This window comes from Cynocephalus volans, chromosome 12 (assembly GCF_027409185.1).
Source record: "Cynocephalus volans isolate mCynVol1 chromosome 12, mCynVol1.pri, whole genome shotgun sequence".
In the NCBI taxonomy this organism is placed as follows: Eukaryota; Metazoa; Chordata; class Mammalia; order Dermoptera; family Cynocephalidae; genus Cynocephalus; species Cynocephalus volans.
Genome location: NC_084471.1, coordinates 86806586 through 87960018, shown reverse-complemented (window position 1 = coordinate 87960018; position 1153433 = coordinate 86806586). Strand labels below are relative to the sequence as shown.

Genomic DNA, 1153433 nt, shown 5'->3' with positions numbered 1-1153433 from the left:
AAAGGCACCCAGAGAGACCGGTCGTCTGTGCCTAGCAGAAACCTGGTAGACTTCCTGGGCGAGGCGGTGCTGAGCAGGGTCTTGAAGGCCCAGCTGATAGACGAGGGGTGCAGAAGACACGCCCCAGCCCAGCACAGTGTGCACAGAGGGGGGAGACGTGCGGCCAGGGAGGCGGAGTCTCGACAGAAACCACACACCCGGTGGGGTCGCCACTGCATGATCTAACAGCCTGGGCCAGAGCACACGGAACGGGGAGAAGTCCTGTACAGAAAGTGAAAGCTCAACAGAGATCACACACCCTGTGGTACGTGATCCACCAGCCCAGCAGAGTACAAGCTGACCAAAAAGGTGGATCCCCGGAGAAGCCCAAGACCCGAGGCAACCACACACACAAGACACTAGAGGCCAACTGAGCAGTCACGGTGGGAGCCATACCAAATTGGCAACCACAGCAACATCCTAGTTAGTCATTAGTCTTAAACCGGTGGACTGTGAAACCCCCTGCAACAATGAATAAACACCAAAAAAAAGACACCAGAAATACAAAAAATCAAGAAAGTACACCACCAAAAGTTAATAAATCTCATACTCTAGATCCTATAGAACAAGAAGCCCTTGAAATAACTGACAAGGAATTTCGAGTGATAATTCTAAGGAAACTGAATGAGATACAAGAAAACTCAGCTAGACATCATGATGAAATGAGGAAAAGTATACAGGATCTGAAAGAGGAAATATACAAGGAAATCAATGTCCTGAAAAAAAATGTAGCAGAACTTGCTGAACTGAAGAAGTTATTCAGCGAAATAAAAAACACAACGGAGAGTTTAACCAGCAGGCTTGTCGAAGTTGAAGAGAGAACCTCTGAACTTGAAGATGGGCTGTTTGAAATAACACAAGCAGACAAAAAGAAAGAAAAAAGAATCAAGGACATGGAAGAAAATCTGAGAGAGATATCAGACAACCTCAAGCGCTCAAATATCCGAGTCATGGGTATTCCAGAAGGGGAGGAAAATGGAGATTCCATTGAAAACATATTCAACAAAATAGTGGCAGAAAACTTCCCAGGTATAGGAAAAATCACAGATCTTCAGATCCAGGAAGCTCAACGATCTCCAAACGTATTCAACCGAAAAAGGCCTTCTCCAAGACATGTCATAGTCAAATTGGCAAAACTCAGAGACAAAGAGAGAATCTTAAAAGCTGCAAGAGAGAAGCGTCAAATCACCTATAAGGGAGCCCCAATCAGGTTAACATCAGACTTTTCATCACAAACCCTAAAAGCTAGAAAGGAATGGGATGATATTTTCAAAATACTAAAAGACAAAGATTGCCAGCCAAGAATACTCTACCCTGCAAGGCTATCCTTCCGAAATGAGGGGCAAATAGTATATTTCTCAGACAAACAAAAACTGCGGGAGTTCACTACCACAAGACCACCCTTACAAGAAATCCTCAAGGGAGTACTGGGTTTGGTTCCTGAAAAATAACTACCACAGCCATAAAAACCTAAGAAAAATCTAAACCCGCTAGTACAATAAAAATGGCATTCATGAAGAGAAAACAAGCTAACAAAAACACTATCTACAACCTAAGGAACCAACAAACAAAGAAACCAAACAGTAAATCAGAAAGCAAGGAACAAAAGACACCTAAGACAACCAAACAACCAATAAAATGCTAGGAATAAATCAACACCTTTCAATAACAACTCTTAATGTTAAAGGCTGAAATTCCCCAATTAAAAGACACAGACTGGCTGACTGGATCAAAAAGCAGGACCCAACTATATGCTGCCTACAAGAGACCCACCTCACCCATAAAGATTCACACAGACTAAGAGTGAAAGGATGGAAAAAGATTTACCATGCAAACAGAAAAGAAAAACGAGCTGGAGTGGCTATTCTTATATCTGACAAAATAGACTTTAAACTAAAAACCATAAAAAGAGACAATGAGGGACACTACTTAATGATAAAAGGACTGATCCATCAAGAAGACATAACAATCATAAATATGTACGCACCCAATGTTGGAGTAGCCAGATTTATAAAACAAACTCTATTAGACCTAAAGAAGGAAATAGACACTAATACCATAATAGCAGGGGACCTGAACACTCCACTGTCAATATTAGACAGATCATCTAGGCAAAGAATCAGTAGAGAAACACAAGATCTAAACAAGACTCTAGACCAATTGGAATTGGCAGATATCTACAGAACATTCTACCCAACAACCTCAGAATATTCATTCTTCTCAGCAGCACATGGATCATTCTCCAGGATAGATCACATATTAGGTCACAAATCAAGTCTCAGTAAATTCAAAAAAATTGGAATTATCCCATGTATCTTCTCAGACCACAATGGATTAAAACTAGAAATTAATAACAAACAAAACTCTGGAAACTATACAAACACATGGAAATTAAACAGCATTCTACTTAATGACATATGGGTCCAAGAAGAAATCAAGCAGGAAATCAAAAAGTTTATTGAAACTAATGAAAACAATGATACATCATACCAAAACCTGTGGGATACTGCAAAAGCAGTATTGAGGGGAAAATTTATTGCATTAAATGCTCACTTCAGAAGAATGGAAAGATGGCAAGTGAACAACCTAACACTTCACCTTAAAGAACTAGAAAAACAAGAACAATCCAATCCTAAAGTTAGCAGACGGAAAGAAATCATTAAGATCAGAGCAGAACTGAATGAAATTGAAAACCAAAAAACAATTCAAAAGATCAACGAATCAAAAAGTTGGTTTTTTGAAAAGATAAATAAAATTGACAAACCATTAGCATGGCTAACAAAAAAAAGAAGAGAGAAGACTCAAATAACAAAAATTAGAAATGAAAAAGGCGATATTACAACTGATTCATCTGAAATACAAGGAATCATTCGAGACTACTATAAACAACTGTACGCCAACAAATTTGAAAATCTGGAGGAAATGGATAAATTTCTGGACACACACAAGCTCCCAAAACTGAACCGTGAAGATGTAGAAAATCTGAACAGACCAATAACAATAAAGGAGATTGAAGCTGTTATTAGAAGGCTCCCAACAAAGAAAAGCCCAGGACCAGATGGATTCACAGCAGAATTTTACCAAACATTCAAAGAGGAATTGACACCGATTCTTTACAAACTATTCCAAAAGATTGAAACGGACGCAAATCTCCCAAACTCATTCTATGAAGCAAACATCATCCTGATACCAAAACCAGGTAAAGATATAACCAAAAAAGAAAACTACAGGCCGATATCCTTGATGAATATAGATGCAAAAATCCTCACTAAAATACTAGCAAACAGAATACAGCAACACATACGAAAAATTATTCATCACGATCAAGTGGGATTCATCCCAGGGATGCAAGGTTGGTTCAACATACGCAAATCAATAAATGTGATACACCATATTAATAAACTCAAACACAAGGACCATATGATCATTTCTATAGATGCTGAAAAAGCATTTGATAAAGTTCAGCACTCATTCATGACAAAGACCCTCTATAAGTTAGGTATAGAGGGAAAGTATCTCAACATAATTAAAGCCATATATGACAAACCCACTGCCAGTATCATCCTGAATGGGGAAAAGCTGAAAGCTTTTCCTTTAAGAACAGGCACTAGACAAGGATGCCCACTCTCACCACTCCTATTCAACATAGTGTTGGAAGTACTAGCCAGAGCAATAAGAGAAGAGAAGGAAATAAAGGGCATCCAGATTGGAAAAGATGAAGTCAAACTGTCCCTGTTTGCAGATGACATGATCCTATATATCGAACAGCCTAAAACCTCTACAAAAAAACTGTTGGAATTGATAAATGATTTCAGCACAGTAGCAGGATACAAAATCAACACACAAAAATCAGTAGCATTTATTTTCTCCAATAGTGAACATGCAGAAGGAGAAATCAAGAAAGCCTGCCCATTTACAATAGCCACCAAAAAAATAAAATACTTAGGAATTGAGTTAACCAAGGAGGTGAAAAATCTCTATAATGAGAACTACAAACCACTGCTGAGAGAAATGAGAGAGGATAGAAGAAGATGGAAAGATATTCCATGCTCTTGGATTGGAAGAATCAACATAGTGAAAATGTCCATACTACCCAAAGTGATATACAAATTCAATGCAATCCCCATCAAAATTCCAAAGACATTTTTCTCAGAAATGGAAAAAACTATTCAGACATTTATATGGAACAATAAAAGACCACGAATAGCCAAAGCAATGCTCAGCCAAAAAAATAAAGCTGGAGGCATAACACTACCTGACTTTAAGCTATACTACAAAGCTATAATAACCAAAACAGTATGGTACTGGCATAAAAACAGACACACTGACCAATGGAATAGAATAGAGAATCCAGAAATCAACCCACACACTTACTGCCATCTGATCTTTGACAAAGGCACCAAACCTATTCACTGGGGAAGGGACTGCCTCTTCAGCAAGTGGTGCTGGGATAACTGGATATCGATATGCAGGAGAATGAAACTAGATCCATACCTCTCACCGTATACTAAAATCAACTCAAAATGGATTAAGGATTTAAATATACACCCTGAGACAATAAAACTTCTTAAAGAAAACATAGGGGAAACACTTCAGGAAATAGGACTGGGCACAGACTTCATGAATACGACCCCAAAAGCACGGGCAACCAAAGGAAAAATAAACAAATGGGATTATATCAAACTAAAAAGCTTCTGCACAGCAAAAGAAACAATTAAAAGAGTTAAAAGACAACCAACAGAGTGGGAGAAAATATTTGCAAAATATACATCTGACAAAGGATTAATATCCAGAATATATAAGGAACTCAAACAACTTTACAAGAAGAAAACAAGCAACCCAATTAAAAAATGGGCAAAAGAGCTAAGTAGGCATTTCTCTAAGGAAGATATCCAAATGGCCAACAGACATATGAAAAAATGCTCAACATCACTCAGCATCCGGGAAATGCAAATCAAAACCACATTGAGATACCATCTAACCCCACTTAGGATGGCTAAAATCCAAAAGACTATGAACGATAAATGCTGGCGAGGCTGCGGAGAAAAAGGAACTCTCATACATTGTTGGTGGGACTGCAAAATGGTGCAGCCTCTATGGAAAATGGTATGGAGGTTCCTTAAACAATTGCAAATAGATCTACCATACGACCCAGCCATCCCACTGTTGGGAATATACCCAGAGGAATGGAAATCATCAAGTCGAAGGTATACCTGTTCCCCAATGTTCATCGCAGCACTCTTTACAATAGCCAAGAGCTGGAACCAGCCCAAATGCCCATCATCAGATGAGTGGATACGGAAAATGTGGTACATCTACACAATGGAATACTACTCAGCTATAAAAACGAATGAAATACTGCCATTTGCAACAACATGGATGGACCTTGAGAGAATTATATTTAGTGAAACAAGTCAGGCACAGAAAGAGAAATACCACATGTTCTCACTTATTGGAGGGAGCTAAAAATTAATATATAAATTCACACACACACATACACACATACACACACAAACCGGGGGGCGGGGAGGAAGAAGATATAACAACCACAATTATTTGAAGTTGATACAACAAACAAACAGAAAGGACATTGTTGGGGGGGAGTGGGGGGAGGGAGAAGGGAGGGAGGTTTTGGTGATGGGGAGCATTAATCAGCTACAATGTATATCGACAAAATAAAATTAAAAAAAAAATAAATAAATAAAGGACAGAACCTGTAAAAAAAAAAAAAAAAAAAAAGTGCTTTAACCCAGAGGGGAGCAGAAACCCAAATGCTAGGTTAAGCCAAATAAACAGGTTTCTTTTTTTCCTAGTCAGCAGGACTTCTGAGAGTCTTAATTTGCTAAACAGACTCTGAGAATCTCCATGGGAGCCAAATACATTTAGTGTTTCCAAAACTTATTTGATCATGAATGCCTTTGGAGGGATAACATTATAAATGCCTTGTGGAGTTCGTGTCTGGCTGTAAAAAGTTTGGAAAGTGCTAGTAAACAGAAAAGCACAGACTTTGGTGCCAGAGAGCTCTGAACTCAAATCTTAGCTCCAATGCTGTTTAGTTGGGTGTCTTGGATAATTTACTTAACCTATCTGCAAATCTTTAATTAAGTTCTTATGTTTCTATACAATTTTTTTAAAAATAAAATTAAAAAGAGGAGGTAGAGTAGAGGAAAGATTTAAAGGCAATTTCTGTTTTCTCATTCGTATAGCAGGTTGTTATAGGCATGTTGTAAGGATTTATCAGCTCGTGTATGAAATGCACCTGCCATACTATCTCAAAAGTTCATGGTGAAGATCTCACTCCAGTGGCTAGAGCTTCAGGAGAGATTAATGGAATGGAACAAGGCTAAAACTAGAAGCTAAAGCGTGCTATGATTTAAGGAGTGCATATATAAAATCATTGACCCCCTTCCCTATCCTTTCACAGTTCCTTTCCTTTGAAACAACATTTTTGTCCTCTTAAATGTCATTAAATGACCCCGTAGCAGACTTGATTCAAAGATAATGGGAGAAAAAATTGGTAGATAGAAAGAGAAGAGGAGTAAAGTCTACTGTGTTTCCCTACTCAGAGACCCACAAAGCATCTTAGCACAGTAAAGTCTCCCCTTGGGGGATAGGTGGGTAATAAGGTCATAAAGAGAGAGAAAAAAATAGACCAGAGGCATTAAAGATGCCATTCACTCACTCAACAAATGAGAAGAGGTGAGAGGATTAGAGACCCAGTGGTTAAATTTCTAAGCCAAGTGTTCCATTTGGATAAAAACTTCCAAATGTGTACCCAGTCTTATTTCACAGACTAGATGTGCTCCAGAAAAGTGAACTTTTATACATGTTTATTAGGCACATTTCCCCCCAGGTTTTCATTATGAGAGCAGAGGCACATATCCTAGAAGAAGGAGTAGGCCTACATACAGTATATTATTATGTTATAGTAAAAAGAACCCACATTTTTGTCTGCTGTGCAATACAAAGAATCTCATTTCTCAACACGTGACGTCAGTTGTCTCTTGAAGATACAGCTAACAATAATAATAATACCTTTTCCCAGGGTAATTATGAGGATCAAATTAAATAGGTTATGGGAAGAGTCCTGCTAGGCTGTCACCCCTCTGGGACAGGAACCCTGTTTGTTCTTGCTCATCATGGCCTTCTCAGTGTCATCTTAGGGGCTGGCATATGACAGGCATCCAGTGTACTTTTACTGAATGAGTAAATTAATACTTTATAAACTCAGAAGCCCAGAGCAAATTTTTGTTTGGCTTTAGTTCATTTCTTTAAATAGTTTAGAATGGTTTCATAGCAGTGTTCTAAGATCTTTAGGTTTCATTGCATCTACTGTCACTACCATTTCATCCAAGAAAGCATTTTCAAATAGAAAAAAGTAGGAATGATATTATCTTTGAACACAGATTGGTCCTGTCCATGAAAGAACCATTAGCATCCTTAAACTGTCCAAAAATAATATTATCTAGCGTTTATTGAGTGCTTACTATTCTATGTGTTTACTAATAACTAATTGAATCCTCATAATTTCCTATGGAATAACTATTATTATTACAACTAGTTTGTAGATGAGAAAATTGAGGAACTGAGAGGTTAACTAACTTTCCGAAGGTCACAGAGCCAGAATTCAAACCAGGCCAACTGACTCCACAGCCCTCATCCTCAACCATGATACCTCGTTGCCTCTCACAGTTCTTGACATTACCTTTATTTTTTACTAGAGAAAACTTTATCTTTTACCAGCATTGGCCTAAAGTCTGGGGAACCAATGATGTGTTTTATTTGGGGATTCTTTTTGCTATAAACTGTCCCAACTTCTGAAGCCCCAGCTCCCAGGAATTCCATTTACAAATTGCGATAAAAATGTTGAGTAGTTCTGATCAGAAGACAATACTATGGAGAAAGAAAAAACAAACAGAGATGGGTTTCTCTTTGTAAAGAGAGATAAAAATCAGAAAGATGTACTAAGTGCAGATATAATCTATTCTATTAGAGGGGGGAAATGTATCCAGAGCAACTAGTAAAGTTAAAAAGGGTTAAGTTAGTGGATTCTTGTACTAATCACTAAGTCCTGTGCAAAACCTGACAAATGTCCGCCTGCCAGGTGGCCAACCTAGCAAATGCTACCTTCTTGAGTCCACAAGAGTGAAATGAGCAAAGACCGTGGGTGGAGTTGCACCAAATGGAGCAGAGGATATAAGTGAGATTGATCTCCGCCCGCATGGGGCCTCTCCTCAAGTTCATGAACCAATCAGTGCAGAGGTGGGTAACACCTGGTCTATCCCTCCCTTTAGGGGTGGACTTAGCCAGGAGCAATGATGGTGTCAGGAGCAGACATTTCTGCTTTGCCAACTGGATCCATGCCGGGCTCTGCCAATAGGGGGCGCGAGAGGCAGACGGGAAGGCAGAAGGAGGAGGGGGTTGTTCCGGGGTCTGCTTCCTCCTGGCACCCTGGCTACTTGCTATTCCTCTGGGCGTTTCACCAGCAGGTCTTTTTACCTGCAGCAGTCGTTCCGGAGGCAATTGGTTGCAGTTTTCAAATTTTTCCCCTCACCTTCCTAGGACAAGCTTCAACACATCATCTCAGAACTGCCAGCACCAGCCGGCCATCGCCCCCTCCTCCGAAGACAGGCTCCCCACCCGGCAGGCCCCTCCTTATAGCTCCAATAACTCCGACCCCTTGTCTTTGTTCCCACAGTCTAGGAGTGGTTGTCGCTTCCTGCCCTTACCTCTGGGTTTCCTTTTGCCTTTTCAGTCCTCTGATGGCCACCAGACCAGTCTCTCGGTTAGAATACCTGGTGTGGTTTCCGTTCTTGCTGGTGGCACTTTGGTAGAAGAGCCCACCGCTGTCTCTGTTTCTTTAACGCCTACTCTTCATACCTCTTCCCTGTCACTTGGTACTTGCAGGTTTGCATTATTATTGAGGTTTTTAAAGGAATGTGTTCTGACTTCCCACTTAGAGAAAAAATGGAAGCACAGAGAAAAGGTGCATGGATTCAGAAAGAGAGAGATTTAAAATCTGGTTCTTCTGTTTCACAAAATAAATAATTTTGAGCAAATTATTTCACATCTGTCTATCACTTTCTCATCAATTAAACGGTGACGATAATGCCTGCCTCATAGTGATGTTGAGAGGATGTAATGAATAAGGTATATACAAAGTGCCTTAATAAATGCCTTCAGTATAGACAGGCACTCAATAGATGGCTATTCACTTTTTTGTGAACGTGTGCCTAGGGCACTGGCTTGTATACACTAGGCACTCAATATATACTTGGTGGTGATTTGATTATTTAAGGTTTCCGTGTGTGTGTGTCTGTGTACTATGCCATCAGACACTGGGTTGTACATAGTAGCACTAAATGAATATTTGTGGGTGATAATAAATTTACGTTTGGACTATTTGATTAATAGCCCATACCATACTATAATCCATCTGTTGTGTGGATTTACTAAAAAGTAGACTGCTGCTCTGCCTGCAAAGAATCAGAGCATGCTGTTTGACTGGAGATCTGTCTCACCTCTAAGGGTACACCATTCATGGACCAAGTACTGATACAGTGCGTTTGGAACAAAAGGTCTGTTGTCTGTTCAAGTGCCCCTACTGATAAGAAAGAAATGAAATTCTTTCTGGATGATCTTCCTTGAGGGGGAAAAAAATAAGTCTGTGACTTTCATTACTGATCTTATTTTCAATGAAAATAGCAAAATGCACCACCAACAGTTTACGGGAATTGTGATCAGCCCCGAGGATAGTGTGTTTTCACAGTGGAACAGCAGAAGGTGAATTCCTGTGGCCCCTCTGAGTGTCCTTGAGGAGTCCGAAAGCAGCCCTGCATGTTTAATAGTGGGAATGAGTAATAGAGATCAGGCACCTTGGGAGAGCACCGTAGAAATCTGGCAGACCCTACTCAACACGGTGACGTGGGGAATGTTTTATTGTTCCTGCAGCTTGCTTTCTAGATAAGGTCTACCCTTACCCTAGATAAGGTCCTACGCTAAAAGTAAAGTGATTAGAGTCCTTGAAGAATTTGAGGAGAGCTTTCCTACCTGTTTCAGTTAGTCTTTAGAATATACTTATATTGAGCAGCAACAACAAATACCCAGCATATTTACATTTATATTTGTATAAACTAAGCTGATTAAAAGATTGAACCACTAGGGCCTCCTAGTTACTGCAAGAAAGGTATGCTGTCAAATGGGCTAGTCCAGGAAATGACATTCATTTGTGATATCTGAAAATAAGTCATGACTCAGGAATTTAACCCTGCTGATGTTAAGATGCTGTCTCCTCACTAGTGAGGTCAATCAAGAATGTCTTTCTTCAGTACTATGTTGGTTCTCAAGCTTTAGTCAGCATCAGAATCACCTGGAGGGCTTGTTAAAACACCCATTGCTGGGGGCTATTCTTAGGGTGGAGCCCGAAATGAGTTCCCAAGTATATTAATCTGGGTTCTTCACAGAAGCAAAATCAATAGGAGAGAGAGATATATATAGTGTTAAAGAAATTAGTCATAAAGAATTGGCTCAGCCAGTTATGGAAGCTGAGAAGTCCCAAGATCCGCAGTCAGCAAACTGTAGACCCAGGAAAGCCAATGGTAAGAAGAGCCAATTTTTCAGTTCAAGTTTGAAGGCTTGGAAAGACTGGTGTTCTAGCTTATGCAGTCAGGCAGGAGGCGTTCCCTCTTAGCCTTTTTGTTCTATTCAGGTCTTCTATTGATTTGATGAGGTCCACCCACACTAGGGATAACAATCTGCTTTACTCAGTCTACTGATTCAAACATTAATCTCATCCAGAAACACCTTCACACACATATTTGGAATAATGTTTGGTCAATGTCTGTACATGCCGTGGTCCAATCAAGTTGATATTTTAAGTGAACCATCACACTAAGGGATGCAAAAGCTGCTGGTCCAGGATCCACACTCCGAGAATTATTATAGCAGAAATTGAGTCAGGAGTGGAAACCCATTTGCTTTTTCTTTATCACAGAACCAGGGACATAGTAGATACTTAATAAAAAGTTTATTGAATGAGTGAATAAAGTAATAGAAGGAGAGAAAGGATGGAAGAAGGGAGAATCTCCTATATAAAGAGATCTGAGTGAATTTTAGATAGTCAAAGTTCTGGAGTGACTGGATCTTACTTTCCTCAGCTCTAGGGTTTGGCCTAGACTCTCAATTCCTTTATGGCTTCATATTTCTAAGTTCCTTTCTGGTTTAAAGAAGACATAGTGTTTAACAATTGTTTAAAACAAATAATTCAATCAAACAATAACTCAGCATATTTTGCAAGCCTGTTATATGCCAGGTACTTTGCTAAAAGCTTTATAGCATCTCATTTGATCCAACTACTGCATTATTCCCATTTTGCAGATGAAGAAACTGAGTTTGTGCCTCAAGGAAGTAGTTGAACTGAATTTCCAGTTCTGCTTTCTTGGGACCCAAACCCTTGCTCTTACACTGCATGACACCACAAACATCTGTGGGGCATTGAATAATGGCAAGTCACCACACTATGGGGAAAACTTCAAGTGTTTATAATCTATTGAGAGGAAGTCTTTTATTAATAATAATAATAATAAATGTTGAAATAGAGAATGGTTCAAAATGTCACTAGAATGTGGAATTAAGGAGCTATGTAAATGGTTTTAAGAGTGAAACTATTGGCACCATGCAGGTGAGCACACCAGTGATGGCTGGCAGCAACACCAGCCAGCAGAACCATGAGGCTGGATGTGGCCCCTCACCCTGCCTCAGATCCAAGAGGGAGCACCAGCCTACGGATCTGACCCACTTAGTTTGGCCCAGTAGAACTCCATGGCACTAGGGGCTCACTCTACGACGACAGAATCTTGAACAGGAACCAAGGTAGATTAACATAACCACCACCACACACCTACTGTCAAGCAAAGACAATTCACCCCCCACAGTAGCAACCAGGACAACTCCACAGCCAACCTCAGTGTAATAGAAGAAGCAACCCCCCTATCAAATGACCAAGCTTCAGGGAAAAAATACTAGAAGTACAAACAATCAAGAAGAAATAACACCACTGAAAGGATATAGTAATGCCTCAAAGACAGACTCCATGGAACAGGGAATCAGTGAAATGTATGAAAAAGAATTTCAAGCAATGATCTTAAGAAAGCTTGAAGAAATAAAGACTCAATTAGAGAGCACAATGAAACAAGAAAAAAACATCCAGAATATGAAGGAGGAAATCTACAAAGAGATTAATACCATACAAAAGATTGTAGCAGAACTTCTAGAAATGAAAGACTCACTCAATGAAATAAAAAACACAACTGAGAGCTTGAGCAGCAGGGTAGGGCAAGCAGAAGAAAGAATTTCAGAGCTTGAAGATGGTCTTTTTGAAATAACTCAGGCAGACAAAAAAAAAAAAAAGGGAAAAAAGAATTAAAAATAATGAGGAAAACCTAAGAGAGATAGCAGACAACCTAAAGCACTCTAACATCTGAATTGTGGGTATTCCTGAAGGGCAGGACAAAGGAAAAGGGATTGAAAACTTACTCAAGGAAATAGTAACAGAAAACTTCCCAGGTGTAGGGCGAGATACAGACCTTCAGATGCAGGAAGCTCAAAGTCCCCCAAACAGATTCAACCCAAAAAGATCCCTCCAAGATATATTATAGTTAAATTCACAAAGCTCAAGGACAAAGAGAGAATTCTACAAGCAGCAAGAGAAAAGTATCAGGTCACTTATAGGGGAACCCCCATCAAACTAACAGGAGACTTCTCAACTGAAACCCTACAGGCCAGAAGAAAGTGGAACGATATATTCAAAATACTAAACAAACAAACAAACAAACAAAAATCCCTGCCAGCCAAGAATGCTTTACCCAGCAAGGCTCTCCTTCAGAAACGAGGGAGAAATAGTATATTTCCCAGACAAACAAAAGTTGTGGGAGTTCACCACCATACGACCAGCCCTGCAAGAAATTCTCAAGGGAGTCATTCATCTGGAATATGAATAATGGTGACCACCATCACAAATACACAAGAAAGAGCAAAACCCACAGTTAAAACAAAAATGCCAGCAAGAAAGAGAAAGAAGCTAAATCATTCCACCTTAAATTCCCAACTCACATTGAAGAAGAGAAATAAAAGGGGAAATAATGATCAAAAGATATTTATACCACCTAAACAAGTAGCAATTAAATGACAGGAATTAAATAACATTTCTCAATAACTACTCTAAATGTGAATGGACTAAACTCCCTATTCAAAAGACACAGACTGACTAGATTAAAAAGCTAGACCCAAGTATATGCTGTCTTCAAGAGACCCACCTCACCTGTAAAGATACTCGTAGACTAAAAGTGAAGGGATGGAAAAAGATATACCATGCAAATGGGAACACAGAACAAGCAGGAGTAGCTATTCTTATATCAGACAAAATAGACTTTAAACCAAAAAACATTAAAAAAGACAAAGAAGGCGATTATATAATATAAAGGGAACTATCCAGCTAGAAGACATAACAATCATAAACATGTATGCACCCAATACTGGAGCACCCAGATATATCAAGCAAACACTCATAGACCTAAAGAAAGAGATAGGATCTAATACATTAATAGTGGGTGATCTGAACACCCCTCTCTCAGTATGGGACAGGACTTCCAGGCAACAAGTCAACAAAGAGACACAGGATTTAATCTGCACCCTAGACCAACTGGATTTGGCAGATATATACAGAACATTTCACCCAACAGCTAAAGAATACACTTTCTTCTCATCAGTTCATGGTACATTCTCCAGGACAGACCATGTATCAGGTCACAAATCTAGTCTCAGCAAATTTTAAAAAATTGAAATCATTCCAACAATCTTTTCAGACTACAATGGACTAAAACTGGCGATAAACAATAAGCAAAATGCTAGAAGATATACAAATACATGTAAAATAAATAATAGGCTCCTGAATGACCTATGGGTCCAAGAAGAAATTAAATCGGGAATCAAAAAATTTTTAGAAACTAATGAAAATAAAGATACATCATACCAAAACTTGTAGGATATGGCAAAAGCAGTATTAAGAAGCAAGTTTATTGAAGTAAATGGAAAGACTTCAAATAAATGACCTAACACTACACCTCAAAGAACGAGAATAACAACAACAATCCAAACCTAAAGGCAGTAGACAGAAAGAAATAATTAAGATCAGGGCAGAACTAAATGAAATACAGACCCGCAAAACAACAAAAAAGATCAACAAAACTAAAAGTTGGTTTTTCAAGAAGATAAACAAAATAGACACACCATTAGCTAGATTAACAAAAAAAAAAAAAAAAAAAAAAAGGAGTGAGAAGATCCAAATAACAAAAATCAGAAATGAAAAGGGAGACATTACCACTGATACCACAGAAACACAAAGAATCATTAGAGACTATTACAAACAACTGTATGACAACAAATTGGAAAATCTGGAAGATGTGGATAAGTTTCTAGACACATATAAATTACCAAGACTAAACCAAGAAGAGATAGAAAACCTGAACAGACCTATAATAAGCAAGGAGACTGAAGTGGTAATTAGCAATCTTTCAACAAAAAAAAAGTCCACGTCCGGATGGCTTTACAGCTGAATTCTATCAAACATTTAAAGAGGGGCCAAGCCCGTGGTGCACTCGGGAGAGTGCGGCGCTGGGAGCGCAGCAACGCTCCCACCACGGGTTCGTATCCTACATATGAATGGCCAGTGTACTCACTGGCAGAGTGCCGGTCACGAAAAAGACAAAAAAAAAAAAAAAAAAAAAAAAAAAAAAAAAATTTAAAGAGGAGTTAATATCAATTCTCTTGAAACTGTTCCAAACAATTGAAACAGACGCTACTCTCCCAAACTCATTCTATGAGGCCAACATAACTCTGATACCAAAACCAGATAAAGACACAACAAAAAAAGAAAATTATAGGCCAATATCCTTGATGAACCTAGATTATAAAATCCTCAACAAAATATTAGCAGTTAGAATACAACAACATATTAAAAAAATTATACACTATGATCAAGTGGGATTCATCCCAGGGATGCAAGGATGGTTGAACATTCAAAAGTCAATAAATGTGATACATCACATCATCAAACTCAAGGACAAAGACCATATGATTATCTCAATAGATGCTGAAAAAGCATTTGACAAAATACAACATTCCTTCATGACAAAGGCTCTCAACAAATTAGGTATACAAGGAAAGTATCTTAACACAATAAAAGTCATTTATGACAAGCCCACTGCCAGTATTACTCTGAATGGGGAAAAATTGAAGGCCTTCCCCTTAAGGACAGGAACAAGACAAGGATGTCCACTCTCACCATTTCTATTCAACATAGTACTGGAGTTACTAGCTAGAGCAATCAGGCAAGAGAAAGAAATAAAGGGAATCCAGATTGGAAAAGATGAAGTCAAACTTTCCCTATTTGCAGATGACATGACACTATATGTAGAAAAACCTAAAGACTCTATCGAAAAACTCCTAGAGGTGGTTAATAACTTCAGTAACATTGCAGGATATAAAATAAATGCCCCCAAATCAGTAGCATTTATATACTCAAATAATGAATTAACAGAAAGAGAAATAAAGAAAGTAAACCCATTTACAATTGTAACCAAAAAAATATGATACCTAGGGATCAATTTAAACAAGGAGGTGAAAGACCTCTACAATGAGAATTACAAATCACTTCTGAAAGAAATTAAAGAAGACACAAAAAGATGGAAAGATATTCCATGCTCTTGGATTGGAAGAATTAACATTGTGAAAATGTCTATACTACCCAAAGTGATCTACAGATTCAATGCAATCCCCATCAAAATACCGATGACATTCTTCACAGAAATGGAAAAAACCATCTTACCCTTCATATGGAAAAACAAAATCCCCAAATAGCCAAAGCAATCCTGAGCAAAAAAAACAAAGCCAGAGGCATAACTCTGCCTGACTTCAAATAATACTACAAAGCTGTTGTAACAAAAACAGCATGGTACTGGTATAAAAATAGACATTCAGACCAGCGGAGTAGAATTGAGAAACCAGAAATCACTCCTCAGGCTTATAGCCACTGATATTAGACAAAGGCAACAAAAATCTACATTGGGGAAAAGATTGCCTCCTCAACAAGTAGTGCTGGGAAAACTGGATATCCATATGCTGAAGAATGAAACTAGATATGCATCTCTCACCATACACTAAAATCAACTGAAAATGGGTTAAAGACCTAGGTATAAGACCCGAAACTGTAAAATTACTAAGGAAATATATAGGTGAAACACTTTAGCAGTTAGGTCAGGGCACAGGCTTTATGAACATGAGCCCAAAAGCACAAGGAGCAAAGAAAAAAATCAACAAATGGGACTATATCAAACTAAAAACTTTCTGCACAGCAAAAGAAACAATGAACAGAATGAAAAGACAAGCTACAGAGTGGGAGAAAATTTTTGCTAACTATGCATTCGATAAGGGACTAATATCCAGAATATACATATTACTCAAGCAATTATACAGTAAAAAAAAAAAAAAAAAAAAGACCGAATTAAAAAATGGGCAAAGGAACTGAATAGACATTTTTCAAAGGAAGACATATAAATGGCCAACAGATACGTGAAAAAATGCTCACCATCACTAGTCATCAGGGAAATGCAAATTAAAACCACATTAAGATACCACCTCACTCTAGTTAGACTGGCTATAATCAAAAAGATGGTGAATAACAAATGCTGGCAAGGGTGTGGAGAGAAGGAAACACTACTGCACTGTTGGTGGGACTGTAAATTAGTATATTCACTTTGAAAAGCAATTTGGAGGTTTCTCAAACAACTACAGATAGATCTTCCATATGATCCAGCAATCCCACTTCTGGGTATATATCCAGAGGAATGGAAATCATCATGTCGAAGAGATACCTACACTCCCATGTTTATTGCAGCTCTGTTTACAATAGCCAAGATATGGAACCAACCTAAATGTCCATCAATAGATGATTGGATAAGAAAACTGTGGTATATATACACTATGGAATACCACCCTGCCATAAAAAAGAATGAAATACTCCCATTTGCAACAACATGGATGAACCTGGAGAAACTTATGTTAAGTGAAACAAGCAAAGCACAGAGGGATAAATACTGCATGTGCTCACTTATATGTGGGAGCTAAGAGAGAAAGGGAAGGCAGGAAAGAAAGACCACAGTAGTCCCATGGGAACATTCCTAGGGCTACAAATTGGAATGGAGGGGAGAGGGGGGAGGGGGGAGGCTGGGGTATCATTGGGAGGGGACAAAGGGTACAAAAGTAATTTCTGGTAATGGGTATGCCCCCAGTATGAACCTGGCCCTCATGTCATGGGCAGGAGGGGGGACAATCAGCTTTGTGTCTCATGAATATTTGTAATAAAAAAAAAAGAGTGAAACTATTGGCATCTGACTCTTCTAAGTCTGAATCCCATTTTCACTGCTTATGAGCTGCACTACCTTTGTTGAATTACAGAATCTCTGCACCTCAGTTTCCCCATCTATAAATACTTACCTCATAAAGATGTTTACAATCTTCAGGACTATATCCTTACAGGATTAAATGAATTAATATTCAGAAAAGATTTACACAGTGCTAACCATAGTGTGTATTAGTTCATTTCTGTTGCTTATAACAGAATTCCCTAAATTGGATAATTTATAAGGAAATATAATTTATTTATCACAGTTTTGGAGGCTGGGAGCTCCAAAATTCAGGGAACACATCCAATGAAGGCCTTCTTATTGGTGGTGACTCTGTACAGTGACACATGGTGAGGTTGGGCTGAGCAAGAGAGCTAAGCCTCCTCATTTGCTCTCCTTTTAAAGCCATCAGAACTATGCCTATTACTGCATAAAAGGATCAATCCACTCACAAGGACATAGTCTTCACAATCTAATCACCTCTTAAATGCCCTCACCTTTCAATTACCGTAATAGGATTCCCCATCCTCTTAACACTGTTACAATGGAGATCAAGTTTCCATTACATGAACTTTTGGGGGACACACTTGACCCATAGAACAGGGCAATCAGTGTAGTCATATGAGCGTTCACTGTTACTATTTTTATTATTATTACATCCCCAGCACCTAGCTTAATGCTGAACACATGGAAGATAATCTTTATGCATGTGTTGAACGAATACCAAGAACCTCTTTCTGGAGATTATAGCAGTTAGCCATATAGCAATTAAAGTTTCCTATATAACTGACCTTCTGGAAACTCACTCTCAGCCTTTGGATAGCTTCTTCCTTTTCTCAAGGCAGCAATTGCAATAACAGTTGTTATTACCTCAACGTGCCTGCTTATCGCTGGCCCAGTGATGTTATATTAATATGGCTTTGATGTACTACATAAATACAGGACAAGAAAATAAGGCAAAATCTTGAAATTTCCCTTAAATGCCTGACAATTTTTAGTTCTCACAACTGAATATGATTGAGACTTAAGAGAAAGTAACAAGAACTTTTGAATTTGCCTTTTAATAAGTAAACTAGGTATGAATTGCATATGATGACCTCTTGTTTTGCCTGTCAGATGAACTTAATAAAAAATAACGTGGAAATTCAAAACTTCACTCATCTTTTCTTTAAAGAGTGGCATGTTGCCAAAGAATTCATAACAGAGCATATGGAAGTGAGAGCTGTGGTCTGTTCTCTGACATTTAAAAGTCTACCTGAGCTCTTCAGCACATGAATACTGAATATTCAACAACGTTCTGAAATTTCCAGCGCTGCTGCTTGCTTCAGCACTTTAACTCCTAGGATATGCCAGGATTGCACATTAGCATTTAAATGGACAGCCAAGTCCTCCAGAAACCTCATGATCTATGTCACACTGTAACTGGCTTCAACTGCTTCAGGGGCTGTGGAGTTTCTTTGCCTTTTCTGATGTTCCAACTTCTCTTTCAACTTTTGCCTTTGTGGATTTGAGATGATCAGTTATCTGCAAGATTTATAACCAACGGCTTTGATGTTGGACAGATGTATGGTGTCAACATTCTGCAATTCAAGAAAATTCTCTTTCTCCTTTAGGATGCTGTGTTTTTCTCTCTGCTGACTGCTCTCTTTGATATAAAGCAAACTTCAGTTCCCTGGGTTTCTCTTAAAGGGGAACATTTTAAATCAGTCCTCATTACAAGTTGGAACTTAATTTGGTTTGGCATTTCTAACTTCACTAAGCTACAATGCAAGGTCAAAAAGGGCTCACTCTTCACACATCTGAAATCCACAGCGGCTTGTCTCTCAGTAGCAAAACCACCAAGTACTACCTACCAGAGGATTTTCATTTTGATGTGGTTAGCTGCCTACTAACTCAGACTTAAAACACAGCCTAAATCACATGTTTCTCCAAGTGTCATTACTGATTCTATCTTTGACCTCCTGGCTATGATAAAGATGGGTCTTATCAATATTCCTGGTAACCTCATTACACTGCCTCGTCAGTATAACAAATGGATACAGGACATAAAGCTGGAGGATTGTGTTGTACAAGCATGCAGTCACACCACTTTCAAAACAGTGTGCTTCCCTTAGGGCTGCTGCACACAACAATTCACTAATGATCATTTTCATGGCATCGTCTAGAGCTGTGCTGTCCCATATGGTAATCACTTGTCAAATGTGTCTACTTAAACTTCAGTTAGTTAAATTCCTCAATTGCACTATCCACATTTCAAGTGCTCAGTACCCATATGGGGCTGTTGTACTGGACAGTGTAGATACAGAATATTTCCATCACTGCAGAAAGTTGTACTGGATATCACTGATCTAGAATCTTAGGTTTCAGAGAGACCTTAGAAAGGGCAACCAACCATCCTGGTTTTCCCAGGACTGAGGGGTTTCTGGGTTATAGAACTTTTAGTGCTAAAGTTGGGAGAGTCCCTGGAAAATTGGGACAGCTGGTCACCCTAAGAGGTTATCTAGTCCAACCATATGCCTAATGCTGACATTCTTTCTGCATCATTCTTGACTTTGGACATTTCTGAGCCTGCCAGCTAAATGCAGCTATACATTAACCGATGTAGCCAAAGCAGGCAGCTTTTGGAGAGCTGTAGTGGAAGGTTAAGCTAAAACAATAAATGGGAACTTCATTTCTGACTTTTATCAAGAGGTACACAGTTCACAGCAGCAAGATTGACTGTTCAAGCAACCATAGTGAAATAATCCCACCCACTGAAAGGGAGCTCATTTAAGAAGTAGCCTACAAGATTAGTAATAAAATGACCTCTTTGCCTTACCCTGAAGTCTAACATCAAAAGCACATGTTTGGTAGAGATGGCTGGGACAATTAGTGATAAATCAGGGTCCCATGTCATATTAACAGGCAGGGTTCTGTTGAATTATTTTTCACCCAAAGAAACAAATACATATTTTGGAGTCACTAAATTTAAGAACTGAAAGAGACTCTTCCAATCCAAATCCAATTTTGCAGAAGAAGGACCTACAGCTCAAAGTGCTTTTTCCAAGATCCCGCAGTGAGGGAGAAAGCCTATATATCATGTTTCCAAAAAGCAAGGGCAAAAAGCAAAAGCACAGATTAGTGTAAATTTCTGCAAAGAATTAGTAACATTTTAACCAAGTGTTATATTTTTATCACTTCTTCATGACTGTTGTTTAGTATTGTTGAAAATTATTTTTTACTTGATATTGCTGTATTTCAGATTTGAAGTAGCTTCCTACCGAGAAAATTGCTAGCAAACATGGAATTAGTAAATGTAGTTTGAAGAGCATTCAGAATTAACAGTGTGTTGGATAGAAAGATGGATTAATGTTATCAGATGGCACAGGGAAGACATAACCATTCCAATCTTATTTTACATCAGCTTCTGCAGCCAGGGAAGTGAAGAAAATATAATAATAAAAAGAGTATAAAAAAAATTGTTAACAGGGAACTGAAGCCCAAGTTAGGTGAGGTAATGGGAAGAGAACATCTAGAACTCCTTAAATATGGAACAACACAGGCACCAAACACAGACAGATCTACAGGTTCAACCAAGGCTGGCACCACCATTGTGAGATCTTAGGTAAGTTGTTTCACTTCTCCATTCTTCACCAAGGTCATCTGTAAAATGAAGATTACAGCACAATCTATCTTATTCAGGTTAGATAATATATATGAAGTTTTTAGAACAATGCTTGACCTGTTTAATGCTCAATAAATGCTATTAATTTTTATAATTATTATCATTAAATTCCATAAATGATTTCAAGTCTCCAGATCCAGGTGAAATTATATTCTGGGGTAATAAACAATTTGCAGAAATTTGTTGAGTGATGAATTCACTGGCTGGTTAGCTCAGTTGGTTAGAGCATAGCCTTGTAACACTGAGGTCATGGGTTCAAATCCCTGTATCACCTGCCACTAAAAACCAAAAAAATAAAATAAAAATAAAATTCTTGACCAATAACATAAAATACCCACACTCAGACAACTGCTAAAACAAGTTTTCACAAACATCTGTCATTTGATTACCACCTGCTTAGTTTTCTATTTTTACTGTAACAACTTACCATAAATTTAGTGGCTTAGGGCAAATTTATTCTAGTTTTGGAAGCCAGAAGTCTGAAATGAATTTTATGGGGCTAAAATCAGGGTGTTGGCAGGGCTACTTTCTTCTGGGGGCTTCCGGGGAGAATCTGTTCCTTGTCTTTTTCAGCCTCTAGAGGATACCTGCATTCCTTGGCTTGTGGCCCCTTCCCTGCATCACTCTGACCTCTTGCTTCCCTTTTCACGTCTACTACTCTTCTTATAAGGAGGACCCTCCTGCCTCCCTCTTACAAGGACCCTTGGCTATCATCACTGGCCCTACCCAGATAATCCAAGATAATCTTCCCATCTCGAGATCCTTAACAATCACATCTGCAATGTCACTAACATCATATAAGATGACACTCGTAGGTTCCAGGATTTGTACGTGTACATCTAGGGGGCCATTCTCTAATCTACCACCTCATCCTTACCATTTTATTTTTGCTGTGTTTACTTACACTATTATTTATTTAATATTTGTCTTAAGATATTCTTAAATTCTTGTCTTAAAAAATTCTTTTGTTTACTTAATCTTATCTGTGAATTTATGGTTTTGATTATATTTTTCCCAAAACATACTAAAGTAACTTTTTAATTATTAAAATAAAGAAGTTTTATTTATCTTCTAACATCTCCTGGGCTATGAGTGATAGGCATACCACCGTTTAGGAAGCACCGATGACAAATTCTACTATGAACTGACCACTATCGAGGATTGACCAAAGATTTCCCTACAGTATTAGATAATTTAAAAAGTTTAGCTTAGTCTAATGAGCAAGTTTATTATACTCTTTTATGAATTCTTTGATTTCTATCCCAGTGTTATTTTACAGTATTTGAAGGTATGTTTTTTGAGTCATATTATTAAAGCCAAACAGAAATTCCTTGACTGAGTTATTTTAATAAGTCCCCTACCATTAGCAAGGATCAATGAAAGAATCATCTTCTTGAGTTGCTAATTTCTAATAATAATTACAAATTATTTTGTAAAATTTGTAGTTGGAGGTATGACCCATTTTGGTACTGAGTATTCTTTGTACAGGGAAGTAGGTAATAAATTCCCTCTTGAGTTTAGTTCCAGCAAAAATGATCACCTCAGATGCAAATTTGTTAGCTTCCTTTTGTCATAAAGAGAAAACAAGTGTAGCCTAATGTGTTCCTCTTTTTGCCTAAACTGCTAAACATACTGTAATCTGATTCAAGGTGTAAATGAAATCAGATCATTGGGGGGACCCTGCCAACAAAATTCCTCTCCTCCGGACACGAGAAGTATGTTGTTTTGAGACCTAGTTGTTTTACTTTATATTGTGTCAAATGTTGTTTCAAGTAATAATATAAAAGTCCTATTATGATAAACTTGTAATTAGCTGGATTTGGATATTTTATATGAAACTGATTTGTGAATCCTGAACTATATTTGATATTTAAGAAAATAATTGTGGTGGACATAAGACTCTGACTCTCAGAGCAGAGGGGATGATAGGGCCCCAGCTGACATACTCTGGAATTCATCCCTGTGTTTGCATTGAGGCCAGGCCGTGCTTCCCATGGGCTGCTCCCAGGGAGGACTGAATAGACCAGAGACTCAAAGACCATTCCTTGGAGACTTGGGACTCCTCTGACAGCCAACTTTGGCTTGAGGACTTCCTGTCAACCTCACTGAAGCTTCCTTAGATTGCATGGTAGTCTAGGATACTTCCATCCAACCTTCCTTCCCTCTTCTCACTCACTGTCCTCTCATTGTGGTCAGAAGGCTCAGCCTTCTCTGGCTTCCTTCCCCTTTTTTCTCTCAGGCATTTCCCTAATTAAATCCTTATCCATTTAAACCCGTCTGGCTTCTACATCTGGGAGGACCCATGTTAACAAATACTGTAACTTTCTGACCCTTAAAATAGTCAGAATGCCTTTTTTTTTCTTTCTTATTTGAAGGTGGATATGCACCTGATTTATACAGTGGTTGTACCAAGTTGTTTGGCTGTGTATTTAAAAGGAAAAGGCATAATACACAACTTTGTTCTGGCACCATTTAAACTTGGGGTTGTATCTCCTCCTGGAATATTTTGATTCAGGTTCCACAGTGGAACCAACAGCTTAGGATCTACATCGATGTAGTAGACTCAGACCCACAGGCCATCAAAAGACTGCTATAGAATGAGGAATGATGAAAGTAGACTTCAGTAGCTACTACAGGTTTTTATGGTGAGATGGAGTAGAGAAAGAGTTACAACAATGCTCAGGTGGGAAGTAATTGAGACTGGATCTTGCTGACGATTTATTTAAGAAAGTACATGGGAAAACCAAAACCACAAATATATTGAAAGGAAAAAAACCTGGCAAAGAAGTTACAGAATAGAATAGACCTGAAATTTCTTTTTGAGAAGATGGGATGCTTATACATAATGCCCAACTTTAAGAAGATATAATGCAAGTCTGGTTTAGTCTTCCTCACTTTTTCACATCCTTAGATCAGGGTCACAGCCTTCTTTTATTCCATTTTGAGTGACAGAAATTTAATCTCCATGCCTCAAGCTCTGGCAGTATTTTAGGTTGTGAGAAAGGGACAGTCTCCAATACTATGACTTAATTCCATGCAGCTTTTTAAAAAAATTCCACTGTTATATGTCTACTTGCAATTCTGATTAAAATTTAATATATACACATGCTTAGGCAGACTACAAAATTCATATTCATACTACATAGCAATTCTTAGGACTAAAATATTTATCACACATATGAGTACGTGTTATTATACACCATTGTATATCTTTCAGGCACCCTAGAGAGTACTCTGTGTTACAGTATAATCTCTAGATTTGACATCACGTAGTATAGACAGTTGGGAACGTTATAAGCCTTCTTTTACCAACTTCATCTTTTGGTCTAAAAGAGATGCTGTTTAGCTGATAAGAGGTGAATCACTGGTGCTGAACAAGATTAACTGTACATAGTGTTCAAGACACAGTCTTATTCTCAAGAAAACACGTAAATCCAGATATTGTTGGATACAAATTATGTTTGAAATTTTTATGTTCAAAATAACTGTTCATATAAAATATAACAATGGGTTAATATACAGTTTAATTGAATTTTCTTTAAAGTCCCTCAATTAATTGAAGGAGATATTTTAAAAGCGGCGGGGGGCTGAAAAAATAGGAAAAGCCATTGAAGTGTGGAATTATCCCCCCATTAGTTTCAACTTTTGTTCTTTTTTTTTTTAATGATACCATGATAACAACTAAAACATGTGCATACTGGAAAGAAGGCAGGGATGGGGGAAGAATCATAAAACCTGCTAGAATTCTTTGTGATCATCTTAAACTATTCCGTATATATATCTTTAATGATGAAAAACACATGCTGCTACTAAAGTCTTTCACCACGGCTTTGATGTATCACTCAGTTGGAAGTGAGATTGCAATAGAAACTCATTTTGCACTGAGGTGTTTTCTATGGTAGAAGCAAGAGCATGGCTTTCCCAAGTCTAAGCCCCCTTTCAGTAATAGCATTCGACGAGAGCCTTAAGTTTTAAGTTCCCACTTTAATGGACTGCTTTGAAACCTTCAAAAATGTTGGTATTAAAGAGAATACCAACTGGTGAGAGACAGGGTAATGAGCAGTGAGGACAGGAAATAAAGGGATTCTAGATTCAGGTCCATTTTAAGCCCAACTGAAGTTGCTTTCAAGAAGAGAGCAGGCAGATAAGCATCGGCAAAATATCACCAGGGTCTCCATAAAAGGAAAAAATAGCAAGAACACAGTTGGAGCCTGGAGTCATCCAATTACTTAGACAGTTCCTGGAAAGGAAAAGGAGTCCTACAGTTCAAACATTAGATAAAAATGGAAACTAGCAGCCAACAGAATAAAATTGCAATTTTTTTAAATCATTAAATCCCTTAGGGGAATCATTTTGTTATATAGATAATTGCTAGCACCTCCCATAGACAATTTAACTGGTTTAAATTTAAGTTTAATGCTCAGAACAGTATTACTCTACCTTAATGCCACCATCGATCAATTCAATTTTAACAACTGTGGTATGACTGTTGTTTTTTACACAGCTAGAGTAAAATGTTTTCCTGTGTGGCATAAAGTCATATTTTTGTTCATTCATGAGGATCACTTACCAGATATCTATAATGACTTGGTTAGTCCTCTGACCCTCTAAAATTCTTGGAGTCTGTGAGATGCAAAAGACATGGTGTTTTTTCATAGAAAACAAACAACTGGGGACTTTAGCTTCTGGCCAAAATGAAATAACAGGAAAGTGATTTCCTACATTTTAAACAAATATAAAATATAGACAAAAACGGTTTTCAGACATTGAACAACAGACAGCATAGGATTGTCATCCCTAGGAGATGAGACACAAAAAGATGAGCCCTAGGATCACACTAGTTTACTGCCTAGGGAGATGTCCAGGACACAGAGCAGGGAGAGGCCAAACGTAGCATGGTAGTCTTGATTTGTCAAGGATACAGAGATCAGAGTTCAAGGTGACCAAGGTGACAAGAATTTCTGAAGCAGAGTACCAGAAGAAGGAAGCTGCAGAGAAAGAGAGAGAACGCTTCAGAAATCTGCAGAGGTTTCCCTTTGAGCCTTTCTGCTCTGTACTAATCAGTGCATGCCTGTGAAAAACCTACCCAAGGCCAGATGAAGAAGCACTAGAAAGGAATAGGCATAAGAATGTCTAGAGATCACACAAGCCTGTGGATAGTTTGTGCCCCCACCAGCCTAGGTAAAAAGATCTTGCAATACACCAGGCATTGGGAAGAATTCTCAGGCTTTAGCAGTGGGGCTAAATTAACAATAGACCAGAGGCTGCTCTGAATTCATTCTAGCTAAGCTTAAAACTGAGTCTCTAAAGGAACTAACTGATTTCAAGTAAGTTAATGGCATGTAAAAGAAAATCGAATGTTATCTAAATGAACACAGCAAGCTATGGCAGCCCTAGAAAACTAATAAAACCACATTGAAATTTATGTTGAAATAGCCTATGTTAATTTAATTCCACTTTTGTGGTTATAATAAATTATTCATGTCTCTTAAAAGGATAATAAAGGACCACAACAAAATCCAGCAATTTACCAATATTGTAAAATTCATCATGTCTAGCAACCAATTAAAATTTACTAGGTATGCAAAGCAGCAGAAAAAATATGATGATTAACCAGGAGAAAAATCAATCAAGAGAAGAGACTCAGAAATGACAAAGGTAATGGATCTATCAGACAAGAATGTTAATATGTCTAGTATAAATATGATTCATATGCTTAAAATGCTAGAATAAAACATAGTCATGAGGAGGACAGAAGTGGAAGATATAAAAAGGACCCAAATAGGACTTTTACAGATAAAAAAATGCATGCTCTGAAATGAAAAACTGTACAGTGTTAGCAGCAGATTAGACAAAAAAAAAAAAAAAAAAAAAAGTAAACGTCTAGACATCACAACAGAAACTATCCATATTAAGCATAAAGATTAAAAAAAATACTGAAAATGACCTCTGGGACAGTATAAAGTAATCTAACATATGTGTAACTGGAGTCCTCAGGAGCTGAGAGAAAGGAACAGAAAAAATATTTGAAGAAAAAAATGGCTAAACATTTTTCAAATTTGCTGAAAACTATTAAACTACAAGAAACTCAACAAAGCCAGAGCAGAATAAATATTTTTAAAAATCACAGCCAGTCACATCACAATAAAATTTTTGATGACCAGCAATAAAGAGACAATCTTAAAAGCAGCTAAAGAAAAAGACACATTACAACATTACATACCGAGGAACACGGATAAGAAAAACAAAAGACAATTGACAGTATCTTTCAAATACTGTCAAACCGGAATTCTATACCTAGTGAAAATATCTCTAAGAAATCAAGGCCGAATAAAGACTTTTTCAGACAAACAAGCTGAGAAATAACAGACATCGGCAATCAACTTTACTCCTTTGATATAATTTGAATTATTTGAAAAATAAAGACTTGCATTACTAGGATACAAAGGGTGACCCAGGTTTCTTTGAAATATAAAGGCTTATCCTCTCCCACTTTCCCTCACACAGAGAGTTCCAGAGTGAATTCATATTAAATAATAACCACAGTATGTGCTAAACCTGTGCATTCCTCATAGGATGGCAGAAAGATCATCTCATCTCACATGTCACACTTAACAATTAGTCTAAATGTTGCTAACTAAAAGAAAATTTAAATCTCATAAAAGAAAATTTCCCCTTTTTCTGGTGAAAATAAAACTGTTTCTGTTTCCTCATATCATAAACGAGGAGATTTGTCCAGGTGGCATCTAATCTTCCTTCTGGTTCTGAAATTACAGGAGCCCAATAAAAATGCTAACATGGGCATGGACTGAACAGTCTTTCTCATGGATATGTGCTTCCACTTGTGCGGTCCTTATCAAACTAATAAATACATGATTTAAAACTGTGGTAAGTGTTACACAGAACAAAACATATTGTTATAAGATAAAATAATGTGGGGTCTAATAATGATAAGGGAGTCAAAGGATGCCTCTGTTGTGCTGTTACATGTCAGTTGAGACCTAAAGGATGGGCAGGAAGCGGACATGGGAAGAGTGACAGAAGCATTTTAGGTGAGAGAGAACATGTGAAAAGGAAATATAGCTAAGAAGAGAAGGGTGTCTTGGAGCAATTGCAGGGAGGACAAAGTGACCAGAGGTGAGGTGCGTGAGACGGGCCTAGAGAGGCAGGAAGGAGCCAGATTAGATGGGGACTTCAAGGCGACATTACAAATTTGGGTCTCCATCCCAAGTGCACAGGTTAATAATACTAACTATTGTTTGTTTTAAAAGATCACTAATTGTTGTCTAAAGCAATGCTGTCCAATAGAAACATACTCAAAGTCACATCGAAAATTTAAATTTTCTTAGTCACATTTTAAAAAGTAAAAAGAAACATATCAAATTAATTTTAATACTATATTTTCTTCGACCCAACATATCCAAGGTATTGTCAAATCATTAATGTAATCGATGTGAAACTTTGTTGAGACATCTTCCATTCTTTTTTCATACTCCGTTGTTGAAATTCAGTGTGTATTTTAAATTCAGCGCATCTCAGCTCAGCCTAGCAGCATTTCCAGCACTCAGTGGCCACGTGTGCTCAGTGGCTACTGCCCTGGACAGCGCAGCTCTGAAGAGTGAAGTGGGGGAGGCTGGAGTGGAGGCAGAGAGAAGTCCAGAGGCTGCTTCAGAAAGTCCTGTAAAAGATAAGGGATGCTTGGATTAGGATAGTAACAACAGAGATGGCAAAAGCTGGATGGATTTGAGGTTAGTTTGGTGGGAGTTAACAGCAATAGAAATGATGTGAGGGAAAGCGTTAAAAGGTAAAACACAACTAGAAATAAACCAAAGGATAATTCTAAGAGTGTTCCTAATTAAGGCTTTGGTCCTAAATTTTCTCTTTGTGGAAGGACATTAGCAGGATGTATATATTTTTACTGTCATTTCTGATTTTTCCTTTTGTATGTCTATTTTTATTTTTGATCATCTGCTTTCTGCCGTGGTCTGCTTCAAAATTCCTGTTTGTTTCTCTGTTCGCCTGTTTATTTAATTTAACTTGATTTTACAAACATTACTGAGTGACTAATTTGTGCTGGGTTTTGTGCTAAATATTGTGAAGATAAAGAAAAATAAGAAATGATACTGATACAAAAGCTAAGTCTAATATGTCAGAGCTAAGATATTTACTCTTTTTTTCCCTCAATTGTCCTGGATGTCACCATAGAGCAAATTCTATCTTCATCCAGAACAGTCTCAAACAATAGGCATACCCCTGTGTTTTGCAGCATGGCTGATCATTCAGTCAGGGTTTAGACAAAAAAACAGAAACCACTCTAGGTACTTTAAACAAAACAGGGTTTGGCACTGGGAATTAAAGACGTATCAAACAACTTGAAAGGCTATAAGAGCAAAGGTCAGGGAAGCCCCTGCAAACTTTCTGGAAATGCAAGAATATCAGGAAACCTGCCTCTGTTCACTTCAACTTCTTGAAGCACCAAACTGAGGGAATCTCAGAAGGACGCTTGAAGCCCACTGGCGAGAGCTCGCTGCAACCATCTGCCAGTTTCCACATGTCTGCCCATGACTGCCCCTGTAGAATAATGGATTTCTGTATGTCAAGGAAGAACCACTCATCTGAGAATCCAGCCTACAACTGGCTGGCTAGGGATTCTGAAAAGTGTAGTTCTCAGGTTTCTCCTGTGCAAGGCAAGGGAGAGAAAAGAGTGGACACAAGGCTGAGTTGAAATATACACCCAGGCACGTGTGTGTTAGGCATGCAGTGGTTTTGACTCTGGACTGCAATATAGTGTGGCTGTAAACCTCAAATACTCATTTTCAATTTTGCATTTTCATATAAATTTTCAATTATATTTCTAACATTTATATCTGAATAATGATATTGTTTTTTTCACCAGAATCAGAAAGTACCTGAATGAGTTTGCAGGCAATTGAGCCCTAAACAAGTACTGAGAGACTGAATATACAGACAGACAATGGCCAGACCATATGCAAAAATAGAACTGTGACCCATAACCTTCAGCAACCCATCCAGGAAGCTAATCCCCCTACATACAATAAACAATCCAGGAAGCCAGTCTGCCGGGAATCAGACTTGCAGGAAGCCACATTGCTACCTCTAGTGACAATCCAAGAAGCTAACCAATAACTTCTGTAACAATCAGCCCCAAATGGCTGGAACTTGAGTAATTGACAGCTTCCCTGATTTTTGTCCCCATTTCCAACTAATAAACAACTAGAGAAAGTCAAATATGCACCCCTAACCAGTCACACAGGGTGACCCACTTGTAGCTAGCCTGCTTATAGTTTCCCCATGCCAAAAGCCTCAAATCAGGGCACACCTGAAGACTTCCCTTTTTGCCACTATAAAGCTTTCCCACTTGTCTTGAGTCCCTGCCAACATGCAGGTGACAGTGGCTGATTCCTTTACTATAGCAAACTTAGAATAAATAGTCTTGGCTTTTCTCATTTATTGGTCTTTATTTACTTCCACAGTACTGATCAAGCTAATATTTGAACTGAAAAGAAACTAATTTGTAAGAGAAACAATGCACGCATATTTGAAATGAGTTACACCTCCTTTCTCAATATCTGAAGAATCCTACATTTAATTAACGGTCCACTCAAATCCTCTCTCCCTCTTAAAGACTTTTTAGACTATTGCATTTCACAGCAGCTTCTTCCTCCCTGGAGTCTAAAGCTTTTACTTCCACCACCTGAACCTTTGACCTTGGTGTTATCAACATCATGCTCTACTGAGTGAGCAACCAGGCAGCCTGATCTTCAGATATTACTGAAATGATATAAATAACAACTATTCTTCTATTTGGCTGGGACCTGAGGCAAGAAGCTGAAAACCCAACAATGAAGAGTGGTACCCAAGCCCTACTCAGAATAGGAATGAATAGAAAATACAAAGACATCACCACACAGCCTCGTGTGATTTATTCTGCTATGCCTCAATTCTAAGCAGCCCATGTGACCAAGTAAATGTACTTTTTGATGCTTTTCTGATTATTTCAAATCTCTGTCACAAACTAGAGAAAAATGTCTGACAAAATAGATTCTATTGTAGAAATACATGGTTTCTAAAATGAATCTGTAATTTGGGTTTCCCCAGGAGCCTTTGGCAATAGAGAAAGGAAATGTCTATGTGTGTCCAGTAAGATCTCATAAAGCAATGCATTTAATTAATTCATGAAATGTTAATTAATAGAATAAGTTGTAGAATCAAGTATACCTACGTGGTTCAAATCCACCTTACTAACTTCTCTAATTCAACTCCTCTGCGCTTAAATTTTCTCGCCTGACAAGTGGCAAATTATAGTCCCTCCCTAAAGAGTTCTGGGGAGAATTAAATAAGATAAAGTGTTTGGCACAGTACCTGAAGCATTGTATCATGGAAAACAAGTATTGTTATTATGCTTGATTATATGGCAATCCACACAGAAAATAAACCACGTATTGGCCCTGCCTTCAGGAATGTTATTCTCTCACTGAGGTTTTGACATACACACATGAAAAGTTAAATATACTGCAAATCAGAACATAGTTCAATGAGTCCAGTAAAAATTCAAATATTGAATATTCCAAGAAGTTTTAGTGTGAAATAGGGTTGTTTTGCTTTTTCACTTGTTCTCAATAAACTCAGTGCATTCATTTTTAAAAAGGTATTGGATGGTAGGAGTAGGATTAGAATGAACCCTGTCCCAAGTATCTCAAGTTTTAAATTCTTTAATCAGAGAAGTGCATGAACTCTTTCGAGCCTTACCAAATTAAAAAACACCACCTTAATTTAAAAACTTGACCTTTCAAGGATGTTAAACTGACCTTGCCTTTTCTGTAGTCTGTAGTGAGGAAAGTTGGGAAAATTCAATCCTGATAAGGGAACTCTAACCCAGAGAAGGTAATGACCAACAGAGGTCTTCCCCCAAATATACTTAAAATGTATAGAGGTCATATCTTTATTTTATTCTTGTTTGTTCTGTAAAACTACAAATTTATAGGAAGGAAATGATCAGTTCAATTAACATTCAGGGATAATTAAAAGCAATTGTAGTCCTCAGGCTGTTTCTTTCAAATATGACCCAGTGATCAGAAGGAATTGGAAGTGATTACATTTTAACTGGAAACACATTTCTGTCCAGAACGAAGCTTTGAAGCAGGAGAAAGGCACAGCGGTGGCCCCTGTTTGTGTTTCCATCTGGGGCTCTAATTTGAACTTCAGTGATTATCTGCCAGACTTCTGGCTGTGCAGAGATCCAGAAAGTCAAACCCAGCATGTTCTTGGATGCTGTTTCACACAAAAAAATAAAATTGCACCAATTACCATATTTGCATTCTGCTGAATGTTCTGTTTAAATCAATTATACGTTAAATAAGAGCATTTGTAAAATTCACAGCTCAGGGTTAATGTGGCTTTATCCCAGGGCACCCAATCTGAAAAGTAAGAGATTGTAAGCACTCGTGGAAAGGAAGTTAGCAAAGGCCTATAATGGAAAACAGTCTTGAACAATTCAATTTAGCTTGATTTTCAAATTAAGAAATACATCTCGTGGTTGGTCTTCCGTTCAAAAGATTTCTCTTAATCCCATTAAAAATGCCCATCTTTTTCTGATATTTAATTAGTGCTTCAGAAAGACATCGTCATCAGTGATAAGGATAAAAGCAAAGAAAAAATGTGATACCTCCTGCCAGGAATGACTTAGTCACAGAAAGCACCTGAAGGCTGTTTCGTTGCTCTGACTTCACAGCTTCCTGGTACCAGGAATTTCTGTTTTCGACGGCTGGGAGAGAACAGTGAAATCATAAACGTCTTGATGGGAAAGAAAAGAGAATGGCTTTGTGGGTCCTAAAGAGCTTGGCAACTTACTATATTTAATGCAAAATGCACAGTGCTTTTATTTTCTTAGGCTAAACAAATGCCCATTAATCTTTTTGACCTACGAATCTCTACTCTTGATTCTTACTGTTTTAGTCCATTTTTGTTGCTTATAACAAAGTACACTGAACTGGGTGATTTATAAAGAAAACGAAATGTATTGCTTATAGTTTCTGAGGCTGGGAAGTCCAAAGTCCATCTGGTGATGGTGACAGTGACCCAGGGGTCTCACATCACAAGATGGTGGGAGCAGAGAGAGCAGAAAAAGAGCAGAGAGAGACAGTCTCTTTTCTTTTAAAGCCCTCAGAACCACACCCCTGAGCACCATTTTTAATCCATTTACTACTGCACAGTCCTACAATCCAATCACCTCTTCAAGGCCCCACCTTTCAGTCACCATAATAGTATTTCCCACCCTCTTCACAGTCACAGTGGGGGCTAAGTTTCTAATACATAAAATAGGGGGGACATAATTCAAGCTTCAATGAGTTTTGGGGGGGACATACTTCAATCTACTACACTTACACTGAGAATTTAATACTTATTTAAAATATTTAATATAAAGTTCTTAAATATTCTAAGTAGCTATTAAGATCATACATAAGATCATAAAATAACAGAATAAGATACTATCACCTCTATCATAATCATTCAGTGACTTTTTATTACCAAAAGATTTCCTCAGGAAGATAAAGGGAAGAAATGCTCTAAAGGAAAGAGCAGCCTATGATTCACAGGAACAAGTCAATGTTCCCAGATGGCATGTTCTTTTCATTTCATTTCATTAAATTTCACAAACACTTCTATAATGCTTCCTATATGCCAGGCCCTCTTGTAAGTACTTTACAACACTAATTCATTTAAATCCTCATGTCAATGCCATGAAGTAGGTACTATTTTTAACCCCACTGTACAGATAAAGAGACTGAAACACAGAAAGGCTAAGTGACTGTCCCAAGATTCCACAGTTGTGAAGCCAAGATTTTGAAGCCCTGTGATCTCTGCTCATTATTCTTAGAAACCCTCATGATGCAAACAAGCAGGTAGTGCACAGAGACCCTCAATGAGACGATATGATGACACAAGCTTTGTGAACAAATGGTAATTTTAGATTCAGTGGTGCACATTTTATAGCTTAGAGATGATTTTTCATGTTAAAAGGTAAAATTTTTAAATGCTTCTATCATGCCTCTAGCTGCATATGTATGATGAGAAAAATGTACAAAAGTCAGATGATCCATCTGTATGGTTTTTTTATTAGCACGAGGTAACAAAAATCAATCTTTAAAGCACAGTACTAAGATAAAAAAACAGGGGAAAATGATATATATATCACAGCACCATTTATGTAAATTAAAAATATATGCAACATAAAACCATAATATGTGTTTTACAAGTACATGTACCAGAAAAAAAAAAAAAGAATAAACAGAAAACACATTAGAAGAGTCACTTATGGCAAGGGAGGGATGAGAAAGAATAGAGGTAGAAGGGAATCCATAAAACAGGAGCAGGGCCTTACAGGGATCTTTGATCATGAGCTGAGGCTTGTGATTAACCCAGCCTTCTAATCCCAAGGTCTGAAGCAAGGAAAAAGCATCTCTCTATCTAACCATTTATCCATGTATTTAATCCTCTTACCTATGTACTCATTCACGTGAACAAGGGAAGTAAAATCATCTTCTGTATTACTGATTATGATGGTTAATTTTATGTGTCAACTTGACTGGGACACGGGGTGCCCAGACATTTGGCCACACATTATTCTGGAATATCGGTGAGGGTATTTCTGGGTGAAACTGACATTTGAATTAGTAGACTGAATAAAGCAGATTATTCTCCCTAATGCGGATGGGCCTCATCCAATCCACTGAAGACCTCAATAGAACAAAAGGCTAAATAAGACAGAATTCTCTCTGACTGTCTTCTGGCTTTCTCTTGCCATTGGCCTTGCACTCAAAATGAAACTTACACCACGAGCTCTCCTGGTCTGGTTCTTGGGTCTCTAGACTCAGCCCAGAACTGTATCCTCAGCTCCCTTGGATTTCCACCTTCCTGACTGAGGTGGAAAGTGTGTGAGCCAATTCCTTATTTTACATATATATAAATCTTTATATATAATATAAGTATATTTCATATTCATATATTTATCAGGCATTAGGTAATATGTTATATTTACTTGTATATATTATAATTTTTATTTTTTAATATATGTGTGTGTGTGTATATAAATAAAATATATAACCTATTGGTTCTGTTTCTCTGGAGAACCCAGACTAATACCCTGATATTCACTGGATTGTTTCATTATATAACAATTATTAACTCTTTATAGCAGCCGTTCTCATACATTTTGGGGCTCAGGGCACCTTATACTCCAGAAATTATTAAGGACACTAAAAAGTTTTTGTTTATGTTAACTTAAAGAGTTTGCACTCTAAAAAGATATGTTTATATTAATTTACGTCTATTGATATTTATCATATTAGAAATTAAGACTGAGAATATTCAAATATTTATTGAATTAATTTTAAAATAATAGTGACAAAGCCATTACATGTTAATATAAATAACCTATTTCTAATTTTAAATAGCCATATTTTCTAAAACAGAAATTTTAGAAAAAAATCTTTTTTTACATTTTTGCAAATCTCTTTAATGTTTGGATTAATCGAAGACAGTTTGATTTACGTTTCTGTTTCTACATTCCATCTGCTACTGTATGTTGCTTTGGTTGAAGTATATGAAGACAATCTGTCCTCCCACAGATATGTAGTTGTAAAAAGAAGGAATATTTTAATGGCGTTTCAAAAATCATGAATATTCTGCTTTGATACTATACCAAAACTTGACAAGGGCTGGTTTTTTAGTGGTTATTGTAACGTGGAATGTGAAACCATATCAGCAAACTTTTCACATTGTTACATTAAAATCCGGTGGCCTATGATATACCCTGAATGGATCTTTTGCCCATTTATGATATTGTAACATGATATATTCATCATCTGAAAAATATTGGTTCATTGAGTTATGCGGATTTTCCGAATATTGACACATTTCATTAAACATTATCAACATATCACATTTGTGAATATCCAAATCATAAACCCCGATCACATAATAAAAGTTCTTTTAACTTCTGGGAAGTTTTAGGTCACAATGGTAGATATGAATTTTCTAAAATTGGAATTTTCATTTGAAAACTTGAATTTTATCACTGGCAACAAATGTCAGTTATTTTCCTTGAAGTGACAGACTCACTGTTTTTTGTAAAATGATAGTTCATAGCTATTCCTTTAAGTAAAAATGTTGTTCAGCTTGCAGCTCTAATGATGGCTTTTCCTTTAGACAAGTATTGTACTTTGATATTCAGAAGAAGTGCTTAATGTGTACAGAATATTAAAAAGATGTATATCCAATGGTTGAAGTTTAATAAATTTTTACTGTTTCATCAAGGACATCATTAAGTAAGACTTGCATCTTTTTTAACAGAGTCATTGGTAATGAAGAACTAGTGTCACCTCCTTGATTCCTGCAAAAACACCAACAGAGTTACCTACCATGTTTTGTACCATTAGTGCAGATGTCAACACAGTAAACAGAGAAAAAAATCTTATCAGCATGATGAAAACAGTTTTGATGTCACAGGATCACCAGGGGTCCACAGACCACATTGCTTCTCTACCGGGTGATATCTATTCAAACTTGGCACCTGAAGAATTTATATGTTAAACTTATCCTAAAAAATAGCTAATGAAATCTGATTCAGACACTTCCTGAGCCTCAAATCAGAGTAAATCCAGCACTTTCAGAGCCATCTATTCACTCATTAATATCTTATTTGTCTTAGTGATATTTGGAGTGTCAATCTTTAAAAGGTTAAGCATTTATAGGAATTTTCAAACTTTCTAACCGTCTTATTCCTAAGGATTTCACAGCATCCCAGTGAGATTGCCAGTTAAATCAGGGAGCAATTCTTTTGCTTTATGGCTTTATTCACACAGTAGTTCTCAGGCTGTTTCAGACCCAGGTTGGGTCGTTGATCAATACTTAATCAACTCGCAGACTACAGTTCACTAAATCACTTAGAGTCGTCCATACAATCCTGTTCTCAGCCTGCTCCTCCTACGTTAAAACCTGCAGCAACACCGCCAGAACTGTGTCAGATCTTGTCCCAGAAGGAGACTCCCAGGTTCCTGAAATTAGTACTTTGAGGGTATTTCCTGTGTTTCTGCACCCTCCCTCCTTTTGGTGGTTATGGAGGTTTCTCTTCTAATATCAGGCAGGTAAGGAATGTACTAGTGTTTTATAGCCTATGCAATTCATCAAGCGCATAAATATATACTGCTGCACGTTTAATCAGCGAATACCTTTAGATAGCCTCATAAAGATGTTGGACTTAGTGCAGGGTATCTGGGGTGCTAAAAATAGTAACAACATTATAAAAAGGCTGAGGTTACAGTTCTTGGCCTCAGTAAGCCGAAAACCTATTTGGGAGGAACAGCTCCGATTCCTGTGAAAGGTCAGTAATGAATCAAGGCAACTCCAGTGAAAACTCAAGTGAGTGACTGAATCATCTCTATTCCTGTAACTCCAAACACACTCCTGGTCTCATGACCTTTTCCCTCGATGTACCCTCAGCCTGGAACCTTCTTCCCTCAATTCTTCACACTTTATGCATCTCTCTGTTCTAATGTCATCTTGGCAGAGGAGACTTCCCCCTAACTAAAAATACCCCACTCTATTTCATACCCTGTTTTATTTTTCTTCACGGGAGCTACCACCACCTGATGCAGCATTTTATATATTTTTTGTTTGTTTGATATTGTCTGCCTCATTTCATTTAAGAGATTCAGGGACTTAATTATTCACTGCTACATCTCAGGGCCTACACAGCTCCTGATTCATAATAGGACATAATAAATCCTTGTTGAATGAATGAATGAATGCTATAGCAGCTCAGAGTGGGGACAGGAGACCAGTGGGTATGAACTAGGTGGTAAGGAAGCATTTCCCAGGCTGAGGTTTGAGCTGGGCCTTTCTCAAATGTAGGGCCACTGAGCAAAGCAGTCTCCTTGCCTTACAGGGCGGAAGTGAGATGTCATCTTCTCAAGGAAGTGTTCCTGGGGACTCCAGGACCAGGTGAGTTGCCTCTGCTTCAGGATCCCATAACTCTCCATGTTCTCCCCTCTGGTACAGCTCACCCCAGTGCATCTTATCTGTTTACTTGTCTGTCTGTGCCAGTAGAATATTCACTCTATGGTGACGGGTGTGGTGTCTTACTCACATTGCAGATCCAGCCACTGCACTGATCCTGGTACAGGTACCTACCCCATGAATACTCGCTGACTGTATGATCTGATGAGCTAAGCAGAAAGCTCATGGAGAGGAGTGAAAGGCAGATATGGACCAAATCATGGAGGTTCATGGAGCTGAGATGTGGGGTTTTGGTTTTGATCAGGAAGATGCTGTGATAACCTATTATCTCAGCACAGCTGATAGGAGCATGTTGTACATGATGAAACAAGTAGAAAAAAAAATAGTCAGAGTCAAATTATAACATTTTGCAGTACTCAAGGTGCAAAATAATAAGGGCCTGGACAGACTGGTGATGATGGGAATGGTCATGAAGGAACAGATATAGCTAAAGGTCTTGATGATTGGTTCCATGTTAAGAGCAGTCACAGATGACTGCATATTTTAAGCCTAGGTGACTAGTAAAAAGTGACTTGGTCACTCTAGCCTATGTTTTAAATCCTAAGGGTCTTAAGGAAATAATTTTTTAATATTTGGCAAACTATTCACCGTAATGGCATCATTTCCTTATTTTAGTAATACTTAGTGCTAGAATCTATTAGAATTTATTTTTACCACCTATACCCTGATATTAAGCTTATAGACAAAACTTAAAAGTCTTAATATTATTCTTTTCTGATTGCTGCCAGTTATCTATGAGAAGTTGATTTCTAGGATATAAAGGTAAAGATATTTAAATGTTAAATTTTATCAAGTATCACAGGATTCAGGGCTTGGAGAAATCTCAAAGCAGGTAAGGCAGGACTTATCTCTCATGAGAATTATCTAAGACTACCTACAGGCGTAGTGATTCATAGGCCAGGCTGGGGCAGGTGGGTAGGGGAGCTGGGAACCCAAGTACCAGGTGTTTTCTCTTCCTGCCCTGGAGGTCGGCTCTGGTAACTTCTCTTTTGCAAACAGGAAAATTGCAGTAAGTGAATAAGAAAGATGAGCTCCCCAAGGTCACAAGGCTGGTCAGAGGTGCAATCAGACCTGGAACTCAGATTTCCTGGTGCTCAGGTGAGTAGACAGAGCGGAAACCACTTTTATAAGGGTTGGGTAAACTCTGGGAATCAAGAAACAATTTTAGTCCTCTGTATCTCCTCTTCAACATAGAGGAAAGCAAGGGACTCAGGAGCAAAGAATAATCAGGAGTATTTTGGAGGCGATTAGAGAGTACAGAAAGTCTGAAATGCTAGAAAATTCAGGGGATGAAGAGGTTCAAAGATAAGGTCCCAATTGGTTTTAAATCAATTTCCTCCTCTGGATCTCGATCATTGTTGACAGAGATCGAATTGTGTCCCCCAAGTTTTGTGTATTGGAAGTTTGATCCCCACTGTGACTGTTGACAGCGTGGGAAATCCTATTACGGTAATGGAAAGGTAGAGCCCTGAAGAGGTGATTGATTGAGGGAATGGACTGATCCATTCTTGGAATAATGGCAGTGGTTCTGGTGGCTTTAAAAGGAAACTGAATGAGGAGATTAGTCTTCCTCTCTGCTTCCGTCATCTCATAATGTGATATCCTGTGTCACTCAAGCCACCACCAAGGAAGACCCTCACCAGATGTGTTCCCTGGAATGTGGAGTTCCCAGCCTCTGAAACGGTAAGCAACAAATTTTGTTTTCTTACAAATTATGGAGTTCCAGGTATTTTGTTATAAGCAACAGAAACGGACTAATATAATTGTCATTTATGTATTATTTTTCTAACCAAAAGCATTTTTGTGGCCTAGGAGTATTATATGGGACCTACGCTTTGCATACTTCTAGTTGTTCTCTTAGCATCTTGGTTTGGTCTTGTTTTCTCCTTCTCTTGCCTCTTTTTTGGCTCAATTCTTAGATCGCTTCATGTGGTAGCAAAATAGCCACTATGTTTTCTGATTTGAAACATATTAAATATGTCAAAAATCATTCATTTAAAATAAGGATTTAAAACGCTCATTGATGAACTTTGCCAGGTGTTAAGAAATAAGCTCATTATTCTGATAATTGATAAGGGAAAGAGTCAAGCATCTATATGCCTTTCCTGTACACAGAGTTCTTCACGATTACCAAATAGGTGATGTAGGAAAGCCTTCCTTTACAGAAGAATTCTAACTAATAGATGAAGATGAAAATATAGAATTGGACTATCCCTGTTTTGCAATCTCTAATGAAATAATTAATTTAGGTAGTGGTTATAAATGGCTACTAAAATTGTTAGGTGAAATCTGATGAGAAACTTTGCAAAGAAAAGACTTGGCTAACATTACCTAATAAAAATTGATCAATTTTAACACCACAGAAAGAAAGACAACTTAGCATTATGTTCCTTTAGATGTGTTATAAAAAGAAGTATGTTCCTCCTGATGTGACACAAGATTGTGATACAACAGGAATAGGAAGTGGACGATGCCATCTATGAAATATTTTTTGCAAAGAGAAAAAAATTAAAACTGAATCTGATCAATTTACAGAAATACAAGAGACTGAGAACATAATAAATGACTCCACAAGAATACAAATCAGCAAAATCCACAACGTGAGATACTCCATAAGAATTTTTTTTCAATAAATAAATCGCAAGAAAAATAAACAGAAGAAAGATGAACCTGTACATTAAAAGAACACTGGAGAGGGCCGGCCCCGTGGCTCACTCAGAGAGTGCGGCGCTGTTAGCGCCGAGGCCGCGGGTTCGGATCCTATGTAGGGATGGCCGGTGCGCTCGATGGCTGAGCGTGGTGCAGACCACACCGTGCCGTGCCGAGGGCTGCCATCCCCTTACCGGTCAGAAAAAAGAAAAAAAAAAAAAAAAAGAACACTGGAGACATAAAAACCAAATGTAATATGTGAACATGCTGGTATCCTGATTTAAGCATACCAACTTGTAAAACAGAAGACAAAAGAGAGAGAGAGAGAATAAACATGTATTCTCAATACCATTATTACTTTTTTTCAAGAGTGCTATGTTCGGGAATATGTTCTTTTAAAAAAATGAAGAATCTGTAGGCTGCACCGGTTCACAATGAAGTATTACAGGTAAGTGAGATGGTGTTTAAGATCTGCTCCCAAACAACCCAGTGTGGATGGCAAAAGGGGAGGAGGAAGGAAGGGGAGATGACATCAGACTGGCCATGTGTTGGTAACTGCTGACACTGGGTGATGGTTTTGTGGAAGGTGATAACAGCATTATCTCTACTCTTTTAATGTGTTTGACAATTTCTATGTTAAACTTTTAAATAAACTGTATCTTTATCCTATTTTATTTCAGTTCTTTCTGGAAAACCATAAAGAGACTTATGGAAACAAAGAAATATGAAAATCCCTCTTCGGAACAATCTGCAATAAGAATGAATTCCATAAGCATTAAATCTTCTCTCTCCATCATCAGTTATTTTAAAAGAAGACTTTCTCACGTCAACTGACATGAAGTATTTACATAATGGACCCTTGAATAGAAGGCTTTGATTTCACATGAAGGAAATAGTACAATATTTGAGTTGGAAAAAAATATGGATTTTTTTTTCAAAAAAAAACACAGATTGTTTGAAATTAGTTTCCCGTTAAGGTAACATTCCATTCATTTGACAGTCACTATGACTAAGGCATATTTTCCAATTTGCCAAACATCTGTCACTGTACAATAACTAAAATTTTGATTTTTGGTGTGTGTACAATCAAAACAATGGAACGTCTTTCTCTAAACTGAAATCAGTCCTCCAAATCCTTTTAATTTCATTTTCTTCAATGAAACTGTGACCAGTCCTGTGCCTGAGCTGACAAGGCTTCACCATGGCACAGCCATTTCCCCAACCAAATGCACTGACAGCACCGTCCTGGATCATGGATATATCTAAACTGTCCTAGGTAGTGATAAGAATAAAGAACTTCAACAGAATGGACTCACTGCAGCAACTGAACTTAAAACAAACTTGACACAGTTACACATTCCTATTAAGCAGAAAAATAAAGACAACATTCAACAAATGAAAGATGAGGTAGAAGTAGGATGTCGCCATCAACTAATTAAAGGGTTCATAGCAACTCCTGGTAATTGCCTATTATGTCCAAATGAAGGCAAAGATATTAACTTTTTTCACATACAGGAACTCTGTGTGTGTGTGTGTGTGTGTGTGTGTGTGTGTGTGTGTGTGTGTGTGTGTGTGTGTGTGTGTGTGTGTGTGATCATAATAAAGGCAACATGACAGATTCCCTGAGAATTCTGCCATAATTTATACTCAGAAATTCTTAGAATGGCAATGCCTCTATGCTACTTTACTGGCAACACAGCAATATGGTTAACAGTACACATCCAGAGATCTGACTGCCTGGGTTCCACTACCAGCTTTGCTATGAACTAATTCTGTGGCTTGAGTATATTATTTATCTTCTATGTACTTGTCCCTATAAAATGGAACTATTTAGTCTTGAGATGTAATAGTAGCACCTTCTTCCCAGGTTTTCATGAGGATTTATGGTGAACCACTTAAAACAGTTCCTGGTACATACAGATGGTTACCTACCTAGGATGGCTTGCCAACAGTTTTTTGACTTGACGTTGGTTTATAGAGGTATTAAGTGCATTTTTGGCTTACTATATTTTCAACTTACAATGTAGTTACTGGCACATAACCCCATTGTAAGCTGAGGAGCATCTATAGTTGTCAAAGGGAAATGTCCACCTCATACTAACATTTTAAATCTCTGAACCTGGGTTGAACCTCTTCTTACCAAAGCAGTATTTGGCCTCTGCAGTAGGGACTGCCCATTGTTCAGTCCATCATCTATTGATTCCTTTCTATAGATAACAGGTCACACTGTTACCTGGAGTAAAAGACTACACTTCCCAACCTCCCTTGCTGTTGGGAGCGGCCAGGTACCTATATTCTAGCCAATGACAATCAACTAGAAATGTTGTATGGGACTTCTAGGAAATTTTCTTGAAGCAGATAAATCTGCCCTCTTCCTTCTCCTCCACGCTGCTTCCTCGAATGTGGATGTGATGGCTGAAGCTAGGACAACCCACCAGACCACAAGGCCACGTGCTAAGGAGGACAGAGTAGCTGGACAGAAGGTGTCCAGGACCTGTATGACTCCGGAGCTGCCTTACCAGCCCTGAACTTTCTGCTTCCAGACCTCTTTCATGTGGGAGAAAAATTAAGTTCCAGCTTATTTTAATCACAAGGTTTTTGTTTTGATTAATCTTATTATTGTTGTTGTTTTGTTTTGTTCATGTAGTCAACCACTCCCTTTAGATCTAATCAGAGACAATAAACATGGACTGAAAAATACATATTTCACTTACTGATGTTGGTGCCAGTCATGTGTGGGTGAGAAGAGAAATATGAACCTGCAGAAGATGGATATCTAAGGTTGTGGACAGATTACGAAAACATAGAAACCAAGTTAAGGGACAAAGATGCACAGTTGTGGGAGGACCACAAGAATAAATATATGGCTATGAGCCATCATTAATATATTGCAGTATAAACAGTATACAGAAATTCTTAGGGGACTTAAAACAAAAGTAGTAGATAAAATGAGAAAAGAAGACATTTAGAGACAGTGTTAATGGCTCTGGAGCATGAGGAGAGGAAAAATGTATGCAATTGCTGGGGCTTGAGAATGAGCCAAAGTATTTTGGCAGCCAAGCACTGAAAGTTGGTAATCTTTAATAGGTTAGAGCCTCTACAACACAATTGTACCTACAATGAATCCACTCTGAATTTAATAAGGGGAACACTCCCATCCATACTAGGAATGGTTAATTTAATGGCAACTTTAAAAAATTTTTGTTTGTTTCCCCAGTCATGGGTCAAGGCATGCCCACTGATTTATGTTCTAAGAAAATGTTGGTTGTCTTCTTTTGTAACAGCAAATGCAAATCCGATGCAATCAGCACTAAAAATCCCGTCAGTCTGGCTGACCTGGAATTGTCAGTTAGAGGCTGATTGATGGGTCTCATGTGCTCTGTGTAACAGCAGGAGCATGCCAAAATGCTCATCTCTGCATTGTGGCTGACCCATCTCTTCAATAATTGTTCAACAGATTTTTAATTATGCAACATATCTTCCATATGCAGCCTCTTACTTTTCTAATTATATTTCAAAGCTAGAAAGAACCTTCAGCATTCATCTAATACAGCCCCCTGGTTTAGGTAGATGCCAAATTGAAAACAGAGCTGATGATTATCTACAAAACTTTAAGGCAAAACTTTCCTGTTTCAGACTCAATAACTTAGTTCAGCTGTCCAGTCTGCTATTTACTACCAAGTTTTCTAGAATGTCTTCTTTACACAAAATAAAAATATACACAGTTTTAATGCAATCCTTTCTCTTTGTTTGGTGCTCTGTAGACGTAGAATGGCTGATCAAAATCTTTATGGAAATCTATTCTTCTTCATGAAAACAAACTAAGTCATCCTGGACCTTCTTAAAGCTAACCAGTTTTAATTTTTTTTTACTTTTTTTCATATAACATTTGCGTGTTTGTGATTCTCTTTTCCGAATCTGTTTGTTTCTCCACATTCTTTTAAAGGTCTGATGACCCAAACTGAATATTGAGCTGATAAGCACCTGACTAATATGAATTATAAAGGAAAGATCACTTACCATATATGACATATAAACTTTTATATATTTTAGTATCATTTCTCATCCCTAACATTGTGCACACGCACGAGTACACACACACACACACACACACACACACACACACACACACACACACACACACACACACACACACACACACACACACACCCTATATGGCCATTGATGGAGCCAAATTTGTTTTCTGCTATACTTCTATCTATCTGGTAGTCCCTGAGCCATATCTGTGTGGAAGGGGTCTAAGGACACAACTGAGACCTCATCCCTCTTAACCTCCATTCTGCATTAGTATATATATGACTATTTGGGTATGTTGTAATAAGACGATTGTGAGCAGTAACTATGTCTTAGAACTCTTCAAATCATTGTGGAAATTATTTCCAGGGAACGACAGGGAACAAATATAAAATTGGCTTTGATGAAAGTCTGATAAATTACAGTGCAGAGTAACATGGTAATTGCTAGTTTATTATGTTCCAAGCACAGGGCTCCCCTAAGCCTTGCAACAAATGCATGAGGTAGATATTTACTCAGTTTTACAGATGAGAAAAATGAGTCACTGGAAGTTAGATAACTACCATGAACTAGCCATACTGACAGGAAATGGGATTTTAATCCACGACTATCTGACTCTTGGACTTGTGCTCTTAACTACAACTTATACTACTACCTACAAATATGGGCATGTCTATATAAAGGAGAATTTTCTCATACTAAGGAAACAGAAAAGCTAGAAAATCTACAAAAACCAAGCAATGGTAGGTGCTTAGTCAATACAAGTGTTTTCATAGAATGTTCACCCTTAGCTTGAAAGGCTTTTAGTATCAATTCTAGAAGGTTGGTGCTCAGAGGTCACTTGATTATTGTTTCATTGGTGACAGCATCTGGTTTTTTGACATGAGAGTTGAAGTGTTTTTGTAATTACATTATGGATGTGCGCTAGCCTAGTGTCCAGGCAGGAGTAGGGAATCAATGCTAGATAATAACCAATGGAAAATGTAGTTTCAAACACTAGTAAAAAAGGAGCCAAGGCAGATGATTCTGCTTCATATACACACATAAAACCTACTTGTGATTGTATTTTTTAAATGTTTCCAGATGGTTTGGCAAAGGAAAAGTATATGTAGGGAAAAGATTGCAACAAGGGAGACCAGATGTTAATGGTTAAGTTAGGGCTGTCAGATTTACCAAATAAAAATACAAGATGCTCAGTCGAATTTGAATTTCAGATAGACAACAAATAGTTTTTCAATATAAGTATGTCCCAAATATTGCATACATACTCACACTTAAAACTTATTTGTTATTTATCTGAAATTCAAATTTAACTAGGAGTCATATATTTTATCTGGCAACTCTACAGTAGGTGAATCCAGACAGGAATTCAACTTTTCCATGAGTTAGAAAATTTTTAAAATAAAAATATTAAACTGCTTCCCATATGTTTATTTAATGTAACTGTCAGAGTCCTAAATATTAATTATAAATTTTATTGTGTAGAAATATCGAACATAATTTACATTTTAAAACTGTATTTACAGCCCAGAGGGTGGGAGTTAGAGGGTTGAAACTGGCCAGAGGGACCCAGCTACCACAAGTGGCCTGACCTGGGAAAGCTCTTCGTCCCTACAGGCTCAAGATTCTCCTTCCCTGTCCAGAGGTACTGGAGCATCTTGGAGGCACCACTACGGGAAATCTCCCCATGCCCTTCCCAGACCAAGAGACACCCAGCAGCCTGGCCCAGGGAAATCTCTTCATTTCCTCAGGTGGCACCAGTAGGGACCATTGAGAACCCCATTAGCACCAGACAAAACAAACAAACCAAAAATAAAAAAATGCTGCTAAAGCTCTGAAAATTAAACTGCCATTGGAAGCACAATACATAAATGTAGGCCAAGATCCATGTGCTAAACATAAATAGGGTGACTGCCTGCTAAAATGAAAGATTGAAATAGGATCCAGACTCTCCTAACATAATAGACAAAATGTCCAGCATACAATCGAAGATCACCTGTCATACCAAGATCCAAGAAAATCACAACTTGAATGAGAAAAGACAATCAACTGACACCAACTCTACATGAATCAGATGTTGAAATTATGTGACAGAGACATGAAGCAAGGCTGGCCAGTTAAACTCAGTTGGTTAGTGCACAGCCTTGTAACACGGAGGTTAAGGGTTCTGATTCCCATACCGGCCCACGGCCAAAAAAAGCCCAGCAACAGCATTTAAAGCAACCATAATAAAAATGTTTTAACAATTGAGTACAATTTCTCTAGAAACAAATGGAAAAAGAAAAACTCAGCAGAGATAATGTCAATTCTCTTCAGGAATGAACAAGTGGATAATTTAGATTTCTTCAAAGTAAAGTCTTTGAAGCCAAAGTAACATGATACAGACCACTTAATCAAGTATAATCAATGTCCAGAATAAAAAATAAAACAACATTGCTTGAAAGGTAGAGCAATGCATACAAGCTATCTGTGCTTGCATGGAATTTCTATTTTTAGAGTATTGTTTTTAAAAAAGGAATAACTTCAAAGTTATACCAATCTAAGCAACTCAATCCTTACTTGCCTTAAGGCAATTGTCAGGCGTTTAGCAAAATGATCAAATGTCAGAAGTCTCTCAAAAAACTAAAGAGGCCGGGCTTTCCAAATGTTGTTCTACAGTGGAACTGAAGCATTGCAGAGATACACAGATGATTCTCCCAGCTATTTTTTGCAGGTGTGTGCCCAGTAGAAGTGAAGCGATGTGAGTCAAAGGCAACGCAGATGGAGTCTCTAGGTCCACACCTGCTGTGAAGGCATGTGCTTAGACATGTGCTAAGTTCAACCGAACTGCAATTAGCCAATAGAAGCATTTGGTAACCATAAACACGACTGAAACAAATATTTGCACTTTGAAAATTTTTATAACCCAAACACATGTTCCAGTAACAACAGTTCTAGCAGAAGTTTATTGTGTGCTTACTATGTACCAGGCACTGTGGTGAGCATTTATTTGTGTTGTTTAATGCATATAGCAATCCTCATGGTATTATTCTCATTTTACAAATGAAGAAAGTGAAATTCAGAGAGGTTCGCTTTTCCAAGGCAAGACACTTTTCTCACATGTGCTTAGTAAAACCTCAACTCCTCTTCGAATCCACCTGCCTGCTCACTTCATAACTGCGTCTTTCCAGCTGAACATGGTACCACCTTAAATTCATCATGGTGAACTCCACGTGATCTCTCGATGCTGCCAGCATTCAGACCACATTTCCCTATGTCTCTAACGCTCTCCCTTGCAGGTGACCATTCACAACTTCTCCTTAAACTTCCAACCCTTCTCTTTGCACCCTCACTCTCAGCTGATACTTGGATTCCTACAATACTGAAAAAATACAATTGGAAGAGAAATTCTAAATCTTCATGCTCTGCCTTCCTGCTTGTTACTGTAGCTGGACCATCTGCACTCTGCTCCTATCTCAGACAACCCTCTCCTTGTGTCCTAGACCCCACCCTGTCCTATTCAAGGGCATCCTCCAGCAATTCTCCCATTTCTCGCCTGCATTATTATTTTTTCCTTTCTACTGAGTCATGTTTATCAGCCTACAAACATGCAATTATTTCTCCCATCTTAACAAAATGAAATAAACACAAAAGCAAAATTTCTCTTTTCTCTCCAGCCACTGTCCATATTCTTTTTCCTTTATAGCAAAATTCAAGACTTGTTTATACTTGCTCTCTCCAGTTCTTCTCATTCTCTTTAATACTCCCTCTAATCCGGCTTTAGTTACTCCTCTTGCCACGGTCACAAGGCCCTTTCCTTCACTAAACTCAATGGTCAATTCGCAGCCCTGTCTGTGCTGTCACTCGGCTGCACTGGGCATGGTGGTCACTCCGCCTCCTGGATATACTTTCCGCAGCTGGCTCCCAGACACAATGCCCTGGTCTTCCTCTTCCCTCTCTTGCTGCTTTTCCTCAGTCTCCTTTGTGGTTCCCTCATCTATTCAGCCTCTCAAGGTCTCAGTCCTTCTTTGCTCTCTCTACCTTCTCTCATTCCCTCAGTGATCTCATCAAATCTTCAGGCTCTAACTATCTTCTTTCTGCTAATGACTCCTGAATTTCTATCTCTGGTACTTTCTTCTGAATTCCAGATTCAAATATACAACTGCCTATTTTCATCTCCCCTTTGATATCTCAGACTTAGTATATCCAAAATCGAATTTTTATCTTCCTTTCATACCAGTCACAGGTCTGGCCAGAAACAGATGGTACACTTTAATTGGGTAATTTGAGGACAGCTCAATAAAGAGGCTATTTACAGGGTGCAGAGAAACCACAAGGATGGTTCAGTACCCCGGTGCTAATAAAGGCAGCTATTGTACCACCAACCCTGAAGGGGAAAGGAGGAAGGGAGGAGGCAGTTGTTAGAGGAGAGAGAGCGGGGGGCACTGAGTTAATTGACAGGAGCTGTGAGTCTCAGGGGAGGACCGTAACCAGCGTAAAGCAGCTCCTTCGTCCTTCTTGGAATCTCGTACCAGTGCTTCTCATTAGCCAAACACACACTGGAAGGCCAGAAAGCAAGAGATCAGCTGATGCACCCATTGAGGTCAGCCTCCTGGAGCACAGAAGAGAATGCAGAAGGGTAGAGAGTGCATCCACAGGGGCAAATAAAGATATTCACTCTCCAAACAACTCCACCGAGAGTCTTTCCTTGATCAGTTGATGGAAAAGCCATCCTCTTTGTTACTCCAGGCAAAATAAGGAGTCACCTTTGACTCCCTCTCACATCTAATCTATCAGATCTCATTGGCCTTTCCAAATATATCTAGACTCTGACCATTTCTCACCACCTCCACTGCCACCCCTTCATTGAGCCACCAACGTCTCTTGCCATTCACAGCTGACAAGTCTCCTCACTTCCATCTTTACTCCTGGACATGCAATTTTGATCATGGTAACCAGAATAAGCTTTCATGTCTTTTTAGGAATTTATACATTTTATCTAAGCAGTTTAGTTTATTGGCATACAATTGTTCACAGCATTCCCTTTTTATTAGGCTGGCTGGTTGGTTTAGCTGGTTAGAGAGTGGTGTAGTAACACCAGGGTCAAGGGTTCAGATTCCCCTACCTGCCACCCGCCAAATATATACATACTTTTTATTTCTTTAAGGTTGGTATCATATATATATACTTTTTATTTCTTTAAGGTTGGTATCATATATATATACTTTTTATTTCTTTAAGGTTGGTATCATATATTTCTTTAAGGTTGGTAGTAATGTGTTCACTGTCATTTCTGATTCTATTAATTTCAGTCTTCTCTCTTTTTTCCTTGGTCAATTTAGCTAAAGTTCTGTCAATTTTGTTAATCTTTTCAAAGAACCAGCTTTTGTTTTCATTGATTTTCTTCATTGTTTTTCTATTCTTTATCGCATCAATTCCCTCTTTAATCTTTATTATTTCCCTTCTTCTGCTTGCCTTAAGCTTAGTTTGATCTTCTTTTTCCAGTGTCTTAAGGTAAAGGTTAGATTTTTTATTTGAGATTTCTTCTTTTTTAATATATGTGTTCATAGCTGTAAATTTTCTAAGCACTGCTTTAAGGGGCATCCTATAAGTTTGGGTATGTTGTGTCTTAATTTTCATTCATCTCAAAGTATTTTCTAATTTTCCTTTTGATCTTCTTTGACCTACTAGTTATTTAGAAGTGTGTTACTTAATTTCTACATATTTGTGGGTTTCCCAAATTTTTTTCTGTTATTGATTTCTAATTTCATTCCATTGTGGTCTGGAGAATATATTTTGTATTCTTTTATTATTTCTATCCTTTTAAATTTATTGATGTTTGTTTTGTGGCCTAGTGTATGGTCTATCCTGGAAAATGTTCCATGTACCCTTGAGAAGAATGCATATTTTGCTCTTGTTTGATGAAGCATTCTATTGATGTCTGTTAAGTGCAATTGGTTTATGGCTTTGCTCAAGTCTTTTATTTCCTTTTTAATCTTCTGCTTAGTCACTCTATTCATTATTAAAAGTCGGCTATTGAAATTGAAGTTTCCAACTATAATTGTTGAATTTTCTATTCCAGTTGTTACTTCATGAATTTTGTTTGCTTCTGTTGTTAAGTGTATGTATGTTTATAACTGCTTTATCTTCCTAATAGACTGACTCTTTTATCATTACAAAAGTCCTTCTTTATCTCCAGTAACACTTTCTGTTTCGAAGTCTATTTTGTCTGACACTCCAGATTTCTTGTGGTTGCAGTTTGCATGATATGTTTTTCTCTATTCTTTTACCTTCAATCTGTTTGTGCCTTCAAATCCAAAGTGTGTCTCCTGTAAACAGCATGTAGTTGGATCTTGTTTGTTTTTATCCAATCTGACAGTCTCTCCCTTTTGATAGGATTGTTTTATCCATTTCTTCCTAATGCAATTATTGATATAGTTTGATTTACATTTGCCATTTTACTTTTTGTTTTCTGTCTCATGTCTTTTTGATATTCTGTTCCTCCTTGACAGCTTTCTTTTGCATTAAGTAAATATTTTCTAATGTAGCATTTTAATTCCATTAATAATTTTTCACCATACTAAAAAAAGTATTTCTTTAGTGGTTGCTCAAGGGCTTACCTTAACTTATCAGAAACAGCTTCAAATTTATATTAACTTAATTCCAATGAGTTATACAAATGTTACTTCTATGTAGCTCTATTCCCTTTTCTGCTTTTTGTGATATTACTATTATATATATTACATCTATAAATGTCACAAATCCAAAGTTATGTTGTTATAATTGCTATTTTATATAATCTTTTTTGTCTCTAAAAAGCTGAAAGGGAAAAGGATAGCAAGCATATTCTTGCATGTAGCTTTTGTTTATTAACCTTCTTACTTATCATCATTGGTTCTCTTCATTTATTCCAATAAGTTCGAGCTACCATATGGAGTCGTTTCCTTAGCCCAATACAGCTTTGCTCCTACTCACCTCCTTTGTGCTATTATTGACAAATATATTACATTTGTATACGTTATAGTCCCCCAAATACATTACATACATATTGTTTTAAACAATCGCTTTTTAAATCAGTTAAGAGAAGAAAGGAGAAGAAATATGCATTTATACTATCCTTTATAATTACATGATTACCTTTACCAGTGCTCTTTGTTTTTTTTTTGGTGTGGATTCGAAGTGCCTGATGCACTTCCTTTAGTATTTCTTCTGGTAAGGCAGTTCTGCTAGCAGCAAATTCGCTTGGATTTTGTTTATTTGGGAATGTCTTTATTTCCACCTTCATTTTTAAAAAATAATTTCACTAGAAACAGGATTCTTGAATGAGAGTTCTTTCAATTGAGCCCTTCAAAGATGTTGCTGCACTGCCTTCTAGCTCCCATTGTTTCTGATAAGTCAGCTGTTAATCTTATTGGGGTTCCCTTCTAAGTGACAAGTTATTTTTCTCCTGCTGCTTTCAAGATTTTCTTCTTGGCTTTGGCTTTTTTTTTTTTCTAAACATTCTTAGGCTTGAACTTCTCTACACTCTGCACATCAAGTCAGTTCCCTCAGAAAGGAATTTGGCATTCTCTGTTCTATGGCCTGCTTTTCCCTCTAGGCAAAATCTCCATGCCTTGGCACTGATGCTAGCAGCAGGAACAATGGCACACTTCTCTCTGAGTGACTCCTCTACTGTAAGAGCTGAATATTCAGTGGTTGCATGTACAGCAACCCCAGTTCTTCTCAACATGGAATTCTCACCCTACAAGCCAAGTTGGAGGCCCGATATTCTCGGTGGTGCCATGCTGATGGAGTTTGGATGTGTTGTCCCCTCCAAAACTCATGTGGAAATTTGATCTCCAATGTGGCAGTGTTGGAAACTGATTGAGTCATGGGGGCGGATCCCTCATGAATGGATTAATGCTCTCCCTGGGGGAGGGGGGATTAATGACTGAGTTCTCGCTTGACTAGTTCCCGTGAGAGCTGGTTGTTTTAAAGACCCTGGCACCTCCTCTCTCTCTTGCTGCCCCTCATCATGTGATCTGCTTGTACCTGCCGGCTGCCTGCTGCTTTCCACCATGAGTAGAAGCAGCCTGAGGCCCATAAAAGATGCAGCTGTCCCAGAATCACAAACCAAATAAACCTCTTTCCTTTATAAATTACCCAGTCTTGGGTATTTCTCTTATAGCAACACAAAACGGACTAAAACACATGCCAATGTATGGCCCCCATCCCATAAGAGGGAGCTGGGCAGAAAAAAGAGCTCCCCCTTGTCAGCCACACTCACCTGAAACTTAGCCTCAGCAACAGGTAACTGCGGCAGGATGAGAAATGCTTACATCTTCCCCCCCCAAGACAATAGCCCTCCAACTGGGATCCGGGCAGAGAGGGAGCCCTGTGCTCTTGACTGTACTATTCTGGAGTTTCCATCTTGCTGAGCTGGGAGGGAACCGAGAGGGCGTGGGTCTTGGCTCAAATACCACAGACTCTTGCAGTTTGTACCAAGCTTTAGTGAATTTTCTTGAATAAATATTTTTTCATTTGCTATATGTTCTTTGGGCCATTTCCAGAGACCTTAAATGATTGGATTTTTTTAAAAAATTCACCACTGTCCCTGGGGAGTGAGTCCATGGAGCTCCTCACTGTGTCACACTAAAAGTGGGACTCTCCTCCAGAGTAAGCATTTAAAACACAAGTCAGATCATGCCACTCCTCTGTTCCCAATTATCCAAAGACAGCTACTCTAACTTAGAAAAAAAGCCCAAGTCCCTACAATGGCCTATAAGACCTCATGACCTGCCTTCTCCACCCTCTCTGACTTATTTCCTGCTTCTCTCCTCCTTGCTCACCTTCTCCAGACACTCTGTCCTCCATGCTGTCCTCATACACATCAGCAAACTCCTGCTACCGGGCTTTGCCCTTGCTGTCCCCGCTGCCAACAACACTTCCTCTAGATGTCCACAAGGTTAACTCCTTTGTCTCCTTCAAGCAATTACTCAAATATCATCTTCTCAACAAAATCTACCCTGACTACTCTATTTAAGATTGTAATCCACCCCTACCCCACCCAGCATTCCCAATTCCCTTATTCAAAAATATATGTAGCATGTATCATTTTTTAACATGTTGTACAAGTTAGTAGGAAATTAAGTTTTGTGCATCGTTTTTATTGTCAGTCTCCCCCTCCCCACCCCCCTATAGCATGTAAATTTCATGGGCAAGGGTTTTTGTTTCTTTTGTTCATTGATAAATTCCAATCATTCAAAACAGTGTCTGTCACTAGTAAGTGCTGAATAAGTATTTGTTGAATGAGTATTGATTGGATGACATGGCGGAGTCAGGATTTGATCCAGAGAGCATGCTTTTTTAATCATCAACCTATGTTGAGACCACTTCCAGATATTAGGTCCTGTTTAAATAAAACTCATGGGCTTGAATGATATTTTAAAAATATTCATCAGCATAATGAGTTCTTTCTTTATTTTAAACTGTTTAGAGAGCTTCAGGTGACTGAAGTCATTGGCAGGCATCTTTGCAGAAATATAAATCATAATATTTAGGAGAAATAAAGGAAAGAACTTGAGGGCAGATTTTATATTCCTCTAACAGAATGATAGTCCATACATCCATGGAAGATCAGGCTTTAATCTATTCTGACTTATTAATTGGTGTTTGAATATGTTCACACAGAAATTCATCAGTGACAAACTTGAACATCATATCACTAATGAGGCTTCTGGTTGATAAGAATTCCAATTTAGACAGCTGTTATGAACCATAACCATTGGTTAGCTTAAAACTTCATTGCAGGTATTATTACAAGAAAGTGTGAATTGAGGTCTAGTTCCTTCTTTCGAAATGTAAGACTTTGGACAGAGAATGAAAGGAAATGTGGGCATTTGCTGTATGCAGCTGGGTGTCTGGATGTCTGTTTAAATAAAATATGTGGGCTGATACACATTTTATTTACAATGTTTGACAAATATTTGTCAGCATAATGAGTTCTTACAGCAAAATGAGGTATAATTTTCCAAGTCATCTTTTTTGAAAGATTAATTCAAAATTTGCCCTCAAGTTCTCTCCTTATTGTTTCTCAAACATTATGGCTTATATCTCTGCAAAGTGCCTGCCAATGACTTCAGCCCATTTGAAGCTCTCTAAGAATTTTAAAAATGAGTACCAAGGATCTCATTATGCTGACAGTGGCACCCTGCATTCTTCTGTTTTGGTCACACACATCTCAAGTCTCTGTCTAAAGTCTCTCTGCCCAAACTTCTCCACATGATTGTCACTGAGGCCTAGACCACGACGAACTTCTTCTTAGAGAATTCTGCCTTCTAGTGTTCCCTGCAAATTCCGGTAGCTGCTCTTCACATTGCCCTGAGACACGGACCAGGTACATTAATCACAACAGTTTGCAGCCTTTTAGTCCAGATCTATGTTCCTCAGTCCTGGCTGCATATTAGAATAACCTAAAGAAATATTTTTAAAAATTACTGATACCCACATCCCACTCAGATTCTGACTCAATTGATCTGGAATATGGATTGGTACTGATATATTTCAAAATCTCTTTGGTTGATTTTAATGGGTAAACAAAAATGAGAACCATAGGTCTAAACATTTAAGCCTTACTGGGTTCTGGTGGAACACAATGTTCGAAATTATTTTTATCTGTCGTATTTATATTTTATCTTTGTATGACTTGACAATAATTTTCATTTTGAACCTATTAATAGAACACCTGCAGTCTGCCGAACACTGCATGATGCTGGTAACACGTAGCTAGACATATCTTCCACCCTCATGTAGCTTGGGTAAATTTATAAAAGACAAGACAGACATTGAACAAGAAATCACATTGTGAGGAGTGATCACAACAGTCATTTATGCCTAGAGAAACAATCATTCTTCCTCACCCCACCCCCTAAAACCCGGTTGCAATTAGAGATGTATTTGATAAGTGTGTGTTGGGTATCTGAATGATGCCAAGATATGAAAAATATTGAGTTGACTGATAAAGAAATTTGTCTCTGTTAACAAGCTCCTCCTTCCAATGAAAATGCATTAGGCAGTGATTCGTTCATACCTGTGTGAATTGTTTTAATGAGCCTTTCCATTCTTTTTACCGCTGATCCACTTGTACACGGGTTGACTTGCATAAAAAAAAAATAGTGGGGCACCTGACTTCTAGAGAAATATTTGCCTTTGGGAGTCTGTGGAGTATCAGAGGTCAGTGATTGTCTGGAAGGTGAAGGAAAAGAAGTAGGAGGTGACAGGGGTGTTGGATTGCATCAAGCTTAGGGTCTCTGCGTTGTCACTTAGAATGTCTCACCTTGACATTCATGTGGCTGATCCATCTTGTCATTCAGATCTTAGCCTAAGTATCTCCTCCTCAAGAGGCTTTCTCTGATCACTCAAACTGAAATAATTAGCAGTCACTTTCTGTCACAGCATTTATGTTAATTCTCCAAAAATATTTTCTCTGATATTTTTCTAAATATAGTAGTTTGTTTATTCTCTTCTCCCACTTTAAGAAGAACCTTTTTCATCTTGTTTACTTCTTTATCTTCAGTACCTAGAACATGGATACATGTAAAATATTCATTAAATATTTGCCGAATGAAATGCATTATTCCTTCTCTTCCTGCACTTCCCATCTCCTTCTACTTCCTCTTCATTCTAAGTGTTATAGGAATCAGCACAAATTTAACACAGTGATCAGGAGCTTCTTCTATTTCCAGAGCATTCAGAACACTGTTCCTAGAGAACCACAAAGATCGATGGTACAAGAGCACAAGGAGAGAAATGGGACATAAAGGTTCCCAGCTTTCAGAGAAGTTGACGGTTCTGTCGATAGCAAAAGGAAAGAAGAGAGATGGTACAAAAAGAGAAAGTAGGCATCCTGTGCAGTATCATTTGAAAATTTTTATTTTGTTTTAATTTAACTGCATTTATTCACTCTTGTTCAAAAAATCCTTATTGATCACCTGCTATGTGACAGAAAATGCATATTTCTCCAATTTCTCCAAAAAGAAACATTATTAAGCCCCTGTTCTATGCACTCTGGACTGGGCATAGAATAATATTGTTTGCATTTCATATTTAAAGAAAGAAGTAAGAGAGTAAAGTTTGTCTCAAAAGGCACAGAATAGGCTTCTGGTCAAGATGGTGGAATAGACGGTCCCCAGTGTCACCCTCTTCCATAAGCAACCAATTTACAACTATTAAAAAGAAAAGACTGCCAAACTGGAGCCACTGGAGCTCAGAGGATGAGGAGGAGAGACCTACGGAGTGCATGAAGGCAGGAGAAGCCATGATGAGAGAAAGAAAGCACCGCTTTGGCCGTTTTGAATCCCAGCTGCTTCCAGGCGGGAGCTGCTGGATGTGCGGAGCAGGAGCTGGGAAAAGGTGTAGCTGTGCCCTTTGGATGGAGTTGCTTGGAGGCAGCAGGGGAGAAGAGGGCCTTGGTGGCCCCCAGGCAAGCAAGCCCACTAACTTGGTGCCCATGGACCCACATAGGAACAAGGAGCCACAGACAACTGAAAAAAGGAGCTGCTCAGAGGCTAGTGAGTCACTGTAAGGGACTGGCACATGGCCCATCCCATGAGAAGTGTTTGGAGTGCAGGTGGTGGGGGAGACAGGCCCACTGGGGGAACATTGGGGCACAGCATGGATAGCTGATTTGCTCCCCAATCAGCACAGGACCACTCAGTGGAGTGGGGACTGGTCAGGAATACAGATCTGCAGGGGCTGCAGGTTGCTGAAAGAACTCAAGCCCAGACCAGAGTTTCCACACAGCCCAGGTGTACCAGACTTCACAAGACCTACAAGTGCTTACAAGGTCAACAATGAAAACCTGAGCTGCACAAAAAGCCTTCCCCAGAGAATTAGCAGCAAAGCAGCAATTTAGCTCAACCACAGGGCCCAAGTGCTAGTCCCCACAGTAAGTTCCCCCATTTCAGAAGTAACCAAAGGACAAAAAATTAGTTCCAGGGTAGAGTTTAAGTGGTGCGAATAGTGAATAATCCAACATAGAACTGAAAGAAAAAACCAAAACACCCACAGATCAGAGACAAAGTTCTATAATTAACCAGTAAAGGTCTAACAGCACCAAAGAACACCTAGAAAACCTACAAGATCCAGAAGCTCTCCAGGCTCCCAAGCCAGAGAGGGGAAAGCCAAGGGCCTCAGCCACATCCCCTTGACATCCACATCCAGCCCAGCAATGACCACCGAGCTGTTGCTGGAAGCCCCCTGGGGTCCTCTGCTGGAATGAAGGGGGTGCCATGGGCCTCGACCATGCCCCGTGCCCCCTTCTTCATCCTCCCACCCTATCTCCCTCCACCCTGCCACCTCCACCCTAGCTGCTCCACACAATATCTTAGAATGTTAAAAAAACTAATAATAATAAATAAATTTGAAAATAAAATATTATGTAAAAATTTTAAAAAGAAGAATAATTTCTGGTGCTGTAGGATAACAGTAACTAATAATATCGTATCAAATATTTCAAGATATCCAGAAAAGAGGACCTTGAATGTTATGACCACAAAGAATGATAAATGTTTAGATGATAGACATGCTCACTATTCTGATTAGATCATTATACAATATATGCATGTATTGAAACAACAAACTGTACCCCATAAACATGTACAATGAAAATAACTTAAAACTAAAAATTAAAAATTAAGTACTTAGAAAACAAACAAACAAAGTCACAGAATATATTCAAGGACATTTAGACAACTACACATGGTGATAGACATATTGAACAAATGGAGTCAATATTCAAAAAACAAAGCTTCTTCTTTTTACTCCCTGACATACAGGACACTTTATATATTTGTTGAATGAATGAATTTGCAAAGAAGGAACAAAGACGTGATGACTTAAAAGCGAATGGAACTAAATGACTCTTACTTTATTAGTGACTATTGGAATTAATGTTGTAAAGAACATGGTGGTTCTGTTTCTCTTGTTTGTTTTTAATAGTAAATGAGTTGATGATAAAGAAAATCATAGAACCTATTCAGAGCTCCCAACACACTGACAGTTGATTTTAGAATAATACAAATGATATAAATCATAGTGTTTTCTGTAAAAACAGATCTGAATTCGGGGGGGGGGTCTTGTTGTTATGTTTAGTTTTGTTTTCCTTTTATGATTGCCTGCATAACAGATATCCAGAAAAAGAGAATTGAACAATGGTTACACAAACATCAGTGGTGCAAAGCAGGAGAGAAAAGAGAAGCCCCAGATCACAAACACGGCCAGCCCAGATAAATAGATGGCCTCAAAGGGACTCATCTAATCAAGATGCACAAATTCGCCTCTAATAGGCCCCCTGGATGCCAGGGCAGGACTCTGATGTATGAGCTGGTGCACCTGTATTTGCATATTAAATATATAAATAACCAGCAATCCAGGGAAGAGATAGGGAGAAAATAGGAACACAATACTGAAAGGGCATATTTATCTAGTTAAAAACTAGTTGGAACAAAACCTGACTCTGGTGAATATAGACAAAGAAACAGCTTTTTGTAGAAGGGCCCAATTCCAAAATAAAATCAATGCACAGCCCTCACCTGACCGATACAGTACATATTGCTGGAAGACAACGTGTAGATCGTCTAGTGTAACTCTCTCCTTCACTCTCAGAGAATTAACTAAGGCAGATCACACTGACTCTGCTCACATTTATCAAACATATGTTATGAACCATGCTATGATACGTAAGTGATGAAAGAGAAGTGGTATTGTTAAAGGACTTACCATGCAGAGGAGAAAGGAGACAGGTAATTAGTGAAACTGTAGGGCGTGATGAGTGAAGAAACTGTATGGGATGCAGTGGGAGCCAAGTGGAGGTGCAGCAGAGAAGCAGACCGTGGGGAAAGGAGGGTCCCTGGTGCTCGGCTGCAAGTATAGAAATGTAATCCAAGACAGCGTAATGTTCTGCGGCCACCCCCGCTGGTGAGGGAGGTGTGAGGGACGTGTTAGTTCACTCCATGCTTTTGTTCTAATCTGCGTGGTGCTCCCTTTAAAGTTGGCAAACAGGTGCGAGATGGCCTATTTTATGACTCAGAAACCCCACAGAAAGCCACCCCAAGAAGTTTTCTCAAGACTCCATGGGGCTACATGACACTTTTCCCCATCTAGATTTCTGGGGCAGCTCTGGCTGGGTCCCTGCCTCCAGTGACTCTTGAAACAAGAGATTGGGCTCTGTCATTCCTATTATGTGGGTAAGTGAGAAGTTTTCTTCTCTGTTTACAGAAAATAAAACAGGGTTGTGGTTATATAACAACACTTATTCACTCAACCATCATTAACTGAGCCAAGTCCGGTGTGAGGTGCTGGAGGTGGATACAGTGGCACCTAGGACAGGCCAGTTGTCTCCTCTTGCACGGACCTGATGCAAGGTGGCTTTGCACGATGGCTAAAGATGTGCTGGAGCCAGACCACCTAGTCTTGAACCCCGGCACCACCTCTGTACCCTAAGGCAGGTTACTTTATTTCTCCAAACCTCAGTTTCTTTATCTGTTAAGTGGGAATAATAAAAGTATTTATCTCATAAGATGATTATAAAAGTTAAACAACTTAGTCTACACACAGCATTTAGAAGAATGTTGGGCTCATAGTAAGTCTAGCAGCTATTACTCTTATGAAGTTGGAAAGAAAGAAAATGAGGAATTAAATCAATAAGATAATTTTAAAAAGTGATAACTATTGTGAAGAAAATGAAACAGAGTATGAGAGAGTGTGACTGGGAAAGTTATTTTCCGTAGACAGGGAACATCTAAGATAACATCTCACAGAGGTAACACCCAAGCTGAGTCAGGTAGGCTAGGAGGCAGCATCCCGGGCAGAGGGAACTGCAAACTCAAAGGTCCAAGGGTAGGATCATGGCCGGGGTATTCTGGAAAGAATAGGGAGGCAATGTGTCTAGTCAAAGAAGGAGTGAAAGGTAACAAAGTCAAACAGAGGCCAGATCTTAAAATCTGGTTAAGGACTAGAATGGGTACGTGTTTCTCTCAGTGCATGCACCTTACAGAGAGAAGGAAGCCTCACAAGGCATGGGGTGGCGCTACACAAGCAAGGTCAAGACCACCTTCTGTTTCCTCATCTCCAGTGGAGGAAAGAAAGGATATTCCCCAGCCAGAAAAGGAGAGTCACAGAGTCTAACCTCTCACCACTCCAGGTAGGGTATGAGTCAGGAGGGAGGAAGGATTGCTAGGGCAGCTGAAATTTCTCGAGGACACTGGATCTTTCCTGTCGGTTGGAAGGAGGGTCCTCAGTCTCCCGTGGGATCACATGTAACAGTGGCGGTGTACGGAGAGTAACCTGCTGACTCAGGCTGTGCTGGAGAGATGGCCGAGACCCTCCGTGAGGAAGGCAGGACTTAGGGACAGGGTTGCCCACATAAAAGTAGCCCACCTGTTATTCTTAAACACAGCTAGGTATTTAGTAACTGTTGTACTTGTTAGGTAAAATAAAAGTATTATTGAGCCTACAAAAAAAATAAATACATGCATACACACATACATACAAACATAAACACAGCTAGAAGTCAATCAAACTAAGTCCAGATGTCTGCATTATAATCAAATTGCTTCAAGCTTTGCATTTATGGTTTCTGGACCTTAATTAACTAGGAGGTTACTCACATCCCGCCCCCGCCCTAACAAATTTAAACAGTTTTATTACCAAATAGAATTTGTAATTATTTACTGAGGGTGAGGATGGTCCAGGTCACTTACTCAGGGTGATCAGGTAAGTTATTATCTGTCAGGACACTTTGAGAGTGAAAGGGGGTGCTATTGATAATAATTCTAGAGCAATAGTATAAACCAAGATTGTCCCGGACAAACTAGGACCTATTAAGGAATTATCTATCCCTTCTTAAGGGAAGGACTTGACATTTTACTTAAATGATGTTGGAAGCTGTTAGTGGGTTTAATCAGGGGAATTACATGATCGGATTTATATTTTCAAAAGAATGTACACTAGTACAGCCATTATGGAAAACAGTAAGGAGGTTCCTCAAAAAATTAAACGTAGAACTACCATATAATCCAGCAATCCCAAAGGAAATGAAGTCAGTATCTAGAAGAGGAATCTGCACTTCCATGTTCGTTACAGTATTATACACAATAGCCAGGTTATGGAAACAACCTACATGTCCTTCAGTGGATGAACGGATAAAGAAAATGTGGTATATATACACAATGGAATATCATTCAGCCACAAAAGTGAAGGAAAACTTGCCATTTACAACAGCATGGATGAACCTGGAGGACATTATGCTAAGTGAAATAAGCCAGACACAGAAAGACAAGTACTGTATGATCTCAGTTATATGCAGAATCTAAAAAAGTCAAACTTATAGAAGCAGAGAATAGAACAGAAGTTGCTAGGAACTGGGGGATATAAAGTGAACAAGTTCTGAGGTTCTAAGGTGCATAGTATGGTGACTATAGTTAGCAATACTGTATTTACTTGAAATTTGCTGAGATTAAATTTTAAGTATTCTCATCACACAGACACATACACACATACACACATATACACAGACACACAACGTTAACTATGTGTGGTGATGAATGTGCTAGTTAATTTGATTGTAGTAAACATTTTACAATATATGTGTATATCAAATCATCACAATGTACACCTTGAAAATATACTTTTTTGTTGTTGTCAATTATGCCTCAGTAAGGTTGGAAAAGGAAAAGATTACTTTGGCTTCTGTGTGGAGGTTGGGTTGTTAGAGGCCATAAGAAGAAACAAGAAACCTTTTTAAAGATTTTGCAATGGTCTAAACAAGAGTCAAGAGAGGCCTGAACTAGGGAGGAGCAGGGAAGATGGAAAGAAATAGATATGATAAATACATTGGAAGTAGAGCTGTCAGGACTTACTGATGGACTGGAGTGTGGGGATGAGTGAGGCTAGAGTCCAACAGCATGAGCTGTCCAGCAAATGAAATTGCTATTTACTGAAACGACAATTTTCTTTATGAGTCAGCAAAAATATTGCCATACCTTTAGCTTGATCAGGTGCAAGTAAATAATGATAATAATAGCAAAAACTAACCTATCTTGATTACTTATAATGTGTCAGATACTATTCTAAGTCTCTTACATGTATTGATTGAATCCTCATAACAGCCCGATGAGGTAAGTTTTATCGTTACCCACAATTCACACACAAGTAAGCCATAGTGCAGAGAGATTAAGTAACCTAAGTCACACAGCCAACAGGCAGCACAGCCAGGGTTGGATTTTACTGATTGAGGAGTTCTGATTCCAGAGACTGCCTCTTAACCACATGCCACGCTGCCTGTCTGTTAGTTTGACTCCAATTCTAACATTTGCCTCCATTGGATCAGGCCTTGAACACAGGGGTCTCAGGTAAGAGTGTGGGGTGGCTCAACCTGGAACACTCATCAAGACTGGAACACATGCCTCCCTTCCCAAAGATGTGCAGGAAGAGAGCTGCTGAGCTCAGAGGGTCACCCGTTCATCCTGAATGCTGTTGCAATTCCTGGAGTAAGCAAACATTAATAATCCTATATCTGCTGGATTTTATGCACCAGGAGGAGGAATTTTCTTCTGCCTCATGTTACTCATTTGAAGTAATGAGAAGTACCATGAGAATTTATCTGGGAGAAAGCTGTGGACCATGGTTAAAAATGCTGTTCTGGAGTCAGATTCCTGGGTTCAAATTCTAGCTCACCACCTGTTCACTGGGAGATTTGGTAAATTACTTAATCTCATAAAGTGGGATTAAAAACATGATGCCAGAAACTGGCTGGTTTTTCACCAAAGCCAATTTCTTTTCATTCTGGCCACAAAGCTACGTTGTATTTCTCAGCTTCTCTTGCCGTTTAGTGTGGCCAGATGGCCCTGGCCAGTAGGATAAGGACAGAAGTCATGGGTGCTGCCTTCAGATCTGGTCCATGCAAATCTTTCAAGTAACGCTCAACACTCCCTCTTCCCTGCCTGCTAGATAAATACAGAAGATCTAGCAGAGGAATGCAATGCCCCAGGGAACAGAAGAGCCACAGAATGGAAGGAGTCTGAATCTCTGAATGACCGTGTGAAGGGCCCCCTGCCAAGTAGGATCACCCAGTTTGGACTGCATAAACCAGAAGTAAATGTTCATTGTGTTAAATCAGGGAGAGCTGGGGATTTGTGCATTAGAGCAGCTTGAATGACTTATCCTGACTTATATAAATACCTACCTCACTGGGTTACTTTGCACTAAAGTATCTATACAGTATCTGTGTAAATATGCTCACTCTTAGAACACAGAAGAAAAAGTATCTCCATGATTCTCCTTTTCCAAATTCCTTGTTACAACTCGAGAACTATGTAGGCCTCATCTCAAATCATGGTTCTCCATGGAAGGCATGTCATTGTGATTGCCAGCACAGCTTATTTGTACACAAAAGTGGGTATAAACATCATATAAAATAAGCAGAACAGCAGGAGGTGAACAAACATGACCTTGGGGAGTCCAAAAGGCTGTTATCTTAGTCCATTTGTGCTGGTATACTAAAATACCTGAGAATGGGTAGTTTATAAACAACAGAAAAGTATTTCTCATAGTTCTGGAGGATGGAAAGCCCGAGATCAAGACACCTGCAAGTTCAGTATCTGGTGGGGTCCCTGTCTCTGCCTCCATGATGGCGTCTTGGACTCTGCCTCCTCCTGAGCGGACAAACACTGTGTCCCCACTTGGAAGAAGGGATGGAAAGGCAAAAGGGCCTAGCTGCTTCCCTCCAGACCTTTTATAAGATGGCTAATCCTATTCATGAGGCCTCTGCCCCCATGACTTAGTCACCTCGAAAAGGCCCCACCTCTTAATACTATCATATTGGTGATTGTTTCAATATAAAAATTTGAGGGGCCACACTCAGCTGTGCTCTGAAGGCTTCTCTCATCTTTCCCAGGGTTCCCATCACCTTAGTCTGCAGCCAGGACTATAAGAGCTGTGTGGTTGGGTCTTCCCAATGTGATTGCACAGCCTTATTGAAGATTTAAATCAACAGGCTTATTACAACCCAGTATATTTCTTTTGTATAGATTCAAGCTCATCAGTCGTACCCTGTGCCTCCCACAACAAGTGGGCAGGAGAAAAGACTTTAAAAGTTAGAAAACTGATTGCATCATGTAAAATCAGAGATGTATGTTTTACAATGAAAATCATTTGTGAGATGCTTAATTTTCTTTTGAAAATCTCTTACTGTTGCTGTAATGTCAAAGTCCCAGAAAAACTCCAGAGATTCAAGAAAGCAAGTGATCAGAGTTCTACCCAATAGAAATATTTTGAACAAAAGGAAGTCTTAAACTACGTGATAGCTCACTCGTATACTTACACATCCTGCCAAGTTTTCTCTAGACTTATGTTGGCCTATTAATCTCTGCAAAGTTGATTTTAATTTTTTCCAGTTCATCTTTAGGCTCTTAAGATTTTGTATTCTGTCATAATCACTCACCGTCTTGTATCTGTAACAGTATCACAAATAATATATGTTATAGTATTGTCAGCAAATGTATTGCTTGAGTGACAGAGAGAAGTACTTCATGGATGTCTAAAATGGCCTTGTAGATAATTAAGTATATTGGTTCAAAGATAATGTATTCACAGAAACCTCTCCTTACGGGAAATTTTCCAACGTACCAAAACATCTGAAGTAGGAAGCACCAACAGAAAATGCCCATTATAAAAGCTCATAAATATCATGAGGATATCTTTCCAAGGAAGTCCTGGTCACATGGCTCAATCCCAGAAGGCTGTTAACATTCAGAGAAGTACAATCCACAGGACATATGAGGTTTATGTACATATTTCAACATCCATGCAGAGGATGCAAGTATACAAACAACAAAACATTCACTTCCTCTCTCCTTCCCTATTTTACAACAACCCAGGCCCCTGGAAGCCTCTCCTACCCCAGAAGAACTGCTTCTGCTGTCATATTATTCCATCCTCCAAATTTCTCTTCATAAAGTTCATCATTTCCTCTCAGAAGCCCCCAGCAAAGGGTATGCTTTGCCTACAGAGCCTTGGACACTGTAGTTATCTTCTGTGCTCTTTACTTTTCTGTCAAAAATCCATCTGCTTTGCTTTTAACCTTTCCATCGTGCCCTCATTCCACCAATTTTGCATCATGAAAGCCCAAAGAATTGCCTGGAAATGGTGGCGTCATCCTCTGTGTGCAGGGAAAAGTAGAGACTGAGCTGGCCAAGCCAAAACCTTCCTCATATGCTAATTACTTTTATCCCATCACACCTAGTAAGTATAATGCCAGTCAAACAACGCCCTCAAATACGTACATGGTGCCTGTACAGGCTCATTTCCAAAAAGCATTCCAATTCAAAAGCAATGCTCTGTGGAAAAAGGAGACAGCCATTTGCCTCTGGGAAATGATACGAGAGAGTTCAGAATGATGGCACCAACTCTCAAAGGCTTTGCACAGCTGAGCTTTAGGTAACATAAAAAGTCCCCTTCTGTCGCCTAGTAAAAGAAGAATAGCTTATTCTCCTACTGGGACTAAATTAAAAGATGCAGCTGATCTGTCGTATTTAGCAGCACTCTCATGATGCACAAAAGCTTCTGTGACACTGATTAAAAGGAGAAAATATCATCTGGCTGGTAGAAAAAATCTGCAACTAAAACAAAAGTATTCTCACTCTTGACTAAACATTTACTGTCAACAATCTGTCTTCTGTATGTGCCTGGAAAAACAGCACTCCCCAACACACACACGCACACAAATGTTCTATTCACCATAAATCTGCTGTTAAGGAACAAGTATCCAGGAATAATTTTCTTTTCCTTTTAAGCTAAATGCTTTACAAATGAACATCAGGATTAAATATGCCTCCTCCTGTAACAGAGGTCCACAGTCTACTCGTGCTGATTTTCAGAAGGAAAAAAAGAGGGATTCTTTTCTTAGCCCTTAGTATGATCATTACATTGCTAATTATTTCCACAAGTAGGTTTCATTAATCCAAAATTAACCATCTAGAATCTCTACCCTAGGCTTTAGTTTAGTAAAGAGCGCAAGCTGGTTTTCCTTGTGCGTGTGTAATATCCTTCCTGCGGACAAAGAATCTCTCTGTACCTCGGTCTTCAAAAAACAGGAATGAGTTCATCCCAACAAAGTCATCATTTACAATAACGCAGCTTTTCTTTCTTGGATTTTAAGTCACGTGTAAGTGAGATTCAAATGTTGAGTGACCTTGAGTTAAAGATGACTTCTTTGTGACAGTATAAATAAAATATTTCTTTGAATAATAGTTAAAACATTTTGTTTTACTTTTTAAGCAGTTAACATCTTCAAAAGGGAGAAATTTCCATCTAAAATATGTTAATGTTTTTCCTACTTAGAAAATTGTCATTAAAATTTATCATTATTTCACTTTAAATCTTTCTTATATATTGATGAAGTGTTTTCCTTGTGAAATATATTAAGAAAGAAACAGAAGAGACTGTGATAAACCAATTTCACGAATATTGCTCTACTTATTTTCCAGTGGCTTACGACAGTATTCCAAATTCTATTCATTCCTCTTAATATAACCTATCTCTATATAAAGTGAGAAAGTTATTTGTTACAGATAAAGAGAAAAATCTAATTACATGTTATGCTTAATATAAGTAATTTTTGATTTGGGGGTTTAGTACTCTGTAAACTTCTATTTTATATACTATTTAAATCTCTCATTTTTTGTGGGTCTTATAAATCATACCATCTGACTTATTTTTGCTTCTTAGCAAAAATCCATTTATTATATATTGCCCCAGCATGGTAGAATTGCATCCACAGATGCTGAATAGAATTATCTGAAGATAAATCACAAACCATATACACTGCTCACATTGTAATGAGATGTATACAGGAATAAAATGCAACCACCCCTCCAAGCCCTATATTTGGAATCAAACAAGGCTCCCATTAGAATAGTGGAGACAGTTTGGAGCCTCACATTCAAAGAAGAGGGAGGTTTGAAAGCAATCCCAAAGGAACATTACAAACATTTTCAATTACTGGGCAATGGATCAGATGGGGAAAGCAACTGTTCTTGTTTAGCTTAGAAAAGAAAGGATCTGTACACACATGGTTCCCAAGCACATGAAGTGTAGTTCTAAAGAGAAGATAATTCACTATTCTCTCTCTCTCTCTCTCTCTCTCTCTCTGTCTCTCTCTCTCCCCCTGTACTGAGATGCAAGAAGATATCTCTGTGTTGAGATGCAAAAACAATTTTTAAAGAAAATAATTGTATATAAATTGTTTTAAAATGTTTTGATGAGAGGATAAGTCACGTTAGATATGTCATGAAGAAAGGTAGGGGGCAAAGCTAGCCCTGCAGAAAATTGTCAAATGATAGTTTTGTTTCTAGTCCTTAGTGTTTTGTGCTTCTTTATCAGTTCAGTAACCCCATTTTCCCATTCTGTAAAGCACTAAAGACACTTGTCTTTTCCCCTTCCCGCTCAAATCCATCTCAATAAATGATCTGATAAGGTCATCCACGTTATGGCATGTAACTTAGCTTATAAACATTTTAAACACACAATGAATATTTAACACAATTTAACACAATTCAATACAATAAATATTTTTGGAGCTCCCACTTGGTATCAGGCTTTGCTTGTCACTGCTATCTGAAATCTTTGGGAACAAATGAGCACAACTTTTAGAGGTCAGCATTCTTACATTTGAAAGGGGGAAAGAAAGCTTTGAGTCACAGGAATATAACTTTGGTTGTTACAGAACATACGTACATTGGTTGGAAAATGACTGAATATTACACATTTGTTTCCCCGTCTATGAAAGGAGTATTCTTAACCTCATGGATAAAATGATCAAATGAAATGATGCATATGACATGTTGATTTAGTTGTTGTTACTATTATTTTTATTTTTGCACCACCTTCTGGGTTCAGAAATACTTAGAAAGTATCTGTGAATCTTTTCTGCCTAGAAAGTCAAAACTGGGGAAGAAAAGAGAACAATGCAAACATAGGTAACTTTTCTTAACAAAGTGGGAATATAAAAAATAAATACAACAATAATATTAATAGCAAACACCATTTTAAAGCACTAGGCATTATCCTAATTGCTTAACATTATCTTCTTTCATCCTCATACAATTTTGGGAAATGGACATTATTATGCCTTTTTTACAGATGAGGCAACTGAAGCTCAGAGAGATTAACTCCTCAGGGTCACATAGCTAGTAAATGATGGGGTTGGAGTTGAACCCAAACTGTCTGGCTGCATAGTCTATACTTAAATACTCACATGTAGTTTCCTTCGTGGGATCTGTTGCTCAGTAAGCACATGTCTCTCTCTCTTCTCTCTGTTTCTGCTAATCTCTGACATGATTTGATTAATTCTGTTAAAATACATGTACCTGCACACTGGGCTTTGAATATTGTGTACAAGTTTAGTTAAAATAATTTATGTTGGTTTTATTCGTGTTGTCTCTTTGGGTAGATAGCCTTTTTTACTAAACATTTTTTTGAAATAACCCAAAACTCAGAGAAAAATGCAAAAACAATACAAAAACTTTTTTCTTCCTAAACAATTTGCTGTTATGATGTCTGATATGTTGTAGCTGCTGAAAAAATGTCTGTTCACCTCCAAACACTTTATTTATTTCCCTATGTAAGAATATTCTATATATCACCACAGTAAATCATCAAAATGAGGAAATTCGCATTGACACTGGAAAATAAGTAGAGCAATATTCATGAAATTGTTTTATCACAGTCTCTCCTGTTTCAACTAATCCTCAGACCCCATTGGAGTTTTGCAAATTGTCCCAATAATATCTTTTGTAGAAGGATCCAGTCCAGAATCACATTGTGCATTGAGCTGTCGTGTCATCTGGAACCATTCCTCAGTCCTTCCTGGACTTTCATTATTTTGACACTTTTGAAGATTATATGTGGTCAGTCATTCTGTACAGTACTCTTCAGTCTGGGTTTGTCCCATGTTTCCTCATGACTAGATTCAGATTCTGCGACAGGAACATCATAGAAGGGATGTTGTGTTCTTTTCTTCGCATCCTATCAATTTCTATGTGTCCCATTACTGGTGGTGGTAAATCCTTTGATTAAGGTGGCGGCCAGGCTTCACCGCTGTCAATTTCCCCTTTGAAATAAATAACTATTTTGTGAGAAGATACTTTGAAACTATGTAAATATCCCATTCTTCATCAAACTATCGATTTCATTTATTTATTTATATCAGTATGGACTCGCGGATTTGTATATTATTCATTGACTTTAATCCATTACTATAATTATTTGTTTTGATGCTCAAATTGTCACAGATTTGGCATGTGGAAGCCCCTTCAATCTGGTCTCTGGGTCCTTTTGACACGTCTCCATCATTCTTTAAACACATCCTTGTTTCTGGCACAAAAATGTGTTCCAGAACCACTTTAAACTTTTCCTGCCTTAAACTTGGGATTGGACATTTTTCTGAGGAGCCCTGGTTCCTTTCAGGGGAGAATAGTGTTTAGAAACAATGATCTTTGTGCAAGGTGTGCTCCTTATAAATACATATGCACATATTTATTTCTATATGTAAAACCATGAGTTCAAACAGATATTTCAAATTCTAATCCAATGCCATAGATTTCTTCTAGTTTTCTCTCTTTTCCCCTTTGCACCCCCCCTCCTTTCACAATAAAGAACCCAGCTTCAGTTATCTTCAATGTATTTACTTATTTGATCAATACCCCATATGGAACTGATCTCTCAATATTGTCACCGCTGCTCCTCGCTGCTGGCACCCATGTTCTCCTCACTTGAGACCCCAAATCAGGCTGCCATCATACAGATTCCCTCCTCATCCTATTTGGACTGCAGCACCACACTTGAGCCATGTCAGTACCCCTTGCCTACTCTAGTCCCCAAAGCCAACCTTGCTCAGCTCAATTTATGGAATTTGGACTGAATTGCTCAGGAACAGAGAGAAAGCAGATGTAGAGCCCTTGAACATTTGCATCAAACCATACAATTCTTTTTCACTTGGTTTACTGAAAAATAATTAGTAGTTCTAACATAATTCCTCCTAAACTAGAATAACTAACGTTGGGTCTAGAATGAGAGAAACTGATTTTATTCTCTTTTCTAATTGCTACAGTAAAAATTTCCAATGCATCTTTTCACTTCTTCTGTGAGGAGAATGCATAAAACCCGTCAGGAAGCAAATTGTCATCTACAATGTCAGTGGTTCTTAAAATTTTTGGAGTCATGAGCACATTTGGGATTTTGATGAAAAAATATAAATATTTTCTTTCCAGGAAAGTTTGCATACATGTTTGCATCCAAGAACTGTGACCTGACTGATAACTTGTTATATATTTAGTACGTACTAAGACTGCTCTGGAAATGCTAGATGCTGAGTATATGATATTTTGAAAGTAATGTCAGAGGGTTCACAGGCGACATGTTACAAACTTTTCTTCATGAAAGAACTACTGGCATACTTTAAGATGACTTCATCTCATCAGGATTTCAACCAGATTCAGGGTGAATAACTTGCACACTGAGTCAGTCACGCTATTTATGTACAAAGGCAAGTCTTAAAATAACAACAGCTGAATCATGGATGGGCAAAAAACATATGAAAATACGTGCAACCTCATGAGTGGTCAGGAAAATGAGATATTATTACTCACCCAACAGATGAGCAAAATCACGAGTCTGACAATGCCAATGTTAGCAAGATTATGGACCAATAGAAATTCCTTATATATGGCTTGTGAGAGTACAAATTGGTACTACTTTTGAAGACAATTTGACATTTTTTGTAATGGTGGAGATTTATAAACTAAACTAGAAATTCCACTCCTGGGTATATACCCTAAAAAAAAATTATGAGGTTGTATATGACTGTATATAGCATCATTGTTTGCATTATCAAAAGAACAGAAACAAACCTAATGTCCATCAGTGGGAGAACAGATGAACAAACAGTGATATGGTCACATGAGGAGATAACATACAGTGGTAGAAATGAATAATTCACAGCTCAATGGCATGGATGAATCTCACAAATATAATGTTGAGTCAAAAAAGTCAGAGAAGTATTCATGCAGTAAAAATCCATTAATATAAAAGTTTTTAAAACTAAAATATATTGTTGGAGAATACTTGCATACGTAGTGTGATATTGTGAAAATATATATTTGATGTTTGTCCCCTGACAGACAACTCCTAAAATCCTTAGAATCTCCAAAGTGATGTAAGTCTTTTTGCATGCTATTGATGGCTGGCAGCCCCTAGATAGCTTCAGGATGGGGGCTAGTCACAGGAAAGACCAAAGTGGGACTTTGAGTCCCACCCCCCAACCTCCAGGGAGGGGAGAGGGGCTGAAGGTTAAGCTGATCACCAGTAGCCAATGATTTAATCAATCATGCCTATGTAATGAAACCTCTATAAAAACCCAAGAGCACAGGTTTTGGGGAGCTTCTGGATAACTGAACATGTGGAGGTTCCTGGAGGGTGGTACGTCCAGGGAGGACATGGAAGCTCTGCACCCCTCCCCCTGCCCCCCTGTGCATCTCTTCATCTGTATCCTTTGTAGTGTCCTTTGTAATATCCTTTATACTAAGCCAGTAAATGTGAGTACATGTTCCCCTGAGTTCTGTGAGCTGCTCTAGCAAACTAACTGAACCTAAGGAAGAGGTTATAAGAACCCTGATTTATAGCTGGTTGATCAGAAGTTTCAGAGGCTGGACTTGCAACTGGTATCTGAAGTGGGGGGTGGTCTTGGGGATTGAGTCCTCACCCTGTGGGATCTGATGCTATCTCCAGGTAGATAGCATCAGGATTAAATTGGAGGACATTCAGCTGCTGTCCCCTGGAGAACTGCTTGCTTGCCTGCTAATGGGAAGAAATCCCCACACATTGGGACACGAGAAGTCTGTCTTCTGTGATGACTGTGGTGTGGGAGCAGAGGAAAGACAGTGTGTTTTTCCCACTTACTCACTCACTCATGTAGTAAAAAGAGAAACCCTAAATTCAAAATTATAGTTACCTTGGGGAAAGGGGATTAGATGGGATTGGGTAGAGATCCATAGGATGCCTCAAAGATATTTGCAATGTAACTTGTATTTCTTAAATTCATGGTCAGTACACAGATGTCAATTTTATTGTTATTCTTAATATTTTACAAAAATGTGAAATATTATTTTCTAGCTATTAAATGTGTAATTTAAAGTTACAAAAAAAGAGCTGTCTTTTCGAGGTACCTTGTACCATCATAGGTGATCATTTATTTTTAGGAGGAGTGAATTTTTTAAGGCCGAATATATACCAGGAGTTTTTAGATGTTATTCTTCTTATCCTACTTTAAAGGTAGATACTTTATCCCCTTTCCCAGGTGAAGATACTCTATCCCAGTGTGGAAATTAGGGCCCCAGCATCTTCTGGCAGAGTAGAGGTGGGGTGAGAATTTGAAACAATGTCTCTCTGCTTCCAGAGTGTGGGCTCTGCCTGTCCCACCGAATGCTACCAAATGTTCCTACACAATTACCTCATTTAATCCTCTCCATAATCCTCTAGGGAAGGCACTGATATCTTCTTTTTTAAGATGAGGAAACTCAGAAAGTTAAATGGCTTTCTCATGGTCTTGGCATACAAGAACTTCAACTCGAGTTTTTTGACTCCTAAATTCAGTGACTTACCAATGAAGAGCATCACCTTTCCAGTGATAAATCCTAGACTAATCGGGGGGCGGGGTAAGATTTCAGATTTAAATTCACTTTCAATATGTATTAGAACCACCAGAGTTATCTGATTAAAATCTTCTTCATCTCTGTAGTTTTCTTTCCTTTAATATAAATAACCAAAGTAACATCTACCAAGAATTATTTTATATCCTGATAGCTTTGTAAGTGCTGACTAATTGTCCCAATCTCTGTATTCCTAGCTCACATTGCCCTGTTTCGTAGAACAGGAAGCTCAGGCAGGAAGGTTAAATGAATTGGTCAAGGTCATGGAGAGACTCTGCTGTAGAGACCACCTTCCCACAGCCAGGCCCATAGCCTTATAATCTAAATTAACTTTGCTTAGCATAGAAAAGAATTCCTACTTTTTTTTTTTCCTGACCAGTAAGGGGATTGCAACCCTTGGCACAGTGTGGTCTGCACCACGCTCAGCCAATGAGTGCACCGGCCATCCCTATATAGGATCCGAACCTGCAACCTCTGCGCTACCAGCGCCGCACTCTTCCGAGTGAGCCACGGGGCCGACCCCCTACTTATTTCTTTATGTCCACTTCATCTCCTAGTTTATTTACTTTATCCCATGTGGCTTTCAGTACTTTGTTCTGTCACCCTAAGGAACTCTAGATCTCCAATGGCCAGAGTCAGGACACAGGATGCACTCTTTCCACTCTCCACCCTGGGATGCTATTTTGGTTCCACTTAAACAGTGAGATGTTGCAAAGGTTGTGACTTTTGTGACTCTTTTTGATAATTTATTTTTTAACACAAAATAATTCATGTAAAAAAGTAAAATAAACTCTATCCTGGAGTCGAGGTACAGTAATGGCAATTCTATTTTCTTCTCTCTGGAAAACTGGTCATTTCAAGTCGGTAAATGATGAAGGTTAAAATAGAGGACATTTGAATCAGTGGTTCTCTTTTATTTTGACTTAATTTGTATAAATGTGGAGGAACTCAAGGTCCCTGTCTCCATAGCTCTAGGACGCAGGAAGGACATCCCGTGGGGTCTGAGGTGTGGAGATGTGTGAGACGAGAGTTATAGAAAGCTCAAGGGGATATTTTACTTGGTTGGGGGTGTCAGAATATAAGCCTCTGTTGGTCAACTGATCAGTTCATTGACATATATGCAGATACACAAATGTGCAAATACTTACATACAAAGAGTAACTACACACATGTACTGACACACAGCAGTGGAAAATGCAACATACATCCCTCATTTTTAACGCTGCAATCTCAGTCTAAGTAAAGATGCTGCTTGAGTTAGTCTGGCATCTAATATCTGAGTTATACTTTACTTTAAATGTCTAATAAAGAAGCCTGGGCTGTTATTTAATGCGAATGATTGCAAAAGTTTTGAATGAGACTAAGGACCACGTACTAAGTGCACTTAGTTAACACGACTCTCATGGGAGGTGAGTACTGCTATTACTCTCAGCATTTATTCAGAAAAGGAATCTGAAGCTTGGAAAGATTCAATGCCTGAGGTCAGAGAGCTGGTGAGTGGTGGAACCAGATTCAAACACTCGTCTTCTGGCCTCTCTGTTGAGGTCCTCCCCACTGTGCTATGCTGCCCCACACAGCACCGACCTCTGCACTCAGCAGTCTGATTCTATTCTGGTCAGACTAACATTTTCCTGTTTCCAAGTGGAATAACTTGTACTCTTTTTTATTTTCTAGGAAAGGAAAAGTAATGTTGAAGAAGAGAAGGCATTTAGGTGAGCCAGGATAGAGTGCTCTGGGAGAGAAAGGGCCAAGCAGATGATCTGTTCCTTAGTTACAGTCATTCTCCTCTATACGTTCCCTGACCTGAGAGGACACAGAACAGTAAGGACAGCCAAGCAGCTGTGGGGACAAAGCTTACCATGTGCCAGCTTTCTCCAGACACTAAGATGCACATCAAAGACAGCTCTGAAGTTCAAAAAAAGAAGTCATAAAGTCAGACTGAGGGTGAACCTGTAAAGGGCACTGTTTCCTTGACAGTAATGCTAGGTTTTGAAAGGGGTGACTAAAGGGAGAGGTTATGGAGAAAACTGAGCATGTGAGACCTCATCGTCTGAAACCCACACACTGGATCATCCTACGAGACAACAATCTCCAGGGAAACAGCCAGAACCTACCATTTCTGTTTTTTTACTGTCTACCTTATGCTTATGTCAGAGTAGGTGCTATATCAATAATAATCCATTCACACTTTCAATTACATTGATTAAAGTTGATTGATTGCGCACCTACTATGTGCTCTCTTCTAACTGCCGGAGATATGGAAATAGATGAACCCAAGTCCCTGCTCTTATGGAATGAACAAATTAATATAAATACATTTTATATTTGGTGATAGAAGTGCTCATAAGAAAAATAAAACAGAGTAAGGAGAAAGAGAATGAAGAACAGAGTCAGGAGCCAGATAGAGGTAGAGATGGAGATGGAGATAGAGAGCGATCAAGAAAGACACCTCTACCGAGGGGACAGTTAAACAGAGAAGTCTGAAGAACTTGAAGGAGTGACAGTGCAGAAAGAGAATAACAATATACATAATTAATCAACAATTTTAATTTCCTAATCCCAACGCCTCCAACCCCCACTTGCTCAAGTGCAGGAAGGCAAAAGTCTCCCTCCCAGGAATGTCCACGAATCACCAGGTGCATGTCATCTGTGCATGAATTAGGCTTGATCACTGGCTTAATAGCCATCTGCTTACATGTAACCACGTTTCATCATTTTTGACATTGACTAGTGAGTACATTTCCTCCTCTGTTTATTGGTCATTTTTCTAAAAGGTGAATGGCGAGAAACTATTTCCCATTCCTTACATCTAAGGGAGCTTCTATGTTCTTGGACATAATTAAAAAGTTAGAAGTTTCTACTACAATGTGATGAACTGTTTTAAGCTGTGCTATGGGGTACTAGAAAAGTTTTAAGTCATATATTTAATTATGTGGATAATTCAAGTATTGGAGACACTGACTGGCTGCCACTGACCAGGCATTTAACTTTTGAGCTGATTTTTGACACAATTTTGCTCTAAGGTCAGAAGCTCACTGTCCTGAGGCATGAGAGTGACAGCTGTTAGTGGGACCATCACAGGAGCAGCCAACCTGGGCAGTCAGTAGGGAAGCCGTCAAGTTCTCCCTAACTTTTCCAAGCGCAGTGTATTCATGGGTAAGATCAAGCTGTACTTGACTCAAATCTAGCAAACATTCATTTAGACTTTCTCTATGCAAGGCTCTATGCTCGGTGCTTTCACAGAAATGTTCCCACCATCCTGCACAAGGGCATGCAAATCTACTAAGATGTCTTAAGGACACAGAGGCTTAATATTTTAACAGAACAGAGTAACTCTCTATTTTAAAATTTTCTTCATCCATTCTTCATTCCATTTCATACTTTTCTTTAAACCAACAGTATTTATGTGATCAAACTTTTATTTCTGCCTCAGTGATTCTCATAATATATTGTTCTTAAGAATTAATATATAAGGTTGTATGTATAAAACAATTTATACTGTATTTTGAGGGTGATTTAAAAAATTCCTTTGGGGCAATTTTGATTATAATTTATTATTGCCTTGCTGGTCGACTTTAGATTTTTATCCTCTTAGGTAAGATGTGACTCTGCTCTGCAGTTAGAGTTGGAAACAGATCCAATTAAAGATCTCTGGTCAGAATAAGTAGAAACATTCCCTTTGGACCCCCTCACAGATGTTTGAAAGGTTTATAATTTTAATGAATGAAACTTTGGATATCACTGCACCTCTGGCTGCTGCTACTGTCCTTTCATAGAGCTCACTCATGCCATGAATTTTATAGCACAAATGTAATGCACACATAGTGCCTGAATGATATGAACAATTCCATTTATAAACCTGGAATGTTGCTGAGAGACAATTGGTCCTCAACAGAATAATTCCCAACTCTCTTCTTTAAAGCTGTAACATTTCCACATGATACTTGACCTAAATTCCATGTTCAGCAGCTTGCCCTGCCCCCCACGCAGGTGGCATGTTTTTAAGTGCCAGATGTAGATGCATTCAGATGTGAGAGAACGTGTAAAAGTCAGTGTATAATTGACTAGCACACAAGATATCTTTGCTCACTTATTTAAATATTCAAGACAGACTTTGTTCATCCAGGAAAAACTTACTAGAACTTAGCTGATGGGTATACAAGTTATCAACAACTCATCTCAATGTTTCTAACCTTCAGATGGTAAGCAGATAAGGGCAACATTTAAGTTAAAGGAATCTCTCATTCTAACAGACGCTGAGAGGAAATAATTTCCAGGGTTTGCCTCATTTATGGAAGGGTGTATGAGAGGACAAAGGGGACATAAGTAATGTTTTCCCAGCATGGTGTTATAGAAGAATCACTTCCTCGTGAAGAAAAGATACCACAAGAGAGACTAAAATGAAGCAGAGAGAACTCTGATATTCCATGGTTACTTAGTGGCTCAGCCTCACTCATTGGTCTTTCCAGAAGGTCAAAGGCTGTGTCTGCCCTGTGAGAGTACGATACTACCACAATAAGGGAGATTCATTTATAAAATGCATTCTTAGGTGATCATAAATCCAGAAATTTTTTTGGAGCAGTTGTAATTCTGGTATCTTCCCTTAAATTATACCCAAAGTATTTATCATGCCACTTTTTGAATTCTAACATAAAATATGCACATTGGCTATGGAGTAAAATTCTCTAGCATACCAATATGAGAGTCTTAGCTGCAAATTCCATATAAAAATGATATATGCAAGTATTTACTAGCATCATCTGTATATTTCAAATATTTCATATATACAGATGATGCTAGCAAACCACCATCAGTAGGAAATGGGATTTGACCTATTTTTACTTGATCGGGTTGAGATGCATTATCATCTTTTGCTCTTCCTTTCTATGGGACCAATGAGAGATATTGGACTTAATTAGGAAAATCAGATATTATACATGCTCCTATAAGCCAAGCTCCTCTCACAGGCTCCAATAGAACATTTTGGTGGTAGGCTACTAACACGCTCTTCTAAGCAGGCAAATTTATTAGCATAAGTCTATATGGAATGTCTAGTATGAGGTTGTCTTTAAAAAGAAAACAGATTAGACTTTATCAACAGACTGAGATTTAAATCTCAGCTCTTGTATTTACTAGCTATATGATGTTGTATAAACTATCCTAGGCTCTATTTTAAGCACAAATTAAGTTTATGGTATTAATCTCACATGGTGGTTGAGCTAATGGTAACTGAACACAGTGCCCAAAACATAGAAACCCTCAGTAAGTATTAGTTTCCACTTTCCTTTGAAGGTCTATTATTTCTAAATATAGTTAATTTTGACTTCTGTGGCCAGCTAAGGTGTACTAAAAAGGGTATGGATTTACCATCCCACATAAAACATCTTTGGTTTTATTTTTATTTTTATTTTTTAGCTTTCAAGAATATTTTATTTTATTTTATTTTTTATTTTACTTCTCAGTATACATTGTAGTTGATTTTCATGCCCCTTTACCTGTTCCTCTCCACTCCCTCCCCTCCTCACCCACATCATATCTGTTCACTTGACTTAAATAGTTTGAGGAATTTTTGTGGTTATTCCGTCTTCATCCCGCCCCACTATTGATTTGTTTGTGTGTTTATACATTTATTTATTCTTAGCTCCCACAAATAAGTGAGAACATGTGATATTTCTCTTTCTGTGCTTGACTTATTTCAATTAATATAATTTTCTCTAAGTCCATCCATGTTGTTGTGAATGGCAGTATTTCATTCTTTTTTATAGCTGAGTAGTATTCCATTGTGTAGATATATCACAGTTTCCTTATCCAGTCATCACATGATGGACATTTGGGCTGGTTCCAACTCTTGGCTATTGTAAATAGAGCTGCAATAAACATTGGAGTACAGGTATCCCTTTGGCATGATGATTTCCATTCCTCTGGGTATATTCCCAGCAGTGGAATAGCTGGGTCATATGGTAGATCCATCTGTAATTGTTTGTGGAACCTGCATACCATTTTCCATAAAGTCTGCACCATTTTGCAGCCCCACCAACAGTATATGAGAGTTCCTTTTTCTCTGCAACCTCTCCAGCACTTATTATTCTCAGTCTTTTGGATATTAGCCATCCTAACTGGAGTGAGATGGTATCTCAAAGTGGTCTTGATTTGCATTTCCCATATGCTGAGTGATGTTGAGCATTTTTTCATGTGTCTGTTGGCCATTCATATATCTTCCTTTGAGAAATGGCTATTCAGCTCCTTTGCCCATTTTTTAATTGGGTTATTTGTTTTTTTGCTATAAAGTTGTTTGAGTTCCTTATATATTCTGGATATTAATCCTTTGTCAGATGTATATTTTGCAAATATTTTCTCCCACTCTGTTAGTTGTCTTTATACTTTGTTGATTGTTTCTTTTGCTGTGCAGAAGCTTTTTAGTTTGATATAATCCCATTTGTTTATTTTACTTTAGTTGCCTGTGCTTTTGGGGTTCTATTCATGAAGTCTGTACCCATTCCTACTTCCTGGAGTGTCTCCCCTATGTTTTCTTCAAGGAGTTTTATTGTTTCAGGATGTATATTTAATTCTTTAATCCATTTTCAGTTGATTTTGGTATATGATGAAAGGTACAGGTCTAGTTTCATTCTCCTACATAGGAGTATCTAGTTTTCCCAGCACCACTTGTTGAAAAGGCAGTCTCTTCCCCGTATGTATATTTGCTGCCTTTGTCAAAGATCAGATGGCTGTAGGTGTATGGATTGATTTCTGGGTTCTCTATTCTATTCCATTGATCTGTGTGTCTGTTTTTATGCCAGTACCATGCTGTTTTGGTTTTTATAGCTTTGTGATATAGTTCAAAGTCAGGTAGTGTTATGGCTCCAGCTTTATTTTTTTTGCTCAGGATTGCTTTGGCTATGCGTGGTCTTTTGTTGTTGCATATAACAGCTTTTTCCATCTCATAGAAAAATGTCATTGGAATTTTGATGGGGATTGCACTGAATCTGTAGATCACTTTGGGTAATATATCTTTGAAAATGGAAAAAAAATATATACAAAACAACATCAGGCATCAAGGGACAATGACCCTTAAGAGAAGGGAAACAAGCAAGGTGAGGCCTATAATTGTCACAGCCTACTGCTTGAAGTATATGTCTTGACCACAGCACAGGCAAGGGAAACCCAGGCAGAGTCTGGCAATCTCCCAGAGCTACAAAGACCACAGACCTGGGAGTGTAGGGAAATCAAAGTGTCCATGGTCCTCAGGGAATAGTACAGGAGAAGAGAGAGCTGCACAGAGACAAAACTCTGGGGAACTGTAGAAGGTCCTCCTCAACTATTCAACTAAATACTGATTAGCTATGTGTATGAGGAAATTAACCAAGGCTATGTAAAGATACAGTAGAAATTACTAGCAGAACGATATTCAAAGCTCACAAAGAGGTAAGAGCAACAACCAAGATGGAAAAATTTATAATTCATAGGCATTAGTTAGAATACTAATAAGGGTTTTGCATCAACAGTAGGGAAAATAATTACCACTAGATTAAACATTGCTCTGGTCTCTCTTAACAAAGTTTAAAGGCATGATACAAAAGAGTCAACTTTTCCCAAGTAACTTAACCCTGTTCAAGAACAAAGCTCAGGAATAATTACAGCAATACAAAAATACCCAGCTCCTAACAAAGCAAATTACATAATGTCTAGCATCCAATAAAAAATTACAAGGCATACAATGGAGGAGTAAAATAAAATGCATAATGAGAAGAAAAATCAATCAAAACTGACCTGTAAATGACACAGGTGATAGAAATAGTAGGTAAGGGCATTAAATCAGCCATAATTGCATTCCATATGTTTAAAAAGGTAGCAGAAAGACTGAACATATTAAATAGAAATATGGAAGATATAAAAAAGAGAAAAATTGAACTTTAAGAGATGAAACCTATAATTTTGAGGTAAAAAAAAAGTACACTGGATGAAATTAACAGCAGATATGACCTTCTAGAAGAAAAGGTTACTGAACTTGAAAACATAGCTATTGAAAATACGTCAAATGAAACACATAGAGAGAAAGAAAACCATCAGTGAACTATGGGATAATTTCAAGTAGCCAAATATATGTGTAATTGGAGTTTCCAACAGAGTGGGAAAATTTTCTGAAAAAAAAAAATGTCCAAACGTTTTCTAAATTTGATGACAATTATAAACACACAGATTTAAGAAAGCCATACCAAGATCCATCACAATAAAATTCCTTAAAACCAAAGATAAAGACAAAAATCTTAAAAGCCACTTGTGGGAGGGGGGTGGAATATTACATACAGAAGAATAAAGGCAAAAATGGGAGGAGATTTCATATCGAAATGATGCAAGCTAGAAGGTGGTGGAGCAACACATTTAAAGTACTGGAAGAAAAAAATTTGCCAGCCTAGGATTTGTTACCCAGTAAAATATCTTTCAGAAACAAAGATGAAATAAACACTTTTTCAGATTTTCAAAGGAGAAAGAATAACTGGAGAACATAGTTACGAAATATGTTAAAGGAAATCCTTCGAGCAGAATGAAATAGCTGATTAAAACCTGGGCCTCCAAAAAAAGAATAAAGACACCAGAAATGATTAACTACTTTGATAAATATAAGAATTTTTAAAATTTTAAAAATCTATTTGAAAGTTAATCAACAGTTTGAAGCAAAATACTAATAACACATTGTGGAGCTTATAACCTATATAGAGGTAAAGTGTACATACGGCAACAATAGCACAAAACTGCAAGAGGAGAAATAAAATATATTCTGTAAGGGTCTTATAACAGACTTGAAGTACAGTCATGTGCAACATAATGATATTTCGGTCAGCAACGGACTGCATATATGGTGGTGGTCCTGTAAGATCATAAGATCATAACAGAGCTGAAAAATTCCTATCACCTACTGACATTGTAGCCATCATAACATCATAGCATAATGCATTATTCACATGTTTATGATAATGCTGGTGTAAGCAAACCTACTGTGTACTGCCAGATGTATAAAAGAATAGCACACACAGTTATGTATGGTATGTAATACTTGATAATGACAATAAATGAATATGTACTGGTTTACATATCTACTATACTGTATGTTTTGTTATTTTAGAGTGTATTCCTTCTACTTATAAAAAATAAGTTAGCAGTTAAACAGTCTCAGGCAGGTCAATCAGGAGGCATTCCAGAAGAAGGCGTTGTTATCATTGCAGGTGACAACTCCATGCGTGTTTTTGCCCATGAAGACCTTTCAGTGGGACAAGATGTGAAGGTGGAAGACAGTGATATTGATGATCCTGACCCTGTGTAGTCTTGGGCTAATGTGTGTGTTTGTGTCTTATTTTGTACCAAAAAATTTTTTAAAGTTTTAAAAAAGTTTTTAATAGAAAAAAGCTTATAGAATAAGGATACAAAGAAAGAAAATAGTTTTAGACAGCTGTACAATGCTTATGTTTTAAGCTAAGTGTTAGTGTTATTACAAGAGTCAAAAAGTTTTTAAAAATTTAAAAGTTTGTAAATTTAAGAAGTTACAGTAAGCTAAGGTTAATTTATTATTAAAGAAAGAAAAATTTTTAAATAAATTTAGTGTAGCCTAAGTTTACAGTGTGTGTAAAGTCTACAGCAGTGCACAGTAGTGTCCTAGGCCTTCACATTCACTCACCACCCACTTACTGACTTAACCTAGAGCAACTTCTAGTCCTGCAACCTCCATTCATGGTAAGTGTCCTATGCAGGTGTACCATTTTCTTACCTTTTTCTATCGTATTTTTTAATATATCCTTTCTACATTTTATGTATCTTCAGATACACAAATACTTACCATTGTGTTACAATTGGCTACAGTATTCAGTACAGTAACATGCTGTACAGGTTTGTAGCAGAGGAGCCATAGCCTATACCATATACCTAGGTGTTTAGTAGGCTATACCATATAGGTCTGTATAAATATGCTCTATGGTATTCCCACAATGGCAGAAACGCCTAACAACGCATTTCTAAAAATGTATCTCTGTCGCTAAGCAGCGCATGACTGTAATATAATAGTGCTAGAAGTTAGACTGTGATAAGTTAACAATATATACCATAATCCCTAAAACAACAACTAAACTAATACAAAAAATTAGTTATAGTTAAAATGCTAGCAAAGGAGATGAAATGGAATCAAAAAAATATTCAACCCAAAAATATTGGAGAGAAAGAAAGAAAATGGAATAAAGAACACATGTGACCAATAGAAAATAAATAGCAAGATGGTAGATTCAAATAATCATATTGAATGTAAAGGCCTGAGCACACCAACTAAAGACAGAGCTTCACAGATTAGGTGAAATAGACCCAACTGTATGCTTTATTACAAAGCTACAAATAAGTTCGAAGTAAAGAACACAAAAATATATAGTGTGCTAACCTGAATAAAAAGAAAGCTGGAGTGCCTACATTAATATCAGAGTAAACAATATTACCAGGGATAAAGAGAGGCATTTCATAATGATAAAGGGGGTCAATTCATTAAAAGGACATAACAATCCTAAACACTGACACCTAACAACAGACTTTCAAAACATGTGAAGCAGGTCTGGTTGGTTAGCTCAGTTGGTTAGAGCGTGGTGTTGTTAAGACCAAGGTCAAGGGTTTGGATCCCTGTACTGGACAGCTGCCAAAAAAACCTAAAAATCAAACAAACAAAAAATGTGACGCGAAAACAGAACTGCAAAGAGGAATAGGTAAATCAACAATTATGATTTATTAACTCTAATAGTTTTGGGGGGAGTTACATACGTAGTCAACTGATGTTTGGCAAATGTGCAAAGGCAATCCAGTGGAGAAAGGAGAGCTTTTTCAACAAGTGCTGCTGGAACAATGGAATGTTCACATGCAATCAAAACAAAAACTCCAATCTAATCCTTGCACAATGTATATAAAACCAAAAGCACAACCCATAAGAAAGAAAAATTGATAAATGGACTTCATCAAAATTAAGAACTTTTGCTCTTTGAAAGACACTGTTAAGAGTACGAAAAGATTAAGTCACAGACTGGGTGATAATATCTCCTCAATACATATCTGATAAAGAATTTGTATTCCAAATATATAAGGACCCTTCTAATCTCTATAATAAAAAAAGAAACCAATGTTTTAAAAATGGGCAAAAGATTTGAACAGACATTCATCAAAGAAGATATTCAATGGCAAGTAAGCACAGGCAAAGATGTTCAACATCACTAGCCATTAAGGAATGCAAATTTCAAAAATAATGAGATACCACTACACAACTAGTAAAAATGGCTAAAATTAACAAGCCTGAGCATACCAAGTATTGACAAAAATGTAGAAGAACTGGAACTCTTTTACCCTACTCGTGAAACTGTAACATGGTTCAATGACATTGGAAAATAGTGCACAGTGTCTTCAAAAGTTAAACACACCTGCCGTATAATTAAGCTATTTTACTTCTATGTATTTACCTAAGAGAAAGGGAAGCAGATGTGTATAAAAGACTTGCATACGAATGTGCATAGCAGATTTATTGTAAGAGCAAACACTAGAGATAATCCAAATGCTTATTAATATTTAATGGAGAAGCAAATAGTAGCATACCCATAAAATGGAATTTGCTGGGCAGTGAAAAAGAATGAAATATGCAATGGCATAGATGAATCTCAAAAAATTATGCTAGGTAAAAGAAGCCAAAACAGAAAGAGTGCATACTGTATGTTAGTCAGTTTGGGTTACTATATCAAATTACCATAGACTGTGTGGCTTAAACAACATGTGTTTATTTCTTACATCTCTGGAAGCTGTGAAGTCCAAGACCAAGGTGCCACCAGATCTGGTATCTAGTGAGGGCCCACTTACAGTTCACAGATGGCCATCATCATGTTGTACCTTCACATGGCAGAGAGCAGAGCAGAGAGAGCAAGCTTTCATATCTCTTCTTATTAGGGCATTAATCCCATTACCTAATTACTTCTCAAATGCACCACCTTCCCAATTCTATCACATTGAAGGTTAGGATTCCAACATATGAATTTGAGGGGGGACCCAAAACATTTAGTCCCTAGCATACTGTGTAATTCTATTTATATAAAATTCTAGCAAATGCAAACAAATCTATAGTGTCAGAAAGCAAACCAGGAGTTGCTCAGGAATGAGGTTGGGGAAGGATGGAACAGTGGGATTACAAAGGAATATAAGAAAATTTGGGGGGTTGATGGATGAGTTCATAATCTTGATGGGGACGATGGTTTCACAGATGTATAAATAGTTGTCTTATTATATTGTATACTTTAAACAAGTGTGATTTATTGTATATTAATTTTACTTCAACAAAGCTGTAAAAAAGTTGGATCTGATTTATTTGAAATAAAATATTTCATAACTGTCTTATGCAATACTTCTCTAAGTATGTTCCTCAGAACTAATGTCCCACAGATTTTAACAGGTTTTAGTTAAAAAGGGGATTCCATGATTAAATAATTGAAATAGACTGAGATAAACATAGTTGATCAATTTCTTTTAGGCAGAACTTCTGGGAGATTTTAATATGCCAACATGCATTGTGAATTTCCAATAGGGAAATATTATTCAGTATTTCCCTAACTAATTTGACTATATAAACTTTCTTCCAAGATGGTTTTGTAGGATTAACATTCCTTGAACTTTTAATTTGGAAAATGCTGGCATAAAGATATTGTGATAATTTAACAGTAAATACAGTTGCTGTAGTGAGAACTTTGGACTCTGTTCTCATGAACTATTAAAATTTATGATTAGACAATATGACCTTCATCTAAATTTAAACACTCAAGCAAGTCAGGGAGGAAGGTGCACAATAGAAGAGGACTTTCCAGCACTGTGAAAAGGTGCCAACCTTTTAGCAGGCACATATATTTTGTTAAAAACAAAAATGCCATCTTAAAATTGTATAGTGCTATCTATTTTCTAAGGCGCTTTCACAGACGTAATCTCTCTTACTAGTTGCTAGAAACCTGTGAAGGAGAAATCAAGTGATCTGCCTAATATCACAGAGTACGTGGCCAGTGCTATCTCAAACCCAGTTCCCTCTGTTCTTTTCATGAATTCAGAGCCTTCAAGTTATTTATTCATCACAAAATTATGTATCTAGGAGATAAGAACTATATATTAAGAGCCTAGATGAGAATGTTAATTTTGGAACTTTCTCATGTTATTTCATCTCCTCTGCCAAAAAAAAGTTATGCTTTTGTTTTCTCAGTTTGGTTGGCAACCAGATTTCTTACAACTGCAAAGTAGTAAAAGAAGAATTGACCATTCTGTGCAGTGAAATAGATCGGGACTTGCATTTCCAATTTTTTAAGAAAAATAAGATGTATCTAAACAAGAAATTTTGAGATCTGGAAGAAAACATGTATTTTTCCCGTAAATACATGTTCATGCTCCCATGATCCTCAACTCTGTACTGAGCTTCAAGGCTAGAATGGGTCATAGCTCAAAATTATGGGAAGTCCCAAGTACAAGAAATGAAATGAGCTACTTCTCGATACGTATGTATGTATATGTGTTTGTACATGTGTGTGACCATACAGTACTCAAGTTTTAATACAGAGAAGGCTGTGCTTTACCACAGAGCAGAAAGAGTCTGGACAGTTTCATATTGTGTTTAAGGTCAAATGAATATAAACTATAAAATAAAAATGTTTGAGTAATTTTAAAAAATAAAGCCAGATGTAAATTTTAATGCTTTGAGATTGACTTGAATTATACTTTTTTCAAGTTCTGGAACTAGAAAAATTGATATCTTTGGGCAAAGTATTATAATGACACATTAGTTTTTAGAGAACTAGGTGCTAGTGCTGGATCCCCTACTAATAAGCACTTACCAAGCAGACATAATATCTGATATTTCTTGGTCTTAGCATCCTCACTTGCAAAATGGCAGGTTGGGACGAAGATAATTTTCATCTATGATTTTTTTACCATTCTAAATTCCTTTCCAAGGCTTTCTAGCTAGTGTTAGAAGCATTCTGTGCTCAAGGAACTTCATTAAAATAGAGTATGGTGCTCCCTCCTTCATGCTATGCTGGAATTGTGAATTGCATATAAAATAACATTCTGTGAAACAGAAAATACTTGATTTAGAAAGGTTAAATGTCGGTAGCAAAAATCTTCATTTTACACATAAGCAAACGAAGACTCAGAAAGAGTAAGTGACTTTTCCTTATTAAGAACTTGTGTTTCCTTCTTTTCATGATTATTTAAAATGTTTATACATCTTTTCTACACGTGTGTGAATGGGAAAACACGCTGTCTAGAGATTTATATTATAAATCCTTTTATTATAAAGAAATTTCACTTAGGTTTTTTCACTGACCTTAATGTTACATATTTTACTGAGAAATATTTTGAAATGAGGAAACACATCACATCAGAAAGTTTACAATGCACTTTCTATGTACACCATCTCATTTAATCTAATTGTAGCAAAGCTGCATTAAGAGGATCATAAGGAGGGTGATACAGAGCATCATGACTACCTCCTGCTTTTGCTAAGACTGAGCAATACTGTTCATGTCCTTTTGATACTGCTGGTAAATGGAAGCTGTAAAATTCATGTTCTTTGACCTCAGGGAGCTATGTCTCAGATACATATAGAGAAGAGAGTTACTCATTCATGGTACGTGAAAGGAAATAGACCTTCAAAATGTTCTGGATGGTTTCAGTGTATGGGAAAAAGTTCATTAAGCTTGAATCATATATGTGCAATATCAATTAATCATAATCTGACCAATTTGCATATTAATTTAGGTAGCCTTATTTAGACATCATCTGTTCAATATCTAACTTTGACACCTAGAGCACTTCTTAAGCTTTTTGTTGAAGTATAACATACACACAAAGAAGTGCACTAATCATAAGAGTGCAGCTGGACAGGTTGTCACACAGGGAACAGTTCATGTACCCATCACCCAAATCAAAAAACAGAACTGCCCTCTCTATCCCCAAGTAAGTAGAATCTCAGAAGCAGTCACTATCCTGGCTTCATGTTTGCCTGTCTTTGAATTTTATATGAACAGAATCCTTCTTTTGCTCAACATTATATGTTTCTGCGCTTCATCTATATTGTGTGCTTCATAGTCTGTGTAGTCGCATTGCTGTGGAGTATTCAATTACGTAAATGTGTTGCAATCTACTTGTCTTCTAATGTTGATAGGCATTTGGATTGTTTCCAATTTCTGGCTATCATGAATAGTGGTCTTATAAACACTCTTACATATGTTTTTTAGTGAACATGTATACTCTCCTTTTATTTTTGTTGTGTCATGGGTATGTATAAATTCAGCTTTAGTAGATAATAAAAGATGGTTTTCTGAAATGCTTGTACAAGTTTGCATTCCCACAGTAGTCTACGACACTAATAGTTGTTCCACGTCCTCATCAGCACCTGGTATTACTAAAGCACTTATTAGCATTATTTTTATTTTTATTGTAACCTATACTTTAACAAGCAAGTGATTTTGAAACAGTGAGCCTTTATACAACAACAACAACAAAATGAAATAGTCTAATTAATCTTTGCAGTAAAGCTAGATATGCTATATCTGTCTGTCCTGATTTAGAAAATTTTGAGAAAAATACAAAACTTATGGGATCATTCTAAGTATGTTGTTTGTATGAGACAGCACTGAGTGACATAATTGTTTTAATATGAGTCAGAATAAATCTATGATTTTTATCTGATGAGTTGTGATGCTAGTTTGGAAGATATGTGAGTTCACTAACATGAGGAAAGTGTGGATATTTTGAAAAGGGTGGAAAGTAAAGTAGTTTCCCTGCACTAGGTATATGAAACCCAAGAAGAATTCATTTTTAAGATGCTTAAAGTTAGATTTCTACAGTTTATAATGTGAAAATAAGTGGACAATATTAGCCTAATGAGCTATCATCTGTTGACCGTTTGTGACCCCAAATGCCATAATTCTTCCCTACTTTTCTAACAAAGTTCCAAACAATGCAATTTACAAGGGAAATCAGCAAAACCAAAGGTGCATTCACAGTTCAAGTTATGTTTTGGTTTTATCTTTATTGTTTAAATTTAGAAATGATGAAAAGCTTTAGTTGACATAAGAAATATTTCTCCTTCAAATGAAGTGGAAAGCCTAGAGCTCTGAAAATCCAAAGAATTATTTGGCAGTGACAGCGGCAGGAAAACTCATCCCTGTAAATCCCTTCTAACAAACTGCCATCACCAGTTTTCTGCTTTTCCTCACTGTCAGCTGATCTGTTATCATCTTATATTTGGAATTGTTACTAAATCTTTTCTCTCTCCTAGCTAATTGTCAAGTTTTTCTTTTGTGCAAAGATATGCCCATATATTTTGCCATTTAAAAATCACCAATCTTCATTCAGTCATGAATCCCTTTCTTCAAAAAATATTCTTTGATCCCTGTCCAAATGGAGTTCAAGGGTAATAATATTTTATAATCACTAATGAAATCTGGTTAACAAAATATTTTAAAATCCTAGTACAAAATAACATGAAATTTATAAAACAGCCCTTCCTACATATCTCTAATTATAGATTTTTATCTCTACCTGATGGAAAAAATTGTGGGATATACAACTTCTGAAATTCTTGATATTAAGAAGATTCAGTGAGCATATTAAGAAAATTATTCTCCTCCCCCCTCATGTTTAGGTGAAATGACTCATGTCTGCATTACATTTAAAGCATCTATTAATCATTTATTAATCATCTCATAATAGCCAATAAAATGACACATATATAAAGTTACATAACGATAATCATCTGATTATTTGTTAAGAAATAAACTTAAAACAATAATGATGATAGCTAATTTTATTGAGCACTTTCTATATATCAAGCACTATGTGTATGCTTTTATTTTCACATTTACTTTTAACAATAGCCCTAGACTCATTCTCTCCTATTATATATGAGGGTTCTGAGGGTCAGATAAGGCAGCTGGCCCAAGGCCACTTGAACCCAGGTCTGTCTGTGCCCTTAATCACCATGCTTTCCCAGAAGAAAGTGCTCTTAGGACACAAAGAAAGGAAGAATGCTATCTGTCACAAGGGCTGACTGGTCATCAACAAAAGGCATTTTTCAATTTGTACGTCATCCACTGACCACTGAAAGTCCCTCAGTAAATGAGCCATCTACTTTGAGACATTCTGCTGACTACATTACCATGATAGTGGGTTTTTTCTTTTGAGTCTTTTATTATTTCAGGAAGAAGTCATGTTCTACAAAGAAAATCATTGTTGGAAAGATATATAATACTAGGCTTTCTCAATTAGAAATTTGTTCCTATAGGGACTAAAGCCAAAAAAGGCAATGTCAGTCTAAATTTCAAGGCTGAATCTGTGAACTCAGATCACAGATTGGCAGGAAGGAGCACCTTTGCTTTGAGGATAATGAATATTTAAAATACAAAATATAGACAATAAATTCCATGGATGTAGTGGGGGGGAGGCATTATGTACACAATCACAATCCTAAAATGTTAGTCCCATAATAGGGATTTAAATAAAATTTTACAGAAGTTCAAACAAGAAAAATACTGTTTGAGTGGGTGTTCTTCAACCTTCAAGCACCTGCTTAGGACTCCTTTATAATACTGTGCCCTTCACCTCCAGGTCTATCTAGGAAGAGATTAAGACAAGTTCCTCCATGAAATTGGGGGCTGGGAATCACAGTAGCTGAGGCCTCCTCTTCCATGAGCAAAGACTGGGTGATGGAGCCTCAGTTGCTTCACCAAATCACACAATCAGGATTATGCTATTTTACTGATTAATGACACTGTTTTCTATCTCCATCAAAGGCAGACATAAGGAAGTGGATTTAAACTGCAAGAGGAATGATTAGGTGCCCAAGTGAAAAAGAGAATTCCTAATATTAGTAACTAGTAGAAATAGTCATCATTGGCCAGGCACTGTGTTACACACTTCACAAGAATTATTTTAATACTCCTAAGACTCTGCATGGGTAAGTAGTTCCCCTTTTTAGCTGAGAACATGAAACTTGCAACAGTAAGAATCTTGTTCAAGCTCAAGCAGCTAATCAGTGGCTTAGCCAGACTTGCCACACAAGTTGATCAAAAAGTTGTGTTCTTTTTACCATAGAACATTTCTCAAGCTCTTGCCTTTGGAACATTTGTTTTATACAGCAATACAAGATATTATGTTTTGGATAAATACGTTTGAGAAATACTGGGTTTTTAAAAAGTTTAAACAAATTTCTTTACTGTCAACTTTGTCAAAATGCACTGGCAAAATGCATTATGAATCCCCAAGGGAGGACACCTGTGCCTAAAGTCTAGCATTTTCCAAACCTGTTTTGTCACAGAACTTCTTTATTTCTGCTGTAACGAGAATCTGCAAGAACTCATATTGCATGGGACAGAATTTAGGACAACCTGGATTACACTAATCTGCTTTGAAGTCTCCTTCAGTAAAGACCTTTGAAAAAGTAAGAGAGTCAGTTCACAGAACTGCAGAAACAGGACAGCTTAAATCTTCTGCGGCTACTTGATTTCTCACATCCTCAACATACGGTAACACAGTCCTGGTTTGTCTGTGCTGGTGAATACCTGATGGGTGGCCAATTCCATCACCGCACAACTGCTAATTGTTAGGAAATCCTCCACTTTCTAACGTATTTTCATCCCCCTCCAAATTACTCCCTGAAGTCAATTCCTGCCACCGAAGGACTATAAGCTCCTCACAACTAAGTGTGGTCACCATGTATTACATTTGTTTACTGTGTAGATTGTTGACAATCTTCACTAACAGGTTGCAGGTTGTAGTTACTTAATTTCTGATGCAGTTAGGCATGAAAAATATGGGGGTGGGGAAATCCTAGATTAGGGATTCCACCTCCACATCCCAAAGGCACAGCAAAATGACTCCTGTCCAGCATCACAGTGTCTCAGACCCTCTGTCCTGCGATATTTCTCACGGCCCCAGTCTTTTGTGCACATGAAAAGAAGACTTCCAGAGCAGTCACTGGAGAGGTAGGCAAGAGCGCTCCCCACCCTATGCAAGTGTTATACTTTAAGCTGCTTTGTGATGCTGATTAGCAGCCTTCAAAAGCAGAGCTGACATGAATGATGCAGGTTGGCTTGTACTGTATCCATCATAGCATCACCAGATGAAAAATGACTATAGCCTCCCCTCTGCACCACAAAAACCTTCTCTCTAGTGGTAAAGCATTTTCCTATAAAAATACTCTAACAGAGATAGTATCTATTTCTTCTCCGCTCTTTGACATAAAGTAATTGAAGGAAGAAAAAAAAAAAGAAACAAAATATGGAAATTACTGATATAGTATAGTTAGTTCTTTGAACATCTGAATTCTGTATGCCTGAAAGTATAATCCTGCACCTATCAATCGCAAGTTCCCAGAGGTCAGAGACTGTTTTATTTCTTTCCCTAATCCCACAGTTCCCAACTCAGTGATCTGCACTTAATAGGCACTCAGAAAAGTAAAATAAATAGATGAAATGGATTATTAGAATTGCTTGATTCGAAAGAAAAAAAAGTAGAAATAGACTCTCACCAATTATAAATGAGACCTCTTCTTGAAGAAAATTCAGAAATATTTTATAAAATCCTGCATGACTATTAGTTCCTTGAAAATATAATATTCCATTTAGGATTTTTAAGAAGGAATTTAATAAAAGTGACTTCGTGCCTTAAATACAGAACCTGCCCAAACTATCCTACTCCTATGTTCTCCTCCTTAGAACTAAAAATGTATGGACTCTTTAATTCATTATTACTTAGAAATAAACAGAAAAAAGAACACAGGTGTGCACACATGGTATAGTCTCAAATATACTAACATGAGGACGTCAGATGTATTTCTGATTAATATTAAACAATACTTTTGACTCAGGCATTTATTGTATTTCAAGTGCAATGTGAGACCATGGGATTTTAGGCTGGCAGTTACCCTGAAGAGCTGCTAAATAAGTTCTCTCCCTCCTCATTTAATAAAGAAGGAAATTGAAACCCTGAGAGGTGCAGTAATGTGCCTAAGATGACACAAGCTACTGAATTCAGGACTAGAAACCAAGTTTCCTAATTGCCACCTCCTATGGATCAAATGTGTCCCCCAAAAGTTCAAGTGTGGGAAACTTGATCCCCACTGTGCCCTAGTGAATGGACTTATCCATTCATGGGTAATGAGTTATCACGGGTGTGGACTGGAGGCTTTATAAGGAGCACAGGACAGAGCTCTTCCCATTACTCTTGCCGTGTGATATGTGATATCCCGAGTTGCTGTTGACAGTCACCACCCAGAAGGCCCTCACCTGATGCGTTCCCTGGACTGTGGACTTCCCAACTTCCACAACTGCAAGAAATAAATGCAACTTTCTTATAAATTACCCAGTTTCAGGTATTCTGCAATAAGCAACAGAAAACAGACTAAAACATCAGTTCAATACCCCAAGTTGCCTCCCTCCAGAGTTGACCTTCCAACTTTTCCAGACCAAATCAACTCCATCCTTGTTGACCCGGGGAGCCCCTCCCAGTGGATCAAAGAATTAACCTCATTCATTAGAAACGGGGGGCTGGGGGGGGGTTGTTTTTTGTTTTTCCTGAAAACACATTGTTTCACACCATTCCTTCCTAGGGCTTGGCTGTAAGAGTTTCCCCCTAGCAAACAGAGATCTTTTTTGTGTCAACAACTAAACAAAATTACAAGGTTACAGTGAGCTTTGAAAGGAAAATCTCCCTGATAACCACATGTGGATAATGAATAGAGTAGTAGCTTTAATCCTTCAAGCATCTCACTTGAACTTGAAACTTACTAGCCTTTTCTTCTGTTATTTAAAGAACTTTTAGAGGGTTAGCTAAATCATGTATAGGGCATACCCCTTAATGTTTTACCATCCTGAAATTTCTCAAACAGGCAATGTAACAGAGTCAACAAAATCAGACTTTCTTGAAATACAGACCAATGAAGTAATAAGGAGAAGGAAAAAACCAAAACACATGGTCTGGGACCCAGACTCCAGCTATAACTGCATCCTTAATAACAGTTCACTCAGCGGCAGCTTTAATAGGGCAGTAACTTACAGAGAATGGCAAATTGGTGCATAATGGGAATATTGGATTTAATCTATCCCTTAGACAGGTTTACTTATTTTATTTATATATTTATTTGTTTTATTTATTTTTATCACATAACATAGCAAGTATTCCATTGGAATTGTTTTTGCCAGAATAAAGACAGCCCTAAAATAACCTAAGTAATGTCCACTCCGTAGTGAAGAAAAAAACAATTTTTCTTGAAATATAGTATCTCCTGGCATGAAAGAAATTAGGTCTATTTCTCTAGAAATGTTTTACAGTTCTCTGGGCTTAAAGAAACTGCAGCTGGAGAGAAAAGAGAAGTGCATGCCAGAAGGGTCTGCATTTACAGCCCTGGAGTCCCTTCCCAGAGGGTGAGCCTGGCTGATGCAGGGGGACAGGTCAGCTCTGTGTCCAGCCACTTAATATCAGCAGCCGGGGCAGGACTCCAGGAGTGAGCACTTTATCAGGCATGGGGATCTTGGGAAAGCTCATCACTGAAGAATGGGCCCCGAGGGAGCAGACCACTATCAACTCTACCATCTGACTGTTGCTTCCTCGTAGGATAACTTTTAGCAGGAGAAATGATTTCCTAGTGGTTGGGCATGTTCAAATTTATTTGGACTATGCTGGCTATTGAATTAAGTGAAAAAAATCCACCATAAGAACTCCTTAGCAACAGTGAAGGTCATTTGTCTCATCAAATTATATCCTTTTATAGTACTTTCTATCTAGAATTTCTCTAGTAGTTAATTAGTAATTCTAGCATTTGGTCTCAGCAGCCTTCGCTGCATGAAGCACCTGTTTTGGCAAAGTTCAAAAGGCCTCTGTAGTCGCTAAAAATGATCCATTTGGGGAGTACACTTCTAATAATTCCAAAGGTTTATTTCTATTGTGAGCATACCCACATTCAAGCAATTGTGAAACATATGTGTACGTTTTTAGTATCCAGATCCTCACAGGTCATTTTGAGGTTCTTCAGCAGATCTCTGTCATTGGCACTGAAGAAGAATAGCTTTTCAGTAATATTGTATATGAACCTTATTCGTATTATATTTTTTCCAAAGGATAGTGTTTTATTTTCATGAATACTCATGATTATGGACAGTATTATGAGTACTATCCATATGAAGCTTTCTGGTTCTAAACAATAGTCAAAATTTTATTTGCTTAATAGATTATATGTCTTCAGACGCATTTCTTAATGTTCATTTAATTCCTAGAACCTCCAGTATTTACATTATATCCTTCTTCTTCTAATTATTGTATTTCTAGTTTGACATTTTCTCTTTGATCTACCACCTATATTTATAGTTATTTGTATATTTTAACTCATTTTCAGATAGCAAGATCATTTCTGTATGGTACAGGATATAGGCCCCATGAGGGGTCACGAGGGCACAGTTAACAGATTCAAGCTTGCAGCTGGACAGGCCTGCATGGACATTTAGGCAGGGATCCTCCTCTGGCCCCTGCCACAGCAATGGCACCCTTTGAGGACCCTTGACCAGATGCCCACAGCCCAATAAACTGCAAGTGCCAGTGTGTGGCACAGATGTTTGGCAGCATCTCAGATGGAAGGTAGCAAAGCACTGTGGAAAGTGAAGTCAAGTTTAAATCCCGATCTGACACTTCATCTGCGAAATAACCTGGGGCAGGCTATTTTACAGTTCTTGGACTTCCTGAGATAAAATTAATCATTTAGAGTTATCGTTGGGTTTAATACACTTGGCTGTACAGGGTAGTGGTTAAAGGCATGGCTTCCTAAGTTCCAGTCCTGCTCTACCATTTCCTAGTTGCTCAGTGTTGGGCAGGTTAATGTGAACCACGCCAAGTCTTGGTTTCTTCATCTGCAATATGAGAATAATAAGTAAAACTTCCCATGGGGTTTTGGAAGGATTACATTTTTTAAATGAATGAAAACCATGTTTTATAATATTTGGCACATAGCAAGCACTCAATATTAGCTATTTTTTAAAATAAAATTCATTTTAAGTTCCTAGCATTAGTAGGTATGCAATATCCTAGTATCCAGTGTCTCTTCCATGTCCCTATGGGGTCTCCGTTCTCTATCTGTGTTCTTACTAATATCATGAGGCCACAATTATGAGAAAGAGAGAATGCAGAGCTAGTTAAAAATTATATTTATAAAATGTTCTGGAAAATAACTCTATTGTTCAGCTTTGTAGGTCTTATTTTTAAGCCTGTAAAACCATTTCCGTCTTTGAAATATCTAATCCTTGAGTTATGTATTCTAAAAAGCAAAAAAGCATACTTCAGTTACCTTCTCTACATAAATACCTATGTTTATTTTTTAGTGAAACAGTTGTAGCTGATGTAAACACTCAGCAATCAAGGTACTTTGAAAATGTTTTCTATTTTCATTAAATAGTGTTTATCCTAAAGAGAAATGCTTAATGCCTTCAGTGTTACTTTTAGAATGATACATATTTATGATATAATAACATGCCACTTTTAAAACTTTTCCACATTTGAGTGCCTAAAAAATGATATTTATGTATTTTTTCCTCAAGCATTTGTGTAAGTCTCTAAAGTGCACGCTGATGATTTCACATATACATACTCCTTTCATCTTCTAATAGTAGATTTGTTTATCTCCTCATTCAATCAGAATATTTTAGATGAATATTGAAATAATTACTGGCTTTTAAAAAATCATGTAATCAACAGCTGGATATGGCTGTAAACGATATACATATTTCATCAGTTTTAAAGTGTACTCATTTTTTATAACAAATTTTGTGTAGATGGCTTTTTAAATTAATTTTGATACAGAGTTTATAAATAAAGGTGGCTTAAATCTGCTACCATAGAAAGAAAACTTATCGTCAATTTCTAAACTTTGAAAATCTGGAGGACATTCGTTTACTGTTGGTTCACAATTTATGTATATATACATATATGTATTATCTGTGCATATATATCAATATATTATATATAAATACATAGTATTATATATTAAATTAGCAGCAGGATATGATATTGATACATTGAAGGAATCATTTTCTCTAACCCATCTTCTAGTTATGATCTCTTTCCATCCTCTCCCTCTGCTATCATCACTCCTAGTCATGAGTACTGTACCATCCATACTCATTCAATAATTATGCTAGCAGACACTATGCAATTCTGTGTTTCAGTGCCCCACCTTCCTTCTAATAGTCTCTCCATCCTCTCCTAGCCACCACCCTTATCCCAACACACACAAACCACTAACTATACTTCCTCAAGTCCATGGCTACAGTAGGGGTTACCTTAACCATATTTAAAAATGCATATGTTACTTTCTATTGTGTTTGTACATAGGTAAATCATATACACATAATAAGACCCATATGTTAATTTACATATACATATGACTTTAAGTATGCCCATATAAAATAACGTAATTACACAATATACACACAATTTTGTTTCATTCTTTTTGGTCAAAGACGGTGCTCCTTCCAGATGTTAACATAGTACTACCAGAAGGTAAATGCTCTTTGCTCAATGACCCTGCAGCATGAAAGCAAAATGATGTTCACAGACACTCCCTTTTTGTGTACAGTATTTTCCAGAATGTAACTTAGAGCAGGGCAGGAGACAGATATAAGGAATGGCACTCTTGGGTATTTATTTGTGCAGCTGTAGCCTCCAAAGATGTTAAGTTTGAATGTATTTCTCCACTGCATATTGATTATGTCAAAAGGAGTCAGGGTTAATAAACCCAGGTTGTGAGAAAGTTGATCTCTTTTCAAACATAAGAGCAGGGACCATTTCATCCCTAGTTCCTGGCACAGTACCTAGCATGCAGTAGGCACTCAGAAAATATAGATGAAGTGACTGAATGAATGAATGAATGAATGAACATAGTGCAATCTTGGTTGAGGTCAAAATGAAAAGTGGAAAAGAAGAAATTTCTCTTTATGTTCAGGGATGCATTGCTGTGTATTCTGAAAACAGAGAAGAGAATCTGGTATCCTAGAACTTGACAATCATGAAAAAATAACTTGAGAGGTTTTCCATTAGGAAATTGGAGTCATAATCTGGTTACAGAAGCTTAGATATAGGCTAAGATCAAACAAAGAAGTTCGGGAGAGGTCACTGACTCTAAACACACTCATATTCGTTAATCAATAAGTTTGAAAACTGATGAAAACCTTGTGCTCACCATGTGGCCTCAGTCCATCAGAAAGCTGCAGGCTCAACAGAAAATGTATGAAGAACAGGCCCTTTAATGACAGTCTGGTATTATCAATAGTCTATCAATCACAGGGAGCTTACCTTGTATGGGGCTACTTCAAAAACTTCATGGAAAAATGGAATTAAAAGGTTATACAAATCTTTCCATGAACTTTTTGAAGACCCCTCATATTAATGATTGCTTAGGGTAAACAGCATACTAAGCCCAATAAAAGCATCTTCATGTACAGAGTAAACACCATTGGGAGCTACTGCCACCTTTAAAGAAAGTGCCATCCAGCAACCCAACCTTCTTCATAGTCTTTTTGGAAGCCGGTGACCACTCAGGACTATCTGGACAGAAGATGCTTAGGATACAATTGACCAGGCTTCTCTTTAGAAAACGGAAATCCAGCTGACCTTCCTGACCTCCCCTGACTCAGCATTGGCTCAGACTGATGAGCTTGCCTCTAATTCTTTCTAACTTGGTAATAAAAACACGGCAAGACGGGATACACATCACGTTTCGTGCATTTTAATATCCTAATATTTGCTAACTTGGAATGAAATATAAAGTATCTCTGGCTTTAGCACCCTAGCAAGCTGAATGTTTTGGCCATCTGTTTATTTCTTGCCTTTATATGTTTTAGTCGTTTCACTTCTCCTTTTGATTGTAACTGCCACATTTATGCTGAAGGCACAAATCCTGAGACCTTTTTTTTTTGACCAGTAAAGGGATCGTGACTCTCAGCACGGTGTTGTCAGCACCACGCTCAGCCAGTGAGCGCACCGGCCATCCCTATATGGGATCCGAACCCGCGGCCTTGGTGCTACCAGAGCCACACTCTCCCGAGTGAGCCACGAGGCCGGCCCTGAGACCTTTTTTAATGCCACTTTCAGTCCTTCTTCTGACCCATGGCTCATCTAAAATGATAGCTTAATCTCAATTGCTTTTAAATTTATGTTTAAATTCGAGCGGTTGATCTACAATTCCATTTTCTTTATCTTGTTTCTTTTTCCATGTTTCCCATTGACTAACCAAGTCCATAGCCTAATCCCCAGGATGGTGTAACTTTTCTTCCATGTCTTTCTCTCTGCATTCCATCACAGCTGAAGCTTTCAATGCATATTATGCTACTGCACATATTATAATTTTGCTTTCATATTGCCACCTACTCTGTTTAATTAAATAATTTGTTGACACAGTCAGATTTCTGTTTACCCTAGCCCAGGAGTTCCAGCCAAGATAATTACATCCAGGACTTCAGGACCTGCCTATAGTAAAAAAGGTGCCTTTGAGCTTCCTCCCACAGCCTTTATCAACTCGGTTTCTTCTCTCCTCTCCTCCTTCCCCTCCTCCCCTCCTTCCTCCTTCTTCCCAATAGACAAAGTGATCATCCATTTTGGGCTCTTCTTGTTGGCTCCTGATTTAAAATAATTTTCCCCATTGTCCTTCAAACTAATTGCAAGTCTGTTGTCTCTATATTGTTTAAAAATATAGAAAAATTAGCAAAATCCCAATCCTACTATTCCCACTAAAATATTAATTATTATGAAAATTGTCAGTTCTTAAGCACTTGAGTTAAACTCTTCAGGGGAAAAAAAATGCTTATTGAGTGCTAACTGTGCCCAGGGGAGGTGCTAGGGGTAAGAGGAGGAATAAGACACCTGTCCCTGAATTCCCAAAGTGTGGCATCTGGTAGAAAAAAACAGACACAGATACCAAAAATTGCAATATCATATGAGTTTCATGACAACATGTATACAGATTTTGGAAGCACAGATAATGGGCAACTAAGTACTCTCAGCCACCCTCCCTTCATCTACATATCCTGTGTGCATTTTTTGAAGTATTGTTTTATCAGGATTTTGATGAATAATAATTGCTAACAATTATTGAGAAAATACTATATGCCAGGAATTGCATATATTAACTCTTCTAATTCTCAACAATGATCCCAGTAAAAGTTGATAATTATATCCTTATTTTACAGATGATAAAACCAAGGCACAGAAAGATTAAATTATTCCTCAAATTCAGACAGTGTTGAAGATGTAACTTGAATCCACTCCGTTTGACTCCAGAGCAGCACTGTCCAAAAGAACTTTCTGTGATGATCCCAGTGTTCTATATCTATATCCACATGTGGCTACCGAGCATCTGAAATGTGGCTATTTGCAACTGAGGAACTGAATGTTTAATTTTGTTTAATTGTCACTGATACTAACAGCCATCGCCCCTGGACAGCAGGTCTTCTCCTGGCCACTAGGTTCTACTCCTCTCCATGGTATGGCAATAGTGTGATGATCATTCTGAGCAAAGACATCAGTGTGACTTTCAATTGGACACATTGACAGTTGAATAGCTGCTCTAGAAAATACCTCAAGACCCGGAATGAAACTCCCAAGGTGGAATAATTAGAATGGACTTGAAATGTAAAGGGTGGTGCCTCCTACAAGTGGCCTCTCATCAAAGCACGTCCATCTACCAACAAAAGGTACTAGTTAACTTCAGCCTTGATCTTTCCAACACTCTGAAGAGAAAGGAGGGTAAAGTCCTACACTTAGACCTTAAGAGTGGAATTTAATTTCCTGACAACCAGAGATAAATCCAAAATACAAGTTTGAGGAGGACAGGGAGAGGAAAATCTTCTGACATGGACATAGTAATAATATTGAAAATAATATCATTTATTGAACATCTAGAAGTCTAGCAAGCAATGTCAATACATAATGTATTAAATTATCATTTTGTCCTTACAGTCCTGTAAGGTGGGAATTATAGATTTCATTTTGTTTTTTTTTTTTTTTTTTTTTTCTAGTTTATAATGCTTTTATTTTGCTTTAATCCTGTTTTTCATGTCAGAAGTTATATATCATTCTCTTTCTCTTCATCACTCTTTATTTTTTTTTTTTTAATTTTTTTATTTTTTTTTTTATTTTATTTTATTTTTTAAATTTTATTTTGTCGATATACATTGTAGCAGATTAATGCTCCCCATCACCAAAACCTCCCTCCCTTCTCCCTACCCCCCTCCCCCCAACAATGTCCTTTCTGTTTGTTTGTTGTATCAACTTCAAATAATTGTGGTTGTTATATCTTCTTCCCCCCCCCCCCCGGTTTGTGTGTGTGTGTGTATGTGTGTGTGTGAATTTATATATTAATTTTTAGCTCCCTCCAATAAGTGAGAACATGTGGTATTTCTCTTTCTGTGCCTGACTTGTTTCACTTAATATAATTCTCTCAAGGTCCATCCATGTTGTTGCAAATGGCAGTATTTCATTCGTTTTTATAGCTGAGTAGTATTCCATTGTGTAGATGTACCACATTTTCCGTATCCACTCATCTGATGATGGGCATTTGGGCTGGTTCCAACTCTTGGCTATTGTAAAGAGTGCTGCGATGAACATTGGGGAACAGGTATACCTTCGACTTGATGATTTCCATTCCTCTGGGTATATTCCCAACAGTGGGATGGCTGGGTCGTATGGTAGATCTATTTGCAATTGTTTAAGGAACCTCCATACCATTTTCCATAGAGGCTGCACCATTTTGCAGTCCCACCAACAATGTATGAGAGTTCCTCTTTCTCCGCAGCCTCGCCAGCATTTATCGTTCATAGTCTTTTGGATTTTAGCCATCCTAACTGGGGTTAGATGGTATCTCAATGTGGTTTTGATTTGCATTTCCCGGATGCTGAGTGATGTTGAGCATTTTTTCATATGTCTGTTGGCCATTTGGATATCTTCCTTAGAGAAATGCCTACTTAGCTCTTTTGCCCATTTTTTAATTGGGTTGCTTGTTTTCTTCTTGTAAAGTTGTTTGAGTTCCTTATATATTCTGGATATTAATCCTTTGTCAGATGTATATTTTGCAAATATTTTCTCCCACTCTGTTGGTTGTCTTTTAACTCTTTTAATTGTTTCTTTTGCTGTGCAGAAGCTTTTTAGTTTGATATAATCCCATTTGTTTATTTTTCCTTTGGTTGCCCGTGCTTTTGGGGTCGTATTCATGAAGTCTGTGCCCAGTCCTATTTCCTGAAGTGTTTCCCCTATGTTTTCTTTAAGAAGTTTTATTGTCTCAGGGTGTATATTTAAATCCTTAATCCATTTTGAGCTGATTTTAGTATACGGTGAGAGGTATGGATCTAGTTTCATTCTCCTGCATATCGATATCCAGTTATCCCAGCACCACTTGCTGAAGAGGCAGTCCCTTCCCCAGTGAATAGGCTTGGTGCCTTTGTCAAAGATCAGATGGCAGTAAGTGTGTGGGTTGATTTCTGGATTCTCTATTCTATTCCATTGGTCAGTGTGTCTGTTTTTATGCCAGTACCATACTGTTTTGGTTATTATAGCTTTGTAGTATAGCTTAAAGTCAGGTAGTGTTATGCCTCCAGCTTTATTGTTTTTGCTGAGCATTGCTTTGGCTATTCGTGGTCTTTTATTGTTCCATATAAATGTCTGAATAGTTTTTTCCATTTCTGAGAAAAATGTCTTTGGAATTTTGATGGGGATTGCATTGAATTTGTATATCACTTTGGGTAGTATGGACATTTTCACTATGTTGATTCTTCCAATCCAAGAGCATGGAATATCTTTCCATCTTCTTGTATCCTCTCTAATTTCTCTCAGCAGTGGTTTGTAGTTCTCATTATAGAGATTTTTCACCTCCTTGGTTAACTCAATTCCTAAGTATTTTATTTTTTTGGTGGCTATTGTAAATGGGCAGGCTTTCTTGATTTCTCGTTCTGCATGTTCACTATTGGAGAAAAGAAATGCTACTGATTTTTGTGTGTTGATTTTGTATCCTGCTACTGTGCTGAAATCATTTATCAATTCCAACAGTTTTTTTGTAGAGGTTTTAGGCTGTTCGATATATAGGATCATGTCATCTGCAAACAGGGACAGTTTGACTTCATCTTTTCCAATCTGGATGCCCTTTATTTCCTTCTCTTCTCTGATTGCTCTGGCTAGTACTTCCAACACTATGTTGAATAGGAGTGGTGAGAGTGGGCATCCTTGTCTAGTGCCTGTTCTTAAAGGAAAAGCATTCAGCTTTTCCCCATTCAGGATGATATTGGCAGTGGGTTTGTCATATATGGCTTTAATTATGTTGAGATACTTTCCCTCTATACCTAACTTATAGAGGGTCTTTGTCATGAATGAGTGCTGAACTTTATCAAATGCTTTTTCAGCATCTATAGAGATGATCATATGGTCCTTGTGTTTGAGTTTATTAATATGGTGTATCACATTTATTGATTTGCGTATGTTGAACCAACCTTGCATCCCTGGGATGAATCCCACTTGATCGTGATGAATAATTTTTCGTATGTGTTGCTGTATTCTGTTTGCTAGTATTTTAGTGAGGATTTTTGCATCTATATTCATCAAGGATATCGGCCTATAGTTTTCTTTTTTGGTTATATCTTTACCTGGTTTTGGTATCAGGATGATGTTTGCTTCATAGAATGAGTTTGGGAGATTTGGGTCCGTTTCAATCTTTTGGAATAGTTTGTAAAGAATCGGTGTCAATTCCTCTTTGAATGTTTGGTAAAATTCTGCTGTGAATCCATCTGGTCCTGGGCTTTTCTTTGTTGGGAGCCTTCTGATAACAGCTTCAATCTCCTTTATTGTTATTGGTCTGTTGAAATTTTCTACGTCTTCACGGTTCAGTTTTGGGAGCTTGTGTGTGTCCAGAAATTTATCCATTTCCTCCAGATTTTCAAATTTGTTGGCGTATAGTTGTTTATAGTAGTCTCGAATGATTCCTTGTATTTCAGATGAATCAGTTGTAATATCGCCTTTTTCATTTCTAATTTTTGTTATTTGAGTCTTCTCTCTTCTTTTTTTTGTTAGCCATGCTAATGGTTTGTCAATTGTATTTATCTTTTCAAAAAACCAACTTTTTGATTCGTTGATCTTTTGAATTGTTTTTTGGTTTTCAATTTCATTCAGTTCTGCTCTGATCTTAATGATTTCTTTCCGTCTGCTAACTTTAGGATTGGATTGTTCTTGTTTTTCTAGTTCTTTAAGGTGAAGTGTTAGGTTGTTCACTTGCCATCTTTCCATTCTTCTGAAGTGAGCATTTAATGCAATAAATTTTCCCCTCAATACTGCTTTTGCAGTATCCCACAGGTTTTGGTATGATGTATCATTGTTTTCATTAGTTTCAATAAACTTTTTGATTTCCTGCTTGATTTCTTCTTGGACCCATATGTCATTAAGTAGAATGCTGTTTAATTTCCACGTGTTTGTATAGTTTCCAGAGTTTTGTTTGTTATTAATTTCTAGTTTTAATCCATTGTGGTCTGAGAAGATACATGGGATAATTCCAATTTTTTTGAATTTATTGAGACTTGATTTGTGACCTAATATGTGATCTATCCTGGAGAATGATCCATGTGCTGATGAGAAGAATGAATATTCTGAGGTTGTTGGGTGGAATGTTCTGTAGATATCTGCCAATTCCAATTGGTCTAGAGTCTTGTTTAGATCTTGGGTTTCTCTACTGATTCTTTGCCTAGATGATCTGTCTAATATTGACAGTGGAGTGTTCAGGTCCCCTGCTATTATGGTATTAGTGTCTATTTCCTTCTTTAGGTCTAATAGAGTTTGTTTTATAAATCTGGCTGCTCCAACATTGGGTGCGTACATATTTATGATTGTTATGTCTTCTTGATGGATCAGTCCTTTTATCATTAAGTAGTGTCCCTCATTGTCTCTTTTTATGGTTTTTAGTTTAAAGTCTATTTTGTCAGATATAAGAATAGCCACTCCAGCTCGTTTTTCTTTTCTGTTTGCATGGTAAATCTTTTTCCATCCTTTCACTCTTAGTCTGTGTGAATCTTTATGGGTGAGGTGGGTCTCTTGTAGGCAGCATATAGTTGGGTCCTGCTTTTTGATCCAGTCAGCCAGTCTGTGTCTTTTAATTGGGGAATTTAAGCCTTTAACATTAAGAGTTGTTATTGAAAGGTGTTGATTTATTCCTAGCATTTTATTGGTTGTTTGGTTGTCTTAGGTGTCTTTTGTTCCTTGCTTTCTGATTTACTGTTTGGTTTCTTTGTTTGTTGGTTCCTTAGGTTGTAGATAGTGTTTTTGTTAGCTTGTTTTCTCTTCATGAATGCCATTTTTATTGAACTAGCGGGTTTAGATTTTTCTTAGGTTTTTATGGCAGTGGTAGTTATTTTTCAGGAACCAAACCCAGTACTCCCTTGAGGATTTCTTGTAAGGGTGGTCTTGTGGTAGTGAACTCCCGCAGTTTTTGTTTGTCTGAGAAATATACTATTTGCCCCTCATTTCGGAAGGATAGCCTTGCAGGGTAGAGTATTCTTGGCTGGCAATCTTTGTCTTTTAGTATTTTGAAAATATCATCCCATTCCTTTCTAGCTTTTAGGGTTTGTGATGAAAAGTCTGATGTTAGCCTGATTGGGGCTCCCTTATAGGTGATTTGACGCTTCTCTCTTGCAGCTTTTAAGATTCTCTCTTTGTCTCTGAGTTTTGCCAATTTGACTATGACATGTCTTGGAGAAGGCCTTTTTGGGTTGAATACGTTTGGAGATCGTTGAGCTTCCTGGATCTGAAGATCTGTGACTTTTCCTATACCTGGGAAGTTTTCTGCCACTATTTTGTTGAATATGTTTTCAATGCAATCTCCATTTTCCTCCCCTTCTGGAATACCCATGACTCGGATATTTGAGCGCTTGAGGTTGTCTGATATCTCTCTCAGATTTTCTTCCATGTCCTTGATTCTTTTTTCTTTCTTTTTGTCTGCTTGTGTTATTTCAAACAGCCCATCTTCAAGTTCCGAGGTTCTCTCTTCAACTTCGACAAGCCTGCTGGTTAAACTCTCCGTTGTGTTTTTTATTTCGCTGAATAACTTCTTCAGTTCAGCAAGTTCTGCTACATTTTTTTTCAGGACATTGATTTCCTTGTATATTTCCTCTTTCAGATCCTGTATACTTTTCCTCATTTCATCATGATGTCTAGCTGAGTTTTCTTGTATCTCATTCAGTTTCCTTAGAATTATCACTCGAAATTCCTTGTCAGTTATTTCAAGGGCTTCTTGTTCTATAGGATCTAGAGTATGAGATTTATTAACTTTTGGTGGTGTACTTTCTTGATTTTTTGTATTTCTGGTGTCTTTTTTTTGGTGTTTATTCATTGTGGCAGGGGGTTTCACAGTCCACCGGTTTAAGACTAATGACTAACTAGGATGTTGCTGTGGTTGCCAATTTGGTATGGCTCCCGCCGTGACTGCTCAGTTGGCCTCTAGTGTCTTGTGTGTGTGGTTGCCTCCGGTCTTGGGCTTCTCCGGGGATCCACCTTTCTGGTCAGCTTGTACTCTGCTGGGCTGGTGGATCACGTACCACAGGGTGTGTGATCTCTGTTGAGCTTTCCCTTTCTGTACAGGACTTCTCCCCGTTCAGTGTGCTCTGGCCCAGGCTGTTAGATCGTGCAGTGGCGACCCCACCGGGTGTGTGGTTTCTGTCGAGTCTCCGCCTACCTGGCCGCACGTCTCCCCCCTCTGTGCACACTGTGCTTGGCTGGGGCGTGTCTTCTGCACCCCTCGTCTATCAGCTGGGCCTTCAAGACCCTGCTCCGCACTGCCTCGCCCAGGAAGTCTACCAGGTTTCTGCTAGGCACAGACGACCGGTCTCTCTGGGTGCCTTTGTAGCACTGCGTAGATCTTTCTCGGGTCTTGTTCACCTTTGTATCCCCCCGGTATAAACCGAGTCTAGTGCCCGTCTGCAGCCTGCTCTCCGGCAGGTTCAAGCGGACCTGGGAACTCTCCTACCACACTATTCCCAACCAGAAATTCGTTAGGCTTTTTTCCAAACTGGTGGTCGCAGAGATGGTATCTGCCTCCCAGTAACAGGAAGTTTACCGGGCCAGAGTCCAGGGTGTGGTGGAGTGACAGTCGGCCCGGCTGTACTTCCTAGCCCTCCCAAAACTGGTCGGGACGCCCCACACCCCCAGCCCTGCCAGAGAACCGCGGAGGGAGTGGGAGAGGAGGCCGGCCCGCAGGGTCCAGAAAGCCCCGCACTAGGCCAAGCAAATGGGCTCAGTGATGGCCGAGCAGGGCGGAGCTGCCCGCACCTGGGAAAATGGAGGCAGCACTGGGGCAGTGAGTGGCCTGGTGGTGCAGGCGGGAGCCGCGTGGGCATCCACCCCCCGAACAGAGCTGTGCCAGGGATCACTCACAGTGCTGTGCCAGGTCGGGCGCTCGCTCTGTCTCTGGTTTGTTGCCTTCCGTGTTCTCGGCGCTGCCGCCTCGGGCTGTTCAGTCGCGGCGCCGCTCGGGCGCTCCCAGGAATCTTCTTTAATGCCGGCCTGAAACCTCGAATCCTGAATAGGGCAGCTGGCCGCCTTCAGTGCGGCCCCAGCCTCCGGGATCCTGGCTGCATCCACAGCAGCCCTGGCGCCGTGTTCCCTGTTTCGAGACTCGCTTTTGCAGCTAAGAATCAGTTCTTTTCCTGCTCCACACTTCAAAGCTGTTGCCTGTAAATGAGGCAGCCTCTCCTGCCGGGGGCAAAGTGGCGTTGAGCCCCCACGACTGGCCAGCAGCAGCAGTCCTCCCTTAAGAGATGGCCAGGGGAAGGTCCACAAGTTTCCGGGCTGCCTGAGGCCCAGTGGCCACCTTTTCCACCTCAGCTACTCCGCGCCAGCCGCCGCAGCCGCCGCCATCTTGAAACTCCATAGATTTCATTTTGCAGATAGAAACATAAAGGCATAAAGAAGTTATGAAGCTTGTTCAAGGTCACATGTCATATAAGTAGTAGGATCCTGATTTGAGTTCCTACCTTATCAGTCTGGATCCAAGGTCTGTGCTTTTTCCTCTGTGCAAATCATCTTTCTGCTAAAACTGCCTCACAAAGCATCTGATCTCTGGGCATCCAATCCCAGCCTCTAGTCTCAGCTTCAATATCTGTCACCTGAGTTACTTACTAAAACAAATAGAAGACATGGAGACGATTACTTGGGAGATGCTCTGCAAATGCTGGTTTTCCTTGATAGCTCATCTTCTTAAATACCACGAGGCCTATCTCCCTGTAACAGGCTTTCATTTATGTCACTAAAAAACCCTAAAGAGTGCTGGGAGGATCAGGCATAAATGCCCCAGTCTGCCACAGAAATAATCGGATTCCACTGACTAGTAGAGGTCTGTTTAGTAGAGCCTGTCCATGTAAAATGGATTGCTGTGCAGCTGGCTACCTCCCCACCCACAGGCATGGGCAGACCTTTCGCTCGTGCTAGTCTGCAGACGAGTTCCCTCACTTCCCTCCACCTACCCAAATGTGATAATGTCCAGGTCAAATCTGTGTTCCTCTACAAAGCCCTCCTGACTACTCCAGCAAACCTCACCTCTCAGGTTAGATCCCCATCACCAGTTAGGATCCCTGTCACACATTTTAATACTTAATCATATGCTATGCTGTTATCAGATTCCTTTGTGCATCTATTTCTTGACTCTCCAAAGAGACCATAAGATGCTTCAGGGAAGAACACTTTTTAAAAATCACTTCCAAAGCAGCAGAGAATATTTGGTATGCATTTGGTAAGCAGAGAATATTAAAAAGGATGTATGCAATGACCAGGAAGATTAGACCATCATTCCCCATTCAGCTCTCCATGATGTGCTGCCTCTAGTTTCCTTCTTCCCCATTCAGCTGTGATAATGCACCACTGGGAGCCTCCGTCACCTTTTGTACCCTCCTTTGAGATCACTATGACTCCACACATCTCTGAAACACCTTTTGAAAGTCCAAGATTATTCAACTACAGAAAAGCAGGTTGAAGTGAGAGTACTGAAAGGAAACAACTAATTCACTATTGCGGATCTGTCTTCTGTTTAACCCAACTGAACAGAGGAAATGATTGTACACGCACTCACGCAGTATCTAGGCCAAGCATGAGAAACAACTTCCTGATGATGAAGAAAGACTGTGAACGATTTTTAAGCACAGGTCTTATTGTGGAATCTTTTTCTCTGAAGGAAAATAATCATCATCACAGAAGCCAATAAGATACGTGTGGGATAACATAAAATATGGGGAACGTACACTAAGTCCTAGTAACTCCATGTGTGCAAAAGCTCCTCTAGCTCCCTTAAAGATGCACAACACCTGTATGCAGAGGACTTGGAGGAGTGTCCAGATTGATGTCTTGGGTGGTTTTGGAAAGTAAGGAATGGATCCATACTCTGCCAAGATAATTGTGTCTTAAAGAACTAGCTTCTGCCATTATTTCTATTGGGAAAAAAAATAGGGTGCAATAACAGGTCTTTCTTTTCTATGTCTTTATTTTTTAATTTCTCCTGAGACTCTCTGTTAGTGCTTATGGGTAGGAAGATAACATTTGATTTAATTTAAGAAATATTTACGTCTTATAAATCTAATAATAGATTTATTTATTAAAAAAGGATGTGACCTTGAAAAATAGGAATGGTTAAAAGCAAATTTTGTAGGCCAACTATTTTTCTGAGCTTGTGTGTATGTGTGACGGTGTGTGTATGTGTGAGTGTGTGTATGTGTGAGAGAGTGAGCAAAAGACAGAGAGTTTTCTTAAATCTTTTTTCTAGCTTAATATTTTAATTTGAGATATATTCCACCACGATTCTGCAGTACTTAAGAAAATATACATACGTGACATACATGAAAGATGGTAGAAGGCCCTCTTGGTTAAGCACCTCCTAAGAGGCAAGATTCAGCTGACTGAAGCTCAGAGAGAGCAATGCTCACACCCTCTAATAATTGTGCCCATCTTCAATATGTGAATTTCTTTAATACCATGTCTTAATTTATCTTCTGTTTCTTAAGACACTTCATAACATCAGATAATTTCTTTTTAGATTTCAGCCCGCATATTCATTCAACAAGTATTTGTTATCTCTTCTTGCATGCCAAGCACTGTCCTAAAAGGGGAGGAAACCTTCACTCTAGTTTAATGGCCTAAAAGTATAAACCCTGGGGAAGCCACGTAAGCTCTTTTGATCTCTGAGTTCATTTCTCCAAAATAAGACTAGATCATCGATCTTAAATGCTTACAGATTCAAGCAAATAACATAAATGGATTTGAAGGTGCAACCCCACAAAGAAACTTGCTCTCTGCTTTTTAAAAAAACACGAAGCCCTCTCAGATTATATTTTTATTTCCCATTTCTGACAGTTAGAAATGTTTTTCTTCTTTTTTAACTCTACCACAAGAAAACAATAACACCAACCCAATGAATAATGCCAACAGACCGTTCGCCACAACATTGCTGACCCCTGAGGAAACCAGGATGGTGTCCCACCGGAGATCTCAGCCCAGCTACAAGGAGTACCTGCTGTTCACTGTAGCTGGTGGTTTGCATGCAGGAATGCAGGCCTACTGCTGCCTAATGGTCCACATTTTTAAGAGAATCCCAACACGTAGATTTGTTATTTGAAATGCCCCTACTTAAAAAATTTGGCAGCCAATTCAAAAAATTATAAAAACTCAACTTGGGTCATTATTATGGAAAACAAACAATATATAACTGGGGCCAGGTTCAGCCTGGGAGCTATCAGTTTGAGACTTTGGGACTTGTTGGTCTCTAAGGTCTCTTTCTGCTTAAACAGTTCTATGACTTTCATTAGGAGACCCTGAGGTTTGGATCCCAGTAGGATGAATCCAATTAAAACCACTGCTGCAACTTGCCAATAGAGAGTCTCAGGGTTACATACATCCTGAAAAAAGAATTGTTCTAAGAGAAGCCATTCATTGCATTTAGCAAAGTAGTTGGTAACAAGAAGCTAGAAGAAAGATCATTAAATTTAAATCAGGAAACATATATGTTTCAGTGCTGGTTATAATTCTCTTGAGAGCCACGGAATAATAGACCTTTGATATTTGATGTCGTTACTATTGATTAAAAGTTGTATGTGTTTTCTGAAATAGAAAGATCACTTCAGTGTATTATTGATCAAATTTTTACATCATTAGCATCCACAGAATTCCATGTCAGAGTGAAATGCAAAAGAGGTCCTTGAGAGTACTCACTGGGCCATATTATATTTCTGGTCCCACTGGTTCAGTAGACACAGGGCCTCCATTTTGATATGCATCTTATTGTGTCAGCTTAAGGTATCACAAAGTGATCACTGCTACCTAGCTACAGAGGTCCAGAGAACATGAATTCACATCTTGACAAGTTGTTGATTATTGTGTGATCTCAGACAAGTTATGTAAACTTTGTGGGTTCATTTTTTCAACTGCAAAATAGGAATTGTTGTAAGGACTAATCAAACATTATATGTAAAAGGCTGTCACAAGGTAGTTATACTCAGTGAAGGTTGATTAAAAGAAAGAGTGAGTGACCAGTTGGTTTTGTTTAGAAGATTCCAGAAAATCTAGGACACGGTTTCTCACAAGAATATCCTAACACAATAGGGGGTTGCACCAGTGGTGGGAAAAGGCTAGAGCTAGAGATTGTGCATAGGAAATTACACATAACCCAAACCTTATCTTGTCTCTGCAGCAGCCAGCCTGTCAAAACCTGAACTAACCCTTGGAGGTGTCAGACATATGAACATATAACCTAATAACAAAAGAGGCTGAGAAAATCCAAAGATACTTTTCACATTTTCAGAAATGAAATTCTTTATTATTTGTGCAGTTTGCTGTACCTCAGATGGTTACTAAAACCTAACTAAAAAATGGCCCACTTTATTCTATCACATTATCAGAGCAGAAATTAAAGCAGAATTGATACAGCAAAGGGTAGCAAGTCTGGAAACTCTTGCTGTGTAAGCTCAGATTGTGCCAAAAATTTGATTTCGCCTATGAAAATGTCAGAGACTGTCTCTGTCACGGCCACTCTGACCTTGTGAGACTTTTACTTTGGGAAGATGCCCTTCCAGTACTCTATTTGATTCTTCTAAGACTTGCATCTAGTCTTCGGCCCATTTTGCAATCACCCCAGCCTAGAAGATGGTGTACAGATTGCCTGATATATAGACTACCAGCTGTGTTTTTTCTGGCAATCCAAACACTCTGAATATAGGTCTTGGCAGTTGAAATGCTAGCCTGCAAACTCTGCACTGAAGTTCTTTGAGAATTTATCAATTTGTGTTTAGGGACTTTTCAAATGGAAAAAATGAAGTTATTCATGTTTTCACAGGCAGTTCCAAATTCCAAACTGTGTCAAGGGTAAAATATTTCTGTGTTTAAAAGAACAAGACAGAATTACATAACCCAGAAGAGGACAGTATAATGCTACTCAAGGCACAAATTATACGGTTTTAAAAATTGGCTATTATAATTCTATAACTTTACACAACAGGAAGTGGTTCTTTGTCACCCCTTAGGAGAATTGAATTTGGTTTTCATAATAAACCTGCAAGGCCCAGAGAATTAGAAATTCAACTAGTTACCATCAAGAAAGAATGTTTTGTTTTATGTGTTTACACATTTGGGAAGCTGTCTCTCTGATGAGTTTTGCCAGTGGCATGTTCTATCGGTTTTTCCATGTTGCCATGGGTAATTGCGATTTGAGTACTTTTTTCTTTTCCTTTTTTAAACAATTGGGACTTCACAGTCTGTGGAGCCCAACTGCCACGTAGGTTCACAGAATTTATTACCCAGACAGTTTTCCAGGCTCTGTACTTCCAACCAGTCATTTTTTCACTCATGTTTTAAGCTGTAGCATGGGATGTGGACTGCATAGTATTAAAACTCAGACAAGTATTGGTGCATTGCAATTTTTGGGAAATTGAGAAGTATGTCTATTGGAATACTTTTTCCAGTTGGAAAAATGCTTTCCAATTGGAAGGATTTCTATTGGCAGTAAGAATTTTTATATATTTAAGTTTGTACAAAAGTAAGAATTTCTACAAAACAAAAAGCTGGTTAAACTAGCAACAGCAGAGAAACCAGTACCAAGTTCTTGATCAGTTTGGAACCGAGGGTTTCAAGAGAGAAATCTAAATAAGGAATTGAAGAGAGATAAAACGATGGGTAAAGAAGAGGATGCGTGATACCACTGAGGGAAATATCCTGGTCTAGTGGCTGTTAACTCCAAAGCTCAAGGTTTTTCTATAACACTGTGCTACGTTCTGTCTGCAACTATTTCCATTTAGGAACCAAGCAATTGATTTTGAACTATAGGTATGCATCTTGGAATATATGCAAGCAATGGACTTGGTGAGGAATGGTGGTTAATAAAAAACAAAACAAACACACTATTCATCTTTAAGAGAAATTAAGACAGCTTATTCTTGTATATTCTGTGTGCTAAGATTTTTTTGAAAGCTAATGTTTCTTACAGAAACTCTGATACACACCCTCAACAACCGCAGTAAAGGCATAAGATTTTGTAAGAATTTAAGAAGAAAATAATAAAAGACTTGGAACTCAGAGGCTCCCCAGAAGTTTCTTTCATCCATAACAGGACAAAATAGTCAAAATTATGTAACCAAATACTTTGTTTTAAGGGAGGGACAAACTATTTGTTAAAAAAGCATAGAAAAGCCAATCTAAACTTTACTCAAGCTGATCCATCTGTTGTGATTTGCTTGACCGTAGGGTGAGCACAGGTGGACAAAATGTTCTCTGCAGAGCCCAAAGATGGAAGATAATGTCACTGTCCCCTTCCCCTTAAGAAGAGCCTACCATCATTCCATCAGTCTTGGCAAGGACCTAACATTTGATATAACAGATTAATAGATGTAAATCTTGTGAAGGTAAATGTATTAAACAAACAGAAGGAGTAAACGTAATATTGCCTAAAATGATTATGCCTGTTTCACCCACTTTTTTATTTCTTCGGCTAAAATGACACAAAAGCCATTTGTTTTTTCTTGCAGTGTTTTAATTTCAGAGCATATTTTTTCATCTCATAGTATTCCAAACAAAGTTCCTTCTCAATTTGGTTTTCTTAGCAAATGAAAATAAAAACTAAGAAATTGGTAATATATAGAATTGCACAATCTGTAAGAATCTGGTGATTTGGAGTAAATAAATTTAATCAAATTGTGTGTTTGAACATTCAATATAATGCATATAAATCTGCAAGTATCTGAAGAGTTGTAAATTTCAGAGGGCCTATACTTTTTATTTTCAACCAATTTTTAAATTTCATCATATATATTTATTTTCACCCAATCAGGTAAAAAGTCTATCAATTAATTCATACTTAGGATGAAACATTCACTTCAGAAATATTTATTAAGCATCTGACATATGCTAGGCAGTAACTAGGCATTAGTATATGATGGTGATACCTAGAAAGAATCATTGTCCTCATCAAATCTATAGTGATCCAACACAGAAGACAAACAATTAAACAAGAAATGACATGAAGATGATAATGTGTAATTACAGAAGTGCTTATAGGAGAACATATGTCTGAAGCATCTAACTTAGTTTAAGTGGGATAAGGAAAACATTATAGGAGGCACCTTGTACAAATATCTCCCTTCTGGGCATTTGTTAGCACCTAAAATTATGTGTTTGTTTCCATGTTTATTGTCTGTCTGCCCCCACTAGCATGTAAGCTTCTTAAGGGCAGTGACTGTTTTGTTTAGTGCTGTATCTCTATGAGCCCATAGCAAGGTCTGGCACACAGTAGGCACTCAATAAATATTTGCTGACTGAATGACTTGGAAGACCTGGTGCTGCAGAGGGAGATAACATCCTTCTAAGCCATACTGAGAAGTTTAGACTTCATCCACAGCCAGTGGAAAGCACCGGATGGTTTTCAGCAGGGGAATGGCATGGTCTGATGTAAAGTACCATGACAGCTCCAGAAGGAAAACGGACTGGGCAGAGAAGGGAGAGGCTGATGATCTTCAGGCAGAAATCTACGCCCAAGGATGGGTCAAAACTGATGGTGGCACAAAGATCGCAAGGGCGATGGGGATGGAGAGAAGTGGACAGATCCAGGTGACATGTAGGAAGTGGAATCAGTGTGGTGGGAGGAGAATCGTCAAGAAGGACCCCAGGTTTGGGTCGCTGGCTGATTGCATGATGTGAATATTCACTGAAACAGAAGGGGTTTGGGGAGGGATGACCGAGAATCCCATCCTGAGCATGTGCACTCTGAGGTGCCTGCATGATATCCAAGTACAAATGGGCAACAGCGAATCAGATAAATAGAGCCAAAGTAAGGTGGAGATATAAGTTGAACTTCTAGCTCAACACAGAAATTCATTTGCATCCCAAACTTGTTAGGGAGTTCGAATAATCGGAACAGAACATTTTCTTCTTTCCATTGTTATGACACTTGATGTGCCACACTTGCTAAGCATTAGCTGCTGCTGATGACAACTTCTTGGTGTCAGACTCGTCTTCAAGTTGAAGTGCTGAACTGCACTGACAGGGGCCTGGCCTAGTGCAATTTCCAAATTGCTTGGCAGCCAAAAGAGGTGAAAAACTCATTACTAAGCCATCTGTCCTGAGATTCTGTCCTATTTCTAAGCCAGAGAGATTTGAATAATTTTAAGAAAATCTAAATAGCACACACAAATTGGTAAGTTCATTCACTATCCGCCCTGTAGCCTATTTTCTTATGATTTACAAAACCCTCAGAAAACTGTGCAAAGGGGCAGTGTTAGCAAGTAGATGCCCTTGCTGTAGCCTTCGTTTCCATAGAAAACATACTTAAACAGAAGATCAGAGGTCTTTCCATTAAGTATAAGATTTTTGGAATATAAGTAACTTTTGTTATTAGTATTATTTTTTTCCTATATCTGTGTTTCACTTTTAGTCCTGAATTTAGGTATTGCTGTACAATAAAACTGAAAGATAACAGTAGCAATGAAATTAATCTAATGGTCAATTTGAATCTCTTGCTTGTTGTAGAGAAACTTTCCTGAATTTAAATCTCTCTTCCCTTACCTCTCTCCAGTTTCTTCTTCCTCTTTTTCTTTCCATTCTGTCCACCCGCCCCTCTCCTCATTTCCTCTATTTTGTTTTCCCCTTGGGTAATGAAAGAGCATGGGGTTTGAGTTAGACAGAACTAGTTTTGAATGAGGTCTCTACCTTATTTTAATTGAGTACCTTGAACCTGTTTCCTGAGTTTTAAATAATGATAATATTGATGATTTAACACAGGGTTGGGGTTGCTATGAGGATTAGATGAGACAACCCAAAGATCACGGCAGAAAGGTGACTCACAGTGGGTGTTCCGTGTCACCTACATTCCCTTTCCATTTCCATTATCTGCCATTATGAAGGCTATTGGATCTCAGCATCGTGAAACTTGTTGAGAATAGTAAATTAGACCAGGGAATGGAGGAAGAGAAAACCAGATAGCAACAGGTTCAGAAGTGAATGAAAAATAGTAATCGGTAGGCGCTAAGTGAGGCAGCCACTCTTGCAAGAGGTAGAAGAAGGCGAAGGATATGGAGCAATGGAGCAACAGTGGGAAGGAGGCTCAGAGGCCAGGAAAGATCTTTGTTGCAGGTGGTCGATTGTTTTCTTCGGGTGGGGAGACTTGAGTATGCACATGGAGAAGGAGACCAATGGAATGGAAGAACGTAAAAACAGAGGGACCAATAATAGAGAAAAGTCCTGAAGAAAATGGAATATAAGACCAGCATTGACAAAGGTGAGCGTAGCTATCTGTAAAAACAAATTGCCAAATGAACACAAACTCCTACGGGCAATGGGAGCAGGGCCTTTGGAGACCTGGGATCACTACTATCAGGGACGTCAATCAGACTTTCATAATTAACCGGCAGTGCCAGGTGAGTGGATCTACAGTTGTCCAGGGCTCAGGAGGACTCTAGGAGTCCCCACATACAGCTGCCTTGCCCTAGTGCCTTAACTAGCAATTTATCATTATATGTCAAGTGGTCAGGAGCTATATAGCTTAGCTAAGAGCCTCTCTGTGGGAAGTAAAGACTTCAGTTTGAACATGATATGAGCTCCAGCATTTATTATTTGCATATAATGTTTTTTAATTTCCTGAGCCTTAGTTTCTTTAACTCTAAATAAGAATAATGGCTTCTATATAATAAAATTAGAAATAATGTATGCCAAGTAATTAATAGTGATTAGCATACAGGAACCTTTTTGTTGTTGTTTATTTTTGCATAGTACTTTTAAAAATTGGTTATGAATATTCATGAGATACCAAGCTGCTTGTCACCACTTTTTTATTGTGGGGTGTTAGAGTACTGAAATGTGCCTGTTTGCTTCTTATTGAATAGTTTTTCATGTCTTTTTTCTTTCGCAAAACTTTAAGCACATATAATGTAATGTGCTTGCAGAGCTCTGAGCTGATTTCATTACCACTGCTGTTATCCTAGGGTAGTCAAATGAAGAGATTGTCTCAAGATTCTGAAAGTGGCTTGAGCCAATAGCACTGTGACATTCCCTAAAAGAATCCAGGCCTTTTGTGTTACAGACATAGGCGATGCAAAAATTACCTGTGATACCAAGCTTCAAGGAGAGAAAGGAAGAAATATGTTTATTAAAAGTTTCCCATGCTGAGTGCACTGCTTCAAGAATCTTCTCTAAGACTTTTGGCATTTATTCATCAGGTTTAAATCAATATGATTCTTTCCCCATGTGGTAGTGATTATGACACCAACAAAAGCACGAACTACAGAAATTCAGAGGTAAAAAGAATGTCTAATTCTGCTTTTTCACTTAAGAATATTATTATTGTTACTATTATTATTTAACAAGTATTGTATTTAGCCAGTAATTTCAGCTGGGCCAATCCCTATTAAGAATACATTTTTAATATAAGGAAATCTGTATGTCTGAGTCTCAATTCGTGAATAGTCCCATTTTCATCCTGCCTTTCCTCAATTATGACTTCATATTCCACGAGAAAAGGCAGAATCTGACATGCAAGTCCTGGCTCTTATGTAATTAAATTGAACAGTGAAGAGTGTTTGGAAGGGCGCAGAGTGGTAGGGCAAAAGCAGGGGCGAGGAAGGGCCAAATGAACCCATTGCTCAATGTAGCAGAAGAGCACTTCTCCAACTTTAGTGGGCAGGTAAACCGGCTGGAGATCTTGCTAAAGTGCAGATCCTGATTCAGTGGGCCTAGGGCGGGGCCTGTACTTCTGCATTTCTAGCAAGCTTTCCTGTTTCTGGGGATGCTAGTGGTCCCCCACCATACCCCGAATGTCCAGGAAGAACCTAGAATCAGTAGCGAGTGAGAGGGACATGGGCTTGCCCTCTAGCTCAGCATCTTAGGAAGTCTTTCAAAACTCAGCCCCAGACACCTGCCAGTTGGAGTCTCTCCTCTTTTAACACAACAGCTCTCTGACATTTCGGTGTCAATAACTCACTTACACCCATCCACCAACAGAAGACATGACCTATGGAAACATTTCTTTATATAGAAACCTGATGGACAGTGGTGAAAAAGCCAGAGGAGTAACGATGACAAGGTGACATCATCTGCTGAGGTGAAAGAACAAAAGCAGGACCAGGAACCTAATCAAGTGCCTTCATCCCAATTGGACCCCTCTGGCACATCCCCCAGTGATGATTCTCGATGCAGATCCTTTGGGGAAATCGACAAATATTTACACTGATTTTTTTTTTCTGGTGGGTCTTACGACATGGTTCCTCTCCACTTTCTCTTGTATAAAACAAATTCAGATTCATAAATTACTTCTCTATTAAGCAATTATTTTAGAAGGAAACAAATGAGAAAAATATTGAATGTGCAAAACACTTAGAGGTGTACTAATTTCTTTTAGAATTATTTACTTGAACAATACAACCCAAGAATTACAGTGGAAATCGATTCTCTGGTTTATCTCATTTTAAGAGTGTCTATTTTTATTAGAATATTTATTTTTCTAAAAGCAGTCACCCTCTTTAGGCAGAGGAGACAAGTGAGCTGTATCCAATTGCTTTTAATTGTGGCCAGAGGTAGTACACTTCCCATAATAACCCCAGGAAATGCTGTTGAAGGAGTAGTGTGCATGACGATGTTTACCCAGCAGTGAGCTATCACACACATTTAATTTTATCTTTAACAGCCAAACAGAATTTCAGAAGCCTCGTTTTCTGGCTAGGCAATAAGTATCCTGCCCTAAGCTTGGGCAAGCACTCAGCACATCTTTTCAATTGTTGAGTGATTGATGGCTGTAACTATGACAGCTGACACTTTCACTGAACCATTACTCTTGGAAACAAGGCCATCTATAAGCTCAGAGAGGAAGATTTTGCTGGCTGGGTGTTATCTACATTTGCCACCTGGGGAGCATAATAGCTTTATTTCAGAACAAGTTGTATAAATAGAGATACATCCTGATTTCTACAATGGAGTAGCAGGTGCTTTTATTTTTATTTTTTTCCAGTTATTTCAGTCTTGTTTTCTGGGTATCTTAATGTAAAATGATTCTTGGAGGGGTCTTGCAGATTTATCTTCTTAAACTGTACTCATCCTCTGGGCTAAAGAGTTGTTGCGATTGCTCCAGAAATGGAAAGCCTGATTTATATTTCACAGGTATTTTCAAAGGTGCTGAAGCACAGTGGGGCAGTGTCCCCTTGTCTCCATTCCCTTGATAAGTTGGAAAGCATTCTGGAGGAGAGGCAGGCACAGGCTGTCACTAAGAAGCCAGAGTTCTTGTGCCCTGGGAGAGCCATTCATCCCGTCACTAACATCATGCCTTACTTAAACTACCCAGACAAAAATAGAAGTCCACTTGAGCTGGAAGGGCAGTGAGATGAAGTGCAGAACTATAGTCTAAATACTCCAGCTCTGTCTGTGAAAACGACTCCCTGGTGGTAGGTCACCTCCGTCGGGTCGGTTCACTTAAAGCTGCAAAGAATAGACCCACCTTTCCTGTCAACCAAGTGAGCAACCACTTTTAAAAACAGCGATGAACATAGATAAAGAAAATGCAGCACATTAACCTGATGCTGATATGCTATCAGGTTGGACCACCGAACATGGATCTTGATGACATCTGAACAGGAAACAAAATACTGGGTGAAAAAGCACATTTTTAAAAAAATAAATGGCAAATGTTGAAAAATTACCAGTTTCAGTTAATAATGATTTTTTTATACCAAGAACTTTTTATAGGATATAGCTGTTAAAACCCACGGTTTGACAATTACCATTTCTTCTTTACTCTCCAGCTGTTTTATAGGGATTGCTATCTTCCCAACTAGATTTTAAACTCTTCTAGGGCAGCAATAGTGTCTTTTTCATTCACAATTTAGGGCTAAATAACAAGAGAGGACCTCTGTGCGATCCATGATCTCAATGTGGGCAGAGAGGTGAGAAGGATTCTAGTCTGGCCTCTAAAGAAATCCTTCATGTGTAATAAGAGAATAAAATGTGCTTTTGTGCCACCAACTGTTCAGTTACTCTGTTCCTTACAGTGGCACCACTGGATTAAACTAGAAGTACACTGGGGATTAGGAGGGCAGATGGAGAAGGTGAGGACATTCTGTACCCTCGCCCCACCTTATGAGAGCTGGCCCTGGGGCTATGGCAATGACTCATTTATCCTTGTGCTCCTAGGTCTGAGATCTGACAGGGGTAAGTTTTACCTTCCTTTGAGTTTGAATTTCTACTTCTTTGTCTTAAGAAAATTGAAGTATATATGTGCGATGATTCTCGGTATAGACATTTACTTTGCAATTATAGTACCACTAATATCATTTACTGAACATATATTAAATAGTGAGTACTCTAAGTAGATTATCTAATTAAACCTACTCAAAAACCCTCTCAGGGAGCTATTATTACTCCTAATACAGAGTTAAGGAAATTGAAGCCTAGAGATTTTACCTAACCTCATACATACATCTGGAAAATTAAGGAGGAGGATATGTACAGTGGGATAGGGAAATTGACAGAGTAATCATTTGCTACAGGCACAGCTAAAATACTCCATAAATGTTGCTTAATGGTAACTGAGATGCAATTGAATGCTAGGATGTGGTCCCTACCTTCCATTAACAGAAACACGAACTCAGCCTTCCAGGATGATAGACCTTGCACGATTTATGAGACAACAAGAGTAGACGATATTCTTAAAACTAAATCTTTTGTTCCTTCCATCATGATTTCATCCATAATAGAAATTAAAAGAATTGTCAATACAGACACCAAAAAGAGTGAATAGAGTAGTCACAGATTGGGAGAAGAGACTTTCAAAACACATCACTCACAAAAAGAACTCCTGCAAATTAATTAGAAGAAAACAAGGAACCTAATAAAAAAATTGAAGAAAAGGTTTGAATAGGCTCCTCACAGAAAGGAAGACACAAATGGCCAATAAGAGGGAGAAGATACACAGCCTCATTAGAAATCAGGGAGATGAAAATTAAAACCACAGTGAGCTACCATGTTGTATACACCAGACTGGCAAAATGTTATAAACCTAGTGAGAATATGTAGTGACCCCAGCACTTACACAAGGTGGGTAGGTAAATTTGGAAAATACTTCAGCAACTTGGCATTATCTAGAATAGATGTTTTACTCCTAGGTATATGCCATAGGGACAATTTTGTCCATGTATACAAGGAGACAAATGGTTCATAGCAATACTACATTTAATAACAAAAAAGTGGGGGATGGGGGTAAAAAGAGAAGCCACCCCAGGTAACCCAAATATCAATCAATGGATCAACAGTAAATGAATAAACAGATTGTGGTATATCCATGTGATGGAATATTATACATCAGTGAAAATAAAGCACAGCTGTGTGTGACAATATGAATGGATCTGAAACTAAAGACTAAACAAAAAAAGCTGTTGCAGAAGAACACATAGAGTAAGATTCCATTTACAAAACTCTTTGACGTGCAACTCTGAACAATATAGCAAGGGAATGATAACTAAAAATTCAGGTCAGAACAGGGATGGGCTGTGAAGGGTCAAAGGGAGGGATGGGATCCTGGAAGTGCTCTCAGAAGACATCAAAATTAAATACAGTATAGAGTTATTTTTCTTCAACTTGGTGGTGGGTACCCAGGTGATCACAGCATAATTATCCTTTTTATATGTTTTTTTTTTTATTGTGGTAAAATATACACTACATACATTTTACCATTTTAGCCATTCTTAAGTGTATAGTTCAGTGGCATTGAGTACATTTACACTGTTGTACAGCCATCACAGTAATATTTGATTAAAAGAGTTTATAGTACTGTTTGGTGATAATTATATCATCTTTATATCTCTGGTGAATTTTAGCCAGCTCAGGGTCATAAAAAAAAGTCTCTCATTCTGATAAATTTTTGTAGTGAGAAACTTGTTTTTTGTGGCTGAAAAAAAGCACGTTGAGTTAGTTGGAGGAGAATTAGTATAATATTTGGAGGAAGATTAAGTTGTTTGATCCCCTGAACTAATTAAAAAGCAGCAACATATTTTCAGTCTCATCTGAAGGTTCAATGCCTTAGAGTTAAGGAGTCCTGTCAATAATTTAGTCAGTTGTAAAATGCATTTTAAGTCAGATAGTTGTTTTATTACATTAATTAGATTTCATTTCTCTTTCTAATTGTTTAACAGCCCAATAGTAAACAAAGAAAAGTATTATTCATTTGCATCTGGACACTTGCCAAATATTACATAACTAGAAATGGCAATTAATTGTTTCATAATGCTTTCCATAACACCAACTGTTCGTGTGTTCTGTGAAAAGCAAGGATAAAATAGCAAGTGTGAAACCCACAATAAAGTTATTTCAGATTTTTTATCAGCTCACACTTTTCAGCATTACTGATCTTGCCTTTTTCTCCAACGCTGGGATTTCAGACCCAAGTTTAGCAGGTTCTTGCAGCAGTTGTTCATTTGTTCCCTGTGCCTGTTGCAGCATGACTTGATCATTGTTTAAATGCATTTGTAACTCCAGAAACTGAAGTCAGAAAAAAAAGGTGGGGGGGGGGGGAGTCTGTGTTAGTCAAGAATTTTGTTTTATAATAAAAGAAGCCATTGAATGCCAAAGCTGATTATGTAACAAACTCCATCAAGGTCTGAAAAATTCCACCAGAGATGACGCATAATGGGAACTTTCAAGTCAGTTCTAATTTCTTTTCTGCCTTCAGGAGTTCTTTGTTAAAAGTAATATATTAACAAATTAAAAAAAAAAAAAAAAAGCCTGGCAAGACTTCAAAAGAGTAGTTTAATCTCCTACATTTTATGACATTTTATAGCCAATTCATTTTTTTTGACAAATTCATTCACTTAATAATTACAACAGATTATCTGATATAATTCTATTTTATAAATTAGATTTTTCATCATGAAGTACTATGTGTTTTTGGATTTTTTAAATCTCAGTTCATTTATAGGATAGTTCCATAAATATTCACAATGCAAATTTTGTGTTACACGTTTATTATAAAAGCCTTAGCCATGAATAATGGCGGTAGTATACTTTGGCAGTTGAGCTTCTTTAGGATTTTAATTAAAAGTAAACACATAACACTAAGAAGAAGGCATATAGATTATTTATGATTAACATCATGGCAAAGTAAATTAAAATGATTGTTTTATCATCTACCTGAATATTCTCCAAACACTGAGAGGCAGCAGGGTCCAGTGAAATTTCTTGGACAATGAATCCAGATTTCAAATTTCTCAGCTGGAAATCAGAAATAACACCATCAACTAACCTTACTACTGAAAGAAGTAAAACACTAAGTGTACTTTCTAAACCTAATTATAATTTGTTGTGGACATTCACATAAACATTTTCTGGAAATTCATATCCAGTATCATACATGCAGACCCAATTTGATAATATTGCACATAGCACTGACAACAAATTTCCATAAGCCTCTGAAATATTTTCCTTAAAAACAAACATATATGTGTGTACATATGTGTGTGCGTGTGCATATCTATGTAATATACATATACACATACATGTACATTAAGCTATGTATGTCTCCCCCCACCTATCCTGTGTTGTAGGTGATACCTTCTCAGCCAATGGGATCTAACCAATACACTCCCCTGTATATGTGTTCCTGGCCAAAGAGTACTAGTGCACCATATTGCCAAGGACCTCTGCCAAAGAGTGCTCCACCCCGTTTTCCTGAGTTGAGTGGGCTCTAAAACACGTATTGTTTACTCTTTTGTGGCTGTTCTTTCTACTATTTATTTTGTGTTACAGCAAGCAGTTTGACAGACGACAAAAAGTCAAAAAGTATCCACATGATACTTATACCCCAAAAAAGGTAGTGAAGGACTTAAGCAGATCAGAAGGTGTCTTTGTGTCTTTGAGGAAATGCAAAGGAATCAAAGAGTAAAGAATATGAAAGACTTAGTGAATTTTGAAGGCTCTTTAACCTTCATAAGCATCATGAACCTCACTGCCAGCTGGAGAACTGACCAGCAAAGTGGGATTGTCAATGTTCATGGTCTGGAGAGCGTCTCCTGGGATCTGTCCTCTAACGAACCCATATGGAAATGATCCTGTCATTTCCAGGAATACATCCCCTGAGTAAGTCAGGTGTGCTGTATCCAAAAGTTTTCTGGAGATACGGTCCCTTTTGGAAAGTAATTTTTTTAAAAAAAATGTTCTAATGGGACAAGAAGTGTTTAAGAAACTAGCTAAATCACATGAGACACATTACAGTGTGAAGAGATGTACCACATCCGGTGAAAAGAGGAAAAGGGTGTAAAGATTGAAATTATATCAAGAGAGAAAAATACATATAAATCTAATTTAAGTTCAAATCACATGCCTATCCTGGCACACTTAACATTATGTGGAAGCCACTCTTCCTAGAGAGTAGAGAGGTATAAAATGGCAGAAGACAGTGGGTAAATCAGGTCATAATCATTCACCTTACTCCACCAACAGTGTCTGACATATTTATATAGTAAGTGGTTAGTGAATGAATCCACAAATGGATTCATATTACATTCATATTCATATTACACTGGTGTATTAGTCCGTTTTGTGTTGCTATAATGGAATACACAGAACTGGGTGATTTATAAAGAAAAACGAAATTTATTGCTTACAGTTTCTGAGACTGGGAAGTCCAAAGTCCATCTGGTGGTGGCAAGAGTGACTTAGGGGTATCACATTGCAAGATGGGGGAAGCAGAGAGAGCAGAGAGAGGGAGAGACAGATTCTTCTTTTAAAGCCCTCAGAACCACGCCCCTGACCACCATTTTTAATCCATTCACTACTGCAGGGTCCTGCAATCCAATCACCTCTTCAAGGCTCCACCTTTCAATTACCATAATAGGATTTCCCACCCTCTTAATAGTCACAGGGGGGGCTAAGTTTCTAATACATAAAACTTGGGGGACACAATTCAAGCTTCAATGAGTTTTGGGGGGACATAATTCAATCCACTACACCCAGTAAAATTAGCCTCTGACTAGAAAAGTAAAGGCCAACCTTGTTTTCCAGATGGCAGGAAAAATGTTACAAAAATCACACCAGCAGGAAGATACCATACTATATGTATATCTTATTGCTTTTGATATTAAAAATAATGAGAATTCTAAGATTTTACAAAAGATCATAAAGGGTCTTTATGTATGTCTTTTTTTTCCAAATCCTTAATACTGATGTGTCTTTTTTTCTAGGCTCACTTTAATGAAATGAGTCCATGGCAATCAACCAAATTAATTTTGGAAAAGGTATTTTGTTTTCAAAAGCTGGATCTGCCTCCAAAACTTTTTAATTTCTATGTTTTCTACAAATATTTCCTCCTCCTTATTTCTACATGTCACAAACTGGGATAGAAAAATATGTGAATTCTTCCTGACTCTTCTTTCCCACCCCCACCTTTCCTACACACATATATATTTAGGGGGAAACAAAAGTCAAAGAAATGTAAGAAAATACTCTTTGCAGCAAATACAACAAAGAGTGTTTAACCTCTGTCTATCATTTTACCTGCTCCTACTGAGTCATCAGAGATTTTGGAGCTGGGGCAGTGGGAGAAGAGACAGAAGAAGTGGGAAGGACCCAGAAGTGAAAAATTCATTCTCTAAGCAGTGATCGGGCTCACTGACAGAGCTGGAGACACCATGGTCCATGAGGCGCAGTCCCTGTCATCCTGGATTTTTCATTGTAAAGATAGAAAAGCTAACAAATAAACAGATAATAATAAAATACATATGAAATTGGGAATGCTGTGAAGGAAACAAATCATTGCTGAGGAATAACTGAGGCTGTTGTCTGTACTGGGGGTGGGAACCTACTTTAGACAGAATACTCAAGGTGAAGTGAGAAAGATCCAGCCACAGGAAAAGTAGGGAAGCTTTTCCTGGAGGAAAAGAACCAGCACAAAGGGTTCTGAGGTGGAAAAAATGTGAAGGGCAACAAAGAATTTTGAGCAGAGACCTACAGTGCCTAGTTTCCCTTCTGCAAAGATTGTACAGGTTGACTTACAAAGAATGGACAGGAAGAGCCCAAGAGCAAAAGCGGAGGGGCCCTTGCAGGAGTCTTGATAAGAGAAGTGGGCAGCCAGGACCGAGATGGGGCAGAGAATGTGGAGAGAAGTGGCAAGACGTGGCTTGCTGATGGAGCGGGGGCAAGGACGCAAGAAAAGGGAAGAATCAATGATGACTCCCAGGTTCCAACCTTGATCACTTGGGTGGCCAGTAGTGATATGTGCTCAGATGAATAAGACCAGATGAATAAGATAGATTTGGAGGGAAGGATAGGATGATTGAAATCAAGAATTCTATTTAATGCTCTTTATGGATTGACTCTGTACACTTACTCTGTCAGAAAGGTCAATAAGCAGAAATTCTACAAATAACCTTATCACTGATCCTGTTTGAGCCATGAAGTATCTACTTTATAAAATAAGGAGATTACAAAACTAAATACAGTAATTATTCCTCTAAACCTGGTATAACAGTAATCATGTGAGAACTATAATGAGTTTCATTAATGCACAGCACATTGTGAGGTTCTCAAAGGAAAGTACTGAATATGTGTGGAAGGCTCATTAATTTAGTACCCAGGACTGTGTTGTTGAATGCAGTCATGCTAAAATTAGAGTAGAACAGCTTCCTCCCCATAAAACACTTTCTCAACAGATTAACAGTGGCTATTGCTCCTATTCATGAATCCTGGCCTAGTTTAAGAGTCTGGGAGCATTAAAACAAATAATTTGACAAAGCTAACAATCTGGAAACTTATTATTGCTTTGTTTGGAGAAAAGTCCATCATATTTAGGAATGAGATTTTCCCCATTTTTCCTTGGATTTCTGTGCTGTTGGGGTTGGGGAGATTCCTAGATGTTACACATGAATTTACTTAGTTTAAGTTCTTGTCCACAGCACAAATTATTAATCTTACTACTGTCTTGGGGTATATAGAATTACTCCGAAAGCTAAACCTGGCTGTTCAGTCATATCAGCTGTTACACTGCATTGATATTTTAATGTTTTACATGATATAATGTATGGAGTGGTATTGCCCAAACTTAGTTGTCCCCTGATGCATCCATCAACAAATCTCCAGAGATTTAAAGTGATGTGATATACATCACTTTGTTCTTGAATATCTCTACAGAATGAGATTTCCCAGTCAGATCAATTCAATAAACATTACAAGAATGTGTATCATGTGCCAGAAACTGTGCTAGTTAATATCACATGGTGTTTTATAATCTGACTCATACTCCCACTTCTATTTTTTTTACTAGTAGCTAATATTTATTGGTCAGTTAATTTGTTCCAGTAAGTGTTTTAAAGGTGTTCACAAGGAATAACTCAAAGCCAGTTATTTTGCACACAAATTTTCTCACATGCAAGGAATAGGATGACCAACTTGTCACAGTTGGCCTGAGACTGCTTCACTATCTTTTAATTCAGATGAAATTCATATAATGTAAATTTAACTATTTTAAAGTGGGTGATTCAGTGGCATTTAACACATGCACAATGTTGTGTAATCACAACCTCTATCTAGTTCCAAAACATTTTCATCACCCCAAAAGAAATCCCCTAACCCATTAAGCCGTGACTCTCTATTCCCACCTCCCCCAAGTCCCTGGCAATCACCAACCTGCCTTCTGTCTCTATGGATTTACCCATTCTGGATATTTCACAAAACTGGAACCATACAGACCTTTTGTGTTTGGCATCTTTCACTAAGCATAATGTATTTAGGGTTCATCAACACTGTAGCATATATCAATACTCCCTTCATTTTTATGGCTGACCAATATTCCATTGTGTGTATATATCACATTTGTTCATTCATTATCTGTGGATGGACTTTGTGTTATTTCCACCTTTTGGCTATCATGAACAGTGCTTCCGTGAACATTCATGTACGAGTATTTGAGAATCTGTTTTTTATTTCTTTGGGGTAAACTCTTAGGAGTGAAATTGTTGGGTAACATGGTAATTCCATGTTGAACTTTTTGAGGAACCATCAAACTCTTTTCCACAACTACTGCGCCTAACATTGCCACCAGTAGTGTACAAGGGTCCCATTTTTTCCACATCCTTGTCAACACTTGATATCCCAAGATTTTTCTTTTAATTATAGCCAACCTAGGGGTGTGAAGTGATATCTCTTTGTGGTTTTGAGTTTCATTTCCCTAATATCTCATGATGTTTAATACCTTTTCAGTCACTTTTTAACCATTTGTCTATCTTCTTTGGGGAAATGTCTATTCAAGTACTTTGCCCATGTTTCAGTTGGGTTGTTTGTCTTTCTGTTGTTGAGTTGTAAGAATTTTTTGTATATTCTAAATACCCTTATCAAACATATTTTATTTGCAAATGTTTTTTCCCATTATGTAGGTTGTCTCATCACTTTATTGATTTTTTTTTTTTTTTTTTTTTGTCATTTCTTCGTGACCAGCCAGTGAGTGCACCGGTCAGTCCTATATAGGATCCGAACCTGCGGCAGGAGCGTCGCCGCGCTGCCAGTGCAGCACTCTACCAAGTGCGCCACGGGCTCGGCCCTCATCACTTTATTGATAATGTCCTTTGATGAACCAAAGTTCTAAATTTTGATGAAGCCCCGTTTATCTGTTTTTCCTTTTGTTGCTTTTGGTGTCATAGCTAAGAATCCATTGCCAACTCCGGGATCATGAAGATTTAGGCCCATGTTTTCTTCTAAGGATTTTATGGTTCTAGCTCTTATATAGTAGGTTCTATCTTGCATTAATTTTTGTACATGGTGTGAGGTAAAAGGACAACATCATTCTTTTGCATGTGGATATCCAGTTATCCCAGCAGAATATATATATATAGGTTTGGGTTTAAGTTTATCTCAGTCTTTATATTATAAAAAAAATCCCAATTATTATTTGTTAAATATTAGGGGAAAAGAGAAAAGTTACTGTAAAATTCTGGATTTGTCATTTATCATAATACGTTGTAACTGTCTATATAATATGTAATAAGCTATATTATAATAACGATAATGATGACTCTCTCTTTAGATCAGGGTCCTCAACACTGGGTACACATCAGAATCCCCTGGAAGCTTTTTTAAAAAGCTAATACCTGAGCCCCACTCCCCTCCAATTGAATCAGAAAACTCTGGATATGAGTCTCAAAAAGCAATAGTTTTTAAAAACTCCCCAGGGGGTTCTAATATGCAGCTAGGGTTGAGAACACCTGTGCTCTTTGTTAATTCCTATCCTTTGTTTGTGTTTGTATTAGTCTGCCAGGGTTGCCATAACAAACACCATAGACTGAGCAGTTTAAACAACAGAAGTGTATTTCTCACTTAGGAAGCTTCCAAGTCCAAGGTCAAGGTTTCGCCCAATTCAGTTTCAGATTCTGGTGAAGGCTCTCTTCTTGACCTGCAGGTGGTCGCCTTCTCACGGTGTCCTCACATGGTAGAGAGAAAGATAGCCCACGCTGCTGTCTCCTCTTATAAGGACATTAAACTTAATAGATCAGGACCCCACCTTCATGAATTCATTTAACCTTATTTACTTCATTAGAGGTCCTATATCCAAATACAGTTACAGTGGGGATTAGAACTTCAACATATGGATTTGGTGAGGGGGCAAACAATCCTGTCCATAGCAGTGTTATCAACACTTCTATGACTCTAAAGAAACCTATGGATCCCTCTCCCTAGATAAATGTGATCTGTACTTTCATGAAAATATTTTGTACAATTGCAAAATATTTCAAAATGGTTGTGCATCCCTGATTTAGACTGTAAGCTCCTCAATAGCAGGAACTTCGCTTTTTTTTTTTTCTTTTTCGTGACTGGTAAGGGGATGGCACCCGCAGCGGGAGCGCCGCTGTGCTCCCAGCGCCACACTCTCCCGAGTGAGCCATGGGGTCGGCCCAGGAACTTTGCTTTTTATCTTCATATATTTTTGGCATGAGCCTCTCTCTGCACCTACTCATCTCCCCTTTAAGAAGTGAGCGTTTGAGTCCTAGCATAAGGACAGACATATAGACCAATGGAATAGGTTTGAGAGTCCAGAAATAAACCCATACATCTATGGTCAATTGATTTTTGACAAGGGTGCCAAGAAAATTCAAAGGAGAAAGAATAGTCTCTTCAGCAAATGGTGCTGGGACAAATGGATATTTGCATGGAAAAGAATGCAGTTACACCTCTGAAAACACTCTGCATTTCTCATATAAGATTTAGGCTTGAAGATTTAGCCATCTCTACTTTAACCACATCTGGCCACAGTAGAAATGAACCATGATACAAATGTGATGTTGTGTACTATAAGAAATTAATAGCATCTAAAATGTATTCCAATCAGTCAAAAGGAAAAATATTTTCAGAAACTAAAAAGTTGTCTGCTTTGGACTTCTAAGAGTAATTTGGAGGCTTAACTGGAATTCTTTTGATTCCTATTCAATGAGTAATGTCACACCAACAGCAAATGATTTCCTTATGCCAAGAAAGAGTGACAAATAAAAAATAAAAATGGAGTCATAAAATTTTACTTTCTTCAGCAAATGAACAAATAGTGAAACAGCAGAGCAAAGGTTTCTGCAGATAGAACTACAAACAAATTATAGGGGAATTTTACCATGCACTTAAAATCTTCAATTTCTGTAGATTCCCAAGTTTACTGAATAAGTACCTGGGACCCATATTTTTCAAATAGTATTTTTTCTGTACCACAGATAATTTTATATCAATATTTTTTTCCAAAGCAAGCAACAAGTCACTAGATTTCATTGTCCTTGTATATGCCCTGCATTATATAACATGGGTAAAGAAAACAAAAATAACAACCCTTTGTGGGATTTATATATAGTAGATCCAGAGATCATCTAGATATTATTATTCTACAACTTCTCTTAGGTATTTGATTACTCCCCACCGCAATGTATATGGAAGCAAGAGTTTCTTTTAATCCTTTATGGTAGCTTCTTCCCTAGATTCTGCTTTGGATATTCAAATTAGTGTTCAACCTTCGAGTCGTGTAAAACATGGAGCGGGGCGTTGCGGGGAACACAATTAGAGTAGGTGAGACTCTTGCAAGTATCAAAGTATCACAGAGCTGAATTCTGGAAGATTTCAATTCTAAGTTCTAAATACATTTTCTGGCCAGGCAGAACTTCAACAACGTACTTGGGTCAGTTTCAAGTAATCCCTTTATTAAAACACTACCAGGTTTCTATTATACAATATGCCCTGATTTTTTCTCTCTCTCTATATGGATATAAACATATAGACATTTTACTTTATTTTATTTTTAGCTGTGAGACTACTTGAGTTAGAATTCTAGATCTACCACTCACTTGCTACATAACCTCAGTTCCCTGCCTAAGCACACGTGTTTGACCTCTGTCTGTATAAGGGGCTATTAATAATAGCATCTATCTGGTATTTGAGGTTGCTGTGGGGATTAAATGAGTTAAGATATATATATCACTAAGAACTGGTGCTGGGCACAAATATTAACCATATTTCGAAGAAAAAAGTAAAAGAGTACACATTATTTCCTCAACACTTTTTTGCACAAAAGTTATTGCTTTTTAAAGCATTGGATGCTACGATTTCTAATCTAAGTATGGGCAGATAGATATTTACCTGGACGTGGAAAGTTCATGGATTTAGAAGGTTCTAGTCTGTTCATACTCAAGCCACTGCTTTACACTCTAATTTATTAAGACGATGACTCAGAATCACTGTCCCCCGACTTCCCTGGGTGCTTCTATGAAATGTCTAGCTCATAGGGAACAGATGTTAGAGTGAAAAAATAACACTGTAACCATTTCCTCTAATTAGTACCCTTGTGAGTAGACTGAACAAGAAGATTGAGCAGCCCTAGAAACTAAATTACCGTCTTGTCTGTGGGCGACCCTCCCAGCAGGGTGAGAAACTAGCGAGCAGAGATAACGCCCGTGTGGCTCTTCTGTGAAGAAATAAATGGGCCTTTCAGTCTTTAAGGCTAGAAATATGACCACTTTTAAGAGCATTTTAATCATTCTGCATTTTTAAAAAAGCTGATGGCTTCATACCGGTGTTTCTCCTTTCTTTTTTTCTTCCCCCTCTGTCTTGGATTGAATATCCCCACAAAACTTAGCCCCCACTGTGACTGTTAGGAGGCTGGGAAATCCTATTATGGTAATTGAAAGATGGGGCCTTGAAGCGGTGACTGGATTGTAGGACCGTGCAGTAGTGAATGGATTAAAAATGGTCAGGGGCATGGTTCGGAGGGTTTTAAAAGGACAGTGATTGAGGTTAGTCTCTCTCTGCTCCACCATTTTCTGCCATGTGAGACCCCTGGGTCACTGTCACCACCACCAAGGCCTTCACCAAATGTGTTCCCTGGATTTTGGACTTCCCAGCCTATGAAACTGTAAGTAATAAATTTCATTTTCTTAACAATTACCCAGTTTCAAGTATTTTGTTATAAGCAACAGAAACAGACTAAAACACCTGACCCCAGCCATAAAGTGAGATAACTATACTTTTTACACTATGACAGACTCAGCAATTCCTCAATTTTTTATGAGCACCTATGAGGGGCAGCATAAAAAATATTACTAAATTAATAGCTAACAAGGTAACCTGTAGGGCAAAAAGAAAGGTGGAGGGAAGGAAAGAGAAAACCTTGTTTGATCAGAAGTTGTTCTCAGTCAAAATCAAATGATACCAAATGGTGGTTTTTGTTGTTCTAATACGAAGTCCAACAGTCATTTATATTCATTTGGTAATATTTTTTTTTTTTCCGGCTTACCATTCAGCATCTCCTGATAGGACTAATTTTAATATCATGAGAACAAGCTCCAACATCTTGACTATTTCATTTGTATACTGTAATTTCCATGTAATTAAGTTCCATGTCCGTTTGAAACCCAGGAGCCCAAAATAAACATATCACAGCACAGAACTGCAACACTTTTTTTCTGTCATAAAGATGAGTTAATTTTGGAAATAAATTTATTCTAATCCAACTTGAAATATACAGCCATTATCTCAGAGTCCTAGGACTAAAAGAAAACTTACGAGGTCTTCAGTCTAAGCCAGGCCACTTTTAGAAAACTTTAGGTAGGGGTTTCAAACCTAGTCTTAGGACTCTCTCAGAAAGGAAATTTTATAACATCTCCCAGTAACTTCTTCTGCAGCTTTGACTCTATAGCATATGACCGTAGAGTAACAAGACACAGTTCCATAAACCACTATTGGAAATCTCATTTCATAGCCATCTTTCACAAAGATGAATCTCTCAGGTTGTCAGACTAACCTCTTGCTTTTCACATAATTTTGTACAAGTTAAGATAAAATTTTTGATGAGCTCACTGTCTCTGTTTTTAACCTCTTTTTAATTTTCTTGTTTCCTTGCCTTTAGTTTCCTTTCCTTTCCTTGTCTAGATTATAAATATCATCATCTTTACAAAAATGAGTTAAGGAATTTATTATCAAACTGCCTTTTTGCTAATCTTTGATCATCATAGATAACATTACTGTCTATGATGTCCCATAAAAGGCCTATATTTGTTCTCAAATGTAGTGCAAAAAAAAAAGCTCACACACACACACACACAAGTACTTGCTCCAAGGTCATGGGTAGCTGGAGCACTTTTGCCACAGGAACATGAACTGAACCAATCCTTTCTAGGATTAAGTGCAAATGCAGATTTATGAAAGTCTATCAGTTTTATAGCTTGTCAGATGAACACCACCTTCTTAAAGGACTCATAAGTGGTTTGGCTTCACAAAAAAATGGTTATCTTCCTGAGTTCCCTTCCTACTAGGCACTGTGTTCAAGGATAGGGACATGGAGATGAATAAAACCACGGTCCCACCTGGTGGGGGTGCCGTCATTTGGGGACCACTAACACATAGCACATCATTTCTGAACGATTGGCAGGTGCCACGAGGAAGGTCTCTGCAGGGCTGGGGGAGGCCAGAGCCGTGGAAAGTCAGGGAAGACTTTGGGAAGAGTTGCTACAGTTGACAAAAGTTTTCAAGGCAATAGTCTGAATAAGAGAAATTTTTTTAAAGAGTGTTTATAGCAGAGATCGAGGAGGACATGTTGGAGGACAGGAGTGGGTGGAGGCAAAGTATTAGTCAACTGTGTTGCTGAAAAAGGGGAAAAGAGTCCTCTTGAAGATGGTTAGGCAGATTTGGTGAATGTCACAGCCTGCTTCCAGCTCTACTTACTGTTTGTACCCAAACCAAATCGTACATGACTGTCACTTGGACCACTAGGAACAGACAAACATGCCTGAAGCCACGCCTGGAGAAAAGGCAGGTCTGAGACCTATTTTTTTAAATTAATTAATTAGTTCATTTAAATTATTGAAGCATAATTGATTATACATATTTTGGGGTACAACGTTGACTGCCATCACCTGTGCACACATATGTTGATTTAATCAATATTAGTAGCATGTTCATTATTACGAATCGTAATTATTCTTTATGCCCCTTACCCAATCTCTTCCGACCCCCCCTCACCTCTAATAATCACAGATTTGTTCTCACCTTCTGAAAACCAACATCAATTTTTAACACAAAAATCCCGGGTGATTGTTTCCTAATGAACTGCCCCCCTTACTCCTGGGTGAACCAGTATTTGGGAATCACCACTAAAGCAATGACTTAAATTTTGATGCATTTAGGAGTAAGTGGAGTCTCTGACTTCTGTTTGGAGCCATCTTCCTGTGAGATTCTGACACTCACCTATTGTAAGAACTCTGGTCAAGGATAGGATGTGAGTAATTTGAGTTTGGGCTCTTTAGGTGCCATCTATCTGTGGCATCAGGAACTGGAGTTTCTAGACAAAACAATGCTACTAATAAAGCACTCCCATATTTGTTGCAAGTTTTAAAACACAGCAAACGTCATCGGTGCCCCACCCTCACCCCTTGGCTTTTCAGTATGCTCGGGCCTCTTCTAACTGCCAATATTTGCATCTCTGGCCTGAGGACGTTTCCCAGAACTGAGGGCCAATCTGGCTATGTACCTAGCAAAATGGAAATGCCAGGGTATGAGCAACCTTCAGAAGCAGCCCTCAACCAATGACTCTGAGGGCTTCCAGCTCCCTTGCCTCTCAGGCAGGGTAATTCTGAGGCAAGTGTTGACAGCGTTTCCTAGAGTTATAATAATATCCTGGCTTAATAATGCACGTTTTATTGGCTGCCTTCCCTCCCCTGTGTCATTTCCCTGCTCCCCATCAGGGTTTGCTTCACCTCCCAAATAAACTCCTCTTTACACTCAAATCCTTACATCAGGGTCTTCGTATCTAGGGGAGCCAATTCAAGAAGATATGACCTACCTGATAGAATAATATCTTCAAGTTTAAATAGTACTTTATAAATACCTCCCCTGAAAAATAAAAACAAAATGCAAAGATAATAAGTAAAAGAAGCCAGTTTTACAGCAACCATATCTTATAAGACATGTTATAAAAAGTAGATATTTTTTCAGTTGCGTGATTTATGGTTTGCACACACTTGGAGGAAAACCACAGTTAGGACTGTCACCAAGGAAGGACAAGTCAGTCATCATTCCAGGTATAAAGCCAGAGAATGGTACTGATGGACTGAGGGAGGTGTCAGCTAGAAATATGGAGAGATGCTGAATTTTTATAAGTATGTAAATATACGCATGCATACTAAAAAATCTGGTGGACCTGCAAACCCATTGCTTTTCCAGCTGACTCTGATCAGAGCCATGTAATTAACAAATCATGACTCAGTGATGTGCTGGAACTTGCAAATACCATCTTGTGAGAGCCTGAGAGCCGATCGTCAATTTCAGGAATTTTGCAAGCCAGATTACTTCACATTGTACTTTGAAATAGGCCATGGTGGGAGTATTTACACCACAGAAATGGGAAAACACTGTAAATCAGAGGAGTTTCCTCCTCCTCCTAAGATCCATTTGGTAACCAGCCCACCACAGAATCATAAAGTTGTCATTATTCACCTGTTCTATTAATTATTCAACTTCACTGCAACAAGAAAACCAAGGACTAGGAGTAGGTCAAGATTCACTGTCCTGGTGCCTTGTAAAATTGTACCAGGATCGTAAGAGATTGAGGAAGATACTGCTTAGATAGGTGGTCTTTCATTTGACTTTGCGAATACAAATGAATACACAAACCGAATACAAATGAATACACAAACCATTTTAAGAAAATTTTCTTATCTTCAAATTCCATATGTGCGCTTTCCAAAAACTGAGTTGCCTGAGAATGAGGCTACCTCTCCACACTCCTTTGCTCACTTCACAGAAGAAAGGCACATCTTCACAGACACATCAAATCTTGCTACTGGGCATTTCACCGGGGTGTACCAAGTTTCCAAGGCCCCAAACAAAGACATGCAAGGAAAGACTGATTTGGAAGAAGACTCCTTTCATGATTAATCAAGTCATCTTAAACACACAGGACCTCCTATCTTATACCTGTATCCATTAAGGTGAAGCTTGAAATTGAAAAGGAAGGTATTTTAGCCTGTTTTACAATTTTTCTGAATTCAGAACAACTAAGGAAATAAGATCAGGGACAGTGATTCTTTTCATTGTAACCGAGTGCTTTACAAGATTAATAAAAATCTTAAGACACTTTAGAAAACCCCACAACTATCAGTTTTACACGACTACTTTGTTATCACTACCTTAGTGTGCTTTATTTCATAAGGTAGTTCAAATGTACTTAATCAAATTTTATCATGAAATATTTATCCAATTACAGTCCATCTTCATCTTATTTTATTTTACAAGGTGTTCAATATTTTCTACCTCCTAGTAACAAAAAAAGATTTATTTAAACTTGCAATTAAAACAAATTTAAATATCAATTTTAAAATGACAAGAAAGGTACATAGTTTTTTTAAAAAATTCCTTTAATGGGCACATGAGCAAAGAAGTTTAGCCCTGCCTGCTTAGGTTACTCTCACAGCCTCTCCAGGGGAGGACTAGATAGAGGCAAACAAAGACTTTCAGAAGACCCAAAAGCAGAGAAAAGGAATCCCTTTGAAGAATGTAATCGCTCATTGCAAACATTGCATTATAGTTGTTATTCGGCAGAAAAAGTGCTGTCACTGTTGGGGGTGGGGGGGAGTTTGTGAAAAGGGAATCTAAAGACAATAGTTTTAAAGCATTGTGATATTCAAATATATATATATTTATATATATACTGAATTTCATTTAAGATTTGCACTTCATTTAAGATCATCAGAAAAAAAGAAAAACCTCTGAGTTCTATAGTCACTAATCTACAGCCAAGAATATATCTCATTGCTTTGTTTTTCCAAGTGTACCCAAAAGTTAACTCTTCTTAGATCCTCTGATCTAGGTGTACATTATGTAAGCTCTATTATGAAGTCACACCAGATAGTAAATGTCTATATTATTAATAGCATCAAAGCAATAAATGTGTTCCTGACATAGGCTAAACCTGGGTATTTACGAGACACCTGCACAATCTTTTATGAGTTCATGTTGACAGAATATGTTGAATTGTTTCTTCTAAAAGAATCTATTAAAAACAGCCCTCTTTTTCTTCTTTATTAGGAATTCCAGAAGTTATGGTCTCCTATAAAGTCAAAGTCATGTGGGAGTAAAATTTATCTTTTTCCAGAAAGTTCCTCTCAGCATTAAAAGATGATGTATTTGTGGAACTTCAAACTGTGGGGGCAGCAGTCATCCATGATAATTGTTCCAATAAAATTCAAAAGTTAAAGGTCTCTTGTTTTGGCAACTTGATGATTACACTTAGCCAGGTTGGAAGTGATGGAGACAGATAAAATTTCCTTGATCAAGAAAAGAGAAAATGTATGCTTTTAAAATCAAATTGCAGGCAATCTCAGTGGCAGCACTTTGTCCAAATAACTGCAGACATTGCCTTAACTTTTTTTGGCATAAGCAGTATAAAGAATGGCAAGAAATAAACGCTTTCTATTTTGGTGAAAAGAATCTATTCCTATTCTGTTTTCTAGAAACCAGAGGAATAATCTATCTTCACAGTTCATCTACAAGGGTACTTCAAAAAGTTCATGGAAAGATGTGTACTATTTTTAATTGTATTTTATTGAAACACAATTAATTGTACATATCTGTGACGTACAGCATTGAATATCAATACCTGTGTGCAATATGTGATGTTCAAATCGGGATAATTACCATATCTATCATTACACAGTGTAATCATTTTTTGTGGCCCTTTACTAATTTCTCACTAACTGCCTCCCCCCACCCGCCCCACCTCTGGTGGCCTCAGTTCTGTTCTCTCTTTCTGAAAGTTCAATGAATTACTGTGATTATTATGTCTTTATTTCTTTTTTTATTTGTTTAATTTTTTAGCACTCACTTATGAGTGAGGACATGTGGTATTTCTCTTTCCATGCCCGGCTTATTTCACGGAACATAATTTTCTCGAAGTTCATCCATGTTGCTGTGAACGGCAGAGCAGTATCTCACTTTGTATATATACACCATATTTTCCTTATCCTGTCATCAGTCGGACATTTAGGTTGGTTTCAACTCTTGGCTGTCATAAATAGAGCTGCTATCTTTTAATTCTATTTTTCCACGAACTCTCTGAAGTACCCTCATATTTGTGTGCCCAGAAAAACTGGGTTTTTTTTGGTGGTTGCCAGTATGGAGATCTGAACCCTTCACCTTGGTGTTATACCAACTGAGCGAACTGGCCTGCTGAAAAACTCATTAAAAAAAATTCTTTTCTCTTGCAAATGTGTTAGGCAGTATCAATTTAGCTTATGCTTCCTACATTCAAGGCATGAGATCAAACGATTACTTACATGCATGAAGAGAAACAAAAGACTTAGAAAATGATTTCTGTTAAACTACTGAAAAAAAGCCAAAGGGAACACATTTTAGAGAGCAAGGGAAGGGGAACAAAAATGAAGCAGCTATCAGGTTTGTTTATTGCTCAAGGATTAGATGTAGCACAGCAGACTTAAGAACACCCCCTGACCCGGCACCATCAAGGGCAGTTCCCATTACAAAAGCTTCAACACTCTGGCCTGGTGGAAGCAGATGAAGGGCGGTCACCTCCTTCCTCGCCCCGTCGTTTCCTGGCCGTGCACACTTTGCATGATGTATGGTATTCCATACACCCGAGTCCGCCCATGTAGATCTGCCGCAGCGTATTGAGGAGCCTCAATTTGTTACGTGTATAAACAGAAAGTATCTCACTTCTTCCAACAGATAACCGCCTCCTAGCATTTCTGATGGTGCTGTCCTTTCCCTCCTGCTGATCAGCTCCTTAAGAACATTTTCAGCCGCTTAAAGTTATTAAAGCAGTCTACTAAATGTTAAAGATATGGTGCTCTTTGGTTGAAAAACTTCAATGCTGCTGGATTCAAGTATCTTTCCTTTTCTCTCCTTAGCTCAGGAAAGCTCATCGTATGTGACAATATGTGGTGGCAACAGGGGAGGGGTCCTAGGGAGAGGGGTTTTGATCAGCCCTAGCAGGTCTCCTCCTTTCCTTTTCTTGTGCTGGCTCCTCCAGAGGTAGGACAGAGAGGTGAAAACAAAAAAGCAGGCCAATGCCTCCTTCCTTGCTGGGTGGGTTGTGCTTCTCTCTGATCTAGTTCCTGTTTCTCTGACCTGGAGCACTGGCTGAGCTGCTGTTTGTGTGTCAGGTGGTCACACACTGGTCTCCCAGAGAACACATGGGATTCTTTGCAGGGCCAGCCTTCCTGCTGCAAGGTTTCTGGATTTGGGTGGTGGGCTCTGGCCAGACCACTCACTGCCTCTGAGCTCCCACCACCGGTCATCAGCCCCACAGCCCCTTGGTGCAGGGAACTCTTCTTCCAGGAAATAGCCTCGCCCATCCCAGGGTGTCCATTCAACTCTCACATCCCTGCTGCCCTCAGTGGCAGAGGCAACACTGTGTCAGTGCCACCTGCTCCCTCAGCCTGCCTGTCTCTGCTGACTTAGCTGCACGTCCCAGCAGCATTAGCACTCAGCAGGTCTCGACTTCCAGAGGAGTCAAGAGGCAGAAGAGTTCAGGCACCCCTCCCCTAGCCACCCCCTGCAAACTTTCTTGGCAGTTGTCTTGGGATTTCCCTTCCTTGTCTTGGGAGGTGATATGTTTGTATGTGGAAAGAATAATTTCTGTCCACAGGTATTGCACTTCCTTACAGGCAGCTTTTTGATCTCCCAGTACTTCCCACCCTGCCCATATTAACGTGGGGGCCCTGGCCTGGGAAGGGAAGTGGGAAGGGTGGTTGGTGATAGGGCTGGTTCTCAGCACAGGGTACCTCTCACTACAGCCTGGGAGGAGTTGGCTAGCCCCCCTGCTGTGTCATTCTAAAAGTAGAATGAGAGATACTCAGTGCCTTTAAACCCTCATTAGATCAGCAGGGGGAATCCCATTTGACATTCTGTTATGCATAGACTGATCTGCATAAGTCACTGACTGAGGCAGTTCCCTGACATTCAATCCACTTGGAGTGATCTGGCCTCGTGCTCCTGCCCTCTGAGTGCTCAGTCCTCCTGATGGATGCCTGGCTCTCATCAAGCAGCTCATTGTTCCTCATCAGTCCCAGAGTAGTACCTGGTGCATGGTACATTTCTTCTCGTAGTCACAAGATAAGGACCAAAACCTCTTATTAACTCAGGTGCTCTAATAATAAGAACATGCTCGTACAACAAACTAAGTGAAGAGGAAAGACCAAGGAACCAATGACTATTGACAGCTTAGTTCCTCTTTCCATTTTCCTGAAGAATTTTGCATGTGTTCTGGCTCTTCTCCCCCAACAGTTGCCTCCATGAGCTGTACTACTCATCAGAATGTTCTAGGCTCTCTCTCTCTGCTCTCCCTGATTCCACGATCTTATAATGTGAGACCCCTGGTTCACTGTCACCACCACCAGATGAACTTCGGACTTCCCAGCCTCAGAAACTGGAGTGCAGAACTTGCTATGTGCCTGCAAAGACAAAACTAGGACCAATAAAGGAGGTTACAAAGAGATAGAGGTAGAAGCGGAAGATCCGTGGAGACCACACACCCTGCACTGCCAGCGCACAACCCAGCAGGTGGGCCTCGCCGCCGCCACCCGACTCCATCCCCAGCCTGGCAGAGTGCAGGCTGACCAGAGAGGCCCCTCCCCAGAGAGGCCCAAGACCCAAGGCGACCACACACCCAAGACATTAGTGGGCAACCGAGCAGACACTGAGGCAGCCATACCAAATTGGCAGCTCCAGCAGCATCCTAGCCAGACAATAGTGTCAAACCAGTGGACCATGAAATCCCCTGCCACAATGACTAAACATCAAAGTAAAGATACCAGATATATGAAAAATCAAGAAAGTACACCACCAAAGTGTAATAACTCTCAAGCTATAGATCCTATAGAACAAGAAGGCCTTGAAATGTCTGACAAGGAATTTCGAGTGATAATTCTAAGGAAACTAAATGAGATACAAGAAAACTCAGCTAGACAACATGATGAAATGAGGAAAAGTATACAGGACCTGAAAGAGGAAATGTACAAGGAAATCAAGGCCCTGAAAAAGAATGTAGCAGAGCTTCCTGAACTGAAGAATTCATTCAATGAAATAAAAAACACAACAGAGTTTAACCAGCAGGCTTGCAGAAGCAGAAGAGAGAACTTCTGACCTTGAAGATGGGCTGTTTTAAATAACACAGGCAGACAAAAAAAGAAAGAAAAAAGAATTAAAAACATTGAAGAAAATCTAAGAGAGATATCAGACAACCTTAAGAGCTCAAATATCCAAGTCATGGGTATTCCAGAAGGGGAGGAAAAAGGAGATTGCACTGAAAACATATTCAACAAAATAGTGGCAGAAAACTTCCCAGGTATAGGAAAAGACACATATCTTCAGATTTAGGAAGCTCAAAGATCCCCAAACCCAAAAAGATCTTCTGTTATAGTCAAATCGACAAAACTCAAAGACAAAGAGAGAATCTTAAAAGCTGCAAGAGAGAAGCATCAAATCACATATAAGGGAGCCCCAATCAGACTAACATCAGACTTTTCATCACAAACCCTAAAAACCAGAAAGGAATGGGATGATATATTCAAAATACTAAAAGACAGAGATTGCCAGCCAAAAATACTCTACCCCACAAGGCTATCCTTCCAAAATGAAGGGCAAATAGTATATTTCTCAAACAAAATCTGCAAGAGTTCACTACCACACAACCACTCTTACAGGAAATTCTCAAGGGAGTACTGGGTTTGGTACCTGAAAAATCACTACTACTAACATAAAAACTCAAGGAAAATCAAAACCCACTAGTAAAATAAAAATGACATTCATGAAGAGAAAAAAAAAAGTTTATCTACAACCCAAGAAACCAACAAATACAGAAAACAAACCATAAATCAGAAAGAAAGGAACAAAAGACACTTAAGACATCCAAACAAAAATCAATAAGATGCTAGGAGTCAATCAACACTTTTCGGTAACAACTTTTAATGTAAAAGGATTAAATTTCCCAATCAAAAGACACAGACTGGCTGACTGGATTAAAAAGGAGGATCCAACTATATGCTGCCTTCAAGAGACCCACCTCATCTATAAAGACTCACATAGACTAAGAGTGAAAGGATGGAAAAAGATTTTCCATGCAAACGGAAATGAAAAATGAGCTGGAGTAGCTATTCTTATATCTGATAAAATAGACTTTAAACTAAAAACCATAAAAAGAGATAATGAGGGCCACTACATAATGATAAAAGGATTGATCCATCAAGAAGACATAACAGTCATAAATATATATGCACCCAATGTTGGAACAACCAGATTTATAAAGCAAACTCTATTAGACCTAACGAAGGAAATAGACATTATACAATAATAGCAGGGGACCTGAAAACCCCACTGTCAATATTGGACAGACCATCTAAGCAAAGAATCAGCAGAGAAACACAAGATCTAAATAATACTTTAGGCCAATTAGACTTGGCAGATATCTACAGAACATTCCATCCAACAACCTCAGAATATTCATTCTTCTCATCAGCACATGGATCATTCTCCAGGATAGATCACATGTTAGGTCACAAATCAAGTCTCAACAAATTCAAAAAAATTGGAATTATCCCATGTATTTTTTCAGACCACAATGGATAAAAATTAGAAATCAATAACAAATGAAATTCTGGTAAGTATACAAACACATGGAAATTAAACAGCATTCTACTTAATGACATATGGGGTCCAAGAAGAAATCAAGCAGGAAATCAAAAAATTTATTGAAACTAATGAAAATAATGATGCATCATACCAAAACCTGTGGGATACTACAAGAGCAGTACTAAGAGGGAAATTTATTGCATTAAATACTTACTTCAGAAGAATGAAAAGATGGCAAGTGAAAAACCTAAAACTTCACCTTAAAGAACTAGAAAAACAAGAACAATCCTAACCAAAAGTCAGCAGACAGAAAGAAATCATTAAGATCAGAGCAGAACTTAATGAAATTGAAACCCAAAAACAATACAGAAGATCAATGAATCAAAAAGTTGGTTTTATGAAAGGACAAATAAAATTGACAAACCATTAGCATGGCTAACTAAAAAAAGAAGAGAGAAGATCCAAATAACAAAAATTAGAAATGAAAAAGGTGATATTACAACTGATACCTCAGAAATACAAGGAATCATTTGAGACTACTATAAACAACTATATGCCAACAAATTTGAATATCTGGAGGAAATGGATAAATTTCTGGACACACACAAGCTACCAAAACTGAGCCAAGAAGATGTAGAAAATCTGAACAGAACAATAACAATAAAAGAGATTGAAGCTGTTACCAGAAGGCTCCCAACAAAGAAAAGCCCAGGACCAGATGGATTCACAGAAGAATTTTACCAAACATTCAAAGAGGAATTGACACCAATTCTCTACAAACTATTCCAAAAGATTGATACAGAGGCAATTCTCCCAAACTCATTCTATGAACCAAACATCAGCCTGATACCAACACCAGGTAAAGATACAACCAAAAAAGAAAACTACAGGCCAATATCCTTGATGAATATAGAAACAAAAATCCTCAATAAAATACTAGCTAACAGAATACAGCAACACATATGCAAAATTATACACCATGATCAAGTGGGACTCATCCCAGGGATGCAAGGTTGGTTCAAGATACACAAATCAATAAATGTGATATACCATATCAATAAAATCAAGCACAAGGATCAGATGATCATCTCTATAGATGCTGAAAAAGCATTTGATAAATTCAACACTCATTCATGACAAAGACTCTCTATAAGTTAGGTATAGATGGAAAGTATCTCAACATAATTAAAGCCATATATGATAAACGCACTGCTGATATCATCTTGAATGGGGAAAAGCTGAAAGCAGTTAAGAACAGGAACTAGACAAGGATGCCCACTCTCACCACTCCTATTCAACAGTGTTGGAAGTACTAGCCAGAGCAGTCAGAGAAGACAAGGAAATAAAGGGCATCCAGATTGGAAAAGATGAAGTCAAACTGTCCTGTTTGCAGATGACATGATCCTACATATTGAACAGCCTAAAGCCTCTACAAAAAACTCTTAGAATTGATAAATGATTTCAGCACAGTAGCAGGATACAAAATCAACACACAAAAATCAGTAGCATTTCTATTCTCCAATAGTGAACATGCAGAACGAGAAATCAAGAAAGCCTGCCCATTTACAATAGCCACCAAAAAAATAAAATACTTAGGAATTGAGTTAACCAAGGATGTGAAAAATCTCTATAATGAGAACTACAAACCACTGCTGAGAGAAATTAGAGAGGACACAAGAAGATGGAAAGATATCCCATGCTCATAGATTGGAAGAACCAACATTGTGAAAATGTCCATACTACCCAAAATGATATACAAATTCAATGCAATCCCCACCAAAATCCCAATGACATTTTTCTCAGAAATGGAAAAAACTATCTAGACATTTATATGGAATAACAAAAGACCACACATAGCCGAAGCAATTCTGAGCAAAAAAAATAAAGCCGGAGACATAACACTACCCGACTTTAAACTATACTACAAAGCTATAATAACCAAAAGAGCATGGTACTGGCATAAAAGCAGACACACTGATCAATGGAATAGAATAGAAAATCCAGAAATCAACCCACGCACCTATAGCAATTGGATCTTTGACAAAGGCACCAAGCCTATACACTGGGAAAGAGACTGCCTCTTCAGCAAATGGTGCTGGGAGAACTGGATATCCATATGCAGGAGAATGAACTAGACCCATACCTCTCACCATATACTAAAATCAACTCAAAATGGATTAAAGAATTAAATATACACCCTGAAACAATAAAACTTCTTAAAGAAAACATAGGAGAAACACTTCAGGAAGTAGGACTGGACACAGACTTCATGAATATGACCCCAAAAGCATGGGCAACCAAAGGAAAAATAAACAAATGGGATTATATCAAACTAAAAAGCTTCTGCACAGCAAAAGAAATAATTAACAGAGTTAAAAGACCACCAACAGAGTGGGAGAAAATATTTACAAAATATACATCTGACAAAGTATTAATATCTAGAATATACAAGGAACTGAAACAACTTTACAACAAAAAAACAAGTAACCCAATTAAAAACTGGGCAAAAGAGCTAAATAGGCATTTCTCAAAAGAAGACATACGAATGGCCAACAGACACATTAAAAAATGCTCAACATCACTCAGCATTCAGGAAATGCAAATCAAAACCACACTGAGATACCATCTAACCCCAGTTAGGATGGCTAATATCCAAAAGGCAGTGAATAATAAATGGTGATGAAGTTGCGGAGAAAAAGGAACTCTCCTACATTATTGGTGGGACTGCAAAATGGTGCAGCCTCTATGAAAAATGGTATGGAGTTTCCTCAAACAATTGCAGATAGATCTACCATATGACCCAGCTATCCCACTGCTGGGAATATACCCAGAGGAATGGAAATCATCAAGTCGAAGGTATACCTGTTCCCCAATGTTCATCGCAGCACTCTTTACAATAGCCAAGAGTTGGAACCAGCCCAAATGTCCATCATCAGATGAGTGGATATGGAAACTGTGGTATATCTACACAATGGAATACTACTCAGCTATAAAAAAGAATGAAATCTGCCATTTCCAGTCACATGGATGGACCAAGAGAGAATTATATTAATTGAAACAAGTCAGGCACAGTAAGAGAAATATCACATGTTCTCACTTATTTGTGGGAGCTAAAAATAAGTAAATAAATACACAAACAACCGGGTGGGGTTGGGGGGTTAGAAGACACAACAATAATAATTCCTTGAAGTTGATACGACAAGCGAAAAGAAAGGAGATTGTTGGGAGGGAGGGGGAGAGGAAGGAGGGAAGGAGGTTTCGGTAATGGGCCACAATAATCAACCACATTGTATATTGACAAAATAAAATTAAATTAAAAAAATAATAATTAAAAAAAAGAATGTTCTAGGCTTATTTCTCACCCCTCCCCAACCTTGCCTAAAGGAAGTTGTTGGATTCCCCTTGTTTATGGTTACTTCCACGCTCATCTAAAAGACCTATGCTTTTCCTCAGCTGACAGATTCTTTTTCAATTTCATCGACTGTGTCATATTTCCAGTTCTCAATGTCTCAAGGCAGAAAGTCTGCTGGCAAAATTTTGGTCACATCATTCTAAGTTGCACCACAGTTAAATGTATAGAACTAGCATTATCACAGAAATCTAAATGCATGTAATTAATACAAGGCCAACCAGGGTGAATCACAGGCAACTGGCCAAGGCCCTGTGCTTCAGGAACCACAGAAAACACTGATACCTGGGTAGCAACTTAGATATCTATTGGAGGAAAAGCAATAGCTCAGCAGCTGGTGGAAGGAAAAAAGGCACGAGAATCTTGAACACATAAGCAATCTGTAATTTCTAATAGTATCACCAAGGAAAAGGCGGAGGGCTGTCACTTCCCTAAGACATACTCACGAGGGGGTCATTTATGACTTCTTCCAGCCCTCTCACCCCCTGCAGTGATTATAATATTGCCTTTAGTCATTTTACTACCAAGATTCCATCTGTTTCAAATGTGGACAGAGGAAGGAAAATGGACAAAAATATATATTGGTTTGCATTAACCTTAAAATTCTGAAATTATGGAGATGTTATAAATGGGCCTCTCAGTGTGTATGACTCCAGAATTTTTTCAACTCCTTAATTTTATAGGCAAGAGGTTTTTCTGTGTCCATAGATATACAATGAGAAATGAAAGTAAACTTCAAAATGTGTTTCTCTTTTTTCTAAAGATCCGTATCTTGAATGAGCAAGAGAGAAATAGAGCTGCCTAGGAAACCCATTGCATGGTTCTACCTTCCTTTTAAATATCACAGATACGATATTACTGCATTCCTCAATTATAGTCTGACCTACAAAACACACTGAGGGTTTATGGTGTTGATATTTTAGTTTACCCATTTTGATAATAAATTTAGATTGCTATAAATCATTGTGTGATCCACAGTGATAATTTCTAATTCAGTCTCCTAGTGGCATAAAAGAACTAATCTGCCTTTTCCCAATTGAGTGTATCAATAATTCCCTGGAAGTAAGTTGCCCTTCCTAAGAATATTTAGAAATAAAATATAAATCTTATTCCCTAGGAAAGAAAGGACAACTTTGAGCAAGTCACTTTGCCTTTCTGAATCTTAATGCCATTATCCATATAATGGAGATAATAATAATGATGCTATAAAATGACTGTTATATAATCACTGTGGAAGCATTTATAAACTATACAATCTGATATAAATATTAGTTATCTACAAAATCCTGCTGTAGGGCTCTGTGCCTCTCCACATCACTCTGCATTGCAATTGATTTAATGTCCTGGGTGTAGAAGGAGACATAGAGGGTAAAATAAACTTGAGGATGACTATCAAGTAGATAAGTATTTCCAAATACATGCTTATATACATGGATCGTCACAAATTTATCAGGATCATTTCTTAACACCACCCTTAAAGTGCTGCTGTATTTGAAAATGCTTGGCATGTTTTAACTACGTTAAGAACCTTCCAGCTCTAGAGGGTTCTGTAACTCTGGTGCTGCTCAGCCATTGCTAACTGGAAGCGAAAAAAATTGAACCTTAAAATGCAAGAGCCAGTCAGCATTAACCAGTGTACTCCAGACACGCTACTCTGCACCTTCTCCATAGAAGTGGGAAGTAACGATGTCAATAGCAGCTTTATGGAGCCTTTACAACTGCCAGGCATGGTGCTAAAGGCTTTTTATACATTTCCCGTTTAATTTTCATAATGGCCTTGCGAGATGAGTATTGTTTTCCTCATTGTAGAGATAAGAAAATTCTTATTTTCTAATAAGAAAGGACCAGGGACAGGAATTCATGATTTCTTCACCTTGGTTCTACCCAGTAGATGGGCTCTGTGCCCTTCCCAGCACATTTAAGAGTAACACCAACCTGTGGGTTTATCAGGCCTGCAGACAGAGCTCTTGCTGGGACTTTTGCCTCTTTTCACTCCTCTGGCCAGGAGAGAGAGAGAAAACGAAGAGCAGGTAATTTTTCTGTTCTAGGTCAAGTTTTTAAAAGGCTTGACCAGGATGAAGGGTTTTACAGTCCCAGTTCTAACGGGAGGATGGACAACTTTGCAGATTTCGTCCACTCGGCCTCTCCTTGACGCTGGGACTTTGGCAAATGGCAGCTCCCTCCTGAACACGTGAGCCACGCATGCTCTTCCTAACATTTATTTAAGTGCATTAGCAGCTAATACTGCGTTCCCCAGTAACCTTTTGAAAATTTCCCTGATGTTAGAGCAAAGGGTTTTTTCCCATCTGTAAAACCCCATTCTTAACAGTCTGTAATACACTTTCAGTTATACGTTTTATCCCAGTAAATGAAAAGAATTCTGAGGACTGAGTGACAGTTGAGGTAAATCTTCACTTGTCTGGAGTGACTTCCCCACTCAGGACAGGAGGTGAATGTCACTTCAGCATTCAGGAAGCTAAATTCTTCACCCGCAGCTACACAATTAAGTGCAGCATCATTCCAGGCTGTCAGAGAGAAACACACCAAGGCCACACCATGATCCCATGCCCAACAAACTGAATGCAAACCAACAAATGGGGAAAAAAACAGGAAGCCACAGGATCATGGAAATTTAGAATGAAAGCTTAGATGAGGTGTGTTTATTCCATAACCCAGCCAGAAATTCCATTTGCCTAGACATAATAGATAACAGATTTATCTATTGTTGTGTGGCAAATTACTCAAACTTAGCAGACTATAACAAACACCCATTTATTATCCCACAGTTCTGTAGGTCAGAAGTCGGGTGGTCTTGGCTGGGCTCTCTGCTCAGGGTCTCTCAAAGCCAAAGTCAAAGTGTCAGCTGGGCTGAGCTCTCATCTGGAGAATCTAGGAAGAATCTGCTCCCAAGTGCATTTGGATTGTTGGCAGAATCCAATTCCTTTTTACTACAGGACTGAGGTCTCCATTTCTTCTCTGGCTGTCAACCAAAGACCATTCTCAGTTTCTAGAGACCACCCAAATTCCAAATTCCTCATCATGTGGTCTCCTTTATCTCCAAGCCAACAACAGCACATGAAATCCTCCTCATGCTTTGAATCTCTTTACCTTCTTCTGCCACCAACATGAGAAAGCTCTCTGTTCTTAAGGCCTACCTAGATAATCTCCCTTTTAAAAAGTTAATATTGGCTTCTGGTCAATATGGCAGAATAGACGGTCCCCAGCATCACTCTCTCCCACAAATCAATGAATTTACAACTATCAAAATGTAACATCAGCCAAGCTGGGGCCACTGGAGCTCAGGGGAAGGGGAGGAGAGATCTGTGGAACTCATGAAGGCACAAGAAACCACGATGAGAGAAAGAAAAAACTGCTCTCAGCGTTTTGGGCTGCAACCACTTTATTGCTGGAGTGCATGGAGCAGGAGCCAGCAGAAGCCACAGCTGTGCCCTTTAGATGGAGTTGCTTGGAGGTGGAAAGGGAGAAGAGGACTTTGGTGGGCCCCAGGACAACAAGACCACTAATAGGGTTCTCGTGGACCCATGCAGGAGCAAGGAGCCAGAACAGCTGAAAAAAGGGAGCCATTCAGAAGCCAGTGAGTCAGCGCAAGGCCCATCTCATGGGTAGTGTTTGGAGCATGGGCAGTGGGGGGAGACAGGCCCACCAGGGGATCACTGGGGCACAGCAAGGACAGCTGATCTGCCCCCCAGTCAGTGCAAGACCACTCAGAGGAGACTGGTTGGCAATGCAGAATTCTGTGGGATGCAGTTTAATGAAAAAACTCAGGCCCAGATCAGAGTTTCTACACAACCCAGGTGCACCGAGTACCTGGAGAGCCAGAAGTACCTATAAGGTCAACCATTAAACCCTGAGCTGCACAAAAAGCCTTCCCGAGGGAAACAGTAACAAAGCAGCAATTTACTCAACCACACAGCTCAAGTACTGGTTCCCACAGGAAGTTCCTCCATGTTAGAAGTAAGCATAGGACAAAAAGTTGGTTCCAGCCCCGGCATGCCAGCAATGCCTTGGGGCCCACCATGGAACATGAGGTATGGAGCCAGGGGCAGGACCCCCACACATAACCACTCACATGACCAGCACCTCAGGGCCCTGCTCAGGAACCCAAGGATTAGAACCGGGACCAGACCCCACTCCCACATCCAGGCACACCACCAACGCCTTGTGTCCCGCCTGGGGACCCAGAGCTAGCAGCTGGGGACCAGACCCCCTTCCTAGACCCAGGCACACTGTGACAGCACCATCAGGGCCCCACCCAGGGGACCCAGAGCATGGAGAAGGGGACCGGACACCCCTACTACAACCAGGCACACTGCGCCAGCACCTTGGGGCCTGCCCAGGGACCCGGGGCTTGGAGGAGAGGACCAGACCCCCCTCCCATAACCAGGCACAACGTGCCAGTGCCCCAGAGCCCACCCAGGGACCCTGGGCAGGGAGAAGGGGACTGGACCCCCCTCCCGCAACAAGGCCCAATGCAAGAGTGCCCCAGGGCCCACCCAGGGACCCGGGACATGGAGAAGAGGACCAGACCCCCCTCCCACAACCAGGCACACCATGCCAGCACCTTGGGACTGGCCCCAGGGACTTGGGGTATGGAGCCAGGGATCAGACACTCTCCACAACCAGGCACATTCCCAGCACCAAGGAGCATGCTAAAATCATCTCCTCCATGTGGGTGGCCCACCTCAGCCACCATGATATCCATGGCTGCCATGAAGATGGCTAGATGCCACAACCACCACACAGATGGTCCACCAGCCACTGGAGGAGTGCATTGACACAAGAAGAGTCACCAGCAGAGATAAAGAGAGGAGGAGGATGTCTCTCCCCACAGAGCACATTTCAGAGTGACTGAAGAGGCATCTGCTCTATGATTGTATTGGGGGACCTGATCATGCCTCTCAGATTGGACAGATCATTTGGGCAGCAAATCAACAGAGTAACCATTATTCTTTCAGAGGGAGAGAAGAAATCTAGGGTGATTAGAGGTGGGAGGGGGAGAGAAAAGGGGATGGGGAGGGATTGGACAAGGGGCATAAAGAATAATTACGATTTGTAACAATATATATGCTAGTAATATTGATTTGATCAACATATCTCAATGTCGAACCCCAAAAATATGTATAATCAATTTTGATTCAATAAAAATTAAATTTAAAAAAAAGATAATTCAAGCAAAAAATAAAAAGTTAATATTAAGCCTACCTGGATATCTCTCCCTTTTAAAAGGTTAGTTGTTCCATATAACACAACACATTCACAGGTTATGGGGTTTAGGGGACATGGAATCTCGTGGGGTTATTTAGAATTCTGCCTATCACATCTAACAAGTGGAATTAATAAAAATACTATTAGGCTTTCCATATCCTCAAAAGATAAAGCTGTTGTAAGTACAAGCAGAAGCAGTTAGAAATAATACTGAGAATCATGTCTAAATTTCTGTGCACAGAAATTGCAAAGTTCAAAAGTTAGACTGAGATGGCATACCATTCACACTCCAAAGAAGTATCTTAAAGAAACAAATCAGTGTCCCTTGAAGAAAGCAGCAACAATACCTTAGCAACCAGCTTTCCTTAATATATAATTTCAGGAAATATGCTAAAATATCCCATGTTGTTCTACAAAATATAAGAGGTCATACTTGTCCTGCACACCTTTCATTTGACAGCCTCTTGATATCTTTGCCTTCGTTCACAGCCAACGTCTTGAGATTAGCCTTGACCCATCTTGTATTCCACCTCCTGATCTGTTCACCCAGTGACTGAGCCCTGAACACAGCTCCGTCTTCTAACACCCATTAGGCTCCTCTGTGACCAGCTGCAGTGGCTCATCCCTAACCAGGTCTGCACTGCCTCTGGCCACTCCGTAAGCCACCTATCAGGACCTCACTCTCCACCAAGCTGGGATGACTGACTCCTCTCTCAGCATCATGCCACCTGCCAAGGAAACCTGCCATATGCTCAAGGGATAACTGGTTCTTCTCTGGCTAAACTCGTAACTGTTATAAATTCCCTGTTTGCTCTCCCATTTTTGTGCACTTTGTTCTTCCATTTATATAGTCGTGCATCGCTCATGATAGGGATACATTCTGAGTAATGCATCTTTAGGCGATGTCGTCATTGTGCGAACATCATAGACTGTACTTACACAAACCCAGAAGGTATAACCTACTACATGCCTAGGCTGTACGGTACGGCCTAAGGCTCCTAGACTACAAACATGTACAGCATGTTACTGTACCGAAAACTGTAAACAAGTGTAACACAAAGATAACGATTTGTGTATATAAACATATCTAAATATAAAAAAGGTACAGTAAAAATATGGTATTATAATCTTATGGGACCACGATCATATGGCCCATTATTGAGTGAAATGTTGTTATGTGGCACATGACTGTCCATGATGAAAACATACTACCTATTATTTTTTTTACTCAATGGCTTATTTAAAATCACTTGCATATCCTTTATGTTTGGGTCAATATTATCTCTCTTAGATTATGCACCTTCACAGATGGTTATCAGGGTCCTAGCAAATGTTAATATGCTTTATGAAGTATTTGCCCACAGATGATTATGATCATGGTGTTGAGGTATTCTGGGTAGATATCCCCCACTTAATGCCTATATATCTCCCACATGCCAAAACCTATGAGGTTAAGATGAGCCCAGGTATATACATGGTAAATTGCCAGCCATATTGTTGAAAGCTGAGAGGTTGGAAATAAGAATTTTGAAGTGCCTTTTTCTGCATGACTGGAGTAAAAGTTGTTCCTAGGTAGTTCTTTGGTAAGTACAGCCCCTGGGTCCTATAAACTCAAGCCCATTTCAGAGGCCAATATCAGAAAGTTATTTTATCTGTTTATTAAATATGTATTTTTGATTTTGACTAATAATTGATATATTTGTGCAAGTAAAATAAAGTCTTTGTCCTTACTCATCACATTCAATTAAAATGAAAAAAGTGTTGACTTAGCTCCCTAAACTGAAATGCAAGCCTGGTGAATTTCTACTTTTTTTTTTTTTTTTTTTTAACAAAATGGAGAACTTTAATCAAAGTAGAAAACTCTGCTTCCAACATAAATTTTGAGAATGTAAACATAAATGTAGTTTTATCAATTTTCAAAAATAAAGAAAATTTCCAAGTAGGCTTGGCCACAGACTGAAAATTGTCTTGACACACATCATTTAAAATGTCTCATTTCTTTTCCTCTATGTCATTAGGTAAGTTATCTTCCATTCCAGATAACAAAAATGAAGCTGTATGAACAGTGAGGGAATTACTGCCTGATAATATTTTCAGGACCACCACTATAACCTTGGGAAATAGGCGTGAGGAAGCCCCTGTGGGTGGGAATGAGGGGCTTTCATCCATCAGTGGTGTCAGTCAGACCTTTGCCCCACCTTCGCCCTGCAAAATCCCTGTCAGGTCCTTTTTCCTCTTTCTGGATTCAAAATAAAGCTTCATAGCCAAAATATTCAGTGACAGATGGCTCATTTCATCGCTGTAATGTCAGTCTTTGGGTCTCTGAGGGGACAAGTCCAGGAATAGAAAGTGGAGCAAATACAGGAGTGGATGCATTAACAGAATCCAACGCAAGCAGGACTTGGAGCCAACAGTAGGATGAAGAACTTCCCGTCTACATTTCCTGATCACTTGGTGATTCTGAAGCTGCTTCTTAATTTTCTCACAAGTAAAATGGGCATCATAATGGTACTTACCTTCTAGGATTTTTGTGGGGTCCAAATAACATAAGAAAAGGATGTATCTAAGTGCCCGGTCCTAGCTATGCACTCAGTAAATGGGAACTGTTATTTCCTGCCCACTTATGACTTGGTTTTGTACGAAAGAACAATGCATAATATAACATAAAACAAGATGCACAACGTAGAAAGCCTACTAGTGGGAGTGCTATTTTGTTATAATTCCTAATTCACATGCGACTTAGACTAAATCAGACTAAAGCCAGCATTTTATTGTGCTATTATAGAATAAGAGGATTTTCCAACTGAAGCAGGCCTTAAGAGACATTTAGTTGTTCTTTCCACAGCTGGGGCCTCTAAAGCTAAAAGAGGTTGTGACTTGCCCCTGGTCACATCTAAGAAATTCCCCTGATAAAATGTCCCATGTTGCTCATTAGAATAGACTTCATATTTCATTTCTTGTTTGCTTCCCTTTTTGAGAAAATGTATGAATTTTTCCATTACATGCATTTACAAAGGTATAATTGATGACGATCCTGTTTTCTTCAAAAATTGGCATATCCGAATCTTTTCTCTAGAGGTCTGTATTTGAGCTGCTGTTTTCCAGGTTGTCTGCTTGTCTTGGCATCTCTGTTTCATCACTGGCACTGGACTGAACACAGTTGTACCACCGTCATCTAAACAGTACCAGCCATCTGAATGTATCTCACAACCGCCTGTCTCTGCTCCATGCCTTCACCTGGGTCCACTTCCCCACTGCATTGCCCACCCATCTGCTGCAGAAGAACAGCATGAGGGAATGACTGTGCTCATACAGACTGTTAAAAGAGTGACATTTATTTGGGTTTAGTCACTGTGTGTCATTGGATTCCTAACGGAAAGCCACACGAAGTTAATCAGATTCATGTTTTCTGAAATATCCTCATAAGCCTCCTCTCTTATGATTAATTCGGGCTTAATACCATTTATAGTTCATCACTGGGTGCCAGAATCCTTACATATTTTATTTCTTATAGTAGTCCTATATATATATTCATAAATGCTATTGTCCCCATTTTATAGGTGTAGAAACTGAGAACCGGGGAATTTTTGTAACTTCTCCAAGAACCCACAGTAAGTGGCTGCCTTTCCCACTAAGCTAAAAGGGTGCTTCAAAGGACATAACAGTCATTCTTGAGTGTTAGTATGCATAAAAGTTATCTGGTATGCTTATTAAAAGTATACCCCATAGAGTGCATCCCCCAAATTCCAGGCCCCATCCCCCAGATTCTGAGTCAGTGGGTGGAGCCAGGCTCTGCCTTTTCAGCAGGTTCTGCTGGAGATTGTGATGCAGGCCATCTGCACAGCGCACCCAGCTCCAGGGAGCTACAGCTTGGCCTGTGTTCCCAGCTCTGCACTAGCTCCAAACGAAGCACCACATTTCCTCCTTTTCTTCTCCCATAAATTAACCAAGTGCTGAGATTTATTTTTATAACAGAAGTTCGATGGGGTTTTCCAGATTTCAGGTTTTGTTGGAAGGCAGAATTCTAGCCTGGGGATTGATAAAACTGGTTTGTCTGTCTCTTGCCTTTACTGATTTATTTTATGTCCCTTGATAAAACGACCTCATTGTGTTTAATTCTTTTTGTAAATGGAATGTGAAAATTCATGTCCACTACACAGCATAGACCACTCTAAAGAGAAAACGTGATCATGAAAGAAACATGCAAAGCTCCAGGCAGAGACCAGAGCGTCAAGGCTCAGGATTGAATTACCTTCTTACACTCGTACATGTTGGACATGTTGATTTGATCATGGCTGCCATTAACTTTACAAAACAAAAGGGATAAAACATTTGGCTGGAATCTGTGACACGGGGGTGCAGTATCTTGCAGTGCAAATGTTTTGTGCTCTTAGGAAAATTATTTAAAGTCCATGCCCTCATTTTCTTTGTGTGTGCAATGGGAATAATGATAATACTACTGTCAACCTCACGGGCTCCTGCCACTTAGTGCTTCCCCTAAATGAACTGTGACACATTGCTCAGCCCAAACATTTTCATTCTCAATAGCCTGGCTTCAAATTACTGATAATATCAGCATGTTCATTCTAAGCGTCTGCTGTGTGTGGTGCAGTATTAAGTGCTACAGAAAACAAATATGCCACTGTCCCTGCTCTTAGGAAAGTCACACTCAAGTGGATGAGATACTCTTCCACGATACCTAAAGCAACTGACTTAGGGGGACTTTTGCGATGTATTGTTAAGGACAGAAAGCCAGATACAGAATAGTGTATATAATATGACCCTAGTTTTTAAAAATAATTTTAAAACACTGAATCCTCCATATTTTTATATGTATACATTATACATACACATATGGAATATGTATATATGAGTATTTACATAATATATAATATACTAAATATAAATGTACATATATACATATATATCTTTAATATAGGTTGTTTTGGAGAGGAATAAAGTAATAAAGTAGAGAAGCAAGGAAAAACCGTAAGTAACAGTTTAAAAATTTAAAAAAGCAAACGTGATATGACCCCATTTGAATAAATTTGTATCTGTATATGTGTGTGTGTGCATGTATATAAAGCAGTGCGTGAAAGCATAGTCAAAACGCTAACGTTAGCTATCTCAATGTAGTAATATTTAAGCAATATTAATGTTTTTTCTATATTGTTAGATTATTTTTATAACAACAAATGTTATAATAATGAAAACCATTTTAAGAAGGCTCCAAGTGTATTTATTATCATATATGACGTATTATTTTATTTCATCTTTTTCAAATTGTCTCTAACAGGTCTAAATTATTTTTAAAGGGGGAAAATGATATTCTTTAAACAGATGTTCTTAGTAATCACAAAATCCAGTGGAACAGCGTTATTTTAAACAGAAGGTCAAAGCTTCTTCAGTTACCCAGGTAAAGGGCACAAAGAGCTTGTTTGGCCAGAAGAAATTCAGTTACTGAACTCTTTCTTTCTCCTTGCTTTCTTTTCCCTCTGTAGATATTTTCAATTTTGTAAATCCTGGATTTGTTTCAAGAATCTAGTTTTTAAAAAACTTAACAATATGGATTTACATATGTTTTTCCAACTTATTATTTTCCACAACCCAAACTGTGCTCATTGTATCTTCTCTTCCTGTCTCTCCTTCAAAAGGAGTGTCACAACCGTCCTCCAAGTCACCCAAACTGGATATCTGAGAGCCAGCCTGGAATTCCTCCTCCAGTTTATAGGCCCTCTGCATACAATGGGTTAATCATTTCATGCTACCTCCGACTATCAGATCTCTGCTTATCACATCTCCTTTTCTCCATAGCTATTGTCCTCCTTGGTCCTACCTAAACTGCACCAATGACCTTTAAATCAGCACCCCCCATCTCCACTTTGAAATTTTGATCAAACAACTCAGCAGAAGAATGTTCAAACTTCTTTACATACTACGCAAACAATTCTGAGTCGTCTTCCTGCCTTCACTTCCTTCAAAGAACCAACCTCCCCCAAAACAACTTGTCTTGAGCACTGTCACTCACGGTACCCTCATTCCTCATGATTTTGCAAGCCAGCCATTTTTGTATTGCAAGCCACATCCCCACAGGCTCAATGACTGGTTCTGAGATGAGCATATAAAAGAAGCATCAAGCATATCATTTCAGAACTTTTATGCTAGAGGTAGAGGGAAAACTCTCTCTTGCTTTAGGTAGGTTAGGGATTATCTCAGCAAATCCATCTGCAAGACTTATTTCCTTGAAACTTTCTAGGAGGCCACATTCAAGTAATGCAGTCCATGCTCAAATAGTATAGAGACTCAGAGCAAGTAAATTATTTTAATTTTCCTATCCTACAAATAGGCGTGGGTTTTCACCTAGTTTAGGAACCAATTTTAATTCTAGAAAGGTAACCAGGTTAAGTCGTGCTTTGTAATGATTTCTACTTTATTATCGACGTGGTGGTTCCAAAAAAGGGAAGCTATTAGTTCTAACTACTATTTTCAGCTATGCTTTAAATAAATGTCTTTATGTTTTTCATACCCCACATTATAGGATTTTCATAGCAACTGTCTATTTTTTGTTCTAACTTTTTTTTGATTAATAATATACATAAAAAGTACACATATCTTAAGTGTATAGCTCAATAAATTTTCACTGAACACAACTTTGCTGATGTATATTTTTTATGTACATAACTAAATTTTAAGAAGTCTAAGATCAGGACCATGTTTTCAGTCTTCAGATCACCTACCTCAATCCTAGACACAACAGCAATGCCCGATGTTGATGTCATTAATTGTCCTTTACCTACAGATGTAGGCATTTTGTACCAAAAAGTCATTAGGTAGAAAGGCTACTGTGGCATATTCATTTAAAGCAATAATCATATTAATCTCTGACATTCATAAAGTACTTATAGATACTATTATTTCAGTTTTATAATTAGAAAACTGTGGTGGAGAGAGATTAAAAAATGGACTAAGATCAAATAGCCAGTAAATTGAGGAGCAAGATCTCAAACTAAAACTTAATTTCCAAAAAATAATTTAAGCCATCTAATCCCTACTCTATGATAATTATCTTCTTCTTTGAGACTGAGAAAAAAGTTAATGATCTTTCTTAAGACCAAGACCAAGGGATAGAACACTCTTCTTTAGTAAGCATTAGTTATGATTCAGCCTTGGAGGAGAAAAGTAATTGAGCGAACTCGAATGGCATTTAAATTTCTGCAAAGAAAACGAGAAAGAACACATGTTATAGATCACAGACTCACTCTTCGAGCGTAGGCTTCTTCCAGTTCTTCCTAAATCCAGATCACCTCTGCAGCACTGGCTTCTTTTCCATGTTGTTGCTTGTATGGAGTCTCTAGGATCCTTGATTTGGGATCTTCCTGATGGGTGGAATGGTGCTTCTGAGGGGCAGCACCCAGCTTCTTGTCTCTTGAAATGCTGTCATTTTATTACAAGAAGATGAATGAGAAAGTGAGATTGTCCCTGAGGCCACTGAGAGGATCCCAACAACAACAACAGCAACAGAAAAAAAATAAAAGAACACAAAATCACATGTATTCAAATTGCTCAAGGTAAAGAAATTCTTCATATTTTTAGTTTATATGTATCAAATGATTCAAGACTTTTTACTTGGCTATGGAAAGTACAGTTTGAAAAGCTGTAGATAATACTGAGAGGTTTTGGGGAGATGTATATACATTCTGACTCAGATTTTACTGTGAATATTTCTGCTAAAAAATAAACAAATAGTAGGTATTAGAGATTTGGTAACCACCTTTCTTTGGATATGTTTCTACTTAATATAACTAAAATGAAGAAAAACTTTTAGTAAGACTTTAAATATAATCAAAGTGAAGAAAATAGTATATACATAATTTGAGGTCTCTGCCATGTAGTGCTCCAAAGAATACAGTGGGATTGGCATATCCCAATTCTGCATTAGTGAAGACTACACATGAATAATATGTAAATTATGAATCTGTAGACAAGAAAGATAAAGATAGAATTAAAGAATAATTTTGAAATTCCCTTATAAGTAAAGTTAATGCATCCCTTTAGCTTTAAAACAAAAAAAATCTAGGGGGAGGCTGGGCAAAATGACAGTCTAGAGGTACCCAGGACACATTCTCCTATAGAAAAGGACCAGAACAACTAACACACGCTAAAAATTGATGGAGCACTAGCGGGAGAGTGTGGGAGTGAAGCAGGAGACTGGTGAGATTGCTGTGGAGCACAAAAGCCCAAGATGGTAGAATAAAGAGGAGAGGGAGGCACACGGCCTTAGGTGCCACATCTCCAACACCCAGATCAGTGTGGGAAGAATTTTCCCTTGCAATTTGCAAATGTAGGCAGAGGACCCACACCAACCCCCATCCTCACCACAAAGGCCTGAAGATGCTTTGGCAGGACAAGCCTAGAGCCAAATGTAGGGAGCACTCTAGAAAACACACACTGCATCGCTCTAGAACACTAGCACAAATGGTGCCCTCTATACCCCCTACCCACAGGACCCAAGCCTATGCAGGATGACACCATCTTGAAACCAGAGCTGATATGGGGATGCAGCCTATCCTGGGGCTAGGAGCCATGGAGTTTTCCCAGCTTTAAGGCTCTGCCCTCCACCCAGCATACTCACAGGAGAGGCTATAATGCCCTGATCCCAAAAGCTTGAAGCCTGGGCTCATAGTGCTTATGACTCTGTTTTGCAGTCTGGGAAGCCAGCCCTAGTCCTGCTGAACTAATGCACACCCCTGTCCCTGGCCAGATCAGACAGGCAGACCCTCCTCAGGTGGACCACACCTCATTTCTCCCCATACCCCAAGCCCCACCAGCTGACTAAGTTGTGTGCTTCTGAGCACCCCCAGCTAGAAAAACAGCTCATGGGTCTCTACCCTAGCAAGGATGTCCTTGGGCCAAATCGTGGTTAAACAAAACGAATCGAAAAAAATCTGGCTCAGTATAGATCAAATATTCTCCAGGTAGGTAAAGATACCCAGTCACAATTTAGAGCACATTTTCCATTCTGCACACATCATGATCAAACTACGTAATGATATTTTTTTTTAAGTTTAAAATTAACAAATATCACATAACCTTCTTCACATAACTTTCTTCCTTAAGAACTATCAAAGAAGTGGTTACTATAGAAGTCAGGGTATTATTTAACTCTAGGGCAGAGGAGGGAACCAGTGATTGAAGAGGACTAATTAGCAGCTTCTGGGGTGCTGGCACAACCTATTTCTTTATCCAAATGGTGGTTCCATGAGTCTTGATGTTATAATAATTAATTAAGCTGTAATATACTCTTAATATTTTATATATATTTAATATTCCATATAACAATATTCATTTATATTAACATGTAAATATTAAATGTCACTATCTGTTTTTAAAAAAACACAGGACCCATGTTTTTATTGTGCTGTTCTTATTTCCAAATATTAGAGCAAGACCAAGGTAGGCTGAGCAGAGTCCCAGAGGCATATTCACCACACCTGCCTGCCCTGCCTCGCTGAATAATCCTTCATCCTTATGACCATGTGATACTCCCAACCTCCTCTTGCTAAAGTAACAAGGTCACATTGATTGGTTTCTATGAAATTCTAAACAATAGGTACCTTTTAATATGGAGTTTTCCCTGATTCATGGTAATTTTTACATTATCATAAATATGCATTAAAATTATTTACTCTCTCAACCAGGAAAACCAGGTAAATGCCTCCATCATGCCCAGAATAAAGTTAACATTTGGTTAGGCAGAGCATGCTTTCCATCAATATGTTAAGCAAAGCCACAGGTAGGTAAAGACTAAGATGATGGTTATAAAATGGTTCAGATTAAAGAAATAATATCAGCTGTTGATGAACATTCACTACATTCCATGTACGAGCTTGCCTCATGTCTCACAACAAACTTTGCATTAAGTACAATTGTTTTCCCAATTTTACAGATAAAGAAATTGAACCTGATGGAACTTACAAGTGACACTGTGGGTAACATGCAGAAGCCAGATTTGAACCTAGGCCTTCTCACTCAGGAGTTAATTTATGACTCCTCACACAGGAAGTTGTGCATGACGGTGGTCCACCATGAGGCTATGCCATAGAGAAGGGGAAATACTGTTTTTTTTTCCCCAAATCTTGCATCTATGAGGGTGATACATAGGCAATTTATCTGAATTAAAAGTAAAATAAAATTTATTTAATTTTTACTGAAGAGCATTGCTGTGGATCAATGTCCCCCCAAAACTTAGTCCCCACTGTGACAGTGTAAATAGGGTAGGAAATCCTATTATGGTAATTGAAAAGTGGGGCCTTGAAGAAGTGATTAGATTCTGAGGACCGTGCGCTAATGAGTGGATTAATAATAGTGGTCATGGTCGTGATTTTGAGGGCTTTAAAAGGAGAGTATGTGAGAGTCTCTCTCTCTCCTCTTCTGCAGTCTTGCAATGTGATACCCTATGTTGCTGAAGCCCCCACCAAGGAAGACCCAGTGTGTTCCCTGGACTTTGGACTTTCAGCCTCCCAAACTGTAAGCAATAAATTTTGTTTTCTTACAGATTACCCAGTTCCATGTGTTTTGTTATAAGCAACAGAAACAGACTAATACAAGTGTGGAAGTGGTACCTTTCAGGAAAAATAGTAATGAGATAACACCCTTAGAGCCCCCCCAATAAAGGCTCTGCCTTTTTTTCCTCTTTTTGGTTTCCCATCTGTGCTCCTGCAAGCATGAAACTGAAAGGAAAGGAGATGTATGTGCATTTCCAAACACCCCCATTTCCAACAAACCCAAATTCCTTATCTAAGTTCTCTTGAATATCTCCTTTCCAAACTATTCATTTTTATTTTGTTCTTTATGTGGTTCCACTGCATTCTCAGTCAAAGCAATAGTTCTCAGCCTCCCTTTCAAGTCTCTCAATCTCATTGCCTTTATTCTTTTCACTCTGTTCTGATGTTTTCATTTTTATGGTCCTTTCTACTCTCTGTATTTTCTTCTGCAGCTATGAACATTATAAATACGCCTGCTTCCACCCTTGTGATTGTTATAAATCCTTCTGCATACATCATCTTTATTTTTCTGTCCTTCTGTCTGGCATAGCTAAAATAAACCCCATATTTACATGATAATAACATCTATACTATCTCTCCTATGTATATTTTCTAAAGACATGCAAAACCATATTTGCTAATTCATGGATTTATTTGAGATTAAGATTATAGCGTCTATTACAAAATACAGATTATTATATTCATATAGATTCACTGACGTTTAATTACACAAAAACAATGATTTTTAGAATAAGAATCACTAGAAAATTAATTGTAATAAGTGGCAAATATACAAAATCCTCACATAATAATTATGATTATGATAATTTGTTATATTATTTGGTAATGACGATATAGATAATGATGTTGGTAGTTATGACAAATCTATGAACTAAATATAACTATACCTGTATACAAAAAAAAAATATATATATATATATATCTTCCCTAGGTGGTGGTAAATACAGCAAGACTATGATTATGGTTATAATGTAGTCATGCCACTAATGTATTTTTCAAAACCTCCTTAGTGACTTTGAGTTCATTGTATTTCTGAAGGCATTGCTAGATGCCAATCAATAGATAAAGAGTACAAAGAGAAAAAAAAAGAATAAGTGCCTTGAAAGATTATCAAGCATAAACATGGTTTTCTATTGCCAACTTCTGGAAAGATGAAAAGTAATTCTCCTTACACCCTGAATCTACATTTACTTATATAACTGCTTTTGCCAGGATGCCTCATTATTACCATTTATTATTTACAGAGTGCCAAGAGGATTTTAAGATATTGTCCATATATGTGAGTCATGCATAATCTGGATAGAACAAACAAGATGGGACATAAAAACCCAGGAATAGGTGGGAATATTAAGTGCTTGTTTCCTCTTTTGTTTCTTTCTATGCTACTATCTTGGATGACAGAAAACAAAAGCATCACTGTCCTTGATCAAAGAAGGAGGGGAGGAAAAAGTGGAAAATGTGGTCCAAGTCAGGACATGTCCAAGAAAAGAGAAAAATTGCCTTAACTCACCTATTGCAATTCTATATTTAGTAAGAATAAAAAAGGGATATTGTTCCCTTGAGACCCAGAAAGAAAAAAGTCTAAGAAATGAACTCGTGAAGTCGAACTTAAGTTAAGAAAATATATTAAATAAGAATAGCTAAGATTTGCTTTGAAGCTAAATCAACTGAATTCAACTGGTGCTCTCTTTTTACAGTGAAAAATAATTAATTCACATTCACTTGCCAGTAATTTGGTCAATGAACCCTGTTGGCCACCCTTATGATAAAGACAACTAATAATAAAATTATGATAGAATTGAGAAAGACATATTGTGGTCCATGCATCGTTTTGAATGTAGAGGAAATTCTAGAGATACAATAAGATCCAGGATTCCGGAGCCAAACTGTGTGGGTTCAAATCATGAGTCTGTCACTTATTAACTGCACAACCTTAGGCAATTTGCCTCTCTGTGTCTCAGTTTCCTCATCTGTAAAACCATAGGGTTGCTGTAAAAATTACATTAGTTAATCAATGTAAAATATTTAGAGCAGTGCCTTCCATACATTAGGCACTATTTAATTGTTTACTGTTGTTACTTGAAAGTCATTTTCAAAAAGATATTTGATTAATAAAACACTAATTTTTGGTTTTAAAAATACTCATAAAGCTAAGAATAGAAAAAAGTGTTCTTAACTTGTACTGGTTAAAAATGCTTCTGGTGGAAAGTGATAGAAAACCCTTTGAATGGTGGTTTAAGCTATACAAACATTTTGTGTTTATTTTACAAGAATTTTAGAAGCAGAGAGTTGCAGAACTGGGTCATTGAGCCAAAAATATAACCCAGGACTCAGGCTCATTGTAACCTGGTGTTCTGCCCATTCCCAGCTGTTGGCTCTTCATTCTCACACTGGTTGCTTATGGTCAGGAGAGTTGCTACAGCTCTAGGTGTCAAGTCTGCGTGTAGGAAAGGAGAATGCAAATGAGGTCTCCACTCACATATACACTGACACCTATCCCTAAAGAGGATTCCAATGACCTCTCTCTTAAGATGTTGGCAGACCTTCCCTTAACAGAGAAAGTAAGCAGCTAGCTTTCCAGCATCTATGTTGGGTTAGCCCTCTATCAGTGTCTGTTACTTTGACAAACAGAAGCTATCAGAAACCAACAAGAAATGTTATACAAAGAGACTTCAAAAAGTTCATGGAAAAATGAAATTAGAACATAAAATAAAAAATATAAACTTTATTTCTCAACATAAGTTCCATCAGGTTTAAGACACTTTTATAAGCAGTGATACCAGCCATTTAGTCCATTCCTAAAGAGCCTCAGGTCCTGGGAATTTAACCCTGTCAATGCAGTCCTTTTTACATTATTCACTGAAGAAAAGTGGGTGCCCTTTAAAGATTTATTAAGATTAGGGAACAAAAATAAGTTACAAGAAGCCAAATTGGGACTGTAAGGTGGATGCCTAATGATTTCCCATTGGAAATCTCACAAAATTGTCCTTGTTTGATGAGAGGAACAAGCAGGAGCATTGTCATGGTGGAGAAGTACTGTCTTGTGAAGCTTTCCCGGGCATTTTTCTGCTAAAACTTTGGTTAGCTTTCTCAAAACATTGCATAATAAGCAGATATTATTGTTTTTTTGGCCTTCCAGAAAGTCAAACAAGCAAAATGCCTGAGCATCCCAAAAAACTGTTGCCATGACCTTTGCTCTTGACTTGGTAACTATGGCTCTGATTGTGCTTTGTTTTTAGGATCATAGTGGTAAAGCCATGTTTCATCTCCTGTTACAGTTGTTTGAAGAAATGCTTCAGGATCTGGATCCCACTTGTTTACAATTTCCATTGAAAGCTCTGCTCGTCTGCAGCTAATTGGGGCACAACAGTTTTGGCACCCACTGAGCAGAAAGTTTGCTCAACTGTAATTTTTAGTCAGAATTGTATAAGCTGAACGGTTTGAAATGTCTATGGTGTTGGCTATTGTTTCTGCTGTTAATCGTTGGCCCACTTCAATTAGGGAATGGAAAAGATTAATTAATTAATCTCGCAAATTAATGTGGATGGTCTGCTACTGCAGGCTTCGTCTTCAAGGTCGTCTTGCCCCTTCTTGAAATAAGCTATCCTTGTGTAAACTGCTGATTTATTTGGACCCATAAACTTTTCCTAAAGCATCAATGATTTCATCGTTTTTCCACCCAAGTGTCACCATAAATTTGCTGTTTGTTCTTGCTTCAGTTTTAGCAGAATTCACGCTGCTCTTATAGGGGCTATTTTCAAACTGATGTCTTATCATTCTTAGTGCCTGTAATGGATTGAATTATGTCCCCCCAAAACTCACTGAAGCTTGAATTGTATCCCTCAAGTTTTGTGTGTTAGAAACCTAGCCCCCACTGTGACTGTTCAGAGGGTGGGGAATCCTGTTATGGTAAATGAAAGGTGGGCCTTGAAGAGGTGATTGGATTATAGGACCACGCAGTAGTGAATGGATTAAAAATGGTCAGAGGTGTTGTTCTGAGGGCTTTAAAAGAAGAGTCTATCTCTCTCTCTTTGCTCTCTCTGCTCCACCATTTTTTGCAATGTGATACCCTGTGTCACTGTTACCACCACTAAGACCCTCACCAAATGGACTTTGGACTTCCCAACCCCAGAAACTGTAAGCAATAATATTTTTTTCTTTCTAAATTACTCAGATCTAGGTATTTTGTTACGAGCAACAGAAACAGACTAATATAGTGCCTCGAGCTAGATCCTGTTTGGGCATGTTATAAAAGTTAGTGTGAGCTTATTTTGGTGCAAAAACAATTTTGAAATTAATGCATAGTTTTTTCATAATAAGCATTTTTCTTAAACTCTTTGAAGACCCCTCATATGTATGGTGAGATGCTCAAAGTAGTCAGATCAAGAAAAGTCTGCTTATTAAAAACTATTATTCAACCTTTTTATGGAGGCCATGACCAACGGCCATAAGCTAAGAAAATAAACTGAAAATTTTGGATTTAAAGTTAAATAAAATTAAAATTCAATCCCTCAGTCTCACTAGCAACATTTGATATGCTCAACAGCCACACGTGGCTAGTGGCTACCATATTGGACAATATTTCCACCATCTCATAAAGTTTGATTTGGCAGTTTGGCAGTTTAGAGGGAAAGTTGTCAGTATCTCTCAACCTTTAAAATGTGAATATTTGATGAATGGGCAATAATATTTCCTACCGAAATACACAAGTGCACAAAAATGTATGTACAAAATTGCAGCATTGTTAGCAGTACTCAAAAACTGGAAGGGATATAAATGCCCATCTACAGAAGGAAAACAATAAGTTGTAGTACATTCTCATTGTAACATCATGCAACTGTCTGAAAACATGACGTACATCTATATATATTCATGATGAAAGATGCTTGCCATATATATTGTTGAGTGACTCAAGCAAGTTATGGTTCACATGCATAGAATAATCTTATTTTGATTTTAAATATATTTTATATAATTTGTGTATATGTATATAGATAGATGTAGATATATTTGCATATGTTTCAGAACCAGGATGAGGGGAAAGTGAGTGAGGTGCTTAGGGGGTAAAAGGTAAGGCACTCTCTCTCAGCCCCTCCGTAAATTTTGTATCCTAGATGCCTCATGTTTGAGATGAGTGAAGGAGTATTTTTATTCTGACCCTATTCACCTCTGTATTATTTAATTTTTTAAGGAAAGATGTGACCTGAAGCAAGTCAATTTTAAAAAGGCCAGGACCCAAAGGACCGATGGAGACCATAGCAGCAGTGAAAGACTTTAGCCCAGGGGACTCTTCTACTGAGCAAAATGTTAATATTTGAGCTGGCTTTGATATATTCAGCTCCACATCATTTCTGAGGATTTTCATTCATTTTATTTTTTCTCTGACTCTTAGAACAGAGAAAATACTACCAGCACTCTTATTCTTTAAATAATCATACTTGCTCCTGCTTGTATTTTTTCATGTTATATTCTTAATGAGTATTAGTAATAGCTCTTTTAGGTCATGGTTTCTGTATAAATACCATGCAATCAGCTGAGTAAAATTTGATGACTCTTTAAAAACACAAAAAGTGGTCAATTATTTGCCAAATATTGACAGCAGCTCATGTCTATGTATCGACACTAGTGCTAATCGCAAAATTTCCCAACATGAATAGGAGTGACTTCAGTCTTTATTGCTCAGAGTCTCTCTGTATTTTCTTCTGATCAGTGTTCATGCCTTTTGTTGTGTTTTATCAATTTTTGACCTTTACATGATTATTTCAAATTTGACTTAATCACGTTATTTCAGTATCCCATGTTTGCTGTATCCTGTTAACCTTTAGCAATTAAAGCCAACAGTGAGCTTAGCTTTACTTTAAAGTGTACACTTTCTATAAAAGTAGTCTGTACCTTGAGACAAGGAGTAGGAAGTGCGCCCTATGTTTTATACTGATAATAAGTTAAGGCAATCCTCTTACTATTTGTGTATTATCTCTATAATGTGAAATATTTCCATTGTGTTTTGTGGTTTTCCGAAGACAGGGATAATAGTTGCCTTCTCTGTTTTAAAACTTTTCAGTTTCTCATAAATTCAACCCATAATTCCACTGTCCAGATTCATGATTATAAATTAATAAATGGCTGATATAAAATTTAAAATGTTTTAAAATGTGAATTGTCTAGTTTTAATTTTTCCTAAGTGTAATTTTTAATTACAAACACAGTATCCCCAAATCCTCTGCTGTGACTCCAGCATATGACAATGGTCAGTTTATAGGGAGTGACCCTTTATCTAAAACAACCAGCTGTTTGGTCTCCACGATGTCCAGCAATGGATCTGATCATTTTTCCTAATGATTTAATTAACTTTGGTAATGTGAAAATACTGATAGTTGCTTAGAAATTAAAGTTAAAATAGTATCAATCTATAATTTTAGCCAAAGTTCCATTTCAATCAAGTGTTTATTTCTTTGGAGAGTAAACAAACTAAATTAATATTTAAATATTAAATAAAGTGGCTCTTTGTTTATCTACATTTCTTGGTTGAAGAGTGAGGTCACTTTTAAAGAAAAGGATTTAACTATTTTTAAATTAGTAGACTCGTTCTATTTTACTCCTGCGGTTCTTTTTGGCTGGATTAAATTGCATGAAAAATAACACTGACTGGTTTCTAATATTAACAGTTGGCCTTGAGAAATTTAAATTCTTCAACATCCTTCAGCAGCTCATTGCTCATTTCCAGTATTATAAGCACATGGAAGCATTTATCAATATAATCTTTATTAATATATTTCAAATGTTTCCTCCTGGACCTCAGTTTACTTCCCTATAAATTTAAAAATAAGAGGTTGAAAGAAATAACCTCTAGGCCTAAAATTCTATAATTTTGTTTAACTTTTGAAATTGTCTAAGAACAATATATTCTTTTTCTGCTATTCGATGTGCACAAATTATTTTCTTTTAAAATTTCTACCTAACTATCACATTTCATTGCCACTACTACAAATTAGCTATTTATTGCTACCACTATCTGAATTAGGAGTATTAAAGAGATACCTTATTTGCGAGGGACAGAAACACAATATCACATTAGTTTAAGCTAAAACAAAAATTACAGCTTATATAAGTGGAGATTAGCTTTGGGTACAGTGGAATCCAAGTGTTCAAACATATCAGGTATTTTTCTCTCATCACCTCTACGTGCAACCATTATAGTCACCATAGTCACCCTAACTGGAATGATGTGGACTCAGAGTGGAGGGGTGTTCCCAAGAAGGAACAGATGCAGTATGTTTAAGGTGAAGGAACACTAAGTTGGCAAAGCCACCAGATACCCCCTGTGCTAACTCCTAATAGCTTTCTATCAAACTGAGTCCCTAAATGTGTTCCTTTCTAGTATTCAATCTATTTGTGCAGCTGTTGTTAATGCAGTTGAGTCTAAAATGTGTATTTTATGGTATTGACTTGATATTTTCCATAGTATAATACTTTACAAGTAGCAAAGAAACACTTTTAAAAACAAGTATAGAATACATTCTATTATACGAATTTCTTTTATTAAAATTTTATACATTTTCAACTTTTTCACATCTGTATTATATAATTTATATAGTATTAATATTAACTTAATATGGTAACGAACAGATCAGTAAACATTACTCCCTTCTTCACTTTCGGAGCTTATAAGATTTGAGGCCCAGCTAATTTTCCACTGATCCTCAGATTCTTTTATTACTAAACTCTTCTTAGGAAAAAAAACCCAGTATTCATTGCACTTGCTATCATATTCTCTTCAAGGATCTTCTTTATTGAATCCACTTATAGCATTTATCTACTTATAATAAAATCCTTATATTGCTATCAACTAAAGAGCCTTGTATAAGGTCCAAGATAGATATACATAAGTCAGCAGCTAGATTCTAAGGGGATTATCACTTTTTTAAAAATTAATATTGGGCAACTGGACCTTTTAAATAAGTTTCTTCAAATAATATTTGAAATTGTCAATAACAAAACTAATTTAGTACCCCGATTCAGAGCCATATTATACTTTCCTCAGCATCTTAATTGCATATAATTGATCATCTTCATGATGTATCCAAAATATTTTTACTATAAGGTAATAAATTCTTTTTTTTTTTTTTTTTTTTTTTTTTTTTGTCGTTTTTTCGTGACCGGCACTCAGCCAGTGAGTGCACTGGTCATTCCTATATAGGATCCGAACCCGCGGCGGGAGCGTCGCCGCGCTCCCAGCGCAGCACTCTACCGAGTGCGCCACGGGCTCGGCCCAAGGTAATAAATTCTTTAGAGAACCTTCACCTAAGTGAGCCTCTTCAGATGAGATTTACTGCACTTGAAGTAAATACTGTTATTGCAGATGCAAATGGGAATAGATTGGAGTCCAATGTGACTCACAGAGCCAGATATTCTGGGCCTCTGCATATTCATATGTTGTAACTATGCACCATTGGACACCTTTAGGCCATTAGGGGACCAATTTACCTGGTTAGTCATCATAAAGAACAAGTAACATAATCTTTTTTTTTCCTACTTCTTTTTTTAAGGAGCACGGCACTTACTTCTCCTTGCAGTCAACCATGTTCTGAGTAGTTGACTTTTTGCTTCCTATGGTAAATTATGCAAATGCATGCAATAAATCAATGGTTCTCATTTGAAATAGTTGTAATGCTGGATAGAAGCCAGCCACATCCTTTTCATGGAACTGTAACACTTTAAATGAAGCAATGGTAACAATCATCACTTTCCTTTAAATATGTGTGCATGTGTGTGTATATATGCACTCATATATATATATATAATTTATATAGAGAGAGATAAAGTAGTTGATTGTAAAGAATGTATGTACCTGATCTTCTGAATATGGAGAAGGCTCTCGGGGCCTTCTAATGGGAGAAATCTTAGCAGAAGTGTTCAGGTTTTTTGCACGAGGAAAAGTCTAATGGAAATAACCAGAAGGTGCCTCTAAATCTAACTTCTTCTCCAGGGGGAATAAGAAGCGGTTGTTGCTGAGAGAGACAAAGGTACCATTGGGTTGGCCCTGAGAGCAAAACTAAAGGCTGTAGTCTGCAGGACAGGCTTGAATTTTCTAGACTACCCTACGTTCTCCCCTCTAGAGCAATTTCGCTAAATGTCACCTATCCTGGGTGTGGTACCCATGGTCAGGGGGATTGATACACATAGTGTGGAGGAAGAAAGGGCAGAAATGTTCCATATTACAGGTTGGGCAGACAGGATCTGACTCTAGCAGGCAGCAGCCCAGAGTGTGACCTGGAAATCCATACAAAGTGTAAGGATGAAAGAGCACATAACAGGGCTTAAAGGCTTGGACTCTGGGTCAGATCCAAGATCCAAGGGTGGCTTTACCACTCACTAGCTGAGTGCGTGGGGAAAGTTGTCTTTCATTTCCACACCCCCTCCCCTTTCCAATATATAAAGTTCAGGTGATAAGATAGATAGTATCTATCTCACAGGGATATTGTGAGTTCCTGGCACATAATTAAGTATCCAACACAGAGTAAGGAAAAAACAGTGGCCAAGAGGAGCAAGGATGGTGTTAGGAAAGCTGATACAAGGGACAGGAGGAGAAGAATAAAAAAACCGAGTGTCCCTACATTGAAGTCGGCCACACTGTCACAGCAGTTAGGGGACAAGCATGTGCTCATACCCACCTAGACGGCCCATTACTCAGCCATCTTTCTAAAAATGGAGCATGCGGCTGGGTGCAAGACACCACCAAACTGACTTCAAGAGTCCTCTAACAAAGTTTAATCATAGATTAAAAAATAAAATAAATGATTTCCCTAAATTATCTGGTCAGTCTCCCTTTCACTAGGCAGAATTCAATTTAAACATCTCAAAAGATAGAACATGACTTTAAGTTCAACTATCAGTAGAGAAATAATTTTCTCAACCTCACTGGACAAATTACTTCAGCAGCTTACAATCTTTACCTCAAAAAGATAAAAAATCTGCTTGGGTACATAGTGCATAGTGATATTCTGTCTCTAATGGCCAGTTCTTATTCTTTCTGAAGGGATTATATCCTTAACTAACTCTGGATCAATAAATTAAATCCTTAATGACAAAAATGTATAATATTATAAGAAGTTAGAGTTCCATATAAAACATATTTAGAACATTCAGATTTGAGACCAAGGATGCAAATTTAAGCTCCAGTCTTCTTACTACAGTTCAGATTGACTCACATTAAAAAAAAAAAAAAAAGTTGGTAGTAAAGACTGTTTCCTATTGTCCCTTCCACAGCATCATTTGGTTTCATGTCCTTAGGCAAGCTGCACATTAGAATCACCCAGGGAGCATTTAAAAAATTCTAATGCTAGGGCCCCACCCCTAGAGATTCTGAATTAATTGGCCTGGGGTGTGGCTTGTCATTGGTTTGTTCTTTAAAATTCCCAGATGACTCTAACAGAGTTGAGAGCTGCTGCTGTCTGCAGAATTATATATGCAAAGGCTTGAAATATTCTTTTCTCTTTCTTTCATCTTTCAGTTTTGCAATTTAGTCATTTTAAGAAAGATTATGATATGACCATGATCTCTTTAGTTAATACTAAATACTAAATGATTGCATAATGATTCTCTGCCTTTTTTTGAGTGATTTAGAGAGGAATGAGATAGTAACTCCTGCATTTACTATGAAATGGTCTCATAATTGTATTTGAAAAATATTGAAACAGTGTTCACCAGCTAATGAAACTTTTTTATTTTTGCTATAAACCAAGAAGACAATTTCTAGAAAAGTATTTAATGAGCGTTTTTCTCCTTCCATAGAGAAATGCCTTCTCTGCTTCTAATAAAACCACCAATCTCCCAGACATCCATGTCTGAATCTGGCCTTCTCTACCGCAGTGCCTAGCAGTGGGCAATAAATGGGCTCATTTTATTTTCAATTTATAAATAAAAATACCCCATTTGGTGGGGGTGGGGGTGTGTCATTGATGCCTCCTCTCTGCTTCAAAGTGACTTTCATCTGTGATCTTCTCTGTGAACCTTTGTCCCTGATGTTTTTAGAGCTGTCCAGGTTTCTGCCTCTCCATGTATTCACTGAAACTTCATTTAATTCATTTAATTCATGAGGCACTTAACATGTGCCAGGCACTATTTCAGACTGTGGACCTGTGGCAGTGAGCAAGGCAGGCAAGAAGAGTCATATCTCTCATGGAGATTACACCTCAGAAGGGGTGACGGAGAAAATGACAAATAAATAAACAAGAAAATAAACATGAGCGCACAGAGAATGTAACATATTGCAATCTCACATTCCATGAAATATACTTTGGGAAATATTCTGGTCTATTATATGCATCTAAGCAAAGTTTCTCCCTCCCTGGTTATCACAATATCTAAAATGACTTAGTTATTTTCTCCCAAGAAATCTTTCCTTTCCCCCTTACCAACAAACTCCTATAGAATTAGGTCTAATTTAACAGTTTCCAGAATTTCGTCGTTGAAACCTCACTCAGAATATTACCTCTTCAATTTCAGTAGAGAAATGTCGAACGGGGTATGGCCATAAAAGTTTAAATGAACTTATTCTTGCTTGGAACTCCTAATATGTTAATTTTGTCCTCTTGCTTCTTTGTCACTTTCTATTGGCTTTGACTCTACATTTTCTTCATAGTCTCGTTCTTACACTGACCCAAAAGGAGATTTTCCAGCTTCTTCCATTAGCTTAGATATTCTTTCTCTTAACTCAGCTCCTGAATTCCATTTGCTCTGTGCCATTTTCACTGTACCTTTCTCAAGTTTTTGGTGACAGGTCTGGTGATTCCCCAGTATCAGGACTCAGCAAAAACATTAAAAAAAAAAAAAAAAAAAAAAAAGCTACGTTTAACTCTGTTGACTTAATCATTATTCAGCAAACATTTCCTGAACATCTACTGTGTTCTAAGAACTACATGATGCACAGGGTCACAAAGATGGACTAAGCTTACAGTCTCAGGTCTGTGGTCAGTGGGTTAAACAAAAAACTCTATTGAAAGTGGAAAGTCATAATACATAAATAGCTGGAATGTTTATTTTTAACTTTAAACCTTTAAAGATACATTCACTCACCAAGCTTTTAGATGTAGGGTCAAGGCCTTTTCTCTGATTGCTGATTGAACTTCGCATGGTCTTTCTTGTAGAGCCATAACCAACCACCTATAATTTCTAGCTTTAGTTTATTTAAAATAGGATAAGAATATAAGAACACTGTAGAAGTAGCTGAGTAACGAAACCATTAGATGTTTGTGATTTTTTTACCCCAGTCTTTTACGGTTGTCTTGTTCATATCTTTTCTGACAGCACTTATTTTAGCAACTAATTTTTATAGTCTTTCCAAAGTATCCAAGTAAGTTTTCAAGAAACAGCAACTCTTTCACTCCACACTTAATACTTTATCAGGTTAATATTATTTAGTTCAATTAAGTGTTTTAAAAGTCAAGTACACCAACACAATCAGGTTTGAGTATAAACAGAACTGACTCCTGGTAAGCACACATGGCACATGGGGGGAGCCATGGGCAGGAGCACATGAAAGGAAGCCCCCTCAGCAGGAGCATTCAGTGTGCCTTGAGTATCTATCAGAGCATTTCACAGACAGCATGAAATGCTCTGGTTAACCTGACAGGTTGCTTAACAGATCTACTCATATTATGTTATTGCAATACAATATACATGATTTAATGAAGACTTGTGCCAGGTGTTATGGTATATCTCAAAAGGATCCTCCCCTGTTGCCCAGCATGAGTATTGTTTTGGATTTTTTTTTTTTTTCTCACTCCCTTTTCCTTGTCTTTGATTATCTTCATTTATTTTCTAGAATAGGCAATATAATTGCATAGTTCACAATTACTAAGTAAAATAAACAGTGAAAAGTATCTCTCATACCCCTGTCCCCCAACCATCCAGTTCCCTTCCCCAGAGGCAACCTATGTTACCAGGTCCCTCCATGTCCTTATGAAGATTTTTCAAATAAATATAAAAACATGTCAAACACATAATTATATACATTCTTTTGTATTTTTTATAAAAATACAAAATGTTATCATACTAGTTTCTGCCACTTCTAGAATGAGTTTTGACATCACCCTCTGAGATAGAATTCTCATCAAGCAGGTCAAAACTTGTCAGATGCTCTGTGTTTAGCTGACTAAGGCTCCAGCAGAGTCAGGTTATGTCTCCACTACTACTATATCTTGATTCTGTGCCAGTTTTGTAATATATATTAAGAACACATCATCTGTTTCCTTTCTGAGGGCAGTTCAACATCAGTTCTGTGTGTTTTATCCATTTGTAGCCAGGCTAGTATGTATTTTGCGGATTTCCTTAAAGATACATCTTGACATACAATACTGTTATGCCTTTCTTCCTATCAAATTTGTAATTGTTATTTATATGGTGCATGGGACAAACTATTTCATGATAATATGTCCTCCAAGTCTTGGTATTTCCCCTTAGATTATGCATGTGTATACATGTTGCAATATATATTCATCTTATTTACAACTCATGTGCTTTACATTTGAATTGGTATTTGAATTTCTAAGTAACATTTTCGATATCTTTTAATTATTTTCTCATGTGAATCACTGAGAAACTTCTTCAGTGTTATTTTTCTTTCCATGTCCTTTCTCCTCCAAAGAAATCAACATCATAGCTGACAAAGGTCTGGGAGTTCATTTTACTTTCTCCATATTTTCAGTTTACAGCCCTCTTGAACAAGTAGGCTAACCTCTGGAAAAACACGTTTGTTCTTCCCAGTCTTTGTAATGTGCATCACGCCAGCCCAGAGCCTATCATTCCAGGATATTAAGTCATGGTCTAGGTATCTAAGCCCATTTTATCAACATTAGCTGCACTGTCAGTAGTTCTCTTCCCAGAAGTTCTATCATTCAAATTTCCTACCCCACTGAAAAAGAAACAGTAAAAACATGACCTATATCCCACTAGTTTCCTGCCTGAGAATTTACAGTCCCTAAAGATATTTCCCTAAACTTTTGTCAAAGTCTTTTTTCTGTTCAAGAATGAACAGTTTGCTAATTTGCCAGCTTTGTTAATCATTTCATTAATTTATCCAACAAACATTTATTTAGTACTCAGAAGCTGGGTTGTTAAAATTAATTTATTAGTTTATTAAACTTTACAGTCATTTGTTAGCCTATGGTATCATGTCTATAATTTAAATTGATAAGGATTACATAAAAGTATGTGTATTATTCATTTCTGTTGCTTATAATAAAACACTTGGAAGGGTGATTTGTAAGAAAACAAAATTTACTGCTTATGGTTTCGCAGGCTAAGAAATCCAAAGTCCAGGGAACACATCTGGTGAGAGTCTTGGTGGAGGCAACAGTGACTCAGGGATCTCACATGGCAGAAAATGGTGGAACAGAGAGAGACTAACCTCTCATGCCCTGTCCTTTTAAAGCCCTCAGAACCATGCCTCTGACCTTCATTATTAATCTAATCACTATTGCTTAGTCCTACAATCTAATCACCTCTTCAAGGCCTCAACTTTCAATTACCATAATAGGATTTCCCCCCTCCCAACAGTCACGGGGGGGGGGTCAAGTTTCTAATACAGAAACCTTGAGGGACACAATTCAAGCTTCAATGAGTTTGGGGGGGAAATTCAATCCACTACAGTATGTTACAAAAGATATGGAAGCAATGAGGACGAAGCAAATAACTCTGGTGTGTAGCAGAGTAGTGGGAGAAAGCAAGAAGTCTCTATGGAAGAGAAAACCTGGGACGTTAGAAATACGTAGGAGTCTGCCAGGTAGGCAAGGGAGAAAAGCACGTACAGACAGAGGGTTTTGTACAAAAGCATGGAGGTGAGAACACATATGTAAATCCTAAACTAAGGCAACATCAACAGCAACTAAGAGGTGCATACAGAGTTGAGAGACAGGTTAGAGTTAGAATTAATAGAGTTCATTGACCATTAAAATATGGGAAATGAGAGAAAGGTAGGATTTAAGAATGAGTGAGTTTTGGTGATGGGTAAATAGATCGATGGTAAAGCCTGAGATAAGGAATTCAGGAGGTGGAACAGTTTGGGGTGTTGAATGGACAATAATGAAGTAAATTTTGCACATACAGATTTTGAGGTAGCTTTAGGCTATCCAAATGAAGTGTCCTATAAGCTGTGAGAAGTATCTGTGTGATCCCAATGGAGAAGACTGAACAAAACATAAGTTTAAGCCATTGTTAAGGTCATGAGAATGAATTTTGCTGAAGACTGAGAAATTTATGAGAGGTAAATAAGTGGGGCATCTTGTATTAAACATTCTTTCAAAGCAGAGGTATAAATGCAAACAATTTTTTTGAATCAATTGGGTGGTCTTAATAGGCTGAAAATGGGAACAAACATGCTAATGGTAATAGAAAACATTAGCAATAGAAATAGCATAATAAAAGAAAACATAATAGAAAGACTAACAGAAAATAAGAATAGAAAAACTATTGTATACTGCAATGCAGTATAAGGTTGTCCTTCAGGTCAATAACACCAGCTCCACCGCACTTGCTATTCATAACCCTAGTTCTGAATCTTTCTTTTAACCATTTTTTGGCAATATCCCACCAACCAGATCCTTCATGGAAATCAGACAGTGGTTAAAATCAGTAAGACACTTCAGCCACTTACAACCGAATTGACTAAATCGTTATACCCATTCACTAATTTAACACATGGTCTGAAACTTCCAGTTACTGCTATGGTAGTGAGCTAGCAACGGGCTACTTCAGTTGGACATTTACCCTGTATATTTATGAATGCCAAAGGAATAACAGACAAACTGTGACAAGCGATTCTTTATTACTGTTAACAAACTATTCAATTTACCTTACAAGTTGGTTGCAAAAGTTGTTACCTAGCATTTTGAGTTTCTCACTGAATCCAATATTAACTAAGCAAGTACAGTATGTACTCAATCTGTCACTCTATTAGTTGAAAGTAATATGACTCTTTTCAAAAGTTTTAGCATAAAGTGGCCTAATTCAGGACAATGAATAAATAAATAAATAAATAAATAAATAAACAAACAAACAAACAGGAGTTTCCAGAAATTCCTATGAGACAACAAAACTCAGTTATGGGAGAAGAAATTCAGGCAAAGCAGAATTGCAAAATGTTGGGCTGGAGGCAAGTAGGTCTCTGTTTTAAGAAGGAAGCACATCCTCAGGGGAGAAACTGAATGAATGAAGTTTCTTTTGGCTCAATTCAGGCTCTACAGGAAAATTGCTAGGGGTGTGACAGAAAGCTAAGCTTTCAGGGTGCTATACTTTTCTCCATTTTCGAGAGCAAATCAGAACTGTTGAATCTTTTGTCCACACTATTTCTACTTCCATACTCATGTATAGAATGGAAATTGAAAACAATCTAATACAAGCTACCCGAAGGCAGTAAGTTTGCTTAATTTAAAATTGTATTGCTAGTACATGGGTCAGCACTTGGTCCATTGTAGCTGATCAAATATTTATTAAATTAAATGCATGCATTTTGTTATCTATGGCCACCCATTTAACTGTTTTGGACTTTGTCACAAGAGGAAGCACTTTCCCACATCTCCCTTGCGAGCCTATGCTGGAATCCCAGAGCAACTGGGAGACCTTCAATCAACACAGCAACAGTTATTAGTTAGATGAGCAATTCTTCCTCTAGTCTAAGCTAACGAGAGGTCACTGTGATAAATTCATATGCTTTGGAATTTTAAGCGGAAAAAGTCACATAAAAATGCAGATCTAACAGATGTGCATGCTGTAAAACCCTCATTTGAAACACTAGTGACAATGAGGGTAAAAGCAGCCATAGCTTGAAAGTTCTGCTTCAATATATTGAGTTTTTTAAAAAGCAGCTGGTAAATTCTAGGCAAGGGAGGGTGCTAACCCAGTTTCTTTTGCTTCACACAACTTCGGTCCATTGTGGGCATTTCTATCCCATTTCTCCTTACAATCCAGGACAGAGGTCATGTTTATATTATATCCCAATCTCCCGCCTTACTTTCTTCTTCATGCTGCTTTTCTTATCTCCTTCAGAGATCATCTATTTATTACCTACCATATGTTAGGACTTGGAAATATAAAGGAGAATACTATTCAGACTCTCTCTTCAAATAGCTTAGAAACCAGTGGAGTTAATCAACAGTTATAATAATTGCAAAATGTGCCATGGTTGCCCATAGGGAAGGCAGGTAGCCCTGACTTCCCCAAAGAGGCAGCATATGGACTGACTCTTGAATGACAAGTAGAAGCAAACCAAGGAAGTAGCATGTGCAAAGGCATAAAATGAAGGGAATTCCATAGCACATTCAGGAAGCTGTAAGTAGCTCTTTAAAGATGGACAAAGATGTTATGAGATGACATCAACAGACTAGATAGAAGTAGGCAGGTCTAGGGAAGATCATCAAGGTTCTGTACCGTTCTAAGGACTTTGACTTCAACTTGAACCTTCTACGTAGCCATTGAAACATTTTAGTTGAGAATGGCATTTCCATAAAAGAAAAAAAGTTCTGTGATAACTCAATCGAAAATGGCAGAAAGACAGGTTAGGGGAAGCTGTCATAGCATTTTAGAAAAGAAACAACACCTGAACTATGGTATTGAAGGAAGAGAAGTATAGTTGAAAGCATCGAGTTAGGAAGAGATTACTGCAATCCTCCAGGGAAGTAGTAATGCTGTTCTGAACCAAGGCTGTGGCAGTGGAGACGGGGAAAAAAGGGAGAGGAATTTAGGAGACTTAATCTTTCTCAATTCATATACAACAAGCCCATTGTTTTGAATTTCTCCTTAGAATCTAAGATACATGAGTTAGCTTTCGGGTTCCATGGACTGGGTAAATATTGTCTAATGTTATTCTCATTTATGGTTATCTGATATTAAGATCTAAATGTAAATGCATGTTTGAGCAACACTTTTATCAACTTCTATCAACCATTACCTGAAAGTACATGCTTGAAAAGAATGTAATGATCAATCTGAACCCTAATGACTTGGCTTCTTCAATGGTCAGTAGAGGAAAGAGCTCAAAGAGTGATCCCGTTAACATATAAGTTAAATCACCTCACTCCTACTCAAAATCTTTCCATGTTTTCCCATTTGCTCCCAAAAAGTCAGTTTTTACAATGGCCTGCAAGGCCCAGAGCAGACTCTCAACTCTCAGACCTTAATTCTTTTCCTATTACTCTTTCTCCTCATCACTGTGGGGCAGCCTTGCTGGTCTCCTGTTCCTCAGTGTCTCCAGGCATGCTCAGGCTCTGAGCACCTGAGATTCTTGTTTTCTTCAGTCATCCTCCTGACTTTCTCTCTTACCTCCTTCAGGTGCTTTCCCTCCCTTACCATTTTGTTTAAAAATAAAATACCCCTCCCACTCAGTACTCTCTTCTCCAGTTACGTTTTTCTGTAACACTCATCACAATCTAACCAACTCTGTATTTTACTTATCTGGTTTATTATCTGTCTCCCACAGCTAGAAAGTAAGTTCCACAAAGGCAGGGATTTTTCATGTTTTGCTATGTCTCTAGTGCTTAGAATGGAGCCAGGAACATGGTAGAAATTCAGTGACTATTTGCTGAATGAATAAACTGCTGGTTCAGTGTGACTGTCCATCATGTAATCACGGTGTTCCAAAGACCTAACCGATTGACCGGCAAAATCATTGCCATGGAAAAGAGCCTGCAGCTAGTTATTGTTTTTTTCCCACCAGGAAGCCTCTGGCAAAGTCAGATACAGTCTCAACTGTTTCCATCAACACAGAAGTTTGTTTAAGGCACTATAATTAGGACTTGGTTTATAAAAATAACTTACTTATAGCCAGTCTTCGCCTGACACTTAATGACTATCAAGCCATGTTAAATTCTTTAGTGCAATATAGAATGTGCACTTAATTCAAAACTACAATTTTCTAGTCTGTCTGATAGCAACATAATGCTCGTTATTCATTACTACTGAGAAAGGTTCTTGTTGAAAGTGAGTCCATTTTCTTCAGTTTTCTAGTTAGACATCTTACAGTCTTCACTTGAAGGTGACCATATCAGCCAAAGCAATTACCACAATTAAAAAAACTAAATTATTAGATGATACATCCAAAGACATTTTTAATGGTCTTAATTTTTGGAAGATTCTGATTGCATTTGTAATACATAAATAATTGCTCACTGTAAAAAAAGTCAATTAGTACAGATGTAGATAAAGTCTTAAAAGATCAAGCTTAACTTCCCCCTTCTCCCCAATTCCACTTTCTATGTTCTTCCCTAGAAGTAGCAAAAGTTAGCAGTTTGGCATGTATTTTCCCATACCTCTTTCTATGGATTTACATAAATATGCACACCCCATGTTTTAGTATTGGACGATTAAAAATGTATATAAATATACATGTATATATATTTTGGTAAAGTGCTCTCTTCACCTAACAATGTATTTGGGACAATTTTCTGCATCATTGCATAGTAAGTTTAGTAATCATATATTTATTTAGATTTATCCTATTTTCCTGAATTAATTATTAATAGTGTCCTTTTTCACTATTAAAAGTAGCCTAGTTTGGACAATAAATTAGTCCAAACTAATAATAAATAACAAAAAACAGTCCCCTAATATAAAGCTGTATAAATATAAAGAATTCGTATCAGTCTACAAAACCATAATTTTTGTAATCATGACCTTAGAAATGAACATTTAGATATAACCATTTTTGGTATCATGAACAAGAATGAACATCCATGTGCATATATCTTTGTACACGTGTATGAATATATTTATAAGATAAATTCTATAAGTCCAATTGTGAGGTTAAGGGTTAATTTGATAAAGGGTTATATTTAATATTTAAAGGTTATATTTAAATTTTTTATATACTGCAAAATTGTTCTCTAAAAAGCTATACCATTTTATCCTTCCACCAATAACACCTATGTCCCCATACCCTTGCAACCAGCTCTGGCTAATACTCTTTTTTTGGCCATTTCAATGGGAAAAGTATCATATTTTATTTTTGTTTGAATTTATATTTCACTGATTGCAATTGAGGTTGAAGGGCTTTTTCACATAACTTCATACCTTTGGTCTATTTTTCAATGTTTTTATCTTAATAATTTGTAGGTATTCTTTTATATTAAGTGTAATATGTCATATATACTTTCCCCTAGTATCTCACTCTGTAGCATGGAAAACAGATGTACCAATTTCACAGCTACACCCACCAATTTTGATATACTTCAAAAGTGGTTAAAATACATATAATTTGAAGCACAGTGTTAAACTTTCTCATCTTCCAAAGTTGAACATGTGTAGATATATATATATATAATCTCAACCATGCACAAGTATTATGATCAATGGAGGTGGGCCACTGAAAATGCTATGAGTCACATACTATTTCTCCAAAATTTTATATTAAGTTTTTATTTTTTTCAAAAATAAATGTTTTATGTATAATTTTGAGTGCAACAAACACATATTTATTGAATGTGAATCATTCTAGCTCCTACACATAAAATCTCATCTCTTTAGAGGAAGCAAAACTTAATCAGATTCTTTTGCATTTTTCATACTTTGACTACATCTTCTAATTTTATCTCCAACAAATTTCGTCAGGGCTGAGTTAACCTTCACCTCGAGATCACATGGATCGCATGTGTGTCATCCTAGCATGGAACTGACACCTGTGGTGTTACTCATCTCATTGTCTCAATAATTCATGAAGAAATGGAGATAACAAGTTTCCTCACCTTGAAAAAAATGTTTACTGATTTCCAGAGGGACAGACCACAAGCAATTAAAAATAGCAAACAAACTTCATTTAATATTCTGTAGGCAAAAAGATTTCCCCCAAACACTTACTCATATAAATACATGGTCCTGCTATTTGCCACAGTTGATTGTCAAATAATTTTTCTTTTTTGGTTATGTGGAAAAGCTATTTAATGAGGTGTATTCTTTTCACTGAACAAACATACTGTTTATTAATTAACAAAAATTTTTTAAAATAGAAATTAACAGCAGTAGGAACTCATTAAGAAAATGGCATTCATCTTTTCGATAGAATAGGTTTTATGTTTTATCAAAATCCTATTGCAACTAAGAGCAGGCATTAAAGTTCTATTTCTGTATTTTCATTATAATCTGATTTATGTCTAACAAGGCCATATCCTTTCCACACACCACCCTTTTAAACTGATGACACAAAGACCAAATCTGGGCTGTTCACATGATAGCATAGAAGAGAAACAAGACATAATTGACCTCTCCCTAGTTAGAGTCAATTTAATACGCTGTAGTAAGTTAGCTGAATTGAAACTTTGGTCCTGTCTGAATTATCTTTATAAATATACAGACATATTCTCAAACCAGACTTAAAAACTATTAGATGAATATTCTTTTTACCACACTATTCCACACTTATTCCACACCTCGACCACTTTGCTTAAAGATCACCTGCACTAATTCATGACATTCTTCCCATTCCTAAGCCTCTCCCCAGGGGTTTTCTAATGTCAATCTAGGTGTGTGGAATAAAACTTGGTTTTCCTGCCTTTGACTCTGCTATTGTTATAATTCCCTCAGTCAGATTCAAGTTGTAATTATTGTATTAGATGGGATTGGAAAGGCAACATCTTCCTGGCTCATTTCTCTGAGTATTTCACAGCATTGTCATCATAGCAAGAGCTCTGAATGGTCATCATTGTCCATCTTTAAATCACTGGAGTGAAAACTTTTGAAAATCGAAAGATCTTTTTTATCCCTGAGAGTAATAATGCATTAGTCACATCCAACCCCACCAAACTCCAATTTGATAGAACTCGGCTTGTTTTCTGCCAGATTTGATCTTTATTTCTAGAATGCAGTTCTTGCAAAGAAAAAAAAAAAAAGTATTCAGGAATTTTAAAACTAGATATTCATCTGAGAATTTTTAATAGTCTGTAATTCGGGTGAAAATTTGCCATCCTTAATTGGTTTTCTCCATCACCATTTATTAATAGCTGAATATTGAAATTGGAACAAGTAGATGAAATGGTTTCTCCTATATGCCATCTGCTGATATTGAGAAAGGAAATGTTCTAATTCTGCCCTTCATTTATGACAATAGATGAGCCTGTTAATCATCTAGGCAAATCAGCTTACCATCGCTGCCCACAGTGAATCCTTGTAAGGGCTTTGGAACTGTAGAAAATTGGATTAAATTAAATTTCAGTTCTAACACTTATTAATTATGTGACCTAGGCAAATTGCCTCCACTCTCCAAGACTCATAGAAATGGAGATAGTAATACTTACCTCATAAATTATTATGGGAATAAAACATTAAATGTTCAGCAGAGTGTCTGTTACTGTGTAAGCATTAAAAAAAAATGATGTTATTCTTGTTATGTCTTTTCTTTGGTGGATTATTTTACAGCAATGATGGTAGTGCTTCATTTCTTTCAAAACCACTGTGTGAAGTTAACTCTCATACCAATTTGCATCTGTAAAATTAAGGAAACATTTAAAATCCAATTGGCTAGGGTATCTTTCATAATGGGTACTTTCACACTTTGTCGGAGAAAGTACATGTGGGTTTGTCACTTTTGAAAAGCAATTTGGCAACATGTGTCAAAAGTTTTAAATATGTTTACACATGTCATGTCAGCATTTCCTTTCCTAATAATCTAACCTGAGAGTTTAGTCATAAAGGTGTTCATTGAAGAATTACATATAATAATATCAAAAACTCAGAACAAACTTATAAATTCAACCAGCTTATTTGTGAACTGTGGCTCAAAAATAGACATAAAAGAAGTACAGTGAAAATTCTAGACATTATATATAAAATAAACAGAAGAAGATTTTGAAAAGTAGAGAGAAGAAGGCACCCTGGCTGGGGCCTGAGGGAAGGCATGTCAGTGAGTCCTGGGTTTTCTTTTTGCTGGAGAAGCAGTAAACTTTAAGTGTTGTGCGGACAGAACAATAAAAAAAGCCCCAAGAAGAGCCAGTTCTCACTAACCAAAGGGCTAAGAAAAGGGAAGCCTAACAAGACAGAAAACCACCCCCACCCCAGCCAAACTCCACAGAGAACTGTACAGCCCCACTGCCAACCCTGTCAGCAAAGGCTGCATGGGGATGGGTGAGGATTACAGACCTCATCCAGCTGTGACAAGCACACTCTTCTCCACCAGTGGAGCCAGAACTTTCATCCCCACCTGGCAATAATGAAGCACCCCTATTGACTTCACCATCAGGTGTCAGTGGGTGCCATGTGAATTTCCACTCCCGCTTAGTGGTAACAAAGTGGTCCCGCCCCCCAGCAGTGTTGGTATGAAATGAAAAAATACAAATGAAAAAAAATACAAACAAAAAAATAGAAAGTCTCAGCAAAAGAATTGATGTAATAATAAGAACCATATGGAAATTTTAGAACTGAAAAATGCAATAACCAAAGAAGAAATGAAAAGAAAAATTCAATAGATTAGCTCCACAGAAGAATATAGAGGACAGAGAAAAGATTCAGTAAACTTGAAAATAGAACAATAGAAATAATGCAATTGAACAACAGAGAGAATAATAGACTCTCTGTCTATAAAAATGAACAGAGCCTCAGGGACCTGTGGGACTATAACAAAGTTCTAAATTTATGTCACTGGAGTCCCAGAAGAAGACTGAAAGAAGTAAGGGCTGATAAATCATTTTTAGAAAATGGCTGAAAATTCCATGAATTTGCCAAAATATATACATATTCAAGAAGCAGAGCAATCTCTAAACAGAACTCTAACAATATCATAGTCAAACAGACATATCATAGTCAAACCTCTGAAAATTAAAGACGAAGAAAAAATATTTGTCTCTTGCTCTTGAAAACAGTAAGAGACAAATGATACCTTACCTTTAAGGGAAAAACAATGCAAATAATAGGGAGTTTCTCATCAGAAACTATGAAGGCTGGAAGGAAGTGACATGACAATTTTTAAGTGTTGAAAGTAAAGAACAGTCAACCTAGAATTCTATATCCAGCAAATATATCCTTTGGTAATGAAGAAGAAATCAAGACATTATCAGATGAAGGAAAACAAAGTATTTGTTACCAGCAGTCTTACCCTAAAAGAATGTCTAAAGGAATTTCCTGAATCAGAAAATATACAATAAAAGAAAAAATCATGTAACATCAGGAATTAAGGAAGAACAACAGAAATAGTAAAAATATGGGTAAATGCAATAGACTTTTCTTCTTCATTGTCTAAATTACATTTGCCTGTTGAACAAAACATAGTAATATTGTTTGATTTGTAAAAAATGCATGTAAAATGTATGTATGTAAAAGAATAGGCAATACTCATTCTATGAAACCAGTATTATCCTGATACCAAAATTCAACCAAGATTACAAGAAAAGAAAACTAGAAACCAACATTTCTTATGAATATGTAAACAAAAATCCTCAGCAAAAACTAGCATCCCAAATTTAGAAATGTGTAAAAAGGATTATATACTATGACCAGCCAGGAAAGTGAGGTTGGTCTAACATATGAAAAACAATTGATGTGACATACCATATTAGCAGAATAAAGGATAAAATACATGTTATTATTGCAATAGGTGCAATAAAAGCATTTGACAAAATCTAACATCCTTTCATGATAAAAATATTCAACAAACTACAAACTGAATGGAACTTCTTCAAACTGGTCCAAGAAAAATCCACAGCCAATATCTTACTTAATGGTGAAACACAATGCTTTCCCCCTAGGGTTGGGAACTAGACAAGCATGTCCACTTTCACCACTTCTGTTCAATATTGTACTAGAAATTCTAGACAGGGAAGTTAGTCAAGAAAAGGAAATTCAAAAATGCATACTGAAGAGGAAGAAGTATAACTATTCACAGACCTACAACCTTAATGCAATTCCCATTAAAATCTCACCTGGATTTTTTTTTTATTGGCATAAATTAACAAACTGATCCTAAAATTCATATGGAAATGCAAGGGACCCAAAATTGCCAACACAATATTGAAAAAGAAGAAGAAAGTTGGAGGACTCAAACTTCCTGATTTTGAAACTTCCAACAAAGCTACATTAATCAAGACTGAGTGGTAATGACATAATGATAGACATCTAGGTCAGTGGAAAAGATTGAGTCAGGAATAAATATATAGTCAACTGCTTTTTGGATGGGAGCCAAGACAATTCAATGGGGAAACAAATAGTTCTTTCCATAAATAGTGCTGAACAACCAGACGTCTACATGCAAAAGAAGGAAACGCACCCCTTTCTTACACCATACACAGAAATTAACTCAAAAATGAATCTTAAACTTGAATGTAAGAGCTAAAACTATAAAACTCTTAGAAGAAAACACAGGAGTAAATATTCATGACCTTCGGTTAGGCAAAGGCTTTTTAGATATGACACCAACATGCGATAAGTAATAAATAAGTAAATTGGAATTCATCAAAATTAAAAAATTTTTGTGACACAAATGATACCATTGAAAGTGAAAAGACAATCCACAGAATTAGAGAAAATATTAGCAAATCGTTTTTGAACAGGATTTGTATCCAGAATACACACACACACACACACACACACACCCCTTACAACTCAATGATAAAAGATAAAGATAAAAAGACTTTAAAAAATAAATAGCCCAATTTTAAAAAGTCCAAAGACCTAAATAGACATTTTCCCAAAGAAGATAAATGGCCAACAAGCACATGAAAAGATGCTCAACACTATTACTCATTAGGGAAATGCAAATTAAACTACTACAGTAGGATGCTGTATAAAATCATAGCATCCAAATAAGATGCTATTTGGTTAATAGCAAATTAATTCTTTAAAAAATGGAAAATAATAAGTCTTGACAAGGATGTAGAGAATCTCCTCATAACTTTGCTGAGGAGAATGTAAAATGGTGCAGCCAAGTAGGAAAACTTGGGCAGTTCCTCAAAATGTTAAACAGAGTTACCACGTGACCCAGCAATTCCACTCTTAGGTTTGTATCCAAGAGAAATGAAAACATACATTCGCACAAAAACTTGTACACAAATGCTCATAGCAACAATAGTCATAATAACCAAAAAAGTGGAAACAAGCCAAATGTCCATCAACTGATGAATGGATAAATAAAGTGTAGTATATTCATACAATGGAATATTATTTGACAATAAAAAGAAATGAAGTGCCGATACGTGCTACACATGGATTAGCCTTGAAAATGTGGTAAGTGAAAGAAGCCAGTCACAAAAAAAACACACATTGAAGGACTCCATTTATACGAAGTGTAAGAAGAGACAAATCCAAACAGACAGAAAGCAGATTAACGGTGGCTTAGGGTGGGGCAGGGAGAATGTTGAGGGGAGACAGGAGGAATGCGGAGTGATTATTAGTGGGTATGGGGTTTTGGGGGAGATGATGAAAATGTTCTAAAGTTGATTGTGGTGATGTTTGCATAACCATGAATATATTAAAAGCCATATTACTGTCTGTTTTCAATGGGTGAACTATATGGCATGTGAATCATGTCTCAACAAAGCTGTTTAAAATGTCAATGTGAAATAAGGACAAAAATTTGTAATGACATAGGTAAATTATTGTGTAGTAACGTTACACACAAAAAAGCTAAGAGCAAAATTATTTATATGTATCTGTTCAAATGCATGTACAGTATATACGTGGAGGTAATTCGGAAAGCAAATATGCCAAACTGATTATAATGGTTGTTTCTCTTTATACTTTTGTGTTCTGTCTAAAATTTCCATAATGAGTATGAATATTTTAACCAAAAATAAAAATTTTCAAACAAAAATAACAACCACAGCACTTTTTACTATTTTGGTTAATAGCACATAAGTTTGTGTATTAAGATATTAATTTGCAAGTTTTTTTCTACTTTTCTGTGTATTTATATTCTACCTCCTTAACCTGGCAAGAGGAGTCCCATGACCAATACTAAAATTTGCATTTCATTCTCATTTCTTGTACGGCATCTGCAAAGGTCATTTGTACCTAGTAAGTAATCAAAAATGTCGCTAACTTATTGGAAAGCAGACTCCAGTATATCGAGATTTTGGAGATAAGACTCAATACATGCATTTCTGTCTTCCTGAAGTGGAACTGGGAATAGACAGATTCAGTAATAGACCACTTAGAAAATATATTTTGTTCTGTTATATTAAATTCCAAGGGTTTTCATTTGTACAATTTACACAAAATGTTAAACTGGAAGGTGTTTTAGTCCGTTTTGTGTTGCTGTAACAGAAATACCTGAGACTGGGTAATTTATAAGGAAAAGAGGTTTATTTGGCTTATGATTCTGGGACAGCTGCATCTGGCATGGGCCTCAGGCTGCGTCTACTCATGGTGGAAAGTGGCAGGCAGCCAATGGGTACAAGCAGATCACGTGGCGAGAGGACGTGAGATCTCACAGAAACTAACAGAGCGAGATCACTCATTAATCCCCCCTCCCCCAGGGAGAGCATTAATCAATTCATGAGGGATCCACCCCCATGACTCAATCAGTTTCCAACACTGCCACACTGGGGATCAAATTTCCACATGAGTTTTGGAGGGGACAACACATCCAAACTCCATCAGGAAGAAAAAAAGTTATTTGGGAACATAGACAATCTCTAAGCCAACTACTCTCCTTTTGTTAAAGATATAGTTGAGACAATTAGATATCAAGTAGTCTGGGAGAGAGACAAATTAGATTAAAATAATTGTAATGGTAACAATTGTGAATATTATTGAGCATTTACTCTATGTCAGGCATGGTTTCAGTCAGTTTATTTTCATTTCTTCATTAAATTATCCCTAAAATCCTAAGAGATAATTACTATTGTTATCCCCTTCTGATAGGCAATGAAACAGGGGCTTATAAAGTTTATGTTCCTTTAATTTAAGTTCACCAAGCTAATTAATATCAGACAAAGTTTCAAACTGAGGTTTGTCTGATTCCAGAGATTGAACTTTACATCATAAAGCTATATATCCTCATTTTGCCAAGAACATGTTGTCTTTGAAAATCATACAGTTTAATCAATTCTCTCCTTCCAAGAATACAGCTGATTAAAGATTCGGAGAGGTTGATGGGTGAAAATGAGTTATAAAATGAGGAGTGTTTTCCCTTCCTTGTTTGCAAATGAAAAATGAGGTATTTTGGAAAGATGCTTTTCCTATGCTTCATTACTTTGGTGATATGGGACTAGAAAAGGTAATGCCACCCCATTCCAACCCCTTAAGTAAATTTAGCCACCTTGCTGAGCCACACTGGTCCCTCCAGAAGACTGACCCCAGTTTATGCATTGCAGTTCCAGAAGTCCTCCATACCAGCATCCACTATGCTCAGAGCTCTGTTCTGCTGATGACAACCTCCCCACCTTCCTTCTGGTTCTTATCAAACCCTTTCTCTTTATGAAGCCCTTTGCTTGGTGACTCAATTTAGACTACAGCACCTAACAGAATCTGTCCTCTGGCCCAATTTGCTAGTACTTTTGATAAATGACCCCTCAGTTGCTTCCCACCTCTGGGATCTGTGGACCCCAACTTCATCAAACCACCTGCCCCCTCCAGCCCCATCGCCCTCATGTATGCACAAACACACACAGGGCAGGGAAGGAGGGTCTGCCAAGAGTAAGCATGCGTGCTCGTGAAAGCAGGCAACACACGTTTCTCTCTGGCAATACCTGGCCATGTCACATTTCTAGAAAGAAGAACCTGAGAGAATTGTGGACCTCTGGAGAGGGAGCACAGGGAAATCATGGAACAAACAAGAGTCTTCAAAAATCCAGCCAAACTCTGTATGTTTATCTGAGATAAACAATCTCTGGGGAATAAATTCTTAAACTTCTCTGTGTTATTCATTTCAAGGTCTGATCATGCATTTTCCAGGAGGAATAGTCAAAAGTGAGGCAGTTTCAAATTAACAAAATCAAATGAAGACATGGCGGGGGGGAATGTGAAGTGGAATGTAACTAGAGGAAATAAAATTTGGGATTTGGTGGCAGTGTTTGCTGAAGAAGAAGAGGAGGAGAGGAGAGAAGGAGAGAAGTGAGGGATGGAGAGAGGAAGGAAGAAAGGAAAGAACAATTAAGCCTGGTGAGGAAGAAATGAATTCTTTGTCAAAAATATTTCAGAAGTTGAAATCCCATTAATCTCATTAAAGTTTCTAGCCAACTAGAATATTCTCCTTTTGTCTTTTTGCTCAATTATTTTGTCCCCGTTCTTCAAATCTCACCTCCTCCTTTGGACTTTGTTGACTAGCGCTTTCCTTCGTTGTGATATTTTAGTCTGTCTTCATGGCCTTTGATTCTTCTTGCTTCCCACCTAGTCCATCCCCCAACCCCTGTTGCTGGCTATCCACCTTCCAAGTGCCTGTCCTTCTATTGGGCTTCCTCCAGGACAGCTCCTATTGCACCAGTCACCCTGCTCACAAAAACTCCTAATGTCCAAACCAGCCTGACAGGGAAGGTCTTCCATTATTTGTTTCCAACCAACCTTATTTTTCCACTCTTTACTTCTTATTAATAACATATGGCAGTAAACCTTAAAGTTCTGATGGCAGTAATGTGCATCAAGTCCCAGTCACAAACACGTGTCCTGCTGTAAGGAGAGTTGTACAGGAGACAGCAGACACAGCCCTTCCGCAGAGAAACTTGTCAGTAAACTTAGAGTTCTGCTGAAGATGCACTTGCACTAATTCAGACATTTTTTACAGAGAACCTAAAGAGGGACAGGAGCCATAATGCATAAAGCACTTAGGGGGTGACATTAGAGGCTGCGTATAGGTAATATTGTTTATTAAGCTTTGTACCAAAACTGATCAGGGAAATACGATCTTCCAAATATATGTCTATTCATTTACAATCCTCTTTTATTCTGATCCACCTGAGGCTAGACAAATTCACCCTCTCCTTTAAGGAGCAGATTTAGATTGACAGATAATAGGAGATTCTGATCATACTGAACCAGGTTACTGCTGTTATGAAGTTGGCCTACAGTAGGCTTTCTAAAGGCTTTCAGTAGATTTTCCAAATAGCTTTCAAAATTATGGAGGGTGCTGAGTGGCCCATGAAGCCAGCATATGCTTGAGCTATGAGAGGACTTGTTCACTCTGTTATCCAACTAGTCACTCAAGGAAATTCACTTTGATGAACACAAATAGGCATTTTTCACAATCACAATTATTTACAGATGCAAATGCTGTGTAAAATATAGTACTTAAACTCAGCTGTGATTTAATACTATCTATTTCCATAATGAGTGTTCAAAAGGATGAATCGATAGACCCCCCCCAATAGAACGTGTAATAGCTTTTAATAATCTAGGGGCTTCTTTAATTATTTGAATTAAAATCAAAATTGAAGAGTAAAAATTAAAGCTTTTTTCTCCTAGAGTTAACAGTAAACCACCAAAAAATGTACTCAATTTTCATTAGGTTGTAAAAACAAGACATTATATCTGATCTGAAAAGTAATAACTCAAGAAAGAAAATATATAGACTTGGTTTTCATCCAAATGTAGATATATGTTCATAACATGAAAAAATTGACTATTGGTCTGGCTTTTTTTGTACCGATAATAAAATAAGAAACTCCTGTGCCAATATAACTCATCCTACCCCCTAAATATTAGGTTCTTCCATCTTGGAACTAAAACAAGCAAGAACAAACACTTGCTTGCTTGTTTTTTACAAAACTATAAACCAGTTCAAAATGCTTTTATTTAAAAATTTTTTTAAAGATTTTATAGTATTGTTGTCATACAGATTAAAAAAATAGTTGTTTGAATTAAAATCAAACTCGTTTGTGTTTGCACAATTATTATCTTTGCCATATGATTTTATATTTCTCTTTTAAAAGCAGGCATTTTCTACTCTAGCAATATGAGTGTTTTTAGCAAGCTACCTGCTATGGGTTAAACATGTCTCCCAAAAGTTCATGAATCGGAAACTTGACCCTTAATGTAACAGTGTTAAGAGGGTAGACAATCCAATTACGGTATTTGAAAGGTGGGGCCTTTAAGAGGTGATTAGTTTGTGAGGATTGTGTCCTGGTGAATGGATTGATCCAGTCATGGAGTAATGGGTGTGGCTCTGATAGCCCTATAAGGAGGGTGAGTGAGAAGGTTAACTCATTCTTGCTCACCCCGTTTTTGCCATGTGATACTTAGCATAGTTGTAGAAGACGGCCCTCACCAGATATGTTCCCTCAACTTTGGACTTCCCAGCCGGTAAGAAAAAATTCAATTTCTTTATAAATTACCCAGTTTCAAATATTCTGTTATAAGCAACAGAAATAGACTAATACACTACCAAAGAGAGGTGTCCCAACAGATGGCAACATTGTTGACTGAACTTCGTCCATTCTACTCCAGATTCTTCTGACAGAGCATGTGAAACGATGTGGTTTGATTTACTGTTTCCCCTTCCTGGACCCATAGATTGACATGACTTAAAAGTACGGATTCATGTTTTTTCTAAAAGTTTCTAAGCATAGTTACAAAAGGTAGCAGAGAACAGACCAATAACATTGCTATGGATTTAGTGACCACTCTTGAGACATTCTGCTTGGTGTTATTATTATTTTGTTTAAAAACATGTAAGCTGTGCCTTTTTCAGTTTTTATCTTTCACAATGCCTAGCTGTACACATTAAAGATGCTCTCTGCATATTTGTTGAGTGACTTACCAAATAAGCGAATAACTAGTGATTGCAGCTGTATTTGCATTCAGAAGAAGAGTGGAACAAACCCAATTGTATGCCTTTCCCTGATTAAGTCAAAAACTAGGTTCTAAAGGAAGTAGTTTAGATTTCAACATGATTAACCAAAGACCTTCTGAATTAACTTTACAAATCACAAATTGAAAAAAGAAACAATATGTGTGCCTCTGAAATTTCTTAGAAATTTTTTATTAAACTGGTGAAGAATGAATGACTTACAGAGATTGGAGGGTTTTCAGAGTTGAAGGTTTGGGGGAAGGTTGTTTTGTTTTAATGCTAAAGTGCATTCTCTGATCCCTTTTTTATGTATACACACATGTCAGATTTCACATCTGAAGAAGTTTTCGGGTACCTCCTAAGTTAAAACTGGCCCAGAAATGTTGATACTTCCCTGGGATTTTGTCTCCCGCCTACCTCTCTCCCTACTCTTCATATTCTTACTGAGTGATGACATACATTTCCATGGTTTTACTTTCCATCTGTATGCCTAGAACTTCTAAATCATTATCTCTAACACCAACCTTGCCTTGAACTTCAAATTTGTATATTCTGCTGTCTAGTGAACATTTATACCTGGATATCCCTTACTTTCCTAAATTCAAAACTTTGAAAAACTCATCTCCCCACTTTCTCATACCAAAAAAATAAAAAAATATAAATAAGTAAAAACCTGGCTAACTCTCCTTTCTCAATTATCCGCATTGCCATCTGTCTATATGCAAGGCAAAGACCTGAGATTTGTTCTAGGCTTGGGGCTGGAAAACTACAGCCCACAGGTCTGTCTTTGGAAATGAAGTTATACTGGAGCACAGCAACACCCATGCGCTTTGTCTGTGGCTACCCTCAGACTACAATGGAAGAATCAAGCGCAACAGTGGCCAGATGGCCCACAAGTCCTAAAATATTTGCTATCTGGCAAAAAAGGCTAACTGACTGCTATTTTAGACAATTCCCTCTCTCTCAGATGGCAGAAGCTGCCTATTTTTCCCTCATAGATATTTCTCAAATTCATCTCTGCTACCTCTTAAATTTGGGCTATCAACATCTCTCACCTGGAATATTGCAACAATCCCTTAACCTCATCCCTCACCTGCCACCACAGTGATACGCCTAAAACACACATTTGATTGTAAACTGCTGAGAGACAATTCTTCTTGTGTCTGACATTTCTGCACACCTTGTGAGCAGAGGTACTGACAGCTTTTGTTCCGGACTATCTTTTCAAGAATATTTGTATATCAAACAGCCTCAGAAGATACAGCATCTCCCTTCAGGACAAAGAGAAGATTTGTTAGCTGTCCAGTATAATAAACATAATATGTCCCTCCAGAACAAAAGGTGGGCAGATTGGCATGCATCACTCTTATAAAATATTGGCAAATCCTAAGCTCAGGACCTGGGCCCACCTTCCTGTTGCCTCCCGTGGAACTCAGAGAGCAAGGTGAACCAATGTGCACTCAGGCTGCCTGTTATGTCATGAATAAGTCTTTTGTCTCTGACCCAGCAATCTTCTGTCTTCTATAAGTCTATGAAACTGTAGTAGCCTTACTTGTTAGCACAAGCAGACTAAAATCTCAAACACTTCACAGTTCTTGACATTCACCTCTTTCCTATTTCTTCCATCACCTATAGACTGAGGTGCATGCTCTTTAGCCTAGGATATAAGGCCTTCCGTGACCGGAGTGCACCTGTCCATCTAGCCACATTCTCTGCCATTCCCCTCTCACAGTGTTCACTCAGGGTTCAGCGCTGTTCATAGCTCTCCAATTAGCACATCCTATTCTGTGTCTTCCCAGCTTTGCTCATGCCTGGATTGCTTTCTAATCTCCCCACCTACATGTCTCCTTTTCCTCTTCCCAATCTAGTCCCCTTTGGTTACAACCTCCTTTTCATACCTCAAATACAGTCCAAGCATTATCTCCATCCAAGAGCATCTATCCACGGCTAAACTCGGAGCCCTTCCTCTAGGTTCCTAGAGCACCCTGAGAACAACTCAATCATAGTCCTTGCTATGTTCTTGAAAGTGTTCTTTGTGCACCTGTCTCACCTATCAGACACTGAGTTCCTTGAATAAAGAAACAGTGTCTTCTTCACCTTGATGCCCCCAGTGCCTCATTTGATGCCAGCACCTGTGGATGCTCAGTAAGTGTTTGCTTAACTGATCTGGACTGAAAGAAACTAAACTGATGATTAGCCCTAATGCTTTTAATTCCCACTTTAGAGAAATGAAAAAACAAAAAAACCCTTTTGCTTATATTCTTAAACTGGGGAAATTGCTTTCCTGCTTCCCTTTTAACCACTATTTTCCTTTTAAAATTCTATTCATTAAGACTCAAGGCCTTCCAGTGGAGGTAAGAATTTAATAAAATGTTTTGTAGAGGTTTTATATTTTTCCAAATCTAGCTATATTCTTTACACCATATTGGGTTTGTCAAATGATTCTTGATATCAGTAACTGAAAAGAAAACAGTCCAATTCTTTAACACTAAGCACTTGAGAAAGGGACTGAATAATGCCAGAGAATATGGGCCATGAGGACACACTCAATGTGGCCTGAGTACTCTGGCTCCTGGAACAGCCCCCAGTCAGGGCAGAAAGAATAATTTCTAGTCTTTTGGTTAATTGGGTGGGACAAGGTGTCACATAGATGCAGGAGGTGGGGGAGAATGGCATCATCAGATTTTCCAGGATCATCTTATGTGAGGTATATGGTGGGAAATGATCGCTGGAGAGCAGAGAGAGAACTCCGCCACTAGGCCTTTTAGAACATCCTCAGATTCCACTGTTGGCAGCACCTATGGAGTTAATGAATATGGAGACTGTTTGCATTCTCCTAATTGCTTTAGTGAAGAATTTATACTTTAAAAAAAAAATGCAGAAGAAAAGAAAAGAAAAAGAAAAAGTGTGGGAGGAGCAGGGACAATTCCTTGACATCCTAGGCTCCTAAAAGCTCATATATAGTCATGCAAATAAAATAATTCCAGGCAATGCAGTCTCCTATTCAGAGGTTAGCATTGGTATGCTGAGATGCTTAGATTATCCCTGCAAGCTCAAATGAACCCATTGGCAATGCGGTAGGTAGAACGAGCACTGTGCCAGGCATTCCAAGCAAAGAATGTAATGTCTGAATAAACTTGGCCAAAATATCCCCATATTGAATATTTCATTGGGGTTAATATGTACACACTGGAGAAAAATCTTGTCTTACAGTTTTCCATTGACTTTTCCAGATAACAGTCTCTGGTCCCTGTGAACTTGGATTAAGAAATTTAATTTGACAATTCAACCAATTCTAGAACTGCTGTCATTAAAGATGCTGATGTTTTTGTTTTTTTAACACATAGTGGCAGAAAAGGAACATGTTCTGCCTTTACTTCAAGCTACTTTACAAAACCAAAAATATTCCCCTTCCCTATTTCAAACATGAGCCCTAGATGAAATGCAAATCCACATTGAACCAGGACAACAGGTTCACAAAAACTACTTCGTCCTTTTCTGAAATTTTTTGCTTACTACCAATGGCAAATGTAATGCGTCAAACTACATAAATATAATCCATCAATGTACAAATAAATTAGTGAATCAAGAAATATGTATTTAGACTTCATATGAGTGGGAGTGGTTCCAGAGTTTGAAATATCTTATTGAAACATTAGGTTATAAAAAATAACACAGACAATATTTACTATGAAAACATTTCCCATTGTCTTGTGAATACGTTAATATTAGATAGAAAACCTAAAACTTTCTAATCTGTTTTGCTTTTATAAAAAATCTTATAGTTAGCATATCTTTTTAAAGCAGCAGGAAAAACTTCAATAGCTTATAGCAAAAATAAAAGAGTTTACAGTCTATTTTAAGGGGTGTTGGTGATGATACACACATATACACAGCACATCTTTGCTATTTCCTAAGATTAAAATTTTATGAAAGAAATAGTTCAAGATCTTGAAAACTTATCAATGCGCTCATCATCAAAATTCTAAGCACACAGATGCTTAGTCGGGGAATATGTTCAAGATAGCTGGAAAATAGCTTTCCAATAATGTTGACAATGCAAGATTATCACCATATTTGTAAAAGAGAATTACAACAAAAGAGGACTTGCATATTTAATTCTTTAGCTTTAATTTCTTTCTGATATCAAGGGGATTAAATTCACTTGCATCAGACTTTGGTATTAATCTTGAAGAATTTATTAGCCCCTTTCCAGCATTGTTTTAGAAGGACTTACTTTCTTTCTAGATGTTCTTAGATTTTTAACCTCTCAGATTCCAGAAAGTTGCAGCAGAATATCAATCACCCATCACGCAGGCTTGGATCCCTGGGACAGCTGCAGCCGGATTTGTTGTGGGTTGTCCCAGGCACCGGCTGAGCTGATAGTTACAGGAGGAATGTTCTCCCAACAGGGTGAGGTTTCCTTGCAGGCTGGTATTTCACTGGGCCTGGTCAACTCTGTTAAGTATGAGTAAATAACAGGCACGGCGTAATAGTTACTGCATCCAAACATTCATTATATGAAAGTTTGTGCTTTGCTGGCTCAAGTATGCTTATTGTAATAGACTAAGAAAAAAATTCAGGTCTGGTTACAAAAGTGTGGTGGCAATTAAAAAATACTTTTATTTTGCAGATCACTACCCACCTCCCCAATTGCCACCTTCTTTGTTCTAAAAATAATGACCCTTTTAATATTAAAATTCTGGGCCTGTAGAATGTCTGATATACAAGATTATTTTAATGGCTGTTTAGCAGTTCTAATATCTGAGAAACATGATTTTATCACTAATTTTCTGACTCATCAGAGTTTTTATTTTTCTCTCTACAAGAATTCTACCATATTATACATTGTTTTCAGCATGTTGATGTTTTTCAGTTTTATTTTACAGATTCATTTTACTTCTATTTTATTATTATTATTATTATTATTATTATTATTTTGACTGCTGGCCAGAACAGGGATAGAAATCTTCATTTTATTTTTAAATTCATATTGTAGTTGCATCCTTCAGTTGCTGGTTGACATAGAGTTTTGTCCATGCAGATAAAAGCACATGTGTTTTGTCACTCCTTCTAATGCTTTTCTTTGAAGTGGGTCCCACTCATTCTAAAGGAGGGGTTTTAATGACAAGACTAATTCCAAAGAAAGGATTTAAAGACTTGCAAATGACCTATAAGAAACTAGGAAAAAAAAAAATCCTATTTATAGTCATTGCTGCAGATATAACAATGTGGTGTTTATTTCTATCTACATTTTATGACAAAGGAAATATGAATATAAATTAGCCCTTTGTTTCTTATTTAAAAAACAGTGGCTGTCTATAATTAAAGACCATATGTTTTGATTTAAACCTAAAAAAATCTCAATTTATAATTCCTAAATAACAAATTCCAGTTACCGTTAACCCTTTAAAAAATTTTTCTTCACATAGCTGACATGATTTCATATTGGCTAGTCTCTGTCCAATTTGCTGAAAATGTTCAAAAGCAGCAATATCATTTGCTTTCTTAATGCAATGGACTCAGACCAGGTTTCATCATCAAATCATTGAATGTATTTGTTACTGAATTTAGGTTCTTGGGTCCCAACGTCATAGAAATGAGAAATGTACCCAGCAGTAAAACAAGCAACGCTTTATTAAAAGAGATAGACTTATGCACAAGGGGGTAGCTACAGGAAAGCTAGCCCCCCGAGGGGAGCTGTTCAGGGTCTTTTATAGGGAAAGGGGTTAAGGGGTACAGGCCAGCGTCATCATTCTGAGCCTCTGGAGGTGATCCATTCTCTTCTTCTTGGTTGTGCCATGGGTGCATGCTCAGTTAGGGCTTTGGTCCTTGCACTTGCTGAGCAGATCCAAGATGGTGGTGTCGCTCATTACCGCTGCCCCAGGAGGGTCATAGTAGCAGTCACTTTGAAGCTTCCGCACATGGAATTCCCCCACTTAATTTTTACAATTACAGTAAACAAGCCTTGTGAAGGAGTTTTGCAAATCAGTGAATATCTGTTCCTCTCTTATCTCAGAGCAGGCTATGGGATAATCATATGCCCTGGGGGAGTCTCATGACTGAGGAGTAGAAAAGTAACAAAGTGTCTTCTATAGGGAAAATGGAGTCAGTTTGGTTCACAGGCCTAGCCCTATTCTGTCTCATATTTATCCAAATTTATCCATCCAGATTCTTGTCTCTAAATGCATTGAATCTCATAGTTCTGACATATTTTATGTCTGCATATTAGATTATTCTGCTGTGCTTTTAAAAATTCAGCTTCAGTAAAATGGGATTGGATGATTTCTAATCTTTTATGCTCAGACTTTCTATGCTCTAGAATTCTCCAAGGAAACAGATATCATTTTCACTGCAAGCTTATTTCATGGTTTTACAAGCCCCCAAATCTGGTGCTCTTGCTTAAATCTATTCTTAATCGCTTCTGCAGTAATAACTGAGGTCTTTTACTGTCATATATACAGGAAACACGTTCAGTATTTAAATGTCACAAGTTGTGACAGGTACAGACAAATTGAAAGAGAAATACTAGCAATGTTCTAGGAAGCAGAAACTTTCTAATTCTCTGTTGTTATTAAATTGAAAGTAATATGAGCTGATGAAAGTGGCAAATCTAGGTGTGACACGAATACGGAGACTCAAGATATAAAAAAAGGAAAATACGAATATGGGGGCTCAAAATATAAAAAAAAGGAAAATAAGAAAGCCTTCCATCTAGGCTGCAATATGATGAGATATCACTACTTTCAAAAGAAGGGGAACTTCCAAAGAAATGCATGTTCCCACTGGTGTTCTCATAGGAAGTTGTTCTGGGAATGAAGAAAATAGAAAGCTGCCAATAGTCTAGCAATAACTTAGACTCCTCACTGTTATATACACAGGAGACTCAACTGAACAGAAAGGTGAGTGAGAAGTAGGGGTTTTCATAGCTGTCTATATTAGCTTAAGAAATTTCACAGTGAGATTCACTATCCATATTTATGTATTATTTCACAGTTTTATTGTAAATATAAACATATATCTTATACATTCTCTCAGATATACACCAAACTCTTAATGGTGAGTATTTCTGAGGCATAGCATTGTGGGGAGTCAGATGATGAAAGACTTTCACTTTTTAATTTGTATAATTCTGATTTGCTTATTTTTTTATGTACAAGTATAATTTTTAAATATATCAGTGATAATTCATAAACAGAAACTCTGATATACCCTATAGTTTAAAAACAAACAAACGAACACACAAACAAACAAGCCTGTCCAGGCCATCCGTGCTGGAAGTCAATTTATTAGTTACAGCCTTGCGGTAGGTTAAATTACTAAAATCTTTCACTTTTAGTTATTTAATCGTTTTTTTCTAGAGCAATCATTTTAGAATGAAATTCCAGTGTAATATGGACAGGTAATGTATTGTTTCTAATGTTACGGCCCCTTTTTTATTAATAAAAATGCAGCCCGATACTTAACGTAATCACTGCCTGCCAGGGGATATATGATCATAATACAGGATTTACTAATTTCGCCAAGAGTGTGCCATAGGCAGGAGCCTCAGGAACTTATTTCATTTTCAGTGTTTACATTTCCCAGTAGGACATAATTGATGGAAAATACATGTAGTCGGCACAGAGTTTAAAAAACTCACAATTTGTAATATTCAAGGTACAAGTTCAGCCAGGGATTAAAGTTACTGTAAGCAGCCACATCTGTCTTGGCCTCCCCTTCCAAATACTATCACCCCTCAAAAAATAATTATCATCATATCTTCTATTTTGGTGCCAGGTATGCTACTAGTCATTTCATCTACATCTCATATACACTGTGTCTCAAACATAATTCACCAGATTCTCATCCTTCACAAAATGTTGCAGATTGAATTCTCCAGGAAACAGATCCCAATCTGAGACAGAAACTTGCACACAGGATGTTACAGAGAATGCTCATGGGGTCAACTCCTGCAGAGCTGTGAAGGAAACAGGATTGGGCAGAAAGAGAAACTGGACTGCAATGGACTCTCAACAGAGCCTCATCCAGTCCTACAGGGAGCCTGGAGCTAGGATGGCCCTGAAAAGTTGTCCTTGGTTGGGGCAAGGAAATCAGATGTTAGTAACCCTCACCCCCCAGTCTTTAGGCACAAGCAGGGGCAACACCTTGGGCAAGGTGCACTCTTCAGCCCCGTGCAGTCACCAGGAGCGACACACAGCTGCAAGCGTCAGCCATCCTACTCCCAGCATCTGGGGGAGTGAGTGCTTCCATCCTGAAGGCTGTACCTGAGCAGGGCTCCACAGTGTCCAGAACACTAAATGCACCAATCTCTTTCTACAATGTAATGTTGGCACCTATCAGAATAAATTATCTGAGACCCTTATTCTATTAGGTTTATTTGTACACTCTTAATATGCCACCATGCGTAATTATTCTCTAGTTCATTCATAACTTTATTTGGTTGAATTCAATAACTATGTGTTGATTACCTACAATGTGGAAAGCTCTGGTGATAAAAGAATAAGTAAGACATAGTACAGAAGAACAAAAATCATGTAATAAAGTATTTGTTGAGATTTTACCATCTGCCAGGTTCTGTACATCTCATCTAATCCTCTAACAGCCTCATCAATCAAATTCTATTTTTATCTCCATCTTGCAGTTGGAGAAACTCAAGATTGTGGGGGGTTTACATAAGAAATTCAGAAGGAGCCTTCAGTGGGGGAAGAGAGGGGCAGATTGTAGTGAGAAAAGGCCGAGGGGTAGATGTTTAATTCAGTTTTGCATTTGTTAAGTTTGAGGAAACTATGGAACATATAAATATATACAATGGTGTATTAGTCTGTTTTCTGTTGCTTATAACAGAATACCTGAAATTGGGTAATGAATAAAGAAATGATATTTATTTCTCACAGATTTAGAGGCTGGGAATTTCAAGGTCCAGGGAATACACCTGGTAAGGGCCTCCTTCCTGGTGGGTACTCTACAGAGTCCTATGGTTAGCAGGGTATCTCATGGCGAGAATGGCAAGAGCAAGAGAGTTAACATGCTCACTTGCTCTCCTTATAAAGCCACTTCTTGATAACCCATTAAGCCATCAACCCATTACTTCATGAATGAGTTAATCCATTCAAAAGGGCCCACCTCTATTTTTTTTCAAGTCTCACCAATTTCACTTTATTTTATTTGTTTTTTTTATTTTAATTTATTTTTTTCATTGTACATGTTTATGGGATACAGTTTGTTATTTCAATACATGCATATATTGTATAATGATCTAATCATAATAGTTAGTATATCCATCACCTAGACATTTATCATTTCTTTGTGGTTTTAACATTCAAGATCCTCTTTTCTGGCTGTCTTGAAATATAAAATACAATATCCTTATCTGTTGTCATCCTAGAGCACCAGAACTTATTCTTCCTATCTAATTGCAATTTCGTACTGGTCTACCAACCTTTCCCTGGCCCCCTTTTCTCCCTCCAATTCCCTGTAAAGGCCCCACTTTTCAAACACCATAATCAGATTTTTCACCCTCTTAACACTGTTACAGTGTGGGTCAAGCTTCAATGAATTTAGAGGGACATTTGATCCTTTTAATTCTATTTTTCCACAGACTTTTAAAAGTACCCTTGTATGTCCACTGGGCAGTTGGAGATATTCAAATCTGAAATGTGGATACAAGGTGAGGGCTGAATGTAGTTTGGAGATTTATGAGAATGTAAGAGGTAATTAGAGCCATTGGGATGATCAGTTTGTGACATTGTGATAAATGCGTCATTGTATGTTGAGTTTAGAAAATAAGAACAGTGGGCTGAGGACCAAACCTTAGGGAAGGGCAAATAGAGAAGGAGTTTATCAAGGTGCACAAAGAGTCAAAGATGGAGAAGAAATATGTGGTGTCACGAAAGGAGAGCTTTTATGGGTTTAGAATGAACAGAGTACTCTCCAATGTCAAAGGCATAAGATCAACCAGGCAGGTCAAGTGCTGGGAAGTGTTTGTGGAGTGTGGCAACATGGGAGTCATTGCTGAACTGTCCCAAAGCTGCCTCTTGGAAGTGGAGAAGGTGAGAATCCAATTACCCTGAGTAGGAAAGGTAGATGGGAAGTAAAGGAGTGGAGCTACATGGTGTTGAGAATTCGTTCCAGAAGGCTGAAGGGAAACTATTCTAGAATGGGAGCTACAGGGAACCCAGTGTCAGACGGATGTTGCTCTTTTTTCATTTGTTTGTTAACATTTCCTAGACAATCAATATATATCAGACACTAGAGAGACAAACATAATAGAGAAATGGTCCTTGTCTTTAAGGGACTCATAATCTAGTGCAGGAGTCAGAAACACAAACGGTCACAGTAAAATGGATTAGCGACCAACAGATGATCGGTAGGGAGCATGACAGCTGTGGAACAGCACCGAGGTGTGTACAAGTTGGGCACGCTTGTTAAAATGAGTGCTCCGTGTGTCTGACTGCAGGAAACTGGGGAAGACAAGAGAGGACCCTAGAAAGGTACGATTGAGGTCAAATCACAAAGGACTTTGTCTGCCACTTAGAGGAATTTGAACTTTTTCTGCTAAGTGACAGGGGGGCTTACTGACGAACTTTAAACAGGCCAAGCAAAATGAACAATTGTGCTTTATAAGCTGGTAAAAAAGGCTGGCCAGTGAGCTCAGTTGGTTAGAGCGCAGCCTTACAACACCAAGTTCAGAGGTACAGCTCCCCATACCAGTCAGCTGCCAAAAATAAATAAACATCAGCTGGTAAGAGAGAAGAGGATGGCTTGGAGGAAGCAAGAAGATCTATTATGAGACCAGTGTACTAACTCAGGTCATTTATGATGGGAAATGACTAAAAGAGCAAGGATGGGCATGACGAAGAGGGATAGATTTAAAAGAAAACCAAAAGAAAGAATTCATAGAGTATGATTATATTGGTTCGGGGAGGAGTGGAGCAGTAAAACAATGTTCCAGATTTCTGCATTGGTGGCTGGATAGATGCTGTTAGCATTAACTGAAATGAAGAATCTATAACAAGAAAGCTTTTGGTTATTATGCAATGAGTTTAGTCCTGAGATGCCTGTGTGACATCCAAGTGCAAAAATAAATATCCACGTACCTAGTGCAATATGCATGTGAGGGGTCAGGGATGGGTGAGATGTGGAGGTAGATATTCACCTGATGATAGTTAAGGCAAGAGAATGAATACACAGGAGAAGGGACTGAGGACAGAACCCTGGAGAAAACACATTTAAGGTGTAGAATAAATAGAAAGTGTTTAGACCAGCCATTGTGGGAAATGACAGGGAGAAATGGCCAGAGAGAAGTGTTAAGATTATTAAGTGGCATTGAGCCTGGCCTACACTTGAAAACTTACTTTTTAGGGCTTCTATCTATAGGGCTATATGAGTTTATATAGCGATATTAGGTGACCCAGAAGGATAGGTGAATTGAACCATGGTGGGGAATTTGCTGCACACGTAAGTCAGAAGGAACAATGTCAAGAGATATGAGGGCACTGGTGAGAAAGCAGTTGAGTTTTGCATAAAGAAGGACATCAAGGTGGAAGAAATTGGGTATTTAGGAATAAAGTGAGACTGTGAAGGAACTGAAACTCTCGATGGTGTTATAAGCAGGTATTGTAAAGGCATAGAAGAGCGAGAAGGAGAGACAGCTATGGTCTGAGGATGGAATATGGGATTTAGATTCCAGAAGCTTAGCTGTTCCAGACAGTGACAAGGTTTAGAGCCTGAATTATAAAGTGGAGCAGAGCTGAAGGTCATTAGGGTGGAAAACATTTATAAGCACCCATAGTACAGAATCATATCTATTGAATGTTCTTTACATATTTCCTAGCAGTGCCAAGCACAGATGGATTGTCTTTTTATTGTAAAAACAATATAACTACATTTTGGAAAACATAGGGGGAGAGTTACTCATATTCCCACCACTGCACAACTCGTGCTCCCAGTTGGTGTACTGACTTTCACATGATATACATAGTGGCAACCATAGCTTACATATGATTTTCATCCTCTTATTTAATTTAACATAACAATGTTAGCATTTTCCATAAGCATTCAACTTAGACTTTACAATTAATTGACGGGCTTTTAGTAAGTGTTTCAAATAACGATTTTGGGATACTCCAGATTACAGGCAAATTTTTGGTTTTTTGTGAAACCAAAAAAGAGGATTGTGAAACTTCAATCAAATTATCAGGAATAAACAAGGATATGACCCTTTTTTTTTCTTACTGTTAGGGGCTCACCGTCTACTGATTTATCTTGATGTTGCAAATTTTACTTTTCTCTTTTGACCAACTGCATTCTGCAACCACTCAAAGTTAGAGATGTCATAAAGTTGTTCAAACTATGAATCAAGGTCGGTAGCCAGTAAGTTCAAGGATGACACTGGATCGGTCTTCTCCTCAACCCCACTCCCACCCTCCACCTTCATTCCCTCTGCCTCTCCAAGACCTATGACTTCCTTTTAGAAAAGTGCTAAGAAGACACTCTGTGTATCAATACCCCAGACACAAGATAAGAAAGTTATGGATTTTTACTGGCTTCTCATTTCTCTACCTGGGACCAAACAACATCTCTTTTTTTTTTCCTGGATTGGAAAAGATTTGTTTCCTAAAAGACAGGCTAATTTAGTGGAGTAATTATATATTTTAACACACTGCTGGACCCCTTCAGTCTTCTCTGGCAAGAATGAATTCAAATACAAATAAACAAACAAACAAACAAACCTCTCATTGTTCAAGTTAGAATTAAAGCTGCAATAAAATTTCAAAAACCAAAACATACATTTAGGACTCTTGAACCTGTGTTTCTTGATCTGTGATCTGGAGTATTCCAAAATTGTCATTTGAAATACTTATTAAGAACCCATTAATTAATCATAAAAGCTACATTGAATGCTTAGGGGAAATGCTTGGATTGTAATATTGAATTAAAATAACAATCATATATAAGCTATGATTGCAACTATGTTAAAGGCAACACAACCGATCAAGAGCATGAGTTGTGTAGGTGGTGGGAACATGAGTAATTCTCCCCCTGTTTTCAAAAATACAGTTATAATGTTTTTACAACAAAAAGATAATCCATCTGTGCTTGGCACGTCTAGGAAATATGTAAACCGCATTCAATAGATACGATTCTGTATAAGAACTTATAAGTCTTTTCCACTCAAACGACCTTCAGCTCTGCTCCGCTTTGAAAGTCAGGCCATGAAGCTTATCGTTCTCTAGAACAGCTAAGCCTCTGGAATCTTGAATCCCATTTCCCGTCCTCAGACCATAACTGTTTATCTGTCTCATTCTTTTATGGCTTTACCACAGCACTTGCCTTTCAACACCACCAAAAGCTCCAATTCTTGCACAGTCTCACTTATTGCTAGGATACACGATTTCCCCTGCCTTGACGTCTTCAGATCCTTGACTCATCAGTCCTGTTTAGGATGACCAATATAACTTCTTTTCATATTTCCTTGTTTAAATTTCAAATCATTGATTTATTTTCGCCCTCAGATGCATTATATTGGGAGGACATCTCATCTTGTAGGTATATCATGAGAACCCCATTAAGAAGCAACTTTGACCACTACTATGGAAGCGGTTGGTAAATGCCTATGCCGTCTCCGTCATTGTCATCGCCATCATCTTCTTCTTCTCCTTCATTGTCTTCTTCTCAAATCAAATTCAATGTTCTTTAGTGTGGCAATGTGCACAGCTGATGATTACATTTCTCAGACTTTCTTACAATTAGAGCTGACCCATGAAATAGACTCAGTGATCACGTGGGTAGTTTTCCAAGAAAGCTCTTTAAAGGGAGCTGACACATCTGTACCTTTTTGCCCTTCCCCTTTTTTCCCTGTTCATGTCTTTAGCAGAGGTATGATGGCTGGAGCTTCAGCAGCAATTTTACAACCACGAGGAAACCTTAAGGGAGTCTCTGCATGGTAAGAATAGTGGAGCAGACACACAGAAGGAGCCTGGGGACATTGACAATATTGCATAATTACAAATAGCCCTGGACTTTCTACTTGCAGACTTTTTATATATATATATGAAAGAAAATAAACCTCTATCTTTTTAAAGTCACTATCATTGTTACTAACAATTTGGTGATTCCTTATAGACACACTAATTCACCCATTCATTCACTACCAAGTATTTGTTGACTGCCTGGACTGAGTTCAATGTATGTTAAGAGGTTGGGTAAAAACAAAAGAAGTATAAGAATAGTTTTAGTGTACAAGTAAATCCCCATTTCTTCTATTTAAGAAAAAATACCTTATTTCACTCAACATAAGTTTCTCCAGCTCATCTATGTTGTTGCAAATGGGAAAATTTCATTCTTTTTTATGGCAGTGTAGTAGTCCATGGTGTATATATACCACAGTTTCCTTATGCATTCATCCATTGATGGACATTTAGGTTGGTTGTATGTCTTGTCTATTGTAAACAGAGCTGCAATGAACATGGGAGTGCATGTATCCCTTTGATATGATGATTTCCATTCCTCTGGGTATATACCCAGAAGAGGGATTGCTGGATCACATGGAAGATCTATCTGTAGTTGTTTGAGAAACCTCCATACTGTTTTCCATAGTGGTTGTACTAATTTACAGTCTCACCAACAGTGTAGGAGTGTTCCCTTCTCTCCACACCCTAGCCAGCATTTGTTATTCACTGTCTTTTTTATTACAGCCAGTCTAACTGGAGTAAGGTGGTATCTCAATGTGGTTTTAATTTGTATTTCCCTGATGCTAGTGATGTTGAGCATTTTTTCATGTACCTATTGGCCATTTGTATGTCTTTGAAAAAAGTCTATTCAGCTTCCTTAGCCCATGTTTTAATTGGGTTATTTGTTTTCTTACTGTGTAATTGCTTGAGTTCCTTGTATATTATGGATATTAATCCCTTGTCATAGGCATAATTAGCAAAAATTTTCTCCCACTCTGTAAGTTGTCATTTCACTCTGTTGTTTCCTTTGCTGTGCAGAAGCTTTTTAGTTTGATATAGTCCCATTTGTTTATTTTTCCTTTTGTGCTTGTGCTTTTGGGCTCATGTTCATAAAGTCTGTGCCCAGATCTAGTTGCTGAACTGTTTCACCTATTTTCCCATAGTAATTTTACAGTTTCAGGTCTTATACTTAAGTCTTTAATCCATTTTGAGTTGATTTTAGTGTGTGGTGAGAGATGCATATCTAGTTTCATTCTTCTGCATATGAACATCCAGTTTTCCCAGCACCACCTGTTGAAGAGGCAGTCTTTTTTCCCCAGTGTAGATTTTTGTTGCCTTTGTTCAATATCAGGTGGCTGTAAGCCTGAGGCGTGATTTCTGGGTTCTCAGTTCTACTCCACTGATCTGAGTGTCTATTTTTATACCAGTACCATGCTGTTTTGATTACAATAGCTTTGTAGTATAATTTGAAGTCAGGTAAAGCCTACAGCTTTATTTTTTTTACTCAGGATTGCGTCAACTATTCAGAGTCTTTTGTTGTGGTAAATACCGCATGTACTTAATGATGTGTAGGAGCTAAGGCAGAGGGAAGGAAGTAAAGAAAGACCACAGTAGTGCATTGGACTTGCAGAGGGAGAGAACATTCCTTGGGCTACAAAGTGGAGTGGGGGGGAAGGAGAGGAGTTGGGGATAATTGGGTGGGGTACACAGGGTACAAATGCAATTTGTGGTAATGAATATGCTGCCAGTATGAATCTGGCCCTCACATCACAGGCACGAGGGGTGACAATCAGCTTTGTATCTCACAAATAGTCATAACCAATAAAAAAAGATCCAAATCAGAAAAGTTATATCGTTTTAAGAATAAGTATTTTTCTATCTAAAAAATAAAATTGCTTTTCTTACTGAAAACAAATAATCTCTATCCTGCTAGTTCTTTTATGATACTAACCAGACTGTCTGCTTTTTGATTTTCTGCCACTGAAATCACAATATAAAAATGCTATATATACTGTCAATGTCTATAATAGCTTCAGAACTCAGTATTGAAAAATGAAAATCTTATTATCATTACTTGAAAATGTATCCTAAACTTGCATGGAATAAGATAGATTGTTTCCGAAAAGGAAAAAGAAAAAAAGAAAAAAATACCTAAAAATCATAACAGATGTCATGGCTATCTCTGATTTAAATGCATAAAAAGTATAGGCAGTAAGCACTATGGGTTAGCAAAAATGGCAGGCATGCAAGGTGGGATGTAGTAAGTGAGAAAGAAGGTGACGAGGCTTGAGTTGAACCTGAAAGAAAGGAGAGGAGTATGGAGAGAGCTAAACCATTTCTTCTTGTGCTGGGAGGAACATCATGAACAATGGATCAGAGAGGAAAGTAAACCTTGAATTCAGGATGTACTGCGGACCACAGGCTGGCTGGACTCTCTCTGTTGTGCATCCTCAGGTAAGACAGCCAGTCTCCCTGTTTTGGAGATTTTTCCTTTCAAAAACACCACGTGTTTATAGCAGGCGTGGAGATGGTTGGCTGGACTCTGTACAACACTGTCAATGACACTGGAGTTTTATCTCTATACAGCATCAACCTTTCTTCATAGGGTGTCATAAGAATAACAACTTTATATGGGATTAATGTTTCACAGCCCTTGTCTTCACATCCCAAGTTATTTGCTAATGTTTATAGCACTTGTGCTGAATGAAATGGCTCTTCATGATGTACTTTGGTGGGTTCCCCTTGACATGGTAAGAAGTGCCTGTGGCTTCCTTTGCTCAATGAGTATGCTATGTTTTTGTCCTGCTGTACTGTGTTGGCTAATCTGTGATATTGTGTACAACATGTGGTGGTTAGATCAGTATAGTCAGCTTATTCATCATTACCATACACAATCATTCTTTGTGTCCGTTGACCAATTCCTAAAGTTGACTTTCAACAGTTGTGTACAATGTGTGATGGTCAGGTCAGAATAGTTAGCTTATTCATCTTTAAAGTACGTAACCACTCTTTGTGTCCATTAACAAATTTCTCTTTAATTCCTCTCCCTCTCCCCCTCTCCCCTTTTCCACCTCTAGTAACCATACTTCTTTTCTCTCCTTCTAAAAGTTCAACATATTCTTGTGATTGTTTTTTCTTTCTTTCTCTCTCTCTCTCTCTCAAACAAATTGTTTATTTGTTTATTATGGATTCAGCTCCCACTTATGAGGACATGAGGTATTTCTCTTTCTGTGTCTGGCTTATTTCACTTAACATAATTTGCTCCAGACTCATCCATGTTGCTGCAAATAGCAGAATTTCATTCCTTCTTGTGGCTGAGTAGTCGCTAAAGGTTTTGTTGTAATATTTTACTGAACAATGTCATAACCAGAATATATTCATCTTCCTATGGTCAGTTCAGAAAGCTACACTGGCTGTTCAGTCACTTCAGTTACCCATAAGCAATACTTAAGCATCTGTGTACCACCGATGTAAGAAAGAAGAAAAAAATACTGACTATGGTAAAGTTGAATACATTTTAATTTCCCCCTTTTCTCTCTTGTACAGATCCTAACATGGCTCTTAGTCTTCAGTATCTGACCCTTCTCGGTATTTCCTTCTCCCGTGACTCAGTTCCTGCTTCTTTAAGTCTTTTCTTCTGCAGCCATTTAGTATTTCAGTGAAAGGCTAATCTGTCATTAACTCAGTGCCTTGAGTAAAGGTCTTAACCTGCACCAACACTCTTAGCCTGTTTTGATTTTGACAATCTGACTTCATTTTCTAAAACCTTATACAGTTTTAGAAAAAAATATCACAGGCTGTATGCTGGGCATGTCAGAAACCAAACTTATGCAACCTGCGGAAGAAAGTTTTTTGGGGAGACTCTTGGGAGATGGGAGAGGACAGACTTTTATCCATTCCTGCTCCAAGATAAGAACTTAATGCCCTGACACCTACTTTGTTTTTGCTCTCAACCTGGGGAAGGGTAGCAAAGATTAGGATCTTTCTCTAATTTGAAGGCACCAAAGCCAAAGGCTTTCAACATATGGAGGAAACATTTAGGTAATGCATTCTCTCCTGAGGATCCACAATAAAACAGCAATAGGAAAGGGTCTTAAGTCTTTGAGTTAGTTTACCAGTTTAAATTTTAAGTGTGATGGAAAAATTCTGTAAAGAACGTTTAAAGGCAAACATATTTGAATTTTGACTAAGACATTATGCAAGCATACACTGCGTATTCTTATTCAAGATCTTACAACAGATGAAAAGTTAACTATTCTATTATAATTGAAGCCCATCCCAGCTGTGAGAGGAAAATGCACCACTTTCTAACAGGAAGATTAGAGGCTGTTTCGAGCAAGGCAAAAACCAGTTATTAAAGTTTTCTAGTTAAAGACTTCGTATGTTACTGTGGATGTGTAAGCAATTAGCGCCTGCCATCCACATAGGGTACAAAAAAGTGGATGCAGGAGGAGTGTGGGCAGAGGCAGAGGGAAGCCCTGCTTATCCACATCTCCACTCATTTTCCTGCCTTTCAGCACTAACATCTGCCAAGAGACCCCAAATGAGACTCAAGGAACTTCAAACTCCTTTTCAAATATTTTCACAGAAAATCTATGTGGATTTGGGGTATGGACAATGTGTTTCAAATCCTTGTTCTAATCAGTTACTGGCTGTGGGTCATGGGCATCTCACATAAACTCTTCAACAACAATTTCCTTATCTGTAAAACAGGGTGAATAATACCTACTTATGCAGTGTTATCAAGGTATCTAGCAATAACATACACAAAGTATCTGGCATATAGGAGGTTTTCAATATACGGTCAATATTGCTATAAACATAGTAAGTCTCCATATTTCTCCGCCCTACTCCCTCCCCCACCACCCACATACACACATACCTGGGATGGGGGGTACAAGGGTGGGGTCAGAGAGAGAGACACAGAGAATGGTGCAGTAAGTCTATGCTGTTGTTTAAGAGGAGGCCAATGGGAACATGTTTTCTTTACTTTATTACTTTAATTTCCTAGCAAGAAATTTTCTTCAAAGGAGGGAGAGAGGAAGCAATTGCCTATCAGTCATATCCTCCCTGAGAAGTTGGCCAGTCTACGTCCACCTGCCTGAGCCACTCCTGCAAACTTTTGCAAGAGCTTTGGCAATCCAGCCACAGAATGGAAAGAAGTGGGGTACGTGAAGGGGAAAGAGAAGATGAACGTTCTCTCCCTCATTCCTGCTTACATGTCATTCTCTCCAGAACGTGATCTGCCTTTCCAAGGTGGAGAAACATTGCAAGAAGAAACAAAGCAGGGACCCACTTTCTTAAAATACTCTCTTGTGTGCTGCCATTTCACCATGCCTCTGAGAAGCTGTAGTGGGTGTATGGTGCACAGTCCAGACGCCCCTCTAGGGCTGAGCTCTCATTCCCTCTGAAGATTTACAGCTGGCTACTCCCCGCAATGGCCCTCAGTCAAAGGGAGCTGCCTTGCGGTCTTAGGGCAGCCTGCATCAGTGACTATTTGAGATGGGGGTACGAAGGCCCTGCATCCTTGCCTCAATTCAGGAAGGGCTATTCCAGCTCTAGAGCCTCCCAAGGGATCTGCTGAGGCCCCTGTTGCAATTACATCACAGTTCAGGTCTTCTTCTGTATCCTCTGAATGGATGCTTCCTATATTTCCCTGCTGCCTACACCCCCTAACAGGCGTTACCGAGAGCCCTCCCCAGTTAACTTCCTGCACGCAAGTCTCCACCTCAGAGCCTATGTCAAGGAAACAGCCTACAACAGTGGCCTGGGACAATAATGGGCAGAATCTCTTAGGACTATGCTGCTGGTGAAGATCATGACAGTCCACTAATCATGTCCACAGCTGCTCAGGATGAACATGGAAGGGACAGGGAGGGGGCCCCCGTGCTGGGAGTCCTGCTCACCAAAGGTTGACAGGAAACCTGCATTTATCACAGAGGCAGTGTAGTAAAGAGGTTAAAGCACTTGGGCTCCGGAGTCTACTGGCTGGGTGGAATTCTGACTCTGCCACTTGCTGGTTTTATGACCTTGGGCAAGTCCCTTAATCTCTGTGTGACTGAAGATAATAATAGTACCTACCTGATAAGCTTGTTGGGAGGATTAATTGAGGCAACATGGATAAAACACTTAGATTGGTTTTGGCACATGGTATACACTCAGAAAATTGTAGCTATCATAAAACATTTGGATAATACATGTGTGTACCTATATTTAGGAACACCCAGGTTATTAGAGCAGTTATGTCGGTTGTACATTTTTATCTCAATTGTTCAAGATAGCAAATTCCTTGAGGGCAAAGATAATATATTTGATGATTAAATAAACACCAATCCATACATTCATACATTTATACACATCTATGTAAATGTACATATGTGTATTTAGGACATGTGTATGTGTCAAGCTGTCTGTCTAAAACTATATTTATGTAAGGATACTATAGAGAGAGAAGGAGAGACTGGCTCTGGTCCTTAACTTTGAGAAGGACTCTCGCTAGCAAATAAAAACAGATTAGAAGACAGGACCCTCAGCCTTGGCCTGAATAGCTTCAGCTCACATCTAAAGCTACATTATAGAGAAAAAATTTTATTCTGCTTATTTGGTGCCTAAAATTGTAAGGGTTAATAGCCCTTTTTATTTGCAGGGTAGTCACTGCGACATGTTATATTCATGAAAGGATTGAAACAGAGACGATAATGCCACCAGGTATCAAAATTTAATCTCTTTTATTAATATCAAATTTTCTCAAAACATACTAAAGTCAACAAGTTGGTGGATAAGCATGAGTTAATAGTTCTAGAACATGTTCACTCATCTTAAAAATATGATTTTTCTATTACATATATCATTTCTAGTTGCTGATTTTTTAAAAAACCATCTAGAGAGACATTGTAGTAACATCATAAAAATTTAAAGTTGGAGAAGAACTTAGAAGACTTGCAGTTTAACCTTTCTCACTTATAAATGAGAAAATCAAGACTTGGAAAGATTAAGTGACTTGCCCAAAGTCAAACAGATTTTTTTAACATTTTATTAAATTCTGAAGATCAAGCAAAAACCAGATAAAAAAATACTCAAATACTTAACCGCTTTTATATATCTTAAGTGATTCCATGTAAGGTAGGACTGTAGTGAATCCAAGAAGAATCTGAGCTTACGTTGGTCTGTAGGATGCAAAAGAGAAACTCAGATCCCGCTCTTGAAACAATGATTGGACAGTTCCCAAGGGCTTTGCATTGTGTATTTCTGGACTACATGGTACACAGAAAGCAGAGAGGGATAAAATGCCAATCACTGTCCACTTCAAATAACTCAAAATTCATCCACAGGAAAGTTGAAAAACTGGCTTGGGAGATAATAATGGCATGAGCATTGTTATCCAATCGAAGGAACCATAACAATAATGAACATTAGTAGGGTGCTTTACAGATTCCAAAGTATTTTCAAATACAACTCTTCCATCCTTACAATGGAAAAGCACTGGATGAGTAGACTTCTTGTTATTATTACTGCCACTATCTCCAAATGAAGAGACTTAGGTGGGTTAAGAGAACTCCAGGTCACACACCTGAGCCAGGAAATAACGTGTAATTCTTCTCACTCCGAGCTCTGGGCACATCTCCCTATTGGAAGAGGCTTATCCCCAACACTGCATCAGCTTGATGCTGTCTGCTGAGCTTGTCCATCACAGACAGGCTCATGTAGGGTAGGTAAGAAATGAAGTCAGAAATATGAACCACTTTCCTCATACAGATAGATTATTTCTTTGCCCAGACAAGGTCACTCACTCAGTATTAAACATTTTTTATAAGTGTGTGTGAAGGATCAAATCTGAGATTCTTCAGGGACTACTTGTCCTAAGACATTGGGCTAGAAAGCATTGGGTGTGTGTCTACAGAACTTACGTGCTCTTATACTTAATAAATTCAGTTTTTGTTTCCCATGAGATAAAAATCACTCAGATTCTTTCCTCAAGAACTTTCTTGAATCAAGAGGCACACAGATGTCTCCTTCAGTACACGAGGGTGAAGGGATTTGGAGTAAGGAGTAGAGCTTCAAAATAGTGATCCCCTTAGAATTCTGATTGGGAAAATAGAAGAATTTCATCAGTAATTTCTTTCATGATTCAATCTCCTTGTGCCCATCCTACCCCGTGAGCATTCACTATTTTTACTGCCTAACCTAAGCATGAACCTATTGGAAGAGGCAGCCATAACAACTACCTTCAATTATGGTTTTCCACAACCTCATAAGTGTACGGGCTGCTGAAAAAGAAAAAGAGCTCAAAGACAATCTAGGATGTATTGTTATGCTTACCTAAATGTGCACTGAGGAGTATGACTCCTAACCCAAAGAAAAATTATGACTTTCATATTCCATGAGGGAGGTGTGAATTTAATATTCTTTAATATACTTTTTGGTTTTCTTGAACCGGTAAGGGCCATTTGTATTTTTTGAACTCTGCATCACTAGGACCCACCAAGAGGATCAAACCTGAATTTGTTAATAGGACACACCCAGAGCTGAAGCATGTTATATGATTTGGGGAAGTATATATTTGGTTTCTATTATGTGGATCTCACATTTTTTCCAGCTCAACTTGTGAGAAGATGTTCTACTTATTAACTATTTTGATCTCCAGTGTGTCCATTTATGGCATGCCGAGGGGAGCATACCATTAGGAGCCCATATTTCTTAGAGCCATGTGGAAAATTTGTATGAAGTTTTTAAACAGAACTTTGAACACACTCCAATCTGGAACACATAATTACTTCATGCTGACTGAAATCAAGAAGAAGTAAATATGTGACTTTACTCACAGATGTAATTACAAATTACAACCTGTGCCTCATCCTTGCCATCCACTCAAAGCTACTTTTTGCTGAGTTTCTTAAAATGATGACTCTTTACTCGTGCAATTTAATGGAACTGTGAGTAAAATGCAATTTATGGTGGCATTGGTTGGGACATGAGGAAAACTTCTAATGACATTTTTATAGGCATACCCCCAAAATTTCTTTTCCCCCCTTTTCTCTCCTTTTCTACTCATTTCATTTCCCTTTTAAAAATACGAAAACAGAAATACTCTACAATAATTTCAGGATTTTTTTTTTTCAGAAATGTGACGGAATGTTGAAACCCATCATTTTATAAATATAGCTTGAATTATTTGTACCTAAGTGCATGATAACTGATGTTTGTCAGAAAGAAGTTCATCTGCCACTTTCCTGTCCTTTAGCCCAGCCTCTGAGATACTGCCTTGGATTTTCCCTGTGTACCTGGCATCTTTTCACCTAGATGAATATCAAATACTCACATGTGAATTTAAAGTTTTCACTCATTTTTATAAAAATTTTAAATTAACCCAATTCTAGTTCTGATCCCCAGGTAGTCCACTATTTACACTTCGATATTATTTGGAAAAAAAACTTATTCTTCTTTTGTTTTAGGTCTTCAATCTAGTCTTTTATCCATGAAAAAACTTGCTCTCCAATCCCCTGATACTGATAAAATTTTTTAAATCAGCCTCAAAGGATTTGTTCTGAGAAAATGTTTGTCTATTAAAGGAAAATAAATATTTCTCCCAATAAATTATATTTCTCAGGCATTCAGTGGGTCTCTACCTAATCTTGATTTCATCAGCTTTCCAGGTATAGAAATGAAGCACTTCAGGCTGTGGTTTTCATCGTCTCCTTTGTAACTCTGCCAACAAATGGAGGCCATTCTGGATAACTGTCACGAATGCTTTACCATAGCAGTGTGACTGGGAAGACTTCTCCTCCCTTTACTCCATGGTACACTCATCCTTAACCTTCAATATCCAGATCAAATGTTATCTCCTTTGTGAAGTTTTCTAGGATTTATCCTAAAAATTCAGTAAACCTGTTTGCATGAGCAAAACCAAGTATATTTGGGAATAAGTGACCAGAAACACTTTATTCTCAAAGTAAAGCAGGATAAAAAAACTGGATGGATGGGCTTATACAGGCATTTTAAGGTGAATAGGTAGGGTAGTAGGAGTGTTTTATTGAATAATCTTCACTTCATCGCATGTGGCTTAGGAGTCAGACAAACCTAGTGTAGACCCAATTAGACGAATACAAATGTAATTACTTAGATATAGGGAAATTCATGTACCTATTTCTTCTTGAGGGAGCTTTGGTAGTTTGATCTCTTTAGAAATTTTTGAATTTCCTATAAATTTTTCAGAATATACTATTATTATCCTTTAAATGTTGGTGCTGATGGAAACCAAGATTAAGGATAGACTCATTAGATGCCTTAAAAACATATTATAATTGGTTGGGTCTGTAGTGATGCTCCCTTTTTCATTTATAACATTGGTCACCAGTATTGTCTCTCTTTTTTCCTGTTCAGTCTGGTTAAAGTTTTATCCATTTTATTGATCTTTAAAAAAAATCAAAGGGCTTCCAGTCAAGATGGTGGAATAAACTATCCCCAGTGTCACTTTCTCCCACAAATCAACTAATTTACAACTATAAAAAAGCAATGACAGCCAAGCTGGGGCCGCTAGAGCTCAGGGGAAGAGGAGAGACCTACAGAGTTCATGAAGGCAGGAGAAGCCACGATGGGAGAAAGAAAAAACCGCTCCAAATGTTTCAAGCCCTGGCTGCATCCAGGTCAGAGCTGCTGAGCACATGGAGCAGGAGCTGGCAAAAGCCACAGCTGTGCCCTTTGGATGAAGTTGCTTGAAGGAGAAGAGGGGCATTGTGGCCCCCAGACCAGAAAGACCACTAATAGGGTTCCCGTGGACCCACATAGGAGCAAGGAGCCACGACAACTGAAAAAAAGGAGCCACTCGAGGCCAGTGAATCATTGTAAGGGACTGGCACATGGCCTATCCCATGGGAAGTGTTTGCAGCATGAATGGTGCGGGAGATGGGCCCACCAGGGAAACACAGGGGCACAGCAAGGACAGCTGATCTGCACCCCAGTCAGTGAAGGACACTCAGAGGAGACTGGTCAGGAATATAGAATTGCATGGGGTGCAGTTTGCTGAAAAGACTCAGGCACAGACTAGAGTTTCTACACAACCCAGGTGCACCACCTCTCTCAGGAGCCAGAAGTACCTGTAAAGTCAACCATTAAAACCTGAGCTGCACAAAAAGCCTTCCCTAGGGACTCAGCAGCAAAGCAGCAATTTAGCTCAACCACAGAGCTCAAGTACTGATCCCTACAGGAACTTCCCCATTTTAGAGGTAAGCAAAGGACAACAAATTAGTTCCAGCACAGTTTAAGTGGTGGGAACAGAAAATAATCCAACACAGAAATGAAAGAAAAAACAAAGTACCCGCAACCAGAGACAAAGTTTCATATTAACTAGTAAAGGTCTCACTTCACCAAAGAACACCTATAACACGTAGAAGGACCAGAAGTCCCCTGGGCTACCAAGCCAGAAATGGGGGAGGCCTGAGGGTCTTGGCAATGCCCCCCCCAACCAATCCCAAGGGTGGGGGATGAGGGCCTTGGCCATGCTCCCCCCAACATGCACAGCCAGCCCAGTAGTGATCACTAAGCTGCCACAGGAAGCACCCCTGGCCTCCCAAGCTGGGGAAGTGGGGGGCCAAGGGCCTCAGCCATATCCCCCAACACATGCAACCAGCCCAGCAATGACCACCAAGCCACAGCAAGAAGAGCCCCAGGTTCCCAAGCTGGGATGGTGGGGAGCAAGGGCTTTTGCATAGCCTCCTGACAGCTGCCCCCAGCCTGGCAATGACCAAGCCACTGCTGGAAGCCCCCCAGTCTCCCCGTGGGAATGAGGGGGTACCACAGGCCTCAATCCCACCCCTCCTCCTTCTCCTTTTTCTATCCCATTTCCTTCCCCTTTCCCTTCTCCCACTCCCTCCCAACTGCTCCACAACAATATCCTAGAATGTAAAAATATTAATAAAATTACATTTTCTTTTAAAAAGATTTTTAAAAATTAATTAATAATCAGTTTTTAGTTTCATTAATTTTCTCTATTGTTTTTCTGTTTACTCTTTCATTGATTTCTGCTCTTGTCTTCATTACTTCTTTCTTTCTACATATTTTTGGTTAAATTTGCTCTTATTTTTCTAGTTTTTTAAGATCATTGATTTAAGACCTTTCTTCTTTTCTAATACAAGTGTTTCATATTATAAATTTCTCTTTAAACATTGCTTTGGCTTTGTCCCACAAATTTTATGTTGTACGTTTACTTTTATTCAGTTCAAAATCTTTTCCAATTTTCTCATGAGTTCCTCTTTGACCCATAGATTATTTAGAATGTATTGCTTAAATTCTGGATATTAGAGGATTTTCCAGATAATTTTATTATTTATTGTTCAATTCCTGCTCTCCACCTGGTCCTGAGTTTGAAGTTGTCTTTGATCTTGTTTTCTAGGCTGTAATGATGAGTCCTTACTAGTATTTGATCACTGAAAGGTGCCCTCCACCTTTGTTCCCCACCCTTTTGTCTTTCAACAATCCTCATGAGACTCATCTAGATGTGTCTGACTCCCTATCTTTTACCTGATCTTATAGATCAGATCACAAACAGTGATAAATTTAATAGAAAATCAAGTAGAAATCAATTAAAAGGCTGCCAAAGTGCATTAAGATTTTGGCAGAGTTTTGATAAGTAATGCACATTGTTTAGAGTGAATTTCTCCAGAAATACTATGTAACTGAGGAATAGAGCACTGAAAATGTATAATGGGGTTTTACTCACATTCAATAATTAAAAGAGTTGATAGGATCACAGTGTAAAGAACTCTCAGTTGTTAGTAAAACTCTCCTTTGATATAATCCAATTCTTCTTTCAAAATTATCTTCCCATTTTTCCATTGGCTTCTTGGTGCAGGTATCAAATGATTCATATCGGGCCGAGCCCATGGCGCACTTGGTAGAGTGCTGCGCTGGGAGCGTGGCGACGCTCCCGCGGCGGGTTCGGATCCTATATAGGACTGACCAGTGCACTCACTGGCTGAGTGCCGGTCACGAAAAAACGACAAAAAAAAAAAAAAAAATGATTCATATGAATTAGATACTCTATTTGATACCAGAGACATGACAGGGAATATTATTATGTTCAATAACTGCCATTCTTCATCAATGATTGCAATCAGACTGGTCATTGGCAAGTCTTCTAGCATCCAGATAACAGCAGTTTATTTACAATCATAATCGATACAGCCTAATTTATTTCCCAACTTTTCAAAACTTAAATTCCTGCAATTAATGAGATATGAGAATCATCACAAGAAAAAGGATTTTTTTAGTCCTTTTTTAGAAGTACATACTGAAGTATATGTAGAAGAAATGATATTTTTTAAAAACCTAAATTTAATTTCTTCATTCAAAGAGAATATACTGGAAAATTTTCCTATTAATCTGAAATGGAATGCACATAATAGTATTTGTTAATATGTCCATTAATGTAGAAAAATAACTCAAACATGTCCATATTCCATACAACAGTACTTCAAAAAGTTCATGGAAAAATAGAATGAAAATATAAATTTTTCCATGAACTTTTTGAAGTACCCTGGTTCATATAGTCTTTAGACACACAAGTCATATAATGATCTACAAACAAACCAATTCACAACCACTTATAATTTGAGGAAAGTCATGATTGATCTTCATGGAAACCACGTCCTATAAAATATCCTCTTTAAAAGACCACAGTGGTGCACTGGACTTGCAGAGGGAGAAAACACACCTAGGGATACAAAGTGAAGTGGGGGAAAGGGGGGTGGGAGGGAGGTTGGGGAGGTGGGGGACAAAGCATATAATCACAGCTTGTGGTAATGGGAATGCTGCCAGTATAGATCTGGCCATCGCATCTTGAGCATGAGTGGTAACAATCAGCTTTGTATCTCATGAATATTCATAACCAATGGAAAAAAACGTCTGCATTAAAAAAAAATCCTCTTTCAGGTTTCTGGAGCAAATCACCAACAATCAAGAGAAATGCTTAAACAGGTGCTTAAAACTTGAGGATGTCACTTAATCTGATTACAGGCCAAGCTAGGTTCTACTTGAGGTTGGCCTCTCTGTGTTTCTGCACTAACCCATGGGTCATAACACCCCTTCCCAGAGGGCCTTAAGAAGGGAAAATAGACCAGACCTAACTAATAAATCAAGAGTTGTGTAAATGTACAAATGAAAAGGGTAATTTCTGAGCTGAGTTTTGTCACTCTCTAGCTCAGAAAGCATAGAATCTTTACTCATTTATAAAATTAGTGTCTACTTTTTAAATACTATGCATTTATTAATATAGATATAGCACTAACTGTATTCATAGGGGTTAAACTACCATACTTCATGTCTGCAAAATTTGATGAAAGATACTACAAAGATGCCAGGTATTTCCATCAATACTTTTATGGTAATACATTTTTAAAATCAGTAAACTAACTTATGATGCTGGAGAAGGTGACCAATCAACCTTACTATCATTGTAAATTATTTGTCCTTAACAGTAGATTAAAAATACTTTTCTTTTCAAAAATTTAAAAATTTAATTTGCTTTTTTGGATTAATTCTGTAAAATATCTGGTATCACTAATTGGAAGAAGATTGATTACATTATGTTAAAAGTTTTTGGACGTCTAATTTAAAAATGTTTTATAATCACAACATATATTCTTGAGATAAAATCAGATTCCATTTTACAGTCAGCATGACTTTGAAAACTTGGCTGAACCAGAAAAAGGAAAAGGCAAAGCAAAAGGGAAAAAGAAAACAAACAGAAGGCTGTAGGTGGAGGTTTTAACTCTTAGGAAGCATAAAAGCTAGTCCTAACATCAAAACTTGCAGTTGTTTGTTATTAACATGGCAGAAAGATCAAATTAAAAAAAAAAAATCTTGCCTTGTTGGCCATCTGTTCACACTCTGTGCTTCTGCCTCTCTGAGGAAAAATAAATACATCCTGAATTAAATCCAAGAATATTGGGTTTACTATTGGTGACGTTTTCACATAACGTGCCTTAGTCAACCCTTCTGCCGTCTGAGCACGATATGATAGATCAAAGTGGCATGTAACGCATGATGAGGGAGTGTGAGCCGATCAGGAGCTTCGATGTCATGTTCAGCATTTCAGTCTTTTTGGTGTTTTGGTTTAATTTTTGGTCCCATTCTGCAACTTACCGGCTAGAATTCCATTTCAATCTTAACAGGAGCTAGAGAGTACTGAACACTATAGTGCTCCGGCTTTTAAAGTGGAGCCTGAAATATCGCTTAGAACAATGGTTGGGAAGAAAAACAACAATGAAGCTTGTTTTGTTTGACAAAGACGACAATGATATTATTGTCCACATACGTATGTCTGTAACACTGTTGTATGTCTGGCAGCTCTTTCCCCTTGAGTATAACCCAGGCATGGAAATAGATCAAGCCATCACCATGGATACTGAAAAATCTGGCCAAATGACCTTAAATGTAGATTGTGGATAAAATTGTGTTGGTATCTGCTGTTGTGACTGATACCAGTGCTCAGGGCTTCTCACTAGGAAAAGAAGCACCAGGTCCCCAGGAATCCCCATCTCCATGGGTCCTGCTCTCAATCTTTACCTGCCCCAGCTCCACAGGTCCTCTTGGGGTTCTGGACCCATAGGTTCTGCTGTCCACCTACACAGGAATCCAATCACACTACCACTAGGATAATCCTTGTTACCTCTGGGGATTTACTAATTTTTCTCTTTATCCAAAACAAGTGTGAAAATGACTTTTCACAGTTTCAGTTTTTGTTTTAGCTTAAGCAAAATGCTTACACCAGGAAATTAAGAGCAAACAATGAATTTAAAAACAAAACTTAATTCAAATTCTTGTTCTACTTTTAACTCTATGGATCTTAAGTGAGCTACCTTACTTGTCATTATTCATTTAACCAACATTTGCAAAGGGCCTCCTGTGCCAAAGGTGCTTAGGCAACAGGTATGCAAAGAAAAGGGAGAAACACTTCATTCTCCAGGTGCTCGCCATGGAAAAGAGAAGATGGACACGTACACCAATGTTCACAATGCTAGGTGACACAGATCACAATGGAAGGAAATGAAGGAGCACATGAGGGTCATCTAGCCCAGACTGAGAGGGTCAGGGTGGGCTTCCAGGGGAAACGAGGTTAAAGGTGAAGTGTGATGGATGAGTAGAAGACAGCCAATCCAAGAGGAAAGAGGGGAGAGAGAGGATGCAGAAGGAGGAAAACATGAAATGATAACGGGCTTGGAAGGAAGAAAAAGTTATCCTAGCACACTACTTGACCCAGCATGAAAAATGACATAGTAATATAAATGCCATCAATCAGCTTTTAAAATCAAACTGTAGATATAAGTATTGTTGTTGGCTTCAGCACAGAATAGTTAATAACATTTAACCATATAAATGAAAATTATTAACTCTAACCTGTGACCTAGTAATTTCACTCCCAGGTATTTATCCAAGAGGAATGAAAATATATGTCTACACAGAGTCTACAATAAAGATGTGCTTACCTGTATTCATAGTAGCTCAAACTGGAAACAACTCAAATGTCTATTAACAGGGAAATGGATAGATGAAGTGTATACTTATACAATGTAAAACTTCTCAGTGATAAAAAGGAATAATTATTGATGTACACAATAACATGGATGAATCTCAAGACATTATACTGAGAGAAAGAAGCCAGACATACACACTGTGACTACACTTATGTGATGTCCTAGAAGAGGAAAATCTACTACTACATGATGAAAAAGGTCACATAAGTTGTTGTCTCTGATGGGGCAAGAGGACTGACTAGCAAGGAGCACAGGGGAAGTTTCTGGGGTGATGAAATTGATAGAGATGGGTTATACAGGTGTATGCATTGGTTAAAACTTATTGAATTGTACACTCAAGATTTGTGGCTTTTAATGTATGTTTATGATTTATAAAAAATTTTTTAAAAATTAAACTTTAATTATTAAGTTTGCTTTTATCAGTGGTGTAAGTTAGCCATTCTGAAGCTACCTTTTATGTATTCTAGGCTTGAGTGAATGAGTAAATATTTTGACTATAATGGGAGCGAGGTTTCTCACTTTGGGGGATGGAGTAACATACAGAAAGGAGGAAGACACAAAATGTGCTGTCCAATATAGCAGCCATTAGCCCCATGTGGTTATTGAACACTTGAAATGTGGCCAGACCAAACTGAGAATATGCGAAGTGTCAAATAACACTGGATCAGGAAGGCTTAGAACAACAAAAAAAAGTAAAATATCTCATTAATAATTTTTTTGTATTGATTATATGTTGAAATGATAAAATTTTGGATATATTAGATTAAATAAATATCTTATTACAATTGACTTCAACTCTTTCTTTTTACTTTTTTAAACATGGCAACTCAAAAGTTTATAATTATACACGTGGCTCATATTTGTGTCCGTTCGACTATATTGCACTATAGTGGGGCTTGTAGTACAGGTCTAGGATTGGATATACCATATCCCAATATATGAACTCATAGTTCTATCTATCTACCTACCTACCTATCTTTCTTCTCGGAAAGGGCCTGGAAACAATGACATACCAGTAGCAATGAGCACAACAAGCACCCAGATCTCGGTACTATTCTTCATTAAAAAGGAAATATAGCTGCTAGGACAAATGTTTCAGGGCTGAAGCAGGGAAAGTACAGGATGAGCCTGGAGCATCTTATTTTACAAAGAAAGTAAAGAATTGTTCCAAAAACCAATGAGGTACACAAAATGAAACAAAAGAACCATCTTAAGATTGGTTAAATTGGCCAACTAGGATATTTAAGCATAGAGATAAATGATGGTAGAAATGATTATAACCTATTATAGGGAATAAAAGAAGAATCTGCGGGGCTGGTCAGTTAACTCACCTGGGAGAGTGTGGTGCTGATAACACCAGTGTCAAGGGTTAGAATCCCTGGACTAGTGCCAAAAAAAAAAAAAAGAATGTATGAATCAATAATCATATAAATAAATAAATAAACAAATAAATAAGAAGGGAAAGTGCTTCCTTACAGCAGAGTGCCAACTTATTAATATACAAAAAATTATGAAAGTAGAAAACCATCAACGGACACTAAAACTAGTGAGTAAAAGTTTGACGAGAAACAGGATTATTTACATAGTCTCAAAGTATCTCCTCATATAGTAATTACAAAGGGAAAAATTAGTTTAGAAGTATAATTTTAAAAGTTTGTGATTGGAAAAATTATCTAAATAAACCTAGCACTAATTAGGCAATCTTGCCACCTTTGTGTTTTTAAATATCGCTGAGAGCATTCGAACATTTTCCGCACCAATTGATGAAGGCAAATTAACCCAACCTAAGTTTGGTTCATGAATCTCCGTTACAGTCACCTGAATTCTTTTCACAAAATCTATATAAGAGATAGAGGCAGAAAGCCTTGATATCCTAAGAAACCTGGCAGCTGTGGGTGCAATTAAAAATATTATTTACAAAACTAATTAACGAATTTGATCAGGTAGCAAGCAAGAAAGAGGACTACAGGAAGTTACAGTGTCATTTTTCACAGTTATAGTTGTTATAGTCATACTTTAAAATGCTTTACTTTTCAGTGGTGCCAAAAAATCTTTTGTAAATCTTGCACTGACACTTCTTAAAATACTTCACTTAATTTTTAAAACCAGAATACATCATAAAGGTAAAAAATATCATGGAGATAGGGAAAAAATAGGAAATTACCTATAAAACTAGACATTCTATTCTTAGATACACTCAAATAACAGAAAAGCCGAGTTTATTGCCCAACTAAATATCTTCCACATTAAAAAAGCAATATGCCAGTACTTTCCCACACATTTTGAGGCAGAACAATTTAAATCAAGTAACAAATGGTCAATAATTGTTTGATATTTAGCCCCGACTTTAAAATTCAATCATATGCTAATAGCTGTGTAAATACAAGTGAAGACAAGAGAATCAGTGAATTTATTCTTTAATTTGTCTACTTGTTTATAATACAACCTCTTTTCAAAAGATTTGAGTTGCTTAAAACTGAGGACATACAGAAAAGGTTATTCAAAATGGAATATAAAAACCTTCCACGTTAGATCCAGATAGGTTTGGATGTGAGGAGGGAGGTGTCTGCTTTCCAGAGTTTTCTGAAAAAGAGAAGAATGTTCGTGGAATTGAAAACCAAACAACTGGTGTCTAACTTGTAGGGAGCTTAAAAAGTCAGAAGGAAGCTTCTTTAAGAAAGAGTTGAATAGTGTCATAAGGAATGCGGTAGAAGTGCAGTAATAAAATTCTAATAAATAAAACGGCAAGAAAAACTGGCAGAGACTATGGTTCTTTGAACCTCAAATTAACATTTGTTCATCAGCACCGAGTCCCAAATCCTTCACCGTCCGAAACCTCTTGGCCTTTGCTAAAGCATTTTATGAGGACTGTGAAGTTATGTATTTCACAGGTTCCCTCATCCTCAGAAGACCAAGAAACAGCAAATTTTCCTGATTTTTTGGTAAACATAGCAACATCTCTAAAGAGACCATAATCATCAGATTTATTTGATTATCAAAACCTTCAGAGCTTCAAATAATTTACTGTGGGCTTTTTATTTATCTTCTGCAGATATTTAATAGATAAAAATACTGTACTTTGGTGGGGGGGATGGGGTAGAAAGTAGCAAATTTGGTTAATGAAAGAATGGCCTGAAAGCGTTTTTAGCAAAATCAACTATAGATGTCTACAGTGACTATTTTGAAATGTGACCATCTTTTTTTTTAAGCAGTTTAAGACATTATATACAAAAAGAAAATTAAATCTTGACCAAGAGAAAAAGAAGTCAGCTCTAAGCATTGTCAAAGTTGTCAGGATTGTATCAAATCTGCATTGAGTTTCCTGGCAGCCAAGACAATGGGCACACACAATTATAAAGATTTGTCACTGAAATATGAAAATGTTCTAGTTCCTCAGAAAAGGAGAAGCTTTACTTGATTTTAAATTTGAAAGGATATTTCTCATATGGAGAACAGAATAATGTATACTATAATAGTATATATTATCCTTAACTGGATTTTTATTGCTATTGTCAATGTGATTGCCTATGACCAAGCACATAGCACTACAGTACTGTTCAGTGAAGGCAGTTTTAGGAGGGTTAAGGAATGTTCATTGACCATACAGCCTTCCTGTGCTCTAGAAACACCACTGTTCTCAGAAAAACACATTATGCTCTCCAAGTTATATCTAAGTGAATACATTTTCCCACTTGATTATATCATGTCACATAAACATGGTCAATGGAATTAATTGCCACAAAATTCATTGATTAGTTTGTTGGATGAACATAGAAACAGACTCTGAAAGTTGGAGTGATGTTTGAGATCTCCTGGTCCAATAATAAATTATAGCAGCTAATATCATAAAGGGCATCATTGACCATTGGTGTGGGAACTCGGTGTGCATACCATGACAGTTGGATCACTCTCTCACAAGGCCATCTGCTCTAGTGTTAGAGGCAGTTGTTTCTTATGTTATGCTGAAAATTACTGGACTGTAATTTCCCCCAGCTTTTAAAATCTGTCCTGCAGATGAACCAAGCAACCCTTCAAACAACAGAAGATGCTTTCGATTCCCCACTTCTGCCTTACCGTCTCTAAGCTTAACATCTTCAGTGTATGCTATTAATCCATTTAAAATGATGACAATAGTAATATTACTTAAAAGTTACGTGACACTTTAAACTTTTTTCAGTGCTTTATACACAATTTCATTTTACCCTTATATTAAATTTCTGAAGGCTATACAGAAGGTATTTTACACATGAGAAAACTAACTTGTCCAAGATCATACCACAGGTTTATGGCAGAATGTAGACTAGAAGCTTTATTTTACTTTGTTCCTATCTTTGCTTTTAAATGAGCATTTGTAAACTAGACTAAACATTAGCTAAATGCAGTGAATGTTTAAGAGAGGAAAGTTTTTAAGGCATTCTACTAATATCAAGAAAATATCAGGAAGACACATTTACAGTAATACTTATAAATTTACGAATTTTTCCATGTGTCAAGAATTTCATGTAGGTATTTGGAACTTCAAAAAGAGATACTTAAAAAGTTAGTTTCTCTTTTCTTTTCAGATAAAAGTTTTGACCAAACTATATGTTTGGGTTGAGGTTCAATTGTAAATTCAGGTTCAAATTTTCTGATCATCCCAACTGTGAGATAATATACTAATATAAACCCTTATGGTTTGTCAAGTTAAGCTAGAATTCTTAGAGTAATTTAAAGAAAAGCGTAAAGGGTCTAGGACTTTTTGTACTTCAGTCAGTTCAGAAACCATTTTCCTGCTGTTTTTCCTGTATCAATCTTTATCCACTCACATATATTGAGTTCCTGAGTATCTTCTGGTTCTTAATCTGTGTTCCTGGCAAGGAATGTCAGAATTCAAACATTTTTCTTTAGACTATAACAACAACAAAAACTCACCAAAAATATAAAACATCACATGTTGGGATAAAATCCTTAGGGCTTAGAACTAAATATAAAGCACTCAATTTATATACACAGAAGCGGCAGTAGTCAATGGTATATAGTTAAAATATTGACTTTAAAATGGGCCTCCAGGGGCATTTTAACAGAGTCCAATTTAACAAACTTCCACTGCGCCAAGGAGGTGCTCTATTGAGCTGAGTAGATTGAAAAATCTAGTGATTACAGCTTTACAGAGGTACAGCCTGTCCTCCATCCCATCAGAACTGTGCCACTGATGGAACTCTCAGGGCACAACCTGGCACTGTTATGGCAGACCAGAAGGAGAGCCGAAGAGGATCTCAACCTCTATGGGAGCTGGAGCCCAAACTTTTGAGGATATGATGAGTTGGGAGGTTGGACTACTGGAAATATTAGCCAGACCACATGTTCTGTTTGAGTAGAACAATCCTGCTCTTCAGTTTCCTTTTTCCTTCTGTGAATGTGCCCAGATGTCAATTTGAGCCATTTTCCTAAGGAACAAACTAATGGACATGAGTATATAGAAAATGAAAATAGTCATTATGGCCTCTGGCTATGAAATGTTCACAATTAGAGAGGAGCAGGTTGGGATGCCATGTACGAAATGTAGATCAATCGGCTACTTTGGGGGATATCGACCCACTACCAGCCAGACCCAGTTCCAGTATTCGATCTACTGGGCAATGAACTCTTGTAGAGCACCAGCTATTCAAGTTACCACACCGTGCTGAAACACAGTATGTTTTATGCTCCTTCCTTGTAAACAATTCTAGCCTTTTAAGTACCATTCCCTACTCCTCAATCTCTGGTGTGTTTTCTTTCTAGAAGCAACAGAATCATTGAAAGGGTGCAGGTTTAAGAGCGAAGCAGCGTGCTTTTAACCTAGTTTTTCCCACCTGTAAGGAGAGAATATTTATTCCTGGCTCCTGGATGTTTCCTTATATCTAGACCTCAGTTAGTATAACATGCCTGGCCTCTCTGTTCTTCTACCATGCTGTCTGCGGGAATGAGGAAGGAATTATTTGATCGGTAACTTTGGGAAGAGTATGTAAGGCTTGCAGAGCTCAACTCCTGCCATACTCTCCTTGGTTGAGGAATGGCCAAGGCAAAGCACGTATTCATGTCTGCTCTTCTATGCTGGAGTTTTCTCCCACAGGAGGAAGAAGTGTCCATCTGGCTGGCACTGATGGATAAGTGGGCCTGTTTCTGAGATGCAGTATTAGGAAGCTCACACTTGTTGCATTCCTAAACCACATTATCCCTCCCAGCCTTAATCAGTACAGTGTTTTGATCTCCATCTGTCCTACTCCTTGTCTGTTAAGTGGCTTACAACTCAGGACCACTTTTAACTGTGTTGACCTTGGAAAGTTATTTTACTATAGTCATCATTCCTACTCATAATTGTCAAGTTTTTGCGCATCTTCTACTTCCTGTTCTAGATATTATCATTATTTTTTCAACCTGGCAGGATTGTGAATGTAAAGTGTCTAGCACAGGGGTTGGCATTCAATTAAAGTTTACTTTCTCTGTTATTTTAATTTATTAATCACCCCATTGTCTTGATTCCTTTCTCCCATAATTCCTTCCAATAAGGTATCTTCTTCTCTCTCTCCTCACTGTTTTCAACATTTTCTTATTAAACTCTCTGTCTCTAGATATTGTCCTGAATCAATGGTTCTTACAGTGTGGTCCGAGAACCCAGCAGCAACCAGCATCTTCCAGGAACGTGTTAGAAATGGAAACTCTCAAGCCCCACCCCAGATTTACTGAATCAGAAACTCTGGGGGTGGAGCCCAGCAATTTGTGGTTTAATCAGGTAATTGTGATGCATATTCAAGTACGAGAACCAGAGATCTAAATCACTCAGTTTCTGTTCAGTTCCATGACTTGTCTTTGCCCAGATATTATTTCCGTGTCTTAGTCTCTTCTATGATACCAACCACTTTGTTTGGTATCAATATCAATTGTTTCATACCTCAAAGCCCTACCAACTCCATCTCCACACAAAAAAGGTAACTTTTTGGCCCTTAAAGGATTTAAAATTAATGTCTATGGGTCTCTTTAGTACAGATTTTTGTCGCATTCTAATTATGATATATGACTTATTGAAAATTTGGGCAACTTGGTTTCTTTTAATTTAGTTTACCAGGTGTTCATTTTCAATCACTGCATGGCACAAACCACTCACAAATCTGCAGATCTCTGCTTCATGTTTTGTTTTTAATGGGTAAATAGAAAAGCTCCTATCACAAGACCCTACAGGTAGCACTGAAAAACTTGGTTTTCACAGCACTGATTTCCTAACAACTTGAAAAGCATCAAGCAATTCAATTATCCTAAAATCGTCATCCAATTTCTCTCTCTGTGGGAGAGCTAGTATTCTTGTCATGAAGACCAGAAAATCAGCTGCTTTTGAAATAGGTGGGGTTTTTTCCTTCCAATTTTTGCTGAATCTCTGAAAGAAATATTTAGAGGGCAGAAAGGATGGGGGTGCCGGGGTGAGGGTCAGGGGGAGGAGAGGTGAAATGGGATCTGAGAAAACAAAGCTGTTTTTCATTTCAAATGACCCCAAAATATCACATTTAATTGGCTCAGTTTACTCTTAAATTATCCTTCAGTAAATGTCAGCTAACACTTAGGTACTTCAAATAATTGAATACTGCAGGTATTTATTAACTTCCCTCCCACCATTCCCCAAATGTTTATGCAAAGCAATTTTCAATCAATAAAATTTGTAGACATTCTTGATTCCATTATAAATTAATATTAATGTGTAATGTTCGGGGGAAATGTCATTCTTTCTTATGTCATTCACTATGGGGCATTTTCTGAGGAAGCAAGTCATTCACTTCAATTGTAATGAAAAGCATTTAGGTTTTATTAGTGTGTAGGAGTCTTGTTCTCAGGGGAGTATTTCACAGCTATTATTCATTCAATCTCAGTTTCCCTGGAAGGGAGGGAAAGGGAGCCCAGGGAGCCAATGTCAATGAGCTGAGTCATTGTTCCTTTCCATTCCAAAGGACTACTCAGTTTCAACTAAACCCCTCAGTTTTAATTTAAGGTTCCCTGGCAAAGGCTTTTCTTTGTGAAGTATTGCCATCGACAACAGGTCAGACATCGCTTCTCTGCTCTCTGATCACCTTCCACCTGGAGGACCCTGAGAGGCTTCCATGGAACTGGGAGGCTTCCTGGGAAACAAGGGTCTTCCAGAGTCTCACGGACGCTCCTAGAGCTGTATCTTCAGATTGCTTCTGAGATCCTGGCAGTACCCACCAGAATGGCCAGGCTTTGTACCTTATTATCAATACCTCCAGATTTAAAAGTTGGTGCAGTGGTGATAGAGTCCTCCTTCCTGAGTTTATCTTCACTGATTTCTAGTTTTGCACTCCCTTCATCTTATGGAAGTGGCACTTTGGCCTCATTTGTCTCTTCAGCCATTTTTCTGATCCTAGCCAATCGCGTTCTTTTAGTTTCCCTTGCTCCACCACCGAGTCTGTACTCGAGGACAAATTATCTCAAGTCCTCTTGAACCCTCATTCCACCCTTCAGCTTTTCTTGAGTCTTCCATATCAGTTCCAGCCCCTTATATCTCAACTTTCTTTGCCATCTCCATGCCTCAGCTAACCAAATGTTGGGGGGTGGTTACAAAACCATTTTGAATGCTTCTCCTCAGTAGTCCTTTCAGAACTTCCAGTGGCCTTTGTATGGCTTCATGCGGGACGGTCACTGGCTAATCCTCCCGGCATGCCCCACCATAACCCTAGTTCCCTTATTCTGTGCAGGTGACCTTGACACTTACTGTCATTACACCCTTTTCTATATCCTCCTTCAAATTTTCTTTGTACTTTCACCCTTTTCCTTCTTCCTTATTGCTTCAGAGGGAGTGACGAAGTCCCTTCTGTATTCAGTTTGCTCATCGCATCCACCTTTTCTCCATTCCTTTCCCTGGCACTTGCTCTGTTCTGCCTCCTTTCATCTCCATCATCTCCATCTCTCGAATGCCTTCAGTAGCACTCTCCTATGGAAAACAACAGAGCAAGCAAAGAGAAGTCAACTTCCCTTGCTCTTGCAATCCCTTCAGATTGTTGTCTTAGTTTTCTTTCCAGGGTAAGCCTGTTTGCTCCTGGATCTCTTGAAAACTGGCTACTGCTCCACTGTTTCACAGAAATTGGTTTCTCAGAGGACACCAATGACCTCTAACCACCAAATCCAATGAACTTTTTTATTATTCAATTTGCCTGATCTCTCTGAGATGTCTGCTTTTACTTGCCATGCTGACTGTACCCTGTCTCCTTCAGGGGGTTCCCTCCTCTCCTGCTTGTCAGAAGTGATCTTCCACCAGGTGCTTTCTCCGGACCTCTTTTCTCTAATCTCTTCCTTGACCTTGCCAACTCCCACATTTTTAAACTATTGCTTCTTCTGGATAATTCCAAAATCTGAATTCTAATGGCCTACTGGACATCTCTACTTTGCATATTCTAGAGGAAGGGCTGGCCAACTTTTTCTATAAAGGACGGATAGCAAATATTTTAGGCTCTGTGGGCCATAGGGTCTCTGTCAGGACTGCTAAACTGCTGTTGTAGTATAAGAGCAGCCACAAACAATACATAAATGAAAGTGGCTGTGTCCCCAAAAAACTCTATTTATGGACACTGATATTTGAATTTCATAAAATTTTCATGTATCACAAAATATTATTCTTCTCTGGATTTAAAAAACTCCATTTAAAAATGTGAAGTTATTCTTAGCTCTTGAAAAAATAGGTGGCAGGCTGGATTTGGCCCTCAGGTGGTTTGCTGACTTGTTTTAGAAGCATTCCCATAGTACACATGCTACTCAGCCATTTATTCCTCCCTCCCCCTGGGATTTTGTTTCCTCTTTAGGACTGCCTTTATTTTTATTCTAAAATAAAGAGTTGTGTTTTGTGCAATTTCCAACAGGTACGAATTTTGTCTACAGTGGGCTTGGGAAAACAAGAGCAGGTTGAGTATACCTTACCCAAAATGCTTGAGACCAGAAGTGTTTTAGATTTCAATTTTTTTTTTTTTTTTTTGATTTTGGTATAGTATATTTGCATATACATGATAAAATGTCCTGGGGATGGGACCCAAGTCTATTGCAGCTGAAGGGGGCTGGGAGGGTCTTTTCTCCCTCGGGTACAACGAATAAACTGTGTTGTGTGTCTGCAGTTTGATTGTGACCCGTCACATGAGGTCAGGTGTGGAATTTTCCACTTGTGGTGTCATGCCACTGCTCAAAAAGTTTTGGATTTTGGATTTTCAGATTAGGGATATTCAACTTGTGTAAATACAGAATTCTCATTTTCGGATAAGGAAGTTGAGTCCTGGCTTAGGATGTGTCAAGGAGTTAAGTGGTACTAAAGCTAGCATAAGGACTCAATTGTCCAGATTTTCAGACCAGTACTCTAGGTGGATTGCCACACAGCAGTAAACTGCCTATGATGTATGGCTTACAGCTTTCAGCACAGAAAGAGAGAAATAGAGAATTTATCAAGGTTCTTTTCAGATCTACAATCTATATTACATCGTATCCCACTTGCTATAAGCACGTTCTCTTGTCAGTCTGATGCCTGGTTGTCATGCTGCATCTCTGCTTAGTCAGGCAACCAAAAATGGGTGTAAAAGGGAAAACAGAATTTACTGAGGCACAAGCAAAGTTCCAGGGATGTCGGTTTGAAGTTGAAGTAGAAATCTTCATATGTGTAAAGAAGATCTAGTTAACAATTATCACAATAATTTTGGTACAGGAAGAGAGAGTTAAAGCCCATTATTGCGTTAAAGAATGAGAGAGAGAGAGAGAGAGAGAGATGCATTTGCTATTAGTTTCAAATACGTCAAAAGAGAATTATTTTCCTGTAGCTAATGCCTATTTTATCCTTTTAAATGTATTTTCTTAGAGCTCATTCAGAATTCTGATTTCCACTGAGAATATTGTAGTATTCACTTAGTTTTTATGAGGTTATTAAGGTCACAGATTCTTTTGTAACCCCTTTTCCTACCTCTTAAATTTCAGGACTATGAGAAATGAATTAATTCTTACTTTATACAGCACCTACATGGCAATTTGGCACTGTGTATTTTAACTTTCATATTTTATATGACAGATGCTCCTCACCTTACGATAGGGTTACATCCTGATAAATCCATTGTAAGTTGAAAATATTAAGTCAAAAATGCATTTAACACACCTTACCTACTGAATGTCATAGCTAAGCCTAGTCTACCTAAAATGTGCTCAGAACACTTACATTAGCCTACAGTTGGGCAAATCATCTAACACAAAGCCTATTTTTTAAATAAAGTGTTGAATATCTCATGTAATTTACTGAATACTGTACTGAATGTGGATCACTTTTGCACCATCATAAAATTTAAAAAAATCTTAAGTTGAACCATCACAAGTCAGAGACCATGTGTATTTTGTTAATATCTATTTTGATTAAAGAACTTTAAAAAATCCCAACTTATAAATGTTATTTTGCTTTGTGAGAAAAACAATGGAAATCAACAAATACATAAACAAAAATATTGAGCAATTTGTAATAAGTACTACACAGTATGACACAAATCGTGGATATAAAAAACAAATTATGAACAGATATGATTCCACCCTCATTCCAGTTTACATTTCTTTTTTTTAATCCAATGATATTAACCTTACTGTATGCTTCTTTTGCTATTGTGTTCCTAAATGACTCTTGAAGAGGTTTGTTTCCTGAGGGTGCATTTCATCATAAGAAGAATTTGGTCCTAATTAAAATGGGATTATCATGGGATACTAAATCCAAGAAATGTTCTGCTGAGGTGGATATTCTTTTACTTATTTTCCTTTAATAGACATAATGTAGGCCAGAATGAATTATCCCTTTCAAATGATGACTCTTTGGAAAATATGTCACAAATTAGCTTTGATAAACAGATTTTTATGTTTGAGTGACAGATTAAATTATCCTTACAAATTTCTTAATGTTTAGAGAAATTCACTATCAGAACCAAAGTAAAATACTTAAAAACATCTAGTTTTATTTTCTGAAGAAAATCACTTTTTTGCTTGAACAGTTTGATTATTGGGCATATTGAGATAAAACCCTTTATAACAGGACACCTTGTAAGCTATTTTTTGTAGTATTATAGAATAGGCTAAGGTACCGGAAGAAAGAGAGACCAAGGGTGGTGGTGGTTAGCGAGAAATTGGTAAAGGGCCACAAAAAATGATTACAGAACGGCAGAAACATTTGCAAACTATGCATCCAATGAGGGATTAATATCCAGAATATACAAAGAACTCAAAGAACTATAGAGTAAAAAAACAAATAATCCAATTAAAAAGTTGACAAAGGAGATGAATAGACATTTTTCAAAGGAAGACACACAAATGGCCAACACACATATGAAAAAATGCTCAGCATCACTAGTCATCAGAGAAATGCAAATCAAAACCACTCTGAGGTATCATCTCACCTCAGTTACACTGGCTATTATCAAAAAGACTGAGAATAACAAACGCCGGCGTGGATGTGGGGGAAGGGGAACTCTTCTACACTGTTGGTGGGACTGTAAATTAGCACAGCCATTATGGAAAGCAGTATGGAGGTTTCTCAAACAGCTACAGATAAAGCTACCACATGATCCAACAATCCCACTACTAGGTATATACACCCAAAGGAACAGAAATCATCATGCCAAAGGGATACCTGCACTCCCATGTTCATCGCAGCTCTATTTACAACAGCCAAAATATGGAACCAACCTAAGTGTCTATCAACGGATGACTGGATAAGGAAAGTGCGCTATATATACTCAGTGGACTACTACTCTGCCATGAAAAAGAATGAAATTCTGCCATTTGCAGCAACACGGATGAGTCTGGAGAAAATTATGAAATAAGCCAGACAAGGAAAGAAAAATTCTGCATGTTCTCACTCATAACTGGATGCTAAGAAAGAAGGAAGGAAGAAGGAAGGAAGGAAAGCAAGAAAGAAAACAAAAATGAAAGAAAGGAAAGACCACAATAATATGTTGAACTTTCAGAAGGAGAGAACAAATCTAAGGTTGCTAGAGATGGGGGGGGAGGGAGAGAGTTTGGGGAATGTGAGGTTGGGTAAAGGCCATAAAGAAAAATCACAATTTGTAATAATGAATATGTTAATAATAAATAATATATACATGAAAAAAAGAACCTTCTCTGTAGAATAATCAGGGGTGGGGGGGAGGAGGAGGCAGAACGGTGGACTAATAGGTACAAAGCTACGCTGTCTACCCTAAGTGAATCATTGTGCAGTATACGCATGTATTGAAACAACACACTGTACAACACAAATATGTACAAATAAATGTTAAAGTATTTTGAATTAAAAAATGAAAAAAAAATTTGCCTGTTCTTATAAAATAAATCATTTGTGTTCTAAAAAAAAAAGATTACATTGTGTAATGACAAATATACTAATTTAAAAAATAAAAATAAATAGGACCGGGTGCGGGGAAGAGAGTAAACAAAAACTCAGTGGCTCAGAGAACAACGAAGTTTATTTGTCTCGCAGGTAACAGTACCAGCTTCAGGGGCACCTCTGCTCCAGTCAGTCACTGGGGACCCAGGTTAGCAACAGCTCTGCCATCAGCAGTTGGCTTCCAGGGTTGGTCGGGCCATCACTATTCCAGCTGGCTGAGTGGGGAAAGAGAGGGAGTCCCTGGCCAGGGATTTCCTCTTATGCAGATGAGGCAGAAGTTCCTCAGATCACCTGTACTCATGTTCCATTGGCAAATGCTAGTCAGATGACCACACCTAGCTACAAGAGAGACTGGAAAATACAGCCTCTCCAGGTGCCCAAGAAGAGGGAAGGAACAGAAGTAGTAGAAAACTGCTGTCTCCATATTCTCTTCGGTTGTTAAAAATTATAAATAACCAGCAATATGCACTGCAAGGTCTCTAGAATGTTATACAAAACAATAAAATATAAAAAATAACTAGGTTAATTTTTCCTATTATGAAAATATTCAATAAGGTACAAACTAAGGCAAGCCTCTCTGATTTTATGTCAACACATCAAAAAGATTTTTCTTACCAACACACAGAGGAAATAGCCAACTTAAAATAAATCATGTTCTAAAAGCTGGAAATTCATTTTCTCATGGAAACAATGTTATAAAAATGGCCAGATTCCAAAACTATTTCAAATGGTGGTACATCTGCAATAAAAAGTAGTGGAAGACAATACCATTCCGTAGTACTCAAAGTAAAAAATCCCTGTTAACTAGAAATAATTTAAAAGCATATTTTAAAAAAAGAAATTAACTTTAGTTAGAGAAGGGTATGGTAGGGGACAGGGAGTGGGACATGAATAGTTTAATGTAAAGTCAAAGTGAACTTTCAAAAGCACTGTGGCAGAAGTTCCTTAGTTTGAACACACACCGAAAGATGTGACTTTGCTTTTTCCTCCTTCAAGGTTCATCACAAGCAAAATGCAACTGCTTAGTCATCCGTTAAGGCAGACTTTGGGAACAAAATGGGAGAGAGAAAATACTGAATAGAAGTGTAGGAGGAGAGGATTCTAAAAAGTACCCAGGAAAGAGTTGGGAGGCAGGAGGAAAGGGAGGAAAAGCTTCATGTGTACATGTCTCTATGTCTACATGTCCATGTCCATGTACAGAAAAAGATAAGCAGAGGGAATGACAAAGTCAAGGGTGAGGAAATGGAAAAAGACTGATATATGCATGATCTCTCAGTGGGAGAGGATGAGAACTTGGAATTGAGTCTTTCCTTGTCTGACCACCTGGAATTTGATTACTGCCAGCAATGAGGGTCTCAGATTGGGAGAGGCAGCATGCAAATGACCACGTGTACAGAAAGAATGTCCACCAGCTGAGAGAAATTCAGGGGGAGACTGATCTCTATTTCATTTTTTTTAAAATTGGCACAAGGAAAGTTCATGGTTTAAAACAAAGAAAAGGAATACACCTCAAAATGCAAACTGGAAGAATCTTCATGGCAGGAGATTCTTAAACTAGTCTAGGGGAAAGAGGTCCCCAATGAATGTACCAGCCTCTTTTGTATCTTTCAAGTACACATTTGTTTTCTTTTTCTAGCTGTTCTATTTCAGTTCAACTTGACAGTTCTCCTACTGCATACAACAACTTCTGAAGATGCTTGATCTTGGGTAAAAAGGCAGTTTTAAGCAGCTTGATCTGGGGGTGAGTCCTGTGTCTTAAATATAGTAGAGGGCTGTTCTCTGGGAGCCTAACTGCTCACAGCTCATTGATTGCAGAATTCACCAAGGGATGCTGGTTTCTCTCACTTGACAACTGCACGTACTATAATCAGAAAGACATGACATTTGGGCTCCTCTAAAATCGCCTTGGATTGCTTTCAAAGCAGTACTTGGTCTAACGATGACATGGGCAACAATAAACCTTCGCCATGGGTACTGGGAGCCCAGCCTTTAAAGCCTGAACGTGGAAAAAAGATTTCCTTAACTTCTGAAAATGAGAGCCCTCTTGGAAAATAAACATAAATTCTCACATTGGCTGCAAGCTTTTTAATCCAATGCTTTTTGTGGTTTCAGAGAACACTAAGACAACCCCAAACATGTCACAGAATTTGTCTCACCGATTTCTCTCATTTCAGCTTATTGTGACATTATTTTGAAAGAGATAAAAGTAGACAAGAGATAAAAATGGTGTAAAGTTTATTGAAAACAAATACCAGGACAGGAAGTTTTTTAAAAAATTGTTTGTTTATATTCCATCTCAGGTCTTAACTCTGACCCTAATTAGCTGCATTATCTTGAGCAGGTCACTAGACATTTGTAGATTTGATTCCACAATTGGAAAATGAAGGGATTAGACGGCATGAGAGCTAAGTCCTCTTCCAGCTCAGCAGGCTCTGATTCTAATTTTTTCAGCTTCATTTGAGCCGTAACAGGGAACTTTATGGGCAGTCTTTGATTACTAGGGGATGGAGCATACTGCTTCACGCCTATGCAATATACCCTTAACAGGTATCTCACAGCTATTCTGGCTCCTCTGTTAGAGGTTGCTTAGATGGGGGCGAGTCCAATATAATTCTGTACCCAGCTCTTAAGAGTTTTTGAAAAGCTGCATGTGACTCTTAAGAAGGTTTTCCTATACAATCTGGCTACGCGAAACCAACTTTACAAAATGATGAACAGGCATTCATAGTCAACACCAAGAAACCCTTCAAATGTTACTCTCTGTGTGGCAGCTCCTACCCTGCCACAAAGAACTCTCATTCAGAAAAAGAATGCCAAGTCTGGGCGTGGATTCTGAATGAAACACTGATTCTTTTTTTATAATGACACATCAGAGGCCTGGGTTACCAGTACTTTCATTTGCAGTAATACCCTCTGAGTAAGGATATTTATCAGCGTAATGGACAAAAAACAAAAACAAGTGCACAAATGAAACATTTCTAACATTCACCCACCTGGGGACTAATAGCCTCATCTGGTGCTGAGATTCATGTCTGAATCATCTCCAAGGCATGGAGTCCCCTCTTTTCCTGCTCCTAATGGAGAGGATGGGTTTCTGCTCTCCCAAGACTCTGTGTCCTACCACAAGATACCATAGTAGGGTAACTTGGAAAAAATAGAATTGAAAGATAATACAAATCTTTCCATGAACTTTCCACAAACTTTTTGAAGACCCGTTGTATAAGGGAAAGAACCTCACTAAAAGATCAGGCCTCCAACTTGAAACTTCTGGCTTCAGTAGACAGGCTAAGGATAATAGCTAACATGACCTACAACCTATTCCATGTCAGACACAGTAAATCCCTATTTAATAAACCACCTTATTTAATAAATACTCATTATCATCATTCCTTTTGACACATGCAGAAACTGGGCCCAAATAGCTTAAATAAATTGCCCAAAGTCAGCACCAGCATGACCTCCATAGACAGATGCTGAAGCCACGCACTTCACAGTTTCCCTGGAGCCATCTACACTGCTGTTCTCTTGCCTTCAAGGGTAGGGTTATGGTGGCCAGGAGGATGAAGATGGGATGTAAAGTGACAAAAAGCATCTTCCAACTTCAGTATTTTTAATTCTCAAATATTCTGTCCTTCTGATCACTGTCTTGCTTGGGCTCAGGCCACCTACAAGGACTCCCATCGTGTGATCACTATTGCTCTTTCATTACAAGAGTGGAGAAGGGAGGCTGACATACTAAAGTATCCTTGATTAATTTCTGACACTTGGATTCTAATAAATAGAGTTTCTGTTTTAACCAACACTTCCCTAGGGAATATCAAGTGCTAAAATTAAAAAAACAAAAAACAAAAAAACCCAAAAAATCTCTGCCCTGAGGAGAATAGAAAGCTTTCCTTTTTGTGGTTTACTCTCTGAAACTACCCAGGGCTGAATTATCTCCTTCCATCTAGAATCACTGGAGTATTGTTGTTTTTCTTCAGTTTGATATGCTGTCATGACCCCTATTAGGATGTGGAGTTCCCAGTTTTGAGTACAAAGGGACAACAAGTGACATAAGGCTATTTTTTCTTAGGGCATCAACTCTTTATTCATTTATTTGTTATAAAGCTTTAGTGACTAATAGAACTCACTGGGATAATGACTGTTTTGGAAACCAATGCTCAGAAACTGATACATAAATTGAATGCTAGGAGTGAAGTCACAGAATGAAGTATAAAATATAATCATCTAATTTTTTTTCTGGATTTTTTAACTTGTGTTTTGAACTGCAGTTCAGGTCATTATTAGAAGCTGGAGCAAGCCTGTCCTGCCATGTCTCTTCCTCTTCTGATTCACAGATTCAGAATGTTAGCGCTACATGTGACATTTGAGGTCATTCTGTAAGCCCTTGCTATAAGAACAATGCACCCCATTTGGAAACGTGGCCCTCTTGGAACATACACACCATCTGGAGAGGGATACACAGAACACAGAGGAAAAGGAAAGGGTCCCACTGGCCAGCCAGATCTGCCAGACAATGCTGGGTTTCAAGGGGGACACTATTGCCAGATCACCCTTCCACTTTAGTGAGGTGCAGGAAGCCAAAAGGACTCACCCAGGTCACAAAGACAATTTGTGAACTTGCAATAACCAGGTCATTTCCTAGGATGGTTCCTTACCTGGTAAAAGAGACTAGTAGTGTCCTTTAAAATGCATATATTGCTCGCTTCGGCGGCACATGTAATAAAACGCATATAGTTAACTTAGCCATAGTCATTTATGGGTTATTTTCCCAATTTCCTTGGAAATTGACTTGAAAACTTATCAACCATTCTAAAGCAAAATAGAAAGTTAGCTTATTTTGCTAGGTGAACAGTCCATGATGAGGCTTTGATGCTGCTGGACCTGCCCAATCCTTGCTTTCTGCCCCTCACCAGCACACTCTGGGCACCAGGTGAAAGGAACCCGCCTAACCCAAACTCTTAATTTGCGATTCCATCTGATCTTTTCACTTTGAGCTGGTGCCAATTCTATGCTTCATTCCCTCAGCTACCTTTGATTCTTGCCTCAGTCTTTAACTACATATTGCTGTGGTAAGTGAAGATTTTGAAGCTGGACTTCCTGGGTTTGAATCTCAGCTCTGCCACTATCTAATGATGGAAACTTGGGCAAATTACTTATCTCTCTACACCTTGACTTCCTAATCTGTAACATAGGTATATAATACAAGTACCTACCTCATAGTGTTCTTGTGAGGATTGGAAAAGTTGATTGATTAGCACTTAGAACAATGTCTGGCACAGAGTATATTGAAATAGAAGATTATAATTATCTGCTCTCACCAACAGCCCCCAGATAATAATTGTAATAATTATTATTATATTAAAATTATTATAACAATATTTATGTACTAGGCACTGTGCTTTACACACATTATTGCAGTAAATCTTCATAATAACTCTTTGCATGCCACTAATATTATCCTTCCCTTCGTCTCACCCCCTTATTTTTTTGCAGATAAGAAAATTAAGGTCAGAAACTTAAACAACTGGCCCACGTCACCCAGGTAGTAAGAAGCAGAGCCAGAATTTGAACCAAGATCTGTCTTGGTTTCTTTCCAATCTCTCTTAGGAAAGGGCCTTAGAGTTCTTTTAAAGTTCTTTTTAAATTAGTTGGCTCACTTCTCACTTGGTCAGGAAGGCTGGATCTCCACAGAGACTGAGGGGCATCAGGAGGGGGAGGTCTCTCCCAGAAGGTGGCAGGGATGGGATACTGACATCATCGACGTTCTGACAGCTCACCCCCTGCAGTCTGCTGTCCCACATGGTGCCATGCAGACTGTGCTGCTGCAGGCCACCAACTCCTTGCTGAGGTGAGTACAGTACTAGGGGATGTTGTTGTGATTTCAGCCAAAGTAATGGTTTTTACAATTTCCATGTCAGTAGTCGTTTATTTTTACCCCAGCCTGACGCTAAAGGAAATTTCTCTCTTTCCTAGAGTTAAAATACACACACACACATAGAATATACGATTTTCCTCTCTTCCTTCAGAGCCTACAGTCGCTAGTGTGTTGCCACTCTTGCCCCCTACCCACCCGTGTTCAATTGCTAGCATGTGTTCCATGAGTCTAAATCAGTGTCTTTGGCAGAAGCTCTGGGGCTGGTGTAGGAAGAGAAGGAAGCACCGAGTTGCTGGAGGCACTGTACCACTTCTGGAGCTCTCTGACTGCCTCTTTCACCCCCACATCGCATGCCAGAGCTTTACCCCCCACCCCCTCGCACCTCCTAGGACAGCCTCCGGGCACTCCCCTGAAATGTAGATGTATGAACTACATGGCCTTTGTTTTTCCCAAAGACCCACCAATAGCACCCAGGATGTGTGTGGCTCCTTGGGCTAAATTTAGCAAGAGAACAGCATGGGAAAGACTTTCACTCTATGCCCTCCTCCCTGTGCTCCCATTATATTTTCCTGTTAAACTCCCATTATATTTTCCTGTTAAAGCATCAAAAAATGTCAGACAGGTTGAGATTGAACATTTGTTATGTGAAGAGTTGTGGGAAGACTATCTGAAGAGTGAGAAGTAGATTGCAGAGGCTGCCAGGGGAGACAGAAATCCTGGTGGGCAGCAAAGAGTATTGGCAGAGGAAAGGTAAGCAGGCAAGTACATTTCTAGGGTCAGTGGGAGACAAGAAAGGGGGAGACTGGCAAGTGGGCCTCCTACGTTAACCTTAACCCAAGGTCCTCTTGTTCCATCCTAGACACTCCAGATCTATCCTAAATTTTCCAAACATCCTTAGTTCCTCTCCTCTCCTCTCCTGCACCTTGTCTCAGTCCCAGAAGCCACCACCAGTTGCCACTGCTTGGTCCAAAGGGCAGGTGAAGGGAGACAGAGTTCCCAACCCCCCGCTAGAAGAGGAGACGTGCCCCTTGCATCCCCAGCTGTACTCTGACCATATTTTCCTTTAGAAACAAGGCCATGCATATTATGTTGCCTCTACAGTACTTTCAATAGTATGTTTCAGATGCTACAGGATTCTTAGGGTTTAGTCTGGGGCTCTAACCCATATGACAGTGTTTCCACGTGTAGTGGATACAGTTGGTACCCTGCCCAGATCTCCTTCTTGAGGTGGTGCACATATCCTTAGTTTCTGGAGTGTTGGTTCCTCTCGGAGAATTACTCTTGTCCTTGCAAGAACACTCATAGATAGATGCTGCCTTGCTTGGGGGGTTACCACCAACCCACTGCCAAAGAGTGACCAACAATGGGGTACAAAAGGCCAATCTCCTTGCCTCAAGAGGAGCAACTCTGTGGTGCCAATTCCTGCTCTAGAGTTCCCCACAGGATCAGGCCAAAGCTGTCTCTAGCTGAGAGCCTGCCCTTGCTTAGCTCTATCCCCTACTCCATGCTACCTCCCTCTCTCCCTTCTCCTGAGAGCACGCCCTCAATATATCACTCGCACAGGAATATCTAAGGCTCTGCTTGCAGGCAATCTGACCTAAGACACATGCATATCCTATATGTTTATTAAAGGTCCTTTACTGTCACCAGAGCCATCATATACATCTCTGGGGAAATGATGGGTAAGATGAGAAGTGGCTTGACAGGACCCCAAAACCAAACCTGGATATACAACCCAACTCAATTTATAATACACCTGGGCGTATGCCTAGTATCTGCTCTCTTGCTGACATTAACAGACCACATTCTATCAAATCTGAAATGAAGATTTACTTATTCATACTCTAAGTAATTTTTTCTCACTACAGTATATGAACTATTATACTTATTGAAAGAATTAGCTACATAGTGTTTATTATTAACCAACATATCTGTTAGAATTCTTAACAATGCGGCTGTGGCTAGATGATCATAAATTATTTCATAACAGTGGTTCTTGCTATGATGGTATAAATCTCACAATTTAAAATCAATTGCTGTTTTGTTTTTGTTTGTTTGTTTCTCTCCCTGAACTGTAAACTCTACTATTGAGGATGGTTGGGTCCCTGATAGGGAGGCTCTGGTTAATCTAACAGTGTTATAAAACAGATCAGATTTTCTGTTTTCAACTAATAAAAATATAATTAAATACATGAAGGCGAAGCAGAACATAATTTAATTTTTTTGCTATGATTCAGAAGTCATATCAGGATCATCATTATAAACCTCAATTATTGTACTGCAGAAGCATAAGGAGATTGGTGAGTGGCATTTGGGTTAAAGGAATGGTGTACAGATTTTACTGCATGTATTTACAAAGATGCAACTCCATAACATCTGGTACCTCATCTACTGTTTTCCCCCAATATTCTTATCCTAATACAGGTTCTGTGCAGTCCCCCATATTTAATCTTGGCTGACTAAATCCATTCTTGTAACCTACAACAAAAAAATCAAGACTTTTTAATTTTCATAGGATTATCCTCTCAAAAAGCTTCCACCTAAAGAAGGACTAATCATATTTTAAATCCTATTTCTGAATATACGTGGAGTATTCCTTTTGGCTTAAGCTGTCATAGTTTTCATTTATAGCTTATGCTTTATTTTCTTTCCATGCTGTATTTTATTGTTTAACAAAATATACTGATCATCACTTTCCTGCCCCATCAGATTAGTGGAAGGTCTTTGAAGGGGTTATTTAAGACTTGGCATCTAAACATTTTTTTTTTAAGAAAAAATTATCATTAAATTGAAAATTCCCACAGATCTGAGAACTGTCAGTTGTTTCTAAAAAGACCTTTTACGTTGGTCAAATAAATCACATTATAGATTACTGTAGTTATTCAGTATGTGAATAAGATTTTCTTTAGAAATGGGAAAGAATACCATATTTACTTGCTTAATACACACATATATTGAACAGGATATAATTTTTTCCTTTTTCCTTCCAAACTTATCAGTAAGAGTGACTAAATGAAGGCTTGGTACACTAGGCTGAAGAAGTCTAAATGATGCCATTTGTATAGACTGAAAAAGTGATTAAACATCAGGATGAGCAGAATTAAACGGGAGAAGATATACATACAACGGTACTTCAGAAAGTTCTCTGAAAAAGAGAATTAAAAGATAACACAAATCCTTGCAGGAACTTTGTGAAGTACCTTCTTACTATTTTCTTCTCAAAAACAGGAAGAAAATTACACGAAGGCAAATATATAAAAATTAGTATTATAATAGTTCCCTTGATCAGAACTTCTTCGAATTCTTCCTGCCATAGACCGTAAGGGCTTCCGTGACTTCCTATGCTTAATATCACATCGTCCCCTAATAAATTTTTTTTTTAAGACCATCATCTATCTTTCAAGATGCATCAACTTTGCCATAAACAAAAATGTTCTGGAACATTGATTTTATACTATTGCATTTGAAAGCCCTTCTTTCTCAGCTAGTGAATAGTTAGTCATCTTTTAAGTCATCTCCTCTGTGAAGCCTTTTCCAATCTCCTTTTCTCCAGGCAAAATTTATCCTTTCCTTCAATGCACACTCATAGAACTTTCTATATACCTCTTTTTGACCCCTTATGTCACTATATTGTAGTTATTTGTTGTATCAGTTAGCAACTGTGTTTGGCTATCATTAGGAGACCTGCTATTTCTATCTCACATAAAAGAAATTCAGAAGTAGGGAGCTCAGGTTCTTAGGTGACTCTTTTCACACTTCTGATGTCTTCCTTAGCATAGGACTTCAGGCTTTAAGGTAGTTTTGATACCACAGGATTGTTGCTGTAGCTCCAGCTATCACATCCATGTTCAGGCAGTCAAGCCTGCCAGTACCTCACCACCAGCACATAAAGAAGGAGTTTTTCCAGGAGTTCCACAGAACAACTTCCATCCACATACCATTGACCTGTACTTAGTTGTCCCCATCTGCAAGGAAGATTATAAAATGAAAATTTTCAGCTGTACACAAAATCAGTTTCCTGTTACTAAGAAAGAAGGGGAGAAAGGGAGTGGGATAAACAGCCAGCATTATCTGCTTCATTTTCTTTTTTTGGCATATGTTTCCTTAGATGGACTGTGAGCTCCCAGAAGGTCGAGATTATGTCATGTTCATTTTGTAATCCCACAACCTAGCATAGTACCAGAGTTTATCATTACTTTTTAAAATTGTTATTAATTGAAAGAAGAATAAAAATCTCAGTTGGTTATATGTTAAAGAAGGAAGATCAAAGAAAGGTGTAACAGGGCAGTGGGTGGAATTAGTTTATTCAGTGCATACATTCATCTCTTACTTCAACTAATATTAATCAAGCTCCTAATCTGAGGTAGGACCTGTGTCAGGCAGGGGGGATACAGCGATGAGTCCAACATAGTCCCTGGCATTAAGGAAGAGATAGGGCTGTGGTTGGGGCAAGATAGTAAAGGCTCCACAAGTAAACAAGCAATTTCAGGGTAATGTGCTAAGAGGACAGACTCAGTATTCCTTACCTGAAATGCTTGGGACCAGAAGTGGTTTAGATTTCAGGTTTTTTAGACTTTGGAATATTTGCATCATATACTCGTATTCTTACCAGTTCAGCATCTCTAATGTGAAAGTCCAAACCCTGAAATGCTCCAATGAACAATTCTCCTTTGACAACCATGTTGGTGTTCAAAATGTTTCAGATTTTAGAGCATTTTGGATTTCGGATTTTCACATTAGGGGTACTCAACCTAACTTGGAAGTGGTCAGAGACAAGAGCTTCCATTTGAGAAGTTAAGATTATCTGTAAATAGTTTATTATGGGTGAAACAGAGTAGGGGAAGATGTCGGAGAGAAGAGGAAAGACCGGTGGGGCTGGATAATAATCTCGTAAGTTATACTCAGAAGTTCATAATTTATTTCGCAAGCACCACATGCCTATCTGTCATAAAATTTCCATTTCTGTGGCCCCTCCTGGACTTCCTCATCAAAGGATTTACCAACACTTTGCGCTTGATGAATTCAGAACCACTGACAATTCCTTTCTGGGTTAGCAGCATCTTGGCTGGTCTAGAATGTAGTCACAGCTGTGTTCCACAGAACTTACCATGGAACAACGATCTTCCCAGCAACCCATCTTACAAAGTGGTATTCCCTGGTGGACCGATTTAGGAAATGCAAGTCGAGACACATATTTCTCAAACTTGGCAATATGACTCTACTGGACATCGTAAAAGAGTTGCCAGGGATTTTGAGAGAAGGGGATTTATCCCTACGAACTGCAGATGTAAACTAGATTTTCTTAGCTTAACACCCTGGGTTTCAGTTACATGTGTCACTGTATGGATACAGATTTCGTTGAGGTAACGAGTTGCCACTTCAGCAACTTTACAGTCAAATCAGTTATCCCAAAGATGATTTGACAAGTAATGTAGACACTTGTCATCTCTCCCCACAAGTAATTCAGTTCAATTCATCTCATAACATACATGGCTAGAAATGTATATTAATCAATTCCTATTCTCAGAGAAAGAGACGTCCCCTTCACCATAAAGCAGAGGTCAGAGAACGAGAAGATGCTATGATTTGAAGATGCTATGCTGTTGGCCTTGAAAGCAGAGGAAGGGGCCACAAGCCAAGGAATGCAGATAGGCATCTAGAAACCCAGAAAGGTAAGGAAATGGATGCTCCCCTGGAGCCTCCAGAAGGAGTAGAGCCCACAACTTGATCTCAGATTTCTGATCTCCAGGGCTGCAAGATAATACATTCTCGTTTTAAGCCACTAAACCTTGTGGTAATTTGCTACAGTAGTGATAGAAAACCAATGCATGCTTGGGAACACATCTCCAGGTGCAGCCCCTCCTTTCTTTTCTACTCCACATTAGTCTCTTTCCCTTTGGATTTACCTCTTTTCTGAATCCATCCTTTCAAATTGTTTTCTAAAAAAAATTAAATCTGATTATGTCACAGGATTTGAAGTCCATGAGTACTCACCAATTCCAGTTACATTCCTTTCCAGGACTATAATTAGAAACTGTAACTAAGGGTTGTTTACAAATTCCATCAAGGACATTTGGTGTGATCTCAGGAAGGCTGAACAGGGATGTGATTATAGCTAAAAAGAGCTTAACATAAATCACACTATACTCTGAAGAAAGAATGCATTTACCAAATGGGGCTGAGATAGGGAAGAATTTTTTGTGGGTTTATACAGCATTGGATGGAGGCAAATTCACTGACTTTGGTAGCTACCAGTAAGCACACTCTGGGTTGGAGGCCAGGATACTTCACCAGGTACTTGGACCTTAGGAAGCTTCCCCTAAACAGTAGATGTGGTTATTCAATCATAGTAAATTTAATCCTAATTTAAGTGCTAGGCACATGAGAATTGGTTGTTGTAAGTTAGTCAACTTTTTCACCTCAGAACACATGATAAAATTGAGGTCTGGATCCTCCTGGTGACAAACAGAAACTAGATTAAAGGTCAGCTACCCTATAAGATCCTGAATCCTGGTTTAACCTGGTTTAACAGCCACACTCCCACCTGCTGTCACTCATCCCTGTTTCAAGACATCCACAAAAGAGGGATGACTACCACAGCTAAAGGAGGAGTAAAGTTCTAAGAGGGAAGGAGAAGTTAACATAGGCAAATGCCACAAAAGGCATGACAAGAAGGGGATTAAATTTTTCCATTAGATTTGGCAATTAGCTGTGACTGATGTTCAGTGGAGTGAAAGGCTGACAAGGCAACGATAGCTAGAACACATTCACGTTAAAGCTAGACAACTCCTTTGAGAAAAGTATAGCAGCGTTAAGGGAGGATCCATGCCCTAGAGTTTCACCTTTAAATAATATCCCCTTAGGTTTTGCATTTGGATCATGGAGAGCTCTTCTCCCTAAATCCTCCAAATGTTGTTTTGTCAAATTTTAGTCTTACCATCTCTTTCTCCTCAGTCCACCTGCGAAGTCGAGGAACTAATGAGCTGTGAAATAACTAAAGGTCAAAAAACAAGAGGAAGAAAGGGCTAAAAAACCAAAACTCAGAACCAAACAAATCAAGGCCCGAGTTAGATGAGCTGTAACGAGTTGTGCTTCAAATTTAATGTCCTTGTTTATTATTTTAAAAAGCCAGTGTCTGGAGAATTAAAAATGGGGGCATTTTACAGTTGGAATGCTTTCTCGGCTCGCATCCATTATGTGCACCCCATCTCTCTCTCCATAGCAATAGCTGTTGTTAAGTTGCAGGCATGTGTCAGCACGAGCCTGTACCAAAGACTGAATTTGGTCCAGTGGCTTGAGGGTGCATGCCACAAAAACCAAAGAGTGGAGCGTGAAAACAACATACATATCTGCAATTCCAGATGAAAGCACTGGTTTCCTTCCTTGATTACCTGCTATTTTTAAAGGGGGGTGGGGGGGAGAGCGGTCTTTTGAATTTGAGCCCAGCTCTTCCTAAACTTTTGTTACTCACGTCTGATTCATTCGCTGTTTTCGGTGGGTTTTTTTTTTTTTTTTTTTTCCGTCTCCTGCCTCTGTCATTGCCTGCTGCTGAGGGGGACGCTGAATCACCGCCACTCTGGATGAAAAGCAATTGAAACCCAGTCCTTGGGGGATGGAACGGATCTGGTTATTTCCCCCTGTGTGCGGATAAAGCCTCCTACTTTCCGGGGCAGCGCAGAGGGCAGGTTTACAAGTCTCAGCCCGGTCTATGGAAGATTTTGCACGCGTGAGTGTCCGCGAGGCCCTGGTCATCTCACCACGTCTGGTCCACAGGCCTCGGCGGTGGGGGAGCGTGTGGCGGGCCGAGCAGCCTCTGGGGCGTGCTGGGGCCCGCGGGCTGGGCGCCGGTGGGCCCGATGGCCGCGCCGCGCTCCCCCGCCGCTTTAAAAGCTCCCACAATGCAGCGCTGGCGTCCCAGTTCCGTTACACTGTCTCTGCCGGCGCCGGCCAGTGGCCGAGGCGCGGGCGGGGGAGCCGGGAGCCGCGGCTGTAACCCGAGCGCCGGCCGAGGGGGGCGCCCCCGCGCCGCTCCTCTCGCGCGCTCGGCCCGCGGCCCGGCGAAGGGGCGGAGCTGCCCGGCCCGGCCCCCAGCCCGGCCCCCAGCCCAGAGGCACCGGCCGCGGGAGCGAGGCGGCCGCCGACTTCGCCGCCCGCGTTCGTCTGCCGCCCCGCGCAGCGCCCCGTACGGCGCCCGCTGCCCGCCGCCCCGCTCCTCGCCGAGCCTCGCCCACCCGTCCGCGGCGGCTCTGGGGGCGGCTCTCGCGGCGGCCCCGTCGCTGCCCGCGCGGTCGCGTAGCCCGGCACCCCCGCCAGGGGCGTCCGCGCTCACCTCGCGCCGGCCGGAGAGGTGTGCGGAGAGGGCGCGCCCGCGAGCCGGAGCCTCCCGCCGGTGCGGAGCGCGCGGCCCCGGGGGGAGGCCGGGGAGGGCGGCGCGGGGACAGGCGTTAGGCGGCCGCAGCGCTCCGGGCGCCGCCGCCCCCAGCGCCCCGGCCGGCCCTGCCGGGCTGCCTGCGGGGGCGGCGCAGTTGCGAAACTGAGTGAGTATTAACTTTACTTGGCGGCCGCGGTTTCTGGGCAGCGCCGGGACCCCGCCCTCCCCTCCCGGAGCCGCGGGGCTGGCCCTTCCCCGCCCCCTCTCCCCGCACCCTGGGTGCCTGCGCCCCTGCTGCCCGCAGCCTGCGCCCGCCGCGGGCTCCCACCTCCTCGGCGGTCACTTTTCCCCTGTGTGTCACCCTTTGCGCCTTCTCCCCGCGGCACACGCGCCGCCGACTGAAAAGTACCAGCTCGTTCGTGGCTTGTCTGCTTCCTCTCAGTGTCCTTGGCAGGGGAGTTTAGAGGCCACTTTTGTTGGGAAGGGAAATGTTCTTTAGTATTTTTTCTCCAGATGGAAATCGGATGCTCGTTGGCCGGGCGGCGGTTTGGTGAACGCTTATTTTCTTCCTCTGAAAAAGATTATTGGTTTGTAGGTTTTAAAATTTTGTTTGAACGATTAATCATCCTGCGTCCCAATTCCGCCTTGCCGCCAACCCCTTTGGGGAGGAGTGTCCAGAAGAGAGGACTTTGAGAGTAATTCCTTTTTGCGAACTAGAAACTTTGAGGGAATAAATCGCCGAAAACCTGATACAACGCAACTTTAAGGGACGTGAACCTTCAGTGTGGGTCCTTGTGCGGCACTGGGTTTTACAAGCCGAGTACCTGGGTTCGTAATCGAGTGTTGCGTTGTTATTTTAGCATCATAGAGCCGCCTGGTGTTTGTTGCTAAACCACTACTTTCCCGGCATCAAGTGGCATCTTGAGCAGTGCAATCGTAGGTTAAAATTGCAGGTCAATATCGCCCATTATCTTTAGGGACTTAGAAGGAAAATAGATGCAGGGCACGTTCCGTAGCTGACTTTAACCTATCAGACTAGCTCTGTCAATACATCAAAGCATTGCATTTAAAAAAATTTTCTCCAGCCTGGTGACAGCAGGGACGAACATTTATGGATTTTCCAATAGATTGTGGCTCAGCAATTCTTAGTGAGATCTATTTTGACCCCAGGAAGCATCTTTAAATATGTATAGATCTCTGCTTTTCTGTCCGTTGGATTAACCACTCATTCTGGTAGAGGTGGTTTTCTTTTTTCCTTTTTTAAAAGTCTTTCATCTTGGGGGTTGTCAGGAGTTGCGATCATATTATGAAGGAACAGAAAACGAGAAGGTTTTTAAATCTGTTTTCAACATCCTGTCCTTTGTCTGGGTGAGGCGATACTGAATGCCAGCCAGACCTCTGCAGGGAGAGGTGCAGGGTAGACCCAAGAATCAGGACACAGGACCCACCACTATCATTTTGGGAAGTGGTTTGTGTGAGTTTTACCTTTTAGCGAGCATATTAATGGTATTCTTAATTTTATTTATCTCCATGGGGAACTCTCCCCAAACCATCAGAATTACACATGACCTTACCCCACTGTAAGAGGACTGAACGTAATTTGATGATTATTCTGTTGAAGGATCTGACACAACAAAATATCATTTGTAATGTAGATGATAAAACCTTTTAAAAATCTTCCCCTTCCTCATTTTTTCCCACCTTTTAAGAGTCTCAAGGTGGTACTGTCCATAATAGACACAATTGGCAGTAATGCACTGAAGTCTTTCTAGGTTCATTGATCAAGCCTCCTTTCTGATCCTCAGTAGCTCATGGGGATATTAGAGGGAGCAAATCATGGGATTTGCAGATAGGAAAGGCATTTCAGTTTGTGGAAGTGTCAGTGTGCTACAGGGAAAAGCAGTTACAAAGAAGAGAGTGTTTAAGTAGTCTCTAGGGTGGGTGCTTACTGACTTTGGCATTTGGTTGAGATATTTGGGAGTTGCAGATTTAAAATTCTACATGATATGGTATCATTTCTTTTTGCCTTTTATTTTCTTAAAGATTTCGACTTTTTAATCTGAATCTTCAGTGCTTGGCTTTTATAGTCTTCTGTACTTGGTGGCTTGTATCAATTTTTGACTTGAATACTTTGCATTTTGAAAAATAATTAATTCTTCAAGGTTTCTTATTAATTGATCTGTTCTGTGTTGATGTACATAATGACTTGGGAGTAAAAGTATTGTTTGCTGCAGGAGATTGTTGCTCTTTTCATTATAGTTAATTCCTGGAATAATGGCTTTGCTCATTTATTGTAAAATATTAAGGTGCTGGATGTTTTGCTAGTGTTCAGAACATTGCAAAACTCTTTGCAGGTATAAGTGGAGTGGGGATGGGAGTTGGATGGGAAAACATTATGCATCATAAATCTGAGTATTTGGAGTTAAGAAATAATGTATCACCTGTTTACTCTCCTTGGAAGCTAGCTTGTTCCAGCCCTAAAAAGATTTCAAAATTCAAAGTGTAGAAATAGTTTTCAAGTACACTGGGTGTGAAAAGAATGTTTACCCCACAGCCAGCCAGCCAGACTTGGGTGGTAAGTGTGACTTTGTCAATTCTGAGGTGAGTGTGCGTGGCCATGCTACTTCAATCTCTGTGATCTACAGTTTGCTTTCTGTAAATGGGGATACTACTACTAACAGAGATGTTATGATGGAGTAGAACACCCCATACAGTGCCTGGCATGTCTTAGCTGGTGAAAGTCAGCTTCTCTAACTTCTCCAGAACTGAGCTCTTGATCACCCAAACTTGCAAACTGTTCCTCCTTTTTTTTTTCATCTCATCCATCTCACTCCACTCTCTTCTGTTCTATCAGCTCCAGCACAGCAGTTTGTCACAAAATCCTGTCCATTTTTCCTGAAAAATCTCTTTTAGACCTGTCTTGATTTTCAGTTTCCACTATGCCACCATCTTAGTTCAAGCCGGTGTTCTCTATCTTCCCCTGGTGTAGTGGCTTCCTGCACACACTCTGCACCCCTTCCAGTCTGTTTTCCCACCAGCAGCCTGAAAAGAAGGGGGAAAAAAAAATCATTGGCTGTTTTGAAGTCTTCACAGCTTTCAGGAAACACATTAATTCTTGGGATAAGTTGTAAAGTCCACAGCCTGCCTTCAAGGTCCTGCATGATTTGGCCCTTGCCCCACTCCCTACATCTCTTGCCTGCATAGTTGGCCAGTTCTCCAGCAGACTTTTGCTGGGTGCTAACTCAATATTCTTTCTTATAAAGGTCTCTGAGAAGACCTTATCATCATGTAAATTGGGGTTCCTTTATTTTCTCCCCTATAGCATAATCATTTTTTTTTCTTAATATTTACCATAATTTAAAATTATATATTATCTAATTATTTAATGTTTCTCTCTTGCCCTTGAGGTCAATATAAGGTTAATAATGCCTGGTTTATTCACTGGTGCCTTGTATATATAGTAGGTGCTCAATAAATATTTGTTGATATAGTGAACAAGATAGTAATAACAGTTTTGTATTCGTATCTTTATTGCCTTCTTTATCACTGTTAAATTTGCTTTTCATGACGGAAAAGCCAGATCAGCACTCTCCTATGTTCCTTCTTTGCTGGTTATGTATATAATATGAAACAACCTTTGCAGGTATTAGGTAAAATTAATGCATTTAGGCTCTCGGGAAGATTCATAGTTAGTAATAAGTTGACCTTTTAGTTAGTGTTACCCTTGTGATTTTCTGTTGTAGATAATCCTTTTCTAAGTACATCATTAAAATAATTATGCTTTTTCTCATCAGTGCAGGATTACTGGGAGAAAATTTCTTACCATGCCATACCGTTTTACACAATGTCACATGCTAGCATGTTAGTGAGCTGCTGTTGATTGCTCAGTGCCAGACTTCAAAGGAAGGTTGGGAAAACTCTGCCAGAAAAATGCGAGTTACACTTCTAAGGATGTTCAGTACTGTCTAGCTGTTGATGTGACTTGCATAACTAGACATCGTTTGACAGTACAGTTAAGGGAGAGGAATAGTCGTTTAAAAATGGGAATCACCTAGAGGTCTGGAAGTTCTTTCTTTCTCTCACTAAAGCATTCCTTGTTTTAGCCAGAGAAGTCTCATGACCTTCCAAGGCCAGAAGACGCTTAAAGCTTTGTTTGAATATTTTCGTCATGTGGTTGCTCTTTTCAAAAATAAAAAAATTAGTTTGATATCCTATAACTCTGAAGTACCTATGTCCTATGATTGATGTTTGTAGTCTCTACTTCCATAATCATCTGCATTTCCTTTTGACTTGTTTTTTAGGACTATAGTTTTCCTTCAGAGTTATCTCCTCATAGTCTTAGAGTATAATTCCAGTTCTATTCTAGTTTTTTGTCTTGCAGATCACTAAGTTTACAGAGGACTTTAGAGTTTATTCTAATGCCCTCACAATTTATGCCTTTGGACTCAACCACTGGGTTTCTCCAAACTGTGCTACCTCTGTGTGACCTGGACCCCAAGCTTTCACCAGCCTGGATGCCCTTGTGCTGGGAGAGCAGGGAGGATTAAAGCAGTGTTTCTGATCTCCTGTTGTGCCAAGCTCTGCGCTAGGTGCTCTCACAGAGGAGTAGTTTCCCCAATCAAAATCATAAAAAAGGAGCTTAAGCTTTTCATACTTGTGCTTCACTCAAGGAAATTGTTTTTCCTGTTCCCTCATTTCCCACCTCTCATTTTCTGGTCAGGAAGACACCACCAGATAGAGATGCCCTTTTTAGCCAGACCCTTTACCTTACCTTGGTGCTTATTTAGACCTGATTTTACCTGTATAAAAATATTGGGAGTGAGGTGGGAGGGGGAATACCATGTGATTTGCTTTGTGTGGGGCCTCTGTGCCCCCAGGACATTTGCATCATGGTGGCCACCACTGTGGAAGAGGGGAAGGTTATGGTTGGGAGCCCTTGTTATTTTTTTTCCCTCATGTACATGTGCCTACTGGTTACTTGAGTGACCTTGAACAAGTTGCCTGGAGCTTTTTAGCACTAATAATATTTATTACCTATTTATTTCAGAGCCTTGGTATGGAATTCAGAAGACTTATCTTTGGCAGTTTTTTTAAAAAAATCACATTCAGAAATATCACACAAGTCATTACTATGAACTCCAGCACTGTCCAAGTTTTATGCATTAACAAAAATATTTTCTTAGTCACTAGCATATGTTTTACTCTTTGTTTTGAAAAGAAATCAGATATTAATGTAGGTTGTAACAAGAAGAGATTTGTAATAATTTTCCACCGGGTTTTATTCATGTAGGTGATATATTTTGTCACTCTTGTTAGCTGTCATAGGCATCTGAGTGCTAAATCACATTTATCCTTAATTATAGTAATTTTATTATTGGAAAATCACTTAAGATTAAATTATTCTTCCAGGTATAATTCAAGTATATATGTTGAAAAACAGTAAGGTTCACTTAATGGATAGACAGTGGACAGAAGAATATTTTACTTTTATTTTTGCTTAGATTATTTGAATAGATTTGTAATCTGTGAAATCCTGCTGTAGAAATACCATTGAGAAATAGGTTGGGGATATTTTGTCATGTTTAAGGTAAAATTTGGCCATTTCTATAGGAGGTTCTAATACCTGATGCATTAGATGTCAGAAAACCCTAAAGTAGTTTGTGCTGTATTTTTCTTATTTTTTTAATTGTGTAATGACTTCCCTCCCTTATATTTGTTTTTTTAAAACAGCTTTTTAAAGATGTAATTGACGTGTAAGAAACTGCACATATTTAACTGTACAATTTTACAAGCTTTGACTTATAGGTACATGTGAAATCATCACTGCAGTGAAGATAATGAACATCACAGTTCAAGATAATGAACAATCCCCCAAATTTCTTCATCCTGCTTTGTAATTTTTCCCCCTTCCCCAAACCTCTGCTTTGCTTTCTGTCACGATAGATGTTTGCATTTTCTAGAATTTTAGAGTAATGGAATCATGCAGTATTGTCCTAGCTTTGTTTTCTGATGCTATAACAATAGCTGAGACTGGGTAATCTTGGTGGAGGCTCTGTACAGAGTCCCATGGCAATGCAGGGTATCACATGGCGAGAATGGCGCGAGCAAAAGCCCTTTAACATGCTTACTTGCTTCTCCTTATAAAGCCACGAGTGCCGCTCCCCTGATAACCCACTAAACCATTAACCCATTACTCCAGGAATGGATTAATCCATTCACAAGGACATAGTCGTCACGATCCTCTCACCTCTTAAAGTCCCCACCTTTCAACACTGTCACAGTCTGATTTCCCATCCTCTAAACACTGTTAAAATGGGGATCAAGCTTCTAGGAGTTTGGGGGGGTACATTCAACCCACAGCAGCCAGTGATGCTGAGCATCTTTTTATTTGTTTTTTGTTATCTTTATATCTTTGGTGAAGTATCTGTTCACGTCTTTTGCCCATGTTTTTATTGGGTCGAGTGTTTTCTTATTGTTGAGTTTTGAGAGTTTTTATGTATTTTGGATACAAATTCTTCGTCAGATATATGCTTTGCAAAGATTTTCTCCTATTTTGTGGTTTGTCTTTTCATTCTCTTAACAGTGACTTTTGAAGAGCAGAAGGTTTTGATTTTAATCAATTCCAACTTATGAATCTGTTCTTTTACAGATTGTGCTTTTACTGTTGTATTTAAGAAATCTTTGCCTAACCCAAGGTCACAAAGATTTTCTCCTATGTTTTCTTTTACAAGTTTTATAGTATTAGGTTTTAGATTTAGGTCTATGATTCATTTCTCTTAACTTTTTAATATGGTATGCTATGGATTGAAGTTCATTTTCTGCATGTGAATATCTAGTTGTTCCAACATTGTTAAAAAGCCTATTCTTTCTCCACTGAAATTGTCTTTTACCTTTGTCAAAAACAAGTTATCTATTATAATAGCTCCTTTTCATTGTATCAACATATTGTCTATTATGTTCCTATTAATTGACATTCATAGCTGGCTAACACAAACTAAATGAAAAACAACTAAATTCAACACTTGATAATGTGTGTTTGTCATGTTTACTTTAATAAAAAATTCTAGTTTCCTTCCTATATAGCCTTTCCTACTCAAACATTTCTTCTCACTCTCTTCCTTTCTCTTTTTGTTTGTTCTCATTTTAATAATAAAGTCTGATGGCAGGGGTACATAGACACCTTGCCCCTTTTAACCAATCTCAAATACACTTTTTGTTATCTTTCCTGTTAATGACAATTATTTCTCTCTTTGAAAATCTCCCAACCTAGATTAGCTCCTTTATTTTAATTTTTCTAGTCTTGATTATTTGTCTCTACCCCTGTTCTATTCTGTTGAGTAATGGCATGTGGTATGTGTTGGAAAGAGTGCCCACTTAAGTTAAAAGCCTGGCTGTACCTGCATAGCCTTGGAAAAGTTACGAGGTTTACTGAGCCTCAATTCCAAATCATTAAATGGGGCTACTAATTTATCACTCAGCGTTGTTTTAAAGTAAAAGAGATGTTGATATGTGTTCATATATGAATGTATATGAAGTGTCTCAGTGGAGAATTGGTGACTTTCCCCCTTGTCTGACTCCTGTGAGTTCTGTATAGTTGTTATGTCCAAACTGGGAGTCTGGATAGACCTCAGTGCTCTTTGTGGAGGTCAGGCACTGACCCCTCTGAAGTCTGTCCAGGCTGATGGTTCTTGGGAGCTCTGGAGTTAGAGAGAACATTGGCAGTATAGGTCATCCAAGGGTGGGAGAGAATGTTTGTTAACTCCCACACTCCGGAGTCTGCTGTCTCCAAAGGCTTTCTCCATCAGTAGTCCTTTCTCTTTACTGACTTTTTCTCACCTTCCCATGCCTCCTCACCCTCACCTGCAAACAGTATGCTCAAGTCTCTCTTGACAGTGCTGCTCCTTCTAGCTGTCTCCTTTCTCAGCCAGCTTCTTACAGGAGTTGTCTGTGCTTATTGCTGCTATTGCCTCACCTGCCAACTCACTCTCCAGCCAGGTATCATTTCTTAGATACACTTTGCGCCACAGGCACCAATATATTAATTGCCAAATCAGTGGAAACTTTTCAGTCCTGATACAATCAAAGTTTTTGCAGCATGTTTACACTGTTGTGCTCTGTCCCTTTGTGTTGAAAGTTTTTTTCCTTGGCACCACCCTTTTCTTTGTTCATTTGTTCATTTATTTATTCATTCAGAACTGAAGTGCATTCCTTTCCATGCATGGGGATGTAGCAGAGAACAAAACACACAAAGCTTGGGCTTGCCTGGAGCTCGCACTCTACCAGGGTGAGTTAGATAATGGGCGAGCAAGTAATTTCACATTATTTATATGGTGATAAATGCTTTGGAGGAAAAAAAATAGTAAGATGAGGGAATTGGGCATGCTAGAGGTGGGAGTGTAGTGTTATTTCATATTGAATGGGCAGGAAGTCCTCACTGGGGCTGAGCCCATGGCGCCGCCGCGGGTTCGGATCCTTGCACTCCCTGGCTGAGCGCCGGTCACGGAAAAAAAAAAAAAAAAAAAAAAGGAAGTCCTCACTGATGTGAGCACATGTGAGTGGGGACCATAATGGAGTGAGAGAGTCTGGAGGAGGAACACTTTAGATAGAGGACACAGTGAGCACAGAGGCCCTGGAGCAGGTGCTTACAGCTGTGCCCACTTCCTAGCAGCCAGACAAGTGAGGCTGGAGGGGAGCACGGGGCAGTGGCTGGAGATGAGGCAGAGGAGATACTGGGGGTCCTTACACTAGGGTTTTATTGGCTGTGGCAGGATCTTGATTTTTATGGAGTTGGCTGCTTGGGTTAAAATCCCAGCCTGACGCTTATGGGTTGTGTGACCATGGATTAGTTCCATAACTTCTCTGTGGTTAATGAATACAATAGGGATAGTAATGATAACTATATCATGGTGGTGTTGTGAGGGTTAAATTAGTTAATATTTGTAAAGAACAGAGCATGGCAGATAATAAGAATTGTAAAAGTGTGTTAAATACAATTAGTAAAATTGAAGTTTCACTCTGCTGCCATATGGAGAGTAGTTTGCCATAGATAAGTAAGGATAGAAGCAGAAAGACCAGTTAAGAGGTGATTGCTATAATCCATGCAAGAGATGATTTAGACAAGGTGCTTGTGGTGGAGGTGGGGAGATGAGAAGGGTTACATCGTGGATATGTTCTGGAAGAGAGGCTGACCTGTTGGCTGTAGGACTGGAACTGCTTTTCTTCCCATCTCTGATCTTTCTAAGTCGTTTTTGCTGCCTCCTCTCACCCTCTTGATCAAGGGTTCTTTTTTTTTTTTAAAATAATTGTAAATATTTATGGAGTACAGTATGATATTTGGGTACATTCATTCTGTGTGCACTGATCATATCAGGTCACTTAGTATATCCATCACCTCATACATTTGTCACTTCTTTGTGTTAGGAACATCATCTTCAAAGATACACAGTACTTTGTTGTTAACTGTAGTCTCCCTTTATTACTGTAGAACACTAGATCCCATTCTTTTTATTACTCTGATATTTTGTATTCTCTAATTACCCTCTCCCCATTTTCCCTTCCCCTTCTGCCAGCCAGTCTCTAGTAACCACTATTCTATTCTCTACTTCTATGAGATCAATGTTTTTTTAGCTTCCACATATGAGTGAGAACATGTGGTATTTCTCTCTCTCTGCCTGGCTTATTTCACTTAACATAATTTTCTCCAAGCTCATCCATGTTGCTGCAAATGGCAGAATTTCATTGTTTTTTATGGCTGAGTAGCATTTCATTTTGTATAAATACCGAATTTTTTTTATCCAGTCATCCATGGAAGGACATTTAGGTTGGTTCCAACTCTCGGCTATTGCGAATAGAGCTGAGATAAACATGGGAGTGCAGGTATCCCTTTGACATGATGATTTCCATTCCTTTGGGTATATATTCTGTAGTGACATTGCTGGATCATACGGTAGTTCTATCTGTAGTTGTTTGAGAAACCTCCATAGTGTTTTCCATAGTGGCTGTACTAATTTACATTCCCATCAACTATGTATAAGGGTTCCTTGACCAGGGTTTCTTAAGTGGGGGTGGTGCATTTTGGAAACGTGGCAGCCAAGACTGAGGTCACAGAGACTGAAGTGTGACTGTTTCTGGTATATAGTGGTCAGGGGCTCAGCAAGGGTTGCTCACCATCCTACATGGTGAAGACTTGTCCCTCACAATTTGCCAGTAGCATCCCAGGTGAGAAATGCTGGTTTAGACTTCCTTCCTACCCCACCCCTAACTGCAGGCCCATGATTTCTTAACCGTGATCCCTGTATGGGCATCTGGGGGCCTACAAACTTCTAGATATTTTTCCTCGAAATGTCTCTTTATGTGCTTTTTCTTTTTCCTTTTTTTTTTTTTTTTTTGGTGAGAGGTTGCAGAATTTTCACGAAGTTCTGAAAGGGGTCCATATCCTAAGAGTGTTATGAGTGTTTTTCATCCACTCTCACTGTACTCCAGCCTAGGTGGTGATGGTTTTCCGAATGTGCATTCCTGCAGTGCTCTATACTGAGTTGCAGACCCCTGTTGCCTGAACTGTGTGTCAGTTCCTCAGGATCAACATGTTTCCTGACTTCTTACTTTATTTAGTACCTGGGTTTGTGGCAGCATCATCCATCTTATTCCTAATCTTGCCTTTCCTGTGCAACCTCACCTTGAACTAGTTCACCTAGTCCTTTTGATTTTACCTCCTGGACAGGTGAGGAAATTTTCTACATCTCCCATAAACTACCTTAGTTTATCATCTCATTTAGGCTGATGCCTCTTAACTGGTCTCTCTGGCTGAGACCCATCCTCCATATGTTGCCAGACAAGCTGTTAGCTATACAAATCTCACTGTGTTACTCACTGACTTGCTAAAAGTTCAACTCTGTCAGTGCCTGCAGGGTTGAGTTCAGACTCTGGCATGTCACACAGGACCTCTAACATCTTGCTTTAGTTTCCCTCCAGGGCTGGCCACATGGTTGTCTTGCCTCTGTTTGTCTGTCCTTTTGCCCCATGACCATCTTCACATACCAGACTTTAGAAGGATTAAATTAATAAGCTGTCTCATGTGTTGATGTGGAAACATCTGAACATGCTATTTGATCACACAAAAAAATGGTTCAACCTCTCCCTTTCATGTCAGAATACTCAATAGCCCTAAAACCAAGCCTGGCTATCCTTTCCTCCGGAAGGAGGAGCTCACTCCCTTAAGAGCTGGTCTTGCCTTCTTTCTATACCATATGCATGCATATTTTTCTTATTCCTTTGCACTGTAATTTTAGAAGTTCTCTATTACAAACAGGTGAGCTTCTGAGAGGCTCTTCTTAAGCTCATATGTTCACATGTTCAAAGTGATTAAGAGTTCTTTAAGCTTGCAGTCTCTGGTACAGTTCAAGGAGTATAAGTTGGTTCTTTGAAGCTTTGAAACCAGTTATGCCCTTGCTGCTAGGTGTTCTGTGGGGCATCTTTTTCTAAAGTGGAGCCACTTTGTCTACATTAAAAATCTCTTGAGGCAGGTGGCTCCTTCATGATTTCTTTGGGGCCTTGGGGAGCCCATCAGTAGCCCTTGGTGTTTGAGTTCACTCCTCACTTCTTGAATTACAAAAGCCTTGGTGGGCTCACCCTGGCTGTACTTATCCTTTCTATTCTAGAACAATTTCCTGGCCTCCTGAACTAACATTGGGCCAAGTTTTCACCTTTGGCACTGATCATCCTATTGCATGTTCAAAATTGAAAAATTTCTGAAAATCTCCTTTGTCTGGCTGATCACAACTGCTTATATTTCATCCTTTGCCTTTCAGTTGTCTTTCCAATCTTTGTTCTATATGCAGAAAAGAAAAGAAAAAAAAAAAGAATATTTCTCACTACATTAGCCATTTTTATGAGCTCTCCTTTTATGTCTGTGATAATTGTGTATTTTTTTTTTATTAGCACTTTAAAAATGTACCATGCTTTTGCATTGTCAGGTATGATTGTGTTAATCATGTTTGTAAAATGCTTCAAAACATATTGTAAATACAGCAAACACATTCATCCACAGTCTAACCAACATGACTACCCAGGTCAAGTTTTCACAGTTTGGCTCTGGGGCTGGTATTTATACCTATCTGTGCAGTTGTGATTTGAAAGCTCAGAAGTGAGGAGTCCAGGTCTGTTTCATGTTGCCTTCCTTGCTAGACTGTGGATCTTCTGGAAAGCAGGATCCATATTTAATTATCCACGACTGTCAACTTTTTAATGGTAGACACTTGTCTGATTGTCATTGGATTCTTGAGGCTCAGCACAGCTGGTTGTTGAGTGAATTTATACCCTGAAGCAGGACCATGCTAAACTGCCTGTAAACATTTAGCTGTGCAGACTAAATGAAGAGTTTGGAGTATAACTGACTAAAACATTCATATTACATGGACTGCTAAAACATTCATATTACATGATCCTGAAATCTAGATTGGTAGAAGTTGGATGTTTTACTTGGCTTCTGAAAACACTTCAACAAATAGTAAGTACCTGATGGCATTCAGGAGACTAACATAAGGTTCTGTGGGGGATACGAGGAGGAGTGATGTAATCTGTGATTTTGGGAAACTTATTATTGGGCAATGAGGATGTGTTAAGTACATAAATAATTACATAAGGCTGTAACATATAAGTATATAAAACAATAAGGGGAGAGAGTGGCTAAAAACTTAAAGGGTAAGGGTATTCACTGCAGAGTATTTATTATAATTAACATTGTGATGGAGTTTGGATGTGTTGTCCCCTCCAAAACTCATGTAGAAAGTTGATCCGCAATGTGGCAGTGTTGGAAACTGATTGAATCATGGGGGCAGATCCCTCATGAATGAATTAATGCTCTCCCTGGGGGAGAGGGGATTAATGAGTGAGCTCTTGTTCGATTAGTTCCCGCGAGAACTCGTTTCTTAAAAAGACCCTGGCACCTCCTCTCTCGCTCTCTTGCTTCCTCTCGCCATGTGATCTGCTTGTACCCGCCAGCTGCCTGCCACTTTCCCGCCATGAGTAGAAGCAGCCTGAGGCCCATGCCAGATGCAGCTGTCCCAGAATCGTAAGCCAAATAAACCTCTTTTCCTTATAAATTACCCAGTCTCAGGTATTTCTGTTATAGCAACACAAAATGGACTAAAACACATTGGAAACACTTAAATGGTTGATATTAGGCCACTGGTTAAGTAAATTATGGTACAGGCACCAGATGGGCTATTAAACATTTATGGGCTATTAAACATAATAGAAAGTATTTATGAAGAATTTACAGTAATTTGAATAAAATCTTATTCTTTTTTGTTAGGTGAAATGTAGGAATGCAAAATTACATGTACAATGGGATAGTTCTTTTCTTTTTAATTTTCAAAAAAGTATTAAAAGGAAAAAAGAAAAGTATCAGAATGAAAACACACCAAAAAATAATTGTTATTGACTTCAAGTATGTTATATATGTGTATGTGTATATATGTATATAGGTATGTATGTTTGTGTGTATATATATATACACACATGCATAAATATACAGTTCATTGAATTTTTACCTGTTCAGCATACCCACACAGCAAGTACCCAGCTCAAGAAACAGAACATTATCAGCATCCTCGTAGGCCCCCTGTGCTCCTAACTTCTAATGGAGTTACAGAGTTTTGACTGTTTTTTTTGTTCCTTATATAAGTGAAATCACACAACATGTACTCATTTGTGTGTGATTTCTCACATGAAAGGTCGTGTGATTTATCTATTTTGTGCATACTTGTAGATTTTTCATTCTTATTCTTTGTTATAGATGACTTTTAATCTTAGCCTTTCATCTTTTTATGTTTTCCAAAATTTTCTGTAATAAGCATGTATTTAATAATCATAGAAACAGCATTTTTCTTTTTAAAGAGGCAAAGGTAAGTTTATTTGTTAAAATGCTGGGGTAGTTTCAGTTGGCTGAGTTGGACAGACCATGGGACCTGAAGGAGAATTGAAAAAACAAGTTGGTACTTTACTGAAACAGATGTGGTGTACCACAGTGTGACGTCAGGATCAAGAGAGCCAGGCTCTGTGTTGTCATTTAGTCGTCACGGGACCATGGACACATCTTTTCATCCCCGTGCTCCTCAGTTTGCTCATCTGTCTGTCAACTGGGTGCAATGATATCTTCCTTATAAACTGAGCATGAGGATTAACTTGAGATGATAGGTCTGTGAGACATCTGCCAGACACTGAGGTCCTTCATTTAAAAATTAGAGTAAGGATGGCTGCTCAGGGAGGGAACCTGCTATGGTCTGAATATTTGTGTCCCCCTCCCCCAAATTCATATGTTGATGATGGTGTTAGGAGACAGCCTTTGGGAGGTGATTAGGTCATAAGGGCAGAGCCTTCACGTATGGGATTAGTGCCCTTATAAAAGAGAACTAATTTGCCCCTTCCACCATGTGAAGACACAGCAGGAAGTTACCATCTGTGAACCAGAAAGTGGGCCCTCACCAGGCACCAAATCTTGATTGTCTCCAGAACTGTGAGAAATACAACTTTCTGTTGTTTATGAGCTATCCAGTTTATAGTATTTTGTTATAGCAGCCTGAATGGACTAAGAACACAGTTGCCATAAATTTCTCTATGAAGGGAGGGATGAGGGAAGGGTGTTATCTGGAAGTGAAAGCAGATGGCTTTGAGGTTGAAGTTTGAGCAGAGAGAGGAGTTTTGGGACAAGTTAATTCTCAAGCAGTCTCAACATTTCTTAATGTAAAATCTGAATAAGTAGAAATCTTAATTTCTCTCAGTACAGTTTTAATTATTTTAGATCCTTCGAATTGAATAGGGCTTGATGGGCCAGTGTGGAAACTTATTCATTGATGTTAGTGCTGTTCCAATAATTGTTCCAATGATACTTGGGTGTGGTGAAAACTGCTGGTGATGCACTCAGAGCTTGTCTGCCTCTTCCAAACACAGTGACAGGTGAGCACTCAACCCTGAACCCAGTGTGGGTAGGTTAGCTATTTGGAGATAATTAATGTTGTTAGATTGGGTGGTGTCTTTACTCATCATTGATTCGTTCAGACAGTATCTATTGAGAGCTTGTGAGCTGGATATGCAAAAACGAAAAGAACCAATCTTATCTTCCAGATACTCATTAGAATGAGGGGCCAGGCATTTAAACAATTGATTTTTGGAATGTGATAATGGATAAAATAGAGATGTGGGTTTTCTGGGGTGGACTGGAAGTGAGTGCTTCTGGAAAGATCTTCCTAAGTCAACCTGAGGAAATCAGGGAACATTAAGAGGAAAGTTCACTCTTGAGCTAAGACGAGTAGGAAAATGCATTTTTCTGGGAAGACAGTCCATACCCAAAAAAACAGGCACAAAGTCATAGGGTATGAGGTCTGCTGGAGAATTACAAATAGTCTTGGTGTCTGTGAAGTTAGATGTGCACAGTGGGCTGGGGCAGTGGCAGGAGCTGAGGTTAGAAATAACATAGCTCCCACCCCCCCACCCCATAAAGAATATCTCGCTGTCCTAAAGTTTTTTAGCTTTTAGTTAACAGCAAGCTTGTTTATGAGCACAGTGTTTTTCTTTGTTCTGAGTTAAGATTTCTACTTACTCAGATTTTACCTTAGGAAATGTTGGGATTGCTTTACAATTAACTTGGGCTTAGAGTACTGCTCAGCCTCTTCCGCTATAGTATGAGATCACTTTGTTTCTATTCACTCCACAAACATTTATGGAGCACATGTTGTGTCAAAAGAACTCTACTTGTAGTGCTTGGTGTTAGAAGGATAAGAAATGGCCTCTGCCTTCTAAGAAGCTTACAGTCTAGCAAAGCTAAATTTGAACTTTAAAAAGCCCTATTATAGAAATAAAGATAAATGCAATAGGAAACAGGAAGGACTTGTTACTTATAACTGTAGGAAGCAGAGAAAGCTATTTAGAAGACAGTAGACACTGATAAAGGACCAAAGGACGAGAGAAGTATGACTGGTGGACAGTGGTATAGAGCTGGCTGAGAGGTGCTGGGGGAGATGAGAAGAGGCCACCCATTCCAGAGGACTATGGTGGAGGCTGGCGCAGGAGCATGGGTGTGTAGACTACCTTTGGGAGGTCGCACAGTGTCTGGAGTCACTCACTGTGGCCTGTACTGCTGGGACTAGAGAGAAATGGGATGATAAAAGTCTTACATGCAGCCCTGAGGAATTTGGACTTCATTCCAAGGCAATAGGCTTTTATGAACAAGTCTTATACTGGCCTCTCCTTGTCAGCCCAGGCTGCCACTGTCTCCTGTCTCTCCTCTACCTGGTGTGTTCAGAACAAGCCCAGTGTGTTATACCCAATTCTGACACCTTCTGACTGGGACTCTCCTGGTTTTGCACAGATTACCAAGAAAGTTGTGATTTTGGTCTAGAATTTTAGGATGTTTCCCTAGTTAGCAGCTTATTCCCTCAGTGTTGGTTCTCCTGACCTTAGATTTTTCAGAGCACTATGTAGTTTTTCAGCAAACTTTGCATCCATTATCTAATTTAGTTCTCAACAGTCTTTGGAAATAGTCAGGTCTGGCAACTCATAGTTAGGAAAATTAGCTCAGAAAGCCTAAGTGAATAGCCTGAGATCATTGAGCAGTGAGAGTTTGAGAGATTAGAAACAGTGTCTTTATGACCCTGTTTGGTCCAGCGTTCCTTCCATTAAGTCATTACACCCCAGCCTTCCACTTGAGTGATTCTGACTTATTACCAGTAAATGCATGCCAGCCGTGTTGTTATGGCATCAGCGAGATTTGTGCATGGATTCATCCCTCTTCGGCTGTGACTTAAGTATTTTGAAATGGCTGAGATTATGGGCTACATCCGTGACCATTACACAGAGAGAAACTAACTGGCTTATGTATGGGAGTTTGCCCACAACCGTCTTGTTATTTATTTTTCCTCTATTTGAGGAACAGCCTAACTCTTAGTAAGTCTCTTTCATTCATCTGATCATTTTGATTTTTTTCCCCTGGAAATAATCAAATCATGGCAGTTTTTATTCTTGACTTCAAATATTTATCTTTTAGATATTCAGCAAACTAACAAAGTTAAATGTGTACAGATTTAGTGAATTTAGTTGGCAGTATGCCTTGCCAACTTAACTGCACAAATTAAAATATTTGCAAAACAAAAAAGTCGAGACTCTTGCTTTACAAATATACTCTGATTTTGCCAAAAGTAACAAAGTTGGGCTTTTAAAAATCATCCTTGAGACAAAGTTGTGAGGCAGCTGCAGTAAGGGCATAGATTCTAGTTTTTATAATTAAGCGCCACTGACATCAAATAGCCTGTGGAATTCCTATGGAGACATTGTGGTGTTGGAAGGTCCTTGCACCATATTCTCTTTCAGAAGAGCAATCACTGAAGAAGTGGAAAGTCACATACTTAGTGGTAGAATGGGACACTAGGACTTGTGACACTCCTCTGTTCAAATCCTTGGCGGCTCCCTGTTGCCAGGAGGGTCAGGCCCAAAGTCCTCACCCTGGCCCTTCTGTCTACTTGCTTTTCTATGCTGAGGGAGTGCAATTCAGTGGCATTACATTAATGACAGTAAGTTTCAGGCCTGTCATGGAAACAAAGAGCTCTTCAAATACTATTTTTTAAAAAAACATACAAGAGACTCTAGTTTTTTTTTTTTTTATTGAAACATGTTGATTATACATATTTGTGGGGTACAGAGTTGAATATCAATGCATGTGTACAATGTGTGATGACCAAATCGGCAATTACCATATTCATCATTACAAAACTTAATTATTTCTTTGAGATGAGGATATTTGATCTCTTCTCTTCTAGCCATTTGATAACATGCAGTAAATTATTGCTAATTATAGATGCCTAGCTCTACTATAGACCAATAGAACTTACTTTCCCTGTCTGGCTGTTATGTGTCCATTAACCAACCTTTCACTATTCCCCCCACCTTTTCCCCCCTCTAGTACTCTAGTAGTCACTATAGCTCTGCTCTCCTGAAAGTTTAATTTATTATTATCGTTTGTTTGTTTCTTTCTCTCTTTTTTTCGGCTCTCACTTATAAGTGAGAACGTGTGATGTTTCTCTCTGTGTGTCTGGCTTATTTCAGTTAGCATAATTTTTTTCAAGCTCATCCATGTTGCTGCAAATGGCAGAATTTCATTCTTTTTATGGCTGAGTAGTCCATTGTGTATATTTAACACATTTTCTTTATTCATTTGTCTATGGATGGACATTAAGTTGGTTCCAAATCTTGGCTGTTGTGATTAGAGCTGCAACCATGGGAGTGTAGGTATCCCTTCGACATGATGATTTCCATTCCTTTGGGTATATACCCAGTAGTGGAATTTCTGGATCATATGGTAGTTCTTTCTGAAGTTGTTTGAGAAACCATCATACTGTTTTCCATAATGGCTGCACTAATTTATAGTCCCACCAACAGTGTAGGAGGGTTCCCCTTTCTCCATATCCTTCAGCATTTGTTATTTTCTCTTTTTTATAATAGCCAGTATAAGTGGAGTGAGATGATACCTCAGTGTAGTTTTTTTTTTTTTTTTTTTTTGGTCTTTTTCATGACCGGCACTCAGCCAGTGAGTGCACTGGCCATACCTATATAGGATCCGAACCCGCGGCGGGAGCGTTGCCGCGCTCCCAGCGCCGCACTCTCCCGAGTGCGCCACGGGCTCGGCCCCTCATTGTAGTTTTGATATGCATTTCTTTGATGATTAGTGATGTTGAGCATTTTTTCATATATCTGTTGGCTAGTTGTCTGTCTTTTTTTGAGAAATGTTGTTCAGCTCCTATGCCTGTTTATTAATTGGATTGTTAGGTTTTTTGTTCTTAAGTTGTTTGAGTTGCTTATATATTTTGGATGTTAATCCCTGGTCAGATGCATAGTTTGCAAATATTTTCTCCCATTCTGTAGGTTGTCTTTCCACTCTGTTGATAGTTCCCTTTGCTATGCAGAAGCATTTTAGTTTGATATAATCCCATTTATTTATTTTTTCTTTTGTTGCCTATTCTGTTGAGATCTTATTCCTTAAGTCTTTGCCCAGCCCTGCATTCTGATGCCTTTCCCCTGTGTGTCTTCAAGGAGTTTTATAGTTTCAAGTCTTATATTTAGGTCTTTAATCCATTTTGAGTTGATTTTGGTATATGGCAAGAGATAGGGGTCTAGTTTCATTTCTCTACACATGGATATCCAGTTTTTTGTGGGTTTTTTTTGTCTTTTTCGTGACCGGCACTCAGCCAGTGAGTGCACCGGCCATTCCTATATAGGATCTGAACCCGCGGCGGGAGTGTCGCCGCGCTCCCAGCGCCTCACTCTCCCGAGTGCGCCACGGGCTCGGCCCTGGATATCCTGTTTTACCAGCACCATTTATTGAAGAGGCAGTCTTTTCCCCAGTGTATGTTCTTTGGCACCTTTGTTGACGATGAGTTGGCTGTAAATACATGGGTTAATTTTGGGGTTCTCATTTCTGTTCCATTGGTCCATGTGTCTGTTTTTATGTCAGTATTATGCTGTTTTGGTTGCTATAGTGTTATAGTATATTTTGAAGTCAGCACATGTAGCAGTTTCTGATAGAGAGAGCTGATCTGGAACACTTTGTTTAATTCTGAGGTCAAATCAAGTTATTTATAAGTCCTAAATGACCAGGACTGGGCCTGAATATAGTACTGTTATATATTCTGGAAGTCAGTCTGGCCAGCTTCACCTAAGAAGAGCACCTGTGGTGGCAGTCACAAAATCCCCACATTCCCTCATTCCTATCTTTATTGATTCTTTCTTAATGTTATGTTAATTGTGTATGTGCTACATATAATTATGTTAATAATGGTATTATATTCATTGATAATAAGTATTGCTTATCTCATTTTCAGTCTAGAGTGTTTTAGATTTTAGACAGATGCATGTATGTGCATGCATATGCTTGGGCACCTGTGTGTGGGGAGGGGTTTCTGTAGCAACAATGTAAAGGCCTTAAAAAACGGGAACATAGACCAATAAAACTTAACATCCAGGAAAGAAGCAGAACAACAAGGCTAATACCCTTCTATTTGACAGTATAAGCCAGAAAGTTTGTAACATTTTCTATGATGCCTTAGTTTTCAGATCATGCTTATGATATATTCAATCACTTGATTGTCACAGCAAACCTGTGGGAATGGTAGCCTAAACATCATTCACATTCTCCATGCAGAGGTAAGTCACAAAGAAGTTGTCTGTTGTGTAATGTAACAGGTATCCAGACCATTCTTCTACAGTCAGTTTGGTCATACGCTACTCCTAGCTGTCTTTTGGGAGAGCAGGTAGATAATGGTATCATCAAAAAAGCCTGAAGCACATGGGACTTACCTCCTCTCTTACAACCTTACTACCATGTTATAACATAAGCAAGTTTTAGACTAAACTACTGCACGTACAGATATTTTTTAGATTAACATTCACTAACAAGTAGCGCAAAATGGTTATTACAACTGGGTAATAAGCTTGACAGAGGTTCAGATCTTTGTGTTTTCAGGTGTTCTGACACACTTTTCAAGTACTCATTTCCTGTGTAACCTCCTGAACTTGTAAATGGTTGCATTAGTAGGACAAAAACTGGACATTTCTGATTCTAAAACTTTGTTCTTTTCACTAGCTTATTCTACCTCTATATGTCAGAATTTCCTACACCTTGCGTTTTCAGTATTTTGAAAGGAGAAATGCTCTTAATTGGTCATTAGAAAGCACCAACTCGTCGACATGCACTGAATTACCTTTTACTCAAAGGAGAAACAGTAGCATGGCAGAAGAAAGATCCTTGGTCTTCTAGTTGCCATCGGGGTGCAAGCATCACCAGGTTATTATACTCCGTTCAAGAGTAGGAGTATCTCTAAAACATTTTAGTAAGCCCACATATTGAATCTTTTAATTTCATCAACGTTATCCCATTTCTAACATTCATCATGCTAATTAGCAAGCTGCCCATTTCACTGAAGAAAAGTCCATCTACTAGGCTAATGAGCAAAGTGTCGTCAAAGCATTTGTAATAACCACCTCTGGTGTATGGGCTTCCTGACTGGAGCCCACCATGTTCACACTGGACAGTGCATTCCTAATACCATCAGAGTTATGGCTTAATCTAAATAACTTCACAGAATATCACAGGCTGTTTATGCTGAAATAGTTCAAAAAGTAAATTAATTTAAATTTACAAAATGTAAATATTGAAACAAATCTCCTAGCCTGTTGCATTATCTGGGAAGATTACATTATTATTTGTGTATTCTCTTTAATAAAATAGAGAACTATGCTTGTTAACAAGCACATTAATTTGGTTATGGGATGGTCTTAAGAAAATGTGGAAAAAGAAAATGTGGTGATGTTATTTATGTCCATGTTAATGCAGCATACATAGGGCATGTGCATATTATGTCTACTTAGTGCATATTTGTGTGTCAGTTTCATAAAGCCCAAAGCTTGAGTGAATTTCAGGTGTAGTCCAACTGTTCTAAAAATGATTACATTGTATAATGTTGAATATACCAATTATCCTGATTTGAGCATCACATATTGCACACAGGTATTGATTAACATTCAGTGCTGTAACCCACAAATATGTACAATAAATTATGTTTCAATAAAAAAATAAATAAAGATTTCTGTTACTGAGGTAAGGCTAAGGTTTTGACAACCTCCATCCATCCATCCATCCATCCATCTGAACACTTTAAACAAGCAACAGCCTGGTGAATGCTGTGAGCAAATATTTACACACTCACTCGTGTAGATGCAGTTTGATAGTTTAAATATAGATGATTTTTTTAATAGGGTGGACTATATGAATCTATAGAAAAAATGTGAGGCAGTGTCATGCATATATATACACACATACACACACATCCTAATTCTAAGTTTTAATTTAAATTTAACCTATACATAGCTATTATCTATAGCCATCCTCAAAGAAAAAATATATTGAATTTTCCACTCTGTTTTTGGTTTCATTCCCTACCTTGGGTGCTTTGAATTAACTCATAACTTTCATGAGCTAAGATACTTTTTTATAGACTTGATTACTTTGTGTTATTTCTCTTGTGAGTATCTGGTTGGCATTCCTTTTTTCTTCTTCTTCTTCCTTCTTTTTCTTTTTTTAGTGGAGAATATTATCCATTGGTGTCTAGTGTCTTCATATACAGAATTTTAAATCACAAAAGTAAAGGAATTGCATTTCTAGCATGCTTTTAGGTTATTTTACTGACCTGTTTCTTCCTCGCTTCTTGGAATTCTTTACCAAAATGTAGAGGGGGGGGAAAGTGTATTAGGAGTATCTAAATCGTGGCTTAACTAAATTTACTATATTTTTTTCAGTTAATAAATTTTTTGATAAATTCAGCCTGATTTTCAAAGAAGCTAGACTGGATTATGATTGCAGTGTTTCAAAGAAGCTAGACTGAATTATGATTGCAGTGTTTATAAAAAAGTTATTGAACTGTTTTATAATGGAACACAATACCAGATATTTAAGAAAATATTTCTCAATTGCTCATTTAAAAATATTCAATATACTTATGAATTATATTTGTGTATCTGTTAATGTAGTTCATGGTGATCTCTCTCACTTCTTTTGATTTAGTATCCACTTTACTGTTTATCTGGCACATAATCATAGTTTAACCTTGAATTACCAACTTTTCATATGTGCTACAGATATACTGATTGATTATCATAGATTATCACATGACAAAAATCAACGTTTAAAGTCTAAAAAAATGCATTTAAAAAAGTGATTTTTTTCCAATTAAATATCTAAGTGATGAGAAAACATATTATTGTTTAATTAGCAGTTTTTCCTTGTTGGTAAACAGAATTATTGCATCTGAGAATTGACGGTGCCTTGTAAGCAACAAAATACAGTTTTTGCCAAAAAAGCAGGAATTGTTTCTTATCAGAACTCTAGGGACTCAGGCTTTTTTTCACCATGGGAGGACCTCATTAAATATATGCTCATAGATTGGTTGTATTCAAATGTGTACATGTAGATTAATAAAAAGCTTTAAACAGGGGCATGATGGGATCGGATTAGCGTAGGCTGGTCTTTCTGGTAGCATTTTTTATGAGGCCCCTGGTCTCCCTCCCTCCAGCCTGGGAACATTGGAAGCAGGGAGACCAGAAGGTAGTGTGCACAGTAATAAAAGTGAGAGCACGATAGCTCTGATGAAAGGATTTTTGTTATGGTGATAGAGAAGAGAGGATGTTTCTGCCAGCTAGTTGGGAGTTAGAATCGGTAGGATTTGATAGCTAACAGGATACCAGGTCTGGAGAGAGAAAGAAATCACAGTACCTCATGCTATTTAACCCTATCACATTTGAGGGAGTAGAAAAGGGAAAGGGAGTATGTTCAGTTCTAGATGAGATTACCTAGAAGCCAGTTAGAAATAAAGATTGGAAGCTCAAAAGGGACCTTGGGCTGGAAATATTGATACAGCCCAGTCATTCTTCCAATCACTCACTGGGCATGATCACAGGTAGTGGTAGTTGGAGACTGCTTAGTAAGTAAGCCTGTCCTGTAGTAAATAGAGTAAGAAGATAATTGAACGGGAAGCTCTAGCAGCTGGCTCAAGGCAAGAAGAGGAGCCAAGAGAGAGAAATGAGATCAATGCCTTCCCTGCAAACAAAGGGGGAAAGACCACAAGGACAAAGAGGTGGCTAACACTATTGAAGCCCAGGATGGAAATCGTGTAGGATAAGGACTTGACTCTTGGCAGTGAGGAAAATATTGATGATCTTCTCAAGAACAGTGAAATAACCATTGAGTTGAGTGTGAGGAATTGGAGACTTATTTTTAAAATGATAGTAGTATAAGTATATAAGTAGTGTTATTTATAGTAATATCTGAGTGCTTGTGATATGCCAGGTCCTAAGCTCTTTACATATATTAACTCATTTAAATCTCACAACAACCTCATAGAGTCTGTGTTTTTAATCTCCTGTTTCATCTCAGCAAAAACTGAGGCACAGAATAATTTGCCAAAACTCGCATAGGTATGAAGTGGTAGGACAGAGCTAGGATTCTGACCCAAGGGCAGCTCCCCTTACTATTGGTTTTAACCACCATTCCATGCCAAAGCTTCACTGTAGAGGACAGAGCTTGAGTACTTCTGTGTTCTTTGTACTGTGTTGGGTTGTTTGCTACCCTGGAGGAGTGTTTACAAGTCTAGTAGGGGAGATGGATCAACAGCACGTGGAATGTTTCATTTGCTATGGTGGAAGTATGTAGTGGGTAGGAAGGCGGTGGCCAGCTTTTATTGTTGGGAGAGGGAGGCAGGAGGCAGGAAATGTCTCTCAGAAAAGGTGACCCTGAAACTGAGGTTCACAGTGGTAAAATTCAGAGTGATGGATTAAAAAACTTATGTCAGTCTGGATTCCATCCTTAGGTCTTCTTTATGTTTTTATCAAGTTTTCTAAGTACCCTCCCCCATGATTAAAAGCCAACTTGATATACTGTGTCTTTAAAAGTCTTCAGTGGATTTGTCTTAACAAGATACTTAACCCACAAAGGAGAACTTTTTGTTGTTATTTGTTTGGCTACATGGGCCATTATTCTGTAATACTCATATTTTTTTCTTTAGAGAAGGAAAACCAAAGATCCCTTACATAGTCTTTATTATTATTTTTTTGGTGGCTGGTCATGGCCTTGCTGTTGTAACACTGCACTCTAACCAACTGAACTAACCAGTCAGCCTATACATAGTCTATTTGAAGAAAAAAGCACATACATATACACAACAAAATGCTCATTATCTTAGTTTTAAAAAAGTGTTTAATTTAAAAAGTAAATGCAGTAACTATTAGGCTTTCTGCATGGGATAGGAAGGGCCCTTTCTCCATAACCATTTTTGTGCCTTCGTCAAAAGCACTTTATGAAATTGTTGCCTGAATGAGAACAGGGAGATTAGCAAAGAAGTACTCCTGGAATATTGCAGGTCTCTTCTGAGTTAGTCCTTTCTGTGCCGCAGGTGTCCTCTCTTCGTTAAGTGGTCATTCGGTGTAGCTGAGTTTATTATTTCTTGTCTATTTAATAAAATTTTGTTATCTATTTTTTAGAAACAACTGAATTATAACTTTTTTGACTCAATATAAATTCCATAAAACAGAGTTGTTTTATCTCAGTGGCTCACTGTGGTTTTTATTCAGAGTTTGTTGACCTAAATAGTAGTAAGAGCCATGAATTGAGTGGATGTGAGAAATTGCAGGGCTGTGCTGGGTCTTTCATGCACATTTTCATTTAGTCTTCACTACTCTGCAAGGAACATTTTACTTATTTTTCAGGTGAGAAAAGAGGCTTGGAGAGATTTTTAAAACTACAAAAACTTAACTGAGCACTTAGTGGGAAAAGCTGATGTGAGAGAATAAGGCCAGCAAATGGAGAGAAAGCACAGATGAAGGAGAGCATGCCAGTACGCCAAAGCATGATAGAAGATGTGACGGGTGACAAACCGACTCGCCTAGTCTGGTGTCGCAGGCTCTGGTTCTAGTAACACTGAGGCCCTGGGTATACTCCTGAGAGTACTTCAGGAAGTTTGTGGAAAAATGGAATTAAAGGATAATAATCTTTGCATGAACTTTTCAAGACCCCTGGTAAAATGCTTTTGGATATTACCTTCTGTATAAGGGGGGGGGGCGCTATTATTTATTTACAACTGCTTTATGGCAGGGTTTGCAAACTTGTTATAGTAGTTGGGTGGATGACATGAAGGGGTGAAGTGGTTTGGTTGTAAGGGATGAGTGGTTAGGACTGTGGCAAGTTAGAGTGCACATGCCCTACCTAAAGGGGGCAGCCCCCACTCAACTCCAGCAGATTATGGCCCTTAGGAAATGTATGTGGACCAATGTTTGGAAGAACTTCAGATTTTTTCAGAGAAGCCATGTATTTGGACTTTTGGGGTGGTTTGCATCCTTTAAAAACACCAAAACACTGTGTTGGCCAAACAAATACTTAATGGAAACTGGATTTGTGCTTTACAGTTGTATCAGTGTCTTCCTGTTGGCTGGTGGGAGTGGGGTGGGGTTAGTCCTAAGTTCCAAGGCCCATGAGAGAGGATTTCTTGCTTACGCATTACCTGAATGACCTTCGCCAGTGACTGAGCAGGTCAAGCCAAGGCAAGGGCAGTAGTTATAAATGCCCTCTTTTAAATTTGTGCATCACAATGGATGTAGATATCAGAAAGGCTGTCAAGATGGTCTTGTTGCAAGAATATTTTAAATTCATCCTAATTTTAAAAAAAAATTATGGATGAGATATTTCAATTTAGTGAATTTTTTTAGATAACTTAAGTTCCTTGAAAACATATTTTAAGAATGAAGTACTTCAAACTATCTGCTTTAACAAACAGTATATTAAACATAGTATTTTGGGCAGTTGGGCATTATTAGCATATTATCCTAAAAATATAGATGTCCAAAGAAAATAAGCAACAGATAGGTACTTTTTATGGGCAGTATAAGAAGGTATTGAGGCAGTTCCTTTATCAAAAGGGAGAAAAGGTATATATTGTTAGGGTGAAATATGTCCTGGTTGAGTTGATCCATCCCGGTTTACTCCTGTTGCTCTGGTGTAATAATAGGACCTTTTGTCCTGGATGATAAATTGTATGGTCACCTTACATAATGTTAACATGTTTTTAGGCGCTGATCACTTTCTTATGGAGGTGGAACGAGGCAGGTATGTTGAATGACCTTCTGCCTCTTGTAAATTAATCACTGAAGCAAAGCCAACTCTCTGAATGACTCTCTCAGCCTTCCCTGATCACTGTGTTGCAGTCAGGGTTTTAACTTGTCAGCACCATTTAAAGCATGATTGATTATTCCTGTATCATAGTTTTCAAAGCCATTCTCCTTTTTGACTTTAACTTACTCTTACGTCTGTGTCAAATTTAGTTTGTGGTATGTGAGGCAAGCATGGCAATCCCCATTTGAAGGATATATACTAAAAATTCTTCTTAATCATTCTTAAATAACATGTAGGTAAAGATAACATACCATGTATTTTTAAAAAGTGTGTTTCCAGGTAGATATCTTTTATTACAGGAAATTGGAAATACTGGGTGGTACTTTCCAGATGTATGCCTCTTTTTTCAGAAACCGTCTTTTAAAATGACTTATATGCTGGATAATATGATGTTCTACATCATTTTTAACCTGGAATGAAAATATAGAAGGCATGTTAATCAAGTTTGTGAGTGAAAAAGTTTGAAGGTGTAGATAATATTTTTAAAATAGACTGAGAATTCTTTAATGTCTTAAAACAATAGCCGAAACAAAAAGGACTAAACTTAATAGGTTGGAATATGAATTTCTGCATTTAGATTAAAATGGCAGTTATGAAGTACAGGAATGAGGAAACTCATCTCAACCTAGTTTATATGAAAAAGATTTACTGATTTTACACACAAACTGAGTAAAGCTAACAGGAAATAACGACTATTTCAAAAGCTAATGTGCTTTCATTTATAGTGATATGTGAGAGTAGATACTGCAAAGTACTCTTCCACCAAAAATGAATACAAATAAAAATGCTGGGTAGATTATATAACATGTATCTTTAAATGGCAAGCAAACTAAGAAAATAAAAGACCAAACATTGGCCTGAGTGAAAGCAAGTACTCAGAGATAAGGGAAATGCTAATTTGAGAGCATGTGCTGAATCTAGCTAATTTGAGCTTTGATTTTCTGGGTCTCCTCCTACTTTGGAGACAGGAGACAAAGCCTAGAACCTGCCTTAGGAAAAAACGTTTAACAGACGATGTCTCCACATAAAGCTGGGTCCTCTAAAGGCTACTTTCAGAGTGTAGTGTTGAACTAGAAATATGGCTTTTCCCCTGACCTCCTACCGATCTCCAGCGACTCTCAGGAAGACTGCCTGATAGTTTATAACCAGTAATCAGCATTTATGCAGGTTTTCAGTTCTAATTCACAACTACCTGCATGGTCTAAAACAGGACAAATATATAGTTGTAAAGTGGTTCCAGTATAGTAGTACAAGGCAGAAGCAGGTGTGAATTCTTTCTGGAGGAATTTTTCTTCAGTTCTGGCCTCAAAAAGTTCAAAAATAAAGTTCCAACACATTTTAATCACAGGAAAAAATCACAAAACAGACAAATAAATAAGACATCATGAATAGAACTAGCTGAAATAGTAGATGACAAAATTAGACTTGGAATAATCTCAGACCTTATCATTGTCAGAAAATGTTAAATAACTTTGTTTTAAGTGAGAATGTTAAAAATGTGAGTAAACAGCAAGTGAATATAAAAATGACAGAAGAGGCCTGAAAAAACCTAAACAGAGCTTTGAGAAATTCAACATAATTGGAATTCAAAAATCAGTGAACAGGTTTAATGGCAAACTAGACATTTCCATAAACAAAATTAATTAACTGGAAGACAGTTCTGAGCTTTTCAACTGGGACCCACAGTAAGAAATTCATTTACTGACATGTGTATGCATCTGATACCTGTGTATTGTTTAAGCCAAAGTTTCCAGAAAGTGATCTTATCCTGCTAAGGGTAATGTTCTCTCATGTTTTCCTACCATTTCTCCTGTACCTGGGGGCAGGATTGGACTTTTGACTTTTAGAGCCATTGCTAGACAGTGAGCATTGATGATATGAACTGACCAAAATCCACAGTACATCTTGTGAACTATGCAGTCTTGCATGTTAGCTTTCGTTTGACTAGCCTGGGGCCAAATTGAATGTTATTGACACAGCATCACAGTCAATATCATATGCTTTCAACAGGGGGAAGTGTGCACCAAAATTGAACCAAAAACTGTGGGATACTGTAATTCCAGAAATGATCTAAGGACTTCCCTTCATTAAGGTACTAAGGAAGGAAATGATAAAAATTTTAGAAATAGGTAAAGTATAATCCGCACAAGTGCCTGGCTTAAATGGTGTTTAAATCTAAAGATACTCTTTTCTTCAACTTGAGGTAGCTTTATTGCTTATACTTTTCACTGAACTGAAATGAGAGCATTTATTCCAGATTAACATACATTACTGCAAAGTCTCAATTTAGGAAATTAGATAACTGTTTAAAACATACTTGAATATGCCAACATACTGTAGTAATTTTCTATTCAAAAGTAGAATATTCTTTGCTTCTATATTTTTTTGTCTTTTTAAATGTATGCTAAGGATTTTCTATCAGCTCGTTTTAAATGGAGAATGAAAGTCGTCATTTGTCACTTGAAATTAATTATGGTTATTTTAAAAAATGAGTTCCTTCCTAACATTTGAATTTACTCTTCTTTGTTGTAGGCTCTTTTTAAAATTAGTATTCTGAGATTATTAGAAAAAAGGGGGGAGAGAGTCTAAAACATCCATGAAGACAACCTTTAAGTCAGAATTGCCAGGTCTTTAAAAGCAATCTTAGGATTTCTCTTGTTGTCTGGTAGCAGTATTATTGAACAGATGGTTTTTTCACACAGTAAAGACAGATAATCAAGTCTGATGCGCTAAGAAGAAGTTAACTAGAGCAATCTGTAGTGTTTAGAAAAATTTCCAGGGTGATTGGGGAGTGGTGACTGCAATCAATATTTGGGATTTCATTTGTATTAATACAAAAGTACAACCTAAAGCCAGAAATTCTTTTTGTTTTAATTAGAATTTTTTTCTTTCATTTAAAAAATAGTACCCCCACCCCGCAAACCATCCTTTCTTGTAAGGGGAGAAGGAAAAGAGCCTGCACTACCACTTCAGGAAATAGTATGCCACGTTTCTTCATCAGGATCCTCCTCTTGGCACACTCATCCATTGAGTGCGCCAGACTCTGTGCTAGGTTCTGGGACCATGCAGTAGGATGCCAGACAGGATTCCATCGTCAAAAGGGGAGTGGTCTAAACAAATAACTCAGAACGGTAGGGAAACCTTCAAAGAATCCTTTTAGTATGCTCAGAAAAATTTTATTTCCTGTAAGGAAGTTCACAACTTTATCTATTTAATTACCTTTGTTGTTTGTTTCATTTAAATTAAAAACCAGTTAATTTTTCCCCCCCTCTGGTCTTAGAAAGCAGCCCTTTGATGGGTATATCTATCCCACCTAAATTCCTCTGCAAACTCCCTGTGCCTCCAACAGAGCCCTGTACTTTGAGTGATAAAAGACATCACATATCTGTGTCTACTTTGAAGGAGGATTCTACTTCCTTATCTGTTCTTCAGGTTTCTTTTCCTCCTAACATTTCCATTGGTTTGAATGTTTTCTCTTAAAACCCAGCCATGAGTTTTCTTATGTTCACTGGACCACACCCAGGCCCATACTGTTTTCTCAGTGCTTGCTTGATGTAAGCCTTTAACATGTCCTAGTGTCACATTTGTCTGATGTGTGTTCTGTAGTGAAGCACAGTTTCTACTAATGTGGTTATGTTTGTCTTTAAATCTATATGCACTAAACAGTGTGTTTTTCTTATTCCTTTTTCTTTTCTGGCTGATTCAAATTGGAGTAATAAATCTTCAGTAAACAGGTAATTTGATGAATACTTATCAAAACTCTGAAGTTGATCTTCTGAAAACAGCTCTCTGGCATGTGGAATATTGAAGTATTAGCCAGGGGAAGGAAACCCTACCCAAATAATCATCGTATAGTTTGTCTAGTAAAGTTTATGAAATGCATCTTTCAAATTGGTTTAGACAAAAATGATTACTCAGCTGTTTAAAAAAAAAATTATCCCTTGTTTTATCCTTCTCCTCTGCTGCTCTTCTGATATCTTGCATGACATTTAATAACAAATCATAAGACTAACAAGGATGTGTTTCAATTCCTGGTAGTTTGTGGGTCAATTTATTAGGCTAGAGGGGGAATATGCAGTGAAAAGTGTGAACATTTTCTAAGAGCAGCATAGGTTAGGTGAATTAACCTGGGTGGGAGTCTGGCAGGTGTTTAAAGTCAAGTACACCTGAGCTCAAATCAGGGCTCCACCATTTACTAGACCTGTAAACCTGGAATCGTACTAAATCTTGCTGAAATCTTTGTTTCCTCATCTGCAAAATGGAGTCTGTAGGATTTACCTTCACAGAGTTGTGGACAATGTCTGAACCAGGCATAGAGCGGTGCCTGGCACTTATCTGCTGAGTGCCTGTTGCTACTTTCTAAAGCCAGGAACTGCATTTCAATCAAGTCACCTAATCTTTCTGAACCTTAACTTTGTCATCTATATAATGGGACTATTAATATATTAATATGAAAAAGCTAAAAAAATGTTACAGCTATATGCAAGTATAAGGAGCTTATTTCAAGAAGGCTTCCTGGATATGCATCAGCCATAAGTGATTTCTCTCTTGTATGAACTCTACTGTAGCTTTTTCTCAAGTGTCTTTGGTGCTTACTAAACATTTATTTGGTATTATTTGTTACTAGACATTTAGTTATATTTCACAAACATTGCACAGTTAGTGGAAAGAAACACATATCTTCATTTATAACTTCTATCCTATTTTAAATTTGTTAAGGGTTTGACAAATGTTTATTATATAAATAATTAATTTTTATTACCATTGTTGCCCTCTGCTTTGCAAACTCATATAGCTGACAGCATCATAATGGATTTATTTCCATAGAAAGTCTACCTTATTGTTTCTATAATCATTTTATTGATTCCATATGGAATATGTAAAACCTAAGATACTTTTCTTACTAATATTGCAATTGCTTTTAGCAAAATGGAATTATATTTGAGATGTATGTCTATGATTTGGGGGGTTAGAAAAAGAAAAACACACCTTAAATTTTCCCACTCTTTGTTAGAAAAACAAAAATTTAGGAGTATTTCAGATTTATATAATATTTATGGTTTTAATTTATTTTGTGGATACAAATATTTAAATTTCAGTTGGGTTTTCTCTTTTCAATAAAAAGAAATATGCTTTTTTTTCTTTTTCTTTTTTCCTTTTTTTTTTTTTTTTTTTTTTCTTTTTGGGCATTTGGAGTCACAGAGTAGAGTAGCCAGTTTCCTCTAAAACTTTGACTTTTTCTTATCTGATCTGACCTATAAGACTTGAATAATCAGAGCATTAAACTCTTTCTCATTTCTGCAGTTGTTCATTGATTGGTGGGCCTAGTTTGAAGGAAGGAAACATACCAACAATTAATCAGCAGTCATTAAGAGACATCTACAAGGAAATGAAGGGCCTGCATATTTTGTAGGAAAAGAAAGAAAAAAAGAGGCAGAACTTTATGGAAACTGGAATTTCTTTTGCTTTTGAGTTGTTCTTGAGCATTCTATTTTGCTTGTGTCCAGTGTTTAGGAATTGCAATAACCTGATATTATGTTAATTAATATCAATAACTTCTATTTGCATTCTTATAAATTATTTAATTTAAATACAAAATGTGGGGGTGAGAATAGATGTATTAGTTATCTATTGCTGGGTAAGTTGCCCCAAACCTAGGGACTTAAAACAATTTTGTTTTTGTTTTTATTTTTTAATCTTGTCCAGTTTCTTTGGATCAGAAATCCAGCAGCGGCCTAGGTGTAGGGGTCTGGCTCAAGATCTTTTATCAGGTTTGTGCAAGAAGGAAGTTAAAATATAATGCTTTCCAAACTGAGAAGATGCTTTGAAACCAGAGAAGGAGGCAGGCAGGTCCATACAGGTTACAAAGATATTTATTACAGGGGTGACTTACATACAGGAAAGTTGCATGCAGCAAAAAATTAGACATCTACAGTGGATGAGATCTTTGGCTCTCTGGGTTTAGGCAAAGCTTATATAGCAAAAGCTCTGTTACTAAAAATAACTTCAAAGAAACATCTTAAGAAAATAAATTGATAACATCATTTACCAGGTGTCTTGTGATCTATGATGTGGGGGTCTTATGATAGTGTGTAGACTGCCGATGCCACATGCTGTAATAAGTCATTCACTACCTGAAACCCATGTTCCCTTTACAGGCTGTCTTAAGGTTAATCTATAATTGGTCAGTGAAACAAAGGAATGAGGTTAAACAGGAGTCATCATGGTGGGTGGGGCATAACATGGCATTATTTTTGTTCACCATCTAATAAGGTTGCAGTCCAGATGTCAGCTCATGTTGTATGTAATCTGTATGAAGGTTTGACTGGGATTGGAAGATCCACTTCCAAGGTTTCACCCACATACTTGGCAAATTTCTGCTGGCTGTTGATAGGAGCACTCAGTTCCTCACCATGTAGACCTCTGCATAGGGCTGCTTGAATGTCTGTATGATGTGGTGACTAGCTTATCTCAGGGTGAATGACCAAAGAAAGAGAGCAAGATGGAAGCACCATATCTTTTATGACATCATTTCCACAACATCCTATTGGCTGTACAAATTAACTCTGATCACTGAGGGAGGAGAATACACAAGGGTATGAATACCAGTGGGTGAGTGCCTCTGAGGGCTATATTGGAGGCTGGCTACTAAAATAGGAGGAGATATAATTTTTGACACATTTTTTGTGTGTCCAATTAATGTTTGAATAACCTTAATTTAAGTTTTACCAAAAAAAAAAATACTATTAGTTTTCAAATATTACCTAATATTACTATAAAGATTTCTAATTTTTATCTTCTTTTCTCAAAAATTGCACATATTGGTATACATTGATTATTGGTCCATTTCAACTATTTGTATAATAGATAACATGGTTATGGGAGAATTATATCTAGGTAAAAGGAATTATTTAGTGAGGCAGGGCTTTCACTGAGAATAAGCTCAGCACACTGAACTGCCCACTGCTGTTCTGTAGAACCCCCCCAAATTCATCAAGGCTTCAGCAGACATTTATTGAATGCCTTTATGTGCTAGGCATTGTGAATGCAGGTGTCAGTGCAAACATTTAATCATCATATATGCTAAGTATTATAATCGAGCTACAGTTGTTGAAGATCACGGCTCTGAAGTCAGTTTGCTTGAGTTCACTTCCTGGCTCCTCTATTTGTTAGCCGTATGACCTCCACCAGTTACTTCACCTTTCTATTCATTTGTTTTCTTTTCTGATTATTTGCTTGTGATAGCTTGCCTACCTCATAAGGTTGTTGTAAGGATTCAGGGAATAGTGCCAGTGAGTACTAGGTGTTAGCTGTTTGGAAATTCCTGGAGTGACTAATTTGGATGAGGGAAGGTTTCTAGGGGCAGTGAGATAACATTTGAGCTGTCTCTTGGAAAGCAAGTTGGAGTTTGGCCAGCACAGAAAGTTGGTGGGGCCTGGGATGCCAACCCAAGGTGGAACTAGAGGCAGGGAAGTTGGGCAGTGGGGTGAGGCTGGGCACGCCACGTGAACGGGGCTGCAGGTGAGCTTCCATGGTGGCTGGGAAGTACACGAGGGTCTCGTGCAGAGCACTCCTGCATTGTAAATTTTCTGAGATCATCCCTGCTCAAATCTCTTATTTCTTGTTGTCTTCATAGGTACTCTCACAACTGTCAGCTCTTATGTTTGTATTTATAGTTAGAAAAATTTGTCACTAGTTACGGGACAAACAAAAGGAGGTTGAACTTTTTTGTGGAGTCCATCAAAAGCAGTAGAATGATAGGATTTTATCTTTTCGGCTTGTTTGCATTTGTAACATGTCCTGTTTGAAAGGTGAGCCATGGATTGAGTAGTTAGGATGGTTGTCGTAGTCAAGGGGGAGACATAGGAGCCATCAAAGGACTGGGAAGGGGCACAGGTGCACGAGAGACCATGTCCTTCACGTGTTCCCAACAGGTGTGGCATTTCCCACAGGCATCCTAAAGCACACTCCCAGGCCCCAAACAGAACTGGGACATCCCCATCCTACCTCAAAGAACCTTGACTCATTCAGAGTTTTGTAATCATAAAATTCTAAAAAGGAGAGATTTTAATATCAGCATATATGTAAGTTCATATTGTTTTGAATTATGTAGGAGGGGGTAAGCACCATAATCTTCTTGGCCTTTAAATATCTGGTTCTAGCGATAACCTTATGTTATAGACAAGAGGAGATAATGATGATGTCAGTTCTAGAAACTCCTTCTCAACTGCCCACTTCACACTTCCAAAAGTTTTCTTGAAAACACAGCTAAAAAGAGAGATAAGGCTTTAAAGAAGAAAACATGGGTAGGAAGAGATTTTTATTTAGGCAAATAAGAATACTTTCACCAACCAGGCTGGATTCGGGATAGCTTCCAGACGCAAGGATGGGAGTTGGGGTGGTTGTTAGTCTATTTAGATTCTTCTCACTTGGTTCTGAGTTTGCCACCCAGTCCTCTTTCCCAGCAGGGTTGACCCTTTATTGCTTTTTTGATGATACCCTCCATTGAGAGGCTCTTTTACCAAATTGCGTCAGCCTCAGATGTGTGTATTTTTCCAGCTTCTTTAAGAGGTAGCTGGGGCTAGTTGAAGCCAAAAGGCTCTAACTCAACATCTGGTATAAGACGATGAAGCAGGAATTTTGTGATAACTAGTTGGCCTAAAGCCTATTAATTTTCATTGTAATAAAAGCTTAATGTGACTGCTACTCTTTTTCTTTTAAAACTTGGAATCATGCAATACCAGGCCTTTGTGTTACAACTGTAGCACTATGCAAAAAATAATCAGAAAGCTATTGGCATTTTTATAACAACTATTAAGTTATATGAAGTGTTAGTCTAATAGCCAGATTTGGAGACAATGTCTCCATTCAGGGGTATAGCAGGTGTGCAGGGAGAGCCTAACTATGGAAGGGGAAACTTTGTACTAACTTCTCCCTTCCTCAATTGTGTTTGAAATGTGTATGTTTTCTTACATTTTTGCATCATCTTTGGGGTCCACCAGTTCTTTTCCTTGCACTATTTGTAATTTATTTCAGATTATCTCATGACTAAGAATTTAAGGATTGTAACATTTTTTGGTGATGTTTTCTATTCATAATAAAAGCAGTTCAATGTTTGGATATATTTAAAAAATGGTTGAAGGAAGCTGGTCTTGTTACTAAAGTAAACCTTCCTATAAATAAATGCAGAAACATCTGTGAAGGGCATAGTCTGAATGTGGCAGACGTACGAATTGCGTCAATTCCCGTCTTGCGGCCAAGATTTCTTCCTTAGGCTTTCTTTATAACTAATGTCGTGGCAGAGTTTCACATTCTCACAGCATTAAGCAAGAAAATAGTCAAAAGAAATGGTGCCAAGCGACCCTCTTTCTTAGGTTAGCCAGAGTTAGTGATTTGTACTCACCAAGGAAAAGTGCGGAATGTTTTTGTTTTTACTTTTGGGGGATTGAAAACCTGAGATCTCTTCTTCAAATTCATTTTTAGCCCTCGCTTTAGGCAATTTTTCAAATATCTAACTGCTAACTGCTTTCAAGAAATTATTGTGGTATTGCACGGAGCCATGGTCAGTAGAAAAAGAAGGCACAAATTCTTTCCTAGAACACTATAGGCCCATCAAATGACTTTTTTTAGAAACAACTGAAATTTCTTTTATAAAGGCACAAAAATGCTAATTGAAACCAAACAGGAAACAAACCCACCCCACAAGTACTGAGGGGCTAGGGGGAGAGTGGAGGAAACATTCTTCTCATGGAAAACTGTCTGAAGCTACAAGCTTGTGTATTTTGCTCTGATGATTGTAAGTTAAGATGGGGTGATTTAGCATTTTTAAGATAAAAATTAGCCAGGACTGTAAGAACACTGTGTACCTTTTCAGGTGCCTGTGCAAATCCTCCTAGAATACATGTCTGGTGCTCTGCCTTTCCTCAAGACTACCTCATACTTGCTCTGGCTTGGACACTTGTAAGGTGAGTCAGAAAATTTGCATTCCTTACATACATTCTAGAACAGCATCACTTTCAGTGACTTTTTTTAAAAAGTTTTCAAAATTTTGAGAGACTTTTATAGGTTGTGTTCACTGGTGAACTCTTAAGAGTCATTAATTTGTAAGCCCCTTAATAGAGAAGTACAAAGCATAGTTAGTGTTAGTATCTGTTGCCACTGTCATATAATTCCCAGGTCCAATCTTGAGTTGACACTAAAAGTACCATAAAACTTGCTTTAGGTTTCAAATTTGGAGTCTGAAGCAAAAGTTTTCAAAGTGGTATACACTCTTAGGCTTTCTGAGCACTGTTCAACTAATGCTTTAAATTGGCAGCTTAAGAAGCAGAGAAATATTTCTAACGGTAATAGGTTAGAAAGCCCTGGTGACTAACTGGTTTTTCTGACTTCTTCATAACCACGGTTAGTCTGGAATATCCTATTTGAGCTTCCATCTCTTCCATAATGTCCAAAATTGGTTTTGTTAAGTAAAAAGGGGGCACACAGTCTCTTTAGGAGAGGATATACAACTAAATTTTGTTTTGCTTGCTTTTAATATGCTTGCTGTGTGTCATCTCTTGTTTCTTGAACATTTAAGTGACTTACTGTTCCCAGAAGGGAAAATCATTTGACCTTGTTTGTAGTAAGTGAATCACTTACTAATAAACTGTTCACATTTTACAGGTGAATAAACTCTTTAAGGGCACCAACCAGCGTGCTGTCTCATAAATTCCTTAGTCCCTCATTTGCAAGTTACGGGCTTGATTTTTGACTAGATGATGGATCTTGAAGGTCTCACATAAATTAATTTCCCCTTGAAATAAAAAAGTATAACTTGGAGCCTTCTAATAATTGCTAGATTATGTGGAGGGCCTGGACTCCTAAAACCACAAGTTCTTATCTGCACTGGTTTTCCCATAGATCCTCCTATGTTGCTTGTGGCATTAGCAAAAACTGTGACTAGGCCACAAGTGCTGAGAGTGAAAGATAATCTGATTATAGTAAGGCTATTTTGTTATATCTGAGTGAGAGCTGAAATGTCCTATTCATTCTTTATTTGTAATGCCCTTCTATTTGTAATACAGTCTAAAAAAACAAAAGCATAAGAAAAAGAGTATTGTGTAGTTCAACTGAAGTTCACTCTGTGGATTTGATAGTCACTTAAATTTTACTTTTAGCTTCCATTACTGATGAAGCTGTACAGTAAAGCTTTCTTTTATACATTAATTATTCTCTATTTAGGAGGATTTATGTGTAAATTACACCAAGAGGAACTGTGTGGTTCAGGCTTAGTCTTTAGGGATTGTATGTATTTGGGTTTGAACATTTCAATTATTTTGTTTCTCTGCACTGCTAGTGGTTATCCACTAATACAGGTGGGGATTCTATGGGTTGCTTGGTGTTTGCTGCTGAAGAGTTTTCATATTTTGCTACTTCTTCTCAAATGCTCATCACGCTCAAAATTAGCAGCCTTTGATTCTTTACCTACCAGTGCAGAGAGACACTTTAAAATTACTGCTGTTTCTCTTTTTTTAAATGAAGTTTTGTTTGTTGTTTTATAATAAATGAAGGGTCTGCCCAGGGCTTCAGTGTGAAAACTTTTTTGGCTACTGCAGTAACCCAGCTTACTCACAGTAGAGGTGACTTCCCTAAGCCTTTCTGAATGAAGCATCTAATTTTAGTCATGTGAACTTTGATGAGCAACAAAACCAGCTTTGAAGTCTCACTATTGCTACACTGTAAAACTGTGTTGTTGTTTTTTTATGGAGCCACTTTAAATTTTTGATATCTTCCAGTCAAAATATCTTTCTACTAAATCACATTTTCTTCATAATGATGCAGGTTCTCTTGAGCCATTTTTCTTTTTAGAGAATGTGCTGATAGAGAAAAATTCACACTTTATTTATCATAAGCCACCTTTGTTAAGTTTATAAATTCGAAGCTGTGTGAAAACAAACATTAAAGCTCATATTTTGTGTAAAAAGGCAGATAAGATAAAATTGAATACATTTTGCAGATTATTTATTTTCTGCTGCTTCTGTTTGAAATACAATCTTCCCTCATCCCTCTTTTCTGGTACCTTACCACAAAAAGCATTAGTGAGGGGGGAAATGATGATAAACAGATTTAGCTCTATAATCTTCTTTCAAAACCGCCTTGCAAGTAATTTCCCATAGTTTCTGAAATGAAGCATATGGTGGCAATATACTGTGTCTCTGGTAATGGGAAATAGTTTCAACATACTCTCAATATTTTATATTTTAAATTGTGTGTGTGTGTTTTCAGGTTAGGTTTTCTCTCCCAGGTAGATTTAATGGATTTTATTTTTTATATGTTTACATTTGGTTTTAAGGGTGTAGATGGGGTCATTTCTGAATAAACTTTATTGTTACAGATAATTTGTACACAGACTTTAGAAGGCTTGAAATGATCTTGCAGAGAAAACAACTTGGTAGAAGAAGTGGGGGGGGCATGTTTTCTGTAATTTAAGTTGCCATGGTAACCTGCATCAAGAAATGTACTTGGAATCCAGGCCTGAAGAATTTTAGTAACAATAAACATTCCGATTGCATTCATCGTCTCTTTTTTGGCCAAGAAAGGAGCTATCCATCGTGACCTAATTATTTTATTTCTGTTTTAGAAGCTGGGTAGCAGTTTGCACTTTTAAACTTCCCTGGCAGAGTAAAAAATGAAAAGCTCAAGTGTTTATATTTGAGATTGACATTTTTTCATAATATGCTATAAACAATTATTTCGAATTTTGAGATAGGTTCAGTATGATGGTTACTTAATGAAATATGAAAGAAACAGGATTTGATGAGGATTGAGATGAAAATCTATTAAGAATATTGGAATCTGGTTTTTGTGGAGCTCTGATTTGGGAATGTTATGACTTTTCTAATATGAGCCTGTTTATATTTTTATTTTATGGCATCTTGTATTGTAGTCTTAATTAGGCACAAATGTGTTTTAGTAAAAAGGATGAGGTATCATTTTTATTAGCAGAGTAAGTTTCCTTTGAGAAATTTATGTCCAGACATTATTTTTAGATATCCTGTCTTTCACAAAGGACAGTAGGATGTTGTTTTTAAAGAAAAAGCTGTTTGTAGGTTTTGCTTCTCTCTTGCCTTCTGCAAGATATTGATTGCTAACTGAGATTATTTGAAGTTCGAAACATTTTCCTTATGCAAGGAACATTGGGACAAATAAGGAGATAAGGACATGTGTGTGTGGGTACATATGTGTTCAATCATTTTAGGAAACTTGGAAAATGGAAGAATTCATGGCTAGTCTAATTAATAAAAAATACATAAAAAATCATTTACGGGAAAATGTAAAGGAAAATAAAATCACCCATTATCTCACTGCTTAGAGATATCCACTATTAATACTTTGTGGGAAGTATTTATAATTTTATAAATGAAATTGGAATAAAGCTGTCAAAAGCCAAAATACTAATAGTGGTAAAACAGTAGGATTTTATCTTTTATTAGAATTAGCACCATACCTGCTATCATCACTACTATCTAAAATAGCACTGAAATATCGAGCCAGTATATTAAGAGAAAAAGGGATGAAAGAGAGAACTGTTGGAAAGGAAGATATAATTATTTGCAGATAATAAAAAATTCCCAAGACAATTAAAACTAACAGAGTTTAATAGAGTTCCGTTACAAATAATGTAAACATCTTTTTTGTATGTAGTAATAATAATCAGTTCAAAATTTTGAGAAAAGAGTCCATTCATAGTAGTAACGAAAAGTATGTTGAGGATTAAACTTTGTAAGAAATGCAAATGGCCTTTAGGAAGGAAACTATTAAACTTTACTCCGAGGATGAGGAGACTGAATGTTTCTGGATAAGAAGACAGTTCTTTACTTATTTTTAATCTCTTGAATATCTGATCTTGGATTTGGGGAAGGATGTGCTAAAATACAGAAGCAAAATTGAAAACAAGGGAACAATTTGTACATGTAGTTATATTAGAAATAAAATAATTAAATTTTGCATATATCAAATCACAAAAAGGCAAACAATCACCTGGGAAAAGTATTCAATTCATGTATTCATTTTCTCTCTCTCTACTTAATTCTCTCTCTGTGTGTTATATATAATTGCATTCTAATGTATAACAAAGAGTTAATACCTGTATTTATAAATAGTAAGAAGTAATCAGTACCCCATTTAAAAATTTGTTTGTGGCTCTTAGTGGACACTTTAAAAAATACAAACTGCTATAGACTTAAAGGTTTGTTCACTCTTTATAATTAATGAAGAAATATATTTGGCATATTATGTTATTGAAGATTCAAAAATATGTGCATGACACACATATGACTAACCCATACATAAAACATAATATGCAGACCTATGTAATTTCTAATGCTGACAGTGAGAGAAGTAAGATCAGAAGGTTCGTGCAGTGTAACTAAAAGGTAGGCTACTGTGCAGCCAATAAAAGAATTTTTCTATCTACCCACCTGTAGATTTTTAAAATCACTATTTAATGAAATGGAAAAAACAATAGTAACCTGAAAAGTGACAATATAAGGAAATAATATAAATTATAGCCTTGATTTTTTTGGTAGGTATTTATATAAGAAAAGAAATATACCAAAGTTTTAATGATGATTATCTCCAAGTGGTAGAACCATAGGAAAATCATTACTCTTTTCATTTATAACATCCAGATTCTGTAAAACAAATATGTATTATATTTATAATGATAAATTTGAAAGTAGATTCTGTTTTTAAAAAAATCTAAGGTTGACCAAATGTCTTAGATTTCATTATATACCTTTTTCAAAAGAAATATATTTACTATAAATATATATGTATTGAGACGGACTATACACAGAATTGAATAGCAAGGGGGCTATCATCAGAGTCTCTGGGCAGGCTGAACAGACTGAACTCCTGGGCCACTATTCGTATTAGACTGTTATATATATGAGGGTACCTCAAAATGTTTATGGAAAAATAGAATTAAAGATAATGCAAATATTTCCATGAACATTTTGAAGACTCCCTGTACCTGTGTATCTGTTACTGTCCTTTATGTATATCTACACATATATGTAGTATATTATGTATATATTTATATAAGCATCTATATAAAGCATTCCAACTTGGGGAACATATGCTACTTCCCATATGCTAGAGGGTCTTCTTTTAACTTCCTAAAGACCTACTTACCTTTCAATACTTGGCTCAAATGACATCCACAGGAAGCTTTCTTTTTCCTCTGTACAAAGTACCACCCCATGTGCACACAATGGCCCACCCTACTTTCCTAGTGAAAAACTCACAACTGAACATAACTTTTACATGTATACACAAAGCATTTTTGCATGGTCTTAATAACAGTGTAGTTTCCAGGAATGTAACTATTATATAAATTAAGGAAAAATTACATTTGATTGAGAACTTGAACAAGAGTTGTTCTCCAACTTGGAAAACCATGTTCAGACAGCAGTGCCCCTTGCAGTTTTGAGTCACCTGTCACCATTCCTGTTAGCAATCTGCACTTAAAATCTGCACTTGCATTTGTGATATGGGTGCAAGTATCTGACTACTTCATGATGTCTTGTCATTTAAATACTTAAATCCATGTTGCTGTGTTACAAAGGATTTTTCTTTTATTTCTCTTCTTTCTGGCTTCTGTGTTGAGAGTAGACTGTTTGGGGTGGAGGGGCAGCCCAAGGGTAGAAGCAAGAAGGCTTGTTGGGAGACTGTTGCAGTAATTCAGGTGAGAGATGATGGTAGAGTGGTAGAGCCCACAGAATTTCCAGACAGGTTATAGGTTGTGAGAGAGAGGAGTCAAGAATAACTGTAGGCACTTTTGCCTGAGTGTGTGTGTGTGTGTGTGTGTGTGTGTGTGTGTGTGTGTGTGTGTGTGTGTGTGTGTGTATCAAGTATATGGTATTTCACATTGAGACTGGATGAGATCATCAAGGGAGTAAATATAAATAGAGAGAAGTGGAGAGCACCAGTGACTGAGACCTGGGCTACTCAAACATTAAGAAGTTATAAAGCAGAGAGTGCTGAGAAAGAGCACCAGTGAAGTAGGAGGGAAACCAAGAAGGTGCAGTGTTCTGGAAGACAGGTGAAGCAAGCGTATCAGGAGGAAGGAAGGAGAAATTGTCTCTTAGATTTAGCAGTGTGAGGGAATTGGCATCACTCTCGGAGTTGTGTGCTGGCACCTGAGAGTGAGGCCTCCTTATGTTTTGCACTCTTTACGTGCCTAATGTGCCACACCCTAATTCCCCCAGCCCTGGGAATGGCACAGTGGTTTGTTTAAGGGACAATAGGAAAGTTCTCTTTCCCCGATTCTCTCTTCTCATATTACCAATTGGAGATGAATTTAATGTGCTTTAGCTTCATCCCTTCCCCCTTAATATCTCAACTTATTAAGGAAGACTCAGTGAAGAGGAAAAGGAATGCTCGTGGTCTGAAAATTCCTATTGCTGCTGATGAGAGGGAGTGGAGAATGATTGGTGGGGGGCCTTTGCACAACCAAGGGGCACTACAAGGGACTTCTAGATACTTAAGATGTAGGAGAGAGAGGACTGGGGGATAGAAGGGGGAGACTAGTTAGGATCAATCCTTGTCACAAAGACTGGAATAGAGTACATTTGTCATTTTTAAGTGTTGTAAGTACCATTTTGTCTTTCCTTCCTTGGAATCCAATGATGATAGGTATCACTTACCTAATTAATCCTGGGATTCTTCCCAGGGTAGATCTAAGAAAGACCTCCTGAGGCATCTGAGGAACTGTCCACCTCTGGATATTAGAAACCAAAGGAAGCCTTACAGTAACATCTACAGAACCCAGAAACGAATTCCCAAGACAGAAGTTTTTATTGCAGTTTCATTGGGATGAGTCCTGATGCTATTTTGGTTTGTGTTAGTCTCAGTTATATCTAAGAACTGAGTCAGCCTTGTGTCCATGGAAAGAAATCCCTATTGAAAGTAGTAGGTACTGACTCTGGAGTCAGTATGGCATCATCTGTTCCCTTTGAAAATGTCTTTAAAACTTATTTTCCAAAGAGATTAGTCAAACGTTTCCTAGAAAAGCGTTCCTCTTTCTGATGAGCAGTGTTCTTTTCGATAGTGCTGGATTACTCTTTTAGGCCTTGCTTCCTCTCTGCCTCCAGTCCCACAAAAACCTGAGTCAAGTATATGATGACCTTATTAATTAATTGAGACTGACTGCTAAGGTCTGAATGTTTGTGTCCCCCCTCACCCCCCCCCCCAGATTCCTATGTTGAAACCTAATCACCAGTGTGATGGTGTTAGGAAGTGGGACCTTTGGGAGGTGATTAAGTCATGAGGGGTCATGAAGGTGGATCCCTCATGAGAGGGACTAGTGCCTTATAAGAGAGGCCCCAGAGAGCCACCTTGCCCTTCCACCATGTGAGGACACAGTGAGGAGGTGCCATCTATGGACCAGAAAGCAGGCTCTCACCAGACACCGAATCTGATGGTGCCTTGACCTTGGACTTACCAGCCCCCAGAACTGTGAGAAATAAATTTCTGTTGTTTATATGCTACAAATTTTATGGTAGTTTGTTACACTAGCTGAAACAGACACTGACCCATGAACTTCAGTATAAATCTAGTACCTTTAAAGATTTTTTTATTTTACCCATAGCACATAGTAGGCCTTTGGTAACTACTTTTTGAAATAATTAGGTACAATGTGCATTCTGCTTATTTTTTTATTTTCTTAGATAGTAGGGAGGTACAGTATATTAGTTAAAGCTGTGGTTTCAGAATGTCTGGATTGAAGGCTTGGCTTTTCCTCTAACAAGATGTGTGATCTTGGGCAAGTTTGTAACCATTCTTTGCTGTGGTTTTCTCTTCTGAAAAGCGGGGATGATAATAATACCTACCTCATAAGATTATTATGAGAATTAAATAAATTGATACATTCAAAACACTTAGAACAGTGCCTGGAATATGGTAAGCCCTTAACAAATGACTATAACAGAAGCCGTCAGGCATTTAATATTTAAAAAGTGAGGAAAGCAAATCTCTACTTCTTCCTTAAATAGCGTTGTAACTGGTAGTGAATATTTGACTGTTGGTGTGTGAGATGTAGTTATTTAGCCCTATTTCAGTGGTTGTAAACAGCTTCCTTTGTTTCTGAAGATGGAAGAATAGATGTCATCTTTCCATCCAGCCTCATATTGATATATTACTCTTGACACAGACACATAGCTCTGCTCATGTATTATTTATATTATTGCTAACCATGCGAGTTGAATTTTTAAAAATATGTGGGAACTATGATTAGTATCCATATTTGTTTTTTCTTGGGCATTCTGTATCCATGATGTTTTCTTCCATGTGAGTTTTAAGAGCTGTGCAGTTTGTTCCATCTTCTTGTTGTGTTCCTACATCCACATTTACAGAAACAAAATAAAGAAGAGTGTATTCCCACAATTCTCATGTAGTCAGCTCTTGTTTTCCACAGCGTTCTTTGTCGTCATGGCTCTGTCCTCAGGGAGCTGGGCAGTGCTGTTTAATTAAAAGGGCAGAGTTCTTGTGTGATGTACCCCCAGGACTGCCCTGCCAGCTTCTCTCTCGTTTCTGGCAATCCAAGTCTATTTTATAAACCTTTGGCAAAATGGGGCTTCTCTACTGACAGCCATCTGGTGGGACAGCACTTTAGAGTTTATCAAACACTTTTAAATAGGTGAGTCTAATTTGATGCTCACAGCAAACTAGCAAGAAAAAAATTTTTTTCTTTGGCAGCTGGCCGGTATGGGGATCTGAATAACACTACGCGCTAACCAACTGAGCTAACCAGCGAGTCCAAGAAAAGTATTATCAACATCCATAGATGAAGAAATGAGCCTCCATGAATTAAAGGAAGTTTGGGGTTGCACAGTTAAAGTAAGCAGTGAACCCAAGTCTGCTGACTTTTTAAAATCCCACGTCCTTCCAGTTTTACTGCTTTTTCATCAAATTCACTCAGGCTCAGTAAAATCTTAGTAATAGGACCTGTTACTTAGAAATCATATCCCATGGAATTGAAATTTCAAAACTATCATAAGATTTGATGCTTGTTAACTGTCAGAAACTTTACTTTTTATAATAAAAGGACCTGGTTTCATTTTAGTTGTATTGTTCATTCTTGGTGGTTATATATTGTGTAAGCATTTTATGACTAGCTTTAAGTTTTTAAAGGTGTTTTTCCAATATATGTATACTTTGTCATTCAAGTAAATTTCATGTTGATAGAAGCCTTTTTTTTTGCTTTTAATGTGGCTAGTGTTGAATAGGCCTACATTAAGACTCTTTCTGAAATTCTTAGAAGAGTGTAATTACCGGTTTTTATCCTGTACTTGGTAGGTAGGTGAGTAGTCCCACAAAGAATAAAAAGGGTTCTATTTTTGTAGCCATTATTTTTCTAACCCTCATCTGAGTACGTGGCACATTTCTATATTGTGTGGATAGAACTCAAACCTGTTGCATTGGTTTGAGGAGTATGAGAATGTGGACCTTTGTTTCTCTGTGAAGTTTTGTTCTTGTGCCCTGCTTGAGCTGCCTCTGCTCAGCATGTGTAGCCACAGCTGGCTGGTGCCATATGTCCAGTGACTTGCTGAGTGAGTGTTCACTCACTACAGCAGCAAACTTCTGCTCACTACAGAAGCAGGGACCTTCTGTTTCAGGATCAGATTCAGTGATCAGTCAGTAATAAGCTCTGAGAAATTCAAACTGCTATAATACTAATAGGTATTATTTATTTAAGTAATTTCTACATGCCAGGCTCTGTTTTAAGTCTTTGTGCTCATTATTTAGCCCTAACCAATTTAAGGATTATTATTCCCATTTTAGAGCCAGGGAAACTAGTAATTTATCTAAAGTCATATAGCTAATATGTGGTAGGGCTAGGATTGGAACTCTAAAGTCATATAGCTAATATGTGGTAGGGCTAGGATTGGAACTCAGGGCTGTCTGGCAACTAAAATTTGTTCTTAACTGACAGTTTCCGTACTAGGGACAGTACAATACATCATGTGTATGCTACTTGTACCCATGGCAGACATAATTAATTGATCATGGTATGTGTCATGCTGAGTGTTTTAGTCCATTTTGTGTCGCCATAACGATACCTGAGACTGGGTGGTCTACAAAGAAAAAAGGTTTATTTGGCTCACAATTCTGGAGGCAGGGAAGTTCAAGAAGCATGGCACTCACATCTCCTCTGTGTCTGGTGAGGGCCTCAAGTTGCTGCATCACAACAAGGTGGAAAGTCAAAGGGGAAGCAGATACACACACAGAGGCAAACACCAGGAGGAGGAAGCTCACTGTGTAACAGCCAGCTCTCGCGGGAACTAATCCATTCCTGTGGAAACTAATCCAGTCTCACAAGAGCAAGAATTTACTCATTATTGCAAAATCTGCCACCATGCTGCCCACAGTGCTGGAGTCTCCATGACCCAAATGCCTCTCATTAGGCCCCACCTCTTAAAGGTTCCATTTCCCAGAACCACCACATTGGAGACAATGCCTGAACAAACCATTTTTAAACCATAGCACTGGGTCTGATAATCCTTGCCAACATCACTTTCTTGGCATCAATAGTGAAACAATCAGGCCTAGTAGGCAAAATAGGATGTATCCTTGGCTTGAAATGTGTCTATATTGATTTTCTCCTAAATTCCAGTGGTGTGTTGAAATTGGGCCAATGTGTTTTGGGGAAATAATAAGTAAATTGTTGTTTTGTTTTATAGGAAGAATGAACATGCAGCATTTTTCTATATAGGTATTGATTGGTGTGGACGATTAAATTTAATACAGGTCATTTCTATTTTTATTAGCATTTAAAGTCATTTCCATGTAAAAAAAATTTTCAAGGCAAGTTGATTACTTATTCATAATATATATTTATTTGAAAAGTATTTCTCAAATGGATATTTGAAATAAGAAATATTGACAGCACCCTAGAGATTATTGTCATTAGATTAGATCTTTTTTATACCATCAGGAACTGGTCGTGAAATCTTCCTTAAATTCTAATCATAGGTCAAAATATTAACCTTTTAGAATTGAATTAAAATCTCCGTGTTATGGCTGTAATTGTTGAAATAAAAACTTGTTTAGGATTAGGATTATAGTGGGGTTTTTTTTTTTTTCTTGTCCTTTTTCCTTTGAGACCTTACTACTACTTCAGTTGAAGACAGCATATTTTTTAAATTTCCATATATGGTCAAATAGATGTTTTAGTCTCTTTCCCAATATTTTGATATAAGGGCTGCACCCACTACAGGATATTGAAGAACAGCTTGGCACAGGGTGCAGGGTTGGAAGGTTTGAGCCAAAGACCAGTACTAATACCTACAATAATAAAGTGTCATTCCTGTCTTCTGCTTAGTGTTTGCATTTCTAGAAAATGCTCTTTTCTGTTTCCTGCTCTGAAATCTGTGACACAAAACTGAGGAATAGAAAATAATTTATGTCAAAGTATATTTCTATTGATAGGTCACTGCCCAGCAAAAAGATTGAGGTAAGATTTAATCCAAATTAGTATGTTAGACCATGAAAACTGCTTATCTTTTGTGTGTATCTTTAAAGTTAAGTAAGAGAATACTATAAGTTACTTATCTCAGTTTGCAAAGAAGTGGAAGTTTTCCCTGCTTTTTTTTGGTAGTGATGTTATAAGAAAATATAAAATATCTAAAGTTAGACAATCTACAATTTTGTTTTAAGAAATTCTGAATTGAATGTGCTTTTGAAAAATAAACGAAATTAAGGAAGATAACTTATTAGTAGTGTTTCTGCAGGTTTACTCTGCCTGGCCTCAGTAAAACCATTTTCTTTTTATCTTTATTGATAAGATCCTAGCTATACATACTTTAAAAACAGAAGACAGTACTTCTCTATAACTCTGTAACCACAGACCCCACTAACTCTGACTAATGGTTACTTTCAAGTGCTCGTGGCCAGTTGGAGTTTATAATTTGTTGCCAAATCACTAATTATCTTTATTTTTATCCTGTATTTTGCCTGTCAAGCAGTCATATTCTCCAAAATTGGAGAGTCAGAACTTTCAACTAAAGAGTTTGTTTAACTAGAGGTAGTAAGAACCTATTTTCCCTTGAAACGCACGGGAAATTCATTTATTTTTGTTTCTTTTAAGCATTTAAAAACCTGGAAGTTATTAAAGACGGTTTATTCTTTTCTGTTTTTTAAAAAATTTGTTTGGTTGGTTTTTTCTTTTGTGTTTGGGTTATCTAATGAATCTCCCTGCTACCAAAGTCTAACCAGTGCTTTGTTCTGCTTTTTCTGCTTTGGTGATAAGTGGTCCTTCAGATTAAGAATTAGCTTTTCCCTGGCCTGAGATTTTAAGTTCTCCCAATAATCTTGGACGGTAGCCCACATGTCCAGATTTTTTCTTGCAGTGCTGCCTTAATTAATCTACATATTTTTGCAATCTATTCTAGAAATTCACAATTTGGGATCTGGGGCATGGGACGGGGAGAGATTCTTTTTGTTGGTACTGTTATTTACGTGTAAGGATCCACGAGAAAGAGCTTTATAAATTGCAAAGTTCTGTGCAGGTTTTATATTGAAAGGGCAAACTGTTTTTAGGTAATTATGAAAATAAATATAAAGTTTCAAAAATTAACAAAGACTTATTTCAGAGTTTAAGTTGCTTAGAAAGTTGTTTGTTTGCAGTTGTCCATGTCAGTCCATTTAACAGGTATGAAAATATTTTCTTCTTCTCCTTCTTGCATCCTGCTGTATAGATGTTCCTTTACATAACTTCTTACTCACATTAATAAGACAGTATAGGTGATGAAATATTATCTGAAACTCTCATTCATTAGTTGAAACCTTTCCTTTTTTCTTTTCATTTCTATTGCTTTATAAAATTGACCCAATTCTTTTAATTCTTTGCTACATGCACAAACTAGGCAAGTATTTTTTTAATGAATGTATTTGCTTCATGTTTTTAGTATTTTCAACTTACAAGCGAACATTTTTCCATATAGACAAATAATACTAAATGAGTAAACATTCTTACTCATTTTTCTTTGGTTTTTCCATGTGGAAGTAAAAATCTATATAGCCATACACAGGAAAATAAAATATTTTTTAAAACATTTTTAAAAATTTTTGTCTTTATAATTACATCAGTACTGTTAATTGTTAATAGGGATATTTATCCTAAGGTGTACAAAGTAGAGTTAGAAAACAGTGCTTTCTATTACACATTCATTTGCAAGACTTGTGTATCTGAATTCTGTCAGGAGAGAGAAACTGCATGTTAATTTGAACAGGAAAAGTTTAATATCAAGGACTACAAATATAACAGGATAACAAGATAGATTTATTTCATTTCTACTGAAATGTCTGTAATAAGTATATGAATTGTTAGACATACTGGTTTATTCAACTTCTTTTTTTTTATTTTTTTATTTTTTAGGTTTATTCAACTTCTAATGAAATTTATTAATACTTTTTAATTGAAGCATATCCGTAGTCTTGAGATGAATCTTTGAGAATCTCTGTAACACTATAAAAGCCGATTTTTCCTTATTTTTTTTAAAGAGTTGCTTCATTTCATCATGTTTCTTAGCCATACTCAATAGAATACCATGCTTCACAAGCAATTGGGCATTCACTGGTGAAGACTTTCTTTATCTTAGAATATTTTTGGAAATGGATCTAGAATCTCGTTACTTTTTTTTTTTAACAAATCCATTTTTTTAATTTAAAAATTCTTGACATTACATAATTAGACTTGAAATTTCATAACATTTTACTTGAACATTTCTTGTTGACAAACAGAAATAAAATGTATGTGCTAAAAAAGAAAACTGAACTAATAACAGGAACATTTTATGAAACCAAATATGGATTCCAGCATTAGTAGCCAAACAGAGAATGCAATTTTAACTTTTTAGAGGATGACAAAGTTGTGTGGAAACTGAACACTTAAGACTTGGAATCACTGAGCAGAAATTGCGTAGCTGGGGCTACGTAGAAACCTGTAGAAAGGGGCTGAAGGTGAACCCATGTTCTTGTATCCCGTGCCACTCTCAGGAAAGAGGGCATTGAATGGATACTGGGCTAACCCAGCAATAGCGACCTTCCTAACTAGAAGAGTCTCCCAGTACATTGACAGATTTGACCAGACCTCATATCTGGTGTCCTCTTCGCAGTCAGTTAAGTTGTTTAGAATAATTACTTCATAAGTGGCTTAATAATTACTTCAAACTTGCCTTTCGGTTCTCAAGAGCTGGACTAAATTCTGGTGAATTCAGTCCTTCCATACATCATGGCAGTGAGACTGTTGACTTCTACCTGGTTTGGCTTGGCCATAGTGGTGAAGTGTTATGCTATATTTTAATGAGGGTAGGCTTTTAGAGAAGGTCCTTTGGGTCATAAATGCATGGGGATGGATTGCACAAAGTTGACTAGAGAGTTGATTGGCTCCAGTTATTATGGTATGGTCATAACTGTCCCTTGGATAGTGTCTCCAGTAGGACCAGCAAATCTGCTTGGCATAATTGGTTACAGATTACAGGGCACCAGCATTGGTGGTGACCTGCTCTCTGGATTTGAGCAGCATGTACTCAGTTGTAGTATGTTCTTTCAAAATAACCTTTGTAATGGCAAAAACATGTCACATGGGGTAATCTTGATTTTTAAAAATAAGAGGTAACTATCTTGAATTCAGCTATTTTGAGGGAGTTTAGAAATGCTGTTTTTAAAGAAGGTATGACCATTAAAAATAAGACTTTTTAATGGGTGTGATAAACTAATACAGAAGAAATTTCTAAAAGAGAAGTTCAAATATAGTTTGAAAAGTAGCAAAATACAAATAAGTCTATATTTCCCAAGTTGCCTGCCTTAGTGGGTATAGCACCCATCTGCGTGCAAAAAGTATGAGATTATATGTTAAAGAAAAATGTAGTCTAATTGCATTATAGCCATAACTCTTAGAAATAGCTTTGGTGCGACGTAATCTAAACTTTCTTATGCCTTCCAGAACAGACTAGATAACATAAGTGTTTTTCATGCATAGGCTTGTGTGGAAGTGTGGGGCACATATATTTATATTACTAAACTGAATTTAAAAGAAATCTTGAATTTTATTTAGAAGGATTCTTGGTTGTAGAAAAAGATTGATCATTTTGCAAAAGGATACTGAGTTATTTTTCTTTTAAAAGAATGTTTGGATTAGGTAAAAATGTACTATTTAAATTTCAATACCACTTTTTTAACTGTGATTTTTAGATAATTCTCTTATAAGGGAGAATTTTTCTGGATATCCATTGATAGTGGTTTTTAAAACCATATATCTCTGGAGGTGGTCTAAGATGTAGCAGGAAGAAAATGAATATAAGGTTCACATTTGGTATATATCTGGAGTATATTTTTGTCACCTTACATGGCAAAATAATGAATATTACCTTACATGGAAAAATAAATAAATGGATCTTGAGAGGAGAAGCTTGTCCTGCATTGTCTGGGTGGGTCCTAATGCAGTCAGTTATGTCTCCTTATAAGAAAGAGGCAGAGAGAGTTTTTGAGATAGAAGGTGATAAAGAAATTGGACCATAGAGACAAAGATTGGAGTGATGCAGTGGTCACAAGCTAAGGAACTCCTGGAGCCACCAGAAGCTTGAAGCAACAAGGACGATTGGAAGGAGCCTGGCCCTACTATCACTTTGACTTTGGCTCAGTGAAACTGATCTTGGACTTCTTGCCCTCAAAACTGTGACAGGAAAATTGTTGTTGTTTTATGCTCCTCGGGTTGTAGTAATTTTTACAGCAGCTGTGGAAAACTAATTCACTTAGTAATGAAACAAATATAAAAACAGGATGTAAATAAAAATAAACCAACCATAAAATAAAATACTTTACAAAGAGATTGGCAACTATTTTTTATAAGGGAATATTATTTTCAGTGATGATAAATCTATCTGCTATGGAAGTGAAGTACATTTGGCAATGTGGAACAAAATTATGCAGCCATCAGAAACTTTTTTACAAATAATATATGAGGTAAAAAAAATAATTTTCATATAATGCAAAGTAAAAACAGTATTAAAAATTTACTTACATTATGAGCCAAATTTTAAGTATCTATTTCTAGGGAAAAAAGTTAAGTAAACTTAAATACAGTCTGTGGTGTCAATTTGCCTTTGTTTAAACCTTGCTTTTCCACTTAGCTGTGTGATCTGGGCAAATTTCTGGGCTTCTGTTCTCATCTATAAAATGAGAATAATAAAATACCTACATACCTTATGAAGGACTGAATTTGTCAATATTTTCTAAGCACTCAAAACAGTGCCTAGCACATTCTAAATGCCCAGTATATACTATTTGTTTTTTGTTTGTTTATAATATTAGGATCAAAATTTAAAATTTAGGAAAATCCTTCACTACAATTACTTCAATAAGCCTTTCCTTCTTTCTGCACTTGAAATAGAGAAACTCGAGCCCTGCTTTGATGGTGGCAATGTGAGAGGCTCCACAGCCCTACTCCACAGCAAAACAATTATGATTGGTGAAAACTATTTTTTTTTAAAAATTAAAGTCACTGGAAATTGTCCTACAGGCATATAACAAATGAGGAAACATATATTTAAGAAAATCTAAGACTTGGTAAGGACAGCAAGTCTGGCACTTGAGCCATGACCCACTCTGCTTGCTTGAGGGCAAGATTTCCAGAAAAAAGGCCAGGGCACCCCTGGCACCTCAGCATCTGCTGCCCTGCACTGCCTCAGGCATCTGCTTCCACATTGTGGTGCAGTGCTCCTTGGTCACCCCAGCTCAAGCAGGCGTGGATGCAGCTCTAGCCAGCACTCCAGCCACTACTTCAAAAGGTACTGGCCATAAACCTTGGTGGCATCCACTTGGTGCTAATTCTGCAGGTGCACAGAGTGCACGAGCTGTAGAGGCATGGCTGCTTCCATCTCGATTTCAGAGGATGCTGTAGAGCTGCCACAGGAGCAGAGCCACTGCAGAGAATCCCCACTGTGTCTGGTGGAACCATGGGAGTGGGGCTACCCCTGAGACCCAAGACTTGTGGAGCTGCCAGTATGTAACACCAGCTGGGGAGAGCTGCAAGCACAAGACTCCAACCTGTGAGAGTTGTGGTGTGGGCTATGCCCCGCAAAGCTATGGGGACAGGGATGCCCTTGGCCTTCAGAGCCAATCCACACCCCATTTTGTGCAGGAGGGTGGGACATGAGTCAAGGAAGATCGTTCTCAGCCTTAAAATTTAATGTTGTCGGCCCCCTTGGGGTTTGGACTTGTTTGGGACCTGTTACTCTTTTTTTCTTGCCTATTTGTCCCTTTGGGAATGGGAATGTCAATCCTATGCCTGTTCCACTATTATAATTTGGAAGCATATATCATGTTTTGATTTCACTAACTCACAGCTGGAGAGGGATTTGCCTCAGGAAGAATCATGTCGTGAGTTTTACCCATATCTGATTTAGATGAGTCTCTGGGACTTTGGACTTTGGAGTTGTTGCTGGAACAAGTTAAGACTTTGTGGGCTATTGGGATGGAATAATGAATGTATTTTGTATGTGAGAGGGACGTGAGTTTTGGGGGGCCAGGGGCATAATGCTACGGTTTGAATATTTGTTCCCTCCAAAACTCATGTTGAAATTTAATTGCCATTATAACTGTATTATAAGAGGTGGGACCTTTAAGAAATGATATTAGCCCATGAGGGCTATGCCCTCATGGATGGCACTAATGGTGTTATGAAAAGGCAAGTTTGTCTGCCTTTTTCCTCCCTTGCCCTTCTGTCTTCCCCATGTGATGACACAACAATAGAGCCCTTGCCAGAGGCCAGCACCTTGATCTTGGACTTCTCAGCCTCCAGAACTAAGCCAATAAGTTTCTGTTCATTATAAATTATCCAGCCTCAGATATTCTGTAGTAGCAGCACAGAATGGACTAAGACATGCTCCCTCCCCTCACCAGTCCCCCCAACTCAGCATGACAGAAGCTCCACTCCCAACAAGTGTGGCTGAGAATATGGGCATCCTCTTCTTTTAGATCCCAATGAAGAGACACTGTATCTCACTGGGAAGGCAGACTGCTAGCATTTCTCATCCCCTCCAGTTTCAAGTTACAGAAGCAAAAAGCCTACTGAGTGCGGCAAAGAAGTTGGGGATTTCTTTCTTCTACCCAGCTCCCACTCTTAGGGCAGAGGCTATACCCCGGGGATGGCAAGCCTGGAATACTGGGTACCCAATTACCATCACCCCATCTTGCTTGTAAGGCAGAAGTTTGACACTGGGAGAGGCAAGCCAAAAATATCAGAGGCTGCTGCTCCTATTCAGTCCCCAGAGCAGTGGCTCAGAGATTTTGCCCAGTGGAAGAAGCAGTCCCTGAGAACAGAGAGCTCCATGCACTCCCCCAAGGAACTGATTGTACTTACAACACCGTGTGGGGAAATTCAAGCTTAAGGATGCTTTCAAAGCAATGGAGATTTTGATTGTAAGGAAATAAGATGCAGCTGTTAGCCCATTTAAAGAACAAGCTAAACTGTAGGCCAGCTAGTTCACAAAGGAGAATCAGAGAAGGGACTAAGAAGAGCTTTCCTGAGGTCAGAACAACTGTTAAAGACCAGCCAAAGAAAACTACACCTGCCCAAATTTAATTGGATAGGACTGTGGAGCAAGTTATGCCCCAGAACATTGTTAAGAACAGTAGAGCAATCAGCTGGCAATTAGTTGAGCCATATGTCTGGGTATGATACCAGAAGAGGCAGACAGCTTAGCAGAGAGATAAGGGAAAGAGACAAAGAGAGTCCTGCTATCCCCTTGTGGTTGTTTGCATGCCCAAAGCTTCACCCTCTGAGGAGCAACAGCAAAAGTTTCATATTGCAAGGGAGTACACTTCCTAAGATAGTATATAGCCAAGTCACATAACAAATCAACCAACAGAAACAAGCACAGAAAGGGAGGAGGGTTATCAGTATCTAGAGTTGATACAATATAGTACCTAAAACTTCCAAGTTATGATACATGCAAAGAAACAGGAAAGTGTGTTCCGTACATCAGAAAAAGTAAACAGAAACTGCAAGAAGACCCAGGTGTCAAATTTAACAGAAAAAGACTTCAAGGCACCATTATAAATTTCAAATAACTAAAGGGAACTGTGCTTATAGAAGTAAAAGAAGCTATAATGACAGTGTCTCATCAAATTGAGAATTTCAATAAAGAGGTATAAATCATATTTTTAAAAAGCACCAAATGGAAACTCTAGAATTAAAAAGTATAATAACTGAAATGAAAAACTCACTAGAGGGATTCAACACTTGATGAATCCCTCCTGGCAGAAGAAATAGTGAACCTGAAGATAGATAGATAGAGATTATGCAATCTGAAAAACAGAAAAAGGAATAAAGGAAAATGAACACAGCCACAGAGAAATGGGGGACACCACTAAGGGCACAGATGTGTAATGGGAATACTAGAAGGAGAGAAGAAAATAAAGAACAAAAAAATTTGAAAAAACAGCTGAAAGCTTCCCAAATTATGAAAAACATTACTATACACATCCATGAAGCTCAGTGAATTCCAGTTAAGAGAAACCCCAAAAGATCTACATCCAGACACAATGTAGTAAAAGCTGAAAGACAGGGAAAATCTTAAAACTAGTATTAAGGAAAGACTTGTTGCTTAAAAGGGAACCCCAGCAAGATTAATAGCTGACTTCTCTTCAGAAACAATGATGGTCATAAGTCAGTGGGATGACATGTTCAAAAAGCTAAAAAGGAATTTGTCAATCATTTTATGCAGAGTAGAAAAATTTCAAGACCAACTAACCTTGAGAGAATTTGTTGCTAAAAGATTTGCCTCACAAGGAATACTAAGAGAAGTTATTCACACTAAAAGGGAGTGACCCCAGACAGTACCTTGAGCCCAAATGAAAGACAAAAAGAGCACACCAGTAAAGGTAATTATATAATTGTAAAAGATAGTATAAATGCACATTTGTTCTTTTTTTCTTCTATTAACTGATTTTTTAAGAATTGTATAGAATGGGCCGGTCCCGTGGTAGCGCCAAGGCCACGGGTTCGGATCCTATATATGGATGGCCTGTGCACTCACTGGCTGAGAGTGGTGCAGACCACACTGTGCAGAGGCTTGCGATCCCCTTACCAGTTGAAAGAAAAAAAAAAAAAGTATAAAATGGCGTGGATATAATTGCTGAGTTTCCAAAAGATAATACTAACCCAAAGGAGATGGATGGATGCAAAGTTATGTTGGAATAAGGAAATATGACACCAGGTGATAAGTCCACAGGAAGAAATGATGAGAACCACAAATGGTAAATAAGAATATTAATATAGCAATTCTCTATATATACTTGCTATTCTTTTTTACCTCAGCAGATTTAATAGTCATAAAATTCTATAAAGTAATAATTATAACAATGCATTATTGGCTTTGTAACATTTAGATATTATTTTATGTAATATATATGAAAATAAAGGCACAAAATTGAGAAGGGGAAATAGCCCTATATTGGAGTAACATTTTTATATCTCATTGGGGAAAAACCCACAAAGAAAAGCCCATGTCCAGATAGTTTCACTGGTAAATCGTACCAAACATTTAAGGAAAATTAATACCAATTCATTATGAACTCTTCCAAAAAACACAAGAGGAGAGAGTAATTCGCAGCTCATTCTTTGAGGCCAGAGTTATCCTGATACCAAAACCAGACAAAGACATCACAAGAAACACAAGTAGTTTTTATGAATATAAATGCAAAAATCCTCAACAAAACACTTGCATACCAAATCCAACATCATATAAGAATGTACACCACGATCAAGTGGAGTTTATCGTTGGAATGTGAGGTTGGTTCAAAAATAATAAAAATACAAAAATAAGTTTGTATTTTTAATGCAAACTTTCTAATGCATCATGTCAGTAGAATAAAGGACCAAAACTACAGGATCATTTCAATAGATGCAGAAAAGGCATTTGACAAAATTCAACACACCTTCATGATAGAAACACCCAAAAAACTAGGGATAGAAACGGAACTTCATCAACCTAATAAATGGCATTTAAGAAAAACTCACAGCTGATATCATACTTAATGGGGAAAAAACTGAATGTTTTCTCCTTAAGATCAGAAACAGAACAAGGATTTCCACCCTTGCTACTTCTCTTCAACACTGTGCTGGAGGGTCTAGCCAGAACTATTAGGCAAGAAAATGAGATAAGAGGCATCCAGATTAGAAAGGAATAAGTAGAACTACTTCTGCTAACAGTTAATATGGTCTTGTATATAGAAAATCCTAAGGAATCCACTAAAAACTACTAGAACTATTCAACATCGTTGCTGGATAAAAGATCAATATACAAAAATCAATTGTATTTCTATACATTAACAATGAACAATTAAAAGATGAAATGAATAAAACATTTTCATTTATAATAGTATCAAAAAAGAGTAAAATGCTTAGGAATAAATTTCATGGAAGAATTGTAAAAGTTGTACACAGAAAACTACAGAACATTGTTGAAAGAAATTAAAGAAGACCTAAAGGAAAAAATATTCCATGTTCATTGAGCCACTGGAGATGCACCTGCAAAAAAATGAAGTTGGCTCCCTATCTCACAGTATATATAAAAATTAACTCTAAATAGATTAAAGACTTAAATATAAAAAGCAAAACTATAAAACTCATAGAAGTAAACTTAGGTGTAAATCCTCTTGGCCCCGAATTAGACAGTAGTTCCTTAGTTATGACAACAAAAGTACAAGCAACAAAAGAAAATAGATAAATTGGACATCATCAAAATTAAAAACTTGTGTTTCAAATGGCACCATCAAAAAAGTGATAAAACAACTTTTCTGTAATGGGAAAAGATACTTGCATATAATTTATTTGATAAGGGGCTTGTTTCTAGAACTCTTACAACTTTGGTAGTAAAAAAGACAAATAGCCCAATTAGAAAATAGAGAAAGGATCTGAATAGACGTTTCTTCAAAGAAGATAACAAATGGCCAGTAAGCTAATGAAAATATGCATAAGTTATTAGCCCTCGGGGAAATGCAAATCAAAACCAAATTGATATATCACTTCACATCCTGTAAGTGTATTGACTATAATGAAAAGGCAGATAATAACAGGTGTTGGCGAGATTGTAAAGAAATGGGAACCCTGCTAGTGATAATGTAAAATGGTGCAGCAACTTTGAAAAACAGTCAGCAGTTCCTCAAAATGTTAAACAATTTTTAAAAATTTTTACCATCTAACCCAACAATTTTTCTCCTGAGTATATACCCAAGTGAATCTAAAACATATGTCCATGTGGAAAGTTGTACACAAATGTTCATAGCATTATTCATAATAGCCAAAGAGTGAAAACATTCCAAATGTCCTGAATGGGTACATAAAATTTGGTGCATCCATACAGTGAAATATTATTTAACAATGAAAAGGAAAAAGTAGTAATATTTGCTATAATGTAGATGAACCTGGAAAACATTATGCTAAGTAAAAAATCAGTCACAAAAAGCCACATTGTATGATTTTATTGTGTGAAGTGTCCAGAGTAGGCAAATCCATAAAGATAGGAGATTAATGATTGCCTGGGGCTGGGGCTTTGATGAGAAATGGGGAGCGAGTGCTAATGGGTATGAGGTTTATTTTTTGGATAATGAGAACGTTCCAAAAGTGACTATGGTGATGGTTGTACAATTTTGTGAATATATTAAAAACTATCAAGTTGTACACTTTAAATGGGTGAATTTTTGGTATATGAGTGATATCTCAATAAAGGTGTTAATCAAAAAGACAGAAACCAGATAGCACAGATAATTCAACATGGGTGTGATTAAGGCAAGAAGGACACTGAAGGAACGGCAGGACTTTACTTAAAGAGAAGGCTTAGAATAAATGAACAGGCATTGATTTAGTTAAAGTTCAACATATAAAATATTAATTTGGCATGTTTTTATGACTCACTGCTTTATTCTGCTTTTATAACTAACTACCCAATTACCAGTCTCAACTGTGGTGGGTAAGAGGCTTCTGCTGTGTGGTTCTGGCCTTGGAGTTGAGAACTTCCTGGAGATTAGCTTTGGAAGACAGTCATCATTAAGTCATTAATAAATTTGAACATTAATTAAGTATACCTAGTATGTGTAGGCACATCAACGTGTAGCTGGTAGTCAGTACCATTAGTGCAAGTTTGGTCACCCGAGGAGAGGGGGTGGAATGAAGCCTGGAGAATGGAGTCAGAAATTCAGTAGTTTTTGAAAATCATCTAGGCAACAAATCAACAGAGTAACCATTATTCTTTCAGGAGAGAAGAAATGGAGGGTAATTAGAGAGGGGGAGGGCGAGGGGGGAGGGAGAGGGGTATGGGGAGAGAGTGGACAAGGGGCATAAAGAATAATTATGATTTGTAATAATATATAAGTAATATTGATTTGATCAACACATTTCAATGTTGAACCCCAAAAATATGTATAATCAATTTTGATTCAATAAAAAAATTTTTTAAAAAGAAATTCAGTAGTTAATGGTAACTTGAAAAAGAATAGGCCAAAATGATGACAGGGGGAAGTAGGATGTGAGAAGTCAGGAAGACTGTTTGGAAAGGAGTGGACAGCTGCACAAGTGCTGCAGAGACATCAGGAAGGTACCAGGAAAGAGGAAATGGCCCACCCAACAGCAGGCTCTTGCTGAACTTGTCAGAACTATTTCATTGGTGAAGAGGGGACAGATTATAGTTGATTTGGGGATGAAAGTAGATTAATTATAATGAAAAAAATTTGAAACTGTGTATAAATTTAATTTTGTATATGTGTGTTTAAATTAAAATATATTTCACTCAGAACTTCTTTCTCTTTCCTTGTATTCTGTAGTGATTTTATTTTCTCAAAACTTGTCTGTTCTCTGAATATTCTGTTATGTTTTTGTAATTGGGAAAGAAAGTTGTTAGATACATGAAAGATGTCATGATGTGGGATAACCGTATTTGACAATATGTTAGAATACAAAACAATGTATTCTAAACAACTAGTTCACAAAGGAAATTAAAAACTTCTGCGGGGCTACAAAAAACTTTCTTTGGAATTTCCTTTGGTGCAACATAGAATAAGAAATAATTTGTTTTAGAAGGTTTTAATCCCTTGATAATCATAAGGGTCTATTCTGAATTGTCCCTTGGCCACATGAATGAAATTTTTAAAAACAGCTTCTTGAATTTAGTTCTACCTGTGGCTATAGTAAGTGGCAGTAAGGAGAGATTTAGGCCCTCCCTTAACTAATGGAATTGAAACAAAGGAGATTGAAACTTTGGGTTGTCGGCTCCTTGTGTTACATGTAAGGTGGATGAGTGGGGAAGAGCGTTGACTGAGTGTAATTTGTGGAAGGTTCTGTGATGGATTCAGGTCTCTTTCTCTCCAATTTGATTGTAAATATATATGTTGCACCCCAAAGGAGCCCTGGCTAATTTTCCTTTTCTATAAAGCCCAGTTTGGTACACAAAACTTTGACATGCAAAACTAATAGAAAAAAGCAATATAAAATTTTACTGCAGTCTTTGGCTGAAGAATGTCTAGGAGTGGCTATGTTTATAATATAGTAAAAATTCTGGAAACCTCTTCATTTCTCTTCACTATTTCTCATTAGCATGGCAGCTGTTTCACAAATCTCTCTTTTTCCAGGGTACTGCATCCCCTCCATAACCCCTCAGTGGTTTAACTCAACTCTATTATGTAGTTCATTTTCAGCCTCTCAGGCTGTTTTCAGTTCTGTTCCCCATTACCAGTATGTCTGCATTGGGGGGAGGGGTCCATCCTCAGATATGTTTAGGGTGGGGAGAGAATATTGCCAACACATGTATTTTTTATTGTATCCCTTTAACAAATACACAAGTGACAAGTGCTTCTGAAGACCTACTTTTCATCTCTCTGGGGAAGCGTGACCCCTGGTGGCTAAAACCATAAGCCCCAATTTCAAGAGACAATCTTTATTTCCTCTCTGATAAAATTGTGTTCATATGTTCACGTTTTGTCACTTTTTAGAATGTACCATGTACTCACTTCAAGTAAATCAATGCCTGTTGCCTCCATATTTAAATGCTACAGCTTTTGTTGCTCATCAGCTGTGCTCTGTATTCATGATTGGCCTTAATTCAAGATCCAAACTATTTTCTTAACAGATTATTTCTTAACAAGACCACCTCCTTGGCACTCTTTTATGTTATTAAAACTTAAAACTTCTCTATTTGTTTAAATTTTGACCTTTCTAATTAGAAAAACAATTTGATCTACTGCTTAAAGGAAAAATCAGTCTCAAACTATGCTGTCTGATTTATACTCCTGGCTATGATTTATCTTTGAATCAGACATCTGACCAATATTTAACTGGGTTTTTTCCTCAGAGATATTTATCCTTAACTTATTTAGTCTGTCAGTAGTAAATAGCAGCCCAATTATCAATTTTTTTTTTTTTTTTTTTATGTAAGTCTTTCCTGGTTTGATTATTTGTGCCTCATTTTGTCTAAAAAGGATTTAGGGCAACTTACAAAGAAGCATACTATTAAAAAAAAGATAAAAATGAAATTTAAAATAAAAATGAGACAGAAAGGATAAAGTATCTTTTGCTTGGGATATAGATTATATTATATCTAAATTGTCTCAAAGTTGATTCTAATTCATTTGTTTTCTAATATGTAATTGATAATCGTTGAAGTGATTCATTATTACAGTTGTACTTGATAATAAAATAGTTCTTAGTAGTTTTTCCCCAATGTCAAAGGAATGTGTTTTTTTAGGAGAAAAGAAACACCTGTTTTGTTCAAGAGCGGTGGTTTTCAAATTTTTTCTGTGGCCCTAAATGTAGTAGGAAAGCATGTTATTCAAGTGAATAATATTTAACTTATTTTATAAACCAAATAGACATCTCTGAATTTATCTTTTTTTCTAAATTTTTTTTTCTTGGTGGCTGGCCAGTACAAGGATCGAACCTTGGTGGTATGGGTACAACGTTCTAACCAACTGAGCTAACTGCCATAAAATTAGATTTTAATAGCTGAGCAGCCCCAGATTAATGTCTGGAACAAACATAGGACTCAAAAAGTATTTTCTCACATGTACAATACAAACAAGTAGTTGGTTTTCAAGGTTGATTACATATTACAAAATATATCCAAACTATGGCACAAGGAAAGCAATACAGTTAAAGGCCAGACTGTGCTTAATTATTACATTCTTGGGCTGTTAACCACTATTCTATTAATAATCTGAGACACTTAATTTCATAAATACTCATTCACTATTTTAATATATTATTTTCTGTAGAAATAAGAGAGCACTTCAAAATGTTCATGGAAAAATGGAACTAAAAGGTACTATGAATCTTTCCATGAACTTTTTGAAGATCCCTCACATAGTATTTCAGTGTCCTATAGTAATACAACAATACAAATATTCTACATTTGATTATAGAAAAAAATGTGCTGATTACTCAGTATTCACAAATGTGTTTTTTGCAAAGTACAGGTACCGTAGAGATGGTCTATAAAGTGCGAATCTTCTCGATAGTACTAACACTACAGAGCATACAGAAAGCACGCGGCACCCAAGTACTGTGTTTCCAGAAATTTTAAAATAAAAAATAACTGTAGTATTTTAATCACTACTGTTTTCTGTCCTTATCAAATGTATTCACTATTAAAAGATACTATATTGGGAAAGTCTTGTGGGCTCATCAATATGAAGGAGGAAAAATGACTTATTTGCTACCCTATCACTTAAGGCTGCACTTGTGGTTGGGTGTGCATCCAGGGCAACATCAGCTCTAGGACCAAGACCATTAGGGTTTTATTCTTCCCTGCAAACTTTTTGTGTAAAGGGCTAGATAGTGAACATTTTAGACTTTGAGAGCAGCACAGTCTCTGTTGTAACTGCTTACTTCCTACATTGTAGTGCACATAAGCAGCCATAAGCAGTATGTAAATCAGTGACCCTGACTGTTTTGCATAAAACTTTACTTATGGAAACAGGCAATGGACCATAACTTGCAGATTCCTTCAAGATGGTCATAGAAATAACAAGGTGAAACAGTAGGAGATTCTGGAGTGCCTCTTAAATATGTCTGATTTCTGGCCAGCTTGATTGCTGGTGCTTTCAGTAAGAATAGATTCTTTACAGTGATATGATGCCTGAGTCAACAATCCAATAAGCTTTATTTTACAGCTAGTAGTTTTGTGCAAAATTAATTTGCTTGTAGACTTTTTCCCCATTTTTTGAGGTATGTGAGAGTTTATGACACTCCAGCAGTCCATTAATAAAGAATTTTCATTTAAAAATGCCAGGCTGTTTTCTATATTATTTGAGTTTGGCAACATTATCCTTTTTATACCTTGGATCTCAAATTTGAGGAGTTGCATTGTCCTAGATTTCTGGATTATTTACTTTGATTTTGCCAACTGCCAAGCTTTAAAATTTGAACACCTCAATATGCTAGATGGTTTAGTTTTTTGATTGTTGTCGTCATTGTTTTTAAACTATATCACTTACTTGGATTCTCAAAGTATATTTTGGCTCTGTGTTACACATGGGAAACTTCCTTCCTCATCATGATGGTGTGAAATCAGTAACCCTTTTAAAGCTCTGTTGTATGCATGGTAGAGATACAAACAGGATTTGATCCTGGCTGAAGGAAGGGTAGGATTTGGTTACAGTGTGCCAGGTGGATTACACAGAGGTGTAAGCAGCTATACAATTATGAGGACCTAAGATAATAAAGGTTTAGACCTATTGCTATTGGCAATAAGAATGGTAAGCCATTGATGGTGTTATGGATTTTAAAGTAAATGACTAGAAAATGCCTGCCTGCTTCTAAAGGAGCTTGTTAAGTGGGGTCTGGAGGATCAGAGTGCAACAGCCACAAATGTAAAACTATAAATATTTCCATCGTTATTGAAAATATTTCTTGTTCAGAAAAATCTAAAAAATCTGAGATGTTTCAATGGCTTGATTTAACCTGTATGTTTTACTAATAAATGTGTTCCAAATTAATTTACCAAAATATCTTAAGTTTCTTATCATCATATGCTAGTTATTTTAATGAAATGTATGTTTCTGCCTGTTTAAATTTATGTGCATGATGTCAGCAGCCTACAATACATGAAGGAAACTTCCCACATCCTAGGAAAGGTAGTGACTAACATGTGGTCTTGGGATGCTTGGAAATTTCGTATCTGGAAAATTTCTGGATTAGGAATTTCTCCATCGAGCTTGCTTTACTGAAAAGGTCCTTCTTCCAAGATTGTTTGTAACACTTTTTAGCTCAGTTCATTCTTTCTTGTGATGATTTACTTATTTTCATTTTTACGTGTAAAACTTTTAAATGTCTTTTAGAAAGTTTGTGGGAACATTGTGTATGTTACTACTTCATTTTTCCTAAAAGGAAATGGGAGAAACTTGAATCATTAATATAAGTTAAAATTCTGTGTCTGTATGTTTTTATATTCATAGCAGATTGTTCACAGTCATCTAGGTAAGGGACTTTAGAATGTTTATACAAAACAAACTTCTATCACTATTTGTCTAGAGACGTATATCCCAAAGTCAAGTCCTAGGACTCTTGGGAACCTTTCATGCTTAATTAAAGGTTCCTTTCGGACATAGGAATTTTTAGAAAGGAGAACAGTAACAAAAAGAATTTAGAATTGCTACACTGGCATGCAGCAAAGAATTCTGAGGAAAAATTTTCCTGGCTGCTATTTATAGCCTAAGAGATTTTTAATTCATAAAACCTCCAAATCTATTAAAAGTAAAAAAACGGCTAAATAGATTTCATTAGCACATACAACACCCAATTTCTTTACCCCTCTGTAATTATTTAAAGCAGGATTTGTACTGGGAATATAAGCTAAGAAATTCTGTTGGTGTTTGAAATGCCTCGAGTGCCAACATAATTAAACAGCAATATGTACACACTTTGGCCCTGTTCCAAAACCAGTGATTACATGTCTAACATTAATCCCACGTGTCTACAAAAGCTGTTAGAGAAAACATCTGGAATCTTTTACTACCAAAGCTAAAATATTACATAATCAGTTAAAAGAAAGAGCTTCTTACCCACAGATGCACTGTAGAGAGCAATGTGTGATTTGTTTTAAAGTGGACCAGTCTGCTTTAAAGTAGCAACTAGATATGTTAGATACTTTAGCCATCCTTGAAATGTGACTTTTCGGCTAAGGTAAATATTAAGGATATATGAAATGTTACAAAAGAGTTTGGTTGAACCATGAAGCCCTTATAATGAGACTGAATGGGATCAGCTGGAGACCATATTCATTCAAAACTGTGTGGCTCAGCTCTCAGGCCATTACAGAGTATGGTGGAGCTCCTTCGATCAAAAGAATTTGATATCTGTTCATGTAACTATTGAAGAACTAAGTAAAAATCGTGATTTTTCAGGTCATAACAGAAAAACGACAAATTGTTTATAGCATTTTTTGTTTTCACAATATAAAATGACAAGTGTAATGAGATCTTCCATATCTTTTTATATTTTTCCATTATAGATTTCTTGTTCAAGCTTAGTAAGGTATTATTCTCACTCTTTCATCCTGAAGCATGTTAAAATTTCTAAAATGTAATTGATTTCTCTAGAAAAATGACATTAATATAATTACCCAGATTGTTATTTTAGAGGGAAAAAGAAAATGAATTCCATAAAGGTCTGTTTTTTTTTTTTTTAATGATAGACATAAGATGAATGCGAATATTACCCATCTTCAAAGAAAGAAATTAACTTAAAGGGCTATGTATTAAATTTTTTTAAAAGAATATTTCTTGTGGAGGTGAAAACTATTTCTTTGCATTTAATATGCAAACCTGCCTGGTGCCTGCCAGATTTGCCGCCCTCCAGTAATGGTTGAGAGCAAGGACTCTCAAGTCAGACTCAGTCCAGGTCTCAGATCCATCTTGTACTCACTGTGTTATACCAAGTTAGTTAAGCTTTCAAAGCCTCTAGGTCATTTGTAAAATGGCGATGATAATAATATCATGAGCTCAATGGATTGTTTTAAGTCAGTATATGTGCCTGGCATAGAGGAAGCACTTGGCATCTGCTGGTGCCTTCTCCCCACTACCACAGCCCATCAAGATACCTGGGCACTAGCTGGTGGAGTGGGTAAGGAGGAGGAAAATGTTCCAAGCAGAGGGGACAGTACAGTGGGCCAGGGAGATGTGGCTACCACACACATGGGGAGAGTAGTTGAAGAAGGGGCTGGAGTGAGTGTGCAGCAGTAGAAACGTGAACTTTACCTAAGTTAGCGAAGAACATCAGTGGATTTGAACAAGAGACGTCCAGATATATTTTAATATTAAATGAATGAATTAATCAATGGGAATGCACTAGGTTGTTCTTAAATGAATTAGTGCTGAGGAAAAATCTGTAATGAAGAGTTTGTTGTGGTATCTGCTATTTAGACTTAGTTTGAGCCCTTGTGGTAAGAGGGGTAAAGCTGTGGATGCCTTTATAATTTCATCTTTTCAGTATTTTCTGGGTATTTTTCCCTACAATGAACATTTTTTTTTTAAAGAAATGTTAACTGTATGGATAATTTCTTCTGTTTCTAGCTCAAGTGGCATTTTTCTCAGCAAACTGTGCAGATAGGGACTATCTACCATTAGACCGTATGGCTTACTATGCAAGAATAAAACTGGCAGGAAAGCCATATCCACAGAATAGGGGTGAGTGCCTTAGTACGGCCTAAAGAAAAAGCTCGTTAACTAACCTTACCTCTAGATGTTAATAATTTGTATCAGTAGTCTTGGACTATTGAAAAAATGCCTCTTAAACTTTATAGGGAGACACCAGAGTAATCATCATAAATCACATCATAGCGACTAATGCATATAGAAATTAAAGTCAAAATGTGATAAATAAAAAGCTGTTGTAGACTTTTACCTGAAAAGGTAAAACTCTAAAACAAACCAGTTTGTATGAATCTATAGCTTAGTGGTAAGTCTGTTGTATGATATTTTTGAGTTAGATGGTCTTTACAAAATTCTTAATCTAATATGAGTTTTAATGTGCACATTATGTGGAAGAGATGTAATAAGTAATTATGCTGTGTTGGGATCTTGTTCCAGACTTTGATTTTCCTCCCTTTCCCCCTTACATTTTAGTAAGGATGTGGAAAACAGGAGGAGGTTCTGAAAGACTCCCGCAGTGGGTAGTCAGTCAGTTCAGGGAGACCCTCCCAAGGAACAGCGAGACCACGGCTTCGGATGCAAAAACAAGAGGTTTATTGAACACACAGGTACCCGGGCGACTCAGTCTTTCGAAAGACTGGCGCGCCGAGTAGAGCTCCTGGGTCCTTTTTATAGCAAAAAGCGCGGGTACAGAAGCGAGAAGCAAGGTAATTGGTTAGTTTAAATCAAGCCAGGGGTGAACTTCGGTCAAGTGGGAGTCCTTGAAACAGCTGAGGGGCACTCTTGAAACTTTAACTGACTTGTCTATTTCTGGGAACTATCCGCCCTTTGCCTCGGGCCGGGGCCCAGGTGCATAACCACAGATATCCTGTTTGACTCTGTTCCCCTTGTTTCTTAACTTGACTTTTTGGCTGTATTTTCCCTATACCCTTGTAAAAAGCACTTCCTTCATTCCCCCATTTCTCTTGTGGATCGCTCTAATCTTAGAGCGGAATTAAAAGTTATCTTCGCCATTTAAGGTTTGGTATTTTTGCCTAAGGACCAGAATCTTAACTGCACTTACCCTATCATTGATGAATTGGACTAGTCTATTGATGACGTAGGGCCCAAGGGTGAACAACAGAAGGAGGAGTAATAGGGGCCCGGCGATGGTTGACAGTAGGGTGGTCAACCAAGGGGAGTTATTTGATCTGGTTATAAGCATTTTCATAGTTTGAGTCAGGAGGCCTGACTCTTTTAGAGGCCGGTGCATCAATTTCTGGAATATCCCAAGCCTCGAGACCCGCCGCCAGGGCACATATATCAGGGGTAAGGGAGGGCCACCAAGTCCAAAGGGGGTGGACTTCTGTCTTGAACCAGACAACCTTTCCAGTTTGGGACAGTACCTGCCAGGTGAGGGTGTTGGGCTGGTTAGGGTTATTACTTGGTAGGCTTGCTCCGCCGCCGCCGAATGCGCAACTTAAGAGGATTATCAGTCCTCTCCAGCTCCCAGGATTCATCTGGTACGGAGGGTGGCGCAGGCTTGAGGTGAGAAGCATGTACCCAGGCTGCAATGCCATCAACTTTTACTGCGGTCGGGGTGGTCAGCAATACCAGATACGGGCCTTTCCACCGAGGCTCAAGGTTGCTGGGTCGATGGCGTCTGACCAGCACTTGGTCTCCGACCTGGAACGGATGAGGGATGGCCACGGCACCTGGCTCGTATACCTCCTTGATCTGGTCCCAAATCTGGGTCTTCACAACTTCTAGAGCCTTTAAATGGGTAAATAAGACAGGGAGAAAATTATCATCGGGACCCAGTGTTTCTCCCAACTCAAGTATGGGGGGGGGTCCCCCGTAGAGGATTTCATAGGGAGTTAGACCGTACTGGCCAGGGGTATTCCTGGCTCTGAACAGCGCTAAGGGAAGGAGGGCCACCCAGTCTTTTCCACCGGTCTCTAAGGCCAATTTAGTTAAGGTCTCTTTGATGGTTCTATTCATTCTCTCTACTTGACCTGAGCTCTGGGGCCTATACGCACAATGTAACTTCCAATTTATCCCCAGTTGTGTGGCCAGTCCCTGGCTTACCTGAGCAACAAAGGCTGGGCCATTATCTGACCCGATCACCTTAGGGATCCCGAAACGGGGCAGGATTTCTTCTAGTATCTTTTTACATACAGTCAGGGCCGTTTCAGTTTTGGTAGGGAAAGCTTCTACCCATCCAGAGAAAGTATCTACAAATACTAGCAGATACCTGTTCCCATACCGGCCAGGCTTTACCTCTGTAAAGTCTACTTCCCAGTATACGCCGGGTCGATCTCCCCGTTGTCTTTTTCCGGTCTCTCGGTAGGTGGTAGTCGCATTAGTCATGGCGCAAGCTGGACACCGATTGGCGACTTCTTGAACAGTGGACCGGAGGTTCGGGATGGAGAGGCTGGTGCGGCTTGCCAGTTGAAGGAGCTTTTCTGGTCCTAAGTGTGTTAGCTGATGTAACCGCTAAATGAATTCCTTTCCCTGGTCAGGAGTGAGCTCTCTTGGCTTGGTCCTAGCTTGAGCAGGCTCGATTGGCTCTTGAAGCTTTATAGTTTCTGCTAGCACCCTGACCGACAGGGCGGCTTGTTTTGCAGCCTCGTCGGCCCTCCGGTTCCCGGCCGCCACAGGGTTATTTCCTCTCTGGTGGCCCGGGCAGTGGATAATGGCGACCTGCTTAGGGAGGTGAATGGCCTCTAGCAGAGCCAGAATTTCTTGTTTATTTTTAATGTCTTTTCCAGCAGAAGTGAGCAGTCCCCTCTGTTTATATATTGCCCCATGAATGTGAGCAGTGGCAAAAGCATACCTGCTGTCCGTGTAGATGTTGATGTTTTTTCCTTCGGCTAGGCGTAATGCCTGCGTCAAGGCGATTAGCTCGGCCTTCTGGGCTGATGTCCCTTCTGGCAGGCTGCTTGCCCATACCGTCCGTTTGCCATCTACGATGGCGGCCCCTGCTCTCCGCTTACCTTCCACAATGAAGCTGCTACCGTCTGTATACCAGGCAGGCACTCCGGGCAATGGCTGGTCCTTCAGGTCCCGTCGAGTCCCAGCTTCTTCAGCAAGGATTTCTGAGCATTGGTGTACTGGGGTGGATTCTGACTCGACTGGTAGTAGGGTAGCTGGGTTCAGGACAGCAGGGGGCGCGAAAGATATCCTTTCGTTTAGCAGCAAACTCTGGTAATGAGTCATTCTGGCATTGGTCATCCACCGATTGGGGGGCTGCCGCACAATACTTTCGAGGCTGTGGGAAGCAATCACAGTCACATTTTGCCCCAAGGTTAACTTATCAGCGTCTTTGAGGAGGAGTGCCACTGCAGCAACCGCTTTTAGGCAGGTTGGCCACCCACTGGCCACTGGATCCAGTTTTTTTGATAGATAAGCTACTGGCCGTCGCCATGGTCCTAGGGTCTGAGTAAGCACTCCTCGGGCTACACCGGCTCTTTCATCTACGTATAGAGTAAATGGTTTGGTGAGGTCTGGGAGAGCCAAGGCGGGGGCAGACAGCAAGGCTTTTTTTATGTGGTCAAAAGCCTTTTGATGCTCCTCAGTCCAGGTAAAAGGAATGTTTTCCCTTGTCAGGGGGTACAAGGGTGCAGCCAGGGAAGCAAACCCAGGAATCCAGAGCCTGCAGAATCCGGCAGTACCCAGAAATTCGCGGACCTGCCTGGGGGTTGTGGGAGTAGGGATCTTCATAACTGTAGCTTTCCGGGCCGGGGTCAGCCATCTTTTTCCCTCCTTGAGCAGGTACCCCAAATAGGTGACCTCTTTCTGGCATAACTGGGCCTTTTTAGCTGATACCCGGTACCCCAACTTACTCAGTTCCTGCAAGAGCTTTTGTGTCCCTCTTTTGCAGCCTTCATATGTGGGAGCTGCCACTAGGAGGTCGTCCACATATTGGAGTAATATGACCTGGGGGTTGAGAGCCCTAAAAGGAGTTAAATCCCGGTGGAGGGCCTCGTCGAAGAGAGTGGGTGAGTTCTTGAACCCCTGTGGCAGCCGTGTCCAGGTCAGCTGACCAGCGTTACCTTTTTCTGGGTCTCTCCACTCGAACGCGAACAGTGGCTGGCTGTTGGGGTGTAGTTTGAGGCAAAAAAAGGCATCCTTGAGATCCAAGACTGAGTACCAAGTGTGACTAGGCGGAAGGGAACTCAGGAGGCTGTATGGGTTTGGGACTGAGGGATGAATGTCTTGCACCCTTTTGTTAATTTCTCTCAAGTCTTGGACTGGCCGATAGTCATTGGTCCCTGGCTTTTTTACTGGTAGCAGAGGGGTGTTCCAGGGCGACTGGCAGGGCACTAAGACCCCTAGGTCTAAGAACCTTTGGATGTGGGGTCTGATGCCTTCCCGGGCTTCTTTAGTCATTGGATACTGTCGGACGGCCACCGGTGAGGCACCCGATTTCAGCTCTACTACTACTGGTGGGACGTTATTGGCCAGTCCCATACCTGTCTTTTCTGCCCATACGGTGGGAAAAAGTTGGAGCCAGGATGGGTCGATGGAGGGAGAGGCCGGCTTTTCATACAGCCGGTATTCTTCTTCTAGGTTTAGGACCAAGCACATGGTAGAGTGATCTCCCCATGTTACTTGTGGGCCCTCTGTAGAAAACTGGATTTGGGCCTTTAGTTTGGTCAGAATGTCCCGGCCCAACAGAGGAGCAGGGCACTCAGGTATGACCAAAAAGGAATGGGTCACTTGTTTATGTCCAACCTTTAAAAGTCTTTGTGTGGTCCAGGGGTAGACTTTGCTGCCGGTTGCTCCCACTACGACTGTCCGCCTGGACCCTACCTTCCCCATGGGTTGGGTCAACACCGAATGTTCAGCCCCGGTATCGACCAGAAATTCGATGGGGGTCCCCTCCACTGTCAATGTTACCCTAGGTTCGGGGAGGGGGTCCGAACCTTGACTCCCCTAGTCGTCTAGGGATAGAACCCTAGCTTTTTTGTCGTTTTTCTTTTTTCGGGGGCATTCCCTTGCCCAGTGGCCTTTCTCTTTGCAGTAGGCGCACTGGTCCCTGTCGAGAGGAGGCCTTTTGTCCCTAGGTGTCGGTCTTGCCCGGTTGCTCAGGGTCCCTTTCTGCTTATCTGTAAACCTTTTATCACTTACTACTGTGGCCAAAATCCTAGTTAAATTTTTTTCTTGGCGTTTATCACGCCGCCTCTCTCTCTCTTCTGTCTCTTTTTTTTCTCTTTCCTGTCTTTCTTCTTCTGTTTCTCTCTTGTGGTACACCTTTTCTGCCTCCTTTACTAAGTCTTGTAAGGAAAAGTCTTGGAGCCCCTCTAGTCTTTGTAACTTTTTCTTGATATCTGGGGCTGACTGGCCGATAAAGGCCATGGCAACTGCCGCCTGCTGTCCCTCAGAAGAGGGGTCAAACGGAGTGTATCTCCTATATGCCTCCATCAGGCGTTCCAAGAAAACCGAGGGGGGTTCTACCGGTCCCTGCAAGACCTCTCTTACCTTAGCCAAATTGGTGGGGCGCCGGGCTGCCCCTTTGAGACCTGCCACTAGAGTCCGGCGGTAGACCAGAAGACGCTCCCTACCTTCGGCCGTGTTGTAATCCCATTGAGGTCGATTGAGGGGGAAGGCCTCATTAATGAGGTTCTCGAGTTGTGTAGGGGCCCCGTTGTCCCCGAGAACGTTCTTGCGGGCCTCCAGAAGAATCCTTTCTCGCTCTTCAGTGGTGAAGAGGATCTGGAGTAGCTGTTGGCAATCGTCCCAAGTGGGCTGGTGAGAGAACATAAGGGACTCAAGAAGTCCCGTGAGTCCTGCTGGTTTTTCAGAAAAAGACGGATGGTTAGACTTCCAATTGTAAAGATCTGCTGAGGAAAAAGGCCAATACTGTAGAGGGACCAAGCCATTAGGCTCAGCTGGGGGCCCTATGGCTCGGAGGGGCAAAGCTACGGTGGAGTCAGGACCGGAGCCGTCTCTCGGACTGCGAGGTTGGCGGCTCCTAGTCCCCGCAGCCGGTCCCTCAGGGCTAGGATCACCGGGCGCTCGGCCTGGTGCCGATCTGTTTCCCTGAGGGGCCAGAGGGGGCAGCGGAGCCGCCGGGTAAGGTGGGGTTTCAGAGAGAGAAAATAGGTCATCTGGTGTCGGGAGGACGGGGGGTTGGGGAGGGGCGGAAGGCTTCCTTGTAGGTGGCCTTTGAGTATTTTCTGATCCCGAAACAACAGCGACTTTGCTGGAGGGTGGCACCCAGGGAGGGGGATTCTGGGCGAGGTCTTGCCATACCACGACATAGGCAACCTGGTCCGGGTGTCCTCCGGTCTCCTGAAAAACAATCTTTTTAACTGCAAAAATGACAGTAAGATCAAAGGTTCCCTCTGGCGGCCAACCTACGCCGAATGTGGGCCACTCAGACGAACAGAAAGTCTGCCATTTTCCTTTTTTGATCTCCATGGACAGATTGTGAGCCCTGGCTTTGACATCTTTCCAATGATCTAGAGTAAGGGAGAGGGGCGTAAGGGCACCTTGCCCCATCTCGAAAATTTCCAATAGGGGAACGACGACGCAAAGACCTATCACAACTAAGACAAAAAGAAACCAGAAACGGCGACGAGACCGAGTGCCGTAGAAATAGAAGAAAGAGTCCGATGGCAGAGCGCGCCTCCCGAGACGCGGTGAGACCAAAACACAATAATCCTCTGCCAAGGGGTCCACCAGGCGTCCCTGGTCCTCCCCTGATCCTGGGACGTCTCCCAGGATTGCCGGGTGGCGAGCCCCCGAACACGTCTGTTCGCTACCCGCACTTCGCTCCCAGAGCGACTAACCCGGAACAAACTGAAACCAAAATGCGCGCGCTCAGAAAAGACAGTCGAAATCACTGAGTCAGACACAGAGACGAGACACAGAAACGAGACACAGAACGACTGCTGGCCAGCTTACCTCCCGTTGGTGGGTCGGTGGTCCCTGGGTGGGGGTCTCCGATCCCGGACGAGCCCCCAAATGAAAGACTCCCGCAGTGGGTAGTCAGTCAGTTCAGGGAGACCCTCCCAAGGAACAGCGAGACCACGGCTTCGGATGCAAAAACAAGAGGTTTATTGAACACACAGGTACCCGGGCGACTCAGTCTTTCGAAAGACTGGCGCGCCGAGTAGAGCTCCTGGGTCCTTTTTATAGCAAAAAGCGCGGGTACAGAAGCGAGAAGCAAGGTAATTGGTTAGTTTAAATCAAGCCAGGGGTGAACTTCGGTCAAGTGGGAGTCCTTGAAACAGCTGAGGGGCACTCTTGAAACTTTAACTGACTTGTCTATTTCTGGGAACTATCCGCCCTTTGCCTCGGGCCGGGGCCCAGGTGCATAACCACAGATATCCTGTTTGACTCTGTTCCCCTTGTTTCTTAACTTGACTTTTTGGCTGTATTTTCCCTATACCCTTGTAAAAAGCACTTCCTTCAGTTCCTTAGTTTTGAAATATGAGAAGTAAATGCTAGAGGAAAAGGAATAGGAGTTACTTAGCCTGTAAGAAAAGAATAATGAATTTTTTTTTAAAGATTATTTACTTGATCATTCTCACTGAAAAAAAAAAAGAGTTCCAATTTTGGAAGTCATTAAATGATAGAAATCCTAGGTAAGAGCCTGGGGCTATCTCATCCTGTCCCTATGCAGTCAGTGGTGTTGCCATCTCTCCTCATTTCTACCTCCTCACCCCCAATCCCAGCCATTGCCATGATTATCCTTGTTGGTCACTGTGCTCATAACAGCTTTATGTCCTTTCCTTCTGGTGTTGGGGTTGGAAAGCAAAGAATCCCTGGCCTAGATGATTTCTAGACCCATTCAAGCATTACAAGTCCATATCCTTTCAAATGCATGTATCTGCTGATTAAGAATTACTAAGGTAAAGCTGTTGAGAGAATATCTTAAAACAGAAGGGGGATGAGCAGTTAGCCTGGTGACATACCGTGTTTCAATGAGTTATGACTACAGCTCTGAAGTATAGCAAACTAAAACAGACTAGTTGTGAGATAGGGAATTCAACGTGGCCTAGCACTGTTTTCTTCAGTTCGTTAAATTAACTTCTTTTAATAGGCAGCAGGGGGAAATGGGAAGGAAACAAAGGTGAGAAACCACTTCAGCCTCTCAAATTGATTTAATATGGAGAAGATAAGTGGAATGTGCAGAAAGTTGGTACTGATTTGTATGTCTTCATTTAACTTGAGTAATGTCTGATATCGTCATTAAGTGGCGCCTGAGTTGCCGTGGTGTTTCTTCTTGCTTCTATACCCACATTCTATCAGGAGTTCGAAACAACTGACTGAACAAATTTTTAGATCAGCAGTGGTAGAAATAGTCTGAATATTCTTTGTTAATATCATATCAATAATTGCAGGGCAAGTCAGGGGGAAATCTGTGACTCAACTTATAAACTTGTCTTAAACCCTTTGGCAAAATGGCTTCTGTTTATTGAATTGGAAAAATGATTCTGAGGAGTTAAATAGAAAATTATTTAACAAAAATTTAAGTTCAGCTATTATTAGAAATTTGATACTTATTCCAGTGTTTACTGAACTGAGTGCCTGTGCCGTGTGCGTGCTTACGGTGTCCCCTTCTCTTCTGTGTATTGTCTTTCTACCCTGTACATGCCGTCGCGGTTTATTGAGTTGTGGTATGTGTGCCTTGCAAGAACTAATGCCATGGTAATAAAGTAGTTTGCTCTCAGAATAGTGTCTTCCCTGCTATTTTGTACCTTTATTCTTAGAGTGAAGCATTGTTTCAAGATCAGAATCTCAAAGAACATCCTCAGTCCCTTTGGGAATAGAATTGACTAGAAATAAAACAATGCAGTGAGGATCACAAAAATAAAGAAGCTAAAAGAAGTCATTTTGACCGTGTTGTAAAAGTATTTTACATTCTCAGTTATGAACAACCAGATCTTGCAAAGTTACTTATGTGTATTTTCACTTAGCATTTAGAGCCCCAGTTTCTGAGGCGTGTTGTAAAGCCCAAAACTATAGAACTAGATATTTGGCTTTATTTTGTTTTATTTTATTGAAACATAATTGATTATGCATATTTATGCAGTACAGAGTTAACTATTAGTACTTGTACCATATGTGATGATCAAACCATAATCAGCATATTCATCATTACAAAACATAATCATTCCTTGTGTCCATTAACCAGTTTCTCGCTTTTAAATGTATCTTCAACATACACCTTCATCACTGTTACCTAGGACACATTTGGAAAAAAAAAAAAAAACACTTGTATAACCTACTCTTTAATTCCCAAGATTAATTTGGAAAACTAATTCAAAACTCTTTGTTCTTTAAAATGTTCTTGCTTAAAAAAACATACACATACATTTAAAAAGGAGCATATTTAATTTGCTTGGTTTCCAACCAGGTATAAATAGTGCTCAGTGAAGCCTCAGTTCCCAGTGCACAGAACTAGGACATAGCTTTGTTTCTTGCTGGTTTATTTCATTTGACTTTTAGTGTCTTCACAAATGAATTTTATTTATTGCCCTAGTAAATTACTCCTTTGTTTTCAAAGATAAATCCTTCCTATCACTCAGGTCTATGTCAGTCTTTTCTACTTAGAGCTTTGTGGAACATTCATAGGCATTTATTCTTCCTACATTGTAGGACTTTTTTCCTTGTTTAATCCTAGAAAATATTTATTTCTTAAAGTTTCTTTTTGAATTGTCTTCTTTTTTTCTTCAACTATTTTAGTGGCATTTACAATGAGAGGCATTAGAATCACAGAAGTGGAAGAGACAACATGGATGTTACTTGTGATTGGGTAGGGAATGTGGTTCACAGCTGTGAGTTCAAGGGTATCCTATTCCCATGAAATTTGGCATACTGCTCGGGTCAGCCTCAGAAGGTGAATTTTTAAGGTGGCTTTCACGACATCTGTGGAAGGATTAGCTTTGCTAAGTAGATAAGGCCAGTAGAATTTGGCTGCTCTGTTCATCTGCTGCTTATAGTTCCCTTGTGGTGAATCTGAGTTATGATAGGGAATGCAAGTGTGCCGAGTTCTGATTTCAGTGGTAGACTCCTGTTGAGGCTGGGTTTAAGAGGACTGAGGGTTAGAGACCTGAGTTCTTTGTGTGGTTTTTGTACCGTAACTCTTGAGTAGATCAGTTAACCTCAGCTGTTCGATGTTTGAGGGAAAGAGATAGGCGTTACAAAATAATAGTGATAACTGCTTTGCCTAACTTTATAATTATCTTATACTTGTTAACACTATTTGAATATTGCAGGGGGAAAAAAAGAAGGCATTATCTCAGAGTTGTAATTATTCTCACATTATATAACTTATTACCCATTGCATAAAATTTCATGGTATGCTAACAGTGCTAGTAGTAGTTGATGATTTCCATGTCATCTGCTTTTGATTTTTCTATTACTTTTGAAGGAATCGCCCTGTGACCTGGGAGTTGAGGGGACGATTTTTGCTTTTACTTGTTATTTATTTCTTGAGTGGATTTATTTAAGTGAAAGTTATAGCTAATGGCTTGATCTAGATTTGCCTAGATTTAATAAACTATAGAAAGAAAAAGATGTTTGTCATTGGTGTTTTTTCTAAATAATCTCATGTTGCTGAAACACAACTGTAAATATAGTAGTATTCTTGATTTTAAAAAAAGAAATTAGGAAATTGTTATTTCTTTAACATAAGGTTTTTGTTTCAATAGCTAAGCTCAAATAATTGGTTCCTTGGATTTGAACCAGAAAGTTAATGATAATAATAATAATAATAGTAACTTCATTCTGTTAGTCATTGTGTCATTGTTAGGTAAATTTTGAGCAGTGTAAAATGGGTTAATGTCAGTGAGGTGGGACATGTAGTACAGGTGGAGCATGCCTAATCTGAAAATGCAAAATTCAAAACTTTTCAAGCACCAACATGATGCTCAAAGGAAATGTTCACTGGAGCATTTTAGATTTCGTATTTTTGGATGAGGGATGCTCAACCAGTATGTATTCTGCAAATATTACAAAATCCGAACAATTCTGAAATCCAAAGCACTCAGGTCCTAAGCAATTTAGATGAGTGATGCTCAACCTGTAGGAGGTTATTGGGGGATACTGGGGGTGGTGGTGGGAGGGGAAGTAGTGAAGTAACATCTTACCTGGAGGAGGGAAAGAATGTTAGTCTGAAGTTTGAAAGGGTCAGGAAAGGGTAGGAGATGTTTTTTTTCTGATGGACTTGTGCCACAAGGTTTTGGAACCATATCAGCAGAACCTGAAGCTTCTACTAGTGCTTGGGTTGATCAGCTATAGACATATACCTCTTGACTGTGAGAATATCTGTTCGGTGTTACATTGTTGAAACCTTTCCTGACACCCCTCTTCTCCCCTCAACCTTCCTGTCACCTCCTCAGCAGTAACTTACTTAGGCCTTGAATCCTTCATTTCCACTTTATTAGTAAGGTAATTGCTAACTCTTTATTGGACGGTGAGTTTTTATTGTTTTCTGAGCACTGAATGTACTTATATAGAACTAATATGACTGAGTTCAATTTGTGTTGATTTGCATAGTTTTATTCTGGGATTTTTTTTCATAGCCTAAAATTGAATAATTTCTTTAATCTATCTTTCCCCTGAATATTTTATCTTCTATGTTGAGACACAAGTCATGAGTTTTTAGGGTTTTTACATTAGTTTTCTCATATACAGTTTTTAAAATTTTTTATTATTTAGTTTGTTTCTTAGAGATCTATACTATTTTGCTTCTTTGGGAGCTCAGATTAATATTATTGTGAATTTGTGGAAATTTAGGTAAGCAGAAATACATAGATCTCTTGGCTTTGACATGGAATAACTGTATAATTTGAACAGGTAATACAGTTAATTAAATTTCATGAGTATGCACAATATTCACAAGAAGGAGTTAAGAAGCGGGGAAACCCTGATTCTAGTTTAAATGATAGTTAAAGAAGTACAGAGTCTGTGTGTGTGTGCATATATATATATATATACACATATGCACACATATATATATATATACACACACACACATTAAAATACTAAATCCCAAACCTAGATCAGTCTTAAAATGGAAGCATAGGACAATGTGATATGAATTTGTATAACAGTGCTAAGGAGAAGCTATTCAAGGCATAGAGTATACTTAAGTTTTATAGCTTTATGTCGCCTCTCTGATACTTTGATGCATTATATCTGCCTTCTCAGTTCAAGATGCAAATTTCTAATTTTGCTGGATAGCTCTACAAAATATGTATTGCCCTTACAAATTCAAAATATTCAAAACTTAATTAACAACTTTTTATTTATGGCAGAATCATACTGAGAGAATGAATCGAATTGCTAGCTATTGTAAATGTTTGGAATTTTTAGAGACTGATTTTAAAAATGAAATGAAGTATATGTTAATGTAATTTCTTTTATGAAATAACACAAATCAAAAAAGGTTGGTTTAAGAGCAAAACATAGCAATTGAATTTGTTAACCGAGAAAACATATTTGGAAGAAGAGTTGGAATAAGAGCACATGTTGTGTTATATTTACTCTGTATATTCCCAAGCTAAAGAATTAGAGAGACTATTAACCACAGTGTTTGTCTTCATAATCTTAGACAAGTTATTCAGATAGGTAATTTATAAACCAGAATCTGAAAATGGCTTGGAAAGTGTATGATGTTTACTTTATCAATTCCTTTGTTTTGATTTAGTTAGATTCCTTACATTCTCTTTATTAAAACCCTCTTAGTTTGTAGGGTGGAGCATGTCTTTCTTTTTGACTGATGGCATTTGGTCTATTTTGATTAATTTATTTTTAGGGAGGAAAAAACTTTCTTAAGTGATAAGGTGTTAAAAAAACATGTGTCAGAAGAATTTTATACTATACTATTTCTTTCTCATTTCTAACCTATATTAGACATTATTTTTTATAATTATTTTTCTATCTACTCTGTTATAAGTATGATTTACTTGAGTATTTCCTTTCACTAAGTATTTAAAAAAAATATTATCTATAAAATTATTTCAATTAACTGTTTTTTTAAGATCATATGGAAACCACAAATTATAGATTAGAACAATAGTATTCCTTCTTTAGATATTGCCCCGGAATATATTTAAGAATTTTTACAGCGTGGGATAATATTTACAGTTGCAATTAATGGTCAGATTTAATGTTTATTACAGCAGTTTAAATCAATACTGCAGGGTTTTACTGGGCTTAAAATATTTCAATGCCAATTTTCTCACCTCTGATTTCATACTGACACTTTGTCATTAGTACTGTGTTTTTTTCTCTAGTTAAGCATAAACTCCATCAATTTCTGTCCTGTATGGTTAGTTCTTGTGTTGTGTGACAGACATATATGGTGCCCTACTCTGTGCCAGCCACTGTGCTGAGGACTTCAAGAGGTAGTATGGGAATCAGCAGAGTTAGGCAGATGAGCACTTTGATAGTCGCCACAATAAGACAAAACCACCTAGCACATTGGAAATACAGGAAGAGTGGCCACCTCCAGATCGGAAGAGGAACCAAAAAATTGGGGAAAACAACCTACTTAAAAGATGTGCAGGAATTAGCAGGCAAAGAATCAAAAGCTTTTGTCAAGGAAGGAGAGCAGTATCGGTAGCTCAGATGCTAGAGAGAGTGATATGTTGAAAAAGCCAAAATATCTTGGCATAAGTGTAGAGGGATCTGGGAGAGTTACAAGGTGATCAAGGGATAGTACATCAATGATGAGTTTGCATTTTATCCTGAAGGCAGTGGAGAGCCATTGGAGGATTCTGAGCAGGAGCATGGAATCAAATTTGTATTTGAAAAGGATTTTTCCCTATCAATAATGTGCAAAGTGGATGTAAAAGGAGAGAAGCAGGATGGGAAGGCAGGGAGATCAGTTAGCAGGTAATTGCAAAATGCATCAGTTCCACTCCCAGATACAGGTGTTCAAAGCAGCAGTATTTGTAATAGCCAAAAACTGGAAACCTGTATTCGTCTGTTTCAAAACACATAGAACTGGGTATTTTATAAAGAAACTGAGATTTACTGCTTACAGTTTCGGAGGCTGGGAAGTCCAAAGTCCAGGGAACACATCTGGTGAGGGTCTTGGTGGTAATGACAGTGACCCAGGGGTCTCATATGGCAAAAAGTGGTGGAGCAGAGAGAGCCCAACCTCCTCATTCACTGTCCTTTTAAAACCCTCAACCACGCCCTTGACTGCCATTATTAATCCATTCACTACAGGATGGTCCTAGAATCTAGTCACCTCTTCAAGGTTCCACCTTTTAATCAGCATAATAGGATTTCCCTCCCTCAACAGTTACAGTGGGAATTAAGCCTCAGTGAGGTTGAGGGAGTGTCCAACCTACAGCAAAACCCAAATGTCCATCAACAGAAGAATAGATGAATAAATTGTGGTACATTTATACAATGGAACTCTGTACTGCAGTGAGAAATGAACTATTGCTATGCACAGCAACGTGGGTGAAGTTCAGCAGATGTAATGTTAGGCTGAAGAAAAGAGATAGTATTACATATGATATAATCCATTTATAGAGTTCAAAAACAGGCCAAACTAGTCTGTGATGATAGACATCATAATAGTAGTTGCCTTTGCAAGAAGGTCAGGACTAGGAGAGGGTTCTTGATCTTGGAAATAGTTAGAGAGGTGGATTTACTTTGTGAAAATTTATCACACTTAGGATTTCTGAATTTTTCTGTAGTATATTTTACTTTAATTTAAATGTTTCTTTAAAAATTGAGTTTTCTCCACTGCTAGGCACATACACTATTCCAGTACCATTCCCAGACCCCTCCTATCTAAATAGTCGCTTCTTACCATGCTGCTACTCCCTGCCCCCCGCCCCCCCCCCCCCCACTTTGCAATTCACTGAGGTAGGGTAGAGATTTTAGTGATCGCTGCAGTAATCCTGGGCCATGTCTCTTAACCCATTCCATTTCATAGGGTGATACTTCTGCAGGCTACCTTTGCCAAGATAACTGCTGTAGCAATGCTCAAACCTTGCTCTCTACTCTGAAGATGTAGGATTTGATGAAATATAAGTACGTTGTAGAAATCAGATATACTGATGAAATGCAAATATATTTATTTAAACATAGCAAAACTAGGGGTTTTTCCCCTCTTTAGCAAGCAGTTTAATTTGGAGAGTGTATTGGGATTTTAAACCATTAATTGATTTAGTAGATATACTCTACAGTTGTGCCGTTTATATTACTTATGTACTCTAGGTTAGGTTATAGCTTTCCTCATTCAGTATGAGTGCCGATTGACAGGTCTCATCCATATTCATCTGGTGATGTAGTTTCAGTAAAGAGCATGGGCTAGTTCTAAGCCCAATTCTATAAATACAGTATTGTCAAATGGAGTGCTACTTTAGTCAGCATCACTGATAAGTACAATAAATATCAGGTCTTTTGCCCTGAAATTTCACAGTGTAGAGCCCAATCTATCATCTTATCTTCTCCAATAATATTTTTTCCCAATAATTTAATGCCCATAAAACAGTGTACAACACTTCCTTCATTATTTGAAGTCCCAAACCTTTCCCAATTGCAGAACAGCACGCAGTACCTCTTTTAAGAGAAGGGCAACTAAAGGTAGTGTGAGGAATACAGTGTGGCTTTCTGCAACAGTAGCATTATTGGTTACCCTCAATAATTAGTCTCTACTCAAGTTCTGCTGCAATGGAAAATATCTGTTATTTTAAAATATGGCCACAGGATTCCCCTATTTTTGCATATCATCTAGATATTTAATTATTTAATTGACTTAAATTTTTTTTCAGAAAACAAGTCAGATAAGCAAAATTATTCTTGACTCTTAAAGGTTAAGAGAAAACTTAAATGCCTTTTCAAATTGTTCGAATGGACACTTTTTATTCTCTATGAACTGAAATAGTTCAATTTAACAAAGATTTTTAGGGCTCATACATAGTTTTGCCAAATATAACTTCTGGTTTCCATTCTCTCTCTAAAGCATTTAGCACTTTATCAGCTGAATAAATACAGTAATGAGATTTATAAGAAACTTAAACTGTTGTGCTTTGTATACTGTGTTAATTAAATCTTCAAATTGAAGTCTAGTAGAAATGTTATAGTCTGGCAACCACTTGGAGTCAGGATTTAGGGGCTCAAATTTTCCTTAATCTTGTATATTTGTATTATTGCTATTTCCTCACAAAATTATTTTATCTTTAAAATGTTTATATACTAATTTAGCTTAGAAATATATATATACCTGCAAAGGAACATGTTTTAACATATGAAATTTGGCTATTTGAAGTCAACACTCTAGTCTTAAGTATAAACAATGCTTTGTTGAAAAGCTTTCACATTTACTTTTTTGTAATTACAAAAATAAGTTTGTCAGAATTAATTGGCTCAATGTTTATGATAACATGAATGAGAAGTTTTTACTCATCTTGGCTTCATGGATGAAAAATAAATGTCTTTTTATCCCTTATTGAGTAAAATGGTGGGTTTCATTACAGAATGTTAAATATTAAATATTTAAATTGTTTAAATTTAATATTTAAATTATTTAAATTTAATATTTAAACAATTTAAATATTAAACTCAGAAATTAGATTCATTATATGGTGACTGTAAGGTAATGAACATAATTTGCCATCACGTGAATGGATAAAAGTCACTAATGAAGTGGCCCCATATCTATTGCAGTGTGGAGAAGAAAAATGATTCTGCCTTAGGCAGACAGCTTATAGAGGAGAGGACATAGACTTTGGGGATCAGATAACATTTGGATTCAGACCATAACTCTATTCCTACTTTACTGAGATGAGCCCCTGACTGACAGGACCCTCAGGGGTCATATATTCCTTACTAAGTCTGATTTGATTGTTTAACATTAGCTCTTCTCCTCCGTTCTTTGGCAATAATTGGACTAAATATATCTATCATTCGGCTTAGTAGTATAGGAATTTATAGCTCCCATGGTCACATCTACTTGATTACTTTCTCTCCTGAGAAAGGATTAGTGATTACAAATGTTCTTTCAAACTTTACTAATAACCTTATTTCATAAAAATAAGTAACATTTTAGTGTTTATGAACATTGTCAGTTTTGGATCTACCGCTTACTGGCGGGTGACTGGGTGACTCTGGGTGAGTTACTAGTTTCTCTATGCTTCATTTTCCTCATTTGTTTAATAATAATTCTGTCACATAGAGCTGCAGATGAGTATTGAAACGATTAAACAAAATAGTATTTATAAAAAGTAGTTAACATTACATCTATCACATAGTGAGATTTCCGTAAGTGTTGGCTACTTATTCTTGTCGTTGTTGCTAGATTCAATTAAAAAAAAAAGGATTTGTTACCATTTGATGGATTGGTTTATAGTGAAAATACCAAAGTGTACCTGCCCAAGGAGAAATATCACAAATCTATTCGTGCTTAAATCTACCTGTTAAAACATCAGTAAGTTTTCGGCAATTTTTTTCAGTAGAAGTGTATTATAACATTATTGCTCACTTACCAGTTTTCTAATGATTAGTGAAAGAGAGCCATGAAATAGCACATGTCATATAAAGCATGATTTAATTGATGTCAGAGTTCAGGGTTTTTCATGTTAAGTCTTTGAGATGTGGTCTCTGATCCCAGTTCTGAGCGCACTGACAGAAATTAAACCATCACAGAACTTGGCACTTGGCACTAGACATATGCCTCAAATTATCTCTGGAGGGCCACAAAGTAGACTGGGACCCTAACAGAGGATATAACTGCAAAACAGATGGCTTTTTATGTTTCTTTTTTATAATACTGTGGCAAGAAATAGAACCCAGTGGTATATTATTTTTATATTTCTTATTTAAGAGATTTTATACCAGTAAAGTCAAATTGTAAGGTCCCATATTGTTCCACTCTCCATAAACATTTAAGAAAATTAGCAAGACCACACATAGTTTTTTCTTATACTAATAATAACTCATTTTATGGTATGACTGACTGTTTTAACTAGGGTTCTTTACGAGAGCAGCTCCCTCTACATCTTCTGTACTGGGCACTTAATTTATTTCAATATATGTAAATTTTAATCATTTAATTTTAGTTTTCTGTATAATCTAAGTAAATATTATTCCAAACATTGGCTCTGCTAACACCTGTGTATGTGACCTTAATCCAGTGATATAGTCTGGCTATGCCTTGGTCTTCTACGAGTATGTTCAATGAAGCGAGTGGACTGGTTGATGGCCAGTGGGTTGCTAGCTATGAAAGGTGAGATTACCTTAGCCGCTTGGTTGCAGTGAGCTGGAGAAAGCACCATCCTGTGCCCGTCCCTCTCTGACATCGCTAGGCATGAGGAGTCCACAGCTTCCTTAGCCCCTTCACCAGGTACAGCCAGATGTATTCTGTGGTGGGGCTGGCTTGCGATTTGGGAAGAATATGGTAAGGCCAGAATGGTAGAGAAGAAAGACTTATGTGCTGAGAAGAGTGGCAGTTGTGTGGAATGGTGGCATCCCAGTTAGAGTTGACTCAGGGCTATTACCACTAGAGAATTGTCAGTTTCGATATGCCACTTACTGATGGGCATAAGGAACTGGCTTCCAGTGAGGGCTACAAGGGCCACAGGAGGCCTTGACCTCAGCTGAATTGTATGTTTCTCTTTGTTGGTCGTTGTTCATTTCCATCACTTTCGTGGCATTCCTTCGTAGCTACCAAGTGACCATTATCTCATGCCACCCATGGCTCTCTGGCCTCTCTCTGTGCCCTCTTCTCTTGTCATCTCTTTCAAGGTCTGATGTTTCAACCTTAAAATCCCAAGCAAAAACCTGCCTTATTTTTTCTTCTGTCAGCTAGAAGTCAAAGAAGAACTCAGTCTAACAAGCATGCTCTGTGTTTCCATGGGGTATTACAATATTTTTACAAAAAGTAACTTGGGAGGAATAGGGAAGAAATGACTTTTTCATAATGTAAGTTAGTATATTTGACTGGAAAGAAGAGTTATTTTGAAGCAAAGCTGATCTGAGACTAGCCTGGGTTATTGAAAACATGTTTTCTAAAATGGGTAATTGTAAAGATTTTGATTTTTCTTGAATTATAATTATTACATGGAAATTCTATATTTCTACTCAGAGCTTTAATTGACAGGCCAAAATTTACCCACATTGTTGATTCCGGAATAAGTGCCATCCTTTAGTTACACTGCAGAGTACTGTGCTCCCAAAAGGTTTTTGATACTGTTTTATGAACTGTTTGGATAATGCCTGTGGATATGGGAGAAAAGTCTTTTCCAAAGTCATAGATGAGTTTAACATCATATATAGTTTAGAAAAATGTAATTGTCAATTAGCTGTCTGGAGATGGGCTTTGAATAAGAAAATCAACTGAAGGTAATAACACTAAATAAAAAGTAATACTAAATAAAAAGTAAAGTTACTAGTTTTATTCATTTTAAGAGTTTATTTTAAGGGAAAAGGCATTTCTTAATAGAAGAATCAGTATTATCAGTAACTTTTACTTGATTCATAGCATGTTTTATATTAGATGTGATTGAAATTTTTTAATATGAATTATCATTTCTACTTTTCGTTTAAAATTTTCAAGTGTGTTGGCTGTTCTTAAATTCTTGGTATAACTAATAAAATGTCTTTATTTTCATTTGTTCTTGCTAATATAAGTGTTTCCCAAATTTGTTTTCCTGTTGATTTTATTTTTTCAAAACAATGAAGACATTTATTATTTTCACATAAGGGAAGACCTGGGATGGGACAGCTTCAGGGTTCTCAGTTTAAGGGGTCCAGGACATCAGTGAAGATCCAGGTTCTTTCCATGACTCCCGCTTCAGTGTTTTCTGCATTGCAAGATGTCTGCCGTGAATCCAGGCATCTCATCAAACAGGATAACATCCAACAGAAGTACAGGAAATATCTTTTTTGTCCCCTCCCTTTTTTTCCTCCCAATTTTATTTATATTTATTCTTATGGGGTACAGTTTGAATACATGCACATACCACACAATGGTTCACTTAGGATAGGTAACATAGTTCTGTACCATTAGTCCACCATTTTTCCTCCCCACTCCCCACCCCCTCATGGCTTCTAGTAACTATTATTCTACTCTACTTCTATGAGAACTATTTATTTTTTATTTTTTTATAATCCACGTATTAGTGAGATCATGCGGTATTTGTCTTTCTGTACGTGATTTACTTCACTTCACATGATGGTTTCCGGTTCCATCCATGTTGCTGCAAATGGTAGGATATCATTTCTTTTTGTTGCTGAATAGTATTCTATTGTGTATATATACTACGGTTTTTTTAATACTTGATCTGTTGATGGGCGTTTAGGTTGATTCTGTCTCTTGGCCATTGTGCATAGCATTGCAATGAACATGGGAGCGCAGGTGTCTTTTTGATGTATTGATTTCATTTCCTTTGGGTATGTACCCAGTTGTGGGATAGCTTGGTCATAAGGTAGATCTACTTTTAGTTCTCTGAGGAAACTCCATACTGTTTTCTACAGTGACTGTACCAATTTACATTCCCACCAACAAAATAGGAGAGTTCTCCTTTCTCAACATCCTTACGAGCATTTGTTATTTTCTGTTTTGTTGATAATAGCCATTCTCACTGGGGTGAGATGATATCTCATTGGGGTTTTAATTTGCATTTCCCTGGTGGCTAGTGATTTTGAGCATTTTTTCATGTGCTTTTTGGCCATTTATATGTCTTTTGAGAAATGAACTGTCTTTGCAGGTCCTTTGCCCATTTTTTAATTGGGTAATTTTTTTTGCAGTTAAGTTGTTTGAGTTCCTTATTAAGATTCTGGTATTAGTCCCTTATCTGATGTGTAGTTTCAAAACACTTCTTCCTATTTTGTAGGTTGTCTTTTCACTTTGTTGATAGTGTCCCTTGCTGTGCAGAAGCTTTTAGTTTGATGTAGTCCCATTTGAATTTATCCATTTCTTCTAGGTTTTCTAGTTGCTTCCATAAAGTTGATTGAAATAGTCTTTTATCCTTTGTATGGCTGTGGTATCAGTTGTAATGGCTCCTTTTCCATTTCTGATTTTATTTATTTAAGTCTTCTCTCTTTTTTCTTTGTTAGCCTAACAGCTAAAGGTTTCTTGATTTTTATCTATTCCAAAAACCAGCTCTTTGTTTCATCGGTCTTTTGTATTGTTTTATTAATCTCTAATTCATTTATTTCTGCTTTGACCTTTGTTATTTCTCTCCTTCTACTGATTTTGGATTTCGTTTGTTCTTACTTTTCTAGTTCCTTGAGATGTAATGTTAGGCTTTTTGTTTGAAGTCTTCTTTTTTGATGTAGTCATTTATTGCAATAAACTTCCCTCTTAGCACTGCTTTTGCTATATCTCATAGGTTCTGATAAGTTGTATTTTCACTTTCATTTGTCTCCATGAATTTTTAAATTTCCTTTTTGATTTCTTCTTTGACTCATTTGTTGTTTAGAAGCATATTGTTTAATTTCTATGGATTTGTACAGTTTCTAGTGTCCTTTTTGTTGTTGATTTCTAGTTTTATCCCATCGTGGTCAGACAAGGTAGTTGATATGATTTCAGTTTTTTAAAATTTTTTGATACTTGTTGTGACCTAATACATGGTCTGTTCTAGAGAATGTTTCATTTGCTGCTGAGAAAAATGTGTGTATTCTGCAGCTGTTGGATGAAATGTTCTATAAGTATCCATTAGGTCAAGTCATGCTATAGTAGAGATTAATTCTGATATCTCCTGGTTAATTTTATGTCTAGATAATCTGTCCTCTTCTGAAAGTGAGGTATTAAATTCTCCAATTATTGTTGCATTGGAGTCTATTTTCCCCCTAGGTTTAATAGTAATTGCTTTATATATAACTGGGCTCTTTCAAGTTGTGTGTATACATTTAGAATTGTTATATCTTCATGTTGAATTGATCTCTTCATCATTATATAATGACCTTCCTTATCTTTTTTTACTTTCCTTGGCTTGAAGTCTATTTTATATGATATAAGTATATCTACTCCTGCTCTTTTCTGGTTTCCATTTGCATGAAATATCTTTTTGTATTCCTTCACTTTCAGATGGTATGTGTCTTTATAGGTAAAGTAAGTTTCTTATAAGCAGCATATTGATGGTTCTTTCATAATCCATTGAGCCATTCTGTCTTTTAATTGGGGCATTTAATCCATTTACATTTAGAGTTATTATTGTTATACAGGGACTTGTTACTGCCGTTTTGTTACTTTTTTCCTGGCTGTTTTGTTAATTCATTTTTCTTTTTTTCCAATCGTATTGTCTTCCTTTGTGATTGAGTGGTTTTCTCTAGTGTATTTTGATTACTCGCTATTTTAGTCTGTCTCTTCTAAGTTTTTGTGTTATGGTTACTATGAGGCTTACAAAACACATGTTGTAGTTATAACAAATTATTTTAGACTAATAACAATTTAACTTTAATATCTAAGAAAAAAGAAAAAAACAAAGCCAACACTATGCTTTGGCATCATTCCCCTGAACTTTTTGACATTTTGTTTTTTTGAGTTACATCTTTTAATGATGCTTATCTCTTATATGGTTGTTGTATTTGTTGTTGTCTTGTTAGGTTTGTCCTTTAATCTTCATACTAAGGATGTAAATTTATTCACTACCTTTACAACACTGGAATTTTTTGAGGTTGTCTGAGAATTTACTTTACTGATGAGTTATATACCTTCAGATGTTTTCTTGCTGCTCCTTAGTGTCATTTTCTTTCAGACTGAAGAACTCACTTTAGCATTTCTTGTAAGGAAAGTCTAGTGCTGATGTCCCTTAGCTTTTGTTTGTCTGGGAATGACTTTATTTCTCCTTCATATTCAGTTAGTTTTGCCAGATACAGAATTCTTGGCTGATAGTCTTTTTCCTTCAGCACCCTGAATATATTATCCCATTCTCTTCTGGCCTGTAGGGTTTCTACTGAGAAATCTGCTGAGAGATGTATTGGGGCTCCGTTGAATGTTGTGTGTTTCTTTTCTCTTGCTGCTTTCTGTATTCTTCCTTTGTCTTTAGTTTTTCATCATTTGATTTTGATGTATCTTGGGGTATTCCCCTTTAGATTGAATTTGATCAGCAACCTCTGAGCATCGCGTATCTGGATGTTGTCTTCTTTCTCCATGCTTGGGAAGTTTTCAGCCATTATTTCCATGAATCTGCTTTCTACATCTCTTCCTTTTTTCTATCCTTTGGGTTTGCCAATTATGTGAAGGTTATTTTGTTAGAAAAATTTAAAATTAATTCTTTCAGTAGCCTATTTTGCCTTTGAAATAGTACCTGCTTATTGCACCAGCCTCACTATTAATCAAATGCTCACTCTCTTGCTTCTATAACTGTGCTTGCTTATCATATTAGCTACTGCACTAGACACATAAATGCCGAGAAAATGAAACTTAAAAAACCCGAAAGAGTACACCTATAGAAACTCTGTAAAACCTAAGCTCAGGGCTCAGGTCTTGGAGCTCTAGTTCATCTGGGCCCATTGGTGTAATAAAATACCTGACTCTCCAACCCTCTGAGTGCCAACCACTTCTCTGTTGAGTCCGTTCCATAACAATTTAACTTGAGGGAGTCCTGTATTTGCTGTATTTCTGTTTCTTTCTTTCTTTTTTTTTTTTTTAATTCTTTTTTTCTTTTTGCTCCTCTGATTGGATAATTTCATATGTTGCATCATCAAGCTCACTGATTCCTTCCTCAATTTGATTAAGTCTGCTGTTGGATCTTTCTATTAAGTTTTTCAGTTCAGATCATGTATTTTTTATTTCTAGAATTTTTTTTTAATTGATTCAATTTATTTGTCAAGTTTCTCATTCTGCTCCTTGCTTGTTTTCCGGATACCATTCAATTTTCTATCTGTATTTTCTTCTGACTCCCTGAACGTCCTTGAGAGGGTTATTCTGAATTTTATGCCAGACATTTCATAGATCTGATGTTTCTATGTGTCCATTGCTAGTGCTTTGTTTGTTTCCTTTGGAAGCAACATATTTTTTTATTTTTTCTCAATCTTTGTGTCTTTACGCTGGTGCCTAGGCATTTGAGGAGACTGCTACCTCTTCTAGGTTTCTTAGGTATTCTTTGGTGGTGTTGGACTTTTACTTATTAATATCAGAGTTTTGTCTCTATTTTTGTTGTTTTTGTTTTTGTTTTGTTTTTTCAGTTCTGTGTTGGATTATTACTACCACCACCAAATTCTGCAGTGGAACTAATTTGTGGTCCTTTGGTTAATTCCAAAATTGGCGGAAACTTCCTGTGGGGACCAGCACTTGAGCCCTGTGGTTGAGCTGAATTGCCTCTTTGCTGCTGCTTATGTAGGGAAGGATTTTTGTGTGGATCAGATTTTAATTGTTGGCCTTTTAATCACTTCTGGGTCTTGTGAGGTCGGATACACCTGTGCTCTGTGGAAATTCTGGCCCCCTGCAGTTCTTTTGCCCTGATCAGTCTTCACAGAATGGGCCTGTGCCCATCAGAGAGCAGATCAGCTGCCCACACTGTGCCCTAATATTCCCCAGTGGGAGAGCCACCCTGCGCCCACACCACAAATGCTTCCATCCCTTGTGATGAATCACCAGCCCCTGGGTGGCTCCTTTCTTAGGTCATCTGTGGCCCCTTCCTTCTATGTGGGTCCACAGGAACCCTGTCAGTGGTCTCACTGGCCTGGAGGCTGGCACTCCAAGGCCTTCTTCTCACCTGCAATCTCTAAACAACTTCATGCAAAGGGCTCAGCTGCAGCTTTTGACCAATGCTCAAAATGGTTAGAATGGTTCCTTCTCCTTCTCTGTGCGGCTTTGCTCACCTTCACGAACTCTGTGGTCTCTCCTCCTCTTCTCTCAGCTCCAGCTGTCCTAGGTTTGCAGTCTTTGCTTTTCGACAGTTGTAAATTGATCAGTTGTGAGGGAGAGCAATGCTGAGGACTGTCTATTCTGCCATCTTGATCTCCTGTTCTTTTTTTCTTCCATATGAAAGAAGTTTATAATTTGTAAAGTTAGAATTTTTATTTCCATATGCCAAACTAACTTTGTGTGCCAAGCCCCATACTAATTAATTTTTAAAAGACATTATTATATTTCTCAAAAATGCCACTTGGGAAGTTATGCACTTAAATCATACAGTAAGTAGTAGTACTCAGAATTTGAACCTTGGTGCATGCTGTTTCCATTAATTAACATTGCCTTGAAAAAAAATGGCTTATTCCAGAAAGTAGTTTTTAATAGTGTGAACTTAAAGAAATGCAGGAAGAAGCTTTATTTTGTATTTGAGACAGGAGTTCAAATTAACATCCGTGTTCTAACATATTTTGTTTCTGACTCTATAGAAATAAAGCTGAATGTAATTTTCTAGAAAGTAGAAGTAATAATTTGTTGATGCCGAAAAACAAATCTGTCCATCAGACATTCATTTGCTGGCATGTGTTCTTATCATTAATTCTTTGAATTAAAACTGTAATTTCTTAGCATGATTTAGTTGGGTTTTCTTTTCTTTCTGCTGGAATGGCAAGTTTGTACATATTGTCTGATTATTTATTGATAGAAATTTCCAGGAGATTATAGATGAGATTTCTTTGAGTAATTTAGGCCATTTAAAAAGCATTTGGGCATAGTGAATCCTTTTGGAGAAATCTGGCATTACTTATTCTTTAGTTTCTTTATTCGTCCAATTTTTGAATGTATTTCCCTAAATTACTAGATTTGTAGCTTTGGGAAAGTTATTTAAGCTCTCTGAACTCAGTTTTCTCATGTTTAAAATGAGGCTAATGATATCTAACTCGATGAATTGTGTTGTGAGGAATAAAGGAAACAATTCATGGTGCCATTTGTTGGCATAGTTGCAGAATAGTAACTTGAGCATGTAATATTTGGAAATGTTAAATCATTGGATGAATTTGAATGCTGTCACCTGAGGATGATGAATAGTGGAGGAAAGGAGCATGGGTTTATTCAATTTAACAAATAATATGCACAGATTGCTTAGAATTGTGAACTTTTAAAAACATGCAATCTAAGAAGAAATCCTTTGATTTAGGCAAATCTCTAAAAGGAAAAATATAAAACCCATCTTTTGGAGAGATGAATTAATGGTGGCAATGAAGACTTTTCACATAAGGGAAAAGCTAGGCTCTTTTAAATTTTCTCACTGATTCTATATTGTCCTTACAAGTAAAACTTTAAATAGCGTATCCATCACCACTTCTAGGTACTTCAATATGCATTAACAGTCTGGCAGATGTTTCTCATTTTATGTATTGGCATATTTTTCAAAAATTGGTAATTTTTATCCTATAGTTCAATGGAATATTTGATAAGCATTATATCCCTTTCCACATACCACTTCCCCATGCCAAATCACTGAGTAAGTTTAACAAAGTTTAACAAGTTTAACCAGTTTCTGTGCTATGGAGTATCAGAACCTTTATCTTGCTGTGCACTGTTTATCTCACAGAGACCATATGTAATAAAATGTTTCCCAAAATTGTTATACTATGGAACAGTATTTTCCCCATGGTGCATCTCACAGGACTGCTGTTCTTAAGAACTCATTCTGGGAAGTGCATTATAATTTATATCGCTAAGGTCCTCTTCCTTAGCACTGGTTTTAATACTGTACCTTTTTATAACAATCCACTGTCTGACGTACCATTTGCAGAGCTGCATTAAAACAAAATAATGAGTTTACTAAAAAATTTATGTGCAACTGGGTTTTCAAAATACAGAACCTGGAGTGTCATGAACTTGTATCACCTGCATACTGCAGTTCAGGGGTAGGTAACCTATGACTGGTGTTTGACGAAGTTTTTTGAAAACAGCTACCTGTATTTAACATATTCTGTTTTCTTACCCCCTGCTTTCCTTCCTAATATTTTTTGCCCTTAGTATTTCACTCTCTCTTCTCATTTTGTCACATTGTACATAATCCTATTGTATCCTTCAGGTTGTTTTTTTCATTTTTCATTCCTCTCCCATCTCCACAGGAAACAGGCACCCATAGATACTTTTTTCTTTACCTTAGTAATTCTTTGAACACTAAAAAATTAATACTTTTTTTGGTTGGTAACAATTGTTCTGTGTAACTTCATTTAATTCCCACCTCAGATTAGTTTTAGGATGCGGTAAACTAAACTCCCTTTAGTTTTTGACCACTTTTTTACACAAAGGAGAATTTGTACCTGATTATTAATATTTCTAATGACTACCATTCAGTATATACTGTGTTCATCATGCTGAATCTCTTTCTCTGTGATGCTGAAAGAGCTAGTGGCTTGTATCAGTACTTGATTTAATTAAAGTAACCAGGCTGATTGCGAAGATTTTATTATAGTCCAACATATCTGTATACTGTTTTAAAAAGAATGCTCGGATATGCAATAACCTCAGATCTTGAGCAAAACTAGCAATGAAAGAAGTGTAAAAATCGGCCACAACACCCATATGCTTGCCTCTGGTGTCCAGGGAGTAATGGAATTTACTCAACAGCTTGATGGTTGCCATTGCAAGGAAGTTATACTCTTTAAAAATATACAGTCGCTTCTTATGTTAGTTATGTTCCATAAGGTCAACATGAACACTGAATTAGCAAATACAGAACCATTGTTCCTAGGGGACATACAGGGTTAGTTTCCTGTGAGCCTCTGGTCGCAATTTGGTTAACTGAGCAATACATGACCTTGTTTTATGTGTTTTTCTATTTAAAGAAAATATATATTTAATTATTACCTTACTTAATATGTATTGTTGATTCATTAACATTCAACTCATGGTCAATAGCACTATACCTCATGCCTGAACAAAGCTTACCTGACATATATTTTTCTCCATAAGTCACATCACAGTTGTCTTACATCAGAAATACTAGACAGCACTTCAAGACTATGCTTACAGGCCATTTTAAACAGTGAAATTACTAGTAAAAAGTGCAAAAAAACATGGCACCAAATAGACTGGGGGAAAGGCACTTGTTGACAGTATGAGAGCTAAAGCAAGATGACAGAGTGTCACCTTGTTCAATCTCAGCTAGGAACATGTATGTCAGCAGCTCAGAATTTTCACTACTCTGTACGTGTCCATGAATAAACATGGAATTAGTACGAGTATTGATTTTGGGGGTTGCAAATGAATTTTAGCAAGTAGGCAAATTCACAAATACGGAATCTGCAAATAATGAGGATTGACTGTAATTGCTTTATTAAAGCACTGGTCTTGAGGGAATATGTCTCCACAAATGCAGATGCTTATTAATTCCACTAGGCTTTTACAGCAATAAATGGTTCTTAGCTAAAGAACATTTGCTCCCTGGTAGTATGTTAACGAAAAAACCTAGTTCTTTGTTACAGAAAGTATTAAAATAATAGTGACTTGAATATAGAAACCTCATAATGAAAACAATATCTGAACTATATTAATACCCTTGCAGCAGAACTTTATCTTGTCACTGTGTCCATGGAAAAATTTATTCCAAATTCCAGCTGGAATGCCTGAGTCCTTTTGCTTCCAGGGCTCATAGTTCCAGTGATGACTGATCCACCATACACACCTGCAGTGTAGGACTTCCATTTTCCCCTAAAGTTCTGGGTGTGATAATAGAGCTATAGGAGCTGGACTCTGGAGGGTATGAAGGAAAGAACAAGGTTACAGCTCTCAGAGGTGAGTGGTAGGGGCTTCTTCTGTGAAGATGGAGAGACAGGTTATTCAAATCACTCTCATGCATAATGCCAGGATTTTTAGGGAAGCCAGGGATGATTGTCAGTATAGCCTGACTGAAGGAAGCCACGTTCTCCTAGAAACAGTGGCCCTGCTGGATATAAAATTGGGGGCAGGATATTCCATTGATCTGATCCATTTCCTACCCTCTTTAAGGTTTCAGGTTTGAAAGATATTATCAGTGGTGTTCAAACAAAAATGCACATGCTGGTTATCTCTGTGTGATGAGCTGTGGAAGGAAGTCTCTGATCAAGAAGATGAATATCTTGCAAGTTTATATGAACTAAGCAGTATTATTTATGTTAAATGTTTTCCTACAAGATTACCATATTCTGTAATATTTAACAAATATACATGTGTTTTATGTTCATTTGTATTCGTTTAATGATTAAAAGTTTAAGTGAAACAATAATAATTCAGAAAGGAAAATATGTGGCAATATGAAACCTAAAAAGGAGTATAGAACTTATATGAGGTATGTAAAATAGATGTATAGAAACAGAGAATAGAATAGTGGTTGCCAGCAGCTGGGGCAGGAAGAAATGGGCGATTACTGTTCAGGGCTGTAAAGTTTCAGTTCTACCCAATGAGTAGGTCATAGAGATCTGCTGTACTTGTGCTTGTAGTTAACAGTACTGTATTGTGCACTGAAAAATTTGTTAGTATGGATAGATCTCATGTTAAACATTATTCCACAATTTAAAAAAAAAGCCTCATAGGTTTCTTTTAAAAGACAGTTTTCTTTGGGAGGAGGGGAGCTTTTAATGAGATCTACAGCCTTTCTTGGTAGATTTCCCAAGTTTAAGATCTTTTAGTGAAAAATAAGAGACTGAATATTAAGTAGACTGAAATCAGCTTTTTTAACTTGATAAGGCAGTTATTAATGTTTGACCATTTTTTGACACCTTAGTTTTATCCCAAGAAAGAATAATACATGGTCTGTTTTTAGTAAATAGTGTGCCTAGCAGAGAAGGAAGCAAGTCTTTTAAGTAAGAACTCTTGTGTTTCCTTAAATGTTCCCTAGATTGACTGGGGGACAGCAGCATATAAAATTCTTATTTGAATTTAGAGTGCAGACCAGCCTGTTAAAGGTTGGAGAAGTCTAGCTGTAAAAGAGCTTGTTTAACTTCATTTCCTAGATTTTTTACATTTCTTCAACTTTGGAATCCTTCTTTTTCAGGAACTTTCCATCTCACAGGACCTCAGAACTGAGGAACACAGTTATGAGAATCAGCTAGTCACTGGCAAGGTGGCCCTTTCTCTGTTCATGTATGGATTTTGTGCAGTTTCCTTGGCCCTGCATCATAGTCAGAGAGCTAAAGCAGCACACTGGAAAATTAACATTCAGTCCTTTCTTGTCTGCAGCAGGATGAAAATGTTTGTACCTTCTCTGGAGAAAGTAATTAAGTTTTTTCTCCTTCATCTTGCATGTGTTCTGACTCATCTACTCAGGTGACCAGGTGGCCCAGAATAGTCTTAGGTTCTTTAAGAGAATGTACAAGGGACTAAGCTACTGTTGTAGTAAATACGATTTTATAAGAAACATGATGAGTATTTTTAAATAAGCTTTTTAATGTCATTAATCCTGTATAGTAAACCTGTAAACCATTAAAATGTTCTTTTAATTAAATCAATGTTTGTTACATCTCATAAATTTTAACATTTTTTTGAAAACAACAAAGAAATAGGAAGACTGCAAAATAATGGACAAACAAAATAAATCGTAGATTGATTAAAAATATAACATAGGAAGAGTTGAGATTTTAAAAACCCACAAGAAAAAGAATTGTGTGTAATTGATTTTTAGCAGGCTAACAACATTCTAATCAGTAGAAGAAATCGAGGCATTTGGATTGACTATATGAGAATGTAAAAATTTCCGGTTGGCATGTAATGCAGACAAATAAAAAGTCAGACAGTAGGCAAACACAGCAGGTATAACACAGGGTTGAGGTTTATATTACTTGAATAACTCTTACAATTAAAGAAAATTATCAAACCCAGTTAAATGAGAAAAGGACAAGCAGTTCTTACAAGGGGAAATTGTCAGCCATCAAAGAAATTCGTTTTTTAATCTAAGATTTTTGCACGCCTGTCTTCCTGCTGTGCTTGGTGAAGATTTCAGTGGTGAAGATGACACTCAGTCCTGTAGGGGAAGAGAGGGAGACAAGGAACGCAGTAAACAAAAAAATGAAATTGAGTTTTATACCTTGAAAACTGTTATTTTAAATTGCTAATATTCAGTGCTGGCAAGGCTATGGAAATTGGTTAAATTACTTTTGATCCTTTCAATGACAGAAACTTATTTTTCTTTTGTTTTTTTAACCTCAAAAATTATCCTAATGAAATAATTTTTTTAAAAAGAGACAGCAGAATATACTGAGCAATAGGGTTTGGTAAAGTAATCAGGAATTTTTAATCCAATGGAGCGTGACTTAATGATTGAAATTATTTTGAAAGTAATAGTAACATGCAACTATGTCAGGATAGGTGGCTACAGTTGCATTTGGGCTTCTGGATTCAGTTCTGTAAAATAAATAAACGTGGATTTTAATGATAGTAGGATTATGATATATTAAAATTTGTTTTGTTTTATTTAATAATATTTGTTACTAGAAGAAACAATATTTATTACTAGAAGAAACATTAAGATTCATTTTATTAAAAATAATGTTTTTTCACTTTTCAGCTGACTACACAGACTCTGCCTTCTCCGTGTTCCCGTAGCCAGAGACATGACCTGACACCCTGATGACCGCTCTCAGGGCCCTTGGGTGACTGGCTGGTGCAACATGGAACTTAAAGTATGGGTGGACGGAGTTCAGAGGATTGTTTGTGGGGTCACTGAAGTCACAACATGCCAAGAGGTTGTAATAGCCTTAGCTCAAGCCATAGGTAAGTGAACTCTATAAGAGTCTGAGAAAAAAGTACTTTATGCTTCCTTTGGGTGGGTGGGGGGGGAGTGTTTTAAATATAGGTCTCTAGTGGATTTTGTTTATTTGGTTCCATAATAAATTTCATAGGCAAACTCTTATTTTTCCCATTTGCCTGTGTTTAGGTAAATTCATAATGGTGCTTGATCTCTACCTACCAGATTTTACTAATCTTGAGTCTAGAGTCTGCACTGCCTTCTCCTCTCCTGTTGTTTATCCTAAACAATGATTTCTGGAACTAAAGATATTTTTTTGAGCCAAAACATAGATTTTCTAATTCCTAGAATCCCTCAATAGGAAAAATCCTATTTATTATTTATTTCTGAATACTTTTAGAAAAAAGATGCAGCAAATTAAATAACATGGTTCTTCATTAGGAAGCTAACCTGTACTTTTAAAATATTTTTATACAGTGGAGATGAAGTTGTCAAGTACCTGTTTTACTAGCCACATCTCCTGGCTCCACCTTACTCTCCTGCCATGTTTTAACTTTTCTTCTAATTTAAGTTTATCTTTATCATAGTTTGTACATGTTTACTAGTTTGCCTTATATCCTTTTTAAACATGTTGAGAGCATAAACACCTGCATCAATAAAACCAGTAATGTGGGTTAAAGTTTATATTTGCATCTTAAATCTGTTTAGCAAGCATGTGTTAAGAGGAGACTGTGTGTCCAGCACCGTGCTAGGTGCGCAGTGCCTTTTTGTCTTCGAGTTCCTTATCACAGGTTTATGTAGTGCTAGTTGGCATTGGAAGCATGTCAAGTTAGCTCAGGATTGAAACAAGTCACACTGTTGCCAAGGCACCTCAGCTTGGTGGGTGATTGTGCCACCTGCACTGTGTCAGGTGCACTGTTAGAAGTTGATGATACGAAGATAGAGGCTTTCTTCTAAAACTGGTTTCTTTTGATTTTTCCTTAAATACTATATAACACACTAATATAGTAAAGCAATGCTGAAAAGATTTCCTTGCATTTGGGACTATCATATTTGGAGACTTGTTTAATTATTAAAGAGGGGGAAATTAAGGCATTTAATTATATTTTATATTCTTTTGTACAAACTTAGTCATTGCTCTCTTAAGAGCCTCACATAATTTATTTGAATTAAACTATACAGCTTTTTTTTTTCTTAATGAAGACTAGGGTTATTCATTGTCAAACCTAACTTTCCTTGTTATATTTGGGAATCAAGCCATAGGCAGTGCTAAAAAAAAAGGGGGGGGGTAGTTTTTGTGAAAGCCAAAGTGGTTGAGTAGTGCTCTAAGCTCTATCTGTCCATATGGTAACCACATTTTCTACACAGAATTTCAAAGGGGAAAATGCCCAGATGTACCCCTATGAGTTTATCCGTTTGGACTAAAGAGTGTACTTATTTGTGAACAAGCTAAAAAGAAGTTTTAACTGAATTTGCTCTCCCATTTTTGCTTTCTCAATAACTCAACCCAAAACCTGTTTTGAAAGTTGACGACTTGGATACAGATATTTTATGATATTCCTCCAAACTTGGCTAAATAATTCTTTTTCTGTATCATAAATATTTTATTGAATGCAAAATTCATCTGAGAGATAACTCAACTGACAACTAGCTGAGAGCTGTTGATTCATTGTGCTGTGCCATAAGATTTTCTCAGTATCAAATTCAACATGCTTTCAATATATACTGAATATTTATCTATGTTGTAATAAGAGTTATTGAAATGAAATACTTATGCAATTTTTATAGTATTTTAACCTTATTTCTATTATAAGAAATAATACAGGGTTTATTAACTAGAGAAAATTGCTGCAGTAACTAACAACCCCAGAATTTCCATGGCTTAACAAAGTAAACATTTAGCTGTACTATTAGTAGAATATGGACTGACTGAGCAAAACCACAGATGTTTGTAAATAATTTATAATAAATCAACTTATAGACAGATTTCTTGCGTTTAAGTGTACATTTTTGCCTCATGGGGCCAAAATACACACACACACACACACACACACACACACACACACACACGTATGTGTGTGTATGTGTGTGTGTGTGTATATATATCATAGAGTAGAGGTTATTAAGTTTTTCTGGATAGTTAAAAGTATTTTTAGGAAACCACAGAAACTATCAAAATGGTTTACTATGAAAATATGTATACGAGTTGTCAATCTGAAAAACCATATGACAGCTAATATTTTCTGTCTTAGTGCTACTGATCAATCAAATCAAATTAGAAAAGAGTTACAAACAGAATGTTGAAAGTATCTAATATATATAGAGAGAAATTCTATACTGATCTTTGACTATCTCGAGAGATTATATTTAGGTGATAGATGTAGGACACGTTCTCAGATTATAACAGATAGAATAAATAAAAGTGATGAAACCATGATTAAAACACTTTATTGGCATGAAGTGGTTAAACTACCCAGCAAGAGTGCACTTTGTGTTTGGTTACTATATATGCTGGGCTTTCTGAAACATTCCCAATTTAAATATTGTACCTTGTTTCCCCTGTATACTCTCCCAGAAATGTCATTATTTCAGAGTTCACACTGCTTCTCAAATGTGTAAGTGAAATAGCCTCTGACAGATCATCTGTTTGAAGTTATAAGTAGAGAAAATGCATTTGCTTTTACAATATCCCAAACCAAAAATATTAAAAGGATGAATTTCTGCCCTCAAGCAGCTTAGAGCTTAACACAGAAATAAAGTCCAGCAAATAAAAGATTAGAGAGGAAACAAGGAGGAAAAAATCAAGGAGATTGAAGGAAAGGGTTTCCGATCCACAGTACTTTGATACCTGGTGCCATTTAAAGTACCAACGGTTCAGAATTTTTCTCTATTCCCACTTATGATCCTTTTCCCATATCTCCTTCAACTGGGGCCAGAGCAAGTATTCAGTATACACAAAGTGATTGGGGCTAGGGCCCAAAGTGGAGTGGACTGTTCCTACAGAGCTATGTATTCTTTTTTTAAATAACAGTTTTATTGTAATATGTTACATATTATAAAATTTTCCTTTTTTCAATGTGCAATTCAATGATTTGTAGTATATTCATGAGCTGTGTAACAATTACCACTATCTGATTACAGAATGGTTTTTATCACTTCAAAAAGAAACCAATTCTTTTTGGTATGGGGTGGTTTTGATTTGCATTTCCCTGATAGCTAATGATGTTAAGGATCTTTTTATGTGCCTATGGGCCATTTGAATATCTTCTTCGGACAAATGTCTATTTTAATCTTTTGCCCATTTTAAAATAAGGTTATTTATTTTTTTGTTGTTAAGTTCTAAGAGTTCTTTGTGTATTCTGGATACAAGTCCCCTATTAGATATATAATGTGCAAATATTTTCTCCTAATCTGTGTCTTTTCACTTTTTTGATAGTTTCCTTTGAAGCACAGAAGTTTTAAATTTTTATAAAGTCCAATTTACCTACTTTTTCTTTTGTCACTGGGCTTTTGGTGTCATATCATGACCAAGGTCATGAAGATTTACTCCTATATTTTCTTCTAAGAGTTTTATAGTTTTAATTCTTACATTTAGATTTATAAGCTATTTTGAGTTGATTTTTGTGTATGATGTGAGGTAGGAATGCAACTTCACTCTTTTGCATGTGGAAATCCAGTTGTTCCAGCACCATTTTTTGAAATGAATGGTTTTAGCAACTTTGTGGAAAATCAGTTGACCATAAATGTTAAGATTTATTTCTGGACTCTCAGTTTTATTACACTGACTTATATGTCTATTCTTATGCTAGCACCACACTTTCTTAATTATTGTAGCTCTGTAGTTGGTTTTGAAATCAGGAAGTATAAGTTCTCCAATTTTGTTCTTTTTATTTTTTTTTTCATTTTTATATTTCTTTTATTTAATCTCCTTAAAATTAGCCATAGTTTATTTTTTTAATTTTATTTATTTATTTATTCATTCATTCATTCATTCATTTATTGGTTGTGAATATTCATGGGGTACAAAGTAAATTGTCACAACTTGTGCCTAAGATGTGATGGCCAGATCCATTTTGGCAGCATGTCCATTACCCCAAATTGTGATTATACCCCATGTCCCCCAACAGTTATCCTCTCAATTATCCTTGACCTCCCTCCCCATCCCCCCTTTCCTTACTCCACTTTGTATCCCTAGTTAAGTTCTCTCCTTCTGCAAGTCCAATGCACCACCATGGTCTGTCTTTCCTTCCTTCTTTCTCTTAGCTCCACTTATGAGTGAGTACATATGGTATTTATCCCTCTGTGCTTTGCTTATTTCACTCAACATAAGTTTCTCCAAGCTCATCCATGTTGTTGCAAATGGAGGAATGTCATTCTTTTTTATGGCAGAGTAGTATTCCATGGTGTATATATACCACAGTTTCCTTATCCAGTCATCCATCAATGGACATTTAGTTGGTTCCATATCTTGGCTATTGTGAACAGAGCTGCGATGAACATAGGAGTGCAGGTATCCCTTCGACGTGATGATTTCCATTCCTTTGGGTATATACCCAGAAGTGGGATTGCTAGATTATATGGTAGCTCTATCTGTAGTTGTTTCAGAAACCTACATACTGTTTTCCATAGTGGTTGTACTAATTTACAGTCCCACCTGCAGTGTGGTAGAGTTCCCTTCTCTCCACATCCTCACCAGCATTTGTTATTCTGTCTTTTTGATTATAGCCAGTCTAACTGGGATAAGATAATATCTCAGTGTAGTTTTAATTTGCATTTCCCTGATGACTAGTGATGTTGACCATTTTTTCATGTACCTGTTGGCCATTTGTATGTCTTCCTTTGAAAAATGTCTGTTCAGTTTCTTTGCCCATTTTTTAATTGGGTTATTTGTTTTTTTTACTGTGTAATTGCTTAAGTTCCTTGTATATTATGGATATTAATCCCTTGTTGGATACATAGTTAGCATAAATTTTCTCTCACTCTGTAGGTTGTTGTTTCACTCTATTGATTGTTTCTTTTGCTATGCAGAAGCTTTTTAGTTTGATATGGTCCCATTTGTTTATGTTTTCTTTTGTTGCTTGTGCTTTTCAGCTCATGTTCATAAAGTCTGTGCCCAGACCTAGCTCGTGAAGTGTTTCACCTATATTTTTCCTCAGTAATTTTCCACTTTCAGGTCTTAAACTTAAGTCTTTAATCCATTTTGAGTTGATTTTAGTATATGGTGAGAGGCACATGTCTAGTTTCATTTTCCTGCATATATGGATATCCAATGGTCCCAGCACCATTTATTGAAGAGGCAGTCTTTTCCCCAATGTATGTTTTTGTTGCCTTTGCCAAATGTCAAATGGTTGTAAACCTGAGAGGTGATTTCTATGTTCTCTATTCTGCTGCACTGGTCCAGTGCCTATTTTCATGCCAGTACCATGCTGTTTTGGTTACTATAGCTTTATAGTATAGTTTGAAGTCAGGTAGTGTTATGCCTCTGGCTTTATTTGTTTTTTTGCTCAGGATTGCTTTGCTACTCAGGGTCTTTTGTTGTTCCATATGAAGATTTTTTCCATTTCTGTAAAGAATCTCATTGGTATTTTGATGGGAATTGTATTGAATATGTAGATCGCTTTGCATAGTATAGACAGTTTCATGATGTTAATTCTTCCAATCCAAGAGCATGCAATGTCTTTCCATCTTTTTGTGTCTTCTTTAATTTCTTTCAATAGTGGTTTGTAGTTCTCATTATAGAGATCTTTCAACTCCTTGGTTAAATTGAATCCTACATATTTTTTTGTGACTGTTATAAATGGGCTTATTTTCTTGATTTCTCTTTCTGTTAGCTCATTATTGGAGAATATAAATGCAACTGATTTGGGGGCATTTATTTTCTATCCTGCATTGTTACTGAAATTATTAACCAGCTCTAGGAGTTTTTTGAGAAGCTGCATTTTGTATACTTTGTTCCAACAAAACCAGTTTTCAGACACACACATTTTATACTGAACTCTAGCTTTAGTGTTTGTTAACACATTTCTCTCCTCTGGAAGTTCCTCCAAAGTAGGGATCTTGCTTGCTTATCTTTCTTATACCATTGCTTTGCCTAAAGTAAGTACTCAATAAACTTAGTTTCTAGGACAGTACTGCCCAGTAGAATTTTCTACAAAGATAGGAACATTCTGTATCTGTGCTGTCCAATATGATAGCCACTAGCCACATGCAGCTATTGAGTAATTGAAATGTGGCTATGCCTTTGTTTGTTTTCCGTTGCTTATATCAGAGTACCTGAAACTGTGTAATTTATAAAGATAAGGTTTATTTCTTACAATTCAGGAGACTGGCAGATCCAAGGTCCAGGAGACACATCTGGTGAGGGCCTTCTTGCTGGTGGGGACTCTGCAGAGTCCCTAGGCAGCACAGGGCATCTACATGGCAAGGGGGCTGAGCCTGCTAGTTTGGGTCTCTCTTTTCTGTTTTTATAAAGCCACCAGTCCCACTTCCATGATATCCCATTAATCCATTCACCCATTAATCCACAAATGTATTAATCCTTACATGAAGATTATTACCTCTTAAAGGCCCCAGCTCTCACTACTGCCACACAGGGGATTAAGTTCCAACATGAGTTTTAGTGGGGATAAACCATATTCAAGTCATTGAAGGCTAGTATAACTGAGGAAGTAGATTTTTAATTTTAATTGAAATTTAAATGAGGCTAGTGGCTAATGGCTATTACAGTAGGTAACACATTTCCAGAAGATGACTGATCAGTATCTCAGACTTAACATGCCAAAACCCAGATTCTGTGTCCCAACTACCGCTTACCCCCAAATTTCCTCTTTCCCCTCTCAGCAGATAAGTTTTTTCTTTTAATTGATTAGATCCAAAATGTTTGTGTGATCTTTGATTCCTTTCTTGCTCTACTACCTTACAACCAATTTATCAACAAAACCTATCTGTACTGTCTTCAAAAACATGTCCAGAATCTTGTTTCTTCTCTCCACAGCCACTGTTACCATGAGCATTTCTTACTTAGACTTTTGCAGCAGCTTTCCAGCTCATCTCCCCACTTCAACCTTGTGCCCCTCTGGCTACTCTCAACAGATTTTTTAAAAAGTAATCCTTTAAAAATATGTTGCATCACATCACTCCTCTGATGAACCCCCCTCCCCCACCCATTCGCGGTTTCCTGACTCACTCAGAAAATTCCAAAGTCCATATAATGTGCTGTGCAGGGCCTTACATGAACCCCACTTACCCTAACCTCACCAATCTGACCTCATTTCATACCACTCTCTTTTCATTGTCCCGTTAAACCTACCAAGCACATATCCACCCTGGTCTTTGCATCTGATCTCTCTGCTGTGAATACCCTGCAACCAGGTATCTTTGTGGATATCTTCTCAGATGTGTCTTCTCTCAGAGGCCCCTCCCCGGCCACCATGCCATGCACACGTGCACATGCACTCGCATATGCTCACACACACATTCCCTGTCTCACATACTCTATTTTTCACTTACTTCACCTGACCTATTACATATAGGTCACAGTTCCTTATCCACATTATGAACTCTAAAAAAGTTCTGAAATCCTAAAGCTTATTACGCTTCATTTGTTAGCAGTAGCTGGCTTGGCTTGACTTCATCTGGCAATAAGATCTGATCTGATTTGATGTGAGGCTGTTTTTCGTCTATATTTATCCCATTCAGTGTGAACACTGATGCATTTTACTTTAGAAATGTTTTAATGTTTGATTACAAAATCTCAGGAACTATACCACCTTTCTAAAATCCAAAAGATTCTGGTTTTTCAGCACATGTGACCTTAAAGTTGTTGGGTAATGGACAGTAGATGTACATTCATCTATTTGTGTATTGTCTATCGCCAGCCACTGTTTTGTCACTTCCGTAGCTTAAAACCATGTCTAGCATGTACTAAGCACTTGAGCTGTTTTTATTCACAACACTTCTGACACCAGTTGAGAGTCCGAAAGTTCAATTCAATTCTAAAACTATCTACCTGGAGTTAGCATCAGATTCTATGAGTTAAAGGGCTCAGTCTCACAAGACTGCCCCCACCTCAGATACCAGTTGCAAGTCCAAGGCCACCCATACTTCTGACTGACCAGTTATAAACTGAAAGTTCCAACAACCTTTCTTAAGTTTAGTAATTCGCTAAAATGACTCAAAGAACTCAGGAAAGGGCTGTGCTTACTATTACCAGTCTATTATTATAAACCAGTAATAGTAAACGATACAACTCAGGAACAGCCAATGGAAGAGATGCATAAGGCAAGGAATGGTGGCAGGAGGGGGCAGGGGGTTTGTGCGGAGCTTCCAGGCCTTTTCTGGGCTGCCACTCACTCAGCACCTCCAGGTGTTCTCCAACCCAGAAGCTCTCTGAACCCCATTTTTCAGCAAGGCATGATTGATTAAATCCTTGACCCTTGATGATTAGCTCCATCTCCACCCCTCTCCTTTCCCTCCTGGAGGTTGGGGGAGGGGCAGAAAGGTCCAAAGGCTAATTAATCTGCTGCTTCCTCTGACATCCAGCCCCCATTCTGAAGCTATCTAGGTGTCTACCAAGATCCACCTCATTAGCATAAATTCAGGTATGCTTGAAAGGTATTTGTTATAAATAACAAAAGATGCTCCTATCACCCCATCACTAAAGAAATTTCAAGGGTTTTAGAAGCTCTGTGCCAGGAACTGGGGCCAAAGACCAAATATATTTCTTATTGTATCACAGTACTTAAAACATATTTATGAATAAATGAATGAATTTTTACAAGTTTTGTCTATAAATCAGGCTGAGGTGATCACCCAGTGTTTCATTCTTCTCTGAGATTATATGATCCTTTAAAAGATAAGGAAAGGAATATATTTTATATTGTCACATTTAAGTCCCAATTTCACATGCAAATTATCAGTTTTAGAAATATACAAGTTGATCAATTTTGTAACTGTTTAGAAAGTAATATTATTTATTGTAAACTATATAGAAATTTAGAATAACACAAAGAAGGTGACAGAATCACTCACATTGTACCTCCTAGAGGTAAACACTATAAGCAATCGTTTTTATGTACCTATAGATGAGCTTTAAAAAGTAAGCTTATTATATAATCCTAAGTAGACAGCAATTCTGTGATTACATGATAGTCTCATCAACACACTGGAAAAATATAATGTGAATGACTTAACGATGGGTTGAATGCACAACTGGCTGACAGGTATACTCAGAGATAATCTTTGATGATGACACTGTCATCATAAGATAAATACTGTAAGGTAATATTTATCTTAATAGTTTCACTCAGGACTTGAATAATATAGTAGAAAATTCATTGACAAACTTGAAGAACAGCTGTATGTCATCAAGAAATTGTTTAAAATTCTTTAAGCTGTGATTTCTTCATAGATGAGATGAGGATCACATCTATACTGCTTAACTCAAAACCAGTTATGATGTAGTATATATAAAAGCATCAAAAGCATTTTACAGACTATAAAATAATACAGTGTGTAAGTTCTGCTATAGAGATCAATGCTCATTTTAAGAATTCTAAGTCATTATGGAAAAGGATTTGTTATGTTCACTAGAGTCTACTTAAGAATCTTGGAATGTAGAATATATTTTATAAAATTTTCATCAAAATGTGTATAGCTCAAGGAGTAAAGCATCTGTTATTGGAAAAATTTATTCACCATAGATAAAGAATAAGTCAGGTGTTACTGACATTATTTTTTACATGTCCAGAAACATAAGTATATGTTAGCATTAAATTCATGAGAGATTAATGCCAGCTCTCTGTCATGTTCTTTTGAATAATGTTTAATATTCATCTTTGGAGCGGGGAGGATTTGATAGTGAAGAAAAAATCAAATGTCAATTAAAACTGAAATTTACAAAGAGGATTGGCGATCAAGGTATTTGATAGCATCTATATCCCCAGGGCCTGGCATTATTTCTGACAAATATTTGGTGTTCAGTACATATTTGTTGACTAAATAATAAGATGTAACCTTTAAATCATGATTTTGTTTTATGACTCTAAGGAGAAATTTCCTAAAATTATAAAATGGTTGTGATTTTTAAAAAATGGTTGAAATAAGGCCATAAGTTTTCTGGGTGACCAAAGTTTGAATATTTGAGTTTTGGTGTGTATTTTCAAAACTTTTGTATTACTTCATAGTCATATGTTCAACTTTAAAATTAGGTAAAATAATCTGTTATCGTATTTCTTTTTAATTTATATTATTCAGTAATATTCCATTGACGCATTAAAATCTCTTTATGTGATTTTCCTCAGTATATAAATTTAATGATTCTTGGGATTAGTCTCAATTGCTTCAACTATTTAAAAGTATGATCAGTATTTATTTACCATTACTTGATTGGATCACAATTATTTGATAGAGGCACGCAGTCCTAGATAGCTGAAACAGCTTAAACTCCAAATGCCATAGATAAATAGATATTTCTTTGTACTAGTTTTAAGTCTACATCAAGGCAATATGCACGGTAGAACAAAATGTATTCATTTCACAAAGTGAAATAAAAGGAGTTTCTAGGAGGAATCTGCATCTATCTAAGTGAAATAGGATTTATAAGGCCTTGTCAAGTATGGGTATTAAAACCATGATTATGGGATTTAATTCCTATGTAAAATATTTAAAATCCAATTTATATAATAAAATCAAATCTATTAATTCATTTACCTTTTTTAAAAAAGCCTTTTTAAATTGCTGGATGGAATCTTTCTTTTTGCCTAATAGCATTAAATATGTATTCTTTGACAAAAAGCAAACACTGGCAGTAAAAGAATTCAAAATGATCTACTACCAAGACATTCTCAGAGGAGGGTAGTATCATTAAGCATTGGAAAAAATCAGCTTTATATTTAATTATAACTAAATTAGGGTCTTAAAGTTTTTAAATTTTGCTTGTATAATGTAATGGTTTGGTTTTCTTTTTAAAAATACTTTATTGACCTGATAGAATTGGAGGGGGCTCTCTGATCTAGTCTAACCCCCCTATTACTGTCAAGGACACAGAGGTCCAGAGAGGAGGAGAGAGATGCCTGAAAGTAGTTGATAGGCAGCAGAGCCAAGATCACAAGGTGCCATGATCTTTGAAGCAGTTTGCACCCATGGGACAGTTTTAACCTTGCAGATGTGTCACGTGGTTTTTCTTGGGGCAATTATTGTAATTTTTAACCTGAAAACATTAGAAACAGTTTTGATTTCAAGAAGCCAATCCAATGTGTTAAGGCTTTTCCATTCCCCTTGTTTGCCTGGGTATTTTGATAATAGTAACTAATATTTGTATAGCACTTTTCGATTTTATAAAACATTTTTATATTTGACATTTTCATTTGAGTCTCAGAACAGCCTTCTCAGGTAAGGAAATACTACTCTCACCCTACAAATGAGGAGACTGAGGCCAAAAGAAATTTAATAATTTGTTCAAATTGTATAAGTAGATGGCAGAGCCAGATTTGAACACAAGCCTTCCCACTCCAGAGCCCTTGCCTTTCTGCTCTCTCCAGCTTTACATGGTTGGAGGAATTTTTTAAAAAGTCAGATTATTGTCATGACACATCACTAGTCTCTGGTCATCCCTTTTGTTATGCAAATAATAATGTCTTAAATTAATGATGGGTATGTTTTGAATGCCTATGATGGGCCAGGCAATGTGTGGGTGCTTATTACATCTGACTCTCAGCATCTGCGAGGCATTTTAGAAGTGAAGTTATGCCACTTATCCAGTAAGAAATTCACCCAGGATTAACACCGCCACCCGCTGTCTGTTTGCCTCCAAAGCCCCAAATTTCAGCTGCTCCCAGAATTCAGGTTTCCTTCAAGGAGGACATACCCATATGCTTAGAGCAAAATCAATCTTTATGTGCTACTTCTGAATCGCATACATGGGTGTTTATATTTAAACATCCAGATTTCCGCTTATTGACACAGGAATTGAGAAAGTCATGAAATTTAAAAAAGAGAGCAGGAAAGGTAAATCAGCTGCTGTATATGCCAGTATAATTGCTAGATGGCAGGGTCAGGTTTTTTTTTATCTTTGTGATGATATTAACTACTAACATATACTTTTAACTAAATTAAAATGATGCATCTGACCCACCCACCTTAAATGAAAATATTTAGGAAGTTTGTTCAAGTTTATGACATTACTTTGTCTTCTGAAATTTTCTCTTTCATAATTATTAGTTAAGCTACGTATACTTAAAAATTTAAACATGATTTTATTTATGTATTTATTTTTTGAAATAATTTTGCTTTTTGGGGTATTTTTATTTTTTGTAAGATTCTTTGAAGCTGTTACCATCAAAACTGAACAAAGCTGCTCCTCTTCAGGCCCCTCTTTTGATAAGAAATTATTTTGAAGGGTTGTTTTCATTGAGGTGATTTTTTTTTATTTGCCATGGGTGTACAGGAGAATGCCAGCTTTGTGAGCTGTGGGTTGGCCAGGCATTCATGGGGAGGGAGAGGAGACCTGCGCAGCTGTTTTTGGCTAAGTAGCAGGTTCCCCATTTGCTCTGAATCTAACTATAGGAGAAGTGGGGCCTCCAATGTTCCCAAGTCCTGATGTGCAAAGAAAGTAGAGGGATTTGCACGGTGGAAATTAAAGTTTTGAAGTTTTACCTAGTTCCTGAGACCAGACTCTCATTGCATCAGTTGGGAAATTCTAGTGTCCTTTGTTTCAGCTAGAAAACAAACTTTGTTCAGTCTTGCCCCAAATAAGAAGTTCTAGGCAATTCAGGCATTTGACAGAAGTGTAAGAGTCTCATTCAGGTTTAAAGTATAAGGTTGAATTTCTAAGCAAGTTTGAAGAGTATATGCAATTCACAGCCTATAATTTTATGCTCTTACACATCTTGAGGGGTTTGGTATCTTCAAGTGAAGGTTTTAAAGGCAACATGGACTGGATTCTAAAACTTGATCCTCTGATGCTAATCAGGAATACACAGTTATCAAATGGTGTCTTCTGTTGCATTATTTAGCTACTGCATATCCCATTTTGACAATTTATTCTTATCTTTTTTACTTAGGTCGAACTGGAAGGTACACCCTTATAGAAAAATGGAGAGATACTGAAAGACACTTAGCACCTCATGAAAATCCTATCATATCCTTAAACAAATGGGGGCAATATGCGAGTGATGTACAGCTAATTCTACGTCGAACGGGGCCGTCTCTCAGTGAGCGACCCACTTCGGATAGCGTGGCTCGAATTCCTGAAAGAACTTTATACAGACAGAGTTTGCCTCCCTTAGCTAAACTGAGGCCTCAGATTGACAAATCCATCAAAAGGAGAGAACCTAAAAGGAAATCATTAACATTTACAGGAGGTGCCAAAGGATTAATGGACATTTTTGGAAAAGGTAAAGAAACTGAATTTAAGCAAAAGGTGCTGAGTAACTGCAAAACAACAGCAGATGAGTTGAAGAAGCTGATCCGTTTGCAGACAGAGAAGCTTCAATCCCTTGAGAAACAGCTGGAATCTAATGACATAGAAATACGATTTTGGGAACAAAAATATAATTCTAACCTTGAGGAGGAAATTGTTCGCCTAGAGCAAAAGATCAAAAGAAATGATGTAGAAATTGAGGAGGAAGAATTTTGGGAAAATGAATTACAGATTGAACAGGAAAATGAAAAACAGCTGAAGGATCAACTTCAAGAAATAAGACAGAAAATAACAGAATGTGAAAGCAAATTAAAGGACTATTTGGCGCAGATCCAGACTATGGAAAGCGGTCTTGAAGCAGAAAAATTACAACGGGAAGTTCAGGAGGCACAGGTCAATGAGGAAGAGGTTAAAGGAAAGATCGGTAAGGTTAAAGGGGAAATCGACATTCAAGGCCAGCAGAGTTTGAGACTGGAAAATGGCATCAAAGCTGTGGAAAGATCTCTTGGACAAGCCACCAAACGATTACAGGTCAGAATGTTTTCTTAAATAGAGTGTTTTATCTATTTCAAAGAGTTAATATTTCTTGTAATCTTTTATGGTCATCCATATTCCCTTATATTTGTAGAATTAGAAACCTAGCTTTGTTTAAAAGTTTCATAGAATTCTAGAATTCTTATGACTTTACTAAGCTTAGATGTGAGACCAGAACAGAAATGAGAGCTAAAGCCACACTGACTCTTGCTCCATGGAAGAGGCTTTTTTGCCTTGGCAGTCGTAGCGTTAGATAATTGGATACAGGAGAACAGAATCTCAGAGCTGGAATAGACACTAATGACAAGATGGTGAATCTGACGTTCTCCTCTTAGAGATGGGGAAGCTGAAGCCAAGAGCCATTACCAAGGATTGGTTGACCAAGGGTTGTATGCCTGGTCGACAGCTTCTCTGTCACTTCTCCACTGTTGCCAACCCCAGCTGTTTTTCTGAGATGTAAATAGTCCCCTTCCCTCCTCTCCTGTCCGCAGTGCTCTCCTTTGCTGTCCTGGGAGAGGGGCACAAAGGTACCTCTCCAATTTTTCCCCTTTCTGGCGTTCATATACAAGCACATTTCTGTTTTGCCATTTAGACCCTGATCACTCAACCTATATTTCTTGGATATAGAAAATACATTCTTGAAAAGAAACTGTGATTGTGTGGTGGGAGTTGCAAAGATGTATCAAACAGTCTGTAACAGATGAGATGAGAAAGAGACACAGTTGATTATAATATGACTTTAGATTAATTAAAATTAAATAATACTCAATAAAACAGTTTAAAATATTAAGTAATTTTAAAATTCTGGTTTTAGTCACCCTTGGCCACATTTCAAGTGCTCAGTAGCACTTGTGGCTACTGTATTGGACAGCACAGATACGGAACATTTCCGTTACTGGAGTAAGTTCTATTGGACTGCGGTGCTGGTTTAGAAGCTTGCCATTCAAAGTGTCATCCGTGCCCGCAGCTTCAAGGTGCACTTGTTAGAATCCACATTGTAACAAGATCCCAAAGTAGTACCTGTGCACATTGAAGTTTGAGAAGAGCTGCTTTCAAATATGAACAGTCCCACAATCAGAGAAAGCTGAGGTTTCAGGAAGAACTCATGCGATTTCCTTTCCCCACCACTAGCTATAGTGGAAGGCATCACTACCACCAAAACTTTGGAAACTAGGAATTTCTCATGTCGTAGAAGACTGTTAGCCTCTGATATGTTATTATTTTACTGTGGATTCATTTTGACACTTCAAAAGTGTACAATTGGAAGTTTTGTTGCCTTTGATATTACTTACAGGAAACACCAATTTGTGAGTCATTCCTAAAACTCACTGCCCATTGAAAGTGTCTAATCAAATTGCTAACATATTACCAGGTACCCCCTACACTCAAAGTAAGTGGAGAAAACAACCATTCACTTCTCATATCTCTTCCCTACTCCTACCAAATCCTTCAGACACACCCAGCTTGGGTGGGCAGTGCCACCTTTTCTTATAGCTCAGTAGAGGAGAGAAGGAGACGAAAAGCAAGAATAAGTAATAGAAGGCCTCTTCTTGCTTTTGGAACTTTCCAGCTGTCCAAACTTGATTTCCTTCTTTAAGGTTCCATTGTTCTCAGACCTGTCTTTGTCAAGGATTTAAAAACCCCCATAGTGAGAATCTTGAGGGAGAATATTGCTTTTCTCTTGCTGTAAGATAAATCTTAATAATGGATTCCATGAAAATTTAAATAACTTACAAAAAATAAGAACTCTAAATCTCATGGACCAGATTACTATTAATTTTGCAGTCAGTTATGAAGTGGTTAAATAGGGAAATTTGTGACCAGCTTAGCAAGATTCCTGTAACACTGGGATGGATGGAAATCAGTTCTTTTTTAATGAAAGTTTACAGACATAAATTTTATTTTGTAAGGGTGCATAGGGATGTTCCAGAGGAAAGCATCATATTTCAGAGGACAGACCGAAGAAGCCATTGTGTTTCATTTGCTTGTTTTTTGGCCCATGCAACAGAGTGAAAGGGACTTATTTAGCCAGTTGTATTGATGTAGACCAGGTTTGTTAAATATGCTTTTGTGAAAGCAGGTATCCCACATTTAACACCTGTTGCAGATGGACTGTCACTAGGATGTCCTGAACTGGCCGATAGTGAATCCTCAAATTGAAATTTTTAAAAAAATCTCCATCTAGGACAAAGAACAAGAACTGGAGCAGTTGACTAAAGAGCTGCGGCAAGTCAATCTCCAGCAATTTATCCAGCAGACAGGGACAAAAGTTACCGTCTTGCCAGCCGAGCCCATTGAAATAGAGGCCTCACATGCAGACATAGAAAAGGGTAAGATGCTGATAAATATGCCTTTTTTCCTTTATTCTCACTGGTTCACTGTGAATAAATTGCTTGCGTTCAGTTAAAGTATTATCCTACCATTTCAGAGCTAATTTTTAAGTGGACCACTTAAAAAAATTTGACATATTTCCTGTTTCTGGGGAAAATCAGTAACATTTAGGTTATATATTTACTTAGGTGAGCATGTAATCACCAAACCTCATATCATTAGTTCAAAAGTACTTCCTTATAAAACTTTTTGCTGAAGTATGTATGAGTCATAATCCATTAATTTGGATTTTAGCTTTTCTCTGTTCTTTTTTTTTTTTTTTTGGCAGCTGTCTAGTACTGGGTTCCAAACCCATGACCTTGGTGTTGTAAGGCTGCTCTCTAACCAATTGAGCTAACCGGCCAGCCTGTCTCTCTGTTCTTACTGCCCCTTCTTCTTCTCCTAAAAGTCTTTATTATTAATTTGTGGTAATATTTAAAAGACAATTCTAAATCTGTGTATGCAAATAGACTGAACAACCAGGAAAGAGAAGCAAAATGCTCACCTTTTAAAAAGATCATTGACTATTCAGATCACTGAAAACTGGCCAAGCAGCCTTCTTCTCCCACCCTAGGGCCCACAGGGGATTGCAACTGTTGCTTTATGTACTTCTTTCAAGTTTGTTAGGCTGATTACTCCAAGTTGATGAGTACATCAAATGACTTTCTTTGTTTCCTCTTCAGAGGCACCATTCCAGTCTGGGTCTCTGAAGCGACCTGGTTCATCTCGGCAGCTCCCCAGTAATCTTCGTATTCTACAGAATCCTATCTCATCTGGTTTTAATCCTGAAGGCATATACGTATAACATTATCTGTCTTTAGGGGAGAGACCCAATAAAGGTACCAAGGACAGTAAAATTCCTTCTGTGATTTGTGCCAATGATGAGCAGAGGATATATGTTTCATAAACCACCGTATCTTTTTTCCTCTCCTAAATTTCATACCACTTGGAGCCATACCCTGTGCACTGATGCTAAAGAACAAAGAAGCTGTGTTTTCACACATCCACAGTGTTGACATTTTTGTCCAGCAGCTGTAATGCAAAGCCTTCGTTTTTATTTGTAGCATTTTGAGAGCATTAGGGAAGTATTATACTGTGTGTATACATAAATAGACCGTGACTTACAGTGAAGAGATACTGTGACTGGCTTAGTTTAATTTATTCCATGTAACTGATTAATGTGTGAATGTTGATGTTTTTATATTCTTTATTACTACTTGTCCTGTGACTTAATTACGTTACATATTATGTGACTATGACTTTGTGTGCATAGTGCCAGACTCTATCCATGCATTGCTTAGTGACAACTCCTCAAGTGTCATAGGGTGCTCCACCATTGAAACTCACTCCAGAAGAACCCACTTGCATTTATTTTGTGAACCTGTCCTAGCCATTGCTTAAAGTAGGTGAAATAATTCAGGGGGTTTTTAAATCCAGAATTTAATCTTCCCTTTATAATTTTTCCAAATATATGAACAACCACATAACATAGCAGATATTTTTCATGAGGTCAATTATACATGTAAAAGGTTTGCAGTGTTCAGATACTATTGAAGAAAAATGTAGTTGTTGAATATCTATCCAAACAGGCATGGGGTTTCCTGATACATTGTTTTGTTTCTGCTCTGCCTTATTTACTATCATGGATCCTCAGAATTGACATAATATGTAAGTTTTAGATACCTGAGGACTGTGTTGGTCTACTTCAGGAATGTTGCTGTAAGTGATATATTTTTTACAAAGCCACTTCATTATGTATGGTCTATTGATGTACACACCCATGGGTAAGTTATTGCTTGCACATAATTTCCTCTGTATATTATGGGCTATTGTGATTTCTCCAGTCACTGAGCGGAAAAGTAGATTGGAGTTAGGTACTTTTTACCAAGGAAATAAAATCAAATTCAGTATATTTTTTCGTTTTTAAGCTTGACTTTTCAGGACATTAATCTCCATTTGTACATATATAGTTTTATTTATAAACCAAAAATGAGCCAACACCTCTCAAATGAGTAGTGACTTAATTAAGATTCACAATTAATATTTAGACAGATGTGGTCAGACACCTCTTAGCCATTTTTACATTCCCTCTGATCAAATGTGGTACAATATAATTAAGACTTTAATCTGATATTTAAAGTAGTTTTTACTTCTGAGGAAAATACACTCTGTATTATTTACATGCAACAAAATAAGTGGATTAATATAGTAATGACATGGCAACGATAAAAAGATGTCTTATGCATGAAGGCAACTTTGGATGTTTTAGCGCATTTAAATTATTTTTGGTTTAATGAATGCTGAGAATGCTGCTTTATTTAGGTTTTCTATGAAAAATTTTACAAATGGCCATGAAAATATATAGAAGCTTCTAGAAAATTGAAAGTAATAATGTAGAGTTGCCTTTTCTAGTCCAGCTAAATGGCAGACCTCATCTGAAGATACTGTTTTCTTTGGGTTCTTGGAGTTGTTGGGTTGATCTTGCCATTATAACTACTTTGCAAATAACTTGAGAAGTAAATGATTCTTACCTAAATAACTACGACCTATATACATATGCTCTCAACTTATAGTACTTGTTTCATATCTATATATACTTAAAAATTAGGGTAATTAAAAATCAGAATAATTTTTAAGTTTTGTGACAATAATGATTTATGTATGCCCAATATCTGCCTTACTTTTAAAGAGTCCCATCCTATTCTAAGAGTCATTTTGTTGTTGTTCAGAGAAATTGAGACCTTATTCACAAAGAAAAACCTTTTATACATCGATTGCATTCTATTTAAATCAAAACGTTAAACAATAGATATATTAAATTTTGCAATTAGAAATTGTGAAGATATGTTGGTGTACTGCAAGAAATGCACAGTCAATATTCAACTTAATTATTGTAAATTATTACCATAATTAATCTAGTAACTTTAAAGAAAGACAATGTCCTTCCAACCTGTAGTAGTCCTGGGTTCCCCAGCATAGTATCATAGTTAACCTCTCTGACAACTTCATTAGAATTTTTAAGCTGCGAAATAATCTTCATGGACCTAATTACAGATAGAAATGCTATTTCCAAGATGAGGAGAGTATATAAACATGCATTTGATGAATACATTGAGCAGCTGCTATACTTTTTAATCAGTTATATTACTTCTGGAAGCACATATCTAAGGAATATTTTATATGTCTTTTTAAAAAAATATTAAAGGGGAAAAACTCATTTCTATAGGAACATCTTAAAATATTTTAGTCTGTTCATGATCATTTTTATCTATTGCAAATACAGATGAGTTGGATTAAGTGCCAAATCTTTGGATACATTTTGGAGGGGGGAGAGGGCAATGGTATAAAAAATACTGAATATAAAATTTTGCACCTGGGGGAATATTCAGGTTCTAAATACTAAATTAGATTACAAGTTTGTATGTTTTTTTAAAATCATACTGCAAGTTGTTTTGTGATTTTTCTACAAGTGTTAAATACATTAAAAGATTTTTTTTTGTAACCAAGAAATAATTTGAAATAGCATTGGTATATTTGACCTTTTGAGTATCTCTCATCCTCAGAGAATGATCCGTAGTGGGTTGCCTCGGTCCTTTTGTTGTCTTTATGAAATATTTTGGTTTGTTAGCATTTGTTTTTTGTCTTGATGCACAGGGAATTTTTTTAATGTGAGACTTCAGTTGGTATTAACAGGAGTTACCTGTTTAATTCCCTCAGTCATCAATGACCTAGTCATCAATTCCTGTTGAGTTGAAATTAGTCATAAACAAGAGCTAAAACAAGACTGACAGAGTAAATATATATATATAAAACAGTAAAAGAATATAATAGCATTTGTAGTATGAGATGTGAAGTATAGCCTTGTGTAAAAAGAACACATAAACCACTTGCTTCCACAGCATAAATAAAATGTACACCTGCATTAAAAGACAATTTTCTTTGTGAATAAGAGCAAAACAGTCTTTTGAGAAAAGAACTCTTCATTTAAAGCCATTTCTGTGAACTTCTTTCCAAATCAGAACTGTAATGGATTGAAGAAATAATATGGAAAAATAATACGGAAAAGGCAAAAGCTCTTGATTTCAGGTGTGCAAAGGGCATGGGCAAATGGGCAGTTCCTTTGTGCATTGCCTTTGAAAAATTGGGCCTTAATTTATATGTAGATAACAACGTGCTCACGTCCCTCTTCTACCTACAGTTGTCTTTATTAGTCTGTATTGAATGAAAATTTAGCTCATAAGTATTACTTTTATATTATGTTCATTTTTTTAAGTTGCATGTTTATACTATTTGCTACAGTATTTTTAAATTTTGGTTGAAGGCCATCAGCTGTATCAAAGAGACAAAACAATCACTATTTATTCAGTGTTGCTGCTTTGCATTTCCAGAATAAGCTTTCGATGCCAGGACAGTGACTGCCTGAAAGCTGCAGGAGTTCTTTCCAATGCATTTTATATATTTTTAGAAACCAAATAAATGCAGAAAACTATTTAGTATACTAATTATAATAAACCAGCAGAAATATAAAGGCAATAAAGTATATACATATATATATGGGGGGAGGGGAAAGGTTAAAAAATAGGTTTACAGCCAGACGCGGTAATAGCCCTAAATGTATTTCTCAATGTCTTTATTGAACCTAGGATTTGAGTTGTTGCAGCTTAAACAGAAAATTGCCATGTTCACCAATTGTGGACATATAAATATGCTTTTAGTACTGCTTTGCTTATGTATAAATTTAAAAATCTGTAATATGTATTATATGTAATTATTCTTTTCTTTTGGCTTTCATTTTGAAATGTATATTTTCTATTATTATCATAAGCTGTAAAACAAAGGATCAATATCAAATATTCTCCCAGATAATAAATTTTCAGGATTCATTGGGGCATTACAGTTGTTGGTTTGTTTCTTATGTAGTTAATATTTTAAAGTATAATTTTATTTCCTTTAAAAGGTGCCAAAGAGAATAGGTGTACATATCAGTAACACAAAATTACATTTTTCTAAATGTAATGTTAATTATACCTAAAGAATTATCTGTTGCTCAAAAGGTAGCTACTTCATCCAAGTAAAATGAATTAAGAAACTAATATGTCTCCCTTTTATTTGAAAAGTGAAAGAAAAAGTCATTTCTCAGTCAACTTCTGAATTCCTAGATCTCCTTAAAACCATAAGTGTGAGGAAGAGAACTAACACTTCAGTACGTGCCACATGCCAGGCGCAACACAGGGTACTTGTCACACTTTAACATTCCCAGCCATCCAGATAACTCCTCCCAAATCACACTGCGAGTAAGTAGCTGACACAGCATTTGAATTTAGACCTTTCAGACCCCAAAGTACTTTCCTGTATTCCATGGCAAAGCTGCCTACTCTTTATAGTGCCTTTTTCTTCAGTGTAACCACTTTTTAATGTGGAAGTATAAAAATTATTTTTATAGGAATATTTGTATAAATAGAAGTTAAATCTTAAGCAGTTATACATATGAATAACTATGTTATAAAAGCAAAGATAAAATGAGAAACTTAAAATTTGGGAGACTTCTAGAATGTTAGAAGTCTATCCTGTCTTCCTCTAAAGTCATATGTTTTGTTAATGGCAGAGCAAGAAATATGAACTCCCATTCACTTGACTCTTCACCTGCCACCCACTCTGTGTGTTTGTGCTGTGTCCCTTAGGAAAGACAAGTTGAGTCCTATAGAATGGGCATAAATATGCTGGACACGTTCTTGCTTTCTACAGACCTTGGGTGAGCCCCTGTTGTTGGCCAGACACTGGGCTGAAATTAATATGATTTGCGGTTTACTTCATGGAAGTTAGGGTCTAACAAGACAGCGACCTCAGTACAACGTGGTCAGCACCATTAACGAGGCAAAGATAGCGTGGCGTGGAAACACATGTAAACCAGGAAGGGCTGTCTGCACAGGCTATGAGATGGAAGGTGAAGAGCCCGAGGAGCTGTGGCCAGACACTGAAGGGACCAGAGGCCTAAGAGAAGTGTGGGCAGGCTTCAGATCATGGAGGGCCTTGGTTGCCATGGTAAAGTATTTGGACTTTATCCTGAGAGCCACAGAGGGGGTTTTAAGCTTGGAAATGAAATGATCAGGTTAGCGTATTAGGAAGAGCCTTCTGGCTGGCAGGGTGGAGAACTGCCTGGAGAAGGTCCAAGCCTAGAGGCCAGAAAGATCACTGAAGAGGCCTGTGGGAGTCCAGGCCAGAAGTGATGGTAACCTGAACTAGAAAAGTGCTGTTGGGGTTTATTCATATAACAACTTTGTGCTGAGCTCTTTGTGCCAGGTCATGAAGAGAGAACAAAGCAGGTTATAGACATCCTAAGTAGACAGTAGCAAAAAGGATGTGATTTTTCAAATACGGGTACAGAATAAAAGAACCGAAGAAACTCCAGGTGTTTAACAGCTATCTGTAACCTTAAGCGGCTGGTGGAACTCATGCTGTGGGCTCTTCGTGATGAGCATTCACAGATACTCTTTTCTGTGTGCTGGCACAAGAGGAAGGGAGGAGAGATAATAAAGACATGGAATGTAGAGTATGTATTCAGGAGGCAGGCCTTCAAGTGGACTTCCTTGTACAGTGCCCCTGCAGAGTTCTCTGCGAGAATGGCAGCGATTGGGGAAATGCTCTTTGCAGCAGATTTAACCATCGAAATCTCTTTGTCCAATATTTTGGAATAATGTCTGCCCAGCATACACTTGACTCTGTGTTCCCACTTTCAACCACCTGCCATGTGTATGTGTCCAAGGTGATAGAAGGATCCAACACGGGCCAGAAAGTTCACTAAAATCCTGGGTTTTTGTTTTTGTTTTTTTTGTTTTTTTACATTTCCTGCTGTCAGTGAAACCTCGCCTAACTTGTATGTATATAATCAAGCTTCAGAATGCGTGTGCAGAATCTTACTTTATGAAAATACTTATCTCTAAAAAGTTTGAAAGTAATAAAAACAGAAGAGATGTGGGCTTTACTGTCAGGTCCAAAATGAGGTCCGTTTTGTTGCTCAGCATCACTCATCATAGGGGAAATGCAAATCATAACCACAATGCAACACCACCTCACATCTGGCAGGTGCACCTACTATTACAAAAAGACGAGGTAACAAGTGCTGGTGAAGGTGTGAAGAAAAGGGAACCCTTGTGTACTGTTGGTGGGAATGTAAATTGGTACAGCTATTATGGAAAACACTATGGAGGTTCCTCAAAAATTAAAAATAAAACTACCATACGACCCAGCAATCCCTCTCCTCAGTACATACTCAAAGGAAATGAAATCAGCATCTCAAAGAGATAACTACACTCCCATGTTATTGCAGCATTATTCACAATAACCAAAAATAGGGAAACAACCAAAGTGTCCATAGACATATACACATAATGAAATATTAGCCTTAAAAAAGGAGATCCTGCCATTTTGTGACAAATGGATGAAAGTAGAGGACATTATGCTAAGTGAAATAAGCCAGAGAGTAACATTTAAGTCGGTAGACTGAGTAAAGCAGATAGTCCTCCCTAATGTGGGTATGCCTCATTCAGTCGGCTGAAGGCCTGGATACAACAAAAGGATGACAATCCCCTGAACAAAAGAGAAACCTCTTGCCCGACAGCCTTCAGACTGGAACATCAGCTCTTGGTTCTCTGGTAGCTCCGGCCTTCAGAGAACTGAACTGAGACATTGGCTCTGCAGATTTTGGATTTGCCAGTCTCCATAATCACATGAGCTAATTCCCTATAATCTCTCTCTCTCTCTCTACACACACACACACACACAAATATATACATATTAAAAATACATTAAAAATGTGTGTGTGCATGGCTACAGCAACAGACAAGACATGTTTAGGGAAGAGGCACAAGAGTCTGATTGCCTTAGAGAATCCAGACAGGGAACGGAACTGGATGAAGTTAGGGGATAGCAGGCAGAGAAGGTTTTGTCCATTTCTGTAGCTGAGTTGCTACTTCCAATAAACCCAGAAGAAAATTAAGTATCTTATGCACCATATCACTGCTTTTTCATGCCCTTTGCTATTTGCAATTTAAAATTCTTAAAAATGTTTCACTGTATCGATAATATTCTCAGGAAGTTTTATTGTCCAGGTCAGGGATTTATTTACCCAATTTATTTCAGCAAATGTTTTCAGGGAACCTATCAAGTACAAGAACTCTGTTAAGACAAAGGAATACCAGGATGCACACACCTGTAATTTAAGGAACTCAAAAACAAAATGTGGAAAAACTGTTCACTAATGACTAATGGCAAGTTATAACTGCCAAAAGTAAAGCATAAAGCCCTAAAGATCTTCAAGGAGAAGTGATTAATTTTTACTAGAAAATAAGAAAATGCTTCAGGCAGGAGGTGGCCTTTGAGCTAGGTTATAAAAATGGAGAAGATTTTATCAGTCTTGGAGACTGCAAAAAGAAGCAGCAAACAATGAGATGGACAAATGTAAACTTTTAGTAATCTGGTGTGCCAGAAATTTTAGGACGAATGGGTGGATGTGATAGGAGAGGAAGTTGGAGGAAATCAGGAAAAAGAAGCCATACCTGTTTTATTTATTTATTTTTTTTATTTTTTATTTTTTTTTATTGAATCAAAATTGATTATACGTATTTTGGGGGTGCAACATTGAGATATGTTGATCAAATCAATCTTGCTACCATATATATTGTTACTAATCATAATTATCCTTTATGCCCCTTATCCAATCTCTCCCCATCCCCCTCTCCCTCTCCCCTACCCCCTCTAATTACCCTAGATTTCCTCTCTCCCTCTGAAAGAATAATGGTTACTCTGCTGATTTGTTGCTTAGATGATCTGTCCAATGCTGAGAGGTGTGATCAAGTCCCCAAATATTAGCATAGAGCAGATGCTTTTGTCTCTCTGAAATGGGCTTTGTGGAGAGAGACAACCTCTTCTTTATCTCTGTTGGTGACTCTCCTTGTGTCAATGCACTCCGGTGGTTGGTGGACCATCCTGCATAGTGGTTGTGGCATCTAGCCACTTTTGTGGCAGCCATGGTTATTGTGGTGGTGGGCCACCCACATGGAGGTGATGTCTTTGGCATGCTCGTTGGTGCTGGCAGTGTGCCTGGTTGTGGAGTGTGTCTGGTCCCTGGCTCTATGACTCGGGTCCCTAGGTGGGCCCCGAGGTGCTGGTGCAGTATGCCTGGATGTGGGAGTGGGGTCCAGTCCCTGGATCCAAGCCTCTGGTTCCCAGGCAGGCCCCAAGGCACTGGTGGTGTGCCTGGGCCAGAACTAATTTGTTGTCCTTTGCTTATTTCTAAAATGGGGGAACTTCCTGTGGGAACCAGTACTTGAGCTGTGTGGTTGAGCTAAATTGCTGCTTTGCTGCTGTTTCCCAAAGGAAGGCTTTTTGTGCAGCTCAGGGTTTAATGGTTGACCTTATAGGCACTTCCAGCTCTTCAGAGACCCGGTGGATCTGGGTTGTGTAGAAACTCTGATCTGGGCCTGAGTTTTTTCATCAAACTGCACCCCATGCAATTCTGCATTCCTGACCAGTCTCCTCTGAGTGGTCCTGCCCTGACTGGGGGGTGGGTTGGCTGTCCTTGCTGTGTCCCAGTGTTCTCCCAGTGGGCCCATCTCTCCCAACACCCTTGCTCCAAACACTTCCCATGGGACGGGCCCTGCACTGGTCCCTTGCGCTGACTCACCAGCCTCTGAGTGGCTCCTTTTTTTCAGTTGTTCTGGCTCCTCGCTCCTGCCTGTGTCCGCAGGAACCCTATTAGTGGTCTTGCTGTCCTGGGGGCCACCAAGGCCCTCTTCTCCCCTGTTGCCTCCAAGCAACTCCATCTGAAGGGCCCAGCTGCGGCTCCTGCCAGCTCCTGCTCCATGCGCTCAGCAGCTCCAGCCTTAAAGCAGCTGCAGCCCAAAATGTTCAGAGCAGTTTTTTCTTTCTCTCATCGTGGTTTCTCCTGCCTTCATGAACTCCATACATCTCTCCTCCTCTTCCCCTGAGTTCCAGCAGCCCCAGCTTGGCTGATGTTACATTTTTATAGTTGTAAATTGGTTGATTTGTGGGAGAGAGTGACACTGGGAACTATCTATTCTGCCATCTTGACCAGAACTCAATACCTGTTTCAGATGAGAAACACTGAGAGTTCTGTATAGGATGATGGAAGGACTGGATATGAGGAGACTGGCTCAAAGAATATTCTAATAGTAATTCAGGATTGGATATGGATGGATTAAGAGGAGCAGAGAAATGGAAATTGCCGAATGCATTCAAGAGATACTTTTCAGGGGTAATGTTGATAAGAGTTTTATGCCCAACTGTCTATGGGGGTGAAGGAAGTCTATGGGGGTCAAAGTTTATTACATGATTTTCAATCAAGGTAATTAGAAAGACTAGATCTGCTCTAGTGGGAAACTCTCTGGCAAAACCTGGTTCCAATCCTAGCTCTGCCACCTACTCACTATATAATTAGGGAAAGCCACTTACTGCCCTCATTCACAGCTTCCCTGCCTATCAGTGGAGTATCCACCTGCACTAGACGATCTCTTCTGTCCTCACCAACTCTGAGATTCTCCCACTTTGTGATATCTTTCACAGACATTCAACCCACCATAAAAGGATATATTTAGAAGGCAGCGAAGTTTTGCATTTATCCTATTGAGACGCTGGGAGAATCTGCATTGAGATACCCAGAAAGCATTTGATTATATGCAGGTCTGAAGCTTGAAGAGCAAACACAGTTGAAGATGGACAGAAACTATTTTCACAGAGACAATGGTGTAAAATGTAGGAGAACCCCACCACCACCACCAAAAAAATAAATAAATAACCTACAAATGTATTTTTTAATGAAGAAGAGGTAAACTTTCTCAGGGAGAAGTGTACTCTTTTGTTAGCATGGTCAGAGGACCAGCAGCCTTGGGGGCACCTGGGGACTGATTAGAAACGCAGCATCTCAGCCACCATTTGTTGAGTTAGCATTTGTATTTTAGTGAGAGCCCTATGTTTTTCATGTGCACGTTCAAGTTGGAGAAGTGCTGGTGTAGTCCAAGAAGAGGGCAAGGACAGGAGCTAGAGGAACATCAACAATTATGAGGCCCACAGACAGAAGAGGCCAGAGGGAGACCCTGAGGAATTAAAAGCTAAAGAACTGGGAGAAAGGTCAGTATCTTAGTCCATTAGGGCTGCTGTAACAGAAATACAATAAACGGGGTGGCTTCTAAACAATCTATATCTCACAGTTCTGGAGGCTGGGAAGTCCAAGATCAAGGCGCTGGCAGATTTGATTTCTGGCGAGGAGCCCTTTCCTCATATGGTACCTTCTCACTGTGTCCTCACAGGGTGAAAGGCACAAACAAGCTCCCATGGACTGGCCCTGAGACCTAATCACCTTCCAAAGACCCTGTGATGGAGTTTGGATGTGTTGTCCCCTCCAAAACTCATGTGGAAATTTGATCTCCAATGTGGCAGTGTTGGAAACTGATTGAGTCATAGGGGCGGATCCCTCATGAATGGATTAATGCTCTCCCTGGGGGAGGAGGGGTAGTGAGTGAGTTTTCGCTCTATTAGTTCCCATGAGAGCTGGTTGTTTACAAGACCCTGGCACCTCTTCTCTCTCTCTTGCTTCCTCTCGCCATGTGATCTGCTTGTACCTGCTGGCTGCCTGCCACTTTCTGCCATGAGCAGAAGCAGCCTGAGGCCCATACCAGATGCAGCTGCCCCAATAAACCTCTGTTCTTTATAAATTACCCAGTCTCAGGTATTTCTGTTACAGCAACACAAAATGGACTAATACACCCCACCTCTTACCGTCAACTTGGGTGTTTGGATTCCAACATGTGAATTTGGGGATGACACAAACATTCTCATCATAGCAGTTACTGTCTAACAACAGATGGATATACAATTCTATATTAGACACTTGTCTAATATAGAATTGTACTTAGGTAACAGGGTGACACACAGAGTTAACCAATGTCTTTTTTAGCTTTTAGTTTATTTTGTTTTTAGCAAATGTAGATTTTCTAGAGAATTGTGACATCGCCTTTCTCTGCTCTCCAACCCCCCATACCCAGAAGAAAGAGAAGATCTCTAAGGAGCCAAACATCTGGGCTCTTCTTACCTCTTAGGGTAGTAAATTGCTTTTTGTGTGGGGCAATTTAAGTGAAGAGAATTTTGAGGTAGGAGTAGACTAACCTGCAGACAATCTTTATGTTTTAAAAGTAATAAGCCAACGAAATGAATAAGCCAGATTGCACCTGAGGAGTGAGGACTGAGTAGGAAAGTAAGACAACATCTGAAGGTGGGGTTGTCCAAGCCTGGGAGAGGGGACAAGGGCACAGGGCCTCTGAGGCATCAGGGTAGGGTGGGAGCACTTTCCCTTGCTGAGCGTGGCTGGAGTGTCTGTGTGCACATGTGCGTGTGTGTGCGTGTGTGTGCGTGTGTGCACATGTTTGTGTGTGTGGGTGTATATTGTGGGGGGAGTAGTCTGCTAACTTTGAATGCTTCTCTCTCAGCAGGGGCTGAGAACCAGGACCCTATTCTTTTTCCTTGAATTAAAGATGCCCGGGGGTTCTTGTGCAATCCAAAATGGGGAGATGGGGAGGGGAGCGAAAGTGCCATCAATTAATTGATATTGTATTTAATTGAGAAGAAGAACAAATGTGATATTTAACTTTTAGTGTTGTGGAGAAATTCATGCCTGTTTCATTTAGCTATCAGCTTACCTTCTATTGCCAGATTTCTTTTGTTTCTGGTAGGTTTTTATTGGAAATGGTTTCTAATAGATTAACTTTACAAACTCCCCATTTCATGACTCTGTCAGATACTTTAACAGAAAAGAACAGTAGAGTAGAAGGTATAAAGGAGTCTGGAGACCCATGTTCTAACCTCATCTCCATATCATAATAGCCAGACAAGGGGTCCTCGAAAGGTTCATGGAAGGATTTGTATTATCATTTAATTCAGTTTTTTCCACGAACTTTTGAAGTAACTTTGTAATACATTGGGTAAGACATTGACTCTGTCTGGGCCTCAGTTTCTACTTTTGTAAAATGAAGAGCTTAGAAGTCTTTTTTAGCTCTAGCACCCCATAATTATATGATGTGTAACAAAGACAATAAATGTAGAAACATTTGAAAATCATGAAGATGGAGAACAGAAATCACAAATTTGTCAGTCAATTCAGTCTCTTTAAAGTTGTTCACTGAACATTGTGTGCAATACAGGCAGCCAGGGAAAACAGGATACAATTAAGAGGTCATCAGACTAAGGGAAGGTCAGTAACTCCTAACACCTCGGATGGGGGCCTGGGATGGACCCAGCCTCCCTGCTCAGTGTGGCTGGGCAGAGCCTCTCTGAGTGCTCTCACGTGGCATGGCAGGGTCCTTGCACATCAGCTGCTACTGCTCTTAAAGATGGACCCTGTGTGGAGAGGCCACCCTGTCTCCAATCCTCACACCTGCCCTTCTTGTTGTAACTAAAAACTTTGCCTAACATCCTCTCTCTCCTCCCCCCCAGATTAGGGTCACCGATTATATGCTCCTAGCATCCTTTGCTTTCTATCACACAGTTATCAGAATTATACAGTGGTTTGTCTGATTATTTAATATCTATCTTCACTATTGTAAGCATCACGAGGGCAGGGATCGTGTCGGTTTTGTTCTCTATTTTTGGTACCGATCACAGGCCCTGGTACATAATATGCCTTCAATAAGTATGAATTGAACAAAGAAATGAGTGAATGAATCTCATCCTGCATATGAGAGGACAAAGGGTCCTTGCCCAGGTCAAATCACTAACAAGTGACAGAAGAGAAAGGTGAATCTGTTCCTACTGGCTCCATACCCTAACTGTCCTCCACTCCAGGTGGCCCCTTCTTCTCTCTCCTAGATTTCAATCCCCTGGCAATAGCACTGGTGCCAGAGGAGGTGGTAAGGGAGAAGCAGGCACAGAGACAATGACATATTGCCGTGCTCTGGTCCCCTCTAATTTGCCCTTACTCAGCTTGTGTGCCAATGCTCAGGACATACTTGATGAATATGCACTGGGCACCTACTTGGAAGATGTCTGCCTGTTGACGGGAGATCTTAGCATATGGCCCCATGTCTTAGCCCCATGTAGAGGACCAGGTGCCAAAGCATTCAGAACAATGACCTCTCACCTCTCATCCACCTTCTTCTAGGTCATGGACCCCAGTTCATGAGCACTCAAGTTGTATTTCTCCAGTGGACTCAGTTATAAGATCACCTCTCATCACTAATGCAGCAATTCCATCTCTGTTCTGGATACTTGAGTTATACGCGAGGTCAGCCCCTGATCCACCCAGGCCAAGCTCCAAGTTCATTGCCAGTACCAGGTGTCCTTGCCTCGATTTCCTTTCTCTTGCCCGAGCTACATTCTAAACCACATCCACTCCATCTGCTGTATCTGCTTACTTCCCTCTCTCCATGCCCACAGCTCCCTCTTATTTAATTATTTCTTCAAAAAGCCACTAGGCTTAATATCTCTAACTTAAGATAAGCAGAATAAACACATCCTTGCCCAAATGGAAATTAGTTTAGCCATCATTCTTCACCTTACAATGTCATCAAAGCAAATTCTCAAAGGTTAAATGGCCCAAAGTACTTTTTAATGAGTCTTTTACTTGTTCTATTTATCACAACTCAAGGAAAATGCACTCCCAATAGACTTTCCTCGACCTCTGTTGACTGCTTATGTGATTTGGAAAAAGGCTAATGTTTTCCAAACCGGCCTGCAGCCCAGAGAATGTGTGTGTAGAAGGCGCTGGAAGATTTGCCTGTGTGGAGCACACAGCTAAAGCCTGACACCGCATCTTTCTTTTTCTCTAACTTCTACCAACACCCTCCAGTTTCTCCACCAGAGGAAGATTACAAAGAGGCTCCCTCCCAGCCTTACACTCTGCACCTTAGCAGCTCTTCGCTGCCTGGTCAGCTTGTGCCCTCTGCAGGAAAACTCTGCTCTGACTTTATTGCATTGAGAGCTCCCTGAAGTCATGCTCCTTGTCTTTGCAAAATCAGAGCTTGATCTTGTGTCATTGTGAATATCACCTGTAATTAGCCCAGAAACTTCCATCTGTTTAAAGTTAGGATTTGTTTTCATGCTACTAAATTTTACCCAGAATTTCTGTCTATATTGAGACTTTCAAATGTGGGGGAAGTTCTGATATGCATATTATATTCTGATTTTAATTTACCTATTTAAAAAACCCTTAGCATATACAACTAATTACCTTGTTGTTTTCCCTTTATTATGGATCTTTACCCCAAGTTTATATTTTTATTTGCTCTTCCAATTGAAGTGAAAATATTTGGAGCAGGATAAAATGTAGAAAGAGTTGTAGTTAAAAACAAACCAGTTTCTAGGCCTAATTTTCTGCTACTTACTGTGCAGCCTTGAAAAGCCATTTCACTCCTCTGGGCTTTAGCATAATCTTCTATAAAATAAAGGGTCTGGCCATGACGATATCTAAAATTTCTTCCAGTTCTAAAAATTAGTCACCTCATGCTTACCCTTAGGTAACACTTCTCTGTTAATATTTACTGCTTTTCTTAGTTTTATACATTAGCTTTATTTCGTACCTTCTTGTTTGTGCTTTTTGATGGTCATATTTATGGCTCTGTTTTATTGCTATATTCTCTTAAACAGAGAACAATGATGTTACCTATAGATCTTTCATGAAAGATAATGACATAGTCATTATGGTCATGTTTTTAAATTTCAAAAAGTTAGTTTTCCTTCACTGTCCCCTTTCCAAATTATTTATAACTTAAATGTATTTTCACTCTGAAGATTTTTTAGTATTCAGCATTAGACTCTTAACGAGGGATAATGGTTAATGATTTTTATCACCTGTCAATAAAAACATTTATTGAGCACCTACTGTATGTCAGGCACTCTGCTGGTTGCTATGAATACAAAGGCAGACAGACCCTGGACCTTGTAAACTAAGACTAAGGGAAAATGTTACTGTGTGTTTAGAAGTTAATGTGCTGCTATCTACTCCTCTTTATCACTGATCTATCCCAAAACTTACTGAACCTACACTCCCTGATATGGACAGATAACCTAAGGGAAAGGAACATGATATTCATATATAAAATATGGCTTCTGTTACGTACATATGTGGGAAATAAACTTAATTCTTACATGACGACTTCAACATCCTCATCTGTAAAATAAGAAAGATGTATGTGTGGAGGCAGGGCAGGGATTGGACTACACAATTCTGGGATTCTTTCTGCTCTTACAGATCTGTGATTTGGACTTAGAGTTCAGTTATGTAATGCCTTCAATAATTGTCAAGAGGAAGGACTTTATTTCTTCATAAATACCAACAGGAATGAAGCAAAATTCTTGAAAGCTTCCGTTGAAGGAAAACCAAGTATACATCCAGCCATGTCTGTTTTGGATCTATGTAGTAAACCAACTAACGAACTGCTCAAAGTTACAAGATCAGTGGAATAAAAACCCACTTCACTAAAACAGGGGCACATGCATTCGAAAGGTGGATCTCACATCTGGTTGATTGTGAAGATCATTATTATCTTTCAAAAACTGTGGTGAAATAAAGTGAAAGGAATTTATCACCAGAGAGCTACACTACGAGAAATGTTAAAGGATGTTTTCCAGGCAGAAAGAAAATGATACCACTTGGAAATATGGATCTAGACAAAGAAATAAAGAGGTCCAGAAATGTTAACTGGACAGACACAAATTTCATTTGCAGATGTCAAGAGCAGATCCTAGGCAACAAACGAAGAAATGGGGAATAGAGGTCAGGGAGAAACATACACTGGTCATTCAGAAAAGGAATAGCTGACAATCCTACACTCAGGCAAGAGAAAATTTATGGCAGGATGTATTAGTGAGGGTTCTCCAGTATGGATGGATGGATAGATAATTGCTGGAAAGACATCTATCACAAGGAATTGGCTCATGTTATTATGGATGTAGAGAATTCTACATCTGCCATCTGCAAGCTGGAGACCAGGAAAGCTAGTGGCATAGATTCCAGTGTGAGTCTGAAGGTCTGAGAAGCAGGAGTAGTGATGGCATAAGTCCCAGTCTGAGGACAGGAGAAGACTAATGTCACAGCTTCAGCAGTCAGGCAGAGAACACAAACTCTCCCTTCTTCCACCTTTTCGTTCTAGATGCATACCTTGTTTTATTGTCTTTTGCTTTACTGAGCTTCACAGATGCCACTTTTTTTATTTTACAAATTTGAAGGTTTGTTGCAATCCTGCATTGAGAAAGTCTATGGGCACCATTTTTCCAGCAGCATGTGGTCACTTTAGGTCTGTGTCAAATTTTGGTAATTCTAGCAATATTTCAAACTTTATTATTATTATTATATCTGTTATGGTGATCTGTGATCAGTCATCTTTGATGTTACTATTGTAATTGTTTGGGGGTGCCACGAACTGCACCCATTTAGACAGCAAACTTAAGCAGTAAAGGTTGTGTGTGTTCTGACTCCTCCACTGACTGGCCTTTCCCCTCTCTCTCTTCCTCTCCTTGGGCCTCCCTTTTCCTGAGACACAACAATATTGAAATTAGGCCAATTAAAAACCTTACAATGGCCTCTCAGTGTTCAAGTGAAAGAAAGAGTCACAAGACCCTCCACCAGCAAAAGGATGACAACTTTCTGAAGACTCAGATGATCATTAACATTTTTTAGCAATAAAGTATTTTTAAATTGAGGTTTGTACGTTGTTTTTGTAGATGTAATGTTTTGCACACTTAATAGACTACAGTATAGTGTAAACATAACTTTTATATGCACTGAGAAACTAAAAACTTAATGTAACTTGCTTAAATGCGATACCCACTTTATTGCAGTGGTCTGGAACTGAACCCACAGTATCTCCGAGGTATGCCTGTGTTCAGGCCATTGACAGGTTGAATGATGCCCACCCACATTGGAGGAGCAGTCCTCTTGACTCAGTCTACCAATTCAAATGCTAATCTCATCCAGAAACACCCTCACAGACACACCTAGAAATACTGGTTAGCCTAGAGAATCTAGGTACCCATGATTCGGTCAAGCTGACACACAAAATTAACCATTACAAAGGAGGAGACGAAGAGGGGTGGAGAGAAAAAAATAATTTTAAAATTCTAACAGACTAATGTCAGTTAGTGTTGGTCATCAAGAAAGTATCAAATGAGGTTCAGGACGTCCTTTTGGAAGGAACATGGAACTGAAATATGTCTAAAATATTTTTGTATAAATTGAGTGAAATAGAATTTTATTACTAAACTTGTAAAAAATTGAAATTGGATCTTACATTGTTTTCTTATCATTTCATGGATATTTCTCTGCTCTTCCAAAGCACGTGGGTCCTGGAAGGCTGGATTTGACCTTCTACCTTTAAACTTTCTCCCTCGTGTTCACTAGGCACGTCCTCCAAAGCTGGGTTTTGCAGAATAAATGCATTTTCATTAAATCTTTGATAAATTCATTTATAAATTTTCAGCTGAAGATCAGTCCTCCTTGCAGGCATATTTTAGTCACCCCTTTTGAAAAGTTAAGCTGAAGAAACTTGACTATTCTTAAGTACAGTGCCACCGAGTTTTAAAAGTAAACTTGAGAGGTTCCAGTCAAGATGGTAGAATAGACGGTCCCCAGCGTCACTCGTTTCCACAAATCAACCAATTTACAACTATAAAAATGTAACATCAGCCAAACTGGGGCCACTGGAGCTCAGGGGAAGAGGAGGAGAGAGCCATGGAGTTCATGAAGGGGGAGAAGCCATGATGAGAGAAAGAAAAAACTGCTCTGAGTGTTTTGGGCTGTGGCTGCTTTAAGGCTGGAGCTGCTGAGCACACAGAGCAGGAGCCAGCAGAAGCCGCAGCTGTGCCCTTCAGATGGAGTTACTTGGAGGTGGCAGGGGAGAAGAGGACCTTGGAGGCCTCCAGGACAACAAGATCACTAACAGGGTTCCCATGGACCCATGCAGGAACGAGGAGCCAGAACAGCTGAAAAAGGGAGCCGTTCAGAAGCTGGTGAGTCATTGCAAGGTACCATCGCAGGGCCTGTCCCATGGGGAGTGTCTGGAGCACAGGCAGTGGTGGAGACAGGCCCACTGGGAGAACACTAGGACACAGCAAGGACAGCTGATCTGCCCCCCTATCAGCACAGGACCACTCAGAGGAGACTGGTTGGGAATGCAGAATTGCATGGGGTACAGTTTGATGAAAAAACTCAGGCCCAGATCAGAGTTTCTACACAACCCAGGTGCACCAAGTCTCGGGAGAGCCAGAAGTACCTGTAAGGTCAACCATTAAACCCTGAGCTGCACAAAAAGCCTTCCCTAGGGAATCAGCAGCAAAGCAGCAATTTAGCTCAACCACACAGCTCAAGTACTGGTTCCCACAGGAAGTTCCCCTGTGTTAGAAGTAAGCAAAGTACAAAAAGTTAGTTCTAGCCCACGCACACCACCAGCACCTCAGGGCCTGCCCAGGAACATGAGACATGGAGAAGTGGACCAGACCCTCCTCCCACAACCAGGCAGACTGTGCCAGTGCCATGGGGCCTGCTCAGGGACCCAAGGCATGGAGAAGGGGACTAGACCCCATCTCTCACAACCAGGCACACCACACCAGTGTCTTGGGGCCCGCAATCCCCTCCCACAACCAGGCACACTGCACCAGTGCCATGGGGCCTGCCTGGGGATCCAAGGCATGGAGAAGGGGACCATACCCCCCTCCCACAACTAGGTACACCATGCCAGGGCCTCCGAGCCCACCCGGGGACCCAAGGTAGGGAGCCAGGGACCAGACCTCCCTCCCTCCCACAACCAGGCACTGTGCCAGCACCTCAGAGCCTGCCCAAGGACCTGAGTCATGGAGCCAGGGACTGGGCCCCCCTCCCACAACCAGGCACACTGCACCAGCAACTCAGAGCCCCACAGGGACCGAAGGCATGGAGAAGAGTACCAAACCCTGCTCCCACAACCAGGCACACTGCTCCAGTGCCTGGGGCCCACCTGCGGACTTGAGGCTTGGAGCCAGGTACCAAATACTCCCCACAACCAGGCACACCACCAGTGCCAAGCAAGGAGCATGCCAAAAACATCACCGCCATGTGGGTGGCCCACCACAGCCACCACAATAACTATGGCTGCTGTGAAAATGGCTCAACGCCACAACAACCACTCAGATGGTCCACCAACCACTGGAGTGCATTGACACAAGGAGAGTCACTAGTAGACATAAAGAAAAGAAGAGGATGTCTCTCTCCACAAAGCCCATTTCAGAGTGACAGAAGAAGCATCTTCTCTATGCTAATACTGGGGGACCTGATCACACCTCTCAGCATTGGACAGATCATCTAGGCAACAAATAACAGAGTAACCATTACTCTTTCAGAAGGAGAGAAGATATGTAGGGTAATTAGAGAGGGGAGGGGGAGGGAGAGGGGGATGGGGAGAGATTGGACCAGGGGCATAAAGAATAATTACAGTTTGTAACAATATATATGCTAGTAATATTGATTTGATCAACATATCTCAATGTTGAACCCCCAAAATATGTATAAATAATTTTGTTTCCATCAAAACTAAAATAAATAAATAAAAGTGAACTTGATTTTGCCTCTTGTCCCATGGCTATGCTGACGAGTCAGAAAACCTTTTCTAGTGTCTATATAACAAATATCCTTCAGTCTTCTAGTTCTTTAAAACATACCTCATTAGATGCAATGAACATTTTCTCGATTCCTACATCGAGAGTCTTTATCCCCACCTAAAACAATGGCTGTGAACTCAAACCGGAGTGCTAGTCAGGGTGCTCCAGAGGCCAGGAACAGGCACACAGCTCCAGCAACAGAATCCCATTTCAGCTCTCCCTGCCTGAGAGTAACTGTTGGCCAGTAGCTGCACACTAAGAAAAGGCCCTGCACATTTTTCCAAGGTGCCTGAATTATACATTTTTGTTTGGAATTGATGGAAGCCCAAACAAACAAAGACATTTTGGTTGTGCTTTTGTGGAATTGATTAAAGTTTACAAAGGGCCACCTTCATGGGCATCCAACCTATGCAATTGTACAGGGCCCTGAACTTAGGAGAGTCCTCTGCTGTCACCGTCACGAAATTCTTAATAATTTTAGTTTTGAACTTACGTTTTGTAAGTGCAGTCTGGTGGACAGTGGAGCCTGCCAGTGAGCAGAAGAGATACAATATGCATATCCACCATTCCTGACCTCCACATCCACATATAGCATCACAATGTCCCGTGAACACAGAATTCCAGCGGGCCCACAGTGCGAGGCAGTTCAGAGACTCAACGCCAGCACGAGTAAGTGAGTTACATCTACAGCAGAGTAAGTGGGAGCACTGAGAGCCCCAAGAGGCCACGCTTTCCTTTTGACTAAAACTTGCTTCAAAAACGGACAGAAGACAATGGTGTTCTAAGAAACACAAAGGACCAAGAAATCCTATCATATCCTTTCTTACTCCTGTTACTTAGCCCACCCACTTATGCTGAAAATTTTGACATAGAAGGAAAGGGAAAGATAGGGCAACCCATAGTCCCTTTTCCTCTCAGCCCTTCCTTACTCACCACTAAGTGAAATGTAGAGAGCGCTGGTTGAATGCACACAAATCAAGAAGTGAAATAAAAACAGTTGCAGTAGTTTTGTGCAGCATTTCCTGTGTTCTGGTAACAAAGAAATATATATGCATGTGTGAGCTACAAAATACTAATTGCATAAGTTTGGTAATTCCAAAACACAAGTTATATTCTCACTTAATCCAAGTTACATTTACTGTTATGTTTGTAATAACTGTTATATTTGGCATAACGCAACATAAGGATAAATGCTAAAATTCACGCTAATAATTAAAAATTTTGATTTTTCTTTAGAATGACATTAAATAGCAAATTTAAAAACACTATAACAAGCCAAGAGATTGTGAAGGAAAGGAAAAGGTACTTTAGTACCTTTAATGACACTTTTTTCCTGTTTGTTGAACAAAAGATACCACATTTTTATTTAGCACTGGGTCCTGCCAACTATATAGCCAGCCCAGAAGAGGAAAAAGTAGAAAATAATGATGGGAAAGTCAAACCTGCATGACAGAAAAACATTAAACGACTATTTGTGCGGGAAGTTACAAAAAATGAATGTGTTGTAACTTTATTCTGAAAGAAGACTATACTACAACTTTCTCAGTTATCTGTATCATTTAAACAAAGCACCTTCATTTCTTTCCCATTCATTTGGCAGTGGAGGTCTCTGGTTATTTCAAGAACGAGATGTCTGCAGTAACAAGGAGTCTTACACTAGGGGGCAGCAGCTACCGCCCGTCAACTGCCGGGCTCCAAAGCAGCAGAATTAGGCTGAACCCTCACTTGGCAGAGACTCAGAAAACGAAGAGATACCATTACCTAAGAGGTGTGCTTTTAATCTTTATTTTAATTTACTTTGCTGTATTGTTTTTGAAAGAGGATAGGCCACTTACTCAAAGGACTTAAAGTGTTTCTTTGCCAAAAAAGATATTTCAATGAACATTTTATCTGCTCACGCTCCATGGCTCATTTCTAAAGTGGCAAAGTCAGAGTCTGAAAGATCCTTTTAATCTCACCTTCTCTATACAGCCTAGTAGTAATTGGTCATTTTTATCTACTACAGATTTGATCAAAAAAAACAACTCGTTTCACTGGGGCCACTAACCAGCTATTAAGTGATAAGTTTTGTAATTCATGTAGAGTGCAGATTTTAGAGCTAAACTGCTGAGTCAGAGTATTAGTAAACCAGTTCAAAATCCACATTCAGTCACTCCACTTGCCTTGAATGACTGAAGAGTCAGAATGTCCTAAATATGAACAAGACCCAGAAGCCTAGACTTTACAAGAAATAGTTTGCAAACATGGTATATTAGCAAAGTTATGGAAAGTTATTCAGTTAGTACAAAGATAAGAATAGCATTGCCCTACAGATAAGTTGGCTAGACATGGTTTGCAATGTGGTATTCATTTGTCATAACAAGATTTTCCAAATAAAAATTTTATAAAAAGTAGATTGAAAGTTCCATGAAACAATATGCCAAGAAACCACTGTTGTGAATTCTAGACTCTCTGGCAAGATTTAATAAAGAAGTTCCTTTTATCCCAACTTAGCACAAACAAGCAGAGCAGAGGTTCTCAACTGAGGCAGTCCCACACACCAGGGGGTATTTGGACGTTTGCAGCGGTGTTTCTGGTAGTCCTGGTGATTAGAGGCACTACTTCTATACTTCTGTGTAATGCTGGGAAAACAACTTAATATCGAGAAAACAAATAAACCAATTAAAAAATGGGCAAAGAGCCTAAACAGACATTTCTCAAAAAAAGACACACAAATGGCCGACAGACTCATGAAAAAATTCCCAGTATCACTAATCATTAGGGAAATGCAAATTAAAACCACAATGAGATATCAACTCACTCCTGTTAGAATGGCTATTATGAAAAAAGATGAAAGAAAAATGCCGGTGAGGATGTGAAGAAAAGGGATTCCTTGTACACTGTTGGTAAGAATGTAAATTAGTACAGCCACTATGGAAAACAGTATGGAGGTTCCTCAGAGAGCTGTAACTAGAACTACCATATAATCCAGCCATCCCACTTCTGGGTATAGATCCAAAATAATTGAAATCAATGTGTCAAAAAGATATCGTCACCCGCATATTCACTGCAGCATTATTCACAGTAGCCATGACATGGAATCAACCTGAAGTGTTCATCAGCAGATGAATGGATAAAGAAAATGTGGTATATACACACAATGGAATACTTCAGCCTTTAAAAAGAAGGAAATTCTGTCATTTGCAACAACATACCTGAACATGGAGAACATTATGCTAAGTGAAATAAGCCAGGCACAGAAAGACAAATACAGCACGATCTCGCTTATATTTGGAATCTAAAAAAGTAGAACTCATAGAAATAGAGAATGAAATGGTGGTTTCCAGAGGCTGGGGGCACAGGGGAGAGAGGGAGGAAACGGGGAGATGGTGTCAAAGGATATGAAGTTTCAGTCAGACAGAAGGAATACGTTTCTGAGATCCATTGCCTAGCAGGGTGAGTATAGTTAATAATAATATATCATGTATTTCAAAATAGCTAAGAGAGTGAATTTCAAATGTCTCACTACAAAACATGACAAGTAAGTAGGGCGATGGATATCTTTATTAGCTTGATTTAATCATTCTACATCATATGCATATATCAAAACATCACACTCTACCCCATAAATGTGTACAATTATGATTTGTCAATTAAAAATAATATTAATTTAAAAACATGGTAGGGAGTCAGGGATGTTAGACATCTTTACAGTGCATAGGTCTTCCCCAAACAATGAAAAGTTACTGTCCAATGTCTTTCACAATTATTAATGCCCATCTATTTTACATATAAGCACAAATTATGTTTAGCGTGGTTTTAATAAAATGGAGTGTTCCAGGAATACAACTACCAGGTGGGTTGAGGGAGATTATGCCTTATTTCATTCAGAACTTCACTGCGTTGCTAACCATGTCACCAGGGGCATCTCCAGTTGTGGAACTGAGTCATTAATAGAAGACACTGGCAACAACAGTCTGCATTAGCAGCTCTTGATTCATAGTGGGTCTGAGTGCACATTTAAACATACCTTTCTAGTCTTTATCAAAATATCAAATATAAAAAAATAGAATCAACTTGAAGATTTTCCTGCATCTATTAAATTCAAACATATTATCTACCCTAAGCATCGGACTACTTCATTATGTCTTATAGTGTAGCTATACCTGTGCATTTCCATACTTAATGTACATTTCTTTCCTTTTATTTCTCCTTTATATTAAAATTAACATTAAGCTGTGTTTTAAAAATATGTGTATTATAGACTATGTTTTCTATGAGTTTTGCTTCAGGCTAGAAAAGGTGCATAACAAAATATTTGTTACAAAAAGGAGGCTGTAGGTCTCACAGGTCTGAGAGCCAAGGCTCCAAGAATTCCTCTCCCGTGTGTGGACTCCTCACCTCTCCTTCCTCCCTTCCTACCTGCCCCGTCACTTGAGAAGAAATGGTCAGTAACGAGAAATCGTTAGTAGCTAGGCCCATGAAGTGAATTTTATTCTGATTAATTCTTATTAATTCTAACAACTTTTTAAAAAGACTGTTGTAAGCTGAGCATTCTTAGGTGATGTGGATGTACATATAAAACTGTCAAAAGTACATATGAATTTATAAGTTATTTCATTCATTATTACTAAATACCTACTAGATGTAAGGCATTTTGCTGTTAAATACTGTTTAATTAGCCCAAGTCATTGCTACAATAAAGAAAATCTCTTTCTGAGGGGAATAAAAATGAAGATTACAATAGGCAACAAAACAATTGGCTGAGTGAAATTTTCAACTGGATATTTTGGAAGCATTTACTTTGTATTCCATTTATCTTGGGCAGGTTAGGTCCCAATAAGCCAAATCAGAATAGATACGCAAGAAAGAAAAATACCAAAACTTTAAAAAAAATAAAAAACCAAACTTTCACACTACGGGGGATAAAACAATTTTTAAAAAACTCAAAATATAATACGTAAAATGATGAGACTCTCATTATTTCTGACCCTAATATACTTTTTTTGGAACAGAATTACAAGACCATCAAGTTAGTCCAATCTTAAAAGGTCTTTTGCATAACTGTTTGCAATCAAATTCTTCATAGCAAATTTAGTACTAGAAAAAAATGGTCCTCTGTAATTATTAGGAACAAACTAAATGTTACTGTGGAGATTCTCCCATCCCCCACTATTAGTAATAGCAAAAGGCAAGACAGCCTAGTGAAGGGTGGCTGCGTGACTAGGAGCATGTTGCATAACCTCTCAGTGCCTAGGTTTCCTTATATGGTAGCCCTTATCTAATAAATAAAATCAATTAGTAAGTTATGGGCTTAGAACAATAACCAGCATATATGAGGGGTCTTCAAAATGTTCGTGGAAGGATTTGTATCATCTTTTAACTCCATTTTCCACAAACTTTTTGAAGTACCCTTGTACTTGTATTTGCACAAGGCAAATAACAGCAGCTGTCATATCTCTTTTCCATATCAGAAACATAAAAAATGATCATGGGAACAATTGCCTAACTTTGGAAGGAGAGTCTTGACCTGACCAGACAGTCGAGTGACTTGGGTAGTGCCTCAGCGCTCCAAAAGTATAAGAGACACCAACCAGTCCCCATGTAATTAAGAGTGTTGGACATCCTGGCAATCCTAGGATGTTCCTAACTAAGCTATAATTCGATTGCTCTAGTTAGAAAAATTAAAGATCTGTGTAGTTTTTAAATATTGGAATTTGTTACCCAGCAACAGATGCAATTTCCTGAAGAAATTTCGAATTGTCTCATTAACAAAGCAACTTCCTGATAGACAGCTATTGACTCTGACCACAGTGAACCCAGGAATTCATGATCTTCTGACCCAGAAAAAAATGCAAGTGAGAACTGATGAGGTGGCAAGATACCAAGAAAACCAGTTTTACAACCTATCAGGTCAGTGAGTAGTAGCTAAAGGTTGGTCACATTGCCTGGGAAGAGCAGGAAGATTAGGGTCACTATTTCCCTGGGGGCGATCAGCAGGGAATGAATCTGCAGCTCTGCAGCCCTAGAAAGAGCCTGATGCAGTTGGGGGTAGTTGAGCCCGTGGACCCATCACACCAAATGGAAGCTACACTTGTCTTCTTTCCTTCCAGCCTTCCCACGGTACTGCATGACCACTGAACTCACCCAGAAAGACATGCAAATACAAGGAGGTTTTGGAGTATGTCATTTAATCCTTGTAACTATCCCACAAGGATGTTACTCTCATTAAAATAATCCTCTATACAGATGAAGAAACATAAATTTAGAGAAATAACTGGCGTAAGGTCACAAAGCTGATGAGTGAGACTCAGACCAGGCTTTGTCGCTTTAGATTCCATGCTCTCGACCTCTAGGCTAGATTGCCTCCTAGGAACTAATGACAACTAATATTTGTTTAGGGTTTTAACATTCACAATGGACTAAGGTGGACCTTATCTCATCAACATCCCTATTATATAGAGAAGGAAATAGAAAAAGAGATTTGTAGAAGTGATTTTCCCAAGTTTATGCAATGAGGTGGTGGAGCCAGTATTTGTATCCCGGGTCTTTTGAATGCAAGTAGAATTTACAGTAGGAATACTCAAACTGAGCACACGCTGAAGGGGGCAGAATTTGTGATCAGGACCTTCGCCTATTTTTGCCTTTGTTTTGTCTGCCCAGACAATGCTTTTACATGAATCCAATTATCTGATAATAACTGGCATCACGATGACTGCATTTGTACATTCTACATCATTACCTTTCTCTAGATGACAGGTAGGATTTGTGTAATCTGGATGTGTTTTCTCTGCTGAAAATGAATATCAGAGCGAGCATATTTGGATGTAAGCAAAATCCTTAAAGTAACATGTCAAGATTACTCAGACCCCCATGGAAATCCCCCCGGATTTAATAAGCAAATACTATCTGTCCAAGATACCAAGGCTCAGAAGGAGATCAAAAGCTGAGAACCTTCTATCCTTCTTGTTATGGACTGAATATTTGTGTCTCCCAAAATTTCACGTCTTGAAATCTCATCCCCAATGCAGGTAGGGCATTTGAGAGATAATTAGGTTAAGAGGGTGGAGCCTCCATGAATGGGTATCACCCCTATAAGAAGAGGCCAGAGAGCTGGCTCACCCTCTTTCCACCATGTGAGGATACAATGCAAAGTCAGCAGTCTGCAACCCAGGAGAGGGCCCTCACCAAGAATTCGACCATGCTGCACCCTGATCTTGCACTTCCATCCTTTAGAACTGTGAGAAATAACTGCTTGCTGTTTAAGCTACCCATGTATGCTATTAATGGTATTTATGTTATTTTGTTACAGCAGCCCAAGCTGACAAATATACTCCCAAAGGTCAAATGCCTCTGCATTTGGGGGAAAATGTCATTTGCAGACTTATTCCACCACCTTTATCTAATAACTTGTGGCTTATTATGGATTTCAGAAGGTCTGGGAATGGGAGGGTAGCTGAATCTATAGGAGACTATGCAGTGGAAGAAAGGAAATAATGCAGATAGATCTCTCGTCAAAGTTTATTTCATTGAATTGGTCTTGCTTGAGACACTGTGTTGCCTGGTCTCATAACACTGGCAGGAATCACAAGGAAGTTTTGAGAGCTCAGTTGATGTCTGTAATCACACAGAGGCCCCAGCTACTAAAGGAAGAAGAGAGTAACTGGGATCAGTTACTTATACCCATTTTACCATATTTAACCCCCTACAGTGGACTGAATTATTCATCTAGGAGAATTTTTTTTTCCAGTTACAAAACATGATAAAATGTTTCATTAGTTTATCCCTTTAGGCTCACTTTCAAATTTATTTAATTTTCTCTAGTTAACTTACTATCAATTTTTGATAAACGTAGAGTATATTATTCCCATGAGATAAAACTTCCTCAAAAATATTTTTAACCCATGAAGTACAAGGCAATGCAGTGCTTTTCTCAAGTACGTAATAATTGTCAGCACCACCAAATTTCACTTATTTCCAATGTTGAAGACAAAAACTGTAAAAGGACCATTCATTTTATGAGTGGTTAGTTGAATGAATGAATTTTTAAAATATTTATTGAGAGACAGGCATGGTGCTAGGCACTGAGGATATTTGGAATAATTAATAATTAACCAGGATCCAATAACTCACCCTTGACATCAATGTCAAGAACAGAAACAGTAAATGTAAGTACATCGGAAGTATTCCAAGTGGGAACTTTGGGAATAATTCAAAAATAGAAATTGGGAGACATTCCTTTCGTCCTATTCTGCTTCAATTACTCTGTTCTCTGTGCAAGCTGGTGAGCACATATTCTCCTACCACGAGGGGAAAGAGGGGTCATTCACTCCAAACCAACCACACGTACCTTGGGCAGAAACTGTCAACGTTGAGATAAATCACATCCAGTTATTGTAGACTCAGAATTGAAAGGAAAAATTTACTGAAATGTGGCCTCTGAAGCTTGGTAACAGTGCTTTGGAACTTGACAGATGTAAAGACGGCCAGTTCATCTCTATGTCTGCCAAAATATATAATCTCCAACAGCCAGAAAGATAAAATGATGACAGCCAGAAAGGCGGGGAGTGGAGTATCAAAAATTCCTCATGTCTTGCGGGCTGATGCTAAATCCTACAAGGAAAGCCAGCACATCAGGGTTCTTGCCACAACCAACTTTTCAGGAATCCTAATCTTTGAAAGGTAGGTGTCAGAAAGATTACTGGTTATAAAGGAATATAGCCATGCTGACTTTCAAAGTGGCCAGAGCCATGGCAAGCCAGCTTATCAGGTCTGAAAACCAGCTTCTGGAAACAGGGCGACCTGGGGACGTCTAGTCAGGCCAACTATATGACAGTGGACCTTATTTGTGAAGTAGCCAAACAATGAAGATGCTCCAAAACTATTGCTTGCATGAACGGAGTTAAGTAGTGGGGGATAGTAGGCTGAGTGCCTAATTTCTCAGCCGGGAAAGGTGACAGTGGCTACCTAGGAAATGAAGCCAGTCTGAAGGTAACCTGTTTGTTCTGACGTCCTGGTCTATGAATCTCTTCCTTGCTCACTGTATCTTAGGCACTCTGGCCTCCTTACCGGTCCTCGGACATGCCACACATGCTCATAACTCAGGGCCTTTGCACTTGCTGATCTCTGTGCTGGAGATCAGGTCTTTCCCCAGGTCTCCTCATGGCACCCTCTCTCACCTCCTTCAAGTCTTTGCTGAAATTTCACCTTCTCAGTGTATTAGTTTTCTATTGCAGCCATAACAAATTGTCACAAACTTGGTGGCTTAGTGTATATAGGATGAATTCCCATATATACTTCATGTGGCATAAAACAAAACCCTTATCTTATAATTCATTATCTTATAATTCTATAGGTCAGAGAATCAGAATGGGTCACATCAAACTAAAATCAAGGTGGCAGTCTGTGTTCCATTCTGAAGGCTTGAGGGTAGGACCCGTTGTAGGACTGAGGTACCTGTTTCCTTGCTGTCTGTCAGCGCAAAGCTGATCCCAAGTTCTAGAGGCTTCCCACGTTCCTCAGCAATGGCTCCCTTCCTCCATCTTCAAAACCAGACAGGTCGAGTCCCTCTCACACTTTATGGCTTTCCTCCTTCTTCCTTCTTCAAATCCTGTGCCTGGCATCCATTCAGTAACATTGGCATTTGTGTTAAAACAGGACAATACATAAAAATAAAAAGCACTGTATTATAAAAATGTCATCAATTTCTCTGGACTATAAAATTAGAATAAAATCTACTTTCTCTAGAGACAGTTGCTACTTATCTAGGCAGAAATAAGATGAAATGGTTAATATTTACCCAATTTAAAATGATATTTAAGGAAAGGCATATTGGTGACACCCACTAGTTCTAAATTTGGGGTGAGAAGACCACAGAGATGAAATGCCCTTTCATGTGGGTGCGTGATATCACACGACCTATCGCTGTTGATATTAACCTTGATCCCTTGGTTAAGGTGGTGTCTGCCAGCTTTCTCCACTGTAAAGTTAATATTTTTTTCTCTCCATACACTAAGCTTTGGAAGTGAGTCACCAAGTTCTGTCCACACTCAAGGGGATGCTTTGTTTATTTGTTATTTTGAAAAAAATTCAAACTTACAGAAAAGTTACAAAAATGTACAATGAATTCCCATATACACCTCAGTAGATTCACCACTGATAATATTTTCCATATATGCTTTATCAATATCTTTCTTGCTGCCTCTACAAATATACATATACAAACTATTGCTATGCATATTATTTTAACTGAACCATTTGAGAGAAAATTGCAAACATCATAACCCTTTATCCCAAATACTTCATCATGTATATCCTAAGAACGAGGTGTTCTTTCATAACCATATGAAATGATCAATTTCAGAAAATTTAAAACTAATATGATACTATTATCAAATATATAGCCCAGCACTTCCACTTCGGTCTTTGACGGAATATCTGGTAGTAGCCCTCTTGCCTTAACCATAGAACTTGACAAAATATATAGGGCAGGTTTTTCAGACACGGGTGCATAAGCAACACCATGCAGACAGAGTAGGTGACACAAGACTGCAATCAATCCCTCAAGGCAAGGAAACTTAAGAGGTGAGCCTCATGATAATCCTGGCTCTCTTCCTGGGGAAATTTTCCCAACTGCAGTGTGGCAATCCGGAACCCAGCTGAGGAGGAAGAGATCAGAGGTTGGGGCAGCTGAAGTGTTGGAATCTGCAAGGCAGGGCCCCAGAGAGCTGGGAACTGTGCAGATTGTACAAATATAATCATGAGTTCATACCGATACCTCTAATTCCAATTCAATAGCACAAGGCTTTCCCTAGCTTTCCCCTACTCTATAGTACTGGCTCCCTTTTAGAAACCCAGTTTGAGAGCAGACTGGCAAGGTAAGTCACCACCATTTCCATTAAGTCTCCTAGCTGAGGGAAAGCCTGCCAGTGGCAAGGTGGACCAAAAGAAGGACATGGAACAAGAATCTGTAGTTTGAAAACCAGAGAACTGACGATGTAAACAAACAAACAAACAAACAAAACCCAGAAAATAACAGATTTAGTGATAGAGTTCACCAAACATAAATAGAAGTTTAGGGAGTACACAACAGCATATTTGCCTTCTAAAGCCCCAATTATTATATTCTTTAACCAAAATTCCCAGTTTAGTTGTGGTTTGTTTCTAAACGGATTCATTTATTTCCTCTTGCTACAGCTTCTTCATTCCTGAGTTTTTCATTTTGATTCATTTCTATGTTGTCTGGTGTCTATCTTTCAGCTATTTTTTCAAGAAAAGTTCATGGACTTAGTTTTCCTTGGTTCCATGATTCTCAACCTTGGCTGCATATTGTAATGACCTTGGGAGCTTCTGAAAAACTACTGACTTCTGAGCATCATACCAGACTGATTCAATTAGGTTCTGAGGGTAAGATCCATGCAACAGAATTCTAAAAAAAAATTCCTTGAGTGATTCTGGTGTGCAAATGAACATCTCCAATCTCAAAGAAATTACATAAACAGGCTCTTTTAAGCAAAAAAAGACCAAAGAAAGTTGCAAGCAAAGGTCAAAGAAACAGCCGGGGTCGAGAAGCACTCCTTTAGTTTTTTCAGATTTGAGAATGTTAATTTGTTACCTTTATACTAGAGGAACTCCTTGAATGGATTTTAAAAATTGCATCCCATTATCCTTTCCCACAGAACTGTATAGACTGGTGCTTTTCAAACTTTAATATGCATAGGAATCATCTGTACATCTGGTCAAAATGCAAATTCTGCTTTAATAGATCTGGAGCGGTGACTGAGATTCTGCATTTCTAATAAGCTCCCAAGTGATGCCAATACTGCTGGTTCATGGGCCAAACTTTTGAGTAGCAACAGTTAGAAGGGTAATTCAAAAAGTTTATGGAAAAATAGAATTAAAAGATAATACAAATCTTTCCATGAACTTTTGAAGACCCTTCATATAAACTTGCTCCTCTGTCTTCTGTAATGAATATTGCTTTGGAGGAATCTGGGGCTATCTGAACATGACAGTTGTTTCCCTTCTGGGTGGCACGCTTCTTATTCCTGGATGTCCATATGATTCTCTTCTTATCTTTGAAATTAGGATTTAGTTAGGTTTCATGTATTAACAAGGTATGCAATAAAGATTCCCACATTGATATTGCATTTGCTTCTGAACTTTAAAAAAATTTTTTGGTTCTAGTGCCTGTGAGTCCTGACTCCACAAGAGTTCCAGCTCTTCCTGAAGACTTCCCATAGGACTGGCAGGGTACCTGGCCCACATAGTGGCTGAGATTCCAGTTTCCTTATTTTTATATTCATTACAGTAAAACGTCTATCACTCAAGGTCATTGGAATGGATTTGTTCTTTTCAACCAGAAGAAATTAATTAAAACAACTAGAGACTATGGATTTTAAACCATACAATATGAAAATAAGGATTGCATAGAACGCTGTGTCAAAAAACAACATTAATGAAAAAAAAGTGTAGTTATAGTGGCAGCTGGCAGGAAGGGGTCTGGGGCAAAGAAGCTCTCTTAATTTCAATGTGCTTCTTAGAAGTCATCATTTGAACTAGATTGATTGACAGATACATAAATAAGAGAAAAGGTAGGAAAGTGAGGGCATGAAAAAGGAAGGGAAGAGAGAATAAAAGATTAAAATGTGATGCTAAATGATTCTAAAAGACTTAAAACCAAGTAAAAGCTGTAAATTAAGAAATAAGAATAAAAAAATCTTAAAGAAACAAAAAGCCAAAATTTTAAGCCAGGAGAATTATAAAAAACTCATAAAATAGAAGTAAAACACGAGCTGTAGAATAAGATGGATAAAGATTAGAGTGATAAGATAAATTTTAAAAGAAAACTGGAGGGTTAAAATAACTAATGTTAAAATTAAAATCAAAATGAAGTCAGTTATGAAATAATTTCAAACAGGATGAAATGCTAAATAAGTTAAGGGTGATAGCCAACAGGGTAATAGGGTAAGATATAAAATAGGATATGAGATACTTATTTAAAACAGAGTAGTATTAAAGATAAATAAAATAAAATGGTTTATATGGACTTAAAAATACCATCAAAATATAAAAAAATAAAAAGTTTTAAAGTTAAAAGAAAAGAGAAGAGAAAACATGTCTTGAAACATTCAAAAAGAAAGAGGGCTTGGCACTTATCCGTCTTTCCCCCGAAAACAATCTTCTAATGGAGTAGTTGTGTCTTCATGGTGGAAACAAACCGAAGAGGACAGAGAGCAATGTGACACCTCGGTCATGGAGGCTTCCCCTTGCTCCGCTCAGCAAGTCCAGAAGGCCAGCCTCACCAGCAGTAATAGGAGCAGACAGACAGGAGGTGTTCATACAGCGAACCCACAGCTGGATGGCACCAAGCTGACCCGGGAGAAACTCCCTGGCCTGCCAGCTACATTCCCTCCCGGATTATCTCTTCCAAATTTAGCCCACACTCAGAGTCAGGGGAAACTACTCTCTCTAGATCAATATCTTAGGAAGCATCAGGTTTCAGCAGTTGTCTGTCTCTACAAAATTTTTTAGGGATCGGCACAGCCCCCAGATTTAAAAACAGGTATTTATTCAATAAATGCTCATAGGCCTCTTGCCTATCACAGGAAGTGTACTAGACCCCAGGAATGCAATAATGAATGAGCAGATCTCCCGTAGAGATCCAGACTCACTGCGTGGAGAGGACAGCAAAGTTTTAAATGACAGTTGTAACACATTATCAATGGCACAAATGGAAGGGTTGGCTTTGAACGGGAGGAGGGCCTCTCTTCCTCTGCAGCTGTAGGAAGGGAGGAAGGTTTGAGAGTTAGGGAGATTATGCCTGATGGGCTAAATTCTCCTGAGGAAGGGGTTTTCCTGAAAGTGAGGAGTCTTGAGATGAGCAGAGGTCTCAAGGTAAGTGGGGGAGAGCGAGGTCTGGGAGGGTCATAAAATAAACTTGAGAAGGAGTAAGAACAAGTCAACAATCTGACCAACAGCCACGAGAGCCAAGCAAAGGCAGGAAGTGGTACCAGTCTGTGTGACAGCAGTGTTTGGTGCCGATCTGCGTGACAGCAGAGCTTGGACGTCCAGGGGCCAGACACAATTACAACGCAATGTGAAGAGTCCCAGTGTGGCAGGATAATTTGTTGAGACATTGATCTGTGTCTGTTCCCATGCACTTTTCCCTCCACTCATTTTTAAGAATGGCTTTGGGCCTGCTTGTACCAGGGGAGTTTTGGGTTAAATGCTTGAAGATAACCTCCTGCCTGGCCCCCCCCACATACACCTTTTTTTTTTCCTTTAAAGCAGAGGTCTCAAAGTGGCCTTCTCCACACTGAATAATAAATACTTTTACAGATATGCTTGCTTTGTAATGAATAGTGTTTTGAAGTTTTGAAAAATAGTTGCTAATATTTTGAAAGTAGATTTCACATAAAATCTAGATTTCAGCTTCTCCTGGAAAAAATTAGATGATTTCACAATACCGGGCCTACATTTTCACCAGGCTACAGTTGGTAGGACCTGATTAATGTCTGCTGCTTTTAAAGGGGGCACAACCTCCAGCTCACTCTGGTCTCCACCAATCTCTATGCCAACACCACTTATTTGGGTTAACGGCTTGGTCCCTGTAACCCTCTCTAAAGTTGGAGATCATGTTACGGGGAATGAAGACACAGGAGCAATAAGGCAGTGAGGCGCCAGGTGTGCAGCAACTTGGGAGTGGCAAAGCCCCAGAAGGGAATGTGGACACGATGCCCCTCAGGCCTGGAGCCCCGAGCATCAGCAAAGTATCCTATTCAGAAAGTAACAGAGATGGCAGGGATACCAAGCAGCAGGCTTGACACTGATAAATATCTACAACAGTCTGAAAATAAAGGGGTCTTTTCCCTAATATCCTGAAATCCCAGTTCCTTGCAAAAATCCTAAAAGGGGGAGGGGAGGGAGAGCCCACAATGACTGAGATTATTTTCCATCAGTCTTTGGGGAGGTGGCTTGAAGTTAGACTTAATGAGAGAAAATAAGACTATGCATCACTTCTTGCACGTGTGCATGTGTGGAATAAGGTGTTAAATACCAAAATCAAGATTTAAAGATAGGGCTAAGAGCAAAGGAGTAGGTGAGGTTAGGTTTTGACTAAAATAGCTATGGAAGTTTTTACGGAGGAGGTGCAATGTGAGCTGAGTTTCGAAGGATGAGTAGGAGGCTCCAAATGGAGGTTCTTCTTCCCAAAGACAAACACTTGAGCGTGCAAAGCACATTTGGGAACTTGAGGTAGAACCTAGTGTGACTAGGACATTAGATGCCCATCTTCTGGTTGGTGGAAATAGGAAAAGGGAGGAAACAGAGGAGGGTGGGACCAGAAGGGAGGGTTTAAGCCTTCGGGTAATAGGGAGTCCCTGAGTATTTTTTAGTATCCTTTTTGTGTTTAAAAAGTTAATCGTGCTGGCTGTGTGACCAGCAGTTGGGGAAAGAAAGATTGGACAGAGGCCACTGAGTTTGGAAGTCCCCCTCATCTGTGGTTTTGCTTTCCGGGGTTTCAGTTACCCAAGGTCAACCAAGGTCCAAAAATATGAAATGGAAAATTCCAAAAATAAACAATTCGTAAGTTTTAAATCACATGCTGTTCTGAGCAGTGTGGTAAAATCTCGCTCCTTCCCGCTCTGTCCCACGCAGGACGTGAATCATCTTTGTCCGGCACATCCATGCAGTAGACGATACCTGCTGGTTAGTCACTTAGTAGTCTTTTCAGTCATCAGATTCACTGTCACAGTGTTGCAGTGCTTGTGTTCAAGTAACCCTTATTTTACTTAATAATGGCCCAAAGCGCAAGAGTAGTGATGCTGGCAATTCACATATGCCAAAGAGAAACCACAAGGTGAAAGTTCTCAACTTGAAAAGGAAAGTAAAAAAAATCATATGCGGAGATTGCTTAGATCTATGGTAAGAACAAACCTTCTATCCATGAAAATGTGAAGAAGGAAAAAGATATTCATGCTAGTTTTGCTGTCACACCTCAAAGTGCAAACATTACAGCCACAGTGCGTGATAAATGCTTGGTTAAGATGAAAAAGGCATTAAGTTTGTGGGTGGAAGACATGAACAGAAACATGTTCTGGTTGACATCAGTCAAGTTGGGACTGTCTGAAGTTTCAGTCATCCACTGGGGTTCTTGGAACATATTCACAAAGGACAAAGGGGGACAATGTAGGTTCTTGCAACAGTCTGAGAGATGATAAAAGTTTGAACTAAGACAATGATTGTGGGAATGCAGAGGAAGGTTGGATTTCAACAGTCACGTATTGAGAGCTGACTGTGTGCCAGGTATTGTGCTAGGTGCTTAGGATACACTAATAAATAGATACTGGTCCTTGCTTTGAAGGAACTCATTGACTAAGGGACAAAATTTACCACATCTGGCAGAGCCAGCCAAGAGCTGAAGCAGCTGGGATCTTCCAGCCTTAGTTACATGTGTTGAGCATTCTATCAGGGGTCACATGCAGAGAGTCCCACTCAGCTCCACTCGGGTCAGGGGCCATCTGAGAGGTGAGGTATTTGTTTTGAAAGTTGGGCTGGTCAGCAATATTCTTGCTGATAAGGGGACAGAGAAATGATCAGAATCTTTCATTTTAAATTTCACAAAAGGAACCTCCTTAAATGAACAATTTTTAAACATAATAAGCTGTAATTCTTTGCACTAAGCTGAAACTGGTATTAACTCTGTTGTTAAAGGAACTCTCTTAATGCTTCAATATTGTATCCAAAATTTTATGAAACAATAAAATTCAATCAGCTTTTAAATCATGCTGTATCTTTTCCTATTTACAGGTATGGGATATTAACTGCTCTTACTTCCTTACCACTTGCTGAGTTCTCTATGTAATTTATTCTTTGAGCCACCCAGCACCTGGAACATGGTAGGTACTCAGTAAGGTTTGAGGAAATGGATTCTCAACATGGAACGTTGACAGTTTGAGAAGCTGTGTGCTGTGGTCTTTGGAGGCAATCAATTGAAGTAGTTGCTAGAGATATTCATTCATCCAGGAAATATTTATTGAGGATCAATACACATCTATTTATAAAAGTCAAATATTTATTGCCAGGTATAATTCTTGCACTGGACAAAGCACTGAACGAAAAAGTCCTTGCTCATCCTAATGAGGGAAATAAGCAATAAATACATTATTTATGTGCGTATATTTATGTGTATACATATACTCCAGTATACACACACAATGTCAGGTGTGATAACTGCTATGAAGAAAAACAAAACGGAATAAAATATAGTGGTGGTGAGGGGCGTAGGGTATTTTGTATTACCTAAGGGCTGCTCAGGGAAGGCCACTCTGAAGGACTCTCATTTGAATAGGGACTTTAAAAATGAGGGAGGGGGTGTTAGAATTAGCTATCCAGATATCTAGGAATCGAGTTTTACAGGCTGAAGAATGGCTTCCGATGACCCTGTCTTGTCAGAAGACCGACAGAGAAGCTAGCATCCAAAGGGGTCAGGGAGGGAAGAAGGGAGAGGAGACAGGGAGTGGGAATTGTTGGGACTGGAGATACAGTCCTTTCACCCGGCACTCTTCAAAAGAACCAACTGAAAAAAAATCCCGTGCAGAGGGATTACTAATCGACAAAAATAATTGGTTGGAAAATACCTGGGAACTTGTGAGACTGTTACAAATCGTGAGCATCACGAGGTGTGATGAATTTGTATGGGTCACTGCTGTATCCCCTCCCTAAATGCCTGGCACATAATAGGAGCTCAATATATTTTAGTGAACGACCGAAGTTTATTTTTCCTTTTTCAACTTTCAGAGTATTATTAATAACTAAGCTGTCTCATGCAAACAGCCTAATTAATGTCTGGGGAAGGGGGGAGTGCTATTCAGACTCAACCTATAGGACTCTATGCCTACATATCATTAAAAGGCAAAGAACAAACAATGGAAGCCTTGTGCTCTGTTGATGTCTGTTAGCCTACAACAGTCTGTCTCCAGGGTGGCACGCACCGTGCCCTTTAGACTGGAGAGTTTATAACCATACTATGATGTCTTAGCAAATACTGGCACCTGCCAAATATTACTGGCAACGACTGAGATCCCTTTCCGTCACATGACCAAAGCCATATTTGCAGGGCACAGTGATGCTTCCTTACTTTTGCAACACCCCTGGGTATACTCGGCTATCTAAAGTGCATTTTGAACTCCAAATTCCTCCGAACTAATTATTCATTTTGGTCTGTTTATAAATATGCATGTTTCAGGAAGTGTTACAAAATCAAATAACACGGTGGCTTCAAAAAGGAAAAGTGTGGGACGATCTTGAAGAAAAGGGGTTTGTAAATTTTTTTTACGTAACTTAAAAGAAAAAACCCATCCTCAGCCCCTGACTACATTAAGTGTCTTTCATTCCAGGACATCGCGCAAAAACCATTAGTGTCAGAAAATCACTTCTTACACTTGACACCTTGAACGGAGAGTCCCGATATATTTTATCACAAACAAATCTACTAGTGCTTAATTAGTGGAAACTCCATTTCCACAACTCCACGGGAGACCAGTGAAAAGACGCAACGCCTGCAAGCAGCCGGTAGCGCCACACCTCGCTGGCCCGGAGCTCCGCTGCAGCGCTTCCTCCCCACTGCCACCCCCCGGGACACCCACAGCAAGGCCCAGTCGGGACAGGACCGGCCAGGGTCCCGCTCGGCCGCGGCCAGCCCGGGCTTGGAGTTCCCGCCCCAGGGCCCTCCCGAGGCGGCCGTCGACCTTCCTCTAACCCGCGCTGGGGAGGGCCGCTCGGAAACTGCTGTGTCAGAACGGTTCGAGGAGTCCCGAGTCAACGAGCCAGGTTTAATTCGGGAGGAATGACTACCCCAGGGCCGGCCCGCCAAGACGCGGCGGAGAAGGGTGTGGCGCAGCTGTCCCGGGAGCGCGTCCCGGCCGCCCCGCCCCCGCTCGCTCCCCCGCCCCCCGCGTCTGCAGCGCCGCGGCGCAGAGGGGCAGCGCGCAGGCGCGGAGGGCCACGAGCGAGCGAGCGCCTCCCCGCCCCCGCCCTCGCCCCGCCGCCTCTCACGTGCCGCTCAGCGTGCGTCCCGACATGTGCGGGCGCACGTGACGCCGCCGCGTCCGGCTCCCGGCTCCCTCACCCCTCGCGGCTGTACTTTGAACCCGGGCGTGGGAGACGCGAGGGGGGAGGGGGCGAGGCCGGCCTCCCCGAGCGTGATATCATCGGCAGCTTTATCGCTAGGCAACCTAAGTATGCTGCTCTCTTTCCAATCCCCGAGCTCCTTGAAGATCTCAGGGCCGATGACATTATTCCCCACTCTTAGCGTTCCCCCGCCACGCCGCGCTCGAAGCGCGAGTTACGGAGCTAGGGCTGGTTTGCCAGTGGGAAAATGAGAACGTTACAAACACAGGACTCAGAAATCCATCCACTGTCGCAGCCACTTGGGTCCGCAGAGTCCTTCCTTCAGGGGTGCGGGCATGTAGTCAGCTTTCTTTGCCTGCTCAGTCATATGCGGCTTACGTGATCGCTGTGCAGATCGGCCTTGCTCAAGATGAGGTAGACGTGCAAACCAAGTCCTGCTTAAGGTAGCACAGAAAGAGCATCTGGCGTCTTTATAATGTCATGTTATAGAGGTTTCTCTGGCTGCTCCAGGTAACCGAGGTCTTCAGGAGTTGAGATCCAGGCTGAAGTCTCCTTGTTAAAGCGAATTTTCAAAGCACTCTGAGGAAGCCGCAAATCCACACACGGAAGCAACATTTCTTACAGAACTATCTGGCGGATACGCAATGCCTCTATTGTGCACACAGACTGTGTGCACACCCATATGAAAAAGACTCCTAAACTGAAACTTTAGCTAATGTTCATAACGCCCTAAAAATACTCTATATGAAAATGAGCATATGGCTCTCTTTCTACTTGCTCAGTTCTAGAGGTTTCCTCTGTCTAGCGTCATAGGTTTTGGTCCTAGATCCCTTCTTTCTTGGAAAATCTCTAGAGCTCAACCAGGACCACACAGGTACAGAGGGGTCTAGAGGCAAGAATGGAAAGCTCCCCGATAACGTGGGGACTTCCACACCAGGAAGGGCACATTTCTGGATCCCTCCAAAGTGAGTAGACAGCAGAATAGTATGGTTCCTTGTAGAGGACTTGACAATTTTCCTGCAGAATTTCATCCTTCTTAATTATTTCATGTTCTTTGTCGTAATTTAGAAAGGTTATTACGTAGTAATCTTTCCTCTCACACCAACGACTATATACTCTGTTTCTTAGGATCCCACAAGGACTAGCTCAGCTCATTCCATGAGAAAACCTCAGCCTGTCCCCTTCTCATTACCCTAACTATGGTGCAATGACATAAGGAATAGGTACACTCAGAACCAAAAAATCTGGTTTAAGTCCTGGTTCTGTCACTTACCGAGCTATGTGACACTGGACTAGTTCTTTGCCTCAGCTTTCTCCCAGAGTTATTTGAAAACAGGTCTTAGGATGCGATGTTTCCCTCTTGGTCTGCTCTGTCTTTATCTGTACCCCTCGGGTATTGAGTGCAGAACATGGATCCTCACTCCCTTACTTGAAGGGAAAGAAGTCACCATATGTTCCTTTTGTAAAACAGATGGGTGAGATGAGACAGAGGTGCTTGTGAGGTACTGCTGTATTGCCCCCCATTTATCATGCTATGAACACTGTCATATCTCCTTCTGCAGTAAGAAATATCATGACTCCCTAGTCCTAGCTGCTGGGCCAGGGCTCGCAGACCCTTCAAAGCCGTTGTACAGACTGGGTCACAGACCCCTCAGGTGCCAGGCTGGGTCACTGGACCCCTCTCATACAGGTCACGAGACAGGTAATTGGAAAAGATCCCAGGAGCCATTAGCAGACTTGACAAGTTCATTCTAACATGAGCTCAGTCCTCAGCTTCCTCAGCAGCAGCAGCAGTAGCAGTGGCTGGGGTCCCTGGCAGTAACAGCTTGCAGCCACAGCCTCCAGCAGCAGTAGTAGTGGCCTCCCTGGGGCCCCCTCCCTCCCCACCTCAGCTGGGCAGGGGAGCGGGGGTCCTGTAGATCAGAGCTGTTCCTGCTTTATACTTAAGTCCCATAACCCAGGAACACCTGCGTGCAAGTCAGACAACCAAAGAACACCGGGGCACACATGCACAATTACATCAGACAATAACAAATGAACACCTGGGTGCATGTGCAGTTATGATTACATCAAATGTTCGGCAATTTTCCAAACCTCCCTCAGGGAGCTTGACCATTTACTTTCAATTTCCCTACACCAGCCCATGGATCAAATCCTCAGGAGGGAGATGATGGTGAGAGTTCTAAAGGAACTGAGAAGTTAGGCAATGCTTGCTCAGACCTCAAGTCAAGTATAACCAATTAAACTGTCCTGCAGCTTAGCACAGGACCAGGGTCTGTCAGAGCCTTATCCTGGGTGATGACTTCTGCACTCACTAGTGTTCATTCTGTAAAACCTAGCCACTTCTTGAGGCCTTTTCTGACTCACCTAGATGAAGTTAGCAACCCCCACCCCCACCCCAACATTGGATCCACCCTTGCATAGCACTTACTATGTGGCAACATGATTTATTTTGGTATGGGTCTGTCACCCCACTAGACTTTGAGATCTTGGGAGATTAACCTTTGGTTCTCTAGCATCTCCAGCATTTACTACAGCATCTCACATACAGTAGGAGCAGAACAAATGCCTGTATTTCCATACTCACTACTTACTGAATCCATAGGCTCAAGAAGAAAAGGGGCGTGTGGCAATTAATGAGGAGCCTCAGAACTCTCACTAGAGGCTCTCCAATGGGCATGTCTAAATTCAGAGGAAGCACACCCACCCAGCCAGTTCCCCAAAATGCTTTTGCTTGACCTGCCACCCAAGATGTCCAAAACTCCCCTGGGGGTGGGGGGTGGGGTTACATACTGGAAGCAGTGGCCAGGGTCAACCATGAATCAGAATGCTGAATCGGTTTTCACTAGTGGCCCTTGGTCCCCTATTTCTATCAACCTAAGAGACAGAGCTGTTCATCCCATCAAAAAATATATTTCTGCATGGAAATTTGCTTATTTTGTGGTTAGCTGTGGACCATTAGCAAGTTGCTTTTATTTTTAGGTAATAAAATGATGGAGAAATATATGAAGTATTTGGAGGCTTTTGCATAAGTTGTCTGGTAAGGAACATTGCTGAAAATCTGGAAGTTAAAGGAAACAGAAAAACAGCTTGGGGGGAGAAACGAGTCACACATTCTGCCAGTTCACACATTCACTTATACAAGAGGCCCTCGGGTCCTCTGCTAGAGCCCATTTACTCTAATTTTAGACACATTTAGAATGGGTGTGGTTTTGTTTAAATAATTTCTCTGCCCACAGTAAGTCAGAGGTAGCAAATTAGATAAGAGTTGGAAGAAGCACTCTGAGGCATCAGGAAGTGACAGCTGACAGCCTGGCTGTGAGTAAAAAGACGGAAAACCCTATAAAAAGCAGATAGAAGAATGCACAAAGAATTTGGTGCAGGTGCAGATACCCCTGGATGACATGCATAATGCAAAAGGGATAATTCTAATGATGACCCTGAATTATTGAGAAGGATAAATATGTACAGGATATTTTTTTCCTAAGACACGTGTAAGACATTTTAGAAGATACGTGGAATACATTCTAGTATGCTTTACACTATTAAAAAAAAAAAAGAAAGAAAAAAGCATTGGTATTTGAACATAAAACTTCAGTTTTCTGAACCATTGTTTCAGGGGGAACAAATCATCCCAATGCCAGCCAAATTAGGCATTATTGAATTTAGAATTTTAAAATATTAACTTTCAAACAGGTATAGTTTTATATTTGTTTGGAGTTTTCAATATGGAATTGCTGAACAAGTACAAGAAACCCAATTTTAAGATGAATGTACAACCTAGAATAGCATGTTTTTAAAGTACATGCTACACACGTTTTTAGTATAAATCCCATCTTAATCACATAAAATATGTGATAATTTTTTTATGTCAATCTCCTACTTAAATTCTCCTATGAAAAACTGGAGCTTACATTGGACTTTAGCATGCTCTGCAAATCCACTTTGAATGTATTTAAAATAACAACGTGAGAACAATGGGTGGGCCTAAATAAATTGATCTGAGGGTCCAATAGATTAAGAATTTTTAACAAAAAACATCAGGTTGGTATCTGAAGTAAAAATTACATCATTGTCACAGTAATACAGCTGGTTTTTGGCATTTTATGGTCTTCATTCATTCCTGAGAGCTCGGTTCATTTCTAAGGTAAAGCGCTTTAGTCTGTTTGCACAGCCATGTCTTCTCAGGTCTCCACTGGCAATCACTTCCCATGGAGAGGTTAAGAATTGACCTGAGACACAGGAACAGGCGGAGGCTCCTTTACATAACTTTTGAACAAATGTCAGGTGATGGGCAATAACCAAAGTTATGGCCTGTATGGCTAATAATAGAACAAAATGAAAAATAGTTTCACAATGATAGGAACTAAAACTCTAGTCATATTTTACATAGTTATTTAAATGTACTTTCTAGTGCCTTGAAATGTGCTTAAATTTAGGTCTTTGGGGGGAAAAGGACATTTATCAATTCAATGTAAAGTTGGCTGAGAAAAATATGTATGTAAAATTAATTGGTATAATAATATATTCATTAATGCATTATTGAATCAAGATTTATATTAGTCTTAGCTTGGGAAATCACATATACTACAAAGCATTTTAGCTGAAATTTCACCATTGTAGGTACAGAAGCCTCCTTAGTAAATTATGACTCCGGTCTGATTCATGAAAATAAACCAGTGACCAAAATAACATTTTTCTGGTGCATTATAGACAAAAATTACTTTACATCTCTCATTATCATGTTACTATACAGGCAACTGGACTATATAACTGATCTATACCATTTGGCCCAACCCTGAAGTTTTTTTTTTTTGTTATATCAAAATTATACAAATGCTAAAACATTTTATTATCCTCTGATTTACTTTGAATCTTTTTTGGCTATGAAACTAATATTACTACAATAATGGCATTAAAATGTAACTCAAAATATTTAAAAAGATGTTTTTCCCATTATTCTGGTTTAGATGGATAGGCTATTTTTCTAAAATTCAATAAATCAACAATGCTCAAAAATCCTACATTGTTTTCCAGTGCAAATTTTTATGTCCCTTATTCCTATGGTTTATTGATGAAGCTTCATGAATGCTGCCCAATCAAATTCAGCTTACTTTGTCCAACATGCTGCAGTGGGAAGTAGTTCACTGACTGAAGCATGCAATAGACCTGGCCGATAGTGTTGGCTCTAGGTAGCTATGCAACCTTAGGAAGATACTTAAGGTTTCTGGGCTTCATTTTCCTTCCATTACAAATGCAGGGGAGTGGACAAGCTGATCTCTGAGGTTCCTTCTGCTTCCACATTCTATGACTTGCAGTTCAGTTGCCATAAAGTCAGCAGAGGGAGCCCTTTTTGTACATTTTATCAATTCTGACTATCATTAAAACACCTTTCAAAAATCAAGGGGTTTGTAAAGAACACTACTGAAACTAAAAATTGACAACCCTTTACTCAATTTGTATCAAATCACAGACTTGATAATAAATTTGAGAACTGTCTAGAAATTATCTGTTCCTTGAATTCCATGATAAATTCCCATGATAGTTATTTCATAAAAGTTAAGAAGCCAAAATACTCTCAGAAATTAAGCACCCCTATATGGTAGTGTATTTATACAGGATACGGTGAGAGACACCAGACCATAAGAGAGAGTCTATGTCATGCACAAAAAGTGTAAAATTCATCCATCATAAAAACATTACCAAATTGGGTCTAACACAAACAAACCACACAAGTGATTGGTAGATTTTTCTTTTGCACTTTTCATTAAGGTACATTGGGAACAAGCAGGTAGACACAGCCAGAGCCTGGAGGCTTGCAAGGGATTGGAAACGTGTGATATCAAGCCAGTGACAAAGAACGTTGTATATCTGAGATCTTAATGACTTTCATCCCTACAGTTATAGATATCTTAAAACTAATTGAGCATCCATTATGTCTTTTTAATTATTAGACAATCTCATATTGTATATTAAAGTTTTTATTCCTTAGTTAAGAATTTTTAAATCACAAAATAGTGTGGCAATATTTAGGTAATAGGATTTATGGAGTGCTGAAAATACTAGAATATAAAGATAATTTCTAGTTTATCTTCACATACTAAATTTTCTAAACCAGCTGGTTTCTTGCAGACAGTATTTATTTATTTTTTTAATAATTTAAGACAGCATAAGCTTGTACCAAGCATAAGCATTGTAACAAAAGTGCAACTTTTCAGCAAATCCTCCCCCAAAGATATTTTAACTCAAAATATCATCAGCACATATTTTCTCCCTACAAAAATAGCATGTCAGACATTAATTGATGTATTAACAACTATGTACATAAAAGCCACCTTGTAGGCTAAGAGTTGAACGTTGTTTAAACACAGCGTTTGAGGCAAACAGTAGCAACAGCAGCAGCAAATGCACCAAACTGACTAAAAGACCCAGATATTTTCTTCACTCATAGTCAGACTGTTGTGTCTCACCCCTTACATAACATTCAAGTGAGATTTCTCACAGTGCTACCTTGGCAACAAACTAAAAATACCCAGACAAGGTCTTGGTTTAAGCCTTATTTAAAAAGCTTTCTTTGTGATTATCTGGTATCTGGTTTGGTCTCCAGAAAATACATAGACTTGGAGATAGGAAGGCCTCACAGGGCTTCATTTCACATCTTTACAGCATTTCCAGTCAAAGCTGACGGTGTCGTGCTTCCTCCACTTTTGTGATTTAAAGGATATAGGACAAATCAGTTTGGACTTGTTTTCTTTTTTGCGTTTAAGTTCAGTGCACTTTGTTTTTTTTTTTTACAGTAAGATTACAAAACTTTAGGAACACGATGGATCGATGGATTAAATAGTGAGAGTACGAATAGATGCACTTGGTATATATATATACACACACACACAGATATGCATGTATATATACACACACATATACGGGCTAAGAAGAAATTAAGATGAGTCAATTGATTCATGGTCAACTTCTCAATAAAGTGCTAGCAAATGTCCTAAGAATGATGGTGGCCTTCCTCCTCCATCTCTTTCCCTGACAGTTCTGACGGCGGCCCTACTCCGTGTCTCTTTCAACAAGTGCAATTTACTAAGAGATACCATTTAAACCACTTCAGAATAGTTTGCAACGTGAGCAACTGCATCCTCACTGCTTTTTCTTTGAAAAATATATGCCTTTCAAAAAACTGAACATTATACAATACTGAAGAGTAAATTTAATTCTAAAAGATCCTCAGTCTGTTTGTGGAAAGCCTCCTACAACAGGCAGTGCAACTTCGAGACGCAGCTCTATATAACAACTATCTGCGGTTCCACGTCAACCCCAGTCAAAGACGTCCACGGTATTAGCATCTTTCCCCCTACCCGGGTTCAATTAGCTCACCCAGAGCAGACCCTTCTTACTTCTTCTAGCAGTAGGCTCCACATTTTAAAAGATAATGGAACACGGCCTAAAAGGGGGCAAAACTTATCCGGGGGGATTCTTTAAAGCAAGAGGAACCACTAGCTATCTCAGGAGACCTTTCACAGCTGGTGGGGGAAGAGAAGGATGTTAGCGTGTGGAGGGTGGGGTGCTGAGGGATGAGCAAAACAGGAACTCCAAATGCACACAGAACACCTGTGTTTCTGTTTTAAGCCTGCCGTGCATCTATTACACTTCCTCTCTTAAAAACGTTAGGGATGTTTTAACTTGTTCACTCCGCTTGAACCTCCGTCCTTTCTAGGGGTTCAGGCGGCTTCCTTTCCTGGCTGCGAGGGGTCTTCCTGAGCAGAGCACTCCGGGTTCCCGGGCTCGCGGGGGCCGGCGAAGGGCAGGTGGGTGCGGCCGTGCGGGTGCGGGGGGTGCAGCGCCCCAGGGGGCGCCACGTCGTGCGGCAGGAGGGTCGCGGCGGCAGCGGCGCCCGCCTTCTCGGGAGGGGGCGACAACACCGAGGACAGGCAGGGGAAGGCGGCGGCGGCGGCGGCGGCAGCGGCGGCGGCGGCCGGGGCGGGGATGCCGGGGTACAGCAGCGGGAACGGGGTGGCGGCCGCCGCCGGGTACAGATACTTCTCCAGGCCGCTCTTGTCCAGGAAGGGCTGCACGTAGGCGGCGGCCGCCGAAGGCGAGAGGAAGTAGAAGGGCAGGCAGAAGGGGGCCGCGGCGGCCGCGGGCTGCGCGAAGGGCGCGCCCCCGCCTCCGCCGAACGCCACCAGCGAGCTGAGCAGGGCGGCGTCGGGTCTCAGCAGTGCGGCCGCGGCGGCCGGGTCGGGCCCCAGGAGCGCGGCCGCCGCCGCCGCCGCGCCACCTCCCGGGCCGCCGCCGCCGCCGCCGCGGGAATCCAGCTTCATCCTCTTGGGCGCCGGCGAGTCGTCCCCGGGAGGCTCCTGCTTGATGGTGACGCGGCTCGCCCCCGCGCCTTTGCTCTTCTCGCGGTCCGGCCGGGCCTCGGCCTCGCCGCCGTAGCCGCTGTCGGTGTCCGTGTCGTTCTCGGCGGCGAGCTCGGCGCTGGGCTGAGTCCGCTGGATGACGGGCACGCAGTGGGCGAGGGGCTCCAGCTTCTGCCCTGCGCGCTCCAGGCAGGGGGCGGCCGCGGAGCCGGCGGGGGCGGCGGCCGAGGCAGCGCCGGCGCCTTTGCTCACCGGGACCTGTTGAGTCAACAGCTGGGGGGTGGGCAGGAACTGGGTGGCCACGGCGTGCAAGTGGTTGATCAGCTGCACACACCGCGGCTCCCTGGGTGTCCAGCTCTCAAACCGGGAGAGGTATTGCAAGACTTCTTTGGCGCATGTTTGAAATCCCGAGTGGAACGCATCCAAGTCGGACTGAATGGGCGACTTCAGAGCTCGCTCCCCTAGGATGAGGAAGGGGGTGGGGGACAAAGGCATGGAGGCAAGAAAAATACCGACGTTAAAACATCTGCTCATCACGTGGGCCCCGCACTGACTACAGTGATCTCGGTTTTTCCTCAGCATTCGAGTGATATAATCCACCGGTTGCCGAGAGAAGGGGGTGGCGCGAGGGGTGGGGAGCGGGGGGAAGGGCGCTCTCCTCCCAGCTGAAAAACCAAAGCGGACAGGGTGCGACCGCCAGTTTAAATAAAAAGCTTATTCCTCCGAGTTAGAAAGCTTCAGGATGCTTCGGGAAATGGGCACTTTCCAATGAAGGGAAAGTATAAGCAATTTAACAAATGAGTGAGCCCGTGGGCCCAGAGAGGAGGTGGGGGTGGGGAGCCCTAACACTGCTCCTCTGTGGGCTGCCCCGCTTCATCAGGGTAGGGTGGCCTCCCCGAACTGACTTACCATTCTGTAAAGCAATTATCTTCTGATGCTGCTGCTCGGTTAAGGCTGTTAAAGCTTTTAAGTGTTTCAATGTTAATTCCAAGACTACGGCTTTCTCCAGATGCCCCAGAGTCTGCAGTGGTGCAAAAGAGAAGGGGCACTTGGTTACAACACACATTTTGCCTGATTGGCTTTCTATTCAGCATAGCAACTTAAACTAACACTTTGAAAGAAGTACTATTCTTATACTTCTTGAGCTTTCCACAAGACAGGCTATAAATGATTTCTTGCCTTCATCTGGGAGCGAGCACCTACTCTGAGTTTGTGGGAAACTCCGTACACTACAGCACAAGTTGTAAGTCAGGCATCTAATATTTAGATTTATTCTTATATCTCTGGGAGTCCTAGCAGGCTATTAACACGCCCTTGGAGAGCAGCAAAGAATGAAAATGTGCATCTTACTGTCAATTTCAGATGTTCAGGCAGTAAATCTTTCAGCTGAGCAATGCATTCATTAATTCGGTCTCTTCTCTTCTTTTCTATTAATCTGTGCGGTAATTTGTAGGTATCCTTAATATATGAGAGTCGTGGAAGAGAGAAAACAATAAGCTAAACATGCACTTACTGAATATAACGCCCTTCTCCCCATAAAACATACTATGTGATAAACTATGCCCAAGAAACCTCTTTCCTCTAGACTGTTCTTAAATCCAATTTAAATTCAGGTATGATGTTTAATATGCCCCTGAGAGTATCCCGCAAGCCACTTAAAATTCACAGCTGGGGAAGCTCAGGGGCTGGAATATATTTGCGGGCAGAGCTTCACTGTGAAATCAATGGCCCTAATTAACTATCCAGGCAGGTTAGGGGGAACATTGGAAACTTACACTTACCTTGCTGTCATCTCGCTTCATGCTCCTTTTGGGTTTACACATATACAAAGAGGAATAGTCCAGTCTGCAAAACAGAAATCAGCATCAGGCACCCATTCGGGGAGGGGCTCTGCCCTTGCCCGCTCCATACCACTTTCTGGAGAAGAAAAAAATCAAACCGAAGCCTAGACAGATATTCGCAAGGGTGCGTGCACCTTACCCTATAAAATCTCTATGTTCCAGTAACTGTCTCTCTTGCAAATGAGGAATTCCTTCGTCCATGTTCAATCGCTGTCCGTTTCCTCTGTTTCGATTTTTGGGGCTCTGTTCTATAATCTGTGGGACGGTAGCCTGGGAAGATCTCGGGGGGATCTGTGCGTCTCCAGTCTTTCAGTGCAGTGTTGAAAGTGTGAAGCAGTTGGTCCCCCCTCCACCTCGCTCGCTCTCTCGCACACACACACACACACACACACTCACAAGCACACGCACACGCACACTCGCGCCGGCCCCACTGCACTGGTAGTTTGCTCTCACTCCGGGCAGTGTTTGGCCACAGGGCACGCGCGTCGCCGGCCAGACCAGCACCCAGCTCACGTGCGGAACGTACCATCCGCGGTCCAGCCCGGAGGGGGGCGGGGAGAGGAGGGGCCGGGCCGGGAAGGGGCGTCGGGAGAAGGCGGCGAGAGGGGGCGGGGACACCTGATCAGGGCCACCGGAAAGGAAAAACAACTTCGGCCAAGCTATTCATCTTCCCAAAGGCGATGCAGGCAGCCTGGGGAGCGAGGGAGGGGTGGCGGGGTGCGGGGGAGGGAGGGCGCAGGGGTGCGGGGCAGCCAGGGCTTCCTTGGCTCGGAAATGCGACTCCCTCCGTCCGTCAGTCATTACGGTGCAGGAACGTGAACGTGGCTTTTTCCTTTTCCACCGATTGGGTTGTTGGTTTGGACCGGAGAAAGAACAGAGAAAGAGAATTCGCGGTGGGTAAACTTCAGTCCCGAAGGAAATTTCGGAGACTTGTTTGCTCACCGCTCAGTGACCTGGGGGGACCCCTTGGCGCTGGTGGGAGGTTGCTCCGAAAAGGGGCAACTTGAAATCCGCTCCCTGAAGGATTTAAGATCCATGAAAATATAGTCATTGGGCCATAATGTCGCAATCCAAATGTCTTTCGGCGACACCGTGTCCCTGGGCCACCTAAACTTCCCGCATCAGCCGGAATTGCGGTGCCACTAATCACAGCAGCAGATGACGATGTTTAGGGCCTGGCGTGTTCCGGGAGGGAGGCTGCGGGGAGCGAGGGAGGAGGTGGTGGCAGGAGAGGGGCTACCGCGGAGAAGCAATGCAGCATTTATCAGTCGCCCACTGAACTCCGCCGCCCCTCTGCGCCTCCGGTGACGCTACGTGCGTTCCCCTATCTTCCCCCATCCCCCGTGCGACCAGAGACGCCGGGAGTGTGCAGAACCCACGTTTACTACCGCTGGCACCTCCAAAGCCTTCCTCCTTAATCCTGTCTCAAACGGGTACCAGCACAGGGCCAGCAACGTGATCCGACCTGCCGCTGCTGCCACATCACTGCGCGGGGAACCCGTGCGCGCGCGCGCTCGTCCTGCAGCCGCGGCGCTCGGCGCGGGGAAGCTCAGGCTAGCACGAGCCGGGCCACCTTTCCCCAGAGCCACCCCGGCGCATGACTCACTGCTAGTGAGAGTGACCGGGAGGTGCCGGAGATGCGCGCTGCACACGCCGCCCCGCGCGGCGGGAGGCGAGGGGCTTTGGGGCAAGGGAAAGCGTGTCCTGCGGGACTCCCAGGTCTCCGACTCCGCTGCTGCCGCTACTCGGATTTGCCGGGGCCGAGATGGAGGAAATATATATTAATTTTTTTTTTTTTTTTTTTTTTTTTTTTTTTTTTTTTTTTTTTTTTTTTTTTTTTATTTATTTATTTATTTTTTAAATTTTATTTTGTCGATATACATTGTAGCTGATTAATGCTCCCCATCACCAAAACCTCCCTCCCTTCTCCCTCCCCCCCCTCCCCCCAACAATGTCCTTTCTGTTTGTTTGTTGTATCAACTTCAAATAATTGTGGTTGTTATATCTTCTTCCTCCCCGCCCCCGGTTTGTGTGTGTATGTGTGTGTGTGAATTTATATATTAATTTTTAGCTCCCACCAATAAGTGAGAACATGTGGTATTTCTCTTTCTGTGCCTGACTTGTTTCACTTAATATAATTCTCTCAAGGTCCATCCATGTTGTTGCAAATGGCAGTATTTCATTCGTTTTTATAGCTGAGTAGTATTCCATTGTGTAGATGTACCACATTTTCCGTATCCACTCATCTGATGATGGGCATTTGGGCTGGTTCCAACTCTTGGCTATTGTAAAGAGTGCTGCGATGAACATTGGGGAACAGGTATACCTTCGACTTGATGATTTCCATTCCTCTGGGTATATTCCCAACAGTGGGATGGCTGGGTCGTATGGTAGATCTATTTGCAATTGTTTAAGGAACCTCCATACCATTTTCCATAGAGGCTGCACCATTTTGCAGTCCCACCAACAATGTATGAGAGTTCCTTTTTCTCCGCAGCCTCGCCAGCATTTATCGTTCATAGTCTTTTGGATTTTAGCCATCCTAACTGGGGTTAGATGGTATCTCAATGTGGTTTTGATTTGCATTTCCCGGATGCTGAGTGATGTTGAGCATTTTTTCATATGTCTGTTGGCCATTTGGATATCTTCCTTAGAGAAATGCCTACTTAGCTCTTTTGCCCATTTTTTAATTGGGTTGCTTGTTTTCTTCTTGTAAAGTTGTTTGAGTTCCTTATATATTCTGGATATTAATCCTTTGTCAGATGTATATTTTGCAAATATTTTCTCCCACTCTGTTGGTTGTCTTTTAACTCTTTTAATTGTTTCTTTTGCTGTGCAGAAGCTTTTTAGTTTGATATAATCCCATTTGTTTATTTTTCCTTTGGTTGCCCGTGCTTTTGGGGTCGTATTCATGAAGTCTGTGCCCAGTCCTATTTCCTGAAGTGTTTCCCCTATGTTTTCTTTAAGAAGTTTTATTGTCTCAGGGTGTATATTTAAATCCTTAATCCATTTTGAGTTGATTTTAGTATACGGTGAGAGGTATGGATCTAGTTTCATTCTCCTGCATATCGATATCCAGTTATCCCAGCACCACTTGCTGAAGAGGCAGTCCCTTCCCCAGTGAATAGGTTTGGTGCCTTTGTCAAAGATCAGATGGCAGTAAGTGTGTGGGTTGATTTCTGGATTCTCTATTCTATTCCATTGGTCAGTGTGTCTGTTTTTATGCCAGTACCATACTGTTTTGGTTATTATAGCTTTGTAGTATAGCTTAAAGTCAGGTAGTGTTATGCCTCCAGCTTTATTTTTTTTGCTGAGCATTGCTTTGGCTATTCGTGGTCTTTTATTGTTCCATATAAATGTCTGAATAGTTTTTTCCATTTCTGAGAAAAATGTCTTTGGAATTTTGATGGGGATTGCATTGAATTTGTATATCACTTTGGGTAGTATGGACATTTTCACTATGTTGATTCTTCCAATCCAAGAGCATGGAATATCTTTCCATCTTCTTGTATCCTCTCTAATTTCTCTCAGCAGTGGTTTGTAGTTCTCATTATAGAGATTTTTCACCTCCTTGGTTAACTCAATTCCTAAGTATTTTATTTTTTTGGTGGCTATTGTAAATGGGCAGGCTTTCTTGATTTCTCCTTCTGCATGTTCACTATTGGAGAAAAGAAATGCTACTGATTTTTGTGTGTTGATTTTGTATCCTGCTACTGTGCTGAAATCATTTATCAATTCCAACAGTTTTTTTGTAGAGGTTTTAGGCTGTTCGATATATAGGATCATGTCATCTGCAAACAGGGACAGTTTGACTTCATCTTTTCCAATCTGGATGCCCTTTATTTCCTTCTCTTCTCTGATTGCTCTGGCTAGTACTTCCAACACTATGTTGAATAGGAGTGGTGAGAGTGGGCATCCTTGTCTAGTTCCTGTTCTTAAAGGAAAAGCTTTCAGCTTTTCCCCATTCAGGATGATATTGGCAGTGGGTTTGTCATATATGGCTTTAATTATGTTGAGATACTTTCCCTCTATACCTAACTTATAGAGGGTCTTTGTCATGAATGAGTGCTGAACTTTATCAAATGCTTTTTCAGCATCTATAGAGATGATCATATGGTCCTTGTGTTTGAGTTTATTAATATGGTGTATCACATTTATTGATTTGCGTATGTTGAACCAACCTTGCATCCCTGGGATGAATCCCACTTGATCGTGATGAATAATTTTTCGTATGTGTTGCTGTATTCTGTTTGCTAGTATTTTAGTGAGGATTTTTGCATCTATATTCATCAAGGATATCGGCCTGTAGTTTTCTTTTTTGGTTATATCTTTACCTGGTTTTGGTATCAGGATGATGTTTGCTTCATAGAATGAGTTTGGGAGATTTGCATCCGTTTCAATCTTTTGGAATAGTTTGTAAAGAATCGGTGTCAATTCCTCTTTGAATGTTTGGTAAAATTCTGCTGTGAATCCATCTGGTCCTGGGCTTTTCTTTGTTGGGAGCCTTCTGATAACAGCTTCAATCTCCTTTATTGTTATTGGTCTGTTCAGATTTTCTACGTCTTCACGGTTCAGTTTTGGGAGCTTGTGTGTGTCCAGAAATTTATCCATTTCCTCCAGATTTTCAAATTTGTTGGCGTACAGTTGTTTATAGTAGTCTCGAATGATTCCTTGTATTTCAGATGAATCAGTTGTAATATCGCCTTTTTCATTTCTAATTTTTGTTATTTGAGTCTTCTCTCTTCTTTTTTTTGTTAGCCATGCTAATGGTTTGTCAATTTTATTTATCTTTTCAAAAAACCAACTTTTTGATTCGTTGATCTTTTGAATTGTTTTTTGGTTTTCAATTTCATTCAGTTCTGCTCTGATCTTAATGATTTCTTTCCGTCTGCTAACTTTAGGATTGGATTGTTCTTGTTTTTCTAGTTCTTTAAGGTGAAGTGTTAGGTTGTTCACTTGCCATCTTTCCATTCTTCTGAAGTGAGCATTTAATGCAATAAATTTTCCCCTCAATACTGCTTTTGCAGTATCCCACAGGTTTTGGTATGATGTATCATTGTTTTCATTAGTTTCAATAAACTTTTTGATTTCCTGCTTGATTTCTTCTTGGACCCATATGTCATTAAGTAGAATGCTGTTTAATTTCCATGTGTTTGTATAGTTTCCAGAGTTTTGTTTGTTATTAATTTCTAGTTTTAATCCATTGTGGTCTGAGAAGATACATGGGATAATTCCAATTTTTTTGAATTTACTGAGACTTGATTTGTGACCTAGTATGTGATCTATCCTGGAGAATGATCCATGTGCTGATGAGAAGAATGAATATTCTGAGGTTGTTGGGTGGAATGTTCTGTAGATATCTGCCAATTCCAATTGGTCTAGAGTCTTGTTTAGATCTTGTGTTTCTCTACTGATTCTTTGCCTAGATGATCTGTCTAATATTGACAGTGGAGTGTTCAGGTCCCCTGCTATTATGGTATTAGTGTCTATTTCCTTCTTTAGGTCTAATAGAGTTTGTTTTATAAATCTGGCTGCTCCAACATTGGGTGCGTACATATTTATGATTGTTATGTCTTCTTGATGGATCAGTCCTTTTATCATTAAGTAGTGTCCCTCATTGTCTCTTTTTATGGTTTTTAGTTTAAAGTCTATTTTGTCAGATACAAGAATAGCCACTCCAGCTCGTTTTTCTTTTCTGTTTGCATGGTAAATCTTTTTCCATCCTTTCACTCTTAGTCTGTGTGAATCTTTATGGGTGAGGTGGGTCTCTTGTAGGCAGCATATAGTTGGGTCCTGTTTTTTGATCCAGTCAGCCAGTCTGTGTCTTTTAATTGGGGAATTTAAGCCTTTAACATTAAGAGTTGTTATTGAAAGGTGTTGATTTATTCCTAGCATTTTATTGGTTGTTTGGTTGTCTTAGGTGTCTTTTGTTCCTTGCTTTCTGATTTACTGTTTGGTTTCTTTGTTTGTTGGTTCCTTAGGTTGTAGATAGTGTTTTTGTTAGCTTGTTTTCTCTTCATGAATGCCATTTTTATTGTACTAGCGGGATTAGATTTTTCTTAGGTTTTTATGGCAGTGGTAGTTATTTTTCAGGAACCAAACCCAGTACTCCCTTGAGGATTTCTTGTAAGGGTGGTCTTGTGGTAGTGAACTCCCGCAGTTTTTGTTTGTCTGAGAAATATACTATTTGCCCCTCATTTCGGAAGGATAGCCTTGCAGGGTAGAGTATTCTTGGCTGGCAATCTTTGTCTTTTAGTATTTTGAAAATATCATCCCATTCCTTTCTAGCTTTTAGGGTTTGTGATGAAAAGTCTGATGTTAACCTGATTGGGGCTCCCTTATAGGTGATTTGACGCTTCTCTCTTGCAGCTTTTAAGATTCTCTCTTTGTCTCTGAGTTTTGCCAATTTGACTATGACATGTCTTGGAGAAGGCCTTTTTGGGTTGAATACGTTTGGAGATCGTTGAGCTTCCTGGATCTGAAGATCTGTGATTTTTCCTATACCTGGGAAGTTTTCTGCCACTATTTTGTTGAATATGTTTTCAATGGAATCTCCATTTTCCTCCCCTTCTGGAATACCCATGACTCGGATATTTGAGCGCTTGAGGTTGTCTGATATCTCTCTCAGATTTTCTTCCATGTCCTTGATTCTTTTTTCTTTCTTTTTGTCTGCTTGTGTTGTTTCAAACAGCCCATCTTCAAGTTCAGAGGTTCTCTCTTCAACTTCGACAAGCCTGCTGGTTAAACTCTCCGTTGTGTTTTTTATTTCACTGAATAACTTCTTCAGTTCAGCAAGTTCTGCTACATTTTTTTTCAGGAAATTGATTTCCTTGTATATTTCCTCTTTCAGATCCTGTATACTTTTCCTCATTTCATCATGATGTCTAGCTGAGTTTTCTTGTATCTCATTCAGTTTCCTTAGAATTATCACTCGAAATTCCTTGTCAGTTATTTCAAGGGCTTCTTGTTCTATAGGATCTAGAGTATGAGATTTATTAACTTTTGGTGGTGTACTTTCTTGATTTTTTGTATTTCTGGTGTCTTTTTTTTGGTGTTTATTCATTGTTGCAGGGGGTTTCACAGTCCACCGGTTTAAGACTAATGACTAACTAGGATGTTGCTGTGGTTGCCAATTTGGTATGGCTCCCGCCGTGACTGCTCAGTTGGCCTCTAGTGTCTTGTGTGTGTGGTTGCCTCGGGTCTTGGGCTTCTCCGGGGATCCACCTTTCTGGTCAGTTTGTACTCTGCTGGGCTGGTGGATCACGTACCACAGGGTGTGTGATCTCTGTTGAGCTTTCACTTTCTGTACAGGACTTCTCTCCGTTCCGTGTGCTCTGGCCCCGGCTGTTAGATCGTGCAGTGGCGACCCCACCGGGTGTGTGGTTTCTGTCGAGACTCCGCCTCCCTGGCCGCACGTCTCCCCCCTCTGTGCACACTGTGCTGGGCTGGCGCGTGTCTTCTGCACCCCTCGTCTATCAGCTGGGCCTTCAAGACCCTGCTCAGCACCGCCTCGCCCAGGAAGTCTACCAGGTTTCTGCTAGGCACAGACGACCGGTCTCTCTGGGTGCCTTTGTAGCACTGTGTAGATCTTTCTCGGGTCTTGTTCACCTTTGTATCCCCCCGGTATAAACCGAGTCTAGTGCCCGCCTGCAGCCTGCTCTCCGGCAGGTTCAAGCGGACCTGGGAACTCTCCTACCGCACTATTCCCAACCAGAAATTCGTTAGGCTTTTTTCCAAACTGGTGGTCGCAGAGATGGTATCTGCCTCCCAGTAACAGGAAGTTTACCGGGGCCGGAGTCCAGGGTGTGGTGGAGTGACAGGCGGCCCGCCCGTACTTCCTAGCCCTCCCAAAACTGGTCGGGACGCCCCACACCCCCAGTCCTGCCAGAGAACCGCGGAGGGAGTGGGAGAGGAGGTCGGCCCGCAGGGTCCGGAAAGCCCCGCGCCAGGCCAAGCAAATGGGCTCAGTGATGGCCGAGCAGGGCGGAGCTGCCCGCACCTGGGAAAATGGAGGCAGCACCGGGGCAGTGAGTGGCCTGGTGGTGCAGGCGGAAGCCGCATGGGCATTCACCCCCCGAACAGAGCTGTGCCAGGGATCACTCACAGTGCTGTGCCAGGTCGGGCGCTCGCTCTGTCTCTGGTTTGTTGCCTTCCGTGTTCTCGGCGCTGCCGCCTCGGGCTGTTCAGTCGCGGCGCCGCTCGGGCGCTCCCAGGAATCTTCTTTAATGCCGGCCTGAAACCTCGAATCCTGAATAGGGCAGCTGGCCGCCTTCAGTGCGGCCCCAGCCTCCGGGATCCTGGCTGCATCCACAGCAGCCCTGGCGCCGTGTTCCCTGTTTCAAGACTCACTTTTGCAGCTAAGAATCAGTTCTTTTCCTGCTCCACACTTCAAAGCTGTTGCCTGTAAATGAGGCAGCCTCTCCTGCCGGGGGCAAAGTGGCGTTGAGCCCCCACGACCGGCCAGCAGCAGCAGTCCTCCCTTAAGAGATGGCCAGAGGAAGGTCCACAAGTTTTCCGGCTGCCTGAGGCCCAGTGGCCACCTTTTCCACCTCAGCTACTCCGCGCCAGCCGCCGCAGCCGCCGCCATCTTGAAACCGCCTATATATTAATTTTGATATACGTAGAGATCTAAAGCCAAGATTTTTCCTGCACTGGAAGGAATATTTATTTTCTCCCCGGGTGATCTCCGAAACAGTAATTATTGCCAAGTGGCATGTGAACCAAGGGGAGAACTCCGATTGTACACGCACAGGGGCGCAGCAGGGACTGGGGCTGTCGCTACGTGTCTCCCGGCCCGCCCCGCCAGGCGCGGATTCCGGGGACGGATCTGGGTCGCGGGAAGCGGCAGCTGGGAGGAGGTCACGTGTCTGCGGGAGTCGCGTCTCCTCCCCGCCTCCAGGAGCCTCCCGGGCCGCAGCCGCCGCTGATCGCGCCGCTGCAGTCTCCCGAGTCCTGGGCGGAGACGCGCACCGCGTCTGGCTTCGTGACTCCGGCGACGGAGGCGACCCAGGCTCACCCTGGCACGGGGAGACGCTAGCGGTCCGTTCAGTTCCTCTGTTTAGAGGGCTCTTGAAGGTCTCTCGACTTCCTCAAACAGGGGGACCTATTTTGTACCAAACAGGCAATTTAATCATGATAAAACTTTAAAGGTATTTTTTAAATGCTGCTTTTATCTTAAACCACGGCCCGACCTCTCCCCTGCTTCCAAGTGGTTGGGTGGTTAATTCGCTTTGCAGGAGAGGACAAGCTGGAACCCTAAAAGCGGCATATCCCTGCAGTACTGTATCATTTATTCCTCTTGTTCTTAATTGACCAAAAAAAAAAAAAAAAAAAAAAAAAAAGGTGGTGGGCGGGGAAGAAAGCCGTTAGGTAAATAATTTAAAAAAATTAAATACCAGCTCCCCTTATAGGTTTCTGAATGTTTGGAGTACGAAGTATATGTAAATATATGTTCCAGAGCTAAATTTCACTCGAGAACGATGGCTGGCTGGTGAAAATCAAATAAAGACTGGATCACTGCATATTGGTCTTGTCACTAGAGCACACAAGACACAAGGCAGACATCTGACCAGGGCAAATCTTAGGGGCCAAGGCTGGGGCAGACACTAAAGCAAATTGAAACAGGAGGAACAGGGACAGAAGCCTTAAGGATCCAGGGTGGGTTAAGTGAACATGTAAACTTCCCACAATTTAGAGAGGTGGAGGAGATGGCTGCAAAGGAAGCCTTCTCTGTTCCCACTTTTGTCTCCTCCTCTCTACCCATCCCTTCTGCCCCAAGTGTCCCTGTTTCTATAGCAACATTTTTGTTTTCTTTTCCACTCCTTTCCTTTCCCGATACCCAGTTCAAGCTGTAAATGGGGTCTTTTCCAATTTTCTATCTCCTTTGTTATTCTCAGTCCTCCTTTCCCTCTCTGTTTTTCTTTTTCATGTCCACCTTTTTGCTCGTTTCCCTTTTTCTTTCCTTTTTTCTCTTCTTTCTTTTCTTTTCCCTTATGTTCTTCTCTGTCTATCCTCTGTTAAATGTCTGCTTTTGCCCTTTCTCTATGCTTTTTGTTCTTTAGTCTTTCACCCTGGTGTCTCTTCTTACTCATCCATTTCCCTTAAACTTGTCTGCTACTCCTTTTGTTTCTTAAACTCTTGCCTTCTTGAATATCGGGCACCATTTGATGCCTCTGAATAACTCTTTGCTGCAAGAACTGTATAACAATAGCTAACAGCTATATACTTTTTAGGATTAGAGTATCAGACACCATTGTAAGGACTTTTCACGTACGAACTCATTAATCCTTTCCACAATCCTATAAGGTTTCTTTTATTGCCTTCATCCTATAGTTGAGAAAATGCTTACATAGTGAGATTACAACCTTTGTTCAAGGTCCCAGAGCCAGGATTGAAACCCAAACAGTGGGCTTCAAAGTCTACTACCCCTTGATGTGAGTAGTGAAGGGTAAGGCCTAAATGTTAACTCGCTGCTTCAGGGATGTTTTTTCTATTTACCAGTGTGAGTGTACACATTTGTGGTAGTGTGTGTGTGCAGGCAAACGTGTTTTGTGGGGGAATTTTCTAAGAGAGATGGGGAAGAGGGAGTTGTTAGCATTGGCTGACGGCAGAGAATGGAAAAGATATGACAAAAAGAAGGGAGGCAGTCTTTTGCCATGTCCGTGAGTCATTCTGTTGGCATCTAGTTCCACATTTCTTGATTTAAATCCAAATATCCTAATTAATTGTAATAATTTCATACAGATGGACAGATGGGAGTTCAGTTTAGAAAAGGCTGTTGATGGCCAACTGTTCACCATCTCTACTGAGCAAACCAAGCCCAACTCTAATGTGAAGCCTTCAGGTTAGTAAAAGGAAAAGTTCACCTGTGGTGAGGTTAGAAAGGGGAAAAAAAAAAAAATCCCCTTTCTAACAAAGGAACAGAAACTGGAATGCCCTCTTTGGATATGTTTAAAAATAGGTTGAGTCTTATCTTTTCAGGAAGGCTTAATGCCATCCTGCTGAAAGCCAAGAAGATACAAGATGAGCTCAAAGCTCCTTTGAGCTTATAATTAAAGAATTTTGTGATACCTTGCTTTCAGATAAAGATACCCATCTTTCTCCTTTTAATAGGTGAGAGGGAAGCCCTTCCACTGATTTTTTTTTTTTTTTTTTTTTGGTTAAGTAGGAAAATCACTACCTGTAGAGACTTCTAATGAAAGAGAATCCTTAGCCCAGGTTTTCCCCCCCTGCTTAAGAATTGTAAGCTCTACACTCATTATGTTCACCCTGTGACTTTGCAAGGTCTTATCCTATTTGTGTGCAAAGTCTTGGATTTCCAACAGAAATAGAACTCTCCTGAGAGGATTAAAGTTTCTACAGGGAATAGAGGTTTTCTGTCTCTTTAGGCTTCTGCAAGCCCTACTGCTCCTCTGGGAGGTGACTCTAGAGTGTTTTGGGACCCCAGGTCTGACCCAAACTTTGCATCTCTGATGGCATTAAAGGCCCTGAATCTGCCCCGGGGATGAAGCCTCACACCTGTGGTGCTGTGAAAATGGCCCATCAGATGGGCATTCTTACTCACCTCCATTTTGGACAATGGACAAGAATTTACAGCTATTCTACATTATTTTACATCCCAAAAGGGGAAGGTAGCTCATTAAGCAGTGTCAATAAAAATCTAAAAAAGTTTTTGGTTGATGCTAAAATCAAGGCCTGGGGAGGGGGGCAGGGTGGGATCAGATTGCACAAAAGCCTCCCACATACCTGCTCTCAGGGGAGAAAGGTTAATGTGTCATGCACACCACAGAAAGAAGGGGACATAAGAGAAGGATCTTAGGAGGGAGGGAAACCCCAGTGCTACTCACCAGAAGAGAAATATGACTTTAAAATATTGATGATGTTATTTGCTGAAGGTACCAGTTTTAAAATCCCTGAATAGCAGGTTAGGTTTTCCAGTTGCATGCTCAGCAAATTAGTGGAAGCAGCACAAGTGTACTCTTTTAATTTGTAAAAGGACATAACTCTTTCCATAGACTACCAATTAATGTGTCTTTGTGGTTGTAAACATCCCCACATGAATCACATACATGCACATTATATTTATGTAACACTACTCAAGAAGTTTATACACTTTTAGTCTTTGCATAGCACCAAGGAGCAGATAATATTAAGTAAATGAAATAAACTTTATTCATGATAAAATCACTTGTATTTTTATGTTTACATGATTATCACAAGCAGTCATGCAGGCTATTGGGATTTAATGTGTGCTCAACGTTCCTGGATTTCCTAACATACAAAAGACAGCTAGGAGAGAGCCAAGCCTTAGATCACTGTAGGAGGTCCCCCTGGCTATTATCTGTCTGGGTATCTGCTGGTCCCTTCTGGTGCCCCTGTGCTTGTCATATGGTTCAAGGCTGATCCATAATGAGACCAGAAAAATAGAGTGAGAAGAAGATAACAAACCCATAAGGAGTTCCACAAAGTGATTCCTACACTTTCTCTGGATTCTCTGGACTAGCTGGATAGTGGAACCCAGAGTGTCTGCATGAAGAGTGGGTCATTTCACCTCTGTGTTTCCGTTGTTACTGCTGATGAAAATTCTAGGAAAATCTTCAAAGAGAAATATGTTTATGTAATGTGAAGCACACTCAAACAGGAATAAGATGAACTAAACAAGCACTTCTCTCCCCCACCCATTATGGGTTTCAAAAGATCGTTGAATCAATTGTTAGATGGTGCCCAACCCAGTGCAGAGAGCTGTCTATAACAGAATCTGCTACTGTATGAAGGCAACAAAAGAAGAGTTAAGGAAGATTTAACTTACACTTACAACTATTGGTGTAAATTTTATTCAACAGTTAAAGCAAGAATTCATATATAATAATTACCCCCCAAAAGTAGTATGGTTCTAATATTAGTTTATAATCCTCATTCATAAGGAAAGTGGTGGAAATCTGGGCTACGTGGGAGTATCAGTTAGGAACTGCATTTGAACCAAAATAACAGCAGCTCAAACAAATTAGGAATTTCTTTTTTGGTCACATAAAAAGTCTGAAGGGGAGGAGTACAGAAGTAACTTGAAAATAGTAGTAGTGCCCTCAGTGTCCCAGACTTCTGCTTTTCTGCTCCAGTCTTCTGGTTTCCTCCTCAAGATTGCCTCATCATCAAAAGACTCCTGCTGGGGCTCCTACAATGAAGGAGGAAAGGGTATCTATCAGCTGAGCAGGTCCCCTCAGAGGTCATTTCTTATAAGCTCCATCCAATGACTTCTGCTTATGTGTTAGTATCCAATCCTATTACAAGGGGGCTAGAAATATAGTTTCCTAGCTGAGGGCTCCCCAACGATATAGGGGTCCTATTAGTAAAGACGGAGTATGGAAAGGGTTGGCACTAGCCATTTCTGCAGTGGGGTGACTAAAGGGAGTGGCTTGTTTAGGTTTGCTTTTTTTCATTAGTGGCTCTTTTTTTCTCTACTATGCCATACGAGTTGGCAGTGTCCCTTTGTTGTATTAGGTTATTGAATTCCAATTTCAGAAAATTTTCAGTCTTTCCATCTGCAATTGCACAAACTTAACTAACTCCTTATGAACGTGGTTTTTAACATCCGTGTTTTTACATTCTAATAATTGCATAAATCTGCTTAGGAAGGAAGTTTAACAGGGTTTGCTCTTCTTCCTGTAGAATGCAAATTGCAGCTGCATGTTTTCTGGGAAGTGATTGTCTTTCTTTTTATGTAGTGACACCTGTTCTCTGGTGGTTCTGTCTTTGTAGGTGTGGCTTCTGCCCCTGGCATTTGGCTTGAAGAGAGCAACTTCCAGTAGAAAGGCAGTCCCTCATAGTCTCTATCTGAATGCAGCTAAGATTTTGCTCTTCATCCACGTCTAGCCACATTTATGTAGGATATAATTGCTTTAGGGTCAGAAGATTGGGAGAGAGCTATGAAACTGGGTTCTGGAGCAGATGACGAGAAAGAAGAGGTAGGTGAGTGCAGTAGAATGGAGCAAAGGAGCCGATCTCTAGGGTTGGGATTGAGAGGCGAACACCGGAAGAGAATGCGTCTTTGGGGCACTTTACTGTGGACAGGTGCTAAGGCCAGTGTCCTACAAATGTTTGTTTAGTTCTCTCCATTCTTTGAACGAGGCACCATTAACTTCACTTTATAGATGGACAAACTCAGGTTCAGAGACTTTAGGCAATTTACTTTTGTTGTGTAGGCAACAGCAAAGCCAGGCAATAGGGAATGTAAGGCCTGAGATGTGCGCCTGAGTTTTGTCACTAGCAGGAATCTAGAGTTTTAACAGTTACCTTCTCCCCTGAGCCCCGGAGTGGATCCCCTATCTCCACCTTTCACCTTCCTCGGTGAAGCCCCCCACTCCATTCTTGGGAGTCACCGCTAGAGGCTTGATGTTTAGAGGAGCTGTTGGGAGATTTGGAAGACAGTGGGAGGGACATTCCTGATCCCATTCTAGGTGTGGAGTGGCGTCCCTGATATCTGAGTTGAAATTCCGCGTGTATTTCCCCACAGAGAGACATGGATAAAGGTTAGCCCGTGGATAAAGCTGCCCCATGTCTTGGAATCTGCTCTGCAGTTCTCACCCATTAAGCACATATTTGCTATGCTTATATGTGCTGTGCCTGGTGATGGGCATAGGGATTCAATATGGAACCTTGTCTTCAAGGAGCTTACAATCTAATAGATCAAATTTCTCAAAGAGGAGAGATTACTAAGAAAGCTGAGTAGTTATCCTAAACCATTTTATTTATTTACCCGCTATTTTATGTTCCAAAAAAAGCTCCCCTTCTGGTGCATTTGAGATACATTTATACCTATGCTTCTCTAGAGATGCACTTTAGAAATCATTCCAGCAAATGTAGTCGGTGGCCTCAGTCCGATGAGTAAGCCTTGTTTTCCCATAATAAAAAGGCCACTAGACAGAAAGGCTTGCAAGGAAAATGCCATCTGCCCTGCTCCCCTGAGCTATCTAGACCTTCATTACCACCAGTACCCCTCCCCCCCCAATTTGCCCTCTCTGATGTTGGTGGGAAAGCCCCTTCAACATTTATCCCCTCCAAGAATACACAACAATTTATATGTTCCTGACCTCCTATGTCTCTCTGATTCTGCCACCCCCATGACAAGTATTATGGTTTTCTCTTCTCATGGCTATGTGTTTGAACGTTCTCTCTTTGGTGTTTGAACCTCCCTTTGCTCTGTGGAGTATAACTTGGTCTGCCTCCCTGGTGCTCCACACCCTTTGAGAAGCTCTGCTCACCTCCAGCCCCTCAGTCCTCACCCTGACCCTGGTTGCTTGGTCATTGCCCTAGCAGGTTCCCTTCAGGGGGAGATTTGGACAGGTTGGGCTTAGCTAATTTCCTCTGCCCAGGGTGGGCTGGAATGGTTTCCAAAAAGAAGATAACTCATTACAATGGCCCATAACCTCCAGAGTATAGATTTTTACATCATGCAAGGGGCACAACTTCCTTGCCATCATACACTTGACTCCCTTAGTTTTTCTTTGGCTTCAGCAGTTCAGCCTGGAAAGGGGCCTGGCAGGGCTGGCAACTTGGGGTAGCCTGGTGTCCACATCCCTTCTAGCTGCATGGACTGGATGGCAAATTTAGCAAGACTGCCTGACCTTTAAACAAAGTGTTTAGTGGTCATTCTTAAACCCTCATCTCCTTCACTCACTTCATCCAATTAATAGCAATGTCCTGTAGATCCCACCTCTTAAATATGTATTAGATCCATCCTCTCCTCTTCATTCTCACTGCCTATACTCCAGACCAAGCCCCCATAATCTCTCACCCTAAATACTGCAAGAGTTTTTTCACTGCTTTTAACAGTCAGGGTTTAGTAAGGAAAACAGAAATCCCTCCAGATATTACAAGTAGGAGGACTTTAACAGAGGGAATTAAACATACATAATCTTTGGAAAAGCTGGGGTAATCAAGGCTGGGAAAAACTGCTGCCAACTTTCAGGAAATCTTGTCAGTCGGGATTTTCAGGGAAACCTGAGTGCTGTTGAGCTCAGCTGCCTGCTGTGCTGAAGAGGCAGACCTGCAGGAGCTGCTCAGAAGCCTCTGTCAGCCTTGCATCTGCACACAGCAGCCTTTGGAGAAATACAGTGTGGCTCTTCCATTTTCCACGTCCTGCACAAGGGCCTCTCGTTGGCAGAATCTAAGCTGCAACCCTGTGTGGGCAAGGAATTCTGGAATATGTGGTTCCAAACTTCTCCCCTGGGACGAGGACAGAGTCTAGAAGGCAGTGGAGCTGGGGCCGAGTTGACAACAGACATCTCAAATGCACTGTGTACACCTACTTTCAATCTCCATCACGTTTAATTCAATCATTGTGTTATAGCCAGAGCAATTTTTCTGTTCATGTTATTCTCTTGCTCAAAACTCTTTAATAGCTTCCTGTTTCCATTAAGTTAAAATGAGAATGAAAACTCTTTAGTGGCTTGGAAGATGCTGTATATGATTTAGCTCCTACTAAATCTTCAGTCTCATCTCATTCCTTTCCTCTCTTTCTGTACTCCAGCACACAGCTTTCTCTCGAAATTGTTTTAATGTAGGGCCGGCCCGTGGCTCACTCGGTAGAGTGTGGTGCTGATGACACCAAGGCCACGGGTTCGGATCCTATATAGGGATGGCTGGTTTGCTCACTGGTTGAGCGTGGTGCTGACAACACCAAGCCAAGGATTGAGATCCCCTTACCGGTCATCTTTAAAAAAAAAAAAAAAGAAAGAAAGAAATTGTTTTAATGTAGCCTTCCTATCTCAGGTCCTTCACTCCTGCTGTTCCAACTGCTGAGAATGCTTTCCCCCCACTTCCCAACTCCTTTCAACTCTCTTCCTCCTACTCCTCCTTCAGGTGTCATCTGAAACATCACTTTCTCCAAGAAGACTTCTCTGAGTTCCTAAACCAGGTTTGTCTCCTTCTAGAAGCTCCCTTAGAACCTTTGATTCTCTTTCATAACACTTCTACTGTTTGAACACCTCTTAAGACTTTTTAACATCTGTCTTCCCTATTAGGTTGTAAGCTCCATAAAGACAGACACCCAGATCGTTTACTGCTATGTCCCCAATGCCTAGGACAGTGTTGAGCTCAGAACACAACTTTTTTTTTAATGACTCCTGGAGGTCTTCCACCAAATCGTTTATGAACCGAGGGTGATTTTGTTCTGGGAGAATGCTTGAATGAAAAGTCGTAACCAGGCCAAATAACATTTGAAGGGTCCTAGAACCTTTGGAGATGGGGAATATAATATTGGCTTCCACCCTCCCATTCCTCTACAAGGGCTTTCATATACTGGTATGGCGCTCATGGGCAGGGATACCCTCACTGGTACTGCAAATTTATTTCTTGGCCTCACCAGGTATGCGAAGATCAGGAAGTAGAAGAAGAGCATGAAGGATCATAAAGTGCTCCTGGTGTAACAGGGAACCCAGTAGCCTGGCAGAGTCTTTGGTGAATTGGTGGGAAGTTCTGCGGAGGGGTACGGCCTGTGCCTCTGGAATTGCTGTTGGTCACGGCACCAGGATGGACATGTTCTGTTCCCAGAAGGCAGTAAGCTCTACCAGTATGCTCCCTAACAGCCTTGGTAAGTTGGCATTTCTCACTCACACAACTTTTACTTCCTTTCACAGTGTGCATTAGCAAGGCAGAGAGACTTTAGGGGCTGGAGCTAGTCCAGGGGAATTCCACAGGTGCTCCCGAGACCGTGGGTTGATAAGGTGACATCCTGGCTCTCGGTGGGGAGGGGGCGCAGAGTTTGGTATGGCAAGCTGTGTTTACAGGTCTGCTGGGCTGAGTGGATCACAGGAGGGAGTCCTGGGGCAGAGCCAAAGAGCTTGGTTACCAGGAGCACAGAAAGAAACAAGCACCGTGCCAGGATGTGGGAGTCAAGCCTCCGACTCAGGAACAATGTGGGAGGGTTGAGAGCCAGTGAAGCCAATCCATCAGAATGCCAAGCAGGTGGGCACAGAGGAGACAGGAGGTGAGAGGTCAGTACAGACAAAAGAGAGCTGGGGCAGGAAGTGGGAGGAGGGGACCAGGTCTGGATGAATCGCTACCGATGTGGAGGAATTCTCCTTGGGGTGGTTGGCGATGCTCCTGGCAGGCTGGAAATAGGGTCCTGACCACTTGGACCCTCATCGCCAAACCAACTTTGCATTTACTTCTGGCACTTATGCTCGCAAAAACACGGAATTCCCATTTCCCTAATTATGTATTTAGAAAGATTACCTTGATTTTCCTGGTCAAGGGGTTACAAAATCATACTGTGCATAAAGAACACAGCCCCAGTGATAGCCAGCCATTGGCAGGCCTGGGTCTGAGTTCCCATCTGCTCAACAGCCCTGCATTGTCAGTGGTGATCCAGTGGGTACAATTCTGAGTCTATTTTCTTATTGAATAATGACGCCAATAATTTTTCTGGAACCTATGTTTTTTTATTCTGTTTAAGAAATTCTGCCTCAGATATACTAAAGATAATGAAATAGTCACATCACATATTTCTGTCCTTGTATTATTTCACATTGCTGCTTATGGTGGCAGAAGTGTATGAGCTTGGGCTTTAAGATCAAAAGGACCTGGGTTCAGATGCTGTTTTCCTCTGAAGAGCTGTGTGACCTTGGGCAAATTATTAAAGAGTCTATTTTCTGAAACGTAATAGTAGCAGTGCCTTCCTCTCACTGGTTGTTGTGGGGTCTGTGACAATGCCTGGAGACCACCTGCTGCATAGTAGGTGAGCAGTAAATGGTAGCTATTATTTTACCCATCGGAGCTGCCTGGTTAAAATTACACATGTCACAGAAAATTACAGGTGTCATTGAAAATAATTGATGAATTAAGTAACATATTTTAAGTTCAAGAGGTAAACGTATTACTTTCAATTATCCTTTCCTTTCCTTAATAGATGAATAATAATAAAACAGAAGGCCAGACCTGTCAACGTGATTTTCCATTAGTGAGATGTAGTTAAGAGTCCACTTTATTTCATGTGCTAGTTGAAAATAGGCAATACTGGTAACAATCTTATGCTTTTAAATCATACTATTCAGGTAGCTCTTCTGAGAGGTCACGCAGTTCCACATTTTTGCACAAATGGAAAATCCTGTTAGTCCACACTTTGTCATAAGTTAAAGCCTTATTCGGGTCTTAAATGAGTGACATGGCTGAATTAAGTTTCAAACTTTGTTAGCTGGCCATGGAAGATATTTTGACTTATTTCTTCTTTATGTCAGCTATTGTAATAATAACAGCAAGCACTTTTTTGCATTTATTCTGTGCCATGCTCTCTTAGTATTTTACCAATGTTAACTCATTTCATTACTCAACAGCCCCTTCATATAAGTACTCTGATAATGCCATTCCAAAAAGGAGAAACCGAGACACAAGGATAAGCAATTTGTCCATGTTGCACAGCTGGCAGGTGGCAGAGTCAGGACTGAAGCAGGCACTGTGACTACAGGGTCAGTGCCCATAATCTTTTCTGCTTCTATGCACAATGGACTCCCAAATATCTAGACAAAAATCAATGTTTCTATTCACCATCCATGATTTCTGTTTACAGAAGAGACATGGGCTTTGGAATCTGAAACTCTGAGCACAAAGTTAAGCTTTGCGACCACCTGTTTGCCTGGCTGTGAAAGGCAAGGTATTGAACTTCTCCAAACTTCAGTACTTTATAAGTGAGGATATTATATGCCTGTTGTGAGGTGGTTGTTGTTTTTGTTGTTGTTATTATTATTATTATTTCTGACACATATGAGATGCCCAATGTATGTTAGTCACTACCTTGAATACCAAATATCTAAACATATCTAAATATGCAATTATTTTGGTGGTTTATTTTCTCTCTCCCCAAAATTCTTGATTTCATTGAACTGTTCAGCTTAAAGCATCTTCTGTGTGTAAGGTATTCTCTAGACCAGTGCTATCCGATAGAACTTTTTGCGATGACAATGAAAATGTTCTGTGATCTGTCCTGTCCAATATGGTAGCTACTAGCTGCATGTAGTTATTGAGCAGTTGAAATGTGCTTAGTTTAACTAAAGTACTGAATTTTAAATTTTATTTAATTTTAATAAATTTAAATTTAAGTAGCCACATGTGGTTAGTGGCTATTATATCGCACAGTGAGAGTCTGGATGCTTTAATCAGGTCCAAATACTGGTTGATCAGTAGATAATTCTTTTAAGAAAGCCAAGACAGTTTCTTAGCCTGTTCTCTTTCTAAGGTGCCTATGGTGCTCAGTATCTGTGTAGGAGGAAGAAATATCCATTACCAAACATTTATTTAGGCAAATAAAGAGAAACTATAGCCATCAACCTCTCTAGGTTTTATAATATCTGACAGATCCATTTTATTTTTACTAGAACCCAAATGGCATAACTTATCAACATTTTAAAATACTGATCATTAATTTGCTATGAATATTTTAGTTACCTCCCATAAACAGTAATATAATAAATTTCATACTGTGTATAATACCATATGTACATTAGTTAGGTTTAGATGTAAGCAGTGGTGTGCTGGTATATGTTTAACTGGTCCTTTGGGGAAAATGTGTGTGTGTGTGTGTGTGTGTGTGTGTGTGTGGTTTATCATTCATTTTGCTATTATAAAGGATGTGCAGCAAAGCACACATTTATATACAATAATAAAATATACATTACTCCTATAAATCCTGTAAATTCCATATAGCTGATTGATTCTCACTGAAGGCTTTTGCTAAACGTTTTTAATCCCTTGCCAACCTATGATTACAATTAATTCACAAGTGTAATTCTGACATAAATGTTGGTTGATATTTTCCTCTGTGTTAGTGATTAAGGTAAAAGTCAAACAACGAAGACATTTGTTAGCACCTCCCTCATTCATCAATGATAGGAGCAACTTCTTCACTACACAGATAATAATTTTCACATACTTGAAAAATATTTCCTCAATGTTTTGTGCTATTCACAATGGGATGAGTACAGATATGACACACCTTTAAGTCTAAGCATGATTAACATTTTCTCTATCATTTTCTTGGTCTAGCAATTGGCAAAGTAATAAATCAATCACTAATTTGTAGCATTTGCCAGTTTCCATGGTGTAAATACTCCCACCATGACCAATTTCAAGCTACCAATGCGACATCACTAAAAGTGGGGTTAGGAAAAGACTTATATAACTAACCTCAAAAGCATAGATAATAGTAAAATTCAGTAAAATAACTAGGAAGTGATGGACTTTGAGTATCCATTGCCTATGTTTTTAATAATTTACTTAGTTGTAAGTTTATAAGATAATTTCTAATAATGGGTAGTCCCAGAACTCATCTACAATTTACAAAGGGGCCACTCTTTGCCAAGATTAGGTGCTAGGGCTGTAAATATGAAGAAGGCCTGTCAATATTTGAGCCTTCCAGGATATGCTCTTGCCCTCTTCTGTATCTCTTTTTTTCTTTCTGGTTGATCTCACGTAAGCTCATGGTTTTAATATCATCTTTGTGCTGATGACTTCCAAATTTATGTTTCCACCTCTGTTTTCCTACCGCATGCTCCAAACTCACAAATCCAACTGCCTACTTGATAATTCTCCTTGAATATCATATAGTTATCTTCAACTTGACATGGCCATTCCAGCCTGATACATCTTAATGTCCACCTTCTGCCCCAAACCCATCCACTCACCATTCTTAGTCAACGACATAATCATGCGCCAGTTGATTGAGCTCCGGTTACAGGAATTATCCTTGGTCCTTCTCTTTCATTAATTTTCTTTACCTAATTCATCAGTGAGTTCTGTTTCTTCTATTCCAAACTACTTCCCAAATCTGGACATTCCTCACCATCTTCAGTGTTATCTTCCTAGTGAAAACCACAGTCTCTCATTGGGACTCCTAGAAGACTCCTGTTTGGTCTCCCAGCCTCTACTTTTTCCTCATTTATACCTTGCAAGGTCTGAAGAAGGAAGTCTCAAAAATATAAAGCAGCACGTGTCACTCTTGCTTAAAATCTCTGTAGTAGTTACTTATTACAATTAGAATAAAGTTTAAAATTTCTTTTTATATCTATAGAAGGCAGAATAATGAGTCCTCAAAGATGTCCATGTCCTAATCTCTGGAACCTGTCAATATAAATATATTAGATGCCAAAAGGAACTTTGCAAATGTGACTAAATTAAGGACCTTGGAATAGACAGATTGTCCAGATCTGTGCAGATGGGCCCAACATAATCACAAGGTTCCTAAAAGTGGAAGGAGGAGGTGGAAGAGAGTTAACGGGCGGTGGAATGGTCAGGGAGATGCAGCAGTGCTGTGTTTGAAGATGGAGGGAGGCAGGCACAGGCCAAGGACCGTGGGTGCCTCTGGAAGCTGGGGGAGACAAGGAAATTGATTCTTCCCTAAAGCCTCTAAAAAAGGAACAATGCCCTGCCCACACCTTGATGTAAGCCCTGTGAGACCCACTGTAAGACTGCTAACTTGCAGAACTGTAAGATAATACATCACAGTTGGTTAAGCTGCTAAGTTTGTTGTGATTTGTTCGGGCAGGCAGAGAAAATGAACAAAATAACCTGCAAGATCTGCTTCTTGTCAGTCTCTATAATTTCTTCTCCTATAGTACTCTCTCTCCTTGTTCACTATGTTCTATCCGTCTAAGCTTTGGTTTGGTTTGGTTAACAAGTCAGAGCTTTTGCACCAGCTATGTCTTTGCCTACAACTCCAGGTCTTCGCATAATTGGCTACCCATCATTTGGATTTCCAAAATCTCCTCAAAAAGGCACCTCCACCTAGTCATTTTTGCTCTGTGTTTTATTTTCAATAGCTTCTGTCAGGCCCTGAAATTGTCTTAATAATTTATTTGTTGTCTTTATACCCTCCTACTAGACACACACCATTAAAATATGAACTGCATGAAGTCAGGGAGCTAGTCTATCATGTTCACCCAGTAAGCGCTCAGTGAATATTTGTTGAGAAAAATGAATGAAAACATGATGCCTTGCCTTAGAATATACATTGACTATGAGAAAAACATTGAGTCAAGCAATGATTATGTTACAAAAGGGACTCATTTGGGGTGTTCTGGGCAGTCATAGGAAAAGCCATAGGAAAAGCAGGCTTTCCAGAAGAGTGACTAGTGGGAACTGTCTTGAAGAGAAAATGGGAAAATAAAAGACAGGTAAAAAGGAGCTGGTGGATTCTCAGCCAGAGTATGTTGAACGGGCAAGGACACAAAGGTATGAAACTAGGATACAAAGGTATTAGGGGACCTGCAGGTGGTTTGGTTACCCTGGAGCCTGAAATGAAAGGGAAGTAGTGCCTCATCACAGGGACATTGTATGACTTACCAAGAGAGTTTTAATTTGTCTAGATGGCAATGAGGGGCCATTGAAGGATTTTAAGCAGTGTCATTTACACATTGTAGAAAATTTATTCTGGTGACACTATTGAGAATAGATTGAAGGGAGTGATGCTGGAGGCAGGACACCAATTGGGAGGACATGGCTGTTGTCAAGATAAAACACCCGGAACAGTGACAAGGAAGATGGAGAAAGACGGGGAGATCTGAGAAATATTTTACAAGTAGATTCTGTAGGATTGGTGACCAATTTTTTGTGTGGGATGAGGGAGAAGAAGTACTAGGAGTAATCCCCAGGGTTTGGCCTGGGTGACTGGACAGAGAGTGGTACCACCAATAGGAATAGTGAATATAGGAGGACGACATGAGACATTTCACTCTGACAAGTTTGGGGTGCCATGGGTGGAGGAGACATGTCAGAGGCACTTGGATATTGAGACTGAAGCTTGGGGAAAGAAACAAGCCTAGAAATTTAGATTTGGGAGTCAGTGCCTATGCAATTGAGTGGTTGAGCTAGTTCAAGACATGGCGATTAGAAGAAAAGTGGGTTGAGGGTGGAATCTTAGGGAACACTAGTTTTTACCCACTGGATGGAAGAAACATGTCCAAGAATGGGACCAAAAAGGAATAGCCAGAGAATAAAGAAAAGAATCAGGACTGTGCTCTCATCCACAGAAATTCGTGGCTTTTTCATCTGCCCCTATGATTTAGCAGGCATTTCAAATGTTACCTCTTCCAGGTCCTCTCAGATAGATTTGATTGCTTTTCATTGAATCACTACCACACCTTATTTGTACCTATTTTATGGTGATTATCCCTTTGTGCATGTGTGTGTGTGTGTGTGTGTGTGTGTGTGTGTGTGTGTGTGTGTGTGTGTATTAATCTGGTCTAATATCCCACTCCTATATTGTAAACTTCTTGAAAGTAGGGACTATGACTTACTCAATTTTCATTCTCTCATTGTTTAGTTCTCAGTCGAACGTCATGCATGTATCACATTTGTGACAAATGAATATGACCACTGAGTGAAGCAGAGATTTGGAAGGTATCATTTACTCACATTTTAAAGAAAACAGTACTCACTTGAGTAAGTTTAGATGGTAGGAAACAGCAAAGCAAAGTGTTTCTTCAGAATAACAATAGGGTATAATCTTGATACACTTGATTATTATGAGTTCCTGTGTAATCGTAGTAGGGAAATATTTATTGAATACTTATGATGTCCCAGACACCCTGTCAAGTACTTTATACACATGACTTCATTTAATCTTCACAATAACCTGTGGGGTTTGCGTTATTATTCCCATGTCACAGATGGGGGACAGGAACCTCAGAGAGGTTAATGTGCCCAAGACCACATAGGGAGGACAGGGCCAAGGTTTAAAGCCAGGCAGCCTGCCTCCAGAGCTGGCGTTCTAATTGCCTGAGGCCTCTCAGGTAACATTACTGTAGATCCTGAGCCAAGGCAAGTATGGTACCGAAGAGGCACTTCAGGGGCCTGCAAAAGGATTTTGCTAAATTATTGGCCTGTAATCAGTATGCATTTTGAAAATTAGAAAGAAATGCTTGACATATTGGCAGGTGAAGCAAACAGTTGTATTTTTGTGATGTACCTTAAAACAAAAACTTGCTAATTTAAACAAATACTAGAGTCAGATCAATTCACTCAGCAACCAATATAGAATGCAGAACTTTGCCATGGTTTACTATAGCACAAAGGTCAAATACTGGCCGCTGTGCTCTAAGGCAGGAACAAGTGAATCTAATGATGTAAAGATGCCAAAGAGCTTTTGGTGCCCAACAAAGAGAGCTTTAAGAGAGACTGTTGCTGCTGCAACCCTAGCAGAAATAGCTTTCCCTTCTGGTTCTTTACTGTTAAGCCAGGAGATGGGGAATGGTCTTCATTCCCAATAGCCTGTCAAAATTGTAACTTGTAACATGTAAATTGTGTCTCTCTGTTAGATGCTGAGCCCCTCAAGAACAGAGCTTAGTTTTTCCATTATTTTGTATCAAATGTGAAACAAGAACAGACGATAAAAAGATACAACCTGTAGCAGTTATTGCAATATAAGGCAGAGATAGAAGATACAGGGTAGAAGGACTTTGCCTTTTTTTTTATTTACCACCGATTCTTCAAGACAGATCCAGAGCTCAGTAAATATCTGTTGAAAGAATACATGGTTTTATAGTATGGAGCAATGGTCCAACAAGTGGAATGGATAATCTACTAAATCTTTCCATTTCTAAGGTCTGTGATTATATAATTTATAGCCTAAATTCCATTAAAAATTATCAGTTGGTCACTTTCCTTCTCTGCCAATGCAGTACAAACTCTATTTGTTTTTAAGTTCACCCCTCCAGATTATTCATCATAATGACACATTTCTTAATATATAACCATTTCTATAGCACAATATAGGTAATGTTTTCAACTGTTATTTCAAGTAAGTTAATATAAATGTAAATGATTGGCTACCTCACTATATTAATTGAGAATAGAGAATTTTAATGAGAGACACAGCCCACTCATATCCACACTCCATAAATTGCATGCAGTCTGTTTCTTCATTTTTTAGGAAAAACTAGAATTGATGCTCTTCAACACATCTGTCAAACTCTGGTCACCTCAACATTTGTGTAACTGGAATATCTCAGACTTCATTGGCCAGATAGTGCCATTGTATTACTGAGGGCTCACCCCACTGCAAGTGGCAGAAACCAAATTCAAATTAGCTGAAGCAGTGGAGGAGATCATTGGTCTGTGTAACCAATTGAGGGGAGGGCAAGGTGACAGGAACTGCAGGTGTGAACATTGTTTGATCTCCTCTCCAGCTCTCATCTAGGGTTCTCTCTGCAAATGAGCTTTACTCTCTCAAGACAATTTCTTCCTCAAGGCTAAACCTGAGAGAGGGGCAGGGTCTGTGGCTTTAAGGCACATCTTTACTGCTTTGCATCCAGACAGAAGAAGGGTTGACACTTCCAGGTTCAGTTTGAGAAAGGCTGGAAAGGACTCTGGTAGCCCCTCTTGGGGCACTTGATCAATCACTGTGTCCTAGCGGGGTGGTGAGGGGCTCTGATTTGTCCAGCCTCAGTAACAGGTTTGCCTTTATGGTTGGGGGTGGGGTGGGATCTATAGCAAAGGAGCTAGAAGGAGTGCATGGCAGACAAACCCAGGGTGTCCACTACACCAAGGATTAGCATTCATACCCTGCTGGCTCCGAGCTCCCTCATAGTAGATGGCAGGGAATCCTGACTTATTCAGAGCCTCTATTCACTAATACTTCTGGGAATCCAAGACTCAGTCCTGGTTTCCACTCTTTATTGTGGCTCTCACGGTCTTGGGCATGTTCATGCAACTCCTCTTATGAGGCAGGAAAGGTGCCAGCACATAGCCGCAGACTGGGCACTGGTGGAGATGAACACCCACTCCATGAAGACAAAGCTGGAAAGCTGCCCCCGTGCCCCCTGCCAGGAGTCTGCCGTTCTTGCTGTCACCACGAGTTAGTTCCTCTCACTATTGCTTCCTTAAGAGTTGGGAGAGGGAATGCCCAACAAGATTCCTTGGGCCCCATTACCTTATGGTGCAGTTCACTAGCCTGGTGCTGAAGATGGCTGAGTCAGGACTTTGCAGGTTCACGTGTGCGTGTTTTAACCATTTGCCACTTGAAGGATGACACTCTGTTCCTGTCACTGTGTCTGCGGCTGCCTTCTCACCTTTGCTGACATTGGCATTTTGCTGCCTAAGGGGCTGGAAGTCAGTGCCTCCTGATGTTGACTAGATTAGAACGGTGGTGCTGTGACCTAAATCCTGAGAGGCACTCGCCACCCCCAAGTGAGAAGAATGAGCAGTGTTTTTCCATGTGTGGAACCAAATGCTGCATGTATCAGTGGCTCCACTTGTCCAGGTCATGCCCATAATACTCCTGAAAAGTGCACAACCTATCAAGCTGGGTGAACTGGGAGAGGATGGATTCCATGCCACTTTCCCAGTTATATGCAGAGCTATACTGTGTACACTGTACTAGTTACCTTCTTACTTAGGGTGAGTTCTTGGAATACCCTCAGACATCCTCTCGTTCTTATGTCTTTTGGGATCATTTCAGTTTAAGAAGTGTAAGGGACATTCATGCTATTAAATTTTACCACCCAGAAGTGATTCTTTGCTATCAGCTGATTTATTCATCTGCATAATACCTCAAAATGCAGATTCACCTGAACATTAGTACTAACAGGAACCACACCCTCTCCACACACAATTATTGATGTTTTAAATTATGCAGAGTGAATTAAAGAATACTTACTATTTGTAAGGTTTTTAAATAACATTCTTATTGAGACATCCTTCACATATGATAAAATTCACCTGTTCAAAGTATATAATTATTTTTAGTATATTATAGAGTTTTGCACCATCACCACAATCAATTTTACAACACTTTCATCACACAAAAAGGAAAGCCTGTGGCCATTAGCAGCCACTCCCCATCCCCCCATCATCCTTTCTCCCCAGCCCTTGGCTACCACTCATCTACTTTCTGTCTATATGGAGTTGCCTATTCTGGACATGTCACATAAACGGAATCATACAATATGTTGTCCTTTGTGACCGGCTTCTTTCATTTCACATAATGTTTTCAAGGTTCATCCCTGCTGTAGCATACTTCGTTTCTTCTTATTCCTAAATAATATTCCACTGTACACATAGACCACATTTTATTTATCCATTCATCAGCTGATGGACATTGGGGTTATTTTCCCTTTTGGCTATTATGAATAATGCTTCTGTGAACATTCTCATACAAGTTCTTGTGTAGACATAAGTTTTCAGTTCTTGTGGGTATACACTTAAGAGTTGAATTGCTGGGCCATATGGTAAATGAGCTGCCAGTATGATTTCCAAAGTGGCTGTGCCATTTTGCACTCCCACCAGAAGTGTGTGAGGGCTCCCTTTATTCACATGGTAAGGAATGCTTTAACAGATGGCATGATAAATGTCAAAGTGAGGCACTGGAGTCAGGATTTCTCTTAAATTTACTGACAGTAAGTTCAATAAGCTTTACATTTTTAAGACTTGATTGATTGGACCTGAAAAGTAGTATTTAAAATACATATTTTTATTCACAAACATACAGATCTAAGTAATGTATAAGAACAAAACTTCTATGTGCACTTCATGTTTACCCTACAGGTTTTACAGCATGACGGACAGCCAGGATTCAGTCCCTGAGCAAAGATCTTAGATTGGTAGGGTTCAACACACACGCAAATTTGTCAGTACAAATGGACAGGCGGAGGTAGGAGTCTTGCTTAGTTCTACTTTCTAGGAATATCCAGGTCTGAGCCTTAGCTCGGTCATGATATCTTGTAACATGTATAATAAAACAATATACAATGTAGCTAGGATCTGAAAAAATAAAAGCACAATAATACACATGACAAAGAGACATGGAGGTCCTATTTGAATACTTCTTCATACAGCACCATAAATTTCTGTATGAGTAGAAACATCTATAAAAGATGCAGTACTTTTTCTCCCTACTATTCCTCTGCAAGCCCCAAAAGGGATGGCCTTTAAGGGAGCAAGTGCTTGCTTTTCAATGACACATCACTATTGTCAAGTGAATATTTGTGTGGGTAGGCCATTAGGTTGGTGTAGTTTGAGGGCTACTGCAAGGCTCTCAAAAACCCATCTGGGGGCAGGGTGGCAGTGCAAGTTTCTACCTCTGTCTTTGCACTAATAGAATCTTCATTTTAAACATGTTATTATCTAAGGCAACTCTGGAGTTTTAGAATATATCTTAATATTTATTTAATGAAGTGAATGCTTCATTTCATAAAATAGACATGGCCAGGGGATTATAAGGCAATTATAATTTATTCTGGAGTTTGAGATTCTATTATGTGAACTTCTCTCAAGGGAGGGACTCCGAGGTCTTATCTTTGGACAACAACCCATAAATTAGCACAGCGAGCTTCTCCCAGATCTATACGATCAGGCCCTGGCTGCTTCTCCATGCTCCCACCACTTTTCCTGCTGCTGGTGAGTGCCGGGTTACCTCCATGGCTGTGTGGCCCCCAGCCTTACCTGGAGGCTATTTTGGAGTGACCCAGCTTCTTCCTCAGATTCTAATTAGGCAGATTGGCCTAGGGTGATGCTACTGTGGAGGAGTAAAGTAAGATGCTGCAGAGTTTGTATTTTTGTTCTGGGCACTCATGGAGAGGAGATCCTACATCGACCTGAATAAGATCCAGGCAGTGACTAATCCTGTTGAATTCTTTAGAACTGGCTTTTTGAGATAATGATGCTCAGTGCAAGCTTGAGTGATGATGAAGAACGAACCAACATGATGTGCTGCTTGACAGAGTGGATGTCAGTGAAAATTTCAGGGGTTGGAGCAGGTTTTAGTTCCTCTTCTTACAGTTTTATGATTTTGACACTTTATATTCTACAATATTTTAACTCAATTTCACCTTGTTTCAAGCATGGTTTTCTAAAACTGTGTCTATAGCAGGTGAAAACATGAACTTGAAAGACTGTAGCATGGTACATTTTTCTTTTTAAAAGAGCTTACTTCATCATTATGAGATTCTGTCAGTGCGCTTCTATGTGACATTTTCATTCAGAAATGTCTTAAAATAAATGAAGACTTCACAGGAATCACAGTGGACAAAATGCTAGAGCTGCCTGATCATTACTGGCTAATCTACTAGAATTACTGTTCTATCTGTATTGTCACACGCTCAGACTTGCTGGGTGCCACACACAAATGAATGAATTTTTTTTTTTTAAATCAGAAATTCTCTTTTTTTCTCCATCAAGTGTCACTCCTGCTTAAGGTTTGCAATTTGAAAACTTCAGGCCATCTTAGATTTTAAAGTAATGGTAGATTTTTCTTCTGGAACGTTTGTCTTATGTGGAGAAGCACTTACTATAAATTGAGAAATACAGGGTTTACTCCGTGTAGTTGATGTGGAAAAACTATTTTTCAACTGGCTATAGATGTGATGCCATTTATACATTATGCCTCAAAAGTACCATGTCTATTTGCTTGTTTTGCTGCATTTGTAAACATTCAGTAAAAGCTTACTTTTCCATAATTCTTGTGATTAGAAATCTTAGTACTTTGTATTTTCATACGTCTACCATGTGGTTACTGGTGACCATAATGGTGATTCAGGGGCACTGAGAAAACAAGAATTATTTGTAAAATCATCGAAGAAAGGTCAAATTCTGTTCCTGATGGTTTTAATATTTCACTTATTTTATATTTGTATGAAAAATAGGCTTCAGAGCAGCCAAACACCAGGCTTGAAGTCTAGCTTCACCTTTTCCTAGCTCTGATCTTGGGCTAGTTAATTAACCTCTATTAGTCTCATTTTCCTCATCTCTCTCTTATTAATAATCATATCTAGCCTCATAAGTTTCTCATGAAAATTGAATAAGCCAATAAATATTTGTACATTTCAGGCACATAATTTATACTCAATACATGTTTCCTATTGTTATTGTCAACAGCAATCACAATAAATAATAATACTTTGGGAAATAATATTTTCCGTGGAGCATATGTTGTAATCTTTGTTAGCCAAATAATAGGATATCCCATTATTCAATTATTAAACCTTTTATTATATTTTATTATAATATATGTAGATGAGCAACACACACACACACACACACACACACACACACACATGCTGCACCTCGAGTTTTTAAGGAGAGGTTCTAGAATATAAATCCTTCTATGTTTGTATACCTACATGCTCAAGGTCAATACTTCCTCGCATCTTCTGACATGTAGGAAGAAACATGGGCACATAACTATGCTATATGGTTCTCTGTCTCAAACTTGAAGATAATTCTGGCTGACTGAACACCATCCTAACCTAGGGCACCCGTGGTTTATAGCTCCCTCTTGATGGTGTCACGAAGGGCTCAAGGCCAAGTTCACATTAGCCATAAGAAAGGGAACACTTAGGAGAAAGCAGAAATGGGTTTGACTTTAAGTCAGCACGGGGGTGCTTTGTTTTGCCAACCCAATTCACACACGACACACTTCCCACAAAGCCTGGTAGCAACATCACACAGCTCAATAGTTTGACACTGAGCAGCAAATTTAAGTAAAAAAAAGTTAAGGAAAAAATTAATGGTAGAAGCTTTTGATAATGACACTCTCCTAAAATGATACCCTCACATTTTAGTCTTTTAGCAGTCATGGATTTACAGACTGATGCTATAAACTGCTTTAGTTATTTTTTTTCATTGAAGCTAATGATTTTATTTTCCTAGGAATGACTACATTGTTTCTTTGTCCCATGCATACAGTTTAAAAATCTTACAAAAGGAGCTTATTGACAAGTGTCCTTTTAAAAAGGAAGTCAAATGAAAAACATATTTTTTATTTTTGTGCAAATTCTTACACATTTTTAATTTGGGGAGTTACCTTCGTTATTAAGTCAACCTCTCCTTAATCTATTTGCCTACCAAAAAATGTGTTGAGAGAGCCTTGAACCCCCACAGCTGAGACTACTTTGTAATAAATGAACATAAAGCCCAATGCTGTGAGTTCTAGTAGATTTTGGAAGGAGGCATAAGGCTTTTGATTTTTTTAGAGCCTTCTTAAAACCTGGAAATGGATGGTCATCATTGAGATTTGTGATGTATTCTGCATGAGCATAATTCTGCCTCTGGGAAAGTCAGAGCCCAGCCACTCCTGGGATTTTAAAGTCTGAAGTCACTTGTTTGGCTCTGCTCACTAGAGAACTTAAGAATGCTATTCATCGGCCAAGGTGAACAGTGGTTGAGAAATGACTTGCGGTAACAGTCATTTCCAGAATTTTTTAAGATACAGAAATTCCTCTGCATTGCATTTCAGACACTGGAATGGCATGTCTTGGTGGGGTTTTCAGGTGAGACTTAGAAAAAAAGGGGCAAGTATTTTTCAAATCTCCATGACTGTTCTTTCTCTCAGAAAACTTTTAAAGGCCCTGTTAGTCTTGAACAGTTTTGTTTTGTTTTGGAAAAACAATCGTGCCATAATGCCAGCATGAGATCAGCTTTTGTTAAAATACCCAAGCAAAACCATCAAACACTACTAAATCCTTTTGGAGATGCTAGAGAAAGCAAGGAGAAAAAGTGAAGGGAGATATAATTCATTACAGTATATTTAGATTAGTGCTGGCATTATTTCCCTATTTAGATCTCTCCTCAACTGTGAAAAAAAAAATAGTCACATACATTGTGTGTTTATTTTTTTCTTGCTATTACCCAGCACAACTGCTTCTTAAAATCCTGTTTGGTTTCTAAGATTCTGTTCAGAGGCACTGTTTCATATAATTTTCACTATCACAATGAAAAACAACCCATTTATCCATTCAACACATATTTATTAAATATGTAGTGTGTGTCAGGCACTGTTCAGAGTTCTTGGGTTACATCAGTGAATGAACAGACAAAGCTTCCTGCCTTCAAGGAGCTTGCATTTGCATCTCCACAGAGGACCTAAGCTACCAATGCATGACAAGACCCAGCCTTCAGCTTAAAGGGTCCCTATGGTCCAAGGAGTCTGTTACAAATTTCTTATAACATGGCTGCAAAATTCATTAACGTGCTACACTGAGATGTGCAGAAAATCCACTTTTTAAAAAATTTTGTCTGTACCTGATCTAATCTTCCTCATGTCCAATAACTTAACCACTGCTTTTGGGTAATGCTTAGTATTTAGATTAAAAGAGAGGGAAGAAGTGTTGCATCAGGTAATGCCTTTAAATACTGGAAGGAATTTTCTCAATATTTTGTGCAATTCCTAATTCAGTGACTACAGACACAATACACTTTGAAGTCTAATCTTTATTATTAGCATTTTCCCCATCATTTTTTTTTTTTTTAACTCTAGGCTATCAACAAAACCATAACTCAAGCTCTAATTTGTAGCATCTACCTAGTCCATGGTATAATGAACATTTATACCATGGACATAGGTACTCCCACCATGGCTGATTTCAAGTGACCAATATGACATCTCTGAACATAAAAAAGATGAGCAACAGCTCACCATTATGAGCATTTCCACCACACACGGAGCCATAAATAACCTCAAGATCATAGATAACAGAAAAACTGCAGTGAAAGTAAAATAATTAGGAACTGATACATTTTGAGGATTTATTAGCTTTGCTTTTAATGTAATTTATTTAATTGTATGTTTATATAATTCAGTTTTTAATAATGGCTGAGTTTAACAACCAGCTTTAAAAAGTTCCTGAAAATTAAAAAAATTGGCTCTCACAAGTCACTCTGTCAGGCTAAAACCGTAGTAATCCTAAGTGATCTATTTCCTTTCTCACTGTCCTTCAATCCAACAGCAAATCATGCTGACCCTACCTCGAAACCTCTCCTGAGTCAATCACTCCCGACTGCTGTGACAGATCTCATCCCCGCACGCCCACCTGCATCCCTCAGTAGCCCGCTAACTGCTGTCCCTGCCTCCGCTCCTAATGTGTCTATGGTCCATTCTCCACACAGTAGCCAGAGTCAGAGTTTTCAAGTGTGTAGCATATCGTGTCACTTCCCATCCTAAACCCTCACCACCTTCCTTTTGGGCAAACTCTTCCCATGCCCACTAAGATCCCGTATCATCTGGTGGCAGCCGCCTTTCTACCTCATCTTGCCCATTGTCCTACTCAAGCATGACGTCCCAGCCACACTGGCCTTCTTTCTTTTCCTTACACAGACCTGTTTTGTAGCTACCTCAGGGCCTTTGCACTTCTTCCCTCTGCCAGGAATGCTCTTTCCCCACGACATTCCAGGGCTGGCTCCACTCTCACCATTCAGCTTCCAGCTGAAATATCATCTCCCAAGAGAATTCCTCTCTGCTATTTCATCTAAAGCAGCCCTCCCTCCCCAGCACTCCACTCCCTGTAACATGCCCTTATTCCCACGAACTCAGGCAAATTACTCAGCCTCTGCATGCCTCAATTTTCTCATTTGTTAAATGGTGGTAACTATAGTGTCTCTCCTTCATAGGGTTGTAAGGATCAAATGAGCTTAATATATATAAAGCTCTTTGAACACTACCTAAATCATATTAATTACTATATAAGTTTATCTGCTATTAGATTGAAGTATTCAAGCTACTTACCATCAAAAAGTATCCTATTTATTTGTTGCTTATTTTCTGTCTCCACTGGAATTTGAGTTCCATGAGGGCAGTGACCTTGAATGACTTATACATTAATGTGTTCTAGCACCTAGAATCGTGTCTGCCATACACTAAATACTTACATATTTTTCGAATGAATGTGCATATAAGTGAACAAACACAAGAACTGGTGGTGACACCTTTCTGAGCCTTGGTTTATTTTTACAAAAGGCTTATAATCAGCATGATTGTAAAGGCACCGTGGAAGTCCTGGCCTCCTGCTGCAATTCAGCAAGGGCTTCTATGAATTCTGGATGCTGGTCCTTCTTGAGTACTAAGCAGCTGATGCCCCCAGTGGTCTCCATCATCAGGACTATTGCAGCAAACCTCCTCCAACAGTGAAGTCTAAGCTGAGAGAACTAGTAGCTTATGTCCTGAGTGATGAATGAGCCCAGACACAGGAGAACTATGAGCTTGGGATTCCTGGCATGGCGCAGCCTGATGCGAGGGAGTCCAATGCCTCAAAACACCTTTGTCCTCCTTAATGAAGAGACTCAGCCCAGGAGGGTTTTTGGCCTTTGCTTTTTCAGTGGTTATGTTTAGAGCAGATACATGGCAAAAACCCTATCCTGAGTGATAGAGTTTGGGTATGTTGTCCCCCCAAAGCTCGTGTTGAAATCTCATCCTCAGTGTGGCAGTGTTGGGAGCTGTTTGGGTCATAGGAGGCAGATCCCTCATGAATAAATTAATCCTCTCCCTGGGGGTGGGGGTAGTGAGTTCTCACTTGTATTAGTTCCTGTGACAGCTGATTGTTTAAAAGATGCTGGCACCTCCCCTCTCTGTCTTGCTTCCTCTTGTCATGTGATCTGCTTGTACCCACCGGCTGCCTGCTGCTTTCCACCATGAGTAGAAGCAGTCTGAGGCCCATGCCAGATGCAGCTGTCCCAGAATTGTGAGCCAAATAAGACTCTGTTCTTTATAAGTTACCCAGTCTCAGGTATTCTGTTGTAGCAACACAAAAAATAGACTAATGCATTGAATTCACCTATCTTGAATCTGAGCAGTTACTCGAGAAGGTGATATGAAAAGGCCCATTTCCGCATTTGTCACTTAGATCTCTAATATGCCAAGAGATGGTAGGATTCATGAAGACTTTCTGCAACTCACACTCAGTTGATCTTGGAAGCCAAGCTTTTCACTGTGGTGAGCTTTTTGAGAACAGACTGTGTTATTCACCGCAGCATATTGAGTACCACACACAGGGCCTACCTAGTGCTGGATAATAACCTACAAATGAAAGACAGGACTTCCATGTTCAGAACAATATCAAAGTAGAGTATAGCACCTGAAATCTTAGAGAGCAGGTCTTTGGCGAAGCTCTGCTCAGTTCCAGGGGATCCTCCCTGTATCTTTCACCAATTCTTCTTGAGGAGGTACCGGGCAGAAAGAAGTCACGCTTTGGAATCAGACAAACATGGTTTCTGGTCCTGGTGCTAGTTAAATGACCTTGAGGAATGATGAGTTAAATGACCTTGAGAATGTTTTTAATCTCTCTGAGTTTTCTAATTTGTAAAATGGATATAAAAACGGTACCTATGAGGATTAACTGAGATAGAGAATGTAAACATTTTAGCTCAGAACCCGGTACCTAATATGTGTTCAATTACTGGCAGCTGTTGATATGAATCTTGTGGAGTGTTTTATGTTTGCATATGATCAGAGCAGATTAAGGGCAGAGGGATGTCTAGAGCAGAGTAGAATTGGGTCCAATAACATAGGGCTACAGCAGATCCTGGGCCAGAATTGTGTTAGGAAGGACAGGGATTTGGGCCCAGAGGTTGGGGCATAGTGATGGGAGAGTGTGGTGAGGAAGGTTGGCATGATAGTACAACAGAGAAACAACCTATGGAACCAAGGAGTAGATTAAGTTTTATAGATGTGAAACTGTATTGGGAGTGATATCTGGATCTCTACCAAACTACTGGAGAATCTATTCTTCACTGAATATCTCCATTTTAGAGAGAAAAAATCAAAACCATGTTCTGTGAACATCAGATTAGAAGGACTTGGCAGCTGGCTGATTTTATCTTATGACTAGTGCATTCATGGTATACAGCAAGTCCTTGGCCAACATGTTTCTTCTTATATTGGGTAGATCAAATAATAGCAAATTGTGAGTTAAAGTTACTGGTACTGATTGATTAGGGAAAGGTGAATTTGTAGGGATGGAAAATAAAAGAAAAAACAGTTATAAACAGGGAAGGGAGCGCCCCAGATGAAAGGGATGGGAACACATGTCTGAAAGAAGAAGGCAGTGGTATTGTGTTGTGGGCAGAGGGAAAAATGAGAGATCATCAAATCTTCCACAGTATGTGAGGAAAATTGACCTAGCTTTGTCCTTAAGTGGCTGTAACACACAACCTTAAAACCTCATAAGGAATAAAAATATTCACATTTAAGAAAGTATCCTCTGGCACATCAGTAATAAACTGATGACCCTCAAGTGGTTTTGTAGTATGTGTGTAGGCAAGAGAGTAATTTGGCAGTAAAGGGAAGAGTTCAACTGAAAGAGGAAACTTGAAGTTATAAGAACATGAAGGCAAATCATTCATGAAGAACGTGAAGGAAAGAGCAAGATTTAGCAGTGAGTCTGGGGGACAAAGAACAGAGCTAGCATTGATGACCATTTTCTACACATGAAGCCCACTGTGCTAAGCTTTGTACATGTGCCATCATGTTGATCGTCACGACCTATGAAGGGAACCCTATCATTAGCACCATTTAGCAGAGCAAGTCAATGGCTTACTTATAGTGACAGAGCTGGGAGGTAGAGGATCTGAGTTTTGAACCTAGGATCTCTGAGGCCAGTGCTCTTGTGCTTAGCCAGTCAGCTCCAGTGCCTAAGGACTGAGAGAAAATGCTGAAGATAAAGAGAGGATTGGGAAGAAAAGGTGCAAAGAACTTGGATGTTAAAGAATCTTAGAATGAAAGACATAGCACAGAATAAAAAGAAGGAAGCATCTATAAAGGAGTAAGGAAATTAATATTTATTGATCACCTTGTATGATTCAGATGCACATATATAATCTCCTGTAATCACACAAGAACCCGTGAAGAGATATGATTTCCATTTACGCAGATGAGGAGGTACAAGTTCAGAAAGTCGCCGTTAATCACATAGTTCATAAAAACCAGAGCCAGGATTAGAACTGTTGTCTGCAGCGTTAGAAAGCCCACAGTATTTCCATGCGAACAGCTGCCTTGCGAAAGGAAGTGCTAAGACTGGGTGTAGGAGAGCAGAAATGGCATCTCCTTCGAATGGTGGGGTAAAAAATGCAAATAAATCATGACTAGAAAGACAAAAAAGAGAAATGAGAAAGGGAGGACCACAGAGTGATAATTAGGCTCACACCACCTGTTTTTCCTCTGGTCAAAGAGGTCCCTCATCAAGTCTCTGAGTAAAAAACAAAGCAACTGAGAGGCTGAGAAAAGCCAACCGAGACGCTTCCACTGGCCATCACATGGAATGTTCAGTGACGAAGAAACACGTGATTTGGAGAAATTCCAAACTGAGATCAGAAAGATTCCAGACAATTGACGCACTGTTGACTGCAGCAGAAGTTTCATAGAAAACAGTAATTTTAAAAAAGGACAAATATGTAGAGGAGCTCAGGAAGACACACTCTTGTAAAGGTGGTTGGCAGGAAGTATGGTTACTATACAGGACACACAGAGGCTTAGCTGGCTATGAAAAACAACCCCGTGAAGCTTGCAGAGTAGGTTTTATTATCCCCACTTTGCATATGAGGAAACTGTGGCCCATAGAGTTTGAGGACTTGCCCAGGGTCCCTGCGTTTTAGAATACAGGTGTCTGACTCTAAATCTCGTGTGCTTCATAGTGTAGCATTTTCATTTTTAAAAATATGTTTCTAATGATGAATTTGGGGTATCAGATAATGGGGGAAATATTTTTGAGCAGTGCTGTTTATCTTGTTCTATACAGGTAGCTCTTTTAAAAAATATATATATTTTAAAAAACAACAACAAAAAAATGATAACTTTACCCTCCAGATGAAAACGCCATTCAGCTCGGTTTTGTTAGTCCTGTTTTTGGTCTTGGTAGTGTTTTCCAGGTGCGGATTTATATAGAACCTTAACCTGGTATTGGCTAATAATTAACATAGGTGGCCGCTGGCTTCACAAAGTGATTGCAGATTTTTCTGCAAGTCCCTTTGTTTGCAGCTGTCCAGCATACAATGATCAGGGGAAAGCAATTCTTTGATGGCCAACTCAATATTATTCATAATGTTAATTGACTGCTGGGAAATACATTCTCACTCCCCAGACCCTGGAGTCTTTGTTTCGTGCTTAAGCATTTCCGAGTAAAGTGGAGTGAATTAACTTTGGCCCATTCAGAATAGGGTCAATTCATCTTTAGGATCACAAAAATTCACCTTGGACGTGCTCACAATTATCAATGCCACACCGACACTCTCAAACTGTTCATGTTACTAATTTGCTTCTTGTTTTAAGGAAATATGGGAGAATGCCCACACGTATCCAGACTTCTGTACTGGGATGAACAGAAGACACTAGAAATCATGGTCAAGGTGATTTTGAAGTCACTATCGAAAATGTCTCTAGACACTTCATGGCTATATTCTATACCCTTTCTTCCTTTCAGTGGGGTAAAATAAATATTTCCCAATTATTGGTAAGATTTAAGTGGATCGGTGGCAGCATGGCAACCCTAAACCATGGGACAAAAATCAATGCTTTGCCCACTATCTGGGCTCTTCATGAAGAAATTAGCTATTTCCTGATCCCAGATGGGCAATGTGCTCATTTCTCCTTTTAACATATTTTGTTCAGGATTCAAAGTATTTTTATAAGAAAAATCCCACGAATCTCATTATCTTCTTTCTGATCTGTGTTAAAGTCATTAAAAAGAGTCAGTTACTTTGTCTTTTTTTCTTTGCTGAAACTCTGAAATCCAACGCAATTAGAAATGGAGAATAGGTTTTATCTTAGGAGGCAGAAAACATTTTCATTTTATATCACAAAAGACACAAGTAAGATATTAATTAGTGCAGCTTGATGTGAGAGAAGATCTCTAGAATCTTAAGTGCTAACCACTGTGCCTCACTCATCTCTTCCCCACCTCACTTTCCTTTCCTTCCTTCCCTCCTTCCCCTCCTTTCTTTTTTAATTCTTCTGTTTTTCTAAATCTTTACGTTCTTCCCACTCTGGGCCTTCTCCCCATAGCATGCCTGTGTAGGAATCTAACCTGCCCAAGTTCTGTAAGCAGATACATAAACTTCCTGGCCACATCCAACATCTCCACAGACAACAGCCTGGTCAGGACAGAGAAGGTTCAACAGCTTAGTCATGCCATCTTCAGGCTCTGAGTGACAGGGACTTCCTATCACCTGCATCACAGGATCTACAGAAAGTCCCCCTGATTATGCAGGTTGACTCTGAACAGTCTGCAGCAATTCTTTTTATAACCAGAAAAGGCAGATACGGTCCTGGTGGAGGGAGGCTGGTTGGAGGGTTGCTGCGTAAACAAAACTTAAGAGCCCCAGCTTGCAGGGGCTACAGCAGACCACTAGGACTCCCTTTAGTTTTTACATCTAAGATTCTCTACCTTACTCTCTGCACACGGTGGCCTTTAAAGCCAGGTGCTGTGAGTCTCAGTTGAACACTGGTGTTAGATTGGCTTCATACAATGGGCATGACACTGACCAGGCCTCCTTGCCAGTAGAGTCCATCATGTGGTCAAGCTCAGAGGCACAGGGGAAGGTATCTGGGGTCAGGATAGCTTCCATTTCAACTGACAGGAGCAAGGACAACCTGCCAAGAACTACTGCCACACTCATCTTTTCTCCAGTGCCTTTACTTAAGGCTTCTCATGGGCACAGAAGCCATGTGACTAGCTCTAGTGTCAGGAAAGGCAGCTCTGTGTCATGGCTGGAGCCTGGTTGCACTGATTCCTGACAATACTGGATGGGGAAGGGAAGGGGGGCTGGTTGGAGTACAGAAGCAGGTCACAAGGTGTGAGAGCCAGATTGAAAAAGGATGATGGGACTGAGAGGTCTGACTCTGCTCAGACATGCCCTGGGTTGGGGAAGGGATCTTCTAAGGCAATAGAGAGACCCCAAGGCTAACTCTCCCCAAAGAATTAATTTAGTCATTCAAGCAGGAGTTTTTCCAATACCCTAGGAAGAATGGGTGGTAAAGATGAGTCAACGTGAGATAGGTGGGGCAGAAGACTAGGCAACATGACCAGGCTAAAGATCGGCCACTAGAGGAATATCAGGAGAGCCTCTAGTGTCCCAGGGGTGTGGAAAGATGGGTTGTGTGCATTCAGGCAGGGACCCCACAGGCAGGTAGAGTGCCGCTGGGGGTCATGTCCTTCTGAGCCATCACTGGATCTGTCTTCTGGATGATTACAGAAGCTGTTCCAGGGTGGCTCATATTCCAAGAAGTAGGTTCCATTCTAGACCCATTCACGAGGATGGTCATGTTTACAAACACAGAAAAGGCTGATATATGGATGCGGGAATAGACATACTCCTTGAGTGTCCTCTCCAAAGGACAGAATCCCAAATGGAGACAGAACTTACAAAGAGACAAATGGTGGCTGAATGGAAAAAAAAAAAAAAAAAAAAGACAAAACATCATTTCATTTCTAGCCTTCCAGCAGCAACAAGTCCCCCCCCCGCCCCGCGAGTGGTATCCTCAGTACCTTGCCCACTGCCTGGCACACAGTAGCCATTCATTGAGTGGATAAATGAATGGATGGCCCTTGCTCAGATCCCTTGTTATAGAAAGGTCTGGGCCATGCTGTGATATCTGTCCCCTAATACGCATTTGTAGACGATTCTGCAGATCTGGGTGAACCCCTTGACAGCAGCACAATAGTCCACTGACAGCAAGAAGGGGCAATCTCCGCACAGAGGCATGGGGGCGCAGAAGTGGGGGGCCAAGCTGGAGTTGGATCTGCTCTGGGATGGAGCAGGCACTGCACTGGGTGGTCCAGGTTGCAGGGGATAGATGGAATTCCATTTTGAAAGAAGGAACCCAACAGCATACTATATGTCTCAGTTAGTCCATGATATGCAATATTTCATCAAGATAAAGAAAACAAAAATGCCCTGTATACAAATGGATACATTTTATATTCCTCATTTACCCCCCTTTTTTTGGAGGCCCAAGTAATCACTGCAATCTAAATACACAAATAACATCAGTGTGGTAGGTTGCAAGAGAAATTTCTCTGCTATTCTACAGTAACAGCCAGAGCAAACTCATCTTTACATCAAATGCTGTCAATCATTTCAAAAAATTATGCAAGCAGGAACACTCCATATAAACAATATAAACATACTGTGATTGACTTGGTTTCCTTGAGGAGAAAGAATGTGTGAGTTTTTCCTTTTATGGGTACAACTTGTCTATGGTAGTTCTTAAACCATTTTTCTTCCTTATTCGTAACCTGCTATCTCCCTAGTCCACCTTATTTATTACCTCTATTGCTACCCCCCTGGTCAGAACCACTATCATCTCTCATCTCACTGCAGGAACCTCATAAAGATCTCTTCCCCTCTTCAGCCTACTCCTAATGCAGCAGTCTGAGTATTTTAAAATCAAAGTCAAATCCTGTCATTCCTCTGCTTAAAACCATGCATGCCTCTTACCCAACCTGTCCCTTCCGAAATCCCCTTCTTCCCTCTCCCCATCTCCAGTAACCTTAGGTTTGTCATGATTTGTAATAATGAATATGCTAATAATAATTTTAAAAAAGAAAAAAATAAAACAAAACCTTGCATGATTCCCATTTTATTGACAGTAAAATTCAAAGTATTGACTGAAGTCTGCACAGACCTTCATGATCTTTTTCCATCCCTCTTTCCTCCAACCTCTTCCTCCATTAATCTACCTTCACTCTACTCCAGCCACATGCCTCCTTGCTGTTCCTTGAACCCACCAGGTGCCTTGTGCCTTGGGGCCTTAGCTTTAGTGCTTCTCTCTGCCTGGAGCAGTCTTCCCAGTGGCATCCTCTGGTCTCACTCCATCTCCCCTTCAAGTCTTTGCTCAAATCTTTGTCCTCAGTGAGGCCTGCCTTGACCATTCTAATTCTACAACCTAGCGTCCATCCCCACTCTTCTGATCCCCTGTACTCTGCTTTACTTTTTTCTCTTTCTCATCACATTTCATTTCTTAATGTATTTTATGATTTACTTACTCATTACATTTATTGTATTGTTAGCATCCCTCTAATTAAATCTAAACTACATGAGGACAGTGGTCTCTGTTTTGTTCACGTGCCTAGAAAAGTATCTGGCATGTAGTAAGCACCCTGTCCATATTGTTGAATGAATGAGTGAACAAATGAATGTTTTCACTGCATATTCTGTTATCCAAACCTTCATCATTCATCTGTGTAACATATCCCTGGCCAGTCCTTTTGATCACCTCCTCATTTGTTCTTTTGGTACCTGTCACTATCTCATTTGACTATTTTGTATGCAAATAATATCAGAACCTCCTTTTTAACTTGAGAAAAATCGTTACCATATTCACCCATGAAGTTATGCTTTTTCTTTTTATAATTCATCCAGCTCAGCAGGGCTTCAGGAGTGCCTTTCAGACAGGTCTTGCTTTTAAACCAGCAAAGGCTCAAACTTTCTAATGTTTGCTTTTCTCATCCCTTAGTGGACTGTTGCAGCAGAAGTTCCTCCTCATGTTAAACTTGTGGTTCTTTTGCTTTATCATAAGCCCTGAATTTCCCATTTATTCTCTCTACACTTGGATTATTTGTAAGCAGATATCTCTTCCCCAGAAACCTGCCATGTAGCTGAAAAAAGTAAAACTAACCCTCACTATTATCTATAGATAAAACTGCCCCAATATCTTTCATTTCCTCCAGGGGACATAATTTTTATTTCGAAACATGTTACCTCAGCAAATAAATTTCAAAAAGTGCACATAAATGTGTACCACAGTTTAGTGAATGCAATAATTGATTAAAGTTCAAATTTAAAGTGGCAAGCAAGGATTGCCTTTATGAGGAAACCACAGTACAACTTGGTTTAAAGAGTCTTGCTTTGCCAAAACAGTGAAATGTTCATGACAGAAGAAGAAATCCCATTAAGATACAACTTCAAAATGATCTGAAATCTTAGGAAGATAAGTTAATATGTTGCCTGAAAAAAAGTACACACACACACAGAGTATCACTGAAATGACGCTGATAAATTGGTAGGAGGATGTTTAACTAGAGTTGACAAGTGAGGTTAGAGGAAGAGGACTAGGAAGAATCAAACATTGTATGCTTCAAAGGGTGTGTGTGTGTGTGTGTGTGTGTGAAGTGAGGTTAGAGGAAGAGGACTAGGAAGAATCAAACATTGTATGCTTCAAAGGGTGTGTGTGTGTGTGTGTGTGTGTGTGTGTGAAGTGAGGTTAGAGGAAGAGGACTAGGAAGAATCAAACATTGTATGCTTCAAAGGGTGTGTGTGTGTGTGTGTGTGTGTGTGTGTGTGTGTGTGTGTGTGTGTGTGTGTGTGTGTGTGTGTGTGTGTGTGTGTGTGTGTGTGTGTGGTGCCTCTAACCAAGACAGCAAGCAAGCATGAGGCTTGGGACCTCGACTCTTGCACAGCATCACAGCATGAAGAAATTGAGAGCAGTACTTTCTTGAGAGACAGCAGGTTTAGGCCTGAATGGACTAAGTTAAATGTGGGGTATGGAGTATGACACAGTGTTGTTCTTAAGAAGGCAATTAATATCTTCTCTATGATAAAGTGTAATCAACTGTGAAGGTAATCTCAAATGTCTCTGAAGCCCTCAGAACTAGAGCAGGTAGAACTGGGTAAATGCCTAGCATAAGAATAAGTGAGAAAAAGTTTCCCATTCATTTTTGTTGGTGCTGCTATAACAGAATACCTGAGATTGGGTAGTTTATAAAGAACAGAAACTTATTTCTGACAGTTCTAGAGGCTGGGAAGTCCAAGATCAAGGTGCTGGCATCTGGTGAGGGCCTTCTTGCTGCATCCTTACATGGCAGAAGGCAAAAGGGCAAATGGGAGTGGAAGAGCAAGCTACCAGGCTGGCCAAATGCTGCAAGCTAGCAGAATGCTGTATGCTGTATGAAGCCTCTTTTAAAAGGGCCTTAATCCCATTAATGAGGGAGCAGCCCTCATGGCTTAATCACTTGTTAAAGGCTCCACCTCTTAATACTATCACATTGGTAACACCTGAATTTTGGAGGGGATGAAAACATTCAAACCATGGCACCATTCATAGTGATGAAGCTTGAATATAAGCGGGAACCTCTGTTACTCAGAGCTTTATATTTCTTTAAATACCAATATATTATTTTTTATATATTTTACATTAATAAATTAATAACATTGTGCCTCACATCCAGCAATAAAAAAAATTATTGAACTTCACTGTGCTCAGCAGTAAGGCCAGCAGGGTAAACAAAACAGTCCTTGCTCTCAAGAAGCTTAGAGGACAGAGAAATGTTCAAATCATAGCATATATCATTTGAATGGTTGTTTTAATAAACAGTTATATTTTTAAAGAAATGAAACACAGCAGTGGATGACCTGCACATGAATTTAATCTCAATTCTCGGGTCTGTGCAAAGCCCAGTGAGTAGATTGCTCTATTGGAAGTCACAGCAGCATCATGTACCTACCAATAGTAGTTACCTGAAATGCACACAGAGTGACGAGAAAGAATTGATCACTCTCAAGAGCTGTGTTTTTCAGGGTGTGGTTCAGAGACCAACCTGCATATGAATCACAGTGCAGCCTTGTTTAAAATGTAGATTCTTGGGATCCTTCCCAAGAACTTAACATTCACATTTGCCGTGTTGGGTGCTAGAGTCTTCCTTTTAAAAAACCTCACCAGGTGATTCTTAGGAATTGTTACAGAATCATGCTGTTTGAGTCTAACACAAAGATTTTTACACATCTGAATCTAAGACATGATGGCAAACATGAAAATATCCTAAATTTATATGGCTTATATTCCTGTGACACTCTATTGCTGATTTATTTAGTTCATTCTCAAATATGAGCCCAAATTCTTTTCTATTGTATTGAGGCCTAGGCAGTCTTTGACTATATTGCATTTGTATTCTTGGTTGACTCTTTTTGTTTTTCTAGTTGTATCGTTTTATACGTGTCCCTGTTCGATTTCATCCTGGTTTTGCAACACTGTTTAAAAAAGTAGTCAAAGCTATTTTGAATTTACCTCTTTTCTCTGCAGTATTAACAGAGATGATTTAGATTTAGATCACATGATTCAGAAACAGTCACATATTTACTAAGCCCATGTTGGATTTCTTCTCTCCTTTCATTTGTAAAGATAAAGACAAGCAAACCTCCTCCCAACCCTTCTCTCTGGACTTATTTCTGTGGAATACCACTCTCCCCATTAATGAATCTCAGCCATGAATGACATTGGCCTTAGCTTCTGTGACATTCCCACAAAGAGAAATGACTGTATTCTTTGTATGTTGTTTATTACTGGGTTTATACAAACATCCCATTTAAAAATGCCAAGGACCTGAGGGTGAAGGAATATAAAGAATAATTCTTGAACTAGTATTTTTATTTGAAACTTCTGAACTTCTAGTTGGAATAAGGACAGGCAGCATACTTTCCTCATGCCTTAAATTGACAAATAATTTAGAAAACTCTGGCAGATGATATAAGCCACCTGCAAATCTTGAGTCTCAAATTCCATGTATAGGGAGCTGGGGAGAGGGTTTTCCTCCTTGTAAGGACTTCACCGCCCTTCTTGGTCTGACCAAGTCTTCTGGCCTTCAGAACATCTGGTAAATCTGCCTCTTCTAGCTTTTGAGAAATAGAAACTGTAAAGCTGATATTTTAATGTACCATGTTTTAACTGCTGCTGCTTTATGTGTCCTAATTGAATATTTTCAATTTTGTGCTTATGGCCTGAAGCAATTTAGTCATTCAGGATTCAATTTAATAAATTGAAAAAATATTTTAATATTTTACAGTAATGAGTGGGACTAATTTCCATCGTGCCTCACACAGCGATATGCAACCAGTAGGTGCTTAATAAATATTAATTTATAGTCATGACAGCACTAGAGGCGGGAAACATGGAATTTTGAGTTCATTTTCCTTTTCTAGGAGCCACCATCCAATCAGAGAAAAGGTGCTTTTATACTTCAGTTTCACAATCCACAAAAGGAAATAGTTCTTCTTCATTATCAACCTAGGATGGAGAAAAAAATGCAGAGGGACTAACTTAATAATTGTCTTTGTGTTTGAAGTTGGCAGCTGGCCAGGTTTTCTCGGGCTCAAATGAAGAATTAGAATGAAATGTGTTTCGGGAAAATTAAGGTTAGGTGATGAAATCCTGGATAGCTCCTTCTGGACAGCTTTTAACTAGGGCTTTTCTAGTTTCAGATGGCCACGGCAGACGGTTGGACTGGATGACCAGCCTTGTCAATCTAAGTCGATTTTAAGAATATGGTTACTGGCCAGAGGTAATGAACTACAAGTGTAGATCTTTTGCATAGTCAATTAATAATTATGGGTTTAGTGATCAAAGCACTATTTAAATGCATGAACTCAGAAATTTAACAACCAAGAAATATGGTTGAAGGTAACCTTCAAAATTACCAGCAAGGAACTGGATGATTGTGTATTGAGAGCCATAGACTGCTTATCACCTCTGACCCAATAATCCTGAATCTCTAGAGCAGGAGTGTCAGCAGACTACAGGCCTGTAGCCTGCTGCCTGTTTTTGTACAGCTTGTGAGCTAAAAATGGTTTCTACGTTTTTAAATGGTTGAAAAATATATATAAAAAGGATAGCATTTTATGACACGTGGAAAGATAAATTCAAATTTCATTGCACGTATATAAAGTTTTATTTGAGCACTGACATGCCCATTCATTTATGTATTGTTTATGGCTGCTTTCATAATACATCAGTAGAGCTGAGTAACTAAGACAGAGTCCATATGGCCTGCAACGTCCAAAATATTTACTATCTGATCCCTTACAGGAATTGTTTGTTGACCCCTGATCTAGAGAATCTCTCCAAAAGAGATGACCCACACAATGTAAAATAAGCTATATGGAGAAAGCTTGTTATCTCAGTGTCATCTATAGTAGAAAAATTGGAAAAAAATATAAATATTTCCTAAGTATAAGGGTATTCTTAAGTAAATTATGGCATATTCACTCTACAGAACTTTTCAAAACCATTGAAACCGAAGTCTGTGACTATCTACAAACACTGAAAAATGAAATGGTTATGTTAATTCAAGTGGAAAAAAAATCAGAGCACAAACTTGTTTAACTGTGTGATTGTAGCCTTTAATTACTGAATTATTTCAGTTATCCAACAAATATTTATTTATTGTAGAATGGAGTATTACTGAGGCATATATCATACACATGAGAGAAAAAAGAAACCTTAAAAGTGTTTGTAGTGATTGGGTAAAAGTATAGGTTTTATTGATATTTTTTCCCATCCCTATTTCTATTTTTTTCCCTGTGTATGTTTATGTTACTTATATATTAAAAACCTTATTGAAAAAGATTGGAAAAAGCATGACAGTGTATAAAAGGACAATAAACCACTCTCTACAAGACTGAAACTGCCTGGTGGGTCTTGCAGAGTGTCTCTGACTCTGGGGGTGGTGGCTTGTTCTGCTCCAGCAATTTCTTAACCTTTATCTCTCCTTTTACCACATTTATCTTTATGAAAGAGAAGAGCGGTCTTCCCTTTAAAATCTTTCCTGCTTTCTTCCTCCACCAACCCAGGGAGCCAGCAGGCATGAAAGACTGTCCCTCTATTCAATAAATATAAACAAGCTTATTGACCAACAGTCGTACTATCTGGGAAAACTGCAACTGTCTCTTGGAAGAGATTTAAATGGTATTCTGTGTCCTTCATGATAACTTAGGAACTTACACTTGAGCAAGGTTTACGTGGGAATTTTTCTGAAGTAGAGTTTGTTCTAGAGCCTAGATACTGAACATCCTGCTACTCCCTGCTCCCCAGTCAGGAATATGCCATCTATTACAGTACATTGCAGTGTTTAAAATAAAAGTTCCACCATTTTTTAACATTGCTTTTTGAATATTTCAAGACATACATGGATGAAATCAAAAACAAGGGCAACATATTTGTAAGATTAAATATGTGACTGGCAGGGGACACTAAAGGGAAGGGCACTAAGAAATGACTATGCACATGAGACATCCATAGAAAGATGAAGAAAAGACGTTTAAAAATTGCCTGAACCATCCAGTGGGTGACCCACACAGCCCAGCCTTCTGAGGCTGTCAAGGCAGTGATGGCCCTGTGGGGGTAGTGGGCATGCATTAATGTTCCATGTGACTGGAATAATGTTGACTTCATAGACAGTCCTCTCTCTTCTGGATTCAGTTCTTAGGCTATTCAGAGACATCTACATGGGGACTGGAGAACTTAATTCAATCTAATAAGTAGTTATTGAATACCAACAATATTGAGGTAGAGAAATAACTAAAGGCCGTGTTGTGTTCCGGGTGGCAGGCAGAGGGTTGCATGGACGGGGTAGGACATGGTGCTTCCATGGCTGGGATTCAAATATGAGGAGATGGTGACAGGTCAAAAGAGGAGCAAGAGGAAAACATGAGACACATGTCAAAGGAAAAATCTATATGACTTAGCGATTAGTTAGATAGAGGGCAGTATTTAGAAATGCCCCTGGTGACACAGTTTGTGCCCTAGACATGCCACAATGGCTAACACAGTACCTACTATGTGTGTAGCAAATGTGGTTTGAATGAAATTGACTTGAAGATGATGGTCATGCTGAGAAAGAATATGGTGCTGATAACAGAATTAAAAGGTAAAGAAAGAAACCTTGCTCTTTTTGTTTGTTTGATTTTTAAAGAAAGACTATAGGCCCAGTTTCGAAAAACATAGGTAATGGTGGGTCATCCAACATGAAATATCCTGTTAGCTGACTGGAATTATGGAATTCTGGGGGGACACTTGAAAAGCATTCCCATATTCAGCAAGCATTTTTTTTAGTTTTGAAACTTCCAAAGGATTCTGCTTTCTATTAACAATTTTTTTTGCTCTGTCTTTGCTTCACTCTTTCAAAAGCAGTTGGAAGGCTCCTAGTTAATATGCAAATTAATATTGACCATTAAAATTGCCTGAGTTTGGAGTAATGGCAGTCACTCATAATGGGGAATATTATTGAAATATATTAACAAGATTTTCTGTTGTATTTTCCTTATTCTTCCAGAAGCACCCACTTGCCTTGAAAAGATTTAAGGTTACAGAAGGAATACAAAGGGCTAGGAAGCCTTAGTATTTAGCCTCTGATATCAAAATAGGATTTAAAAAAAATAGTCATTTAAGCCAAGCTTTGCCCAGAAAAAAAGAGTTTTCCAAATTTCTTTACCATTAACATATCAATACCAAGCTAGGAGAATTCAAATCATAGATTTTCTTTCATAGTGCAGGGAAGATAGCCCTTCCTCTTAAGACAGCTAAGCTGTGGATGGCTGATGAAGGGGAGAAGAGGATTTGGCATAGAGGAAGGAGAAAGGGTGAGGCCTGCCCCTTCTGGCCCCAAGGAAAGGAAGGCAAAGAGCTCGAGGAGGTCAGGTATCAAGTTTTCACCCCTCTCCCATGTGAGATAAAAAAGCTCTCTGTAAGGATTTAGAAATATCCAGGTAGGTGTGTAGAAGCTGAAGGACATTTGGACTAATGCTTTAGTTTTCTAAGGGTGGTGTCGAAGAGGCTGTGGCCTCTAGACAAAGCTCCTGCCTTTGGCTTGAAGCACCTCCACGATGGCATGAGGGAGACAGTATGGGGGTAGCAGTAGCAGCACCGTGTGGGTGGAGACATAAGCAACTGGTTCCTCCTACCACATATTTGACCTTAAAGGGGCCCAGAAGTCCCCAAATAGCCCATCGAGGGGTCCCAGGTGTGCAGAGAGAGCTTGTGAAGAGAGGCGGCTTCTGACCACCTGAGCATCCAAGCAAAAGCTGAGTCATCTGAAGAGACAGTGCAAATGATCGCGCAGGACTACCATCTGCAGATTAAGCAAAACATGCACCCGCTGCCCGCCCCACACTCCCCAGTTCTCAGCAATGTGGGGACTCATGAGAAAACCTCAAAACGTATAGTGAAATAAAGAAGCTGCATTTCTTGGTACATCCGAGTGTGTACAATGTGAGTGAATATTCACCACTACTACACATAGTTAAAATTAGGAGTTAAATGAGGATTGACTACAAAAAATTATTCTCAGTTTCTCAGTGTGATTCTACAGATCTAGGATAAAACTAAACTGAGAAACGTGTCTTCAAAAGTGTGACAGTAATTCCAATTGCCCTCCAATGACATTAAAGCAGACATCAGAATATAGTGCTATTTTAAGAGTCTTTGTGTATTTACCGAGATCCAAACAACTGGATTGATTACCACTATTGAAATCCTTTCTAAGTAACAAAGCACTATTAAAAATCTATACAAACATCCTTAAATTTTATGCTTCACCTCTTGTTCTTTAATCATCTATTGTCATTACTCTAATGTTTCCCTGTAGTCTATGATTTGCTAATTCCAAGTAAGCCACAGGAAATTTGCTTCAATTCAGGATTTGATATTTTGTGTTTCGGAACTCATTGAATAAACACTTATTGAGCAAGTTCCTTTTCGGAGTCAGGTTTTTTTTTTTTTTTTCCCCATCCTTAGTTCTATTTATTAGTTAAATGGGGGAGATGAAGAGAGCAACAGCTTTGACTTTTCAATAAACAGTAGAAGTAATAATAAATGTACGTGCTCATCATTTGTCAAGCATTGTATGCAATTGTAATTACTTTATATAAATTATCTCATTTCATCATCACAGTAACCCTACCAGTTTGTATTCTTTGCATCCTTATTTTATAGATGAGGACACTGAGATTTAGAGAGATTAAGTAACTTGGTCATACAGCTAGTAAATGACAAAGATGAGATTCAAACCCATTCAGCCTAATTTACTAGCTCCTTCTCTTGACAATGTCACTGTATTCGAGTTTTGGTTTCCCTCCTTCTCTCTCAGAGCACTGTAGATCATACAATCATTCCTTAGCAGCTGTGGCCCACTTCAGGGCTTCATTTATCTATTTATTCCACATTCATTGAGTGTTTCCTAGGCATACACCATTGTATAAGGCACTAGGTAGGGACAAAAACACAGATAAGTTTACAGTTTAGGAGGAGAGATGGATTTGTCAACGGCTATTATATGAACAATAAAATCAGGACTAAGTTGAAGTTCAAGGAATGAACTGTAGAAAAGACATTGAAGATGATTGAATTCTTCCTGCAGAGACCATGACAAGTTTCTACTGAAGGAGTAGAATCTAAGTTGGGCTTTGGATGATAAAAATAGTTTCCATAACGAGAGAAGGAAAGATAGGAGGGGTGGGAAGAAAACGAAGAAATACATGCAGGCCTGGAAGTAACGCGATATTGTCAAGTGAGTGGTCAGTCCAGTGGATATGAAGGGAGGCAGGAAAAGTCATTTATGGGCGTGTCATAAAAGTCTTTGCACTATAAAGTTCAGATAGTATTGTGTAGGCTAAGGGAAGTCATTGAAAGTCCGAGGAGGTGAGTGACTGAAGCCAGTCTGTTTTACTGGTAGCGCTGGCCACGATGGGAAGGATGGACTGATAGGCCAAGTGGGATGACCTGCCTCAGTCCAGTGAGTGAGATGAAGGCTGTGACTGGGGAAGCTGCGGTGACAATGGCAGTACGGATGATGCCTGAAATCTCCGTGGTTGATGGTTAAAACACCGATCATCAGGTTTGTGTGTTGTTTCCTGGAGCAAATGCCCTGGTGGGGTGTTTCTTCCCTTTAATATGGTTCTCTGCCTCCTTCTGCTATTTTGGAATAATGTTGTAGGCTCTTCCCTATTTCCTCTAGAATACAGAGGTCAGTTTTAGCCCAAGTTTAGGCTTAGGAAGTATAGTCAAATCAGCAGCAGAGGTGGTGGGTCATTCAAGAAATGAATGAATATATATGTAAATATGTATGTTTGTATATACCTTTTTAAATTTGCAATTGTAATAGCCTTGAAGTTCCTGATATTTAAAAAATACTTTTGGTCTATTACATTTTTAGTTACATCAAACTTCATTAGGCTGCTGTGCTATAGAGCAGTTGTTCTCAAAGTATGATCTAGAGACCCCTGGAGTTCCCTGAGACCCTTCCAGTGAGTTTACAGGGTCAAAAATATATTAATAATATGAAAATATTATTTGCCCTTTTTATGTGTACAGTGGAATTTTTCCAGATGCTATTTAATGTGTTGCATTCAAACACAATGAATGCTAAAGCGGTTATGAGGATCCGGCTATCTTCTGTCAATCCAGAGATTTACAAATATTTAAAACAATGCCCCTGATTTGACTGTTTTGTTAGAATGAGTTAATTTTTCATTAGAAATTTATGTTATCATAATAGCTTTAAAATTTTGTTTTAAAAGAAATTGATAAGTGTCAATAGACACAATCCACATAAACAAAATGTCTTTGGACTCCTTAATAATTTTTAAGAGTATAAAGAAGTCCTGAAGCCAAACTTTTGAGGACCGCTGGTATAGAGGAAAAAATACTGTAGCTGGCATCAGAAGATTCCAGCTGAGACCTCCTTCCACCACCCACCACCTGCATGACGTGAGGGAAGCCACCAGAACACACTAAGCCTTGGCTTTCTCACTGACACAAGAGGATAGCAGCACCTGCCTGCCTCCTAGGTGAAAATCAAATGCAGTAATGTATGTGCAATTGCCCCATTCATGACGGTCTCTCAGAATATTTGACAGGTAATAGATCCCACTTATTTCAGTGTAGGTATATATATTCACCTTAGAATTTTAAACACGTGTATGAAAATAATTCAAGTACACGATGAAAAATTCAAATATTCCAGAAGGACGTTTTGTGGGAAGACAGTCTCCTGGCCTTACCCAAAGGTAAATATCCACTCTTGCCCCTTGCTCTTTTCAGTTCCACACATAGTTCCCATCACAATGCTAACTAATAGGCTTACTCCTCTATTCTTGACTAGCACCTTTAGACAGTGTCTAGCAGGTCCCTGCTGTGAGAGATGAGTATAAAGCTCATTTATATTATCCCCAACGAGATGCTCATATATAATTTTTAATATAAATAAAATAATTAGGCCTCTACTTGCTGGTCCTCTGCCTCCCCACCCCTTTTTTCCCCCTATTTCTTTTTTTTTTATCTCTCTGTGAGAGAAGATACCACTTTCTTAGTCTTCTCTGGTCTTTCCTCCTTTCTCTTTTGCTTCCTTTATTTCTGACAGTGTACCTTTTGTATTGTCAAGATTGATAGCATTTATTGTTTAGCCTGTATTCAATTATATTTCCTATCTTGTATCAGTACATTGAACTATTCAATAAATGACATTTGCATGGTTATGACTTTGTAAATACTGTTCACTGTATGTTCTTCTCTATAGGTGCGGTCTTTGTGCCACTCAAAGGAGATTTCCAGCCTAAAGACAAATGGGTTTTTAGCATATCCTCAAAAAATCCTGCTTTTAAATCATTCTATTCCGTGGAATCTACTTTCTTTACAGACTTCTCTCTCTCTCTCTCTCTAAATCATCTGATCTTTTGTTCCAGACTTCTATTTTGACAGCTTCTAATTTTTATTTTATGGCTACAGTATCTTTTGTCGATAGCCCTGAGGATACTGATTAAACTTTTTAAATAGTTATATCTTCTATTTCCCAATTTCTCTCTATTCCCTTTGAGGGCTGTTCATTTTGATCCTTCTGTTTTATGCCATTGATTTTGCTTATACATTCTGTGATCCTTGGTTGCCTGTTCATACTTAGATGAAGGGACAGTATATAAAGATTGGCAGGCTTTTAGGTGACTTTAACTTCCAGAATTGAGGAAACTTTGGTCCGGGGCATGAACTGCCATTCCAAGAGGCTCAGTTTGCTACTTTTCTTTAGTAAAGAACATGGGGTAAAGGTCAGTGTGGCATGTAGGGATGTCCTGCATTTAAGAGTGGAGGGAGGGGTAATGGGTGCACCTGTTTTCTTAAATAAATCTTTAATGAAGCCCCCAGTTTGCAGGTCCATCTCTGCACTCTGCCCTCCATTACTGCAGATTTGGAGCCCAGAGCTTTCCTAGGGCTCTACTTGGAATTCTGGCTCAGACTTACTCTGGAACCCTTTCTTTGGGGGATATTCAGGGCCATTTCTCCTGCCAGCATGCCCCCTTTCTTTTTCCAGTGTCCAGATATTTGTTGATCTCTTTCATATACTAATGATTTCTTTCCTTTATCTTTATTCTTGTTCTTTTTTTCTTCCTTTATTACTTCTTAAAACCATTTCCATAAGGTCTTAGGAAGATAGGCAGGCAAATACATGTGCTCAATCATTATCTTACATCAGAAGTCTGTGGTATTTCTCTTAAAAATCTCTTTTAAGCATTGATGGACAAGTCATTATATTTTCGTATTATATACTTCAAGGAATTTGGACACTAAGTCTCAGTAGTGTCCAAATACATTAAAATATATTGCCCTTGTCATTTTTCTTATTTCTTTTTGTTGTTATGTTGACTGTGGCTCATGTATGTAGATGATTAGCTTAAGTGGTGTTTTCAAGGATGAATAAAGAAATGCAGGTTTATTTAAATAATAACATAAAACTGGTAGACAAGGAAAAATATCATTCGTAGTCATCTCAAGAACTCAAATGAAATATGATACTTGTGATTTCTGTATTAAGTTCACAATTTTTTTAGTGAAACATTCTAAGACATGGGAGGCACAGCTCCCATGGTTAAAAGCATCCTAGGGTGGAAATGGCCAGGGTTTCACTGGTCATCAAGAAAATAAATGCTCCTTGTTTACAACCTCATAAAGATGAAATGAAAATAAATCAGGAAACTTCCTTGTGGTAGCTATGAAAAATGTTAGATATTATTTGAAGGTCGAACTCACACTTTCAGGTCATCATTACTAACTTATTATACACACCCAATCTCTAAATACTATCTTGGTTAAATATTGTTTGTTCTTCAGGCTCCACTTAAACTACAAATACTGGCAACATCTACCTTTTATTTTTATTAACAGCTGTATTGAGGTATGATTGACATAAAATAAACTGCACCTAGTTAAAGTGTACAATTTGATAAGTTTTGATATCTATCACCCTCCAAAATTTTCATGTATCCCTTATTAATCCATCCCTCTGCCCCTCTGCATCTCTAGGAAACCACTGATGTATTCTCTGACTCTTTAGACTAGTTTGTATTTTCTAGGATTTTATGGAAATGGAATCACTGGATGTATTTTTTTTTTTTTTATGGTCTGGCTTTTTTCTCTCAGAATAATTATTTTGCAATTCAGCCCTGTCTTTTTTTTCATGCTAGGTCTATTAAAAATAAGGCAGCTATGAACATTTACATACAAAAGTCTTTGTGTGTCGACATTGGCTTTCATTTCCTTTGGAGTGGGTCATATGATAGGTGTCCATTTAACTTTTTGGGAAACTACCAAATTCTTTTCCAAAGTGGTTGTACTATTTTGCATACCTACCAGCAGCGTGTGAGAATTCCAGTCTCTCTACATTCTCAGTAACACTTGGAATGCCTTAGTCTTTTTAATTTTAGCTATTCCGATACATGTAGTGATATCTCATTGTGGTTTTAATTTGCATTTTTCTAATGACTCATAATAGTGCACATATTCTTAGGTGCTTATTTGCCATATATCTTCTTTTGTGAAGTGTCTGTTCCAATCTTCTGCCCACTTTTAATTAGGTTATTTGTTTTCTTATCGCTGAATTGGAGAGTTCTTTATATATTCTCTGTTCATGTCCTTTATAAATATGTGATTTGCAAATATTTTCTCCCAGTCTATGACTTGTCTTTTCATTCTCTTACCATCTAGCTCATTTTATTTTTTATCATTTTGATGGAATTAAAAATTTTTTGAACAGTGATGACAATCATATTTATAAGCAGCATATCCAGGAATTCAGTTGTCTTAGCTATACAGAAAAGCAGAGGTGAGGCCCAAGTTTTAGCTCAGTAAACCTATACCTCAAAGAGGAAGTTGACTTGAACTTTTAGAAATGAGTCTATAAATGGGAAATACAATGCTACATCATTTTCAGAGCTTATTTCTTAAAATTAAAAAATCACAAAAACTAATTTTATGAGTTTGTTAAAGTGAATTATATTCTAAGCATAAAAAGTTTATTTTGAGTTTCTTAAATTTTAAAAGATATTTAAGATGTAGAAATTCTTTTAAGGTCTCCCTGTCTCTCTTCATTTAGATATTTTAACCCAAATTATTCTAATGAAATAATTTGTTCACTCTCTCTTTCAACCTGTTGTAGATAGAAGGCTCATAATCATTAGATTGCCGTAGAATATTTGATTATGTGAGTCACATTCAGTAATAATGAAAGGAGAGACCATACATGATGGCCCTAAAACTTTTACAAGACTCTCTAAATTCTTATCGTGGTATCAAAGTTCTGCTAAATTTAATCCTAGGATTAAGACAGACTCTAGATAAGGATGTGCAAGCAGTGCATGTTAAAGTCAGCACCCTAGAGCCGGTTATGCCCTTTCTGCATGCACTGAGAAGCTTAGCATCACTCCACGCCTCTACTCCATAACTTCATTACCAAACATCTTCCTCCTTATTCTCTTATTCTTGTATTCTCAAGTGCTTGTGTCAATTAAAAGTACTTGAGGTTTCATGATTTAGATATTCTTTATAAGTAGCTACTTTATCATGGACCCCCCTCCAATTGCTTAAGTCTGATAGACACTTGGGCACTACTTAACTTCTTGTCTCATTCCCAGCTCTACTGCCCTGTTCAAGCCACCACTGTGGCAGTCCAGCCTTCCTGCTGCCCCTGCCTCCATTCCTTCCCTCCATCAACCCATTTTCCACCCTGTAGCCAGGTGACATTTTCAAAATATAAATGCAAACACGTACTTTCCTGCTCAAATATTTGCCACAGCTTTTTATTACCTATAGAATAAAGTCCAAATCTCTGAGTGGGACTTTGCAAGGCTCTTCATTTGGACTTAATTCTGAAAGTAATGTGAATACGAGGGAGATAGGGGGAAAGAAAAACATTCAAGAATATGAAACTAGCAAAGCTCAGTGACTGAATGGATATAGGGTTCTGTTGAGGATCCGATGAGATGATTTAAATAAAAGGGCTTTGTGAGACATACAACATTATTTTAATGTTATTATCATGTTATTACCATTCTTGTCTCTCAGTGAATCTCTGAGAATTACTGAATACCAGAATTTTGCTGTTAAGTGGCTTTCCATTCCAGCCTAGGCTCATGAAACTCTGGGATGGGGTTGCTTGCTTCAAGGCTCTAGACACTCAGATAAATACAGGGCCATCGGGCACCTTTGTCTGCATCCCAACCCTTCGAGGTGTAACCCTGAACAGTCAAGATGCTCAGTGGCCGGTCAGTCAGGATCGCCCTGTGGGAGTGACTGTGAAGGTGACGGAAGCCACAAACACGTCTCTCGTAAGAGCTCAGAGACCGACAGGTGTACAGCCCAGGAGGGAACACAGCATTGCATGAAGAACTGACAGTGACGTGAAGACTTTCAAAGGAGAAGCTCCAGGGAACGGCTGGAGGAACGGAGCCGACCTAGGCTGTAGGGTCACGGCAAGCTTCCCAGAGGAACTAACCAAGGCTGAGTGGGGGTTAGCGGGGTGGGGGAGAAGAGTGTCCCAGGCATGGAGAAGGGGGTGTTCAAAGGCCCAGCAGCAAGAAGGAGAGCAGTGCTTGAGGAGTGAAAGGACCCTTGCGAGGCTGGAGGGGAAAAGGTGGGGGCGCAGGGGCTAGCTGCGGAGTCATACTAAGAGGTCTGCATACTCAGGGCAGTAGAAAGGGGTGGAAGACATTAAGCTTGGTGTGTGGACTGGATCTCACTTACACTGATGGATTGTCCTCTCCTGTTTTGCTGGAGACAGGAGCCAGGTACTCTGAACGGGGAGTAGGTGGCCATGGTACCACTAGGGCAGAGGAGAATTCCAAAGCAAGGTGGGTCTGTGTCAAAGAGAAACCTCATCTACTTCATGATTTTGCTTAGGGGCCCTGTGTTCCTTAAACTGTCACCAATAAACAAAACTTCTGCATGGGTTTGTTTTCAGCTTCTCACAACTGTACCCTACACAGCATCAGAAATACTAGTTTACTCTTCAGCCTTGGTTCCAAATGCCTCCTAAGAGGCCCTACAAAATGGTGCCCATGGACTACATGAAAGTCATTAAAACAAACTCAATTTCATGCCTCTTAGTTTCAGGCTACCTGTTAAAAGAGACAACAGACCCAATTCAGTTATGTATCACACTCAGTAATTTCTCTACAACCCTCAAACATATATGAGGGCATTTCAAAATTTCCTGGAAAAGTAGAATTAAAAGATAATACGAATCATTCCATGATCTTTCTGAAGTGCCCTTGGACATACCGTGTTGCAGTATCTCAGGTGATGATTGTCACTTACATTAGTGAAACCCTCAGGTGATTGGAGTCTTATTTTAGCCAGGCTGGTTTTTTTGGCAGCACCACAGTAAAATATTTACTTAAGCCGCTGTCTTCTTGTATGAGAAGGGCACAGCTGGTCCTGATTTGAGGATGGGTCATGTACTGTGCATTCGGATAGCTCTGCAGGGCCCTGCTCTCCAGAGCCCTTCCTGCTTTCCCTCAACCTGTCTTAGGACCGGAGAACCAGCAGGACTACAGATGGAGGTGAATAAGGTTGATGAATTTATGCTTCATCTTCCTTCGCCACTTCTCCTGGAGGGGTGAATAAATAAGGAAACTGCTAAAAAGTAAGGTGGTAAACAAGAAGGAGGCCACACAATTGGCCCTTGAAAATTCAAAATCTAGATCATTTGCTGTGAATCTGAGCTGGAGGTGCTGAATATTCATTCACGCGATCATGCATACAACGGCGAGATTTCTTTTATCGATACAAAAAACAGTGTCCTGACACCTCTAGACAGTAAGGTGCTTGCAGAACCTGGTCAGAGGCAACAACAAGGGAAGGGACTTTCACTTCACCTCCCACATCACCCCAAAATGCCCCAGCATGGTACACAATTACATATACAACCTCAAGCTACAAAATATGAACTAACCACTACATTTAAGAAATTCAATTTCTCCCCCTGAACTGTCCTCTTCTTTCTGAGTACACAGCATATTTTTTTCTTTTCAATCTGCAATTTAGCCATAAAGTTCATTGTTTAGTAACTAAACAATTTAAGTCAAGAGATAAGAGTACATTCTGGAGTACAAGAAACATTATTTTAAGATACACAAAAACATTGAGAGGTACTTGAGATCTTTTGAGAGGAATGGGGAAGAAATCAGATATTTGTCTTTTCATCTTCTCCAGAATCACACAGCATCTCCTACAGAGTTAGGAAGTCAACAAATGTTGAAGACGTTGCCCAGCTAAAGCATCCGTCAAACGTCATTTACATGAATAGAACATACTGAGGGTAAGCGAGAAAGTGGAGGGATATTCAGCAGAGTTTGCAGCTCTGGAAGGAAGAATTAAAAATCTCCAAGGGGGAAACAAGTACTACTGTGTGTCAGTCCGTTCAGAAGAGTGTGCCGTTCTATGCACCATAATCCCCCTTGGTTCTCCTGTACTCCAGGAAAGACATTGTTAGAAGACAAGCAGGCTTAAAGCAGAATGATTCTCTTTACACAGAATCTCAAATAAGTTTTACTTTTGTGCTGTGTGTTTAAGGGAGGTCTATTTTCTTTCTCACTTGGGTCATATTAGTAAAGAAACTGTGATCTCTGTGAAAATCTTTTTCCTTTTTTAAAGTTTAGTATTCATTTTTTTCCCTCTATACAAAGAAACTGTTCTGAATAAAGTTAATATAGTTGGAAAAACTTTCATTGGATCCATTTCTTTATCAGAATTCTGTGTTATCTTCTATTTGAACAGCAAAAATACTCTTGCAAAACAAAATTATTATTTAGGACCATAGTTGATTAACTTTCTGATTGTTGAAGGGAGATTGGTCAACATGGCAGCCCTCTTATGTGGTCTTATTTTTAAGATCATGTAATAGTATAGTTGTTTTCTTAGTGGTGGCTTGAAAAGGGGGTGTAGTGAGAACGCATTCTAAAAACACTCTCAGTGCTACAGGTCAGTTTACAAAAGGCAATTAGGTAGGCAATGTTATCTAAAAAACGTATGATTGTTAAAACAGACACTATAGATCAAAGTTTACTTTTTTTTTTTTTTTTTGCTTTGTAGGATAATTTGAGTCAAACTTGTCCAGTGAGATAATTGCCTGACAGAAACCAGTGAACTAAACCTAGCATTATGTCTTTCATTGGAACACCTACGCGTGGAGGATTACACTATGCAACTTAGAAAAAGAACATCAAAGGCTGACTTTTAAGAAACCAGAACTTACATGTAGAAATAACTATTGTCCCTTTCAAAGTCGCTGCTTTGGGAGGCATTCCACACAGGCAGTGCTGCTATTGCTCTGAGTGCTTTTATTGATTATTTTTTGAGAATGTCCCTGCATGACATATTATTTTTAATACTTTATATGGAAGCCAATAGTATTCTCAAAGGATAGATTTAACTTTCGAAATGTTGACAATTGTTAGGAGGCAAGTAAGGCATGTGTCAGGATGAGAGGAGTTGAGTGTGCGAGTGCTCCTTGCATCCAGCACTGCCAACTACTTATGGCCAAGTCCAACAACTGGTCTGAGCCTTATCTGATGCAGGATCACTCATTCGTTCATTCATTCAGTCAGTCATTCAATAGAGGCTTACTGAGCATTCACTATGGGAAGTGGATAACAGAAAAAGAGGGATGAAGTGATTACCTCTGACTGTAAATTTCTGTCCTAGGTTGGTGACCAATCTTTAAAAAAACAAGCAAAAATAACAGGTTAGGCTTACACTAGCATTAAGTAATAAGGACGTATCTTGGATGGCTAGTAAATCATCTTTGATGAAACTTGCCAAAGAAAAGTTCCAAATGTTTTGAGCAACTATACTTTTACTAAGTAAAAGTTTAACATTGTTTAATTGATAAAGGTGAAGGACCAGGCTCCTCATTTCAGGTGCGTTAGTTTGGTACCTGGATCTATTTATTTACATCTCTCTCTCTCTTTCTTTCTTTCTTTCTCTCTCTGTCTTGCAATCCTAACCATGTATCAAAATCATCTACAGAGCCTTTGAAAAGTACAGATGATGCTATACACCAATCACCTTCTTGAATTAGAGTTTCTAGAGGAAGGTCTAGCTCAAGGCATTTAAAAAGAGCATCATGCGTGATTCTGACACACAGCCAAAGGTAAGAACCACTGGCTTATAATAACCCCTTGTACTTTCAGAAATTTCTACGTTTACCTTAGTATATTATACCTATCTCTTCTCATAGAACTTTCTTTTAAAATATATTATCTTAGCATCTTATTACAACCAAAACTAAATTCAATTAGTGTATGAAAATCCAATCCAGAAAGAATTTCTCCATCTACCAAGTTGTAATATATTTTTAATTGAGCATCCATTATATACCTAATTCTGTGTTTGTTGTTTAGGTAACTATTAAATTTAAGATCCAATTCCTATCCAGAAGGGCCAGTATTAGAAACTGGGGTAGATGTTGATAGTATCATAAAACAGGCAATCAGAATACTCAGATCTGCTGCAAACCACAGCCACCCTTGCTCATGAGTTTCCTGAAGGATATAAACGGGTAGGGAAGGCTGCAAGTGGCTAGCTGGACTTTGCACCCAGACACCATTGCAGATTGCAGTGTGATTCTGAGCTGGATCATAAATTCTAGGCTAGACATCCATAATGAGCCTCATCACAAGTCCAGGTCATCATCCCGAATCATACTGCACTTTAGATGGCCACATGAAAGGAAGAAACTGGAGAAAAGGAACCTGTCAGCAAATGAGAGAGAGCACGAGGGGCCATAGCCTCCTAAGGAAGCAGCCCCTGACCCAGCCTGCTGCCAGTGCTTATGGCGAAGACTCGAGGCGAGAAGGAGCGAGCATGCTTGCCCCGCTCCCAACCACCGTGCCAGCGGATACGCTGGGATTCAGCGAGCCCTCGGAAACTTCTGAGGGGTGGCAGTCAAGGTGCAGGGTGGGAAATGGGAAATGGCTACTCCAAAGCCTGCAGATGACAATCTGGATGGGCAAAGAGTAAGGTACTCCCTCTCTGGACTTGTAAAGCACTACGCTGTATTTGTATGAGTTGCACTTATTTATAACATTATGTTTTAGGGGTCTGTTTTCTGCAGTCCACTGTACTCATTTTCCTCAGTGCTAACACAATTCCTAGCACATAGTAGGTAACCAGTAATGCTTTATAAATGAATGAAATCTGTCATATAAAACAATTACAGAATACAAGGCCATATAAATAATAGTTTGTGTGTTACACACAGTGCTCTACAAGTTCAAGATATAGTCTAATGGCTGAATAGTTAGGAAATCTTCACGGAGAAGGTGGGCTTGGGACACACCCTTGTACAGAGTGAACTTTGTATTTACACGAGGGTGTCTGACCTGTGACCAGGGCTATGGACTGTCTTTGGACATTGGAGTAGAGTGACAAATCAACTGTCACTCGAAAGTTAGTATAAACCCGAAATACGTCCTTAGACCATAGTCAATGTATAGACAATTTAGTGCCGTCATTAATTTCTTCTCTAGGTGAACATCTGCAAAAGAAAGGCTATAATGGAAAATTGTCAATAAAATGGGAACTTATTATCTCATAGAGAGGAAGAGAGTAAAAAATACAACCTGTAGAACACCTGAAGTGAGTTTCTTTTGAAAACGAATGGTCTTTCTTTTACATCATATTGTAATGTGCTCATTAGTGGACAACAGAAAAACAGGAAGAAGAGGAAAATATCATCCATGTTCCACTGCCCCCAAACAACCACTTTTGACATCTTGATGAGTTTTTTTTCTAGGTCTAGTTTCATTCTTATTAAACCTCGAGCAACTTGCTTCAATAAACATTTCATACATCCTCTGTTTTCTTCTTCTTGTGTTGCTTTCTCTGCTCTCTCTAAACAAAATAGACAAGAATTCATTATTTCCATTTAAAATATGAATTGTTTAGGCTTTTAAGAACAGAACTTAAAGTAATGCATGCACTTTTAATAATATTGAAAAAAATTCCCCTTCCTAAAATTTGCATGATGTAGTAAAGGTTTATTGTGGACTGCTTATTGGCAAAAATGTTATCAAGTAAAAAGAGATATTGAAGAGGTCGCTGGGGTTCATGAACTCCGGCCAGAACCTTGAGTCTTCAGTATTCAGGGTGGCTGAGAGAGGGCTGTCATCTCAGGGACCCCAGTACAATTGAGTGTTTAGAGTCACTGGGCCCCACATCCTCCTCCACACAGTACCTTGCCCTGATCTGGTTTTACCCTACTGCCCTGGAGCATAGGAGAAGAGAGGAGACACTAGCAAGAATAGCCTCCAAGAACTAGAACTAGGAAAGGAGTTGATGGTGTGGTGAAAAGGTGAGCTTGGTCTGAGATAATGTCCTGACTGAACCAGTAGGTCTGACCTGATACATTCCAGAGTCACCTGAGAGATCAGTACCCACAAGGTGTGAATGACCACTCTGCTATGCCAAGCCCATGAGTAATCAGGTACCCGCACATCTCCCAACTCCAGTCTGTGTGCCTGAGATTGTGACACGCAGTGGCAGAGTAACTTTGCCCTTTGTGCCCTCTGTACCTTACACACAGTTCTGTCCTAGCATGTGTCACACTTTATTACACTTCTCTGATTATGTGTCTGTCTCCCTCCAGGTGAAGTGAGCTCCTCGAGGGCAGAAACACACGCTTTTATCACCAGTGCCGACCGGATTTCTTGGCAAGATTAGGCATTCAATAAATGTTTATTGACTGAACTAAAGGAAGAATGCTGTACAGGTAGCCCACGACGGAGAGGAAATACATTCTTCAGAAAAGGACAGCTTCCTACTACCTTAAGGGAAGGCAAGAGTGTTGAGCTCTGCTTGGGCTGTGTCCTTTGCAGGTTTTCAGAGTAGGACGTACTCATGAAGGTATATCCCAAACATACAAACGCCTAGACTGCACCCCACACATAACTAAATCAGGCATGTGAGAAAAATATGCCTTAAATGCTCTACAGGTGCTTCTGCATTCTTGGCTAAAAACCAGTGCTTACAAGTATCTGTTAACACATCACTTAATTTTATGATTTAGGCTAATAAAAGAGCAACAAAATTTCCAGATATAATTGACTAGTTGAGCATGGTGCTTTATTGGTACAAATACACCTAAGCTAAAAGTGGTATAGATTACTAAATAGCACTTGGCATTTCTCCATATGCCAAACTGCAAAAGCATTGTAAATAGACACATTATAAAACATCTATCCTGCCCTAAGAGGGCTTTGTACCGTCCCACACAATTTGATATAAACATTCTGGTTATTTTAATATTTCTTTCTTTTTGGAAGTAAACTCATTGTTCACTTGTCACTTCAGCATGTTTTCTTTTGCTCCTGCAGGTCTGTTATTACAGAGATGAGGATGCACCTGGGCAAGGCTGAGACTCACCTGGGTAGGTGTATTAGTCAGGGAACCTTCCCTTTCAAGAGATAGAAGTAACTCACTTAAATCCACTGGCTTGTTTATTTATTTAAGCATTCAACAAGTATTGACTGAGTGCCTAGGTGTATGATAACTATGGTGACACATGATAAACAAGAAAATCTCTTGCCTCGGGATGTTCAAGGATGAGCTTGCTTCAGGTATTGTTGTTTGTTGAGGCTCAGGTAATGTCAGCAAATCTTTCTCCCACCCCCTTTTTTTCTTTCTTTTTTTCCTCTTTGCACGTTGGTCTTATTCTCTCCTTTCATAAAAAAAAACTCCATTCAAGTTGTGGGAAAGAAAGCTTACCACTGGCAGCCCCCCCTTGCAAAAGGAAGACTGCACCCCACCCTGGCAATCTTATCACATGCCTAATGGAAGGATTTTTGATTCCCCCTGCTTTGGCTTAGTCCTCCATGTGCCTAACCCTTGAGCCCAGGTAGGACTGGGATACCATGATTGCCCAGGCCGGTCTCAAGGGCCCACTGTTGTGGTCATGTGTGGACAGCAGTCTCACACACCACGTTGGGGTGAGAGAGGGGTCATTCCCCAGCGTAAATAGAGATTTTAGGCCTCGAAAACAATGATGTCTGACATACTGTGTGCAATATTTTAGAGAGTAAAACGTTTGAGAAATGTGAACATTTTCTTGAGAAAATTTGACTAAATCTACCTTAATGTTAGATTATTAAAACATTGTTTTTGAAGTGTCAGTAATTCAGTAATTTCCGTGAGATAATTTGAAATCAACTGGAGAAATCAAGTGTGAATTTTCTACCTATTTTGATGTAACCTTCACAAGGCACACAGCAGATTAGAAATGAAATGGCAGACCTTCCATGAGTGTTTGGGGTGGTGACAGCATTTGAGTGTCAGCACTTCCCTGCACCAGTGGGTAGGGTCAGAGATGGGTTGGGGAATGCTATAAAGAAATAGAAAACACTATAGAAGAAGGAGCGATGTAGGGAAAATATAGACAAATGGTCAGGGTTCCCTCAGATGTTCGGAATCTTGCTGAGCATTTGATGTAAATATGCACATGCACCCAGGTGTTCCTTGTTTATTGTCTAATGTAATTGTGCATGTGTACCCAGGTGTTCCTGGGTTGTCTGTCTCACACCCAGGTGTCCTGGGTTATCGGACTTAAGTATAAAGGACTAGTGGCTCTGATCCACCAGGCCCCTGCCCCTGAGATGCCACTGGGGGGGGGGCATGGGGAGGCCACTACTGCTGCTGGAGGCTATTGCTGCAAGCTGTTGCTGCCAGTGCCTCTGGGACCCTCCAGAAGGACACCTCTACTGCCTCTACTGCTGCTGCTGAGGAAGCTGAGGACTGAGCTCATGTTGTCTGCCAATGGCTCCCGGGATCTTTCCCAATTACCTAGTGTGGACCTTCATGTGAGGGGTCTGGTAACCCAGCCAGGCATGTGAGGGGTCTGATGACCCAGCCAGGCATGTGAGGGGTCTGGTGACCCAGTCTGGCACATGAGGGGTCTGTGACCCAGTCTGTACAATGGATTTGAAGGGTGTGAGCCCTAACCTGACAATACAATTGGCTATGTCAGCAGGGTTCAGACAATTGCCCTAGCAATACAGGGGGGTGAATCATCTTCCTCTAGGGATCATTCTGGAAAAGTCCTGATGATAGAGTTGGGTGAGAGTGCAGAGGGTGGTAATGAGGAAAACTAAAATTATATTGTGAAGCAAAGCACTAATGCAGTAGTTGAAACTTGACAGATACCGGGCAGTGAGTACATGAGAACAGGGAGTTTATACTTCTTGTGGATAGTGTAGGAGGAGAAATGATGAGGACAATATTGCCAAAGAGAAACTGCAGGGAAAGATAACACAGAGGAAGGGAAAAGCCAACAAGGAAAGAAGGTGGGGCAAGGATACTGGCTAACAAATGTATTACTTATAATTGATCAATTATTGATACCAGGAAAAGTTCTCTGTGTTTCCATCTAATATTGTACTCATATTCATACTTCATAGCATCCTTCTGAGATATGTACTTTCAATAGTCACATTTTGCAGAGAGGAAACCGAGGCTTAGAGAGGTTAAGGAACATGTCCGCAGTCACGCAGCTGGTAAGCATTAGAGTCAAGATTGGGACTCAGGCAGTCTGGGTCCAGCGTTTGTACTCATAACCGCATAAAAATGAGAGAATTCATGGAAGAATTGTAAGAAGGGAAAAAACATGGCCCACAAGGGTTTGTCTTAGAGCCAAAGATGTCTTTGAAGCTGGTTATGGAACCAAATACAGGGGGGTAAGTCCATGGAAACATGCATATTGTAAAAATGATCATAGATGTCAATCTGGCTTAGAGTCAGATAATGACTCAGCTCTTCTAGGGAGGGGGAATTAGTGGTCAAAAGGAAAATCTTGTAGATTGAGTATAACACAGAGGATATTTAAAATGACCTTGCGGTGTTTTTCTCCTTCCTTCCTTTCTTTGTTTTTTCCCTCTGGCCAGTACAGGGATTGAACCCTGGACCATGGTGTTATCAACATCACGCTCCAACTGGTGTTTTTAATATTACTATTTAGAAAGCACGATTTTAATTCATCCAAAGTGTTTCTGTTGAGTTATTGCTAAGTACGACTCTTAAAACAAAAATAAAAACGGACAAACAAAATACGCAATTCAAGGATTTTAAAGAAATGTTGTTTATATTAGAAATATCTGAATCCAGATGACTCCTATGACTCTTTAGGATTTATAAATAATTATTAAAGTCATACAACATCCTTTGTACCATGCTGGGTATTGTGGGACCTGTGGCAAGTAGAAAGCATAGTTTCTGCCCTTCTGGAGCATGTGTTCCCATCACCCTAGTACATGGCAGGGCTATCTGTGACACAGCACTGTGTTCCCTTCACAAATGTGACTGCTTCTATGTGCAATGTACTGATGCCATTTATCTGTGCAATAACAAATCCAAGTCATTCAGCTAAAATATAAGTGGAAAGAGCACTAAATTTAGAGCAAGAAGACCTAGGTTTAAAAAAAACATAGCCTGGAGCAAGTCATGTAAACACTTTGAAGAAATTCTGACTTGGGGTTTTGGTCAGATTTAAAGAGATAATATGTAAGAGTTCTTTATAGCCTATAAAAACATATAAAGATACCAGGCATTATTGTGATTGCAATTTACAGAAAATTATTTTTGCCTATTTCAGAGAAATTTTTCAGAAAATAATGTTGTTTCATTAAAACGTATCTATGCTTATGAGATGTAGCAATGAAATTGTTCTGTGGGATAGGATATGGAGATAGGATGGCTCTATATCTAAAACCTGCATCATTTAAAAGAAAACGATTGATACTACATCCCTTGCGTACATAACCTAGAAGAGGCCGAAAGGTAAGAACCCTCTCAAGCGCCTTCCCTCCACCGCTACGCACGTGAGCACATTCCGTCCGCTCTTAACTCTTTCCTCCCACTGCAGTCTTTGAAGGCCCTTTTCTCCAATTCTCCCACCTCAGGAACTTGTCTGATCGATTATCCTCGCCCCCAGCATCTTTACCCTCAGTACCCAACATAAAGTGTCTTCCACTAAAAAAATTTTTATTTTATTTATTATTTATTTATTTTAAATGTTTTATTTTTTATTAGTTATGAATATTCATGGGGTACAAAGCAAATTGTCACCACTTGTGCCTCAGATGTGATGGCCAGATCCATTCTAGCAGCATGCCCGTTACCATAAATTGTGATTATGCACCCAATTATCCTTTCAATTATCCCCGACCTCTCTCCTCAACCCCCTTCCCCCACTCCACTTCATATCCCTAGGTATGTTCTCTCCCTGTGCAAGTCCAACGCACCACTATGGTCTTTGTTTTCTTCTTTATCTCTTAGCTCCCACATATGAGTGAGTACATGTGGTATTTATCCCTCTGTGCTTTGCTTATTTCACTCAACATAAGTTTCTCCAAGCTCATCCATGTTGTTGCAAATGGGAAGATTTCATTCTTTTTATGGCAAAGTAGTATTCCACAGTGTGTGTGTGTGTGTGTGTGTGTGTGTGTGTGTGTGTGTGTGTGTGTGTGTGTGTGTGTGTGTGTGTGTGTGTACACCACAGTATCCCTATCCATATATCCACTGATTGACATTTAGGTTAGTTCCATATCTTGGCTATTGTGAACAGAGTTGTGAAGAACATGGGAGTGCAGGTGTCCCTTCAACATGATTTCCATTCCTTTGGGTATATACCCAGAAGTGGGATTGCTGGATCATATGGTAGATCTACCTGTAGTTGTTTGAGAAAACTCCATACTGTTTTCCATAGTGGTTGTACTAATTTACAGTCCCACCAACAGTGCAGGAGCGTTCCTTTCTCTCTGCATCCTCGCCAGCATTTGTTATTCTCATTCTTTTTGATCATAGCCAGTCTAACTGGGGTGAGGTGGTATCTCAATGTGGTTTTAATTTGCATTTCCCTGATAACTAGTGATGGTGAGCATTTTTTCATGTACCTCTTGGCCATTTGTATGTCTTCCTTTGAAAAATGTCTGTTCGGTTCCTTTGCCCATTTTTAATTGGGTTATTTGTTTTTTTACTGTGTAATTGCTTAAGTTCCTTGTATGTTATGGATACTAATCCCTTGTCAGATGTATAGTTGGCAAAAATTTTCTTCCACTCTGTAGGTTGTCATTTCACTCTGTTGATTGTTTCCTTTGCTCTGCAGAAGCTTTTTAGTTTGATATAGTCCCATTTGTTTATTTTTTCTTTCGTTGCTTGTGCTTTCAGGCTCATGTTCATAAAATCTGTCCCCAGACCTAGTTCTTGAAGTGTTTCACCAATAGTTTCTCTTAGTAATTTTACAGTTTCAGGTCTTATACGTAAGTCTTTAATCCATTTTGAGTTGATTTTAGTGTATGGTGAGAGGTGCATGTCTAGTTTCATTCTTCTACATATGGATATCCAAGTTTCCCAGCACCATTTATTGAAGAGGCAGTCTTTTCCCCAATGCATGTTTTTGTTCCCTTTATCAAGTATCAGATGGCTGTAACCCTGAGGGGTGATTTTTGGGTTCTCTGTTCTGCTCCACTGGTCCGAGTGTCTATTTTTATACCAGTACCATGCTGTTTTAGTTACTATAGCTTTGTATCAGTATAATTTGAAGTTGGGTAGTGTTATGCCTCTGCCTTTATGTTTTTTGTTCAGGATTGCTTTGGCTATTCAGGGTCTTTTGTTGTTCCATATGAATGTTGAGATTGTTTTTTCCATTTCTGTGAAGAATGTCATTGGTATTTTAATGGGGGATTGCACTGAATCTGTAGATGTCTTTGGGTAGCACAGACATTTTTACAATGTTGATTCTTCCAATCCAAGAGCATGGAATGTCTTTCCATCATTTTGTGTCTTCTTTAATTTCTTTCAGTAGTGGTTTGTAGTTCATTGTACAGATCTTTCACCTCCTTTGTTAAATTGATTCCTAGGTATTTTATTTTTTTTGTGACTGTTATAAATGGGCTTACTTTCTTGATTTCTCTTTCTGTTAGCTCATTATTGGAGAATATAAATGCAACTGATTTGAGGCATTTATTTTGTATCCTGCAACATTACTGAAATTATTAACCAGCTCTAGGAGTTTTTTGATAGAGTCATTAGGTTTTTCTGTATATAGTATCATGTCATCAGCAAATAGGGACAGTTTGACTTAATCTTTTCCAATCTGGATGCCCTTTATTTCTTTCTCTTGCCTGATTGCTCTGGCTAGTACCTCCAGTACTATGTTAAATAGATGTGATGAGAGTGGGCATCCGTGTCTGGTTCCTGTTCTTAAGGGAAAAGCCTTCAGTTTTTCCCCATTCAGAATGATACTGGTGGTGGGCTTGTCATAGATGGATTTTATTATGTGGAGATACTTTCCTTCTATACCTAATCTGTTGAGAGTCTTTATCATGAAGAGATGTTGAATTTTGTCAAATGCTTTTCAGCATCTATTGAGATAATCATATGGTTTTTGTCCTTGAGTTTACTGATATGATGAATCACAGTAATTGACTTTCATATGATGAACCATTTTTAAAAAGAGGCAAACTTTGACTTTTTATTACCCCCTTAGCTAGAGCTTATTCTCTTTTCTTTCCTTCACAGCTAAGCACCTTGACAGATTCCTTTACACATATTCCATCCCCCTTTTTCACCTCCGACTCATCCTTAAACTCACCCACATCTTGAAACTGCTATGTGAGATTGTTCTGAGAAAGGTAGCCAATGACCATCTTGTCACTAAAGTGTGTGGACATTTTATATTTATCTTACATGATTTCTCTGTGGAGTTCAAGGACAGAATGCATTTGAAGTACATTTGGGCATTTTAAATAGATGTGAAAAGGTATTTGCATTTGCAGTTCTAGAACTAAGTAGAGAAGTCTGTATTCTTAAAATAGATTTGGGAGTCTTCAAGCAAAGCCATGGAATATAAGAAGAAAGAGGACAAAAAAATCAACATTTCAGAGAGGAATTCCTGAGAAATATCAACATTTCAGAGATCTGCAAAGGAAGCAAAATTCATGAAAAAACCTAAGGTGAGTATGGTGATTTTAAAATTGTCTTTGATACTCTTTGATTCTTTGATATGCTTCCTTTCAACAGACATCTTAATTCTTCTCTTTAACGTGGGCTGAACTTAGTGACTTGATTTTAAAGAATAGAAAGTGTCTTGAATGTTGCTAAATGACTTCTGAGGTTGTGTCATGAAAAAAAATAGTTCCTACCTTGCTTTCTCAGTCTCTGAATCTCTCATTCCGGTGAAAACAAGCTACCATGATGTGAGGATACTCAGGCAGCTGTGCAGAGAGGCCACGTGGAAAGGAAACAACTTGCCAGCAAGATGTGTTAGCCACCTTGAAAGCAGATCCTCCTGCCTCCATTAAGATTTTAGATGTTTACAGGCCTCCAGTCTTCAGCAGTCCCTGCTGGACCCTGTTTGAATATTTGTCCCACGGAAACCATGAAATAAATATTATTGTTTCAAACCACTAATTTGGGGGGTAATTTATTATGCCACAATAGATAATTAATACAGAGGAGCCAAAAAGGTGGGAGAGAAATTATTAGAGTTTGGTAAGATAATTTAATTTTACCAGAAAACCTTACTTGACCTATTGTTAATGACTGATGGATACCCAGTGATTCCCTGTATTTCTCTTTTTATTACATTTTTTTATAATTGAGATGTCATTACATACAATAACATGAACAGATGTTAAGTGTGGTTCAATAACTTTTGACAACTGTTTACACCTATATGACCACCACCCAATATATCCATCATCTATTACTTCCATTACCCAGAAAGTCCCCTCCTGCTCCTTTCTAGTCAATTCTCTCATCCCAACTCCACAGTTTTTAAATTCTACTACTGTAGATCAGTTTTGCCTTTTCTTTTTAGATTTTTATATAAGCATAATGATGCAGTATGTATTATTTTGTGTCTGATTTCTTTCATTCAGCACACTGTTAGTGAGCTTCATCCAACTTACTGCCTGTATTAATAGTTCACTTTTTCTTATTGACAAGTAGTATTCTACTGTATGAATATACTGTAATTTGTTTATCCATTCTTCTCCCTGTATTTCTTAATTAAAATAAATTTAGATATTTCTGCTTCATTATATGCAGCAGAAACATCAAAATTACATGTACAAAATTACTTGTTGAAAAACTTGATATTATAAATAGCATCTTGTAAATAGAAGAACCGCATGATGAAATGATTGATAGTGATTACCTCTAGGAGTCTCTATACAATGAGAAAGTTATAAGCTCTCTGTTGGCTATAAAATGTTCACTGCCTTCGTGACATTTAACTTGAAAATCAAACTGCCATGCAAAAATTATAAATGGGTCAATTCTTTAGAGAAAAAAAATTGAGCCAAAAGATACATTTAGAATTAGTGACATAGAAATAGAGAAAATAGAAAAAAATATAGGAGACTTATTTGTTCTACACACACAAACACACACACACACGGATCAGCAATTTCCCTAGAATCATTTTAGGTATGGAGGCAAGTAAGACACATGGGGACAATGGTGCCACATACTAGTTATTCTCTGCACAGTATTTGGTACTTCTTTAAATCACATATAATTGAATATTTAATTATATATTAAAGAGACTTAATACAGACCTTGGAATTGTAAAAATATTTCTATGAAATTTTTTTTTGTTCTTGGCAAACCGAAGATCATGTGTTCAGAAATACATTGGTTTAGAGACTATTTCTAGTTGGATTCCCTAAAGCCATTTTGTTAATGATACTAGTTTTAAAGAGTTATCTTCTTCCCCATTCTGAACTTGCAAAGCATAAATACTTCAAAATAATGTTAAATTTGAGATAGACTGCAAAAATAGAGATACTAAGCTTGATTTTGTTCCACCCATCCCCACCCAGAGGATCAAAATAATCTCAAACCATCTAGTAACTACTCTCCTGCAATTTCTAATTCACAATCTCTGTCAGTTTTGAGTTATGGGAGCAGCCAAGAGTATCTGAAAACACTGTTTCTACTTTGCCTTTTTTCCGGGTAATATAAATATCTGAAGAGATTATTGCTTAACCTATAAAACAGTGACATCATAAATTATGAATGCTAAAAAAGCCCAGTTCATTTTTGTTAAACTATACGATGAGCTGGAAATGGTGATTTTTCTCAGTGGAAAGACAAGGTGAAGAGAGAGTTTTCCTTGTATCGTTAACACCCATATCTTGTCCTATTTTAGCCTTGATTAACACTAACCATTTGACAACAACTTTTCTCACCCTCTTCATTGCTTCTACTTTCCCGAATCAATTAAGTGAAAACACCATCGTTATTGCTATTATTTCATGGGATTGCCAAAGACCAGGCCCCCAAAACCCAGATTCAACCATATCACTGGAAATCTGAGCAGGTGTGAGGTTCCCTGTACCACCACCTTCTTCCCTGGAAGCTGAAAATTGAAATAGGCAGTTGCAATCAGACTAGGATTACAATTTATCTGGGATGTTGTTCACTGTTACTGGTTTCATTTGTAACTTGTCTAAGCTAGGCAATTAAAGGTAAGCCACCATTATAAGATACATGTACAAGTGTTTTACAACCATAAGCCATACTAGTTCTGAAACATAGAAGACAGACCTACGGGAATAGCTTACTATTTTGTTCGACTATTCTAACTTGCGTCTAATTAAAGATTTAAAGGAAAAGGCTAGGAATATTTCATTGCTAACTAAATGACACAGCACAGCAGTTTGGTCAGCAAATAGAGACTGTATCTAGTTATAAATTAGTTAAAATAGGAATAATGGTCTCCATCAACTATCGTATACAGTATATTATGGTGATGAATCAAGATTTTCTTTCTTTATTTTTATAGCAGTTTTAGTTTTGCAGAGAAACTGAGCAGAAAGTACAGAGAGTTCCTAAATTCCCACCCCCCACACATAGTTTCTCCTATTATTGACAGGTGACATTAGTGTGGGACATTTGTTACAATTGTGAATCAATATTAATATGTTATTATTAACTTAATATTACATTAGAGTTCCCTCTTTGCATCGTACAGTTGTATGGATTTTGCCAAATGCATAGTGTTATGTATTCACCATCATAGTATCACACAGACTAGTTCTGCTGCCTTAAAAATCCTCTGTGCTCCACCTATTCATTCCTCCCAAAAAAACACTGGCAACCACTGATTTTTTTTTCATTACCTCAAACATCACACAATTTTCAACTGGCTAAAAGAGAGCATTTGGAATCTCTCCAACACAAAGAAATGATAAATGACCAAGATTTTGTGGGGGGAAATACTCAGATAGCCTTAGGTTCAAGGCAATAGTAATTCTGTAATAGACACAATACTACCCATGATAATTAAATTGTTTAAAATCACAAACAATTTAAACGGTCTACCCACTTGTTTGCCCATAGGCAATATACATACAGGAAGTAATTAATAAAACAGATAATCCACAAGAACATTGACTTTGGAGTTCACATCTGGTTCCCCTTAAAGCCATTTCCTAACTAAGCGAGTGACTTCATAATCTGATTTCTTAATATTTCTGATAATGTATTTCATCTTTAAAAATGGAAACTATTATGAGGTGGTTGTAAGAAGTAACAGTAAAATATGTAAAGCATTGAGCATGGTTTATTACAGGATACTCAATAATTAGAGACTATATTATTAATAACAAGAGATAGTTGATTCCAGGTAGTCAGTTGGCTTCCTACAGATGTTTACTATATTTACATAGGAAAACCATGCATTGTTCTGTTTTGTCATTTGGGTTATTCTCAGTCAGGCCCAAATCAGGTGGGTACCTTGGTGTAACACCAGCTTTTATTAGTCTGTTCAAGCTAGAAATCCTAATGGTGGAATGCTCAGAGCTATTAATGACCTTGCCACAACCACTCTGTTCCTCTGTTGAGAACGAGCACAGCTTCTACTATCTCTGGGTGGAACCGGGATGTGTGGTTTGATCTACTTTCTATGCCACTGCATTTGTCCCATGGGCCACATTTTTCTCACTGGTCCTGGAGTAAAGTATAAAGAAAACATTGAAGTTCATAAAATAAGCAAGGGTGCAAAATATATGTCTTTAAAGGTTGCTTTGCTGGGACTTGGCAGTTTACAAAGAAAAGCTGATGACAATTCGTGTATAATTCTAAGCAAACAGAGCAGGATGTTAGACTTTCTTTAAATTAGCTGATAGCAAACAACCAAAGAGCTTTATATATCCTAACATCTCGGCAACGTCATCATTTATTTTTGAATACAGCTTTCTGGATGTTACAATGACCATACCAAAGGAGATATAAATACCCCAAAGTGATAGGATCATTTTTTTAGCGGTTTCACTGAAATCTGCTCTGAGTGCCCCTGAGTAGAGGTATGTGGGAACAAGAAGAATCAGTTTTATCGATTTCTTCTGTGACTTTGGGCCAGGACAGGTCTATCTTGAATACAATATGCTTATATTCCAGCACATTGTAGATGCTTTAAAAATAATTCAAATGTTTACTGAGTAAGGTTGTTCATTTCTAAGATGGACAATCCCCTGGGCACTGGTGTGGAGATTAGCGAAGACTGGCTGGGGACTCCACACAAACTATTAACAGAGCTTTTTAAAACAAACACACGAGAGCGTTCCCAATTAGCCCAGCATCTCTATACAGTCATTTCGAAAGCAAATACCTCAATGGGAAAAATGTCTTTGTTAGCTGGATTACAGAAGTTTAAAAAAGAGAGAGAGAGAAGAACCTATGTCTTTGTTGGAAAGTAAGAACAATTTAACTTCTGGAAGTGACTTCACAGCTTGGAGTCCAGCAATGCCTATTTTGGATTAAACGGCCTATTAATGAAACTCAAACGATTTGAACATTCATCACCTTGCACCGCGCCTCACAGAAAACAAGAACAAAGCCCCCAAATCCAGGGTTTTGAGTGAGGAAAACAGAACCTCCCCACCCCCAACCCACGCACGCGCGCGCGCGCCCCCGCCGCGGCCCACACAGCGCAGGACTTGGGGGGCGCGGGGGGGAGGGGGGGGAGCCCGCGCCGGCGCCGCGGGCGATGGGCAAACCCTGCCCCGGCCCGGCAGGCGCTGCGTCCCGGCGCGTCGGCAGTGGGCCACCCCCCTCGAGTCCCCCCTCCGCCGCGAGCTCCCTGTGGCCTTTGGCGGCTCGGCCGGTCGGCTCCAAATGTTTTCCATATTTGTTCAGCCTCCGTAATTCGAATAGCAGGGCAGGCTCGGCCCGCCCCGCGCCGCGCTCCAGGGCCCCGGGCGCCGCCCGCGCACCCACCTGCCCACCCGCGCACCCACCCTCGCAGCCGCCATGGGGAAGGACAAGAAGCCCCGTGGGCCGCAAAGGCAGGGGGGGCCGCCGGCCGCCGACGCCGCCGGGCCCGACGACATGGGGCCGAAGAAGGGCAAGGGGGCCCCCAAGGAGCGCGGGGAGGAGGAGGCCCGGACGTGCTGCGGCTGCCGGTTCCCGCTGCTGCTCGCCCTGCTGCAGCTGGCCCTGGGCATCGCCGTGACCGTGGTGGGCTTCCTCATGGCGAGCATCAGCTCCTCCCTGCTAGTCAGAGACACTCCATTTTGGGCTGGGATCATTGTAAGCATCAAGCCTGTTTTGCCTAAGCGCGGTTGCCAAACAGGAATACAAAACCGCATGGTCGACTTGAGACTAACCCAACTGCATGCGCCCTTCCCAGCTCCACTCCCCTAACTTGCGCTCTGCTTGGTGCCTGCTGCCTGGCACACTCGGTCTTCCCCGGGGGCGAGGCTGAACGCGGTAGGACGCGTACTCCTCTCCTGCTCGTTGCTCCGAACACCTCCAAGGGCCCTGACTCGGACGCTGGGAGCTGGGGAGGCGATCTCAAAGGCTGCTTATTTTGGTGACATTGAACAGCCTTGGTAACAACAGCAAATTCACATTGGCTTTTTCTTATCCTGCAACCCAGATGCCACCCCTGTCCCTAAATCAATAGCAAAAAGTGAAGGAAGTTCATCTAGTGCAGCTTAGAAAAAAGCCTGTACTTGGAGTTGCCACACTGGGTAGTATTAATTTTATTGTTTAAAATGAGGTTCCATTAGTAAGTTTTATGAAATAATGGGCTAAGGCAGAAAATGCCAATGCAGCAAGCACAGCCTTAATCCACTGGAGTCTAAAGTGGGATAAACCCAGGGCTCTGGCCATGGCAGAAGTATATTTGGGACTCTGCTAATGGATGTACTGTTCTAAGCAGAACACTGCTCAGCTGTTGTGAGTGAGTGTTGAAATATGTAGCATACTTGGCTTAATTGAATGAATTCTTCTATGTAAAATGGATGCTGTTTATTGAGCACCTACTGTGTGCCTGCCCTGCTAGAGGCCTTACATCATCCTTATGGGATAGCTCTTAACGTTCTCATTTCTCAAATGAGAGAACTTAGGCCAGACTCCCCAGGATCATGAGCTGGCAAAGCATTCAGTCAGGTTGATTCCTTTTTATGTCAGACTATGTCTACATTTTGTTCACTGAGCCACGGTGCCACTACTTTTGGCTTGTAATATTAATATTATGTTAAGTATTACAGTGCCTTGTGGCTTACCAAACTCTTTCACGTGCATCATTTCGTTGGACTCAGGAAACAACACTTTGAAGTAGGAATTGTTATTTCTCTTTAGACATGAGGAAACATAGCGAAGAGAAGTTAAATGACATTCTCAAGCCCACAGATTGAATGTGGCAGAGTCCAAAAGACTAGAAGCCACACTTCCAACTACTAGTCTCATGTTGCATCATTTCTGCTATTGCTGAGGACAAGAATTATAACTCATAAAACAGCCCTCAGAGTAACGTTGTATCAGGGACAGATGTTAAAGACACCTGATAAATATGCATCGATGCAGGTATTTTCTAATTAAGATTATTTGAATTCACAGATCCTCACAGAGTAATTTAAAACTTTTAATTTGTGTACTAAGAATTCCCGTGAAATTATCATGATTGAAGTTTTCTAAATCAAGTGATTTTAAAAATAGCTTTTCACTAAGATATACTGGGTATTTTAGTCACCTTAGTGACTGTCAACATATTCAAAGGAAAAAAATGTCCTTTTAGGCAAGGCAAATGAAGAAAAAAAGGAATGAAACTCATTCAGTGCATCTGAATATCACTTGCATACGTGTTTCCTATCTATTCTTTATTTTAACTTTGAAGAGCCCGGTACCAAAGAATCAAATTAGATGGGGAAAAAACTTGTTTCCATGTTTAAGGCATGAACATACAAATCCCGCAACTCTGAAATTTCCTGAACTACCACTCCTATGGGACATGATATCCCTAATTGCCCCGGGAATTCCCTGGGTGCGGCACAAAGAGCATTGTATACAGCCAGGTCTCTGTTCTTTCTGGTTTGCCTTATGATCATCTAGGATTTATTTGAAGTTGGCTCGTAGTGTGTAGCCCTAATGATATCTGTGATTTTAAATTTCTTCTCAAGAGAGGATCTCTGTAGAGCAGAGCAGCTAGGTAGAGATGTCCAGAGACTAGTGAGGAGGATCTCTGAGAAGCCAGGCCAGGAATGACTCCCATCCCAGCTGGGCCAGAGCTGCAGGCAACATGTCACTGGCTCACACAGACACCAAGCTTGTCCTCACCATGCTGTCTGTGGTTGGTCACAGGGCACTCTTCCAAGCTTTCAGGGAAGGGGAAAGACAGGAAAGCAGATGTGTAAACACTGCCCATGATGTGGAGCCCCAGCTCAGCCATTATTTGCTGAATAACTTTGTACAACTTACTTAACCTCTCTAGGTTTCCATTTCTTTATTGATGAAATCAGAATGATAATAATAATTCCTACCTCTCAGGGTTGTCCTGAGGACTAAATAAATTAATACATGTTGAGCACTTAGAATAGAGCTGGCTAATGGTAGGCGTTCAGTGAGTTAGTTAGCTCTTTTTATTAGCTATTAGAGAAGCAATTGCTGGGATTGACAGTCTTCAGAGCAGAAATGGCTCTGTTTCACCTCTTGTCTTGCAGAACAGTCATATTTGACTGGTTACATTTCCCAGACCAGTTTTGAACACTGAAGGAGATATCAATTTGGCCATCTCACCTTTCTCTGGTCTCAGCCAAGTTACTATTTAGCAATCTCAGTGGTATTAGATTAGTCCAGCACTTTCTGAATCTCTCTGGAGGTTTATAAAAATGAACTTGGAGGAGAGGGGCCTCCTTAGGATCATTTTCCCTAAGGAGTGGAGTGACTCTGGTCTGGTATATCCTGCAGGGAATACTGAAAAGCTTGCCCTGTTCAGGAGATCCAGCAGGCCAAAGCAATACAGCTTAACCCATGGGGCTGAGGCAGAGCCAAACCCCTTTCTGGAATGTGAGTTGAATCCAAGCTGACTGAGGCACCTCCCCCCCACCCCAGGTTAACCTGCTTTACTTTCCCTTCTGGTTGCCTCTTAACATATGGTAATCGCTTCCTTTTATAAGGGCTACTATCTCATTAATTTAGGATTTGGGGATTGTCATTTCTATAATAGAACCTAAGTATATGGGTAGATCCTCTTAGGTGACTCTTGTTGACCAATGCCTGGGTGACTTGAATATTCAATAAACTTCTGGTTTTATTTATTTAAAAAAAAAATTTATCGAAACATATTGATTGTACATATTTATGGGGTACAGAGTTATATTTCAAAACATGCATGTAATGTATGATGATCTATTCAGGGTAATTAGTATATTCGTCATTGCAAAACTTAATCAGACTGAAGAGGTCCTTGGTGACCTATGATCAGAGATTTAAGCGAGTGGAATTCTAGGAAGACAAATAGATTATTTGCTACCTGTCCGTAAATGTGACTCTTCTCACCCCACACTCGTCAGATGCATGACTGAAGTCTTTTTACTTCAGTTACAAAAGATTCCCGTAAAGGAAAAAAAAGAATGGAGCTGCTGTAGAGGCTATGTAACCTGTAGAAGTGCTGTTCTTCTCTCAAAATTCTTTATAGATGGCTTGAGGGTTGTAAATCACACCATGATGATAATACAAAGTGAAACAGTGTCTTTGAGGATGAAATTGGCTAGGGGCAGGCGATGTTAGGAAAACTGCGTTTTATTCTACTAATGGCTTGAGTAGCATGTCAGATAGGCATTCAAGTTTGCTTATCATTCCAGAATTCTTATTGATGAAAAATGTGTACACACTGAAGGAATCTAAGGACTTTGGAGACTTTACTTCTTACTCAAACGAAAGATTTGGTGTAGGTGAAGCATTACATGTTTAAAGTTTGGCTGATTTTTCTTCATTCAGTGATTTTTGTTGAGGGTGTCTACCGTGCTAGGCCTTGGTCTAAATATAATGAATCATATACCTGGAGGAGATTTCCAGATCCTGATGGACATGTGCCCTTATAGTATATGGCAGTAATGAATACCTCCGATTAGAAAATTAAACTTACACAATTATTTTTAAGACCCATTTATCTTTCAAAGTATTTTACTTGCAGTGATTTATTTCCTTTGGCATCTCTACTCTGAAGTCAATTTAAGAGCAAACTCTTGCTTCTCATATCCAGTGGGGATGTTTAGTATTTCTTAGCCTCTTTAACCTTGTAGGAAATATTTCCACGGAAAGTGGGAATTTCTTTGCTTTATTATGCTTTTTAGCTTTCCCCACTCTCCCTCCATTGCTCCCTTACTCCAGCCATTGGAATAAACACCCTGAGATATATACCACATTAATCACATTAGAAAGTTTAAGACAAGGGCTTAAAGGAAAGGAAAGAATATTTCCTTTATTTAATGTCATTCATAAAATGCATCGTATGTGTCTGTAGTGATTAAAAGTCCTGTCAAGAATTTCAATAACAGCTTTTATGTTAACTTACTCTAAGAAATTCAAAATGCAGGTATATTCAGATTTGAAAAATCTATTTTAAATCTTGACTTAATGGAAGGGAAAATTGGATGGATATTTATTTTATAACAGAATATACCATGAGATTCACAAGGAGATATATGACATATAGCAAGTAAGCAACAGATATAGTCATTATCTATAATTTAAAAGTAGAGAAAGTAGGACATAATGAGTTAGCTAAATGATTTAATAATGGTTATGAAGAGAAATTGGAATAGAGCATGGTTTGGCATTGGAGTTTGGATAGACCCTTCAACAAGTCAGGAAGCTAAAAGTGTTGTCAATTTTCTATATAGGTATACTGACATTTGAGAAATTTAATCTGGAATTATATTTTAGGAATACACTGCATAGTAATGCATTATTTTTCATATTGTGACTTTAATATGCTTCCAAAACCTAATGTAACATCTCTGGTACCACTGGGAAATAATTTTTATTATGGCAACTGTCACAGGATTGTTAGGAACTGAAGAATGATAATTACATGTCCTGACTCGATCTCCATTGAGTATGTATAAAAAATAATGGCAGGAAAATTATCTTAAAGGCACATGAAGGTCTCATAGTAAGTATAAAATGGCATGTAATTCAATGAATTTGGCAAAAGAAATTAATTTTAATAAGTTTATGAAAATAAAATGGCATATTCAAGAATTTGGTGAAATGTTTCCTGAAAGAATTTTAGGAATAGAATAAAGAATGAGGAAGGTTAAAATTGAACAAAATCATTAGATGCTCAGAATCATGGGGAGAAATTGTTTTCACCTCTACATATAGCCTCATGCTAAGCCAGATGTGCAAAGGCCAAGGGAGTGCTTCTGTGATACAGAAGTAGTCCCTTCATCTTCTTTCTTTTCTTAAAATAAGGAGGAGAAAGGGTGGGTTCTGATATTTTTCAATCCCATACTGTGGTTGTAGTCAACTCAGAGTTGACTACAACTGGAAACCTTTAAAATGTCAATCATCATTTAATTTTTTATGATAGGAATACTAGTACATAGAATTTTGGGATAATCAAAGGAAAAATAAAATAGCTTATTCTCTTATTTTAAGTATATTACATATCTGCAGGGCCACTATGTATCGCCTGACACATAATGTATGCCCAATAAGTGCTGAACTGAAATCTATTTATTCCATTCTTGCCGTTATCAGAGCTTCTATTTGAACTTGTATATACCTATTTTAAAATTATATTGTCGTATATTCAAATAAAGACAAATTTAAGTTTATTTATAACATTTAAGAGAAATAGTACGTAATAGTAGGAATGTGTTATCACTCTATTTTGGTTTCTGGGTTCCAGAAGTATTCAGAACACATTAACTTAGCAGGATTGAGATGTTTTATTTCATGTTACAAAATGATTACAGGACTAAAACAGAGGAAGAAGAGCTCATTTGACATATTTTGCATTGTCCTAGTTAGAATAAATTAGGATATATTGGGATTGATGTGGCTGAATGCTGGATGTCAATATTACCAACTTACCTTCTACAAAAAAAGCAATGGTATAGGTTTCTCTAATATTTGATTTATCAGTTTCTTAGATTTTCAATATGGTGTCCACTTGCAATTTGATCTGAGGAAATGGATGTTTTCTAGACCTTTTCTTGTCTTTAGCCTTGTCCGTGACATTTCAGTTAAGGGCGTTCTTTAACTGGATCCAGTTATGTCATACTCTGAAGGGTTAGTATCCACATTAAAAGGATACACACAAGGGTTATGTGCAAGAGTTGAGCACGCTTGTTTCTATGTCACTGTAGGACAGGAGTGGAGTCTAGTTGTTAAACTTTCATTTGGTGTCATTTCACTGCAAAATGAAATGGCATAGGCCTAGATCCTGGCAAACTGGAGGAGTGCTAGTCAAAAAAGCCCATCAAAATCCAGAGCTGGATGGGACCTCATGATGTCATGTTTTAACCTTCTAGTTATTACATGCTGTGAATGTTCAAGTGCAGGTTTATTACCATGAGTTCATAAGCTGACAGTGAACTATTTTTTTTTTTTAAAGTAGATGTTGGGAACAGGATTTAGAGCATAAACTATATAAAAACCTATTTCAGAGGCACACCCTCTTTCAGATGGTTTGCATGCAGCCTCAGATCTTGTGTATTGAGATAAAAGTTGGCAGGAGTAACTGTCAGATGCCTGAGCAAGGCAGATCAGTGGATCATCCTGGTTAATTTTAAAATTCATATGCATACACCTACACATATGGCATTAACTAAAGTACATTTTTCTTTCTGTCTTAGTCTGCTTGGGCTGCCATAACAAAATACCATAGACTGGGTGGCTCATATTCTCACACTCATATTCTCACAGTTCTGGAGGCTGGAAGCCCGAGACAGGGTTTCAGCAGGATCAGGGGCCGGTGAGGATTCTGTTCCTGGCTTGCAGAGATAGTTGCCTTTTCGCTGTTGTGTGCTCACGAGGTCTTTTCTAGGTTTACGTGTGCGGAGAGAGGGAGAGATGGCTCGCTTTTTCTATTATAAGGCCACCAATTCTATCAGATTAGGACCCCACCCTTAAGTTCTCATTTAACCTTAATTATCTCCAAGTACATTCACAGTGGAGGTTATGGCTTCAACTTGTGAATTTGCGGAGGACACAGTTCAGTCCACAGCAGTTTCACTGAGGGCTATACATGTGTACAACCGCCTCTTAAGCTCATTTCCCAGCTTATTAATGAAAACCCCACGGCTTTCTTGGAACAGCTAGAAGTCTGAATGTTTCCCATGAAGATTCTGAGCCAGTAAACTAACACGTGGCAGTACAAGAGAGTGGCGTGGTTCTGTGCTCATGCCAGCAGTGAAACATATGGAGGAGGTCATTTTCATTGCATTCACAGATTTCTTCTTTTGTCAAATTTTGTAAAAATAAAATCAAATAGATCCAGCTATGGAATACAATTCTAAGGGTAGCTTAGGCATTTCATTTGCTGCATTAGATTTTTTTTTTTTTTTTTAATTTTAACAGGCAGACTTACTTATTTACTTACCTCTTTTTTAAACATTAAAACATAATTGATTGTACATGTTTGTGGGGTTCAGAGTTGAATATCGATACCTGTGTGCAATGTGTGATGATTAGTCAAATCGGGATAATTAAGCTGTTTAAAGCTTAGAAACCCTGCCTTCTTTTATCGCTCCAGGACGTAACCAGTGTCAAGTTGCAGCTAGATGACACTTAGCTTCTGAGACAAGGGTGGTTGGCTGAGAGGTGGATGCTCATATTTTCAGCAATTGAATCAGCCCACTGCCTTGTGAGGGGCAGTGATTTCACCTTTGGTGTTTCTAGACCTCAAAGGAAGCTACCTCTCAGCCCTTCTTTATAATGTGTAACCATCATTTTCATTTTTTATGATGAGACTCAATTAGATGAACACTCTTTGTTCTGTGGAATATGTCAGAATAAAACCCAGGGGCAGCCCACCTTGGACCTTATTGTGTAGCAGCCTTTAGTATGAGCCTGCACCTTGGTAGATCTCCACTTGGACACATGTTCAAGAGCTTCTCATAGGATTCTGTTCATTCAGTTTAGAAATCCCAAACTGGGCTCTGCTTTTCCTCTGCTAAGTACAGAACTGCACAAACCCAAGCCAAGTCTTACCCACAAGGGAAGACTAAAGCTGTCAAACAGGCAGCCTTTCAGAGCAATTGATCCAATCTCAGTGCCCAAACAAGCAGCCAGCAAAAGGCACAGCCACGGTCAAAGTTCCAGAGGGATGCTGTCCCAGCTCCAGTTTGACTTTTGAGCATATTTAAAGTCTATGCTCTCTAATGTTGCTAGCCACAGCCCCTTCCTAACACATCATGAATGTGGATGTTTTAGCACTGTGTTTCCTGAGGGCGGACAAAAGGCCAGCATGCGACTGGACATTAGAAAGCAAAGCATTTGTTCACCAATCAGCATTCTCAGATTCTGCAGAAGATCTGTTGGGCCTGCTTCTGTCCTTGCAGAAATGAGCTACTCTCCCAGGCTGGGGTGGCGCAGGAGAGGCGGTGAGAAAGCTCGAGATGCTCTTTTAGCAGCATCCCACTCGATTGTTGTCTTTAAAGTGTTTGATTCAGCATTCATTGTAATGAGCCATTAAAAAACCTTTAAGATAAGTTATGATCAAGGCCTCTCCTATGGAGGATAATGACAGGAGACAAGAAAGAGGGGGAATTGCTAATGTGTTAACTAGACCCTGACTAGAGAGAGAATTTTAGCTTTATTATTTATTTATTATTAGGGGAAAAAACAACTTAATTCTAGCTTCCTTCTAGAATATCAGGTGTGGCATGCATATCAGGCCATTAGGCACAGGCTGAGCCTTATCGCACATTTAGCTGTGCCAGGAAAGCTATGAAGGAGGTGTTGTCCAAGATAAGGACAGCAGCATTTCAGTCTTCCTTTGTGCTGGGGGGTGAAGGGGCTCTTCGGTGAGGGGGAAGAGACTTGCAGGGTGCCTGTGCCTATCTCAGTGAGAGAGTGGGGCACCCAGGGCACTGAAAAGGGCAAACGAGGACTCCATAAGGTGAATAAATTATAATAAATGAAAAAGAATTTCTTCACAACTGCATACAGATGAAATCCAGAATCTGAATGTTTTTGTTTACAAGTTACATGCTCCATAAGCCTGCACTTCTCTCAAGCTCTCCACTAGTCAGATTCTGGAACAGAAGGACCAAATCCAGGCAGGTCGGCTTCGTCTCGTGATCCTCTTGTGAACAAGTAATCCGGGTTGTCTTTTAAATGGTTTCAGTGTATGTTAAGGGCTCTGAGACCGACTATAATTTAAAAAATAAACATAGGGTGACCGTAACTATTGTGTTACAGAACCCTCAATAAATAATTCTCATTCAGTCACCAAATCTAGTGCGTCACACATTTTTCCACCTTGAGACCTCCCTGAAACCTCACTCCCCTTCTCCCTGTCCGCACACACACATCACAAAAAGCTCAGTGTCTAGCTAACCCGTGTTGCCATGGGAGGCTGGGGGGAAACGCAGGAAGGCTGCAGGCTGCTTGGGGACACTGACCTCCTCACGCTGAAAAGAACAAAACACTTTCAGATGAGAAGCACTATTACTATATATTGCTGAACGTTCCCTTATATCCTGTTCACTTTTTTAAAAAACACCCTGTCAGAAAAGCCACTTGATCATTTTTTTTAAGGTTGAAGAAAGTGATTCTCTTATTTATGCTCCTATTACAATGTTATGTAATTGAATTTATATTGATTTACTGTACAATTTCTATGTACTGTACTATTTCACATAATTGAACCCAGAAGTATCAGTGAATTATCTCTGCAATCATTTCTAAAGTAGAACCTAATTTGAAAACCTACTTAATTATGCCTGAATAATAAAATCCAGCCTATGAGTATACCACTGGGTAGACTAAATCCACATTAATAAGATTCCTTTCCCTCCTCTGAGGGCTTGAAAAATCCCAAAGTGAAAGAGACTATATAGATCATTTATTTTTTCCCCACAAATACATAACAATTCTACCCATCCTGTTGATTCACTAGAAATGCTGGAATACAGTCTTTGATTCTCTTCCATTCTTTGAAAATGGATTATTCTGCAAAAATGGATATTTATAGAACTTGTTGATTAATTTCTGGTAAGTCACCACAAGAGTCAGTTGGGTGATTGATAAGCCTATAAAAGAAAGAGAATACTTACTGTAAAATAGAAACTTCTCACATCTTAGCCACCCTCCCTCTGTATTTCTATACACCAGGTGTGGTGACTCCCAGGAGCTTAGTCCCTGGGAGAGGAGATACAGGTACAACTAACCACAGTATACTGCAGTTTAACAAACCAAGTGCCCAGGGGCTGCCCTGAACAAGGTGCAGCAGTGACACAGAGGAGGGCATCAGAACAGGCAAGGAGAGGGGACCTGAAATTGTCACAGGGCTCCAGCTTTAGCGTAAGATGAGTGTGAGTAGAATCCTGGCTGTACTAAATTATAACCATTTTCAAAAAAATATTTAGTAATGATTTTTTATTTTCATTTTTGTGTGAATTTGAACAAATATGGGCAATTCTATACGATTCTATGATTTTTTTAATTATAAAAAAGTTAATTCCATAATAACATGGAAAAAATAATAAAGCAACCACTTATCCATCCCTAGCTTTGGCCAGTTTTAATATTTTCTTATAATTGATTCAGCTGTTCTTTTTTTTAAAGAAAGAAAACATTACAGGAGATTGAAGTGCCCTGTGCTTCATTTCTTAATCATGTTCTCCTACCCTTCCCTCCTTCCCCAGAGGTATCTACTACCTTGAATTTGGTATTTATCATGCCTATGCCTGCTTGCATACATTTTATATATGTATATATCTGTAACTAATAATTATTTTATGTTTTAAATTTTATATAACTGGCATCATAATATCATTTTTGCTCAACACCATTTTTTAGATTTATTCATAATAGTACATGGATACCATTCGTTCATTTTTGCTATACTGTGTTTCATTGTGGTAACATACAACAATTAATTTATGCATTTTTCTATCGAAGAAAATTTAGGTTGTTTTCAAAAATGATTTTTTTTTTTTTCAATTACAGTGTTGCTATGGACATTCCTGTCCATGGCTCCTTGTGTACATATTTCAATGTTTCTTTGAAGCAAATTCCTAGAAGTTGACTTGTTGAGTCAAAAGATCTTCAATTTACTACATATTGCCAAATCACTATCACAAATCTAAAATTGTACTAATTTACTCTCCCACCAATGATAGATCAGAGTTTTTTACCTATCTTATTTGTGTGCAATGGTATCTTGTTTTAATTTGCAGTTTTCTGATTACTACTGGAGTTGGACATATATTATGTTGGTTGGCCATTTTATTTTGTCTCCTGTCATTTGCTTATTCAAAACTATTTTCTATGGGTTGTTTATTATTGATTGGTTTTGTTACTTATTTATTGGATTTGTTATTTTTGTTACGTAACCTTTGTGGTTTTAGGTACTGCAAATATCTTTTCCTAGTTGGTATTATTTCTTTTGTTTATAGTGCTTTTGCTATGAAAAATATATAGTTTAAATTATTTATGTTTATTTATCCTTTCTATGGTATGTGCTTTCATATATTTTAAAGAAACTTCTCCCTACCCAAAGTAGTAAAGAAATTTTTCTATATCGTTTTCTAAAAATGTTAAAGGTTTGATTTTTCTATTTTTATCTTTAATCTAAGTGGTCTAACTTGTTACATATGATGTGAAGTAGCATCCATATTTTATTTTTTCTCACATGGATTGCTGTTTTTGCACCATTTACTAAATAACCAATCCTTTCCATGCTGATCTGATATCTTTATTTATCATCTATCAAGTTTCCATGTTAGATTAGACTTGTGATTGCCCTCAGTTCCATTGTTTTGTCTATCATTGTGCCAATACCACACTGTCTAAATTAAGATAGCTCTATAGTGCAGCTTGTTATAAAGTCGTAGAATAAGCAGCCCCACTACTCCCCCATCTTAGTGTTCTTCAAAATTGTCTTGAGACTTAGCCATTTCCTCTTCCATGTATACTTTACAATCAATTTTTCAAATTCCGAGAAAAATACTTTTGGTATTTTCATGGGATTTGTATTTTCTATACATGAGCAAAGAAGATCTCTCCATTTATTTGAGTCTTCTCTAATGTCTTTTTGTCTATTGATTATTGATTTCAACTTAATTGCTTCGTGCTTAGTTCATGTGTTTTTCATACTATCAGTTCTTTGATATTTGATGAGACTTACTTTGTGGCTAATTTTTATAAACATTCCATGTATGCTTGAATAAAAGGCGGACTCTCTCATTGGGGGGTGTGGGGTTCTATATTGTTTTAAAATCAAGCTTGTTCATCAGGTTTAATCTTCTCCATCATTACTGATTTTTGTCAGCTTCATCTAAAGGTTTCTGGGAGATGTGTGTTAAATTTCCCAAAATTATATGGATTTATTTCTCCGTATAATTCTGCCTATTTTCATTTAATATTTTTAGTCTAATTAATACAAGTTCATGATTATAAAACATTCCTCTCATCCTAGATTGACCCCTATTTTCTCTCAGTTTTTTGAAAATACTATTCCATTATATTTGAACTTCAGTTATTGCTGTTAAGAAATCTGCTAAATGTCTAATTGTTCCTTTATAGGTAACATGCCCCTTCTCTCTGATCGCTTTTCAGATTTTCTCTGGTTTTGGTGTTCTGCAGTTTAGCTGCAATGTGTCTAAAAGTAGATTCTGTTCTGTTTATTCTCTAGGGACTGGTTATGCTTCCTGAATCTAAAATTTTTGTGTTTTTCATCAATTATGAAACAATTTTAGCCATTTTTTTTTTTTCAAATATCGTCTCTGTCTTTTCTTTAGTCTCTTTGTCTGGAACTGCTATCAGATGTGTATTTAGAGCTTTCTTATTCTGTCTTTTCTATTTCTTAACTTATTATGTTTCATCTCTCTTTATTTCTCTGTGCTGTATTTTGGGTTACTTCCTCAAATATGTCTCTAGTTCACTATTCCCCTCTTCAGTTGGGTTTAATCTGCCTGTTACTTATTCACTGAGTTTTTAATTTCAATGATTTTTATTTCCTGAACTTCGGTTTTGTTGTTATTGATTTTTTTTTCTTATGCATTCCTGGTGTTTTTTAAAGTGCCCTATTCTTTGTTCATGTTTTGAATTCCTTCTGTCATGTCTTTATTTTGAATGTACAGTAGTCCCTCTTATCCGTGGTTTTGCTTTTCATGGTTTCAGTTACCTGTGGCCAATCATGGTCCAAATATACTAAATGCAAAATTTCAGAAATAAACAATTTATAAGTTTTAAATTGTGTCCCTTCTGAGTTGTGTGATGACATCTCTCACGTCCCGCTCCCTCCTGCTCCATCCTGCCTGAGACCTGAATCCCCTCTTTGTCCAGTGTATCCAGGCTGTACGCGTTCCTGGCTCATTAGTCACTTAGCAGATGTCTCAGTTATCAGATCGGCTGTCATGGTCTCACAGTGCGTGTGTTCAGGTAACCTTTACTTGACTTAATAACAGCCCTAACGCACAAGAGTAGTGATGCTGGCAAGTTGGATATGCCAAAGAGAAGCTGTAAACGGCTTCATGAAACAGTGAAAGGCTCAATAAGGAAAGAAAAAAAAATCGTATGCTTAGGTTGTTAAGATCTAAGACTGAATCGTCTATCCATGAAATTGTAAAGAAAGAAAAAGAAGTTCGTGCCAGCTTTGCTGCCGCACCTCAAACTGCAAAAGTTACAGCCACAGTCATTCCCCTGACTTCATCTCATCGTGTAGGCAATCAGCTCACATCACCACAAGAAGGGACAGTACAGCACAATAAGACATTGTGAGAGAGAGACCATAGTCACACAACTTGTATTACAGTGCATTGTTATAATTATTTTATATTATTAGTTGTTGTTAATCTCTTACTGTGCCTAATTTATAAATTAAACTTTATCATAGGTATGTATATATAGGAAAAAACATAGTGTGTATAGGGTTAGTGCTGTCCACAGTTTCAGGCATCCACTGAGGGTCTGGAGCATTTCTCCTGTGGGTAAGGGGGGACAACTACTCTTTAATAGGTTCTATCAATTAGTTCTATTATTGGAATTCTTATGGCTCTAATTCTTAGAGAGAGTGTGCGTGTGTGTGTGTGTGTGTGTGTGTGTGTGTGTGTGTGTGTGTGTGTGTGTACAAGTACATGCAAGCCTGGTCTTCACTAAGAAATTAATTCTTCATGTGTTTGCTAATTTTGGTTTGTGAGTTCATTTTCCAAGAGGCTTTTCATGTGCTAATTTGGTGTGGCCTATTTGAGGGCATAACCCTTCCCCATGGTGTGTCTTGCCATGTGTCCCAGTGGTATCATAAGTCTAGAGCCACATTTTTTTCTTAACTTATTTATTATGGAAAATTTCAAGCATACACAAAAGTAGATAAAATTGTATAATGAACCTCTATGATCCCATCACCCACCTCAGTAATGATCAACTCACGATCAATCTTGCTTTGTCTATCTGTTCCTATACTTCCACCACACCCACACAATACACTGGATTATTTTGAATTAAATCCCAGACTTTATATTACTTCACCCATAAATATTTTGCTATATAAGTCAAAAGCTGAAGACTAAAAAATAATGTAAATACCAATATCACACCTAACAAGTTAATTTCTTAATAGGATCAAATCAGTGTTCAAATATTCATGATTAACTCATGAATATTTCTTAGGTTTGTCAAAATCAAGATCTCAATAAAATCTATACACTGCAATTGGTTCATATATTTTCTTATGTCTCCTTTACTCAAAGATTTGCTCTTTCTCTCTTCTTTAAATTCTCTCTCTTCCTATCCCCCATACAATTTGTTTGTTGAAATAACAATGTTTTTTTTTTTTCAGGATCACTTTCAAGTTACGTCTCATCTTAATAGGTTCCAGGGCCATCGAAATAGTTAGAAAACCTCCAAACCACTACCTTACTCCCACCCCTCCCCCCACCCCCATCTGCTGAGACAGCAGTTCTCTTGATGACTTCTAGTGCTAGTGGGTTAATTACTTTCTAGTCCTGTAGGGGTGTGGCTATTTAAGGGGGCCTACCTACATGCCATAGTCTTAGTTCTATCTCTCTACCTACGACGCTCAGGGCATACGCTGTTGGCCTATGTGGCCATTAAAATCAAGCACTTTCTGTTGCAGAGATGGGCCAGCATCCTCCCTGAACTGAACTCTCTCCTCTCTTACCCTTGTCAATTTATTTTCTTGCTAGTTCTGATACTAATATAAAAGACATTTGCTACATTTTACCCAGCATTTAAAAATGTTATACAGGGAGAGAGTTTTCATAAAGTTTAGTCCTTAATATTATACAGAAATAAAACCCCTTGATGCTTTTAAAAATCTTTTTTGGATCAACTTGCAAGTTTCTTAACCTCTCTATAAACTAGGGTAATATTTTTAACTTGTTCCATTATTTTGGGGACTAAATGAGCTAATGTATAGAAAGTGAGTTATACATAAAAGGTACCCTTTCTGAGTAGAGGAGATACTTGAGCAGAGTTTGAAGAACGAATATGATTGGATTCTAGAGGCTGAAGGAAAAGTACTACACCAGGTAGATAAGGAAGGAAAAGGACATTTTAGGGCAAGGGCACAACTCGTGTCCTATGACTATTTAACCCGGTTTTCATTGGTAACCAACTTTACTACTTAATGATTCTGTCGTTTGTGCTTATTCAGTCTCTCAAGGATGTAATTGCAAAAATTCCCAGCAGTTCCTATAAAATATGAATCTTAACCTGGAACCACAAATCTGTGTTATAATATTAAAATGAGACCCAAATAGAAGGGATTCCACTTGAAGGTGTCTGTGATAAATCACACACTGGGATAGCTGTCACATTTCTGTGAATCAATGAAACCCTCAGCCATGGGATTCATTGGTTTAAAATGATGAGCTATTTGCGATCGTTTTCAAGCAGGGTTTTAGGAAATTATGAATTTTAGCAACTTTGTGTGGGCACACCTCTCGCGGATTTTCCTAGCTTTCCAGCCTTACTTTGGGAGAAACATCAAAGGAAGTACACTATATCCATCAGATTTGGGGGATTCACACTCCCCTCATCCAGCTGCTGATCACAAGTTCCAACTTATTTTTATCGGTTCCATCTGGGTAGTTTTGTAATATCTTATAAACCAACATATGAGATACAAGTGAACATCTGCAAGTACGGTGTGTGCTGAGAAACAGGACAGCTACTTAACAAGCACATTTTTCTCCCCACTCTTTCTGTGGATCTGGATAAATACACAACAATGCAAATTACAATGTAACATTGGTAGAAAAAAAATTAGAGAAAAAATACGTAAAATTCTAGTTATTGGATAATTTCAAATCATGATAAGATCTACCACTTTGATTTAGAAAGAATGTATCTAACCCTGCAAAGAACTTCAGCCTGGTATGTAAGTGCTCCTTAATGGTCCATACTTCTTTAGCCAATCAGAGCATTTATCACAACAGAGCAGTTGAATCCAATTTCGTTGCTGACAATCGCATGAGCAATGATTTTCCTAAGAATCACCTCATAAACTTGTAGAATTTTTTTTTACAATTTATTTTCCAAAGAGATACAGATTTAACAAAGTTGTAGATGAGGATAGGCCTGCTTTTGTATTTTAATTTAATTAATCAGCAAATAAATCATTTATTTCTGTTCAATTTGAATGTCTTTGCATACTCATATATGAAAAGTGCATGTATTTACAGTAATTCAGATATAGACTTGTCAGATGCCAACTCCTCAGGCAAAAGGACAATTATAACATAAAGTGGGAGAAAAAGATTGAATGGACTAAATGGGCTAAACTTAGGTGTGAGTGAGCACTTCTTTTCTCTTTAGACCCTGAAAGGAAATATTTTTCTGTGATAGAATTTATCATCTAGAATTGCCTTTTCGCTGAGAAATTTTGACTTAGATCTCTACCATCTTCTTTTAGAAATAATCTCATAGGTCGTCTTTGCAAAGTAAATATGACAAATTGTTTTTCTCAACTTCCCAGAAAGATATGGAAAGGCACAGATTGAGGCTCTGTGTCAAACCTGGAACCCTTTTTGGGCAGGCAGAACTTAGTTCTTCCATAAAGAGAGGATTTCTGCATTAGAGCGTTCCGTCAGCAACTTCTACTCTAATGAAAAAAATAAGCATGCAATCAGTGGAGCTCTGAGGTTGTGGATTCCTAAGGCAAACAAAGAGGCATTACCTTCCTGATAGGTCATAGGCCAAATAAAACACTCTATCGCACAAGTTCCTATCTATAAAAAGTTGTTGCTAGCTATAGTTTTGTTCACAGTAGAAAGGCAGCTACTATCCTGAGCTTAGTTTGACATTATAATTAGTGGTCTGAGTTTTAATGCCTGTACATTAATGTTCAGTGTTTAGAGACAGATTGTTACAGTGTTCTCTCTCATCTTGATGTTCAGTTCTAACATAAACCCCTTGGTTGATTTTCAATCTTTCTATTTACACCCCTCTCACTTCTGGAATTTGCCATGAATATCTGTGCACTAAATTTGGCTGAAACAATTACGTTTTTACAAAAGTTATATTAATTTTGGATCTGTTATGTTAAAAATATTTTTAACTGAACAGCATTTTTTTTTTCCAGAAATTAAGTGCTTGTCTTTGTAAAACCATAATAGTATAATCAGAGAAATACATACAGCTAGGCATAGTTACTAGGACTGGCATTTCCTGGGTAGTAGATAATGAATAGGTTTGTAGCAGAAATAAAAAGAAGCAGAAAAAGAAGGTTTATAACTCTTAGGTATTTGCAAACTATTTATGTCAATATTATTGCAAAGATTTTTGAAAAGTGGGTCCGTGCTATGAAAGCAAAAGTAGCCAAAGTCACTAAATGAATGGATTCATTTATTTATTTGACAAATATTTGTGCTGGGTATTATACTAAGCCCTTTACATATGCTGTCTCATTTAATCCTTACAGTGATTTATGAAGTATGCGTTGTTGATATCATCCCAGAGATGATGAATCTGAGGTTCTAAATGTTGACTTGTCCTGGGTCAATCACCTAGGAAGTTGTGGAGGTGGGTTTTGAACCCACGTCTGTCAAATCCAGATCTAAGATGTACTGCTTCGGTCTCTGTCTTTAGGTATGTGGCCCATTTTGCTGTAGAACTTTATATAGTAACCATCTGTTGTCTCTTCTCTGGGGGAATGCCAATGTTGCCTAGGGAGCCTATGAGGTCTTAGGTAACTTAGAGCAGATTCATGTTGTTGAAATAACAGAGCCAGCAAGGCTCTCATAAGAAATAACTGTGAGTCCACAATCTTTTTTAAAAGCGGTGTTGGGCATTACCAATTCATTTTTTTAGGGGGAACATATCACTTTAAGGTTTTATCGTTTGTATTTTGCTAATCAATATATGTCATGTTTGTTCGAAGAAGAAGCTATGCTGATAAGTGCTATGATCTCCATAGCTCATTTCAACAGCTCAAAGATTATATATATGCTTATTTATTTATGGTCTGCCTCCCTACTTTAAAAAATAAGACCAATCAAGGCAGAGAATTTTGTCTCTTGTGTTCACTGTGGTATCTCCAAGCCTCAATAAGTACATGGTAGGTATATAATGAATATTTGTTAAATGAACAGAATGAGATTATTTCTAAGAGGTGATAGAGTACTTACATGTGCATATATTATTCATTTTTAGCCCGAATGTCAGAGTAGGTTACACTGGCACAGTTTGAGTTCATATGAGACGGAAAAAAATAATACCTACTACAATTCCAGGCACATTATTTATGATCCTTAAAAACAAATTGTAAAGTATTATTTTTCTCCATTTTATGAGGCTGCGTCTCAGCCCTTTGAGGTCGTTTGGACCTCAGAGACTTTCTTTCTTGTGCTAGGCCTCAGGAACAATGCTTCAGCAATTCGGGAGTGGAGCAGAAAACAGAATGTTCTCCACATCTCTGCAGTTCTTGCTTATAGTACTGTCAAGACTCCATCGGGGAGGTGGCCATGCCTTGTAGTGAGCCAGGTCCCATACTCTGACAGGCAGAGCTATCAGCTATGAGATATATATTTGCTACGTGTCCTGGACCTTGGGTGCAAAACCTTCCTGAGCTTTAGTTTCCTCATATTTAAAATGGGGCAAATAACAGCGACTACCTCAGGATTTTTGTGAAGACAAAATGATGTACTTTACATAGTATGCTTAGTATAGTGCTTGGCATATAAAATAGCCAAATGTTAGCTTTAAAATGTCAAATCATCTAGACTTGATAATGAATTTTTCTTACATAAATAAATGTAAAGACTACATCATGGGCCACTGGTGCTAATCCAAAGCAGACTGCACGGTATTTGGAATCAAGACACGACTTGTATTATCACTTTTAAACATGGTTATGTTGATGTACATTTAAGAGCCCTTAAATAGACTCTTAACTCTGGTCTACTCTATTAAATTTATAAGTGACTCTAATTGCAATGATAATGATGGTGATCACTGCTAGTTATTTTCCAGCTACATGGTAGGCATTAGGCACCTTATTTACATTATCATTAATCCTTGGATTAATCATCAAAAGAAGGCATTAGTGTCTCCATTTTATAGATAGGGAAACTGAGGCTGAAAGTAATTAAATAACTTTGTCCAAGATCACTTAGCTTGTAAAGTTATGGAATCAAGATTCAAAGTCTACAGCCACAATTTTTTCCACTATGCAACACTGTCTCCTCAACCATATTTGATAGTTCTATAATTGATTTTGACAGAACCAAGTAAGCAGTTATTACTTATTGAATGTACTGTTACTTGATGTTTCATGCTTTTGAGAGTTATTTTTACCTTTCTTGCCTTATATAATTAGGGGAAAGAGTATATTTCTTTTTATCTTACTTTTACCTAAAAAATATAATGAAAAATAATAATTAAAAGTAATAATAATAATAAATGTGGGGAGTAGATATCTTTCATAATTCTACCACGTTTAAGTCCTATTTGATTAACACCAAAAACTTTGTCTTTAAAAAATAATGCATAGCAACACAAAAAGTAAAACAAAAACAAAACCCCAGCTGATTCAATGTCTCTTACATTATGAAAGGTATGAGGGTTTTGGTAAATGATCAGTGGGGTGGGAGTTGGATGAGCTGCTGCTGGCTGCTCCTTTTCACACCCAGCCTGGACACGGTCAACTGACACTACCCATGGCAATCAATTTTCCCTTGCCTCAGTTCCTCTTTTGCAAAGTGGGGATTAAACTGTGAATTTCTAAAGGGAAAAGTCCATGTCTTCTTCTTCGCAATAAAGACCCTACCTACATTGGAGTGGTCATTGATTAGCAAGATCTCAAAGATCTGTAACCATTCTTACTGTATTCCCACAAATCAGGAAATGAATACTAGGATTTCTCCTTGGCTCTCTCCCCTGCACCTTTAGACCGATTCTGTAGGCTGATTACAGGGATTCCAAACAATTAGTAAAGAGTAATATGCCAGACATAGTTACAAACCAATTCACCTGGTAACCAGATGCTTCTGAGTAAACAGAGGGACTGGAGGAGGCAGAAAATGTGGTAGAGGTGCGGGAGCATGCTAGTGCATTTCTGATGGGCTTGGGAGAGCTGATCATGCACAGCTCTTCCCATCTCTGCTCAGTGACTTCATGTTGTTTCTGGAGGTAAGCCATGGGAAAAGTATTTCCATCAGGGAAATTAGCGAATGCTACAAGTAGCCCCTCCCCAACCACTTGTTAAACATGTACCATCACACCCCTGCAGAGGTGGTACAATTTTGGAGGTGATTTCTTTGGGTTGGAGTGAATGATGCATGTCAACAGTAGCAGAATGCCACATCACACTAATTGATGATTTAGAGATGCTACCCAAACCACTCACCAGATATGTTGAGGCCGCAGGCTCTGGAATGGTGTGGTATTTAAGTAGCAGTGAAGACAGAGGCATTTTCCCCCCAATTGTAAGGACTCCTACAATAGCAAAGACTAAACTTCTTTATGGAGGAAAAACTGGAGCCAATACCTCTATTACACAATAATATTTTTAAAAATTCAGGTGCAATGAATGTATACCTAGCTTTTACATTTCTGAAGCCTCAGTTTTCTCTCCCTTGTCAAATGCATTCTTGAGATGATTAAATGCACGCATGTATGTAAAATATTCAGCACTGTGCTTAACACTTTGTAAGTGCTCATAAATGGTAGATATTATTATTATTATTACTTATAACCAGCAACTCTCTGTAAGAAACTCTTCTGGTCAGTGTATCACTCTGGACCCCTAAACATTCCGATAAGCCCCACACCAGCTGTCAGTACTTAGAAGACTAAGTTTACAGCTTAGACTAATGTCTCTCAAAATGTGGCCCCAGGACCAGCAAAATCAGCATTACCATGAATTTGTTAGAAATGCAAATTCTCGGTCTCCATCCCAGACCTATTGGATCACAAATTCTGAGGATGGGACCAGTTTTTACCAATCCCTTCAAATGATTCTGAACTGCTGTCTTGGCCTTTGTCTTACCATAAGGCAATGGCAATGAGAATCCAGTAACAATGCTTAAATCTTGCTAAAATGTTCTCTCCAATCCTTCCGAAATCTTGATCTAGAAACAACCTTTAATAGATCTTCATGAAAAGGTCTGTTTCATATTATTTAATTTTCTGGAATTATGTGTTAACAGAATAGATCTTCATGAAAAGTTCTGTTTCCTATTATTTAATTTTCTGGAATGATGTGTTAACAGTTCTCCTGAGTGAGACTATGTTCATTTGACAGGCTGCAATATAGTTATCATTTATTGAAAGTGATTTCTAATATTTTCCCTTAAATTATATTAAATAGATGAAAGCCCATAGAGATTCTCTTAAGAAATATCCAAAGAAACATCTACAGTTCTGCTACTACTCTTGCTGATCAACTGATTGTGCAAACATGAGAAGAGAGTTCATCTTGTTACTGTATGGGTTGAATTAAAGCTCTTTAAATACAAAGGTGAAAGTTGATTAACTTATAGAAATAGAGTCATATTTCAGGTACACAAATGAAATGAGGGGATGGTAGTAGAGGAGAAACATTGACAGACATTTGACAGGGGAAGGTTGGATTCCCCAGACAACCTTGTCAAGGAGCTCTGTCAACAACAAAAAGAACACAAATAAATTGGAGGTTGTGTGAATGTCACAAGACCAGAATATAAATACGTGTGACATAGAGAGCAATAAATAGCAGTAATTCCCATTCTCACAAAATGTTTTAGGGTGATACCTTTTAGCTATTACAAAATGAAAAGGGAAAAAATAATATGTAGGTAAATCTCCTACACTGGTCCCGTATCCGTAATATCAACCCTCAAAAGGCACCATTGCATGTGCAATAGGCCACATAACAAAAACAATGTGTGACAGGCCTCGGGACTCATACATCTAGAACAGATTTTACATTCAGAGAACATTTCAGCCCCGTTAACTTTCTAACTCACAAGAGAGTTAGAAAGACTTCACTCTGTACAGACAAAAAATATCTTTAGACAGAGTGTGAAATTTAGGATTTAGGCTTTCTCTTTACACTAAACAAATTGTAGAAACACACATCCAAAAATAGGTGGGTTTTTAAAAAAATCCTAATTCAGATTGTTTTAATCAACTATTTATGTATACAATGAAATATTTTATGTGCTTCTTAAAATTTTTTTTTTATAATCCCAAAAGTGATATAACCTAGTTACAGAATGTTTGGAAAAGAAAAGCAGAGGAAAGACCCATACATTCATCATTCTATAAAACAATTATTATAATTCCTCTCTTCTGGAAGGTAAATACCATGAAAGCAGGGGCAACATGTATACTGTTTACTGCTGTGTTCTCAGTGCAGCATCTTTAATTTTAAAAATAATAAGTATCTGAATGAATGACTGACTCATCATTCTAGTGTACAGAATTAAAAATTAAAACATATTTGAATTTTCTACCATATATAACCTTTCAGCAATTTTGAGAATTTCAGTTTCAGTACATGCAGTTTTGGGTGTTCCTGCTAAAGATAATCAGAAAAAGAGGGGCCTGGGAGCAGACAGTAGAGATAAAGTAGAAGGCAGAGAGGTAGTTTTATTTGTTGGTTTTGGGTTTTTTTGTTTGTTTTTTCAATGAAGGCTGGGGAAAGATAAAGTGAGGAGATGATTGTTGTCTTTTTCTTTTTTTTTCATTAAAAAGACCACTTCAAGCTTTTCTTATCAACATAATCATCTGCTTTTACATGCACTACATCTTAACAGGCTGCCTGGATAGACACCCTCTGAGCACTAGGTTCCCCCGTGCCACCACTTTCTCACTTGGCTGTGTGCTCTGTGACACCACCTGTCCGCCTCAGGCCTGGGTGTCTGGTCCAGTGAGTGCCTTCTTGAAAACCTTACATAACTGCCTCACTGTATCTAACGGGAGCTCTAGTCAGGACTCCAGGAATGTTGCTCCAGATAGGCCTGGCGGGTCTCACTGCTCACTAACATGACCTTCCTTGCCTGGGAAGTCAGAACACCATGTCTTCCTGCCATTCCGTGCCCTTGCCAGCTCAGGAAACAAGACCCTAAGTCTGGCATGAGAAACCTGGTTTCCTCCCATGGCCATATAGCCTTCAGTTTTAAGTATTCAATAAATACTACTCTTCTAGAACATGCTTACATTCAACACCAGTAAATTCTTTGATGAAGTATTGTTGTAACATGCAAAGCTGTAGGCAAGACAATGAAAGCCCTCCCTTCCCCCTTCCTAGAACCTATGAAGCCCTATCAGGAGGCCAAGGAATTAAAATATGTTGAATTAATTCAAGATTTATAGCAAATACCCTATAAAAGGACCTAGAAGTGAGGATTTTAAAATCCAAAATTTTCATAATTTTTAGATATGACATGATGTACAACCAAAATTATAAGAAGTATATTTGAGATGCTTTCTGTTCAAGAGTCAAAGGTTCTTTGTCACTGGGTGACTTCCTTGGCCCTTTTCTATTGTCACTAGCCTCTCTCTGGATGGGCCAGCATTTCCTGTGATTTCAGCTGCTCACATATGCTGATGACAAACAAATCCTCATCTCCAGCTCGGACCAGTTCCTGAGCTGTAGCCCGTATGGCTGAGCTCTGTGTCCATGTGGGACGATCATTCCCCACTACCATTCTGCCCCACCGCTGACATCTTCTGTCTTGTTAAATGTCAATACTGTCCACCTGGCAGCTTAAGTCAGGTGAGCCTCTGAGCACCTTCCTAAGCTATCTCTCTCCTTCAGCTCTTCCATCTATCAGTCTTAGGGCTTATGGGTTCAGCTCCTCGCTGTCAAACCCGCCACTCTCTGTCCCCACTTCTACCTGAGCTCAGGCACTCATCATCATTTCTGCAGTGGTGGAGAGCAGCCTCCTAGCTGGTCTTCCCTGCACAAATATTACCCCATGCAATCCATTCTTCATGGCCAGAAGGACCATTCCCAAAGGCAAATTTGATCATCCCCTTCCTTTGCTTAAAACGTCCTAGTTGAAATAAAAATCCTTTGTGACCTACTTGCTGCCCATCTCTGCAAACACGTCTTTTGCCTTTTCTTTCTTTCTCTACGCTGGACCTGTAGGAATCCTTGAATGTTTACTCTGCGTTTCTTCATGTTTTTGTACTCTCTCTTCCCAGAATACCTTTGCTCACATCCTCCTTCTGGCTAATTTCTGCTTATTCTTCAAAACCCACTTTCCTCTGGAAACATTCCCCAAATCTCCTTCACCTTAGTTACCGTTTCTGTGCCATTCTTACAGCAGATGTGGTTCTAGTACTTACACAATATTGTAGCTTTACTCTCCTCTCTTTCCCCACTGGACTGAAAGATCCTTGGAGGCTGGATAGTCCTTGGAGTAAAGGACTATTTTTTTTCACCTCTCATTTCCCAGAGTCATGCAATAGCACAGAGTCTGGCTATTGTATCTCCTTAATAAAAATACTGTGGATTGGATAAGTAAAATGCTCTAGAAAGAGGTCACATGTTCCTACGCAACTTCCTGCTGGAAACCAGGCTAAATGAAAACTACACAAAGAAGTAGCTATAGCTAAAATGGGAAATTTTGTTCAAGCAGAGGCACCAAATCAGATTTTTAAGATGCTGTGAAGCCTGATTGTAGGAATGTGTGTCTATTAAAGACAAAGAAGAAAGTCTTAGCAATTACCAGCTTCAGCACAGCAGTCTCTAAGGGACAAGGACAGCTATGTGGGAGAGAGCCTGACCCTGTGCCCCTGCAGAGAGAAACTAACAAGGGAGCACAGGCACGTGCTTAGGGACATAACAATCATCATAGAAGCAGGTTTAGAAGCCTCGATCTGGTGTGTGACCAATAAACAAAAAAGAGGTCTTTCTTCTATTGTTTCGGTTCTGTGAATTCTTAATGTAAGACTACATAGTAAACCTCCATAAGCCTTGTCAAGCTTATACCTCAGTTTTGTATTTTTCAAAAATGAGCTTCAAAAAAGCAGTTCAACCCTGACTTGCAAATGTCAGCCACATCACAGGCTACACAAATGACTCCAGTGTCATTACTTCCACATCTGTCAGCCTTCTGCCGAAAGGCTGCCTCCCTGGTCCTACCTGCCTTGTTTTCTATCCAGAACTCTCTTGTCCATGCCATATTAAAAAATGCTCACATATTTTAATGCTGTGTCTCTCCACTGGAAAGGTAATCGACTGCTATTAAACCATGCCTCCAGTCCTAATGATGGAAAACCCTGGAAACAGCCTGTACTAAAAGAAGACTTGACTTTTGGCCTCATGGTCCAGTAGAAACCTGAACAACCCTTAAGTTGGGAAAGGATGAAGGCACAGGCAGTTTATTGATTGTGTAATCAAGGGAAGAACAGGACAGAAGTATCACCTTAAAATGCTACATTGGCTTTGTAAGTTATCAGCTCTACCACCCCAGCAGGGATTGTCTATGGTTTGAAACTGGCCGTAGTTGTAGAAATTATGAATATTATCAAACCAGTTGTTTAACGACTTGCTAGGTGACTGTTGGCCACCCTTCCAACATCCATCTCCAGGAGAATTATGCTTATCAGAAAGCACAAGTCTGTTGCTTATGTTTTCTATCCTAAAGTATAGAACCTTATCAACATTTTAAGCTTTCCAAAATTGAATGTGACTAGATATGCTTTGATTAGAAACTCCAAGTCACTCTTAAGAACTTGAGTTCATGAAAAATAAAATCCAGTTTAACTAACAAATCAAGTATATTTTCTCTCAAAGTTGTGATTTCTCCTATCAACCCTCCTTTCAGCCAGCATCTCCACCCTCTTCCCATGTTGACACGCAGAAACTTGGGGGCAGCTGTTTCTTCCTCCCCAGTGTCTTCCCATCAGCCATGCAATAGTCGAGAAGAACAGAGTCTGCTTTTACCACAGCTGTCCTCTCTTTCTCTTTCTCGGGATTTTCCTGCCACCTTCTGAGCTCTGGTCCACCTGATATATTAATTTTGCTCAGCTTAATAAAATAATATCCTGATGTTCTCACTGCCAACCTACCTAACACCACTGCTCAGTTCCCTGAAACATGTCTCAAGTCATGTCATTCCCTGTTCAAACATTGTCAAGGAAGCTCCACTACTTAACTAAATCAATCCAACATCTTCATTTCCATCCTATTGTTTTTGCCCTTGTTTTCTTATTTCAGCGATGGGTACACATTCTTTACCACACTTAGTGCAGCCCTACCTCCGAGCTATTTGCTCATGCTGCAGCTGATTTTCACCCAAGCCACCTGGTCTGAATCCTGCTTCCCTTATTTACTAGCTGTGTGCCTCTGCTTCCTCGTGTACAATATGAGATCATAACAGCACCTACTTTATAGGGTTTTGTGATGATTACATGATGAAATACATATAAGGCCCTTAAAAGAGCCCCAGAACATAGCAAGTATTCAGTAAATGTTATAGATCATTAATATTATCACTTTTAAGGACCATTTCAAATCCATATCTTGAGTGGAGCCCAACTCAATATAATTTCTTCCTCTTTTTGTACTTTTCTGAATAGCACTTGACACATAATGCCCTGCCTTAGAATAGTGTATGCACTTATTTTGGCTCATATTGCACTGTAAACTGATTAAGGTTGGGGCAACTTTATTCCTCATTGTATACTCTGAATGACCTTGTATGGCACCTGGTGCATCAGAAGGACTTAATAAATACTAGCTAAATTGAAATAAGTTGATATTACTATCTTTAAAACTGTGTTCCATGTATTGAGCAAAAAACACAGCACCTAAAGTAAATGAAATGAATAGCTTGATAACATGGATGTCACTGGTGAAAGACACTGAGATTGATGTCATTAGACTCACAACTTGCCTGATAACATCCTTTCTTCCATGTTCTCCATTGCAGGTCTGCTTAGTGGCCTATCTTGGCTTGTTTATGCTTTGTGTCTCGTATCAAGTTGACGAACGAACATGTATCCAGTTTTCTATGAAAGTAAGTTGTGATTTTTCTTTCTCTTTTATCATCGCAAAGAAAGAAACCTAAGTACAAAGTAAAGGAGTTCTTTTTTAAGGTGTTGCATATCTGATTAGTCTAGAAATTGTTTAGGCGGCCAAAAAGTGTTTTAAGAGGATATTGTCCAGACCCCAAAGGCAATGCTGATTTTTTGTCTAAGTCTTAATTTTCATGAACTGGCTTGGCATGGAGCATATGAAATCTGTCCTTCAATGCCCTTAAAAGGAATAATGAAAATTCATCAGTTCAACTAGACACTTGGCCAGGGAAAAGGTGTCTCTATCAGTGCCCACTTCCATATCTTGTGAGTTATTTGGAATATTTTAATAATGGAGCAGTCTAAGTGTATTTCCTCTTGTAGGTGGGATTACTGAGACAGAAAAGTACATTCAGTGCATCTAAATGATCTGTGCCAGGAGTCTGAGGGCACAGCATGGGGTTGGGATATGCATGGTTTGGCTAGTGTATGTATCTTTCATTTGCATGTATTTTTTTTCCCTGTTAGGGACAGTGCATTTGGTTGGAGTCAATTCAAGTGCACAGAATTTTCACTGCACAGAATCTACTCCAAAGGAAAATACAGACACACCCTTTCAGAGTTTAAGTACATAAGCACTGAACTCAGCAATCAGAATTAGTAGAAATCAAATTCTTACATTTTCTTTCAACTACTAGCAGAGAATAAATCGCTTTCTGTAATTTTTTTGTTCACTTACTTTTCTTCTACAAGAAAACATATAAAAATTGGATACTTCTGTTCACTACAACACGAAAACATAAGGAATAGGAGTAAATAAACAATATTACTTGGAAATTACTAAGATTAAAAAAAAGATGTGCTAGAATTTCTGGTAAAACTGAAGCAGTTGACATAAAAAAGCAATATGGTGATATTTAAAAAATAATGCTATAAAAAAAGTAATTAATGGAATAAAGAAGCTCACATTATACTAATGACAAAAGCTGGTTACACAAAATATATGGTATGATCCTACGGAAGAAAAAAAGCTTTTAATGTGCATAGAAAAAAATAGTTGTCTGTGAGTGGTGGGGTTATTGCTGCATTTCGTAGTTTTTCTCTAATTTTGAAATGTTCTCTAATAGTTAGACATAACATTTCTAATTTAAAAAATTAATAGGTGCTAATGTAAAAAATTGATAAAGTTAAAATTTTGGTAGATATGCCTACATTTGGAAATTTTACTTTTTCTGTCAGAGGACTTTCCTTAAAAGAAGGTCAGATCAAACAGACTTCACTCAGTCCATGTTTACTTTCTTGGTAGAGGTCTGACTAAACAGCAAGGCTTAGTGATTTAAAAAAAAAGAAAAAGTCAAGAAGCCTAGTAAGAAATGACCTGATAAATTACAGGAACTTCATCAGTAGTTGAAAAACACCCTAAACTAGATTTTCACCAATTTACGTGAAATGCCCTCACCCCTTCTCCCCCACCCACCGCCATGACCCCAGAAAACAGCAGAGGCAAAAGCATTAGCCTCAGAGGCCCCCACAGCCATCTCAACTCTCAACATCTGCACCTTAGTTAAAATAAGGAGCAAGAGCCAAAAAAAAAAAAAAGAAAGAAAGAAACGGAGAGGGGGGGGGAGAGAGAGAGAGAGAGAGAAAGAAGAAAAAGTCACTGCCAATGTACCAATGTCAGCCGGGTTGAGAACTCCCCACTAGGAAGACCTCACTAGCTACCCTTTTTTTCCCCACCTGTGATAGACATTGACAAATACTGAGGCACTTTCCTCCTGAATGTGAGCTTTAATGATGCTTGCTGCCTGTTCTCTAAGGTACACTGTGTATTATCTTCAGGTCGAAAATGAGCTTCAGCCAATCTGCAGATTTTCCAGTGGCAGAACAGGGTACAGGTGACTTCCCTGTGCTTCTCTCACGTGTGTTTGCATGGGGTGCGGTGGGGATGAATCTTTGTAAGGTGTTTCTCACCAGCATAAATGCAATTTCCTCCTGTTGAACGAGCCAGGGCAAGCAAACACACACACACACACACACACACACACACACACACACACACACACACACACACACACACACACACACACACACACACACACACACACACACACACACACACACACACACACACACACACACACACACACACTCTCTCTCTCTCTCTCTCTCTCTCTCTCTCTCTCTCTCTCTCTCTCTCTCTCTCTCTCTCTCTCTCTCTCTCTCTCTCCCCCCCTCCCTCCCTCCCTCTCTCTCTCCCCCTTTTCCTTAGAGGCAAGCCACCGGGTCTTCTCTTTTCCTCCCAAGCTAGCACAGTCTTCTCCTGCGGCCCCTTGGCAGGCCCTCGATGCCACCAACGCGATCCTTCTTTCTCCCCGGGCTCTGTCCCCGGGCTCTCCACGACCGCGCCTCCTGCTTTCTCGGGGCTCACCTGGATTGTCAGAAACGTGTGGGGTTCATGTGCTTGCAGAAACATTCCGGGCCACCCTCCCTCGTGCCCACATCCAGGAGGCCCCCGGGCTGCTGCAGAGGGGCCCCTACCATTCCGGCCACCCGGGAGGGTGATCAAACGGAAGCAGAACCACCCTCTCCCGGAGCCACGGAACGTGAACGCTGCAGCGGGCACCAGGGGGAGGCGGCCAGCCCGCGAGCGAGCCGAGGCGCGCCCGGCGCGGACGTTCCATCAGTGCCCGGGGGCCACCGCGCCCTGCCCGCTGGCGGCGGGACCCGTGCCTCTCGCGCCTGGCTTTTGTCAGGACCCTCCCGCTCGGATTCCCAAGGTCATCGTAAACACTCTCACTGAGAGCATTCGTGCCGTGTAGGTATAACAGGCCACTTGATTGTAAACGACAGATTCTAACCCAGAAACTTGTTGCTGTCAGTTGAGTTAGAAGCTGTGCAGGGAAAACGCTACGGCGCTGCGGCTGTAGCCCACACGCTTTGGGGGATCAAGTATATATTCATGTCCTAAATGCATAAGAAACTTGCTGTGGCTCTCTCCAGCTTACTTGGCCTGATGCTTTAAGCCCCAGTGGGAGAAGCCAAATCTCTCATGTGAGCTATGCACTGATGTAAATTTATTCATATTCAGAGGAACTTAAGGGGCATGGGTTTCCTTTGTGCTCTTGCTGGCTTCTAGCAGATTTAAGAGGCTCAAATAAAACTGAGTAATCACTGTGTTTATGTAAACGTTTACATCCTTTCTACAAGCCAAGTATGCATTGTTACTCCCACATGTTAGAGAATAAGACAAAGCCAGGAGAGTTAATATCCTAAGAGTCCTGAGAACTGGCAGGTCTTTCCACCTTTACTAATTTGTTTATCTATTTCACAGATACTTAAATACATACCAGACACGGTTCTAATCCCTTTACAAATATCAATTCCTTTGATCCTTCTAATGATCCTATGAAGTAGGTGCCGTTATGATCACCATTCCAAGTTCACACATGCAGAAATCCAGGTGCACACGGATGGCTTAATTTGGGCAAGGACCACAGCTCATGAGGGAGAACCAAGATTTGAACCCAGGCAGTTCGGCTCCCTGGCTCACGTCAGTACTGCTTAGGCACTTGTCAAACAGTTTTGGGTAAATCTTCTCATCTCTGAGCCAAAACGCCCTCTTTTAAAAATAGACAAAATTTCTATTTTCAGCATATGGATTTTTGTGACTATCATAAGAGAATACACTTTGCAACTATTTGATTTATTTGCAGATTGAGAATGAGGGATTAGTGTCATTGCTTAAAGACATTGCCTTAATGAATGTTACAGAAATCTGGTATTTAAGGAGATGTGTGTTATTGAAGGTAGGAGGATGAACACAAGACCCCACCCCCTACCCCAGTTCCAAAAACTGATGACAATAAAACACGTAGAGAAAATTCCAGTCGGGGTCATTCTACTAAGCAGATGACTGCCAGGTGGGAAATTATCACTTTAACTTGGGGCTTTTCCTGCTGGTAAAGTCATAGATGTGCCAATGTCCCCAGAGCAAATAGTTCCCAGTTCTCTGCTGGCTGCACTGGAATCGTAGCTACAGTGGGTACACACACAGGACATGGCCAGCCCAGTTTAATGTGGCTCTTGCACCAAGAGCTGGAAGCCATTCATCAAGCCTGAATACTTCAAATATTCTGCCCCATTAGCCCCACAAAATAAACCCATTTTTTTAAGCCCAAGCACTCCAACTTTTATACAAAATATAGTCACTGAAAATATTGAGCACAGGACCAAGGAGATGTTTTCAATATCACAAATTAAATATTTCCATTTTAAATTTTGTGATGGGACCACTTTGTATTTATCTGGTTTCCTTCCTCCAAGAAACGCTAAACACGTTGAGCGTAAATTATCTTGTTACATCCCTAAAATATAAGATGTTTCCATAAACTATTTCACAGATGATGATAATTGGGTTACATCTGACAGCCCTTCAAATGATTTGGAAACAAAAAATAGGGCGTGTGTTTAGGATACCTTTGATAAGAAGATTCAAAGGATCTGTACACTCCTTAGGTGAGACAGACTAAGATATATTAAGACAAAAATGGCTTTAATCAGTTCCACTCTCTTCCAGGGACCTTGGATATACAGTCAAGCTATATGTGATCCCTGGTGGATTCCCTTACAGGCAAACTAGACCTATGCTTAGGCCACCAGCAACCAGTATGTGCACATACATACACACACATGCACACACCACTCAAGAAAGAGAAAAAATAAAATTTTAAGTATTCTACATTTAAGACTTGAAAACACTCGAAATTGTCACTGTGAGGAAAATCACTAATTCGGAGGACTTATGTACAAATAATTTATAGTTTCACATATACTTGTATGTTTTTTTATTTTCTAATTATATATAATTGGAGGTGAGATGAGGACATAATCTTTTCAGAGTTACTTTAATCAGAACCTGGAAATGGCTGGAACTAATCTTCCTTTGAGGAGTTCCCATTCACCAGAATCGTTCCTTGCAAAGAGCAACTTTTGACTATAGTAATGGAAATCTTGCACTGAGAACTGTGTGTCCTGGTCCCAAGAGGTGAGGACTCTGACTTTACCTAGAACCTCAGCAGGAGGACCGTTAACAGAAATGTTCCCAGTAGGTGAATCAGTCACAAGAATATTTCTTTTTCTATAAAACAGATTTTATTGTGGCCATGTCAATGAGTAGCCACAATTTTTGATAAAAACATTTCACGTGCAAACTAAATGACTGAATTGTTCAGAGATTCACAGTTCTTTGGCAGCAGAGTCAGAACTTTAATCAGACTTCTCCAATCCTGAGGCTAACAGGTAGACCAGCAGTGTTCAAAACCTTGGTGCCTGAGGAACCATTTAGAGTTTATTTTCATGCTCAGGAGCCACATAGTTGCAGAAGGACTTGGGATACGACTTACAAATGATGAAGCTGACGTCAAGTCACCTGCCTTCTGGAGCCTTAACTTTTTTCTCCCAGTAGCCTCTCACTGAAGATTCTGGTGTTCACGAACAGTTTGGCAACCACACATTGAACACATGTTTTGTTTTGTTTTGTTTTTTTGATTAACCTGTTTTTAATTGACCAATTATTGCTAATTGTAGCCAGTGCAGTGTTTGCATTACAGAAACCTATTCTTTACTTCCTAGTCTTGTTTCAATTTTGTATTAGTCTGTTTTCTGTTGCTTATAACAGAATACCTGAAATCAGGTAATTTATAAAGAAATAAAATTTATTTCCTTCAGTTTTGGAGGCTGGGAAGTGCAAGGTCCGGGGAACACATTTGGTGAGGGTCTTCTTCTTGGTGGTGTCTCTTTATAGCAACACAGAGTATCACATGGTGAGAATGGGCTGAGCAAGAGAGCTAACCATCTCACTCACTCTCCTTTCAAATCCAACAGAACCATGCCCATTACTCTGAATGGATCAATCCAATACGAGGGCACAGTCCTCACAATCTAATCACCTCTTAAAAGCCCTACCTTTCAAATACCATAATCGGATTTCCCACCCTCTTAACACCATTAGAATGGGGGGGGGGCAAGTTTTCAACACATGAGCTTTTGAGGTGCACATTTAGCCCATAGCAAATCTTAATATTGACAAATGTTGAGGTCAAAATAAGCAGAGTATAGCATGCAGGGATGGCTATCTTGTTTGGGATTCATCTAACTGCTTGCTCCATCTAGACATAAATATCCCACCATCAAGCTACTATGATTGGCACAATTCATGAAAAGGGTCCAACACATGTATGGCAAATGAAAATATGATCAGGGCTTAAGGACTGCTTGCTAATGAATAAACATAGAACTATTTCCATATCTTGGGTTCTGCATTTCTGCGTTTCTGAGGATGCGTTTCTCTCCATCAGGGAACTTCCTGGGAGAGAAGAAAAAGACCAGTTTTTATTAATTAGCTTTGCAAATAGTCATCCAACGTTCTTCGTAACCGGAGGGCTCTCTTCTGCTTTCTTGCAGCTGCTGTACTTCTTGCTGAGTGCGCTTGGCCTGACGGTGTGTGTGCTGGCCACGGCCTTTGCTGCCCACCACTATTTGCTGCTCACACAGCTTACCTGTGAGACCGCACTCCACTCCTGCCGGTGCCAACTGCCCTCCTCGGAGCCACTCAGCAGGACCTTTGTTTACCAGGATGTGACTGACTGTGCCAGCGTCACTGGCACTTTCAAACTGTTCTTACTCATCCAGATGATTCTTAACTTGGTCTGCGGCCTTGTGTGCTTGTTGGCCTGCTTTGTGATGTGGAAACACAGGTACCAGGTCTTTTATGTGGGTGTGAGGATGCGCTCCCCAACAGCTTCCAAAGGCCAGCAGCAAAAGGCCTAACATTCTTGCTCAGAGTTGGGAGAGAAAACAGCACACTGACTAGCTGAGGTTAAAAAAACCCTTTTTTTAAAAGAAAGAAATGAAAGAAATCTCTTTTGATAATACATAATATTTGCTGTTCTAAATGAATATTTTTATATTTTTCAAACAACAAAAGAGAATTTCTTCGGGTTTCTATTATATTTTTTAACAATCTTGTGAGGAAAACAAGATCCAAATTGATTTGGGGGATATGAAAAGTTAAAAGAACACTGAGCAGGGAAAGAGTGGCATGGATCTATCTTTACAGGCTGGAATTTATTCCTAATACTCGTTTTATCCATTACTTATATAATCTTCTTTTATGTTAGCATATTTTGATGGTGTGAGTTGGTGTTTCAGGCCCACTTGCTAAACTTTGTAGGATCTTCCTTGGGTCCTCACCACCTGCCACCATTATCATGTGTGTTGGAGAAATGCAGGGGGTAGGAGAAGAGTTGAACGCCAGGCTGAATCTCTTTGTGTTCCCTGGTGGGGATGTCTGCAAGGCAGAACTAGCCTAAAGAGCAGAGCAGAAAAGGAAGAGACTTGGCAAAAGGCTAAACAATGATAAACACCTGGGCTGGGGCGGCACCTCTTCCACTCTCTTAGTTCAGCTCTGGAAGTAAATCACTTGCTAAATACTTTGAATGACTGTCTGCTTCTCAGTAATTGAAAGGTGGTGGTAGTTGTATTCTTAACAATGTGGAAGGTTTAAAAATAATTACATTATGCTTCTATTCTATCACCTAAAACAAATCATTAAAACTAATGTCTAACTAATTGTTAATTATAATTATGCACAGACGTCTATTTAATGAGCTCTGGCTGTACTTAGGCAGCACTGTCGGTGTTAAGAGAAATTATTCTCACAAGAGAAGAGGCCTAAGGATTCTTTCTTCTGGAAGCCATACAATTACAAGGGAAAAAAGTTTTTTTTTTAAATTACTAGCTCAGGTTAAAAACACATATGTAAGCAAAAGCAAGAGCATCTGTAATACGAAATGTTTACACAAATAGCACATTTGTGATCTGTTGAAAAGTATGTCTCTTGGCAACTAAGTACGCCTGAGGAAGACTGGGTAATGCCTAATGCTGATCTGTTCTGTTCACGCAGCTATAGTTGATATGTAATCCTATTATTGATTTGTAAGCACAGTCAACCTAGAGACTCAAAATACTGTTTTGAAGTCCTTATTTGAGCAATGTGTTCATGGACTTGGAGGGTAGTTTTGTTTTGTGACTATGGGTACGACTTGAAGCACAAGTTCCCTATGGTGGGAGACTTCTCTCTCCTATTATTGTTACTATTAAATTCTTAACAATGTCAATGTTTTAAGAAAGGAGCTCAAGATGGAAATTCATGCAGCATAAATGTTATCATGAAACTTCTCTATTAGTATGTAATGTCAAAAGCAGAAATTCAAGGTAATAATTGAGCCCAATTTACCTCTCCAAATTGCCTACTGATATCCTTTACTAATCATGAAATTCTACCTGAAAAGAAAAACATTTTCTTGTTTACCTTAGAAGATAGATGAATAATTCCATTGACTGTGTTAATGATGCCCATTTCTACACAATGTAAATATCCAAATAAAAAGGGAAATGTTAAGTCAGGAAGCTGGAGTATTGTAAATACCTTTAGGTCTTCCAGATAAAACTCCTGACTAAGATGTTAAAACCATTTTATGTTTCAACTTGCTTTAAAAATAGCCTCCCTACACATTAACTCAGGCTAAGAAGGTACATTGAAGAGTTTAGTGGGTAAGACTCTGGAGCTGGACTGATCACATACAAACATTACATTGACAGAATACCAAGCATCCTGATGGTGACCTGAAAAATACTTTGTGTCTTGCTAAAAAATTCCCAATAACTGAATCCATTTTGATTTTTGACAGAGTTTCCTACATAAAGTAGAGAATGAGAATCTGGAATGTTGTAGGCTGCCTTTGAAGAGTAAGAAAGTAGTAGTGCTCTAATGCTAGTTACCATGAATCAGGCACCGCTGGAAGTACACCCTGAACATGCTTAATAACTTTGTACAGAGAACACTACAGGTTTGTATATTACAAAATGAAGATTCTTCACATCATTAAGGTGCTCTATGCTTTACAAGTGATTCACAGAGCATTTCAGATGGTAGAGTAACTTTAGCTTATGTACTTCCTTTTTCTAAATAATGCAACCTATAAGAATTCACAGATTAATAAGCTTTATAATGGTAGAATAGCCAGGAGATATATGTATATTTATGTGGATATATATATATCCATATAAAATCCATATATCCATATATGTATATGGATTTGCTATTGTCTGATCAAATCATTAAATCCCCAAAGAAAAAAATTGTAAGTGAATAGAAGGAACAAAAACAAAAAAGAAAGAGAGATTCCTCTGCTGTGAGCTCACTGTATATTGATACATGTAAGAATTCTGTTGCATGAATAACAAACTGCTTTGGGCTGGATTTGAAGTATTTTGATGTTGTGTTTTGCAAATATTGAAGTTACAATAATGGCAACAGAAAAGGAACAGATACTCAGCTTTACACTTAGCAAAATGTTACATTTAAAATCTGACAGGGAGCCAAGATGGTGACTGTCTCTCCTAAACTATAAAACAGTAAGATTTGCGCAATCCTCCTCCTCTTCCACCTCCTTCAGGAAAATTAAATGAATCAAGACTTTGGAAGGAGGGAGAACAGCCGGGACTTGGCACTACTTGAAATAGGAGGAATACAGCAGCCTGAATGTACAGACTCTGTAACCGGGCCCACTCGATCGGCCTGTGCCTTCACGTGACCGCCATCTGTGCCTCCCTCGCTCCATCCAAATCTGTGTAGGCAGCTTCTTGGAACCACGCCTAAAAATATAGCTACACAGGGCCCTAGATACTGTAGGCAAGTAACAGGCCTAACTTTTTTTCCTCTTTGGATCGAAAGTGTATATGCTCTCTTTGGAGGAGTCTGCAGCTGCACACATCATGTGCTGTTCTGAGAGCAAGAACCCCTTATGTCTGTGTTTTCTATTCATGTCTAGGATACCAGAATCTTTTAATATTCTTGTAGTTCCCTTTTGTGTGCAGTATATCTGGAGTATGTTCATAAAATTTCAGTAAAGGGTGGGATGGAGATTATCCAAGGGAGATTCTGAGGGACAACGATGGAGTGGTTAAAGATAATGAGAAACTAGCTTAAAAGCTGCCCTGCAAAACCTATTATTTTCCATCGTGAAGAATACCTTTATATTTTCTAGTGACTGTCCCTGAACTTTTGCAATGTAGCCACAAATTTCTGTAAGTCATGCTGGCTATCAGTTTTCACTATACGCAAAGAACTCTACTATGTTTTTAGATGTACATTGTATATTCAGGATAGCATTAAAAAGAACTGATAGCTTACCCATATTGACTTGCAGTGGAAAAATTCATTTGGATGAAGACTTAGTGGTTTAGCCTTTGAAATAAATACCTTTATTCATTTCTTCTGATTTTCTAGTACTTTATTATCTCAAATGATTATTATCCCCTTCAAAAATATTCATCTGTACTTTAGTGTTGTGGTTTCATTCTTCTGGCATCAATCAAATAGCAAATAGGAAGTAAGTTTTTCTACATGGTTGAGATGGTGGTTTTTAAAGGGGATGTGTAGAATGCAGATTTTCTTTATTAATAAAATTTTCACTATCCCTGAAAACACCGTGTCTGGATGTGCTTTAAAGTGGCTGTATGTTACACTTGAATTGGTACACATAAAATCTCTTAGGTTAGCATTAACTTCAAAAATTTGGTTTTGGAATAGATAAGAACTCATATTCATTTTGACTCCTTTGTTTCAGTGACTGTCTCTGTTTTGGAACTCTGCTTCCATGGTGGAAGTCAAGATTGTAATTGCTCCTTAGGCAAAGAGAGTCTGAGCTGGAAAAAATCTTGTGAAAGGTACCTGGAATGCTGATTCTTAATTATATTTATTAATGTCAAATAAAGCTTGGCCTAGAGAATGGGATGCATGTTGAGTGCTATACAATTGTATTCTACACTTAATTATATAGGAAAATAGATGGCCTATTCAGTTTCACATCTGAACTCAAGGACCTCCCCTTACCAACTCTCAGGCGATTTATATAGTTGATTATACTATAAAATGCAGTGGTTCTTTTTGTTTAATTTTGTTTAAAAAAAATAGCTTGTGGACTGCAAAAAGAATGGGGTAACAATTTAGGGCACATTGCTCTGAGCTGGATGTCCTGTGCTTAGTGTTAAGGCTGCAGGTCCTAGGGTTGGAAGTCTGGCTGCTACTTACTGGCTTGGTACATTGGACAAGCCATTCAGTTTCATCATATGTAAAGTAGAGAAAAACACAAGTGCCTCACAACATCCTGGACAAGGCTAAATGAACAGCATTCAGCAAAGTGCCTGCTCATAGAGGGCATTTGATACACATGGGGTTTCTTCCCTCCTTAGCTCGGAGGCCTTCCATGGCCCATGATGCTTCTTGTTACTGATGCAGGCTCCTGTCCTCACTTCAAAGTAGAAAAGTAGCTCTGCTTTGCTGTCCCTTTCTTCCTTGTTATAAACTAGAAACATTATCAAATCAGCCTCAAACAGAAATTCTGCTTTTAAAATAAGATAGCATCAACTTTTATTGATAGACATATAGTGCGAGAATTACATGGTGGTTGGATCCGTCTTTGTTGGTTTACACACGTGCTTGTTTCTTGAATGTGGCCATATTCTCTTAGTTCTCCTCCCAGGCACAAACAGAACCTGAGACACTCTCCTGTTTTTCATCTAACTTCTAATGTAACGTAATAGAAGCATGTTAAGCCCCAATTTTTTTTAACAAATCCTTATTGAGCTTTTGTACATTATCAGTGCACTGCATATTACGTTGTAATGTACAATCCTTCATTTATTTAAAAACCAACCATGGAGCACCTTTGGTATGCCTGACTCTGCGGGTCTCTGATTCTCATTCAAGAATTGTAAAAGGTTTTCTTTTGAGCAAAATCAGAAAATACCAGAGGGAGCTTCATTTTCCATGCTGGATATGAAAACATTAACATGAATCTTTAAATTTGTGGCAAATTTAATTATTGCAATTAGATAGCCAGTAATTTACTGTTTCCCTTGATAGAGCCTTTCTATCTTAATAGGTCATGATAAGTTATTATATTTTTTCATTTGACCCATTAATATCTTTTATAAGTTAGTTTTTATAAAGTATAGCACTTGTATTAGATACTGCATTTTTTGAAATTCAGATTACAAGTGAAAATAAAACTAACATATGGGGATACCAGCTCAGAGACAACAACTCGTTCTTTTATTTCTTTCCCACAAATATTTATATATGTTTATTGACCTCTTCCAAAACATGGTCACTTAGAGGAAGTCTTTTGTTTGGGAAGGTCATTAGAAAGATCCTTTAATCAAAGGGATATAGGACATATATTCATCTGTTATTCTTGGGGAAAAGCAGATACTACATCATTAACCCAAACACAAAGATTTCCACTGAGACATGGAGTTTTCTGTTAAGAAGCTCTGACGGGGCTGTGGGCTGGGGGAAAGCCTGAAGTCTCACTTGTGGGGTGTGGCCTGGTTCTTCCTCTTCCCCACGGAGGACTGTTAGAAATGGAGGCAGGGGCCGCTGAGACGGGGCTGAGGCTCGCCGATGGATAGCACTCGATGATGGGACTGACGAGGGGTCAGTGGGCACCTTGGAGCCCTTGAACCTGGAGGCTCTGGACTGACTACACCTCCCTTTGGGTGGACTGGCCACTTACTCTGACTTCCTCCCCAGATCCCCTCACTGTGTTGTCTTTGCCTGAACAGGTGTGATTGTAGAGAGCAAGACGATGCCTCTCAAGAGCCACAGGGAACAGTGGTACTTGTGATTACAGAAGATGACCGCAATCTTGTGAAATCCGCCCCCAAATGCCCTCCCTACATTGTCCTAGGCACGTGTTTATCAGGTCGTTGGTTACCCAGAAAAAGTGGTGGGCCAGCTAGACAGAATTGTCAAAAATAGAGGTGCCATGTCTGAAAATTATGTGATTGAAGGTGTCGCTGACCTCCGTGGATTAATTTTAATTCTCTTTTCCCTCAGGATAGAATCTATGTACTCTTACAAAATAGGCAATATTCTCTCAGATCCTTTTACCAGCAAGAGTAGACTTAAGTTTTTATTATTATTTTTTCCCCTAGATGGCAACAAATCGACAAAAGAATGGTATTGCAAAAAGAGAGAATGCATACTTAACTACAGGGGAACTTAAATGCAGGGGCGCTGAGGATGCGGGACACTGAGCTTGGCTGTTTAACTGATCGCTGTGAACCTGCACTCAGGCAAATGGAGGAAGGATCGACAGCGTGAGCATATTTAGGGGCTGGATGAGGTGATCACAAATGAAAACCTGGGTTCCATTTGGCCTGGCTTGGCTTAGAGTAGGAGCAACCATCCTGATATGACCCTCACACCCACCCACCACCAGATTTTAACATCGCTCCAGACAGCAAGAAGCCTACTTCCATTTCTGGATTTATATCTCTTTTTCCTGTCCTAGTCTCTCTCTGCTCTTCCAGAGAAGAAGCCCTTCCCTCACATTCCACAGCAAAATCCTCTTTCATCCCCCATCCCATTTCTACAGTACACTAATAAGTTACTATTAACTTGGGTGCTAATTGTTAATAGAGAGATCCCCATAAATACTGTTTTTATTTCAATAGGCTAGTCTTAAAGATCAGAAAACCCTTCCGATACAGAGAAACAAGGCATGATGCCAGCGAGTGGAGACCTTCCCAATAGTCCTTCAAACCCAACCATGCAGGTAGCCTCCTACGCTGTCTGCCCAGAACTGTGATAGTTTCAGAACTGGGGGACTTGAGGAACGTTTCTCATCGGCCCCAGCCCTCACCGTGGCTTGGGAACCACGTGGACCTGCAGCTACACAAGCTGCTGGTGACATCTGAGCACATCTCTGCTCCGACGGGTTGAAGGGAGGTATCCAGAAACAGTTAGAAGGAAGGGATTTTTCCTCCCACGACTTCAGAGGGAATTGTATTTTGGAAGGCAGGATGAGAAAAAAGGGAGGAATTCAAGCAGAAACTCTTTGCCCCCAGTGCCAGACTCCCTGAGCGGTACTTGTGACAACTCACCAAGGTTGACTGCCTTTGCTCAGACCCCCCGGCTTCTGTATTCATCCCACACACAACACCCCCAGACACTGGCTGGGCTTCACACTGCTGCTCACAGGAGCACATGTCAGCCAGTAAACAAGGCGAATGCTCATTTTTTGTTGAAAAAGTCCCAAATTGTAACTTCACAGAGTGATCTTTTTTTTCTTCCTCCAAAATGTGTTTTTCTCCCAGAGCCCTTGAGCACAGACCTGTGGTTTTCTCTCTCCTGGTTTTACAGTCTGTCTGCCTCAAGCCAAGACACTTGGCTCTGCTTCCCCCTGAGTCAGAGTCTCGGCTGGTAGCTGAACCCAGGAAGCCCTGGCCTCGTGTCTCTCCCTGGAACCACCAGACCACACAGCCTCCTGTGCTCAACCCTTTGGCTGAGTGTTCTGCCTCCTCTTTGTTTGGAAAGAGATGTCTTACGTAACTCCACAACCTACTAAATGCTCCATTGTCTTCCACTGGGAGAGCTCAGAATAACCCATTAGTGACTTCTGACTTCTCACAAAGATACAATCTATTACCCACATATCCACAGCCCCCATGGAGCTAGCCTCACCTATCTTACTTAGATCAATAATCAACAATGAGACTTAATGACTGTGTTCTTTGGGGAATTATAAGTTCAGTACAAGGTGCAGGAAATACAAAGGTTAGTTCACCTATAGGTCTCAGTACTTTGCTCAAGCAGCACATGAAAGTCATTTGTAATTCAAGATAGAGACAGGCATAAACAATTCTGATCTGATTACCCTTCTACTAATCTGATTTTGATAAACAGCTGATGAAAATACAAGTGTCTGGTCATCAGAGGAGAGATACCCAGGCAGTGAAATCAGTTTCTCTTATCTCACTGGGCAGGGATTTATTTCAAGGCTCTTATTAATACCCACAATGCCAAGATCTATAATCACTGCCCTGGACTGCAGGAGCCTTCTGAGCAGAACGACAGTCTTCTCCTCCATCTTTATTGTCTATGAATTTCTGATTAGCCCTGTTGGGAATTCTAGTAATTACTTTAAGCTGGTACCTCTAGAAAAAACATATACCTCTTACGATTCAGTTAAAAATGAAAACCTCTGCATGGTGTTGCCAAGGAGCTGTCACCGGCTAAGGCGGGGGTGTGACCCAGGACAAATAAAACACTCTGCATTAGGTGACATTTCCATCTGGTTCTGCTGCCAGAGCAGCCCCTGGGAGAGGAACCGGAGAGAGAGGGGGACAATCTGCTACAGCCCATTCTCTCTTCCCCACGGACCACATAGTCTTTCAAGGATCCCACAAGACCCTTACTTATTTCTTTCTGTGGCAGACATTTTCTCACCTGGGACTAGCTATGTGACTAGTTTCAGCTGGAGGCACATTTCTTTCCCTGCTCAGTGACAGGTGAGTCCTTGGCAAAGCTCTCACCTGAGCTTGGTGAAGTGCAGCCATCTCCACCTGCCTTGTGAAGCATACCTTGGCAGCATGAAGAGAAGAGGTGAGAGGCTGTGTTCCCTTGCTATGGCTGTCCCTCCCACTTCCCTCAACACCTTCAGTCACATACCAATCCACCAAGTTCAATGCATGGATCTTTGGACAGCAGCTGCCAATCTAAGAGTGCAAGAAATTTTGCTAGGCTGTTTTGAGGGCAAACGTGGTTCACATCTCATCATATTCAGCCTACTGAGTTTCAAAAAGCTGAGAGTAGAAGGGGCCTTCCATTCTGGCTTTAGAGAGGGATTTCCCCACGGATCTTTGAAGACGCCTATAGTCTTTGGCCCAAGCTGCTTGTAGGACTACTCACCTACATTACAGGGCAAAATTTTAGGGCACATAATTTGAAAACCCCACCAAATTTAAAATAATGTGAAAAAAATCTGCTTTTCTTGATTTCTCATTTCCAGGAGGCAAGGAGAAGTTCAAGTTCACCTCAGTTAAGAAAACTGGATTGTTTCCATTTTATTTGAATAAAACCTGCATCCAAAAATGGGTGGGGACTACTTACACTGCAAGGACAATAACTCAAAAGGCAGTGCTCAGCAGAGCTCATGGAAGTGTCATTACAAATCCATTTTCTTTCTAAGTGCTAAGTGGCTACATCAAAGGATCTAGAATAGACATTGGAAGAAATTCATAACTATGAATGTGTAAGATATGGAAGAAATCCCCAAGGGAACTTGTAGAAACCCTATTCTTGCAGAATATTAAATAATCTTCTGTGAAGGTTATTAACAAAATAGTATACAACTCTCTTTCTAGAATAACTTCATTCAAATACTACCTGAAATCTATATGAAAAATTTTTCTTCCCACTGGAAATCATGGGGGTTACCACACCAGCAGAGATTTCAACTGGTCTCACTGTCCCTTAGTTGTCCCCTGGCCTCTTTTATCTCTAAAAGTACTTCCAGTTTAGGGAATTTTGAAGACGGTCAAAAATAGGGAAGTAAGGGACTATAGAAAGGAGAAAAATTGAAATATCAACAAATTAGCACTTCAAGGTAAAAATAAAAATAAAACTTAAAGTAAAAATTTTCTGAAGAATAGTCTACATATTTTAAGCACATGAAAATAATATGTAGAAACATAGTCCTCTTTAAACTAGACTTGGGAAATCCCAGAATATTTTAAGAAGCCCTGGAATTCAGTGTCTTTATGTATTTGAAAGGCATAAATTATGGTCCTTAAGAGTACGGTTCTGGATTCAGACTTCCTGGGTTTGAATTCCCCTGTGGCCTTGAGCAAGTTACCTAATCTCTTGGTACCTCCCTGCCTCAGTTTCCTCATCTGAAAGATAATAGGGATTTTGTGAAGAATGAATAAATCATTATATGTAATAGATTTAGAACAGTGCATATGATCAATGCTATGTGTTTGATGATGATGATGTTGATGACAAACTGTCAATACATAGAAATTCATGGGCACATAAGGAAAACAGGAAAATAGTGGTAGCACCTAAAATTCTTATAGCAAAGCACTCTGTAGAAACACACAAGTTAATAGTTTCTATCTTCTGGAGTCTAAGTACAAAACAGCAATCCCTCTTCCCCCTGTAAACATTGGAAAGTGCAATGCAGATGACTGTCTTGTGTTTATTCCCCAGCCATGATCTCTACTCAGTGGGCAAACTGGATCAGAGCTTCCAAGTCCTAGCATCTGGGAGCCCTGAGCTCACTGACCTGGGAGAATGACACGCCAGGGCCAGAATTAAACTTTTAGAGCCCACAGCCATCCTGTGGGCCACTCTCCTACTCCCATAGATGCAGGTGACTTCATATTGTAATAAATATCTCACACAGCCTTTAGGGAAGTCAAAGAGTAACAACAGCTTCAAGTAATGGGCACTGTATCCTGGGAAGGGCAACCCACTAACTTTGCTTTGAAGACAGTGGTGGGTTTAGTGTGAGTCAAGTGTTTGCACAGATACGTACGACTTCTTTCTTCAAGCCCAGCTGGCAGAGTCACTTTCTTCCTACCCATCCATTAGCTATGTCCCTGAGCCCTGCCCAGAACCAATAACTCGTACTCCATGTAGGGGCAAGACCTTGGAAAAGCTCTGGTAAGGCCCTTTATATAAGTGACAATAACATAGCTCATAGAAAACTAGTATCCTTGGGTTTTACAAATCCGTGTCTAGATAGTCAAGGTCAGCCTGGAATCCAAGAGATAAAATTTTCAGAGGCCTTTTCTGAAGCCATTCTTGCCGGACCAGATTGCCTGCCACAGAGGCCCATGGGGGGTTGCCAGAAGTGGGCTTAAAATGCAAGCCTACTCTGTTCGAACCTACGTGTAGTGTTCTATAAACTGACATCTTGGGTACTCTGAAGAGCTAAGATAGGTGAAATTTAGATTCACTGCATGCCTGTGAACTAAAAATAGACATTAAATATAGACATGACCAAACTATCCATTTGGAAGAGAGATGCCTTCCTTGCTTTTAGGAGAAATGTCATGGAATCTGAGGTGACCATGAGCAGACACTCCAAGCCACATCTTTTGCTCCAACAGTAGTAGATCTATGAGGTCAAAGAGAGACATGGCCAATGCTCAACCCCGAACCAGCTTCCCTCCTGCCCCAGGTTTACCCTCTTCCTCTGCTTTTCTTTCATGCAAAGGATGAAGATCTAAACCAGGGGAAGGGACCAAGGAGATGTTAGCATGAAAACCCTGGGATATCTGCCTACAGAGTTTTTTGTTCATTCCTCCTGTAACACAAAAGCAGTTTCTGGGTGAAAAAGAGTTGGTAGGTCAGAGTGAAAGAACCTGGGAGGTACTTAAAGATAAGCACTAGGGTTTCACATTGTGTTCTGTGGAAACCCAGAATTTACTGAAGGTTTATACAATCTATGGTAAGAGAAATTAGGCTTCAGGTGGGGTTTTTATGAAATTACTGGATTTTAATACATTTTTTAGAGATAGTCTTTCCCTTCGTCTAGTCCCATCCACACGCTCCATCTGGGCATTGTTCCCTGAGTACAGTCGTGGCCCTTGACATAAAGCAAATGGGAGAAATCTTTTTCTGCTCTTGTTTTAAATTTTGGGTCTTGTTACTTGTAGCCAAAAGTTATTTATTATACTTGTTTTACTGTAATAAGGAAAAATATAAGAAGGGAAAAGAAAATATTATTACAACCTCTTAGTTTACTCTCCATACTCTCTTTCTCCTTGACAGGTACTTCTTATCTTAAAATCATTGCATTAGAGCTAGAAGGAATCCTTCCAGTTCAACTCTCCCATTTTACAGAAGAGCAGACTGAGGCCAGATGAGGTTAAATGACTTGCCCAGGGTCACTAAGCTTAAGTCTTTTTCTCTCTTTATCCCTTTTAACATAAACTTTTGGCTTAAAACTGACATAAGTGTTTCTTTCCCTCTTTACTCCTTACAATATGGATTTTTTGATAGGGATCTGCCATTACACACACCCTAATTTCAGCAGGTTTGAAACCCCTGCCTGATATTCTCAAAGAGGCTAGGCACGAACTTGGTTTTTCTCGAACAGGGAGATAACTCTATGTTAATTTTTCTAATATCTCCCAGGACGTTTCTCCTACATTTTTTTTTTTCTTTAGAATAAAAGAAAGTAAGGGCCAGCCCTGTGGCTCAAGGCTGCGGGTTCGGATCCTATATAGGGATGGCCAGTGCGCTCACTGGCTGAGCGTGGTGCGGACCGCACCGTGCCGAGGCTTGCATCCCTTTACCAGTCAAAAAAAAAAAAGAATAAAAGAATAAAAGAAAGTAAAATCAAAGTTACTCATCTCCTCTCAACCTCAATGATGCAGAGTGAGTGGAGGAAGGGAAAACGTGATTTGGAGGGACCCAATAGCTCATTTGAAGAGTGGTAGCCATGACATTTACTAAGCAATACTAAGAGACAGACCAAACCTCTTTCTTTGAGAACATGCCCTCGGTGTTGATTGTATGACACTGGTGACTACAATCCCTGAGGGAGCTTCCCGTCTGCCTCAGTGTGGGTTAGTGCTTAAAACACGCACTCCAGACAGTCAGATTGCCTGGGGTCCCAGTCTAGGTTTTGCTACCATTTACTAGCTATATATACTTAGACAAATTTCTTAACTACTCTATATCTAAGTGCTCTCATCCATAAAACGGTGGCAAGAAGCGCACCCACCTCATGGGGCTGTTGGGAGGCTTACTTAAGGTAATATCTCTAATGTGCTGGGAAGAGTGTCTGGACCACTCTCGGGGTTCAATTTATACTCATCATTATTATCAACTGTTATCAACCCTGTTTCCCAGCCCATTTGTGAATCATAAATATGGGCCAGAGATGAAAGAGGAAGGGAATTATGTTGTTTGCCCAGGTGCTCAGGAAAACAACACTAAATGATGTGAGAATGAGGAATTCTTTTTCCTACACCTACACCCAACTTAAACCATTAAGGCATACATGCTTGCAGCTAACATTCAAAATAGAGAGCAATTTCCAGAACGTGCTCTCTTAGAAAAAGCCGTGGTAGACTTCTGACTTTTAAAGTCTGGTTTCTAGCTAACGTAATCAGTCCTCTCTGAACCTGCTATGCACTGTGCTTTCTCATCGTGGTACCAGATCTGTGACAGGTAGTGACAGTCCCACCAACTCAAGTCTTCAGAAGTGGGACTGGCTTTTAGACTCTGCTCCAAATGCTCCTATTGCCAATAAATATTGGATATTCCTGCTCAGTCATCTTCCTGTGCCTTTGGTGACATCTGTTTTAAAGCTGGACTAGTCCTCTGGGGAGACACATGCTGGTACTTCTCAAGGGTCCCAGGGTTTCCAAGCCAGCCCTTCTAAGCTGCATGAGACGGCCTGGTGGGCGAATAATGAGACAATTCTCCATCAGGCCCTCAATCCTTCCAGTTCTGTGGCAATCCTTTTGCCTTTAGTGGGGTTGCAGTGGACCTACCAGGAGGTATCACACAATTACTAGCACACAAGGAAAAAGTAGAGAGGGGATCTGAAGGAAATTTCCAATAGCAATTTCATTGGCTGACACTGAAGGTCATTTTATGCTGGAAAGACAAACAGGGATTTGGGATTCCCCGCTCATGCTAATGGAATCATGCTGCTGAAGAAAGAACCTTCCACCATGTCTGACTTTTTGTCTGTGTCTTTTGTACAACGACCAGTGCAAACACACAACCCCTCTACTGAAAGCAGAAACTGGCTAATTGTGTAAACACCTTCTGAAGCAATCAGGTCTTACCCCTCCGCACCACATTTGAGAGGGAAATGCAACTTTGAACTAGAACACATTCAACTTTGGAGTCAATAGGTAGAATAGAAAGAAGCACCATCACTGGTAATGTCGCCAGAACAGTTAGAAACATTCTTCACCTGCTCAACTTGAAAAAAGGACCTGGCTCCAGCTTATCTTAGTGACTAATGTGCAATCAGCCCAGGGAAGGCTGCCACGGCCTCTGAAAGGTCTCCCCCACCCCAGCAGAGCCCTTGGCACTGCAGCTGAAGGCCGGAGGAGCCCGGAGAGGAGGGATCCAAGAAGAAGGAGAAAATGGCATGAAATACAATGCAGCTGCTGAACTTTCTTTTCATTAACTTCAAATTATATCAATTTCTAGACTTTTGGATACCTACTGAAAGGAGAAAAAAAAAAAAAAGCCTAAAAAGGACCATCTGTCTCTTTTTAACCGAATTCGAATTGAGCAATAATGAAAGTGATTCAGCCTGGGATAGAGACGGGACCACCCTGTCACTGCTTCCCACCTCCCAGTTCTATTTAGCTAGGAGTTTCCATTTCGGCCCTGCTCCTCTTCTGAGGCAGGAAAAACACAGGCCCAGAAGGAGGCTGTCCCTGCTGCTGTCTCCTCTGGCCCTGCCTTACCCTTTACCTGGACAGACTCACCGAATCGGCCCCTTCCAGGGCACCAACAAGGGCAGAGTCCTTATACCATGGCTGCGGAGTGCACGCTCTCTTTCCAGCAGGCTTAATCAAGCTGTGCCTGAAGCACATCTGTTAGAAATGGCCAACAGCTTCTGCATCATGAAACTATCTATGTGCCCCATATTCAAAGCATATGTTGGGGGAAGAGGTACCCAAGCAGGTGTTTCTTTGCTGTGCTAGGCCTGCTGTGATTAGGATGGGTTAGTCTGTTTCTGTTGTGTATAACAGAAATACCTGAAACTAGGTAATTTGTAAAGAAACATTATTTACTGCTTACAGTTTTAGAGGCTGGAAAGTCCGAAGTCCAGGGAGCACATCTAGGGAGAGCCTTCTTGGTGGGTAGTGACTCTTCACAGCAAAGCAGTGCGTCACATGGTGGATGGCAGAAGCAGAGAGAGAGACTAATCTCACTGGTACTTCTTTTAAAGCCCTCAGAACCACACCTGTGAACACCATTAAACCATCAAATGGATTAATCCATTCATTATGGCATGGTCCTCACGATCTAATCACCTCTTCAAGGCCCTACCTTTCAGTTACCATAATAGGATTTCCCACTCTCTTAACACTGTCACAGTGGGGGTCAAGTTTCTAATACATGGACTTTGGGGGACACAATTCAATCTACAGCAGTGGGAATGCAGTGCGTGGAGAGGGAGGTGTTAGCTTTCATTTTCAAATCCCTAAGTGTTCATCAAGATCCTATTACTCCAAGCCCTTTTCTCATCTGCCATGAAGTTCTTTTTATTATAACCATGGATCTTTGAATGGTCTGAGCTCCTCCTATCTCTTGGTCACAAGATAAAAAATGAGGGCAAGAGGGAAAGGAAATGTACAAGGTTCGTTACTTTAAAAACGTTTACTAAATACCTACTTTGTGCCAGTCACCATTTGAAGAGCTGGGTGTATAGAGATCCATAAAACTGACAAACTTGCATTCATGTGTGAGAGACAGATGGGGAAAAGATAAGCGAGCAAATAGAACATTTTAGATAGCGGGTAGGTGTTAGGAGCAATGCAAAGTCCTGTGGGGGGGAGTGAAGGTTTAGGGCACCACCGGGAAGGATGGTAAGAGAAGGCCTCTTCCAGGACGTGCTATTTGATCTGGAACCTGAATAATAAGACAGTGCCAGGCAACAATCTGGGAAAAAAGCATAACAAGCTGAAGGAACAGAAAATGCAAATGCCTGGGAAAGAGGTCAGGCGATCAGAGGAACAGAATGAAGACGAAAGTACCTTGATCAGAGTGTCTAAGGGGCAGGCTGCTACCAGATGGGAAAGACGCGGTCAGTCGTGGTCAGATCACAGAGGGGCTTGTGGGTCTCAGTCAAGAGTTTGGGCACCGCCACTGGAGTGTTTGTAAGCAGTGGAGTGACGAAGCACGTCCCCTCTGCTTGCCATTCACCCAGGCAACACACATGTATATGCTCACACATAAACACAGGGAAGATATGTGGGTGGGGAGAAACCGAGTTTGAGTTGTGAAAATATTTTATGCCTTTATAATTGACTGTTACTTCAAATTTGATATTTAGAAGGATGCACAATTTCTCAGAAGTACAAAAGGAAGGGCTAGATTGGAAAATAAGGTAAGTATTTCTCTGAAGCCCTTTTATAAAATTAATACCTGAAAAGGAATGGCACTGTCCACACACAGTCATGCTGGACATTGACCTTTCAAAGCCAGCTCTTGAGGCACTTTGACACGGCTAGAATGGGATACAACTGGGAAGAAAAAGCTGGACGACTTTCTCACTAAGCCTCCAGACTTGCGTATCCACTGAGAAAAGGCACAACTTGGTTTAAGGAACCAAACCCAGTATTTATAAGCAGCGTTGTTTATCCACATTTGCACAGGGCACCAGGCCTCCCTCTGAGATCCAGACAAGAACCTTCACTTTTACCCACTTGTTTTACCACAGTGGTCTCTCTTTGTCCCAGGACATTGGCACCACCCTGGAAGATCCAGCCAGTGAAGGGACTGGAGCAAATAAATGTTTTGGGGTGTTGATCTATGAAACTCTTCCAAATACTTCTTTACTATGTGACTTTCTTTCTTCCCTTTCTTTCTTTCTTTCAAGAAAAAATTGAGAGAAAAGGGAAGATGAGTTTTATTATGACCTCTGTGATTTTATCTGATATGACTACAATTATACAGTATTATTCTTGTAAAAGGACGGGACTTTAAACACCTAGTGATTAGAGGCTTTCTCTCAGACTACAAGTAAACAGAGACTTCATTTCCACAGAGTTTCTTGTTGTTTAAAGTAAATATGTACGAAAGGCAAACACAGTTAATGTTGAAGAATGCTATGATGGACTTGAACAGAGTAGCTATTAACCAAGAGTACATGAAAACACGAATTACTTGTAGGTATATTTTTATTCACTTTATCATATATCCTTAGCCAACTTAAAGACATAAAACAAAATGTTTCAAAAGAGTGAAAAACCAGAAGACAAATATTAAATAAATAGGGAGAGTATACATAACATTATAAGAGAAGCTACAATAAATAAACAAATTACTTAACTCTGAAAAATGTGGACATTTCTCACCATCATCTATTTTACTTTCAAAGTGTTTCCAGTTAATTAATTAATTAATCCATTAGCTTTTCAAATTTTATTTTCACCTCAGAGATATTTCTTTCGTTTGGACAGATATTGGAAGCTAGATCAATGATCAAAAATCTAAAGAATAAAAGCATGGGAGACTGAATATTCATCTCCCAAAGATATCTATGTTCTAACCCCTGGATCCTGTAAATGTTACTCTGTAAAGCAAAAAGAGACTTTGCACGTGTGGTTAAGTTAAGGGTCCCAAGACAGGGCGGCTCTCCTGGATTATCTGGGCTAGTCCTAAATGCAATCACATATATCCTTCCAAGACAGACACAGATGGGGGTTTCACACAGAAGAGAAGGCAACGTGGACCACAGATTGGTGTGATGTGGCCGCAATCCAGGGAATGGTGACAGCCACAAAAAGTTGGAAGAGGCAAGAAACAGATTCTTCTCTAGAGCCTCTGCAAGGACAGCGACCTGTCAGCTGACACCTTGCTTTCAGCAGGATGAAACTGATTTCAAACTTCTGGACTCTCAAACTATGAAAGCAATGAGTCTCAGTGGTTCTAAGCCACCCATTTTGTGGCATTTAACTTGTTACAGTAGCTTTAAGAAACAAATACAAAAGCTATTCTGAATTAATACTCTCTGACATTCAGAGGGAGTAAAAGTGACTGTCAGGGGGTATTAGAACTTTTCTTTTTTTTTAAGTGAGGCAGCATTGAAAATTATCCTCATTCTACATCAGAGGAGTAGACCGCAGTACTTATGTTGTTCACTTTAGTGCACAAGACTTCTTTCAAGAAAAGCAGATAATATCCAGGTCACACTGGCTGGTAAAGCTTTTGTACTAACCATATATAGAAAGCATTGACTTTTCACTTGTTGAAGGAACTATAAACTCTGAAACATTTTTTATAAGTCAACATAATACCTGCAAATGGTAAACATCAAGTAGTACAGACAGGTGTAGACTGAGTGCTAACCGGGTAAGTCCACTTCCCCAGCCTCCCCAGGCCCACTGCCACTCAGAGACAGCCACATTAACCCCCGGGGACCTCAGTGCTTTGGATAATTTTGTCCACAACTGTGAATACCATGATTATACCTCTGTTGTTTTATTTTATCAACTTTAGGGAAGAAAAACCCTACTAACTCTCTATTAAGAAAGATGAAGATTTAACTCAGTGGTTTTCTACCTGGCTATATATTAAAATCACCTGAGGAGCTTTAAAAACATGTCTATAACCGGTCCCCACTCCCATAGATTCTGACTTAATTTGTCTTGGGTGGGACCTAAGCGTCAGTCATTGTTCAAGATGTTTAGTTGATTCTGATGTGAAATCAGAGCTGAGAACTAATAATTTAGCTCACATTCAGTCCCCTACATTCCTTCTGTCCTCTCTCTCAAAATTTGCTTGTTATATACTTTTTCTTTTTGTGTCATTCTTATAGCTATGTGTTATTATATATCTAAATATTTATTTGCTTAGTTTTTATTTTAAGTAACATATAGTCAAATATCTATTTCTTATCTGTTAACTTTGGATGCTATTTTTCTGATTCTTAACTGTCGTAGGCAGAATGCTAAGATGGCCCCCCAAATTTCTATCCTCTGGTGTGCATATCCTGTATAATCCCCTTCCCTGAAGTGTGGGCAGGACTTGTCACTAATCAGTTAGATTTGAATTAATTAAAAGGAGACATCTTGGGTGGGCCTGATCTAATCAGGTGAGTCATCCAAAAGAAGGTGAAGCAACAGAGAGATGCTCTTCTGCTGGCCTGAAGGAAGTAAACAGCCATGTTGTAAACTGCCTGTGGAATATTCCATGCAGAATACCACTCTTATAACTGCAAGAAACTGAAAGCTGCCACAGCCATTCGGCTTGGAAGAAAATCCCACCCTATGATCAGATTGCAGCACTGGCTGACTTCTTGATTTCAGCCTGGTTAGACTCTCAGTAGAAAACCCAGCTGATCCATGCCAAGACTTCTGTTTGACCTACAAAAACTATGAGATAATAAATGGTATTGTTTTAGGATGCTGAATTTGTGGTAATTTCTTATGTAGCAAGAGAAAACTAATATATTAAACATGTAAGATGAGGATATAGTTACTGTTTCCTTAACATAACTTCTCTGTTCCTGAATTCTAGTTTCTATCCACTACACATTTATTTTCATGTTTTCAAAGTTAATAGCATTTACATTTTGTTCTATAACAGTAATAGTGTTGTAGTTATGAGGGTCTATAGCAGACTGGCTACGTTTGAACCTGGTTCTACTCAACATTAGCTAATTAAATTTGGACAAGCAATATAATCTATCTGTGACTCAGTTTCTTCATTTGTATTATAGAGGCAGAAAAATAGGTCTTACTTCATAGAGTTGCTGTGAGAAACAGATGGAAAAATGCATGTAGCGCAGTTAGAAGAGTGACTAGCACATAACAATAATTACTCAATAGTATTGCTATTTTTATTACTATTGTTATGTATAGTTTTTTGTGGTTTTACTATCAGTTTATTCTAAATGTTAAAAACCAATAAGTAAATTGCATTTATGTAAATAGGACTAAGTAAATATTTTCATAGCAGTTCCAAATAGTGTGTTAGCATGAAGTATGCTAATCTTCAGGCCCTGTCATGACTTGTGGGCTATTTGAAGAAGAGTATTCCTAGCTTCAAGGTCAAATAAATACTATTTTTTTCTTATACTTCATTAATTCTCAAAAATTTGCCATATTTTAGTTTATTTTGGGGTTGGACAATGACTATTGTGTACAGATATTTTATTTTCTTTTTCTGACTAAAAAAAAAATTCTTTTATAATAACTCAAAGTTATCCAAGTCTTTTAATAGTTCAAAAAATTTCAAGAATCCACTCTCTCTCCAGAGATATCCCTCAGCTCCAATGTGGACTACTTCTCTAGGCCATGAAATGGCAGTCAATCTGGGACTTTCTGGTAAATACTTAAACTTTTTTTCTGTTTATCAGTAAAAATAAACAAGAGATAGTTGTATAAAGTACATTTCCCTGGAAAATTCTGTCAGTATTATAATCACAGACTGGCATAGTCCCATGAGGAAGAAAACCAGCTTCAAAGCCAAATATTCCTGAATCTAATTCTACCTCCATTTCCTCTCTGTGAGGGTTTAGGTAAATGGTTAACTTTTCAGAGCCCTGGTGTCCTCATTTCTTGAATGATGATAATAGTACATGGTTGATAATTCTGTACATGGCAAGTTAAGTAAGATAATGGGTGTAAAGCTCCATACATGGAAACTAGTACACAGTAAACTCTTACTAAATAGGAGCTATAGTCATTGTTAGTCAAAGATTGCAACTAATTACCCCTTCAACATTTAATTAACCCACTCAAAGAGAATTATTTATTTTTAACTGGAATATAAAACTTAAGAAAAAGCACATAAAATGTAAATGTTAAGTTTAACCAATAATAGTGAAATGAGTGCATAGATAAAAAAAAAACAGGTTTAAAAATTGCATTTCCAGCATCCAGAAGCCCTTACTGACTGGTGCCCCTTTACTTCTCCATCAGAAACACTTCTTTGCACTTTAAAGGTAACTGCTATCTAATTTAATTTTCTTAACATATATGATAAATACTTCCTCATTTTGTTTTTACCTTTATCACCTGAAGAGGAAGACCTCTAGCAAGACTTAGATAATTTATGAGTTGCCCAAGAAAGTTTGGTGGATTGATTCTGTATTTATTGAGAGACACAATGTGCAGAAACTGTACAGAAAACTAATAAAGCAATATACTGTTTGCACTCCAGCAGTTTATAGTGATGAAAAATAAAGCCATGGTCCTGGCTTCCAGCTTGCCTGATGCCATTTGTGCCAATTTCTTATGAAGTTTAATAATATTTATTAGAAGCAAAAGTAATACTAAAAATTGCTATTTTTGGAATTATCTTCAAAGCCAACCTAATACTCACATTCCATGACATGAGGAGAAGGGGAGATGGGAAGGAAAACCCAGAGAAGTGAGTGAGTAAATCTCTAGAGTAGATCTCCAAAAAAGAGTTTAAACTTAAATACTATCATTTTCTGAAACAAAGAAAGAAGAGTGTGGGGGAAAGCCTGGTTAAGACAATATGGCCAAGAAAAGCACCTTCAACAAAGGTAAGATATGTTTTGAAGATTTGAGTTGATAATTTCTTCATTACATGAGTCTCTAGTAATTTAGTCATGTTTCTCTTCCTGGTGCAGAGAGAAAGAGGCATTTAAACAGAGATTTCCTTTATATATGTAAATTTCTCTTACAAAATGGTAGCTTTTCAGAGCTACTTCTGTGTAGTCAGCTTCTCCAAATAACCAGCTCAAAATAACCAATTTGCCACAGTAGCATATTTTGGGGTGACATATTTTGGACTTCAGTAGTCATATTTTGGGGTAATGTTTCTTGAACCCCTTCAATATTACTAGCTTTATTTGAGTTGTGAGGAAGTTGAGGCCATTGCTAGGAAGTTGGAAAAACATGATCTTAAAAATGGAAAATAATGAGACTTCCATGTTACTACATCAGGAAGATATAATAATCATAAATGTAAATGCACCTAACAATAAAGTCCCCAAATGCATGAAACAAAATCTAACAGAATTGAAAGAAAATTAGACAACTCAACAGAGTTGGAGATTTTCTTACCATTCTCAGTAATTGATAGAAATGCTAGATAAAAAATTAGCGAGAATATAGAAGACTTTACAACACTATCAACCAATTCAACTCAGCTGTCATATAGAGACATGTCACCCAAAATGCACATTCTTTTTAAACACACAGTGTTAATCATGATAGGCCATATGTTGGACCCTAAAAGAAGTCTCAGTAAATTTAAAATAATTAAGATTATAAAAAGTATGCTCTCCAATAACAACAGAATTAGAAATCAATAACAGAAAGAAATCAGAGAAATTCCCAAATATTGGGAAATTAAACAACACAGTTCTAAATAACTCATGTTCAAAGAAGAAATCACAAGAAAAATTAGAAAATATTTTAACCAAATGGAACCAAAAAATAACATCCCAAAATGTAAGGGATGCAACTAAAGCTGTGCTTCAAGGGAAATACTTTTTATATTTTTACATGTCTATATCAGAAAAGAAGAAAGTTTCAAATCAATAACTGAAGATTTCACTTCAATAAACTAAAACAAAAAGCAATTTTTTTAATGATCAAGAAAACTGACAAACCTTTAGCTAGACTGACCAAGACAAAAAGAGAGAAGACATGAGTTTCCAAAATCAGGTATGAAAGATAGGACATCACTACCAACCCTACAAAAATGAGAAGAATTATAATGGAATATTATGAATAACTTTATGGCAATCACTTAGACAGCTTAGGGGAAGTGCACAAATTCCCTCAAAGTCACAAATTACCAAATTTGACTGAGGGAGAAATAGAAAATCTGAGTATAACCTATAACAAATGAATAAATTAAATTAGTGATTAAGAATCTTCCCACAAAGACATGTCCAGGCCTAGAAAGCTTCACTGGTGAATTCTATCTAATATTTAAAGAAGTAATACCAGTCCGTCACAAATTCTTTTAGAATGTAGAAAAGAGAACACTTCCCAACTCATTCTATGAGGCCACTATTACCCTGACACCAAAGCCAAACAAGAACATCACAAGACAACTACAGACTAATAACCTCTGTAAACGCAGACACAATAATTACCACTGCAAATGAACAAATCAACTCCAGTAACATATAAAATAAATTATACACAAAGACAAAGTAGGATTTATCCCAGGAATGCAAAGTTGGTTTAAAATCTGAAAATTAACCTAAAATATAAAGGACAAATGCTACATAATCATCTCAATAGACAAAACAAAAGCATTTGACAAAATCTAACTTCCATTTGTGAGTAAAGACTCTCAGAAACTAAAAATAGAAGGAAATTTGTTTAACCTGTGAACTTGGTGCTGTTTGTACAATTCTCTAAATTTACTACAATCATTAAATTGTATACTTGCAATAGGTAACTTTTATTCTATGTAAATTACACTTCAGTATAGCTATTATAAAAATATGAAAAATGGCTAAGATGCTTAATTCTTGTCAGTAGAAGTGCTAGAGGCAAGAAGAACATTTTTATTATGCTCTTTTAGGAGCATAGCTCATGAGAGCTGCTCAATCAATTTTTAGTAAATTACTCAAGCTTTAAAAAACTAACTATGTTCCCTGGACTATATGACCTATAGCCTGGCATTCAAGTTGCTACATGTCCTTGTCACAACTAATTCTCTTTTAACTACTCTGTTTTCATGAAAGCATCTTTTTGTACCCACTTTCTCATCTCTGTGCCTTTGCTAACACTCTATCCTCAGCCACTAGGTGGTATTTTTGGCATGTGTAGCTTGGTTGCTGTCCAGAATGACTGCAGGGTAGTCTGAGAGAGGGAGACACATGAAGTAAACAGGCCATTTGTCAGCTGGGTGGTCACAAGCTGAAGAGAGCTCTTATCAGCTATACTTAGACAACTTTAACTCACATGCATAGAATAAGTCTGTTTTTTCTCTTCCTCAGCAAAAGTTGAATATAAAGGATCTCATGGTTCAGAATTTTTCCAAAGAATGGGTTCCTTGGGCTGTGTGCACACAAAAGCCAATCTTATGAGGGAGCGAGTGGGCAGCTGCACAAATAATGGGGCTTCATTCATTAATTCTTCAACCAATATTTATTCAGCATCTGCTCTGTGCCAAGCACTGTGCTAGGTATTGGAGGTACAGCAGTGCACAAAACAAAGTCTCTGCCTTCACAGAATGTGCACTGTCGTTGGGGGAGAAATAAATAAACAAATAAATACTGATATTTAGTTTGAGAGGGCTTTGGAAAGGCCTGAAAAGTAGGAAAGGAGAAAATGGGAACGGTGGAGGTGGCAGTGACCATCGTATGGGGAGTGGACAGCCCAGGCTTTTTAAATAAGATGGCATTCGAGTGTTTCTGAAGGAAAACAGGGAGAGAATGATGCTGCTAACTTGGGAAAAAGCAACCCAGGCAGAGAGAACAGAGGCTACAGAGAACCGTAAGCGGGAGCATTCTTGGTATGTTCAAGCAAGAGAAAGAAGGGCAAGTGTGTAGCTGTAGCACGGAGAAGTTCAGAGAGGTAGAGGTTGTGTGGCTTGGATTTGCTCTGAGTGAGACAGGAGCTACTGAAGGGTTTCAAGCAAAGAAGTGACATGATCTGACTTATGTTTTGAAGGGATTATTCTAGCTGCTGCGTTAAGATTGACTATAGTAGGGCCAAAAGAGAAGCAGGGCGACCAGTTAGGGCACTACTGTAGGAATCCAGGCAAGAGGTGATGATGGCTTAGATCAGGGTGTTAGCAATGGAAGAGATGAGAAGTGACCATATTTTGCATATTTCTTAGGAGCAGGCAAGCAGATTATCTGATGATTAGATATAGGGGGTGAGAAAGAGACAAGCCAAAGAAGATTATTTATTTTAATCATTTAACAAAAGTTTATGTAGTATTAATTATATGCCAGGCATTATTCCAAGTTCTTGACAAATTTTTTTTAATTTAATTTTATTTTGTTAATATTTTTTTTTACATTCTGTGATGCTGTTGTAGAGCAGTTGGGAGGGAGAGGGAGAGGGAAAGGGGAAGGAAATGGGATGGAAGAAGGCAGGAGGAGGAGGGGTGGGGTGAGGCTTGTGGCACCCCGCACATTCCCACAGGAGAGACTGGGGGGCTTCCAGCTGTGGCTTGGTCATTGCTGGACAGGGTGCAGATGTCGGGAGGGTGTGGCAAAAGCCCTTGCCTCCCACCACCTTAGCTTGTTAACCCAGGGCCCTTCTTGCTGTGGCTTGATGGTCATTGCTGGGCTCATTGCACATGTCAGGGGTGTGTGGCCGAGGCCCTCAGCCCCCCACCACCTCAGTTCAGGAGCCCAGGGCCCTTCCTGCAGCAGCTCAGTGGTCATTGATGGGCTGGTTGCTTGTGCCAGGGGGGCGTGACTGATGCCTGAGGCCCCGCACCACCCCAGCTTGGGAGAGTCCAGGGCATTTCCTGTGGCAGCTCAGTGGTCATCGCTGGGGTGGTTGTGCATGTTGGGGGGTGTAGCTGAGGTCTTTGGCCCCCACCCTTGGGACTGGTTGTGGGTATTGGGGGGTGTGGCTGAGGCCCCTGGCCCTCCCCCTTTTCTGGCTTGGTAGCCCAGGGGACTTCTGGTCCTTCTAGATGTTATAGGTGTTCTTTGGTGAAATGGGACCTTTACTAGTTAATATCAAATGTTGTCTCCGGTTGTGGGTGCTTTGTTTTTTCTTTCAGTTCTGTGTTGGGTTATTTGCTGTTCCCACCACTTAAACTCAGCACTGGAACTAATTTGTTGTTCTTTGCTTATTTCTAAAATGGAGGACCTTTCTGTGGGGATTAGTAATTGAGCTCTGTGGTTGAGCTAAATTGCTGCTTTGCTGATGATTCCCTGGGGAGGCTTTTTGTGCAGCTCGGGTTTTAATGTTTGACTTTATAGGTACTTCCAGGTCTAGTGAGACCCGGTGCACCTGGGTTGTGTACAAACTCCAGTCTGGGCCTGAGTCTTTTCATCAAACTGCACCTCTTGCAATTCTATATTCCTGACCAGTCTCCTCTGAGTGGTCCTATGCTGATTGGGGGGCAGATCAGCTGTCCTTGCTGTGCCCCAGTGCTACCCCAGTGGCCCGTCTCCCTCACCGCCCATGCTGCAAACACTTCCCATGGGATGGGCCGTGCTCCCATCCCTTGAGATGACTCACCAGCCTCTGACTTTCTCCTTTTTATCAGTTGTTGTGGCTCCTTGGTCCTATGTGCATCCACAAGAACCATATTCATGGTCTTGCTGGCCTGGGGGCCACCAAGGCCCTCTTCTCCCCTGCTGCCTCCAAGCAGTTTCATCTGAAGGGCACAGCTGCGGCTTCTGCTGGCTCCTGCTCTGTGTGCTCACCAGCTCCAGCTTGGAAGTGGCCGGGGCTCAAAATGGTCATTGGGGTATTTTCTTTCTCTCCTCATGGCTTCTCCTGCCTTCATGTACTCTGTAGGTCTCTCCTCCTCTTCCCCTGAGCTCTAGCAGCCCCAGCTTGGCTGTTATTGCTTTCTCATAGTTGTAAGTTGGTTGATATGTGGGAGAGAGTGACACTGGGGACCATGTATTATGCCATCTTGACCAGAAGTCCTCTTGACAAATATTGACTCATTTAATCTTTGCAATAGCCCTAAGCAATAGATACTACATTTATCCTCATTTTTCTTCCTCCAAGGCTTGGGTCTGAGAAGCTGGGAGGATGGAGTTGTCATTTGCTTAGAGAGGGAAGATGACACGAGGAGGAGGTTCAAGCTGATATATTAAGGCCGATCCTGTGGTTGAGATGACTGAAACATCTGCGTGGAGATATCAAGCAGGCAGTTGGGTAAACAAGTCTGGAGTTAAGGAGAATGGTCTGGATTGAAGACATACACTCTGTGGTCCTCTGTGTAAAGATGGTATTTAAAGCCATGAAACCGGAGACACCTCTAAATGAGTATAGATACAGAGGAGGGGAGGGCCAAGGAGCAAGCCTGAGGCCATGCAGCATTTAAATATGAGGGTATGAGGACAAAGTATCAAAGAAGCCAGAGGAACGGCCCGAACTTGGCATCCTGGAAGCCAAGTGGAGACACTGGAGGAGGAAGCGAGCAACTGTATTAAATGCTACAGATTGGTCAAGTAAGACAGAACTGAGGATCTATTTATTGGTTACTTTAAAAACAGCTGTTTCATTGAATGGTAGAGATGAAAGTTTAAATCCAATGGGTTCAAGAAATAGGAGGAGGAGAATAGCAGATGGTGAGTAAAAATAACTCTTTTGAGGCATTTTCCATAAAAAGAAATAGAGAAATATGGCAGCAGTCAAAGAAGGATATAGGGTCAAGAGAAGGCTTTTTTGTTTTATTTTGTCTTAAAGCTGGGTGAAATAACAGCATACGTGTATACTGATGAAAATGGTCAGATAGAAAAGGAAAAAGGTATTGATATAAGAGACAGGAGATTAATGTCAATGGCAGTTGACAGAGGATGATAAAGTAAAGGGCTTGGACTTAGAAGCAGAGACGATTTATCCTCAGCAAACGGAGAGAAGGCAGGATATATGGTGACAGCTGCAGTTATGTGGGCAGATGTGTTTGACACTTGTGGAAGTTCTTTTCTGATTGTTCCTATTTCTCAGTGAAATACGGAAAAGGTCATAAGCTGAGAGAAAAGACCAGAAGTGTTGGAGTACTGAGGAGAGAGCAGGTGTGACATGAACATCTAGGAAAATGGGGACTATCATCCAAAACCTTCAACCACAGGTCATTCCATCATTCCAGTCTCACTACTTCGGTAGCACCGAGGCCATGGGTTCGGATCCTATATAGGGATGGCCCATGCACTCACTGGCTGAGCGTGGAGCGGACAACACCGTTCCGAGGGTTACAATCCCCTTACTGGTCAAAAAAAAAAAAAAAAAATTTGGTTTTGTAAAGGCCCTTACTAAAATGCAAACACTTAGAAGCCCAAGTGCTTTCAGCTTCAGGTTTGCTTGAATAACACTTTTGTATCTGAGGATGCCTGAAGTATAAGACAGGTGAGAGTAAGATCTCTCAGCTCCAGATGCTTTCACTTGATTTTTCCTGGGAAATCTAAATTTCCCTTTCTTTTATTTTTTTCAAGAATGGTTTAAATTATTAAATGTAAGCCGAATACAATTAATTTGAAAAGTTTTGCAAGATTAAATCCACCTATCAGAAAAATAATTCATCAAACCACTTGTCCTTTTTTTTTTTCCTATAGAAATAAGACATAAGTCTAGGACATTGGTGGAAAGTTGGGAGAAACACTTGTTCTTAGAAAGGAGGGAAAGGACCTCCTGCAGGAGGTGATTGCTCTAGACTAATAATACTTACTTTACAATTATGGGGACTTTCTCTGTGTCTATCAAACCTAAGTATATATTATGTAATTAATACTCCCTCCCAAATCAATAACTACTAGGCAGGAACATACATACTTGTCCTCTCTTCTACTATTAGGGCCAAAGAATTTCTGTAGAATTTTCTTTTTAAAACAATGCTCGAATTGGGCCACCTCTAAGTTGGCAAGAGAATGCTATATATAAGGCACATGGGCTCTGGCACATCTCTTAAGCTTGAGTTAAGATCCCAGCTCAACCAAATCTTAACTTTGTGATATTAGGAAAGTGTCTTATTCTCATTGACACATCTTTTTTTAAATCATGGGCTACTGATGAAGGTTGTAGTGAAATTAAGTAAAGCAATGTGCCACCGTAGGTGCCCACATCTCTGTCTAGCAAATGGAAAGGGCTATCATTAATTGTGTGCTGCTGGACACTTAGGTGGTATCTTCCCTTACACCTGGAGAAACAGCGAGAGCTCCTTTTGAGGTTTTCTATTCTTACTTGTATGGGGAAAACAAACTGTTTTTAACTATACTGTCACTTGTAACACTCAATACTTCATTTTTGGCCACCAAAATGTGTGGGGTTTTTCCCCACACCGGGAATTTCTCCAGTTCTCTGCAGACACCATCCGCATGTCCTACAGTTCAATACAATTCTGACACCAACTGGAGTTAGTGCCGACCCCACATGTGAAGGGCTCATTCCCACAAGACTGCTCTCCACTTCAGATGCCAATTGTAAGCAGTAGGTCCCCAGGTTACCCATAACTTCTGTCCAACTTGGCTACAAATAGGAGGTTCTCATGACCACATTCTTGGGTTTGATAATTTGCTAGAGTGGCTCACAGAACCCAGGAAAAGTTTTAATACTAAATTACCAGTTTATTATAAAAGGTACAAGGAAAAACTGGGCAGCCAGGTAAGAGATACACAGAGCAAGGTATGAGAGAAGCGGTGTGGAGCTTCCATGCCTCTCTGGGCACACCACCTCTACCCAGCACCTTCCTGTGCTCAGCGACCCAGCAGCTTTCGAGCCCTCCTTTGGGGTTTTCATGGAGACTTCATTGCTTAGGCACGACTAACTAAATCATTGGTCAGCGCGGGCAAGGGAGCTCGATAGACATTTCTCAATAGAAGACATACAAATGGCTGACCGGTATATGAAAAAATGCTCAACATCACTCAGCATCAGAGAAATGCAAGTCAAAACCACATTCAGATACCATCTCACCCCAGTTAGACTGGCTATTATCAAAAAGACAGAAAATAACAAATGCTGGCGAGGGTGCCGAAAAAGGGAAAACCACTTACAATCCTGTTGGTGGGACTGTAAGTTAGTACAGCCATTGTGGAAAACAGTATGGAGGTTTCTCAAACAACTGTAGATGGTACTATCATATGATCCAGCAATCCCACTGCTGGGTATATTCCCAAAGGAATGAAAAGCATCATGTCAAAGGGATACCTGCTCTCCCATGTTTATTACAGCTCTGTTCGCAATAGCCAAAATAGTGAACCAATCCACATATACGTCAACAGATGATTGGATGAAGAAAATGTCATACTATACAGAATGGAATACTATTCAACCATAAAAAAGAATGAAATTTCGCCATTAGTAGCAACATGGATGAGCTTGGAGAAAAATTGTGTTAAGTGAAATAAGACAGGTGGAGAGAGAGAAATACCACATGTCCTCAGTCATGATGTGAGAGCTAAAAAGAGAGAACAAAACAAAACAAAGAAACAAATAAAACAAATGAATAATAATAATAGTAACTGAACTGTTAAAAGAAGAGAGAACTGTGGTTACAGAGGTGGGAAAGGTGGGGGTAGAAGGGATAGCAAAAGGCTGACTAATGGACAAAAAAGTACAGCGAGACAGGAAAAATAAGCCCGACTGGTGTATAGTCAACCCAGAAATCTATAATGAATAGTGTTTTATTGCATGTAAACCAGTGACTAGAGGAGAGGAGATCAAATGTGCACACCACAAAGAAATGATTTAAATTTTGCAGTGATAAATAGGTTAATTACCCTGAATAGTTCAACATGCATCGTATATATGTATTGAAATATAACTCTGTACCTCATAAATATGTACAATCAAAGTATTTCAATAAAAAAAATTTTAAATGACAAGGATGAACTAAAAAATAAACAGATAAAATAAAAAATAAGAATATCCACAAGAATTCTGTAGTTTCTGATATACATATTAAAAAATAAACATTTATTGAGTGAAAAAAAAAATCGTTGACCATTGGTGGTTAACTCAGTCTCCAGGCTCTTTCCCCTCCCTGGAGATGGAGCACTGGGACTGAAAGTCCCAGTCCTCCAATCAGCTGGTTTTGTTCCCCTCGCAACCAGCCCCCCCATTCTTAGGGACTTTCCAAAAGTCACCTCATGAACATAAAGTCAGGTGTGGTTGAAAGGAGCTTGTTGTAAATAATAAAAGACCTTTATTGCTTTTATCACTTAGGAAATTCCAAGGGTTTCAGGAGCTCTGGCCAGCAACCAGGGATGAAGACCAAAATTTGTATTTCTTATTATATCATAATATCGCAGTATGCAACTCAAAGACCCAAATACCAACGAAATAGAGAAGAGTTAGCAAGTGGGAAGATACAGGCTATGTTTTTAATCGTTTCCCTGGTGATGTAAACATGTCAGGGACTATTACAAATTTTGCTCATCTCTAGCTTGCCTAAGACTCTGGGAATCCTTAGCCAATGGGTGAGGGGGACATTTTCATTTTACCATAACATTTCCAAAGTTCCAGCAGGATGGGGACCATGTGTCTAACTGAACTCAGTGGGGCTGCTTAATAACTGATTAGATGAAGGATAATAATCTAACAACAATGTGTGCCTTTCCTCAGCAGTTGGGTTTCAAAGGACTGCAGCCCCGAGGTCCATTTCTCACTGGCTGGGCCCTGGAAAGTGAGTGGGTGTGCTGGCAGCTGCCTTGGAAGCTGGATTTAAAGATACCTTCCAACAACTGCACCCTTTGCTGATATAGCTGTTTGAATCTTGCAGCCAGCTGTTCTGCTGTTTTGTTGTTGTGTGTAATTTCTTATGTTGCTGTTTAGAATGAAGACAGCAGGGAATATTCTTGGAGCCATGGAGAGAGCCCCCATGGTCAGAGTGTCCTCAAGCAAGGATGCTTAGGGAACCAAGGGCCTATGTGTTGCTGAAAGCCCATCCTTTTGTGACCTTTTTGTATCAGCTCAAATTCTAGACACTTTGGCCTAGGGAAAAGGTTAGGGCCCCAGGACAGGCCCACCAGGCAAAGCCCTGACCAATAACTCAAACTGTTATCTATTAACCTGACCAGGTGGGAAGGAGTCAGTTTGTGCATGACAAACTAGTTTACAAGCCACAGCCATGGGGCCATATGTCATTTACAACCAGCGTGTGGCCACTCCTGTGCTTGTCACCTGGCCCTTTTCTTTCCTGGCAGGTGATTGTTTACTCCTGTTTCAGGCCTTCCTTAATCTGGGCTGGAGCTATCAGTGCAGTTTGCAGATTATGCTGTGCAAGTGTTTTTAGATTCTTTATTTAGCTATGGAATCTCTCGTCCTACTGGAATCTCTCATCCTACTGAAATTTCTCATCCTACTGAAATCTCTCACTGAAGCTGGCCATCTCCACCCCATCCATATTCTAACACACCCACCCACACCCACCCACCCACCCACACACACACACACACACACACACACACACACACACACACACACACACTCGTTGAGGCACTTCTAGGACTCTAAATGGAAAGAGTTAAAAAAAACCCTGATAGTCTTATCTTCTCATTTTATACATGAGAAAGCAGGTCTAGAACTTCCTTATCCAATATGGTAGCCACAATTCACATGTGGACAGTGAGCATTTGAAATGGATAGTCTGAGCTAACTAGGTGAGCTATAAGTGAAAAACATAAAAATTTTCAAAAATATAGTACAAAAAAAAAAAGAATGCAAAAATATCTCACTAATACATTTTTTATTGAGGACATATTGAAATGATAATATTTTGGATAGATTAGGTTCAATAAAATATATTATTAAAATTAATCCCACCTGGTTCATTTTACTTTTTTAAAACTATGACTACCTGAAAACTCAAAATTACAGAAGTGGTTCCCATTTGTGGCTTGTGTTTTAATCCCATTGCATAGCGCTGGACTAAATTGTTCTGCTAAATGTTCAAGACTGCCCAGATCCATGGAGGCAGGTCAGGACCCATGACTCCTACCTCTGTACTCCCTTCATTCTACAGTTCTCACATCACCCATTTACGGGGAGACATGATTGACAGAAGCTTACAGTAACATCCCTGGCGAGTTTCACTTAATGTGATGGGATAAGAGGAAAATTTACTGGCAATAGCGAAGGTGGGTAGAATTAGGCGCATGGGTGGCCTCCCCAATCACATATGTTTGTTTGGCATCTAGAAGGCGTTAACTTAAGAGCATCGACTTGAAAACAAGAAGGCCTGAGTCCAGACCCTTTGATGATTACTCTTTCTTTCTGCATAAGTCGCCAACCTCCCGAGGTCTCGTTTTTCTTATCTGTAAAGTGAGGGAATAAATTTATAGTGCCCAAAGTCCTCTTCTAGCTTTGGAATTCTGTGACTTACCAGTTTTGTATTCACCTATATTATTCCCTGCTAGCAAATACTTCTGGAGGAGGTGTTTCCACATCCACTTCTCTTCTCTTCTTCATAGTCCCTTCCTCCTTAAAAGCCAACTTCAGCAACAAGAAGTTGGGATGGGAGGGGAAGATGACTTCAAAGACAACTCCAGATCCTTCCCTTGGCTCTTGACCCTGAGAGCTATGAAAGATCAGCTGTGTGCTCCTACCTGTGGCTCAGCAAAGGAGGACCCGAAGGAGGCAGAGGGTGTGGAGGGGGTGGAGGAGAGAGGGAAGAGGGAAGGGGACAGGGGATAGGAGAGGAGGTCGGTGGTGAGGAACAGGAAGGCGATGGGTTGTAGAACTGCGTACCTGAAGGGATGATTACTCTTGTGTCTGGACTCCTGGGTTCATAAACTCCTAGAAAGCAGAGACAAGATTTGGGGGTGGGGGCGGAGAGGAGGGTTGTCTTATACACTACCCAGGCACACTTCTATGCAGTGGACAATAAATCTGAAGCCATCGCTTCATCTGGCCCACTGAGTCTGTTTACAGCCCCTGCCTTTTATAGCTGGCACGTTTATAACAGCTGTGATAATGAAGGCGGATGAAACACGTAGGTATGCAGAGTGACAGAAGTCAAATTAAACACCAAATCGATTCCACTTTTCACCCTCCTTCGGAGCTCCTGTGAAGCAGCAAACACCCAGACATTGTTCAAAGTCAGGGAGTTTCCAGCGTTGCAACCGAGCTCCCTGGCGGAGGGCCAGGCCCGCCGTGGGTGCGTGGGAGACAGCGGCATGCTCAGGGCCATGCTGGAACTTCCAAGTTTATGAGGCATTTATGGCAGGATTCAGCCGGAACCTATGGGTTGAGGTTTAATTTTTCCTCTGCAGGACACTATCTTGGAATGGGCTTCTAGGCTAAGATGCTAGCTATGCTCTGTTTTTTTAACACTTCTCTGGTGTTGGGTTTGTCTCAAGTGAAATGATGAGACTAGAAGCTTCTCTTGGACCCCACCCACACCTGAGAACCCTGAGGGAAGAGCAGCATGAGGGGAAGTGGCCCTGGAGAGCTGTGGAGAGAGGCTGGCCCAAGTGCCCTATTGTCTCCATCTGCACGTAGGCTTTGCAGAAGGGAGAAAGAATTGGTGCAGCTTTGAAAGGCAGCTTGAACTCTCCGGGACACAACAGTGGGGCTTGGCTCAACCGGGAACTAAAGAACATTTAATTAAAATAGATTTTTTAGAAAGGAAGAAAAGTGGCAAAAACAGAGCATCTAGTTAAAATTCCAGATTTCCAGAAAGCTAGAAAAAAGTAAAACTGGGGCAGTTTGTCTGCTGGTGGTAGTGGTGGCAACGGCGTCCGGTCATGAATCTTTCAGGGGTATAGTCCTGTTAATTCCGGTGTCCGATACCTGCTCATAGAAGACAGAAACTAAGCTTTACCAAAGCTAAAGCCAAGTATCTAGTACTGTGCATCACGGTTCCTTCCTCAAGTGGCCACTGAGACCCTCTCAGCCAAAGCAAAAGACTAATTTCCCTTGGTATACTCCAGGCATATGGATACACGGTTGCTTTGGCACTTTCTTCACTGAGCAGGGGCTGATGAAGGCCTGGACAGGCTGTGAAGAGGGGTGCCAAAGGAACATGCCCCTGGGTTGAACACGCTCTGTTCACACAGTGCTGGTCACAATGTCCTGGAGGAGAAGGCCCAGTAACTGTGTTTCCCTCCAGGGCCCTCGAGGAGACTCACACTTCTCCCCACAGGCCTTCAGGTCTGTTGTAGTTTTCTCAAGGAGTTCAAGATCCCAGACTTCGCATTTCCATTCTACTCAGGAACTGCAAGGGGGGAAGGAAGATCTCTCTTTCTACATGCCCTCGCTTATTTTCTGAGAATTATCCATGAAAGGGACAGACTTTGAGCTATGAAGAAAAGCCAAGGATGTCACATCTAAGGAAATTACAAAGTCCCAATGTATATTGATTTTCTCAGGCCTGGCCCCCATAACCATGTACCACAGATGGGGATGACTAAACAATTTGTTTATTGCTTAGTAATTTGTTTTCTCATGGTTCAGGAGGCTAGAAGTCCAAGATCAAGGAGCCGGCAGGTTGGTTTCTTTTGAAGCCTCTTTCCTCGGCTTACAGATGGCCAACTCTTTCTTCCCTTTGTCATCACGTGATCTTTATTCCATGTGTGTCTTCTCTTCTTCTAAGGACAGCAGTCATATTGGGTTAGGGCCCACCTTATGACCTCATTTTAACTTAGTTACCTCATTAAAGGCTCTGTCTCCAAGCATGGTCACATTCTGTGATACTTGGGGTTAGGACTTCAACCAATGAATTTTAGGTGGACACCATGTCTGTGACTTGCAGGAAGGTTGGGAACCTCAAGGCAGTCTCCCCTATGGTGGCATGCCACATTTAGATAACCCAATAATGCCATTCCATCTCCTTTTCTTAGCAAAACTCCTTGTTTCACCAGCCTATCTGAGCCCTTTAGGCCAGGTTTTCCCAGGACCTCAGTTCTCTGTGGTGTTGGGGACATTTCCTGGAACATCCACTTTGGGGATGGCATGCCAGGCTGGAGGCCAAGTGCTCCTTCACTCACGGCTCATCTCCTGCCAGCTGGCCGTCCCCAACCCAGCCAAAGCAGATAATGAAGCCAGTTAAGGAGGACTGTGGTCTTCCCCAAGGAGCCACGGATAGTGTCCACATCCCAATCCCCTAGGGATGGCGTTCAGAAAGGCAGCCTTCTCTTCAGCTCGCACTTCCTGTGGTGTTTACAAGCAGGACTTCTCTGATTGAAACAGATTCCAGAAAAGGATGTTCGGAGTTTGTTTTGCTTCCACCACTCCTCAAAAGTAATTCCCTGGTAAAGCAGGCTGGGAAAGAGGACAGGATTACTGAGCCTCAAAGTGATCCCTTCTAACCCCTCTGTTGTTTTCGAAGAGCAATTTAAAGTCACTTCTCTCCCTGAAATAGATCAACTGTCTCTTTTACTCTGGGCTTTGCAATCTGACTCTCCTTTCTATGATCACAGTGCTCAGCTTATTACACAGAGACAGCTCTCGCAAACGCTCTTCCGAAGATGATTGTTCCTGGGTGGTCCTTCATGGGTGGGTCCCTGGGCACAGGCACCCCAGGCCACGCTTCCTGCTCTGCTCAGCACCGGCAGGTTCCGCCTCACACAGCCCAGCTCCAGCTCATCAAGAGAGATAAGATCAGAGACACTGTGGAAGGGCCGGGTTTTAACAAGGCAGAACATACAAGCTCTTCCAAACATCAGGCCTACTGTGCTGAAAACAAACCCCCGCAGCACACCCTGGCTTGGGGAGCCCTCTCCCGGAGAAGGTTTCTCTTCTCATAAAGATTGGTATCACGGGGTGAGGAAAGAGTCATGCCTCTCCCAGCAGGGCTGCCAGTCAGAAAGCCTCACTTTCAATTACCCAAGAGCAGCTGTAGACGGCTGCTTATGTAACAGTGTGCGCCTGCTCCTCCTCCGGAGGATGTGGAACCATGCGGTGTTTGCTGAGTAATGAGTCATGGCCAGAGCTAGGGAGCAGAAACAGTGAATTTCAACCATGCATTGCTTCATCCGGAACTTCTAGTAAAGAATGATAAGCCGTGAGTCAGTGCCCAGTGGGGCCTGCCCTGGGAAGGGAAAGTACCACCCAGGGCTCTGAAAGGCAGGCCCTCAAAGGGCCCACATGTCCCACCGCTGAAGGGGACTTTGGGGCATTTGAAGCCCAGCTGGGCACTTTGGGAGGAGATACACTGTTTCCATAGGCCTGTGGCAGGCCTGCCGAGGGTCTTCCTACCTTGGGCAGTTGCAGCCCTCTTCCAGGCCCCAGCCAGCAGGATCCAGGAGTGTAGGGTGAAGACTGAGGCTTCAAAATAAACAGAGCTCTCTCTGCAAACCTCATTTTAACCCCAAGAAATGAAACAAGCCTGAGGAGCGGGAGAAGGGGCATATTTTTATTTACTGAGAAGTGAAAAGCTTTGGTTTCAGCCAGGACAACAACAACAACAAAATGATATTCTCCTGCTCACATTCTGAAGTAAAACAAACCAACACAACCCTGAGAAAACAAAATTAAACCCCATAAGAAAATGGACCAGATATTATTTGTCCTCTTTGTGTTTCTAAGAAATCCAGTCAAACTTTTTAATAGAATTTCTACATCAGCAAGTAATTCCTTGTGAGCATAGCCTCCCTACCCCTCCATGTTTTTCAACATGCCTAGCAAGAAGCTACAGCCTTCGTTGTCCCACCTCAGCAAATCACAACCCAAATCTGGGTGTGTGTGCGGGGTCTCTTATGGGGTTGGTAGGTCTACCTTATGTCGTGGGGGTGCTACAAGGAGTTCAGGGCAGCTTGCCTGATGAACAAAGCAGGGAACCTCTTCCTCGGTGTGCAAGGCTTCAGGAGGCCGTGCCCTGCCTGTGAGAAGTGGCATAGTATAGAGGTCAAGGTCAAACTGCCTGGGCTTGAATCCCAGCTCTGCTACCTACCACCAGCTATGTGGCTCTGGCATACAACTAGCTTCTATGCTTGGTTCTCTCATCTGTAAATTGGGGCAATGAGAGTCTCTACCTCACAGAGTGGTCATGAGGACTGAGGCAAAACTTGTAAAGCATTTTGAATGTCTTGGGTTTTTTTTTCAACCTATCACCATCATTGCCATCATCATCATTATTTAATGTTAGCCTAATGTTCATCTCTAGTGACTTCTGTCCAAAACTATGTCAGTGAGACATGAACTTATGGTCAAGCACATATGGACTTTTCACAACTAGTAAAATTTTCTGTAGTATTTTCATTTGCAAAATGGGGTAAATATCATAAACTTACCATGACAATTCAATAAAATAAAGTATATTAAGCTTAGAAAAGTATATAAAGTATATAGCTTAGAAAGTTTTCAATAAATGGTAGCTCTTTTGGTTGTAACTATCAAGTCCTTGGACCTGAATTCCTGCTCAAATAAGTTCCAGTTTTCTTTATCCCATGAAGCCAAATGAAGTTCCAGCCTCCAGATCACAGACATCCTTTTAGAGTATTTCTGCACATACTTATGATATAAGATTTCACAGTCAAGGCAAACTCATAGACTTCTAATTTAACACCAAGTTCAGAAGGCATCGATTCTGATGTTTGGTTGGAGAAAAGGAGGAGGAAAGATGAGGTCATTCTTTAGATTCTTTAAGAAGGGCTCCTTAGGTTTGGGTTAACTGGTTTCCTGGCTTGATTCACTTCATGGTGTTTTGCTCAGCTCAGCTGACCACAGGACGTAGATGACACTCCTCCTCTGAGTCTGGCCCTTAGCACCAGACGGATGAGATGAGTGCCAGGATGAGGGGCAGCCACACAAGCGACATTATCACCATCACCACCGTCATCATCATCACCCCACAGAGCGTGCACAACTTCTATGTGTTGGGCACTGAAGGGCTGTCTACATTAGCCCAGTTTTCTTCTTATAACAATCCTGTTGGCGTAATATTTTCATCTCCACCTTCAGGACTAGAAAACTGCGTTCTTTAGAGGCTTGCATCCTGTCATGGTACCACAGCTGTTAAGTGTTGCAGCTGGATTTCGAATCCAGGAGTCCAGTCTTGAAAGCATGGTCCACTGGGCCACGTGGCCGCTGCCGGGGAGCGTGAGGCCTACCTGGAATACCCCTGCAGTCATGTTTTATAAATTATCTGCCTTCACGTCCCTACTGAGCAACCATTAGGGGACCTGCTGGGTTCGTGTGGCCAGTCAGGGAAGAGCTCTGTGTTCGGGGAGAAGCTGCAGCCATTGCTGACAGAATGGAAGAGGCTGTTACCATCTTGGGCTCTTGGTGGAGCTGAGATGAACTTGACAGAAACAATTCAGTTCCACAGGAGAATGAAATTCCCCCTCCCCTGTTATTTCCTGGAGTCAGCAGTGAAGGTGGGGGGCACTCCCTTCCCACCCGTCCCTTGGTGTAGTGGCCTCAGGTGACAGTGACCCCTTGCCCCAGGTCTCAGGGCAGCTATCAGAGCCCTTTGAGAAGGGCAGAGCTGATGGCTTGGACAAGTTTCTTTTCTTGAAACAACATTAATTTGTCTAGTTTTGTGGCTTTTTTATGTGGAACAACATTAGCTCATCCAAGCTTGTGGTTTATTTGAAAACGAAATTCCGGTAAATCCTTCCTCCCGTTTGGCAGTGCGGTGACTGGCCGCGAGCTAGGAACAAGCCACGGAGCACACAAGAAAACAGAGCCAAGAACCGACCCCAAACGGAGAAGCTCCGTGGGATTCCCGTGCCCCAGCAGCCCCACAGGGACCTCTGAGGACGGCTCTGTCCCCGAGAGTGGAGCCGTAACCTGTCACTCTTGGGGTGAGAATCCATTTCTCTCAATAGCTGATGCCCAGTGGAATGTCTTCGCTTCACCTTTAGCCAGGGTTTTACACTCTTTCTATAGAAACAGATTAGAGGGAACCCTCTGAGGGCACATACAGAAGATCTAGAAACCAGCATGAGTGATCAGGAGAAAAAGGAAATGTAAAATTACCAGTTGACTCTTTGGCCTGTGGAAAAATGACTAGGCCTGAGTCCCTGAGGGACATAGAAGATGTCATTCTTACTTATCTGTCTGCCACACCCTCCAGTCCTTCCTGGTATTCACTGTACACACAACAAATGTGTATCTAGTGCCAATCATGTGCCTCGCGCTGTCGTGGGCACAGGGGATAAAATTGTGAACCAGGCAGCCATAGCCCTTGCCTTTACAGAGCTTATGTCTGAATAGAATAGACAATCTAAGTAACATATTGTTGAAAACAATGATTTCAAATGCAATACGTGCTATGCAGCTGAGAAGGAGAATAAATGCAGGGAGCCCAGGATCAGGACCATCTTTAGCTGGAAGGCGCAGAGAAAGCTCTCTGAGGAGGTGGCACTTAGCAGAGACAGGATGAGCTATTGGCCATGCAAGGTGTGGAGGAGCCTCGGGTGCTGGAGGAACTGAAGGGCCAGACTGATGAAACGGCAGAAGGGAAGGAGGAACATATGAGCTGCGGAGGGAGAGGCAGGCAAGGCCACACCAAAAGGCTGTGAGGAGCCTGACACACAGGGGAAGGCATGACCCACCTTACACAAGAAGCAGAGCGTTTTTGCTGCTGTGGGGAGAACAGGTCATAGGAGGCCCACAGTGGGAGCAGAAACACCAATCAAGAGGCTGTGTTGTCCAGGCAGGGCAGGACGGTGGCTGGAGCCAAAGGGACAGCAGTGGGGAGGGAGAGAGAAAAGAGACTGAAGTAGAACCAGGAGAACTGGTGGATGGATTTGATGTGGGGGTATAAAGAGAGGGGTCAAATAAGAACGCTCCTAGGTCCTTTACCTTAATCAACTGGGTGGATGGTAATGCCATTTACTGAGATTGTGAAGACTGGATATGGGAACATAATATTTGGGGGGGGGGGGAATCAAGAAATCTGTTTAAACCATGTCAAGTCTGAGATATCTGTGATATATCCAAGTGGGAATGTCAAGTAGATATTCTAGAGTTCAGCAGAGAAAAAATGTGAACTAAGGTGTCATTAACATGAAGCTGGTACTTGAACCCATGAGAACTGATGAGCTGACCTAGCAAAGGAAATTAGGAAAGCATTCCAGAAAAGAATGTTCAGGGATTTGTCACACCCTGGCTCACAGGGGTGTCTGGACAGGAATACACATGTATGTTCTAACCCCATCATGAGGGGCCTCATGCACATAGGTGTGGACACCCCAGACAACTTGTGCATGACCCCCAAACCCCACCATCTGCCTCTGCACAAAGCACCCATTGGCTGTTACTCTGGGATGAACTTGGGGAAATGTCCTGGAAATGGGCCTTGAGTTGTTAACACAGGAATTCCAAGGCCCTGGGGCTCAGGAGAGGCTGCCTGATCTAAGGATGGTGCTGCACTTGTATTTTGGGGGGTCATCAAGGCTGTTTCTCCAGGCAGCTGCTATGTAGGCCCTAGGAGGGGAGCCTGTCTAACTTACCGTGCCAATCCCTGGATTACTAGTTTCTGCTACGGTCTACACCTAGAGCCACACTGACCTTGTCATAATAGTAGTGGGTGCGCTTGCTAAACTTACCAGAACTTATACTGGCGGCAAGGGGGAGCAAGCGAAGATGAAGGCCTACAGGAAAGGGAAGGCAGGCAGCTGCAGAGGCCACCTCAGCCAGGTGAGTCAGGAGGTCTGATGCACATGATCCACTGGGCATTCGACAGGCATTTGAACCTCACACGTGGCTCTCACAAGTGTCAGGGAGAGGCCATCCCTCAGGATTTGCCCACCATGGGAATTCCAGACAGGAGAGATGTTCAGGGCAGGGAGGAGCAGCATGGCTTCTGTTGATGTGTCCTTTCAAGGCCCAGATCCAGTCAGGTGCTGACCAGCTGAAGAACAGGATCCATCCAGTGCCCTTTGACCCCAAGGGCTGGGAGTAAGCAAGAGCCAGTCAGGGAATGTGAAGCTTCGAACTGTCTTTCCACCTTAGGAATCATGAGTGCTGGGCAAGACAGCGCATCTTTATATTGTGAACTTGGTTAACATTTTGGGAGGGCTGGGGGTACTGAGGATGAGATACACCTGAGCATTGACAGTGCATTGCTCACACCTCCAATATTGGGACTGCAGACATCAGGAGTTAATTTCCTGCTCCACAGTACAGGGCTAAGTTGCCTGCCTTTGACATGGTTGGCTCAAGCTGAGGCAGGGCCCATCAGCATTCCCTTTTCAAAGACTTGAGAGCTGACAGCCCTCCCTTCAATTCCAGGACTGGTGGCCAGAACATATTTACTGTCTGCATAATGAAATCCTTAGCTTTTCTCATGTACAGAGCAAATTCACAACAGGCAGATGTCATATACAATAGGGCTATCAAAATAATACAGCTGCATGACACTTTCTAATTCGCTTCTGTTTGTCTTCATATCCCTGTAGCCAAAGAGAAGTAGGACTGTCAGGGAAAGGTCCTGAGAGCCAGGAATGGCACATCTCATTTCAAACCCTGGTGGTGGCATATTTTGTGGCCTTGGGCAAGTCACCCAATCTGTCTGCTCCTCCTTTCCAAAATGTGAAACAAACTGAAAAGGGGCTGGGAGAATTTATTAGTTTGGTGGAAAGGTTTGAGCAACTTGGTTCCATTGGCACAATAATGACCTCTTTCTATTTGCAAGACTTTGGATGCTCTCATTTTGCTTTTGATAGTTAAGTGGATTTGCCAGTAAATAGGAGCTCTCGGTGGCGATCTGCAGAGCATTCGAAAAAAGCCTCTGGTTTGCATCATCCAGAGAAATGTCAGAGACTCTTCAGAGTTTGTTACTTAAGGGGGCTTTCAACAGGACCAGGACGTAAGTCAAGACCATTCTGAAGCCAGTTTTACATGGGAATGACAGTATGCTATATTCCTGTTGCAAATTAAGGCAACAGGAAATTTGTGTTTTGAATTGTGGCCTTGAACTTTATATGTTCATTTACCTCAAAAGATTGACTCACATCTAGTGTATTGCTCTGTGCGTGACATGTTTAAATGCTTAACAAATGTTTATGGCTAGATAGATGGATGAAATCGGTGACTAAATCCTAGTTCGTAAAAAGTCACCTATCATTAAGTTTTACCCTTGCTCTGGAATTTTCAGGATTTGGGGTTGAAGATCCTCAGGTATACTTGATATTAACTTCCATCCTCTTTTACTTCAACAGGGTTCAGGTTGTGCTCGGATTGAGACAAAACCAGGAGATTCACTAGCTTCGCTGCTGCTGTGGGAGGAAACTGAAAACGACTGTTCATGCAGGGCAAAAACCCTGTGGTTTGGTGTGAGTGTGATCTACAGAGAAAGAAACTAAGGCTTGGAGACGTGGAGCATTTTAGTATAGCATCTTATCCCTAGATGGAATAGGTAGCCAACTGTGATTTGAGAGTCACTGAAAATCCCCTGCCCCCAAACATCAGGCTGCCTTCATGCTCGGAATTCTCTAGATGTTCATAGATTCTCTATGTTGACACAGGAAATCAATGTCATTCATTAATATCGTTGCAAGATCTCTTCATCAGATTAATTTCCAGAGTCTAGACATAATCAGGCCCAAAGAAGAGTTCAGTTAGTTACCCCTTAGTGGTCATAGACCGTGGAGCAGCCCAGACAAGCCACTTCACAACAGTGGCTACAGATGACCCAGGAGTCTCCATATAGACTCACGGATAATATCTTCACATTCCACCAGGAGGTTACTGAAGACATACCCCTTCCTTTTATACCCAGACACTGTCCCTGCAAGAAGCAGGGGAGGGGACAGAATTCTGCACAATTAGTGTTTTATGTGAGAGACTCATAAGGAGACTGTTGGAATTATAATACCACACTAAGCTTCTTATAGTGTCTAAAAGCCTTGCTACCCAACCCAAATCAGCAGCTTCAGTTGGGAGCTCATTAGAAATGCAGAGTCTCAGGACTCCCCCAAGTTTGCCATCCCTAAGGTAGCATGTGTGCTGAGAAGGACCAGTTGGGAAAGAGCCTTTGATCTCATCCGACAAAAGTTCCAACAGGGGAAGTTATAAGTGCTCTCTGGTTCTTGGAGAAAGTTTGTCAGTGGATGAAATGGCCATAGCGCAAGCCTACCTCACCTTAGGAGAGGTCATGACCCTCACTTTCTGGGGAGCCTCCTGCTTGGGTCCCCGCTTAATTTGTTTGACGTCATGCTCATTAAGATGACAGTGGCCAAGACAAAGGGTTTTGCTAAGCACAGCATCAGAAAATCAAATTATCAAGGCTACGCTCAACCTGCTTTTGAAGACCTTGTTTTCATAAGTTTTAGAATCACCAGATTACACAGGATTTAAGTCTCCTTTGAATTTTATTGGCAAAGACATTTTTTGCAAACTCAGAAATACATTTTTTAAAACTGTGTTGTTTAAAAGAAATTCTGTAATTAGGGTTTTTAATTTTTTAAATCAGAGTTCTCATTTCCTTCCCTTCCTTATGGCATTATGGTAAATTGAGATGATGTGTATTCCACTCAGGGTCCTGTTATGGATTTGCTATGTTTAAAAGGAAGTTAATAAATCTCCTCAAGCCTGTTTCATAGGTGACTGAAATATACTAAGCAATCAATAATTTTTTTTTAAGAAATCAATCCAAGCCTCCTCTATAAATTTATTTAGTTTGAGTACATATTATCACTAATGGAGTGATTTCTTTCATCTGTGAAATTTTCAGAGCATCTGGCAGATGCTGGAGGTGGGAGGAAGATGAATCTTTGCTGCTAGGATCATTCATCTTCTGTCTTGAATGGTTTTATGGCATAGAGCTCCCCAGAAGCAACAGACCAAGCCAGAAGACCCCTTGAGATCCCTGGCATCTTTAAGGTCATGTGAATCCCTAAATAAATATGGTGAGGTTGAAGAATATTGTTAGAAGCAAAAGCACAACAGGAATTTGCTGTTTAATTTGCCTCTTCACATTCCCAAGTGGCACAAATAAACAAGCTGACAGAAAAGGATCCTTCAGATGGCCATGCCTATGTCTCATCCCCAGCCAGGTCACAAAAGCAGATGAGGTTCATCTGATGCCTGGTGTGCAGACAGGACTGAGGTCCCGGAATCCCCAGATTATTTACCTCCTGGTTCCAAGGGACCTGTTCCAGTCTCTCTCACAAGCAATTGCATTTGCTGGGGGGTTGTTCTGAACTGAATTGTGTTCCCCCCCACCAAAAAAACTCATATGTTGAAGCCCTAACCCCCAATGTGACTGTATTTGGGGATGGAGCCTTTAAGGAGGTAATTAAGTTAAATGAGGAAATAAGGGTGGGTCCAGAATCCAATAGGACTGGTGTCCTTACAAGAAGAGCAACACCAGGGATACTCACACACAGAGGAAAGACGATGTGAGGGCACAGAGAGAAGGTGGCTGTCTGCAAGCCAAGAAGAGAGACATCAGGAGAAACTACAACTGCTGACACCTTGATCTTGGACTTCCAGACTCCAGAACTGTGAGGAAATACATTTCTATTGTTTAAGCCATCCAGTCTGCAGCACTTCGCTACAGCAGTCCTAGCAGACAAGTACAGGGGTGTTTAGCAGGCTGGGGGTTGGGCCCCCACAGCTCCAACGGTCCCACTGCTGTGCAGCCAGGGAGCACAAAGGTTAGTGAGCCAAGGCTGACTCACTTCCAGTGGGTGGGGTGGGAAAGGGGGGAAGGCTGAGGTCCCTGTGCCCATTCCCAGCTGCCAACTCTATCTGGAGGCTGAGAGCAGGGACAGCAGATGGGAGAGTGGTGAGCTCCTCCTGCCGCAGGTGATTCATAGGGCATCCAGGCTCGGGGCCCACCTCCGGCACCAGGGGGAGCAGATTTCCCATCCATCCACCAGCCTCTGCTCCACACATGAGGGTCACATGAGGCTGGGAGATTGCAAGGGAAAGGGGCTGTTCATTGTCACAGCCCAGGGCAAACTCACTGCATCTTCTTGCTCTCTCTGCCCTCAGGGGCCTTTGGTCCCTCTCTCCATTAGCCTACTTAGACCAACAGTGTTTACAGCCGCATTTGCCTGCAGGTTGCGCCGGCTGCATTACCTGCCTCATGTTCACAGGCACGCTGCATCTCTGCCTCTTTGGGGTGAGTGCTAAACCTCTGTGGACATCCAAACCAAAAGGAGTCCCATGCCTTCTAGCAGGACCCTTGGAACTTTCTCCCCTACAGCAGAGCAACATTCTGGCTATGTCGTCTGGCACCATGTGGCCTATACAGTTGTGTGTGTCTTGGGCTCCCTGCCTTGTAGCTCAAAGACTCTTAGACTATATGGAAACAGAGTAACTCAGCTATTTGGCTTTTCCCCAAAAGACAGTCTACAGTGGGGTTTGAACCATTTTCTCTTCTCCCTTCTCTTTGGTCAAACTGCCTTGATCAGGATCCTTGGCACTGAAAATCCATCATGTGCCAACCAGGAATTGAAGGGCCTCTTTTCCTTGGGGATTCTGATGTTTCCAGCATCACTTGACGCAGACAGTGACATCTAGCTCCCCATTGTCTAAGGAGTTTTCTCCTTTCTGGTACCTTGAAGGCACTATGATTGCTCTTCCCTTCCCTTTCTTGCTCCATTCTTCTCCCAGGGAAGGAAGCTGAGATTTCTCTCCTTGTGGTCTCTAGTGACAGACATAACCCTGAAGTCAACGATGGTTTACCAAGGCTGAGCCTGTGTCGCCTGGTGTCATTCCCTATCCACCTGGCTGGGCGCTACAACAGCAGGAGTCTGGAGCAGATTCCCAGCTCCCAGCATGGGCCCAACACATGCCCAGAAGCAGGAGGACACATTAACCTTTCAGGAGATTTTCCAGGGCAAATGAGACAGTCCATGGAGTGTTATTTATGTCTCTTCTTCTTTCCTTCTTTTGGAAGCAGCCACTTGGAACAGACAGAATAAAACAGAAGTCAAAGAAATGTCTACGCATCCTTCCCAAGCTATTATTAAGATGGAAGCTCATTTGCCGTTCTGAGGATTGGTGTAATCAAACACATGACAGAGCAAGATTTTGGAACATTTTAATCAGTTTTGGAACCACAGCTCCTCCTTGGCCAAATTTCTCTGTCTCAGATTTCAGAGGATGGGCTCACATTTCCCGAACAGACAGGCCATCCCTCTGCCATCCTGATTCAGCTGACCACTGTGCACTGTGGCTACATGCAAGGGGTAGGAGTGGACGCGTTCCAGCTTGCTGGGGTTTGGAACGGCACCTCTCGTCCCCAGAGAAGGGATTCTCTGTGGAGGCCGAGTTGGCAGTGCTCAAGCTCGCCTTGTGGTTGGCATCAGAAATCATCTGAGTGTCAACCTGCCAAGTGAGGCCGTCCTGGGGTGTAGGCATTTATTGCTAACAGAGGAAAGAAAAGAAGACATTTCCTTAACTCTGCTTTGCAGGGCACTTTCGTGTCAAGGGACTCCACTGTTGCCCCGATCAGTTCAGTATCTAATACATCATGCCTGCGTTCCTCCCCGGCACTTCAGGCCTGTCTGCTACCAGGAACAGGTGCCAAATTGGAGTGTGGAATTTTCCCAGCAGGCCCCATGGTGTGCTGCTGCCAAGGCAACTGTGGAAGGGTTGAGGAATAACTAGTGAACCACGAATCCAGAAAAGGAAGAGTTGGCTTGGGCCGACTCAGGTACAGGCTGTCCCTTGAGGAAAGCTGTGGATTTGAAGACCCCCCTAGTGCCAAGGCCAGACAAGGCCAGGACAGGCAAGGCCGAAACCCACAGGGCAGCTTCCCAGAACCAGGCTCATCAGACCAGGTGAGGACAACCGAGAGTGGCTGCCTGCTAAGGCCACAGCAGGCTCTGCCCAGGAGGGGCAGCAAAAAGCAGTCAGTTGCTAGGGGAGACCTAGAAACCTGTGTCCAGTGAACACCATCAGAGAGAGTAGAAAGTGAGCTCTGGATCTCAGTGGGTGCCAGAGAAAAGGCAGAATGGAGTGCACCATACAACAGGCCTGTTATTCAGATTGCAGGAACAAAGCCAGAGATATCTAAGGAGTTGAGGTCAAAAGTCCAAATCAAATGAGTAGAAACAGAGCAGCACGTTCTTCGGGGCCCATCAGTCACCAGTACATACTAGCCCATCTGACAGAGCATGTTCTCCCGTCCTTGTGCAGGGAGCTGCACCGTGTCCGACCTGGACCGCAGCACACCTAGACAGGTGGGAGACTCGCCATCAGACCTGCCCACCTGCCTTTACTTGTTCTGGGCCCCAGAATCATGGCTGCAATTCTGAGACCACATTCAAGGTCAGTGGGGATGAGTGTCATGGGGTGACGTCTGCCGTGGGAACAGGAGGGGAGAGTGACGGTGCACTGATTGTGGCCGTTGAAAAGAAGAGTCGACACCAGTTGACGATCCACCGAAGAGAGCTCGTTTTATTAGGCAGCACACACACATATATATAGGGTTTTAAGGGAAAGCTGATTTGTTTAAAATACAATCCCTACTTAGCATACCGCATGGGGCTTGGGGGGGAGCTGATTGGTGTGCGATTCGCGCCGGTGGGAAGGAGAATGCAGAAGAGAAGGGCAACCAGCGCCATGGTGGGGTGCTGAGAAGGGCTTATGTGATCAGGGTGTGATCCCTTGGGGCATTTCGGTTCTTACAGCCGTGGTTTGGTTTTTCTGGAGGAAAACAAAAAACTTGGAGATTTTAACTTCTTGAAGTCAGTGAAGTGTTTTGTTGAGAATGACTGAGCCCATCATTTGAAATGAGAGCTGTAGTTTTACATTTTACTCTACATTTATTCAGACAACAAAATTGTGCACAGCAAATTAAGGATATGGAAATCCAGGCCTTCATCACTAACAAATCAATATCCGCCCTCAGTGCCCCTGATTATTCTGATTTCACGGAATTTTGATTTGTCTACTTCTATTGCTCCTCTTCCATGTGTATGCTTTTTTGATAGGATTACAATTTTTTGGTTTGAAGTCTGAATGGAAATCCCCATTGGGCTAAAACAGGCACCAAGACACTTCCTACATTTCAACATTAAACATCCCCGTGGTAGCAAAGCTTGAGGTTTCCTTTCTAACCACTATTAAGTAGGTACAGAAGGATCTTGTTCTGACCAGTGACCTTTCTAAGGAGGGTGAACAAAGCTGTGTCCTCCTACTGTTTAAAGGGGCATAGCTATGAATAGCTAATATTTGTTTGAGGTCTAACATCTCAGAATTCGGGATGGTAAGAAGAAGAATAAATTAAACCTTCATGAGTAGTTGGGTGTCAAGCACTGTGCTGGTACTTTCCTATATATTATGTCATTAAATTCTCAGAACAACCTGGAAAGAAGTCTTCATTTCCATTTTTATATACAAGAATAGTAATGTCCAGAGAGATTCAATGTTATAGAGCTCATAACTGATAGAGCCGACCTTTGAACCTAGGTCTGCTTCTAAAACCCGTGGCGCTGCTTGGTTCTATCCTCTTGGTGGTAGCTGTTTTGAACTACTTGTTTCTTCAAGCACTTCATGCTACAGCTTTGTAGCTGGAAGCATTAGCTGCATTCATAATTACATAAATAAACTGACTAATCGATTTGGAAAAGAACTTGATCTTCTCATTTCCCAGTAGTTATTATTGTTTAAAACTGTCTCTATCTGGACACACAGCAGCTCCCAAAACTGAACCATGAAGACGTAGAAAATTTGAACAGACCAATAACAATAAAGGAGATTGAAGCTGTTATCAGAAGGCTCCCAACAAAGAAAAGCCCAGGACCAGATGGATTCACAGCAGAATTTTACCAAACATTCAAAGAGGAATTGACACCAATTCTTTACAAACTATTTCAAAAGATTGAAACGGACGCAAATCTCCCAAACTCATTCTATGAAGCAAACATCATCCTGATACCAAAACCAGGTAAAGATATAACCAAAAAAGAAAACTACAGGCCGAGATCCTTGATGAATATAGATGCAAAAATCCTCACTAAAATACTAGCAAACAGAATACAGCAACACATACGTAAAATTATTCACCACGATCAAGTGGGATTCATCCCAGGGATGCAAGGTTGGTTCAACATATGCAAATCAATAAATGTGATACACCATATTAATAAACTCAAACACAAGGACCATATGATCATCTCTATAGATGCTGAAAAAGCATTTGATAAAGTTCAGCACTCATTCATGACAAAGACCCTCTGTAAGTTAGGTATACAGGGAAAATATCTCAACATAATTAAAGCCATATATGCCAAACTCACTGCCAATATCATCCTGAATGGGGAAAAGCTGATAGCTTTTCCTTTAAGAACAGGAACTAGACAAGGATGCCCACTCTCACCACTCCTATTCAACATAGTGTTGGAAGTACTAGCCAGAGCAATCAGAGAAGAGAAGGAAATAAAGGGCATCCAGATTGGAAAAGATGAAGTCAAACTGTCCCTGTTTGCAGATGACATGATCCTATATATCGAACAGCCTAAAACCTCTACAAAAAAACTGTTGGAATTGATAAATGATTTCAGCACAGTAGCAGGATACAAAATCAACACACAAAAATCAGTAGCATTTCTTTTCTCCAATAGTGAACATGCAGAATGAGAAATCAAGAAAGCCTGCCCATTTACAATAGCCACCAAAAAAATAAAATACTTAGGAATTGAGTTAACTAAGGAGGTGAAAAATCTCTATCATGAGAACTACAAACCACTGCTGAGAGAAATTAGAGAGGATACAAGAAGATGGAAAGATATCCCATGCTCTTGGATTGGAAGAATCAACATAGTGAAAATGTCCATACTACCCAAAGTGATATACAAATTCAATCCAATCCCCATCAAAATTCCAAAGACATTTTTCTCAGAAATGGAAAAAACTATCCAGACATTTATATGGAACAATAAAAGACCATGCATAGCCAAAGCAATGCTGAGCAAAAAAAATAAAGCTGGAGGCATAACACTACCTGACTTTAAGCTATACTACAAAGCTATAATAACCAAAGCAGTATGGTACTGGCATAAAAACAGACACACTAACCAATGGAATGGAATTGAGAATCCAGAAATCAACCCACACACTTACTACCATCTGATCTTCGACAAAGGCACCAAGCGTATTCACTGGCGAAGGGACTGCCTCTTCAGCAAATGGTGCTGGGATAACTGGATATCCATATGCAGGAGAATGAAACTAGATCCATACCTCTCACCGTATACTAAAATCAACTCAAAATGGATTAAGGATTTAAATATACAACCTGAAACAATAAAACTTCTTAAAGAAAACATAGGAGAAACACTTCAGGAAATAGGACTGGGCACAGACTTCATGAATACAACCCCAAAAGCACGGGCAACCAAAGGAAAAATAAACAAATGGGATTATATCAAACTAAAAAGCTTCTGCACAGCAAAAGAAACAATTCACAGAGTTAAAAGACAACCAACAGAGTGGGAGAAAATATTTGCAAAATATACATCTGACAAAGGATTAATATCCAGAATATATAAGGAACTCAAACAACTTTACAAGAAGAAAACAAGCAACCCAATTAAAATATGGGCAAAAGAGCTAAGTAGGCATTTCTCTAAGGAAGATATACAAATGGCCAACAGACATATGAAAAAATGCTCAACATCACTCAGCATCCGGGAAATGCAAATCAAAACCACATCGAGATACCATCTAACCCCAGTTAGGATGGCTAAAATCCAAAAGACTCTGAACGATAAATGCTGGCGAGGTTGCGGAGGAAAAGGAACGCTCATACATTGTTGGTGGGACTGCAAAATGGTGCAGCCTCTATGGAAAATGGTATGGAGTTTCCTCTAACAATTGCAGATAGATCTACCATACGACCCAGCTATCCCACTGTTGGGAATATACCCAGAGGAATGGAAATCATCAAGTCGAAGGTATACCTGTTCCCCAATGTTTATCGCAGCACTCTTTACAATAGCCAAGAGTTGGAACCAGCCCAAATGTCCATCATCAGATGAGTGGATACGGAAAATGTGGTACATCTACACAATGGAATACTACTCTGCTATAAAAACGAATGAAATACTGCCATTTGCAACAACATGGATGGACCTTGAGAGAATTATATTAAGTGAAACAAGTTAGGCACAGAAAGAGAAATACCACATGTTCTCACTTATTGGTGGGAGCTAAAAATTAATATATAAATTCACACACACACACACACACACACACACACACACACAAACCGGGGGTGGGGGAGAAGATATAACAACCACAACTACTTGAAGTTGATACGACAAGCAAACAGAAAGGACATTGTTGGGGGGGAGGGGGGGAGGGAGAAGGGAGGGAGGTTTTGGTGATGGGGAGCAATAATCAGCCACAATGTATATCGACAAAATAAAACTTAAAAAAAAAAACACACAAAAAAACCTGTCTCTATAACTTAAATGTGGGAGTTACTTCAACAAAAGTTTTTAAAGTTGATGGCCCATGATAAAAGGCAAAAAAAGTGCAATGTAAGGTGACCTCACTGATTTCTCTTTTTCCATTTGGAGGTTTTTCAGTGTTCAGATATCCACAGGCATCAGAATTCTTGCCTAGGAACCGGGTTCATTTTTCTTCTGTTATCTCCTTTTTGCATTCACCTCATTTTCCTTCATGTGGGACATGCAGACCTGTTGACTCTGGGATTTTAATTGCATAAGGAACTACATTTTAAGGCATCAACAGTTTCCGTGTATCTGGTGGAAAGATCTCTGAGGTATACGGACGTATGGAGACAAAGAAATTACTGGTTTATGTCAGAATTGGTTGTAGAGGCCCTCGAAGCTCAGACCTGCCCACAGGAAACGTGGCTGGTGCAAAGGGAAAACAGAGGCAGTATTTGGGTCTGAAAACAGAGACAATCAGAGGCACTCAGGAAAGTATCTTTATAGAATATAAATTCTTGAATGAAATAAACGAATTACTTGGGGTACAGGTGCTGTCTTTTATCACTTAATTCTACCGACAGCCTGGATTTGAGATAAAAGAGAAAGGGCTGGGAGAGCAATGACCGCCTGCCCGGATAGTGTCGATGAACTGGATCTGGATTTGGGGCCCACTGGCTTAGGTTCTGGAATACTGTGTTCTTGGCCATGAGTGGTTCCCATTTCACAAGCACAGAAAGAATGTGTCTGGCTAGAGGCTCGACTTTTAACTCAATGTGGGGGCGGGGGGAGAAGAAAAACAGTTGGATAAACCTGGGGAAACAGTTACCATAGAGGGTGGCAGGTAGGAACATGGGAAGAAGAAATAGAGTAGGAAAGGCCATGTGAGTCGTCACAACTGGGAGTGGCAACAGCTTTCACTATCAGTGCACAGAGTGCAAAAGAGTCCTCAGGGGAGCAGGGCATGATGATGTGGGAGTCTGGGCTTCTGTCACTGGGGACTAAAGACACTCCAAAGCAGGGGGGAAAGCAAGAGGCAGGAACTGGTGTAAAATGGGTCCCAGAGTGATTAGCCTTGACTATGTTCAAGAAGTGGGCTGGAATCTTCTCCAGGTTGCCAGGGGTTATTGGGAAGCGGCTAATGTATATGTGTGAGAGGTGGTGAGTGGAGAGTGGCTTGTTAGAAGGCCCGGGGCAGGGCCATACATACATCACTGGGCTTCATTTTACACATATCAGTACAAGTAGGTGGAATGAGACTCAAGAATCAGGTGGAGGGGGTTCTTATTGACCCATTTATTTATTCAACGAATATGAATTGAGTGACTGCTTTATTGTGGTGATGAGGATTGAGAGCACTGAGTGAGGGAGACGAGACTTTCAGTGGTGGGGCTTTCTAAAAAATGAGAGGGGGAGAGTCAAAATATAAATAGGATAGCAACTGAAAAAATAGGAACATTTCATATAGTGAGTTGTGCTATGAAAGAAAGTGATGGTAGACGGACAGCGGGGATGAGGGAAGTCAGTCTTAGATGGGGGTGGTCGGGGCAGGCATCTCTGAGAATGTAGCATTTGAACTGAGTCCTGCATTGTGAGATGGACCCACTGTGTGAAGGGACGGGGACAGAATGATCAAGTAGAGGGAATCACACATGCAGTGGCTCCAAGGGAGGACCCTGCCTGGAAGGTTTCAAACAGGAAATAAGCTAGAGTAGCTGGAGGATGATAAGTGAGGGGACGGTGTGAAGAATCGGGTTGGAAGGGCAGATAGAGCCAAAGCGTGTAGATGCTTGAGAGTCCTGGTGAGGAATTTAGATTTCTCAGTGCAGTAGGAAGCCATTGGAGGCTTTTCAGCACATAAGAGATTGGAATTTAGTTCATGATTTGGAACGATCATTTTGCTACGTGTTGAGTGGATTAGTTAAGAAAGGAAATCAAAACAGGAACACTAGCTAGGAGGTTGCCGACAGTGGCAGCAGGAACTAGGATGGCAGGAACGTTGAAGGAGAGAACTAGGAACTTTCTGGAATGTACTTCCTCCATTTATTCACATGCCTTAGTTCTCCACCTTGTTTATGTCTCTACTTAATTGCCATCTTGTCAAAGAGATCTTTCCCGGCCACATTATCTACAAGAGCACACTCCACTCTACGCTCGCCCCCAAATCATGCTCTGGTCTCATCCCAATTTATTTTCCTTCACGGCACTTATCATCTGATGTGATGTAATGTATTTGCCTATTCATATCTGTGGTCCGTGTAACTCACTAAAATATAAGCTCTATGGAGTCAGGGATTTTGTTCTGTTCACTTCTATATGAACTCTTTGGAGGTGAAGCCAACAGACTTGCTGAGATATTGGAAATAAAGACTGAAGGGAATAAAGGAAGTAAGATCATGACTCAATTTCCAGTATGAACTAGTTTTCAGACCCAGAACCCATTATAAGAAAGAGATACTGGGCTTCTGGGAGTCAGGACACTGCAACACCACAGCAAACAGATGGTAATGATTCACCCAGTCCTTCCCCCGAGGGTTCTACAGACATTTACTCCGGTAACCATGCACTGGAGAATGGATTAATCTGGCATTTTGAGGACTGTTGAACACAGGGCTCAAGATGGCATTGATATCTGGGGACTAGAAGCTCATGGCTCTCTGTTATGAATGGGGACGAGGAGTCCAGGAGATAAACGGACACCTAGTACATGTCGGGCACTGCACCCAAGGACCCACCGGGAGTGGTTTGGAATGAATACACCTGGGAGTTGGCAGACCCCTGCATGGATTCCTCAGCCTGTGGGGCAGTAGGTATCATAGTGGAGAAGGCAGATGGAAGGCTCCAATACCGCCCACACCAAGGCATATTCCTGGGGAGCGGTCGTTGTTAGAGCCTCTGTTAAAGACCTGAAGGACGCAGGGTCGTAGTCTCATTATATTCCCATTTAATTCATCAGACTTGTCTCTACAAAAGTAACCAAAATCCCCCACAAAAAACAGATCCCAAAGGATGCTGACGGACCACCGCAAATCAACATAGTAGCTCCCACAGCTGTTACACCAAATGAGGTGTCTTTGCTAGATCAAATTAAATGGTCTCGGTTATGTGTCATGTGGCCATTGATCTGGCAAATGCCCTTTTTTCCATCCTATTAAGAAAGAGGACCAGAAGCAGCTTATGATTCACATAAGACAGATTATTATCTCAGTTCAGAGCTATGTTAACTCTTTTGCCTCCTGACATAATATAATCTGAAGGGACTTTGACAATTCTGGGCTTTCTGAAGAACATCACATTGGCTCATTAAATCAATGACATTTTGTTGATTGAAGCAAGAAGTGGCAAGGATGTTGAAGGCCTTGGAAGACATATGCAGTTCAGAGAGTGAGAGATAACCACTGAGGTGATTCAAGATCCCATCAGTTTTTAGGGGCCTAGTGGCCTGGAACACGCTGAAACTCCCTTCAAAGTAATTTTGTATTTTTGTATTTCACATACCCCATTCAAGCACAACAATTCGTTTTTGAAGGAAGCATATTTTGCACTGGAGAATGCTGATACAGCCCATTTAATGGGTGTAATTAAGGGCTTCCAGTTGTTAGAGGAGCTCAGAGCAAGGAAGGGTTCTGCAGCACGTCCAGACTGTGGGGCTGGCCACCCTGCTGTTTGGACAATATGACCCAGCAGACCCTACATTCTCAGAGACATTGGTGATAAGAAAAGGTGCTATGTGGTGTTTAAGGTGAGACTAGTAGGAGAGTCATAATGTAGACCCCAAGGGTTCTAGAGAAAGGCCATACCATATCCAGCAGAGAATCATACATTATTAGAAAAATAACAACATGAGTCCTACTTGACCATGGTAGAGATGAAATACCTGACCTTGAAACAGCAAGTGAACAGGTCACCTGAGTTGCTCATCATGATCTGGGTCCTGGCAGACTCACCAAGGCATAAAATGTGGATCCAGTCACAGTCCACCGTAAGATGGAAGTATAACACCCAGGATAAGGCACAAGCAAGGCCAGAAGGCATAAGTAAGTCATACAAGCAAGTGACTCAGACTCCCATGTCATCCACCACTGTCTGACCATGCCTTCTCCCTCAGCTCACACCTGTGGCTGTATGAGAGTCCCTCACGACCAGTGATAGAGGCAATAAAAGGGCAGTGGTTGGTTCAAGGATGGGTCAACTCTATGTGTGGGTGCAAGCCAGAAACAGATTTCTGCTACATTACTCAGAGAGCACCGTCAAAGCAGTGAATAAAAATCCTCTCAACAGGCAGAGCCTCGGGTGGAATACTTGGCCAGCCACTTCATCTGCAAAGGAAAGTACCCCACAGTAAGAACATATATGGGATCATGGGCAGTGATAAATGGCTTGGCTCATTGGACAAGGGCCTGGAAAGGGAAAGATCAAAAGATTGGACAAGGAAATCTGAGAAAGAGGCATGTGAATGGACTTATGGGTGTGAACACAAAGTGTGAAAATCTTTGTATCTGTATTATCCACCTACCAGAGAGGATCAACCACAAAGCATGAAAACAGAAAGTAGACAAAATGACTTAGCTAGTTGACATCAGCAAGCCTTTGTCATTGGTCACACCAGTGTTGGCACAATGTGTAAATGTGAAAATGGAGTACCACAGTAGCATGACTAGAGGCTATTCATGGGTTCAACAGCATGGGCTTCCACTCACCAAGGCTGATCTAGATACTCCTACTGCCAAATGTTTCATCTGCCATCAGCAGACACCAGTGTTAAGCCCATGATATGACCCCATCCCTCAAGGAGATCAATCAGCTGCTTGACTGCAAATTGATTCCCTTGGACCCCTTCTACCTGGAAGGGATGGTGACACATATTCTGGGATGGATGTGTCTTTCTTGCCTGCACTGCTATCCAAAGGCTGGTAGAGTGTTTGACCCATTGACTTAAGATCTTGTGTAACAATGCTTCGGACCAAGGAACTCAAACAGTGGTCCTGAGACTGTGGTCCCTGGACCAGGAGCATCATAATCACTTAGGAACTTATCAGAGATGCAAATTCTTGGGTCCCACCCCAGACTTACTGAAGGAGACTCTGAGGTAGGGCTCAGAAATATGTTTTAACAAGCCCTTCAAGTGATTCAAATGTACACTAATGTTAGAAAACCACCACTTTATAGCAACAAGGATGTGGCAGTGGGCATATGACCATTTATCTACTGGTCTTATCACGTACTGTGCCACCAAGAAGCTACTGGCCTGAGAGAGTGATGAACGGTCTTTTGGAAGAATAGTGCCCGCTTGGAGATGTTACTTGAGTAAACAGGATTCCATCCTCTAGGGTTTATCTAAGATACACCCTCAGTCATTCTGAATCAGGACTCTGTGAGAGACTTAGCCACACTGAAAATGATGCAAGTGATTATTTTCTCCATTCTCCCAAAGATGGTACATAGCTAACACTGTCCTAGACTCTCAGGAGGAAAATTAATTCATTATGTACAATGGATGCTTGGGGGCATTAGAACTTATTAATCTTGGAGAATACTTTTTGAGAATAGCTGCCATGTATCAATGACCATTATATGGTGCTGTGCCCACAGCGGGTCTGGGAAACAAGGAGGGGAAGTAGGAGTGGCCCTGCTTACCACGGCTCCCAGTGACCCACATGGGAAAGGTGCGCTTCCTGTCCCTACAACTCTGGGCTCTGTGAGTCTAGAGGTTCTAGTTTCCAGAGAATGTGGTCCCGCACAAAGGAGGGGTAGACTAAGAATGAGACAAACATTTTATCTGGAAAGGATCATGTAGGAGAAGGACGAAAGAAGTCTGAGGATCATGGGCACACCACCTACATTGAAAGCAAAGTTCGGAAGAGCAGGATGGAGGGTTTAGGAAGCAGGTATCCAAACTCAGGAGGGTAGGTTTTACGGATGGTAATGTGATGGAGCATCCAGAAAGAATTAAGACTATGTACATGGAAATTATGTAAGTGAAAATTATATATATATATATAGTGTGTGTGTATATATAGCATAATATGAACGAAGTTCAGAGGGTGAGGTGGGGGAAGTGTTTAGGGTGGATGCAACGAGCATGAGGGACCAGGAAGGACATGAGTGTGTAGGTCAGCAGGGGGAGGAAGAGTGCATGTGGGTGTTTGAGGAGTAAGAAGACGTGAAGAAAATCAGCGAGGACAGTGGGAGTGCCAGGCAGTACTGTGTGCCCATTTGAGGTTTGTGGTCATAAATTTACTCAGCATGGCTCTGTGATTGTTTTTTCCAGCCGCGTTAAGCCTTAGGGACGTAGGCACAGTATGGGGTGTAATCAGGACCAGAGTGTAACCAGGTGAGCACGATGGAGGGAAAAAAGAGCGAGAGGTTTGAGATGCTTGTGAGTTGTTCTAATGATGGGATTCAGTCTGATTAACGAGGAGAGTGGGGTCATGAAGGAGGAGGATGGGTAGTGAGGAATGTCCAGGGTTATTATTTTATACTTGTGATGCAATGGGTAATAAAAGAACCAGCCCTGTAAGAGAGGATGCAGTTTAGTTACATGTCAAGAAGCTGTATTCCTGTGTAAAAACGTAGAAACTTGAGGACAAGAACCCCAGACAGGCACATGGGTGGCTTCAGTAAGCAGGACACACTCAGAGCCAGCTGGCAGAGAACATCCTTTCCTGACCCAGGTCTCAGACAGCCTAGAAGCCTGCTCCAGCCAAGAGGGTGTCTGCAAGGAGGCTCGTTGTGCTAAAAGTAGAGCATCCGACACATTCTCATCCTACTCAACCAACGGAATCATTAATCAGTAAACAGAAGGAGAGGCAAGGGGAGTTTATTTTAACATGGAAGAATGTCTTGGTGAAAGTGAAATTGATGGGAATTTGGAGAGAAAATTGTCTGATCCCTTAACTGCTCCAAATGAGCCCACTTCTCCTGGTTCATGACATCACCAAATCCATTATTGGTGATTTTTGTGGAATTGTGAGGAAATAAAATATTGGCAATAGGTACAGTTCTGACTTCAAGAAAGAAGATAAAATCTCAAAGCAGCCGAAGGACTACTGGAGAAAAGGATGATCAGATGAAAGAAGAAAAAAGTTCCTGACCTTACCCAAAGGATGCAGATTAGTCAACCAGAGGAGTTTCTCGTGACATTTGACAGGAAGCACAGGTGAAGAGTTAACAAAAGGGAGCTATAATCTCAATCCCGAATGACCTCAAGATGTTGGTACAGTGAGCCAAATCTACGAATGGCAATAAATTATTCTAAGATATAGCTTTTTAAAATCATACCTCATTTAGCATTTATACACCTTATTTCTAATCCTTAAAGCAACTCTGTAAGATGGAATTCTTAACATACCCACAAATGTTTGAGATTTGTTTTAATGGTCCAGCAGGAGTATAATGTTGTAGTGAGTGGACCCAGGCAGGGGCAGATAATGTGCTTGTTTAAAACTATTGAAGTTTTACTGCCTCAATAGATGAGTCCTGGGTACTTTAATGTGGGAATAATTCAAAGTCTTCTAAGATCTGCTCTGACCTTTCCTTCCCAGCTTTGCACTGTCTGCTCCTTCACTGCTCCTCCAGCTCCCTCCATCTGGGTTTTGTCTGAGTGCCTTTCTCCTGCCTCTCCTTCTGCCCAAATTTTCTTCATTCTTAAAGCCTCTGTTTCTCTGAATGCTGTCCTGACCACTCTAGCCCGATGTGAACTCTTTCCATTCTGAATTCTCACAGTAGTTATTCTCGGCCCACGCATCTGGCAATTGGTCACTGTTTCCTTGAGATTCTACTGGAAACAAATCCCCCACCAAGCCCACTTAAGCAATAAGGAAATTTATTATCTCACAAAGCAGGAAACCCAGAGTATAGACAGGCTCCAAGGTTGATTCAGGGACTTTAAAAGGTCCTTGGAGACCCATGTTGTCTCCACTCCTCCTTTCAATGACTGGTTTCTTCGTGGTCATAAGACAGCTGCCCCAAGCAGCTAGGATTACACTCTTCTTTGTTACATCTGGTGGCAGAGAGTAGGGACTCTTTCCCCAAGCAGTGACTACCAATCTTTCCCTTCAGTCTGATTAAGCCAACATTGGTCACATGCCCACTGCTGGACCAATAACAGTAGCAAAAGGAATGCCATGTGTTAATTATCTTATACTAATTAGGACCTACATCAGGACCTGGAGAGGATCCACCCCCCTTCTCCTGTATCACCCAGGAGGAGTGGATGCCTTAATAAAGTTAGGGTCTGGTAGGAATAAAGGGGGGAGATGAATGCTGCATAGTAATGGGTTGCCCTGTGACAAGTATTTATTATCGTGAATTGCTACTTATACCTTTTAATGTCTTTGTACATTTTTCAGGTTTTTTCCTCCCAGGTAGATTGCAAGCACCTTGAGACAAAGCCTATATCTTGAAGTTTGTAACCCCCAACTTACTTTTTTAAAGATGTGTCAGGAAGTATTTATTGATTGGATTTGACTTCTCTAAGATTCACCTACATTCTCTATCTTGACTAGCATCACAGGAGGTGCAATCAAAGCTTCTGAGGTGCAGATGATAATCATAAAAAGGTAAAGCTTTGGGGAGCGCAAGCCCAGGAAGCTGGAGGTTGTCTGGAACCATGTTGCATTCCTCTGCCCCAGGAACTACACGGATATTAGTGTGAAACATTGATCAAAGGAGTAAGATCAAGGAAACTGAAGATTCTGTAATGTAATAGATTTCTTTATCCTTGATACTTGGATTTGAGTACATTTCAATGCCGAGAACTACAAGGTTCACCATAGCTAAAATGTATGCACTTTATTATATTTCACTCATGAAAGACAGTGATTACAAAAATTGATATTTAAGATACTTCACTCATTCATTCATTTAACAAACGTCTTTTTTGAATACCTATTACCAAGTTCTGTGCTAGGCAGAGAAACACAAAGTTGGATAAAAAATTGTTCCTTCTTTGACATTGCTCACTAACAGACATGCTACCACTTCTTCAAATTGGGTTGTAGTTATTTCTGTGATGTCACTGAGTTTAAAACTCAAAATATCAACTGGAGTGTCTGCTCTTGAACTATGTGTTTTGCTGTGGACACTTTGCTGATCTTGGTAATAAGAATAAGTACCGTTTCATCCTCTACTCAGTGTTTAGCCTAAGGTGATTTACTTAGCTCAGAATCAACATCACTAAAATGGGAATTCATACTATTAGCGTACTTCTAGTACAAGCTATAAAACCCATTACCCATGTGTAAGGTGTAATTCTGACGGTCTAAGCTGGAGAACATCATTAGCTAAAGTATGGTAAGACTGGGTGAGGTGGTTGTTAAGAGGTTTCTGAATGAGTCAGGCCTCTGGTGCTAAATTTATCGAGTCATTTTCCTTGCCAAGCAGACACTGTGGCAGAGAGTAGAAGAGGAAGAAGCCATACAATGTCTGTTTTTAAAAATGTGTTCTGACCCTCAGTCCACCAAATTAGATTTCAACATATTTTGGCATTTTAGACCTAATACTTGTCACCAAAACATTTTCCTGGTCCCTTTCAGTTTAGAAAATCAAGTGAAATCTTTTTTTCAGGAACGGGGAGACAGGTTTTCATTTCCTCCCAGAGTTTTCAAGTTGTACATTCCTAGTTACCAGACATGGTATCTATTACCTTCCTCTGTGCAGCACCTAAAATTCCAATCTGATTCCTGCAGGCTTTACTAAAAGCTTCTTGATGATAACGGTGATAATTCATTGCTCACATTCTCTTGCCATATGTAGTTTTACGAGCCTTCACCTCCAGGCCATGCCAACTTCCCACCTGCACAGCTATATCCTGGGTGTCTTCGTGAGAGAGTTTACCAACCAACACCTCACATCGGACCTTCCCACTCACCCTCACCGGTTTTCTCTGTTCCTCTTTTGCGCTTAGTCATTTTAGATGATATAAGCCTATGCTCTTATCCCCCACTCCCGATTATGATTCCCACAGTGAATCCACTACAACCCCTGCCTTGACCCCACTGGATGGATGTTTGTGGAGCTGATGTCCATGTGTCTCTTGGTACTTAGTAGGCACTCCTGTGAAGTGGGGGGTCCAGTCTATTAGTCTAAGCTGTGTCCAATATGAAAGTTCCAATGTGTTTAGGGGACTGAAGGTCATGTAACTGTCAGGAATTGGTTGGTTTGGGAGATGGCAGAGCCTCTTAGGGAATAAATCAGTCTTGGGAAGATAAGCTCATAAGCTTTATCTAAGAGCACAGGGTCAGTGTCACAGGAGAGAGGGAATTTTCAGTTCAGCAAAGTCTTTGTTGTTGAAATCCTGTCATACCTGTTCACCCCTTCTCTCTTACCTCCAGTCCCCCAAACCAAGTTACTTATAACAGGGCTGTGGGGCAAGAAGAACTTTGCAAATAGTATAGTACAATATCATTTTTTAAGTTTAAGAACCCACACAATAGCTGGAGATATCAGAGTAGAGTATAACATTTGATACAAAGTTTATCTATCTTTTTTTGGAGAAAATAACTCATTAGAGCCAAGAGGATCTTTAAGTCTGCATGGGGTAATAGCCATGAAGAAACACTAGAAATGAAACTTATTGGAGGCTTAAAGACCCAAGGAAACCCCATGTCCTGTGTGCTCTTTAGATTTTAATAGTTTCCCCTCACCATCCCACATCGTTGAGCCCTGGAGGGGTTCTATGTGAACCGACATGTCTCACTATTAAATTTCTAATGCCTATTTTCCAAGGCCTTCATGGGCAGCTCCATTTTTAGTGATATCTCTTCTTTTTGAATTCCTAAAATGTTCATGGGCTGTATCAATCATTTTGGCCCTGAATCCCTATTTAATGTCTATACAGCTTACTCACTGGAGAGTAAGGGCACTGGTTCCTGAATTATTTAAAGTATCCAGAAGAATGCTAGGCCCACCTGTTGTAACTTGGAAAAATCTGTTGAAACTATTACTGATTAAAGATAAGGGCTAAACATGAAATAAGAAAACACTGACTTTTCCCTGATAAAAAGTGACTATCTGGTGGTGCATTCCCATAGGGTCAGTGCTAGGTAAACAGATAAGTCTGAAAAGCTACCTTGAAATAAGGAACTAATGGCCTATGGTAGCTTGATAGAATACTTTGGTTTAAATAGCAACCCTGAATATCCAACTCATTCAAAATCAACATGCATCTACTGAGTATCTACCCTGTGTAGATAACATACGTTGCTGTTTATATCATTTAATGATTACAACAACCATGAAAGGTAGCATCCTTACTTTATAAGGGAGAAAACAGACCCTTGCAGAAATAATTTACTTGCTGAAAGTCAAAGAAAGCTGTATTTAAATACAGGCCTTCTAACATCAAGGATAGAGACTGATGATGTTTGTGACGAGCAGAGCTTGTGGCATCCTTTACACTGTCTGCCCTTAATCTGCCTGTGCATTAGTGAGGCCTAGATGAGCACCAAGCTTTTGTCCAACACAAAAAAGTTAGAAGACCACTTTTCTACATTTTTCTACATTATTTTCAACACTGCTATTCAACTGCACTATTCAACTGCATTTTAAAATAAATATCAACAAAATTATTTTTTAATCTGTAGTTACTTTGCTGTCCTACAGCCTCAGTCACATGGGAGCACACTCCTGAAGAAGTATGGATTTCAAATCCCCTCCTCTGAGGGAGTCAACAGACAGGAAGAAAATGCTAAACAAACCTTCTGGAGGGTCCTTCTCAAGGCTACAAGTGCATAACAGCATGTATACAACACCTGGATATGACTGTGCCACCTTCTGCTTTGGAAAATGGTTACTTAGTACCTTTGACCCTTTTTCTAAACCTCAAAGCTCTGCTTTAAGATAAGTTGTTTTGTAGTTAAGCTTTTGAAAGAAACAATTGTTTGCTTTTGCTTTCTGCTCATTATCATCTGTAATATGGTCAATTGTAAACACTAAGCTATTTAGTCTTAAAAACAAATAGATACCTATACTTCATGCCATACACAAATATTAATTTTATTAGCTGTACAAGAAAAAATTATAAATTGGACTTTATAAAATTACAACCCTCTGCTCTTTGAAGAAAGAAAATAAAAGGCAAGCCACAAACTAGGAGAAAATATTTTCAATACACATCTCTGGAAAAGAACTTGTATCCACAGTATATAAAAACTCTTACAACTTAACAGTAAGTAAGAAGACAAACAACAAAAATAAAAATGGGAAAAATGTGAACAAAGAGTTCACAACAGAAGAGCTAAAAATGGCCAGTAAGGACATGAAAAAATGTTCAATATCATTAGTTATTGGGGAAATGAAAATTAATACCACAATATCATCTCATACCCATTAGAATGGTTAAATGTAAAAGAAGTAAAAATTCCAAATGTTGGTGAGAATGTAGAACTGGCACTCATGATGACAGTGCAAAATAGTAGAGCAACTTTGGAAAACAGTTCGTAAATATAAATGTTAACATAAACCTACTGAACTGCCAAGAAATTCTACTCTTAGGTATCTACTCAAGAGAGAAAAAAAAGTACATGTCTACAAAAAAGACTTATAGATAAACATTCATAGCAGCTTTATTTGTAAAAGCTTAGAAAACAATGAAAATCACCATCTACAGATAAATGAATAAACAAATTGAGGCATTTCCTTAAAATGGAATTCTTAGCAATAGAAAGGAACAAACTACTGATACCTACAACAACATGGATAAATCTCACATACATTATTCTAAGTAAAATAATCCAGATACGAAATATTGTACACTGTATGATTCTATTTCTATGAAGTTCTAGAATTGGCAAAACAAACTTATGGTGATAGAAATCAGATCAGAGATTGTTTGGGAGCTTGAAGGAGGGGACAGGAGATTGTAAATGGAATTTTTAGAGAGAGATGAATATATTCTACATCTTAAATGGGAAGATTGTTAAATGGCTATATATATATGTGTCAAAAGTCCTTAACTAGTAAGATAGCAACACAAAAATAGTAGGAGGTATCAATACCCCACTTTTAACAATGGATAAAATAGCCAGACAGAAAATTAACAAAGAAACAGCAGACTTGAACAACAGTAGAAACCAATGGACCTATAGATGTATATAGAACATTCAACCCAACAATAGAAAATGAACATTCTTCCCAAGTGCACACAGATCATTGTCCAGGATAGCTCACATGTTAGGTCACAAAACAAGTCTTAACAGATTTAAGAAGATTGAAATCATGCCATATATCTTTTCTAACCACAATGGAATGAAACTAAAAGTCAATAGCAGAAAGAAAACTAGGAAATTTGCAAATATGTGGAAATTAAATAGCAAACTTTTGAAAAACGAATAGTCAAAGAGGAAATCAAACAGGAAATTAGAAAATATCTTAATACAAACAAAACTGAAAACACAACATACCAAAACTAGTGTGATGCAGCAAAAGCAGTACTAAAAGGGAAGATTACAGTGATAAATTCTTACATTAAAAAAGAATGATCTCAAATAAACAACATAACTTTACACCTCAAAAAAAGAATAACAATCTAAACACAAATTTAGCAGAAGGAAGGAAATAATAAAGATTAAAGCAGAAATAATCCACATAGAGAATAGAAAAACAACCGAAAAATAAATAAAACTAAGAGTTGGTTTTTGGAAAAGATAAAAATAAACTGACAAACCTTTAGCTGGAAACCTTTAGAAAAAAAGAAAAAAGAGACAACTCAAAAATTAATCAGAAATGAAAGAGAAAAACATTACAACTGATGTAACAGAAATAAAAAGGATTATAACAGACTACTATGAACACCAACAAACTGGATAATCTAAAAGAAATAAATTCCTAGAAACATATAACCTACTAAGACTGTGTCATGAAGAAATAGAAAGTCTGAATAGACTTGTAACCAGTAAGGAGATTAAATCAGTTGCCAAACACGTCCCCCAAAAGAAAAGCCCAGGACCAAATGGCTTCACTGGTGAATTCTACCAAACATTTAAAGAAAAACTGTCAAAACTTCTTAATCTTTTCCAAAAAGTCAAAGAGACATAAATACTTTCAAACTCATACCAAAGTCAGATAATGACACTATGAGAAAAAAACAAACAAAACTACAGACTTATATTCCTGATAAACATAAATGTAAAAATCCTCAACAAAATAGTAGCAAACAAATATAACAGCATATTAAAAAGGCCTTACCATGACCATGTAAGATTTATCCCTGGAAAGCAAGGATGATTCAATATACTAAAATCAATTAATGTGTTAAACTATATTAACAGAATGGAGAATAAACATCTCATGATCATCTCAACTGATACAGAAAAAGCATTTGATAAAATTCTATACCCTTTCATAATAAAAACTCTGAACAAATTTAGAAATTACCTCAACATAGTAAAGGCTGTGTATGAAAATCTCACAGTTAATGTCATACTAATGGTGAAAAACTGAAAGCTTTTCCAGTAATATCAGAAAAAGGCAAGGATGCCCATTGCTCCTTCTATTCACCATAGTACAAAAAGTCCTAGCTACAGCAATTAGGCAAAAAAAAAAAAAAAAGGAAATAAAAGCCACTGAAAACAGAAAGGAAGAAGTAAAATCATCCCTGTTTTCACATGACATGATCTAATATATGAGGAGTCTTCAAAAAGTTCATGGAAAGATTTGTATTATCTTTTAATTCCATTTTTTCCATGAGCTTTTTGAAGTACTCTCATACATGCACACTGAAAATTACAAACCATTGATGTGAGAAATTAAAGAAGACACAAGCAAATGGAAAGACATCCTTTGTTCATGGATTGGAAGACTTAATATTGTTAAAATGTCTATACTAGCCAAAGTGATCTACAGATTTAATGTAATCCCTATCAAAAGTCCCAATGGTATTTTCTACAGAAACAGAAAAAACAATTCTACCATTTATATGGAACCACAAAAGACTTTGAGTAGCCAAAGCAAGCTTGAAAAAGAACAAAGCTGAAAGTATTGCACTTTCTGATTTTAAAATATATTACTAAATTACAGTAATCAAAACCGTATAGTAGTTGCATAAGGACAGTCACCTAGACCAATGGAACAGGACTGAAAGCCCAGAAATAAACCCACACATATATGATCAACTGCCCTTCAGTAAGGGTGCCTGCAATACATAGAGGGGAAAGGACAGCCTCTTCAACAAATGGTTTTGGGAAAACTGGATATCCACGTGCAAAATAATGAAACTGGACCCTTATCTTATGCCATATACCAAAATCAACCAGAATGGATTAAAGACTTAAAGGTAAGACCTAAGACTGTAAAACTCCTAAAAGAAAACATAGAGGTAAATCTTCATGACATTGGTCTTAATTATTTCCTGGATATGACACCAAAAGCACAGACAACAAAGCAAAAACAGACAAATGGGATTACATCAAGCCAAAAGCTTCTACCAGCAAAGGAAAAAAATCAATAGAGTGAAAAGCCAACCTATGAAATGGGAGAAAATGTTTGCAAAGCACGTATCTTACCATGTAAGGGATTAATTTTCAAACTGTATAAGAAACTCCTACAACTCATAGGAAAAACAAACAAACAAACAAACAAACAAACAAAAACCCCTAATAACTTTCTTAAAAAATTGGGCTAAAGACTTGAATAAATATTTCTCCTATGCGACATACAAATCAGCAATAGGTATATGAAAAATGCTCAATCACCAGAGAAATGCAAATCAAAACTATGAGACCAATTTTCCCAGCACCATTTATTGAAGAAGCAGTCTCTTCCCCAGTGTGTAGTCCTGGTGTCTTTGTCAAAGATCAGATGGCTGTACGTGTATGCGTTGATTTCTGGATTCTCTATTCCATTCCATTGGTCTATGTGTCTGTTTTTATGCCAGTACCATACTGTTTTTGTTACTATAGCTTTGTAGTATAGTTCAAAGTCAGATAGTGTTATGCCTCTGGCTTTATTTATTTATATATTTTGTTCAGGATTGCTTTGGCTATTTGTGGTCTTTTGTTATTCCATATGAATGTTAGGATTGTTTTTTCCATTTCTGAGAAAAATGTCATTGAAAGTTTGATGGGGATTGCATTGGATCTGTAGATCACTTTGGGTAGTATGGACATTTTCACAATGTTAATTCTTCCAATCCAAGGGCATGGGATATCTTTCCATCTTCTTGTATCCTCTCTAATTTCTCTCAACAGTGGTTTGTGGTTCTCACTGAAGAGGTTTTTCACCTCATTCCTATGTAGGAGAATGAAATTAGACCTTACCTCTCACCATATACCAAAATCAACTTAAACTTGATTACAAAATTAAATATATGTCCTGAAACAATAAAACTCCTTAAAAAAACGTAGAGGAAACACTCCAGGAGGTAGGTTTGGATACAGACTTTATGAATATGACCCCAAAAAGCACAGGCAACCAAAAAGGAAAAGTAAACAATGAGATTATATCAAACTAAAAAGCTTCTGCACAGCAAAAGAAACAATTAACGGAGTGAAAAGACAACCAACAGAGTGGGAGAAAATATTGTCAAAATATACATCTGACAAAAGATTAATATCCAGAATATACAAGGAACTCAAACAACTCAGCAAAAAAACAAGTAACCCAATCAAAAAATGGGCAAAGGAGCTGAATAGGTATTTCTTAAAGGTAGATATGAGAATGGCCAAGACATGTGAAAAAATGCTCAACATCATTCAGCATTTGAAAAATGCGAATCAAAACCACTTTGAGATACCATCTCACTCCAGTTAGGATGGTAACATCCAAAAGACTAACAATGATAAACGCCATCAAAGTTGCAGAGAAAAAGGAGCCCTCCTACACTGTTGGTGGGACTGCAAAATGGTGCAGCCTTTATAGAAAATGGTGTGGAAGTTCCTCAAATGATTACAATAGGTCTACTGTATGACCCAGCTATTCCATTGCTAGGAATATACCCAGAGGAATGGAAATCATCATGTTGAAGGGATACCTGGACTCCCATGTTCATTGCAGCTCTGTTTACCGTGGGCCAAGAGTTGGCACCATCCTAAATGCCCATCATCAGATAAGTGGATAAGGAAACTGTGGTATATCTACACTATGGAATACCACTCTGCCATATAAAAAAAATGAAATACTACCATTTGCAGCAACATGGAGGGACTTAGAAAAAATTTTATTAAGTGAAATAAGCCAGGCACAGAAAGAGAAATACCACATGTTCTCACGTATTTGTGGGAGCTAATAAAAAATAAATAAACAAATAAATGGAGGGGGGAACAAAAAGTAGACACAACAATCACAACATCAACTTGTTAAGACAAGTGAACAGATATGATGTTGATGGGGGGAGGGGGAGAGCGAGGGGGGAAGAGGAGGAATTGGTAAAAGGACACGAAAATCAACTACACTGTATATCAATACATTAAAGTAAAAAAATAAATAATTTTCTTTTCAAGCAATAAAAAAAAAAAAAACCCAAAACCCCTGAGATATCATGTCACGCCTGTTAGGGTGGCCATAATTTAAAAAAAAAAAAAATCCGACAAGTGTTGAGAAGAATGTAGAGAAATTGGAAGACTTGTACACTGTGGGAACAAAATGGTGTGGCTGCTATGGAAAACGACAGTATGGAGCGTCCTCAAAAAGTTAGAAATAAAACCACCACAACACTCAGCAACCCCACTTGGGTATTTTTCTAAAAAAAACTGAAATCAGGATCTCAAAGAGATGTTACTGTCCCTATGTTCATTGCAGCACTACTTGCAATAGCCAAGATGTAGAAACAGCCTATATGCCCGTTGGTGGATGAATGGATAAAAAAATGTGGTGTATACATATAATAGAATAATATTTAGCCTTAAAAAAGATAAGAAAGAAAGAAGCAATATGTGACATGGATAAACCTTGAGGACAATATGTTGAAAGAAATAAGCCAGTCACAGAATAAGTACTGCACTATTCCACTTGTAGGAAGTATCTAAAATAGTCATAAAAGCAGAGAGTAGAATGGTGGTTTCCAGGGTCTGCGGGAAGAAGGAATTGGGCAGCTGCTAACGAATGGGCACAAAATTTCAGTTATACTAGATGAATAAATTCTAGAGATCTGTTTGTACAACCTTTTGCCTATAGTTAACGTTACTGTACTTTACACTTAATATCTGTTAAAAGTGTAGAGCTAGTGTTAAGTGTTCTTACCACCATAAAAAAAAAAATCAAAAAGATAAACAAAACAATGACAAATGGGCAGTAGGTTAATAAGTACCCCAGCTTCCTCCGCTATCAGTTCGACACTGTCGCCCAAAGTTCCCAGATGCCATTGAGCCTTTGCTGCCCACAGGGATAATCTCTCTGATAACCCACCATTTATTGGTTTCCTTCTCTTCCCTGACTTACTTCCCACTCCTCTTCTGCTCTTCTTGAGTACAATTAATTAATTCATTCTAATCTTACTATATTATGAAATTGATGCTTGGAATAATTACCATAAAAAAATAACATGAGCTCTGCCAGGCTACATGTTTCGTAATGATTTTATCAGCTAGAATTGCAATAAAATTTAAGATAATAAAAAAAAGTCATCAAATTGTGTACTTACATATGTGAATACCATTAAATATCACTTTTAATTCAACATTTGATTTTAAGTGGATAAGCACAATATTGCATGCATTGATTTATGAACATGAACTTAATCAGAGCTACACATAGAAAGTTAGGTTCAGGGATGTTTCTCACTGTGTTATTTTTAGCAATGAAAAAATGGAAACTACCTAAATGCCAAGCAATAAAGGTCAGCACATTAAAACAGGGGACTTTGGCGTGATAAATACATTCGCACTTACACTGGGATTCCTGCTCTGGCCCTCACCTGCCGTCTAGCCCTTTGGAAAGTCTCTCCAACCCAAATATTTCTGGGCATTCCCAAAGTTCTCCCATAGGAAGAAACTCGTGAGTCAGGCTGCTGACTGCAGTCGCACATGGTGTTTGCCCTGTTCTTTGTCTTGCTCCCTTTCTCCCTCCTCTGTGTCTTCTATTCACAGTTCCTTGTGAAGGAGCCTCATTCTTACCATTGCTGCCGGGACCTGTCATGAGCATTGCCAGTGTCCATGGTAACAGTGCACCTGCAAGGCTCTCAGATCTGCTGATCTTCAGAGCGTCAGAGCAGTGCTGAGTCCCAGGACAGGTGGCTGCCATCCTTTTTTTCCTCTGAGCTCAAAAGCACTCTCAAAGCACTTATAAGAACCAACCACTACGCCATCCCTTCACTGTCCTCACCCCTCACTCCCGCTTTGCTCTCGGTGCCAGGGCCTCCTCGCCAAATTCCATCACTGTCTTTCAGCTAAAAACCAAAAGCCTTCTTGAAACACAACCTCATACAAATAGGTACCAAAGCCCCAGTTCTATAAACACCCATCTGAATCCCAGTTTGGGAATCACCTAGGTTATGTGTCTGTATATCTATATATATATATATATATGTGCAGATAAATTACATAACATTTATGCTATAAGCATGTGTCTCTTCAGGGTGTTTCTTTGCTTAATTTTTATATTTTGGGCTCCTCAGCGAATGCCTAACAGAGGATGTAACTGATGTATCCTCCTAGGGAAAGAGTCAGGAGTCATCTCCCATCTGAGGGGACAGGTTGATTCCCTTCTACTTCTTTTAATCCTTGCACAAATGGTGCTGAAAGTCAGGAGTCATCTCCCATCTGAGGGGACAGGTTGATTCCCTTCTACTTTCTTTTAATCCTTGCACAAATGGTGCCGAAACCTTAGAGGGCATCTGGGCTTCAATTCCCACTGTCTATGGCTAAGTATCAGAATAAAGCACAAAGTCCATGGAGGACCTTGAACTTATTGGCACCATTTCAGAAGTAATCTGGGGACATGTACCACTGGAAGCACAGACCCGCTGTGGAATAGCTGCAGTCATCCCCCACGCTGGCTCAGACACCAGAGGAGACTGTCTTGTGAGGTTGAATTGACTGTGGCTCACCTGAATTTAACTTGGCTTACTGACTTATGGATGAAGTATACAAGAGGCCCCGAGAGTTGGTCTATCTTTGGCATCAGGGGTTTTCTTATGTTGATGAGAGTATTCTAGTACCTTCCCAGGAAGCTCGTGTTTTATATCTGAGTCATAATGAACCAGACATACCAGAACTGTTTTGATCCAATTCAACAGTTATGTCTTTGAGTCTGACAGTCTCAAGTGGGTACCTGGACACACTCTTCACAAAGCTTCATTGCAAATTATACAGTACCGGGGAGCTCTACAAATTATTCTCTGGCTGATTCCAAAAACGGAAAGGAAAGCAAGATTATACAGCATTTAGTATCACCAATTAACAAAGTCATGGGGCTGAACCACCCGTTCCAAAAAACGTAATATCTGCAAACTCAAATGCAAGTGGCCTCTTCTAATTATTTGGGAATAATGGGCCTCAAGGAAGTGAGAGCTCCCAGTCTTGTGATCGGAGCAAGGTTCAGGAGCTGGAATGGGTCTGGCTGAGTCACTGCTGGCCGCATGACCCCAGGCACATCACCTGACCTTCACATGCTTCAGCTGGCCCAGCGGGAGAGAAGAGTAAATGTTGGTGCAGGAAGACCCTGAGGTGCAAAAGCAGCCTTCTGCATACAGCTACCCCAGGGCAGCTTCTGGGGATGCAGGTTAGCATTAGCAGGGCAGGTGACCTTATGAGTGGCCACCAGAGCAGCCTTACCTAAAAGCCACCTTTGGGAAAGGGCCCCTTTAATGTTCTGTGGGTAGGAGTGTAAGTTAGCAAAACCTTTTTGAAGCCTTAAAAATATTCATACGTTTTGATTGTATGATTTCACTTGAATGAATTTTTTCTTAGAATATAATCAGAGATGCAAACAAATATTTGTGTTCAATCACACTCATCACAGTGAGATCATTGATAATGAAAAACTAAAAATTATCTAAATGTTAAATTGAAAAGCATTATCCAATAAACTGTGGTACATCTATGTATATATTAGAATGTTGCTAGCCATTAAAAAAAAATTACTAGGGCAAAATAATTAATGGCCTGGGAAAATGTCCACCATAGAATCACATATAGAAAAGGACTATAAAACAACATTGTTAGAGTAATCCAATTTATTTAAAACTATGTGAACTCCCACACATATAGACAAAAGCCTGGAAAGAGATAGAATCAATTGTTAACAGTGTTCATCTCTGGGTTTTGGAATTGTGAGTTCCATTTTAAATTTATGGTGCTTGCCTGTATGTTCCAAGTTTTTCACAATGAACATGTATTCTTTTTGCCATAAAAATCAGTTTTGAAATTCCCCGAGTCTCTGTTAACTTGGACGGTCTACCGTGTATGGGGACAACCTGCACACATACCTATGGAGAAATGAACACAGTGACACATCTGTGAACTGAAGCTTGAGCAATTCCAACCCTGGGGGCTCTCTGGCCTGGGAACATAGTGGGATATTTGTTTGAGGAGGCTGAGCCTGGAAGAATGATGACTGTGGGTGGTTTCTTAGATCCTCAATGCACGTGGCTTCCAGCCTTGCCTCTTCCCTAAAATCCTGGCTTGCTGACCAAATGTGAGGAGTGAGTTTGCCTAAGCAGCCAACTCCCTTATATAAACCCATGGTTTACTCTATATCTATTTAATATCTATGAAGCAACACCTGATCCTGTTCACCAGGAACTGCATTCTGAGGGAAACCTTCTTTTCAAGGTTAAGCAAACATCCTCGGTAAGGAGCTCTAACAGCTGGGCATCATGCAGTTAACTTTTTAAGCATTTAACTTACGTGAATGTCCTGAGTTGCAACATCACGGTTGGCTGGATGGTGATCTCACTGCAGTGCATCCTGCCTGGGAAGAAAAATCTCTAAATTGCACATCTTCCTTTGAGAAGAAAGCTGTCTCCTCCATAATCCATATTGGGAAGGACACAGGTAATTTATGAAACAACCAAAGCAAACGAGCACATTATCTACAGAGCTTTCAAGATGATATTTTTGAAAACAACAGAGCCATTCTTAATCGCCCTTACCAAAGCTGGGGGGTGGGGGGCAGTGGGTCATCTCAACCTTCCTGGTGTCTGCTTTGGGAGGCGGCGTGTCATTGCTTCGCTTAGGTCAACAGTGAACACCTGCCTGCCCTGAGCAGACGTGTGAAGATGGACCAGGGGCGTGCAAAGTGAGCAGGGAAGGCAGACTGAAGCATATTTTAACATTGTTACAGATATGTCACAGTGTAAAATAGGAGTAATATCTCCACCTCACATAAAAGAAATTCAAGTATGGATCACCGTCATCATAAATTTTATTGAGCAGCTACTGTGTGTCTGGTACTGCTTCAGCCCCTGGGGAAACAGCAGGGAACAAAACAGATCAAGTCTTTGCCTTCAAAAGCTTACATTCTATTGAGAGTAAACAAGAAGCAGATTTACAATATTGGATGATAATTGATATGAAGAAAAATAAGGCTGGGTAAGAGGACAGAGAATGAAAGAGGTGCGATTTTATAGGGAGTGACTAGCAGAGCTTCCTCTGATAGCTGGCACGCGAGCAGAGACCCAAAGGCATGGAGGAAGAGAGCCACTTGAACCCTCACAGGATGAAATGTGTGAAGTAGAAAGCAAATGAGAGGCTGCGAGGTGACAGCATGGTGTGTGACGTGTTAGAAGATCGGCCAAGACGATGGGGTAGCTGAAGGCCCTGGTGAGGACTCTGGTCTTCACTCCAAATAGATGAGAAGCCATGGAAGGGTCTCAGCAGAGGGGCCACATGACCTGACTTACATGTGTGTTAGAGGGGGGCACGGTCACGGACAGAGCAGGTAACCAATTAGGACGCGATTGCCATGATTGAGGCACAGTGCCTGGGACCAGGCTTGAAAGAGAGAAGGTGCACATTCAAAGGAAGATGTAACAGGGCTAGCTGATACATTGCACGTGCGATATGACAGGAAAATACGAGCAAGTGATAACTTCAAGGTCATCGGCCTAAGCAACTAGAAGAATAAAGCTAATTTCTGAGATAAGTAAGAATGTGATAGAAGGAATTCACAGTTATGTTGTGAATATACAGTTTATTCTCCTTGTTTGTAGTAGTTATGTTTTTAAAAAGTCATAATTAGCTAATACTGAACCATCGTTCCTAGGGAAAGTACAGGGTTAGGTTCCTGAGAGCCTCTGGTCACAACATTTTAGGCAACCAATCAACACGTGATCTTGTTTTATGTGTTTTTCTGTTTAAAGACACATTATTTAATATATGCTGTTGATTCACTAACATTGAACTCATGCCTGACAGCACTCTAACTCATGCCCGAATGAAGCTTACCTGACACACAGATTTTCTCTGAAAGGCACATCACAGCCTTCTTGTACTTATGAACACCAGGCAGCACTTCAGCACAGTACTTAAGTGCCATTTTAAACAGCAACATCGCCAACTGAAAGCACAAAAAATGTAAAAAAACCACGGCATTAAGTAGATTGTGAAAAATATGCTGAAACATGAAGGTGGAGCCCCTTCTCTGCAAGCACTGTGAGTATTGATTCTGGGTCACAAATTTTATTGAGTAGGCAGATTTGCAAATATGGAATCTGTGACTAATGAGGACTTGTTGTATTAAGATTGAGAGACCTATTATTTTTCTAAGTGGTGATATGAAATATGAGTCGGAGTTCAAGGAATTCCAGTTGGAGCTGGGGGTATTGATTTGGGAGTCACTGCCATGTATCTAAGTATCTATAGCTAGAATTAACTGGAGGAAATCTTCAAGGAAGTGTAGAATAAGAAGGGAAGAATTCTACACACTGGACCCTGGAGCACTCCAGTACGGAGGTCTCTGCAAAGGAGCCTAAGAAAGAGTGAATAGTGGAGTCAGCCGAAAACCAAGAGTCGTGTTTCAAGAATGAGGGAGTCGAAAATGGTCAAATGCTACTGAAAAGTTGAGTCTCGTGAGAGGTAAGAATCGACTTTTAGATTAGGCAAGATGGGGGTCACCGGTGATTTTGATGAACAGTTTTATTTGAACAGTTGGGATAAAAGTCTGACTGGAGTGGATCAAAGAGCAAACACACAAAATTTCCCCAGGAGTTTTTATGTAAATAAGAACAAAGGAATAAGGTCAAAACTGAAGGAGGATGTATTAGTCCGTTTCTGCTGCTCATAAGAAAATACCTGAAACTGGGTAATTTACAAAGAAACAAAATTTATTTCTTACAGTCTTGGAGGCTGGGAAGTCTAAAGTCCCAGGAACATATCTGGTGAGGTCCTTGTACAGCGACACAGGGTGTCACCTGGTGAGAAGGGGCTGGGCAAGAGAGCCTTTTAACACTTGCTCTCCTTTTAACACCAGCAGAACCACACCAGTGACCACCCATTAGCCTATCGATGGGTTAATCCATTCCATTGATGGGAACAGTCCTCACAATCTAATCAACTCTTAAATGCCCACGTTTCAAATACCATAATCGGATTTCCCACCCTCTTAACCTTGTTATGGTGGGGATTAAGTTTTCAATGCATGTACATTTGGAGACCATTCAACCCATAGCAGAGAGTATAGCTCAAGAGTTCTTTTTAAAGGGAGCTTTTACAGCATTTGTGTACTAAGGGGAATGAACCAATAGCGAAGGAAGGATTGATGAAGCAAACAAGAGACGGGACCTCTGCAGATGGCACCTTTCTGCGATCGTGGTTACTCATTTAACGTCACATCAATTACATGTGGTGCTGTTACCATCTTCATCTACAGATGAGAAAAATGAGGCAAAGAAAGGTCAGAAACTGGTTCACAGTTACACGGTGATTAAGTGGCAGAATCAGAATGCAAATCGGGGCCTTCTGTTTCCAGCGCATGTGCTTTAACTGCTGTGCTGTCCTTCTGCAACTTTAGATTTCAATCAATTCACATTTATTGATTCCCTTAGATCTAGCAGTCACTGACCAAGGTTGAATGGTGAGAGGAAGAAAGATTGAAATCCCAGACTTATGCTTTCCTTACCCACTGTTGGAAACATCATGCCTTTGCCCTTAAAGGCAAGCTAGGGAGAAATGCTGCTGCTGCAATTTAAGTGAAACACATGAAGTCAGGGTCATTGCTAATACCTGATGCTTCCAGAACGTGTCACACCTTCAGAAACACTACGAGGTCAATTTTGTAGCACATGGGAAATAAAATTCATTCCTTGGGGTCATTCCTAAACCAAGAATTTAATTAATCTCCTCACAAACTTTTCCTGCTCTTATTTTGATCCCACAAGAGAGATTTCTGAGAAAATAGCTCAGCTTTTCCCAGTCAAAATGTATGCAGCTTGGCATTCCCTCGGACCCTGTCTACAGTAGATAAATAAATCACTTGTTGCTAAACAGAGCAATTTATTCCCCTGACATCTATGTGGCCCTCTTGGTTTATTTTAAGATATATCAACTAACTTGCCACAACTGCCATTGCTCTTAATGTGTCTGACACATCCAATTTCAATAGCTCAATGAAAATGTCATACAATAAAATAGAGAGAGGCAGACAGACAAGGTGATAAGAGTTGGTGTGTAGACACACCCTTGGAAAGCAAGCAATGAAAATGCTTGTTCAGATGGGATTCGAGAAAGGATCTTCCTACCAGCAGTTTGGGAAATTAATTAGATTACATGGAAATATCTTTTTTTATATACTCCCCTTTGAAACATTCATACTCCATGTGTTATTTTTGCTAATGGAACCTACCCACTCTCCCAATTTCACATAAAGTAATACCTGCCTGACTAGTGTCTTTAATTTTTCATCTTCATGAAAATATTTACTCAGGAATGTAGTCATGTTATTTAATAAAGAATTCCAGAATGTTCGATGTGCGGATTTCATTCTTTCATTCCACAAACAGTTATTCAGGGTTGTTATATACTAGGTGTCGTGCTAAGCATCAGGATCACAGAATCACAGTTTTGACCTCAGTGGGTCTGCAGTCTCATGGGGATCACCTCTCTCTACAGGTAAAAGTAGACAGAGGTGGTCATGTCCTAGCTCTGCTACTAATTAACCGTGTGGTAACTAAAGCAACTGATTTAGACCCAGATTCCTCATGAACTCAGTCCTTCCTAACTGAACTCAAAGTACACCGCAATTATTGCTTTTCCACCTATAAAGTTCAGGAAACTTATTCAATTACCTAATCCCTACTAGCCATTGCTGATGTCTTTACAGCGAAACAATTTGGCATTGAAAATAAGGTGTTAGTAGATCACAGTGATGATACCATTTTGCCTCAGCAATTACAGAGTCTGCTGTCATATTCATCTGGCTGCCTTGTAGATTCCCGAGGCTCAACAGGTCACAAGCATACCCACTCAGGAATTTTCTCTCCCTGTTAATGGACATCTAACCCTCCCTCCCAGATTAGAACCTTAAGAGGATCCTCAAACACTCTCCCTTCCTGACCTATTATTAGTCTAAAATCCTGGATCTCTACCTCATTTGTGCCTCTTGGGTCTGTCCATGTTTCTTCCTCAGACCAGCACTGCTCTGGTACAGGCCTTCTGTTCTCTTGGGGGTCTTTGCAACAACCCCCAGCTGAGCTGACCTTCCTGTCGATAGCTCCTTCTTCTTTAATCCATCCCTCACTCTGCCTCCGGTTGTATCCCTGCATCTCAATATGATCATGTTCTGCTTCCTGTATCAAAGCTTCTGCTGGCTCCCCGGTTGCCTCTTAGGATAATAATCTAGAACAATTTCACAGCTTAGCTCCTACTGTTTCTTCACGACGCACCAGGCACAATTGACCCCGGCCATTCCATGAAGAATGTTTCTCTCTGTGATTGCTTTCACTCTTCCTGTGACTTCAATAGCTCCCTGCCTGAGCCTTTTCCTGGGCCCCTTCTAAATTACCATTCAGTTATTCCTGTCTGTCGTTTCTTCTGTGCAATCTCTCTCACTACTTTGGACAGAGCAGCTTCTTTTGTTGAGCTCCCACAGCACCTTCTACACTTGACATGGTTATCACTACATGGTATTGAAACACATTTTGGTTTGTCTCACCCTTGAAATGTGAGCTCTTCAAGAATAGTGGTTATGTTTCATTTTTCTTTGTATTTCCAGTGCCCAGCTCAGTGCCTGCAATAGCATCTGAACCAGTCGCATGTTGGTAATAAAGGCAGGAAGAGGCAGGGCTGGTCTTCGTCACCTCCGTCCCCTCAGGCATCATCCTGGATGTTCCTGTCCTAGGAGCTGCCCAGCCTCCCTCCTGCTCCCACCTTGCCTTAAATATTAAACAACACTGTTGCTGCCTAATCACCTCAGCTCTATAACAAGATGCCATGGACTGGGAGGCTTAAACAACAGAAATTTACTTCTCACAGTTCTGGAGGCTGGAAGTCTGAGGTCAGGGTGTAGCATGGTCGGGCTCTGGTGAGGACCCTCCTCCAGGTGGCATATGGCAACTTCTCGTTGTGTCCTCACGCGATGGAAAGACAGCAGAGAGCTGCTGGGGTCCAGTTTATAAGGGCACTAATCCCACTCATGAGGCCTCCACCACTCACCTCCCAAAGGCCCCACGTCTTAACACCATCACACTGGGGGTTAAGACTTCGATGGACCAATCTGGGGAGAGAACACACATTCAGCCATAACAGCCAGAGTCCTGCCCTCCGCAAACATTATTCCTCTTGTATCTTCTATTTATCTTTCAGTGCACAGGACATGGGCTAGGATTATGGATTCTAGAACAGCTGCCTCAGTTCAAATCCTCACTTACCCGCTGTGGGACTTTTGCCAAATTGCTTAACCCTGTGCTTCTGTTTCCTCACCCTTAAACTGCAGATACTTCTATGCTTACTTCATGGGGTTGTATGAGGATTAAATGAGCTAAACATGTGAAGTTCTCGGAAGAGAACCTGACCCTTAGGCCACACGCAGGGAACATTAGGGGCTACTAGCTTTGCTGTCATGTGAATCCCTGCCGTCTCTACTCCAAGCTCCTTCCTCTGGGCTCCATAGTCTACCTCTCTTATCATACACATCACCTAGCTTCATCATTGTCTCTGTCTCTGTATCTCTCAGTAGCTAAGTTCTTTCAAGATCTGTCATGTCTTTTTATTTTAATTTCTTTACTCCTCACCTGCCACCCTCTACCTAGAATATGAAGGTTATCCAAAAAGTTTGTGGAAAAATAGAATTAAAAAATAACATGAATCTTTCCATGAACTTTTTGAAGTACACTTCTAGAGTATTAGGCACAAAGATGGCACTCAACAAATTAATTCACTTAGGAATACATCATTGACCATTAGGCAATATGATCTACTGGAGAAATGACAGATGGTCGTGGGCATCTGTGCTCCCAACAGCTCTTTTTTGACTGGGTGTGTTCTGAAGTCAGTTGTCCACTTTAAGCCCCATTCTTCATGTACAGCACACTTATTTTTAATTTTAAAAAGGGACAAATGAATAATGGACCGTTCAATTACAGAGGGGCACGGCCTTTCCACAATCAACCATCATGCTGTGTTTGTTGGCTGCCTTCATGGCTCAGCCAGCCCAAGGTGTTTAAAGAGTAAGAAGACTGTGCAGGGTGCAAGCCAAATCAGTCTCGACATGTTGTGATACAGTGCATTTATGATTTGTGTTGATCTGTGTGTGTCTGTCCATACACAACACTGATGTATTATTTTAGGCCAAGAGAAGGGACACACTATAATGTATTTGTCAAACCAACAGAACAATGCCAAAATTGTTGAGTAACATAGGCAAATTGTCATGTGTTGAGTACCCTGAAGCTGGAAAATTGGAGCCCATAATTATAAAAGGTGAGTTTAAACTGATGATAGCAATATGCTTCTCATTTAAAATCTCCTGAGCTTATGCTGTCTGTAGTTCTTTCTGTATTAGTCCGTTTCCATTGCTTATAACAAAATACTTGGAACTGGGTGATTTATAAAGAAAATGAAACTTATTCCTTACAACTTCTGAGGCTGGGAAGTCCAAAGTCCATCTGGTGGTGGCAGCAGTGACCCAGGGGTCTCACATTACAAATGGTGGAAGCAGAGAGAGCAAGAGAGAGAGAGAGAGAGAGACAGATTCTTCTCTTCTTTTAAAGCCCTCAGAACCACGCCCCTGGCCACCATTTTAATCCATTCACTACTGCACAGTCCTACAATCCAATCACCTCTTCAAGGCCCCACCTTTCAATTACCATAATAGGATTTCCCACCCTCTAAACAGGCACAGTGGGGGCTAAGTTTCTAATACATAAAATTGCGGGACACAATTCAATCTTCAGTGAGTTTTGGGGGACATAATTCAATCCACCACACTTCCTATAATCAAATTTAGATGGGGTAGTAAAAAATTCAGATGCAGAGAAGACTCTTCCAGTACCTCATCAGTTCAACATTCTGCAGCATTTCTACTGTGTGAAGGCTGACCTGAAAATTTGGCCAGGACTTGGTTCTTTAGGGCAGCTCTTGTGACACTGAGGCCGTTCCATGCTACCTTTCCAGCTGCCCTCAATCGGCGATGCTGGAGGAAGGCAGGCAGAGAGCTCCTTTGGGTAGAAGACCATCTTCCTTACTTTGTCTTTGCTCTTCTTGCTTGAGGCAGGCTCATATGCTTGGCTGGTGGCCGAGACTGCAGTGCCCAGCAAGGAATGGCTACAGAGCCGAAGTGCTGTCCTTCCATACTGACTCTAGATTCTCCTAAATTTGAGTCACATGCAGTGAATTACTTTTTATTCAATGGATGTGGAGAATCACAATGCCCAGCAAGTATTACAGGCAGATATCTTCCTATCCAGGCTCGTGACACTTTCCCTTCATTGATTATACACGCCAAGAAGCTTCTTGCTGCTCTCCCACGCCATTCTCCCTCCTGGACTGTCACATACAGGGAGTTTAGCTCTAGAGCTAGAACGAGAAGATCTGATGGAAATGGAAGGGAGAAAGGGAAAGTTAACACCAGAAGTGGTGGACTCAGAACACAGTTCTCGTATGAAAGGGGATGGCTGCGTATTTCTCAGATGCGTGTGGCCCATGTTCTGGAATTAGGGACAAACAGTTGGGGTGAGTCAAAGCTTTCTCCTAGTTTCTTACTTTAGGCTGTCCACAAACTAATTCTGAGAAGGGAAAGTCTAGCGTGTCACCCAAGAAAGAAAAGTTTCTTAATAGACTTTTTATAACTTTTGCAATGGTATTAAGTTATTTAGTTTATGTTTGATTATGGTATTTGGATTTTGTATTATATCATTAAGCACAGCATTGCTCTCTACTTGTTATCTGTTTGTGAATAGAAAGTCAGGAGGAGCTGTAGAGGGCTCTGACAGTCGACTAGCATATTTGACAGAATGCTGCACAGCCTCTTTTTGAAACTCTCTTTTGACTTCTGAAACATCGTTTCTTTTCGTTCTTTCATCAGTTCTTTGATTTTTCTTTCTTACTTGTCATTTCTGGCTTCTCGTGGTAGATTTTCTTTGGGGCTCTGACCTTAAACTTCTGCTCTAAATATCTACTTTCTGTTTGAGCATTCATTTATTCTTTTGGTCCTGTTGCCATCTATGTCTTGATGACTCTTAAATCTTTCATTTCTAGCCCTGACTTTTCTTATAGACTCCAGACCTGTATATCCAACTATCTAACAAGTATTTCTTGCTGAATGTCTCTAAAACAACTACAACTCAATATATCCAAGGATAAATGCATCTTCTACACCCCCCACCCCACCCCAGCCTCCTCCTCCAGTATCCCCTTTCTCAATGGACAGCATTGCTATTTTCCCATTCAGCAAGCAAAAGCCCAAGAATCATTCTGGATCCCTCCGTTTCTTGCTTCTCACCCAATTGAGTAGCAAGTTATGTAGATTCTTTCAAACTGCCGTATCTTGCCTGCACTGCTGCAAAATTTCCTAAATATAATAATTGCTAAATAAATGTTTGTCGAAGTAATTATATTTATAAGCATGGAGGTAGAGATTATTCATCTCAAGGTTTGTTTGATTTTTACATGAATGGCTCTATCTTATATTTATGCAGCTATGTTTTGGGGGGCTAAACTTTGCATTTCTCCCAGTAATGTTCACCAGAATACCTTTGCTCATTGCTCCAGCTGACTATTGTTACTCTGTCATCAATCATGTTAACTCTACTTTCCAACTTTATGTCATATCTACATTTCATAATTTTGCTATTTCTTTATTCCAGACATTGAAATAAATGTTGGTTGGGAAAAGGCCAAGGACAGAGAACTAACAAGAGGGCTAGGATATTTTACTCCAGTCTCACACTAAGTAAAATTGTTCATTTACATGTAAATTTGTAGAACTCCAGTGATCTTATAAAAATGTAAACAAGTTTGGAAAAATCTGTTCTTAGAAAACACTTGCTGGATTTGTCATTACGACTCATTTATTTTTTAAAAAATGCTATTATATATGATAAAAGCAATTTTGAAAATTACTAAAAGTTTAGAAAACAAATAAAAAAGAAAGATAATGTATATCCTATAGCTATTTTCCAATAAATATCATTGTAGTGTGTTCTGTTCAAGACTTTTTGAGAAGCATGTTAATTATATAGTTAAGATAAAAGTACAGATACAATTTGTGTTCACTTAAAAAATTTATCCTACCTGTTTTCCAATATTGCCTCAGTTTACATACTTCTCATAGGGTTTATAACATCCCATCTTATGCCTGAATCATAAGTCTTTAAACACATCCAAATTGTTAGACATTTGGACTATGTTCAATTTTTGAATTATAAATAACTATATGATGAATATTTTGTATATATGGATTTTTAAAACTTTTATATTTTTCTTGGATAAATCCCAGAAGCTATATATTTGGGTCGATTTTCCGGTACCTAATACATATGTCTATATTAGTCAGGTAGTCTGGGTAATGCTACAAGAACAAGTTATTGCTGACTTCCCCCCATCTCATTCATTTGACAACCAAAAAGAAAAAAAATCTTCAATTTCAATGGCTTAGCCCATGAAAGTTTATTTCTCACTCATACCAGTTCTGCTGTAGGTCTCGAAGCTCTCCAGGATAGTTTGCTTCAAAGAGGTTCCACAAGGATTTGGGTTGTTTCGCTCTTGGCTTCCATGACTGATGCGGCAGGAAGAGAACTGGAGGTTGCAGAGGGACTGCCTCAGCCTGTCAATTGTACTCACAATCCATTGGTCCGATCTAGCCATGTGTTTCCACGCAATTGCAGTGAGTGCTGGGAAGTGTCCTGTGTGTGCCCACTGAGAGCAGCAGCACCACCATTGGAGAGCATCAAGGGTGACGCCGGTGGAGTGGTTTTGTACTATGTCAATTTAGCTAAGCTGGAACTACACTTCCTAGAATTCCCTTACTCATAGGGTTACACGTTAGGTTTGACCACGTTAGGAGAAATCTTCATGAGTTGTGGAGATGGGAGTGAAGCGGCAGCCGCTAAGTTCAGAAGAACCTGCAGCTCACATCCAGATCTCCTGGCCCACCACACTGGTGTGGGGCAGTAGCCAGCCCACAGTCCTCCAGCTCACATCAGATCTCCTTCTTCGGCTCCTCTGAGTCCTGGGTCAGATGCACACACACCTCCATGGGAAGGCTGCCAGCTTGTTTGTAGAGTCACCTGCACTACGAGTTTGGAGGTGGTAAGCTAGATGCAAATTTCAGTTTGTCCTCATGGGTTCCAGCTTGCCCTTTCTCTCCCCTGCTTCACACAAAGCTTTTCTTCCTGACTTCCAGCCTCACTGACTCACAGTGACTTCAGGCCCACGACCAGATGCAGAAGCACCGGCCTTCCAGAGAGTTCTTCACCAGTTCCTCACTATAACCACATGATGTCTAATCCCTAAAACAAATCTCTCACTCCATGCTATTCATAGTGATTTTCCTTCCCTGATAAAACCCTAATTAATAGTCATACTTTTTTAAAAAATAAAGCAGGGCCTAATTTTAAGGGATTGTGGTCATACTTTTATTGAGTATGCTGCTGAGAAGACCAGAATCATAAAGAAATATTTGATCCACATTGAAAGAGAAAAGGGAATAGCTTATGGTATACAGAAAGCCGGATACAACTGTTCAAAGTGAAGACAAATGTAAAAACAAAACGAAAAGCACAGTTACTAGAGCAGGCAGCAGCCACATAGGAAACGTTTTCCTGTGCAAATAGGTCCAAGAGCAGGGGGCTTTGGAAGGAGGCTGCAGTGAACTGCAGAGGAAATCTGCACCTGCACCCGTATTTCCACAGCTGCAAATAGGGCAACTCTACCTAGAGTCGATTTTACCCCAAGGACCAGAGTTAAAAAGGAACAGGCTAATCTAGAGGAAAAGCCACATTAGAACAGTAAAAGTCAGAATTTTCTATTCAATTGAGTCAAGCTGAGTTTAGCAACCAATCTCTGTTACTATAAATGTTCTACCTGCATAAAGTTTGGTACCTGTGTTTCTTTGCCATGTGACTCCCTGTGCTGTGTCAGCACCTCTGCTGTCCGGGAGGGACACAATCAAGACTAAAGTACACAGACTGCTGGCCCGGGGCTGTTCTCTGAAGACCAGGCCTTCCCAAGACTTCCTCGAAGCACCCTGGATGACCAGTCAAAGGCTGGGTGACTGGCCGACTTCTATCACACTCCCCCCGCACGTACACACTACCCTCCGTGCCGGCTACTCTCACTGGAAGAGGAACTCACTGTCTAAATTCCCTCCCCCAACCTTTCTTTCCTCTGATTCCAAACAAAACAATTCTTGCCACACTGCTTCAAGGAACTGTGGCAACTGGAAAATACCCATATGAGCAAAGAATTCTATTTATAGATTTGCATGTGATTCGTGCCACCCAGGTTGACTTCAGCTGTCCCATGCTTAGTTCTCTCCTGAGGGGAATGATCATTTGACGCAGTGGGTGTAAAGAACCAGGACATCCTGGACCAAGTGGCCTGTGCCCACTGAGCTCACACTGAGCATCAGACACAATGTAGATATCCCAATAGGTGTTGGTAAATTGGGGACCTGGCGAACTCTCAATAAACCCTGGGCACATTGGTCCCCCTGGATTAGCTCATCGGTGTGGTTCAAGTCACCAAGATTTTTGTCCCTCTTGTCTCACTATGCAAAATAGCAATAATAATACCTTTTCATACCAATAGAGATATAACTCAGAAACATGGCAAGAAATGAATGAAGCACTTAAAGTATAACACACAAAAAAGTTATACAAATCCAATTTTATTAATATTAACTTATAAATTATCTGGCCTTGACATATTATATTAGAATTATGTTTTCTGAGGCAAATACAGTAATCCCTTATTGCAGGGGGAAAAAATCTACTTGGTGTTATGAGAAGTACTAGCATGATAATATCATACATTTTTCAAGTCTGTGGAAACACTCCAGTTCAGAGATGGGTACCTGGATCTGTTTTCTGATTTTTCAATTTCACATGATTTCTCAATTTTAGCTCTCTGCTTAATTTTGGCATTATGTGTCTTCTTCTACTAAGTGAGATAGCTTTATCAATGATTATTTCAGAGACAGCCGCAAATGAGTGACTAGAGGGCCTCAGCTGGCCTCAGGCATTTTCTAAAAACTGGAATTCACTGTCAAAATTTGAAAATAGTTTACCAAAGCCTCCCTACTCCGTGCATATGCGCCTCACAATTTCACGCTTTTCAGTTAGTTGCCTGGCTCCTGTAGGCATGAGTTTGTGCTCCCTCTGTCTGGCATCGGGTCATGTATGCCAGCATGCTGGAATGTGTCTGTGGGTCAGAACATGCCGATTTGTTATTCTGTATAGTTTTAGGAACAGCTATAGGGATACACCATCTTATAGTTGCTCTTCCACAAGCACTGTTCTCTGTATGTTTCAGGGTTGTTTCTTGAGTCTGCGTATGCCTGTGCAATGTTTACTTACTTATGTCCAATCTGCTGGGTCCCTGAAGGGTGAGCCCTTTTCTTCCTATTATCTAACGTTTACTCCTTCTTTTCCCTAACGACAGCGTGCTGGAATCCACCTTCCCTCACCAACTCCCCAGCCTCTCCACTCACTCTCTTCCGGGGTGCTGGGGCTGGGGGTGACCCATACCGCATTACTCTTTGTAATAAAACAGCAATAAAGTAAAGAGAGCAGCCAAAACATTCTGTAAGCTTAGAATACGGGAATAAGCATGCAATTAATTATGACTTGAATGAAACAGCTTCCTGATATTATCAACAATCTACTAACAACTGCATCCTCTTTACCAACAGAAAAATGTCAATATGAGAGGAAATAAGCTCTTTTTTGTTATTTCTGGTGGCTGGCCTGTACAGGGATCAAACTCTGGACCTTGGTCTAATCAGCACCATGCTCTAACCAACTGAGCTAACTGGCCAATCTTTTTCTAAGTTAACTTTTTTAACGGGTAGAAAATATGATAAATCTTTGCATGCATACAATTTATTTATTAACATTATAGTCCTATATGATATAGTATTTTCTCATCTAAAAATGATATTTTAATTCAGAAAATATATTTGCATTAAACTCTTGAGCCTCAGAAGGGCGCACTTAGGGGACCAAAACCCTTTTGAAATTAAAAAAATATTCAGCAGAAACTGATACTTTTAAACCAATATGGATTTTAATAACTAAATATTTTCAAAAATCTCCCTTAACCTCAAAGTCAAAATGATTGTATTTATTTTAATATCACTATATAAATATGAGAATGTTAATTGATACTCACCTAGGTCAAATATTCCAGTTGCATTAACAAACATTATATACAACATTATATAATTTATATAAACATTATATAAATGGCAAATTTCTCCATTATTATCTTGTCCATCATGAGTTTAATGTCCTGGAAAGTGCCTTTTTTGCTTGCTTATGTTTGTTTATTTTGCTTTATAATCTCTAAGCATTTAGGCAGGAAAGAAAGTGGTATTAAAAACCCAACTGAGAAATATTTAAATTTTGATGAAGTAAGTGTCCTGTTAGTTGCAATCCCTTTTGAATACTTCCCATAGGATAAAACATGCTGTGAAACAGTGAGCTGCCACTACACAATGGTTGGAGACTTTAAGTCGCTTCCAGATAACAGTTAAATACCCAATGGCTTATTCCCTATAAAATGAACTATCACAGTGTCAGAAAAGACTAGACAGTTCATCATTAGAAAGATAGGTTGCTAACATCTGTACAAATTAATTTCTTCTCTTGACCTTTAGTTCGGACATCCAAATATTTTATTTTGTGCTGAAATTGAGACAGGTTCCTATATTGGAAGAGCTCAATATTCACCACCTTCCTCTTCTTTTCCTTATCCACAAAAGTCTGCCTGATTAAAATGTCTTAAAGTATACTTTTAACCTAATACTGTTAATAGCAATGATGATCTTGGACTTTAAAAATGGCTGCTTTGTTTACTTTTACTGTTAAAGCCATTTTAAAAACGTGATACAGTTTAAAGTTTTAATACAGAACTAAGGGTAATTGAGTGACAGCTAAATTTCTCATATATTTATTGAATGTCTATAGCTTCAAAATTCTGCACTGCATGCAGATACATATATCAGAATTTCTTAGTATCTTTGCATCATAGAGTTAGGGTTTTTCAGCTACTGGTCAGGAAAATAATTTCACAGCAGAGGGAGAAATTCTTACTTTGGGGTGGTTCTGGGTGGTACCAGTAGATTCAGTTCAAAAATTTGTTGCTCTGGGTTCCAACAGCTTTGTTCTAAGTCTACATTTTAACAGTGTGTGTAATAAAGATTGATTCAGACTTCCCTTTATATGCTACACAGACCATGATTTGGGATTTTTAAGAACCAATAGCTTAAACTATATTAGAAGGACCCAAAAGCTTTAAAACTTGTCATAGCAAACCCTATCTGGACCTTCAATCTGGTGGTAATACCTGAGACTTTAAAGGCTCTGGAGGCATTTTTTTGTTCTTGTGGGACAGAAGCCAGAGGTCAACTTGCAAACATTTCCCAGTCTAGTGTAACATGCCTTCGCTCTTGTCACCCACAGTTTTCCTAACACTTTCATTATCCATATTTTGCTTTAATATTCCAAATGTATAGTCTCTAAAAATAATCTAATCATGTCAGGTTATTTTCTCCCTTGACAAATTCTGATTCCAGGATTTAACATGAAAAATAATTTGGGTTAGAGATTATTGTCTTTCTACATTTTGAAAAGCCCTTATGATAGAGTTTTAAATATGCAATTGAAATGCTGCATTTTCTTGAGTATTCAATAAATTTCTTGGATGTTTTCCCCTAACTACAGGAACAGCATAAATAAAAACACTCAGTTCTTTAAGCAGTTAGTTAAACACAGCAAACATGAATCAGAGCTTTTCCTCCATGTTTATAAAAGGCAATGCCACCGTCATACATTTCTCAATATTTCCTGTCACCTCTAAGTGTTTTCATTTGTTAATGTCTATATATGTTAATAGAATACATATGTTCTCAAAAAATTCTTCCCTGAGGCAAATTGTTGGCTTTTTCTTCCCCAAACGTTTTAAAATCTTAGCCTATATATGACTTGAAACATGTTTTTAACAAGTTATAGGAAAGTTTCCTTTTGCACTCCACATTGACAGAGCCTGTCTCAATCCCAGAGAAAGTAATCACATTCCAGTTATGTTGTCAGTGTGAGGGGCAGACGCTCCAAAGCACTGAGTTTCTAGAGCTGCAAATGCACTGTGTCTCATGTTATAAATGAGGAAATTGCCCTGTGACAGCTATGGTTTGGAAGTATTAACATTTTTCTCTTCCCCTCTCTCATTTTTAATCTTTTCAGTTCATTTTCCTTAGTGAAATTTAGCCACCAAGGTATGACTTCTTGAATCACTGATCTATAGGCCACAATGAAAAGAAATAAATTCCAAGCAACACCAACAGAGGCTGTAGTCAGCACTGAAGACAAAACTGACTGCAGTCGATTTGGCAGAAGGTAGTTCTCAGCCGCAAATCCCCTTCCACCCTGCCTCTCCCTACTCTCTAAGTCTTTCGAGCAAGTTCCTTCACGTTGCTAAGAATGTGTGATGTGTGCTTTCTAGCGGCTGCCTTCTCATCCATGAAAACACAGTTAGAAATTGTTCTTGGAGCTAACCCACCCAGCATCTTGGCACTTGGTTGTTTTGAACTTTTCAACAATAGGCACTGTTCACGCCCCTCCATCTCAGTTCTTTATTCAGTGATCAGGCAGGACACTGATGAAAGGCTAGTCACGGCTTCCCCCCATGGTATCAGTGTGGTGGCATGTGATGATTCACGTGGGGTGTGTTTGATCCGAGGAAGCCCAGTCTCTGTTTATTCTTCCTTTGTTCTGTCATCTGGGGGAAAAGACAGACAGCGTGTTCAGCTGATTTTCTTAGAGCTGATGGGCCACAACAGTTGTGGGGTAATAAAATAGTTCCCAAGCACCTACTGTCCGGCATCATATAGAATATGCTTGTCAATAAAAGGGAATTTATTTTTTAAGTGAATTTCTATAAACAGAGAAAAAGAGAAAAGCCCTCTCCGTGGTGAGGAAGCAGACACCATGGTTCTTTTAAAAGAGATCTTGCTCTTCACATCCTTGTCACCATTAGCACAATCATTTTAATTGCTCCAGGGTTACTGTTGATATTTTTACGGATGCTAACAATTTTATATGATAAAGGAGGTGATTATAGCATTGAAGTGACAGATACGAATGATAAGTTTAGTAATTGCTATCATGGCAGGAAATATGATCTTCTATCAAAAAATGCAAAGAGCTCTTTGTATTTTGGCATTTTCTCCTTCTTTCCCCTTCCTTAGAAGAAGTGTCACACAAGGGCAAGCAAGGCGGGATAAGTGGAAGTACCTGCTTGCTGAAATGTGGTTCTCCAGCACAATGGAAGGGTATTTTTTGGAGTCTACAGTCCTCTGTGGGTAACGATCCTGTTCCCAGGAGTCCCCGGGTCACCCCTCCCTCAGTGGCGACTATTCCACCCACCCAACGCTATCTCCATCTCCCTGAGCGCACTGACCTGCTCCTTGAGCTCCGCCAGCTGCCCCGACAGCTGCTTGACCAGACTCATGGTCGATTCCAACTTTTCCTGAAGGTTCCGAATCTCGTTTTGCTCACTGTCACCTTCATTGCTAACGAGGGACATGGCTCGCATCCGAGGAAACCAGTCCAAATTCTTCTCCTAAAAGCAAATAAATGTGCAGGAACAAGGGAATAAGTATGGAAAGGAGTGTGAAGTCCTATAAAGAATGTTCATAGCTGTTCATATTATTAACATTTAAATCAACGTCTCTCAGCACTCAGCCCAAAAGGTGCTCTCTCTGGCTAGGCGTGGGGAGGGGCGGAGGGTGGGAACGCAGGGGGGTTGGACATTGGTTTTCATGGGCTGGGGGAAGATCTCAAATATGGAACAAACTTCCTAAGGGCTCTCAGGGAGGTCCCGGGGGAAGCATTTAGAACAGCACATGAGCCCTGCGGGCAGACTGTGAATGCTGATGAATGATGGGGGGTCTGGAGGCTGGGAGAGCAGATCCAAATGTGGGTGGGTACAACATAGGCATGAGCTGTTTCTCCTTCCTCCTGGCACAGAAGACATAGGGTGACGGAATAGGAGGGTGGTAAGAGAAATATTTCAGTTCCAGCCACCCACTCTGGTTTACCTCCCACTTCCGCAGCAGAGACTCCCCACCAGCTCTGCCGCCTCTGCGGTCCACTCAGGCAAGAGGGGAGCAGGAGGGCACGGCCCTAGGTTACTCTGTCTGCTCCCTTTGGAAACATTTTATTACAGCAGGGTGAGGCTATAGAGTTAGACTTCCCCAAAGTTAGACTTCCGTTTTTCTTGGCAGACTGAGTGTAGGTGTGGGGTGTGGGTGTCGTGTGTGTGTGTGTGTGCGCGTGTATATGCGTTTCCCCTCCATTGTGGTAGGGACAGACAGATACCCAGCTCTCTTAAAAACTCTGCCTGATTGCCTAACATCAAAGAATCACTGTGCATTATTTATATTACATTTTTCAATCCTCAAAGAATCTTTGCAAAGTAAATCATATTGTCACCATTTTACAGATAAGGAAACAAGAGGCTTCAACTGTTTAATTCCCCATGTCATGTCAATGGCAGAGCTGGCATTTGAAGGCTTTCCACCATTGATTGGATGTGCCAGTCTTTATCTCAACCCACCCACCTGGTTCTCTAATCACCTTCTCCCAACATCCCTAGCAGTGAGCTTCCTGCTAAGATTCTTTCCATTCCAGAAAAGCCCACTGAAGTGGCCACAACCCCCTCTGCCTGGGGGACCCCTAGAACGAGAATTCTCAGAGCACTTTCCTTCCCTGCATTAGAGGGGAAAGGCCCAATCTGTGTATCTCTGGACTGCAGTCTCAGTCTTACTTGCTCTTGGGCTGGATTTTTGTTGTTGCTAGTCAGGGAATAACAAGTTCTTTACAGTTTCCTGCCCACAATGGCAGTGAAAAGGGCTGATACAGGTTTAAAGAGAAAATATACTGAAGAGTTCTGAACTGCATTTAAACAGCTGTAGCTAATTAGCATTTCAAAGGAGAACAGTAACTTACTCTGAAGTGCAGAGTGACAGATTCATTCATCCAATCAATTCTTCAACATCTATTGTCAGATATTTAGAGGGAAAAGTCAGATAAAATTGTGTCTTTTCTCAAAGAACTTGTGGCTTAAGCCAGCCCTCCACAAAGAATGGACTGCACACTGTCTACATTAAAATGCCTGGGGTTGCTCGTTAAAACTGCAGATTCCAACCCCGCCACCTCTTACCAGGCAGGAACCTCAGGGGAGGTGCATGATCCTATGTCACTAAAGTGTAAGAACTGTGGTCTACAGAGACAGACACCTCAGACACCTACCATTGGGGGCAGTGGCAGGGTAGGGAGATGGAGCAAAGGGGAAAAAGCTGTTGTGGGGAAAGGGCCGAGGAAACCGAATAGGGACCCACTAAACGCTTGCAGTGTAGGACAGATGGTCCAACTGCGTGAGAGACCAGCAGCAAAGACCATTGTTCACCAACAGCCCAGGTGGACGTGCAGATAAGGCACAGAGCTGGACTAGTGCAGGATGCTGTGTCTTCCTGGAGTGGGCATCAGAAAGATGAAAGTGCAGGGAAGCTGCGAATGTCAGCGAGGCATTGGGCGGAGTAAGGAACATTAATGTGTGGACCGGTAGGAGAGATGAAGAACAGGCTTGTGCTAAATGCTCTGTAAGCACGTAAATCCTTTCAGTGATCCAATGAAATTTGGTTCTATTGCCCACCTGGCACCTATATTGTCTACCGTATTATCTATTATCTGAATTTTACAAATGAAGAAACTGAGGCTAGCAAGTGGATTAGCTCAGATCTGTACGTAGCAAGGTCTGTTGACAAGACAGGAGACTACGGACAGAAAATAGAACAATGAAATTTAAAATTCTGAAGGGAGAGCAACTTCAGGAAATGAAAACTCTGTGGCGAGAGTGGCTTAAATCTGGCAAAAGTCAATATTGCTGACCTTGGGGAGTTAGTGTTTCATGAGGACGGGCGGGGGAGATGAAGAATTTCTGGAAACGATGGTGGTGATGGTTGCAGAACAATGTGAATGTACTTAGGGCCACAAAAATGTACACTTTGATGATTAAAGTGGTAAATTTTATGTTATACTGTATATATTTTACCATTAAAAAAAAATCACAGAATTTGCCAAGGCTAATCTTTTGGATGAATTGTGCAGAAAGCTCCTGAGTCACCCCAAAGGAGATCAGTAGTTGGATGAGGGGCTGTGGGCAGCCAGAGGCCAAAATCTGTGAAGAATGTACAAGAGTGAACAGGAGGTATTGGGGGACAGTGAAGGAAAAGACTAGAAAAAAATGCATTTCTATGAAAGATTGAAGGTGTGATGATTTCTTGGTGACAGGGAGCCCAGAGTTTGCCGACCCTCTTCTAGGACCCATAATATAGAGGGACTGGGAAAATAGCTGCCACCGGAGGGCTAAAAGAAGAGGGGCTTGCTATGGTTTGTATTTTGTCCCCTCCAAAACTCATGCTGAAATTTAATTGGCATTGTAAGAGTATTAAGAAGTGGTAACTATAAGACATGATTAGGCCATGAGGGCTTCACCTCCATGGGTGGGATTGGTGCCATGTAAAAGGGCAAGTTCGGCCCCCTCTTGCCCTCTCTCACCTTCTTGCCTTTGCCATGTGATCATGTGATGATGCAGCAAGAAGGCCCTTGCAAGATGCTGGCACCTTGATCTTGGATTGTCCAGCTTCCAGAACCATGAGCCAATACATTTCTGTTCAGTATTAATTACCCAGTCTCAGGTATTTTCTGTTAGAGCAGCATAAAATGGACTAAGACAGGGCTCCTCTTGGGAGAATCAAGAGGGCAGCATTCTGGGAGAGGAGAGCTAGTCTATATATATATTCCAGAATGGTGCTGGAGCAGAAGAATTTGGGGGCATCAGGTGACTGGGCTTGGGTGAGAAGGTACCAGGTGACATGCTGATACCCAACACGAGGAATGGTGAAAACATCAACTTTCAGAGTTTCCAAAAGAAACAGAGGCAAAATGTTGTTCTAATACTCAGCAGACTTACTCTGCCAAAGAAAGCATAGGTGAAAGTTTGTGAAACTGCCTCCAAAGAATTGCTATTGCAGGCACCCCAGCGGCCAGGGTCAGTCACGTCCAAGGCTCTTGCTTTTCAGGAAACAATGGTAACTCTCAGTGGACCATGACCGGAGCCATTTGGGCCACGGGACTCTCTTTCCTGACACTCTCTTTCTTCATTTGTTCTTTGTCTACCCGCTCACTTAATAATTCTTACTTGTGTTTCCTGTGTCTGTGCTAGGCACAGGGAAAACAACAGAGAGCAAAACCCAGCACAAGTCTCGTGCCCGTGGAATTTATAGCCTATAGGTGGACAGTAGGATTTCCATCAAAGGATGACAGAAACAGTGACAAGCTGTGTGTAAGTGCTGGGTAGAAAGCTACACAGTCCTGTTGTCTTCTCTCTTAGTCCCTATAAATCATCCTCTCTTCTAACCCTCTTGGTTTCTCTAATCCTCCTTGCTTTCGCTTGTACCCATCTCTGCTTGTTTCTCAGCCTTTTCTACTTTTCTTCTTGTTTCATTTCTCCCTTCCCTTGTAAATCAACTGACCATAATCTGAAATGAAAATATAATGTGTAATTAAAAATTTTTTCAATATTAGGGCCGACCCGTGGCTCACTCGGGAGAGTGCGGCGCTGGGAGCGCGGTGACGCTCCAGCCGCGGGTTCGGATCCTATATAGGGATGGCCGGTGCGCTCACTGGCTGAGCGCGGGAGGGTTGCGATCCCCTTACCGGTCACAGAAAAAAAAAAAAAAAAAGAAGAAGAAAAAAATTTTTTTCAATATTAAATAATGTTTTATGGGTTCTTTTCTTAATTTTGAAGGGGCCAGAGTTGAATGTTATACATCTCTCACTACAGTGAAAAAAATAACCAACTTAAATTGGTTGTTTTTATCCTCTTTTTTTTTTCAAATAAAGGAGGCTTCAAAAAATCCGTTCCTCAATTGATTTTTCTTCAGCATTAGTGAAGAAAGTACATTCTTTTCACCAAAATTAACTCAGATACGGTAGTGCTCTTAGAATGCTGTATATGCTATTCCACTGAAAGTAACTCTCGATTAAACACCCAGAAGTTCCTGTCTCTGCTCTAATGGCTTCCATGCAAGGCTCATCTGAGCAAGGTAAGGAGAGAGGTGACTTTAGCGTACACCAGAACGACGGGACAGACACACAAAGCAGTTACTAGTTCGCAGGACACCACTTGGCTGGTAGTGTGCTCGCATCTAGAAAAGCTGTTTGATTTCATCTGTTATTTTTCAGTTTACTCATATAGGCTACGTACATCTTGTGATCAAGAAGATGATTATTAGATTCCCATGTTGACTTTGGTTAGTCAACGTGAAATCATTTCCTTATTTCACCAGGAATGAAAATATTTGACCACCGGGTAGTATAAAGACAGGGAAGTTGTGGATTAACTGTTAGACTTTGAGGCTACAATGTATGAACCTAGTAGCTTAGTGAGCGGAAATTCGGTGTTTCTTAAGGTTTCTATGATGCAAAGCTCAGAAGTAGACAAGATATGTCTCTGAGAAGTCCCTTTAGGACACACAGAGCGTACCAACCATAACCCTCTTGAATCCCTAAATTCTAAAAATAATGTATTTTTCTGGATAACTAGAAGATCAATAGATAGAAGTGTAAAATCTTTCAAATAGTCTTTTCAACAGTCCGATTAATTTGACTTATTAAATTTTGTAGTTTTTTAATAAAACGATTATGTTGTCAGTGTCAGTCAAAGATCAGGTGTGCTGTGTTTTCATGTTTGTTTCTTAAATATGGTACCTATTTATGGGAAAGAGACAATGTGGTATAATGGAAAGAGCACAGATCTAGGTGTTAGGATACCTGAGTGCTGGTTTTAGCTTAGCCAAAAACTAGCCATGCTGTGTAAAGGGGAAAAAGCCTTAATCTGAATCCCAGGTTCTTCATCTGTAAAACCAGAATGTTACCCTAGGTAGTGTCTATGACTCTTCTAGCTCGTCATTCTGTGACCTATGAATGCAAGGAAAGCTTTAAATATCAAATTGCTGAGAAGCTTGAGCTTACCAAGTGAGCCAACAGAAACACAGCATTAAGGCTAGAAGCAACCTTGAAACCATATGTTTCAAACCCAGCACATTGCAAATGCCTAGCCTAAAACCTAGAAAGTTTTGGTTTCCTTGAGGTCTCACAACATGATAACAGCACAGGTCCCTGCCCTTGATTTCTAATTTTGGACAAATTCTTCCACATTACATAGTGGGATGGCTGTTACATAATCTATCTCTGTTGATACCTAATTGACCACAGGCTCCAGAAAACATAAAGAGTGTAATCATTTTTCTCCACATCAGACTGAGATTAAGAAGTAATGAGATTGATTGCTGTGAGCCAAACACTGGAGAAATTGTCTTGTGTCTTTTTAGCTCTACTGGGTACACATTAAATGCTTACTGTAGGTGTGCTGAAGAGAAAGCAAGCACTGTAGTTCTTCACTGTAACAGATCACACTTGTTGGCTGCCTATCAAGTGTCAGCCACTTTAATTATGCTATGACCAATACCCACAACAATTCCATCAGGTAGGAACTGTTGCTGTCCCATTTTACAGGTGGCAACACTGAGGCAAAAAGAGGATTAGTTACTTGCCCAAGGTCATATGCGTGGTGGAAGTGGCTAAGCCAGGCCTTGGCCCTTACCCTGTTCAAATGAACATTTGCTCTACTTTCACTGCATTGAACTACTCTCTAGTCTAATGGACACGTCAATGTTTGCCAAAGAAAACACTGAGTCTCCAAACAGAGACTACTAGAACTTGAACACCCTAGATTACTTCTCCTGGGGTATTCTAAAGGGTTACTTACTGATGTCAGAAACACAAACCCCAGGCATCGTATCACAGATCCATGAGCAGGTACCAGTGGAAATGCATCAATGCTTGCTGCTCGCTGCTAATTTGCAGAATGCTCTAAAATACTGCTAATGAGGGGCAACACATTGAATGTACTGTGTATTGTAATGGAACACCAATAAGCCATTAAAGATGTACCTTCACCTCTGCTTCCAGACTTTCTGGCTATGCTTAGAATATACTGTCATGAGACCATTTCCTAAGGTTTTTCTTGGTTACCAGCCTCTTCGAAGCCTATTTTTATGCTGCATTTCTCCATTCTAAAATTCATTTGAAATGCCTCCTAGGCAGAAGAGTATAACCTTTTCCCCAAAGCCTCAGCATGACTTACTGTATTCCTCTCTTTGCACTTTTGGTCTGAACATGTCAGCAGAAACGGCTCTAAAAAGGAACACTAGCAATGCAATGACTACCTGCTTACTGGAAGGCCCCTGAGGGGAAGACCCCACTCCTTTTTTCCTGGAACTTCAGACCTAGGAAAATAACCTGGAACAAGAATTCCTTCTGAAATCACAGTAATTGTTTAAGGGGGAGTGATTCATGTACCCCATCCCAGTCGCTGCTCAATTTCAGTAGGGGTGTGGTGGGCTTCTCATCCTTACGCCAACATGGTGGCCTTCAGGGCAAGGTAGGCATTATCTGAAAAAACTGAGGGATATCAACCACACTGCATTCCCAGCCCAGCTCCTAGTGATCACTCCCCCTCACCTGTATGTGACAAGTACTGCTGGAGATGGGCACCAAAAAGGCTCGTTGTCACAGGGGCTCAGAGGCAGGACCTGGGTTCATGAGGAAGAAAGGATGCGCTGGGAAAGATACTCTTGTTTGATAAACATGAAGGACTGCAGGTGACAGAGGAAGGATCCAGCTGTGTTTGTTGAAAGTAAAACACTATTCCTAGATTGACAAATACATGAAAACCCTGGCAACTCATTCTAAAAAGGAAGAGGGAAGAAGAGTAAACTTGTTCCATTAGAAAAGTCACATGTTACAGGACTCAGGATTAACTTCCAGCCCTTTTAACTCTATCTTCCTTCCCTTCCTCCCTGTTTATTCTGTGTCTGCATCTCCCTGTATCTTCCTTCTGCAACTGGTAGGTTCCTGCAAATGTGGTGGATTATAAAACTGGTGTGGGTTGAGAAATTTTAAATGTGTTAGTTATCCAAAGAAAATCTGTATTGAAAGATTTTGCAAAGCAATGAATCCCTTTAGAGTGTCATCACCATACCTTGAAATATTTTTAAAATCTAAATGCTCAAAGATCAAGTTTATGTTATGTACGTGAAAGTGGTATGAACATTATAAAACACTATGCGACTGTAAAGTATCTGTGGACAGCTGAGGCAACCTGCACAGTGGCTGGAGCCCTTTCCTTAAGCAGGGTGTGGCACCACCTTCAGTGTGCTGATGGGAAGGAGAAGCTGGCCTGGGAGACTCCAAGGGCCAAGGCCTATTTAATCCAGTCTCTGCTCCCAAAGGCAAAGGGAAAAACAGGTCCAGTGAAAGTGTTGATGAAGGAGGAGAGTGTGGGGATGAGAATGACTTAACAAGACTATTGATCTCACCAGAGCTCAGGTTTAGAATCAAAAAGTTATAGCTGGAGGAGACTGAGAGATTATCTGGTTCTCCAGCCCCCTGGCTTTATGTGCAGCACAGCCATGGTGGGAGGGGGCACAACCAGATCCCATAAAAAGTTTGCTGGAGGACAGGACTGCCCACCGCCACGTTATGTCTGACCCTGCAGGCCCCCTGGTTGTAGGGAGCCCGACTGAAGCAGGTGAGTGCGGAACTTGCTTTGGTTTAAATGTCTGTCCCCTCTTAAACTCATGTTGAAATTTGATTGCCATTATCACAATATTAAGAGGTGGGACCTTTAAGAGGTGATTAGGCCATGTGGGCATAGTAAATGGATTAATGCTGTGATCGCAGCAACGGGTTCATAATCGAGGGAGTGGGTTCTTTATAAAAGGGGGAGTTAGGGCCCCTTTTACACTCTCTTACCCTCTCTTTGCCCTTCCACCCCATTATGACACAGCAAGAAGGCTCTCACCAGATGTGAGCCCCTCAGTCTCGGACTTCCCAGTTTCCAGAACCGTGAGCCAATCGATTTCCATTCATGTCCCTTCCTGTTTGTGTTTTTCTCTTCCTGTCTATTATTAACTTCACCAAATCTATATTTTTCTCCTTGGGACTTTAACGCTTTCTTATCTTATTATTTATTAATTTCCATATCTTAATCTGTTATTATCTCTTGGCCTCTCTATGAAAAGAACATAGATACTTGTTTTCTTCTGCAAATAATTTGAAGTAGGAGCATTTGCAAGTCTCGCTAGGATAGAAAAAAAACGGAGATTTCTTTATGGTAAGATTGGGGCAAAGCATTTTGAAGAGTATTGAATACTCAAGTGGGCATTTGTCCAACATTTGGCTGCCCAGAATCTGAAGCTCCTTCCTGTGTTGAAGGAAACCATCACTATGGGGTCTTGGTGGTAGGCTGGGTCCAGCCTTCTGCTACAGAAGCTGGAAAGGCTGACAGTCTGTCTGTCCTCCCTGTGGCAGCTAGAGCTCAGTCCCATGACCGAAGAGTGGCCCATCGGATCCTCCAGCCTGAGAATTCGATGTGGAACAAGTGATGCCAAGGAGGGTCAGTCCAGAATTCCTTCTGTCCACGATGGCTGCAGTGGCAGCTTCTGGTTGTGGTAATGCCATCGTGCCAGGGCCGCTTTCCAGCACACACATGACAGCAGTGGCAGCAGACTCTTCCCTTACCCAGGCTGTCCCCAAGTGGGATCTTCAAGCTAGCTCATCTCTCTTGGATTCTGCCCATATTGAGCCTGGTTTCCACTTTGCTCTTAATTCTGTACATCTTTCCACAAATTCCTTTTCTCCTGAAGATATCTAGGGTCAGCTGCTGTTGTTCACAATAAATAACTGACTGGTGCAAGTGCCAAGGGATTAATAGGGCCCAGTGCTAATTTAACACTAGCTAATTTTCTCCAGAATAGACACAATAAAACTTTAGAGTGGCTAAAAGACTTATCCAAGTCATATAGCTAATTAATTCTTATATAATAATTATATTTAATAATTATTATATTATTAATTGATTATGGGGCCATCAATTACACAGACGAGAAATTTGCGAACTGTTTAATTTATAAGCCCTTTTGAGGGCAGAATCTGTTTCTAATTTATTCTTATATCCTCCATTTTGGTGCAAATTAATATAGGTAAGCAGGGTAAGCTGAATTTTTCTATAGGACATATTATTAGTATGTAATATTCTCCTTTCTTTTTGTTCTTTGCTGATCCAAAGCAAAAACCTTCCTCCCTCCCTCCTTTCAACATATATTTAATGAGCACCTACTAAGTAACAGATACTGTTCTGGGTGGAATTATGGGGGTGGGAGGTTGCAGAGACAATAACAAAATGAACAAAAATAAAATAATTTCAGATAAAGATAAGTACAGTGACAATAATGGTGGTTTGGAAGATTATCTGGGGAAGAGTGAGGGCTGTTCTAGATTGGGTAGGCTGTGAAAGTTGCTCTGGGGAAATTATGTTTAACGAGAAGAAGACAGCTCTTCACAGATTTAAGGGAACAGAGATTCAGTCAGAGGGAACAGTAAGAACAGTAAGGCAAAGGCCTCAAAGCTGAAAACAAGGCTGGCACATCTGAGGGACAGAAAGATGTGAGACCAAAGGCGTGGTAAGAGATAAGGTACCAGAAGTGGACAGGGGCCAGTTATGGATAGTCCTGTATACAGTAGGAGCCATAGCAGGATTTTAAACAGCAATGGCATCTTCTGGTTTACAGCAAAAATACATCAACACACTCATACACACATCCTTACACAAATAACAATAAAATGAAACAGATCACTTTGGCTGCTGTATAGAAAATGAACATGGCAGAGACTCCCATTTGGAGGCCACCTCAGGGGTCCATATGGGCATTGATAATGGCTTCAACAAGAACGGCAGGAGTAGAGCACAAGAACATGCTACCACAATAATGTCAGCCAAAGGGGTTTTGAGGTTGGCAAATGAGTGTTTGAAAATCCGTACTTGACAGAAAGCACCTTTTCTTGGAGGATAAGATTGCATTCACAGAGCTCAAACTACTCGATTAGCATGATTAATATGAATAGACAGACTGGATAATTCATCCCCTAAAATGGATTATTGGGACAGAACCCCACAGCCATTCTCCCAGAGAACAGAATTGGGTCATTCCATTTGCAAGAGCCAACTGTGTACCTCTCTTCCCAACCCTGCGTTCAGTGACACCATGTTGGTAGCTTGAAATCAGCCATGTGGGAGTATTTATACCACGGAAATAGGCAGATGCTATAATCAGGGCTTTGTGGGCACTGGTTGTTAAATATTAACTAGCATACCACTGGACAATGCCCCTTACTAACAGAGATGGAGGAAGTCATCAAGATAGTTTAAGTTAAATCACTGAAGTAAAGTCACATATCAGCAGATCACAGCAGAACCAGGACAATGGAGGTCTCCTAATATACCAAAGATACACTTTAGCTTAGAAGTCTCTTGACTTTTGAAGACGTCACCATCTGAATTTTGAGTTTGCTGGATTCATGGTTTAATAGTGTTTTTTGCTGAGTCTTTCAGTTATTTTATATTTACATAGGTATTTTGGATATCATAGTCCTCAATTATGATAATGAAAGGCCTATTTACAACAAGATCATTTTGCTCTTTAAAGTCCAAAAAAGTCAATAACAAAAGCAAAAAAAGGGCAATTTACTTCTCAAATCCTATTTAGAAAATGCTGAATAGCCAGTGATGGCACTAGACTCAGGGTGGCTTAGGGAACGAGTAGATCTGAGTCTTTAGGTCGGACTCATATGGAGGGGTCTGCTGTAACTTTTCATGAGAGTCTGTCTGGTCATCTCATCTGCTCACCTTCTAAAAGCAAACTGAAGAGAGGATTTGGGATTTTCAAACCACGCTGAGGTTCACATGACACAACCATTTTGTGCTTTAATCACAAACAATAATAATTTGGCTCAATAATTAGTTCAGTTAATCCACAACTTGATAAATTTCTTCCTAAGATGTAAATCAAATGGTTTTCTGCAAGTCCTATCTAATACTTTGACAGCATTTCATGGAAATTTCTCATATATGATCATTATATGTGTCTCCACTGTATGTGATTTATTAGGAGGAGAATTAAGAATAATATATGCAGAACTCAAAGAAAATTAGATTATATATATATACACACACGTATATATATACATATGCACACACATACAATGTCTATACAGAAAATACTATACCTAAGAACCTGAGAAAAAACATCCCCAGAAATCTTTTAACACCAGGGCCAAATGCAACAACAAAAATGGAATTAAAATCTGTTTTGGTAAATGCATCTGTTACCTTTTGAACTTCACTGACACACACACACACGTACACATACATATTTATATATTTAGGTTTGTCTCATCTTTCTAGGGGCACAAGGAAGTGCTCCCACAATATTTTCAGGTTTGTCTCATGCAAAGAAATAGGTAAATCTGCTAAAAGGATACTGAAATTCCTCCTTTGGATAAAAACCAAGAATGTTCTCTTTTTCTCTTGAGAGCAAATTACTTAATGAATGGTCACCAAACCTTAAAATTACGTAGAGTAGCTCATGGAAGGGCCCACCACATGGTTATCATCAGTTATCATGGCTATCATAACCCATTGTAAGCTGATTGTATTGTGTTTGCAGTCGGCCAGCTCACTAGGTAATATTCTTTTATTAGTCCCTGACATTAAGTCATTTTACCTAGTTGTTCTTTTAACCATTTGGTCTATCCTTAAGTCTTTTCCCTGGTCTTCAAAATACTGCCTGATAAGTGGAAGAGGGTTGATATTTTTTAGTGTGTCTTACCCATCCCTACCGCATCAGTGTCACTTGGGCAATGGTTAGAAATGCAAATTCTTAGGCCTTACCCCAGACTGACAGAATTCTGATTCAGTAACTCTGGGATGAGGTCCGGTAATTTGTGTTTTAATAAGACCTCTAGGTGATAGTGAGTTATGCTAAAGTCTGAGAACAACCATTCTAGGTAAATCCGGATCTAACCAATGATTCCTCTCTCTCTCTCTTTTTTTGGCGGCTGGCCAGTAAGGGGATCTGAACCCTTGACCTTGGTGTTACAAACACTGCATTCTAACCAACTGAGATAACTGGCCAGCCCTGTAACCAGTGAGTTCTTAATATCACTACTCATTGGATGAATCATAATGAAACCCTTTAACTGTACTCACCTTGCTCGTTAATAGGGTAATCATATAATTTATTAGCTAAATATGTACATATTTGAGCATGAAAGGAGTGCTGGTAATAGTTATGCAGAGACAGGGCATCAACCAGGACTGTTCCAGTCAAAACTGTGGTTCCTCTGGATTCCACTCAAATAGATTATCATTTACATTTATGGGATCTGGACCAACTAGTAGGAGAATGAAGTAATTCCATAACAGTAGTTGGGCAGCCTCTCTAGTTTAGAAAATCTCATTTACATGTGTAAAATTGTGAGAGGATGTTTCTCAGGTATGATCTACTTGGAGGTCATAAGCATTCTGGTCACTCGCAAAATGCCTATGAAAAGAGGGTTTAACATATTTCTCATGGGAGTGGCCCCAACCTGCCACTCCTATTACATTGTTACTCATTCTCTCCTTGACTCTTAGAAAATAGATAGAAACTAATACTCCTCTGAAATGTCTCTTTGATTCCAATGACCTTCTTTTAGAAAACCCACATTTTTTCCCTAGGTCTTTCATTGCTGGCCTCTCTACTTGTCTCTGAGCTATTCCAAATGTCCACTGCCAAAGAGCTGGGGCATGCTCATGACATCTTAAATGGCTCTTTGGGGTTAGGACAACAGAAAAGCCTAACAAATTCAGAGTTGGATCAGACATTGTGCCAGGCTGTACCAAAGAAATCTTTCACACAGGCCAAACTTTCTCATTAGGATCAAAAACCTAAAAATTCACTAGATTCTCCAAATAGGGCATCATGTGGCTTGAGGGATGCTAAATAACAAAATCTGAATTGAGTCCAAACCAATATGTTTTTCTGGGATGGGGACAAGCATGATGTGATGTCAAAATGAGATTGAACTCTAAGTTAGATCATAGCTTTGCAGAGTGTGGCCGTGACCACTGTCTCACTGGCTCTGGGACCTGGACCGCTACAGGATGGTGCACAGCTTGAAAAGAATTTCATCACGGTCACCACCGAATCAGCAGCTGGCTAGATGGGTTCACAGACCATGTGGTCCTGACAGTGAGCCCAGCAGCTGAGGGTGATGACAAAGGACCCCACAAAGCAGCTGCTACATGGTGAGAAGAAACAAGGTAACTTCAAGTCAGATGAACAGGAGACACTTAAAATGGAGAAGCAGAGCTACAGACTTCCCAGGACACAGATGAGACTGAAAGAAGAGCATGATATATTGTAATTCCAAAGGATGGTGGCTCTTTTCAAATAATGGGTCCTGGATGACTGTGATTATAAGATGCCTAGTCACAAAAGGCACAAGGTTTTGGTGAACAGGAATTACAGCCATGAGCCGTAGAGCAGTTTTACGCAGATGCAATGTGGAAACAATCACTGATCACGCAGTAAGGTCTGCATTTTTAATTTTTGTTTAATTTCACAAATAAATTCCCTATGCTTTAAACTGAGGCTGTTCAGGTTTTATGCATTTTACCCATTTTTCCATTTTTGAGACATTTCACTGATTAGGTGTTTTTATGGAATATTAATCTGATAGAAGACTTTCAAAAAATGGAAACAGGGCCGAGCCCGTGGCGCACTCAGTAGCATGTTGCGCTGGGAGCGCGGCGACACTCCCGCCGCGGGTTCGGATCCTATATAGGAATGACTGGTGCACTCACTGGCTGAGTGCCGGTCACGGAAAAAAAAGAAAAAAAAAGGAAACAGATACTGAAGCAATTCTGCGTGTAAAACTCATTTCCAACACATGATGGAGCCAGTCAGATGAAATAATGTAACGCCGCTATGATTGGCGGCTGTACACAGCTGCTCTGCGCTGATCAGCTCTCAGATGTTGCCCTGGACACCTTCTAATATTGGCCAACTTTTAAATTGTTTCCTAATTTCACAAATCTATACATCTATATCTAGGGGAGGGGAGGGAAGTTGATAACTGAATTCAATCACGTGGCCAATGATTCCATCAATCAGAACTATGTAATGAAATCCTAATAAATACCCTGGACACTGGGGCTCAGTGGAACTTCCCAGCTGGTGAGCATGCTGACGTGCAGGGAGGGTGACATGCCCTGTTTCCATGGGGAGAGGCCATGGAAGTTCTGTGTTCCCTCCCAGACAGACCTTACTCTATGTGTCTCTTTTGCTGATCCTTGTGATTTGTATCCTTCATAATAAAACTGTATTAATAAGTATAGTGTTTTTCTGGGTTCTCTGAGCTGGTATATCAAATTATAGAAGCTGAAGGGGTGATGGGAACCCCAAAATTTATGGTCAGCCTGTCAGAAGTACAGGAAGCCCAGGTACCCCCAAGTGTGGCTGACATCTGGAGTAAGGAAAGTCTTGTTGGTGGTCATGCCCTCTAACTTGTGGGGCCTGCACCAGCTCTGGGTGGCTAGTGCCAGAACTGAATTGCAGTACACTCAGTTGGGGTTAAAATTGAATAGCTGGTGTCAGAATAGCCCCAGCCCTGTTCACCCTCTCTGTCAGGGTCACGTGGCCATTGGCTGCTGCAGGTGGCAAGAGGGGCAGGTGCCCATGGTAGCAATGGTGAAGAAGCTACAGGGCAGGTAGTTCAGGCTAGCTGTGCATTCACTTTTGCTAATAGTTGCTGATCTGAGACCTATAAATAGTGGACATTTGATTGGACTATTTCAAAGAGAGCTACAGAAGCTAGAAGGTACCCAGAGACCTACTGCTATATACTTTAGGACAGTATCAAGCAAGGCAGAAAAGATTTACCTGGGGTAAGTCTATGGCTAAAGAATAAAGTGGTTCTTCCTATTTCTTCTCAAGCCCTTGCAGGAAAAGGATGCTGTTGGACTGTGATCTTACATAAGTTCTCTCCTCATCCCCTACCCATTCTGCCTGAGGAATCAGGGACAATTTGAAATCCATCAGCCTCTGAGTGCGCTGTGGAATAAACTATTTCCTCTCATGTTCTACCCATGTCCTTGTCAGGAGTAAATTTTGTGTATTACAAATAAATGGCAATGTTGGGCTCTTCTCAGAATCAAAAAGAAAAAGCACTGATATATTTTTTAGAGTAAATTTTCCTAGCATAGCATCTAACTCATTTCCTCAGCTAGGGGCCCTGCATGGCCCAGTCCCTGCCCCTCTCTGTCCCTCCCCATCCCACATCCTTGGCCACTGTCTGCCTCCCTCACTAACTCCGGCCACATGAACTGTCCTGCTGGTCATCTCCCTCACCCGTTCCTATCAGGGTTGGCTCTTGCTGATCTCTAGTTATTTCCATGGGTTGCTCACTTGCCCATCGAGGTCTCTGCTCAGACATCACCTCCTCAGAGAGGCCCTCCCTGATAACCCTACCTAGCGTCGTTCATCCCTCTCGACTCCTTTAGCTTGCTTTGTTTTTCCTCATCATTACCTGACACGACCTACATTGTACAGATATTTGTCTCTAATAGTAGAATGTAAGTTTTAGGAGGGCAAGGCTTTGTTTCTCTTGTTCCTAGAGCCTAGAACAGTGTCTGGCACATAGTAGGTTTCAATAAATGCTAACCGAATAATAAAAACAAAGGTCAAATGGGAGCAAAGGGCTTTGCTACTGTCATTTTTTCAAGGGTCCAGAGGTGAGGAACGTTCAGGTAAAAAGTAAAGTGGATTGTCCCGTGCTGGGAAGGTCTACATGCCATGTCAACACTAACCAAGGTGAACCCTCCTCCCCTGACAGCCCCCAAATGAGAGGATGCTCTGATATGCAGAGAACCGATAATGCAGCTTGTGATTTAAAAGGCAGGGGTTTTGGAGGTGGCCCGAGCTCAGCCTGAATCCCAGCTTACCTCTCATTAAGTGTGTGATCAGAGAAAATTATTTAAGTTTCTTCCTCTGAATATGGGGATAATAATGCCTGTCTTTTGGGATTTTTGTCAGGATTTAATAAAATGATGTAGAGGACCTAGAGCAATGCCTTTGCCTGAGGGCAAAGAAAACTAATACTTATAACATGCTTTGGGTGGGAGGAGAATGGAAAGGTTACTGCAGGGCAGTGTAGGTGTATCATGTGGGAATATATGGTTGCGGCAAAGCAAAAGGAGGTGGGAGAAATGATCTGTCACTGGACTCATGGGACTATGACGTCCCTGAAGTTACACATGTTCAGGAACAAGAACGAGGATTCACCCTGACATAAGTTTTCACATTTTCCTGTGTCAATTGCAGTCTATGGCTTCTGAGCATTTTCCACTGCCTGGTAACTGTGGGTGGGAGGAGCCAAGTCATTTGCTCCCTGCCCCCAAGTACAGCTTTTGCCACTCTGTGCCCACTTTTAAAAATGTAAATTCCCCAAGTTGCCATGGCTTTCAAAATCTACTGTTTGAAAATCACCAACACAGAGAGAAGGAGGCCACCCCAGGATGGACGGATCCTATTTTTGTGCTGGCTGTTTTGCAAGGGCAGTCTGTGGTCAGGCATCCTCAGGGGTGGTGCCCACACAGTCAGAGCTGACCCATTTGTGTAACGGGACAGTTACTTTGAAAGAAAGCTCTGCAGCTTTCTTCCCAGGTATTTGTAGCCATTCCATATTTTATTAAACGCACTATTAATTCTCTTTTACTTCCTCCTTCATTATTTATCCTACACAAGGGGGGTCAGATAACACTTCCACACATCCAGTCCATCTCTTTCCTCTTCCACTTGGACCTTGCTGTTTCCTTTCTCCAAGGCTCCTTGTTTTGGAGAAGTGATGGTGACCTTTAGCTCAGCCTGGTCCCAAAGCCCATGGTCATGCTATGAGTAGTGCTAAGGAAGCCTTGCCCTTAGAGGCATTTTTGGCTTTGCCATAACTTTGCGCTTGACTTAGGATTATAGGAGATGTCTGCACTTTGGCCCAGTTTGTGGCTTCAGTACCCTGCCAGCGCATGCTTGCCGACTTAACTTCAGAGCTGACAAGGCTTTTTAGTGCCCTAACAAACAGGATTTATTTGGATTTAAAATTTATCACCAGGAATGGAAAACTGATGGTCTTGCCAGTGTTATTAGCCAAGTCTTCCAAGGTCCTGTTGATCTCAAATTTAGCCTTAGCCTTTCAATAGATATTCTGTTACATCCTATAAATTCCACTGCGCAGATATGAATATAGCTTTTTTCCCCCTTTCTACTACTGAGATTTTAGTATAGTTTGACTACATTTTTGCATGACCATTACAAATATTTTTAAAAGACATTATAGTTGTCACCCCAAAGTTTGATAATTTTGGGGGGGTACCCATTTAGAATTTAAAACAATGTTACCAATAGCCTTACATTTAATTGTGCTGGAAGTTGGGATGGCAATTATGTTATCTATTGGAATCATATGTATAGCATTATTTAAGGAATCTGGTTACAATTTAATCCCTGGTCATAGCTGATGATGATTCAGATAAAATTTAGTATAATTACCCCTTATTTCTGTCCCTCAGAGTAATCTTTTTTCATCTCCACCCCACCCCTCATAACTCTTGCTTCATAACTCTTTTTTAATTTGCTGAAAAATGTAGGAAAAGATTTGGCAATACAATTATAGGTACAGCTTGTATTGGTATAGATTGTGCACAATTACCAACTATTTCAGTAATAAAGATAACCTAATTATTTTAACCTAAGATACAGGTCCCTTTAGGCTAATGTGATATATAAAATCAAGATATACAAAAACAAACAAAAACTTAGATTACTCAGTATTAATTTCAAAAGGATTCTTTCCTAAAAAGAATAACAGGATTTCTTTAAGTAATAATTTCCCCAGATATGTTGAAAATATGATTCAATTTTCAACACGAAATACATTCGTGTGTAACATTTCAATAATATGCCCAGTGTATAAAGTGAGGCTGAGATTATTTTGATGTGCAATATCAGGTTAGGCAGCAAATTTAGAAAAAAATCTTATTGATACTGACTACCGTTTTATTGCTGAGTCAAATTTTATAGGATGAAAGTAGCTGAAGGTGTGAACTTTCTACCCACAAAATCACACTTTTAATACAGAAGTCTCTTGTTACTTTCTGATTCACAAGAACACCACCTTACTGTATAGAATCCCATTGTAATAAATACATTTATGATGACTAAGTCAAGGAAATGAGGCATTTATGATACTCCCAGCTTCCATGTGGCTTGGGGTCCAGGGGCTGGAGAGCACTGTGTGCGCAGACGTCAGCTGGGGTCAAAGTGCTAAAGCCCCGTTTATCAGGATGTAGTCACATGTGGCCTCACATCCCCTGATAGTCCACAAAGCAGCGTACCACCAGCCCCAGCTCATCTACGTCGCTGGACAGAACTTGTTCCTCTGAGGGAGAACTTCCCTCAGAGCTGGCCATTGACAAATTATTTCTAGGCTAAGCTTAGGGTCAATCCCAGAGCTCACAAGGATGTGTTCATTACTAAAAATTAAACAATTTACATAGCTCTTCTGGGGACTACACACCAACAGAACATTTTAGAAAACACATCTTCCCATCTTTCCCTGATGTCCCGTGCATCCAAGGACCACTCAGATTTTTATCTTAGTGCCTAGCACAGAAGCCCAGCAAAACACTCAAATATTTGGGGAGGATGCATACATAAAAGAATGTGGATAAACTTGTACTATCATTTCTCCCCCACTTGCTATATTTAGTTAATCACTGATTACTTAGAATCATATTTTTCTTGTAACTCTCATATCAGACCCTTTTTCTCCAGCACAGTGCTGCCAGGACTCCTTAAACATCATCATCACCTACTGCTCTTCTGCTCAAACATCACCACTTTCTAACCTATCAAATCTAAACTTCTGAGTCTTTTGCAATAGCCTAACCATCATCTAGCTACCCACCCATTTGCAGGTAACTTCTCTTCTATCCTGGTCAGCACCTTTCTTCTCCTTTGTCACCTCTTTGTAGTGTGGATGACAGAATGTGGAACTGGGGGACAAAAGACAGGGAACCTACTGGTGGTTGCTCTTTTGTTCTCTGATCCTCCTTTGGAGAGGGATTCCTGATCTGGGTCAGGAGGTTGGACTGGTTCTTTGCAGCCCTAAGAAGCCCATGCTTTATCATCTCAACTCCTGTTTGGGTTTCTGGGCATAAGATCAGAAAAGATATAAAAGGAAAAATGCTGTTAGCTCTTTGAAGGAGAAATCATCATATCATTATTAAAATCTGTACCTTTTCAATCACATAATACTTAAAAAGTTCAACTGCTCTTTCATATTTATTATTTCATTTTATTCTTTCATCAGCCCTGTGAAGAGCATCCCCAATTTTCCCCAAGACACAAGAGGAGAAACTAAGGTATATGGCTGTCACAGCGTAACAAGTGTCACCCAGAGAATGAGAAAGTTGAACTAGAATCTAGGCTCGTGATTTCCAGGTCCCAAGACTCTTCTTGAGCGATCATCATGCATCAGCATCTTTTTCATGATCTTATCTTAGAAGAGTCTTACGAATGGCTCTGGGTATATAGATACCTCCAAAATGCTTGAAGTTAAAGTTGGAGCCTCAACTCACGATAAAAGAAATGAAATGTATGTAATGACTTCTTAAAGGTAAAATATCTTCCAGAATAAAGACTGACCCAACTGTTAGCTAATCAATGGACTTAACACATCTAAAGGTGACTCTGTCAATCAGGAGGGCTTGAGCTTGGAACAAACTGTGCGGGACGGGGCAGAACTTGCTTGTGTGTCCAGCACTCTCCTGAGGATATTTGGTTAGGCTCCCCATGGAAGATAAAATGAGAGTAGTAGTAATAACAGTAAGCTAGAATAAAAAATATAATGGGTCAGGTGCTGTCATATTCATATTATTTCATTTTATTTACAAGTGATTCTACCACGCTGGTTATTTTCCTTCCCTGGTTTATTTTTCTCTGTAGCACACATTGGCATTTAGCATACTGTATTATTTATTAATTTCATTGATCATCTGCATATTAGAATGAAATCATCATGAAGGTAGAGATTTTTGTCTATTTTGTTTGCTGCTGTTCTGGGACATGTGCCTAAAATAATGCCTGGCACATAGTAAGTGCTTAATATATGGTTGGTAATAAATGAATAACTGGATGAACATTTACAGCAACCCTAAGGTAGCTACTATGAAGTGTTTTCGAGGGTCATAGAGCTAGTAAGTAGTAAAATCAGGACTCACATGCAGGATTTATGCTCTCATCTAAACTCCAGCCTATACCTGCACATGGTGATGAGGTCACATCAGCTCATTTCAGTCTGGTCCATAAACATTCCAATCATGCAGCCAGCTAACTCCCTTTGCTCCCAACCTCTGCTCATTAAGTAACCTTCTGACTATACTCTGACTTCTCAGGAAAAAATACACTAACCAGACATCATGTGTGTCTGTTCTGCTTGGAAATTATAATTTATCTTGTTAAATTAAGGAAAAGCAATCAATGCATAGGTATTCTGATTTATGCACATCTCTGTCTTTTAACCATTCTGTGTACCCTGATGGCACCTAAGATCTGGGCCTGCAAAGGTTAGCACTGAATCTGGGCCTTTGTCACCTAAGAGAGTTACTGTCCCTGAGAGACCATCTGGTAATCTGCAGGATGGCCTCCCCAGGTGGTAACCCAATTTTGCTGCATTTTATTTTTAGCAAAGCAGTATTCTGACAGCAGTTATCTGGTATGATTTGGGAATGATAGCCATGAACATGAATTGTGAAATGAAGCTCATTGGTATCACACTGGCTCTGTCACAGACAGATACAGATATCCACACTAATAGATATAGAATCTATTAATATCTAATAGATTATACAGTTCCAAAGCAAGCCACAGATTTATAGCCACAGAGTTTACTAGCAAGTTTAAACTGGAAACTCAAAGCAAATCAGACAATTTTCATGCCTGAACAGAGAGGATGTGAGGAAAGAAAAATGGGCAATGCCACTACAAAAGATGAAAATTTAATTTGAAGCTTAGTAATTCCTAAAGCCTGAGTACCTAACAATATTTTTAATATAAGAATAGGGCATTGTACATTCCCCCAAACATTCAAGGATTCAAGAATTGGCTCCTGCAACTTTAATTACACAAATCATTTTTTTCCCTAAAACTGTAATGTGTTTCCTTGATATATTGTATCCTCAGACTCATGACACAGGGGTTCAGGAGTAATGGATCAGAATTTTCATTAAGTGCACATGACACCCGGAAACATTAAATTGTTCATGCCTGTTTACCATTATATGTGGGAATTTACACTTTTAAATCTTAAAATAAATTTGCTCATTTGTGCAATTATTCAAGAAGTTAAGCAGCAGAAAAGAAGTTTTCTATGGAAAATAAACTGAGGATAATATATGCATACTATTTAAAGGAAGAAAATCTAATAAAAAGGCAAATCTATCATTTAAAGAGTTTAAATAGAATGCTTGTTAAAAATTCTGTCTGATTAAGATGATGTCTAATGAGGAGCTCAGGTGAGGTGTTCAGGCCTGGAAGCCAGTGAGTAAGCAAGGGGAGAACCTTACACAAACACTGGTCCCACAGCTGGTGCCTGCAGGAAAACCACTTCTTGTTCGAATATTTTTAAAGTAGTAAGCATTATTCTTGCACATTGTCAAATTTAACATGAAAACTAGAAATTATTTTAAACTAGAAAATAAAAATAATATGTAGGATTTCTTTAAAAAGACAACAGAGCAGAAATCTATTTCCAAGTAATTACCAGTTAAACATTCTCTTCTGCTTGCTGACAGGTTTGCACTGATTATGCAACCAATAATATTTTCCTATATTGTTGGTGTCTTCATGAAACAGTGTAGCCCACTTTCCTTGTTCTCTTTGCAGTCTTTAAAGACATTGCTCATGTGATGTAGAAAATGTAGTTTCTGCTAGCTTAATGGCTAATTACAGCAACAGGAGGGAGAAATAAGAAAATCCAACTGAATTATAAAATAAGTAATGAAGGCTATGTGAGTTTTAACTACAATTTCACACCCTGTGCAACTATTCTTTAACAAAGCCTTTGACAACAACTATTTTTGCTAATTTTAGTTTGATATGTTGATGATTATTAGTTACCTATTTTACAGAAAGTGGCTTCAGATTATGCTTATATTTTTCATTAGCAGAGATGTGTTTACAGGGAACCACCCAACTATAGTACTCTCTGCTCTCCGTTCAAAGTAAAATACATTCTTTTGTTGTTATAACTCAAATACAATCTACCATGTTCTTCTCCACTGTTGTCCTATGATTTCTTTTAGGATAGGAAAATGAAAGAGAATTTAAGCACTTAAGAGAATATTCCTCCTCCAGTTGCAAACCCTGGTTTACATCCATCACAGGAGGAAAGAACCCACTTAATCTGGGAGGGTGCACTTTGCTTGAATGTTCCCTTTTGAGAAACAACAATAAAAGCAACCTGTTGAGCAGTCACTTCTAACAAAGTTGCCTATATCAGCAGTTCCAATAACCTTAAGAGAAAGAAAAGTCATTTTCCCCTTTCTGTTAATTTTGAAATAATAAATTTTCTGGCTCTATAAAATCAACATAATGACTTCTTTTGCAAGTGAATAGAAGAGAACATCAGATGATTACTTGATCCTATGTAAAATCACCCAGATGCCATTTGAACTGGGACTGATAGAAAACAATGATTGTGGACTTTAACTTTCAGTTAACTGTGGGCTTTGAGGATTATTCAAAACCTCAACTTCTCCCAAATGCTCAAGCTATAATGCAATTCTTGATCTATTGAATTCTGTAGAATGGCTGTAGTGGCTTCTATTACATGTAGATTGGATATACCCAAGAACCTTAGATATACACTTTCATCTCTGAAGGCCCTTTGCTGCAATTGTGTAAAATACTGTATCAAAGATTGTTGTTGGAAATACTGAAAGATTTCATGATACAAAAAAAATACATCGATGTCATTTAAATAGAACAAAATAGTTCTTTACTTTTCCGTGTACATTTTAACCATCTTCTCAACCAACTCGCTCAATAAATACTTCATGAAACAAACTATTTCGCACTTTGTCCCATAGATGCAATTCGCCAAACTGGTCGATTTCTCTATAGTTCTCTGGCATTCCACATACTCTATACCTTCTCCTTTATTATAGATGACATCATCTCAGCTTCTGTCATATTCACATCCAACAAACTACTGACGAGAGAGATGCAAAGATGGAGATAGGAAAGGATAAGATTTCACAGCAGGTTTGCAATCAAATGTAAAAATTGAACAAAAACTCATAATGCAGATAGGAGAAATAAAAGGAGCAATGAAGTTACATGAAGAGAAGAAATCTGGCAATAGAACCCACCCAAGACACCCAGTCGGAAAAAATAAGAACGAGTAGGAGTAACAAATTATTTTTTCTGGGAAGACTTAACTGTGTTACCATGATTTGAACATTAAATAATTTGCATGCTGCCAGATGGAGAAACTTCATGTGTGTGAGCTCACATTTCTGTCACTGTTTATACCTCCTTCTCTTCAGACAGTGCCCTGCCTTTCATTAATGAGATAAATGAGTTAATATTCATTTTTAGGTAATACTTTATTTGAGAAAGAGTCAGAGAGAAAAGAGATGGCTGACAGGGGTTGTTGACCTAAATCTGACTCTAGCTTCAACTCCATTTTCTTACCATTTCGCTGTGCAGACCAGAGCTGGCAACCTAATCATAATGGACTGGTTTTTCCTGCAAAGTAAATTTACTTGGCATTGTAGGACTATTTGGTGACCATTTGAATGAGCAGAACCTTGCAATAAGAAACCCCTACTTCTCTTTTTCAAGGTTGGTATATGATTGTCCTATCAACTTCTGTCCAGACTTGTGATTATTATTATAAAAACCACAGAATGTCAAAGCATCTTTTGATAAATTTAATTCAACCCCCTTATTTTTCATAAAAGGAAGCAAGAGGAGGTTAAGTAACTTGGCCACAGTCTCTTATGTCTATTAATTCCTTATCTAGTCTTCTATGTCCAAGAGGTCAGTCTTAGATCTGTTGGATCCTCTGATCAGACGTTCCACTTGAATGTGTGTAGATTGAAGCATTACATTCTTTATTACTAAAGGTCTTTGAACATAGTTTTAAGTGTTAAGGTAGATAATATTATTATATTTTCTTTTTTTCAATTTCTTTTCTCCATTTTCTTTTTTTTTTTTTCCTTTTTTTTTAAAAATAGACCAAGGACAATGGGGCACAGAGAGGTTAAGCAAATTTCCCAAGGTCACATAGCTAGTAAGTAGCCAAGCTAGGAGATGAACTCAGACAGTCTAATACCCAAGCTTTTGACTACTATACATTTTTGCTCTAGCTATCATTTGCATTGTTAGGAAACTAAACTAAGCCACTAAAGATAGATCATTACTTATTTCTTGTTCATTCATTTGTTCATTCATTCAGCAAATATGTTCCAGCCAGTGCTCTAAGTCCTGGTGATAAAAAAATAAACAAAACAAAGCTGTTGCTCTAATGCAGATTACATTCAAATAAGGGAGATATACTATATATATATATAATATCAGATTATGGTAAGTATTTGGGGGAAATGAAAAAGCAGGGTAAGAAGATAAAGAATGGGACACCGTTTGAAAAGGTGACCAAAGAAAGCCTCTCTGAGGTGATGCCACTTAATCAGAGGTGTGCAGGATGTGAAAGAACATGTAGACTGGTGCAGGCTGACAGAAGAACAAGTGCAAAGGCCCTGAGGTAGAAACGAGTCTGTGGGCCATAGGAACAGAGAGGGCAGCACGGCTGGAGCCTATGAATGGGGGTGGGGAATCAGAGGACAGCAGGGGCCACAGTTTCTAGGCCTGGACAAGAAGTGTGGATTTTTTCTATGTACAGTAGGAAGCCAATGGAGGGCTTGGACAGGGGAGTGATATATCCTGATTTACATTTAAAAAAAAATTTTTTCCCTGAGGAATAACCAGTAGAGGGTCAAGCATGTCAGCAAAAAGACCAGTTCAGTGGCACCTGCAGCAGTCTGGGGGAGCGTTGAAGGTTATCTGGACTAGAGTGGTAAAACCTTTAGGAACTAGTGGATTCACATCTATTTTGTTGGATAGTGAAGATGAGATATTTTGATGGAGTGTATATTGTGCTTAAGAGAGACAGAGGAATGGGAGTGCTAACTTGCAGCCATAGTTTAAAACTCCCTTCCAACTAGCACTTAAATAAAGAAGCAACAAATGCATGTGCAGAAAAGGGGGAATACATCTGATGCATAATAAAGAATTTGATTCTTGGGAGGGAGATTCTAAAACCTTTGGAATTTCCCCAATGACAGGAGTGTCTCTGTTATTCATGAGTCCCTTGGAATCCATCTGAGTTTAGACTGACAGATGAGATGACTTAGAACGGGCACTGGTCACCAGAAAGATTAACTCTGTGATTAGAGTTTTTGGGCTTTGAGTCAGCCTGGCTCCAGGGAAGGTAAGGGGGCTGGAGATTAGTTTGATTACATGGTAAATGATTAGGTTAATCAGGCCTATGTAATGAAACCCCAATAAAACTCTGTACTTTAAAGCTCAGTGGAGCTTCCCGGTTGATAAACACACACCATGCCAGGAGGGTGATGTGCCCTGTTTCCACAGGGAGAAGGCACAGAACCCTGTGGTCAAAATCCATCCAGACCTTGTCCCTCTTCCTTTGGCTGTTCCTGATCTGTATCCTTTATAACAAAACTACACTGTAAATGCAGTGCTCCTCTGAGTTCTGAGTCATTGTAGTGAGTTATCAAACCTGAAAGGGTCATGGGAACCCCTTAATTTGAAGACAGTTGGTTCAAAGTGTGGGTGGCCTGGGGACACCCAAAGTGCATTTGGCATATGAAGTAAGGGGATCTTGTTGGGAATCATGCCCTCTAACTCATGGGGTCTGCACTAACTCTGGGTGGTTAACACCAGAACTGTACTGCAGTACACCAGTTAGTATCAAAATAGCATCCCAGGCCACTGTCTCTGTACAAGACAGAATGGACTTGTGGAGAAATCTTTATCCATAGCAAGGTCCTAATGGGAAGGTGTTTTAGTCCCACCACCTCTCTGTCCTGAACAGTGAAAAAATCTACATAAATATCACATGTTAAAATTGATTTACCATACTAAAATCTCTTAACATTTCTTTTGGGTTATTTTCCCCCATGTAGAATTTCATTCAACTATAAATAGCTCCATTAACAATTTCAAATAAATCCATCTTTGTTATTACCAACTGGCAAACATGAGTCTTATGTATGATTTCCAAAACCCCCATCTTCAATTCATCAGTCTTCTCTCCTGAACCCCAGTTTTGTTGTCTCCTGGGACCAGGGAATCACTGCCGTCTGGATGGCCCATTGCCACCACACATGGAATGAGCTGGAAACCAAAGCCACTGTTTCTCTGAATGTTTGTGGGGACGGGACAACTATCAATATTTCAGTAGGTGAAAGTATTCTTCAAGTCACCCAAACTCAAAACTTTAGTCTTATTTTCCTTTCTCCTAGATCCACTGCCAACAAACAGTTTTCTTAATTTATCTTTCACCTAGAATCAAGGAGTCAAATAAGGTGCTGGAAGGTGCTGAAAGGACCTCAGAGATCAATTATTTTATCCATTTATTCAATACACATTTGTGTAGACCCTTTTTGTTCCAGAAATGGTTCTAGGTACTAGGGAAACAATGGCTAGGACAGTCAAGAATCCAGTTCCCAGGAACATGAAAACAGTAAAAAAAATAAAAATAAAAAATAAAATAGTTAAATTCACAGGCAGATAACTTCAGATAGTGGTAAGTGCTTTGGGTAAAATACGACAAGGTGCTCTTAAAGAGGGCTGGGGTCTTCTTTGGATGGGTGGGCCAGGAAAGGAGGATTTTAATTTCTGAAAATAAGCATTCCAGGTGAAGCGAACAGTGGGAGCCATCGTTGGCAGAATGGAAAACCTCACAAAGAAGACCAGGGAGGCTGAGCATAGTGAGAGAGGCTGGTGCGGGGTGGGCATGTAGACCTCCAGCCCTCCTGGGTTTGGGTGGTGGAACTAGGGTGACAGTCTGTCCTCGCTCTTGGTCAAATCTTCTTTCCACCACACCCATCCCTTCCTTTCTATTCCTGGTTCCTTCTACCACATTTTCCATCAGGGTGACGGTCACTGGTTTTCCTTCCTCAAGCCTCTTGCCCCTTCACTAAATCCTACTGTAGACTCTATGACACTGCCTAAAAATCCCATTTAAAAAAATCATATAATTCTTTTACTTAAAACTCATCAATGCCTCTCCTTTGTTTATAGGATGAAGCAGAAACTCCCTGCCCTGAGCTATTAGTTCCTGCTCCGGTTGAGCCCCAACCTCATCCAGGTGGGGGGTACACCTGCTCTCTGAGTATCAACGACTCAGACCTGCTCATTTCCTTCACACATGAGGTCCTCTTCCCAGTCTGAAGGACAGCTCTTCATCTGCAGCTCATCAGGTGTTGCTGCCTAGTGCTATCGTCTAATCTCCATGACCACATTCTCTCCCATCAGGCCCCAGAGTTCGGAAGGCAGGGAATGTCTCCATCCTTTATTTGCTACAGTATCTAATCCATTGCTATCGGCATGGTAGGCACTAAATAAAAGTTGTTGAGTAAACAATTTCTTGAGCCTTGAAATGCTATTCCAGCCTTCAAACACTCATATATATATATATTTATATATATTTATTTTTTTAATTTAACATTTACTACCTGACAGATAATGCAAAAATAGTTACATGTTTAATCCCCATAAAACTCTATATCCATTTTACAAATTAAGAACTGAGACATAGGGAGGTTCATAACCTGCCAAGGCCCCTGAAGTCCTCCAGGCCATGTCTAAACCACTACGCCACATCGTGCCTCTGACTCACATACAGCACCCTTCCAATAACTCCCTTTCAACAGTTCAGACTCTTATTTCATTCTTGTTTCTTGGGCACAAGTGAGTTACATGTGAGAAAATAAAGTGAGGCAATTGTGATACTCTCAGGTAAGAATAAATTTGATCACCCCCCACAAAATAAGTTATCTTATTAAATATTTGTTGGCACTATGTCTTTGTCTTCTAAAATGACGTTTACAAACCGGATTTAGTGCTTCCAAATGGTACCAGGCCTCAGCTCGGGGGAACAGGAATTCTCCCAGGCCTCGAGGCACCTCGAGGTGCAGCCTGAGACAATGGAAATTTCCTAACACCCCATCAGAATAACAGTTTAATTTCCTCTCAGAGTGTTTGGCTCCTCAGCCAGTCAGTAAACGTATTCTTCAAGTTACCCAAACTCAAAACTTTAGACCTCTTTTCCTTTCACCTAAATCTCTTGTCAGCAAGTAGGTTGTCAGCAAAGGTCTTAGAGGAAAATTCATGGTCTGACCCTCATCGGGCTTGTCCTACTGAAAAGCGTGCAGCACAGAGTTGTCAGCATGTGGACCATGAGTGGACCATCAGGATTGAACAGCCAGACTCCAGCCAGGGGGAGCCAATCCATACATGAGCTCCCAGTGAGTAAGATGGAGACAGTCAGATTCTGACAATGCCAAAACTCCTGCCACAGGTGCTTCCAGTTTGTAATATAAAGCACATATTAACATATCCTACATCTGATGTAAACAGGTATTTTAAATACCAAAATTATCAGAATTTTAGAACCAGGATAAAAGAGCCTCTGAAAATCACTTAGATTCTCTTTATGAATGAGGACTTCACAAAAGTCAAGTCTCTTCTCAAAGCCACAGGTCTACTTAGTAGAACCAGGACCAAGGGACTTTATATCACAACTTGGCACCAAGAGAGCTAAAAGAAAACCCTGGGTAATTATCTCTTTGAAAACGTACAGGTCCCTTTGCAAATAAACCACCTCTGAAGGTAGCTCTTTTTGAATTTCAGATTCTGGTGAATGGGTATTTTTTGTCTGTCGTGCTTGAATTGCTCATCAGTAATCTCACAGAATAACATAAACACTTTGAAACTTTTCTTCAGAGTTAATAATTACAGTAGAGCAGCAATGCAGAAAGAAACTTAGAGCCAGAATATTATTTCTAAAGCAAAAATGCGTGCTTTATACTGGAAGTTTTTCAAATGCTGGAAAAAATGGAAAAGGCGATGACATGATTGAAAAATGTGGCAAGTTCTTCACTTGAAGTAGCCTAAACTGTATTCTTTGGAAAATGAAATAAACCTGTCGCTCCCATCGCATGCCTAGGAGAAGGCAAAACCTGCCCCGACCCCCCAAGGAGAAGATGTATGTGAGCTAGATAAAATTTGTTCTTACATAATTTGATTCTGACTCATTTTAGTTCCTGTCACTCCTTTTCACAGTGTGTCTGTCCCCATGCCCTCTCTGGGACACTCCAGATGGTTTCACACCATCTGGAGGTTTTTCCTTTCTTTGTGGGAAGATCTGTCTTAAAACCACTTGTAAAACTCAAATGGATTCCATGGTCTGGCCCTATATTTGGTTCTAGCAATTCAAATATTTAAGTAAGCCCCTGACTTTGGGTTTAACAAAGGAACAAATACCAAATGGATTTGAGTTTGGGTCCCATAACAATATAGGATGTTCGTTTCGCCTGACCTTTTTCCCGGGGGTAACACTCACTATTTAACTACGTAAAAACTGTAGACTTGTTTAGGATGTACCTTTTGCTCTAAACAGTAAAATCTGTGACAAGCCATACCTGTCCGGAACTCCTCCCCACATCTTTGCAGGGACCAGCATAGTGCCTAGGACGTCATAGGTGGTAAGAATGTATTGAACAAATGAAAGTTGACTGTTGCTTAACCTATAAAAAGAACACTACATGGAATCAGTAAAATGTATGAACATCAAATGGCTTAAGAATGTTTTGAATCTGCAAAGTAGTCTTTAAATTTTGCCATATTATTTTAATTAGCCTAATATTTGAAGTAAAAGCAGAATGATCAGACATTTGTTGAGCAATAACCATGAGCCAGACACCATGTTAGGCATGGGGATATATGTGATTTTGTTTAATCCACACAGGCATCCTAGCAAAGAGGAGTATTATCTCCATTTATGGATGTGGAAACAGACTCAGAGAGGTGCTTACCTCAGATGCTGTGATTTCAAAACACCTTGATCTCTAAATCCCATAAAAGTAGCAGACTCCATTAACATGATATTAAATGACTAATCTATGAAACACAAGTGCTGAATCGCTTTTGTAAAATTCAGCAATTATTTTTCAGAAATTCCCTTAGATAAAATTAGTCCAAAATCCTATGAAAATTCTCTTGCCTGATAACTTTACCTAACACAAGAGTAGCATTCCAGCTTAATTTCCATCTTAACTAATTACTCATAATATGGCATGGGCAATGCCAGTCTATCGAAACCCATTAGACAAAAGTTGTGTGGCTTTACGGTATACAGTTTTCATTCCCACAACTTTCATGGCATCCGTTACTCTCTGGAAGAAAGCCAGAGTTTCTGAGCAAAATGTATCAGTCCTAACAATGTGGGCATTATTATTCCAGAAAGCCAACTGAGAATTGAACAAGATCTTACAGTAATGACTAGAACTGGAAAATAAGAATCTTCTTCAGCACAGCAGAAAGACATCTTTTTATTAAGATTATGAGAATCAGAGATGGGAAGATCCCTTTATAAGTTTAAAATAAATGACTGAGGACAGGTCACTATTTTGAAAAAGTTTCTATATATTGGACAAATCCAAGTTATTTTGCTCTAAACTTTTGGGTTTGAAGCATAATTCCATACTAAAACTTATTAATCGATGTTGGGTAACAAGATATCCACAAACTGACCAAATCCTTCTAGTTTCACCAGCTAACTAAAAGCTAAAATCCTCTTTCAGAGCCCTCCTGTGAAAATTGTTTTTCTCCTCTCTGGTTCTACTTTTTGAGGAGTAAAATCTGGGGGGCAGACTCTTGACATTGTTACTATTATCATTATTATTATTAAGTAATAGTTACAGGTCTGTGCCCTTCTAAGAGCATAATTTCTCTAATTTACTCACTCCACGTGGTCTCCCTTAGATTATCCCAATCTGTGATTTCAACTACCAAGTACATGCCAGTGACTTGTAGACCTTTGTGATCATTTAACAAATCTTTATTGAGTATCTGCTATATACCAGGCACTGTTCTATGCTTCTGGGATATCCTAGTGCATAAAAGAAACTAAAATATTCTCTAGTGGATTGTCCTTTTTAGACTTCTCACCTGAATTCCAGACCCATGTATTTAGTTTCTTGTTGGAGCTATGCACTTGGACAGTATAAGCCAAGCTGAGATGATCAGATCTCCTCAACTTACTCCTACGGAACCCTTAGCCCCTTCCCACTCACCCCCCCCCCTTTTGGTGCCAGAGACTGAAACCACCTTCCCCTTATCTTCATTAAAACCTCTACTTTAATTTTTTTGTATCCATCATTTCTTCTCAATTTCCATTGGCATTTCCTTAGTATCAGTTCTTATTATTGTTGCTGGGTAATAAATCTACCTGCTTTTTTTTTTTTTTCCTTTCTCTAAGATGTCCCTCTTGAATCCATTTCTTACACTGCCATGGAGCATGCTTTCTTTTTTTTTTTTTTTTTTTTTTTTTTAAATTTTATTTTGTCGATATACATTGTAGCTGATTAATGCTCCCCATCACCAAAACCTCCCTCCCTTCTCCCTCCCCCCCTCCCCCCCAACCATATCCTTTCTGTTTGTTTGTTGTATCAACTTCAAATAATTGTGGTTGTTATATCTTCTTCCCCCCCCCCCCGGTTTGTGTGTGTATGTGTGTATGTGTGTGTGTGAATTTATATATTAATTTTTAGCTCCCACCAATAAGTGAGAACATGTGGTATTTCTCTTTCTGTGCCTGACTTGTTTCACTTAATATAATTCTCTCGAGGTCCATCCATGTTGTTGCAAATGGCAGTATTTCATTCGTTTTTATAGCTGAGTAGTATTCCATTGTGTAGATGTACCACATTTTCCGTATCCACTCATCTGATGATGGGCATTTGGGCTGGTTCCAACTCTTGGCTATTGTAAAGAGTGCTGCGATGAACATTGGGGAACAGGTATACCTTCGACTTGATGATTTCCATTCCTCTGGGTATATTCCCAACAGTGGGATGGCTGGGTCGTATGGTAGATCTATCTGCAATTGTTTAAGGAACCTCCATACCATTTTCCATAGAGGCTGCACCATTTTGCAGTCCCACCAACAATGTATGAGAGTTCCTTTTTCTCCGCAGCCTCGCCAGCATTTATCGTTCATAGTCTTTTGGATTTTAGCCATCCTAACTGGGGTTAGATGGTATCTCAATGTGGTTTTGATTTGCATTTCCCGGATGCTGAGTGATGTTGAGCATTTTTTCATATGTCTGTTGGCCATTTGGATATCTTCCTTAGAGAAATGCCTACTTAGCTCTTTTGCCCATTTTTTAATTGGGTTGCTTGTTTTCTTCTTGTAAAGTTGCTCTATTAGAACTAAAGAAGGAAATAGACACTAATACCATAATAGCAGGGGACCTGAACACTCCACTGTCAATATTAGACAGATCATCTAGGCAAAGAATCAGTAGAGAAACACAAGATCTAAACAAGACTCTAGACCAATTGGAATTGGCAGATATCTACAGAACATTCCACCCAACAACCTCAGAATATTCATTCTTCTCATCAGCACATGGATCATTCTCCAGGATAGATCACATATTAGGTCACAAATCAAGTCTCAATAAATTCAAAAAAATTGGAATTATCCCATGTATCTTCTCAGACCACAATGGATTAAAACTAGAAATTAATAACAAACAAAACTCTGGAAACTATACAAACACATGGAAATTAAACAGCATTCTACTTAATGACATATGGGTCCAAGAAGAAATCAAGCAGGAAATCAAAAAGTTTATTGAAACTAATGAAAACAATGATACATCATACCAAAACCTGTGGGATACTGCAAAAGCAGTATTGAGGGGAAAATTTATTGCATTAAATGCTCACTTCAGAAGAATGGAAAGATGGCAAGTGAACAACCTAACACTTCACCTTAAAGAACTAGAAAAACAAGAACAATCCAATCCTAAAGTTAGCATGCTTTCTAAAATGCAAATCTGACCCTGTCTCTTTGGTTTGGCTTTAATATCATTTCAGGGCTTCCCTCTGCTTTGGGGATAAAGTAAAACTTTCTGTGCATGTAAGGCCCTTTGTGGTCTGGCTCCTGGCCTTCGTTTCACCTGCTGCCCGCCTGGGTGGCCTCGCTTCTTCTCCAGACACACCCATCAGCTCCCACTGTCCATCCCACCGTCACTACCTGACTCAACTCGGACATCCAGGCACAACCCCCATGGAGCTGCTTTCCCAGGCCCTCTGCCCGACAGCAGCCCCCACTACTGCATCCTGTTAGCATCACCCCTTCTTTGTATTTTTTGTCTTCTTTATTTCACCAAAGCTTCCCAGGGAGAGTTAGGGTGTGTCTGCCTCGACGCTGAGTCCCTAAGAACACAGTGAGCACCCAGCCTGTGTTTGTTGAATAAACACAGCTTTAAAAAATGGAAAATGATTTATGGGTCTGCATTTTCAAAGCATTCTAAATCATACCTCCACTATCATAGCTTAGAGACTAAGATTCTAGTTCCAAAAAATACTGGAGAAGCAGAAAGAACTTCTTTCCAAAGGATATCTTTTGATGTTAACTTTTGAGTTTTTTCTCTACCTTTTCTCTAATACTTGATTTACATATATTTGACTTTAGTCAAATTCTACCTGATTCTTCACTAAGAGAAAGCATAGTTAAGGTAAAATCATAAACACAGGTCCCAGAAAGATCTATGTTTGGACCCTGGTTCAAGTACGTAGGTGCTGATATTTACTGTGTATTTATGAGTAATACATTTCTCTGAGCCTCAATTTACATAAAATGGGTATAATTATATAACATGCAAAGCTGCTGGCACACATTATACACTTAGTTTCCTTCATTTTTCTCATACTTTATCTTTAAGACCCACACTTTGCCTGGAATATATCCCCCTCCATTCCTTCTGTCAAAATCCTCATTTTAAAGGCCCAACTCTCCTTGTAATCTTTTCTGTGAAACTGTCCCTAGTGCCATGAGCCAGAAATAACTGTCCTGTTCTCTGTGCTCTGGTGGCTCTCTGTCTTACTTATTTTGTTCATCAAATCTATGCTGAGTGCCTACTATGTGCCGGGTATTCATTTAGGTGCTGGGAACACGGGCAGGGAACAAAACAGATGTAGAAATGCCCTAATGGAGTGTATGTTCTAATGGTGAAGAATAAACATGTCAGTAAGTACAAAAACAACATGAGGTTGGATTAATGAAAATGTTAATGGAAATAAAGGATGACAGAGCAGAAAGTAACCAGAGTGGGTGTCAGGGGAGGCACAGGCCCACACAGAGTTGCGGGCCAAGCAGACGGCGCACACGTGCAAAGCTCTGATCAGAAAAAGCATGGCATTTTTGAGAAAAAGAAAAGGGCCAGTGCAGCTGAATTATAGTCGGCTAAGGAAGGTGGGATGAAATGAGGTTGGCAAAGTAGGCTGGGGCCAGACTCCATAAGGGGCTCATAAAGGGTTTGGATTTTGTTTGAACTACCATGGAAGGGTTTTTAAGCAGGGGTGCCAACAGTGGAATTTAAGATTTCTCTGGCTGCTGAGTGTTTGTGTGTCTGTTCTATCTCTCACCAGAGTTCTGATCTGCGCCATAGTTGCTGGTGCAGATAGCCATCCTTCCCTGAAGGTGGTTCTGCAAGGGCAGTGCAGCTGCCCCCTTGGCTACAACTGTAGTAACTGTGATTATAACCCTTCTAATCTTTGTAGGAAGCATGCAGTTGCCATCTGGCTCTGAACAAGCTCTTTCTTTGCTATTTGAATTCCTCACAGGCCTTCCTGCCATTTTAGGGTTGTCAACTGACTTCCTGTCTCCTTCCCAGGTCTATCCCCTGCCCTAAGGACTGAATTTTTGTAGTCCCTCTCCTGTAAGGCATGATGTGCAGCTGCTGAGAGGGCTGGGTGCAGCCAGCCTTGCCTGTTCTCAAAGGAACCACGGCTTCTAGCTTTACAGGTTGTACAGAATCAAATACTAATAACATTTATGGACCACTTGCATGTGCTGGCACATTATAAACACAGCATCCCTTTGGGTAAGTTACCAGTCCTCTCTAAGCCTCGGTTTCCTCATGTGTAGAATGGGGATAATAATAACAAGATCTGCCTCCTAGGGTTTTTATGAGGCTTTGAAAGAGATCGTGCACATCAAACACTTAGCACAGCACCTGCACATAGTCAGCACTCATCTGATGTTGGTTTTATTGGTGGTTGTGTTGTCAGCATGTGCAATTTTACTGAGTCCTCACAGCAACTCTGCAAGGAAAGTGTTATTTATATCCAGGACCAGTAAACAGCTGGTATGCAGAGATATGGCTTAAATACTGCAGTACTTCCTGATTGTCAATTAGCCACTGTCCCAAGCCCTCCAATTACTCCCACCCCTTAGTCCCTCACAGCCTTATTGGCCCTGGTCTTCCCCCGGGATCCCTGCCATGCCCCCTCCCACCATTCAGTAACTAAAGGGTTAAGGCCTTGTATAGCAGAAGACCTCTAGGGTACTACCTCAGTTCAGCTGGCTTCTTTTCTGAGTTCTATCTGGCTGTTCATACATATTTTATCAATAGGTAAATTGAGGTGCAGAGGTGATAAATAAAATCATCAGTCTTGTAAATGGAAGTCCTGAGAAATCAAACTTCAAATTCTAATGCCCAGGTTTATTACACTGAGCTTCTCATTAAACACTGATTAGAAAAGCTAACAAAAGACACTCTGTCTTCTTGAACTCTGGACAATCACTGATCACCTGGGCACCAGCAGATGCAGTTTCAAATGAATTCAGGAAGTAACCTAGGACATGTCAGAGTCAGCGCCCTACCCACCTGCCGTTGCCTTTATTCCCCATCCCACTTCTGTCCCTGGAAATCATGTCAAAACCATTTGATCCAAATCCTTTCACCCTCATTCCCAGCACTGGAATAGAGTCTTTGAGATGAAGACTTCACACAGCCATGCTGTTAAGTACGTGCCATTTCTGTCCCTATTTCAGACTACAAAGAGGATCAGAGAGATGTTAACATATGTGCAACAATATGGCAATTCGTGGATCTTACATAGAAAACAAGAATAATGTAGAGGATAGATCCCACCATGACAATGAAATGTAGAGTTGGGAATTTAAAAAGATCCCTCTTAAATTGAAGACACATGTCTAGACTTAAAATGTGGGAAGTAAAGGTGGTGTCTCCTTGAATGCATGCACTTCTTAATTGTACATTCTGAGCTGCAAAGACCCCCTCGGCTTGCCTTGAAATGTAAACATTTTAAAAAGTGCCTTATTAAGTTCTGAGGTCTCTAAAATAGTTAAAAACTGAGCATTTACATAATTGGCTTAATTAGATCCAATTACACAATTAGTGTAAATTAGAAATAATAGAATCATAACATATAATTTCATAATTATGACACACAATAATAATGCAGTAATTAAGTTGGAAAATGGTGCTAAGGCAAGAGGGGTGCATATAAATCTTAGAGGATGCAATGTCTTTCCTGAGCTCCAACATCTTCCCCTCCAATAGTTAGTGCTCAAAAATGTGGTTTAACTAAACAAGAATTGATTTTGAGTTCCACACTCAGAAAACAACATCTGGAAAATTGTTAGTTCTTTTCCCTCCTTATCTAGCTTAAGTAATGGGTGACTAGATGGCTAGATTTCTTTCCATCTCATTAGAAGAATGCCTCTCTTTCTAAGGTCGTAACAAATTACTGCAAGGAAGAATTCATTCTTAAGGGTGAGTTATGCTGAAAAACCCATCAAAGCACATACCTGCCCCTCTGCTAGGAGAGTCGCTGGAGGCATACTCCTGAGGATGTGTGTGGGAAAGAGGGGATGGGCTGAAGAAACGTTACCAAAGAGACCACAGAGGGATTAAAGTGCCTCGTCTTCCACATCAGGCACCCGATTTTTAATAATTCATTCATTACACTTGGTTCAGGTGACAATGACACGACCTTGCCTGCTGCACCTTTATCTTCTGATTTTAAAAGAGGGGAAAGACAGCATTTGACTAATGAGAAATTCATGTGCCAATCTCTTACAGCTATTTTGATGTATCCTTTCTGTAAATAATGTGCAATTACCAGAGAGCTAAGAAGAAATCATTCATTGATTAATTCACCCTTTATTTTATTTATGCATTTAATATATATTTTGAGTTTCCTGGGGGAAGAAATGATTTCTTACCTATCCTTACACATCAAACCTTTGGCACAGCTTCTAGCGTAGAGGAAACCCTCTATGTTCACGGAATTGCTTTTTGTGCAGAACAAAGAGCTATTCTGTATCTGGTTATGGCCTTCAAGAAACTTAAAATAATTTTTTGTGTTAAGATAGAAAATTAGTTTGTTAACAAAAAATATGACTTAAGTTGTCGTAGCTGGCATTGCCATGATATCAGAAGCAGTTTGTAGGCAACAGTTAAATAAGTAGAAGTTAAAAGGAGAAAGTGGTCCCCAAAAACCCACGGTCATGGTTGGGGGAGAGTGGCCAGCCAGGGTTTCTGCAACAGTCCAGTGCTATCAGGACACCTGGGAGGCAGCAGTTCTGTGAGCATGCAGGGTACCTGCTTTTACATGCACCTCTGGTTTGGATCCCACTCTTTGTCAAATTAAGTAGTAAATATCCCCCATAGGCCCCTAACATACCTCAGCAAATGAATACTGAAAATCTGAAAATGTCCCCAAATGTTAGAGAACATCTAAAATCCCTGGACATCTTTTTCTGATGATCTTTGTTTTGTTTGTTCTTCCTCAGTCATCATCCTTTGGGTAATGGAAGAAGCAAGGGGCTTAGTGATGCCCAAAGGCCATTACTAGTACCAGATGGAGGACTTATCCTTTTATACCCTTCCTTTAGCTTATTGGATTCCCTTTCATTTTTTTACTTTCCTGTATGGTCCCTCTTTTTCCCTTCTCATTTTCTGTTCCCAATAAATACCAGCTCAAAATATCAATTTTTTTTTTTAATCAAAAATGAGGGCTTGCTTGCCAGAAGACAATACATTCTTAAAATACCTTGATCTACTCACATCTCCCCTAACAATATCCCAGAAGATGCTTTGTGTTAATTCATACATTCAGACAGTAGCTATTTAAACAGCTTGGTTTAGAGTTTGAAGGCAAGGATAAGGAAGTTTTAAGCTTCAACTATTATTTTGGGCTCTTTACCCTATCACTGTGTGAATGCAAAGGCACAGATGTGTTTCCTATGATTCTAACTCCTAGAAGCAATATATGACTTTGTTTACAATGTATGTTTTAATGGATATTAGTATAAATATTCCTTACTGACATGGTAATAAAGTTGAAGTTCTAGAGATATAAAAATATGCAGAGGGAGAAATATCCCCAAAACTTGTTATACTCTTGTTTTTCCCATATCAACAAAAGGTGGGAGACATTTTCTAAGGGTCCCAAGGTACGAACCAGATTTACTTAAACAGTGAAGCAGAATTCAGATGAGTTGTTTCATGAACAAATGTCAGGAACGTCCTCATTTTCTTCTGCATAATCCTTGAGGGTAAAAGCTTCATCAATTATGAAGAATTTTAAACTTCTTCCAAAGCCCTATTGATAAACAAGCACCTAAATCAACTTGGTACATGAACCTATTTTTAAAGAGCAAAAATAAGAGTGGCAGGAAAATGTCTGGGAAGATTTCCCGCCAAACAGTTAAGAGTAGTTACCTCTGGAGTGCAGAAAGGAAAGAACTATAGCCTTTGAATGGAGCTGTAGACCTGCCGCAACTTCTATGTGCTCTACAATTGTAGCTCTCTCTAGGAGGATCAGGATTGCAAGGCTATAATCCCCACACAGCCTGGAGTAACAGGTTTTCTAATTTGGGTTTGTCAGCTACAGACGTTTCATTTTCCAAAAAGGTTATTTCAGTAAATGAACAATCTTTCATGCCAACGACTTTTTGTTTCCTTCAAGACCTGAGCTACTATCACTCTTCCTTCTCTCAGTCATCAGAATTCAGGAACAGGCTCTGTTCTCTTGGATGTGCACTGCTTGGAGGCGAATAAGACGTTTCGTGTTGGAAAAAGCTTGGAAGCTCTCATCCCTCCTGTCATGGTTCTGGAGAGAGCTCTGACAGAAGAGGATGAGCAGAAACACTGATCAGTACTTGGAGACTTAAAAATTCAAGTACAAGAGCCTGGTAAAACGCTGCTTTTAATGTTAAGGCTAAAGATGGGTCAACATTTTCACAGTGGTCTTCTCTTAAGGTAAAAAGCCACCTGGCAATTTCCACATTACGAACTCCAGAGGCTTTGACCTGCCTCTTCTCGGGGCCTGTTTGCAGCAGTCGAGGCTGTGCATGGAACTCTGTCTGACGTGGACGCGCTCGTCTCTTGGCTTTGGACGCACTCTGCTCTCTGGGCCTGCCTTGGCCTTGTCGTCTTCGTTTCTACCTGTTCTACTGTCTTCCTTCTTTTTGTTAAACGGGGGTTCCCCAGGTTCCGTCTCAGGCTTTCTCTTCTCTCTCTACACTTTCTCCCACCATTCTCTAACCCAATGGCTCCAACGGTCATTCTGTGTCGTCAGTCACATTGAAAACCGTCATTTACTGAGTGTCCCTACATGTACATATCTCACTGAGCTTACAACACTCCTGTGAGAGATACAGCGGTTTCTCCATTTTGGAAGAGGAAGTAGAGGCTTAGGTGGGTTCCAAGACTCACCCATAATATCTAAGACCACCCACCAGATACGTAACAGAGCCCAGGTTTGACCTGTCTGGCTCTAGGGCTGATGCTGTTTCCACTACACCATTCTCCTAATCCATGACTCCTGGCACCAAGTCTCACTTCAAAATCAACAAGGCTTCTTCTCTGACCAGCTTCTCCTCCAAACGAAAAGACTTCTGGAAACTGACCCACCACCAGGCTCCCAATGGCAGGCGTCCTTGGCTCCCCTTGCTCCATTCCACCTCCCTTGCTCCTCCCATGTCTGCCACCCCAATCCCATCCATCGCCAAATACCATCTCTGACTTGATCTTTCCACTCTCCAAACCAGCCTGTGCACCACTGCCTATGTCCTAGGCCACATGATATCCTGAGTTATAACCTTCAGTGGCTTCCCAGTGCAGATGACACTAAGTCCAAATGCCTACATTCATTACTCAAAAGGCCAATCCACTTTTCCTGTCATATCTCTGAGGTCTTTCATATAAGTGGACAATGTGCCAATGAATCTGGGCAGCTAACAAGCACCCAGTGTCTGATGTCTGAGCTCCCATTTTTATGCCTTTGTTCAGGAGGCTCCCTCTTACAGGAACCCACCCTTATCCAGTATTATCCTGCCCTGTCTGGTATATTGCCTGCATCACTCACATGTGCACACACCCACACCAATCCTCCTCTACCCCTCCCAGGCAGATGTCATTCTACATCTTCAAGCCTTCACAGATTTTTCTCTTACTAAGCTCTAAGTTCCTTGGCAGAGGGAGAATGTATCAGACTCTACAGTGTATCACACAAATCTTTTAGTCCAAGGGACATAATAGGACCCCAGTAAATATGTATTGGTTAAATTTACTCAAACTTTGATAAAATATGGTAACATGAGGTCACATTCTAAATGTAATACATTTTACCCCCTAGCAAGGAGAAACAAAATGTTTCTCACAAAGAGATCAAGAATGTGCAAATAATGGTTACGAATGCATATCCTTAAAATGGTTACCTTTTTTCCCCCTGATTTAGAAGGGAGGAGAGAGCAGAAAAACAAAAATGGAGAAAGAGAAACAATATTAGGTCTGTCAAGTAAAGAACGTAGAGAAAACAACTTATAGTAGGACGCAAGTCAATAATAAAAAAGCATGAAAACTGCCAAGCTCTAAAAATTCAATTTACCTGTAACTCTCCTGTGACACATAAGTAGTGACAGGGAAAGTCTATTACTATACTAACTTGTACTTGTTAATACGTTACCCTCTGGAAAATGTTCTTTAGTTGCTCTCTATGTTGTAGTCTGTATTTTCATAAGTAGATGACAAGCTCCCAGAGGGAAGGATATAGAGCCACTATCACCAGCTCTCCTGACACCTGGGGATTCGTGCTTATAAATGTTTTCCTTAGGACCAAGCAGCAAGGAGGATCATGTTTTCTAAGGCCTCTTTCTCCAATAGCAAATACAATTTCTGTAGGATGATTTTTAAGGAAAAACTCCTATAGTTTATTATAAGAATACAAAAATTTATATCAGATGCAATGATACAATGTGTGTCTAGATACACTACATTTACAACTTTGTCTTCCTTTTAGGCCATTAGTTTAAATTTTCTACAAAACAGAAGAAACTGCAAATCACGGAGAGCCATACCCACTGTATTGATCTTAACGAGGAGTTAGAAGTAACTGGATATGGCAGGATCAATGGAAATCCATCATCAACATTGATAAATCAACCCACAGTGTGTACTGATAAGAAACCAGTGCTTTCCCATTAGGACTGAACATCATACTCCCCCCAAACACAATTCAATTTCTTAAAATCTTGATTTTTGAAATTCAAGGAATTTTTTGAAAGTATGAATCTTCCATTTGTATTTGACAATGGGAAAGTTCCAGGTTCTGGGAATTAGGATATCAGCAATGACAAAGGCATGAGGTCAGAAGGTGACGACAACACTGAGATGGTGCTATTCACTGCACAGAGAATCCTTCAGTAGACACCTGTGCACGTGAGAATTTGGTTTGAATAACCAAGAAGTCTACTGGGAGTCAATGATTTAGCCAGTATAGAGGTGCTTCAATGACTGACAGCCCTGTTGAAGAGTTAATAAAAAATGATGGCTAGAGCCTGTATATTTTGGGAGGAGAGTAAGGTAAAGAAGGTGAAAGCATATGAAATGCAATATAGTCACAGATGAAAACCCTCTAATCACTCACCATGATCATTTGAGCCACATAACTTTCCGGTCCAGTGTATTCTGTTGGGTCCTTAACTTTCACCAGGACGATGAAGTACAGATAATGCCACATATTGTGTTCTGACTTAATGTGTTCCTCAAATGAAACAGTTTTATTATCAAACTTGTCCCTCTCGAGTCCTAAAAAACACAAGAAACACAATATATTTAATTTGTCACTTAAGCAGCACTTACTTCTTAGCATAAAAACAAATGATAACAATTATTGTGGAAAAAAATGCTTTCTGTAAGAGTGTGCCAATTTAAAATGTTATGATTAAAAACAACATGGTACAAAAGACCTCCAGAAAAAAGGCCAGAGTTTATAGATTTCTTCCCAACTAACATTTGTTTTTTTCCCCGTGCATCCTTGGGAATGCATAGTCCTATTATAGATGTAAAATTTGCAGATAATTTTAAATATAGCTGTATCAAAATTATCAATTTAAACTGGACCACAAGTCTAAAAAAAAGAGGTAAGAATGATTATGCAAGAAAAGACATGCTTGCTAATCAGGACAGAAAAAAAAAATGTCATTTTATCCAAGAACTTAGGTTAAAAGACAGAAGGCAGCTGGGAGAGTCATCTCTTCAAAACTACTTGCAATCAGTGAAGGGCAAGTGAAAGTAGACAGCCATGCACGCTGAAGGCAACGAGGACTCTCACACCACGCCAGCCCTCTACACTACCCCGTTCCAGGTGTTGTTGGAAGGGGAGGGTCTGTCAATTTCCAGGGCACATTTGCAGCCTCTGGAAGGATGTCGAAGAGCAGATCTGAGTAGCAAAATTCTTTTCTTTCAAAGTTGAAGAGTGGATGAAAGAAATAAACGGAGATGATGAAAAACATCTATGGAAAAATGAATTTGATAGCCAAGTAAAATGGGATATTGGGACTCAGTCTGGTTTTGCAGTTCAGATATCGAAGAAGAAACCAGGAAATTAAATTCCAATCCCGGCTACTCTTTCTCTAAGCATTTTTTTAAAAGGCCATTCAGGCATGTAAAAGACCCTTTAAATAATAAGATACAAAGCACAACAAATAAAAGATCTGTCCTCAATGAAGGGGTGACCTTTTAATGTACATTATTGGTTATTTTTATGGAAAATACCATAAAGTTCAGCTGGCTGATGGCTATGTCTCATCATATTTGACTATCATCAACTCAGCATGCCCCGAATAAGCTCCAGTTCTCTTCCCCACATCTTCTCCACCCACGGGCCTCCTCTTTTTATTTGATGGCAACTTCATTTTTCCAGTTGTTCAAGCCAAAAGTCTAGGCAGCAGCCTTGAATCTTCTCTTTCTCTCATACCACATCTAATCCATGTTGAAATACTTTTGGCTCTACTACAAAAATTATCCTGAATCTGACCACTTCTCACCACCTCTGGGGCCACCACTCAGGTCTGAACCACTATCATCCCTCATCTGGATGACTGAAATAGCCTCCCGGACTGCCCTGTTTCCACCTTTCCTCCCTGTGGCCTCTTTTCAACGCAGCAGCCAGAGTGATCCTTTACAAACTGAGATGGTGTCTCTCCTCTGCTGCAAACCCTGCAGTGGCTCCTCACCAACTCAGGGTGAAGGTCAAAGTCCTTACAATGACCTACAAGTAGGGTTGCTAGATAAAATACAGGATGCCCAGTTTGAATTTCAGATAAACAATGAATAATTTTTTAGTATAAGTGTGTCCCATGCGATAGTTATTTGCCAAATCCTATGTGATTCGGCCTCATGGCCACGCTAAGCTTATCTCCTACTATCCTCTCCTTTGCTAACTCCCATGTAACCACAGTGACCTCCTTGCTGCTCCTTAGACATGGATTCCAGTCTCAGGGCCTCTGGACTGTTTCTTTCCTCTGGCCACAAAACTCTTCTTCCTGATATCTCTTTAACTAACTTGTTCACCTTCTAGTTTTTGCTGAAATCTCACCTTTTCAATGTGGCTTAACTTCTCGGTGTTGCCTAATTTAACACTCCGACCGACCCCTGGCCTTGTGCTGACACTTGGGATCACCTCTTCCCTTTTTTTCCTCTTTCTCCCACAGTGTCTGTCACCTCCTAAGAGGCTGCATATAGCCATATTGAAGTTGCTAAATTAAGCTGGGTCACATCTCTAAGATAAAGAGGTAAAATGATTGTGCAAAAAAAGGCTTGCCTGCTAATCAGCACAGAAGAAAAATGTAATTTTATCCAAGAACTTGTATAAGAACTCATTATGTTTATTATTTATTGCGTGGTGTCTCTACAACCAGTAGTACATAAGATCCACTTGGGCAGATATATTTGTCTTTTTTCTTCACCAATGGTCCCAGGAGCTTAGAACAGTTCCTGCACATAGTTGGCACTCAATAAAATACTGATCAAATGAATTAAGAATATTTCAGTAATAGAATATTGTTCCACTAGGATGGCTATAATCAAAAACAGAAAATAACAAGTGTTGGTGAGGAAGTGGAGAAATTGGAACTATCATACACTGCTAGTAGAAACATAAAACAGTGCAGCTACTTTGAAAAACACTTTGCAGTTCCTCAAAAGGTTAAACACAGAGTTACCATATGATTCAGCATATACCCAATAGAAATAAAAACATATGTTCACACAAAAACCTGTACATGAATGCTCATAGCAGCATTATTCTTAATAGCCAAAAGTGGAAACAATCCAAAAATCCATCAATTGATGAAAGCATAAAGAAAATATGATATATCCATACAATGGAATATTTTTCTGTAATAAAAAGGAACAAAGTACTGATACATGCTACAACATGAACCTTGAAACAATCATACTAAGTGAAAGAAGCCAGTCACAAAAGACCACATATCATGATTCTGTTTACATAAAATGTCCAAAATAGGCAAATCTATAGAGGCAGAAAGTTGCTCAGTGGTTGCCTAGGGCTGAGGAGGCTGGAGGTAGTGATAGTTAAAATGTCTGGGGTTTCTTCTGGGGGACAGTAAAAATCTTCTAAAATTGATTATGGTGATGAATGCACAACTCTAAGTATACTAAAAACCATTGAATTATACACATTAAATGGGTGAGTTGTAAGGTATGTGAATTATTTCTCAATAGAGCTGTTAAGAAAAAAAGAGAGAGAGAAAATGGTAAAGTGGATTTTCCGAGAATTCAAAAAATTCAATTCAAATACCTACCAGTTATAAGGTAATAGAGTTATAAAAGTAATGTTTCTACTATCAATTAATCCATAATATGGTAGAGGAAACAGACAACTTGTGTTATATTCTGAAGTGGTATAAATTGCCAAGGAAACATAAAGGTGGTAAAATGAGTTCTGTCCAGGTACATTTGAAAAGTGTTCAAAGAGAGGACTGGCTGGTTAGCTCAGTTAGTCAGAGCACAGCGTTGTAATAACAAGGTCAAGGGTTCAGATCCCTGTGCCGGCCAGCCATTAAAAAAAAAAAAAATTACACTGTAGAAGAAACACTGGTTAAAAAGTTTTCAAAGAGGTGTAAAGCTTTATAAATCTGGCCAGGAACATGATTATGGCACGTGGAGATAAGGTGAATGGTAATAAAAGGAACTTAATTTTTATTGAGTTCCTATTCATGCTGACAACTATAAAGATGTATAAATATGCAATTAGAATGACAATAATCCACTATGACCTTACAGCATGTGAGGAAATAGATTCAGAATGATTCAAGAAATTGCTTGTTAACACCTCTAGTTAGCAGAAGAGTCACTCAGCATTTAAATAAAAATATTTCTGACTCCAAAGCTATGTTGTTTTGCCATCTGGACAGAGGATATGGCAACGCTAGAGATGAAAGTAGGTGCCATGTTTGGGGGAATGTCAATTCCCCTGGCATGACTAAAAGGGAACACTTGGAAGTGAAGATGAAATGGTACATTGGGCACAAACCATAAAGAGCCTTAAACTCAAAGCTAAGGTGTCTGCACTTTATTTGGAAGGCTTCTGAGTGGAGACTGGCATAGTTAGAGCTATACTTCCAGCAGTTCCTGGGGCAGGATTTAGAAGCTGCTAAGTCTGGGAGGCCAGGGGACTGGGGCAGTGCAGAAGAGATGTGAAAGGGGGACGGTTGTCTCCATTTTCTTAGGTTCTTGCTCTCTAAGATGTATCATCCATCCCTCTGGCTTTAACCATCATCCTGCTGAGGATTTCACAATCTTTATCCCCAGTACTGTCCTTTCCTCTCAATTTCAGTTTCTATTTCCAGCTGCCTGCTGGATAAATCTGCCTGGATAGCTTGTGGGCATGTCAACCTTAACTCCTCGAAAATGTGTTTCTTCAGCCCTTCTTCTTTGCCTCTGTTAATGAAGTCCCTGTTGACCAGGAAACTTAGTCACCAGGAAACCAAGTCACCCTTAGACTCATGCACTGACAACCCACTCTGCACATTTCTTGTAGTCACTCTGACGTTCTCTCCATTGTCCAAGTACACCAAGTCCTTTGAAAACTCTCTGCCTCCATCCACTCTCTTTTCTGCCTGACAAGTATTCCTTCTTCAAGGCCCAGCTCAACCACTGACTCCCAGAGACACAACCAGTTGGTTGATCCTCTCTGCACCAATGACACTATGCTATGAAAATTTGTCTGCTTCCTTCTTAGCCTCCACCAATTTACCATCTGAATAGTGTCTGCAAAACAGCAGGCCTTCAACCAAAGATGACAGAATAGTTGGATGAATGAATAGAGATCGAAGAGGCATTTCGGAATGAAGACTTGAGAGGGCTTGATGTCCAATTAGAGGTATAGATTTAGGGAGAAGGAAGAATCAAGAATGACTGAGTTTTCTGACTTCAATGACTGGGTTTACAGCAATAAACTGGCAAATATTTTATTATTTTATAATAAAATAGTACTGGCAAGCTATATTCTATCCTTATGATAGGAATTCTGACCTAACATCAAATCCCTTCTCCACTTTGTTGTTTTGTCACACCTGGTCTACCTTCATCTCCTTCTCACTGGATTTTCAGCCTCTATTAAGTCAAAATTCAAAATTATTAGGGATACCAGGGTTAGTTTGCTTCTAGGCTTGTTGCTTTAACTCTGTCACCTGCTAATCATCACCCTATCATGACTGCCTTCTGGATCACTAACAATTGTTTTCTAAATTTTTAAAAATAAATTATTATTATTATTTTGGTGTCTGGCCAGTACAGAGAACCGAACCCTTGACTGTGCTCAACCAACTGAGCTATCCAGCCAGCCCCAACAATTTTTTCCTGAATCATGTTTGACTCACACACATCTGGTCATTGCCTTCAAGCTGGGGAAATCCCAACTGTTCCCATTGTCTGTCAGTTCACCTCCACTTGTCCTACTATGAGTGTCCCTTGTTACACACCTGGATCAAATTTTATCTCTCTGTGATCTCTGCTCAGTTATTTGGTACTCTATCCCTCTTTGGATCACAACTTAACTCTTCCAAGAACCCTTTCTAGATTAATCACAACTATTTTATAGCCTACAAGTACAACCCCCAAATATCCCAACTGTTTAAATCTTTCTCATAATTAAGTTCTCACAACATATATGATATGTATGATGTTTTCTATGCGGTAAGAGATTCCAGGAATGAATGCATATCTAGATATACATCATCATAATGCCCCTCTCTTGTGTCTGCTGAAAGTCCTTTAAGGAAAGAGAGCAGAGAAGTACACCTTTATGCAACTGATGTCACAGGGAATCATCAGCTAAAAGTGCCTGGGACCAGTTTTCAATTTTGAATAAAGTTTCTATTTAATTTTAAATATTCATACTAAATTTGCTCTTCTTTACAGTATTCTGCTTGCTACACTATAAAATACTATTGAAATTTACCTGTAGATTAAATTACCTAAGTGGCACCTTAGATTTTTGAACAAACATGAAGCTTCTGAAAGACAGACCATGTTGATCTAATATCTCCTTGTGCCTCCTGATACATCTCCCTCTATCCCTGTGGGCAGGTATACCCCACAGAAACAATACCGTGCATGTTACAAAATTTGGAACAAACTAAAATTAGTGCACTCAGCTTTCTTGTCTGCAGTACATATCAGCTTAGTACGTACTTGCTTTATCTTCTTTTTGTAGGTTATAAGCCACACAAGTATAGAGACAATGTTAATTTGGGGCTGACTTATTGGATAGTCGTTCATTAAGCAAATATTTATGAATGACCCTCAGTACATACTATGGAAGCATAAAAATGGATGCGGCATGGATCTGGATCTTATAAAGAAGAGAAATTAATATGTATAGAGGGCTGACTCCTAGCTAAACATTGTGCTAGACATTTTGATATACATAATCTCATTTATACTCACCACAAACCCAAAACATGGCATTATATTCCTCACTTTCCAGATAAGGGAAAAATAGCTCAAGATGATAAGTAACTTGGTCAAGATCATATAGTCTGATGTGGAACCACTGTAGACCTATGCATATTTGACTATAAAGTTCATGCACTTCCTACAATAAGACAATGCATAGCATCCAGCAGAAGTGAGAAGACAACGAAAAATATGTATAGTACCATACAGCTGAGTGTGTTGTGAGGAATTCAGGAACAAGACACGTTTGCTCTGGTTGGTGAGATCAGAGAAGGCTTCATGAAATAAGGGCATCAATAATTGAGGAGTTGGAGCATTCCAAATAGAATGTTCTCTCACAACCGGGAACAGATGGAAAATCTGGGAGGCTAAAGGGGAGTAGTGCAATTAGACTGGAATGTGAGCTATAAATGGGAGAATGGGGGAAAAGGTAGGCAAGAAAAAGAAGGGGCCAGTTTGCAGGGCACCTTACATGTCAGAAAAATTTGAGTTTTAGAGTTACGGATTGTGCAATTCTGTTGATGGCTTTTTGAGTAAGGAAATGATGATTTCAAAGTGGAAAAATTAGTCTGGCAGCCCTGAGCAGACCATCTGGGGGTGTGAGCTAGGGTGAGCCAGAAAAACCAAGGTGTGGCTGTGGGAATGTGTGGAAGGATGTGAACGACACTGCAAAAGCAGATGCACTTGCACATGGTAGTTAGTACACCTGGGAGAGGAAGAAGGAGATGCTAAAGATAAGGGTGAAGTTCCCAGCCTATGCAAGTGAAGCCCAGATACTAGTGGGATATCATTAACAGCAATGCAGAAGTCAGGATAAGGAGCTGGGCGAGAGCAAGGAGAAGAAAGGGATGACGTCTTGGTTTTGGACACGGTAAATTTGGCTGCCAGGAAGACATTCCTGTCTAATTGCCCAGTAAACAACTGAAAACAGAGGGGAAAAGCCTGGGAGAGGTTGGAGCTGAGGATACATATTTGGTAATAATCTGCGTAAAAGTGATATTAAAGAGGAGGGTAGAAAGAATAGACAAGGGGTCAAGGACAAAATCCAAACCTCTTACCTAGGGGTTTGGGAAGAAGGAATAGGACCCTGTGACAGAACCAGAGAATAAGCAATCAGAAGTGGGGAAGGTCAGCAGGAAATAACAGTGAAATTTGAGAAGAACATTTGAATTTGGTGATGACAGTTATTGTGATGTTTTAAGGAGTTTACAGGTTATAGGCTTTTAAATAACTGTGAAAAGCCAAAGAGAATTTTGATAGTGAAGGGAAAACTGAAAGGAGCAGGAATTGTGCTAAAGGGACAGGCTTGTTTTGATGTTAATGCTTTTTGTTGTTAGAATGCAGGAGAAAGGGTCATGTCTTAAAAAGAGGGTCCCATCCATCTGGCCCATTCTTCCAAAGAGAGCTTTTTTCAGAGGTAGTACACCGACATGATCATTATTATGGCCATGAAGAAAAGGGCTTGGAGGAAGCAGTGTAAAAGAAAGACCTGGAGACACACAGAAAGGTTTTCAGGGGCAGCATCTTTTATTCCTGGTGAGACTCACTCTTCCATACAATGGCTCTGCCCTGTAACACCACACCCCTCAATCCGGATCTGTACCCAGCCTGACTGTCCTTGAGTTAGAACCTGACTATGACTTGATATTTAAGGAGACTCATATAGTTTAGGAGACCTTTGAATTAGGTAATCCTGGCTCTACTGCTTACTAACTGAATGCTGATGGGATCTGAGTCTCTGCTTCCACATTTGTAAAGGAGTGCTTACATACGTCATATATAGTATTTGTTTTTTAGAATGAAATTTAAAGAAAAAAACTAAGCAAAAAACCAGATGTGTAGCAAGTATTCAATAAATAACCATATTTTATTTTCAAAACAATATTGATGATGATGATACTAAAAGAGGGGACGTGGCCCAGAAGCAGTGACATATACAAGGATCAAGGACACAGGTGAAGTAAAGGACTATTCTTTGAAAGGCTGAGGGATCTGTTAAAAGGAGATGGAAAGGAAGGAAACACACAAATTTATTGTGAAGAAATGGAAGAGGTGATAGGTTTCACATAGAGAAGAGAAAAAGTGGAAAATATAGACAGGATATGGCACATTTTTTCAAAGATTATTTATCTTCTAAGGTTGAAGGAGTATCCTCTCAGCCTCTAGCCATGTTTCTTTCTTCCCCAATCCCCTGAATTGTTGTATGACATCTCCTTTGGCTGCATCTCAATCTTGCTCGCCCCATCTAATCTAGACATAAGAAGAAAAGACTGTCTCAATTTCCTTCTAGCAAATCCCTACTCGGCACTGTGCAATGTGCTCTACCTGGAGGAACCAAAGCCTCCTAAGTGAGAAACTTAAGGGCTCTTTCAGTTGATGTCATTGGCCTTCTCCTTTGACAGAGTTGATAGTTAACTCCCTTGTTCCCAAGGCTGTTTCCTCCCCTCACCTCCACGTGCCATGCAGCCCCGGCCCTCCTCAGACCAGTCTGCCTTGTGCTCTCAGGTCTTTGGTGTGCATTCCTCTTTCTTTCCTAACTCCTCAGACCTGGTGCTTCCCACTCGTACTCCATCGCCTCTCTTCTCACCCAAAGCCTTCCACCACGCTCCAGATTTCACTACCACTCCTAGGACTCCCCGACTACTCCTCCAGTGCAGACTCATTCTCTGAGGTCAGACTCTTACATTCAACTGTACTGGATATCTCCCACTGGGATGTTCCCTAGGCACCTCAATTTCAGCATTCCCAAAGTTAAACACAGCATGTTCCTACCGAAAGTTGCTTTTTTCATCTATTCTCAAATTCAAGCAACTGTTGGTATTATCATCCACCCAGGCACCCAAGCTATCTTTCATACCCAATCCTAACCATCAAGATGTAAAAATTCTGTCTCCTAAATATTTCTTGTCTCTGCCTTCTACCCATAATATTGCCACCACGAACTTTTCTGGAACAAGCTTTTGTTACTTTTCACTTGGACTGAGGCAATAACCTCCTATCCGGTTACTCTGCCTCCAGTACTATCTATCCCCTGATGAATAACTCCCACAGCTGCCAGAGAGCTCAGAACAAAAATTAGACCCTGTAGTCTTCTATTTCCAGCTCTTTAATGGTTCACCATCCTCTACCAGTCTATAGGACAAAGTGTCCAAGCTGCCTAACATAAAAGTCATGCATGATCTGGCCAACCTCTTCCCTCAGCACACCTTGCTCTGGACTTATGCTCAGCAACACTGAGCTGCTTAGAGCAAATAAAGACACTCACTGTGCTGCTCTTCCCCCCATGCCTCTGCTTATCCTGGATGTTCTGCTCCCACCCACTTTGATCTGACTCCTTTCCATCTTTTACCATCAGCTTGGTCACCATCTCTTCTAAGGAGCTTTCCTGACTCTTCTACCCCAACCCAAAGAAGTATCCCTCCTCTGAGTACCCACAGCTCCTGTGAATCTCTCTGTCATTTCCCTTAACACACGAGGCAGCAAGCATCTTTGGATTCAAAATCTGACAAAATAAAACAAAAAGCGTTCTGTTGTGCAATAAATAATTAAACACCTGTTGACAGTTGGTGAAACCTTTTGGCATTTGTATCATATTCTGTAGTCAGAGACTCATACAAATTGGAGAAATAATGACAGCATAGCTTTGGGATGTAATTCATCTATTTATGGAAGCAGAGAATTCCAGTCTAATGCACAGTTATATAATCTGAATTTTATCCAGTCTTCATTTTGAAATAATTTTTCCAAAAGCATGACAAATAGACATCATTCTAGCCCCTCTGTCCTGCTAAATAGTTTATTCATTTATTATTTTAGCATCTGGAGAACACTTACCACAGATGAAACAGGTTGTCTTTAGAATTTCTTCTTTTTTCTGTTTTTCACTTCTGAGATCAGCAAAGGTATCAATGATGACACCAAAAATCAGGTTAAGAACGATAATGATAACAATGAAATAAAAAAGAAGGTCATAAACCACTCGGGCAGCAAACAAGGGCTCCTGAAATAAAAATTAAAAAATAAAAATGGATATGCATATAATACATACATACTTTCAAGTCATGTTGATTGAGCACATTGTCTAGCATAAAGAATATACTTAATAAATGTTTGTTAAATGCATATAAATAGTATCCTAAGTTGGAAAAATAAGATCCACTTTTATCTTTATTTTAAGTGTTGCAAGAGAAACTTACTCGCCTGTTCTCTTCCATTTCTCTAGGACTGACATAAATTTTTCCCCAATGGAGGGACTTTTCTTTAGAAAGCACTTTATGATGTCATTTTGCTAAATGCACAGAGGATCCTATCCCAGACCCTACACAAAAGGTAGTTAACTACCAATTCCAAAGATCAGCGATTAGATTGCTGAGGAGGGCCTCATGATTTGTCAATTTCCGGACTAGGTTTTTGTTCTTGGCACTACAGGGTCAAGTACATACAGCTCATGCTAACTCTTCCTGATGAGCAGTATTAAGATACACATTAGAGATCATGTAATCCAGTTGTTTAATAGGTGAGGGGCCTGAGGTTATGAGGTTAGAGGACTTGACAACATGATACAACTGGATTTTTGTAGAACTAAGAGTTTTCAAGCCTGGCACTTAAGATTTTGCAACTAGAGAGAAATGTCTCCACCTTGCCATTTTAATACATGAAATCCTGTTAGAATCCATTCAAATGTTACATTCATCATGGGTAAATAATGGAGGCTATTCCTATGCAGAAGCAAAGAGTAAATCTTCATGCCTGAGGAAACTGATAGACAAGAGGCAGCCCTGTTTTGTTATTTATGTAACAGTCGACTCATACAAAGTTTACAGCCATGGTTTCCCTGCTGTAATACAACACACAGTTCGAACTTGGAAACATTTCATAACCTACTAACATATATAGGTCTTTAGTACACGAACTATTTCTATGTAATCCTAGTATATAATTAATTGGCTTAATGGCCACCACTATATTTTTAAAGCAAATGATATAACATATTACCCTGAAAATGAAAACCGTGTTGGAAATGCTGCTAAGAAAGGTTTTAAGAAAAATTGTTATATGCTTCTTGAAAAAATACTTTTTCTGGGGCTTACATCTTTGGACGGCCTTCTCAGCACGTCCCCCACGCCGCCGCCATTCCTGAGGCCCTGGTTCAGCACAGTGACAATGCACATAAGGAGCGTGTCGCATGTCCTTTCAATCCCATCTTCATACTCTTCGTCAGCTACAGAAGCACATAAATTGAACAGTGTAGCAAATCCACATTTTAAAAATGTATTATTATCTACTTCCAAGGATCTATTTCTTTCTAATTGTGCTATGACACAATTTTCTGAAGTCACTTAACATCTGTTTTCATATGTGGCAGCACAGGACTGATACATACTGATCAAGCCACACATAGAATGTCCTGAAGTTTTTTTTTTTTTTCTCCCAAAGATGCAAAATAACAGAAAGATAAAGACAAAATATAGGAAGGCTAATATTCACTGTGCATTTTTGTGGTGGGAGGAGATTGTGGGAAAACCTCCTGAAAACACAGGTCACCCAGGAGGCAAAAATATTGCAGGGAAAAAGAGCATAAACCAGGAAGCTACACGGACCTGGCTTCAAATTCTGTTCCATTCCAATATTGGGACTCAAGCAAGTTACTGAACCTTGACATCCTCATCTGTAAAATGGGGAGGGCTGTTAAGGATTAAGTCCTTCAGAGGGTAAAGAATTATGTTTAAGTCATGTAAAACACTTTGCACGGAGATCGGCATACACATGGTAGGTGCTTAAAAATTAGGGCCAATATTATCTCATTCTTGTGGCTAAGTGTCTAAGCTTTCTTAAGGACCAACTTACAGCTATTGATAAGTACAATGTATTTATGCAAAAAATTCTATTTAGGAAGAAATGGGGAGAGAGAAAAAGATATAATGTGACAGAAAAATCCCTAGTCTTATTTTGTCTAAAAATATAAAAGTATAGTTATCAAACTTAAAACACAATTTCTTAGTCACTTAAAATAGTGAAAATCTCTTACTAAACAGGATATCAGAATCAGGAATTTCTAATATTAACAAACAAACAGAAATGTATTTTTCTCATTATATTAAAGAACCGCAGGGGCATTGAATTTGGGGATTGTGTAGCCATAGCATGCATGCAAAAGCCTGAATGTAAAAACAACAAGAAAAATAATCAGTTCAAGTTTGCCTAGACGATCCATGACCAACAGTGTGTTTGGTGCTTAGTTATGAAAAGGCTGATTTTCCTCTTCTGAATTGACTTTATTTTAACATCATAAGGATGAGGCATCCCGATATTTTTACTCTTCTTAGAGTTGTGCCTTTTTATTTATTTATTTTTTATTGGTTACGAATATTCATTTGGTACAAAGCAAATTGTCACCACTCATGCCTAAAACATGCAGAAGAACATCTCGTGAGAGGGGGCAGAGGCAGACAGGCACAAAATGCAGCTTCAAAGACACCAGCGAAATCTGTGTTTAGTCACTATCTCAGAGCTGATCCCCAAGGCACATTTTTATTTTTTGTTTTTATATTTTATTTTATTTTATATTTTATTTTATTTTATTTTAATGGGAAGAGGGAAGGCTGTGGCAGTAGCAGTCAGAGCAGCAGCCCAGACATGGAAGGCAGACAGAGTGCCGGACAAAGCCCAGTCTGTAATGTACTAGTTAGGTTCCAACACATAGGGGTAGATTCTAACATGATGACTAAGAAGAATAAGAAGAAAAAGAGTTGGAAATGTGTAAGAGAGTAAAAGGAATTTTTTAAGAGAAATACACAGTTTTCCAGTAACGAGATCATATGGAATATGTCTACATGCTACTTCGCCACAGTCAGACTTTCAGTCAAAGCAATCTCATTTCTAGAGGCATGATGTGCATTCATTTATCCATTCAACTACCTGGTCAAGTCACAACTAATGCTTACTTAAGACTTATTAAGTGCCAGGTTAATCAGTACATACAAACTGCAGGAAAGTGCTCCTATCCCTCTCCAGGAATTTGGAAATGAGGTTGTTCATTCTCTGAGAGGTGAGCTAATAAAATCCACACACAATCCATGTGATTAGCCATCATGAAATAAAATAGACTGGCTGCAAATACGTCATGAGACAATTGGGTTTCTGTGTGGTATGTAAACAGGGTGGGGGGAGGCTGCCCAGGTAGGGTCAGAGCCCGTGGCAGTCCAGGCGGCCTGTTCAATAATATTCAGTACACAGGCATGCTGGCTTATGAGCCTCCATGAGCTTGGTTAAGAAGGTTCTACCTTTGTGTGATGAGTCCACTCTCAATATGGCAAGCCAAGTTTCCAGGCCTTAAGCCTGAAAGTCAGGCCCCGAGTCGTGGTAAATTCACCTAGGTAAATGCCACCTGTGGTTACCTGTGTAATCTGCTGGCCTTCCCCCATGCACACTTGCCTCATCTCACTACACCAACAGCCACTGGGCTAGATGCTAGGAATGCAAGAGGGAAAGACGGATGTGTCCAGTCTGTTGGAAACTTATGGTCCCCAGGACGGGAGGGTCGGCAGATAAACAGAGGCAGCACAGTTCCACAGGGTGCTATGGACGCATAACAGGTGTGCACCTCAGTGAGTGGGGTGGCAGGCATCCTGAAGGAGATGGCACCTGCGTTGAGTCACGAAAGAGGGGCATGCCTGGCTAGTAAAAGCAGTGAGGTGAGACTTTCCAGGCAGATAAAACAAGCGAGCAAAGGCAAATAAGCATGAAAGCATATGGGGTAGGGGGCTGTAGGTGGATGGGAATGGCTGGCTCTTTGGTGTGTGCAGAGGAGTGTGGGAGATGAGAGGAGAGAAGAAAGCAGGGACCACACCACATAGGGATTCATGCATCAAGTGTAGAAGACCTTAAACTTTATCCTGAGATTACGGGGAACTTAAACTTTCCCTGAGACTATAGGGAGCCCCTAGGAAACCTCCAACAGGGCCAAGATGGTTTACCATCTAGTTGGTGAAATAGTATGAGATAAAACATGTACAAGACAAAATAGCATGTGATAAAAGACACAGAAGTGGTACAAACAGATCAGAATAGGGAGAGAACCTTTAATGACATGGATAATTAGAGGGGAGTTCCTCTAAATAATGTAGGCTCTGAGTTTCTCCTGAACAGTCAAGGGACTGTCAAATGGACTTGAAACAGTTTCCCACGGCAGGGGCAGAACCTAGAGGGAGGAAGATACATGCTTGCAGGACAACCAGCAAATACACCAGTAAGTACACATGACAGGAATGGGAGATGAAGCTGGAGTGATAACGTGGGAGCTCTCTGTGAAGCTGCAGGGAGCTTGGATTGTATTGGGCAGGTGATGGAGCATCATGGGAAGGCTCGGTTGGGGGTAGGGGGGTAATATTCAAAGCAGTGGCTTCTGACAAGTAGTCTAGTGGTGATCTACTGGAAGAACTAGAGAGGAGAGGATGACTGGAGGCAGAAAGGCCACTTAGGAGGCAGGTGCAATAATTCAGGCATGATGTGTTATGAGCCTCAACCAGGGTAATGGCAGAGAAGGGAGAGATGAATGAGGGAAACTGGTGGTCCTTGGGCACGAGGAGATGGCAGCATCAGATACCACATGGAGCTTTCCAGCCACAGGTGACTTGGGAAAGGTCACTGGATTTAACAATTATGTCATCAGGAAATAAAAGGAAGATGGCCAATAGTAAAGGAGAAGGACAGTCAATGTAGAAATTGAAGGACAGAGTGTAGGCCAGTTGTGTTATTTTTTCCTCAAAAGTAATTTTAATGACTTCCTGCACCATTTCAACAAGCTATAATTTAGAATTACTATTTGAAAAAAATTTTTATTTTATTTTTAATTGACACGTACTGATTGTACACATTTATGGGGTAGAGAGTGATATTTCGATATTTGTATGCAACGTGTAATGATCAAATCCGGGTAAATGACATATCCATCACCTCAAACATTTATCATTTCTTTGTGCTATGAACATTCACACTCCTCTCTTCTAGCTATTTGAAAATACACAATAGATTATTGTTAAGTACAGTCACCCTACAGTGCTATAGGACACTGGAACTTGTTCCTCCTCTCTGGTTGTAACTTTGCATCCATTAACCAACTTCTCCCTAGACGCGCCCCCCTTCTATGATAGGCCAATAGTTTCATAGGAAAATTTGATACTGAAAAGAAGGAGATCGATGGGATATTAGTTTGGGGGAAGAAGAGAATCCAGAGGAAGGTTCAATTAACACCTAGGATGTTTGTAGAAAGAGAGAGAACAGATGGTAGCAAGGAAAAGACTTCAGATACTAAAACCATGATCCAACTGATGGTGGCCAGGGAGTAACGATAAAAACAGAAGAGGCTGTAAAAAAGGTGAGAGAACATGGTTGTCTACAAACAAAAGGAAAGAATTAGTGAAAACAGACTTTTAACGTGCAGACATTTAAAAGAACTAAATGCATACAGGTAGAGAACTCAGAACAGTGCTTGGCACACAGTTAGGACTCAGTAAATTCTAGCTATCATAATTATTATTATTACCGATAGATGGCTGTTAAATCTTATGAAAGGTTATGGTATTATCAGAATGATCAAAAAATTCTGTACTTGGATAATATGAGGTTAAACAATCCTCTTTTTCAGCTGACTAACAGTAAAATATATTTCTTAATTCATACAAAATACAAATAAAATGTATCATACGAGGAAAGGAATAAAAGCATATTCCATTGGCTCTGAAACAGTTCCCCTAATCTGAGGTTTTAGTTTATACAATTTTAATATTGGCCATGCTTGAATAAGACTATTTAATAATGCCATTTTTTCTCCTTTAATAATTAAATTATTCAGTGTTTTTATGGTTTCTTATCTAAGAAACCATAAAAATTGTCATTGAGATACATTTGAAAGTCTGAGTACAATTGAAAACCTCTTGCTTGCTAGTTTTAAGCTTTAATTATAATCAATTCATTATGGAAATGCTGATTTAAAAATTTTTAACTAGGAAAAAAAATTTAAAACACTGGACACTCAGTAGGAAGCCAAAATGCAGACTATATTAAGGCTGACTGGTGTCTGGTATTCATCAATCTTCTCTATTAAAGTAAAATATCAAAACATATTAAATTTGAATTATTCATAAATGCTAAACATCTACGAACTTTCTTTTTTCTGTATATTAAAGTGATTTTTACTTACAAAAGAACTGTGATTATATTTTGAAAACTGTCTCAAAAAGGTCTTGCTTTTCTAGGAAAGTCAGTTGGTTTTTTTTTAAGTGAATATTTTTGTTCAAGAACCAGTGAGGTCTGCAGAAAATGAAATAAAAGGGTTCTCCCCACCCCCCCACAGTTGGTTGCCCGTTAACCGTTAACCGTGCGAATTTTCTGTTGCTAGGACAATGACCTTACCTGCGCCTGCAGAAGCCTTCCTGGGAGCTGGCCTCTCTGCCTCCCAGTCACCACAAGGCTTGTTATTGTACTACCGTGTACATCTGGGCCTTTTGTGATGTGGACCTGCTGTCCACATGGTAATAAACTAAGGCTGTCACAAATGCACACTAGGGTTTGAAAGTTAAAATTTAATCTTGATCTTAGACAAAGAGAAGTTATTTTTAAATCTAAGTGACACATGCAGCACCACAAATACCAGGTTCTGGTTCTCACTCTACATTTGCAGTCAAATACAGAAGGCCAAAATTGAAAGGTGGCAAGGGCTAGAAGATCAAATCTATAACATTTTCTTTTTTTTTTTTTTTTTTGTCTTTTTCGTGACCAGCACTCAGCCAGTGAGTGCACCGGCCATTCCTATATAGGATCCGAACCCGCAGCGGGAGCGTCGCCGCGCTCTCAGCACCACACTCTCCCGAGTGTACCACGGGCTCGGCCCTCAAATCTATAACATTTTCAATCAGATTTATTTTTATCACAAACCATGTCAAATGCAAAAAGTGCACAGAAGAAAGAGTAGATTAATACAGGCATTCCCGTATTTTAAATACTGATTTAGGAGAGATCCCTAACTGTGAAAAGTTATTGCCCCCATCTGTGGCTTCCAACAGTGACTGTGACACACTTCCAGTGCTGAAACTCCTCCACCATACAGCTGGCATCCTTGCTTTCCTCCCTACTTTGGCAGCTTTCCTTGTAGAATCTTCTCACCTCTTCCCTCAACTCGTAGCTTCATTGGAGCCTAAAAAGATGGAGACTTTGCCCTTGAGGTAATGTGTCTGGGAGTAAGAACTATCCCCATGTGTCCACAGAGAAAGAGAAAGTTATGTTCTTTATACAAGTCGAACATTCCAAATCCCAAATCCAAAATGCTCCAGAATCTGAGAGTTTTTGAGCACCGACACGATGCTCAAAAGAAATGCTAATTGGAGCATTTCGAGTTCTGGGTTTGGGATTTGGGGATTTGGAATGTTCACCCGGTAAGTATAATGCAAATAATACAGAATCCAAAAAAGTCTGAAACACTTTTGGTCCCAAGCATTTAAAAAAAAGTGATGCTTAACTTGTATAATGTATTAGATGAATAGCAGGTTACGAAGGTTTTCATGGGAAGCCCTTTATAAGAGCATATATTCAGAGTTATAAACCAATATCCTAACAGAAGTTTCTCAACATTAACACTATTAATATTTTGGGCTGGTTGGCTCTTGTTTTGGGCTGTCCTGTGCATTGTAGGATGTTAAATAGCATCCCTGGCCTCCACCCCACTAGATGCTACTAGCACCCTTCCCTCAGTTGTGACAACTAAACATGTCTCCAGACATTGTCAAATGCCCTGGGTGGGGTAGGGGGGTGGGGGGAGGACAAAATCAACTCCAGTTGATAAATACATAATAGAGAATATTTATACTCAAGAAATTTCCTTTAAGACAACATGCTTAAAGAAAATCTACCCAAACATACTCAGTGAAAAGCAATATGATAGGAAGAGTTTTAACAATCTCTAAATTTTGGTTAGGGATGAAATAATTTATAGACATTAATCCTTTCACAAGGAGACAAGAAAAACATAGAAGGTTGGAGCACAGGCTTTGGAATTAGAGCTCTACATTGATCACAATTCAGATTTTGGATTTTCAGATTTGGAATGTTCAATCCTCATAACCTGCTATTCAACTAACATGTTATACAAGTTGAGTATCACTTATTAAAATGCTTGGGACCAGAAGTGTTTCAGATTTCAGATTTCTAGCTATGTGATCTTGGCAACTTGCTTACAGTCTCCAAACATCAGTGTTTTTACCTAAAACACAAGGATAATTAGTAGTATCTACCTATCTCACAAGGTTGTTGTGAGGATTAAATAACACAAGGCCCACACCGTCCTTGAAGTGAGAGAGCCATCTCCAGGTCCTTGAACCCACCACAGGGCCTTCTCTCTTGCTGTTCTCTGTCCCCAGAAAGTTCTTTTCCCTCCTATTGGCCTGACTGTCTCCTTCTCATCCTCCAAGACTCAGCTTAAATAATTCCTCTTAGAAGGGTCTCTGTCTAATCTACCTACAGCTGGGCTCTCTCTTGATTATTGATCTTAGCACTATTTGTAGTATTCACCTTATTTTATAACTTTTTATGCTTCTCCCACTATTTTATAAGTTCCATAAGGGCCTGAATCATGTTTGTTTATGCAACACTGTGTCCTGATCACCTAGTATGGTAGCTGCCCCAGAGCAGGAGCTCAACAAATATTGCTATATGAACAAAGGATTGAAGGAATGAATACACAAGGCTTTTATTATATTATTAATATCATTGTCAAGGATTTGTACTGAATTGACTTATTACTCTCCTGTTTCACAAAACTATTCACTTCATTTTTTAAAATGTTAAGATTAAAATGTCATGCTTAGTAATAACATATGAAATAATTACAGTAGGATATCTGGCTGAGCATCGACAACAATGCTTGGGGAACTGTATAAAGCCTAGAATTTGCAGAATTGCACAGAACGGGGCAGCCAGCCATCCTGGAATATGCTCACAGGATGTATGGCCTGGAAGATCTCATTCGAGGAGCGCGGGGCCTGGCAGTCATCCTCCTGCACCTCAGAAGCTGTTGGCTACCATGCTGCGGGGGAGTATCTCTAATGCAGAGGCTCTTCTGGGCCCGTGGTGTTGGCCCTATTTATAGATTCTAAAAGAGGAGTTTTGTTGTTGGTTCACTAGCAAAGCAATATTTTGTTTTGAAAAGGAAACTATGGTTAAAGTATATTTGCTTTTAAAATATAAGATTAATTTTAAAATAATATTCAGGGATACAAGACAAATGCAAGCATAGAGTCATTATACTTGGGACCATATTGTTAAAATATTTGTGTTAACAAGAAAGCAAACTTTTTAACATTATTTTTCACACTCTGCTAGGAGAAAGAATATTGAATTGAAAAGGAGATAACATGTACTGGTGACAATAAACTGAAGGTCAAGGTGGCCAAAAAGACCCCAAGAGCTCTTTTATTTTACCCAGCTACTTAAATTATGCCCAAGTTTTCAAAATGGCTCTCTGTGATTTTTTTTTAAATCATGGATAATGATAAGAGGATAGGAGCATCTGCAGACCTGAATTCGAGATTGTGACAGATTCTGCAAGCTGCTGGCCAATGAGCTGGATGCCAAGACAAGATATTAAAGTGGATCATTAAAAGGATCATGTGGGAAGAAAGTGGGACCAGGAGATGCCAGTTTGCATACAGGCTAACCTTAAATTGATATAGCAGACATTACACATCTGGGCTTTGTCAAAAGGCTTTGATGAGGGGTCTCATAATATTTTTTGAAAAAAGGTGGAGAAACAAGGGCTGAATGATATAGTGTATTTAAGATACATTTCTGTAGCTGAAGAACTGCACAGAACATGACCACACTCACCTGAGAGCATGTTTCTATTCCTTAGCACTGCCACTGCTGTCCTTTGCAATATTTCTAGCACTTTTAATGAAAATCTTCTAGGAGAAAGGTAAGCAAAATTTTTTTTCTGTGAAGACCCATATGGCAAATATCTTAGGCTCTGTGGGCCACTTATAGTCTGTTACATTTTTTTCTTTAAAAAAAAAATTGTAAAATTTTATAACAATTCTTAGTTCAAGGGCTGCATAAAAGAAAGTGGCAAGTCATATTTCCCTACGGGACAGAGCATGCCATCTCCTGTGCTAGAGCTTATCAACTTGAGGATGACATGAGAGAGAATAAATGCATTGCTTGACAGCATCAGGATCCATAAAGCTGCCATAAACCTCATGGACCATTAGAGCTGGAAGGGACCTGAAACCTAGAGATTATCTGGTCAAAGAACTCCTAATCCATTCACTGGACAAACTGGGACATGCTGGAATTATGGGTTGGCAGGAATATGTAGAAATAAATGCATGGTTTTATATTTGAAATCCCAAACTCCCAATTATATGAGAACAGAATGGGCATTTATGGCTTGAAAGCCAAACCAGTGAAGATTGGCATTTTAGCCAAGAGTCAGCCAAATGTGGGTCAAGAGTATGATGTGATTCCAAATTCCACTACCCAGAGTAAGACAGCACCACTCAACTGCTTCCCTGGAATATATTACCATCAGGAGTCACAGCTTAATATGTGAAGAAGGTTGAAGAAATTGAAGGAGTTTAAACTGGAGGATGCATATAACAGGATTTCAGAAACTGCGGAGCACAGCAATGCTATACAAGCCGAGAACGAGCTGGTTCTTACTGTCAGCCTTTATTTGGGGAGCAGGAGGCAGGGGAGAAAAGAAGTCATGATGGCAGCTGCTCACAGTGCTTGTAGCTGCTGGGATGCTGGGACGGAATATATTCAAGTGTTTAATTCCCCCTTTAGGTCATAAAGCATGAAATATTTAGTCAGTAGAAGGGACCATTCATTTTTCCTCAAACAGTAGCCCAACATCTGAAGGAAAAAGGCAACTTCATTACGAAAGGAGGAGCTATCATTATGACCAGGCAAACAATGTGCTCCAAGATGGAAACTGGGGAACACTATCTTTACGCTGTACCTCACTCTTCCCTTATCTGCCCTGAGTCCAAGATTGCCCTCAGAAGACACAACACATCTACTCCTGCTAAATCTACTCCTTGTTATATATGACAGCTCTTGAAATATTTAAAGACAGACACTCCCTGAATCTTTGCTGCTCCAGGAAACAGATCACTAATTTCTTTGACAGTTTATTAAATATCACACATGCCATAGTTTCCAGATTCCTGCCACATCCTAAGAGAACAATTTAGAGTTTAAAAAAATTATTTTTATATGCATGATTCCATTTGCTCCTGTGGAGATAAGGGAGATAGGAGTTTCACTGTGTGTGTGTGTGTGTAGGCAATCCATCTGAACAAAGTCCATGATATTTGCATAACATATCAAATATATAGAGCTAGAAAGTGGCAGGTCCAGGACTAAAACCAAGTCTATTAAGCCCATGTTCTTCCAGATTTTTTGTTAAAGACTATGCAGTTTAAGGGGGCTCACTTAGTGTGGTTTGCAATATGGTAACAGAATTAATTTGTTAAATTCTCATGAATAGAAATAATATACGGAACAGGATGGGGGTACAAAATCCTTTCTCTTGTTAGAATCCCCTTGTTTCTGTTACCCTCTATTCTTCTATTTCAACTCACCATGAAATTCCTACAGCAACCCTCTAAGAGGTAATAACATTTACCAAAAAAAAAAAAAACTTCAGAGGTATCAAGTTCATACTGTCCTGGAGTCCTTTCTACAGACCTGTATTTGAAGCTGGTATTGTGGGTGAGCAGTTTTCCTTTTGACATGTTTCCATCATGGACGGTAAGGTCATGGTAGGAACTCCATAACTACCTGAGAAGACACAAAGTAGAATATAGTACAGAGGCAAATACACACATAACAAAAAATGAACATCGTTATACAGGTATTTACTCTAACTTAGCTGTGTTCCTGAAGACTTTCAGCAAGTTAGTTTGGAACTCTGAACACAGTTCTGTCTATTGATGGAATTTTATAAATAGAGAATAGGTTCACGGGCCAACCCACTAAAAGCTTCTTATACCCTTTTTAAGTGGAGGAGATAAAGTATTAATAATGTTGTAGAACTTAACCACCATGTGCAATCATGTTTCTATGGCCAAATGCATTCAGGGTTCTGACTTAGGATGCCAGGAACACATTCCCCCCAGTGCAGTTGGCAGTCCCTGAGCTCAAAGCCACTGGTCCCTACAGCTGAGGTAGAGACTGTAGTGGTGGCAATTCTAACAGTAAAGTATGGCCTCCAGGGAACAAGGCATAAAATGCCTCAGGGAAGCAAGAATCTTCCTCCAGATCCCTGTTCAGGATCCTTCTTTTCTTCCTTAGTCCCCAGGGATCCATCTGCTCTCTGGCCCAGAGTAGAACAGAAAAAAGTAACCTTTCTCTTCATATGAAACAAAAATTTACATTAAAAAAACTGTTATTGTTAGTAACAAATATGAAGTAAAGCAGATCCTCTCAATCCCATTTTTCATAGAGAGCCATTAAGGAAAGGAGACAGAGGGACAGGAGTAAGTTCATTTTTACACACAAAGGGCTAAAGCAATACTCAGGCGCATTTCAGAGCGACGCCACACTGCAGTTACCCTGCTTCCTTGACTCGTTTGTTAGCTGAGATGAGGGCAGAAGTGGCAAATGGCAGCTGGAGTTCAAAGGCAACAGGAAGAGGAGATGGACTAGGGCCGGGCTTGCAGGTCACACAGCGCTGGAGCCGAGAGAGCTGAAGCCCACAGTGGGAAGGTATGGCCACAGACTTTACCTCCATCCCTCCCTGAGCCCTGAGGGCAGATACCTGGCCATTAGCACTGAAGTGGGGGGGGGGGGGGGTGTCAGGTGGTCAGAGAGGGAGAGGGGTGGAGTGAGGCTGGTGGCCATTCCCTTACTTCGTAAATATTTACTGAGGCACCTGCCAGGCTCTGAGGGCCCAGAGACGAGGGCTTGGAGAACCAACAGTCAACTAGGGTACACTGAGAGGTAACAGAATCAATTACAATCGAATGGAGAGAGTGAAGTACAGATTTTTAAAATGTAGTGAATTGGGAGAGAGAGAAGTAAATTCTAGAAGGAGAAAATAAAGCTTTTTGGAGTAGGCTCCATGTAAAGAAGTTGCAGGGTTTATATACATGAAGATGAGGCAGGGAGCAGAGAGGGCAGGCAATTCCAGGTGCAATTTGTCTGACAAAAGGCACAGAGGCCAGCACAGGCACAACACAGGCAGAGTGACCTGAAGCAGAGTGACAGGCCAACCACTTTACACCAAGACCACCACAGCCAGTGCAGATCCAAAGTTTTTGAACCAATGAGAGACAGGACCAGAGCTGTGATCAGAATGAATAATGTGGGTAGGAGGAAGACAGGACGAAGGTGGGGAAACCACATAGGAGCTCCTGCACTATTCTGGGTGAGTAGAAATGAGGGTCAGAAGCAAGAAGATAGCACTGAGAATGGGGAAGAGGGACAAGTGTGAGAGGTACTGTCACCTCCACTTTTCAACAGAACCTTCCCTCCAAGTTCTAGGCTTTTCTAGGACACGTATTCCCCTGAACACTGCTCAAGTGGAGGCTTGAGCCTCATTGATCTTGAGCTGCAGATTCCTCTGTTCCCAGAGGCAGGCTCTGCATTCTCCTAAATTCCCACTTGCAAATTATTCATACTTCACCCTCATATGTGCCTGGGATGCTTTTGCCATACAACTCTAGAATTCTGAACCTCCGCTCTTTGCTACATCTACTGCCTTTCTGATCACTACTTCACATTCATGGATGAATTGCATACTTCTGTACTCCCAATTCCACTTGCTACCTGGGTATATAGTAAATGGTGTCCAACACTTGAAAGAATAAACTTTATGTTACATACAATAGAGATAATGCATGGTATTAGGAATGAATAAAAATATTATGAAAATAAGGGTTCTTTTTCTAGGGCATCGTCACTATACTCAATCTATGAAACAAAAGTTCTCAGTCTATGAAGAATCAAGAGTGTAACTTTGTTAAGTGTTCCCATATGCTAGATATTTGTAGTATTTATAAAAGCTTTATTTAACAACTTTCTATATGAATGGGCATAACTATTTTTAGTAAAGAACTTGAAATTTTAGGTCTACTGTTGCCTGTTTTGTGAAAAATAAATCTTTTTCTCCTATTCCTAAGCAAAGTATTTATATTCATAATATAATGACATGAGCTATCTTTTGAAATAACACAAAATATTTACCATTAGATTCACATTTTGTACTACTGTACACATTTTGAATCCAGAAATTATGATGCTTCAGTTTTAGAGTCCTCTGCACTGAGTAACTCATCATGCCTCAAAGCTAGTAAGTAATTAAAATGTGGAGATTTTTGAGAGCAGACAATTTATGATTCACAGTCTAGTAAAAGTGGAGCTTTGGGGGTATTTATATATGACCTTTTCTTCCAAATATTTACACCTGTAAAACTCTGGAGAAAGTAACATTTAAAGAAGAACAAGAAAGTCAGTAACATAAAATATTTCATTGTCCTGTGAATAAAGACTAATCCCTAGGTATAAAATTCAGGAGTGTCTCGAGTTTAATAACTTTCAGTCCATGTCTATGATGTTCCTATTCTGTGCTTTGATCACTTAGGCTTACTAATAGAATTAAATGCCACTTAATTATCCCATTTTCTAAGTAAAACACCACCATACGTCATCAATTTAATAATCGAGAAATGCTAATGGCAAGAAAGAATATCATTTATAAGACACCACTAATTAAATCCTACTTCTAAATGTAACATTTTGAGGAGAGAGTGTCATTTTGTGGTTTCCGTTCTCTCCAACCCATAGTCCACAGAATCACCCAGAGAAACTAGCAGCAAAGTGCTACGATTATGCAGAAGAGGGGGAGAAGGAGTAACAAAGCAATTAAATCAAAACAACAAAAGGTAGGAAAGGGGGAAAAAAGAAACCATTAGAAAGCACAATAAATAAAAAAATTCAAAATAACATGGAAAGAACAGGCTCTAGCACCACAGGGATCACAGTGAGTATAAACAGGTGACATCTGTGTTAGTCCACTTCCTGTTACTTAGAATACCTGAAACTGGGTAATTTATAAGAAAGCAAAATTTATTTCTCACAGTTTCAGAGGCTGAGAAGTTCACAGCCCATGGGGTGCACCTGGCGATGGCCTTCTTCTGCGTGGGAACTTTCTACAGGGCCCCATGGCCACCCAGGTATCACACAACAAAAACGGCAAGAGCTCTCTCCTGTGCTCTCCTTATAAAGCCTACAGTCCACACCCATGATAACCCATTACTCCATGAAGGGTTAATCTACTCATGAGGGCACTGTCCTCACAATCCAATCACCTCTTCCAAGTGACTGGACTGTGAGGACAGCCTTTGAAATACCTTAATCGGATTTCCCACCCTCCTAACACTGTTACAATGGGGATCAAGTTTCCAACACATGAAATTTGGGGGGACATTCAATCCATAGCAATGTCTAGCCAGTCAAACAACAAAAATAATGATTGTACAGAAATTCTGACAGTCACATACTGATAGACTGGGTCCTTTAATCACAATATTTTGAGAATACCTTCTATACAAAATTTCTTACTATCTGATGGTTTCCAATCAAAGCATTTATCATTTTCCATTATTTAAGTATTATATGATGTTGTACTGTGATCAAACATGTGTGGAAGAACAGCTGTGATTGATGCTAGATGCTGTTCTTTGAGGAGACAGGGAAAAAGAGGAGGAATGCATTCCAAAGCTATTATCTTGCACTGAGGTATTTGTTGACTATCCTCTGGAATACACTCAGCATTACTGAAACTGAGCTTACATGATGTTTGTTGTATAAGAATTTCCCTGTACACACTGACAGCTAATATACAGCTGAAGAGTATTTCACATTCATGACTCTTCAGCAGTGAACAAGAACATGTTTTTGGAGGAGTGAAAGAAAACATTTCCTCCATTAGTGTTTATCTGTAGTCCCATCAACAAGCTGCGTACATGTCCTATCTGCTATCAGAGAAAGCTCATTTCATGGTCATATCAATACCTGTAATGGGAGTTCTGTTTTTCAGCCTATCCACTTCCATAGTGAAGTCATCCTTCAAAAAAAGGAACCCAATAATGGAAAACAGGTAGACAAGGATGAGAGCCAGGACGGCAGTTAGAATAATAGAGCGGCCATTCCGTGTGACACTTTTTATGACATTGAGCAGAGTCTCTTCTCTGTACACCAAATCAAAAAGCTATAAAAATAAAGAGAACAAAAACAAGAAAAAATTGCAATGGAACAAAATGTGAATAAATATAGAGAAAAAGTATAATATTTTACTTAACCAGCTTAGTTATTTATTGATTATTTTTAACCTTACTGATATTCTGCAGTTACTTCTGGAATATGTAAAATGGCTACAGTGAGAATGCTGAATTAGGTCCGCTAAAGTGATGAATAATTGACAAACTCATTAAATGTACTGTTTAATTGAGAGATTAGAGGTGAAATTACAAGAACGATTTTATGAGCCTGGTGCAATATAAAAGGTATGAAACTCAAAAATATTTATGAAATACAAACATCTTTTCTTACTAACAGGGTATACTGAGGACAAAACTTATTACTTTAATATATACTTTTGTACACAGGAGTATAAACAAAAATATAATATGCAATTTTGCTAATTTACTTCCTCTAATGGGTTATTATCCATTTTGTCTTTAGTAGGAGAAAAACCTATGCACTACTCAAGAACTTAGCTATGTGTTTGCTATCTGTAGCACACTAAGAACAATTCTATTTATTGGTACATTACAAAGTTGACATTATACATTAGCAAGTATATGTTTTATTATAAAAAGCTGGTTAATAGTAATAAAATAAGATTCATTTTTAAAAAGGTATAAATACCTGTTTGGAAAGTAAGAGTATTTTTTAAACCAAAATAATTGGAGCTTGTCTCCTGCTGTCTGTGGGAAGTAATTAGAATTTCTGAACTGGATGAAACAATTATATGTTATACATCCTTTCAGAAATACCAAGGCCTTGTTCTCTGTTTTTCTGAATACTGAGGGTTATACAGTTACTTTCCAATTTAATTGTATCTTGCAAATAATTGCTGTATAGATATTAACTTGTTTGCTCACCTTAAGAACCTGACATTTTATGATGGTCGAATAAAAAATGTTTAATTATTTTGCTATCTTTTTATCTTTTGGAAGGAGTAGTCATGTTCAGAAATAAAGTCAATATTCTTCAGGACAGACAAATTAACTAATGCAAATTCAACTTCCAAATTGTCAACACTCTGGCTTATTCAATTTATTTAGCATTAAATTGACATAAAGGAGATTTTCCTTTATGTTATCTTAATAGTGGTTTAAAGAAAAAGTCTGGCAATGTGCTCCAGGTCAGCTCTAGAGAGTTTGTAGCTTTCTGAGGCCTGTGGGATGCTTGCTATGAATGCATATTCCTTGGCCCCATTCTCTGCCCATGGAATCATAATCTTGTGAATACGAAAGTTGCTGAAATTTAACAGGTTGATAGTTCTTTCTGTTTATTTCTGAAAGGAAAATCTGAGTGTGGTGTTTATTATTTTGGATAAAGGACTGACATTTGTGGGCACAACAGGGAATTCATATTCCAATTTTTTTAAAAATAAAAAATATTTTTAAAATATGCTTACATACCAATTTTGGTATTATGTACATTGCAATTTTTTTCTAGTACTCTAAACATCAAAACAGATTATATCCTTTTCATAACCAACTGAGCACAAATTAGCATCAGTATTGTAAGATTTGAAAGATAAAAGACCAAAGAAAAACAACATGAAAAAATAGGGTTAAGTGACATAAGATAAAAGTAATATTACTACAAACAAATCATGTAATAATTTGAATACACCACAAAGATTTACATACATCATTCCACATCATTTTCATATTATCTGTTTAATGGTCTTGATAACTGGTCTCTCATATGCTCTCTATCCATTTCATAAACAGGAAGGTTGAAATACAAAATATTATAGCTTCATCAAGTTGTATACATTAAATATGTACAGCTTTTTGTATGTTAATCATACCTCAATAAACTAGTTTTAAAAAATTAAGAATAGTACACATGTCATTGTCAGGTAAAAGTGCTGGGCATAACAGAACTTTATGTATCGCAGGCAGGTAAAAAAAAAAATGAAACTTTTCTGGTGAATCAAAACAGAGAAAATTCATTAGGGTTGTTAAAACAGAAAAACCAATCTATTTTTGAATGATACAATTTAATTACCTTGAAGATGTTTGTATCAAAGTATAATAAGCAAGTCTATTCTTCATTGTGGCTCTCTCAGATGTCTGAGGGTAAATGGAAGATCGGACTCCTTTCAGACTTCCTACATGGTTGTGCTAGATAATAGGGAAGCAGGAGGTGACAAATTTGTCCCTCATGATCCAAAGAAAGTGGGTCAACAAAATGTGTTTAGTTCTTCAACTTGTTTTCTCGAATCTTTTAACCACACAGCGTTCTCCACTGCATGTCAGCTATGGGCTGGAGATGTGAATAAATTGTTCCTATCGCCTTGTGATGCTAACCTGATAGTGCCTTAAGTTTCAAAACATTACCATATACTCATATTTGTATTGACACCTCTCCTGGTTTATGGCTAAAAATTGCATGTGTAGGAAGGAAAATCAATAACCAGAAAAAAAAAAACCTCTAGAAAGAAATCTAAAAAATCCATTTAATGAAATAAATATATGTAGATAACTTTAACAACAATGACATATTAAACCCGAAATTATAAGACTGTCCTTAAAAAAACTCATTGCCTTTTTTGCTCAATTGGCTTTTTTCCACCTCATTTTACTAATACACCATTCTAAAGATAGACATAATATTTGATATCATACATAAAATACAGTGATTTCAGTACCCAAGAAAATATAGTCCTATTTTTTCTCCCACACTCTGTTGGAAGTTCTTTAAATGTAAAGGGAAATATTACTTGGCTAAAACCAAAAGCAGCCTGTCATATAAAGCCTGGATCAAGAGGTAGGGTAGTTGGTTGTTTCTCAGAGAGGAAATAAAAAAATTCCACCACCTCTGTGGTTTCCAAGAGAAAAAAACTAAAAGTGATAATAATTCATACATTTCCTAGAAAATTTTAAAAATAACATAATTTGTCCTAAATGTCAGGCCCTGCTTTAAAAAAAAAGTGAAAGGAAGCAACATAGAGGAAGCATTGTATATTTTTTCAACAGTGATTGTTCACATAAAGATGTACTCACCAGGAAGCTATAGAAGAATTCATGGACAAAGAGGCCCAGCATGCAAACCAGGACATACGCTACGTGATAGAGAAAGGCCATATCCAGGATGACTGCTCGGTACCCTCGGGTGAACGTGCCGCGATTTCCAACAAAACTCACCAGAAATACTATTTTATTACAAAGCTAAAGGGAAGAAGAGATTAGATGTTACGTCTTATTTATCCTGAAAATCACACAAATAATAGGACATTGACGAAAACTGTTATTCACAAAGTCTATGATTTTCTTTCAAGATTTCTTTTTTTTGTAGTTTTACAGCATTGCTTAGAAATCTGCATGTAAACATAATACCTGCAAAACTTGAATCCTCTGCAGGTCCAGGAAAAGAGAGTATGATTAAGCTATGCAATCACTACAGATCTGAAGTTAAGTCCTGGCTCTACCATTATGACTGTGTGCCCTAGTTCATACAACTGTAGGCCTCAATAACTCCTTCTGGAAAACTGGAATAAAAGAATTCTCACCTTATAGAACACTTCAGAAGATTAAATGACATAATGCACATAAAGCACTTAATACATGACTCTTTAAATACTACTTTTATTATATTTTCCATATTAAAAGCAATGTGTAAAATGCTTTATTATGCTGGAAATATAACAGAAAAATATCATTTCAGAAAATATCCAGAGATCTGTCCTTGATTTTTTTCCTTTTTTTATCCTGGACTTTCTCTGCTAAGGATTATTTTAAACAAGTAAATCATTAAAATTATTTTGCATTTAATTAAGTACCTGGGTTAAAAGAAATATAATGCATGTATATATTTTCTAAGCCCTATGTGTGGTAATTATTCAATAAACATTTTGCAGTGTTTATTATGCCTCTGACCATGTAGAGTACATATATCCAAACTATATTTAATATTGCTTTTTGTGACATAATTTTGGAATGTAGAAATTTTTACTGAGATTCTTTGATAACAACGATCTGTGTAAGGGTTTACAAAAAAGAAAACAAAAACAGTTATCATAAACTTACTGACATCAGTGATCTTTGAAAATTTCATGGAACGATTCTTATTATCTTTTAATTCTATTTTTCCATGAACTCTTTGAAGTACCCTGGTATTTGGTTCTAGAATCACTTCATTATTTACAACCTAAAGAGCCAATTTTGGCTCTTAGTCATCAAGGAAAGAGTTACAGATTTCAAGAGTTCAAAGTTTGCTCTCATAACTGTTCCCTGAGTTCCTTTAAATACCCAAACACAACATTGGGAAAACAGATTGCTCTTTGCAACATTGTTTCTTTTTCTATATATATAAAAAAATACCTCATGGAATGATTTTAACATAAGAAGGAACATAACACTTTGAGGCAGATGTGAAATTTGAGAGGTTGAAAACCTTCTCCTTCAACTTCCTGACGTCTAAATCAAAACAGATGAAATGAGAAATGGGTTATTTTATTGCACGCCATGAGGAGCCAACCAAATCAACAGCACAGCAACTAAAAAACGGCAAACGTTTCCTAAGTTTCTCTCCTGCTGATTAACTATCCTCAATAATCGATATTATCGCTTCTTTCATTATCTTGTTGTCAGTTTCAATAATGTCCAACAGAAAGTCTTACTTCACTATTTAGTGTTTCAACATTCACAGTTTAGGCTATTAATAAACGTAACTATAGTAAATGAATGTCTTTATATTTACTGTTCAAGAGCAGGTTTAATATAAGAAGTCATTATTAAAAACCCAGAAAATACACACAAGATGCTGATCTATATGAAGTATTTGACAGTACACCAATAAAAATAATAATAATAAATAGCATTTCCAAGCAAAGTAATATTCAGTAGTTTACTCTTTCAATTGTTCTGAGTGGCTATTGCTTAAATTTACCCTATTTACCTTGGCTCACCCAATAGAGTTCATCAATATAATATAGAAATAAATTCTATGAAAAATAAAATTAAAAATTGGAATCTTAACTTTTCAGAAAGGTAAATGATATGTTTAAGACAAATTATTTATATGCTGTTTCCTGATCTCTAATTCTCTAAATTGGATAAAAATAATAATACAGGAAAACTACTTTTAAGCCCCATACAATGAGGAAAAATAATACATTGCATTCAAATTCTCCAAAAAAGCAATACATTTCAGTTATCACATAATGCAAAAGCAAGGAAACATTTCTGCCTGAAAGGGTCCCTGCCATTTCCACAGGAAAAATAAAGAGATTTGCTTTGTTTCCAGTGTGTTTTTTTAACCCCCTTTTTTGAACCTTGATCTAGAGCTTAATTGATATGTTCCTGTTCTCTTGACTAAATCTCAAAGCAGAGCGGAGTAGCATCCATCTATTTCTGCAGAGATCAGAAACAGGGAAATTGTCCTTTCCTCTTAAAGTGTTCATACTAAGGAGAAACAAGTGCAAGGAGAAATGATTAAAGTGGGAAAGAAGTTGAACTCTGGTTTCTTCTTCACCGTGAAATTTACAAATTATTTTTACATAGCATTTGCCATGAAAGCTTGGAATATTTTTGCACTGAATGAACAAGTTGGAAAATGTTTTTCTTTTTTTTCCCCATGTCATGTGTTAGTTGATGTCATCTGACCAGTCCTCCATTTGTCAATACCATTATTAGGCAATCACTGTTTCTATGGCAAGGGTCCATGTGGGCAACAATAGATGGAAGGTGTGGGCACTGGACAAGATGGCTAAAAGGCCATGCAGTTCAGAGCTGGTGTTGAAAGGACCCTAGAGTCAGCACACAAATACCAACAACACAAAGGACTATAACCATCCCATATATTGTTTTTCTTTCTCCACCTTTCTTCAAAGCTGCCAATGGTATATTTTTTGCTGGGAATGGGGTGAATTGAATGATGGTGGGGAATAAAAAGGGGAGTGGAGAAATAGTATCAATGCAAGCTTTCTGGACAAGTTTTAAAAGTGATACACCATCCCAATGATTTACCAGTAGGTCTTCTAAAAACAAAAACAAAATTAAAGTTCATTTGTTAATTCACGTACACTGAAGCAAGCTCATTAGTTTTAAGTAGATAAATAAATTATACAGTGAAACAATATTTTCATATATACTTTACAGTTTATTGATATGTCTTTGAGGGACTTTTAATAGTTCAGTATAGTGGAAAGACACTGGATTAGAAGTCAGGCCACCCGGGTTCCAGTCTTGACTCTGCCACTAATTACTTTCCTTGGTAAATCCTATTGGTCTGCTCAGGACTTTGTATCCCTCATGTCTAAAATGAAATGTGTAGAAGTGAATAATCCTTACGGTACCTCATAGCTCCAGGATTCTATGTGATGTCCCTTAAATTTTAATATTTTATGTGATCACATAAATTTATAGCTGCTATGTCTTTGTCTTCATATTATTCTTTTGGTCTTATTTAGTACTCTGTCCCTGATCAGGAATTCTATCCTCATCTTATATTGTTCCTATGGGAAAACATGACCTATTTTCCAGGAATAAATTGTAGAATGAAAAAAAAAAAGACCATCCATCTACTTATTTATTAAAAGGTAAAATTGAATTTATGATCTTCAACTACATTACCATGTTTTTAATCAACCATGTGAATCAAACTGCTTACTAAAAATGAGATGATTTGATTCAAAAATCTCTATTTCAGTTGTTTTACATCTAAGCCAGGATAAGGTTCTAAGGTCAATGTGTAGGGCAAAATTTTCATGCAGTCAAAATCACCCTGGAAATCTTTTAAATTGCCCACAAAACAGTACAGTAAATACAGATGGTATAAACAGTAATATCTCTCACTCAATTTAACACATCCTAGTTTCACCCCAGCACTGGAGCAGTTTTCTGTTTCTGCAACTGAATACCAGAAGTAGTTAGGAAAATTCAGTGACCATATTTTATGAAAAAATAGTGTGTGTGAGAGTGAGAGAAAGAGTATAAAAGTTTTGACTCAGAGTACATAATTGAATTGGTGTATGTTAAGTAAACATATGGTGGGACACCTTACAGATTAGCAGTAACGTGAGACCTCCCAGAAAACTACCTACACGTAGGTAACTAAGGACATCACACTATTAAATTTGAACACTGTGGCTTAATGTTCGTAGACTAGCTATCTGCTAAACTCCATTTACTTCTCTCTGCAAAACGGTGAGACCAAGTTCTAGCAGAAGAAAACAATTCCACATTATAAATAATTGTAAGAAAGACAAATGAGTTATAAATACCATCAAATAAATTATACGTTTCCAAACACTACTTAAAAAACATTTAGATAAGAAGTGTTCAGAAGATTTATTAAAAGATCTTTCACTGATATTTACTGCATTATTATTCATTACAAAAATATTTTAAAATCTAAACAACAGAAATTAAGGGAATGGTTAAACGGATTATATAACATCTATATAACTGGAAATATTATAGTTATTAAAATGAGGTTTACAAATAATTTCAATAGTATAAAAAAATATTAAGTCATCCCAAATTTATAAAATGTGTACTTGAATTTGTCAGAAGAATATATTAATTTCCACTACCAATAACTAAAAATGCAGTGTAGTGGATGGGAAGAAAATGATATTGGGTAATAAGATGTACTTTATAAAAGAAGAAAAAAATTGAATTTTTTGAAACATCTCAAATATTGAGATAACTCTTGTGACAATCTAAACTAGTTGAAATTTCGACAAACTTCAATTTTATTTATTTATTTATTTATTACAAATATTCATGAGATACAAACTGATCGTTCCCCCTCCTGCCCATGATGTGGGGGTCAGATTCATACTGGGGGCATACCCATTACCTGAAATTACTTTTGCATCCTTTGTCTCCTCCCAATTATCCCCCAACCTCCCTCCCCTTCCCCCTCTCCCCTCAAGTCCAATTTGTAGCCCTAGGAATGTTCCCTCTCTCTGTTGGCTCACGGCACTACTGTGGTCTTTCTTTCCTGCCTTCCTTTCTCTCTTAGCTCCCACATGAGTGAGCGCATGAGGTATTTATCCCTCTGCCTTTGCTTGTTTCACTCAACATAAGTTTCTCCAGGTTCATCCATGTTGTTGCAAATGGGAGTATTTCATTCTTTTTCATGGCTGAGTAGTATTCCACAGTGTATATATACCACAGTTTCCTTATCCAATCATCTATTGATGGACATTTAGGTTGATTCCATATCTTGGCTATTGTAAACAGAGCTGCAATAAACATGGGAGTGCAGGTATCTCTTCAACATGATGATTTCCATTCCTCTGGATATATACCAAGAAGAGGGATTGCTGGATCATATGGAAGATCTATCTGTAGTTGTTTGAGAAACCTCCAAATTGTTTTACAAAGTGGTTGTACTAGTTTACAGTCCCACCAACAGTGCAGTAGTGTTCCCTTCTCTCACCCTCACCAGCATTTGTTATTCACCATCTTTTTGATCATAGCCAGTCCAACTGGAGTGAGGTGGTATCTCAATGTGGTTTTAATTTGCATTTCCCTGATGACTAGTGATGTTGAGCATTTTTTATGTATCTGTTGGCCATTTGTATATCTTCCTTTGAAAAATGTCTATTCAGTTCCTTTGCCCATTTTTTAATTAGGTCATTTATTTTTTTACGGTATAACTGCTTGAGTTCTATGTATATTCTGGATATTAGTCCCTTGTCAGATGCATAGTTGGCAAAAATTTTCTCCCACTCTGTAGGTTGTCTTTTCTCTCTGTTGATTGTTTCTTTTGCTGTGCAGAAACTTTTTAGTTTGATATAGTCCCATTTGTTTATTTTTTCTTTTGCTGCTTGTGCTTTCAGGCTCATGTTTATAAAGCCTGTGCTCTGACCTAACTGCTGAAGTGCTTCACCTATATTTTTCCTTAGGAATTTCACAGTTTTGGGTCTTATACCTAGGTTTTAATACATTTTGAGTTGATTTTAGTGCATGGTGAGAGATATGCATATCTAGTTTCATTCTTCTGCATATGGATATCCAGTTTTCCCAGCACCACTTGTTGAAGAGGTAGTCTTTTCCCCAATGTAGATTTTTGTTGCCTTTGTCTAATATCAGATGGCTATAAGCCTGAGGAGTGATTTCTGGGTTCTCTATTATACTCCACTGGTCTGAATGTCTATTTTTATACCAGTACTATGCTGTTTTGGTTACAACAGCTTTGTAGTATAATTTGAAGTCAGGCACAGTTATGCCTCTGGCTTTTATTTTTTTTGCTCAGGATTGTTTTGGCTATTCTGGGTCGTTGTTTTTCCATATGACAGGAAAGATTGTTTTTTCCATTTCTGTGAAGAATGTCATTGGTATTTTGATGGGGATTGCATTGAATCTGTAGATCGCTTTGGGTAGTATAGACATTTTCACAATGTTAATTCTTCCAATCCAAGAGCATGGAATATCTTTCCATCTTTTTGTGTCTTCTTTAATTTCTTTCAGAAGTGGTTTGTAGTTCTCATTGTAGAGGTCTTTCACCTCCTTGGTTAAATTGATCCCTAGGTATCGTATTTTTTTGGTGACAATTGTAAATGGGCTTACTTTCTTTATTTCTCTTTCTGTTAATTCATGATTTGAGTATATAAATGCTATTGATTTGGGGGCATTTATTTTGTATCCTGCAACATTACTGAAGTTATTAACCAGCTCTAGAAGCTTTTTGATAGAGTCTTCAGGTTTTTCTATATATAGTATCATGTCATCTGCAAATAGGGGAAGTTTGACTTCCTTTTCGCCAATCTGGATTCCCTTTATTTCTTTCTCTTGCCTGATTGCTGTAGCTAGTACCTCCAGTACTATGTTGAATAGAAGTGGTGAGAGTGGACATCCTTGTCTTGTTCCTGTCCTTAAGGGGAAGGCCTTCAATTTTTCCCCATTCAGAGTAATACTGGCAGTGGGCTTGTCATAAATGGCTTTTATTGTGTTAAGATATTTTCCTTCTATACCTAATTTGTTGAGAGTCTTTATCATGAAGGAATGTTGAATTTTGTCAAATGCTATTTCAGCATCTTTTGTGATAAGCATATGGTCTTTGTCCTTGAGTTTGTTGATGTGATGTATCACATTTATTGACTTGCATATGTTGAATCATCCTTGCATCCCTGGGATGAATCCCACTTGATCACAGTGTACAATTTTTTTTTAACATGTTGCTGTATTCTTTTTTTTTTTTTTTTTCCGTGACCGGTGCTCAGCCAGGGAGTGCACCGCTCATCCTTATATAGGATCTGAACCTGCGGCGGCGGGAGCGTCGCCGCGCTGCTAGCGCAGCACGCTACCGAGTGCGCCACGGGCTCAGCCCAACATGTTGCTGTATTCTAATTGCTAATATTTTGTTGAGGATTTTAGCACCTAGGTTCATCAAGAATATTGGCCTGTAATTTTCTTTTTTTGTTGTGTCTTTATCTGGTTTTGGTATCAGAGTTATGTTGGCCTCATAGCATGAGTTTGACAGAGTAGCATCTGTTTCAATTCTTTGGAAAAGTTTCATGAGAATTGGTATTAACTCCTCTTTAAAAGTTTGATAGAACTCAGCTATAAAGCTGTAAAGCCATCCAGACCCAAACATTTTTTTGTTGGAAGATTGCTAATTACCACTTCAATCTCCTTGCTTGTTAATGGTCTGTTCAGGTTTCCTATCTCTTCTTGGTTCAGTCTTGGTAATTTATACGTGTCTAGAAACTTATCCATATCTTCTAGATTTTCAAATTTGTTGTCAGACAGTTGTTTATAATAGTCTCTAATGATTCTTTGTATTTCTGTGGTGTCAATTGTAATGTCTCCCTTTTCATTTCTGATTTTTGTTATTTGGGTCTTCTCTCTCCTTTTTTTTTTGTTAATCCAACTAATAATGTGTCTATTTTGTTTATCTTCTTGAAAAAACAACTTTTAGTTTTGATGATCTTTTCTATTGTTTTTTGGGTCTGCATTTCATTTAGTTCTACTCTGATCTTAATTATTTCTTTCCATCTACTGTCTTTAGATTTGGATTGTTGTTGTTTTTCAAGTTCTTTGGGGAACAGCATTAGGTCATATAGGTTTGTAAAACTTCCAGTGATTTGATTATTGTTAATCTCCAGTTTTAGTCCATTGTGGTATGAAAAAATTGTTGGGATGATTTCAATTTTTTAAAATTTTCTGAGAGTAGATTTGTGACCTAATATGTGGTCTATCCTAGAGAATGTATGATGAGCTGATGAGAAAAAAGTGTATTCTTTAGCTGTTGGGTGAAATGTTCTGTATATATTTGCCAAGTCCAGTTGGTCTAGCATGTAGATTAAATCCTGTGTCTCTTTGTTGAATTGTTGCCTGGAAGTCCTGGCCCATACTGAAAGTGGGGTGTTCAGATCACCCACTATTAATGTATTAGGTCCTATCTCCTTCTTCAGGTCTAAGAGTGTTTGCTTGGTATATCTGGGTGCTCTGGTATTGCATGCATACATGTTTATGATTGTTATGTCTTCTAGCTGGATAGTTCCCTTTATCATTAGATAACGGCCTTCTTTGTCTTTTTAAACGTTTTTGGTTTAAAGTCTATTTTGTTCAATGTAAGAATAGCTACTCCTGCTCGTTTTTGGTTTCCATTTGCGTTGTATATCTTTTTCCATCCCTTCACTTTTAGTCTATGAGTGTCCTTACAGGTGAGGTGGGTTTCCTGAAGACAGCATGTACTTGGGTCTAGCTTTTTAATCCAGTCAGTTAGTCTGTGTCTTTTGAATGGGGAGTTTAGTCCATTCACATTTAGAGTAGTTATTGAGTAGTGTTGTTTAATTCCTGTCATTTAATTGCTACTTGTTTAGGTGGTTTAAATATCTTTTGATCATTATTTCCCCTTTTATTGCTCTTCTTCAATGTGAGCTGGGAATTTAAGGTGGAATGATTTAGCTTCTTTCTCTTTCTTGCTGGCATTTTGTTTTAACTGTGGGTTTTACTCTTTCTTGTGTATTCGTGATGATGGTCACCATTATTAAGATTCCAGATGAAGGACTCCCTTGAGAATTTCTTGCAGGGCTGGTTGGTGTGTGGTGGTGAACTCCCACAACTTTTGTTTGTCTGGGAAATACACTATTTCTCCCTCAGTTCTGAAGGAGAAGCTTGCTGGGTAAAGAACTCTTGGCTGGCAGGTTTTTTCTTTTAGTATTTTGAATATATCTTTCCACTTTCTTCTGGCCTGTAGGGTTTCAGTTGAGAAGTCTGCTGTTAGTTTGATGGGGGTTCCCCTATAAGTGATCTGATGCTTTTCTCTTGCTGCTTGTAGAATTCTCTCTTTGTCTTTGAGCTTTACGAATTTAACTAGAATATGTTTTTGGGAGGATCTTTTTGGGTTGAATCTGTTTGGGGACCTTTGAGCTTCCTGGATCTGAAGGTCTGTATCTCACCCTACACCTGGGAAGTTTTCTGTTACTATTTCCTTGAGTAGGTTTTCGATACCGTTTCCCTTCTCCTGCCCTTCAGGAATACCCACAATTTGGATGTTAGAGCACTTGAGGTTGTCTGCTATCTCTCTTAGGTTTTCCTCATTATTTTTAATTCTTTTTTTCCTTTTTTTTTTTTGTCCACCTGAGTTATTTCAAAAAGACCATCTTCAAGCTCTGGAATTCTTTCTTCGGCTTGCTCTGCCCTGCTGCTCAAGCTCTCAGTCATGTTTTTTATTTCATTGCGTGAGTCTTTCATTTCTAGAAGTTCTGGCTACACTCTTTTTTATGGTGCTCCACCCTGGGTCTGAGGCGGGATGAGGGGTCACGTGGAGCCGTGCATTTCTGCTGGCTGGCTGGTGCTGGCAGGCTCACCTGCGTGGTTCTGGCTCAGGGCACCAGGGCAGGACCTGGAGCTCCCCCCCCGCCTGGGTTCAAGGTGGCAGGGCAAGGGGGCTGCGTGGAGCCATGCAGTTCTGCTGAAAACTTCAATTTTTAGAAATGAATGAAGAAGATAAAAATGAAGCAGTATAATAAACAGAAACTGATCTCACCAAGTGCTTCAGAACACAGATTGAAGTTTTTCCTCCCCCTTGATTCCTTTCCCCAAAGAAGGGAGTTTCTGCATTTGCTTAATGTTGTAAAACAGACCAGAAACAAATAACTTCCTGTGAACCAGAATACAAACACTTTTACGATCATAACAGTAATGTTTTACAGTTACATAGTGCTTCACATATTAGATATTGGTAAATGGTAGATGATACTACTGTATCATTATCACTGTTATTGTTTTTTCTAAAATTTCCACACTAATCTTCTCAACTGATCTTTTCAACAACCCAGTGAGGGTAGTCTTTTTTTCCCTGCCTGCCAGGTAATGATAGTTTTGTAATGAAATTGTTATGTTAAAAGTTAAAGTAGATGATCAATTGGTAAAACATTTTTACCGAATCATTTAAAATTAAAATTAAAGACAAAAGATATAGATTTTCTATCTATATCTATAATATCAAAATTATAATTATTCGACTGAATTTGTCCCAAATCCAAGCTGATTATTTTCTTTGGTCAAAATGTCCTAGGCTGGGAGACCATACTGTATCATTTGGTGGTGCAAACAGATGTCCTATGCTGCAAAGGTTTTAGAGTACCTACAGGTTCATATAGTTAATAAGATAGATATATCTGCATGTATATTCTTTGTCACAAAGAAATTAAAGTATAAAACCTGTCTTTCACATGAATACTTGTTTGTTATGGTAAAATTATTCTTTTTAACTTGTTCCATGAGGGAGAAAAAAAATATCCCAAATGTTTTTTTTGTTTCTCTATATAGACATTAGAATGTGATTTCTTATCTCTTCGTATATTTTTGGTCCAAAGACACAGAAAATGTGACTCAGTGAATATGACACATAAATTTCTGGATGGCAAGAACCACATCCTCTACCTCTTGGTATTTCAGTGTCTATTATGTAACAGAGGCCCAGTAAATGTTTATTGTTTTAGGCCAAACTCTATGTAGCTATTATTTCACTTTATCAAACTTAGATTTCCTCACTTGGATTAACGTCTTATTGAGGGCCAGTTACCAATTTATGAACATTATTTGCTTCTCCAAATAATATGTCTTAATATTCAACATACTTTATAAAAAATTTTTTAAAAAAATAAGCCAAACATATATAGGTTTAGAAAAATTTAGACAAATTCATGAAGATTCTCTAATTAGCTCAGTGGATAATACTGCAAAATTAGCTTTTTTCCAAAACACTGAAAGTACAAGTTAAGTTGATGTAAACAAATTTTTAATGTTTAAATGCCAGGTATTAAGGTGGAAAAAAATGGAGTTGGGAGAGAGTAAGGAAGGTAAAATTATACATATGAATGTGACAATCTCTGCTGTCAAGAAGCTTATAAAATACTATATATTTGCGACTTTACAAAATTCTTCACTGATAGACTTCTTTGTATTGTACATTTCCCTTTATTGACAATGACTGAAAATAATTCATAATTTGGTTGACTGAATGTCCTAGTTAACTGGAAGCTGTCAGATTTATCAGGTCCAAGTTTTGAAGAATTATAATAAAATAGAGGTTAGAAACACAAAACACAGAGCTGACCATATAAGTTCAGCTTTATAATAATTCTCAAAAGTTTGGTTGACTATTTTATTTGTTCATTTTCAATAAATATTTGCCATATATTTTATGTAAGGCACTGTAAGTATATAGGAATATAGAGATAATCATTTACTCATTCTTTCACTCACTTATTTAAGAAACATTTATTGAGCACCTATGATGTTCCAGACAGTGAATGTTCAATCATTCTTCTTAATAACTGTATAATATAGTAGGAGAGATAACAAGTCCTAACTGTAGATACCAGAACATAGGACACTATGTTAGAAACCCAGTAAAAGATATAAAGAGTGCTTTAAATATTCAGCAGATGTATTAACAATATTTATTTGCTTACCTGGCCATTTGTTATTCCATCAACCTGATGATTTACCTTTTCTTAATATCCCTTTACGATTCTGCCATGCATAAAGTTGGCTAGTCCCTTTAAAATTTCATTTTTCAGTTAAAATTATTTCCATAAATGTATTCCTTGCTTTTCACAATGGTACTCTGGCTTCCTTATTCTAAACTTACCTAACTCTAATATTTCTAATATTTCAGATTTTGTTGAAAAAAATATTAATCTCATTTACGCTTTTCACAAGTTTATAGAATTTGTTGGCATAAAAATAGCCCAATTTCATATTTTCTCATACAGCAACCTCTTAGTCCATTTGATAAAAGACACTCACTTCTAAAATTATACTGCATACAATCTAATCTTTCTTGGATGATTTAGAAGTCACTTTAAGATGTTAACAGTGGCTCAGAGTCATTTTTTTCAATAGCTGTGGGTACAGGATGCAGAAGGCATTAACACTGAATTGAATGAAATTGATGGCAGAACTGGGTCATGGGCCAAATGCTACCCCCTTAAATATATCAATTTTTTACTTGTCATTTTTTTCTTTCTCTCAAAATTAAGCAAAGAACATACAAATTATACTCTGGTTAATTTAGGTTAATAGTAAATTAGAATTCACTGTGCATACATGAATCAAAGCATATAGTTACTTTTTAATATTTAATATGCTTTTAACTAGTTCCATAACAATACAAAGTTAAGTACTTACATTAGCTGCACCAAGAAGTATTAATGTAGGCCCAAGACCTATTGTATATATTGATCTGAGCATTATTGAAACAAGAAATGGCCGAATACCCACAGGCTTGGAGAAGAAAAACAGCATAGATGTGCAGATCGCAACTGCTATCCAAAGAAGAACTGAGAACAATGGAGAAAGAGTACCTGTAAAATGTAGAAGAAGTTCATTTTTACTGAGAACTAGAAAAGGCTACAATATTTGCTGCTCTACTTTAAGCCATAACCAAATCAAGCCATAACGCACAGAATTTCAGAACAACCCCACTCTACACTCTTTATGTTTCGAAGAAATGTCTTTGAATACAATACTCATTATTACATTTCCAGAAAGTCTGTGGTTAATTCAGGTGATTTAAATACTAGTTAATGCACCTTGCATTAACTCTGAAAATTGTTCATTTTTCACTCATATGGGAGTGATTTGCTAAATACTTTTGATAGATGTATCTCACTGGGGAACCTTAATTTAAAATTTGTGATTAGTGACCATTAGATGTATAGCTAAATCATGTGCAATCAGGTATTTTTTCATTGAATTCATACCTTGTCTTATCCATTATTATCAAGTTTCCATATTATAGATGACTCTGAAGAATCCAGTATGTAGAATACCCAGTCTTTAAAAAATAGACACAAGCTTTAACCATTAAAATGCACTTGCATATACATGTATGAATACCTATGCATGAGTGTGTATATGTGAAGGCCAGCTCAAGTTCTAAAAAACTGTTGTTATTTAATCATCAGAAAATAAAAGTTCCAAATGTTTCATAAATGAACTCCGTTACAAACAAAATTTCATAGGAACTACACAAAAAGGAGATTTAAACATACATATCCTTTAAAAAGAGGTACAATTCATTGACATGTGGATTCAAGAAATCTCCCTCTGAACGGTCTGTGGTGCTGCATTTGCAGAAGTGAATTAAGGAACAGCATTCTCGGGCTGATTGGATCTGCTGTGGGACCTCAAACATGTATATATAAGCTGACAGAGAGGAAACAACAAAAAGGAGATTTTTCCACTACTTTCTCTGGCAAATATTCCATTATGGCTTCCATTCTTTGGACCACTCCTCTTTTTATTATTTATAAAATTTACTTCTGCATGAAAAACATCTTGAGGGCTATGGCATGTAGAGCTTTTGTATTATCATCGACACCCTGGAATTATTTGGACTCCTTTAATGAATTCTGTGTAGGCCTTTAGTTCATAGTAAGTGCTAATAGATCTCAAAAGTAGGTTGGAAAATCCTGTCAGATGTCAAAAAACATACAAATCAGATAGTGAATTGCATTAGTCTAGACATAATTTTTTTTGGCAATGTGTGTTCCTATGTTGTCTCTTAAAGCAAACAATGATTAAAGAAGGTTGGGAAGAGAGATTCGATCTTCCCCCTCACCAAAATTATGATCCAATGAGATTAATTTGAGGATGGGGAAATAAAAGGAGTAAACAGCTCTGAAAGTTACCTTTAATTCCTGCCCTCTGGCTGGGCTAACAAAATGGATATTCTGCTCACGTTTACCGTGATGTTGGCTTGGAAGAACTCCATGTCTACCAAAATACAGCCTAACCACCAACTGCTTTGACATCACAGATCCCAAAGAGCCATAAAGAAGATTAAGCCTCCAACTTTCTCTCATGCTTATTGGGACCTGGGAATCCATCACAATGTAAGCTGTATAAGGGTGAGGACCATCTCTGGTCCTACACAGTGCCAGTTACACACCAACAAATAAATAGGTGTTGATTAAGTGAATAAACAAAAATATACTCGGTGAGTTTGTTTTCAGTCAGTAATGACGAAGCCTCCAGTTATAAATTTCCTAAGTTGACGAGTGTCACTTTTAAGTGTACTAAAAATGCCAACACCTTCAAGGCACATTTAACAGCTTTCAGCCAGTCATTTGATTCTTCAGTATAATTCGTAAGTAATGTCTCGTGTGACATTTTTATTGTAGAAGTCCCAGATTTGACACAGATAGTCACCCTGTGCATTGTTGCTAATTCCTGTTAAGCTAACCACATCCTGACTACTCTTTCCTAGATAGTATCTGGCTTGCTATGATTTCCCATTGATTAAACAAGAAATTACAGCCATCCACTTAAAACTAGGTGTTTGATCCTTTTCTAGAAAAGCTCAAAGAGCGTCTAGCATAGTACCTTTTATATAGCATAATGCTAAACATGCATTTGAGGAAATAACTTAAAAGTTATTTAAAACAGCTATTAATTAACAATGATGCTTGTAATTATCTTCTGTAAGAATGATCATATGCATATTGATTTCTATCTGAAGATTCAGTGCTGAAAAAAGAAACTGAAATCTCTGCCAAACCGTAGAGAAGATAGTACCTATTTTCAAAGCCAATCCTTATCCATTAATGGTAGGAAGTAGGGGGATGTTTTCTCTCCTTAATACTTCATATTTGTATTAATTTTCTATAATAGGCATGTATTATATTTATAATGGAAAAATTGTTTTAAAATTTATCCTATACATTTTTACATCTTAGAAAGCATGTAGTTTATACTTTATAAAAGAAAATTCAGACAGAGAAGTTGGACACTTCAATTCAATGCACATAATGGAGCTTGGCTTCCTAGCTCATGCTGACTTGTTTATAGTTTCTTGTACAGAACATGCTGCCTCTTACTTCCCATCTCTCTCCACTCCACTGCCTCCCGCTTAGCCTCATGAGACCTTCCCATTTCCTCCACTTCAGGCCAGCTAAAGCAGCCACTAAATTAGGAGGTTCCTCAAACTCCTGCAGATAGAACTCCCATACGATCCAGCAGTCCTGGGTATGTACCCAAAGGAATGGAAATCAACAAGTCAAAGGGACACCTGCAGTCCCGTGTCTATCCTGGCTCTATTCACAACAGCCAAGAGCTGGAATCAACCTAAATGTCCTTCCGCAGAAGGCTGGATAAAGAAAATGTGGTATATGTATACAAGGGAATGCTACTCAGCCATAAAAGGAATGAAATTCTGCCATTTGCAGCAACATAGATGAGCTTGTAGAAAATTATGTTAAGTGAAATAAGCCAGGAACTGAGAGAGAAAACCACATATTCTCATCCATTTGTAGAAGCTAAAAAGTTGAACTCATAGAAGTCGTGTGTAGAATAGTTGTTACCAGAGACTGGTAAGGGGAGGTAGAAAGGGGAAGGCGAGAGGGTGGTCAGTGGATACAAAATAGTAGAGAGAGAGGAAGAATAAGATCTAGTGTTCTACAGCAATATAGGCAGACTGCAGTCAACAACAAAGACTGTGTATCTTTCAATAGCTAGCCAAGATGATGTTTAATGTTCCCAATACAAAGAGTTGACAAATGTTTGAGGTGATGAATCTACTAAGCACCCTAATATGATCATTGCACACAGTATGAATGCACCCAATTATCATATTGTATTCCATAAATACACACAATTATCATGGGTCAGTTAAGAAAAAATAATTAAAGAGAAAAATAGAAGGTGGAATAGTGGATACCAGAGGCAGGGAAAGGGAGGGGGGAGGGAAGATGGGAAAGGTTGGTAGACTGGTACAAAGTTACAAAGTTACAAAGTTACAGTTAGATAGGAAGAATAAGTTCTGGTGCTCTGGGGTAACAAGAGCTAATATCACTGCATTGCATATTTCAAGATAGACAGCAAAGAGGATCTTGAATGTTATAACCATAAATAAATAATCAATGTTTAAGTGATAGATATGCTAACTATTCTGATTGGAACATTATACAATATACGCATGTATTGAAACAACAAACTGTACCCCATAAACAGGTACAATGAAAAAAAAAAAAAGCCCTGGACTCCTGAATCAATTCAAACAGGTTTTCAAAGCCTGGAAATGAAAGGACATTATCTGCAGTAGAGAGCGGAGGATGCCCTACAAGCTGGTCCTCTGAGAATCATCTCCCCCTTAAATATCTCCTTTCATTATTGTACCGGTTCAAGAGAGGCACTACTCTCTCAGTCGATATTATAACCCGAGTGTGAGCCAGATATTTGAGCACAAGAAACTCCCAGCAGCTCAGGTGTTACCAGGCTGGAAAATGCACTTGGAAAGAGCATACGCAGCCCCTGTATGCTCTCTGCCACAGTGAGCTCTGCAACTCTGAAGCAGCATGGATTGGGTCTGGGGTTTGAAAAGGAGGCACATTTTAATCAGAGGTCTTTCACTGGCCTAGGATGTACCAGGTGATTTCATGATCAATTTCCATACCTAGAATCATAGGACCTCAAATTGGACAGCATCCTTCTATTTATTATTTTTTTTCTCTCTTTTAACTTTTCATTTCAAAACTCTTTCAGACTTATGTAACAGTTTCAAAAATAATACAAAAAAATCCTTTATACCCTCATCTAGATTTCCCAAATGTCACCACCTCACGTAAACACATTACAATGACCAATATCATGACATTTAACATTAATAAACCACTTTTATCTACTCTATCTAATCAAAGTCGGTCAAATGTCAATTAATGTCCTTTTTCTGGACCAGGTTCACACATTGCAATTAGTTGTCATGTCTTTTTTAATTTGGACAGTTCGTCAATCTTTCTTTGTCTTTTATAAGCTTGATACCTTTGAAGAGTACTTGCCAATTATTTTGTAGAATGTCTCTCATTTTGGGTTTGTCTGAAATTTCCTCAGTTTATTCATTTTTGGCAAATGATGTCATCTCCTTGTCAGCGCACTGTATCAGGAGGCACATGATTTTGCTGTGCCTCATTACTGATGGCATTAACATTGATCACTTGGTGGAAGTGATTTCTCCACTTTAAAGTTACTATTTTTCCTTCTGTAATTAATAAGTATATTGTAGGGAGATACCTTAAGACTATATCAATATGCTGTTTCTCACTATACTTTTCATCATATAGTCACCCTATAATCTTAGCATCCATTGACGACTCTTTCTAATGTGATGCCAAGTGGTGACATTCTACTTCCATCATTTATTCCACATATTTTTAATTGAAATACTATATAAGGAAGATATTTCTCTTCTCATGATCCATATGCACTCCTAGATTTTTATTTTCTTCTATGGGTTATAATGTGTTACTGTCAATAATTTTTTTCTCAAAATGTTCTCAGATTTGGCCACCCAGAAGCCTTTTCACTTCAATTCTGTGTTCTTTGACACGTCCCCATCACTTTTTGCGTACTTCTTCAGGGAATCTTAATGGTCATCAAATCCATCTTTAAATGACCGCAGAGTGCTCCTGACAAGTAGTCATTTACCCTGTTTGACAAAATACAGCATCAGAGAACTTTCACCACCAGCACAGAATTTTCTTTCTCCAGATGGTTCTGATGGCCAAGTGTGCTCCTAGCTATGTGTAGTGTGTAACTGGGGTTTAGAGACTGAGCTGATCCTGACCAAAATTTTCACCTTATTCATGCAGTTATAATTAAATAACTCACCCAGAACTGTAATCAGATGGCCTAGACACACCTTGAGATTTCATATCGCCAAAATGGCAACTCACACCTTCCTTTCCCTCTAAGCACCACACCCACACTCTGATACCCTAAGACCGAGCCTCCACCTTGGGTGCCACTGTGAACTCCTATCCAGTCCCTTTTCAAGAATAAAGTCTGCATCTGCACCTGATGATGGGGGACCGTGTTTCCCAGTCTTATGTTTCTTAGTCCTATTTCTTTCTGAGGCTGTAGACTTGCTCTAAACCCTCCTAGAGATGTGGTTTCAAGTTCTTATTCAAAGACCAGCTGCATCGGCAATACCTGGTGAGCTTATTTTAAAAAATACATATTTCTGAGCTCTACTTCCAAATTATTAGGCAAATCTTAAGCCTCACCTTCTTCGCAGGCTTGTCAGGAAGATTAAGTGAAATTCTGTACGTGATGTACCTAGCATTTTGTCTGACCCAATCTAAGTGGTAAACAACATCCACTGCTGTTATTATTATTGACATTACTATTACAAATATCATTAGTCAGGGAAGTGCTAAAAACGTATCAGGTGTTCTGCTTTCTCCTGCAAGAGTGAAGAGCAACAGTCCAGAGGGGTGGAATTTCCCATCATTATTATATTTCATGTACAATAGGTGGCAGCAAAGGCTATATACATTGGCTCTGGTGGTCAAGTAAGGGATATCACGGAACATAACTCAGGGAAATTTAGGTCCTCTATGAAGAGGCACCTGTTAGCTACATGCCGCCAATCCCATCATCCCTGTAGAAAAGTCTCGAATTGAACACATAAGGGGTTGGCCTCTACTCTCAGATCTGCCATTTTTTTAATCTCTCTGGGATTCTGTCTCTTTATCTGTCAAATGAGGGTTTCGTATTAGATGATTTCCAAAATTGCTTCCATCCCTGAGACTTTACGCTTCTATTACCTGGGGCTCTACAATCTACTCTCAGCGTTCTGTGTGCAGATCATCATTCCAGGATGGACTTCTCTCCTCACAAGAGTTACATGATTCTGGGCCAAGACTAAACAAAGCGAAGAGAAAGCTGTTTCCTCTTCCTGGTGTATTTGCAGCTTACCCACAATGATGGCCAAATATGTGTAATGTTTTTCACTGCTATTAAACTCATACATATACTCCACTAGGAAATATTCTTATGCCTTCCAAAAAAGAAAAAGATAAAAAAAAAAAAACTTTGTTCATGACCACTCAGATGATAGCTAAAGGTCAGGACTTTAATATCTGCGTTACCTGTAATGAACCTGCAAGATAGCAGATTAGTTTTGAACTCACATTTCCTTTCTTGCACTCCCACGGCTCATCTGTAATAGGCTTAAATACCTCTGTTCTCATCATACCATCACTTCAACTAGGCTTCCCTTTATAGTATAAATATTTACCTTGCGACAAAACCAACTAATCTTTACTGAACACTTACCAGGCACTATTCTAAATGCTTTAACTACAGTATCTCATTAAATTCTCACAATAATCCTATGATCAGATGAGGTGCAAAAGCACTTCACAGTCATTATTTGCTGATTTCTCTCATCTTTTCCTCTAAGCCATTCTTTCCATACCCATTCTGAACTTATTTACCTGATTATATCCGAAGCCTGTAACATATTTCCCTATGTACTTTGACAAACTTAAACAAAACATATTTCCCAAAGTCCCACCCTTTAGCATATTTCTCCTCTATTTTCCATTCCACCTAAAATGATATAATTTTTCTTAACTTTGCTTTTGTAAAACCTCATATATTATTAGTTTTGTAATATCAATTTCATAGTCAGTATCCTTTATCCCCTATTATTATATTGTCTTATGCTGTACATTTTTGAAGTCTGAGATTATAAATATTTAATTTTCTATTTATTATCCCTAACATAGTATTATAGAATCAAAAAAATTTTTTAGGTTACATGTATGCTCATTATAGAAAGCTTGGACAAGAAAGGAAGTGAAGAAAAGAGAGTAAGTATAAATGTCACTATTTAAAGTAATCACAATTAATATTTGGGCACAAAGGTCTCATTTACATAATTGAGATGATATAGTATAAAAATTTCTTCTGGTCACAATAACTAAACAGAAATAATAAAGTTTTTTCATCACTTTATTTGCCAGTATGTAATATAACCCTGATATCTATTCTGCATATGAGTTTTTTGAAAAATAACAATTCTATGAACCACACTTTTCCGCCTGATCTACTCTCTATCAGACTCCACTTCCAATGAATGTAGAGAAATCTATTTAACAAGAATTGAATCACTTTTATTTTGAAGCTCTTAATAGTTAAGAAATACATTTCAAGCATTACTTTCAGAACTTTAAAATATTTATCATTTAAGGAAAGACAAGCACTTGCCTTCATCTCCATCATCCCCAAATGGGTAGAAGAGAGCCACAGCCAAGTTGATGAACACAGCCAGGTTGAAGGAGATGCTACCCCACAGAGAGATGTGCCTTGAGAACCAGAACAGGGCAGGGTTATCTAGGAAGCAAGAAGCGCAGTGGGACAGAACAGAAAATTAAATGTTGGTTCCAACACATGAGCCTAACCGAAATATCTTATTACGCGCATTTTTGTAAACTATTACAAAATCGTATTTAAATAAACACTTCATATGACATTTTAGAAAGTTTATTAAAAGTAATCAGTACCATAAGGGAGTTTTCTATTTAATTCCTTCTTTCGTTCTTTAGCCAGTTTACACCTCAACTATTGTGGAAAGGTAAGTAATTCTGCAATCGATAAAGGTGGTCACAAAAGGTGATTCTGTCATAACTCTTTCTAATCGACGTCCAGAGCAGATTAGAGAGAAGGCAGGTTAGAAGCTGCCTGGGGCCCCTTGTAATGAAATGGTATGTGTCGCTGTACGATTTGCTAATATTGATAAAGCGGTTTTCCATCCCATGCCTTGAAGTCAAATAAAAACCAAAACCACCATCACAGGTATATCTCTAACAAAAATTCCAATGACAGTCGCAGTTACCTGAAACGCTGAAACTTAATAGTCTGGCATAATAGTACTTACTGGGAACCAGTGATTTATATTATCTATGTTTTAAAACTTAATGCTTCCTAAGATCTTGCTGGGTTTGAAACAGCAGGAAAAAAAAAAAAAATGAAGCTACAAAAAGAACCACCAATAAGTGAGAGAGACTTAGCTGAATATTTTCAAAAAGAGAACTCCATGTTTGTCATCAGAAATGAAATAATAAATGCATCTACTGAATACAGTTTGCATTAACTGAAAACCAGCTCTTTCCAGCTCTCCTATAACTGAGTGGATACGTGTAACACGTAAAAGTTTAAATGGGGGCCAATTTTATTAAACTGCCCTGGGCACTCACATGGCTCCTTCAGGTCCTGTCCATTCTCTAACTTTAACCATTCTCTATCTTAACACCAGGATTAAAATATGGAGTTACGTGAGGGGCAAAGACACACTGATTTTCAAATAGAAATTATAAACTTTTCAGATGTGTCCTGTGAACCTCAATCTAGAGTCTGCTGCTGACATACAAACTGCACTATCTGTTCAATACCTCCTGTTTTCCTTCTCTTGGAATAAAACACTCCAACACAGAAAAAGGCTATGATTACCTACGGTATTTAATTGACTAATGGATCATAAATTATATATCTCTGTATCTCCATCACTCCTGAATTAGGAGTCCTCATTCTTAAAAGCAGAATATTAAGATAAAATTAAAAGATGTTTATATGTACATCTATAATAACAAATCCTTATTATACATCCACAAATGAATTAGATTCTGCCTATAATCTCATAAGCTGCTTATTAACCTCATAATAAGCTAATTTCTAATTTATGTATTTCTAATAATTACAAATTATTTTAAGATTTATTTTTTGATAAATGACAAAATATTTATTAAAAAAAACCCCACACAGACCCCATACTTCTAGTTCATATTCAATTTACTTTTTTGTCCAGGAGAAAATATATGTTTTCAAAATGTTCCATATAAAAGTATTGATTCTTCATATGTATTTTGGGCACCCAAAATTTTCACTGAATTCCATATGGTTCTATATGATAAAATGCTAAGAGAGAATAATTTCTTTCTTGATTTTTTAAAGCATTCTTCTAAGAAATCCTGAAAATGCATGCCACAATCTTATATCCAAACATGGTGTTTCTCAAGCTCTGCTCTAATTCATAAATCATATCCACTAAAGTTCCTAGAAAACTAAAATGATGAAACACTGTTGAATAGAAGTATTGAAAATGTATGACCGCTTAACTTCTCCAGAAGACAGGAAAGACCTAATCAGGAAAGACCTAATCAGGAGTTTCTCTCTATCAATTTTTGTTAAAAACTCATAATAGCCCTTACCTAGAAAAACAAGCTAAAGTTTATCTAAAATTAAAAAAATTTTTAATTTTAAAATTTAGTGTTTTCAAATAGACTTGAGAGCTGAGATGTAAAGTAATGGGAACTGCATTATGTTGATTTTTAACTGTAAAATTATAACATTGCTCTGTTTGAATACAAGCATCACAAAATGTTTAGCTTGTTTGATTTGGGGGGGTAAAGATATGTTAAAAGGAAGAATGACTCTCAGAAAGGCATTAAACAAGCTACTCGATCATAGGACAATAGAGCAAGAGCATGCCGGGGCCAATGTCTCTCCATCCTATTCACTGATTTTGTTAAAGCCAGTCATGACCTATTCACAGACTTCAAACCTGCAGCTGTTCAACAGTTGAAACATACAGCTGCAACCTTGAATTTCACAGTTTTTTTTTTTTTTTTTTTTTTTTTTTTTTAATGGGATCATCAGATCTATCCTAAAAGACAACCTAATTAGTCAGGGCTTTCTGTTTTCATGAAGCTGCAGGTGCAGGCTCCAGTTGTAGACCAAGCTCACACCCTTAAGCCTGCAAGTGATTTCAGTAACATCAGACTGGCAAGAAATTAAAAAATTTAAATGAATTGCCATCATGTGTCCTAAAGTACCAACTTATCTACCATTATACACTATTATGCACAAAATTCCCCATTACAGTTTATTGTACTTACTCCTAATTTTCTTCTGCCACTTCATTTCATTGTAGAGATCTTCTGTTTGCTGGAAAAAGTCATTCACCTTACTTCCTTGTTCATCCCTCTCAGTTGTATTGAACACACGGCACTTGGATTCTCGAGTGAGGTATTCACATATATTGGGGACAGGAAAAACTATTTGTTCCATAGTCCTATCATGCCGAACAATCTGTAAGCATTAATTTGCACTTGTTTTTAGGCTTTTGGAGTCTTTGGTCTTAGACTATTTTTTTTTAGCATGAGCTTATTGATAATATTTTATTAACTCAATTAAGAAAAAATATGCCAGCTTGAAATATCTAAAATAGTCCTTTACTTGCACTACTTTGCATGTTTCTCTTTAAATAAGAGAAATTAATTGACTAATGTATCATAAACACTATGTCATAAATAACAAAAACTAAAAATCTTCCTTTCTGCATTAGCGTTACATTTTTGACACTCATTTTATTTTTGTGAACTACATCAGAGAACTAAGATGGTCTTAATGAGCAAGTGATTGGCTGGGAAGCACTAAACACAGCATTTAGTATATCTGTATTTTGTTCTTAGTCTGTTGTTCCTAAAAAGGACTGTTGGGTAACAAATGACTTATTCAATGTTGTGTCCTGAGTTCTATAAAGAAAGGTGCTTTATATCATTAAAATGTTCTCTAATTCATAGCAATACATGTTTAAGCATATACCCATAAAAATATATTCATTATTTTGAACCTCCTTTTTGATATTTGTGCCCTTTTAATCTTAGCCAACCAAAAAAAAAAAAAAAAAAAAAGCAAGAAAGAAGAGGCTCGGTATTTTCATACAGCTTCATTACGCAACAAAGGTTATACAGCCTATATTTCAAGGTTCATACTTATATGCTGTGCTCAGTCCTCGGGAATTAATAAGGATTAGTCTAACTTGGAAGAGTAATTCTATTTCCCTCTGCTATTGACTAGAGTGGTCATGGGCAGCTGATCTAGTTCTGGAAAATGAAGCTTAAAGTGAAATCTCCTGGAGGGCCTTCCAGGAAAGATTTTGCTTCCTGTTAAAGGCAGAGAGCCACATGAGACAAACAAAATAATAACAGCAAAAAAGCAGATACACAAAAACAAGAGTTCTTTTTTGCCTGTACCCTCTTTCTTCTTTCTTAGAACAAAAAAATAGCATAAGGGTGTGATGCTTGAAACTTTAGCAGCCATTTTGCAAACATAAGGTGATACAGTGTCAACATGATAAGAAACCTAGCAGAAAGATGGAAAAGGCCTGCATGTTCGAAGATATCATTCAGCCCTTGAATCAATCATAGAACTGCTGGTACCTCCACACTTCCCATAAGAAAATAAAATATTTTTATTGTTGAAATAATTATCAGTCCGGTATTCTGTTAAACTTTTAACTGAAGGCATCCTAAATGACATGCTATATATTCAAACTACATACTAGAATACTGTCATAAAGCAAACAATTAAATTTAGTAGTGGTAAATAAAAATTCCTGCACATAGGCTAAAAAAAATCAATTGTACAATATAATTGGACATATTTGGTATGGTAGGGAACCATATGAAAAACAAGGTTTACTTAATCCAACAGCGTCAAATATTTTTTTTTAAAAAAATCTCGGGTACTCCTATCACCCACCCACTCAAGCAGTATTGATCATGAGATATTTGAATAAAGCACATTCTCGGTGGTACAAGGAGACCATTTGTAACTTTGGTTTTATAGAAGAAAGAATTGTCTGGCATTTCTTTGTTGACTCTCTGTAAAAGAAGTGGGAAAATATTAAACTATGATTCAATAAAGATCTTTCTATAAGTGGTTAAAAAAAAATCTCAGGTTCATTAAGGAAATAATGTCTTGATTATTGTAACCCATGGTATTTAGTCCCTTTATGAAATGTTATGTTTGATCCTGGTTGGAGCATTCTACAAAGGGCTTTGGCAAACTGGAGGGATTACTGAAGGAAATGGGAATGTGTTAACCGTAAAAAGCCAAAAATGGATAATTTTTAAAATAAATTTATTCAACAATTGCTTATTCAGTCCTTAGGTGAGGAGCTTTGGAGAATTCAAAGTGAAAAAAAACAACATGAATCTCAAACTATAAGAGCCTGTAGTTTAGTAATCATAACAATTCTTCAAATGTTAGAGCCAAGCAATTATGTTGAGAGGGGAGCTAATGTTCTGAACAGTGGGTAAACATTAAAATGAGCTAAACTCTTTATTAAAAAAAAAAAATTTTTTTTTTTTTTTTAATTACTAGACTTCAAGATTGTATCAGTTTCTTCCTGAAATCATGAGATCTCTATCACAGGAAGAATTGAAAGCGGAAGCAGATCATTATGGGGCAATTCTTCCTTGGATGGGAAATTAGATATGAGACTATTCCTACCTCCCAAGGTCTTTCTGTCCATAAGTTGCAGATGAACTATTATTCTCAACAATATTAATTATTGTGATTATGTCCCAGGTGCAATGTTCAGCTTTAGAAATACAAAGAAGATCAAGACCAGTTCCTGCCTCAGTAAACATTTACAACTAAAGGCCACCTCAATGCTGGCAATCAAAACCTCAAACAGCAGCCCCTGTTTCTCACAGGTATCAGCCAAACCTCTATCTCTGGTCTGGCAACTTGTTTAGGACCTTTGTGGTTTGATGATCTACCTGTATTCATTTCTCCCACTTCCTGACTTTGCCAGCTTCCCAGTTCCTAAGCACTGAGTGATATTTTTGCTGCTGGTCCAGCTGCTGGGTTGGTTCCACAAGGTCAAGTCTGACACTGAAGCTCAGGTACTATTAATGTTGACAAATGTGAGCAAGAGACCCATTTTGTGATACAAGGTAATAATGCTCATTATGCTAATGGTTTGGCAACAGTGAACAATAAGGTATAGTGATTAAATAAATACCCTGAGAGTGAATAGCAGTGATGCCCATCAGGCATTCTGCTGAAAACTAAAAAATATCTGCTGAAATGAATGACTGTACGGATATAAATTAGGAGTGACAAGCGTCAACTACTCTGCTCACTTCGGCCTGATTAGCTCTGTCAACTAGTGTCAAAATGATACCATAGCTAGTAAATGACAGCCAGACAGGTCTCACAACACAAAATGATAAGTCCATTTTGACCCACACCTCCTGAACTGCCACTGGCCGTGGAAGAATACCTCATTTATGGGGAAGGGGAAGTCAACTGCTGCATACTAAAAAGGGAAGCTGTTGAACCATTCCGAGCTTATGCTGTCAGTATGAAAACCTTATTAGTGCTGTCCAAGTTTTCTACACTTTCGAATACTTTCTTAAGATACAGAGAGATCTCTATTTTAATATTTTAAAAATGTTTTTAAAAAGAAACCCTTTCTTGAATCCCTCTATTATAATAATCCTGTCTCTAAAACATTATTACTCTGCAATGATTGCTTCTTTGACCAAAATACAAAAACAAACAATGAAAAATAACTATCGATGCATATAGTTAATAACTCTATTAATTACATATAGTTCTGGTAGAAAAAAAAGGAAAAGACAACTTTGAAAGACGTACACCTCAATTTCTCATAGATCACTCCTCACTTATCTTTTAGTATATACTTTTTACTTTAAATCACTCAATTCTTTTTCTTTGTTCTAGGAAATAATTATGAGAATGGTCTAAAATAGAAAGTAGACATATCTTGTCACAGTTGACCCCTTTCAGGAAACAGTCGATGGTTACCTCAATCTGCGCAGTGTGGTTAGCGTAATACTTTAGGGCTTCATCCCCCTCATCTGGATCCAGTCCTGGTTTGAGCATCTGCTGTAAAAGTTTATTGTGGCGGGCCAACTAAAGGAGGAAAAAGATAAAAGTTATAGGTCTTTTTCTTTTCCCTTTCCTGGGGTCAAGCTTTGAAATTACTTCGTCTACTTGTAACATAGCTTCACAGTTGTAGGGTTAATGGCAATTAGTTAAATTTCAGGAAAGCATGTTGACATTTGAAAGGCATAAATAATGAAATCACCAGAATCAGCTCTTAATATTTGTTGATTCGATTTATATCTTCAAGAAATGTACGATTGTGTCTGGAAGAAGAAATGCCCTTAGTGATACATAACTGATACTTCCTATAATACATTTAAACTACATGTACATATAAGGCAACTTGATCAACAGTGCACTAGATCAGTGGGTAGTGAAAACAATATAAATGGTAACTTCTTATATACACATAAATAGGTATCTATATTTCAGAAGGGTTTTCTCTTACAGCATCCGATCAAAGCTCTTCATAAGTAGTTTGTACAAGAGTCTTATGCTTCTGCATCTTAGTATGTGAAAATTGGTGGTTTATGGGTGTAGATGTCAGTTTTATTGTAATTGAAACTGGACATTTAAAAAACAAAAATTTCACCATAAATTATTTTAAACTGCTGTTGGTAGAAGTGAAGTTTCTCTGTCATTTGAATGTCTATGGCATCTGTTGGCCAGTTCTTTCACTTCATGAAATGAGATGAATTCACACAATGCCCTCAGATGTCTGTTTTATGATTTTCTTAAACAATTCCTGAAACCTTGCAATGTCTTTAAACTTTCAAATGTTCTATTTATGCCTCAAGTTCCCCACCAGCTTCCAGTAACACAGACCCTGCCACGTAGTTCTTTCACTCCTAGAACAGTGCCTGCTTCTTACTCTACGCCAAGCACTATAATCAGCACTTTAAGCATATGATCTTATTTGATCCTACGAAGAAATCCTGAGTAGGCACACTTATTATCACCATTTTACAGGTGAGGAAACAGGCACAGAGAGTGTAAGGGACTTGTCTGTGGCAACATGTCTAGAAAATGGTAGAGCCGGTAGTGAACTCAGGCCGCCTGGCTCCAGAGTCAGCATTTTATCAACATTACAGAGCAATAAGTCTTCCTGTTATTCATGAGATTTTAATACAAGTTGTGATTACAAAGAATGGAGATAAAATTTAAACAATCCAGAAGCTATAAAACCGAATGAATGTTATCCTTGTAAGTGATAGTTTGGGAAGTTAAACATTCATTCATTCTACTAATGTTGCTCTAGAGCAAATCATTTTTGAAACTATTATTTTAGAATTGGCTTTCAGGGTCATTTATAAATCACTCAAGGAAACCATTTCCTATTTTATATTCACATTTTACTTTTGACTAAATGTGAGTCATACAGATTTTTATTACAAACCGTAGTCATGAAACTTATTATGACTTGGAGATGCTCCTAAAAATCAAAGTGAGTTTCAAAGGATAAAATTATTATAATAGTCCAGGCACAGTACCATTCTAGCATATGTTTTAAGAAGTGGTCAGTTCTTGAAGGTAAAACTGGTCTGGTTTGTTTACAGATTGGATCTAGGGCATGAGAGAAAAAGAAGAATTAAGGATGACTTCAAAATCATTGATCTGAGGGCTAGTGGGTTAGCTCACCAGATTAGAGCACGGTGCTGATAACACCAAGGTACGAAGATCAAGGGTTTGGATCCCCTTACCAGCCAGCCAGAAAATAAAACAAAGAACAACAACAACAAACAAAATTATTGATCTAAGAGTTTAGTAATGCCATTTATTAAGGAAAAATTCAGAAAAGAGCACATTTAGGGGGAGAAAATCAGAACTTTGACTTTTGGACACATGAAGCTTTAAACGCCATCCAAAAGGAGACGATAGTAGACTGTTGGATATGCTTGTCAGAAGTCTGGGCAGATGTCAGGGCTGGAGCTATACATTTGTGAGTCATCAGAATACAACTGATACTTAAAATCTTAAACCTTAATGAGAGCATCTAAAAGTGAGTTTACACAAACAGTGCTATGGAATTCCAATAGAGGTTAGGAAGATGAGAGACATCAGCAAAGACAACAGAGAAAGTTGGTTAAGCAAGGTGGGAACAAAACCAGTACAGTCAGGTGTCGTGGCAGCCAAGGCAAGAAAGAATTTCAAGGTGGAGTGAGTGACCATCTGCATCGAATGCTGTTGATAAGTCGAATCAAGTGAGGACTGAAAAAGATCATTGATTCAGCAACTTGGAAGTCACTGATAAGCTTGACAGCAGCACTTTCTGGGAGAGGTGAACACCTAAGCCTAATTATAATGAGTTTAAGTAATAAAAACAATAATAATAAGCAACAGTCCTATTGCTGTAAGGGAGAACCAAGACATAAGATAGCAGCTAGACAAAGGGGTAAAGGAAAATGGAGGGGAGTTTGAGAGAAAGGGAACACTTGCTAGCGCAATGTCTTGACCAGGTGAGAGTGGAATGATCTAGTACATAAGTGGAAGGGTTTGTCTCAGGTAGAAATAAATTCACCCTTAATGACAGCAGAGAACAGATTCAGGAGTGTGGGCAGTTGGGATGGTGGGAACACAGAGAAGTTCTTTTCTGCTTGCTATTATCTTTTCAGTGAAACAGGAAGCCGATAATGAGGATGAGAGAGGAGGTGCTGGCAATTCGAGGATGAGAAACAGCCTGCCAGAGAAAGTGAATGGACTTGGGAGATACAGTAGGATTGCCAGGAAGTTCTAAGGGTGTCCTTTATGTTATGGTCAAAGTGAGAGCAGTAAGCATGTTTGGGGGATTTTCTCCAGCAATGTTCAGCTGTCTGGGTGCAGGCATAGAGAAGGCAGAGAGTTGTAATTGATGAAACTCTTGGTTTTGCCGGATGATGTCAGCAATACACAAAAAATAGATACATAGAAATTAAGGGTCTATGCAAGGAATTTAAATGGGACCATGGAATCCAAGCTAAATGAGGAAGGAATTGAAGCCTGGAGGGTAGAATCAATGAATTGTAGCTTCAAATGTGGTTTTTAAAAAGTGTTAGACTTGAGGTGCTAGAAAAAAGTGCTAGTTAGGAACGGCTATTCAGTGGGGTACTTGTAATGGAGCTTATTGACAGAGTGCAGGCTCAGGGATTAGCAACGACCAGCTTTTAGGTGTGTCCAAATGTCTATCATCTAATTGCTTCTCATACCTTCTCCAGGACCTTGAACTGGGCCACCATCTTCTCTCACCTGTAATACTGCAAAAGCTTTTTTGGGTTTTTTTTTTTTGGCAGCTAGCCAGTACAAGGATTGCATCCTGGACTTTGGTGTTATTTACACTATATTGCAATAGCTTTTTAACTGGTCTCCCTGTTCCACCTTGGTCCTCCAGAGTCTAGTCTTAACACAGGAGCCAGAAAGATCCTTTCAGTCAGATCCTGTCTCTTTCCTGCTCAGAATTCTCCAAGAGCTGCCATCTCACTTAGAGTTAAAGCCGTGTTCTCACTGTGGATATACTATGAAATATCTCTCTCTATAAGAAAGAAAGCATATATTCTTATAGGACACAGATTTTCATTTGTTTTTTTCCCACTACTATATTTCCAAGATTTAGAACTATATGTCTGACATATAGTAGGTACTCAATATATATTTGTTTAATTAATTGAATTTAAATATCAGAACTCTTTAAATCTTAAATAATTGATAGCTTCCCAAAGTGAGATAGTAATTTGAATAATTTCTCATAATTTTATTAAAAAGCTTTTACTTAGTCACTTAATAATGTCAAAACTTACTATAATTATTTTAAGAAACCAATAATATTATTTTATGTGATATAATAGTAAATGAACCTATACAAATTATTTTCATTTAGTATACCTTGCTTGGGGCATCTCTTCTCCCCATAGTCTTAATGAGATGATTCTACATTTGTCTTGATTCATTACAGATAAGAGGCACTTAAAAAAAAATGCCTAGGCCTCCCTTCACATGCTCCAAGTGTTAAAATAATACTTTCATTCATGATTATACAAATAATCTATTATATTCTAGAAATGTTAAAATATGGAATTAAAAAAAGAGAACAAATTGTACCATTTTTTCTACGAGGGCATTTATATTCCTGGTAACTGAGAGCCTTTCCTGACTAAACGGTCTTGTTTGCTCTTCCCTGTTCTGTGTTCAGACAGTGCCTATATAATGTGGATCACTGCCCATACTTATATAATGAAATTTCTCATATTGTATCTTAGTAACTATTACTTTTCTCTGTGACATCCTCAAGGAAAATGGCCCGGTCTTACTCATCTCTGTATTCTCAGAGCCAAAAAAAACAGAACTTGGTACATAAAATAGACATAATAAGTATTTGTTGAATCAATGAAAACATAGCATACACTCATGCATTTAAGTGAGCCAGGACTCAAGTCTCAATGCACTATCTTTCTGGTTCTTCCTCTACAAAAGAGGAAGAATAAAGAAATTGGATTTGAAATCAGATAATGATACGATTCTCGGTGTATGCAAAAATAAAATAAATATTTTTCTTGTTTCATAAATATTTATGCACTCATATGTACTTCTGAGAGACTGTAGGCTATTTGGAGGAAGGGACTGCATACTCAGTAATGTTGGTTGGAACCCTAAATGATAAAGCAAGGATATCATCCTTATGGCACAGCCAAAATACAAGAGAATTAAGGAATAGCTCAATGATATTGAATTGGGTGAAAATGACTGATTGGTGTCAATATACAGTTTTCTTGACCTAAATTTACAGTTACTAAAAGCACAATACAATTTCTCAGAGACTGACTAGCATATACCCAATAGTTTTTAAAAGATTTAGTCCTCTCTATATGTAATCTTATTAAAAATATTAAAAATATTCGGTAGAATGACAACACTGCCAACCAAAGACATTCAGTTGTCTTAGTGATGGACTTTTTACTTTAACTACATTTTGTCTTCTATACCCTGCCATGTACCCTTTTATATGACACACACAAAAGACAAATAAATAAACAAACAGCAACAGAAAAACCAAGCCCAGCATAAAAAAAGCAATAACACCATTTACTATTATGTGCTTTGGAAACCAATGGTAAAAAACACTTGCTAAGTTTCTGGACAAGTATGGCAAATCTATGGAGAGTTGTCACAGTAAGAAATTTAAATTTATATCCTAATTAAGAAACAAAAAACAGTTAATGAAGATCTTTAAGGATGGCCGTCTTACAATATCCAACTATACTACTGACAGAGACTCTCTTGATGGTACTTGAAATTAGCTGATGTCACTATACAACAAGGTCTGGAAAACCAACCAGCAGTCTAATGAGGGTCTGAACCTGTGCAACAGCACTGAATGTTAAAAAGGAGTAATGTCCTAAGTGGGAAACCTCTGTGTCCTAGAAAAACTTGTAATCTACAACTATCTTTATTAGCCAAAATGTAGCCATTGTTTTATAAATGATGTGGAAATGGTGCCTACAGTTGGCATGCCTACCTAGTACGTGGTGCCAAATCAATTTTACCAAAAATGAACACTCATTAGATCATTATTACAAATAGCAAAACTAGGCCTATTATCATCTATGATAATATTAAAGTTTTACAACAAAATGCAATGTAATACATGGGCAGACATATGCATATATATTAGTGGGAAAGGAATCAATAGCATTGGTAGATGATCAGCCTGATGAAAGAATAAAGGCATATCTCCCACAGGGAAAGACTGACAAGAAAGGATAGGGATTCTTTCATTATGTGTTGGGGGAAAAAAAAAAGGAAAAGCATGCACCTCATTAGCAATCATGACACATTTGTGATTTAGTTAAATACAGATGCAACATGAAATAGGAACAAAAACATCTATATGTATATATTCATAAAACACAGACATGCACACGAGTTCAAACCTTCTATATAAACACATGTAACTGCACCTGGGTGTTTGAGAAACACCATGCATTTTTTTTTTTTTAACCCAAGATTGGAAGATAAAGACGACAGACTTGGGCTTTTCATCTTTAGTGGCATTCTTCTTTAAACCATTTCACCATTTCATTTCATTTATCTTCTTATCATAAGGATTTTAACGTTCATTTCAGTTTAATTAAGGATGGAGTAAAAATAATCAAGAAATTATACTCAAATGATATTTAACAATAATTAGTCCTTGGTACTTCTCATCTGTGGATTATTCCATATGAGTTCTATTTTTATTAATTGGTAAAACTGTGACAGCCATTGGCTTTCCCAAGATCACATAGTGAGCTGGAGCCTGAAGTCAGAATAATTGCCTTATGTGTTTAGGTTAATAATTGTACAATGCTTTCATACCAAACATGCTTCCTGTTTGAAGCAGAGAGAAATCAGCAGAAACAGGTATAAACCAAGGTTTTATCCATTCTAGCGTGTATAAAATACGAAAGTCCTCTTTTCAAAATGTCTGGTTCTTTCTGATTTTTGACCCTGCTATGTGCAAGGCACAGTTCTAGCTGCTGTGGAATTGTAGAGTTAAGCGAGACTTATTTTCTTCTTTTAAGCAAACTACTTTCTAGTTGGCGAAATTAAAACAATTACAGAAATGTGATTAGTACAGGAGAAAATACGGGCAGAATTACAAGGAATCACATTCTATTTGGTGGCAGTAGGAAAGGAATCGTATAAGAAGTGCATCTGATAAATGTTTTAAAGAATGGATTGAATGCCTACAGGTAGGCTGGAGGAAGGGGAGGCTGACAGAGGAGGCTGTTGTGCATAGAGAGAGAGAGAGAGAGAGGAATTTGGAAATAGGGTCTTTGCAGATGTAATTAAGTTAAGATGAGGCCATACTGGATTGGGGGGCCCTAATCCAATGAGTAATATCTATAAAAAGAGGGCAATATGGGCACAGACAGACACACAGGGAGAACGCCATTTAATGACAGAGGAGAGACTGGACTGATGAAAGCGAGGGGAGGCCAAGAATTTCCAGCAATCACCAAAAACTGGGAAGAGGCAAACAAGGATCGTCCCCTAAAACCTTCAGAGAGAATGTGGCCCTGCTGACACCTCCATGTAGGACTTCTAGCCTTCAGAACTGTGAGACAGTAAATGTCTGCTGTTTTGAGCTACTAGGTTTGTAGTAATTTGTTATGGCAGCCCTAGGAAGCTAATACAAACACAAACCCTAAAGGATCTCTCTCTTAACTGTGGCAAGATAAACCAAAATTCTCTTAACCATTCTTTGCCCTTCTATTAGAAAAGAAATTTGGGGATTACAGAGGATCCTCTTGTGAATGGTGCCATCTGTCCAGAGCTACTCTCAGTGCTGTGAGGTCCTTTATAAAGCACACAGCCCAAAGAAGAAATAACTGTTCTTCCAGAATATTGATGCCAAAATTATTATTCTGTTAGAAGTAAGGTCAAAGTCACGGTGAGAAGATGAAAAGGCTTTCTCACATGTGACTGAACTGTGTGCTGTCAGCAAGAAAATATTCACTGTGGCGGGGGTGTTTGCATGTGGACACTTAGAAGGAAATGAGCGTCAGTAGAGAACAGCACATTCTCTCCACTTCTGTCAGCAGAATCTAGGCAGCAGGAAACCCCCATTCAAAACCAGCACAGGTCTGAGGCTAAACAGAGCACAAGACACGTGAAGAGCAGTAAGCAAGAACTCTTTTCTCAGGGGGTAAATGGTAGAGTTTCTCAAAGGAGAGGGGTGGGAATGTTAGAGTAGAGGTGGGAGGTAAAATGTAGGATTGTTAGAGACGGGCTATGGGAAGTAGACAAAAGCACTGATTTCCTACCAAACAGCAAAATGAAATGGATTAGTTGGAAAAAGTAACAAATCTCAGTCTTTCTTTAAAAGTTCATTCTTGCCCTTTTTTCCTTTCCCAGACATCCTTGTTCCCTAGTCAAACACAGTCGTCCACATTGTCTTGAGCAGATTTGGGGTTGTAACAGAAATGGAAAGAGAAAAAAACAATGTCTATTTTTCTGGAATTCAAAATAGGCTCTTGAGAATCCAAAGAGAAAGCCCCAAAGAAAGTATGGCCAAGAGAAAAGTGTGGAAAACCTGGAAAAGAGACAGCACGGACTCCTGAGCACCTTGCAAGACAGCTGTGGAATATTTGTGGCCCAGCAGACCAAAGAACCACAGACCCAAGGGAAAGCATGAGATCTCAAGACAGGTTTCTCTCTTCACATGCGCACGCACACTAGGGAAGTAAGGAACTGGTCCCTTCCCTCCCCTAAGCAGGATAGAAAGAGGGACCCTAGAATGCCAGCATTATTCTACACTATAGCACCTTTACCCAAGAAGTTTAAAAAAACACTATATTTTATTTATCTAGTATCTAAAATAAATCCACTATGGTTCTAAGAGATCAGTTAATTGTTACCAATATAATGATGGCCAAACTAAGAGAAAGATAGGTACAAAATAATGAGAAATTATTCTGAAATAAAAAATAAGACAACCAACTCCTGATTTGCAGATGATCTAGACTCCTACTCATTATGGTCTCCCTTAAATTACAGTAAAATCAATAAAAGACCTGTAGTGATTATAATAAACAAATGGCTTATGATAGCTCAACCCTTGAAGCAGGGCAAAGTTGAGGAGGAAAAAAAAAATGCCCTGCAAGAAACAATGCATTTTAAAATGATTTAAGACAGTTTTTAGTAAGTAAGCTATCTTCGTACTATGGTTTTGAACATAAAACATTATAAAGTGTTGTGTTGAAGAATCTAGCTTTCCTACTAATTGCTAACACTCATCCTAATGGAACGGTTCTCATAATGTGGTTCCACGGCCAGCTGCATGAGCATCACCTGGGAGCGTGCTAGAAATGCAAATTCTCAGGCCCCACCTCAGACCTTCTGAATCAGAAGCTCTGAGGGGTGGAAACTAACAACTAACTGTTTTAACAGGCCCTCCAAGTGATTTCAATCCTGCCAACATTTCTGAACCACTGTCCTCATACAGAGTAGATACTGTCACCAGGAACAATTTGGATTCCTGTTAAAAATCGATTGGTTTTTTAGAAGTAAAATTAACATAAAAGAATCAAGTGTTTTTAAAGGAGTTTTTTTCCTTTACAAAATACAAAGAAAAAGGAAAACATTTAGATACTCTTAATAATAGTAAATTTACTGAACACATTTTTCAAAAAAAATTGTACTTGGGATTAGACGTATAAAATGTATTCTAATTTTTTGTTTGCTAAAATTTGATTTGATTTGATTGTTTTATGAATTTATTTTTTAATTGAAACATATTGATTGTACATATTTATGGGGTACAAAGTTATATTTTAATACATTTATACAATGTATAATGATCAAATCAGGATAGTTAGCAAATTCATCACTGCAAAAATTTATTGTTCTTTGTGATGAGAACATTTGAGCTCCTCCCTTCTAGCCATGTGAGAATATAAAATAAATTTAGTTAAAAACTGGTTATTTCTCACTCGTAGCTTCTAATTTCTAAACTTGCTCTGCTCTTTTAAAAAATCCCTATACTAAAAAGGTAAAAATTACTTTAATCCCATTAAAGCAAAAATTAGTTTATAAGGAGGTTTATATATAACATATATAATAAATATATTGGTTTATAAGTTTATATCCATAAAAAGAGTAGATGAACAAAATTATCTTTGAAAATAAAGCTTTTCTCTTACAATTATTTAAGACAAATTTATTCTTTGGTTCCATTTTTCAAGATGTACCTTCTCCTTCAGTACTTCAGGATCTACTTATTTAGGATTTTATAAATAATTTATCATTTTAATGGAAAATACCATTTTATATTTTTTGTTCAAAATTTTTTTTTTTTTTTTTTTTGTCTTTTTGTGACCGGCCGCACAGCACTCAGCCAGTGAACGCACCAGCCATCCTTATATAGGATCCGAACCCGCGGTGGGAGCGCTGCTGCTCTCCCAGCACCGCACTCTCCCAAGTGTGCCACGGGGTTGTCCCTTTTGTTCAAAATTTAATGAAGTATAATGTTTAATTGCTTCAGATATCAATGTAAAAATATACATTGGCATTTTTTGAGTGACTAAAATTACATGAAAATAAATACTATGTGTGTAGGTCGTCTTATCTGAAATCAGTATTTCACAAGGTATTCTAAATTAATCATTATTGTAGTGTTCTATGCAAAAAAGTTAAAAAATTTCAGGGTGAAGAAGCTAATTCTACATTAAGTGGAGATGTCCAAAACACATGTAAACATTAATAAGAAAAAGAAGGTAGCAAGTGATCGCTGGGAAACCTCAAAATGATGTACACTTGGAGTTTTTGTTTTTATTCTGAAGAATTGATGAGAGACATTTCTTCAACCTCATTTCTTTTTGATATCACTAAAGACAAGTCTGAAATGTCTGGGTCTCACCATGCCCACACAGGAAGTAATGTGTTTTCTTCAGATCCAAAGATGAGAGGACAGAATTACTTGAGTTGCTTCTTCAAGCAACCAGAAATAAATCTGCTGGGTATTTCTCATCCGTGTCCCATTCTGCGTGATTTTTCAAATGTGGTCCGGGAGATACTAGCAGAACGCAAGGATCTTTCTCCATGATAACTCAAGGCGACAATACACGAGTGTGCAGTATTCTTCAATGTTAGTGTGCCTCCTTCACCTAGAGCATAAGTCCCAGAAGGACAGGCGTTTGGTTTTGTATCCCACGCATCTAGAACAGTTGCTTAAAGAATATTTGTTGGATGGATGGATGGATGACATAGAATAATTTCTGTTTGCTTGTGAGTTCAATTTTTAATGGTACATGTGTTTAATTTCCAAAAGCGATTGATTTTTAAAAAATGATGAATTGCCACTATATGTAAATATAAAAATGTTTTAATTCCTATTTCTGAAATAAACTAATTAGTCATTTACTTATAGTCGTAAAGCAAATAGGAATGACAGCATTGCTTATTTCTTCAAAAGCATTCTGATTCTTTCACTGTTTCTAATGATTCTTTTCTTTTTTTTCAAGGCAAGCACCAAGAGGCGAAGAAAACCACCTTCTTTAAGCCTTTGACCATATTAAAAGAGTTGTTGTGGTTGACTGGGAAAACTTAGAGCACTGTTGCTCTCAAAGTAATTGCTAGAGTGAGTGGGCTTATTATCTATAGTGAGGGACTATTTCTAGTTCTGCCACTGACCTTTCATGGCAACATGTTCAAGTCACTTGACCTGTTGATGATTAATTTACCTAGCTGTGAAATAACAATAACATATCAAAGAGAATTACTGGAGGATTTGTGCTCCTGATGCTCGTGAAGTTTCTGAACCAACGAGGCTTGGTGAAGAGTACTTACTATGAAGAGTATTACTATTCTACTCTTCTCTATGATATATATCCCTGTTCTAAGAGTGAGTCGACTGCTTTTCTGTTGCTCATAATCTTGACAAAGCCACTTCAAGCAGGTTAATTAAAGGCTTGAAATCATAATGAGTTCCACAACAGTTCTCACATTGCCAGTGTGCTCAGGAATCCAATCTGAAGTGTGCAAATTAGCCAGATGTAAAATTGGGGGTGGAATATGAGAAGCTGAGAAGAAGCACTATGAGATCATTTTCAGGAACTTAAGCTCAGTTGCTTGAAAGCACTTCAACTTCAGGTTTCCTCAGCCTTCTGTTTCTGAGTTACATCACACTGAGACATATCACGCTAGCTACTGCTGTCTCTGTGTTTAACTGTCTAATCAACAGCTGCTGAAAAAAAGGTCAGCTTTTGTTAGATAGAGTGGTTCTTGAAAGTGAGAGAATTACTGCTCAAATGAACTTCTGCATTTCAAAGGCAAACCTAATACAGGAGGAAATGAGGTGGCAAGGTGAATTTCAGCTCTAAGTAAGGGTTTCAGATCAGTCGAATCAAACTGAAAAGACAGAATTTTGAACAGACTCATTTTGTTACTTGTTTATTCTGTGACATCCAACACCCTTTTAAATGTTATCTAGTTATTCAGAAGTTAAATGACCCAGGTTGCAAGTGAAAAGACAAAGGGAGGGCGTGCCAAGAAAAGAAAGGAAGGGAGGAAAGAGAAAATTTAAAGACAAACTCATTTAGAAAAACCTATCCCCCTTCTTGAACAACATATAGCTCACTGGAAAAAAAGACATTTAAGGATATAGGTATTGAACATAAACATATAGGGACTATGGACAAAGTTACTGCCTACATTTTAAGTTTCTTTAGAATTATATAATGAGGTCATGAATTATCCATAAATGAAACAAAATTATTAATATGTCGGATCCATAAAGCACCTCACATGCAATATTAACACAACATAAAGACCCGCTTCTACCAACCAATGTCAGGAAAAATTCTCTTTATAACTTAAGCTGTCATGAGCTAAATACAATGATTAATATATGCTTTGTATGTTCTTTCTAAAATATTTAATGAAGCTCTGGCATGTGCCAAGTAATACTCTAGGCATTTGGGTAATAATCATGAACAAAACAGACAAAAGCTCCTGCCCTCAAGGAGCTGACTTTCTATTTGTTGATGGGGTAGACATAAATATATAGTCTACCAAAATATGAAAAAGCCAAGAACAAAACAAAGCAGAGGATGGGAGTAATGAGCACCAGGGGGACAGAGGTTGCCACTCTAAATCAAAGAGAGACCATTTTAACAGAAACTTAAAAGGCAGAGCAAACAGCAAGTTCAAAGACACAGAGCAGGATTATGAATCTTGGCTTCAAAGCACAGCCATGACAGGAGTGTGGCCTGAACAGAGCAAGGGAGGAGAAAAGTGGCTAGAGAGGTGGGTAGAGGGGGTTGCTGGGCCAGATCACATTAGGAGACTTTACAAGCCAGCGCAAGATTTGACTTTTGCTGAGAAATTGGAAGTATTGGAAGGTGTTGAGAAAAGTGGTGACATACCTGCATTACATTTTTAAGGATTCACTGTGGCTACTGTGTTAGAGAAGACAGGAAGGATGCATGGGTGAGTTGAAGCAGGGAGAATAGGTAGGAGCCAATTGCAATAGCCCAGGTGATGGCGGTGGTTTGGACCAGGTGATGGTGAAGGATGTGGGCAGATTCTGGAACATCCAGTGCAAGGAGAGGAATGACAACAGAGACAGCTGGAGTGTAAGACTGTACAGTGGTTAACATCATGGGCTCTGGACAGACCTGGGCTCAAATCCCTTCTATCCACACGTTACCTGAGCGACCATGGCAGATCACTTAGCTTCTCTAACCTTCACTGTCTTCTTCTGCAAGTGAGGTTACTAGAAGTACTTTGTTAATATTTACCTCGGAGAGTTATTGTGATGTTTAGATGAGACACAGCACCTGATGCCTAGTAAGTACTTGATAAATATGAACAAAAGTAATGGAAAAAATAAGACTAACCAGGAGTAAGATCATACAGGGTGTCCTAGGCCATGCTAGTGAGCATCCTGTTTTACTGGAAGCTATTGAAATGTTTAGTGAAGAGACAGACAGAATCAGTTGGCATTTTAGAATAATCACTTTGGGTTCCCTGTGGAGAGTGGATTGAGAAGGGACTTAACTGGGGACAAAGAGACAGGAGGTGCTGCAGTCATCCAGGCAAGAAATGGTGAGGGAGGCTGGAGGAAGGGAGGGGAGGAGAGGGCAGCTCTGAGAGCTGCTCAGAGGGACAGGGTGAGGGAAATCGGAAGGGCCCAGGTGAAGGCCCGATTCTGGCTTGATAACTGTAATTCTAGGGAGCGGCAGATGATTTCCAGACTGAGTTTCCCTGCACCATAGTACACTCAGATGGCAACACACAAGAGAGGAGAATGTCAGGGCCCCCAGGAGAAGCCAGCAAGGGCCTGGATGCCTGTCACCACCTGCACCCATAGCTTTGGTATTTTCTCCATATTTGCGTTTAAATTATTACTTTGGCAGATTTCTCCCATAGTTTGTGTCAAACATGTGAGAGTGACCAACTATAAAAACAAGTTAAATATGAGGCACTTCTAGAATGAGTGATACAGTCTATAAAATAGTGGGTGACGGAGGGGAAAAATTTCAAGGAAAACTTGCCCAAAGAAATTGTTTCATGTGCTTGTTTATTCCTTTTGGAGCTCATTTGCGGGGCCCTCTTGCAGCATCCGCTCAGGATCTGAACACTGCAGCTGTCTGAATTCGAGCACGTCCCCACCCTAATGAGCCTCAGGAAGGTTGCTGTGCCTTTCCTTGCTGCTTTTGTCTCAGCAATCTGAGCGTGAAGGCCTCGCTGCAGCTCCCAGCCCTGCTGACATTTAATTAGCACCGTGGCTGGGATCCCATGGCATGCCTCACCAGATGAGAACCACACAGCACCACGCAGAGTGGCTACAATAAGAGCTAAAACAAATCCCTAGTCTGGCAGATAAAGATCTGCTTTTGCAAACCGGATCCCGTGAGTATTTCCAATTAGCCCTTTACTGATGCTGCTTTTAGGTAATGCCTCTGTGCTGAGGGGAAAGCACAGGAGGTAGCTTAGGAGATCTCGGACATTTTCAATAAAACCCCATGCACTGCTTCTGAAGAGCAACCACGGTATACTGAGGGTAGAAAAAATGTTGCTCAGTGACAGCAAGACAATCTGAGTGGTAACGCCACCAGCATTATCTCATTGTCCCCTCCCCTCCGATTTAGAAATGATATTTCCCTTTCATTCTGCTTGGGATAGGGATCAGAAAAGGACACTTCAGGTGAGCTGCTTTGCATCACTGCTCTCTGACTAACATCTGTGTTAGAGTGCATCTGCTTTTCAGATAGTGATCCCGCAGCCTCCTCTGTCCACTGCTGTCCAGGTTGGGCCCCCACCACTCAACATGGATTGCTCTTGAAAAATTGCTGGTGGTCTGCTAAGTGCCAAATCCAGGAGGTGTGTTCACAGCTGAACCTTGTTTATTGAGTTCTTTAGGGCCACATGTGAGTCTCTCTCCCTTGTTTTTATATGCCATTCCCTCAGATCTCTCATTATCAACCCATTTCTGCAGGTACCTCTTCCCCCTTCTTTCCTTTAAACTTTAACATTACTCAGGGTTCTATCCTTCATATTTTACTTCTCTCATTCCAGTTGCCTTTCCTGGGAAATCTCACTGACACCCACAATTTCAAATAGCATCTAAATATTTATGTCTCTGTACATCTATGTTCCAAGCCTAGCTCTCCTTCCTGAGAATCAAGTACACACAGTCAGCTGCCTGTTGTATACACCCAACCCCATGTCTCTTAAGTTATTTAAATGTCAAAGGTCTAGAACCAAGCTTCTCTTTCCATTCTTCCTCCAAGCCTTCCCTATCTCCAGTCTTGTGAAATGTAGCACCATCTGCCCACCAACCAGTTTTATGACTAAGAGCTGTCCAAGACTCTGACACCATGTTCACTCTCCTTAAGACGTTCCCAGTCATTAAGTCAGCTAGAGATGAAGTGGTGTTTGGACTTAGGAAAGGGCAGTGGCCATGGTTTCCCATTGTTCCCAGGAAGATCTCCATGCCCTCCTGATCTGACTCTGCCAGCCTCCTCAGCCTCATCTCCGGCCCCCTCCCTTTTTGTGCCCTGGCTATTCTGACCGTCTCTTCTTGTTTGGTCATCAGAAACTTTGCATATAAAGCAGCAAGAGGTTCCACAGTCCCACACTGTCTTATGGGTCCATGGAGTACATGCCCAGGGAGGAGAGAGCTATGGTTTTTATTTGTTTTGGTGCAAGCTATTTTTTAACAGATATTTTCCTGTTGATAAATAGCAGAGATTAATTTCTTTAATTTCTAAATAGGGGCAGTTAACACAAATAAAACAAGTAATAATCAGTTCAGGCTGATACCAAGAAGGCGGAAAGCACAAAAGGAGAAGGAAGAGAAGGAAATGAAAGGAGGCTGTACCTGGGTCAAGTGATCAGGCTGTCAGACGATCAGGGAAGGAAGCTGAGAGAGCAAAAGTCTGGTGTTGCTTTTTTAGAAACTGTGGTCTGCGGACAACTTGAATAAAAATATCCAGGATATGAGGTAAAAAGCAGTTGCAGGCCCTACACCAGACCTTCTCCATCAGAGTCTCTGGGGACAGGGTCCAGGAATGTGATGCACACCACAATTTGAGAACCACTGCTTTAGACTTCGATGTTAATATACAGTGTTTCCCAAGTTGTGTATCAGATTTAAGCAAAAAACTGCCTTTGCCCCCAGCTGGGTTTCTTTAGTTTGCCCTCTGACTTAGACCCCTAGATCTGTCTCATTCCAGCGACTTCTGCCATCACATCCCTTCCTCTGCTTCTAGTCTACTTGATTCATTCACACTCCTGGTTCATTCTTAATTTATTCATATTCCCAGTCTAATTAATGAACATATGCCTGGCCTGTCAATTGGTTAGTCAATTTGCATTCATGGTCAGGCTTCTGCTGTTCGTATAATACTTAAATCATCGAACCCCAGCAATGGAAGGAAGAACCTCCAGTGTGTTTTTATCCAGTCAGAGTTCTCTATGTTTATGTGTATGTGTGTGTGTTACACTCATATACAACGTGAATTAAACATTTTAAATATAAACATGAAAAATATTTAAAAATAAATGAGTTCCATCAGTTCTTACTCACAAGGGTATTTCAAATGTGGGAAATAGGAAACTTTCTGACTGTGAAGATTATAAAAATCATCTACAGCTGGGTTTGGCAAACTACAGCTCCTGGGTCAAATGTTCTGCCACCTGATTTTCAAAATGAAGTTTTATTTGAACATAGCCAGGTTCATTTGTTTACATGTTCTCTATGGCTGTTTTTGTTCTAGAATGGCAGAGCTGAGTATCTGCAACAAAGTATGGCCTGAAGAGCCTAAAATATTTACTATGTGGCACTTTGCAAACCTCTGATAAAGTAACACAAACTTGCAAATAGTTTTCAGTTCTCATATAGCTGACAAAAAAATATATATATATATATGTATAAAGTTACATACATGCATATGTATAATGATACATTTCTAGAAGATATCTTTTGAACCAACCAATTTTATATCCCTGAAATTGATCTTATTTCATTGATAACATAAATCCTGACAAGGGACTTGCCAGAATTTTCCCCTACGATATAATTTCAGATAATCACTTAGTTGTGACATAGAAGGGGACTTTTTTGGCCTGGCCGAGGATATCTATTTCCCTTTTAGAGGCCTGACTTTTTTTTAGTTCAACAGTTTGTCTTCCAACATTATTTTGTCACAATGGTCTGTCACTTTTCCATACCCCTGAAAGTAATTCTGAAACTCAAAATGTACCAACAGCCAAAAAACACAAAGGTTGAGCAATTTCATCACATAACTAGTAAGACTAACAAACCTACATGATTCTCTTACTTATTACTTCAGAAAAAACTATTTTCATACATCACTTTAGTATTCTAGCACTGGATCTATAAATGAGATCCTTCTGTCCTGCCTCCATCCCATCTCACACTTCTACAGTGTGTCAGGATAAAGTGTCAGCTATAGAGTAAACTTCCTTCATTTATATCTGAACTTGAAAAACAAGTTAATCAATAAACTTTATAGGCCATATATGCACACACATAAACATATATATCCAGAATATTACTTAGCGCTTTGACATAAATGTTTATATTGGCTTGTGTGTTTACTAATTGCATTTTCTCATGGGTCATCTACCATGGATTTATCTTTAAATACTTACTTAATAATGTCGTGGAATAAATTAGTACATGAATGAAAGTACAATCATTAAAAGGTCCTTTTAAGACTTGTAATGATGCTTTTGCATTGGGCAATATTTTCTAAAACTGACTTCTGTGCCATTTGTCTTTGCATTATTGTGTCTGGCATTTTACAAAATCATTAAAGTCTCATTAATTTTATGGTAACATAAGTAAGAGCCAAGTACTCTAAGAAACAGTATTCTATGTCATATTTCAATAAATATTTCCATAGAATTATTATTTGGTACTTAAAGTCTTCCAGAATTTGGCGAGACATGCCCTCCAATGCTCCCTCCCACAGTTGCACCATGTTGCTTCCTCTGTCCTTGATGTGCAGTCCCGGAGAACCTAACTTACATACATGGCATGGCGAATATTGCCCCAACCTCTGCACATACTTTTCTTGTAATAGAAATGCCTTCCCCTCTTCTCTCTGATTATCTAAATCTTATCAATCCATAAGACCCATCTAAAAGGTAACCCCTCCACAAAGCCTTACATAATGACTCTAGCCAATATTAACCTACTTCCTCTCTAGTCTTCTACAACACTTGACTGTAATAGTCATTAATTTACTTACTCATTCACTCAATCAAAAGTATTTATTGTACCAGAAACAGTACTATACTCTGGGTGACATTCATGAATAAAACATAACTCTTGCCATTACAGAGTTTCGAGTCTAGTGGAGTAGATGAATAAATAGGCCATAATGATTCAGTGATAAATGTCTATGATCACAGTAAGCACAATGTGCAATGGAAACACATAGGGAGAGGCATCTACGAGTTACAGCAACGATAAAGGGCTCAGACTCTGGTGTCTGAGTGCCTGGGTTTGTATCTAAGTTGTACAGATGGAGAAAGAATGAAGAGTTCCTTCATGGATATATTAAGTGTGAGATGCCTAAAAAGACACTCAAATGCAGATCCCAAGCAAGCAGTTGGAGGTGTCAAAAGAGAAGCCCATGCTGAAATGTAAATTTGGGATGTATCATGGTACAGCTGGTGTTTAAAGTCATGTGCCTGAGTGAGATCATCTGTGCAGCGAGCGTCGATGAAGAAGCAAGAGACCATGGAATGTGTCCTACAGCATCTGACTAGAACACCTCTGACAGGAGAAGGAGAGGAATCAGAACCAGCAAAGGAAACTGAGATGACGAGCCAATAAGGAAACAAAAAGACAAGGAGAACGTGCTCTGTGAAAACTAAGTGAAGAAAGTATTTCAAGGTGAAGAGAGTGACAGGCCAAATAAGTTGAAAAAGGAGGACAAACCATTAGATTTAGCAAGGTGGCAGTCACTGGGGGCCTTGACAAGAGCTGTGTTAGTGGCATGGTGAGGATGAAAGCCTGGCAGAAATGGATTTAAGAGAGAATGGTAAGAGAGAAATCGGAGATAGCAATTATATACCATCTTTTGAGCAGTTCTGCTGTACAAAAAGAGAAGAGTTACGGGCAGTGGGCTAGAGGATGTTTAGAGAAGCAGATCTGCACACATGAATGCTTACTGAATGATGGAAAGACAGAGGACGGAGGGATAGAGATGTCTCTTTGTTCCTCCAGCTCCCTCTGGCTCTCTCTCGCTCTCACACTCCAGTTCTGCCACACTCAATTTCCCAAGCACAGTCCCCACCTGAGATCCCAGAGCACCCAGATACACATCGCTCATAGGACTAGATGCAATGCCATTGTACGTGTGTCCACCTCCTGTCATAAAAGGTAAACTCCAGGAGGTAGAGACTATGTCTCATTTCCATACCCCATGCACTCACCACTAGCCACACAACTGACGTCTGTAGGATACCCGCCGAAGAGGAACAAACAATGTCATCTCAAGGAGGGAGACAGCCCTTCTAGAATGGAAGCTCACTGAGGGGAGGAATTTTGGTGTGTCTGTCACCAATTTATCCCCAGCACTAAGAATAGCAAGTTGTTCACATATCTGGGCCTATTTTCTGCAATAAGCCTATTTCATGCAATTTAATATGATAATCTCTTGATATTTCAAAAAGTTTTTCCAACTAAGTTCACATATTAGAAATTTCTTACATTGTCAAAGTCTATCTGTGAAGTGACTTACATACTCATACATATTTTCACAATAACTGTTGTATTAAGCACACTTCAAGACTAATCATACGCACTCTTGATTATAACTCAGAAGTATTGATCATTATCCCTGAGGACTGAAAAACACCTACGTACATCAATTTATCTGGTGTATTCTGCAGAGCTGTTTTAGGAAACATTGTCCACTGTGTTGTATTATGCCCTTGTATAAATTTCTTTTAGAATTATATACCAGTAAAAAGTTGGTCATTAATAAATAGTATAAGTATTAATTATACAGCCCATTATTTTTTACTCTTGGTTACCAAGAAACTCAGAGATACCACTGATAAACATTAAGAATATTAGACAAGACCCTTAGACTACTAGATCCCCTTTCATTCCAAAAGCTTCTGATCTTTCATTCTAATGGTCTCATTATACACATGTATTTCTTACTCAACCTGAATTCTGTTTATAAGTAGATGATATATAAATAAATACATAAATATCTAGCAGCTGGTTAGTTATCCCACTTCCTTATTTAAAACATAAGCTAATCCAGTAAAAGGGCCATCATGGCCCAGCTACTTTCTGGTGTTCACACAGGTCTCTGAAAATTTACTTTGGAAACATAGCTCATAGATACTCATCATAATTTTATAGATGAGAAAGTTGAAGTCAGAGAAGTTGAGTGACATAAACAGCTCACAAAAAAAAATACAGGGTGCAAGACTGAATAGAAGGTAAGCTATTTGCACAATATTCTTGGTACAATATTCTAGCTAACATATCACTGAGCTACAAGAGCCTCTGAGTTGAAAAACCCAGCTGTGTTTTCTACTTTCTGCACTACAAGCAATAATAAAGATGAAGTAATTGTAAGTTAGTTAAAACCCTTCAAAGATATTAGAGATGGAAGTTATGTATCCAATTACAAACTCACACTTCTGCTTCTACAAAGAAAGGAAACGAAGCAATGCTGATTACTACATATTAGCATAAGAAAATGGAAGTTGCAAAAAGGTGAACAGTATAAGTCTCTAAGAAAAACATTTTAAGTAGACTTATACATACATTTCATATGATTTCTGTATAAATTAAAACATACCTATTTAGAGTAATTTATACGCATACCCCTTAAAATGGATATAGCTCAAGAAACTGCAGCTATGAAATAGAATTTTTAAGAAAGAAATGAATGAGGACTATTAGGACATCAAGAAAATTCCTTCAGCATGAAATAAAGAATCCCAGTCCTTAAAGTACCGTGGCTGTTCCTACCATCCTCTCTCTCTCTCTCCTAAAAGTTAAGAAAGAGATATTGTCTTTGGTTAGGCATAGAGTAACAATCCAAGGGTCTGAAATATGCTATTTTGGGGGAAAAACAAAACACAGAAGCCCTGCCTGATATCTCTAGCTCTCCCAACAGACTTTGAATTCAATGCACATAGTTAAAGTCAGAGTAGACATAAGGAGGAGTCGGAGACAGGGCAACAGCCTTCTACACTGCTAGAATTCAGATTGATGCTCTCATAATTATATCACTCAGAACTAAGTATATATCTAACAAACATGAAATGTTAAGCAAAAAATAATTGCTTCCACTGAACCTGGCTTCATGATCCTTATACCAAATTAACAATTAGAGAGTCCAATTTCAATTCATTTCCTGGATTTCATTTTTTATTGCTCCCATTAACCACGAACTTGAGAGATCATTTAAATGGCAGTAACCCAAAGATTCTTAGTCGCTTGGTGAAAGATATGTGTCTATTAGAGGATTTAAGTTTATTATACCTAGGCATTTTTTCCTATTATAATTTTTCTTTGTGGAGTGTTTTTTTGTTTGTTTGTTTTAAATGAGGCCTCATGGGTTCCCAGCTTTTGTGAATCTACTACTAATTAAGTAGCCAAGACCTACGTACCTGAAACAATTAAAGAACAATAGTAGCATGACATACAGCATAAACTAGTGTGAAAGTCCATATGTAGTTTTGGGTGAACAGAACAAATGTAAGAAGTCAAAACAAAGAAAAGACCATTGTTGGTTGAAATTTATCTAGGAAAAGGGGTAAGTAGGTCTCAATTCAAATCTTAGAGGAACTAAGGTAATACTAAAATGAGTCATGACCATAGAAGGAGATATTCAATTAGTTCAGGAGAAAGATGGCATCATGAACAAAAATAAGAAAAGTACCTAGCAAGAGGGCAGACATTGCAGAGCCCTTTCTATATAGAGTTTACTGACAAGATTGGCAAAGAGTAATCTATAAAATTAAGAAGAAAGTTAGTAGCAGCTGAATAAGTTCCTTGACTGCCAGAATGCTGATATCAGTTTTGTGGGGTTCTATTAATCTTACCTAATACCTGTACTACATTAACATATTATCAGCATGCATGCATTTTTGCAAGAAGTTATTCCCTCACACTCTTCCTGAGTGTCCACTATATGCTATTCACTATACTTGGCATGGGGACAGGGGGAACAAAAAGATATTGTGCCTGTACACAAGGAATTGATACCAGTGGTAGAAATTATCATAAACTTTGATCATGGTAATGTTGATAAGAGAAAAACATCTTTATTCGGCTTTTTTATAATACTTAAATTATAAAATACTAAAGCTTTAGAGTATAAGATGTACTAATCATCATTCATTCATTCTTCATTCATTCAATTATTTGTGCAACACTTGTTAAGTGTCTATGATCAGAGTCATCACAGTTATCAAAGATGTTTACTGAATTCAAATTAGTATAGTTCATTTCATATAAAGACATAAGTGGCTTCCACGTAAGATTCCTACCAATGTTCCCAAAAGAAGTTCCTCTCTCTAAAATATCTATGGTGCACTTTTGCAGAAGCTGTTCCTTCTGCCTAGAATGTCCTCCCCCACCTCTTTATAGTTCAAGTGTCGCCTTTTCCACAGAGCCTCCCCTGACTCCCAGGGGAAATGCAACTTGCACATACCTCCATTTTAAGACAAGTACATTAAATTATAATTATTTATCCTGCTCCCTCTCTTCCTTACATACACTTCATAGTGAGCTTCTTGATTGCATCTCGATCCATCTTTCCATCTTAGCAACTAGCATAATGCCTGACATAAGAGGTGTTCAATAAATGTTCTGAATCCCTAACTTATAATAAATGAATCTGAAGTGAACTGCATGTGACTAGTAAAATAATCAAGTGTAAATAACTGGTTGGGGGAATCCAGCTACCCAGATCTTCTTTTGTTCCTCTAAATATGCCAAGGTCTTTGCCACTTTCAAGCCATTGGGATGCTCTCCTGCAACTCCCTTCCCCCCATATTATACTACTGGCTTTTGCTTTTTCACTTAGATCTACCTTCAAGTTCAGCTCCTCCAAGAAAACCCTCCAGACCAACCAGTTTCCAGAAGCCCTTACTGTCTTTCACCACATCCTCCTCACCCTTTGCATAGCTTACATCACTATCTGTATTTTTCTGGTTTGTCTACTCTTCATTGCTCCCAGACAGACTATAAGTTCCCTGAGAGCTTGTCTGTTGTTGATCTTTACTGCTGCATTCCTAGTATCTGGCACAGTCCATGGTGAACACTCAATGCATTTATGCAATTGAATGAAAGAATGAATGAGGAATTTGGATCCTTTACTTCCCAAGTAGTAAACTGACGGCTCACAGGCTGCATTCAGCTTGCTGGTGAGTTGTGCTTGGCCTACTCAGTGTTTTGAATGAGTTGCCAACTTTTTAAAGTTAGGAGATTTTACATTTTTAAAAATTTCAAAATTCAGTCTTCTTTTGAAATATTGGAAGAAAGTGGAAACCCAGGGCCTAAACTCCCAATGGGCAAGTCAGCCGAAGTGAGTAATGGTTGCCTGCCTTGGAAAAGGATCATCAGACTGTCCCAGCCCCATCTGCCCCCAGATCACTTCTCCACATGCTCTGTCTAGCCCTGAAGGTGGTTTGGATTTTGGCCCTGATCTCTTCTGCCAAAGCTTCCTCTGGGACCCATGCTCTATATCACCCTCCTGTAATTCCTACAAACCCTGCCCTCATGGATTGCTGTTATGCTAAATCTTAGAATATGTCTTCAGGGATGAATGAGCATCAGAACTTACCTTCTTATTATTTCTGCATTATGACATGGAAGGATTATATAATTAAATACAAGAACTGGATTCATTATACACTAGAAGAAAATCTAGGTGAGTGTTTAACCAATCTCAAAACAGTGGAAGAAAACTCATTAAAACATTAAAAAGCTAATGAATCAGGGTGAAGTAAATACAACTAACAAGACTGACATAGGGTTATTATCCTTAATTAAAACTCAGTAACAAAAAATGAACCCCAATGCAGTAAGGGATAAACATATTTTCAAGTAATTCACAGAAGAAATACACATTAAGAGATAGTCCATTTTACTAGTAATCCAAAAAATGTGAATCACTATGAGATCCCCTTTCATCTATCATAAATTGATTCATTCAACAAATATTTGTTGAGTGCTCACTAGGTTCCAAACATTATCAGTTTGGCAAAGATTTTTTTAAATGGTAATTATTTTAGGATTCAGTAAGACCAGTACCATCATATACTGTGGAAAACAATTTTACAATATGCATCAGGAACTTTAAAATAGTTACCACCTTGTGACCCAGTAATTAAACTTTTTGGAATTTATCCTAAGGAAATAATCAGTGTGGCAGACAAAGATTAGTGTATGAAGATGTTAATCATAGCATAGTTTATAATATCCAATACATTAGAAACCTAAATGTCTAACAATAAGGAGTGATAAAATAAATTACGGTACATTCAAGTGATGAACAATTATGCAGACACTAAAATTATGTTTTCAAAGACCATCTAGTGATATGGGAAAATGCTCATGAAAATTTGTAAAGCCTGTATTTTGAAAATAATTTCATATAATCAATTAAAGTGATCCATTCCTTCTTGCTTTACGATCCAGGAGTTATTTTTCCTTTCCACAGGCTTGCTATCTAATACTTCTCTCCATCCTGCAAAGCATATAATATTTCTCCATAAATTTCTTACTTCAGGTAGTCATCAAATGAAGGGTCTCAGACAAAAACAGGAATTGCTACATGGGATCAGAGAAACAAAATGGCTTAATGTACGTTAAATGTATACAAAGTACTGAACAATGCTCTAGATTGTGGGCACTGACTGTTTCTAGAGAAAGCAAGAATAAAGAGAAGAAACAGGAAGAAAGCAGAATATAAAAGACTAAGATTAGAGCTGACAGAAGGGGCAGAGAGGCATAAGAAGAGCATTAAGAAGACAGAAAGTCAAAAAGAACCACGTAAGTGGATTTTAAGGAAATCCTCTGCGTGGCACTAGAACTTTAAAAATTCCCTTTTTGATGTATTTATAGTTTTATGTAGATCAGACAAGACACTTACAAGAAGCATTATTTGTTTCTTGTAACACCAACCACAGGAAGGGCCAAAAGGGATGTCATGGTAGAAAAAGCAGAACTACTTCACTACCATGAAAAGAATAACAACAAAAATTGAAAGTCTAAGAGCACCAAAATAAACTGTCTGTACAAAAGATGATTAGAGTAAAACAAGGAAGAACTTGCATCTTGGTTTTGGAATTACTGAACTGTGCAAAGGCAGAGACCAATCCACACGATCATTTGCATCCAAGAGCCTAGTGATTCCACATCTACAATGAAAACAGCGAAATCTGGATTCAGCCAAACCCCCGCAGCACAGCGACGAGGCCGCCTCTGAGGCAAAGCTTAATGACCACTGCTCGTGGGCATTTCTGCCTGGACGTGGGAACTGTTTGGACAACAGGCTCATAAGGAACTTGGCGACCAAATAGTCTAGACAAAGCCAAAGGGGTCGCTGTGGAAAGACCAACAGGGTGCAGTAGGCCCCCTTCTGTGAGTCAAAGCCAACCATTTTTCATGAAAAATTGGTGGGGGAAGTCACCCTACAGAGAACACATTTATAAGATTGCAAGGTAGCAACTCCTCGTGTCACTATCATAAAATAGGCAGACAACTGCCTAACTCTGCACTGTCAGTTACATACCACTGGTCCACATATTTTTCCATTTCTCTGCCCTCTCTGAGGGACCCATAGGGATTCTCACTTCATAGTTACACTCATACAATTGAATCACATGGCTTAAAGTATTCAGCATTGCAGAATCTCCTTCTTGCTTTCCTCAGCCTGACATGCTGTCTCTTCCCAAAGCCTGGCTTCATTTATGTACCTCAACACTGCACCTTCGCTGCTCTGCAAACCACTGCTTTTCCAGCGTTCTGTTTTGGGGAACTTAAAAAACCCTCAATATATCCACTCAAGCCATTCTCACATTCATTATTTCCTCTCTTCCATTCAGCATGTTTTTATCCCCTTGTTATTTTTTTACTACTTCTGAATTTCTACTTCCTGGACAATTCCACCATCATCTTTGACTATATCTGTGCTCCTTTTCAAGCACTCTCAAGAATGCAAATTCATCAAAACTGTTGACCTTTACACCATCTTCATTTTTATCTTCTTTTGTATGTAGGTTGCTTTATTATTCTTTTTTTGTATAATTATCTTTCAACCTCTGTCCAGCACTTGTGGGTTTATTTTATTTTTTGCATAGTACTTTTTTTATTGGTTATGAATATTCATGAGATACAAAGCTGATTGTCACCACTCATGCCTAAGATGTGATAGCCAGATCCATGCTGGCAGCTTGCTCATTACTACACACTGTGATCGTACCCTGTGTCCCCCACCCAATTACCCTGACCCCTCTCCCCACACCCCTTTCTTCACTCCACTTTGTATCCCTAGGTACGCTCTCTCTCTCTCTGCAAGTCCAACACACTCCTGTGGTCTTTCCTTCCTTCTTTCTCTCTTAGCTCCCACTTATGAGTGAGTACATGCCTTTCTCCATTCTTTTCAACATGCAACTTAGCCTTTTTAAAAATGTGTGTTCTTGACTATATTTAGCCTGCTGATAACTGAGCTGACCTAACAGAAGCCTTCTTGACATTTTCATTGTTACCTCTAATATATGGGTAATTTGAGATTGCTTTTTTAAACTTCTTCATGGATGTGGGGTGATCTGGCTCAAATGTCTGTCACTCCGCTGGTTCCAGGGCAAACATAGTCGGTCTGGTTGTTCACTTCCCACTTAACAGCTACCCGGTCAAGCCTTGTGCAAGAAGCTGCTCGCTAGTGCGGAGGGACCAACCTCCCAGACAGAGCGAGACTAGCTTTCAGTCAGGAAAATACAGGTGATTCTATTCCCCCTGCTTCCTTATTCAAAGCTCATTACTGCTCACACGGCCCTAATCTTCCTCGCCTTTCCCCTCCATAATGCTATAGCTTCTAAGTACCTCCTTGACCTTGTACACATACTGTGTCACCATGCTTCTGTGTTCGTGCTAGTAGTCAATATGATTTTAATTCTCAGGCTGGGATTTTTTTTTTTTCTTTCCACTCACATTCAATCTCTAGTCATTCTTTTTCTAGCTTGACTCAATTTCTGTCACCTGAATTCTCATTGTCTCTAAAATGACACCTTTTCTAAATCCTAAATCTCTGTTTTCTATTTCCTTCCACTCGCCCTTCATTCTGGCTCTCAGTAAAATCTTCTCCATGAGCCAACTATATTATAAAACAATAGTAGCTTCTTTTGTTATTATCTTTTAGAATCTGACTCCTCCCCTGGAGCTTTTGTAACAATCATACTCAAGTTTACATGCATTAGAAGGTTGTACAAAGGGTAGAGAAGGGCACAAGAAATGTCCAAAGAGCAACATTTAAAAATAAATCTACTCAGAATCTGACCTTATATCTATCAATGTTTATTCAATCAACTGCTAAGATGTTTGGGGAAGCAGGAGAAGGGAGAGGAAATCGATAGGAGAAAATGACTAGAAAGAAAGATGGTGAAAGTCTACAAAGTTTGAACTGTAGTCTGTAAAAAAGAGGGAGCTACTAGAGACAGAATCAAACAGGCGTATGTACATTTAAAATTTTTAACTTCTAAATAAATCTGCAGTAAAAGATGCAAAGTTAAATTTGATCTTCATGTTAATGGAATTAAATTTATCGAATGACACTTATCAAGGACCCACTTATTAATAAGTTATAAAATGCAAACAGTTCTTGCAAAAGAATTTAAAATGTAGCCTCATATTTGCTAGAAAGAAGTCAAGTGGAAACCAGTTAGAGATGCCACTTTACGTCTTCTGTAGAAAGCACATCCACCTGCAACTCAAAGAGGCCAGAAGCTGCCAACCAGGTCTGCCCTGATTAGACGAAAGGCACCCATTGACTTCATACTCTGCCTTCTCAGTAGCCTCTCTCTCTCTCTTTCAGGACTTATGGCTTACTTATTCCTCAGGCTCTGGCATGGAACTGTCTCCTCCTTCCTGGCCCAGAGTTTTTGGTGCAAGGATTGTTTTCTTGTGGCTTGACCCCTAGTACGCCTGGGGTGCATACTTAGGCATCTGGGAGCTTGTTCTCATCTTTAGCCCAAACCTAGGGTGGCAAGTGCTAAATAAACAGAGTGACCAGATCTTGAAAATATAACAAGCCATTGACACAAAACATGATTGACAGGATGAGCAAAATAAAGATACAAAATGTGTCACCTGATGGGCCAGAATATAGATATTGTGTCCAACATCTTTTGGGGAAACACCATCATCTCCACCCTCGTTACCCCCGTGATCGCATTCAAATCCTTGGTTGTAGGCATTCTTCATCACATCCACCTATCAAAAAAAAAAAAAGGGGACAAACAAGGCTTGAAATGCCACAAACAACACACATTTTACATTGTTCATGAGGTATAATTAAAAATAGGGAAGCTTCATGAAGACTCTAAGTGAAAATGGCCTTGGAAACCATCTTCACTTAAATTACTATGAAAGTATTCCCTGTTTTCCTTCAAAAATTGTGCTTTGATTTTTGAATGTTGACAGAAAGTTCCCAGAAATTAGGAGAATCTGGAACCTTAATAAGCATCCATTATTCCTTAAGAATTCATTAGGTAACAAGCACACATGGTGCTGGACACTGAACTGGGCACTGAGGACCAGCTGTGGCTATGACTGCTTATCTACCCTCGAGGAACTTACCGTCCAGTGGAAAAGCCAGGGAGTGAAGAGGCAAACACAGCAGGGTGTAGCCAGCCCTAGAGCAGGGCGAAGTGTGCGGCACTGACGAAGTACAGGGCAGAGCCACGGGTTGAGGGTGGGCCACAGACAGGTGGTGGACGATGGGCTAAAGGTGTGGTCAGCAGAGGAACTAGTGTATTGGTCAGTGCTGTTGCTAAATAAGCACGTAATTCACTGCCCCATTTAGCCATAGGACAGGGAACGTGTTGCTCCTCTTAACCCACTGCTTGCAGATACTAGGCTCTCATTACACATATGACGTTAAATCACACCGCATCTTCTCTCCTCTGTACCTGCCCTCCTGACTCCTTTCTTTACTAGTAAAGTGAGAGCAAAAGAGCGCAGCGCCAGAGCTTCTCCATAGCACCAACAAAGGCGCTGGCGGGAGTGGGACTTAGTCACAGAGGCACTGAGCTTTATGGTTTGAGTGCATTCTCAATGCTTTCGAAACCCAATGCTTTTTAAAAATGCCTACATTAGTTCATAATTACATGCCATAAGTGAGAAGGAAAACATAACTTCTGCAATAGGAAGACATACTAACGATCTCCGGAATCTCCATCAAGCCTCTACACAGTTTCCTCTAGGCCAAGCACTGTGCAACATTACACTGATAAGAACAACTACAAAAAATATTGATTTTATTTTTATTTTTCAGAAAGTGGTATAAATACAATTTTTGAGGAGCACGAACATTTTGTACATTCCTTCCTTACACACTCAAATACGCTATTAAACTAAAGCCAACTATTTTTTTTCCTGGCAAAATGTATTTGCATATAGTTTAGTACAGTGTGACAATCTGGTTAAGAAAAATGCTTGGAGTGAATAAAACTAATAAATTCATAAGGACCAAATTACACAGGCCTTTGCCATCACAGGGCCTTCTGAGGGACTTGCAGAGGTTGGTCATACTGCTCCATTACACCTTGGTAGAGCAGTGAAAGTCGCTAGACTTTTTTTTCTGACATGCATGCTATAAATTTGTCCCTTTTAGGCTATACACTATTAACACAGCCTCGAAAAGTTTTCTTACCAGTTCCCTGGGTCTCATGTTAAAGAGAATTCTTTCCGCATTCTCGCTGTCATGTCTGCTTTCCATAATAGCCAGCAAAAGCTTGGAGGCGTTGTTCTAGAGACACAGATTGAGTTAATGCACATGCAAAGTCTATTTCATGGACTAATGATCTCCTGCATTTGTTTTAATTGAGATTACCAGGACCATTTTTTTTTAATCAAACAGAATTTAAAACTGCTAATTTCCTTTGTCTTATTAACATTTTAAAATAGAATGTTTTACTTCATTGTCAACACAAAATAAAACTAATGAATCATGAGAGATGTTACAAGGGAAATTATAAATATTGGTGAAAAGGTGTTTTAAATGCAAACTTGACTTACTATATACTTCATTATTTCCTAAATTTGCATTTTCTACAATGATATTCTAATAAGACAATAAGGTGAACAGGTATCAATAACATATTTACAGAAATGGTATATAATTTAAAGAATTTAACACAATTGTTTTTTAAATGAAGTATTAATATATATCAGTAAATCAAAATTTTAAGTAAATTTGAGCAATAGTTAGTGAGAATTAATCTGTAAATTAATCTTTAAATTCATGAGTTAGAAATATAATATGAATTTATTGATAATGGTTTACTAGTCTCACTATAGAGCAGTATATATATATATACACAACATGTTTACTATTTGAGTTGTAAATGAATAATATTTTATATTTTTGCTTAATACAGAATGAAAATAGCATATGTTGTCTTTAATGTGCTCTAATTTTTACTTCTAGGTATCAAAAATGTTTCTGATATAAGCTATAATTCAAATGGATACCACAAAGTTACAGAAAGTCCTGTCACAAAAAGCACAATAACTCAAGTATTTTGAAAGATGTTTCTTTACACTGTGTTTTCAGTAGCACTGCCACAGATTTTTGGTAAATTTCAAGACGATAAAAAATACCAAGGAGATATTTCTACAGTGTTTTTGTAATATTCATGAAGATTAAAATATTAACCTCCATACACAGTCTTTGCTAGAAGTACAAAAGTGGAGTCATGTGGCTTTAAGACACTTCTGAGTGACTCAAAGTTAACATCTCACAGAATGAAAAATTAAATAAAATCATTATTCGGTCTAGGTAGATAATCAGCACATGAATTTTGTTAAGGTTGTGCAAATTAATTCTACTGAGTAGTTTTAATATCAAATTCTACCCAACTATTTTTTTTCTCAGAAGTACAGCCTAACAGTCATCTTTAGGTGACTAACATTAGTAACAATGATGATAATGATGACATCAATGTCACTGAGCCGTGATGAAAGAATTTTAGTACTTTTGGAGGTTAGTATTATTTTCTTCTGCTCCATTTTCATTTTTTGCAAATTTGTACTAATACTAAAATCCACTTTTACAATCTAGTATCTCGTACAAACAACATACCTAAAAAACAAGTTTTCAAGATTAATGGAGAGCTTAAATCCTTAGAGTGATCTGAACAGACCCCCACAGAGTGTTCTCTAATGATCCATGCTCAGCAGGACCAATATATGATAGCTTAAAAATATCCAATTTCAGAATGCTACTGACAATATGGTATTTTTTCTAACCCACCTTCTTTTTCATACTATGTAAGCAGAATAGAAATCTTGTAAATGACCTACTGAAATCAGAATCAATTTGAAAGTACAAGAGCCTATATATATGTATATATATGTGTGTATTTAGTGTATATGTTTATATATATATATGTATATATACACACACACTGAAAAACCAAATGAAAGTGTCAGTGTGAATACGGTATTTTCTTCCAAAGAAAGCCAGATTCTTTAAAATAAAACAAAGCAAAACAAAAAAAAAAAAACCCTATTAACAAATTCAGTACTTCATATTCATTCACAAATCAGTTATGAAAATGAAAATAAAAAGTAGAGGACAAGACATACATATGAAAATTTCGTAAAATCTAATACTAAATAAGCATATAGAGTTAAGTACAGTTAACATTATGGATAATTAAGCAATCAAGTTCACGAGCGAATGATGTAAAATAAAACCTTGATATTTGTAATATGGCATTTCTGTAACATAACAGAATTTACTGTTTCAAACACCCTACCCATGAAAGCCCTCCAAATTTCCCGATATATATCATTCAGTCTTATAAACATTGTTCTCATATTAGCCAATATATACAAACCTCATAGATAGTTTAGAAAGTTACAATCACCTTCATTCTTTAAGTAAAAAACTATGCTTAAAATATTTCAAGTCAAATCCATACATTTCTATTTTAGACACACCTTGATTTATCCAACTGTCATATTTTTAAAAGGTATAAATAAATTGTTTATTAAAATAAATAAAAATTTAAATGATCTTTTTAATAAAAGCGTTTTATTTGAATAGCTAAGAATATCTTTTATACTCTTAAGTCATCCCCATCATTTAGTTTTTTTACATAGGTCTCAATTCATAAATGATCTGTATTCCTACTTAAGTTTAAGTTGTTGAGTCATTCAGTAGTTCCCCCATTAAATTATATTAATTAAAAATGAGACTTAAAGGTATAGTCTTTAGACGAATGAAGGATTTAAAAAGCCAAAGACCAAGGCCTCTATGTGCTGTCACTTAACTCTTTATGATCATGATCAAATTAAGATAAAATAATAATTTTTCTAGTAACTCAACTTAACCTGACCGTCAAGTAGGTCTAGGCTAGTTTCACTAACTGAAGCATGATGCTGGTGAGGAAAAGGGCACAAAAACAGTCTATATAAGGATCACCTTCATCCTAATCTATGAATGGAAGAACCCAAAGCTAATACATACTGCAAATATAAACAGCGAAAAAATACAAACTCATCTCATCTTTTAAAAGAAGCATTTGCTTACAAAGGGGCTTTAGCAAAATTGTCACATAAGTAGGACATTAAGTACATTACATTGCATGCCTAAATCTACATCTAGAAACAGAATTATAAAAATATCATTCCTATTCTTCTTGGCCATAAACATACCCATATACAGTTAAATTTAATTATATAATCTCTATGATATTGGATAGACCTGGCCCTTATACAGAAATTGTATTTAAGTAATGATTTCTTTTTCACCTGCTTAACACTAAACACAATAACGTGGTCTTTAATAAGTCATCACAATTGAATATCATGCCTTAGCATTTGGGATTTATATAGTTTCTTGTGTATATTCTCTTGTATATTTCCATTTGAACAAATAATTCAAAAAGAAATCTCAAAAAAAAAATGTGCTCCTGAGCAATGGAACTTCTAAGAAGTATATACAAAGCTTGAATAAAAGAAACCTCTTAAAGGGAGTATAAATATGACTTAATGTATTTGGGGAAGGAAAATAAGATTCTAATGCAAAAGAGAACAACTTTTAGCTAGAAGAGAGCCATACAACTAAAATGCAGTGCTCCTAATAGATGGAATTCTGTGGTCAATGTGAATTAAGAATATATAGTATAGTGAATGTTCAGCACCTTTTGCTTCTCTATGTAATGAAAAATATAAAACAAAACAGAAGTAGTGAAACAAAGTGGCGGCTTGAAAAAACGTCCAATAAAGTACCCTGCAGTTGACCATTACCTCAAAGCTAATTTCACATTTTATTGAAAATTTAGCAAACACTGCACTTTCACTATCCCTTTTTGTCAATTCATTAGTTGAAAATATAATATCTTGCTTTCACAAGAGTCACCTGAAGATTTAGAATCAACTCTGAAAGGGAGTTTTATATAGAGAATCTAACTTTCCCCACCCACATAGCGGATTTACTCTACCTTTAGTTGGAGCACCAGGTCCATTCGGTATTTACCAAGAGGGTTGATATCATTTAGAATCAAAGCAATGATGATGTCAATTCCATTAGATTCATGAGTAGCAATACAGGTCTAGAAAACAAAAGATGTATAAAATAACATTCTATTTACAACGTAATAGTGCTAGAAATAATAGGACATTAAAAAAGAAAAAAGGAAACAAAACAGAATCACCTTAGTTTTTGACCTTGAAAACATAATTAAAATTTAACTTTGAGAATTTGACTTATTATTTTGTGCAGAGAGTCTGACTATTAATTGATTAGTATTAGTTAAGTGGCTTTATATGCACAACACTGAGAGAGACACTGTGTGAAGCACATATCTCTTAAAATAAGCCATTTTTTACAGAATTACAAAGACCACTGGTTAGGTTAAATACAGTCAATAAATTTTAATACTCCCATCAATAGAGGAGCTCCTTAAACTTAGAATTTTATGATCTGACTTATCCTAAGAAAATATTACCATTTATGAAAGAGGCATATCCCTTACACCCAAGATTGTAAGTAAATTTTACAGAACTGATGTAGCATTTTAATTTAGTTGCTACTTAATACTAAATTGGTGACAAGAGATGCTGCTGCATGTGCTTGGTGCCAGCAGACAGGTGATATGGGAGTCTATTGATGTTTTGGGGACACACTGTCAATGACGGTGGTCGAGGCAAAAGTTCAGCAGATTTCTTAAACGTGGGTGAGTTATAAAGAGACCTTGATCGGGAAAAAACTTTGAAAACATCTTGAGAGATAAATATCCATATTTTAAAGGTTAAGATCTACTGTGCTAGGGTTCTGAATTTAATTTTACAGAACCAAAAACCAGGAGCTTGTGGGCTGGATCTGTGGGACTATGTGTTACAACGCAGCACCTTGTTAAAGGGTATGAAAACTGAAAACCTGATGAGTCAAATGAGAAAGAATAAAACAGAGGCAACTCTGAAATGACTGCTCTTTCAACATGTGCTTCGTCACTCCCTTTATACAAGGAAATATTTACTCCCCTGACACAGAGGGAAGGTGTTTTCCATCCACCTTGTGCATTTCCTGAGGTTCTTCTGCTCATTAAAATGTTTGCCAAACTTAAAGGAAATCTATTTGCAGATCACCTCTAGAATTTGCTGGCAACCTTCTTTTCTTCCACACATTTTCAGAGCATTGAAAATTATATGTGGGGTTCATGTTATTTTATTATTAGTTTTTACTTTTAGAGCTTACTTGGTTTTAGTAAATTACTTTCAAAACTCAATTCCATCCTTTTGAGACCAAAAATGGGAACATTCTTACAGGCTTTCCATGAAATTGTAAAAGACAAATGCCATATATTTTCTTTTCTTTTTTTAAAATGAGCACACTTATTTAAAGAGGAGGATGTAACAATAAGATTAATACTGGCGCATAATTAAACAGTTGTCCAAGAGAAAAAAGAGGTTTCCTCACAGTGTGGTGCTGGGTTTTTAAGAGCAGTTTTTAATTTTTCAGGATTTTCAGTGTCCCTATCACCACTGCAGAGGTCCCCTGCCTCTGTCCTCCTTGTTTGAAAACTCAGCAGAATGAAGAGGCAAAGCTGGCTTTTGTTCCCCTTTCCTTCCGGGTGCCTTCCCAGTGTCTGGTTTCTCACATTCAGGAAGTTGTCGGTGAGTGCCTGATGTTGTATTAAGGACTGAAGATATGGCATATATTTTCTACTATTGATATATATGGTTTTATCAATGACAAAACTAAATCTCTGAATTTGTATATTTTTCCTTAACTTTAAATCAACAGCTAGGTTTTCTTGTATTGTTGCCCTAGGAGACTGAAATATAACCCAGAAAAATATAGGGCAAAATCCACAAACTCTTTTAGTGTGTCATACATACATTACAAAAGGGAAAAAAATCCCCATAACGAATTATTTATGTCAGTAACTATCATGTTATTTTATGTGCCTATGTATGTATGTGTAAATTTGTGTATGCATAGGCACTATATATGTGTGTGTACATATCTTATAATTTGCAATAGACATGCAAACTTCTTGTTGCAACATTTCTATATCAACCATTGACATTTGGTCTCAATGGTTTTCTTAAAGTTCATTTCCACAAATGTTTGTGATTTGAAAACTCTTTCTTCAAGGGTGGATCCATGCTTATGATGATAACTCCACATGCTTGAGTGGATGCTAAACAGTCGACCAGTACACTTCAGGGTGTCTCCCCTTCCCTTTACTGACCCATGTGTTCTCTCTTCCACGCCCACAATGTGCCCTTGATATCCAAGAAAATGGAATCAGAGACAAACACGCAGGAAAAGAGGGCTGAAACTGTCCCATAACATGTAACATATAATGTAATATCAAAAGAGCATTCTATTTAGACTCAGACTCAAAAGTCCTGAGTTTTAAGATTGGCTCTACAACTTCTGATTCTGTCACTCTGCGACACTGGAAAGTCACTTAATCTCTGAGTCAGAACCTACATCAGCAAAATAGGAGCAATAATACCTACATCATAAGTTTACTGTGCATATAAAAGAGAGAATATACACTATCCACTGTAGTGGAGACAAGGGAGCCAAAAGAAGTTTATTCCACAAACTCTGCAAAGATTCCCTAAAGATGAAAACTGAGCAATGGTGAAGAAACATATTTTACTCTTTTCAGTAAGTCTGATTTTTATTTTGAACATTTACATGGGAATTTTCTTTTACAATGAAATTAAATAAAAATATTGCGTAGTATTTGCTAGTCTATAATCCAGTCTTTGTATGTTCTGTTAAGAAAGTAAAAAAGTCAGGCAAAGCAAGAAGAAAGATCTTTTAAATACACATAAAGGTTGGCTCCTTCCCCAACTTGATCCTTTGCTCATTAGTCATGAATTCTTTTGTGTGGAGAATGGCTTTCACAGTTACCTGATTTTCATGGCACGGGCCCTGGCAATACTCAGTTAAGCTCTCCAGAGTCTGGTTGACCAGCGCTACATTCTTCTCATTGATGTAAAGACCCAACAGCCCCAGGCCGCCGGTCGTACTTCCACAAATGCAGTCCAGAAACTGAAGGGTCTCACAGACAAGGTTGTAGTTTGTTTTGTTGTTTTGATTCCTCAAGAAGTTCTGAAGGCAAAAGAAAATACACCCAAGGGTTTTTTAAAAACAATCACTGTGCTAATTGTTTTCAGTTCTTTCTTAATTTACCTGTGTTTTTCTAACTCAAAAGGATCCCCATGGCAGTGTGAAAGGTAATGCTCATTATTACAAAGTGTTCACATTTATTCGATTTCCCCTAGCTTTAAGGGGGGAAAAGGGCCCTCAGGTTTTTCCTCAGCATTTATATTTATTAGTATAGTTCATAATAAACATTTCTCAATGTCATCTTAAAACTATACAGAGAGGGCAAAAATAACAGGAAGTAGGAAAGGAAGAAGAAGCAAAACAATCAAATTTTAGAGTAAATGATCCCTTATACACAGTGCAGCTTCAATGTTCACCAATTGTAAATGACAGGACCATTATGGAGGGCCACTTGGAAGCATCTATCAAAATTTTCTGTGAACACACAGCTCCACTTCTAAAAAGTTATTCTAGATAAGTGTACACAAGTACACAAGGGTTCACTGCACACTGCTGTTGTAGCCAAAACCAGAAACTGTGCCATTCACAATAATGTGACAGGTTTAATAAATCATTTAATAAACCTACATCCTCTATAAAAAGATTTCTTCTGTATATCCAAACACTGGAATATTGTGAAGCTGTAAAAATGAGGTACTTCAATATGTAAAGGTAAACATAACCTAGCAATAGGTCATTTAGTAATAAGATAAATTATTAAATGAAAAAAGTAAGTTGGAAAACACAATGTATTGTATGTTTTTTAAAAGGTTTACATGCACACATTGATATGCTTATATGTGCATAAAAATTTCTGAAAGGAAAAAAAACCTGTTAATAGTAATTTTCTCTGGGGAGTAAACCTGGTAAAAGGTAAGCAGGAAGAAAAGCTTTTATTTTTCACTTTAACATCTTATTTTTATTAATTTAATTTATTTTTATTTATTTACTTGAATTTATTCCTACTATTTATTCTTAAAACTATTTAAAAAGTAGCATTTTCCATGTTGTTTGATCCCACACTCTTATCAGTAAAATGTTTGATCAGGTACTATATAACCTATTACATATTTGATATATCTATTTCCTACACTGATGGACTGGATGGTTTAGGGTAAGCATGTAGGCACATATCCAGTGTCCTCTCTCTGAAAAGTGAGGCTCTGGCCTTTGCCTGCTGACAGCTGCAGCAGCCCTCTCCAAGTTGTGGTGGGACAGTCCACAAGAGTCACGGCTTCCAACATTCATTAATACCTGAGCTTTCTCATCCCCTTGGAGGATATTTAGCCGCATATATATGAGTCTACCATCTCTCACCAATTCAGAACACTTGCACTCCGGACTCTCACTAGGGAACACAACCTCAAACTTGGCTCTCTACTGTGGATACGTGCTCTTAAAAACATTGAATATCTGCTGCCTGTAGTGAAAATGCAGAGCAGGAAGCTGTACACAGGCAGATTCTAGGATTAACTGTGGAAATTTCAGCCAGTTTCACCATAATTCATTGATAAAATTTTGGGCCATCTATGCCACCTCATAGTATGGATGACTTGGCATGACAAAGGCATGCCTTACCTAGAGATGGTCTGCCAACTGGAAGCTCTTCAGGTCAGCATACTCATCTTCAATCAAGCATTTCACCTTTTAAGTTGCTTTGCCATGGTGACATGAACGGTGTGTACAAATAATGCAAAAAAAAAAAAAAAAGCCAAAATTCCTAGGCACCCCTAAATTCATCTATCTGACAAAGGAAAATGTAGCAAGGAACATGTAAGACACTGACTGTATTCATTTACAAAGGTATTAATCTTTACCATTGTAAAAAAAAAAAATCCTCTTCTGTATTAACTCTGTTTCTAACGAAGACATACAAATATACTCGGTATCCTCACTCAAGAAATACGAATTGATTTGGAAATGATGAAAGCCCCTGAAGTCTATAAAACCATGAAAGTATAAATGAGGCAAATTGACCTTAACTTGGCAAATACCAGAATACTAGGAATGCATGATGCCCATTGAGGCTAGAAAGATTTGAATTGGGGATTACACAGAACGATACCATATGAGCTTGACTTTTTCATGCATAAGGAATTTTCCTCTCATCTTTCTTCATTGATATAACACCTTCTTCTCATTTTAGAAGAGCATTATTGCTTTTATTGATTCTCTCTCCATAGCTATTTGTTGGTTTTATTTGAATTTAATTACTTATCAGAACAGGCTATATTCTCAGCTTTCACAGAATAAATACCTGTAGTTCCCGGTTGTGATTTTCACACAGTAACTGAAGAAATCTCAGTATCGGCTGCATGATGGCAATTGCAGGACTCATGGTTACTTCCTCTGCAGACTTTTCCTCGGCACTTCCTGCTTCTGGCCCCATGCACATAATGTCTATTTCTGGATCCATTTCTCTTCTGTACACGCAATATGCTTTGGATGTCGCTGAAGAAGCTTCTGTCAATTGCCCTTTCATTCCCTCTTTTAAATGTAATGATGAATCTCTTACTGAAAATAAAGCAGTACTCTTATATGTCTGAACTAATTTCCCTCAGGTAATTAAAAAAAAAAAGACAGCCAGGTCCCCAAATTCTCTAATAATTAAATTAAAAATCATCTGACAAGCGATGCAATAATTTCCTAAAAAGGATTTGAGGTTGCAACTAAAAAGTTGAATTTGCAATGGGACATAAAAAAGATCTCAATGCTTAGTTAGTTTTAGAAGGGCTCATGTTTTTCTGACATATATATATATATATATAAATAATTTATGAGTTCACATATACAAGAAGATAGGAAAATATGACAAACTTCAAAATGTTAATATCTCTATGATTTGTATTTAATACACTGGTGATTTTGTTATTCCAAATGCCAAGAAGCTTTTGCTGGAGTTTGGTGCTATAATTCTTGCTCTTAAAGTTTAATTTTTCACAGTCACTTAAAAGGTTTGGGGCAGTTCTTTACCATGCATGTCAAAATGAAACCAACCATTTTTCATGTCACTGGTTGCTCTGCACTGATTATGTCTCATTTACATTGGGTCCTGCAGAGCTGTTTCAGTGTCAAGCCCATGACTGAAACTCTTTATGGATGAAAGTCCATGCTCAGAGCCACAGCAGGGTAATTAAACCAAGATAAATGAGATGACAAGGATAAGTGAGATTTAAATGCTCTGTTACCCTCTTTCTCTTACTCTATTTTCCCAAATACTCAAATTACCTCTCATTCGTGGACCAGATGTCATCAATTCATTGTCATCATCCCTTTTTTTGCTACCCAAATCTATGGTATTAACTGTCACTGTCGATCTTATCTCTTTCTGAGCAGCCTTCATTCGGTCATAGAGAACTTTGAAGAATTTTTCTGACCTTTTTTGTTCATGCAACTGCTGGTAGAAAGAATACTGCAAGAAAACGTATGTTAACTTATCAATACCCAAAGAGAGAAAAAATAGTGTTTTTGTGCTTGAGATACACATAAACATAGATAAGAGCACACATTTAATGTGCTAACCATTATTATTTCATAAATTGGCAGCCTTTGCCAGTCTCTTATGCAATTTAATATGTACTAGTAATAGCTAGTATATTTACCTAGCACTTTCCACTAAAATCCAACATATTTTCATATGCTATTTAACTTACCCTTACTGATTATATATTTTTAAACATTTATAACAGCACTGTAAGAGGTTACATGGAAAGAGTTCTTTGATTTTTGTATTATTTTAAAGTCATGCGTCTATTCTGCACACATTTATCAAGTGCCTACTATGTGCCAGGGCCTAAGCTAGCACTATGGATAGAATAAAAAGGAAAAACAACCTCAATCCCTGCCCTCATGAGTTTGTAATCTAAAGTGGAAAGCATCCACTAATCCAATAATCATTCTCTAGAAAAATGTGCTTATGGAAAGTTAACAAAGATTATTTTTCTCTTTATCTAAATTATAGTACATGTAATTTTGAAAGTGTTCCCACGGCAGCCTTACTCACAGGAACTGACTGATAAATGAGTACTAAGTATTTCAGTAGATACACTGTTTCACGTGGGGTCTAGGACAAACCCACCTTAAAATAAATTCTGCTTTCTAGTGAATAATGATGTAGAAAAAATTCAGCACCAAAAGTATAATAAAATATATATTAGCAAAATGTGGAAATACTGAATCTTGGGACTATTTACCCTAATCATTGTCTGTTCAGTGCCTTATGGATGTATCCAGGAGAAGAGGTAGGAGGTAAGAAAGGTGAAATACTCCAGAGAAGATAGAATTTGAAGTGGGTGGGAAAATTATAAGCTATTAATACTAAAATTATGAGACAGACACCACACAAAGAGAAACATAGGTAAAAACTTAATAAAGATAATCCTATAACTACAGTGATTAAAAGAGGCTTATATAAGCTTGATAATAGTGTGAAGAAAACATATGAAAAAATAATAATTTCCAGATCAAGTAGAACTGGCCATCATCCAATATAAGCAAATCCAAACAGCCAATTTTGGGGACTTTGGCTCCTGAAGATGTGTGTTCCTAAAGGAATGCCTGGAACTGTGACCCACAGGTTGGAACGTATAGGTGAGACTCAAATGATATCAGGTCTTGAAATGGTTGCCTGCCTTGTAATTGTTTATATGGGCAGTGCATACACACAGAGTGTTTTCTGCAGCCTTGGAAATTGGCTTCCTACCTACAAGGGGAAGCTCCTAAGCAGAGGGCTAGCAACCCCTCAAGGAAGCAGGCCAAAAAGTCACAGTAACCATGGCAACTACAGTGAATCGGTAGAGCTGGTTCTGTTAATTCAAAGATAAATGCAGCATTCACAGACCTCTACTTCTCTCAAATTAAGCTGATGCTTAAGCCCTAATATTTTCAATATAACAGGGTTAGAAGGTGAAAGGAGTTTCCAATATATTAATGAGAATGTCATGGAAATGTTGCAGCTCTGTTAAAACAAAGTTTTATAATTTATGTACATCTTTTATGTACATCACCTTATGAATACTTTTAGTCTAACAGTGTGATGAATAGAGCGTACTTATTTTCATTTTACAGATTAATAAATTGAGGTTTAGTGAAGGTAAGTGACTTGCCTAATATTACATAACTAGTAAGTGGTAAAGCTAGGATTTAGATCTAGATTTCCTGATTATAAGCCACTAAATTTATAAAGTAATCTCTTAAGCTCAAAACAATAGCATATTTAAATAGAGGACACCTTTTAAAAATCAGGGCCCTACAAAGCTGAACAGCATAATTTCAATGAAGATTAAAAGTATGTTTTACATACACATATAATCTCAATAGGCAACACAAGGATTTCTTTTACTAAAGATTTTTTTTTTTGCTTAGCAAACGACCTCCGTTAGCTGCACAGAGAGTAAGGGGAAACTATTGTTTTTAGGAGCCAAGGGTGATAGATAAACAGATCTGTGTGACAGAAGAAGGACTGTCCAAGAAGGACGGATTAGGGGGACTAAAAATGGGAGGAACAGAGAACGGAGGTGCAGTGAGGAACTAGAGAGATGGAGAAAGAATGAAGGCTGGATCAGCGAGTAAAATTTCCCAGGTCTGAGGATGTAGACGGTTATTTCTAGAAAGATGTTTATTGTGGCTAAGAGCACAGAATTTGGATACAGATTGCATGGGCTCGAAACCTGGCTTTATCTCTAAGTGGTTATGTGAACACGGGTCTGTCTCAGTTCCTTCTTTGGTAAGATAGGATAATATATAAGTAACTTCACAGGTTGTTTGAGGATTAGCCAGGTATTAATAAATATAAATCTCTGAGAATAGTGCCTGGTATTTAGTAGGTATTATTTTTCTTATTGTTATCATTAGTGTTCGATCTGAAATTATAATGTAAGTACCTCCTCTACCCTCCCCCTCAAATGACCTTTAATAAAGTACATTAAATAATAAACCGACTTATGTAATTAGGAGGGTATAAATTAAGGAAGGGGCTGCAATTCATATGACAGAAGCAAGAGAATCCATGAACTGAAAAAGCAAGATATTAGTGGCTAAGGAGACAGTGAGAATGTAAAACCTCCAGGGAATTGGTAGAAGTCTTGGGAAGAGGTGCATTTTAGACTGCTATAGGGCAAGGAATAAGATTCAAGCTGATCTCAGCTAGACCTCTTAGAGCCAGGAGCACATAGCTGACATTTCGGTTATACAATGATGTACATAACTGAGAAACCTGAACAGGGGGAGGCTAGCAAAAAAGATTGTCATAACCCATCTTAAAAGAAGATTTTCATATACAGAAGTAATTTAATGCTGTTTCATCAACAAATATTTGTTGAATGTCTATTAAGCACAGTAGATATAAAGAATAGGACAGGATTCCCTACATTAATGAAGTTTACATTTAATTGGAGAGAAAGGTTATAATACAAATAACAATAAAACAAAGTAGCACAGGCAAAGTGCCAAGTGAGCATTGAAGAAACAAGTTACAGGAGCTTGGATAAGGAAATGGTTGCCAACCGCCAGCCAGATAGAGAAGACATTGTGAAGGAGGTAGAATTTGATCAGAACCAATCTCTCCTGAACATTTATTGAACTAAGTGTTTGGTCAGACCCATGCCAGACACAGAGGTATGAAGATGAATATGTGATCTTGACCTTTAAGAATTTATAATTTACTACACAGAGCCTGATGTACACATGAAGAGGTACAACAAAGTGGCAGAAATGCTACTTAAGGTGTCTTCGGGTTATAGCTGGGGCATAGTGACCAGTAATCAATTCTACCCAGTGGGACATGGGGTCAGAAAAGACTTCCAGAAGTCCATTGAGTTGAATCCTCAAAGAGGAGAAAGCGGCATGAGAAATAACACAGCACATTTGAGGAATTACAAAGAGTTTAGTACAGCTGGTGCACAAGAGAAAGGATGGAGGAAGGAAGAGGTGGAATAAGAAAGGAAAGTTGGAAACTTTGAAAGGATTAAATCATGAAGGATGTTATGGACTGTGGTAGGGAGTTTGCCTTTACAGGGCAGGTGGCAGATTTTAAGCAGGAGAAATATGTTTTCAGAATATTTTTGGAGCCAACATGGAGACAATTTGGAGAAGAGAAAAAACAGAAGCAGGGATACCTCTTGGAAGACTACTCATCATAGTCCAGGAAAAGAGAAGAAGGATCTGTAATGAGGGCTGGAGATGCAGGGATTGAAAATAGAGTACGGATCTGAGAGATGTTAAGAGGCAGAGTCAGAGGTCCGTCATCAACAGGACGTTCAGGACGGGAGTGAAGGTGGATAAGTTAAGGTTGAGACTGACTTTCAGTTCCTGGTCAGACAACTGTGTAGACGGAGTGTCAGGCCCTGATAGCAGCAATGTAAAAGGAGGAATGGGCGTACGGAGGACATTAGTGGATTCCATTTAAGACACGTGGAGTTTAAGGTACTGGTGGGACACGCTGCTAAAGATTTCTAGGAGACAGCTGGATGTCAGGTCTAGAATTCCAGTGAGTGAGTTTCGAATCATCAGCATAGAGCAGAAGTTAGAGATGTGCAGATGAATGAGACCGGCTGGGAAACCATTCAAATAATAGAGCAGAGTCCAAAGAAACCTGGGAGATGTCAGGATTCAAGAGTTCAGAAGAGGAAGAGGAGCCTTCACAGGAGGTGAGCAGAAAGGGCAGGAGATAGGCAGAGAAGCTGGAGAGGGTGGAGTCCCAAGACTCAGGGAGAAAAGGTTTCAGGAAGAAAGCCAAAGTCACCAGTGACAAGTGCCATAGAAACGTCATATAAATAAGGACTGAAAGGATCCAGGAACAACTTGCCAGGAATTTAAAAGTGGAACATGTAGTTTCTGACGGGAGCTGGCTTATTCCTCAGCAATATAAGGACTTAAGTAATTTTAAACATGTATTGAGGATGAAGGAGGATCCCATCTGATGACCCAGAAACACAAATCCAGAAAGTATTACAATCCTAAGGATTGCTTCTAGAGATGCCAAAAACATCCTATCCTCTCAATAGTCTACATCTAATTTTATGTAGTTGCCTAGAGAATTTCTTTAGGAAATCCCAACTGAATACCTGGTTGTGGAAGACAATTTGCAAGAAAACCCACTCAGATGCCTCCATTATCCCCTTCATCAACTTCCCTCAGAGAAATCTGTGCTGCAGCTTCAGTACCATGAGAGTTTTCAACACTTTCTTTTCTCAACCAAGAAATATTGTTTGGGGGCTGCTTTTTGTCACAGTGCCATTTACTGTTCATGAGGCCTTTATTCCTAACGTCGCTGTTATTTGATGCGTCATATAGTAAAGTTCCTGTTGTCCAATGTATTTGATGGCTAATTAAAATAAAGTATCTCAATTGCAAATTAGATGTGGCTCCTGCTAGACATGAATCGGGAAAATGGACTTTGGAATTTCTAATTAGTTGTAAACATACACTTTCTTTCACTATCAAGGCAAACCTAGAAAGAGCAGGTTACTGAGCAGCAAGGCTGGAGGACAATGTGTGTTCTCTGGGAACACTTCCCAGCCTGGGCTCAGGCAGCACTGGGTGTGCAGGAGCCTGAGGGCAGCTTGGCAGGAGCTTCAAGGGGAAACTTGTGTCTTCTGCAAATACTGGTCTTATCCCCTGTGTGCAGCTGCGCATATTGCTCACTGTAGTGGAAGTCCTGGTATAACATCAGAAGAATGCCTCTAAGGAATGTTCTACTTTACTGAATAAATTGTGAAGTCCTGTAGTTTCTACAGCAAATCAAATAAATGTATAAGGAAAATGTGCTACGTGGATTTCTTTTTAAAAATAGTAATGAGCAGCTAAAAGAAAAACATTAATTTCCCTTGGTTTCTATGACAAGTAAATAAAAAATACAAATAACAAATGTAATGCCCATGATTGATAAACAGGTACCTGTGTTTGTGTATTTCCTCCTTCAAGCAAGGCAATGCCAAGGAAAATGCCTTCTGAAAAAATTCTGTCATTTTTGGTGTTCACTATAACATCAATGACAAGTTCAGATGCACCCTCCTTATCGAGCAGACATTGAATATCTGACATTGATATCCCCATCTTATCTGAATCTTGTCCAGAAAAGCTTCCTGTGATTGGGAAGAATAAATAAACTTTAATTATAGGCATTGTAGCATAAAAGATTTGCAAATTCTTAAATTGTAAGAATATTTATCAACTTTTTATTAAAGTCTGACACATGTAATTAAATGTTTTTTTCTTAAGAAAAATACTTTAGAAAAAGAAATTAGCTTTATTATGGTACTTAACTTATACGTGAAGAAATTATGACTTAGTTTAACTATTTTTCCAAAGACAAAAGGCAAAATCAATTCTTATGTTCAAATTTGTTGTTTCGTAACCCCAAATTGTACAAAGGTTTTTAATAGTGCTTTTAAAATAAACTTTTTGTATTTGTGCCATTTAAGTAAAATACTAGAGTTACACTGACATGAAGATATATCATGAATATTCATAACCAATAAAATAAATAAATAAATTGACAGATAAAATTGTGAAAAAAAAATAAAAGATATATCATGAGAATCCTAAAATGAGAAAAAATGAGAAGACATACCTCCCACTTGTGCAGTTTTGGAGTAGGTACCTGATAGATGTCCATTCATACCAACTCCATAATCACCTTTAAAGTATCGATTCAGGAGTATTTTTCTTAATGTGTTACCCTAATAAGAAGGATAAGAAAAGTGTTAATTATTGTTCCATTTTCTAATAAAATCAAAAATGTCAGTATATTAAAATGCCACTTGAAATACATTTTATGGATGATGTCAAGACATGGAAAAATTAACTTTATAGTAAATAATATTTTTTGAGGTGAAAATTTGCAAGTGTGTCTCAATAAAATAATAATAATTTTACTTCTCATAATTAAGAGAGTAGAAGAAACTTTGAGAAGTGATGAATAGGATTATGGCATAGGTTGTGGTGATGTATATACTTATCTCTGAACTCATCAAGTTGTATGCTTTAAATATATACATCTTTCCGTATGTCAATCATACATTGATAAAGTAGTTTAAAAATAATTTTACTTCTCCCAGAAATAAAAAATAAAACATAGCAATTTCAATAGAACGTACTAGAAAAATCACAAACACTATAAATTTAAGATTGCTTTAAAAGTTGAAGGTCCCTGTGTTAGTAAGAATATCAGTGGTGCCTAAAGAAAACAGAGAATAATAAACACCCTAAGAATTAGAAAACAAAAGCCTTAGTTAAAGGAGTTTAGTAGAAAGAGCTAGAAAAGAGCTGAGTGTACAGCAGATGCTCATAAATTAAGCTTGATAAGACAGAGTGAATTATCTTTAAACTCCAAGATGCTTTATTCAAAGACAGTAGGCAAAAGACAGTGCATCCTTTACAAAACATGCGATTCAAAAATTCTTAAGTCTTCAATTTTGTACTGATTATAGGACTTTTTTTAAGTAATACACTTTGCAAAATAAGACATAAGAAACATGGGCGATAACTCTAAGTCTTCCCTTTTATTTATGATTAGTATTTCAATTTAAAAGAATGATGTTAAAGTATTATTCAAAGAAGATTTGTTTAAACTATTGAAATTAAGACAACAACTGAGGTGTTATTCTCATCTTGCAGGGAAGGAAACAGCAGCCCGAGAGCTAACTTCACTGTCCACAGATCATGCAGCTAACAGGTGGTTGAACTTGCATCTTGACTGCAAAATCCAGGCCACTTCCCCATGTCATGCTGCACCCCCCACTCCTCAGCACTCCTTCCTTTTACTCTGTGACATGTGGTTCTCTTTGCTCCTCTCTCTCTCACATGCATACGTCAGTTTTCCTTCTTTCTCACATGTTTAAGGTTTTCTCCTGAGTTCTTTTGCTGTGTTCCTTTCCCCGATCTTCCTTCTCCCCGTCAGCAATTTCATCTGACCCTCGGTTGCACAACCACTTCTGCAGGTCTGACTGCCAAATATGTTTCCTCCAGCCTCAGCCTTGCTCTCTGGAGCCTCTCACTTTGTTTCCACCTAGATTTCCTTATCTATGTCTTGAAGTCCTACTGGCACCTCAAACTTGATTTTTCAGTACAGAATATTCCTTCTCTCTTAAACATGTTTTTCTCTCAATTTCAATTTTAAAGAGATCACAATTGTTCTAGTCATTTGGGCTCCCAACTTAAGGAAGTATCTACTACCCCCAACCCCAACTTGACAATGATTTGTGAAATCCTACCTATTCTACCTTTTCAACTGTAGCACCAATAGTGCCTTCGTGCATTCTATTTTAACCTTATTGAATAATGCAATCATTTCTCAACTCAAGTCTTCCAAGTCTTTCTCTTTGCTTGCATCACATTCTCTGCCTGAAATGGTCTTCTTCTCTCTTACCTACGGACAGATACTGTCTTCCTCTTCATTCTGTAAACATTCATTAGGTACCTATTGTTTTAGGCACTATCCTAAGTATGTCAGATTGAACCCTCCCCTCCAAGAGTTTACAGTGAGACAAGTTCCACAGTGGAGACGTACACTAGTCCTACGGAAGCACAGAAGAGGAAGCAGTGGACTCTGCTGAGAGTTACATGGCATATTTCCTTTATTAACCCAGATAATCACCAGAACAGACCTGTCTTGTGCATAGTTAATGCACAACAAATATGTCCTAAATGTCACAGTGCCAAGAATTTAAATAGACACTCGAGTGCCTGGAGTTGCTCATTCATACAGCAACTTTTATTGCTTGATTATTAAATTTTTACAACACAGACCTCTATTATTGCTTCTTATTTCATGTTTCTTCCATTAATTCCTTTTTACATAGGGGCATAGCAAGTAAAGGTGATGACTAGTCTTGGAAGAAACAGTGAGGTGTAAGAGCTTATTCTACCAATGAATGCAACTTTACTATTCCTTGTAAAACCGAAGTAGGACACCTAGAGAAGACATAAGAAATGGAAACAGTTTCTACTTTTTTTAAAAGAGAAGGTTCTTTGAGTTGAATTAATTCCATCTAGCCAAAAATAATCCTCCCAAAAGGGGAGGAAAAACAAAATACAACATTTCTTTGGAGTCAAATGGGCTTCTACTGTGTATCTCATTGTAGCAGGAGACACTATTAAAGAACTTTCAGACACATAAACTATTGAGATGAAGTTAGAAGTGGAGGAGAAAAATCTGAGATCAGATTAAGTGAAGCACTAAATCTCTTTAAAGGGTAGTTCAGTTGTACTAATCATGGATTTCACTTCTACAGACCACTCACACTAACCCTGTAAGATTAAATTTGCCAATTTGTTATGAATAAAGGTGACAAACATGAAAATCCAGGTCTTTTTTCCTTGAAATTGCACAAGTTAGCATCAGTGTCCAGAAGAGAATCTATAGTAAATGGAAGTCTGGACATTTACAAACCAGCTCCCTTTCCACTGTCTGTAAGAGCATATTCACCACACCTTCTAATCACACTACTCCAAGAACCCAACCAAGAGATAAACAAATAGTAGTTTTGTTTTTTTTAAGAAGATATAAAAAACTGCTTTTTATCCTTTGTTTAAAAAATGGTCTTTATATTGCTAGAAGAATAAAACTGTTTAAAACCAATAAGAGTAAAATTGTGTCACACCAAATTAAAATAATCATCATATTTGTGATTACTTTTAAATTCTCTTCAGGCAAATAAAATAAAATCACAGGTTCCTATCAGATTCATAAACATCAAAATCAAACGAGCAACACTTTTATCATCCAATTCCCGCCTAGTTAGAAGCATATATTTTCTAAGTATGTAATACTCAAAATGCCATAGAAAGGAGAGGAGGTTCCCTGTATCTCTGTTCTTAACTCTGGTACCATATCACCTGGGTTCAAATCCCCTCTATGCCATATACTAACTGGGGGATCTCAGGCAAGTTACTTCACCACTCTGGACTTCAGTCCCTCAATTGTTAAATGAAATAGTCAGAGCACCTACCTTCGTAGGGTTTCTGTGATAACTAAATAGTTATAATTACAGAACGTACTTAGAACAGTTCCCAGCACATAGTAAGTGCTATATAAGTTATGTATAGTTGACGCTGTCTCTACCAGTACTAATATTATCCACATCACAGAACACTTTACAACCTACGAAGTGATTTTTCACACACTTTCTCACCTTATACCAAACCTTTGCACAAATGTGAAAGAAATTTTTAATATCCTAAGAAAATGATAAAAATAATAAATTATAACCTGCCTGAAAATCCTAGTTTTTCCATTATTAATCAGTCCTCGGAATTAAGTACTAGTGAGCAAATATGGCAAAGCCACCCTGAAGCATGCATATACTTCACTATAAAAAATGTACCTTACAACTTCAACTGAAGTGGGAAAAATCTTATCTTTTTCAAACTCCATAATTTTCAGCTAAGACAAACTTTGGTGCTAAAAATAAATGGAGAATAGGCACAGATGGAATAAGATTCTGTTATGTCTTAGTCATTCTCATTAAAGGGTGGAAAACTTCAATATAGCTACGTTACCAGTTTAGCAGAACTGGCTTCTGTTGCCAAATACCGAGTTCTGACCTGCAGGATGAAAGGCAAACACTGTGTCCCAATGTGCCTTGGGGCATTCTTGGTGGCCTGCACTGTGATGCGTTACAGTGGTGGCAACTCAGATGAGAGTCGTTTCCCTAAATTACTTTAACTCAGATAAAGTAATTGTAGAACCGTTGTCAGAAATTCTGATCCCAAGGTTATAAATTGCCAAGGCAGAAATTTGGGAAAGAACTGAAAGCACATTAAATCACTTTGGAAAGAATTCACCACAATTGAGAAATTCAACTTCTGTACTGGTTCTTCAAATCCAAAATGAATTCCTGACTGGGCCTTCCATGGAAGGTGTCTTTTTTGGGTTAGGCCAACCAGCAAGGAATGTCCTTTACAGTCTTTTCAATATCAGAGTTAATTCCAGGCCACAAGACACTGCTTTTAGCCAATGTCTTCATGTGAACACATCCCAGATGTGCTAAATGTAATGTAGCCAAGATAACTAACAACCACCTTCTGAAATTACAGCAAAATATCTCCATAAAAAGACATATTGTGTGGCCAGAGAAGTCATGTTGACAGTTTGTGAATATCTGGGAGGATTGGTTTTTTCCAGGACACTCCCTGTTACACCAAGTCCAATGTATCAAAAATTAAGAAGCTCAGAAATTATTGCCTTTCATGGACAGAAAGGATTAAAAAAATATTAATCCTAGAAAGGACTGAGGATTTTCTTCCATGTTTGAGAAAGTACAACACTGTTTGCCTTAATAGGGGTTAATTGCCTTAGGAGTGAAGCGTTCGAGGCTATGATATTTAAGGTACTTATTCTACATTTGTTCCTGTTGCCCTGGAAGAAAAAGATACATTAAGGTAATATTTTTTTCCCATTATGAATAATATAATCAAGACATCATGAAAAAAATGATACCAAACCAGTACCTAGAAAATTGAGTCCTCAACTGCAAATTTAAAAGGTAACGAAAATTCCAAAGTAAAGATGCTCAATTTAAGATTTGCCCTCAAAGATTAATGTTAAGCTATGAATTAGCCTCACCAAGACCTGCAAGGAGATGATGGTGATTGTATGTATCTGTAGTCCCTACACAGTCTCATTTTAACATAAAACTTGGTATTAGCACAACTGGTGTTTCCCTAACCTTTTGGTTTAATGACAGTATATCCAATTACATATTTTTCCTCATTTGAATTCTCCGGGATTTAAAAGATACAATTCTCATTTCAAAAATAAGTTACTGTAACAATTATATCCTACAGGATTATATTAGGTCCATCATCATAATCGATTACAACTTCAGGCAACTCCTTTGGGAAAATATGGCCCATCTCCTATAATCTAGCTGCCTAATGGCTTGAACATCATGGTCTCTGAGTCTGAGAAATGCATGCCAATTTCTTCCCCTGTTGCTTTTGTCCAGCTTTCTTAAGATGAAAAACACACACTTTAATAGGAGTAGTTGTTATATAAATTCGCAAGATGCTTATCATCAATACAATGAAACAATCATTATAATCTTGAAAAACATACAGATGTCTCAGTGATTCTAGTAAAGGGCTTTATAAAAAAAGATAGTGGAAAATTTTAGAACCAATTATTTAGAACCCCAAATTTAGAACCAATACATCACAATGGCAATCTACTTCCAAATTCCTTCCTTCCTTGTTTTTATTCACTGTAAAGACACTAATTACACTTATACCACATGTCAGGAACTAGGGAAAGGGGTGCAAAAAGTAATTCTGCGGCATATGCCAAAAGAATTTTCAAACATGTAGACTTGACACATATGGCACTGTTTTTCAATATAAATAATCCTCACCAGACCATTAGATTCCATTCATGAAATTGAAATGTTTAAACAGTAAATGATGATGTTTAAACATCTGATGAGGATGCTGGGTATAAGAGTGACTTCAGTAATCACTGAGGGTTTATCAAATAGCCTGGCCTCAAGACAAATGGGGTTACTGAGAAGACTTTGCTAGGGGATGACTTTGTGCCCCATACATAGTAAGGAGTAAAGAAAACTATTTATTTTATTTGGGATATAATAAAAGCCTATAAGTACTTAAATTCCAGGAAGCATACTAACTGACATCAAACTCAACAAACTACTCCACCTCAACCATTGTAAACAGGGTCTACTTAAATTCGGAAGTTGAGAACTTAGGCAACCCGTCACCAATAGCACTTGAGAATGGATTTTACTGCCTGTGATTGTTTAGCTTTCTCAGTAGCAGTCTTTGTCTGATCTTCAGAACATAAAGGTAAAAACTGAGAGTAGAGTAAATACGCAAGAGATAAGCAGATGAGCATACACACCATTTCCTTATTGAAGAAAAACCACTGGACTCACACATCATAAATCACTACCTCATAAAATTACACTCACATGGCAGTGGCACACAGCTGCTAAAGTTAAATCCTCTGCTATATAGTACAGAAACCTACTACAGCACTATTAGTTACTGAAAAAATGGAATCAGTGCTGCAATTCAAGCATGTGCATGCACACCAAAGGCTGGAAAAATGGAATGTCAGGTGGTAGTTTCAAAGCTTCTGCAAAGACTGCTGAGGGGTGGCATAGTGAGGTAGATAGCTCAATAATGAACTCAGTTTATGGCAGGTCTCAGAAAGCACAAGAGGAAAAAGCAGGAGAGGGGAGGAGATGGGAATAAACAAGAGTGTGAACACTGATCTAAATGGTAACACAAAGTAGCATGGGAGAGGAGTCTTCCTCCTGGACAATGGGAAAAGTCATACTTAGCTTGCTGTTTAACATTCTAGCCTCAGATGCTGTGATGCCTGTTATATTCCCACAATCATTAGTAAAGACTGACACATGGGTGCAACTTTAGAAGGTGGTGTAAGAGAGGTGAGGAACAATACATAAAGGGAGGTCAGACCAGCACTATCCAGCCCTACATTCACCTTCCTGTTCCTACAGAGTTTATGTTCTCAACAGCAGTGCAGTCCTTGAGCCCCAAGCTGTGATCTACTGTTCTACAACCAAAAGAGAGGGGCTAACGTGACAGAAGTCACATGCCTCAAAAGAGCAGAAAAGAATGTGGTAAAAGACACTGTCCCCCAACACACACACAGTGGGGGAGTGAGAGAGACAGAGAGAGACCTCATCCTTTTTTCAAAAAATACTGGAAACAAATTGTCCATAAAAAGGAAGGAGAACAATTGCAGATAGATCTACCATACGACCCAGCTATCCCACTGTTGGGAATATACCCAGAGGAATGGAAATCATCAAGTCGAAGGTATACCTGTTTCCCAATGTGAGTGTAATTTTATGAGGTAGTGATTTATGATGTGTGAGTCCAGTGGTTTTTCTTCAAGAGTTGGAACCAGCCCAAATGCCCATCATCGGATGAGTGGATACGGAAAATGTGGTACATCTACACAATGGAATACTACTCAGCTATAAAAACGAATGAAATACTGCCATTTGCAACAACATGGATGGACCTTGAGAGAATTATATTAAGTGAAACAAGTCAGGCACAGAAAGAGAAATACCACATGTTCTCACTTATTGGTGGGAGCTAAAAATTAATATATAAATTCACACACACACACACACACAAAACCGGGGGGGTGGGGAGAAGATATAACAACCACAATTACTTGAAGTTGATATGACAAGCAAACAGAAAGGACATTGTTGGGGGGAGGGGGGAGGGAGGAGGGAGGGAGGTTTTGGTGATGGGGAGCAATAATCAGCCACAATGTATATCGACAAAATAAAATTTAAAAAAAAAAAAAAAAAGGAAGGAGAAAACCAGCACTTGTATTACTTATCAATCAATGCAAATATTTGACAAAAGGGGTATGAAGCCAAATTTTAATAAGCTCAGAATAAATTTAGAAGCTCTGCAGATAGGAGAGAAATATTTGTGAAGTTTATTGAAGGAAGAGGAGTTTTTTCCACATAGCACAACTTCAAAGGGAGGTCTTGAGAATGAAATAAAATAACATCTACACACAGTTTAATACATAAGAAGTTCAATTTATGAATGCTCCCTACATTGAAAGGCTGTGTACTTTAGTGGAAATGATAATGTTTCAGAGACCAATGCAATTGTTCAGATCTGAGTTCTGCCACTTATCAGGTTTGTGATCTCAAGAATTTTGCTTAACTGCCTTGGGACTCTGTTTCCCCATCTATGAAGAACAATACTCACAATGCAGTACAATTTAAGGATTAGAAATTATATATGAAAAGCTTTATGTTCTTAGCCCATTGTAAGTGCTAAATAAAGTTACTATTTTATTTAATGTTTAAAGGAAAATAAGCTTCAATCTGGTGAAGACTTGCACAGCAGGCATATATGGAATATTACAATGCCTGGTGTCATCAAGACAGCCATGGCTTTAGGTGCTGACACAAATACCCAGTTCCAATCTTCCACATTTTTTAACAGAAGGCAAATGAAAACAGCATTCACTTCATAGAAGATTACTTGAAAGCCAGTTTGATCAGTATGTTATGGTTTCACAAAAATAACACCTACATCTGGGTAGGTTTCAACCACCCCTCGAGCATGTACAAAGCAGAATTCTTCAATAGACAATTCAGATCAGCTTTTCTTGAAATAGTGTTAGAAGGAAAACCAATATTCCATGTTCCATGAGAAACAGCTCTGTGAGAGCTATTTTCCCTCCTAATAGTTATTTTTAACATAAGAAATGTAAGAAACGTATTAAATATATTTATGAGGTTATTGTTATGCAATGGTTGTTCACTGGGAAAAATTGTGCTTCCTAACTAGTCTCCCCATAACCATGTGGTTCCCCTCTAATTCATTCTTCACTCAGTATTCAGCAGCTTTTGGAATGACAACGCACTAGTATTCAGAATATATGAATATATAAAGAACACTCACAAATCAATAAGAAAAAATAATCTTTTTTAATTTTAAATTTTTATTTATTATTAGCATATTCATTTTTACAAATGATATTTTTACAAGTGATATTTCTTTATGCCCTTTGCCCTACCTATCACTTCCCAAACCCCCTTCCTCCCCCCCACCCATCTCTAATATCCTTAGGTTTGTTCTTGCCCTCTTAAGTTCAATGTATTGTTGTGGACTTTCTTTTCTTTCTTTCCTTCATTCCTTCCTTCTTCCTCCTTCTCCCCCTTCCTTCCTTCCTTCCTAGCAGCAAGTTATGAGTGAGGACATGTAGTATTTCTATTTCTTTGTCTGGCTTAATTCACTTAATATAATTTTCTCCAGAATCATCCCATGTTGCTGCAAATGGCAGAATTTCATTCGTTTTTATGGCTGAGTAGTATTCCATTGTGTATAGGTACCACATTTTCTTTATCCAGTCATCCATCAATGGACATTTAGGCTGCTTCCATATTTTGTCTATTGTAAATTGAACTGCGACAAACATAGGAATGCAGGTATCCCTTCGACGTGATGATTTCCATTCCTTTGGATATATACCCAGTAGTGGGACTGCTGGATCATATGGTAGCTTTGTCTGTAATTGTTTGAGAAACCTCCATACTGTTTCCTATAATGGCTGTGCTAATTTACAGTACCACCAACAGTGTAGAAGAGTTCCCCTTTCCCCACATCCTCACCAGCATTTGTTATTCTCTGTCTTTATAATAATGGCCAGTCTAACTGGGGTGAGATGATATCTTAATGTGGTTTTGATTTGCATTTCTCTCACAACTAGTGATGTTGAGCATTTTCTCATGTATCTTTTAACCATTTGTATGTCTTCCTTTGGAAAAAAATGTCTATTCATCTCCTTTGCCCATTTTTTAATTGGATTATTTGGATTTTTTACTGTAAAGTATGAGTTCTTTGTATATTCTGGATATTAATCCCTTGACAGATGTATAGTTTGCAAATATTTTCTCCCATTCTGTAGGTTGTTTTTCCACTCTGTTGACTCTACCCAAAGCAATCTACAGATTCAATGCAATCCCCTCAAAATACCAATGACATTCTTCACAGAAACAGAAAAAGCAATCCAAACATGCATATGGAAAAACAAAAGAACCCAAATATTCAAAGCAATCCTAAGAAAAATAAATAAATAAAGTCAGAGGTATAACATTATCCAACTTCAAATTATATTCCAAAGCTATTGTAACTAAAACAGCATAGTACCAGCATAAAATCAGACACTCAGATCAATGGAACAGAACAGAAAACCTGGGAATCAACCCACATACTTACAGTCAAGTGATCTTTGTCAAAGGCAGCAAGAACATACATTGGGGAAAAGACTGCCTCTTCAATAAATGGTGCTGGGAAAATTGGACATCCATATATAGAAAAATGAAACTGGATCTGTACCTCTCACTATATACCAAAATCAACTGAAAATGGATTAAAGATTTAAATATAAGACCTGAAAACATAAAAGTACTAAAGGAAAATATAGAGGAAACACTTCAGATAATAGGTCTAGGCAAAGACTTTATGAATAAAACCCCAAAACCACAAGAAACAAAAGGAAAAATAAATAAATGGGATTATATCAAACTAAGAAGCTTCTGCACACCAATAAGAAAAAATAATATTGTAGAAAAGTGGACAAAAGAATTGAACTGAAATTTTAAATAAGAAACACACATGAACAATAAACATAAAAAATGCCCACCTTCATTAGTAATCAGAGAAAAACAAATTAAGACACTATTTTACACCCAATTGATTGGCAAAAATTAAAAAGTCTTGCAAAACCAAGTGCTGAAGAGGATGTGGTTAAAGAGAATGTGGGGATGCAAATTGGTACAACCATTTTGGAAAACACATCAACTTATGCTCTCATACAGCAATTTCACTCACAGGAAAATATGTGCTAAAAGACACAAACAGTATCACATCCTAGACATTCATATTATCATTAACAGCAATACCAAAAAAAAAAAAAAACAAAAAAACAAGCAAAAATCACATAGAATCAATGCAAATAAACACTGACAGGAAAATGGACAAATAAATTATGGTATATTCCTATTCATGATAAACACGATTGAATTAGAGCCTCACAGCAACACACAACAGCCTTGATAAATCTTAGAAACATATTGTTGAGAGGGAAAAAAAGTGAGTCCTAGAAGACATACAGTGTGGTATTTTAAAAGGTGAGCTGCTGTCTGCTTTTGGAAGGGGAGGCCAGAACACATAGTAGATACAAATTATTGGTAATGTTCTCATTCTTCAGTTGGCTGGGGGATTCATGGGTCTTCGTTATATTACTATGCTTTATAATTAAAAATTATGTGTATATATTCTTTCATACAAATTTAATATTATATTAAAAGAAAATACTCAAGAAACTATGGAATTACTAAAAGAAAACAGGGGAAATGATCCACGATAAGGGGCTGGGCAAGGATTTTTTAAATAACACTTCAAAAGCACAAGCAATTAAAGCAAAAATAGAAAAATGGGATCACATCAGACTAAAAAGCTTTTGCACATCAAAAGAAACTGTTAACAGAGTGAAGAGACAACCTACAGAATGGAAGAAAATATTTGCAAACTATATACCTTGCAAGAGATTAATGCCAAGAATATATAAGGAACTTAACAGCAAAAAACCCAAATAACCCAACTAAAAAATGGGCAAAGGATCTTAATAGACATCCCTGAAAAGAAGACATACAAATGGGCAACAGGCAAATGAAAAAATTCCCAATATCACTGACCATCAGGAAAATGCAAATCAAAACAACAAAGGGATACCATCTCACTCCAGTTAGAATGGCTATCATCAAAATGATGAAAGATAACAAGTGCTGGCGAGAATGTGGAGGAAAGGGAACACCTGCACACTGCTGGTGGGAGTGTAAACTAGTACAGCCATTATGGAAAACAGTATAAAGTTTCCTCAAAAAATTAAAAGTAGAACTACCGTTTGATCCACCAACCCCACTATAGGGTACATATCCAAAGGAAATAAAGTCATTATGTCAAAGAAATATCTGCACTTCCCTGTTTATTGAAGCACAATTTATAACAGCCAAGACATGGAATTGGCCTAAGTGTCCAACCACAGATGAATGGATAACAAGTGTTGTATATATACACAATGGAAGACTATTCAGCCATTAAAAAAAAAAATGAAATCCTGTCATTTGTGGCAACATGAATGGACTTGGAGGACATTATGTTAAGTGAAGTGAGTCAGGCCAGAAAGACAAATACCACATGACTTCACTCATATGTGGAATCTAAGAAAGAAAGGGAAAAAAAGTTTATATGGAGGCAGAGAATAGAACAGCGGTTATTGGAGACTGGGGAGGGCCGTGGGGAGGGGAGAGAAAACAGGGAGACAATGGCCAATGGGTATAAAATTACAATTAGATAGGAAGAATAAGTTCTGATGTTCTATTGGACAATAGGGTGACTATGGTTAACAGTTAAGTTTTGTCTATTACATAATAGCTAGAGGAGAGGCTTTTGAATGTTTTTGCCACAAAGAAATGATAAATGCGTGAGGTGATAGATACATTAACTACCCTGACCGGATTATTATACAGCATATATATATATATATATATATATATATATATATATCAAAATAGGTTGTACCCATAAATACGTACAATTACAATTTGTGAGTTAAAATTTTTAAAAATTTTTGAAAAAGAAAATTGCCACAGCCACCTGAACTTTCAGCAACCACCACTCTGATCAGTCAGCGACCGTCAACCTCGAGGCAAGACCCTCCATCAGGAAAAAGATTATGACTTGCTGAAGGTTCAGATGATCATTAGCATTTTTTAGCAACCAAGTACTATTTAATTATAAAGAAATGTTAGACAGCTTCCTACATATGATTCTGTTGCCTTCCACCTCTCTTTGAATACTGGCTAAAATCCATAGCTCAGCTTAGATGCAGACTCATGATCCAACACCTCCAGATATTAAACTACTGTCATCACTGTCCTCTGAACCAACCGCCATTTTCCTCCTGCCACACAAGACTTTTAGTGTCTCATCATGTTCCCTTCTGCTTCAAGACATTAGAAGATGATGGCCCCTGTTTCCAGCCATGCTTTCAGTCCCCAACCCACATCGTCCCGCTTTGCTTACCGAACTCCTACTAAACCTTTAGATCTCAGTCCAACCATATCTTCCTCAGAGTCATCCTCTCTAACCTTACCTAGATAATTCTCATTAAATCCTCTCATAATACCTTGTATTCGTATTTTATATTTATTTATATTAATCTTTCAATTATTTTCAACACCCTCTACTAGATGATAAGCACATGAGGACAGGGAATGTGCCACATTTTTTTTCTTTTTGGCTGACAACTGACTCTAACACTTAGCCCAAAACCTCATGCTCAATAAAGATTTGTGAATGAATGTGTGAATCAATGATTTTGAATGACAGATCATTACATTTACCAACAAAATTTTATTCTGAGTGCCATCTATCAAGGATAGTTGATATATGTTGTATATCGTGTCTTACAACTTTGGCAAATATTTGAGATATAGTCACTTTACTTGCATATTAAATATTTTCAGTAGACACACTTATTACCCATGCTTCTATGATTGCAAGAAAGAAGTTGTGTTGAAATACAACGAGCAAAATGTTAGGACACTTAAAAGTAAAGACGGACAATTCAACCTTCTGTCTGAAAGATTGGAAGATAAAATATTAACTAAGCGTGGATCCTAAGATGGCAGTGGCTGCGGCGGTTGGCGCGGAGTACCTGAGGTGGAAAAGGCGGCCACTGGGCCTTAGGCAGCCGTGAAACTTGTGGACCTTCCTCTTGCCGTCTCTTAAGGGAGGGCCGCTGCTGGTGGCCGGTCGTGGGGGCTGACCGCCACTTTGCCCTTAGCAGGAGAGGCTGCCTCGTTTACAGGCAACAGCTTTGAAGTATGGAGCAGGAAAAGAACTGTTTCTTAGCTGCAAAAGCAAGTCTCTAAACAGGGAACACGGCACCAGGCCGCTGTTGACGCTGCCAGGATCCTGGAGTCCGGGGCCGCACTTAAGGCGGCCAGCTGCCCTATTCAGGCTTCGGGGTTTCAGGACGGCATAAAAGAAGATTCCTGGGAGTGCCCGAGCCATGCAGCGAGACCGAGTGAGAAGCCCAAGGCAGCGGCAGCCAAGGATGGGGACGCGACGACGCAGAGGCAGAGAGGGAGCCGCCTGACCCAGCACAGCCCCGTGAGTGACCCCCGGACCAGCCGTGCTCCAGGGGCGGACGCAGGCCCGGCTTCCGCCTGCCCCACCGGGCCACTCACCGGCCTGGGGCTGCCTCCATTTTCTCACGTGGTGGCGGCTCCAGCCCAGCTCAGCCAAGCCTGTCCTCCTCGCCCGGCTCGGCTACTCACTGAGCCTTCCCACTTGCTTGCCCCGGAGCGGGGCTTCCCAGGGCCTGTGGGCTGGCCTCCTCTCCCACTCCCTCTGTGGTTCTCTGGCGGGGCTGGTGGCATGGGGTGTCCTGGGCCAGCGTCGGGAGGGCAAGGAAGTATGGGCTGGGCCAACTGTCACTCCACTGCACCCTGGGCTCTGGCCCCCGGTAAACTTCCTGTTACCGGGAGACAGATACCATCTCTGCGGCCACCAGTTCGGAAAAACGCCTAACCGATTTCTGGTTAGGAATAGAGTGGTCAGAGAGTTCCTGAGTTCGCTTGAACCTGCCAGAGAGCTGACCGCGGGCAGGCACTGGAGTCGGTCCGCGCCGGGGGGATTCAAAGGTGAACCGTGTGCTGTGGGCTCCTCCCCCAAGGAGCTCATGCTCTGGTGTGGGAGATAAGACAAGTACACAAATAACCACGATACCAAGAGGAAGGTGATAAGCCCTGAGAAAGATCTACACAGTGCTACAAAGGCACACAGAATGACCGGTCGTCTGCGCCTAGCAGACACCTGGTAGACTTCCTGGGCGAGGCGGTGCCGAGCAGGGTCTTGAAGGCACAGCTGATATACAAGGGTTGCAGAAGACAAGTCCCAGCCCAGCTCAGTGCACACAGAGCCGGGAGACGTCCGGCTAGGGAGGCAGAGACTCAACAGAAACCACACACCCTGTGGGGTCGCCACTGCGTGATCCAGCAGCCTGGGCCAGAGCGCATGGACCAGGGAAAAGTCCTGCACGGGACGTGGAAGCTCAGCAGAGACCACACACCCTGCGGTACCGCCCCGTGATCCAGCAGCCCGGCAGAGTCCAAGCTGACCAGAGAGGTGGCTCCCTGGAGAGGCCCAAGACCCAAGGCAACCACACACACAAGGCACTAGAGAACAACTGAGCAGTCATGGAGGTAGCTATACCAAATTGGCAAACACAGCAACATCCTAGTTAGTCAATAGTCTCAAACAAGTGGACTCTGAAACCCCCTGCCACAATGAATAAACATCAAAAAAAAGATACCAGAAATACAAAAAATCAAGAAAGTACACCACCAAAAGTTAAGAAATCCCAAACTCTAGATCCTATAGAACAAGAAGCCCTTGCAATGACTGACAAGGAATTTCGAGTGATAATTCGACGGAAACTGAATGAGATACAAGAAAACTCAGCTAGACATCATGATGAAACAAGAAAAAGTATACAGGACCTGAAAGAGGAAATGTACAAGGAAATCAATGTCCTGAAATAAATGTACCAGAACTTGCCGAACTGAAGAAGTTATTCAGCGAAATAAAAAACACAACGGAGAGTTTAACCAGCAGGCTTGTCGAAGTTGAAGATAGAATCTCTGAACTTGAAGATGGGCTGTTTGAAATAACACAAGCAGACAAAAAATAAAAAAAAGAATCAAAGACATTGAAGAAAATCTGAGAGAGATATCAGACAACCTTAAGCGCTCAAATATCCAAGTCACAGGTATTCCAGAAGGGAAGGAAAACGGAGATTGCATTGAAAACATATTCAACAAAATAGTGGCAGAAAACTTCCCAGGTATAGGAAAAATCACAGATCTTCAGATCCAGGAAGCTCTACAATCTCCAAACATATTCAAACCAAAAAGGCCTTCTCCAACACATGTTATAGTCAAATTGGCATAACTCAGAGACAAAGAGAGAATCTTAAAAGCTGCAAGAGAGAAGCATCAAATCACCTATAAGGGAGCCCCAATCAGGTTAACATCAGACTTTTCATCACAAACCCTAAAAGCTAGAAAGGAATGGGATGATATTTTCAAAATACTAAAAGACAAAGATTGCAAGCCAAGAATACTCTACCCTGAAAGGCTATCCTTCCAAAATGAAGGGCAAATAATATATTTCTCAGACAAACAAAAACTGCCGGAGTTCACTACCACACGACCACCCTTACAAGAAATCCTCAAGGGAGTACTGGGTTTGGTTCCTGAAAAATAACTACCACTGCCATAAAAACCCAAGAAAAATCTAAACCCACTAGTATAATAAAAATGGCATACATGAAGAGAAATCAAACAAACAAAAACGCAATCTAAACCTAAGGAACCAACAAACACAGAAACCAAACAGTAAATCAGAAAGCAAGGAACAAAAGACACCTAAGACAACCAAACAACCAATAAAATGCTAGGAATAAATCAACACCTTTCAATAACAACTCTTAATGTAAAAGGCTTAAATTCTCCAATCAAAAGACACAGACTGGCTGACTGGATCAAAAAGGAGGACCCAACTATATGCTGACTACAAGAGACCCACCTTACCCATAAAGATTTGCATAGACTATGAGTGAAAGGATGGAAAAAGATTTACCATGCAAACAGAAAAGAAAAACGAGCTGGAGTAGCTATTCTTATATCCGACAAAATAGACTTTAAACTAAAAACCATAAAAAGAGACAATGAGGGACACTACTTAATGATAAAAGGACTGATGCATCAAGAAGACATAACAATCATAAATATGTACGCACCCAATGTTGGAACAGCCAGATTTATAAAACAAACTCTATTAGACCTAAAGAAGGAAATGGACACTAATACCATAATAACAGGGGACCTGAACACCCCACTGTCAATATTAGACAGATCATCTAGGCAAAGAATCAGTAGAGAAACACAAGATCTAAACAATACTCTAGACCAATTGGAATTGGCAGATATCTACAGAACATTCCATCCAACAACCTCAGAATATTCATTCTTCTCATCAGCACATGGATCATTCTCCAGGATAGATCACATATTAGGTCACAAATCAAGTCTCAATAAATTCAAAAAAATTGGAATTATCCCATGTATTTTCTCAGACCACAATGGATTAAAACTAGAAATTAATAACAAATGAAACTCTGGGAACTATACAAACACATGGAAATTAAACAGCATTCTACTTAATGACATATGGGTCCAAGAAGAAATCAAGCAGGAAATCAAAAAATTTATTGAAACTAATGAAAACAATGATACATCATACCAAAACCTGTGGGATACTGCAAAAGCAGTATTGAGGGGAAAATTTATCGCATTAAACGCTCACTTCAGAAGAATAGAAAGATGGCAAGTGAACAACCTAACACTTCACCTTAAAGAACTAGAAAAACAAGAACAATCCAAACCTAAAGTTAGCAGACGGAAAGAAATCATTAAGATCAGAGCAGAACTGAATGAAATTGAAACCCGAAAAACAATACAAAAAATCAATGAATGATAAAGTTGGTTTTTTGAAAAGATAAATAAAATTGACAAACCATTAGCATGGCTAACAAAAAACAGAAGAGAGAAGATTCAAATAACAAAAATTAGAAATGAAAAAGGCGATATTACAACTGATTTATCTGAAATACAAGGAATCATTCCAGACTACTATAAACAACTATACACCAACAAATTTGAAAATCTGGAGGAAATGGATAAATTTCTGGAAACACACAAGCTCCCAAAACTGAACCACGAAGACGTAGAAAATTGGAACAGACCAATAACAGTAAAGGAGATTGAAGCTGTTATCAGAAGGCTCCCAACAAAGAAAAGCCCAGGACCAGATGGATTCACAGCAGAATTTTACCAAACATTCAAAGAGGAATTGACACCAATTCTTTACAAACTATTCCAAGAGATTGAAACGGACGCAAATCTCCCAAACTCATTCTATGAAGCAAACATCATCCTGATACCAAAACCAGGTAAAGATATAACCAAAAAAGAAAACTACAGGCCGATATCCTTGATGAATATAGATGCAAAATTCCTCACTGAAATACTAGCAAACAGAATACAGCAACACATATGTAAAATTATTCACCACGATCAAGTAGGATTCATCCCAGGGATGCAAGGTTGGTTCAACATAAGCAAATCGGGCCAAGCCCGTGGCGCACTTGGTAGAGTGCTGTGCTGGGAGCGCGGCAACGCTCCCGCCGCGGGTTCGGATCCTATATAGGACTGACCAGTGCACTCACTGGCTGAGTGCCGGTCACGAAAAAACGACAAAAAAAAAAAAAAAAAAAAAAAAAAAACATAAGCAAATCAATAAATGTGATACACCATATTAATAAAGTCAAACACAAGGACCATATGATCATCTCTATAGATGCTGAAAAAGCATTTGATAAAGTTCAGCACTCATTCATGACAAAGACCCTCTATAAGTTAGGTATAGAGGGAAGGTATCTCAACATAATTAAAGCCATATATGACAAACCCACTGCCAATATCATCCTGAATGGGGAAAAGCTGAAAGCTTTTCCTTTAAGAACAGGAACTAGACAAGGATGCCCACTCTCACCACTCCTATTCAACATACTGTTGGAAGTACTAGCCAGAGCAATCAGAGAAGAGAAAGAAATAAAGGGCATCCAGATTGGAAAAGATGAAGTCAAACTGTTCCTGTTTGCAGATGACATGATCCTATATATCGAACAGCCTAAAACCTCTACAAAAAAACTCTTGGAACTGATAAATGATTTCAGTACAGTAGCAGGATACAAAATCAACACACAAAAATCAGTAGCATTTCTTTTCTCCAACAGTGAACATGCAGAACGAGAAATCAAGAAAACCTGTCCATTTACAATAGCCACCAAAAAAATAAAATACTTAGGAATTGAGTTAACCAAGGATGTGAAAAATCTCTATAATGAGAACTACAAACCACTGCTGAGAGAAATTAGAGAGGATACAAGAAGATGGAAAGATATCCCATGCTCTTGGATTGGAAGAATCAACATAGTGAAAATGTCCATACTACACAAAGTGATATACAAATTCAATGCAATCCCCATCAAAATTCCAAAGACATTTTTCTCAGAAATGGAAAGAACTATCCAGACATTTATATGGAACAATAAAAGACCACGCATAGCCAAAGCAATGCTCAGCAAATAAAATAAAGCTGGAGGCATAACACTACCTGACTTTAAGCTATACTACAAAGCTATAATAACCAAAACAGTATGGTACTGGCATAAAAACAGACACACCGATCAATGAAATAGAATAGAGAATCCAGAAATCAACCCACACACTTACTGCCATCTGATCTTTGACAAAGGCACCAAGCCTATTCACTGGGGAAGGGACTGCCTCTTCAGCAAATGGTGCTGGGATAACTGGTTATCCATATGCAGGAGAATGAAACTAGACCCATACCTCTCACCGTATACTAAAATCAACTCAAAATGGATTAAGGATTTAAATATACACCCTGAAACAATAAATCTTCTTAAAGAAAACATAGGAGAAACACTTCAGGAAATAGGACTGGGCACAGACTTCATGAATACGACCCCAAAAGCACGGGCAACCAAAGGAAAAATAAACAAATGGGATTATATCAAACTAAAAAGCTCTGCACAGCAAAAGAAACAATTATCAGAGTTAAAAGACAACCAACAGAGTGGGAGAAAATATTTGCAAAATATACATCTGACAAAGGATTAATATCCAGAATATATAAGGAACTCAAACAACTTTACAAGAAAAAAACAAGCAATGCAATTAAAAAATGGGCAAAAGAGCTAAGTAGGCATTTCTCTAAGGAAAATATACAAATGGCCAACAAACATGAAAAAATGCTCAACATCACTCAGCATCCAGGAAATGCAAATTAAAACCACACTGAGATACCATCTAACCCCAGTTAGGATGGCTAAAATCCAAAAGACTCTGATCGATAAATGCTGACGAGGTTGCGGAGAAAAAGGAACTCTCATACATTGTTGGTGGGACTGCAAAATGGTGCAGCCTCTATGGAAAATGGTATGGAGGTTCCTCAAACAATTGCAGATAGATCTACCATATGACCCAGCTATCCCACTGTTGGGAATATACCCAGAGGAATGGAAATCATCAAGTCGAAGGTATACCTGTTCCCCAATGTTCATCGCAGCACTCTTTACAATAGCCAAGATTTGGAACCAGCCCAAATGCCCATCATCAGATGAGTGGATACGGAAAATGTGGTACATCTACACAATGGAATACTACTCAGCTATAAAAACGAATGAAATACTGCCATTTGCAACAACATGGATGGACCTCGAGAGAATTATATTAAGTGAAACAAGTCAGGCACAGAAAGAGAAATACCACATGTTCTCACTTATTGGTGGGAGCTAAAAATTAATATATAAATTCACACAAACACACACACACATACACACACACACACAAAAAAAAAACCGGGGCAGGGGAAGAAGATATAAGAACCACAATTACTTGAAGTTGATACGACAAGCAAACAGAAAGGACATTGTTGGGAGGGAGGGAGGAGAGGGAGGAGGGAGGGAGGTTTTGGTAAGGGGCAACAATAATCAACCACAATGTATATCGGCAAAATGAAATTAAAAAAATTAAAAAATTAACTAATGATTACAGATGTAACTTAATTCAAAAGAACACACTGATACACCAAAAGTCCAGTCCAAGTTCTTTCCCTGCTGTGGTATGTCTATTGAAATAGGATTTGCATATTTTACTGAAACATATAGAAACCACCTTTATGTTGTACTTTATGTATGCAAGGATCTGACTCAGCAACCTAATTCCTTATGTGAATATGTCAGCTTAAAGAGGCAAAAAGCCACTACTTTCTTTTTAAACTATGATGTTTGGGTGTGTTATAATTTATAATAAAAGATAAAATTAAAGATAATTTTATCTCATTTTTTCACATAAAAAATCATTTCTTTAGTGTTGATCTATAAATCTAATTTTGATCTTTTCATTTATCAATTCATCCCTGAGACCATATATTCTGCCTACTTTAATATAAGCAATTATCTGCTCTCATGAACTCCTAATTGTGTTCTGTATGTAAACCATAATTTTCAAAGAATTTCACAGTGAAAAACTGAGACAATGATCAAGAACTAGTAAAAAATAAGAATTGCCTAAATTTTCATCAACATTTCAACACATCAACACAATTATTACCAAAAGAAAATGAGGTCTCAGTTCAAACAAACTTAAGGATACCTGAGCTAATTAATGGGGGAAAGTATCAAATGTCTACCTTATGAAGGGTCTTTTTCAGCAAGTCTTTGACGAGGATTATTACAGTCTCTTGAACACTATTTTGAAAATCATTTTGGTTCCCTGTGGCATATGCCACAGCAGATATTTCACTACTTTAACGTATCTAGAACTGTAACTGGAATCCAGGGCACTAAGAAAGTAAAACTTTATTTCTAGTAACACGCAAAGCATATTTGCTACATGGAAGCATCGCTGCTTGGTGCATTATAGATTTGGACCTTCACAGGCTTGTGAAACTCCTGTCGAAATTAGCTTCTGAAAGAAGCAAGACAAAAAATCTCAGGCTGAAAGGAAAGCTTAAAATCTTCAATAAACCTTATTTGAGGTAAACCAGCTACTTTGAATTAGTAAATTGAAGACGAAAAAAAAATCACTTTAGTGAACTACAGGTTGCTGCTGCTGATCTGATACTCCCAAACTGGGAAAAAATAAGTCAATAAATCTTTCTCTCCTCTTTTTCTCTCTACTGTCTGTGTGTGTGTGTGTGTGTGTGTGTGTGTGTGTGTGTGTGTGTGTGTGTGTGTGTGTGTGTGTGTGATATGCATATGTGGATTTTCATACTCATGGGTAGTAATGTATATTTGTAAAAGATATTTATAGTCTTTGAGGTATTAAAATTCTTGCTTTCTCCCCTGGGTATTGGTTAAGCATAGATGACTGAGTTGCCTCCAAAAAAACAAGGAAAGAAGCACATCTCTTTTTCTGTTAAATTTTGTTGATTCTAATATACACACTTGCCCCCATATTTTAATATTTCTGAATTACAGGTCACTTTAAATATGTGTTGTTGGTGTGTTGTCGTTTAATTGGCAACATTCTTTCTAGTGATAGATAAAATTATGGCATGCCTTACAATTGATGGTATGTTAGAACTGATGAAATATATTATATTGAATGAAACAATGAGTATGTCTTTCAATCTGGCATTGATTGAAACACAAACTAAGCTTCATGGTATGTGGTATCATTATTATATGAATTTTCAGTTCATGTAAAGCAAAATAAAAGCATAGCAGAAATTTGGGAATTTAACCTTTGCAATCAAACATTTTCTTTTTAGTGGTTTCCCACTACATGTTCTTTTTTTTTTTTGGCTTGTCGGTACAGGAATCCAAACCTTTGACCTTGGTGTTAAAACACTGCACTCTAACCAACTGAGCTAACCCGCCAGCCCCGGTGCTACATATTCTATACGATACCCCAATTCACTCACCTGAGTCGAGCTTGCATCAAAATTAGTAAGGAAAATGACGATATTGATAAAGATGAGAGATTTATTTATCTTACTAATAAAGAGTAATGGAAAAGTAAACAAGTAAAAGAGATGCATTTTACTAATTTATGAAGCACAGACAATATTAAATTTCTCTCCTTTAAAAAAATCATCCCTTGATACCACTTCACACTCACTAGGATGGCTGAAATTAAAAGAAAAAAATAACAAGTGTTGGCAAGGATGTGGAGAAATTTGAACCCTCACATACTTCTGATTGGAATATAAAATGGTGTAGACACTTTGAAAATCTGTTTGGCAGTTCCAAAAAATTAAACATAGAGTTACCATATGACTCAGCAATTCCACTACTAAGTATATATCCAAGAGAAATTAAAACTTATATACACACAAAAACTTCTACAGGAATGTTCATAGCAGCATTATTCATAATAGCCAAAATGTAGAAACAACCCAAATGTCCATCACATGATGAATGGATAAACAAAATGTGGTATATGCATACAATGGATATTGTTTGGCAATAGAAAAGGAATGAAGTACTAATACTTGCTAAAACATAGATCAGCCTTGAAAACATTACACCGAGTCAAAGGAGGCAGTCACAAAAAACCACACATTGTATGATTCTGCTTATGTGAAATGTCCAGAAGAGGTAAATTCACAGAGAAAAAAAGTAGATTAGTGACTGCTAGGGGGTAGGGGTGAAGTGAATGGGGAAGGACTGCTAATGGGTATGGGGTTTCTTTCTGGGGTAACAAAAATGTTCTAAAATTAGACAGTGGTGTTGGATGCAAATCTGTGAATACACTAAAAACCAGTGAACTGTACACTTTATTAGCAGGGTGAATTTTATGGTATGTGAATATCCCAGTAAAGTTGTTATAAAACTGTAAAATAAATCCATTAGATTGGTGAAGAAAAATCACTCCGTAAATAATTCTTAAGTACATCTCTGAAAGGAAATAATGTCAGTTCTGTCCAAATTTTTGCTAAGCAGCTGAGCTGCTATTTGCCACAAAGTTCTTGCATTTAAGTGCATCTGTGCAACAGATGTGTTACAAGGGCACATGTTTGGAACATTACATCTGTTAGTAAAATGAGGAAAAGCTCAAACTGCTAATTAAAGATGAAATTGTATGTGTCAATTAGGAGCCAATTTCTTGTTAAAACTACCTAATGTTTAAGGCACAATAAATCGAGCTAGCATCTGGGACTGTGTCTTGACCCGTGTAGGAAGACAGGCCAGTGCACTGAATATAGGTTAGATGGTTTCCATAGATACCTCACACTACTTGAGGTGCAGAAACTCAAAATTATAAACAACTTCATGGAAATTATGCTTCACAAAATATATTAGGAAAAATAAAAAAAAGAACCCCCTCATCTTCCTGAAGAAAGCTGCCAGAATTTATTCTGTTGATAAGTGGATAAGGTTGTTTTTTTTTGGGGGGGGGGCAAATTTTTTAAAAGAACAGTTTTTAAGTTCCTTTGGAATTCATATTAGAAGAGAAGATATTCTAAACACATCTCTCATCATAAGCTTTACAGCAAACCTCAAGAGTTTAAAGATACTTAGGTTTTATAAGAACCAACTATATTGAATTATTCCAGCTGAGTTTAATTAATCTGTCCACTGCATACTAATGTGCCTGTCTTTCACAATAAATGTACACTGTAATTACAACCAGGCTACTCCACCCACAATCCTTTCACTCCTTCCCGTGAAATAAGACTACACATTTTCCAGATGTAGCATAAAAGCCACAGTTTTATTTGCCAACCATTTCAGAATTAAACAAAAAAAGCATAAGAACACATGTAGCTTCCATAAGAAAAGGAGATATTTCCCAAACCACTTTGCTGAGAAGACCTGACCACACACCTGCTTATTTACACCTTTAACAAGTTAGAGGGAAAAAAAAGAGAGAGAAAGTCATAACATCAGCTTTTTCCATGTCCCCAAATCACTTCCCCTGTTAGGCAATCTAGTCCCAGAACTACAAAGATAATTAGCACAAACGGAAAAGCAATTGTATTCTTTGGACCACTTAATCCAGTCATTACAGGAGGACCAGCATGAGTAAGGAAAAGAACACAATTGTCTTAATAGAGAACACAAATGAATCAGTAAATTTGAATCAAATTAAACTCATATTTGATTACATATCAGTACAATTTCACAAATAACATCTCATTTGATGCTCACAGCAAACTAACACCCAGCTTAGCAGCAAGTGTCAACTGCATTATGCTTTTCCCAAATATTTTTTTTATATACCATGTGATTCTATTTATATGAAACTCAAAAAGAAAGAAAGAAAGAAAGAAAGAAAGAAAGAAAGAAAGAAAGAAAGAAAGAAAGAAAGAAAGAAAGAAAGAAAGAAAGAAAGAAAGAAAGAAAGAAAAACAAAGAAAGAAAGAAAGAAAAACAAAGAAAGAAAGAAAAAGAAAATCTAATCTAATCAGAAAGCAGATTAGTAGTTGATGTGAGTCCCAGGGTGATCATGGGGATCGACTGGAAAGGAGTACAAGGGAACTTTTTAGGGTGGTGGAGATATTCTATATCGTGATCTACACTTTACAAACAGGGATAATAATATTCAGGAAGAGTAAGCAACCAATATCAGAAGACCTCTATGTGGTGAAGCTAGGATTTGAACCCAAGGGAGTCAGGTCATTTCTGCTACACAAGTCTTCCTTTCTGTTGGTATCTCCCTTTTCCCAGAATTATTCTACTAGAGTAAAAGAGGGACTAAGGGGAGGATTAAGGCTGTTAAAGCTTCCTTTGGTGTCATTTGTCATTAGAGGAGAGGATTTCTTCGACTAAGCACTTGGAACCTCCATAAATCAAAACCTCCATCAATCATTTTCTACTGGGACAGTCATAGAGGGAAGGAAACCTCTTCTTGGAGCTTTCTTCCTTCATGTTCCATTTTCCCAAATATTTTTGAAGAATGTGTATTTGTTATGTTTTAGTATAAAATACAGACAACTCCTTGAAAAATTAAAAAATGTTCTCTAGAAGTGTTGGGGGCAAGAGCTGGTAGTAAAAGTCACGAAAAGAACTCTACCTAGAAAAATACCTACATTAAATAGAACTCTTCTCTAACAAAATTTTCTATGCTATTGCCAACTCTTGTCCCCTATTTCTTATTCACTATCATCTTGATTCCCCCAAATTCTTCCTGTTTTCTTGGTGTCTTTTCACCTGAACTGTATCCAGTCCCTTCTCTGCAATCCACTTGACTTCTGGGTGCCTAATTTTTAAAAGGCAGGAGAGATCTCTTCCAGTATCCCCCTTTGCACCTGTGTGCTGCTCCAGTGCTCCTCCTGCCTTCACCAACAACCCCTCGCCATGCTTCAAGTCCCAGCTTAAATTTTACTTCCTGGGAAAAGCTGTTTTCTGGACTCCCTTCCCCAGCCTAGCTTGTAGCCTCCAGTTAAATACTCATACAGCCCTCTGGACTCCTCCCTTGGAGTACTTAAAGAAAACAAACTAATTCATCACTGTCCAACTATTTGCTTGGTACCTGACTTGCTCACTAAACTCTAAACTTTATGAGAGTGTAACAAATTGGTCATCAGTGCATCTCCAGGGCTTAGCAGACATTCATACATTTTTTGTAAGTACATACTGTCTCACCCATTTTTTTTTTCAATTTTCAAATACTTCTGCATTCTGTCATTTTCATGATTTCCTAATAAAAACTTTTTATAGACTTCAGATTCTTGTTTTCCAAAATCACCTAAAAAAGTCATACTATGAAATGAATATTCTTCATCCTATTTTGACATTGGATGAACAGAAAATAATCACTCTCAGCATAAGCAGGACCAACATGAAAACTTGTACATGACCGTGTTTGGGATATGCATAAACAACTGGAGGATAGCAGGGCAGAGGGAATTTCCATATGTCCATTCTAGCTACAAACTGAAGCCTAAGCCACCTCTGGCTTCCAATTCCACCCTCAGGCTCCATCAGTATCTTCAGCTCTGACCTCCTCAATGCCTTTCCACACAATCCTACCATTTTTGGCACTAAATCTTTTGCTCTGTAGCTTCTATCATTTGGAACAACCTCCTGGTACCTCTCTGCCTCACCTACTCTTCATCTCATTTCAGTCCTCACCAAAAACACCCCTTGCTTTACCTCTCAACGGACAGAGAAGGGAAACGATTTTTTAGTTCTGAAGCATCTGAGCAGGCACTTCACAATATGACACTTTGCAGCTGTCATCGTGAAGCACAGTATACTGCACTGATGCCCAGGGGAGTCACAGGTTTATGAAAACCATTTCCATCCTGCATCTTACAAACCTCTGCTTAAGTCAGAATTAAGATACATTATGATATTGCCATGATACTAACATTTGAACCCTTTGAAAAAGAATATTCATATAGTTCTTCCTTCTGGAAAACATAAAAAGATCCATTGTCAAAGATACCATCAGATATCCTTGCCCTACAAGCCCATAATTACCAACACAAGCGAGTGAACAGCAGTTTACTGCTACAAGAGGCCACATGCCAAGGCTGGCCAGCTGCTCACCTCTCCCTTTTCTTCTGGGCACACAACTAGGCTACATTTCCCTCTCTTCTTTCCAGTGAGGTAGGGCCATGTGACTGAGTGGGAGCAATCTGAAGGTGAGCAGAGTGCCATGGATCTGGCCCACATGGAATCTTATGTTTCTTTCTCTGCTGTAGCTTGATGCTGAAAGGCGAAGTAGCCTGGGAAGACGTGGAGCCCAAGGTGGGAGGAACCGTGGGCCCTGAATTGCCAGGGAAGCTAGCTAGCAGGAGAGCTGACGTACTAAGAACACTCACATTGGAATTTTAACTTTTATTATACAACATAAGTAAACTTTTATTATATGAAACCACAGAGATGTTCAGGTTTAATTGTATCTTTAGCTAGTTTTATCTGACATAATCCAGGCCAGTTTGGGTCAGTCTGTATGGGCAATTACCAGTCCTGTCTTGGGCAGCTTCAGCTGTGACGATTTCTAGGGTATTTTGTCCACACCCATTTCTGTTTGCAAAAACCCTGACCCTGAGCACAAGCTAATCATTAAACTGCCATGAAAAGTCATCTGGGAATAAAATTTCACCTACTCCAGAGTCTTTCCACGTTTCCTTAACTTGTCTCAGCATTATTTCTAGTATCTTTGCCTTATCTCTCCTATCCAATTTCTCCATTGTCTCCAATTCCCTATTATTACAATTATCACTCACACACACACACACACACACACACACACACACACACACACACACACACACACACACACACACACACACACACACACACCCCAACTTTTTCTTTCCCCTGTGGTACTTCCTGAATAGATCCAGTCTCATAAAATCTTCCCAGAAGCAAAGTCAACTGACTTCAGGCCACGTGTATGTCATTAACTGTTTCAAAAAGGCTCTCTAGCATTCAGCTGTGTTTCCACCAACCTTGTGATTTGTCCATCTTCATTTGTCCCATCTTTGAACATCTGAAAATATTTCCCCTCCACAATGATGGCTTAAAGATCAATAAGCTTCTGAAAGTAATTAAAAATCCCTCAATTAAATATGTATCCCAAGAACAGTGTGATACTTATAAACAATACGATGCATGATTTTGTTTTTATTTTTTATTATTTTACCAGCTATGGAAGAAGCATAAGCTAAATTCTTTAGTGTAATCAGTTCTCATGTAAAGAGCTTCCAATTAACTGCAATTTTTAAAAAGAGAAAAAGTAAAAAAAAGAGAAGGAAAAAGAAGAAAAAGTAAATGAATTGATGGGTACTATTGGCTGGGATTTGTATTAATTTAGTTTGATATACAAAGAACAAAGTGATTATTGCTGTTTCCTCTAATGACATCCAGAAAATGATTCATAGGAATATTTACTGCAGTCATAATGTTTCTAGACTTGAAAGAAATCCATACAAAAAGATATTCTTCTGTACTGGATCAATCAAGTTCCAGCCTGGCTAGAAGTGATGATAATTATTGGAAAGTAAATTGCTATGTTTTTGTCTGACTGCCTGTTGCCTTGGCACATGCTATTTCCAACTCCGTCTGGAAATAATAGTACATAAGCCATCTTGGGTGACTTATATAACCAACTACTATCATTTGAAAACTGTCAGCTCCAGTAACTTGCTACTGTATGTGTAGTCACACTACTGGAACACTGATTTCATTTAATTTATTTTCTGTCTGCTGCCAAGAACTGTATTTTAAAAGGAAATTAATTTTAAAGCTTCACTTTTAATCTTAATTCAAACCATTATAAATTTGGTTATTAACAATAACCAAAAAGGAATAAAATTTAATAAACAGCTGACCCTAAGTTATTTCTCATTTTAATTTATCAATTAAAACTTGCATTAAAATTATGATTAACTCTTCAGGCAAAACATAATAATCTTCTACTATCTCTATTTATAATAATAGTCCAAGAAATTAGCCTTCAAATGGAAAAAAATCTGTGTATTTTCTCATCAACTAAAAATAAGATAGTGGAAAATTATTCTCTTAAACTCTGGGCAGTTTAACAAATATACAAAGTAATTTCTTCTTCAGTATTCCCTAACATATTTTGCACACTGTCAAAAGCAATAAGACACCTAAGAGAGCAGTAAAGTACAGGGTCCACAAAATCTTATTCTGAACCAATTTGCTGCAGTACCAACAAGCGAACAAGAAAAAGAAACTACAGGTCAAAATAGGAAGCTCTAGAAAAAAAAATAGACGCTTCATATCACTTATTAAATTAATTTTTCAAGAATACCCAAATACTAGCACCAAATATCAATACTAAAACTTTTTTTTTTTTTTTAAGGAAATGAAAGGCAAAAAAGAAAAGCAGAAACATCTCTCTCATTTTCTACAGGGACTTTTTAGGTAAATCTGAACATTATTTGACTTCCATGTTTGAATAGCATCTACTGTAATTATTGTATGTTTGTGCAAACTACCAGATCCCTAATATTAAAATGCTGTTTTTTGAAGGCACATACTGACTTCCAGTATGTGAATGGCTAATTAAGTTAGCATCATTATACTCCCCTATGGGGTGGGGGAAACAAAGAGAATAGAATAAAACCCTGAAAACTCAATTTTCAGCTAAAGGAAGAGATAGATGTAATCCACAGACAAAACACACATAATGGCTGCCCATATTAGCAGTCACTGGGCAGAAGTCAAGCGGGAAAAAGTGAAGAGAAGTTTTGAGAGTGGCAAGATGACCCATCAGCAGACCCAAAAATAAAGGCACAAATATATTTCATGAGATTAAGGAGTCCATCAATAAATACAAAAATTTGTTTCATATTAGTATCAACAGAAGTCAGAACTACGATGAGGAAAGGCGATGTCAGAGACACACAGGAACTGCGACTATGAAAGGCACCATCAGAGCAGCCACATTTGTCTTTGTGATGGCAGAAAAGGAATGAGCTTTGGACCTTCAGTGACTTCCTATAAATTACAGGTTGTATCAACAGAAAGAATATATAAAAGGGATATGAAGATGGGGAGAAGTTTATCAAAGAAAAACATCAACAAATTGCATTTGTGAATTATACATACACATTAAAATCAGTGCCAAAAATTTTTCACACGCATTTTTAAAAATTACAATGAAATCACCTCTATCAAGGAATACTGCACAGCAAAAAAATAATGAGAATTCAGGAAGAGATTGTGAATAAAACAGTAGGAGTGAAAATAAAATATTTCTTCAGAAATTAATAAATAATTGGAAAGAACACAAATAAGATAAACACTACAGAAAGTGGAGGGACATGGAAGATAGATATGGGAAAAACAAAATAAAATGGATGTTAAGAAATCTCTTCAAAAGTTAAAAGAGGACATAAAAGAAAAAGAAGATAGTGAAAGGAAGACTCAATACACACATAATAGGAGATCTGAGGAAGAAATCCAAAGAAATGGAAAAGAACAAATAGTTAAAAAGACATAGTGTAATAGAATTTTCCTAAATAAAAGAAGATTTGAATAGTATAATATTTATAACAAACAAGAAAACTAAGAACTAGTTTTTAAAGCCTAAAAGCAAAAGATCTCTAGCACCTGGAAAATAAACTCTCCTTAAACAACTTTTACACCAGGGAGAAAAGTCCAACTAAATTGCAGAAGTTCTAGAAAACAACAATAACTAAAATACTAGATAGAGATGCTATGGTATTCAGGTAAAGTAGTGCTAAGAGAAGAATCCACAGCTTTGAACATTCATAACAACAAAAAACAAATGTCACACAAAAATAAAAAATAGCAAACATTAAAGCCAAGTAAATTATTAAACACAGAAGCATAATGTAATGAGTTAGAAAAGAAAAATAGCAGCAATAAATTTTTTTAAACTTGCTCTTTGAAAAAAATAAGAGATTTACCATCAGATAATCTAATAAAGAAAGAAAATGAAGAAGAGGCTAGAACACTAAGTAAAACTTTGCAAGGGGGAAATAACCAAAGAAACAAAAAAATTTAAAAGATCATAAGATGCTCTATGACAAACATAATTTTTCTACTGCATATAAAAAATTTTTAAAAGCCTGAATAAAATGAATGATTTTCTAGGAAATTATAATTTACCAAATTTGAACCCAATTGAGATGGAAAATCTATAGGGACCATATTCATTAAAAAAAAAAAAAAAAAAAATGAAGGAAATTGTCAAAGAGCAAACAACCCAAAAAGCATGAAGCCCAGATGGTTTCACAAGGAAATCTTACCAAACTTTAAAAAAGAGATCATTCTAATGATATTTGACTGTTTCAGAGAAGGGGAAAACAAGAAAAACTTCCAAATTCTTCTAATGAAGCAAGTAAAACTGATGTAAAAACATGACAAGTAGGGATCAACAACAAAAATTACCTACAATCTTTTTATGAATGTCATTATGTGCACACACACACATACACACACACACACACGTATGTGTGTGCTGGTGAATTCCATGACCCAGTGGCATTTGTTTCCAAGGATGCAAAGATGGCTCAATATTAGAAATATTAGGATATCTATTAACAAAATATGAAGTTTAAGAAAACATATCACATATATTAAATAGAAAAAGAAAAATCATATGGTCATGCTCTATAGGTGATGAAAAGCCATTTCACAAATTTAAACTCATCCTTGATTTAAAAAACTAAGTATAAAAGACCCTCTATAAGTTAGGTATAGAGGGAAAGTATCTCACCATAATTAAAGCCATATATGCCAAACCCACAGCCAATATCATCCTGAATGGGGAAAAGCTGAAAGCTTTTCCTTTAAGAACAGGAACTAGACAAGGATGCCTACTCTCACCACTCCTATTCAACACAGTGTTGGAAGTACTAGCCAGAGCAATCAGAGAAGAGAAGGAAATAAAGGGCATTCAGATTGGAAAAGATGAAGTCAAACTGTCCCTGTTTGCAGATGACATGATCCTATATATCGAACAGCCTAAAACCTCTACAAAAAAACTGCTGGAATTGATAAATGATTTCAGCACAGTAGCAGGATACAAAATCAACACACAAAAATCAGTAGCATTTCTTTTCTCCAATAGTGAACATGCAGAAAGAGAAATCAAGAAAGCCTGCCCATTTACAATAGCCACCAAAAAAAATAAAATACTTAGGAATTGAGTTAACCAAGGAGGTGAAAAATCTCTATAATGAGAACTACAAACCACTGCTGAGAGAAATTAGAGAGGATACAAGAAGATGGAAAGATATCCCATGCTCTTGGATTGGAAGAATCAACATAGTGAAAATGTCCATACTACCCAAAGTGATATACAAATTCAATCCAATCCCCATCAAAATTCCAAAGACATTTTTCTCAGAAATGGAAAAAACTATCCAGACATTTATATGGAACAATAAAAGACCACGCATAGCCAAAGCAATGCTGAGCAAAAAAAATAAAGCTGGAGGCATAACACTACCTGACTTTAAGCTATACTACAAAGCTATAATAACCAATACAGTATGGTACTGGCATAAAAACAGACACACTGACCAATGGAATAGAATAGAGAATCCAGAAATCAACCCACACACTTACTGTCAGCTGATCTTTGACAAAGGCACCAAGCCTATTCAGTGGCGAAGGGACTGCCTCTTCAGCAAATGGTGCTGGGACAACTGGATATCCATATGCAGGAGAATGAAACTAGATCCATACCTCTCGCCGTATACTAAAATCAACTCAAAATGGATTAAGGATTTAAATATACACCCTGAAACAATAAAACTTCTTAAAGAAAACATAGGAGAAACACTTCAGGAAATAGGACTGGGCACAGACTTCATGAATACGACCCCAAAAGCATGGGCAACCAAAGGAAAAATAAACAAATGGGATTATATCAAACTAAAAAGCTTCTGCACAGCAAAAGAAACAATTCACAGAGTTAAAAGAAAACCAAGAGAGTGGGAGAAAATATTTGCAAAATATATATCTGACAAAGGATTAATATCCAGAATATATAAGGAACTCAAACAACTGTACAAGAAGAAAACAAGCAACCCAATTAAAAAATGGGCAAAAGAGCTAGGTAGGCATTTCTCTAAGGAAGATATACAAATGGCCAACAGACATATGAAAAAATGCTCAACATCACTCAGCATCCGGGAAATGCAAATCAAAACCACATTGAGATACCATCTAACCCCAGTTAGGATGGCTAAAATCCAAAAGACTATGAACGATAAATGCTGGCGAGGCTGCAGAGAAAAAGGAACTCTCATACACTGTTGGTGGGACTGCAAAATGGTGCAGCCTCTATGGAAAGTGGTATGGAGGTTCCTCAAACAATTGCAGATAGATCTACCATACGACCCAGCTATCCCACTGTTGGGAATATACCCAGATGAATGGAAATCATCAAGTCGAAGGTATACCTGTTTCCCAATGTTTATCGCAGCACTCTTTACAATAGCCAAGAGTTGGAACCAGCCCAAATGCCCATCATCGGATGAGTGGATACGGAAAATGTGGTACATCTACACAATGGAATACTACTCAGCTATAAAAACGAATGAAATACTGCCATTTGCAAACAACATGGATGGACCTTGAGAGAATTATATTAAGTGAAACAAGTCAGGCACAGAAAGAGAAATACCACATGTTCTCACTTATTGGTGGGAGCTAAAAATTAATATATAAATTCACACACACACACACACACACACAAACCGGGGGGGGGGGGAGAAGATATAACAACCACAATTATTTGAAGTTGATACGACAAGCAAACAGAAAGGACATTGTTGGGGGGGAGGGGGGAGGGAGAAGGGAGGGAGGTTTTGGTGATGGGCAGCAATAATCAGCCACAATGTATATCGACAAAATAAAATTAAAAATAAATAAATAAATTAATTAATTAATTTAAAAAAAAAACTAAGTATAATATATTAATTCTTCTTTAAAGAAAATATATTTATCTTAACCCAAAAGCCAGCATCATACTTTATGGGAAATATTAGAGGCATTCTCAATAAGGCCGGAAAGAGACAAAGATGTTCAATATTACCATTAATATTTAACATGTGCTGAATGTACAAGCCAAAACAATTAGCAGAGAGAAATGACTTAGAGATAAAAAATTTGGAAACTATCAGTATTTGCAGATGATGTCATTTCATCCTGTGAACACCAAAGACAATAAAATGAAAAACTACTGAAAACAGTAAGAGAATTCATTAAGTTAACAGTACTTAAAACATGAAGAGACTATGTACTGATATGTTTAAAAAGAGCAACGTGTAAAATAGTGGTATAAGTGATATGATAGAAATAAGAATACATATTTGTATTTGCTAGTGTATGCATAAAGAAACTTTGAAAAGATACATAAGAAACCAATAACAGTGGTTATCTAGGTGTGGGTAGGTGGGAGGCTGGAAACAGGTACAAGGGGCATGAAGGGGGGAGAGAAACTATTCTCGTTATATTTTTGTACCATGTGGGGTATTATTTATTCAAAAATTAAAGTTAAAATAATTCGTAATTGAGTTTTCTGAAGGTTCTCAAAGAAGCATGCCAGTTATTAAGCTATTGCCTCTCGGCTCCAAACTGGCCCTTGTGATGCTGGGGCTGAAATTTTTTAAGTCACATTTCTGCTTTGCTGGCTAGATTTAGAATACACTCTGTCAACAGAAGGCACAAGAGAGACTACAGGGCAGGAGGAAGAGACTCCTTCCTTCTTGTCCACTTCCTGTGGACTTCCTATTGACTTCCTGTTTTTGCTTCCTGTTCCTGAGAATGTCATTCCAGTCAGACTTTATGTGGGCAAGGGTGGTTCCTGCCCAATGCTAAAACTACCCTAGTTTGCAGTTTTTCCAACGTGCCCTTCCCTCAGAAACATCGCTCGTGGCCTTTGCCAGTGGTCTCTGAGGTCGTCTTTTCAGCTGCACGAAACTCCTCCTCTAAGTTTTAAAATTTTAGTAATTCTAATCTCTTCCCTTTGCTGCCACCCTAGGGGTGAGAACTGTTTACTGAAGTTGCTATCTATGTGACACTTTAGTGTTCTCTCTTAGCCTTTCATTTCTTCAATTCCTAGTTATCAATTCTTTATGTTAAATTTTCTGTTAAAATAACTTGTGTTTTTTTCTGTCTTAATTCAAACCTGATTGATAGACCGAGCAAATCTTCCTTTTTATTTCTTAAGCACATGTTATTTATGCATTTCATTGATTAGATATTCATGGGTGTGGATCTTCTATAGGCTGATATAACTGTGAAAAATTATAGCAGAACAAGTCAGAAATTAGGGAAACTTAGTTTATGTAAGGAATACAACACATTCCTTTTTAGAGTACCTGAATAAATTATTTCCTGGACCTAACATCATCACATTAATATAACAGTTTGAGTCATTGTGAAAGAAAATACACTCAAGACCCAGATTCTGCCCTGGAGTAGCTTCCTTTCTATGATATAAATGCTCAAGAATAAACTCCACCTAGCCAACCTGTATAATGCTGATTTCATTTATTTTATTACCTGAAGGCATTTGGGGGAAGTGGTACATTTTCTATAATCATGCAAAGCTGACATTAATGTTTAGTTTATTTGCAAAGAAAAGTTTATTCCTTCATGACAGAGGTTCAGAAAACCATGAACACTTTATTATTTATTTTTGTAAGTGCAACTCATGAAAAAATTATTTCTATTAATTATGTAATAAAAATACTAAAATTTAAGTTTTAAAATACCATAATAGCTGTCAATCATATACTTGGTAATTTGCTATGACAGTTGAACCATTAAGAATGTGTTTCTAGAAAGTCCATATTCTGCAAAGTTAAATGTACCCTGTTAGTAACTGTCAAAATTTTTTGGACTCATTACATGCATTCAAAGCCCTTCTGGAGCCTTTCCAAGCCTGAGCCACGATGCTTTGATCATGAAGCATGTATGTTCACAGACTTAATTTGCCCTTTTCAAACATTCCCCTCTAAAATAATTATTTGTGGTACAAAACAACATGAACTTTGCACAAAAAAAAAAGGTGGCGGCGGCAGATGGAAGGGTATGAAGAAAGGAAACATACTCAGGGAGCCCCCAGCCCCAACAGCGATGATTATACATCAACTTCTTAAGATGCAGACATGAAAGAAAACAAACAAAAAAACCCAGACTCAACAAACTCAATTATGGTAGGGTAAGGGATTAGTCAGACCCTTTTTAATATGTTATAAAGATGTAGCAGCAAGTTACATTTGCTGATGATAATGAGCTATCCCTCCATCCCCAACTCATTAAACCAACTCTGAATTCACTCATTAATAAAGTTACACCAGCTAGCATCAATTTAAGACCAGAGGCTAGCTTTTTTATAGCAGACGCCACTTATTGAATTATATTTCCTACTATATTCTTTTGACTATTAAAAAAATACTACTATGCCAGCCATAGAATATTTTACATCTATTCTAGCATGATATATTTTCTATTAAAGTTTTACCAAGAAACAAAAAAGAATGACTTAGGTTTCTACAGTTTGGTTTGAATATATAGATATAGGATGAACACTACAAGGGTACTTCAAAAAGTCCATGGGAAAATTAATTAAACAATAACACAAAGCTTTCCACAAACTTTTTGAAGGCTCCTTGTATTTATGTGTGTGTGCGTGTGTGCATACACACACATATTAGAAGTACAGCATAGAGATGTTCTAATGCTGTCACTATAGCTCAGAATATTAGACATAAAGTAGCTACCAATCCTGATCTTACATCAGAATCACCTAGGAAGCTATTTTAAAACTATACATTCCCAGACATTCACTCCATAAATAATAAATCAGAATTTCCTTGAAATATGGGCCAATGTGGCACCAGTCCATGGAAACATTAGTATAGCAGGACGAAAACACTCAAGATACGTTTTGGAACTCCTGTCCAGTCACCCCCGAGCAATGTGACCCTGAGCAGCTCATTATACCTCTCATGTGCATGTAAATCTTGTACATAATCTCATCTATTAAAATGAATAATTGTTAAAGTCTACGTTTTAATATGTTAGAAAACAACCCACTCATAACCCACATTAAAGTCAAGATACAAAGTCCTGAAGTTTGCAAAAGATTAAGAAAAAAAATAAGCCTTTTTTCCACAGGGAAAAAAACCACAACAACAGTGGTTTTGCTACAGTTCAAGACTTTTTTTACCTAAAATCACAAAAGAACGGTACACCTAATCCCTGTTGACATAACAAAATGGAAGCAGGCTGCATAACATTTCAGTGCCTTTGTTTTCAACTCAGTGTTTGAATAATTCTAATGAACATCAACTTGTTGCCAGGGCTTTTGGTTGAAATGTTAAATCCTGTTTGGAGGGAAATGGCAGTACAGGGAATTGGAAAGCCATGCTGACATCATTGATTTTGGTTGCTTCCCAGTGGCTCTTTAAGCCTCTAGTATGATAATAATCCTCAGCTTCTTTCCCAGGCCCCAGTTTCTCAACATATACTGTTACCTTCCTTCCTCAATCCCAGATCTCCTTTCATGAAAATATATCAAGAAGTCTCAACCAAATAATATGGGGCTAATTTCTGATGGTTCCCAATTCCTTCAACTGATCAGCTACAATCTCATCTCACAAAGAAAGGGAATTTGTCCAATATTAAAAGGCCATTTGAACTCATAATGTAAAATTCTTTCTCACTAATGTTCCTTCCCCCCACCAAATTATCACCGTATCAATTTCTTTATTCTCATTCATAAATCACAGCATAGAAAAAAAAAAAAAAGTCAGTCTTTTAAGGAGATTCCCCAAAATGATGGCAAAATCTATTTAAAAAAAAAAAAAAAAAAAAACTCTACTGCTAAATGTAAGAAAACATTTTTCTCTAGTCGTGAGGGTTGGGCTTTTCCCCCTGCATAATTTTTCCAGGTTACATAATGCTTAAATTCTGCTCTTCAGTGGCACGATGATGTAGATCATATATATATAATACAAACGTCCTTGCTGGAATTACAATGGCAATTTATCAATTTATGTGCAGCTAATCAACCCATTTGCTTTCTTAGTGTAGAGCAGTAAAAAGCTTATCTCATGCAGACTCACGGATCGTTCAAAGCAATCTAATTGAATTTCAGGGCCAAGAGCATTGCACAACACGTGATGTGTCTCCAGTGGAGCACAGTGCCAGACACTGCAGGCGTTACACAATCACATGCTGTTGTTGGCAGAGCCGCCACAGTGGCTTGGCAGCTCTTGCCTCCTCCAATCATGCCCTGCAGCTTTAATCTGCACAGAGTGTTCACATGTACAGTCACATGTTTTGAGACTTTCATAGCAGCAAATAAAACAGGGACCATTTCCCTACTGGTGGAAAGAGTTCATTAAAACCAGTCATACAGCACACAAGAGTAAATCAGGATAGAAGACACATGTAACACTGAGGCTTCTAACCAAGCAACTGAGAAGACAAACAGCAAATATTCCATTTTGCAAATGACTAAGGATATACAATATTATCCCTGCTATTTTAAATGATTTCTCAAAATGGCAACGTGTGAGAATAACATATTTAAGACATTACACAGGGCATAATTAATTGTTGAGCGTGAGCTAGCTATTCCTGTACATAAGCCACAGCAGGTACTATAAATTCTGAGCCTCACACTCACCATTTTATCTTCAGGGATCAATAAGCATAGGCACAATTATGAAATAGTAAGTATATCTAGTTTTCAAGTAATGTTTTTAGATTTGTAAATATTGAGCTCTTATTAATACCTAGATATTTAACCCTTGCTTTCTTTCCATTTTATTGCTAATATTGTGCCCTCATGTAAAAAATATCTCTAAGACCGATCATGAAATATAATACATGCTGAACAAACTCCTACCTATCTTCTGTTTAAAATTTTTAAAAACATATCTACATATACAGTCCTGAACCCGGGTGCATGGCAATGTCTGCAGATTTTTTCAAAAACAAGAGAGATCAGTTTAATCTATACTAGGGCTATTTAATATAACTTTCTGTGACGGTAGAAATGTTACACAGAGAGAAAAAAAATGAAAACAAAGGAAACAAAAATATGACAACAAAGTACACAAAACCATATTTTTTCTGATTCCAAGATATGTTTACATCTGTACTAAATATCAAAGTATTATCAAAATAAGTAATGTAATATTACAGTAGCTAAATTAAGCAGGTTATCAATTGTATGAAAGTATCACTAATGAACAGAGTTCTGAATAAAATGTTATCGCAGTAACTAGATTTAGAAAAATTTTACTTTGATCTCATGTGGCAAATAATTTTTTACAATTAGGGAGCAAAAATTAAAAATATAGATGAGATAAAATAGAACATTTATTTTATAAAATTTAAAGCTTTAAATGTGAGAAATTCTGAGTGGGATAAATCATTTGTAAGATGGTGACACCTACTGATGAGTTGTGATACTGCAACCCAGCTCTATAGGCTCTGCCCTTTACCATCTCAGGGAAGAGGCAGGAAAAAGAAATTTCAAAAGATTTCAATGTAAATTATAAGTATCATTACCACAAGGAGAGTGTGGGCATGGAAAACAGGGAGTGACAAAGAACACCCTTGTGTTCCTGTGACCTTTCTATTCCAAAAGCTTCCCAGTGAAGGGTCTTCATGCCCTTTATTCTATAACAACTTCCTTTGACTAATTTTTAGTTTGGGATTTATGACAGACATATAAAGTCCCTCAGAAATACATTTCAGAAGCTCTCACCTGGACAGCTACAATCCTCTCCTACTGACCAGTCTTCCTACAGCATTTCTCACCAGTGGTATCATAGCAGGATTAACTTCATAGAGTCACTCCCTGACCAAAAATCTTCCTTCAACAACTTCAAGTTGACTGACTGCACAGTGGATTCTATTACCACAACTTTGACTTTAAGACCCTCTATAAGTTAGTATTTACTCTCCAAATTTATACTCCAGTACTACTGAAACAAAAATCTGTACCATATAAATAGAATTATACCCAATAACAACAGTGCTCTGGATGCTCTGTTCACAAACCACATCCTGAACAAGATATTGTTCACTTATCCATTGTAGTTCATAACTATGCACTATTCCTGATGTTGTCTGGTATTTTCTCTCTACCTTGGATTCACCTATCAGACCTACTGCTTCACATGGCATTTCTGTATTAATTTCCTGTCTGCTTCTTTGAACACAGTTTATATCTACCACATAGACTCTCATTTTCACCTATTATATAAACACAGTGCCAGGCCCCACCCTCCAACCCAGGCCACCACTGCCAACATTCCTGCTAGGCATCCCCAGGTGGGATCTCAGCAGGACTCAGGTACTGCCCCTACAATACTATACACACTTGTCTCCAGCTCTTTGCTTACACTCTCTCCTGGCTTGAAATGCTCCCTTTCTTTCTCCTCTACTTATATAGGCTACATTCTTTATTCATTTTACAAATATTTATTGGGTAGTCCAAGACATTGTGATATTACTGCAGATACAGTAATAAACAAGATTCTTGCCCTATTGAGGGGGACAAATAATACATAAGTAAACAAAAACAAAAAATGAAACTAGATGTGTGGATTCTCTGAAACTTGCTATAAAAAAATAAATAGGATCACATAATAGAGAAGAACTGGGGGAAGTTATTTTAGATAGGGTTGTCAGGAAAGGCATGTGAGCTGAGAAGTGACATTTGAGCTGAGACCTAAAGGATAAAAGGAGTCAGGCACACAAATAGCCAGAGGAACAGTATTCCAGCAGAAGGAACAGCAAAAGCAAAATCTCTAAATGGAAATTAATTATCCTATTTGAGGAAGAGAAAGGACACCATCATGGCTGCACTATAGGAAGAATCAAGAATGGTAGCTAAGGTTTTGGTTCAGTGGCTCAGTGGACGGTGACACTATTTACTAATAAGAGGAATGCAGGGGGAGGTGAAGAGAGTACCAAAGACTCAGTCCCTGGGACATTCGAGGTGCAGCACAAATTCTCCTAGTGTCTCAAGCTGTATGAATAATTTCTAGGAAAGGGCTTGTAGCCACCCTAACCTGTCAAAAGTGTCTTTGGTGCATGACTCAACATTTTGCCTCTCTGTAGCACCTACACAATTCACTTAGCAGGTAGTACTGGCTTCACTTGTCTTACTGACATTTCACATGTACTCACATGGCATGCATTCTACGCTGGAGTAGAAACCTCTTGTGGATAAGATAACTACACTTCTTGGTGCCTCAGAATTTGGTATCGTACTTTGTATGAAGCAGGCCTTCGGTAAATGCTGTTGATAATGAAGAGTATAATGACAATTCTAGTGCACATTACACCACCAATCAATATGGTTCTGGTCTAGTTGAACAATTAGCATTTTGGGAAAGAGAAATCAAATGAATCCCTTTCAATTCAGGTATACTTATAGATATGCTGGGATAATCAATTCCAAATATTCGTTTTATAGAAATTTTCTTCAGTCCATCTTGACTAAAATATACCTACACGAGTGGTTCTCAATCTCACAGAGAAAATAAAGGGCTATGCACAGTTTAGCAGTTGCACATAATGAGATACCGGCACTGATGGCTTGTTATTAATCATATATGTTTCTGCGGGAAAACAAGTTAAGACCCACTGCTCCTATACTATAAAGAAAGGAGTACTCACACACAGTATTTCTCATAGAAAAGTGAACTTAGCATGCATAAAGGCAATGAAAACTTATTATGTAATGAGATGAAACTCCTGATGAAGAAAGGTTTCCTCACCTCATGTGTCTCAGGTAAAAGAACTTCCACTAGTGACACTTCCGGCCTCTCTCTGCCCGCTCACTCACTCCTCCCTGGGAAGACAGAAGTGCCTTATCTGACTGGAGAGTTGGAGAGGAGGAACAGGAGATGCTTTGCAAAGTCTCTCCTGAGTTCTGCCTTATCACAAAAGCAGGTGAATTCTGGACTGCTCTCTGTCATACTTCAAGAGGTTTTCCCCTTTGGGTCTGGGGTTGTTATTAGATTGGGGGAAAATGTTAGGAAATACAACCACAAATCTAAAGCCATATTTTCTAGTTGGATATCCCAGTTATTAAGCTGACATTTTGATCTTGACTTGAATGACTCCTATGTCTGTCAATTGTTCCAAATCCTGGGAGAGGGACATTATTTAAGGTGCCTTGTCAAGCCCTAACACTAATAAATAGTTCAAAGTAGAACCATAAAGGGTGTTAAATTTTTGCATTAGGCTACAGAACTAAATATAAGATCTGATGCACTTGTGTGTTCTAGGAACATTGCATCATCGATCCCAGGAAGATACTGTCTATCCTATCATGTCCTCTTCCACATTCTTCCATAGTCACTTACTGTACCAATGCCCACCTGTATAGAAACCTGAATGAGAAAGCTGTACTGAAATAACGTTTATTCACAGGTCGCTGGAAACCTGCTCAAAATTACTGTACACATTGTGGAAAAATGAGATTCAATTCATGAAATTCAATTTCCCTTCAAATTAAAACTGCATTTTCCCTTTTGATATTGCTGCCATTTGGGTGCTCAAAATATCATGGAAAGGGGATGTGATTTCTTAGTTAAAATTCATTGCTTTAGCTTTCTGTATTTGTTTGAGGAAACCTGGTGGAAGTAGGAATAATTCAGTGCCCAGCTAGTTCCGATCTGTACTCTGCTTAATTGGGCTGAGTGCTGGGGACACACAAGTGGATAAGATTCCTTCTGTCGTCTTCTCCTTCACAGTAAGTGGTACCTTTGTTCTTCCATTTACTCTTCCACATCCTTAGAGTCATTTTTGACTACTCTTTCTCTTATGACTTATGGTCAATCCATCAACAAAACCTGTCCACTCAAACTTCACTATGTATCTAGAATCCTAAGACTTCTCACCTCCACTGCTGTCACCCCGACCGAAGCCACCTTCGTTTTTCACCTAGATTATTAAAATAACCTCTTAAGAATTCTTCCTGTTTGCATTCCTGCCCTCTTAAGTGTACTTTCTACACGGCAGACACTGTGGTCCTTGTAAGTCATAAATCAGAATTAACTTACTCCTGTATCAAAACTGTCTAATGGCTTCCTGTCAAACTCTGGGAAAAAAAACAAAACCCTCCGAAGTCCTCCAAAGTCCCCACGTGATCCAGCCCTCTCCCACTTCTCTGATCTCATGGCCCAGTGTCAGCTCTCCCTAACCCTTCTCCAGCAGCACCAGCTTCCTTGCTGTTTCTCAAACATGGGAAGCGGCTCCCAACTCAGGTCTCTCGCACGCGCTGTTTTCTCTGCCCAGGATTTCTGCATCGTGTGTTCCCTCACCCTCCTCAGGTCTCTGTCAAATGCCACCCTGTCGGAGAGTCATTCTCTTAATGCCCCATACAAAACACAGACCCCATCGCTCTTCACTCTTACTACCCTGCTTGTACCCTGCGAGAGGCAGCAGAATGATTTAGTATTAAAAAGTAAGGGTCCTAGAAACCACGTTGCCTGGGTTCTGATGCCAGCTGGGTCACCAGCTGGTTCTGTCTGTGGAAGCTGGGGCAAATAACTGAGCCTCTTTATACTTCAGTTTTGTCATTTGTAAGACAGAGATTGAAATTATACCTACACCTCCTAGAGTTGCTGTGAGGATTAAATATCCATATAAAGTACATATAATGCCCTTAAAATGAACCTATGAACATTCAATACATATTGGCCGTTATGTTTTTTATCACAGCACGTGCCCTTCCTTACATATATTTGTTTACTTATTCATCATCTGCTCCCCCACAAGAATGCCAGCCCTGTACAAGAACAGACTTTGCCCCTTCAATTCATTTTGTTTCCTTTGCTACTGTATCTTCAGTAGCTAGTACAGTGCCTGGCACATGGTTGGCATTCAGTCCTTTTTTTTTTTTGCTTTATAATCTTGAGAGACAGCTTAAGTCCACACTATGATATTTATGAAAGGGAATTCATATGCTTTGTAGTCACATTAAGACTCCCAATCCAGAAAACAGAAGAAAAACAAGAGAAGCATGATAGAAGAGACCTCAAAAAATCACTTTGCTCAGCTTCAGCTTTTAATTTAACTTGTGACAGATAACTCAGGTGCGACTAAGGGGCCTAAGATCCCACAGCAAAGACGTGATGTAGCAGGAGCCCCAATGCCTCAGATCAGAGTTCTCAACACCGTCTGAGTTTACTTTAAATGCCATATTTGGTCAGTGTACAGAGTCATATTGATTAAGTTCATTTTTAATAGTTGTATAGAGTCAAGAAGCTATAAATGAAATTTTGTTTTCTCATTTATATAGGGCCAGACAACCAGCTAACTTCTCAACCACTTATTCTGGAATTTTGTACACGTGATATTCTCAAAAGCCATTCTCGTGTGGCCAGGTTTGTATTTTGGAAACTTCATTGTTTGTTTTGCCAACAGTAATAATCTTCTAATGATATTTTCCACTAAGGATCCTCTTCTCCATTAATTCTGTAGATTTTTTCTTTCTTGATGAATCAGGAGTAAATGTAAGAGAAAAACTCTGTTATTCTTTTACTCACTCACCAGTAGGTGCTACGAACGACTGGAATCAACACGGTCATGATATCTATACACAATATCCTGCTTTCTACTTCCAACTTCAGGAACTGTGCCTGGTGTAGAAGTCTCTGAGATCAGCCTCAATCTTAAATTCCTCCCATTGGACTCTTAAATGATATGAATATGGTTCTGGGTAGAAAGCCCACATTTGTGAAACTTTGTCAGACACTGTAATGACTGTAGTAAGTTCAGAGAAAAAAAGAAATGCTTCTTTCCAGAGCTATTTTATTTTCTCATTTTGGGTTCTCTTAATGAATGCTGTCTAATTTATAAATATTAAATCATAAAAAATTACATTCAGCAAAGAAGAGCCAAAGATAAATAAAAGCCAAAAATAAATCTCTTTAGAGTTATAACATTTTTATGATTCAATTTAAACCCACTTTTAGTGTTGAACTGTCAACATTTTTTAGGTTTGGTTATAGCCACTGAATGCCAACTGTATAAATTTGCATTTAGTAAAATAAATCAATTACAGTGATTTTTTTTTTAATCTTAAATACCATTAAGAGTAATAAAAAAGATATAACTGGGAATCAAGCAAGTTCTTTTCTATGGTTGGTTCCCTTGCGTTACCACAGACATTCACTGGACTTCCTAAAGTACCTCATCATGTTCTGGCCACTGAAATATTTGAGAGAATGTGAAGTACAAACACGTAAAACACACTACAGCATTAAGTGTGTAAGACATTTCAATAAATGCACTGAAAATAACAGCAGTGAACAACACCATTAGACAAAAGATATCCACATTAAAGTCTGTAACCTATTTTTAACCATTCATTTACCACATACACTGGTCATGCATAATAAACTGGAATAAAAACTAAATTAAGAACAATTCAGTAGTAGACAGGTATAAATACTGGGTTTTAAAAATGCTCCAGGATTTTTTTCACTCTTCTTAGCTTTGTGATACATTCATAGCAAAGCTCCAATGATTGCTATTCTTGTGCAGATTAAACTGCCCACTTTCAGAATAATGTATCTGTCTCATTTTTAGTAGGGGCTATTTTCTCACATACACCTCTGATTTTCTGCTACCATGTCCTGTGCTTCATGTTAATTACATTTACTTATATGAATAAGTGTACATCTGAATGATCCAAGACAATTCCCTTTATGCAGTTAGTGAAGTAAACTATCACTTAGAACCTCCTAGAAAAGATTATATCAACATCAAAACAAAAATGATCAATAATATTTACTCATCTGAGGACAGAAGGAATTAATCTGTGAATGTATATTTAAGTTTATTTTTCTGATACTGCTTATTCTCCTTTTATTAGCATGAGAGCACTGGTTTAAAGTATACTAGAAGTAGAAAAATTTTATGCCTAAGGAAAAAAAAATAATGCTGCCTTAAAATATCAAAAAATATTCTATAAACCAGAATATTTACAAAAGTAATACGATGATGAGTCATTTTCTTTCTTAAAATGAGAACTTACTACTTCATTGTTATTGCCCACGTACAGGTGCAAGGAAGAAGTCCTTGAGCCTTGGCTGTGTCATAAGCTAAAGGAAGTGTTCTTGTTTGTGCTACATTTTTCAAAGTTCACTTTACCTTTATGTGGGTATGGTTTACAAAAACTTATAAACAGTATAAAACATTCCTTCAGAAAAGGCACAATTTTCACTGAAAGATTTTAAGTGTATACTTTGCTATGAGCCGACTAGAATGATAAATTGATAGAATGATATTCCAGAATAATTCTTTAATTTATAGCAAATAGGAAACTCCAAAGATCATATTTGAAACATGCAATTCTTCATGATTGTGCTGAAACATAGTCAAAAACTGCTCAATAAAAAATTGGACTATGTGTTTGAGGGTTGGTACAAGGCCAAAAACCATCATCATGATCTTATCAAATTTTCAAATTTTCCCATTTTGATTTTTCAGAACCACTCAGCTCTACATAATGTTTCAACTTTATGCTCCAACATTGATATATGTAATTTCCAGGGTCACTGGAGTTTTTATGCCAATCAGCTGTTTTCTGTGAACATTAAAATATAAAACAAGAGGAAAGGAAATCCCTCTTTCTATGTTTATTCTGTTGGTTTAGACTGATTTAAATAATAATGTTTAGGAATAACTTCCTAAGTCTGTCCGTAGATGTCAGCGGTCTGCTCAGTGCATTCTGACTGCCCTCAACAAAATGAGCACAGGAAATACCCAGAAAACACTTGCACATGTCTTACCAAAGAGAAGATTAAAGACTGAGGTGCTATAGACTGAATTGTGTCCATCCCAAAATTCATAATATTGAAGTCCTAACCCCTAGTACCTCAGAATGTAACTGTACTTGAAGATAAGGTTGCTAAAAAGGTAATTAAATTAAAATGAGGTCATTAGGGTGGGCTCCAATTCACTATGACTCATAAGAAGAGAAAATTGGACACAGAACACACACAGAGAAAGACTATATGAAGACACAAGGAGAAAATGGTCATCTACTAGCCAAGGAGAAATGCCTGGAACAGATCCTTCTCTCCTGCACCTTAAGAGGAACCTACCCTGCTGGCACCTTGATCTTGTACTTCCAGCCTCCAGAACTGTGAGAAAATAAATTTCTGATGTTTAAGCCACCCAGTCTGTGGGACGTTGTTGTCACAGCCCTAGCAACTAATGCAGGTGGTGTCATTTCACTCCTTTGTATCTTCCCACAGAAGATGAGAACCAGGCAGGTTCTCTATAGATGCTGGTTATCTGACTAATACCACACAAATGAGGACAGGCTGTTCTGCAGATAATCCTCTCCCTGGCGCCTAATCTCTGACCCAGAGGGACACACTGCTCAGCATGTCTATGTCCTCACCACGTGGAACCACTAGCTGTCACGGCAGTGGCCTTCCTGGAGTGGGTCCTTCAGGAAGATTTTCTCCTCAGCATCGGGCCCAGTCATGGAATAGTTCCCAATTTTTATAATATTCTCTTTTCTCCCTAAAATAGAAGTACTGCAGAAATATTCAGTATGCTCTTTCCAGGAAGTATCCCTGGCAAGAATCAGCAAGATGGTATGCAAACATGTGAATCTCATTTTACTTTCAGAAAATGGCAGATGTAAAAGAGAGATAACATTGCCAACAGACCTCAAGGAAAGTCTGCCTGATCTCGACCGTGAGATAAATTCCTAACCCTGACATAGCCTTTAAAGATAGCAACATGTAAAAATCTCTTCTACTCTAAATATAAATTTTACATGATTCTAGACAGAGCTGAAGAAATAACAATGTCATCACATCAATGAGTTACTATATTTTCCAACTTATTAATTCTCTTTTCACAATGGAGTATTCTGGCTTTAAAAAAAAGAAAAGAAAAGAAAAGAAAAACCCAAATCTCTTATGAAAACCAGAGAATGGAATGAGCTTCTCTTTCAAAATCTTATAATGTGAGTTTCTTTTTCATAATCTTTTTAGAAAATGATAGGTTAAATTAAATGTTGAACAGGTAGTTTACTAAGGAAGAAAAGATACTATGGCATTGTGATCAGTTTTCCTTCAAAATTAGTCACTTGCTGTGTTTTTCATCACCAGCTTCACACAAACGGATGACTCTTGGCTAACAGGGTTTTTGATCAGGTATCTGTGTGAAGCACTTTTCATTCTTAGGTTAAAATTTGTTTTATTAATTAAGCAATAATTGAAACTACTTAAAATGAGCTGAATTCCTGATCCCCAGAGTTAACAGTAAAATAAATCAGACTACCATACATAATAAAAATGAGCCCAAAAACCTGCATGTAGCACTCAGAATGCTTTATATATGCTACTTAGAGTACAACAGAGGTCACAAAAGTCCAATAAAACTTTATCAACAGCTGTTAAATAACACCCTTTGGTGGAAATATGCTAATTGCCATTACAGAACACCTTGGCTATTTGTAGTCCAGTTCAAAATCATGATAAGTTCTAAAGTTTATACTTTCAGACTAAGAAGGAATAGTTATCTACCTCGAGACTCAATCAATCAAGTACTTGGGGAAGTTGAGCTTAAATGAGGTTCTTTCAAGGGCTGAAGTGAAAGACTTCTTTTTGAAAAATTAATGCAGAAACATTCCAATGGCAATAAATTTAGGTAAGTGAAGGAAGGAGAATTCAACTATAAAGAAAAAAAGTCACCTGTTTTTGAATTAGAAATTACATAGCCCCCACTTTAAAACAGGAATTTTTCATAAGAAAATCTTTTTTTTTTGTTCTACTGTGGCATAGTTATTTAAAGATGGTGCATATAAGTAAGAAAAGAAGAATCCAAAAAGAACAACTCGTATGTCAGTCAAGAATTCAAAGATTAATATTTATGAAAACAATTGGCAAACAACAGCCCATGATCCAAGAACAAAAAATGCTGTAGCAGATGTCTTGTCAAGAGGCTACAGACTATGAGAAGTAGCATACTTTCGTCCATATGTTTTTCTCAGCCTTAAGAAAAGATTTCCTCAGTCATTTGAATTTGGAAGAACACAGAGTGCCTGTGTATATAGCAAAATAGAAGCTTTTTTTGTAAGAGAACTTTGAGCCAAGACTTCTGGCTTCATTTGGAAAGAAGTGGCATATACATTTAGGAAGAACATGAACAGAAAATCAGCCAAATAACTTTAGTAATCCAAGTAATTCAATCTGTCAAGATTTTACAGAAGAAACTGGGGTGGTCGTTGGTTGTTTTAGCCTGTCCGACATCCCTTCCCCCGTCTTTTGGCAGCAATACTCCAATTTTCTGACAATAACCTCTCCCCTCTTGCATGCTGTTTTGATAGCACTGTTGGTTAGTGTCCTGTCTTGCATAGCTGCTCAACCGTTGAGTTCGTGACTATGAAATCTAAGGTTAATAAGGAGAGGAAGGGAACAAGCTGAGGAATTAGGACATTCGAGGGGTCAGTGGTTCTGATTAGGTCAAAGGACACTCGTAACGAATGTAGCTAAACAAGAAAACTGAATGGGAAAGAGTAAGGGTCAACAAGTTCAGATGCGTGAATTAGCAGTTGTGGAGGAGAAACAATTCCTGAAATGAAAACCTACAGGGTGTTACCAAAGAAGTGAGTGGTGTACCGTGCAGGGAAAAAGGTCAGTGCAAACACAGAGGTCAAGGTCCGGAGAGGCCAGAGTGTTGGATACATACACCACAGGGATTGAAGTCACTCCTGATGATGGCAGGTTTAGGGGTCAAGACACAGTCTGTGATCTACGTTCCAAGGTCTTGGATGGATGAGAAAGAGTGACTGGGATGTTGGCTGTTGCCAGGGTGATGTAGTCAGAGGGCCTTAACCTCAGAGGAGAAAAGGATTTTAAAAGAAGGCAGAGGAATCCACTATGAAATAACAATGGGAAGCCACAAGCCGTCTTCACATGGAAGATGAGCAAGAAAAGAGATGACACCTGACAGAATTGCTGAGAGGGCAGGCTGACCTTAGGGGAGAGCGAGTCTCCCTATAAAGCAAAAAGGTGGAGTGAACTCTGAGAGAGGAGGATAAGGATACAGGAGAACTTTCTGAGGGAATTCCAGAGGGGAAGAAGAGATTGAGAGCCCAAGGAAGAGAGAAATGGCAAGGAGACGTGCAATGTCATGGGGATGACAGGAAGGGTTTGGTATTTACTTTTTGTACACTGACTGATAAAGCACGGTGGAACTGATATCAACAGCCTCTTTCAAGAGACAGGGAATTGGCCTACAAGTCAGAGGTCTTATCTAACCCTGCCAAGGGGATTGGGGACTCTTAGCCAACTCTACATATGGTGCGACCTATTTGTTGAACAAATAAACAAATAAATGGCTGCGTGCACCATGGTGGTAGATGGTGAGAATCCTAAAGAACGCATCCTTCTCAAAGATACACCCGAGTGTGAGATTACTGTGTGGTTATCACTTACCTTCTGGTAATAAGCACTTCCCTGATTACTCTGGCATTGTGAGAGAACATGAAATTAACTCAATACCTGTGATGGAAATTCTGTAAGCACACGTCTCCGAATTAGCACTTTCAACATCATTCCATCTGTCTGATATGAGTTATCAGCATTTGATCTGATTTTAATTGTCCGCGTATCTTCATTTAGATTATTTTGTGCTACAGACTCTTATACCAAGCCGCCATGCTGTGCTTGTGAACATATCACATGTGTTTCCCCTATTATGTTACTCTGGGACTGCATAAGTAGTATAGTCTACATTTGAGTTTTAATTAAAAACTCAACCAAAAGCTAACATACAACTGAGAAAAGATAAACCTAACAACTCCACTGAGCAAACTCCAAATGTTCAAAATGTTATATGTTGTTTTGTTTTAAGCAACTAAGATTTATCCAAAAATGCCTACAACTTTTAAGCAACAGATGGAATATGCAGAAATGAAGCCTACTCTGAAGAAATCAGTAAATGATACATGTTCAAAATCATTAAAAACAAAAAGAAATCTCTTAAGGTGATTCATGTTATTTTAAACAAGAAAATAATTTTCCTCTGGCAGCCATGCGTGAAATTCCTACAGCTTTGTAAGTTGATTTCACAAACGATTGAAAAACAAGATCTTGTAGTGGTTGGAAACATGGGTTCCGGAGCCAGACCACCTGGGTTTTCATCCCAGCTCTACCATTTTTTGCTGTGTGACCTTGGGCAAGTTTCTTGACCTTTCTGTGCTGAAATCCCCCATATTGTTGTTGTGAGCATTAAATGAATTAACAATAAAACATAGTAAACAAAATAAAAGTTTTTCTGCTACTATTATTCAGGGCATATACATGAAAGTGGGATGAGAATATATTCATCCTCCCCCCTTTTTTTAAATATTTGCTTGACCTTCAGGTTTCTAGAGGTATCAAAAGGAAGAAGTACAAAAGAAGTGGCATGAAAAACTGAAACAAAATTCACATTATCATTTCTTTTCACCAGCATTATTTAATTCACTATCATGTAGAGAAGCATCAGAGAGAGTAAAACCAGAAATCTTTGATTCGCATTCCTGCCCTACCAGTTGCATATGATTATCGCAGGTCATTTTATTCTCCGTGTGCCTTTCTTCTTATCTATAAAATGGAGATTAAAATAATACAATCCTACCTCAGAGTAATTGTGAGGTTCCAAGTGACACAGACACATTGTTACCTTGCAAACAGGTTCTCTAGAGACGCACAATCAACAACAGTTAAAAAATAACAATAACGTGGTGTTAGTGCCTCATGGACCAGGTTGTATATCCTCTGTGAGCCCAGGAAACAATGTGTCTGATAGAAAAAGTAAAATGTATCGGGCCCAACCTGCTCCATAGCTTTTATTTCACTTTGCTCCTTACAACCCTAACAGCACAGAGCAGTTCCAAACACCCATTTTGTCCTGTGGTAGGAGATGCTGATGCTGCCTGAGTTCAATAGTTAGTAGACTCTGCAGCTAGTTACTGTAATTAATCTGACTAACTCTGCATCTTAGTTCAGATGACTGGACCTCAGCCTCTCTCCAGAGCCCTCACTGCTCCCACATTCCTCTGGTTTTATAGCAGGCTCTTTCCTTGTTCAAAGCCTTCATGGTACTTTTGCTGCTCTTGTGGCCTTAGTTGCTTGTTTGTTCTTACCAGGTCCCTTTGCAGGGAAGGGAGCCCTTCCTACAACAGACATCCAGTGGCTAGAGCCCTCCTCCCCATTTGCTGGCCTTCAGATCTGGTCATCCTTTGCTCTAACTTCGCTTGGCTGAGCTGCCACTGTTACCGTGCATAATGTCTGGGAATTCCCTATTTCCTCCCATTCTGCCTTCAAGCCACATTCTAAGTAAAGACTCCAACAGCCCATTGAACATGTTGCTTTCTGCAAGGTAGTCTCCTGCATTAGCCCTGAGCTGTGGCTCTCTGCTGTTGGCCCAGCTTTGTAGGTGCATCAAGCGGAAAGAAACCTGCCGTTTCCTACATACAAAACAGAACCTGAAGTGATACCTCTACAATCTACTTCTTGCACACGACGAGTGAAGGCCAGTGTGTCATACCTGAAGACAGTCAGTAACATTTATATGCACTGTGTGCAAGTCAGTCAGTCAGTTCACAAACATTTAGTGAGCAACAACTGTGTGCAGTTCACAATGCTGGACAACTGACAATTCTTCACTGAATAAGATCAACAGTGTTCGCCTTCACATAGTCCACACATTTTGTGGAGCGTGGACTGGGACTGGAGAGAAATTCAGAACTGTGCCCGCTTAGAATCTCAGCAGTGAAAGGCCTTCTGAGTATTTCTTCATCTTATCAAACCTGTCCTCAAAGAGTTTCTAACTTATTTAAAATAACAGAACACACTGAAGAAAATATTCATAAGGCATGATATAAAAAGGTCTACACTAATAAGACAAATATGATTTTATAAATGCTGAAGATTGCAAACTAGGATAATATGGAGTCAAGCTAATCACAGAATGCTTCCTGGAAAAGGGTTTAGGTTAGATTATGGTGGAAATAATTAACTTAATTTAATAATACATTAATTTTAGTGCTTTTTTCTTTTAGTTCTTTATTCTCTTCTCTTTTCTCTTTTTCTTCCTTTCTGCTTTTTAATGTTATCCTTCACCTATAATCATTAGCTACCAAATGTTTTACACCTATTGGAGATAATCAATGGTAGTTACTTTCTGAACACAGGTAATATTTTCATTACGAACTTTTAGTCAGAAATCTCTAAAGAGTCATAGCATATCTCAAAAGCCGTCAAGGTGAGTGTTATTGTGTTATTGTGTCTCATTTTGAAATGGGAAAGTAAAGGAAAGGCATAGTTAAGAACTGCAACTTTTTGTAATAATGAGGTTACAATGACTATATTAAATCTGCTAAACTTATCACTTTTATGGTCTAACAAGTGACCAAGCCAGCCCAGCAATTTACTCTTTTCAGAGTAAATTCCTAAAAACAACTGTTGCTTAGCTGCCTCCTTTAATTAATGGTCGAAATCTTTTCACCTAGATGAAAATATAAAACACAAATTCCAAAAGGGAAGAATATATTAATTATGTTTCTAAAACAGATCTTTTATAGTAAGAAGACATGAAGACATTGTCATATTTCCATCTATTTAGTTAAAACACAACACGCGCATGTGTGCACACACACAACATGTATGTAGGAAAGAGGAAGACGGCACACGTTGGAACATCGCTTACTGTTTCTGGTTTAAAACATTAAAACACACTGCAAAAAATAATTGCACTCACCTCTAAAATGCATTTAATAAGAAATACCACAAAATTCCCCCTTAATAAAATAGTTATTATCAAATACTTAAGCTACAATGCACTCTATGTAGCATTTCTACTTAAACTTGTTTATTTGCCTGCTAGAATGTGAACCGAGTATATATGCACAGAAGGCAAGTATTCTGCACAGATTCTTACAATAACAGGAGCTTGATACAATTTACAAATTCGCAACAATGCAATTACTGCTGGGACTGACAGGTATGCATAATTGATGTAGGAGTTAAGTTGCTTGGTATAATTCTGACTTATTCTTTTTGCTGCTCTTCCAAATCACGAATAAAAGATTAGCTACAGTGATTTTTCTTTCCTGCTTAGGAAAATAATAAATTCTTGTTAACTCAGGAGATAGTAAATTTAAGAGTTAAAAAAAAGTATGGAGAATGTCTTAAAAATAACTCCAGGCATCATTTATTAAAGATCTTTATATCACATCACTCCAGATATCAACTTTCAAATTAAGAAGCCACTGTCTGCTATCATTGTTCAAAGTGTAAATATCACCTTCTCCACTTGGGCATTTGTAAAGATCACAGCTCTCAGTTAGATGCTATGCTGTTTGTTGAATGCCACATTTCCACAAGGGGCTATCTACTACAGTCATCTCACAAAATATTATTTAGAACTTTAATAGCTAATATTCTGGTTACTAACAACTCAGACCACGATGACAGGATGGGAGTTGGGAGGCTCTCATCTTAATCAGTAGGTCTGTAAAAATAAATACTAAAAATCTCTGCAGCTCTTGCACATCATATTGTTCCAAATCAACTTGATCTAAAATTTCCGTGCCTTTCCTTAGCAGCTCACTGAATAAACAGTTGATGCTTTCCAGTACACACTTAGGCAAATTTTATCAAGAATAATATTAAAGAACTTTTCATTTTATTTAGTTGTATATCTGAGAAAAATAAAAGAGTTGTGATAATAAATCCAGTAATCTGTTTGGATCTAACATGTTAGTTAACAGCATGAGCTCAGAAGCCAAAATGTTTCGGTTGCAATCCCAGCTCTCTTCCAACTACTAGACATGTGACCTTAAACTCTCTGTACCTCAGTTTCCTTATCCGTAAAAGGGTGGTAGTAATATTACCTATGGCATAGGGTTGAAGGAACAATATCTGATACAGTAAACTCTTAATAGATGGTAGATACTATCATTTTTTAAAATCAGTGCTTAAAACCATACCATACCTATTACAGAGGCAGTTTCTAGAACTTTTGCAATAATATTTTAATGGATTATGGTATTTTAAATCTGAACATTTTAAGAATATTGAACTTTACTAAACATCTTTGTTGTCCTGTAAATTTTATATATGTCAATGTAACTTAAAAGTAGATAGAAATATATATTCAGAGGGGAAATTATGGCCAGCATTCTAAATAGGTCAACTTCTTTGACTACAATATAAAGATAGCAACTTTAAATTACCAGTTCTACAGGCTATCAGTTTTCAGTACTCATATCTTTTCCAATTCTAAAGTACAAAAGCTATGAATTTTATTAAATATTTAGGATCAGATCTTACAGACATCTTTACTTTTTATGATTTATATGTTTTTCTCTTTTTGTGAGCGATATAATTTGTAATGCTCTATAAATCTTGATGAAAATGTATACTGAAGAGTAAAAGATGATGGAAATTAACCAGAAAAAAAATCTTTACAACCAAACCAATCCTCTAAGCACAATCCTTATTTCCCGCCCCACTCCTATCAGCCCATCTCTGTCCAATCCACATTAGCTTTTTCTACCTCCACTACCACCTCAGGCAAACCTATACTCATTTCTGGACCTAAAATATCTTTAAATACACAAAACAAAGCTATGGTGCTATAACTAAGCTACTCTGCTCAACAGCACACATATACCACCAGTTATTTCTTCTTCATGGCAGAGAGATCATGGAAATAAGAGGAGGAGAACTAAATGGCTTTAAGAATAGAGAACACCAGAAATCATACTGCCCTAAAGCCATTTTTAAGCATTTTTTCTCTTCTCTTTCCTTCTCCAAATTTTCCAACATACATATTTTTTTAAAGTACAAAAAAGCTTACTGCTGCTGTTTCCTTTCAAAGGCCTTTAAAAGATGACCCATATCAAAGGAATGTTGAGCTTTCAAAGTTGTTGAAGTTACAGCCTTTGTAAATTTTTGCCTTTCTGTCACAATCACCTGAACAAACAATACTTTTATGGAGTTTTTCTATAACTCACTTAGGTAATAGTTCCCCTTAAGAACTTAATATACACAATTTATTCTTCAATAAAAATAAGTACCATAAATTAAATCATTATATGATCCCTAAGTGATTTCACATATCACCTAACAGAAAATTAAATTTTAATATACTTATATTAGTCTTTCAAGAATCTTTAAGATGTTGTCCACCCACATCTCATCTCTCAGCCCTTTAGGCACACACTAAGGAACATGAAACAAGGAAGAATATTCCTAAATATAATTAATTTAGGAATTGTAAACTTTAAAAAATAATTGACTATATACCACATAAAATTTAATTGCATCATATATTCTTAATATATTTCCTTAACATATCATACAGAGAAGACTAACAAAATCAGAAATCTTAGAATCTCACGGATGAAAATTAAAGGGCATTCGGTTCAACCATGAAGCAAATTTATGTTTCATTGCCCTATTTTAAATTTTTACCAGCTACACACACACACACACACACACACACACACGCACGCACACCCCACTTCTGGTTTCAGGAACTAAGGAAATGAAAACAGAAATTTTCTTTTAAGCTAACTTTTAAATTTAAATAGGTAGAGTCTCAAATGCAATATTAGGATAGCTAGTGTTAAAAACCCTGGTGTGAGGTTTCTGTTTGGATTTATTCTGAGAAATCTCTTGGGAATGCTTCAGTACACACTTAGTAGAAATCTAGTTGATTAGACAGCAGGGTATTAGGTAACCTATGTGACTGAACACAATTCTCTTGTCTGAGTCTCTCTTTCCACATTTGCAATGTGGAGGTAACTCTGCCTGCTCTGTGTAGTTCCTAGAATTGGTGAAAGATAGAAAAATATTTTAACATATTTTGAAAAACAACAAAATGCCCTAAATTCAATAAACTTTTTGTTATATACATTCATATTTAAATTGCCCCACATAGTAATCTTAATCAGCTACAGGTCAGCTCTGCATCTAAACGTCATTTCTCACTGTCAGTAAAAGGATCACTGTAGTAGGTGGGATAATGGCCTCTCCCCAAAGATGCCCATGCCCTCATGATCTCTTGACTAGTCATCAGAACCTATAAACATGTTACCTTACATGGAAAAGGAGAATTTGAGATAGAAAGAGTATACTGGATTATCCAGGTGGTTCTGAAGTAATTACAAATGTTCTTATAAGAGGGAAGCAGGAGTGTCACAGTAGGAGAAGTAGATGTGACAATGGGGAAAGGGGTGACAGAGAGAGAGAGAGAGATTGGAAGATGCCATGCTGCTGGCTTTGAAGATGGAGGATGGGGCCATGAGCCAAGGAATGCAGGAGGACTCTGGAAGCTAGAAAAAGCAAGGAAATGAATTCTCCCCTAGAGTCTCCAGAAAGAACACAACACTGGGACACCTTCATTTTAAGCTCGTGACCTCCAAAACTGTAAGGTAACAAATCCTGTGTGGTTTTAAGCCACTAAATTTTTGGTAAATAGGAAACTAATACAATCATGAAAACATAGCCACCTACTATCCCAATACTGAAAACCAGGGTTTATTTCTTGTTAAAGATGACCGTGAGTTTTACATACTAGCTTTGACCACTTCTGAATCTGTTGCCCAATGTCATCTCATCCAGACTGGTGAGTCATTCAACTCCCCTCCACTGGCAAAGAAAACTGAGCACCAGCTGTTTAAGAAGGACCAGCTGACAACGTGGAGATCATCTAGTCCTGTCTCTTTCCCAGTGTAGGTTTTTGAATCGTTCTAGAACTAAGATGTTTTTCTTTAAAATTTCCTGGGGTGGAAAAAAGTTTTCTGCTTCCACCAGTAGAAATGCTTCTCATTTCAAAACACTTAGAACTAACAGATTGTCTAAGAGAGAGAATTCTTTCAGCTATAGTTTTTTCTTATTCTGCCATTAGTAGACAGGGAAATTAAGAAATAAGATACTTATAATTCCCTTTCAGGTTTCTCTTTTCTTAAATAACTACATTTCCCCCATCTTTAATATTTTCTTAGGGGTTTATATAAAACTTTACCTTTTTTGGCTGCTATATTGTCATATTCTGTCTGCCTATGTCTTAAAATGTGGAGCCAAAAACCTGCTGGGCAAAGTATACTGACTTTTCTTAATAGCTGTACACAAAATCTGTAAAAGCTAGCTGTGAAATAAAAAATAAGATTAGGCAGAGAGGAAGGGGTTCTAATTTAAGCCCTGGTTCTGGCCCTTGCTGTGTGATCTCAGGCAAATCCCATAATCTCTCTGAGACTCAGTGACATCTATAAGACAAGGAGTTTGCACTAAATATCCAGATAAAACCTAAAGGATCATAAAAGAGAGGCATGAAGTCTTTTGGTAATTCTATTGAGAAAGTAATTGCCACTTGCCAGAACGATGAATAAGTACTAACCATTAGCTCCTCCACAAAGATAACAGTGGGGGCATTGAGGCTTGTTTGGATTTTAGCAATCTATGATTACAGATGTAGCAACAGTCAGGGCAGGAAAAGCCTGGGATACATTATAGGCACACTGAGTAACACAGATTTCTGGAGGTAATAGATGAAGAAGGGTAGGGAAAAAAAGCGAAGGGGATAAATGGAAAGCCTGGAACATCAAGGCAGTGCAGAGCCCCTGAAGGTTTCTGAAAGGCGCCCATGAGCTCTTGTTTAGATCATCACAGGAGTCCACTAGTGAACTGTACCCCTTGGTGGCCTCTGGCAAGTTAGGTGATTCATCTCCATATCCCCAGTGGCCAAGCACAATAACCTGCACTTAATAGTTGATTAAAATACGTGTTGGGTGACTAAATGGATGACCCCAACCAGCCTTTGCCATCTTAACTTTTCGTTGAGGGCTTGTCCTGGGGGTGCCATTTAAATCATCTCTAGTACCCCTTGGAGTTGTGAAAACACCAGTCCCACCTTCCTTCAAGGAGGTCTCAGGGGACTGGACTACTGGAGTTTTCTAGACAATAGATAATGAAAGTTTGAACTAGTGATAGCAGTGGGAATGAAAAAGAAAAAAAAAGCAGATGATTTATTTTAGAGTGGTTTGGGTAATAAACTAAATATTTTTGACTAGTCAAAGTAATTCAATAATAATCTGATATGTGAAATTGGAAGGCTTGACATGTATCTCCTATTAAACACAAGTCATGATTATTGTAAACCTCACCCACAGTCAAACAATTATATTTACCCCATTTTTCTACTTTAGGATCTAGTACCTCGTCAAAATCAAATAATCTACAGCAACATTTTAAGGAATCAGAGAAAGACAACAAAAAGTCCCAAGGAACTCTATTTACCATTTTTAAAAGCAAACCATACACTCAAACTTATAAGAATCTTCTGGAGTCCTGTGTCAGAGAAACATTTGCTAAAATTGCATCAATGAACTTTATTTCAATAATTTGTTTCCCAAACATAGTTTAAATGCTAAAGATAACTAATGTAAAGCAGAAGGCATTTTGATTACGGAAACAAACATCTGATTCAAATAGAGTATTCTGAAGCAATGCCTCTTCTATTAATATCCAGGATTTCAGTGTATTTCTTCTCTACAGAAATGTGTTTTTAAAAAAAAACTTTTTTGGAATTAGATAGCACATACATAAATTAATAAATAAATGAAATCCTTCCATTTTTAAAAATATCAGATGATTAGTATTTATAGAAACAGAACAAAAAGTTATTAAGAAGCATAGTATAAATTTTGTTTGATACCTAACTTAAAAAGTACAGATAGCTAGCTTAAAAAAAAATTCTCTAGATTTATATGTTATATTCAAGTGTATCACCTTGGGTATTAAATATGCTGCTAGCTATCTCTTAATGAGTGCCAGAGCTGTCATTTTTAATAAGACCAACAATTATTATCTATAAGTTGATATTTCCTTCAAAACCGTCTATACAATACTTAATATGGTTAAGAATAGAAACTGACTATTCCATTTATAAAGAGTACTACTATTTTATAATACTTGGCATAATAGTATTGGAAATAACATATACGTATTTACAATAAAAAATCAATATATGCCAAAATGCATAGACATTCTCAATATACAGCAGAACTTTACACAAAATCTAAATAATGAATCTCAGTCACCTATTGTTTAAAAAGGTCTTTTGGTCCATTGAAGCCATAATGGGAAAATATAAATAAACAAATAAACCAAATATTTAGGCCACTCTAATCTTAATTTCCCAATTCAAAATAAGTCATGAAAGATGAATACCATAAAAACTCAAATTACATAATTCATTTAAGTATATACACCATTATTATAGAATGCAGGCTATTGTAATTCATAGGTTACAGTATTCTAGAAATCCTACATTATTTTCAAATACTAAAAATTAAAAAAGAAATACCTCTTCCACAAAGCTGTCTTTCTTCTCTAGCATTTCTCGTAATGTCTGAAGAATTTTAATGCACAATTTTTCTTCTTTCTCCATTAGTTTCTTTGTGTGATTAATCAACCTTAAAGCAAAACATTAAACCTTAAAAAGAACAGTGATTTCTCTTCAAGCTATATATGAACATCATTTGAGAATATGAAGTAAACCAGATATATGTTTTCGAAAGTTATAAAATTATATTTCAGCTTATAAAGTTCCTATTAAAAAACATCCTTTTCGTTTTACAGGTATTATATCTCAGGACTTTTCAAACTTACTCAGGTAGCATTCTTTTAGTGGGACACAATATTCTTTGAAAAACAGTGAAACACTGATATTCTCAATCACATCATATGAACTAAAATACCGTTACTAACAGAAAAATATGAAGATCTGTAGTATACAACATTTTATTATGTTATGTTATACTATATTATTTTGTGTGTATTGTACTACATTAATTATACAGTAGCAGGGGCAGTATACAACATTGCAATCTTAGCAAAATAGGCTGGTTTTCACCACCAGGGTTTGATAGAAACAGGCTGTTTCTGTGAGTAGAAGCAAAAAAAAAAAAAAAAAAAACGGAACATCAGGACAGTCTATTCATTTACTATTTTTGCTGTAATATGGGCAAAAAGTCAAATCAATTTTATGGTAGTGAACCATGCACTGGTATTTTGTTAAGAGAAGAGTTTCAGGGTCACAGTTGTACACCATCCTTAAGAACTCGAAATCAAGTAAAATGTTCATAATCAGAATTTATAACTTAGCATATGTAGCTCATATTGTTAAAAAACTGGTCCTCAAAATGACACTGGGAGATATGCCTTCCTAGAGAAACAAAAATGATGTAAAGTAAAAGGAAATGATCTGATTTCAGGGACATAACATGAGTCCTGTGGGACATAACCCTGAGAAGATGTGAGCTTCCACTAGGTAACAGCTAGCAAGTGCTTATCAAGTGTCAAGGTCAAGTACAAGGACTTCCAGGATTCTCTCAATTCATCCTCACAAGCCAGTGTGACAGGGTCTATGTTCAGACTAATTTTGCTAATGAGAAAACAGAAGCCCAGAGAGAGAAAGCAATTTGCCTCTGGTTACCTAATTGTTAAGTGGTGGGACCTGGTCCATCTGACTTCAGAACCAAAATTCTTAAGCACCACTCTGTGGTGACATGATGCAGTTCACTGCTGTCTTGAGTCTCAAGGTTGCTGTGCAGAGTCTCAACACACACCAGGTTGCTCACAGGCAAGAGATGAATAACGCATGTGGTAGGGTAAGGATATAAGAAGCGAGGCAGAAGTATCATAGATAAGACTCGGTAAGTAATAGCACATGGGAAGTGGAAGAGGAAGAAGGGCAGATCCTAGACCCCTGAGGATGGTGATACTTTTAAATGACACCTATTGCATGCTGAAGGGGTAGTACACAGGGAAGCTAACCATGATTTCCTTTTAGATGAACTGAGTCTGCCCAAGGTGTTATATATCCATGCGGTCAGCTCCAGCAAGCAGAGTAACTGTTCAAACGTTCTTTGCAAGAAAAGTGAAGCCTGTCTCTCTAAAACTTCTACTATTTGGTCCTTTCTTTCACATGATAGTCTTTGCATACATGAAAACAGTTTTGGTGAATATTGTAAATTTCTTTTTACTTATTTTTTTTTTCTTTCTCAATTTCCACTTTCTTTAACTCTTCCTTAGATAAAATATTTAATTCACTAACCATATTGAAAATATCAACCATCAAGTTAAATGACCCCTTACTGTGGATTTATAAAAGGTATTCATATATCATATAATCTTTGGTTGGGTTAGACCAGTGACTTTCAAACATTTTTTTCTATGATCAAAGTAAGAAATACATTTCACAGAACAACCCAGTACATAAATACGTGTGTGTGTGTGTGTGTGTGTGTGTGTGTGTGTGTGTGTGTATAAACTGACACAAAAGCTATCCTTACTAGTTGAGATGCCCTCTGATATTTTATATTCTTTTCTAATTCATTTTTAAAATTAGCTGGTTGCCTCTATTTAAGTCAATTTAAAAATTACAAATGGATAACATTGCACAGTTTGAAAAACACTGATATTCTCCTTCATAAGGGAGGAGTAGGTGCTGATTTGAATGGACCATAACCAGCTGCCTTAACACCTGTATTGACCTATTCGCCTCTCTCTCTCACTCTATATGACTAAGTAGATCTGTGAACTGAAGTTCTTTCCTTCCTTCTATCCTTCACATCCTCCTGAAGATCCTTCTGAGTCAATAGATCCAAGAATTAGATTTATTTGAAGTAGAAAGTCCCACATAGGCCTTGGCCATAGATATATTCTCCAACTAAGGTTTACCCAGGTGCTATGCACAGTAATACAAGGCCCCTTGCATAGCTACTAATAAAATTGGACTCTGATTTTGTCAGATATCCTTGCAAATGAAACCCTTGGCTCTTCAGAACTGGGGCAAGGGTAGGGTAAGTACAGTAGGGTAGGGTAGGTAAGAGTAGAAAACAGACATTCCTGAGCCTTTGGGCAGAATACAAGTAGCATAAAAATCCCTTCTCTAACCACAAAAGTAAATGCAACAACGTTTTCCTCCATCTCAGTGTAAGATCTTTAATATATTCCCATTACCACATCTCTTCTGCTTCTCACCTGTTACTTTCCCTAATGGTGGCGCAGACTTGCCTCCATCTTCAGCACAGGTCAATATTTACTTGATGTCCTTAATTACTTTATATCACTTTCTCATAGACCTATATCTTTAAGTTCTAGACCACTGTTGTCTAACAGAACTCTCTGCAATAATACAAATGATCTACATCTGTGCTGCCAAATTTGGTAGTTATTAGCTACACATGACTATTGAGCACTTGAAATGTGGCAAATGTGATTGAGGAAGTGAAGTTCTATTTTATTTTATTTTAATTAACTTAAATTTTAATTTCAACAGCCATGTGTAGCTACTATATTGGCACCCTAGTTCTTGATGAGGAGTCAGTAAACTTTTCCTCTAAAGGATCAAATAGTTAATATTTTAGACTTTGCAGGCCATATAGTATTGTGGCAACTAGCTGATATTGCCATAGTGCATGAAAGCAGCAGCCATGGACAATACATAAATGAATGAGTGTGGCTGTATTTCAGTAAAACTTTCTTTACAAAACTGAGTAGCAGGACCAGTTTAGCCTGAGGGCCAGAGGTTACCAACCCCTGTTCCAGGCTATCAAGTCTCTGGGATATATCTATAGTATCATATTAATTTACTGCAGTCAAAATTCTCAGGTTTAATTACTGTCTACTTTTTAACTCATATTCTATACATTGACATATATTCATGGAAGGTGAAGGGAACTTTTCAAAGACCCTATTTTTATAATGAATAACTAGGCAATACCTCTACTTAAAATTTTCTTTCTAATGTTCTCAGCAGTCACCAATTTTGCAGGAATTCTAGGCCTCTTCACTTAAAAATCCTTATTAGAAGACTAGTAAGTGTTCAAATACACTCTTCCCAGTCCCCCTAAGATATAGTGTATGTCTACAGCCAACAATCCTTGATTCTGGCCAGAATATAGAAACTCCACCTACTCTTCAACATGATCCCTATAGTCTGGTTATTCTCATCCCATACCTTGTTTTCTCCCCCAAAGTCCCAGCTTTAACTGGTAAAAGAAAGGAACACACTTCTCGTGTCCCCTAGTCTTTCAATTTCTGCCTCAGTACACTACAGTCAATGCTGGAGTTTTCCAGACCTCTTTGAGCAATACCCTCGACCACACAAGAATTAGCTGGGATGGATTATGTCAAGGGGCTTGGCAGCATCATTAAAACAACTCTCCATCCAGATACTCTTCCCAGGAAGACCAAACACCCTCTGACTCGCTATCTGGAGTCTACGTGTGATAACTTGCAAATCACCCAATGAAAAGTGCCCTCCACATAAAGACATGTCTCTTCTTTCTGGAGGTAGTTCCACATTTTCTCACAACTGCTTGTACTTGCAGATCTTCCTTGAATTTTTCACTTACCATTAAGATGAAAATACTTTATGGTAAACATATCAGCTATAATTGATCTGACGATTCCACCGATATGATGAGAAAAATAAGTAAACGAAAGAGCTGCAGATGAGGTTCATTAAGGCGGCACGGCCACGTGATCTCTGAAATGAGCCTGACCTCCCCATCTCTCAGGGTGTTTGTGCAGTTAGATAAAATAATAGGTAAACACATGGGAAAACAGCACACATAGTAGGACCTCAGTGTCAGCCCTATCCCTTTCTCTCTAGCCTAATGAAAATTAGTGACTCTCAAGAATAATCTGCTAAAAGATCACACCACCATATAGTTATAGAAAGGAACTAGAACCAAAATATTATTTGCGTGATATTTTGTACCCAACAATAACATACTTCATTTTCAGTAAATTTTAGTAAACTATGATAACCCTCACCAAAATAAAATTTCAAATGACTAATTATTTGGGATGTATAATTGAACATGGACCTTAAACCTTTCACATACTTTGTGGACCATCATTAAGTAGTAGCAGAATAAAAAGTAGAAATGTCACGGGCCATCTCAGTTTGGTGACACCAGCGGAATCTCACAATGCGTCCACTTACTTGGACATGAAAGCACCACATCTTATCCTTGCATCACTTCCCTCGGGGAACAGCAGCTCTGGACTGTACAGTACATCGACCAACACTGAGAATTCTGCCTGCATCATCGGGCTGAACTGTTGCTCCAAGGAGGCCACCACATCCTAAGAACGAAAGCACAAGAGAACCCACGTGAAGACCTCACTTAGTCAGACTTCGCCTTTCCAAGATATGACAAGCCTAAGAATAGGAACCAGGAATGAGACACGAGCCTTGGGAATCTCAGAGAAGATGTACCCTATTTTCCCATAGCACCAAATGTCTGTAAGTATACAGTAGTCTGGTTTTATGTATGAATACTACCTGGGTATCAGTTTTTTCATTTATAAGATAAGGGAGGGGTGGGTAGTTATAAGGTTTGTAAGGATACACAGACAAGAGGAAAGGTCAGGAAAGCCACTGTACAGGCCCTGCAGAGTCTAGTCTAGGACTGTAATGGACACATGGCAGATATTCACCAAATTGGAATAAATTGGGGGCATACTTGAGGTAAAGCTGAAAAAAGATTTCATATGTGTCATTGGTCATCCAGAGCTAACCATTTTTTCCAATGGGGATAATATGCTGATACAGTATTTGAACTAGGGTAGTACTATACAGGGGTTCAGTGACATTCAATAGTATCTCAAATTATATTTTCGAAAGACCCTACTGGTCACCTACCAAACAGCTTCTTTTCACCTTCTTCCTTGTTGATAGAATCCCAGTGTTGTTTCTGAGTCAGGCAGCAACATTCTCATGGAGATAAGCCCCCTCAGCTTAGGGTCCAGATGGATTAGTGTAAGCCAGTCATGGTTATTCCATTTCTGCCCCTAGCCATTGGTCAAGGCAGGATTATGTGACACAGTCCCAGCCAATGAGACATCATGGGGTCTGTGTTGGGGGCAGGGAGGTTCTTTCAAAACCACCTACTGCTCAAGGCAGCCTGAGGGTGCAAATCCAAAATCCAAGGCAGCCCTCATGTGACCCTGGGAGACCTGCCTTAAGCTGAAAGCCAACAGACCTTCACTTTAGGACCTAAGAAGCTGCTGAATTAGCCTACTCAGGGAGAGCCACAATGCCAGGTTACTTGCTACGTGAAACCATATAGTCCTTACTGTTGAAGATACTTTTAGCTGAATATTGTGTTCATCACTGCTGAAAGCATCTTAACTGATGTGTTTCTAAAATGAACTGTAGGCAATGATAATTTCCTGAACATTCTTTAATGGTTAAAGCATCCCCTTTGTTTTTAAACTATGTTCAAAGACAAAAAAAGAAAAAAATCTCCTCACATAAAGCAACAATTTATTCACTCATAGCTACAGCATATTTTGTTAGGCAGAAATCTGCCAACAAAAATTGCTTTTTGTTACTTGTCAGCTACCGAGCACAGAAGGGGATACCACCCTCTTTGATTTCTTACCACTAGATTTCAAGAGTTTAACTCGTGTTTAACTTTCTTTCCCTTTCAGCAAAAGTTATCATTTCTACTCTAAACAAGTTTTCTGAGAAATTTCTGATAACAGTTAAAAGAGACTACCAGGATGGAAATTACATAAAGGAGAAAACGAGATATTATATAAAGGTGGAAAAAGATAAATACACAGAACAGCCTCTAACACATACTGGCCACCTACTCCTTAATAAATGTTAGTAATCATTAATACTGAGCACCAATTAGCTGCAATTATCGCCCTGTTGCCAAACTCAGTGGTCACTTTTCTGTTCTCCTCTTACTCAACCACTGCTAGCTAAGCAGTTTACACACTGGTTCTACTCTTTGCAACATGTTCTGCTCTTGGCTTCTGTGACATCACACTTTCTTTGTTTTCCACCTATGTCCTGACCATTCCTTCACCATTTCCTGGTAGCTCCTGGTCTTTTTCTCTTCTATATCTATACTTCCTCTGAGAACTCTCATCCGATTCCACGGTTTTAATATCATACACATGCTGAAGCTTTCCACATTTATATTTCCAGCATGGACATCTTCCCAAACCACTCCAGGTTCATATTTCCAGCTGCCTAGTTGACACACCCACTTAGGGATCTAAATAGGCATCTCAAACTCAATATTACCCAAATAGAACTCCTAAATCCCACTCTTCCCCTAACCTCTTTCTCTCCCTTTATTTCCTATCTGAGCAAATGACTTCATTGTATCAAGCCCAGAATCATCCTTAATCCTCTTTCCATCACCCCGCAATGCATCCATCCGTCCACAAAGCCCTATTGGCCTTACAACCAAATATATACAAAACTCATCCACTTCTCTTCATTACTATTGTTTCCTCCTTAAGCCAAGACACCATCCATTGCCTTTTGCCCGAAACAATTAAAGCTGCCTAACTAGATTTACTGCTTCCATCTCTGGACCCTATAATCCACTCAAAATCCACAGTGATTTTTCTTAAAAGGTAAACCAGATCATACCTATCCTCTGCTGGAAAACTCCAATGATATGCCATTACACTTAGAATAAAATCCAAATGCTTTACCATGCACCTTAGTCCATTTGGGCTGCAATAACAAAATACTATAAACTGGGTAATTTATAAACAACAGACATGATTTCTCATGGTTCTGGAGGCTGAGAAGTCCAAGGTCAAGGCACCAGCAAATTCAGTGTCCAGTGAGGGCCCAATTCCTGGTTAATAGATGGTTCCTTCTTGCTGTGTCCTCACCTGGTAGAAGGGCTGAATGGGCTCCTTTGGGCCTCTTTTTTAAGGGCACTAATCCCATGAGGGCAGAGCCCTCATGTCATAATCTCCTCCCAAAAGACCCACCTCCTAATACCATCACTTTGGGGGTAAGTATTTCAATATATGAATTTGGGGGGGGACACACATTCAGGCCACAGCACCATGTAGGTCTCTACATGATTTGGCTCCTTATCTCATAATACTTTCCTCCTTTAGTCACTAATCTCCTGCCCCAATGGGCTTCTCTTGGTTCCTCAAACCCACCAACTTCACTCTTGCCTAAGCACCTTTGCATTTACTGTTCCCTCCCCATAAAATTCTCTGTCCGCCAATCTTTGAGTAGATTATTCCTCTTCGTTACTCAGGTCTCAACTCAAATATCACCTTGATAGAGAGAAACTCCCTCACTACAGGATTGCTCTACCAGTAATTCTCCACTGTGTTTTTACCCTGCCCTATCTTATCTATATCAGTTTTAATTATCTAACATCACAACATTTATTTAATGAGTTTAAAAGTATGTCCCATGAAAGCATAGACCATGGCTCTACCTCCAGCACTTAACACAGTGGCTAGTACAGAGTTTCTACTAAATAATTATTTATTTAATCAATGCCAATCACTGTGCTAAAAGAAGTTTAAAGCATATCCTCTGTATGCTGGTTGAAACTACCTTCTTTCTCTCCTCTGAAATGTTCTACTCCCTTGGCTCTCATGAACCAAACTCCCCTGCTTTTGGACCCTGCCTCTTTTTTCTCTTTATTTGGCCATTCTGCTACTCTTACTCTTTCACAAGGTGTTCTTTTTTCTCCCCACATCACTATAGTCTCTCTTTTTGCAATACCAACCAATATCCTTGCCTCAACTATTATCTCTGAATTTAGATTTAAATTCCAATATATTCAGTAGCCTATTAACCTAATTCAGCATATTTTAATGACCATAATAACCATTACCCTACTGTGTCCTCTCCTAATTTCTTTCCTCCTTACACCAAGGAGTCTTAATAACGTCACCTAATCTCCAATTATCACAGCCTCTTAAACTCCTCTCTCTACCTCCATCCAAGAGCCTCCAGGTCTGCTGATCCTGCCTTCATTATGTCTACAAGACCTGTTGCTTCATTTCCTTCATACTACCACCTGGTTGAGATCTTAAGTAACTTCTAACTAATCTGCCTTCCTCTAGTCTCTTCCCAATACTGCTATCCCGCAAACCAGTAACTGCTTAATCACTTCTAAGGATATTTTCCCCAAAATTTTCAATGACTCATAACCTTCCAGTTTCTCATACTATCTGAATCTAACTTGTCTTTTTAATTACATCTAACATTCATCTACATGTGACCTCTCATAATATTTATTCCAGTTCATGTCCTGACCATTCTCCAAGCTAAACAGTTTCCTCAAATCACACCCTAATTCACTCTATGAAATCATCTACTAATTATGTGGATAGGAAGATGGCTGTTACAGACTGAATTGTGTCTCCTCCTCTCCGAATTCATATGTTAAAGTCCAAACTGACAATTTCTCAGAATGTGACTCTGTTTGGAGATGGGGCCTTTAAAAATGCAATTAAGATAAAATGAGTTCATATGGGTGGGTCCTAATCCAATATGACTATTGTCCTTGTAAGAAGAGATTAGGACACAGATATATGCATGCACAGAGAAGAGAGCATGTGTGGCCACAGTGAGAAGTCAGCCATCTGAAAACCAAGGAGAGAGGACTCAGAAGAAACAACCTACTGACACCTTTATCTTGGACTTATAGCCTACAAAACTGTGAGAAAATGAATTTACGTTGTTTAAGCCACCCAATCTGTGGTATTTTGTTTGGCACCCCTAGCAAACTAATACAATGTCTCTCTTCACTCAATGCAGCAGAAGGGCCAGGCCAAAAGTATGAGTAAGATACTATGCACGTAACTTGGGAGTAAAGTTGCTTGGACCATTCTGACCAAAGGATTATAAGAGAATACTGAGAGGTAAATTGAAGCAAGATTATGAATATTTAATTTGTTACATAAATATTCATGGTAAATTATTTTACCAATTTTATTATTGGTATTATGATTATTATTTTGTTACTAAGACCCACTAATCTCTACCATACCATCAAAACACATTTAATAATATACACTCATTAAAAAATAACTCATCACTTTTACCTGGATGCTATGCATTTTAAAAAGGTAGTGGTGGTAGAGAGTTGTAAAATAAAGCCTGATCCCCAACTAAAATTTGATATTTTCAATTGTATTTTATTTGTGTGACAACATATTTTTTAAATTGCGATTTAGAAAGTATTAATGCCATTTTACGCTTTGATTGTACCTGTAACTTTTCAATAATATTTCTGTAATCCCAAGCAGGCCCTCCAAGAGCTTCCTTAAAGCGTGGTCCAGAGCGAGCTGATAATCTCCAACCCATGGCTGCTCTCTGCACCATATTTGAATGGCTCTTCATGAAAAGAGTATTGACTTGGCTATCCAAATCCACTGGAATGGCAATTCCACGATTTTTTGCTGAAAAATAAAGATTTAAAATATTTCCCTCTTAATTTGACTAAAGCTTCTTATACATTATCCAAACAACCCTGTAAACACAGAATAAAAAAGGAAAAAATATCAAATCTTTAAACTCTGCCAATAAATTGTTTTACATAACTTCAAAAGCTTTTAACCTGAAAGTATTTCAATTCTTAAGGCCAATTAGTAGAGTGGATTCATTAAACATTCAAGAACTTATTTGGTTTCTTGATGATTACTGTTTGAAATGCACTTTATACAGCACCAATGTAGAAAAACGCTGTATACCAACCATGCCAATTTGTCCTTTCTCAGATGCCAAAGAAAATAAGAAAGCAGACAAAAAACACATGATAAGATCCTGCCAATCCATTCATTAATTTAATTAGTGTGTGTGAGTGCATGCACATATGCACACACATACGCTCACAAAATGCATGTGATAAAACATTTGAGAGTAGAAATAAAAAGTTGAAGTGGAAGATGGCACATAGTACATGTTCTTCTTTCCAAGATCCACTGACATTTCTATTTTAACAGGCTTTTATCACAATAGTACTGAAAATTGAGAATGCTCGTCACAAGGAAAACAAAAGTGTTGAGGTGTTTTTGTAAGACAGAATGAGGATGGGATTAGTCCATCAGAGGGAAGAGAAGAAACTGCCCCACAAGGGATTAGAGTTAGAAGTCTTTCCAGGTCTTCCCAAGTCAATCAATACACAATGTGAGACAGGGCATGGAGGGGTCCTATGCGCAATTCATTAAAAAATAACATCTGAATAGCTGGGAAGTTAACGCTTACCTCCCTCTGACAAGCATAAACACAGCAGATGGCAGCAAAGTTTTTACCCAGAGGACAAAGTTAGAAAAATGAAGAAATATTCTCTCAAGAAAGTAGAATACCTGACTGTTAGGAATGCTAAATGAAGGCATGAAGACTTGACAGAGAAGCAGAACAGAGCTTGAAGTAAGTCCAAAGATCATGAAATAATGGTTGGAATGGACAGAGAAGAGGCAGCTCAGCAGAGAAAGAAAATATATTAAAGACTCCATACCCCAAACAAAGCACCCCTTATTTTAATACTTTCTGGTATTCCGGCCTGTCTTCTGCTACACACACACACCCTAAAGGAAAGTCTGCATATCATTTGTTTAGCCCCTCACGTAGAACTCCGGGTCAGCCCTGTCATTTATATGAGAATCTAGCAGAGAAACTGGCCCTGAAAACTGTAGTGCAATCCCATGCCAGTCACTACAGACCTTCATAATTAGGGGCACACCCGCAAGGATCACAAGGAAAACCAATAGCATGAAGAATAACTGATCATTCTGAAAACAGAGATGATTCAAGAAAAAAACAAAAAATATTTAAATAATTCTAATTATTGTCCTCAGAGCATTTGAGTACATACTCCATCTAAAAAATTAGAAAATCAGAATAAAAAAGACTTCTTGGAAGTTAAAATATGATTGCACAAGTAAACACTTCAAAAATTGGCTGAAAAAGGAAAGGGTAGGAATGAAGTTGGTGATATGGAAAAGGAAGTCAAGAAATCTTTTAGATCATAAAGCACAAAAGATCAAAGGGGAAAATGAAACAGAGAGATTACAAAATAGGGAGGGTCAATCCAGGAAGTTAAAATCTAAGAAATATAAGTCCCAAAAAGAAATAACAAACTCAGTGGAAGGAAAGAAATAATAAAGAAAATAATAGAAGACAATTTCCTCAAGCTGAAGACAGTCTCCAAATTGTATGTTAAAAAGGATTAAATAAGTATACTGGCCATATTCTAGCAAAACTTTAGAATGTTGTTATGGGTTGAGTTGTATCCCCCCAAAGTATATATGTTTAGGTCCTATCAATACCTGCAAAAGTGACCTTATTTGGAAATAGGGTCTTTACAGATGCAATCAAGTTAAGTTGAGTTCACACTAAATTAGGGAAAGCCCTAATCCAATTGGACTAGTGTCCTTATGAGAAGAAGAGAAGAGACACAGAGATATATATGCAGAGAAAAACACCATGTGAAGATGGAGGCAGAGAATGAATTTATACAGCTGCAAGCCAAAGAATGCCAAAGATTTTTGACAAACACCAAAAGCTAAGAGAAAGACAGCACAGATTTTTCCCTGGAACCTTCAGAGAGAGCATGGTGCTGTAGACACCCTGATTTCAGACTTCTGGCCTCCAGAACTGTGAGACAGTAGATTTCTATTGTTTTAAGCTACTCTGTTGTAATAATCTGTTATGGCTACCAAAAGAAACTAACACAAATGTCAATAGTAAGGAGGAAATCTCAAGAACTTCCAGAGAGAGAGAAAAGAAGATTTCTAAAAAGAATCTGAGTGGTATCAGACTTATCAGCATTGAATGCTAGAATACAATAGAATAATAACTTTAAAGATTAGATGAACAAAAGTTTTGAAACTAGGAGTTTATATCCACCTAAACTGAAAATCAAATATGATTCCCAAATTAAAACATTCCAGATATGTAAAGTCTCAGAAATTTTTCTCTGAGCATCCTATGAAAAAATTACCCCCAAAAAATGACAAAGAAATCCAAGAAAACGTCAGCATGAATATAAGAACAATGGCAACTGAGTATGAACTTGAAGAAGAGAATAAAGCTAGAAACAAATGAACAAAGATTTATTAGATATTAGTGGTTGGGAAAAGTGTTGACATCATAGCACTACATTTTTGTCTCAAATGGTTATATAGTGAAAAATATTTACACATCATAATTTATAAGTTCTGATAATTTATTTTAATGTATATCAACCTGTCACAGAAGATTTAATTGTATTTCAAAATAGAATACAAAGGGCCGAGCCCGTGGCGCACTCGGGAGAGTGCTGCACTGGGAGTGCGGTGACGCTCCTGCCGCGGGTTCGGATCCTATATAGGAATGGCCGGTGCACTCACTGGCTGAGTGCCGGTCATGAAAAAGACCAAAAAAAAAAAAAATAGAATACAAATATCACCAATCATAACAGTGGAAAACCAATAATATATATCAAGCAACAATTAGAACATAGAGTGGGAGAGAAGAGGCAAAAACAAAGAAAATATGTTAATTTCCCTATTTTTCACAGTGTGGAGCATAAAGACATTATTTAGAGCTGTTAAATCAAGAAATGGAGATGCAAGGATCATATTTAAAGTAATAATGGTAGTTACCAGAAGACTTATTTTAAATGAATGAAAATAGGATAAAAGGAATAAAAAGAAATTGGAGAGAGGGAGAGAGAGACAGAATGTTAATTTTTCCAATCCATAAACATGGAATGTCTTTCCACCTTTTGGTGTCCTCTCTAATTACTTTCAGCAGTGTTTTATAGTTCTCATTATAGAAATTTTTCATTTCCTTGGTTAAATTTATTCCTGGGCATTTTATTCTTTTGGTAGCTGTTGTAAATGGGCTTGCTTTCTTGATTCCTTTTTCTGTTTGTTCATTGTTGGCATATAAGAACACTACTGATTCTTGTGTATTGATTTTATATCCTGCAACTTTACTGAATTCATTTATCAGCTGCAGGAGTTTTTTGGTAGAAGTTATAAATTTTTCTATATATAGGATCATGTAATCTGTAAACAGGGACGGTTTGACTTCATCTTTCCAATTTGGATGCACTTTATTTCTTTCTCTTGCCTACTTGCTCTGGCTAATACTTCCAATACTATGTTGAATAGTAGTGGTGAGACTGGGTATCCTTGTCTTGTTCCTGTTCAGCTTTTCTCTACTCATGATGATGTTGGTGGGTTTATCACACATGGATTTTATTGGGTTGAATACTTAATTTGTTGAGAGTTTTGATCATGAAGGGATGCTATATTTTGCAAATGCTTTTTCTGCATCTATTGAGATAATTATACATTTTTGTCCTTGATTTTGTTGATGTGGTGTACCACATTTATTGATTTACATATGTTGAATCATGCTTGCATCCTGGGAAAAATCCCACTTGATCATGGTGTATAATCTTGTATTAAATGATGTATTCTGTTTACCAACATTTTGTTGAAAATTTTTGCATCTAAGTTCATCAAGGATATTGGCCTGTAGCTTTCTTTTTTTGTTTTGTCTTTCTCTGATTTTGGTATCAGGGTGATGCTGACCTCATAGAATGAGTTTAGGAAAATGGCATCTGTTTCAACTCTTTGGAATAGTTTGAAAAGGACTGCTATTAATTCTTCTTTAAAGGTTTGAAATGATCAATAGATTCAATACAATCCCCATCAAAATATGAATGACACTCTTCACAGAAATAGAAAAAACAATCCTAACATTCATATGGAACAACAAAAGACCCTGAATAATCAAAGCAATCCTGAGCATAAAAATAACAATAATAAACTAAAGCCATTATGCTACCTGACTTCAAACTACACTACAAAGCTATAGTAACAAAAACAGCATGGTACTGGTGTAAAAACAGACCTACAGACCAAGGGAACAGAATAGAGAGCCTAGAAATCAACCCATATACTTACAGCCAACTGATCTTTGACAAGGACACCAAGGACATACGCTGGGGAAAGGACAGCCTCTTCAATAAATGGTGCTGGGAAAACTGGATATCCATGTGTGGAAGAATGAAACTAGACCGATACATCTTGGCATATACCAAAATCAACTCAAAATGGATTGAAGACTTAACTATAAGACATGAAACTATAAAGCTCCCAGAAGAAAACATAGGGGAAACATAAGAAAGTAGGACTGGGCAAAGAATTTATGAATAAGACCCCAAAAGCAAAGGCAACGCAAGGAAAAAAAAATAAATGGGATAATATCAAACTAAAAAGCTTCTGCACAGCAAAGGAAACAATCAACAGAGTGAAATAACAACCTACAGAATGGGAGAAAATATTTTCAAATACATCTGACAAGAGATTAATATCCAGAATATACAAGAAACTCAGACAACTTAGTGAAAAAACAAGTAACCCAATTTTAAAAATGGGCAAAACAGCAGAATAGGCATTTCTTAAATGAAGACATACAAATGGCCAACAGGTACGTGAAAAAATGCTCAACATCACTTATCATCAGGGAAATGCAAATCAAAACCACACTGAGATATCATATCACCCAAGTTAGACTGGCTATTATCAAAAAGACAGAGAAAACAAATGCTGGCAAGGATGTGAAGAAAGAGGAACACTTCTACACTGTTGATGGGACTAAATTAGTACAGCCATTAGGAAAAACAGTATGGAGGTTCCTCAGGCAACTACAGATAGAACTGCCATATGATCCAGCAATCCCACTATTGGGTGTATACCCAGAAGAATGGAAATCATCATGTCGAAGGGATACCTGGACTCCCATGTTTATTTCAGCTCTATTAACAATAGCCAAGCTATGGAGCCAACCTACATGTCAACCAACAAATGACAGGATAAGAAAAATGTGGTATAAATACACAATAGAATACTACTCTGCCATAACAAAGAATGAAATTTTGCCATCCACAGCAACATGGATGAGCTTGGAGAAAATTAGGTTTAATGAAATAAGCCAGGCACAGAAGGAGAAATACCATATGTCCTCACTCATAAGTGGGAGCTAAGAAAGAAAGAGAGAGAGAGAGGGAGAGAAACAAACAACAACCACAATAATACATTAAACTTTCAGAAGCAGAGAACAGAACTATGGTTACTAGAGATGGGAAAGGGAGAGAGGAAAGGAAGTTAGGGAGAATTGGGTAATGAACACAAAGAATAATTATGCTCCATAATGATGAATGTAGTAATAATCCTGATTTAATCATCACATATTGTACACAAATACTGATAGCTAAATCTGTACCCCACAAACATGTATAAATCAATTATGTTTCAAACAAAAAAAGAGAGAAAAAGAGATGGACAGATAGTCAGATAGACATATACATACATAAATATGGATAATCCGGCTTGCTTCATATAATGAAAGGAAAGCAACAGTAGACAGTACTGTTTCTGATGGTGAAAATTCTTTGAAGCTGAAAAGTACTTAAAAACTTCTTTGAAAATAGACAATCTTCACTACCAACACAAAAGTCAGTACCAATTTAAACAAGAACTCAAGCTGAAACTTTAAGAGAATAATGACAGCTGTAAGGCACCTGAAACAATCAATTCCACTACTCTCCAGATGTCCCTGGTGAATGTTTTCCTAATAATCATGACAGATGTCCTTTTCTAAAGCACACAATGTCTCTGTTTCTGTCCTTCACACACAGCAGTGCAACTGCTCGTCTGTTCCATCTGAAGGACACACAGTCTCAACACTGCTAAGCAGCACGTAGTTTTATAAATATTTAATCCTGTACCACGATCTAATCCTGGCAAGACTTTCATCCTTTTCTATCTGCTTCACATTTTAAGCTGGGTTTTCTCTAACATTCAGAACTCAACCAGAAGACAATACTGCTTGTACGTTATTTTCCAAGCAACAAAAATAACAAAAAATATAAACCTTAGTGTTGTTTGCAATACTTTACAGCCAAATTTCCACTAATGTTTAAACAAATGAGGAAGATTAGGATTTACCTGCCCTTCAGGAATTAGGTACATTCAATGGAACTGACCATCAAATATGTGTTCTTGCTATGAATATGACTTACACAAAGATGGGCTCAATTAATATTTTTCTAAGGACACCAGTGGAAATTTAATTCAATGGCAGCACCTCTGTTATTAACAACGAGTCCTTTTATTAGTGTGTTCAGGAAAAATCTCACTGACCCCCAGATCCTCCTGTAAACTCTGACATTACAGGTGGCCGTCTGTATACATGAGTTACACATCTGCAGATTCAACCAACTGAAGACTGAAAATACATGGAAAAGTAAAAAACAACAATACAACAATAAAACAATATAGTATAGCAATGATTTACATAACATTTACACTATAACAGGCTTTATAAGTAATCAAAGATGATTTAACACATAGGGGAGGATGTGCATAGGTTATATGCAAATACTACTCCATTTTATATAAGGGACTTGAGTATCCAGATTTTGGTATTCACTGGGGGTACTGGAACAAATCCCCCGTGGGTAGTGAGGGTCAAATATACATATTCCTCTGCAGTCAGCACCATGGACAAACCATGCTGAGGAGACTTCACTATCCCAAACTCTGAGGAAGGTTTTCTGTTTCCCTCAAACCATACCACTTTAATTGGTCTTCTGTCTTAGCATAAATTGCACAATATAAATTAGCCATATAAAATATACTACTTTTCCATGCCTAAAGGTAAACTCTAGCCAAGGGCTAAATCACAATTTCTAGGCAATAAAAGAAAATTAACTATGCAATTGAGGAAGAGAATTTGAGTTGAAATTCTCATTATATGGATAGATAATGATGAAGGTTTCTCAAGCGATCATAAAAATATGAATATCTCCAGCACATGGTCTGAAATAGATTCTCTGCACTGTGAAAATAGTATAAATATTAATTTGAAGCCAAAATTGACAATGCTACAATGCTAATTTAGTTTCTCATTATTTAAAAATTAAAGCAGAAAAGAAAATTATGACTACGAAAAGACAAGAATTAATTCATAATCTCATAAGAACACTAATAACTAGAACAATATCTTTCAAAAGCAACCAAAAACATGATACAAACTTAGCTTACTTTTATTATGCTAGAAAAATTCTGGTATATACAGTATGCCAAAATGTGAACTAAAATGTATTCTTGGGATTAATAGTTATTCCCCACCCTCACTGCCTCTCAATAAGAAAGAGCTAGTGAATTTACTAGAGCCAGCCAGCCAGCCATTCCTCTGGCCTGTAGCATTAACTGCAAATGGTACTTTAATAGAAGAGGTCACATTAAAGTTTAAAATGTTTAAGAAAGAATTATTCCTATTTCACTTCTAAGTTAGAGTGCCATTGAGATACTACCTTGTTAAGGATACATTGTCAGAGAGTAAGCATAGGAAGTCCTTAAAAAACTAATAGGAGAGGGCCGAGCCCGTGGCGCACTCAGTAGAGTGCTGCGCTGGGAGCGCGGCGACGCTCCCGCCGCGGGTTCGGATCCTATATAAGAATGACCAGTGCACTCACTGGCTGAGTGCCAGTCACGAAAAAACGACAAAAGAAAAAAAAAAAAAAACTAATAGGAGAGAGGATGGGTGTTATCAATTCATTTATCTTTTGTAGAGCTCTGCCTAGTGAAAACGAGTTCTTTAAAATTAGCTATCTTTATTCACGGGTATTTTTATTATTAGGCTAACCTTCCAATTAGGCTTATAAATTCTGAAAATTCTCTGGATATGACAAGTAGTTGCAGTGATTTTAAGATGTGATCAAAATCTATTTCTAATTATTATTCATTAAATATTGCACGTTATGTGAAATTTTTTAATTAGATGGAATTACTGATGGTATCTGCCAAACCAAAATCTCTGAGAACACATCTAATACAGTGATAGGTGCCACGGGAAAAAAATGCTTAGATAGATAAACTGATAGGCAGGGGGAAGGGCAATAGAAAGTATAAGCATTAATTAGAAAACTTGGTTGGTTGTCAAGCACTACTCTATAGGCCCATAAGCACAACAACAGTGGAAACACAAGGAAGATGTAGTGGTGTGGGCAGAGAGAGGGTGGGTGGTACCTTTTCTGTATCATGCAAAAATAGCCAGGATAAATCTGTACCAAAGCACTAATGTTTTTAAGGAGGAAAAATATTAGACATATTAAATGCATCTTTCCTGTTTGGCATTCAAATTATACTAGATGGATCCCCAATTAATACTCAAATTGAATAAAGCATATAATCTTATGGATTACCCAATAACCAGTACTGGCATACCTGACTAGTCATCTGGGAAAAATAAAGTTAATTCCATACCTTATATCTTACAACTAAATATTTTCCAGATAACTCAAAAATGTAAACAGCAATTAAAAAAAAAACACAGACAAACCAAAACCATGAAAATTCTCCATGGGAATTCAAAGAACAACATCTCAGACTGAATGAGGCTATTCTGAAGAAGAAAGAAAACCTAAAAAACCTTAAAGAAAATAAAACATTTCTGCATGCCAAAAAATAAATAAAAATTTAAATGACAACAAACTAAGAAAAAGTTATAGGCACATAGATCATTTCCTTAATATGTAAACGGTTATACAAATTATATAGGAAAAAAATTAGAAAAGTAAGGAAAGCATAAAAAGTGAGTTCACAGAAAGACATACCAATGACTCAATCATATGCATAGGTTTTGCCCTCATTCATACAAAAAAGAAGTTCACATTAAAATTACAACAATATTTTACTTATAAGATTGGCAAAATTCTAACATATTGCATTATCAAGGAGAAAGATACTCTCCTACATTGCTGGTGGGGTATAAGTTGAACAATCTCTACATAGGGCAATATCTATCAAAATTCTAGTCCTAGTAATTTACCTTTCTATTATGGGTAAGATGATGGAATACAACGTAAATATCCCACAATGGGGTTAAATAAATTATAATATAGTTGTGCGATGGGATATTATGCAGCCAATGACAAGAGTGAGATATTCATTCATTCCTTTGTATTTATTCATTTATTTTATCCATGCAGTAAATACACATTGAGTACCTACTCTGCTCTAGGCACTGTCAGTATTTAGAATGCTATAACAGTTAGGGTACTTAGTTTTATTCTGCTTTGTGATTTCTGTACATGTTATATCTACACCCAATGTACTAGAAATTCATTGAGGGCAGAAAATATGGTTTGACACATTGCATTCCCCCAACAACTAAAACAATGCCTTTCAGATAATGAGGAAATATTATAAATCAATTGAATTAATAAATAAGTAAAAATTTTATAAGATATTGTCCTGCATTATAGCTTATTCAAATTCAATTTTTTAAAAGCAATAATGAAGTTTTTAAAAACCATAATCACAGGGGTGTCTTATGTCAAACTCTTTATTCAGCCAACTAAAATACCCTAAATAGATTAAAATAGATATGCTTCTTGAATAGAGCCTGAATTTCTCTTCTTAAAGGGTTAACATTGTCTACATGTTTAAATTTGGGGGGAACAAAATTGGCCTGAAGATTGATGTTCATTATTCGAACCATCTGTAAAAGATAATTTACATAATTTCCATTTTAAAAATAGATTGTGTTGCCAACAAAATATCTAATATTAATCTCCTGAATCATTTGAAGATTACGAAACAAAATTCTTTTTTAAGTGAAATTATATGGAAGTAATTCTCGAGTGTTTTTTCTCAAAGTACATCTACCATGTGCTATTTTATTCTATATGAATGAATAAACTAAGGAACAGCAACTGACTGAGCATGCTTAAAAATTCACAGGGCCTTAATGGCCTTAACGTATCTCAAATCTCAATGAACACCATGGGGTGCATTTATTACAGAGGTCTCCATCCTCACTTGCCCCCACCACCAGCCTTAATTCATCTCATTGAGGGTAGGAATGACAAAGATGTTTATACCTTGCATTCCAGTCAGGCTCCCTGCATGTAATGATTGCCTGGCAATATGCGTTTATTATCATTTTGGAACTTATATCTTCTTGTCAATTTTAAATTCTATCTAACTTAGAAGAAAGGCTAGCAATGGAGGTAAATATCAGTAATTTCTACAGATAGAAATCATTCAAAAGCACTTCATAAAGGCTTAGGAAGTTATATGATACATATGGCAAATTCACAATTGATCGTGGCTTCAATTTTAAAAGTTTGTGAAGTTTTATCAGAAAAACTTCACGTGACATAGTAAATTCACAACAGATCACAGCCTCAACACATTTAACGATAACAGACAAAATTGTAGCAAACTTCTGGAGATAAAGTGATATATGATAAGAAGTACTCTTTTTCTATTAAGGACTTCCCCGAAGCCCTTAACAACTTAATTCACCAGCTCCTTATCTTCTTTTTAAGTTATTTGAAAACTCTATGTATTTGTTTCATATATGGCTTAAATTGCCATCTTCATTGATATTTTGTATCCTAAAAGTATGAAACTGATTTGTGGTAGAGTGTCACAAATGCCTACTAGCACATCAGTCCAGAAGGGGTTCAGATCCTGGCTCTGTCCCTGCCTACCTAGGTGACCTTGAGAAAGCAGCCTAACCTTATTAACCCATTTCCCCTTCTGTAAAATGGGGCTAAGAATTATGTCCATGTCACAAAGTTCACCAGACTGCCCAACACTTATAAATGCTTGCTGCTCTCAGCAAGTAAGTGCTGACTTAGTAAGTGCTTTGGCTGATTTTTACTATTTTTTGTATTCAATGTACAAACTAGGAAGAGAATGAAGTATTTTTGGTAATGATAGATGAGTTGAACTAATGTATTTGAGAGCACTTTACAAATCATAAAATGTTATGTAAATGTAACTATAATTGATATTTGCATTTACAAGAATGTGTTTACCAATTTGTAAATGCACTGAAAATTTGCTTTATAGACAAAATAGTCTCTTGACTTTGTTATATTTTAAATACGCATACTCTTTGTTCTGTTTAATATCATAAATTCTTACATATTTGAATTGTGTTACAATTTTAGTGCCCCTATGTATTTTTAAAGAGTTACTGAAACACAAAAATGATTTTGCACCTGAGCTGTAAAACTTCAGACAGATCTCTAACACATTGTTAAACTAAGTTTATGGAAGACCATTGTTTTGGACTAGCTTCCTGCACTAAGTTCAGCAGAGGAGACCAAACCAAAAAGAAGTCACTCATGCTAGGTGCCACATAATGTAATCAAATTAAACACCCAAACAAGCCAGTTTTCCAAGAAAACAGGAGATTCACAGCAAATAATCAAAAGGTGACCATTTGACATGGTAAGAAAGTCCCTTCTGTTTCAACTCTTTGGAAAAAGTAATTTTGAAATGACCAATCCATTTCTTCTGTTTTTGCTTTCTTCCACCCTTTTCTGTCTATGAAGCCAGCCTCCTCTGTTCCGCTCTTTGGAATAGCCATTCTGTTTTACAGAATGAGGTGCTACTTGATTTTAGAATCACAAATAAAAGCCAACTATATCTTTAAACTAAATTTCTTGTAATTTTGTCTTTTGACACCAGCAAGCTAAATTGCCATAGCTCTAATTTATGTATTAGGGCTTCCTAAGATAGGACTTCTGCAGCAACATGATAAAGCATAAACTTCTACTCAGAAAAACTTGGATTTCAAACCCAACTCAACTATTCATCAATTGGACAAGTTACTCAAACTTTCTAGGCCTAAATTTCACTATCTGCAAAATACCGAGCCTATGGATTATTGTCAGCCAACAAACGCTTAATAACCTGCTTAGTCAGCACCACACTTTCAGACCCCAGTGATGGATAAAGCAAAGTCCCTGCTTTCAGAGTTCACATTCTAACTGGGGAAGCAGACAACAAAGAAGCAATAAATAAGCAAACTAGATGCTCTCAAGTAGTTATACATGCTAAGAGGAAGATGAAATAGTATATTATGATCAGGGATGGGAAGAAGCTGGGACACTGTCTATGGTGTGTTCTGGAACATTCCACTGAGCTGAGATCTGATAGACAGGAGGAAACTAGCAAGTGGCAATCTGGGGGAAGAGGATCCAAATGGAACAGACACAGGCAAGTGCCCTAAGATGAGTAAAAGCCTGTTGTCGATGAGAGCCAGTGAAAGAAGGCCAGTGTGGGTGGAGCAGACTTGGAGATGTGGGAGAGTGGGAAGAGGTAGGACTAGATGAAGCTCATAAGATAAAGGGTTCTATTGGTCCCACTTCCAAAATAAGTCTTTTTTTCTCTGTCCTGTGTGTCACCCTTGTCCGAATCCACCATCATTAGACATAGATTACCAAAGAGTCTCATTACTGAATTCCCCACTTCTGCTCCAGTCCTGCTGCAATCCATTCCCTGCATGGCAGGTGGAGTGATCTTAAGAGGTCTACTCCAAGCCATGGTAAGCAGTACAAATTTTAAATGCAATGAAGAGTTGTAAGTGGGTGAGTGATATGATCTGATTCTCCCTGCTGTGCAGGGAATGGACTTCATCAGGACAGGAGAAGAAGTGGGGAATTTAGGTGGAGACTCTTTGGTAACATGTCCAGTTAGGGTGGAATTGGACAAGGGTGACACACGAGAGAAAGAAAAAAGACTTTTTTGGGAAGTGGGACCAGTAGAATTTGCTGTTGTGTTTAACGAGAGTGAACAAAAGGGAAGAACCAATTGTGACCCCTAAGGTTATAAAAGAGTACTAATTGCAAAACAGTTATTTTTTAAGGAGGACAGAAATTTGCCTCTGTAGTTGCCATATATTGGTTACAATCCTCTCCTTGGGAACCTGTGAAAGCAGCCCATTCCCACCTTCAAATATTTGAAGATAATTACTATGTTCCTCCTCAGATTTCTTTTCTTTGTCTAAATAGTATAAATGTTTTCCATCGCTGCTCAAGGTTGTGATTTAGATCACCTTACTACCACAAGTGTTCATTTCTGAATGTGGTTCATTGTTAGTTCTATGGTTTTCCATGAACAGCATTCACCAACAACCAAAAAAACACACTCTCTAATCACAAAGCAGAATTTTTCACCTTCATCCTAGAGAATACCTTTCTGTTATGTCTTTTGTGTCAGCTACTTCATAGCTATTGTCCCTCAAAATCCAAAAGGGGAGATAAGAATAGTACTTATGGTGATATAAACTAGGACAAAAGGACCACCATAGAAAGGTACAAGTGCTCAAATGGCGGCGGGGGGGGGAGATCAGACCTGCATATGGGGGTCAAGAATGGCTTTTATGGAGAAATTTGAACAAAAAATGTTTAAGAACTGGAAAAGATGCTGAGAGGTGGCAATGGTGGAAACTGAAGAGAGAAAAAGAGAAAGAAAGTTACAGTGTGACAATGCATGGGGCATAGGAGTTCTGCCTGTTGTCATATAGGGTGTGCATGTGCACCAGTGAGCAAGGACAGAAAGAGAAGGCTGTCATACAGGGATGTGCCGTAGAGGCCACAAAGGTCATAATGAGGAATCCGTCCTTAGTGTGTTAGACAAAGGATACTGCTGAAGGTTGGGGACTTTGTATTGATGTTTTTAAACGACGAGAGAGAATTTCTCTTTGGGAAGATATTCTGGTAGCAGATGGATTTTAAGTGAGGAAAGAGAGAAGAAAACAGAATGATTTCCTGCAGTGGTCCAAGAAGAAAGTAAAAGGGATGTATAAGTCTATTTTCTGTTGCTCATAATAAAATACCTGAAATTGGGTAATTTATAAATAAATGAAATTTATTACTTACAGTTTTAGAGGTTGGGAAGTCCAAGTTCTAGGGAACACAGCTGGTGATGGCCTTGGTGTTGGCAGAAACCCTTTACAGAGTCCCTTGGTGATGCAGGGTGTCATGTAACAAAGGCTGGAACTTGTTACCAGTCCACACTCATAACAATTCATTACACCATCAACCCATTACTCTATGAACGGATTAATCTATTCATGAAGGCACAGTCCTCACGATCTGAACACCTCTGAGAGGCCCCACCTTTCAACACTGCTACATTGGGAATCAAGCTCCCATGTGAGCTTTGGAAAGGACAAGCATTCAGGCCATAGCAGGGGTTAAACAAGGCCCTGATGGAGAGAATGGTAGGGGAGGGACAGATGAGGAGAGATGGCGGGCATAGAGTCTCCAGCTTAGTAACTGTGCAGATGGAAGGACCCAACAAGGAAAATGAAGAAAACACGCCTCCTCACAAAGATAAAACCAAGATTTCATACAGAAACATCACTCTTCCGAGCCCATCTTAATGATAGATTAAGATATAATTATTTTTTAGACTTCTTATCACACATGTCTTCACGGTATACAAAAAAAGAACTAAAACTTCCTGTTAAATCACAAGGTTTGGGCCAGTATAAGAAATGGTAGAAAATGAAACCATGTAACTTAAAAATAAAAGACAATTTAGACTAATATCATTTCAGTAACTATTTTAAACCCCAAAGTTCTGCTATCCTGCTATGCAAGGACTGGTTTGACTACGCAATGCACACCACTCAAGTCACAATTCAGGCAGCAAGCACGACGTGGAATCTCACTTGTGGCTCCAAGTTCCTCATCTGTCGATTGTTACCTGCTGTGAACAGCATGCCTTCTGTGCTCTGTGTGGGACCGACTGGTATTTTGCCCCACTACATTTGCTAAATACAGAGGGAGGAGGAGGAGGAAGAAATAGAGGAGAATGAGAGACAGAAGAAGGAAGAGAGAGGACAGACTGCCTTGAAATGTAAAATACAGAAATATACTTGGCAGCTGAGGTCCCATATTCTTCTGTAAACATTAACACCATCGTATTTTGTTGCTTTTTCTTTGAATTTTTTCTTTTAATGGCCAATATATTTCCAAACTGATTCAGTCCAAATGAAAATATTTTTATGGTTTTTTTATGATAACTTAAAAAGTAACATATTATTAAAAACTCAGAAATTACATAAAAGCATCAACAGGAGAACCAGATTAACCTATCGTCCCACCACACAGATAAACAATGTTAATACTTTATTTATATCCTCTGACATTTTGCTATGTGCGTCTTTTCAAAATAAGAATTAGGTTCCCGCGAGTGTCCTTTTTTATTTTTGACACAATTTGTACCGGGCCTCTTCTTCTTCCCGTATCTCTTTCCTTCCCTTTCTGAACCATTCAGTCCTCAAACCAGGAGCAGAGCAGAGGAAATGTCAGTCCTGGGCAAGGTGTGAAAAGGAGCCATGGAGGTGCAGAGCATTGGAGCCCTAACAGGGGAAGGAGGTCTGCATAGGAGGGCTGTCCGGTGTGGGAAAATCAGGTGGGGTGAAGAGAGCGTCCATGCCAGGTGGGCAACCTGGCGCAGGGTGTTACAGGTGAGGGGCGTATCCATGAGAAGGAGTGACTAGGATAGAGAGAAGGAGGTGAATCAGGGTGATGAGGACATCCCCACAGAGGAGCAGCCTGACCTAGACTGTTGGAGCATAAGGGAGATGTCTCCACAGGATGGGATAAGAGGCCAAGCTGCAGGAGGACAGCATCCCTGTGGGGTGGCCTGTGAGGTGAAGAGGGTGTGTGCCAAGGAGGGTGGAAGCGTTAAAGCTATCGGCTTATCTGAGGAGAACCAGCATCTTTATCAATTGGATTTTCTAATCCAGAAATTGTATATTTCTCCATTCATTAAGGTTATTTATGTGCCTCAGTATAGTATTATAATTTTACTCTCTCATATTTCTTAAGTTTACTCTTAATTATTTAATATTTTCATTGCTATTGTAAATGATATCTTTATCACATTATGTTTTCTGTTTCTTTTTGGTAAAATACAGTAAGTATAATACTCACTTATAATTAATTACCCAGGTGAACTGTATAACTAGTCTTTAAGTTCTAATAATTCCTAGTTGATCCTCTTGGGTGATAAGTGTTTTTCAATGTATTCAAATTAAAATTGGGGCCATCATTAATTTTGTTAATATGAAATCACTCAGGTTAAGTTGCAGACAGGGGGAAAAACAAAAGAATTTAAATGGTCATTAATTAGTTAAATCACTTGTTCATCTATCACATATTTACTGAACATATACAATAACCCTGGTCAAGTTACATAACCTAGATAATTCTCAACTAGAATTATCCTAGATAGTTTTCTCAACTGTAAAATGTAAATAATCAAAGGAACTTTCTAAGCATTAAATGAAATAATACACGTAAACTGATTAGCATTGCACTTGTTAAGTGCCCAATAAATGTTCTCAATGGTGATGACAATGATAATGAAATACACTATAAACTGTCCTTCCCAATGCCTGCAGAGCCACCATTAGTTGAATGACCTCACTCTTCTTTTAGTCTAGCCTAGTCTGTATTTCTTCTCCCTCCTCTTCTCAGCCATCGGTAGAATGGCCCTAATTACCCTCCTCACACACACACACAAGAGGAAAACACGAGAAATTCTTCTAGACTCTATTGACCATCTACTATCTGTCATCCCCTTGCCTTTCATTTCATTTGTAACTTCTAAAACCTTCTATGTATATGCCCTCAATAAATACTGATAGATTTCAAAGAAAATTGGAAAACTAAAAACCTCACAAAAAGTCCTACTGCCATACGAAGGTATTAGCAAGACAGTCTGCTTAGTAGACAAGACAATTCCATAATAAAATCTGAGACAGCATTTAATTTAAATTATTCCTGTAAAATATTACTGAATTATATTAAATTGCCATATGCCATAATATTAAATTTAAATTTTGAAATATAATGATTATATTCCCCTCCCAAAAAGTATGTAACATTCAGAATCATCTGCTGATCATTGCTCTTCAACTTTACAGAAACCATACCTGTTTTCATATCAAGTTGCAAATTGGAAAGCTGCTTGTATTGCCTATTAGCCAAAAGCCCAATTTCTTCAAGAAAAATGTAAAAATAAGTAAAACCCAAACCATAACTTACCCACTTCAGCCAAAGTTCTGATACAGGATTCCACTGAGGCTTTCTGTGCCGGGTTTGGCCAGGTGCAATTGTAAATTCTGAAGGCAGATTGCAGCAGCTGAATAAAAACTGGCTGATGTGTCTGAAAACAGAAAGAAAGTAGGCAAATGGTGCTGCGAAACCATTAATACCCCTGATGCAGTATCTATGCATTATTCAGAAAGGTTCATCCAAACAAAATAGATCAAGTTTCAGTCCTATTTAATAAGTACCTCATTCAACAAACATTTATTACACACCATTTCATGACAGGCATTGTGCCAGACACTAGAAAAAAGATTGATACTTGTATTTTAACTACATTCTTAATCAGAAAAATATGCCATTTCTTGAAGCCAATGTCATGAATTTAAACATATTTTTTATAATCCCTAGGTTATTCACAAGTAAAAGTAGAGCAGGTGTTTCTGGATTTGGATTTTTTGGGGGGAGGGGTTATATGATGGGCAATAGAGGAGACAATCATTTTGAACTACAGAAAGAATTTCATATGGTTCTATCTAATAGTTTAAAATTTTTCCCTAAAGAAAGTACAATTGAAATGATACTTTTATAAGAGTAATACACAATCATGGTAGGATATTTGGGAACCACAAACATGAAAAATCATCCATAATCCTACAATGTAGAGATAATCAATATCAACATTTTGAAGATATTTACTTCCTAAGTTTTTTCTATGTATATAAGCATATGCATTCTTTACACAAATGAATTTGGATGATACTATAATGCAATTCTGTGGCCTAATATTACTTCATGATTACTTTCCTTAGTCATCAATTTTCCTTTCAAAACAAGATTTTTAATTGTTATATAATAGCAACCTACAGATATACCATGATTTATTTAGCTGTCCTTCCGTTTGTGGACATTTTAAGCTTGACATTAATTTTTAAGTATAATAAATACATGAATGGAAAATCTTAATATAAACCTCTGCCAATTATTTTAGGATAAATTACTAAAGTGGAACTATTGGGTCAAAATGTCCATTCATTTAAAGAATCACACCATTATTTCAACACTTGGCAAATAGTCAACACACAGATATAAAAGTTACTATTCTGCTTAGAAAGATAATTCAATTTGAAGATGGGTTCTCTATTTAAAATAAAATTTGGGAAACTCAGCAAGAGGCATGATAACAAATAACAGAAAGAAGAGAGATCATCAGAAGTGTAGGAAATGACTACATGACCAGATTAAAGTTTCTTCCTACTCAAATGACATAATGAATTCTTTGCACCAGAATGCTTTTGTATCTGTTTAAGATACCTGGAGGCTGGTACTGTTGTCTGAAAAAGGAGAGTTAAAGAAGCCGCTCACGATGTTCATTATGGACTCAGTAACACATTTCTCCAAGAAGAGGTCTGCGTGTTTCCTGTCTGTAGTTGTGTTGCAAACCTGGAGAGAAAAACAAAACTCAATACGTTTTATCATATCTTTGAATTAGAACTCAATACCAGAACTTTCTAAAAGTTGTCCTGAAATAGCTGTCAATAACATTTCTCCTGCTTTTGAATGTTAACTTTGAATAGAAACACTTCTGCCTGAATGCCATTAAAACTGGATCATCCTGGGGCCGAGCCCGTGGCGCACTTGGTAGAGTGCGGCTCTGGGAGCGCTGCGACGCTCCCGCCGCGGGTTCGGATCCTGTATAGGAGTGGCCGGTGCACTCACTGGCTGAGTACCGGTCACGAAAAAGACAAAAAAAAAAAAACAAAAAAAACTGGATCATCCTGTAGTAGCTTCTTCAGGTTTGCTTGTCATGCTGCCTTGACCAGAATTCTTTGACAGACCCCAGCTCCTTCTTCCTGATTTGCTCCTCCCTTCCCTTGCACACCAACCTCTCCCTCTGTCCTCAAGCATGGCTTTGCTGGAAAACACTTTCCCACCCAAAGTGAGGGAACCAAAGAGGAAAGAGTTATCCTAAGATAAGAAAGTGGTAAATGTGATTAATGGTGGTTTATGTCTCCATGCATTTTCACTCCTAATACCTGGCCCAAACTGTAGGATGCAAACAAAGAAAATATCTGGAGAGGAAAACAAAAAGGTAAGAGAAGATAAATCAAAACCCTTTCCAACAATTTTGACCTTTTCATCTACAAACTACCTGGGAAGTTTGTATGCATCCTTCTCAGAGTAGGCTGAGCAAGAAGAGACAAAACCGTAGCCAGGGATAGACCAGAAAAGAACATTCTTGGTTCCTGCTCTGATTTTTTTACACCTGATTAAGTGAGGCAGAAATTGGTCATTTTGCTAAACTGTAAATTTCAAAGGGTGTTAGGGTAGACAAATTGCAAAAGCTAAGACACATGATTAAAAACAAACAAACGCAAAGGTTGGGAAGAGAAAAGACAAGAAACAAGAAGATAAAAAGAAGACAGAAAAGGGGGAGGGGAGAGCCAAGGATGAGAGAAAAGACTGAGAAAGCAGGGCAGAGGAAGAAAGTTTAAATACTCAAAAAATTGTGGTGAGTGCATATGCTGGCCATATGTTCCAGCTGTTCTTAGACAAGCCACATTTTTATGTAATTTTCTTCTTTTCAATAAGGTGCTTAATCAAAAGAATAAGTAATTACAGTTTAATTTGACATTGCTTTAAAACCTTTCAAACCAATTCACAAAAGAGAAAAATTCCCTTCTCAAACCGTGTGTCCCAGTGTTTTTGATGTGGAAAATAGGAGCACTACCACCAGCATTTTTCAAATGAAGGTAGAACAAAGAGGATGGGGTTTGTTATGAGTTCAAGTAACTTCCCATCTGGACAGTTTACTCTTTCCTCTTTTTACTTATTTATTTATTTATTTATTATTGAACCATGGTCGATTGTACATATCTATGGAGTACAGAGTTGAATATCAATACCTGTGTGCAATATGTGATGCTCAAATCTGGATAATTAGCATATTCAACACTATACAATGTAATTGTTTTTCATGGCCCTTTACCAATTCCTCCCTTACCCCTTCCCTCTCCTCCTTTTCCCACCTCTGGTAACCTCAGTTCTGTTTTCTCCTTTTGAAAGTTCAATGTATTATTGTGATTGATGTTTCTTTCTTTTATTTATTTGTTTTTTTTAGCTCCCACTTATGAGTGAGAACATGTGGTATTTTTCTTTCTGTGCTCAGCTTATTTCACTTAATATAATTTTATCTAATAAGTTCATCCATGTTGTTGCAAACGGCAGAATTTCATTCTTTTTATGGCAAAGTAGTATTCCATGGTGTGTGTGTGTGTGTGTGTGTGTGTGTGTGTGTGTATATATATATATATATATACACACACACCACATTTTCTTTATCCAGTCATCCAATGACAGGCATTTAGTTTGGTTCCAACTCTTGGCTATTGTGAATAGAGCTGCAATAAACATGGGGGTGCAGGTATCCCTTCAACATAATGATTTCCATTCCTTTGTGTATATACCCAGTAGTGAGATTGCTGGATGGTGCCGCCACTACAAAAAACTGTATGGAGGTTCCTCAAACAGCTACCGACCGAACTGCTACATGATCATTTATTTTTACATTTTTTTTTCTGGCTGGCTGGTACAAGGTTCCAAACCCTTGACCTTGGTGTTATAACACTGCACTCTAACCAACTGAGCTAATAAGCCAGCTCACTTTTTCCTCATTTTTTAAGTGACACCTACCTGACATTGTTGTTAGAACTAAAAGGTTTTTAATGTCTCTAATCTCACAGGGTTATTGCAGGGAACAGTGTAATTAAAGAACATAAATTATGTCAAATTATGTAATCTAGTTATTGTTCCAGCATATAACATAGTGCCTGGCACTGACAAGATGATCAATAAATATGTGAAATGAATGGATCGATTAATTAATTTAAAAAAAAAAAAGACTAAGGACTCTTATTTGGGTTAAGCTGTATTTGTGGAACATCTAGCCTAGGATTAAAATTTAATATAGTCCTAGAGCTAATATAAAATTGATTTTTCCCATGATAGATATGAATTAGGATTTATTTCTTTTAGTATCTTTCTAGCACTGGCTTTAACAATGAACTTTTCAAATGTGAAGACGTGTAAGTTAAAAATGTATTAAAGCTAATTAGGGGGCCGGCCCCATGGCTCTCTTGGGAGAGTGCCCCTTACTGGTCAAAAAAAAAAAAAAAAAAAAAAAGCTAATTAGGTAGCAGATCAGTCTGTCACAAGCAATCCAAACAACCTTCTTCCTCATCCAATGACATTTCATGCAATTGTGTGGGGCACTCTGCAGTTATTCTAGTATCACACAGCATTATGTGCAACAGGGAATTTCCCAAAAAAACACACACAAATTTGCTTTTTAGTCAGTGGATTAATAAAAGTAATCATTTCTAGGTAAAAACTCTCCTCAAAATCCTGGTTAATGCAAAGTCTGTGTTAACAAAACTAAGTGGAACCTATTCATCAATTCATTTGAACAAGAAATTCAAATAATTTTTCAAGATTTTTTTCTGCCCCCTATGAATGATAACATTTTCACCTTGCATCCTACACTGTAATATCATAGAGAGCCAAGAAATTTCTTATTAAAATCTTTAAAAACTTCTCAGGAAAAAAAAAAACCCTAATAAATAGTAATATTTCTTCATCCTGTCCTATATTTATTTTTATTGCCTCTTTACAATAAAATTGGAAATGGCTCAAATAAAATTATATCACATTAAATGATCTTTCTGTGTGCAATACATATGGCTTAAAAGTTCCAATCTGCTTGCACATATTACTCACACGACATTATTTCCTATAAAACGTTTTCATGTATTGTCATTATCTAAACACTTATATTAAAAGGCTATATTTATTCCATCATTCTAATGCACCTTCATGCTTTAATCCATTTTTGCAATGAGTTGAGATACACGTTACCAAAATTACAAATCATTTTGTTATTTTCTTAGTTATTTCCTTCTTGCTAGTCTTTTATGTGATATCTTTTAGTTTTTGTTTTTTTGCTGTTGTTGCTCTTTTTTTTTTTTTTTTTTTTTGCCATTATAAAGAATTATGCAAAATTACTTTTTTTACTTTCAGATTTTTTTGGTATATTTCATCAAAAGAGAAATCACCAGAAGAGAATATGCAGACAGTTTTATAGTGCTTGCTGGACTGATCCTCTAAAATAATAAATTTACAATGCTATCAACAACTATCTGTGGATTCATTGGACGTTTCCTCACTACCACCAAGCAGCTCTTGCTTTTGGGCTCTGGCTGGGTGCAGCTAAAGCGAGGCACTGGTAAGAGATAACAGAGTGGAAGAGATAGAAGTCAGGTACCTAGTGTTCCTCTGCCTCCATCCACATCTCCCTCTCTTTGCTGAGGCTTCTGTGTTCTCTGGATACAGCTTCCACTGCAGCCCTTCTTCCATGTCTCCAAGCTCTGCCCAGGCTCCAGTAATACTGCCCATGCCCTGCCCCTTGAGGCCTACAGGTGGTGGAATTCCTAGATGCTCCCCATCCTTTCTTGCTTCCTTAACTCTACCCACACCTCCTGGGGTGTGCCATGTCTTTCCAACTGGAACTGACTGATACACCTGTATAATTATTTTTGCCGATTTAATAATATCTAAACGGGGTGGGGGGGTTTGCATTTTTTTACATTGTTAACAAGTCTAGGCACTTTTCATGTAGTCATTTCATTCCTATATTCTGTCATGCACAAGTAATTCAAACCCTCTAAACCACATTCAAAAACCAGGAAGATGACTGAACATTATGTATCAGTTTAACATATTTTTTATAGAAACTCTTTTCAGTTGTCATTTCAAATGTATTTTCACATTTCTACTCTTTATTTAAAACATTTATTTCATTATATTTCATTGTGTAAACTAATTTTTACACTCAGGTACTGTTATTGATTTTAATATAAAGCAGAAAAAATCTCCCTTCTACAAAAGGAAAAAAAATAGTCCATACATTTTTATTCTAGTTTTTAACTCTTTAAACTGGAATTTGCTGATGTAGGTGTCTGACATGGATTCTGATTAATTTTTTTCCATACTGATATTCAACTATCTTCCAAACACTTAATAGTAATTTCTTGCCTCACTCTTAGGCTCCTTGAGGTTTGTCTTATAGGATGTCACTAATGACTACTTAACTCTCTCCCCAAGTCTCTATTGAATTCCATGAATCTTTTTTTTTAGTATTTTAACTTAACTTCATAAGAATAATTCTCAATTTTTAATGTGTTTGAAAACCTGAAAAAACAAGTCCACCATCACTGTCTTTTCAAAGAAAAAAAAAATCCAACCTTTTGAAATATTTGTACTCACCTATTTCCAGATGAATTTTACTATATGTTTGTCAGATTTCATTGCCTATCACATAGAGGCATAAATTATTAAATTAAAGGTAAATATTGGACTAGGAGTTAAAACAGTGAACCAAACAAAACAATGTCCCTACTCTAATCAGAGCCTTTATTCTAATCAAGAGACACACACAAGAGACAAATTTATAAATATACAACATGTTAAATGGTAAAAATAGAGAAAATAATAGACCATAGGGAAAAATCATAAGGGGCAAGTGGTACAGGGAATGCTGCAGAGGGTTGGGCTGATCAAGGATTACTGTTTATTTTAATTGATTGGGTAACATCTCTGTATGAAGAAGGAAGCAGCCATGTACTGGGAGAAGAACAAGAAAAAACTGTTTCCTCCATTAGAACATATGCTCCTGGACAATAGGAACTTGTCTGTCTTGTTCACCTGTGTGCATGCTCCACCTTGGCACATAATCGGTATTATATAATTGTTTGTTTAATAAACAAATATTAAGTGAAATTTCTAGACATAATTTCATCTGAATTTCTCACCTTGCATATGCAATGTCCCTCTTCTCTTCTGCTCTTAAAGTGACTGCTACCCTTGCAAGAATGACAGACTATGCTAAATAAGTTATCATATGCTAGAGCGGCACTGTCTAGTAGAAATACCTACAATGATAAAAATCTTCTATATCTGATGTCCAGTATAGTAACCACATGTGTTTATTGAGCACATGAAATGTGGCTAGTGCAACAGAGGAAGTGAATTTCTTATTTTATTTAACTTATCCTAATGTGGTATATTTACACAATGGAATGCTACTCTGCCATAAAAAAGGAATGAAATCTTGTCATTCACAGCAACATGGATGAACTTAGAGACAATTATTTTAAGTGAAATAAGGCAGGCACAGAGAGATAAATACTGCATGTCCTCACTCTCTTTCTATGCATGGCTTATTTCACTTAAGATAATTTTCTCTAGGTTCATCCATGTTGCTGAGAATGGCAGAATTTATTTTTTTTAATAGCAAAGTAGTGTTCCATTGTGTATATATACCATTTTCCTTATCCATCCATCCATCCATGGATGTTTAGGTTGGTTTCAACTCTTGACTATTGTAAATAGAGCTGAAATAAACATGAGAGTGCAGATATCCCTTTGATGTGATGATTTCCATTCCTTTGGGTATAAGTTCCTTATGTGATGGTTATTAACCTCTTTAAAAGTTCATACCAACATTTTCCTTTTTTTTTATTTATGATGTTTTGATGTACGTAAGTATAAATTTTCAAAAAATGAAATATCTACACGTGAGACTGGACATCAGGGAAGGAGCCAGGCTCCAATCAGCTTGGTATTAAAGTAATGAAAGTAGATGAAATCAGCAAGCAAGTGACTGTAGATGGAGAAGGGATGAAGTCTGAGGTTTGAGCTGGGCACACTCCAATATGCACAGGCTGGGAAGATACAAAGGGAGCAGCGGAGAATGAGTGGCCAGTGTGGTGGGAGGCAAACAGTGGGACTGATCCTGGGGGCCAAGTGAAAAGAGGCTTCCAAAAGGAACTGATCAACTATGATAAATGCTGACAATAATGCTGAAGAGCAGAGAGTATGATGCAGGATAGGTAACAACCAACCAATCATCAGGAAGAGCCAACAAGTGTCCAGGCCAGGTGGGCACCATCATAATTCAGCATGAAAGTTAAGGCAAGAAAAAGAATTACAATTCAGGGAACAGTATTACACAAAGAATAAAAGTTACAAAATACTTTAGACTTCTTCACTTCTCTGCAGTGCTAGCTAATAGGGCCACAAAAAAAGAGCCCTTTAAAATGAGACTTTTCACTGCCTCATTCAACTAAAGAAAGCTAAGATAATTATAGAAAACCTATTTAATCTCATCAAATGAAAGAACTGGGAAAGTGTGTTTCAAAGAACATATAAATTTTGTCTTTACTCCTACCTCCAACCTCTTTGGTAAGTTAAGTAAAGAGAGCAAATGGCTCAGGTGATCTATCCAAAAGTGAAATTCGCCAATCTGTCTTGTTAAGCAATGATTGGCAGGACAATGACATGACACGGCATCAGGTGCACCTCCTAAATTATTTCTTGGTCTAATTTCCTTCTGCCAGTACATCACTTAGAGTACTGTTGATCATTACAGGATCTTGAAATTGGAAGCAAAATTGAAACATTTTCAAAGAAAAAATAGAGTCAGAGGCTAACATGGATCATACTCCACCCCTCCATGTACTTTCTTGTAATGACTCAAATCCCCTAATCAGGCAGCAATAATTAGTTATAAAGCCAGAGAAAAACATTTCTGCCCTAGAAACACCAATTTTAGCTACATTTGGCACACAGATCAAAGTGGACTGTCAATAAATGCTCTGAAAGATAGTATAACAACTTTTCATGGGTCTGCCTAAATCTGGTCTATTTTCAGGACATGGATACGTCTTTGTCCAGAAATCAGAATCAAATAAGTATGTGAAATGATCTAGCACCTGGTCACTAAAAACAGTCTTTCAGGAAAGATTTCCTTATACGGGTTTTAACAAGATAAAGGACAAGGAGGTAAAAACAGGAAAATGAAAGACACTAATAAAGGTGACTCTTTAGAGAGCTTTACTCAAGAGCAAACAAAAAGACCCTGGCAGTGCTGACTACAGAAAAACATGAGAAGAAAGGTGGAAGGTGGTATGAGTGCCAATACATATTAATATTTCATTTGCCTTTTAAACAAAATTGTTCTACAAATTTCTACTAAAATAAAATTGTGATGGCCAGACCCTGCCTGAAGTACTTGGTTCCATCCTGAATGCCACACCTTTAAACAGAAACACAGACAAACTAGACAGAAACCAAAAGTATGTTGAAACAAGGATCCCAGAAACCATATCAGAAGAGGAACCACTAACAGTCTTGCAGAAAATAATGGGACATTTTCATATGCTTGTATACAAGGAAAAAAGCTAGAGCTTTTCAATTCATACACTTCTGTGTATTCAGAGAACTCAAGAAATGTAATAAATGTTTAAATTTTACAAGCTATTTAAGAAAAGGCAATAGTAAGAGCAATTCAAAGAAAAACAATCTTGAGTTATACTACTAAAAAATAACTATACTTGCATATGTTATTTTCAAATGCATTTCTGAAGACATCAAAAAGACTCAGGTTAAAACCATCTGGTAAGGGCCGAGCCTGTGGCGCACTTGGTAGAGTGCTGCGCTGGGAGCGCGGCAACGCTCCCGCCGCGGGTTCGGATCCTATATAGGACTGACCAGTGCACTCACTGGCTGAGTGCCGGTCACGAAAAAACGACAAAAAAAAAAAAAAAAAAAAAAAAAAAACCATCTGGTAAGTGAATCTTGAAATTTCAAATATCCCATGTTACCTTTCTGTATTATAGCTTAGAATATGCTACAACCTGTGTGATATACTTAATTGATGAACATTTTTATCTGTGTAAACACAGAAATTTAAATAGGAATTTACTATTTTTTTGTAATAGCTTTTGCTATTTTGTCATTGTTCATTTTGTTCTTGTTATTTTGATAAACAGAGTATCAAACTTTAAAAATAATAAAAAATAAAAATAATGGGAGACATGAGAGCTACCATGAAGTATCTGAGAGGCTGTTGGGGAAAAAGTACTGGATTAGGCTGCAGCAGACTTCCCACTCTGTAGCTAGGAGAGTCAGCCATGAAATTATCTCTCTGGAACTCTTACGCAAAATTGTGAGGCCAACCTACATGATCTTAAGTTCCTGTAAGTTACATAATTCTATCATTTCAAAGTAGATCACTAGCAAGGAGAATATGTTGCTCATAGCAAACAACTACATCTTTGCTTAACTAATTGTTCTGTGTGGTTGCAGAAGGAAGAACTAGGTAAAAGCTAAAATAAGTAAAAATTTGGCTCAATATAAGAGCTTTTTAACAATTAAAGTTGTGTAATAATGAGATCAAATTGTTTCAAAAACTAGGATCATTGTTAATAGAAATATTTGAGTAAGTGCTGAAGACTATGAATTAGATATAAAGTTGAACTATACATACTTCTAATCTCTTCCACTCCTAAGATGCTGTGATTCTTAAGGTCTAATTTACCAAATACTTTTCCTCCAGATTACCTTCATCATTTCTCAGTGATGCAAATCAATTACTCTAGGATTTCATAACTTTGTTGTAACATCTGAATTTGGTTCATCCCATACATGGCTATTCATGTCAACTACTGCTGTGCATGTCCAGCTCATAGACATGGTTTCTGGCTCTTACCAGTGTTCTATGGTCTCCCTTTTGGTAATTCTCAACATTGTTACTTGGTATAGGTCTTGGGAAAGCCTCTTGAAATTGCTCAAAAGGCTACATTTAGCCTTATGATAATACTGGTGATGATGATTTGAGTGATGTTACCAACTCTCTTACTAGATGTCAATATGTGCTAAGAATTTCACACACACTATCTCACTGAATCTTTCCAGTAACCCTATGAGGAATGTGTTATTATTGTATTCATTTCACAAAGAAGGAAACTCAGGGTTAGAGGGGTAGGTACCTTGTCCAAGATAACTGAGCTAGTAAGAGGCAGAGTCTGGCTTGAACTCTGGTCTGGCTAAATCCTTTGAAATCCCTACTCTTAACCACCTGCTGTACTACAGTGATTCTCAAAGCATGGTCCGTGGACCAGCTGCTGCAAAATCACCTAGTAACTTGTTAAAAATGCAGTTTCACACGTACTGAATCAGAAACTCTGGGGACAGGACAAGCAGTCTGTGTTTTAACAAGGCTTCCAGATAGTTCCAATGCTCACTAAAATTTAAGAAGTACTCTGTATTCCTTTGGTGGTGGCACATTTTCTTTATTTCTTTTTTTTTTTTTTTCATATTTCTAGTATTTCTAGAAATACTAGAAACTCTACGGAACTGAAATTTTGCCTAGAGGCCACATTTTATTCATTTAACCATACTTATTTTTGTAACTTGAATTTGAAAGTCTATGGTAGCTCCTTAATCTTTCTTTAGGGGGAGAAAGAGAAATCCCAGATATGGAAAAGTTGTGTTTCCTTTTCCTTCCCTGAAATAGATTTCCTGCCAGCGTTGGTGAAGGAATTAGAGAACTGCTACTTTAAAATATAAAGAAAAGGGAAACAAGAAAGGAAAAAACACTTCTGCAGTATAGCTAAGCTGTTGTAGTTACACATGAAGAGTGAATAGGCCAAGAAATCTTGAAGTTCCCCTAGCACCTTTATATAATAAGTAACATTAATTATCAACTTCATCAAAATAGTTCAAATAAAAATCTTTCCTCCATGTGTACTTTTTGAAAAAGAATATAAATCTATACACTTTTGCCTTATGAATACAGCAATGAAAAGAGTGCTTCTGTAGTGGCATAATCAACGACAATTATCATCTCCTTTCTTTGATTTAAAAAAATAAAAATCTTTGTTAGTTTTATAGCTCGTGCTGCCTAGAATTTAACCTTGGTCTTTTTCAAGCTTATCTTTGGTCCATAACACGGCGCAACTCTGCAAATCAGTCTATAAGCTCTTTAATATCTTCTTGCACGTGCAATTTTAAAGCTCAGTCATGGGCGTATAAGTCATTCTCTACTTCAAGGTTTCTGGAGATACTTGCAGCTGGTCAGATACAAGGTTTTCACAAGGTCAATGGGGATAAATGTGAGTGATATGTTAAATGCTACATAAAACAGGATGATTTCTCTACAGGTGCAGATTTACTGAGAAAGGTGGTAAGTGGCTTTTGGTTGTGCAGAAATGGAATACAACAGGAACTGCCTTACTTCACACATACTAGAACACAGTGGAGAGCTCACACACTGCACCACACCAAAAGCAAAATAAGCACATTTCACCTGGAAACCTTGGCTAAATAAAAAATGTTCCTGGACTGGAATAACACACGATTCATTGTATTATCCAAGGGTGCTCTCAGATGTATGGATCTACAGTCAGTGTTTCATTGTATCTACTTTGTCATCCCTCCTTCCAGAAAGGACTGCAGGGAGGCAGTGAGCTAGTGAAGAGCAGTTAGCATCCATCCTGGTAAGATCATGGAAATACAGACTTCACTAATCTCTCTTCTCAAATACATTTACATGAGGCTTAAAAAAAGCTACCAGCACTCAGGAATGTAGAAAGACCAATGGGACTGGACAAGCCACCATTATTCATAATAGGTTGAAAGAGTTATCTATACACTCTCTCCTATTAGCGAAATCCTTATTTGAACGAATATCAAGTCCCATAACTTAAAAGAAAAAAACAAGAGAATATTTTTTTAAAAACTAAAATAAAAGACCCTGGGCATTATGATAATTCATTATGCAAAACCAAAGTCTAAGATGTGCTAACGATAATTAAATGTTATCAAGAAGATTCCTTCCCTCCTTTCTTCATTTATTCCTTTACTCAATAGCAACAGAGCAAAAACATATGCCAGGCAGCATATAGAAAATGCCAACCAGCTCCACACATTCTCCCTGATACCCCCCAAAAAAACCAGTAGGAGGAAATGGGCTCAAAGTAAAGACAATATAATTTGGCTGACACGAGTGAAAACGCCAGATGATTAAATTACTGGAGTTTGTGTACAAGGAAGACTTCAAATAGGCAACAGTGGACAATGCTACGTCCTGAGTGGTCTGGTCAAGTACTGATCTGCCTGGAAGCCGTAGTCAAGCCCTCCAGAGGTCTCTTCTGTCTATAGCTTGTAATTGCATTCATGGCAAGAGGCTCAAAACAAACAGACCTCTGCCAAATGTCTTCTCTAACCAATGTAAAAAGGCCACTAAAATTCCATTTAATAAAAAACAAATACAGTCAGTTGTGAAGGTAAAAACGAACACTTTATCTATTGCTATATACATTGTACTAGATATTTTGCTTATATTAACTCATTAAATCTCACTCACAATCTTGCGAAGCTTATTCACAACTTTACGAATGTAACGAATTCCATCAAAATGTAGTGGGTTTAATTGCAAGTTTTCATCCAGAGGATTAATATTATTAAATCAAAATATATACTGGTGACCTTGCTAAACATGAAATAGTACTTAATGTTCAAAGTGTGACTCACCCTTGCCATATCCACCAAGAAGTTCTCAAATAATTTCCAAATGTGGTTACTTGTATAGATTTCTTTCATCTCCACTTCAGTGTCAACGTAACAGTGATTAACAAAGTTCACATAAGCTATTTTAACCTGTGTAAGTTTCAAATATAAAAGAATGTTAGTTTTCTTTATTGTTCACTTTCAAATATCAGTTATGAAAAGTTCAATAAAATCTGTGTTAGTTCCTATAGTAGATTATAGCATGTTTTGTGTCTGCCTGGAAAGCATGCTCATTCCCTTCTTTTGCTAAGATACTCCACTGACCCAACAGTGAACACACGACCTAGTTCTCCATTCCCCGGGTCCAGCGACTAGTGTGACAATGAGCACTTCACCCAGCTGAGCCTATCCTACTGAGACACTCTCTCCTACATCCCGCTCCCTTTCTTCCTCCCTCCCTCACCCCTCTTCCTCTTCCCCATTCTCTCTCTCTCTCTCCTCTCTCTCTCTCCCCTCTCTCTCTCCTCTCTCTCCTCTCTCTCTCTCCTCTCTCTCTCTCTGCTCTCCATCTCTCTCCTCTCTCTCTCCTCTCTCTCTCCCTCCTCTCTCTCTCCTCTCTCTCTCCTCTCTCTCCTCTCTCCGCTCTCTCTCTCCTCTCTCTCTCTCTCTTCTCTCTCTCTCCTCTCTCTCTCCTCTCTCTCTCCCTCCTCTCTCTCTCCTCTCTCTCCTCTCTCTTTCTCTCTCTCTCTCTCTCTTTCTCTCTCTCTCTCTCTTTCTTTTTGCTAAAGCAGAACAAGGTAAATCTGAATTTCAAGAAATCATCTTCTCCAGGTGTGTGGAGAATAATGTTGTCCAGAAGAAGCTAAGGAGGCAAAAACATGAATCAAAAATGGACAAGAGATGGCAAGGATTCTGACATTGCTTGAATCTCTAGATCCATTGGAACAATGATCTTTCAAATTCCAAAGTACAGAGCCCAATAAAATTCTCTCTCTTTCTTTTTTTTTTTTTTAAATTAATTTAAGTTAGGTTTCTGGCACTTGTAAGCAAGAGATTTCTAATACAATTGAAATACGGTGGCTAAATAATACTTCATGTTATCTGAAAATATTTATATTACTATTTCTGAGAAGAAACAGGCTCATAGTTTACAAAGAATTGTGTTATATGAAGATGCACATGTAGTAAAACTTCTTTCCAGAATTAGCAAAATTCCTCATAAAGGACTGAGATGGGTCTCATCTACATATATACCATTTCCAAAGTACACACAGGGCAGTAGTTTTTGTTTTTCATTTTCTTTTGTTTCTTTCACAAAAATGTGATGAATACCATAAAATTCACCCCAAAAATGCATATATATAAAAAATCATGTAAACACTTGCAGGGGGTTCATGGAATCCAAGTTAAGAATACGGAATAGAGGACCAGGTTCAATGCCTTTAGTGCTTCTCTCTACTTGACTGAGGTCCAAAACAAACCCTCTGTGGCAGGGTGCCTACGTCAGGATGGTCACGGGGGGTGGGGGCGGGGGGACATCTGTGCCATCCAGGGCATAGTCATAATCATCTTGACAGCAGCTAACATATACTCAATGTTTAGTATTTGCAAAACACCCTCTGCATTTTGTACATATTATCTTAGTTAATTTGATCCTCTCACTTTAAAATTGTAGAAATTGAAGATTAGAAAGGTTAAGTAACCTGTTGGAGTCAGCCACACAACAAGGAAGTAACAGATCCAGGATTCTGACTTATTCTTTAGTTCATTTGTTCATTCATTCAGATTTATGCAGTGTAGGCTCTAGCTCAGACAATACAATGGTGACTAGAACAGACCCAGTTGTTATTCTTATAGAGTTTATAATCTTGGGAATGAGTGTGAGGGCTACAGACATTTCTTAACTGATAAAATGGAAATGTCAAATTTCAAAGTATAGACTCTTATAGATTGCACTGAGGGAGCACAAGGAAGTCTTCCCTGAAGAAGTGAGGCTTAAGTCAAGATCTGAAGGATAAAGAAGAGTTACTTAGGTGAACACGAGAGGTATGAGTGGTATAGTCAGAGGGAACTGCATGTGGGAAGAAGCCCAGCCAGGACTGGGAACTCACATAAGGACAGAACTCATGGATTTCATCACTACATCATACTTCCTCTCTTTGCCCTCTTATTTCAAACCAATCGTAGCATGAAGTGCCCGTGGACTGAGGTGTCAACAGTTCCACAAAATTTCATAAAAATATACTTTCACGCCCATTACTACACTGAATTATTCAGAAGTAGGGAAGTTAACTTCACCTGACCCTTTTCAGTTACTGTGATCTAAAATGTTTGGTTTTATATCATTTTCAATGCATCACACATTTATCAACTTTGCAACATTACACCACAACAGTAGAAAAGAAAGAAATTATTGCATTATACATTCCTGGAAGCCTCATTAATACAATCCGCTGGCAGACAACCAGCTTCTACTGAGATCTTTTTCTATCATCAGAGCCAAACTAGGACAAAGGATAAAAGATGATGTGTGAATAAAGCAAAATGTATGTGCGTATTTTCAAGAATGCATCTATCCCATAAAACAAGGTAGACCAGCAGAGTCTGATATGTGGCCCTGTAGCACTATCCTAGCCTCTCCAGTCAATGACTGTGAATCACTTGTGAAGCACCTGGTTTATGTTCAAGAACATACCAGAGGTTAAAGTAAATCTTTTGGTTTGATCACATTGCCATGTTTAGAATTTAAGAGACCTATGTAGTAGTGTCCAGTAAACTAACAGTGGCTATATTTTAAAATAAGTTTATTCTCTTTCATAACTTCCTGTAGAACTAAAAAGTGAACCTTTTAAAGCTGTTTTCAGTTTTCCAAATTATATATAGCTAAATACAATTCCTTGACTAAATAAATGATCTCATTATAAATACTGATATGGGAGACTTCTGGCACTTATATGAACTTTAAAAATTAATGACAACTCTACTGCTGCTTAGCTTTTGCCAGGCTTACCTCCGGGATGCAGTCATCGTGGGTCACCACCCGCACTATGTCATCCAGGGGCAGAAGGGAATTACACTTGATTTCAGTGTAGACATTTTTCCCCTCTGTGCACGCTGCCAGCAACTCCACAAGGGTGATGTGGTAGGCTAAGGGGCCACTCTCATCCCCTCGGTCTCTCTCTGAACACATCATATGGAGAAGGATTGGAAATGATGCTCTATCATTGTAAAATATCAGCACATCTTCACCCCCATTTATCAACTGAAATGATAATAAGAAAGTCTACATAGCAGTCCAAATGCTCATCCTTACAGTTATTTCCAAAGGCTTGATCTAGCTGGAAACACATGTATCTCTCTGTAAAAATACAGATGATATTGCAAAAGCAGAGCTATGCTAAGGCAGGATGGTGAAAAGGTTCCAGACACGTGCCAAGTGATCAGTTACGAATGCTATCAAAACCAGTCGGGGAGATATGGGAGTGGCAATGGGACAAGAAGTAAATGACACAGACAACAGCAAATTGCTCATCGGTGAGTTACACACTGAAATTAAAAAGAGTAAAATTATTTCCTTTTACTTCCTATGGAAGACTTCACTGCCAAAGCATGAGAAATCTCAGAAGTCTAATTTTACTAAAGCAGAATAAAATATCCTCATCCACTTCAATAATGACTGAATAAGTAAGCAAATACATTGAGCCAAACACAAGCCTATAAAAATCTGGAAAATTCCATGTGTCATGGGAAAGCATCAGTAGAGAATGGAAGTAAAAACAGAGATGGGAGAAACAAAGAGAAAAAGAAGGCAAAAAATGAGAAACAAAGAAATGAATAGGTAGCGGCTTTTGGAACTTATGTTTTTCTTCATATCTTGTTTATATAATTTTAGTGGAAAATTCCATCAGGTGGCATTTTATTACTCAAACTGCATAATGCCTCATTGTCTATCTGTTATCTATATCAGTATTAATTTTCTAATCCCAATGTGAGATATTTTGGTGGGTAACAACGAATATAAAATTTTTTCCCTATTATTTTAAATTGATAATATATTTAAATTGATAAGCCAATTAATTGACTTACTTTAAAAATTTTGTTGAAAGAGGATTTATACTCATATGTGTCAAAATATGTATTTTGAAGGGTCTTCAAAAAGTTCTTGGAAAGATTCTTATTATCTTTTAATTCTATTTTTCTGCAAACTTTTTGAAGTACCTTCATATATATTAGCATAATATAATATTACAGATACTTCTTTACACGTAAAAACACTTCACCTGATAGCTGTCATAGCAGCTTAAATATTTGCTGCTTTCTCATTCTAATTCTTTCCTTGGCGACTATAATACAAAATAAAATTATTTACCACATTTCTAGGCAACGAAGAACTAATGTGAATGTAAACGTAGATAAGAGAAAGGTAAATTTTACAAGTTTAAAATGTTCCTTGAAATGTTTAATAACAATAATTTATAGTAAAAAAAATTCAGGGCTTTAAGCTGAATTAATTTTAAGATTTCTATGTATTGGGAGGGACTCACATTGAATCGCTATGGAAATCTCTCCCATTCCCAAATTTTAGGTGTATAATTATGAAAATGCCCCCAAACCAATATAATATACTACATAACACTTTGGGAGCCATAAGGGGTAGGTGCCTTAATCCACACGGGCCACTAGAGAACCACGAGGTTACAGAGCAGTGATTCACCCAAGTGGACTCTGAGCTGCCAGTTCTCCAATACATCACAGTTGGTTCCCAGTGAGTAACTTACTATGTAAACTTCACTCAGTATAAACCATCAAAATGAAAAGGGCAAAATAAAGTGCTTCATCCATCTGTTTTTCTTAAATTTTTAACTTACTCTAAATAGCAAGTTTCCGTGTTACAATAAATACTGATGAACAGTTTTTATTAATTAATTTGGTTCTCTTCAAAGCCTTCTGCAAATAGCAGCAGAAAACACCCATTCAATATTTCAGAAACAGAGCAATGAAGGCACTGGACAGGCAGAGTTCAATCAATCTTTGCTATATTATTGAAAACTTAAAAATGTAAAATCTTGTCATTTTCATTCCAAATAATCTGTTACATTTCATAGAATTTTTACCCGTTAAATACACAAATTCAGTCTGGACCAAAAAGAAAAATAAACTCTTAGAAAAATCAAAAAACCAACTTCCAATATGTTGCTTCATTAGATTAAAGTAAAATATACTTGTGCTTAAGTAGTCATGATTAAATTAAATAATTTTCTAAACCTATGCTGTTGGGTTGTTTTTCACTCCAAGTTAACAGAAAATATATATTTGAGCATATTGTTTATGTGAATCTGACAAAATGCAAATCGAGAACATACCTCTGTCATTACCATATCCTGGCATTTCTTCACGTATTTACCATCTGCTTTTACAATTGTCTGCAAAAACCTCAGGTACTCCACGTGGCGGCCATGTGTCTCAATGCAGTGCACAAAATGTTGCACGACTCTCTCACTAATTTCGTTGCACAGATGGTAATTGTTCATGAAGATGTGTCTCATCGTTTCTGCTTCAAGAAGCTAAACACAGAGGAACATGTCACTGTCATTCTGACAGGACCAATTTCTATTCTACAGTACTTAGACTAATTTCCCTGCCTGGAATCAGTTTAATATTTTATACAAAGCCATAGTGACTTGTCTGTGCAAGTCTTCTATAAAATGCAATGAGATCATTAACCATTAAAAGGAAACTGAGCTCACAAAGGAACTTAGGTGGAAAAAGGAGCTTATTATCATAAAATGCACCATGTGGCCAACAGTTATTCTCCTATTATCCAAAGTTAGCTAGCTCTTTCCTGAGATCCACTCAAAGAAAATTTACAGGTTGAAGCAAACTCCACCTTTGAGTTTTTCATATTTATCTGTCTCATGATATTATAGAGTTAGTTCTTTGTTCCACCACATTTTTTTCCTAGCATTAAACCCTATACATATAATGTTCTAATTTGTGTGTAAAATTCATGTAATTTTTTGAGTTTCTTTAAAAGTTTCCTTAATGGAAATATAAGATATTCATTTTTAGGGAGACAATACCTACTGGGAAAAAAATGAAGTGACAAAGATTAATAAAATTCTATTCATTAATGCTTCTAAAACAACTTTGATGCACTTTACTATAATTAACAGAAGTCACTAAAATACTTACACCAGGAGTTAAAAACAAATTCAGATGTTTATGAAGAAGAACTTGATTCTGTGGATTTCCTCGACAGAAATTTTGCAGGAATGTATGAGCTAGATTCATGACTTCATTCATCTTTTCATCATTCTGTAAGTTAGAGAGTAGCACGTAATAGAAAGAAACGAACACACGAGAGCACAAACACCATCAAAAAATATGTTTATTCACCCACATTGTTTTTTTCTCCTGTCTCACTGCTCTATACTCCCCTCTCTCTGTTTCCACACCTCTCCCAGTTATCGCCACTGTCCCTGTTCTCTAGATCTTTCTCGCCTTCTCTTTATTTTTCCTCCTGTATCTGTTCTGCTCCACCTTTTCAACCCTCCCTCTGTTTCACAGCCCATCTCTCTTTCTCCCCAGTTTTTCTGACTGTCCACCACGCGTTCCCATCTCTGTGCCATCTCTCTACCTTTTGTCCCTGCCTTGTCCCCACACCTCCTGTCGTCCCTTCCTCTCTCTCTAACCCTCTCTCCTCTCTGCTGCTCCTTGCCTGTCTGTCTTCTCTGCTGACCCTGCAGTCTTCTCCTTCCATACACCTCCCCTTTCCCAGTGTGTCTGTGCATCCGGCTCTTTCTGTATCTTTTTTCCTCTGTTTCTCCCCTTTCCCCACCTTCTAGGTCCCCTCTTTCTCACACTTCTTCCTTTCTACCATTTCTCAAACCTCTGTTCCTTCTCCTCTCGCCCTTCTATTCTTTGGTCTCCCCTGCTCCCTGACCCTTTGCCTCCTGCTCAGCCCTTCCTCTCTTCCGCCTCTCTACTCACTTTTCCTCTCTTCCTCCACCCGGTATATTTTTGTCTCTACATGTATTCTGTACTTTATTCTGCTGATCTCCTATCTCTCTGCCCCCTCCTTTTGCTATTTACCTTGTCTTATGTTTTTCCTTTTCTTTTCTTTTCCCACCTCTCTCTTTTTCTCTTGCTCTTTGCTTTCTCTCCCTTTCTTTTCTGCTTCATTTTGCTCCCCTTTTTCTTAAAACTTTTAAGTTGCTTTCCTTATCTACTGTCATTCTCCAAAGTCCTATAATATGCTACTATCATCTACTTACAGAAATCTCACTAAGAAACTCAAGTCTCAAAATTCACAGAGAATGCAAAGTTCTCTTCTTAAAAATGGTCTTTAGGCAATATCGCTGAAACCCCCTAGAATTGTTCTGTGTGGCTGATTGCCCCATTTGTCATATAGTCACTGTTAGAGATTCAAAATGGATTTATGTTTTGAGTAGTAGTTTATATTAAATGAAGCTAATGTTCACTATTTTCCTAATCTAAGGGTCTATAGTTTATACTATCTATAACTAAATAAATAACCTAAGGTCATTAATAGACCCATTTTCTCATATTTAAAACAGGGATGAATTAACTAGACTAATAAGTAAGTCATAAAATATCTCCATTCCTAAACAAAAAATAGAAAAAATCCATTTTGAAGTCCACTGACACTTTCCTTTCTTTGTGTAATCCAGGGATAGTTAAAAGATATCAAAAGGACTTCAATCTCATAAAAGCTGGCCTGGCCAGTACAGAAGAACATCAGGGCCAGTTCTACTGTATGTCATGTTTCTTTGAAACTCTCATATTACTCTTTTGTTTCTGAATAATCCAGTTACTAAAACTGAGCAAATCCATTACCACAAAGTTGTAGCAAAATACTCAATGCTACAGTTATATTATTAGAAGAAGAGAACTGGTCACATGTCCCAACCCATTACAGTATTACATAAAGTCAGTGGTGGGGGGCAATCCCGTGCATGGAGTGAAAGTCAAGTGAGAAGGGTATCCATAAAAAGAGGCCTGACATGGCATGTTGGTGCCCAAGAGCGATAACAAGGGCATCCACCTGGGAGGTTCGAAAGACTGAGAGGGGTGCAGAGAGCAGTCATGGGGAGGAGTACGCAGCAGCAGTGAGGGGAGACTAGTGATATACAGGGCACTAACGTAAGTCACTATATTAAAGTGGGCAGGTTTCCCACTCTTAAGAGAACAGAGATACAATAAGGAAAAGGAGAAACTAAAATGAGCCCTGTGGTGTTGGAATTAGAGGTATCAGCATGAAACCATGGTTTTCAATAATGTGTAGATAGATATGAAAATAAATATAAATGTAATTGTATATGCTGTATGTGTGCATGTATGCATACACATACAGAAATAATATACTATACATACACATATATGCATATTCTCTAGCTTTGCCTATTTAGAGGACCTGGAGGGGCTACACCCCAAAAGCAATAAGCACACTCAGTTCTCAGGACTTTGCTCCCAAATGCTATTCTTCACCAAATGGAACCAGAGCTTCTTGAAGAAATGGCTGATTCCAGAGTTGGAACAAGAAGAATACAAGATGAACCTGGAACATTTTATGGTGCCAAAAAAGCAAGGAAGTACTCAGAGAATGATGGGGACATGTGACAGGACAGAGAAGGAGTTTACTGGCCAAATCTGAAACAATCTGAGAATCAAAATAAATAATAATAGAAACTTATTACAACCTATTCAAAAAAAATGAGCATCCACAAACTCGTGCTGATAAAAATAAATGGATGAATAAACTGAAAGTGTGATGAAGAATGGACTATTACTTAGTTCACAGAACTGCTCCGCAAAACACATATTAATTACAAAGGGAAAATGAGTACTTCACAATGAGGCCTGGCAAACACCTCCTCTGTCCAGTGATCTAAGTGAGCAGCATCAGTGATGGACAAGTCAGAACCGTGCACCAGCTGCAGGAGCAATCAGAACTGCTGCGCATCACCTCTGTTGGGTTCCTGCCAAAGATGCATAACTCAACCTAGGAAACATCAGATGACTCAAACCAAGGCTCGTTCTTCAAAATAAGTGATCTAGCTTCAAAAGTGTCAATGTCATAAGAGTTCCAGCATGAGATTTAAATAGACAAGACAACCAAAACAGCATGTGATTCTGAAGTGGATCCTTTTGTCCAACAGGACGGGCTTGGGACAATGGGAGAATTTGAATGCTGTGTGTGGGGATTAGGTGGCAGCAAAGTGTCAGGCTCTTTCCTGATTGTGAGGGCTGGAGGGTGGTTATGTAGAAGAGGGAGTGTCCTTGTGTGTAGAAAGCAGGCACTCGAGGGCTCAGGATGATGGGGCATCAGGTGGGTGACTGACTCTTAAATAGTTAAGGGAGAAAAAATTCTTTGTAACTTTGCTATACATTTGAAATTGTTTCAAATGAAAAGTTAAAGAATAAAAGTGACTAAGGACTAACCTTTTCATAGGGTATCTGCAGAAGATCCAACACCACCGAATGAGCCCCCATATTTTTTAGTAATCGTTGATGTTGATTCCGACTCTTTTTATTCTGTACGCAGAGTTTACTCAGCCTAATCAAAATCTTAAAAAAGAAAAAGTACTAAATTTAACAAACAACAATATGAAATGTATTATATAAGCAAAAGTTATTTGGCATGCAAACATAAACCTACATAGTAGTATTTCTTATCACTGACCTCCTTTACGATTCTGTAGTTATTGCTCTTATTGCTGTCAATCTGAGGTTTCTTTGTTCCGTCCTGCACTGAACTTAAAATATGTGATTCCTAAAACAAACACAAATATGTATTTTTATGCCATCTGTAGCTTTGTAATAAATTTATGTATTTTGTAAGGAATAATAAATATACTTTGTAATATTTTAGAATAAATTTATTATTCAATGTAAATGTTGCTTTTGTACTGTTTTGTTGCATAAAATGTTCTTTGGCTTGCATGAGCCATGCAAATTACCACTACATGATAAGAACCAAATTACAAGATAAAAGTTATTACTAATAACTGAGTTAAATTTTTAAAAAGTTGTTATTCATATTATTAGTGTATTTCCATATATACATATAAATCATGGTTTGTAAATCATGGTTGTCTATATGAGAGGGAATCGTAAAAATCTGGGCATAAAAGATGCAATTTTATCCTCAAGGAAGAACAGCAAGCAACAAGAGTGAAGGAGCATCTCCTAGCAGCTGAACACAACTCAGGGAAGGGAGACAGGGCAACGTAACCCAGGGATTCTCTGCCAGGTCACCATGACATCCTTAAGAGTAACAACTTGGGGCCAACCAAGCAAGCACAGAACCATGAAAATGAAGAGAGGCAAATAAAACATATTAGAAATAATATATCAAATTGCTATATTAATAAAGCTTATTAAGAGGACCTGAAACACCAGAAGAATTAATTATAACAACCATTATCTGTAGCATCAAAATAAAAAGCAAACATAGGTAGTGTACATATCTTAAAGATCAGCAATTGTAGCCACCATATGAAAATAAAACACCAATTACAAACAAGTCCATACAGAACATTTATTAAGACTTAATACATGCCTGGTCCTAGACTATGGTAAAAGGAGCTTAAAGAAACAAAAAACAACAGAAGATACGGTCCTTCTCACAAGAAAATTACAGTCTACTTAAGAAAACTGGGAGAAATATGAAAATAAACATTTGAACTGAGCAGAATTCACTATTCAGAAAGAGAGAATAACTACAGCTTTAGACAGCCTTATGAGGGAAGTCACGTTTTAGCCAAGGTTTCAAAGATGAAAACTATCTAGTTAAGTATAAAGAACACCTGGGTGGGCAGGGGAAAGACTTGTCAGGTGAAGAAGTCACCTTAGCCGAAGGTAATGTAGCAAGAACGAATATAATACGCAGCAAGTGGCAAGAACTGACAGTGCACGTTGCAAAAACCCAGCAATTGGGAAGAGGTAATTAGTTAATCTGATTAATTCCCTGATTCACAATATAAACAAAATTGCATTTGGGATTAACGTTATATTCAACTTGGGTCAAAAACACCCTAAACTCCTGACATCCTATTGATGGTGCTGGGCTCTCACGGTTAAAGGGGCTCCAGTCTAAGCTCAGCAAAGACTAACAAAGATACACAAGGCCAATCGATGTAATTTCTTTTGTCCCAAGCTGTTTTGCCTCCTGTGCTCCAGAACAAATCACAAAATGAATGCGAACCAAGAAAGAAAAATACTTTCCTTGCTAGTCAAGCAACTCTAAGGAATGGCTTCAAGCTGCAGAGCAACTTGGTGAGCTGTGAGGCTTCACTCCTCAGTCAGCTCTGCATTCCTGTTCCGCTTCTCCCCTGGTAAATATTATCCTGAGGCTTCCAGTCTGAGTACCACTTCAGTAGGTGACCTCCTCTCCCCTTCTACTGAGTAGATGGATATCCTCCCACATGACATTTTCTCTTTTCTATCTGAAAATTCCCAGTATCATCCATAAACCTGTTTAGCTTCATTCTCATGTCTCAGAGAACAAAACTTCTGATGCCCAGATTTTGAAAATTCCATCTCCCCTGCCTCCTCTCACAGCTTCATCCTTTTTTTTTTTTTTTTTTTTTTTGGTACACAAGCAGTTTCTACTGACTCTTTCTCATCTCTTTCAAAATATGGTCAGGTGGAGTCTATCCAAACACCATCAGTGAAACTACCCATCCTGAAAAGTAGTCTGGCCTTTCAGATTACTGCTCCTTCTAACTTTCCCAAAAGAATAATCTATACCACACTGTACTGAAATTGCTTTATGTGCCAATGACTCATAACTACCAAAACTTTCTTCAGCATTTGACTCTGTGGTTCACTACCATTTTTGTTAAACCCTATTTTGTTTGTTTTATTATGACATAATAGTCTCTTCCAGATTGCCTTCTACATTTCTGACCACCTGTCTCTTTCACTCTTTGCCGAATTGAAACTGCAAACTGTAAATGATACCAACACTGAAAGCCTTCAAAACATTACTCAGTTAGATTCCCAGGCTGTGTCACCTAGCTATCATAATGAGTACTAGCAGGGAAATAATGAAAGCAGTCCAACCTCCACCCCAGGTAGATAAAAGAAAAGAAAGAATGTGAGATATTGTCTACAAGACACTAAACATTAAGTAAATCCTGAAAGTTATAGAAGAAAATGTCAAACTATATTTGTAAGAGAAGGCAGTGTAGAGGAGAAAAGACAGTCCACGTGGCTAAGATAAATGCAAATGGTTTAGATGGAAAGAGACTGGCGTTCAGGCAATGAGACAAATAGGGTTCCTATTTGACAGCAAAAATATTTATTGATGAGAAGTAGAAATTGCAAAAGCTAGAAATTAAATTTCCTTTTTCTGATTACAAAGGTAGAAGTTGAATTTTAAAAGGCTATTTCATTTTTTTTCTGAAAGAAAAGAAATATTTTTAAAAACCAAGTTTGTATAACAAACTAGGATTAAGATATTACCACGTCGAAAGACTGATAAAGCTCCTTAGGTAGAAAGGAGATCTTTCTGATACAGGTCAGCTTTAAAGAAAGCAATTAAAAACTATAGGCAAAGCTTTGGCAGATATATTTAAGCCTGCTTTTCAATGACCTGAAGAAAAAGGAACTGTCTTGTTTTAAGAAAAGTAATCTTGGACAAAATGTATTATACAACAAATAGTTATGCTCTTTAGTTCAGCCCAGGGGAAGATAGAGACAATGGTAAACTCTGTAAGTATGGGAATTATGAAGAATAATGATTTTAATTTAAAATTTCCAGCAGTCAACAAAAGAAGGCAACACTGGAGAATTCAATAAACAACCCCTTTTAGTTTCAGAAAATAATTCAATGTAATTAAACTGAACAAAAGTATTAACCCATAGAACATCTGGAAGATTCCAAAGCAGTGATCGGGGGAATTAAAAAATATGTAAACTGTATAATTACAGTTAGGTTTTGTTTCCTTGTTTTGATGCTAAAATACTCTAATGCTCTAAATGAAGGTATTACAAGAGTTTTCCTCCAAAAAGAGCAGAAATTGACAATAATATTTATATCTTGTACAACTTTAGTCCTAGGTCAGTGGTCAAATCTAAAAAGCCCTGAATTTATTCTAATGACAAAATACTAGAAAAGTGCAAAATATAGAATTATGACTGATACAGAGTCACAGAGCTGAGTAGACCCAGAAAAAAAAAAGCATAACACCGAAAAAAAACAGCCATGCTTATCATACGTATCCAAAAACTCCTTTCGACAGCAGTGATGAAGAATAAATACAGTGCTCCAAAAGTACTTGCACTTTATTCTAATTGCCTCCTATAATCTGAACAACCTGAATTTATTTCCTGTAATGGAATATGGGAAACAGCTTAGTTAAGTGATTTTATAGAGGCAGCTATATTTTAAATTGCATAGTATATACCATAACAGAAAATAGTAGATTCAGAAACAAGGTAGCAAGAAGACTCTAGAAACTGGGTGGGCAGCAGGGTTCTAGGCAGAGACACAAAGAGTGAATACTGATTCTAAATATAGCTTCCCCCACACCCCCTTTTTTTTCTTGCATTGGTCAAGGAAACTCTTTTCTATCAATAGCAAAAATGATTTAAGAAAATAATACCACATGAACTATAAGGCAAACTAAATATTGGCACCAATTAATGGGGATCCAACTCCTTAGCTTAAGTAAGGGCAATCATGCTTTTAAAAATAGAACTTTCCAAATTCTCCCACGTAGAGCTGCCTCCATCTGCAGCTGCATGATCAAAATAGCTCAGTGCATGCCTTCTATTTTTCCACACCCCACTGAAGTTTAAGGAGGTCCTTCCTCAGCAAAGTTGTCAAGTCAGCAAGACAGCAAAGCATTCTGCTCACCATCTGCATCCCTAGGCTTCTCCTCATGTAACCATCCTACAACCCACTCAGGGACATCATTTACCAACCAGCCTCCCCAACTTCAGGTGCCAAATGCCATGCTTCTCCCTCGCTCACTACCATCCAAATCATGAGAAAAAATCTAATAACCAGTCTTTTGCCAATCAGACCATGATTTAATTGAAGCTCTTCAACATAAATGCTCCTGCCTTCTGACACCTGAATGATAACCCTCTGTGGGATGATGACTTATTTTTTCTCACTGTCACCTAAGAATAACATCATGTACCAGTCAATTAAGAAGATATATGGGGGGTTGCAGAATCCGTAAAATCACCCTAGATCACTTATCTGACCTTGCATGTAAAGCTAATTTGGACGATCATGGTGCCACGGTTGACTGTTTCTACTTCCCTGAGAGGTCCCTAAGGCTGCTCGAAGACTTGGGCCAAGAACCAGAATGTGTGGAAGGGGCTATGTCCATCATTACTGGCAGATAACTTCTAGCCAGAATTCTCAATTCAGGCCCAAATCCCTTCACTTCTAGGGAGCAGATATATATATTCCTAGCCTTACCCCAAACCTGTTTTCCTTTCCCTGTGTCTCAAGACAATTACAATACTGATGTTTTCTAACTCATTTGATGTCATTTTAGTTAGTATTTGATGATGTTTAGTTCAATGTCCTAGAAAACCCTCCAAATCTTTACTATCTGTTTCACTGTTAAATAAGGTTAAACAAACATAAAGTATATGCCACTGGAGTGCATCCTCTTTGCTTAGAGAGGTATTAGGAAAAACTAGGAATATACTGACAATAGGTATATTCCATGTAAACTTGTAACTGCTTTCATAAGCAGCAATAACCCATTATCATATAGAAATGTATCTCAGAAATTTTCTGATGCAACTCCAGGGATGGCTGAAATTTCACCAGCATTATGTAAAATGTAGAAGGGTGGACAACTCTTTAGTCAACAGAGTGGCACCTGATAGCAAAGCACTGTAGAGGAAGGAAAAGCAGTAACATCACAGAGCCCCTCAAGACTGTCTCTGATACGTGATACATTATTTGAAAGAAGCATCCCTGGTCACAACTGTATCACAGCACACCCAGATGTGGCCATGAGAAGGGGTTGTATGTCTGGGATGTGAGAGACGAAGGAGTCAGCACCTTCTTTCAGACTCATTTTTCCCCAAGCAACCAGAAATGTTGATGCCTGATCTAATGAAAAATGTACGCCTTGATTTGAATGAATCAACCTCCATTCTTTCCTTGTAAGCCACTTGCTGAGGAAAAGAAACCACACAGGAACTTAGAATCTCCACTAGCAATCTGTACTGAGTTAAAAACAAATGGAAAAGTAAAAAAAGAAAAATAAAAGAGTAAGATAGTAACTGTTCCTTATAACATAAAGGGAAATACTAAGTTTATCCTAAAACAATGTTAATTTTAAATGTAGGCTAGAAAACAAGAAAGAAAAAACTCTTACAGTAATTCAAATAACAAATTCAGGAAATACAAGCATTACATTTAAGAATTACAACCAAATAGAATGAGGACATGTAAAACTAGCATTTGGATAAAAACAAAAAAAAAATATTTTTCAAGTATATGTCATGTGAAAGAGCTTATTAACTGATACCCATCCATAGCAATCACCCTCAATGGCATTAGCTCAGACACAAGGACAGGGATAAATATCGTAACATAAAGAAGTAAATAAATTATACAATGAGGTCTGAGGCAAAATATAAACTGGAGAAAAGAAAACAGATTTCATAAAAGGAAAATTCAGGAAAGCACTGTCCAAAATTAATGAATAAAGTTTCTTCATGAAAACTAGCACAATATCCCTCACAGGTCAGGCCAAGTAGGAAGATTTTGTCTAAAATATGCAGACTCTTTCTGTACCAGGCATGAGGGTTAGAACATTCTACCAGTTCCTGTTGTCAAAAGTTAATCACAACTGTTGCTGAAGAAATAAAGGTTTTGTAGAACTATTTTCCCACTGTGCAGAATGAAATACTAACACTTGTGAAAGCAGAACTTTCTTTCACAATATCCTTCTAGAAGGATTTGCATTCTTGCTTTCTTTATCAAAGAAAAAAAGATCATAAGTGATAGGCCCAGAAGGGAGTACAATTTTTCTGTTAAGGAGTAATGGGAAGTAGAGGTGACAGAAAACCACCAGACAGGGAAGAAATAGAGAAAAGTCAGTGAAGAGAAGGAAACAGAGGGTAAGAGAAGGGAGGAAGAAATTAACCTATAAATAATTAAGCATAACAATAAATAATAATTAAGATAAGCCTTCAAACTAAAATTCAGACACAATGAGGAAAGTTACTGCTTAAAAAAGACAACCAAACAACTCAACAATAAGATTATATCATTCCCAGAGAAATGTAAACAATTAAGAAATCTTCTGAAAGGACTTGTAAATAGGTATGTTTAATATAATCATAGACATAGTGAAGAATAACATCTCTCACACCAGGTGGGCCGCGTGTCATGCAGCAGCATTCAGGATGATTCCGCAGATCACTCACATGAGTAAGAACAGACTTTTACAGAAAGGGGAAACTACAAGCCAAGCATCAGCAAGAGAAGAGAAGGCATGGTCCCCATCCTCCCAGCACCCGACACAGAAGTGCTGGGTGCACTGCTGGACACCTGTATGGGTCTGGATTTCCAAGCGACCACTCCCCACGGTGCTTATAGGGCAAGTCTGAGAGTAATTTTCCAAATGAAAGTATACACAAACTGCTTTGGCACCAGACAGTCCTTGCTGTTTATAAGAATCCTTTAGGGACACCAACTATGGGCCCACAGAAACTGGACTGCTCCTGCTGGAGGGCAGAAGCCACAGCCCCTTGGAAGATGGGGACTCCCCATCCTGCACAAACAGTCCTAGACAGCTCTTTGTCCAGACAACTCAGGGCAAGCCCCAGGGACATTTTTCAGTGTTCCTTACATCACACATCCATTAAAAGAACAAAAACATAACAAAGTAAAAACACAGATATGAATCTAGAATGGATGGATATAAAAAAGGACCAATTAGAAAACCTGAAAATGAAAAAATACCGTCCTTGAAATAAAAGCTAGATAGATGTCTTAAATATCACTTTAGATCAGTAAAAGTACATTTTCTTTAAAAGAAGCTGGCAAGCACATACAGGTGGGTAGATATAGAGATGAATATAGACATACGTACAAATCTTGAAGCAAAATCATTGTAAGAAAAACTAATAAGAAACAAAATAAATGAGTGGGAAATTGTCTTGGAAGCACTGTGATGCCCAAGTGACCTGCTTCTCAACTCTAAATAAAGAGGTGGATGAATATAAAGGGCAATCCTGACTTAACCCACTTGGATACAGTTTCCTGAGTCAATCTCTTCCTCCTATATTTACAAGTCAACACATATCTGAATGTGATGAATTAGTAATTGCTCCTAATGCTACTGACACTGTCAACTTGTTATACTCTAGCCGCTAAGCTTTCAGAAATGAAGGCACAGTCTTTTAATGTCCTGGAAGATAAGTTTAATAAAGGGAAACACTATAATATACAATAGATAATAAAGTTCACAGGCACTAGGGAGGCAATAGGTTTACTAGATGATAAAATCCACCCCATTCTCTCCTTGTTTTAAAGAGATCAACTACAGTAATGGTATAATTTTGGATCATATGTTGAGATTTGTTAGTGTTAGACTGTCAATTCACATTTATTGTCCATACAGCATATAAAACTTACCACCGAGGAGGAAAAGAAAAAAAAAAACACTTATGTTATTTTGAGACATTTTTTATTCACAAAACGAAGAATCACATTAATGTTATCTGGTCTTCTGATATCCAAGCAGGCACAAAGTTAGACCATTATCGACTGTTTTAAAACAATGGCAATCGTCCTGTGTTTAGAGCCTTTGTGAGATTAACTACACAACAAAGGACTGTTATTTGTATTGCCTTCCTAGAGTGCATGCTGCCTGCTACTGGCTGTTCCCTTTGATACTGTGACATATTTCATCCTGTTTACAGTACATTTCCGCTATCTTTGGTTGCTGGTGCAGTGTGTAATATAGATTACTCAGATAGGTATAAGTTAGTAACTTTGTAGTTTCTCACCTTTTTTTCCTTAATATTAATCCATCATACTCATAAGTGTACCATTCTGCTGGCTTCTCAATCCACCTGTTTGTGCACATTTCTACTGCTATCTCCCTAGTTCATACTTTCACAGCCTCACACCTGATTTTATGCAAAAGGCTCTTAACCAGTCCCCACCTTCGCCTCTTGTTCTCCTGAACCATTCTGGTTTCTGCCAGACTAAACCCAAGAATCTTCAAGGGCCCCGCATTTCCAGCCATTTTCAAATACGAATTGCTTATTCTTGTTGAATTTTGCTTTTCTAGTTATTATTCCTGAATATATGAGCTAATGTACTCCTCACGATCCTTCACAACAGGCCTGTGCTCTGTGTCTGGAGTGAAGCTTCCTCCAAAACGTCAGGCCCACACCGACCTCACTCTTGTCTGTGCTGCACAGTTCAGTATTTAATCAACAACCTTGGCATGCTGCTTTATGGGTGTTCATTCTTTGAGGGCAATATTCTATCATCTGGAATATTAGGTTTGATTCTAGATATCAAACTTTAAGAAAGGAGATGAGAAATTCAAGTCTGTACAAAGGCAAGTGAGCATGAGATTAAGGGACTGAAGTCACACTTTAAATAGAATGGCTGAAAGAAGGATTTTACTCTGGAGAAACAGGACAGTTAATCAAGCACAGGAGATTCCAATATGGTCCACATGACCTCAAACCTAGCATCAGCGAATAGACATTATAGGGACAAATATATGGGCTCAAAATAAGAGTTGTCTGTCACGAAGAACTGTCAAATAGAGTAGGCCAAAGTAGACTGCACAGAAACCCCTCCTATACAACGTCAAAAAGTGAGAGATAAAATATTTAAAATAGGGAGGCCAGAATCCATGAAAACACATAAAAATTTCAGATCAATAATCAAGCACTAGATTCAGTGGTGGTGGCCAGACACACACGCACACACACACACACACAAAAAAAAAAAAAAAAACAAAAAAAACAAGGAAACAAGGCCAGGATCCCAATCAAGATGCTTCCATCTGATTAGAGACCCTGGCATGGAGCCAGGAACATCTAAGGGAGACAACTGCAGTGATAAACCTGGGAAAGATACGGCCCACAAAAGAGCAAAGGGGTGCCTGTCTTGGCCTTGGGTCTGGTCAAAGCTAAAAAGATGGCAGGGGGTGGGGGAAGCGTTCTGGAGGTTCCTATACACAGCTCACTTTCACTCAAGATTTGGGACCAATAACAAAGTGGCCCAAAAATCCCAAGACAAAAATTGTGTCTAATAGGGTTACAGAATGTAGTATCCCAAAGTACCTCACCCAAGCAAATGAAATCTTCTGTAAATCAACTACAGGCCTCACAAGAATTCCACAATAATGTCCCAAAGAATGTGAGTTCATTAACAACAACAACAAATCACTAAACACCTAAGTAAATACATCCCAAGGACTTCTGCAAGAATAGCTAACTTAAAACTGCAAAGCATCCTCCTGTTACGAAACAACTAGATCCTAAACATAAACCGATTTTAAATACCTTTCTGGGTTCACAGAAAACAAAGAATGACTCCCAGAGACCCCACCCTCCAGGTTCTAAGGGGAAAAAAGTAACCTTGAAGCCAGATCTGAGAGCTCCAAGCTACACAATAAGATGGGATAAATTTCCCTAAAGGTAAATGACAATACAAGCTCTGCAACCCGAAGATTAAGTAAGCTCTGAGCAAGAGTCAAGTTTGGGAGCTAAACCTGAAACTCTTGACTTCATACAGGTGTGCAGGAAGTGTGATGTGGTCTCACAGGCTAGCAGCGCCCCCTGGCAACAGGCCAAAGTAATCACAGTTACTCTAAAGAGGAAACATCCCCTATTTCAACCCCCAGGACAGAGGTCAAAAGATATGAGTTCAAAACTTGCATGTGGATGTTTATAGCAGCTTTATTCACAATTGCCAAAAATTGCAAACAGCCAATATACCCTTCAGTAAGTGAGTGGATAGATAAACTAGTATATCCATGCAATGGACTATATTATTCCACGATAAAAAGAAATGAACTATCAAGCTACAAAAAGACACGGAGGAAACTTAAATGCACATTGCTAAGTGAAATAAGCAGGTCATGAAAAGCTACATACTGTATGGCTCCAACTGTATGACATTCTGGAAAACAAAAAACAACATAGACAGTGAAAAGGTTAATGGTTGCTAGGGGTTCAGGGGCTCATGGGGGAGAGATGAATAGATGGAGCACAGATGATTTTTAGGGCAATAAAACTATTCTGTATGATACTATAAGGGTGGATACATGACATGCATTTGTCAAAACCCACAGAACCATACAACACAAAGAGGGAACCCTAATAAACCATGGACTTTAGTTAATAACGTATCAATATTGGCTTGTCAATTTTAACAAACATACCACACTAATCCTAGATGTTAATAACAGGGGGAAATAAGAGGAAAGAAGATGGATTATATGGGAACCCTCTGTACCTTCTGTGTAATATTTCTCTAAACTTAAAACTGCTCTAAAAATAAAGTCTATTCAAAAGAATACGAGTTCATAATCAAAGAAGACCAAAACTATAATGAAACGAGCAACATGAATGAGAATCATAAGAAACTCCTGAGTACTTCAGATCCTATAACATAGTTTATAAAACAGCCATATGGAATCACAAAAATTAGAAAGCAACAAAACATGATCAATATGACCAAAAAGATTTTTAAAAATCAAATTTCAGGTATGGAAAAGTATAATGGCTAAAGTTAAAAATTCAGTTGGTAAGTAAATACAAATAATACATACCTGAAGAGAGACTCAGATGAGTCTAAAGAAATTATTCCACACACACCACAAAGTCACAGATATGGAAAATACAAAAAGGAAACTAATAGATATATATACTATAGTATACTATATAGATACTACATATATAATAGATACTATACAGTAACGTATTAGCAACATATATACTACTAAGGCTTAACATACACTTAATCGGAGTTTCAAAACCAAAGCACCACTATTCAATAGACAGCAAATATTTCAACAGCAGCAATGGGAGCCAGAAGACATGAGATAATATCGGAAATAAGAAAAAATAACTCTCAACGGAAAAAGTTTTTGCTCCACAGTAAAAAAAAAAAAAATTAATTTATAGGCATCTAATTAGCTTCAAAACATAAAGTAAAAATTACTAGAACTACAGGGGAAAATTGACAGGCCTGCCATTGTAGTGGGAAAAGTCAACAAATCTTTCTCATTTATATTTATGCTACAGATACGGAAGGATTTAAAAAGATAGTGAAAGAATAAGAACAAATTTATACCAATAAATTTGAAAACTTAAATACAAGGGGTCTTCAGAGAATTATGGAGAGATCTGTAGTACCTTCTAATTCCATTTTTCCACAGTTTTCGAAGTACCCTCATATATAGCTAGAAAAATATACAGCAAAATTGGCCCAAAATATAAAATTTGAAAACCATTAAAAAAAATTGAATCAGTAGTTAAAATCTCCTGACAAAGTAAATACAAGGTCCAAGCGGTTTTACAGACAAGTTTTAGCAAACATTATGAACAGATAATTCAAACCTTACACAAGAAAAAGTAATATTCTGCAATTAATTTTATGGGACTGGTCTAACCTTGATACCAACCCTTGACAGGAACAGTACAAGAAAGGAAAATTACAGGCCAATCTCACTGACAACATAGATGTAAAATCCTACAGAGAGTATTAACAAACTTAATCTAGCAATATTTTAAAAATCATGAAGACACTTTTATCCTAGAATGCAAGGTTATTATGGTGGAAGCTCTATTTAAGATTTACGTAAAGTGAACAGATTAAAGAAAAATAATATACTCTCTTGGGGTGAATCTACTGAGCAATGCTTGGGAAAGGTTTTCTGGCTCCTAAACAGGAATCCCAGAAATAGAAATACATATTTTTTCTGGATGGTGTCATACACAGATGTGATATCTAGGATGCTGCTGCCATGACGCATCCATGAGAAAGATCAGCCCCAGAATTAAGCCCATTGGCCCATGATGACAACACTAAGGCATTGAATTAATTAAAGCTGGATGGAGCCTTGCTTAACTTGTTGGTACATAATATATCCCTTTATTGTTTATAATTTCATATTGTTTATATTTTCAACTAAAGCCACATTAACTGACACACCACATCCACAAGGTTTCCTCATTTAATCTTTACAGCGATCATTATGTCCATTTTATAAATGATAAAAAAAAAAAACTTAGAGAATGAAAATAAGTGGCTCAAAATCACACATATACTAAGTGGCAAATTCTGAGGTGTCTGATTCCAAAACCCATACTGATCATTACCTATGCATTGTCGTCTCTACGCTGCATATTACTAACTGACATTCAGCATTCATGCCCATCTTGTTATGTCTTCCTGTATCACAGAGCTGGTTCCCAAATTCCTCTGCAGCTAAAGTTCAAATTCAATTCAGCTTCTGTCAATGAGATGAAATCATGTGGATTTTCAAAACCAAAATGAAAGTAAAGGGAATCTTCCTGTGATTGTGAAGGCTAAAAAGAAAATACCAGAAGATATGAGTGTTTCTGGTGAACTCCATGTTTCATTATCTTGTCACATGCCTTTAAAGTGTGAATCAGGGGCGGCAGCAGCAGCCAAAGCAGCTTCTTGACCTCTGAATCATGGCTGTGATTACTTGACCTTGAAATCAATAGTTCACTGGCAACCTCCAAACTGTACTACTCCAAACTTTTCAAAAATTAAATTCCTGGTTTCAAGATGGCGGCGGCTGCGGCAGCTGGCGCGGAGTAGCTGAGGTGGAAAAGGTGGCCACTGGGCCTCAGGCAGCCGGGAAACTTGTGGACCTTCCTCTGGCCATCTCTTAAGGGAGGACTGCTGCTGCTGGCCGGTCGTGGAGGCTCAACGCCACTTTGCCCCTGGCAGGAGAGGCTGCCTCATTTACAGGCAACAGCTTTGAAGTGTGGAGCAGGAAAAGAACTGATTCTTAGCTGCAAAAGTGAGTCGTGAAACAGGGAACACGGCGCCAGGGCTGCTGTGGATGCAGCCAGGATCCCGGAGGCTGGGGCCGCACTGAAGGCGGCCAGCTGCCCTATTCAGGATCCGAGGTTTCAGGCCGGCATTAAAGAAGATTCCTGGGAGCGCCCGAGCGGCGCCGCGACTGAACAGCCCGAGGCGGCAGCGCTGAGAACACGGAAGGCAACAAACCAGAGACAGAGCGAGCGCCCGACCTGGCACAGCACTGTGAGTGATCCCTGGCACAGCTCTGTTCGGGGGGTGGATGCCCACGCGGCTCCCCGCCTGCACCACCAGGCCACTCACTGCCCCGGTGCTGCCTCCATTTTCCCAGGTGCGGGCAGCTCCGCCCTGCTCGGCCATCACTGAGCCCATTTGCTTGGCCTGGCGGGGGCTTTCCGGACCCTGCGGGCCGGCCTCCTCTCCCACTCCCTCCGTGGTTCTCTGGCAGGGCTGGGGATGTGGGGCATCCCGACCAGTTTTGGGAGGGCTAGGAAGTACGGGCGGGCCGACTGTCACTCCACCACGCCCTGGACTCCGGCCCGGTAAACTTCCTGTTACTGGGAGGCAGATACCATCTCTGCGACCACCAGTTTGGAAAAAAGCCTAACGAATTTCTGGTTGGGAATAGTGTGGTAGGAGAGTTCCCAGGTCCGCTTGAACCTGCCGGAGAGCAGGCTGCAGGCGGGCACTAGACTCGGTTTATACCGGGGGGATACAAAGGTGAACAAGACCCGAGAAAGATCTACACAGTGCTACAAAGGCACCCAGAGAGACCGGTCGTCTGTGCCTAGCAGAAACCTGGTAGACTTCCTGGGCGAGGCGGTGCTGAGCAGGGTCTTGAAGGCCCAGCTGATAGACGAGGGGTGCAGAAGACACGCCCCAGCCCAGCACAGTGTGCACAGAGGGGGGAGACGTGCGGCCAGGGAGGCGGAGACTCGACAGAAACCACACACCCGGTGGGGTCGCCACTGCACGATCTAACAGCCTGGGCCAGAGCACACGGAACGGGGAGAAGTCCTGTACAGAAAGTGAAAGCTCAACAGAGATCACACACCCTGTGGTACGTGATCCACCAGCCCAGCAGAGTCCAAGCTGACCAGAAAGGTGGCTCCCCGGAGAAGCCCAAGACCCGAGGCAACCACACACACAAGACACTAGAGGCCAACTGAGCAGTCACGGTGGGAGCCATACCAAATTGGCAACCACAGCAACATCCTAGTTAGTCATTAGTCTTAAACCGGTGGACTGTGAAACCCCCTGCCACAATGAATAAACACCAAAAAAAAGACACCAGAAATACAAAAAATCAAGAAAGTACACCACCAAAAGTTAATAAATCTCATACTCTAGATCCTATAGAACAAGAAGCCCTTGAAATAACTGACAAGGAATTTCGAGTGATAATTCTAAGGAAACTGAATGAGATACAAGAAAACTCAGCTAGACATCATGATGAAATGAGGAAAAGTATACAGGATCTGAAAGAGGAAATATACAAGGAAATCAATGTCCTGAAAAAAAATGTAGCAGAACTTGCTGAACTGAAGAAGTTATTCAGCGAAATAAAAAACACAACGGAGAGTTTAACCAGCAGGCTTGTCGAAGTTGAAGAGAGAACCTCTGAACTTGAAGATGGGCTGTTTGAAATAACACAAGCAGACAAAAAGAAAGAAAAAAGAATCAAGGACATGGAAGAAAATCTGAGAGAGATATCAGACAACCTCAAGCGCTCAAATATCCGAGTCATGGGTATTCCAGAAGGGGAGGAAAATGGAGATTCCATTGAAAACATATTCAACAAAATAGTGGCAGAAAACTTCCCAGGTATAGGAAAAATCACAGATCTTCAGATCCAGGAAGCTCAACGATCTCCAAACGTATTCAACCCAAAAAGGCCTTCTCCAAGACATGTCATAGTCAAATTGGCAAAACTCAGAGACAAAGAGAGAATCTTAAAAGCTGCAAGAGAGAAGCGTCAAATCACCTATAAGGGAGCCCCAATCAGGTTAACATCAGACTTTTCATCACAAACCCTAAAAGCTAGAAAGGAATGGGATGATATTTTCAAAATACTAAAAGACAAAGATTGCCAGCCAAGAATACTCTACCCTGCAAGGCTATCCTTCCGAAATGAGGGGCAAATAGTATATTTCTCAGACAAACAAAAACTGCGGGAGTTCACTACCACAAGACCACCCTTACAAGAAATCCTCAAGGGAGTACTGGGTTTGGTTCCTGAAAAATAACTACCACTGCCATAAAAACCTAAGAAAAATCTAAACCCGCTAGTACAATAAAAATGGCATTCATGAAGAGAAAACAACCTAACAAAAATACTATCTACAACCTAAGGAACCAACAAACAAAGAAACCAAACAGTAAATCAGAAAGCAAGGAACAAAAGACACCTAAGACAACCAAACAACCAATAAAATGCTAGGAATAAATCAACACCTTTCAATAACAACTCTTAATGTTAAAGGCTTAAATTCCCCAATTAAAAGACACAGACTGGCTGACTGGATCAAAAAGCAGGACCCAACTATATGCTGCCTACAAGAGACCCACCTCACCCATAAAGATTCACACAGACTAAGAGTGAAAGGATGGAAAAAGATTTACCATGCAAACAGAAAAGAAAAACGAGCTGGAGTGGCTATTCTTATATCTGACAAAATAGACTTTAAACTAAAAACCATAAAAAGAGACAATGAGGGACACTACTTAATGATAAAAGGACTGATCCATCAAGAAGACATAACAATCATAAATATGTACGCACCCAATGTTGGAGCAGCCAGATTTATAAAACAAACTCTATTAGACCTAAAGAAGGAAATAGACACTAATACCATAATAGCAGGGGACCTGAACACTCCACTGTCAATATTAGACAGATCATCTAGGCAAAGAATCAGTAGAGAAGCACAAGATCTAAACAAGACTCTAGACCAATTGGAATTGGCAGATATCTACAGAACATTCCACCCAACAACCTCAGAATATTCATTCTTCTCATCAGCACATGGATCATTCTCCAAGATAGATCACATATTAGGTCACAAATCAAGTCTCAATAAATTCAAAAAAATTGGAATTATCCCATGTATCTTCTCAGACCACAATGGATTAAAACTAGAAATTAATAACAAACAAAACTCTGGAAACTATACAAACACATGGAAATTAAACAGCATTCTACTTAATGACATATGGGTCCAAGAAGAAATCAAGCAGGAAATCAAAAAGTTTATTGAAACTAATGAAAACAATGATACATCATACCAAAACCTGTGGGATACTGCAAAAGCAGTATTGAGGGGAAAATTTATTGCATTAAATGCTCACTTCAGAAGAATGGAAAGATGGCAAGTGAACAACCTAACACTTCACCTTAAAGAACTAGAAAAACAAGAACAATCCAATCCTAAAGTTAGCAGACGGAAAGAAATCATTAAGATCAGAGCAGAACTGAATGAAATTGAAAACCAAAAAACAATTCAAAAGATCAACGAATCAAAAAGTTGGTTTTTTGAAAAGATAAATAAAATTGACAAACCATTAGCATGGCTAACAAAAAAAACAAGAGAGAAGACTCAAATAACAAAAATTAGAAATGAAAAAGGCGATATTACAACTGATTCATCTGAAATACAAGGAATCATTCGAGACTACTATAAACAACTATACGCCAACAAATTTGAAAATCTGGAGGAAATGGATAAATTTCTGGACACACACAAGCTCCCAAAACTGAACCGTGAAGACGTAGAAAATTTGAACAGACCAATAACAATAAAGGAGATTGAAGCTGTTATCAGAAGGCTCCCAACAAAGAAAAGCCCAGGACCAGATGGATTCACAGCAGAATTTTACCAAACATTCAAACAGGAATTGACACCGATTCTTTACAAACTATTCCAAAAGATTGAAACGGACGCAAATCTCCCAAACTCATTCTATGAAGCAAACATCATCCTGATACCAAAACCAGGTAAAGATATAACCAAAAAAGAAAACTACAGGCCGAGATCCTTGATGAATATAGATGCAAAAATCCTCACTAAAATACTAGCAAACAGAATACAGCAACACATACGAAAAATTATTCATCACGATCAAGTGGGATTCATCCCAGGGATGCAAGGTTGGTTCAACATACGCAAATCAATAAATGTGATACACCATATTAATAAACTCAAACACAAGGACCATATGATCATCTCTATAGATGCTGAAAAAGCATTTGATAAAGTTCAGCACTCATTCATGACAAAGACCCTCTATAAGATAGGTATAGAGGGAAAGTATCTCAACATAATTAAAGCCATATATGACAAACCCACTGCCAATATCATCCTGAATGGGGAAAAGCTGAAAGCTTTTCCTTTAAGAACAGGCACTAGACAAGGATGCCCACTCTCACCACTCCTATTCAACATAGTGTTGGAAGTACTAGCCAGAGCAATCAGAGAAGAGAAGGAAATAAAGGGCATCCAGATTGGAAAAGATGAAGTCAAACTGTCCCTGTTTGCAGATGACATGATCCTATATATCGAACAGCCTAAAACCTCTACAAAAAAACTGTTGGAATTGATAAATGATTTCAGCACAGTAGCAGGATACAAAATCAACACACAAAAATCAGTAGCATTTCTTTTCTCCAATAGTGAACATGGAGAAGGAGAAATCAAGAAAGCCTGCCCATTTACAATAGCCACCAAAAAAATAAAATACTTAGGAATTGAGTTAACCAAGGAGGTGAAAAATCTCTATAATGAGAACTACAAACCACTGCTGAGAGAAATTAGAGAGGATACAAGAAGATGGAAAGATATTCCATGCTCTTGGATTGGAAGAATCAACATAGTGAAAATGTCCATACTACCCAAAGTGATATACAAATTCAATGCAATCCCCATCAAAATTCCAAAGACATTTTTCTCAGAAATGGAAAAAACTATTCAGACATTTATATGGAACAATAAAAGACCACGAATAGCCAAAGCAATGCTCAGCAAAAAAAATAAAGCTGGAGGCATAACACTACCTGACTTTAAGCTATACTACAAAGCTATAATAACCAAAACAGTATGGTACTGGCATAAAAACAGACACACTGACCAATGGAATAGAATAGAGAATCCAGAAATCAACCCACACACTTACTGCCATCTGATCTTTGACAAAGGCACCAAGCCTATTCACTGGGGAAGGGACTGCCTCTTCAGCAAGTGGTGCTGGGAAAACTGGATATCGATATGCAGGAGAATGAAACTAGATCCATACCTCTCACCGTATACTAAAATCAACTCAAAATGGATTAAGGATTTAAATATACACCCTGAGACAATAAAACTTCTTAAAGAAAACATAGGGGAAACACTTCAGGAAATAGGACTGGGCACAGACTTCATGAATACGACCCCAAAAGCACGGGCAACCAAAGGAAAAATAAACAAATGGGATTATATCAAACTAAAAAGCTTCTGCACAGCAAAAGAAACAATTAAAAGAGTTAAAAGACAACCAACAGAGTGGGAGAAAATATTTGCAAAATATACATCTGACAAAGGATTAATATCCAGAATATATAAGGAACTCAAACAACTTTACAAGAAGAAAACAAGCAACCCAATTAAAAAATGGGCAAAAGAGCTAAGTAGGCATTTCTCTAAGGAAGATATCCAAATGGCCAACAGACATATGAAAAAATGCTCAACATCACTCAGCATCCGGGAAATGCAAATCAAAACCACATTGAGATACCATCTAACCCCAGTTAGGATGGCTAAAATCCAAAAGACTATGAACGATAAATGCTGGCGAGGCTGCGGAGAAAAAGGAACTCTCATACATTGTTGGTGGGACTGCAAAATGGTGCAGCCTCTATGGAAAAGGGTATGGAGGTTCCTTAAACAATTGCAAATAGATCTACCATACGACCCAGCCATCCCACTGTTGGGAATATACCCAGAGGAATGGAAATCATCAAGTCGAAGGTATACCTGTTCCCCATTGTTCATCGCAGCACTCTTTACAATAGCCAAGAGTTGGAACCAGCCCAAATGCCCATCATCAGATGAGTGGATACGGAAAATGTGGTAAATCTACACAATGGAATACTACTCAGCTATAAAAACGAATGAAATACTGCCATTTGCAACAACATGGATGGACCTCGAGAGAATTATATTAAGTGAAACAAGTCAGGCACAGAAAGAGAAATACCACATGTTCTCACTTATTGGTGGGAGCTAAAAATTAATATATAAATTCACACACACACATACACACATACACACACAAACCGGGGGGGGGGAGAAGATATAACAACCACAATTATTTGAAGTTGATACAACAAACAAACAGAAAGGACATGGTTGGGGGGGAGGGGTGGAGGGAGAAGGGAGGGAGGTTTTGGTAATGGGGAGCATTAATCAGCTACAATGTATATCGACAAAATAAAATTTAAAAAAAAAAAAAAAAAAAATTAAATTCCTTGTATGAAATCACTTCCTCCTTTGAAGTACCTAAAATTGTTACCATTTTCCTGAACCAATAAATCCTGAACTAAACAAATAAATATGTAAATACCAGCTTGATTGACTTATATTCATCTGAAACCCCTAGAAAAATAGTTATATAATCCACACATTATGCAGTTTTATCTTTAAGATGTCCTCAGTCAAACCACTTGCTCATCTTCTTTCATACATAAACACAAACTGTTTATTAAACTTCTAAGAGGATTCCATAGACATACACTATAAGGAAGGCTCTTTCTTCTACCTACACTTGAAGAGTGGGGACTTAAACTGTAAACTAGTGATTAACATCTTTCATGGAACATCTCGCCAATAGTCTTAAGAGATTTTTTTGCAAACCTCTACAAAGAGCATAATGCATTTTCCTAAGGCTTAGGGTTGTTCTATATTTTTAAAAAAGAACAGACTTTTTTGAAAGGAGAAGCAACATTACACTAGTTCTCTAGAATATGCAGAAAATATGTATTTTCAAAAGAAAGAGGTATTGTAACTTGTGAGGGCATGCATTTCCCTTAATATCACTAAATAGCATATCAGAAAATGAAATCTTGCATTAAAGAACCTGAACCTTATCATCAAAAAGATCTGAGTTCAAATCCTAGTTCAGTCACGAAGAGCTGATTGACATTGAGGAAGTCTTTGGGTTCACTGAGCTTCAGTTAATTCATCCTTAGACACATGATGTTTATAACTATATCCAAAGTTCACCATAATATTTAAAAAAAGATTCCATGGATAAAAATGTCTGCTACAAGACATGACACATAAGTACTAAAATAATGTTGTTTTCTTTTATTTCTTAAATATGTTATGAAGAACTCTAACCCCACCCCACCCCTAAAAAAAGCCATAAAACAAATGTTAATGGAGTAGAAATTCTACATTCTACTGCAACATTACAAAATCACAAAAAATAGTTTCTAAAAGACTGAGTCAAAAATTTCATGCAGGTAAGTGGTAATTAGTCCTGAGACAAGTAAGAAGTAGTAGCCCACCATTTCAACTTCCCTTTGAAACTTTTAGCATTTTGATTACTGGAATTATTTCCTGCTCAGTCATCATTCTTAACTCCAAAATATTTTAGGTACTCCAACAAACATAAAAGCTAGGGTAGGTAAACCCACCTAAACAGTTTATACTCCTTCAGATTAAAAAACTAGATAAAACACTAGACAAGCATTTATGAAACTTTATGTATCATCAGTTGTGATGTCAGTACTGGTCTGCTTTAATCTAGCATTACCACTAAACCACTGTTTGAAAAGAAGAAAAAGGACATGTATTTCATGAAATGTGAAAACAGCAATGAATTAACATACTAAAAACTAAAATCAATACAACAGAAGATTCAAGATCAGCACCTGAATGTAACTATTTACACCAAACATGGATTTTTGGTATTTTTGTGTTGGCAATAAAGCATATTGTCCTTCCATTTAAATATCTTTAATATATTACATAAGGATATGCCATGATGAAAGAAATGATTTTCAGGTTGGCAAAAAACAGCTGCAGTGAAAGGTGACAAAATTCACCTCTCTCCACAGGTCTCAACTTAGGGACCGTTCCTTTGCTCTCCTTCCCACTCCCTCTTGTTGTCCTGATTCCTGGATTATAGGACTTATACTGGAAATGATAAACAGTGAAAACCAAGAGAGATGAGATAAAAATTGGTAGCAATTGATAAGAATTAAACAAAATGTGGGTTTAAGGAGTTAATTGACTTGGCAACTGAAAATTTTATACGCTGTTGCTCAGAACAAAATTTTTCTTATGAATAATTTTGATCGTAGAGCATATTATCACATATCTGACTTAAAAGATATTGTTTGGATTTTTTAAAAATAGATCTTAAAAACGAACCTCAATTGGTTCTTCACCACCTTTCACTTGATTTTCACCCATTTCTCCATTCTCATAGCTGCTGCTCTTTTCAACCCATAGCTCAGACTTTTCTACAGTCAGTCGTAGCTGGTCAAGATCTGCCTTGATTTGCTTGTAGTTATCTACATCTTGATTGGATACCAATAATTGGACCTGAAAGAAGAGTTTCAACACTTAATTTACTTATGGAACATCCTTTATTCCTATTTCCTTTATATCTAAAATCCCAAGTCATTAAATATATTTATCTTAGTTGAAGTTCAATATTTCCAGAACATTTATGAGTATTTTAGATGTATATTGACTATGAAAATTTACCTGGAAGTGTTTGTGAAATCTAACCAAAATATTCACATGCTATAAATGATTTTTTAGGTCCTAGGCAGGAGCTGTGGGCATCCCTCACTGCCCAACAGAAGGTAGTAGCACACCCAGGGTCCTAGGCAGGAGCCATGGGCATCCTCCATCCCCCCTCCCACCTGACAGAAGGCAGGAGCATGCCAAAAACACAAGGAGAGTCACTAGCAGAGACCAGAAAAAGAAGAGGAAGTCTCTCTCCTCAAAACACACTCCAGAGTAATAGAAGACGCAACTGACCTATCAGATGACCAGACATCAATGCAGAGATACTAGAGATACAAAAAAAAAAAAAAAAAAAAACCAAGAAAATATGACACCACCAAAGGAATACAGTAATTCTCAAGTACCAGACCCTAGAAAGCAAGAAACTCTTGAAATGACTGCAAAGGAATTCTAAGTAACTATCTGAAGGAAATTCAGTGAGATGCAAGAAGACTCGGTTAAACATCATAATGGAAGGAGATAAAATATCCAAAACTCAAAGGAGGAAATTTACAAAGAGATTAATACCTTAAGAAAGAATGTAGCAGAATTCCTGGCAATAAAGGACTCATTCAAGGAAATAAATTTTAAAAAACACAACCAAGAGCTTAAGCAGCAGGCTAGAGCAAGCATAAGAAAGAATTTCTGATCTTGAAGATAAACTTTTCAAAATAACTGATGCAGACAAAAAAAAAAAAAGGAAAAAAGAATTTTAAAAAATGAAGAAAACCTAAGAGAGCTAGCAGACAAATTTAAGCATACAAACATCCAAATCGTGGCTGTTCCAGAAGGGGAGGAGAAAGGAAAAGACATTGAAGACCTATTCAACAAGATAATAATGGAAAACTTCCTAGGTATAGGGAGAGACATGAACCTTCAGATCCAAAAGGCTCAAAGATCTCCAAACAGATTCAACCCAGAAAGATCCTCTCCAAGACACATTATAATCAAAGTGGCAAAGCTCAAAGACAAAGAAAGAATCCTAAAGGCAGCAAGAGAAAAGTGTCAAGTCATCTATAAGGGAGCCCCTACCAGACTAACAGCAGACTTCTCAACAGAAACCCTACAGGCCAGAAGAAAATGGGGTGATATATCCAAAGTATTAAAAGAAAAACACTGCCAGCCTAGAATACCATATCCAGCAAGGTTATCCTTCACAAATAAGGAAGAAATAGTGTATTCCCCATACAAACAAAAACTGCAAGAGTTCACCACCATACCACCAACCCTGCCAAAATTATCCAGGGAGTCCTACATCTGGAACCTGAAAAACAATAATCACTATTACGAATACACAAGAAAGAACAAAACCCACTGGTAGAACAAAAAATGCCAATAAGAAAGAGAAGTAAATTAAATCTTACCACATCAAAAACACAACAAATGTCAAAGACAAACAATAAAAGGAGAAAGGGAACACAAGATGTTTCAAACATCCAAACAAAAAAGCTGTCTTCAAGAGACCCACCCCACCTCCCACATTTATCACAGCTCTATTTACAATAGCTAAGAGTTGGAACCAACCTAAATGTCCATTGACGGACGGCTAAACAAGGAAAATGTGGTACATATGCACAATGGAATAGTACTCTGCCATAAAAACGAATGAAATTCTGCCTTCTGCAGCAACATGGATGAACTTAGAGAAAATTTTGTTAAGTGAAAAAAGAGAAATACTGTATGTCCTCACGCATAAGTGGGAGCTGAAAGAAAAAGTAAACAAAAAGAAAGAAATGAAGATTCAACAATCACAATAATTCATTGAACTTCCAAAAGGAGAGAATGGAACTGAGGCGACCAGAGGTAGGAAAGGGGGAGTGGGAGAGGATTTAGTAAGAAATTGGTAAAGGGCCACAAAAAATGATTACATTGTGAAATAATAAATATAGGAAAAAAATAAAATAAAAATTAAGAAAAAATAAAATAAAAGGTAAAGATTTTCTGCTCTTAAACTTAGATCTGTAGCTTTTAATAATATTGGCTATCTTTTTTTATTTTAATAAATTTTCTACACCTCAAATAACAGTTTTTTAAAAAAACAAGTGGGCCCTCGTAAGACTTTTCAAAGTGCTAAAGACCAATTTAAGATAAAAGATACCCTAATTTCACTGCTGAAGTTCATTTCTCTGAGACTCTCTGTTTGTAAAGAGGTAGGAACAGAAAAATAAGTGGAAGAAACTATTAATAGATACAATCTAAATCTCATGATATAAAATTTTATTTTATTATAATTTATATGTATTACATGTCATATACATATATATATGCACAATTATATTTATAGTCATGCACTACATAGCGTTTCAGTCAACAAAAGATGGCATATACAATGGAGGTACTATGAGATTATAATGGCTCTACCACATAGCCTTGCTCTGTAGTAGGCTATACCATCTAGGTTTGTGTAAGTAACACTCTATGAGGTTCCCACAACAAAATTGCCAAATAGTGCATTTCTCAGAATGCATCCCCACCACTAAGGGATGCATGACTGTATTCATGACTACCCTTTTATTTCATATTCTTTAACGTATTCCTGTAAAACTTCCTAATAAGATCAATGCTCTATTAAATAAAATAAATATTAGTGAAACACATGTAAGCACTTAGATATTACTAATTAATAATCTCTACATGGATGTCTTATTCAGTGATCACAAAGAAAAAGCTTAGATCCATAACAGTTCCTCTTTTTTTTTGAATTTTTACATTTTTCAATCACAAAATATTTATTTAAGGGCTACTGCTTGTCCTACACAAGATTATCAGTAAAATTTGGAATCAAAATAATAGCAGTGGCAATGAAACTCCCAATATGTTATTATCCCCCAGGCCTTCCTAAATCATAGGGCCGGTCATTTATATTAAAGATATTAACTGGAATTCACTTGCAGGGAACTCTTTCTAAAATAGACCATGTCTTGGTGTAGACAAGGCCATAACCATGTTTAAAAATGGAAATTGTCCCCAGGAAAAGCCATACCATCTCATTAACTCTGAAACCATGAAGTCAGCATGGATGTTATAAACAACATTTTCAGAGCTTCTACTATGGAACCATTGAGGGCTACTCAATCTTACCTGTTTAAATGCCTGTAAAACTTCTGCTCTCTGGCTGAAATGCTTGAACAGTAGCTGCAGGGCCCCAGAGAGCAAAGGAGGGTAGTCATGCATGATCAGATGAATGAGGACCCGTAAAAATGTCCTGCCTCCTTCATCATCAAGTTGAACTGGATTTTTTTCCTTTCTATAAAATGAAAAATAATGCTAAAGCAACTTATATTAACATAATATCCACACGTAAGTGATTAAAATGGGGTATATGGTCTCAGAGTTATATCACGTGTTTTCCCATTTTTGCTTTCTTTCCCCTCATGTAACTGATGAGAAAACAATCACAAAGAAAAACATATGTTTGTCCATGAAAGCAGAGGTGACTGACTGACCATCCTAGTTTGTCCAAGGCTGTGGGGATTCCTAGGCAGATTGGGATGAATTGGTCACCCAGACATAAACAAAAAATAGGCATCTGAATCGATCCAAAATCATTTATTGAGAAGACATACCAGGCTGGATGCCATACACCAATGCTTGATTTTCCCCGGAGACCTAGATGCCCCTACCTGACAGGTGTGGGGGTGGGGGGGCTGGAGAAGGGCAGTGCACACGTGTGTGACCCATCGTCAGAACAGCACTGTACGTGTGGTATATGTGGACTCCGAATAGGAGTCCATTGGAATAAAACGTCCATCTATTTTAAGGTGAAATGATATACTGGTTTATTCTCTCTTCCAGGAAATAATGAAATACTTCAATAGGAAAACTCAACAACAAAAACGGGTACTACAATATAAAAACAAAGCTACACGAACCATTCACTAGAGATAAAAATCCTTTTTGGTTCCCTTAATTTTTAATTCTTGTTTATCTTTCTAATAATACCACCAACAAATGCAATAAAAAGCTTAGTACAGACTTTTTTTAGCCTCTTATGTCAAGTCTGTAATAAAAATGAACACTAGAAACTCAATAATTTGTAGCTTATTTTACTTTTTTTACTTTTTCTTTTTGATTGCTATTTGTTTCATTTCTGAAAAAAAGAAGGAAACAACCTTAAAAACATAAATGGCAGGGTTCCTGATAACAAAGGCAGGTAATCATACCAAAGGCATTTCATTTTCTTTAACCATGGATATTTCCAATTGGCAGAAAATAGCCTTATTTCTCACATATAAAGTTAATGACAACATTAAAAGAAGTTCCTTTCTTGCATCAGATATCTAAGAGAGAAGCAATGTTTTACAAGATGCAGTGATATTTATACCAGGGGAGTTAAAGGGCATTCTTGTGCTGTCGTTATCTGAGGAAAGAAAAGCAAAGAATTCAGGGAAAAGTTCAATACACTGATCTCACCCCTCTTGTCCTTTCCTTTTTACCTGACCTAAAGAAAAGCTATGCTTTCTCCTCTACAGTAAATTAGCAGCTTCATTTCTGGTAGAATTTATGTTAGCAAAAATACACGCCGAAAAATAAATAGATACAGGCAGGTGAACAATAACAAAGTATCAATAAAATTCTAAGTAAAGTCTTATTCACAGTACGATAAAGATACATGAATGTTATCATACCTTCCAGCAAACATAGTTTCTGCCTGAGCTGCAATTTCATCTATATCAGGAACAATAGCTGCGAAGAAAAATGGTAAAATCCATTCTTTATCTTATCTTAATAAGAGCCACAATGTTTTTCAATGTAAACGTTTTTAAACTAATGTATTGCTGTAGTCAAAGGTATATTTAAGTAATCAGAAAGCACCATTTACAAAGGTGCCTCTTACCTATATGTGTGTCTCTATACATATGCATCATACACACACACACACACACACACACACACACACGCACATACATACCTATAATTTAAATGGGTAATGACATGGAAGGAAAATTTTTCCAAAGAACCAAAACGTACCTATAATGAGCCTTGTTACTATCTGGTATTTCCAAACAACATGTACTTTTCACCTAAGCATCAGACTCCTAAATTTACATCCCTTTTTCTTGTGGGGCAGTGTGGGTTTTGGGGGTGGGGGGGTGCCTATGTGAAACAATCACAACGCCTCACCATTCCCCACCACTAACATTTTGAAGATACGTTTATTAAAATAACATGTTTAAATGATAAATGTACTATTTATTTCTCATCTCCAAAGCAAAAAAAAAAAAAGAAAGAAAGAAAGCTAGAAAGCAAAACAGAGCAAGACATAAAAAAGAAAAAACAATTCTCCCCTGAAAAGTATCCTTTACAGATATAAACAATGAAGAGATCAGGTAAATCAGAGAGAAAGGGTATTCTGGGGTTTCCCTAGACTTTCCCTCTGGTACTTTACTGACACTTAGAAGAGCTCATGTTTCCAGAAGTCTGGCTTCTGGGAGCCAATAATTTTTATGCTACTGTCAATGCATCCGCCAGCAACACTTTCTGGTTCTGCCATAGCATTCCTGGAAATAGCCCTTTGGGGTTCTGCACTTCTGAGAAACAGAAAAACAACACTGCTGCAAATGTGCCAGAAGCGAGTTCTCGCGTAGGCAAGCTGAGCTCCATCTGTAGAGGCGTGCTGCCTCGTGGATGGTACTAATGTGGACATTTGGTCTAGCATCTACTTGACACACTCACAATCACTGAATCATTTCTGTTAAATGGAGTGATAGACAAAGGACAGAAGAGTTCCTTACATTGTCACAGTAGTTGCAGTTAGAAGAAAGTTTCATATCTGTATACAAATCTTACCCTCAGAAAAAGAATTGTTAACTGGCTAAATTTTTAATAAGATGTCATTTCCAGCCTGCCATGGCCGGCCTGACCTATCCAGAAAAATGGTAATTTAAAATTTGTTAGTTTTCATAAAGTTTTTTCTACAGTCACAAATTTATACAATTAAGTTTGTGTTCTTTTGTTGTTATGCTCCAACACTCGGTGATAGAGCACCTTCATTCTTACCCTTTCTAAACGTGAAAACTGAAATACAGTTCCAGTTTATAACCATACAAAGTAAACACGCACACACACAAACACACAACAAAAGTGACAGCCACATTCAGGCCTTTGCGGCATGCCATGCCTTTACTCTTTTTTAAAAAATTTATTTTTCATTGTACATATTTATGGGGTGCAGTGTATTGTTTCAGTACATGCATATATAACATAATGATCCACTCAGGACAGATAACATATCCATCACCTAAACATATATCATTTATTTGTGGTGATTATGTTCAAGTCCTCTCTTCAAGCTATCTAGAAGTATACAACACAATAGTATTAGCTGTAGTCACCCCGGAACATCAGAACTTATTCTTCATATCTACCTGTAACTTATGCCCACTGATTGATCAACCTCTTCCCTTCCCCCACCCCCTTTCCCTTCCCAGCCTCTGGTAACCACATATGTCTTTATTCTTGAATCAGGTGACGGCTTCCTTACAAAACACCTTTCCTTCTGACAGCTGCATTTCACAGTACTCTTTGATCCAGGCTGAAATTTTTCTCTTGGATTTTCACCAAAATGGCATAAGGCTTAAAAGATTCAGACTCTGGAGTTGGAGAGAACTCAGAGGGAATCTCTGTTCCACTACTTTCATGACCTTGAGCAAGTAACTTAACCAAGCCCCTGACCTTAGTTTTCTCATTTGTAAAATGGCACAATAAACAGCACCACCTCATAGAGTTGGGAAGATTACGAAGGAAAAGTCACTCATAGGACTTAGCCCCAAATAACAGCAAACACCCTGCCATTCTAGGCAAGTTATTTAATGCTCTGTCTCAGTTCTTTCATGTCACTAGTAGAGACCATGTCTACATTTTTTTCTCATAGAAATACTATTATGCTTTAAAATATGAAAGGTACTTTCAAGTTCCCAGGAAAACAAATTACAAAGAGTAAATATTGTCACAAAGGAGAATACCTGATGGTAATAAAGTATCTGGAGAGCCATTGGCAGATGTCTCAGCATTTTCATTGTTCTCTCCAAACTCCTTTTTATATATCGACAGCATATATGAGATCCTGTAATCTAGTCTGACACTCAGGATAAACTATAAGAAACATGAAAAATAACATAATTTTCTTTGATTAGCACCGTATTTAAAAATGCAATTCATTACACAACATCAAGAAAAACATCAGCCAGGTTCTTTACCCCTGTTCTACACTCTCTCCTTTGAAGCTGGGGAATAATTTCTGGGCTCTGGTTTGAAACGCTAAGTCTTGGGCCAGAGAACCTCTGCAGTTGACTGATCTTTTCTGACATCTTAAATGAGTATTAGATAAAAGGTTGTTCCTGGGAGATTGTTTTAGCACGGCTATAGTAGTCAGAGAAACCTGCATCTTTTCCAGTGAAGGAACAAAGCTGATTTCTTTACCTTGATGCCTGGAAGGCTTGATGGGGGGGCGGGCGGGATGGGGTGACTGATGAGCCATAGGGCAAGATAAAGATGAAAAAATTAATTTAAAAAATTAAGGGATGGGGGAAAAAAGAAGACACAACAATCACAATTCCTTGAACTTGTTAAGACAAGTGAACAGATATGATGTTGATGGGGGGAGAGGGGAGAGGGAGGGGGAAAAAAGGAATTGGTAAAAGGTCACAAAAATCAACTACATTGTATATTGATAAACTAAAATTTAAAAAAAAAATTAAGGGATGGAAATGGTGCCCATCCTAAGATAGAAAAAATGTAAAAAAGAACAACATCACTATCAACCTTTACATGAACTAGCTAGAAACTTTATTTGTAAACTCTTACCACTTCAGTTGCCCACATGTTTATCAGTCTCAAGACTACGGAAAGGGATGTATTATCAAATGTCAGTAAAATCCCAAAGCAAGAAACAAGAAAAATTTGACTTCCCACAATTTGGAAACAGGAAAAATTTGACTCCCCCTGACTGCTCTCTGAATATTCCAGGCGGAGGTATCCTACGGGTCTGGATGAACAGGCAACGATTATGAATTCTACTGAGCACAGAGTGGCCACTGGCTCTGGAAGCAGGATGCTGGAGCTGTGACCCTCATTCTTGCACAGAAAGACTGAAATTTCAGCTGTACTTGTGCTAATTACAGATATACCATGATCAGCGCTGGAACTAGGCTATAAAAAGATAGCTGAAAGAACAGCGCCTACATACCCAGGATATTCCTCGCTGGTCTTTGTGTTTCCTTAGGTTTGTGTTACTGCTGTTGTTCTCATTAATAGACACACGACATAACCTAAGTACCCGATAAGGCTCCCGACTGTGTTAGCTACCGCAGGGGAATGCAAACACTTGAAGCCCACTGCCCTCAAGAAACCCATAATCACGTCAGGAAAACAAAAGATAGCATTTTAATCTAATTAGGAAATTACTGAGGGCTAAATCATGTGGTACAGAATACAATGGAGGTGAGAGAAGAAAAAGTCAGATGTGCTGCAGATGAAAGGAGTGGTTTTTACATAGTTACCTTCCACCCCAATTTGCTTGAGACGGGCTCAGTTTAACCTTTTGTCTCAGCGTAACTATTAATGGTGCCCCTCCACTCTCAAAAGATTCTCACTTGACAGTAAACAATATGGTCACCCAAGTTTTAGGAAAATTGGCATTCGTGGCATGTAACCTTACCTCTCACTATACATGCCATGAGCACCGCACCCCTCCCCCGGCCCCCACCCTGCCTCAGTCTCTCTCGGACCCCTCTGTTCCAACAGCACTGGAACGCCTGCAGCTTCTCTCTTGCCTCCTCACGGTGGTTCACCTCGTCCACTTTACCTTGAATATTCTTCTCCTCCACCCCCCAATAACTAGTTTTGGGGATATCCTCCAAGGCCCAGTTTAAGCCCCTTTTATAATGAAGCTTTCACTGGTTCCCCAGTCAAAATCTGAATCATCTCCCCCTCACTTCCCTCTCTGTCTCTCTCTGCCTCTCTGTCTCTCTGTCTCTCTCCTTTGCTAGACCTTTACACTCCTTATGAGCAGAGAACATGCTCCATGTCAGCTACATTCGGTTAAGTTCAACAAACATTTGTTAAACCAGGTACTGAGGAAGGAATCAAGGGTATAAAAAAAGGGGCCAAGGATATAAGCCCTACCTTTGAAGGGCTTACAGTCTACAGAAAAAACAAACACCAAAGAGACTCTTGTATTAATATGTGGCGAGTGCTGCAGCCCATATCAGTTGAACTGATTCTAGTTAATAAGGGGATTTTCAAAGCAGGAAACAGATTGTGGGAAAAGAGGACTGAGAAAGCACCTTCGGATTTAGTAGCCTTAAGCAGGATGGGAGAAGAAGCTAGCAGGTGCTTATCAAAGAAGGGTTCAGTTTTTAAAAAAAAAATCTTGTAAAGAACAAAATTAATAAGACAAACTAATGAAACACTTATTCACTTTTAGTTGAAGATTAGTACACATAGAGTTGTAGTTCATAAATGTAACCAAAATTAAAACTTTCATTCTCTAATATGTCTAATTACAAAAAACAAATGAAAGGTGAAGGAAAGGAGGGAAGGAAAGAAAAAAAAAAGGGCAGAGAAAAAGAGTGGAGAGAGGGCCAGATAGAGAGAGAATGAGAGAGAAACCAAAAAAGAGAGGAAGACCCTGAGAGAGAAGAGCTGGCAGAAAGCAGACTTGCCAAGGAGTGTGCTACAAAGAAATTCTTGAAGAGACCTTCCAAGAAAGACACATATTCAAGAGCAGCACACAGGCACAGGGAAACACGCCCAGACCCAGGGGCTCAAAAATCAGAGGGCAAAAGAGGTTCAAGGAGAATACATAAAGAGCCCAAAAGAGGCAGCGAAAACGCATCGGCCCTAGACTGCTGAGCCGTAGACTCTCCAGCTCATCATTTTTTAGCTGTTTGAGGTTGGTTTTTTTTTTTTTTTTTAATGTTCCTTTTCGGTAACTGTGGGCTAAAATGAGGTCACATATTTTAGAGATTGTCCCACGATGAGGACGGAGTTAAGCTGGGGCTCATTAGGTCCACAGGTCAGGTGATTGCCACCTTTTTTAGTTGAAGAATGGGAAAACTTTAAGTGATTTTTCAGGGTCATGAACATACTGTTGGGAAACCTGCCAATATTTTTCAGGATACAGCCTTTGGAATTCCTGGAGGAATTTTAAAACCTCTTATGATTATAAATCTAATTACTTTAAATGAAAAATGTACAGACCCTTCCAGGACTACTAACCCACTTCTGGTAGCTCAGTCTACATTAAATTATGGTGAAAGACTTAGTAAACTATATCAGAATCTTAATAGATCCTTGAAAACTCCAAGCTCCATTCTCTAAATCTGGAAAAAATGCTATAATTAAGGTATCATAAAACTGCTTTCCAAACTTAAAAAGAAAAACAGTGCTAAGAATTCATTGCTACAGTAATGGAAAGTTTATTCACTAATCCAGTTGGCATGAAATAATAATTTATCTCCTTTAAATTCACAGAGCTAGGTATTAGACAAGGTTAACTTTTCAAAAAAATTATTCCTAGACTCTTGGACAAAAACATGAAGAGAGATAGTCACTTACAAAGAACATTAAAACCAATGATTAACAATTTTTGTTAATAAAAAATAAAATTTTATTTGAGTTTCTTGCTACAACAATAAACCTGAATACATGCAATCATATGTCTGATTCAATTAAAAAGAGGAAAGAGTTGGAGTTCAATTATTAAGCCTGTCTTTTCTGAAATCCTTCTTAAATGAAGATAAAATTTAATCAAGGTCAATACTAAATGAAAAAAATACATGTGAAAACGGTTTTATCAACTTGAAAGTACTCCACAATTGCTAGATATTACCATTAGTATATTTAACGGGGATGAACAAACATGATTGACATGCATGAGTATTTGCATGAGATTTCTTACCAGGCTTGCCATTGAGTTTAAAAAAATAAAATAAGATCAATAGCATTTCAGAGTATTTACACAGTGGATTGGAACAAAACGTGTAAGAAGCCAATCAGCAAAATGATGTCTCAATCACTTAGTTTCTATTATCCAACACACCTGTAAAATCTCAATAATCTTCAGCTTGGTGTCCATCACGGTCACGTCCTCGTGCTCGGTAGGGCTCCCCTGCTTGCTGGGGAGGATGCTGGGCTGCACGTCAGGCACGCTCATGGGGAAGATGGAACCTCTGCTGAGCACCATCTGGGTCATCATCTCTCCCACCCCATGGATGGTCCTCATGACATTGTTTCCTGACAGGAGAAAAGGCCTTCAGTCAACATGCACAACACCTGGAGAAAACAGCTGTAATACTTAGTCGGTCACAACCAGGCTGAAAACATGACAGGAAAAGTATTAAAGATAGGAAAGAAGAGCATCAGCACTGCTCTGCCTCTTTCTTTGCAGGCAAACTTGAGATACTGCAGACATTTTTAAATGACAGATTTTTTTTTGACAGGGATCGCAACCCTCCGCACGGTGTGGTCTGCACCACGCTCAACCAGTGAGCGCACCAGCCATCCCTATATAGAATCCAAACCCGTGGCCTCGGCGCTCCCAGTGCCGCACTCTCCCAAGTAAGCCACGGGGCCGGCCCTTTAAATGACAGATTTTAAAAATGGAAGTTTACTTTTCTCAGAAAATGCTTTCAAATGACACACCAAAAGTAAGCTGTTAGTAGCCCTACTAGCCAAATCAGGTCCTTCTGTAACATAGTAAATCCAACCAACTATCACACCAATAGGCCCTAGCTTTTACAGTAATGCAAAAGGAAGTTTATTAATCACTAAGATAAAGTGAGTTGCAAGTGGGGATGCAAAGACTGCATAAAACATTTAGTTGCTGAATTACAGCGTCATAATCCAATCCTTAAACCATGGACTTCTTAGCTTTCCTTTCCCAACACTTTTAAAAAGAGCTTGCGAGGAGGATTGTTACAATGTCATTTTACAAAAAATAAAATCTCATCTGGGGAAGAAGCATGTATTAGCCAACATGCTTCCCGTGCCTTCATTCATTTTGAGTAGAAACCATTATTCAAAGCTCAAAAAAGCAATAATGTTTGAGGTAATTACAGAAATGTTAGCAACAAACATCATGTTCAGTGAGGGATCATTCTCTTTCTGTGTCTTCTCCGGATCTGGCTTCTCATTTATTTGTCTGCTATAAAGTCGCACAATTTGCACCATGCACCTATTCCTTACACTGACCACGAACAGCTGTATCGAAAGATCCTCCTGACACTACTACAATTTATGTTCTCCAGCCTGACTGCTATTTCTCACTTCTAAGTTTATACAACAAACAACAAGGATTCAAAAGGAGGATTGTCTACTTTCCTTTCCCAGCAGTGGTTTTGCTTTGTGGGTGTTCATGGAGCCTTGCCACAGGCGAAGCCCAAGAATTTGGCAAAGAATTTGCCTTTCCCAAAGTGTCTCAGGGTGTAAACCAAGAGAAAGGGAAATGGAAATAAGATGGGATGAGATCAAACTCTCAGCTCTAAGAGAAGAATATAAACCGTGGGAATACCTACAGGATTAAAAGGCAAGCAAAGAAAGAAAAAGAAAACATTTAAAAGGTGACTAGAGAGAATCTGGATGGTCCAGACTACAATTACCATCAAGTCACTGGAACTACTATCATTTGTATATTGTGAAAAGGTAAAATGCCTTTTAAAATTCAACATCTTATCTATTGATGAAATCACTGTAAGTAAAAGAGGGTGGTGCTTTCACAGTACATTTTAGAGTACGAAAGAAAGTAATATTTTTTTCTAAAGCAGCATATTCCAGGAAGAAATTAACTTGGGTTTTCATTTTGAAGGTCTGGGACCTTTTACTACACTGCTACTTGCATAAGCTAAAAAAAAAAGAGAGATAAGAAAAGAAATACGTAAGAGTAATTTCCAAGTTTGGACAAAGTTAAGGGAAAATGTTTTGAGACAATCACCTATTTTCTATCAGAATAACCTCGAGGTAGAATGCTTCTTTGTCTATGGTTCTCAAACAATCATAGCAATTGAGAGTTTCCAAATGCCCACCCCACCCCACCCCCACTGTTTGCTACATGGATTGCAGGGATGCACATCTGGTTGTGACAATGGTTTTGAGTCATCAATGTTCAACCAGTACATTTACCCGAGTCTTGCTTCGAATATGTATATGTGTTAGTCTCCAAGAGATGCTTTCTCACTACTAACACAGAACAGGCTCCTTTGTTATTCTTACTCCCGAATCACACAGAAATCTTTGGCACCCACAATGTCTGCATCTTATTTAGATTTGCATGGAAAATAATCATTTAATCCAAATAATTATTATACAGAAAGTTAGCCTAAACAATTCTTTCCCCCAAATATAGATCCTGTCATCAAGAAATTAAAATCCGGAGACCAGAACCGTAATAATATGTAACACATGTTGTCAATGAAATGGGAGGGTTCATTCCAGTTGTACCACATCCTTAGAAGCCGATGGCATGTGATCATCACAGAACTCTCCTGACATTTCCATGTATGGCCAACTTAGAGGTCTCAAATTAAAAGATGCTCTATTTTCTGGATTTTCTTGGTGGTAATGAGTAGTGCTTAAACTGTGAACTATTACTGCTTGATAAACTTAAGTCAAACGCTACATAAATCACAGACGTTCAAGGCTTCCGCTATCCTTTTTTTCCATAGAAAAATTTCTAATTCTAGGCTGTTTAAGATAAATCAGTGGTGATCAGTCCTCAACATACCAAAGGAGAAATCTTACCATTTTTTGTCTCCACCATAATTAGTTAATAATGACTAAGAAGTTTTCAGTGAAGATTCTACTATATTATACTATAAATTCTCCGGACAACCTAATCTCTAGAAATCCAGCTTTTCTATGTATTCTATATTAACCCAGCAGCCAGAATTTGGATTTATGTACAAAGTGTGCTGAGACAATCTGAAAAAAAGGGAATCATCTTTATTAAGTCAAAAGTAAAGAACGAATTGCTTAGAAAGAAAGTCAGCCTGGACTTTTCAGGTTCTTTCATTAAGTGATTGTATAGATATTTTTTACCAACCCTAATCTCCTCAAGAGAAAAATCCAAAAGGAAGACACATATAACAAATGTATACTGGTGACTGGGAATGATTTGGTAACACTTTGCTTTGTTTTTCTGATTCTTCTGATGAACCTAGTTTCTATTACCAATTTCAGAGAAGTGAAAGACAATAAGAGATTTACATATCACTAAAGATGTGCTGACCATAATGTAATTTTTCTCTATTCACATGTCATAGTACTATGGGGGTTGCTATTGGGCGCAACAATCATTAATAGTTATATGGACTTATTGAGGATACAAGAGATTTAACAGAATCTTGGTTGAAATTTGCCTTCAGTCCATTGGTATTTTATTTGAAGTCATCTTTATCCATTATCTTCTTCCATTAGAAACACTCTTTTCTCATGAACACATAAGAATAAAATGATAATTTGAATTTTTCCATTGTTGAGATTTCAGATCAATATTTCTGAAACACTCAGCGCTTATAAGAGATAATAGACATATTTGATTAGAAGAGTTCTGTAAATAACTGTTCACAGCAATTTAAATGTTCTGTGCCTACTAAAGTCAGCCCATTGTTTTATAATGATAGAAGCCAAAAATGGCTAATCCAAAAACCATTCTTATTTTCCCTGAGACATATTTTTATAGTTGTGTTTGAATAAATGCATCTGCTCTTAGAATAATTCATTTAAAACAGAACGAAGTTAAACCAAGAAGACATGACTCAGGAAGTGTTCCTATTTCCCATCACAGTTCAACCGCTCCTCAGAGGTTTACTTCTGCTTGCTGGAAAACTCCTACACTCTCTAGAACTAGAGCAGTTTACAATTTCATGCTCTAGAGCAGTGCTTCCTCCCAGTGGCTACGGGTCTAGGTTATAAAAGCAGTTTTCTGTATGCCAAGAACACAAAACATTCACATAGGATCAAAGCCTTGATTAAGTTAGTAATATACACACAGTAGCAGGTAAAATGGTACCAACCTGGATTAAATGGAAGATCAAGATCGAAGAACCTGACAAAGGATCTGAACAGACAGTTCTCAAAAGAAGACATACAAATGGCCAACAGATATATGAAAAAGTGCTCAACATCACTTACCATCAGGAAAATGCAAATCAAAACCACAAGGAGGTATCATCTCACACCAGTTAAAATGGCTATTATCCAAAAGACAAAAAATAAATGCTGGTGAGAATGTGGAGAAAGGGGAACTCGTACACTGCTGGTGGGAATGTGAATTAGTACAGCCACTATGGAAAACAGTATGGAGGTTCCTCAAAAAAACTAAAAATAGAAATACCATATGATCCAGAAATCTCATTACTGGATATATATTCAAAAGAAAAGAAATCAGTATGTCGAAGATATACCTGCACTCCCATATTTATTGCATCAGTAATCACAATGGCCAAGATATGGAATCAACCCAAGTGTCCATCAACAGATGAATGGATAAAGAAAATGTGGTGTATACACACAATGGAATATTATTTGGCCATAAAAAAAATGAAATCCTGTCATTTGTAGCAACATGGGTGAGTCTGGAGGACGTTATGTTAAGTGAAATAAGCCAGGCACAGAAAGACAAATATCGCATGTTTTTACTCATACGTGGGAGCTAAAAAAGTTAATCTCATAGAACTAAAGAGTAGAATAGTGGTTACCAGAGGCTGGGAAGGGTAGGAGGTGGGAGGATAGGGAGGGGTTGGGCACAAAATAATGGGTACAAAAATACAGTGAGATAGGAGAAATGAGTTCCAGTATTCAATAGTACAGTAGGGTGACTATAGTTAATAATTTATTGTATATTCCAAAATAGCTGCAAGAGAAAGCTTGGACTATTCCCAACACAAAGAAATAATTGTTTGAGGTGCTGGACATCCTAATTACCTTGATTTGATACATTATATACCTGTACAAAATAGCACATGTACCCCATAAATACATACAATTGTTATGCATCAATTAAAAAAATTTTTTTTTAAAGAAAAGAGTGAATACCCTGAGGAAACAATTAGGTAACTAGCACTCCCAGTTCCAAGTTAGATCACAGTATTTTAGAGAACTAGATATCCAGTCCACTTAAGATTTTTACTCCATTGCTGGACCTGGAGGGAACTTGGTATTCCTCTGCCTGGAGTTCTCCTGCCCAGAAGGTCCCATGGCTTGATCACTTCTGACTTGTAATGCAATGTCACCTCCTCAGGTAGACCTCTTCTGGCCACCCTCTCTAAAGAAGAACTGCCATCACTCCAGGTCCATGTACCCATTTTTACTTTTCAGTCATGGCATTATCACTCTCACATTATATTACATGAAGACAGGGATTCTGCCTGGCTTACTGCTCTATTTCCAACATTTGTGATAGTGCCTTACATAGCACTACATAGCAGTCATTTAATAAAAGTTTGTTAAGTTAATGCATGAATAAAAGAAAAAAAGATTGGATAAACAAATGAACTATTAAGAATGAGAATGACTTTTTTATATAAGGCTTTTATAAAAAGTTGGATCTCATTACATTAAAGGTACTCCATCTTTCATCAAGTTGAATTTTTGCTTGCTTTCCTTTATACTTTTCTAAATTGTTTCAAAAAATATACATAATTTCATGTTTCTTAAAAATTTATTAAGAGGAAAAGAGAAATTAATAAAGGAGGTACCAGTGAAATAAGGAAAAATAGTGGAATCTGCCTTTATCAAGGGCATATCACAGTCCGTGTACTTTGCTAGGACACAGTCCACATATACCCTTCACCTTCAACAGGGTGGAGGGTTGGGGGACCCATCCTACTTTACATAGCCAGAAAGTGGCAGAGTCTCAAAACAGGTCGAACAGTATCAATGTGAATCTTTTCCCCCATACCATGCTGCTTCACTAACAGACCTTACAAGTTTCCAAAGATTTTATGCTAGAACTCAGAAAGCCCACTAAATGCAATTACAGAAAGAAAAGATTTCAATTAAAACTATGTACTGAAAATGTGGAATTACTATTAATCATGTAATAAATTTGCTCACATTATTCTCAAGTGATCCTTACCCAACCAGCTTTTATTATATATGATGGGCCACTCACTGCTAGTGGCATTTTATTTATATTACACAATTTAATTTTACAGGAAGCCCTTGTTCAAAAAGTATTAATAAAGTAACTAATGTTCATCTGGCTCTATGCCAGGAACATCCAGGGTAGGAAGATATAAGAGAAGTAGAAGAATTTATAATATGGTTAGGAAAACATAAAATGTGCCCATTAAAAAATTAAGAACAAGTATAAAGTAGATAAGACAGTAATAGCATAGTATAGATGGTACACAAAATTGCTTAGGAATTTTTTTAATTGGGGAAATTTTCTTAGGGTAATGGGAGGGAAGAACAGCTTCACTTAAAGAACACAGTTGTGCACTAGCCTTTGAATGAAGTGAAGGATTTAGATTAGAGAAGTGTGATCTTTGTCAAATCACATCACCACCCTCTGTTCAGAATCTTAGCCCTAAAAAAATATGTTCTGGTTTCTTGTAAGAATAAAATTATATAATGTGCAAAAAAAGCCATGAAGAATAAAAAGTACTATGTAACTGTAAGGTATTACTCTAAAAGGAAAAGTGCAGCACCGTGCATGCTTTCACTACATCTCTGAAAAACAACTTTTCTCCATTTAATTGTGTTCCATTATAGTGGCTACCACCTTACAAATGAATATGTGCTTCCATCATACAATCGTAGCTCATTCTCTCTTATAATATAGCATGATTTACATACACTATCACCTCCAAAAGGAGAAGTCCTTCAGAAGAATGATTTATAAAGAATACCTATTGGACAAAGCAGATAATATGACATTTAATTTTCTTCATTCTAAATACTCACTGAATACAGTGTATTGATAAACCATTTATAGATATTAAACTTCCAAGGGCTTAGAAATAGAGCAAAATAAAAAATGGCCAAAAACATGTAACTAAAATATACTAATGTTATTATCCACCTTTTTTGAATATCGAGTAGACTAGTTAGAAGAAAACTATTTCCCATCCCACACACCAAAGAAGTGTTATTCAAAGGATGAATTGAAAAAGCAATTCATACAAAATAGTTGTTGAGTTCTGCATCTCATTTGAGATTTCATCACTGTCAAATACTGACAAACTCACTTCAATATTCCAAACCTCAAGATTTTAATTTGTAAAGCTGATTATTAATTCTTAACGGTAATACAAGCAATAAATGAACTTACATACCGTTTTTATTATTGAGATGTAATCTATTTACAGTGAAATGCACAGATCTTAAATGCAAGGTTTGAGCAGTTCTCGGAAAAGCATACACTCCTGTAAACCACATGCCATCCAGATATAGAACATTTCCATTACCCCAGAAAGCTTTCTTGTGCCAGTAGAGTGTGAACTCAATTCCTCCAACATTCCTCCCAAACCCTACCACCAAAAGCAACCAGTCTTCTGATTTCTCATAGGATAGACAAACATATAGAGTTTCATAGACATGATTTTAGTTAAATGATTATAGCCAAAGAGTACTAGTTAAGAAGTCAATGTTAAAGTACAGAAGAGCCTCTAGTTCTTGCTGTTTTGTTCTTGCCTTGACTAAATCAGTATTTTCATCAGTTGACTTAGGTGAAGTCAGAGATAGCATGTTTCTCAAATGCAAAGATAACATGAAACAAGGAATGTTAATGTAGTGAATAACTCTACCAAATTCCAAAACTACATCAATGGGCTGAAAACTAATGGGTTAAATTCAACAAGATAAAATTAAAATATAAAAAGCACTGCACTTAGGTTGAAATAAAACCAACTCAACTGTATGATGGTGAAAATGTGATGTAAAAAAACACAAATATGAATTTTACGTGAGTTCAGGTTCAGTAGGAATCAATGCTATGTCATCATTACCAAAACACTCATTTTCACCTAGACGGCATTATAAAAGTAATGTGTTCAGAGTGAAGGAGAAATAGCTGTCCTTGCCTCTGCTCTGGGGAAACCAGTGACAAATGATACCTGAATCATAAGAGGAACTGTTAAAGGAACTTCAGATGACTACACAAAAAGGAGGAGACGCTCAGGTGATATGCTAGCCATTTTCAAACACAGAAAGAACTGACACGTGGAAGTGATGTTGGATTTCTGTGTGATTCCAGGGAACAGAATATAGGGCTGCTTTTTTGAAGTAGGGAGGTATATTTAGGATAACCTAACAAAAGAGAACTAATAAGAACAAAGGCCTGCTTTTTGCAGCAGTAAAATCTTGGTCATTTCACGGGACCAAGATCCTACATGACCATGTGTAATGGATGTTGTATGGAGATCTAAAGTTCATATATTGTGTAGATAATTTTTATGATTCTATATGCTAATGTTCTACAAATCTATGTTTGGGTTCCAATAATACACCTTACTGAAGGACACTGGTGAACTTTCTTTGACCAGAAAATGAGAGAACTGGGGAACTACTTATGCCAGTATATTAACACCTTGAGACATTAGATTCTGAGGCGCAATCAATATTTATAATTAAAAAAAATAATTGTAGTAGAAGAAGTAAGAACAACATGGTCCTCCTCAGTCATTCTCACTATTTGTGAGGTCATATCTAGGTATAGATCCTGAACCATTAACTCAGGCAATGCTAGTATCTCTTCCTGGATGTCAGAAATAATGCCTAAACCCATTCATATCACTCCTAGGGAACTCCAGAGGTTTCAAGGTCACCCTACAGAAAAAAAGAATATAAATAAACTACTTTACACTAAACTGCAGAACATGTATTACCCACTGTGTGATTAATACCTTTGGGATCCCAAAACCCAGAACACTGCAGATGGTGCCTTTGTTTCTGACACATCCCACAGAAACACAGACAAACCTAGAATCAAGAGTCTTCTGCCTCTACTGAGTAAAATTAATTGTAAAATACAATAAAAATAATTTTATGTATTCTAACTTTATGTGAGTAACCTGCGATTGAGAGAACTATAAAGAAGTTATAGTTATAGTTATAGAATTACTTTGTGAGTCATATTATATAACTTATCTATGTACCACAACAATTAAGTCCTCCTGATGTTTATTTACCTACAGAGGTAACAAATAAATATTTGAACCTTATTACTCTGTGAAGATGATGCATAAAGGGTCACTGAAAAGATGTAATATGAATCACTAAAATTGCTAAAATCACCAGAAAGTGTTTTAACATGAATTGGCATTAATCATGTTATCTCTCATTCACAGTAAGATTGCAAAGCCAAACTAAAAGTTTATATGTAATAAAAGATAAACAATAATATATTTGAATATTATGGCCTAGGAAATATTTTTGTGATTCAAATACATACACATTTATATAAAGCATCTAATTCACATGTATTCATTAAATGCATTTCATTCAATAAATATTTTTGAAAACCAAGTAGGTATACAGCAGTATACTAGGCAGGGCACAAATCCACTACAGAGCCAGAAATAGAATCTTTTTTCACAATTCTTCATCCCAATTTGGTTCTCTCAGTCAATAAATCTGAAAATTTATTATTGAATTACCTAACTGGTATCTTTAAGAGTCATGGAGCCTTTTATAAGTCTAGTGGAAATGACAGACTACTGTAAAATAATCACAAAATTAACAAAAGAAACACACAAGTATGCATCTGGAATATTAGGATCTTTAAATATTTTTGTCCTTCAAATGCATACATATATAAGATATGTCACTTACATACATCATCCTAATAATAAGTGAGATATCAAAGTATATACAAGATACAGAGTAGTTCATAGAAAGATGTCTAAGGAGATAAAATTTCTCAGCTGTCTAACACATATTATGAAGACCCTTGGGCACCAACTCAAGGAGCTGAGTTATTATTCTCCAGAGATGATTAGAGCTAAAGAAAGAGGTAGAATATGTAATTTACAGGATCCTTATGTAGAAATGTGGAGAGAGAGCTGAAAACAGTCAAGGAGAACAATCAAAAACGTACTGCAGGAAAGGAGGAGGGACATCCCGCTTCAAGAGATATTCAGGTGGTAAAACTTTTGAGGCTGTGATTGAAACATTGTTTCTGAGATAAGCCAAACAACCATTCATGAAGGAATGACTCTTTGTTTAAAAACAACTTTTTAATCAAGCTAAATTAAAATTCTTTAGTAAATACAGACAGTTTGGAACTGAAATTTCTTAGGAAACATGGAAAAAGTAGAAAAAAGAGTCCCTGCACATGAGGAAGTCATCTATAAAGAAAGCAATATAATAATAATAATAGAAAGATCATGAGCTATAGGGCTGTAGATTTTTTTTAAAGGGAGCGGGGAATAAAAGAAAACTGAATTTAAAATTTCCAGCAAGCTACAAGCTATATGATCTTAGCAAAGTATATAACCTGTCAAAAACCAATTGCCTGGGCAAAATCATGACCATAATACTTACCTTGCTGGATTGTGATAAGGATTAATGATAAAAAATATGGACTTGCAGTCAAGATGGCAGAATAGATGGTCCCCAGCATCACTCTCTCCCACAAACCAACCAATTTACAAGTATAAAAATGTAACATCAGCCAAGCTGGGGCTGCTGGAGCTCAGGGGAAGAGGAGGAGAGAACCATGGAGTTCAGGAAGGGGGAGAAACCACAATGAGAGAAAGAAAAAAACTGCTCTGACTGTTTCGGGCCACAGCAGCTTTAAGGCTCCAGCTGCTGAGCACATGGAGCAGGAGCTGGCAGAAGCCGCAACTGTGCCCTTCCGATAGAGTTACCTGGAGGTGGCGGGGGTTGAAGAGGGCCTTGGTGGCCCCCAGGACACCAAGACCACTAATACAGTTCCCGTGGACCCACACAGGAGTGAGGAGCCAGAACAGCTGGAAAAAGGGAGCCATTCAGAGGCCGGTGAGTCATTGCAAGGGACCGGTGCACGGCCTGTCCCATGGGAAGTGTTTGGACCATGGGTAGTCAGGGAGATGGGCACACCAACAGAACACTGGGATACAGCAAGGAGAGCCAATCTACCCCCCCAGTCGGTGCAGGACCACTCAGAGGAGACTGGCCAGGAATGCAGAATTGCATGGGGTGCAGTTTGATGAAAAAACTCAGGCCCAGATCAGAGTTTCTACACAACCCAGGTGCATCAGGTCCCTGGAGAGCCAGAAGTACCTATAAGGTCAACCATTAAACCCTGAGCTTCACAAAAAGCCTTCCCTAGGGAAACAGCAGCAAAGCAGCAATTTAGCTCAACCACAGAGCTCATGTACTGGTTCCCACAGAAAGTTCCCCGATTTTAGAAGTAAGCAAAGAACAAAAAATTAGTTCCAGCCCAGGCACACAACCAGTGCCTTGGGGCCCACCAGGGGTCATGAGGTCTGGAGCCAGGGACTGGATCCCCACCCACGACCACTCACACTACCAGCACCTCAGGGCCTACCCAGAAACACGAGGCTTGGAGCCAAGGACCAGACCCCCCTCCAACAACCAGTGCCTCAGGGCCCATCTGGGGACCCAAGGCATGGAGAAGGGGTCAGGCCCCAAGGACCAGACCCCCTCTCACAACCAGGCACACTGCAAAAGCACCTCGGGGCCCACCCAGGGACCTGAGGCATGGAGAAGGGGACCGGACCCACCTCCCACAACCAGGCACACCATGCCAGCACCTCGGGGCTGGCCCAGGGACCCAAGGCATGGATCTGGGAACCAGACCCCCCTCCCACAACCTGGCACACCACAACAGCGCCTCGGGGCCTGCCCAGAGACACAAGTCATGGAGAAGGCGACTGGACCTCCCCCCAAAACCAGGCACACCACCAGCACAAGGGAGCATGCCAAAAACATCACCTCCATGTGGATGGCCCACCACAGCCATAATAATCATGGCTGCCACAAAAGTGGCTAGATGCCACAACCACCACACTGATGGTCCACCAGCCACTCGAGTGCATTGACACAGGGAGAGTCACCAGCAGAGATAAAGAAAAGAAGAGGACATCTCTCTCCACTAAGCCCATTTTGGAGTGAGAGAAGAAGCATCTGCTCTATGATAATATTGGGGGACCTGATCACACCTATCAACATTGGACAGATCATCTAGGCAACAAACCAAGAGAGTAACCATTATTCTTTCAGAAGGAGAGAAGAAATCTAGGGTAAATAGAGGAGGGGGGGGAGGGAGAGGGGATGGGTAGAGACTGGACAAGGGACCTAAAGAATAAATTATGATGTGTAACAATATATATGCTAGTAATATTGATTTGATCAACATATCTCAATGCTGAACCCCCAAAATATGTATAATTAATTTTGGTTCAATAAAAATTTTTTAAAGAAAAAGATAAAAATATCCAAAAGACCTGGAGGAGTGCTAGGTGTTTGATATAAATAATAGATAGCTTTAAATAGTAATCCTTAGAGAGGCACCCCCAGAAAGGCCCGAGACCCATGATGACCATGTGCCCCAAGGCGAAAGCACAACTGAGCAAGTAGGCACCACTGCCACTGGATCCCACCCCCACCCCAGCTGACTGTGCACCGACCAGAGAGGTCCTCCCGGAGAGGCCCAAGAGCTGTGTTGACCACATGTCCCGAGGCGCCCACATGGGAACAGGTAGGCACCTCTGCTAGAGTCCCAGCCCAATCCAATCCTCATGGCCCAGAGAGACCCAAACGTTTCGCCCACAGGCACTGAGGCAGCTATGCCAAATTTTCAGTCCCAGCAAGATACTAGCCAGAAAATAGTTTTGAACGAGTGGGCCGTGAAATCCCTTGCTACAAAGACTAAACACCAAAGGAAAGATACCGGAAATATGAAAAATCAAGAAAGTATACCACCAAAGGGTAATAACTCTCAAGCTCTAGATCCTATAGAACAAGAAGCCCTTGAAATGACTGACAAGGAATTTCAAGTGATAATTCTAAGGAAACTAAATGAGATACAAGAAAACTCAGCTAGACATCATGATGAAATGAGGAAAAGTATACAGGACCTGAAAGAAGAAATGTACAAGGAAATCAATGCCCTGAAAAAGAATGTAGCAGAGCTTGGGGAGCTGAAGAATTCATTCAATGAAATAAAAAACACAACGGAGAGTTTAACCAGCAGGCTTGCAGAAGCAGAAGAGAGAACTTCTGACCTTGAAGATGGGCTGTTTGAAAAAAAACAGGCAGATCAAAAAAAGAAAAAGAAAAAGAAAAAGAATTTAAAACATTGAAGAAAATCTAAGAGAAATGTCAGACAACCTTAAGTGCTCAAATATCCAAGTCATGGGAATTCCAGAAGGGGAGGAAAAAGGAGATTGCATTGAAAACATATTCAACAAAATAGTGGCAGAAATCTTCCCAGGTATAAGAAAAGACACAGATCTTCAGATTCAGGAAGCTCAAAGATCCCTGAATGTATTCCACCCAAAAAGGTATTCTCCAAGACATGTCATACTCAAGTTGGCAAAACTCAAAGACAAAGAGAGAATCTTAAAAGCAGCAAGAAAGAAGCATCAAGTCACCTATAAGGAAGCCCCAATCAGACTAACATCAGACTTTTCATCCCAAACACTAAAAGCCAGAAAGGAATGGGATGATATATTCAAAATACTAAAAGACAGAGAAGAATACTTTACCATCCAAGAATACTTTACCCCACAAGGCTATCCTTCTGAAATGAAGGGCAAATAGTATATTTCTCAGACAAATAAAAACTGTGGGAGTTAACCACCACACAACCACCTTTTCAAGAAATTCTCAAGGGAGTACTGGATTTGGTACCTGAAAAATAACTACCACTGCCATAAAAACTCAAGAAAAATCAAAACTCACTAGTAAAATAAAAATGCTAACATTGAAGAGAAAAAAAACTTTATCTGCCACCCAAGAAACCAACAAATACAGAAGACAAACAGTAAATCAGAAAGAAAGGAACAAAAGACACTTAAGACATCCAAACAAAAATCAATAAAATGATAGGAGTAAATCAACAGTATTCAATAACAACTCTTAATGTAAAAGGAATAAATTCCCCAATCAAAAGACACAGACTAGCTTGAAACAATAAAACTTTTTAAAGAAAACGTAGGAGAAACACTCCAGGAAGTGGGACTGGGCACATGCTTCATGAATACAACCCCCAAAGCATGGTCAACCAAAGGAAAAATAAATAAATGGGATTATATCAAACTTAAAAACTTCTGCACAGCAAAAGAAACAATTAACAGAGTTAAAAGACAACCAACAGAGTGGGAGAAAATATTTGCAAAATATACATCTGACAAAGGATTAATATCCAGAATATACAAGGAACTCAAACAACTTTACAACAAAAAAACAAGTAACCCAATTAAAAAATGGGCAAAGGAGCTAAATAGTTATTTCTCAAAGGAAGATATACGAATGGCCAACAGACACATGAAAAAATGCTCAACATCACTCAGCATTCAGGAAATGCAAATCAAAACTACACTGAGATAACATCTCATCCCAATTAGGATGGCTAATATCCAAAAGACTGTGAATGATAAATGCTGGTGAGATTACAGAGAAAAAGGAACTCTCATACACTGTTGGTGGGACTGCAAAATGGTCCAGCCTCTATGGAAAATGGTATGGAGTTTCCTGAAACAATTGCAGATAGATCTACCATATGACACAGCTATCCCACTGCTGGGAATATACCCAGAGGAATGGAAATCATCAAGTCGAAGGAATACCTGTTCCCCAATGTTCATTGCAGCACTCTTTACAATAGCTAAGAGTTGGAACAAGCCCAAATGTCCATCATCAGATCAGTGGATACGGAAAATGTGGTATATCTACACAATGGAATACTACTCTGCTATAAAAAAAGAATGAAATACTGCCATTTGCAACAACATGGATGGACCTAGAGAAAATTATATTAAGTGAAATGAGTCAGGCACAGAAAGAGAAATACCACATTTTCTCACTTATTTGTGGGAGCTAAAAATAAATAAATAAATACACAGTTAAACTAGGGGGTGAGGGAAGAAGACACAACAATCTCAATTCCTTGAAGTTGTTATGACAAGTGAACAGACATGAGGTTGCTGGGAGGGACGGGGGAGAGGGTGGGGGGAGGGAGGTTTCGGTAATGGACCGCAATAATGAACCACGTTGCATATTGATAAAATAAAATAAATTTTTTTAAAAGTAAATAAATAGTAATCCTTTGTCACATATGTGGCTTGGCATATATTACAGAGTTATTCTATGCCTATTTCTATATATGTATTTGATTTTTAAAAGAAACATGATCTAGTTTCTAGTAAATCATGTGTCTGAGACCCTCTTGACCTACAGAGAGAAGATAAATCCGGAAGGTGGGGGGGAGGGCGGCAGAGAGTGTCCTTTCAGACACCATTGATATCTAAGAGAAAGCGTCATAGTTACATAAACACTTTTTCTAAAACTCATAAAAGCTTAAAAGAAAAAAATAGAGAGAATGTAAAAGACATTATACAGAAAAGACTCAGAGGTGCAGTCAGCACAGCACACAGCAGATGAGAGAACTAGACCCAGACGATCAGCATGTCACAGAAATCTTTCTCAACATCTAATGAAAAGGATTCCAGAAAAGACTTGCTGCCCAGAGGAGGTTTCTGAGGCCAGTGATTCTGTGGCATTTGGAAATAGTTTCTAGAATTTTTCTTCATGTTTAGAACTTTGTTATGCCTTTAAATGTCCTAATATTATTTTTATTTTTCTACCTAATCTCTACTTCCTATGAGATCTTAATCTTGACCCACTATTTTTTCAAGCTTGGTGCTTTTCTGTAAGATAACTGTGGTGATGCTGTGACGGTCCTGCCCAGATTCCCTTTCAGAAACGGAGGACTTTGCCCCAGCTGCTGGGAGTGCCACTTGGAGGTTAGCCCTCAACTGTCAGCCCTCGGGGGGACTGACTAGTACCACGGCCTGAATGTTTATATCCCCCAAACTCATATGCTGAAATCCTCACCCCCAACGTGATGATGTGAGGAGGTGGAACTTTCAGAGGTAATTAGGTCATGGGAGTGGAGCCCTCAGAATGGGATTAGTGCCCTTGTAAAAAAAGACCTGAGGGAAACCCCCTCCCCCCTTCACTCATCTACGAACCAGAAAGCAGATCCCCACCAGACATCAAATCTTCAGGTGCCATAAGGTGGACTTCCCATCCTCCAGAACTGCGAAAAATAGATGTTTGGTGTTTATAAGCCACCCAGTCTATGTATTTTTCTGTTATAGCACCTCATATGGTCTAAGACAGAAAACTGGTACCAAAACATGGGTTGCTGCTGTAATGAATACCTAAAATGTGGAAATGGATTTGGAACTGGATAATGGGTAGAGACTGGAAGAGTTTTGAGGTGCACATTAGAAAAAGTCTACATCGCCTTGAATGGGCAATTAAAGGCAATTCTAATGAGGACTCAGAAAGACAGAAAGAGAGCTGTAGATAACATCTTGATCTTCCTAGAGAATACCTAAAAGGTCATAAACAGAATATTGGTAGAAATATGGATGGCAAAGGCCGTTCTGATGAAGTCTCAGACAACAATAAGGAACATATTACTGAAAACTGTAGAAAAGGCAAACCTCATTATAAGTGGCAAAGAACTTGGCTGAACTGTCTTTATGCACTCGTGTTTAGAGGAAGGTAGAACTTACCAGTGATGAAATTGTACATTTGGCTGAGAAAATATCTAAGCAAAGAAGCAAATGGTTTCTGTTGACCCTTATAGTAAAATGTGAGAAGTCAGAAATGACTTGAAGATGGAATTGTTAATCAAAATGGAAATGGAACTTAACATTGTGGGAAAATTCTCAGCCTATCCATATTGGAAAAAAATGAGAAAGCCTGTTTGAAAGAGAGCAAGGAAGAGGGCAACCCACCATTTGTTCAGAAGTTTAGCCTGGATCAGCCATCTCAGTGGAATCCAGATGCCTTTCATCAAGACAGTGGGGAGATTCATTAGCCATCTAAACAGAAGCCAAGACCCATTGTCCCAGACAATGGAAGAATGACCCCAAAGGCATTTAGAAGATCACAGGGCTGCCCCTCCCATCACAGGTCCAGAGTGCAAAGATCTGGGGGACAGAAAGATTTCAAAGGAGGGGACACCACCTCACTGGTCACTGGGCTTCTCAGCTGCCGCAGGTATGGTCCCAGCGTGTGTGCTGTGGGGCATGGCTGCCTCCATGGAGATTTCACAGGATGTCCTGGAGATCTGCAGGGCCACTGCACAGATTCCCCACTAGGCAATGCCTAGCAAGTGCTGTGAGGGCAGGGCCATCCCCACAACTCCTGGCTGGTAGAGCCAGCACCATGTGTGATTTCTGCCCAGGAGAGCTGCAGGCATGGGACTCCACCCCATGAGATCTGTGGTGGGGCTGTACCCAGCAAAGTTCCAGTGGTGGTACTGCCCATAGTCATCAGGGCAGACAAAGCTGCAGAGGAGGAATCACCACCCCAATGGGCCTAAAGTCAGAGCAGCAAGTCAAAGAAGATAATTCTGTCTCTCTCACTCTGTTTTTAACATTTACTTGTACACATTTGTGGGGTACAGTGTGCTTTTTCAATACATGCATATACTATACAATGATTCACTTAAGGTAGATCACAGTTTTGTATCCATTAGTCCACCACTTTGGCTCCACCCTCACCCCCTCAGCCTCTGGCAACCATTATTTTATTTTCTACTTCTATGAGAACCACTTTTTTTTTTAGATCCCACACAAGTGAGATCATGCATTATTTGTCATTCTGTGCCTGACTTACTTCACTTAACATGATTGTTTCCAGTTTCATCCATGCTGCTACGAATTATTTCTGAATAGTATTCCATTGCGTATATATACCACAGTTTTTTTATCCATTCATCTGTTGATGGGCATTTAGGTTGATTCCATCTATTGGCTATTCTGTATAGTGTTGCAATGAACATGGGAGTGCAGGTGTCTTGTTGATATATTGATTTCATTTCCTTTGGGTATATGCCAGTGAGATAGCTGGGTCATAATGCAGATCTATTTTTAGTTCTCTGAGGAACCTCCATACTGTTTTCCCACCATCAATGTAGGAGGGTTCCCTTTTCTCCACATCCTTGCCGGCATTTATTTTCTGTCTTGTTGATAATAGCCACTCTAACTGGGGTAAGATGATATCTCATTGTGGTTTTAATATGCATGTCCCTGATGATTAGTGATTTTGATCATTTTTTCATATGCTTGTTGGCCATTTGTATGTCTTCTTTTGAAAAATGTCTGTTCAGGTCCTTTGCCTATTTTTTAATTGGGTTATTTGTGTTTTTGCTGGTGAGTTGATTGAGTTCCTTATATATTCTGGATATTAAACCCCTTGTCTGATGCGTAGTTTGAAAATAGTTTCTCCCATTCAGTAGGTTGTCTCTCCATTTTGTTGATAGTGTCCCTTGCTGTACAGAAGATTTTCACTTTGATGTAGTCCCATTTGTGTATTTTTGCTTTAGTTGCCTGTGCCTTTGTAGTCTCAGTCAAAAAAGTGCTGCCCACTCTCATTTCACATAGCATTTCCTCTTGTTTTACTCTAGTAGTTTCATAGTTTGGGGTCTTAAATTTAGGCCTTTAATTTATTTTGAGTTGATTTTTGTGTGTGGTGAGGGATAGAGCTCTAGTTTCAATCTTCTACATGTGGATATCCAGTTTTCCCAGCACCATTTATTGAAGTGTCGGTCCTTTCCCCGCTGTATAATCTTGCCTTTATTGAAAACACATTGGCTGTAAGAGTGTGGTTTATTTCATTGCTCTCAATTCTGTTCCATTGGTCTATTTGGCTATTTTTATGCCAGTACCATGCTATTTTGGTTGCTATAGCTTTATAGTATATTTTGAAGTCAGGAAGTGTGATGCCTCCAACTTTGTTCTTTTTGTTCAAGATGCTTTAGCTATATGAGGTCTGAAGCCTTAAGATTTAATGTTGTTTGCCCTGTTGGGTTTTAGACTTGCTTGGGACCTGTCATGCCTTTCCACTTTCCTATTTCTCCCTTTGGAATGGAAATGTCTGTCCTGTAACTGTCCCACCATTGTATTTTGGAAGCAAGTAACAAGTTCACAGGCTCACAGCTGGAGGGGGATTTGCCTCAGAATGAATCATACCTTGAGTCTAAACCATGACTGGACTGATATAGGTGATATTTAGATAAGACTTTGGACTTAGATTTCAAAATTGATGCTGGAGTGAGTTAAGACTTTGAGGGCTACTGGGACAAAATGAGTGCATTCTGTGAGTAAGAACATGAATGGGGCAGTGGACAATGCTATGGGCAGAATGTCATGGTCCTCATATTTATGTCCCCTCAAAACTGATATATTGAAATCCTACCCCAAAGTGATGGTATGAGGAGAGGTGTGGCCTTTGGGAGGTAATTAGGTCAGGAGGGTGGAGCCCTCATGCATGGGATTAGTGGCCTTATACAAGAGGACTGAGAGAGGCCTCTTGTTCCTTCTACCATGTGAGGACATAGCAAGAAGGCGCTGTCTACAAACCAGGAACAGGCCTTCACCAGACACTGAACCTTCAGGTGCCATAACCTTGTACTTCCCAACCAACAGAACTGTCAGAAATAAATGTTTCTTGTTTATAAGCCTCCCTGCTTACGGCATTTTTGTTACAGCAGCCCAGACTAAGACAACTACTCTGGAAAGAAGTGCCTCTAGCAAGGTCACACACTCATTCCAGAGAAGCCCCTGAAGACATAAAGGCTCAGCCCCCTCACCCTAACAGTTAGAACTCTGAAGGGACATCCCAACTCCAGGCCTCCCAGAGGTCTCCACCGAGCCTGCCTGGTTGTAACCCAGCTTCTCCGTTTGCCGAGCCTGGTTCTTTCCCTCCCGTCCCACTGGCGCTCATCCTGGGGGCGCTCCCTAATCAATTTCGTTCATGCTCATCTCTCTCTCGGGGTCTGCTTCCCAGAGAACACATCAGGCAATCAGCAACTCTAGAGCTGCTAAGGGATTGCTGTTGTTATTTAAAAGTCAGTGGAAGAACATGAGAAGAACGTGTTCATCTGATAGCATACACACATACACAAAGGGACAGGAAGAAAGCTGTGACCATGGATGGGACTGCCCTTTCCTCTTTGCAGAGTCTACAGCTTCCTGTGACAGAAGGATGTGATTTGGACAGGGAGAAGGTGTGGGGAGAAGGGAACAGCACGTGGGAGCGAGGGAGGTGCGAGGAACAAGATGCATAGTGGAGACAAGACAGGTAGTTCTGCAGGAAGCAAAGGGACCTCGCTGAAAGCAGAGGGATGAGGGTGGACAGGTAGAATACGGCCATCTAATGGATAATCCTGAACACTGAGAGGCAGAATGGTGCTGGCAGGAATGAAGCCCAGAAATCAATGAAAGAGATTTTCAAATGATGAATGTTAATTGTAGTATCTTCTCTCTGCAAGTAAACCTTGCTAATACTTCTTAGCACTGTGAACTCTACTGCAAACTTAAATCCTTTACAGAGACCTGAGAGAGCTCAGTTAGATGAAAAATTAAAAGGAGATGAACACGGGAAGAGCCTTTAAAATAAAGCTAGCTTGCACCCTGGTACTTGCTCTTTGGTTTTAGACCCTGTACTAACCTTTTTTCTGTTCTTTCTCATCCCCTATTTCCACATATGCACCTCCTCAGAGTCTCACCTCACACCCAGGTAAGTCTTTTTCTCCCTTTCTTCCTTCCTTTCTTTTTTTTTTTTTTTTTTTGTAAGACACCTGGGTATTTTGAATAAACTAAAGCTCTGGTTTCAAGGCATGTTAGCTGGTGTCTACAAAAAGCAATCACAGCGAATAACCAGAAAATGGGCTTCATGGATATTTACTAAAAAGAATGTTTTGCAACATACATTAAAAAGAATACCATTCAACGAATGAAGGAGAATTACACACTAATCCTCAAAGAATCAGTTTTGAACTAAAAGAGACTGTAAAGATCACATTTAGACTAACCTTATAATTTTATTGAGGAAGAAACATTTTCGGGAAGATTTTTTTGTCTGCAAATATTTTCTTCCTTTCCCACCCATACAACAATATTCAAAAATGTTTCTGCCCCACCTCCCATATCAAGTTCCCTTCTCCTTTCCAACAGCAACTATGCTGCCAGAAAAAGCATTTCAATGTGGATCATATGAAGTCCCTGCCAAGGAAATAAAATTAATTAATAATAATAATAATAACAATAAAGTTAAGTTGAAGAAGCAGCTGATTCTTTGCCACGAGATGGAGAGTCTCACTGTCTTCTCCAATCTCCCAGGGCAAGGTGTTCTCCTGGACACGCATATATCCAAAGCGCCTCTCTCTACCCTCCCTCCTTATCTGTCCCCTACCCCACAGGGCTATAAGTCACCCAGGACAGTTGTAATCCTTTTAGGTCAGGGGGATAATTTCAGGCTGTCATGGTTGCCTGTATTCTGTAAGACGAAAGGCACTTCATCTCCAAATGTGAAACCTCAAAGGAAAGGAAATCTGACAAGTAAATGGAATTCTCCATTGATTTTTTTTTTAATAATTTCCCATTTTCAACATCATAACGTGTATGCTAACAAAAGAGATGATCTGGTTTCTGACTGGGAACAGGCCCACCTTTCAGGGCTGAACTATGGAAACTCCCAAGAATTTGAATTCTTGAAAAAGCAACATGATAGAAGATAAAAATAAACTATTCAGCCCTTGTTTGATCTTTTTGTAGTTTTCCATGACATGTTGCCTTTTCAAATTATGGTGAGTTCAAGGACAGAGAGGTAATTGTGCTAAGATATGATAGTGGTATCCAAGACACTCTAACTATGCCCAAGTGTTACTCAATGGTGAAGACTTTTTTGCTTCATGCTGGAGGTTTAAATTTAAACCCCAGATGCATTCAAAAACAAAGATGTATAAGAAGGATATTAACAAGATAACTAAATAGCAAATCAGGCCCAAACCATTTCCAGACTCTGTCAAGTTCTTGACTTTAACCACGTAAGTGTTCAGATGGAGATGATACCTACTCTTACAATACAGAGTTAACACATATCATGGTGTTTATTAGAAGAAAGTATAAGTGAGATTCACATTTATCTCCAACTATGTAAATGACTCTCTAGTTGAATAAAATACACTCACACTGCTCTAAAATTTTTAAAAAGCGATCTTAATTATTAGTAGTATAAATTCTTAGATTGTATATACTTTGGCAAGCATAAAGAGAAAAAAATGTGTCACTTTTTAAATGAAATGCTTGCAAAGCATACTGAAAATATCCAGTTTACCAGCTAGTTTGTACACTTGCTTTGAATTCTGTACATGACAAAGAAGAGTACTGCTTAGCGTGATCCTTCTGCCCAAAAGATCGATCACAGTGAGTGGTGCCTGTGCATTTTAAATCACTGAGAGTAAATGATAGGTATTAGGCAGAGCAAAGGCACTCTACAACACAGCCTGCTGAGAGTGAATACATTTGTTTGAAAACAGCATTTCTTTTCTTAAGTGAGTATATAACCAGTGAAAGGTATTGGATTGATCGTTCTGAAGATCAGAATCTCTATTTGCTACAGCGGAGGCCAGAGCAGTGCCAGCTCCCTGGGTCTCCGTGTAAGTGGGACTCGACAATTTTCTAAATGGATCACCTCTGGGGCACAAAAATGAAAAGCTGCTTCTGAGCCTAGCTAACTAGGTTGAGCATGCCAACTAAATGCCACCATGATGGTGGGCAGCCACAGCCTGGGAGCTAGACTCAGACCCCCAGCCAGCTCTAGGAGGAGGACAGTTGGCAATGACACTGAGATGGGCTGCTCTGTAACTAAGGACCCAGAAGAGGAAAGCTCCTGTAATAGCCACTTTCCAAGCCAGCCATCCCCACTGCTTCACACATTAATCACTGACATCTAAACCTACAGGATTTCCCTCAAAAGCAAATGAATGCAGTGCATGTACACTCTACGTAAGACTGGTGCCACTGAGGCTGGCACGAGATGAAACTCCAGGGACTGTAGGCCTCTTCCTTCCAGATGCACCTCCTCTTCCACTCCCCTGCATCTGCCTTGCCGAACAACAGCCTAACCCATTTCTCTGCATGTCCAACATCAACTGTGCTGAGTAGAAGCAGTAAGTAGTAAGGAAATAAAAAGGATAAAAAAGATCTGGTCTTATTGCACCAAATTTTCCAGACGTGGTATAAGCATAGAAAACTGTATCATTTACTTGAAGGAATTGGTTTATCTAGCAACAAGGTTTATAAAATTACTTTCTATTTTTTTTTAAAAAATCATGCTTTCCAAATGACTTCCAATTGAAAATAAAGTTTCGCTAAGATAGGAAAATATAATCCAAATCATTTGGATATAAAAGAGCCAAGATGTTGATACACCGGGTACTGTAACGTAGCAACATTGCTATGACTCCTGTCAGTTGTCTTTTAAAATAACATTTCTTTTTTTTCCCCAGGTACTTTCTATAATCTGGGATTTCCCCTCTGGCATCAATCTCTCTTTCACCCTGCACCCAGGCTTGACAATCCTGTCTCCACTTTTGGAGATTCCAGAAATCTGTTCCATCTTGCTTCTTTTGTTAAGAATTTATAGTCTAATAGAACATTTTTTAGGAATTTATAGTCCAATAGAATCCAGCTATAATAACACACCTCCTTGTAGAGGTGCAAGATAATTCTTTAAGCTTGAAGTGTCACCTTGCATAAAATAAATCCTTTTCCTGCCAGACTAATTATTTAAGTTATCAACTTTCTTGTGTTTTAAAAAACTTTCAAATTTATGGGATGAGCTGCAAGAATAATATAAAGAACTCTCACAATCTGACCAGATTGACCGGATTCACAAATTCTGCCACATTTGCATGCTCTCTCTCTAGCTCCCTCTCTCACCCTCTCTACACACACACACACACACACACACACACACACACCCGTTTCCTGCACTATTTGAGAGTTAGTTCCAGACATCATGACCTTTCGATCCTCAGTTCTTCAGCATGTATTAGCTAAAAACAAGTACATTCTCTCACATAACCACAGTGCAATTATAAAATTCAGGAAATCTAACTAATACAATACTACAACCTACGATCCATATTCAAATTTCATCAATTGTGCCAATAATGTCTTCTATAGAGAATATTTTCCCAGATCCAGGACTCAATCCAGAATCGTATACTGCATTTAGTTGTCATGTCTCTTTAATCTCCTTTAATCTGAAACAGTTTCTCAGCTTTCCTGTATTGGACATTGACATTTTTGCCCACAGAGATATTTTCTATTCTCCACTCAGCAACCAGTGATCAGATCACATCAGTCCCTTCTCAAACCCCTCCAAAGGTTGCCCACCAAACTCGGAACAAAATTCCACCTCCCTCTCATCCCATCACTCTTCATACTATTGTCCTACTTTAGGCTTCTTCATAGCATTATCTGATGTTACAGTATCTATTCACTTATTTACAGTCTGACTGCTTCTCCCAAAGGAAGAGGGTGAGGATTTTGCCTATTTATTTATTAATTGTCCTCCCTGTGGCTAAGGACTTTGTTTATCTTGTTCATTGTTTATTCCCAGAGACTAGAACAGTGTCTGGCATGCAGTAGTTGCTCAATAGAATGAATGATTACGGTACCCAGAGGTGAATGGAGTTCACTAGAAAAAATGAGAATTATGAAAAAAAGTATGTGTATTAGAGGGCAGATATGGACAGGACAGTGGCAAGTGCCAACAAGATACTAGCACATTTTTGAAGGGAAAAAAATACTTTTCTTTAGGGTAAAATCCTGAAAGCTGACTCTAAGCACTGAGACTAAAAATCAGGATCAATTTTTAGCTTTTTAAGAATGGTTTAGTTTAGAGTAAACTGGAGATCATAAAAGCATCATGACAGGAAACATCTTTAATATAGGCATTCAAGTGTATGCACCCTCTGGGACTATTAAAAGGGGTCTCTCGCTAGTGGGATTCAGGCAGCAGAATAAGAACAGACCACACACGTCCCTGCTATTTGATTTGCCACTGCAGTTCTTGGTCCTTGCTTGGCTTTCATTCATTCATTGCTCATAGACTTTCATTTTTATAAAATGTAAAACTTACATAAAAGATGCAAGAATCATAAAGAATACTCATATACATCCTTTCCTTTTTCTGTTCACTTTCATAGTCCCTCCCCCAAATCCTCTCCACTCTCTCTGAATATACACTATATGTAATAATAATTTTATGCTCTGTCTTGGAGATTACCATTCTGGACAATTTTACCATGTTTATTCATGTTGTCTTGTATTTCCAGAATGTTTTCTTGGATTGTAATGTTAAATGTCCACTCTGTTCACTGTGTGTGTTTTTCTTCTTCAAGTACTCCAATTATTCACATAATGGCTCTTCTTTGCCTTTCTTCCATTTCAACCACTTTCTCTCTGACCCTTGTTACTTGTTTTTTTAATATCATTGTCATTTTACTCTTTGTTCTCCTTCCTTTCTTTGGTGTCCCTTGTTATGTTTTCATTCAAATCTATTCTCCCTTTGACACCTTAAAATTCAGTCTGCATTTCTAAAAATACATAAATAAAGTCTACCATTTTACTCTATTCCTCTCCTGATTATTTCCTCCTGGGTTTTTTTGGCCCATTTCTGACCTTAGTTTTTGAATTTATGGTTCAAGGTGTTTTTGATAGCCCAATATTTAACCATATTTAATTCCATTTAGAGTGTCATGCTACAATATGCTTCTGCTTCACAGTTGTTTTCCAGACAGGAATTTCCATCAACTGAAATGTTTTCATTTCCCATTCTGTTTGGTCTTACAGCAGTTTCATACAGATGAAGACTGATGACATCTATGCATTTCGTGGACAGGGCTCACAGTACGAGCCGGTCTAAATGATCTCTAGTTCAAGAGCTCCCTCTCCTGTCAGAGTTGTGAAGTGCAGTTTCTTTAAAGTTTGGCTTTTGGTGGGGGCAGTGGAAGAGTTACATGTCCTTCAATTTTCTGGTTTTCCTTTATCTTGTGTTATTCTAGATTTCTCCATCTTGCTTCTTTTCCCTTTATCAACAAGACTCCAAAGAGAGCATCTCCCTTACTTTTAACCTTGTTGGTCTCTAGAAGCATTGCTTTCCACAACTGCTGCCTGTGTACTTTTAAATCCCTTCCTATTTAGTCAGTGCTCTTACGTACCTGAATAATTTCTCAGTATTTTCACAGTTAGGATAGACTTTCTCTTTCTGAGGGTGATTTTCACACAATCCCCTCTTCTCTCTTCTTCAGTTTTTCAAGAAACCCTTGACTGTCCACAAAGGCTTGCCTTAGGATCTCATAAAGTAGTTCTACTTAAAATTCATGTTTGTTTCTCTACTTACAGTCACTAAAGCATGTACTGTCATCTGACCTTTAGTTATTTTGAAAGTGAAGGATTTATGTGTTTAATTTGCTTTTTATTGATCTGTCTGGGTATTTTGGAAGATGCAAAAGGGACTGAGATTTAGGCAGCAGTAATTAATAACTTCAGCTTACCTGTAAGTTGCTCATTTATAATTCCTTTTTTAAAAATTTTTATTGAATCAAAATTGGTTATACATATTTTGGGGGTTCAACATTGAGATACATTGATCAAACCAATATACTAGCATATATAGTTACAAATTGTAACTATTCTTTATGCCCCTTGTCCAATCCCTCTCCGTCCCCTTTTCTCTCCCCCTCCCACCTCTAATCACCCTAGATTTCTTCTCTCCCTCTGAAAGAATAATGGTTACTCTGTTGATTTCCTGCCCAAATGATCTGTCCAATGCTGAGAGGCATGATCAGGTCCCCCAATACTATTATACAGCAGATGTCTCTTCCGTCACTACGAAATGGGCTCTGTAGAGACAGACATCCTCCTCCTTTCTTTATCTGTGCTGGTGACTCTCCTTGTGTCAACTCACTCCAGTGGCTGGCAGACCATCTGCGTGGTGGTTGTGGTGTCTAGCCACCTTCGTGGCAGCCATGGTTACTGTAGTGGCTGTGGTGGGCCACCCACACGGAGGAGTGTTTTTGGCCTGCTCCTTGGTGCAGGACAATTAATAACTTCAGCTTACCTGTAAGTTCCTCATTTATAATTCCTAACCAGACAGTTCTTCCTTATGTCTGAAATTAGACTTCTGGTTTTACCTTTTTAACCCTGCAGTGGATATTGTAGTAGAGGCTACTGTGCTCCACCCATATCCTCTCTTCAGGGCTGAGGCACCTATTTCCCAGCTGCTGAGCATCACGGCTGCTGACTACTTACAGCTTACGGTGCCTCTCACCAGGAATGGCTTTTGGCCAAAGGGAACTGCCTTACCTAATGTTACATACTCCATCCAGGATGAAGCCAATAGCCAGTGGCTGGCTGATAGAAGGATACAAAGCTTGGCCCCCTTGCCTTAATGTGTGACAATTTCAAAGGACTATCCCAGCTCCAGAGCTCCCTGAGATTGGCTGAGGTCTCAGTTGTGACTGCACTGCGGAGCAGCTTCTCTGTCTGTCAACCCTACCTTCCTCACTTCCTTCTAGGTGTATATCCTGAGTATCTGCCCCAACAGGTCTTCTGCAAACAATTCTCTAACTCAGAGTGTTTTCAGGCATCCAACCTAAGACAGTCATTATAATAAATTCTAATTGAGTTATGGGACAGCCACTGTTGTAAGTCCATTAAATATATTGTATATGTTCACTTACTTCTTACAAGGCAATTGTGAGGAAGATGCTATTATTATCATCTTTATGTCTGTGATGAGAAAAGAAAATCAAAGAGAACTCTCTTGTGAAAGTTAATAAATGGCAAAGGAAGGATTGAATAGAGGCACCTGACTTGAGAGCCCATTCTCTTAGCCACTTCACGCTACTGCCTCCCACAAGGGCTTTGCCCTTCACTACTTCTCCAGTCTGTCCCTTAACCAGCACTTTCTCTGCATCTTTCTATGCCCTGCTATGAAGCATAGCCTGTGTATGACACATACCACGATGACCACAAATATTAAGATGTTTTTATTTTTGTAAGACATAATATTTTCACTACTGGATTGGCTACAATGTTAGTTGCTAAAAATGGAATTTGATCTTATGAATTTGCCTTAGAAAACTTTAGCATTAAAAACAGAGAAGCATGTTTGTAAATCTACCCTATTATCACTCAGCCCTTATTAGCTGGTACACATTAACAACCACTTAATAACCACTTCTTGGTAGATTTGTTTTTTCTCTTACTTACAAGTAATAACAGAAATATTATAACATTTCTCAAAAATTCTTACCTCCATCTTGGAATTTGCTTAATCTTTCAAAATACGATGACATGGGGGCCTGTACAATATCAAGGATGGCCAGAAGTGTTCTTGTTAGCCTTAATAACTCACTGAAACTATAAAATCCAAAGTAGATAAGATTCCGAGCCAAGTGGACCACCTTAATGGAAAATAAAAAAGAAAGAAAGAGCAGGAAGGAGAGTGGAAAAGAAGAGAAAAACATTGGGAACTGAAATAAACATTGGCATTTTCTTATTATCTAAATTAGTTCAGGTATTTCTAAACTTTCTAATTCTTTAACGCCTAGGAATTAAAATAACTAAAAAAACCAATCACTTCAACTTTGACTTATTCTTTTTTTTTTTTTTTTTGTCTTTTTCGTGACCAGCACTCAGCCAGTGAGTGCACCGGCCAGTCCTATATAGGACCCGAACTCGCGGCGGGAGTGTCGCCGCACTCCCAGCGCCGCACTCTCCCGAGTGCGCCACAGGCTCAGCCCCAACTTTGACTTATTCGAGACTAGAATTAAATCCAAATAGGATTTTCAGTGCTTTAAGATAGTTAAAGAAGTTTACATTATGATTATTTACCTCTTAATTAAATATTAACTCATTTAATCACTAAGATACCACTTAATAAATGGTTATATTAATTAATTACTTTAGTAAGTGTATATTATCTATAAAATTTGTCTAGAAGTGTATATTCCTTTGTTCCTTCCTATGCTGCTTTTGGTCTTCTGGATACTACAGGACACAGCAAGTGTGAGAGTCAACCTCCAAGATGTGGCCCAATGTGTAGTCTCCTCCCACACTGGACTAGGTTGGTCCACGTGACCAAAAGAACATAACAAAAGTGACAGCATGTCACTTCCAGGATTAGGTTATAAACAACTGGAACTTCCATCTTGGACTCTCTCTGATGACTTGCTCTGAGCAATTCAGGTGCTGTGTCATAAGGACACTCAGGCAGCCTGCAGAAAGGTCCATGTGGCAGAAGCTGAGATGTCTGGTCAACAGCCAGCAAGGAAGAATGGCCTCCAATAGCCAGATGAGAGACGTTAGAAGACCATCTAGCCCCAGATGACTACGATCCCACTCACCAGCATGCTTGCTACCTCATGAGAGACCCTGAGCCAGGACCACCCAACTAAGTTATTCCCAGGCTCGCGACCCATAAAAACGATGAGATAATAAATGTTTGTTACTTTAGGCTGCTAATTTTGGGGGTAATTTGTTCCACACCAATAGGTAGCTAATACACCAGGTATCAAGTAACAGCACCTCCTCTATAGTTTTGTCACTATATTCCCAAAATATATTATGTCTTGAGGGATTTTAATACAATTTAATGAGGATAAAAACATCATTTCCACGGAAATGGAAAAAATGTATCCAATCCAAACATATAAAATATGCAAAACTGTCTTTGTTTATTAAATGAAATAAAGCTTAAACAAATGAAACCAAAAATCAAGGAAATCAGTAATTAAAAGATAATTATTAATAAAATATTTTGTATCGACATCAAGGTATAATCAAACCACCAAATCTATCTTTTATCAATAGCCAAGAGAATCACGTCGTCATGCACTAAACTACCCAATTATCAAAACATCCTAAATATTAGAGAGAAAAAAATCTTTGATGCTCAATGTACCTAATTTTTACAGGGAAAATTTAATGACTTCAAAAATAGTTGTTGTTTAAAAATACCTCAAATGTCAGTTTGTTTTTTTCTTTATCCCCAAAAGGAAAGGGCTGATTTACAACTTCTTTCAAGTATTCTTCAACAAATTCCATTGTCAGTGCAAATTTCCTCTTCATGTCATTTCTGGAAGAGTCTGTTATAGAATCATATCTGCAAAGACAGTAAGAAGATAAAGCAAGTTAAATTGATTGTAATCGTTTAAAACTAGGAAAACGTGCATACTTTAACTTCCTAGCATCTTGAATAAGTTAGTTAACCTTTCTAGGTGTTGTGTCCTCATCTGTAAATGGGGTTATTGTGAAATGAATTAATATATATAAACCATTTAAATCAGTCTACCATAATATCAGATATTTAAATTCTTATTTATTATTATTATTATTTCTTTTAATTGGTTTCCAGAAAGATGTTTCTATTATCACTAGGAGTTATCATTTTACCCTCCAAAAAGGTAAAATTTGCATTTGGAAGATTAACAACCTGAGTTAGAACACACAAATGCCTTTCCATATATTTCATTTCAAAATTGAAGACATTTGATTTTGAGTTTATCTGCTAGATTTAAGGGGCTCAAGAAATTTTCCCAAACATACTCATGAATGGTGATCTTTGTGGGGATTTCTGTCCAGAGTCTGGCATAGCGAACGGGCACCACGGACTCCTGCGGGTCCCGGTCAACATGCATATGGAGCATAAGGCGACAAAAAGATGCTCGGAGGTCAAAGGGCAGGCTCTCATCTGACACACACCGCAGGATCAAGTCTACGGACAGCTGCGTAGAGATCTGGTTTATGGCCAGATACTGGCGATCCAAACACATCCTTGCAAAGAGGTTTAGCTGGTACCTTAAAAATATTAAACAGATTACATGATTTGTCTTATCTTGATAAAGTTCTTAAACATCATAGTGCCAATCAGTATCTACACTTATGACACCTGTATTTCCAAATGTTTGTGATACTGGAGTCAAACTCTTTTGGTAGTATGTTAAGTGATCACATGACAACACATATATGAAATTGTCTCTATGCCCCGTCAGTTACAATTTCTTTCACTTGTTCCAGCAACATGTGTCTGGTGGACACTGTCATTAGGCTCCCAGTTCTAAGTTTCTTAGGATTACAAATACACTAAGCCTGAAGGCTCAGGACAACAGCTCATATAAAACCATCTCTCCACCTTCCCCAGACGCAATCAGCTTCAGGAACTGGCATCTACACTGTAAGTCTAACCCCAGTTTCCAAATCAAATGAGATCAGTCCCAACAGCGTCAGCACACGTGGGCTCATTAGCCTCTGAGATCAAGAAATAGCCTGCAGCTTTGTTGCTGTAACTGTAGAAAGAAGGAAGCACGAGGCATTCTCTGCCTTCCTCTGACTCCTGCCATTTGGGCCCAAGTTGGTCCAAGAGCTTCTGCCTTGGGTTTCTATCCCTTAAACTCAAAGGCATCAGCTAGGTACTTGATCTCAATTTATTGACCACCAGGGACCACCTTTGGTACCGCTGCCACATGCCACAGCTGAACTCTCATAACTACAGGCACTAGTTTCTCTTAAGCGTTAGGTCACCACATATTCATAAGCATTGTATACTAAAGTTCTGGCTAACTTCCCCTGAGGCCACCCTTGCAGCCAGACCAGCTCCCTCAGCCCCAGTTCCACCTCTCTCTCAGGTCCATCACCTGGATCCTAACATGTCTCTCACCTGCCCCTACTCTAATCGAAAATAGGAAAAAACTCTGCACTGCATAAAAATTCCAAACTAGTGGAAAAATCAGAACATTGCAAGTAGAAAGCACAGATACTGACTTTTATTTTGAATAGTTTGAATAACACTAAACATTTCAGCTACCCTAGTTCTGACATGACTTTAAATTTTCTCTTCATTGATACCTAACTTTTAGAAGTTTCAGAGAATCAGCTCTCAGTGACTATGTGAGGCTGAGAATTATGATTTTCTGCAATACTTAACCTGTAATAGGTTAGCACTTCTAAATCAGCTTTGGTGCCTTCTTTTGCTTCCTGAGCAAGGTGCCTGATAGCTTTGCCATGAGGTTCTTTGTTGCTGTCAATCCAATAGAGCCAGACTTCTTCATCATCAATGTCATCTGAAAGGAGGGTGTTCTCCATGGGGTTGTCTACTTGCATTGAGACCACCCTTGAAATAAATGACACACAAAACTATTAAGAAGCACACTTACAAATATGATAAAGAACTACAGCGTCTACAAGTAACAGACAGAAAAAAGATGCCTCCGTTATCTGGCCTTACTTTGTTTGAATAAGAATGTCTGCATTGCCTGGGCTCAACATAAATTTACAGATAAGTTCTTGGGTTACAGGAATTGCAGTGGTATTAGACACACAAAGATCCGACAAATAATCCAAAAATCTGGCAAGAGAAAACAAATGAACATGAAGACAGAGCACTTTATAGGATCATCACAACAAAAATATAACTTGGAATGTAATGACAGAAGCTTATACAGATATATTTTTAATATTTCCATATAACATTTTTCTGAAGTGTTGCTTATCGACTGCATCATTAGGAACAAATTAAGCACCCAATTCTTCTTATTTAATGCAAACCTTGTTACAAAAAGGATATGTTTGCTTCTGCTTATTTGGTGATATTCATCCCACAGCACTGTGACTTATTATGTTTAGAAAATCATTTATCTACCCTAAAGTGAGACTCCACACAACTGAATATCACAATAAAACCAGATCAAAGCTAATGGTGTGCTGAGTAAAACAGGACTATAGCACACGTTTTATAAAAGTAACTATGGCCTGGTGGACTCAGAGGCCCATTTCTTATTTTCCATACAATTAGTTAAGAAGGCTTCCAATCTGCTTGACTTTTCTGCATGCATTTCTCCAAGATAAGGCAGCATGGTGCAATAGAAAGAGAACTTGATGTGGAGTCAGAAACCCTTGATTTACTTCATATTCTACTCCTCACTATTGGGGTATTCCTGGGCAAGTTGCTCTCTAGGCTTCTATTTTCTCCTCTCTAAAATGTGGATAATAATGCATAACCAGTGTAGTTCATGAGATGTTCAAGGATTTAAATGAGATAGTGTATATAAATATATTTTGAAAAATCACTAAGTACTACAAAAATGTTAAGTTATCAGAATGAAAAATCAATTACATTTAAACATAAGACTATAAAGGACTTCAATCTCCTATGAGGTAATAACTCTTTATTACATACAATTACTACAGCAATAAGCCCAACATAGTTTTTCCATGATAGTTAGTGATATGGAAGAATTCTAACTTGTAGAAGTTCTAAATATAAAACAAAAAGTCACAAGCCCCACCAGGAAAGAATACTGCATGAACTACTTCAAACCTTGGCTCCCGGTTTCTCCTGAGCAAACTGACAAATGTTTCTATTTCTTTTGCTGTGATATGTTTCTCTAGTAGTTTTCTGTTGTTGTGCAACAAAGCTGTGATAGTATCTTCTGCCAAAATATCATAGCCAATCTGGGATTGCATGACACAGAAATTCTTAGCAATGTATTCCTGCAAAGAAGAAAAGCTGTCAGGATGCACTGCCAAACAGCTTAGAAATGACAGGTCCTATCAGGGTCAGCATCTTGATTAATTTATTCATAATGGAAAACTCACTAAAAAATTTGTCAAAAGGAAAGCAAGTAAATAATTCTTCAATAAACAGAGCTTTTTGAGGAAGGAAATGAAAACATATTAGCATATACACAATTTAAATTAGAACAAAAAATAATGTACTTGAAATAATTTCTAATATGGGTACTTACACTCTTGCATGTGGGGAAAAACAAAAATAAATCTAGTTAAAATAACAAGTTTTCATGACATGGTAACTTAGGCTCTCACCAGCCTAATAGAGGCTACTTCTAACTCTTACTGAAATTCATAACCAATCATTCTGGCATAATTATAGAAAGTAAATTGACTCTGATATTTCATTCTCGAAGCATGTGATCTATGTTGTTACATGAAGATCCCAGGTGGACCTGAGATCATTTCTTTTATCACATATACTACAGTGATTATAAAATCTTCTCTTTAAGCAAAATGATAAAGTTTCATATAGTTTTTGTCTTTAAAAAGATACTATGATTAATTACTTCATTGGTCAGATCCATTTACCCAGTGACTACTTCTTGAAGGCCTACTCCATTCCAGGCACCATTCAAGAGACTAGGTATGTGGCTGCAAACAAGATAGAGAAGCTCTCATGCAGCTTATATCCTAGCTTTATATCCTAGTGAGATAAAAGGAGCAAATGAATAAACAAGTATGATCACTTTACATGTTGATAAGTGAAATGAAACAGAGGGATGGAGAAAAGCAGCAACTTAATACAAGGTAGATGCTAAAGAAATGACATTTGAGCTAGGGTGAAAATGATAAGAAGAAAGCCATGGGAAAACCTGGAGGGAAGCTGTCTAGGCAGTGGGAGTGGCAAGTGCAAACGCCCTGGGGCACTGGGACCAAGCTTGTCATGTTCTATACACAGAAGGTGCCATGGTGGCTAGAGTGTAGCAAGGAAGAGAAAGCAAGAGCTGAAGTTGGACACGCAGGTGAAAGAGTCCTTATGAACCACGGCAAAGAGCAAAAATGTTATTCTAAGAGCAAGAGAAAGCTACTGGGGAGTTTCAATCTGCTCCTTATTCTTCACTTTTAGTGACTCTCCTATATCCCAAACCACTGTTGCTCATTTCCCACATTCAATGGTACGACCCACACATCTCACATAACCACAGAACTGGTGAACTTAACCCCTTTCCCAGTCAAAAGTTTTCACTTCAATTTCTTGGGGATTTTACTTGGGAATGTACCTTTGTTTCTATGATAGGAGAATGTATTGATTAGAAAGTGCTTTTGCCTTAGGTAAAATTCACTGGAACGTATCTGTTCCTTGAAAATAATATTGGTTGCATAAATCTAATTATATTCTACGCAGCATTTTTGTGGCCTTTCAGAATGATGGCTTTGTGCATTGGATATCCAGTTAAGTAAAGTAAATGTCTTCTACAGTATATCACTTTAAATATGTATTGATTTACACAGTTTTATGACTATTATAGTCATACTCTGGAAGAAGGCAAACATCCAAGATGTTAATAAAAAATCAAATGAAATTAAAAGTGTTATCAAATTCTATAAATAATAATAAACGGAGACTCAATATTAAAGACCTATGTTATCACTAAATCACAAGTGAACTCCCTATTAGGACTATAAAATATAGATAAGGATAAAGTAAAACAAAGCAATTACGTAAAAATGTAGAAGGCCTTTCTGCCTACATATTAAAATCATGTTCTAAAAACATCAGAAAGCTGTTTTATGCTTAATACAAAGCATTCTTAATTCAATAGAAATGTGAAAAAGATTTCTCAGCTATCACTGAGATTCAATTAGACCATCCAGGAGAAAGGGAGAGAAAATAAAATCTAACCCTCAACAAATGCTGAGAATTCTTCACTCCTTTGGCAGACCTATGATCTACCTTTTGGGGAGACACCCCAAAGGAGAGAAAGGAGATTACTTACAATCATATACTCTGAAGAAACCCCGAGAGCTGGTCCCCAAAGTGTATAAACAATTACCTGGAAGGAGTTGTGTGACTAGGTAGGGGTATGTGTGTGTGCACGTGTTTACTAAAAGGAAGAGTGTTTGCAGAGCAGAAACTGTGTGTGCCTCAGCATGCAAGGCCTGCCCTGACTCCCCAGCTAAGACTGAGAGGGAAGTGAGAAAGAACCGTGTGGGCCAGACCGTGAGAGACTGAGAACCACCACCAGTTAAGATGTGCTGCTGGGGAAACCTACCAGGGACTAGCAGAATAACCAAACCCAAGGAGTTCTGGCACTGAAGCATGGGGTGGTGCTGTAGGGGATGGAGGGTCTTCAGCACACTTGCAGAGTTTGAGTGCAATCAAGGACGGTGCACATTGCAGGACCCCACGGGACTGACGGCAATAGGCAACCTCTAAAGACCTATTGATTTTTTCTGTTAATTTCAATCTCTGTAATACAGCATTGCTTGTATGTGTAGAGGAGTGGCCTGTCTAACAAAGTATATTTTTCCAGACCCAAGAAGAGAATGCAGACACGTAGAATACACTGAGCAGCCTGTCACCCCCGACTCCTACTCCAGACCTCCATTGAAGAATTTAGGCCCTCATATTGGGAGCACCTCTGACACTGATTCTGAGTGCTTGAAGGTCTGTCATTGAAGGTTCCAGAAATTAATGTTTCTTCCAGTAAAATATGAACAACTCTACTTTATCTTGCCATCTTAAAGGAATGCAATGAAGCCAGGAAAAATAATTCTAGTGACAGCATTTTTCAATTGGAAAGAAGGATGTTTATAACTAGGTTTATATTAGAAAGTATTTAAGGATTTGTTTATATTCTCCCCTTGCTCCCATTCCTAGCCATATTATTTATCTTCTGGCTAATGTTTCACATAGTCTTTCTAGACCTTTCTTAATCTTTAAACAGAAGTTTGAAGCCAAAATATTTTAACACAGTCTTCCTAAAGCAAATCTTTTTTTCTTGCCAAAATACTCTCAAACTACCAAAAGGCAATAGTGTGATGATTAAGAGGCTGAATCTGCATACTGGATCCATTCTTAAAACCATAACCATGGGCGAGTTATTTAGCCTCTCTGTACCCCAGCTCCCCATCAAACTTAGCATTAACTAACTGAGTTAATTCATGAGCAGTGCTTAAAACTGAGTCTGGGACAAAGTAAGCACTCAATAAATACTACTAACTATTCTCCAATAACCTCCACCCTTTAGGCCTGACATCGTAGGCCCTCTGTGACATAGGCCACCCTGCCTTACCAGCCCTCTCCCCTCCCAATCCTTCCTCATGAACTAAACTCATCAGCAAAACTTACTAATGATGCACTCTTCCCTCAAACTGGTTAAGAGAAATATAAGATGATAATTCACTGAATGACAACTAATTTCAAACAATTTTATGCTAAATAAACATTTATATTATTGGACACAGTGCAAAACATTATATATTATTTTTAAGATAAAAATGAGACGAAAGAAATTTCACTTGCAGTTATCAATTTTTAGCTACATCCCTAGATCCACATGGGTTCCCTGCCTCGACAGCTACGGATATCTTGGAGCAAAAGTACCCTTTCTAGCATTCATCATGCTTTGTTTACAGATCTCTCTTCCTAAAATATCTATTCCTATACAATATATGAAAATGATTCTCATCCTACTAACATGCTTCCTTTTCCAAGCATCTTTCCTTGGTTCCCACAGCCACAACTGAGCTCTCCTTCTGAGAATTCCCATAATGCTGTCTTTATTCTCTTGTGCCCCTCTCTGCCTCCACTTTCTGTTTCACATGTACATATCATATCTTTTCCACTAGACCATAAACTCAGGGCTACACATGGTAATTCTGTACCTCACACATTCTTCAAGCCAAGAAATATTTCATTTCTCTTTACATTACAGGTCCAGTATGCCTCCTGCCCAGCAGGAGCTAATACCATGCACATACAAAGACTCAGGACATCCTCCCCCAATGAATCTAATTCTATATGGAAGAATAAATACATATGTCACCTCAAAAATACTTACGGATCATTTTTGTGTTGCCAATATAGAACATTTCATTTTGAAGTGAGATTTCTCATCCCATTTTCCCTTCTGTACTTTAGAATAGTAACCAAAGAAACTTGCCCACACTTTAAATATAAGACAGACTAAAAATTGGGGGCCACCTCTGACCTGATTCTTCCGGTAGTCCTGCTGAGAATGTCTCAGTACACGGTAGCACAGACGCAGCATGTACTTGTAGGGAGCGTATCTTTGGTCCCCCAGATCTTCAAGTCTCAGCATTGGGCCTTCTCCCGCTTTCTCTTTAAAGGGTGCTTTAAGAATCCCAAACACCTACCAGGAATGAAAAGAATCACCCATTCTGATGAATGAAGGTGGATGTTTTGCAACCTATTTTGAATTTTTTACAAATTAGAACACTGACTCAAAAATACTTTTGTACTATTTGAGTAGAATTAATGTAAAAGAGAAAAAAAGGATTTAGGATAAAGGACCAACATATTAAGGAAGACAAAAACACTTCTAAAAGTGTTCTCTAAATTGAGTGACAAACATGACTTAAATAAAATGCTTACTTTTGTTTAAAAATTATATTTTATTAAAATTGGAAACATAATGATGGTTGATTGCACCAAGTTACACAAACAAATCTGATGAACTAAAACAGTTTTATTTCCATAGGCTCTATAGTTTCTTTTCTTATTTTCTATACCTTTCCAAAATCAAAATCATATTTTTAAAAAGCACTCACTATTACCTCAAACTGACGTCAAAAAATTGCTTCCATATATTGCTTCTAAACCTCTTTGTAAATGAGTTAACTTACTGTTCTTGGTAAACAAAGATGTGCCCAAATCAGTGAATGTGTCAGCATTCAAATGTAATTTATTAGAGACTCACACGGGCAGCTGGTGGTACCCAGTGAGCCAGATTCTGGCAAGGTTAGTGGTTAGGAAGCATTTAAAAAGCATTGAGGAATACAATTCTTTTGGACAGCAACGGACAGGTAATATCACCTGAAGATGAGCTGGTAGGATGAGTAAATTGTCTATCAAAGAGACAGGGGCATGAGCATTAATACTGGAAAGCAAAACGGAAAGAAAATCATCCTTTGGAGTTCATGAAATATGATACAAATTAACATTTCTTCAATAATTCCATATTTGCTAAACCTTGAATTTTGTATTTATAATAATGAAATAAAATTTTTGATATATGTTAGTTTAAGTAATATTAATAATTATTCAAGGTCCTAAAAGTCCGTTTTATATAGAAGAATTGCTAATGTCAGAAAGACTTTGCCCCATTAGATTTATAACCTTTATTTTAACTTGAGAAAAAAGTAATTTTGTCTTTTCGGGCAATAGCTATAGAAATTAATTAACAATGTCTTACTGTTTTCCTTTCCCCACTCAACACCAGCCAACACCTTGACTACAGCCTGGTGAAAGTCCCTGAGCGGGAACTGCCCTCCTAAGCCACTCCTAGACTACTACTCTATAGAAACTGTGAGATAGAAGCGTCTGTTGTTTTCAGACACAAAGTTGTGGGGTCATTCATTACACAGAAATCGATAACCAATGCAAGGACTTTCCCTGATACTATAACTCAAAAAATAAAATATGAAAATTTAGCACATGAAGAACATTCACCTGTGCCAATATGTTTTGTTCCCTCATTAATTTTTGACGTTCTCGGTTTGGCTTAGTGATAACCACATCTAGAACTTCTTGTCCATTATTATGCACATCAGCAACAAAGAAGATGAGATCTTCCAATAATTTGGTTACAAACCTATCATAAAATGAAAAGAAAATGTTACTCTATGCTGTGCTTAATTTTGAAACAAATTTTTAAAATTAAACACTGAGAACTGAAACACTGGAAAACTTAAAAGTATTGTCTAACAAAAATTCATTAATTGACAAAAGATAATATCTAATGCACTTACTGTTTACCTAAACCTCTGCAAAGAATATTCCTTTTCCAGTTCCTCCGACCTCCACTCCTGCCTCAATCTCTAATAAAGTATTTGCAAAGACTATTATGAAATAAAGCATGTAAGCCCCAACAGCAGATGAGTTGGTAGGATAACACCACTTGATGCTTTTCTGTGACTAACAAGAAAACCAAAATAGTTCTGCTTAAAGGGGAAGAGCTATACTTCTAAATTCCAATTCTTTTTTTTTTTTAACTATTAACTCAAACTATGTTTCCTAATCCTCACCACATTTCAATTTATCCAATGTACGGGATAGAAAAACTTGAATGATCTGTGAATAGAGACAGGGTAAGCAATTTGAGGCTTTACATTATTATGACAGTATTAACTGATCTGTAAAAATCATAGTATCTTAAAACCATACTCTAATGTTCATTTTCAATTTTATATTTTGGTTATTATTAAAACTATCACTTGAACGTCAGTGGCATTTAGTACCTAAAGAGTCTTGAAAACCCCTCCTCCCTTAACTTTTTTCTTCCTCCTTCCTCTGCCTGTTCTTTAGCATTTTCTATCTGTGTTGGTAGATTGTGGAAGGGGGCAGGGTTTGAGTTATTACAAAAATGGGTAAACTGATCACGATTCTGTATTGGAAGGGCAAAAGGATTTTTTAAAATTATTATTAATGGTGAAGTACAGCTTGTGAATTATTCAATAAACACAATTTTGGGGGGGATAAGGCAAAAAAGCTGACCAACAAATATTTAAATTAGCGTTATTTATCCATATGCTGTTAGCATAATCACTTACTGTTATCAGCATGGCCAATCATGAGCACATCAATAAGAAAACTACAATTTAGGAGCTTCGATTATTCCAGAAAAGTGTGGAATATATTTAATTAGAACACATCTTGATCCTGTCTCTTGATTTACCTCCTGAAAGAGAATGAACTTCCATAGACGCAAGTGGACACACCCCTAATCCAGAATTTAGCCACCCAGATAGAAATTTCAGCATACTTCCAGGGATCACAAACTCCACTCGAAAATTCCAGGGATTTTATGTATTCTTGGTACGCCTTATTTTAAATTTTAACTCAATCTGTTTCTTTCAGAAAATGTGTCTAACTGATAGGATTCACTGACATACTTAAATTTAATCTCTGAAGGCAACCACGGAAATGCGAAACACAACTCATGTGCATCAAAATGTGGTGTGAGCTTCTTTTGAAATTGTGACTTAATGTCTCCCAAATCATTCTATTCTTAAAACAAAAGACAAAGCAATTCTTTTGAACTTGTGTTACTTTAGCAAACTGAGATAAAGTTGAACCTCAATTGCTATCTGCTCATACAAGACCAGTTTCAGCATAAATATTTGCATTTTCTTTTAAAAATTATTAATAGTCTTTTTTTCTTGCTGTTTCAATCATTATAATTAGATGTTTAAGAAAACACAATTTTGTGAGCAACTACAGATCACTCTGCTTCAAAGTCTCCCAAATGCCCTGAAAATTGGTGATAATTAATGGAATGATGATGAAGAAAATTTACAGTCTTGATTTGAGAATCACTATATGTTTTCCCTACTTGCAGAGTCGACCTCCCCTGATGAGGAAGCAGTGGGAGCCAGGAAAACCAGCCTTCTCTTCTGACCTCTAAAACTGTTGAAACCCTTTTTGTTTGCTTGTTTTATTTCGCTTTTTGCCCTTTCACCTTAAGCATCTTATCTGTGGGGGAAAAGAAAGCTGGTTTGTTTTCACTTTAGATCAAACTCCAATTCCATACTGGGCATTGGTTAGGTCCTACTAACTCATGTAATCTGACTAATTTACTTTTAATAAAAACTTTTTGTGTGACTTTCTGTCTTGCAGCAATAAGGGATTATATATCTCCATGTGTGTACATGTCTGTGCATGTGTGTGCATGTGCATATATATGTATGTATTTTTTTAAAAAAGACGTATACACCTAAAAACATAATAAATAGCTTTATGGATCAGGAACAAAGTAAGAAAAACACAGCGATGAACAGGGATAATGAAACCACATAGTAGGAAACTAAACTAGAGATAAATAAAAAAGCAGGTACTAAAACAGGGCTTCTCTAACTCTTAAAGGAACCTTAAAATTCAATGTCCCCTGTCAGGCTCTGACTGTGAAGCAGTGGGAGGAAACAGAGGAAGCACAAAGACAGAACTAGACCTAGCCACCTGCAATCTCAATGACCAAAGCCTCTAATGACCGTCAGACATAATTCTCAGCCCTCAATATCAGATCTGGCTCTGGACTAATTGAAGGGGCCAGGTGGAGGCAACCAAAAACTGATAAAGAAGATGAGTAAATGTAGAGAAAGAAAAAACAAAAATCTCACCTGAGAAGAGTCTGCAAATTAAAATTCCAAATCACACGAGGAAAACGGACATTAAGAATGACAGCCATCAGACTAAAAGATCAGGACTAATTCACTACCAACAAAACCCAAGCAATAAAGCAATTTCAAAATAGCTTTCAAATGAGTGTGCTTTCAATCTTTAAAGAGATTTTAAAAAGCAATTATACACAATTAAGACAACAAATATTTTTAAAAGGGCACATATGAATAAAGAATAGGTGGATATACTGAAGAACCAATAGAAATCTGAAAAATAAATATAATAATCATTTAAATAAGCATCTAACTAATGAAGGTAAACTATTCTGCACACACTCTAAGAAAAATTAGTGAATTACAAGATAGTATCAAAAAATTGACACTATCTTATAAAAAGCATAGGGAGATTTATAAAGGCAAATTATAAAAGGGGAGTTAAAAGATAAGGAGGATGAATTTAAGGGATAATAATAATCCAAAAGGAGTTCCAAAAGAGAGAAAAGAGGGAAAACATAAAGAAGCAATATTTGAAGGAAAATGGCTGGGAATTTTCGAAATTGAAGGAAGACATAAATATTCAGATTAAAAGTATTTCCCAAATGTCAAGTGGGAAAAACAAAAATAAAACATACTTCTAAACACATCATAGTGAAATTTTAGGATATCAATACCAAAGGGGAAAACAATCTATGAAATTACAGAAAGTAAAGAAAAATTATCAATAAATAATAACAACTCTATTGACAGACTTCTTAACAGCAACAAGAGATGCCAGAAAATAATTAAATTATAGCTTTAGAACACTAAAGAAAAGTAATTTTCAAATCTAACATTCCATACATAAAGTATCACTTAAGAGTGGATGCATATAAAGACATTTTCATATATGTAAAAACTAAAAAAATTATAACCCATCAAACTTTACTGAATTAACTAAACAATGAATTTCAGCAGAAAGAAAAATACACCCAGAGAGAAGTGAGAAGTAAGACAAGCAGAGGAAGAGGTAAAAGATATTGAGAAATATAATTAATCACTGGAAAACAATTTTCAAAAATGTAATTTCTCAGTAAAAGTAAGATGGTGCATCATAACTTACCTAGTACAATTATTCTTTTGTATATATCTAATATAAAATAAAAGTTGACAAATGAAAAGAATAACCATAGAACTGTGGTTCCTGACAACTACTACAAGAAAGGAGAGAAGAAGAATAAAGCTTGCTGAGGCATGTCTTTTCTGTGAGAGGAAGGAAGAAACTTCAACTTTTATTAGAAAAAATATATATTTTGAAATGCGTGATAAAAATTTAAGGGTAATTGCTAAAGAAAAGAAATATGACCTAACGCCTCTAAAGCAGTAGAGAAAAAGGTAAAATGAAGGAGGGTGAGAATATAAACTTTATCAATCTAACAGAAAGCAAGAAAAAAGTGGAAGGAAAAGAAGACAAGCAACGCTAAAGAAAGAAAAAAAATAAGAATGAGTCTGAATACATCATTTATCAAATGCACATTAATCAACCTTGCAAATTAAAATAGACTATCAGGTTAGACTTTTAAAATCCAACCTTCCGCTGCTCATAAGAGACATAGCTAAAATGAAATGACCAGGAAATCTGAAATAAAAGGATAGTGAAAAAGAGGCATCAGACAAACACTAAACAAAAGATACCTGGCATAGCAATAGTAATACCAGGCAAATAAAATTTGAGGGAAAACAATGTTGCTCTAGGAAGCAACATCAGAAAGACACCCAACCTGGTGATCACATGTTGGATGAGCCCTATTCTAGATCCTGAGCTTCTGTCATGGGGAATTAGAACCCGCCTCAATCACGTAAGCTGCATGAAGGCATGGGTACAGTCTGTGACCTTCACCACCGCATTAGCACCACATGTACACATGCTGCACAGCCCAGTGCTTGTCGTGTACCAAGAGTTCAGTAACACTTAATTCATTACATCTCTGAACTACAGATGCTGCAGAGGAACCCATGCATTTTTGTGTACCCTCACAGGTAAAACATGGTACAGAAATTCTGGTTAAGGATTGCATGTGGCACTTCCTCAAGCTCTGAATAGCAGTTAATCCCCCTCCATTTTCCCCCCTACCTCCCAATACTCTCTATTCAGGTTCCCAATACTCTCTATTTTGTTGATGCAGTTATGTAGAACGAGATCAGAAAATCCCATGGAAAAATATCTAAGGTTGAGGATCTTGGAGCTGTGCCTCCAGAGTCCAGGGTGAGTAAAGGGTGAGCCAGGAGACAGAGAAAGAGGATTCTAACAACACAGGCATTGGAGACAGAACTGCAACATTCTAACACTTTCCCTCTGACCTAGCGTCATTCTTTCTGGTTTTGAGTAAAAATAATACCTAATAATAACTTCATTCTCCACAGGGAAAAAAAAAGTCAAAGTTGTCAGTTACTTTCAGAGGGAATTTTATCCTGAAATCTAAAACTGAGAAAATCCTATAAATGCTTTCAACTATGCCAACAAGCTCTACTGTACTGACAGGCAGCTTTGAATGCATTTTGATGGGAGGTGGCTTTTCTGAAATTGCTAAATTAAGATCTATAATTGCAACTTCATATTTCTCAGGCAAAGCCTTCTCTTTGCTGTGATGTCTTAAGAAGCAGGAGAAATAAAAATGCATGATCACTGATCAGTCCTAGTGCACCACCTTTCTTAGAATCATCTTGAGAGGTTAAGATTCTCTCCGGCAATAACTAAAGAATGACTTGTGCAGGGTTACAGCCAACGATGGTGGAGCACTCATAGTCTGAATCTTTATTTGTCCTTTCTTCAAGGAATACCTTAACACTCAGCAAGGGAGACTTCTTAAGTGAGGCTGAGTAAATTTCTGTGTATACGTAACAGTGACAAAGTCAAAGAAATGGGTTAATAAAAATGAGTTAGATAAATAGCAGGCAAATAAAAATTCCTATCTGCACCTCAACATCCATTTCCTGCCATAGTTGAGCTCTGATGTCTAATTATCTGTAGTCCATAAAAGCGGTGCAGTTGTTTCCACCTCTGGCTTCTATTCACTTCCCTCACCAGGGTTGGAGGTAATGACTGAATACATGATATAGGCAGCCCTCTGTATCTGTGGGTTCTGCACCCACGGATTCAACCAACAGCAAATGGAAAACATTTTAGAAAAAAAAAATTCTACAAAGTTCCAAAAAGCAAAACTTGAATTTGTCATGGGCCAGTTACTAAATTGAACCCATGTGAATGAAGTGATGTATAGGCATTTGTATTAAGTATTATAAGTAATCTAGAAATGATGTGAAGTATGTGGGAGGATGTGCATAGATTATATGCACACTATGCCATTTTATATCAGAACTTGAGCATCTGAGAATTTTGGAATCTGCAAGTGTCCTGGAACCAATCCCTCACAGATACCAAGGGACAACTGTATATCTAACGTTTCTAAAACATGTATGTTTAGTTAAGGAATACTTCTGGAGTGAACCCCTTGAAGCCACCTCCCAGAGCAGGAAATGGATCATGACAGGAGCCTTTGGAATGCCTCACCCATCATAACTCCTCCTTCCCTTCTAAGAGGACACATCATCCTGGTTTTTATGACAATGATTTCCTTGCATTTCTTTATAGTTCTTCCAACTACTTAAACACCCCCAAAGAAACAGAGTTTATTTCAGCTTGTTTTTGAACTTTACGAATTATATTACAGTGAATGAATGCATTTGTTATGTCTAGCTTTCATTCAGTCTAAAGATTTTTAAATTTATCCATGTCATTCCACATGGATGCAGTTCATTTACTTTCATTGCTATTCTGTATTCCATTGTATAAATATATCACAATTTTAATCATCTATTCAACTGGTGATGGAAATTTCGACGGCTTTCAGTTTGGGGTTATTTAGAAAAAGGCTGAACATTCTTGAACATGCGTCCTGGTGCACATGCAGAGGAGCTTCTCTTGACAGATGTTCAGGAACATTCAGCATAGGAGTGGAATTGGTGACTCATAGAGTGTTTGCTTCTTTCACTTTGCTAGTTACTGCCAAACTGTTTTCCGAGGTGCTAATATCAGTTATCATGAGAGATGCAATGTATGGGAAAAACCTGGAAAATTGATAAATAGCTTTTTCTTGTTTCAAATTAAAAGGAATGTACAGATCATAAAGAGGGAAAATACAGAGAATTCTTGTGCTCTGATAGACTGAACAACATATGGACTTTAATCCACACTTGCCTGAATCCCCCACTGATTAACTATGTGACCTCCCCCAGTTTGCTTAACCTCTCAATTTTCCTTTATGCAAATGGGAATATCCATCTCAGAGCTATTTGAAGGATTAAATAAATTTACAGTGCCTAATATAGCACTTGACACAAAGTAGGGATGCTATAATTGACAGCTATCAACATCATTCTCTTTCTCTTATTTCCAAAAACAGAATTTAATTAAGGATCCAGTTTCTCTGAATGAGTTATAAGAACAGAGAGCTACACTCTGCAGACTTTTTCTTGGTATTACATCTTTGTTTGTTGAGTGGTACCAGAGCACCGAAATGTGTCTTGAATAAATAAGACCAGAAAAACATAAAAGTTCCTTTAGGACCTTTAAACCTCTAAATCCAAATATCAAATCAAGTGCAGCAAAAGCTATCGTGAATCTCTGATGAGGCTTTTAAAAGGAAAGATCAGAGAGTAACTGAAAACAATGATTTTCAAGACAAGCTAAAATGGGAAAAGTAAATATTGCACCGGATTTTAATTTCACCATTTTCATTCACTCACCATGATCAAGAGGAATCAAGTTCCCACCTCATTCAGAAGCAACTGGGCTGCTATCGAGAATGTTCTCAATATTCCCTCAGAGTCATTCATTCACTTGAGATTTACTACAAGAATTGACAATTGACTCTTGAGGATTTAAGAGCCATTTTAAAAAGTTACTAACCTCCTTTCATTCTGAGTTACTGTGCCATTTTCCAGCTTCTTAACTGTGGTGGCTAGCACTTTATTTGCATCATTGGCAAAGTCTAAGTCTCGGACCTCAGACAGCGGCACAGACACAATCGCAAATGCTTCTTTATCTTCCTTTGTTTGGCAGGTTCCAATCTGAAATGTTTTTCCATTAAGATTAGTTTTTTTAATAATTATGCAATATTCTTTGACAACTCACCCACTCAGTCCCGTTTAAGAAATACAAGGCAAAAAAAAGATCATCCAAACACAGTAATCCCTACATGCATCATCTGCTATGAAAGGCAACAGGGACACAGATTTTCCAGGCCCATTTCCTGCCCCATTCCCAAAGCCTCACTAGAAACATATTCCTTTCACACTTGTCCTTTCCTTCGATTTCAACAGAGTAAATACACTCCTGGAATTTTCTCCTCTCTTTGCATGCCGCTCCCATTTTTTCTGGTATCTGTGCTGCTTCCTCCTGAATCACAGCCTTGCTGCAACCCATGTAGTTCACCTACCTAGGCAACTAGCAGGCACAGGTGCTTGGTGAAATTAATCACAATAATATCTAATATTGGTGAAGATGAATTGTAAGGAACACGTCAGTCACCCCCTAATCCTAGTCACTCAGCGACATTTACCTTCAACATAACAGGCCTCTCTTCATCTGTGTCTATGGGGATACTAGTGCTGGTTACCCATGTGTTGGTGCATAAATGCCTTAACCGAACATAGGAGTTCCTAAAAGCAAAACAAAATAAAAAATAGATTATAAAAATATGCACACTTACATATTGACTTATTTAACAGTTTCATACATGATATGAACATAAATGAATCTTAGATTAATAATCAACTCAAGACCTGTCTGGTTTAAGGAATAATTCTGAATTATAGACTATTTCAAAGCATGCAATATTATTGCATAGGACAGTGGTTCTCAAAGTGCAGTCCCTGGACTCATGGCACCGATGTTACCCAGTAACTTGTTAGAAATGCCAATTCTAAAACCTCATCCCAGTCCACTGAGTCATAAATTCTGGGGGTGGGGCCTCACAATGAGTAATTTAACAGGTTCTCTAAGCAATTCTGAGGCATGCTACAGTGAGAACACTGATCAAGTACCCAACTCAGTTAAAACTGCTGCCCGACAGTGGTCCTTTTTGTAGTTTAATCATCGGCATGTGAAAGTATATACAGTCAATCCTCATTACTTATGGATTCCGTATCTGTGAATTCTCCCACTCAATAAAATGATTGGAAAGCCCAACATTAATACTCATGGAGCTTTTCCGGCCATTTGAGGACAAATGCAGTTGCAAAAAATTTGAGTTGCCCAATAAGCACATTTCCAAGCTAAGGTCAAAAAAACAACACTCTGCCTTCTTGTTTCAGCTCTCATATGGTAAACAAGTGTTCTTTTGCCACAATTTTCAAATTTCTGTGCTTTTTGTTGGTGATTTTGCTGTTTATAATGGCCCCCAAGTATAGTGCCGAAGTGCTGTCTAGTGTTCCCAAGCACAAGACTGAGATCTGCCTTATGAAGAAAATATTTGTGTTACATAAGCTTCATTCAGCCTGAGTGATAGTGTTGTTGACCATAAGTTTAATGTAATGAATCAACAACATATATTGAGGTGTCTTTAAACAGAAACATACACAAAACAAAGTGATACACTGATTGATGAAAATGCTGTGAGCAAAAGCTCACAGGAATCTAACCCGGTATTTGCTCAAAGAACAATGGTTCATTATTTGTTAACTCCACGTATCATGGCTAACAAAATTTGACTGGATGTGAACTGTGAGAGAATGGCTGAGAAAAAACACCTAGAACTCATCCAAATATTACTCAAATATTACCATTTTTAGTGAATCTCTTATTACCATCATTTCTTTCACAAATATGTGTATAGTGCTTATTAAAAAAAAATACATTAAGTATTTGAGGGCTTCCAGTCAAGATGTCAAATACGTGGTCTCCAGCGTCACTCTCGCCCACAAATTAACCAACTTACAACTATTAAGAAGCAACGACAGCCAAGCTGGGGCCACTGGAGCTCAGGGAAAGAGGAGGAGAGACATAGAGAGTGCATGAAGGCAGGAGAGAAGCCACGATGAGAGTAAGAAAGGACGGTTCCGCCCGTTTCAAATCCCGGCCACTTCAAGCCTGGAGCTGCTAAGCGCAGGGAGCAGGAGCTGGCAAAAGCCACAGCTGTGTCCTTCAGATGAAGTTGCTTGGAGGCTGCAGGGGAGAGGAGGGGCTTGGTGGTCCCCAGTCCAGCATGACTACTAACAGTGTTCCCATGGACCCACATAAGGGTGAGGGGCCACAGACAACTGAAAAAAAGAAGCCACTCAGAGGCCAGTGAGTCATTGCAAGGGACCAGCACATGGCCCGCCCCGTGGGAAGTGTTTGGAGTGTGGGCAGTCGGGGAGATGGGCCCACCCAGGAAACACTGGGGCATAGCAAGGACAACTGATCTGCCCTCTAATCAGCACAGGCCCACTCTGTGTAGACTGGTCAGGAATACAGAACTGCAGGGGGAGCGGTTTGCTGAAAAGACTCAGGTCCAGACCAGAGTTTCCACACAATGCAGGTATACCCTCAGGAGACCCAGAAGTACCTACAAAGTCAACCATTAAAACCTGAGCTGCACAAAAAGCCTTTGCCAGGGAATCAGCAGCAAAGCAGCAATTTAGCTCAACCACAGGGCTCAAGTGCTGGTCCTCACAGGAAGATCCCCCATTATAGAAATAAGCAAAGGACAACAAATTAGTTCCAGTGCAGAGTTTAAGTGGTGGGAAGCAAATAATCCAACACAGAACTGAAAGAAAAAGAAAATACCCACAGATCAGAGACAAAGTTTGATATTTACTAGCAAAGGTCTCACTTCACCAAAGAACACCTATAAAACCTAGAAGGATCAGAAGTCCCCTGGGCTTCCAGGCCAGGGAGGGCAGAGGGCCGGGGACCTCAGCCATGCCCCCGACACCTGCAACGAGCCCAGCCATGACCACCAAGCAGCTGCAGGATGCAGCCTATGCTCCCGAACTGGGACAGAGGGGGACCAAGGGCTTCAGCCACACACTCGCAACACACACATCCAGCCCAACAATGACCGAGCCACCACTGGAAGCCCTCTCGTCTCCCCTGCAGGAATGAGGAGGGTGATACGGGCCTCAGCCACACACCCCCTTCCTCCTGCCACCATCTTAGAATGTAAAACAGATGGAGCCGGGGACCAACCGCTCCTCCCTCAACCAGGCAAGGAGCACTCCAAAAACACCACTTCCATGTGGGTGGCCCACCACAGCCACCACAATAGCCACAGCTGCCACAAAAGCAGCTAGACACCACAACCATCGTGTAGATGGCCTGCCAGCCACTCAAGTGCATTGACACAAGGAGAGTCACCAGCAGAGACCAAAGAAAAGAAGAGGACGTCTCTCTTCACAAAGCCCATTCCAGAGTGACAGAAGAAGCATCTGCTCTATGATAACAGTGGAGACCTGATCACACCTCTCACAGCACTGGACAGATCATCTAGGCAACAAATCAACAGAGTAACTTACTCTTTCAGAAGGAAAGAAGAAATCTAGGGTTATCAGAGGGGGGAGGGGGAGAGATTAGACAAGGGGCATAAAGAATAAGTACAATTTGTAAAATGTGTATGCTAATAATATTAATTTGATCAACATATGTCAACACTGAACCCAAAAATATGTATAATCAATTACGATTTGATTTAAAAAAATAATAAAAATTTTAAAATAAATTATACAGCAGATCGAACTAAAAAGAAAATACATTAAGTATTCTGCCTTCAAGTTGTTTAAAGTTTGGTTTAAAGATAAGACATAAAAATGTCACACAACATAGAGTGGAAAGCATTAGGGCCAATAAATAAATGAAACCAAATAAATGCAAGGGCCTCAGGGAAGTTGATTCAATCAACAACATGGTTCTGCTCATTCATAAAAGTAGATAAAACAGAAATTGTTTCAAAAATCCAAAGTAGCAAACATACAATTCCTGTCCAAATAATCAGAAATTCTGAAATGCCTGTTGTACTACTTATCCCCTGCATTGAATTACACAGGAGATATCATCTGTACACAGCTGTCTCCCCCATTGTATTTTAAGCATCTGGAAAGTAGAGCCACAGTTTATTAGCTCTGTGGCTGTTTCCCCTATCTTACTCATACACTTGTTCAATTAATGCTTATTGAGTCAACCTGGGTTGCTGGATTCCAAACCAAAGAGTTGTACTCCAGTATAGTTTACAATTTGCAAGAGTTTGGGAAATGAATAAGTCTTTAGGCTTATGCCACAGAACTCTGTTGTCATTAAGACCTTGATATCATCTGAATGTCTGAAATAGGAAGGCATTGCAGCATAGTGGTTAAAGAAGACAGACTTTAAGTGGATGCACTCCAGGATCAAATTCCACTTCATGAGCATGACACAGGCCAATTAGCTTGTCACTCTAAGCGCCAGTGGTTCACAAACTTTGCTGCACTTCATCTGGGAAGCTTTTACAATCCCACTGCCCAGGGTGCACTACACACCAATTAAATCAGAATGTCTAAAAGTGGGAGCAAGGCATCAGTACTATTTAAAGATTCCAAGGTGCTCCAACATGCAGCAAAGGATGAGAACTACTGCTCTAAGCCCTTGATACTTTAAGTCTAATCCACAAACAGCATTGTCTGCGGGCATGTTAGAAATGCAGATTCTCGGGCCCCCGCCACAGAACAGGTGAATCAGAAGCTGCATTTTTATCAGATCCCCAGGTGATTTACTACCCAATAGAGTTTAAGAAGCAATAGACTATAGAGTTTAAAATTTGAGAAACAGTGGACTCCGCATTAGAATCACTTGTGCAATGCTTTTTAAAAAGTATAGCCTGCGTCCCACTCAGAAGACTGATTTCACTGGTCTCAGTGTAGCCAGGGCATGGAGCAGTAGCAATGCTGCCCAGGTGATTCTAATTTACAGCCAACTTGAGAAGCACTGTTCTAACTTAGCCCATAGTTCCTCATCTGCACGGATAACTGCCAGGATTGAATAAAATAATATTTATAAAGATCTTGTCACAGGGCTTAGCACATAGAAAGTTCTCAAGAGTTATATTATAATAATACTTATTACTAAGTGTTAATTAATGTTAACTTTAACACAACTAACACACTGTGAATGAACCCATGTTAATATAAAGTTCTGTACTATCCTGAGAAGTTCCACATTTCTGAAAGGTAATGGATTAACACCTCCATATAAAGCTAGGCTCAGGGACCTTGTCATGGATCTACCCACTTCACAGCGAGATCCTTTTATCATTTCCTCAAGCAAAGTCTCTTGGTTACAGTTCAAGAAGAACTCCATTTTGGCTGACATAATGAGGAAAGTCATAGTAAGGATTGATTAAGATCCCAATACTGGGAAGAGAAGGCCAAGGACCTATGTCAGGTAAAACCTTCAAATGGCATTGCTGTACAGGCTACATTGGTAGAACAGGGAAGAGTGAGGAATAAATTCACATGAGGTCAAGACTCAGCAACATTTCTCATGAATGAGGATAGCCATGAAACATCCTGTGACGTTCAATCAGCAGTGTTTCTTGACAGTTGTTAGCACAGCAACTTTTTACCTTCCCTGGAAGCAACTTAAACAACAATGTCTGCATTTTCGTGCAGGTACCTTCAGCCTAACCACTTCCACCTGCCCAAGGCCAGGTACAACACTGCTCCATCAAGACCAACTCAGAAACATCCCACTAGACCTAACAATATGGGCAAGACCCGGTGAGTCTAGAGAATGCATTATAGTGCTATTGTCATAAGGTATGCAGTTGCAGGCGAAATAGCTTAACTAAAATAATCAAACAAAAGAATGTAAGACATTCTCTTGTAATAAGTTCCGGATACCTCATTCCCAATCCCCCTATCCCTCACTCGCTTAGGTCCTACTACACTGTTCTCCTTTCTGGTCCTTAAAAACAGCTAATAAATTTCAAGATTTTTCTATTTCCTGTTCCTGCTACTTGAAAGTCTCCTCTCTGATGGAGAATCCTCAGGGCCATTGACTGACTCCTCAATTTGTTCAGATCTTTTCTCAAACGTCCTCACTCAGAGAGGCCACCTCTGGACACTCTTACTTTTGCAGAACTCTCCATACTGTGCAATTTTTCTTCACAGCATTTTCAACACCTAAACTTATATGTTCTGTTTATTCATTTGTTTACCGTCTGTCTCCCCCATATGAATGTAACTATGTAACCAGTGTGCTCTCTGCTGCCTTCTTAATGCCAAGGGCAATGCCTAGAATGTAACGGATGTTCAATAAATACTTGTTGACTGAATGACTAAATAAATGAACAAACGGGTGAATGAATGAAATGAGGAATCTGAATAATAAAAATAAATCATAAAAGTACTAATAGAAATGATTTTAGTTGTTCAGTAACCAAAGGCCATACAAGTAATAAGAATAAATGATTCTTACACATTTTTCAAAACTTCTTTGGTCCTACACATTGTAATTACTTATAAGAAAAAATAAACTATGTTAGTCTACTCACAAAAGAAGCACAATGTTTTACACACTTTTTCTTCATGTACACTTGTTCCTTTGATATCGCAAAAATTATATTAACATTACAATTTTCATGCCTTATTTATTGGTAAAATTATCCAAAGAAGCATTTTCTAACAGTAATTTCTTTTTCTTTTCTTTTCTTTTTTTTGTTTGTTTGTTTGTTTGTTTGTTTACCTTGGAACCAGGCAGTCAGCTCTCTGAAGAGTTGTGGCATCCAGTTCAAAAAGGGACGCAATGTCATTTCCATGTGGGACTGAGACCAGAGTGTACATGATCTTCTCCCCTGCCTGGCGTTTTTTCTTTGAAGGTGGAAGATCTCCATCTCTCTGTTGAGGAGGTACAAGGTTATTTACTGTTACCAGGTTTCTTATTAAACTCTCCAGTTAATTGGGAGATAGGTTTAAATCTGCATGTTACTTCTTCATTGGACTGTGGAGGTGTCTATTTCACAGCATCATGAAAGAGCAGCTCAAGCCTGACAGTCCTTAAGGTTTATCAAGAGCAATGAGTTACACACTCCAGGGTGGGTGGCATGGTCGGGGCACATCATTAAGGCACTAACAGTCACAATAATGATGGTTCCTTCCCTTATCCCCTAAACCTATCTACAAAGTAGTAATTTTGGCCATTGCACATTGAAAACAAACACAGAGAAGAAACAGTGCGTTGAATCATCTAGATTTCACAAACTGAAGTGTCTGAGGGTTCAACTCTCAAAACATAACTCGGACATTGACTAGGGAGGAGGGGAATTGACAGCAATCCCATTCAGTTCATCAGCTTCTTCTACTAGATCCAAGAACGTACTATAATAGCATAAAAAGTGAAATAAGAGGAGATCGTCACACACAAAAGCCTTCATGATGACGTGAACTGGGTCACTATTTCCAGCACATCCTTCCATTTTAAGCAGGCAACAAGATTAACGATTATGTATTTTTACTTGAACTTCCGTAAGTCCCAATGCCCCATAGAAGAAATGGATGCACACACACAAAAAAATGTAGCACAGCAAATGCAATATAAGCTTGGTAATGGATAAACATAGACACTCATACACAGTTATTAAAAAAAGTGAAATTTGGAAATAAGAGAGAGAGAGAGAGAGACTGCTATACCCTCACAGGAAGGTGAACAAAAGTGGGGAGAAAGGATCTGCTGAAAGGCAAATGAGAGCAGTCTCTATTCATCAACAAGTGTTTATTTAACGACTGCTGAGACAAAACATTATACCTGATCACTCTAAAACATTCACCCGGAGTCCCACTCTCCCCTCCCCCCAAAATTGTGAATATCATTTTCCTGGGGTCAAAAAACACTTGCAGTTTCATTTCTGGTCTCTTCTGTAAATGGTGCACAAACTGGCAGCACCACTGAACTGTGAATGGAAAGAGGGGACTGCCAGGGTTCCTAAACAGGAGCAGGATCGTTATCTGCTACATCCCACACAGCCCAGCTGCACCTGGTAGCTCTTGTCATCTTAAATTTACATGCCTTCCACAGAAACCAAAATTCAGGGTTAAATGAAGGCAGGAGTTTGGCAAATTCTCCCCAAGTGGCTTGACTCCCCCTAACAATTGTTTCTAAACATATCAGTACATGTGAACTATGTTTATTGATCAGAAAAAGGCAGAAAAAGGCATACTTAACATACAAGTGGTCTTCAAAAAGTTCATGGAAGAATTCATGGTATCCTCTAATTCAATTTTTCCATGAACTTGTTGAAATACCCTCCTACTATACATTATATGGGAGTGTGGGTACGTAGGGAAGAGGAAAATGCAGAAACAGTGAACAAACTTACTTCTGAATCTACACAAGGCTTTTCACGATACCAAACACATTCCCTTGGTTGTTCCCACTAATCTTACAACAGAAATTTGAGAGTCAGAAAGGTAAGCAATATCATTTCTGTTTAACAAAGAGATGAGAGCAGTTTCCCACAGGAGATGAAGGATGAGGAAAGTGGGGGAAGAAGGGGACAGAACAGAAGGGAGAGGAGGAGAGGGAGACGTGAGCGGTGGCAGTGAACACTCACCCCGAACTCAATTGGCCAGAGGCCTGGCCTGAGCCCATAAACACTGGATGAGTCACTCCTCCAAGGGTGGACATGAACTCAGGACTAAGAACCTCTCAAATCTTCTGAAAAAATTCTCTTGAGTCATGAGACCTACATTCACAGTGATTTCATTGACAACATGGAAGTCTAAGAATTAAAGACAAAATCTATAAGGGGCAAAAACACCCTCTCATTCTGCAAGAAGAAAAATCTAAATGTCTTTAAACAATCCAATAATAAGAGTAGTCTGTCCAGACAAATGAGTTGGGGGAGATGGCCGCTTAGGAGGCCTAATAGCTTAAGATCATGGAATCTCAAGCTTGCTTGGGAAGGGTCTTTGGAGATCATCTGTGAGCTGAAAAGACTTCTTCCCAAATAATTCTGTCAGCAGCTAGTCAAGTGAGATTCTATTGCTTGTAATTTATTACATTGGGTTCTTAAAGACATTTTGGTTTCCAACTATTCCCTGTAGAAATTTAGACAGCCTTTTGTAACAGTTTTATTTTCTGCATTTCAATTCTCACAATGGGTTGAGAGCAAGATCCTGAAGGAAAGACAACTAGTTGGAATGAAAAGGTAGGATCAGGGGGAGGAGACAGTAAGGAAAATGAGTGTGGCACACTAGAAGGAAAACAGGAGTGTGCAAGAAAAATGGCCTATAGTCCAGTTTTACTGCAAGTTCTTTTTATTGGCAGGAAAGAAAACAGTGTCTAAAATATGTGTAGCTTAGTAAGGACTGAATGCTACAAGTTAGACATTATTATCCCATTTTGCAGATGAGCAAACTGAGGGTCTAGAGGCCAAGTTCACATAATTATTACATGGTGGAGCTAAAAATCAAATCTTGCTCTGGCTGATTCCACAGTCCTTACTCTTAACTATTAGGCTACAGACAGAGAGTATGATAATCAAGAAGCTCCCAGAAAACCATCATCTAACAACATGAAGAAGAAAAACATAACTGACTCTACACGTTTGTCTTTTTTTCCCTCAACTTTTGTGACCACCTATTGCTGGATATACTGGGTTTTTAACATATAAAAGAAAACAAGATGCCCAGAAAAGCCCAGGACCAGATGGCTTCACAGCTGAATTCTACCAAATATTCAAAAATTAATACCGATCCTTCTTAAACTCTTCCAAAAAATAGAAGTAGTGGGAATACTACCAAACTCATTTTATGAGGCCAGTACCACCTGATACCAAAGCCAGACAAAGATACCACAAGAAAAGAAAAGTATAGGCTAATGTCTCTGATAACCATAGAGGCAAAAATCCTCAATAAAATACCAGGAAACCAAATTCAACAATACATCAAAAAGATTATACACCATGACCAAATGGGATTTATCACCGGGATACAAAGTTGGTTTAAACATTAAAAAACAACCAGTGTGATATACCACATTATCAGAATGAAAGATAGAAACCACATGCTCATCTCAATAAGCTCAGAAAAAGCATTTGACAAAGTTTAACATCCTTTCATGATAAAATAAAAAACTCTCAACAAAGGAGGTATAGAAGGAAATTTTCTAAACATAATAAAATCCATTTATGAAAAGCCCACAGCTAATATAATTAATGAGGAAAAACTGAATATTTTTTCTCTAAGATACGATACAAGGCAAGAATGTCCATTCTTACCACTTGTATTTAATGCAGTAGTGGAAGTATTAGGAAGAGCAATCAGACAAGAGAAAGAAATAAAAGTTATCTAAATTGATAAGAAATAAATAAAATTATCCCTTTTTGCTGGAGATATGATCCTATATATAAAATATCCTAAATTCCACTAAAAAAAAAATGTTACAACTAATAAATGAACTCAGTAAAGCTGCAGGATACAAAATCAAAATACAAAAATCATTTGCATTTCTTAACATTAATAATGATCTATGTGAAAAAGAAGTCAAGAAAACAATCCCATTTATGACAGCATCATAAAGAATAAAATACTTAGAAATAAATTTAACCAAGGAAGTAAAAAATCTGAACACTGAAAACTGTAAAATATTGATGAAAGAAATTGATGAAGATACAAATAGATGGCAATATATCCCATGTTCATGGATCAGATATTGTTAAAATGTCCATACTGCCCAAAGCAATATGCAGATTCAGCACAATCCTTATAAAAATTCCAATGGCATTTTTCACATAAATAGAAGAAACAATTCTAAAATTTGCATGGAACTACAAAGACTTTGAGTAGCCAAAACAATCTTGAGAATAAAAAGCAAAGTTGGAAGCATCACGCTTCCTGGATTACTACAAAGAAATAATAATCAAAACAGTATGGTACTGGCATAAAAGCAGACACACAGACCAATGGAAAATAATAGAGAGCCCAGAAATAAACCCAAGTATATATGGTCAACTAATTTTCAACAAGGCCACCAAGATGATACAATGGGAAAAGGATGGTCTTCTCAATAAGTGGTGCTGGAAAAACTGGATATCCACAAGCAAAAACATAAAACTGGACTCTTATCTAACATCATACTCAAAAATCAACTCAAAAAGGTTTAGAGTCCTAAACATAAGACCTGAAACTGAAAAACTGTAAGAAAATGTAGCGGGAAAGCTCCTTGATATTGGCCTTGAGGATTTTTTGGATCCACCAAAGCACAGGCAACAGAAGCAAAAATAAACATCCAACTAAAAAGCTTCTCACAGCAAAAGAAACAATTAACAAAATTAAAAAAGAAGCCAACAGATTGGGAGAAAATATTTGCAAACTGTGTACTGGAAAAGAGGTTAATATCCAAAATTTATAAGACACACACAACTCAATAGCCAAAACACAAATAACATGATTTTTCAAAGAAACTGAACAGACATTTTTCAAAAGAGGACATACAAATGACAAATAGATACATGAAAAAAAATGTTAAACACCACTAATCATCAAGGAAATGCAAATCAAAACCACAATGAGATATTAATCACCTCACACCTGCTAGAACGCCTATTATCAAAAAGACAAGAAATAGTACTGAGGAATGTGTGGAAGAAAAGGAGATCTCTACACTGCTGGCAAGAATGCACATTGGTGTAGCCACTGTGGAAAACAACATGGAGGTTCCTAAAGAAGTTAAAAATAGAAGTACTATGTGACCCAGCAATTCCTCCTCTGGGTGTGTATGCCCAAAGGAAATAAAATCAGCACCTCGTAAAGAAATATGCGCCCTCACATTCACTGTAGCATTATTCACAATAGCCAAGACATGGAAATGACCTAAGTATCTATCGATGGATGAATGAATAAAGAAATTTATGATATATATATATACACACACGCACAATGAAATATGATTCAGCCTTTAAAAAAGGAGATCCTGCCACTTGCGATAACATGAATGAAACTAGAAGACATTATACTAAGTGAAATAAGCCAGGCACAGAAAGAAAAACACTGTATGATCTTAATTATACATTGAATCTAAAAACAAACAAACAAAACACCCTAGAATACACAGAAACAGAGAGAACAAAGAATAGAATGGTGATTACCAGTGATGGGGGGATGGGAAGATGTACATAAAACAGTACAAAGTTTCAGTCATGTAGGATGAGTAAGTCCAGAGATCCACCGTACAGCATGAGGACCACAGTTAATAATATTATGTTGTATGATGGAAATTTGCTAAGAGTGCTGATTTTAGGTACTTTTACCACACACAAAAAAGGTAACTATGTAAGATGATGGGTATGTGGATTTGCTTGACCATAGTAATCTTTTCACTATGTATATTACATATCGAAATATCATATTGTACACCTTAAATATATACAATAAAAAAAGGAGGGGGGAGAGAGGGAGAGAAAGAGGGAGGCTGGGAGGGAAGGAGAAAAAAACTCAATAGTGTTTTGTTTCTATACCATGTGTTCTACACCATGCAGCTCAACATGAAAATCCAAGTATTAGGGAGGAATTAGTAAAGGGCCATGAAAATCAACTACATTGTATATTGATACATAAGAAAGAAAAGAAAAGAAAATCCAGTTATTATACTAAGATATGGATGACAAAAAAAGCTGTTTTCCCTGGATGCTCTGAAATCTAATGGTGACACAGAAACTTCACTGCTATCTGACTGCAGATAGTTGGAGCAAGAAGGCCTGAACAAGGTCTATGCAAGCCCCTTTCACAAAGCCCAGTAAAATGCCATGTGCAAGTGGAATTCCTTCTCAAGTTTAAAAATTGTACTGACATCTGATGCTGAAGAAGGTAATGATCATGAAGAAGAAGGCAGACAAAGAGGAGGAAGGAGGAGGAGGTTGAGGAGGAAGTGATAACTCTAGAAGAAAGAAAGGGAGGTTTGTTTCAAATTAAATCCTCAGTAACATGAAAACTTAGGGGGAAAATAGACCACGATAATTAATCACAGAGAAATATTATAAAAGACCTCTTTTCTGGATTTTGCAGTACTATTGCAGCCAAAAGAAGGAATCAAGAAGATTGCCTCAGATTGTAAAAACACGAAAATTATGGCTAAGATCTGTCTTTTATAGAAATAACCCAAAGGAATTTTGTGAATATGTAGGCAATAGGATTTGGGCACAATTGGCTTAAATGGAATATTGAAAAGGCACAATTAAAACATGGTTTTAACTAAGGAAAATAAAATTTGATCAATTATATTTAACCATGTTTAAAGAAAGACTTTATTAACAGAAGATCAGTATAACCTGAATAAATGGAAAGTCAGTGAGTAAGAATTCACCAGTGTCTCTCCATCATTGCCTAGTGCAGATGCAACTAATGAGTATGCCAGTTTTCTTGGAAGAATACTATAGCTCTAAAAGGAACATGTGTCATCTAATTTCCTGAGCCTCCTGCACACCAATCTTCTAATTATAATTTAGCTTTTGATATAGATTTTTCTTCAACAAAAATGCATTTACTGACCCAACTATTTAGATCTACTTAGCAATTGAAAGTTGGCAGTGTGGTTTATATATCAGTTATTTGTGAGTTCATTTAGCAGAAGTCAATCCTGCTGCATTCATTCTCCTTTTGAAAACTAATAAAAAGAATTTTCTAGACTTATAAAAAAAGATCAGATCCAGGTTCCTAGAGATGGCTCCCCTAACCCACCCTCCTCAGTAATGTCTCCCTGTAAGGGCCCAATAAGAGCAGCCAGGGGCCTTTCTGTTTTGACACTTTCATACCACAACAATGAGAATCTTTTCCAGACAGAAAAAAACTCACTAATTAGCGTTAATTAAAAGTGGTCACTCTGAATTATTCATACCATTTAGGCTTGTGGTTTTATTTTAATTACATAGGATAAGTGGAATGTACTATTCTACCCTTAAAGAGTTCACTTAGGTTCTTGGAAAACAGCTTTAATGAACAGAACAGTTTCATTTATAAATAACATAACAATGATTTATGTGTGAATAAGAACTTCTAAAATGTTTAGAAGTTTTTTTAAAACAGTGCTGTAGTCTTAAGCATTCTCCTTTTAATTTCTTATACTGTTAATATGCTTTACACACTCTCCTTCATAAATAATTTGACAGTAAACCTCAAGCAAGCCCCTTGGAATTTTTAACTAATGCAATCTGAATGAGGAATTATGAGTAATTATAAGTATACAATTTTTAATGTATGAATCAAGTTTCAATATAGAAGTCAATATTATATCTTTATAACATGAAGACAATTCTGCTTGAAATTGTGTGCTTGTGGCTTTTGTTGATAAACGCATATCGATTTTTAAGTAAGAAAAAAGACAGAGAAACACAACTCACCCACACAGAATTACAGAAGCACAATGCCTTCCTTCGTGCATCATAAAAATACGTTAAGGTACAACAGAGCTTAAACAAGTATTAAATTTAACATCAGCTCGCTCTCTGAATCTCGCTCCACTTAGGGTAATGCGGGGCCTCAGAATGTTAACCTAGTCTACGGCGCTCTTAGCAAAGTAACATTTTTCACTCAGAAGGAAAGGCACAGAGCCTCTCAGGTTCTACAAGGAGAAAATCCCTTCTGAAAAGTCAGCAGGGTAAACTCAGGGCTCTGCTTGCTTCTCCTGCCATCCTGGGGCCTGCAGGTGGCGGCACAGCCGTTAGCCCCCAAGAACACCTCCTCTGTTGACTCTTGTGAGTCATCAAATTTTTAGCAGAGACATCACGTTGCAATTCTGTTGCTGGAAGCCAGAGACATTCTGTCAGGAACAACGTCTGCGTGTTCGGAGCTGATTCAGACCTGCGTGCGGCCACCACAGCATCTGATGCGCCGCATCTGGGTTTGTGCTCACATCCTCTCGTGGCTGACTTTATGTAACCACACACAGCACTGCCACTGAAAGCTGCAAGCGCCTGTTCTCTCGCCAGGGTTCCTTAACAAGCTGTTAGTATCAGACGAATTCTTAAAAGGACCCATTTTCTTTCTTCTCCTGGTCTCTTTACCACGGATGAATATATACTAAAACCCAAGGATATGTGGAGGTATTCTGTCAGAATCTGGTACTCAAGGAATTTTGGGGGTCTTTCAGAGTCTGGTACCTCCCCTCCCCAAATTCTACAGAATAGAATTTTCAAATACATTTCAGCAAAGTTTTCATGTATATGCACATAGGCTAGTGGTTCTCCACAGCAGGAAATTTTGCTCCCCAGGGGGCATGTGGCAATTTCTGGACACAATTTCATTGCCATGATTAGGGGGAGAGGGGACTGCTACTGGCAGCTAGTGAATAGAGGCCACAGATTCTGCTAAACATCCTACAATGCAAAAGAGAGCCCCACACCACAAAGAATTATTTGCCCCAATATGTCAAAATTGCTGAGGTTGAGAAATCTCAGCATAGACAAAAGACACTCCTCAAAAAACCGGGTCATATTCCACATAGAAATGATAACGTTAAGATGGATGGTGTTATTCCAAAAATTCCTCTTCAAAGAATCATTTGAAAAGATGCAGCCTTTCAAGGAGAAGAAACTAATGACTGGCAGGTTCCCAGCTGGGCTTGACGCAGTTCCAATGTTTACAGGGTCCCTGTGGATGCTGTACATTTGTAAGATTGGAAATAATAGACTCCTTTGTAGAATAAATACAGCAATTTGTGTCTTAATGGGTGCTCTGACACACTCTGTCTCATTTCAGTGGCACCATGCATTAACCTTTGAAACCTCAAAAATGGAAGGCAACATTTTGATAAAGGTTTCTAAATTACAGGAAAAAAATATTAACTGAGCATTAAATAGACAACATAAATTAAGAGAGAAAAAATTAGCATGGTTACAGTGAACTCAGTGTTCCTGGAACCCAGATCTGAGATGAAGCAGCATTGTTTAGGAAACTGATTTCATATTTCACAAGCTGGAGATAAACTCTAATGAAAACTCTGACAGAAAACTCTGTTTTCATCTTTAGACAGAAACGTAATTATTGTTATGTGGCAAATGGTCTATAAAATGAGAAGCCATATTGTCAGCTTTATAGTTCCATATTCTCTGTTTTGTTTACTCTCAAGCAAGGGATCCTGGAGAGGAAAAAAATTAAATCAAATGTCTCCATTTAGCTGGATGTCTTTCTGAGATGACAGATGAGAACCAGTCATAAACTTCTACAGCAAAAGCAGACCCACTTGCACTGTGTGCAGTTAAAGTACTGCTCGTATGATGGGGAGCAATAATCAGCCACAATGTATATCGACAAAATAAAATTTAAAAAATAAAAAATAAAAAAAAAATAAAGTACTGCTCGTGAAAACTGCTTAACCAGAAGAGCATTCTTCCTCATCTTCAGAGGTGAACAAAGAAATTGTGTTTTGAAATAAAAAGGAAAAAAGTCATACTCGCCAGCCACCCAAAAAAAAGAAAAAAAAAGGAAAAAACTATCAAGTCTAAGTAAAAGCTTGATTAGCACAAAGAGTGAACTTCGCCGTGGATTTATTACTTCTTTATATTTTCTGTGCTGCTCTCTGTAAACCCTCATACTCCCACTTCATTCTCCTACTCTGCTCTGCCCAGAACCATCAGTAGCATCACCACATATTATGTAGCAGAAACGAGAAGAGCACAGAAATTTAATTCATTTGCACAATTTGAAGATTTGATATGATGCTCTTTTCATAGAAACGACTTAAATTTTTAGCCTACTAACATCTTTCATTCAAAGAGTTTCCATTTGTCTGATCTCATTTTGTCCTCATGGCATGCAAGGGAGGTATGTAGGGCAAACTTCTTCACCTCATTATATAGGTGAGGAAACTGAGTCTCAAGAAAGCTATCTGACTTGTCCAAGGCCACATAAGTTCATAGTGGTGCTAGAAGTGGAGCTCTTTTGGCCGTACACCATGCTGAAGAAGACACAGGGAATATTATAAAAATAAGCTTTGAGAAAGAGAAAAGCAGACTCTGACATCCATCAGGTGGCCTGGTGCTCTCAGCTAGATCCTGGTGTTCTCTGTTGAACATGAACAATTTCACAGAACATCAACATCGGACAAGGCCACTCTGACTGTGATGAATGAAGACAAAACAAGACTACTCCCTAATCATGTCTGAACACAGACAAAATATGAATATTGTCCAAGGTACAAAAATGACTAAATATCCCTCTCCCCCAGCTGTTATGTGTGACCGGCTTCTTTAGCCATTACAACTTTAGCCTGTCTTTGCCCTACAGGTAAAATTTATTAAGATACTCATCAGCATTCCTACCCACAGCAAAGTCCCACTTCCTGAAATCCTTCCCCAAATTATCTTTCACCAGCCCAAATCCCATAATAAGTTCTTCCTAACATGCTCTTACTGAGATGCCCCACATTTCCCCCTAGTGTGTGTGCTTTCTTGCAGCCATGAGTAATCAACCCGACTTGTTCAACTACAGGTGTGTTCCTGGTGGCCTCTGGCTGGAGACCACTACAAGCCTTTAGTAAGAACAAAAGAAGCCATGATTCATAATCAGCTTGTTAAACTTGGTTACTGACAGCAATTTCCTAAATCATAGGAAAGTAAGAACCCAACAATCCTGGGGCAGCCATTTGAAAACCAACAGGAGAAGAGCCCACCCAGGATGATAAAATTAAATTTTGAATATAAGATCCAATTGATTGAATAAACGTACCTCTATGCTTAGGACCATTCTGACACAAATTAAAGGTTTCATTGGGCCAATGACCTGACACTCAGGTTTATTTCTATTGCAAGCCTCATAGTCAGATGGAGAGGAGAGTCAAGCAGGACTGAATCAAGTCCAGAAAGTATGATTTGATTCACTTCCCTCATGTCAATATCTTCATAAAACATAAAGCTGTGTACCAATGCAAAGACTTTAATTAAACATTGCAACTCCTCTCATTAAAAGTTGGAACATTGAGTGTCGCAGCAATAATACCTACCAATTTCAAAAGGGATTGCTAAATTCCTAAGAAAATTGAACTAAAGACTGTGTCTATATTACATCAAAATATCTGGTTAAATTTCTAACAAAAATAATTTTTAAAAAAACCTTTCATCAACCAGAAAAGGTTTGTCTGCATCCCACCAAATTGCCCCTCATTTCTGAAATTTTGATTGACTAAAGAAGTTATATTGTTGGGGAGCAATAATCAGCCACAATGTATATCGACAAAATAAAATTTAAAAAAAAAAAAAAAAAAAGAAGTTATATTGTCACCATGAAGTCATATTCTTTATACATGATAATAAAATGAGCATGGTAAATAATAATAAATATTTTCAGGAAAATTGCCTTTAAAATAAGATTAAGATGTTTTTTAAGTAGCACACTTTAGAATATCAGAAAAATCGGTCATCTAGCTTCTCGATGCTTCAATTTCTCCACAAAAACAGAACCCAAATTATTTTGACTCCAAACGCAGTGTCCTGTTGATATTAATATTAATATCACACCATAATCCCATTTCTCCTTCCTAATTTCTTTGCACATCTAAAAACTAAACCTGTACCCACAGTATCTCCTAGATACCGATGCCTCCAGTGCTCTACCATAAATGGCCTTCAAGTTGCTAGAAATCTCCCTAAGCACCTATCTATTGAACATCTTCTTATAATATAAGCCATATCATCCTTTATCTTTGATCTTTGAACCATACATAGCCTCTACTCATGGAATCTCCCTCAGAGACCCTACTCTACTAGTTTGCTATTAAATTTTCAATTATAAAAAATAAGCAACTATATTGGGGATTTGTTGGGGAAAAAACAATTCTACTCACATTTTTTCCTTCATTTTGGGCATCTCGATAATCAGGATTAAGCTAAAAAACAAAACAAAACTAGTTTTGAATTGCGATTAAAAGCACATTAACAAGACCAGTGATCTTTAACTCAGTTCACTGTTATACCTTTAACTAAGTTTAATATAAAAAGAATCTAAGAAAGAAAACATCAGTAAATATGACAATTCAAAACATTACCGTCAAACCACAGTTGCAGGAGACAAGGGCTAAAATGCAATGTTGGTTTATGTCAGAACTGTTTATACCAGGCCTTGGTTTATATCAGAATTTCTGACAGCTTTGAACAAGGGAGAGCTGACAATCTTACCTCCTCTGGGGAAGCGTTCAAGAGATTTCACCACTTTACCCACCACAAAAACTGCCATTTGCCAATAATTCAGATACCAACTTTTGAAAATAGACCAAATGAAAGTTTTAACAATGATTCAAGATCATGCTCCATATGCTATCCACACAAGGGAATGAATATGGAGCAAAAGAGAAGCTATGTGTCAGATATGTCAGCTAATACATGCGGACTATTGAAACTCACAAACAAAAATACATGTCTTCAGGCTTCGATAGTGGAGTTTAGGGGTATTTCCAATGAGAAAAAATTAGTTCTGGATATGTTGAGTGTTGACCCATGCATCTCCAGTTAGTTAGAATCTTGACTCCCACCAGCCTCAAAAGGATGTTAGTTGTACTGAAATAACTAGTCGATAATTTGTAAAACAACAGATTTAGAAGACATTTTTCTTCAAATAATAAGTATTCCAATTAAATTTAATCACTTTAACGTCAATCAATTGGTACATACAATGGTTAATCCCAAGTAGTTAAAATTACCACTTAAAATGTAAAGTCAGGAGACATTCTCAAAATGATATTTGGCTAGTAGCTCTGAGAACTGCCCCTACAAGCTTATCATTAAATATCAACAAAGGTGCTGGGGGGAAAAAAAAAAAAAGCAGAACAAAACAAAAAAAACTCTCAATCTCGTTGAGAACTAAGGCTGAAAAACAACCTACATTCCAAATCTTCAATGAATTGACGCAAATTATAAAGCAGAAGGTTCTGAGGGAAAGGCAGGTAACTACCAGTTTTTATCTTGTGGCTTACTTCAACCTTACTTCACAGTAGTGGCCATGGGAACAAAGTAAAGAAGATACTTGCTGTGGTCCCACTATTTGTCCACTGACTCAGAGACCCAGAGAATTTACCAACCAAAAACCTACACAGAAGGGTTTCTACATTGCTGAGAAGCTGCTGGTAGATCAAGCAGAAAGTTGTTTCCCCAGTTTACCCCAATCACTGTCCCACTACCTGTCTCTATCTTCTCATGACCAGACAGACACTACAGTCCTCAAAAAAAAAAAAAAAAAAAAAAATGGGGCAGAAGCGCAGGGAGCAGATGATGGCCCAGGGCCTTCTGAGAAGTACTGTGTGAAGAGAGGGGAGACAAGAGAAAGAACCGGGGATGCTGTGTGCTGGAATTGCATTGCCTGAGAATATAGAAACAGCAGGAGTGGAAGGCAGAAGCAATTGCCACAGAGCCCAGGTACATAGAGCCAACGTCTGCTACAACTGGGAGCTGCACTGGAAATGCGCTCATCAGTCTCCCTGCAGCTGAAGATTAAGAAAGAGGGCTGAATTGTCACATTAGAGAATTTAAAAATAGAACAAAAGAACAAGGACAATCCATTCAACCCATCTGTGTCTACACAGAGCTCACTCATCTAAGGATGATAAAGAAGGAAGAAAGAAAAAACCTAAAATGGGACTGGTGAAAAAGTATGTTAGAACAAGGGAAATTCTTTTTTGGAATCTTTCTGAATGGTTTCTATGTACTGACGCAAAATAAATGTTCAGAAAATGGTTTGGCATACTCAAGAAAGTATAAGTAAACATGACCTCTGTGTAAAGACAACAGAATAACATGAACAGCTAAAAAGATAATAAGTATATGTGTATGTGTGTTTGTATAAAATAATATAAAAAGAATTTAAACATTTTTTAAAGTTAAGGAGAATTTCAATAAAAATGAAAACATAAATATAAAATTAAAGTCCACACTGACGGCAATAAAAGGCATAGCTGATGCTGCAGAAAATGAATGATGCAGAGGACCAGAAGTTGAACAGCCACCCCTCAATACAGAGGAAAAGCATAGAGAAATGAAAACTAAGGAAAAGAAAAGAAAGTAGTAGTGGAGGACCAGCGAAGGGACTATCAACAAATTCATGATCAGGGTACTCAAAGGGAAGAAAGAATAAGTAGAACACAAGCAATAATCAAAGATAATAGAAATAAAACTTCTCATCTGAAGAAAGAACCGTGTATGCAGAGGCTACCCTATTCCAGGAAAATCAACTAAAACAGATTGACACATTCATTTGAAGATTATGAGGGGGAAAAGGAGAGAAAACAATGCTAGGGACATAGAAGAGAGCCAGAAATTAAGCTCAGGTAAAAATGCACATCATGCAATAGGAGAATGAATACACAAAATGTAATATATTTAAACACTGGGCTACTGCTCAGCAAAAAACATGAAGATGCACTCAACAGCACGGCTGGACCTCAGAAACACTGAGTGGAGGAGGCCAGGCTCAAAAAGAATGGACGCTGTGATGCCCACTCCATGAAACATAAGAACAAACACAACTAAACTATGAAACAAATCAGAAAGTGAGTGGGGACAGAAGGGAGGGGAGTGGACAGAAAGCAGTACCCATCCAGGAGTCACATGACAGCGGTCTCAGTTTTTAGAACTGACATGCAAGGCGGTAAGAAGACCCAAGTTGCCTGTTAGCGCTGGGCCAGCAGTTAGGGTGATGTGAGGCTGACCTTTCTTTTTCTACAGACTCAGACTCTACCTCAGACTCCTTAAATTCCCTTGAATTATGAGTAACAGAATTAGTTCCAAAACAGGATTAATCCTGCTTTAGATTCCAAGAGTGAAAGGTAGAGAGCCAAAGAATGAGTTAACTGGCCTCCTGTCTACTCATCAATCAAAGTCAAAAAACACATTTTTACTTGATAGTAAAGAAAATTCCAGCACAGTGCCCAGAAGGGATTTCTTTAGTCACCTATTTTAGTCAAGTATCACTGTAGTTTTTTTTTATGTGCTTTTTGTTTGAAAATTTTCAACTTTTCATTTTAAATTTAAAAAAAAAATCCGTACTAAAATTTAAATGCATTTACATCTAAAAGTTATGTAACATGCTTAACCAAGGATATACCTTAGGGTCAAAATTTTCATGCAATAAACCTTAGAATAGTTGGTTCCAGACACTGTAAAGTAAATTCATGCTGGAAATTCATGATATATCCATAACTAAAATGTATACAGAAACAGGAATCAACATACCTAAGTAAAACACAAAATAATGCATGCCCTCTGAAACTTAGATCATATTTTACCTCAAAGACAACGTTACTTTCTAAAATTCAGTCTTTATGTATGAGTATTTCACCACTTAGGATCATGCAGTTCAAACCCTGATTAGATGCCTGGGGGACTGGATTCCAGACTCTGCTCTATAAGGAAATACCAGGGGCCTTAAGAAAGGTCATCTAAACCCCACAGAACTCCATGTCCTCATCTTCGAACGAGGAAAAGTCTATGACTAAACCTTGATTCTATGTCAATAAAGTTTAAATGTTCATGTCTTTGGCAGCAATACTAAAAGATGGTGCAATACTAAAGGTGGTTTACCTCATCTGTGTCTCTCAGGCGGCAGTGTGTTTTTTTTTAAATAATTAACACAGAGTGATTACGTCACTAAATTCAGTAAAGTATAAAGAATAATAGTAATAATTGGAAGAGAAGGAGGAGGAGGTGGGAAAGGAGGAGGAGAAGCCACCCAAATAAATCTATGGCTATGTAAATTCATCAATATTAACTATTTGAAGGCCAAATAAAAATATGTTTTAAACTATACTGCTGCTTTTCTTCTCTAAGTATAATAACTGCAGTAGTTATTAAAGTGACTAGATGAAGGACAAATAGAAAAAATACTATTTTTAAAGAAGGGGGAAGAAGACATAGTCGTACGAAGCTTTCTGAATCTTTTAGAACTTTAAAGGAAATATTTCCTTATGTTGAAAAATAAATTATAAATCTGGCATTAGAGAAAGAGAACTAATATGCTATTCAATCATTTATTCAATAAATATTAATAGAGCATCTATAATGCGCAAAGCATTGTGGCGTATGGTATTTTAGCAAAGACAAAGAGAATACGGTCCTTGACCATAAGACCTTAAAATCTAGAAGGGAAAATAAGACATAAATACAGTTAGCTGGAATACAAAATAGAATGTGAGAAGAGATATAAGACAGGAATGAATAATTTATAAATAATATAGGTCAGAGGAAGGAGGGATCTGTGGTGGGCATATTTATTCAAGAATTATTCATGGAGAAGGTAGCATTTGAGATAAGCCTTGAAGGACGGGTAGAGTTTTAACTGGTGGATCAGGAAACAGGGAATGAGGAAGACAGGCGGTGCTGGAGCCAATGCCGTAAAGGTGAGAAAATAAGACTCGTTTAGACAAGACTCATAAATGTCATTAACGGAATGCTTTTTTATGTGCTTTTAAAGGCTAATTCATTTCACCTCACAATTATACTATTAAAAGAGACTCGCTTTTTTTTTTTTTACTTTAAATTTTTATTTATTATTAGCATATTTGTTCCCCACTTTACAGATGAGGCACCCAGGGTACATCAAGTGAAGTACTTTATGCAAAGTCATACCACTGCTGAGTGACAGCATTAGGAAGCACAGGTCTCAGAGGTGCGAAGCTCCACCTTTCAGCTACGGTAGCATATGGCTTCCTTCTTCCCTCCTGCCTCTGTAAAGCAGAGTGGGGTGACCCAGGGTGGGAAGGAAGATCAGCCTAGACCAAAGGGGCCTTTGAACCACAGGCTAAAGAGTTTGCATCTCATTCAGAAGATGCAAGGAGACAGATGACGAAAGAGTGAGACTAACCAAGTGCAGTGGTTCAAGCATAAGGTGAGAGGGCTCAAGCAAAAATAATATGCTGGAATGGAAAGGAGAAAACAGATGAGAAAGAGTCTGCAGAGACAGAATCAGAAGAATCTAAATCTGTAAACTGAAAGAGAAAAATATGTTTAACATGACTCTCAAGTTGTTAACCCTGAACTAAGAGAAATCACCATTTTGTGGGAAAATAATTCAATCTTACATACATTTATTGAGTTTATATGGTAATGGGATATCCAAGATCAAATTTATAGCTTGCTGCAGCCATGGAAGGGGGCTAGAGAGAGGGAATATAGAGACCCACTACTAATCTTTGAAGAATCTCCATTTAAATGACCAAAGAGGAACAGAAGGATGCCAGGTGTGGTGCAAGGGGGTAGAAAGAGAGAGAGTAACATCATAAGCACCTGGGCAGTGAAAGTCATGCTTGTTCCACGATGAGATGAAAGACACTGCACTCTTCCATCTAACACAAAGGCAAGGAAGCCGATCAAAAGTTTATAAACCCATAACACATGTTCATTTCCTTAAAAGAAAAATGTTACTTTTTTACAATGAAATTTGTTTTGATCAATTTTTATTATATCTAACATTAAAGTCATAAAATCTTCAGGTATGTATTTTAAAATAAGAGTGTGTTCCTCTTTCCAATGACTGGCTTTTCAGGGCCAATCTATTATTCTGACGGGGGAGTCTAGAAAACAAACGAAGAGAAAAATTACCTTTACTGAGTGTTTTTATGTGCCAAGCACAATTTCTATTTTGATATGTAATATTTATATGTGAGTAAATTTATATATCAAATTTAAATTATTATTAAATTATATTAAGTTTATTTATAGGATCTGGTATGTATGTTTGTCTATTGTACTTATTTACACATATACATACATATAAACCAGGCCCTTTTTATATACTACGGATGATACCTTTGATAGGAAACTAAACATACGAATACTTAAAACTATAGCCCTAATATTCATAAGATTTTATGCTAATGCACAGGTTTCCAGTACTAAGTTTTTAACTAATTAATTAAACCCAAAAGTTATGGAATAGTTAGGAAATAAGTGTTTACTGCCATCTGGTGGAAGTTTTGCCTATCTACAAACAAATAAACTACTTGTCTTTAAAAGGGCTATATAAAATCTTTATCAAAATTATTTTGCATTAATTGATCTATCGTTTTTTAGAAAGGATCATTAAATATTATCACGTTAGTAATAACCACAGTAAGAAAATGTAGAAAGCAGCGGATCAGAAGTTGTGCTTGATTTATAATTCTTCCCACGACTGTGGAAAAACTATTTTAATATTACCAAATCCCATATTATCCTGTTCAAATGTGATAAAATTATTTCCCCCCCCATAGACATAGTTGTGAACTCTCCTGCACCAATAAGTTAATACAAGTAAAAGATCTATGACAAAATGTCAACGAGTGTGCTGATAACTGTGCTGTGTAACTGAACACTCAAAAATATATGAATGTTTGCTTTCTTCCCTTCATGCCACCTAACTACAGATATGCCCCACAGAAAGTGACATGACAGGGAGACAGACTGATAATATGGCTCTGTATTATCCCATAAAGCCAAAATGTGTTTATTATCTTATACATACCATGTTCCTTGTTTTGTCCATGGGTTTGTAGAGTTGTAAATTTCTTTAAAAAATAATCTGAATTTCCTAAAACTATACTGTTGGAGATCTTTGCATTGAATAAGAGTCCATTTCTAAACCTAGTATCTTGCAGAGCAAAACCTAGTGTTATATCCTATCATTGTTCTAATTCCTAGATGTTTTCCACAATTCACACACACACCACACACACAATAGTGCTATTCTTAACCTACTTGCAATGTATGTGTTTTGTCTCTATAATTAGTCTACAGAATCTCCAGCATATGAAATGGTCTAATTTCCTTTGGATAGTGCCTCCTTCTCTTCTACACGAACCATAGGCTTATTACGTTTTTCTGAATAACTTAAACCCTAGTTAAGTGCTGGTTAAAACACAGTATCACGTTTAGGCACTCTACCTGTAATTAAGTTTTTAGATGATTTTTTTCTCATTTGTGCTTAGATTTAAGGTTGCAGTAGTTTAGACTTACTGTAAGATTTAGCATGGTCACCTACAAATGTTAATAATTTAAACATTATAAAAAACCAGTTATCTCAGTTGTGTATGTAGGATGGAAGCAATTGCTAAAGAGATATCAATGTCCCAATGATTGAGTTAATATAATTCTCCTCTAGACTGCAAACTCTTAGAGGACAAGGACATTGTGTTAATCATCTTTGTTTTCTTCACAGTCAAAATAGTGCTTCTACCTACTAAGCATTCAGTAAATGATTGTTTCATTTTACAATAATGATCAGGGTTTCTCAACCTTGGCACTATTGGCATTTTGGACAAGATTATTCTTTGTTAGGGGGGTGGGGGGCTGTCCTGTGCATTAAGGATGTTACATCCCTGGCGTCTACTCACTAGGTACCAGTAGCTCCCTCTCACCAATTCTGACAATAAAAATGTCTCCAGACATTGCCAAATTGTGCCAAATTCTCACCCTCAATTGAGAACCACTAACACAGATGAAGCAGTACTTTAGCATTTAGCCCTAACGCTGTCATTATATTGTTTTTTGATTTTGAGCAAAATAAATCACCTCTCTTGAGCCTGCATTTCCTTTCCCATAAAGTGAAATTATTGGATTTACAACAACAATCATAGTCCCTATGATTCATCCATTCAATTATCCAGTATTTACTGAATGCAAATTAAGCGTCAGACACTGCTCTACGCAGAAGGTGTCCAGTGGTGAGCAAAACAGGCAGGGAGGGGCCTTCCTCATAGGGAACAAAATAGTCATTGGGTAGAGAAACACCACACACAGGAGAATAAACAAATGCATACATAACTGTACACTGTGACAAGTCCAAAGAAACGCTATAAGCATTTCCTCCCTAAGTGGTGGATTTCTGAAATATCTCAAGAGGCTTATAGAGAATAATTGTGGCATTATTCAGAATCAAAGCATTTAAAATTCTAAAATGCTCAATAAATTCTAACTACACTGTATTACAAGACCACAAATTTATCCTCCAATTACTTGAGTTAAACTAAAATTTATAGACAACAGAAAACTATTTCAAGTATCTGAAAGTATCTTTATTTATCATATAGAAAATTTTATTATAGAAACTTAGAAAAATAAAAGCAACATATTTTTAAATGGTCTAACAATCCATGGCATGAATAGTCTTTTTAGCTATTCTTTTAGATAAGCATTCAGCATAGTTTATCCAACCGATTAAGAGTAATCTCATCCAAAATGTCTATTTTACAAATCATGGAAGTGACTGCTTGTGAGCTGCAGCTGACATGAACTGTATGGCAGATCATGAGATTTTACTGGAAGGATTTTTGATGTCTCCATGAGGCAGTATTTCCTATGTCAAAGCATAGGAGGTGATCTTTACCAGACAAACAGATTAAATAACTAAATTTTGCCCCCAAATACTTCCTCCCTTAAGTTATTTTACTGACAATGAATACTAGTTCTTGGTAATAATAATAATAAAAATAATAATAAAACACTACTGTGCATTTTCTCTCCCCTTCTTCTCCATGAAAGTAAAGGAACTTAACATTTATTGAACGGATACCTTTTACATACAAGGTGCTCTACACTCTCTATCTTCTTTAATTCCAGAATAATCCCATGTGATATATATTATCACCTTTTTTACACAGAAGGAAACTCAGGTCCAGAGAAGTTAAATATTTGCTTAAATTCAGATAGAGTGTAAGGTTTACATGGGATTTTTTTTCCACGCTATGCTTGTTTCTCTTTGCCACTGTGGCCAATACGAATATCATAAACTCAAAGGCAATTCAAGAATTACATAATCCAATTTACCAGGAATGCCTAAAGCAAATAAAAGTAATATTTTAAATTATAAACATGTCTGTTGAGGGAGGAAAAGCTGTGAGACAAGAGAGTAATTCCCTACTATATCCTGCTCTTCTGCTAGGTAATTCCTTTTAATGCAAAAACAGCATGATCCTCACCCATCTTATTTTTTTAAATAGATTTTATAAAAACCATCTAAGAGGACTCTTAATTTCCCTTTAACTCCTCCCTTGTTTCTCCCCGTTCATGGCCACGCTGTGAGCACTCAGCCTACACTCCCTTCTGTTTCCTGGCTTCCTGGGCATTCCTCCACTCCTGCATTCCGGCTTCCACTAAAAATGCTCTCAATAAAGTCACAAATGACTGTGTTCTTGCCAAATGCTGCAAATAGACTTTGTTCCTGACCTTTTCGGTAGCACTCCCCCCTTTCTGAGACTCTATCTTCCTTTGCTTGACATTTGTAATTCAGCCCATTTGATTTTCCAGTTGCTTCTCTGGCTTCTTAGGTTCCCAGTCTTCTGCCCACCCTTGAAAGATGATGCCCCTGATGGTTCCATCTTCAAACCTGTTCCACTCTCCTCACACTCCCTGGTGATCTTATCCATGCCATTTAAACTCAAATCTACTTCAGCCCTGGTGAATTCCCAAACTTCTAGAAGTTGTGAATCCTCTCCCTGTTAAGCACCTTCACCTGGACATTTCATAAGCACCTCCAATCAAACATACTCAAAATCAGATGGATTATTTCCCTCATCACCTTGGCACCTTTTCCCATTTTCCCCAAGTTGGTGAATGACATTACCAGTTTTCCAAAGCCAGAATCTTCCTTCTCCTTCTCCCCTAACATTCAATGGATTGCCACTCCGTTGATTCTGTCTCCTGAAAATGTCTTCAATTTTTCCCTCCTCGCCATTGCCGATGCCATTTCCTTGGCTCAAGTGCACACAATTCTTTGAAGGAGTCGTACCTGTCTCCTATCTGATCTCCCTGCCCCTAAATTCAATCTCTTCTAGAGATTCAACCAACTTTCTCTTTGGTGATAAAAATGTTCCATATCTGTTCTACCCCATATGGTGTGGCTACTGAGCAACTTGATATGTGGCTTTTGTGTCTGAAAAACTGACTTAAGTTTTATTTAATTTTAATAATATTAATTTTAATTTCATAGCCAACATGTGGCTAATTACTATATTAGGCAGTACAACTCTGGAGTGGTCTTCTTTAATCACAAATGTATTTATTGTACTCCTCCTTGCTTTAAAGATAGAGCCCATTCTCCTTAATTTAATACAAATGGCCTGAACTGATTGGCTACACTACATTTCTGGCCCTGTCATTCCCCTCCCACATTCTAGCAACACTTCCAAACTCACATGTCCTTGGTATCAGCCATATGAAACCAGTTGTGTGACAACAACTGACACTTGCGTCCAAGCTGTCCTCACTACCTGAACACCCTTACTCTCTTCCCATCTGCCTTACTCATCCATCAAGCAGCTCCTCCTAACACCTCCTGACCATTCCTTGTGCCTCCCTGGCCCCCACTACTAAAGAAGGGCCGCACTTTAGCACTGCTCTGTAAGTATGCCACTACTCATATTGCTATCATATATTTATCACATTGTACTGGGAGCTCAAGGGTAGAAATTATTTTTTTAATGAAGTCACCAATCTCTACCAAAGATTTGAAAATAGCTGTTCTTTCCCAGTCTCTAGGTGGCTACCAGGATAAACTTCCTTAAACTTCATTCCTATTACTAATTAGATCAAATCCAAAACCTTCCCTGAAAATCTTAAAGCAAAGGGATCTGTCATTCAGTAGTCCCTTTCACAGCTCCTTCCTTGGGCTAGGACTTGGTTTTTATGTTTTCTACATATGATTTGGACATTCCATGTCCCTGGAATGTCTCCTTGGCAACTTCTACAAGAATTGTCCTGTTATTTCTCTGCCAGTCCAAGTCTATTACTTTCTTTGAGAACAAGGGAAAAGTTCACCTCAAGTGAGAGCCTTCTCTCACTACTTTCACACTGACCTAACTTCACTTGCACACATAATTAGGCCTCCAAGATCTTGCCCGTGGCCAGGGTCGTTTTTGGTATGCTATCTTCTAAACTAGAAGATCAATTCTTTGAGGACAAAGACTGAGTCCTCTGCTTCCTCTGCTGTACCTGCCGCATTCTCTGCCATGCTGTGCATTTATCAGGCACTAAAGAAACATGTACCAAAGGTTGTGCAAAATCTTAAAGACGCTGTTTGTTGTTTTTATGAATTTCAAAAACAATCATGTCCATCTCTTGCATTTTCAACATACCAGTACGTGTGTCTTATTTTTTTAAATAATATCTATTAAAAATTAAAGAGAAAAACTGAAAAAAAGTAAAATGAATAGAAGCCATGGAGACTTTTCGCACCTAAGAAGAAGGGTGTAGTGAAATAAAACAAATAACACTAGGAGCTTGCAACTCAAAATGCTGGGAACCCCCTGTCCTATCTCAATGACATGAGTAATGCTTTGAAATTAAAGACGTGGTCATTTTTACAAGGCAATATGATATAAGGACAATCATTGCTTCTCAATGCTGTCAGAGGCTAGTTATCACCTATTTCCTAACTGGAAATCTATTTTTTATGAAGCTGTGGTGGCGACGGTCACTGTGACTTGGCCACACCTCTGTCATTTGCACAGCTTTGAGGACAAGCATCCTCAGACATATGAGTGTGCTGGGATCTTGTCTGAACTTAGCTGACACAGGAAATATAAAATCCCAACTTATGGATGTTGGTCAGTTGAGGCTATGATTGTATTTTGATGTTAGAATACTATACAGAAGAACCCATTCTGTTATACTAGTTAAAATTAATAGAAAATATATTCCTAGCTTTCAATTTTCAGGTATGGATTTAATGTTCAATTCTCCTTCTCTCACCTTGCTATAAAAAAAAAAAAATGTTACCTATAGTATTAAAGGCCAAAGAAAAGGTCCCCCAAATACACCAGACTCTTCAATGGACAAAATGGCATCTGGCATTTAAAGCAGCATTCTCTAGAGATAGAATGAAAGAGTCTTTCAAATTCTTTTCAGGGAATAATTGCCTTCCATTTTTCAATTTTTAATGAATTCATTTATGCATTGAGGTCTTGGATCTTCATCAAAGTTAATGAACAATTTAATTCTTAATAATCTAATCATTTGAATGCATCAAATTATACAAGTTTAATTACAGAAATTAACAAGGAAAACTAGTAATGTTCATCCCGTGTCAGTTTTCTACAGCATGTCAGTAGCTAAAAAAGCCATTGATTGAAAAGTGAATTAGAGAAAAAAAGCCACTAACATAAGATCCAAAAGGATTTTAGTCCTAACTTCTTATCTTTTATAGGACACCTAGATAGGCTTTTCTAATTTTTATTTTAGTCAAGATTCTCTATCTTACTGATGATTTTTGCCCCAAACAATTATTTTTCAAAAGGGTTACTTCAAAGAACTTATGGTATAAACAGCCCATAAATTGCAGAGCTGTATTTCATTTACTTGAGCAGTAAATAATGTATCGGATATTTATAAAAGTAAGAATAATCCCTATTTACCATATAACAAAATTTATCATGTTGGCATCACTTACTGGGTGTTTTCTATGAGACACACCTCCCGCCAAGAATTTTACCTCATTTAATTCTCTTAATAATCTTATTATATAAATATTGTGATTATCCCTATTATCCACAGGAGGAAATTGGAGCTTAGAGAGATTATTTGCCCAAATATGACTCCAAATGTTTCTCACAAACAAATCCTGAAATCTCCTTCTTCCCATCCTCTCATCTCATAGAAGCCTAAATAGCTTCTTTAGATTCATCCATTCATTCAAAAAATATTCATCAAATGCTTTCTAAGTGCCAGGCCTTGTTCTGAGTGCAGGGGACACAGTGGTGATGGGAAAGAAATTCCTACCTTCAGAGAGCATACATTCCACTGGCAGAGACAGTCAATCAAATAAAATGTACAATAGGTTGGACAGTGAGTGCTACAGGAAGATGATCACAGATTAGTAGGAGGACAAGGGTAATGGGATCGGGTGCTAATGTGGACAGGGGCCAGCATGCTCACAGAAACTGTAGGACCCGCTTCTATTCCTCACACCTTTTCCTCATCAATTCTCCATCCCCACCTCGTTCCTAACTCTTCCTCACATCCAAAACCAAAAGTTAGGTAAGTAATAGCAAAAATTCTAAAACCAAATTCTGATTTGAAATTTCAGAAGAAACTCTGAATTGAAAAACAGAAACAGAGTTGAGGAAAGGAGAATTAATAGCTATTTTCATATATCTGAAAAAGAATAGTTTTGAAATTATTTTTAAATTAGATAACCAAACCTTAATTAAAATCACTATTAAAACTTCTATAATGTTATTTCTCCCTACCCTTCATATCTGTCTGATTGTCAACATTTTTTAGTGGAGAAAGAAAAAGACTTTATGTGTTTTTACCATTTTTATTGACAGTTTTAGGACAGTTCAGTGTCTCCGGATGAAAACTCTTTCCTCTCCAATGGTTTGAACAATAAAAGCCACCCACCAACAAAAGAGTGGCCACCGAAAATAAACTTGAAGCTGTCTAGGCTTAGGACATCAACAATGAACTGATCACGTCACCAATGCAGACATTCTGAAAGGGTGAATGCTAAATGGAAAATTCTAGAACAAATCACATACATATGCAGATCAGATGCCTCATTTCAGTTGACCTTATAGTAAGCCAACTACACAATTTTGTTGTTATTGCTGATTTATTTTAAGATTTTATTTTAAGATTTTGACTTATATTTATAATTTAAGGATAATATATATGCCAATCCAGATCATCATAGGCAATAATCAAATTTATATAATGACTATTCCTGCAAAGACAACATCTTTTTGAGAATTCAACTGCCTTTTTCACTGTTTCAGAGTCACAGAGTTAATAGCACTATATCCATTAGTCTTACCTCTGCAGCTAAATAGTTCCCAGTTGCAAGATGTTTAAATCTGAACAAGCTGTTCCATTGTCCTGCACCCCCCCGGCATGGGTCATGATGAACCACCTGCAGACAGAGAGCAGTGACAATAATAGCAAAATGATATTGATATTCCTGGCAAGCAAATGCCAACAGTTTACATGAGTGCCCTCCTGTTAATGCTGGCTTGTCAAATTGAATATATGCTTTCATGAGAGCACAGAGAGACAGAAAACAAAATCCCCCATAAATGAGCAAGAGACATATTGTAACAGTTGTTAACTCACTGTACACACGTGAAATTCATGCCTAAAATCTGCAAACACAGCCTTACTCCCAAAGACATGTTTCCAAGGCCAAAACTGGAAATACTGTGGCATTTCCTCACATTTGACATTCAAACATTGATTCAACAGATTGTATTAAGAGTCTACTATGTGCCAGGTAGTCTTCAAGGCCATAGGGACACAGGAGTGGACAAGGCTAGAGCTTTCATTCTAATGGGGAAGAGAGAGAACTAGCAGGGAAATAGGACTTGACAAATGCCAGAAAGGAAACAGAGTGCATGACTGAGTAACTAGGGGAGGCTACTTTGGATGTGGCAGTCAGCATGGGCCACTGGGAGGTGACATGAGAAAAGAAACCTGGAGGATGAGAATGAGGCAACCATGTCGGAGACTGGAAGGGATCATTCCATGCAGAGAACCACAAATGCCAGGGCTTGGAGGTCTAAACTAATGTAATTCTCGGCCCTTTCCATGTATGCTTTTTCTTAACACCATGTCCTCTGCTACCTGAACTGGCCTTGCCCCAGGTGCTGGCCTCTAGGCTCACCAGGAATGAAAGAGTAGAACCCACAACGGGTTATGACAGGTTGTACAGTGCAGTAGAAAAGCTCCGATTTTGCACTCAGACACTGTATTGGAGTCCCAGCTCCACCAAAAGCTGTGGTATGATCACAGCAAGTAATTTAACATCTCCAAACCTTGTTTCTTTGTGTACAAGATGGGGTTCATTCCCAGGATTGTAGTGAAGATTAAATATCATAAGGCATATCAGAGGGCTAGGATGACTTGTCACTATTCTCCCTGAACAGATTGCCTTCCTTTTGTCCATACTGACCACCCGTTAGCTCCCACCGCAGCCTCGCATTCTATGTGCTAACATATCTAACTTCCTAACACCTCTGGCTAGACTCCAGCTTGTCAATCTTCCCCTACTTCGAAGCTTAAATAAGACAACAATTATGAAAATACTTCAAAGTGCATGACCGCTTACAAAACACTCCCTCCATGACCAAATACCCACCCATTCTTCAAGGCTTAGTTCTCATATCAAACTTCTTCCACAGATCCTTTGCTAATCACAACAGCCACTGTGAACTATCAATGTTTGAAGTCTTACTCCTTTGGTAAAGGCAGAGATACCTTCGAGAATGTGATAAAATCTATTGTTTGTCTCACATACACACACACGCATGCACACATGTGTACATGCACACACATTTTGTATATAAAATACACAGAGCTAGGGGTTAACAACCTGAAGCTTACCATGGAGCCCAGACTAAAAACTCCGATCCTATACTGTACATTAGTGGTTCTAGCAATGGCAGTACAGTTCCCCTAGGGAACATTTTGGGAACTTGGAAAAAAGGGTGTTTTCATTTACCATGATGACTATGGAGAGATGCTTTTCGTGGTTAATGGGCAGTGTCCCAGATACTATATGTCCTGCAATTCACAGGGAAGTCCAGCTTGTGCTAGATAGTGCATGTAGCCCAGGACCATCCCCACCCTTCTAAGTGCTCCCCTGTGTCACCGGAGCTGAAAGCCTCATCCAGCAGGGTTCTGAGTGGCAGAAGAGAGGCTCCTCTTTGGTCTCTAGTAACAGTGGTGGCAGCTGATAGTGCAGGCTCCTGTGAGGGTGGGAGGGAGTAGATGAGGACCCCGCAGCACACAAGGAGAGGCTGCAGACTGAGAGGACAGTGGTAGTGGCTTCCAGTAGTGCCAGATTGTCAGATAAGCCCAGGTGCCCCACCCCAGTTTTCCTCCTCCAGCCCTTCAAATAATGTCAAACCTAATTTGCTATATTAAATACCTCCTTGTTTGAAACACCTGATGCTCATGCTAACTGAGCATGCTCAGGTTTCCTGACTGTTACAGCACTCAACAGAGAAATTCCCCACAGCCTGCATCTTTCAAATCCATGGAAATAGACCTACCACAAATATAAATTGGTAATACTTTAGCACATAATCATACAAAAGCATTTTTACTTCAAATGATATGAAAGGTCCGGTAATTTAAGAGAAATTCACTATGGAGAGGGAACTTAAATGAAGTAAAGACATTCTCTCAAAATTGTTAAATAATTTATTCACTCTCTTTTCTGACTGTTCGATGTGTAATAGCATTTCCAACTATGCATTTTGATGGAAAGGGTTTCAGTGCAGTGGTACAGTTACAGCAACAGCTATAAAACTAAAAGCAAATATGAGTGCATTTTCCAAACTCCTTTTAACAGACAATCTGAACTTAGAAACATTAAATGGGCAGACATATGAAATATAGGGAACTCACTGCATTTCATTAATAAGATTTTTAAATAATATCTCACATTATCAGTATCTCTATATTTTTTAAGTTTTTGGAACATGATGATGGGAAATCTATGGTGTGAAAATGTATGTTTTAATTACGTATTTATTTTCGGTTGCCTGTTATTTTTCAGTCTTACTCTGATAGGTGAGGTAGACTTCTGGGAAGGGTTCCATGCAGCCTCGTGTGCGATCAGCTTTGGTGCTGGTTGCTTTCCCCAGACCTTCTCAATCCCTATCAATTCCTGATGGATATGGCCTCCAAAGTCCTTCTGAATGCTAGTGACTAAAAGTACGCCTCAAAAAGTAATGGGTTTGAAGATAGAAAATAAGTTTTTTGATACTATTTCTCCTCTATTTTAAACCATGTCACAACTTAGAGGATTCTTTTGGTGCTACACTTAAAAATGAAGCTCAGTTCATTTGCGTGAACACCATACTTACTCATTCTCTCTGTTGCAATAGTCTGTAATTCGCCTTGTTATTCTTACAAGTAAGCTCTGCTGTTATTTCTCCTAACAGGAGTTATTATTTGCAGGCCCACGTGTACTTCTGCTCTTTCCTTTTACTTGTATAGATGTCCTTCTCATCTTCTTCTATCACCTCTATGTCAAATATTTCCATCCAAGATATGTATAAATCTTCTAGTCATTTACAGGTTGAAATACATATTATTTTGTTATGAAGCATTTCCCTCTTATTTCTTCTAAGTATTAGAATTTGAGCATTATATTACTTTTTAGTGAAATATATAAATAATATTACCTACAAATCTCATTTTGGGATATTAAAGGAAGTGTCACAAGAAATGCTCTAAAGGGGGCAGGGAGTGATGTGTTCAAAATAGTTGAGACCACTGTTCCAGGCTTACACGTCCATTAAATCAAGATGGAATCTATCAGATGCTGGCTTGTTCACAGGCAATTATGTATATCTTATCTCTTCCACTATATAGAAAGACCATTTAAAAAAAAAATCTATACTTCACATTTTCTTAGTTACTCTGCCAAATTTCCACATTTAAGAAATGCTTTTTAAAGGATGAATAACTATAGATCTCCTTATTCCAAAAGAAATGGCATCACCAAGAGAAATAAATGTTTTCCTCAGTGATTGTGTAGTTCTGGTATCTATCTTCACTGAAAGTGAGTTGTCCGGCTCATCTAAACCCCAATGCCACTTGAGGCACATGTCCGTCAGTCTGATTAGTCTTGATAACATCTCAGAATGGATTTTTTTAAAGTAAAAATATATATATGCCCATATTAATTGTGCATGTGTGTGTGTGTGTGTGTGTGTGTGTGTGTGAGAGAGAGAGAGAGAGAGAGAGAGAGAGAGAATGAATGACAGACCCCAGAGAAGGCAGGTGAAGGAAGCAGTATTCTTTCAATTTGGTCCTAGCAATGAAGGAGTACAAGTTGGTACACAAAAATTATTCTGTTTTATGGGTCTAACCTAAATGATGCCTATAATAATAAAACAACTAGTATAGTGAATTTTGTCTTTTTTATCTAAATATTTATTAAAAGCAAAAAGAAAAAAATTTACACACCTCTATTTCCCAGAGTGCTTTAGAACTAGTAGCAGAAGTTGCTGATTGGCGTAAGGTTGTACGAAGGAAAATGTGCTGCTTTTTCTCGTATTCATCACAAGTGAGAAACTTCTCTTGTTCTGCATGAAACAGTCTAACAACGTCACCCTAGAAAAAACAGGTCAAGAAACACTGATTTTCAAACAACCGTCTGAACAATAGACATGAGAAGCAGGTGTTTCTTTCTGGTTATGGTACTCTGGGGCCTTCTGCTAGCTACTTGGCTTTTAATGATTATTTATACATTTCAAAATATTGTGGGAGGGGCTTAGTAAAACTTTCATTGTAAGTGTTAAGGTTTGTAGTCACATTCTAAATTATGAACAACAATGAATACACAGGTTTTGCCTCCAGAATTTCAGTAAGACTACCTTAATTTCTTCTAGCAAATGTTCTATGTAGCACATACTTACTCCTTTTAATACATCCTCTCGATAGGAACTATATTTCATGAATAAAGTGATTTTCCAGCTAGTGTTGCAATTAACAGCATTCACCTATCAATGAAGAAATGTGAAGAGTTATAAGACTACAGATTCCATTCTGTACCAAAAATTATTACTTCAACTAGTAAATGGAGAAAAAAGACAACTTTGGACAATGAGTTATGTAGCTTAATCCAAATATCTTCAAAAATCCATCCAAAAATAGAATAACTAATCACTATCTACATATAGGAATATTAATTAGAATAACTGGGATTATGCTCATGAAAACAATGAAATAAATTATATGACTTTTTTTTTCTCTCTCTCTCTCTCATGAGAAAATCAACAAATTCATTCATCCCCTTTCCTCTTGAACATACCTCTTTACACCCTGGGTTATCAAGCAGCTCTATATTGCTGGCATGTAGTGGCTGTCCTGCATTCACCGGCATCAAAACAACTTTATCTCCTACAACAATCTAGGAAGCAGAAATGAATTGCAATTGAGACACTGCATTGATCTTTGGTGCTATATTTTAAGCTAAAAGTAACTGCACAGGAGTCCTCATTATTGACCTGACACCTGCTCTTTTTATCCTCCATACAAATTTTAGTTCAACTCTTTTTTTTCTTTGAGGTAAAATATCTTCTAATAAATGATTATATAATCATGTCCCATAGTGCCTAACAGTCTAGATTCATAAAGCTAGTGTAGATCTTTTTCTTAGTCTCCCATTTTAGTTAGAGATTTCTTAAAGTCCATAAGTAGGCTACTATCCCTCCAAATGAGGTCTTCTGCTCCAAGCACAGCAGATACAGAGAGTAAATGCATCTGCACCCCCCACACACACACCACACACACACACCACACACCACACACACACACACACACACACACACACACACACACACACACACACACACACCCTACCCAAATATTAGAACTACTTCAAGGCAAAGAAGAAAATGTCATACATTTGTATTACCTCTGCAATGAGAGACAAATCTGGTAAATTTGATCTTCCCATAATCTCAGATATGTATTAAATATTCTAATGCCATCTGGATTCAGGAAATGCAGGATTAGGTCTGACCTTGTAGAAATATTTTTTTGTTTGGGCCTTGGGCATCTGGTGCACTCTTACCTTAAACATCCAAAACTAATATTTCTTCTTAAACCTGGTGTTCATTTTTAAATAAAAACTAAAATAGGTTTGGGAAAGTGTTTGAGAGAACTAAGTGTAAATTGACCTTTTATTTATGCTATCATAGCAACATCTACTGTATTTTCATTGATAACTCAAACTGTGAGGAATTTTTCTTTTCTTAATGATAATAATGAACAGTTTAATTTTAGTTATTAAAGTTACCTATGTTGCAAAATTTCTTTAGAAGACGTATTACTGTGGTATCCTCATTCTCAATTACAGAATTGTTCACCTTCTCAGAAATGATGGCATAAAAACAGACACACAACAGTGGAACAGAACAGAGAACCAATAAATCAGCCCATACACCTACAGCCAACTAATCTTCGACAAAGCCACCAAAAACATACACTGGGGAAAAGACTGCCTCGCTGATAAACAGGGCTGAGAAAACTGAACATCACTGAGACCCAAAACCCTCCCTTTGCACATATCATACCAATTAAATATTAGAATAGATTAGGTTGATAGATAACTGAAAAAAAAGTGAGGACTTGTTCAATCAGAATAAACAGAACTTCTCAATGTATATTAACCTAAATGAAAACTTTAAGGAATATAATTTCATATTTGCAATATCAGATAAGCTTGTATGGATTACACAGAGGAATTTACATTCACATATGGTACTATTGTCACAAACTATATCTGAAGATCAAATACAATAAAGCCTCGAGCTCATTAATCAAAAAAAGGAATGTTGTTCTTTGGTTTGCAGAAATAACTTCTACTGTTTATAGGACTGGTATCTATTATTCACCCTACCTTTAAAGTCCTTAAAAAATCCGATGCTGGTAATCACAAAGACTCATCATAGAAGCTCTCTATGTATCAAGAAACAGTGTTAAGTGAAAAGATGAAGAGAGAGCAAAGCATGTAGTATGCTGTCTTTTGTGTAGGCTTGAGAGAGCAGGAATAGGAGTAAAGAACTCTCTCCAATGGTTCATTGTAGAAGAATGAAGCAGGAATTGGATGGATGGAAAAAAGGGTATGAAAGATGCTTTCACAATATTTCTTTACATTGTTTTCTCTTTGAACCATGAATTGGTACCTCTCTTTAAAAATTAAATTGAAACAAAAACAAATGAAAGTCAACATGACATACACATATTTCCAACACCCTCCCCCACAAAAAACCCTCATTTTTTATTGTACATGACACCAAGGTAGCTCCAAGTTGCAGAGTTATGTGGAGGCTGAGTAGTCATCCGTACTGTAAATTACTGGGAGCTTGATATATACCATATTTTGCCAGTGGTACATTGGGTCTTCCAATTTCTTAAAGAACAATTGGATTTGATTTACTATTTTGTTCTCTTCAGCACCATATAAATACTAGCCAATTAAGTTGTTAAGTACAACAACATATTTTACCTATGTCCTTCCAATTCAAAGAATACTTTTGGTTGCACCTATATGCACTGCCCTAAGACTTACTGTTTTACTACAGTTGTCTGTAAGCTTTGGGTCAATCTCTATGTCATATTTACTTCAAAACACCACCCATAAAGTCTTACACATTTTTAAGAGACCAGCCATAGAGCCAAAATATTCTTTGATATCCATGAAACAGCTTCCAAGGAAGGGTTTATGAGAATTGTTTTCACAAGTAAAATAGAACATGAATTCACTAATTTCTAGGTCCTTCGTCATGATCTTGACAACAGTACCTTGACTAACCAAGCTGAATAAAACTTGCAAATGATATGGACAAGATGCCAATCATGTGAAATTAAAAAGTAAAAAAAAAAACAAAACAGTAAGTGGTGCCAGGAAGAAAACAAAAATGTAAGAAATAGTCCGTATTCTCAGGGAATTCGCAATTAATTAGACAACTTACAAATATGGAACTTAGTAACATAGTGCAACTTGGGGCCTGATCCACTGAAGGAGTCAGATGCTTTCTGGGAAGCTTTATCATTTAATACAGAACTTGAGGGTGAAGTCATTTTCTGACAGATCCTAGAAACAGTCATCACATTAGCTCTAGTGCACAAACAACTCTTTTTAAAATAATTGGCATTCCAAAAGCACTTCTGTTGACTCTATGTAAAAGCCATGGAAGACTGAAGCTGGAGTTGTGCTGAAAATAAAGAGCTACATGATGCCATGAATAGCTACCCCTCCTTTGAAGTGGCACATGGGATGGTGAAAAGAACATCACAATAGGAATCAAAACTCCAGAGTTCTAGTCCCACCTCTGTTAGAAATTCAAGGCATATATTTTTTTTTAAATTAGCGAAACCTACTTGCGATTTGAAGAGTCTCCTTCCCTAAGAGTCAAAATTTTCTCTCAATTTCAAGAATATCTGGCCTTTTCTCACTTCTAAAATCTACCATCAAGGCAAAGAACCTATGTCTTCTTAGATCAAAATTGAAAAGGAAAAATTAACTACACAATCACAGAAAGATAATTGAAAATGGAAGATTTATATTCTCTGCTCATGGTTGTCCTAGTGGCTTCTAACAGTTCAACAGCAAGCCAAGGGCTTTCTATACACTTGAAAGTTGAGGGATCCATGGATCTGTTTTTCCGCCAAAACCATCCATCCCACAATTCTATAAGCTGTATCATAAAGATGCTCCTACATGGCAGGAACCACTGATTTTTGAGGATATGAGCACCTTTCACCTCAGACTATCATCAGCCTCATTCATGCATTTAATTTGGGTCACAGAACATCTTGTTGGATTCTTACAACCTAAATGATAACTTAACTAATTGCTAAATAGTAAAATATAATTTTATAAGTGTTCTAAACATTGTAATTTCCTCTTCTTCATTTAACATGCTTTTAAAGAAAATCAGTGATAACTGAACCACTTGCTATGAAGTGACAGTATTTGCAATCGCCTTCAACAAAACACAGTAGGTATATATTTTAGAAAAATGTCTCCTGCTCCTAGGAAGGAAATGAGCATTACAATACAATTATTTATGTGGCCAGGATCAAGCTGTGGGTGTGCTTATGCTTTCGCAGCAACCTTAATCACATACAAAAGCTACACAGTGGCAAGTGAACACAGCGAGCTGTTTCAGCAAAAAGCAATGTGGAAGGTTGTTTCAGCCATGCTTTATGGACACATCTAGATAAGGAGAACTGCTGTATCGCACTTAACAACTACGTCATCCACTTTCACCAAGATGGAGTGTTTGGGTGCTGGGGTTTTTTTTGTTTTGTTTTTCCACTACAATTAATTATTTCAAATAGTTCATTACACTCAACTCTCTATTGACTCTGTATAGTGATTTAGAAGCAGGGAAAGGAATAGGTAGAATGAATAAATAAAATCCACAGTTAATGTAAAGGCCCCCATTTATCCAATAATTTCATTTATCACATTCCTTCAGAGCCTGAGTTCTAGTTTTGCTGGTTGTGATGTTTAATTTTCAGGACCACCTACAGACAGGGGCACTACTCAGTGGGGGGCTGGAGAGGGCAAAAGCATTACAAGAAAGGCATACGTTGTTCACAAACTGTATAATCAGTCCCTGAATAATTGAGAGTTGATTGTAATTAACTACCTACTGAAATTAAAATATGTATCATGCTCACAGCACACATCACTTGATGCTAAAAGAAAAAAAAGGACTTATTTTTTTAAGAAATCCAACACAAGACTCAAAGTGCATTACATTCCTGCATGCCATGCTTCTCCCCAACCTTACCTAAGGAAGACATCACCAGATAATTTACTAACCAAATTAAATCATGAAGCTTGCATCTTGTGGAACTGAATTTGTACTTCAAAATTCACTGGAAAAATAGATTCGCCATAAAAAGGAGACATTTCTAAGACAGGAAATATCCGAGACACATTAAAAATGTAATCAAAGTATTGATTGAGAAAACTCTGTCAGAAAATTATATTTTTATATTGCTTTGAATTATAATGTTAATTTTTAAAACTCTCAAATTTTGGTCACCTGCCCCAATGTTTGTAAGGTGTTCTATTTACAAAATATTCAGTGTTCAGTGTCAGCCAGCATTTCCTAAGCATCTCCTATGTGACAGGGACTGTCACCCAATACTTTATTTATTACACATAAAAATAGCAAACTATTGATCCTATTCAATCATTTCACATAATTTTTTCTCAGCTCTAGAAAGAAGCAGAAAATATTTTAGCAACTAGTAAAATTCACATGACAGTGCATACATATTCCAAAAGGTATTTTAAATATTGTTGTCATACACGAGCAGATGCCAACTTACAGCTCCTCGTACATTACATATCTATTAAGACGTATAAACTGTAAGCAGCTGGACATAGAGCCAGTAAATGGAATATTGTCACAATTTGAGGTGTTACTCTATTAAGTCAAAGGGGCAGCTGTCACTTCCTAAATACTTGTACAGCTCTTTTTCCTTACAACTATGCTCTCTTGTGATTAGACAAGAAAGTTAATCCTGCCTCTCTTTTAAAAGTCAGCCAATGTTAAGGCTGCTTAAGTTCTTTCACACAAACTCTAGCTGAAAGACGATTTTAAATTAATTCAAACTTTGGTTTTTTATAATTTCTGAGCACAATTTGTACTATAAATAAATGCATTTAACCTAGTAAAGATACTAACATAAAAATAATGTGCTGCTTGAAAACTATATTTTCTTTCTTTATACTTTGTGGATTCTCTTATGTATTAAGAACTACTTTCTTTATGAACCCACTGTTTCCCTCTTAATTATATTTAATTAATTTACATACATTGTCTCCCTCGCTTCTCAGCTTCCAAAAGGGATGAATATAAAACCAAGACCCTTCATTTCCTGCAGCATCCAAGGACACGCGCATGGCATTCTTCTCCAGTAAAGCAGGTAATCTCTTGTTGACAGTCAGATATTTGTTGCTTTTTATATGCAGCAGCTGTAGGAAAATGACACGGATTACCACCTTATTTTTTGGTCTCCTCTGTTAGTTACATTTATATGTTCATACATATATCATGTATCCACGTAACACAGCTTGAGGTGGACATTAAACAAAGGAGTTGTTTTCACACTCCACAAGTACCATCTTTCCAAGTTGGCTTTTTAGGGTTCCTCCTCAACTCCACCCCCAATTCTACTTCATAATGATGTAGGGACATGAGGAAAATAAACCAGGGAACACCTCTGAATGATTTTCACTTACTGATTAATAATAGAATAAAACCAGGCTTTCTAAAGGAGACCTGGAAGTTCCCCCAAATCACATCCTTTCCCAATGCCTGCACAAACACAAAAACAGAATACGCTAAAGAAAAGCCAAGAAACGGAAATAATGCACCAAACTGCTTAGTATGATTAACCATTCCTGCCCACTGATCACTCAAATTCTTCCTTTGTAAGGTGCAGGACAGGCTGAGTATCCTAAATAGACTCTGCAAACTTCCACAAAAGGATGAACCTACCCCCTTCTCAGATGAGTGCAGAAACACCATCTCTCAGATTTTGGGGTTTCCATGGACAAAGTCTTTCCAGAACATTATTTCTACTTATTAGGAAAACCAAAACAAAATAACATTCCCATCTATGATTTCAATAATGTCAAAAAAGAATGGTCATTTTAGTACCCACAATATGAGAAGGAAGTTATCTCACAATAAAAGGGCAGTTCTTTCATTGAAAAAAAACCAATCAGCTCTTTGAAAAGCTCATTATCATATGCCTGTTCTCATTTTACCAATAAACTCCTCTAGGATCCCCCATGCTAAAGCACATGGCTCAGCCCCAAACTGACCAGGCAAACGTTTGCATTTCAGGTACTTGACAAGGATCATAAGCTCCACTTGCCAGCACTTAACATTAATCAAAACTTGGAGAAACTCTGTTTATGGAGGACTGCCCAAGGGACATGTAGCCCACCCATGCCTCAGGTATCACATTATGTACCATTCGATTAAGTCATACATTCAGGTTGCTATAGACCAGGCTTTCTCATCTTATCCCATCAGAGAACTGCTTTGACTGCCCTGTGCTCTGGAATTTTGTCATTACCAATAACAGAATATCAGGGGATATTATTTTTAAAAACATCTCCATGAAACACTTCATTGTAGTCTTTTCTGTAAGGAAGTTGTTAAGCCTATTGTTTACTATATTAAACAGTGTCCTCTTTATGAGCACTCCTAGGAGAAGCACTTCCCTGGTCTTATTCCTGGGAACAGTTGTGCTTCTAGCCCTCTGATTTGGCTCTATATCATAGACCTCCTATGCCAATGCTGTAACATACTATGCTTCCCTTATGGCTAAGGGGAAAACAGAAAGGCTTTGAGGCAAAGTTTACCAGACTTTGCAACATGGTTTTTAGAAACATGCCTCCCCCCTAACTTCAGCTTAATTGTCCAACCATTATTTTTCCTTTGACCCAATTGCCTTACTTATTTCTATTTTATCTTGTTATGTGGCTTGCGTTTTGGAAATGCCTTACATTCTTTCTGGAATAAGGTGGGGCATATATTAACAAATAACCAAGTAAAAAGCTAAAAAGATATAAATGAAGCACAAGAAAGGAATGCAGCTGAGATAAATCAGAGTGTGCATGCTAGATAAAACAGAATAATAACAACTCAAGGAAAATTTCCATCTGAAAGTATAATTTGAAAACTTTCCTCTCTCTACAAAATAAGAAGATAACGTTCCATATGTTAAACATTAGTCCCATTAATCTAAAGAACTATTTTATTATAGGCCTTTAGAAATTGTTTCCCCACCTTTTGATAGAAGAACATACATCCAGATAAGATCACTTCTTCACATGCATACATCAGACTTATTCTTAAACGTGTAGAATAGTGCACTGAATATCAACTGAATACATCACGGTATCTATAATTCCCACCAAAGAAGGAACTATTTATTGTATCCAAAAATTTTAATGCAGTTTGGCATTCCTACCCACAGAGGTAATTTGGCAAATTACCCATAAAATATTCATCTCTTTTAAGAGAAAATAAACACAAACTTACCTGTATAACATTACTGTATTTCACAATTTCTCCCAACAGTTTCTTATTCTCTGATTCATTTTGTTTCTGTTCCAGTTCTGCAGCATGCTATAAGATGATTATCAAATATTCAGTGTGGAAACATAGTGAGCAGAGTACGATAACAAAAATAATTTTTTTAAGAAATAAAGACTATAACTATGAATAAAATTGGCTGATTGCTCGACTCGGTACTTGGGAAGAGGGAGAGGAAGGGGGAGATAATTCAATAAAGGAGTAGCATATAGTGTGATAATTTCTCAATTTATTCTGAAATGCAGTCAAAAATGCCTTGAGCCCATCTTTTGTCAGAAATTTCAGAAAAGTACTAAGCTCTTTGGTCTTAAGCAATTAAGAAGAATTGTTACTAGAAAAACCAACCCCCGTATAGTAAGGGAATTTCAAAAGTCTCAAAATACAGTTTCAATTCTAAAAGTAACAGGAATTTTAATGATACAAAATTAAGTTCTATCAAATTTACACTCAGCAAAACCAGAAACAATAGTCTTTCAATTATTTCTTTCCCACTGTCTTTCAGGGAAAAAAAAATTAAATACTATGTCAAGTAAAATATGACCGGATTTAATATTCCTACAGAGATTCTGAGTTCATCTTTAGTTTGACGTGAAGCTTTAAATTAGCCTGGCACACCCTAAAAAATAGCAGCTGAAATGTGTTACCTACATGCCAGGAAATAAGTGTTCACACACTATAGCTTAAACCTCCCTTCCATTTTCAATGTGCTGCTACATCTATTCTAAATCTCTGTGTATTGGGTGAAATCACAAAGCTAGAAAGCTACTAATGCATCTTTTGTTACTGCTGTTGTCGGTCTAGCCCAAGCCAGACCAATGGAAGCCTGGCCCTTACCTGCAGTTTCTTCAGCAAGGCTGCCTCTGTGTGGTTCCCTTGTTTGGCTTGCTTGGCTTTCCAATATTGCTTCTGGGCAGAGTATCGGTTCATCGGACACACCTTGAAAAGGCAGTCTATGACAAACCAACAAACAAAAACACTGTAACCAAGGCCACCAGCATTTCTTAAGTTTCCTCATACATAGTTTTAGAATTTTGGGATCCCTGAGCATAAAGAACATTTAAAGGTATATAGTCCATCTTCCAGCCAACTCTTAATTCGCTGTTAACATCCTTTTCAAATAATTATTTAGACTCACTTGAAATAACCCCTCCTTCATTAGCTTGTTTTTTCAGAAATACTAGAGCCAGAGTAATGTATAAAGAAATCAAACCAACATAACTGTTGTAAGGCATTTCTTAATTATAATGGGATACTTGGTCTTAGAAAGTGAATAGAATGAGATTAGTGACTTTTACTGCCTTTTCCGAACTTGCACAATTAATACTTATTTATGGCATGTATCTTTGACAGCCAAAGTGATGCAGAAAATAGAAACAATCACAGCCGACCATTATATTGACTCATAAGTTTCCAAATAACAGGGGTGACTACGGTGTGGAAATCTGAGAGACAGTGCAATATAATGGAAAAATAAAGCAAAACAAAACAAAAAAACTCAGTCAAGATTATAGTCTTGGCTCTACTACTAACATTATTTTTATTTATTTTATTTTTCAGATAGAAAATGATAGTGGAATATTATAGTTAGTGATATCTCCAAGTGAAAAAGCAAAATATATATTTTTTCTTTTTAATAAGGAAATGGAAGGACTAAATAATTCTTCCATATGCTAGTAATTTTGTGTACTTGTGGAATGGATTACAATCTAGAATAAGGTCAGTTCCCAATATTCTATGATAAAGAAGCATTGATATAGAAAATCAAAACATTAATTTCATTTTTCTCACAAAATTTGTATAAATTCAATATAAAAAATTAATTTTGATTGATGTGTGAATATTTAGAATCATTCTCATTTTTCAAATATGTATCGCAAAACTAAAATTCAGTCAATTCAAATATCCATTTTAGCCACATTATTGACTATGTTATATAATATGCTCATTCTAGAATTCTTTTTTAAATGAATTATAAAATTAATTATATTTTTTAAAACTTGACCTTTTCCAAATTTCACTTTTTTATGGTCCAAATGGCATAAATGATCAAGAAATGTGACTGTAAAATTTTTAAGGAATTTTAAAACAAAACAGAAGAAATATTACTTTTTTCCTATACCTTATAAACACAAATTCTATGGATTGTACCTATCCTTACACACAAAAAGCTATGAAAAACTAATTCTTAATTTCTAGTTTAAACGGTACCGACACAGATGAGTAAATATTTTATAGGTAGCAGAAAACAGGCACCTTCCAACTGCTAAAAGCAGGCTGAAAGACCATCCCAATTCAATACAATGCAGGAATCACGACTTGGTATGTGTGTGTGGAAACCAAAAACCTACACACGAAAAATGTTTTCCTCAGCAGCATTTCTTCCAAACCCTAGAAATTATTTCCTGTATATTAGCAACTACAAAGAGGAATTTTTTGAAGCACAAATATAGAGGATATTCACAAATACCACCAAAAAGTGCTCCCAGTTTAATGCAGCAGACTATTTTGACTATCCTGTATTTGGCAAGTAACAAAACTCTACATTGTTTTAGTGCAGCAAACACACAAATCCATGTTCATGTGGAACTCAACTCTATTATCTGCAGTCTACACATCTGACCTTATTCATGTATGAAAAGAAAAGAGAAAATTTTTTGTTCCCCATTATTACAGATTCCTAATAAAGCTTATTAGGAAAATGGTCCTTTGACAGAGAAAACATTTTTTGCAAATTCTAGACCATGCCAATAGCACTCCTAATTAGTGGTATCTTTGGGTAGCTAGCAAACTGACTTGTGTTGTGGCCAGACATTCCCAAGTGTGTAGCTGAGGTCATTATGACGTGGAGCCAAACACTGAGCCAATCCATGTTGACTGTAATCCCCCTACAAGGGTGTCAAGCCCAGTGCTGCCAGGTGTTAAGACTCAGACCCTGTCCTCAGAAAGTTCCCAATCAACTTGAAGTTTCACAATGGAGCTCTGGAGAAGATGCTATGTGGCATACGATATATGTGGCCAACTTCACCAGGAAGGGGAGTTCAGAAAAGACTTCCCAAAGGAAAAGAAAAGGAGAAGACTGCCAAATTTTAAAGAACCTATACTAATTCAGCACCTAGGCAAGGATATTCAGCTGCTCAGAGGGGAGGGGCATTCCAAACAGCCGATGGCTGGAACAAAGGCACAGAAGAAGACTAAGGGCCTCGCTAAGGTGCAGCAAAACTACCGCCAAGGCTGCAAAATGAAAATGGAGGGGTGGGCTGAGGTCAGGATCTGCAGTGTTACATATCAGACTGAGCAGTATGAACTATATCCCATGGAAACTGTTGAGCTCTGAAAGGGCCTTAAGCTTTTACAGCATGTGAAAGGTGACATGACCAAGAGGCAAAAAGGCTGGCACCAAAGCCCATCGCCAGCGTGATGAGAGATGGTGGGGATCTGAATTGGGGCTGCGCAGTAGTTTTAGGGTAGCCCTAGATTTAAAAGAAAGCAGGTGAACCGGCAGTCTCTATCATCTATTAGATGTGGGGGTGGGAAAGGGAGGGAGGGGAAAGTGAAACCGGCTAAAAGAGCAAGCTTCCACCCACTCTGTCAGAGATGCAAAGCCATAGATTTCAAAAGCCCTCTCCATTTTCAGGGCCTCAGTTACATGGTCCCCTAAGCAGCCTTCTTTTATATCACACTAAATAACCAATCTGTTTCTGTGCGGGAATTAACACTGCCAGACCATCACGGTTGATAGGAGGGAACGCAGGGCATACACAGTCTTTCGTAAAAAAAAAAAAAAAAGCTTTTATTGTTGGCGGTGGGGTGTGTGTGTTTCATTCTCTCTCTGCCTCCTTTAGAACACATTTAAAAATTTTTTTTAAAATACCAGTCTTGGGCTGGTCACATATTTTGCCTGATTCTAGATTTACTATATAATAAAAGTGTTAATAATACGTGCCACACCTAATTCACAGTGCTGCTGAGATACGCAGAAAGATAATCTGTGTGAAAGTTCTCTGTGAACTTTAAAGCCCTTTCATACATAAATGTATGGCATTATTATTAATAGTTTCATTCTTTCAGCAATAGCTTCACTAAGATTAAGAGTTGACTAAAGCCTTACAGAGCTCTTAGCAAATAGCAACAAAAAGCAGAGTTCTTGAATTAAACCTGCACACACACCAAGAATGCCTAATTAACAAGGTGTTCACCCCTTTGGGTTAAGATGCCAAAATGTGCTTTTGTATACAATTCTCAAATTCCCTGAGACAGAATGGCAGTGAGTACTTGATACAATCTCCATTACCTTGTAATATCTTCTAAAATATGCAGATACAATCACCAGCACCAGTACGGGTGGAGCCTTTCACAAGCCTGCTTACCCTCACCCCCCACCCCCCCACCCCCAGCATGCAGGAACTCAGATATTTCAGAGGTCCCCACTCTCATCTGCTCTCATCACCTTGCTTCTAAAACTATGCCTTGGTCTGCTCATTCTCTAAAATTAGAGGTGTATATTCTGTTAAGGAAAAGGTTTTAGGGGATTCTTCAATTAGATATTGGCTCAGTGTCATTTTTTAATTAACAAGAATCTCCTCAGCATTTCAAGACTCCAGGGATTAAAAAAAAAAAAAAAAAAAGGAAAGGTTTGCCTCATAGAGCAAGTACCAAAAGCACAAATAAAAGGAAGTAATTTGAGTTAAATTTTTTTAAAGCTTAACCTTAAGACCTGAGGCCAACAATTTTGCAGAATTACAGAACAGAAGTTCAGGAAATGTTAGTAATCCAACAAGACATGATATGTTCAATCAGGCAATATTATAAGAACAGAGATAGGACTTCTTTTTTTTTTTTTTTTTTACAGTTGCGGAAGGATATAAACCACCCAGAACTGCTCATTTTAAACTGAAAGAACTTGGCAGCATTTTTAGCCAGCTTACAAATGTCAGTGGAGGAAAGAAATAGGGAAGGCATTCAAACAGTGTGGAGCACGGAACCCATGGCATATAACACTGTAAGTCAAAGAACTATCCTTCCCATGTGACTGGTGCACATCTGGCAGGAAACCAATCGAAACCTCCCCTTACAATACCTATCTACATAGTTTTTTTTTTTTTTGTCTTTTTCGTGACCGGCACTCAGCCAGTGAGTGCACCGGCCATTCCTATATAGGATCCGAACCCGCGGCGGGAGCGTCGCCGCGCTGCCAGCGCAGCACGCTACCGAGTGCGCCACGGGCTCGGCCCCCTATCTACATAGTTTTGAAATGCTTTGCCTTATACTTATAAAACCTTTTTTAAAATGTTTGTATCTGAGACAGTTTCTGCACCCCAGAACCAGACATAAGGACTCCATTTGGGGCTGTTACACACAAAGTTCAATTATGTCTTGGCCAGCAGTTTCCTTTGGTGATGGTGGAAAGACAACTTGCTTTTGCTTTTTCATTTCTCCTTCCTCCTAAAGCTGTCTTAAGATTTAAGTGAGGTGAGGCATATTAACCCATCAGCAAGTGCCTGACACAAGGCAGGCATTCAGCAAATGGCTCTTTCATGGTAGCTTGTAAAATTACCTCATACTGATTACAGGGAACATGGTTGCCAAGGACTATTATCTCCACGTGGAGAAAGCGGGGAGAAAGAGCCTCTGGGACTTTTCTTTTTCTTTTGATGAAATGAAGAGGATGCAGAGTTCAATGAAGACAGTGGTCTCTGTGACAGAAGAGAAGCATGGACCTTCCCAATAATAAAATGCAAAGTGATAAGAAAACTCTCCCTAACGTAGGGACAGACAGACAAGGGGCCCTAGACACTAAAATTGAGAATTCAGAGTTGATCAAGGAAGAGGTATGTATTCATTAGCCCAAAATATAACTGTAACTCTGTTTTTGTTTTTCAGTGTGTCTAAGAAGTGCATCCTGAAACACAGTGTTTGTATTAAACTCTGTATGTTTAGCGGTTATAAGAAGGAGTGTGTCTGGTTTTGTGTAAGCATGGAAATTTTAAACCAAACATCTACCTTGTCTTGCCTAAGGCAAGTGTTGAGAGTGTCCTCTAGAATGCTACAAAAGCAAAGGAAAATTTATTGCATGTGCTGACAAACATTAAAATTAATCACAAAATGTGGGTTGGCAACCATGAAGATTGCAATATAACTTCCTCTAGCTGAAAGTCAGCTATTTTACTACTGAAGAGGAAGAGTAATGGCCTTTACAGTTATAGGCTTGTAGACTACTTAAGTGTTAGAATTTGAAGGGGTGTCAGATAAAATCTGAACTTTCTCTTGTTTGAAATAAAGAAACAGGAACTCAGAGAGTGAGTTGCATGGGTCCTTTATGATAGAACCTCTAGGACAGGATAAATTATAAATATGAACAAGTTCAACCACATGCTTGAATACCCTGACAAGTGAGTGCCTGACCTCTTGGAGGTAAATACATTAATGCCACACTTGGTTTTCTCAATACAGTTTGTTACCATGAAGTACTTTGCAAACTATAAAGAGTACTATATATTAATAATAAAGATCATTTGATCTTCACAACACCTTGAGAGTTAGCCAAGGTTATTTTCTCTATGTTACTGAGAAGGCAACTGAGACTGATGTTCAAAAAGTTGGTAAGGAATTGATCTGCACTTTGAACCAAGAACCTCTGAACCCAATTAGTTCAATGTGCTTCTGCTACACAAAGGTGCCATCTGGGAGCAGGTTTGTAATGTTAAGGCGTAATGTGTCTCACTTTAAATGCTGTTCTTAATTCTACATGTACACCCTAAGGCCATTTAGAACAAATATAATCCAGCTTCTATACAACAGCTATGAATATCCTCCACCAGATCCTTCTGACTTCTCTGCCTCAACTTTGATTTCATCATCAGGGCAGGATCTCCTCAGAAAGTACTAGGATCTTCCTCAGAAAGTTTTTATTACCAAATACTGAGAATACCTCTTTAGCACAATAGATGTAATGTTAGTTAATTAAAGATTGAATTAAGGCATTTATTAAAGCACTTATTAATGTGTTTAGCAAGTATAGACAGTGGAAAAAACACTGGCCTGAGAGTAAAATATGCCTTGGTTCTCATGCTACCACAATCTTGCAACATATAACACAACTTCCAGAGAAATATTATGAAGATAAATATATGTGTATATGTGCAACAGTTATAATACTTCAAAAGAAACTAATAAATGGTTTTTCATGGAAAATATGCTACATTTGTATATATGATTAAATGAATGCTAAAAGATCTATAAGAATTTTACAAAATCTTAGTCTCACAGAGATTATCTGATTTATATATTAATGGGTAGATACTCAAGAACAAGTGAAACTTTATCTTTACCTCATTTGGAATGGGGAGAAAAAATAAAATTCAAATGTATTAATGCTAATTTATATTCTTGCCAAGGTTTAGATTTCAGCATTAAGCAAACCATCAAACTAGCAATAAGTGGAATTTGCTATCAGAAGATCATACTGTACAAGTTTTCAATTAATTTTTCCATTCTCAAAGTACCATGTTAACACTGATAATTTAAAAAGTAGAATAAGCATACTGATTAAGAAATTAAAATGCAAGTGCCTAAATTCAATTACACAATTATCAGATCAGAAAGAATACCTACACATACATACATAATATTTTATATATGACATATTTTATATATATTTAAGTATGTATTTCTATACTATCTCTTATATATCAGGAGTTGTCACATACATTACTTTATTTAATTCTTCTACAAACCCTTTGGGGTAAGCATTAGTTTTATAAATGAGGAAAGAGAAACTCAGAATCTTTTAGAGATCTATCCTAAGGTCTCAAAACTGGTTTTTAGACTTAATCTTGATCGATCTGTTTCCAAAGCCCATCTTCATAATTTAATAAAAGACACTCTATATTATCAAATTACTTTGAAAAATACATCAGGTACATTCACTAAAATTAAAAGACATTAACATGATAGTCTAGCTTTCCCTGGTTTCAAATTCCAAGTGATGCTGAAATTCTCCTACAAGGACCCAAAAATATGTTAGAAAGAGACTGTATGAACATCTGTAACTATGAAAACAACAGAAGCAGCACAGTAGAAAGCCAGAAACATTTACGCAGGAAATTATATGGCCTCAAGCCCTCTAACTCAGAAAGTAATAATTTTCTAATAGGTGAACAATTAAACTGTTAATATTGGTAAATTAACTCTATAGAGGTAGGTTTACCTCTTTAAATCAGTTTTAGCATGCACTAATAACTCCTGGCCTAAATTTTTTTTAAAAAAGTCCTATAAGGGATATTTTATGCCAGGTAACAGTTATGTAATAGAGATATCTAGATTGAAGAATTAATTATATTCTATTCATTGTCCAGGTAGTGAATAATTGCTGTTTTCATATGGGAGATCTAAAACAAAATCAACTTGTTATGCTAGTTCCTCTGTGAGCAGAGATTTACCAATAAGAACAAAAGGACCATGGAGTTCTATTCATCATTAATATTGTAGATTTATGCCCAAGTGAGAATAGCTTTCTACTGATTATTACCACCATAAAGGTAAGTTTGGAGTAAAAGGACAACTTTAGAGCAGAGTTTTACAAACTGTAATTATGCAAACCAGGTTAATTTGGTCTCAACCAGCCCTTTTTGAATGGAATGACCTGTAATTGAATGGAACAGGAAGGGGAAGGGAAAGGGAAGGGAAATAGAGAACACTGCAAGTAGCAACCACTCTTTCAAGAAACTTTTGTTTCTGGGGTGTGTGTATGTGTGCATGCACACGTGTGTATGTGCTGGATTACAATGTAAAATGAATTTCTTACTTCTTTAGTTGCAATAAAAAGTGTTTAAAAGTCACTATTCTAGAGGACTATAGATGTGCACAGGTTAGGGTTAAATGAACGTAAAATTTAAATAAGTAGAAAAAAATATATATATATATATATATTTAGAGAGAGAGTGAGAGAGCAACCTGTGGTCAAGAGGGAGAGACCAAGGAAACTTTTCTTTGCTCTATGAATGACTTCTGAAATAAACAAACACTATCTTTTTTATTAATTGTCCTGTCAACTTTGTATACAGGCAATTACAATGGAACAGAAAGATGCCTTTTTAAAAGCATCTTCCTCCTCTTTACCCCTACTCTAGTTAACCTCTGCCTTTTCTAGAACACCTGTTTATCAGATGTTGTCTTTTATTAGTTAACATGTTTGCGTGTAACTCTACATTCCACACCTATTATTTGATATACATAAGATGCTGAGAAACTATTTGCAACAGGAAACTCCTGCTATGTTACCTGTGAAACAATCCTTAGATATCTATTCTTTCTGCTTTGAAAGGTCTTATAGTCTTTTTTGTCTCCTATCAAAATATAAATGCCTGAGCAGGGAATCCTGAAGATCTTTGATCTCAGTTCATCCCTGCAGCCTGAGGGCTCCATTTGGGTGAGGTAGATTGGTATTGAGGAACTAGGAAAGACACCTTTTAGATTACCAATGACTTGGAAGAATATGCAGGAAAGTTATTTATCAAATTTTCAAATGACCCAAACTGGGAAGGAATAGCAAATTTGACAGATAAAAAATCTAGATTTTAAATAATTTCCACAGGACTAACATTAACAAAATTAAACTTTATACAAACATAAATATGAAGTTCAGAAAAAATTCAACTACTTAAATATATGATAGAGGGGATTACTAGGGCTATTAGCAATTAATATTAAAAAATATTAAAGCCTCGGCCGAGCCCGTGGCGCACTCGGGAGAGTGTGGCGCTGGGAGCGCAGCGACGCTCCCGCCGCGGGTTCGGATCCTATATGGGAATGGCCGCTGCACTCACTGGCTGAGTGCCGGTCACGAAAAAGACAAAAAAAAAAAAAAAAAAATTAAAGCCTTGAGCTTAGGTTTGAGTTCAACTTGATATAATTAGAGTGACCATACATTTCTGTGTGTCTGGGACAGTTCTGGTTTATGCCAGTTACCTGAGCTTAATTATTAATTGTGTTCCCTTCCACTCTCAAATGTGTTCTGGTTTGGATGATAAGTATATGATCACTCCAAATATAAATAAATGGATACTGCGCTATAACAGCTGAAAAGCTGATGCTGCCACTTGAGGCCGATTAACAGAAGATGGGACCTCAGTCAGAGGAAGGAAGAACACATCCAGGTTGCTGGGATCAGTGACACATGCCACATTTTAAGTGATATCCTAATAACTTAGCCTGTATCCAAAGCTGGGCAAATGAGAAAGTGAGCAAAATATATGTCATGTTATCTGAAGAATAGTAGCAGAAACTGGGAGATGTTGCCTAACCGCAAGAAAAGAGTTAGCATAACCTCACTTTGTATAGCTGAAGTTCTACATGTAAAAGAGGAAAGAGAGGTTTTTTTTTCCCCTATATTGATCCAGGATCAAAGCAAATTTTAGTTCTATGTAAGGGAAAACTTGCCAACACTTGGAAAAAGTCCAAAAAATACAAATTACTCACAGGCAAGTAAACGTTTACTCATTGTGTTGAGGCAGAGGCAGATGAGAAATGTTGCAGAAGGGGAGTTGTATTGGGAAGGAGGTCCCTTCCAAATACTGCCTCCTGTTTTTCAATAGGAATTGTGGCAGAGGTGATTGGCAAGAAAGGAATATAGTTCACGTCCTGCATTCACATAAAAAGCTCAGACCTCTCACCTGCCCCAGCTGTATTTATCAAACTGTGGTTTGGTTTGGTATCTCAGTATCATAGAAACAAGGAAATTCCATGCCTATAAGTCTTCTACTTCTAAATATCTGTCAGTACTAGGTTAAAATGCTCAAAGTTAAATCATTATGTAAATATTCATTATTTTTACTTCCAACTTTACATTCCAGATGAACAAATACAGTTGTGTTTACATCTTGGAGTTTACGAAGCATGATGCATGTTGTGATATTTTGTCATTTAAGTATTTTAGTTTGGTTAAGATACTCCCAGATTGAAAGAAGATGATTAGAGAGCTAAAGGCAGAAGGAATGATAACCAAAAAACCCCACCCCCCAACACATACATAGACACACACACACACACACACACACACACACAGAAATAGCAGCCATAATATTTAATGACCACGCCACTACATGACAGGTATGATAATAAAAGCTTCATATAGATTCTTTACCCTCCACAGAAAACTTTGAGACAGGTATTACTATCATTCCCATTTCACAGATTGTGAAACTGGAGCTTTTTAAAGCTAGGTTTTCTGCCCAGGGTCACAGAGCTAGCAAGAGGCAGAGCTAAGAATCCAACCCAAACAACTAACTTCAGAGTCTGTGCTTTTACACACTAAAGATGGGAAGAACACAACCCTGCTATTTTGTGTGTTTAGACAGAAAAGCAGTAAAATATTGAAGAATTGGGATGGGGGAGGAAGGGCAGAACTTCCAGGAATCAGGCTGGATGTGAGAAGTGGGGAACTGAGAGATGGGAGGAGCTGGTGCAGTTGACAGGACATAAAAATGAGAGGAACAGAACCATTGCGGCATTTCTTCTCCTTGCATTTTTTTGTCTTCTCCTTTCATACCTATTCTTTTTTCCTCCACAACTTTAAATTTTTTTGTTGTTCTCTTCCTCCATTTCTTAGGTTCTCACTCTCATTACATCTGTCTTTGTGGTTTTATCCCCTTCTCTCTTTTTTCCCAATCGTTTTCTTCCTTTTACACTCTCTTATTTCACTCTTTTCCTAATATTCCCTTTATCTCTTCTCTAAACATTCTCTTTACTTTTCTTTCTCTCCCTTACATAATTATAAAACTGTTCTTAAAAAAAGATATTATTATTTTCTTTGGATAAAATTATGTCCTTTGTATTTTAAGTCAAGACACAGATGAGTTGGACATTTTCTTTTTAAAACTCAACCTATAAATTAGGTTGCAAAAGCAAGTATACATCTAACAGAAGATTTGGATCCAGAACATATAAAGTACTCTTACAACTCAATAAAAGAAGACATAGGATCCAATAAGATTTGAACAGACACTTCACAAAAAAAGATACATGGAAGGCCAACAAGCACATGAAAAATGTTCGGTATCAATGGTCAATAGAGAAATGCAAATTAAAACCACAACTGTATACCACTACACACGCACCAGAATGGCTAAAATTAAAAAGAATGACAACACCATGTGTTAATGAGGATGTGGAGCAACTGGAACCCTCATACATTGGTGGCATGAATGCAAAATGGTTCAGCTGCTCTGGAAAACATTTTGGTAGTTTCTTGAAAAGTTAAACATGCATTTACTATATGATCCAGTAATCCATTTCAATGCATCTACCCAAGAGCATTAAAACATACATCCACACAAAGCCTCGAATGCAAATGTTTATCAGTGTTATTCATAATAGCAAAAAAAGGGAAAACAACCCAAATGTCCAGCTCCAGATGTAATAATGTATCCATACAATAGAACACTACTCAGCCAAAAAAAAAAAGGAGCAAATTTCTGATACTTGCAACAGAACAGATGAATCTCAAAAACATCATACTAAGTGAAAGAAGCCAGACATAAAAGACTACATACTATATGATTCCATTTATATGAAATTCTAGAAAAGGTATCTACAAGAAGGTCAACGATTACCTGGAACTAGGGTGGAGACAAGGACTGACTGAAAGGGGCACAAAGGAATTTTTGGGGGTGATGGAAGTGTGATTATAGCATTGGCTGCACAATTGCTTTTACCAAAACTCATTGAACTGTATAAACACTTAAAATGAGTAAATTTTACCATATGTAAATTACTGTACAATACAACTAAAAAAATTAATTACTATATTTATATATGGTATTCAATTGCTTACTTCATTATGGATAAGAAGTTTCTCATAAATATTCTTAAGGTAAAAGATAAACTTTAAAGACATAATAAAGATTTGTTTTAGCTGTTTTGGTTGTAGTTTGCTTGATATGAGGGAAGAGGAACACTGGGGTGACCTGATTGCTACATCACAGGATCTAGCTGACTTCCCTGCACATTGTAGCAGTAAAAAATATTTGGTGATTAACTGGTAAGGCACACCCCTGGGTGCAGCAGGTAGATCTGGTTAAACCTAGTGAGAGATTTTCCTAAACATAGCACAAAATAAAACCGAGGCTTAATTTACAATTGAATTTTAATTTGAAGAAAAAAATAGCCTGGAATACTTCATCGTATCTGAAAATGAGAAAGGCAACAGAGACTACTGGGCTCATATCAGAAAGACTTGAAGATGATCTCAGTGAACAAAGATAAGACTATCTTAGCATCAAGATGAATGATTGCATTGGATTAAAACTCACCAAATATGTTAAAATCCATGAGTTTATAATTATTAAATATATATATATATATATATATATATAGGTCCTCTTGGGAGGTTAGGGTACTACTTTGGTTTGAATGTCCCCCCCAAAATTCATGTTGAAATTTAATTGCCATTGTACAGTATTAAGAGGTAGAAACATTAAGAGGTGATTAGGTCATGAGGACTCTATCTTCGTGAATGGATTAATATCGTTATCACTGGAGTGGGTTCATTATCACATTAGCGATTGTTATAAAAGTCCTTGGTCCTCTCTTGCTTGCTCTCTAGTGCTCTCTTGCCCTTTGCCATGGGATGGCACAGCATGAAGGCCTTCACCAGACGCCGATGCCATGCTCTTGGACTTCCCAGCCCCCAGAACTGTGAGAAATACATTTATTTTCTTTATAAATTACCCACTCTGTGGTATTCTGCTATAGCAACACAAAACAGACTAAGACAAGTACCACCTCATTACCCTGAAAACTGGTAGGTTAAGGGAAATAAGCATTAAAAAAGAAAGACAAGAAAAGAAAAAGGTAGATCAACATATATACAAAAGGATGTTTGGAGATAGACTGTAAAGTGGAAAAAGCAAGCTGTACAGCATAGTGTTATAAAAACAAACAAGTCTCCACGATGCTATCACAGGCTTGATTAAAAATTCTGAGAAGGTAAACTATTAGCAGTGGTTATCCCTGAGGAACAGAAATGGGCATTGCAGAGGAAGGAAAATGATTTTCATGTTGTACTTTTTATGAGTTTTGTAAAAATTTTAAAGCAATAAATTTCGAAATGAAAACTTCTCATTTTTCCAGGAAAAATATCTAATTTATTATGGGCTATATATTAAAGCCTTGTAATGATGCTACACTGCCTCCTGGATGAAGCCCAAATCAGTTCTTACAATGAAAAGCATAAAACAAAGTTTTGCAGGATGTGAATAGCAAGTGCTGACTCCAGTGTTGCTGCTTCTCCTTCTTAGGGGAAAAGCACCAGAGAACGAGAATGGGTCCTGGTGACTCTACTTCTGCTACCGCTGTCATCAAATTATTTTAAATATCACCTTTAGAAAAGGTCTACTTAATTATCTACTTCATTTAGTCCACACCTCTTCTTTTCCAGGAACTCTGCAATTGAGTAGCACCTAATTATTCATCCATTAAAATAATGTGAGTCAGGAAACTCTGGCTGAGGAGGGGAGGTCTCCTCCCTCGTGAGCGGACGAGCTTGGGGTGTGCACATCCCACTCCAATCCAGCTGTCCCTGCAGCCAAGGCGGCGCCTTCTCAGCCTGGGAGGCCCAGCCCAACAGCAGGGTATTCATTTTAATCTCCAGTTAAGAAGTTTAACAGGAGGAGTGAAGGATATAATTAGAAAAGTTCTCAAATGCTAAAGAGTTGAAAAGAATAAGGATTCTACAACAATTAAAATTACTTTTCTAAGTGCTGGCAATTCTTACCTCCCTTGCCAGCTGGGTACAAGTCGGGACATGGTTATTAGCCAATTCTGTATACATCTATGCATACATAGTGCTTCCATGTTGACAATGACAGCTTGGAGTAGAAGGTTTTAAAGAGTCAGAAGTTATGTTGAAAAGAAAATTTTAAGTCATTACAAATTAGAGAAGAAAGATTTTTAATCTGGGAACCATGAATTCCCAGTGGATGGGACTCATGAATCTACTAAAAGTGTAAGAAAATTTTGTGTGTCTGTGTGTGTGTGTGTATGCGTGTTTACAGGTGCATTTTTCTATAGAAGGCCACATAGCTTATATCAGATTCTGAGAGGGATATAGGCCCCTCAAAAACCCATAGTAACCCTCCTGTGAGGGAACATGACATCATAAACCATCCTAGGCTCTTAAGCTAGTAACTGTACAGAGTCACAGGCAGGCACAAGCTAAAAACTCCGCTTTGTTAAACAACAGAAGAGGAAATATTTAAGGAAGGAGAGGGTTCCTAAAAGATGCTTCTGAGAAACAGAAGAAACGTCAGTCTTAAATATGTGTGCAGTCAGGGAAGGAAGACTGGAGCAAGTCTGCAAGAAGCAAAGTTCCTCTCTCCAGTCACTACTAGCAAGGAAGTGCCAGCACCAATGTGAACAAGCATGATGGCACGTCATGAAAGGACAAAGAAAAAGATGTCTGAGCCAACAATACCACTTCTGTGTATTTACCAAACAGAAATGAGTGCTTTTGCCCACCAAGAGACATGCAAAGTATGTCACAGAAGTGGTATTCATCATAGCCCCAAACTGGAAACAACCTAAATGCCCATCAATTGGGGAATGGGTAAATAAATGGTATTATGTTCATAGAATGGAATCCTAAAAAGTAATGAAAAAGAATGAACTACTGCTATATGCAACAACATAAATGAATTACATAGACATAATGTTGAACAAAAGAAGCCAGCCAGAAGAGAATATGTACTTTTCACTCCTAGGTATATACCAAAGAAAATGGAAAACCTGTCCAAGAAAAAGGAAACAACCCAAATGTTCATCAGCTGATAGACAGGACAGACAAAATATGGTATATCCATACATTGAAATGTTATTCTGCCTTAAAAAGGAATGATGTATTGATTCGTGCTACAACATGGATAAACCTTGAAAACAGTATCTAAGTGAAAGAAGCCAGTCACAAAAGGCCACGTATTGCCTGGTTTCATTTAAATGAAATGTCCCAAACTGGCAAATCTGTAGAGATGGAAAGTAGTCAGTGGTTTCCAGGGATGGGAAAACCTGCTAGTGGGTATATCTTTAGGGGGTGATAAAAAGGTTCCAGAAATAGTGACAATGGTTGCACATACTTGTAAATACACTAAAAACTACCAAATTGTATACTTTAAAAGGTGAATTTTATGGCATGTGAATTATATGTCAATAAAAAACAAAAAAGCATATATGGTACGGTTCCATTTATATGGAGTTTGAAAACAGACAAAAGTAATCTATCGTGATGAGAGTAAAAATAGTGGTTACCTTTAGCAGAGAAACCTCTGCAGGGCCAGAGATGTTTCATATCTTGATCTGGGTGGTGGTTACATAAATATGGATCTATTTACATGCATATTTATAAATATATATATATTTATATATGTATATTTATTTACATATACACACACATATGAGGGTACCTCAAAAAGTTAGTGGAAAGATAGAATTAAAAAATAACACAAATCTTTCCATGAACTTTTTGAAGTACCTTCATAAAAAAATGTATTAATCTTATACTTGATACACTTAAGCTCACACTTAAGATTTATGTGTTTTATTAAATGTAAATTAAGTATTTCAGCAGAATGTTTTCTAGAAAAAAAACTCTCTTTTGAAATCCACAGTATTATGGTGAGGATCAATACATTGTTAGATATAAATCCCACAGAATAGTGTCTAGCACATAGTGTGTGCTCAGTGAAGCAATTTTACCCTACCAGTTGCCGACATTAAAAACCCTAGTGTCGTCTTTGACTCCCATCTCTCACATCTCATGTCCAAAATAATAAAACTCCTACAGGTTCTACGGTCTGATTTCTTACCAACTCATCTATCTGATCCAAATCAACATAACTTCTCTCCTGCTTCTAGCGATAGCCTCCTAACAAGTCTCCCCATGTCTGCCTTGCCCCTGACTGTCAATTCTCCACACAGGGGGCATGCCAGTGAGCCTGTTAAAACAAAAGTCAGGGCCTGTCAGCCTCAGCTGGAAACCCTCCCATGGCTCCACCTCACTCAAAGCAAAAGCCAAAGGTCTCCCAGTGGCCCACCGGGCCCTGCAGGAGCTGCTCTCTGCCTCCACCACCCCCAGAGACCTGCCTGACCTCGCCTGCCACTACCCGGCCACTCACTGGCTCCACACCAGCCACACGGACCTGACTGCTATTACTGGAATTTATTCAGGACACCCTTAGTTCAGGGTCCTCGATGCTCTCTCTTCCTCTGCCTGTTCCCCAAGATTTCTACACAGTCAACCTTACCTCCTACTTCAGGTCTCCACTCAAATATCAGGGAGGCCTTCCCTGGCACAGTAATAGCAGCAACCCTTTCCAGCCAGCACTCGCCACCCGCTTTATTTTTCTACACAACATACCACCATCTGATAAATGCCTAGCACTTAGCAGATGCATAATGAATGTTTCCTGAGCAAATGAACACACACATGAATAAATGAGTGAAAGCAATGAATAAATATCAGTTATATTAATTTCTGAATACAGAATAAAATCCAACAACTTTTGATATAATTTAAACTTTTTATCACAAATACAGGTTATTTTTATCTAAACAGGAAAGAGAGAACACAGTCACCATAGCCTACAATTTAACTGGATTCTATTTATGATCCTGTCTAGAAAGAAAAAAATGAAGCAACAGAAAATGTGTTCTCCTTTCTTGATCATCTTACCATCTACATAGGCTTATTAAGAAAGTGGTCACTGGAGCCTTTAAAAGGAAAATGTGAGTATGGAGGGAAATAATTTTGCAGGCAAACTGTTGTTCATTTACAGATTTTCAGGAGAAGTTTTCCGTAAAAAGTTAGGCAAATGATGGTAAGTACAACTTTTTCAGATAAAATATTTTGAAAAGTGAGAAGTATTCCCAGGTCGCAGCTATAAATGTTCTTAAGTGTTATAGAGGCCTATTCTGCCCACAGATTAGCACGGCTTTGCTAGCACTGGCTTTGATGTTATCCAGGAATGATGAACAACAGACCTCCTGTGCTCTTCGCCTGCTAGAGTGAAAACAGAGGAACATGAAGGAGTCCTGGTGCTTTTATCCTTGAACAAACACAGACATAAAGCAGCTGTGACCTCACTAAATATGAGCTGATTCAACTGATGTGTAGTTTTTGGTTGCACTTCTAATGATTACACATTGGGCTGCTCCCACTCCGTGTGACTGAATCCAGGCAAAAGACAAAAAGCAATCCTCTTCACCAGAGACATAAAAGTTTATTTGAGGCATAAGTTCTGGATAATCTAACAATCTGATAAATGGTACAGGATTATTTTTCTGTAGCCCAGACTGCAAAGTTAAACTATATGCTCATTAGAACAACTACTACCAAGATAGCTGACTTTTATTATCTGAAGAAGTACCCTTGAACTCTGTCCCAGAACCACAGCCTCAAGAAAGGAGAAGTTTCTTAATAAAATCCTCATCTTCAGAAGGCATAAAAGTCAATAGGGAAATCACAATTGAATCAAAACAAAATTAGAAAATATTTGGTGAGAGAGAGATGGTCATAATGTGTTTTTTGTGGAACACAATTATCAAAAAGCATTTACATGCTTCTACCTGATCTATAGAAAGGATTACACCAGAGTAGTTTCTTCCTCATAACTCAAATTTTAGTGCCATCACTGAACACAGGGACTGGCATAACAGATATTAAATAAATACCAATTTAATTAAAATCTAGTTCTAAACTTAAACCTCATTCTTCTAAGAAGACTTTCTTGACTATATTCATTCACAAGAAATCTCCTTCTCAGACTCCTATAATACTTACTAACCAACAATGATTATAAGTTCTTTTTGTTGTTCTTAAATTATTTTTTTGCATAGATCCTTATCTCCCCAACTGGACCGAGAGTCCCTCAAATTCAAAGACTGCACATCAAATTTCTTCTGAACAACCCAACAGTACGTAACCAGGTGGGACACAGAGTAGATTAAATATGAAACATCTCACTCCAGTCATCCCAAGTGAGCATAAACAGCTCCAAATATAACATTCCTATAACACACACACACACACACACACACACACACAAATGTTCTCACATGGCTCTTCATGAGCCATTTCTTTGAAGACCTAATTCAATCTGCATGCAAATGGACAGAAGCTGGAGAATGAGCCCATTCTGTTTCGTGCCATGTCCCACACTCACTGAGCTTAGAAAAGACAGAGCTAGTGTTTTCTGTAGTACTCAGGAAGCACTGGACGTGAGTTTGAATAGGAAATGAGCAGGAACGACCTGACAATTTGCCAATCTAAATCATGTAGACTTTCCTCAGCTGCGGTTTACTCCTGACTTCATAGTCCATGCCTCCTTAGAGGCCTGGTGTTGTGACTCACATCTTTTCCAGAGGAGTCTGGGAGATTTCACCCACAGAGTCATACCACCCCTGGTGCTATTATCTTCCTTATTACTGAAGCACATGCAGGCCACTTATGGCTAATTCATGCTCACCAATCAGATCCACATGAAGAAGAATGAAGGGCTGTCAAAGTAACAAACCTAAAATAGGTATTTCAAAACAATGTGTTGTTGTGTGTACCTGCCTTTCTCTCCATAGAGCTCAACTGTTCTCTTACAGGGGTGGGGTGGGGGGCAGCAAGGAGTTAGTTTGTTCGGCTTCTTAACAAATTTGGGTCTAATTCTCTTAGTGGCTACATAAAAGTGACCCTAAAAGTGAGAAAAAACATCCTTCCAGACTCCCTTTCAAATTCACAAAAACACTTTATCTTGCTAAATATCCAAGTAATTCAAAATTGAGCAATTGACCAGGTCAGGGCCAAACTGTTTGAAAAGGTCATCAATCTTCCAAGATTTCTCTACACTGGAAAAACACCATTTAGTTAGAGACCATACTGTTTTACTGAGACTTTCGGTCAGTACATAAAAAGATATGTACTTTACAATATCAAAGAAAAGTAACTCATGAGATTTGCTTGCTTGCTTCTTTCTTTCTTCTTTCCTTTCCTTCCTTCTTTCTTTTGTTCTCAATACTACAATTCCCGCCGCTCCCAGCTGAGCTCTGAAAATACCTGAGCCCACAATCACTTAAGGCTTTTTTTAACTGGCAGTATTGTTACCCTCGCAGGCCTTGGTTCCTCACTGATGGAGATCCACAGGTGTATATTACCAGGAACCATAAAAAACTACCACTTTTGTAGATTTAAAAAGTCAAATATTGGTAATTTCATATAGTTCAACCCTAACATAGGCTTAGAAACATCTTCGACTCCTCTCTTTTTCGTGCTGCTCATGCAAATGCTATAAAGTTTTGTCTATTCAAATTCCACAAGGTCTTTCTTATTATACACCTCTTGTACTATTTTAACAGCCACCACTCTCCATCTACTAAACTTCCCTGAAGCTCATAGCTCATCACCTCTCAGCAGGACAAGTGTAACTGGGTCCTTGCTTGACTCTCCATCATTCCTATCTCCCCTTCCAATCCTGTCTCCAGATGGACCATTGGATGAGTTTCTTCTAACACTGCTTTTAACATACTGCCCTGTTTAGGAATTCCTCTGCATTACATGCAAATTCATTTGCCTCTTCTTGAGTGTCCTACACCATGTCACCTCTCTCATGTTATTACTTTATTAACCTTTTTTCATTATTCTCCAACAGATTATCTGTTCTAGACAAGAAAATTCCCTGCCCCAAGCCCATAGCTTGTTTTTCCTTTCTAACGGACTTATATGTGCTATTCTATCATCTGAATAATTCATTCTATCAACTTTCCACCAATTCATGTCCCTTCTAATTTCAAAACCCTGAAGAAAGAGTTTTCCCAGGAAGACTTTCCTAATTAATTTTATAACACTCAATTAATCCTATAATGTTATAAATAAATCATTCTTTCTCATTGTTCTAATTACTCTTACCTCAATATCAGATATGTATCTCCGAACCATCTTCTCACAAAAGCTTCAGTGCATGATTTCCAAATTGTCTGCACACCATAGCCACTGGGTGTCCCATTTGCCATGTGAGATAGACTGTCCTTTCAGTCTTGGTGAGAACTACAGTGGTCATCCTTGATATCTGGATAAGCTACTTTTTAAACTCTGAAACAGTAGATGGGATTCTAAAATACCATTTCCTTCAGGAAACCCATGGGTGATGAGTCACTGGGGAGAATGGGAAAGTTAGAAGAAGCCTGAAATGTAAATTTTAGAGTCCATCAGCATTAAGATGACAATTTATGCCACAGGAATAGATGAAATTTTAAAATGGAAGTGCAAGGAGTGTGAAGGGAGGGGAAAACCTGGAGAAATCTATATCTTTTAAGTATATGTTGAATGACTAAAAGAAATGAGAGTCATCACAGGGATTTGACTATATAATATCATGTATACTCGAATACCTGCAGACTTTCTCCAAATGTATTAGCTTGATTCCTTATTAAGTTTTTATGGGTTGTTATCTCTACTCTGCAGTTTGAAAGTCCAAGATGGAAACTAGGCAAAGACACTGAATTCATGATTAGTTAGCATTGACTTTTAAATGTCCAAGTCAGGAAATTAAACATGGACTGTGATCCAAATCAACAATCACTTAGACATATTACTCATAAATTTCTGAGAGAAAAGTTACTGCTTTTTCCATAATGTAAAATGTCAAGTATTTGTGGAAAAGTCTAAATCGTAGCCATCTTTTAAGTTACAACAGATTTTCTAACTCTAGTAATCATACAATTTCAATCACTTTTTTTCTCCTGGAGAAACAGTAAAATACTGAAATGTTCTAATACATTCACCACCTGCTCCTGATTCTACAAAAGCAAAGAAATACCACTGTTTTCAAGTACTGGCCACGGTTGTAATATGTCAGGTCTGAGGATTACAACCAAATGCTATGTTCATTTTAGAAAACCATGCCTACAGATCTCAGGAAATGCAAAAATTAACTTATCCATTAGTTTCTTATGTTACCAACTCCAATAAATATCATGAAAGTAGGAATAAAGACAAAAAAACCTTAATATTCTATTTTACTTATTATGGTTTGTGTCCTCTATCTATGACTTCCTAAATCAACTTTACACTTTAAATATTATGCATCAGGAACACAGTTGTAGAAACTATTTGAAAGTGAAGGAAATGTGCATGATTCACCAATCATGTACAGGTTTTTTTCCTGGTGCTGTTAGAATAACCTTTACAATTGCTAATTGATATTTACTGAGCATCTAAAAGGGGTAAAGCATGGAGCCAGAATAAAAAAAAAAACCCTCAAGGCCAGGAGCAACAGTTTGGGGTGAACCATTAAGAAAACAAAAACTATTCTGTTCTTTCCAGAATGCCTGGTGCAGAACAAGAAGGCCTATTTCTAACTCCTGCTATGAACTTCAGTGTAACTTTACATAACAGCAACACATTTTCTTCCAAAGTAAAAGAACAGTTTTCTCAGTTTAGAAAATATTCACTATGATGTTGAGTTTCAGGTTGCAGATTTAGATTTCCAATTCAATACCCAATGAATTCTTGACTTTCATTTTTGAAATCTGGGCAGACAGTTGCCATGGTTATAGATGCCAACTGCCCAGCTCTCTCCTAAATTAACGTATTATTTCACATATTGATAGTTACTTCTTGTACTAGACATCTGAGGGCATGCCACACTCACCATGACCCCCATCGTTTCTTTACAGATAGTAAATCGTGGGGCCCCTTCTTGTCTGATCATCACCTCATCTGAAGATGGCCACCTCTAGGCTGTGCAATGCCAAAGAGGTGGCCTTCATTCAAGAGGTCTGCGCCCAACACAGGTCCTCTATACTTGATGGTGACTTATAAATAAGGTATCATGTCCTTTATTTCCAACTGTGAATACCTTGAAAAGGTAAATGAACCACAATAATTACACTGGTACACAAGGCAAAAAACCAGTATTGTTTTAGGCAAAATGAGACATATGGTTATAGCCAATTAGCCCAAACAGATCCTCTCTCCATACATGAGACATAGGAAGAAAGCCAGCAGAAATACACAGAGAAAAAGCAGTAAGCAAAGTCCTGAGGCAGAAGAAAAGGAAGTGTGTATCATGAAGGAACAGAAGAAGTGAGATACAGGGGAATGGAGAGAAACTCATGAAGGAAAAAATAGCTAACATTCCAGACACTGCGCAAACAACTTTAGATAGCTTGTATTTAATCTCTAAAGCAATACTATGAGATAGGTATAATTACCTCCACTTTACAAATAAGTTAAATGAGGATATCTGCAATTAGTTAACACTGCCCAAGCAGTGAAAGCAGTTATCATCACAATGGCAAAACACCAGGGCAGTAGGTTCCAGAAAAGGTGCGCACATTCTAAGGGATTACTCAGTCCACTAGCATGTAGAGGAAAATTCTAGAAACCAGTTTTAATTTTATTATTATGTCTTACTTTTAAATTTTCATTTGTGTATGCTCAATAATGTATACAACTCAGCATTGTGGTGATACATATATACATAACTTATGAATAAATGTTTATCTATCGTCCTCATTCTTTTTCTGATGGTACATATGATCAAAAAAGTTGAAAGATCACTGTCCTAGAGATCAGAGCAGTGGAAGTCCACTCCTGTGGGGACAGTTTTACAGTCACTATGGTATCAACAGGAGTAATCTCAAACTCCTAGAACCAGTGCTGCAGCCACGAAGCCCAGGTGGTGGTGATCAAGATTGATTCATGTTCTCCCTCTTTTTTCTATATGTTCTGACAATAAACTCCCATCAACTCAAATCAACTGAGCCTGAAATGTCAAAAGCATCAGTATACAGCAGAAGTTTTAAAGGTCCTAAACCAACACTGCAGAATGACATGATTTTAAACCCAGACATAAATTATTATTTTACCACATGCATAGACCCACAGAATTACACAGCTGTGTGTCTACAGAATTAAGTCAATGCATATGGACAATGGATAACGTTCATGGGTAGTCTCCTTTTTAATATTTTTTTAAATTTCACTTTAGACATCTAAAAATCTATTTTAACTTTAACATCCTCTTTGTTACTAAAAAAGCTCTTCTTGTCTGTGTTAAGTTCCTCGGAATGCTTGAGCCTGTTTCCCCTATTGCATAGAGAAGACTGGTTGCATCTCACGCTTTGCACTACCTTTCAAATACATGAAAACGTTTATTTAATGCAACTGTTATTCTTTCTCTAACTATCTGGTCCAAATCCACCTCTGTTTGATTTTATTGGATTCTAGGGAAGTACCCCATATTGTGATAATGCTTTAGGCAGAGTCCTTAGAAAAATATCCTCTTCACGATGTAGAAGATGGGAAGGTGAGGGTGGAGGTGGCTGCTTTAATGCTCCTATTTGAGCATTTCCAGAAATTCCAGAAGTGTTCGGAATAGTTGCTCAAGCACAAATTAGAGTTCAAGGAATATGAATAGTCACTAGATTTGATAATGGAAGAAGCCGCCCAAATTAACAATCCAGGGCAAGATCCTCTCCTCCTGCCTCGTTCCTTCCACGTGGCTCTCTCCTCCATCTGTGTCTCTCACTGTCACTTGAGTCAGTCTTTCCCACTCTCCTTTCCCACCTTTCTCACTCTCCATCTTCCTACTTCTAATCTTCTCCACTCCTTATGTAGACATAGTATATAAGGGTATATTTTAAGTATTCATTTAATATACATTGATGTCTCTTTTTCTAAGTTTTAAAAGACTACCTGAACATGAACATTTTAGAAATAAAATACTACCTAGCACATAATACATGCTAGTTAATGTTCATTCCTTCCCCACTTTGTTTTTGTATGTTTTTGCCTTGTAATCGGCCCTTACTGGATTAATTTTGTCAGGATCGTGGCTCTTAATGGGGGGTTGAGGAAAGAAGTTCCCATCTTAACACTAACTTTTTTCCATAGAACAGTCTTTCTAGTCATAATGGCTCTGAAAAACTCCAACTTTGTAATGTTTCTGTTAAAAGATACAAGCCCAGTGTATAAAGCCTCTTATTAGAACAGAGGATGTTCAAGTCTTCAGGGATGAGACATTGGAAGGAGAAGAGCTCCAGATGGGACAGGGCATCTGACCCAGCAGACAGACTGCCCTACTGAGTTTCAATGTCCACTAAGGTTGCTTCCTACGTGTCCATCCCTCAGCAGTCTGTGGCTTTCCATGTAGAACTGAGTGCATGAATGGGCAGAGGGATTTTCTATATTCTCTTTAGCTCAAATGAAATCAGCCAGCATTTCCTTTCAAATGTCCTTATTAAATGCCAATGGAAATACAAAAGGAAATATGTACAAAACATAGTTTTTCAAACAGGTTCTTGAAACAGGTTCTATGGACCACGTCCAAACCTGGACGTATGTTTCCCATGACTGAGGTCAAGAAGCCAAGTATAAACCTTCTGGGCATCATGAGCCACTTGAACTATGAGGGAAGATACGGGACAGTATCTGTACAGTTTACAGTTACATCTCCAGTGTCTATCAAAGTGCCTAACACATAAAAGTGTTCAATAAATTCTATAGCAATAAATAAAAACACAAATAAATTCTCACCTGGCGCGGTCCACGCCACGGCAGGATCCTAAAGGAGTCAGCATGGGCTGCCCTCTCCGAGTTGGCAAGGCCGCTGGAGGGAGAGCTGCTGGCAAGGCCGCAGCTACGAGCACTTGCTGCAACCAGAAGGGCTCCTGCCTCGGCTTCGTGGTACTGCTTTTTGCTTTCTCTTTCGATATTTTAGTTAGTGTGACAGTTCTCTGAATTCCCAAAAGATTATAAAAATAACACAAATGATTTTGTGGTCATTGAACTAAACATTCCCACAGAGGATCCGAGTAAATTGGACAATTTAAAATTATCCCCTTATGATAAATTGACCACACCAACATATGTTCCAAAAGCACCGCTCATGACTAAATATGAGCTGCAGCCTAATGTAAGTTGGCAAACATCATTTACTGGAGATTATATTAATGGCAAGAGAATGGTTGGTATTAACGGGAAATTATATGATTGGGACAAATTAAGTATATGGGAACGAAACTATAGAACCCCCTTTACTTGCTGGTGTCCAGTTTTAAATAAATCATTAAGAATCAGGTGTTGGGATAAAAATATATGCTGTAAAATTATTAAACCTGCAAAATTAGACCTAAGAGGTAAATGTAACTGGTTTTGTGAGGGATGGTGCTATGCACAATGACACTTTGACATTTAGATCAAGATTATAGGGCCACAACAAATGCATAACCTTAAAATGTGCATGAAAATGCTGCTCAAATATCCACTTTTCTTTTTACATTTGGCTCCCACCCTGTTAACAGGGTAGATATTAACCACAGCTTGCTAACAGAAAAAGGTCACAAGATAACTTCAAGACAATGAAAGGATGGTTTGAATCTGATAAACCTGATTCCAGGAAAAAGAAGCACGAGTTGATCACCTAAGACGTGCTGACCTCTAAAAAAGTTTCCTCCCTGCTTTTTGGACTATTGATTTAAGCTTGCTGATACAATAAAAATAATACCGAAACCCCCCCCCCCCACAGAGAAAAATCTAAATAAAAGGCATTGTCTCATGCTCTACTGGGCTCCAGCTGCAACATGCTGACAGCCCACAGAGAGAGAACGTGCATATTGATGCATTGAGGTCTCTGTCTGTGTTCGTTATTTTCGCCGACCCTCCCTTTCCCTTTTTGGGTACCCACAACTCGACTGGAGCTGGTCTCCAGCACTCACCTTTCAAAAGAAACACCCCTCCCCAGATGCAGATGATTGGGCCATACCCATTACATCAATTAATATACAGTAAGAATTTCATTCTCTTGGTAACAAGACAGTTGTTATTTCAAAATTCTCTTTTAAGAATCTCACTTGTGTTGCATTTGAATCCAAAATCAAATGAGTGGTTTTTTTTCTTTGTCCATGTAAATTAAACCATTGTAGCAAGGCCAGGTATGTCCTAAAGTACATTATTCATCTTATCACAGCACAGTTATTTTTCAAAGGAAGAGAGAGTACTTTGTAACTGTTTGCCTTCTCCCAACAGCTGCTATTTAAATTATGAGGTGTCTTTCTATTGTAAACTATATTTTACTTAAAGAAATTATACTAGTTTGGCAAACATCAAGCAAATCTAGACAAATTAAATGCATTCCAGATACTATGAGCTAAGATATATAAACTTACTAGGGAAGGGTGACAAGGATTCCTTCAAAGACTAAAGAATAATTAGACATGGTAAAACAGGATTAAAGAAGGATACAATAAGGACACTGAAACAGTAGCTTTTGGCAAGACAAGAGTTTCTTATGACCTCCACATCATCATTTCTAGAGCTACCAGTGATTAGTGATAACTCTTCCACTAAGCCCAAGCAAGGTCTGGACTAAAGAAGTGGATAGAAATATAGAGGTCAACAAAATCAATACAATTTCACTAGGATAATAAAGATGAAATTAATGGCCAGCTGGTTAGCCCAGTTGGTTAGAGAACAGCCTTATAACACCAAGTTCATGGGTTCAGATCCCTGTACTGGCCAGCTACCAAAAAGAAAGAAAAGAAAAGAAAGAAAGATATTAAAAACAACTCTCAGCATTTCAAGAAAGGAATGAAAGGAGGAAAATGTAATTATATATTGACTTCCATATTGCTGATTCCTTATCATATACAGAATGGGGATGAGGAAGAAAACAATTCTTAGCGATCCTACTTTGTGCTAGTAACTGTGCTTGTTACTTTACACAAATTATTTTTATTTAATTTCCAAATAACCCCAAGATGTCCATATCACCATTCTTTTACAGTGTGTACATTCAAACAAAGTGGGTTACTTATTAGAAGTGTACCTAAAAGTCACACTCCTAATAAATGGCAGAGCCAGGGTTTAAGCACCCATCAGTCTGACTCCATTATACCCAAGTGTAGGAAAGAGAGGTTTCCAGTAAACCAAATGAAAGCCAAGTCTGTGGTTCCAGGAAAGAAGTAAGCCCTAATGCCTTGATGAATCATTTTATATAATAAATTATCTTCTCTCCTGCCCATCTACAATGGACTGGCTACATATCATCCTTTAGAGAACTAAAAAAAAAAACAAAACCAGTCACTCACATTATTGTCAGTGTTCTGTGGTAGATGAGGAATCCTGGTGAAAAAGGCTGAAATGGGAGTCTGATAATTTCCTAGTAACAGTGTGAAAACACACATTCCCTAAGATCCAGCAATGCTACTCCTAAGAAAATACTCTGGTAGGAATGTGCCATGGGCCTTGTTAGTCTGGTGAAGCCCAGAGACCCTTTATCGGAGTAATTACTTATTATCTACATTCATAACTGAAGGCAACGAGGCCATCCACCACAGCCCTAGACACCAGGTGGCACCCACACATCCAGCCTCCAGGAAAGCCCCTGTGGACCTATGCTCTAGACCATCCCCTGCAGACTCAGGCTCAAGGCCCACCCCAGCACAAGTCCAGCCAAGGTAGAACCATGCTTTAGGCCAGCCCCTATGGTCACATATTCCAGGCTTGAACCCATAGAACCAAGCTCCAGGCCCAACCTTTTGGACACAGGCACCAGATTCATCCACCCACTGACCCAGGCAGCTGGCCAGCCTATCTAAGGTCTTGATCAGCAAACACAGAAGAGCTTTCCCTGCCAAGACCAACATGTAAAGATTGAAATAGATGTGTAGTATTTGAAATGCACAGACACCAGTGCAAGTTCACAGTGATCACAAATAATCAGGGAAACATGACACGACCAAAGAAATAAAATAAAGCACTAGTGACTGATCCTAAAGAAATGGAGATCAATGAACTGCCTGACAAGGTATTCAAAATAATCATTTTAAAGAAGCTAAACAAACTACAAGAGAAAGCAGATTAACAGATTAACAACCAAAAAAAGTTCCTGAGCTAAAGAACACAATATGTTTAGTGAAAAATTCCACAGAGACCTTCAACAGCAAATTTAATCAAGCTATAGAATGTGAACTCAAAGACAGATCATTTGAAATTATTCAATCAGAGGAAAAGAAAAATAAAATAAAAAAGAGTAAAGAAAGCCTACAGAACTTTGGGACACCATCAGGAGAACCAATATAAGGATTATGGGGTCCCAGGGGGAGCAGAGAAAGAGAAAAGAGCAAAAGTTTATTTAGAGCAATAATGACAGAAAATTTCCCAAATCTGAAGGGAATAAAAAATGAATATCCAAATCCATGAAGCCCAAATAACTTCAAATAGATTAATATAAAGAGATCTTCACTAAGACACATTAAATCAATTCTCAAAAATCAGAGTGAATTTTGCAAGAGGCAAGAAAAAGACAACTCATCACACAAGGAAACTCCCATAAGACTATCAGTGTATTTCTCAGCCGAAACCTTGCGGACCGGGAAAGAGTAGAATGATATATTCAAGGTGCTAAAAGAAAAAACTGCCAAAAAAGAGTACTATACCCATCAAGACTGTCCTCCAGAAATGAAAGACAAGGATTTTCCCAGACAAATAAAAGCTGTGGGAGTTCACCACCACTAGACCTGCCTAATGCCAAGGGATTTCTTCAAATTTAAATGAAAGAACACTAACAACTTGAAAACATCTGAAAGTATAAAACTCACTATAAAGGTAAAAATATAGTCAAATTCAGAATAGTCTGTAATGGTGGTACATAAATCACTTAACTCTATTATAAAAGTTAAAAGACAAAAGTATGAAGAAAAACTATAGCTACAATACATGACATATAAAAGATGAAAATTGTGATATCAATAACATAAGATGTGGGGGTTGGGGAGAAGTTAAAGTATAGTTTTTGCATGCAATCGAAGTAACACTTTTAGGAGCTTAAAATAGACTATTAAAAGATGTTTTAGATCAAAAGGTACAAAGTTTCAGTTAAACAGGATGAATAAGTTCTAGAGATCTATTCTACAACACTGCTACTATAGTTAATAATGTATTTTATACTTGAAACTGCTAAGAGAGTAGTAAGTAAATGTCTCAACACAAAAAGAAATGATAAGTATGTGAGGTGATGATATGTTAATTAGCTTGATTTAATCATTTCACAATGCACACATATTATCAACCCATCACATTGTACATCATAAATATATACCATTTTTATTTGTCAATTTTACCTTAGTAAAGCTAGAGAAAAAATTAAAGTATACCAGCTCAAGAAATAAATAAATAAACATAAAGGCAATGAACAAGTGAACTTTTGAAAACAAAATAATGAAAATAAAGATGTAATTTTTTTTTAATCCAAGTTCATGGACCTGGAAAACAATGAGACATGTACATTTAATTTAGGAATACATATAAATGTGGTAAATGATAAAACAAAAGAAAGGGAATGGTTAATACCAAAGTCTGGACAGTAATTATCTTTGTGAGGGAAGAAGGGATGCAATGGGTTAAGAGCACACATGGGGTTTCTAAGGGACTTGTAAGTCCTATTTCTTAAGCCAGCTGATGTAATTCATGTAATTTTTATTGTTTTTAGCAGTACTATTAGTGAGAAATTTCCTCCTCATTTCCATTGTTTCTTTCTGGTTAGGGGAACTCAAATACTGAAACTGGCATTTCTCCATTCCTTTAATTATACAGCACTTGTGTAGTGGAGGAACTTACATGATTACCTGAATGCTGTCTATAACTGAGTAAAGAGTTCTGCTTTGATTCTAGGTGCAGAATTAGCACACCTACTTGGCAAAAATGCATAAAGCCACATCTTCAAAACTAGCTTCTGCCATATATAAGGTAAAATTTTGGTATCCATCTTCTTTACCCAACTTCCTCAACTTTTCCTTAGTGGAAAAAAAGAAAAAAACAGAACTACTCAACTTCAAAACTTACTACAAAGCTACAGTAATCAAGACAATACAGTACTGGTGAAAGAACAAACAGATCAATGGAACAGAATAGAGAGCCCAGAAACAGACCCACATACATATAGTCAACTGATCTTTGACAAAGAAGCAAAGGCAATACAATGTAGCAAAGAGAGTCTTTTGAACAAATGGTGTTAGAACAACTGAACATCAACATAACAAAAAATGAATCTAGACACAGACCTTACACTCTTCACAAAAATTAAATAAAAATGGATCAGAGACCTAAATGTGAAATGTAAAACTATAAAATTCCTAGAAGATATGGAAAAATATCTATGACCTTATATTTGGCAATTTCTTTTAAGATACAACACCAAAGGCACAATACATGAAAGAAAGAACTGATAAGCTGGACTTCATGAAAATTAAAAACGTCTGCCCTGCAAAAGACAATGCCAAAAAATGATAAGACAAGGCACAGGCTGAAAGAAAAAAGACAGATCTGATAAAGGACTATCAAATAACTCAACAATACGATTCAACAACTTAACAGTAAGAACTTGACAATCAGAAAATGAACAACCTGATTAAAAAGTGGGCAAAAGACCTAAACAGACACTTCACCAAAGATATAAAGATAGCAAATAAACATATTAAAAATGTTCAACATTGTATGTCATTTAACAATTGCAAATTAAAACAATGAGATACCACCACATACCATCTAGGATGGCCAAAATCCAAAACACTACCACCAAATGCTGGCGAGGACGTGGAGCAACATGAACTCTCTCATTCATTGCTGGTGGGCATGAAAAATATTATACCCGCATTGGAAGACAGTTTGGTGATTTCTTACAAAACTGTATATAATTTTACCATATGATCCAGCAATCACGCTCCTTGGTATTTACCCAAATAAGTTAAAAAGCTATGTCCTCACAAAAACCTGCACATGAATGTCTACAGCAGCTTTATTTACAAGTGGCAAAACTTGGAAGTAACCTAGATGTCCTTCAGTAGGTGAATAGAGAAATGAACTCTGACACATCCAGACAAAGAGATGTTACTCAGCACTAAAAAGAAATGAGCTCTTAAGCTATGAAAAGACATGGAGGAGCATTAAATGAATTTAAATGCATTATTACTAAGTGAAAGAAGCCAATCTGAAAAGATTACTCATTGTAGGATACCAACTATATGACATTCTAGAAAAGGCAAAACTACAGAGCAGTGAAAGAATCAGGGGTTGCCACGGGTTAGTGGGGAGAGAGGGATAAACAGACAAAACAGGATTTTCAGGGCAGTGAACTACTCTGCATGCTACTGCAATGATGGCTACATGTCATTATACATTTGTCAAACCCCATAGAACGTACACCTCCAAGAGTGAACCCTAATGTAAACTATGAGCTATGGGTAATAATGATGTGTCAGCACAGGTTCATCAATTATAACAAATGTACCTCTGGTACAGGATTTTGTTAGTGGAAGAGGATAGGTATATGTGTAGGGGAAGAAGGAAATCCTTGTACTTTTGCTCAATTTTGCTGTGAACCAAAAACTGCTTTAAAAAATAAAGTCTACTTTTTAATTTTTTTATTTATTTCATGAGTCATTTGTTTTATTTAATTTAATTTGTTTTATTTCATATTTTAAATGTTAAAAATATTTGAACATTTATGTGTACATATTTGTGGGGTACAGTTTGTTGTTTCAATATATGCATATACTACACAATGATTCACTTAGATACAAAGTCCATTTTTTAAAAAAGAGCAAGACTAGTTTTAGAATCTGCCCAACTAGTTCTATATGTAAATCTAATCACACACATACTTTTTTCTATATATGTATCTAGATATACACACATACATTCATTATATACATTGTTTGAATGTAAGCATTGTTTCACAATAAAAGTTTTTTAAAGTAAGGCTATAGTGACTTTAAAAGATAAATGTTAAAGTAAATTTGTAGCAATATAGGAAAGTACTTATAATATAAAATTAAATTCTTTTAAAGGAGAATATAAACCTATTAAGGCTTGAGAAGCATGGAATTAGCATAAATAGGAAGTCTTCGGAAAAAATCCAGGTTCTGAAGTGGCCCCCTTGTAGGTGGCAGAGCCCAAAGTGCGGTAAGAACAACTGCAGGGGAGGAGCAAATACAGGAGAGCTGCTGCTGATCTAATACTGGCAGCATTTTCTTTCATCTTCCCTTTCTCACCCTCCAAAGGCGATATTTATCAAAAGTAAGAGAGATGTTACCTTTCCTCTCTTCCTTTCTTACCCCTCAGGCTTTTTGTTTCATTTATAAAATGGCCAGAGGGCAGAAAGATTGATAATGGACCCAGAATTGGGGATTGGGGATTGTGACATTTGACTGAACAGTGTAGAATCTGCACCAAATAGTAGCTCCTAATATTAAAGGATGACAAAAAGTATGTGTTCCTCTTATTTTTTTCATCATACTAACAATTGTAAAGGAAAATATTTCAAAACATAAAACAACATATCCTCTCCGAATCCTCATTAATAAACAAAACACTGTAATAGCAATAAAAGTAGGCACAGTGTTTTGTTTTGTTTTGTTTTTAATTTTTCTTAATTATGAACTATTTAAACTATACAGAGAAGCATAACAAAAAATAAATTTTTCCAGACTCATTTAGTGAGTGCCTAGCTTGTGCCAAGTTCTATGATATTTGCTGGGGATGAAGAAGTGAACAAGACAATGACACTTTCCCCCTTCATAAAGCCTTTACTTTAGTAGGGGAAATGGATATACATGAACATGTATTGGAAAAGCCCACACATTTCTTTTTAATGGCATTGATATATCATATTTTACTTTAACAATTCCTAAATTGTTGAATACTTTGATTTCCCCTTTTTAGCTATTATGAGAAACACAGCTTTAAAAAAATCTTTCTGGAAATTCTTTAACCACTTTTGGGCTACCCTATGACTAAACTGGAATGAAAACTTTGACCGATAATATTATCGGGTCTTTCCATCTAGTTGTTATCAGACAGGACAGCAAGAAAGCTCTGACATAACCTAGAACATTTCTTTGTGTAAGTGGAACTTAAGCAATACCCCCAAAATTTTGTATGAAAAGTCAACAAAATAGCCAGTATTTTCTATAGGACATGCATCAAAACACCTAAAGATACCTTCATTTGCCTTGAATTTTGCCCATCCTATACTGACTTGCCAACAACCTATGTTAATTATAAATTTTATGAGCAAGAGAGTAAATCACTGAACTTGGACACTCATGAGTAAATCGAGATGGAACTTTGTTATCTAATGTTTAAGGTCAGAATTCTTTGCTTGCTGGTTATTCTACATTTTCCTCCCTGAGCCAAAGCCCTATAAATATGTTTGGTTCACCTACCAGCTCTCCAGAAAGTCTGTACCAATTAAGAGTTTCTCCTTCACTGTGGGAGTGCCTACTTCCACATAGCCTCTCTTAAAGATTATAATTGTTACATATTTTGGCTGACTGGACAAACATAATGTTACACCATAGCAGTTTTAACTTGTAATTTATTAATTACTTGTGAGTTTTAACATTTTATCATATATTGGCTACATACCTTTTGGTTTTTTAACATGCTTATTAATATATAATTTACATACATTTACAATATTTTATTAATATTAATTTACATACATTAAAGTGTACAATTCAATGATTTTGTAGTACATTCACAGATTTGTGCAAACATCCCCATAAACTAATTTTAGAATATTTTCACTGCTTCAAAAAGAAACCTTGTACTCACCACCTTCCATTATCTCCTCTCCCCCTAGCCCTGGGCAATTACTAATCTGCTTTGTGTCTCTGTATATTTGCCTATTCTGGACATTTCATATGAACGAAATCACACAATATGTGGTATTTTGTGAAGGGATTCTTTAGTGCAGCATAATGTTTTCAAGGCTCATCCATGTTGTAGCATGTATCGGTACTTCATTACATTTTATAGCTACATGTTCCACTGTAGGAATGTACCACGTTGTGTTTATCCATTCATCAGTTGATGGGCATTTGGGTTGTTTCCACTTTGCACTATTATGAATAATGCTGCTATGAACATTCATGTGTGAATTTTTGTGTGGATCTATACCTTCATCTCTCTGGGTACACACAGAGGAGTGGAATTGCCGGATCAAATGGTAACTCTATTTTAGCTTTCTGAAGTACTTCCAAAATATTTTTCAAAGTCCTGCACCATTTTACATTCCTATCAGCAGTATATGAAGTTTTCAATATCTCCACATCCTGGACAATACTTATTATTATTTTTCTTTTTTATTATAGCCATCCTAGCATATGTGAAGCAATTCTTGTTGTGGTTTTTATTTGCATTTCCCTGATGACTTATGATGTTGAGCATCTTTTCATGTACTTATTGGCCATTTTTATATCTTTTTTTGGAGAAATATTTATTCAGGTCCTTTGCCCATTTTTCAAATGGGTTGTGATTTCATTATGGAGTTGTAAGAGTTCTTTATATAGTCTAGATATCAGTTCCTTATCATTTGCAAATATTCTCCATTCTGTGAATATGTTTTTACTTTTTTTCTTTTTCTTTTTTTTCACTTTCTTAATGGAGTCCCTTGATGTTTTTAATTTTGATGAAATTCAGTTTATCTATTTTTAAATTTGATGAAGTCCAGTTTACCTATTTTTTCTTTTGTTGCTTATGCTTTTGGTGTTGAATCTGAGAAATCACTGTGTAACCCAAGGTCATGAAGATTTACTCCTCTGTTTGCTTCCAATAGTTTTACAGTTTTAGTTCTTACATTTAGGTCTATGATCCACTTTGAGTTAATTTTTATATATGGTCCTTTCACTTTTAAATGTCCAAAGATTTCCTATTATTCTAAAAAGAGAAGGAAAAAAGGCAAAATTGAGGCAAAATAAGACAACTTACGTTCTATAGCACTAGAAAATTCAAACCACTGAAAACATTAGCCAGTAGTACATGCACATGTATGTGTATGTGTATGTTTGTGGGTGCATTTGGGTGTGTTTGCATACATGTAAAATATATACTTTTAATTATTATTATTTTCCTCCTGTTACAGGCCTAGGTTTTATCCCTTCCAAATATCAAAGGACAGGCAATCTGCCAAACCACTAGTCATTCTTTACTTTCTTGTTCTTGCTGCAACAAGCTTTCTTGTCCTTTTCTTGATTCCCCTGAAGCATCCAGACCTCCTTCTGAGCCTGGAATTTGTTACAGTTCTTCACATGGAGCATCAAGTATTGCAGCACAAATTAATGTGACTTCTTGTATATGTGTTTTTCCTCGGTCTGGGCAATACCTGATTGCCTGGAATTTCGTCCTGCCTCCATTACCTCCAAACATTCAGACAAGCTTCACACAGGCAGAGAAGAAATAAAAAAAGAGAACAGAACTCTCTCTCAATACCTGTATGAAACTTGACTCAAACTCTTTTTCTAGTGGCTTAAAAAATATGTATGTGCTATGGGTTAAATGTGTCCCCCAAAAGTTCATGGGTTGGAAACTTAATTTCCACTGCAATAGTGTAAAGAGAATGGGAAATCCTATTACGGTAGTTGAAAGGTGGAGCCTTTAAGAGGTGATTAGATTGTGAGGACTTCACCCTTATGAATGGATTAATTCATTGATGGTTTAATGGGTGTTCACGGATATGTTCTGATGGCTTTATAAGGAGAGTGAGTGACAAGCTTAGCTCACTCTTGCTCAGCCCATTCTTGAATGTGATACCCTGCATTTCTGGGGAGAGTCAACACCAAGAAAAAGGCCCTCACCAGATGTGTTCCCTGGACCTTGGACTTCTCAGCCTCCAAACTATAAGAAATAAATTCTATTTCTTTATAGATTACCTAGTTTTAGGTGTTCTGTTATAAGCAACAGGAAACAGACTAATACTGTACATATGTATAGAAAATGGACTTTTTTCCTAAATATAAAATTGATGCATGATCATTGAAAAAATTTTGGAAAACCTAAAGAATATAATGAAAGAAAGATTCATATCTCTTTTCATGTCCCAGAGTTAACCATAGTTATCATTTTGGTGTATATCCTTAGAGAGACAGATGGACAGATAAAACTGCCAAAACATATACTTATACATACACATATATTTTAGATAACTAGAAATATATTATATATACAGTTTCACATAAAGCTTTTTTTCCATTTCACATATTCTAATGTCATTAAATATTACCTGAAAACACTGAATTCCCTCTTAGGATACAGCATGCTGTATTAAATCATTTTCTTCCTTTTGTACATTTAAGTTTCCTCCACTATAAGTAATCTTGTGATAAACATTTCACCTTTGATCTTTCTCAAATTTTTGACTCAACAATCTTTATATGTATCAATTTAGTCATTCGCAAATACTCATCAGAGGCCTATCCTGCTGTAGGTGCAGTGGTAAAGATACAGTGCTGACACTCAAAAAACACAGAAAAGAGCATTTCTCCTGCTCCCTTCTTTTGTCCTATCTCCTTGGAAACATGCTGACTTCCTGATTCCTAATTACTTTCCCTGATGATTTTGACTTAATCCTTGTCTATTTACTGCTTTGAACACATGCCTTTTCCCATAGCTCAATTAAGCTAATTCCAAACTCCTGTTTCCTGATTGTTCCTCTAGCTTTTTTCTCAAGCTTTTTAATCACAGGACCCATTCATACTCTTACAAGTTTTCGAGGACCCCAAAGAGATTTTGTTTCACGGGCTGTTCCTAGCTAGAGCTATTGTATTACAAATTAAAACTGAAAAAATAAACAACACAATAAAACACAAGAACACATTTCATTAGGCAACAGAGATATGACATCCCCAAACTTCACGTAGCCTCTGGAAAACTCCACTATACGCTCAGGAAAGAATGAGAGTGGAAAAAGCAAACAATGTCTTAGTATCATTATGGAAAGAGTTTGACCTTATCAATTCCTCACCAAAAGGATCTTGAGGACCCTCAAGTACAGAGATCAAAATGTAATTCTCTAGCCTTGGTAGAGACCCTAGGCTAGAGAATCACGTTTGTCCTGTGACTTCTTATGTTAACTAATTCATACTAGTGGCCCATTGCACGACTGCTATCCACTGAGATAGCATAGCTCACAGGGCACATGCAATAAATTCTCCCGATTGCCTGTGTTTTCTCCACAAAAAGTGGCCACTTCCAAGTACCAAAGGCGTTCTTCAGCTAAGGTAGCTTTTCCAGGCTATTTGGAAGTGATGAAATCTTTAATTCTAGACTGTTGAAGAAACTTTATTTGGGAAGGCGAGGGACAGGTAGAATGTCTGAAGAAGCCTGTAGAACACGTGTACCCATCTTTTGTGTTAGGGTGAAAGTAGGGAGCCATCTTCTCCTCCTGGCTTATGGACATACCTGCCTTTAATTTTACACTGTTGGCCAAGTATATAGAAAACAAACAAGGGTAACGAAGAAATAGGAATTAAAGGGCTCCCACTGCTATTGTTTTAAGTCAAAATATTAGTTACACTCAGTCAGTTGCTTTTTGCTTTTTTACATTTGTCGACTGGACACTCACACTAGGTTTTTTTTGTTTTTTGGTTTTTTTTCGTTTTATTTTATTTTATTTTTCTTATAATTTTATTTTGTCGATATACATTGTGGTTGATTATTGTTGCCCCTTACCAAAACCTCCTTCCCTCCTCCCTCTCCCCCCTCCCCCCCAACAATGTCCTTTCTGTTTGCTTGTCATATCAACTTCAAGTAATTGTGGTTGTTATATCTTCTTCCCCCCACCCGGTTTTTTTTTTTTTGTCTGTGTGTGTGTGATTATATATTAATTTTTAGCTCCCACCAATAAGTGAGAACATGTGGTATTTCTCTTTCTGTGCCTGACTCATTTCACTTAATATAATTCTCTCAAGGTCCATCCATGTTGTTGCAAATGACAGTATTTCATTCGTTTTTATAGCTGAGTAGTATTCCATTGTGTAGATGTACCACATTTTCCGTATCCACTCATCTGATGATGGACATTTGGGCTGGTTCCAACTCTTGGCTATTGTAAAGAGTGCTGCAATGAACACTGGGGAACAGGTATACCTTCGACTTGATGATTTCCATTCCGCTTGGTATATTCCCAGCAGTGGGATAGCTGGGTCATATGGTAGATCTATCTGCAACTGTTTGAGGAACCTCCATACCATTTTCCATAGAGGCTGCACCATTTTGCAGTCCCACCAACAATGTACGAGAGTTCCTTTTTCTCCGCAACCTCGCCAGCATTTATCGTTCAGAGTCTTTTGGATTTTAGCCATCCTAACTGGGGTTAGATGGTACCTCAGTGTGGTTTTGATTTGCATTACCCGGATGCTGAGTGATGTTGAGCATTTTTTCATATGTCTGTTGGCCATTTGGATATCTTCCTTAGAGAAATGCCTACTTAGCTCTTTTGCCCATTTTTTAATTGCATTGCTTGTTTTTTTCTTGCAAAGTTGTTTGAGTTCCTTATATATTCTGGATATTAATCCTTTGTCAGATGTATATTTTGCAAATATTTTCTCCCACTCTGTTGGTTGTCTTTTAACTCTGTTAATTGCTTCTTTTGCTGGGCACAAGCTTTTTAGTTTGATATAATCCCATTTGTTTATTTTTCCTTTGGTTGCCCGTGCTTTTGGGGTCGTATTCATGAAGTCTGTGCCCAGTCCTATTTCCTGAAGTGTTTTTCCTATGTTTTCTTTAAGAAGTTTTATTGTTTCAGGGTGTATATTTAAATCCTTAATCCATTTTGAGTTGATTTTAGTATACGGTGAGAGGTATGGATCTAGTTTCATTCTCCTGCATATGGATATCCAGTTATCTCAGCACCATTTGCTGAAGAGGCAATCCCTTCCCCAGTGAATAGGCTTGGTGCCTTTGTCAAAGATCAGCTGACAGTAAGTGTGTGGGTTGATTTCTGGATTCTCTATTCTATTCCATTGGTCAGTGTGTCTGTTTTTATGCCAGTACCATACTGTTTTGGTTATTATAGCTTTGTAGTATAGCTTAAAGTCAGGTAGTGTTATGCCTCCAGCTTTATTTTTTTTGCTCAGCATTGCTTTGGCTATGCGTGGTCTTTTATTGTTCCATATAAATATCTGGATAGTTTTTTCCATTTCTGAGAAAAATGTCTTTGGAATTTGGATGGGGATTGCATTGAATTTGTATATCACTTTGGGTAGTATGGACATTTTCACTATGTTGATTCTTCCAATCCAAGAGCATGGGATATCTTTCCATCTTCTTGTATCCTCTCTAATTTCTCTCAGCAGTGGTTTATAGTTCTCATTATAGAGATTTTTCACACCCTTGGTTAACTCAATTCCTAAGTATTTTATTTTTTTGGTGGCTATTGTAAATGGGCAGGCTTTCTTGCTTTCTTGTTCGGCATGTTCACTATTGGAGAAAAGAAATGCTACTGATTTTTGTGTGTTGATTTTGTATCCTGCTACTGTACTGAAATCATTTATCAATTCCAAGAGTTTTTTTTGTAGAGGTTTTAGGCTGTTCGATATATAGGATCATGTCATCTGCAAACAGGGACAGTTTGACTTCATCTTTTCCAATCTGGATGCCCTTTATTTCCTTCTCTTCTCTGATTGCTCTGGCTAGTACTTCCAACACTATGTTGAATAGGAGTGGTGAGAGTGGGCATCCTTGTCTAGTTCATGTTCTTAAAGGAAAAGCTTTCAGCTTTTCCCCACTCAGGATGATATTGGCAGTGGGTTTGGCATATATGGCTTTAATTATGTTGAGATACTTTCCCTCTATACCTAACTTATAGAGGGTCTTTGTCATGAATGAGTGCTGAACTTTATCAAATGCTTTTTCAGCATCTATAGAGATGATCATATGGTCCTTGTGTTTGACTTTATTAATATGGTGTATCACATTTATTGATTTGCGTATGTTGAACCAACCTTGCATCCCTGGGATGAATCCCACTTGATCGTGGTGAATAATTTTATGTATGTGTTGCTGTATTCTGTTTGCTAGTATTTTAGTGAGGATTTTTGCATCTATATTCATCAAGGATATCGGCCTGTAGTTTTCTTTTTTGGTTATATCTTTACCTTGTTTTGGTATCAGGATGATGTTTGCTTCATAGAATGAGTTTGGGAGATTTGCGTCCGTTTCAATCTTTTCGAATAGTTTGTAAAGAATTGGTGTCAATTCCTCTTTGAATGTTTGGTAAAATTCTGCTGTGAATCCATCTGGTCCTGGGCTTTTCTTTGTTGGGAGCCTTCTGATAACAGCTTCAATCTCCTTTATTGTTATTGGTCTATTCAGATTTTCTACGTTTTCATGGTTCAGTTTTGGGAGCTTGTGTGTGTCCAGAAATTTATCCATTTCCTCCAGATTTTCAAATTTGTTGGCGTATAGTTGTTTATAGTAGTCTCGAATGATTCCTTGTATTTCAGATGAATCAGTTGTAATATCGCCTTTTTCATTTCTAATTTCTGTTATTTGAGTCTTCTCTCTTCTTTTTTTTTAGCCATGCTAATGGTTTGGCAATTTTATTTATCTTTTCAAAAAACCAACTTTTTGATTCGTTGATCTTTTGAATTGTTTTTTGGTTTTCAATTTCATTCAGTTCTGCTCTGATCTTAATGATTTCTTTCCGTCTCCTAACTTTAGGTTTGGATTGTTCTTGTTTTTCCAGTTCTTTAAGGTGAAGTGTTAGGTTGTTCACTTGCCATCTTTCCATTCTTCTGAAGTGAGCGTTTAATGCGATAAATTTTCCCCTCAATACTGCTTTTGCAGTATCCCACAGGTTTCGGTATGATGTATCATTGTTTTCATTAGTTTCAATAAACTTTTTGATTTCCTGCTTGATTTCTTCTTGGACCCATATGTCATTAAGTAGAATGCTGTTTAATTTCCATGTGTTTGTATAGTTTCCAGAGTTTCGTTTGTTATTAATTTCTAGTTTTAATCCATTGTGGTCTGAGAAGATACATGGGATAATTCCAATTTTTTTGAATTTATTGAGACTTGATTTGTGACCTAATATGTGATCTATCCTGGAGAATGATCCATGTGCTGATGAGAAGAATGAATATTCTGAGGTTGTTGGGTGGAATGTTCTGTAGATATCTGCCAATTCCAATTGGTCTAGAGTCTTGTTTAGATCTTGTGTTTCTCTACTGATTCTTTGCCTAGATGATCTGTCTAATATTGACAGTGGGGTGTTCAGGTCCCCTGCTATTATGGTATTAGTGTCTATTTCCTTCTTTAGGTCTAATAGAGTTTGTTTTATAAATCTGGCTGCTCCAACATTGGGTGTGTACATATTTATGATTATTATGTCTTCTTGATGGATCAGTCCTTTTATCATTAAGTAGTGTCCCTCATTGTCTCTTTTTATGGTTTTTAGTTTAAAGTCTATTTTGTCAGATATAAGAATAGCTACTCCAGCTCGTTTTTCTTTTCTGTTTGCATGGTAAATCTTTTTCCATCCTTTCACTCTTAGTCTGTGTGAATCTTTATGGGTGAGGTGGGTCTCTTGTAGGCAGCATATAGTTGGGTCCTCCTTTTTGATCCAGTCAGCCAGTCTGTGTCTTTTGATTGGGGAATTTAAGCCTTTTACATTACGAGTTGTTATTGAAAGGTGTTGATTTATTCTTAGCATTTTATTGGTTGTTTGGTTGTCTTAGGTGTCTTTTGTTCCTTGCTTTCTGATTTACTGTTTGGTTTCTGTGTTTGTTGGTTCCTTAGGTTGTAGATAGTGTTTTTGTTTGCTTGTTTTCTCTTCATGAATGCCATTTTTATTATACTAGTGGGTATTGATTTTTCTTGGGTTTTTATGGCAGTGGTAGTTATTTTTCAGGAACCAAACCCAGTACTCCCTTGAGGAATTCTTGTAAGGATGGTCGTGTGGTAGTGAATTCCTGCAATTTTTGTTTGTCTGAGAAATATACTATTTGCACTTCATTTTGGAAGGATAGCCTTGCAGAGTAGAGTATTCTTTGCTGGCAATCTTTGTCTTTTAGTATTTTGAATATATCATCCCATTCCTTTCTAGCTTTTAGGGTTTGGGATGAAAAGTCTGATGTTAGCCTGATTGGGGCTCCCTTATAGGTGATTTGACGCTTCTCTCTTACAGCTTTTAATATTCTCTCTTTGTCTCTGAGTTTTGCCAATTTGATTATAACATGTCTTGGAGAAGGCCTTTTTGGGTTGAATACGTTTGGAGATCATTGAGCTTCCTGGATCTGAAGATCTGTGATCTTTCCTATACCTGGAAAGTTTTCTGCCACTATTTTGTTGAATATGTTTTCAATGCAATCTCCGTTTTCCTCCCCTTCTGGAATACCCGTGACTCGGATATTTGATCGCTGATGGTTGTCTGATATCTCTCTCAGATTTTCTTCAATGTTTTTGATTCCTTTTTCTTTTTTTTGTCTGCTTATGTTATTTCAAACAGCCCATCTTCAAGTTCAGAGGTTCTGTCTTCAACTTCGACAAGCCTGCTGGTTAAACTCTCCATTGTGTTTTTTATTTCGCTGAATAACTTCTTCAGTTCGGCAAGTTCTGGTACATTTTTTTTCAGGACATTGATTTCCTTGTACATTTCCTCTTTCAGGTCCTGTATACTTTTCCTCATTTCATCATGATGTCTAGCTGAGTTTTCTTGTATCTAATTCAGTTTCCTTAGAATTATCACTCGAAATACCTTGTCACTCATTTCAAGGGCTTCTTGTTCTATAGGATCTAGAGTTTGAGATTTATTAACTTTTGGTGGTATACTTTCTTGATTTTTTGTATTTCTGGTATCTTATTTTTGATGTTTATTCATTGTGGCAGAGGGTTTCACAGTCCACCGGTTTGAGACTATTGACTAACTAAGATGTTGCTGTGGTTGCCAATTTGGTATGGCTACCTCCGTGACTGCTCAGTTGGCCTCTAGTGCCTTGTGTGTGTGGTTGCCTTGGGTCTTGGGCTTCTCCGGGGAGCCACCTCTCTGGTCAGCTTGTACTCTGCTGGGCTGCTTGATCACGGGACAATACCGCAGGGTGTGTGGTCTCTGCTGAGCTTCCACTTCCCGTGCAGGACTTCTACCTGTTCCGTGCGCTCTGGCCCGGGCTGCTGGATCACACAATGGCGGCCCCAAAGGGTGTGTGGTTTCTGTCGAGTCTCCGCCTCCCTAGCCAGACGTCTCCCCACTCTGTGCGCACTAGGCTGGGCTGCTGGATCTCGCAGTAGCAGCCCCACAGGGTGTGTGGTTTCTGTCGAGTCTCCGCCTCCCTACCCACACGTCTCCCCACTCTGTGCGCACTAGGCTGGGCTGCTGGATCTCGCAGTGGAGGCCCCGCAGGGTGTGTGTTTTCTGCTGAGTCTCTGCCTCCCTAGCCAGATGTCTCCCCGCTCTGTGCACACTGGACTGGGCTGGGACGTGTCTTCTGCAACCCTTGTCTATCAGCTGGGCCTTCAAGACCTGCTCGGCACCACCTCGCCCAGGAAGTCTACCCGGTTTCTGCTAGGCGCAGATGACCGGTTGCTCTGGGTGCCTTTGTAGCACTGTGTAGATCTTTCTCAGGACTTATCACTTTCCTCCTGGTATCACGGTTATTTGTGTACTTGTCTTATCTCCCACACCAGAGCGTGAGCTCCTCGGGGGAGGAGCCCGCAGCACTCGGTTCACCTTTGAATCCCCCCGGTGCGGACGAACTCCGGTGCCGCCCGCAGTCAGCTCTCTGGCAGGTTCAAGCGAACCTGGGAATGCTCCGACCACACTATTCCTAACCAGAAATTGGTTAGGCGTTTTTCTGAAGTGGTGGCCACAGAGACGGTATCTGCCTCCTGGTAATAGGAAGTTTGCCAGGAGCCCAGGGTGCGGTGGAGTGACAGTCGGCCCAGCCCGTACTTCCTTGCCCTCCCGACACTGGCCGGGGATGCCCCATGCCACCAGCCCCACCAGAGAACCGCGGAGGGAGTGGGAGGGGAGGGTGGCCCGCAGGCCCCAGGAAGCCCCGTGCTGGGGCAAGCAAGTGGGAAGGCTCAGTGAGGAGCCGAGCCGGGCGAGGAGGACAGGCCTGGCTGAGCCCGGCCAGAGATGCCACCACCTGAGAAAATGAAGGCAGCCCCAGGCCGGTGAGTGGCCCGGTGGGGCAGGCGGAATCCGGGCAGGGGTCTGCCCCCTGAGCAGGGCCGGGCCGGGGGTCACTCACGGGGCTGGGCCGGGCTGGGCAGACTCCCTCTCTGCCTCCGCCTCGTCACCGTCCCCATCCTTGGCTGTCGCTGCCTCGGGCTGCTCACTCGGTCCCGTGGCGTGACTCAGGTGCTCCCAGGAATCTTCTTTTATGCCAGCCTGAAACCTCAAATCCTGAATAGGGCAGCTGGCCGCTGCAGCTAAGTAACAGTTCTTTTCCTGCTCCACACTTCAAAGCTGTTGCCTGTAAACGAGGCATCCTCTCCTGCCAAGCCCCCACGACCGGCCACCAGCGGCGGTCCTCCCTTAAGAGATGGCAAGAGGAAGGTCCACAAGTTTCCCAGCTGCCTAAGGCCCAGTGGCCGCCTTTTCCACCTCAGCTACTCAGCGCCAACCACCACAGCCACCACCATCTTAGGATCAATTGCGGCATTTTCCTCACAGTACTTTTTAACATGACATTTTGAGTACTGGATTTTTTTCTTTTATATGACCACATTGTAGAATTTAACTCCCAGCCTAACCATGATTAACTTTATTTGCCCCTTCCCTTTCAATATTTACCCACACCCAACATACAATCGGAGTACAAGGTGCATAACTGTGAGGCTTCTCCCAACAAGTACAGCTGCCCTCGCCCTTCACGCAGTGTACCTAAATAGAACCAAAGGACAAATGTCCTTAGCCCTGTTGCTAAACAGAGCTGAAGCTTCTGCCCTAAAAAATGATAGTCTAAAAATCAGTTTTAGCCATGACCCTTGAGAGCCTCGGGAAATTTAAGTTTAAGCACCTCCACATCACCCAGGGGGAGACGCACGCATGTACACGCACACACGCGTCCGTGCGCACACACACACACACACCAATCTCAGTAATATGGTAAAACATTACAGAAGTACAAGACTCAGTGAGTTCCTGGGGATTCATACTTTCTGCTACAGTTTGAAAGTATTCCCCAAAAGTTTATGTGTTAGAAACTTGGTCCCCAATACAGCAGCGTTGAGAGACGGGACCATTGGGAGGTGATTGGGTCATGAGGGCTCTGTCCTCATGAATGAATTAATCCACTCATGGATTAACAGATTAATGAGCTATTGAGTGAGTGGGTTAGTTACCAAAAGAGTGGGTCTGTTATAAAGGCCAGTTTGGCTGTCTCTCATCACATGGCAAGAAGTGTGATGCGATGCCCTGCACCACCTCGAGACTCTGCAGACAGTCCTCACCAGAAAGAAGGCACCAGATGTAGCCCTAAGACTTTAGACTTCCCAGTTTCCAGAACTGTAAGAAATAAATTTCTTTTCTTTATAAATTACCCAGTCTCAGTTATACCAACAGAAAATAGAGTTAGACACTTCCAATTTCAAGGCATAAATCTCTCTTTGCAGGGGTCCCCAGCTAAAAAAGAGCCAGCAAGGCTCCAAGAGAACAAGGGTGAACTTGTGCTGCCTCACCACCTGAGGCTGGGGCTCTGTTTGTGAGGGCTACTTATTAGGTTATTATCCAACTTATTCTTTAAAAGACAAAGTTTCTAAACTACTCCCAAGCATTTGTAAAACAAACATTGCCACCCGCCAGCAATGTTTGCTTTATTCTGAAATTGCTGTATTTACCTTGAAAACCACAAACTGTAAACAAGGGCACCTGATCATAGAATATCTTTAAACTGCTCACTCACTAAATCAACACCTGGGAAGGAAAAGCAGTTGACTTGAACTTGAATACACAATGTGCAGATCAATCTTTTATCTAGAACTCTTTGCAGTAGCTTGAATAAATTAATGGATTACTAAGCTTATAGAGATACACAGAGACTTTCATAAACAAAATATAACTTTTGTTAATCTGTATAATACTTAGAAAAACAAGTAAGGCCCATCTACCATAAAGCACAAAAGCACAATCTTAATTCACACCTATTTCCGCTTAAAATTATAGATAGATTTATAACACTCTCCTTCCCACCAGAGATACTTTATACTATAGAGCATGTAAAAACGAAATTGATTTGACACTTTCATATGCTTTTTTATATGACAAGAAAAGAGGGGATTGGGAGAAGATGGTTCACCTAAAAGTAGCTACTATTTAATTCATTGAAGAGTATTTGTGAGCCAAAGTTTCAGTTCCGCAAAAAATCCATTCTTCTCACTACAGTGTGTTCCTAGAAATTGCAGTATAAAAAGATACAGGAAATTCTGCTGGAATAATATAATTGGGATTACTTTTCTAATGAATACAAAGTTAATAGAGCACAGGTAGAAATACTCTAACCCCCATACCATTTAGAAGAGTACACTTCCTATAAAAATGATTAAAATATACTTTGTTCTACTATTATAAAGATCTTCCCTTTCCGCAAAAGTAGAACTGTTATCATATAAATATCTGAAGACTTCACCATGCACCTTCCTATTAGGGCCCAGAGAGGCAAAGAGTTGAATGAATAAGGTCTTTTTCCATCTCCCCACACAGCCAGCCTTAGAGGTAAAAAAAAAAAAAAAAGTCACAGCGATGTGGACAGGAGAGCCCTAATCTTTTTTCAGCGAAATCAAGAGAGTATTTCTGGGTCAATGAATGTCTAACCATCACACAAACCAGTCATGCTATTTCTCACCTCTGTGCCCCTGCCAGAAATGCCTCTTTCTCTTCAACCCCCTCCTGTCCTCCTGATTAACACCTGCCCATTCTTCCTCTGAACTCCAAAACCAATTACAATCCTCTTGTCTGTGCTTCTGTAACCCCTTGGGCTTAAAGGCAATACAGTTAGTGGTTAAGGGTCTGGATTTCAATCATAGCTTTGCTTTCTTCTAGATGTGCTCAATGTCCTCATCCATAAAATGGGATATGACAGAAAAAGAAATTCCTCCCCCCAATATCCACGCTCTTCTTCCTTTAGGTGGTTTTAGGTTGGCACAAGGCCATCTCACTAACTACCATGTTCTTCAGCCTCCTCGCAGCAAGATGTAGCCACATGTATTAGTTTCCTGTTGCTACCATAGCAAATCAACACAAAATTGGTAGTTTAACACAACAAAAATGCATTCTCTCACAGTTCTGGAGGCCAGAAGTTCAAAGTCAAAGTGTCTGCAGGGCCACATTTCCTCTAAAGGCTCTAGGAGAGAATCCTCTCTTGCCTCTTCCAGCTTCCGGTAGCTCTACATATTCTTTGGTATGTGGCAGCAAAATTCATTCTCTGTCTCTTTACATGGCCTTTCCCTCTGTGTGTGTCTTCTCCTCTTCTGTCTCTAGTAAGGACACTTATCATTGGATTTAGGGACCTCCTGGGTAATCCAGGGTGATCTCATCTCAAGATCCTTAAGTTAATTACATTTGCAAAGACTAAGGTCACAGTCACAGGGTCTGGATATTAGGATATGGACATGTGTTTTGCAGGGCCACTATTCAATCCAATATACCATATGACTATACGATATGAGTGGGGGTGATATATGAAATTCCAGGTGTCCTCCTGAAAGAAGAATCTACTTTCCCTGGTTTCCTTTTACCCCCTTTCTACTGACTGGGAAATGGTGACTACTGGGGCAACTTTGGAAGCCATGTGTTGAGAATGACAGTTGCCAAGATGGTCCTGGATCACTCACCTAGTAACTGTTAAGTAAAAGAGAAATAAAATTCTGGCTTATAGAAGCCAATTGGGGGGGGCAGGTATTATTATTTATTACTTATTTATTTTTCCCATTATAGCACCTTATCTAATACATGGGGATAATAATAACAATATTTTACTAATATACTCCATAGGTGTATAAGAATTAAATGGATTAATAGAATAAAGCAGTTAGAACATCACCTGACATATAGTAAGGACTAAATAAATATTACTTAGTAGTAGCAGTGGCAGTAGTACCACTCCCATTCAGTTATCATCGATTTACTTGTGTATCATTGGCAGAAGACCAAATTTATTGAGATAACAGCTTGGTGCTTTCATCTCAGCAGTACACTTGAAAGAATATCAAACATTCCATTACTGTTTAAAGAAGAAATGCAATGTAGTTTTCCAGGCAAAGTATTACCCTAGGAAATAATTTCATGAAAAAGTGCATGTCAGGTCTGAGAAGCCAAAATGTCCCTTCCCCTCAGGTATAAATCTTTCAGGTGAAATGCCAACTTAACTAAGAAGCTTTCTTCATCACTCAAAACAGGAAATTAAAATCTCCATCCTCTCACCATAACTTCACCATACCTTTATCTAGCCCTTATCACTTTCTACCTGGTGTTATCTCCCTCATTAGATTATAAATTCCTTGAGAGCAGCATTCATTTCTGACTCATCTGAACCACAGCAGCTAGTGCACACACTGTCTTGCACAGTATGTATTCAATCAATCTCTGTTAAATACATCCAAGATCTTACAGTGTTGAAAAACACCAGCGTCAAACAAGCCTACCTTCCCACCTACTACTTGTGTGACCTTGAGCATGTTACTTTACTTCTTTAAAGTGCAGTTTCCAGGGGACTATTAAGGATTAAATAAGGTACTATGGGTCAAATGTATCCCCAAAAAGTTCATGTATCAGAAACTTGATCTCCATTGAAACAGTATTAAGACGGTAAGAAATCTAATTATGGTATTAGAAACATGGGGCTTTTAAGAGGTGATTAGATTGTGAGGACTGTGACCTCTTTTTTTTTAATTTTTTTTTTTAAATTTATCATACAATGTAGTTGATTTTCATGGCCTTTTACCCATTCCTCCTTTCCCCCACCATCTCCCCCTCTCCCACCTCCACCGATATCATATCTGTTCTCTTAACAAGTTCAAGGAATATTGTGATTACCATGTCTTTTTTTTTCCGTTTATTTATTTATTTGTTTGTTAATTTTTTTTTATTAACTCCCACATATAAGTGAGAACATGCGGTATTTCTCTTTCTGTGCCTGGCTTATTTCACTTAACATAATTTTCTCTAAGTTCATCCACATTGCTGCAAATGGTAGTACTTTGCTCTTCCTTTTTTTACAGCAGGTGATCCATTGATGGAGTAATGGGTGTGGTTCTGATGGCTTTAAAAGGAGAGAGAGTCAGAAGGCTAGCTCTCTCTTGTTCAGCCCATTCTCACTATGTGATACCCTGAGTTGCCACAGAGTGTCACCCCACCAGGAAAAAGGCCTTTACCAGATGTGTTCTCTGGACTTTGGACTTTGGACTTTTCCAGCCTCCAAAACTGTTAAGAAACAAATTTTATGGGCCGGCCCCGTGGCTCACTCGGGAGAGTACGGCGCTGGGAGCGCAGCGGCGCTCCAGACGCGGGTTTGGATCCTATATAGGGATGGCCGGTGCGTTCGCTGGCTGAGCGCGGTGCGGGTGACGCCCAAGCCAAGGGTTGCAGTCCCCTTACCGGTCACACAAAAAAAAAAAAAAAAAGAAAGAAAGAAACAAATTTTATTTCTTTATAAATTACATAGTTTCAGGTATTCTGTTATATGCAACAGAAAGGACTAATGCATAAGGTAACATGAGAAAGGTCATCATAAGCACTCAAAGTTAAGAATTTCAGTATTTACAACTTCCTATTCTTGGAAAGAGTAGTCTTGGCTATTAAATTTAAATACTCACAGAAAAAAAAGTATTTTTTCAGGACTTATTAGGATTTGAGAAATACAACTAACTTCATACACAACATGTGAAGGGAGATTTTTACACATGAGCCTGCAGCTCATGAAAATTGGCCCATGGACACATGACTATTAAGTGAGAAAGTCGTAGAGTTGTTCTTACTCCACTATACTACATGTACCACAATTGTTCATTTTCTGCCCATCACTTTTTACTCTTAAGGGAGAGAAATAAACCTCACAATTAAAACCACAAAGCAATCAAAGCTCATGCATCATTCATATTTTAGACACAATTAATTGTATGAGTGCTCCTTAGACAGCAATTCATGAGAGTTCTAAAGTAGTCCTATTTTATCACTCAGAGCCACAATAGAGATTCCAGTAGAGACTAAAGCATTTTAAAGTACAAGCACTTTTACAACCCAGACTAGCTTCAACAAGAGAAGCAAAGATGCAAAACGGTCTGTTTTCATTTTATCCTTTGGCTGTTCTCTGAAACCTTACCGAGCAAAGTAAACGTATTATCCAATTTCCACTGCCACTTAAGAGTTTAATAATAGGGGATTAGCAGTAGAGGGTTATTAACATGATGACTTACCACAAATACACAGGGTAAACACAGCAGTAGCATTCAACTGGAGAATTTTAATGATTTTTTAGTATAAATCACGTAATTGCTGGCTTGCAAATCCATTGCAATTTTCTGAACTTCTTCAAGTAGCAACAAACTACAAAATACTACATACTAAAAAATCTTCACTTAATACATGTAGAAGACTGTCTTCTGTTGTCCACACTATAGATTTATATGTTAGAAATGATACCAATGAACTTAAATTCAGAGGTGTAAAATTTAGGACTATAATAAATTAACAGGTACACACAGTGCATTATCATAAAACAACTAATCAAACAACTATGTTATATGCTAGGTATCATTAAGACACCAAAAAGCATCTAAAGACAGAACTGAAATTATATTGCCTTTGGGAACTATAATTTCTTTCTAGGACTTTATTCATTAATTCAACAAAAATTAAAGTCAGCACCAAAAATATGCAAAATGCTGTGCTTAATCTTGGTAATTCAATAGCGCACAAGGCTAACACAGTCCTTACCCTCATACAGTTTACAATCTAACTGCAGGTCATTCCAATTAAAGAAGCGGGTATGGATTCTGAGCATGCAGAAGAATGTGAACATGTGTCTTCAACGACAAGTTCACTGAAAAGTGCAATGGATAGTTTATAACATGCTGACAGCTTCCCACTCAAGTTCCTGTATCTTTCTTCTCTGCATGAGGGCTTTCCCTAACGCCTGGAGGACTTGCTTAGCTACAAGCAGGACAATCCAGAAGTGTTGTGGAACAGGATGGTAATGTCCTCAGGGGAAACCTGCAACCCACAGAGGATGGAAGTTGGCCCCAGCCTTTCTGTCCTGGGTGGGAGATTCTGAGGCATGGTTTCTCGGAGAGCCCTGGCAGGACTGAGGTCCAGCTGCCCATAGTGGTGGGCATTAATGCACACTTAACTGCCTTTTCTTGCTCTGGGCTCACTCTCCCCTAGTTCATCACTCATGCTTCCTGAGATCATGTCCCAAATAGATTACCTCCACCTAAGTCTTCCAAGGTCTGATTTGCAGAAAACCCAACTAAAACAGTCCTAATCTATTTCTCCTGAGATATATTCAATAACACTGCAATAACACATGAGATGAGAGTATCATCACACATACTTTTGATCAATGTAACAAATTTCAAGATGCTATGAGGCTGGGAATTTGAATAAATAATTAGGATGAGTGTTAAGATCTCTAAAAGGAAGAAGAAAACACAATAGTTGGGCAGGCTAGAATAGTGAGCCGATGCAATAAGAAGAAAAATAACAAGTCCTTCACTTGGTTCCAAAGAACCAATTCCACAGCACTGAAGGAGTGAAATGAGTGCAGAGATGCAAATGAAAAAGCATGGGCAGTTTCAGGTGACTAACAGCCTGAGGTGAGTTAGGGAATCCTGCCCAAGACTCATAGGCTGCAAGTGTGGCATCCAAAAATAAGGGGGATTCTCATCAAAATAAGCCCAAATGTACTGTGTTCAGTTCTCTCCACACTGCTAAGAATTGACAAAAAGAAGCCTAACCATAAAACAAACAAGGTAGCATGATGAAGACTAGAGAAATCCCTCAAGAATTTGTAGCTGGCAACAGTTAAGAGAACTAGAAAAAAATAAGACTGTAGAAGAAAAGGTCTGTAGGAATATGATCACTCCAAACAAATACTTAAAGGGCTATTGTTTGGAAGAGGGCTTAGATTTAATCTATGTGGCTTTATAGGCCAACAGGTAGAATTTATGTGAAGGCATAATTCAATAGATAGTATGGGATAGTGGTTAAAAACAAACCACTCTGTAGTCATAAAACCTGGTTTAAGTCCCAGCACTACCACTAATGAGCTTGGTGACCTTAAGATGGTTGCATAACTTTTTATATGTAACTTTCTCAACTGCAAAATTAAGATAGCAACAATTTCTTCTTCATGGGGTTATTGTGATGACTAAATAATAATGCAGGGAAAGCCTCCAGCACAGAGTAGCTGAATTAAATGCTCAATAAATATTAGTTGGTTTCAAATCTAAAACAGATTCAGTCTTCATCCAAAAAAATTACACTAACACCACCAAATCTGAAGAAATTCAATACAGCAATTGTTAAGCTGTTGGAGGAGGTATTTATAAGCAGCTCATAGTGGAGAATCACTGTGTTAGGCAAGATTGATATGTCCAGCTACATAAAAAGTCAAAGCAACCACCTAGCAAGAACACTTTTTTCATTTATGCACCTGACTGTGTAACCTGCATGAGTGGAGACAAAAGGTGAGGCCCAGAACCACTTCCCTGAATTACCTGAAGAGAAGAAATTAAGCTAAAAAAATGATTTTGTCAGTCTTCCCCCAAGTGCCTGGTTTTCACTACCTGCTTTAGTACTGCCTTGCAAAGCAAAGAAATTCTCCATTTTAGTTTCAGATCCTGAAGCATTCTGACTTACTACTTCAAAATGACTTGTTGCTTGCCAGAAGTGGCCCCTTGGTAGGCTTGGTGGATTATGAAATACTCAAGAGTCAAATGATCACAGAGTCACAGAATTGGAACTTTCAAGACCAAATGGCCAAACCCTGGAGAGTATCTAATCAACCACAAGAAGGGGTGGACTGTCTTCTCCTCCCTCAGCCCTTCTGGGGAGAGGCTCCCTGGGTTCTCTATCAGTCCTGTGTTTTATCACACTGATGCTAAGATAAGGATGCATAAATCTCTCTTGCTTTGACTTAAGTCAGCTTCTCCTCTTAACAGCAAAGGCACAAATATCAACATGCCCAGACTTTTGGAAAAATTCATACTAGAAGAGGGCTTTCTAGAGAAAAGGGGAGAAGTGTGGAAAGGAACTATGAAAGAAAAAGAGAAAAACCAGAAGAATATAAAGTCAACTCAAATAACTGCCATAATTCAGTGTGAGGGAGGAGAATTAAACTGTATACCAAAAAATAAGACCTGTGATAAATCACTTTGATATTATTCCTCCTGGTATGAAGCAAAGAGAGGGGCACTTAACCTCTGCTGTATTCTTCTCAAAACCCTAGTTCCAGCCTAACCATTACAGAAAACTTAGACTCAATCCAAGGGACATTCTATAAAAGACCTGCTAGTACTCTCCAAAAGTATCAAGGTCATGAAACACAGGAAAGACTGAGAAAGTGTCACAAACCAGGGAAGACTAAGGAGACATGATGACTAAAAGCCACATGGGTTCCTGGATAGGATCAGGAACAGGAAAAGAACATTCATGGAAAAACTGGTGAAATCCAAATGAAGTCTGAAATTTAGTCAATAGTAGTGTACAAATGGTAATTTCTTAGTGTTGATGAATGCCCCATGATTATGTGAGATACAAATATTAGGGAACATTGGGTGGAGGGGAACTCTCTATGCCGCCTTTACAACTCCTCCATACATCTAAATTTATTCCAGTGTTTAAAGTTTGTCTTTTAAAAATAGGGAATACTTGATCATTAAAGGAATCTTACTCACTTGAGATAAAACCACTGTGTTCCTGTTAATATTATTCTGATTGTGTTGTGCTATTGAAAAATAGCTGTCTGCCAGGTTTTAAATAACCTTTCAGAAATTGTTAAAACTTAGTTTCCTCTGTTCATAAATGAGGCAATGTGACACAGTCAAAAGAACATTTCACTGTGTAATTATGTGTATGTGGGAGAAACATTTTAACCTTTTTGTTACTTTGGTGCCTCGTTCAAAAAATTGGAGTCGTACTTGATTTAATTGCCTCACAGCTCTAAAATGTTATGATTCACTCAAGCAATCATAGCAGGAGTATGAGAAACAAAAATCTTTTACAATTCATTTGAGAACATCATTTATCTGGCTGAGGCAAGAGGAACTGAGGTGCCATTGAACTGTTGATACGCTATTGTTTTTCATGTTATCTAAAAAGTAACAGTCAGGGAGGGGGCTCTGGAAACTTGGCAGACGAGTCTGGAAATGATGGGATAGTGTTTCTGGGAGGCAAATCTATGAAAAAGCAATGGCTTTTAAAGCCAAAGGGAACAGGGGAAATAAACGCAGGCAGAGAACGGCATAAGGAAGGAGATGTAAATGACAAGCTATGTGAAAGGACGAGGCATTTGTGACAAAGTCAGCACCTGGCTGCTGAGCATGTGAAGAACAGGGCAGAGGCAAGCTGGGAACCCCTCCCATGCAGGGAAATCCTCCCAGGGGCTCTGGTGGGATGGTATCAATGAATCATGGGAGAAGAGTCAGGAGTTAAGATAAAAGGGAACCCTGCGTCCCCAACAGGAAAGGGCCCTCCTTGTCCAAAGATGAGTGGAATAAGATGAACAGTTTAGTCTCAAACAGGAGGTAAAAAAATGAGAGCAAACTAGCAAAGATAATGACCTAAAGTATTAGATTACAGGAAAACCCAGCCTTCCAGCAAAGGGGTGGAGTGCCTGCAAGAGTGATTTCATAGTTTGAGCCAGTGCCCACTGGTATCTGTATGTAATTACCTATTGGGTACAGACATGCTACCTCAGGGTTCCAGATACTCTAAAACAATCTTTGTGCTTTAAAACAGTTCACTTCACTGGGAAAGACGGGAAGAGGAAAGGCAGCCACAAACCCTAAATGTTTATCTTTGAAAGATTAAGCCTTCCTGGCCAACAGAGGAACAAGGCTGCCCAGGCTCCCAGGAGTGAAAAGTGAGACACCCCTGGGAACCAAGTTTTATCACATGATCCTCCTGAAAGTTTGGATGTCTCATCCAAAAGCATCTAATGGCTGTTTCCAGGGGGTGTCTACATTGGGCAAAGACCTATGCCTGGAAAAAACAAAAAGAATAAAATAAAATCCTTCCTTTGAAGAGGTTATAATGAAAGAGTTGAGCCAAATATGTTTAGTGGAAATACATTATGCCTCTCTGTTATCAGTAAACTATCATTTGTATAATGACTCAAAACACTTTTACACTTATTCTCTGGGAAGATTTCAAGGCTCACAAAACTTCATGTGGTAGGCATTGTTCTTGTTATTATGCACCCCTACTCCTACCAGCCAACGTCACATGTCCTTTGAGGCTCAAAGAAGTAAGGTGACCTACTTAAGATGATACAGCCAGTAAGCAGTACAGTCAAAACCTGAACCTCATGCCTTTTCTTGTTACAAATACAGGATTGTTGTCCCAGTTTGCTATTAAAACTTTTCTCTTTGTCTTTAATGCCCTACCATTCACAAAGGAGTGTCTGGCTGTGGATTTGGTTTTATTGAACATCACCACTCTGAACTCACTGTGTCTCTTCTACCTGGGGAATAGTGTTTTTCTTCAATTTAGCGAAGTTCTCACCCATATCCCTTCACGTCAATCCTCTCTCCCATTCCCTCTAGTCTCTCTTCTATAATTCAATTAGATACTGCTGGACCTTCTCAATCTATCCTCCAAGCTTTTGTGACTTGTCCATATTTTTCTTCTTTGTATCTCTCTGTGCTACATTCAGGGTAATTTCCTCAGATCTCTTTTCCAGAGCAATAATTCTCTCCTCATCTTTATATAATGTGCTAGCTCGTGCTTTTCAGAGTCTACCTGCCCCTTATTCATACTATCCATTATTCCATTAGGATTTCTCTCTTTTCTCTCTCTCTTCTATCTTTTAGATCATTTTACACACATGTATTGCATAGTCGCTGGCAGGTGGTCCTTGAGTACTAGGAGCCCATTAGTCCCAACTGCTGACTCTTCCTCATGGTAGGTTTATTGTAAGTCCATCTTCAGTAAAGTGACCAACTTAATCCAAAGGACATTTACTGTGTATGTTACTTTCTCTGCAAGGTTCTGAGTTTAGAGAAAATAAAATAAATCAAATATTCTTATAATGAGATATTGTATAAAAAGTGCGTATTACAGAGAGTGAACTATGGTAAACATTTACCACATGTTAAATATCTCCCTTCCCCAGTGTAGTAATCAGCACGTCTTGACTCGGGCACATGGCTCTGAAGAATCCCTTTGACTATCTCAAGTTTTTTATCCCTTACGTAAAGCTGCTTTCTGCCATTGTGAGAATGAATGCCAACACAAAGCTCAAAATGAATGCCTTTTCAAAATTGTTTTTATTATTATAAATACACACAAACTATGAAATTGATTTGAGTAAGCTTTTAATTACTGGTTTAAGTTTTCTGTGATTCTCTACAGATCATACTAATCCTTCTTTTCTAACAGCTGAATTATAATCAATCTCCTACTATGACCAATTTCTCAGTGGGGAAGATTATCAAGCTACTCCTAAAATTATACTTAGAAAGGAGTTTGAAGACAATTGTTAGTTATTACACACCATCCAAAGTGCTATTTTAAAAGCTAACACACCACCGTCACGCTCCTGGAGATTTTACAAAGACAAATTAAAGAGCTGACAATGAAACACTATGACGTTTATAACTGTCACAGAAATATTTAAATAAATATTAACTAGCTGCATTTCCTAGCTTGAAAAGTAGCCTTTCACAGTTAATCACCAAGATTTCCTTTTGAAACTATTATTCCATTGTAAATCCTTCAGTGCGTAAAAGAAAAGCAAAGGGTAAATTTTTGAAAGAATTTCCAATGGACGTACTTATATTTGAATGTTTCACATTGAATAAAGTTTTAATCTTACTTATTTTAAGACACAAAAATAACTCACCTCCTGAGGCCACATGATAAAAATATGTTTATTTCTTACCTCTGAACTTCTTGGGAGGGTTGGCAAGATCCCCCGCCTCTGGGTGTACCACACATCTGTCATCCACTAACCTAAAAGGAAAAGCATGTTTACATTGTTAACATCGTCATATTCACAAAGTACAGAGTACACATGGATATTGTATAAATATTTACAAAGAGTTGTAATAGCACTCTTCACTAAGAAACTTTTTAACAATCATGAATTTGTAAAAATATTTGGTTGTAGAGATATTAATTAAAGCAAGGTCTATGATATTGAAAAATAGAGAGTATTAAGCTGTAGGAAAAACTGATTAGATAAATCATGACATAGACAAACCATGGAACACTATAGAGCTATTTAAATATTCTATTAAATGAAATGCACTGGCCTGCAAAATATCTGTTATACGTTGTGAAATAAGTGGTAATCAATCAATAAGATATCATATATGTTTAAACATACATGCACACACACACAGTACACACACACACACATACCCCTCTACACATACACATAGAAGAAACGGAGTACAGACAGCAAAATATGAACAGTGGTCAGATTACCCATAGTTTTTATCTTCCTCCTTTTTTCTGTGTGTGTGTGTATGTGCATGTGTTTTACAAGGAATGTGTAAGTTTATGAGATCAGGCGTATGGAGTAACCATAGGGTAGGTGGTTATGAGTATTCAGCCTGCATTCAGACACTGGCTCAGCCACTTCCTAGCTAGGTTGCTTTGGGCCACCTTCTATATACCTGTAAAACAGGAATGCCTGCCTCATAGCATTATTAGGAGGATTAATGACAATATTTCTAAAGTAACTGGTAAAGTTTCTGCCATATAGTAAACCATTAAATAAGTGTATAATTGATAGATAAATCAAGGATCTTGCCTATCTTATTCTTCACCATACTCTCTGCTTCTAAAAGAGTACATGACGTATAGCAAGTGCTTAACAAATTTTAACCAAATGAATAAACTGTCTTTGTAGTTACAAAAACATGCTTAGTCCCTATAAAATTATTTATAAGAAGCCCAGTTTCTGGGACAAGTCCAAAATCTCTGAACTGAGAGCAAGAAGACATGAATCTCCTGTTCAGAAGATCTAACTACCAAAGATTCTCTAATGTTCATTTCTCCATTGACTAAGTGGTTGGAATAACTGGAGTTTTTTCCAGAATATTGTGAGAGTGATGTGAATTTATTCTGTGTATGTGAATTCACTTAAAAAGAGATGCTCAAGTAGCAACTTTGCACTTAAAAAAAAAAAGAAAAGAAAAGAAAGATATTGGCCAAACTCATTAGCATGTATCAACTCCAGCACAAAGTAAAGCCCTTGAACTTTGATTAACCAAATCAAAATGAAACTTTTAGTTCTTGGTTTATCTAGTTACCAGAAGCAGACACTTCCTAAGTCATCAGATTTTTCTATGGGGTCCAATTTCCACAAAACAAAATGCTAATTTAGTCAAGTAGTACTTACTGTTCTTACTTTGATTTTATATATATACGTCATTCACACTGATTTACTAAAATGTGGTTTTAGAAGAGCTGCCCGGCATGCAAGAAATTCTTTTTAAGAGTCTTTAGAAACTGTTTTCTTAGAAACAGGAAATCACATTCGGTCAAGAGAAAGCAAACCCAAACCTCCACAGTGTCCAACTTCAGCCTGTAACACATTGAATCTGAAAGGCTCAAATGGTCCTGAAAATATCACAACATGATATTTAAATAAAAATGCCATGAGGGAAAGGTCAGCTTTTCTAATTAGTCAAGACATGTTAAGATTTAAAAACAAAATGGTCAAAAAATCATACTCTTATTTAGAGCAAATAAAAATTATGTGATAAGTGACATTGACATTCTGCTCATTCTTTGTCTGCCCATTCCCACAGAAATGCAGGCTCCCACTGAATGCCCAAGTCCCCATCTGCATGGACCAGCCACCAAGACGAATGGGAACTAAAGCTATAAATCAGATCACAGCACATTTATGTAAACACGATGTCTATCCTCAATTACCTGACAGCCCAGACAAAAACAGAATAATTAGGAGTGACTTTAGTTCTGATAATGTGTCCTATTCCTTATACACAAACTTCTGTGAAAATCACAAAGGCAATCATTTCATCCTGCAGATTTAAAGAATTGGAACTGAGTTTGAAGAGAATGGAGGGAAAGGAATAGAAGGGGTAGGAAGAAGAGGAGTGTGACTCTATTATAAGACATACATGAACACTGATATGAAAAGTCAAACAGGATTTTAATGGTAGTTGTCGGAACAACTTCTGCAATATCCCCAGGAGCCTCTTCTTGAATACCTCCAGGGCCAATGCATTACCATTACCATCTTTCTGACAGTACTATTATAAATGTGTTTTACATGAAGGTGAAATTCCACCTTGTTTTTACCATCACAGTACTTATCACATTTTCTTACAGCTGCTTGCTTAATTGTCTGGGTCTTCCAATAGATTTTAAGCTGCATGAAGTCAGGGACTGAATTCATCTTATTTACAATTGTATCCTTGGCATCTACTAGAATGAGTTACAGTAGATACTAAATGAATAAATGAGTCAATGAATAAATGATACTTGCTTCCCAATTAACTTTCACTCTTTTGCCCCAGTTCTTTCCTATGGGACCATATAGATTAAGCTTTCCTTTTCTGAGACGAACAAGCCTATATCTCTCTAGTTCTTCCCCATGTGGATATTTACCAAACGGCTCAACCATCCTTTCACATACTGCAAGTGTCAACATCCCTAGACCCTAGAGACTATCCACATGAGTCCAGATGTGCCCCCAATAAGTGCAGGGTACAGGAGACTGTTGCCTCCTTCTTTCTGATACTAAACTTACAGTAATGCATCTTAAGATTACAGTAGCTTCCATGGCAGTCAAGGCCCACCTCTGACTTGCATTGGGTTTACAGCTAAACAATAATTGCGGATCCTTCTCCTGTGTACTACTGATAAGCCAGGTTCTCCCATCAACCAGTAGGGCAGTTAACTCCTATAAACTAAGAAAAAGAATTTAGGCAACAATCAAATAGGAACAAATACAAAGATCAACCTTGGCCTATGAGAAGAAATGACGTGCAAAGCATCATTATCTATTCCATCCCTAGCTAATTCATTTAGTGACGCTGTCATGATTATCACCCATTTTAATCACCTATAATCAGTTTCCTAAATTTCGTTAACTGGCGGAATCATTTGGGTAGTTAAAAATAATAACAAAAAAAAAAAACTTTATTTTGTCCAGACCTATTGAATCAAAATTTCTGGGAATGGGGATGAAGGATTAGTATTTTTTAAAAACTCTCTAACCTTCCTTAAATGGATTAGAGGTACCTGTTCAGCACTCCCAAAATACCCTAGACTATCTTCTATCAAAAGAACACATCACAGTCCATCCTAATTTCTTATTTATGCATGTCTATAATACTATAACTTATAAGCTCCAAGAGAGTCAGCCCATTTCTGTTTTGCCCCTCTTTAAGCATTATGCTTCAAACATGGAAAGTGCTACTTTGATGAATGACAAGTGACATTTTGAACCAATTAATAAATCAATAATATTATCTTTCATAGTTCACATAAACAATAAAAAAAAAGACTGGAAACAATAAATGGTTGCCTAATAGCAGATGGAGGCAAGGGTTGAAAATATTCCCCGTGTAGATGTGTTTCAAAAAAGTATCAAAAACATCATATCCTGAAAAGGACCAAGATAGCCTGCTTTAATAAGAATATCTTGTACAGCACTTTCAAACCTATATCAGTGCACTTTTTAATGGGCTGCATTTATTTTTCTCATGATTGAATTGGCAAGCAAGCCAAACAGGCCGTCATAGTAAATGCCTAAAATTTTCAATCTGTCACTGAAACCCACCTAACATAAAACCTGTCAGCCTTCATATCTATTTTCTCTTCATAAGGTCATTACTGTAAATCATTTGTTAATTTTAATTTATAGGAAAAAAATCATTCAAAAATTGGACCTTCTAAATTATAAGAATTCAATAGCAACTTTGAATGATTTTATACATAAGTATCAATAAAAAACGTACATGAATCAAATTTTAACTGAACATAAGAAGAGAGATAAAAATTCTATGAGAAGCATAGTATTTATATGAAAAAGAGTTGCTTGTGTTTTAAATTCAAGTCCATTAACACTGTTAAAAATAAAGTGTACCATTAATTAATTTTACAAATGTAACAGTCAAGAGAAAATGAACTTTTCTTATCCATTTTCTTGATTTTTATTGTTTAAGACACTGTACTGCTGTCTATTTCCAAAACCTTAACTGACATCCGTCCTTCTAACCAGAAGATCCAGAAGATCTTTTAAGATCTGGAAATTAACTGAAATTCATCCTTTGAACACATCTTCAAGCTCCAATTCTTTATTGAAGCTACATTCCCCCAGATGAGGGATTCTTCTCTGAATTCCTATAGCAATTTGATTATTTTCTAGTTTACAAGATGGTCTATAAGTAGGAGGGCACTTCAAAAAGTTCATGGAAAGATCTGTATTATCTTTTAATTCTATTTTTCCAAGAACTTCTTGAAATACCTTCATATGTCATACATATTAGTTTTGTCTTCCCAATCAAATAATGACTATATCTATCAATCATAGACTGCATGCCAAGTACTTCTCTAAATGTTTATATACATTATCACTAATTTCCAAACAATTTTGAAAGGCATTTTTCTCCTCCAGATGAGAGAGAAAAAATGATACAGCCAAGATGACAGTTTGAGAGCAGAGCCAAGATTTGGACCCAGATTTGTAAAACCATACACTTTGCCCCTCTTTCCATTCCACTAGGCTAACCTCATAATTCTCTCATATACGTGACATGCATGGTTGAGTAATGGAGATGTAGCAGACACTCCAATATTTTTTAATGAAATGCCGATACTTTCATTGATGCCTATTCCAGTTTTTAAATCTCACAATTCTATAATTCCATTTTTCACAGTACATAAATTAGAAAGCAGTATGGTGTACTGAGATAGGGAAAACGAGGGACTGTTAAATGATCTTAGGACAATTAGTTGTCTATATGGGGGTGGAATACATAATCCCTTGCTAACACTATACACAAAAAATTAATACCAAGTGGATTAAAGTCATAGATGTGATAGGTAAAACTATAAAACTCTTAGAAGAATATATGGATGATGATTTTCATAAGTAAGAGAATAGGGAAAAATTATTTAGGCCAGACTGAAAAATTTTTTAAAAAAGAACAAATCGATAAAAGACTGATAAATTTGTCTCTTAAAATTAAGAACTCCCGTCTACCAAAGCACAATAAAAAAAGACAGAAGAGTCACAAGGTCATTGCGACACTTGTGCATTTTGTACATTAAACAGAGGTGGCAGCCTACAAAGTAAGTTCTAAAGTTTGGTCTATGTTCCACTGTCAAAGCCATGTACACTGGTACAGGCTGCATCTGCCCAGAAGTAGTGGTATGTTTGCACAGGAGAACAGTCGTGCAGCTAATGAAACTACCTTTTTCTTATTCATACAAAGAAGCCGTAAGTGCTAGAAGCATTCCTTAATACACAAGCTACAAACTAAGAGAGGTTTGTTAAAAAGGCTTAATATGAGGAATTTATAAAGAATGTCTAAGAATCAGTAAGAAAAAGAAAAATAACCAAATAGAAAAATGCAGAAAAGTTATGAACAAGCCTGAGGAAACATTAGTATGTCTGATAAGATGCTCAACCTCATAAGTAACCAGGAAAATGCAAATCAAATTAAGATGCCATTACATATCCAACAAATTGACAAAAAATAAAGTAGGAAAAAAAATCAAATGTTACCAAGGTTTTGAATCAATGCAAATTTTCATTCACTGCCAGTGGGAATATAAACTAGAACAAGCACATTTTTTAAATGTGGCTCTTAAAGTTGAACACAGGCATACTCTTTCAATCAGTACTTCCATCTCTAGGTGTGCAGCATGGAGAAATAAATTATGGGTAAATGAAGAATTTCATACAATGGATAACTACAAAAATATGAATAAGTTGCAGGTATATCCAACAACACTGAAAATTTCAAAAACATAAAGTTGAGCTAAAAAAAAAAAAGTCCCAAAAATAAATGTTATATGTCTATTTATATAGAAGGCATAAATAGGCAAAATTAACAGCATGTATTTTAGAAATATGCTGAGAGTGTAAAAGAATATTGTATAAAAATGTATGGCTGTCAGATTCTTAAATAGATTTCCAAAAGAAAGCAAATTATTCTTTAGTCTCGAGTCTCTTACTATTCCAACAGCCACAGAGAAAATGCCACATAATAGATAAAATATGTTAGCCATATCTTTTTCCTTATGAAGCCATTATGGTATTTCTGCCTTGAATACATTGTAAAATAAGTATATTACTATCCTGACGTTTGCTTATCACGTATATCTGACCCATTCACCATTTAGTGACATAGCTCATTCCTAACAAAATGGTTTTGAAACACATTTGAATGAAATGAATTTCGGAGAAGTGGGGAGGTGGGCATCCCCAGTGGACATTCTTAAAAGCTTTTACTCAGAAAGGGGGTTAAGATGGTGGCTAGGTTCACAAGCAAGACGAAATTGCTTTTTAAAGCATTTTCAGAACTTTATCACAAATAACTTTATCCCTGGACTCTGGGATTTTCACTCTGCTTGACTACATGAATTTCTCCCTTAGCTACAATCTTCTGGCTTCTTACCTACACAGTCCCTCCACCCCACCAATCTACACTACCTGCCCCCACCACCCTGGCACATCACTCAACTCCCTCCTTCACGTTCATTTAGAAGTACCTCTACAATAGAAAGAAAAAACTGTGGGTTCTAGTCCCTGATCTGCCTCAACCAGCTGTTTTGATGCTGGTTACTTAACCCCTCTGTGCCTCATTTTTCAAATGGGGCAGCTGTGATCTCACAAGTTCCTTATATTTCTGTGGCTTTTGTTTCTCTGATCCTGTTTTGTTATAAAAGTTGGCTTGTGGTATCATCCTTCAATAGCAAATTCTGATATTTATCATATTTTATACACTGAAGTTTGAAAGTTTAAATGTTTCACATCTATTTTTTTAAATTTTTACACATTATTTTATCATTCCAAGCAAAATACTAGTAAGTGATTTTGTTCCATTCATTTACCATATTCTGAGAATGCACTGTTTTGAAAACTTAAGATCCTGCCGTTCAGTAATATGGACATTACTTAGCAGTACTCAAGTTGCCCAAATAAAGAGCCAACCCCAAGGCTATAAATTCATGCTCACATAGCAATTAATTTGTCTCATAATTCAGAGTAACTTGACAGGAAATACTAAGTTCTACAAATGTCCAATTTCACACCATATATCTGACAGGTCCTGTCGATATATCTCTGCACAAGGACAAAAAATAATTCAAATCACACAAAGAGAGAAGTAATTTCATTGCAAAACTTCATGCCAAAAAGTTTTCTAACTTGTAAATGCAAAACAGATGCAACGAAGGCACTCACGGCTGTATCATATTTTGCGTGTCTTGACAACAAGAGTTAAATTCACATTTGCTTGCCATTTGAAATGTATGGTTTTTAAATTTAAACCAATAAAATTGAACAATATCTTCTCTTTTCAGATGAGTCTCATTTCAATAATATTTTTACTAACGCAAGCATTTTTAGCTTAAACTTTAAAAGTATGTTCAATTCCATGTATGGTTTTCCTTCACACACAGGTCTGTTGCTGCTAGTATTTCTAAAACTGGTTCCTCCCAATGTTAGAATTGTGCTTACTCTCAGGTATCCAAAACTTTTCTAGTTATTTTTCCATGAAAGACATAATTAATCTATATCCACATATAAACCGCAGCATAAACACTAAATTTTGAAGTACTGCTACATGAAAACCCCTAAAAATACTGGATGAATCTATATATTAAAATTTTTTATCAGTGCTATCACCCAGATTCGATTAATTAAACTATTAACTACCTTTTAAAAGTTGTGTATTATAAGGACTACAAATAAATGACTGCAAGAAGCTGTATTTTGTAAAGCAATTATCTTCAGTGCAGGTGCTGATGAAACTGGGAGAAAAAACCTAAAAGAGTTATACATAGCCTTTCAAAGAGAAACACATATATCTGATAATGATTCCAGAAAGGATTTGCCCATATATCTTGAAAGCTTAAAAAGTCCTAATTCAACCAAAGAAAGAAATCATGACTTTTTCTTCTGGGCTTTTCCTTCTCCATCCAATAATTTCCTTTTCTTGATCCTCTCTACCCTGCTTCCTTGACCTCTTTGAACCCAGTACCACTGCAAGTCAGTTTGTGAAAGAGTTTTGTCCTAGCCTGTCCATTACATTTCTCCTGAAAGTCAAAGCATTTGCAAAGTACCTTTCTCAGAATATGAATGGGAATCTGTACCAGTTAAGATCAATTATTTACTGATAGTTGAGCTGACTCTAACTACTATCAGTTCTCAATCATCTGCAAAGAACTAGAAAATCATTGGCCTTGGTTAAAGTGACTCACTAGGTAAAGTTCATGTCCAGACATTTACTACTACCAGATTATCATTTCTATCTGAGTTTTCAACACCTGGTTGGCACCAATTTGCAGGTGCTCTTAGGAAAAAGACCATAAAAATCAGAAACTCACCTAGTACCCCTCTCTTCTTCCAAATACAGATACCTCCCCCACCCCAGGTTTCCACTTTTGGTAAATCCCCAGCAACCACACATAGTTGTTTTTATATTCTGTCCAGAGTTCATACTTGTTAAACTGTAGATTAAATTCAAAGAAATATGAGCATAAATATTTTAAAATTAATAAGATGAGGAAGCAAACTACTATGCATGAGTCAGCAAAAACAACAAACAGATACTGTAAATATAAAGTAAAAAATATAAGGGGCTGGCTGATTAGCTCCCTCTGTAGCACATGGTGCTGATAACACCAAGGTCAAGGGTTCAGATCTCTTTACTGGCCAGCTGCAAAAAGTATATACATACATACATACATACATAGATTAGATAGATATAGATATAGATATTACATATATAGATATATGTAGATATTACTATATATATATATACACACACAATAACTATTATGAAGTGTTTAAAGAAATGAAAGATACATTTTTAAAAAGAGCAAGGAGGAAGAGCTCATCAAAAATTGCCAGATGTGATAAAGAATTCCTAGAAATGAAAAATAATTGTTAAATAAGGAGGTGGGTTTAATTAGACATATCTAATTAATAATCTGGATGACAGGTCTTAAGAAATTACTCAAAAAGAAGCAGAGGACAACAAAGACAGAGAAAATACAAAAGAAGTGCTAAGAGATATAAAAGGTAGCATGAGAAGGTTACCATGCGTATCTAACTAACATCCAGAAGGAGAGAGTAGAGAGAGCAGAAGAGAGGCAGTACATGAAGAGAAAATGACTGAGAATTTCCAGAGCCAATGAAAGATATGAAACCACAGATACAGAAAACACAACATATTCCAAGGAATAGCTATATATTTAAAAAACAAAAACGAAAAAATGGTAGACACATTGAAGAAAAATATAGAACAGCAGAGACAAAAAAGTCTTCAAAGTAGCCCAGGGAAAACAACCTCCTGGTGAAGCAGTTAGATGAACAGCAATGTTCTCAGAATCTATAACATAAGTCAGAGACACTGGAATCATTTCTTCAAATGCTGAGAGAAAATTCAGCTGTCCAGCTAAAATTGTGTGCACAGTAAAACTAACTTTTAAGAATAAGGGTAATATGAAGGTATTTTTAGACAAATAAAAGCAAAGAATTTACCACTAACAGACTTTCTCTAAAAAATCTGCTATGAGATACACTTCGGATAAGAGAAAAATTACCTTAGTAGAATAATTTGAGTTATAAGAAGAAATGGTGAGAAAAAAATGGTAAACATATGAATTAATCTAAACAAATATTGTCAGTTTAAAAGGATAATAATAATGACTTACTAACACGTGGGGTTAAAAAAAGAACAGCACTAAAATACCAACAGCAGCATATAATTAGAACCGGAATAATCAGAGTTAAATAGTTTTATGGCTCTGAATTGTACAGGAATGAGTTAAAATATCAATTAATTTAATACTTTGTTGAGTACATACAGTAAAAATTTTCCCTTTTCTAGCTTTATTAAACTATAATCGACAACTAAAAATTGCATATATTTATGGTGTACAATGTGATGTAGTGATATACGTACACATTGTGAAATGATTAAATCAAGCTAATTAACATATTCATTACCTCACACACATCATTTTTGTGGTGAAAACACTTAAAATCTACTCTTAGCAATTTTCACATATACAATACATTATTATTAGCCACAGTTAGCATGCTGTACAGTAAATCTCCAGAATGTAGTCATTCTGTCTAAATGAAACTTTTTACCCTTTGACCAACATCTCCCCAGCCCATCCATCCCTCCCCACCACCTACTCCTGACAACTGCCATTCTACTTTGGGCTTTCATGAGTTTCAGGTTTTTTAGAGTCCACATATAACTGAGATCATGCAGCATTTGTCTTTCTGTGACTGGCTTACTCCACGTAGCTTAATGTCCTCCAGGTTCATCCGTGTTGTTGCAAATGACAGGATTTCCTTTTTCTTTTTTTTTTTTTTTTTTTTTTTTTTTTAATTTTATTTTGTCGATATACATTGTAGCTGATTAATGCTCCCCATCACCAAAACCTCCCTCCCTTCTCCCTCCCCCCCCTCCCCCCCAACAATGTCCTTTCTGTTTGCTTGTTGTATCAACTTCAAGTAATTGTGGTTGTTATATCTTCTTCCCTCCCCCCCCCGATTTGTGTGTGTGTGTGTGTATGTGTGTGTGTGAATTTATATATTAATGTTTAGCTCCCTCCAATAAGTGAGAACATGTGGTATTTCTCTTTCTGTGCCTGACTTGTTTCACTTAATATAATTCTCTCAAGGTCCATCCATGTTGTTGCAAATGGCAGTATTTCATTCCTTTTTATAGCTGAGTAGTATTCCATTGTGTAGATGTACCACATTTTCCGTATCCACTCATCTGATGATGGGCATTTGGGCTGGTTCCAACTCTTGGCTATTGTAAAGAGTGCTGCGATGAACATTGGGGAACAGGTATACCTTCGACTTGATGATTTCCATTCCTCTGGGTATATTCCCAACAGTGGGATGGCTGGGTCGTATGGTAGATCTATTTGCAATTGTTTAAGGAACCTCCATACCATTTTCCATAGAGGCTGCACCATTTTGCAGTCCCACCAACAATGTATGAGAGTTCCTTTTTCTCCGCAGCCTCGCCAGCATTTATCGTTCATAGTCTTTTGGATTTTAGCCATCCTAACTGGGGTTAGATGGTATCTCAATGTGGTTTTGATTTGCATTTCCCGGATGCTGAGTGATGTTGAGCATTTTTTCATATGTCTGTTGGCCATTTGTATATCTTCCTTAGAGAAATGCCTACTTAGCTCTTTTGCCCATTTTTTAATTGCATTGCTTGTTTTTTTCTTGCAAAGTTGTTTGAGTTCCTTATATATTCTGGATATTAATCCTTTGTCAGATATATATTTTGCAAATATTTTCTCCCACTCTGTTGGTTGTCTTTTAACTCTGTTAATTGTTTCTTTTGCTGGGCACAAGCTTTTTAGTTTGATATAATCCCATTTGTTTATTTTTCCTTTGGTTGCCCGTGCTTTTGGGGTCGTATTCATGAAGTCTGTGCCCAGTCCTATTTCCTGAAGTGTTTCCCCTATGTTTTCTTTAAGAAGTTTTATTGTCTCAGGGTGTATATTTAAATCCTTAATCCATTTTGAGTTGATTTTAGTATACGGTGAGAGGTATGGATCTAGTTTCATTCTCCTGCATATCGATATCCAGTTATCCCAGCACCACTTGCTGAAGAGGCAGTCCCTTCCCCAGTGAATAGGCTTGGTGCCTTTGTCAAAGATCAGATGGCAGTAAGTGTGTGGGTTGATTTCTGGATTCTCTATTCTATTCCATTGGTCAGTGTGTCTGTTTTTATGCCAGTACCATACTGTTTAGGTTATTATAGCTTTGTAGTATAGCTTAAAGTCAGGTAGTGTTATGCCTCCAGCTTTATTTTTTTTGCTGAGCATTGCTTTGGCTATTCGTGGTCTTTTATTGTTCCATATAAATGTCTGAATAGTTTTTTCCATTTCTGAGAAAAATGTCTTTGGAATTTTGATGGGGATTGCATTGAATTTGTATATCACTTTGGGTAGTATGGACATTTTCACTATGTTGATTCTTCCAATCCAAGAGCATGGAATATCTTTCCATCTTCTTGTATCCTCTCTAATTTCTCTCAGCAGTGGTTTGTAGTTCTCATTATAGAGATTTTTCACCTCCTTGGTTAACTCAATTCCTAAGTATTTTATTTTTTTGGTGGCTATTGTAAATGGGCAGGCTTTCTTGATTTCTCCTTCTGCATGTTCACTATTGGAGAAAAGAAATGCTACTGATTTTTGTGTGTTGATTTTGTATCCTGCTACTGTGCTGAAATCATTTATCAATTCCAACAGTTTTTTTGTAGAGGTTTTAGGCTGTTCGATATATAGGATCATGTCATCTGCAAACAGGGACAGTTTGACTTCATCTTTTCCAATCTGGATGCCCTTTATTTCCTTCTCTTCTCTGATTGCTCTGGCTAGTACTTCCAACACTATGTTGAATAGGAGTGGTGAGAGTGGGCATCCTTGTCTAGTGCCTGTTCTTAAAGGAAAAGCTTTCAGCTTTTCCCCATTCAGGATGATATTGGCAGTGGGTTTGTCATATATGGCTTTAATTATGTTGAGATACTTTCCCTCTATACCTAACTTATAGAGGGTCTTTGTCATGAATGAGTGCTGAACTTTATCAAATGCTTTTTCAGCATCTATAGAGATGATCATATGGTCCTGGTGTTTGAGTTTATTAATATGGTGTATCACATTTATTGATTTGCGTATGTTGAACCAACCTTGCATCCCTGGGATGAATCCCACTTGATCATGATGAATAATTTTTCGTATGTGTTGCTGTATTCTGTTTGCTAGTATTTTAGTGAGGATTTTTGCATCTATATTCATCAAGGATATCGGCCTGTAGTTTTCTTTTTTGGTTATATCTTTACCTGGTTTTGGTATCAGGATGATGTTTGCTTCATAGAATGAGTTTGGGAGATTTGCGTCCGTTTCAATCTTTTGGAATAGTTTGTAAAGAATCGGTGTCAATTCCTCTTTGAATGTTTGGTAAAATTCTGCTGTGAATCCATCTGGTCCTGGGCTTTTCTTTGTTGGGAGCCTTCTGATAACAGCTTCAATCTCCTTTATTGTTATTGGTCTGTTCAAATTTTCTACGTCTTCACGGTTCAGTTTTGGGAGCTTGTGTGTGTCCAGAAATTTATCCATTTCCTCCAGATTTTCAAATTTGTTGGCGTATAGTTGTTTATAGTAGTCTCGAATGATTCCTTGTATTTCAGATGAATCAGTTGTAATATCGCCTTTTTCATTTCTAATTTTTGTTATTTGAGTCTTCTCTCTTCTTTTTTTTGTTAGCCATGCTAATGGTTTGTCAATTTTATTTATCTTTTCAAAAAACCAACTTTTTGATTCGTTGATCTTTTGAATTGTTTTTTGGTTTTCAATTTCATTCAGTTCTGCTCTGATCTTAATGATTTCTTTCCGTCTGCTAACTTTAGGATTGGATTGTTCTTGTTTTTCTAGTTCTTTAAGGTGAAGTGTTAGGTTGTTCACTTGCCATCTTTCCATTCTTCTGAAGTGAGCATTTAATGCAATAAATTTTCCCCTCAATACTGCTTTTGCAGTATCCCACAGGTTTTGGTATGATGTATCATTGTTTTCATTAGTTTCAATAAACTTTTTGATTTCCTGCTTGATTTCTTCTTGGACCCATATGTCATTAAGTAGAATGCTGTTTAATTTCCATGTGTTTGCATAGTTTCCAGAGTTTTGTTTGTTATTAATTTCTAGTTTTAATCCATTGTGGTCTGAGAAGATACATGGGATAATTCCAATTTTTTTGAATTTATTGAGACTTGATTTGTGACCTAATATGTGATCTATCCTGGAGAATGATCCATGTGCTGATGAGAAGAATGAATATTCTGAGGTTGTTGGGTGGAATGTTCTGTAGATATCTGCCAATTCCAATTGGTCTAGAGTCTTGTTTAGATCTTGTGTTTCTCTACTGATTCTTTGCCTAGATGATCTGTCTAATATTGACAGTGGAGTGTTCAGGTCCCCTGCTATTATGGTATTAGTGTCTATTTCCTTCTTTAGGTCTAATAGAGTTTGTTTTATAAATCTGGCTGCTCCAACATTGGGTGCGTACATATTTATGATTGTTATGTCTTCTTGATGGATCAGTCCTTTTATCATTAAGTAGTGTCCCTCATTGTCTCTTTTTATGGTTTTTAGTTTAAAGTCTATTTTGTCAGATATAAGAATAGCCACTCCTGCTCGTTTTTCTTTTCTGTTTGCATGGTAAATCTTTTTCCATCCTTTCACTCTTAGTCTGTGTGAATCTTTATGGGTGAGGTGGGTCTCTTGTAGGCAGCATATAGTTGGGTCCTGCTTTTTGATCCAGTCAGCCAGTCTGTGTCTTTTAATTGGGGAATTTAAGCCTTTAACATTAAGAGTTGTTATTGAAAGGTGTTGATTTATTCCTAGCATTTTATTGGTTGTTTGGTTGTCTTAGGTGTCTTTTGTTCCTTGCTTTCTGATTTACTGTTTGGTTTCTTTGTTTGTTGGTTCCTTAGGTTGTAGATAGTGTTTTTGTTAGCTTGTTTTCTCTTCATGAATGCCATTTTTATTGTACTAGCGGGTTTAGATTTTTCTTAGGTTTTTATGGCAGTGGTAGTTATTTTTCGGGAACCAAACCCAGTACTCCCTTGAGGATTTCTTGTAAGGGTGGTCTTGTGGTAGTGAACTCCCGCAGTTTTTGTTTGTCTGAGAAATATACTATTTGCCCCTCATTTCGGAAGGATAGCCTTGCAGGGTAGAGTATTCTTGGCTGGCAATCTTTGTCTTTTAGTATTTTGAAAATATCATCCCATTCCTTTCTAGCTTTTAGGGTTTGTGATGAGAAGTCTGATGTTAACCTGATTGGGGCTCCCTTATAGGTGATTTGACGCTTCTCTCTTGCAGCTTTTAAGATTCTCTCTTTGTCTCTGAGTTTTGCCAATTTGACTATGACATGTCTTGGAGAAGGCCTTTTTGGGTTGAATATGTTTGGAGATCGTTGAGCTTCCTGGATCTGAAGATTTGTGATTTTTCCTATACCTGGGAAGTTTTCTGCCACTATTTTGTTGAATATGTTTTCAATGGAATCTCCATTTTCCTCCCCTTCTGGAATACCCATGACTCGGATATTTGAGCGCTTGAGGTTGTCTGATATCTCTCTCAGATTTTCTTCCATGTCCTTGATTCTTTTTTCTTTCTTTTTGTCTGCTTGTTTTATTTCAAACAGCCCATCTTCAAGTTCAGAGGTTCTCTCTTCAACTTCGACAAGCCTGCTGGTTAAACTCTCCGTTGTGTTTTTTATTTCGCTGAATAATTTCTTCAGTTCAGCAAGTTCTGCTACATTTTTTTTCAGGACATTGATTTCCTTGTATATTTCCTCTTTCAGATCCTGTATACTTTTCCTCATTTCATCATGATGTCTAGCTGAGTTTTCTTGTATCTCATTCAGTTTCCTTAGAATTATCACTCGAAATTCCTTGTCAGTTATTTCAAGGGCTTCTTGTTCTATAGGATCTAGAGTATGAGATTTATTAACTTTTGGTGGTGTACTTTCTTGATTTTTTGTATTTCTGGTGTCTTTTTTTTGGTGTTTATTCATTGTGGCAGGGGGTTTCACAGTCCACCGGTTTGAGACTAATGACTAACTAGGATGTTGCTGTGGTTGCTAATTTGGTATGGCTCCCGCCGTGACTGCTCAGTTGGCCTCTAGTGTCTTGTGTGTGTGGTTGCCTCGGGTCTTGGGCTTCTCCGGGGATCCACCTTTCTGGTCAGCTTGTACTCTGCTGGGCTGGTGGATCACGTACCACAGGGTGTGTGATCTCTGTTGAGCTTTCACTTTCTGTACAGGACTTCTCCCCGTTCCGTGTGCTCTGGCCCAGGCTGTTAGATCGTGCAGTGGCGACCCCACCGGGTGTGTGGTTTCTGTCGAGTCTCCCCCCTCTGTGCACACTGTGCTGGGCTGGGGCGTGTCTTCTGCACCCCTCGTCTATCAGCTGGGCCTTCAAGACCCTGCTCAGCACCGCCTCGCCCAGGAAGTCTATCAGGTTTCTGCTAGGCACAGACAACCGGTCTCTCTGGGTGCCTTTGTAGCACTGTGTAGATCTTTCTCGGGTCTTGTTCACCTTTGTATCCCCCCGGTATAAACCGAGTCTAGTGCCTGCCTGCAGCCTGCTCTCCGGCAGGTTCAAGCGGACCTGGGAACTCTCCTGCCACACTATTCCCAACCAGAAATTCGTTAGGCTTTTTTCCAAACTGGTGGTCGCAGAGATGGTATCTGCCTCCCAGTAACAGGAAGTTTACCGGGGCCGGAGTCCAGGGTGTGGTGGAGTGACAGTCCGCCCGCCCGTACTTTCTAGCCCTCCCAACACTGGTCGGGACGCCCCACACCCCCAGCCCGGCCAGAGAACCGCGGAGGGAGTGGGAGAGGAAGCCGGCCCGCAGGGTCCGGAAAGCCCCGCGCCAGGCCAAGCAAATGGGCTCAGTGATGGCCGAGCAGGGCGGAGCTGCCCGCACCTGGGAAAATGGAGGCAGCACCGGGGCAGTGAGTGGCCTGGTGGTGCAGGCGGGAGCCGCGTGGGCCAGGGATCACTCACAGTGCTGTGCCAGGTCGGGTGCTCGCTCTGTCTCTGGTTTGTTGCCTTCCGTGTTCTCGGCGCTGCCGCCTCGGGCTGTTCAGTCGCGGCGCCGCTCGGGCGCTCCCAGGAATCTTCTTTAATGCCGGCCTGAAACCTCGAATCCTGAATAGGGCAGCTGGCCGCCTTCAGTGCGGCCCCAGCCTCCGGGATCCTGGCTGCATCCACAGCAGCCCTGGCGCCGTGTTCCCTGTTTCAAGACTCGCTTTTGCAGCTAAGAATCAGTTCTTTTCCTGCTCCACACTTCAAAGCTGTTGCCTGTAAATGAGGCTGCCTCTCCTGCCGGGGGCAAAGTGGCGTTGAGCCCCCACGACCGGCCAGCAGCAGCAGTCCTCCCTTAAGAGATGGCCAGAGGAAGGTCCACAAGTTTCCCGGCTGCCTGAGGCCCAGTGGCCACCTTTTCCACCTCAGCTACTCCGCGCCAGCCGCCGCAGCCGCCGCCATCTTGAAACCGCCAAGGATTTCCTTTTTCTTAATGTTGAATAGTATTCCACTGTATATATAGCCACCATATTTACCTATCCATTCATCCATTCATGGACACTAAGGTTGTTTCCATGACTCGGCTATTGTGAATGATACAAGAAACATGGGACTGCAGATATCTCATCAACATATTGATTTCATTTCCTTTGGGTATATACCCAGACACGGGATTGCTGGATCATACGGTAGTTCTATTTTTAATTTTTTGAGGTAGTTATATTTTAATTTTTTTTACTGTTTTCCATAATAAATGTACTAATTTACATTCCCACCAACAGTGTACAAGGTCTCTCTTTTCTCTACACCCTCACCGACACTTATCTCTCGTCTTTTTGTTAACAGCCATTCTAACAGATGTGAGGAGATATCTCATTGTGGTTTTAATTTGCATTTCCCTGATGACTAGTGATCTTGAGCATTTTTTCATATATCTGTTGTCCATTTGTATGTTTTCTTCTGAAAAAAATGTCTATTCAGGTCCTTTGCTCATAATAATCATAAAAACTTAATTCTTAAAATGTATCACTTAAAAGACAGATTTTCAATTGGATAAAAAAATTCCAGCCATATGCCTTTTACGAGAGTCATACCTAAAAACATAAGGACAGAAAAAGACATATTAGGGAAGTACTAATCAAAAGAGAAGTATGATAGCAGTGATAATATCAGAAAAATAGACTTTAAGAGAAAAAAGCTTTATTCAGGATTTTTAAAAGACCATTCATTACATAATGAGAAGTGTTTCAGTTCTCTAAGAAGATATTAAAATTCTACACTTATATATAATAGCCTCAAAATATATAAAACTACGGGTAGAAATGAAGAAATACATTATCATAATGGGAGATTTCAACACACTTCTCAGTTACTGATGCAGCAAGCAGACAAAATTTTGTAAGGATGCATGCTCTGAAAAACATGGCTAACAAGCCTCATCTAATGGACATATATAAAACATATAATTCCTAATGGAAGTATATAAAACTCAACAACTGGGGAAAATATATCCCTTTTTGAGCACATATGGAATATTAATATACCACTTCTCTCAACTGTTTCAGATTATATGATTTTTATATCCCCACTCTATTTCTAAATTATAGCCAAAACTTACAGGTTTGGTTCATTTTTAAAATATTATTCTCTTGGCTTACACTGAGCTAATGTTTAACTAAAAATCCCATACTCACCCTTCCTCCAGAGGCTTAGGGTCTCCTACCATGATCCCTCCATTACTGACGTGCTGCTATCTTTTTGTATTATTCCTCAAGCTGCTATCTTACTGCATTACACTTCCACTGACATGTCTCCAATAACCAATGAGCTCCTTGGGGACAGCAGCAGTTTATTTTTAATCTTTATATCCACAATACCTAGTACAATGACTGGCATGTAGTAAGTGCACAAAAAATAATGGTTGAATGAGTGGATGGATACTTTAACAGACCACAAAGGTAAAGAAAACAAATTGCAAAGGACAGATGAGGTTGCTGACGACATAGCAGAAAGATCACAGGAAGGAAAGACAAAGCAAGTGTGCAGTCACGATACAACTGTTCATCCTTGGTTTGTCCCCTCAGCAAACCATAAAGTAATGTTTAATTATATGTTGTAGAAACGGATGGCTGAAAGAGACCTCCAAAAATCATCCAGTCTATAGGAGCTCTTAGGCAGAACAGAACATTTGTTAAAAACATGTCTTTCCTTCAAAATCTTCAGAGGACAATGCAGTTGGTGATTAGTTCTATAGACGTCAGGACCTGCCTCTTCCCTGTTCTTGTAACTATGCTGCTTTCTTCAAAAAGAGATGAATTTGAGAATCAGCTCCCACTTCCTGACTGATCAGACATAAAAGAGAAACATTCCCAAGAGGAAGTAGTTTGCAAGAGGAGTTCCCTGGCCAGAAAAACCTCTGGCAACTACAGACCAGTTCCCACAATCATTACAGCATGAGAAACTAGACTCAAGTTTCCAGAAAGTTGGAAGGTATAAAAATTACCTTGTTAAACTTTTGTTTCTGAGTCAACCAGTAACTAGAATGTTTCTAAGAACTACTAGAAAAGAGAAAAGCTAAAAACAAAACAATTTCCCATTCTCACATAATTCCTTCAGAGACACAGTTTCCAACATTTAACAATGAATATATGTGAATAAACATGGGCTTAAAAAGCACAGTTGCCATTCTAAATCACACCTATCATTGGTATGGATGAAATCAATGGGCATATGGCCTTCTCTTAAGCCATTTCCATGTACAAAAAAAAATCCCAGATTTATTTGTGTTACTGGCAAGGGTCTAATTGCAGCTAGAATGACAGATATATCCTCTTCTGGAGCATTATAATTAAAGAGCAGAGACCACTCTTTCTCGGATACAGGGAATAAATCCTCAACCTTAAAATAATGAAGCAACCCACATGACCTCTGAAAGCAGAGGCAACTGAGGGCAAAATCAAAGGGAAATAAAAACAAGCAGAAAAGTCTGATGCCTGAAAAGAGCTACATGTATATGCATTAAATTATTTCCCTTGATTCTAGGTGAGATACAATTTATTTTTTCCAATCCCTGGAGGTAGAAATAGTAGTACTCTTAAATACTTTTAAGAGAGCAGTACTCTCTTAAAAGCAGAATTTGTAATTAATCATAGGTAATGAATTTATGTCTAAATACAAGAATACCCCTAATTCTAATCCCTAATCCTTCATACAGTGATCATAACCACAAATAAAACTTCCTGAATAGACATATTGGGCTTCTAATATAATAGGATAAAAATGGGATAATAAAAATTAAAGAATATATTTTTCTTTTTAAGATTCCAATATCACAATTGTATTTCGAAGATATTTCTCTATGAAATTGAGATAATAATAGTACTCACAAGGTTGGTTTGAAAATTAATTGATTTCATAATGCAAAATGCCCAGTACAAAGTTACATTCAATAAAGGTTAGCTATCATTATCACCACCCTCATTAATGTTATTGATTATAAAGGCCCAGCACAAAGTACATACTCAATAATGATTAGCTATTATCATTCTCATTATCATTATTTATTAACACCACTTAATTATAGAAAGAAGTTCACCAGTAAGTAATCATTTCACAAAAAGTGAATTTACGTCTCTTCATAAAGAAATTCATTCATTCCACAAATATTTACTGAGTAGCTACTATGTGCCAGGCATTGCTCGAAGAGCAAAGAAAGCCAACACTCTTGCAGGGGGAGTTGGGAGGAGACATATAAACAATAACCCTAATAAATCCATAAGTTACATAGTGTGCTAAGGGATAAATGCTATATAAAAAAAAGGAAATCTAAAACATGGAAAAAGACTTAAAGGAGATGAGGGAGACATCTAGGAGAACTGCATTCCAGGCACAGGCCAGTGCAAGGACCCTACTGTGGGAACATGATTGACCTGTTCAAAGACCTGCAGAGAAGCCAATATTGTGTTAATTAATTGTGGCCCATCTTAATTTATCAAAAATATCTGAAATATTTGAATCATCCTAAAGATGTTATTTTCAAACTTGCATGATTATCATTACAGAAAGTATATACTCCTCTTCAAAGAAAAAATATATAAAGATATATTATTAGGAAATCAATCTTAAAATGAAGTAAATGTCAAAGAAAGAATAATTGAAATTGTAGTCATTTGGAATGTTGGTCCTTGATATTGACTGTTTTCTACTGTAATCAAGTGCATAAAAATGTATTTCAACAATATCCATACATTTCAAAGTATTTCCTTTCCCACCCCAAATCAACCCGCACTGATCCCAGTTATGAGTTCTGCCACGCACAGTGCGTTCAGACCATACCAACATCCTGTTGGAGGTACCATGGGACAGTTGAGAAGCCAGAGCTAGAACACAATGTCACAAATGGTAAACCCAAACCACTACTCTGCAATCTAAAGATTTATAGTAGGTTTCACAAGATTTACATAATGCTCTCCTAGATTTTTTTCTTTTGTAAAAATGTAGATATTTATTTTCCTAATCCATAAAAATTCTGAAAGAAAGCTAAAAGTCCTTTGAGGATGTAAGTGCCTTTGATGACATCATCCAGAAAACTAGTTGCTCAGTAAGGGACACTCGATGGACCTGCTGACATCCTGAGACCACAATATCAACCTTGAGTTAAATTTATTACATACAAAACGTGCCATGGACATCTGTTACTTTTAGAAACTTCCCTTACATTTTTAGAAACTTCCCTTTCCCACTTATAACTCTTAACATGGCACCTCTTAAGAACCAAGGAAAGTCCTCGACCACCCAAGGGAGAGTATGAGATCTAGGCTGGCTCCTATCTCTCCCATCACCCCAGACACAGTGCTTGGTCCAGAGGACAGTATTTAACCCAAGCAGGGCAAAAGTGCCTTTACGGAAGCAGATATGAAAAATGAAAAAAAAAAGTTGGGGGTGGGGGTGCAGGTTCTCTTTCTTTCTAAGGAAGGTGTAGGCCTAGGAACCACATTTCCCACCATGAGTGGAAAGTCTGCCAGAAAACAAAGCCTAACAGAAGGAAAGAAGTAAGGAAAGAGAGAAAAAATCCTGGTGTCACCAACTGAACCAATCTGAATCCAGAATCTCCTCTTGGACTTCCTAGTAATGTAAATCAACAAGCCTCTATTTTTCTAAAACAGTTCAGTTTCTGTCTCTTGCAATAGAAGTAAGTGTAGCCATGAAGGTCACATAACTAGTAAAGAACTGAAAGAAACCGAAAAATCCAGACTAGCCACATACCAAAAACTAAAATATGTTCATTTTGTCATTGATTCACTCATTCGACAAATATTTACTGAGTGCTGATTGTGACTAGGCACTGTCCTAGGCACTGGGGATACAGCAGTGTACACAACGGATCAAACCTAGAGCTTAAGTCTTAATGTAAGAGCCATTACTGCAGGTTAGCACAAGTGCTCCCACGCTTGATCCCAAGTGGTGGGCTTCATGGAGTCTTGAAGAGGCTCACATATATATAAAATCCTGTGTTTGTGCATATTTATGGGGAGGTGAACACAAATTTTCTCAGAGTCTCAAAGGGACATATGACCCCAGAAAAGATTTTTTAAAAACTCAGAGCATAAGCATACCTTTCAGTCAAGATGTATCAGAAATTCTTATGGAAGTTCTAATCTCTTAATCTTAGCATAGACTCGAGTTCAAAGAAAGCACACACTATTCAACAGGCATTTCATAGAAATACCGCCATCCTTTACAATATATTATAAAGCTAATTCCTGTAATAATGCATTTTCCTGTGGAAACAAAACTAACAGCTAACAACTGGCTCCCTTAGCCCCTAATAAGCTGAAGAGTGTATCAAATATAAACACTTTAATTAGGACTATATAAAGAAAAAGATAAAATATAACCTCTCTTCTAGTTCACAGTCTCATCTTCCTAGGATACTGCTTGTGACCGGCAAACAGATAGCTCAATAATTTTTAAATTACTCACGGAGATCAAAGGAATTGGACATATCTCTTCAAAAGGAGGATTCCGCCCCCCCTCACCATTAAGTTTTAAAGGCCCAGTTTACAAATATTGCTAACATCCATAGCCAATTTTATGAATTCTTTTCTTTTCCCTTAGCAACTTAATTTGAATTTGAAAGTCTCCATGTTATAATTTAATACAACTAAAGAGCAATCAGGTTGCAACGAGCAAAACGTCAATAACTCTGGAAAGTCATAAGGAAAATTAGCATTTTAGAAGTTTCTGTTGAAGTTATATGCCTCATCTTTAGAATTTTAAATCAGAGGAGAGTAATGTTACAAAGACAGGCTAAAGAAAGGTATCATCTTCTGTATTCAACAAAATACATTCGAGGGGATGGCGAACATCTCAGTCCCTACTTTCTGATTCCTTTTGAAGCATATGACAGGCTGTCTCTTTCACACTTGAATTTCCTGGACCCAAAAGGAAAGCTTATCTCTTTCATCTGAAAAATGGTTTTCTTCTAAACTGATACTGATCAAATTCCTCTCTAGGTAACAAAAAAAAACAGGAACCAGGGCTAGTGCTTTCCCTTATTCAAAAAAGGTCTTCCACAGACGTCTAAACAGGAGCTGATGCATTATAATTATTTCCTCACCTAAATTTCCTCTAAGAATATGATTCGGTAGGTTTCATTCTGGCTGCTCCTACTCCTAAGCTACCAAAAGCAGATTCCATTTCCATGTAAAACAACTTATTTCTCAACCTCCTGTTATTCTATGAAATGAAACTGAAGACCAATTAATCAAATGTACATAATGAATCTTTTTTATCTTGGCCAAATAATTCACTGATTCATATTTACCAGGTGCACACTACCTTCACTCTTCTCTATGAGTTGCCTCCCTAGGGACAGGCAATCTCAGTTGACATTTTGGTAAGATTTTCCCCATTCCCCCAAAGATGGTCTGACCTTCTTGCCCCCTGGGGAGGTAAGAGGAAAAGCAATGTCACTAATAGCCTTTTCACTCCACGTACAAAACCAGCTCCTGTCTTTCTCCTGTACATGTTCTTGTACTCTATCTGCCTCTCTCACTCTTTTGTTACACCAAGCACTAAGCAGATTTTGAGTAAAACCTATCCAAAATATTTTTTAAATTGTCTTTTTCGAGCAGCTGTTTTTAGGGTTCAATGGTTTTGCCAATCGGTGATTTCCAATGAAAGAGTAATCATGAAAGAGACAAACTTCCACAGTTACCTTATCTTATTGGACATGCTATAAGGAAAAAATGTACATTTAGTAATATATTCACTCTCTTCCACAAACGAATATAGATTTCAGCTTTTCTTTTTTAAGTTTTTTTAGCTTTGCACATAAAGTCATAATGCCTTTCACAATTATTAATTACATGGAAAAATACATCCATCGGTAGACAAACAATTCTTCAACTGTGTGTTGTTTCTAGATTGTACATAAGGGTTTTGTCACTGAAAGGCAACATACATGCAAGATGATGGCATCTCCGGTCAGGATAAGTAAGACTTTGCTTTTGTCTTGTCTGAAGAAAGTCTGTGAAAAGCACATGAAAAGGTTCACTCTGTTGAGATTTAGTCTTACCAACAGAAGAACCCCATTCCTTTTTCGGTTTTCTTTCAAAGTAATCTTATGGATTATTCCCTACAGTAAATGGCCACCCAAAATCCTTACAGCTTTTTCCCCCTAGTATCCTATATTTCAGTGTTAAGTTACTGAAATGACATTTCTTCAGTTACCTGCTTTATCCAATGTTCTAAACCACTGAATTCTCTCTAAATGTAAAAAAGCCAAAAAGTAGGGACCTATCATTTTCCCTTTGTCCACCCTTTTTTCTTCTTCCCTTCTGCTCAGCACAGTACCACACAGACATTCAGTGCCCCTTCCTTTCACACACCAATCAAAAGCCTCTTCCCTGATTGTCTAAAATCTAAACTCCAAGATTTTGGCAGTCCAGGGCTGTCACTTGGCCAGCCTTTCTGCATAAGCATTCCAAGGGTTGCTTAAAAACTTGCTAAGTAGCAAAAGTTTTCTTTAAATGACTTGGAGTTTAAAAACAGGAACAGAAAGGATGTGATAGGAAATGTTTTATTTTCCCTCACTTAATGTTACATTTCCTTTAATTTGTGAACATCTTGATTTAGTCATGTAATTGTGCTTAGCATTTCACTCTTTAATCTTCCCCAAATGCTGGGTTTTGTAGAAACAGCTTAACTGGACTTTTTTAAATAATCAACAAAGTTTAAATCCATGCCTCATCTCTTCTCCTGTGTTTCAAGTAAAAAAAAAAAAAAAGGTACAGTAATAAAGAATACCCTGATGACACTCCAAATATTATTATCAATCTGCCGAATTGTAGTCAGACAATATTTAGTGTAATTTAAAATGCCTGCCTAACACAAGACATTTAATTTTGTATATGATTAAAATAAATTACTGTTTTCAAAATATATTCCTTCATCGATGAATACAAAATTAAAATCAAGAAAATACTGGATTATGAAACTAATTCAACATTTTCTTTTTATTTGCACTACTGCTATAGGGGAAACATTTTTCTGCTTTTCAAATTACAGAAATTTGGAAAAATAAGCTGCTGATAATAAAATATGTAACACAATTAAACTCTTGCTAATAGTTTTAAGTGACCTCCTTATGACCTTATCATTAAAAAAAAAAAATCTAACACTAATTTTTTAAATGTCTAGCATGTACCACTACTGTTTTCCAAATGCTCAAACAGGAATAACATCATTTCTTGCCTCCAAAGGACCACTGAGTAACACAAGACAGGTATTAACAATACTCCCAGTTTAAAGATTAGAAACTGAATTCAAAGATTAAATGATTTATCCAACTTCTCAGAAAGTCTTCAGGGCAGAATGGAGTTCAGACCTAAGCACTTGGACAGCTCTTTCTACAACCTATATTGCCTTAAAAACTCCTTATCAAACATCTATTTACTCAACAATTTGACTTCGACCTTGAAATTAAATGTGATTTCTAGATAGTCATGTCATAACCAATCAATGTTTTCAAGGGTTCAGATAAACCTGAGTTTTAAATATTTAAGAGAGAAGCAAAAAAAAAAGAGTTGAAGTTACTGACTTTAAAGAGTTGAAAATTTTACTTTGACTTTTCTAAAAGGTTACATAAAGATTACATTTCAAATAGTATATGTTAATTAGGAATTATAATTCATATTTAGTTCTAACACAAAATAAATTACATTTTTTTACTGGTGAAATTTTTAATTAAAAGCATTTTAGCAACACAAATTTTTTTAATATTATTTATCTTTTTCCAAGATAATTAGTATATTCAACATTGACACAATGTAATCTTTTTTTTTTTTTGGCCCTTTACCAATTTCTTGCTAACTCCCCTCCCCCAGCAACATAATTTTGGAGATCTAAATTAGTGATTTTTTAATTTTAAAGTTTAAATTTTAAATTTAAAAAATTTTAAACCTGGCTTTGTATCCACCTCCATCATAATAATTAATTCATGTTCATATGTACACATAAAGTGCCATAATTATTTCATAAAGTAAATAAGCTACTTGTATCTAAACAAAAGCTATCTAAACTAAAAGCAAGATCATTCACAGTCTAATTTACTGTGAGAAATAGAGATTGGAATATACATGCTTTCATGAATGAGATTCATTTATCAAAGTTCTATGCTTATTAATAATGTGGGCATTTTGAAAAAGTTTATTTCAAACACTCCTCTCCCTTTTAAAATTTTCTATCAACATTTTTGATGTGTAATTTAGCTCCGACAAACTGCTGCCTTCCCCTCTGATCCCTCACCATTACCTCCACCCTTGATTTCCTTAGAATCTTTTACTTCATTAGCTGACGCCAAAGTTTGACACCCACCAGACTACTGAGGCTTTAACAATGGTATACTACTCAGATAATTATCCTTTTCATCAGGAAGTGGGATCCACCTGAAACAGTCCTAGAATAAAGCCCCAAAACAGTGAATGGAAATAAAAAGAGTCTGATAGAGATATCAAAATAATTTAAAACTTCACATTTTTAAATCCTGCTTGTAAGGACTTAGGAAATGTGGCTTCCTGTAGGCTGAGGGCTGATCCTATTTGGCCGCAGTGGACAAGTGTTGTCACTGCCTGTGGAGCACCCACTACACTTCCATCTGGCCACAGAGCCCTGAGTGATAACTAGAGATGGGCTCTTCTTCTCCCACTCAGTGCAGGCTGACGTCACTCTGCAATCAGAGCAGCTCACCCCAGGCTGCAGTGTTTGGCTAAAAGATAGGATCAGTATCTAGCCATTGCAACAGCAATAACTGCAGGAATTTTTCTAGAGTTTAAGGAAATGAGGCACTGTCTTCTCAGCTCGGGTGTAAGAGGATGCGGGTAAGGCTGAGGCTGCCCGAGGATGGGACTCATACTGGTGATACAGCAGAATCAGGCATCTCAAGAGAGAGCGTCCTGCAACAATGTTATGCTGAGATTTTTCAGTTACCTTAATCACAAAGTCCTCTTTTTTTACTGAAAATTGTTTGAACTGAGTTTTCAGATTCATGCAATCAAAAAACATCCTGACTAATAAAACTAGTGCCTTCAGATACACTAGTTCTTGGTCACATGAAGAAGTGTAGCACTTTTTGAGCTCTTTATCACCAGTTAACCTTATATGCCTAGAAATACCAAACTGGCTTAAATTTCACCACATGGAACTCACGTTAGCTAAAAGGAAATAGAAATTTACAAATGATAGTTTACAAAGTGATTTCCTTTGTAAAGTGGTTTTTAATGCTTTAATTTCTTAAAGGCTTAAAAGTTTTAAAGGCTTATATATACATGTACAATACTTTGTTTACAGTAAATAGTAAATCTCATTTCATGGCATAACTAAAAGAAGGCTAGAAACTGGCCACTTAGCTGGTCCAGGGTTCGATCACTGTACTGGCCAGCCACCAAAAGAAAAAAAAAAAAAAAAAAACAGGAAGGCTAGGACCTGAATTTTTTTTTCATTACGTAGATCTAAGAAGTAAACAAAATATACTCTCTACACCTTTTCAGTCCCTATGATTTTGTGTAAAGATCATTAGTATTCCCAAGAGAAGTGAGAATCATAACTTGATTAGTTACTATTTAAATTTTGACAAGATTTTCCTAAACAAATTTGTTTATTTGTAAACTGATTGGTTATCTAAACTATATAAATGTTTTTGCTAATTCCTCTAACAGTCATTTAAGTTCAATCAGAATTCTTGGCCATCCAGCAGAAACTTACACAAAAACTCTAATCTAATGGCTCCAAAATAAACACTTGTTTTGTCTCAATAAATAAAACAAAATTGTCTCCTTTTATTACTGTGTTCTAGTAAGTAAGAAATATTGGCAACTAAAACAACATATTAGCTTTAAAATGTAACAAAACTGGAAAATTCTAGTCAAGAAAGATATGGCATACATATATGCCATGCAAGTCTAAGATTATTACTAATGCAATTTTTTTTTAAAGATGACTGGTAAGGGGATCTTAACCCTTGACCTGGTGTTGTCAGCACGATGCTCTCCCAAGTGAGCTAACCGGCCATCCCTACATAGGGATCCGAACCCGTGGCCTTGGTGTTATCAGCACCACACTCTCCCAAGCGAGCCACGGGCCGGCCCTATTAATGCAATTCTAAGGTTATTACTAATGTTGACACACTTCAGGTGTTTGCATTACATCAAAAAGATAGCATGCATCAAACCAGTAACAAAAGATAAACAGAAGTACCTGCAATTTACTAATGTGCATTATCAAAGTCAGGAGAAAAAAAAACCAAAACCAAAATAAATAATAGATAAGGCAGCACACCTTTGAACAGCCTACTAAGCAAATACCAGCTTAAAACTGGTATACTGCAAAATTTTATAAACATAATATAGCAAAACTTTTAACATCAATGTAACATGAACTCAGTCAAGCTTTCAAAAAGAGATTTCTCTGCTGTTTTTCAAATATAATAATAATATTAACAATAATAGCTTCCACCTATTTAACACATAGGTGCCTGATGCACACTAAGTGTTCCATATATGTTAATTGCCAATGATCCCATGGCAATATTATAAACTGGATAATACTCCCTCATTACAGATAAGGAAACTGGGGAGTTCTATATTAAATAACTTTGGAAGATCACACCATGGGAAAGAGGGGAGTCATCATTTCAAACCAGGTTGTCTGAATTAAAAGCCCATATTCTTACCCATTATGGTAAAAAGTTGTTCATTCATTCAACATATTTTTTGAGTACCTACTATGTGACAGATACTGTGAGAGGCCCTAGGGACACAATTATTAACAAAATCGGACACTGTCCTTGTCCTTACAGAGTTTAAAGTCTGGTGGGAGAAACAAACGTAATCCAATACTCATAGAAATAGGAGCAAAATTAAAACTACAGCTGTGATAAATTTTGTGAAGAAACAGAATGTGGTACTCCGTGAGCATAGAGTAAAGAGATCCCACACAATCTGAAAGATCAGGAACAGTTCACTACAGAAGAGTCATAGAGCTGAAATCTGAATGATCAAAAGGTGACAGGTATGTAGGTAACAGGGGAAACTGACAGAAGGGAAAGCATGTGAAAAGGTCCTGTGGCAAAAGGGAGCTCAGAATGTTTATGCAACTCCAAAGGGAAAAAGGGCAATGTGCCTGAAGCATAGAGCATGGTACAAAATGAAGTTTATAGCTCAGAAACCTGGAAAGCCTGGAGTTAGGCTGGGCATAATGACATTTTATCCAAATGCGAGCAAATGAAAGAGAAACTTCCTTCAAACCTGTGTGTTCACTTTTCAAAAGCAGCCTCAATAGCAATGGTGACTATTTTAACTCATAAATATTTGCTAGCTCTAAAGTGAAACGTTAGGCAAATGTCCCTTCAGTGCTTCTGGGGACCAGCTACATTTCATCCCCACTCCAGCTGCCTGGTTCAGGCTGCCACAGTGTACCACCACAGTTCCTCCTCTGCCTGCCCGCCTTCATCTCTTCTCGCTCTTTAACACTGTCTGATCTTTCTAGAGCAAAACCTTGATTATTTCGCCTGCTTAAAAGTTCCTCAACGGCTTCACATTGCCTAATAGGGAATACATAATCTGCATCTTTTGTTAGAATATAGTAAAGCCAGGACTTGAGGACATCTGGAGAACTGGTTCATTTCTTGATTCTCTGTTATTCCTAGCATACTGGCCTCATCTGCACAGTCCAAGGCAACTTCTTCCCATGCCCATGATCCAAATAGTTGAATGGGGGGAAGACGGGAGGACAGTAAACACCTCCTTTAAAAGCCTGACTGCCAAGTGTAGTTTGTGGCCACACCTGTCTACAAGGGAAGCTAGGAAATGTGGTCATTATTCTGGGAGCTCACATATTCAAGTACTTCAATTAGTATGGAAGAAGAGAAAAATGAATTTAGGGGAATAACTGAGATAGAAATTGAAATTAACATGCATTTTGTTAAATATGCTCCCAAAATAAGTGATACAGTTGATATTAATTCTTTAGAATTTATTGAATTAATTATAACTTCCATTTTGGAAAAAAAAATGTGCAATATGAATGTTGAGCTATTCTTTAGAAAATGTTTATAGAATAACATTATGGATATCCATTGCCAAAAAAATTACTGCCTCTCAAAACTTCTACATGACAATTTACCTAAACAATTCTTTGTACAGATTCTTTAATTATTAACAAAGTACGTTTACACTTGCAACTTGGTAATACTTTAAAAGAACTTCAGAGAGATTCTTTAGCAGCTAAGACTTTGGAAATAAGCACTTGGTTTCTCCCCTAACAGATAACAATGACTTCATTTGTATTGACCAGGAAAGAAGGTTCATTCTTCGCATGGGTTTCAAATTAATACTCAACTATTAAATCATGATCTGTCAGGTAAGTAAAGCAGGAAAGGTAAATAAAAGTCCTTTTCTCATTTATTATTAATCTTGGAGATAAACAATTTATTAAAGTTTTTAATAGCTAACATTTTCATTGACAGTGAATCTCGATTTGACTTAATATATCAGTTAATATTTATCACTCCTAGCCACATGTATAGGACTCTAGTACAACAAAATTCCTTTCTTTACCTTCCCCACCTACCATAAAGAACCAGAACTGAAATTACCCTCTTTGAAAAACATCGTTGAAGCCAAAAACCTACTTGAAATGCAAACTTTAAGCACTTATATTCTTGTTATTAGCAATGACCTTGAACACTTAAGCCAAACACAAGCAACCAGTCCTTAAATCATTAACTTGCTGGGGATTCCTAATGTAACTATATTTGCTGATTGGGGTAACAGACTTTTTAAGTCACTGTCTTTACTACATACGATATACTTAAACTGGACTAGTTTGAATGTTACAGAAATGAAACAAAACTCTGATAACATTTGGTATCGTTAATCTCAAAATTACTTTTCTAAAGATATTACATTTTTAAATATCTAACATAGAGGATTATAGCATGTTAGAACTAGAAGAAATCGAATAACATTGGTTTATTTTTTCAAATTATTTTGTAATTTGTACATATCTATTTTTTTACTTTATTTCTCTGACCTGTGTGCAAATAACTCTCAAAAAAATCCTCATTCCTACACTGTTACCAGTGAGGATTCCTAAATAAGAGTCAATAAGAACACTGAAAAAATTCAACTTCTTAAACAGATTGTCCTAACATGTATCTTTTGGAATTGGCTTGAGGCAAAGCACATTACAACACACTGAGTGAACAGATAAAATCCAAATTAATGAATAAAAAAATACTGACCATTTGTTCTCCTTAACCTATATTTAAATGCATATCATTTTCCAGACACTTAATCCTGAATTTTAAAAATAAATATTACAAGGTGTCATATGCCCTCTTCTATTTTTCTAAAGTTCTGTAAATTCCCAATTACTTTCTGGGTGATCATATCAGCAAATTCTTACTAAACTTTTCTGCCAACAGCAGTTAAATTACAAAATGTCTCCCTGGATGCATTATATTCTATCCGCTAAGAGAAAGGACTGATCTAAATTAAGAAATGTTCTCACAAAATGCTTACAAATTTTACTCTTTGCACACATAAAAACAAAACTGAACTTACAGAAATATCAACTTTTCTTTAATGTGGCTATAGCATGCAAACCATCAAAAAAGGCCAAGTATATTACTTTTTCCAGAGCGTAAATTTCACCACATTGGCCTGAGTGTGTACAGAGATATGATCCAGGATATTACTAGTCTTGATAGCAAGATTTAAAGGCACCATACTCCAGTGACAACATCTTACATTTTAGAATTACCTGTGGATCTCAAGATATTTAATAAATAAGAATAATCACATTGACTTTTTTCCAGAGATAAACTGATGTTAGCAGCTACTTAGAAATTTGAAAATATATATAATCTAATGTAACAAATATTTATTCAATAAGTATTTATGGAGCCAGGCATTTGAGATAGTAACAAACCAAAAAGATCCCTGCCTTCAAGGGGCTTATGTTCTATCAGGAGTAGACAGACGATAAACAATGGCTAAAATAAATAGTAAATTTTATTTTATTTTATGTAACAAGATAAAATAAGGGTAAGAAGAATAGGAAAAGCTAAGGTAAAATGTTAAACATCAAGTTACCATATGAGCCAGAAATTCCATTGCTAGGTATATGACCAAAAGAATTAAAAACATACATCCACACAAAAACATACACATAAATATTCATAATATTCATATTACGAATAATAGGCAAAGGTAGAAACAATCCAAATTTCCAACAACCAATGAAAGAACAAATACAATGTGCTCTACCCTTACAATGGACTATTATCCAGCAATAAACAGGAATGAAGTACTGATATGTGCTACAGCTTGAATGAACCTTGAAAACATGTTAAGTGAAATAAGCCGGACACCAAAGGACGAGTATTGAATGGTTCCTTATATGAGGTACCTACAATAGGCAAATTCAATTCATAGAGACAGAAAGTAGACTAGAGGTTACCAGGTGCTGGGAGAAGGGGAAGAATGGGGACTTATTGTCTAAAGGCTACAGAGTTTCAGTTTGGGATGATGAAAAAGCTTTGGAAATGAGTTGGTCCAAGGGTTGTGGGTTGTTAAGGTGATTAACATTGTCTCCCCCCATGACCCACTTGACTAGCTTTAAAAAAAAAAGTTCTGGAGATAGACAGCTGTGATGGTTGCCCAATACTGTACTTAATGCCACTAAATTGTACATTTAAAAATGATTAAAATGGTGAATTTTATGCTATGTATATTTCACCCTAATTTATTTTAAAAGACGCTAAGAAGTTATCAGTCAATTGGCCACTAAGCAGTGAAATCTAGCCCATGCCCACATCCTCACTGATCTCTCTCCCGTACCTCACTGCCCCAGATGCCAGCGGAAATCAGAGCCCTGGTAGCTAGATCTGGGCATTGTGACTTGCCTTCACGGACATAAGTGATCAATTCTAATCCAAGTGGGGCCAAATTCTATCACCCCATAATTTGAAATTTAAGAAGAGAGACATAGAATACAGGAATTGCTGTTTCCATAGTCATGAAAATGGCAAGAGCCAGAGAGATCCTGCTACTGAGATTCCCACAGAACCTGGGTTTCTGCCTTTCCTAATGCACAGTTGTTGAACTCATCATTCCATTTCCTGGAGCTCCTCCAGTATCCTCACAATAAATTTCCTTCTTTGCTTAACCTAGCCAGAGACGGTTTCTGTTCCTTTCCAACAAAGATCCTTACTTCTAATATAATATAATTTTCCCATTCTTAAGCTTTATCCATGTGGGCAAAGTGATGTACAAGTGTTCCTTGCTTTCCTTATCTTTTGGGCTTTTGAGACCAGAGAGTAAGCATCAGGATAGCAAGGGATACATATAAATTGTTTTTCAAGAGTTCCAAAGCAATTCACTACAAGGTTTGCAAATAATTTAACTAAATGTGAGTTGAAACATGAGTTAGAGAGCACTTTATTTGCTGAAATTTTTACAAATAACACACTTTGATTTCCTACTAAAAAAGTTAATCAACAACTTTTAAGCCAGTTTTGTTTTTTAGGTTTTTGTTGGGTTTTATTTGCTTATTTGGTCATTTGGGCTCTTACGTTTAACTCTGATGGTTCAAATAAATTCCCTTCACAATTTAAAGAATCCTCATTTCAACAGGAGGTAATATATGGAGAACAGTAGTGTCCAACCTTAGTGATTGTTTCATAATTAGTAATTACCTCAAGGTCTCAGAGAGCTAGATAACTAGGAATTACTTCATTAAAAATATAAATTGTCTCTAGGACAAGGAATTCTCTTGAATAACTAATATATAATGAAAGTCTAGCATTTTGTAGTCTGCACAAAGAGATTTTTATGGTGATATTTTAACAGTGACTCAAACATCTCAGTAATAGATACAACCTTGATAACACATGTTTGAATTCTAAGAATTGAGATATGAATTTAGATTATGCTTTGTTCACTTCCTTAGTCTTTCCCTGCATTTATAGGACTCTGTGACCTTTATCACTTGTTAAAACACCAAAAGGAAAAGAGGGCATGGTAGACTCCACACATACCAGAAGGCTATTCTATACTAAGTGGGAGTGTGTGTGTGTGTGTGTGTGTGTGTGTGTGTGTGTGTGTGTGTGTGTGTGTGTGTGTGTGTTAACAGTCATATGCAGTATGGGGTGAAAAAAATTAAAAACTATTCTAGATGAAAAGTTGTTTTTATTGCCAAAAAGCTTCCAAGGATCTATATGGCTCTAATTACGGTTCATGATTCATGAAATAAAACAAAACAAAACTATGAAGCACTGAGGTGGGGAGAAGAAAGGGGAAAGGAAGTAAAAATATAATCTTCAAAGGGGTTGGGTACCTTGTCTACATTCCCCCAAAATAATTGCCAAGTTTCTTCTTGACTGGGCTTTGGAGTCCTGGCCTCATTATCTCCAGTCTCAGTAAACTCAGTATACATGACAAGGATTGAAAACAGTCGCAACAATCTCAGAGCGTTGAACCAAGCTTAAACCTATCACATTTGGTAAATAAACATAAAATACGTTCTCAGATTATTTCTTCTGTCTTTGCATATCTCAACAATATCAAATCATTTACTTCTGTTTTTTGGAGCTATTAAAATGGACAGTAAAATTTCACCAATTTTTTTTAAATGAAAGGAAAAAGTACAAAGAATACATGATCAATTATGGGCATAGATTTAAGATAAACATTCATCCTAATGATCCCTCAAAGTTCAGCTTAAGTGCCACCTCCTCCTTGAAGCCCCTGCCTTCCCTCCAGGTCACTACAGGCAGAACAGACTTCCTATGTTACTTCTGACTTCCTATGATACTGTTTTCAACATCTTTCTGGCATTTGAAAAAAATTGCCCTACATTGCAGCTATTCAATACCATTCTTATCTCCATTACCAAAAAATCACTACATTGATTTCACAAATATTTATTAAAATCCTAAGTACCAGGAATTGTGTCAGGTGCAGAGCATACAGGGATTAAAAAGACAGTCAGTTACTGATCCTGCACCATTTACAGCACTGAGAGCATAGGTGTCAAATGCCTTTGTCTCGCACAGATCCTAGCCAGATGTTGTACTACAAATTCTCAAAGGAAGATTGAGTTTTTGAGAAAATAATTAAAAACAGATTAACATCTGGCACTTCTTTACACATGTATCCCCAACACATAGCAAGGGCTCAATAAATATTTATTAAATGAATTAATAAGTCAATCTGCAGCTTCAGCATATACCATATCACCGGGATAGTCATATAGACTTGTTCATAATGTGGACACATTTAATTTTACGATTAAATGTTTTTCTGAACAACCTGATATTTTAACTTATTCTTAATTCAAGGTTGGAGACCTCTGGGTATGTGTTGTTATAAACTATATAATAGCTATGTTAATCAATTATTGATTTGAATTTTGAGAGAACTAACTCATCCATTTCAAAGATAGTCACTCACTAAAAACATTTAGTTGATTTATTTCAATCACACACATGCACACAAAAATCCCCTCACAAATTAATGCTACAGAAATTGACTCAAGCAATAAGAGTTTCATAGTGACTACTACAATTATTAAAATAAGTCAGCAATGCCAAAATGCATACTTCTTATATGTGTAAACAGACTTCTAAAATAAAACAGATGGTTGAGCTAAATCAAGCATCATAATTAACTGTTCAGCATTACTGGTCAGACAAACATTTCTCCATAATGCATTTTAAAATACCAATAATAACCAGGAACAAATTTTTTAATGGTAAACATATGACTGTCTATTTCAGTAACATACAGTTTCCTAGTTTCTTCCACTGGCCATGACAAGGAAAATGTTTTACTTATGCTTTTTAAAATAAATATTTTTGATTGACAGTAATAAAAATTGAAGAATCCTTTAAAAAATCACTTTCATTTTAGTTAACATTCCTAACTATAAAGTAATAGATGGTTTATGAAAAAAACACATACAAAATCTGGGAAATACAGGATATAAAAATGAAAATTAAAATTGCTCACCATTAAGCTCACCATGAAGGATCAACCACTGTTAATATGCTATAATATATTCCCTGCATACTGTTTTGAATGTATTTAATTAAAATTGTGATTTTCTAAAGGTATATATTAAAAACTTTCCCATCTACATCAGCATGAGAGTAGAAAGATAACCACAAAATAAAGGCACCAATATATTTGAAAGGCAGAGTTTTATCCATTAAATGAAAGAACGAATGAATGATCATTAAAGTTCCATGTCTGATTATGATCCAGTGATCTGTTACCAAGTTCTGATATATAAAAAAAGGTAAAATTCACTGTCACAATACTAGAAATGTGCCATAAAAGTCCACTGTTACTTTCTTTATACTTATACATGAAGACATGCCCTCTAAATAGAATTTAAGTTTTAAAGTTTGAGTCCACAGTATTCTGTCTATATTCTCTAAGTTATCTACACACTATCTGTACAAGAACAGTTCCAAAGAGAAAAATGCTACCTATATAAAAAGGAAAACCTTCTGTTAAATCTAGAATGTAGCCAAGCAGTTGCCTCTGAATTCTATTCTGTCAAAGCAAAGCCATCAGATGCACTTGAGCAGGATTGGCTGTTCAACCTTTCGTTGCCAGAGAAGGTCCAAAAGCTGCAATGCTATTTATAGAATAACTTCTAGGTTTAAGGAATACTCGACCTTTCAGCTTAAAAGAGACTTTATTTTCCACTTTAGAAACTGTCTTTGTACTTGAGCTGGTTTCAAGTTCCACAACATCACACTTCTAACCCTGAGACTTTCCAAAACAACTCAGTATTAGAGATTCTATCATCTTCCCACTGAACACACATGTAAATGTCCAATGGATTTTTAGATATTTTTATCACATCATCATATGCCTTCCCCAAAACAAAGCTAAGCTTATATGTCTGATTATAGCAGGAAACAATGGATATTATTTGGAAGGGTTCTATTTGGAAGATACTAAACATAACTTTCAAATTATGCAAAAACAAAAGTTGACTATAACCATTCCAAAAGTTGGCTTAACCTGCAACTCCACACTGATAAGTCCTATTAAGGGAAAGATTTTTTAAACTATAATAATAACAGCCTAATTAAATAAGTAAAAGATGAAAAAATAATAAATCAAATTATGCAAACATTTAAATATCAAAAATGTTAAGCAGGAAATAAAGGTCAGGAAGAGAGATTCGAGGGACTATAATTGAGAGCAATAAAATGTTAAGCATTTACATGATCTTGTTCATCTAAGGAATTAAGTCAGAATTATACACTTTGTGATCCACCATCACCCCACCTGATATCTATCACTGAACATGGAAACAAAGAAATGGAAAAGTTAATTGAATTGGCCAAAACCAAGCAGGAAGTAAAGATAAAGGCTCTATTCTCACTCTAAGAGACTATTATGATGCTCTGAGGCTAGTGTACGAATTGGTGGTCACTTAGTTTTCTGAGACCTTAACTAGTAAGTGTTGGTTCTTGGTACATCCTGGGAAGAAATCCCAAGCCAAAGGCAGCAATTGCTTAATCATGCATAAAGATGGGTGCATATAGATTATATGCACCCATAAATATACACACTTTTCATTTACTAACCTATCAACCATGCAGAGAACAGCTAAGGAAGGACTGATATACCTTTCACTGATTCTACTATCCTACCATTCCAAGAATTCTACTTTGCCCAGTCCCCACTCTGCATTACCTGACCACCAGTCAGGTCAACATACATAGAAATATGAATATCTGCTGTCAGATGTGGCAGCAACAGAGGAAACAAATGCCAGTTTATAAAAAAATGGAGGAAGGGAAAAGGGACAATTAACATTGCATTTGAAATTGTACAGCATATCCCAAAACTCCCTCCTTCCCTTTTAAAAGAAAAATAAAAACTATAACCCTAAGATGTACCACTAGAGAAAGAAGTTATTTAAAATATATTCATCTTCATCTAATGGGAATTAATAAGTCAATACAAGTATTTCCTAAATAGATCTTTAGATGAAAATGTAAATTAAGAAATACAAACCAGGTCCCTTGCACCTACACAAACTGAGAGAACAATAGCCATAAATCAGTTTGCAACAATTGAGGATTTGGAAACATCAGGTAAACAGTGGTTAAAAGAAAACTGAGAGAAAAAGGAGAAATGCAAACCCTTACAACTGGAGCATTCAAATTTTGCACAAACAGACTGAAAACTCAAACTGAAAAGAGCCTAAGAAAATCTTCCCACATCTCTAGTCAGAAGGGCCTCCAAGAGAGACTTGTTAAACTCAAATATAGTGAAACACCATGACTTCTTCTACCGAAAAATTCATTACCTCATTGCAAAAATTCCCAAAAGCTAAATAAATAATAACAATATATAACCTCTAAAACGTATTTACACACTAAATATTAAAATCAGACAAAATTTACTTGCAAATAAACATCTATTCATTACATTGAAATGCTCTATAAACTTAATTTTCATTAATTACCCTCCTAAGCTGAATTTGAAAAACCATCATGCTACTAAAAGTGCCAAATGAAGGAAGAGCTAAAATGGAAATCAGAAACTTTAAGTCTAATTCTTAGCTAGTCTGTTAAGTTTTTAATATTATGGTGGAACAAATTATTTTGGCTAAATAGATAAAATGCCAATGTCTCCAATTCAGCTTTCTGATTCACTTTAACAATTCATACTCCTTTGAAGAAAGTTTGTAGAGAATATAGATTTTCCTAACAGCTTTCTAAAAAAGAAACCTTCATTTCTATCTCTTTCACTCACATTTATACTACCCCCAGGGAAAAAGAGGATAGGATCTACCCTCCTTCTTAGTCTCCAGAAAGACACGCCAACACAAAAGGAGTATAACTTATATGAACAAGGCCACATGGCTAATTAGCAGCAGACCTAGGACAACGGACCTCCAACTAACAGAAGAGCAGGAAAATTCGACTAGAAGTACGTACTCTGTCTTTTATACACAAACTGTACAAATAATGACCCTACAACAATATAATGAGAAACTGCAACTACCATGCTGTTTTGGTTTCATAACCCTAAAACCAACTTGCAAAATAAAATATCTACCAGTTGTACTCTGAGCTAACAAGTAGGGGATGCTACCCCCACATCTGCCCAGATATGATTTCACATGGCATGGGCACATGCTCCCATGAGCTTTATAACTCCTAAAAATCTGAGGACAATGGGGATCCACAGCCTAATGAAAGTTCTAAACATTAAAACCAAGCGTGGCCATGTAAAAACAAAAGCAAAAACAAAATATACTGTGCAGTGTCATGTATAGAAAGCAGAGGGAACGAAATAATCACATTCAAAGTGATCAGTCTGATTTCTCAGGATAAAAGTATCAGATGTTATATTCCATGACCTTAATTAAGCCATTATGAAATTAAATGAAATTATTTCTCAATAGTTGAAACTTTTCTTCCCTGAATTTTAGAAAATTATTTTATATACAGAATCTCTAACCTTATAAACTACCTACATGTTAATAAAAACCAATGAGATAAGCACAGAATACATCAGTTTTAAATTATGGTTTAGTGATCAAGGCCAAAATTCAGTTTAAACATCTTATCTAACAACGCCCTCAGAAATACACACTATGAAGGCTAGAGATAGAACAGAAGATTGCAAGGCGACGTGGGCAAACCTACCTATCTGGGCACAAGAGCCGAGAAAATTCTATCAAGATGTAAGACTTAAGGTTAGGAAAACAAATTCATTTCATTCTTCCTAAGTTTCTTCTTCTCTCTTGTATGACTTTTAAATTTAATATTTAGAAGAACAGAAAATGGACAGTATGTTCCCTTGAAATTAAATGAGCCTTTTTAAAGGTGCCAGATGCTTTCTGAAAGCAACTTAGAAGTTTCTGCAACATTATTTGTATATCTCACATACAGCAGAGTTTGGAAATGTTCATTAATAAGATAATTAAAGAATTCAGGTTTAATTCTATTTGATATTCCCAATTTTTAAAAAGTAACATGTTTTCGGAGCTGCCTATTTTCAAAGCAGAAAACTGCTATATATTTACACGTTATAGGGATAATTCAGCATGCCATTATTTGTTTAGTGAGATATCCCTGCATTTTTAATTGTATAGTTTGTCTTGACTATTCTATAGGGATTCTCTCAATCCAGGACCCATTTAAGTCCCACGCTAGCATCATGCTGCCCTTGAGGACCTACTCAAGTACACTATTCAGTGTTGGCCAGGAAATTGCATCAGGACACATGGGCAATGACTTTTACTATACCTGTCCTTTGAAAAGATACTCAGAAGCAGGTACTACCAAGAGGAAGGATGGTCATACCCAACTCCTGACTTCTAAAGTCCTATAAAGTTATCTGAACCTCTGAGCAATCTATCTCGGAAAAAGAATATCCTATCAAAGCACCAAGTTTCACCAATGGCAGCATTTTTAAAGACCCTTCTTCACCTTAGAATCTAGCTGCATGAAGACCTCAACAAAACTCAGTTCATTAACAGAAAATATACTGCACAAATACATTCTAAGGAAACTCAACCTTCAAAACATCAGCAAAAAATACTGAACATAAATATTTAAACAAATGTATATGCTACATTAAAGATTATTCAAGCTTATTTTTCTCAAGGCTTAAAGATTATTACGTGTAACCAAAGAGAAGCACACTTGGCAGGGAATCTGGAAACAGAGTTCCAGCTTTTGACATCAACACCCTCTGTTTCTTGGGTTAGTCACTTCATTTCTCTTCGCCTCAGTTTCCTGATCTCTACAACGAGAAGGGCAGACTTCACAACTGTTAAAGTTGTAGTTTCCTGATTTATCATTTAAAGGCCTTCCATTATTTGTTCTGTAAGTTATCCATACGCATACCTTTGCTAAATCAAACTCTACAAAAACATGGCCTTTTGTTTGTCTAGGTTTTATACTCTATTCCTAGTCCTTTTTATTATTTTGTCCACAAATCTAACTACTGCTCACAATCACCAAGGTAGTAATAATTACTACAAAAGCTAACACTTATATAAACGCTTATTATGTGCCAGATAACGTGCAAAGCACTATACACATATTAATTTTCTGCTTCTTCACCACAACCATATGAGGCAGAAACCATTATGATTCCCATTTTTCTTTTTTCTTTTTTTTTTTTTCAAAGATGACCGGTAAGGGGATCATAACCCTTGACTTGGTGTTGTCAGCACCAGGCTCTCCCAAGTGAGCTAACCAGCCATCCCCTATATAGGGATCCGAACCTGTGGCCTTGGTGTTATCAGCACCACACACTCCCAAGTGAGCCACCAGCCGGCCCTTGATTCCCATTTTTAGAACTTAGGAGACTGAGGCACAGAGAGATTTTGTAACTTGCTCAGAGTCATAAGCTTTACAAGTGGAAGAGCCAATATTCGAACCCCAAGCGTTCTGCCTCTCTAACATTTCCTGTTTAAGAACATTACACACATAGACAGTATGCAGGGTGAAGTGCAACAGAGTTCATCTGCAAAATGCTGTTGGGGGCCCACAACAGGACTGGTACTACAAATTCTCTCAGAAACAATGGCAGGTCATAATTTACAAACCAAACATAGGCGATTGCCATTGATATTTCTTCCTTCCACGCTTCGGTTTCACAAGTAAACAACATTGTTAAATCCACCTCCCTTCTTTCACTCATTAGGGGAAATGCACAAATAACAGGAACTGTGGAAGTACCGGTGACTTCCACATCCCAGTGTCGAGTAGGCAGCACTCGGTTACAACACGGTTTCTAGTCAAGATCCAGGGACGCTGCATGTTAGGTTATGTGCCCCCAAACCGAACAGCTGAAAACGTGACCACCCAGGAGCGGAAACACCAGTTCCGCCGCCTAAAATCTCTAAGACTGGGGAGACCAAGTGCTGCGACCATGAAGTAACAAAAAAATACCTGTGCATCAAGATAAATTGCAGTGTGTGATTAAACTGCACACAGGTATTCACAATCAGGACAGAGAGAAAACACTAGTAACCAAAGAAGTCCCATTTACCATTTAGCTAGACATATTTATATATACATGAATATAATTTCTCCCATTCATAAGTCAACTCGAATCTCGAACACCCTGCACGTGGCTGAGTTCCAGGAGAGGTTCCGTATTTCAGTGGGCCAAGGCCGGGGAAGCAGAGAAAGCGGGTCTGAGCTCTAGAACCCAGGAGGCCCTGAGACACCTCCGAGGTGCGGGGCGGCCGCCCCTAGACTGCCCATGTCACCAAAAGGAAATTACTTCAGGGAAGAGGGGACGGCGAGCTCCTGCCTCAGGACAAAGCCACACTTTGGCTCACCACGTCGCTTGAGTTTCATGTCCAAGGCCACAGACTTTCTCCCACTGCTCTTTCAAACCCGGCCCTGAGAGACAAGGGGCTGAGCGCCAGAGCGAGAAGACGGGAAGAGGAGGTGTTGTGCTCTACCTTGAGGGGAAAACAAACACGCATTTTAATCAAAACAGCCCGCGGAGAAGCCAGCGAAGCCTTCCTCGCCCGGCCTGTCTGGGGCTTTTGAATCACTTCCTCCTTTTCGGTGTCTCTGAGCTTGAGATTCCGAAGCTGCTGAGAGTCTCGCCTCTCGGGGCAGCTTCCTGCGAGCGCGCGGCGCTGTCTGCGGGCGCAGAGCCGGCCCGGCCACCGCGGGCGGGGGCGGGAGCGGGAGGACGCGGCGGCGCCAGGAGGGACAGGGATGGGTTCGGAGGGGACGGAGCGCGAGCGCTGCCCAGCCCGCGTCTCCCGCTTACCCGAGGGTGCTGATGAAGCCGTTGACCGAGCCCTCCGCGTACAGGGACACGATGTCCCCTATGTAGAGGAAGCTGGACATTTTATCAGACATGCTGCTGCATGTTCCAGAGCGGACGTCTCTCCTCTTCCCCGCGCCCTCGCCGCGCTCTCTCCGGGCAGAAGCGGAACGGAGCGCAGGACGGCAGCGGCCGGGAGCGGCGGCGGAGGGCACGGCCCGGGTGACCGAGTGTCGGGCTCAGCCCTGCCTCGGCGCCGGGGGAGCGGGGCAGAGCGAAGCGGCCGCTGTGGACACCCCGCGATGTGCGCCGCCCGGGCGCCCCGAGAAGCCGCCGCCGCCGCCGCCTCCCCGGCAGGTTTCCTGTTCCTTCCACAAGTTTTCTCTCCGACGCCTTTGCTCCTCCCTCGGCTGTCCCCTCCGCGTCCCCTCCTCGCCCTGCGCCCCGCCGCGGCCGTCACCGCCGCCCGGGTGCGAGCTGGAGGTGGCAGAGCCCCTCGGTCCCCTCGGGGGAATTTTTGGACCAGGTGGCCGTGCCCATTGGGCGACGCGGAGGAGAGGAGCCCGGGAGGAGGGGGCGGGCGGCCAATCAGGGAGCGACGGCCGGGGGCGGAGCTGGGCCGGGGCGGGGCGACCCTGGGGAGGCCGGGCCACCCGAGGAGCCCTGGCGGTGGCGGCGCTGGCCGGCGCGGGGACAAACGCGGGGCGGCGCTGGTGGGGCGGCGGGGGACCCGGACCGGGGAGGGGCGCCTGGAGAGGCCGGACCCGGGGCGCGACAGTCCCTGCCTGGGGACGTGAAGGCGCTTGAAGGGGGCAGGGGAGGGTGAGAGTTGGCGACGGGGCGGGCGCCAAGCGGGACTGGGCACAGTGGGGCGAGCCAGCCAGACGCCGGGGGGCGAAAAGGTGGAGCCGGAGCCGGGGGTGGGGGCGCAATTTGCTGACCAAGGGGGGAGGAAGGCGTTGAAGTAAGAGAAACACGACAAATAAAAATTAAATGCATAATAAAGAAAGTAGTAAAAGAGAGGGAGGAGGAAGGAAGGGATGAAGATCTCGACTTCGAGTAGGGAGTGTGGGTGTTTATCTCAAGTATATGGCGTTAGGGAAACTTGACCCGTCAGCAGATGTCCAGGTGGACACGAGCCCCCACGGAGGTGAACGTCACTTGGCCGAGCCAGCACTTTTCGTAGCCCGCAGGCGGCGGTGCGGGCTGGGCGGAGCCGAGGCTTCCCCCAAGCCTCCGAGGCCACGCCTCCTGCGCTGGCCCCCGCCGGGCCGCGGTTAACCTTCCACCTCCGGAGCCCACTGTCAGGTCTCCCTGACAGTCGCGCTTGTTTACATTTAAAGCTCTTAAAATGCTGACTCTTTAAGCTCAGGCAGCCATAAACCAAAGTGGGGGCGGGACGTTTCCACGCCTTCTCTGTTGCTTTTGCAGCAGTCGTCTGAGACCATCCTTGTAAAAGCCTTCTGCCCTACCCTTCTGGAAGACGTGGAGGAGGCAGACTCTGGGTGGCGGTTATGACACTAGGCACCCAATCAAAAAATTGCTACCTAAGTAATCCCCACAGAGCAAGGTTTTTGGAAAGGCTGAGGAACTCTGGGTGTGTGTGCCAAATTGTGCAACTGGCCAAAGTTTAACTGGCAGTTCAAAGATGTCTTGTGTGTCTTAAAATTAAAAAATGGTTTTGGTTGAGACTTGTAATCACGTAGTGGGATATGAAAGAAGAATAAGCTTAATATTCTAATTGTGTATTTCGAAAGCCTGCAGGATAGAAGAGAATAGACACTGAATCCAGGAAATGCCATTGCAAAGGCTGTATGTGTTGAGATAAACTGGACCTAGTCATTGCCTTACCATGCAGCTCACAGATCTTCTCTTTACTTCTGTGTTCTCCTTTGGAAAAGATTACTTAGCAACTTAGAAATGCCTGTTACATGATAGAAACCCTCCTCTGTCCACACACATAATGTTACTGTTGAGCGTCCAAGATACTAGACATACAAGTTATTAAAAAGCTTGAGATGGAACAAGGTGATGACCTGGTAATGGGAGTTTCTGTGTATCCAAGGGATGCATGCATTACACTCTGTGGTTCCCCATATTGCATAGTGCTATGCCATACAGCCAATGGATACTTAACAATTACCTATCGAAGTCATGAATGTTCTTTGTTTCATCAAAGCACAAACTATCTGTGGACAACACATAACAAAGTGAGTGGATGATTGCTTGTGTGAAAGAACAGGTAAAAACTTCAAGCCATGTACCCAAGTCCAATATCTTTCTTCCTCCTCACCCCATCCCACCACCCACGTAGGTATCCAGTATAGTGTGGGGACTGGATCTGTTCATTTTTCTGTATTGGCATGGCAAAGATGGTTAGCTGGCCACCAAAGATTCCCGCAAAGCCTTGGAGTCAGTTTTTATTTTTCCTCTACCTATTTCTTTCTTTCTTTCTACTGTCTCACACATGTTTCCTTTCTACCTTCCCCTTTATCGTTGCTCTGTTCTATACAGTTGCCTGCTCACTGGTCTACACCCTCTTCCAGTTGCTCCTGCTTGCCATCCCCGTCGGAAGCCAGAGCTCTCTGCTTACAAAGTTGATCTCACCAAACCTGCTCAAACCTGCAATGACACCCATTGTCTACAGAAAGAAGTTCAAAGGCCTTTACCTGTTGATGTAAATGTTGGATGTGAACATCATCAGTCCCTCTAAATGGATTCTCCTGTACTGAGAATACCAGACACTTCACCAAACACCCTCACTCACTGTGTCCCAGAATTCCACACTATCCATCATCTGGTCTCCTCCCTTTACAACCTTAGTTTCTACTCTTCCATTCCTGAAATCCAAGAAAGCCATACTTTTCACATATAAGCTGTCACTTTTAGTCTCCATGCATTTGACTGTGATGTTCCCACTGCCAGAAATACCCCTTCCTCCTTCCCTTCTCCCATCTCTGCATGCTCAAACTCCACCGCCCCAGTGAAACTTCCCAGATACTGCCAAGGCAAAGTCCTCCCCGCTCCTGAATTCCCATAGCCAGGCCAACCTGCCCCTAAACTTCGTGGGTCCCCATGGCAAGAGTGATTGGAGGCCCTTGTAACATAGTCTAAATATTAAAAGTTGCTAATTAAGTTAATAAACTGTTAAAGGTAGTACAGGGAGAGTTGGCCCACATTTTCAAGGTCTACCCACAACCCCTGCAGACAGCTATCCGTTGGCCACTCCTTAGGCTACTCCTTTTCACACCAGCTATACAGTCTACACTTGGGAATATGTGTAGGAAAACCATTTATGCATGAGATTCAGGGGTCTTAGATACCCAGAACATAATCTAGAAGGAGGAGAAAAAGGAAGTTCGGCCTCCTGGTAGGCATGTCCCCTTAGCCCAGAACGGGGTCCTCTAAAACTCAGATCCCATGGAAGAGCTCAGTTGCCTGGTCCAGGGACACATCCCTTTTAAGGTACCTCTCAACGCTTTCCACCTTGCCTTCTTGTTATTTCTGTACATCTTGAGTCTTACCAAACTAGAAGCATCCAAGAATGAGATCAGTTATCTGATTCGTGTTTTATCCCTCATGGGGCCTAGCAGTACCCATTTAGGTCTTCAATAAATATTTGATAGATAAATGAAATAATAATAAATAACTAATGTAGATTTTTGAATGCTTAAATATTTATATTACTTTGGGTGATAAGAATGGTAGTCAACCAAATGGCATTCAGAGTATCCTATAGTGAGACCGTGAGTCACTCCAGCAAAAACCCAAGTCACCATGCCCTTAAAAATCTATAGGGATAGGTAATAAATAGAGCAGATTGTAATATTTGAAATGTTTACTCCCAAAGGATTGAATATATTAAAAATAGGTTCCAGTAAAGAGTTCTTCCACTGGAGATGTTTTCAGGGTAATTTATATTCAGTACTCACTTGGCTATCCTCAGATCAATACTAGAAGTGAAAGGGTTTGCAGTCTATTATCTGTAACTGAGTGTTTCATGAATTTCTTTCTTCACTCCCCTGCCTTGTAATAAATAATTTTTAATATATAACTGGTTTATTGAGCAGTCTGCTTCATGAGGTACAAGTAAAATATGGGTTTTTAAATCATTCCCTTTCAACAATGCACTATCAAATTTATGTATTCTGTTCCTTAATGATGTTTCAAGAAAAGTCCTTGGATTTAGAGTATTTTCAGTTTTTAAAACACACACACGCACAGGCATGTGTGCTCGCCCCCCCCCCACACACACATACACACCACTCCAGTCCAGTTTAAAATGGTGGTCTCATCTCTTCCAGTTCTCCTTAAATCAATGGGTCAGCCATGAGGAAGGGGGTGTGTTCTGCTCTTTTACTCCTATCCAGACATCTTCACATTTTAGCCCCTTGGATGTTGGGATAGGGAGGTAAGATCAGGATGAAAAGAGCAAATGTACCGTTCTGAACTGGTGTGTGATTTCAGTCCTCTCTTGACACTCACTGCTCATCCAGTCAATGCAGACTGGTTGCAGAGGACTTCTTGTCAGCTGGGTGTCAATGCTGGCTCTCTATTGGGCACACGGGTGAGGTTTTCAGTAGCTCTGAAGGACCTCTGCAGTGCACAGTTCTTTGAAGTGGAAGAACTGGTCCCAACCGAACTTCTTGCGATCCCCTCCATTCCATCCCCTGACAGCATCCTCCATAGGCAGACCACACTCTTGGGTGGAGTTCTAGCAAGTCTGGCCTCCTTTTGACCATGAAGATTCTTCATGGTCTTCTTCATGGTGGTGCAACCTGTGCAGTGGCAAAGGACCCCATGCTTAGAAGGCCCGTGCTTGATTTGGTGTTTTGCTAGCATGATCCTGAAATTCTTGATCATTTTTTAACAAGAGACCTCACAACTTCATTTTGCATTGGGCCCTGCAAATTATGTAGCCAGTCCTGGATCCAGGCATTCTTACCATGCCAGAGAGTGAGCATGTAACCCATCCAGTGGTCCCCCTCATTCCATCAGTCTTTCTGTCTCTTCCAATTCCTTTCCCCCATCTAAGACATGTCGACAAGTCTTACATATTAAGTCACTTCCAATTAAGAAATTCGAGGCTAGGCTGTCCCTTTTGTAGGTGCTACCACTCTTTACAAGTTTCCTTCCAAAATATCCTCCATGGAGACAAACCACCCACAGATGTCACAGGGAACTCTGCCTTCTACAAGCTGATGGGTTTTTATCTCTTCAAAGAAAGGATCAGATAAAAGCCACAGAGAAAACTGCCACCTGACACCAGAGAATGCTGTCATGCTTGTGGTCCCCTGGATGATAACAGGAAAGATGGAATGCAGACCTCTGACCATCCTTCACCTCTTCGAGACGTCGTGGCCCATAAGAAAGAGAGCTTGGGCAGCTAAGCTCCTAAAATCCAAATTAAAAGAGATTTCTCAAAGTATAGACCAGTTTCCAAGATCCCCCAAGATTTTTGGACTGCTCTTAAAAGTTTACATCAGGAATTTTAACCCTGTCTTAATCAATGGAAACAGACTACAAAGGCTGTCCTCACTGATTGGTAAATGCCAATGGGAATGAACAGTTTGAGAGCAAGTTTTGATAGAGGGGAGAGAGATGAACTGTGAGGAAGGAAACTAACATATATTAATAACTTTCATGTTTGAGTAACTGTGCAGAGCACTCTTCATACATTATCTAACAACTCTATGAAATCATTGCTATTATTAACCCCATTTTACAGATGAAGAAACTGAGACTTAGAGAAGTTAAGGAAACTACCCAAGGTCACCCAACTAGTAATTTACATGAGGAGAAAAGAGAAAGTAGAACCATAACTCAGAAAAGGGGAAAACCAGGTGGGATAAACCCAAGGAGAACTTCCTGGAGTCTTTTTTCTCACCCCCTATCTACCTGGTGTACCCCAAGTTTACCTTGGCTTGTGTACTTGAACTGCAGTACTGTGGATCTGCTCCTGTGCATTATTTCAGTCACATGTGTCCTGATTACCCAACCAAATCTTAAGTTTATTTAAGTCAAGAACTCTGTCCTGTACTTCTCTTGCATCTCAGAGCAACCATCTGGAGATGGGGGAAGCTGTTTTGTACTGGTTATTTGTTCCTATAGGCAAAGTGCCACAGTTCTACAGGCCCAATTATTAGTGATAACTCACTATATGGTAAAGGAAGCATCAAAAATCAATGGGAACACATAAGATTATTCAAGAAATAATGTTGAGAGATTATTTACTTATACGGAAAATACCAGCTAAGCAGTTTTAGGATATCACATATGTCAAAATAAAAATAAATTCAGATTAATATATCGTCATTCAACATAAAATATGTACATACAACAAAGAAAAGGGAATTGAATATTTACTACCCTATAAACAAGGGATTTCTTAGCTTAGAAACATGCATGTATTAATATAAAAACATAAAGCAAAATATCAAATAAGTTAAATTCATACAACTTTAAATTTTTTGTCAAAACTCAAACAAAATTAAAAAGAAAACAACAAAATGGGAAAAATATTATGGCAAAGGTTGCTTGTAAACAAAAATGAGAAACAATATAATAGTGAGATATCGTTTGTCATGTGTCAGATTAGCAAAAAAGTTTTTTCATTATCATAACCAATACTGATAGCCAAACAACCAATCACATAACTTATATAACCATTTTAAACGGCGATTTGGAAATATAGACTATATCCTAAGGAAATACTTTCATAAATAAAAAAACTTTATTCATAATTATGTTTGTCATAGAATTAGTAATAATAATAAACATTGGAAACAAAGTAAATATTGCACAATAGCAAATTAGTGATGTACTGCACTGTAGTAGCTGACATGGAATGTAGTCAATCATTCTCATTAAGAATATGTAATGATATATAAAATGACTTATAAGATGATTTAAAAAGCAGGATAGAATTTCTATAGTGAGTACCCTCACTAAAATGTAGGAATACAACAATATGCAAGAAAAAATGACTTGCATGCTAAAACTACAGATAATTTTTTCTACTTTCCTAGTGTTTTAGAGAATATCTATTACTTCTTAAATGAAGAATATAAACATACAACAATAAGTGATGTTTGCTTTTAAGAGGAAAAATTCCCAATGACGAAATTATGAAAAAAGCTTTTTCAAACAAAGTTTAGTAATGATATGGTAGACCAAAGTAGAGGAAGAGAAGATGGAATCACCAGATTCAGTCCTGCAGAAGATGTGATGGGAAATTGTCTTTCGATGTTTTAATTGATCTTCTCCTATTAATGCATACCTTTAAGAAAATGTTTATCATGTTCTTTGTAGTGAAATCAGAAGCAGAGCACATACAGCTTCATGGCATTTTAGTAATTCATTTTTGCTGGGCCAGTATCTCCTGGCATCTTTCAGAACATCTTAGTAGAAAAAAATGTATGAAATTCAAGAAGCCTGTAGGATTCCAATCTACCCTTCTTGGCAGAAATAGATTTGAGATTGGAATGTAGTTCTCCATGACAACCTTATCAGTGTTTGGGGTCTGCTTGTTTCTGGTAACCACGTTCCAGGAAAGTGTTGCAACTAAACTTGTAACCATGTTTGCCTCAAACATGGGCGACAGGCTAAGTAAACAAGGATTTGGTCTCACTCAGCATTGCGATCTCTGTTTATCAAACTGGAGCAGCCATTGTATTGAATAAACCTTGCAATAAACGACACAGAAGTTTTGACAGAGAGAGAAAATGCTAAACTCTTCTCAATAGGAGCTTTTGACAGATAGTCAAATGTATGGACCTAAACGCAGCTCCCCACACTCTCCCAAATCAGCTTCTGTCTACTCTTAGGAATGCTCTAAGACTTGAGTAAATCTAATCCAATGTTTTTCCTATTGAAATAGGTTTACACTAAAGACAATTCAAAATTTTTTTCTAATTGCGTACCCTTCACAACAGCTTCTCACAGACTTTCATTTCCCTAAAAGGCTAGACACCTGCCTTGGACGTCACTTCCTACCCATATTTGTGTGCAAACTAAGATAACAGAATACCAGGTTTTGAATACGTGCTCACTTCCTTGCAGAGTGTTTAAGGATCTGCCCATAATATAGAATTTCTGAGAGAATGTGTAAATGGCAGTGTATGGAACTAGAGGGTAAGCAGCAGTATCCATTCTGTTTGGTTCTGATAAACATGCTATTTTACCTTCAAGTCACAATTCTTCCATTTTCACATCATTTGAAATATTGTCTCCTAGAGTCGTTACATAATTGCCTGTATCTCTGATTCTAAGAATTCTTAATACACGTCATTCCCCCAAAACACAAGCACACACACATCTGTGTAAATTTCTACAATCCTGGTTTTTTGGCAGCTACATTATAAGTCTACATTAAATTTACTTTGCATTCTTAGAATTTAAAATCATTTTTCAATCACTAGTATTTTCTTCTAACAATAGTTAATCTTTTTTTCTTTATAGATTTTCTTATTGTCAGCCTATTCTTAAACAAAAGATGGGAAAATGGGGAAAAGATCTCCATTCTCTCTACCCTCACCCCTGCTGCAACTCCAATCCAAACTGTATCAGCCACCAGGCACCACTCATGTTTGTTCGTAATATAGCTTTCATCTCTGTCTGTGTTGAGTTAGAAGCTTTTCACGTTGCTTCATTTCTGAATATCCATCCATTTCTTTTCCCAGAGTAATGGAAGTATCAGCTTTCATTTTTTCCCAAACTGAGTCTCTCTGTGTTCTTTTCTTCCGTGACTGGGTCAACTTGTAGCCAATCAGGCATAGGACTTGGAAACAAAATCAATGTTGTCATCAATCTGACAGTGTTCATATAAAGCAAGCAGATGTGAAAGCATGACATGAAAGACATTTTATAGTACTTAAAATGTAACAGCTTATCCAAAGTTAATTGGACAAACTGGCAGTCACGTTACTCATTCAGCAAATATTCATTGAGCACCTACTGTGTGCCAAGCATTATGCTAAGTGGTAGTTATACAAGAGTGAACAAGAAGCTGTTTCAGCCTGCAAGGAGTTTGATCTAACTATCCCTTAGAAAACACCAGCCCATTTTTGTAAACCACGTGAAATTGGATAGGTATTAAGGAAAAAGAAAAAAATCAGCATTGAATATTTTATGAATTATACAGCCCAGTTGCACCTCATTTGAAGATTGAGTTCTAAAATCAGAATTAAGGTGAAAACTGAATAAAGTACAAAAGAGTACCCCTAAAGCATTAGAATCACATCAAGAACTATCAGATGGCAAAATCTCCTCCTTTACTAAGGTTGTTATTTTCCTCTTTATTTTCTGAGCAAAATGTTAAAGTTTAAATTAAATTTGACTTTGTTTCCATTTCACGATAAAAATTAAGCTCCAGATTTTCTTGAACTGCCACAGTCCTGTATTAAGGATTATTGTTGTGTACAAGTATGTTATTAAAAAGCACTTGGGGAAGCAGGATGACAGTTTAGAAAACTGGTGCTCTGCGGGGGAAAAAATCAAACCATAACTGTCACCCATCAACAATACGTATAATGACACATGCCCTCCAAGGCATACATACAAAAAAAAAATTCAAAACATATTTTTAAGATAATTAACAGGCAGACTTGAGTAGTGTGTACTACAATTGAGGGCTGTCGAATATTTTCACATTAAAAAACATTAAATTATTAGCTCAATAAAATAGCTAAAAATTTGGTTTTGTGAACAGTATTTTCTACTTATAAAAGCCAAACATTTTTTATAATTTGTTTCCATTACTTATCACAAATTAAAACAGATACATAATGTTCTCTGTGTGTGTAAACTTCTTATTATTTTGGTAGTATCTTTAATATAAGTATACTGACGCAACTGTGTTTTATGACATCTAAAGAAGACAAAACTATGAATTTTTCAAAAGTTATGCAAACTTGAAATTTGCATATTAATTTTGACGAAGAGTGTAGTATATTTGGGGTTCACGTCACACATGCAAAAATTTAATTTGCGGATACATAATTCATTGGTTTTATGTCTTGTTTAAGTTAGTATGTATTAATGTGGATAATAAAGACACATGTACAAATTCAAAGTAAAGCAGGAAATTGTAGTGATTTTCAAGCCGACAAACATCACATATCAACTACCTATTGCTCATTAGCAATTTTCAAGTAACCCGAGCTAACACCTCACTGAAGGCCAGGAAGGAAAAACCTTCATATCACAGTCATGCCTCGATAACATGCTCTGCATATATAACAGAGACTTAAGTGTCTAAATATTAATATTAAATATAGATTCTTATTACAAAATTTTCTTGGCCTAACCTAACAAGGACTGCTTAGAACAACTTTATCACTTATCACAGATTTTAATAGTTTTTAGAATTTTCAAAATTAATTTTACATCCAGTTGAACTATACTCAAATAGGTATAGTGAAGGGGGGGAATGCTGGCATTATAGGTCTGAAAACAAGGAGGATATCAGTAAATGCAAACAAAACTGTGGTGTATGTAATTAAATTACTAGAATTTGGTTTTTGGGTGATATTTCTGGGAAAACAAAAATAAATTGCGTTTTCTCGTTTATTATCAGTCTCCTCATTTTTAATGAAAAATACTTAATAGCTTCCAGCTGCATATTCAGCTTGTCCACCTTTGGATTTTTCATGTTTATTTTGAGTTAACAGGAATTTTTCAAACTGTACTTTATCAGCAGAAAATACATCTGTTCTCTATTGGGTACAATTCCAAAAACTTGTATTATTAAATTTTATGAAATCTGAAGAAAATCACCATATAAATTTGCAACAAATTGTGTACAGATCAAATCAATATCTCCAGCAGATATTCACAATGTCGCCATTAACCTTAAAATGAAAGTTCTTTTATCTCACTATAACACTCGACTATTCCAGATGAACAGGAAATTCCCATCAGTTTGTTCAACTTAATTTATGCTCCAAAATGTATTATGGGAGCAGGTGTGCCTGAGAGAAGTGAAAGCAATCAATGATCATGAACTTGGCATTACTCAATCCTATTATGAAAAATAACCTAATCAACAGAATTAATTACCTTTAATATCCTTAAGCGAGCAATGATAAGGTGACATTTGTATATTTAATTTTCAGTTAATATTTTAAAATTACTTAAGATTTTATAGCGGCAGAAGTTAAAACATTTAATTTTGTGGGTATTTCTGTTGGTGTTTACTAACAATGCAAAACCAGGTGGAGATTTGAAGCAGTTCTCTCGATGACTCACTCAATAATGAAATAGCCAAATTCTTGGGTTTGAGCTTAGGTATCTGATTTTGCTTTCTATTTTGTTGTTTTGCTTTGAATTCAGTTTTCCTACTGATTTTGCAAGTGCAACACTCCCAGACTTGATAACATCCCCACACCTAGATGAATATCATTTTTTCCCAATTTACAAATGAAAAAAAGTAAGAACTAAATAACTTAGGTGACTCACCTATAAATCAGGAATTACACCACAACTTTTCCATTCTATTCTCAGATTATTGTATCATATGCAAATCTTCCTTTTCTGTATTAATCTTGATAACAGTACCTATGCCTAATTTTTTAAATAATATATAAATAAATCATGTGTATAGTCAAAAAAGAAAATAAAGATTAACAATAGAAAAAATATACATCCTTCCAGAGGTAAGTGCTTAATCATCTTGGTGTATCCTCTTAGCATTTATTATTTATGTATACTTATATGAATAATATGTTTTTACGAAAATCAAATAATCCTATCCAAACCATTTGGAAACCAGCTTTTCTCACTAAGCAATAGATCATTAACATGTTTCCATTATGAATAAATTTTATGTGCCTTGTTTTTCAAATGCTTATTTCAATTATAAAGAATTGAATTTAAAAATGATTCAACCTATATTAATACTTTCCAATCAACTTTAGAAAGATAGTTCACATTACTAGCAATTAAAATTTATTGAGACACTACTATATGTATGAAACTGTTACCATCATATCACCAAATACCTTTATGAAGTACTTTTTGCTTTGATTTTTTTTAAAGTATAACAAGCATCACCTTCATTTCACAAATATTAAACAGATGCATTTTATTTCTTCTCTTAAATTAGGTTTTAATGCAGCCTCTACCTCAGAGATTAAGCCCTGCAAGCTTATTATACTAGGGATTAAATGGACTGTTTGGGCTTTTTTATCAAGCCATTATAGCAGAAAGCCAGGCTTGTGGAAAAAGAATTTACTCAATTCTTTACCTCTGACTTAACAAGGAACATCTGACTCAGGGTAGGAAAAATGCCTCTGGTGTTATTAACACACCTAGCCCTGAGGCTAAAGTGAAAGGTAGAAGAACATGATAAAAGAGAAATGCAGAAATGCTGAATTTTATAAAATCTAAGACAGCATTGATTGTATGGTACACCATTATACCACCAAGAAAGAAAAATTTCTGCTAATTAAATTAGGACATGACATGAATTCTAAGACCTGATTGCAAAGATGTTAAAGTATGGAGGGAGTGGAGAGTGCATTTAGAATGCATGAAGTAGAGAAAAGAAAGGACAAGAAAGGAGGCAAGATGAGGTACTCTAATCTCCTCAGTCCGAGACAGGAGGAGAGAAAAAGGCTTATTGGCTAGTTTGAGGGCAATGCTAAGGGCAGAATGCCTCTTGCCCTGCTCCCAGTTAGGTTTCAGAGAGAAGGCTGCCTCACAGGCAATCCTCACACTAACACAGAAGACAAGGTCCCTGTCAGAGAAAAAGTGGTGATCCAGTATAATTGGGCAGAGAGAAATATTTGAGACCAGGTCCCCAAAGCGGTATAGCTGGGAGCCAAGGTGCTGGTCCTAATGGTGAGAAAAGGAAGGCACATGAATTGAGACCCAATGGAGTTGCCACAGGGCCACTGCAGCAAATCCCTCCCCACTCTGTGGTCAAGGGTGAGATGATCCCATAACTTACTAGGCCACGGGCCAGATTGAGAACAGGGCAGAAACTCAGAGGGAACCACAGTGAGTAAGGTACTGCCAACTCAGTCAAGGAGAACCACTGGACCGTGAGTTACAGGAGTGGCAGACCTCATCCAAGAACACCAGGAGCGTGAGCAGCAACCTGGCAGACAAGAGACGTTGCTGCTGACAACTGAGAAGCCAGAGCACAGAGCAAGGACACCACGTGAACTGAGGGCCCCATTCCCCAAACCCACAAGGTCACAAAACCACATCCCACCAGGTGAAATCTAAAAGACCAAACATCTTATCCAAAAGAGAATAGACATTTACCTAAAGAGATTGTTTCCATTTTTGTAACTTAATCAAATTTTAAATGGGAAAGGACTGAAGTCAACTGTTTCCTGGCCATCCAGCAGGTAAGGCCTTGTAATGAAGATCAGATAAGTTTTAGACAATGAAGTTTTAGACAAATGACGTAACCACATTTTCTCTACACCTCATATGATCCAACACAAAAAGTATGATTTCTTCTCTAATTAGTCAGTAAATGGTATTTGAGGAGGTCAAGCTGTTCTTTCTAAGCATGTGTAGAGAAATAAAGAATATTCTCCAAAAACCTTCCTTGATCTCTCCAGCCAGAAGCAATCCCTCCCTCTTCTGAATTTTCATGGTACATTGGCTCTAGAAATGTAGTTTCTGGTCTATCGGCATCAGTGCCACCTGGGAACTTGTTAGAAATGCAAATTATCAGGCCCCCACCTAAACACCACTGCATTAAAAACTCTGAGTGGGTGGGGCCCAGCTATCCATGTATTAACAAATCATTTAACAAATATTTTGATGCTCACTAAAATTTGAAAATCATTGTCATAGCACTTTGTGCCTCTTTTATGAGATCTGTTACATTCTAGCATTACGATTTTAGTTTTACTGTCCTATGGTTCCCAGGTTTGAATATTCTATGTCCTCAGGCTACAAATATACATTATTCATTTTTGTTGCAGTCATCTGTAGACCCCTGAGTCATCCTTCTCAAGTCCTTGCAGATTTACTTCCTGGCTCACTGTTCCTCTTGCCAACACTTTTCTGGCCATAACTCATAATACTTTCAATATCTGTATAAATGATCTTTCTCATATCATGGCCTCTCAGCTAACTCCAATTCTGCCTCTCTGCTTCAGTCTCTCATTCTGTGAAAATGCCCCTAATCCATAATTACCAATAATTATAGCCCATAGTATCAGTTTCAAGCAGCTTTCTTGCTCACTACCATCTACATCCTCTCTTTCCACTTGCACTCTCTAGATACCCTAACATCTTACCCAACAGCTTATCCAACAGCTTTCAACCCCCATAATCCCATTGACCCACCACTATTACATGGTAACCCGCCTCTCACAAGTCCTATTTTCCTTTCTTACTCAGTTGGATTAGAGTCAATCACTATAATCACTCCTATGAACTACCTTCAACTCTCTTTGTCCTCTCCCTCCTTGTGTTATCCACCTGGTTGAATCCAGTGCTTAGCCTGCTCTGCACCTGCACCTCTGACTCACATTACTAAGAAAAGAATGTAAAACCCACACTGACAGGTCTCATTCTAAATTCACAACTACTGAACTTTAGGCGGGTGTAGCAGTCATAACACGTTCTCTTAATCCATTCACTCTCCTACATGACAGCTTCATACCTTCCTCTCTCTCCCCTCTTTGAAGGCCAAAACCTCCTCCCTAGTGCTTACTCTCGTTTTGCTGAGAGCCTTGCTTCCTATTTCATGGAAAAAACAGAAGCAATCAAAACAGGACTTCCATAAGCACCTGCCAACACATCTGTGCCATTTTCTGTACCTTCCATCCCATTGTTATGAACTCACCCTCACCCCAGCTAATCCCCTTACAGAAAATCTCCTGTAAAGAATTGCGTGTATATCTGCTGTCTCCAGTTTTTCTCCTCCCATTCTCTTTTGAACCCTTTGGCTCTGCCCCCATTAGTCCACTGAAACTGCTCTCCTGTCAGGGTCACCTGTGACCTCCATGAGCTAAATGAATGATCGCTTAGTTGGTCTCCATCTTATTGTACCTACCAGCAACATCTTGCACAGTTGATGACTCCCTTCTCTTTGATACATTTTCTTGGCTCCCATGACACTACTCTCTCCTGGGTTTCCTTGTACTTCACTGACATCTTCTCAGTCTTCTTTGCTAGTTCATTCTTATATTTCTGACATCTAGACAATACAGTGCCCCAGGGCTCAGTCAACAGAATTCTACTCTTCTCAGTCTACCTACATTCACAAATTTTGCACTCCAGCTTGAACTCCAAAGTCGATATCAAACTGCCTAGGCATCTATACTTTCTTTGTCTAAAAGACACCTTTCAGGCCAGCTGCTCAGCAGCATTTGACAGATTGCTCAAGCTTCTGTGTGAAGAAGGGACCCAAGGAGAACAAGCACTAGTGAGATGGCTTAATGTAGTAGTCTAGGTAAGAAATAATACTGTGTGAATTCTAGCGGTGGTGGTACAGATGAAGAGAAGTGGACTTACTTAAAATTATCTTGGAGGTAGAATCAAAAGACTTGATGACAGATTGGACGGGGGTAAAGAGAAAGTTAAAAGAATCAAAGATGGCTCCCAAGTTATGGTTTAGTCAATGCAGAAAATGACAGAGCTACTAAATGAGGTGTGGAAAACGGGAGGGAAATAGGTTTGTCCTTTTTTGGAGGAGCTGGGAGATAAAAGTTCAATTTTGAACTATTTGAGTTTCAGACGCTTAACACATCCAATTGATGATTTAAATGTATTATCTGGATGGATAGAACAGAAATTCACTAGACAGAGCTGGATTAAAATATAAAATTGTATCAAATTCTAATGAGCAATAAAGTAAGACATGAACTGAAAGGTGTCCTTTGAATTAGGCAGTTTGGAGGTCCTTAATGAACTTGACAAGAGCAGTTTGGGTTACATTCTTGAAAATGTAGGCGGATCCAGAAAACAAGTGAAGTGAAGGAACTTGCCTTTTGAGAAGGAGGGACACTTCTTCTGTTGGAACAGAAGGAAAGGGAAGATGATGGCTGCAGAAATAGGTGTGTTCATAGAATTGTGATGGAACGATGAGAGAACTCAGTCCGATGCCCCCCCCCCTTTTATTGCCTCAATAAACCAGGATGAAAGGAAAGAAGTGAGAGAAAGTGGTAGGGTTAAAAGAGGAAAATATGCGAAATAATCGCAGAGAGTAAGAGAGAGGAACTTATGAGAAAAATTCTTATTCATAAAACAGAAAATGAATAGGTTGACAACTTCCTCAGAAAGTAACACTTGCTACATGAGGGTGTTAGAATATTTCTGGGGTAATAAAGTTCATATTGCTGTATTCAGAATAAAAGTTTCCACATAAAGTTTAGGCATTAGGGAAATCATATACTGTGCAAATAAATGTAAACTTTTATCTTGAAATGATAAGACTTTAGATTTATTACCCTCAAACAAATAGCTGCCTATTGACTGTGATGAAAATAAGGAAAAAAGTTAATCAGCAGGAATTCTGTTAATTGTCACTTAAGGAAAACCCTTTCCTTTCTTTGAAATTCATCTGGAAATGTTCACAGGACAAGGAGTTAGCTTCAAACCCGAGGTACAAACACTTGTTATAGGACAAACAGAGGAAATTATTCCATCATAAATCTGTCAGTCGTCAAAACAGCCCATTCAGGCCACTACAAAAGCCTTATCTGCTCACTGGCTCTTGGGCTCTGGCTATTTCTCTTTTCTTCCTTCAAGCAGGGACATTTAGTCATTGAAATCACGGAATTTGAAATGTGGGAGGAGCATTGAAACTCATCTAGCTCAGGGTTCTCCCAATGTCTTAACTGCTTTTTTAAGTCACAGGAATCTGTGCACTAGAGCCTGCAGTGACAGAGAATTCAATAGTTTTCAGGGGAACCATTCCAGGGTGGACAGCTCTTCCTCCCATTGAGCTAAAATCATCTTCCAGCTCTTGTCTGAGTTTGACCCACTGAAAATTCTCACAGCCACTCTAATGTTTACTGCATACGCCATCCCTTCAAAGAGGGAAGGTAGCTATCATACACCTCCCAACCTTTTTCTTCAGTATACATTTCCAATTCTTATTTTATTTCCTCCTTCTTATGCCCCTTCACAATATTTTTTTGATGATGCATCGTCTGATTATATTTTAAAGTGTGGTGCCCAAAGCCGAATACAATTATCTAGGTATTCTCTGATAAGAAAGAATAGAGTAAAACTGTAATCTTTTTTATTTCAAGTACTACATTTATATAGTATTATATTTATTGTTCGCTACATGGTTCACATATTTATTACATATAATCAAAATACATCATTTAAAATGTTAATGCATCCAATAATTCTATAACTTTCTTGGCGATAGCATCACACTGTTGACTCTGTGGCATGCTGAATAATGGCCCCCCAAAGATTTCCACGTCCTAATCCCTGGAGCCTGTGACATGTTACCTAAATGACAAAAAGGACTTTGCAGATGTGGTTAAATTAAGGATCCTGAGAAGGAGAAATTAACCTGCATTATCTAGGTAGGCTCAGTGTAATCAAAAGACTTCTTACGGGCCGAGCCTGTGGCGCACTCGGTAGAGTGCTGCGCTGGGAGCGCGGCGACGGCCCCTGCCGCGGGTTCGGATCCTATATGGGAATGACCGGTGCACTCACTGGCTGAGTGCCAAAACGACAAAAAAAAAAAAAAAAAAAAAAAAGACTTCTTACAAGAAGAGGCAAGATGATTTTCTAGAATATTGGAAAACTAGTAAAAATCTAGAAAACAATTATCAACATGATATCCAGGTACTTTTTAAATCAACTTCTCATTTCTTTGAGACTGAAAGGAGGTCAAGTAAAGAACTATAGTAGTAGAAAAAGTGATGTTCCATGTTATATTTTACTGGTGCTCAAGAATAAAAGATACAGAGACATAGAGTTTGATTAAATCTGCCCAAAATGTCCGGTTTACATCCATAGTTTAAGATAATAAAACAACAGTAATAAATAATACTTGTTTGAGGTCATACAGCTAGTTAGATGTAAAGCCACTACTTGAGCCTAAAGAATTAGAATCAGAGGCTGATTGCTTAACCAATATGTCATGCTGTACTGTAATCTAGTGTTCTGATGGACTAAACCTGTTTTTCTTTTACAAAAGTAAGGACAGGAGTATAATAACTATCCTTTTACCCATCTTCTAGATTTAAAAATTGTTAAAATTTTGTCAATTTTGATTCATCTTTTTAAACTTTTATTTTTAAATTGATGTAGAGTAAAACTCACATTTTTGGTATACAGTTCTATGAATATGAACACATGTATAGATTCATGTAACCACAATCACAATCAGGATAAAATGCCCCAAAAATATCCCTCATAGTATTTCTTTGTAGTCACACTGTCCCCCCACCTGTAACTCCTGGCAATCCCTGATTTGTTGTCACCATATATTTGCCTTTTTTGAGAACGTGCTATAAATGCAATCAGATAATATATAGCCTATGAAGACTGCCATATTTTACATAAAATAATGCCTTTGAGATTAATCCAAGGTGTCACAGAACCAGTTTTCCAAAATACATTTGCAACACAGTTTGCTTATCCAGTGGGTGCACTGAAGGAAATTTTGGCTTGTTTCCAGTTTAGGGCAATTATGAAGGGAGTAGATATGAACATTCATGCGTAAGTTTTTGTGTGGACATAGTTTTTATTTTTCTAGTGTATATACCATGGCAGTATTGCTGTGTCGCCTGGTAACTGTTTAACTTTATAAGAAACTGAAAACCCTTTTCCCAAGTGGCAGTACTATGTTTCATTCTTACTAGTTAATGTTTGAGAGTTCTAACTGCTTCACATCTTTGCTGGCAGTTGGTATTATTTGTATTTTTTATTTTAGCCATTCCAATATGAGGATACTTAAAAAAGTTCATGGAAAGATTCGTATTACTTTTTAATTCTATTTTTCCATGAACTTTTTGAAATGCCCACACATGGGTGTAGTTATATCTCATTGTGGTTCTAATTTGCATTTCTCTAATGGCTAAAAATGTTGAATATTTTTCATGCGCTTGTTTTTCTTCTGTATATCCTCTGCTGTGGATTGATTGAATTGTATCCCACAAAGTGCATATATTAGAAGCTTAATCCCCAATGTAACTGTTGAGGGTGAGAAATCCTATTATGGTAATTGAAAGATGGGGCCTTGAATAGGTGATTAGATTGTAGGACTATGTGTAGTGAATGGATTAATAATGGTGGTCAGGGGCGTGGTTCTGAGGGCTTTAAAAGGAGAGCACATGAGAGGTTAGTCTCTCTTCTCTGCTATTCTCACCATGTGGCACCCTGCATTGCTGTAGAGTGACCTCACTAGATGTGTTACCTGGTCTTTGGACTTCCCAGCCTCCGAAACTATAAGCAATAAATTTTGGTTTTTTTACAAATTACCCAGTTCCGGGTATTTTGTTATAAGCAAAAAAACAGACTAATACATCCTCTTAGGGTTTTTTTTTTCAAGTCTTTTGCCCATATTTTTTAACTGGGCTGTTTGTTTTTTACAACTTTCTGGATACAAGTCCTTTACTGAATATGTGATTTACAAAAACGTTCGCTGTTTGCACTTCATCTTTTTTATTCTCTCGGTAATGTCTGTCATAGAACAAAGGTTTTAAGTTTTGATGACATCTGACAGTTTTCTTTTACAGATTGCACTTTTGGTTTTACATCCAGGAACTATTTGTCTAACCCATTTTCTGCTTATCAAGCTCAAACAAGAGACTCTTCCTAGAGCTCTGTCACACTGATGACCACTTCCAGGTTTCAGGCAGCCTTGAATGTAGACTGGGCAATACTAAAATTTAAAATTTTTTTAAATTTTAAAAAAATAGGTAAAGTTATTCCAGTTTTGTATAACTTCAAATTCTTGTGTTCATCCCCAATCTGCCCATTCCTATTTGCTTTCCAGTGTCCTCAAGTCACTAGTCCCTGCATTCTTTCCACGTTGTATATCTGCATATGGTGGGAGGGACAGCGAGCATTGTGCTGACTCCATCTTTCCTAGAACCAGAACCATGATACCAGCGTTTTTAATGTCCAGCTTTCAATGGGTCAGTGGAGGTTTCTCCCTTCCTCCTCTTTTCTTTTTTTTTTTTTTTTTGTCGTTTTTTCCTGACGGGCACTCAGCCAGTGAGTGCACCGGTCATTCCTATATAGGATCCGAACCCGCGGCGGGAGTGTCACTGTGCTCCCAGCGCAGCACTCCACCAAGTGCGCCACGGGCTCGGCCCCTTCCTCCTCTTTTCTATCCCTCTCAAGAAACTGGGGTTTTAATTGCAGAGACTGGTGAGGTGGCAGAGAGACAAGGGCAGTGTCTGCAGCAGCCACCACTGGCCAAGGTATTGAGCTGCTTCTCTACCTGCCGGTCCCCCATTTCTTAGTCTAAGTTAAATTACAGACATCATGACACATCACCCATAGATACTTCAATGTACATATCTAAAGAGGATATTTTACTACATAATCACAATACTATTACCATACCTAACCTAAGTAATAATAATTCTCTAAAACCCAGGTCACAAGCAAATTTTTTCACTTGCCCCAATAAGTAAGTGACCAAATCTTAATATCTGAAAGAATTACAGTAACATTGTAGAGATAATCTGAGCTGCCATGTATTCAGAAAAGACCATAATGTCCTTCACATACAATCAAACACAACCTCAACCCTCACGTCTCAGCTGAACATCTTCCTCACAAGATGCTCCCTTTACTGACATGCCGATCTCCAGCAAGGACAGGGAACAGAGAACAGTAAAAACTTCTCATGGATAATCACGGAATTAATCATATTTTGCTCTAAATCTATTATTAGCAAAAAATCACTGTATGTTGAGTGAGAAATAATTCTTAATGGTAGGGTTTTCAATCTGCCAGTCATGGCTCATTAGCGGATTGTGAAGTTAACCTACTGGATCTGGACTAGCATTTAAAAAAAAGAGAGAAAGAATAGGATAGAACAGAATATAATGGAATAGAAAGAATGGAGTAGAAACCTTCAAAGCACATTGCACATAGCAAGGGTAGGTGTTGTTTTCTGTTTTGTTTTCGGTTCTGTGTTTTTCAATATATGGGTTATGAGTTGTAATCACTATCTATTTCTTATGGTAAGCTATGGTCAAGAATTTGAAAACCACAGCTTTGTAGAAAATCCAGAGTTGCCCTATATCTTAGAAGGTTAGTCCCTTTTCCAGTATCTATTGGGAATGATCAGATCCAGGACTCAGTCTTCCCATTTTCCTATATCTCTGACATGAGATTTTTTATAGATTCAGATATCTAGACAATGAGCCTGGTCAGCCATGCATCCACCAACTGCCTGAAAAAGAAAGCTTCCCCCAACACAGTGCCCAGAATACTATGGAATCAGATGGGACCATCAGGAGAACATAAGGAACACAGACAAAAAATTAGGACACAGAGCAGGAAATTAACAGGAATGTGCATGGACCTTATTTATAAGGCAGCCTGCATAAGAGCAAAGATGAAAAGTAGACTGACCATTTCTGCACTGTAACCCACTGAAAATTATCCAGGGACCACTGAAGTTAGTGGCTGAGTGCTTGGGTCTTGGGGCCTGACCCTCTGAGATCTGACCCCTGTTCTCTTTTTACTAGTTGTGTATTCTTGGGAATGTAAACTTCTCTGAGACTTATTTTTATCATCTTTAAACTGGAAGGAAAAGAGTTATTATTTCATAGGGTTGATATGATGATTAAATGAGCCAATACCTGTGAAGAACTTACAGAGTTTCTGGCAAATAGTAAAGATTCAATAAAAGTACATGGTTTCTTTTGAGGCATTTATGGAGGTGAAAGGGAGAGTAGGGAGCATTAAGGAGATGACTAAATAAGGCAAAATACAATGACTTCCACAATATTTTTATTGGATTGATGTGATTTAGTATCAAGAAAGCCCTGAAACTGTTTACAGTATTTTATTCTCTGTTAAAGATGTTGGTTTCTTATCACACTGACTTGGTTGAAGTTACTTTCATTCATATGATATGCAGAGATAAATGAGAAATTAATATTGAATTGAGAAACTCAAATATTGATTTTTTAATATTAGTGTGTTTAATCTAAAACCTCCCTTAATTTAAAACTGTCTACTTAAACTTCCAGTCAAGATGGTGGAATAGATGGTCCCCAGCATCCCTTTCTCCCACAATCAACCAATTTACAACTATTGAAAAGCAATGACAGCCAAGCTGGGGCTGCTAGAGCTCAGGGGAAGAGGAGAAGAGACCTACGGAGTGCATCAAGGCAGGAGAAGCCACAATGACAGAAAGAAAAAACTGCTCTGACTGTCTTGAGCCCTGACCCCATCCAGGCTGGAGCTGCTGAGCACACAGAGCAGAAGCCAGCAAAAACCACAGCTGTGCCCTTCAGATGAAGTTGCTTGGAGACAGCAGGGGAGGAGAGGACCTTGGTGACCCCCAGGCCAGCAAGACCACTAATAGGGTTCCCATGGACCCACATAGGAGCAAGGAGCCAGAACAACTGAAAAAAGGAGCCACTCAGAGGCTGGTGAGTCACCACAAGGGACTGGCACCGGGTCTGTTCCATGGGAAGTGTTTGGAGCATGGGCAGTTGGGGAGAGGAGCCACCAGGGGAACACTGGGGCACAACAAGGACAGCTGATCTGTACCCCAGTCAGCAAAGGACCACTCAGAGGAGACTGGTCATGAATATAGAACTGCAGGTGGTGCAGTATGCTCAGGTCCAGACCAGAGTTTCCACACAACCCAGGTGTACCCTCAGGAGACCCAGAAGTACCCACAAAGTCAACCATTAAAACCTGAGCTGCACAAAAAGCCTTCCCCAGGGATTCAGCAGCAAAGCAGCAATTTAGCTCAACCACAGGCCTCAAGTACTGGCTCCTGCAGGAAATTCCTCCATTTTAGAAGTAAGCAAAGGACAACAAATTAGTTCCAGGACAGAATTTAAGTGGCGATTGTAGCTAATAATCCAACACAGAACTGTTACCCAGTAAAGGTCTAACACCATCAAAAAACACCTATAAAACCTAGAAGGACTGGAAGCCCCCCAGGCTCCCAAGCCAGGGTGAAGAGAGGGCTAAGAACCTCAGCCTTGCACCCACCGCTGACCGATGTCCACATCCAGCTCAGTGTTGACCACCAGGCCACCACTGGAAGTGCCCTGGGCTCCCAAGCTGGTGTGGTGGGGGGCGGAGGGCCTTAGCCATGCCCCTCTGATGTCCACATCCAGCCCAGAGATGAACACCAGCCCTCCAATGAAAATACCCCAGGCTCCTAAGCCAGGTCATGGGGGGCCAAGGGCCTTGGAATGCCCCCACAATGTCCACATCCAGCCCAGTGATGACCACCAAGCCATTGCCAAAAGTGCTCTGGGCTCTTGAGCTGGGGCCGGGATGAGGCTAAGGTCCTCAGCCATGCCTCCCCAAAGTCGGCATCCAGCCCAGCCATGACCAAATCAGTGCCAGAAGCTCCCTGGGCTCCCCTGCTGGAATGAGGGGGATGCCACAGTCCTTGACCATGCCCCCGCCACTCTATCGCATTCCTCTCTCTCCTCTCCTCTCCCTCCCAACTGCTTCACAACAAGATCTTAGAATTTAAGAAAAAAAAATACTAATAAATAAATATATAAAAATAAATATATAAACCTATCTAGTTAGGTGTGTCTCTTACATTTGGAAACATTCATCCCCAGGCTGGGTGTCATCGTCTCCTAGGAGGTGCTAGTTATCTAGGTCAGGGAGGGTCCAGGCAATTAGATCAAGGAAAGCACAGGAAAGAGCATGGGTCGCAGGGCTGGGAAGGCAGCTGGTGAAGATGTGTTGGTGCCAGGGGACATGCATTTCCCCCAAAACAGGCTGAGATTCCAGAGAAGGTCACGGGTGAATAGAAAGGGTGGATATAAAAAGCATGCTTTTAATCTCTTGTTTGCATCTTCTCTGTCCCATTAGCCAAATGATTACACAGCCTGATTGGAAAACAATGTTCATAATACTTTATTTCTAACTGGTTATAGACCATCAATCATGGCCACTTCTTAAGTGTATCAGTTATAAACAAATGTCCTTGGATTTAAATAGTATGTTAAATGTAAACCATTCCCAGGATTCTTAAGGACATTCCCCTACCCTATCTTCTATTTCATAAATTGCATGATGGTATCTATATTTTATTCTTAATTTTTATTTTTAAATGTGAATATAAGCATCCAGCCCTTGGGAGAGCTGGAGGCATATACATTAGGCTGTTTGTCTTTTTGACTCTCCTTTCCTGAGATCATTGCTTAAATGGAGCCCCCTCTGACAACTTTTTGCTGGCCCTATTCCCCCATGGCCAATCCCACAGTCTCCTCAGAAATCTGGTTCCAGAAGAAAGGAAGATGGAAAATGCATTTTTTTCATGTATATACGACTGTTTATACTTAGTATGCCTCCGGTATTTATGGCTTGAAATAAACTAGCTGTAATCTGAAAACCTACTATATAATAAATATTATTAATAACTAACTTCTAGAAATAACTAACTTCTGGAAAAAAATAACAATAAAGGCAATTATATTCCATCCTTGTGATAAATAATAAAGATTGCCTCCCTAACAAACGTTGGGAGAGAAAAACATCGAGGAGAAAAGAACGTTCGCTGGGCCTATTACACTAGTTTGATTGTAAGATGAGTACATTTCATGTACTCTTTGTCAGTAGGGCTGGTGAGTCTGTCTGTAAGATTGCTGCTTTCCCTGCTCAAATTACTTATTTCAGGGATGATGCCAAGCCATAGTGTCCTATTACAGGCAACACAATTTTGTTTTTAAATTACAACAAATGTTGGAATTTTTCTTGCATGCTTTTGCTTCTCCCCCCCCCCCCCCACCCCGCGGTTGGCAGGCATGGGGATCTGAGCCCTTGACCTTAGCGTTACAAGGCTGCGCTCTAACCTGCCAGCCCTATTGTTCCTCAATGTATCATCTTGGGCCTTTTCTCTTCCTCCCAGCCTCACCCTTTTTCTTCGTAGAAGCTGTTGTCTGGCTAAATATGAAAGATGTTCTTTCGTAAGCTAGCTATCTGATTATACCAAGGAGAAAACAAACGAAAAAACAATTAGAAATAAAGTAATGAACCATAAAAGGCTAGCATTAGAGCTTTACTTCTTTAATATAAAAAGAATTTATTCTAATCATTTTACGTTTCCTTTGATTGAAGTTTGTATCTTTTCACAAAGAGTGTTTTTTATACCTCCTCATTTCACAGGAAATGTCTCCACACAATGTATTTCTATCAGCTGGCCTGCCTCAATTGGACTCAACCCAGGTGGGTAGGTTTTTTTTTTTTTTTTTTTTTGCAGAAGTTGTTAAAACTGAGTACTGACTTCTCCCGCATAGAAACCACAAGTCTCAGTTTTTCCTAAATTGAAACAAAATGATTCTCCTCATCTTAACAATAGTTTGTGACAAACTTACTAGTTTGTGATCTTTCTGTTTCATGAACTTGACCATCTTAATTATCATTAACTGAATTGCTCAAGTCCCACCACTATTACCTGTATCTGTCATGAAGTGATTTCTGTTAGGGGTCTAGTGTGTACAGAGACCTTTTAAACACATGAATGGAGCCCGTCTGTCCATAACTAGGGGCTCTTCTCTGTCACCATTGAGAACCATTTTCAGATACAATGTGGCTTTCCATGGATTGGACTAGATTCATTCCACTAGTTCTACCCAATATGGGCACCAAAAACTAACCCTAGAACCAGCCCAACTCGATGGGAATAATATGATTGGGGCACCAGTTCCAAAACACCTCCCACAGGTCTGTTGGCACCTGCCAACGTGTCTCTGGGGAAGGCCCTTCTGGAAACTGTAAGACACTGCATAAGTGTGAGGAACTCAGTGCTAGAGCAGCGTGCTGCAGTGGTTGAGAGCAGATTTGACAGCTTCGGTTCGATCCTGCTTCTGCCACTTCCCACTTGTGTGACTATGAGCCCATTGCTTAACCTCTCTGTGCCTCAGTTTCTTAATGAACTGATGATTCTCTGTTTGCCCTCATTCCCTGTACTGAGCCCCATGGGCACTGACACTTCAAGACTGTATCACCCAGACTGCCTCCCTGACCTCAGGCTTCTAGTTGCTTCCACTGATGGGAAATCAGAAGGAGGAAGGGAGGAGAGAGTGAGAGTATTTGTTTCCCCAGCACCTCACCAAACTCCCATTTGTTTGTCTCACCTGCTACCCCCACCCCACGCCACTGGGGCTCTGGCCATATGCCTCTGTGACACAGACGGTTTCTCAGAGCAGCTCTTCCTAGAACAGCTCCTCGCCGGCCTCTAGTTACAGCAGTTCCTCACCTGGCTCTTTCCGCCTAGTGGTGGGATTTCCTGGGGGCCTCCATGCCCCTGACTGATTCACTTAAACCTACCTACACATCTGTAAACAGTCCCTTCCTTAAACTGTCTTCAGAATTGTGTGCGCGTGTCTCTCCTGTTTCTTGCTGGGGCCTTAACTAACACACCTCATAAAGGTGTAGTATAGATTAAATAAATACATGTAAAGTACTCAGAGTAGCACAAGGTATAGATTAAGTTCAACATAAGGATTAGCTGTGGTTATCACTAAGGTTGCCCGGCCTGCCTTTCCTATCAGTTCTGGAAGACACACTACTGAGGCTGCCAAAAATAGATAGGGATCCTATTTCTAGAAAGCCTCAGGTGTCTGGAAGGCCTTCACCAGCCTCCCTCCATGTGGATATCAGCGCAGGCTTGGATGGGAACCTGGGGTGAAACTGGCTCAGATATTGATGGGAAAAGCCACACAGGCTGGGGCAGGGGAGGGGCAGAAAGAGGGTGGGGGGCTCTCGACAAGTCCACAGGCGAAGGCTGAAGGACTCAGACCTTGGCAAGACTTAAGCTTCAGGAATTGAAAGTTAGAGGATTCTTTGGTTGACAGGATACTTAGAAGGTATGGCAGAGTGTAGAAGAGGATAAAATGCCCAGGACTAACTTCCTCTCCTTACAACTTGGTCCAGGGCCAGCCTGGCTATTTTCCAAGACCAGATGGACCTAAGCGTACGGGACTAACAGGAGCTTATCTAAAAGAGTGCCAGCTGACAGAGTTCACACACACATTACAGTGGTGAGAGCTGGGTCAGGCAAGAACCAAGACTATCCTTTATTAATAGGACCAAGGGCATAAACAAAGCATCAAGAGGATGTATAGGGCAGTGGTTGAGAATAAGGGCTCTTGGGACAGCTGACAAGGTCCAGAATCAGCTCCACCACTTTCTAGCTGTGTGGCACTGGGCAGGTCACTTGGACAATCCCAGCCTCACATTTTCAGTCTGTAAAAAATGATGTTAATAACACCCTACGCTTAGAGTGGTTATGAGAACTAAATAAGGAAATTCAGGTGCAGTACTTCACACAGCACCTGACACCTAGTAAGCGCTCGAAAATGTTTGCTCTCGTGGTAGGCATCATTATGATGGTCTCCATCGCTGTTCTTAACAGTCAGCTGGTAAAAATCTCCCAGGCACAAGTTAATGAAAGGGTAATGAGTCTTACGAGGGTATTATAAAATAAATGGGGTTATACTACAAGAGGGTATGTTATCAATCATCTTACTCTTTTTCCTTTTCTCATGAAATCCAGACCCAGGAAAATTGCCATCATTACCTAAACCTCAGGGTGCCTCTGCCCTTTTGCACTGTAGCATATAGTGGTTTAAAAGTCAAGAACTAGAATCAGACCAATCTGGGTTCAAATCCCAGCTCTGCCATTAAAGAGCTCATGGACCTGTGGGCAACTTACTTGATCTCATTAAGCTTCAGTTTTCTCACCTGTAAAATGGAAGAAATAATAGTTTCTACCTGATGGGACAGTTACGAATGTTAAGTGAGATGATGCATGCAAACCTCTTAGCAAATGTTCGCTCTCGTGATTAGTCTACTTTCAACACAGGGAAGTTGTGAGAGCTTCAGTGTGAAATAAGAGGGCATCCCTAAGAATATCTGGGAGCTTTCACATAAAAAATTCTGCCATATTGTAGGGATGATAGACTGGAAAGGAGCATGAGCAGATTTCTGGGGTAATAAAAATGTTAAATTCTTGCCTGGGTAGTAGTCACATGGGTGTATAGAATTGTCAAAACTCATTGAATTGAATATGTAAGATCTGTGCACTTTATTGTATGAAAAGTATATCTCAGTTTAAAAGAAGAAAAGGAGCAGTTAAATATTCTGCTCTAGATCTAAGATTGTATCTCATCCAACTCTCTATGTGAAGCCTAGAAAATATCATGGATAACATTCACTTAGAGAAGTGGTGTGGTGGATGCTGTCATCCACATTGTGCAGGACTAAAGTCTCTCTGTCATTAAAGGTACTGTTTCTGCTCAAATCTCATTCGCTGGAAACCAGTAAGGGCCATGGGAGGCCCTAGTCATAAGCATCATTTCATCAGATCCATGAGAATAGTGAATCCAGAGCTGATCTGCACCGATCTGACTTAGGGTGTATGTCCCTGACTGACTAGATAAATGGCTAGGATAGAGTCACACCCACCCAACGACCTAATTGTTCATACCAAGAAAGGTTTATTAACAGCAGCTGTAGTCTTGCTATAGAGGAGTAAGGCGTGTGTACCTGATGAAAGAAAGGGTGGACATGTGAATGAATGGATGAACGACTGGACAAACAAGCATTTACTGAGTGACTACTGTGTATCCCCTTGATTACTTAATTGAATTTAATTCTCAAAAAACCTCATGAAGTTGAGGTTATTATCCCCACTTAACAAATGAGAAAACCTGTGCTTAGAAGGTGAAGCAATTAGCCTAGGGTTCTACAGCCAGGTCATAATAGAGATGGGCCTCCATACAATGGGAATATATCCTAAATAATCTCCATTTGTTACCAATAATATTTTTTCTTAAGAGATCCTATGTATTTTATTAGTGCTCATATGCTTCATTTAGCATGCATCAAAAGTTTTAGTCTTTACTCCAAATGCCATCCCAGCTAGTTCTATTAGGGAATTAATTAATAGAAAATTATGAGACAAGATACACTTTTGAAGCATTAATTAATTTTTCCTGTAATATTTTCTCTTCCTCTTCATTCTTACCATCTTTCAAATAGCAGATAGGTTAATCTGCTATTCACTACCCGCAGGCAGGGTAGATAAACAGAAAGTAGAGAAAAAAGGAGCTTCTTTTCCTTTTGAGCCAAGATCTAGGACACCAGGGGAAGGGGAAAGACGCAGGCATGATAAGACTTAGAAGCCTACCCGGTAATTTAGAAGAAGATCTCCCACTGCTGAGCACACGGAGATTTCCCAGGTGTGGAAAGGAAGCTAGTTAGAAAGAAGTCAGGAGAACACAGATGCTCGTGTCACCCTGTGACAGGTCTGCCTCCTCCCCTTTTCCCTCACTCATGCAAGTGTCAGATGGCAAGGAGCTCCAGACAGGTCTGCAGATTCCCAGATCAAAGGGAAAAAGCAAGAGTAGCTTAGGAGAGAAATGATTTTGAGGTGCGTCCAGGAGAAAGATATTGAGGTTGGGCCCGTGGGAGCTGGACTGGTTGGGATTTGTTTGTGTTTCTGGTGTTGGCCATTGCAAATGATGACCAGAGACCAGACTCAAACCCTGCAGTCCCACACCCTACCTCTTGTTGCTGGGAATATCCTCCAGAAATTAGGGGTGACCCTGGGAAGGGTAAGAGTGGGGATATCCCCACACTGACAGATTAATTTCTATTGCATGGAAGGAATGGGGCCTCAAACAGAAATTAGGTTGGGTTATAGAAAAGTAAACATAGATTTTCTTGCCCAGTTAAGTTTGCCGCATTCATATTGTTACGGTTGTATCTGTAGTTGATAGTCATGCTTCAGATGAAGGGTACAAGAAGGGAACAGGATGTGAAGCTTACAAATAGAAGTCTAGAGGGAAAAAGAAACTCATTAAGGACAAAATGTCTCTTTCAACTTGGCCTCTGCGTTTAATGCTATTACACTCACTGAAGTCATCCTATTTGTCTGTGTGGCCCCAAGGCTATCTTTGCTTGAAAATTCCTGCACCTTATTCCTTGTGAGTGACGTGACCCTTCTGCTTGAACCCTTCAGAGTCTCTGATCATATTAAACTTTTGTCCTGGGACTTGTTTAATTTGAAGCAGAAGTTTTAAAGGTGAGAGTCATTTATTTACAGAATCCTTTGCAAAAGTCCTCCTGTCCAACGTGAGCTTTGATATTTTCTCATGGGTCTTCCCTGGCTGTTCTCCACTCCACAGCAGCTCCTTTGTTTTTACTCATATCGTCTCTAGTTTCTCATACACCACCTATCAGGAAATGATCCAGGGATGACATCCCAGAGGAGGCAAAAACAAACGAGGGTAGGGAGTGACCACTAAGCCAGTTTCTTTGAAGAAATGTTGTCACTTGAAACACTGGAGACTCAGTGACCCAACCCAACAGCTGTTGTCCCCCCTCTTTGTTTTCTCAGGCAAAAGGGTAAAGGGACCAAGAACAACGCTTGCTTATTACAGCAAGGAAAACCAGCCTTAGAAATAGGGGATGGATTAGGAGAGAAGAGGAAGTAGTGCCAATTCCCAAAAGAAGAATTTCTATAAATGAGTATGAGTGAAAGAAAACTACACATATGACAGAGCAGTCTCTGCCCCATTTACGATTGGCCTAGGGGAGCAATCACCATAAGAAATGTTCTAACTATTCCATAAAAAACGTTAGAGAAGTTAAGAACACCAGAGCCTCAATTTCCTCTTGCAAACTCAAAATTATATTGGCATTTTGAACTCTGTAAGAAGGTCTACAACAAATAAACCTATATAACTTTGGTTAAGCTGGAGTTTCCAAGCTTATTTGAATATAAAGCACTTTCCTGACTATTGTCACCTTGTAAAACAAGTTTCACTGCACATCAGTTTGGGAACTGCAGAAACGTACTTTTAAGTTTTCTTTCTTCTTCCTCTTTTCTTAGATTTAGTAACTTTCCAATGTTAGGATTTATTTTTTTCATTTTTACCCTCATTATTTGTTTCACTGTAGTGCCTAATGAATATAATTTTTTCTTAATGTCGAGAGTTCTATGGGGGTGCCTGTAAAAGGAATAAAGGAATTTAGTGAAGTTGGTTGGCCTCTCTGAGCTTCTGTGTTCTCACCTATAAAATCGAGATAATAACAGTGTGGAACTCATAGACTGTGGGAGGATTACATGACATAATGCCAGTGAAGCCCTTAGCACAATGTCTGACGTATATTCAATAACTAGTAGCTATCAGTAGATCCTAGCAAACTGATGACTGGGATAGAAGTAGAGATGAGGAAAGGAAGGAAAGATGTACAGGAATAGGGTGATGAGATGATCCAGGTTGGAGAAACTGAAACTTTTCTAGGATTAAGCGAGGAAAAGCCAGTGAGGTGCTGGAAGAACCTTTTGAGAGACATATCTGCCAGATCTAAGTTTGATAGATGCTTCTATTTTATATATTTATTCGGTGCCTACTCTATGCAAAGGTACTGTTTGGGTGCTGGAGGATAACAGCTAGGATGGCAAGATTTATATTCTAGTAAGGGAGAAAAACGACACGTAAAGAAGGAAGTAAAAAACAGATCAAATTGCTCACAGTAATAAGAGCTATTGATAGGCTAAAACAGGACAAAGGGATGAAGAGAGATGATGGCAATGTTTTACCTGGGAGGTCAGGACACAGGCCTAAATGATGTGAAGAAGCAAAACATGTACAATCTGGGGACTAGTATACCAGACAGAGGGAACTGCAGGTGGGAGGGTGCATGTTCCAGACACAAAGGCCAGTGTGCCTGGAGTGTGGTAGGAGATGAAGTCTGACAGGATGGCAGGGCCAAATCATGGCAGGCTTGGTAAGTCCTAGGGAGGAATTTTCTAAACGTGCTGAGACACTGATGAAAGATTCTTTCCCCACCTGCTCGCCCCCTTCACCTGTCCATCACAAGGCAGGAAAATGTTGTGGTCTGATATATATATGTCTGTTTTTGGCCGCTGGCCAGTACAGGAATCTGAACCCTTGACCTTGGTGTTACAACACCACACTCTAACCAGCCAGCCCAGATTTATATTTTTAAAATATCATTCTGGCTGATGTTTTGAGAATAGCCTGGGGTGCGGGGGATAGTTAGTGAAAGTACAGAAACCATTACAGGGCCATTCCGGTGGTCCGTGGATGGATAAAACGTACCTGAGGGTGGGTTTAAAATCTCCAGTTGGCTAATGTGGAAACCAAACTGGGAAAAAAAAGGAAACTTGAATGAATACTTTTTAAAACTTAGCGAAAATGGAACCTGTCACGGAAATGATCAACAACAAAAACCTCAATCTGATCAAGCTATTTAATCTACCAGTGAAAGCACACATAAAGCATGAAGTTGCATCTGATTTAAAAGCTACGTGAAAAAAGCCCAGTGCCCCAAGTTAATACTGAAAGCTATTTGGTTTCGCTTCTCCATAAGTACATTTCAAAATGCAGTCACCTGACTATAGTCCGCTAGGGCCCCCTGCTGGTGACTAGGAAAATCACCTCTGGATGTTATATGCTAAGGGATAGGTGCTCATTTTGCCCTGAACAAAATGTATGAGGTAGGTCAAGTTATCTTCTTTCATGTTATATCCCTCCTTCCTCTTGATGCCTAACTCACTTCCACCAAGTCTATCACCCGCACATAGGGCTTCCACACAGCATCCCATCTACAGGATATATCCCAAGAAATAGCATTTCGTTTTCCTGGGACTCATCAAAACCTTTTCTTTTATGTCCCCACTCATTAAGACAACTTCTCTTTGTGACTTGACAAGGGGAAGCAAAGAGCCAGGTACTTAAAACTTAGCTCTCTAAACTAATGTGATGTTTTTAACTGGATAAAGTTCTTTTTTCTCAAAAAGAGAACTAAATATAAAAGTTCCAGATAGGACTAGTGGTGAGAAAGGCATATTGAGCAGGAGAATTTTGCTAAAGATATGAAAAAACTAAAATAAATATTTGTCATCATACCATGTTGTCCTGATAAGCCCCATCCCCCCATATTCCCTACTTAAAACTAGGTTTTCCAATATTCCCTACTTAAAAAAAGACTTTCCCACTCCCCCAACCTCTTCCACCCGCTCCCCCTCAGAGAGGAGTGGTGTTTGCCCAGATCTCCTGATCTAGAGAAAGCAATGCATGGGGACTGGGCCAGATGGCCAGGGCCCAAGGGAAAATATGCCAGCTCCAGGCTTTCCAGGCAATGTGCAGAAGAAAGCTTAGGTTCTGCAGTCAGACTTCCACTAGTACAATACAGGTGGGGTCAAAGCTCATTTCCTGGCCCAGTCGCTATGGAGATAGTTGCTAAAATACTTAACTATCAATCTCACTTGTGTGCCCAGAGCTCAAGCAAAGAAGCACAAAGAAATACAGGCGCTGACATGCAGCAACTACCAAATTGCAAAGTGCCTATGGGAGGGAGCACTGCGCAGTGTGCCAGTTTTCAGGTGTGCCTCACAAAGGGGTGGTTTTAAACGGGCTCAGGCGTTTGTGGCTCCTTCACACCCCAGTGAAAGTGTTGAACTTTATTTAACTATCATTCCCGAGAAAACCCCAACACGTTTTAGTGCTAATGCCATTCCTATTCGTTACAAGCCTGTGTGTTGATGGGCTTTTTAGTCCACAATGTCTGATTCACTTATGAGACTGTTAGTGGAAGGAGTGTGCTCAGAGCTCACCACAAAGATACCAAATATTCTTTACATAAGGATTTAATTTTTAAAATAAGACATTTTGTGACCATGAAAAAATACTAAAATTTGATTTCTTAATTCCAAACCAAAAATATTCTTCACTTTCTTTCCCACCTTTGTCTAAAGAGTCCCACATGCCGGGGAAATGTACCAATGTGTCATTTATTGAACAGCTTCTCTTGGTATAATGTATTTGAAGCCTCTGTGATAGGTTTTAAAAAGGGTCAAATAACTGTGATATTTTTACCATCATTCCTTGCTACTTTTCCCACCTCATCCTCCCCCATTCTCCATATCTTTTTTATGCCAGGGAGGTCATTTCTAGCATTCCATTTTATATGCTCTGTTGTGATGTGCTTTTTGGACCAAAAAGCTCAATGCGCAGCCAGTAGTCCTTCCAGGAAAATGGACGTAGGGATGGTTTAGGTTCAACTTCTACTACCTCCATCCTGGCTCTCGTTATATTCTAATAATGCAATTGCCCCTTTTCTTGTCTGTGTCCTCCACTGGGGTACTATGAGCTATGGAAATAGGGTCGGGATTTGTCTTGACAATGTTGTATCTCTAGCACTTAGAACAATGCCAGACCATAGTGGGAGCTCAATAAGTATTTTTTTAAGTTAATGAATAGGCTGCTGTTTTTGACATCTTTTACTTAGGCAATCTCTTTTTGGCCGGCATTTTTTTAAATGTAAAAATATATGTATCATTAGCTTTTGAAACTTTAATATAGATGTGATTTCTGATAGGCTTTACAAATACTGTAAACAGCTGCCAGCTCCTTTTCCTTGTTTTAAAGATCTTTGGAGACTCATAAGAACTACTGGATTTGAGAATTCCAAGTTACCACCAAGGAGGATGAAAATTCAGTGACTTCTCAAAAAAAAACAACAAAAAACCCCAAAAAACATTAAATTACAAGTCTCGATTATTCATTTACTTTTTTACAAAATTGGCAATATAGCTTTTAAAAGATGTAAAAAATATTTGTTGCATTTAGATAAGTATCTTAAAATGTAAGGTAAGACTACAAAGCAGTGTGACAGGTTTTCTTCTGAAACTTGTAAGCTGAATTGGAAGGCAATTCCCAGAATTCTAGAAATTGTGGAGACATTTTCATTTTAACGTACCATCATGAGAAACTGCATTCAACCAGGAGTCAAAGGACCTGGGTTCTGGTTGCCATCTTGCATGGTGTGATCTCGAATTCAAGTCTCTCAACTTCTGGATATCAGAACCCCCATCACAGAATGAAAGGAGTTAAATCAGGTCATCTCGAGTATCCTTTCCAGCTCTGTTGTTTTGTAATGCCATGAAATCGGAATAACATGTTCCAAGCTGTTTGGGGTGAGCGATTTTAGAACCTGTTTTCAATGTACCGCACTTTTAAAATTTCATCTCTTATGAGTCTTATTCTTATTTGAATATACATATATTTTTCTCCCATGTTCTTCTGTGCATTTAAATATATTTTTCTATTTAATAGCACCTTCATCATTAGCAATGAAAAAGTTTCCCCAAGATGTATTTTTCATTTCTTGTTTTTATTCTTTTTTAATTTTTATTATTATTATTATTATTATTATTATTATTATTATTATTATTATTATTATTATTATTATTATTATTTTTGGCTTCCCTTTTTGACTTCTCCAAGAGGCCAAGAGCTTCACAACCTGTTCACGAGATGTACCGCCCTTATCCAAACCCACATCACTCTTTTTGAGTTCTCAGACCTTGGAAAGGTAGGGACAGAGCTCAGCATTAGCCACTCCTTCGGATGGAAGAGTTGCAATAGTTACATGGACGGCTTCGGTTGTCAAATCTGTTGTAGCATTTTGTTTGGATCCACCGAGCGCGGGGTCCTGCCCGGAGCTGTCTCGGCCGCAGCCCCGCGCGGCAGCGCCCCCCTGCGGAGGCTCCGGGGACGACAGCGCTCTGATTGCCTAATTGAGCAGGGCTTGTGGGGAAGGGGCGGTCCCGTCCCTGGCCATAAGTAGCTCTCCCGATAGTGAGCAGCCACCCTCAAGTTACCGCTTTCCCAGAGATACTGAGTGTTTCTGTCAGCCGACTGCTGTAAATCAAATATATGGCAGCGTTTTTAAGCCAGAAGAAATCTTGGATCTGTGTGGGCTACAGGGAGTGTGAAGGCTACAGAAGCTGAGTGGGCAGTGCCCCTCTTTTCGCTGGTTTGGTGCTGGAACTCTCACTACCACGGGCTTCATTGTTTCTATAGATATAGAAACAGGGATGTGGTCATTTGCCTTTTTCTAGGAATATGGTGTTCATTATCTTGCTTTTGGCATTGAGAGTAGTTTGTGCACACGAACTTCCCAAGTGAACTATTTTTCAGAAGTGTTCTCAGAAAACAATACCTGTTTTGACCTTAGGACTACTGAGCAAATCAAAAGTGAAAAGGAATGAATGGCAAAGAGGAATGTTTTCTGGGTGTCAGCCCAGCACACCTGGCTATACCCACCTGTGGGAGTTTGTATCTTCCTAGCCAGTACCAAGTACTAACCACACCCAGAGTGGATCTCGCACTGAAATCAGTATACCTTGTTTATAAACATTTAGTTACTAGGAGAGATTTCATTCCAAGTCTCTTTTTAAAAAACTCACATATCACATTTCAAAGTCAGTGATACTGATCCGGGGTATAGTAAATTCTGAAAGTTGGCAAGAGTCAGGCTCTATGTGCCAAGCACGTCACAAAGGCCTAAAGGAAATAACTAGGACTACAGTCCCACTCACCTTGTAATAAATTCTCATTTACTTTTTCTGCTGAACTGAAACAGATTCTGTGACTTTCTAGTCACTGAGCTCTTTGCATCAAAAAAGAAATGCTATTGACAAAAATAAACTGCATTTAACTTGGGATTTGACGAGACTTTTTGATTTCCAGCAGTAATGCAGATTAGACGCCCTAAATGACTCTCCCAATAGAAACAAATAAAATATTGGATAAAATATCTTTTTAAACCCTTGAGATAGCAGAAAGTAAGAATTATTCAAATCTCTGAGCCAAGTAAAAGCAAGCACCGCAAGAGAGGTCCTCACTAACCTTGAAGGCTGAACTCCCATTCTGGCTACTGCTTGGGACATGATGGCTGGGAAATAAAGCCTAAGGTTCAGCAAAGGTGAAGAATCTAAACTGGGCCCCACAAGGCCGCATCATCAGTGTAACCGTAAGATAAAGCAATTCTGTCTCACTGAAGGAGATAAGAAACTGCCTTTCTCAACATTTGCCATGGAGAGAAGGGAAAAAAGCCTCTCTTGAGAACGCATAATCACAAGTTGGCTCTCACTGGCATTTATGGCCTGAATTCATACTGCCACTGTGACCCAAAATAAATAAATAAGCTGAAAATTTAATTCAAAGTGATGAAATTACTCCCTACGTGTTTTGCAAAAGAAAATAAAATCCAGGCCCCCCAAATTTCCATAGGTAAAGATCCAAGGAAAAGGAGTAACTCACAACTGAATAACACAAAACACAAGGAAGCAAGGCACCATGAATAAGAGATAGAATAAAACAGGTGGAAAAGATTCAAAAAGCTTTTTGTGGAGAAATTATTAGACACAGAATACTAAATAACTATATTTAACATGTTTTAAGAATTTTTTTTTTTTTTTTTTTTGTCTTTTTGTGACTGGCCGTACTGCGCTCAGCCAGTGAGCGCACCGGCCGTCCGAACCCGCGGCAGGAGCACTGCTGCGCTCCCAGCACCGCACTCTTCCAAGTGCGCCACGGGGTCGGCCCTGTTCTAAGGAATTTTAAAACCTCAAAATATGAGTACAGAACAAGAGAATCTAAAAATGAACAGATTTTTAAAATAACCAAAAAGAATTTCTAGAAGTCAAAAATTGAATCAATAAATATAAAAATATCAATGGACAGGAGTAATAGCAGATTAGTTACACCTGAACAGAGAATTTGCAAACTGGAGGAAAGGCACAAAGCAATTCAGAAAACATCCCAGACAGAGATTTTAAAAAGATGAAATAGAAGTTGAAAGACATGAAATGTAGAGTGAGGTCTAATTATCATTCCAGAAGAAGGTAATAGAATAGGAAAAATGTAATATTTGTCAAGATAATGACTGGAAATTTTCCAGAATTGTAAAAAGACATTGATTCAGGAAGACCAAATAAAACAAACAAACAAAACCAAGTAGAATTAAAAAAAATAAAATACAACTGCAAAACACCAGGCAATAAAAAGACTTCAAAACATGCAGAGAAGAGACCCACAGTGGAAAAGCAATTAGGCTGATAACTGATTTTTCAGCAGCAATGGTGGAAACCAGAAAGTAGGAGGAATCTCCAATAGGTTGAGAAAAACAACTGTCAGTGTTAGTCTATACCTTGTAAGAAGTAGGTGGAAATAAAATAATTTGCAAACGAATAAAAACAGAACTTCACCACTGGAAGACCTCCTAAAGGAATTCTAAAGGAATTACTTGGTTGCAAAAGAAATCATGAACAAAGACATTGGTAATATGTGAGAAAAATAAAGCAACATTAATTGCTTGTAATAATTGATTACATTGGCTGTAATGTAATAAAAGCAATAGTAATAATTTGCCTAAATTACTATTTTAGTAGAATATAAATAGTGAGGGGGTGATCAGAATGTAAACATTCTAAGTTCTTTGTGTTTTTTGAGAGGTAAAAATATGAATAACTGTAATCTTTGACAAGTGTTCACATTAAAATATTCTGAATAACCACCAAAATAAAAGAGCATGTTACTTCCAAGTTAGTACATAGTAAAAAATCAAATAAGAAGAGGAAAGAAAAAAATCAATTTGAAAGACAGTAATTGGGAGGAGGAGAGGCAGAAAAGCAGCACGAAGAGAAAGCACACAATGAGGTTTATTCCTATAATACTAATATTTCAGTAGCCACAATAAATCAAAATGCATTAAATTTTCCCACTAAAAGAAGGCAAATGTTGGACTGGAATTTTTAAAAATCCAGTTACTTAAAGCTGGTACTGCTAAAAAAATAAGAATATAGAAAGATTGAAAATAAATAAAAACCAAACTGATAATCAATGAAATGAATTATTTGGTGTTTGTGCTTTCCCTAAATTTTCTACTTTTGGAATTAGGCTAAAGAGAAGTAGCCCCCATTGCCACTGTAAACAAACAAACAGTAAGTAACCATTGCATGCAATGTATCAGACTATGTTCTGAGGGAAGAAAAAGCAACCTTTAATCCTTATATGCTCAAAACCTCATGAATTTTCTATCCATAGATTTTTTTATTGGCGTGGGTTTTAGATCTTGCATATAAAATGTGCTTTTCTTTTGGAAAAATACTTGCAAATCAGGATTTTGAAACTATGAGATCATCCTCTATTGTTTACTTCTTTGATCATCTTTTTCACAAAAGGAACACAGAATCCAAAACTCTGGCCAAACCTGCTTAATTAAATCTGATTGCTGTTACTTGTTGCAGGGAATAGAAAAAAAACCCACAAACCCACTCGTTGCAGGAAATAGAAAAAACTTACATGTTTAAATGGACAGTAGCTTTCTAAATGACTCAATCACATATTCTCAAGCTATCCAGGAAACCTATTTTTAAGATCACTTTAATGGTGTGTATTAAGAAACAAAATCTGAAGTTTTCAATCTCTTCAACCATTTGGAGTCACTGAAGTGCTTCTGTATATCAACTGAATAGTTATGTGCCCCCCAAATTCATATGTTGAAATACTTACCTCAAATGTGATGGTATTAACAGCTGGGGCTTTGAGAGGTGATTAGGTCACATGGGCCAAGCCCTCATAAGTGGGATTAGTGAGTGCCCTTATAAAAAATTCTCCAGAAATCTTCCTGACCCCTGCCACTATCTGAGGACACAGTAAGTGTAATCATTTTAGTGAAATGATCTTTTTATTTTAGACAAGATGAAGCCCTTCTTAGGTCTACTTTTACTCTCTTCATGTAAAAGAATGTTGAAAAAATTAAAGAGGGTCTAAGATAAGCAACTAAAAAGACTAAATAGAAGGGAAGCATTTTCTCCACAGAAATCTAATGAGGTGGGATGTTTACCTAAGAGAGACAGCTAAGTGGTAACTTACGTGCAGAAAAAATATATTAAAAGATATCATGAAGAGGGATTGCACAAAATGCTAGTCTTTGAGATAACTTCAAATTTGGGGTTCTATAATGCTATATTGTCACCAAAAACAATTTAAAAATTAACATATTTGTTAAATTCTATAGTAAGTGTGAATTAGCTTTGTAAGACTGTTTATCTGTTTTTCAAAGTAGCTGGGCTGTTTTGCAACCCCATTAACAGTCTGTGAGTGCTCCAATTTTTCTACATCTTTGCCAGCACTTGATATTTAAGAATAAATTAGCCATTCTAGGAATTATGCACATACTATAGCCTATCTAAGAAATCTTTGCATAGTACAATCATGTTTCAATAAAAAAGGAAATAAAAAATAAATTCAGAAAATATCTTTGCATAATCCAAGGAGATAAAGTTTTTCTCCTAGAAGTTTCATAGGTTTAATTCTTATATTTAGGTATAACCCTGATTTTTTCAATCCAAAATTGAGTGTATGGCACAAGACCAAGAAATAGGCTTAGAAATACTTTATCAGAAAAAAGGGAAAGCGTTGGGCAACAGTTGTTAAGGTGAGTAGTATTCTTTTTTTTTGCAATTTACAAATAAAACCAATAATAATTTCAATATTTCTTGACATTCTTTGTATAATACACACAACCAGGAACTGCGGCAGGGAAGGCTAAGTGGTAGACTCATTTATTTCTTTCCAATGCATTCCCATTTATTTGAAGAGCAGAAAGATGAGAATTTAAATAATAGAGTTTTTTTAAAGCAGCATATATTTAATTAAGAAGCATAAAGTAAAAAAAAAATCAGTGATTCACAACAGGGTGTGGAGAAAAGGGAAGGAGCCATGCCCCTCTGTGGAGACGTATCAGGATCACTGGGGAGACTCTTTGAAACTATACATGCCGCCCACACCTAGGTGCTGAGATTCTGGTAAAAACCCTCCTTTTACTCATCGAGAATCAATGCATATTGAGCTGTTGTTACAAAAGGGCATATTGTCTCTCAGATAAGTTGCTATTGGAAAAAGTTGTGAATCACTGCTGTAAAGAAGCACTTTGGAGTTGTCTACTGAGGATTCATGGATAGGCTTAAACTCGGTCTTGGAGAAAGCATAGGGTTTGGGTAGACAGAGAGAGTATGGAGATTACTTCTGGTGGGATAACTGGTAGAGAGGCAGAGAAATAATATTAAGACATTCACTTTCTCCTGGAGCACAAGTTAACGCAGAGAGATAAATCTGGAAGATTAGATTAGGGTTAAATTGTGGAATATAAACCGGTATGAGTAGGGGCTTTGCCTGTCTTGTTCAGTTCTTCATACCCAGCACCTAGAACAGTGCCTTGCACATTATAGGCCCTCATGTATGTCGAATGAATGAAGGCTTGACTGTCATATTAAAAATTTAGAACATTATCTTCCAGCATCTAGATAGTAGAGAGTAAGTGATCATAGTAGTAGAGATGTGGGACTAGAGTTCCAGCAGGAGATCAGGATAAAGCAATAGATGAGGAAAGCTAAGGTATAGAGAGAAGGCAAAAGCCCAGGACCAACCTCCTGAAAATGTTCAGAGAGAGGGTGAAATGGAAAAAAATTCAGCTAAGATAAAGAAGTTTTGCTAGGTAATAAGTATAATAAACATAATATATTACCTTATAATTTACAAATTCTTCCATATATTTAACATTAGGTAAGACAAGCATTATTTTTCCCATTTTACATAGATTTCACAGGTATGATGATGATGATAATGATGATGATTTAAAGATAAGACAAGAACCAAGCCAGTCACAGAAACTAAGAATTGAGAAATGTTAAGAATAAGTGTGAATTTGTCTGGGTCCAATCAGGAAACAGAAACCACCCAGTAATTTTAACAGGGGAAGTTTAATATAAATTACTGAACTAGGGCAGGGGAGTAACTACAGAAGATGTAAAGAGAACTTGAAAGGGTATCTTAGAGCTGGTGGGGATTAGCCAAGAAAGGAAAAACTTGGAGGAGGGCAGACTCCCCATGGGTGGGTTTAGATTTCATTAGAGAAAGTATGGTGCAGCCCACTGTATAGCAGAGAAGTTTGCTAAGTTGCCTGGACCGGGGCTGGCCCACAGTCACCAGGAAGAAGCAAACAGCCCTCCAGGGCAGAGTGGAGCCAAAGCTGGTGGACAGGTGCACAGAGAGAGTTGGGGTGCCACTGCCAACACGAGGCCTGGAGCATGCCAGTGTCCATGTCAGGAGCATCATGGCGAAGCGGTCAGATGGGCCTGGACCGAGCTGCAAGGTCACCAAGAGACTGTGCAGCTGGGGCAGAGTGCCACTGGAGGTCGCCCCTTCACACACAACATTAAGCACACTGAAACCAAGGGGAGCCTCCTCCCTGCTGCAATGTCTCTCTACTGCCCTCTACTGACAAATCTTGACATTGTTCCCACCATAAAGGACAAACTATAGACTAGTTCATTGTCACACAGTGGATACAGGACCTAAGAGGCAATAAATTGATAACTGGCACAAGTGGTTATTTGCCATTTTCAAGGGTTCCTGTATATGGCTGGGTTTTTCCATAGCAAGTGACAGAAAGGACTTGGGGTGCAGGATGACAGCTGGGTTAGAGTAGGCAGAGGAAGTAGTGATAGGTACTGATAGTATTTCTTTTTTTAATTTTTATTGAGTCATAACTGATTATACATATTTTGGGGGTTCAATGTTAACATATGTTGATCAAATCAATATTACTAGCATATGTTTTTTTTTTTTTTTTTTAATTTTATTTTGTCGATATACATTGTAGCTGATTATTGCTCCCCATCACCAACACCTCCCTCCCTTCTCCCTCCCCCCTCCCCCCCAACAATGTCCTTTCTGTTTGCTTGTTGTATCAACTTCAAATAATTGTGGTTGTTATATCTTCTTTTTTTTTTTTTTTTTAAATTTTATTTTGTTGATATACATTGTAGCTGATTATTGCTCCCCATCACCAAAACCTCCCTCCCTTCTCCCTCCCCCCCCCAACAATGTCCTTTCTGTTTGCTTGTTGTATCAACTTCAAATAATCGTGGTTGTTATATCTTCTCCCCCCCCCCCCCCCCCGGTTTGTGTGTGTGTGTGTGTGAATTTATATATTAATTTTTAGCTCCCTCCAATAAGTGAGAACATGTGGTATTTCTCTTTCTGTGCCTGACTTGTTTCACTTAATATAATTCTCTCAAGGTCCATCCATGTTGTTGCAAATGGCAGTATTTCATTCGTTTTTATAGCTGAGTAGTATTCCATTGTGTAGATGTACCACATTTTCCGTATCCACTCATCTGATGATGGGCATTTGGGCTGGTTCCAACTCTTGGCTATTGTAAAGAGTGCTGCGATGAACATTGGGGAACAGGTATACCTTCGACTTGATGATTTCCATTCCTCTGGGTATATTCCCAACAGTGGGATGGCTGGGTCGTATGGTAGATCTATTTGCAATTGTTTAAGGAACCTCCATACCATTTTCCATAGAGGCTGCACCATTTTGCAGTCCCACCAACAATGTATGAGAGTTCCTTTTTCTCCGCAGCCTCGCCAGCATTTATCGTTCATAGTCTTTTGGATTTTAGCCATCCTAACTGGGGTTAGATGGTATCTCAATGTGGTTTTGATTTGCATTTCCCGGATGCTGAGTGATGTTGAGCATTTTTTCATATGTCTGTTGGCCATTTGGATATCTTCCTTAGAGAAATGCCTACTTAGCTCTTTTGCCCATTTTTTAATTGGGTTGCTTGTTTTCTTCTTGTAAAGTTGTTTGAGTTCCTTATATATTCTGGATATTAATCCTTTGTCAGATGTATATTTTACAAATATTTTCTCCCACTCTGTTGGTTGTCTTTTAACTCTTTTAATTGTTTCTTTTGCTGTGCAGAAGCTTTTTAGTTTGATATAATCCCATTTGTTTATTTTTCCTTTGGTTGCCCATGCTTTTGGGGTCGTATTCATGAAGTCTGTGCCCAGTCCTATTTCCTGAAGTGTTTCCCCTATGTTTTCTTTAAGAAGTTTTATTGTCTCAGGGTGTATATTTAAATCCTTAATCCATTTTGAGTTGATTTTAGTATACGGTGAGAGGTATGGATCTAGTTTCATTCTCCTGCATATCGATATCCAGTTATCCCAGCACCACTTGCTGAAGAGGCAGTCCCTTCCCCAGTGGATAGGCTTGGTGCCTTTGTCAAAGATCAGATGGCAGCAAGTGTGTGGGTTGATTTCTGGATTCTCTATTCTATTCCATTGGTCAGTGTGTCTGTTTTTATGCCAGTACCATACTGTTTTGGTTATTATAGCTTTGTAGTATAGCTTAAAGTCAGGTAGTGTTATGCCTCCAGCTTTATTTTTTTTGCTGAGCATTGCTTTGGCTATTCGTGGTCTTTTATTGTTCCATATAAATGTCTGAATAGTTTTTTCCATTTCTGAGAAAAATGTCTTTGGAATTTTGATGGGGATTGCATTGAATTTGTATATCACTTTGGGTAGTATGGACATTTTCACTATGTTGATTCTTCCAATCCAAGAGCATGGAATATCTTTCCATCTTCTTGTATCCTCTCTAATTTCTCTCAGCAGTGGTTTGTAGTTCTCATTATAGAGATTTTTCACCTCCTTGGTTAACTCAATTCCTAAGTATTTTATTTTTTTGGTGGCTATTGTAAATGGGCAGGCTTTCTTGATTTCTCCTTCTGCATGTTCACTATTGGAGAAAAGAAATGCTACTGATTTTTGTGTGTTGATTTTGTATCCTGCTACTGTGCTGAAATCATTTATCAATTCCAACAGTTTTTTTGTAGAGGTTTTAGGCTGTTCGATATATAGGATCATGTCATCTGCAAACAGGGACAGTTTGACTTCATCTTTTCCAATCTGGATGCCCTTTATTTCCTTCTCTTCTCTGATTGCTCTGGCTAGTACTTCCAACACTATGTTGAATAGGAGTGGTGAGAGTGGGCATCCTTGTCTAGTGCCTGTTCTTAAAGGAAAAGCTTTCAGCTTTTCCCCATTCAGGATGATATTGGCAGTGGGTTTGGCATATATGGCTTTAATTATGTTGAGATACTTTCCCTCTATACCTAACTTATAGAGGGTCTTTGTCATGAATGAGTGCTGAACTTTATCAAATGCTTTTTCAGCATCTATAGAGATGATCATATGGTCCTTGTGTTTGAGTTTATTAATATGGTGTATCACATTTATTGATTTGTGTATGTTGAACCAACCTTGCATCCCTGGGATGAATCCCACTTGATCGTGATGAATAATTTTTCGTATGTGTTGCTGTATTCTGTTTGCTAGTATTTTATCAGCACCGCACTCTACCGAGTGAGCCACGGGCCGGCCCTTTGTTTGCTAGTATTTTAGTGAGGATTTTTGCATCTATATTCATCAAGGATATCGGCCTGTACTTTTCTTTTTTGGTTATATCTTTACCTGGTTTTGGTATCAGGATGATGTTTGCTTCATAGAATGAGTTTGGGAGATTTGCATCCGTTTCAATCTTTTGGAATAGTTTGTAAAGAATCAGTGTCAATTCCTCTTTGAATGTTTGGTAAAATTCTGCTGTGAATCCATCTGGTCCTGGGCTTTTCTTTGTTGGGAGCCTTCTGATAACAGCTTCAATCTCCTTTATTATTATTGGTCTGTTCAAATTTTCTACGTCTTCACGGTTCCGTTTTGGGAGCTTGTGTGTGTCCAGAAATTTATCCATTTCCTCCAGATTTTCAAATTTGTTGGCGTATAGTTGTTTATAGTAGTCTCGAATGATTCCTTGTATTTCAGATGAATCAGTTGTAATATCGCCTTTTTCATTTCTAATTTTTGTTATTTGAGTCTTCTCTCTTCTTTTTTTTGTTAGCCATGCTAATGGTTTGTCAATTTTATTTATCTTTTCAAAAAACCAACTTTTTGATTCGTTGATCTTTTGAATTGTTTTTTGGTTTTCAATTTCATTCAGTTCTGCTCTGATCTTAATGATTTCTTTCCGTCTGCTAACTTTAGGATTGGATTGTTCTTGTTTTTCTAGTTCTTTAAGGTGAAGTGTTAGGTTGTTCACTTGCCATCTTTCCATTCTTCTGAAGTGAGCATTTAATGCAATAAATTTTCCCCTCAATACTGCTTTTGCAGTATCCCACAGGTTTTGGTATGATGTATCATTGTTTTCATTAGTTTCAATAAACTTTTTGATTTCCTGCTTGATTTCTTCTTGGACCCATATGTCATTAAGTAGAATGCTGTTTAATTTCCATGTGTTTGTATAGTTTCCAGAGTTTTGTTTGTTATTAATTTCTAGTTTTAATCCATTGTGGTCTGAGAAGATACATGGGATAATTCCAATTTTTTTGAATTTATTGAGACTTGATTTGTGACCTAATATGTGATCTATCCTGGAGAATGATCCATGTGCTGCTGAGAAGAATGAATATTCTGAGGTTGTTGGGTGGAATGTTCTGTAGATATCTGCCAATTCCAATTGGTCTAGAGTCTTGTTTAGATCTTGTGTTTCTCTACTGATTCTTTGCCTAGATGATCTGTCTAATATTGACAGTGGGGTGTTCAGGTCCCCTGCTATTATGGTATTAGTGTCTATTTCCTTCTTTAGGTCTAATAGAGTTTGTTTTATAAATCTGGCTGCTCCAACATTGGATGCGTACATATTTATGATTGTTATGTCCTCTTGATGGATCAGTCCTTTTATCATTAAGTAGTGTCCCTCATTGTCTCTTTTTATTGTTTTTGGTTTAAAGTCTATTTTGTCAGATATAAGAATAGCCACTCCAGCTCGTTTTTCTTTTCTGTTTGCATGGTAAATCTTTTTCCATCCTTTCACTCTTAGTCTGTGTGAATCTTTATGGGTGAGGTGGGTCTCTTGTAGGCAGCATATAGTTGGGTCCTGCTTTTTCATCCAGTCAGCCAGTCTGTGTCTTTTAATTGGGGAATTTAAGCCTTTTACATTAAGAGTTGTTATTGAAAGGTGTTGATTTATTCCTAGCATTTTATTGCTTGTTTGGTTGTCTTAGGTGTCTTTTGTTCCTTGCTTTCTGATTTAGTTTGGTTTCTTTGTTTGTTGGTTCCTTAGGTTGTAGATAGTGTTTTTGTTAGCTTGTTTTCTCTTCATGAATGCCATTTTTATTGTACTAGCGGGTTTAGATTTTTCTTAGGTTTTTATGGCAGTGGTAGTTATTTTTCAGGAACCAAACCCAGTACTCCCTTGAGGATTTCTTGTAAGGGTGGTCTTGTGGTAGTGAACTCCCGCAGTTTTTGTTTGTCTGAGAAATATACTATTTGCCCCTCATTTCGGAAGGATAGCCTTGCAGGGTAGAGTACTCTTGGCTGGCAATCTTTCTCTTTTAGTATTTTGAAAATATCATCCCATTCCTTTCTAGCTTTTAGGGTTTGGGATGAAAAGTCTGATGTTAACCTGATTGGGGCTCCCTTATAGGTGATTTGACGCTTCTCTCTTGCAGCTTTTAAGATTCTCTCTTTGTCTCTGAGTTTTGCCAATTTGACTATGACATGTCTTGGAGAAGGCCTTTTTAGGTTGAATACGTTTGGAGTTCGTTGAGCTTCCTGGATCTGAAGATCTGTGATTTTTCCTATACCTGGGAAGTTTTCTGCCACTATTTTGTTGAATATGTTCTCAATGGAATCTCCATTTTCCTCCCCTTCTGGAATACCCATGACTCGGATATTTGAGCCCTTGAGGTTGTCTGATATCTCTCTCAGATTTTCTTCCATGTCCTTGATTCTTTTTTCTTTCTTTTTGTCTGCTTGCGTTATTTCAAACAGCCCATCTTCAAGTTCAGAGGTTCTCTCTTCAACTTCGACAAGCCTACTGGTTAAACTCTCCGTTGTGTTTTTTATTTCGCTGAATAACTTCTTCAGTTCAGCAAGTTCTGCTACATTTTTTTTCAGGACATTGATTTCCTTGTATATTTCCTCTTTCAGATCCTGTATACTTTTCCTCATTTCATCATGATGTCTAGCTGAGTTTTCTTGTATCTCATTCAGTTTCCTTAGAATTATCACTTGAAATTCCTTGTCAGTTATTTCAAGGGCTTCTTGTTCTACAGGATCTAGAGTATGAGATTTATTAACTTTTGGTGGTGTACTTTCTTGATTTTTTGTATTTCTGGTGTCTTTTTTTTGGTGTTTATTCATTGTGGCAGGGGGTTTCACAGTCCACCGGTTTGAGACTAATGACTAACTATGATGTTGCTGTGGTTGCCAATTTGGTATGGCTCCCGCCGTGACTGCTCAGTTGGCCACTAGTGTCTTGTGTGTGTGGTTGCCTCGGGTCTTGGGCTTCTCCGGGGATCCACCTTTCTGGTCAGCTTGTACTCTGCTGGGCTGGTGGATCACGTACCACAGGGTGTGTGATCTCTGTTGAGCTTTCACTTTCTGTACAGGACTTCTCCCCGTTCGGTGTGCTCTGGCCCAGGCTGTTAGATCGTGCAGTGGCGACCCCACCGGGTGTGTGGTTTCTGTCGAGTCTCCGCCTCCCTGGCCGCACGTCTCCCCCCTCTGTGCACACTGTGCTGGGCTGGGGCGTGTCTTCTGCACCCCTCATCTATCAGCTGGGCCTTCAAGACCCTGCTCAGCACCGCCTCGCCCACGAAGTCTACCAGGTTTCTGCTAGGCACAGACGACCGGTCTCTCTGGGTGCCTTTGTATCACTGTGTAGATCTTTCTCGGGTCTTGTTCACCTTTGTATCCCCCCGGTATAAACCGAGTCTAGTGCCCGCCTGCAGCCTGCTCTCCGGCAGGTTCAAGCGGACCTGGGAACTCTCCTACCACACTATTCCCAACCAGAAATTCGTTAGGCTTTTTTCCAAACTGGTGGTCGCAGAGATGGTATCTGCCTCCCAGTAACAGGAAGTTTACCGGGGCCGGAGTCCAGGGTGTGGTGGAATGACAGTCCGCCCGCCCGTACTTCCTAGCCCTCCCAAAACTGGTCGGGACGCCCCACACCCCCAGCCCCGCCAGAGAACCGCGGAGGGAGTGGGAGAGGAGGCCGGTCCGCAGGGTCCGGAAAGCCCCGCGCCAGGCCAAGCAAATGGGCTCAGTGATGGCCGAGCAGGGCGGAGCTGCCCGCACCTGGGAAAATGGAGGCAGCACCGGGGCAGTGAGTGGCCTGGTGGTGCAGGCAGGAGCCGCGTGGGCATCCACTCCCCGAACAGAGCTGTGCCAGCGATCACTCACAGTGCTGTGC

The 1153433-nt window shown here is 38.6% G+C and overlaps 4 protein-coding genes and 1 long non-coding RNA gene across 8 annotated transcripts; 2 read left to right on the top strand and 3 right to left on the bottom strand.

Moving 5' to 3' along the window:
* Positions 1 to 247198: 247198 nt before the first annotated feature.
* On the bottom strand, positions 247199 to 252920 carry LOC134360723 (uncharacterized). The gene is made up of 2 exons (XR_010021347.1): positions 252482 to 252920; positions 247199 to 248975 (listed from the first exon to the last, which is right to left on the bottom strand). It is a non-coding gene; the product is annotated as an uncharacterized LOC134360723 (long non-coding RNA).
* RASSF8 (Ras association domain family member 8) lies at positions 252580 to 373493 on the top strand. 4 transcript variants are annotated; one of them, XM_063075433.1, is made up of 6 exons: positions 253465 to 253547; positions 290017 to 290107; positions 352145 to 352350; positions 365386 to 366275; positions 368464 to 368608; positions 369332 to 373493. In XM_063075433.1, the coding sequence occupies exons 3-6, from the start codon at positions 352248 to 352250 to the stop codon at positions 369451 to 369453; spliced, it is 1260 nt and encodes a 419-aa protein (XP_062931503.1). In that variant the 5' UTR covers positions 253465 to 253547; positions 290017 to 290107; positions 352145 to 352247; the 3' UTR covers positions 369454 to 373493. The 4 variants fall into 4 exon arrangements, with proteins under 4 accessions (XP_062931505.1, XP_062931503.1, XP_062931504.1 ...); XM_063075435.1 differs by lacking the exons at positions 253465 to 253547; positions 290017 to 290107 and adding an exon at positions 252580 to 252736; XM_063075434.1 differs by lacking the exon at positions 290017 to 290107 and having other exon boundaries at positions 253469 to 253547.
* A 40642-nt stretch (positions 373494 to 414135) lies between these two features.
* Positions 414136 to 420051, bottom strand: BHLHE41 (basic helix-loop-helix family member e41). Its single transcript, XM_063075937.1, has 5 exons — positions 418736 to 420051; positions 418537 to 418600; positions 418106 to 418213; positions 417665 to 417776; positions 414136 to 417216 (listed from the first exon to the last, which is right to left on the bottom strand). Exons 1-5 carry the CDS (start codon positions 418795 to 418797, stop codon positions 416117 to 416119), a joined length of 1446 nt encoding a protein of 481 aa, XP_062932007.1. The 5' UTR covers positions 418798 to 420051; the 3' UTR covers positions 414136 to 416116.
* Positions 420052 to 495542: 75491 nt separating this feature from the next.
* On the top strand, positions 495543 to 534158 carry SSPN (sarcospan). The gene is made up of 3 exons (XM_063074755.1): positions 495543 to 495952; positions 523216 to 523302; positions 529763 to 534158. The coding sequence occupies exons 1-3, from the start codon at positions 495674 to 495676 to the stop codon at positions 530126 to 530128; spliced, it is 732 nt and encodes a 243-aa protein (XP_062930825.1). The 5' UTR covers positions 495543 to 495673; the 3' UTR covers positions 530129 to 534158.
* Positions 534159 to 617599: 83441 nt separating this feature from the next.
* Positions 617600 to 1104707, bottom strand: ITPR2 (inositol 1,4,5-trisphosphate receptor type 2). The gene is made up of 57 exons (XM_063115575.1): positions 1104333 to 1104707; positions 1061079 to 1061149; positions 1003998 to 1004113; positions 1003110 to 1003196; positions 1000868 to 1001026; positions 995333 to 995431; positions 994938 to 995021; positions 994486 to 994632; positions 990326 to 990421; positions 976389 to 976442; positions 964314 to 964465; positions 958180 to 958279; positions 957528 to 957688; positions 949917 to 950058; positions 948436 to 948597; positions 944028 to 944200; positions 942936 to 943055; positions 942636 to 942821; positions 941258 to 941509; positions 940670 to 940814; positions 938964 to 939114; positions 910705 to 910898; positions 906626 to 906755; positions 904289 to 904346; positions 902742 to 902907; positions 899298 to 899471; positions 877531 to 877620; positions 877290 to 877415; positions 874020 to 874142; positions 873191 to 873391; positions 870838 to 871089; positions 867852 to 867977; positions 855735 to 855863; positions 854418 to 854538; positions 836759 to 836949; positions 831698 to 831840; positions 827045 to 827153; positions 766523 to 766631; positions 765847 to 766034; positions 760180 to 760363; positions 759209 to 759465; positions 756754 to 756954; positions 753821 to 753931; positions 750022 to 750117; positions 748458 to 748580; positions 720041 to 720148; positions 716314 to 716506; positions 713627 to 713752; positions 705764 to 705939; positions 693167 to 693331; positions 689937 to 690132; positions 685608 to 685700; positions 674957 to 675087; positions 673701 to 673866; positions 663529 to 663689; positions 620799 to 620960; positions 617600 to 620117 (listed from the first exon to the last, which is right to left on the bottom strand). The coding sequence occupies exons 1-57, from the start codon at positions 1104422 to 1104424 to the stop codon at positions 620031 to 620033; spliced, it is 8115 nt and encodes a 2704-aa protein (XP_062971645.1). The 5' UTR covers positions 1104425 to 1104707; the 3' UTR covers positions 617600 to 620030.
* Between the last annotated feature and the right edge of the window lie 48726 nt (positions 1104708 to 1153433).

What these genes read in the sequence shown, in the direction of transcription:
- RASSF8 (XM_063075435.1), top strand. Translation starts at nt 352,248, where the DNA reads ATGGAACTTAAAGTATGGGTGGACGGAGTTCAGAGGATTGTTTGTGGG. An exon ending in AAGCCACCAAACGATTACAG is followed by an intron (nt 366,276 to 368,463) that starts GTCAGAATGTTT and finishes ATCTCCATCTAG; the next exon opens with GACAAAGAACAAGAACTGGA. An exon ending in ACATGCAGACATAGAAAAGG is followed by an intron (nt 368,609 to 369,331) that starts GTAAGATGCTGA and finishes TTTCCTCTTCAG; the next exon opens with AGGCACCATTCCAGTCTGGG.
- SSPN (XM_063074755.1), top strand. Translation starts at nt 495,674, where the DNA reads ATGGGGAAGGACAAGAAGCCCCGTGGGCCGCAAAGGCAGGGGGGGCCG. An exon ending in CATTTTGGGCTGGGATCATT is followed by an intron (nt 495,953 to 523,215) that starts GTAAGCATCAAG and finishes TCTCCATTGCAG; the next exon opens with GTCTGCTTAGTGGCCTATCT. An exon ending in GTATCCAGTTTTCTATGAAA is followed by an intron (nt 523,303 to 529,762) that starts GTAAGTTGTGAT and finishes GCTTTCTTGCAG; the next exon opens with CTGCTGTACTTCTTGCTGAG.
- BHLHE41 (XM_063075937.1), bottom strand. Translation starts at nt 418,797, where the DNA reads ATGGACGAAGGAATTCCTCATTTGCAAGAGAGACAGTTACTGGAACAT. An exon ending in GAACATAGAGATTTTATAGG is followed by an intron (nt 418,601 to 418,735) that starts GTAAGGTGCACG and finishes TCTGTTTTGCAG; the next exon opens with ACTGGACTATTCCTCTTTGT. An exon ending in GATAATTGCTTTACAGAATG is followed by an intron (nt 417,217 to 417,664) that starts GTAAGTCAGTTC and finishes TCCTCATCCTAG; the next exon opens with GGGAGCGAGCTCTGAAGTCG.
- ITPR2 (XM_063115575.1), bottom strand. Translation starts at nt 1,104,424, where the DNA reads ATGTCTGATAAAATGTCCAGCTTCCTCTACATAGGGGACATCGTGTCC. An exon ending in ATAACCCAGGGTGTAAAGAG is followed by an intron (nt 995,022 to 995,332) that starts GTATGTTCAAGA and finishes CTTCATTGATAG; the next exon opens with GTGAATGCTGTTAATTGCAA. An exon ending in GTAACTCAGAATGAAAGGAG is followed by an intron (nt 950,059 to 957,527) that starts GTTAGTAACTTT and finishes ATTTTATGATAG; the next exon opens with GTTTGTAACCAAATTATTGG.